At 47.7% G+C, this 1,086,462-nt stretch overlaps 20 protein-coding genes, 2 long non-coding RNA genes, 2 other non-coding genes and 1 pseudogene across 62 annotated transcripts; 11 read left to right on the forward strand and 14 right to left on the reverse strand.

The window, feature by feature from the left end:
* Positions 1–18,756: 18,756 nt before the first annotated feature.
* On the reverse strand, positions 18,757–57,191 carry CMKLR1 (chemerin chemokine-like receptor 1). Of its 3 annotated transcripts, none has more exons than XM_004281365.4 (3): positions 56,924–57,191; positions 21,227–21,302; positions 18,757–20,591 (listed from the first exon to the last, which is right to left on the reverse strand). In XM_004281365.4, the coding sequence occupies exon 3, from the start codon at positions 20,586–20,588 to the stop codon at positions 19,491–19,493; it is 1,098 nt and encodes a 365-aa protein (XP_004281413.1). In that variant the 5' UTR covers positions 20,589–20,591; positions 21,227–21,302; positions 56,924–57,191; the 3' UTR covers positions 18,757–19,490. The 3 variants fall into 3 exon arrangements, with proteins under 3 accessions (XP_004281413.1, XP_033264540.1, XP_049554532.1); XM_033408649.2 differs by having other exon boundaries at positions 56,873–57,191; XM_049698575.1 differs by lacking the exon at positions 56,924–57,191 and adding an exon at positions 48,701–49,180.
* A 130,814-nt stretch (positions 57,192–188,005) lies between these two features.
* FICD (FIC domain protein adenylyltransferase) lies at positions 188,006–192,530 on the forward strand. Its single transcript, XM_033408768.2, has 4 exons — positions 188,006–188,895; positions 189,364–189,456; positions 190,286–190,632; positions 191,415–192,530. Exons 3-4 carry the CDS (start codon positions 190,332–190,334, stop codon positions 192,488–192,490), a joined length of 1,377 nt encoding a protein of 458 aa, XP_033264659.1. The 5' UTR covers positions 188,006–188,895; positions 189,364–189,456; positions 190,286–190,331; the 3' UTR covers positions 192,491–192,530.
* Positions 192,531–195,135: 2,605 nt separating this feature from the next.
* Positions 195,136–228,789, reverse strand: SART3 (spliceosome associated factor 3, U4/U6 recycling protein). 2 transcript variants are annotated; one of them, XM_004281368.4, is made up of 19 exons: positions 228,453–228,789; positions 220,032–220,158; positions 218,466–218,570; positions 216,305–216,489; positions 214,942–214,993; positions 213,312–213,436; positions 208,634–208,789; positions 207,799–207,937; positions 207,207–207,314; positions 206,435–206,512; positions 206,258–206,316; positions 205,199–205,308; positions 202,257–202,369; positions 201,305–201,381; positions 200,551–200,719; positions 198,449–198,909; positions 197,773–197,925; positions 196,752–196,942; positions 195,136–196,086 (listed from the first exon to the last, which is right to left on the reverse strand). In XM_004281368.4, the coding sequence occupies exons 1-19, from the start codon at positions 228,762–228,764 to the stop codon at positions 195,924–195,926; spliced, it is 2,883 nt and encodes a 960-aa protein (XP_004281416.1). In that variant the 5' UTR covers positions 228,765–228,789; the 3' UTR covers positions 195,136–195,923. The 2 variants fall into 2 exon arrangements, with proteins under 2 accessions (XP_004281416.1, XP_033264657.1); XM_033408766.2 differs by having other exon boundaries at positions 214,942–215,047.
* A 1,279-nt stretch (positions 228,790–230,068) lies between these two features.
* ISCU (iron-sulfur cluster assembly enzyme) lies at positions 230,069–236,639 on the forward strand. Its single transcript, XM_004281370.4, has 5 exons — positions 230,069–230,326; positions 231,853–231,966; positions 232,850–232,960; positions 234,511–234,589; positions 236,106–236,639. The coding sequence occupies exons 1-5, from the start codon at positions 230,213–230,215 to the stop codon at positions 236,189–236,191; spliced, it is 504 nt and encodes a 167-aa protein (XP_004281418.1). The 5' UTR covers positions 230,069–230,212; the 3' UTR covers positions 236,192–236,639.
* Positions 236,640–255,100: 18,461 nt separating this feature from the next.
* On the reverse strand, positions 255,101–262,656 carry TMEM119 (transmembrane protein 119). Of its 4 annotated transcripts, none has more exons than XM_033408637.2 (2): positions 262,522–262,656; positions 255,101–256,539 (listed from the first exon to the last, which is right to left on the reverse strand). In XM_033408637.2, exon 2 carries the CDS (start codon positions 256,525–256,527, stop codon positions 255,679–255,681), a length of 849 nt encoding a protein of 282 aa, XP_033264528.1. In that variant the 5' UTR covers positions 256,528–256,539; positions 262,522–262,656; the 3' UTR covers positions 255,101–255,678. The 4 variants fall into 4 exon arrangements, with proteins under 4 accessions (XP_033264528.1, XP_049554531.1, XP_033264526.1 ...); XM_049698574.1 differs by lacking the exon at positions 262,522–262,656 and adding an exon at positions 260,693–260,788; XM_033408635.2 differs by lacking the exon at positions 262,522–262,656 and adding an exon at positions 259,590–260,686.
* A 10,722-nt stretch (positions 262,657–273,378) lies between these two features.
* SELPLG (selectin P ligand) lies at positions 273,379–289,305 on the reverse strand. 2 transcript variants are annotated; one of them, XM_033408632.2, is made up of 3 exons: positions 279,563–279,585; positions 275,472–276,070; positions 273,379–275,396 (listed from the first exon to the last, which is right to left on the reverse strand). In XM_033408632.2, the coding sequence occupies exons 2-3, from the start codon at positions 276,063–276,065 to the stop codon at positions 274,683–274,685; spliced, it is 1,308 nt and encodes a 435-aa protein (XP_033264523.1). In that variant the 5' UTR covers positions 276,066–276,070; positions 279,563–279,585; the 3' UTR covers positions 273,379–274,682. The 2 variants fall into 2 exon arrangements, with proteins under 2 accessions (XP_033264523.1, XP_004281536.1); XM_004281488.4 differs by lacking the exon at positions 279,563–279,585 and adding an exon at positions 286,960–289,305 and having other exon boundaries at positions 273,379–276,070.
* A 10,074-nt stretch (positions 289,306–299,379) lies between these two features.
* On the reverse strand, positions 299,380–384,631 carry CORO1C (coronin 1C). Of its 4 annotated transcripts, none has more exons than XM_033408627.2 (11): positions 384,489–384,631; positions 353,393–353,592; positions 331,545–331,667; positions 311,962–312,091; positions 309,188–309,369; positions 307,889–308,008; positions 306,928–307,032; positions 305,305–305,450; positions 303,258–303,315; positions 302,911–303,156; positions 299,380–301,813 (listed from the first exon to the last, which is right to left on the reverse strand). In XM_033408627.2, the coding sequence occupies exons 1-11, from the start codon at positions 384,589–384,591 to the stop codon at positions 301,694–301,696; spliced, it is 1,533 nt and encodes a 510-aa protein (XP_033264518.1). In that variant the 5' UTR covers positions 384,592–384,631; the 3' UTR covers positions 299,380–301,693. The 4 variants fall into 4 exon arrangements, with proteins under 4 accessions (XP_033264518.1, XP_033264521.1, XP_012392789.1 ...); XM_033408630.2 differs by lacking the exon at positions 384,489–384,631 and adding an exon at positions 384,067–384,214; XM_012537335.3 differs by lacking the exon at positions 384,489–384,631 and adding an exon at positions 378,181–378,546.
* On the forward strand, positions 323,509–326,005 carry LOC125961320 (uncharacterized). Its single transcript, XR_007471892.1, has 2 exons — positions 323,509–323,580; positions 325,945–326,005. It is a non-coding gene; the product is annotated as an uncharacterized LOC125961320 (long non-coding RNA).
* Positions 384,632–386,907: 2,276 nt separating the features above from the next.
* Positions 386,908–386,980, reverse strand: TRNAE-UUC (transfer RNA glutamic acid (anticodon UUC)). Its single transcript has one exon. It is a non-coding gene; the product is annotated as a tRNA-Glu (tRNA).
* Positions 386,981–410,565: 23,585 nt separating this feature from the next.
* On the reverse strand, positions 410,566–472,527 carry SSH1 (slingshot protein phosphatase 1). Of its 5 annotated transcripts, XM_049698605.1 has the most exons (16): positions 472,281–472,341; positions 467,503–467,543; positions 446,120–446,260; positions 443,813–443,916; positions 440,156–440,220; positions 439,589–439,710; positions 434,891–434,959; positions 433,743–433,808; positions 430,770–430,964; positions 429,506–429,599; positions 428,652–428,780; positions 426,194–426,240; positions 424,346–424,492; positions 422,599–422,799; positions 419,972–420,515; positions 410,566–416,692 (listed from the first exon to the last, which is right to left on the reverse strand). In XM_049698605.1, exons 4-16 carry the CDS (start codon positions 443,895–443,897, stop codon positions 415,466–415,468), a joined length of 2,991 nt encoding a protein of 996 aa, XP_049554562.1. In that variant the 5' UTR covers positions 443,898–443,916; positions 446,120–446,260; positions 467,503–467,543; positions 472,281–472,341; the 3' UTR covers positions 410,566–415,465. The 5 variants fall into 5 exon arrangements, with proteins under 5 accessions (XP_049554562.1, XP_004281423.1, XP_033264469.1 ...); XM_004281375.4 differs by lacking the exon at positions 446,120–446,260 and having other exon boundaries at positions 472,281–472,527; XM_033408578.2 differs by lacking the exons at positions 446,120–446,260; positions 472,281–472,341 and adding an exon at positions 467,693–472,263.
* Positions 472,528–472,577: 50 nt separating this feature from the next.
* On the forward strand, positions 472,578–475,717 carry LOC117197280 (uncharacterized). Its single transcript, XR_004477829.2, has 3 exons — positions 472,578–473,016; positions 473,516–473,673; positions 473,784–475,717. It is a non-coding gene; the product is annotated as an uncharacterized LOC117197280 (long non-coding RNA).
* An 11,077-nt stretch (positions 475,718–486,794) lies between these two features.
* Positions 486,795–508,145, forward strand: DAO (D-amino acid oxidase). Of its 3 annotated transcripts, none has more exons than XM_004281376.3 (11): positions 486,802–487,169; positions 491,351–491,553; positions 492,908–493,022; positions 494,258–494,334; positions 494,984–495,049; positions 496,780–496,834; positions 498,066–498,170; positions 499,038–499,120; positions 502,465–502,582; positions 503,312–503,410; positions 504,632–508,145. In XM_004281376.3, exons 2-11 carry the CDS (start codon positions 491,360–491,362, stop codon positions 504,761–504,763), a joined length of 1,044 nt encoding a protein of 347 aa, XP_004281424.1. In that variant the 5' UTR covers positions 486,802–487,169; positions 491,351–491,359; the 3' UTR covers positions 504,764–508,145. The 3 variants fall into 3 exon arrangements, with proteins under 3 accessions (XP_049554565.1, XP_004281424.1, XP_033264495.1); XM_033408604.2 differs by having other exon boundaries at positions 486,803–487,059; XM_049698608.1 differs by lacking the exon at positions 498,066–498,170 and having other exon boundaries at positions 486,795–487,169.
* A 122-nt stretch (positions 508,146–508,267) lies between these two features.
* Positions 508,268–593,894, reverse strand: SVOP (SV2 related protein). Of its 3 annotated transcripts, XR_004477815.2 has the most exons (17): positions 593,635–593,891; positions 572,963–573,123; positions 570,467–570,552; positions 568,918–569,016; positions 564,441–564,512; positions 558,053–558,177; positions 544,914–544,977; positions 541,452–541,577; positions 539,448–539,576; positions 536,610–536,683; positions 524,771–524,847; positions 521,180–521,287; positions 517,253–517,364; positions 516,253–516,334; positions 513,309–513,398; positions 510,276–511,870; positions 508,268–509,806 (listed from the first exon to the last, which is right to left on the reverse strand). XR_004477815.2 is itself a non-coding variant. In XM_004281377.3 (16 exons), the coding sequence occupies exons 1-16, from the start codon at positions 593,667–593,669 to the stop codon at positions 511,664–511,666; spliced, it is 1,647 nt and encodes a 548-aa protein (XP_004281425.1). In that variant the 5' UTR covers positions 593,670–593,891; the 3' UTR covers positions 510,232–511,663. The 3 variants fall into 3 exon arrangements, 2 of the variants coding, with proteins under 2 accessions (XP_004281425.1, XP_033264492.1); XM_004281377.3 differs by lacking the exon at positions 508,268–509,806 and having other exon boundaries at positions 510,232–511,870; XM_033408601.2 differs by lacking the exons at positions 508,268–509,806; positions 510,276–511,870; positions 513,309–513,398 and adding an exon at positions 514,235–514,545 and having other exon boundaries at positions 593,635–593,894.
* Positions 533,483–536,573, reverse strand: LOC125961325 (guanine nucleotide-binding protein subunit alpha-12-like; annotated as a pseudogene).
* Positions 593,895–602,061: 8,167 nt separating the features above from the next.
* On the forward strand, positions 602,062–629,411 carry USP30 (ubiquitin specific peptidase 30). 4 transcript variants are annotated; one of them, XM_033408569.2, is made up of 13 exons: positions 602,062–602,238; positions 604,986–605,095; positions 606,240–606,422; positions 612,343–612,446; positions 616,864–616,962; positions 617,708–617,753; positions 618,873–618,967; positions 623,617–623,676; positions 624,185–624,271; positions 625,052–625,132; positions 625,228–625,447; positions 626,931–627,051; positions 627,749–629,411. In XM_033408569.2, the coding sequence occupies exons 1-13, from the start codon at positions 602,156–602,158 to the stop codon at positions 628,011–628,013; spliced, it is 1,554 nt and encodes a 517-aa protein (XP_033264460.1). In that variant the 5' UTR covers positions 602,062–602,155; the 3' UTR covers positions 628,014–629,411. The 4 variants fall into 4 exon arrangements, with proteins under 4 accessions (XP_033264460.1, XP_049554564.1, XP_033264461.1 ...); XM_033408570.2 differs by having other exon boundaries at positions 602,070–602,238; positions 617,711–617,753; XM_033408571.2 differs by lacking the exon at positions 602,062–602,238 and adding an exon at positions 605,729–606,125 and having other exon boundaries at positions 604,988–605,095.
* On the reverse strand, positions 629,333–634,380 carry ALKBH2 (alkB homolog 2, alpha-ketoglutarate dependent dioxygenase). 3 transcript variants are annotated; one of them, XM_033408573.2, is made up of 4 exons: positions 634,229–634,380; positions 633,217–633,652; positions 632,228–632,426; positions 629,333–630,687 (listed from the first exon to the last, which is right to left on the reverse strand). In XM_033408573.2, the coding sequence occupies exons 2-4, from the start codon at positions 633,491–633,493 to the stop codon at positions 630,381–630,383; spliced, it is 783 nt and encodes a 260-aa protein (XP_033264464.1). In that variant the 5' UTR covers positions 633,494–633,652; positions 634,229–634,380; the 3' UTR covers positions 629,333–630,380. The 3 variants fall into 3 exon arrangements, with proteins under 3 accessions (XP_033264464.1, XP_004281537.2, XP_012392780.1); XM_004281489.4 differs by lacking the exon at positions 634,229–634,380 and adding an exon at positions 634,026–634,222; XM_012537326.3 differs by lacking the exons at positions 632,228–632,426; positions 634,229–634,380 and having other exon boundaries at positions 633,217–634,222.
* Positions 634,381–637,471: 3,091 nt separating this feature from the next.
* Positions 637,472–649,924, forward strand: UNG (uracil DNA glycosylase). Its single transcript, XM_004281380.4, has 7 exons — positions 637,472–637,732; positions 638,393–638,599; positions 639,320–639,415; positions 641,943–642,040; positions 642,688–642,776; positions 644,361–644,539; positions 648,727–649,924. Exons 1-7 carry the CDS (start codon positions 637,604–637,606, stop codon positions 648,865–648,867), a joined length of 939 nt encoding a protein of 312 aa, XP_004281428.1. The 5' UTR covers positions 637,472–637,603; the 3' UTR covers positions 648,868–649,924.
* ACACB (acetyl-CoA carboxylase beta) lies at positions 644,404–783,499 on the forward strand. Of its 4 annotated transcripts, none has more exons than XM_004281381.4 (53): positions 644,404–644,539; positions 683,310–683,965; positions 702,862–702,994; positions 705,000–705,138; positions 707,758–707,867; positions 708,082–708,163; positions 709,316–709,414; positions 710,407–710,516; positions 710,611–710,721; positions 713,676–713,885; positions 714,174–714,344; positions 716,554–716,715; positions 718,556–718,719; positions 720,975–721,125; positions 721,224–721,327; positions 722,368–722,449; positions 724,904–725,049; positions 726,191–726,341; positions 727,863–727,997; positions 730,316–730,462; positions 731,900–732,088; positions 733,619–733,719; positions 735,273–735,361; positions 735,454–735,578; positions 739,581–739,694; positions 739,859–739,972; positions 740,552–740,641; positions 743,680–743,798; positions 746,510–746,647; positions 747,455–747,554; positions 747,643–747,750; positions 750,901–750,957; positions 751,194–751,235; positions 752,960–753,175; positions 754,607–754,762; positions 755,636–755,839; positions 757,213–757,368; positions 765,582–765,704; positions 766,027–766,296; positions 767,214–767,311; positions 768,349–768,469; positions 770,165–770,275; positions 771,142–771,285; positions 772,632–772,752; positions 774,319–774,415; positions 776,252–776,348; positions 777,707–777,842; positions 778,846–779,023; positions 780,624–780,736; positions 781,681–781,835; positions 782,544–782,714; positions 782,825–782,961; positions 783,192–783,499. In XM_004281381.4, exons 2-53 carry the CDS (start codon positions 683,319–683,321, stop codon positions 783,316–783,318), a joined length of 7,371 nt encoding a protein of 2,456 aa, XP_004281429.1. In that variant the 5' UTR covers positions 644,404–644,539; positions 683,310–683,318; the 3' UTR covers positions 783,319–783,499. The 4 variants fall into 4 exon arrangements, with proteins under 4 accessions (XP_004281429.1, XP_033264627.1, XP_049554561.1 ...); XM_033408737.2 differs by lacking the exons at positions 644,404–644,539; positions 683,310–683,965 and adding exons at positions 691,305–691,569; positions 697,265–697,419 and having other exon boundaries at positions 747,428–747,554; XM_033408736.2 differs by lacking the exons at positions 644,404–644,539; positions 683,310–683,965 and adding an exon at positions 691,304–691,569 and having other exon boundaries at positions 747,428–747,554.
* On the reverse strand, positions 693,608–693,680 carry TRNAW-CCA (transfer RNA tryptophan (anticodon CCA)). Its single transcript has one exon. It is a non-coding gene; the product is annotated as a tRNA-Trp (tRNA).
* Positions 783,500–790,256: 6,757 nt separating the features above from the next.
* FOXN4 (forkhead box N4) lies at positions 790,257–813,632 on the reverse strand. The gene is made up of 9 exons (XM_004281382.3): positions 813,313–813,632; positions 799,509–799,654; positions 796,404–796,528; positions 796,200–796,313; positions 795,765–795,892; positions 795,037–795,133; positions 793,927–794,134; positions 791,648–792,040; positions 790,257–790,588 (listed from the first exon to the last, which is right to left on the reverse strand). Exons 1-9 carry the CDS (start codon positions 813,435–813,437, stop codon positions 790,329–790,331), a joined length of 1,596 nt encoding a protein of 531 aa, XP_004281430.2. The 5' UTR covers positions 813,438–813,632; the 3' UTR covers positions 790,257–790,328.
* A 68,080-nt stretch (positions 813,633–881,712) lies between these two features.
* On the forward strand, positions 881,713–929,944 carry MYO1H (myosin IH). Of its 3 annotated transcripts, XM_049698386.1 has the most exons (31): positions 881,713–883,147; positions 886,275–886,390; positions 887,715–887,913; positions 888,880–888,960; positions 891,295–891,474; positions 894,791–894,889; positions 896,008–896,121; positions 896,444–896,515; positions 897,176–897,295; positions 898,382–898,449; positions 898,785–898,890; positions 899,184–899,264; positions 901,225–901,316; positions 903,028–903,122; positions 906,170–906,216; positions 909,612–909,692; positions 910,839–910,944; positions 911,668–911,785; positions 916,854–916,967; positions 919,519–919,595; positions 921,092–921,160; positions 922,590–922,674; positions 923,362–923,521; positions 924,146–924,229; positions 925,007–925,100; positions 925,303–925,358; positions 926,208–926,343; positions 926,712–926,782; positions 926,919–927,016; positions 927,621–927,720; positions 928,776–929,944. In XM_049698386.1, the coding sequence occupies exons 1-31, from the start codon at positions 883,022–883,024 to the stop codon at positions 928,797–928,799; spliced, it is 3,069 nt and encodes a 1,022-aa protein (XP_049554343.1). In that variant the 5' UTR covers positions 881,713–883,021; the 3' UTR covers positions 928,800–929,944. The 3 variants fall into 3 exon arrangements, with proteins under 3 accessions (XP_049554343.1, XP_033264551.1, XP_033264552.1); XM_033408660.2 differs by having other exon boundaries at positions 881,717–883,147; positions 927,621–929,944; XM_033408661.2 differs by lacking the exon at positions 924,146–924,229 and having other exon boundaries at positions 881,717–883,147; positions 927,621–929,944.
* Positions 928,475–963,093, reverse strand: KCTD10 (potassium channel tetramerization domain containing 10). 6 transcript variants are annotated; one of them, XR_007471852.1, is made up of 9 exons: positions 962,335–962,716; positions 955,733–955,946; positions 947,206–947,375; positions 944,491–944,580; positions 944,116–944,168; positions 942,636–942,831; positions 930,979–932,288; positions 929,399–929,486; positions 928,475–928,921 (listed from the first exon to the last, which is right to left on the reverse strand). XR_007471852.1 is itself a non-coding variant. In XM_004281384.4 (7 exons), exons 1-7 carry the CDS (start codon positions 962,979–962,981, stop codon positions 932,064–932,066), a joined length of 948 nt encoding a protein of 315 aa, XP_004281432.1. In that variant the 5' UTR covers positions 962,982–963,093; the 3' UTR covers positions 930,506–932,063. The 6 variants fall into 6 exon arrangements, 4 of the variants coding, with proteins under 4 accessions (XP_004281432.1, XP_033264556.1, XP_049554346.1 ...); XR_007471851.1 differs by having other exon boundaries at positions 928,475–929,486; XM_004281384.4 differs by lacking the exons at positions 928,475–928,921; positions 929,399–929,486; positions 962,335–962,716 and adding an exon at positions 962,979–963,093 and having other exon boundaries at positions 930,506–932,288; positions 944,491–944,577.
* Positions 963,094–963,191: 98 nt separating this feature from the next.
* UBE3B (ubiquitin protein ligase E3B) lies at positions 963,192–1,020,607 on the forward strand. 4 transcript variants are annotated; one of them, XM_033408657.2, is made up of 28 exons: positions 963,192–963,212; positions 967,294–967,400; positions 968,786–968,967; positions 969,125–969,245; positions 970,572–970,631; positions 971,050–971,154; positions 972,637–972,733; positions 973,982–974,067; positions 974,951–975,033; positions 978,162–978,267; positions 978,566–978,686; positions 979,682–979,859; positions 980,291–980,454; positions 981,599–981,766; positions 995,913–996,084; positions 997,653–997,771; positions 998,408–998,522; positions 999,294–999,393; positions 1,003,783–1,003,902; positions 1,008,108–1,008,284; positions 1,008,410–1,008,520; positions 1,010,433–1,010,570; positions 1,010,928–1,010,993; positions 1,012,835–1,012,893; positions 1,015,253–1,015,435; positions 1,015,911–1,016,022; positions 1,017,453–1,017,545; positions 1,018,432–1,020,607. In XM_033408657.2, exons 3-28 carry the CDS (start codon positions 968,807–968,809, stop codon positions 1,018,621–1,018,623), a joined length of 3,207 nt encoding a protein of 1,068 aa, XP_033264548.2. In that variant the 5' UTR covers positions 963,192–963,212; positions 967,294–967,400; positions 968,786–968,806; the 3' UTR covers positions 1,018,624–1,020,607. The 4 variants fall into 4 exon arrangements, with proteins under 4 accessions (XP_033264548.2, XP_033264546.2, XP_033264550.2 ...); XM_033408655.2 differs by lacking the exon at positions 963,192–963,212 and adding an exon at positions 963,353–963,511; XM_033408656.2 differs by lacking the exon at positions 963,192–963,212 and adding an exon at positions 963,354–963,496.
* Positions 1,020,608–1,031,401: 10,794 nt separating this feature from the next.
* On the reverse strand, positions 1,031,402–1,044,495 carry MMAB (metabolism of cobalamin associated B). Its single transcript, XM_049698390.1, has 9 exons — positions 1,044,312–1,044,495; positions 1,042,913–1,042,974; positions 1,041,397–1,041,490; positions 1,038,673–1,038,730; positions 1,036,651–1,036,723; positions 1,036,306–1,036,403; positions 1,035,906–1,035,970; positions 1,034,064–1,034,123; positions 1,031,402–1,032,621 (listed from the first exon to the last, which is right to left on the reverse strand). The coding sequence occupies exons 1-9, from the start codon at positions 1,044,425–1,044,427 to the stop codon at positions 1,032,522–1,032,524; spliced, it is 726 nt and encodes a 241-aa protein (XP_049554347.1). The 5' UTR covers positions 1,044,428–1,044,495; the 3' UTR covers positions 1,031,402–1,032,521.
* Positions 1,044,496–1,044,642: 147 nt separating this feature from the next.
* MVK (mevalonate kinase) lies at positions 1,044,643–1,064,574 on the forward strand. 3 transcript variants are annotated; one of them, XR_004477826.2, is made up of 11 exons: positions 1,044,643–1,044,798; positions 1,045,722–1,045,813; positions 1,046,667–1,046,814; positions 1,049,472–1,049,616; positions 1,051,413–1,051,568; positions 1,054,692–1,054,795; positions 1,055,387–1,055,432; positions 1,059,330–1,059,420; positions 1,059,796–1,059,912; positions 1,061,371–1,062,341; positions 1,063,094–1,063,233. XR_004477826.2 is itself a non-coding variant. In XM_004281389.4 (11 exons), the coding sequence occupies exons 2-11, from the start codon at positions 1,045,736–1,045,738 to the stop codon at positions 1,064,428–1,064,430; spliced, it is 1,191 nt and encodes a 396-aa protein (XP_004281437.1). In that variant the 5' UTR covers positions 1,044,644–1,044,798; positions 1,045,722–1,045,735; the 3' UTR covers positions 1,064,431–1,064,574. The 3 variants fall into 3 exon arrangements, 2 of the variants coding, with proteins under 2 accessions (XP_004281437.1, XP_033264534.1); XM_004281389.4 differs by lacking the exon at positions 1,061,371–1,062,341 and adding an exon at positions 1,064,279–1,064,574 and having other exon boundaries at positions 1,044,644–1,044,798; positions 1,063,094–1,063,247; XM_033408643.2 differs by lacking the exons at positions 1,044,643–1,044,798; positions 1,061,371–1,062,341 and adding an exon at positions 1,064,279–1,064,574 and having other exon boundaries at positions 1,045,788–1,045,926; positions 1,063,094–1,063,247.
* The last annotated feature ends 21,888 nt before the right edge of the window (positions 1,064,575–1,086,462 follow it).

Here is a 1,086,462-nt window from a genome sequence, read left to right on the forward strand (position 1 = left end):
CAGAACCTGTCCCGAAGATGGAAGACAGAAGAGGGTAGAATATAAAGAGACAGGCAGAGAAGGAGACAGGAAGAGAGAGAGATTTAAATCATCCATCTGGCACTTTTTCCTACTGGGAAAACAAAAATATGTTCAGTTTTAGAGAAATGACAAAGGGGGAGGGAGGAAACAAAAGCACCCTACAGGATGATAGCTTTTGCAGCTATAACTATCCCCAAAGAAAACACCTGTCAAGATGCAGTCACTCCCAGGGAGACGGATTGTGTCCCTGGCCTAGGTTGATATTTAAATGACTCAGAGCGGGTTACGGGGGTGAAGGGCAGAAAATTGATCAATGTAACATGAGAACCTCGCTCTGCTTTTCCCCAAATGCAATAAAGCATGCAGGCGAGGAGAGCTGTAAATCTGGATGATAATAATATCCGTCCCCGCAAAACCAACATGTTTATTTATCACGTTTGCACATTTACTATTTCCCCTCAAATTTACAGTCTGCAATCTGCCGGCGTGCAGGGGGAGAAGCATGGAAATGAGAACAAACTGGCAGAACATCAAGAAGGGAAGAAATGATGAAATATTTATCCCCTCTGTCCACTCGCCCCTCACCCCCCACCCCGGCTGTCTTAAATCCACTTTCAAACCAAGGTGGTGATTTATCCGAGCAGTACCGTGCATCTCTATTTCAGGCTCTGCCAGCTAATTGAAATGATGTCATTATAGAACGGAATGTGTTGCAACAAAATGATTTTTGTGTATTCTGGAGTCATTTGCTAAACAATTATGGGGAATGAACCATCCTCCAGAAGTGAGAGAGGGGGTCGATCTTAGGGGGGGACAAGACGTGTGTGTGCCCTAATGTCGGGGTTGAGAGGGAACAGGAAGCAACTTAGAGGCCAGATTCTCTTCCAAGACCTTAGTTAGGCACCCAACCCATAGTCAGAGTTCCCCGGGCTTCCAAAACGTGGAATGCCCATGCCTTATTCTAGACCTTCTGGATCAGATTTCCCAAAAGATGGAGTCCAGGTGTGGATGTGAAGGATCTGGTGGGCTTGCTGGGAGGCAAAGTCGTATTTACAATTGCCTTGTTGATAATTACTGGCTCCGATCTATGCTCTATGGTAGAAGCATTCAAAGGATTGTTGTTACCATCCCTACATCCATGGCTTTTCATGCATCGCGATCTACGTATCCCTAGAACTAGCACAGTGCTTGGCACACAGCAGGTGTGACCGAAATGCTTGTTGATTTTCTGAATGAGTGTATCACGGACTCTTAAAGGATATTCAGAGAAATACCACAAGTCATCAGCCAAAGCAGGCCCTTAGCTGCCCTGAATTTTCTCTCCAGTAATACTGAATTGTTTTTCTATTCTCTCACCCCCAGCCTGAACCCCTAAAGCCGATGGTGTGGTGCAGCCCACTTATACTAGCTCTCAAAAGCCCATTGTGCACATCTCTTCTCAAATTCACATTCAGTGACATCACATCGGTAGCTTGAAATTGGCCATGGTGAGAATATTTACACCATGGAAATTGGCAACTGCTACAAATCAGGTGAGTGGTTTTTTCGTTTTGTTTGGAGAGTTGTTAAGTATCTGCCAGCACACCACTGCCCAAAGCACACAGGCACATATGTGCTATTTCTAGTCTTTTCCAGGCCTTTATTCATGCTGCCCCCTCTACCTGGAAAGCCTCCTTAAGACTCAGCTCAGGATCTTCCTCCTCCAGGCAGCTTCCCCTGATCACAAAGACCAAATTCAACTCCTCCTCTAACAACTCTGGACGTGGCCAGTGTTGTGATCTCTTCAGTAAGCTGGTGCATGTCTCTCTGTCTCAGTGCTCAGGGCATGAGCTCTGTTAGGGCAGGAACCTTGTCTTTGCCTCTGGATTTCCACGTGCTTCCTAGCCCAGATGAGCAAACATTGACCCAGTGAAAGAGTGAATACATCGATTACATTTAACACCATCCACCAGCCTCTCAGCTATCACAGACTTTGTGGTGAGTGGATAGAAGGATCCACCTGACCAGACAATGGCCAGGAAGGCAGGAGAATGAAAAACTATTCAGAGTGATGATAGTAGCTAATATTTATTTAGTACCAATTGTATGCTAGGCGCTGTGCTAGGAGCTTCATAGGTATGAATCATCGCCAGAACTCTGGGAGACAGGGACATTTAGTCTCCCCACTTTACAGTGAGGGAAATCCAGGTTCAGAGAGGTTGACTACTTTGCCCAGTGTCACACAGCTGGGAAATGATAGATCTGGGCTTTGAATTTAGGCAGTCTAGCTTCAGAGTCCATATGTTTAGCCACAATGCTGCCTCGCAGGGGGAGAAATGAGCGCAGAGCCGAGAAGGAAGGGGTGGTTTTCAGGTCAACACAGAGAAGATTGCTGCAATGGCAGATGAGGGAAGAAAACACATCATGCAGAGGATTGGCCTTTCTGGGGTTGAGGAACCACCGGGTGAAGAGGAGATAGAGACAAGGCCGGAAGCTGGTGCTCCAGACAAGTCTGGGTTCTCAGCAGCAAGGTTGGTTTATAGGTTCCCATGGCAACTGCCAAGCAATAATCTCTTACTCCACAGCTCAGTGATTCTCTGGAAAGTCCTTCCTACTCTCTGTCACTACCACTCCTCCCAGCCGACAGAGGCAGGGTGACGGCTTCTTCCCCAGGACAGACTGTGCTGGAGGAGAAGAAATGGCCTGAGACCCTTTCATGATGATGATAGAGGAGAAATTTGAGTGGGGGGACCAAAGAAAGAACAAAGAGGGGCATAAAACCTCACAGGTCTAATCATCAGACTGCGAAGGGGGTGTCAAATCAGCTTATAAATCTCATGAAAACCATGAACTGTCTCCCCAGAAAAATGTGAGCATACACATATACCCATGCATGCAGAGCTTTGCATAGAGTTTCAAGGAGCATTTAGCCTCTTTGGGACCTAAAGTAGGAAATTAAAAATCATGTAATCCAGTGGTTTCCAAAGTAGGGCAGAACCCTATCTTCAATCAAAACCAAATGTGAGGGCTTCCCTGGTGGCGCAGTGGTTGAGAGTCAGCCTGCCAATGCAGGGGACACGGGTTCGTGTGCCAGTCCGGGAAGATCCCACATGCCGCGGAGCGGCTGGGCCCGTGAGCCATGGCCGCTGAGCCTGCGTGTCCAGAGCCTGTGCTCCGCAGCAGGAGAGGCCACAACAGTGAGAGGCCCAGCGTATCGCAAAAAAAAAAAAAAAAACGAATGTGAAATCCTAATCTCTAATACAGTGGTTCTCAATCAAGGGGGATTTAAACCTGGGGATACCTAGCAATATCTGGAGATATTTTTGGTTTGGGTGGAGGCCAAGGATGTAGCTCAAAATCCTACAAAGCATAGAACAGCCACCACAACCAAGAATGATTTGTCCCAAAATAATGCTGGCAAACCCTGGTGTAATATAATAAAAGGGGAGCTGTTCATTCATTCATTCACTCATTCAGTGAAATGGGCAGGGAGCGGGGTATGGAGCTCCTCCAGCATCAGACTAAACTGACTTACCTTTGGACTCAGCTGTGTGACTTGGGACCAGCTGCCAAAGATCTCTTAGCTTTAGTTTCCTCATCTCTAAAATGGAGATTATCATGGAATATAACTACTGGACTTCTTGTACTGGGCACAGTACTCTATACACAGAGGGAATAAAAAGTGCAAACGTATTCTCTTTATTATCATTACTATGATTATTCATGGTGTTGTGGAAGATTCTTGCAAATGAGGAATTAATCCAGTTTGTAATAACCCGGAAAATTATCTGCCATTGGCTAACTTGAGGAATCAAGAACAGCTATAAATTATCTGTTTGTGTCCTCCTGAAATTCATATTTTGAAGCCCCAGTCTCCAGTGTGATGGTACCAGGAGGTGAGGCCTTTGAGAGGTGATTAGGATTAGGTTAGGTCATGAGGGTGGGGCCCTCGTGGTGGGATTAGTGCCCTTATAAAAAGAAGAAGAGGCACTAGATCACTTTCTCTGTGCCATGAGAGGACACAGCAAGATGGCAGCCATCTGCAGACCAGGAATTGGGTTCTCAACAGACACCAAATCTGCTGATACCTTGCTCTTGGACTTCTCAGTCTCCTGCCCCTCTGTAAAACCAGAGCACTGAACTGGGCGATCCCCTAATGATCCAATCATCCCTAGGATAGGACAACTAGGGGCATATGTACAACTTAGAATCACACAAGCCAACCCACTGGGAACAAGGTCTGGAGGGGGAAAGAGGTTTGCTCAAACTGTATTTCACACCTACGTTCCCTTTTGTCAAAACTATGGTTCGGAGAACAGTCACCCACCACGTGCCCTTTCTCTGTGTGTTGATGGGCTAAGTGGACTAAGGCCACTGGGTCTTGATGGGAGGCTGGCAGGAGCCCGACCTGGGGAAAATCACACCCTCTTCCTCCTCTTGGTTGCTGCCCTGGAAAGCCAGCCATCCACTCTTCTCTTGCCTCCCAGGGCTGTGGAAAGTGTTTAATTAATAAACACACCTTCAAAGCAAGCTAATGTTTAAAAGCAATGTTTCAGTGCTAATTATTGTTATCAGAGGCTGCTTTCCACCTCATTGGTGGCATGGATTCGGTCATTGTTAGCTAATCCCCAAGGAGAAACCAGCGCCCCCTCAGGTGTTAGGACTGCATCTTTCCCTAGCAAATGGCCTGATTCCCAAGCCACAGGATGGCCAGTTCTTTGGTCTTGGAGCCTGGATGAGGTGCCTTCACCTTCCCAGGTTCAAGTCCCAGCTCTGCCACTTCCCAGGTGTGTGGCCTTAGAAATGTTGTTTCATGTTCTTGAGCATTCGTTTTCTGGTCTAGAAAGTGAGACGTGTATGTGGAGAGCCTGACCCACTGAAGGGATTTAATTATTATTGTTGTCAATATCAGTATGTCTTCCACCGTGGGCTCAATGTTTTCTTTTGCTTTTTGATCAGATTTATTGAAATATATTTTGCGTATAACAAAATTTGCCCATTTCAGCTATACAATTTGATGAATTTTAACCATCACCATATACAATCATGTCAGCACCATCACCATCATGCTATGGAACATTACCATTTCCCCCCAGAAAATTCTTTGATGCCCTTTGCAGTCGATTCCTTCCCTCCACCCCCCACCCCATAGCCTCTAGCAACCACTAGTCTGCTTTCTATCCTTATAATTTTCCAGAATTTCATGTAAATGGAGTCATACAAGTCTTGCTTCTTTTAGCTAACATAAGGCTTTTGAGATGTATACTCAATGTTGCATATGTAAATAGTTCATTCCTTTTCACTCCTGAGTAGTACTCCGAGTACTCTTTTTTTTTTAACCCATTCACCAATTTATAGCAATTTGACTTCTTTCCAGTTTTTGGTTATTATCAATAAAGCTACTACAAATGTTCACATGTGGGTCTTTGTGTGAACATAATGTTTTCAGTCTCTTGAGTAGATACCTAGGAATGGAATTGCTGCCAGATCACAAGGTAAATAGATGTTTAACTTTAATAAAAGAGACTCTGCCAAACTTTTCCAAAGAGGCTGCACCGTTTTGTATTTCCTCCAGGAGTGTCTGAGAATTTAGTTGTCTGCATATTTAAATTTTGTTCAGGGATTCACATGACAAAACAATCCCCTGCCCCATCAGTTGGGGATGTTTTGGACAATAAGTATTAGAATATCTGACTCACAGATATGTGAGCCCCCATGAGAACAGGGACTTTGATCCCTCCCCCTGCTATTAGTGGCTGCCATTTTGCTGGGCCTATTCAGAAGCAGGCAACTTCCCAGCATGTAATTCTCACACTAACCTTACAGTTCAGAGAACACCACTAACCCCTTTCACAGCAAACTGAGGCTTAGAGGATTAAATGAATTGCTCAAGAGAAGCATGGAATAGTCAGGACAAGGGCCTGAACTTTGGTGGGTCTGAGACCAAAGGCAGAGGCTTGAACCACTTGTCACATGGCGCATAGCAGCAGGTGGGGAAGGATGGTGGGGGAGAGATGCTGCCATCTCATGTAGGAAGTAAGACATGGACACAAATACACCAGAACGCAGTTTCTTAGAAAGAAACCAGAGCCTTGTGCGGAGTGCTTTGGAGGTCCAAGGAAGCAGAAAGTCTGAAATCTCCAAGAGCCCTTTTTTTCTCCAGCTCCTTTGTGGTTTGCAGTCCCCAAGCAAAGCTTTCCCTTAATCCAATTAAAACGCACTTGTTTATGCTTATCAGCTCTTTATTTGGTTTGTTAAAAATGTGCAAATTACCCAGAGGCCTCTTCGTCCTCTGAACCAAAAGGCATCAATAAAACTATTAAGTTAAATCCAATTAAGCGCAACTGCTGGAACTTGAGTGTGGTAGAGCAGAACAGAAGGGAAGGAGAGAGGGGAAAGGATTTTGCTGGGGAGAGGAGAGATTCTTCCTACTCCTTTCAAACATTCCGTGAGTGTGGGCAGGAAAAGGGCAGAAAGATCCACGTCTACCACATGCTGGAGGGTGGATTTATATGTAGTGTATCATTCAATTATGTCAGTAACTCCGACAGGTGGACACGATGGACCCATTTTGCAGATGAAGGAACTGAGACTCAGAGAGGTGAAGCTGGTAGTCCAGAATGTCCCACGACTGGGAAGTGGCAAAGGCAGGATTTGAGTCCTGATCTGTCTAAACCCTCTGCCTAGAATCTTGGAATGTCAGAGCTTAAAGGGTCCTTAGAGGTCGTCTGGCCAAGAGCAAGCCTCTGGAAACACACAAATGTGAGTTTCCACATCCATAAAATGTGTATAGCCATGCTAGCCTCCCCGGGTTTGGGGAGGATTCGATGAAGTGATGTGTGTCTTAAGTACCTGGTACATAGTAGGTACCTGTTATAGGCTAACTTCTGATAACTGCATTCCTGTCAAAACCCATCTCCTTCCCCTTCCCTATTTTTTCAGAAAGAAAGGCTGAGATCCAGAAAGGGAACATGACCACCTCAAAGTTACAGAGACCCCATGACAGAGGTAGGACTCAAACAAAAGTGTCTTGCCTTCTGATTTAGCACCTCATTTCAGAACCTGCACTGCTTCTCCATTTTGCAGATGAAAAAAAAAAAAAGTAAGAAATTGAGGCACAAAGTGTAGAAGACACTTGGTGACCAGGTCATCAAGTTCAATACTGAGCCCAAGAACTTGGCAGCCGCCATGTCCTAAACTCTAGTCTTGGCACCGCTATTCCTTAGCTGTGTTGCTTGGGCACACGTCTTGACCTCTCTGAGCACCTGGTTCCTCCTCATTAAAATTGGGGCTCATCCCCCTTGTCCCAGTAAACTTTTAGGGTGCAGTGAGGTCAGGCAGGTGAAAGCCTTATTGTAAGCCAGAATGGCTGCAAACAGCACTGCACATGGAACATTTGGGGAATGGCTTGAGCATCTGTTCTTGTAGTCTCCAAAGATCCAGGATGGGTCTCTAATTCCCGGCAACCCTCTGACCCAGGGGACGCAGAGAGCTCAGGAAGGGAGAGAGGATGCCCAGGGTTCCAGGCAACATTAATCCTATTACAGATGCATTAGGAGACTAACACTGGCTGAGTCCCAGGTCTCGGAAATCTGGGAAGCAGCTCACCTAAGTGGGCAGAAAATCACATGCGGCTGTGCACAGGAGCCTGATTACAGCAACACCATCCCTGGGCTGCAGTGATGCACTCTTCCTAGTGCAAGGATAAACAGCTTGAAGTCAGACAAAGGTGGGTTCAACTCCCATCGCCATACTATCTCCCCAACCCAGTCACCTTGGTCAAGAGACTTCACCTCTCCAAGCTTCCATTCCTCCTCCGAATGTGAAATGTAGAATAATTGTCAATAATTGTTGAAAGCTGTTAATAATGATCTTAATAGTCATCATTATGACTTTTTCACTCCACTTTTTAAGACTCAAACCCTGTTGGGAGCAGCAGAAAGTCAAGAAGTAATGGTAACAGGTGGCTCTTCCGGAAATGATAATAAAAGGAAGCTTTTATTATTAGTGTTCCAAATGCAACATCTTTGTCCAATTGGCCCCGAGAGGCTGTGCGCGTGAGAGGAGAGTTGGACCTGTTGTATAAGAGGAAGAATGATGGGATATTCTGCTCTGACACACGCAATGGGATTTGCAGCAAAGCTGTGGACTAAAGGCGGGCTGTTGTCTTGAGGAAGGATTTTCCAACTTCCTTTATTCTCTTCTTTTAACACACAAAAGAAGGCCTAGCTCCTGGATTCTGCCAGGGTGCAGAGCAGTCCCCCTTCCTGCTACAACTCCGAGGCTTACCACCAGATGATAGGGGAATACAACATAGGGAGAGGAAAAGAAAAGATGCTTCTTTTTCCAGAGCCAGGAGTCGTAGAAGGAGAAGGGGAGAAGGATTCAGGAGAGAGGACTGCCTAGACATTTGCTTGGCCTTCCTTCTTGCAGCTTTGTCCCAGGTACAGTGAGGACAGGGGGGGGCTCTCTAGATCACAGCCTCATCTCACTGGCTTTCTCAGCACCCTCAGTTCTCATGTGGTATGGATGTGGGGCAGGACCAGGTGACCTTCACACAAGCTGGGCTGCCTCACCTCAGTCCAAACTGGGAGGAGGGCAGAGGAGGGGTGCTGGGGTTCATATTCAGGGGAGCCACGGGGAAGCCAACCAGGCAAGCCCGGGGCAAGATCCTCTTTCCCTGGTCTTATACTCACACACACAGGACCAGGGAGAAGGGAGACATTTCTCCACACGCACTGGATCAGGGAGCCCTCAGGAGCTCTGGACTCCTCCACAATCCCCTGGGACCATCAGACCAAGCCCCGCCCTCCACATGCCCAAAACCACCCCAGGAGAAAAGCAGGAGGACAATTAACCTCAGGAACCTGTATAACTATCACCTGGACTAAAATGTCAAAATGGGGTTAGACTCGTTTGCTAGAGCTGCTGTAACAAATTACCACAGATTGGGCGGTTTAAACATCAGAAACACATTGTCTCACAATTGGAGGCTGGAAGTCCAGGATCAAAGTGTCAGCAGGGTTGGTTCCTGCTGAGAGCCTGGAAGGGAAGATCTTCTCCACGTCTCTCTCCTTGGCTTGTACATGGCTGTTTCCCCCTCTGTCTCTTTATGTCGTCTTTTCTCTGTATATGTCTGTGTTCAAATTTCCCCTTTCATAAGGACACCAGTCATATTGGATTAGGACCCACCCTAATGACCAATTTCAACTTTATTACCTCTGTGAAAACTCTGTCTCCAAAGCAGGTCATATCTTGAGGGGGTTAGGAGTTCAACACATGAACCTGGGAGACACACTTCAACCCACAACATGGGTAAAGCTTAATTGTTTGTTTTTTGTTTTGTTTTCTGCCAATGCAGGGGGGGCGGAGAAGTTGGGACAGATGTCATAAGGAAGACCAGATCAGCTGCAGACAAAGAAATGACATTTTCTTCACACACCAACATTGCAGCAAGCATTCGAGGTGCAACCCCAATACGTAATTTAAGCAGATTTGCACAACCTCCTGAAACAATGGTCCGAATTAGGCACGGCCCCCAGAGATAACAAAGCAAGTGCAGTCTGGTAGCTCCAGTAAAAGGGAAAAAATGGAATAAAACATTACAACAGCGAGAGCTAGCAACTTTGGGGGGCATGTAATATTGTCCAGCTGCTGTGATAAGCTCTTGACATGGATTATTTTATTGAATCCTCATGCAACCCTGCAAGACATTTTCCCCACACTCCGAATCGTATGGATGGGGAAACTGAGGCTCAGAGAGGAAAAGTTATTTGCCCAATCAACCTGGCCTCATTCCAGAGACTATGCGTGTGATCACTGCCTACTGCACCCGCCTCTCTTTCCTGAGCTGGCTGACCTCCTCTTAAGGCCTCCAAAGAGCGTGTCCCTCTCCTCCAAGGGAGAGGGTGGGGTCCAGACCTGAGGTGGGGCTGGTGTGCGGAAAGCTCAGATTAGTCAGACCTGCAGATTTCCCCGGGCTTGAGGGTCAGGCTTCAGAAGCTCAGCTATACCTAGCTTCTCGGGGGAGAATCCGTCAGGGAGTTACAAAAACAACAAGGGCCAACAATGACACTTCTAAAAAGGAAACAATCTACATGTCCCTCAACAGGGGGTTGCCTAAATAAGTTGTGTTTCTTTTACTAGGTTTGCTAGGAAATCAACTGAGCAATTAATGCTCTATAAAGGAATATGTGGTGGACACAGATTGATGTGTCTGAACCAAAATGTGAGAAAAAGATGGAGCTGTTGAAGGGGATAGACAACCACACTGAAGAGCAGAGAACAGTGGAGCCGGCTGTGGGGACATCTGGGTTCTTGCCCTGGCTCACCTCCGATGAACTGTGGAGTCCCATCAGGGATCCAGTGGAGCGGCTCCACTAGACTGACCATAAGGGTCTTGTCAGTTTTGACGTGTTCAGCTTGAGCAAGCCGTTTCCATAGAACTATCTGCATCCTTGAAGATGCTGTGGCCAGGGGACCAGGATGAGGTTTATAAGCAGGTGACACACCTGGGAAATCCAGGAACAAGAAAGGGGTGACATTTAAGATTCCAACAAGCTGAAAACCCATTGTCCCTATGGTGAGCTTGTTAGGGGAGCAGGGAAGCCCCTGTTCCATTCCCAATTTCTTGTTCCTTCAACCTTCTCGGTTCCTGCAATTCCACCTTCAGCATGCCATTCGCTTGGGCTAAGCAATGCCAGCTCCCTGATGCTCTTTCAAAGGAGGGAAGGAATATTGGATCAAATCACTCTTCTATTTTGAGGAGTCAGAGATGGGGGAGCAGTCGCTGACAGATGCATCCTGGCCCCCAGAATCAATCCCAGTTCAGCAACTCCCAGCCAAGATGCGAGTCTTCTCTCTCTAACTCCTGGGAGGTTCAAGGCTTTATAACAGAAAGCCTTTCTCTCCCTTCTGTACTGATTTCTTCATACCTCATTTATTAACCACAAGCAGCAGCATATCTAGTGAAAGAGTATGAGCCACCGAGCAATACAGGCGTGGGATCAAATCTCAACTCTTCTCCATACTAATACGTTGTAAGATTCAGGAAAGTGAGGATAGTGATTGCTGTCATATCCCCAGAGCCCAGCACAGTGTAGGTGCTCAATAAAAATCAATGAAACTTCCCAAGTTTCATCCATATAGAAAAAAAGGTGAAAACAATTTGGAAATGGTGAACTGTAATAGCCATTGTCATAAACTCGATGATGATGATGATGATGACAAAAATAACATCAGCTTGTGCTTATTTCTTCATTCATTCCACAAAAATAGTGTGAGCACTTTTTGTGTACTAAGCACAGCTCTGAGTGCTGGGGATACAGAGGTGGGCAAGATATACACCAATCCCTGCCTTCATGGAGCTCACCGCCCAGTAGGGGAACAGCCTTAAGGCAGTTAAACACAGAGATAAATGAAATGATTCCAGATGGCAATAAGTACCCTAATGGATATCTGTGTGGTTCTAGGAAACTTGAGCTCTTGAGTTTCAGCTTCTTCATCTCCAAAGTTAAGACGCTTTTACGCTTCAGGCTCCTAATGAGGATGAAATGGGATGATGGATGTGGAATTGCCTAAAATCCCATCATGAGTCAAACCTTCCCAGTCAAGCGCTGGACCCTGAGCATCGTAAACTGCCTGCCGTGAACCAGGGGCTCACAGGCTGTTAGCAGCCACAAGCCAAGGCTGAGAGCCCCCTTTCCCACCTCCCTGTGTGTGTCCCTGCTCTGTGGCACCAGCATCTGGGAGCCAACCAGAAACTCATTCTATTATCCAGATGTTTACTCTATAGGTGTGTCAAACATCTGTATGATGGAAACCAGGGAGAAGATAATCCAGATCCACCTCTCCCAAAGCTAGACATCTGGGCTCCAGGGACACTTGGGCATCAGGGAATCATTATCTGGCTGTGCTTCCTGCTGTAGTATCACCCAGTGCCCAACACAGACCTGGGGCCCAGTTGATTGCTCTATCCGTGATTTCTAAGTGGAAGCTTGTGGTCATGGTTGTAGCAGCCAAATCCTTAACAGAGTCCTGGTCCGGAAAAGAACGACAAAACAGTAGGAGGAGGGGAAAGAGGAGGAGGGAGGCATCTGGTTCCTTTAGTTTCAGGCTGCAATTAATCAGACAAAAGGGAGTGGAAAAAACCAAGGGAGGTGGAAGCACTGGACGGAAGCCGCCTCCATTTGTGACCGCTCCTAATGGTACAAGGGAAAGAACCGTGGCTTCTCCACTTCCAAACCAGGTGACCTGGGGCCTCAGTTTCCATGTCTGTGAAATGGGGGATAGTCCTACCCTTTCCAAGTTCCATCAATATGGGAAAAAATGTGAAAGTACTTTGGAAATGATGTAATCATGATTGTCATGAAATTAGATGATGATGATGATAAAAATAACATCAGCTTATGTTATTTTTTTCATCTGTTCAACAAAATCCTGTGAGCACTTTTTCTGTGCTAAGCACCACTCTGGGCGCTGGGGATACACAGGTGGGCAAGATGGGCACGGTCCTTGCCCTGATGGAGCTCACTGCCCAGTAGGGGGACAGTCTTATGGCAGCTAAACAAATAAATCAAATCAATCCGGATGGCAGGAGGTACCATGATGAAAATGAAACAAGAGATCTGATAGACAGTGAATGGGGATGGAGGCTACTTTAAGTGGGGGAAGGGGTCAGGAAGGACCTCTCTCAGGAGGTGACACTGGAGCTGAGATCTGGAGGAGGTGGAGGAACCAGTCATGCAAACAGAGGTCCCAGGATAGCAGACACGAAGGCCAGAAGTGGGAACAGCCTCGGATGTGTTAGCGTTGTTGCCGTTGTTAACCTGCCTCTTTTGTTTTGGGGACGCAGAGAGGAATGCCTGACTGGGGAGCATCACGAGATAAAGATGGAGGAGGTGATGTCAGTCCTCTAGGGCCTCGTAAGCCACAGTAAAAGGTTTGGATTATTGTACTCTGTGACGGATGGATGCTAACTCTGGCTGCTTTGTGGTGATTGGTTGTTGGGGGGCAAGGCTGGAAGTGGGAAGACCAACGATGGGGTGGATGCATGTCTAGATGAAAGAGGGCAGTGAGTGTGAGCCCAACACCTGCTAAATGCTTACATGCCACATCTCCTTTAATCCCCATAGCAACCCCGTGAGCTGCAAGTTCCTATTATACCCATTGTACAGATGAGAAAACTGAGGCTTTGGAGATGTTGAGTAGCTTGCCCAAGGTCATAGAGCCTTAACCTTAGCCCTAACCCTAGCTGATGTAAATGGTGGAGCTGAGGTTCCAACCCACTCAGTCTGACTCCTGAGCCCATGTGATCCTGGACCTTAACCATCAGAAGCCCTTTGAGTCAGGGGACAGAGCTGGGTAGGGTGTGCTCAGTCTTTCCTAAGGTCCTGCTTCTTTGGATAGACCCTGCAGGGATTACCCCCCTCTGAGTTGCTCCCTTGAATCAGAGGGAAGCCCCCAAACCTGGGTCTGTCTATGCTGCCAATGCAAGTGGGAAGTCATTCCTGCAGACGCCATGAATTATTTTATTTTATTTTTAAAAATACTTTTAATTGAGGCATAACTTAATTACTGTGAAGTGCATTAGTCTTATATGTACAGATAAATGGGTTTTTACATATGAAGACAGCCATGGAACCACCATCTACATCAAGATAGAGATCATTTCTCACCCATACCCAGGACAATTTTGAAGGGTAAAGTTTATGCCCCAAACATAGCATGTCTCTGCCCTGTACCAGGTTTTTCCAAAATCTCCTGTTTCCCCTGGAAGGAAGACTCTGCTGGAAACTCCCAGTGACTCCCAGATCTTAGGCAGGGGTCCTGCAGGGCAGACCAGCACCAAAGCCCTTGTCAACAAACTAAGAAGTGAAGAGGGTAGCTTGGTGAATGTCCAGGTCTGTAGAATAATGGTATTTAAAAATGATCCACATGAGCATTTCCACACACATCTCATTTCACAGCAGTCAGTGAGGTAGGAAGGAGGTCCCAATATTATTACAAAATAGCCTCAGTTTCACCATCTGCAAAATGGGGGGATGGGAAGGGATGAACTTGATGAAGCAGAGTTCCTTCCAAACTCAACAACCCTAAGATTCTAAGGCTCAGGAGGAAGTGACAAAGCCACCCAGACACCACTTCCTCCCTCCAAACGAAAAACCTATCTCTCAGATTCCCCCACTCTCACCGCCTCAAAATCTGACAGTGGAGAGAGAGCACATGCTTGCCATCGTTCTCCAGGGAGGAGTCTCTTCAGAGGACAGTTTATGTTTGCAAGTTGCTTTAGGGTCCAAAGAGACTGGGGTTTGAATTCTAGCTCTATCACTTACTAGCTGTGTGACACTGGGCAAGTCACTTCACCTCTCTGAACCTCAGTTTCCTCATCTGTACAGGCAGATGGTAATGGTCCTTACCACAAAGATCGCTGTAAGGATTCAATGAGTTAATGACAGGAAAGTGCTTGCAGGGCGTCTGGAGGATCCCCCAGGGCAGAACTCGGTGACCTCCAAGGTTAAACCCCAAGTTCAAGCACTTGGAGTGTTGTCTGCTTAAATTCCCCTCAGCCACCACCCACAATTGCTGCATTAATATGCTTCCATTCCTCTTAGGTTAATATATGTATTATTTATAGGGCTTTATTAACTGCTCAGAGGGCTCCCCTGAGAAATATAAGTGTGCATTGGGAGGTACATTTGAATAATATTTACAATTAATTTCCGTCAATAAAGCAATGCACCGAGGTCTCTGTGCAGCTGAAACGAGCCCTGGGTTGGTTTCCCGCTAACCGGTCCCCGGAGAAAGCCTGGATAGCTTTTAACTAGCTTTGGAATAGTCCATTTCTCTCAAGCTCCACCTTGGCTCCCAAAGTTCAGGCACCAGGGCATTCACCTGGATGCCGCAGCAGTCTCCCGCTTCCCCTCTCGCCCCTCTCTAGCTTGTCCCCCAGAGCAGCCCTGGGCATCGGGCATCCTTTTAATAGGCAGGTCTGAGCACATTACTCCCTTAAACGTGGCTTCCCCTTCACCCCCATCCCACCATCTGGCCCTGTCTCCTCTCCAACCTATCTGGTCCCTATTCATTCTACTCGCTCTGCTGCAGCCTCCATCCCCTTTCAGTCGCTCAGAGCCATTCTGCTCCCTCCCACATCGATGCCATTGCCCATGCTGTTTCCTCCACCTGAAACACTCTCCAGCACCTACCCACTGAATCAGTGCCTACCCATCCTTCACATCTCAGGTGTCGCTTCCCCCAGGAGATTTCCTTGGCCTTTGGACAGGGTCACATCCCTCTATTATATGTGGGTAGCATTTACTATGGTTGTTTTCCATTTGGGGTATATATTTTTTAATTGGCTGTCACCACTGGCCAATGAATGTGCGCAGGAGGACAGAGATGGTGTACGTACTGATCATCCCGCGCATTCCCAGTGCCTGCAGGGCCTCGCAAAGGGGACGTATTAAATAGATGCTTGTGGACTGGATGAATGGGTGGATTTATAAACAGATGGTTATGGAAATGGATGGGTGCGTGAAAGGATGGCTAGATGAATGTGTAAATGGCAGCATCTGTCCTTCGGTGGCCCGATGCATGGACTTAGGAGTAAGGAGTCCTGGGTTTCAGTCCCTTCTCTGCCATGGCTTGCCATTTTGTCTTGGGTAAGTCACTACCTGTCTCATATCCTTGGTTTCTAGGAAAATTACATGAGTTGGAGGGAATATTTTTCGAGATGTGGATTTCTTGAAGTTCAAAATTTGGGGAATGGGAGGTCGGGAATTTCAGGGCTTCTCCTGCTGTCTCACAACATAGCTGTGTGACTTTGGACAGGACATGTCACCTCTGTGAGCCTCAGGTGGTATTCCACGAGTTGCGTGGGGAAGGCAAGGGTCAGAACTCCCCAGCATGGAGCCCCACGCTTGCTTCAGTTTCTTTATTTAAGAAAAATGTTGTCCTCAGAGAGGGGAAGCAAGCAAGCCCCCTACCTCAAGGTCTGACGAGCAGCTTCCTGGTTCCCCTGGTCTTGGATACCAGCCCCAGTAGCAATTTTCCAAAGCCAGAGCATCACAGCATGTCAGGAAGGAACGGGAGACGGAGGCCAGAGGCAGGAGTTGGGGAATAAATGACCACTCCATCCAAGCCAGCACCACCTAATTTTGCAGATTTCTCGAAGGGCAGCTCTTACGACCTCAGTTCCCTCATCTGTAAAATGGGAAAGACCTGGGTGGTTTGAGTTTGAATGGCCCTGTGGCTCTCATGATTGGATGCTCTCTTCTCCCACCCATCCTGGCCCCTAAGCTCTCCAAGCTTAAGGGCTTAAGGCAAACTCCTCCCTCAGCCAGCGCCTGGGTCGGTCCCCCCTTCTGAGCCCCTCCCTCTTGTCTTGCTCCTACTTCTTCTCTCCCTCCCCCTTCCCCTCCCCCCTCCCTCTCCATCCTCCCAAGGGCTGAAGAAGCTGGGAATTCAGGCAGCAGACCCAGTTCCGTTTACTACTGTGTGACCCTGAACAAGTGAGGTCCACAATCTGACCCTCCCTTTCTGCACCCCCCAAGGAGGGTCTGATGGTTCTCTTCTCACAGGACCGTTTTTGAGGGTTTGATGAGATTTTGTGCCTGACACATGGTAGATGCTTGATAAATGCCAGATCTCTTTTCTTCATTGTCCTTCTCTGTTTCCTTTGTGCTTCCCTCCTCCCTCCCTCTCCCCCACCTTCAAACAGCATCTTCTCTGCTTGTCCCTCTGCCCACAGCCCCGTGCCCCCTCCACCCACCCACCAAACCCAGGAAGCAGCACGGAGGCTCACTGGCGGGTCCTGGCCCTGGAGGGAGGGCTCTCCGGCACAAAGCGTGTTGGCTGCCCGTGGAGTAATTCAGATGCACGTGCTTTGTGAACTGCAGGGCCTTTGTATGTGTGACCTGTGGGGTCATCAGAAGCTGTAGGGACAAGGTTGAAAAGGGTGTTATGGTTGCACTTAAGCATTTGATGGGGAACTACAATCAGAACAGGAAGACTTGGTGGGGCAGCCAGAAAGAGCGAAGCCTGGCTCCGAGGAGGAAAACAGCTGGCTTTCATTTTGTTCCTGTTCATCAGCTTTTCCAATGACAAAATGATTTCCTGGCTTCCCCAGCCTGGCCTGACCTGCACGCAGCCCGGAAGGAACGAGACACTGAGCCCCAGGGAACAGCACGGTCCTCCCCGAGTGGCTGGTGACCGTCTCTGGGGCCTGGAACACGTCCCACTCCATCTTGCGCCCTGGATGCTTCCCCTGTGAAGTTGGGAAAGGGGGTGACAGGGGGCGCTGGGCAATATTTAAAGCTCCCTTAGCTCAAGCTAAGTTCAGATTGCTCAAAACCATCGGAGGCCCCAGCGGGGTCAGTTCAGAGCTGCCTCACCAACACACTGACCCAACAAGGGAAGGAACAGTTTGTCTCTTAATGAGGTGTGATTCCAAACAGCCCATGGCCTCGGGAACTCGCAGCCCGTGCTGTGTTGACGTTACATCTGTTCACTGTATCTTGTTGAAGTGGCTTCGCACCAAAGAAACTTGGAAGAGAGCAGAATATGGACACTTGGAGGCCAAAGGGCCCTCCCGTCAGGCCTCTCTCCCCACTGGCCTCCCCCGGAGAGCTGGGGGGGACACAGGAGGTGGGAGCCAGGGTGGGTGGCTGTGAACGGATGCCCAGGGAGCTGGGAGCCAAGTACATTTTCTTTGCCACGTTGGATCGTTTTTGAAAACTATTTGCAAAGCTGCCTTTAAAGCCCTTAAGATGTTTACATTAATCTGCGGAGGGATGCATATATATTTATGGTCAAAACCCCAAGCCTCTGCCGACTTATTTGAGCCAGACAGACCTAGGTTCAAACCTAGCCAGACTCTAACAGAGACCTGCTGGGTGCCCTCGGGCAAGTTACTTAAACTCTGAGCCCCAGACGCCTCATCCGTAAAAGGGAAGGGATGATTGTACTTAACTCAGGGCTGCTGTGAGGGATAAATGAGATACACATGTAAAGTGCTTAACATAGAAGTGCTAAATAAATGTAGGTTACCAGGATAGTCTAGAATATTCTCAGTAGATACATTCTCCATAAAAGAACAGAGTTTCTGGGACCAGATGGAGCTGGGTTCAGACGGGTAACTGGGCCCCTGGCTAGCTGTGTGACGTTGGGTGTGTAACTTCCCTTCTCTGAGCCTCAGCTGTGTCGTTTGTAAATGGGACGATGACACTGCAGCACAGGGAGGTGTGGGCCCCAGAAAAGACAATGTGACTGCACATACGAGGGGCCCTAGGCCTGTGGGCCCCCCTCGGCCCTGCGTGTCAGGAGCACAGTCCAGTGAGCCAGGCTCCAGATTCTGCTTCAAGCTCGGGGACTGAGCCCTCGGACTCAGCTTCAGCCCGTGAGGTGCTCCGAGGTTGCTTCCTGCAGCTGATTTTGGACTAGCCTCCAGCCAGGCTTTGAGGAAGTTGGGAAGGAGTAGATGTCCCCCACCATCCTCCCATCTGCCTCCTGCCCTGGAGTGTTTTCTTCTGAGCATCTCCAGCAAGAACCAGTGGATCAGGGAAGAGGGAGGAATCCCTGTGATGGGGTAGAGGCTGCTGGTGAAGCTGCCCACCTCGAACCAGCCCAGAGTAACAAATGCAAAGTGAGAACAGGGCTTGGGGCAAGGGGCTGGCATCACCCCCACCCCCAAAATAGCTATGGCCCAAAGCACCATCGCCCTGGGAGGTTCGAGGGTGAGTTGATACATGTCACGCACCCTTTGAAAGGTCTTTTCTTTCTTCATTCCTTCCCCCAAACCCCTGAGTCCTCATCACAGCCCTGCTTCTCTTGCCCTCACAAAGAGCCCCATGGCTCCGCAGGACCTGTTGCCTGTCTTTTCAGCCGATATGAAAGTCAAATGCATGGTCCCGGGAGTTCCTGTGCTCACATGTCACCTTCTCTTCCCAGGGAACCTGGAGAAGGTGTGTGCATTTCCACACACCCTAACCCAGAGGAATGGCTTGAGTGGCAGGATTTCTGGCCAGCTATTGACAGAGGGATATGAGCGAGGCGTGACCTACATCACACTGGGTTTGCTCTGACCTCCTCTGCTCACACCAGGAATGGACCTTGAAAAGCGTTTCTGTCATTCCTGGGAAGCACTCAGGTAGGTAACTGATCCCTCTGTCTTATGCCCATCCCAGTTCATAGCAGTGCTTTTGAGAATGCTCCCTTTTTTGCTTTGCACCAGTCAAGGCTGGTCTCCCAGGATGCACGGGATCTTCCAGCCTCTTCCAAGGCTGAGCGCCGTAGCCTGCTCTGTCCGCCGTGCCCCTGGAAGAAAGGAGTTCTGAGCCCTGGATTCCCAGTTCAAAACACAGTTCAGCCCCATGCAAAATACAGCGGGCATCTGTGGGTGCCCAAGATGTTCTTGCCGTGGTCTCAAGAAGGCGTAGCTTTGAGCCTCCAAGGTTGGGAGTAGCCACGGGGGGCGGGGGTGTTCCAGGCGAGGCTCAGAGCATGCTGGTCTCCCTCTCGTTCATGGATGACATCTTGGTGAAACTTCTGTGGCTGGGATAGGAGGAGTGGCCTGTGTCCTCACTCAGAGCATGGACCAGACGGGAGAAGAGGGCCACCTTGAACTTCTTGAAGTCCTGACCCACAAAGACGTAGAGAATGGGATTCATGCAGCTGTTGGCAATGGCGATGGCAGTGGCCAGGGGCACACCCAGGCTGAAGACGGAGCCAGGTATGGCGCTGTGATGGAGCTCCAGAAGGTACAGCGTGTGGTAGGGGCACCAGCAGAGGAAGAAGGTGATAATGATGGTCACGATGACCTTGAAGGGCTTCTTAGTCTTGGCCAGGCGGTTGCGCCGCAGCTTGCAGACGATGGTGACGTAGCAGGCGGTGATGATGAGCATCGGGGTCAGGAAGCCACAGAGGAAGCGGGTGATGGTCACCGCCACGTGCCGGCCAAAGCCCACAGCGTCCACTTGGGGATGAGTGGGCCACGAGGAAGAGCTGGTGGCAGACAGGCTGAAGTTGTTAAAGCAGGATATTTTCCCGTGCACGTGGGCTGTGTCCCGGAAGACGAGGGATGGGGAACTCAAGAAGAAAGCCAGGACCCAGATGACCATGCAGGCCATGTAAGCCAGCCGGACGCTGCGGTGGTTCTGGGACCAGACGGGGAGGAGCACGGAGATGCAGCGGTCGGAGCTGATGACAGTGAGCAGGAAGACGCTGGTGTACATGTTGTGGATGAGCAGGAAGTTGCTGATCTTGCACATGGCTGTGCCGAACACCCAGTGGTAGTCCATGGCGGCGTAGGTGATGTGGATGGGGAGGAAGACGTTGAACAGGAAATCCGCGACGGCCAGATTGAGGAACCAGACGGTGTTCACCGTCTTCTTCATCTTGCAGGTGGCGATGATGATCACCAAGCCGTTGCCCAGGATCCCGAGGAAACAGATGATGCTGTAGACCACCACCAGGAAGATCCTGACCACCCTGCCTTCCAGGGGAGATAACTCCTCCAAAACCACGATGGGGTCGAAGTCATCAGAGTACACGTACTCATAGGTGAGGGAGGTGATGTTATCCTCATCCTCCATTCTCTGCAAGCGGAGGCAGGGGTCATTAGGGGAACTTTGATGAGAACTGGCTTTAAGAGGTTGACCTTAAAGCCAGTGCGACTGACCGTGTCCTCCCTGGCTGTGAGCAAGGCCAGTCGGGTGGCTTTGCTATTTTATTTACTGGACTAACACCTCTCAGGCACCTCCTGTATATCGGGTACTATTCTAAAGGGTTGAGGTATGTAAACTCTTTTCATCCTCATAATAACTCAATGAAGGTTGTTACAAACCCCATTTTACAGATGAGGAAACTGAGGCACAGAGAGCTTGAGTCATGTGCCCAAAGTCTTACAGCTGGGAAGAGGCAGAGCCAGGAGTCAGGCCCCAGCTTCAGAGTCTATGGTCCCTCTGGACCACCATGTTTTTGCTGCCTCTCTGGGACCCTCCCCTTTCCCTTACAGTCTAGTGGGAGACAACTATTCATCAAAAAACTCCTCAAATCATGGAAAAATCGCAACAATGCTAAGCGCAATAAAGGAGAGGTGCGTAGTGCTGTGAACTTGGTTCCGACCGTATTTCCAAAACCCAGGGACAGCTGCACTGACAGTGCACCCACCTCATCCTCGTCCCACACTGATGCCCTTTGGAGAGATGAGTTCAGATCCCGTGTCCCTTACCGTTCACTGTTACGATGCCCAAAGCTCTCCAATGTGGGTCCTTAGCCAATCAGTTCCCAAACACAGCTGGAAACACCTGCAGGGAAGAATGAGGAACAGCAGTTGGCTCTGGATCTAAGAACCAGAGGTTTGGGTGGACCCAGAGCCAGAGGTTGAATGTATCGCTGTTACTCCCACTTTCCAGAGGAGGAAGCAGAGGCTCAGAGAAGCTAAGTGATGTGCCCGAGGTTACCCAGCTGGGAAGCGGTGGAGCCCCCTGAACCCAGGTCAACAGCTGAACCCTTCATCCCAACCCCCATCTCCACCGACCCCCCCATCCCAGCACATCCAGAGACGAGAGCCCAGTTCAGGGATGGGTGCAGGGGAGAGAGTATGGATGGCTCGATACAAATCCACTGCCAGGGCAGGACCCAGAAAACACCATTTCAGGCAGTGTTGGGGACACAGGAGACAAGAAGAGGAACTGCCCAGAGCACCTACTCTGTGCCAAGAACGATAATTTCCTCATCACATTAAATCCTCCCAGAGGTTCTTCCAGGCAGGTGATACTACTCTTGGTTTGGAGCTGTGGAAACTGAGGCTCAGAGAGAAGCATCCTTCTCACCGGGCATCTTCTGGGCCCTCTGTTACCAAGAATTGGGCCCTGGTGTCACAACGGTCCCATGAGACAGACACAAATACATTCCCTGAGCATCTACTATATGCCAGACAGCTGAATGGGTACTTCATACAATCCCCATAACAACCTTGTTGGGCATTTTCCCAATTTATGGAAGAAGGAACAAAGATTGGAGGGTTCGCAAGCTTGGGAGGTCTTGGAGGAGGCGGTCTCACGCATCGTTCACACCCAGCCTTGGCCACCTGCCAGCTCCGTGGCTTTGGACACACAACTTCTCCTCTCTGAGCCTCGGTTTCCTCGTCAGTAAGATGGGAATACTCACTACTTCACAGAAAGGATGTAAGAATTACAGGCGATCAGGAATGCGGAGCATTTGGCTCAGTGCTGGCACACTCAATAAATATTAGCGATTACATTGCAACCCAAGGGTAAACAGCTGAATTCTGAGCTGGAATCCGAACCCAGGGCGCTGACAATGCAGAGCCCATGCACTTTCCACCACCCATGTTTTCCCCATCTGACAAATGGGCCCTAAACCAGATGTTTCAGCCTGGCGACACTGGCAATCGACACTTCATTATAAGTAAGTCCAACCCTTCTCCATATAAATTCATCATTGCTGCTTGATGGGCTCGAGGTGGTATTTTATTGCATAAAAGTCATCTTTCGCTTTTTATTAAATAAAAGCCACTTGGAAATTTCCATTGAGGACTCTGGGCTCAAAGGAGTGGGCATCATCCCACTCTGCAGCCTGGGAGAAGAATCCAGAAGTGTCCAACCAGGGGTCCCCAAGGACTTCCTGTGGGACGCGGAGAGAAGACGGGGCAGCAGCAGCTGCCCCCTCCCCCGACTCCCACAACTGGGGGAAACGTGACAGGTGTTCACGATAATAATGTATGTGCTGAGCATGTGATTCAGATGGTCTCACTTTGACCCAGGAGGGGCCACAGCGAGGCTGAAGGAGATGAAGACCCTTGCCCAAGACATCTGGGCAGGGGGTGGGAGAGCCTGGATTTGAACCAGGTCTGCAGAATGTGGGATCTTGCCCGCCACTCCACGCTGCGAAATCGTGATCTCATGACAGCCACCGAGTGTGTCCTTGAGGAAGGAATGAGCATGGCCGCGTTCCCTGTTCCGGGCTGTGCAGGATCCAGGGACGAGGCCGTGTCTTCCCAGGTTGCTTTTCCACAGGGGCTCACGGTCAGTCACAAGGGACAAGACAGAGGTGGCGCTGTGTCCTGAGCAAGGCCAGGCTGCCCCCAGGGAGCCCCGCGGAGGGGCATCCCCTAACCTGGGCATCGGAGGCTTCCTGTGGCAGGTGGGCTATGGGCTGAGGTTTGTTTTTTTTTTTTTTTTTTTTTTTTTTTTTTGCAGTACACGGGCCTCTCACTGTTGTGGCCTCTCCCGTTGCGGCGTACAGGCTCCAGACGCGCAGGCTCAGCGGCCATGGCTCACGGGCCCAGCCACTCCACAGCACGTGGGATCTTCCCGGACCGGGGCACGAACCCGTGTTCCCTGCATCGGCAGGCGGACTCTCAACCACTGCGCCACCAGGGAAGCCCGTATGGGGGTAGGTTTAAAGGGCAGTTGTGAGTTAAGACGGGAAGGAGGGAGGAGGGAGGGCATGCCAGGCCGTCTCCCCCGCCCCCGCATCCCCCCCTCATTAGCGGGCGGGGGGGGGGCGGTGTCTGAGCCCCCAGAGGAGGGCGAAGAGTAGCAAGGTCTCAGGACCCAGCAATTGGCACTGAAGCAGCTGCAGAAATGCGACATCACGTCTGGCTCTCCCCCTGGGCTGGAAGCAGCTCGGGGTCAGAGATCACAGGTCTTTTCATCTTTGAGCAGGGTGGAGGCCAGGCTGGGCCTGCACAGGGTGGTGCTGACATCCCCCGGCATGTCTGTCCGACTACTCCTCACCCCTCATCCCCCCAGGAATGTCAGTGTCCCCCATAGGTGTGTGCCCTTCCCCTCCACTCCCCCCTGCCTGAGCCCCTGGGATCTCCCTGCAGGGGGGCACCAGTCACAGGTTTGCCCTCAGCCTCGGCCTCTGCTCTATCCCGACGTACATCCCTCCTGTCCTGTACTGCCCCCAGCCTGGGCAGTAGAGCAGAGCAGTCAAGGACACAGACCCTGGGGCCCAGCCTAGCTACCAGCGTCCAAATCCTCCTCCTTCATGAACTCCCTGTGACCTTGAGCCGCTCAGGTATCTTCTCTGTGCCTCAGTTGTCTTATCTATAAAATGGGTATAATCGTAATAGTTCAAATGGTTGAGAGGATTAAATGTCACATGCAAAGTACTGAGAACAGGGTCTCTTATGGGGTAAGCACTATGTTTTTACTGTCATTATTACTGTTGTTATTATTATCATCATTTTTCACCCTCAGTCTTCTACTCTTAACTCCCTTCTAAAATGGCCTTTGCCATTCTAAAATGGCGGGACGGGCCAGGAAGGCCAGAGGACCTGTGCATCTTGCCCGCTTGTCTCCCCAGCTCTGGGTTCAAGGGCAGGTCAAGGGCGATACAGGCAAGAATTTGCTTCTCTAAGCTCCAGTCTCCTCACCTCTCCAGAGGAGTAAGTACCCTTCCCTCATTGCTGTTGGAAGGGTCATAAGAAATGACAATGACTCCTTTGCCAATTGCAAAGAGCTGTAAAATTCTCATTGTTCAGATTCCTTAAACCCTCTATAACCAGGAAGCTTAGGAAAAAAGGGTATAAGTATACATACATAATCTGTGCATACTAACATTGTATACATGATATGTGTATGGCTAACATTTATTTGAGCACTCCCTATATGCTATTGTGCTCTGCCATAGCCTTACAAGGATACATTAGCTTGCAGTTAAGAAAACTGAGGTTCAGAGAGGTGAAGCAACTTGCCTGAAGCCACACAGCTGGGAAATCTGACTCCAGAGCCTGACTTCCAAGGATCCCAAGTGAAAAGTCTCTTGGGTTCCCCCTGCTTCCCTGAGAGATTAGGAGTCCCAATCCCACCTCTCTGACCTCTCTAAGCCTTAGCTTTGAACCCTGAGAGCCCAGACCTTCATCACATTCTTGATCCTCCCATGGAGCTGCCTTCCCCGGTTTCCCTTTGCCTTGCCTTCAAGGTCCCTACAAGCAGCTACCACAGGGAAATCACATCTGTGATGCTGTATTAGTCCTGGACAGTGCTGCTACCCACTGCCTCTCTCAAGGTGCCCTTTATGAAGTTCCCTGCCCAGTGAGAAATGCCCTGGAGAATTCAAGGTAAGGAAAAACATTATTTCCTCTGAGGAACTAGGCTGCTTCCTCAATCTTAATAAACAAAGTTCTACAAAGGATCACGTTTCCCTTTTTGATGTGGCCATAAGGAAGCTCAGAGTCACATCTGCAGGTCAGAGGCAGCAAGCCCATTCGTCCTGCTGGTCTGCAATTCCTGCGTTGGTTTGGGTTGGCTCTGATGTCTACATCTAGCTATACTTTATGTTGGTTTTAGTTCCTTGTGATAGATAAATCGGGGCACACTCTAGCCCAAACATTGTACCAAGCTTTTTAGTGGCATTCGCTCATACGTCCCCAACAAACCCCAGCAGTAGTACTGCTGTTACTCCCAAGGTAAAGGTAAGGAAGTGAGGCTAAGGCACAGTCAGCTAGCAGCCAGTTCACACCCAGGTTGCTGGGACTCTGTGCCCTGCTCTTAACCATCTTGCTTTCCAGAAAGTGGAGCACATCTTTCCATGTCTGTTCACACCCTTGCTGATGCCCCAGGGTCGCCAGCTCCACCCTCCCGGGAAACCTCCTCTTTGCTCCCCTTTCTTAGCCCCTCAAGGAACCTATGTTCCCCAGTTTTCAGGACAATCTGGCTGAGGTCTGGGGCACAGATGGGAATCGTTTGCCAAAGCTGACACTGTCCATCACAGCCCAGGTGGGCAAGCGAGCCTGTAGCCAGACTGTCCTTCTTTCTGCCCTCGGCTCCCCAGGGAGCCCAGGGGACAGATGAGCTGTCCTGGCGCGGCTCCCAGATTCTTCGTGTGATCCCAAACTCACACCCATTTGGAACCAGGACCTAGAGCTGATCTGCTCTGAGGCTCCTGAGACAGACTCCCCAAGCCCGTCTTGGCAGTCCTTTCTTTGGGACAGTTCCCATAGGTCCCCAGAAGGGGATGCCAGGGAAGAGGTGGTAGGGGAGGCAGGAGACCCGCTATGACACCGGAGCAAGTTTCTTCCCCATCTCTGAGCCTCGGTTGTGCCATCTGCAAAATGGGAATGATAACCCCTGCCCTGCTTACTTCTCAGGGCCGCTGGGAGCACGCATTAAGGCCCTTCAGCTTGTCCCAGGCTTGGTGAGGATGATGGAGAAAGACCCAATGTGAGTCAAGGCCCTGGGAGGTCTGAGAGCTCCACTTTGTGGAGAGACAAAGCTTCCCGAAGCGAAGTAACACATTTGCTACGTGGCATCTGCCAACAATCAAAATCACTCATTTTTTCAGAGTGTTTAAGAGTTTCTATTCCCTTTTAAATTTCCTCTACAAGTTCAAACTCATCTCTGAAAACCAGGCTCTTCTCCAGCCGGTTTTCCCTTGGCATCCCTCCCCCCACCCCCTGCAGTGGGTTAAATGTCTTCCCTCAAAAAAAAAAAAAAAAAAAGATACATTCACCAGAACCTGCAAATGCGACCTTATTTGGAAAAAAGGGTCTTTGCAGATGTAATTAACATAAGGATCTCAAGATGAGATCATCTTGGATTAAGGTGGCCTCAAATCCAATGACAAGTGTCCATATAAGAGGAAATGACAGAAGGAGGTTTGACACAGAAACAGAGAAGGCCATGTGAAGAGGGAGGTGGGGCCTGGAGGGATGCAGCCACGAGCCAAGAACACCCAGAGCCCCAGAAGCTGGAAGACACAAGGAAGGGGCCTCCCCTAGAGCCTTCAGAGGGAGCACAGCCTGCGATGGCTTGTTTTCAGACTTCTGGCCTCCAGAACCACAAGAGAATCTACATGTCTATCGTGTTAAGCCCCCCGGTGTGCAGTCATTTGTTACAGCAGCCCTAGGACACTAATACACCCTCCGTTCTGGCTCCGCGGCACCCTGCTCCCCACTGCGGGGCACGCGGTATTTACATGATCATTACTGGCTTCACACATCTGACTAGATTGCAAGCTACCTGAGGGGGAGGACTGGGTCTTATTCAGGCTCCGTATCTCAGGTCAGAGCAGGATGCGGGCACCAAGTGGGTCCTCGGGATATTGCTGTGTCCTCACATGGTCTTCCCTGTGTGCGTGTGCGTGTCCTAATCACCTCTTCATATAAGGACATCAGGCAGATTGGGTTAGGGCCCACCCTAATGACCTCACTTTTCCCTAATCACCACTTAAAAACCCAGTTCCAAATACAGTCACATTCCCAAAGTACTGGGATTTAGGACGTCAGCATATGAATTTGGGGGAGGGGACACAATTCAGCCCATAACACCTACATAGTTGTCATTATTGTTAGAACTTAACATTGCTATTTGCTGTTCCTCCAGATCGCTCCCTCTGTGCTGGGATTGCCACCTGGAATGTACAGGGAACGCCTTCCTGCAAATCCGAAAACACAGCAACCCCAGCAGAAAAATGGGCTAATGATATAAACAGGTAATTTACAGGAGGGAAACCTCCAAACCGACGTATTAGACAAACTGATCATCAAAGACATGCGAATGAGAACTGTGGAAAGGTTCTAGAAAGCTGGGATGGAGACCCCCTGGGGCTGGCACAGGCTTCATGCCTTGCTGCGGGTACCCGTGAACCCCTGCGTGACCCCCAGCTCATGTGCGGTGTTTGGAGGGGCATGCCTTAGCATTGGTTCTCCAGAAGCAAACCTCACGTAAGCCTTCCTGCAAAGGTGATTATTAAGGAAGTGTTCCAGGAAAACCCAGTAAGGGAGTGGAGAAGTAGGATTAGGAAAGGGAGGAGGTCCGACAAGGGGGCAACGCCAGGCAAAATCCCTGGGGAAGGTGGCTTGGTTCATGCCGGGGTCAGGGAACAATGGAGGTTGAATTCCAGGAGGCTATATATATCCCTCCATCCTGTCCTAGGAGGGGCGCAGTCCCAGGCCCTCCCAGTGCCCGAGGGCAGTCCTCCGACAAAGAGCCACAGGTGCGGGCTGTCAGTAGCAAGAGCCCACGGGGAGGCTGTGTGCCCCAAAACGGTCAAAGATCCAGGCGTCTCGGGCAGCGCAGGGGCGTCTGCTGACGGCTGGAAGCTGGAAGCTGCTTACGTCCGGTGTGGGAGAGGCAAAAAGCTACGCAGCTGTTAGAAGCAACAGATTAGCAAGTGTACACACAGCGAAAGAGCACAGCTATTTAAAACCACCTACCCAAATAGCACGTAAGTACACTGAAAACAAGCCTCCAAAAGCAGTAACACACGTTCTGCAAGAACAGGGCCAAATAACGAGATACAGGCTGAACAGATTAGAATAGCTCCTTGGGAGCGGGGGTGGGAGGGAGAGGGAGAAGGAAAAGGGGAAAAAGGAAATGAATGCAGAGAAGAATGAAAATAAGACAAGGGCGGGGGCTTCAGAGGCCTCTGAGGCAGATGGGGATGGGTGGAGGGGTGTCATTATGTCAGCCTTCCCTCCCCTCCTGAGGTCCAGAAAAACCCAAAGCAAACAAATACACACCCCAAATTCCTGCCCCCGGGGTTCAGGCTTGGGCAGTGACCAGCCCGTGCCTGGGTCACTGAATTCCTCATAAAGCCACATTGGGCAGGGGAAGGACCAAACAAGCAGCCTTGTCCCTGCCCGGGGCCTTAAGAGCCCCGCCCTGCCAGCCTTCTCCATCAGGCTGGGAATGAACGTGGATGAGCCCACAAAGGGAACAGCATCAACCCCGTCAGAGGTGGCTGTGCGGCGGCCAAGGCCCGATTCCTCCTGCGGGAGACCAGAGAGACCAGGCAGAAGACCCTGCACAGATGGTCCTGCCCTGCCCACCTGGCCAGGGCAGACAGACCCTTGCTGGGGAAGGGGTGGGAGAGCTCAAGGCCACATCTGGTTCCTCCCACCACAGAGAGCAGAAACCTCAGACAGATGTTCTTTGCTTAGTTTTTATTAAGCAAACGTGTATAGAGCTCTCACCAAATTCCAGGCACGGTTCTAAGCACTATTACAGAAGAGGAAATTGTGCCAGAGAGGTTAAGTGCCCAGGGTCACACAGATAGCTCAGGTAAGCAAGATAGGCCAAATTCGTCATTCCAGACAGGAGGAAGCTCAGAGCCCGATGAACTGCCAAACCCACTCTCCTTCCTTGTCCACTGCCTCGCCTCCTCGGGACGTTCCAGAATCCTCTAGTCATTGCCCCAGTGGAACCTCCCAAGAGTCCCCACGAGGTCAGGGTGTGCATTTTCCAGGTGGGGCAAGACGAGGCTCCCCTGGGTTTCCCCCAAGCCCCCGTGCCTCTAGGTAATGGCCCTAAGGGGAGCATGTTACATCCCAGGTGCTGCAGGAAAAGCCCTTTGGAGGGGGCGCATTCATTCATCCATTCTTCAAGGATGTGTGGAGCCTGCTGCCCCCTGGCCCTGGAGAGGAGGCCAGGGTGCCATGGGCACAGCTCTTCCCACCTGGACCTCCCCCTAACCCTGCAAGGTCACTGTCATCCGTCCTGATTTACCGAGGGGATGTCTGAGGCCAGGCAGCAGTGAGAGAAGGGTCATCTGCCTGCAGTCACACACCTGGTTAGTGGCAGTGCAGGGATTTGAACACAGGTCCTTAGGAATCCAGGGCCCCACCTCCTCCAGCTGCCACCTGCTAGCCTGTGTCCCCTGGGCTCAGGGGACAGCAGGGCTGAGAGCCATCTGGGTGGCAGATGTGGCCTTCAGCTTCCTCTCCGTGTCTTTGCCACGCCCCTCTGCCAGACTGTGCGAAGGACTTGCTCCCTTTCTGTCCGCGTCTGGTCTCTCCCTGCTTGCTTCTCCGTCGTCAGCCTCTATCTTGGTCTCTCTCCCTTTGTCTCATCTTGTATTCTCTGTCTGTCCCTGTCTCTGTGTCTCGCCCTGCCTCTCACTTCTCTGTGCAGTCTCCCTGTCTTCTCTTTGTCTCCCTGTTCCCTCCCTCTCTCCCCACCCTCCCGCCTGAGAGGCCAAGCCACGCTTCACCTTCCGGCATCACTCACCTATGTGCCTAGCGGGCTACACCGCAGGCTGCCACCCTGTCTCCCAGCCCGCTGCCTTCCGGCTGCTGCGTCTCCAGCCTATGGCTAACCGTCTCCTGGCTGCAGGCCCCAGGCCGAGTGCAGGGGCTTTATCAGGGCCCGTGGGCGTGGGAGCCCATCGGGGAAACTGGAAACTCTTCCCCCCGTGTTTGCCCTGGCTCCTGTCCGCGTCTCCCACCTCCCCCATGGCCCACCCTGACAGTCCGGGCCGGGCGGCCCCGGATGCCTCTCCTCCAGCTTTCAGAGCCTCCAACAGGCTCTCAGGAGCCGGGAGGCCCCTCAGAGGGCATTCTGTTTTGTAGCCGGGGAAACGGAGGTCCAGGAGAGGGACTGACCCTCCCTAAGCCTCAGAGAAGAGGGCCTTAGCCTGTCTTGCCCGTGATGTATCCCAGAGCCTAGAAGCCAGCCTGGTGCTTGACACACCTTATGCCTCACCACTCCGCCCTCAGGCCCTCAGCTTGTGACATAGATTTGCGAATGAAGCCTCACTCAGAGAGGTGAAGTGGCTCACCCCAGCTCACACAGCCTTTAAGCATCAGCCCAGGGTTTGAACCAAGGACCCTCTGACCCCCAAACCTTGGCTCTTTCTACTTGCCCAAGATCACAGCCTCAGCCAGCAGGTGAAACATAATGGGGCCTTCCAGGCACCACTCTCCCGGTCACAAATGTCCCTCCTCGGCAGTGTCCCCACCTCCCCCAGGCCCTGCCAGCCAGCTTTGGTCCTGATGCCTTGGCCTCTGCCACAGTCCTCTGTCTGGTCCCATCCACCAGTCCCTCATCCTTCAGGGCTGAGAGGGGGGGCCTCGAGCCCCACAGCCGGCTCCAAGAGAGATTCAGGGGTTACCAACCCTGGATCCCTAGCCCCGAGAGACTCAGGAATCTCGAAACCACACAGCAGCAGCTGTTCCAGCCACAGCCCTGGCTGCCAGCGCTGGGACAGAATTAGCTCTGTGTTGGGAGAAAATTTCCTCCCTGGTCCCACGCCCACACCCGGGAGCTCTGGCTGAGTCACCGTAGTGGGGATCGAAGGTGCTGGCTGCCTAACAACCTGCCCCATTTTCTTGGGGTTGGGATGGGGCTGCGTTTGGGCTTAGGACTCTGCAGCGGTGGGAAAACGCAAGGAGCTTATGCCCTTCGACGTGGGCAACCTGCTTGCCCAGAGGCCCCAGTAAACCTCCAGTGCCTGATGGGAGCACTGAAGCAGGAAGACTGCCCCCCCCCGCCACCGCCAAATGTCCACTCCGCTGCCTGGATCCCCCCCCATTAGAATGACCCATGCCTTCTCCCCAATGTGCTGTCCTCAAATTCACTGCTCCCTGCTCTGTGCCCTGCAGGCTGAGCTGTAGGAATAATATTATTAACTCCCTGCCCTCTGACCTCCAGTTGACTCCATCCATGAAGGCCCAGCAGGGGCTGCAGGACAGGAAGAAAGCAGGTCGGGTGTTTATTGTCCCAGTGCCCTCCCTGCAGGGTCTCCACGAGTCGGTCACAGCTACACAACCTGGGTCCCAGGAAGCAGTCCCTCCCTGACCTCTCGACCTAAGGGCAGGAAGGGACCTGGGGTCTAAGATACAAGGATACATCATTTAGGCTGTCCACACTTTCTAAGTCCTCCCTTGCCTAAGAACTCATCAAGTCCTCATGTGAGTGGGTCATCTGTTTCCCGCTGAGACCCTGACCCAGAATCCAGACTCTCCGTGTCTCCCCCTCCGACACCCACACATCTGTTTCCTAAACAGCTCGCAAATCTGTCCATCATTTCTGCCCGCCTGGGTGAGTGCTAGAGATCCCTAACCAGCATGTCACTTGCACTATAATTTCATTTTCCACCTAGTAGCTGGAGAGACCATGTCAAAATGCAAACCGCATCACAGCTCTCCCCGCTTAAAAGCCCCTGGCAGCTCCCCTTTGTTCTTAGAACAATGCTAACTCCTTACCGGTGTCCCGGAGGCCCAAGCAGTCTGGCCCCTGCCTACCTTAGGACTGAGCGGAGGCTGGACCCCAGCCCCAGAGAGAATCCTGACTCGGAAGCAGATTCCTGGCCCAGGTAGAGGGCGGACTCTTCCTTGCAAACCCAGCCCCACTATTTTACTGCAGACCCAGCAGCTATTCCAGCCACAAAAGACCCCCAAGATTGTTTGGATGTATGTGTCTCTTTGGACATATGTCCAAGATTGTTTGGACGTATGTTGTTTGGACATATGTCTCTCTTTGTTTGGACGTATGTCTCTCTTTCCAGGCCAAAAGGCTACTCTGGCCCCCACCGTGGGTCCAATGCACAAACACTACGAATTCTCCCGGCCACTCAGCTTACATCCAAAGCGGTCAGGGAAATAGCCTGGGTCTCTCCCCCGTAAACAGTGCCCCAGCCCCTGGAGGTGGCCTGTAAGCAGATTTTCTCCCATGCTTATAACCCACTGGACTGGGAGGCCCGGCATCCCGTTCGCTTAATCCCCTGAAGTCAGCCTTGAGTCTACTCACGTCAATAGTCCCCAAGCTGTGTACACAGAGTATCTGGAAGGCAGCAGGCACAGGGGTTTTACGTGAGCCGCTCAGGATGTGGTCGGAGGAGGCTGCCAGTGGTGGTCGCCGTCTCCCCCGTGCTGGCAATGCCCTCAGTGTTCTGCTCATGGCGTGGGCTTGGAGCCCAGACTCTGAGTGGCTCCTGGGTGCCCTGCGAGTTGTCATAGTTCCAGCCCCTGTCCCCCTAAATCCAGGCCAGCACAGCCCACCTTCAGCCCTGAGGGCCAGGCTGCATCTGATACCGCCCCAGAGCATGGCTTCTCCTCTGGGTACCTTGAGATGCGTGGAAGGGAGCAGCCAAAGGAACTGTCCCCATCTTTAGTGCCCCAACCTGCTGTGGGAGAGAAGGGCGAGGAAGCTGAAGACCGGCCTCATCTGCTTCTGCAGCCCTTCTTTGCAGCCCCTCCCTCTCTCTCTGTTACTCTGAGAACCTTACCAGGCCCCTGAAAGTCACTCCTGGACATTCTGGTAAAGAGCTTTTGACCCTAGAATGCCAGGGTTAAATATTATAATAATCACCAAAATATCAATATTTTATTGAGCACCTACTATATATGCCAGGACATTGAGAAGCACCTTATGTGTATCATCTCACACAAACCCAGGGGGATTATTATGGCCATTTTAGAGTTGAGGAAGCCAAGGCCAGAGAGGTTAAGGGTCTTACCCAAAGTCACGTGGCTAGTGAGAGGCAGAGGTAGGATTTGAACCCAGATTAAGAATACAGTGCTCTTTCTTTTATACCTTACAGGATCTACTTGGCAAATGTCTTTAGATTAATCTCTGACCATTTGGGGCCTTGGTTTCCCCAACTATAAAACAAGGAGGTTGGAGTTGATGGCATCAAAGGCTCTCTTCCAGCTTTAAAATATGCCATAATTGAATGGGCCAAGTGTCTGTCTATTCCTAGCCTTGTGCCCATAAAAAGACAGCATGGCTCAGCTCCACGCTGTGTGACCCCAGACAAGTTGCTTTACCTCTCTGAGCTATAGTAGGGTTGCCTATAAAATGGCAATAATAAAACCTTCCTTTCAGAAAATCCAGGGATCTGGATGAAGCGAGCTCTTGGGACCCCTTGCAGGATTAAGATCTCTGGGATGGAAGTTAAAGGTTAATTTACAAGCGTCCCCACCACCAAGACCCCAAGTCTGGGGTCCTTACTGACTGTGACAGTGTTGTCTCAGACTCGCCCCCCTCCCCCTTTCCAGCTGCACAGTGGCTAAAAGCCCATACTTGAAAGTCAGCCAGACCAGGTTTCAAGGCCCTTCCTCATTCAGTGACTGTGGACATATTACCTCTCTTCTCCAAGCCTCAGTGTGCTCATTGGTAAAATGGGGCTGATATTATTACCTCCCTCCTAGGGTTACCGTGAGCATATCACAAAATGACGAGGTGAACGTGGTATCTGGTGCGCAGCAGGTGCTCAGCAAACGTTTGTATAGAAAAATCAGATGGTGACGTGCCTGTGAGATCCGGTAGCATCCCTGTCTCATGGAGAGAGGGGAGAAAGCCAGGCCAAATATCCAGTTTGCAGATTCTGAACCAAAGCAAAGGGCTGTGTTACCAGGAAACTCACAGAGCTCAAAGATGAGCCTGGATGGTGTCTGGAAGTAGAGGAGGGCTGGGAGCCAGCCAGCGGTTGCTCTCAGCCTCCTCCTTCCAGACCAGATGCCGCCCGGGGCCGGATGAGGAAACGGTGGCTACTGCCATTCCCTCCCCGTCTCGGCCCCTTCTCCTTTCCTGGCATCCCCACATCCTCTGCCAGAGCTTCTGCAAAGCATTTTTCAACTTGACTATAGTCCCTCGGTTAAAACAAGCATTGTCCCACTTCCGGCTGCACAGGGCATTAAAGCATAACAAGGAGGTGCCCAGGCTATGTGGCCTCGGGTCCATTCTCCACATCTCCAACCTTCCGTTTCTAACCTGGCACATACAGATGGCCCAACATACTGTGAAGATGAAGGAAAATGATTATATGAAGCACCTAGCAAAACAGCCAGCCGCTCATAGGGCCTCAGACGATGCCAATTCCCCCTTATGCCCATTTAACAGATAAGAAAACTGAGATTCAAACAAGTTTCATGATCTTTCCCAAAGTTACCCAGAAACTGAGCAATGGGTATAACCAGGAGCTCTAGGCTGGACTTTGGGCTTCTCCTCTCCTGGTTTTCCCTGGAATCATTTTCCATATGACTTAGAACTAGATTTCAATTCCACCTCCAGCACTTAGAGGCTGTGTGACCTTGTATAGGTTGCTTCACCTCTCTGAGCCTCAGGCGCCTCATCCATAGCATCTTTCTCTAGGAGTTGTGAGGATGCAATAAGACAAGGCTGGTAAAGTGCTTGGCCTTGTGCCTGCCATGATCACAGTTACCAATACTATTAATACCAGTAATTAGTAATATTACAGGAAAGGGGGGGGATTTATCTCACAGCGGTAAAACTGGAAAATATGTTTCCACCCTCTTGGTGGGGTCCTTTATTTTAGGATCCAAGGAGAACTTGGCAGGACACAGCCTTTTCTAGAATTCCCAGAATGTCAGGGAACATTAGGTAAATTGGAGACACCAGGAGGCTGCAGCGTCAGGTCACAGACCCCTTTCCAGCCTTCTCCCATGTCCCATCTGCTCGTCGCCTGAGCAGCCCTGAGGCCCCAGCACATCTAGACGAGAGCAGCCCCGCCCAGGCCCCTCACTGTCTGCCCAACAGCCCTGTTCACTCCAGGCCACTTTGTTTCGGAGACTTCCTGCCTCTGGCCTGGAACGTTCTCCTCCATGGCCCTGTCACGGGAGGAAGTGTGCGCAGCGTGGGCCTGGGGTTCCAGGAGTGCGGTTTGGCACCTTTGCCTGGGAGAGGTCAGAAAACAGAAGCCCTCTTGGAAGGTGAGGGAGGGGAAGGGAGGGCGAGGTGCGGTCCCTTCCAGACAGGCTGACTCAAACCCTCCAGGAGGCTGAGAAACTTCCAAGAAGATGGCCTTGACATTGGGCTAATGGAAAGCTCAGAAGGCCAAGGATTCTTCCCTCCAATTCTCTGATCCTCCTCTCTCCCTTCCTCCATCCTTCCAAGAAATATTTATTAAACACCTATTGTGTGCCAAGCCCAGATCCAGATCCAGGGGCTACAGCAGGGAACAAAATGGACACATTGCTTCCCTGGAGGGGCTGGCATTCTCGAGGGTGAGGATTGGGTAACAAACAGATAAACACATTTGTAATAAAGAGGACAAACACCTCTAGAGCCAAACTGCCTGGGTTTGAACCCCCGCCCTGCCATTCACCAGCTGCGTTACTGTGGGCAAGTCACCACACCTCTCTGTGCCTCAGTTTCCTCATCTGAAAAATGGGGGTGATAGCTCTTTCCTCATAGGGTTGTTACGAGGATTAAATGAGTTTACGTTGGTAATGTTTAGAAGCATGCCTGGTTCATTGGAAGCAGTATGTAAGTGCTGGAAAAATGAAACGAAAATAACAGATGATGATATATGCTATGAACTAAAATATAAAGAGGAGTGGGGCATAGAGATGGGGGCGGGGTGCTATTTTAGGCAGAGTGTTCCGAGAAGCCCTCTCTGATACGGAGACCTTTGAGCAGACTTGAATACAGGGAGAGGGAGACATATCACTATCTGATGGAAGAGCACTTCAGGCAGGGGGAAGGGTAAGTGCAAAGGCCCTGAGGCAGGAGCAGGTTTAGCAGGTTCAAGAAACAGCCTGAATCCATTCATTCAAACATCCATTCAATAAGCAGCTAGTGAATACCTTCTAAGTGTCACACTCCTTGTTGGAGACTGTGGGAGTCTGTGCCCCCAAGTAGGGGAGGTGGGTGCAGGACCATGGCATAGTCAGTGCTCTGAGATGTCACCTAAAATCCAGACTTCCAGCAAACCAGCCCTATTGAGCCTGCATCACAGACAGGATGGGGTTCTTGGCAGCCTCCCTATGTTCAACCCCTTGACTCTGGGGCAATGAGTCTGCTGTGATTCACCATGGAGCCTGCCCTGGCTCTCTACTGTTGTCGAAACAGGAGCAAGATAAGAGAAAGATGAACAGTCATTCTCACTTTCAGCTTTAATGGGAGAGTGTGGATTTCTTTGTGGAAGTGGAGAATGTTCCGATGTTAGTCAGTCGTGTCTCCTGCCTGACCTTGTTGCTGGCTGAGTTTGTGGCCCTGGCTCTGTACAAAGCAAAGGGAAGGTAGCCAGGGAAATCAGGGGAGGCTTCTGGGAGGAAGTGACATTTGAGCTGAGGCTTGAGGGGTACGACGCCTTTGCTTAATGGAGCAGTGGAGGGAGAAGGCATCTCCGCAGAGGAAACTGTGTGCAAAGGTACAGAGGCTGGGTAACGTGAGGTTAGATTGTGTGTGGGTGTCTGTGCATGTGTGTCTGTGTGTGTGTGGCGGGAATTTTGGGGGGATGGCAGGAGACGTGGCTGAGAAAAGAAGAGGGGTTCAGATTATGAGACCTCCTGCAAGGTACCAAATTTATCCTGTGGGCAATAGGGAGCCATGGGTGGTTTTTAAGCAGAGGGGTGTCCATTTTTCTAAACAACCCCAGCTCTAGCCCAGGTGGCTCATACGGAGACTGCATTGGAAGAGGGGAGACTGGAGGCAAGAGGCTAGCAAAAGACCTGATGAACTGAGTGAGAATCCCCCACCAACTCCAGGTCCACTCAGAAGTGGCAGTTTTTGGAGGCTTCAGAAATCAAGGGCCCCATCACAGAGCCGGGGAGTCTGGCAATCTCCCCATTTTCTTGAGGGAATTCTTCCTCAGCCGGCATGGTCACGTTTGCCTCAAGAGCCGTTTCCATGGCAACTGCCAATGCTCCAAGAAAAATCTTGGATGAGCAGAGGAGTAGGGACAGGATACACCAAAATGAGTCTTCATGGAAGAAGCCAGGTCACACTGGCCAGTCCCAGGGGCTGAGACCCAACCCCAGCCCGAGAATCCCTGATGCCACAGACGAAATCTAGTCACCATGGCAACACTGATTCCCCATCCTTGGGTGTCACTGGGGATGGGGAGAGACAGGAGGGAGGAAATGCCAAGGGGCAGCCAGACCAGTAGCTTACAAGGTATGCTAATCCTAGGATGGGTGTGAGAGGCAGGTAAGTGAAGAACACGGGTGCAGATGAAAGAGCAGCCTCTGGGGTCTGATTTTTGGGTTCAGAAAGGCATCCCCTACCCCAAAATTGATGCCTGGTAAACCCTGTTGCTAGGCCTTGAAGTCCACCATTAGAGTTCTACTTTTAACTCCCCCACAATTAACTGCAGTAAAAGTAATAATGGCCTGGGGGCCAACACTCCCACCACCACCACCATTCACTGGCTCAGGCTGGTTGGGGGCAAGGCTGGAGCAGCTGTGGGTGTGGAGAGAAGCCAGGGAGAGAATAGTTTATGCTAAATGATGGGGGTGGCGGGACATCTCAAGGATGCAACCTGATCCCCCCCTCCCTGTCTTCCACTCCAGCAAACCTGAGGAGTGCATTGAGGGCTGAGCTTAGAGAACACACTGACAGAACCTCCCATCGTGTCCCTGGTTTGCTGTGTGACTTTAGGCAAGCACTTCCCCTCTCTGATCAGGCCTCCGTTTCCACATCTCTAAAATGGACAGGTTGGACTGAGAGAGGAAGACTTTGGAGTGGAGGAAAGAGAGAGTAGGAAAGCAAAGAAAGTTGGGGTGCAGTGTGGAGGAATCATGGGGGTTGCAGAGCTTTGAAAGACAAAAGGCAGAAATGTTGCTATTATGTAATCATTAGCTATTCCTTGAGATAGGATGTGGGGGAAGGTTAGACATCCAGCTCATCAAGCTCAGGCTCTCACTGAGGCTAGATGGTGGAGGGGCTGAGTGCCCAGCTGGGGAGCCGGGCTGCCTGGGGTTAATCTCAGGAGTGGAGGATCACTTACCTGCCCTCTGCCTCAGTCTTCCTATTTGCAAAGTGGGGAAAATTGTGATACCTCTTCCACTGAACTATTCTGGGATTAAATAACTTGACATACGTAGAGCGCACAGCATAGATCCTGTTGCTTGTTATCTCACTATTGATGAAACAAGGCTAAAAGCATCTACGTGGGGGCATGTGCGCGTGCGTGCCTGCCTGATCCTGACGTTACTAAGTTTCAGGGAAGGGATGTTAAGGGGAAAAGGCAGCCCAGATCAGGAGGCTGGGTGGAGATAAGCTGCAAAAAAGAGGAAGGGAGGGCCCCTGGCTGTGAGCACTGAGCTCTGTTCCCCTTCGCCAGCCCGAGGGAGGTCAGCGACATGCACGCACCCACCCAGGACAGGGCGGCGGGGTTCATGGGAAACCACCGGCTGGGTTCAGGGAGGGGCCACAGGGGGAACCTTGGACCCCAAGTCCTTCCAAGACGACCCACTCACTTGTGCCCCCAGGAGCCCAGTGCCCCTTGAATGCGTGGTGGTCAAGGCCTCTGGGCATTTGCTCTTACAGGTTGCTGTGCTGGGGGTCAGAGGAACATTTTCCTGTCCTGCTCCCCCCAGCCTCGCTACGCACTGGACAAAAAGACAGGCAGAACGGAGAGCAAATGGTAAGAAGACAGAGAATGATCCTGCTGGCATGTGCCAGATGTCTGGCTGGATGCTTTGCCTTCCTTATCTCCCCGTAGCCTGACCAGCTCCCCACCCAAAGACGGGGATGGTTATTATCCCCACTTAACAGGTGTTGAAACTGAGGCTCTGAAAGGAACCTGGTCAGGATCACCAGACAGCCCTGGTGGAGCCAGGACTTGAACTTGGATCTGTGGTCTCCAGAGCCCGTGCTCCAGGGCACCCCAGCTGCAGTCCACACAGCTGTTGAAAATGTTCTCCTGCCCTTATCACAGCGCTTCTAAGCGTCCTGGGTGGGCTGCTGGCCTCTTCCACTGCTAGGCCATGACAAGCCTTCAGGCCGCATTCCTTCCTCTCCCTCCTTCTTCCCCGGGTTCCCAGGTGCAGCCCTGGTAGGGGAGGAATCTAAACCACTGAGAGGCTGGGGGTGGGAGGTGGTGATAACAGTGGCCCTTACTTGTCAGGCGCCAACTGTGTACCCAGTGCCTCTACTCAGAACAAACCTTTAAGGTGGGTATTTTCATTCCCATTTTGCAGATCTGCAAACGGAGGCACAGAAAAGCAAAGCCACTAGCCCAAGATGCCACACCTAGGAAGAGGCAGAGGTAAGATTTGAACCTGGGCTGTTCTGACACGGGGGCCCACACCTTCAATCACCGTGACTGCCCTTGACGTTCTGCGACTTGCTGGCTGGGGGCTCCACTGTGTGCAAGGCCGTCTGTTCTTGCACCCGCTGACTCCCCCATGCACAGGGCAGGCAGGGGAGCCGTGTCTCACATACCCACAACCCCACCTCAGAGAGCCTTCAGTGACCCGACTTACCCACCTCTGGCCAGTGCAGTCGCCACACGCCAGGCTCCAGAGCAGGCAGGGGGCTGCAGAGGCACATCCAGCCGGGAGGACCCCTGGGAGATCCTGCAGGCCTGAGCCGCCCCAGCCGCGCCCCGCCCAGGCTGCCAACACCAGGCACAGGGCCCCCGGGGCATTCAGGCAGGCTCTGGCCCCCTGGAATTGCCTGGCTCCAGCCCAGGCAGCTGACGGAAGGGCTGGCATTGGTGGAGTATGTAGGAGATCCCACCCTGTTCCCAGGCTTGGGGGGAGGAGGGACAGGCTGCCCTCCCCCTTGACCCTATAACCGTGCTGTCACCTTTTCCCAAGGAGAAACTCAGCCTTGCCCGAGAAAGGGTCTCACTGGGAAAACTGCCCCCCACCCTCAGTGGAAAAAACAGACAGTTGAAGCCCAGAGGAAATGTCAGAATCCTTAAAAGCCACTGCTGGAGAGGCTATAGGCTCGAGGGGTCTGCCACCCCCATGCTACAGAAAAAGGAAACTGGCTCAGGGCAGCGGAGGCCTTAAGCCTCACACAGCTGCAGCAAAGCCAGGTGCCGAGGCCAGCCTGACCCCTGAGATCTCAGGCCATGACTCAGTCTCTTCATCTGCAAAGCGGGCCAGTGTAAAGCTTACATGAGATCACAAATGCAGGGTATATAGGTTGACCAGTCATCCCAGTTTGGGGGTATCCTGAGAAATAGGACTTTTGGTGCTAAAACCAGAACGTTCCAGGCAAATCAGGACAGGCAGGTGGCCCTGCCTATATGGAAATCCCAGCCCCAACAAACACACCCCGTGGCTGTGATGTTTAAAGGAAGCTACTTCTGGAGTCGGATAACATCGACTTTGTTATTCTAGCTCTGTCATCATTTAAAAAAAAAAACTTTTATTTTTTCATTCAGTTAAATTTGACAGATCTCTGCCAGGCACTGTGCTAGGCGTGGGGATGCTATAGAGAGCAGAGTGGGCAAAAACCGGTGCCTGGTAGAGCTTAGAAAGACACAAGACATCATCACACAGGCAGCAGGAAGGGGAGCCCTCCTGGTAAGTTGCTTGGTTTCTGAGGCTTGGTTTCACCTCAAAATGGGGGACCATCCACTTAGAACCTCCTCTTGGGCATCCCCTAGGCCCTCGAGTCATCACTCAGAAATAAAATCATCAGAAAAAAAACTCTCCCTGGGTTCTGCCATTTTCCAGAGAAGGTTGCCCTTCTCTCTCTTCCCCCATCCCCACAGAACTTCTAGAAAAACCCATCAAGTCATTAGAAAGCTCTTCCTTTTTTTACTAAACTGAACTCCAGCAACCTGCCACATTCCCCTCAGCCTGGGTCAGCCCCCTGGAGTCACACAGGATAAGCCAGCCACCTCCTTCCCCTGGCAGCGGCCACTTCCTCACTTTAACCTTGGCCAGCACTTCCTCTGCATCATTCTTAACCCCTTACCTGCTGGTCCCTACAGCTGGGACTGCTCTTTCCCCGGGCAGGGGGAGGGGTGTTCACAGGCTGCTTTTGCTTGCAGGTTTGTCAAATTTTTTGTTTGCTTAGGTACCGGCTTGGTCCCAAGGGTGGGGTAAAGCTCCGAAGAGGCTCAGGTATCCGAGGGAACGTAAATTAAAAGTGAGAGTGAAAGGAGGAAAGGAAACGGGTGGAGACAGAAAACGGAGCCAGGGCTGAGGGGAAAAATGCAGACAATAAGTAATGTCCTAAATACTTAGCCTGGGTGGGCCACACAGTGGACTCACAGACTGCTAGTCTGGAAAAGAAAAACCAGTTACAGGAGTCACGTGCCCCTTGGCTCAAAACAAACCTACTTCGGGGAAGGCGAAACCTTCGGGGACCAGGAACAGAAGGACCTTGTCCAGAGTTCCGTGTAGAGAGGACACAGCATGACGTGCAGGCCAGCATCCTCAGAGATGTGCTGACGGTAGATGCAGGCTTGAGGTTCCAGATGTTTCAGGAGAGGCTTCCAAACACTGGCTGCCTGAATACAATACCCTCTCCTGTAAGCTGGCAGCTCTGCCCCAAAAGGCCATTCAGTAGGAGCTGCTTTCCCCAGACGTGCCAGGGAAGGAGTGACTATTTGCTTTGGTCTAGACATCCAGGGTTATGCATTGCTGGCTTAATGGGAAGAAATTTCTAGAATGTCTGGGAAAGGGCCTGAAGTGTGTGGCCCTCAAGGCATTCTCGCTGATGCCGTTTCTCTGAACTGATGTCTTGATACTATAGGCAGCGGAGAGCAGGACATTATTCTCTGTGACAAATGCTAGAACCCAGCCACGCTCTCCACCAGCCGGAGGCGGGCCTGGGGTGTCGTGACGCTCACTGCCCTGGGCTTGCTTGTCTGTTACCCTGTTCTATGGTAAAAGGATGCTGACAAGGACACTCACGACTCCTACAAGCACGGGTTTTCAGTCATTACCCTCTCCAGAGGATCTCTGTGTCCACTGAATATTAGCCCATGAGGACAGATTTCTTTCCTACAGACACTTCATCGAGGGGTCAAGCATTCTCTTGGAATGAGATGGCAAATCCACGGTGAGACATCGGCTGGACCGGCCGTGGCCACAGGGGGCCACTGGGAGCACATGTCAGCCACCAGGATGACATGAATGCTGAAGAAAGAGTGGGTCCTACATAAACCTCAAACACGACCCTCTCAAGCCAGGTTCAAGGAGACCAGAAGGAACTTTCTCCTTGTGACACTGAGGAAGCTGGAGTCAGGTAGAGTAGACTTAAAATCCCAAATATGTTCCTGTGGTGGCCAAAGAGGTAACGGCGATGAAAGCCACGGACATTAGCGTTTATAATATCTCTTCACAGTGACACTTGCTTTAGCCTAATGGGCATCCATTCACAATTCTAAGTTGGCTTTTTTAATTTAAATTTTTGACTAGGCTACACAACTCCATCGAATTGGTGATGTTCAAAACTATCTAAAATTATAAAAAGGTTCGAATGCAAATCCTCATCCTATCCTGCCACCATACACCCAGTCCCCACTGCACCCAAATCCTTTTGTTTCTTATGTCTCCTTCCAGAGTGTCTTTAAACAAATACAAATATATATTCCAAGTTCTTCCCTGTTTTACATGAAAGTTGGTCTATTACACACACTATTTTGCAACTTGTCTTTCTTACCTAACAATATACCTTGGAGATGATTTCATATCAGTGTGTAAAAAGCACCCATCCTTTTTGATGGCTGCATAGTATTCCATTATTGGATTTGCCTTCATTTACTTATCCAGTCTCCTGGGCACGGGCACTTGGCTTGTTTCCAGTCTCTTACTGTTAGAGTTCATCATCATGTATGTGTTACAGTATTACATGAAATCAGTGTGTGTGTGTGTGTGTGTGTGTGTGTGATTCCCCACTTACTCTTAATAGTGTCTGGGGCTCTCAAACCCTTTCTTTTATGATGAGAAAACAAGTCTTAAGCCCTTCCTTTGCACTGGCTGTGCTGTGATTTAATCCATCAAAAAAAAAAAAAAAAAAGCTTCAGAGCCATGTAGACTGGGATCAGAAATGAATTCTGCAGTGTATGAAACTATCTGCAGAGTGTGGGAGACAGATTTAGGCCCGAGGCGCCCTCAACAACCCCAAAGGGTAGATCTGGAGCTTGTAGGTTCCCAGAGAAGAAGGCACTCAGGCTGGAGGAGGCACAGAACAGGGTAGTGACGGACCAGTCAGCAGATTTCTGGGGTCGACCCCGAGCTCAGAGCCTGGAGCCTGAGCCCATGGGAAGCCATTTTCTGGAGCTGGCTTGGCCGCCTTGGGCAGCCCACAGCAGATGCCGGCTTGAAGCTGTTTTCTGCTTTCATCCTGTTTTAAGATAAGGCCGTGATCGCATTCCCGGGGTGTGGAGAAACCTCTCCCCTCCATGCGTGGGCCCTGGCCATCCCCGCCCCTCAGGAAAGGATCCAAAATAATTTTCCACCCATTTCTCATGAAGAACAAACCTTGGCGGGCAACAGAGTGCCCACCCCACGCCCAGGCACTCCTCATCTCTCCCTTAGAGGACTCACATCTTCCCAACTTGGGACGGGCCCCAAGTGGCTGACAGAAGAGCCTTTGTCTCCCTCGTCCCTCTTCCTCACCCTCCTGCCAAGAATCCTGGCAACGTCTCACTGGTGTAGGTTGCCAAGGGCCCCCGCAGTTTGTAGCCACATGTGGGGACCCTTGAAACCACCGTGTTGCTGAGCCGTGGGAACCATCACCGTGAGCCCTCAGGATCCTTCCCATCCCTCACTTTGCTCTAGCCTCCCAAGAGCCCTGACACTACCCTCCCTTCACAACTGAGGAAACTAAAGCTCAGAGGGGGTCAAGCAACTTGCCCAAGGTCACACAGTTAAAAAATGGAGGAACCAGGACTTGAACCCAAAGCCATGCTCAGCGTGATAGCGAAGAGGGCAGGCTCTGGAGCTGGGCCATCCAAGTTCAAATCCCAGTTCTGCCACTGACGACTTGTGAGACTTCTTTGTCGCTTAAATTCTCTGTGCCTCACTTTCCCGATCTGCAAGATTGAACAGTGATAGTACATACCTCACAGAGTTGGTATTAGAATTAAATAAGAGAAGGAATACAGAGCGTCCAGAACAATGCCTGGTCCATGTTAAGTTCTCAGTAAAGAATCTATCACTGTTTCTATTATTAGTGTCGTCAGGTATGATTACGATTCGTACGATTGCCTGGCATTGCCCCAGACCTGAATGTGGTACAGCCATAAGGGAGTGTGAGTGTACAAAACCTCCTCTCAGAGCTTCTTTCACACTGAGGTGTAAATACCTGCTCACAGATTACATATTTCTCATTCATACATTCAGGAAACCTCACGGAGCCCATATTATCTGCCAGGTAGCAGGCAAGCAGCTCGGAATACAAAGATGTAATTCCAAGTCCTAAGAAACCCAAAGCCAGGTTCCTCCTCCCTCCGCTCCTCTTTCCATGGCCAGAATCATAGATACTTACTCCACTCTGGCCTTCCTCTCCCCAGCTCCCACCTTCTAAGGAAATGAACGAGCAACTTGAAATGAGTCCACCCCTCAGGTGAGGGCCACAGCCACACTAGCTCCGCCCACCATCCTGCTCCCCTCTCCCCAAGCCCGGACACCCTCGCTGCTGCAAGCATTCATTCCTTCATCCATTCTATAACAGGAATAGAAGCTGTGCCCTGGAAGCTCTAGCACAGTCACATTCAAAGAAACAGTCCAGCAGCCATAAGCACTTATAATTCAACTTTTACTGCCATCTCTCAAAGAACCACAAAGAATATTGTAGTAGGTGTTGGTGGCCCAGATCCCCTTTACCAGAGGGGGGCACCCATCCCACAGCTGTAGAGAACGCTAGACATCACAGCTCACTGCTGCCCCCTTCTCCTGAGAACTGCCCTCAGCCCAGCAGGAGCTGCTTCTCCCCGACTGCCGTGGGGTACAATTCAGGCTCCAGAGTCCACCCACCCCCCGGGATCAGGCTGAGGCTAGTCTCCACCTGAGACCGTATTCTTGCTGACATCCTCCCTGTGCCCGATCCTTGAATGCAAATTTAAGGGTGTGCCCCCCCAAAACCCACTAATCAGGATAAATAAGACTTTCATGCAGCATTGAAAAATCGAAGCGAATGCACAAAAGGCACGATGAGCAAAATATCAAAATGTTCGATAAAGACGAGATCCAACCCTGCAATGGCGTGACCCTGCCTCCCTTCCCTCACCAAATCCCAGCCCTGCCTGAGACACACCCTCACCACCTCCCATTCACCAAATCCTCACCTCAGGCTCTGCTTCTGGGGAGCCCCTGCCTAAGACAGATATCCAGCTCAGAAGCCACAGCAAGCCTCTTGGGACTGTCTTTTACTCATTCCTCTCCTGTGTATCCACCACCTCGACAGAGGCCCTACGACCCCCTCTCAACTCCTCCCCACTCAACCCCCTTCCCACCAAAATCTCGCCCTCTGTCCCAGCCAGAGCAGGCTCCCTGCGCCCCTTCCCAGCCCCCTCCTGTGTCCTTCTGACCCACGATCAGCATCTCCCCCTTTCATTCTCTCTCCCCCAGTCCTCTCCCTCCCCGCCCATGCCTGGACTCTGAGTCGTGACGGAGGCCTCACATGGCAACCATTGCATCCTGTTGCCCCTGTGGGGAAACCACAGTGTGCCAGGTACGTCCTCCTCTCTTGAAGTCCAGCCCTGGCGCTGGCAGCCAGAGCCTTCATCTCCACGCCCAATTTCTCAGTTCTTTCTGGGCGCCCCACCTCAGCTGCACCCGTGCCCTCCCTCACCTCAAAGGAGCCCAAGAGACCCTCTGAGCTCAAGCGAACTCCTGAACCAGTTACATTTCCCAAATGCTTCTGAGACTGTCCTAGACTTACCACTTTTCTAGGTTTGCCAAGTAAGGGCATGGCAGAATTAAAACTGTCTTTGACCATCTTCACCATTTCAGAAAACAAACAGTATGTTAATACTGACAAAAATCAATGAGACATGGACTCATCCTTCTCAGCTGAAAATACTTCACTTTATGAAGAAAACAATCACTCAATTGTCTGTGTTCTCTCTTTTCGTTTCTCTGCAGGCTGGTAAAAACTTGGCCACAGACAGGTTCCAGTGGGCCGGGGTTCTCAACCCCACTTTTGACATCAGGGGAAACTGAGACCCACAGAGCAGCTCTGTCTTCCCATCCAAACCCACATCCTTGAATCCTCCCTGGAGGGAAACCACGCTGAGGTAGGAGGCCTGAGTTCCAGGCCCAACTCTGCTCCTAATTTTCAAAGAATCTGCACAAATCTCTTCCCCTCTCTGAGCCTCGAACCTGTAGATATTTCAGATGACCCTGAAGATGCCCTCTGGTCCAGCATTGAGGACATGGGGCTCAGACACTGCCTGAGCTCAGGAGCCAGCACGGCTGAAGAAATGGCCTGGACACTCAGGCTTCTTTCTCTGACATCACGTTTGGGCCTCAGTTTCCTCTTCTGGGAATGCAAGTGTTGTGGTTAATGCTATCTGGGTTCAAACTCTGGCTCTGCCTTTACCAGCTGTGTGACCTTGGGCAAGTCACTTAACCTCTCTGTGCCTCTGCTTCCTCACCTACACAGCGGAGAAGCAAGGGAAGAGGACTCAATTGTCTGTGAGTGTCCCCCATCAGACCTGACGATCCATGCATTCTCTACCCCAAGTTTCTCCAAATGAACCACAGAGATAGGAATCAGGTGAGGGGCCTCTCCCTGGAGCTGAGCCAAAGATTTCCAAGGGACACAATTTTGGTCTTTAAATGGACGGGAATATTACAGTGTTGAACACAAAAGTCCCATGCTTTCTTTTTTACAAAGCGTATGCCCTCAAAGGAATTATGTGTGTTTTAAAAATAAGGCACACGACCTCAAAATAACTTTAGTGAGGGTTGGTTTTGCGTGAGGGAAAGAGGGGACTTCAAGTGATGCCCCAGATGCTGTCCCCCAAAATATCAGGGGTTGGCCCTCTGCTGTTGCGGCTCATGTGTTCATCCCCTCACTAAGGGTTAACGAGGGCCCATGATTCAGGGTGCAGGTAAGTGCTTGGTTTTGACCAAAGGTGCTCCATCCACTCCAGCTCTGGAAGATGTCGGTTGGCTCAGAGCACTGGCTGCCGAGAAAAGGAAGGGGAAGGGGAGAGGAGTGGAGGGAGAGCCAGAAGGGGTGGAGGGGTCCCGGGAGCAGGAGGTGCATTGAGAAGGCAGGGGCCAGGCAGCCGGCCTTCTACTCAGCTCCCCACGGTGGCCCTGCTCCGCACCCCATGAGCTTCAGAGCCCCCTAAGGAACTTGAGTGTCTGGGGTGCCCCCAGCATTTCCATATGACATCCTAGGGGAGAAACCAGCCGGACACCACTGCCGCCCCTGCCCCGGGGGAGCCAGATGACGCCCAAAGAGGCCTTTCAGGCACTTCCAGAACTGATGGCTGCCCCAGGGCCAGGGCCGCCTTTGATGTCAGCCCTGCATCCTTACAACCACCAGAGATGGAGCTGACGCAGCCCCAGTTTTCAAGAACACGGCTCTCAGCGAGGCACAGCAACTTGCCAAAGTGCCACAGCGAGAAAGCAGAAAGGGGCAGAGCTTCTCACTAAATCTGCCCCATCGCCGGGGACACGGACACCTAGAGACAAAGTCGTGAACGCCACACGCTTACCGAGCTCTGGGACCCCAGCTAAGTGCGTCCCCCACATGAACGCCCAATTCCAAGTTCCCCAACCCCAGGTTCTTTCCTTTAAACAAGTGGCACGGCAAATACCAAAATAACAAAGATAAAAAATAAAATAGGGCTTCCCTGGTGGCGCAGTGGTTGAGAGTCCGCCTGCCGATGCAGGGGACACGGGTTCGTGCCCCGGTCCGGGAAGATCCCGCATGCCGCGGAGCGGCTGGGCCCGTGAGCCATGGCCGCTGAGCCTGCGCGTCCGGAGCCTGTGCTCCGCAACGGGAGAGGCCACAACAGTGAGAGGCCCGCGTACCGCAAAAAATAAATAAATTGATTAAATAAAATGCGCCCTCCCCTAGATCCATGTCCCCCCCACCAAAGGCCCTGTGAGGCAGTGTCGTTCCCATTTCGCAGATGAGGAAACCAAGGCTGCAGAACTAGGAAGGCGAGGAACTTGAAGCCAAGCAGTCGGATTCCAGAAGCTCTGACCATCGTGCCATCCTGCCTCTCCAAACACACCTTGACGAGCCATGCTTCTCCCCCTGGTCTCCCGGCACTGGCTCCAATGCCCACACAGGGAAGGAAGGATGCCCGAGTGAGGGAACAGTTTTACCAGTTCAGCAGAAAGTGAGAGGGACCCCAGCCTCTTCATCCAGGTCACAGGACGCAGCCTTAACCACCCTCAGTCACCGCGGCCTGTGGGCTCTGGCAGAAGGCCGCAGGCAGGCAGGCAGGCAGGCAGGCAGTGTAGACGTGGGTGTGCCAAGATTGCAACACTCACCCTCACGGCCTCCCAGGCCTGTTCGGTTTCTCTGAGCTCCGCTGATATGCAGCTTTGCCCCATTAAAAAAAAAAAAAAAAAAAAAAAGTCAACGCAATTCTACAAGAAAAGGGAGGAACAGAGAGGTCCCAGTGGAGGTATGAGGAAGTGGTAACACAGACGTCTATGGAACTGACTCAGTCACTGCCTGTCCTCAGGTTCCTGAAGCAGGGGAGGCTGCCGCTTACTGACCTCCAGGAAGATCCTGGGCCAAAGGCTCCCCTCCCCCGTGTCCAAAAGCCTGAGGGTCCACCACTGTGGACACGCTGTGCTGGCTTAAGGCACAAGGCTCACAAACCCCTCTCCTGCGAGCTGTCACCGGCTGCAAACGCCTCAGGGTGAAGGAGTTGATCCCTTTGGTTTTCAGTGGAACGTCTGGAGGAGAAGAGTCTTCTGAGGGATGGGGCATGAGACTCATGTGTTGATCGAGCTATCAAAGATGAATGAGATAACCCTGACTGGTGTAGGGAGAGTCTGTGGCATCAGTGGAAAGGCCTGGAAATCACAGAGGAGGAGGGTAGGTGAGCTCTGGAGAAGGGACCAGGAGAATAGGAACAGCCCTTGTGGTGTCCAGGTAAACGAAGGGCAAGGCTCAGGAGCCTGACTCCTTTCGCTGTGAGCTGTGTGGCCTTAGGGAGCCAATTAACCTCTCTGATCCTCAATCTCTGAGCCTCATCCTTCACAGGAAAAAAATGACTGCCAACAGTCTGGGGGTTGGAGCAGAAGGGGGTGATTAAAGAATTCAATCTCATTTCAGGAAGTATTTACCAAGGACCTGCCACGTACCCCATTTTCAGGGCCCAGAAGTCTTTTCAGGGACCCACTAAGTGCGGGACCCAGTGCTAAGCCCTTTACATGGATTATCTCCTTTAATTCTCACCACACAACTCAGGGAAGAACCTGCCAACACTCTCATTTACAAGTGGGGAGACCGAGGCTGAGAGAGAGGAACCGACCCGAGATCACCCAGCTGGTCATCAAGCGACTCAGGATTCGAACCCAGGTCTGCCTTACTCCAAACTGAATCATTACTTTGAGGGCCCCATCAAAGCACAAAAAGCCAGGGCCACTGGAGGTGGGACGTGTTCCCAAGGCAGAGAGGGAGGCTGTGAATTAGGGAATGGAGGAGGGGTGAGCACACACGTTTTCTCCAGGCCTCAGTTTCCTCGGCTGTAAAATGGGACAGTTTGCCCCATCTCCCACATTTCTGATGGGTCTGTGTGACACCAGCAGAGGAATGACTGGCCCCCGAAGAGGATCTTGGCGGTGGGAAGCAGGGTTGGGCAGCAGTCCAGTGTGGTCTCGGCGAATGAAAGCTACCTGTCCCTTCAGACAGTGGAAACAATACAAAAGGCTCTTGGAAGGAGGAATTTGGGGGCGCTGCTGGCTTCCCAGCCCCCTGGAAAGCGTGAGCTGCCAGAGCTGGGAGAGGGCCGAGATTATGGAGCAGACAGGATGCGTGGAGCCAGGGCCAGCCCAGTGGGACGGGGCAGATGAGCAGCATCGCCCAGCCAGGCTCAGGGAAGCTGCCCTCCCCTCCCCCAGGGTCCTGGTTCTGATTTCCCTCGTGTCTGAGGTTTTTCACAGGAGGGCAGGGAAACACAGAAAAAGAAAGGCCCATTTAAGCCAGTCAGGCCCCACTGGTCCCAGGAAAAGAAAGACCTGTGATCTGGGGTCTCTACCCAGACCCCGCCGTGTTTTCAGGCCAAGCCGGGAAGCGGAGGGGAAGCTTGGGGTGAAGCTCCGACCCTGGCACCGTCCACACCTGGCATTTCTAGCCTCTCACAGCTCAGGACCCCCGCTGCTCCGCCCACCACCTGAGCCAGTCCCTCATGCTCAGGCCACAGTTGGTCTTCAGCCCCAACTCTGTGCCACTCTGCATCTCACGTAAGCCAGCCAACACCCTCCACCCCGTGAGGAAAACCCTTTAATCACCCCCAATTTACAGTGGAGCAAACTGAGGCTCAGAGAAGTTAAGTGTCCTCTCCGAGGTCTCACAGCCAGCGAGGGCAGAGGTGGGTTTCAAAACAGGTCCGTGAGCTGGCAGAGTCCCGCTTCTACCCTGGGTGGCCGTTTCTTTCTTACTCAAGGGATGTCGTTTTTCTTCCTGACCCAGATCCCTGACCATTGAAGAAGGCCCCCTGTGAGTCGCATCTGTCATAAAAGAGACTGAAAATTGCCCGAACTCCCCGAAGACCTGCTCTTGAGATCAGTCAGCTCTACCCCCAGGCGGTGGCAGGGGCCAGCAGGCCCTTCAATGCCCAGCCCGGTTCATCTGGCTCCAGCGGGCAGCGGCCAAGTCCTTCTCCCCGCAGTAAACATATCCCGGGCTGGCCACAGGTGCCACCCTAAGTCAACTCTCTTTAACCCTGAAGGAAACACCTCGTTTCTCCCAAGTTCCGTGCCTACAGCTGTCAGCAGGTCCTGGATGTGCTAGGAGAAGAGACCCAACATTCAGCCTAGAAAGCCACCAATGCAAAGAAATATTCTCTCCTCTGCTCTGGTTTCTGGACCAGACAACCCAGGAGATGAAGCCACTAACCAACATGCCCTTCTGCCAAGTTGGAATTTCAAACTCAATTCACTTGAGATTGTCTGGAATCTTCACTCGTCCAAATGTTCAAGTTTAAGCACCAAGTTTGGAGAGGGCAAGGTCTGGGGACAACAAGATGCTGTTCCGGTGAGATGGGGCGTACTGGACCACGCAGCAAGTTGCATGGGACCTTCAAGGCCCTGCAGAACATCCAGGCTCCCTCCGGCCGTTCCCTGCTTCCATTCGCCACATCAGATGTTCCTCGCTCGTCAAGCTGCTCACGTTGCTCTCCCGGCCAGAAATATCTTTTATTTCTGGCCAAGTTTTCCTCCAGGCGCTCGAGGCCAGTCATCCTTGGAACCAGCCCAGGTGCATGCTCCCTTCTCCAGACACTATTTCCTGACTGCCCCGATCAAAGCTACCCCCTCTTTGCGCCCGTGGTAGTTCGGGCGCTGAATGCACCAGGCAGGCACTGATGGGAGTGTCTTCAACAATCGAAAAGGCCTTGGTCAGAAAGGCCCAGGTGAAACTCATTTGAGACTTCTGACCTCCAGAAAGGTATGATCATAAATGTGTATGGTTTTAAGCCACAAAGTTTGCAGTGGTTGTTATAGCAGCAACAGGCTCATACACTGACTATCTGAGCAATTCGTTCATCCCACACCCCGGAATTCATAGATTCTGGAAACTGTTCAAACAAATTCTGATAACAAGGGATGGGCATATTTTTAATGTCCCCTGGCCCTAATCACCACCCCCAGATCACTGACTGAACACTGAAGAACTCAACAACTCTGAAACAAGAGGAAACTGAGGCTCAGAGACCAGAACCCAGGTCTGCCTGGCTACACCCCACCAGGCCTCCTGTGTCTCTGACCCCTGAGCTCCAGGAGGAAATACTGAGCACGCTAGCCACTGTTTCTTGCACCAGATGCCCCACCCCCCACCCACCCAACCCACCTCCTTGCACAAGAGCTGCTCTCAGTGGGATCCCAGGGCCAAGATCAGAGGACCCAAGTCACATACCCCAAGAAAGCAGAACCGATTCTGACATTCTGCGTGGATAGCAGCTGACCCTTCTGCTGAGTCAGCTGCTGATACTTCCAAGGTTGCCAGAGTGTGTCTATGGTGGGTGGGACACCCTCCCACTGCCCACGGAGCCCAGGACTCCCCCATGGGGCAAGGCATGAAGCCAGGAGACTGACTGAAATGACCTTTCCTGTCTTGGGAACCCGAGGTCACAGGGCACAAGATGCCCACATCACCCCCTGTGTACAAACATGAATATCAGTGCCCACTTCCCCGGGAATTAAAATAGAAGCGCCTTCAGTGAGCTGGCCATGTGCTGTGCTCGTGTATATTTTTACGTATATTAACTCGTTTAACCCCCAACAACCCTGTGAAGTGGTAGACCCTGAGAGTATCCCCCCCTTAGAGATGAGGACTCAGAGGGGGAGGGAGGTTAGAGGGCAGAGACGGGGTCTGAACCCTAGAGCAGGTGGCTGTGGAGTTCATGCCATGTCATGCTGTCAGCCGATGGCAGCCTGACATTAATGTTTCTTTCTTTGACAGCACCGTGTAGAATTAACATGGCCTCTGGCTTCTACCCAGCAGGGCAAGAAATTCTACTCTTCCTCTATCATGCTTGTGCCCAACACTGCAAAAATATAGAGGTTCCAAAAGAGAAGTATTGTAAATTAACTGGTGTCCTAATTTTGCCTGAAAACAGCATGTCCTGGGAGCCAGAAACCAACCCTGCATCCCAGGCCCGAAGCTAGGGCCTCGCCCTCAGCCAGGGGCACATAAGGAGTCCTGACCTGGGAACCAGAGCCCCGGGTCTTAATCCTACCAAGTGACCTTGGGAATGTCGCTCAACCAATCAGGGCCTCACTTCCCTCAGATCTAATACGGGGGCCAATGTAACTACCCTCACAGCCCCTCCACAGTCCCACGAGGGCAGGAATCCTGTCTTTTTCATCACCCTGCCTTGTGGAGTGCCAGACACAGAGCAGGGGGTAATAAATGTTTGTTGAGTGACTGAATAAAAGTCTATGTGACAAGTTTGCCTCCCCTCCCCCAAAGGCCTTAAAAACAGGGACTGGGCTGACCCATCTTAGGTTCTCGCACAGGTACAGCTTTCGCTCCTCGGTGGGTTTATTCACGCAGGAAATCGTCCACAAGCACCTACTATGCGCCTGGCCCAGTTAAGGCCTCGGTGGCATCCAGGACCCACACACAGCCTCAGCTGTGTCCTCACACGCCACCCCCTTCTCTTTTTTCTGGCCAGTGACTATAATACTTAGTCACAGTGGGCTTCCTCGGCCCAAGACAACGACCCGGCTGCCTTCTAAACTGCAAGCTTGGCCCATTCTGGGCACTTGGACAATGATTCCTTCACTTCCACTTCCTTATACCCAGCCCTGGGGAAATACAGCCCAAGGAAAACCCCTACCCTAACCCCACACATGCACTGGCACACACACACGCAGCCTTGCACACATGCACTCCAATGTGCAGCAGGACCCTAGGACAGAAGTTGGATTTTCTGAGTTCAAATCCCAGTTCTTTTGCTTATGAGCTGTGTGACTTTGGGCAAGTCCCTTTACCTCTCTGAGACTCATTTTCTTCCTTTATAAAATGGGAATGCTAATCATGAAGCCTTTCCATGTAGTGTTATAGGGAGATTCAATGAGATAGTGGATACAAAAACCTTTGGTTCATCAATGTGATTTGCTCAACAACATTGTTATTTTTGTTTCCTTTCTCCAGGAGGGAAAGAGAATGGCAGTTGCCTAGGTTTCAAGGAAATCCATGTTTAGGGGGCCTGGAATGTGGGAATTTACTCAGTCTATTTGATGGGGATTATTTTGAGGATAGGAAAGTATTTGTGGGTCCAACATCACCATGTTAACTTTAAGATTAACTAATGAAAATTTAGAATCAGAGACTGGAAGAGACCCAAGAGGTCACCGTATTTGTGGCAGAGACAGCTAGCTGTCCACAAAAATTCGTTCTCCCTTCCACAGTACACAGCCATAGATGGGAAAGAGCCACCCTTGCCAAGAGCTGCATTTCACAGCCTCCTTTGCAACTAGATTGGTCACATGACTAGTTCTCGTGTGTGGCAGAAAACAGTTAAGAAGCAAACATGCCCCCTCCATGCTTTCCTTCCTTGGCGATGATGTCCAAGGGCTAGTCGGAATGTGAGATGGCTCACTGAATCACTGCGTGGAAGAGGACAACCCTCCACTCACAAACACCTGCCTTATAACAAACGTCTGTTTTGTTTGAGCCCTTATACGTGCTTGGGTCTATTTGTTACTGCACCTACTGCCCTAATACAACATTCAACCTCCTTATTTACAAATGAGACGATTAGGGCCAGAGAATGAGAGTACCTTGCCTGAGGTCACACAGCAAATTCAGCAATGGTTAAGAACTTTGGTGTCTTAACAATTTGGAGTAGATTTTGCAGTTTTCAACCTGCCCCCGAGAGCCATGAGGATTCCGAGAGGGCCTTCGGCAGTGAGAGTGAGGTTCAGTGAGCTGCCGTCTGGAGTCCTCCACTTCTGTTTCTACTAGAAAAACATCACTTTTATCTGTCTTCAAATTGTACTTCTCCATATATTTTCATCAGAAGAAAGGGCTCTGTGGCTTAAACTAAATCAAAGCCCGAATGCTGGATGATGTGGTCTGACTTTCTGTGGTACAAGACCAAGTTTTGCTTCTTCTCCACCATTGTCTCCTGGCCTCAGCTGCTGACACAGGGCATGCAGACTCGCAGAAGAGCATAGATATTTGCTTAGAAAGGAAAAAGAGAAGCCTCAGTGTGCAACAAAGAACCCAGAAACTTGGACAAAGGACAAAAAGAAAAGACACTTAGCTCAGTTGTTCTCAGATTTTAGGGTGTGTCGAAATCACTGGGGGTGCTGATTCAAAATGCAGACTCCTATACCCCATCCTCAGAGATTCTGACTCAAAAAACTGATGCTCGTGGTCCCAGGATTGCCCTTTGAGAAATCCTGAGTCTAATTCGACTCAGTGTAATTCGACAGCAAGAACTACAGGGAAGATTGGTCTTGAAAAGGAGGTCAGGAATGACAAAAAGGAAGCTGGGGGCTGGGCCCTTGCATAGAGAGAGAAGGTAGACCCACGGCTCAGCCACTTGCGCGCTGGCCTCTCTGAACCACATAGGTCTGAATGATCAGACTGACATCAAGTAACAGTTACTTGAGTATAATGATGTGCTGTTTGCTCATAACTTTGCCAAACGCTGGTCCAAATGGCTCACCCATTTAAAGTGTGCTAATTTGAAAGCAGAGAGGGGAGTGGAATATTTTCAACAGATACCACTGGCAAAGGGTTCATATCCTTCATATACAAAGAACTCTTAAATGTCAATAAGAAAGGAGACAAACATGCCAGCAAGGAACAAATGGGAATAGACTTGAGCAGGATAGTCATAAAATGAACAATAAGATTATAAAGGTTATTCAGCATGAATGAAGGAGTGCAAAGTCAAGCAGCCAGATGTTATTCTCACCTTTCCCATCAGTGTGGGTGAGGCTGTGAGAACATCACACCCCAATACTGTGCCGGGGGAGTGCAAGCCGGCACAACCTTCCAGGGCGATAGCCTCAAAAGACTTAAAAACACGCGAACATGTGAGCCAGCGAATTCACCTTAGGAAACGTATCCATAGGCCCAAACACGCAGAGATGATGTACTAGGAGCAGCCTTTGCAGAGCTGTTTATAATAATGAAAAAAAAAAAAAAAGAGGAAGAAGCAGCAACCACATGGAGGAATGATTAATAAATCCCAACTCACCCTCTCTGTGCAGCCATTAAAATGTATATTGGAGGAACATAGAAAATACAGATGCAGGTTCATGACCCGTGGTTAAGGACAAGGTAAGGTACGAAATGAGATGTTGGAAAAGCATGGGTGTGTCCACATCTAGATACTCCTGTGTGTCTGGTACATTGTAAGCACTCAACAAACATCACAGGTCAAGTAGTGAGAGGGTGAGTGAGAGTTCTACAGAGGGGCACCCGAAGGTTCACCTCTGGGTTAGGAACCCCTTCTTTCCTCTCCATAGCTGAGCGGTAGGACAGTCCAGCAGCTAAGAAGGTGGGCTATGCAGACTCTCATGTCATTTGGATCTCAGCGCCCAGCCCCGCACCCCCCCAACCTGACTCTCAGTTTCTTCACCTGTAAGATGTGGACAATGAAAGCATCTCCCTTGTAGGGCGGTTGTGAGCATTAACCAAAGGGAAACACTGAGCTCGCTGCTCGTATAACTATGGTGACCTCGCTGGTTTTTTACAATTAGCATGCATTACTTTGGAAATCTGAAAATCATAATAAAGCTATTTCCATTTTGACAAAAATTACATTTTACCAAGAACCAAAGAACTTCTCTCTCTATTACCATTTCCCCTTTTCTGGCGCCTCTGGGTGATGTCAGAGCGGAGCGTGATACCTTGTGGCCGGTCTCCTCTGCCCAGGTGTTCCCAAGCGTTCGGTGACTTCAGACCTCTCGAGGTTGTGCAGGAGACCCGTGTTCCCCGACTTCTTTCTTGAAATCACACTGTCCTTTGGCTGTGGCCGTTTGCCCAGAAAGCAGTGCATCCATTCATTCAAGGGCCCCTCAAATAGCCCAGAGTTCAGCCCCCCTAGAACATTCTCATCCCCCGGAGGCTCCTGCGCTCTTTGCTCACCAGGGCTGCTGTCCTGAATGGGACAGGCCTCTGCCAGAGAAACAGCTGGAGGGAGGAGAGAGGGAGGGGCAGGAAACCGGGCTGACCGGAGGGCGGGGGCGGCCAGCTGCATGGAGTGGGGCTGTCAGGGGAGCCTGCCTGTCGTGGGTGGTGGCTGATGGCGAGGCCTGCTGGGGACGACCCGCCCCTCTGGGAGCTGGGAGCTGTGCTCACCGTCTGAGCACAAACCAGGAGCACATGTGGGCCCCGGGCAGCTGTGGGAAGCACGTCTGCTCCCAGCAAGGGCCTCCGGAGCTCCAGACAGACTACGTACAAGCAAGACTAGCTGCCGGATATCCCACCACCTTGGGTCACCTCCTCACCCCAGGCGTTTGTACATCATTCCACCTGGATGCCCTTCCTGCTTCCTGCCCCTATTCGTGGCCTGATGACCTCCTGCTTCCTTTTTTTTTTTTTGGGGGGGGGGGTTAAATTAAAATAGCAATGTGGTTTTTTTTTTTAAGTATCAAATGAACAAAGATTAAAATATTCTGTAATATTTGATTTTAGTAAATGTTACAGGGAAGCAAAATTCTTATCCATCATTGGAATATACATACATTCATGTACCACTTCTAGAAAACTAACAAACTACATCAAACCTTTAACGATGTTCAGACCGTGTGTTGTTTAAATATAAATTCTGCTTTCATCCTAAACCCAGCTCCCCAGAGATAAATATCATTAACATGTTGGTTTGAGCACATGCACATATATATTTTATATATAAATGTAAAATGGCTCAGTCATGCTCTGTGTACCATATTGTAACCTGCTTTTGCAGTCAATGATTACATATATAAAATATATGTGTATATGTATATATACCTTACCATATTTTAAAAGTTGCTAATTATTTCATTTACTCAATGTACCGTAGTTTATTTAATCAATACAATACTCTGAGGGTGGATGATTAGGTTACTTTCAACTTTTTGACTATAGTGAGCACGCCATTGCACACTCGTCCAATTACTTTATTATACAAATTTCCTATGAACATGTTTATTATTCAAAGAGTCGCCCACTCTCTCTTCATGTCTCAGCTTGGGGCCACCTCCCAGGTAAGACTTCCCTGCCCCTTGGGGGACGGCTCTGGGCTCCCCCCATCACAGCACTGATGCAATGTTGTCCCAGCTTGTTAGGGTGTCTCTTTCCCTTGCACTAGGAACCCCTTGAGGAAGGGTCTGTGTTTTGTCCCCTGCTCTATCCCCAGCGCTAAGCACGGTGCCTGGCGACATCACCATCATCAGTGAATTATCTAAATAGCTGACAGCCAGGCGGTGTGCTAGAAACTTGGTACTTAATCCTTATGAAGGAAGGAAGCAGGCACTGTTTCTGCCCCCATTTTGCGATGAGAAAATTGGGACACAGAAAGGTTAAGTCGCTTGCCCAAGGCCACACAGCTAGTAGGTGGCACAGCTGGGATTCCAACCAGGCCACCTGGCTCCAGAGCCCCGCCTTTAGCTTCCAAACTAAAGAACTAACAGAAGGGCCCACTGTGTGCATTGCCCTGTGCCAGGTGCTTTCCGTGGAGTAAGTAGTGAACCAACAACGCTGCAGGAGGTGACACTTGCCCACCTTACGGATGAGGATTCTGGGGCCACGGACGGAAAGTCGTTTTGCCAAGGGCGCCCAGATCATGCCAACAGAGGCATGACTGAACCCAGGTCTGTCTGATTCCAAAGCTGGGGCTGCTGAAAATAACCTGTGAAAAAAGGAAAAGAGAAGGGGAGGGGGAGGGGAGGGGATGAGAAAAGGTAACAGAGAAAAAGGGAAGGAGGGGGCATAGGAAAGAAGGAAAGGAAAAAAGGAAGGAAGGGAGGGAGAGAGGGAAAAAAGAAAGAAGGAAGGGGGAGGAAGGAAAGGAGGGAGGGAGGGGGAAGAAGGGACATCTGCTCTTCTTGGGCCTCCAGAACTTTGGCAAGTGGGGAAACATGTCCTTCACCATATGACCAGCCCGAGAACCTCATCTTCTCTCCCCACCATCCTCAACCCTTCATTCAGTGAGATTTACACTTGGAAACTATCTGGTTTAATGCTTTCATTTCAGAGATAATAACTGGAAGCACAGAGAGGTTAAGTCACTTGCCCAAAGTCACACAGCTTCCTAGGGTCAGAAGTCAGACCCAGCCTGACTGCAAACTCCTCTCCTCCCCACTCTGCCAGGCTTGCCCACGCAAATCCTTCCTGTACAGATGGGAACATTGGATCCAGAGAACGCAAGGGACTCACCCAAGGTCACCCAACAGTTAGCAGTAGAGCAGCAGCCCCAAGTCTCCTGGTCCAAAGGAGAGGACATTTCCACCATGCAAGGGGGGATCCTATACATCACCATCTAAAGGTTTGTTACTAATACAGACCAGTGGTACTCAAAGCATGGATTCTGGACCAGCAGCAGCAGCCTTGCCTGGCAACTTGTTTGAAATGCAGGCTCTTAACAAGCCACCAAGGGATTCTGACGCTGGCTCAAGTTTAAAAACCACTGATACAGAAAATGTCTGTATTCTTTTTGGGGCCTCTCACTGTTGTGGTCTCTCCCGTTGCGGAGCACAGGCTCCGGACGCGCAGGCTCAGCGGCCATGGCTCACGGGCCCAGCCGCTCCGCGGCATGTGGGATCTTCCCGGACCGGGGCACGAACCCGTGTCCCCTGCATCGGCAGGCGAACTCTCAACCACCGCGCCACCAGGGAAGCCCTGTCTGTATTCTTAATGGAAAAGCCACTAAGAATACATTCTGGATCCCAAGACAGGTCACCTTGTCAATCCACAGAATCGTAGTTAAGAACAGAGACCTTGGGATCAGACAGACCCGATTTGATTGAATCCCTGTCTCCATCCCTGGAAGCTGTGTGGGCAAGTCCTTTCACCTCGCTGAGCCTCAGTTTCCTCATCTGTTCTGGATGAGGGAGCAGGGGACGGGGGTGGGGGTGGTGGGGGTGGTGGGGGTGGTGGGGGTGGGGGGCGGGGTCAGAGAAGGAAGGGGGAGGAAGTAGAGGATGGAGGGGGTAAGGAGAGGGAGGAAGCAGCCTTCCAGGAAGATGGAGCACACTAGGGGTGGGGGAGGGGAGATCCTGAAAGGGGAGCTGGGAGAATCCGGCCTCTGGATGGATTTATGGATATTGCCTTTTCCTCCTTCCTCGGGTGCCGCTACTGCAGGCCCTTCGGAGGCCTCACGCCTCCCGAGCCAACCCAAGGCTATAATAATGAGGCTCAGGTGTTATCAGCTGGGAGCCACACCAGGCTGAGGGAGGACCCTGGGCTCCCAGCCAGCCAGGCCTCGGAGGCCGGAGGCCGGAGACCCAGAGGTGGAAATCGGAGCTCACAGCCCCACCCGGCCCGGCGAGGAACAGGCGGAGTCGCGCTGCTCCGACCAATCAGAAGCCACAGTCTTGGGCCACCATTCTGAACATGGCGGCAAAGTTTGGCGTTTTCTTCCTTGGAGTGAAAAGCCTTTCGGTGAGTTTTTTGACTTTTTGGTGTTTTTTTTTTTAAAAAGGATTCTGAAATCTAAGGCCTGATATAGGAATACTGGGGCCTGAGAGAGACGTGGTGCTCTTCAGGGCCTGCAAAGACGCCTCTGTTTATTCCCATAGAAACTGTGTCGTTCCAAGGTGGCAGATCAGGCTTCTTTTTTTTTTTTTTATTGAAGTCTAGTTGATTTACAATATTGTGTTAATTTATGCTGTACAGCCAAGTGATTCAGTTATACATACATATATATTCTTTTTCATATTCTTTTCCATTACGGTTTATCACAGGATATTGAATATAGTTCCCTGTGCTATACAGTGGGACCTTGTTGTTTATCCATTCTATATATAATAGTTTGTATCTGCTAATCCCAAACTCCCAATACTTCCCTCCCCCAACCCCCTCCCCACTGGCAACCGCAAGTCTGTTCTCTATGTCTGTGAGTCTGTTTCTGTTTCATAGATAAGTTCATTTGTGTCATATTTTAGATTCGACATATAAGTGATATATGGTATTTGTCTTTCTCTTTCGGACTTACATCACTTACTATAATCTCTAGGTCCATCCATGTTGCTGCAGATGGCATTATTTCATTCTTTTCTATGGCTGAGTACTATTCCCTTATATATATACACACCACATCTTCTTTATCCAGTCATCTGTCAAGGGACATTTAGGTTGTTTCTATGCCTTGGCTATTGTGAATGGTGCTGCTATGAACATAGGGGTGCTTGCAGATCAGGCTTCATCTTTTTTTTTTTTTTTTTTTTTTTTTTTTTGCGGTACGCGGGCCTCTCACTGTTGTGGCCCCTCCCGTTGCGGAGCACAGGCTCAGCGGCCATGGCTCACGGGCCCAGCCGCTCCGCGGCATGTGGGATCTTCCCGAACCGGGGCACGAACCCGTGTGCCCTGCATCGGCAGGCGGACTCTCAACCACTGCGCCACCAGGGAAGCCCGATCAGGCTTCATCTTGATGCCCAACTCCAGTTGGTTGGTTCTGGAGTCCTGGAGCTCTCTGTTTAAGGGAATCTGAGGCCACATCCAGGCCTGGCTGGGAAGAGCACAGTGATTGATTAGCAATGCCTGCCCTGGACGGGAGTGGGGTGGGGCCGTATTGGCTTTCTCATCCCACTCTGTCCTCCAACAAAAGTCCATCCCATTGGACTAGAAGGCACAGGGGCTGCTTCCAGCTCTGCCCCATTTGTTCCAGCAATTGGCAGATCCTAGTGTATATCTAATCTGTATCTCAATTCCCACACTCCCTTGTATTTGTTTCTGATTGATCTTTACTGTTCATGGATCCCTAATATCCTAGTTAAAGCTAAATGATTCCTCTATCTTCCTGATCATCAGCAGCTAAAGCAGATTCACCAGAGAGGCTCTCAAACCAAAGGGAGCCTTCAAAGATGCTTTCTGTGACATGCAGGATTCTCTATAAAACCAAACTGTGCCTATGTTGGACTTTCTTTAAGGCATGAACAAGCCACACCGAATGAGAACTCCATTTCAGCCTTGGGCTGTGTGGCCTTGGGCTGTGTGGCCTTGGGCAAGTCATTTATCCTCTCTGGTTCCTTCCGTGCTCGTGAGATTAAATTACGGATGTGATTAAGTTGTGAATCTGGAGATGGGAAGATTTTTCTGGATTATCTGGGTGGGCCCAGTATAATCCAAGGGGCCTCAGAAGAGGAAGGCAGGAGATAAAAGGGAGGAGAAGGCAGTAGGGTGATGAAGGAAGCAGAGATCTGAGATCACGAGCCAAGGAATGCAGGCAGCCTGTGTGCTGGAAGAGACAAGGAATGGATTCTACCCTAGAGCCTCCAGGAGGAGCCAGCCCTGCCAACATCCTGATTCTAACCCCTTAATACTCATTTTGAACTTCTGACCTCCAGAACTGTGGGAGAATAATTACTGTTTTAAACCCCTAAATTTGTGGTAATTTGTAAAGCGGCAATAGGAAATGAATACAAGGGCTGTTCCAGAGAAGACCAGAACACTGCCCTTGGTGGCAGGCAGATCTGGGCTTGAGTCCCTGCTCCACTTGCTAGCTGTGTGGCCTTGTGCGATTCCTAACCTCTCTGAATCTCAGCTTTCTACTCTGCACATGAGAGTAATAAAGAACCAACCTCAGACTGCAGGGAAAATGAAATCAGTTGATACACACCACATGCTTAGAACAGTCTGGCACACAGCACTCAATAAATGTTGGATTTCCCCCCTTCTGTTGGGCCTTAAGAGGCCTACATTCCCAAATACAGGCCCTCTAATCTCCCCTGGGATGCTGCTAGAGCCACCTTCCTGATGCTCCATTTCATTCAGTGTCCCTCCACTGCTCAGCAACATTCCATGGCTCCCCAGTACAATGTCTTTAATCTGGTTGATCAAAATCCCCCATAACTGGGCTCCTGCCAGCCTCATCTCCCAGGAAGGAGAAAACAAAGGGATGGCAAAGCTGAAAAGAGTTTGAGGAGACAAACCTTCAGATGTCCATTGAAACGTCACTTTCTCCAGACCCCCTGAGACACGTCAGCACCCCTGTTGTCCATTCTTGTAGCATCGTGACCTCCACAGCAGTACCAACCTCAGTCGTAATGTGATGATCATTTGTGCTGGGAATATACCACCCATCTCCCCCTCTACAGGTAAACTCCATGGGGGCAGAGACTGGTGCTAGGCATGTAGTCCCTTCTCGATAAGGATTTGTTAAATGAATGAAGAGATGGATGACCAGTCAACAACCTCCCAGGCCAGCTGGGCTGAGGACCCAGAGTTTTTCCTGACAGCCAAGTCCGGGTTCTTAACCACTGAGAGGGCTGCAGAGTTACCGAGACAGGAGAGTTGAACCCTGGGCCAAGTATCACTGGACACTTGTCAAACCCTCAGCCAAAAATTGTATTGCAAACTTGATTTGGGTTCAAGTAACAGCAAGAGTTAATTCTTCTTGGGTGAAGGCGGGTCCCTCGAGCTGTCGGAGATTGTCTGAGGTGAGATGTTGAATTGGAGGGGGGTTGAAAAGGAGGAAGAGATGGGAGGATGCTAGCAGCCCAGGTTTCTGTCCACGCAGCAAGCATCCAGGCCCTGGGCTTTCATCCAAGCTGGGAAGGGTTAACAGCGCTAAGTGGAGCCTGGGTAGGATAAGGAATGAGGAAGCCTCAACTCTGAGACCAGGGGAGGGGACTGTCCTGGTGAGGGGTCGATAAGGCCCACGCTCCCCCATGAGCCATGGAGACCCCACCCGCCCAGCTCCTCCTGCTGGAAGAGACAGTTTGCCTCTGGCAGTGGAGGGGGGGTGGGGGGGGACTACCCCGGATGCCTGGGGGGCTGGGAGAGCCGGCAAGGTTGTTCCGGCCCATTTCTCCAGGATGGGGATGGGAGAAGCTTGGAGCCCCCTTGCCTGCAGTTCCCCAGCTCTCAGGTGGTGCCTGACAGCATGTCGCTTGATTCTGGGAAAGCTTCCATTTTCCAGGGGGTAGAACAGAGGCCCAGAGAGGGTTAGCAGCTGCTCAGAGCCACACAGCAAGTCCTGAGCAGGCAAGCTTCCCAGTTCCCAGAGAACCCTCTCACCTCTGCTACACATGGCGTGCGCACACACACACATACACACACACAGGTTTTCTATTACCTTGCCCCTGCCCATCTCCCCAGCCACATGGCCCACCTCTTCCCCTCCTTCAACTCTGACCCCATCGTGCAGTTTCAAATCCTGGCACCTTTGCCTGAGCTGCCCCTTCTGCCAGTAATGCTCTCTCTCACCGCCCTGTGCCCAGCCACCTGGTAACCTGGTCATCTTTCAAAACCTAGCTCAATTGTCCCTTCCTTCAGTCAGTCTTCCAGGATTGTCCCTTCTCTTCCCACCTACGTGGGAAAGTTGATTACTCCTTCTGCCAGGTGGGTCTGTACTTGGCCAACACATCCATCCTTTCTCAAATCACACTGCTTTTTCATTCTGCCATGTGCACACCTGTCTCAGCCTCTGGACTTCTGTTGCTCCAGTTCTGACACTAGACCTGACCCTTACTGGAAATGTTTGATGGATTGAGGTAGCCTCCATGCCTGCCCATCCCTCCCCAAGGCCAGCTGTTATGTGAGCTACTAGAAACGGATCAGATACATCAAAGCCACGGCATATTAGGGCAGTTCAGGAACACAGCCTTTTATTTATTTATTTTTAATTGAAGTATAGTTGATGTACAGTGTTGTAAGAACACAGCCTTTTGAGGTCAGAAAGATCTGGGTTTGAATCCCATCTCTGCTACTTCCTTGCTCTGTGACCTTGGGTAAGGCACTTGCCCTCTCTGGGCTTCCCGTGTCCTTTCTGTAAAATGGAGAACATAATCTCCACCTCATAGGGCTGGTTGGGAGAATTCTCCGAGATGATACATGTCGTATATATGGCATGGGGCTCAGAGCAAGTGCTTAATACATAGTGTTGCCATAACTCTGTGAGTTATTTCTGGAAGCCCATTTCCCCCCATCCTCCCTCCTTGCTCTGGCCTTGCATCATTCACCAAAGACCCTGTTCTTTTTTCTTTTTTTTTTTTTAAAGGAACATTTATTTATTTTTTCTGCTGCGTTGGGTCTTCGTTGCTGCCCAGGCTTTCTCTAGTTGCGGCGAGCAGGGGCTACTCTTCATTGCAGTGTGTGGGCTTCTCACTGTGGTGGCTTCTCGTTGCGGAGAACGGGCTCTACGTGTGTGGGCTTCAGTAGTTGTGGCACGTGGGCTCAGTAGTTGTGGCTCACGGGCTCTAGAGCGCAGGCTCAGTGGCCATGGCTCACGGGCTTAGTTGCTTCGCGGCATGTGGGATCTTCCCAGACCAGGGCTCGAACCCGTGTCCCCTGCATTGGCAGGTGGATTCTTAACCACTGCGCCACCAGGGAAGTCCCTCTTGCTGTGTTCTTAACAGGGAAGAAGTAAAGCCACACTGGGTCTGCCACTGCCTGGCTGTGTGATCTTGAGGAAGTGACTTCACCTCTCTGAGCCTCAGGTTCCTCCTCTGTTACATAGGGATGGTAACAGTGCCTGCCTGGCAGGGTATCCTGAGATTCAAAGGAGTTAGTGCTTGTAAAGGACCTAGATTAGCACCTGGCACCTACTGAGCACTGGCTGGTAAAGACTCAAGCTCACCATCGTCTTCCGCCACTTCCACGTGTTTCTCCTCCCATTGCCCACCTCCTCCTCCTGCCTCACCCACAATCTACAGCCAATGACTTGGCCTCTTTTCCCTTCACTGTTAGGAAAACCCAAGGCCTCCGAGATGCCTGGACAAGATCCTTCATGTCCTTAGACCTGCCTCCGTCGTCAAGCACTTCCACGGCCACTGATATCTGGCTTTTTCTTTAGAGAACCCTCTTCCTCCAGAAGAATCTGGATCCCCAAAATATAAGGCACATGAAAATGGACGTGCTTGGCTAGAGGGGTCAGGGGACAGGGAGCCACACCCCTCAGTTCCCTGGTTGTCCCCAGGCTCCATCTGAGCACAGCCCCAAACTTCCATTTCATCCATTGACCCTGCCCCCTCCCACCTTGGGTGGGGGGACTTCTTCATTTTTCATCTTGATATAATGTTTCATTTTTCAAATTGAAGTATAGTTGATTTAGAATGTGTTAGTTTCAGGTATATAGCAAAGTGATTCAGTTATACATATATATATATTCTTTTTCAGATTCTTTTCCATTATAGGTTATTACAAGATATTGAATATAGTTCCCTGTGCTATACAGTAGGTCCTTGTTATTTATCTATTTTATATATAGTTGTTTGTTCCTGTTAATCCCAAACTCCTAATTTATCCCTACCTGCCCTTTCCCCTTTGGTAACCGTACATTTGTTTTCTATGTCTATGAATCTATTTCTGTTTTATAAATAAGTTCATTTGTATCATTTTTTTAGATGCCATGTATAAGTGATATGGTATGATATTTATCTTTCTCTGTTGACTTACTTCACTTAGCATGATAATCTCTAGGTCCATCCATGTTGTTGCAAATGGCATTATTTCATTCTTTTTTATGGCTGAGTAATATTCCATTGTGTATACGACATCTTCTTTATGCATTCATCTATCAATGGACATTTAGGTTGCTTCCATGTCTTGGCTACTGTAAATAGTGCTGCAGTGAACATTGGGGCGCATGTGTCTTTTCAGACTAGGGTTTATGTCTTTTCCAGATATGTGCCATCATTCTGATATCCTTTTAAACCTGCAGAAAAGTAGCAACAGTAGTGCAAGGAACTCCCTTATACCTCCACCCAGATTCTCCAATTATTTATATTTTTCCCCATTTGCTTTACCTTTCTCTCCCTCCTTCTCCCTCCCTCTCTCTCTCTCTGTGCACATCTTTTCGTGAACCACTCCCATTTTGCTTATGGGAAAACTGAGACCCAAGGAGTTGCTTCCGGCCCCTACCTCCATGGTCCCACATTAGAGGCCCAGAACCTTGAGATCTACAAACCTGTCAAGGGCCTACAGAGATATTTGAAACCTGAACTCACTAGCACATCGACCCCAGAACACCAAAAGGCAACTGCAAACTCAAAATTAATACATGTCTGATTAAATGTCTACAACATGTTAGTGAGTCACCTGCTATCCAACGGCACTTGTGTTTAGAAATAGAAAAGCACAAATCACAAGGACACGAAAAATTATTCTTCATAAACCCCGTATATGTGAACTACTTTAACACCTTTTCAGATACTTTTAGCAAAAATGCATATGTGTAATGGGATCCGTAGCGACATTTTGAGGTTTGCCCTGGTATGGGGTGCGGTCCCTGTAACGTCAGAGGTCCCGGAACCTTCAGAGGCCTTAAAACAAGCTCTCTTGGTCCACAGTCCCTTGAGTCTCACTCAAATTGGGCATAAGATGAAGATTTTTCCATGTATTTTTACAAAGAGGCTGTGTGTACCTTTTTATGTGGGTCATAAAAAAAATTTTTGTTAATTTAAAAACATGGAGCAACACGAGAAATTCGTCATAGCAACGGGGCTGCCTCTCCTATTTTTAAAAAGTGAGCTGTTCCCTCCTCCTCTTAGTACAGAAAGTATATTTTCCTCCTGGGGCCTCTGAGTCAGAGGCAAGCCCAGAACTCAGTCTGCTGCCTCTGAGGATGGGCTGGGGGTCCTGCTGACCCTCAGGAGCCCCAGCCTCAGGTTCCCTTCAACTGGCGTGTCCTCCAGGCGCCCAGATGCCCCTGACATTCCTGGCCAGCACCCGGGCTTCCCTCCCTGTGTTCATCCACAAACTCCCACCTAGGAATGCGTCTTCAGAACAGCCCACCTTGTAGGAGCACAGCTGGATGACTTGAGCTGGTTCTGTAAATATCAAAATACTTCCTGGCCAGCTGGGAAACCCCAGCTACACAGGACCCTCTCCTAGGACCACCCTCTGATCCAAGAACTAAAGGGGTAACAACAGGCAAGCGGCGGGCCCAGAATCTTGACTCAGGGCTGCCTTCTAATTGGTCAGAGCCCACGTCCTCTCAGATGAGAGAGCAGATAACCCCGTAGCCTAAGGACTTTGAGACAGCACCTGAAGGAGGTTGAGGGCACAGTGTGAGTTTGAATCCTGCCCTACCACTGATGAGCTGTGTGACCTAAGGCAAGTGGCTTAACCTCTCTGTGCCTCAGTTCCCTCTCATGGGTAATGATAGTGACAGTGAGTTGTGGTGGGGATGACTTATGTTAACCCAAATAAGGTACTTAGCATAGCACCTGGCACAGAGCAGACTCTGAATAAATGTTTACTATTATTATCATCAACATCATCATCATCTCCTACCTCCCATCCTTCATATCCTTTTGTGACCATCTCTTAGGAACAAAGCAATAAAATCAGAATCTAGCTCCATCAATTACCAGCCGAGTGACCTTGGGCAACTTGCAACACTAATTTCTCATCTGTAAGATAGGGATAATAATAGCCCATGATATATTATATTATTATAATATAATAAGACATACTCATATGTTGGCTTACGATGAGTGTTCCTAAACACTGGCTGTTATTATTATCAGGGGTCAGAAAACTATTACCCAAAAGCCAACTATGTAAATAAACATATTTTGTTTTTGTTTATTTACAAAAACACTGCCTGTTTGTGTAAATAAGCATTTAATGGAACACAGCTACACCCATTCATTTATGGATCATCTCTGGCTGCTTTCATGCTATAACCACAGGGCTGAGCAGTTGCAGTGAGAGACCGAATGGCTCACAAAGCTGCAGTATTTACTGTCTTGCCCTTTGAGAGAAAGTTTGCCCGATTTGTATCGTTCATACCTTCTTTAACGGCAATAATTACAGTACATATACATTTTGTCTCCCTCAGGGGACGATACATGTTAAGATTTGCTTTCCAGGGATCACATAGCAACCCACGGTTGGGTTCCAGTGGTCCCAAAACCTCATCAAGTTATTCGCAGTAGTAACGTATGGAGAGAGGGTCCCATAGCTTTCATTGGCTACTCAAAGCCTGTGACCCATGAGGACACAATCACAGGATCGTGAGCATTGGAGGAGCTGGCCCGGGTCGAAATCAACACCCTCCTTCATTTTCCCGGGTTTGCCTGTTCCCGGTCCTGCTCCAGGGCACCAAGACATCGAGGCTTCGTTACTAAGGTTTCTCTCTGGGCTGCTTTATTGCCTGTTCTGAAGCAACTGGCTGCCTCCTGGTTCAGAACCCTTCGTGTTCCTTTTGTGTGATGTTGGGGTGAAAGAAAGGGCGGCCCAGGAGCTCATTTGGAATTTGACAGAGAAAGCCTGTGAATTATTCCCCCGAGAAAGATGTCTTCCTGTGTCTGACTGGATTCGCTCCTTTGGAGGCAAACGGGAGAACCTGCCATTCCTCATTGGTTTCACGGGATTTTGGTGACGTGGTGTGGAAAACCGCACACAAAGTAATTTGTGGACCTCCCAGATCTGGAGGATCTTGGTGGCCACGCTCCTTGGCTTTGTTGCATGCCCACAGATGTAACGCATTGGATTTGGTTTCCACTATTTGAGGCGTGTTGGTTCCCAAAACCCTAACTGGGCTCTGATGTCCATCTAAGACACCAGGCTGGACTCAGCAACCCGCAGCCCCTGCCTTGACTGGAGGTCATCATACCTGGTGCACCCTGACACCACCGCCACCTGCATGTCCCCTCTTCAGCTCTGTCACCCTTGTTTATTCCTGACACGCTGTCAGTGAGAGCCAGAGGACAAACAGCCTGCTGGCAAATGTCCCCAGGGTAGCCCAGGTCAAGTAAGGACAGAAGTTCCTCCCACAGATTGCAGGCTGCATGAGGGCTGGGGCCGTGTCTGTCAAACTTTCTGCTAAAGCTGGAGCATCTCGAACGACCCCAGCAGAGAACATAGGAACCGATGTTCAGATGGCAAAGTCTACAAATCCGGCAGTAAGAGGAAGGAAATCCTTGATCCGGAGTCAAGCTTCAGGGTGTTACATAATTATAATAACACAAATATGACACGGCATCTTTTTTTTCTCACTTACTGGAATATAACAATGACTCTGAACTTGGGATCCATGGCCCCCCTAGGAAATCCACTGGTGGTCTCTCAGGTGGACATAAACACATAAAATCGCGTGTGTGGGGGCACAAATTTTTCTGGGGGGGTGTGCTTGTCCAGCATTTTCATCAGATTTTCAAAAGAGTTCCAAATATGTAAATAAACATATTTGGAACCTGAAATGGTTGTCAATATGAGATCGTAAATCTGATGCGTAGCTCCGTCCCTACTGTCTCGTACTGTAGCCAGTGCATGACAGGTGCTCGAGACGTGTTTGCTGAATGAATCATTCACTGAATGACCGTTTCAAACCACAGGTTGCCAAACTGTCTGATAATCAGATTTTTCCAATTTTCCAATCTGGAATTTGGGAATCACTTGAATGGATTCTTTTTCTGTCCCAGGAAGGGAGAGGTACATTAATGATGCAAAGAAGAATGAGCATCGAGTGACATTAAAGGGTGCCCACTGCCGGCCAGCAAAGTGTTCTCAGAGCTGCCATTTCCTGCTCCAAGCACTGAAGCAGTTCCCCAAGGAACTTTGCAAAGAAGATGCTTTCTCATCCCAGACGGTTGTCTGCGTGCAAAAGTAATGAAACTTCATCTCTTAGAAGACAGTCCGGGATCTAATTAGCCATCTCTTCTACCTAGACTTGCCTCTGATCAACCCCAAAATTTTTCCCCCACACCAGCTAGAAAATACACATCTTAAAATTCAGTGAATTCAGTAAAGAAGTCTTCCTTTGTAAATAATAGTACCAGAGGCTGCATTGACTAGGCACTCGTATGCATTATAGGGATGGGTGGTGGGCAGAGGAAGGTACACGGGACCATTACTTTTTTGGAAAGCAATCTTGTAAGAGGCGTCAAAGCATTCACAATCTTAGGCAGAGTAGTTGCCCTTCCAGGACTTTGTCCTAAGAAGAGCATCAGAATTGTGACAAAGATTTCTTCACAGAGACATACAGCTTAACATGATTAAGAACAGCAAAGAAACTGAAAACAACGCAAGTCTTCAGCAGCAGGTGTTAAACAAATTGTAGCATATTAATATGAAACATTAAATCAAGTAAAGTCATGTCTTGAAAATACTCTTGAAACTTCATAAAAATTTAAAAAGTTTTGTTCTTCAAAGGATATCATCGAGAAAGTGAAGACAACCCACAGAATGGAAGAAAATATTTGCAAGTCATACCTGATAAGGGACTTGTATCTAGAATATTAAAAGAGATTTTATAACTCAATATAAAAAGACAAATAACCCAATAACCCAAATTAAAGATGGGCAAGTGATTTAAATAGACACGTCTCCAAAGAAGATATACAAATGGCTAAGAAGCACATGAAAAGATGCTCAATATCGTTAGTCATTAGGGAAACGCAAATCAAAACCACAGTGAGATACCATTTCACACCCACTAGGATGACTGTAATAACAAGTGTTGCAGAGGATGTGGAGAAAAAGGAACCTTCACACACTGCTGATGGGAACATAAAATGATGCAACTACTTTGGGAAAATAGTCTAGCAGTTCCTAAAAAGGAGAAACAGAGTTAACCATAGAACCCAGCAATTCCACTCCTAGCGATACACCCAAGAGAAATGAAAATGTATGTCCACACAAAAACGTAGACACAGATGTTCATAGCAGCACTATTCATAATAGCCGAAAAGTAGAACAAACAAAATATGGTCTCTCCATACAATGGACTATTGTTTAACCGTAAAAAGGAAATGAAGTACTGATAACTGCTACAATGAGGATGAAAGTTGAAGGTATTAGGCTGAGTGAAGGAAGCCAGACACAAAGAGCCGCACAGTGTAGGATTCCATCGATATGAAATATCAAGAAAAGGCAAATCTAGAGACAGAAAGTAGATGAGTGGTTGTCGGGGGTTGGAGGAGAACCGCGAATGACAGCAAGTGCATACAATGTTTCTTTTTGAGGTAATGAACATGTTCTAGAATTGCCTCTGGTGATAGTTGCACCAAAATAGTATGTTTTGTGAACATACTAAAAACCAGTGAAATAAGCACTTTGGGCGAATTGTATGTGAATTATATCTCAACAAAGCTATTTTATTTGTATTATTACACAACGAATATCACTTATTAAGTGTACGACATATAAATGTATATTGATAATATAAATATATATAAGTATAGGTTAAGTATATATATGTAATGTGTAAATATATATTAAGTAAATGATGCTTGGTGAATATTATATAAAAACAGTGTCCTGAAATAGCAGACTGATAACTTCTCAGACCAGCCCATCAAATGGTAAAGAAGAATGAATGCACAGCTCTGAGGGTCTGGGGTAGAGCTTAAGCCACGGGAACATTTTTCTCGGAAGCTTCATATTTTAGTTACAAAATTCCAGCACATTTTGCCTTCCACTTCAAAATATGGCCATGTTAATTTTAATATAAAAAATTATTTTCTCCAAATCCATGATAAAAGCAGATATAAAGCTCTGTGTACAGGGTGGGAGTACACGAGGGGGTGGGGGAAACGGAAATGCATAGGTCTGGAGAGAAAAAAGACTAGAAGGAAATATGCCAACGTATTAGCAGTGGTTATCTCCAGGTTGTGGAATTGCAATCTTTTAAAGCTTCCTGACACCTTTTTTCCTTTTCCATATTCACAATGGATGTTGCATAATATTAAAGAATAGACTTTTTTTTTTATTCCAACAGATGACACCCGGGAGGGAAGACATCAGGCAATGTTTTTCTGGGGATGCTTAGCCTGGCCCTCCCTCTGGTGGGAGCACACTCACACCCCTGGGATCAGAGCTGGGCCAAGTGGAATAACACGTGCCCTCATGGAGGCTCCCAGCATCCCTTGCTTTCTGCAGATGCTGGCGGAGAATGTGGACTTCTTTCCAGAGGAGAGATGAGACCAGAAGCTTTGCAGAGTTCTGGGAATAAAGACAAGCAAGATCATCGTTATGTGACAACAGCTGGAGGAGGTAAATAAGGACTGGACCAGATGTCAGGGACAGAGCTCTGAACTGGGTGGACACCAGGAGACAGATGTGAGTTTGAGCTCTTGCTTTGCTTCCAACAGGCTGGATGACCTTAGTCAAGCAAGTCACCATCTCTCTTCAGGCCTCAGTTTCCCCCTCTTTAAAATGAGGCCACTGGGTCCTACTTCTGATGGTTTGTGATTCTGTGGTCTCACATCTGCCATCTTTCTTTCTACCATCCATGTAACAAACAACTGGAGGCTCTTCTTACTGACAGCCCAGTACAGCCCCTGCCCCAGGAATCTCAAGGGCCATTCTGCCCCCAAAGGCAGTCTCGAAATTGAGTGACACTTTTCAATCCACCTAATTGAAGACTTTCCAAAGAAGGCAGTGTGAGCAAATGGCATCCCCACCCTCTGCACCCCTGAACCTGGTTAAGCGTGAGGATATTTCTTGAGCATCAGCCAGCACTGGTTCTGTGCCAGTGAGTAAGACACACACTGTGCTGTTTGCTCGGAGCGTATAGGATCAACCCTAACTACCAATTACAGACCCTGTCTCCTGCTCCAGAGGGAGATTCATGTCCAATACTTTTTTTATAAGCTTGCACATCAACACTTGGAGGAATAATCCCATTATTCACATTGTACAGGTAGGAAAATTGAGGCCAGAGAAGTGAAGTGCTCTGCCCAAGGTCACAGGTCAGACAAATGGTAAAACCAAGGTTCCAACCCTGGTCAGTTATACTTCCAAGGTACCTGTGATTTATCAGTGGTTTTTCTTTTTTTTCTTTTAATTGAAGTATAGTTGATTTACAGTGTGTTAATTTCTGCTGTACAGCAAGTGATTCAGTTATACATATATATATTCTTTTTCATATTCTTTTCCGTTACGGTTTGTCATAGGATATTGAATGTAGTTCCCTGTGCTATACAGTAGGACTTTGTTGTTTATCCATCCTATATATAATAGTTTGCATCTGCTAATCCCAAACTCTCAATCCATCCCTCCTCCAACGCCTCTCCAAATTTAGCAACCACAAGTCTGTTTCCTATATCTGTCAGTGGTTCTTAACTTTACTGTTTAGGCAGAGCAAAAGACCCTAAGACCCGCCTGATCTCCACCAATGTCGTAAGAAAGACCTGGAGAAAAACAAAATCAGTTACAATAAACTTGACGCTGAAGCATCGGACTTGCTATTGACTTTATAAGAGCAAGCTACGAGCTCATACAAATGAATTTATGTGATAAAAAAGTACCCGATAATATGAAAAAGGCACAAAATACATATGGAATCACAACATGAGGAAATTATTCTTTCCAATTCTCTTTCAACCCTTCTAATGACACCTAGGAAAAAGTCTCCATTTGGTGCTAACAGGTCTTCAACGTCTTCTCCAACACTTGCCAATTTCCCTCTATAACAAAGAAAGAGCAGGCTTCAGGTTCAGAGCCCACAGGCAACAGTATCCAGAGCTAACATTTAATGATACTGTTTTATTGTTTATGGGGGGCGGCGATATTTTATGGTTACCTCCTATTCGAGGAAAGTGATAACTGGTTTTCTATTTGCTGTGGTCATGTAAATTTTCCTTTTGAGCTACATTTACTGATTTTTTAATGAATAAATTTACTCACAGTTTTTAATGAGTAGATTTAAAGAAAAATATTAAATTCATGACACCAGAGAGGTGGTATACAAGCAGGGCAAAAATAAAAAAGGTGGCATTGGAACAATTGAGGCTTAAGAAACACTGCCCCATGAAATTAAAAATAACCCAGCCATGTAATTTTATTGTCCTGAAAGTACATTGCAAGTTACCTAAATAGCACAGATTCACAGTAGCCCATCACGATTAAAGCAGATTTTTGAGGGCTTACGTATGCAGTTTCTGTAGCAACAGAGATATAACTGAATTATATTCAAACCACTAGACCTATGTGCCTGAAAGTCTAATTATTGGAAAATTATAGACCTAAGAAACACAGCTATGCCTCACCGCACACCACAGGTTTGACCGAATACCTCATGGTAATTGGATAAACCCCATCTACATAGAAGCCATGTGGAAAGGAAGAACCCTCCTCCCCCAACTGTGGCGCCCTCAACCACCTGTGTATGTGGAATTACATTTATTCATTCACTCACTCATTCAGTCATTCAACCATTCTTTGCAGTGTTTACCTAGCCCCTGTGATATGCACTGGAAATACAAGGAAGGACTGCAGCGAGCCTCCAGTCCAGAAGGGGGCGCCAGACATGAAGCCCAACTTCACATACCTGAGCGCCTGACTGCCGAGTGGGCTCTGAAAAGAGCATCATTGTTTGAAAACAAGTAACAAAGGAACTTGCCTACCCTGTGGGTAGTCAGGGAAGGCTTCCTGGAGGTGGTGACCATCAAGTTGCAACCTAAAGAAGGAATAGGCGTTAACTACGGGAGGTGGGAGAAGAGAGGGATAAAAGGGCAGGTGTGTCCATGTACGTGGATGAGCTTTCAGGTCCCACGTGCCCCTCCCAAAGTGAGCATCTCACCCTGGTGCCATCACCCAAGCGTGATCCTTGGATTCAAGGATCCAAGTCGCTCGCCGCGACTAGAGAAAGCCCACGCGCAGCAACGAAGACCCAACGCAGCCATAAATAAATAAATCTATTTTTTTAAAAAAACCAGCCTTGGAGGCTCTCCTGCTGCGAGCCCTCGTTTCTAATTAATCACCCGTCCTTGGCAAATCAATTGTGCCTGTTTCACAAGCAGTACTCCAAGGACGAGAGGTGGGGTGGGAGCTGGAGCAGAGGTCATTGGTAGTGAATTCGTGGGGAGGGGACAGTGGGGTCAGCCCTGACCCATTCAGCAGGGCCAGAAAGGAATGGATCAGGGGACAGGAATGCTTGCAGAGGCCAGGCTGGTCATAGGACTCAGTGGGCTGGAGGGGTGGGGGCGTGGGGGGTTAGTAGAGACCGCCCTGGGGACTAGGGCCAAGTGGACACTGTACCACCCAGTAGGGTGGCAGCTGCTCAGTTCCACTGCCAAGCAGAAATGTAGACCCATTTCTGCATTTCTGGAAGATGTGCCAGGGCTTCCTTTTTGTTTTTGAAAATATGTTTTCTTTAAAGGTGAGATCTCCTGGCTTATAGAAGTTGGCTCAAACTGTTTTGAACCATCCTGTCACCCATCAGATATGTCTTGGAGCCACATACGGAGTGCAGACTGCCAATGTGTAACCTCTGAGAGAGTGGACTGTAGGAATTACGTGGGAAATTAAATGGCCTGTGGGTGTGGACGTCCTCATGGGGCTCAGAGCAGGAGAACGTGGGTGGACGACTTCCAAAACACAAGGGAAGTGCCCGGAAGGCCTCCGGAAATCACTGGGAGAGACAATGAGGGGAGAGTGAGGTCCTGCAAGTAGGGACCGAATGCCCTTGTGCTTTGAGAGTTATGGTCCCTGCAGCCCCATTTGCATTGCTCCATGTACGTCTTAGCAACAGTACTTACTGAGCACATACTGTGTGCTGACACCATGCCAAGTGCTTTATGTGTATTTACTCATTTAATCCTCACAACCTCCCTGTGAGGTGGGTATGACTATTAGCCCCACTTTACAGATAAGGAAACAGGTTCCGTTAAGTGACTTACCCAAGTCACACAGCTAGCAAGTGGTAGAGCCGGGATTCAGACCCGGGCAGTCTGGTTCTAGAATCCATTCTCTTAACTATAGGCAGCCCTGCCTATCCTAAGTCCCAAAGAGCCTTGGGCAGAGCGCAGCACACAGTAAGTGCTCAGAAAATGTCTGTTTCATTGAACAGAGCCTCTGGGAATTAGACGTACTAGAATCCAATGCTATTATTTCGACCGATTTTGTGTTCCTATTTCAAGAACTGGTTTGTGGATTCTGCTGGGACGGGGTCCTTGCCCAGGTGATGGTATGAAATCACCCAGGCACGGTCTGTAAAGACAAGGAATACCCGTCCTCCCCTCCAACTGTCCACCCCTGACTCTGCAGCCTCTTGCTTCTAGCCTGTCTCCAGCCTGGCCACCCTACTCCAGCTCTCAGGCTCTGCCTCCCTCCTGGGCTACGACTTCAACTTCCAGATCGATTTCAGACGTAACCCTAGAAGTCCGTCTTAGCACTGGAGCCTTCCGAGTCACTTTTCTGGCCGTGGCATTTATCTAAAAGAGGAGGAGGGGGTCATCGGCACAAGGCTAAGCATTGTGGGGGCTGTTGAAGCCTTTTAAAAGTTCCCTTTGGGACATTTAAAACCCTCAGATGGAAATTTTCACTGTCTGGAAGGCAAAGTGTCCACCCGTGGGAATTCCAGTTCCCCACCTGCTGCTCATCACCGTACGGGAAACGCACAAAATAGGACAGGCTGCACAGCAATGCAGCTGCTGTTGAAGAAATTGGCCACTGAGCCCAAATGCAGGCTTTTCTTTTTAATTGAAGTGTAGTTGATTTACAATGTTGTGTTAATTACTGCTGTACAGCAAAGTGATTCAGTTATACATATGTGTGTGTGTGTGTATATATATATATATTCTTTTCCGTTATGATTTACCATAGGATATGGAATATAGTTTCCTGTGCTATATGGTAGGACCTTGGTGTTTACCCATCCTATATATAAAAGCTTAACATTTGCTAATCCCAACCTCCCACTCCAGCCCTCCCCCAACTCCCACCCCCTTGGTAACCACCAGTCTGTTCTCTATGTCTGTGATTCAGTTTCATAGATAGGTTCATTTGTGTCATATCTTTTATTTATTTATTTATTTATTTATTTATTTATTTTGCAGTACGTGGGCAGGCCTCTCACTATTGTGGCCTCTCCCGTTGCGGAGCACAGGCTCCGGACGCGCAGCCTCAGCGGCCATGGCTCACGGGCCCAGCCGCTCTGCGGCATGTGGGATCCTCCCAGACCGGGGCACGAACCCGTGTCCCCTGCATCGGCAGGCGGACTCTCAACCACTGCAGCACCAGGGAAGCCCCATATCTTTTATTCTATTTCATTTTTTTGACTGCACTGTGCAGCTTGCAGGATCTTAGTTCCCCAGCGAGGGATCGAAGCCAGGCCCCTGGCAGTGAAAGCACCAAGGCCTAATCACTGGACCACCAGGAAATTCCCTGTGTCGTATTTTAGATTCCACATATAAGTGATATCATTTGGTATTTGTCTTTCTCTTTCTGACTTACTTCACTTAGTATGATGATCTCTAGTTGCATCCTTGTTGCTGCAAATGTCATTCTTTTTTATGGCTGAGTGGTATTCCATTGTATATATGTACCACATCTTCTTTATCCATTCACCTATTGATGGACACTTACGTTGTTTCCATGCCTTGGCTATTGTGAACAGTGCTGCTATGTACATAGGGGTGCATGTATCTTTTTGAATTAGAGTTTTGTCTGGATATATGCCAAGGAATGAGATTGCTGGGTCATATGGTAATTCTGGTTTTAGTTTTCTGGGCTGAAGTTTTTCCACAGTGGCTGCACCAACTTACATTCCCACCAACAGTGTAGGAGGGTTCCCTTTTCACCACACCCTCTCCGGCACCAAATGCAGGCTTTTAAATCACATAGTTCTAGTTCCAGATCTGCTGATAAACGTTCATTCACTTATTCACTCAGTCATTCATTCATTCAACAAATATTTATGGCATGTGCTGTATTCTAAGCACTGAGGTGGTTGCTAAGGAAGCTGTGCAAAACCGACGGGTCTTGGTGAAATTTACAGTCAGGAGGTCAGATGCCTTCTCTAAACATCAGCTTCTTCTTCTGTAAGGTCGGGGTGCTGATGAAGATGTAAGTTCCCCTCAGAAGTCCTTTTCCTCCACAGTGCAGCTAATCCCTACCTCTAGGTGAAGGGTATCCTCGTGCCACAAAAGGAGCACTGGAAAAAGAGTCGGGACGCAGCCTTCTGGCTCAGTGCTCCTGCTTAGGTCACTTCCCCACCCTGGCCCTCAGTTACTTCATCAGTAAAATGAGAGGGCTGGACTGTGTGATTTTTAAGAGCTTGTCTTTCTTTAACCATCTGTGATTCTCCGATTCAAATATTCGTGATTCTAGCATGAGACTAGCCTGTGACTCCAGGAATGGACCTTCTCCTGTTCTGGGAGCAAATCTCCTCCTTATGGGATGCCTTTCATCATGACGGCGGCAGAAAGGGACTCATGAAGTGAGCATGAAGGGCCGTGGGGCGCCTCCTAGGAGCTGCTCTCCCAGGATCCCCAGAATCACTAAATTTATCTTCCCCGTCATGCTCTTATTCTCTGAAAATTTAATGGCACAACCATAAGCTGCCTGAAGACCATAGCTGACCCATCACCAATAAATCAGAAACTCCCGGTGATGCTTTTGAATAAATGATAGCCCCTCTGATCAGTGGGCAGGCGAGCTGGGGCTGTTTAACGTACCTTGGGAGAGAGCTCAACCCGCACTCTGCTGGGGTTGTACCTTGGGAGGCTCAACCCGCACTGAGGGAGTGTGGTGAGCAGATCGAGAGGCCGCTGGAGTCATCCCTGGGTATTTGGACGGAACCAGACCCAAGCTCTCTCAGTCACGGCTGGCTCTACCTTGCCTGAAAGAAAAACATCCCGCAGAGAGGGAAAAAATGTCCCAGGGTGTATGGTCGGGCCACTCAAGAGGGCTGTTCTCTTGCTCTCTGTACGTCCCCTGCTGGACCAGCCCCTGCTTCACCTGCACCTGCTCACGTGACCGTACCTGCCCCCCCCCCCCCCCCCCCGCAAGTGATTGTCCTAATCCTTAGCCCAGAGCGGCTCCATCTGCTAGTTTATTAAAGGGAAACACCTGGCCTCGTGATGGTCATTAACCTGAGGGCTGGGAGGGGCGTGTCCAAGCTGCTGGTTTCCCGGGTAACTGATGAGCCCACGTGATGGCGGTTCCCCATATAAGTGGCAGCCTCCCTCCCCCCCACGCCGTGGTGAAAAGAGTGCCGCCCTGTTTTGCTCGCTGTTTGCTGCGCACGGTGGGGTGTCGCTCCAAGACCTTGCTTCAGACGTGTAAGACCCCCGTCCAACAAACCACTGACGTCTCTGTCACTGTCTCTAGGCTCTTTCTTCGGTTTCGAGACTGGGCCAAGCCTCGTGGGCCCACGGGGTGCAGCCCAACATGGGATTGTGGAAAGAGACATCAACTTAGAAACCTCAGTTACAATCCCAGCTCTTCTCAAAATCCCCTGCTTGGCCAGTTTGTTCATCTAGAAACTGGGGGTCCCCGGAAACAAAGACGTGTGCTACTCTTGAACTTGCACGTCTCAGTGGTAACTACTGACGGGCGCTATTTTACACAGAGGAGGAAATAGAGGCTCAGAAAGATGAAGTCTCACAGCAAATCGGGATTCCGGCAAATGCCCGAGCCCCCGACGCCATGCACTGTCTCCCACCATGGGAGGCCTGGGAACTCTTTGGCTGTTTTTTCACTTTTGGGGGCTGAAGCCCCTGGGAAGTCCCAGCTGCACAGCCCACCCTGGGGCCTCTGGGGGCCGGTTGCCGTGGGCTGCTGTGATGCACACCATCTTCCTACACGCCCCCGCCTCTGCGTCCCTCCCACTGTGGCAACTCCGAGAACCAGGCAGATGGGCAGCCGTGGATCCAGATCCTTTGGAGTCGGTTCCTGGTGGGTGGTGCGTCCAAGGACATCCCACGCCCTGCCACGGGCTGTCTGGAAATTGCAGCGGACCCTGGATCATGGGAAGCAGCTCCGCTTGGAAACAGGTGAGGAAATGCAGTTAGCCGTTGTTTATACTCAGCCCTTCACTGATGCGGTCTCTGAATGCTTCTAAGTACATCGGGTTCCCAACGGCTCTGTCCCGGAACTCGGCAGCCCCACGTCCTAGGGAGACCCACGCGGCCGCCTCTGTGCTTTTCGCTACATTCTTCCCACTGGAAACTCCAGGTCTGGAGCCCAGGGTCTCCTTCGCGCCTCCCCCTACAACCACAAGGAAACACTCGTTACCCCCTTAGAGTTGAAAAGGTGATCCAACGCAATGGTTTTTAAGACATCTAAGACTTTCTTCAAATGAAGTCTTACTCAAAATCCCAACACAAAATGGATAAAAGGAGAAAAAAGAGATGACAATGCAGGTCCCCGCCTACATGGCTGCCTCTTGCCTCCCAAGGGAGTCCCCGGGCCCTTCCACAGAACCCCGGACCCCAAGGAACCCAGTTGGCAAAGTTTTGGTCAGGCTCAGGGATAATGCCTGGCTCAGGGTTACCCAGGAAGGTTAGTGCACAGGTGAGGCCCCTTCACCAGGAGGGCTGCTGAAAGCCCAGACGGGAGGCAGACAGCCCTTGCCCTGGGCCAGAGTCTTGTTGTATTTGCCTGAATCTAGTAACTTTTGGTTGACTTGTTGGTTAGTAGTTATTTGGTTGTTTGGTTGGTTGGTTGGTTTGTGGGATTGGATGATTTATTAGTTGCTCATTGAATGGTTGAGTAGTTGGTTGGCTAGTTGGCTCGTTCGCTGATCAGTTGGCTAGTTTGTTGATTACTTGATTGGTTAGTCAGTTGGTTGATGGTTGGTTCCATTATTTGGGTTGAGTGGTTAGTTAGCTAGTTAGATGGCCAGTTCATTGATAAGATGATTGATTAGTTGGTGGGTTGGTTCACTGGTTGAACAAATGAGGGTTTCACGTGGTAGTGCTTTGGAGAAGGCTCTGAGACGTGAAGTGGACATTTGAGGGCAGAGGCACCAAGCAGATGGCCTGCGACATGGAGGGGGGAGTGATATGTACTCGGAGTGAAGGCTGGAAAAGTAGCAAAGAGACATCAACAGATGCCTGTTTGCCTTTTTGGCTTGGGAGGTGAGCAGATGAGCCAACGAATGCACATTCCATAAAAGCTGTAAAGCCCATTACGTGCGTCAGGGGTCCTCTCCCACCCCCACCCCCTCCCCGGGCTCCCAGCGCCTCCTGGTTTCCGCCATCCCTTCCCCTGAACAACCTGCTCTTGAATCCTTTTTTCCCCCTGGCTGTCAGTGACGGATCACAGCTCAGTGTGTTTGAATATATACCTTTGAGAGATGGAGCGTGAAGGGGAGTATTTCAGCCATCCTGACACATAGCAGATGGGACTGGGGTTTAAAGGAAAGATTCTTCTAGAACCCAGTAGTCACATCCTAGGTCAGAGTAAATGCTCACAACAATAATGGTAGCACTCATGTAACCCTCAGAGTAAATTTCTATACGAAGCATTGGTATCGTCTCCATTTCAAAGATGGAATCTGAGCCTCAGAGCGGGCAGTGACCGAGTCCTGACTAGTGGAGAGTGGGGCGCCCAGACTCGACCCCTGTCTCCCAAACCTCATACTCTCTCACAACCCCAAGATCACTCCGTGAAACCACACTGTTCTCCAACCTCGCAGCCCCTTTTTCCTTTCCTTGGGCTCCTGGATACCAGTCCTGGTGCTGTGGGGAGCCCCGAGCATCACCCACCCCTAAGCCAGGGCCACGGCGGGCTGCACATGCCACGTGGCGACTACCACCTGCAAAAGCCCTGCCCAATGAGCTCTGAACTCGGTTCTGAAGCTGCCATCAATTAATAGGAAAATTCCCAGCTGCGGCCACTTCATGCATTTATTTGCAAGATTAATGGTAGATACGAAATTGCTGCTTCACCTTGGAACTGTCGCAAATCTGGAGAACACCTGTGCGACAGCCTCATACATATTCCTCAAGGCCACTCCTGCCTGTTGCCACACCCTTTGTTATCAGAAGGTCGTGCTTTTTTGTCCACGCTTTGCAAGGCTGAGGGGAACATGCCAGGGAATGGGCCCCATTGGTAATTAAGAGAATTTCAGGCTCCCTCCTCCCTTTTCCATTTGCCCTTCCCAGGGATGTGGGAAGAGAAGCTGCTTCAGGGGGCCCACAAATGGCTCCCCCTTCACGTATTCCTTCTTTAGAGACCAGCTTGAAAAGTTTAATAAAATAATAATTAACTCACCCATATTGTGGGCTCGCTGTGAGCCAAGCACTTCATCTTGGCAGCAGCCCTGTGAGCTTTGAACAGTTACGGTGCCCATTTTGCAGATGAGAGAACCAAGGCACAAGATCACAGCAATTTAGTGGCGGAGGCTGGACTTGAACCAGAACCTCCTGACTCCAGAGCCAGAGCTCTTAGCACAGTCCCTGTAATATGGGCTCCACGAATCTGACTCATCCTTCTAAGGGGTGTTACAAGGTGGTCCCTGTTCAAGACTAAATGAGGGGAGTAGGTCCTGGGAGTCTCCAGGGCTGGACCCTTTGTAACATCGCCTGCCTTTGGGGCTTCCCCACTTCTCTTCAAATCTGCAGCCCGGCTGCCTGGTGGTCAAGGGCTCAAGGTCTAGGTCAGACAGGAGGTTCCACCCTTGGACCCTCCACTTTCCAGCACTGTGGCCTTAGACATTCTCTGAGCTTCATATTCTCCTTTGCAAAGAGGGTTGCTTAATAAGGTGTTTTTTTGTTTTGCTAAGTAATAAGTGCTCATGATAAAACAAAAGCTCCAAATGTACAAAAGAGGAAAGTCTTTCTTCCACCCCTGTCTGCACCATCTCCACGTTCTCCCCACACCAGATACAACCACTAATACGAGCTTCTTCTGCATCCTCTGAAGCAGCTCCGTCCAAGAACTTCCCAGTGATGGAGATGCCCCACACCTGTGTTCTCTGAACCAGGGGCTATTGAGCGCTTGAACTGGGGTTAATGGGATGAGGAACTAAGTTCTGAATCTTATTGGATTTTAATTCACTTAAATTAGCTGCATGTGGTGGCTGGTGGCTGCCGTATTGGACAGCACGAGTCTGGAGACCCTGATGATAACTAACATCTACCGAGCAGTGACCGTGTGGCAGGCCCTGTTCTAAGCACTTCCATGTATTAACTCCTAATTCTCATAAGAACCCCGTGAGTAGGTGCTAGGTCCCCGGTGCTCCCTCTGGAGAAGCTGAGGGGCAGCAAGGTTACATTCTAACAAGTTCAGTCTACCAGGGCGTCGGGGAGCTGTGCTGAGCCCAGGCTGTCTGACTCCAGAGCTGCGATTTAGCTACCTAAGCAGGGGTCATAAGCAGCTTAAATGAGAATGTGTGTAATGAGCCTGGCACCGTGCCTGGCACAGAACATGTGCTCGGTAACTTACCCCTGTAATCAGGTCCATCCCCTCCCTGCTCTGTTTAGGCCCTACTCATTCCCACCCCTGGGCCCTTGCTTATGCTGTGCTCCCACATCCTCCCCAGTTGTCAGGCGCCAGGATGGGCTAGAGGGGTCCAGAGGCCCGCGGTGGCCTGGGAAAGGGCAGAAAAAGTAGGAGGCATGGGGGAAGCGGTATAGAGCTCAGAGGACTGTGTAACAGAAGCCGTGGCCTTCTGGAGAGGGATGTAGCCAAGTCACAAGCCAGCAGGAGGATGACAAGACAGGCATCAGTAGGACGCAAGCTGCGTAGTGGGGCAGCGGGAAAGGAGGTTAGTGGGAGGGGCTGGGGCAAGACCTAGGAGCTTTGACTGCCAGATATTAATTTAGATCAGATTGAATGAGGGGTAAGGGGCTGGCGTTGATGTATTCATGCATTTAGCAAGCATTTATTAAGCACCTACTTAATTGATCGTTGATCACTGGGGGCCAAGTTAGTGGTTTTCCCGTCACGTTTCTGTGCTAAAGACAAACTGGACTTGCCGGTGTACGTCCTCAGTGGCCCCTTTTCTGAGCAGGAGAATGTGTAGGGGCAGAAACAAGCTTCTTTCCCTTCATCCTGTTGACAGGTACTTTGTTTGGACATGAATCCACTCAACATGCCGTGAGAAATGTACTAGAGTATCATGATCCTGTATTACAAGATGGCAGAGCAGAGACGGGGGGAGTTGAGATGCTTTGCTCAAGGTCACTTGACCTTGAGTGACCTGAAGCTGCCTGAAGGTGGATGGGCTGGAGGAGCGTGCAGGCTCCAGTCTGGATTTTTTTTCTCCTCGGTCTAACTTCCCTTGCAGGGCACCGAGGTCTGTAGACTCCATCTGCCAGGGTGGGCCTTGCCAGCAGTGGCATCCGACATCCCTGGCGCTGGTTCAAAGGACTGCCTTCCCGCTGCGGACGGAAGGAATCCTTTTGCTTAGCGCCCCGTCTGCCATTTTCCACCTGGGTAGGTTTTAATCTTGCAGACAACAGATACCTACGCAGCCCATCACCCCGGAGGAAGCAGAATTTCAAAGTGCCCCGGAAGAAGGGGCTCCAGATCGTGCCCTGTGTCTGGGCGAAAGGGGCAGCTGTCAGGCTCCGGATCTAAGTGATGCGAAAAAGCATCCCACACAGAGCCTTGGGGAGAAGAAAGCAGCGGAGAGGATGATTCTTGGATCAGGTGTGGGTGTCCACTGGCAGAGGAGAGTGGGTCATCCCTAGGTACCTGAGGACCCCCGCCGCTTGCTTCCTTCCGGGTCTGGGCTAGTTGGCCCTGTAACCGTGCCCAGTCCTTCCCTGGCTCAGCTCTGAATCTCAGGGTCCTGACGCCGCAGGCTGCATTTCCCAGGCTCCTGGGTCATCCAGACTCTGTCTGGACTCCACTAATGAGGAGCTCGGGCAGGAGACTGGAGGCTGGGGGACGAAGGAGGAGCCACGGCCTTTCTCCCCTTCCTTCTCCGATTTGGGCGTGTGTCTGACAGTGTTGGGCTCCTTGGAGGCATCGGTTTCCCCTGAAAAGGGCACCGTTATTCCAGCTTCTGCCGGGGCCCCAGTCACACCACCCCCTCCCTGTGCTCCTGCAGCTCCTGACCAGGGAGGTAACAGCCTCCTCCTCGTGCTCATCTCTGGGGTATCTGCCATCTGCGTTTGGGTTACCCTCAAAGCAGATCCCAAGACAAAGACTTGGGTACGTGCGGTTTACTTGGGAGGCAACCGCAGCAGAACAAGGGAGGGAGTGGGGAGGTGAGATGGGGAAGGAATAAAAGCTAATAAAGAGTATGTGAATTAGCTGGTGACCTTGATGGGCTACTGGGCTCGGTTCCGCTGGGGCCCTTCTAAGAATCACTGGGAAACAATACCTTAGAATCAGCCTGCTGGAGGGATGAGAGCTGTGTCATTTATCTATGAAATTCCATCTCTACTGCTTGAAGATTGCCCCTGGGGTGTTATGTCTGTCACATCTCCAGACTGCACTGCAAGCTCCCAGGTCCAGGAAGAAGATCTCATGCAGAGAAGCAGAGCTACATGGGTGGAGTTGAAAAGATACTGCACAAAAGAAGATATACAGGGAGTTTCCTGGTGGCCTAGCGGTTAGGATTCCAGACTTTCACTGCCGTGGCCCAGGTTCAATACCTGGTCGGGGAACTGAGATCCTGCAAGCCACGCAGCACAGCCAAAAAAAAAAAAAAAAAAAGCAAATGACCACTAAGTGCATGTAAAGTGGTTCCCCAGCACTAGTCACACAAAAATAAAACCACAAGGAGATGATACTATGTCCCCATCAGAATGGCTGAAATTGACAAGACTGGTAATACCAAGTATCGGTGACGATGTGGAACAACCGAAACTCATGGACTCCTGGTGGGAGCTGTAGAATGGCACAACAACTTTGGGAACTCGTCTGGCTGTTTCCTTTAAAACTAAACAAGCACTTTGCTGAGGCACAGCCGTCTCTCTCAGGTATACGCCCAAGAGAAAGAAAAACACACGTCCATACAAAGACTGGTACACAGGTGTTTATACCAGCTTTATTTATAATAGAGCCTGGAGAATTCCAGACAGCCATCAATAAGAGAATGTATAGAGAAATAGTGGTATATTCATATAGTGGGATGCTACTCAATAACAAAAATGAACAAATGACTGAGACACGCAATGGCATGGATGAATCGCAAAAAAATGCTAGTGAAAGGAGTTAGACACCAGCTATATGATTCCATTTGTATGAAACTCTAGAGAAGACAAAACTAATCTGATAAAGACCAGGATAGGCATTGTCTGGGAGCAGAGGTGTATTGGCTGGAAAGGAGAATGAGGGAAACTTCGAGAAGAATAGGAATGTTTCATATCTCGACCTGGGTGGGTAGCTACACCATGTTCACAAAGGTGAAAATTCATAGAGCTCAGCACTTAAGATTTTGTGCCTTTTACGTAAATTACCACTTCCTTTTTAAAATACAAACATAACAAATGAAGGAAGAGCTCCATTCTTAAAAGGCCTCCTTTAAGTGCTCACCTGATCACCGAGGATGACTGTGCAGTTGGCATCTCCAGCTTCATTAGAGGAAGGCAAGGGAGGGTCCAGTCCAGGCTGAGCCTGTGGAGCTACCAGTGCAGGAAAAACGCTCACTCCCGTCAGTGAGTTATGATTACGAATGTTCCTCCTGGGCTCCGAGCGTTTTACTGGCTCATCCATCAGTCTGTCAGGGCAGCCGTCAAGGCGAGAGTAGCAGAAAACTAGCACTTCCCACCCAAACAGCCTGACTAATTCAACACCCGCCTCAGCCTCTGGACTCTGGGAGCATGAAGCTAATTTTTTATTTATTTCTCAGGCTCTGCGGTTTATTTCCGTGCCCCTGGAGGCTCAGACTGGGCACGGGTCTTCCATGGACCAAAACAGGACAGGCCAAAGCCATAGAGGCTGGGGTATCCCACCCTGATGTCTGGGGCACGACAGGGGACCCAAACAAGGGGCATTGCCAAATGGGGGCCTCTGAACAGGGGGGGAAAGGAGCAGACACTGGAGTCTCAAGACATGTGTTTAAGACCTGATCAGCCACTTCTCAGCTGTGTGATCCTGAGCAAGTCATTTACTTCTCTGAGCCTCAGTTTCCCCAACTATGAGATGTGCTTGCTGACAGGACACTTACATAGTACTTACTGTGTGACAGATTTGGTTCTAATCACTTTTTTCTTTTTTTTTAATTGAAGTGTAGTTAATTTACAATATTGTGTTAGTTTCAGGTGTACAGCCGAGTGATTCAGGTGTAGATAGATATTCTTTTTCAGATTCTTTTCCCTTATAGCTTATTACAAAATATGGAGTGTAGTTCTCTATTGCTATACAGTAGGTCCTTGTTGGTTGTCTATTTTATATATAGTAGTGTGTATCTGTTAACCCCATACTCCTAATTTATCCCTCCTCCCCTTCCTCTTTTGGTAGCCATAAGTTTGTTTTCTATGGCTGTGAGTCTGTTTCTGTTTTGGAAATAAGTTCATTTGTATCACTTTTCTTAGATTCCACATATAACTGATATCATATGATATTTGTCTTTGTCTTAGTATTGTAATCTCTAGGTCCATCCATGTTGCTGCAAAGGGCATTATTCATTCCTTTTTATGACTGAGTAATATTCCATTGTATATATACATATACTGCATCTTCCTGATCCATTCGTCTGTTGATGGACACTTAGGTTGCTTCCATGTCTTGGCTGTTGTAAATAGAGCTGCTGTTGAGGTGCATGTATCTTTTGGGATTAGGGTTTTCATCTTTTCCGGATATATACCCAGGAGTGGGATTGCTGGGTCATATGGCAACTCTATTTTTAGTTTTTTATGGAATCTCCGTACTGTTCTCCACAGTGGCTGCACCAATTTACATTCCCATCAACAGTGCAAGAGGGCTCCCTTTTCGCCACACCCTCTCCAGCATTTATTATTTGTAGACTTTTTGATGATGGCCATTCTGGCTGGTGTGAGGTGGTACCTAATTGTGGCTTTGATTTGCATTTCTCCAATAATTAGCAGTGTTGAGCATCTTTTCATGTGCCTATTGGCCATCTGTATATCTTCTTTGGAGACATGTCTATTTAGGTCTTCCCGTTTATTTTTTTTGCTGTACGCGGACCTCTCACTGTTGTGGCCTCTCCCGTTGTGGAGCATAGGCTCCAGACGCACAGGCTCAGCGGCCATGGCTCACGGGCCCAGTCGCTCTGCGGCATGTGGGATCTTCCTGGACCGGGGCGCGAACCTGTGTCCCCTGCATCGACAGGTGGACTCTGAACCACTGCGCCACCAGGGAAGCCCCAGGTCTTCTCATTTTTTGATTGGGTTATATATATATATATATATATATATATATATATATATGTATTGAGCTCCATTCTAATCACAAATGCATTAACTCATTTAATACCCAAATGACCCTACATGGTACTTACAACATCATTCCCACTGTACAGATGAAAGAACTGAGACCCAGGAGCTCACCCCGAGGAATCAAAGCACCTATCTCATAGGGTGAGAATTAAAGGAGATTGAGCTTACAGATCTCCTGACCTTACGCCTGGCACACAGTAGGTGCTCAGTAAAGCATAGCCACTGCTATTGTTATTATTAAAATGTCTTTTAAGGTCATTATCTCATTTGAGTATAACAACCAACACGTGAGGTTGATGGGCTTGTGTAACTATAGATGGGGAAACAGGCAGAGAGTGAGGTAAATGGTTTGCCCAAGGCTATACACATTTGTACTAAGGACACTGCTGTGTCCTCAGATCCACTTAGGCTCCCCTAACGGAGCTCTTGAGAGTGAGTCCCAAGTTCTATAGGCCAAACAGACTCCAAAACACAGACCTTGCTTCCAAAAGAAAGACCTGGATTCAGATCCTGAGTCTGCTGCTCCCTGGTTGTGTGAGTAGAGCAGGGTCCTTCACTTCAGCTTCCTTGGCTGTGAAATAGGATGAAACAGCCAGTTACACGGGAATCAAGAGCAGACTTGGGTATGAGTAACCGGGGTTTGGTCCCCAGCCCTGCCACTTGCCAGCCGCAGAACCTTGGACAAGTGGTTTTCTCTGAGCCAGTTTCCTCATCGATAAAATGGGAAATCATCATCCCAACCTTGTAGGCTCGTGCTGAGGATTCCAAAAGTTAATGTTGGAAAACCCCTTAGCCCAGGTGCATGAAAAAGTGGATGCTGTTAGTATTAGGCATCGAAGTTTCCGTTTGCTACCGTCATTTTTGCAAAGGATCTTGAAGATGAGAAGCTGGCCTGAGAAATAGGAAGATCTGATCTGCATGGTCACCTTTTCCCCAACCTAGGGAAGGTTTGTGACGGCCAGGAAGGGGAGAGCTGCCACCACAAACCCTCTGGGCTCTGCGAAGGAGGAAAGAAGTGGGAGATTGCTTGATTTATACAACAGAACAAGGGTTTGAGGGACGCTCACTGCAGTTCTGGCGATGTGTCACACAGTGAGTAACGTACTGGCTGGGACCAGTGCACTTGTAGGATTTCTGAGTCAGAAGCCATTCTGATAGGGGCCAAACATCCTTGTGGCTGCAGCCCCCAGAGTCCCCAAGGCTGGTCTTTCCCACCTGCATCCATCAGCTATTTCTTGAACATTGGCGTGAGCCTGACCCAGTGGTGGGCAAATCAGGCAAGGATGTTCTCAGCCACCAGGGAGCTCAGGCAAGGCCTCCTTTTGTTCTCAGAAGCTAGTCACATCGGGGAAATTGAGGCAGCTTGGTGACTATAAGGCTTCCCCCTCAGGACAAGGTAGAGAAGGCTAAGACTCCCAATGACCTGTTCCTGGGACAAAGGGGTCCAGGATGACCAAACTCTCCTGTCTCAGGAAACACCAGATAATTCCTTATTACTGGCTTGTCTCCATAGCAGAAATTCTCTTGAGGAGTAAAAGGGAGGAAAGCACTAGAGCAGTGGTTCTCAAACTTGAATAAGCATCAGAATCACCTGGAGGGCCTCTTAAAACACAACTTGCTGGTCCCATCTCAGAGTTTCTGATGCATTAAGTGTGGGAAAGGGTTTGAAAATATGAATTTCTAACAAGTTCCAGCTGACGTTGATGCTGCTGGTCTGGGGAACAGACTTTGAGAACAGCAAATCCAGAGGGAAGGCGAGAAAGATGGAGTTAAAATCACAGCCCTGCCATTTCCTTGCTCTGTGACCTTGGGCAAGCTACTTGGCCTCTCTGAGACCCGTATTTTTCATCTTAAAATGGGGAAAATAATGTCCGCTTCAGAGCACCAAGGGAGCAAATCTTCCAAGTTGTTTTCTCTCTAGTTCCCACCTGACTAAGGGACAGATCGCTTCGCAGAGCTTCTCAGTCAGGGGACCATTCCATTAACAATCCTCAGCTGGCAAAATGTCATTGTCCACATTGTCCTGGGCAGGGAGGGCCCCAGGTAAATGATACCTGCATTTCATAAGCTGCAGGTAAATGATATTCTGTTGCAACACCATCTTCTATTGCAATGACAAATCTGGGCTCTGGGCCTCGGTTTCCTTTTTATACAAAAGAGGACGGTTAGAGTAACTGATCTTTAAGAAGCTTCCAGCTCTGATGTTGTGTAATTCTGTGTACAACCGTCTGAAGTCGGAAACAGGGATCCAAACAGGACCAAGAAAGGTGAGGTTTTGAACAAGTTGTAGGGACTGAGCTAAGCGGGTGGATCCTCTTCAGCACCACAGACAGCGCCAAACCAATGGGTTTATATGGGCGAATTGCTTGCATCTGTGTGAAGGTCCAGGTACACTCAAGAGTAACGTTCACATTGTAGTCTAAATCAGGGTTTCTCAACCTCAGCACTGTTGACATTTTGGGCCAGATAATTGTTGTAGAGGACTGTCCTGTACATTGTAGGCTGTTTAGAAGCATCCCTGGGCTCTACCTGCCTCAACCTACTCCCAAGTCATGACAATCCAGAATATCTCCAGACATTGCCAGATAACTCCACTTGAGAACCACTGACCTAAGTGAATAGCACTCCCTGGAGTTGCGCACGTATGAGGTCACCTTCACAGTCCCTGTCCTGAAACTATCCTTCTAGACTTGAAGAGCCCAGGGGCAGGCCTCTCTTCTTCTCTCTTCTGGTAGGCAGTAGTGAACAGGTTAAAGAAAAGGTAAACAAAAAAAATAAATTAAAAAATTAAAGACTGCTATAAGTGCTATGAAAAAACACAGGGGATATGATCTAAAGATAGTGGGAGAACATGTGCATTGGACAAGGGAGCCCTTGTGCGCTGCCGGTGGGGATGTAAACTGCTGAAGCCACTATGGAAGGTGGAGGGTCCTCAAAAAGTTAAAACTAGAACCACCCACATGGCCCAGCCATTCCGCTTCTCGGTATTTATCCAAAGAAAATAAAAACACTAACTCAACAAGGCATATGCATCTCCATGTTCCTTGTAGCATTACTTACAAGAGCCAAGATATGGAAACAGCCTAAGTGTCCATCAGTGGGTGAATGGGTAAAGAAATGTACATACATGCAGTGGAATATTATATATATAATTATATATATATATTATTCCTTCATCCGTAAAAAAGAAGGAAATCTTGCCATTTGCCACAATGTGGATGGATCTTAAGGGCATTATGCTAAGTGAACTAAGTCTGACAGAGGAAGACAAATACCATCATTGGTACAGAGAACAGATTGGTGAGTGCCACAGTCAGGGGATGGTGGGTAGGAGAAATGAGTGAAGGGGTTAAAACACGGACTTCCAGTTATAAAATAAGTAAGTCCTGGGGATGTAATGTACAGCATGGTGACTATAGTTTACAACATTGTATTGCATATTTGGAAGCTGTTAAGAGAGTAGATCTTTAAAGTTCTCATCACAAGAAAAAGAAGACAACAGGAGAACATGTGTCATCTTAAATAAGGTGGTTGTGTAGGGCTCCTCTGAGGAGGTAACGATTGAACTGACATCTGAAGGATTAAAAAAAACTACTTGTAGAACAAAGTGGGGAAGTGCATTCCAGGCAGAGCAAACAGAAGGTCCAAAAGCTCTGATGTTGGAAAGAGCCTATTATGTTGGAAGAATCACAAAGAGGCCAGTGTGGCTGGAGCAGAGAGAGGGGGGAGAATAGCAGATGAGGCATGAGCCGGAGACAGGGGTCTGGTCGTTCAAGGTCTTGGCAAGCAGGTTGTATCTCAAACAATCCCAGCAGAAAACTGAAGGTGCTAGTGAGAGGCTCCCATCCTGTGTCCTCAAAACTGACGGGCATCAGCCTCAGGCTTTCTGCACTGTGGACAGCTGCAAAAGTTGCAGGCTTATCCCACATATGCAGCTGAAAATGAGTATCTGTCCGGCTGCCCTCAAGACTTTCATTTGCCCTCCTCTTTTCAGAAAACTAACAGATTTTCTGCAACCTATGAAAGATGCCCATATTTCTAACCCAAGGTCAAGATCGAGGAGCTGCAGCACATTTTACAGTATCCAGGGAACAAGTTTTGCTCTCCCTTAAGCACGTGTCACGCCCTAGATCCTTTGGTGTTAACTTAGCTTTGGAGAGCATCTTGTGACGTCGTAAGACGGCAGGGTGTGGGGGAGGAGAGAGAAAAATAGCAATTTCCTGAGGATTTATGACCACGTAGTTTAGTTTTTCTGCCTGAATTGTTGCCTCTTTCCCCAAGCGTCCTTCAAAAGTCAATGACTTCGGTGCTTGACTGTGGTAGAAACTGCCATGGTTCTACTCTCCCAAGGGGAAGCTCAGGGCACCTCCAACTTTCCTGTTTAGTGAGTAGAGCACTGGGAGACAGTGAGGTCTTGTGAGGAGTTCCCAAAGCCCCCATATGAAAAAACAGTGCTAGCCACCTGCCCTCTCCTAGATGCACAACTTTATTCATCACTGCCTGAGAAATATGTATCTATAGGGGAAAGCCAAAAGCTTGATTCCCAGAGAATTTCAAGGAAGAAATGGTCACAGCTTCAGACCTTGACGGGGCAGCGGAAATGAAATTCCAGGAAAAGGAATGATGCTGGTAGCGCCTATGCATTAGAGCTCTGTGGTCAAACAAACCCGGGTTCAAACCCAACCTCCTCCAGCTTGTTACCTGTGAGACCCTAGGCAGTTGGTTTTACAGGTCACCTGCACCGTGGTGGTGAGTGGCCTCCCAGATCAGTGTGTACAGAGGAGGTGGGACTGGCTCTGGGAATTTCCTGCCTTTCCCTAACTGTGTGAGGCCCCTGCACTGGAGTACTCCACTTTTCTGAGCCTCCATTTCCTTGACTGTTAAATGGGGTTGATAACGCCCACCTTAGCATTGTCATCATCATCATCGGGACCCTTCAGGATCATGCAACACAAAGCATCCATTTTCCACATTCATTCGTTTGACTCATGTTTACTGAGCACCTACTATGTGCCAGGCACTGAGGATATATGCATGAGTAAGATGGACTTGATTCTTGACCTTGCAAAGTTAAAGTCGGAAAGAGGGGACAGAGCACTGAACCAGTGATTCAGTGTGTGTGACATGATGAGAGACGCTGGGACATCAGGGAAAGTTTCTGGTGCATTGATTTCAGCCAGGTGAACGGGGGGACAGTGTTCCTGGCAAAGGGAACAGCAGGTGCAAAGAGCCTGGAGGTGGCAACGGGCAGAGCTTAGTCAAAGTGAAGACATTCTGTTTGCCTGAATCTTAAAATGTAAGGCGCTGGGGCAAAGGTGGAGAGAGGGTGAGAATTGAGCTTGGAGAGTGCAGGAGGGGCTGGATCACCAATGGCCTCATAGACCTTTATCAGAAGTTTGGGCTTTATCCAGAGCAGTGGGGAGCCGTGGAAGGGTATAGACAGAGGGATAAATGTGTACCTTAGGAAGATCACCCTGGCTGCAAGGTGCAGCATGGATTGCAGGCGGCAACAGTGCAGACAGCACGACCAGTTAGAGGTGATGAGCTTAGAGTGGCGAAGGGCTGGAAGGATATGGCAAGGTGGCCAGAGGATCCCGCCCTTCAATAGCCAGTCCAGGGAGAATCAATTAAATCCATGGTCATAATCGGTTGTATAAACTAAAGCATAGGTGATGGGGAGACTCGTGTTGGAGATGCTGGCCAATGGACGTTGGTCCGTTTTCTTGTGCCCCCTCCCTACCCAGGGCTCTGCCTGGGGTGACCCATGGGATAGGCTGGCTCAGGTCACCGACCTCCCTTCAGCCACATCATCCCCAGGAAATGATCACATCTTCCTGGTTCCCCCAGGCAGCCAACCCAGATGAGGGAGACCTAGAGGTGGCCGCTGGCGGTGCTCCTGAGTTAATGGGGAGCGCGCAGGATGAGCCACTGCTCTGTTCTCATCTTGATGGATCTAATTAGACAAGCTGTGAGCGGGCTAAATGGACTGGCCTGGCAGACGGAGGCCACAGCCAGACACCTAGGGACCCAGGGTGGTCTCTGCTGAGATAATTGTCTTCCTTAAAAGAGATCAGGGTGGGGGCAGGGGGAGTGTGGCTGAGGACACACATAACCTGGAGAAGTCAGATTTCCGTGGCCAGAATCACGAAGTCATGCCCCAGTTTGCCAAGATCTACTGGGCATTTCCAGGGTTCCCACTATGGGCCAGATGCTGTGATGCACACTGAGGACACGGCTGTGAATGAAACTGACTTGTCCCTGCCCTCCCAGAGATTACAGTCTATCAGAGTGACAGTTATTAGCCAAATGATCACATGGGAAAAGAAATAACAATCACAGCCCAGCAGCAAGGAAGAGATCCTAGGCCCACGAGAAAGAGTAATAACTGAGTGTTTGTCCCGAACATATATTAACTCATTTAATCATTATAACAACCCAATGAGACAGGTTTTATTATTGTCAGTTCCATTTTTTAGTTTACCTTTTAAATTTTTTTAAAAATTGAAGTATAGTTGATTTACAATGTTGTGTTTCTGGTATACAGCAAAGTGATTCAGATATATGTGTACTTATTCAGATTCTTTTCCATTATAGGTTATTATAAGGCATTGAATATAGTTTCCTGTGCTCTACAGTAGGACCTTGTTGTTTACTGTCAGTTCCATTTTGTGGATGAGGAAGCTGAAGCCCAGAGAGAGCAAGTGACTTTCCCGAGGTCACCCAGCAGAGAAGCCTCAGAGCTGGGATTTGAAGCGGGTGCTCCAACCCCAGCACCCAGGTGCCTGGCCAGCAGGCAGAGGCCGTGCAAAGGCCCTGTGGAGGGAAGGAGTGTGAGTGGTGGAGGAACTGCCAGCAGGCAGGGGAGCTGGAGGCAGAGATGGAGGAGGTGGGGTACAGGCTGATGCTGGGAGGAAGGAGGGTGGGAGCTGGGGCCAGACCACACAGGATGCGTGAGTCCCATCAGGGGCACGTGTCTTTATTTTGAGGGCAGTGGGGAGCCACAGAAGGGTTTTAAGCAGGGGAGGGATGTGATGAACTTTGATTCTTACCCCACCCAGTAGAAACAGCAGGTCAAGAGCAAAACACTCGTTTGACAGAAGAGGCTGGAGGCTTGGAGGGGCCCCTGAGCTGGGTGACCTTGGGCAAGTTCCTTGACCCTCTGGGCCTCCACTTCCCTACCTGTAGAACAGGGACATAGGATGATCATCAAAGATCGCTTTCACTCTGACCTGCTAAAATTACTTTCTTTTCTTCTTTCTCCTTTAAATAAATTTATTTATTTATTTTTGGCTGCGTTGGGTCTTCGTTGCTGTGCGTGGGCTTTCTCTAGTTGTGGCGAGCAGGGGCTACTCTTCCTTGTGGTGCACAGGCTTCTCACTGCGGTGGCTTCTCTTGTTGCGGAGCATGGGCTCTAGGTGCGTGGACTTCAGTAGTTGTGGCTCGCAGGCTCTAGAGCACAGGCTCAGTAGTTGTGGCGCACGGGCTTAGTTGCTCCGCGGCATGTGGGATCTTCCTGGACCAGGGCTTGAACCTGTGTCCCCTGCGTTGGCAGGCGGATTCTTAACCACTGCGCCACCAGGGAAGCCCTCTTCTTTGTTCTTATTTTTTCTTTTTTACGTTCTTTTTCTTTCTGTTCTTCCTTCCATCTAATCACATATGAAATTCCCACTAAGCGCTAGGTGCTGTGCCGGTTCCAACCCCGCCATGAAGAAGATCAAGCACCGTCTCCTACTTCTTTCACGTCCCCGCATTTTGCCACAAATTCAGGGGGTGTCCAGCACCTGCCAAGCTCACCCAGGACTCCCACCCAACGCCAGCCCCGTGCCACCCGCTCCAACAGCTGTGGCCACAGCAGGCCTTCCGTCTCCACTCCCGATCATTTTTCCCTCAGATGAGGACAGATGGAGAGACTTGGAGGGAAACACAGCCCCGCCCCGTCCCGGAACTCATGGCTCTGGGATGGGAAGAGGGCCAGAGCTAATTCTGACACCAGCTGCCTCTCCCGGGCTCCAGGCTCTGCAGCTAGCTCCTTGGAGACTTTTCCTGCCCCTCTGCATGCTGCGGGGAGCTCACATTCTATTTCCTCGAGCCCTGCTTGCTCCAGGCCTGGCGCCTCCTTCTGCTGGCACAGCTCCGTCTGTCTCCCAGGCAGGTGCACAGAGCCGCTGCCACTCTCTCTCCAAGCCCCTAGCCCACCCCACAGACCTCCATTCACCCGGGGATGCAGGAGCCAGGCCTCCAGCTCCACAGCAGTCACAGCTCAGAACCAAGGGCTCAGAGGACAGTTGGGGATGGAAATTTATAAACAAGTTTTAAAGTGTTTTTTGTTTCTCTGTTTTTTTTTCGGTACATGGGCTTCTCACTGCTGTGGCCTCTCCCATTGCGGAGCACAGGCTCGGGACGCGCAGGCCCAGCGGCCATGGCTCACGGGCCCAGCCGCTCCGTGGCATGTGGGATCTTCCCAGACCGGGGCACGAACCTGCGTCCCCTGCATCGGCAGGTGGACTCTCAACCACTGCGCCACTAGGGAAGCCCTGTCTGTTTGTTTTTATTCAAACAGAAAGTCACAAAAATTATAATCATCCTCATCAGTTCACTCAGTCCCATGTCATTAATTTATTTTTTCATCTTGATCTTTTGTTAGCACTTTTATGAATTCATCAGTAACATAGTTACCAGAAACCTGTACTTGTCAGAGTCTTTTCCATGAATTCCTTGAAGATGAAATCCTTTTATAGGAACATTTTTGCAAAAGCATCAGAGTACACCCAGAGCTGTCAGTAAATGACAAAAGACTTAAAAATGACCACAGTTAAAGATTTGATGAAAGTTCATAATAATGCAATTGACAAGGAAATTTGATGAAAGTTCATAATAATGCAATTGACAAGGAAATTTATATAAGATTTTTAGAAATTTCATGTAATGTCTGAAACATTTATATTAACATATTTCCATACAGATAACCCAAAGAAAGTTTAGTATTAGGTGTCGTTTGTTTGTTTGTTTGTTTTATACAGCAGGTTCTTATTAGTCATCAATTTTATACACATCAGTGTATACATGTCAATCCCAATCGCCCAGTTCAGCACACCACCATCCCCACCCCACCGTGGTTTTCCCCCCTTGGTGTCCATATGTTTGTTCTCTACATCTGTGTCTCTACTTCTGCCCTGCAAACCGGTTCATCTATACCATTTTTCTAGGTTCCACATACATGCGTTAATATACAATATTTGTTTTTCTCTTTCTGACTTACTCTGTATGACAGTCTCTAGATCGATACACGTCTCAACAAATGACTCAATTTCGTTCCTTTTTATGGCTGAGTAATATTTCATTATATATATGTACCACATCTTCTTTATCCATTCATCTGTCGATGGGCATTTAGGTTGCTTCCATGACCTGGCTATAGTAAATAGTGCTGCAGTGAACATTGGGGTGCATGTGTCTTTTTGAATTATGGTTTTCTCTGGGTATATGCCCAGTAGTGGGATTGCTGGGTCATATGGTAATTCTATTTTTAGTTTTTAAGGACCCTCCATGCTGTTCTCCATAGTGGCTGTACCAATTTACATTCCCACCAACAGTGCAAGAGGGTTCCCTTTATTCCACACCCTCTCCAGCATTTGTTGTTTGTAGATGTTCTGATGAAGCCCATTCTAGCTGGTGTGAGGTGATACCTCATTGTAGTTTGGATTTGCATTTCTCTAATAATTAGTGATGTTGAGCAGCTTTTCATGTGCTTCTTGGTCATCTGTATATCTTCTTTGGAGAAATGTCTATTTAGGTCTTCTGCCTATTTTTGGATTGGGTTGTTTGTTTTTTTAACATTGAGCTGCATGAGCTGTGTATATATTTTGGAGGATAATCCTTTGTCCGTTGATTCGTTTGCAAATATTTTCTCCCATTCTGAGGGTTTTCTTTTCGTCTTGTTTATGGTTTCCTTTGCTGGGCAAAAGCTTTTAAGTTTCATTAGGTCCCATTTGTTTATTTTTGTTTTTCTTTCCATTACTCTAGGAGGTGGATCAAAAAAGATCTTGCTGTGATTTATGTCAGAGTGTTCTTCCTATGTTTTCCTCTAAGAGTTTTATAGTATCCAGTCTTACATTCAGGTCTCTAATCCATTTTGAGTTTATTTTTGTGTATGGTGTTAGGGAGTGTTCTAATTTCATTCTTTTACATGTAGCTGTCTAGTTTTCCCAGCACCACTTATTGAAGGGACTGTCTTTTCTCCATTGTATATCTTTGCCTCCTTTGTCATAGATTAGTTGACCATAGGTGCGTGGGTTTATCTCTGGACTTTCTATCTTGTTCTATTGATCTATGTTTCTGTTTTTGTGCCAGTACCATATTGTCTTGATTACTGTAGCTTTGTAGTATAGTCTGAAGTCAGGGAGTCTGATTCCTCCAGCTCTGTTTTTTTCCCTCAAGACTGCTTTGGGTATTCAGGGTCTTTTGTGTCTCCATACAAATTTTAAGATGATTTATTCTAGTTCCGTAAAAAAAAATGCCATTGGTAATTTGATAGGGATTGGATTGAATCTGTAGATTGCTTTGGGTAGTATAGTCATTTTCACAATATTGATTTTCCAATCCAAGAACATGGTATATCTCTCCATCTGTTGGAATCATCTTTAATTTCTTTCATCAGTGTCTTACAGTTTTCTGTATACAAGTCTTTTGTCTCCCTAGCTAGGTTTATTCCTAGGTATTTTATTCTTTTTGTTGCAATGGTAAGTGGGAGTGTTTCCATAATTTCTGTTTCAGTTTTTTCATCATTAGTGTATAGGAATGCACAAAAAGAGATTTTTGTGCATTAATTTTGTATCTTGCAACTTTACCAACTTCATTGATTAGCTCTAGTAGTTTTCTGGTGGCACCTTTAGGATTCTCTATGTATAGTATCATGTCATCTGCAAACAGTGACAGTTTTACTTCTTCTTTTCCAATTTGGATTCCTTTTATTTCTTTTTCTTCTCTGATTGCCATGGCTAGGACTTCCAAATCTATGTTGAATAATAGTGGTGAGAGTGGACATCCTTGTCTTGTTCCTGATCTTAGAGGAAATGCTTTCAGTTTTTCACCATTGAGAATGATGTTTGCTGTGGGTGTGTTGTATATGGCCTTTATTATGTTGAGGTAGGTTCCCTCTATGCCCACTCTCTGGAGAGTTTTTATCATAAATAGGTGTTGAATTTTGTCAAAAGCTTTTTCTGCACCTATTGAGATGATCATATGGTTTTTCTTCTTCAATTTGTTAATATGGTGTATCACATTGATTGATTTGCGTATATTGTTTTGTTTTGTTTTTTTGCGGTATGCGGGCCTCTCACTGTTGTGGCCTCTCCCGTTGCGGAGCACAGGCTCCAGACGCGCAGCCTCTGTGGCCATGGCTCACGGGTCCAGCCACTCCGTGGCATGTGGGATCTTCCCGGACTGGGGCACGAACCCGTGTCCCCTGTATCGGCAGGTGGACTCTCAACCACTGTGCCACCAGGGAAGCCCGATTTGCGTAGATTGAAGAATCCTTGCATCCCTGGGATAAATCCCACTTGATCATGATGTATGATCCTTTTAATGTGTTGTTGGATTCTGTTTGCTGGTATTTTGTTGAGAATTTTTGCATCTATATTCATCAGTGATATTGGTCTGTAATTTTCTTTTTTTGTAGTATCTTTGTCTGGTTTTGGTATCAGGGTGATGGTGGCCTCATAGAATGAGTTTGGGAGTGTTCCTTCCTCTGCAGTTTTTTGGAAGAGTTTGAGAAGGATGGGTGTTAGCTCTTCTCTAAATGTTTGATAGAATTCACCTGTGAAGCCATCTGGTCCTGGTCTTCTGTTTGTTGGAAGATTTTAAATCACAGTTTCAATTTCATTACTTGTGATTGGTCTGTTCATATTTTCTATTTCTTCCTGGTTCAGTCTTGGAAGGTTATACCTTTCTAAGAATTTGCCCATTTCTTCCAGGTTGTCCATTTTATTGGCATAGAGCTGCTTGTAGTAGTCTCTTAGGATGCTTTGTATTTCTGCAGTGTCTGTTGTAACTTCTCCTTTTTCATTTCTAATTTTATTGATTTGAGTCCTCTCCCTCTTTTTCTTGATGAGTCTGGCTAATGGTTTATCCATTTTGTTTATCTTCTCAAAGAACCAGCTTTTAGTTTTGTTGATCTTTGCTATCGTTTTCTTTGTTTCTATTTCATTTATTTCTGCTCTGATCCTTATTTCTTTCCTTCTGCTAACTTTGGGGTTTTTTTGTTCTTCTTTCTCTAGTTCTTTTAGGTGTATGGTTAGATTGTTTACTTGGGATTTTTCTTGTTTCTTGAGGTAGGCTTGTATAGCTATAAACTTCCCTTTTAGAACTGCTTTTGCTGCATCCCATAGGTTTTGGATCATCGTGTTTTCATTGTCATTTGTCTCTAGGTATTTTTTGATTTCCTCTTTGATTACTTCAGTGATCTCTTGGTTATTTAGTAACATACTGTTTAGCCTCCATGTGTTTGTGTTTTTTACGTTTTTTTTCCTGTAATTCATTTCTAATCTCATAGCGATGGGGTCAGAAAAGATGCTTGATATGATTTCAAGTTTCTTAAATTTACTGAGGCTTGATTTGTGACCCAAGATGTGATCTATCCTGAAGAATGTTCCGTGCGCAGTTGAGAAGAAAGTGTAATCTGCTGTTGTTGGATGGAATGTCCTATAAATATCAATTACATCTATCTGGTCTATTGTGTCATTTAAAGCTTCTGTTTCCTTATTTGTTTTCATTTTGGATGATCTGTCCATTGATGTAAATGAGGTGTTAAAGTCCCCCACTATTATTGTGTTACTGTCGATTTCCTCTTTTATAGCTGTTAGCAGCTGCCTTATATATTGAGGTGCTCCTATGTTGGGTGCATATATATTTATAATTGTTATATCTTCTTCTTGGGTTGATCCCTTGATCATTATGTTGTCCTTCCTTGTCTCTTGTAACAATCTTTATTTTAAAGTCTATTTTATCTGATATGAGTATTGCTACTCCAGCTTTCTTTTGATTTCCATTTGCATGGAATATCTGTTTCCATCACCTCACTTTCAGTCTGTATGTGTCCCTAGGTCTGAAGTGGGTCTCTTGTAGACAGCAAATATATGGGTCTTGTTTTTGTATCCATTCAGCAAGCCTGTGTCTTTTGTTTGGAGCATTTAATCCATTCAGGTTTAAGGTAATTATCGATATGTATGTTCCTATTACCATTTTCTTAATTGTTTTGTGTTTGTTATTGCAGTTCTTTTCCTTCTCTTGTGTTTTCTGCCTAGAGAAGTTCCTTTAGCATTTGTTGTAGAGCTGGTTTGGTGGTGCTGAATTCTCTTAGCTTTTGCTTGTCTGTAAAGCTTTTGATTTCTCCATCGAATCTGAATGAGATCCTTGCCAGGTAGAGTAATCTTGGTTGTAGGTTCTTCCCTTTCATCACTTTAAGTATATCATGCCACTCCCTTCTGGCTTGTAGAGTTTCTGCTGAGAGATCAGCTGTTAACCTTATGGGAGTTCCCTTGTATGTTATTTGTCGTTTTTCCCTTGCTGCTTTCAATAATTTTTCTTTGTCTTTAATTTTTGCCAATTTGATTACTATGTGTCTCAGCGTGTTTCTCCTTGGGTTTATCCTGTGTGGGACTCGCTGCGCTTCCTGGACTTGGGTGGCTATTTCCTCTCCCATGTTAGGGAAGTTTTCGACTATAATCTCTTCAGATATTTACTCTGGTCCTTTCTCTCTCTCTTCTCCTTCTGGGACCCCTGTAATGCGAATGTTGTTGCATTTAATGTTGTCCCAGAGGTCTCTTAGGCTGTCTTCATTTCTTTTCAATCTTTTTTCTTTATTCTGTTCCACTGCAGTGAATTCCACCATTCTGTCTTCCAGGTCACTTATATCCGTTCTTCTGCCTCAGTTATTCTGCTATTGATTCCTTCTAGTGTCGTTTTCATTTCAGTTATTGTATTGTTCATCTCTGTTTGTTTGTTCTTTAATTCTTCTAGGTCTTTGTTAAACATTTCTTGCATCTTCTCGATCTTTGCCTCCATTGTTTTTCCGAGGTCCTGGATCATCTTCACTATCATTATTCTGAATTCTTTTTCTGGAAGGTCGCCTATCTCCACTTCATTTAGTTGTTTTTCTGGGGTTTTATCTTGTTCCTTCATCTGGTACATAGCCCTCTGCCTTTTTATCTTGTCTGTCTTTCTGTGAATGTGTTTTTTGTTCCACAGGCTGCAGGATTGTCGTTCTTCTTGCTTCTGCTGTCTGCCCTCTGGTGGATGAGGCTGTCTAAGAGGCTTGATGGGAGGGGCTGGTGGTGGGTAGAGCTGACTGTTGCTCTGTTGAGCAGAGCTCAGTAAAACTTCAGTCCACTTGACTGTTGATGGGTGGGGCTGGGTTCCCTCCCTGTTGTTTGTTTGGCCTGAGGCAACCCAACACTGGAGCCTACCTGGGCTCTTTGGTGGGGCTGATGACAGACTCTGGGAGGGCTCACGCCAAGGAGTACTACCCAGAACTTCTGCTGCCAGTGTCCTTGTCCCCACGGTGAGCCACAGCCACCCCCCGCCTCTGCAGGAGACCCTCCAACACTAGCAGGTAGGTCTGATTTAGTCTCCTTTGGGGTCACTGCGCCTTCCCCTGGGTCCCAATGCGCACACTACTTTGTGTGTGCCCTGCAAGAGTGGAGTCTCTGTTTTCTCCAGTCCTGTTGAAGTCCTGCAGTCAAATCCCGCTAGCCTTCAAAGTCTGATTCTCTAGGAATTCCTCCTCCCGTTGCCGGACCCCCAGGTTGGGAAGCGTGATGTGGGGCTCAGAACCTTCACTCGAGTGGGTGGACTTCTGTGGTATTAGTATTCTGCAGTCTGTGAGTCACCCACCCAGCAGTTATGGGATTTGATTTTACTGTGATTGCATCCCTCCTACCGTCTCATTGTGGCTTCTCCTTTGTCTTTGGATGTGGGTGAGTTCCAGTGTCTTCCTGTCGATGACTGTCCAGCAGCTAGTTGTGATTCTGGTGTTTTCACAAGAGGGAGTGAGAGCACGTCCTTCTACTCCGCCATCTTGGTTCCTCCTCAGTTTTAAAGTTGTAAAACGTACAGACTCCTCAACCCAGCAACATCTTGGCTAGAAATTTATCTTCCAGAAATATTTGCCCAAGTTCATGGTCTTGTATTTATCTGTAATTCGAAAATCCAAGAGGCTTTGAAAACTGAACACGTTTCCGGAAGTTTGGAGCTGACACTCACTTGGCAGCAAAACTGGCCCTATACCAGCGTGAGGCTGTTCATAGTCTATATTTATCCCACTTGGTGGGAACATTTATGTGTTTCACTGAAGAATTTATTAGCATATGGATTATAGGTGCTGCCCCAAGCTCCCCTAGTAGTATTACATAGTGTGTGATATATGAACCCCAAACCTGTCTGAAATTTAAAAAAACTGAGTCCCAAGATGTAGAGAACAAACTGATAGTTACCAAAGGGGAAAGGGAGGGGGAGGGATAAATTAGGAGTTTGGGAGTAATGTATACACACTACTATATATAAAATAGATAACCAACAGGGACTTACTATATAGCACAGGGAACTATACTCAATATTTTGTAATAACCTACAGGGGAAAAGTATCTGAAAAAGAATCATATATGTATATAAATAACTGAATCATTTTGCTGTACACCTGAAACTAACACAACACTGTAAATCAACTCTACTCCAATAGTTAAAAAGCAAAACAAAACAAAGCAAAAAAACCCGAGTCCCAAAACACAGGCATCCCCGGAAGGTTTGGATAAGGGGTTGTGGAGCTGTGTTAGCATAAAGTGGAGACAGCCCAGAGGTCCACCCAGAGAGGACCAGGTAACAAATTAGGACCCATCCAAACAATGGAATAGCTGTAACAATAGCGAGAATCACAGCAAACCCTTTAAGACAGGTTCTGTCATTACCCCGATTTTACAGATGAAAACACTGAGGCTGGGGTGGGGTGGAATCCATCACTTTCCCAAGGAAGATCACGCTAATACAGAAGGAATAAGGTAGCGCTGACGTGAATAAAGTTAGGGAAAACGGCCATAATGCACCGTTGATTTTTTTTTTTTTTGGCTGCTTCGTTGCTGCGCGCGGGCCTTCTCTAGTTGCGGCGAGCGGGGGCCACTCTTCCCTGAGGTGCGCAGGCTTCTCACTGTGGTGGTTTCTGTTGTAGCAGAGCACGGGCTCTCGGCACGCGGGCTTCAGCAGCCGCGGCTCGCGGGCTCCGGACGCGCAGGCTCAGTAGTTGTGGCACACGGGTCTAGCTGCTCCGCAGCATGTGGGATCCTCCCAGACCCAGGCTCAAACTCGCGTCCCCTGCATCGGCAGGCAGACTCCCAGCCACTATGCCACCAGGGAAGCCCCACCGCTGATTTTTTTTTAAAAGGCAAGTCGTAGGGTAAGAGGCAGAGCATAAATCCATTGCAGGTGTGCATGCATGTAATCCATACATATATAATATTTGACATATGATGCCAGTTTTATGGGTCAATTTGGCTAAGCTACAGTACTTCATTATTTCAGACCAAATCTAGCAGCACCCAATCTAGGTGTTGCTGTGAAGGTATTTGCTTGTTGGTTTTGTTTTTCTCCTTTCCTAATTTATTTATCTCTGCACAAAATAAGAGGCCTCTGGGAATCATTTCTTTTTGCTTTTAGTAGTAGAACTCTTGTTTGTTTCTTTGCTCCAAATTGAATCCTCTGTGGAGCCCTGCATTGGCCTTTTTGAGGAATGACCCTCCCTTATTCTGAGCAGTTTGGGGAGCTGTCAGTCAAGAGACAGCCTGGGTGCCTGGGTGGCAGGTGTCCCAAGCCCTGCCGTTTGCTGTGAAGGAATTTCGTAGATGTCATTAGTGTTCATAACCAGTTGACTTTAAGTAAAGGGGATTATCTTTCATCATCTGGGCAGAACCTGATTCAATCAATTGAAAGTCTTTAAGAGGAGAACCGAGGTTTCCTGGAAGAGGAAGAAATTCTGCTCCTGGCCTGCAACTCCAGCTTCTTCCCGAGAGTTCCAGCCTGCCCTTCCACACAGCCTGCTCTGTGGATTTCAGACCTAGCCAGCCAGCCAGCCAGCCAGCCAGCCAGCCAGCCCCTGCAATCATGTAACCAAATTCCTTGCAGTCAATCCCTTAATATAGACCTCCCACTGGTTCTGCTTCTCTGGTCCAACCTCGACAGATACTCTATGTGACCGAACAGTTTCTTCTGTCTCCTCCACTTTTCCCACATTTGGGGTCTATCCTGCCCTTTGGGAAATACTGAGAGGGTGGATGCCCATCTGAAAGTTATGTATGATTACCTCTGGGCACTCTGGGCTGGGCCCTGTGCCAAGGATTGTCTCAGTCAATCCTGATCACCACGCTGTAAGGTGGCTACTGTGATTAGTCCCACTTTACAGATGAGGAATCTGAGTCTCAGAGAGGTTAAGCAATTTTCCCAAAGACACACAGACAATAGGACTGTATTCTGTCTGACTCTAACATATGTGCTCTTAACCACCAGTTCCCCAGCTTGGAAATATCTCCCTGGACAGAACGGGGCATGCAAAGGGTGGGGGCTTGACTGCCCCCTCCAACCAGGCAACTTGCAGACAAGTGGAGAACAAAGCAGATGTCCAGGGTTCATATTCCAAGGCGGGGGCAGTAACTACTTTCATCAGCTAGCTCTGTCTCCTGCCTGCCCAGTCCCTCAGTCTCCAAAGAGGGCCAGGCTAGTGGCCACGTGTCCAGACTCCTGAAACTGACCCCTTGCCCCAGACAGTCGGCAGCAGAGCAGCTGAATCGGCGATGCTGCGCACAACACGAGCCTCCAGATGAGTTAATGAAGGGCTGGGAATCTTTGTGTGGGAGGAAGAGAGCTAGACAAGGGCCTAGGACCCCTGGTTTCTAGCCTGATTCTACAAGAGAGCTGTGTGACCTTGGGCATGTCACCGAACTCCTTGGAGGCCAAGACTGGGAAAAGTCAAGAACCAAAATCATTCTTATACAAATAAGTCCTAAGATCCTACCACCTCCATCACCCAGATGCAGCAATGGGCTCGCTCTCGTCACAGAGCCAGGAGTTGGCAAAGCTGAAACGCAAACCCCAACCCATGGACTCCAGAGCGCAAGCCTCTTTGTAATTCCCTGGGCCCCAGCAGAGCTTAAAGGCAGCAGGAATTCTGGGAATATGGGAGCTGGCCTGGTTCATCTCCCTCAGAGCGGAGGGTTTGTTCATCTCATGGCAGCTACAGAATGGTCCACGGGTGGAGAATTACTAAACAAGAAAGCCTAGCAGCCTCTGGTTTATGAGATGCGTGGAACCATGCCAGGCAAACCAATCAGCTGGCAGACATTTACATATTAATGAAGCTCATAAATAATGCAGAGGATGACAAACAGTCGATGCTTGCCACCAGGAAGCCAACACCAGCCCTTGAAGCGAGAGGTCTCGAACTTGAGTACCGGCATCGCCTGCAGGACTTGTTACGATGCCCTCAGGTTGTGCATCCAGGATGTCTGGGGTGACAGCCGAGAAGTCGCATCTCTAACCATTCCCAGGTGGTGCTGATGCTGGCCCAGGGACCACATCTTGAGAACCACAGCTCTAACGCACTGACGCTGCTCCCCGCTTCCCTGCCCAGCAGGAAGGGAATCAAGATGCCCAGCTGGCACACCCAAAGAGCTGAATTTCTAGAGGTTAAATGATACATAGGTGACTCCAGTATAAGCCACCCCTTCCTCTGGGTGGCAGGAAGTCTGCCTTGAGGTTCTTCTCCATTTTGCCCTTTCTTTGCCCACAGAGACATGAACTCCGTGAGCCGCCTACTTTGCAGCTCTTAATAATCATAAGGAACCTTTATTGAGTACTTACTGTATGCCAGGCTCTAGCTAAGCAGAGCTGATCCTCACTGTTCCTGGAGTCCATATCTGAGAATTCGCCTGCTTGCTAAAATTTATTTGTAACCCCAAAATCAATATTTGCGGCACTTTCAGAGGCATGCACAGAGTAGCAAAAAAATTGAGTCACCGGCCATGCATGTTCCCGGCTGCCTCCTTGTATCTGCTCTCGTACTATAAACAAGTGTTCTTTTTTGCCGTCGGCTTAATGTGACATTTTTGCATTTTGCGCTCTCTGGTGATTTCGCGTTTAAAAAATGGCCCCAAGCGCAGTGCTGAAGCGCCGTCCAGGGTTCCTAAGTACAAGAAAGCTGCGATGTGCCTTCGGAGGAAAATACGTGTTACATAAGCTTCCTTCAGGCGTGAATTACAGTGTCGTTGGCTGTGAGTTCAATGTTGATGAATCAAGTATATATATTAAATAAGGTGTCTTTATTTTTTTTAATATTTTTTTATTTTTTATTTTTGACTGCCTCGGATCTTAGCTGCGGCACTAGGGATCTATTCGTTGCGGCGCATAGGCTCTTTGTTGCAGAGCACGGGCTTCTCTCTAGTTGTGGCGCGTGGGCTCTGTAGTTGCAGCACATGGGCTCTCTAGTTATGACACGCGGGCTCAGTAGCCCTGCGGCACATGGGATCTTAGCTCCCTGACCAGGGATCGAACCCGAGTCCCCTGCGTTGGAAGGCGGATTCTTAACCACTGGACCACCAGGGAAGTCCCCAATAAGGTGTCTTTAAACAGAAACATACATCAAACAAGGTTGTGTATTCATTGATTGATGAAAATTTCGTGACCAGAGACTTGCAAGAACCCAATCCTGTATTTCCCTCAGGAGCAATGGTCCAGTGTTCACAGGGACTCATAGCAGGTAACTACCACAAATCATGAGAACAGACTGTACTTGACATAAACTAACCCATCTTAATTTTGTGGACAACCTTATCAAGTAGGAAGATTGTATTATTTTCCCCATCTTACAGTGAGGAAACTGAGGCACAGGGCAGTTAAGTGACTTTTCCAAGATCACACAGCCAGTGTATGGTGGAGCCGGGATTTGAAGCCAGGTGGTCTGGCTAAGGGACATGAGCGCCCACCACAATACTGGTCCATCTAACTGCTTTTATCTAGTGTCCGAGTGTGTGCATGAGGGCAGACATTTGAGAAAACTTGAAAGGCACAGTTCTGACCTTCCAGAAAAACTTGAGATCTGCACACCATCTAGCACTGTGCAAGGCACCAAGGGAAATGTAAAGGAGAAGAAAACCCCGGACCAGAGAGCAGATTAGGAGGAGCTGAGGCCCCTTGAGTCCACGGGACACCCAAGTCTCCAAGGAAAGCTCCACCCAGGGTTATGGCATTTGCTACAACCGTGAACACCAAGGGCCACAGACAATTGGGGTCTGGCCCTTTAAGATAGTTTCAGTATCCTCCAGACCAAACGCCCATCTGCTCTTCATGGTCCCAGCAATCCCTAGTACTTACCCATGCTACTGGGTCTATGTGTCCTGGAGCTCGCGAGGGTGAAACTCCTTTTCTCCAGCTGCTCCTGACTTTTTCCTCAGCTGCCGCAGTCCCACCCGGATGCCCATTTCCCACCCGCTGTTCTAAATCCCTGGCAATGTATTTTTCCTGCCAGCATCAGCAGTCAGTTCTGACCCCTACCCAAACAGCCACATCTTTCCCCAAGCCCTAGTTCGTCTGATTTATGGTGGGCAGGACCAGGACTGGAATTAAGCCTCTGGCTCTGCCCGTTAATAGCTGTGTGACCTGGGCTAAGACATTTACCTTCTCTTGGCCTCCATTCCTCGTCCATAAAATGAGATGTTTGGAGCAGATAATTTCTGAAGTCATGTCCAGGCCAGTTTCACGTCCCATCTTTCTCCACAGATTCTAGATGTTACTTAAATACCAATACAGATGACCTGTCAGTAGGCTTCTACTGAGGACAGAAACTTAGAGGAAGGATGGAGAGAAGATCACAAGACCGCTGACATATATTTCATGCCCTCTACACATTTTCTGGCTGACGAATTGGACCACTACATAGGATACTGAAAACAGTAACCCCATTGTACAGTTGACAGTTCAGATGTGAAATGCAAAAGAAGAGGGTGATCACGTAGGATGCTAAAGCCCTCTTAACTTGTAAGGCAGGAGTCCTGTTGGAACGCCTTGAAATGATAAGAGTGAAATTTAATTTTTCATGTTCAGTTAATGCCTAATGTTCTACTTTGTATGGAGAGCAAGTGACTTGCATCCACTAAAACATGAAGTAGGTCTCCAACTTGAGGTTTTCGAGACACAAGGCTCCCAGGATTGATATCACCTCATGCCAGATTTGGGGACTCAAAGATATTAAATCCCAGTGATCCAGGACCAGGCAGAGATTGATGAATGAATGAGCTCCATCTAATTCAGACTTTGTGATGGGTCATCTGTCTCCCAGTGCATGACCAAATGCAGTAACTTACAGCATTCTCCTTGCTTCTTTGATCTTTCGATTCCTGCCACACTTCAAAGTATTGTATCTCAAGCCCCTGCCTCCACCCCCGTTTCTAGGGAGGAGAGAGGCTACAGCAAAGAGGCCACAGCATTGTGATTAAGCTCTGGAGTCAGACTCCTGATGGGTTTGAATCCGATATGTCCTCACTCTGTGTCCTCTGCCATTTTAAGAAACCTCCTTAAGCCTCAGTTTCCTCATCTGTAAAACGAGAATAAGAAAGAGAAGTACCTTCCTCTTAGGGTGATTTAGAGCTTCTCAGCTGCACCGGCATCATTTTGGGACCTTGTTAAGATGAAGAATCGGATTCAGGAAGCCTAGGGCTCTATTTGGCATAGGGCAGAGTTAGAGCCTAACAGACGTAACCGTGCTATATATAATGACTAAACTCTGAACAAAATACAAAAAGGTACCTTAGGTCTCTGGGTGGGGAGTGGGGTCGGGGGGAAACCAGGCAGATTTAGGAGGAAGTCCAGTCTTGGAGGACGGGACGAGCACAGGATAGTTTCTCACTGAGTTTTTGTGGTCTGAGGGCAGGCCACGCTTGTGGCCCAGCACAGGGCAGCTCGAACGCTTAGAAAATCTTGCCAGATTTCTGGCAACCACAGTCAAAATGAGGGATAATCCTAGAAAAGAGAGAACAGAGAAGGGATACCTTAAAATACTGGGTTGGGTATAGGCTCAGTCCAAATCTCTGGCTGACCCCTAGACCACGCGTGCGCAAGCATGCTTACAGCTAATTATTAAAGACCTCAACTAAGATTTCCCCTGCTGCCCATGCAGGTAAGACAGAGTCTGCCATCTAACAAAATGTAATTGCCTGCTAAAACAAAAACAGCCACACTCTTTGGAGCAATATAACAGAACCGATAATCTTCCACAACAAAACATTCACAACATCCAGGATAAAATTCGGAATTACTCAACATGTAGAGAACCAACAAGATGTGACCCATTTTCAAGGAAAAAGACAATAGAAGCCAACCCTGAGATGACCCAGATGTTGCAACTATGAGACAAGGATTTAAAACCACTATAAAACTATGTCTGATTATGTTTTAAAAAAATATGCTCATAACGAATGAAAAGATGGGGAATCTCAACAGAGAAATAGAAAATGCGAAAAAGAACCAAATGGAAATTTTAGAACTGAAATACAGAGGGAAAGATAAGGGAACTTGAAGACAGATCAGTAGAAATGAACCGTTTGTAAGAAGAGAAAAAGATTGAGAAATAAAATGAACAGAGCCTCAGGGGGTCCGTGGAACGAAATCAGAAGGTCTAAAATAAGGGCAGTTGGAGTCCCAGAAGAAGAGAGAGAGAGAAAATGAGGCAGAAAAAAAATGCATTTGAAGAAACACCAAACTTTCCAAATTGGTGATTCAGTAGATGCATAGGAAGGGCTGAGATTCTGTCTTTCTAGTAAGCTCCGAGGTGGTATTGATGAGTAGATCGGGTCCGGACTAGCGCTGTCCAGTAGAATCTTCTGCGATGGCAAGAATGCCCTATATCTTCACTGTCCAATATGGAAGCCACTAGCCGCATGTGGCCACCGAAAACTTGCCGTGTGGCTAGTGTCATTGAAGAACTTAATTTTAATCTTAGTTGATATAAACCTAAATCTGAAAAGCCACGTTGTGGCTAGTGGCTGCCATATTGAAAGGTGCAGGTCTAGAGGATTCAGTGGGATGGTGCTTACAAAGAACTCACATGATGCCCAGCACAGACTAGCTCTCTGTATGAACTCACCATCACCAACCTCATCATCATCGAAGTCCATCTGGGGGAATATAGGCAATATTTTACAATAACTATAAATGGAGTATAACCTTTAAAAATTATGACTCACTATATTGCAGCCCTGTAACATATGATTTTGTACATCAGCTATACTTCAATTAAAAAAAAATCCATCTACTTCTTGCCTTTGTTCAGGATTATCCCTGCTTTTCCCCCAACAGCAGGGGACAAGGCACTCATGGCCCCCAGCTTCTCTCACCACCTAATCGTTATTGACATCATTGTTCAGCCTCTTCCACTGTTTTCATCTGCTGTGGGTTTTACTTCTCTCTCACCTCCAACTCCATTAATTCTCCTGTAAGTCAAATGATGTGAGTCCCCTTTGGAGAAGGCTGGCAGCCCTCACTGTATACTCCTTGTACCTTAAAGGACCCTTCAGCCCTTCTACTGAGATGGTGTGAGGTTTTTGTTCTTTGCTTAAAGAAAGATTGGTGAAAGCATGACAGCCCTCGGGCTTTGGGGAGCACTTCTGTTCCATCTCTGCTGCGCTCTTGTCAGGTCGCATACACACTCAGCCTGTGCACTCATAAGGCTCAAGCCTACATGCGAATACCTGTTAACTCAATAGAGAGGAGAGAAGTCATTGCGATCAAGCCGTTTCTGTACAACAGGATGGAGCAGCAGCCGCTGGGAAGGTCTCATCGGCATGTTTCTGCTCCAGCTGGAAAGAGAATAGAAGGAAGGAGGGGATGCAAAATGGGCTCATTCCCTTTTGCCTAGAGTGGGAATAGGGGATTATCTGGAGGTTACTGCCTGATTCCAAGTAGCTAAGAGCAGAGGCGGACATGCCAGAGCCCTGGAGCAGGCTGCAAAAGACCCTATAGTATACAAGCTGTGTGACCTTAGGCAAGTTCCCTAACCTTTCTGAGTCTCAATTTCTTTATATGGTAAGTGGAGGTAATAATAGTACCAATCATATAGAGCTGTTTTGAGGCTTTAAGTGTGAGGAACTGCCAGATAATTAATGATGATGATGATGATGATAACAACAGCAACTAATATTTATTGTGGGCTTATTCTATTCCAGGCATTGTGCCAAGCGCTTTCTGCTACACTAGTTAATTTAATCCTGACACCCTCATAAGGGAGGTTCTATTACTAATCCTACTTTATAGATGAAGAGCTACATCTCAGAGAGGTTAAGACACTTGCCGAAAGGCACACAGCTAGTGAGAGGAAGATCTGGGATTTGAACCCAGGGATATCTGGCTGTATATGCTTCACCACTATGAAATATCTCCAAAGGCCCATGACAAGGCTGCTGTCCCAGAATCTGCATTTTCCTAGGGGAGGGAGAGCCAGTAGCCTAAAGTACTAGCCCATAACCTGTCGGTGGTTCTCACTCCTGGCTTCATATTACAATCACTTCCGATTAAATCAGAATCTCTGGAGGTAGGGCCCCAGAGCCAAGTATCTTCAGCTCCCCAAAATATTTCCAATTTGCAGTCAAGGAAGAGAATCTGGCTTAGGGCCTGAGCTCTGACTGCTAAGGGGGAAGGTGCAATTGACAGAAACAAAAGACTCAGCAGGAGAGAGGTGTGATGTGCCCAAGAAGGCGGTCCCCACACTTTCCTCAGCTTATCAACATTATCACTGTACAATCCCGAGGTCTCTTTATTATCCATGCATAATGAAGCCTGACGAGGATTAAGATGGGTACTCAATGATGGAGGGAAAGTGAGAAGAGGATTTCCACGGGCATGTAATTACAGCCCCTAAACGTCCAATGGTAAAGATCCTTTTCCTGCATCTCATTGAGATGTTTGGTAAACAAAGGGAGAGGGGAAGAACGAAGTGACAGACACAGCTGTGTTTCCCAGGACTACACCTGGGCAGGAGTCGGAAAAAACCAACACTCCTTGGTGGAGTGGGGTTCAGTGAAGGCGTCAGAGGGTGTTAAGTGGCAAGAGTGAGGTCATTCTGATATGGTCATTCTACAGATGGGGAGACACAACCCCAGCTCCTAAAATAGCTGCCCTGGACCCCATGGCACCCTGTCCATCCCCAGGATAACCTCTGCAGTGGACCTCTGCTGAAGTTTGCCTGGCTGGCGTCCTTTCCTCTTCATCTGCTACCAGCACCTTCATTCTTGTACAGGGACCTGCTCCCGCCCACCCATCAGCATTGAACACTGTACTTTGGGAGCTGTCAGAGTACCCCATCATCTCTTGGTTGAGAAGCAGGCACATGACCCAGTCTGTACCAAGCGTTCTCTCCCAGGAATCTGGCTCTTAAGCACAGTGAAGACAGATTAGAAGTAGGTGGAGCTGATACATTGTTACCACCAAGACCTGAAGCCCTTGGTTTCTGCTGCTGCCTGGAGCTCCACCCAGAATGCCCAAATCCTTTTCATTCATGGAGTCTGTTGTTCAGCTATTCTTTGGTTCTATGAGTTCTTCCTATCTTTCGTTTTTGCCCACGTTAGTTCAATGATACAAGTGTCCGATGTTTCACATGCCGGCACCTGGAAATAAAACTCTGAAGTAGCCAAAAAGACTTTGCTTCCATTGTCACAGGGCTTTGAACTCACAGAATATTATAATGAGAAGGGATTTTATTGACCAGTTCCCTCCCTGCTGAGAAAATCCTCTAGCCCCTGCCAAGACATTGTCCAGCCTTCTAAGTGGAAGAAGTCCTCTGCCTCCCAAAGAATCTGCTTTTGTGGGTTTTGACCAGCTCTGCCATTTATTAGCTGCGTGGGTTTTGGAAAAAACACTTCCCTCCTCCGAGCCTCAATTTGTGCGTGTTACATTGTGGTATGTTCTAAATGAGACGATGTATGTAAAATACTTCACAGGTAGTAAGTGCTCAATTAAAGGCAGTTACCATCACTTGCATGGAAATGAAACAGACCTGGTCCCAGAACCCCCACTTATGCATAAACTGAAACGTCTTTGGGAAACACTTCCAGCTCTTTATGTTACTTAGGAAACAGGCCCAGGATGCCTGAGGAAATAACCATGGGGCAGGGCTTGAGTTCCATTCTCTCTTGCTGGCTGGTCTCTGAGCCACACCTTCAGTGTGGTCTCCAGGGACCAAAGGAAGAACTGAATCTACCAAGACAGTCTACAGGGAAGAAAACTGTTTCTTGTGGCAGAGGAAAGAAAAAAATGAAATTGTTTGGTCCAGTGTTCCCAGATCCCATCTTGAACATGTCCATCACCCATCACCTCACTGGGTAATTGCACACGCATTTACTAAGATAAGCTCAAATTAGATGCTGTGCCCTACATTGGGGAAACAAAATCATTCACTCTGCTGAATTTGGCCCTGGGATTCTGCGTTTATGAATCCAGCCCAGCGTGGGATCCAGGACAAATAAAACTCTATTCCCTGGACAGGTTCGGACGAGGCATCCATTCTTATTACCAACCCAATTAAAGTTCCCCAGAATCCGAAGACTTGTAAAGGGGTGGTGATGCGTGTCAGAGATCTCAAACTCAGGTGCCCGCAGAGGCCAGGCAAGTACTAGCAATGAATGAAGAGGCCAGACGGGTACTGAGTGAATTGAAGGGCACACGCCCAGTCTCAAGGATGTGGCTACTACTCAGCCGATAACTGTCACGTGGGTGGATGAGCCCAGGGTTGCCAGCCCCAACTCCATCACTTAGCAGCTGTGTGACCTCAGTCTAGTCACTTCACCTCTCAGTTTTCTGTGACTCTCAATTTTCACATTAACAAAATGGAGATGATAATAATGCCTGCCTCTTAGGGTGACTGAAAATTAAATGAGTTGTTACATTGAAGTACCTAGAACACTGCCCATCCCATAGTAAGAACTCAGTAATGTTGGCTGTTATTAAGTCAGTAGTTTTGTTTTTAAGTCAATAGTTTTAAACAAGGGTTTCTCATAGCCAGTAATGGGAGCAAGGGTATTGTAGAGAGGTTCATGGTATGGGACAAGACCAGGTTGACTAAAGAATCTTTTATTTTGGCCAGAATGCTGGCAGTGTACAGTCACATTGGGACTCCCCTGCAGATCATCACCTTATCACACTCTTGCTTATACCTTTTAAAAAAATATTTATTTATTTTGGCTGTGCTGGGTCTTCATTGCGGCATGCAGGATCTTCATTGCGGCATGCGGGATCTTTAGTTGCGGCATGCAGGCTTCTTAGTTGCGGCATGTGGGATCTAGTTCCCCGACCAGGGATCGAACCCAGGCCCCTTGCATTGGGAGTGCGGAGTCTTACCCACTGAACGACTGGGGCAGCTCCACTTACATCTTTATGAAAATTTGAGCAACTTATAAATTATTATTTTCTGCAGTAGATTTAGTGAGCAAAATATTTTCAGTTAAGGAGTCTTGGGGATAAAATAGTTGGATTCTTGGTGAGAGGAAATTTGGGACCTGTTGTTCTAAAACCAGAATATAGAACTGGGTTTGACAGCAAATATGCTGAAATCCTTGACTTCATAATTACATTCAAAAGGAAACTCACTGGTCACCGGTGGAGGATGCAGGCGAACCAACTCTTTATTGTGAAAAATAGAAGACAAAGGGAAAGAACCAGCATTTATCCCGGCTCTTCTAAAAGAACTGTACCTCAGGCTAGCCAGGTAGTAGATGACACTTTGTAGATATATTCCAAATAATGAACGAACACCGAATTATAGAATTAGAATATCACCCTCTTTGCAACCCCTAGAGAATTAATAGATTAGGCACTGGGCACCAATAGCTACTAATATCATCAAAAAATACAAAGTACCTGCTATGAAGTCGTCTTACAAAAGAAATGAACATGAATTTAATATAGCCTCTAGATCCAACTACCAATTTACAGGAGAAAACAAAGAACAGAAGAATACTTTAAAGAAACCATTAGGATATAGCAAAATAAAGACTGGGGGAAACTTACAGGAAAAAGAACCCAGTGTCTTCAACAGTAGATTGCACGGACAGAAAACGCTATAGAGGAGGGACCTATAGATCTTAAAAGGGTTGAGAGACGTATCAACCAAACATAATATATGGGCTTTATTTGGATCCTGCGGTAGCAAATAATGGTCTCCATTTCCTAAACCCTAGAACCTGTGAGTATGTTACCTTACACAGCAGTTCCTGACACACTTGGGCATGAGATCCGGGGTGTCCCATAGCTTGTGTTGGCCTGCTAGTGGGCAGGGCTGGGGCCCAGCTGGTCCCAGGGCAGGGTCTGGCCTGCTGTGAGCTGGCTGGGTCCGAAGGCTTCGAGACTGTGGTTGTCTTGCATCTGGTGTCTGCCCCCTGGTGGGTGAATCTGGTCCAGAGGCTAGAGCAGCTTCCCTGAGGGCAGGGCCAGGACCCAGGGGATTCCGGGCTGGAGTTCGGTCGTGGACTCTCTGATGGGCAGGGCCGTGTCCAGAGGCAGCTGGGGGCTCAGGGAGTCTTAAGACAGCCTGACTGCTGATGGGTGGGGCTGTGTCCCCACTGAGTTAGTTGCTTGGCCTGAGGCGTCCCAGCACTGGCACCTACAGGCTGTCAGGTGAGGCCAGGTCTTGGCACTAATGAGCTAGAGGGAGGATTCCAGGGTGTCTGCCAGTGTCAGCATCCCTGCGGTGGAAGGAGCTCCCAAGAATTGCTGCCACCAGTGTCTATGTCCCCAGGGTGAGCCACAGCTGCCCTCCCCCTCCCCCGCCTCTCCAGGAGACTCCCAGACCAGCAGGTAGGTCTGGCCCAGGCTCCCATCAACTTACTGCTTCTGCCCTGGGTTCCGGTGCATGTGAGATTTTGTGTGCGTCCTTTAAGAATGAAGCCTGTATTTCCCCCGGCCCCCTGGGACTCCTGAAATGAAGCCCTGCCCGCCTTCAAAGTCAAATGCTCTCTGGGGGCTCATCTTCCTGGCTCAGGACCCCCAGACCGGGCAGCCCGGCCTGGGGCTCAGATCTCTCACTCCTGTGGGAGAACCTCTACAATGTAATTATTCTCCAGTGTGTGGGTCGCCCACCTGGGGGAATGGGACTTGTCTATATCGTGAGTCTGCCTCTCCTGCCTGTCTCATTGCGGTTCCTTCTTTATATCTTTAGTTATAGAAGATCTTTTGTGGTAGGTTCCAGCCTTTTTCATAGGTGGTGGTTCTGCAGATAGTTGTGATTTTGGTGTGTGCGTGAGAGGAGGTGAGCTCAGGGTCTTTCTACCCTGCCATCGCGGCCAGTCTCCCATAGTCACTTGGTATCACATGGCCAGACACTCAGTGTTTAGCAGAGCCCAGCAGAAAGGTGGGTGTGGCTTTTCAGATGGCGTACAGGTCTGTGCTTTAGATGGTGTATAGTTCAATGGCTTAGATGGTATATTCATTTTGCAGGGCTGCTGTAACAAAGTTCCCCAAACTGGAAGGCTAAAAACAACAGAAATTTATTCTTTCACAGTTCTGGAAGTTAGGAGTCCAAAATCAAGATGTTGGCAAGGTTGGTTCCTTCTGGATGCTCTGAGGGACAGACAATCCCTTGCCCCTCTCCCAGCTGGTGGTTGCCAGCAGTCCTTGGCTTGTGGAAGCATCACTCCAATCTCTGCCTCTGTCTTCACGTTCAGTTCTCTCCCTGTGAATGTGTAAGTGTGCCTCCAAATACCCGTTTCTTTATAAGGACACAGGTCATTGGATTTAAGGTGTACCCTAGTCCAATAACATGACTTTTAACTTGACTACATCTGAAAAATTCCTATTTCCAAATAAGGTCTCATTCACAGGTACCAGGGGTTAGGACTTCAGCATATTTGTATGAGGGACACAATTCAACCCACTACAGATGGCAAGGTTCTTACTCCAAGCCCCAGCATCCTTCTCTACCAAAGATCCCTCTAGTTCAATGTTATCTGCCAAGTCATATGGCTCAGGCAGCAGAGCTGCTCAGACGGCAGCTTGGACCCACTCCAGAGCCCTTGCTTGCCCTGGGCTCTACTAAAAATCTAGCAACTTTTTGTGTCATGCAATATGTTATTTGTGAGTGTAAAATAATCTGTCTTCAAAACCCAAAGAGGCCCGCCAAGCATTGTGCTGCTGCTTTAGTGGTACAAGGTGCAAAGTAACTTGTCCTCAACTTAGGAGGGGATGTACTGGCGTGCCTCAGATCACTGGGCCCCTAAGATCTTCACTGATATGGCAAGCTCCTGAATCTTATTTTGTTGTTTTATTTTTTTTAAACTGGGGTATAGTTGTTTTACAATTTTGTGTTAGTTTCTACTGTATAGCGAAGTGGAGGTCCCTGTGCTATACAGAAGGTTTTCATTAGTTATATATTTTATACATATTAGTGTATACATGTCAATCCCAGTCTCCCAATTCATCCCCCCACCCCCACCTTTTCCCCCTTGGTGTCCACACATCTGTTCTCTACATCTGCGTCTCTATTTCTGCCTTGCAAACTGGTTCATCTGTACGATTTTTCTAGATTCCACATATACGATATTTGTTTTTCTCTTTCTGACTTACTTCACTCTGTATGACAGTCTCTAGGTCCATCCACATCTCTACAAATGACCCGATTTCATTCCTTTTTATGGCTGAGTAATATTCCATTGTGTATATTTACCACATCTTCTTTATCCATTTGCCTGTGGATGGACATTTAGGTTGCTTCCATGACCTGGCTATTGTAAATAGTGCTGCAGTGAACATTGGGGTGCATGTGTCTTTTTGAATTATGGTTTTCTCTGGGTATATGCCCAGTAGTGAGATTGCTGGGTCGTATGGTAGTTCTATTTTTAGTTTTTTAAGGAACCTCCATACTGTTCTCCATAGTGGCTGTATCAATTTACATTCCCACCAACAGTGCAAGAGGGTTTCCTTTTCTCCACAACCCTCCAGTAGATTTTTTGACGATGGCCATTCTGACCGTTGTGCCGTGATACCTCATTGTAGTTTTGATTTGCATTTCTCGAGCATCTTTTCATGTGTTTCTTGGCCATCTGTATGTCTTCTTTGGAGAGGTATCTATTTAGGTCTTCCGCCCATTTTCAGATTGGGTTGTCTGTTTTTTTGATATTGAGCTGCGTGAAGCTCGTGAATCTTAATAGGTTTTCTCTCCTACCTTCTGGAGCAAATTTGTCTTATCAAAGCATCCAGGGTGCTTAGCACTTTTTGTTCATCAGGTTAGATGAACACAAAGTTATCGATGTAGTAGACCGATGTGCTATGCTGCAGAATTTCTAGGGAGTCCAGATCCCTTTGGACTTTACTGAGGCAGAGAATTGGAAATTAACATAACCCTGGGGAAAGACCTTGAATTTATCTGTTATCTGTCCCACGCAAATGAAGACTGCTTCTAATTCTCATTCTTGACAGTTATTGAAAAGAATGCATTCACCAGATCAATAGCCGTACATCTTCACAGAAGAGGCTGGGATACTCGTTCCCTTTTTTTTTTTTTTTTCCCCTGTATGCGGGCCTCTCACTGCTGTGGCCTCTCCCGTTGCGGAGCACAGGCTCCGGACGCGCAGGCTCAGCGGCCATGGCTCATGGGCCCAGCCGCTCCGCGGCATGTGGGATCTTCCCGGACCAGGGCACGAACCCGTGTCCCTTGCATCGGCAGGTGGATTCTCAACCACTGCGCCACCAGGGAAGCCCTGGGATAATCTTTTCTAGTAAAGAATCTGCAACTAGCATGCAGTGTGATCAGGGCTACTACTGATTATATTTGAGTACATCCACTGTTATCTGCCATGATCTGCCTGGTTTTTGCAGGAGCTAGACTGATTAATTAGAAAAGAAACGTGAGGCCAATATCTGTGCATTCTATAAATCCTTGGGGGTGGTGCTCATCTCCATCATCCCCCTAGAATATTGTTTTTTATTTACTCTCTTGACTTGGAGGAAGCAGTTTCAGGGGCTTCCACTTGGCCTTTCTTGCTACAGTAACCTACTTCACAGGTCAAAGAACCAATGTGAATATGAGGGTCATGCCAACAATTAAGCACATCCATAGGTCTGATATCCAAAGGTAGGGGGCATCAGATGACAGGGACGGAAAGTATTATCCTATAGGTAGCTGTCTCATTTGAGATTTCTGCATAATTTTCAAGCAAAGGGAGGCTATTATCTTCTGACAAGGGAGAGTGGGCTGCTTCTGCAGGGGGTTTGAGGTTCTCAGGTGCCCCTTCCCAGATACCCTCGCTCCAGTTCTCAGGGTCTCCCTCCCTCCCTATCAGGGTGCTGACTTAGGCATCGAGGACTTGCCTAGCTTGAGACTTCAGCTTTCTCTGAAGGTCAGTAACTTTCACAATTGAGTCTTGTACCTGGTTTTCAGTTCGGTCTGCCTTTCAGCTGGTCTCTGTTTTTTTTAAATTTTTATTTTATATTGGAGTACAGTTGATTTACAATGTTGTGTTTCAGGTGTACAGCAAAGTGATTCAGTTACACATATACATATGTTTATTCTTTTTCAAATTCTCTTCTCATTTAGCTTATTACAGAATATTGAGTAGAGTTCCCTGTGCTATATAGTAGGTCCTTGTTGGCTATCTATTTTATTTAATTTATTTGTTTATTTTTTCAGCTCGTCTCTTTAAATGTTCCCAAGGAGGCACTCTGACTCTTACACATGGTTTTCAATGATAATGAATAGATCAGAGCCTGCCATCTTCTCTGTTTCATGAATCCAGTGACTCAAGGGAACGGTTGTTCAGTTTTCTAATTCTTACAGTTTTTATTTCCCCTGTGTCGTTCAAATGCCAGAGACACTGCATAAGTTATGTACCCCCTTCCCCCAAAACCCACCCCAGCTGAAAGTCTTAGTGACGGTCCTGCTACACCAAGCCCGGGTCCATCAATACTCCCCCTGTCCCCAGTGAGGGGTTCCCCACTACCGTTAAAGCAGCACGTGCTCCGACTCCAGAGTTCCATGCTTAGAATTGGCTTCCTAGGGCCACTTCTTGTCCCAGCTTCCCTAGGGTGGATTCCTTAGAAGCAGAGACTGAGCTGGGCATTCGTGCAAAGGGTTTGTTGAGGGAGAAAGGGATCGAGGGACGTGGCATAGGGCAGGGTGTGGGGAGATAAGTAAAGATGTGTTCTCCGCTGGAGTCTAGCTTCAGTCTGATCCTGTGGGGAGCCCTGGACCATGAGTGGTAGCCCAGCCGTTGTCCCGCCTTGATCAGTCAGTCACTGATAACCTCTCAGAGGAGGCAGCTCTCATCCAACAAAGGCAATTCGACTGAGCGTGGGGTATCTGTGAACCGTCGGCTGCCAGCACTCACAGCAGTGAGGCTGGATGTGCGAGGGAAGGTGATGAAAAGTTCACTAGGCAGAGAAGTGGGAAACGGGGAGGATAGATATTTTAGGCAGAAGGTTGCTTCCAAATCATCCTATGTGGCTTTATTATTTTAAAAGTAGTTTTCGCACCTGTTCCCTTATCTGAGCCTCACAAAAATAAAACCCATGTAGGAGTCAGAGTTGGCATTACTTCATGCAACAGCATGAATGAATCTCAAAGTAACGACATGGGGTGAAAGAAGGTAAACAAAAGGAATACATACTGTGTCATCCCACATGCAGAGAATTCCGGAAGATGCAAATTGGGCAGTAGCGGCAGAAAGGAAAACAGTGGCTCCTTGGGGGGAATGCAGCCAACACCTTGACTTTGGACTTCCGGCCTCCAAAATTGTGAGAGGATACGCTTCTCTTGTCTTACGTCATCGGTTTGCGGCAATTCATTACGGCAGCCTCAGGAAACCGGTTTGGAGGGGTTCCGTATTGGGCAGGATTGGCCAGGTTCTATTACCCCACAGCGTTCAGTCTTTGGCTGGGAGCATCTGGGAGGAGCACAGCCCAGTGTGAACATAGGGGGTGGTCCAAAGATGCAACAGCAGGAGGCTCTTGGTCAACCAAGCTCCCTCAGGGGAGGGTCTGAGAGGCAAGCCTCTGTGACCGTCACAGGAACCCTGCATGATGTCTAGCACACAGCAGATACTCAGTGACTGTTGTTGGATGTTGACTATAGAGTATAACATTTGTTCTGTCCAGCCTCATGGGGCAGACCCTATGCTAATATTATGAATAATTAATTAGCTGATATTAATAAATAAATAATATTATTGTAAGAACAGCCAACACTAGATAACTATTTACCATGCACTGTTGCATGTACTTAGTGCCATGCATAGATGCATAGACACATGTATGTATCTTTGTACATATATGTGTATACGTATATACACACAGTTAAATCAGCTTTAAATTTCATGTAAACTTCACCACAACCCTGGGAGGGAGGAATTACTAGTCCCCTTTGAGGAAATCGAGGCACTGTGTGGTGCAGTTACTTGCCCAAGTTCACGCACAGCTTGTCAGTGGCAAAGCAGGAATTCAAACCACCGCCCCATGTTGCTCTTGAAAGCAGGGAGAACATAAGTCAATAAGACAAACAACAAAGCTCTGACGCAATGCGAAGACTGAACTCCCATTACTGGAGATACGCAAGAAATAGCCATTTTGTTGAATTGTTCCACAGCTATCGTTGCATGGCTAGGACTGGGCGTCAGGGATGAGCACGAAGCTAGAAATGGCGCACAGGTGCCTGTGTCTGCTGTGTATTGAGTGTTTACTAAGTACCTTTCTAAGGCTTTTATCAGGACTCGCTCATTAAAATTACCTGACAATTCTACAAGAAAGGTAGCATTATTCTTACTCTAGAATGGAGAAAGAAATGCTTATGTTATAAATAAATAAGTTCAAGGTCACACAGCTAGGTCAACCCAGCTCCGCCTCCCAAGCCCTGCCTCCCATCCACGTACGATGGTTCTGTTCCAGGACCCCATGGCCACAAGTCCACAGAGACACCAGATGCACCTTTTTTTTTTTTCCTTTTGCTGCCTTCAGGGTCTGAGATGGAAAGGCAGCCCCCTTCGGGGCCATGGCAGTGACTCCGGGGGAATGCCCCCTCCTCATTCCACGCCTGCTATCTGGCTCAGGCGTGGAGCCTTCGTTGACACCAGCTTCCCACGGTGGCGTGTTCTGACAGTTTGCTGGTAACTGGACGCCACTGGCACATCATGAGCCCCCTGCATTCCCGCCACATGTGGCCGGGCTTGACTTGTTGCTGTCTAACACCTGACACATTTCAGCTCTGGCTGGAAATGGGATCCAACCTGGGAAGTCACTTGACCACTGTGGAGGTCTGAAGGGAACAGCTGAAACCCCCGCTCCCCATCTCCTGCTTTCTGTCCTTCCCTGGGGGTTTGGAAAAGTTCCCGGCACAGTGAAGTAGACTTCAGTCAGCTGAGGGGTGGAGAAGGCAGCACTGAAGGAAGGCAGCGAGTCCTGATCGTGTCTCGGCTGCACTGCTGCTCGCTGTGTGGCCTTGGGTGAGTCATTTGCCTTCTCTGGGCAATGCAGGGTAGACCTGCTGCTCAGACTTCGGAGGCGGACAAGCCCTGGGTGGGAATCCCAGCTCTGACATTGCCAGAGGGATGACCTTGGGCAAGTTCTTTAACCTCTATAAGGCTCAGGTTGTTCGTCTGTGGAATAGAAGTAAATAACGGCACCGATTCGCAGGGCGACTGAGTATCCCGTGAGAATGCTTGTCCCATGTTTGGCATAGTGCCTGGCATATAATTAGTGCTCAGTCAGTAGTAGTAATGCTTACCACATCACCACCACTTGACGGACAAGCGTATTTAGAATGGGCACTCCCCATCTCCACTGAGTTATTCACATGGAAGATGAGGTTTGGAATCAGGATCTTTTCAAGTCCTTATTCAGTGGATGCAATCCGTGGTCACATACCTAGAATGATATGTGATACCACCACTTATTGAAGACTTAATAGATACTAGACAAATAAGGACAACTACAACCCAGCATCTGCCCTTGAGGGATTCCTTGAGCCTCAGTTTTCCCATCTGTGAAATGGGCGCAGAGATCCTGCATTGCCTTGCAGGCTGGTTGTGCAGATCTAATGAGATAACCAGCGTTACACATGCGTCATCTCACTTAATCCTTGTGGCAGCCCTGCGAGGTAGGTACAATTCTCATCCCGATTTTATAGGCAAGGAAACTAAGGCTCAGAGAGGACGAGTAGTTTTCTTAAGCTTACAACAGCTGGTTAGGGGAGAGGGGCAGGGAGTCAAACCCAGGCGTTCTGGCTCCAGAGCCCATGTTCACAGCCACTCCAAGGTGGAATCAGTCATAAACAGAGGCCAATGCTCTCTTTTCCTAAATTTCCCCAGGATCCTTCCAGTCTGGCTGGCCTCTTTTGGTCCAGTGCAGCCAACCAAGGAGACAGGTGGGTCCTCGCTCCCAGAGCTGTCTGAGCACAGCTCACGTTTCCTGACCCCAGAGCTGGATTCTCAGAAGTACAGGCTTGAGCTTATCTCGCCCACTGAATTGGATGCATTTTAACATCTCTTGGGGCTGCGGAAGGCTTGCCTGAAAGAGCTTCTGCCCTTTGCTGCCGTAACAGCGGGACCCCTGTGTCCTTTCGCATTTGGCGGCTCTTGCTTCTTCCTGACAGAATCATTATTCCCACTTATTCTCCCATCTCAATCCTTCACCCCTTCCCTGCTCCATGATTGCAGGGGTGCCGAAGGGAGAGCTGTGTTCAAAGGGCCTGGCGCACAGATATCTACTCCCCAGGCAAAGGTGAATGTCTCAGCCTCGGGTGGGGTGACACATCACTGCGTCTGTCGGGGCCACTGTTAAACCCCCAGAACCAAGCACAGGGCATGGCTCCTAGAAGGCACTAGAGAATAATTGCTGTATGCAAAAAGAAACATCAGGCTAGTGTTAAGTCGTGGCAGTGTTCATTTTAATTGTTCATTATTACCAAGTACTTACAACGGCTGGGTGTTTTACATACAACACCCCATTTAATTATTTTCCCTCTTAACGGACGAGGAAATTGAGGGGCACAGTTGTTCTTCATCCTTCCCTCTTGTGGAGAATTGGGGCAAGGAGAGGAACCGGTCACCGGGAAAATCCTGTACCAACACCGACAGCAGCTCTCATTTCTGGGGCATCTTCTGCACGCCAGGCCCTCTACTCATCACTTTACATGCACTGTCACCAATCTACACTATAACCTGCAGAAAAGATATTATTATCACCATTTTACAAAGGAAGAAGCAGAGTCATGGAGTTAAGTAATTTGTGTCTATGTGGCAGAGGCAGGATTCAAACCTAGGTCAACCCAGGTCCAAAGTCTGTGTGCTTTTTTTTTTTTAATTGGAGTACAGTTGATTTACAATGTTATGTTAGTTTCAGGTGTACAGCACAGTTATTCAGTTATACATATGTGTGTGTGACAGGAATTTTTCAGATTCTTGTCCCTTATAGGTTATTATAATATACTGAGTATAGTTCCCTGTGCTATACAGTAGGTCCTTGCCGGTTATCTATTTTATATATAGTAGTGTGTATATGTTATTCCCATCTCCTAATTTATCCCTCCCCACTCTTTCCCCTTTGGTAACCATAAGTTTGTTTTCTGTGTCTATGAGTCTATTTCTGTTTTGTAAATAAGTTGTATCTTTTTTTTAAGATTCCACATATAAGTGATATCACATGATATTTTTCTTTGGCGTAATTCACTAAGTATGATAATCTCTAGTTGCATCCATGTTGCTGAAAATGGCATTATTTTATTCTTTTTTATGGCTAATACTCCATTGTATGTATGTACCATATCTTATCTATTCATCTGCTGATGGACACTTAAGTTGCTTCTATGTCTTGACTGTTGTAATTAGTGCTGCTGTGAACATTGGGGCGCATGTATCTTGTGTACTTAACCATGATGCCACACTGCCTCACCCTCCCTTCCTGGAAGGAAATTTGCAAAATTCACAAAATTCAAAGGCACACTGCTTGAGTCAGCTTGTGCTGGGCACTCACTTAAATCACTTCGGGGCCAAGGATTCCCTAATCAGAACCCAGCATCTCCAGAGAGAGACCCCAGTGTCTACCCAAAAGCCCATCCTCTCTGCAGTTCCTGACTCACCTGGCCAAGCCTCAGGTGTTGGCTGTCCACCCTCAGGGGCCTCAGAAATGGGCAGAGTGCTATAAGGAGGGAGGAAGCAGACGACCCTTTCTGGAAACCCGAGTCTTACCTGAGGAAGAAAAATCAACAAGGAAGTGGAAAAGGAAGACAGAGACACAATTGGTTCTGACAGCTGGGTCAGAGAAAGGATTGTGGCCAAGGCAGCAGCAGAGAGGTGGGTGTATCAGACAGCAGAAATCACTGGCTGTATACCACTGTCGAGAATCACTGTCCTGTATTGTAATGGATAAAGTCATGCATTTTGTATATTCATCAAAATAGAAAGACAGTCACAATATTTTAAGTGAATAGCATAGGTTGAAAACAGTAGAGATAACTTATTAGCACTGGGGAGTACTTTATTGGTTACCCTCCCAATACCATTCCATCGCTTTCTTCCTTACTCACGGAAGAGTATATGAGTGCAATTTTGCAGTATTGGACACATATTTTCAGCCCCAGGGGATGAGTGAAGATTTGTCTAAACCAGTCGTAGCACGTCTGTTGCCTCATCCATTGACTGGTCTGGAAGTATCCATGTAGCCCAGATCTGATTAATCGCACATAAGGGAAATATGCAGAGAGGCTTTCAGGAAATTATCTTCCTCTCACCCTTCAATAAGAGAGAGGTATAGGCAGGGAAAATCCCTTTCTGCTTTAGCTATCTTCCCTTCCTGTTTGGACACTGTCTTGTGAGGATGTGATTCTTGGAGCTGCAGCAGCCATCTCGTGACTGTGAGGGAAGTCACTGCCGGGGAAGGCAGGACAAAAAGAAAATAAACACCTACACCTTTAATGACAGTGAACCATCCCAGAATTACCTTCCTCCAGCCAGTTGATATATAAAGAAATAAATGTCTATGGTTTAAGCTACTTTAGGGTTGTTGTTTTTTTTTTTCTGCTACTTGCCGTAGGATTTTGTGTGTGTGTGTGCGGTACGCGGGCCTCTCACTGCTGTGGCCTCTCCCGTTGCGCAGCACAGGCTCCAGACGCGCAGGCTCAGCGGCCATGGCTCACGGGCCCAGCCGCTCCACGGCATGTGGGATCTTCCCGGACCGGGGCACGAACCCGTGTCCCCTGCATCGGCAGGCGGACTCTCAACCACTGCGCCACCAGGGAAGCCCTGCCATGGGATTTTTGATTGCAAGTAACAGAAACCCTTTCGATCTAGTTGATTTGGAGAAGAGAGATTTCCAGGGATCTCCGTAAGGCTGCTGCGGAAGCTCCAGGGTAGCACGTGGCTGGATTATGGAAACGTCTCTGAATTCTCTCTACGTTGGCCCCCTCCCGCTCCTTCACTGCAGATCACTCTCCTCGGCATCTAAACCTACATCACGAGGCAGTGTTGCCCCTTCTAGGTTCTCACCTGCTTCACCACAGGGCTCAGCAAGATGGAGGGTGGAACCTCTGGGTCTCTATTCCAAGTCCCAGTCACGGCACTGACTGACTCAATGTGGGTCAGTCACCCAGTCAGGACTTAATCAGCTGTAGCCAAGATTGGGTCAGGCTTCCAGAAGCCTGCTCTGGAGCAACATGCGTGGGCCGGTTCCCAAGATGGGAATGGGGACGCTCGGCAGGCAGAGAAAATGTCCACTGCAAATTCCAGAAGGATTACACACCAAAGTTTAACAGTGTTTACCTATGTGGGGTTGGATTACGATTTTTTTTCTTTAGACTTACCTGCATTTTCTCACTTACCTACAACAAGCATATAAAAGGAACCAGAAAGCCCTGTCTTTGCCATTTACCAGCTGGGTGATTTCACCTTTCTGCACCTTCTTTTCTTCATCTCTAAAAAGAAGCATCACTCTCTGTATTTCAGCAAGAGCAGGAAGGATTCAAGGGGATAAATCAGGTCACCAGCCTGACATCCTGCAAACTGGGAGGTGTTTATATATTTACATACTGAATATGTGTGTTTCTCTTATGTCCCCTGTTCAACTGTTAGCAAGCACCAATCTGGGTTTCCCCAAGTGCTTATACTGGGTTGAACAGCGTCCCCTCAAAAGTTATGTCCACCCAGAACATGTGACCGTGACCTTATTTGGAGATAAGGTCTTTGCAGATGTTACCAAGTTAAGGTGAGGTCACACAAGATTAGAGTGGACCCAAAACCTGATGACTGATGTCCTTATAAGGAGAGGGAGATCGAGAGACACAGAGGCACAGAAAAGATGGCCATGTGAAGACAGAGGCAAAGGCTGGAAGGATGCTGCCACACGCCAAGGAATGCCCAGGACTACCAGAAGCTGGAAGAAGCAAGGAAGGATTCCTCCCTAGAGCCTTCAGAGGGGACACGCCCTGTTACCACCTTGATTTTGGACTTGTAGCCTCCAGAACTCTAAGAAAATAAATGTCTGTGGTTTTAAGCCACCTGGTTTGTAGTAATTTGTTAGGACAGCCCTAGGAAACTGTTAATAGAGTACTTAACTTAGTACCTTGTACATGGTCCATTCTCAGTAAATGTTGAATGAGTGAGAGAATGAATGAATGAATGAGTGAAGGAGTGAAATGAATTGGAAACAGAGGCTGACAGGGCTTAGCTAACCGCTGTGCCAGCCTTTTTGGCAACCACAGCTAATGTTTAATGGTCTCTCCCAATCCTGGTCCAGCCAGCCAGCCATTCATTCATTATTTATCATTCACATTTACTGAGTTCCTGATTTGAGCCGGATCCTAGGCACTGGATAGCAGTCCCCTTTTAACTAGAGCAAGGATTTGGGAACTGGTCTTTTTCAGTCCCCACCTCCCTGTGCACCTGTGCTTTGATCAATGACTCCCCAGAAGCCACCCAACCATGCTCACACAATAAAAGGCGAGAAGAAAATTTAATAAGATTCTAAATTGCCTTCCCTTGAATTCAAATTGCTTCATATATTATGTTCATGATAACTACTGTAGTCCCTATTTTTTCTCCAGCCCCCCCCCTTTCTTTCTAATACAAGTTCTTGTGTTAATGAATTCTAGGTTTTCATTTAATAAATGTTGCGTGGGAAGCTTCATTATTTGCAACTTCATCCATCTCAAGCAGACACGTAAATGCCCCCTTGCTAAGTACCTGCGATCAATGGAGCACGATTCTCACGTACTCCGGCCCTGCGCACTGCCACCAAGAATTCAGCAGTTGAAAAGACCTTATAAATCAATACAGCCAAATTGAAAACCCCAGGAGAACTGCACATCATTTACGGAGGCGCTTGTTAGACTTCTCTTTACTTTTAGAGGGAAAAAAACACCAGGAAAAGGTTGACGAGGGGGGCAAAGAAAATATATTTCTACTTAATCCTAATCATTTGTCAGAGCTGACGGAGCTTCTGCTTAGCATGTGGATCTAATTTAGTCTTGACTACTTATCCTGATGAACTTTTTGTCTTTGCCGCTACTCAAAATAAGGTCTCTCCACTCCAGACCGTGTAGGGATGGTTTCTGAGTCTTCTCCAGGGAGGCACTAAGAGAAAGACAGAATTCCTGTGTTCACCAGTAAGCCTGCCATGTACGGGGTACTCAACAAACGTTGTGGATTTCAGTTGAAATGTGTGACTGCTATCCTAGAATCTTTGAAGAATGGGAATAAATAGAACCCCTTCCTCTCTGTCCCCCTACACACTTCCCTTCCTGACGGTTCTCTGCTATGGCCACAAGAGTGGAACAGAATTCGTCTTGAGTGTCCACAGTGCAGTTTGGGTTGTCTCCTTTTTTCCCCCTCTTTGCTTCCTGACTGCAGAGAGAAAAATCAGCTTTAGTAATTGTAAATTGCCCACCCTGCAGGGAGAGGAATAACCTGTCAGTTGACGGCCGCTCCGGGATGTTTGGATGTTTCAAAGATGCCTCAGACACAGCCTGCACAAACCTAAATTGATCACCTGCATCCCACTCCAGACCTCCCCCATCCATGTGCTTCTCCTCCTATATCCATCAGCCCGTGGTGTTCAAAACCCATGGTGTTGAACGGTTCCCCTGCCCCCTGTACATCCCACCCACAGCCAAGTCCCCATCTCCACTCTCCTTCCTAGATGTCTCTGGATTCCATCCACCTCTGCCCGTTGCCTTTACCACCGCCCTCTGCCAGCTCATGCATCACTACAACTGCTTCCCACTGGATCTCTCCACCGCCCCCCCCCCCCCCCCCCCCGCTCCGTTTTTGGACCCGCCCCCAGCCCAAGGGCTCTTCCTGAACCGAGTAGCTGATTGTGTCCCTTGACTGCTTTAAAGTTCTTCAATGGCTTTCCATTGATTTTAGATTAAAGACAAATTCTTTACACTTTATAAAGTGAAAAGAGGTGTGGCCCCTGCCCATCTTTCCTACCTTGTGTTGTTTCATATCCCACCCCCCCCGCCACAAGCTTCTCAACCCCTGTGCACGTGCACATACACACACAAACACACACACACGACTTGCTCACTGCACTGCAGTCACACTGGCCTTCTGTTTCTCAGACAGCTTCTTCCTCCCTCAGAGCCTTTGCTGGAAAGCCCTTCCTGCCATGCTTCTACTTGCTAAGTCCTGCTTATCCTTGGGTCTCTGTTTCATTGTCCCCTCCTTGGAGGGGACCCTCCCCTGATCCCGCTGAGGATCAGCTTACAAGTTCACCCAGCTAAGGTTCATGAACTTACATTCTCAAAAACTCCTTCTTTTCTTTCTTTTCTTTCTTCTCTTTTCTTCCCTTCCCTTCTCCTTCCCTTCCCCTCTCCTTCCCTTTTCCTTTTCCTTCCTTCCTCCCTTCCTCCTTTCTTTCTCTTTCTCTTTTGCTTTGTAACACTTATCACAAGAATAAGTAAGTAATTTTTGTGTAATTGCTTGTTTAAATAGTTTTTGCCTGTAGATCGTAAGCACCATGAGGCAGGGCTCCCCTTTCTTGTGTTCAGAACCCGAAGCATCTAAGACACACAGTACATATGACTTCAACACGTAGATGAACTTACTGCTGGCAAATTGAAAAAAAGGTAATTATGAAAATAATATTCATTACATGTGTTAAGTAAAAAAGTGAGGGGTGGAGAAATACGGACAGAAAAAGACTGGAATAACATACACCCAAAAGGATAGAAAATTAACTCTGGATAATAGGAGTATGAATCGTTTTAATATACTTTTTGGTTGTTTCCATCTTGTGATTTTCCAGTGATGGACACGTATTACTTCTTTAGTAACACAGAATAATAGTTATTTTATTTCTTTAAAACATTTTTTCTTTATTTACCAGTGTGTGATGATGCTGGCTGGTAAGTGATCTGTGCTTATCTGCAAGGCTAGGATAAATGTTCAACAAGAAAAATACTGACCTTTAGGGATTTTGTTTTATTCAGATGTGAAGGGGTCAAAAGTAAGTTTGTGTGCCGGATGCACACTGAGGCCACATAAACGGAAATGTCGGAGTTTGGAGCAGAGAAAGGTTTATCGCAGGGCCGAGCAAGGAGAACAGGTGGCCTGTGCTCAGAAAACCCCCTGGAGCTCCCTGATGGTTTTTCGGGGAAGAGTTTTTATAGGCATCATTTGAGGTGAGGGCTGAAGGGCGTGTGACTTTCTTCTGATTGGTTGCTGGTGAGATAGCAGGGTGATGTTCCCAGAATCTTGTGCTCAGCCTGGAGTTGCCATCGTCCACCTGGGTGAGGAGGGCCTTAGTTCCTGCAGAAGAACTCAAAGATATTTTGTTATGTATAGTCCTTGAGGAGGAAGCAGGCCCCGCTTGTAGCTGCACTGTTGTTTCTCGGCTGTTCCTGCTGTGTTTCTGCATTCCCTCCCTTCCCTAATCAGTATCTGTTGTTGTTTTCTAAATTGGAGTATAGTTGCTTTACAACGTTTTGCTAGTTTCTGCTGTACAGCAAAGTGAATCAGTTACACGTATACATATATCCACTCTTTTTCCCAGATTTCCTTCCCATTTAGGTCACCACAGAGCACTGAGTAGAGTTCCCTGTGCTATACAGTAGGTTCTCATTAGTCATCTATTTTATATATAGTAGTGTATATATGTCAGTCCCAATCTCCCTATTGGTCCCATCGTCCCTTCCCCCCTTGGTAATCTTAAGTTTGTTTTCTACATCTGTGACTCTATTTCTGCTTTGCAAATAAGTTCATCTCTACCATTTTTCTAGATTCCACATATAAGCGACATTATACGATATTTATTTTTCTGTTTCTGACTTACTGATTAGTAACTGTTTGAATCTGCCCTTTCAAGCTCAGGGAAGGTCTAGGAGGCTCAAGCCTTTTTCTTGCAAAGAAACGGGGGACGCAGAAAGGCTTCTGTACCCTGGACGGCCCTGCTCGGTTTCTATAACTGAGCTGGAAATTGAATCCTGGGTTCAAGTCCTGATTCCACCACTTTCCTTTCCTGAGCCTCAGTTTCCTCCCCTGTACAATGGCGATGATAAACCTACATCACAGGCGGTCTATGTGAAATGAAGTCAGATAGGTCCAGGTGTGTCATTGGGCTCCACAGGGCTCCTCAGGTATGACCTTGAGATGGGAGGCAGTGTTTGTGTTAGTTAAGAGGGAGCAAGGTGACAGGAGGTGGAGTCCTAGCTCAGCCACCTGCCAGCTCTGTGGTCTATGTGAAAGCAGTCGATCTCTCGAAGCCTTGGTTTTCACATTTGTGAAGGGGGATAATGCTAGTACCAACCTCACAGGGTTATGGTGGGGATTAAACGAGGTCGTGATTTTCAGGTGCTCAGCACGATACCTGACACATGTGCATTTTGTATTATTATTATTTATTCCACGTGTCTCCACGCCCATCCCATTCCCACCCCCATTCTAAGCCAGCTATGCTCACACCCCTAATCCTGACCTACAGACTTTTCTTTGGCCTTTGATTGCAAAACCACCATCAATTCAGCAGGTCCCTGGGGTCCCAGGAAGCCCCTCCAGGCCCTCAACATCATTCTTACTTCATTTTCTCTGCCGAACCCCTGGCAGCCAACCCCCCAGGGGAATCTCAAAGGTCAAAGGCCTATAAGTGATCAAAGCCATCTTCCTCCTCTCCTGGAATACAGTACTGAAAGGAACACAGCACATGGTGTTGAAAGCCACCGATTAGGTTGTGCTGATTACACCCTGAGGGAACCCAGTCTCGAGGCCCCAGAGCTTGAAAGGAATTCTTTCAGCCAGGCTTACCCCAGAGAAAAAAAGGGACTGTGGTGTTGAGTCTGAGGAAGTGAGATGCTGGCTGGGGTCAAGAAAAAGAAACTTGTTTGAGAGTTTTTAAAAAACAAAGGAAATCCGAGACTTCCCCGGTGGTCCAGTGGGTAAGACTCCACACTCCCAATGCGCTGGGGGCCCGGATTCGATCCCTGGTCGCGGAACTAGATCCCGCTTGCGCGCCGCAACTAAGAAGTCCGCGTGCCGCAATGAAGATCCCTCATGCCGCAACGAAGACCCGGCGCAGCCAAAATAAATAAAATAATAAATAAATAAACATTTTAAAAATAAAGGAAATTAAAGTTAAAACAAAAAAGGAGGGAATTCCCTGGCCGTCCAGTGGTTAGGACTCGGCACTTTCACTGCCTGTGGGCCTGAGTTCAATCCCTGGTTGGGGAACTAAGGTCCTGCTAGCCGCCTGGCACAGCCAAAATAAAAAGCTTTAAAGAAACACAAAAGGATTTCCTTTTTGCCGATCAGATCAACGGAAACAAAGTGGTGGAGACTGCCCTCCGTGGACAGGGCAGAGGGTACCAGGAGTGGAATTCACCATGGTGAAACCTGTACAGCCTTTCCAGTGCAGCAGCAACTCCATCAAAATTCAAAACCTGCATAACCTTCTACCCTCCCAACCCTACTTCTAGAATGTGTCTTTTCTATAGAAACACATATGCACAAATATGTATGGACAAGAGTGTGCATGAAACAAACGCTCACCAAAAAAGCTGGAAACAATTAAATGTCCATCAATGGGAAAATGGGTCATATTCTATTGGAATATTAAATATCTCCTTAGAAAATGAGCCAGAGCTCCTTGTGCTCACAAGACCTATTGATAAGTGACCAAAAGCAAGCCATAGATCTGTAAGTAAATTATAATAAGTAGTATTAACGAGAAAAGAAATGCAAGACTACAATAGAGCCACATGCCCACACTCAGGTATGTAAGTGCATAGAAAAACCTGCAAGGGTGTGCTCCAGGCTATTAAGAAGTAGATACCAAGCAGGGAATAGGCAGGTGTGTTGCCAGAGCTGCTCCATGTCTTTGCTCAAAACCCATCAGCCTCCGCCTTTAGCAGGAGTGTCCCTGCTCACAGCCTGCCAGCGCCCCCTCCTTTAGCAGGAGTTGGCATAAATCTTTAAGTTAAAGCGTCCAGAGATAAGAAAGAAGTCTCCCAACAAAGAAATCCAGACGGAACCAGCTGGGACCAAGTTGGCCTCCAATCTGACCTCCAACAGACCCTGAGTCGCATTATATGCTGATTTTACTACATTAGCATATTAAATGACACACCTCCCGGCATCCAGGACTGGACATGAAGGACCAAAAAAGGATAAAAAGGAGGTGGCACCCCACTGCCCCGAAAAAGCCCTGCCCCTTCCCCGGTAGACTAATGCCTGCACCTCCCCATCACTAGCCTCTCTCCTCCTCGTTTTGTCCTTGCTGTTTAGAATTACATCCCTCTCCCCTGGTGGGCAAGAAGTTGATCTGTGAACTTAGTTCCTCGTTCTCCATTCTTTGACCACTGAATAAAGCTTGTGCTATGTCAGTCTCAGCTTCCGTTTCCTTATTCACCTACTCAGACCCTAATGGAAAAGGAACCCTCCCCCACCTAGGCAGAGAGCCCAAGCAGGGTCCATATGACTCAATTCAGTAACAGGAGCACAGAGAATTTTTAGGGCAATGAACCTATTTTGTATGACACTACAGTGCTGGATACGTGTCCTTAGACATTTGTCCAAACACCAGGAGTGAACCCGAATGTAAACTGTGGACTTCGGGTGATGATGTGTCAGTGTAGGTCCACCCGTTGTAACGACCGTCCCCCTCTGGTACGGGGTGTTGATGGTGATGCCGGAAACTCAGCCTCTGTGCGCTGGTGCCGAATCAAATCTCGGAGACAGCGTTTTGGGTGAAGTAGAAAAGAGTAGCTTTATTGCTTTGCCAGGCAAAGCGGGGGGTCACAGTCAGCTCCTGCCCTTGAAAACTGTGTCCCAACCCAGGAGGATTTGGTCAGAAGTTTTATAGCAATAGTTCAAGGCTGGGGTTGCCGATAAGAATAGGGTGTGTGCAGGGCCTGCACTCCTTTAATCTGGTCTCGGGTAATCTCTTGATGAGCTTCTCTGGTTCCTTTAATCTGGCCTCAGCTGGTCTTCTCTGGAATGAAGAATGCTACACCTTCCATTTGTTGGGTTTTAGTTCTGTAAGGAGCTCAAAGATGTTGTCATGTGTATCCTTTGAGGCGGAACCAGGACCCTGCCCCAAGGCGGCACTATTGTTTCTTAGCTGCTCCCACCTTGTCTCTGCATCCCCTCCCTTCCCTGCTTAGCAGCTGTTTGAACCTGCCCTTTGGAACTCAGGGAAGGTCATGGAGGCTGCATAGAAAGGCTCCTGGGTCCAGGAGCCCCCCCAGGGTCCAGCTCAGTTTCAGTGGTGGAGGTAGCTGTACCTGTGTGGAGGCAAGGAGTGTACGGGAAGTTTCTGTACTTTCCTCTTAGTTTTGCTGTGAGCCTAAAACTCCTCTGAAAAAGAAAGTCTGTTTAAATCTAAATAAATATGAAAATATTTCTAAAAAGTGGATACATCTGGAGAGAGGGGAGGGAGGACATGTATTTTGCATCCTATACAAAAAGGAATAAAACATCTAAGCAGAAAAAATACAGAAATGAGGGAGGAAAATGGTTTATCAGTTGAAAAACTTTTCCCTTCCAATGCCATCTCCTGTAATAAGAAGGTTTAGGTCCCAGTTTTAAATATTTGAAAGGCTTTCAGACATGTGCCTTGCTTTGTCTTCTCTGCCCACTCCCCAAGCCTGCATCTCCCTGGCCTGTGATCCATTAGAGAGCCTCCCTGTGTGGCTGTGCTAGTCACCACATGGAGCCCCAGACACAGAGAAGGTCTAGGCAGAATTTACAAATGACAGTTACAGTCGGGCACCATTTCCCACTTGTGTCTTGTAAATCTTTATTTAAATTTCGTTTCCCTTTAAATTAAGTGCACATTGTCTCTCCTTCCAGATGTTTTTGCGTTGGCTCTCGTAGCCTTTAAGATGTTCTTGGTCGCAAGTGAAAGAAACTAAGTTAGCAAAAGATGGACTTTATTATACGCTTTCAGTAAATGTTCGTTGTTGCCGCTGCCCCTGCTGTTGTTATGAAAGGCAGGGCTTGAGTGGGTTTCAGGAACAGCTAAATCCAGGAACAGGTACCTGGATAAATGTCTTTATCTCTGTCTGTTGCTCATCTCTGCTTCTGTTTCAGTAGAGTCTCTTTCACTTGTAAGTGAAACCCAAGTCACCAGCTTTAGCCAAAAAAAGTGGTGTGGGGGGGTCAGGGGGGTGCTTATTGTCTCATATAACTGTGGCTTCAGAAACTCCTTCATGTAGGTACAAAAACTGTATAAGTTAGACTCTCACCCTGGAAACAGAGTGTGGAATCAGCTCTACCCAGCCCACATGAACTCAGAGTGGGAAACAGGTGGTTCTTGCCAAGGAAAATCAGGGTGTTATCCCTAAAAGAGGTGGAAGGGATGCTAGGTAAGAAGAAACAACACACGTGGACCACGGCCCATCTCTCTGCTCATTCTCTTCTGTTTCTCACTCTCTCTCATCTCACTCTCTTGCTCTGATAATTGGCTTCTTCAAACACTGATTTTTTTTTTTTTTTTTTTTTTTTTTTTTTTTGCTGTACGCGGGCCTCTCTCTGTTGTGGCCTCTCCCGTTGCGGAGCACAGGCTCCGGATGCACAGGCTCAGCGGCCATGGCTCACGGGCCCAGCCGCTCCGCGGCATGTGGGATCTTCCCGGACCAGGGCACGAACCTGTGTCCCCTGCATCGGCAGGCGGACTCTCAACCACTGCGCCACCAGGGAAGCCCAAACACTGATCTTTATGATGGGAAATATGGCTGCCAACAGATTCCAAATCCACTTGGCCTGACTCTCAATCCCAAGCCCAAAAGTCTCAGTGAAGGGTCTTATATCAGTTATCTACTGCTGCGTAACAAGTTATCCTCTAACTGAGTGGCTTGATACAGCAACATTTATTAGCTCACATAGTTTCTGTGGGTCAGGGATCCAGGGGCAGCTTAGCTGGATGGTGATGGCTCAGGGTTTCTCATATGCCAGAAATCATCTCCAAGCTTGACTGGGGCTGGAGAATCCATTTCCAAAATAGTCCACTCTAATGGCTGGCAAGTTCATGCTGGATGTTGCAGCTCCTCACCACATGGGCCTCTCTATGGGCTGCTTGGGTGTCCTCACAACATGGCTGTCAGCTTCTCCTGAAGTGAGTGATGCAAGACAGAGGACATCAAGCAGAAACTATCCTTTTTATGATCAGTCTCAGAAGTCACATACCACCATTCTGTTCATTAACAGCAGGGCACCAAGTCCAGCCCACATTCATGGGGAGGGAAATTTTTCACCTTTTGAAATAAGGGATGTCAAAGAACTTCTAGATATATATTTAAACAACCACAGCACTGACTAGTCCTTCTTGGGTCAAGCTTTCATCAAGTTTCATCAACTAGGATCAGAGATAGAGTCATGTAATAACATGGTTGCTCCCTCCACAATCTTATGGAAATGGGTGGGAAAGAAGTTTCTAGAAAGGAGAGTTGCACAACCAGAGAAGAAAGGGCTCTTTTCCTCCAGCTCCAGGGAGAAAAATTCCCAGGGAAGGATTCTGATGGGCTCAGCTTGCATCACATGCCCCTCTCAAGAGCCATCAGCCACAGTTGTCAGAGGGGCAAGGTCTGGTGCTAAATAAAGGAATAGAAAAGGGGTCCCAGAGGGTCATGCATGATGGTGTCTATACTGCATGACTCGAGAGCCACTTAATCTGTTTATGTCTTAGTTTCAACATCTGCTAAATAGGGATTAGAAGGCCTTCTGCATAGACAACTATTAGGTGGTATCTGTAAAGCACAATGGTTAGCCACATGAAAGCCCGTTAAGATCCTTACTGCTGCAAATACATAAAACTCATCTCAAACTGGCATCTTATCAAAGTAATATATAACTGGAAAGTCTCAGGGCCCACTCTTCATTTCCAATTCTCTTAGTCCTTCGTTGACATCATCTACAAAAGGCTTTCCTCATAAAAGCAGAATAGTTGCAGCAGTTCCAGCCCTCATGTTTGAAACCCACACAATCCACAAAGGAAGAATGCCTTCCTCCCAACATTACAAGCAAGAGTCCTGACATTCACTTTGATGGGACTGACTGAGGTCACATGCCCAGCCCGGAATCAACCAGTGTCCAGGAAAATGAAATGGGCTAATCAGCTGAAGCCAATCAAAATCCACCCCCGATGGTTGGAGGTGGAGTCAGTCTCTCAGAAACACAAGGGAGGTAGAGCGAAAATCAGGCCCTGTAGGAAAGAGGGTAAGAGACAAGGAATGTTGTAGGCCAAGGTCAGCTGGCCTGCCAAATCCAGCCCACTGCCTGTTTTTGTAAATAAAGTTTTATTGGAACACACCCACAATCATTGATCTACCTATTGTCTGACTGCTTTTGTGTTACAACAGCAGGATTGAGCAGTTGCCACAGGGCCTAAAATATTTGCAATCGCCTGCAAAGCCTAAAATATTTACTATCAGGCCCCTTACAAAAAAAAAAAAATTGCAGACCCCTGCATATAAGCAAACACAATTAACATCGCAATAGTACTCAAAAAAATATTCTTTTTATTTCCCCCCCCCCCCCCGCCCCGTCCCTCCTCTGTTGAGAGACATCACGACAAACCAGCAGAGCAAGCATCTGTAGGCAGGAGAGTCCTCCCAGGGTCCATCAACCCTCACCCCATTGCCCATGGCTAAACACAGAAGCCTGTGAATTCACATCAGACAGAGGACTGGGTTGTGAAGAGCTTTCACGGCCGCTGGAGCGTAAGGGCTCCAACTCCATTTCCCGTCGCAGAACTTCACCATTCAAAGGTCAACGGTGTGCAGCCTCGATGGTGCTGGCAGCCCAGGGGCTGCGAATTCCGACTGTTCCTCTGTGATAAATGAGGAGCAATCTCCAGGAGCTCCAGCCTGGAAGACAGCCCTAGTTAAATTACTTTATCGCCCCGCTGAGAGATGGCTGGCCTGCAGAAGATGTACTCGGGCAGCATGCTAGCATGCTAACTAGAGTCAGCGTTAGCACCCAGGCGCTTCCTTAGAGCAACAGAGTCCTCCCTCCTCCTTCCCCGCAAAGAGTGGAAGAACTCCACACTGGGATGGACCTGTGGAAGCCGCTCTCCCTTGCCGTTTCTACTGCAAAGAAGACGGGTCTGCATAGTCAATGCTCGCCTTACACGCACACGTCCAGTAAGATCAGTGCCTTCAAGCTTGTCAAGTGGCAGAGAACTTGAACTTCATGGCATCCTTGCAGACGCCCGAAATGCTGGTATATCAAGCTTAGAAGAAAGCTTAGAGCTGCAGCTAAGTGCACAGGCATCAGAGAGAGAGGCAGGCCAGGGCTCAAAGCCCAGCTCCTCAATCTACTACCTGTTGTGGGCAAGTGTCTCTGTCTGGGATCCCACAGCAACTTACTCCGAGACCAGGGTTCAAGTGCAAGTAGCTGAGTTGGGAGATGACCTTGTGAGGCGCCAGCAGGGGGTTGGGGAAGAAAAGGAGCCCACGCAGGGTGTGTATCAAGGAAGTCACCAAGGTAGCTCATCCAAGCAGAAAGATGGCAACTCCTATAGGTCATTCTTCGAGGGCTGCCCCCCGGGGGCATTAACTCCCTGGCACTTCTGGCCTGCTGTGCCTGGGGACGCTGGTGGTCCAGTGAGAGCCTTCAGGCAAAGAGCTGCCCATGCTGGGGTTGGAAGACCAGGGTATGTAGAGGGGCACCAGCAACATTTGCTATAGCAAGCAACCTAACCTCTCTGAGACTCGGTTTCCTCACTGATAAAATGCAATAATATCGAATACCCTGGGGTTGCTTTGAGGGGTAAAGACAATACCGTAAATTGAAATATTCAGTACCGTGCCTGGCACTAGTAAACATTCAGCAAATGATAGCTGTGTTTACAAGACCCAGCCTGCAAAACCAAATATACAGTGAATGTCACGCTCATGTTTTTAATCCACTCTGAGCCCCATTCTGTGGAGTGGATAAGAAATTCAGTCTCCATATTTTGGGGTGGTTCTTCCACCTCAAAAGGTCACATTGGAATCTGAGAGGCTTAACACAGGGCTCAGGAAACAAAGGATGGGCCTCTGGTCTTCAGTCCCCTACGTGTCCCTGATGGGCTATCATCCAACTCTTACAGAATCGTTTAAGCTTGGCTATAGGAACTGAGAGCCCCAGCATCGGGGGTCCATCTTCCTTCAGTGTACTGCAGCCATTCCACACCTCCCCATCCTGACCTCCAGTGGGGCTCCAGCCATCTCCCCAGGATCCCGTGTAGCATCACGGTACCTACAGAGCTCCAACCAACCCCTTTCTGGTGTTGAGGAACCTCCCTCCCACTCTCACTGCTTCTGCCTTTTCCCCACACCTCGGAGTCACTCATCTCCTTCTCTCCCTTTTTGAGACCTCAGCCAAGAGCTGCCGGCTGAAGGACAAACAGAATGGACTGAGTTTCCTCCCTGAGATAACGGATCCCTTCTTGGAATGGGCTGCCAGCATCATCTGAGCTGCCCATCCTTGACCTATAAGTGGTGACGGTCTGTGATAGGCAACGGCATCGGAGCCCTGCACTGTCCTACAGCATCCCTGAAAGCTCTCGTCAACCCAGTCCCTCTGCCTGGTGTGGATTCACAGACTTTGTATGGAGGTCATTGGCTACGGAGTAGGTTTTGACTCTCTCTGGGACAGTTCTGCCTGCAGACGACCGCTCTTCCACTTTGTCACAATGTCTAACAAGACAGAAGAGGAGAGAGAGAGAAGGAAACAAACCTCTACTGAGCCCTAATAGTAGTGGAAATTGCACGTCTGCCTACCTAGTGCCCGTTCTCTTTCCCCCTTTCCTAACAGTTTCCGGCACAGAGGAGAATTTACAAATTACTCTCATGATTCTTTTCCTGTAGCAAAACAAAACAAATTAATATCTCAATGAATTATCCTGCCTCATAAAATTTTGTGCTAAGTCCACTATCATCTCATACCAAATTCTAATACAAGCTAGTAGCAAGAGCCAATGATCTAGCAGGAAAACGATGGAAGAAGAAGCCAAAACTATAAATTCTGTTCATTCAGGATTTGGTTGTTTTTTTCTAAGAATTGGAAACAAGTTAATTTCTGTAGAGGGGAGTGTCTGGTATACAGTAAGTGCTCAACACATATTAGGCTCAACGGAGCAGATACATATGCCATTCTAAAGACACGACCCCACTTTGCAAAGTAGAGTTGTATTATTTCTCTGAGAGTGGCCAGATGCCTGGCTTCTCAAAACAAAGAAAATAATTTGTTTTCCCAAGGGAATGGGAGAGTGCTCCAGGAAGATATCACCTTGCCTTATCCCCATCAGAGGTATCAAATGCGTGAAAATTTAACACATAATTTGCATCCATTGGGGACTTTCGCATTTCAAAGTGGTTTCACCTCAGTTGCTACATTGTTGCAAGACTGCAGGTGTCAGAAAACCAACTCAAAGTGATTAACCTTAAAGGGGAATTTACTGTCTGGTATAACTTGGAAGTTCAAGCGTGGCTTGATCCAGGTACTTACAAGACAGCATCAAGACGTGGCTCTTTTCTATTTGTGACCTTAGGGAGGTGTTTACCCCAGCATAACCAAATGACTGACAGAAGCTCCTTGCTTACAATCCCACCAGCTAGGGACCCAAGAAGGAAAAGAATGCCTCTGTGTCAGTAACTCTCTTAGAAGTCCTGGAATTCACTCTGATTGGACCAGTTCTGGGGTCACAGGCTTTACCTGAACCAGTCATTGTGCTGGGGGATGCAATAAGTGCTCCGAATGGCCAGGCCTACCATTGCCTATCCAGGAACCTGGAATGGGGCTAATCCAGACTGCACTGATTCAGAGCAGAGATGGCTCCCCATGATAACTCAGAGTGGTGTTGCCAGAAGAGGGGAAATGTACGCCAGGCAGGCATGCACAACTGATGCCCCTTGAAAAAGGTGACCCCTGAGCTCTACCCCACACAGCTGGGAAATCACACTCTCTTAGGCTGTGACATGCAGCCTCCAAGATGGTCCCCTATGATTCCTGCCTCCCAGTGAATCCCTGGTATTCACATCCTTGTGTGTAGCCCCCTTCCACCTTGAATAGGCCTGACCTTTTATCTTAGTCAGCTCAGGCTGCTATTACAAAAATACCATAGGTTGGGTGATATAAACAGCAAACACTTGTTTCTCACAGTTCCAGAGGCTGGGAACTCCAAGATCAAGGTGTCAGGGCTCACTTCTTGGATCACAGACCGCTGTCTTTTTGCTGTGTTCTCATCTGGCAGAAAGGAGTGAGGGAGCTCTCTGGGGTCTCTTTTATAAGGGCACTGATCCCATTCATGAGGGCTACACCCTCATGTCCTAATCACCTCCCAAAGACCCCACCTCCTAATACCATCACATTGGGGATTAGGGTTTCAATATACGAATTTGGGGGGATGTAATCATTCAGTCCATAACATCTGTGTAACCAGTAGGCTATTGTGGAAGTAATGGAGTGACTTCTGAGGTGAGGTCATAAAAGACATTGCGTCTTCTGCCTTGCTGTCTCTTGGATCAATTGTTCTGGGGGGAAGTCGGCTGCCACATCACAAGGATGCTCAAGCAGCCTTGTGGAGGCTTCCACATGCCGAGAAACTGAGTTCTGCCAAGAGCCAGCAGAGACTTGACAGCCGTGGAGAGCCACCTTGGAGATGCGTCCTCCAGCCCTGGCCAAGCTCTGACCCACACCTTGATGCAACCTCATGTGAGCCCCCAAGCCAGAACCAACCAGCTAAGAAACTCCCTAATTCCTGACCCTCAAAAACTATGTGAGGCAAAAATTCCTTGTTGTTGTTTTAAGCCATTAGGTTTGGGGGGTCATTTGTTATGCAGCAGTAGATAGCTATTGCACAGAGTGAGCCTGGGAATCTACATTTTTTAAAGCCTCCTGGGTGAGTTAGATGCATACTTCAGTCATCTGGCCCTCAATCCCCAGCTCTTGGGGAGCAGATGTCTGGATAAGAAAACACACCCCATCTATCGAGAGCAAACAAGCACACTGGAGCAGCCCAACTCTCAAGTTTGGAGAATGTACCCAGCCTGCCAGGGGACGTTCTGCTAACACACACAGCTGGCTTTGAATCCTCTTTAAAATAGTTAACAGTTCCATCCGCAGCTTCAACATTTGGGCTTTTAGCGCCTCCCCAAGGACGACAGACAGGTATTTTTCTTTTCTGCTCACCAGCTGCTCACACCCAGAGTCAAGAGGTGGTCTTTCTCAAAGGTAAACTCCAGGCTCCTTCCCGGAAAGCAGGAAATGCATATAATGTATTAAGTGAAGGTTTTCCAAGCTTTGATTTTTAGAAATGTGGGAGTTGATTCTACTCCAGGAACACTATTAAATATGCATTTATATTTTTCATTAATTCAACAATATTTACCGAGCACCTACTACATGCCAGACATTCCTATAGGTGCTGAGGAAGTGAGGGCAGCGAAAAGAAGCCAAAACTCTATAAGTATCACACTCTAGTGCCCATGTGCATAGAAGAAAGCCTAAAGAAGATTTTTTTTTTAAGTGATAATGGTTACCCAGAGGATTGGGGTAATAGCAGATCTTTATTTTTTTACATTTTGTGTTGTTTAAAACATTTCCATTTGGGAAAAAAAAAAAGTTTGAAAGAATATAGTTGTGGGCAAATGCCCACATGAAAAGAACAGAAGAATATGCAAAGTCCACTATTTTGGGTAAATATATACGTAGGGTGTGTGTGTGTTGCTAGTGTAATTTTTGACTGGAGAAATTCTAGAGGAATTTTGTATTTAATTTGCTTTTTGCCCTTCTGTGTTTTCCAAGCGTTATGCATTGAGCACACACAACCTTTTATACATGGGGGGAAACATTATTTAACAAGCAGTGCTTGCTACCTAGCCCTAAGTTCTTCCATCGCTTGCTTTATCAGAATCCCTGAAATTTCTCCATTCGAGTCACTCATTTGATTCAACATTGTGTTCACAGAGGCTCCTGTTGGAATACTTTAGGACGAACAGCATTACTGATCTCTCATCACCTGTGAAATGGAAACATGAACAAGGGAGTCCAAAAATGAATTGTTGTTTTGGGGGAGGGTGTCCTCCCCGGCTTGGGCAGACACAGACAGGTAGGGCAGGTGATGGGCGAAGTCTGGACCAGCGTGGAATCCCAGTAGCGAATGAGGGCCCTTGGCTCCGACAGAGGGAAGGAGGTGGCCAGACAAGAGGTGGGAAGAGGGAAGCGCCCCCATGCATCCACACCCCTCCACCCACCCCCACATCTCAACACCTGACAGTTATTCTGGAGGTGACATCAGAGCTCATGAACAGACCAACGAACAACCTATTTGCTGAAGGAGAAGGAAACTTATTTTGTAAGAGGGTTTGTCCGTAGTGAACAGCTCTGCCCAAGTTGCAGCAGCTCCATCTGGTAGTAACATCACTCTCGCCCATCACAGCTGCCAGAGCTGGACGTTACAGCATCACCCAAAGCACTTGCTCGCCCATCGCGCTCTCACTATAGCAGCGGAATTGTCAACCGGGGGGGCGGAGAGTGGTCACGGGAGGACACTCGATGACCACTTATCTCCAGGCTGTCAGCTAGCCTTGACCTGGACCAGCTGGAGCAGGAGGATGTTAACATGTTGGGTGTTGATGAGCTCGGGTGGCCTCGGCCTGCAGCGGCTTGAAGCAGAGTTTCGGCTCCCGGCCAGAGATTGAGGTTTCACCACCGAGGTGGTGAAAGTGCTGAATCCTAACCACTAGACCAGTGGGCAGTGACAAGGCCCTGGCCCTTCGGCTTTGCAGGAAAGAATTCCCACGAAGACAGAAAGTAGTGAAACAAGTGAAGTGTTTATTAGGAGGCGAAAGAGTACGTGTGGGCACACGTGTGGGCTCAGAGAGAGAGTCACGCCCTCGGGTAGTTTAAATCACTTTCACGGGGAATTTCTTCCGGGCTTCCTTTGGCCAGTCATTTTGATTTGCCTGGTTCTGAGTCCGTATTTGGTTTATCTCAGGATCCTCCCATGTGTACATGTGCATCTCTTAGCCAAGATGGATTCCAGTGAAGAGGCCTATGGGTAGTTTGACATCACTCCCCTTTTGACCTCCAAGGAGCTTTTTAGTCAGGAAGGGCTTCTTGACTTCATGAATGAGGAACATGTGGCCTCTTATCTGGGCAGGGCACAGCCTCCCCTCCTATCTTCATCTTGGAGTATCGGTCCACAGAGAACCAACTGCAGCTGCTCACCCTGGGGCCCGTCCATCTCCTGCCTCAGTGAGACTGTTTTATGTTCAATACGAACCTCCAACGGTGAGGTCTCCATTAATTACTGACTGTATCAAGGTTCCTGTTTCATTAAACTTTTACAGACCGTCCAAGAAAGGAGATATTGAGCTAAAAGTTTCACGCATCTTTCAATCTTGCATCCAGTATGTTTTCCAAATACCTACCAGGGACCGGGGTTCAGATTCAAAATTCCTTGGAACTTTAACGAATCTGAGAACATCTTGAACTTTCGAGAACACACATTCAGTTTTGTAATTGTGAAAGTAACACCTGCTCGTTGTCATGTGCTAGAAATTTAAAGAAAAAGTCAATAATCTCCCCCACTCCATTCTCCAAGCGCACCCCTGTGAAGTTGTCAACGTTAACAGATTATTGTAGAGTTCCCTTCTCTGTGCCTGTTTTACTTACAAAAAAGAATCATACTATACACATGATTCTACAACTCGCCTTTTTTCACTTCATTATGTATTAAGGATGTTCCATCAGGGTGATGCAGAGATTGACCTTATCCTTTTTCACAGCTGCATAGTATTCCCTAGTGTGGATGTGATTTTTTTTTTTTTTTTTTTGGATGTGATATTGTTTATTGGACAAGTCTAGATGGTTGGGCAGTTAGGATGTCTCCAGATGAGGAGAAGATTCATTAAACGTCCTTGGACATAATCATGATTTCATGGATGTCTAAAAAGAGGTTCCCCAGGTGGGACTGCTGAGTCCCAAGTGTACACGTCTCACAGTGACAGGGGCCCTCGATGCCCCAGCTCATGGGAAATTTCCTGGGGGCTCTGGTCAGTTGCCCTTAGTCAGGGAACAAGATTACCATTCTCTCCCTCTCCCCACAAGGCTTCCAAGCTCCCTGCCCTCTCTTTAGGGGGCTGGAGAGTTGCCAGAATAATTGTATGGCAAATTATTCCCAAAGGATGTGTCAGAAGGTCAGTCCCCCCTACCAGGACTGCTCACCACTCAGCCCCTGGCCTCTTCTCCCTGGTCATCACGGTGGAAGCCCTCCTCCCTTCCAGTGGCCTCCACACAGGCCCTTCTGCTCAGGAAGGCTCTCAGAACATCCTCTCCTTCTCCCCAGTGTCCCCACACATTCTCTGAGCCTGGGGATGGGCAGGAGGCATCCACATGCTTCCACCTATCACTCCATTTTGGTGCCAGCTGACGGGAGAAAAGGGTCCTCAGAACTACAGTGAGAAAAGAGAGGGAAGAGAAGGGCCGGCCAGCAAAGAGATGCAGACTTCCTGCTACAGTCTCACCACACGCACATCTGTCTCACTGCTTTCCACACTCCAGAAGTTCATGGTACCTGAACTCAAGTTATCCTCGAAGCCTCCCTCTGCTCGACACTATGATCCTGCGTATTTCACAGGGAAGACACGGGGGCCAAGGCGGGGAGGGGTCGTGATTCAGCCAGTATCCCTTAACAAGTCATAGCAGAGACAGGACTACAGCCCAGACCTCTGACATCAGTTCCCTCGAGTCTCCATTACGGTCCGTTCCTCCCGCCCTCTCAGGAATCTGAGGCATGATAATATTAATCATGATAGAAAGGCTAATATTAAAATAGAACTGGGCCTAAATGAAGACAGACAAGTTCAAATCTGTCCCCCTTACCCCAATCCAATCAACCTGTCAGCAAGTTTCATTGGGCTCTTCCTTCATGATACATTGGGAATCCAGCTCTTCCTTTCGACTGAGGCCACCTGGGGCCAAGCCACCGGGAATTCTGCAGCCGCCTCCTCCCTCTGTCCCAGCTTCCACCCTCGCTCCTCCCCAGGCCAGTCAGTGACACACGGCAGCCAGAGTCCTCTGTTTAAAATATAAATTGGATCATGTGTCTGTCCCCGGCTTGGAGCCTCCAGTGAATGACTTCTGGCCGCACTTAAAATAAAACCCTCATTTCTCACCCTGGTCTGCAGGGCAGGATGCGATCTGTGCACCCTGGACCTCTCTCCTGCAGTACTCCCCTCACTCACCCTGTGCTGCTTCCTCTTGCAGGAAACCCCCAGCTCTCCACCCCACCCCAGGGCTTTTGCACTTGTTCTTCTCTTTCCCTGGAATTCCCAGCCCCCTAGGTGTCTGCACAGCCGGTCTTTCTCCCCTTCGGGTCTCAACTCAGATGTCACCTCCTCCAAGAGGCCCTCCGTGATTCATGTCAAATCCCTCCCAGTCACCCCCATCTTATCAGCTGGGTTGCTCTCTCAAAGAACTTCTCACCACGTGCAATTACCTTGTTCACCTGTATGTTTATTTGTTGATGGTCTGTCTTCCCAGAGTACCATATAAACACTACTGGGCCTGTTTTGTCCAAGCACCCAGTAGTTAGTAGGTGCTCAGTAAAGATCTGAGAGGAAAGGAAGGAAAGACTGGGAGTTGGTGGGAGGAAGAGAGAGAAAGGGAGACCCATGTGTGCTCCACGTGGTAACTAACGTCCGTGCCCAGCACCAAACACCCAAGCAAGAGTCAGTTAACCAAACGAGCCAGCAGGCCCTGACGCTGGTCCCACCCCTCCATCGACATCGACCCCAGGGGGTGTTGTTTGTCACTTGACTTGGGCCCCCAGTGAGTCTGGTCCTGGCATATTTGGTACAGTCAAGGCTTCTAATGAGATGGGTGGGGACTCAGCAGCCATTGTCTCTTGGAAAATTCTAGCATCATTGTGAATGCTTCTCTCTGAGTTGGGTTTGTGGCTCTTACCTGACTGTCATAACATGCCATTATAAGTCTGAGAAAAATGGCCAACACTTATAGACTTCTGTCTCCCAGGGTCTGGCCCTGTACTAAAATGCTTTAAGCGTGTCACATACCCATGACTGCGCTGTAAGGGATGTACCATTGTCACCCCCATTTTACAGATGGGGAAACCGAGGCTCCAAGTGCTTCCATAACTAGCCCAAGGTCACAGAGCTGCTCAGCAGGTGAGCTGAGATTCAGACGCAGGCAGGCTGAGTGCAGAGTCGGTGCTTTCACCCACTTCCCAGAATATGTCCTGGCGCTGGGGAGGCCACGGGCTGAGTGATGTCTCCAAGAAGTCTCCCAGCTTGTTTCTGCCTTAATTTTTTTGACCCCAGGGCCTTGGGTCCTGGGGTCCACAGGTGGCCATATCACAGTGAGCTGGGGAGAGGGCCCTTCTGCCCTGTGTCGGAAACCTCTTCCCTTTCCTCTTCAAGGAGCAGGGACCCAGGTCAAACCAAGCGTGGGTGATGCCCCAATATCCCACTTTGTTCCTCAAGCAAGGAGAAAGCAATATTGATTCTGCAGGCTCCAGGGATGGTAAATTCGCCCCTGTCAGGCAAACCACTGCAGCACCTAAATCTGATAAGCCTGGGAGAGGCGGCAGTGAGGATTGTTGCCGGGAGGGCGGGGCAGGGGCTGGGAGAGATTTATGGGACAACAGCGGGAGAGAGATGGGGGCGGTTCAGCTCATTCTTCTGCCAACCCCAGATTTATACACTCCAGACCTAGTTCACTGCCCCCGTGACCTCAGGAAAGAGGGCCTCTCCTCCCAGGCTTGGGAAGATGAATCACACAGAGAGGCGGCGAGTGTCAGTGTGTCGTGGGTGTGAGTGTGCCTGTGTGTGCTTGAATGTATGTGTGAATTGGGTGTCTTTGCCTCAGTGTGTTTGTGTATCTGTGTGTGTGCACGCATTAGAGTTTCTGTCTGTGGCTCCATCTTTCAAATATATAACATCAGTATCCCTTTCAAGTAATGGCCTTTTAGGAGTTTGCCACAAGGTCCACGTTCCCTCCCCTACTGAATGTCATGAAGCCTCATCTTCAATTCCTGAATGTCGAGGCATCTTCTCCCCTGCTAACCACGGAGAAAATCTTGGAGGTAGTCTTGGGTTATATTTAGGGATAAATGAAAATCTGTGATTGCAGTATGCTAAGAAAAGGAACTGGGTGGTCCCAACCCCCTAGCTGGTGAGTACCCTCCTCCTTCCTGCCTGCAAGTCAGTTCTTGTTTAGAGCAAAGATGTTTAAATTCTGCATCTATAGTCATTTTTTATAGCACATACAGCTCTTTGATTCTCTCTTCCCCTGCCTGAATGTCCTGGAAGCTACACAATGAAATGGCAGCATCACAAAAAGCAACCTGAGTCCCTGAGCCACTGCATGGGGGACCACCACCCTGGAGGGTTGACAGACCCTCATCAGAATTTGGGTAGGAAAAATAAAACTTTGTTGCATTGAGCCACAGGCGTTTCTGGGTTTGCTTGTTACTGCAGCATTAGTGAGCTTATCCTGACTAATACAACACCTAAATCATCTTATATATCCATGCTGATAGACACAAAAACACTTTGGGATATGTTGGACTTGACTATTTCTACGGTCCTATTCATCTCTGATACTGGAAGATCCTAACCTCTTAGGCTGTCATGACCCTAATTCTCCCCCAGGTCGCACTCCTGGAGTCTCTGCAAAGATAAAATCCCCTCCTAACATCGCCACCCAACCTCTGGAGTCTGAGGAGATAAGTCTAAAGATGCTCTCAGGTCCTCCAAGAATGGCAAAGCATGACTCTTTTTTGCTATGACTCTGAGGCTTCTGTATTTACTACCTCAGGATTCAACCAACTGCATGTCACTTCGTGCTGAGTAACTGTTCCAAAGTGAACCCAACCCTAACCCCTTCTTTCCAGATGCGCTTCTGTGATCCCAAATTCTCCTGACTATGGAAACCACTTTGAAATTAATCACAGCAGAGCCTTAGAAGTGCCCTTAGGCTTCAGGCAAGCTGAGCTTCTTGAAGGGTTTATCCTGGTTTCTTGTCCAGTTGAACTGGATGCTCATGTCCAACTGGAGTGTCAGTAACCTGGGTTCAAATCCCAGCTCTGGCATTTCCTAGAAGTGTGAACTTTGACAAGTTACTTAGCCTCTCTGGACCTCGTGTTCCTCATCTGTGAGACGTGGATAATAATAGTACCTACCTCGTAGGGTTGTCCTGAGGATATATGAAACAGTCCTCCAAGGTTATGTGCATAGGAGCAGCTGTTCGTGTAAGCAGAATGGGGAAACGCAGCTGGATTAAAAAATTCTTTCCTCCACGGTCTGGCAAAGTGTCAGTCCTTTTGCCTTTGGAGTCATCAGTTTAGATTAGGGTACTGCCTCCAGGAATCAACTTGACCTGAGACAATAGCTTTTCAATTCATCATCGCTCTCTAGCTAAGATTCGCTTCTTAGATGTGTCATTGTCAGTGGCGAGAGGGAATGAGACAGGGGCCTAGTAGGTTTGGATGAGCGGAGAGTCAGTGCCTGGGCACTGCTGGAGAAGTCCAGGGAAGTGATGAGAAGCCCCAAGCCCTAATGAGGCAGCATGAAGGTAGTGTATGAATCACTTCTCCGTGTGACATCCCCATTTCCTCCTGAGTAAAATCCATGGGATGTACATATTGAGGGTCTAAAGTGGCTGCCACAAGTTTTAAACTGTGACGGACGTGTGAAATGTTATCATTGCTCTTGCCTTTTTTTCTCGGCCATGCTGTGCGGTATGCGGGATCTTAGTTCCCCGACCAGGGATCGAACCTGCGCCCCCTGCAGTGGAAGTGCAGAGTATTAACCACTGGACCATGAGGGAAGTCCCTACTTCTCATTATTATGTAGCCTTCTGCCCAAAAAGTCCCTACAAACCACCCCTCCCTCACTGCTCCCCATGCCTTCTCCTCCCTGGCGCCCTACACTGTGTGGCTGAATGAATCAAAAACCTACACTCTCGGGCTTCCCTGGTGGCGCAGTGGTTCAGAGTCCGCCTGCCGATGCAGGGGACACGGGTTCGTGCCCCGGTCCGGGAACATCCCACGTGCCGCGGAACGACTGGGCCCGTGAGCCATGGCTGCTGAGCCTGCGCGTCCGGAGCCTGTTGCTCCGCAACGGGAGAGGCCACAACAGTGAGAGGCCCGCGTACCGCAAAAAAACAAAAACAAAAACCTACACTCTCCAATTTGTAGGCTCCTCCTGGAATCATTATTTGTTCTCCAAGAGGGTAGCTTTTAATTCCTCTGTAGGTGAGAGCCTGGCTTTCATTTCCCCCTCTGCTGTCATGGAAACCAGTGCCCTGGCAGCTTGACGTGGAAACAAGAACACTGTTTTCCTCTTTCACCACGCAAAGGAAAGGCTGGGACAGCTTCAGGCAGGAGGGGGAGCCCTTCCTGTTGATTTGATCTCCCTTCGTCAAGAATCAGCCACCCAGAAGATGCCAAGTGGGGAAATGTCTGCACAGCCCTGGACTAACTTCAGACCACGGAAAGCTCCCTGGGGAGTTAAAGGTTGAGTGAGAGAGGAGGAAAAACCTGGCGAGTGGCTACCCCTATCCTCAGCTGCTACAGAAGGTATAATCTTAAAGGTGCCAACTGTGCTATGTTTAAGAGCACCAGACCACCGAGAGGAAACTTTAATTAGCACTTATTTCGCAGTTCCTCAAAGTGTGTTTCGAGGGCCGCATCAGTAACCTGGAACATCATTTCTTCCAACATCTGAATCTTTCTCTGCAGAGAAGAGCCCTGTACTATGTGTTTTAACATCACCCCCAAACAATTCTGATGTACATTAGGCTTGAAGCCAACTGGTCTAGTGCCACACCCACATTTTCCAGGTGGGAAAATGGGTTAGTCAAGGTGCATTACATTTCCCAAGTTTAAACAGCAAGTTGGAACCAGAACCAAACCCATGTCTCTCAATTCCAAGGTTTCTCTAAACCACCTGGCACTGCTTTGGGTCCTACGTCAAAACCCTACCCTAAGGACCTGTGTTGGTGGCCCTGGAGAGCCAAAGAGCTAGCCATGACCTTGGTCCTCTGTCTCAGAGTTCTCTTCTATGATGCATATTCTCCTTGGGAGAGGCATATCCTCTTGTTACCTTATTTACATGCCTGGATCCTAACGCACACAAATACCTGATACACGTTGATGAATTAACTAATCAGTTCACGGACTGATGAACAGATGAACCAGTGCTGCGCAACAGTGGAGGGTGATGTCTCTTAACGGAGCTATAATAATAACTCACATTTATTGAGCAAATACCATATGCCAGTTACAGGGCGAAGAAACTGACATTCATTGGCTCACGGAATTTGCACAACCTGATGAGATACAAACTGTTATCATCCCCAATTCAAAGATGAAGAAATGCAACTTGGAGAGGTTTAGTAGCTTACCCATGGGGCACACAGTGTGGCAGAGCTGGGATTCAAACCCAAGTGTGCTGAATCCAAAGACTGAGTTCCAAGCCACATTCTCTGGCTGCACCCAGGAAAAGGAGCTTGTCCTTACGAGTGGCCCTTGCGTACCAGGAAGAAGGTTAAACAAGAGAACATTCAGACCTCCGTGATGTGTTTGGTCACCAGCCAGAGCCTCTGCTTGGGGTTTACCAAAGAGGGGTTAAATTCATTCATTCGTTCATTCATTCATTTCTTCATTCTGCAAATGTTTGTTAGTCGCCTAGTATGTGCCAGGCCCTGTTCTAGATACTGGGGTACAGAATTGCACGAGATAGACAAGGTCCCTGCCCTGGTTGAGGGGGCAGTCAGTACACAATGAACTGACAGGTATTTTAGTATCAGGCAGTGATGAGTGCTAAGAAAAATACAGCAGGGCAAAGGGATGGAGAGTGACAGGGCACGTAGGGAAACAGCAAAGAGAGCCACTGACACACAGCAGCTGTGTCTGCAAGAACCCCAAACAACCATCTGAAAAAATAACATGTCAGGCAACCTCCTGTTTGGCATAAAGCCCACCAAACCTTCTGAGCGATCTTCTCCACTAGCCTGATCTTATGTTTTATTTTTTTCTCTTTTAACAGAATTGTCCACGGATAGATAGAAGCAGAACCTGAGAGCTGGAGGCTACAACTGATGCTCCATTCCGTGGCCCAGGCTGGGGCTTTCTTGTGGTGGAGACAGCGCTGCTGTAGACAGCGAGAATTGGCAGGAATGCCCGCCCAGGTCTCAGAAATAAGAACAGACGCCTGGCCGTTGACAGTCGCGTTAGCTGGAGCTCTCTAGATGCAGGTAACAGAAGCCTTCTACATCTAACGTTATGAATAAAAGGGGACTTCAGTATAAAGATACAGAAGTGTTTCAAGGGACCCAGGGCAGGACGTGCCAGGACCCAGGAGGGACTGAAGGAGAGGCAGAAAGCCCTCAGGATGTCCAGCACGCAGGCTGTTTCTCTCTTGGCACTTGGGCCACCCAGTTTATATGACAGAAGATAAGATAGCTGCCTACAGCTCCTGAGTTCCGCTCAAAAGTATCCCTTTGACCCTGGGACTTCCTAGTCCCATTCCCAAAATCCCAGGGAAGAGGATCTAATTGGCCCATGTGGAGCTAGGCACACCCGCGTTGGCCACTCAGCTCTGGCCAGGGAGAGTAGAACTTCACTGAACAAATATAGCCACTTGGATACACATCCCAGGGATCTCATTCATCAGAGGAGCAGCGGGGGAGCAGTTTTCAGGAACAAGGTAATCGGTGTGAGCTGTGCAGAATCTCATACACTTGCCAAGACAGTGATATGTATTGGATGCTAAAACAGATGTGTACTCTAAGGGCTGAGCGATTTGGTCGGGGAAGAGTATGGGATCCGTCCTCCATGGAAGCCAGTGTGATGGGGGTGAGAGAGTTAAGCTCAACCCGTGAACTCTGAAAAGTACCCAGACTCCACTCGTAGTCATTGAAATAGCCTCCATAAAGCTCTGAGGCAAAATTATAGATCATCATGTTAATTCAGTGAAATTGGCTCTGCATTAATATTCATGACTATTAGACCAGCCAGTTTTCCTCTTCATAGAAAGTGAGTAGGGGATCATTTCAGCTGCTACTTACTTTTCCCTCCCTTAGATTTCTGCGGGGGAGGCGAAAGAGAATAAAAGACACGGCACTTGGAACCAGCCGTCCATTTCTGAACGTTGGGTAATTTTGAAGGATTTTTCATTACTTTGGCCTCTTAGCGGCGGCTGGGGAGAAGCATCTTATGAATATAAAAAACACAGGCACCCATGAGCCTCTAGGATGGGCTCCTTTGGCCAGATCAAAGCAGGTTGCCTAAGTGAGAGAAGCCCCCCATCTATTCCACTGCCCCACCAACCTACCAAGGATGATCATAACAACAGCTACAACAATAATAATAATTGCTCTCAGCCCAAGCATGCTGAGGAGGGCATCTGCATGAGGGTGGGGTGACAAGGATGTCCATGGAAATAGGGGTGGCAGCTATAATAGGAGAGTTGTTTCATTGACCCAACAGTTAAATATATTGAGGAGAATGGCAGTGAGATCTCTCACCGTCAAAGAAGGAAGTTACAAATACGGAGAGAAAACTAGAATGAACTGCATGGTAATGGATTAGAATCAGAGGTGTTAATGTGACTTTACAGTTTTTAATACATAGAAGAAATCTAGAAATAAATATAGATGTAAGCACACACACACACACATGCACACGTGTGCGCACGCACACCCACGTGTGCGCATACACACCCACACGTCTCCTAGATTTGTCCATTGAGAGACCCTCAGAACAGCGATCCACCAACAGCAGTAAACACACTAACACAAAGATCTTTATTTCTAGATATCCTCCGCTAAATTGAATCAGGGCTCCTTTGAGACATGGTTGACTCCAGGGGTACCTCGGGGAGAGAACAACAGGACCCTGGAACATTGTTGTGCCAGAAAGCAAAAAAGGGCTCAAAGCAACAGGGAAGCCATGTCAAGGGACGTGGAAGGCAGCTCTCATGTGCCAATGAGAAGGCTATTTCAGCATCAAAATAAATGCCCGTAGGAATGGCTTATAGCCCACCAAAGAAAAGAGCAGAGAGTTAGTTCACACGGGTATAAATAAATGAATAAATAAAAATAGGATGATACTTACATCATCTCAGAGAACCTTCCCACAAAAACACTTACTAAGGACAAAGAGGAAAAGAGTAACTAGAGAAGCCTGGCGGGAGCCGCCGTAGTCACATGACCACAGAGAACATCGCCAGGGGTGGGACACACACAGTCACATGCCACGTGGCAGGACTGGATGAGAAGGACACAGCATCGTTCTGATGCTATTCCTGCCAGAGACCCATGACCTGAGTCTAATTGAAAGGGAATGTCAGAAAAACCCAGACTGAGGGACAGTCTACAAAACGATGGGCCTGTCTCTTCAAAAGTGTCCAGGTCCTGAGAGTCAAAAAAAAAAGACTAAAGAGTGGCCCAGACTGATGGAGACTCAGGAGACAGGACCACTGCACACAGCGGGTGATCTTGATTTGGACCCTTTACTACAAAGGACGTCATTGGAACAAATGGTGGGTCCTCAACGGGGTCCGAGGATTAGGTGGTAGTCACGCATCAGTTAATGTCCTGATCCTCCTCATAGTTTTATTGTGATTATCTGGGAGCCTTCTCGTTTCAGGAAAATAGGCTACTGTATTCAGTTGTGAGGGGGCTTTGGGCTGGCAACTTTCTTTCAAATGGCTTAGAGAAAAAACGTTACTTGCAAGTATTGAACTTGCAAGTTTTCTATAATAGTCACTGCCGATTTGAGCACCCACTGTACTGTGCACTTTTCATAACTCTGTCTCTACCTTACAAATGATCTTAGCAAATTATTTCTAGTTTATTCCCATTTTACAGATGAGGAAACTGAGGCTCCAAAGCTGTTAAGCATCAGGCACTTCTTTTATTCTATAAGACCCTCCTTTTATTCAATAAATATTTTCAGTGCATCTCTGGTGACTGTGCCAGACACCGGGCGTACAGTGAGGAATAAAATAAGCATGCCCTACCTTCATGAAGCTTCCAGTCTAGGAGGGGCTGTAGGTAATAACCAGGAAAGCAAACGAGGAAAGATGGTTCCAGGTGGTGATGAGGGCCGTGAAGGTACAAATAAGAGGTTGCGAAGGAAGATAACGGTGGGGAGTAGGGGGTGAGCCAAGTCACGTGGGTCCTTTGTAGGGCTTAGTAAAATTTGGATTTGATTCTAGATCAATGGGAAATCATGGACATGGTCTAATTCCTATTTTAAAGGAACCCCCCCCCCCACACCGAACTGCAGAGAGAGATTAGACGGGGCAAGAAGAGAAAAGGTCAGAGCCATAGCGCCAGTAAGGGGCAGAGCCAGTGTAGGATCTGTCTGACCTCACTCTCTTGCCGCTTGAAGCAGGCACTCCGGGAACCCTCCCTATCCCTCCACACTTAGCACGTCTGGGCGCCCTGGCCCAGCTTCCCACTGCTGTGCCAGGCCCTGCGTCCCTGCCTTGCACTTTCTCTGGCTGCCCGTGGCAAGTCAACAGTGCCTGGAATTCATGCCGCACGCGACACCCGGAGAGTAGCCCTCGGTGGATGACTCGTCAGCATTAGTGGACACGTACCACCGCTCCCTCGCTCAAGGAATATTGAGCAAAATAAGCCGCTTCGTAGCAGCCTCGGGCAGTCCAGGTTACATAGAGGTTAAAGATGGCAAGGGGGGTGGGGGGCGGGTTCTGGAATTAAATGAGATCTGGGTTCTTACCCCAGTTCTGCCACTCAGTGGGAGCCAGAAGTGAGAGGCGTCTAGGCTCCTTGAGCTGGAGCCAGTAAAGACCCTCTCCTTTTTTTGTTGCTTGAATATCTTCCATTTTAAGTCTCCCTAACAGTTGACACCAGAGTCACCCAACAGAACTTTCTGTGGTGATGGAAATGCTCTGTGTCTGTGCTGTCCAATATGGTGGCCACTAACTACACGTGGCTATGGGGCACTTAAAACGTGGCTAGTGCGGCCGGGGGACTCCATTTTTCATTTGATTTAAGTTTAACTAATTTGAATGCAAATAGCCACATATGGCTAGTCGCTGCCACATTGTATAGCTCAGCTCTACGCGCTGGGACAAACGCTAGGGCACGTCCTACTGGAACGGCCGCCCTCACCCAGCTCCAGGCTCTCCAGAGAATGCAGCCAGTGGGAGCAGCAGCCACACCCCCAAGGCTGAGCTGTCCTTTGCCACAGGACCCACGCCCTCTGGTCCCCAGGATCGTCCACAGGGCTCCCCTCTCCTTTGTCCTGTTGAAACAGTGCTATCCCTTTACAGCAATGCACAGTCATTTAAATGAGAACATACAGTGCTAAACTGCAACTCTCTCATTCTCGTCTCCTGGCACAATTCTCACTCTAATAAGATTTTCCCCAGCTAACCCATTTTCTCGGCCGCTGTTCTAAAAGCCATCTTCTGATTGAGCTGTGTCTTATACAAGGTGGCCGTGGGGGTGATGGGAGCGCATGAGGCACAAAGCCAGAGGGATTTAGGCCTATTTTCTCACCTCTTTGGGGACAGCCAGATAATATAATCAAGCCGAAGTCCATTTCCCTAACACCCACCGCGAGGCCAGCTGAGCGGCACCCTCCGTGTTCCGTTGTAATTGGTGACGCTGCCAGCAGACAGCACCTTGGCTGTGTGAGAGGGAGGCCTAGGCCCCTCACCCCTCTGGAGTGAACTTTCTTTTGCCTTCTATGAAAAGTGAAAACAGAGACCCATTTCTTTTTTCTTTTTTTTTTTTTTTGGCCTCACCGCATGGCATGTGGGACAGATGGAAATGAGGAAGACAGACCACATCTCTGCTCTCGCCAAGCTCCCAGCCTAGCCAGGGAGGCAAATAAGTAAACAGTCAATTTCAGCCCCATGGGATAAATGCTGGGTGTATATACACAGTGCATAACCCTGTTTATTGTAATAGTGTCATCATTTTTGCCAAGGGTCACGTGGAGAACTCATGGACGTTCCCCAAAAGACACACAGGTCAAGGCAAGGAGAAAGTACACAGTGACCTCCACAGGACACCCCTGAGCTGTCTGATCTCTTAATACCTAGAGTAGGGAAAGGTCCCTAAGAACATCCCACCAGCCAAGCAGGGCAGGGCTGATCCAGCTTCGCCTTGATTTGGGCAAATGGAAGGAATGAGACATTGTGTGTGCCCTAGTGTCACAGGGTGGGTCCGTACTCATTTCTAAAGTTTGGGTGAATCACTTTCCCCTCTGGGATCGAACAGGGTGTTGGGGAGCAAGGAAGAGGGGCATCACCCCACACCCATCAGCATCCTTTGGTTGCCGGCAGTGCCTTGGCAGGGAACATAGTAGGTGCTCAGTAAATCCTGGTGAATGAATAAAAATAGAACAGAAGGAAAAGCTGAAACTCCAGGCTCCAGGAGGGCAGCTCAGGGAGGGGGAGGGGAGGTGTCATAAGTGGCAGAAGCTAATGGGATACATTTGGGACATCTGCCTGGAGATTAATGAACTCTGGTTGGTTTCTTTGGACTTTGTGTTCAAGATCTAAATCCCAGGAAGGCAGCCCCTGGCTGGCCCACCTCCGAGCCACTATCCGCCTTTGTCCTTAATTGATGGTGGCAGCAGACGCTCTCGGTGATCGCCACCTACTCCCTGCACGTGTGCAAGGCCCCACTTCTGACTTCCATCATTTGCCTGTGTCTCCTTGCCTCAGGGGCCTCTGGTCCACACTCGCAGCGACAGAAGTGCTGAGAAGTTAGCCCTCTGCCAGGTTCCTCCCACGAGAAGCAGTTAATTTGCCCTCACCGCCCCCCCCACACACTGATGGTGGGCTTGGTCATGTGACTGGTGCCAACGGAATGCTAGTGAACAGGGCACATGCGAAGACCTAAAATGTGCTTCGGCCATCGGCACAAGAAGAGAATGCCCTGGAGAGCCTGCTGGTCCCTAGAGGCCAGAGGTGTGGAGGAGCCCAGCCGAGCCACAGCTGGCTGCGCCGCGGGTTCATCAGCACGTGAATCAGTGAGACGTGCACAGTCAGGCGGTAACCACTGCCCTGCAGCACAGTTGCTTACGCAGCGTTGCTGTGGATGTCACTGAATGATGCTTCAGGACATCTGCAGCAGCACATCTGGGCTACCTGGAAGACGGGGGCCTTCAATCTGGATGTCCAAACTCTGGCCTCAGGAGCTGGAGCCACAAGAGTGGTCTCTGGGCTGCAGTCCTGCCGGCCCCTAACACCCTACAGCCCACTCAGTGTGGTGAGGGCAGGTTTCTGGGGCAGCAGTGACCCCCTGTGCATCTTGGCAACATTGCACCAGGGTCTCCTCCCGCCGCCCACCAGGAAGGAGAGGACAGGAGACTGAGAAGGGCCATACACCTCCCTTGAGGACTCCAGGTCAGGCAGGAATTGGAGTGGAAGACCAGTGCTTCGCGGGGCCCAGCGCTGTCACCTGCTGAGCCCGACGGCGAGGGTGTGGGGACCCTGCTGTCAGGGGGGCTCAAGTCCAGAAGGCAGGGGGCAGCCACCAAGGACTTGCTGGACATGAGCCCAGGTCATGCTGGGCTCTGGGGCACAGTGGTGAGCGAGACGGGCCGGGGACCACCCCTCCCAGAGCTTACAGCCTAGTGGGGGGAAGAGTGACCACAAACAAGTACATGGCCAAGAAGCATTCAGTTCCAGATTTGGACAAGCATAACATCGTTTCCAGGAATACAAGTTCTGCAACCAGACTGCCTGGGTTCAAATCCCAGTTCCACCTCTTATTATCGTGTGACATAACCTCTCTATGCCTCAGTTTTCCGGTTGGTAAAATGGGAATTTAACAACCACTAAAAAATAGCATTTGTCCCATAGGCGTGGGGTAAAAATTAAGGGATGGTACATGTAAAGTGGTTAGCAGAGTGCCTTGGACGCAGTGAGAGCTATTTCAGTCTTGGCTATTCTCATCACCATTATTTTAAATGCTATAATGGGAACAAATTGAAGACGGGATAAAGAATGAGGGAGGGAATGTATTTAGTTAGGGTGGTCATGAAAAGCTTCACCGAAAGTTTCATTTCAGCTGAAATCTGAAGGATGAAGCCGACTCATGGAAAACCTGGAGGAAAGAGGGAACAGTGAGGAAAGAGGGAACGGCAAAGGTCCTGCGGTCAGAGCTTGATGCTTCTGAAGAACCGACAGAGTGGCCGAGAGGGGCTGTGGACAGAGCAAGGTCAGTTCCTCCACCTCAGTGCCTTTGCACATGCTGTTTCTTCATAAACACTTCTCCCCTCCCTGTCCCCATTCTCACCTCTAACCCAACTCCTTCTGCCAGCTGAACTCCTACTTACACTACATCTGCCAACTCAAAAGTCACTTCCTCACAGAAGCTGTCCTTGATTTCCCAAGTGAGGTCGTAATTTGTTATTCCACCTGTATTCGTTTGCATGGGCTGCCAAAACAAATCACCACAAACTTGGTCTCAAACAACGGAAATTTCCTCTCACAGTTCTGGAGGGCAGAAGTCTGAGATCAAGGTGTCAGTAGGGCCCTGATCCCTCTGGAGTCTCTACGAAAGAATCCTTCCTTGCCTCTCCCAGATTCCGGTGGCTCCAAGTGTCCTTTGGCCTGTGCCTGCATTGCTCCACCCTTTGTCCCTATCCTCACATGTCCTTCTCTCCTTCTCTCGCTCTCTTTTTTTTTTTTAGCCATACCACACAGCATATGGGATCTTAGTTCCCCGACCAGGGATCAAACCTGTGCCCCCTGCAGTGGAAGCACAGAGTGTTAACCACTGGAGCACTAGGGAAGTCCCTCCCTTTCTGTCTTATAAAGACACCTGTCTTGGATTTAGGGCCCACCTGGATAATCCAGGAAAATCTCATCTCAGGATCCTTAATTCCATCTGCAAAGACCCTTTTTTCCCACTAAGGTCACCTTCCGAGCTTCCTAGGGTGAGGACATGGACATATACTTGTGGGGTCCCCCGTGCAGCCCAATCTACATTTCCGTATCATCTTGAGTCTCTCCTCAAACCTTAACCACGGTTTGCAATTTTGTGTTCATTTGTGAAATCATTTGGCCATGCCTATCTGCTTAGGAAGCTGCAGACAGCAGGAGGGTAGGTCCCATAATCTGTGCTGTTCACCACCGACCCCCAGCACCCAGCACACAGTAGGTACCTGCCCACTGTGTGTTGAACCAACGGGCCACTGAGCCCCGAGCTCCTTGGAGGATGCCACTTCTCAAGGACGCAGGCCGGAAGCCGCCATTAAGGCTCCAGCCTGCAACATGCTGAAGACTTTACAGCCTCATAAATCCCATGGCTGGCGGCGTCATTAGGATTGAGTCAAAATGCAAGAAATTTAATTTCCTGATGCTCAGCCTACGGGGCCTTGTAAACTCACCCCCCTAAACCAGTAGCCGTAAATGTTTGATAAAATACCACACGGCCTCCTGTTTCCCAGAAATGGTTCCCGGACCCAGGGAAGAAGCCACATTTGGCCTCGGCTAGACGTGAGCTGAGCATCGTAATTAATGTTTGGTAGAGCTCTTCTTAACGGCCTGGGCTCTTTGTGGCTATATCAATACCGATGACGTTTCCCCAGCCAGTGAAGCCAGAAGCAGCTTCAAACATCACAAGGTCAAGGAAGGCGGTGGATTTCATGGCACTTCAGGCTTTCATCCTACATTCATGTCCTTGATCTCACTTGACCCTGGCGTTGGGTCTATGGGAAGAGCAAAGCAAGAATTGCTAACTCCATCTAATGGAATGTGAAACCCAGAAAGGGAACTTTCCCAACTTGTGGAGCTCATCAAAGCCCTAGGACCCAATCCCGGGTCTCAGGACTCTCTTACCATTGGTGATGTTGATGGGAGGAACAGTTACCATGGCAACCGTGCCTAAACAGCAGAAGGAAAGAGGCGGGTCAGGTTTGAGGAGTACCTTCCGGACTAAGAGCATCCTACAGCACACAACCGCCTTCAACATCCCCCTCTTCTGCAAGGTTGTAAGGGAAGAGAGCCCTTTTCAGGGCTGACTGGAATCCTGGCCAGATGTAAGAATGGAGCATCTCACAGGCACCGGGAAACCTGTTGTCCCTGGTTTAGACAAGAACCTCTCATAATCCTCCAGGGACCTTGTTCACAAGCAGATCCCAATTCAGAAAGTCTGGGGCGGAGCCTGAAATTCGGCATTTCTACCTCCGGGCGATGCTGCTGCTGCTGGTCTCTGGACCACACTTGAGTGATAGGTGGTAGGGGGTCTGTGCTAGGATGCTGCAAGCTTGGAAGGGTCGTTGTGGGGTAAGGCTCCATCTCATGAGGTGCTGGGTATGAGCTACTCAGAGACACAGAGATCAGCGGGAACACTGCCCACACACCCCCTGAGGCTGTGGACGACATGGATGTTTCATACTCAGAGACTTCTTGGAAATGGACTTGTCTTCTTGAGCCTCAGTTTCTCATCTGTGAAATGCAAGCTTGGGAGGCAGGGGCTTGAGCCGCCTAGCCCCTGAGTTTTCGTCGAGCTCTGACATCCCAGAACTTCAGGAATAGAAAATGCACTGAAGCCTCTGGAGCTCCATCTGTAAGATCCCTGCCTGGCCCTGGGGTTGGGCGTCTGTTGTTCAGGTCTGCTCAGCACCCGTTCCCTGGTCTTCTCACTTCAGAGCCTCAGTTTCCTATGGGGAACCTCTGCCTCTCTCCCTTGGTAGTGTTTAGATGGAGCTGAGCCTGCCTCCATCTCCAAGGTGAGCCCATGACCCAGGTCTGGCCAATCAGAGTGATTCAGTGGTAGGCATGCGACTCAAGCTAAGCCAACGAAATACAGCCATGAGACGTTTGCTAGAACATCTGAGGACATGGCTTTCCCTTTCTTTCTGGCTTACTAAACTAGTAAGATAAAAGTCTGGTGCTACCGGCAGTCATCTTCACCACTGTGTAGGGAGAGCCTGCCTAAGAGCACACGCCAACCTAGGGGAAAGCAGAGATAAGAGACAAAGAGACTAAGTCACAATGCCTTCCGGTGGACACCTGGATCCAGCCGTGCCTGAAGCGAGACCCTGGAGTTTTCAGTCCCTTAAGCTAACGAATCACCTTGCTTCAGCCAAACTGAACTGAGTTTCTGAGGTTTTCATTCAAAAGAAAACTGATTCACACACTCTGGCTTTGTCCCCAAGATGAAGACAAGGAATTGGAGGGAAATCCCCTCTCACACTCAGACACACAGGCAAGGACATCACTGGCTCCAATAAATTCCAGGACGTCAGAGCTGGAAGAGCCACCTCATTATACAGAGGAAGAAACTGAGGCCAAGAAAGTGGACTTGACTTTCCCAAGGCTACACAAGAAAGTGACCAAACCAGGACTCACACCCAGTTCAGAGTTCCTTCCTTTACCTGCCGGCAGTGAAGGCATCCAGCCACGTAATACATTCCAGGAGCCATGCAACAGCATCCCCCCAGAACACACCAAATCAAAGTGGGGCCTCCCTCTTCCCGTCACACTGCCTGAAATGCCACCAGAGAAACCCATTTCTCTCTGTCTTCTGTCTTCAAGAGGCATCTTTTACAAATGCATAAACCCAGGGAAGGAATTACACGGGGGCTTGTTTGTAGAGGGACACAGCTAAAGAGATTGTGAATCATCATTGGGTGGCTTTACAGTGGGGAATGGGACCACGACTGGCCTTTCCATTTTCACAGAAGGATTTGCCTACAGCAGACTGAAAGCAGAGCTGACACATCTTTGGGAATGCCATGCAGAGGAAAGAAGGAGGTAGGAGGAGCCCATGGTCAGAGGGTGCCAACTTCCCCAGTTTGCCTGAACTCAGATGGGCCAGCTAGAAACATGAGCACCACACTCTGACACAGGCTCTAGACTACACACCCCTTCCGGTAAGAGTCTGAAGGACTCAGCAAGCCCTAGTCACTCTTTCTCGGTGGTGAGAAGGGAAGAGAACATCATATTTTGCCCTTAAGAAATGGGCATTGACATCTCTTTACATTATTAGAAAAAACGCCCAGCGAAGAAATAAGCCACCACTTTTATTTATAGTATATTTCCCAGAACTCAGAGAAATGCCGTGCTATTCTGCATAGACTTCAGACCAAAGCATAATTTATCACAATACATCATATGTTACAGTACATGAAACTCCCCCTACCTTATAAAAAACATACAAGGAATTTCTCGCTCTTTACATAAATTACTTAAGAACATTCCTGTTGAACACATCATTTTGAAAGGATTTCCATTACTTGGAAGAGCTACTTCCGTCAGTGGTGATCTTTGCAGAGGCTCAGGGAACAATTAAAATGGGAAAGAGAGAAGGAACAAAGCACTCTACAGGAAACGACCCATCCCAGATCAGCCCAGAACAGAATGTGTTGTTCTAACCACAAAATAAGTCACCTCCTTATTGAATCCAGTCTTTCAAAGTGGGTGATAGAAGTAGGAGCAATATTGTCAACAACCTAAGGGCAAGGACTGTATCTAATTTTGTTCACCATTGTATCCCTGCCACATCATAGATGCTCAGTAAATGAGTTGAAGGAGGGAGGGAGGGAGTCTATACAGAATGCAAATGTAGCTGTTATCTACTGCTATAGTAATGCTATGTAACAAACATCCCCAAACTTGAATGATTGAAAACAACTATTTTTATTACTGCTCACAAGTCTGCAGGTTGGCTGGCAGGTCTGGCCTCAGCTGAGCTCACCCACGTGTCTGGCAGTCAGCTGGCTGTTGGCTGTTGGCTGATGGCCTCAGCTGGAACAGCTGGGCTCTCACACGTGCCTCTCACATGCACATGCCTTTCATGTTCTGGTCTGGACACGTTTGCCGGCTAGCCCAGGCACATTCTCATGGTGACTGCAGGAGTCCATTAGAGCAAGTGGAAATAGGCAAGCCCTTTTTCCAGCCTCTGCTTGCATTATGCTTGCTAACATGCCATTGGCCAAAGAAAGTCACACAGTCAAGCCCAGAGCCAGAAAAGGAGGGGAGTGAGCATTATAAAACGAACTGCATAAATACAGGTAGAACATTAATTGGGACCACTAATGCAACCAGCCTACCACAATATTGATGCCCGATTCCCACAAACGCCCACCCTCACCCCAAACCCCACCCCACATTCAATGATCTTAAGCTCATAAAAAGAGAACAGGAAACAAGACTTTACTGACCCCCTTCTCCATATGGAAAAAGTAAGACCCCACAGTCAGGCTCTTCAATTTGAGTCATGTTTAGTTAAACCAGTAGTTGTAAATCTTAATATCTACAGGGACAGGCAGGTACTAATTGCTGAGCCAGACCAGGCAGGGAATGGGATGAATCAGAGACCATCACCCTGTTTCCCCAGGGGTGGAACCTCTGCCACCCAGGCCAACAAGCCTCACAAGAATACAAGCCTGGGGCCGCAGCTCATCTGATTACTTCAAGAGAAGCTGGAACTAGGCATTTTTAAGTGAAATCCTATTTTCAAATTAGCCACTATTTTAAAAACTTTTAAGCATAATCCGGGCCCCCCCCCCCCCCCGCCAGAAAATATAGCCATGAGGCAGACCCAATTGTTAGGTCTGGGTGTACCAGCTCTGATTTCAAACATTGTATTTTGGGGATCTTTTTTTTTTTTTTTTTTTTTCCCCAGTACGCGGGCCTCTCACTGCTGTGGCCTCTCCCGCTGCAGAGCACAGGCTCCGGAAGCGCAGGCTCAACGGCCATGGCTCACGGGCCCAGCCGCTCCGCGGCATGTGGGATCTTCCCGGACCAGGGCACGAACCCGCGTCCCCTGCATCGGCAGGCGGACTCTCAGCCGCTGCGCCACCAGGGAAGCCCTATTTTGGGGATCTTAAGCTCAATCTTGAGGTTATTGATTTTGCCTCACCGTGAGTGAAAGGTCAGATATTTTCCGAGGAAATGAAGGCAGGAACGGTGTCTGTCTTGTTTCCCACTCAGTTCCGCAACTCTGAACAGGGCCTGGGATGTAATACTGGTCGGGAGGACGATGGCGGGTGGGGGGAGAAATGAACACAGAGCATCTCCTACACATTATGCAAGCATTTTACATATGTGCTATGGACCGAATTGTGTCTACGCCACCCCCCATCAAAAAAATTCATACTTTGAAGCCCTGTGACTGTATTTGGAGATGGGGCTTTTAAGAAGGTGATTAAGTTAAATGAGGTCACAGGATGGGGCCCTGATCTGATAGGATTGGTGTCCTTATAAGAAAAGGGAGAGACACCAGATCCATCTCTCTCTCCCTCTGTCTCAATCTCTCTCCTTTACCTCCCTCCCTCCCTTCGCCCTCCCTTCCCCTCCCTCCCCCTTCTCCTGCCCTCTCCCCCCACCCTGCTCTCTGCCCCCCTCTTCTGCCCCGTGTACACAGAGGAAAGAGAACATAGCTAGAAGACGCCATCTGAAAACCAAGGAGAGCACTGTCACCAGAAACCAACCCTGTCAGCACCTTGATCTCAGATTTCCAGCCTCCAGAACTGTGAGAAAATGTATTTCTGTTGTTTAAGCACTGCCCCTGCCTGCTGCTCTGCCCCAGTCTCTGTATTTTGTCCTGGCAGCCCCGGAAAACTAATACAATACATAATCCCAGTTGATTTAAAATATAGAACAAAGGCATGAAATAGATAAACCCTCAACACAGAGAAAGGAAAACACCTGACATTTGTGTCTTATTTTACAATTTACAAAGCCCTGGGGCAAGGGGTGGGGGGGACAAGTAGTTGCCTCTGTTTCTCAGATGAGAAGACTGGGGCTCAGAGAGGCTCAGAGACTTGCCCGAGGTCACACAGTGATAAGAGAACACGAGTCAATCCAGAATTTTTTGATGTCCAGTCTCTCCAGTACATCCCGTCTTCTACCTTAAACCTGGTCTGTACCAGCCTATGTTGGTGCTCTGCTTAGATCCAATCGGATCCCTTTTTACCTTTACATTCACTCCCACCGGCCAGTCCCTGGGACTCTTCTTTGGAGCACCGCCCTCGGCTGCTGGAGTTTCTCTCCTGGCACCTGCAGGGGCCAGAACTGCCCAAGTGTTTCTCCCAGGCAGCCCTTAACTGATGACTGCCAGGTGCATGTGTATGGAAGCCCAGCTCTCTTCCTAGGCATTGGGTGACTCTAGGATGGGACTCACACGCCAGGGCTCCCCTGTGGGATCAGGCTAAGGCTTCCCTCCACGGGACTTTGCTGAAGTTGTGCCTTGTTTGGCATCCTCCCTTTCCCGGCCCTGCCTTCCTCACTCCCCTGGGACACGTAAATCCTTGTCTCCAGGTCTTCTGGAAAAACCAACCCAAGACCAAGTCCCCTTGGCTTTATTGCCATTTGGGTGAAAGACCTGGGCTTTTGCCCCAGTTTGTTTTGTTTTTGTATATAGATTCATTTGTATTATTTTTAGATTCCACATATAGGTGATATATAGTGTTTGTCCTTCTCTGTCTGATGTTGCGCTAAGCCGAATATTCTCTAGGTCCATCCATGTTGCTGCAAATGGCATTATTTCATTCTTTTTTATGGCTGAATAATATTCCATTGTATATATATATACCACATCTTCTCAAGCCAATTGTCTGTTGATGAGCACTTGGGTTACTTCCATGTATCTTTTCAAATTAGAGTTTTAATTTTTTTCTGGATATATATCTAGGCGTGGAATTGCTGGATCATATGGTAGTTCTATTTTTAGTTTTTTAAGGAACCTCCATACTGTTCTCCATAGTGGCTGCACCAATTTACATTCCCACCAACAGTGTACGAGGGTTCCCTTTTCTCCACATCCTCTCCAACATATATTATTTCTTTGGAAAAATATATATTTAGGTCTTCTGCCCATTTTTTGATTGCGTTGTTGGGGTTTTTTGATATTGAACTTTTTGTATATTTTGGAAATTAACCCCTTCTTGGTTGCATTGTTTGCAAATATTTTCTCCCATTCTGTAGGTTTTGTTCATTTGGTTGATGGTTTCTTTTGCTGTGCAAAAACCTTTAAGTTTGATTAGGTTACATTTGTTTATTTTTGCTTTTTTTTTCTTTTGCCTTGAGAAACTGATCTAAGAAAATATTGCTATGATTTATGTCAAAGAACATTTTGCCTCTGTTCTTTTCTAGTTTTATGGTGTCATCTTAGATTTAGGTCTTTAAACCATTTTGAGTTTATTTTTGTGTATGGTGTGAGGGAATGTTCTAATTTCATTGTTTTACATGTAGCTGTCCACCTTTCCCAACACCACTTGTTGAAAAGACTGTCTTTTCTCCATTGCGTATTCTTGCCTCCTTTGTTGAAGATAGGTGTGTGGGTTTATTTCTGGGCTCTCTGTTTGGTTCCATTGATCTATGTGTCTATGTGATTAGATAGATCACATATACCACATATCTATGTGATTTTGTGCCAGTACCATGCTGTTTTAATTACTGTAGCTTTGTAGTATAGTTTGAAGCCCAAAAGGGTTATACCTCCAGCCTTGTTCTTTTGTCTCAGGATTACTTTGGCAATTCTGGGTCTTTTGTGGTTCCATATAAAGGGAGGACTTCTTAAGCATGATATAAAATCCAGATATACAAAGAAAAACCCTGACATATTTGACCACATCAAAATTTAAACCTCTGTGTAGCAAAATTAAATAAATAAATAAATGAAACAGTGCAAAATAACCAACAGAAAAAGTATCTGCAACATACATGACAAAAAAAGCATTAAAAAAAAAAAGTCCTTCAATCCATATGAAAAATTGTAGAAACCTAACCGCCCCAAATTGAGGTAAGGGCATACAAGTGCAATTTCAGAAGTATACAAATGGCTTCTAAACTAATAATCAAAGATCCATAAGTTAAAACAGTGAAGTGCTAGCTTCCCCTTGTTCACTTGTCAAAAATTCTAAAGGTTAATAATATTCAACATCAGGGAAGCTAAGGAGTGCAAATTGCTTAGCAGCTTTGAAGGACAACTTGGTGACAGTGATCAAACCGGTAAATGGGCAAACCCTTCAACCCAGGCATTACACCACAGAAAATTTATTCCCCAGAACTATTTTCACAACCAAAGACTCTTAGGTACAAGGATGTCCACTGCAGCACTGTTCATTAGAGTTGTGATGGTTACTTTTTTAATATAAATTTATTTATTTATTTATTTTTGGCTGCGTTGGGTCTTCGTTGCTGCGCGCGGGCTTTCTCTAGTTGTGGAGAGCAGGGGCTACTCTTCGTTGCAGTGAGTGGGCTTCTCATTGTGGTGGCTTCTCTTGTTGCAGAGCACGGACTCTAGGCATGCGGGCTTCAGTAGATGTGGCTCGCAGGCTCTAGAGCACAGGCACACGGGCTTAGTTGCTCTGCGGCATGTGGGATCTTCCCGGACCACGGCTCGAACCCATGTCCCCTGCATTGGCAGGCGGATTCTTAACCACTGTGCCACCAGGGAAGCCCTGATGGTTAATTTCATGTGTCAAATTGGCCACGGGGAGCCCAGATTAAACATCATTTCTGGGTGTGTCTGTGAGGGTGTTTCCAGGTGACATGAGCTTTGGGATCGGTGGACTCAGTAGAGCAGATTGCCCTCCCTGGTGTGGGTGGGCATCATCCAGTCAGTTGAGAGACAAAAGGCAGAGAAAGGGGGACTTGTCCCTTTTTTCCTGCCTTGCTGAGGGAGCTGGGACATCTCATCTCATTTCCTCCTGCCTCGGGCTGGGGTTTATACCATAGGCTCCCCGGGTTCTAAGGCTGGATTACACGACCAGCTTGCCTGGGACTCTAGCTTATAGCTGGCAGATCGTGGGACTTCTCATCCTTCATAACTGGGTGAGCCAATTCTTCATAATAGATTATAGATAGATGAGATAGATGATTGATGGAGAGATAGATATTTGATAGAGAGATAGAAAGATAGATAAAGGATAGATGATAGGAAGAAAGAAAGGAAGGAAGGAAGAAAGACAGGTAGACAGACAGATGATTTACAGATGACATAGATATGAAAGAGAGACAGCTCTCCTACTAGTTCTGGTTGGTTCTATTTCTCTGAAGAACCCTAATGCAATAGTGAAAACTGGAAACAGTTTCACCAAAAGCAGTGTCTTTTGCACATGTGGTTGATTTAGGAACATGATCTCAGGGAGCAGGGGTGAGAAGCGATGCAGTGAACGGGGAAGGAGGAAAAGTCGACACAGGCTGCAGTATCAAGCTGGCCACTCCCACCTGTGATGAGGGGCTCACCCCCCCCCCCCACCTCTACCTGACCGACTCTTTTCCCTGCTCTCTACCTGGCTCACTCTTTCCTTTTCCTCCTTTAAGGACCAGCATAAATGTCCCCTCGTCCTAGCAGCCCACCCCTCCCCCAGTCATCTGACATAAAGCCCATCACTGCACTGTATTCTCTCTCATAGCACCTGGTTTGTAGTAATCACAGGACACCCTCTGAGTTTACTTATTACTGTCTGTTAGTCTCACTAGGACAGATCCACATCCTGTTCACCACCATATACACAGCCCTGGACTGGTACATATTAGACACCGAAGATCTGTCAAATGAATAAATCAGTGAGGTCATAGTTCAGAGGTCATCAGTGGTGGGCTTTCAGCGCCCCCTGGAGGCTGCCTTGGGCGGGTTCCCTAGAGCAGGTCCTAAGATAAGAATTTGTGCAAAAGTGACTTGCTAAGAATTTGTGTAAAGGTGATGTATTAGGGAATGTTCCCATGACAGACCAGTAGGCAAAGTCACATGGAAGGTAGCCTTCACTCAATCCCCCAGGGAGCTCTGGGGACATTGCAGGTCACATCTTAGAGTTGACCAGGTCAGAGGCGAGGGAGCTGAAGTAGTTATCCCCCCTCCCACACATCTCTGTCATTGATTAAGGGCTGCGCACAGGGTAGGAACATAAATTCAAGCAAAACGGATTCTGGCAGTCTGAGGGCAGTGTGCTGGCAAAGGGACACAGGTGCTGGTTGTTGGAGAGATAGCACTGGAAGGCAGTGTGCCTAAAAACAGTAAAGGGATCCAGGGATGCTAGCAGGGCACTGATTATGATTGCTGCAGAGGCATTAGGAAATGGGCAGAGTGTTTTGGGGTTGGCAGTGATCGGGAGGTTGCTGTTAGCATATGATACCCAAGGACCAGGGATGCTAAAGACTGTACAGTACCCCACCCAACCCCACACAATGAAATATCGTCCCACCCCAAATGTCACCCCCATAATGAACATTTATCTGCTTCCAATCTCTCATTTGACAGATGAAGAAATTGAAGCCCAGAGAGGGAAAGTGACTTGCCTAAGGCAGCACAGCCAAAAAAGACACAAAGCTGGGGGCCAGAATGCTGGTCGCTTCACAGTAGCCCTTGATTCTTAATTCCTCCTGAAACCTAAAAGAGAACATTCTAAGCTTCAAGTGCAAAATCCCTTCTGGAATTCTAGAGGGGGCAGCCAATCCCATGTCCTGGCTGAGTGAAGTGAGGAGAAATCAGACTTGAAGACCTCGGAAGCTAGTGCCCAAAGCAGATGTACAAACACAGATAAGGGAGACAGTTTTCACCAGACAAATTCACACCCTGCTCAGTTTAGACATTAAAACGAACTAACTTAATTTCATGCCATATGCAAATCCTTACCAGCTGTTGGCTCTGTAATCACAGGAGATTAAAGTAATAACTAAACAAGAACAAAAACGCAGCAAATACAGGCTCTGGGCAAGTCCTTTGACAGCGGGTTTTATGTTCCTGGAAACTAAGCAAGTACAGAGCATTTATGGCGGACATCTGGAAGTAGCTATGTGGCCAGACGCCTGCCATCTCCTTCACAGAGCTGCCTGCAACAACAATAAATAATGGCTAAGGACTGATATGGCCGTCGTGTACCCTGAGCCCTCATGGACCGTGAACATTTCCATCCAGATGCCACGGCTTCTTTCCCATTGTCAAGCTTCAGCTCAGTCCAGCCATCTGACCAAGTACTCAGAAGGAGCCAAAAGGTGTCTCAGGCTCAGTGAGTTTGAGTCCCACCCCCTCCCTCCCGCCCCGGAACCAAAGGGGCAGGAAGATGGCTGCTGGGTGGGACAGGGCGGGTGGTCTTCCAACCTGAGGACCCCAGTTCTTCTGACTGTCCAAGCTAATAATCATAAAAGCCAACATTACCAAATGCTCACTGTGGGCCAAAAGCCAAGCACGCCTTCTGTGCATTATCTCAATGTTTCCCAAAGTGTGGAGGATAATTTAAAGTCATTGGTTCATTTATTCACTCAACGAACATTTGTTAAGCACCTATTATGTGCCAGGCACTGCGCTGGAGCGCTGTCTGCAAGTGAAATACACAAAAAAATTTGGCCTTGTTTAAGAAGTTTAATTTCTGGTGGGACAGACACTTTTTAAATACAGTTACAATGTGTGTTAGGAAAAAACACTTCGCACCCGTGATGTCACCAACATCATTGCCTTAAGATGAAGCTCTGTGTTTAAAAGTTGATTTCAAGAAAAATGTTAAGTAAATAATAAAACAGTTGATTCACAGGTGGGCTAAAAGCGTGATGGGGTTTCTTTTCCCATACAATCCTGATATAGGTTTTATTGTTAGTCCCACTTTGCAGCTAGAGAAACTGAGGCTCGGGCAGGTGGAGTAATTCGCCTGAGGTCACATAGCTGGGATATGGTGGAGTCCACATTTGAACCCAGGTCAGTCTTCAGAGCCAGTGTTTTAACCTCCAGGCTGAACCAAGGCAATCCATCAGGTGGCCCGTGTCACTCTAACGCTCAGCTCCCTGCTGTCAGCTACCAAAAATCCCTTCGCACGTGGTTTATATCTCATGAAGGAACGGGAAGGGCCAGGGTTGGGGGCATCGGGAGAATCTGCTCCCTTCCATCCAGCTGCAACCCCGGGGGCTAGTTTGGCAGCTGCATCTCCAGACAATGAATTGTTCTTGAAGAGAATGGAGACACCTTTGTTGGAGAAACTATGGAGAACCTTAAGGAAGCAAAGAATAAAAACTCTGAAAGAAGCCAGTCACAAAAGACCACATATTGTGTGATTCCGTTTCTAGGAAATGTCCAGAATAGAGAAATTTATACAGACAGAAAATAGATCACCAGGGGCTGAGGGAGGATGGTGTGGGGAAATGGGAGTGACTGATAACAGGGATGGGTTTCTTTGATGGGGGGCGATGAAAACTTCTAAACTTGATTGTGAGGATGGTTTTACAACCCTAAATATACTAAAAACTAGGGAATTGTCTACCTTTAAATTGGTGAATTGTCTGCTCTGCGAATTACATCTCAGAAAAGCTTTTTTTTTTTCCTTTTTTAAGTTGCTTTGGCTCTAAACTTATGCATCCAATTCCTCCAAACCCTCCACCATCTCCCTGATTAGGGCTGCACTTATTTCACAATAATTTTTAAAGAACATGTCCTCAATACCTGAATGAGACCCTTTGATGTCCCTCCAAAGCCCTCCTAGGAATTCTTATCTATTTGAAGGAGAGGACTGCATTATTAAAATCTTGGCTTGCCTACCAAGGCACCCATATCAATTTCCATGTCTCCACATTACTATGGCAACAGGAAGTTGTCAGGAGAGCTTTAGGGGTGTGTCCAAAGGGACGGTGATCTGCACCCAGGCGGTCTGCAGCCTTCTACCCAGCATCTCCCAGGTGCTGGCTGCCTCGCTGACAGATGCTGCAGGAAGGGCAGCTGGAATCAGGTGAAGCAGGGAAATCTGGGGATGCAGGCAGTGGCACCTCAGGGTCCACACTCCATGCTGGCCTAGTGCACCCTGAGTCACCATCACCAAGCAGGGAGAGGAGAGGGTGTTGGTCACATCTTTTAGAAGCTGTGGTCTAAAGCAGCATCTTGAGTACCGGAGCCGGTCTCCATGTCAACACAACCATATTTTTAGGCAGGGGTAGGCAGCAACTCTGGCCAATGAGAGTAACATGGCCGGAAAGCTTTCATTCAACAACAGCTGGGGGAAAGGCAGTTGGTAACTGGGAGCCCACTGTTCTCACAGGTGGAGAAGGTCACACATGCAGAAGCCCAGGGGACCTGAAGTCCAGGCTGTCGGGCTGTTGGGCAGACCTCTTGGGACTGAGTAGGGGCAGGGGCAGTGGGAGTAGGGTAGGCAGCCTCCAAGATGACCCCCAGTGATCTTCACCTCTTGGTGAACCTTAGGTAGTCCCCTCCCACATTGCACCAAGCTTGGTCTGTGTTGTGACCCAGAGGGCTAGGCAGAAGTGACAGTGTGTGACTTCCAGAGCTAGGTCATAAAAGACATCATGTTCTTCAACCCCAAACTTTGGGAGGACGTGGCCACTGTATTGTGAGGAGGCTCAAGCAGCCCTGTGGAGAAACATACACGGAGAGGAACTAGAGGCCCTGGCCACTGGCCAGCCCCATGAGTGAGCCACCTTGGAAGCAGATTCTCAGCCCAGTTAAGGCTTCAGTTGACTGCAGACCCAGAGTGGACATTGTGACTGCAATCTCAAGAGACACCCTGAGGCAGAACTATCCAGCAGAGCTGCTCCCAGATTCTTGATACACAAACTATGTAAAAAATAATAAAAGTTCATCATTGTCTTAAGCTGCTAAGTTTGGGGATTGTTTGTTACACAGCAATGGATAACATACAGAATGGATCCAGATGCCCCTAGCCAGAAATTGAGAAGAAAAGATGGCTTTTTAAGATAGTTCCCTCCTTGCTCCTCATTCCCTTTCCAAAAGTACTTTTACATAAGAAAGGGATGTACTGGGACTTCCCTGGTCATCCAGTGGTAAAGAATCCACCTTCCAACGCGGGGGACACGGGTTCCATCCCTGGTCAGGGAACTAAGATCCCACACGCCCCTAGGCAACCAAGCCTGCACACCATAACTACTGAGCTCGCACGCCTCAAATAGAGAGAGCCTGCGTGCCGCACACTACAGAGCCCACTCGCCCTGGAACCTGCACGCCACAACTACAGAGCCCACGTGCCCTGGAGCCTGTGTGCCACAACTAGAGAAGAGAAAACCCACAGGCCACAACTACAGAGAAGCCCATGCACCACAATGAAAGATCCCGCATGCCTCAGTTGAAGATCCCACGTGCCACAACTAAGACCTGACGCAGCCAAAAAAAAAAAAAGTGATCTACTGGTGGATAAGGAATCTAGAGTTTTGGATTTGTGTCCCGGCTCAGTCCTTCCCCTCTATCAGCCTCAGTTTGCCCACCCGTAAAACTGAGGAGCTAAAGTGTAACTTGTCAGCTCTGCAATTACAGGGTCTCAAAGTGGTTAAAATCTGAGCTCTGAGTCAGGAGGACTGCTTGTGAACCTTGGCTCTGCCACATGCTTGCTGTGTGACTTCAGGCTAATTCCCTAACTTCTCTGAGCCTCAGTTTCACCTTCTATAAAGTGGGTTTAAGGATATCTACTTCATGGCATCGTTACAAAAATCCAATAAAATAATACATATAAACTACTTAGCACATGGTAAGTGCTTAATGAATGGTAGTTATCACTACCAATAATGAGATAGTGTGACAGCTACAATTATTTCCACTTACAGTTAAGATTCAGAGAGTTTGAGTGGTTGCTTCTGGGTGGGGGTGAGGGCAGCAGGGTACAGGGATTGATAGACTTGAGGGAACTTTGGAGGTTCCAGTACTCTTCTGTATCTCCTAAGGGGTTTGCATTACATAAGCATCTACATTTGTCAAAATCATCAATGGTAGACCTAAGATTTGTACATTTTATTGTACTTTTTTGTAAGTAAACAAATACTGAGCTCTAGATAATAATAAAAATGCTGAAGTATTAGGGGAATTTGGGAGGACTTTATTGGTCTGGAGCAGGCCAAGGTAGGGGGTGTATTTTTAAAAGTTCCCCAGATGGGGACTTCCCTGGTGGTGCAGTGGTTAAGAATCCGCCTGCCAATGCAGGGGACACGGGTTCGAGCCCTGGTCCAGGAAGATCCCACATGCCGCGGAGCAACTAAGCCCGTGCGCCACAACTACTGAGCCTGCGCTCTAGAGCCTGTGAGCCACAACTACTGAAGCCCGTGCGCCTAGAGCCCGTGCTCCGCAGTAAGAGAAGCCACTGCACTGCAACAAAGAGTAGCTAGCCCCCACTCGCCGCAACCAGAGAAAGCCCGCGTGCAGCAACGAAGACCCAACGCAGCCAAAAATAAAAATAAATAATAAATTTATTAAAAGAAAAACGTTGCCCAGGTGATTCTTTGAGAAACTCTGCGCGAAAGAAACTTCCACACATGTGCCCCAAAAATCATACAAGAATTTCACTACAGTGCTGTTTGTAATAGGGAAAGATGAGACGCAATCCAAATGCCCATCAACAGGTAAATGGGAAATTGCTATATATTATTTAGGAATACATACATATGAATAAAAGCAAGAGGCCATGCATGGGTATAATAAGCTTTAATTCAAGCTAGTGGTTACCCCTGGGAGGGGAATGCCATGGGGCTTTGATGGGGGAGGGGATGCCATGGGGCTTTGCAGGGTGCATTGCTAATACGATATGGTATTTCTTAAACTGGGTGGCAGGCACACAGGTGCTTGTATTATCCATGCCTTCTGGGTGTCTGAAATATTTCTTAATTTAAAAATAGATGTGCAGAGAAAAATGTCTTGCATATTTGTGCATGGGGTTTTTTTGTTCTTGTTTTTTTGGGCCAGGCCGCGCAGCTTGTGTGATCTCAGTTCTCCGGCCAGGGACTGAAGCCACACCACAGCAGTGAAAGCCCGGAATCCTAACCACTAGGCGACCAGAGGACTCCCTGTGCATGGTATTTTTTTTCTTGTTGTTGTTTATTTGTGCCTTCTGTTACATCTATAATAATCCCATCTTGCTTTTCAGAAATAAAGTCATTGGTTAGTTAATAAGAAGAACAGGTTTTAATTTTTTGGAAGTAAGATATATGGCTTCCCCAAATGACTCGCTCTGAGAACACTTCTTTGCATGTCTGAGATCCATTCGATGGTGAAAATCAATTCAACACCGAATGACACGAGAAACATCCTAAATCCAGAGCATGAGCCATCAGCCCAGGGACACCTCCACGGGGTCTCCCAACCCCTGTCTCTCGGGGGTGATGCCTCAGAAACTGGGCCTGACCTTATGCTGAGTATGTATAAGAAGAAGAATTGATCAGTAGTCAGGGAGGAGGGCTGCTGGGGCCTCTTTTTTGACAGCGGCATTAGGTTGGAAGAAGGGGAAAAAAAGCCAGGCAAAGGAATAAGAGGAACCTGCAAGTGAGGAGAGAGAACCAGTGTAGGTGTATTTTCTTTTAAATGAAGGTGAGTCATTTGGAATTCGACTCTGCCAGGAGGAAGCACTTGACTGCTGTTTCTTAAAGACGCAGAAGGTGTTTGGTTTTGTTTGGTTTTGTTTTGCATAATGGACACATTTCCCAGGCGGCCACTTTCCAGGTTCTTTGTCAAGTGTCAAGGTAAGCTTTTAGAAAACTCCTCCATGGACCACGGGGAGGCAATTTCCACCCAATACAGAATGCTTAGGATGGAGAAAGCCCACTTTTCAGTATTGCTTCAGGGACCATATTTTGTGCACAGCTGAATGTAGACAAAATAGAGAAAGAAAAATTGAGTGGATCTCCTGACAGGGGGATTGAATGGAGGAAGTGATTACAGGTGAAGTATTGCCCCCTGATGTCCACAGACAGTAGTGCAGCCATTTGCTGAGATGCTCTTTTGTGGTATTTCTTCCTGTGTTCCCTACCACCATCTCCTGCAAGTTTGAAAAGCCTGCAACAGGGATTACAATCTGGCAGCCCACTTTAGCCAGTGGGCAGACAGGCCAACTGTTTAAAAAATAAAGACATTTTGCTTTAAAATCTAGGCCTGACACTTCTTAGGAAAAACTGGAAAATCTGTCAGCTTTTGGGCTGCACCCCAGCATGGTAAATGTAGGCTAGAGCTGAGAAGCTGCTGCCCACTTTGGACAAGTGTTCTCACATTCTCCACGCTCCCCACCTCTCCCTAGTGTCTCACTTCCAGGCAGTATTTCTCATTATCAGCTCTCATATAGCTTCTAGGTTTGCTACCATGGTCTAAGCTCATTCAAGAGTTTACACTTGGCGTTCCAAGGAATGGAGAGAGGATGGTGCCTTTAAAAGCAGGTGATTACATCACCTTATGACTGGGAGGGGACGGAGGTCTACAAGCTCCATGACAGCCCACTCAGCGACGGTAAGTGCCCTGCTCAAGGTTATCCAGCCAGTAAGTGGAGGACCCTGCATTTGAACACACACGTCTGTCTGACCCCAGAGCCTCACTGCTTTCCACCCCATCAGCTGTCCCCCATAATTAGCTGGCAGAGAAGGCCCTCCTCTGGGGAAGGTGTTTACAAGGACATCACTGCTTGTGCCATCCGAAGTGAAATTCGGGGCATTCCAAGATAACAATGTTCATGGCCTTTGTTCAAAAGATAGAGACAAGAAGCCCCAGAAATAACCACCCTCCTGATTGTGTATCTTAAAAACTCCATGGTTTGTCCCGCTTTGGTTATTTCTTGTTCAAGCCAACAAAATTTCTCAGCATCTGCTAAGTGCTGTGCTCCATGCCAAGGGCTGGGAGTTGGGGGAAGTGGAGGCCAGCTAGCACATATAAACAGGGAGCCCAGAGGGCAAGGGCCAGAGCTGTTGGGTCCCTCACCTTGCAGTGTGCCCCCTTCGTGACAGCAACCTCTGGCCTGGGCCTGGACGCTTCCCTTTGAGCTCTGGGTCAGTGGCTTCCCTAAACTGGAATCAGATTGAGACCCAGAAGAGGACAATGGGGTCTCTCCCCAGTGGTTGGAGTAACCTAGCTGCTTTGACAGTTTCTTCTGCAGATAACAAAGCAACGATGACTTGGTGTCTTTTCTGGAAATAATTGCAAGAGCAGATACTTATCAAGTGTTTGGCCAGATGTCCTCACACAAAACCCTATGAGGAGGTGCTGTCAACACACTACCCCCGTCTTACAGAAAAGCAAAGGGGAGATGAGCGAGGTCAAGTCACCTGCTGAATGTAACTCAGCAAGTGGCGGAGCTGGGATTTGAACCCAGGACTATGTGGCTCCATCGGTGACACCCACAACCACTGCCCAGTACTGGCTCCCCAGGGGGACTGTATATCACGGAGGAAGGAGGTCAAATCTTGAAGTGTCAGGCCTCCTGCAAATCCCAAACTTGAGGGCAAAAGCGAGGAAGCCTGTTTGTCCCCATTTTGCAGGTGGAGGAACTGAGGCTTGGAGTCACTTGCCCAAGGTCACACAGAGCAGAGGTGACAAGAGTCTGAATTTGAGCCCAGGTCTTCCTGACTCCAGAATCTGTACTGCTAACATCTGAATGCTTAGCATTTCTGGGCGTGTCCTGAATGTTTAATTTCAATATTTGTGAATTAAGATAAGGTTTTTCAGCTCTCTGCTTCCAGGAAAAAACCTCTGTCTCTCTAGGAAGCAAGAGAAACAGCCAGGCTCTTCTCGAGAGGATGCAAAGTAAAAAGTCAGGAGGAAAAGAGAGAAGGTGAGAGACGGGGAAGAGGGCAGCCCTGGTAGCACAGAGAGGAGGCTGGGAACGCCAGGCTGTGAAGTCAGACTACAGGCTGGACAGGTGTAAGCCATCAGCACCCTCCTTTGACACCAAGGGAAACTGAGGCCCAGGGGAGCAGCCCCAGGTGAAGCTGTGGGTTAAATCCACTCCACATGCCTCCACTAATGGAGATCGTTGGAAGACTTGTGTGTCCTCCAAGCAGCACGGAACCTAAATAATACGTTTGCCCGAGTTGTCTTCTAGGAACTTGGAGTCAGCTGTGTGTAGTTCGAGCTGAGCCGGTTAAGACTGGATGGGACCACCCACCCTTCAACTGGGATGGGCGAGGGCCCCTTTGAACTTGCCCAGGCCTGTAGCTTAGTTACAACTGCGTAGAACTATCACAGCTATTTCCGATCACCCTTCCCCACGCTCCCCACACCTGGAGCCGCCCTGCTGCTTTGCTATTCATCCCATAAACACCCTGAGCCCCTTGCTTTGGAGGAGGCAGATTGGAGATTTGTTCTCTCACCTCCTTTCTTGACTGCCTCGCAAGAAATCTTCGAACCCAAGCTCGTGTGCCCAATGCACGGTGAGGCCAGCCAAGCCAGAACGTCGGAGGTTGGAGCAGAGGAAGGTTTACTGCAGAGCCGAGCAAGGAGAATGGGCGGCTCATGCTGAAAACATCCCAACTCCTGTTGGTTTTCAGGGAAGAGTTTTTAAAGGAAACCTTTGTGGGGAGGCCTGCAGGGTGCACGCCTTTCTTCTGATGGGTGCACAGCGAGGTGGTCCAGGGACCCTGTGCTCAGTGTGAAGCCCCATCCTCCGCCGGGTGGGGGCCTTCGTTCCTGTAGAAGAACCAGAGGTGTGTATCCCTTGAGGAGGAGCTAGGACTCTGATTATCGCACTATCGTTTCTTTACTGAGCCTCCTTTGTTTCTGCATTCCCTTCTTCCTCTAGGGAACGTCTAGGAGGCTGAAACCTTTTTCCTACACATAAGAAATGAGGGACACGGAAAGGCTTCTGGACCCAGGAGGGCTGTCTTTGCTGCACATCTCGGCATCTCAGCGTTTTGGCTTTTGTGTGTCAGGCAAGAACCTGGTTTGGGAGCAGATTTGGGGGACCATCCAGGAGGTAAGTCCAAACACACCTATTACCTGTGACTCGTCAGCCCCTCACTGGTGCTGGGAGCCTGTGGACGCGTCCCAGCAGCTCCCAGTCTGATCGTGTCAGGGACCCTCCCCTGGATCTCCCCAGTGAGGTGCCACTGACCTTTGGTGCTTATTTTTGTTTTGCAACAAAGAGATGGTTTGGGGGCTTGGGAGTTTGGAAGACATCTTTGGGGTGATTAATCTCGTTAAAGAAACACACCTGTGCATGGATTGTCTTTGCAGTGATCACCCAGTCATGGGCTGGAGGCCCACCTGGTAGGATTTTGGAGCCGACATAAAAGACTCACAGCTACCAGGTACTCCATACCTGGGTGAAAGGCCTGGGGCTCTGGGTTTTGGTCTTGTTTGTTCTGGTCTGGTCTTATCTATGTCCGTCTGTCTGATGGCCCTGTTAAAGGTGGGCTATTGGGGACTGAGCTTCTTGGTGCCTGTAGCAAGGACCCTTAGAAAGATTTTGTTGCTGTAACCACCTGGAAGCAAAGCCCCTCCAAAATGAGAAATGTTAACTCAAGTCCCCTGTGCAGCCCTCTGGCTGCATTCTCCCAAATTGGGAGACTTTGAGTAATGGATCCATGGAAAAGAAAAAACTGGTTTGTTTTGTTTGTTTAGTGACACTGCACGGCCACAATATCCTTCAGACTCCGGAGCAAAATGGTCTGAAAAAGAATCCTTAAATTACAATTCTGCAACTAGATTTAGTTTGTAAATGGGAAGAAGAACGGGATGAGCTGCATTATATACAGTCTCTGATGTTGTATCAGAATAAACCTATGCAGAGGAGATACAGGGTTATGGTCCAGCAGGAAGGGGAGACAGAGAAACCTCTTCTGCCTGATTCAAACGCAGGGAGGACCACTTGCTGTGAAGTCAGTCAGACACTGCGACTGCTCCTTCTCTATCCCCAGACGATGGTGTTCCTGCTTTTTCATGGCCAGAGTCTGAGCCAGAGCCTCAGGCTCGAGTTCCGCCCCCTGGTCTCCAAGAGTCAACAGATAGGAATGGTCTCCCCCTCCCGTACCTGCCAGGGAGCTACCCCAGCTCGGGTGGGGCAATCTCCCTTAAGCTGAGTCCCCACTGGGGGTGTGGATGCTGAGCCTGGGTAGCCTGTGAGACGGATATGGGTCCACTCTCCCTTTTCAACTTCAGATGTATTTAATTGGGAGAACCATATGCCAGCTTACAGAGACGGCCCAAAGAGAATGGAAGATCTTCTTTCACCGATCTTTGCAACCCCCAACCCAACCTGGGCCGCTGTTCAAAATTCCCTGTGGTTAGGTCCAGTGGTTAGGGCGCTCCGCGCTCCCACTGCAGAGGGCACAGGTCCCATCCCTGGTCGGGGAACTAGGACCCCACGTGCCGCGCAGCATGGCTCCCCCCCCCACCCCAGACAAAAGGTTCAGGCAAAGTTTATGAAGTACCCTCCTCACTTCAGAAGGACATAGAGTGGTGCTGGATAAAGCCACGGGAGAGGCAGATCAGCTGCACACGGAAATCGCTGGTAACCCAGTATGAGCCACGGCAAGTGTACCAACAGCAGACCCCAGTTGGGAGGTGAATGCTGGGGATGGGCTAGAACTTGAACGTCATGGAGACTGCATTCTTGGAGGGTTGCCAAGAGGGGCGCCAAGCCAAAGAAGCCTCAGTGAAGTACAGGAGGTAAAAAGGAAACCGAATGAGGATCTTCCAGAATTTCTAGACTGGATCTTTAAAGCCTACAGGCAATATACAGGTATAGACCCTGAGGCTCCACCGAATTTAAAGATGGCTAATATAACTCATATTGGTCAGAGCACCCCTGATATACAGAGGAAATGACAAGAGGTGGAAGGGGCTTTAGGGATGCCTATGTCTCATCTTGTTGAAATTGCCTTCAGAAGTTTTCATGGAAGGGACCAGTTCAGGAGAAAAGGGAACAACGGAGAATAAAACTGGCCACTCCACTGGTGACTGCCTTGACACAGGGAAGAGCCGGACCAAATGGATGACCCCCCACGAGGGACTCAGCAAAAGGTAAGAGGCCCCAAGCTCCCACTTGAATGGTGCATCCGATAGTGGGACCCCACCAGCGTGCATATTGTAAACAGGAGGGACCCTGGAAAAGCGTCCCATCCTCAGTAAGACTTAAAGGTAAACAGTTGGTGTGCCAGGTGATGAAGAATGACAGAGGTTGATTGACATATATACACTAATATGTATAAAATGGATAACTAATAAGAACCTGCTGTATAAAAAAATAAAATTAAAAAAAAAAAAATGACAGAGGTTCTTCTAGATCCCATCGAGTCCATCAGTATCTCGCATGTGGAGCCCCGGATGGCTGTGCCTGTGTGGGGAATCAGCCTTTGGATTTTCCGATTGATACGGGGACCACTTACTTTGTCTTAAACACCTGGCCTTCCAAACTTTCTTCTGAGACTGTTAGTGACTGGGGTGATGGGCGAAACCTTGAAAAAGCCCCTTCTCCAGTCACTAGACCGTCAGATGGGGAAACCCGTCTGAAGCACGGCTTTCTACGCATGCCTGAATGCCCCATTCCCCTTCTGGGACAAGACTCACTAAATGCCAGGGTTACCTTTGCATCTGGGCAAATAGACATTCATGTACCCCCTGAGCAGGCTCGCCCACTGCAGACTCTAGTGTTCCAACCCCAAAAGACAGCCTGTGACCATTCCGGAAGAGATACTGCAGAAGGGGAGCCAGGAGGTGAGAGGGGATGGGGGTCCTGGGAAGAGAGCAGAGACTGCTACGCCTAAGACATTCACCCAGTGATCCCTAACCCGTACACCCTGCTCACTACTTTGTCTGGAGGCTTTTGTTCGTTTCCCATATTGGAGTCGAAGGATGGCTTTTTTTTTTTCTTTTTGCATACCCTTGGGTTCTGACTCCCAAGAGTTGTTTGTTTGCAGATGGGAAGGTCTAGATACAAGAGTTAAAAAACAGTACTCCTGGACACTGCTTCCTGGGGGGTGGGGGGATGGTTTAAAAATTCCCCCACTATGTTGGGAGAAATCCTGGCAAAAGATTTGAGGGAGCTTCCACTAAGGAAGGGATCCCTGCTCCAGTATTGTGGATGGTCTTTTGATTTCCAGTAAGACAGACACCTAGGACCAGAATACAGTGTTGACTTTGAACTTCTTGATTGAAAGAGGCTATCATGGGTCCAAAAAAAAGGCAGAGTTCTCAGCCCTCTGTTAAATACTTGGGTTCTGAACTCTCACAAGGATAGAGAGACTTGCTCCCCGATAGAATGGAAACTCTAGACCCCCGGGGATTCCTGGGGGTGGCCGGGTTCTGCCCCATGTGGATCCCCAACTTTGGACTCATAGCAGAACCCCTTTTAGGAAGCTCTTAGGGGAGACGAGGAACCTCTAGACTGGAATCTTGGAAGAATAAACATCTGGAAAACCAGCTCCATCCTCACTGGACCAGACCTTATGAGGAACATGATGGGGAAACAGAAACCATGCTTTTGCTGCAGAAGAAAAACTGCAACCAAGATCATCCAAACCTTGGCTGGTTCCAGACCCCCAACAGTGACTCCTCCAAGGGGGCAGGTGAACCCCTTCATGGATCTTAAGTTTCTTTTCAGAAAGAAGCTGCAAGAAGGAAATCCAGGTGAGTGGGATTGCTGCAGTGGTGGCTTTGGTAATTCTCAGAAGGCAATTTAAATAACTTGTTAGATTACCAGAATGATTGTTCTCTTTTGTTATGCCTTCTCTTGGCTTCTAACCTCCCAGGCTTGGAAGGACAATTCAGTGATTACCTACTTTTGCCAAAGTTTGAGAAGTGCTAATCCCTGTAGCTGCTGGACTTGTGATCCAAAACCTTTTTTCTGTATTGGATCATTCTGTATTGGATCCCTTGACTGTGCCTGTCATTAATTTTTTGACTTTCCCTATCTTCACTGTGTCTTCAGATGTAACATATCAGATTAGGCTAATAGAATTTCCTGTCCCCTGTTTTTTCTTGACTAAGCTGAAATTTGGTCCTCTCCTCATGTCCTTGGATTTTTAAAGAGCTGGTGTCTACCCCTGGCAAGGTTCTACTTTGTCAGGATATTGTAGAAACTGTACTTAATTTTCCCAGGCTATGTCCCTTCCATATTTAATATCTAAGAATGTCAGATGTCTGACATTCTGTGTGCCCCCCTCAGGGTACATCTTCGTCTGTGGTTTCAGTTACCAATCTTGGGCTTATAAGTGCCTTGACAGCTGGTGTGTAGGTAGTAATTGTTTATTAAAATCAAAATGTTAACTTGAATCCAGGGATAAGAGAATATTTTCGAGTGAGTACTAAGCAGTTTGATTCCACAAGCTGCACCTCTTATCAGCAGGAAGTAGCCAGAATGGTTTTTGCCTTTATTCCTCAAGATTAAGGAATGATCAAAAATAGGGGGAACTGCCACCGTGAGTTAAATCCATTTCACCTGTTTCCACTAAGGTTGTGTAAGACTTGCCTGTCCTCCAAGCAGCCCATAGCTAAACAATAAGGTATTTGACCAAGTTGTTGTCTAGGAACTTGGAGTCAGCTGTGTCTCGTTCAGCTGAGCTGGTTGAGACTGGATAGGACCACCCACCATTCACCTGGGAGTGGGCAGGGGTCCATCCACCATTCACCTGGGCATGGGCGGGGGTCCGTCGGTGACCTTTTGAACCTGCAGAGGCCTGTAGCTTACGCCTGTGCAGGATAATTATCACACCTTTTTCCAATCACCTGCCCCCTGCTCCCCATGCCTCTGCCCTGCAGCTGTATTCTTCATCTCCTAAATACCCGGAGCCCCTTGCCTTCAAGGAGAGGCAGATCAGAGATTTGTTCTCCTGTCTCCTTGCTTGGCTGTCTTGCGAATCAGTCCTCTTCGTTGCAAACCTCAGTTTCTCAGCATTTTGGCTTGCTGTGCATCGGACAAGAGGAGCTTACTTTGGTGTCAGGCCTTCTGCAAATCCCAAACTTGAGGGCAAAAGTGAGGTAGGCTGTTTGCCCCCATTTTACAGATGGGGAAACTGTGACTCGCTCAAGGGAACACACAGCCAAGGTGACAAAGTCTGAATTTAAGCCCAGGTTTCCCTGACTACAGAATCTGTACTGCTAATATATATTTTTTTAACTCATGTACTGTAGCATTTCTGGGCGTGTCCTGGATGTTTAATGTCAATATTTGTGAATTAGGGCTTCCCTGGTGGCGCACTGGTTGAGAGTTCACCTGCCGATGCAGGGGACATGGGTTCGTGCCCCGGTCCGGGAAGATCCCACATGCCGCGGAGCGGCTGGGCCCGTGAGCCATGGCCGCTGAGCCTGCGCTTCCAGGGCCTGTGCTTCACAATGGGAGAGGCCACAACAGTGAGAGCCCCAGGTACCGCAAAAAAAAAAAAAAAATGTGAATTAAAATGGAGCTTTTAGTTCTCTGCTTCAAGGAGAAAACTTCTCACTGTCGACTGAAAAACAAAACATACAACCTGAAAGTTGAATTGTTCTTGTTCAGGGACATTACTGACGACTGCAGAGTCCTCTCAACTCTGAAGAACTGTTCCAAAGAGGTAAGGGAGGAGCCAAGATATGAGTTTTTGCGGGGGGGGGGGGGGGCGGGGGAGGGGGTTGGAGGTGCAGTTGAACACTCAGAAGATTACTGCTAATCACAAAAAGCATCTCAAGTGAATGAGTTTAGTGCCTTTCTATAAGAAGATGGAAGAATGTAGGCTCATTGAAATTGTTCCTTTGATATGCATCTTAATTATCTAGGACCAGTATCCTGTTTTTTTCCATCTTGAGTTCCACCTAGGGCACACAAACCCTCTGGGCAGCTGCAACGTAGGATGGCTTGAGGGATGGCCATAATCCATTGTCTACCAGAATGGCAGGCAAAGTTCTTTGCTTGCCGAAATGGCAGGCAACATTCTTTGCCCACACCGGGAAGCAAGAGAACCAGCCAGGCTCTTCTCAAGAGGATGTAAATTTAAAAGTCAGGAGGAAAAGAAGGTGAGAGACGGGAGAAGAGGGCAACCCTGGTAGGACAGAGAGGAGGCTGAGAACGCTGGGTGTTAAGTCAGACTAACAGGGTGGACAGCTGTAAACCATCAGCATTCTCACTTTACACCTAAGGAAACTGAGCCCCAGGGGACTGCGAGAGGGGCCCGCGGAAGGAAGAAACTTAAGGGAAAGACAGTTGGAACTTCGAGTTTTCAGGCCGTACCCAGAGCGCCCCAAAACCGCATAGGCGGGGATTTTCCGCACCTGGGGCTCCCGCTTGTCGCTCACGCCCCGCCTCTCCTATTGCTTATTGGTCCTTTCGGGCACGAGACCAATACAGGAGTCAGCCAATGGGAGTGGCCCACGGCGCGTCTTTCCCGGGAAAGCGGAGGCAGAGCGGGAACCCGGAAATGCGAGGCGCAGACAAATTGAGGAAGCCAATACGCTGCGAAGAGGATGGCGGGCCGGCCAATGGAGAGTCGCCGAGGGCGGGGCCACGGGCTGACGGCAAAGGTCTCCGGAGCCGGCGGCTAGCCGAGACTGCGAGTGCTGAGAAGGCGACAGCAGAGCAGGGCCCGGTAGTGGCGCGAGGTGAGGAGAGGGTGAGCCGGGAAGGGTGCAGCGAGCCCTGGGTGGGGTTCGGAAAGCGGCGGCTTCTCAGAATGACCTTAGTCCAGTGTCCTCGCCTCTTGGAGCCTGTTTCCCCCTTCCTAGCTAGTGAGGGCTGAGAGATTCGTGCCCCCAGAACGCTCGTCCTCCTCGGGAGAACTCCAGCCCCGCCGAGGAGCCCGCGCCGACCACCTGGACGAAGCAGTGACCCACACCCTCTTCCGTACCTCCCCATTAGAGCTCGTACTGCGCCTTTTCAGATGTTCTGTATCAACCGGCCAGGCTCCCCCAGAAACCTTATCAGTCAGTCCTGGGTCTTGGTCCAGTACCAGGAGCAGACGGGATCGGGTGCTTGGGCCCTGGTTATGATAAAAGAGGTGAAGACCTGGGTACTCTGGACCCAGGTGCACTGGGAATTCGTTCCCGAATGCCGCCGTTTATTCCCTGCAGGTTGTCTGGGAATTGACTTGCTCTCTGTGTATCAGTTTCTCTCGTCTGTAAAGTGGAGCCTAGGGGCTGCTTTCCTCCGTGAGGTGGTGAGGGGTAAGTGAGATAAGGCATTGCTAGCACTCAGCTCAATGCCCCGCACACCGTAGTTGCTATTGTTAGTATGATGGTGTTTGCAGACCCGATCCCTCCACTCCCACTGCCAGCCCCAAGCACCTGCTCATTGTCACAGAAGGCAAGTGGTCACCCCCTCTGGCCCACAACCTGAGTTCCTCTTGAGATGCTCAGACTGCCCTAACTCTAGGCGGGATGCCTCCTGGACAGGCCAGGAAAAGGCGGCCAGAGCGGGGAACAGCATTGTGGCTAATACCAAGGTGAGGGCAGGAAGAGCTGACTGCCCAGGTGGCAATAAATCAGGCCTTCAAACAGTTGTACTTACCAAAGAATGAGCCTCAGAACTACCTTAGCTGTTCTGGACATGTGTGTTATGTGTCTAGGGCACCCAGTGTTTGGGGTCAGGGGCCACAGATTTATGCTTAAGTGGGGAGGCTTTTGAGCCATAACCCAAGGCCGTCACTTGCTCACTGGGTGACTCTGGGCAAAGGCCTTCACCTCTCTGAGCCGGTCTCCGCTGGAGAATGGGGCAGCCTCAGTTCCTGTTGAAGATTGCAGGAGGGTACGTGTGAGGTCCTTAGGGTTTAGCACAGGGTCTGGCACGCAGTAGGTGTTTAATAGCAGTTGGGTGGCAGCACTGTTTTTCAGTCACACCGCCCTGGAGGCAGCACCTAATCCTTGCCTCACCCCCACCCCCTGGTCACAGTGAATTAAGAACCGTGGGGTCTCCAAGCCTCCCCTGAAGCCAGAAATGTGTCATCAAGGTATCGGTTCCCCTGCTTCACCTCCTGCAACTCCTGGTTCCTTGCAGATCCTGCCACTGTGGACATGTGCAAGGGGCCCACCCCTGGGTCCAGATGACACTCATGTCGATGGCTTCAGTGATGGCAGTGACTGAACCAAAATGGGTCTCAGTCTGGGGCCGCTTCCTGTGGGTGATACTGCTGAGCATGGCGCTGGGCTCCTTGATGGCCCTGCTGCTGCCGCTGGGGGCCATGGAGGAGCAGTGTCTGGCTGTCCTCAAAGGCTTCTACCTGCTCAGGAGCAAGTTGGACAGGGCCCAGCCTACTGTCACCAAGTGCACCAGACCATCCACGGAGCTCAGTGTCACCTCCAGGGATGCAGCACCGCTGGTGGTCAAGACCAAGGCCTCTGCAGGTAAGACTGGCCATCTCGCCTCGACGCTCGTGAATCCCACAGGTGTTTAGAGGGCCAGCTATGTCGTGTGTGCGGGGTACAGGGTCAGCCCTGAGCTCCTAGCCAGACAAGGTGATAGGTGGCTGAGATACATGTGGTGATACGGAAGCAGAGGGAGCCGTAGGAGCACACAGGAAGGCTCCCTGGAGGAGGGGATGCCTGAGGAGAGACCCAAGGGAAAAAGGTTTGAGGGGAGAGTGTTCCAGGCAGAGACCACAAGGTAGGAGAGCCCTGGGCACTTGAGGAACTAAAAGAAGTCTAGGAGGTGTGGCTGGCACTGGGCGTGGGAGGGCCAGCAGAAAAGGGCCAGAGGTACCGCAGGGTCCAGTTGAAAACCAGGGCCTAAAGGGGCAGGGGTGGAGGCAGGGGGAAGAAGGGACCCGCACCTCCAGAAGAAATCACCAGAAAGGCTGCGAGCTGGAGCAGAGGTAGGGGAAGCCCGCCTGACAGGAGCTGCGGCCGTAGGAGAACACAGCCACTCAACGACGGCAGGTCAGAGGAGGGGGCCAAGGAGCCCGGCTGCTGCCCCCACGGTAGAGAACGGCTCTGGGGCTGAGTGGACAGCGACCAGCACAGGGCCCCACTGGGCTGTAGGAAACAAACCTGTCTGCACATACAGGTATGGGAAGGGCATGTACAACATGGCTGGATAGAGCCCCCTGAGGCCATTGAGAAGACCAGCTGTCAGGGGTGACGCCGCCCCTGAACGTCCTCTGACCCACACCTCTTTGACTCTTTTCTAGCCAGCAAGTTAGAAGCTAAAGCAGCTTTGAACCAAGCCCTGGAAATGAAACGCCAGGGCAAGCGGGAGAAAGCCCACAAGCTCTTCCTGCACGCCCTCAACATGGACCCGGGCTTCGTGGACGCGCTCAATGAGTTCGGCATCTTCTCAGAAGAGGACAGGGACATCATCCAGGCTGACTACCTGTACACCAGAGCACTGACCATCGCGCCCCACCACAAGAAGGCGCTGGTCAACCGCGACCGCACGCTGCCGCTGGTGGAGGAGATTGACCAGCGGTACTTCAGCATCATCGACAGCAAAGTGAAGAAGGTCATGTCCATCCCCAAGGGCAACTCGGCACTGCGCCGGGTCATGGAGGAGACGTACTACCACCACATCTACCACACAGTGGCCATCGAAGGCAACACTCTCACCCTCTCAGAGATCAGGCACATCCTGGAGACCCGCTACGCCGTGCCGGGGAAGAGCCTGGAGGAGCAGAATGAGGTCATCGGCATGCACGCGGCCATGAAGTACGTCAACACGACGCTGCTCTCCCGCATCGGCTCTGTCAGCATCAGCGACGTGCTGGAGATCCACCGGCGGGTGCTGGGGTACGTGGATCCCGTGGAAGCTGGCCGCTTTCGCACGACCCAGGTCCTGGTGGGCCACCACGTCCCGCCCCACCCTCAGGAGGTGGAGAAGCAGATGCAGGAGTTCATACAATGGCTCAACTCGGAGGACGCCATGAACCTGCACCCGGTGGAGTTTGCGGCCCTGGCCCACTATAAACTCGTCTACATCCACCCCTTCATCGACGGCAACGGCAGGACCTCGCGCCTGCTCATGAACCTCATCCTCATGCAGGCGGGCTACCCGCCCATCACCATCCGCAAGGAGCAGAGGTCCGAGTACTACCACGTGCTGGAGGTGGCCAACGAGGGCGACGTGAGGCCGTTCATCCGCTTCATTGCCAAGTGCACGGAGACAACCCTGGACACCCTGCTCTTTGCCACCACAGAGTACCCTGTGGCACTGCCAGAGGCCAGACCCAACCACTCTAGGTTCAAGGAGACGCTGCCTGTGAAGCCCTAACGCTCTAAATCCTCCCTTGGTGGCAAAGGATGTCCCGGGGGGGAATAAATCCAAGAAACTCAGCAATTCTAGAAACCTAGTCATCTCCCAGAGTAAAAGAAGATGGGTAAGAAACCTAAACATTCTTTACCTCCAAATGCTTCTTTAAAGAAGAAAACTAAGTTATTAAGCCTTGTCCCTAAGATAACTTATAATTGAGCCCAGTTATTTATTTTCCTCAGAGCTGGTTAAATGTGTACTGTCTGTGCTGGTGGCCCCGATCCTTGGGGTGGCCCCAGCAGGCTTTGGGGGCATCAGTGCTCCTTGTGTGACCAGAACACAGGTGCTGGAGCAGAATCTGCACTGAGGTGGGGGAGGTGTGAGATGAGGTCCGGAGGAGTAACCCCTTGCAGCCCTTTCTGGAACCGGCCGCGAGGGTCTGTGACTACCTGAGAGAAGTCCGCACGGCTGAGGAGAACCCGGTCGCAGTTGTGAGAAGTGACTGAAAGCTTCCTTTCGTACAGGCGTTGGCTCCCCTACCAAGAGGTTAGTGTTGTAACTAATCCTTACCGGTAGAGCAAATTTGAGATATGAAATGAACGTTTACAGTATATCTAGTTAGATACCTCGCTTATTTCGAGGAAGGTTCTTTGAGCCATAGTTTGCAAACTCCGGTACCAGAGGCTGTTACTTCGCCACGTCGGCCGTTTCTCTAATTAAGAACAGGGGCGTGGCTATCCTGGGTGCTTTGTATTGATGTTTCTCACATCTGCAGCAATTCAGACCAGATGTTTCAGTCTAAAGGTTCTTCTGGGTTTGTCACCTAACAATTAAATCCTGCTGCAAATCTGAAGACAGACGCCTCGTCAGTACCCAACAAGCATTTGTGAGGAGTCAGAGCGCCTGTTCACAGGAGCTGAGAACACTTTTGACCACAGCCAGGATGCGTCCCTTTAATCCACTCACCTGCCCCACAGCCACTGTCCCCTCAGGGAAGCAGAGCAGATTGCCTTGGAGTGGCCTTATGTTCCTAGCAACTTGTTAGAAGATAAACTGTTACATGTAACTAAAGCCAAGCTTCCAAGTTGGCTGCTGCTGCTTAGTCTGAAGGAGCACGGAGTAATTTTCTGAAAGATTAGTAAGTGAAAAGATGTATGAAATGGCCCCAAGTGATAGTTATTCAAACCTTGATAAAAAATATTTTTGTATTTGTATGCTGCCATAAGGTATTTCTTAAACCTTAACTCTTCTAATCGTCTTGCTCTTTATAAGCACACCAAGGAAGCCTGACAGAAGTGCTTGCTTTGTACCAGAGGGAGAAATTTGCACTTTAGCTATGTGAAGGGTATTATTTTAACAAATTACTAATAAAGTATTTTGTTACATAAATGCCTGAGACTTTGCTACCTTATTCAAGAGATGTTCCCACCCATCTATCCTAAGGGGGAAGGAGGGATTCTTTCAGAACTTTAGCGGTATTCTTTATATTGTTCTGGGAGAAAAATAGATCCAAGATGGTAATTATTTCAACAAGACACCGAGACAGAACTGGTTGGTTACGTTGACAGGGATGTATCGCTGATCTTGCACTAAGACACGAGTAGCTGAAATGGTTTTTCATGTATCTATTTACCATCAGTTTTTCCCCCCCAGGACTACATAAACCCACTCCTACGTTTCTGAAAATCTATTTCTAGAACAGTCAACACCCTGCACCTGAATCGGGTCCTGCTCGAGTCTGAAAGGTCCACCTCTGTAACAAGCCCCTGTGGACATCTGAGAGGGTGAGGTCAGATGTCCACCACGTGACCTGGATTACTAAGGAAAGGTCCATGGCCCCTTGGTCCCCAGCTGACCCACATCCTCTCACCCACAGAACGGGCCTCTCTGCAGGGAAGTGGATGGCCGGCCACCCCAGAGAACACAGGTTCTTCTGACTGCTCCACAGCCGCTGCTTGAATTCAAAAACACCTAACGTTCTGTGCAGAAGATAAAGATGAGGTACAGAGAACCTATCAATTAAAAAACTTATTTACAAAACAACATGAAATTGGAGATCTGCCTGGATGGTTGATAACATTAAGGTATTACTGCTAATGTTTCTAGAAATGATAAAAACCAAGGCCTTTAAGTCCTTAGAGATACGTGCTACAGTATTATTAGGTGACTATCCCTCCAGAACACAGGATACAAGAGGGGCAGGAGGTGGAGATGAAGACGGGCTATGAGCTGAGCAATGCTGAAGCTCGATGACAGGCACACGGGGCTTAGTTTACTACTTATCTGTTTCAATTGTTAAGTTAAAAAATATAGGAAAGCCTGAATGATGCATAAAACCTTTAGAAACAGATAAATGAGCTGATTTTCATGACATAGGAAAGAATTCCGATTTTTTTCCCCAGAGTGCCTTTTATAAAGTCAGTTTCCCTACTGAACTGCTCACTTTCAAAGCAATAAATACTGGATAAAAGATGTGGGTAAAAAAGCTTGAAAGCTGTTAAGTGCCAAACTGCTGTAAACTGAAGTTTAAAACCGAAGATATCACAGCAGAAATGGTTTAAATCAAAGTGCCAAGCGGATTTGACCTACAAAAGTTCTATTTACACACCCATTAGGTAAACCAAGGTACACCCATTTCAAAATACATATTTGAATGCACATCTGAGTACCTTTCGACAAGAAGTTTTTAAGAGAACTTCAGTTTAATAAACAAAGCTAAATGGGGAGAATTTAAGTTTGCACTTGACAATGCTATTTAAACAAAACCATAGGGCTGAAACTCAGTATTTAGACAAAGACACAGTTCACTAGTCACTAGGCAAAGAAAAACGTCCATAGCAGATGGCGCACAGAATTCCTATACAAATGTCACAAGTATTTTGCTTTTAGGAAACAAAACAGTGGGTTGACGTGTCATTTACAAATACGTAATATAAAAACGCACCGCCCCCGTGAACAAAAGCCCATCAGATGTTTTATGTGATGCCCCTTGCCCCACCCCTTTACTAAAATAGGCCATTCTGGTGAATTACTAACATCTGCCTTTCTGTCTTTTAAAAATTAAAAGAGTGACGGGCACATGTACTGTGCAGGGTGTAAGAGAAGTGTCTTATAAAAAGGGGACCAGAGGTGGCCAAAAATATTTGGACAAGGGGGGTCTCAAAACGGTGTGTTCGCGTTTCACATCTGTTTCTCACTCTTTAAGACACATCTTAGGAAACTGCACCCTGCGCCCAGCCTGTGGAGTGACCATTTTCATCCTCTCGCCCTCAATATGAGGGAGCACTTAAAGCCTCTTTTTTCCTTGGACACCCTTTTCCCGTCCTACCTAAACCAGAGCAAGCGTGTGGTCACAGGCACTGCACTGGGTCCTGCACAGCCAGGGCACAGCTGGGCACCGGGCGTCTTCCCGGCCAGCATCAAGTAAGGCATTTCCCTTCTCGCACAGTCCCACTCACTTTCTCAGAAGCAACTTGGCAAAGTCGGCATTGGACATCTTGGGTACCTCGGTGGCCGCCGGCGGTGGGGCAGGGCCGTTTTCAGCCTGGGCTGCGGTGGCGCTTGGGCGTTGCAGGGCGCGGGGCAGCAGAGAGAGCTGGGTCCTCCCCTTCCCCCGCCTGGAAAAGCAAACAATGCACGGACCTTCTGAGGCGACAATTGATGAAAATAAGCCAGGACGGTCTTAGATCACCGCAAGGTAAAAGGTGAAAAACAAAAACCAAGAAGGGTAATAAGACGAGCCCTGTTCTCCCTGACTTCGGCTATCAGGTAAAAATCACTTTAACCAACTTCGCCTTTTCCGCAATTTGGCGAGGGCCACGTCTGTGTAATACCGTCACACATAGGGTGGATAAAAATGGCTGTAAACTTGCAGACCTCACCAAATAACCTCGCACCCTGCTGCCTCATCCCTGTCGGGTGGGAACAGAGCTTCTATCTGGATTACAGGTGGAGATATAGATTAGCACGGCAAGCACATGGCTGTCAGGTATGGAACCTACACATGGATTCACCTGCCAAAGGGGACTTTAACGTAATCACTGTCTAAATAAATCAATCACCAGTGCAAACCGGCGAACACGAGAGAGGGTCCCACTTCCAGACTGGCCCTCAGCGTGGACTTGCTGCAGACACCCTGCCCTGGGAACGAGCGTGAGCGCCCCAGGGACGCCAGGCCCTGACCTCCCGTCTGAACTCACTGTGCTAAGGGGAAACTCGGTCACCGTGGTGCAGGCCAGGACGAAGTCTGCACCAACGAGCACACAGAGCACACAACACTTACGCTCCGTAGATCTGCCGCGGCACCATGGCGCCCCCTGGGGCTTTCCTTGCCTCTGGCTTCTCCGGAGCCTTCCTCTGAGGCGGGTTGCTGATAGCCACTTTGATGACGTTCTCTTTGATAGTCATGCCATCCATCTTCAGGACGGCCTGAGACGCCTGGGATTCGTTTTCGTACTCCACGTAGGCCAGGCCCTGAAAGTTTGCAAAAGCCCGGCCAGGTGAGTGCTGCAGGGCACAACCTCCTCCCTGAGGTCCACCGGCCGGTTCAGGGTGGGCCCCCGACCCTTGGGTTCCCTCCCCACCACCGCCATCCTTTGTCTATAGGTCTCACAGCCCTAGTCTCCCTCCCTATTTCTGCAACTAACTTCAGATAACTTTTTAAGTTCAGTGCATCTTGTGCTTGCTCCAGCCAAAAAAAGAAAGAGAGAGAGGGACCAGCATAAATCTAGCAAATGGATGAGGTGTCCTGGACACAGGTGAGCCCCGATATCCCTGTGCCTGGGGACGCCCTTATTCATATTCTTCAACTCTCGATTAACCTGGATAAACGGGACGGGGGTTGAGAGGTCAACCAAACTCTTCTTAAACTACTACTCAAAACGTCGTCAAGGATTTCACAAGAGATTGAGGGGACCGGAGAAGGGGAGGACGTGGTAAGGGGGAAGCCAGTGCAGGGACCTGGGGAGATGGCCAGAGGCCTAGTGAAAAGTGGGGTCCGGGCAGGAGGGAGGAGACTGCAAGGGGGGGCACCTCACCCCAAGGCCCCACAGCCTAGGAGCTGCACTGGAGCCCCTGCTAATTCGTGGTAGTTTTTCTTCAAACACCCTGTTCTTTTAAGTACAATGAGCCACATCAGGTTCATCTGACTCCAAATGGAAAAGGAGCCTAGCGCACCTATCCTTCTGTTAACTTCTCGTCTGCTTCCTAGTAGACAGATCAGAACCCACTCTAGAACCAAGTAACCTCTGAACAAAGGCTCGCCCAGACTCCGGGAGGCGACTGCCGTCTGCCCAGACGCTGACCTTGGGTTTGCCGGCCCGGTTGGTGACCAGCCGGATGTCCTTCACAGTGCCGTGGGCCTTGCAGATCTCTTCTAGTTCCTCTTTCGTGCAAGAGAATGGCAGGCCCGAGACGAACAGCTTGTGTTTCTCCAGGGCAGTGCTGTACCTGAACACCTACAGGGAGGAGTGGGGAGAGGAAATGATGACCCGAGGCCCAACCCAGCTCCCCACGACACAGGGTCAGGCCTCGTCCACAGGTCTGGCCCAGCCAGAGCCGGCTCCGGGTGCTGGGAACTGTCAACTCGCCCTGGGCAAGTCACTCAACTTCTCGAAGCTTCCACTTCCTCCTCTGTAAAATGGCAAGTGAAGCCACTTTTCCCAGAGCCTGGGTGACGACCCAATGAGGTGACATACAAAACACCTGGCACAGTCCCGTCACTCCTAACCCTCCAGCGGCAAGCAGCCATCACACAGTCCCTAACTGGACCGTCCTCTGTCAAGTAATGCCGGTTCGAAGTGACCCAGCCCCGAGTTGAGACCTCAGTGAACCAGAACAGAACTGACCCGGTTAACGCGGAAGTTTCGTTCTTAACAAATGTTCCACGTGTATTCTAAATATGAGTTGCTGCAGGAAAAGAGCGCTTACCCCGTCCTACCGCAACCCTACGTAAAGGCGTGCTTTATTCCACAAACCTACCTTGAAGTCTGGGTTTTTGCTCTTGTCCACACAGGGGGAGACAAACATTGGCCGCCCCTCAACGGTCTGCCGATCCAGCTCCAGGGCCTGCAGGGCCACCGCCTCCTCTTTAAACTCGACGTAGCAGTAGCCCCGGAAGTCGCCACGGTTGCTATAGATGGGGCGGACCTCGACCACATCCCCGCAGGCCTCGAAGAGCGGCCGGAGCGTGGCGGCAGGCTCCTGCAGGCCATAGGGCAGGTTGCTGACGAACACGGTGACGCCGTCCTTGCTGCTGTCGTGCAGCACCCTGGGCACATCCCTCCTTCGGGCGGCCGCCCGCTGCTCCTTCTGCTCAGAGGGAGGCTCTGCGGCCGCAGGGGCGCTGCTCCCAGAGAGGCCCGGGTCGGCTTCTGGGCCCAGCTCAGCTTCCCCAGTGGGAGGAACGCTGTTCTCCACCCTCCTGCGCTTGGAAGGCTGCTCTACAATAGGTCGGGAGAAAAGCAGTGACTATTAGTTAACTAACCCCTTCCTGTCAGTGTAAGCGGAGCAGCTGGCAGGGAAAGGGCTCTTCCCCCTATACGCCCCGCCCCCCACCGCCCTCTGCCAGGTCTCTCTTGACCCGCCTGACTCATCCCACTCCCTTCTGGGCCCCAGTTACATTCGTGTGAGGGGACGAACTCAGGTGCAAGTGATAACCTAAGTCCTCATCGGCCACGCTTAATCATATGAGAGGTCAGTGGGTCTCCAAGTTGGGCTGGCAAATCCCAAGGACCCCCATCCTAGACAGCCCAGGGCAGCAAGGGGAGGATAGAGCCTGGGGACCGCGTGTAAACAAGCACCTCCGGTGACACTGAAGTATGTGCTCCCCGGGGCACGCCTGGAAGCAGTACAAAGTGGTGCTACAGTTCCTACCCACGTTCACGATTGTCTTCTGTCCTTCAACAGAACTTAACATACTCCAACCCACTCTTCCCACTGCCTCCAGGGGGACAATACTGAAACCCAACTGGTGAGGGTCCCCTGCTTCCAGACCTTCCCATCAGTTTCCCACTGCCTTCCCGATGGAGCCTGACTGTGGCACGCTGCACTCCAGGGCACTCTGACTGGGCCTGCTGGCCTGCCTGCTGCCCCAGCCTCACCCACCCCAGCACCCAGCCCTCTGCCATGCATCAGGGCCCAAAGCCAGACACTTGCTGCTCGGAGAAAATGCCAGGCTGTTTTGTGCCCTGTGCTTTGCTGACCCTGGCTGGCTAGCCCCTTCCCTTCTTTGTCACACTCCTCCCCCAGATGCCAAGGTGCAGCATCACTTCCCCACAAAGTCTTTCCTGCAGGGCCTCTAGTGTTTTCCCTGGCCTCCACCATGATTCACACCTACATCTCCCCAAGTCCCTATTACACGTCACTGCGGTCACAGGTCCCGTTTGCCTTCCCCTGCTAAACCAGAAGCCCCAAAGCGCAGTGAGCTACCCACGATCATTTCTGAAGGCCCCAAAAAGACTCGGGGAGAAATTCTTAGTCAACTGAACAATGACTCCATTACTATTTCCCTCTGGTTGACAACTCTGAACTAGAAAAATGTTTAGTGTCCTTTAGTGTCTAGAGACAATTCTTTACCTTGACTGGTTTTGCTGAAACAAATCTGACCCACACCTGCCCACGCCTGAAATGCCAGGGGTGACAAACACTGGCTGGAAAATTCTACCTGTCAAAACCATCAGGTGGGGACAAGTAAGGCTGGTGTCACTGCAGGGCCCGGCTGCGGCGGCGGTGCGGGGCGCCAGGGCCTGAGGATAAGGCAGTGTCCATGCTCGGGGAGTGACGGGACAGGGTGGGGTGTGGGAGCCCACGGAGGGAGAGGAGGCACCACTCAGGAAAAGGGCGGTGGTGTCAGCAACAGGGTAGGGAGCGAGGCCCAGGGAGTGCAGGCAGGGGTGTGTCTGGCACAGGGCCTTGGAGTCAAGCTGGGGAAGACGGCACCCACGTAGAGGGCAGGCAGGGACAGGGAGGGTGGTGGGCACCTTGCAAGCAACTTATTCTCAAATGCAAGAAGGTTCTCCGTGCTGCTCTGCGCCCTGTCTGGAGCTCCGGGATGTCCCAGGTGACGTCCGACCAGGCCTCACCTTCCTCATCGTCGCCCCACTCTTTTTCATCATCCTCATCAGCTTTGCTCTTGTCCGAGCCTCTGGTCTTCTTCTTCTTTTTCAACGCTTTCTTCTCTGCCCGGGCCCTCTTCCGTTGTTCAACCTTTTCTTCCTCTTGCTGGGCGAGGGCTGCTTCCTTCTCTGCAGCCTGGAAAATCGGGATATGACGCATCACTGTACGTGGCGATTACATGAAGTCTACTGACTCGTGATGGAAGAGATGGGAGCACAGGGAGGATGGCCACCGCCCGGGAGAAGGGAGGCGACCAGGAAGAGGACGAGGAGGAGGGCTGCTCCCAACCTCCCCAGCCTCTTTAGGCTTCTTGGGAGCCGCATCTCAAGTCTACGGTATGTCTCACAACATCCCCATGAATGACTCACCAAAAGAAAGGAAAAAAAATCTATGAAACTGAGGCCCTGATTTATTTGGGGGTGTTCATGCTCCAATCGCTAGGCTAAGTATGTCAGGCTCCTTTTTTAGCTTCTTCGTCTATTCCAATAACCTTTAGGGCCAAAATTCCTGTTTTGGATTTGTATCTATCGTTGGGGCTAAAGTTTTAAGCCGATCTAAAAAGACAGGCTTAAATGTTGATTCAAACATTTCATAGTTAATACTCTGAGTAAAAGACATTTCTCAGGACGACCCCAAAGGTTCTGACAAGGAACATTCATACCAAACACAGTCAAAATAGTTTTCAGAGGTTCAAAGACTTGAAATAAAGAGCATCGTTACCTTAATTCTCTGCTCATTAACGCGAGCCAGTCGAGTTTCGGTTTTCTGAACAGCTATATCCCAATCTTCTAAAGTACCTTGAGAGGAAGAGAAGCAAACTTTCACTTCTTCAGATTTTGAAGGATATAATAATATAAAATTTTCTCACTGTCCCGCACCTCCAGAAGAAAGCTCTTCCATCGAACAGTAGCAACTGGAGAACCGGCTCCCCGTTTAAGAAGATTTCATTAGTATAGGTTTCAAGTTTCAGAATTCAAATAGTCCTTCCAGGTGTGTTTAGAACATCCGTTCTCTTTTAGAAAAGAGACTTGAAAACCAGAATAGGTTCTATTATGGGCTCTCTGTGGCAAAGATTATGAAAACATTCTAATGCAAAAGGTACAAGACACCTGTACTAAGACCGAAAGATTTTAAGAGCTCCTCAAATGAGAAATGCTGGGGTGTTTTCTTACTGTTGTTGCTGTTTGGGTGTCTATCTCCAGTTCTGAGGGGTTCATACCCCGAAATCCAGACTAACGCCCATGGAAACTCAACACTGAGGCTCTGAAATTCACAAGAGAGGCACACGTGACCAGGGAGCGCATTTCGCCGTGTGCCTCTCGGCGCTGTGCTGGAGCACAGTCTCTCCTGATTCCCAGGGAACCCTTGGCAACGCCTGCAGGTGGTTCTGGTGGTCAGGACTGGGGGCAGGAGAAGCGCTACTGGTACCTAGTGGGTAGAGGGAGGCCAGGGATGCCGCACACAACAGCCCCCACCAAAGAGAGCCTTGAGAGGCCTGCGCTAGAGCATCGTCACGGGCCCCCTGGCACGTGGAGTCTGAGGAGGGCTACAGGACTCGCCCCTCTCACTGGCGAGCACCGCGTGACGGTCGCATCAGAGAGGCCTACAGACCTGAAACCAAATGGCAAAAGGGACAGACCCCAAGCCAGAGGCAGCGCGCCGAGGTCCCCACCTTCTGTCCTCTCCATGGTGAGCAACACCTCACAGACGTGTTCTGGGTAGTCGCTGGTGCACTGGACGGCCCGGTGCAGAGCCTTCCTGCAGTGCTGAGTGTCACCGTGGGCCCTAAGGCGGAAAACACACAGTTGGGGACACCAGCACACAAAGCGGAAGGCGCAGAGGGAGGGCTGTCTTCACACAGCTAACATGCATCAAAGCCCACCGCTTCTGAGATGCCGTGCTCTTTGTGCTACTGATACTTTTAATGCTTTCTCCTTTTCCCAGAGAGCCCCTCTAGTCAAAAATGAAGGCTTTCTTCTAAGCCACTCTTTCCCTTAGCAAGTCAGTGCTAGTGGAACGCACTGGGGACAGTGGTCCTCAGCCAGGTGTTCTGCCTTTACTGCATTCACATGTGCAACACATGGGGCAATCCAAGAGCTGTGGGTGACTTGATAAAGTCCCTAGAGAAATTCTAGGACACGGTCCCACTCGAGGGGAGAGACACTGACAGAGGGGACTGTCAGATTTCATGCCTAAAGTCAGATCTTCCTACACTGACATGGAAATATATACTGCTCATCAGGATAGTATATCTAAAACAACATTCTGTTCATCCCAGCAGTTATGAGATACTTATGTTCTCATTTCTGTTTTAAAATTTTTTATAAATATACATAAACATTGTAAATACATATTAGGACACTCAGAAAAAATTTAGAGCAGCAGTTCAGACCCCTGAGGGTCTCTAAGACCCTTTCAGGAGGTCTGCAAAGTCAAAACTACTTTCATAATAATACCAAAGCATTTATTGGACTTTTTCCACTGTGTTGACATTTGCACTGAGAGTGCAAAAGCTGCAGTGGCTCTTAGCACAAATCAAGACAGTGCACACCTCGTTAATATTCTGTGTGACAAATGGGATGCACACATCAAAGCACCTCTTTATACCCAAGTACAGTGGCTGTAGCAAAGAAATAATGGGCTACTGTTTGAGTTGCAAGCTGGACTAGTTACTTCTTTTCATGGAACATCATTTTCACTTGAGAGAACAGCTGAGTGACAAAAACTATGGTGATTCAGACCTGGGTATTTGCTAGACATTTTCAAAAATTAACGAAGTGAGGCTATAAGTTCAAGGAAAACCACTTAAGAGTTTTTGTTGACGGTGATAAGACTGGAGCTTTCAAGTGAAAATTAGAGCTTTGGAAAATTTGTATCTGTAGAGCTTTGGAAAATTTCTATCTGTCACCGTGAGTCTGACAGCTTCCTACTTGTAAGGCTTTTCTACAAAGATCAGTGCAGATATAACAAATGGGATAATGAAACACATCAATATTTCGAAGAGCTGCAGGACTTAATGAGTCAGCATTTTCCACACACACAACGCATGTCACAGAATCATGCGTGCGTAAAAGGTCTGCTCAGTGCAAAACAGACCAATGGATATTAATGCAACAGAGTGAAAAATTCATTGATATGGCTTCAGATTCCAGAATGCAAATGACTATGACTTGTTAATAAATTTTGCTGTAGTGTGAAAGAAGAATATCTGCAATTATCTGAAAAATATCCCCTTCTCTTTCCTAACCTCTTATTTGTGTGAGGCCAAATTTCCTTCATCTTCAATGAAAACGTCACAACAGAGGGGACGCAGAAGCAGACGTGAGAATCGAGCTGTCTGCTACTGAGCCAGACTAAAGATACTTACAAAAGTATAAAACCAGCCCACGTTCTCACTGCATTATTTTGGAGTTTGGAAAGCAGTCCTTTCTCATAAAAATGTTAAATGTAATGAATTTATTGTGAATTTTAAATGAATATTTTTTAATTTCTCGGTTTTATTTTCTAACATGGTAAAAACACTAATAAATATACCTCACATAAACAAAAGCTTTTGAGGGGGTCCTCAAATTTTAAGAGTGTAAAGGGGGTCCTGAGACCAAAACATTTGAGAACCGCTGATCTAGAGGAATATTCAAGAAGTTTTAACAGTGATCTTCTCTGGGGAAGGATTTTAAGACTTTCACTTTCTTTCTCACATTTTTTTAAATGTTCAATTTTAACTTGAGCACATAACTATTTTTTTTTTTTTTTTTTTTTTTGCGGTACGCGGGCCTCTCACTGCTGTGGCCTCTCCCGCTGCGGAGCACAGGCTCCGGACGTGCAGGCTCAGCGGCCATGGCTCACGGGCCCAGCCCTCCGTGGCATGTGGGATCTTCCCGGACCGGGGCACGAACCCATGTCCCCTGCATCGGCAGGCGGACTCTCAACCACTGCGCCACCAGGGAAGCCCACATACTATTTTTTAAATCAGGGATAAAAAACCAAAATGTTCAGAACAGAAAAAAGATGTATTTATAGACATGCAATGTCCAAGATATACTGAATTTAAAAGCTGGTCATATTCTTTATACCTTCTCCATGTTATAAACATTATTTAAAATAATTTTAGAGGTTTAGAAAATGTATACTATAACTGCATCATCATTTCTTAAAAATTTAAGCATACGAAAGTCTCAAAGAACATACCCAAACCATTAACTAATGGTGGTTGTATGTGGGCCTGTCACTGCAAAAAAACCTGGGTTTTTTCCTCTCTGCTTTTTAGTATTTCCTACTTTTATAGACAACGCAAATACAAAAAATAAACAGCTCCCCCAGAAGTCAAATAAAACATTCATGTCCAAAAATCAAAACAAACCAAAATAAATTGAAAGTAATGAATTATACTCCAATAAAGATGTTAAAAAAAAAAAAAAAGTAATGCATGGCTCTAAGAGCCCAGGCACAGAATATTATCTTTGGTTCTCTGTAGCCCTGTCCCATAAACCCCCGCCACCGAGGAGAGACAGGAAGATAAAGAGAAGCAGTGTACTGCAAGCAGGCCCAGGCTGCATAGGCAGGGGGCGTGCGGGTCACATCTGACAAGCACCGCCCCCAATCCCAGCCGGTTACCTTTCCAGGTTGTAATACTCAAGCCACATGTTGGCATACTTGGCGTTCCCTTTGGTCATGATGCTGTCCCAGAGCTCCCGGGCTTTCTGCATGTTATTGCACAGTCGAGCCTGCACGCATTAGCAGACTGAGTTAGGAGAGGACTCAGACCTTATGATGGTGACACTTGTTACAAAACACTTCAGACGCACATGGCTAAAAACCTCCCACCCCAAAACTATCAGCGTTACTTAACTCCCTGGACATTCATGGGCCACCCCCCACGATAACAGCCCAGCCCAAGCATGTCAGCCTTTTTGCAGCGACAAGCCTCAGGCTGCCTGCCCATGTTCACCTCGAGAACCACACTTGGGAGCCCACAGGCACTCACGACAGAACTGGCCAGGCGTTTTTTATTTTTAACGAGCTTAACTGTAAGTGTTTTATTTGAAGGGCAAGGCAGAGAAAGAAAGATGGATCGAGGAGCAGATGCCGGCTCTTAACTTCTGAGCCGCAGTTGCTGCATCGTTAACATGGTCTCCACACAACCATCCCACCCACCAACTACCTGATACCTGACTCTCCCCCAGAGGACAAAACGTTAGAATTTTACAATCCTACGAGCTGATTATGGGCAGGGTTCACGTCTTACTCACCTTGGGGTCCTTGGTTCAGCAATAACATTCAACTCATTTTATCCTCTGATTATTTGTGAAACTGTCTGTCTTCCACACTAGCTTAAAGCCTTACTAGCACAGGGACAGGGTTTATCTCATCCCCCAGCACACAGGGATAGGCCTGGCAAGCGGCTCATGCTGGGAACGTGCTCATCAATGGGGCACAGCGCGGGAAGGGAACACACAAGTGAGTGCCTGGCATTCAGACAGCCGCTGCGCAACTTTGAGCTGGGAGCTAGGATTCTCCCTAAGATAGAAACGAATGTGTGTCGAGCAAGGAAATAAACATGAATCCTTACAGGGCCTAGACCGTCACCTGGGATCCTGACTCAGCTTCGGTCACACTATCGGACAAAGGTCCCTCAAAGGGGGATGAAACTGACAATGTGTCAAAAACACTTACCTCAATCCGAGCCCAGTTCTGCATGATCAGGCAGCTTGGATCTCCACTCTCACTGAAACCTTGAAGAACAGAAGTAGACGAAATCAGAAAGTAATTGAGAGGCAAAGCGCCTCTGACTAAAAAGGTACACGGAGCAGAAGAGGCAGCACGAGCGGCCGCGGCGGGAGGCCCACTTACGCTCCTCCACCTCCTGCTTCAGGTACTCCAAGGCGCGGGCGAACGCAGACCGCAGCTCCTCCAGCTCTTTACTGGAGTCTGTGAGAAAGTGCAGAGAGGTTCGGCTCGAGGAAGCCACATGCCACGTCTGGTTTGTTCTTTTCAATCCTACACTGAAGCTCCCTGGCATCACGCTGGGGACACGGAAATAAAACTGCCAGGCCCTGCCCTCATCACACAGTGGGGGGAGGCAGATACAGGAAGACAGCACATCACAGACAGTACGAGGACAAAGGTGACACGGGCGCCATGTGCGGGACCACAGCAGAGGGGGTCTCCCCGAGCCGGCAGAATGGCTAAAAGCCCCCTGCATGAGGAAGCAAGCACCAATTGGGGGTGGGGGCGTGTGGTTCTGGTTGCTCATTTTTTTTTTTTTTTTTCTTTTTTGGAGGAGGAGAGAGGAAGGCAGGGGATGCCATGGACGTTCAATGATTTAAAAGGAACGCAGCAGTCCCATGTAAAGAACTATTTAGGATACACAGAAGGGAGAGAAGGGAGAAATGAGACTAAAGAAGCTGGCAGGAGCCAGTGTAAACCATAAGGACCATTACTCTCTCCCTTTACAATACACGGCATGATTCGTTACAAACTGAAATAGCTAAAATTTCTGAGAAAAAAAAAGTTACCAATATCACTTGCCCCACCATGAGATATCTGGGCAACTGGGACATCCTACCAAAACACATGTTAAGGAAAAACTCAGTTCTGATAGGAAACACATAAACTTCAATACCTTGTTTGAAATCGACCCTTCTCCTCAGGTAATCAAGGTACGCCTGCCAAATCTCCACATAATCGGTGGCCTGGATGAAGCCAGCACTCAGAGCTTTCTCGAAGGTCACTGGAGTCGAAGAAAAAGCCAGGATTTGTTGCCAATTCAAAAAGAAGTTATCAAGATGATTATAAAAACTGCTACTGACTATAAAATTCCATATGGCTTAAATAGTAATAATGGGATGCAACAAAAGTGAAATGAGCTAGAGAGAAATGTTCAAAAGACAGGCTACTACAGTGGTGTACAAACTGTGTTCTAGGAAGGGCACAACCCACAAGGTGCCCTGCATTAAAGTGCTCCAGGCCAAGTGAGTTGGTGAAAAGACCATGACTCCCTGGAAGATCACAATGAATATTAAGACGTTAAAAAGTTCTAATAAGTCAAAAAATACAACTACTTCATATCTCCCATTTAGAGCCCTTCTTGTCACTAATACCCGATATCCCAGAGTAACCGCCTGGGGAACGCTGATTTAATAACTTTTGTCACAGCTCAATGTTTCTGACTCGGGACAAAAAGCTTAGAAGTCTTCCCACAAAAACATCCGCACCCGAAATCACTCGATGATCAACTCCATGTCTTTCCATGGCCAAGAGGTACCGACTCCACAGGGCAACTGTCCACGGGCAGTTTCTAACAGCGCGACTGTGTACAGATAAAACCAAATCCTTTACTTTCAGCTGCCGATCCTATGATAAAGAATGCCAGGGTCAGGAGAGAAAATTTTATTGTTAAGACTTCACCATCCATGAGACATTCCCAGCACAACCGACAAAAGACATTTCCTTAATATGACTGGTTTCTTCAACAAAAAAATCACAAGGGGTTTTGCGGGAAAAGAGGAGAGAGGTGGAGAGGGGAACCTACAGATCAAAGAGCTTTAAGAGACACCAGCCAATCCTAATGTATGGATCTTGTTTAGATCCCGATTCAAATCTGTTATACATGCACAGTGAACTATTTACCATCAAAATGTGATTTCTGGATTTGCTTCAAAATAACATGGAAGGGAGGAAAATAGGTAAGGAACCTAGTAAGACTGTAGATGAAACTAGACTAGTGCCATTAATTAAGTGTTGAAGCTGGGTGATGGTTAACTGCAGTTTCATTTTACTAATGTGTCTACATTTATGTATTTACGTTTTTCCATGATAATAAGTTAAAAGAAAAATTAATATGTTATAAAGTCCACAATAGTAAGGCTATGCAAGAATTTTTTTACAGTTATCAGTTTAAAATAACTTAAAACACCAGGAGACTTCCTTAGTGAGTCAAGCAGAGAGAAGCAGCATGCAGCTAACTACTGGCACTCTTTCTGATTTTCTTTAAATGGAACCTAAATTGGTAAAAAATAAAGTGAGATTAGAACAGGTAGGTTATCTTACTAGGTACTGACTGTAACGAATCCATAAGTCTGGGACAAGGCAGTTCTCGACCAGAGCGCGCTCAAAGATCAGCTGAATGCGGGCGGGGTCTCCAATTTTCATCTCAAAATCGATGTATGCTTGATATTCAGCCAGCCTGGGTGCTTCGGCTTGCAACTGGGGCAAAGGAGAATGGCAGTGAAATTGGAATGAGCTATGTGACACTGTCAGAGAGCACACACAGCTCCGTAGTAAATTTTGGTGAGAACGGCCACACCAAGATAAGAATCACCAATCCCCACTCTCAGAACCTCTGCATATCAGGTCTATAAATTGATGAGCAGAAAGTGAATCCAAAGTGCCTCTTCATGGCAATAGTTACAAAGGCTCCGTAAACCCTTTTTAAACTCCATCCCCAGACCACAGGGAATTTAAATCTCCCATCAATCAGGAACTGAATGAAAGAGAAACATCTTTGCCAACGACCACTGCTAACCATCCTTTCAAAACAGATATCACTTTCTGGGCCTACTGAGTGGGGTGAATGCAACCATACCAGAGTTACTTGGTGCCCTGTGCTATTTCAGGTTCGTCACTCCAAATACCAGCTCCTGCCAGAGTACAGGTATATGCAGGAGATGGAGGAGGCTATGCTCAATGTTTACTGATCCAAAGGCATACAATTAAAATTCTTTTTAAACAAAATCCTCTTATTCAACTTGTTTTCTCCTCAGCCACACTCTGCTGAAGGTCAAAACAAAATTCAACTGCCTGAGGATTTCATGAATGAAGCTTTGTGAAATGCAACTAAATACCAATCATTTACATGTGAAAAAGGGAGAGGGAGCACATGCAGACCAGAGAGAGAGCACGCATGCTCTGAACTTAGAAAGATGATATTGGAGACTCAGTTTCTACTAATAATGACAAAATCAGTTACCCAGACACACTGTGCCACTGAAAATACTAGATTAAATATTTAAAAAAAGCTTCTTGCAAATCAACAACAAACTGGCCAAGAAACAAGAAATACTGCAAACAAAATCTAAGTGAAAGTGGTTAAGCTAAGGGAAGGTTAAGCTTTTGCCAGTTTAAGAGATAATATTAAGAATTTGATCTTGGGACCTCCCTGGTGGCACAGTGGTTAAGAATCCGCCTGCCAATACAGGGGACACGGGTTCGAGCCCTGGTCCGGGAAGATCCCACATGCCGTGGAGCAACTAATCCCATGCACCGCAACTACTGAGCCTGAGCTCTAGAGCTCGCAAGCCACAGCTACTGAAGCCTGCACACCTAGAGCCCGTGCTCCGCAACAAGAGAAGCCACCACAATGAGAAGCCCACGCACTGCAAGGAAGAGTAGCCCCCGCTCGCCACAACTAGAGAAAGGCCGTGCGCAGCAACAAAGACCCAACACAGCCAAAAATAAAATAAATAAATAAATAAATTTAAAGAATTTGATCTTTACAACAATCGTAGGAAGCAGCTATCATTTCTATAACCATCTTACATTCGAGGCAACTGAGTCACAAGGAGGCTAAGTACTAGCCCAGAGATAAAATTCAGACTTGAGGCAGCCCATCTCTCAGAGCCTGTGTTCTCACTCACCAGGCCGTGAAAGATACCAGAAACAGAGCCAAGAAGCCCAACAAACCTCAAGCAGGATAAATACAAAATAATCCACATCCGGACCCACTGCAGTGAAACTGCCAGACAGCAAACCAAACCAGTGAGACCTTAAAAGTGGCCACAGAACAAACAAGGCTTTCCTTCCAAGAAGCAAGAGTCAGACAGCTGACTCAGCAGCACGACAGAAGCCGGAAGACAAAAAGATATATTTAACTGCCGAGAGAAGAGAACTGTCAGCCTAGAATTCTATATCCTGAGAAATTAACTCTCAAGGAGAGCAAAGTAAGGACCTTTTTTTTTTTTTTCCCCCCTGTACGCGGGCCTCTCACTGTTGTGGCCTCTCCCGTTGCGGAGCACAGGCTCCGGACGCGCAGGCTCAGCGGCCATGGCTCACGGGCCCAGCCGCTCCGCAGCATGTGGGATCTTCCCGGACCGGGGCACGAACCCATGTCCCCTGCATCGGCAGGCGGACTCTCAACCACTGCACCACCAGGGAAGCCCCGTAAGGACCCTTTAAAACAAACAAAAACTGAGAAAATCTGTTACAAGCAAATATCCAGTGCAGGAGATGCTAAAGGGCAGACTTTAAGCAAAAGAAAAGTGATTGCAGGTGAAAGATCTACGACGTGAGAAGAAAGAGCAAAGAAAATGGGAAATGCATGCAATAAATGTAAACAAACTGGAACTGCAAAATGCAGCATTAATAACGATGCCTGTGGGTCAACTAAAAGACAAGAAATACAAGAAAACAAAGCGTTAAGTCTGAGGGGTGGTAAATGAAGTTAAAAGTATTCTAAGACCAAGAAAGGGGAATAAATGCCATTTACAAATAATATTGTGTGTGTATTGTCAACACATAAAATCTCCCCAAATCTATAAATTATTAATAAGGATTGAGCAAGTTTGATTGAAAAATTAATATTAAAAAACTGCATTTTATATACCAGGAACAAACAACTAGAAAAGGAAATCTTTAAAAAGATACCATTTATAATAGCATCAAAAAAACACTTAGAAATACATCTAAAAATGTGTTCAAGACACTGGATAAATTTATAAAACTTTATAGACAAGACTTAAATAGCAGAGGTCTATACCATGTTCACAGATTGGAAGATTCAATATTTAAAAGATATAAATTCTTCCCCAAATTGATCTACAGATTCAATGCAATTCCAATCAAAAATTCAAGGGAATTCCCTGGCAGTCCAATGGTTAGAACTCCATGCTCTCACTGCCAAGGGCCCGGGTTCGATCCCTGGTCAGGGAACTAAGATCCTGCATGTGGTGCAGTGAAGAAAAAAAAAAAAAATCAAGTTTTTGTTTGTTTGTTTGTTTGTTTTGGTAGAACTTGACAAGCTGATTCTCTATTTAATGGAAGTACTAAGAGCTAAAGAACGCCAGGACCCTCTTGAAGGAGAACAACATGGATGGGACTCATGCTACCAAAGATCGAAACTGAATTATAAAACTATCGTCATTATGGCAGTGTAATATAAACCAGTGGGGCAGAACAGAGAGCCCAGAAATAGACCCACACAGAAATGGAAAGCTAACCCATGACAGATGTGGGGCAGCACATGAGTGAGGGTGGATGGAATTATCAAAGTCAGCACTGGAACAATTGTTTCTCCATATGGAAAAACGAAACTGGACCCTGCCTCAGACCATACCCAAACATCCATTCCAGAAGAAAACCTAAAGATGAACGACAAAATATAAACTTTCAGAAGAAAAACAGAACAAAGTATATTAGTGACCTCGGAGTATGGAGAGATTTATTAAGCACAAACCCTAAGGGAAAGAATGACAAATCCAATTAGATTAAAATTAAGAATTGGTCTTCAGGGCCTCCCTGGTGGCACAGTGGTTGAGAGTCCACCTGCCAATACAGGGGACACGGGTTCGTGCCCCGGCCCGGGAGGATCCCACGTGCCGCGGAGCGGCTGGGCCCGTGAGCCATGGCCGCTGAGCCTGCACGTCCAGAGCCTGTGCTCCGCAGCGGGAGAGGCCACAACAGTGAGAGGCCTGCGTACCGCAAAAAAAAAAAAAAAAAAAAAAGGAAAAGACAAGCCACAAACTTGGGAGGAAAAAACTGTAATACATACAACCAAAAGTATGGATTAAGACCCAGGACTCCTACAAATCAATTACAAAAAGACAAACCAAAAAAAAATGAGCCAAAGACTTTAACAGGTACTTCAAAAAAAATTTAAGGAAATCTGAATGGCCAATAGGTGTGAAAAGATGCTCAACGTCATTAGTTATGAGGGAAGTGCAAATTAAAATTATAATTTCATATCCATCAGATTGCCTAAAATTTAAGTATGTCAATAACCCAGGTTGGCAGAACAATGAGAACTCTCAGATACTGCAGGCGGGAGTAGCAACTGATAGCCTGGAAAACAGTTCAGCATCACCCTAGGACCCAGCAATTCCATTCTGACGTAAGAGAATGAAACTCTTTTTCATGTGTACCAAGAGATACGTCCAAGAACGGTCAGAGCAGAACTACTCCTCCTAGCAAAACACTGGAAACAACCCAACCACCTAAGAACACAGATAAATAAATTGTTTATACACAGACAACTTTACAGCAGTGTAAACAAATGGACTAAAACTATACTTATCAACATGAGTAAAACCCAAAAAACATGTTGAAAGAAAATATACAGCATGATTCCATTATATAGAAGTTCAAAAACAAGCAAAATTAAACCATATATTAATTAAGGATACGTTCATAGGTTGTAAAACTATAAAGAAAAGCAAGGGAATGATTATCACAACAGTCAGGAAAGTGATTACCTCTCGGGAGAGGGAAGAGGAGGCTATTGGAGAGGGGCACATAGGAGACTTCTAAGGTACTGGCAATGCTCTATTTCTTAACCTGGGTGGTGGGTACATGGATGTTCACTTTATTATTAGGATGTAAACTGAATGTACACATTTATACACTCTATAGTATATTTCACAATAAAACAAATGTTAAAGATACTGTTTTACTTGCAACTATCAATTAGGGAAAAGTTTGTAGAGAGACGTTTACTGTAAAAGAGACGAACACTTACCAGTGTTTCTTCATAGGGTTTATATTTCTCCAACTGCTGTAGTGCTTTGTTATAGTTCTGAATTACTGACTCTGGTATGGGGTCTTCTGACCATTCTTCATACTCTGCAAACGTTGCCTCCATATCTATTGAGAGATGGATTCAGCCCATGGGTCTTGCCATTGGGTTTTATCAACTCAAACACAGACTAAACCCTGAGACTCAGGTGCCACTGGTCCCTCCCACATCTGTGGCCACAGGGCTCTTACTGATGGAATCCTGAGCTCTTCTGCTGAGCCCTGACTTGGTCTTAGACTCTGTCTCAAAGCACCATCCTGGGCAGCCCTACCACCTAGTTAATCAATCAGAGTAAATGAAACTAATAGCAACGCTCTAAGCACACTTACCTACTGCTCCCTATGTTCTAACACTTCACATCCATTACCTCATTCGATCCTCACCACTCTACGAGGGAGGTCCTACCATGATTCCCACTTTACAGTTCAGGAAACATAAGCAGAGGGTTACATCAACTGGCCACAGTTAACAGGAGAACAAGGCTTTGAACCCAGGCAGTCTGACTCAAGTTCATGCTCTGCTCACCAAGCTGTACTGCCTCACACTGGTATGTGAGATTAAACATAGAAGCCAGCTCAGCTCTAGCCTTTTCTGCTTGTCACCCAAAGATTCAACTGGAGAGCCACTTCATAATTTGTCAAATCCAATCCAAATAAACCAGGAAGTAAAAAGAAATAACACCTGGGCTCAAGTAAAGTTGGCCAGAGGGGGCTTCCCTGGTGGCGCAGCGGTTGAGAGTCCACCTGCCGATGCAGGGGACACGGGTTCGTGCCCTGGTCCGGGAAGATCCCACATGCCGCGGAGCGGCTGGGCCCGTGAGCCATGGCCGCTGAGCCTGCGCGTCCGGAGCCTGTGCTCCGCAACGGGAGAGGCCACAACAGTGAGAGGCCCGCGTACCGCAAAAAAAAAAAAAAAGTTGGCCAGAGGTTCTGAGGGTGTGCAACGCATAACCACACCTGGGGAACAAACAAGATGGCAGCACCCAATTCTTCCCATGCTCGGAAGTCCTCCCAGCGCTGCTCATGTTCAAGCTCAAAGGCTTGGCTTGCCAAAATATGTTCACACAAAAGGAGACTCCTTCCCAAGTCCCAAGAAATTCAGATAGGAACACTTCCAATCGACTGCGCTCCTGGGCCACCAGCTCACCTCCACAGGAGGAGGATATTAGCCCACCTACAAGCCCCACACTGTTATGGAGGTTACTTCTGAAGAGAAAATGCTCATAATGGAGCTCTTACTCAATAAAGTTCCCCCAGAAAACACAGGGAGTCAGTTTCCCTATTCCTTTCAGAGACCCTCTCTCTGTCTCCCTGACAATGTCTTAATACAGGAAACTAGGGGTCAGGAAGTCTGCTTCTAGTCCTGCCCCTGACCCTCGTAACCCACTTGAGCATGAACAATTCAAGATATGTTTTTCCCCAGGGCCCTGTCCACAGTGATACTGTCCAATGAGAATATGAACACCAGCCACGCTCGCCTCATGAGATGCTGGGAAAGGCCTAATCACGTGACATGCTCCAAAGCATTCTAAGAACGACGAAGGACTGGCTGTGGATGGGTCACTTTCTCTTACCGTAGAGTGGGATCGCCAACTGTCGCCGGAAGAGACTGTGGACTTTCTCCAGCTGTGAATCAAAGGTTTGTTCCCGGTCAAAAGGGGAAAGGAAGCCAGCTATGGGCTAAAGAAGCAAATTCGTAGTAAATGACAAACTCTGGTTCTTCCTACTTCAAAAAATATTTCAGCACATCTTTAGTTCACACTAAAAAAATTCATAGGACCTCTCATACACGAGGTATTGTGCCAAATGCTGCACGAGGCTCAAAAGTGAATGTTTTCCCTAGCAAGTGTTTATGAGGGGAGAACAAGAAGGAATCCAAGAACGCAAGAGGGAAGAGATATGGGAACATATGTATATGTATAACTGATTCACTTTGTTATAAAGCAAAAACTAGCACACCATTGTAAAGAAATTATACCCCAATAAAGATGTTAAAAAAAAAAAGAAATGTACCCAAGTGACTACACCAAGATACAGCATAAGCATCACAAAAGCGAAGCGTCACAAGTATCAAAGGATGGCGGCTTGCTTCAAGCTGGTTTTCAGGGCTGAGTTTGTCATTATGAAGGGAGGGAATCAAGGAGAGGCTCCTGGAGGAGCTGGCACCAGGGATGCTCCTACAGGCTCTCCGGAGCTGGCGAGAGAGGAAAACTGACTCCCAGATGAAGGGAGGTCAAGAGTACAAGTACAGTGGCCGGAAAGTGCATGAACACCGAGGGGAGCGTGGGAGCAGACTCCACGTGGGGTCACGACTGACACTCGAGACAGCCGCACGTGTCAGCCAGAGGCTCAGTCCCAACGCCTTAGTCCAGGGAAGGGGAGAGCACCACCGCACATTTCTCAACACGGACACAATCAAGACGGGACTGGGCTACTTTAACCACAGTGATCTAACTTAAGGACAGGGCTCCACGGTGTACCAACAACAACTTTGTGGTCACACACAGAGTGAAAAGAGACACTAGGGAGGGGACTGTAAAATTCTATAAATCATAGTCTAGTCTAAAAAACGCAATTATGATGGGATCAAATCTCTCAGTTACTATGGGACATGATGTATATACACATATATATGTACACAAACATATGTATACACACACACATATAAAATCTTTTTTTTGGAATGACTTCGTTATCCTTGTACTCTCACCTGAAACCAGTAACTAAAACAGGAGTATGTTTAAATATCAGGAAAAAATTGTAGGGTCATCTGTTTTTTTAGTCAAAGAAGACATTCTTGCTACTCCACAAAGACTCGTGATTTTATTTACTGCCCACCCACTAAGTGACAGGCAAAGACCGTTTTGTTAACTATGTTTCCCCAAGACCACTTACGAGGACAGCCCTGGGTGGCCAAGGCAAGCACTGGTCACTCACCCGCGCAGCTTCCACGATGGCACTTTCAAACTCCCGATAAGCCTCCCAGATGGCGAGTCCCTTGGTCATGTGTAACCCGACGGACGAGAGGGCCCTTTCAAACACAGAGCGGACTTTCTCAAGGCCACCTTTCTGACCAATCCCGCCGACTGAGTACTGGCCGTACTCTAGCCAAATGTTAGGACCTAAAAATGAGAAGTGTTCTATTAGTTCAGGATACGAAATGCCCAAACATCAAAACTTTTGTTCTGATGAACAAACAGAAGAAATGAGCCCACCAAAAAAGTACTCATTCATGGAGAAAGGGAAGAGCATCACCAACAAGTATCCCAGGTTCCCTGTACCAACACTGCAGCCCGAAAAGAAAGTCTATCTTAATGGCCCTACTAGGTATAACCACTGAGATCTGACTCCATAAACAGTACATGCCAAGTGGTAATATGTAATACGACTGATTATAGAGCTCATTTGTTAAAATTGAAGAAATCCAGTAAAGATTTAAGTGAAAATAGTTACAAATCTGAGTGACTTTTCAGAAAGACTGCAAAGCCTAGAATTTTTCAACTTTTAAATCGATTCATTTTTAAGCCTTCTGATCAAAGTGAAACACAAAATTAAAAGCACCAATCCTGTTACTAGAGATTTTAAATCTCTAAAACACAACAAAAAAGACCTGGTTACCTTGTTTCTTTCACTTTTTAAACTTTCTATATACTCACTCCTGCAGCACTAAGACCAATGAATTAAACTCTTTATGAATGCATCGATTCTTACTGTACATATTGTGCCTATCAAGTCACTTTTCAGAGATCTGAAAATAATTTTTGATGCTCATACACTAACCTTGTAAAATAAAAATACTAGAAAGATAAAGCCAACATGAGAATTACTGTGTGTTTTCCTTAGGCTTGCTTTCTCAATGAAATAAGTCACTTCTAAAAACTTAGCTAAGGTTTGTGAGCTACTCTGTTTTTGCTCACCAGTACAGAGCTGCCATATGGGCTGCAAAACAAAAATGGAAATGAACTAGCTCTTGGAGCTGAAGCCCTTAGTGAGGGTTAGCCTAGTTTACAGAGGGTCTATGCTTCTCACTAGGGGAAATGCCCACAGAGGGAGTAAGGAAAATCAGATAGGAAAAAGGATATTTAATTAAAAATTGGAAACATTTTAAAATAATTTTTAAGAACACTCTGTCCATAGCATCGTGTGATATAGTCCTCGATGTATGTAGAGAAAATATTTAGAGACTTATACCATCAAACGGGATTTTTTTCTTCTTCTTCTTTTTTTTGCGGTACGTGGGCCTCTCACTGCTGTGGCCTCTCCCGTTGTGGAGCAGAGGCTCCCGACACGCAGGCTCAGCGGCCATGGCTCACGGGCCCAGCCGCTCCGCGGCAATGTGGGATCCTCCTGGACCAGGGCACGAACCCGCGTCCCCTGCATCGGCAGGTGGACTCTCAACCACTGCGCCACCAGGGAAGCCCCCATCAAACGGGATTTTAAGGGAGGGAAGGCATCCACACTTCACTTTCACTGGTAAAATGTCAAGACCAGCAGACAAGGGATCTCCGTGGTAATGGAAGATTCTGCATCTCGATGCAATGGTGGGATAAAATATCACATTGTGTGTATACAATGTGTGTATACACACACATTGTACCAAGGTCCATTTCCCGGTGTTGAGTTTGTACTATAGTCATAAGATATTGGGGGAAACCGGATCAAGCAAGTACATAGGACTTCTCTGTACTATCTTTGCAATTTCCTATAAATCTATAAAAATGTCAAAATTAAATGTTTAAGTTTTTTAGTACTGGAAAAAAAAAAAGCCTTCTGTCCAAAGCTTCTAAAAATCCAATCAATGTGTAAAAGGTAACCCTTAGTCATCTGGAAATACCAGGTAAGTTCTCCCTGCCAGATAAATGGTGGGGGTGAGTATATTCACCTCCTTCCTTCAAATATTTCTTCTACTTGTATTTTAAAACCTAAAGCCTCAATTGAAAACCACAAACAATGATAATAATAAATGAACTCCAATCTTTCCAATCGCTGGATGAATGCTCTTTACTGGGTAGCAACACCTCACAGTACAATCCACGGAGGCAGAGTGATGCTAGATGAGCCCACCTGACACCCTCAGAAGAGCCCGCAGGGAACTTACAGATGTAATCCTTCACTGCTTTCTCGAAGAGGTCATACACGTGCTCTCTGTCCAGGCCGTCCAGGGCCATGCTGATCTCGTCATGCAGCCACTCCAGCCAGAGCTCTACAAGACACCAGGGTCCCCTGCGTTACCACCCCCAGCACCAAAGGGCGGGCTGAAAGCAGGGACTGCACCGTGAGGCATCAGCACGAGTACGGTTCATCCACCTTATACAACCTGGCCCAGTTCACAGAAATTCAATTCTTAAAACCTGCACCAAGCACATAGAAGGCTTATGCTTCCAAAGAAGATCAATCACTAAAGTCATAATATCCCTAGAGTGGCTGGGCATTTTATATTTTGCGAAGCACTGATATATTTTCTCATTCAATCTTTGTCAAAAACCTATGAGGTAGCTGACAGAGACATTAATAACAATGGCATCTATCTAAGCATTTACAACATGCCAAGCATGTGTTAATAAATGTTGTGCACAGAATGGCTCTTCCAATCAATGTACTACAAGGCAGAAACTACTGTTATCCCCATTTTACTGCTGGGAAAACTGAGTCTTAATAAATTTGTTTATTCGTTTATTTATTTTTGGCTGCACTGGGTCTTCGTGCTGAGCGCAGGCCCTCTCTGGTGGCGGCGAGCGGGGGCCACGCTTTGCCGCAGCGCGCAGGCCCCTCACTGTGGTGGCCTCTCCCATTGCGGAGCACAGGCTCTAGGCACGCAGGCTTCAGTAGCTGTGGCTCGCGGGCTCTAGAGCGCCGGCTCAGCAGCTGTGGCGCACGGGCTTAGTTGCCCCGTGGCATGTGGGATCCTCCCGGACCAGGGCTTGAACCTGCATTCCCTGCACTGGCAGGCGGACTCCTAACCACTGCGCCACCAGGGAATTCCAAAACTGAGTCTTAGAATGTTTATATAATTTGTTTAAGGTCACACAGCTAGAAAGACATATAGCCAGGCAAACTGATTTCAGCTTCTATGCTCTGCAGTTATGCTTTGTGGGAGGGAGAAGGGGACAGAACTGGATCTAGGACCTGTGTTTTCCAACTTCTCCCTAAAAGATCAATTATGTATATTCACGGAGATTTAACTACAAAGATGCTCAGTGTAATTATGTTTCAAATAAGCAGAAATAACCTAAATGCCCAACTACTATGGAACAAATAAGGTATGAAACATTTAAATTAAAAATTATTTATGAAAGTTTAGTTATAATACATTTACAGTTATCTGTTTCTGAGAATGGATTAAATACACAAATACTAGAACAGGAAACAGAAAGGAAATGGGGGAAAAGTTTAATTACATAGAAATATTTTATGATAAAGTTAGGATAAAGAAATTAGGATTCAAAACATGAGTCAGTATCGCATGACCACAAGTATGTTTAGCAAAAACTAGAAGAGGATAAACTAAAAATCGCTGACTTTGGATGATGGGTTTTCTTCTTTCCACTATACTTATATGTTCCAAATTTTCTATAAGGAGCATGTCCCACTTTCAGCACTGAAAAAAAAGGGCACTCTTCAATTCTCTGTGTTTATAAAAGCAGCCCAACTGTGGAAGCCTTACCTTCGGTCAAAGGAAAGATCTCGCTCATCTTCTGGCGGGCCATCCTCACTTTGGTAAGCTCCCCTTCCAACCGAAGCAGCCGGATCAGGTCCACGTGGCAGTTGTAGTCATAGACGTTGATAGACAGCTAGAAGAAAAAGGAACAGAAGTTGAAATTTAGAATGCCATCATCAAAATAACTCAGCTTTGGGCTTCCCTGGTGGCGCAGTGGTTGAGAGTCCACCTGCCGATGCAGGGGACACGAGTTCGTGCCCCGGTCTGGGAGGATCCCACATGCCGCGGAGCGGCTGGGCCCGTGAGCCATGGCCGCTGAGCCTGCGCGTCCGGAGCCTGTGCTCCGCAACGGGAGGGGCCACAGCAGTGAGAGGTCCGCGTACCGCAAAAAAAAAAAAAAAAAAAAAAAACACTCAGCTTCTTTCACCATTGGTGATGACACATGTCTGCCACAAGCACAAAATATGTGCAATGTGGGAGAGCCACGAAAAGGGCAAGGCAACGTTTACCTTCAGGAAGAGGGAGAAAAATCCACAAGAAAGAGCTTTTTATAATAAACTTAACGCTCTTAATTCCTGTCAGAACACATGTGGGTTCTCTCTGAAATACAGAAAACATTCTAATGAAGCAAATAAACACAAAGTATGACCTGAGGCAAGTTATTAACTTTTCTAAGCCTCCATTCCCTCATCTGTAAAATGGGATACACCACTAGGTTCTAGCTCCTAAGGTTCTTGTGAGGTTTTTTTTTTAATAGAGCTTTATTGGAGTATAATTGTTTCACAATACTGTGTTAGTTTCTGTTGTACACCAAAGTGAATCAGCCATATGCATACACATGTCCCCGTATCCCCTCCCTCTTGAGCCTCCCTCCTACCCTTGTTATCCCACTGAAAGGTAATTTAGTATCATGCTGTAGCACGTGCCAGGTACATTAGTAAGAGTTCTTTTCTTTTATTAAACAAACAAACAAATGAAAACCCCTATCGGGAGAAACAAGAATGGCAACAGACTGATGAAGCTGAGTGATAGGTACAAAAACGTTTATATTTCAAGTTAAAAGTTAATAAATTAAGATAACTGCTTCCAAAGCTATCATACATCTGAGGCCAAGGAAAACTAAAAGAACTTGTCACTAGCAGACTTACTCTTAAAGAATAGCTAAAGGAATTTCTTCAAACAGAAAGCAAATGATAAGAGAAATCCTGGAGCATCAGGAAGGAAGAAAGAGCAGAAATATGGCTAAATACAATAGATGATCCTTCTCTTCATGAGTCTTCTAAATCGTATGATAATGGAAATAAAAATTTTAAGGCTATCTGATACCCAAAACAATGACATTTCAAAGGAGGAATGGTAAAGGGACCTAAATAGGAAGATTTCCACACTTCACTCAGGGGTAAAAACATAGATACCATGTAAGTCAAATATACTGAAATACCCAAAGCAACCACTGAGAAACTATATAAAGCAATACTCTAAAAATCACTATAAATAAATCAAGCTGGAATACTAAATGTTCAAATAACCCATACGAAGGCAAGAAAAGAGAAACAGGAGAACAAGCAACACAGGAAACAAACAGAAAATTTAAAAATGTCAGGCTTTAGACCTAACGTATCAATAATTACCTTCAAAGTATGTCATCTAAACATACTAATTAAAAGACAGAAAATGGCAGAGTAGATAAAAACACAACTCACCTCTATGCTGATTACAAGAAACTCACTTCAAATTCAAGGATGTAGGTAGGTTCAAAGTAAAAGGATGGGGAAAGATACAGCATGCAAACATTAAACAAAAAGAAGCAAAAAGTGACTATACTAATATCACATCAAGTAGACTTTACAGCAAAGAAAATTATCAGAGATAAAGTGGGACATTACATAATGATAAAAGGATCAGCCCACCTGGAAGAGAAAACAATCCTAAAAGTGCACGCACCAAACAACAGAACCTCAAAACAGATGAAGCAAAAACTGACAGAGCTAAAAGAAGAAACAGACACAACAACCACAATTATATTGGGGATTTCAACATCCCCCACTTCAGCAACTAAAAGAATTACCAAACAGATAATCAGCAAGAATATAAAAGAACTCAACACCACCATTAACCAACATGATCTAATTGCTATATATAGAACACTCTACCCAACAATAACAGAATAACACATTTTTCTCAAGTGCCCAAGGAACATTCACTGAGACCACATCCTGGGCCATAAAACAAACCTCAACAAATTTTTAAAAACTTAAATCATACAGAGTATGTTTTCCGATAACAACAATCAATTACTGTAGGAATATCTCTAAATGCTTGAAAATTAAGCAATACACTTCTAAATAATTTATGAGTCAAAGAGGAAATCTCAAAGAAAATTTAAAATACACAGAACTCAATGAAAATGCAAACACAGCAAATTAAAATAAGTGGACTGCAGCTAGCACAGAGTGGACAGGAAAACTTACAGAACTAAATTCAATGTACAAAAAGAATTATACACCAAGACTAAGTGGGAGTTATTCCAGGTATGCAAGCAATACCTTTGAATCTTTGAAAAGATCAAAGATCTTTTCAATCTTTGAAAAGCAATCACTGTAGTCCACTATATATCAAGCTAAGGAACAAAAATCATGGTATCAATTGATACAGAAAATGCATTTGACAAAATCCAACAACCATTCACGATAAAAACACTCAGAAAGTTAGGACTTTATCAAAATTAAAACTTTTTGCTCTGTAAAAGACTCTGTTAAGAGGATGCAAAGACAAGCTACAGACTGGGAAAAAAAATTTACAAACCACATATCTGACAAAGGACTAATAATATCTAAAAGATATAACTCCAAACTCAACAGTAAGAAACAAACAATCCAAATAAAATAAAAAGTAGGCAAAAGACATGAACCAACATGTACTGGGTTGGCCAAAAAGGTCTTTTGGGTTTTTCCGTAAGATGTTACAGAAAAACTCGAATGAACTTTTTGGCTAACCCAATATATCCAGGGGACACAGATGGCAAGTGAGTGCACATGAATAACGGTCAGGGAAATACAAACTAACACCACAATGAGCTATCCTTACACACCTATCAGAACGGCCAAAAGGAAAAACAGTGACACCAACAAATGCCAGAGAAGATGCAAAAAAACTGGATCACTCATACATTGCTGATGAGAATATAAAATGGGTACAGCGACTCAGGAAACTGTTTTCGGCAGTCTCCCATAGAATTCAACACACAAGTACCATATCACCCAGCAACTGCACCCCTGGGTGTTTTCCCAGAGAAATAAAACCTATGTTCACACAAACATCTGTACAGGAATGTGCATAACAGCTGTATTCCTAACAGCTACATCTGGAAAGAACCCAGAAGTCCTTCAATGGGTGAATGGGTAAACAAACCATGGAACATGCACGCCATGGAATACTACTCAGCCATAAAAAGGAACAAATAAACACACAACTCAGATGAATCTTGAAGGAATTATGCTGAGTGAGAAAAGGTCATCCCCAAAGGTTACATACTATATGATTCCATTTACATAACATTATTGAAATGATAAAATTGTAGAAATGGAGATCAGATTAGTGGGTGCTAGAGGTCAGGAACTGTGGCTCTATCAGGGCAGCAGGAGGGATCCTGAGGTGACAGAGCCAATTTGTGTGCTGACTTTGTCAACGTCAATACGTGGGTTGTGAGATTGTACTATAGTTTTACAAAAGGTCACCAGTGGGGGAAACTGGGTAAAGGGTACACAGGATCTCTCTGTATTATTTCCTGCAACTGGAGGGAAACCTACAATTACCTCAAAATGAAAAGTTTAATTTTTTAAAAAGCTTTCAGGGACTTCCCTGGTGGTGCAGTGGTTAAGATCCGCCTGCCAATGCAGGGGACACAGGTTCGAACCCTGGTCCGGGAAGATCCCACATGCCGCGGAGCAACCAAGCCCATGCGCCACAACTACTGAGCCTGAGCTCTAGGGCCCATGAGCCACAACTACTGAAGCCCACGCGCCAGGAGCCCATGCTCTGCAACAAGAGAAGCCACTACAATGAGAAGCTCGCGTGCCGCAAGGAAGAGTAGCCCCCTCTTGCCACAACCAGCGAGAGCCTGCGCGCAGCAACGAAAACCCAACACAGCCAAAAATAAATCTTTAAAAAAAAAAAAAGCTTTCAAACAAGTTGGGGTATGGGGTTACATTAAGTCTATACACCACGACTAGACTACTATCTACTCTTCCAACGTCTGCCACATTTCAGCAATAAATATTTCCCTCTCCAGAGATGACAGATGACCTATAATTCGTTCGACTAACACTGCCATTTGACAATATACTCTTAGTAATCTAGACCCTAGTTATTGCATTAAACTGCACACAGGAGGATCTGTCTCAGCAGGTAGCAAGTCTCAGCAGTAAGGAGTTAGACCACGGAATTGACACGGGACAGACAAACTGACCAACAGAACACTAGAAAGCGCCCAGAAACAGACCCACGCAACCAGAAAGTATATCACAGAGGGACACTGGGTGTATCCACTAAAATGAATTCATGACCCATGACCATAGCCCCAGTTTGAAAAATACTGGCTTAGAGAAACTCTTACAGGGTTTGAGACTAGCACAGTTTAACAGTAACAATGTTCCTTGTAGCTTGTTTGTAATAGGAAAAAAAAAAACTGTAAGCAATTCAAATGCCAGAACAACCAATAAGCTGTGGGCTACTCACACCCTGGTGTCCTGAACACACAGCAGTCAAAATGGATAACCTGCAACTGCAAGAACACGGCTGAATCTTAGAAACACACTGCTGAGTGGAAAGCAGTCCCGGATGATTACACATTGCATGATACACTTTTTTAAAAGCTCAAAAACAAACAAAAGTGGACAATATATGCTTAGGAATGCATACTTAGAGGATAAAACTAAACATGTTTTAAAAGAGAAGGAAGCACTCAAGATTCAAAAAAGCAGTTACCTGGGTTTGAGGAGGGGATGGCGTCAAGGCAGGGCACTGGCACCGGGGAGAAGCCGCGGGGACGGGCAGCAGTACTGATGAAGTCCCCACTCTTAGAGCAAGGGGCAGAGCAAGGGTGCTCATCTCATTACCATCCTTTACAATTTACAGATGTGAACTGCTTTGTACGGATCAAATTACACACAAGTAGGTAACAAAGAAGAATCAATATCAGGTAAGCCCATGACCTATAATTTAAAAAAAATCTTTTAGCAATGTTCTCCTGCTCATGATTTATAAAACTTGACAGGCTGAACCCACCCCATGATTATGTGATAGGCTGTAAAAGGACAGGACGAGGTCAGGACACAAGTGTTCTAACGTCCACGGGTTCTGTTTCCCCGTCTGTACCGGAAGGCACTGGAGTACACCTCTGCATCCCAAGTGGACTGCCATGATGCACTGATGTCTCAAAATTGGCTGTCAAGTGTGTCACCCAAGTAACCACACTGAAAGAACTGAAGATCATGGAAGATGTACTCTCCTCACGAAGGAGCAGGCGCAGTTCTCCCTGTCACCCCATCACTCGCAACTCACCTGGGTCTGAATGTGTTTTCTGAGCGTGAAGGGGGGTGGGCAAGTCCTGCCTAGCCAGCCTGAGTAATGTCTATGCAAGCGGCCCTCCCGTGAACACCAGACGGAGGTCAGAAGAGAAACGTAGAAAACTCACTGAAGTAAAGGAACTGTCTCTAGGATGGTTTTTGATCTAAATTTCTGATTTTTAGGCCCAAATAATGAAGATACTATATATGGAGATGTGCTCTGAGAGCACGTACATTAAATGCACACTGACATGCATTTAAGAGACCTTCCAGAGTGTTCAACCAGCACTGACAAATGAGCATGTGTGCCGGTCTAGTCTGGTCTCAGAACACTGTTAACGACAAAGGATGCTTTAAAGAAAGAGAAGGCTTAGCCAACGTGCAAGTGCTCTGCGAATTAAATTTCCTAACTCCCTAACAGCACAACCTGGCCCTGGACTGGGGGCGGAGAGGTGACAGAGAGGCCTGGTGGAGAGGACACTTAGCTGCAATCACAGGAAAGAGGGGGGGAAGGAGAAGGGAGCAGGTCCCATCACTGCATCTACTGTGTGTCAAACTGTGCCTGGAGCTTTACACACCTCTTGTCACTTAAGCTCCACAACAGCCCTGTGAGGGAGGCACTACTACAACCCTCCCTTTACCAACTGGCACAGCAGGCTCAGAGCGCTGACATGACCTGTAAGACCACGAGGTGCCACTTTTAGTTTCAGGCCAAAAACACAAATGGTGGGAAATCTCCGCTTTTGTTACATGGACAGATACTACTAACTGCGAGCTTTCATAAACACACTCAGGGCGAGAACTGGAATTTGCAAATACGACAAGGCCGAGGGTTTCACAGACCTCTCTGGAAGTTACCGACCATCGACCATCGTGCTCCACCAGGAGAGTCATTACAGCAGGAACTAGAGGCTGTGGGATTAGGAGGAGGTGGGAGGGAGTTTTGGAAAAATTGAAAAGACCCTCCGGAAAAGAGGATAAAGCCAGAGGCTCTTCAATTCACCATCACCTGCCAGATCCCATCCTGTGTGGTCACCTTTGGTGGCCTGAGGCAGGCCTGGCAACTGCACAATACCAGTAGGCCGGTGGCCTCTGCCCTGACCCACCCTCCTCTCTAGTAAGCTGGGTACCCTCACCTCATCAAGGACTTAATCGCTCTGCTTCCAAGCCTCCCCCTCCCCTGAAAAGGTAATCCTCCTTCCCCTACCGAGTAAGCTAATGGCTCATTGAAAGGCCCAAGGCCAGAAGAACAGATTTCCACCAGGACAGGGACACAGTCCGCCTGGCACCTCGTATCACACTGCTGAATGAATAAAAGACTGAATGGACTTTGGCGTGCTTATTTATAAAAAGCAGAAATGGTAACCACCTGCCTACCCCCAGCTGGTTCAGATGCAATGACAAGTGGGACAGATATACCAAAAGATAATATAACTGTTTCACAACTTAACAAAAACATCACCTCGAGAGAGGACGTTATAAGGAATCTCACACCCAGCGAAGTGAGAAACCCAGGCTAACAACCTCACATCACTAAGTAATTTCATAGCCAGTGTGGCATTCAGTCCACAGACAACCCTGAAAAATTCAAAACCCCTTACGAGTGACTAAGCAAATCATTTCATCATTCCTTCTGTGCCTCAGTTTCCTCATCTGTAAAATGAGAATGTGCTCCATCTGTTTGCCCCTCCAAATCCACTCCACCCTCTCTCTTCCCCGTCCTGTGACCCACTGTGTGGACCACACTGATGAGGTCTCTGGCTGTCTTGCTTCCAGCAGACGGCTCCAGCAGACGGCACCAGCAGACTGTTTGGAGAGAGGCAGAGCAGTAGGTCAGGGTACTTCTTCCCCACCCCAATCCCTGATGGGAAACTGGGGCCGCACCCCTGGAACAAACGTCTCACCTCCTCTCAGGTGTTGTCTCCACACAACTACTTGGAAAACCAGTCCCTCCCATCACCTCTTCAGGCCTAAAGGTGGACACCTAAAGGTCCTGCTACTACTAGCCCTGGGGTACCGAACCTTTACTCCTGATTTCCCTGCCCTAGACACAGTAGTCCCTTTACTGACCTTTTCTCAAACTTTCTTAATTTGAATGTGCCACCTACGTCTTGCTGGAATCCTAGATTACACAAAAGATACCACCACCTGTATCTCATAAGGTTACAGATTAGAAATCACGTAGCTACTAGTGCCAGGCCCCGGGCTTTAATTACCATTATAACAAACCTATGTGCGGAAATCGCTTCTCCCAATTTACAAATGAGGAAGCCGAGGCTGAGAGAGATTAAGAAATTCGCCCAAACGCACGCAAGGGTGGAAGAGCCAGAACTGGGGCCTTAGGCTCCAGACGCTGTAATCGCTCCCTTTCCATTTCTATTATCACCGTCACCATTAATATTTTCCCGACCACGCCATAGTTCATCAGCGTCGTCATTCCTACAGGCAAATAACTCTCTTTTAGAAATAAAATTTTATTTCTCGTGCTGGACAGCTGAACGGTGTGGCTAAAAGCGGGAGTTCTGGAGTCGTTTCAAAGTTCAAAGCCTGTCTCGCCAAAAGCCTGTCTCGCCATTTGCAAGAATTGTAATCTTGAGCAAGAGAATTCCCTCCACCAAGAGCCTCAGTTTCCTCCCATAAAACGGGAAATACACTACTTCCTTCAGCGGGTTCTTGCGAGGGTTCAATGGGATAACGGTTGCAAATCACCTGGCAAGCAGTAAGCGTTCGAAGGACGGGAGACGCGCTGATGAATTGCGCTTTGGCGGCCTTGGCGGCTTTATTACCGCCGAGGACAAGGGAGGCGGGCCGGGGCCTGGGAACCTGAGGGAAGGAGCCCGCCGCCCACCCCCGCGCTCACCTGCTCCTCCAGCCGCTCGATCTCCAGCTGGTTCTTCTCCTCTTCGTCGTACTCCCACTCATACTCCCCCGGGGAGCTCTCGGCCGAGGAAGCCATGGCGTACTCCTCATCTCCATCGCTCTCACTCACGCCTTCCTCCTGCGGGTCCCACTCCGGCCCCACGGTCTTGTACGTCGCGGCGGCCACGGCCCGCGATAACACCTTCCTCCTCGTCCTAGCCTCCTTAGCTTCAGCCTCCTCCCCCTCGGCCTTGGGCCCGGCCTTGGGCTCAGCCTCCGCTTCCGAAGCCGATGCTGCTGCCGCCGTCGCCATCTTGCGCTTCCAGTGACTCGCGGGTCCTCACTCTGCCGCCGAAGACCCACTGAAGTAGAAGCTGCCCGCGGCGCGCGCCTGATCAAAACCGCGCTCTCCTGCCACCTAGAGAGAAACTGTGAGCCACGGATGACGCCGAAACCTCGAAATACACGAAACTCATGCTATTTTATATACTTTTAATAGTTCTTGTTGGAGGAAAAAGAACTCCCTAACAGGGCATGTGTTTCGCCACAACTTCGGACAGAAGTTGGGTCCTTAGACAGGAAGTGGAAGCCATAGAGGAAGTCATGGAGTGAGCGTGATGATTGACATTAAGGGTTTGCCGCCATCTTGAGAAGGTCAAAATGATTCTTGGAATTAATGCCTTACCACCTATTCTGACCTGGCGCGTGGTTCAGTCTCCCCAGTAACTGAGCCTCAAATGCAGAGAAAAGTCTAAGTCCTCGGGGAAGGATCGATTGCACCATTCATGAGAAAAACTCACTTCCCAAAGAGATTCCTCCCCTTTATGTAATGCCTGGTGCCTAGCAGTTAAAAACACATGTGCGTTTTCTGGTTTTATAGGATCATATTCTGCAAACCAATATTAATAAACTACATTAGTAAACATTTACTTAGAATCTCTTCATTGCCATGCCTTGTCATATAAATTGTGACAGTTTGCTTTTTTATATAGAGAGAAATAGAGTCAAACATACACACTTTTTAAAATCAGGGCAAAGTATTCGTTTAGCTAAGCTTTCCACTTTGACGCAGGAAAGCCTTGGTGTGTCTATTTATTGCCTTTCTCCCTCATTAGCAAGCTTAATTATGTCAGAAGTTATATGTTTTTCTTTCCGTTGGATTCCCAAAGCACCCCGACAAAAAGTAGATACTCAACACATATTTGCTCAATGGATGAAAGAACTGTCCTTGAATTCGTACAAAAGGGAAGATCGAGGTTTAGAAAGACGCTGTCATTCACCTAGGATCACACAGCCAGTTAGGAGCAGAAACGGGATTCCAACTCAGGATTGTTCAAGTTTGAATCCCAACTGAGTCTAACTCTCCGGGCAACCTAGGACAAGCTACTACACCGCTCTGATCCTCAACTTCCTAAGCTGCAAAACAGGGCTAAGAAAGGTGGACTGGTTGATCCTCTGCGCATTCCAGCGGTGGACTTTGTGAACGCAAACTTGGGTCCCGAACTCCAGCCCGAAGCCCCTCAGATCCAGAACCCATCACGGAGGACAAACTCTCCTGCGACTCCAGACCTTTGGGCTCCGCGCCCCGCCCGCCCCGGAGGGGCGTGGTCAAGGCGGGATCAAAGCGCGTACACGTGCACGGAGCGGAAGGGCTCAGGCGCGAAGTCGCCGGGACGTTAGAGGGAGCGCGCTCCAAGCTAGGAACGACTCGCGCACGCGCCTCGCTCTCGCACTCGGCCTGCGCAGGCGCAAGCCCGCAAGATGGCGGCGGCTGGAGCAGGACGTTTGAGGCGGGCGACTTCGGCACTGCTACTCCGGGCCCCGCGTCTGCCGGTCCGGGAGCTGTCAGCTCCGGCTCGGCTCTATCACAAGAAGGTAGGAGCGGGCGGGACCGGGCGGGACCGGGCGGCGGCGGAAGTGCGAGGACAACCGAGAGTGCGGGCATCCTAGCGGAGGCCCGGCCTAGGAAAGACTCTGCGGGGCCTGGGAACTGCGGGGCCCGAGAGGCCCCACTGCGACCTAGGGTACGGGCCGCCCCGGGCCCCAAAGGAGAGGCCGCCCCTCGCGCGAATCCGCCTGGACTAACTTTTCCTTCCTGCGCAGGGGCACTAACCGCGCCTGAAATAAAAATGACAGCTCCTGCTCATCTAATGGCCACTGCCCGTGGGCCCGGCCTCTGGCCGCGATCTCGTGCATCCAGCCTTTAAACCCCCAACAGCCCAGGAAGCAGGGTCCTGCAATGACTTGCCAGCCCGACACACAGCGGCGCGGGGTCCGGTTTCAGCCAAGGCTACCGCCCTGGCCAGGTGACCTTGGGCAAGTCAGTGCCCTGCGCTGAACCTGTTTCCCCTCTTGTCAAATGGGGTCTTAGCAGCCCCCCGTACTCGAGACCATGCTGCGGAGTCCTCGGCAGGGTGTCTGGCACAGGGAGGCCACTTAGGGTGATGTTACTGTTGCAGGAGCTCAGAGCCTCCGAGTGGAGATGGACATGTAACGAACAGTCATAACGTTTTAATTTTTGTTTTCTGTTTGGAGTGGTGGTGAGCTGTGAGTAGAGATAGGTGCATAGGGAAAGTCCCTAAACATGAGACTCTCTCACTCGGGAACCGGTTGACTAAAGAATGCGGTGAATCAACCCGGGGCAGAAAGTCCAGATTGGACATTATCTTGTAGGTCCTTGGGCTTGGAGTCAAAATCCGTGGTTGGATAGCTGGGGTGGAGGTGGGGGAGGGGACTGGAAAGATCGGGATACTTACTGCTAACTAGTAAACAAACCTCAAGGTTTTTAAAGCCTTCCGTGTGCCAGTTTGAATAGATGTTTATTCTGTTCTGGCTTCCGCGCGTTTCCCCACGGACTTCACTCCTCCCCGCCCCAGGGATGTGTGTTGTTGACACAAGCCTTTCTACCACCAGGGTGCGCTGCTGCACCAGAGAGATTTCAGGGCCCTGAAATACAGTAATGAGATATTTATTTATTTTCGCACACAAAGGGACGTATTCCATAGCCTTGTTCCTCCTGTAACAGTCTCCTTGAGGCTTCTGGGAAACCCTTCCATTTCTGGACCATACTTACTTTTAGGATTTTCGAATAGTAATCATTATCCTTTGAGAACAGATTTTCTTTGGAAATTACAAAAATGCTGTTTGAGCCCAACTCTGGTGACTTGGGTGGTTAAAGGTCAAGTAATTATTTGTGGTTCAAAACCCTACAGAATTAAGACAGGATTTTGCTGATATTTCGCCACTCTCTGGAATCTCTGAATTCATTCCCAGGTGAAATTTGGTATTTAGTGATGGCCTGCCAGGTTCAGCTTGCTGACTTCAAGGACTTTGCCATCAAAGTCGGGGAGACCAACAGCAAAAAAGAGTGACTGTGATTTCTGTTCACCCTCTTGTTTCAGGTTGTTGATCATTATGAAAATCCCCGAAACGTGGGGTCCCTTGATAAGACATCTAAAAATGTTGGAACCGGACTGGTGGGAGCTCCAGCGTGTGGTGATGTCATGAAATTACAGGTACCCCTGGTTCCCATCTTTACTGGTGGTAACGGTGACCCCTTTGCTTGTACAGTGCTCCATAGTTGACAGCAGTGTACAACATTGCATCTGGTCCCCATCTCAATTCCTGTGAGATGGGACAAGTCAGTGTTATAAATGACTCGAGCAGGGGCTGAATGCTAGTCATACTAGTAAACTACGCTGACCCTTTCTCACACAGTGAATTGATCTCACCTTTGTGCTCACTGTACCAGCCTAAATTCCAGTTTAGCTAAGTGAAATCTTTTGTGAATTTTACCAATCAAAGGAAAACCACAACTGTTCAGTTAGCAATCCCCAAAGAGACAGGAAACGCAATAAATCAAACCTCCACCACGTTGGAGATGACATGCAGGTAGTGCCCGGCGCTCTGGGTGAACCATAGCTTTCTCCACATCTCCTTCGTCACCGTGGTGGGCAGCTCGCCAGACAGCTTCATGACTATCTTGGAAAACAGAAACAAGGCAGGAGGGAACTACTACATGCAGTCTGGCACCAAAGGAAAAAGCATTATCCAGAGACCTTTACTGCAGACTCTCCCAGTGTTTAAAGACGCTCATTGACCCAGCAGCTGGGAGGAGAACCTCAGAGCAAAAAATCAGGCTAGGGTTGGGGGCGGCAGGAGGCATATTTTTTGGTTGATCTTTACTAGCTAGGCCTGTATAATTCTGTATAGTTCCTGCTTTTATCTTCTCGTCACTGAGCTCTTTGGAATAGAGGAAACTCAGTAATTAGTGCCCAAACTTTTAAGTGCGGAAAGCAGGACCAAAGCTGTCAGGAAGGGAGCGCCCCGTGGGCCTCCATGAGCACCAGGTTCTATGGGGCACACCAGAACCTCTGCTAACTCCTGCCTCTTTTCTAGATTCAAGTGGATGAAAAGGGGAAGATCGTGGACGCCAGGTTTAAAACATTTGGCTGTGGTTCTGCGATCGCCTCCAGCTCGCTAGCCACCGAATGGGTAAAGGGGAAGACGGTAGGTTCCTGCAAACTAGAATTAAGTCACATTCTCCACAAACCTGGCTCTCAGTTAAGGGAAGGGTCTAGTGAGTGTAAACAAACAAACCAAAAACCTAAGATTTTTTTTTTCTAAATATGCTAAGAATTTTCTTTTTAATTTTGCTTACCGAGGTTTTTATTAAATTCTTCTCCACGTTGGGAATTACGGATAATTTTAAGTGTTTTTTAGTTTGGGGTTTTTTGTTGTTGATCATTTTTATTTGGGGGTTTTGGTGGTTTGTTTTTAACTAAATCGAAAAAAGATCCTCACTTCCCCCTCTAACACAATAGAAGTGAAAAGAAATCTTCGGCTTTCTCCAGGGTCACCGCTGTTATCATTTCTTAGAAGTCTAAGTCTGCTCTGGGGCAGTTCCGTTGTGGTTTGTTTTGTTTGTTTCCTCCCATTGTGCTTCAGGAGGGAGTGCAGGTGGCTTACAAGGATTCATGAAATAACAAACTAGCCTTTCTAAAATCCTGTCGCCATTAAAACCTCTCAGAAAAACCAAACTGCAGGTGCTCACCTTTGCAGCCCCAAGGGCCCAGGTTCTGGGAGCTGAGTCACAGAGGTGTGTGCCAGGCCACATGCCGCCGGCTCCCCGTGGCTCAGGGCCTCCTGGCCGGCAAGGTCCTCAGGGCCGGGGAAGCAGAGACCTAACCTGTTCTGGCCGGAGGTGGCTGTGAAGTGATTTGTCCAGAACTATCCTCAGGGAAAGAGGAAATGAGGAGACAGGGCACCTGTGCTCCCAGGGCCTGGCCCCGTGAATGTGATCAGAAAGTGGGGACAGGGCCTTTCTCTGACCCTGAGAGACTCCCATCTGAGTTTCCAGCAACAGAAGTTGAAGCATAATTCAGTGGAGTTAGTGGACTTGGGAGATTGGGGGGCAGGGGGGGAAATCGCTTTCCTTAAGGCAGCGGGGCTCCGTTCCATGTAGGCCTGCCTCCTTTTATGCCCCTGGGCTCTCGACAAACCCCAGGCATCCTTTTTAGTCTGCCTAGAGGAGAAAGGTTCTCCTTGGGGCAGGGGATGAGCCCCAAGAGCTCTCCTTCCAGGAGCTGTCTGTGCCCTTGGCCCAGGTGCTGCCAGCCTGGGTGCCACCCCTCCTGCCTCCCTGACGCCATCTAGCACTTAGGGTTGACGGGATTTATTCTGAACATTTAGTATAAGGACACCAGAGAAGCTGAGAGTCACAAAACCAGCGTAGAACATCACTGCCTTTTAAAAAAGGCTCAAGTTGCTGGCCTCAAGCAGATCCCTCAGAGACTCCTCCCAGGGTCCACTCCTGGCTCGTGGCAGCATCTCTGAGGGCCTGGCTCACCCCAGCTGAGCAATGCTGGTGCGTATACTTCGTACTTGAGGAGCCCAGCTGCAGCCTGGACGTGGAAGTGGGAGTCCTCTGTCTGGGGTTATTAAATGGAAATCGTCCCCCACCACTACCCTGTCGTGGGGGCCTCTTTGGCCCTTTCTATTTTCTGTCCCACCAGATAGAGCATCACTAAAACTTCCCGTCTGTCCCATCTGCCTCTCAGGTGGAGGAAGCCTTGACCATCAAAAACACGGACATCGCCAAGGAGCTGTGCCTCCCGCCTGTGAAACTGCACTGCTCCAGTAAGTGTCCCCTCCAGGATGGCGATGGGCTTGGACAGTTAGGGCAGTTTTGTAATGGCATCCACTTGATTTGTGACAGGGGAACGGCGAGTCCTTTCGGGTCGTGGAGTCCACCTTCACAGCCTCCGAGGGTTACAGCTCATGGAGTCCGTTCTCACAGTCTCCAGAGGGTTAGAGCCCAGGGTCTCACTGCGGCCTCCAGGGGAGTCCTGCGGGGGTGGTGTGGGCCAAGCATCGTGCCGAGCACGTTGTGGCCTCACTTCTAACCCTCAGGAACGTCCTCCAGTCCCCAGAGGTGTCATTACCTCTCCCCACACAGAGGAGGAAACGAGGGCTCAGGTTAAAGCCCTCCAGTCGCACAGCTCCTCAGTGGCAGGGCCAGAGTCTAAACCCCAGTCTTTGATTCCAGAATCTGTGCTGTTCACCCGGCTGTGGTGAAGTTGGGACCAGTAAAGGAGAAAGTGCCGCTTTCACCATAATCCTGTTTGTTGTGCATTTCCTCACTTCCTTTCCAGATGCCATCGCTGTCGGGGTCTGCATCTGTGTATATGCAATGACTAAGCCCAGTTGTGCAATATCCCCCTCTGCACTCTCCCTGAGAGAAAGTCCAGATGCCTTCAGGCTTGTACTTGGCTTTCCATTTCAGTCTAAAGCTTTTCAAATCTCAGCCTTCTAGGGCAAGGAGGTTATGGGAAACAGTAGCCTAAACTTATTGATGGAGATTTACTGACCAAATTAGTTAAAAATCAGCAGAGGGCCAGGCCTCCTGCCAGGGTAGGACTCACAAGAGAAGAACTGAGTGCCGCGGCAGGGATGGAGGTCTGCTGAGACCCGAGTTCTTTCCACTTGCGCTGGGATTTCAAATAGCCGTGAATAAAGGCCATAGCTTGTAAACATTTTCACATGGTTTCAGAGGAACCCCCCGCCTTTTCATTAGGCCTTCTCGGGTACTGAAACCTTTAGCCAACGCTCTCTGCTGTCATTCCAGCTCTCTCAATGTTTATTTTCCCCAAAGCTTCCCTTTTAATATCGACTCCAAAATAAAAGTTTCCACACTTGGGATCACTAGAGAGTGCCGGCAAATGCCATCCCAGGCACAAACTGGCACGACCTAAGTAATGCCATCCAGCGCCACCAGCACCCACCGCATTTATCCTGACTTCCCTGAGAGCAGCTGAGAACCAACATTTGTTGTGTCTCTCCTGTGCATCAGACACTTATGTATAAAGCCCTCACCCTATCCCAGCAAGAAAACATGATCGTCCAAGAGGCTAAGGAACTACCCTAGAATCTCGGGTATTTGCCGCACAGTCTGTCCCCAGAGCCGCCCCGCAGGAGGGATCCAGCTCAGGAAACAGCCATCGGCCTGCAGGCCTGCTCCTCGCCCAGCACCCTGGTGAGGTGACTCTGTTAAGCCTGTCCCAGCACCACTACCTCAGCTCTTAAAGATTCTCTTCCTAAGACTGTTCCTGCAGATTCTAGAAACTTAGGCTCTCTTTCGTTCTCTTACTTCCAGTGCTGGCCGAAGATGCCATCAAGGCCGCCCTGGCTGATTTCAAACTGAAACAAGAAGCCAAGAAAGGAGAGGCGGAAAAGAAATGAGCTCCCGGCGAAGCTTCTCGCAGGTCACGTGGGCTGCTTACCCGCCCCCCCCACGCCGTGCAGTCACGTAGGTGTTCAGAAGCCCTCGCACTACAATAAAAGCACTATGAGATCCGCACAGCATTTGCTGTTCACGTTGTGACTCTAATGCACGCAAAACACACAGTCTAGTTGTTCTGAGTCCTGTGGTTTCCTGCAGCTCACTTTCATCGCCTTAATCTAGCGTATGTCTATTTTGAATTATGCATATGGCCCCCAAACTGAAATCAGTAGGTTTGGGTAGTCGTGAAGTGCACAAATATCTGATTTTACCGGAATCTATTTTGGGGAAGATTACCAGTAGAATGCCTTGGTTAAGATTATTTGGTAGGACCAAATATTGTACATAAAACAGATTTGCATATATATAATAAATAAAGGAATATAAGGCAGTGTTTGCCTCTGGTAAGCCTTGTCTCTTGGGTCCCTCACTCACCTCACAGGGCTGCCCTCGGCCCCTTGGGGTTTCTTCACAGATGCTGGACGGTGATGACTCGTGCACCTTTCCCAGCAAACTGGGCAGTAAAGAGCACGCATGGAGATTTTAACAAAGCCAGATGTCGATAATGTTTTCTGAAACAAGGCGGAAGATGAAAGGAGATGGCCATCACTTTTCATTCTTTACAATATAACAGGCTGACAACTCAAAGTCAGTCCAGAAGATTCTGTCTGTAATTTCACTAGTTTGTGAAATCCTGAAATCTGAGCAACAATGGCTTGGACGCTACCCTAAAGCTGTGGACCAAATCCACAGAGGCCTGAGGGGTGAGGTTTAGATGCCGACTCCTAGGCCCAGGGCTCTGCTGCAGGTCTGGTCAAGTAGTTCCAATACCCGACTCTTGAGAACCTCCTGGGTGGTTCTGTGTGGAGGTGGGTGAGCGAGGCCCCTGGGAAGAACCTTCTTTTGTCCACACCTGCACAGCTGTGACAAGTAGTTCACTGTGAACTGTCTACGAGTACAGTGACCTCAAGTTTAAAAACATACGTCCCTGGCTCAGGGACAAGTAACAGCTGTTCTAACCACTGTTCCTCCTACCCATCTCGCCCCAGGGTGGACAGGCAGGGGGTGCCATGCTGAGGCGCCCACAGTCACGCACCAGCTAAAAGCCCCACTAAAGGCCCAATTTTCTAGTGAAACATGATCTCAAAATGCCAGCTAAGGCTCAAATCTCCAACTTCAAAAGTAAGATGCTTTTTGTTTTTCCCGATGTTCAGGCATAGGCTGGCTGCCTCTTCTCTTAAATATACCTTCTTTATTTAAAAAAAAAACTCTGGGTTCTGGGGAAGGACACTGAACTTCAAAGGCCCTTCCCCCACCCCACCCCCCAGCCTGCGGGGAAGCCCACAGAGCAGGGCCTTCATCAGAATCTCAAATTAGAGCTGCTGGGTGGAGCCATGTCACATTGTCCCATGTGGCGTGTTCTACTGTTTAATTCACAGTCCCTCTAAGGCTGCGCTTCTCTCTTTATTATATGTGGCCGCCCTGCAATTCCCCACCGCTGTTCTTTGTGACTTTTTTAAATGAGACATTTTTGTCCGGGTTACATCCTCTGAGAGCTGAGGCTAAACTCTACACATCAGAAGCTGCTTGTAAACAGCCACGGCAATATCACCAGAATAGCCCGAACCTCAAAATACGTGGTCGTGCAGCTAAAAGCAATGAATATTCTGTTTGAAGTTCCATTAAGAACACAGCTAGCTTCAACCACGCGAGGGCACCGTGCCCCTTCCTTGGCTGAGCTCAGGTCTAGAGATCTTGGCACCCTGTGGATCTCAGCACCTCCACGTAAACTCTTCCACAGGGGACCCCGCCGTGTAACTCACAGCAGGCTCACACACCCGTGCTCTGTATATTTGTAATCCCGTCCATTCTCGGGATGGCCCCCTGGGGTGGGCATTATTTCAAACAAGGAAACTGGCTCAGGAGGTCAGCAACTCCCAAGCCACGAGGTTGGGCTTGGGCTGGGTGACCCAAAGGCCACGCTTCTGCCTCATTTCCTTCTGGCAGAACTCAACACCGTCCGAGGCTCACCTGTGCCTTGAGCATTGGCGGGAAGGTGAACGCCCACGCCGGGTGAGCCCTGATCCATTCATTTGGCCAACCCACCTCCACGCGCCATGGCCCTGCGCCTCAGTCATCCAGGAGCCCAGTTTAACTCCAACGCCTGATTAAATCTGACGCTGTGTGGGTGGGGCTTGGGCACTGGCATTTTTTCAAAGCTCCCCAGGAGTTTCCAGGGTGCAGCCTTGAGTGAGAACCACTGTGAAGTGCTCTGCACTCTGCAAAGCAGTTTGCTGAAATGATTTCCGTGGGGACTCAAGGTCCTGGGAGAAGGTGTCACTTCCCATCTCCAACCTCCCTCTCTGCCCCTCCCACCCCACACATCTGCCGTAGTCTGGGCCTCCATCGTCTCTCTCCTAGCCTCCGCATTGGCCTCCCTGCCTCCAGCCTCACTGCTGGGATCCATTCCCCACTCTGACCCTGTCCCTCCTCTTTTTGAAACCTGTCCATGGCTGCCCGTTGTCCTTCTGACAAATTCCAAACCTCCTACCACATCGATCACTTAGCTCCAGCCACACTGAACCTTCCCTTCAGGCCCTATGCTGCACCCCCCGCCCGAATGCCCTCGCCAGGCATCTTCCCTTAACCTCCACTCAGCCTAGGAGCCTCATCTCAGATCCCACCTCCCCCGGGAAGTCTTCCCTGATTCCCCCAGGCTGAGCTAGGTGCCCTCTCTGTTCCTACAGTCTCTTGTCCTTCCCTGAGCCCGTAAATATCATGGATGGGTTTTGTACTTTGCTCTTTTCTTATCTTTCTACATCATTACTCAGAGACTTTTTTTTTAATAATTTTTTTTCAATTTTAAACAGATAATATACTATTTTCAAAAATTCAAACAGCCTGAAAGGGAACAGGATGATACGTAAGTTTCCTTGCCACCCCTACTAATTCCCCAATCTCCCTCCTCAGAGGCAATCTCTGGTACTTGTTTCTTAGGTGTCCTTCTGGAAATTTTCTAGGCATATCCAACTATACATGTGTTTAAATAGACCCTGTTTTTTACACAAGTGGTAGCACACTACATATACTTCTATATCTTTCTGTTTTCCTCTTAGCTGTATTTCTCCATATCAGTTCCTGTAGACCTGCCTCATTCTTATTAATAGCTACCCAGCATTCCATGTATGATGGTTCATAATTTAGTCTTCTACTGATGACAGCAATTCAATTACGGGACCCAGCTTCTGGTACAGCTCTTGACTTACTGGGGCTCCATGAATGCTTACTGAGTGGATGGATGATGGATGGATGGAGGGTATGTGAGTGGATGGATGGGTGGGTAGATGGATGGGTGAGTGGGTGGGAGGATGGCTGGATGGAGAAACAGAGGCTCAGAGAGGTGAAACGGCTTGCCTCAGATGACACAGCAAGGAAGTGGTAGGTTAGAGCTCCAGCTGAGGTCCTCTGCCCACCTCCCACCCCCACCATGGCTATGACCACATCTCTAATTTAACCTTTCCTAGATGTTATTCCTGGATTCTGGCCACTTGGGACCACATCAAAATGCACTTTCACAGCTTCCCATTAAGAACTGTCCTGTCAAAACTAGCTGTCTCTATCATGGCATCTTCTTAAAAGGCCAAGCAAATGAGGGGTGACTTTTGATGACTAAGGCCCCTTGAACTTGAGACAAGAGAGTAGACTCTGTGTCCATCCTCGTGATGGGACAGAAGACTTTCGGGTCCCACTGTGTCTTGGCAGAGTTAGGGGGACCCTGCAGATGAGCCCCAGCCCCAACCGGAAGATGGATGTGGAGCACATCTCTCATTGGTGGCTTTGGGGCCTGTCCACTTGTTTCCTCCATCCCTCAAGATGATATCAGCCAACCTCCCCAGAGAAGACTGTTTCTGCCCAGCAGCAGGGCACAGCAGAGTGAGCTCGGCACGCTGGTGTCAGAGCCGGTGGGTTCAAACGCCGCCTACCCCATGTGACCTTGAACAAGAGACTTCAACCACCCCAAATCTCCGTGTATTCATCTGCAAAATGGGATGATAATAGTACCTACCTGGTCTGGTTGACATGACCATTAGATGAGATGAAGCATGTAAAGCATGTGGCATATAAAAAAGAGTGCAGGGCTTCCCTGGTGGCACAGTGGTTGAGAGTCCGCCTGCCGATGCAGGGGACACGGGTTCGTGCCCCGGTCCGGGAGGATCCCACATGCCCCGGAGCGTCTGGGCCTGTGAGCCATGGCTGCTGAGCCTGCGCGTCCGGAGCCTGTGCTCCACAATGGGAGAGGCCACAACAGTGAAAGCCCCGTGTACCGCAAAAAAAAAAAAAAAAAAAAAATTGAAAAATAAATAAATAAATAAATAAGAGTGCAGGGCTTCCCTGGTGGTGCAGTGGTTAAGAATCCGCCTGCCAATGCAGGGGACACGGGTTCGAGCCCTGGTCCGGGAAGATCCCACATGCCGTGGAGCAACTAAGCCCATGTGCCACAACTACCGAGCCTGCGCTCTAGAGCCCGCGAGCCACAACTACTGAGCCCATGTGCCGCAACTACTGAAGCCCAGGCGCCTAGAGCCTGTGCTCCGCAACAAGAGAAGCCACTACAATGAGAAGCCCGCGCACCGCAACAAAGACCCAATGCAGCCACAAACAAAATAAACAAATTTTAAAAAAAGAAGACTTCATAGACGTTACTGTGATTGTCATGATTACGCATGACTCTTCAGCCCCAGCTACATACCAGACACAGTTGCTGGGTGTTTTATATAGATTAGCTCATTTATTCTGCACAAAAATCCTAAAATTCTATGATTATCCCATTTTACAGATGAGGAAACTAAAAGGTAGAGGGATGTGTCCAAGATCACAGAGCCAGGAAGTGGCTGCAGCAGGATTCCAGCCCAAGCTGTCAGCTTGCGACTGGTCTATTCTCTCTACTGCTGTTATCATTATTATTGTTAGCAGTGGTCTTATTATTCCTCATAGCAACTGTTACTATTACTACTATTGTCACTACTACTGCTACTATTATTGTTTTTAAAATACTATAGGGAATTCCCTGGCGATTCGGTGGTTAGGACTCGGTACTTTCACTGCCGGGGCCCAGGTTCAATCCCTGGTCAGGAACTGAGATTCCACAAGTCACGCAGCATGACAAACTAAAATTAAATTAAAATTTAAATGAAATTAACACAATACAATAAAATAAATGTAAAGTAAAATACTATAACTTCCAGGCTTCCAATCTATGATGTCTTTGCCTTGAGACGCACCCTCCCAGCAAGGCCTCCAAAAGTACAGAAAGTCGTCGTCTGGCTGCCCCTGTGCAGGGGACACACAGACGTGACTTCTGTCACACGTGGCTTGATGGGCAAGCTCACTCCACAGTGCTTGGTCAGACACAGGGCACAGCCTCAAGTACCAACAGCACCCTCCCCGCCCAGCTATCTTTGGAAATGTCGTGTTAGACACTCCAGCCTCTGGCCTCATCTCAGAGAAGCCCAGATCCCAGAATAACTCCAGAAGGCCCAGGCCCCCCATCTGAGGACAACCCTTAATGCCCCAGAGCTGCTGGTGCAAAAGAGGTTCCAGGGGCCTCCATCTTGCCCCCCGGGGCCTCAGGCTGATGGATCAGAGGGAGCCCCAGTGGGGAAATCAGGCTGGACCCCCCCAAACACCTCCCATCACACACGGCCCCTTTGAACCGAACCACAGGATATGAAGGTACAACCTTGGATGGGGACCTAGGGACATGGGTTCTAATCCCAGCTCTGCCATGAGCTCTCTATGGGACTGTAGGCAGGTACCTAACCTCTTTGAGCCTTGATTTCCCTTCCTGAAAAATCAGCAGGATACTAGCTCCTAAGTCAGAGGTTTGTTGTAAGGATTAAAAGAATGATCCCATGTAAAGTAAAAAAAGCACAGTGCCAGGCATGTAATAAGCACTCAATAAATGTTAGCTATCATCACCATCATCATCGTCCCTGTCATCACCACCATCACCCCCATCATCAACACCACCCCCATCATCGTCACCATAACCATCCTCAATACTATCACAGTTGTCACTGTCATTATCATCACCACCACCATCGCCATCATAATTAGCAACATCATCATCGCCAACATCAGCGGCGGCAACACTGTCACCATCGCGGTCACTGCCATCATCGTCACCAACATCACTGCTATGGACTACATTGCACCCCCCTCCCCCAAATTCATATATTGAAGCTCAAACCTCACTGTGACTATATTTGAAGATAGGGTCTGTAGGAGGTAATTAAGGTTAAATGAGGTCATAAGCGTGAGACCTTAAAAGCAGAGGTCTCTCCACACGCGCTCACAGGCCACGTGAGGACAAAGCGGCCATCTACGGGCCAGGAAGAGAGCTCGCACCAGAAACTGAGCCCTGTCAGAACCTCGACCTTGGACTTTCCAGCCTCTAGAACTGTGAGATAAGAAATTCCTACTGTTTAAGCCGCGCCATCTGTGGTATCTTGTTATGGCAGCCCGAGCGGGCTGATTCATCCACCATCACCATCATCATCCCCATCGTCATCCTCATCGGTATCAACATTATCACCCACATCATCAACACCATCGTTATCACGGTCATTATCATCAGTATCAACTTTATAAACACCATCATCACCTTCACTGTTACAGGTCAGATTCCCCAGAAAGTTGACTCTTAGATGGAGTTAACGTGCAGGGTGTTTATCCAGGAGTGTTCCTGGGATCAACACTTGTGGAAGCCTGGTTTGGAAAGCAGGAGTGGGCAGAGGGAGAAGGTGGGCAGCAGGGCAGCCCCACCAAAAGTCTCCGCTGACCCCGTGGGGAGCTCTAAATCTGATGGCCCCTCGGCGTTGTCCAGGTCCCTACCACTTACAGTCTCTGAATTTTATCACAATATTGGGTTTGAGACTTCATCTTCTCACTCTTTCTTCCAAAGGAGATTTGCATCTTACAAGAAGACGAGCGAAAAGCCAGGCTTAGTGTAAACCATTAATGGAGGAATCCCAGGCATCTGCTGGGCTTACCATCTGGCAGCAAAGGAGCTTTGGGGGAGTTTCTCACACTGTCTCATTTGCCCTTCAGCCCCGGATTCTCACTCACTTTCCCACCACAGCAGGCCCCTGGGGACCATCTCCCTTCAAGTGGGTGCTCATCCCTCCCAACCCCGAAGGCTCGGGCCAGCGTGGCCCTGCTTCCTGGCAAGTCTTCTGGGGCGGCCGCCGGGATCTGAGTCTCCTCTCGACCTTTCCCACTCTTTTTCCTAAGAAGCTGAACAAAGGACAAGCTGCTCGTGCAGGCCAGTCCTTTTCTGGCTGAGCAGAGGGCCTCAAGGGACAGAGCCTGGGTCCGCGAGGCCTGCGCAGAGCGGCTATGGGCAAGTGTGGGCCTCTCCCATTTGTCCCCCTCCGACGGTCAGCCTGGGAGGGGCCGTTGCAGGGTGAAATGAGACCATACAGGCGAAGTGCCCAGGACAGCTGGGCACACAGTAGGTGCTTATTAAATGCTCATTAATCCACAGGACAGGCCCTTAGCAGGCAACACAGGGCAGAGAAGGAATCACGAGGGGGATCTCGCCCCCTGATTAATGTCAGGCAACAGCTTCCCATCAAGCCTCTCTCTGGCCTCCAAGGCCCTGCCTGTCCCCACTTTTGCCCCCCTCAGCCCACTGGCCTCCCTGCTGTCCCTCAAACTCACCAAACTCATTCCCACCGCAGGGCCTTTGCACTGGCTGGTCCCTCTGCCTGCAGCCCTCTTCCCAGAGCTTCCCAGGGCTGCCGCCTGCATCCAGGTCTCACTTCAAATGCCACCTCCCCAGACAGGCCTCCCCCACCCACCCTAGCATCACACTGTTCACAGCCGTCCCAGAGCGTATCGCTCTGGATTTCTCTTCCTCAGGGAAAGCATGCCTGAGGATTCATGAAATCTCGGATGCCTAGAACGGTAACCGCGTACAATACAGGAGTTGGTGCCAAAGCCTTATTCTGGCCACAGTCCCTGGAAAAAGCTAGGAGGCAAGACGCCCGTTCCTTACTCTCTGGGCAAACCTTTCTCCCTCTCTGTATCTGCGGTTCCTCTGTCTGCAAAACCAGGGGGCTGAACCCAATGACTCCATATTCCCTTCCAGCTCAAACAAAAAGATTCCACATCCTTGGATAACTTCTCATTTTAGCCCATAACCAGCTCACGCCAGAACATGATTCATCTCTGCCGCTTTTGCCTAGCAACCCAGCCCTTCTCCCCACACCCCGGACCAACCCCGCCCCCAACCAAGACAAATTCCTGCCTCACCACACACCCACCCCGCGCCCACCCCTCCTCCGGCACCCCAGAGAGGAATGCGGGGCTTCAAGATCCTCCCCTGTCTGTCTGCCACCAGCATTTTAATGCACCCTCAGAATGTCTCGAGCTATGTCTGGAACCAGATGGGGAGGGGGGCTGGTCCCCCCTGGGATTAGCACAGGAAACGGCAGCAGAAGTCAGGCAGGCGGAAAGCGCTGACCCAGCACGGGGAGATCATTTCTATTCTGATGCCTCACCCTCCTCTACCGTCTGGCTCCTCGGGCCTGGAAAAGTGTCTGTGTTTAGGGAGAGAGAAAGAAGGGACAGGGAAAGTGGACGAGAGAGAGCGAGGTTCCGGTCTTGAGGCAAAATCAGTTCACCCAGATTGTCCCAGGGGTGTCTCCATCCAGTGCCCCACGGTGAGAGAAAAGAACTGTCTCATCTTTGTAGAGACTGGAAAGCATTTGATAAACTTCAATACCCATCTGCAACTCAAAAATCCTGGCAATCTAAGAATAGAAAGGAATTTCCCTAACTTGAAAAGAGGACATTTACCAGAAAACTACAGCAAACATCATGCTCAGGGGAAAACTTTGGAAGCACTCCCATGAAGATAGGGACAAGGCAAGGATGTTCACCACCACCATCACCTCCACCATCACCTCCGCCACCTCCACCATCACCTCCACCATCACCTCCGCCACCTCCACCATCACCTCCACCAGCATCTCTGCCACCTCTACCACCGACATCTCCATCCACGCCCACCAACATCGTGACCACCTTATCACCATCACCTCCACCACTCCATCCCCACCGCCATCACCTCCACCAGCACCTCCGCCACCTCCACCACCGCCATCTCCACCCACGCCCACCAACATCATGACCAGCTTATCACCATCACCTCCACCACCCCATCCCCACCGCCATCACCTCCACCAGCACCTCCGCCACCTCCACCACCGCCATCTCCACCCACGCCCACCAACATCATGACCACCTTATCACCATCACCTCCACCACCCCATCCCCACCGCCATCATCTCCACATCTACCACCAGCATCACACAAAAAACAAGTGAAGGGCATAGACAGGAAGTGAGGAAACTGTCACTCATGGCTGGATCATCTACCTAGAGATCATTCTTGAATGAACACTGACAGAGTCAGGTGATCTGCGCTGGAGACCAGACTCGGCCGTTACCTTTCTGGGTGGCTTTGGGTCTGTTTCCCCATTTGTAGCTGGAGTGGTAGGACTATACCAATTGTTTGCAAACTCGGCTCCACTGAGCCCTAGGGGCCCCTGCAGAGGCGGAAAAGGGGGCAAACAGGTGCCCTCTGGGTATCCCAACCCCCCTTCCAGGATGCAGCTCTGCTTTCATTTAACTTAGGATTCCTGGGAAGAGTTTGTTCAAACACAGGATTCTGCAGCTCAAAAAGCTGAAAATCAGTGGGTACCCCACCAATACACATGGAAACTAAGGAGAGAAACAGGTAATTCATAGGAGAGGAACTCCGTGAGGTTAAAATCTCCTCTCTTACCTGTAATCAGAGAACCATAACGAAAACAACAATGGAATACCACTTCTCATCTCTTTGACTGGAAACTCACAGTGTCGTCAAGGGTATGGGGAAACGGAACCACCCTTAGACCAAGACAGGGATGGAAATTGGTGACGCATCTTGGAAAAGTCATTTGGCAACAACTCTGCAAACGCGATGCTTGTACCCTTTGCCTCGGCAAGCCCCCCAGTAGCACCTGGCGTCTGCAAAGACACCCACGTGCAGGATGGCCTGGGAACCCTTGATGACTCAAGGGCTGTCCAGCTCTGCCGCCTGTGATTCCCGTTCTCAAGCTCGCCCAGGTCCCACTCTGCCCGACACCTGACCCAGAGGCACCCTGAACTGGCTCTGTTCTAGGGATACCTGGAGCCCGGGTAGCAGAAGTCTGGGCTCACACTTCGAACAGGTGACTCCCAGGTGTGAGTCCCCTATGCCAGGGCTGCCCTTTCCCCTAACGTAAGATAGAACCGCAAGGAGGATGAGCTGCCAGGCCAGACCCAGGACCTGAGCCCTCTCCCAACCCACCCGCTGTGTGACAAGTCCCTTCGCCCCTGGGGTACCGCATCCGTCAACAATTTACTGCGCAGGGACGCTCCCTCGTTGGTTCAAGGAAGCTGATCAAAACGACTTCGTAGTGATTTTTCACATGAAATCATTTATGTGAAAAGCAAACTGGGAAATGTTGACGATAGTTTTTATGTCCAGACCCTTTCCCCATAAGCGAATCCCCTCTGAATATCCTCCCACTCAACAGGACTGCCATCTCCTTAAGCCTCCCGCAGCAATGGGCACATAAGGGGTTTCCCTTTTTGTCACTTATTCTAAACAACGCTGGCACCAACATCCCATCTCAGGGCCCACACACAGGTATTTCTGTAGGCAGATTCCAGAAGAGAATCTCTGGGGCAAAGGACCAGGACACAGACAACCTTGGTAGACGTTGCAGTACGACCCTCCAAAAGGCCCCCCTCTCTCTCCCCGCAGTCTACTCAAAACCAGACAGTGCGGAGATCAGATCCGTACAAAGATGAGGTGTTCTTCTCTTGTGAGAGGCCAGGGGAAAAATTCAGAAGTGTCTCTAACTGGCTCCCCAGTGGCTGGCCCGGTCCTTCCAGCCAGAGCTCGTGCTACGGGCCAGGCTGCAGGGAAATCGGCCCTCGGGCCCAACCGGCTCAACTTACCTTAGATGGAAAAGGGCTTCCTGAGACTGAGGGTTTGCTCAGATGCTGGAGAGACCGTCAAAGGAACTGGGAGAACTCGTCCAGGGGTCTCTTAACGTGGGGGGAGGTTGATCTCCCTGGGGATGGATTCGGGAGGGTAAAAAAGCCAGGTTCTTCCAAGATCTTCTCGTCCAAGAATTGAGTGATTCTTTTTACTTCTGGAAAAATGGCGTCCTGCAGCCCCTCCCCCAGCTGCTGACAATAATGGCTCACACGGGAAGAGAGTTCGAGGCCCGCCACTGGGTGGAATCTTTAATCCAGATCAAGCCTCCTTCTTTCCTTTGTGGGAGAGGCAGCTGAGGTCCAGAGAGGGTGAGCAACTTTCCTCAGGCGGCACAGCCAGGGACTGGGCAGAGCCAGACCTCCACCCCGGGGCTCCAGACCCAGGGCCAGTGCCTGCCTGGGTCCCCACCTCCAAGTTCACGCCTCCAGAGAGCTCAGGGCTGTGAGCTTGACCCTGGACCCGGTGGACTCTCGGCGGCGTCCCCATGCAGCGTCTGGGGCGGGAGCAAAGCGTTGGCTGGCGTTCGACTGACTACCTTGGTCATTCTCGGGCCACGTGGCCTCGCAGACCCCTTCAGCACACTCGGTAGTGAGGGGAGACAGGCCGCCCGCTGGGTGGTGGCGCAAGGGGCTGGGGTGCCACCCTCCCCCCACCGGAGTGCCCGCCCCACGCAAGGCGCGCGCCGGCGCAGTTTGTGAACAGGAGGGGCCAGACTCCGCTGCCAGCGGTGGTCAAAGCCCTCCTTCCAGCCTTTCCTCCTCGCAGACCACAGTGGATGCAGCCCCCGGCAGCTGTGGTGACGCCCCTGCCACCCGCTGAGCTGTGGGGTCACATGGAAGTCTGGACACATTGGCTTTGGGCCCCCTACTCCAACCCCATTATTCTGCATTCATGCACTCATTCATTCATGAATAGGCTTGTAGGCCTTGTGGAGCTGTGGTTAGAGCACTTCCTATGGGATACGACAAGCGCAGGACGTTCAAAGCCTGGCTCAGGGTCTTTCTGGCTGCGTGACCTTGGGCGATTCACTTGGCCTGTCTGAGCTTCCGTGCCTCCCTCTGTAGAAGGTGGATAATATCTACACCGCCCTCAGCTTTGTGAAGACACAGTGTGTAGGAAGTGCTCAGTGCCACACTTGCCACACAGTGCATGCTGAAGCAGTGATGGAAACAGGCCCTCGTGGTGGGATTTAAACCCTGAGGAAGGGCACAGGTGGGAGATTTGGGGGCTCAGGGGGTCTCTCACGTGCTCAGCAGCATTTTCTTATCTGATTCTCACAGCAGGGCAGGACCTGTGGTTTCACAGGGAAACACTGAGGCTCCGAGAGAGGGCGGAAGTTGCCCCAGGTCACGCAGTCTGGAGGTGGGACATGAATGCTGGGATTCGAACCGCAGCCTTTCGGAGATGTAGACACCTTCTGCCCTTCCCCCACGGTGCCTGAAGGAGCTTCTGGCCAGTCTAAGCATTTGATTTGTTTTATAGAGGGAAACACAGCAGAGAGGGGAGGAGAGATGTTCCAGGTCATCAGGCAATTAATCCCACTGGGTCCCCCTCCCCTTTCCAACCTAGAAATAGCCCCAGTGCCTGCCCCAGATGGGCCCCAGTCCCTGGGCTCCCCAGCCCGTGTTGCCGGCCACGCCTCCAGCCGTGCCTGCCAGACAACGTTTAAGCCCTGGCTGGGGTCACTGCACCCCAGAGGGATAGGGGGAACAGCTGCAGCATGACCCCTAGCCCCCACTGGTCGCCAAACCCCTGCAGAGGGGCCCACAGGGTGAGGGTGACTTTTCTCCACCCAAAGGGCCACAGCAGCCTGTCTGTCTCTGGCCACGTCCGTCACCCCCTCCGTGGAGTTCACGGGACTTCCCTGGCTGCTGGAAGTGCTCAGAGTTCACCAACCCTTCTAGGACCCTCTGCCCTGCCCCCCAAGAATAGATGTTTAGACTCTAAAGAGCCAAGCATCTAGAATCGCTGATCTCTTGATTCTGAAGCTTCTAAACCTAGACCTGGAAAGAAGAGGTAACTTGCAGAACAGCCAGACCTTTAGACACAGAAGTTTCCCTCTTTTCTCTTCGTGGGACACCGCACTTCACAGTTTACAGCTAACAAAAGCTCACATTCACTGAGCACTCGTGGGGGCCTGTTCGAAGCCCTTTAAGGGAAGGAACTCAACTCCCACCAACCCTCCAAGGTCCCGTTTCACAGATGAGGAAACTCAGGCCCAGAGAGGTTAAGTGACTTGCCCAAGGTCACACAGCTGGGAGGTGGCAGAGTTGAGATTCCATCCCGGGTCATCTGAACCCCTAACCACCAGGCTACCCTGCCCTGCACCTTGTAAAGTGCATTCACATCTATTAACCTCACAGTATTGTGGGGAGACAGGGCAAGGGCTGTGGCCCCAGCTTTACAAGTGAGGAACTCATAGTTCAAAAAGGTGACATGCCCAAGTCACACAGCTAGGAGGACCCTTAATTGGGTCTCCTGGTTCCTTATTTCCGTATCCACTACCTCCCCCTTCCGTTGCTGTTCCCAATCCCCCGTATGCAACTCCAGTCTTTTCCCCTCTCCAGCCCCTCCAGCTGAGTCGGGCTCCCCAAACCCTAAGGGAGAGGCCGCAGGTAGACACCCTAAACCTGGACCCTCCGGCCCGCCAGGGCACCCTCAGTGTCCCTGCAGGTCCCCAGCGGCTGGTGGGACTCCATGCTGAGCATCGCAGAGGCCTCTGGCATCAGGGACCCTGGCAAGAGCAGATTTACGAGCAGGACTATTTTATACTTTGCAGCTGCCGCCATAAACCCTGCACCCGCCTGGGGAGGGGGAGCAGCTGCGGGGGAACCTCCCGGGCCCTGGGGCCAGCACCAAATCCTTCCTGCTATTTCTGAGCAGCCGGAGGAATCCTGAAATTAAAACCTCCTGAAAAAATGTCAAATCCCTATCCCACTCCAGACAGATCCTTCCCCCAAACCAGATGAAGAGCCAGGAGAAAGCAGAGCAGAGCCAGACGCAGCACAAGACTGCCCACTGGAGCCCCAAATTCTCACCCGGCTCTGGACGAGACCCAGCCTCAGATGCCCAAGTATAAAATGAGGGGCTGGTCTGAGGCTCTCTGAACTTCAACGGTTCCCTAAAGTCATGTAGCTCAAACATTCTCACTCTTTAAGATTCTATGCTCCAACTACTGGCTGTGTGACCTTGGATAAATTACTTGACCTCTCTGAGTCTCCATTTTTTCATCTGTAAAATGGGGAGAACTAACCATCATCTCATTAAGAAGGTTGGGAGGAAGAGATAAAATAATATCAGTAGTTCATAGCATTATTTGTAATAGCCAAAAGCTGGAAACCACCCGAACATCCATCAACTGGTGAACAGATAAGTTTTCATACATTCACACAAGGGAATACTACTCAGCAATAAAAAAGAGGGAACTATTGATAGATACAACAACATGAATGAATCTCAAAATATTTACACTGAGTTAAAGAAGCCAGACCAAAAAGAAAAGAAAAAAAAAAAAAGAGTACACACTGCACTGTATGGTTCATTTATACAAAACTCCAGAAAATAAAAATGATTCATAGTGACAGGAAGCAGATCAATAGTTGCCTGGGGACTGGGGTGGGGGATGCAGAGGAACAGTAAGGAGAGATTACAAAGGGTGACGGATATGTCCATTCTCTTAATTGTGGTGATGGCTTTATACACATATGTCAAAATTATCAAACTGTACACTTGAATATGTGCATTTATTGTGTGTCAATTATACCTCGGTAAAGCTGTAAAAAGTAATATGGGTAAAGCGCCAGAAATGAATAACTGTCCATTTTTAAATGGAGGCTCTGCCTGTTATTAATCATTGTGGCTGCATCTGGATGATTCTTTTATGAAGTTTCATCTCCTCCGCGAGAATATAGCCTCAGATCTGTTTTGTTAACAGTTTCTCCCCAATACCTGGCACAGAGTAGGTGCTCATTAAAGAATTATGGTTGGAAAACAAAAGATCTAGGACCCTGCTACTCGCTCCTGGGCCACCTTGGAATCCAGAGTTTTAATTAATCCCAACGAAGGAAGACTGGATGATTCCAAGTGTCTATGAATGAAAACAGAGACAGGCACTGGGCAGTCACTGTCATCACCCCGGGAGGCAGGGTGGGGTTGGAACAAAGAAGGGGGACCCAAGATGAAATGCAATGGATACAAAACGCACGTGCCCACCCTACCATCAGTAGAGGGGCTCTACTTTTGGACCACAAAGTAGAGGCAGGAGCTTCAGTGCTGAAGAGTCCAGGCTGAGGAGCCATAGACCTGGGTCCAAACACCAGCTATGCCCGGCTGTGTGACCTCAGGCAAGTCACTACATCCTCTGAGCCTCAGTTTTCTCATCTGTAAAATGGGGGTAATGATATTGCTCCTCTCTCTGTAGAGTGTGGGGAGGGTTAAATGTGGTTATGGATGTGTGGGCACGATGCCTTCCTTCAGCCTTACACACACGCGCACACACACGGAGCACTTGCTATGTGCCAGGCACTGTGCTGAGTGCTAGGGAGACAGTGGTGGACAGACCCCCAGGCCCCTCTCCTCGTGGACTGTGAATGTTGCCTGTGACAACTGCCTGGCCGCACCCTCAGACACGATGATTTCATTGGTCTGGGTGGGGTCCAGGAGTCAGGATTTTTAAAAGCTCCCAGGTAATCCCACTGTGCAGGTGGAGAGCCCTGCCAGGTGGGGTAGGATCATCCTCTCTTTACACACATGGAAACAGGCCCAGAGAGGTGAGGTGATTCACCCAAGGTCACACAGCCAGGAAAGCGTGGAGCTGGCATTGACCCAAGTGGTCTCACCCCAGAGCCCAAACCACTCTGAGCACCCCAGGAAGTTAAGGATGATGTGCTCAGCACACAACGGCCTGGGAAGTGTGGGTTCTGCCCCTCCTGCCCACACCCCGGACATGACCTCAGCCAGATTATGCCCGGCCTGTCGAGCGATCAGAGCAGCGCAGGACATGGGAAAGAGGGCTCTTCAGCAACCCCCAACCCTACCACACATCACCAGGAGCCCCATTCCCACACGAGCTAGGGTTCATGTCTCGGGGTGGGTTTGCTCACCCTCCCTCTCCCCCTCGACGGCAGCAGCGGGCCTGGCCCCAGGACAGACTCTCAGGCTGGGGGCCGCCGTGAGGTTTTACAAGCCCTGGGAAAGTGGGGCCCTGGTTGTGCCCTGGCAGCCTCCTGGATACCTGGGAACACTGGAACCCCTCACCCACACGCTTAAGCCCCATTCTTCCCCCCCCCACCCCCCACCCCCACTTGGCCCTAGCCACACACGCTCCCACCACGGTCTCCCTCCACGGCTCACTCCCCGCTTGGTGCCAGCCAGATGTGTGCGCATAAACGGCCCCTCCTGGGTAACTCCATCAGAGGCGGGAGCAGAGTGGAGCGGCTCTAAGCCTCAGTGGTAGTGGGGCCCTGCTGTTCCCTCCCCAAGCACTTCCTTCATTGTCACTCGTTCATTCATCGGAAAAGCAGTAGAGCCCAGCGGAGAACTCAGACTCCAGAATTAGACTGCAGGCCTGGAATCTTGGCTGTGTGACCTGGGCAACTGACTTCCCCTCTCTGGACCTCAGTTTCCCCATCTGTGACATGGGGATAATAACAGTGCCCACCTCGTAGGGTTGCCATGAGTTAATGATGTCCCCTGTTTAGAGCAATGCCTGGCACATAACAGATGTCCCTTAACTGTAAGCAATTTTTATCATCCTTGAGCACAGGGGACTGTGGAAGAGAGGCTGGGTGTGGGGCATCCAGGAAGACTCCCAGGAGGAGGGGACATCTAAGCCAGAAGCTAGAAGATGAGAGTTAGCAAGGCAAGGAGGGGGGTGGAAGGGTGTCTTAGGCAGAGGGAATAGTAGCTGTAGAAGCTCAGAGGTGAGGGAGAGGTTGACTCCTGCACTGGGGCTCAGACCACCTCCTTTATCCCCCCCAGCAGTCCCTGGGGACACAGGCTGTGGCGAAGGCCACACACTCCACATTCTCTGGAGGGCCCACTGGGCACCAATGGGGAGCCACTGACCAGGATGCTGCTGATTGGGAGATGTCTCCCCGCCTGCTCCCCAGGGATCGCCAAAGTCCGCTTCTGTCTTACCTGGGTTTTACCTGTCATGAGGAAGCTTCATGCACTTCCCAGCCACACCCCAGAGCTTAGGACCCCGCAGGAGTTCAGGAAGAAGGAGAGAGCCTGTCCCACCCAGAGAGGTTGAGTGACTTGGTCCCAGCCACACAGCATCCGGGTATTTGGTATCTGTATTTCGATTCTCCCTACATTCTTGGGCGGGAGCCTGTCTGGGCTGAGAGAGGGAGGGCCCTTCCCTACTGAGCAGGACAGTGGCCATTGTGTGTTATGAAACCCAAACCCCGGCCCCCTCCGGATGGATGTGGGGTCGGCGGAGGAGAGGGGCTGCAGGAGGATGGCCTCCCTGCCCCCATCACCCCAGGGATCCAGCACGTGCTCGCAGCCCAGCCGCATCTGGATTCCAGCTGGCAGCTCCAGCACGGAGGGGGAGCAGTGGCCGCAGGGATGGCCATCAAAGGCGGGGAGGAGGCTGGTGGGCGAGGAGACACAAGCCAGGGCTGCCTCCAGCCCCACGCACCACTGGCCAAGGGTGCGGCCAGTGTGGCATTGTCCCTAACACCCGGGCCAGTCCTTAGCCGCTCTGCAGGGTCAGGGGAAACCGAAACCTCAGCCCCAAGCCCCTCCACTGCCCCTTGGGGGAAACGGAGAGGTGGTGGCTCTCCTACAGACACAGTAAGTAGCAGAGGCATGCGTGGAACTTGCCCCTGTGGCCACAAGCCCAGGGCTGATGGGGCACAAGCTCCGGCCCCTGTTCCCATGGGCCATCCATCCCGCCCTCCGTTTCCCACACCAATCTGCCCATTCAGCCCCTGGCCCCAGAACGTTGCCCCACCCCCATGGAACAGCCCAGGGGAAATGCTCCCCACCTCCTAGCTGATTCACTCCTCCCCTGCTACTGCCCCAAGAAAACCAGCGACGCTCAGGCCAGAATAAAGGTTTATTGTGCTAGTTTGTTACATCCTAGCACCTGGAGAGTTGTGCAGAGGTTGGGGGGAGGGGGGACGGAGGGATGGGGAAGAGGAACCCCCCCGCCCAGAGCCTCCCCAAATCAGGACGGAGCTCAGGCTCCCTTGTCGAAAACTAAAGAATGCTATGGGCACAGGCTGCCAGATGTGTGTGTGTGTGTGTGTGTGTGTGTGTGTGTGTGTGTGTGTGTGTGTGTGTGTGTGTGTGTCTGTGTGAAGGGCAGGGGGTCAGGGTTCCCCTGCTCCAGCCTGTTGGAAACCCTCCCTGATACCCTCAGATTCCCCCAGAGTGGGGTCCCCTCACACACAGCCCTGCCCCCCACCACTTCTAGGTTGCTCTGGGGCCCTGGCAAGAAAGTTCAATTCATTTGCCCCATGCCCACAGCAGTAGCAGGATGAGAGGCAGCCCCTGAGAGGCCGAGCCTCCACCTCCACAGCCTTCACCCCGGACCAACCAGGAACTGGGGAGGGGGCGCCCTGGAGCACACCTGGAGCTGTAACTTCCAGAGTGTTCTCTTCAGGATTTTACTCTGTAGCTGTAAAACAAAAACAAAAGTACTCCGCGGCCAAAAGCTTTTTGGGAAAGGCTAAGCGAAATCAGATTCCATGGGCACCTTTACTGCGGGACTTGTCAGAGCCTTGGGGGGCTCCAAGGGGGGTACGCAGAGCAGAGAAGCAATGTTTCCTCAATTCATTCACTGGACCTCAAAATCTTTCTTCCAGGGAACCCAGTTTGGGAAATGCTCACTTAGGAACCTGTCGTGATCGGTGCAGGACCCCTCACGGAAGCCTCCTGACTGATCTTCTGCGGCACCTCTCCCTGCTTCAACCCCAGGCACCTCTGCATCTCCCATCTGTTCAACCTCTTCCAAACCTCCTAGTTATTCTGTTTCTCTTTCCTACCTCGATGGAAAGCGGCGACGTTTGCATTGTCACAAGGGACCTGAGACATATGTTTCCCAGCGGACGTGGCTGTGACAGGGACACATCCTCAGCTCCATCTCCCCAGAGGAGCTGTACTTTGGGATGTAGGCCTTGGGGCTGCGGGGACAAATGTTCTCGAAGTGGATGAGATTCCTGAGGGTGGAACAGAGACCAGCATCTCTGCCTGCTGTAGTAGGATCAGACGTGCCGGGATTTGCCGCGGGGAGTGGCCGAGTAGGGGGTGTCAGAGCACGGTAAGGGCCGAGGACCTTTCTGTGCCCAAGGAGGTGACCACCAGGGGTCCGACAATCAGGGCCGGCAGCCCTAGAGGCCTGTTAGATGCTGGGGGGGACACTGCCGCAAGCACAGGGGTTTTCGAGGGAACCAGCTGGGCCCCCAGCTCCGAGGGCTAATGAGGGAGCTGCTTCTGGCTCCCCTTGACCTTCAGCAGCTGCCACAGCCCCATCCGCCTGCACCGAGCAGGGCTCCTCTGGCGGCGCCTCTGGTTTCTCTGCCGGGACCCCGTGTCCCGGGGCTTCCTGGTCCGCCTCCCGGCTGCCCTTCTCTTCTTCCTCCGACTTGCCCTCCATCATCCTGGCTCCGTCTCCCATGCCCGGGGCGGCCCTGGCGGGAGACTTGAGGTTCTGGGTGGCGGCGAGGATGTCAGCCTGGAGCTGCTGGGAGGAATCGCGGGCCTCGTCGGGCCGGCCGTCAGGGGCACGGTCGGGGACCTCGCTGAAGGCCCGGGGGCCCCCGGCCCGGTCACTCTGGTCCACGTACTTCTTCTTAGGGAAAGATGAGGGGTAGTAGGCAGAGGCTTTGTGTTTCTGGCGGGTGATAAGAGCGGCACAGATGGTGAACAGCAGTAGGAACACCAGGGAGCCCACCACGGCGATGAGCATCACGTACTGGCGGAAGAAATCCACGATGCCGTCCAGGAAGTTGGTGGGGGGCTTGGGGCCCGCCAGGGGCGTGAGCTGGGGCCCCACCGAGGTGAGGCTGAGGGCTGGGGTCCGGGGCGGCGGGAGGCTCGGGGAGGAGGCCGACGCGCCCTCGGCCTCCCCGCTGCCCGCCGTGTCCTCCAGGAAGGTGGCCCGCAGGGACACGGAATAGGACGCCGTGGGCAGGACCCGCAGGAGGAGCAGCAGAGACGCCGTGAGGCTGGGGGCCGCCGCGGAAACCATGCTGCCTGGAGCCTGTGGGGAAGCGAGGCAGAAGAGACGTCAGGGCGGGGCCCCAGCCTCAGGGGACCCCGAGGAGACGCAGCAGACACAGAACCTATTCCAGCAAGTCGCTTTCCTTCCCCGGGCCTGAGCCTCCCCACCATACAATGGACCCCATCCCGGGGTTTACACTGGTCCCCCCCCGACTTCACTCTGAGCTTCTGGAGGGCAAGGGCTAAATCTTGTTTATCTCGGCACCGTCAGGGTTTTGCATCATACCTGGTATACAGCAAGTGCTCAATAAATGCACATTGATGGAGTTGGCTGAATGAATAAGAACTTACCCTTTCATTGCTTGCCATGTGCCAGACACTATTTTACATTTCTTACATGGAATTTCTCATTGAATCCTGAGAACTGCCCAATAGGGCAGGTACTACATTCTCCCCATTTTCCAGGTGAGGAAACTGAGGCTCAGAGGGATTAAGTGACTTGCTGAGGAAGAGCTGGGGTTTGGATGCAGGCACGGAGGGAGAGAGGACGGTAGGGCTCAGTGAGTAACTGAGAGAGCTGCCCCCTCCTCTGGGAAGCCATCCTCGCTGCTCCCAGCTCCTCTGCGGTCCCGTCTCTGGAAGATTCATAGGTTTTGAAGCATCCCGATTCTGAGCTCAGCAGAGGCCTGTGTGAGCATGTGCCCCATGGCTAACCCCCACCTCGAGGCTCAAAGCAGGGCCTGGAGGCCCAGAGGGAACCCTCGTGCCTGGAACAAAGCTGGAGCCTAAGTCCTGTGGCCGCCACCAAATGGGATCCAGATGAACCCCGCACCTCCCTCCCCCCGCTGGAAAGCTCCCGACGTGAAGCCCCCAGACCCTCCCGGCCCAGACAGCCCGGCTGACTAATAAATTCCTTATGGCCCAGCTTTACGCAGCAGTCGGCTTCTAACGCAGTACATCTCCCAGCCAGCGTGAGCGAGCCCGGCCGCTCAGACAAACCCAGCAACCCCTTCCTGCGCACCCCAGGCTGCCCCTTGAGAGCCTCTGCCCCACCCGGCAGAGGGCACAGGACTCTGGGTGGGGCTACAGGTGCCAAGACGGAAAAGCCTCACGATGCCCTGACTGAGGTGCCCTCTCCAGGGGACGGAAACGGGGAGACAGAGGCCCAGAGAAGGCAAGGGGCAGGCCCCAGGCCACACAGTGAGTTCCGGGCTGGAGCAGGAAGTCAGGTGCCCAACATCTTGGCGGCAGGTCCCCTCGAGTGCCCAGGCCTCAGGCCCAGCTCCATAAAGTGGGTGACAGTACCGACTCACGCTGACTTGGGGATTCAGAAGATGATGTAGGAATGACATGGGGCCACTGAGTGGCTTGTTCCAAGTGACCCGGGGCCACCTGATGTGACACGAATTTGGACAAACTGGCTCAGATGGCAAAACACAAAAGATAATTCCCAGGACATCAAATGAGGCAACACTCACCCAGGGTTCATTTTAAATGAGTTGGTCACTGTGTATTTTATCACGGGTTACTCATCTGAGCCCCTTTTGTGGGTGCAATTCCAAAGAAGCCATGGGCACTAACATTGTCTCCATTTTTCAGATGGGGAAACAGAGGTTCAGAGACAGACAGTGACCTGCCCAAGGGCACACAGGTGCTAAGTGTCAGAGCTGGGATTTGAACCTTCTTCTTTGTGACTCTGAGAATTCACACACACACACACACACCCTGCACACTCTCTCTCATGTGCCTCAGGCTGGCCCAGGAATGGGCTCACATCACTGGCTGACATCACTTGTCAGCTGGAACCAGGATCTGAGGTGTTCCACAAAGTTTAGGAGCCTTCCTGGGCCCTCCACTCTCTGACACTTGTTAGCAAAGGTTCCTACAAAGAGCTTTGATCTTTGGGGTTTTTCTCTCTTGCCTTCCCCCGCCTTGTGTCAAGCCCGGGAGAGACCTTTCATGGTGGCAGCTGAAACTTCTCACCATAGACGGCAACTCTGACCAGTGGGGCCTGAAGACCAGGGGCCTTTCCTGGGGGGACGGCTGTGAAGTTTCTGTACTGAAGGTCTGCAGGCAGCAGAGTGCTAAGGCCAGTTAGGCCAGGATTCGAATCCTAGCTCCATCTGGGCCTAGCTTGCTGCCCGGGCCCTCTGGGCCTCACTTTCCCCATTTGTAGACTGGGGGCAGCGTAAGGAGGTAAGCACAGGGCCTGGCTCACTGAGCTGTTAGGACCGGATGAGATCACATTCAGAAAGCGCCTGGCGCAGAGCAGCTGCTCCCCGAGGGAAGGCGAAATTCAGAAGCAGTCGAATTTCTACCCCAGCAGAGATGCAGGATCAGCCGATTTTCCCACCCCAGGTTGACAAATGACGATTATTCTCACCTGATGTGTAAATGTGCTCATTGTCTCCCCCCATTCTCCCGGAAAGAGCAACTTTTTTACCTCGTTGAGTGAAATCTCGTTGAGCGGCCAGTGAGGAATCCAGGACCAGACACACACACACACACACACACACACACACACGAATGTGCGGCACACACACACACACACACACACACACACACGAATGTGCGGCAGTGAGTCGGACAGAGAAAAGTCCTCCTTTCCCCTGGATCCTTGGGGGCAGGGGCAGAGGATAAGGAAAGAGGCCACAGAAACTACCTCTGGATCTTAAAGGCTGAGACTCCGACTCTCAGAGTCCCTCACACCCACCACAACCCTCCCCACAGGGCTCCGGGGGAAAGGTGCCGGCAAAGTGCGGGAGCCGGCCGGGCCTCACAGGAGATGGCTGTGTGACCCTGCTTGACTAGCCCCCTGACCTTTCTGGGCCTCAGTCTTCTATCTGTAGAATGGGCACCCTGGCCTGGGCTGCTCTGAAATGATCGTTCTGCCCATCAGCTGTCCCCACCTCCTCCCTGCGTCCTCATTTTTTCCAGGATGTGGAAACTCACAGGCCATTAAGAGGTGGGGTCAGGCCATCCCCTCTTGTTTAACCCAAGAGAAAACCCAGGCCCAACACTCGGAAAGGCCTGCCCAGGGTCGCACAGCCAGTCAGGGCAGAGCCTGACTGGAGAGGCGGCTGCGAATACCTGGGAGGAGGTCATTTCCCAGCTGTGTGTCTTGAGACCAGGCAGATCACCTCTCTGAGCCTCGGTGTCCACATCTGTACAATGGGGATAAGGCCACCTTCCTGGACTATTGTTAGGACGAGAAATAGAGGCGGCTGGCACAGTGTGGATGGCAAGTAGTGGCACCACGTGACTATCCAGGACTCCTAGCTGGGAGCAGGGACTCTCTTCAGAGCCCAGCTCACTCACCATAGAGTTTATCGTTTTCAAATGTGATAGCCCCACTTGAGGTCAGGAATAGGCAGATGAGGCAAATCCATCCCTAAGGCCAAGTCCCCCAGCACCTGAGGCTGATGGGCCAGAGTGGCTGCCCCACCCCCATTCAGAGACTGGTGGCCAGAGGGGGAGGGGTGGCCCACATAAACCTGGCTTCAATTAGTGGCCTTGTGGGGAGGGGTTCTGGCTGCAGCTCTGCACCCCCTGCTCTGGGGCAGCCGAGGACAGGGACCTGGGCCCCTTGGATGGGAGGCCTGGGGAGGGACGGGCGTCCTGAAGGCTCAAAATCGACACACACACACGCGCAGAGCGGCGGCAGCACGGGCGCACAATACACAGACACAGCACAGGCACAAAGACACAGACGCATAACATCTCGACACCCCAGACTGCCCACCAGCACAGATACACAGAGGACACACGTGGACACACAACGGGCTGGTTCTCTGACATGTGCACATATGCACCCCCTGACCGCCCCCCATGTATCCCCACGGACGGGACCACCCCCATCCATACCACCCTCCCGCAGACCCTGGGAGCACCTACCCTGGTGCCCACTCTCCAAGAACAACACATCCCCCACAGCAAGACCCCAGCTGCCCACACACAACTGCACACACGCAACACTCCGGCCAACCCAGCACCGCACTCGGGAGGCATCCAAGGTGCACACACATCCCGCCACCCGCCCCCTCAGCGCAGAGCACACACAAGTAGGCAGCAACCAACACACACTCAAAGCTCACACACACACTTAGAGAAGCCCCCCAAAGCACTCACACTGGCCCCCTAAACTCCAAGACACACCAGGCTCCCTGGAGAGAGGAGGGGCCCCCAGGACTCACCAGCTCCTCTGCACACAGGGTGTCCCGCCAGGTGGAGCAGAGCAAGTCCGTGGCAGTGCCCTGTGGCCGCGGCTCTGGGCTGCCGCCGCCCCGCCCCTTTCCTCCCGCCTCCTCCCGCCTCCCTTCCTCCCCTCCGCAGGGCCAGCTTGATTTCATTAAGTGGGTTTGGGGTGGGGACAGGGGCAGGGGCGGGGCCAAGCTCGGCCACACACACAGTCCCCCCTTGCTCACACCCGTGGGCGTCCCCTCCACGCCCCGGGAACACCAGATGGGGCATTTCCTCCCTGACCGCTGGTCCCCAGGGCAGTCTGAGGATGACAGACACACAGACAGGGCCGTCCTGTGGAGCACCCACGGCCCAGAGAGCTGGGATCCTGCCTCCCCTTCTGAAGGGGATGAGGTCAGGGAGGTTCCGAGGTCCCTGAAAATGAGAAGGAAAATTCCCCGCACTTGGTTCCAGCTGTGACTCAGGTTTTCCGAGGCTCAGGGTGCAGAGTGGGAGCCGGGCTGCATTTAAGGGATGCATGGAGGGTCAGGCCTGAGGCAGGGAGCGAGTCCTGGCACCCACTGTCTGGCCCTGGTCAGGCCCTTTCCTTCGGCAGGCCTCTGTTTCCCCATTTGCAGGGGTGGGTGGGAAGCCCTCTGGGTTCCCTACGGCTGTAACATCGTGAGATCTGTGGCCTCGTGATACCTCAATGGAATGGCCAGAGCAGGAGTCGTGGCCCCATTTCCCAGATGGGGAAAGCGAGGCAGGGTGAATTCAAGAGGCTCACCCAGGGTACCGGGCCCTCTGGCAGACCTGAGGCATCCAGGGGGACAGTAGTCCTTTGCATTCATTCATTCCTGCACCATTCATTCATTCATCCATCAAATGCTTAATGAACACCTGTAGAGCACCAGGCGCAGTGCTGAGCAGATTTCAGAGGCAAATCAGAGCCCAGCCCTCAGGATGCTCGCAGACTTCCAAGGAGAAGCACACGTATGTAAATTATTTTTTTACAAAACAGAAATGGGTCTGTGGCAGGAGAGAGGCCAAGGGCTCGGGGAACCCCAGGACGGAGAGAGATCCCCTGAGAGAAGGAGGCAAGGAAGTCGCCCTAGAGGATGTGGCTGTGAATGAGCAGAGTCCCAGGAAGAGGAGACCCAGGAAGGGCATCCCAGGAGGAAGGACCAGTGTGGATAAAAGGCAGGTGGCTGGGAACGCCACACACGGACAAGGGGCTGTAATTAAACTGGGCTGGAGCATGAAGTGGACGAAAGGGAGGAGCTGATGATTAGGGTGGGAGCAGTCACCCAGGCAGGGCTGAAGTCTCAGAATGGCATTCATCCATGAGGCAGTAGGGAGCCAGTGAAGGTTTGGAGCAGGGGGAGTACGTGAATGAACAGATCATGACCACCCTTTAGGAACCAGGGCCCTAGGTTGTAGCTATTCCCTTCTATGGTCCCAGCAGCCCTGACTCACCTGCTCAAAGAAGGGGCAGCTGTTTGGAAAATAAAACTAGAAAATTTCCCATCTTCTCTGAGATCACCCCAAACCTTGCATCCTAAGGGAATGGGGAACCGTCCACCAATGGACACACACACACACACTCATGTGCACACAGGCCCCCTGGGGCAAGTGGCTGCCCACAGACATGTTGTAACAGCTGAGCCCTCTTGAAGATGGCCAGGGGGTGTCCCAGCCCCATCTTAGACCAGATGGCAGGTGAGCAGGAGTGGCCAGACCTGCCCCAGGGCCCACCGCCTGGGGAGGAGCCCCTGCCCTAATAGTCTGAGGGCTGAGGGGGATTGGATCCCACGAGATCAAGGGGCAGAGAGGTACAACTAACCTGAACAGGGCCTGCTTCCAGCACGGGTGGCCCAGAGGCCCCAGACTAAGTCGCGGTCCCATTCTGTGTTCCTCCTTTGGAGCCAGAGCAGCCCCAGACCGGAGACAGAGAGACCCAGGTTCTAGGTCTGCCTTCACCAGGTCCTGCCCCATGGGGAGCCTCTTTCATCATCTGTAAAACAAAGATAGAGAATTTTTTCTGTTCACAAGGCTGCTGGGAAAATCCGGAGTCAGAGGGTGTAAACGTGCTGGACAATACAAAAGCACTGGCCAGGTGCCAAGTGTATAAGTTTCCTACAGCTGCTATAACAAATATCACAAACTCGGTGACTTAAAGCCACACACCATTATTATCTTAGCGTTCCGGCAGCTGGAAGTCAGCAATGGGTCTCACTGGGCTAAACTCAAGGTGTCGGCCGAGCTTTGTTTATCCCAGAGTCTTCACAGGGAGAATCTGAGTCTTTGCCTTTTCAAGCTTCTAGAAGCTACCTGCATTCCTCAGCTCACAGTCATCTTCCTCCATCTTCAGAGTCAGCTGCAGGGTCTGAGTTCTCACGCTGCCACCTCTCTGGTTCTCTCTTCCAATCCCTCTTCCACTTTTAAGGACCCTTGTGATGATACTGGACCCACCCAGATAATCCGGGATCAGCTCCCTGAGAGCCTTAACTTAATCACACCTGCAAATCCCTTTTGCCAGGTAAGGTGACAAACTCATATTACCGTTTTGAGGGATTGAGATGTGGACATCTTTGCGGTGGGGGAGGGCATTATTCTGTCTCTCACACCACGGTTGCCTATGATTACTTGTTCCCTGCAGAGCTGGCTGGAATCCTCCACCCTCCGAAGCACTGGGTTTTCCTCCCCCCATAGAACCTATCATTGTGCGTCAAACACAGCGGGTTCCGGAAGACCTTAGGGAGAGAGAGGTGAATGAGTAAGCAAAGCCCATTCAACAGATGTGGAAACTGAGGTTCATGGCGGCGTGACCTACCTGGGATCCAACAGCATGTTGGGGATCAGAGCGCTTGCTTCTCCACCAGCCCCTCTGTGTCTTAGCTGGAAGTGAAATTGCCAGGCTAGTGACCCCGTTAAAGTGTTATCAGACCATGTTTCTCACACACACACACACACACACACACACACACACACACACACACATACACACAAAGACACACATGATCTCCTTAAGCCAAACATCTCAACCTTCTACCTGAGGACAGAAGAGCAAAATGTCAGTCACTGATGGGAGAAAGAAGGATCCCTGAGTTCCAACCCCCCCTCATGCATCAGCTGTGGGTGGCTGGGCAAACCTCTGCCCCTCTCTGGGCTGCAGCCAAATGTGGGGTCAGTCTAGGTGCCCACCACAAGCCTGCCAGTGGTAAGGTTCCAATGCTGTAACTTTCTAAATTTTATTCATTCTACAAACATTCCTTGAGCATCGATTTTACACCCAGCCCAGTGTCAGGCCCTGGAAGACAGTGATGAGCAAACACAGGCACCAAGAGAGGAGACCTGCAATAAGCAAGTAAACAAAGAAATGAATATCTGACTGCAAACTGAGCTAAGGGTTGGGATGGGGCATTTCTGGGGCTATGGGAGGCCAGTCTTGGGGGGCTAGTCTAGTCCTGGAGCTCCTGGGGACCTCCATGAGGAGGTGAAAGTAGAGTCACTCATGAAGATGAGGAGGTATTTAGGAAGGCAAGGGTGTGGCAGGATTCCTAGCAGTGAGAATGGCATGTGCAAAGGCCCTGAGGTAGATGGGAATCCAGCACCTTCAGAGCAGTTCCTGAAGATTATTGAATAGATGAACTAGGTGTATGGGGTCCGGGAACTTTGCCTGTTTTGAATACCGCCATAACTCCGGCATCTAGGATAGTGCCTGGAACACAGTAGGTGCTCAGTAAATGCTTGATGTCAATGACCACTCTGCCCTCCACTCTCACATCCCCAGGCTCCAGCCACTCCTCATCCGTCCTGAGGGACTCACGGTCCACATTCTCCAGCTCCAGGACCTGTTGAGGGGTCTGGCCCGGGTGACCCCCATAGTCCGCAGCACCATGGCTCCAAGGCAAGGGCAGGCCTGGGGCCTGGAGGTGGCCGGGCCACTCACTTGCGACCTGCATGTTCAGAGGCAGAGAGCAATGGGTCGTCTGCCCAGCCTTGAAGCGATTCAGAGACCCCACCCTGTGCCCACCGTGCCCCCCGCCCCCCGCCGCCCACTGAACAGCCAGGGCCGAGGAGGAGGGAAAACCTCACCCAGACTTGAGTCTCTGCCAGAGTCCTCCCCGGGTTGAGCCTGGGGAGGGCCGCCTGGCCCACCACAGCCCCCAGCTCAAGCCTCTTGTGGGCTCAGAGCCACTTATAATTATACAGCCCCCGAGGCCACTGGGGCCTGCTCTCCAGGCAAAAATATCCCAAGCCTTTCATGTGGCTGAGAGGCCCAGGCTGCAGCTGCATCACAGCACAGGCCTGGCCTTCGGAGGGACACCCATGGAGCAGAGGCCTCCAGTCGGGGGCTCCAAGGAGGCAGAGTGTGTGTGAAACCTCCCCAGGCCTCAGTTTCCCCATCTGTAAACTAGAGATGTTCTTTTATTCCCTAGCTCTTTCCCAAGTGTCTCCACGTGCCAGGAACTGTGCCGGGCCCAGAGAGAGCTGTGAACGAGACAGATGCTTATGCACCTCCGCTCGGGCTGTTCCCTCTGCCTGAAGTGCTGCCCTCCATGGGCCCCCATGCCTGACCCACCTGCACATCATCACCACCTCCACGAAGCCCTCCCTGAACCCCAGCCTCTGGGGAGGGAGATCAGCAGCTTTTTCTATGCTCTGCACCCCCATTCCCTGCCTAGAGTACACTGGCCTGTAAAGGCCTGTTTCCATGTGCCTCTAGACTGTCAGCTTCTCTGGTCCAGAACGAGGGCTTTATCTGTCACTGTATCCCTAGCACCAGTGCCTGGAACACAGTAGGTGCTCAGTAAATGCCCCTCCACTGGCTGAATGACTCTAGTCCAACCTGACCATGTTAAAGATGGGGAAACTGAGGCCCAGGGAGGGGATTCACTGACATAATCTTGCTCTGTCTCAGGGAGCTCCTATCAGGGGAGACAGTTGAGAAGCAAGTCAGCTGGCAATTCAGAAAGACAACCTAACACTGCAAGATGCTATCAAGGAGATAAAAAGGCTGAGGAGACAGGAAATATCTTGGGAAGGGGCAGGGGCAGGTGTCCGGGCAGCTGTTTTAGCAATTGTGGTCAGCGCTGGCTTCCTAGAAGAGGTATCAGCACTGACATCTGCAGGATAAGAGGAATCAAGCACTCAAGGAGGAGAAGGAACAGCTTCCTGGGCCGAGGAAACAAACAGCAAATGCAAAGGCCCTGTGGTGGAAAGGGGCTTGGCATGAGGTCTCTTCCAGGGAAACCAGACGGGGTGCTGATCGGTTCTCACCAAGGAGTCGCTCGAGCTTGGAAATTGAGAGACCTGCTTTCTTCTCTCCTGGCTCTGCCCCTCATGCACTGTGTGACCTGGGCCTCAGTTTCCCTTCTTGCACCAGGAAGGGTCAGCGGAGGCTCCTCCAACCTCTCTCCGTGATTCGAAGTGAATTTTCCACTTGTTTGCCCACCCCAGAAAACAACCCACCACCACGGGGGGAGAAAAATATCACAGCCGCTTTGGAAAACAGTCTGGTGGGTTTTATCAAGTTAACCATGTGCTTCCCAGATGAGAGAAGAAGAAATCTCTTCTCTCGGTATTTCCCCAAGAGAAATGAAAACACACATTCACACGAAGACAAAAATGTCCATAGTCGTTTTATCCATAATAGCAAAAAAACCTGGCAACTACCCAAACGTCCACCAACAGGAGGATGGATGAAGAGACTGTGGTCCATGCAGTGGACACTTTCCCCCAGTGGAAGGAAAAGACGGGAGGTGGACAGTTTGGATGAATCTCATAGACACACCAAGCAGAAGAAATGGACCCAGTCGAACACAGACTGGGTGATTCCATTGACAGGAAGTTCTAGAACAAAGGCAAAACTAAGCTACGGGGACACAAGTCAGAAAAGCAGTTACCCTTGGGGGGTGTTCACTGCAAAGAGACACAAAGGAAACTTCTGGGGCTGCAGACATACAGTGTCTGGGTGGCGGCTACGTGGGCATGTGCACACAGAAAAACCAAGCTGCACGCTTCAGACGGTGGTGCTTTACGTAGGTGATGACTCAAAGTTTTCTTTAAAAATTAAGAACACTGCATCTCTCTCCTTTTTTGTTGGGGGGGGGCACCAGAGCCAGTAGGATCCTTGGCTTCCTGTGGCCATGGTGGCCTGGCCAGCTGCACGCTGCCTTGTAAACATTTACATTCCCCAGGGCCCTGTGCAAGGAGCAGTTCCGTGCACCCCACATGGGAGCCATCTCGGAGGGCAGGAATGTAAACACGCACCACCGGCTGCAGACCTGGCCTTGCTCTCCTGCTCTGCCAGCTGCCCACGGGGTGCCCTCGGGCGGGCACTCCCCAGGAGCCCTCGCTGCCCATCCCCACCGTCCATCAAGAGCAGGAATTGAGATGATTCTTTTGAACTGCCTTTGCAGCACTGTTGGAAATGGGTTGGGGGGGCTGCCTGTCTTGGAGCAGAGGGGCAAAGTGGGGAGGGCTTGGAGCTGGGCTTCAGGGCCCCTAAGTCACCCAAACACTCAGTACGTCGTCTCATGTGTCTCCTGCTCTGTGTCCCCTCACTTTACACTGAGATCGTCTGTCCCGTCTTCCCTCTCTCCCATCTTTCCTCTTCTCTCCTCCTTCCTTTCTTCTTTCCTGTCCTTCCCTTCTCTTTCTTCCTTCTCTCTCTCTCAGCAAATCCTTATTGAGCATGTACTATGTGCCAATCACTGGGGCTACAGCAGAGAACACAGATGAAAATCCCTGTCCTCACAGAACTTGCATTCTAGTGGGACTGGAAAACGATTGAAAAGATAACTTGGTAATTATATACAGTATGGAAGATGGTGGTAAGGGGTATGGAGGAAAATAAAGCAGGGAAAGGGTAATGTTCAAGCAGAGACCTGAAAGATGTGAGAGAGTGAGTCAGGGAGATGATCAGAGGAAGAGCAGTCCAGGCAGAGGGAAGAGCAAGTGCAAGGGTCCTGAGGTAGGGGGCGCCTGGAATTTTCAAGGCGTGGAAAAGAAGTGTCCAATGAAGCCGGAGCAGAGTGAGTGAGCGGGAGAGTAGGAGGAAGTGAAGTCGGAGGGCACCAGGGCCAGATCAGGCCTCTGTGGGCACTGGCAGGGGCTTTGGCTCTATGAGTGAAGGCCAACCATGGTTCCCCATGTGTGTGAGACCCTCTCCTCCCCCTGCATCCATCCCCTCTCTTCTTTACCCCCGATGCCACACACACACGTGCCCTTTCTCTTGAGGACCCTCACCAAGAGAGGGCTCTGGGTCCCACCTCTGGGGAGGGGAAGGGACTCCACGTAAAGCCCCTGCGAAGCCCATGCAGATCCCCAGCTCTCCCCTGGCCACAGGCTTCTGACTCAGCTGGGACCAGAAACATGGCTCCCGGGGCTCCCTAATGAACCAGCTCTCCTGGCAGCTGCATGAGTCAGCCTTCTGCACCTGAGCCCAGGGACAGCCTGACAGAGAGGGTCTTCCACAACCCCCAGATCCATCCACCAGGAGGGACAGGGCCACATGGGGGTGACAGCAAGGAGGCAAAACACACCCAGGGTGAGCGGAGACCACCTGCCCTTCAGGGACCTCTGGGTTCTGCTGCTTCAGAGCTGGGTGACCTTGGGCTAAGTCATCCCACCACTCTGGGCCTCAGTTCCTTCATCTGTAAAATGGGGGTAATGGTAACACTCACTTCCTTGGGTTATTGTGAGAATGCAATGAGCCTTGGTACCTGGCACTAAATACATACACTAATAATAACAACAGCAACACAGGTGGCACCTTGGACTGACAGTCTTTCTCACAGCATTGGACAGCAGCAAATACAGAGGCCTGGCATACAGCAGGCGCCCCATAAGTTTCCTGGACGGAAAAGAGCAGAGCAATTACTCACCGCAGCCCTCACCCACCAGCAGGCCAGCCGGCGAGGAGGCCCCCATCCTCGGAGGGGTGAGCCCAGAGGCCCAGGCTGGCTCCTGCACCTGCCCTGCTGCCGGGGCCCTGAGTGCGTGTAGCGGATTGATCTCTCCTGGGTAGGGTCCGACCTCCCCGGGGCACACGCAGGCGCTGGCCATGGGGGAAGGGCCCCCGACAGCTGGAAACATCTGGTTTGAATTGTCAGTTGGAAGCACCAACCAGGCAGTTAAGGAATTTGTGAGCTAATTTTAGGCCAAAAGACGGCGAGCTCAGCAGGGCGGGGGTTGCTAGGCAAACCACAGGGGCTGGGGGGACAGGCCTGGGGGGACGCGGAGGCCTCACAGTTCCCCTCAGAGGGTCCACGACTGCCCCATAGCCAGGGACTATCCCTCCAGGGTGGCCCCAGCTGGGCCCCTGCAGTGTGCCAGCCATGTCAGAGCCGTACGAATAGCAAGGACCGTTCTCCCCATTTCTCAGGTGTGGAAGCTAAGTCTCCAGGAGGTTAGAGTTGCCCAACGTCCAGCAACTTGTAAACAGCAGAGCGGGCATCCGAGCCCACTCTGCCTGACTCTGAGCCTCAAACCTAAGCTTCCCTTGATTTCTGCCAGCCACGTGGCCTTGCTTCCATTCTCACACCCTCGCCAACCTTCCTTGCCCATTTGTCCATTCAGTAAATGTTTCCTGAACCCCTGCTGTGTGCCAGGCACTGTGCAGTGAAAAGGAGAGAGTGAACGTGAGGGACAGAGGGCCCCGCCCTTGCACAGCAAAAATCCATATATCAAGAACGTCTGTCCAGATGGTTATCTGTACCTGGAAGGGGAAAATAGGGTTGTCCTCAAGAAAAGTTGGGGGCAGGGATGCAGAGAGGGCCCCTCTGAAGAGGTGACATTCAAGCTGAGACATAAAGGATGAGAAGATGCCAGTCACGCAGACATCTGGGAAGAGGATACCAGGCAGAGGAATAGCAGGTGCAAAGGTCCTGGGGCAGGAGCATGTGAGGAAGAAAGAACAAGAAGTCTCATGGGGGCCGGAGCGGAGTGAGAATGAGAGGTGACAGCTTTCCTGCACTCATCCAGCCAACACGTTTGTCAATAGGTGATATGGGGGTCCAAGCAGGGCAGGAGTCGTGTTCCAGAAGCTTCAGCTGGTGGAATTAGGTACCCCACTGTCCTACAGTTTCATTTGTATCCAGTGATTTGCTGAGGGGCCACTGAAACTGGGGGAGATCCCTTGAAGCCTGTCCCTCTAGGGGGCCTGGAGGCCGGACACAAGGCAGAACAACAGGGTCTCCTGGAAGGACTTCCCCAAGGGAGGGGGCAGCCCAGAAGCCGTGCTGAGACAGGAGAGGACCTTGATTCATCTGCCCGTGCCCCGCCCCCCCCACCCCCCCGCAGGGTTCATGTGCCCGGGAAAGTGACTAGTCTTTGCCCCTCTGGTTCTCCAGTCTCCTGCCCTGGGCCTGTTCCTCTCTCCTTCTTTCCTAGGAAAACAGTTCCAAGGCTGTCCCCCTGCCAGGCTCAGCGACAGCATCCTTATTTTGCCAGCCTCAGGCATGGGGCACTGGCTCTGCCGGCCCCCCAAGTGGCAAGAGCCTGGGTAGCTAGGGCTACAGCCTTCCAGCCACCAAAAGGAACAACTAAGTTCATGGCCACACAGAGGCCCCTCTGGGTTTCCAAAAACTTCTGAGAAGGGGAGCTCCGTGGGGCTCTCACTGCCGAGTGGGAAAAGCAAGGTTTCTCTACCTCAGCACCACTGACATTCGGACAAGACACTTCTTTGCTGTGTGGGGCTGTCCTGTGCACTGCAGGATGTTTAGCAGGGTCCCTGACCACCTGCTAGATGCTAGTAATGGTCCTCCAAGTAGCGACAATCAAAAGTATTTCCAGACATTGCCAGATGTCCCCTGGGGTGGCAACGTCGCCCCCAGGGGAGGACCACGAGCTCAGAGCCTTCCTGTGTGGGCACTAATAGCTAAAGAACAATGGCTTTACTCACTAGCTGGGGAGACCTGGGACCCTCAGACTTCCTAAACACTTACGGTTTTGTTCCGTACATTGAAAAATATTAGGGAAACACAGAAAAGTCGAAAGAAGCAAATAAAATTCGCCTACAATCCCACACTCGATGGCTAACCTCTCAATAACTTGGTGTACTTCCTTCCAGTCTTTTTTCTGCATTTTATGATCCTAACAGCTATGGCTTATGCAGCACTTACCCCATCCCAGGCATCGGGGAAGGCTTGGCTCAGTGGCAGGTGGGGGTGGGATATGGAGGGAGGGTTTGGGGAGCCTTTGCCCAGATCAGCTGCCAGATGAACCACCCGCAGGGCTGGCAGCCCCCCCTCCAAAGGGACAAGGGACTGGAGTAAACTTAGCATGCCACCTCCTGACCCCCATTTCCTGTCTACCCTCCTTCCTTCCCTGCGCCAGAGCTGAAGTCAGCAGAGTCTGGTTTCTTAGCAGTGCGACCTGCTAGAGCCAGCGGTCCAGCTTTCTGGACCTCAGCTTCCATAGCAGTAAAGTGGGATAATAATTGTCCCAACGTCACAGGTTGTCGTGAGGCCTGAATACGATCAGGCAGATAAAGCATTTGGCGTGGGGCTGGGCATGGACTGAGTGCCCAGCAAATTCCAGCTCCTGTCCCAGCCATCTCTCTCTGTCCTGGGTTCCAGCTCTGCTGTGTCATTGCTTTCTGCAAGCTGGGTTCGGCCTTGTCACTCTCCCAAGTCCCAATGCCTTCCCTCAGCTACCAGAAGCCACAAAGGGTGACTGACGGGGGACTTCCAGATGCCAGGACAGGTCTTCAGGGGTGGGAGTTTGGGGCATGGGATTCCCCCAGAACCCCGCTGTGATCTCAAGGATAGCGTAACTTAGTGGTAAGAACGTGGCTTTCTAATCCAGGTCTGGGTTCCAATCTCAGATCCTCATGTAAGACCTGGGACAGGTGACTTCACCTCTCTGAGCCTCAGTTTCCTCTTCTGTAAAATGGGGAGAATCCTAGTTCCTCCTTCCTAGGCTGTTTGAGGGGATCCATGGAGATGAGGCAGATTCTCATGCTCAGTGGACGGATGGGGAGATTCAGGGGGTGATGTTCAAGGGCAAGGGGAGGTCTGGACAAGGGAAAAGACACACTGAGATGCAGGAGCCAGCCTGTACCAGTTTCTGAGAGCCAGCTGTCAAATTTTCAGAATTTTGTGAGTCAGTTGTTTCACAGTTAAATTACATTATATTAAAAACCAAGGTCCTCAATACTCAAAACTCATCACTGCCTCATGATTTTACTACATCCTACTATTACCTACCCTGTTGGCATTATTTACCTTTTTGTATCATCTACCATATAAATGGTTGGTTTCTCAAAATCAGCCATGGGAACATTTACAGCAAGGAAATTAGCAAGCACTGCAAATCGTACCTTGGGCACCAATCCACCCAACGAGCCAGTTGTTAAATGTATACCAGCACCCCACTGGGTTTGGAGCTGGGTCCTGTTTGAACCATCCCTCCTTCATCCTCAGAGACTGGACCAAGGGAGCTCCAGGCTGCCGTTGGCTCCAAGAGCTGGTGGCGGGCGCCCCCTGGTGGCTTCTTCAAGCACCCACCATCCCTGCTGCTGACGAATCCTGCACCTTGAAGAGAAGGCGGCAGAGGGGTGGTCCTCTTCCAGTAGAGATAGAGAACCAACGTCCTGGAGCAGAGGCGCTCCGGGAGCCCTCAGGGGAACGCAGAGACCTGCTCCCTGCCCAGATGGACGGGGAAGCAAGACCCCAGAGGGACTGCCCAAATGTGCCCCCAAGTCCTTCAGCCTCTGGGTCCCCACCGCCGTGATGTGGAGCTCCCCCCGACTTTTCTGATCACTGCCAAAGGCGAAGTGAACTCCTGTTGTTCCCTTAGGAACCGGCCTCCTGCAGGGTCAGTTGTTCCCGCCCACGGCAGATAACCCTCTCCACCAGCGCCCCTGCCGAAGCACCTTGAACACAACTTCCTGTGCATCACACTTGTTCTAGAGGTTCGGGGTGGGGTGGGGGAGGGTAGAAGCAGACAGTTCTCTGCTTATCCCTGATTCTGTCCCCCACGGCCCTGCTGCCTTTCGTGTTCCTCCTGCCTTTCCAAGGGAACAGTCTCTCCTGTTCCCCCAACCCGCCTCTCCAAGCTGCAGCCAATACCCCTCAGATTCAACATTTTCTCTGAACTCTCTCTCTACAGGTTATGCCCTGGAGTGGAGGAGTCCTGCATTCCCAAAGAGGCCCCTGGAGGTATTTTTCTAGAAGAGAAAAAGTCCCCTGAGATGAATGTTTTAGAAGGTAGAAGTGTGTGTGTGTGTGTGTGTGTGTAGAAGGTAGAAGTGTGTGTGTGTGTGTGTGTGTGTGTGTGTGTGTGTGTGTGTGTGTGTGTGTGTGTGTGTGTGTGTGTGTGTGTGTGTGTATTGTCCTTCTCCCTGTACAAAAATGACTAAAAGGCACTGGGAAGCTAAAATCAAGAGTTTGAATCCCAGCTCAACCATGGTCAGGAAGTAAGCCAGGCTCTTTACTTCTCTTAAGCCTTTGGCTTCCTGATCTGACCCTCAGGGTCCACGTGGGTTTCAGTGCTTAAATAGGGCCACCCACTGTCCTGATTGCTGGAGCTGAAAGTCTTATATCCCATGATATAGGACGTTCAGTGCTAAAATCTGGGCAGTCTCAAACACACCGGGACACCTGGTCACTCTACACTTAAGTCGGGGACAAGCTAACGTTTAGAGCCTAACCCAGCCAGCTGCCTGTTTGTAAACAAAGTTTCAATAGAATTCAGCCAAACCCCTTCATTTATGACACAGAGTCAATCGCTGCATTCACGCCATGATGACAGAGTCGAGAAGCCTGCCAAACCCGAGATATTTATGGTCTGGCCCTTTAAGAAAAAGTTTACTGGCCCCCAACTCTACGTGACAGGTGGTCAGTTGTAGGAAGGCCTTGTAGGATGTAGCCAGGCTCCCCCTGTGAGGAGGGGCCGCTGGGTGTTAACGGGAGATGGGCCCCATGTGGAACAGAGGGGTCAGGGTGGGCTTCTGGGGAGGATGGCGTTGATGTTTAGAGGGGTATCTGGCTGAGATTTGGCGGGGGAACCAAATTCCGTAGGCTTGAACTGGGTCACGGGAGGTGCTGAAAAAAGTGGTTCCTGAGGCCAGCACCCTCTGTCCTCCAACAGCCTGAACCCCGCCTCCCAGCTGCCCAAGGGAACAGCAAGATGCCCCCTGAAGTAACCGCAACAGCCCGTGCTGGGGTCTTCCTGAGGGGCCTGGGGCCGGGCGTGAACAGCAAAGGACCAACTCCCCACCTGAAGGAGGCACCTTGGTACCTTGAAGAGTTCGTTCAGCCATCGCTTGTTTACCAAACATTTACTGAGTGTCTGTGCTCTCCCGGGCCCCTGAGCTGGGCCCTGGGAGACTTCGGGGAAGAAGGCAGAGCCCACCCTGAAACAAGGCCACAGGGGGAGGCGAGGGAGGGCGGGACGGGGGTCACTCTGTCACCAGATGGAAGCTCATTGGTCCACAAAGTCCCAGAGAAGCCTGCAGCCTTGGGCTTTCCAAGCCTGTCCAGCCGTCACATGCACAGCCCTCACCCTGGGCTCCTGGGAGAGATACCCCAAACCGGGAGTGACAGGAAATGAACTCAGGAATGGTGTAACCCCCCCAAAAGTGCCCCCTTCCTGTGCAGTGACCATGGCCACCAGAAGAAAGTGGCAGTGGGGGTGTGGGCAGGGAACGCTGAGTCCTTCTGGGCACATGGGGATGAGATTCCAGCAGCCGTGGGAGGCATTAGAGGGGGTCAAGAACACATGGGAGAAAAAAAAAAAAGAACACATGAGAGGCAGGGAGGTGGAGGCGGCCTCTCCAGCCTCCACTGGAGGCTCCGTTTGCCAGGCCTGGTCTGGTGCCTGGACCTTGACTGTTCTCAGTCCCGTGTAGGGCGGCCAGGGTTCCCACCCTAAACATTCCCATCCCCAGGCGGCTCCAAGGAAGCCCGGACCCATGGCATAGAGCCTGGGTATGGGTGGCGGCCCAGCGAGGCCGCCTGGGGGCTGGTCCTGCTCAGGCAGCCCGGCCGGGAGCTAAGGGAGGAAGCTGTGCAGGGTGAGGTCATCCCCCTCGCGGTCCTCCCCAGACCCCGCCTTCAGGCCCTGGCTCTTGGCCTTGGGCAGGCCCCCGTTGGCCATGGCAGCTGGCCCCTCACCCCCCTCGGGCAGCAGGGATGAGATGCAGACCATCTCGGTGGGGGAGTAATTGCGCACGGGGTACAGATGGTTCTTGCGGGACAGGCGGATGGCCAGCACCACGGTGCATATGAGGAAGATGGTGGCCACCAGGGCCAGGATGAGGATGGCCAGCAGACACTGCTTCACCGAGCTGGGGTCAAGCAGGCCCTCTGTGGAGCTTGGGGTCACAGAGCTCCGGGGGAAAAGACTCTGACCATTTTTCCATTTGTAGATCAAGTTATCAGATGAATTGCCAACTGCCACAATGGTGCTCTTGGGAGGGTCAGAGGGCACAGCGAGGGCTGTGGTTAGGCCCCTTGTGGTAGCAGGTCTTGTGGGCAGGGTCTTCACAGTGGCTGGATCTGTGGGCAGGGCCCCTGTGGTAGTGGGCTCCATGGAAAGAACTGCTGTGGTGGCCAGTTCCGTGGACAGAGCCTCTATGACTGTGGGTCCCATGAACAGGGCCTCTGTGGCAGTGGATCCTGTGGACAGGGCCTCTGCGGACAGGGTCTCCGTGGCAGTGGGTTCTGTGGACAGGGTCTCCGCGGCAGTGGGTTCTGTGGACAGGGCCTCTGGGGACAGGGTCTCCGTGGCAGTGGGTTCTGTGGACAGGGTCTCGGTGGCAGTGGGTTCTGTGGACAGGGCCCCTGTGGACAGGGACTCTGTGGCTGTGCGTTCTGTGGCCAGTGCCATTGTGCTTGCTGGCTCCGTGGGCAGGGTCTCTGTGGACAGAGCCTCTGTGGTTGCAGGTTCTGTGGCCAGTGCTGCTCTGCCTGCTGGCCCTGTGGACAGGGCCTCCGCTGCAGCTGATTCTGTGGATGGAACCTCCATGATGGGAGGGATTACAGTGACTGGTTCTTTGGTCAGAGTGACCAGTATGACCGGTTCCATGCTCACATTCCCAGTGGCTGCCCCTCCTGCATCCAGGACAGCAGGGTCCCTTGTGGCCACCTCCAGAGTGGTTGGCTCAGGTGTTAAAGGCCCTGCAGACTCTCTCTGCTCCAATGTTCCCATCACAGGCAGAAGCTTGGGGGCCTCGGTGCTATAGTTAAGCATTTCTGGAGGGTCCGTCTGTATGTCATAGTCATATATGTCGGAGTCGTCCTCATCCACTTCTCTCCGGCCACGGACAAGCAGGGGGCCTGGGGCCTCCTTGGTTCCATCCTCCCAGGTCTCCCACAGCTGGAGGCTGCTTCCAGGGCCCAGCAGGGCCAGGAGCAATAGGAGTTTCAGAAACATGGCACCTGGAGGGGGATACGGACAGAGGGATGTCAGGATAGCTGTACCCCTGGACCTGCCAAGCACCCTCGATGGCCACAGCTGGGAGCTCATCTGGCCTGGGGCACCCTTGTGATCCAGCACATGCCTGGTGCACAGAAGACCCTCAGCAAACAGCAGCTATTATTACTTATCAACATCAGTGACTCCGTCTGGGGGGTAGCCCTTCAACTCCCTCTACGTGGTGCATAGAAATGTGTTTGCCTCCTTATTCTTTTTTATTAAAACTTTTGATTTGTGGGCAAGACAATCTACTGGGGTGCAGGAAGATAATATTAGATCTTCTAGTTATATTAACTTTTATGTCACTTCTTAATTTCTATCTTTGTATACATTTATAATATATTATGAGTGCAGTGGTACTTGTATACAATTAATAAACAGGCCAATGTTCCTATATCGTCCACTGATGGGGTCCATGAGCAAGTTTGGTGGCTGCAGGTTTGCAGGATAAAGCTGTTCATTTGGCCCTTTGAGGCTTCTCAGAGTCCGATCCTGACTCTTCTCTCCACATCATTCTGTTCCACTTTTCCTTATCTTGGCTCCCATCCCACACAGCCCTGTCCTGTCCCTCAGATTCTCGGTTTTCTCATCCTTTATTGGTGTCTTGGATTGGCCCAGTTCCCTTTGGCTGGGTCCTCACTTACATGATGAGGATGACAGCATCTATCTGGAGACTATTGTGAGGATAACATGAGGAGATACCTGCAAAGCCCTTAGCACTTTGCTCCCATCTCCAGCTCCCACAAAGGGCAGCTACTTGAGTTCTTTCAGTAAATCTATCCCATAAGTCCTCAAGGGCCCAGAGCCATCAACTGCTCTATCTGGGGCCAGGAGATAAACTCAAATCTTTTCTGAAGAGGCTGTCCTCAGCGAGTTGACAGTCATCTCATTTGCCTGTGAGTAGGGAGGGCCACTGTCCATCCTGGTATCACCCCTCAGCCTCCCGAACAGGTGGCCAGAAAGGGCAGTGCCTTTCCCTTTGGACATCTCATTGATCTTTCTACTTGGCCTTGTGAACGCTCACGCCCTCTGGATTTCCCTCTCTCCCCTTACGCTCCCCCTGGCACTGGCTGGTATCTGTGGGATTCAAAATCTTGCAGCTGAGACTCCTGTGGTGACCAACAGCTGTGTTCTGGGGCAGGATTCATATATCACTCGATTCCCTGACATAGCACCCTTCAGCAATACGCAGTCCCAGGCACAGTGTCTGGGGCAGAGCCTGGATAATTTCCAGTACCTTTCCTTGTTTGTTTTTTTAATTGGAGTATAGTTGATTTAAATGTTGTGTTAGTTTCAGGTGATACAGCAAGGTGATTCAAGTATACATATATTGATACATATATATCTATTCTTTTTCAAATTCTTTTCCATTTATTCAATAGCTTTCCTTGCACTTCATGTAATTCGGGGCAGAGAGCAATTATTCATCATTCTTTGAGTGACTGTAACTCACTCATGGATCCCTCAGCTTCTAGGCTCAATCCAACCTCTCACATGTTAGTTAGAATTATGATGGTTTCTAAAATGCCAGCCTGATTTTATCTTAAAATAATTTCTTAAACCAAACTTGATGATATTTGCACCAGACACATCTGGCTCTCACAGTTGTCCTCACTTTACTGAAGAGGGATGAGACTCAGAGAGGTAGAGCCACTTGCCCAAAGCCACACAGCTGCCGAGTGCCAGAGATCAGATTCGAAGCCAGCGAGGACTCAGGAAGGCTTTGTGGAGAGAGCCGATCTAGTTGGAGGGGCAGAAGGAGCAAAGGCTTGGAAGACAGCTTAGCTTGATGGGTTTGTGGCTGCTGTTGGGGACCCAGCTGGGGAATGGAGGGCAAAGTAAGAATAAGGAGGACCTTGAAGGCCGTATCACCCAGAAAGGTCAGCCCCCTCTGTACTGGGTGCTATGAAGGGCACAAGATTGAGGGCACAGATTTTGGGGTCTAACAAAATGATGTTCAAGTCCCAGCTCTGTCCATTACAAGAGGAATGACTTTGACCCAGATCTTTGCCTTTCTGAGCCTCAGTTTTATCTGTAAAATGGGAACAACAAACACTACCCATCTCACAGGGCTGTTGGGAGAATGCAATGAGATGAGGGATTCAAAGGTTCTAGGCTCACAGTAGGTGCTTAATAAGTGTGTTATACACACACGCACACGCACACACACTCTTTGCCTCTGAACTTGCCTTTGGGAGGCAGACTGTTTTGCACAGGGGGTCGAGTTCCTTCTTGGGGGAAGAGAATATGGCCTAACCTTGGCCCCACTTTCTGGCAGGTGGGGGACTTTAGGAATAAGCCACCAGCTCTGGGACATATTTCGTAACTTGAAGACTCACACCCACCACCCCCACTTGGGCAGTTCTCGGTTCCTGGAAGGCAGAGCCCTCAGTCACTTCCTGAAAGCAGAGAGGGAGAAACAAAAACAGAAGATGCAACCCAACAGTTCCTGGGTCAGGGAGGTAACTGGGCGAGTCAGGGAGGCTGGGAGGGTACTATGGAAGGGACCAGGTTGTGTTCCCCAATGTGGGCTCTCCCCCTGCACCCATCCCCACAGTCCCCTGCACACAGAGGCAGCCTGGGGTGGAGGAGAGACCACTTAGCCGCTGTGTAACCTGAGCAGATCGCTTCACCAAGTGTGAGCCTCAGTTTCCTCATCTGTAAAATGGGCGATACTGTCTCAAAGATGAGAATGGAATGAGATGCTGTAGGGAAGATCCCCTGATGCTGGCATCCAGCAGGGGCGCTGTGGACAGAGGAGCAAAGGAGAGGGGGGCCTCCAACTCAGGGAGAGTACAGAGATGGCGACCTCCCTACCTCCCTACATTAGGGAAGCAGTTAGGGAAGCTGCAAAGACCTGTGTGAGAGCAGAGACCTCCCCGCCTCTTTGGGATGCAACCGTGAGCACTGGGGAAACCAACATCTCCCTGCCTGGGCCTGTCTAGGGCGACCAACTTATCCCAGACATCCACAGTGTTAGCACTGAAAATCCCTCGTCCCAGTCAGTCTCAGGCAATCCAAGTGCCTAGTACCTGCCATACTGTGGGCTTCAAGGGGAAGGGACCAGGGACACAGCAGCCTCTAGCCAGGCCGTGGCTGGGCAGGCTTCAGCCCATGTGACTGAAACCCACATGGCTTCCAGAGGCTCTGTGGCTCCAAAGAGGCACGCAGTTAACAAGGAGAGGAGCAGAGCGTAAGCACTGTGTATGGCAGGTAGGATAATAACTTTAATCTGTGCTAAAACACACTTATGATGCATTATAAAACCCCCACTGCGGATGGATCATTTCAGTATCTCATCATCTGGGGGCCTCATTCATCTTCACTCCAGCACTGGCTGCTGTGGTTCTCGTTACACAGATTAGGGAAGCAAGGCTCAGGGCAGTGAGGTCACTTCCCTCAGGCCCCACCTTTCACCTCTTCTCTCCTCTGATGGCAGGAAAACAGTCACTTACCACAGGAGTGGGGTGGGCAGGGCTCAGAGATAGGCGCAAGGAGATGCCACATCCTATTTTTCTTGTTGCTTGCTTAACGGAGGAGGTCAGACACTGCCCGTTTCGTCTTCACCCGAAACCAGGGTGCTTCTGCCCCAAGCCCCACCCAGGCTGTGTGGAGGAGCGAGCTGCCAGGGGCCACACCCCAGCTCCGGAGGCCGCACCACATGGCTGCCCTGGACCACTCAGGAAAGGTGCTTGTAGGACTCAAGAAGCTTGGGACCTCCCATTTGGAATCCTGAATCCCAGGAGTCCCAGCGTTCAAGAGCTTGAAATCTCAGGATCCAAAAGACTGAGCGTCTCAGCGTGTGGGTTGAGCAGCCTCGAGAGAGGGGATCCAGCGGGGGCCCAAGTGTCCCCCCAGATCGCAGCACAGGTCTGAGTCCTGCTGCACTGGACATGTAACCCAGCAGGACCCTGTGGGGCCTTCCCAGGACAGACCCCTCCCCCATAGCCTCTGCTTTAGCTCCTCCCTGAAGTACCTAGATAACAGTATCTGATGCACATTTCCTGAGTTGTTTTACAGATGCTAAACACAGCCCCACCCCAATGGAAGAAATTAACTACTTGATGACCCCAGACCTGGCGCATGAGGATTGAGAATGTTAACCCCTGTGATGCCACCCTGTTACCTCACCATCAACCAATCAGAGAATTGTGCACGAGCTGACCACAGTCCCTGGAACTCCCCTCCCTCACCTGGCGTTTAAAACTGCTTTGCTAAAACTCATCGGAGAGTTTGGGCTTTTTGAGCACTAGCTGTCCTAGACTCCTTGTCTGGTGCCCTGCAACAAACGCTGCACTTTCCTTCACCACAACATGGTGTCAGTAGATTGGCTTTACTGCACACAAGCGAGCAGACCCCAGTTTTGGTTTGGTAACAGACAGGACCTGGCCCAGCTCAGGATCAAATCCAGTAACAAACCAGATCCAGTCCCAGCTCTGTCGCTTACAAGCTGTGTGATCTTGGGCAACTGAACACACCTCTCTGAGCCACAGGTTCTTCACTTGGAACACAAGATACCAGTAGCGCCTACACTTTGTGGGGTTGTTATGTGTTAAAGTGAGCTGATCCAGGTTGAGCGTTTAGCACAAAGTAAGTGCTCAAAAAGGCCAGGTGTTGTCATTGTCATTCTGCATGTAGGTCCACATCCCTGAAAAATCTACAACCCTGGGACAGCTTTGACACACTTCTGACCTTGTCAGTCAGAGAGAGCTGGGGCCAGGAGCCCCAGAAACCTGTCTCCACAGTAAGTCCTGGGTGCCATACACAGCCTTGGTCTCCTCTGGTTTGTGTATCAAGTGTAGACAATGTGCTGGACACTGTTCTAAGAGTTATGCATGAACTATTAGCTCACTTGGGCCCCACAGCCTCCTCGTATTAACCCCACATGAAAGATGGGGAAACTGAGGCCCACTTGGTGCTTACAGTCACATGGCCAATAAGAGAAGGAGCAGGAACTTAAACCTGGTTGGTCTTGCTCCAGAGCCCTTAAACCTGGTTGGTCTTGCTCCAGAGCCCACCTCATAGTCACAGCTCTGTACCACCTGTGAACATGACCTGGCCATTCTCCGGAGCCGAAGCAAATGCTGCCTCCTCCAAGAAGCCTTCCCAGATTGCCCAGGCATCATTAGTCCGGTTGTTTAAACCATTTTTAAAAAATGTTTGTTTACTTTCAAAACATTCATTCCCATCAGCTCATAAACACCAAGAGGACAGAAACCACAGACATCTTACGGCTCACGCTACACATCCAGGGCTTAGCAGACAGGCAGGTGCTTGGTGGGCGCTGTGACATTGGCCCACTGGAGCACAGGCACTGTGGCTGCCCTACTGCCCCCACCAGACCACAAGTCTCCACAGGATTCCTGGCCCCCACAGGCCTGGCATCCTGGGGGCTCGTTAAAGGCGTGTTGCAGGAGTGGACACAGGAGTGAGGCTGGGCAACAGGCATACTGTTGCACAGGACGTGCCACCTGCAGGATTTTGGCCTCACATTTGTCATCCTGCACTTCCCAACCTTTTCTAATCAATTACCCCAGCCCTATCAAGGAGCCTTTCCAGACATTGCTTTTCCTAATTACCACCTGCCCCCATGAAATTTTAATACTGCAGATAAATCTGTTGAATGTTCTGTGACCCTTTACAGGGACACAAACCATAGTGATAGCTAAGATTTCTTTTGCCTTCCCTCCCACCCTCTAAAAAACCCACCTCTCAACTGTCGTACCTAAATTTGCTAGCCTGGTACGGAGGAAGTGAGGTCCTTTCACAAATGAATTCACTGAGACTTACACCTGGTTTTAGTTTAACACTGACAATTTTCAGGGGATATCTGTCTGTCTGTAGACAGATGGACCAACACACAGACACACACCAGCCATCTGTAACAGAGAAGCATAAGCCCGACTCCATCTTGTATTTCTGTCTTTAAAGGATGGGGAATATTTCAACTATCCCTAAAGAAAGTCCTCTGGGGTGCATGTTGGATAAGTGGTCTGATTACAGCTATGAACCCATGAGTAAGAGGAAGATGATATTTTATTGTAACAGTGTGTGGCCACAGTACCTGTTAGGATCTAAGGAATGGTGGCCTTTGAATGGCTCTCTAAATTACAATACAATCCTGAAATCAGAGCTATTCTGTGAAGAAGCAGGGAAGAATGATAAAATCCCCTACATGCAAGCATTTGCGCTATTCCATCAGGATGAGAAAAAGTCAGACAGTTGTCGCCTTACGGTGTAAAGGCTTGAAAAGAAACCCGAGGCAAGAGCTGTCACACAGGAAGAAAAGGAAGGGAACAAGAATGAGGATACATTGCTCCAAACCTTAAACGCTCCCCTGGCTGAGCTGGGTCCCAGCCACTCCAGCCACTATGCCAGTACCTCCACCTCTTCCACTGCCTCCCATTCTTCTTGCTCCAGCCCCAGTTCCCAACCCTGGGGCTCAGGGAGTGGTCAGACTGGCTCCCTCTCCTTATAGGGATCAATTACTTTCCTGGGCCCAGGGACCTTATCTGGTATCACCATCTAAGACCCAACAGGGCACCCAATTTGGACTGGGAGCCATCCCAGAGCAGGGCAATTACCCCGTAGGGTGCATGAATGAAAATGGCCACCTGGCTGGGTTTCTGTGCATGCACAGTCCCTTGTCAACCTTGGACTTGTTTAATTGGACAATCCTCCTTATAGGGAGAAGCCTTTCCGAATGACAGAACTCTTTGCTTCCATTTTTGCCACCCATCACCCTTCCTGGACAGACATACACATTCTTCTCAACATGATCCTTACAGGAGATGAAAGGAGGATGGTCACTGATAAGGCCAGGGAAGAAGCGTACCAGCTCCACCTAATGGGCCCAAATGGTACACCCAAAGCCCACCTGGCAGCACCCACAGTTGAACCAAATTGGGATCCTCAGGGAGGCAGCAACGCCCTTTTCAGAGCACTGCCCTAAGTGCACCTTGGCAGGGCTTTGAAAAGGGGTCCCAAAACAAAAAAGTCTGAAAATATTCAAGAAATTCAGCACAAATCAAATGAAGACCACTCTGAATTTTTGGAAAGGATTTATCAGACCTACAGACATTATACTGATGCCAATCCCAAGGGCCCTAAAAATACTAGAAAGGTAAACATGAACTTTATCGGGCAAAGTGCCCCAGATATCAGGAGAAAGTTACAAAAATTAGATGGTGCATTTGGAATGACTCTTTCTCAGTTGGTAGACTTTGCTTTTAAGGTATTCAACAGCAGAGAACACAAACAGAAAAAGAAGGCACAAGGTGAAATGTACTTTTCTAATTGTTGCATTGGATCCCTGGAAGACAGGAGGCTCTGAGAAAGATAAGCCAGCACTAGGTAAAGAACGATGCACTTATTGTAAAGAGAAAGGACACTGAGAGAGAGAATGCCTGCAATTAAAGAACAAGAGGGCTAAAGACGTGGAAGCAACGTACATGTCCAACAACAGATGAATAGATAAAGAAGATGTGGTATATATATATATAATGGAATACTACTCAGCCCTAAAAAGAACCAAATAATACCATTTGCAGCAACATGGATGGAACTATAGATTATCATATGAAGTGAAGTAAGCCGGAGAAAGACAAATATCACATGATATCATTTATTTGTGGAATCTCAAAAACAAGATACAAAATAACTTATTTACAAAACAGAAATAGACCCACAGATATAGAAAACAAATTTGTGGTTACCAAAGGGGAAAGGGGTGGGGGAGGGATAAATTAAGAGTTTGGGATTAACATATTCACACTACTATAAATAAAATAGATAAACAACAAGAACCTATTGTATAGCACAGGGAACTATACTCACTATTTTGTAATAACATATAAGGGAAAAGAATCTGAAAAAGAATAGATATAAATATATGTATAACTGAATCACTGTGTTGTATACCTGAAACTAACACAACATTGTAAATCAACTATACTTCAATTAAAAAAATTTTTTTTTAAAAAGGAGGGCTAAAAAAGGAAAGGAGTGGGGCCTCTCAGATGTAGAGAGGGAAGAATGTTTAGATGATGAATGAAGAGACCCAGGGGCTCCTCTGGATTTATGACACTCAATTCAAATATCCCCACAGGAGCCCCAGGTAAACCTGGGAAGTGGGAAGAAAACTGATTGACTTTCTGGTAGACACAGGGGCAACGTATTCCATGCTAAACACTAAGTTGGCACAGAGAACATCCCATCTACCCCAGTCACTGGGGTATCAGGGGAAGTACAGAGCTGACAATTTATTTCAAACCATTGGAGTGTCAATTAGGAGATCTGATATTAAAACGTAGTTTCTTGTACATGCCTGAATGCCCTATCCCCCACCTGGGCCAAGATTGCCTCTGTAAACTGAAGGCTCAAGTGACTTTTTCACCAGGACAACTTGATATCAGAGTCCCACCAGAACATGCTTTAACACCTACAGAGGGCTCTCCTAGAAAATTCAGAAAAACAGACAGAACTTGATCCCTCTGAGGTCTACAGAAAGGTAAGATGAGAAGTGTGGGCTGACGGTGCCCCAGGAAAGGCAAATTATTCCTCAATTTGGATTGCTTAACACCAAAGTGACAATGGGCTTGCTTTTGTCTACAAGTATAACCCGACAGGTATCATATTGATTGGAAACTACTCATTTATCTTGGGATAAGGCCTTGCCAGTTGCCCTGCGACAGATTAGAGCGGCTCCCAGAAGCAAGCTTAAATTAAGCCCTTTTGAAATATTGGATGGTAGGCCATTATAGGTGTCTGTCCAGGCAGGAGAATCTGTAGCCAATAGGTCTGCAGACTTGGACTTGCAAGCCATCAGAAGATCTTAAGTTGCTGTTAAGATCCTACCAGCCTCCTACCAGATAAGTAACAATGACTTTACTCTCCCATTTCACTTGTACTTGTTGGAAAGGAAATGCTTTAATAAAGCTATCTGTGTGGCCAACAGGGGAAATATGCAAAGACAGCTCAGGGCAGAGCAGCCTAGGTGCCCTCATCCCAAGTGCTGGAGTTTATATATATGTTCAAGTGCTTGTCTAAGTGTTGTGACAGGGCCATAAAAAGGGGGAGCAGTATCCTCATAATGCAAACTGCTTATACCCAGCCTAGGACTCGGGAATACTACCAGTTCCAAGTTGATAAATTCCATTCCACCATCACCCCCTCCTTGCCCCTGTTCAGCAGGAAGTAGCCAGAGTGGTCGTCGCCCCTTATCCTGCAAGATTGTGGAATGGAATTGACAGTAGGGAATTTTAACAGAGAAGAACAAACCTGACTCCATGTTGGATCTATTCCTTTAGCTCTAACCTTTGTGCTCTGTTGCCTCTGCTTAGTCCTACTGGCTCTCCACCTTTGTAAAAGAATGTCATCTATAGGTTGAAATATTCCTGGGCTTGACCTTTAAAGGTATAACACTTTTCCATTCATATAGAGATTAAAAAGTTGCAGAACAGAAAATAACAATTGTCTTGTTGGAGGTTTACAGGAACATCGCAACCAGAACTATGTGGACAGCTGCAAGAACAAAGGGTTCCAGCACCAAGAAGTTTGCAACAACCAGCCACACCCCCTCCCCTTTTAGGATACAAGAAGCCTGAATTCTAACTCAGGTAAGAAGGTTCTTTGGGACACTAGTGGGCCATCTTCTCAGTCTGCTGGCTTTCCAAATAAAGTCACTATTCCTTGCCCAACACCTTGCCTCTTGATTTAGTGGTCTGTCCTGCAGCAAGAAGTACAACAGGTAACAATCGTATTTCCTTCTAGCCAGAGGCCACCCCCACTGTCTTCCTGCTCCAGCTCAGCAAAGGAGACTGAGAGGCAGAGGCCTTGGGTCTTTGTGGGCTTCACGAGCGTCCTGCAGCCAGATGGGGCCACCACAAGTCCAAGCTCGGCCACCTCCCAGCCATGCTGCCATGGGCTGCTGCTTCCCCCCTCTGAGCCTTGGTTTTCTCATTTGTAAAAAGGGGGCAGGGTTCTCAGATGATTCCCTGGCCCCTCTGAAGGCCTAGGTTCCCAGGGAATGCTCAGCCTGGCATCCCAGCCCATTCCATTGAGTTTCAATCTCCCCTGTCTGCCGGCCAAGCCCAGTGAGGGAGGCATCTACCACGTAGGGTGTGGCCTGCCCGGGGGCCGGGGAGCCACCTCCTGAGGAAAAAAGAATTCTAGGATACCAGAGCCTGCCTGCCCTGATCCTTGTCTATGGGCGTGTGTGTGTGTGTGTGTGTGTGTGTGTGTGTGTGTAAGGGGACACTGCTTTAGCTACCAGCCCCCCACCATTCTCTTTTACGCCCCTAAAGCACCCCAGATACAAAAGTAATAAGAGTATTCTAATCATTATTATTTTCTCCTTTGCTAGCAGTAGTATCTTAAAACTAATATTTTAATAATTTGCTGTGGACAAGCACCATTTTCTCAATCCTATAAGAATGTGAAGAACACAGTTTGGAAACACTATTTTTATGGACCCATAGCCTGAGCAAATCCCTTCACCTCTCTGGGCTTTGGCTTCCCAACCATGAAAGAAGGAGTAGGATGATTTTTAGGGAAATGCTCCTGATTTCTCCAGTTTTTTGAATTCAGAGTAGCCCCTAAACCAGCAGCTGCTGGCAAACCTGACAGGAAAGGCAGAGCAGGATCCGGAAGAGACAGCAGAATAAGGCTACCAACTCCAGGCAGACCTCAATCGCGAGTGCCCAGGGCTTTGGGGTGTCCTTTCCAGGGGCTGCAGCTCAGGCTCTGCCCAGGGCTGCCCCCCAGCCCGCCCTTGGCTGTCAGGCAGGTCTGCTGGTCCCTGGAGACCCTGCCACCCAGCCACTCCCTGTGGTTTTTGCAAGCTGGTACTTACCGTGCTCAGCAGAGCATGAGACGGCTGCCTCGTGGGCCCAGGAGAAGCGGCTTCTCTGCTTTAGTAACAAGGACCCAGCCTGTGCTGCCAAGCACGGCTGTGGCACCTCTGCTGTGGTCTCAGACCGCCTCAACCCCCAACGGCCGTGTGTAAAAGAAGGAAGCAAAAGTGTGGTTACTCAAGGCCACGTGACGGCCCACACCTCCTTGTTTGTTGCAGCTTTGGGGACGTTGATCAAGCTTGGGTGTGTAGTAGGAGAAAGGGCCCTGCTGAGCCCGAGGCCACTCTTGGGTTCCTGTAACCATGAAAACACCTAGAACCACATGGAAACTTGCGGGGGAGGGGTAGTTGGTGGGGGAGGGGGGCGGCCCAAGCTGAGAAATGCCACAGCAAGAAATGCCACAGCACTACTCCACGGGGATGGAGTGTGGAGGTGAGAGGGCACCCATCCTGGAAGGGAGGGAGTGACCAGATGCAAAGGAGGATGGTGGGGAAGCCAGCAAGTAAACAGGTAAACAGACCGTTAGGACACAGTGTGGTCACGTCACCCCGGGGTGAGCCAGGGAGGGGCCCCTAACCCACCCTGGGTCGGGGGGGAGTTGTCAGGAGACTCTTCCAAGGAGAAGTGGCCCTTGAGATGACAAGTAGGGGTGGGCTGGGCGGGCAGCCCAGGGGGAAAGCAGCAGCCCAAGGAGAGGGTAGAGCAGGAGCCATGGCCGGGAGGCCTGAGAACGCACAGACTCTCAAGGAAGCCAAGGAGGAAGGGCTGTCTCCCAGGGTCTGGCCAGTGGCTTTGTACAAGGTGGGGCTCAGGACACATGCAGAGAGAGGTTCACATCCTGCCTTGCACACAGGTTGCTTTAAACTGAAAATCAGAGCCCCAGTGGGTTGTTCACATGACAGAACCTTGATCACTTTAGGAAGCTACAGTTGGAAGGGGCCCAAAACTCAGTCTGTACAGACAGGGAAACTGAAGTCCCCAAAGAGGAAGGGAGACACTCAGAGCTTCCCGCTCCTCCCCAGCAGGTGGGGGAGTAGCCAGCCCTCCGGGGCAGGGGCTGAGAAACTCTGAAAGCCTTACCCAGGAAAGGAAGGCCACTCCCCGACCATAAGCATTCCAGGTACGTCTCTTCTAGCCTGGGTTCACAAGCACTTTGGGGGCGGGACAGTCTCTCTGCTAGGATCTGCCCCGGATGTCCACCCCGAATCCCAGCGCATCCTGAACAACAGCCCATCACCAGACCCACAGGTGTGAAGCCGATGGCAAGATCCCTAAGATGCAGCGGTCAAGGAGAGTGAGCGGACCAGGAGTCAGGGACCTGTGTGACCCTGGGGTGACTTCCCCCCATCCAGGTCTCAGTTCTCTATCTATAAAATAGGAAACCTCCAAAGATGGAAGGTCCTCCAAGAAGTGGGGAGGATGCTGATGGCCAAGTCAGAGGGGCACGAGGGTGGCTCTGACAGGAACTTCCAGCGGGCCAATCGCCCACCTGTCAGGGTGGAGAGGGGAACATCCATGACTTTGCAGCAGGCAAGACCCAGACTGTCTGGGCTGACAGTCTACACAGAGCGTGACTGACCATCCCGGCCTGCCCGGGACTGAGTGGGCTCCTGGGATACGGGACTTCCAGTACTAAAACTAGGTCAGCTCCAGGCAAAGTGGGATGAGTTGGTTGTCCTAGAGCAGGGACCAGCCCCTCCCAGGCCACAGGGCCAGGGGACCTGATCATCTGTTCTTTTTTGAATGGGGTATCAGAGGCTGTTAGCTTCACCTGCGGCACTGGGGTGGGGTACTGGCCAGGGGGTCTAGAGCAAGCAGATGCAGAGCCCCGCATCTCCCAGACACCTCCTTTCCTCCCTGACCCCCATGCAGCTACAAGCTGCTTCTCAGAAGATCTGGGCACAGCCTGGGGAAAAGTTAATTCTGCCACTGTCCAGCCCCCAGTCCCTTATGCCCCTGTGAGCTTTGAGAACCAGCCAGGAGCAGTGCCCTGGAAGGGACCACTCTCAAGATCAGGGGCCTCGTAACTGGCCTTTCACAAGCTGCGTGACCTAGGCAAGTCACTTCTCTGGAGCCTCAGTTTCCTCACCTGCAAAGCCTCGTAATACAAACGCTTAACATTTCCTTGGCCTCTGCTATGCGCCAGACGCTGTGCATCTATCCTCTCGTAGGCTCACAGCAGCCTTTGGAGGTGGCGATGCTGAGACTCAGAGCAAGGCTGTGCCTTTCTCAAGGTCACAGAGAGTCAGCGGCAGAGTCCAGGGAGACAGAAAAAAGCCCCCAACCTCCACCCCTGGCCTGGGATCGTGCTGGCTGAGTATTTGAGTGCTGGTGAATCTTCTCTATACCAGCAAGTGCTCTATGTAAGGGGGAAGGCAATAACTTAGCAGCAGGTAAAGCTATGTCAAGGGAAGACTTGTGCCGCTAAATCTGCCTTGTAGAGGAGGAAATATTGCTAAGAGGATACTGGTTCTTGGTGCCTGTGCGAAGACCATAAAAGTACAGCACACCTCGTGGCACATAAACACCTGTAAGATGCAAGCATTCAAAGTGAGCAGGTTTCCACTTCCACAAACGGAACCCAGAAAAGTACTCCAGAATGCCCTCAAAGATTGAAGCAATGGTATTTCACCTAAGAAACACTGGGAAGAAACATTCACGTCCCATGCAATGGAAACCTGTCCCCTAATGGGATAAGACGCAGGTGTTAAAGTCCCCTTTATGCTGAATGCCTGTAAAGCACTCACCCCTCGTTAGGTGTAAAAGCAGGGGTATAAGAATGTATAAACAGCATACTTTCAGGGGTGTGGGTGCTCAGAGGATGGACTGAAAACAAAGCTTACAGTGCCCTGTAAGCATGACAGCGGCCCTTTCTATTTTCCTTTTCTATAATTTTAAATAGAAAAATGTATATAATGATGTATATGTCAGCTTTATTATCAGGAAACAGATTTTAAATTCTACGAGGACTTTACAGACACCCTACATTTCAGGATGGCTAGACAATCTGCTGCTTTTGTCTGTTTCTATCCTTATGGGGTCTTTGGGGGACAGCTCCTCCCACCCCCTAAGCTTGTGTTTTTCGGGGCTGCCAGCCATGGTTTCCCAATGCCCCCCGGCCACAGCGATGGGACCAACGATATCACTTCTCCAAATGCTCCTCAGCCTGACTACAGAAGATCTCCGTGGAAGATTCTCTGGAGGGGTTTAGGAACCTGCTCATATCACAGACTAAACTCTCAAGAGAACAATGCATTCCCTAGAATAGAATCAGGGAGCTTTTTCTGTAAAGGGCCAGAGAGCAAATCTTTTCAGTTTTGTGGCTCTGTCAATAACTATTCAAGTCTGCAGTTGTAACATGGAAACAGCTGTGGTCCATATGTAAATGAATGAGCATGGCTGTGTCCCAACAAAATTTTATTTACAAAACCAGGTGGAATTCATTTACAAAAACAGGTGAATTTGTCCCACAGGCTGCAGTTTGCTGACCCCTGGCCTAGAAAAATGGGAGTCACTGGCTATGAGGAGAACCAGATTGGAAAAGGGACCCACCTGGTCCCCACTGATGGGCAGAAAGAAACACTGGTCCCCTTAAGACTACACTGCTGGCTTTCTCAGTGCAGGGCACATTTATTGACCCCGGACAAGCGCCGGGCACTGGGATAAGCCACAAGCAGGACACACACTGTCCTTGTCCTCTTGGGGCCTTCAGGTTAGTGGTCAGGCCCAAAGCTACCAGGTAGGGCCACTGAATGCAGCCAGGTAGAAAACACAGCCCTAAGAATCAGGAGAATTGGGTCCTTGCTTCACATTTTCTGTGTGTGGCTTTAGGGAATTCACTTGAGCTCTCTGAGGTTGGCTCATCTGGAAAATGGAGATTTGAATGCTTAGTGCAAAACAATGGAAGGACTCAGTTAAGGCCTGAGAGTAAACAGGTAGGGCTGCCAATATACGCAGAGGCCAACTGCCTCACCTCTTTGACTCCCTGAGTCCATTTACCCTAAAACTCAAGAGCAAAGCCTGCCATAGGTTTCAGGATGCCATTCCTCAATGAATAAGAGCAGAAGCCCCTTCTTTGCTCCAAGTGCAGGAACTCTCTCCCTATGCAGGTTTCAATGGCTCCCCATTGTTTTTAGAATAAAGACTCAAATCACCAGCATGGCTGGCAATGCTTAACCACCCCCCTCACCCCTGGCCTCATCTCATTCACATGCCCCCTTGTTCTCTGCTCCAGCTCTCTTCTAGCTCCTTTTATGTTTCCCCCTGACACAGGGTCTTTGCATGCGCAGTTCCTGCTGCCTGGAGCAGTCTTTACTGGTCATCACCTGGGTAACCCCTCCCCACTCTTCAGACCCAGTTCATGTGCCCCCTCCTCAGAAAAAGCCTGTCCTGCCCACCCTGCCCCATTCTGCAATCTCAGAACCCTGTGCCCCTCTCCAATGTACATGGGATTATCTAATAAATGTCTATTTCCCCCGAAGCCCCAGGAGAAAACCATGTCTGTTTTGTTCACTGTGGCATCTCCTGGGCCAAGCACAGAGCCTGGCACATAGGCATAAAAACTGCTAACATTTATCAGGTGCTTCTCTGTGCCACAGAGTGTCCTAGGCTCTTGATATATGCTAATTTGTTTCATCGTCACAATTGCCCCACGAGGTAGGTACTATTAGTATTCCCATTTTATAGATGAGAAAAACCAAGGCCCAGAGAGATTAAGTAATTTGCCTAAGGTCACACAGCTAGTTAGTGGCAGAATCAGGGTTTGAACCCAGGCTGTCTGATTACAGAGCCTGCATTCAATCAGATAAAAGGTTGTTGAATAAATATGCAAGTAATTCCAGCTTTTCCTGGCTGGGCCTGCCTGCGATGACTGGTCCAAGGGGATGCAATGCTCCCCACCACCCTCTAACCTGAAGTGAGCAGCTGGGGTGTGGAGCAGGAATTACAATCAGCAAAGCCAATGGGTGTTAAGTTCCTTTCTCTACCAGAGTCCAGTGGTGGGCTAGCCTGGGAACAAAGGCCCATTTATGGGCCTTTTGGGAAAATGTGGTCCTGGGCATTAACTAAAGCCTGTTACTGCTGGAGCAGCCCCATCTTAAAGGGAACGGCGTGGCTCCTTGGGCCACCAACTGGACGACGAAGGATTTGATATCCAAACAGTCCACAACCTCCTTATACTCGGACCCTCCTAGACGATCATTTGTGCGCTAAATGCGGTCGTGCTTCCGTCAGCTGATGGGCAAAAGTGCCGCAGCCGCCACATGGTGACGGTCACAGCCTCACGGTGGGCACCCAGTCCCAACGGCCTCACCACTGCCTGTACAGCTCTGCTTGTGCAGAGGCCTATCTGGTTGTTGCTCCTTAGTCGTTTCTGGTTGTGGAGTGCGGTGGGAAACCGTCCTTATGAAACTTAATACCATAGAGACAAAGAGAACATTAGGTGGCCAAAGCCAGCAGAACTTAGCTCCATCGTGGTATTCACCAGACATAAGCTGGTCAGTTATTGAGGAAAACGAGAAAAAGCATACAAACAAAAAAACACTTGTGGACTTCTGGAAATATGTGGATAGGCAAGGACAGGCCAGGAGTAGCTGAGATCCAATCATCTTTGTAATTTGCTGGGGACCCGTGGGGCCCCTCCCTCACAAGATGTCCACTTCCTGTAGGACCCTATGCCCATTTCCCTGAAAATGGAAAAAACTGCAGGAAAACGGGGGTGGCGTCCCATAGAATCATGCCTGCCTTCCTAAGTGGCCATCATGCCTCCTAGGAAGCTGGGCCTCAGGGAAGGGCCCAGGTGGGCCAGACTGCAAAACCTGTGGCTTCCTCTCAGACAAACACGAGTCCAGCTGGCAGCGCAGCAGTTTTCAAATTTACCCACAGGACACTTTGTTCAAGTGAAAGCAAAGGTCTCATGAAACAGAGAACAGGGATATTCTAATAAAAGGCCCAGCCCTGGAGAGGCAGAGGGGAACCAAACCCAAATGCCTGCCCTTCCCTTCTTCCTCCCCACACACCCTCTTTGACCCAAGGGAGGGCTCACAGGCTGCCATGGGTTGATTTGAATGTCCGAAGGGGAAACGGCCACTTTGGGCGCCACCACAGCCAGGACGTCATTCTGTCAGGGGAACCAATGACCCAAACTGCCCTCCCTGGCAAGGCCCAATAGTAACCACTTGCATGAGTTGCCTGGCAACAGGACCTCCTGGTGAGGAATGCAGAACTGACAAGCTACCACCAACCAGAATAATTCGGGAAAGGTCAGGAGACGCCGGTCCATATGTCCCTACCAACCTCCCAGAATCCTTCTCGCTGGAATCTATCTTGGCTGAGTGACGCGTGTGCCACCGGGTAGGACCATGAGTCAGAATGACTGGCCAGAGACGACCCGGAAACTAACCCCATCACCATTAAACCCGAGACCGCGAGCCACGTGGCAGAGCAGTTCTGGCTTCCCTCACCCTGCTGCCCTCCACCTGGGCGTCCCTTCCCAATAAAGCCTCTTGCTTTGTCAGCACGTGTGCCTCCTCGGACAGTTCATTTCTGACTGTTAGACAAGAGTCCACTCTTGGGCCCTGGAAGGGGTCCCCCTTCCTGCAACAATTCCCCTCTCAAATGGGAACAGAACTTTGAGGAGTTCACGTTCAGCCCGATTCTGGCTGCCTCTCAGGAGCTGGCGGCTGGGATGGGAGTCTGCAAAGTAAGCCAGTCCTCCAGAGTGGACAGGGACTCTCCAGGGCTCACTGGGTCAGCTTAGGGTGGACAGTGGCCAGCTCCGGGGCTGGTCCCAGGCCTAGAAGGCCAGATGGCAGTCAAATCTAAAGTGCTCCAGACTCCATGGGTTTTCCAAGGAGCACAGCAGCTGAAGAAATCAATGTCTCCAAGGAGCCACCCCAAGCCTGGCCTTGGCCCTAAAGGTACAAAGATGAAGAACTCTGGACCTCGGAACTCAAGGTGCTCTGGTGAGGGAGACAGAGCTGCATGAGGCAGAGTCTTGGTTGCAGACAAACTCAACTCAAACCGGCTTAGGTGGCAGTAGGATTCCTGGGGTAACTCGTGCAGCAGGATCTCGGGCATGGACTTAGGGAGCAGAAGGGACCCAGAGCGCTTTCTCCATCACTGTGTTCCTGTCCTGCCTGCTAGCTCCCTGCACCCCCAAATCCCAGGCCTTCGTAAGGGAGAACTCAGATTTGCCGGCACGGAAGGTGGCGGGCTCGCTGGTCCAGCCTGGGGTGGACTGTGGTCAGGGGAGGGTCATAATCTGGAAGCAAAGCACTGTTGCCCAGATAATCCCATAGGTATCCCCATCTCAGATAATAATGTCTATATTTTCAATTCACTCATTCAACAAGTATTTATTAACACCATATGGCAGAATGGATACCATAGTCAAGTTCCCGTCCTGTTCTCATTCAATTTGGGAGAGACAGAAACTCAATGAGTTGATAGAGCTGGTGGTGATAGGTGTTATGAGCCCTGCAGACACTGGGGGTCGGGGGAAGGATGGGTGGTCCAGAGAGAACAGCACATGTGAAAGCTCAGAGGTAGGAGGCCTTGTGACAAGGGGACATCAGGAGACGAGGTCAGGAGGTCGAGGGCCAGCCTCAACTTACTGTGAGGATCTTACAGCCCTTATTGAGTGGGATGAAAAGCCAATGGAGGGTTTTGGGCCTAAAAACAGGAGTCAGCCAACTTTTTCCTAAAGGGCCAGATTGTAAATATTTCAGGCTTTGTGACCATTGGGTTTCATTCTACTACTCAACTCTGAGGGTGCAGAGTGAAAGCAGCCATAGATGCTGCCCAAACAAATGGGCGTGGCTATGTTCCAATAAAATTTATGGACACTAAAACTTGAATTTGACGTAATTTTTACTTGTCACTGGGTTTTTTCCAGCCATTTCAAAATGTGAAAAAGCTCTTCTTAGCTTGTAGGCTGTACAGAAACTTTCAGTGGGCTGGATTTGGCCTGTGGGCCTTTGCTTACCCAACCCTGCCTTCATACCTTAAGAGGTTACCCTGGCTGCTGTGTGGAGAACAGACTAAAGCAGAGGACAACAGGAAGCTTGGTTTGGAAGATGGTTAAGTTTTACGTGTCAACTTGACTGGGCCAGAGTACCTAGAAATTTGGTCAAGTGCTATTCTGGGTGTGTCTGTGAAGATGTTTCTGGGTGAGATGAACATTTGAATTGGTGGACTGAGGAAAGCAGACTGCCCTACCCAGTGTGAGTGGGTAGGCCTCATCCAATCAGTGGAAGACCAGACTGGAACAGAAAGGCTCAGTAAGCAGGAACTCCTTGCCTGACTGCCTCTGAGCTTGGTTTTTTGCTGCCTTTGGACTCAAACTGAAACACTGGGTCTCCAGTTGGCTGACTGGAGATACGGGAACTTGGCCTCCATAATCATGCAAGCCCATTCTTATAATGAATCTCTCACTATGTATATGGACACATCTTATTAGTTCTGTTTCTCTGGAGAACACAGTACAGAAGAAGCTCAGCTCATTTCAGAGATGATGGGGGCATGAACTAGCAGGGTTACAGCAGCGGTGTGAGAAGTAGCTGGAATATGGATGTATTTTGAAGCTGGAGCCAACATGAGTGGCTGAGAGGAGACAGGAACCAGGTGGGAGGGAGGAAGGGGCAAGTCAAGGGGCTCTCCTAGGGGAAGCTGAAGAGCTGGAGATAAGAGGGGAACTGCTTGTGTCTCTCTCAGAGATCTTGACAGATTCTGTTCTAGAAAACATCACTCTGGAAGCAAAAAAGGGAACAGGCGGGCAGAGGTAGAGGAACCAGTTACAAGGCTGTTCAAACAATAGTCTGGTCACTCTACAAGGGGGGGTTTCTGGCAGGTGCCCAGATGCCCATATGGGAATCTCCACCTTGCCGTCTTTTGTGACATTTAATCCACTGCCCTGGTAGAAACTGGCCAGGGCAGTAAGCACTCGCTTGTACTTTGGGAACTGCGGTTGAGAATGGCAGTACGTTAACCAGGAGGTGCTCTGTCTACCTTCTACAATCCAAATAGCATCTTGGCACAGAAATGAACCTGCAACAACTTCCTATTATGTATGGGGCAACTTCCCAGTTCTCAGACCTTGTCGCTTAGAGCTCCAAAGCTTGGATTTTGTTGCTGAAACCCTGAAGGTTGATTTCTTGACCTTCAGGGAACTGAGCTTCAGTCCAAACAATGTTTCCTGGCTGGGCCACTTGGTCACTGGCTCCACTCCAATTTTCTGCAGGCCCCTTAAAATCTCGTGCTTCCTCAGTGAATGCCAAGATGAATGGAACCATGGTGGGGAGAGGTGGTTTAGAAATGAGTAATGAGAAGATAGCAGGGCTGTGAAGAAGGTGAAGGCTGCCCTGCCCCCTCAGCTGCTGTAGCACCTCAGGGGCCCCGGGACTCTGTGTGTGACCCGTTCACACTGTGATCGGTCTGCATCACCTGGACTAGTTGGCCGTGAAGGTGGGGAAGGTACTAACTTTGTGTTTGAAGCCCTCAAGCAGAGCACCCGACACCAGGCCAGCTCCTTGCTCTTCCCCTTTCAGACACTGATGACTATCCGTTTCTTTCAACCCAAAGCTTTCCCTATACCCACAACTGTCTGCCGGGCCTTTGTCTGAATCGTTTCTCTCCAGGGCTGCTCCAAACCCACCACATCATCCTTTCCAAAAATATTCATTGAGTCTTTCAGATCAGCATGAGGAAGCCTCCATTAAAACAACAACAACAAAAAACTCAGCACCTAGTGATTTTGGTAGCAGAAGAGATCCGTCCACTTGCTTTTCAACTGCTTCCCAACCTCCTGAGCTGAGTGCTTCAGTGGATTAACTTCCGGTCTGACCCGGCTCCCCGGGAAACCGGACCGGCACTGCTCTCCCCTCACAGGAGCTGGGTTCCTCCCCGCAACACTCCCCGCCCCCCATTCATGAACTCAGGCTCTGAAAATCAGCTTTCTCACCCAGTTTCATTTCCATGCAGTAATGTGAAACTACACTGAATCTCAAAGAGCCCACCAGCCTCTCTCAACTCACCTTCCTCAAGGTTGCAACCCATCTACCAAACTTGGCAGCCACCTGACCCCTGAGGATCTTTGGACCTGGAGTAATTTCTCTCCCTCCACTTTTCCATTCCAGGAACTTGCCCCAAGCACACTATGACTAGCTTCTCCTAGCAAACTCCTTCCACTTCTAAGTTTGTGTTAAACCAGTCGCTGGTGGACTAAATTCCTGGGGGTGGGACAAAGAACACTGCTGTCTGCACGTCAAGACCCTCTCGGACTTAAAACTGGACACACTCCACCAGGGAGCTGAAACCATTCCATTCAAACAGAGGCGGCAGCTGGGACTCGGATTAAGCATACTAAAATATATTATCCCATATTGTATTGGTTGGAAACATATTTCCCGGTTTCTGTGGCCTTTGCTTTTTGGACATATTGAATATGTAATTCGATTTTTATGCAGCCAACCTATCTTTTCCCTTGTGATTTATTCTATTGCCAGTCTGAAGTCTAGATAAAAAGGGACTTATTTTTACTTCTAAATTTGAAAACAAAACTACTGACCCCATTAACCACGGACACTGGTGTTGCTGGGAGGCACTAAGGAGTCCCTGCCCCCAGAGCGACTTTAATGTCCCACCACTTCCTTCCCCACCACTGACTTACGATGCCTGCTTTAAGGTACTATTAATTTCTCACTCATACATTACTTTTTTTGTGTGTGTGTGTGGTACGCGGGCCTCTCACTGTTATGGCCTCTCCCGTTGCGGAGCACAGGTTCTGGATGCGCAGGCTCAGCGGCCATGGCTCACGGGCCCAGCCGCTCCGCGGCATGTGGGATCTTCCCGGACTGGGGCACGAACCCGCGTCCCCTGCATTGGCAGGTGGACTCTCAACCACTGCGCCACCAGGGAAGCCCCATACATTACTTTTAATAACTTCTTTCTGGGAATAAAGACATTTATAGGAAATTTAGAAATTCAGAAAAAATCCAATTAATGAAAAATTACCCACAACTGCTACCCTACATAGCAACATTTGTGGTCTTTACCCTACACAGAAATATTCATTATTATCAATATAGGCACATATCCCTCAAAGGGTTTGTCAAAAACAATCTATTCCGGGGTGGTTAATAACTGAGCCACCGTCTGCTGGACTAATTTTCACTCTTCCAGTTCCCAAACATGCCTCCCGCTACTGTCCTTGGGACAAAATTCCCAGAGGTGAAAATCCTAGGCTAACAGGTAAGAACGTCGAAAACCCCTGATCTACCCTGTCAACCTGCCCTCGGCAAGAGTACCAATTTACACACGCTCCCTCCAGCAGTGGAGGAAAAAACATTTTTCATGTGAAAAAGGAAAAAAGGGCACTGTGCAGCTGCCCACCTGCAGAAGGAGAGGTGTGTGTCCTTGACCGCCTCGGGTCTGTGACCCAATGATGGCTTTAGGACGTGGGAATGTGCTATCAGCAGAAAGGGAAGGGCTGCTTCGAGTTAACTGATTCTGAAGAGCCAACCAAAATTCTTCTGGACACAGAACACCAAGTACAGCAAGGGAAGTAGGCTTTAAAAAACGGAAGTTCTCCCTCGACGGGGCCTGGCTGTCTGGGGCTAACGTGGTAACCCTGGGTCTTCTGGCAAAGGAGCAAGGCGGCCAAGGTGAGAAACCAGTCGGTCGTAAACGCCCCACACCACGCATCTGCCCCCTGACTGGGGGCACTGAGGGGCTGCAGACGGAAGCAGCCGACTTCCACTTCCTGCAACCACAGAAGGGCTGACAACGACCCTGGCCGCCGTTCTCCTCACAGACTACAGCAACTTCAGGAAGAGGGTGTTTGAGGACGGGAGGCTTTGTGCCAAGTAGTCATCATAGTGACATTTAGAAAAACCAAATGGAGGGAAATTCTTTGCTACCATCACTGAGATGTCATGGGACAATGTTTCAGTGCAAAAAGGAAGAGGAGAGAGGGCCAAGAAATCCAAGTGACCTTGAAAACCTTCTGCTGGAATAAAAAGCACAGCTAAGCCAGGAGTACTGGGCTTCCTACTGAAGAAAGAGCTGCTTTCCAAGGCCCCCATTCCCAGGGAATCAGCTTGTCGTGGGACCCATGGTGGCCGTGCAGTGGGCTCCTTGGGTGGCCAGACGTGGCTATTCCTCTCACTTGAACTCTACGCAAGTCTCGTCCCTCCTTCACAATTCGGGGCTCATCCAGACTAGGCTATCTGCCCCAGATCCGCCCCTGGCAGAGGCTGGAGGCAGGATAGACCCCACTCCATCTGCGGAACCTGGGGCCCACCCACATGTGCCCCGTACTTACCCCCTGAGAGGGTGGTTCCACCGAGTCAGAGACGCTGGGTCAGGCAGCAAGCCGTGTGCTGCCTCACAGACAGTGGCGTGCGAAATAAACACGGACACCGTTTGGTAACCAATGATTTTTTTTTTTTATCTTTGAAAATGGAAGCAAGTGTTTTGACAGAATACGATGGCCGCTCTATAAGAGCCGATCTAGGAGTAATTCACTGGTTTTCCTCTGGGATAGCACGGATTTTAAAAAAAAAGGCAAAACAGGAAAAATAATCCACAGAGCTTGAGGCGCCCACTGAGACTGGCAGGGAGCCCGTCCATTAAATAAGCCTACACTACACACTAAGATCAGGATAACTCACCCTCACCCTCCTCTTCTCTCTGAACCGCATTCCCTACGGTGTTTCACCGCCATCAACAATTTTGTTCACTTAATTAATTGGGTGTCTGAACCTTAGAACACTTCTGAATCTTAAAAATGAAGGTCCTCAACAGATTATGTTGATAAAGAAACACATAGAGGTTTGAATATAAATCACTATTATTGTTTTCTTAACACCTCATTATCCACTTTAATATTTAAAACACACATGCACGCACACACAAAACCACACCAAACATTCAGATGCCCTGAAACCATGGAGACGGCAATCCCACGACTGGTAAAGAACACGGTACCTTCTTCTCTATTCAGACACGAGGACAGCTTGACCATGCAGCCCAACCCACCGACGCCACGCTCTGCCTCAGCCTGGGTCCCTGCGCACAGACGCTTCCAGCCAGTCCCAAACCGTCCCCACGCCAGCAAGAGCACGTGCAAGCGTCCCCGCCGTGGTCCTAATGCTTGACACGATTCCCGTTCCACCACAGGCCCTCAGCCCTTCCAAAGCAGAGGCTCTTTAAATCTTGTTCCTCAAGCACGCACTCTGAGAAAATGGAAATGGAGAGAAGTCCCAGCTAACCCAGGAGTGGGGCAGGCCATGGGAGATCAGTGTCTGGCCGGGGGCTGGGTAGTCTCTGTGCTCAGATCCAGCCACAGTGCAGCTGCAGGGGGGTGCGGGGGAGTTCGTGAAGAGGGTGCGCAGGGACCAGTTGCACCATCAAAGCTACAGCAGACGTCTGCTTCCTTCTCGACCCTCCTCCCCAGTCTCAATATCAATATTCAACAGCACCCTCTGGCCTCAGCTTAGCAGAATGCAGTTAGCACCGAAAGGCAGGAGAAGGGAGGATGGCCGAGGGAGCCCCGAGAGAGGGGGCTGCATACAGGAGGGAGAAGAAAGGGCAGGAGCTCCAGGGGTGTGGGGGACCTGTCTAGCACAGCGAGGGGGCAGCACGGGACACGCGGGAAAGCAGAGGATCACGTGGGGTGAACGCTTCCCTCCAGGTTCCCTAGTCTGTCTCACCCCATCCCAGGGTACTCGGGAGCCAGGCCAGCTGCTGAAAGGGACAAGAAGGAACACCTCACAGCACGTGTGGCTCCTCGTCCTGGACACCCTTGTCAAGTACTGACCAAAATCTGGAACATGACGTTAAAGTGATGAAGGTAATAGATTCTATGTGTGTAACAAAACCGCAGAAACACATGCTAGTTTAGGTTCGATTATAATCATCTGAAGCACAGGATAACCAAGAAGCAAAGTTCCATTCTGGTACAACCACCCAATTTCTAGAAAAGAGAAAGGAAACGATTCGATATGAGCTTTTTTTGATCAGAAGACTCGATGGAAAGGGAGGGGTGGGAATATGAATCCACGTGATTTTTCAAGTCTTCCTTTTGTACAGTCATTAAGATGACCAGGTTTGTGCTGCAAAGAAGCCAGCACAGAGTGGCTACTGCTCTGATTGTTCTCAGATGAATGTTTATACAAAATAATATCTTCATTTAGTTTATAAACATACACAGTGCTGTCCCTTTCAAATTAAGGAGAAAAAAAAACCCCACACACAAATACTGCAAAGTAGCAAAATACAAAGAAAAAAAAGCTACTTTTGGTTTTGGCAACATTAAAAAAAAAAAAGAAATATAAAAAGCAATGTGGCATTGGTCCCTGTTTGTAAAAAAAAACCAAAAACAAAAAAAAAACAAAGGTACTTGGGCAGGACACTGAATCAGAATTGGTTGGTTTTCTAAAATTCAGAATATCTGGGATTATCAAAGTAGCACTTTTGTCTTTTAGAAGTTCACAAGTCACATAACACTTAAAACATCAAAAAAAGCTTTCTGGTAAAAAGCTCAGCTTTTAAACCACATTTTGTTTCTGCAAATTTGGGAGACGAGTTGAGTCCTTACTGGAATGTGGCCTATCGCTGGTCGACAGAGCTGAAATGTCTCCAAGGGGCAGTGCCTCCCTCTCGCCCTCCCTGGGACCACACCAACTACCAGCCACGAGCGCGTTCCTGCTCCGTCTGCGGGGTGGGGGTGGGCCTTCAGGCTGCTATCTTTGCCATCTGCTGTTCTAACTTGGAAATACGCTCATCTTGATTGCAGATTGTGTCTTTTATAGATTTGATCTCTTTCAAAATCTCATCCAATTTGGCTTCATTTTGCTAAGGAAACAAAAAAAGAGGGGAGGGAAGAGGATGACTAAAAAGCAGCAACGTTCAGCACAGGTGGAATGCATGGGGTATAACTGTGACCTCCCATTTTGGAAGTGGCAGGCTGCAGCAGCCCGGCTGAGCCTTGTAGGAACGCCAGGAATGCTGGCTGGGCCAACTGGCACCCACAGCAAAGCAACAGTGTATCACGGCTCCTGGCCCCACCTGTGCGCCTACCTGGATGGAGACTCCTGGGACACAACTAAACTGCAGGAAGAGACTGATCCCTGCAAGGCTGCCCCACATCCCAACCACCCCGATCAGCCAGCTCCAGCAGGAGCATCTTCTATGTGACCAGGGTGACGGGTGACCCGCCAGAGGCTACTGAGCTCCCATCAGCTCCTAGAAAGGTCCTTGGGAACCACATCCCTTGCCCTGCCTGCTCCTCTAAAGAGCCTGAGCTTCTCCCTCGTGGAGCTGATTCTTCTGCAGGAAACCCTGCAGTCCCCAAAGCTGTGGTGCCTCATGTGGCTTGCTCGGTCACAGTCAAAACACTAGCTCCTGAGGGCACTTTGCCTCTTGTCTCTGCCACCTCCACATCGACAATTCCCGGCCCCTCCTGGCCCCCAGAACTCCATTCTACAGCCTGCCGACACCAGCCCCCTCTCCTCCCTGGCTCGACCCTGCTCTCCCGTGGCCACAGGGGTCTTCACTGTCAGCCTCTGGTCTCCATCACTCCCCTGAAACAATTCTTGCTAAGATGCCCAGGATCATCTCTGCCTCTAAGTCCCACTCACCCCAGATCCTTCTGCCACTCAAACACTTAGCAACTTCTAAAATCTCTCACCACTCCCTCCTTCCTGGGACCTCATCTTCCCGGCATCGGTAACAGACTGACTTCTATCCTGGTAATCATAAAAAAGAGAGCTAAAGGAGTCAAACTCATAAATGTCACGTGATCAAGGTGGTTCCTACAAACAGTGCCTGTTACCATTACTGAACCCCATCCGTCCAGCGGGGACAGTGCCCGCAGACGCCCAGGCTGGCAGGCGTGTTCGGGAGGGCCAGGCTGAGCCGGCCCAGCACGCCCCAGGCCCTGCGGTCCTTACCACGCTGGCCGTGTCTGCGGTCTTCTTGGGGACGCTGATCAGGTCGCACTTCTTGTTTGCCGTGGGCTTGCTGTCCAGAATGTTCTTCTTGACCACCTTGAGGTCCCTGTTTTTGCCGGGAATGTATCCGTGCTTCAGGGAGATGAGGAGTGGATCTGCATTCCTCCCCTCGAACCACTCTTCCGCCTCCAGCGCCGCTTCGGGCCCCGCCGTGTCAGGGTACAGGTCATCCTGGAAAAGGTCAGACTACACGAGACACAGTGGAGAAATCCACAGGTAAGGAAGGGAGCTCTGGGATTTTTAAAACCTTTTAAAAACATGGATTGCCTAGACAACTGGGCACTTACCTTCCTGGGGACAGTCATGATAATAGGCTCACACTTTCTCTCGTGAAGTTTGAAGAATCTTCAAAGAAGAAATAAAGGCAAAGTTGCATTAAGTGAAACAGGAGGCCAAGTAACAGGCTTAATAATTCACTCGTACGTTCTGTGTTTGCCCATCACCTCATCGGACGCATCGTGGGGAGCAGGTAGAACTTCCCATTTCACAGAGGAGAAAACAGAAGCTGAGAGGAGCTATGCTAGGGAACAGCGGATAGGAGACCGAACAGAGGCCTATGCATCATGGTGACAGTCAAGTTCCAATTACCTGGGGGCAAATCAACTGTGGGGAAATGATTAACACCACCGACAACGAGCCGCTTATGAGAAAATTACCAAGCCAGAAGACAATTACCAAGCCAGAAGACAGTGAACACCCATGTCTCAGAGAGTACCTATGACCTGGATGCCACGTCTTCTGCCAACATGAAGTGGCTGAACTTTCGTTAAGTGTAAATAGGATTTTTAAAAAGGAAACGAAGACAATCCTAGGAATTAAATGTTGGCATCCGAGCAAACCACATCATGCATAACACTCAAGAAAAATCTGGAATTATCCAGGGTGTGGGAAGAGTAGGAAGACCAAGCCCAAAACCTGTGCAGTCGGCCCAGTGGTGGGAAGGCTGGCCTGGGCTGGATGGCCAGCTCCACCCCCCACACCTGGGCATGTGCCCACCTGACCCAGCCTCGAGCTCCTCATCCACATGGGGGGTAAACCAGCACCCGCCTCACAGCACGGGTACAAAGAGAAAGGGGATCCGGGCCGTGTGATTAGCACAGCGCCCAACACGTAACCAACGCCCCAGAAATACTGAGTAAACAGGAGGCGTCCTGAATGACTTCCTTATACAGTCATCCCTCGGTATCTGCGGGGGGTGGGTTCCAGGAGGTGCTGCGGACACCAAAATCTGTGGATGCTCAAGTCCCTTACATAACATGGCATAGCATTTTATATTCTAAGTCATTCTAGATTACTTACAATACCCAGTACAACGTAAACGCTATGTGAACAGTTGTAAACACAAAGTAAATGCTACGTAAATGGCTTCCCATGCGCCACAAATTCGTTTTGCTTTTTGGAACTTTCTGGAACTTTTGTTTCCAAATATGCTCAATCCTTGGATTTGGAACTCGCAAATACAAAGGGCTGACTACGTCTTTTAAACTTTTAGATGACAGTAAAATAAATGTGTTCCCAAATCCTGAATGTAATTTTGAAATTCAGATTCAATCTGTTTTGAACCACATTTTGATTAGTTTGATTTAAACCACAATTTAGAATTATCTGTGACAGCTTTCCTTCATTATTCTAGCTATAGAGTTGAAGGTATTATAAAAAAAACAAAAACAAAAAGAACCGTGCAGTGATTAATATTAAAAAAAGGGCTCATAAAGATTTCTTATATTTTTAAAGACGTAAGTGTCAATTATTTGCGTGACCAGGTCAGCATGCTTAGAAAAGTGTCCATATAAACGCAGGGTTATAAAAACTCCACAGAGTAGTCCAGAGAGGCGGAAGTTACAACACACAGCAAGCTTCCTAAGCCAAGCTAACCTAACACCCGCTGTAGAACTTTGTTTCTCTAGTTTCGGATCTGCGGGCTCCACAACCCGGTTTGGAACCTGGCTGGTCCCTCTGCAGGGCAGAAAAACCATCCCTCATTTCCATCCCAGGGACAGGCTCTTCCTGGTTGCCTCCCAGGGGACACTGGCCACAGTCGCAGCCTGAAGACAAGCAACGATGGTTTCACTACTTAAATCAGGGTGTGATACGCCCCAGTGAAGCCTCTTAACCGCTGCATTTCAAGTTTATCATCTGGAGGATGGGGAGGGCACAGCTGGATGAAATGATTTTGAAGAGTTTCTTCTTGCTTTCAAACTCCACGTTTCTAAGAACGGGCAGGAAACAAGATACTAATTCTACGATTCTACTGCACACACACAGGTAGAAAGACTCAGGCGTGGACACGAATGGCGTAAGCAGGCTGAACACTTTCCGATACCGATTCTTTACCTGGCAATCTCACATTTGTTGACATCGAGTCCCCTCTTGGGCATGTAACCCATCCCCCTCTGAGGCTCCTTGCTGCTGAATGTGTTGAGGTAGTGGACATACGGGGATTCGTTCGTGATCTCAAAATAGCGGATACTGCTGTCACCCTACAAGGAATCGGAGACGGGTTTGCGTTTCACGTTAGCCGAAATATCTGATTTAGGTGGGTGTCTCTCTCCTCTATACACCCAGCACTGACTGGGACTCCGCTACACTGGCTGACCTTTCCTCCCCTTAGCAGGCTTGCCTCGAGCACATGATGGTTTCTCTTCCTGGCAGAGCAAGCCCTCGCTTGTGCAAGGCTAGCTCGCCCTTTAAACAGCCTCCTCTGCCTCCTCCTGAAGGTTCTGACTTTCCTGCACTGAGTCTGGCCCCAAGCCAGAGTCGGAGCAGAAAGGTTAACACCTCCGCCCAACAACTGCGCCACAACAAACAAACAGCAGACCAAGAGGGGCTAGCGGGCAATTACTGACTTTTCAGCATACCTCCACGGGCACAGACCTGAGGGCGCTAACACCAGACAATCGGATAATAAGAAGTAAGATTTTTCTAATGAAGAGACATTAGTTTTAGTGAGTAACCTTTAACTTCAGAGGAGAATGCTATCCCATTACAATGCGTCAAGTTCTGTGATAATTTGGCTTAGAATGGTCAGATTTTTTTGAAGACCTGAAGAACGTGCTAGCCTCTCTCAGTGTAAATAACTGTCTGCACAGTTACAGACCCTAAACAATGAAGGCAATCCTGCCTGAGGGGAGAGATGTGTGTGTAAGAAGAAGTGATGAATAGCTAGGCGGTACTCTGCCCTAACAACCCTCTCCTTTCTCATATTTCCATTTGTTTCAAGGATGTAACTATCTAAAGCAATGGAAGACAAGCTAATCATACACTATTTGTTTTCTACATACTCACAGTAACTTTCCACCCAGTGTTAGTAACATCTGGGTAACAATGCAGTCTATGGCAGCTGTTAACATCTCAAGTAAAATGACTTTCAAGGAAACAGACAAGATCTCAGTTTCTAAATAACTGACCTATAAAAATGTCAAGCAGGTCTGCAGCCCACTCCATCAACTGTGAACAGAAGTAAAACACCCCCAGCTTCATCCCCAGCAAGGGACTATCTGACAGGTTTGGGGAAGGGAACATATCAACAGCTCCATTTGTATTAATTCATTTATTTCAACTACAAAAATTCTAAGGGAAATTGAGCCTACAGAAGAATGAGGAATACTGAGGTCTTTACCTTCTAAAATGAAGTAACAGTAATGATAATAAAGCTACCAACACTTTAGTTAGGCAGAAAGCATCAGGCAGCAGGAAGGTGTCCTGAGTTCAGTGTGGGGTCTTCTTGTAACGACTGTCACCTCCTGACACTTGAGTCAGGCCATGTAATTGCAAGGCCTGGGCCTTAACACTGAACTCCAGGAGCGAGAACCCTCTGGAGAGTCTCTGAGGCCCTCAAAAGCTTATACCCATGGAGCACTATTCTCTATACAATTGCTCATCTACTAAATCTCTGAAGGATAAACTTTTCTTCTTACAGGATTAAATTTAAGATCAAACAGCAAAATTACTGTTTACCTTTCCACATAAGTAAATGATACTGGTGTCGGGGTCATAGAAAGGTAGCAACACCCCATTGCTAGTGTCCATTTCATGAAGAGCAATTGGTTCCTCCATATTTTTCTGGGAAAAAAAAATACACACACACGCACACACATTTTTAAAAGGTGAATTTTTATAAGATGATACATTTTTCATCCCTAATTAAGTTAGCCATTTCCCTAAAATAATGAAAGTTTAAACAATGCACATATGATATTCATACATGTAATTACCAACAGGAATACTAGATGAGATCCAACTCACTGAAAATTGTGTTGATTTGGCAACATAATGCACACATCAGTGTGATCCCATGACAGAGATGAGAGCCCATCTCCTTTGTGACTGCTTTCTTTTTTAAAAGTACTTTTTTCTTATTACAAAAATAAACTCATGTTCTTTTAAAAATCAGAAGGTACAAGGAAAAACATAAAAATCATCCCATATTCCGTAATCCCACGGTCCAGTGGGGGGTAAAAACAATTACCATTTTGGCCTATTTCCTTCCAACATAGAAGCACACACAGATTGGGATCATACCATATATGCAGTTCAGTACGTGTTTCCCACTTGTGCTGTCATGAACATTTTCCCAAGCATGACTATTTTGATTTAGACATTTGATCATGTTCTTTAGGAAATATTTTAACTAAGTTTAGAACTTATTTCCCAAGTCTAAAACACTGGATTCTTCACGCATTCTTTCTAAAATCTACAGTCAACAGAGACTCCTTGGGAGTATCAAGAATGCATTTTTAAAATACATTTCGCAGTAAGTCTCCAGTGAGGATGAGAACTTCACATCCAACTTAAGACAAGCAGGAGTTCAGCAAACGACACTGAGAACCCTATCATCTACTGACCAACCCAAAGGCCCGCTCAGAAAAGAGAAAACTCGAGGCTGGGGAAGGGGTGGCAGGGCTGGGAAGGGGCATACCGGGTTCCAGAGGGCCAGCTGCCGCTCGCTCATGCGGCTGAAACCAGTGGTAAAGACGTTGCCGTCAGCCAGAAAGATGGCCCTCATGGGTCGGGCTCCTTCATGTGCTTTCTCCTTCTCCTGGGCGAGAGAGCAAAGAGGCAGCTTACACAGTCAGACTGCAGGAAGGAAAAGTGGGGGAGAGCGGGGGCTCAGACAGTGAACCCCGCCACCCCACATGGCACTCACGTCAAAGGTGTGTGTGTGCGCGTGTGCACATACGTGCACGAGCATGTCAGTACTGGCCACCTCCCCTCCCTGAAGGAGGAGGAAACAAAGCGACACCAAGGGATCTGGCCAAGGCCCCTCGGCTGGTGAGCGAGCAGTCGCGCCAGGTCTGGACTGAAAGGCCTCAGTCCTTCCACCAGCCCCTGCCACCAACCCAAGTCCAGGCTCTGCAAAAACAAAACACACGGAACAGCTCTGCCAAGCCTTTGTTTCTCAAGAGTATGATGATAACCTGAAGGTGGACGGCCGCTACAGCATCTCGCAATTTCACAGGACAGAAAGTGGAGTCTGGCTAACCCGTTCCTTAACCTCATCTCTTCAGCGGGAGCCCACCAGCCCCACCCCTTGGAAGGTTCTAGTGGAGAAAGCACGGGGTGTGGGGCCTTGATAAGCACCAGCCATGCCTGTCACCCGACTCTTGGGAATTATCACCGGCCAAGAGCCACCTTCTCAGAGAAGGGCCGTGACGAGGCAGAGTGGGGTGGAAGTGAGGCACCTCTGGATGCGACACTTGCAGTATCAACCTGACTAAAGGCCCGAGTGTCCATCTTTTGCTGTGATGTGTGATTCTGTGGAGGCCTAGCTCAGGTGGCAGAAATGGGGACGCTGAGCTGTGGAGAGAACCCATGGCATCTTGTCAGGCCCTTTAAAGACCGACTGGGGAGCAGCGGAGGGAATCAACAGATCCATCTGCAGTCCTAAGCCAGCATGCAGTAAACTCTGTGGGTTAGCTGCTCTAGACGTGCACATTCTTAAGCAAACTGATAAAAAAAACTTTGTTTCTTTGTGAGAAATGGTCGCCAAGTGAGAGGGAAGGCTTGGGTAAAAGCTAGAAATGCACAGCTCTGGAGAGAAGGGCAACTGGGAGACAGAAGCCTGGCCGAGACTCTTCTGATTCACAGTTTGGCATCTGCACACAGCAAAGGTCCACGGACTGGCAGTCCCAGCCCCTGTGGTCTGCCTTAAAACGCAGAAAGTTCTCACTCCCTAAAGCGCTACACATACTGGGGCTTTTGTCCTAAGAATACTTACAGCAACAATCTCCTGTTTCCTAGGATCGATTACTCTCACTTTCTTGTCTTTGGAGGCTGTGCAGATCAGACTGCCGTTCCGGTTCCAGCTCACATTGTAAATCATGTCCGAATGTATATCGTCCAGGTTTAAAAGGGCTTCCCCCGTCCCCACGTTCCAGATGATGATGGTGTTATCACAGCCTGAAAGCAAGCAGGGATAAGAAACGCCTGCACAACAACACATTTGTGAAAACTATCGATACAAATACAGGGAGGATAAACACACCTATGTATTGAAATGGAGATGCTAATTATAAGAAGGCTTACTTACTGGCAGTCAAAAACTGACGCGACCAAGAAAAAAAGAAATTTGTGTAAAAGAAACACATTAAAGGAAAAATACAGCTTATGAAGTTTGGGCTCATGTGAAACAAACAAAAACACCAACCAACCAAAGAACAACAGAAAAATAGAACCCTATGGTTTTTTTTAAGAGTTAACTGGGCTGGTGGACCCTGAGTGATCTTAAGTTTCCTTTTCTAGTAAAACAAGCATCAGAACGAATACAGCTTCTTTTTTTTCCAGAGGAACTAAAAATAAAGGGTTTAAATGGTGGTTTAGGAGGCTCAAGACAAAGACTGGATGGCAGGTTATTCCCATCAACCACGCTGTTAAGACATGGTCTTGCACAAAAGCATGGAAATTACAAGTGAAGGGAAATGCCTAGCCATCTGCTCACAGCAGATCTTTATCTTTAAAAGGAGAGAAAAATAGGCCAAGACTGGCCTGATTTGAGAAGCACAAACTGTCGTCAACTGTCGTCAAACAGGCACGTGAATTCAGAACCTGATCCCCAAAGAGGCCACAGGTCCACCGAGCCACAGCCCCTCAGCTCTTCAGCTCCATCCTCCCTTCCCTCCAGGGCTGGCCCCAAGTCCCCGAGGCCCCTTTAAAAAGAGGCACCATTTGCTGCTTCCAGGACATTAGCTCAAGGATGAAGCAAAATAAGGGACGGACATCCTGAAGATGGATTCTTGTCAATAAGCCAATTCTGCAAGCACTTAGAAAAATTAGCCACCAATAACCAGGACACCTACGTTACCTAGGGTCAGAAGTAGGAAATGGGTGAAAAAAACTGTACGACAGACAGTATGAAAAGTTGGAGCTAAACTCTGCGATGGAGATTTGACCCATCCTCTGCCTCGTTCATCATAGGCAAATGAGTAACTTCAGCCACTGTGGATGGATCACGTAGTCTTAAACTATGCAAAACTATGCACAACGCTGCAATCAACCATTCTCCTCTGCGTGTAAAAGAGAGACTGGGCTCAGTCTGCTGACGATACCCTAGATTTGACCTCGATGAGGCGGCCAATAGGGTATTTTCCATGAGGGAATTCCACCTTTGGAATTGTTTTCTCTCCTTATCAGACTGAGGTTCTGAGTAGAACGCTGGAAGGCTTCCCAGTTATAGTCAATTGTGATTTAGAAAAAGAGAGTCTTACTTTTTTTTTTTTAAAGTAGTTCTTGGTTTCAATAGGTACCAGGCATTAGATTTTTAACTTAACTCACTACGTCACAAATACCTTTCATACCCAGTTAAAAACTGACCTGCTCCTCTCCTTTTTACTGGTGAGGAGAAAGATCTTTAAAATTCTACCGCTAACATTAGCACTGCTTTTTTACTAAGCCAATCTTATTAAGGTATAGTTTGCATGAAATACAATGCACCTATTTTAAGTATACATTGGCTAAGTTTTGATACATGTACATATTCATGTAGCCATCATCAGAGTCAAGATCAACATTTCCATCACCCCACAAAGCTCCTTCCTGTCCTTTGCATTGCTTCTATAAAAGCAGATAAAATCTCAGATTTTAGACAAAGAAAAAGATTTCTTTAAGATGAAACTTGGAAACTACACAAGTGGGAAACCAATAGGAACACTAGGACTTGGTCACAAGGGTTCACTGCAGTGCTGTTTAACAGTGAAAAATCGGAAACAACCTCAGTGTCCAAAAATAGGGGACTGACTAAATAAACAGGTATCCAGACAATGGACTATTAATGGAGTCATTAAAAATATCACACAACATGTAATGGCACCTGAAAAGGACCACAGTGTACCAGCAAGTGCAGAAAGCAGGTCACATGTAAAGTGTCTGAACCCATCTTTGTATGTAAAATTGTTTATGGGCACAGAAATATCTCTGGAAAGAAACATCAGAAGGGTAATAATGATGTTTCCTCCGGGTGGTGGGATTGTAAATGATTTTTCTTTTCTCCCTTTTGTTTATATATATTCTCCATAGTACACGTGGACTACAAGTATAAGGAGAAAGATGAAAGTATTTTTTAAAAGGAAGGAGGGTATTTGACTAACAGGATCACCCCAAAGTTGGCAGCAACACCAAAGCTGGAACCCAGAGCTCCTGGCTCCTACTCGGGCTCCTTCTACTACATCAGAAATAACTACAACTGAGGGCCATGGAGGCATGGAGGGCCCCAGCAGGAACCATGACTCTGCTGAAATGTGATTATATAAGTAAGCATGTGTCTGTTCCTAATTCTAGGCAGGAAGTCCACAGCTTCCATTGGCTTTGCCCAAGTGGCCTCGACACACACACATGCACACGGGTGTTGGGGAACTCCCACATTTAGGCACCCTGTCGTGGGTTCCAATGATCTGCTTCACAACTGCCAGCACAGTCAGCATGCGTCTGTTGTTCCTTCCACACAGAGGCCACGAGAAGTGAGGGCAAGGAGAAAGCAGAGGTCAGCTCGGCTCCTACCTGCACTGAGAAGCACGTTGCGGGCCGTCGGGTGCCAGGCCACGATGCCGACTCTCTTTGAGTGGCCTTCTAAAATGACCACGGGCTCAGTCAGGGAAAGGGTGAGTCCGTTTTCTGGGATCTGCCATACCTGTTGGCAAAGGAAGAAAGGTCATCCACATGAAAGCGGTCGGCTTTCGTTATCACATTTACTGTGACCATCCAGTGTGAAGCCTTGCTCTGCATAAACAGAACATACAGTGGTCTTTGGATGAAAGGCAGAATGTGGTGAAACACGTACAGCTGTTTTTCAAATGCAGTAGGAGAGCAAAGAGCAGAATATCCATAAGGTCTAAAAATGTTAGACCTCTCTGCTTTTATTTACTATTAGTAGAGATTTTATTTTAAATTCCCTGTTAATGGGGCTTCCCTGGTGGCGCAGTGGTTGAGAGTCCACCTGCCGATGCAGGGGACACTGGTTCGTGTCCCGGTCCGGGAAGATCCCATATGCCGCGGAGCGGCTGGGTCTGTGAGCCAGGGCCGCTGAGCCTTCGCGTCCGGAGCCTGTGCTCCGCAACGGGAGAGGCCACGAGAGTGAGAGGCCCGCGTACCGCAAAATAAAATTTAAAAATAAAATAAATTCCCTGTTAAGTTCAAAACTCTCCAGTTAGAAGCATACCAAAAAATTGAAAGAAAAATACAAAATGACTGAAGCACCCATGAAGAGACGCATTGGAGTGAAAACCCCTAGCTAAGTCCATGATTCTTGAGGGGAAAGCAAACTCCATCCACCAAACCTTCTTGGGGGGTGGTGCAGTTTTTCAAACATCATATTTTCTATAATTCTACATTGAGAAAACGAAAAGATAGCTAATAGCTTTGTAGCATGTACTAAAGAAATCTTCTTACAAAAGAAAAACATTAATTGGACTTCATCAAAATTTAAAACTTTTGTGCTTCAGAGAACACTGTCAAGAAAGTGACAAGACAACCCACAGAATGAGAGAAAATAATTTGCAAGTCATATATCTATCCGAAAAGGGACTTTTTTTTTTTTTTTTTTTTTGAGGTACGCGGGCCTCTCACTGTCGTGGCCTCTTCCGTTGCGGAGCACAGGCTCCGGACGCGCAGGCTCAGCGGCCATGGCTCACGGGCCCAGCCGCTCCGCGGCATGTGGGATCTTCCCGGACCAGGGCACGAACCCGTGTCCCCTGCATCAGCAGGCGGACTCTCAACCACTGCGCCACCAGGGAAGCCCCCGAAAAGGGACTTTTATCTCGAATATTTAAAGAACTCTTACAACTCAACAATAAAAGGAAAATAACCAAATTTTTTAAATGAGCAAGGAATCTAGATGTTTCTTCAAGGAAGATATATGAAGAGCAAAAAAACACATGAAGAGCTGCTCAACATTATTAGCCATCAGGGAAGTGCACATCAAAACCACAATAAAACATCACTTCATATCCACTAGGAGTTTGGAATCAAAAAGACAGATAGCAACAAGCACTGGCAAGGGTATAGAGAATTCAGAGCCCTCATACACTGCTGGTGGGAATGAAAAATAGTGCAGCCACTTTGGGCAACAGTTTGGAAGTTCCTCAAATGATCAAACACAGAGTTACCTATGACCCAGCAATTCTACTCCTAGGTACCTACCCAAGAGAAATGAAAACATATGTCCACACTAAAACCTGTACACAAATTTTATAGCAGCATTATTCATAACAGCCAAAAGGTGTAAACAACCCAAGTGTCCAGCAGCTAATAAATGGATACACAAAATGTGATACACGAAGGAATATATGACCACAGAAAGAGATTAAGTACTGACACACACTACAACATGGATGAAGCTTGATAATGTTAGGTTAAGTAAAGAAGCCAGTGATGACAGTCCGCATATTGTAGGATTCATGTATATGAGATGTCCAGAAAGGAAAATCTATAGAGACAGAGAATAGATTAGTGGTTGCTTAGTGCTGGGGGTGGTGGAGGGGTGCAATAGGTAAAGAATACGGGGTTTCTGTTTTTGGGGGTGTTCTTTTTGAAGTGGTGAAAACATTCTAAAATTGTCTGTGGTGATGGTGGTACATATCTATGAATATACTAAAGACCACTGAATTGTACACTTTAAATGGGTAAGCTGTATGTGAATTATACCTCAATAAAGCTGTTAAAACCAGATATTAAGTAACATTTAAGTTTGTGAACAGGCTAAAGTTTAAAACAATTATCTTCTTCTGTATGAAGATTAAAATGAGTAAATCTTCTACCAAAAAAGATCTTATGGAACTAGTTCATAACGAATTTAGAACTTGCCAGGGGGAAAAAATCATACTCAACAGTGGAACAAGTGAGAAACAGAATTTTCCCTTGTTGGGGATTTTTAAGGAGGAGACAAACAACTGTCTGTTTTTGACTGCTTGGTGGAAAGGCAGAGTCTGAATTAGGAGTGGTTAAGGTTCAGCTCGGTTCTCTCGTCCTGAAAAAAATCAGAACAAAAATGTTGCCAGTCTGAGGACTGCAGGAAAGTTGTGAATTAAGCGATCGTTCATAAACCTGCCTTCTGAGGGCATAAGTTTAGGACGTCACCCAATTTCCCCTGCACGCTCATCTTTCAGCAGATTTTAAACACGGCAGATATGAACAAGCATGGAAGGCAAAGGGAACCTACCTTGCCTCTCCCAACCCCTCACCCAGACCACTGCCTCTCTCCACCAAACATAACAGACTCCGAGCGTGGGCATCTGTTACCCTCCAGAGCTATCTGTTTGCTTTCACCTATTTTTATTCAAGGGTTTATGAACAGTAAAACTGCTCCACATTGAACTTGGCTATTTGAATGTAAAGCAGGACTGAAACTGTGAATAGAAGGAACAGAAAACAACTACTGGTTTAATCAAAGCACGAAGTCGGCAGAGAAACAATTATGAAACGAGACTTCAGAGACTCAACAGGAAATGCATTTTGCAATATGAATTCCGACTCACGCTTAGGACGGAAAGCGTGGTAATTCCACCTGCCGTCTCCAGGGGGCACTGTGACCACGGGCTGCTGGGTTTTCCCACAAGGATAGTAAAACCTTCACTGCCTGAATGACCGAGATTAAGCAGTGTGTTTTCTAAATCCCTAATGAGGCGTGGAGTGATGGGAGGCTTTGGATATAAGCAGCATTTCCTGTCTTAAACATGAGAGCTCATAATGGGACTTGATCTTTTCCTTTCTCTAGCTTCTTCATGCATCTTTTCCTTGGATGGCGAGGAGATGTTAATGATGGAACAAAACGTTTATTATATAATTTTAAAAATGAGGAAACTCTGTCCCTTTCTTTATCTCACTTTTGGCAGGTTCCATGGTTCCCTCAATGAGGCTTATGTGCTCCATCCAGGCACCTAACCCATCTCACTACCTCGGTTACTCACCTGTGCGGCACTTTTCTTGAGTAGCCACTTAACGCAGGCCCGTTACCAGGCGAGTGGGGAAGGACAACTAAACCCAGGTCCCGCTCTCAAAGGGTTTACGGTCTAACAAAGCAGAGCTGTCTATGAGGCCGAAAGTCAAAAAGACAGCAAAGACAAGCAGTTGGATGGAGAATGGGCTCTGGAGCCAAAGAGACCCTGGTTCAAATCCTGCCCGGGCCTTTTACTGTGATGGTCCTCGGCAAACAGTTCAACATCACTGCACAGGGAAGCATCAGTACCTGTGCTTCCTAGGGCTGCTGTGAGGACTGAGTTAAGAAAGTCCTGGAATAGTGCCTGGCACACAGTCTGTGCCCCCAGTACGGTGCAGGGGTGAAGAATATCCTGATTCTGCTACGTATCAGCTGTATGACCTTGGGGACATTCACCTAACCTATCTGGGCCTTGAGTTTCCTCGCCAATAAAATGGGAGTAATAATGAACCTGCCCTCACTGGGGTTGTCTGGAGACCGATGTGGTAACATGAATGTAAAGCACTTAGATGGGACTTCCGTGGTGGTGCAGTGATTAAGAATCCGCCTGCCAATGCAGGGGACACGGGTTCAAGCCCTGGTCCGGGAAGATACCACATGCCGCGGAGCAGCTAAGCCCATGCACCACAACTACTGAGCCTGTGCTCTGGAGCCCGCGAGCCACAACTACTGAAGCCTGTGTGCCTAGAGTCTGTGCTCTGCAACAAGAGAAGCCACCGTAATGAGAAGCCCTCGAACCACAATGAAGAGTAGCCCCCGCTCGCCGCAACTAGAGAAAGCCTGCGCGCAGCAACGAAGACCCAAAACAGCCAAAAATAAATAAATAAATTTATAAAGAAAAAAAAGAGATGGAAAGGGAGAAGGAAGGAAGGAAATCAACGATCCAGTTTCAAAATAAAAAACACAGATGCAGAGAGCAATTTTCTAAAGAGCTGATGCTCCAAAGAGGCTGGCTGAGGGGCTGACAGGAAAAAGTCACCAGAGTAAGAAAGATAACACCGGCATGAGGATTCCCAGAGGCAGGGGAGAGTGACCAGAAAAGCCTGTACGATGAAATGCAAAGACAGTGGCATTCCGGCCTCTGTGGGGAGAAAGGCGGCCTGTGGGGAAGGGCCGGCACATCTGTAAGTCCTTCCACACGAAGCGGACACAGCCCTGCTTCGGGCCTGCTGGCCCTGCTCACAGGCCTGTCAGTACGCGGCTCTCTGCCCTCTGTAGGGCTCTCTGCTGCAGCCGGCAACGGCCTTCCAGTTTGGACTGGAGAGGTTGCAGAAGTCCCATTCGGTCCCTGTTTAGTTTTCTTGTGCATAACCTGGGATGCAGCCTGGTGTGGTGGAAAGGATGCTGGCCTGGAGCATCAGAAGACACGGTCTCCACCAGAGCTGGGACACTAACTGGATGTGTCAGCATTAAGAAGCGGCCTCACTTCCAGGAGCCTTGATTTCCTTGTTCCATACGGAGGACAGCAGCGGCTCTGCCTCCTCAGGGGTAAATGCAAAGGTCAAATGAGCTGATACATTCTGCACCCCCAAGCACTACCCGAATGTGAACTACTGCAAACGGGGTGACCTTTGACGAAACTGTCACCCCCTGGGCCTGCGTTTCCTGAGTGGTAAAATGGGACACACTCCTGCCTCACTGTGCTGTTAACAATGGTTAAATATAATCACCACATAAACGCTTAAAACAGCACTTGGCAAAAAAAGGATCTACTATATGTTCATGATTATTTTTCTTGCTGGAACTGTGACCCCTATGACCCCAACATGTAATTTCAAGTCTGGACAGCAGGATTCTATGGAATGAAATTAATTTGTCTTCAAATTAATTCAGCCCTGTACCCAACTGCAGGGCTGTTTATATCCAAGATATCATATGTGTGAAAGCTCCAGTTCATGCCCGGGCCAGTTAGCACAAATGAGATCGGCTCTGATTTCCAGGCTGGTCCGTCAGCTTCTCTCTGTTCCGTGGCTGCGGCTAGGACTCTCATACCACTCGGCTCTTCCAAAAACGTATGCGGTGAGTAGAGAGGAAAAGTGGCATCAAACACCCTCTGCTGTGCCCTGAGTGGGCATCTCAGCACGGCAGCCACTACAAGCTATCCCCTCTCCTCCTGATTTTTTCTTTTCTTTTTTTAAAATTAATACTGTGTATTCCTGGAATTTTCTATGTGGACAACACATTACTATGGCAATGTTTTGTCTTGTTTTGTTTTGAAAGAAAGGAAAAAAACCACAATTAGTCTCTAGGGCTTCCAGATGAAAAAGTGAATCAATCGGTGAAAACCCAACATGGTTCTGGAAAAAACAACTTTAAGCATCCATTCAGGAATGACTATATCACTGGCATCCTTTTCCCATGTGAATTTCTAAATATGGAAAAAGGACAGCTCAAGAGAACAGTTCTAACAAGAAAAAAAGCGAGGAAAGTTAAGAGTGGGTTTCTCTCAAGTAGTCATTTAAAAGTACATTTATTTGATGGTTTTATTTCTCAAACACAGCGCAAATTTAATGCAAACACAAAGTGCTTCCAGACACTGCCTCCCTGTTTTAATCACCCATCGTGAACTTGCTACCAGGTTAGGCACTAGAGTTACAGCAATAAAAACGGCTATTCCCCCCAAACGCCACATTTTTAAAATGTAGAGGAAACCAATTCCAAAGGCAGAATTAAGGAAAGAGCTGATCTAAAGAGACAGGGAGAGTCTGAGATTCTGCAGCAGCTGCAGAGCAGCAACCCCCCTGCAGAAGCCACTGATCCAACACCCCAAGGGGCAGGATGCAGAGAGTCAGGACATCCCTAAATGAACCATGACACTGAGAACAACATTGGTTTTGAGAAAATCAAGAAGTGAGAGTTGGGTTCCGATGTGCCAAGGTTATAATACCCACTTGGCCAATGGCCCAGACGCAATCTGTACAGCATGGAAATAACAAGAAGTCCTGCTGAATGACTGAGTAGGACCAGAGTCCTGGGGAATGCGCTCCCATCACCAACCACATCACTTCTACCTTTATTTCAAGGCAAAAACTGCAATAGGAAAATTTACAACAGAAGCAAAAATGGGTAAAATAGGGAGTTTAGGGCTTCCCTGGTGGCGCAGTGGTTGAGAGTCCGCCTGCTGATGCCGGGGACGCAGGTTCATGCCCAGGTCTGGGAGGGTCCCACGTGCCACGGAGTGGCTGGGCCCGTGAGCCATGGCCGCTGAGTCTGCGCGTCCGGAGCCTGTGCTCCGCAACGGGAGAGGCCACAGTGCTGAGAGGCCCGTGTACCACAAAAAAAAAAAAAAAAAAAAAAAAGGGAGTTTATTTTTGTTGATTTCCACGGGAGTTTAAGACTGATTTGAGAAAAGGGAAAAGTGTCCATTTAAACTTCATCATTTGGGACCAATCAGAACATCTAGGTAAAGGCAAATAAGATGCTCCTCCTGCAAGATCTTTCCCTCTCCCAGACTCTGGAAGAACCAGTCAGGCAGCGCCACTGTCTGAATTCGCCAGTTTTTGCATCTGTGTTTGCAGATAAGGGACAGTGTTGAATCAACATCATTCACTAAACTTGCCTTGCCTGCTCTTTTATTTATTTATTTATTTTTGGCCGTACCACTCAGCTTGTGGGATCTTAGTTCCCTCACCAGGGATTGAACCCAGGCCCTCAGCAGTGAAAGTACAGAGTTCTAACCACTGGTCCACCAGGGGATTCCCCTTGGCTGCGCTTTGTATTATATAAACACTGTTATTTTCTTAGAGCTAAAATTTTCCCAAGTAAAATACTTAACAGCTACAATTGTTAAAACTTTCTGTGAGGAGAGTTAGAAAAAAGAACTCACAGTACCAAAAATCTGGAAAACTTAGGAGCAGCGTATAGTTTCTGGGAAGAGGGGTTTATATCATTGCTATCTGCTCATACAAAACATCACTTCAAAAGTAGTACACCATGGGGCTTCCCTGGTGGCACAGTGGTTGAGAGTCTGCCTGCCAATGCAGGGGACACGGGTTCGTGCCCCGGTCCGGGAAGATCCCACATGCCGTGGAGCGGCTGGGCCCATGAGCCATGGCCGCTGAGCCTGCGCGTCCGGAGCCTGTGCTCCGCAACGGGAGAGGCCACAACAGTGAGAGGCCCGGGTACCGGAAAAAAAAAAAAAAAAAAAAAGTAGTACACCAGGATTCACCTGGCGGTCCAGTGGTTAAGACTTCATGCTTCCACTGCAGGGGGCACAGGTTCTGATCCCTGGTTGGGGAACTAAGATCCCACACTACATGCCAAGCAATGCGGCCAAAAAACAGAAAAAAAAAAAAAAAAAAAAAAAAGAAAAGGTAGTACACCAAAGGCAAACCATGCCAATATAATTTACTTTTTGGCTGCTTAAAGAAGCCATCTCTAAAAGATGGAGGAATGTACCATAAGGCTGGCATTCCCTCTCTAAAACTGCAATCAATGTAACATGACTGCCACAGAATCAATTCTCACACAGTGAATAAATCACTGCTTAAATGCAGAGGACATAATGGAATTATACTATAAATACAAAAAGTATTTTTTTTAAATTAAGTTAATCATTTTACAGATCATTTGGTAAATTGGTTCTACTCTGTTTTTTTCTACTGAATTATTTGCTAAAGATATTCTTACTACCATGAATCCACTATAAGTATATATCAAAACTCACTGTGAAAAAACAGTAACTCATTATACTTCCTGGATCCTCTCAATTGGCTTGTTTTATTTAATTTAGTTTTTTAAGCATGTAAGGCAACTGAGGCTGAGAGCATTTAAGTGACCTGGGCTTATCTCAGCATCCTTTCTCTACTGGAGCTGGACCTTCATATCCATCTACAGTTGCAGGTCCTGGGCTATTACTACCAGGAGGCTACGCTTGGGAAACTACAGAGAACTTTTCTGCTTTTTTTTTTTAAATTAATAATGTTGCTGTTTGAAATCATTTGATTTGTTGTACACTGGTCCTTCATCTTCAGGAGAACAAAAGGGAAAATGAGGTATTAAGAAACAGGTGGGGAGAGGGCATACAGCAAAAGCAAGAACTATAATTCTGCAGCCTGTGGAGGGAAAAACCACATTCACGAAAGACAGACAAAATGAAAAGCCAGAGGACTTCGTACCAGATGAAGGAACAAGATAAAACCCCAGAAAAACAACTAAATGAAGTGGAGATAGGCAACCTTCCAGAAAAAGAATTCAGAATAATGACAGCGAAGATGATCCAGGACCTCGGAAAAAGGATGCAGGCAAAGATCAAGAAGATGCAAGAAATGTTTAACAAAGATCTAGAAGAATTAAAGAAGAAACAAACAGAGATGAACAATCCAATAACTGAAATGAAAACTACACTAGAAGGAATCAACAGCAGAATAACTGAAACAGAAGAACAGACAAGTGACCTGGAAGACAGAATGGTGGAATTCACTGCCATGGAACAGAATAAAGAAAAAAGAATGAAAAGAAATGAAGACAGCCTAAGAGACCTCTGGGACAACATTAAACGCAACAACATTCGCATTATAGGGGTCTCAGAAGGAGGAGAGAGAAAGGACCAGAGAAAATATTTGAAGAGATTATAGTCGAAAACTTCCCTAACATGGGAAAGCAAATAACCACCCAAGTCCAGGAAGCACAGAGACCCAGGCAGGATAAACCCAAGGAGAAACACGCCGAGACACACAGTAATCAAACTGACAAAAATTAAAGACAAAAATTATTGAAAGCAACAAGGGAAAAACGACAAATAACACACAAGGGAACTCTCATAAGGTTAACAGGTGATTTCTCAGCAGAAACTCTACAAGCCAGAAGGGAGCGGCATGATATATTTAAAGTGATGAAAGGGAAGAACCTACAACCAAGATTACTCTACCTGGCAAGGATCTCATTCAGATTTGACAGAGAAATCAAAAGCTTTACAGACAAGCAAAAGCTAAGAGAATTCAGCACCACCAAACCAGCTCTACAACAAATGCTAAAGGAACTTCTCTAAGTGGGAAACACAAGAGAAGAAAAGGACCTACAAAAACAAACCCATAACAATTAAGAGAATGGTAATAGGAACATACATATCGATAATTACCTTAAACGGGAATGAATTAAATGCTCCAACCAAAAGACACAGGTTCGCTGAATGGATACAAATACAAGACCCATATATATGCTGTCTACAACAGACCTACTTCAGACCTAGGGACACATACAGACTGAAAGTGAGGGGATGGAAAAAGATATTCCATGCAAATGGAAATCAAAAGAAAGCTGGAGTAGCAATACTCAGATAAAATAGACTTTAAAATAAAGAATGTTACAAGAGACAAGAAAGGACACTACATAATGCTCAAGGGATCAATCCAAGAAGACGATATAACAATTATAAATATATACGCACCCAACATAGGAGCACCTCAAGCCATAAGGCAACTGCTAACAGATATAAAAGAGGAAATCGACAGTAACACAATAATAGTGGGAGACTTTAACACTTCACTTACAACAATGGACAGATCATCCAGACAGAAAATTAATAAGGAAACACAAGCTTTAAATGACACAACAGACCAGATAGATTTAATTGATATTTATAGGACATTCCATCCAAAAACAGCAGATTACACTTTCTTCTCAAGTGCACACGAACATTCTCCAGGATAGATTAGATCACATCTTGGGTCACAAATCAAGCCTCAGTAAATTTAAGAAAATTGAAATCATATCAAGCATCTTTTCCAACCACAACACTATGAGATTAGAAATCAATTACAGGGAAAAAAACGTAAAAAACACAAACATGTGGAGGCTAAACAATACGTTACTAAATAACCAAGAGATCACTGAAGAAATCAAAGAGGAAATCAAAAAATATCTAGAGACAAATGACAAGGAAAACACAATGATCCAAAACCTATGGGATGCAGCAAAAGCAGTTCTAAGAGGGAAGTTTACAGCAATACAATCCTACCTCAAGAAACAAGAAAAATCTCAAACAATCTAACCTTACACCTAAAGGAGCTACAGAAAGAAGAACAAACAAAACCCAAAGTTATCAGAAGGAAAGAAATCATAAGGATCAGAGCAGAAATAAATGAAATACAAACAAAGAAAACAATAGCAAAGATCAATAAAACTAAAAGCTGGTTCTTTGAGAAGATAAACAAAATTGATAAAACTTTAGCCAGACTCATCAAGAAAAAGAGGGAGAGGACTCCTATCAAAAAAATTAGAAATGAAAAAGGAGAAGTTACAACAGACACCGTGGAAATACAAAGCATCGTAAGAGACTACTACAAGCAACTCTATGCCAATAAAATGGACAACCTGGAAGAAATGGACAAATTCTTAGAAAGGTATAACCTTCCAAGACTGAACCAGGAAGAAATAGAAAATATGAACAGATCAATCTCAAGGAATGAAATTGAACTGTGATTAAAAATCTTCCAACAGGGCTTCCCTGGTGGCGCAGTGGTTGAGAGTCCGCCTGCCGATGCAGGGGACACAGGTTCGTGCCCCGGTCAGGGAAGATTCCACATGCCGCGGAGCGGCTGGGCCTGTGAGCCATAGCCGCTGAGGCTGCGCGTCCGGAGCCTGTGCTCAGCAACGGGAGAGGCCACAACAGTGAGAGGCCCACATACCGCGCAAAAAAAAAAAAAAAAAATCTTCCAACAAACAGAAGTCCAGGACCAGATGGCTTCACAGGTGAATTCTATCAAATATTTAGAGAAGAGCTAACACCCATCCTTCTCAAGCTCTTCCAAAAAATTGCAGAGGAAGGTACACTCACAAACTCATTCTATGAGGCCACCATCACCTTGATACCAAAACCAGACAAAGATAGTACAAAAAACGAAAATTACAGACCAATATCACTGATGAATATAGATGCAAAACTCCTCAACAAAATACTATCAAACAGAATCCAACAACACATTAAAAGGATCATACACCATGATCAAGTGGGATTTATCCCAGGGATGCAAGGATTCTTCAATATATGCAAATCAACCAAAGTGATACACCATCTTAACAAACTGAAGAAGAAAAACCATATGATCATCTCAAGAGATGCAGAAAAAGCTTTTGACAAAATTCAACACCGATTTATGATAAAAACTCTCCAGAGAAAAGGGAACCCTCTTGCACTGTTGGTGGGAATGTAAATTGATACAGCCACTATGGAGAACAGTATGGAGGTTCCTTAAAAAACTAAACATAGAATTACCATATGACCCAGCAATCCCACTACTGGGCATATACCCTGGGAAAACCGTAATTCAAAAAGTCATATACCACAATGTTCACTGCAGCTCTATTTACAATAGCCAGGACATGGAAGCAACCTAAGTGTCCATCAGCAGATGAATGGATAAAGAAGATGTGGCACGTATATACAATGGAATATTACTCAGCCATAAAAAGAAATGAAATTGAGTTACTTGTAGTGAAGTAGATGGACCTAGAGTCTGTCATACAGAGTGAAGTAAGTCAGAAAGAGAAAAACAAATACCATATGCTAACACATATATATGGAATCTTAAAAAAAAAAAAAAAAAGGTCCTGAAGAACCTAGGGGCAGGACAGGAATAAAGACGCAGACATAGAGAATGGACTTGAGGACACGGGGAGTGGGAAGGGTAAGCTGGGATGAAGTGAAAGAGTGGCATGGACATATATACACTACCAGATGTTAAACAGATAGCTAGTGGGAAGCAGCCGCATAGCACTGGGAGATCAGCTCAGTGCTCTGTTACCACCTAGAGGGGTGGGATAGGGAGAGTGGGAGGAAGACGCAAAAGAGGGAGGAGATATGGTGATATATGTATACGTATAGCTGATTCACTTTGTTATAAAGCAGAAACTAACACACCATTGTAAAGCAATTATACTCTAATAACAATGTTAAAAAAAATAAAAAATAATAATAATTTAAAAAACTCTCCAGAAAGTGGGCAGAGAGGGAACCTACCTCAACATAATAAAGGCCGTTTATGACAAACCCACAGCAAACATCATTCTCAATGGTGAAAAACCGAAAGCATTTCCTCTAAGATCACGAACAAGACAAGAAAGTCCACTCTCGCCACTATTATTCAACATAGTTTTGGAAGTCCTAGCCATGGCAATCAGAGAAGAAAAAGAAATAAAAGGAATCCAAATTGGAAAAGAAGAATTAAAACTGTCACTGTTTGCAAATGACATGATACTACACATAGAGAATCCTAAAGGTGCCACCAGAAAACTACTAGAGCTAATCAATGAATCTGGTAAAGTTGCAGGATACAGAATTAATGCACAGAAATCTCCTGCATTCCTATACACTAACAACGAAAGATCAGGAAGAGAAATGAAGGAAACAATCCATTCACCATTGCAACAAAAAGAATAAAAACCTAGGAATAAACCTACGTAAGGAGGTAAAAGACCTATACTCAGAAAACTATAAGACACTGATGAAAGAAATCAAAGATGACACAAACAGATGGACAGATATACCATGTTCTTGGATTGCAATAATCAATATTGTGAAAATGACTATACTACCCAAAGCAATCTACAGATTCAATGCAATCCCTATCAAATTACCAGTGGTATTTTTTACAGAACTAGAACAAAAAATCTTAAAATTTGTATGGAGACACAAAAGACCCTGAATAGCCAAAGCAGTCTTGAGGGGTAAAAAACAGAGCTGGAGGAATCAGTCTCCCTGACTTCAGACTATACTACAAAGCTACAGTCATCAAGACAATATGGTACCGGCACAAAAACAGAAACATAGATCAATGGAACAGGATAGAAAGCCCAGAGATAAGCCCATGCACCTATGGTCAACTAATCTATGACAAAGGAGGCAAGGATATACGATGGAGAAAAGACAGTCTCTTCAATAAGTGGTGCTGGGAAAACTGGACAGTTACATGTAAAAGAATGAAATTAGAACACTCCCTAACACCATACACAAAAATAAACTCAAAATGGATTAGAGACCTAAATGTAAGACTGGACACTATAAAACTGTTAGAGGCAAACATAGGAAGAACACTCTTTAACATAAATCACAGAAAGATCTTTTTTGATCCACTTCCTATAGTAATGGAAATAAAAATAAACAAATGGGACCTAATGAAACTTAAAAGTTTTTGCAAAGCAAAGGAAACTACAAACAAGACAAAAAGACAACCCTCGGAATGGGAGAAAATATTTGCAAATGAATCAACGGACAAAGGATTAATCTCCAAAATATATAAACAGCTCATGCAGCTCAACACTAAAAAAAGAAACAACCCAATCAGAAAATGGGCAGAAGACCTAAATAGACATTTCTCCAAAGAAGACATACAGATAGCCAAGAGGCACATGAAAAGCTGGTCAACATCACAAATTATTAGAGAAATGCAAATCAAAACTACAATGAGGTATCACCTCACACCAGTTAGAATGGGCATCATCAGAAAATCTACAAACAACAAATGCTGGAGAGGGTGTGGAGAAAAGGGAACCCTCTTGCACTATTGGTGGGAATGTAAATAGATACAGCCACTATGGAGAACAGTATGGAGGTTCCTTAAAAAACTAAAAATAGAACTACCATATGACCCAGCAATCCCACTACTGGGCATATACCCAGAGAAAACCATAATTCAAAAAGACACATGCACCCCAATGTTCATTGCAGCACTATTTACAATAGCCAGGACATGGAAGCAACCTAAATGCCCATCGACAGATGAATGGATAAAGAAGATGTGGTACGTATATACGACAGAATATTACTCACCCATAAAAAGGAAGAAAATTGGGTCATTTGTAGAGACGTGGATGGACCTAGAGACTGTCATACAGAGTGAAGTAAGTCAGAAAGAGAAAAACAAATAGCATATATTAACGCATATATGTGGAACCTAGAAAAATGGTACAGATGAACTGGTTTACGGGGCAGAAATAGAGACACAGATGTAGAGAACAAATGTATGGACACCAAGTGGGGAAAGTGGCAGGGATGGGGGTGGTGGTGATATGAATTGGGAGATTGGGATTGACATATATACACTTATATGCATGAAATAGATAACTAATAAGAACCTGCTGTATAAAAAATAAATAAAATAAAATTCAAAAATAAAAAAAAAGAAGCAGGTGGGGTAGAAGATCAAATACTTCTTTAAAATTTTATTTCAACTGCTGAGTTGTTAAAGCATTTTGTAATTACCCCAATAATAATAACAAATGATTTGGGAAACATTAAGTGATTAAAATATCAGCACCATAGTTAAGGGAGTGAAAAAAAACTAGGAGGAAGATTTATCCCAAAGCATTATTTAATTTACAAAATGTTCACTCGGGCAATACCAATAAAGGGGCAACGTCAGAGGATTCTGGGACAATGGTGGTGTCAGTGGCAGCACAGTTTTGGGATCTTCCGAAGTCCCTCAAGAAAAACACAGAGCAGGCAGATAACAAAACAAAAACACAGGGACAATATATACACAAAACTAGGTGATAACCCAAATGCAAGTGTGTGGAGGAAAACCACCAACAGCCACACAACCCGTGTGTTGTCGGCCTCTGTGCGAAAAAAATCATGGGGCAGCAATGGGGTGCCCCACAGATCTGAGAAGAGCAGGCCAATATGAGGCCACAACGGAAACGGGAAGGAGCTTTGCCTTCTCCAACAGCAGGTGAGAACAAGGACCTGAAACGAAAAAGGTATGAAGGGGCTGGAGAAATCTAAACCCCAATACCCTAGACACCAACCAGAGAGGACTCCCTTCTGAGACAGGCCCACACTGAGTGGAAATTCCAAGAAATGGAATCAAATCTGAGCAGGACAGAAATAAGATGGACAAAGGAATCAGAAAGACCAAAAAAAAGCAGGTCAGGAAATCTGACAGCAAGCCACCATGTTTCTGAACACTACCTGAAAAGGACAGAAGAGGGAGCTCTGTGAAGTTAGAACAGCTTTATGAAGGAAGCCAGCTTCTGAAAGCTCGGGAAAACTAAATTCACATAAAAATAAGAGAGGGAGAAGAAAGAAAAAAAATCAAGGCTCCAAAATTACTAGGAGAAAAAAAGAGAATACATCCCTGCAGACAGTACAAGAATGCGAGTAAGACCAGCTCCAAAGAAAGATAAAAACTATCACACACATTTCGAAAGATATTATTAAGAAAACAATACAAGACAGGAAACATAAATCAGAACTTGAAAAACTCAAAAGTAAGGTGGCGGAAATCAAGAAAAAAAATAGAAATAAAAGGAAAAGTACTTTAGAAACGAAGACTAACAAAGAAGCTAAGAGCAAATAAACATAAATAATGTCCCCAAAGAAATAAAAGGTAAAAAGCAGAAAAATTTTAGCCTAAAAGAAATGAGTAAGAAAAAAGGTTTGGAGAGAAACTGACAAATATCGAAGATAGGTAAATAAGATAAAGCATTTGGATAACAGGAGTCCCTGAAGGGAAAAACCAAAGCAAAGGAACAGAACAAATACTGAAGACTCTAAGTCAATAAAACTTCCCTGCTGGGGGGGGGGGGTGGGCACCTGAAACCATATATTGAAAGAGCACATCACACACAGAAATACCAACTCAGAATAACCAACAATAGTCTAGTAAAATTACTACATTTTAAGAAAAAAAAAAATTATGAACATCTAGGCAAAAAGAACATATAGTCTATAAGGAAAAGAAAATCAGATTTTTTCTGATCATCTGATTTTTTACAGCAACACTTTATGCCAAAAGAAAATGAAATATTTAGATACTCAAGGAAATACTGCAAGCCAAGAATTTTATATCCAGAAAAATTCACCTTTAAGTATAAAGGTCACAACAAGCTATTGTCAATATAGAAGAACTTAGAGAATACAGTTCCCACGAGCCTTTCCTATTTGATTCCATCCCTTGGAACTGCTCCTCAGGGTGGGGCCTGTCCTGGAAGGGAGCCCTCTCTGGTTGGTTTCCAGAGTACTGGGGTCTAGAATCTACTAGAGAAGGAGCTTCAGATGATCCAAGTGCCTTTTTTTTTTAAACTGCTTTCAGTAATCATAATGGTGGTGATACTCTTAGTATTTTTAGTGTGAGACTATTGTATGTATACTGTGAAAAAGCAAATGAGATAGATTAGGATATTCTAATTCATCCTGAACTCCTGAGAACCAGGATTCTTGGTGTGAAAGAAAGGAGCAGAGATGTATTATTAAAGAAGTTAGGTAAAAACTATACAGTCCTGAATTTGAACTGGAAAGATTAAGACGAAGTCACAAGGTATTATATCTTTAAATATATATGTATATTCTAGCCAAATACTTTACTGCAAAGTCTTAAAAACAATGATCGCTACGGTAACAATGAGCATCCCTAAGCACTCAGAGAGTGATCTAGAAACTCCATTTTCCATTAAAACAAACCAGAGCTTCTGAGAGAAGTGGCGGATTTGAGGTGTGGGGTCAGGGATGGGCCTGAGACACCTGGACATACAGAAGAGCAAGGAAGCAACAGAAACAAGTAGGGTCACTTCAGAAGGACTCAGGAACTGTGAAGAGGTTCCCATTAACACAGACTGAATCCCCTGAGCTTTGAGAAAAGAATTGTAACAGATTGAAACCCATTCAGTTCAAAATGAAATGAAAGGGGGAAAAAAACCTCCAAATGAAAAACTAATTGGTCACCTTCTGAGGAAGATAAAGAACCAATTCATTATTTTGAAAACTGGGTAAATAAAAGGAAAGAATCAAGCATTTATCCTGCTTTCCTATATGAACTATACTCCTGGGTAACTAAATAGTAGATAAGAGAGAGCATCACCTTAAAAATTTTACCAGCTGAAAACTGAAAACAAAATCACAGCATTTAATATCACCATTTTGAGACCCCCTAATGAGTTGCTGGATCTAGGTGCTGGGCATCAATCACAAATCAAAAAACAGCAAAAAACCAGGCATCTTGACACCTCGTGCCTCCTGAGGGGAGACCAGAGCACGAGCTCTAGGCTTGTCAAAGGGATGGAATCTGAATCTAATCATGCTCTAGCATCCAGCTGCCAACTTGCAGGGAATCTGAAAGACAGAGTAGCAGGTTGAACTGGACCACGAGGGTGCAATCAGCAAACTCTGGACTTCTGGAAGCAACAGGTCAAAGATCAGGCTTCTTCAACAAGAAAAGGATGGAGGAGGAACCTGTAGATTAGGAAAGACTTAAAAGGCATATCAAGTTTTTAGAACTTGGAAGACTAAGCTCTAGCGTCCAGAGACGCACACTTGAGTGATTAAAACCACAAAGAAAGGGCAAGGAAGTGAGTTTTACTGGTTACTTGGAGAGGGAGGGGTGGATGGGGACTGGGATGGGGCACAGGGAAGAGACTGAGAAGCCTGGGAAAGTTCCATTTCTTGACCTGGGTGGCAGTCACAGGGTGTTCACTCAGTAATAAACCTCCTAACTCAGTTCACTTTTTTTTTTAATGAATTTATTTATTTTTAATTTATTTATTTTTGGCTGCATTGGGTCTTTGTTGCTGTGGGTGGGCTTTCTCTAGTTGTGGCGAGCGGGGGCTACTCTTTGTTGTGGTGCGCGGGCTTCTCATTGCAGTGGCTTCTCTTGTTGCGGAGCATGGGCTCTAGGCGCGTGGGCTCAGTAGTTGTGGTTCGCGGGCTCTAGAGCGCAGGCTTAGTAGTTGTGGTGCACGGGCTTAGTTGCTCCGCAGCATGTGGGATCTTCCTGGACCAGGGATCGAACCCGTGTCCCCTGCATTGGCAGGCAGATTCCCAACCACTGTGCCACCAGGGAAGTCCCTCAATTCACTTTTTCACTTAATTGAACTCACTTAACTGCTCGTTTAGTCTGTTTTATAATACAAAGGTTTTTTTTTAAAGGGCAATGTGACCAATAATGCTGGAGATGGGGAGGGATGGATCAAACCCGCTTCTCCAAGAAAGGTTAAGACTCTCAGTTTAAGATTTGGGCATCAGGTCTAAATACTGTTCCTTCCCCTTAGCAAAATGTGTCTGCAGCCATTCAAATGATCAATTTAGCAAGGCATGTTAAATGGAACAACTCCTTTTAATAGCAGCATATTTCTTTAATACACTTTGGCTGCCAAAATCATGAGATCACAGGAGGAGTTATCCTTAGCCAAAAGTCCATGAGGAAAAATGGGTAAACGTTTAAATGGCACAGTTCAGGAATTAATTTCCTTTTATGTAAAATAACTGTAATTAACAAAGTCTTCCAAACAATGTTTCTAAGTCTGGTTCAGTGCACAGAAAACCAAGAGGGGGATAACCAGAGTGCAGGTCTTGCAGCTCTCCACCTGCCAGGTGTGAGGCTGCCTGAGGGACGACCTGCATCCACTCCAGGCATGACTTCAGGGCTCCCTGTCTGCGTTCTTGCCCAGTCTTTGCAGCAGATGTTGCGCTAGGATTAAAAATGGATCCAAACTCATAATTACATTTGAAGGCTAAGAAGAACATAATCAAGAACAAGAAGCTTCACATTCACAAGTACTCCAAAGCGTGGTTTCATTCACAAGTACTCCAAAGCCTGGTTTCATACATAACCTACCTTTGGAATCTAAACCGGGGAACATACAGAACTTACTTTAACAACCTTTCAAATTGGTTATTTGCATATCTGCATAAAAAGGACTTCGTTAACCAGGGTCCACTAGACATTAGCTTGGAAATAAGCACCTACAAAAACTCTTTATTATCTTTCAATATCTGTTTCACATTCCATCTATCTATATAACCTTTGGCATCGTATTTCACTGTAATATGCACTGTAATATATCATGGTAGCAATTTTATCTCTCCTTTTTTAGAGGGGAGGAAGGTCATGTGGTGTAACGGCATTCACAGAATTATTTGAAAGTCATTTTACTTTCCCTAAAATCTTCCCATCAAGCAGATGTGTCAACTGTTAACAAGTATGCGCACACACAGAAGCAAAAGAAGGAAAAAGACAAGAGAGTACAACTCCCTGATATAAACTTGTAAAACGGCTTATCTGCAGTTAAACTTCAGTGTCACTAAATTCTTGTATAGTCCAATGGACAATCAAAGCTCTATGATTTTCTGCATTTCAAGCCTACACACACACACACTCTTTGAAGGCAGTAGGTGAGTCTCGCTGGCCTGTGTGCCCGCCACACCGAGGGAACTTACCATAACCGTGCAGTCCTCTGAGCCGCTGGCAATGACCTGATCGTTATGTGGGCACCAGTCTATGTCCAGCACTGGTCCTGTGTGACCACACACTGTGGGGTAGGATTTGTCAATTCGACCAGTCTGAAAGGAGAGAGAAACAGACCTATTATGTAACATCAATGCCACAGAGTTCTTATGTTTTGTCAGACCCACTTCTCCTTTATTACTTCTACCCCAAACTCTCAAGAATCTACAAATTATGACGTTCATATCAGCCAACGTCAACTGTTAAGAAATGTCAACTTGCATTTCTAAAAAACAGTTACTACCAAGGATACTCCATCAAATCAAGGATCTACATTTCCAGAACCACAGAGATTTTATTTAATCAATGGCATTAATAGACACAGCAAAAGAGAATACAAGAGTCTTTTCATCACAATACAATTCTAACAATAGCCTACTGTAAATTATAGGTGTGTTTTTACTGTTTAAAAAAAAAACCAAACCTGGTATTATTCAAAATGTAAAATATAACCTTTAATATGATAAGCTAATGCCCTTGAATATACAAATTAACAGTTCTGCAAGTGGATGGCACTTCCAGTGAGCAAGCAAAGTGAAGGTAATGAAAAGAAAAGCTTTAACCACTGCTCAGTGGCTGAAGGACATAGTACGTTTCAACGTCTCGGTCTCTTCCGTCAACAGAAACGCCAGCTGGGCCTTCTAATTAACCAGCTTAGCTCTCAGCCATTACCCAGATCCACATCTCATTAAGAACACAACTTCTAATGTTGGTCATAGCAACCATCACAACGTGCTCATGTTACACACTTGAACCTAACCAGCCAATCTGGCTTATCGGACCAATTTTGTCTGGTGTTAACCAAGACAAATGCTATTACAACAACAGCTGTACAAAGGCTGCTTCTTTTTAAAAAGGTTAATGCCAGTCCTTGCTGACGTTCTTCTACATATGCTAAACGCAGGTGAACAGAAAGGAATCACCACAATGCAAAAGTGAACCTATTTTTTGGTTGATGCTACTCTCCTGTTATGGCCACCTGTCACAACACGGGGGCAGGCTTCTTGGAAAATTTTCAAGATCAGTAAATTTGGATTTCTCCACTTTGACTTGACTGTGGAAATCTCCAGAGAAGCAGTGTGCTAAAGCACAAAGACCACAGGCTCCAGAGTCAGACAGATATGGATTGAAGTCCAGGCTCTCTTGGTTAAACAGTGTGTGATCTCAGACAGGTAATCTCTCTAAGCTTCAGCTTGTCATCTGTAAAATGAGTAACAGTAATACTTACCTCCCAGGATTACCGTGAGGAGTAAATGAGAAATGAGGTAAATCATAACCTAGCATTACAACCGTCTGTATAAGGTGTGTAAAAAATTAGAGTACCCAGAGCACAGTAACTAAATTAATTAGAGTACCCAGAGCACAGTAACTACTCAATAAAAAGCTGGCGCTTACTATTAGTTCTTCCTGTATAATGTTAACTTACTCAATCATTAAAGAATTACAAGCGTGTGTTATCCGTGAACTCTGGGCCAGACACTGAGCTGAGCTGACACAGAGGTGAGCAGGGCGCCCTCCACGTCCTGGCCGAGCGTGGAGTCCATCTAAAGCTCCAGTTACAGCGCAGCACAAGACGTGCAGCACCAGGACAGGCCCAAGGCGGCAGGAACACAGAAGAAGGACATTCACGCAGCTGTGCGGGGGCTCCAGCCTTTGGGAAGGTTTTCTGCGCAGAGAGGTGAGTTCTGAGTTGAGGTGCGAAGGTGCACCAGCCTACGGACCTGAGGCATGGGTTTTTTCACACGCTCCCCCTTTCTCTTGCAAAACTAATTCAACCCAGAGTTTCGGTCTCCTGAATGGCATCACCAAAAACAGGAATTCATAAACGAAAACGCCAAGGAAGAAACACAATATTACAGAGAACCTGGGTCTTGTATGAGAAGCCACGTGGGCCACTGACAGGCCGAGAAGCAGTGAGGGTCAGGGACCAGGCTGCCAGGGCTGGGGTGTGGCGCTGCCATTTTCTCCCGAGGCTCTGGCCAAATGACCTCAGTTTCTCACCTGTAAAATGAGAACGCTAGAATTCTTTCTTCAAGAGCTGATGTGAGAATTAACTGAGACAATCAAGGTAAAGCACTTGGTACCGCCCCAGCACCTCTAGTGCTCAAAAAACGTTACCCAAAATTTAACAACTGCCGGAATCCATTCTACCAACACCCCTGACCGTATCCTTCCTTAAAGAAGGAGCTGCTACTAAGCACCCAAGCCAGGTAGTTTCACCTAATTCCCCCTGTGAGTGCTCCTCCCCTGGAGTTCCTACCCCACGTCATGGTCTACTACTCAAGGTGCTGGCGGTGACCTCACAGGTGTTTTATTTTCTAATATTATTACTGTTTTATTATGTATTATTATTATTTAAGCTATAGATATAGTTACTCTCTTGAATGTGTGATATTTAGTAATTTAAAACATTCTGAGACACAAAGGCCAGGTTGAGGTCTGACACACATTGCAACAGACATTCCAGAAGGAGAGAATGCAAGAGAAACAAAAAACTGAAGAGATGAGGGCTGAGGATTTTCCAAGTTTAACTGAGGGCATAAGTCTTCAGATTGAAGAAGCACAGGTCCCAAGTAGAATATCCTAGTGCAATTCAGAACACCTAAAACAAAGATAAAATCTCAAACCAAAGCAGCCATAGAGAAAAGACAGATTACCTACAGAGAGAATAACTAGACTAGCTGTGAGCAGACTTCTCAAAAGCAAGTACAGAAACAAAGACATCAGAAACTATCTCAGAAATGGGAAGAAAAACAACCATCTGTGCATTCTATGCCCAGATAAACTATCATTCAAAAGTGATGACCAAACAAACAAACAACAACCCCAACATTTTTAAACAAAAAGATACTGAAAATTTACCATTTAAAGACTCTTATTCAAAGAATTAAGTTCTTGGACTTATCTCAAAGAATTTCAAAATTAATTTCAAAGAACTAAGTTCAAGGACTTATTTCAGGAAAAGAAAGTGAACCAGAAGAAAGAACTGGGATACGAAAACAAGAAGTGAGCAAACAAATTGGTAAATGTGGTCAATGTAAATAGGCATTGACTGTATAGAACAGTAGTAATTATGACTAACTGGAGTACAGGTAAGACAAGGCAGAACTAAAACACTAAACAACAATAACATGTAAGATAGAAAGATATGATCAGAATTCAAAGGTTTCAGGGCCCTTCCCTAGAAAAAGGCAGAAAATTTGACTAGTTTTAGACTTTAAGTCATGTAAGTATGTTAAAATTAAGGGTAAACACTAAAAGAGAATATATAACTTCCAAAAAGTGTATGGAGTGGTAGGAAGGTTAGTGGAATTTTAAAAACTCATTCAATATAAGAGAGAGAGGAAATAAAAAGAAAAAAGGGCAAGAAAAAGCATGAAAGCTAGAAAGCACAAAATAAGATGGTGGAAATAAAACCAACCATAAATCACAAACTGCGGTAAATATGAATGACTTAAACTCACCTGCTAAAAGACGAGGTGCTTCAGATCAGATTAAAACCAGCTATAAGACACATTTACAAAATAATAATACAAAAAGGCAACTAAAGGAGGGGAAGGGATATAAAAATATGTACCAGGTGGTTATACCAGAACAAATAGATTTTAAGGTGAAATGCATTATTTAAGATTACATTTTAACATTTAAAGAAACAAATCAGAGAAAAGCTATAGTCACTATGGACTTTAACTCATCTAACTACATAAGCTTCAAAATAATTAAAGCAGAAATTGACAGAAGTACAAGGAGAAAATGACAAAACCATAATCTTAAGAGATTGTAATAAAGACTTAAGAGATCAAACAGACAAAAATCAGTATGAATATAAACGGCTTTAACAAAAGTAACAAGCTTGATCTAACGGATATATACAACTTGTAGCCAACATTTTATTTTATTTTTTATTTTTATTTATTTATTTTTTTTGCAGTACGCGAGCCTCTCACTGCTGTGGCCTCTCCCGTTGTGGAGCACAGGCTTCGGACGCGCAGGCTCAGCGGCCATGGCTCACAGGCCCAGCCGCTCCACAGCACATGGGACTTTCCCGGACCGGGGCATGAACCTGCATCCCCTGCATCGGCAGGCGGACTCTCAACCACTGCGCCACCAGGGAAGCCCATAGCCAACATTTTAAAACACACATTGTTTTTTGTTTCCAAGCACACCAATAAACATTTTTTTTTAAATCACCAAATAGAATACCACAAAGCAAATCTCAAAAACTACCAAGGAATCGATATTGTACAGAACATGTTCTGAGTACAACGCAATACAATTAAAAATTAACAGAAAAGTACAAGCCAAAAATCTCCAAAGCATCTGAAAAGTTTGTTTTTTTTTTAAAAGTGTTTGCCAACCTATCCAAGTCCTCGACATCACTCCTACCCTTCCTACCGTACCAGGAACATAAACGGTATCAGCCTTCTTCTTCTTCTTTTCTTTTTTTAAAAAATGAATTTATTTATTTTTGGCTGCGTTGGGTCTTCGTTGCTGAGCGCGGGCTTTCTCTAGCTGTGGTGAGCAGGGGCTTCTTCGTTGCAGTGGCTTTTCTTGTTGCAGAGCACAGGCTCTAGGTGCACAGGCTTCAGTAGTTGTGGCATGCGGGCTCAGTAGTTGTGGCTCGCGGGCTCTACAGCACAGGCTCAGTAGTTGTGGCTCACCGGCTTAGTTGCTCCACGGCATGTGGGATCTTCCCGGACCAGGGCTCGAACCCGTGTCCCCTGCATTGGCAGGCGGATTCTTAACCACTGCACCACCAGGGAAGTCCCCCCAAAATTTCTAATTTACTAAATAATTCACATAGAAAGTCATAATAGCCAACAGAAAAAGGTTAAAATTGGTCAGTAAATACATGCCATATCAAAACTTGTGGGATATAGCTAAAACAAAACTTAAAATTCCAGATGAAATAAGTAAGCTCCTAGAAAATGTGTGATGTATCAAAACTCCTTCAATAAACAGAAAACCTAAAGAGACCCAGAATCATAAAAGGACCAGTACTGTGGGCTTCCCACAGTGCAGTGGTTAAGAATCCGCCTGCCAACGCAGGGGACACGGGTTCAAGCCCTGGTCCAGCAAGATCCCACATGCCGCGGAGCAACTAAGCCCATGTGCCACAACTACTAAGCCTGCGCTCTAGAGCCCGCAAGCCACAACTACTGAATCCCACACACTGCAACTACTGAAGCCCGCGCACCTAGAGCCCATGCTCTGCAACAAGAGAAGCTACTGCAATGAGAAGGCTGCGCACCGCAACAAAGAGTAGCCCCCGCTCGCCACAACTAGAGAAAGCCCGCATGCAGCAATGAAGACCCAACGCAGCCAAAAATAATAATAATAAAAAAGAACCAGTACTGTAACTCCATACATCACTGCCCACCCAAAATCAATCAGTAAATACCAAAAATAATAGGCCCAGATGGTTTTACAGATGAGTTTTCCCAAACATTCAAGGAAGACATCATCTCAAACCAAGTGTTCCCAGAGAATAAAAAATAAAAGCGCACTGCTGAACTCACTACATAAGGAATGTACCACCTTGATATGAAGGACAGTGTAAGGAAGAGAAACTTAGGCTTATGTGACTTATAAATATTGATGCAAACTCCCCTCAAAAAAGGAGGGGGAAAAAAAGTAATGCAAATTCAGCAGTGTGGGTTGTTCTCAAAAAACACAAGTAAAGTGAAAAGACAAGTTGCAGATTGGGAGAAGATTTTGTATCTACGTGTGTGTGTGTATATACATACATATATACATGTATGTATACATAAAATATATACCTGACAAAATCAATAAACAACTTAATAGAATAAGGGGCAAATGATATGAACAGGGATCCACAGGGAAGGAAGCCTGAAAAGCCAACAGATGTATGGAAAGTACTCCATCTCACTGGTAATCAGGGAACTGCAAATTAAAACAATAAGGTAATATTTGACACCATATTAAAATTGGCAAGAATTTAGAAGTCTAAATACAAGTGCTGGCAAACATGTTTGGAAAGAGGAACTCATAAAAACTACGCACAGGAGAGTATCCTGCTACGATTCCTTTTGAGAGCAATTTGGAAACAACTGGAGCTGAAGTTGCCCGCCCCTCAGCAATACCACTTCTTGATGGTCTGTGCGAGAGAAACGCTCCCATATTTTGCACAAGGGTATATTCATGGAAGCACTGTTAGAAACAGTGAAAAAAGCAGAAGCAATGTAACTGTCCTTTGGTATGAGAATAAATATCACTTATATAAAAGTTTAAAACATACCAAATAATAGTCTATGTTATAGGTACATTCACATGTAATAAAGTACAAACATATGATACATACCAACTTTGAGGAGACAATTACCTCTGGGGAAGGAGAAAAAATGGAAAGCAGAATGGTAGTTTAGCTACATCTGTTATGCTTTACTGTTTTCAAAAAAGGGAGATATGAAACAAACATGGCAAAATATTAACATCTGTTTAACCTTGTAGGTGAGTACATGAGTGTCCTATTATTTTGTTTCCTATTTTTAAAAAATAACTAAAATATAATAAAGTTGAGAAACACACCAATATATTGTTATTAATTTACATTAAAAAAAAAAATCTATGGGACTTCCCTGGTGGCCCAGTGGGAAAGAATCCGCCTTGCAATGCAGGGGACGTGGGTTCGATCCCTGGTCAGGGAACTAAGATCCCACATGCTGTGGGGCAACTAAGCCCGCATGCCACAACTACTGAGCTCACGCACCTCAACTAGAGCCCGTGAGCCGGAAACTACAGAGCCCACGTGCTCTGGAACCCACGTGCCGCAACTACAGAGCCCACGCACCCTGGAGCCTGTGCGCCACAACTAGAGAAGAGAAAACCCACAAGCCACAACTAGAGAGAAGCCCACGCACCACAGTGAAGATCCTGCATGCCTCAACAAAGATCCCACGTGCTGCAACTAAGACCCAACGCAGCCATAAATTAATTAGTTAATTAATTATTTTAAAAATCTAAAAAAAAAACCCTTTAATCCCAAGGAAAAGAGTTTTTCTACCTGAAATGTTTTATTGTATCCCAGGGTCTTTGCATTCGGAGGCTCACCCCAGCACACCCCATCTGGCATCCTTGATGGCAGAGTATAGTCAGTGAACTCTAAACATCCAAGGACACCAAATAATTTTTTTCAATCTGGGCTAGGAAGAGCTTTTGCTCAGATATACAGCAATTTTGAGGGGAATCGGGTAGTACATTAATACTAGTTGCTCTTAATTATACTCAGAAGCTTACTAAATGACTTTTCTTTTTAAGGTTAAAATTATACAACCCTGGCCAAAAGTAAATAGCTACTCACCAGTATTCTTCAATCAAGTAAGATATCTGAGAATAGTAAGAAGCGTTTCTGCCATTCTCAACTCAGCCCCGACAAGTCTATAGCATAAAAGTAATAAAGAGCCCAACAGTTTCACGGGAACTTGAATGTAATTCAAAAGACAACTGCCACTTATTTCCCCCCTTTCTATCAAAAACAAATAATTAGTAATAAAAATCGCTAGCACTTTCAGAGTGCTTACGTTACATGCTAAGAACTGTAGGACAATCTTTTATGTGCATTATCACAACTACCTTCATGAAACAGCAACCCTATTATTCCCACTTTCTAAGTAAAGAAATAGGAACAGAGAAAACCAAGAAGCAGACATCTAAAATATCACTGACAATCCTACTAGGTTTCTACAGAGAAAGAAAATTTCCACTATGCCATGGGGTTGTGAAAAAGGCACAAGAGTAATGTTGAAATTAGTGGCAGATGGTCATCAGAAACACAAGTTAATAAAAAATGATACCCTGCAACCAGCTGCTTCCTCTGGTTATAACATCATCATAAATCCTTACAACAAATAAAACAGGGAAAGTAGCATCATCCTGCAGCACAACAGAAAGGGAATCGACTAAATGTCTGACAGTGATAGAGGAACAAAAAGAAGTATGAGAAAAAAATGCCGTTTTAAATGTGCAATGATGGGTTTACACACAGGGTGTGCTCCACACACAGTCAAGTTATCAGCTGCTGTGATTCCAAGGGCTTGCACCTCCAAATAGCTTCTTACCCATAACAAAATCAAACCTAAAGCACAACAACATATTTCACCCATAAGTATGTATCTTTAAAAGGGCGGAGCTGGGCAATTATAAACTGCTGAGAGCTCAAGTCCATGGAAACTGAAGGAAACCATACAGTAACGGCCTTATATGGTAAAGATGAGGGCACATCACTTCTGAAAGTCATTTTGCCCTGGGATCTAATGAGAATGCATTTCTCATTCATAATCATGACACATCCTCATTTATCATCCCGTGAATAAACCAAGGAATCCATGTCTAATTCTAGATTGTGAAGGACCATTCAGAAAGACATCATTGCAAGTCATGGTGACAACACGGCTTACCTGCACGTCTAAGCAGCAAGTTTAAATGAATGCTGAGGCTGGGAGAAAGACTGACAAGAACTTAATAACACCTTTTAAAGTATCTTTTTTGGCTGAACAGTGATTTAATAACTACTCATCAATTTCCCAAGGGTTACATATAGAATAATTTCATTTACTAACAAATCAGTCCACTGTTTCATTAAGGATGCATCACCTCAGTTACATCATCTAGAATATTACTACTTTGCTAGCATGGAATTGAAAGTTTAGCTGAGACTAGCCAGTTGGAGATTCAGATTTCTTGCTTTAAATAATTATTCAAATGTATTGATTACTTACTAGTTATCCTGATCACATGCCATAGAGCTTTTATTGTACCTCTCTAGCTAAAACTCCAAGTGATGAGAATTACCAGCAAGTCAACTCAAGTGGCGAAAATGACCAACACCAAGGTTCCCAAAGGCTCTGGCCCAGACCCCAGTTCATACACTTGTGGGACGCTGGTGAAATAGGTCAGGGCACTGGCTTAAGGACTATTATTATCTAAAAGATCCGGTGGCCTGCAGGAGGCCCAGCAATATGAGCCCCAGGGAAAATGCAGCCTCCAAAGTGTGCGTACAGCTGGCACGAGGGAGAGGTGTGACAGCACAATTTCCATGTGGCGGCCCAAGCTGAGGTTGATGGCTTTGACATGTTCTGGCTAGCAACCCTTACAGTGGCAGAAAACCACCTAGACACCGGCACTATCATTCACTTTGGGTATGGGGAAGGCCCTCAAAAATTTCAAAGCAGCCAAAAGCCTCAGCAGAGCTCCTGGAGACTGATGCTTCAACTAAGCTCACAGAGTTAGGCAATACTCTCCTCCTACAGGCTCGCTTTCTTTCTGGGGGGGGAGGGGTGAAAAATCAAAATTGAAGCATCAGTAAATACATATCTTTGTAAAACTGCTCTAAGAAGGAATGTTTATAATTTTAAATAAGTTGGCAAAAACATTTCCTCCTTAGGCATACAAAATTCAATGTAACTCTTATGAAACGATATTTCTAGTTGTAAAGGTATTTCCCATTAGTTTGAATAGGAAACCACAACTGCATCCATTTATATCAAATAGTGTACCTTATTTTTTTTTTTGGTAATTTTATTTTACTTATTTATTTATTTTTGGCTGTGTTGGGTCCTCACTCCTGCACGCAGGCTTTCTCTAGTTGCAGCGACCAGGGGCTACTCTTCGTTGCAGTGCGCAGCCTTCTCATTGCAGTGGCTTCTCTGGTTGCCGAGCACAGGCTCTAGGCACACAGCTCCAGTAGTTGCGGTGTGTGGGCTCAGTAGTTGTAGCCTGTGGGTTCTAGAGCACAGGCTCAGTAGTTGTGGCACATGGGCTTAGTTGCTCTGCAGCATGTGAGATATTCCCAGACCAGGGCTCGAACCCGTTTCCCCTGCGTTGGCAGGCGAATTCTTAACCACTGCACCACCAGGGAGGTCCTATCTTACTTATTTGTCATATCTCCTTTCAAAAAGGCATCCATATTTAGGAACTGCACTCATCCCACACGCCGAAGACACTACTGTTCAATCAAAGGAATTCTAATATATACAAACAGACACGTACAGAAATCTTCTCATAGATGTTTCTATAAAGGAGTTCCACCCTAGGATGTATTTTCAAGGAAGCTAATGGCGTATTTTACAGGTGCAGACATTTTCACCCTCCCAAAGTCTCAAAATACAACATTGGGATGCTTCCCATATGACCTTTGCATTAATCATTCAGAATGATTGTTTCTTAGTGTAAGACAGACCCCTCACATGGTAATTGTTTTCGATCCACACATTAGCTCACTCAATATTAGACTGAAGATACTACCAAACTGGTGCCAACGAGGCTCAATCTAATAATTACTGGTTCCTTCCAAAAGTAACATTGGTTAAAGCCACATAACACTTTACCCAGCAGGCTTACTCTTTCTCACAACTAACATACATTTCCACAAAGTTAAAAAAAAAAAAACTCCTATGGTGCCAAAAAGTGACACCCATTACTTTTATCACTCAAATCAAATATTCCCCTTTCAGATGCTCAGGGTATTCGACATACAATGTCCTTCTAGTTTACACTCTGGATTCAGTTCTAGAAACGCAAGCTGGTCTGGGGCGGTGGGTTGTGATCGCTTCCTAGGCCATCTCCCTCAGCTAGTCCAGAGCAGGAAGCTCCCTCCCAGGACCTCCCTCCAAACTTCTCATCTGCATTCTTCTTATAATCCAGCCACTTTATAATCCATTACTATAATCTGAGCTTATTATTTATCCAAACTGGTTACACCACCCTCAGATGTAAGGCCCAAACAGGCCCCACTCCACCCCCCACCCTGACTCAAGGAACAAAGATTTTCAAACTGTTCATTCCCTACTTTATATTCATACAGGTTTTCATTTTAGGAAAAAATGCTCGTCAAAATCACTTGATGTGTCCAAAGTTCAGTAACTTTATCATATTGTCCATACATTAAAAGATCTTTTCAAAGGCAGAGATAATACCTCATTACTGGCCTTGGAGTAATACCCTGAGAATTCTTGAACCCTCCACAAGGAGAATGGTTAAGTCAAACATGTGCTCGGAAGCAAAGGAAAAGTTTGCAGCCTGGGCATAAGGCCTCCATTCATATTGTGCAGAGTTCAAAGGAGTCAAAAAAGGATATCTATTGAAGTGGGTTTTCGTTTTTTTTCAACTTCCTTTTTCTTGGAACAGTATTATTTATGTGGATACATGTTCCACTGCAATCTCTTCAGGCCCTGCTCCCTCACAGGGAGGAGCTACAGTGACAGTGGTCGTGGCACAGGGGAGAGACTGGCCAGAAGAGCAAGACAGGGACCCCTGCAGCTTACCAGGAAGACCGATGCACACAGTACAGGGCCTGCTGACAGGCTGGTCACCAAGAGTGACAGCTCGTGGCCCAGGAATAAAACATTCTGGGGAGGTTTTACTTTAAGGGAACCAGAAACGCCAACCCTGAGGGTGAGAGGAGGTGCTCTGGAATAGCACATAGAGATTGGGTTACCGGGTCCTGGAAAGTAAGCCAGCCGCCACAGCTGCCAGGGAGAGGCAGCATGGTGCTGAGAGCCCTCCCCTGCCTGTGAGTGAAAAGGAACAGTCTTTACGGGCACAAGTGAAAATGCCAAGCAAACCATTTTGGCATCACAGGTCCTCTTTAAAAACTGCGTTGAATAGTGAACAGACCATTTTAAAAGTCCATTAAGAACTTGAGGGCAGTTACTATAAAACTATGGATATTTTATTATCACAAAGCAAAAAGGTGGAAGAGTTGGCATTTCCTTACTCAACCACACCTAAATACACAACAGCAAATGGAGAAGCTCTATTTCTTAACTTCCTGACTTAGCAGAAAATTTATAAAGCAAAATCCTCATCAATGCAGACAAGTAATTCCACACGATCCCTCTGGTCTGAGAACAAAGAAAAACTAGGAGCCCAAGATGAGGTAGAACCTAGTCAAAATACAATTCAGCTCGAAAGGAAAAACTGGAAAGCAAAAGAACTATCGAACTAAGTGCAAATATAGGAAATTAAAACAAAGCATTTAATATCCAAGCAGAAAGGAGAGTAACTTGTTGCCTAACCCTTGGTACTGAGTGTCATCTCCAATGACACTGGAGATTCCTCCCATGGGACCCTTGGTGAATGAGGAAAAGCCCCAGAGCTACCCCTTCCAATCCCAGCTCTGCACTGGTTTACCCACAAGCCTCAGAACAAAAACCCACCCTTCTTGAAGTGGGGATGAAAAACAGAAAAATATCACAGCTCTCTTTTTTCTTTTTCTTTAGGCAAATGCCTTGGGCTGCATGGCCGAGGCAGCTCACATCTTGCAGTGGTTGTAAACAGCAGGAGGACTGGAGCAGAGACCCAATTCAGTAGCCTGTATCATTTACTCCCGACTTAAAGCTCAGCCAGAAAGGAAACCCAAGTCCCCGTTCCTCTGAGAAAGCCAACACGTGCTGTGCTCATCACTTGCCCTCCAGGCTCAGCCTTCCCTGGACTCAGCTCAGGTCCCACCCCCAACTAGCATGGAATTCAACTTGGTGAGAGCAGAACGTTTACTACATATGGTTATAAAGAGGCTTCTGGACAAACGGGGACAGCAGAAATCTGTCCATTGCACCTGGAGTCTATTTTAGTAGAGTAATCAGTATTCAGAAACCTGCTCTTCGCTGCTTCCCTGACTTGGGTCATCATCACGTTTATACAAGGCGGCTTCTGGCAGCAGCACTTGCCCATGTGCTCAGCCCAGACTCACGCTCCAGAAAACCAGGAAAGAGTTAAATGTTCTTTGCACTTGACTCAGTGGCTTCCCCTCACCACACACTCCCAGATCCCACCATTCTCCGAGCCAGGCAGCCAATCAAAGCAAAGGAAGGAAATGATCCTGGCCGGCTGACAGCCCCAGCGCTCTGATGGCCATATATGGTAAAAACCACTGTCAGAGCCCTGTCAGGCCTGCAGGCCGGCTGCTGTGGACATATCAGTGAACTGCAGCAGCGTGAGAGGCCGGCCAAGGAAACGCACAAAGGACAGGCTGCTTGCTCATCTCCAGGGGAGGGGGTAGGAGGAAGGCAGGGGAGGGGAGGGGGGAGCCGTCATCTGCCAGGGCACACTCTGAGTCACAGCCACTCACTGTAATCAAAAATAGCCCCAGGGTACATGGTAAGATTCCTTCTGCCAGGACTTTGTGCTCCATTGTTAACTGGGGGTGAGTAGGGTGTCCCCCTCCCATCCCCCCCCCACCCAACAAGACTGTGGAAAACAGTCACTGGGAGCAGATGAAAAGGTCCTTCTGTGGCACTTCATGTGGTAATGAGGCCGTGCAATGCTCGTGGGGCTGGCAGCTCGGAAGTAATTTGGAAGTCATTGTTCTGCACCTGGTGCCCCCCACCCCGCATCCTCCACTGCTGGCCCTGCCCTGCCTCCCAGCCTTTCACAGCCCACACAATTGACAGTTAAGGTGCTCAGGGTAGCAGACAGACAGCATCTATTTCAGGAGGCGGTGAATGGGCATCCCAGGACACATCAGGACACTGGCACTGAATAAAAGCCCCTGCCCATCACACCAAAGCTACCCTGTGCCAGATGTCCACATCTGTACAAAGGGCTACTAGCATCGCCACCCTTGTCCAAAATGGGGCACCGCTATTTGTGGGAATGGAAATTGCCTGTCAGCAGCGTACAGTAAGGGGGAGGCGCAGCCAATGCAAATCCAGCAGGTGCTGGCAGTAACTGGGGGTCACAGAGAAAAGCACCATCGGGAGACTGCCATTTCTTTTGAACTAGTCCATGAAAGAAGGCACTTATCAGCACGGCGCCTGGCACTTAAAGGAAGCCCTCAATGATGTGAGCTGCTGCGACTCCATCACTGCCACTGTCTACTCGCAAGGCACGGTAGAGACCAAGCACTTTCCAAACCTTGAGACAATTCTCCGAGCTGCCAGAATCAGAGCCCTGACAGGCTAGTGTTTTTGTTATTAAGTCTTCTAATCCCAGAGAAAGAATGCAAAGGATTAAGTGTCAATTAGACCACGGTTTCTATTAAAAAATCTTTCACACGCAGTGGGAAAAAAATGTTAATCAAAAATATACATGTACAGGGCTTCCCTGGTGGTGCAGTGGTTGAGAGTCCGCCTGCCGGTGCAGGGGACACGGGTTCGTGCCCCGATCCGAGAAGATCCCACATGCCGCGGAGCGGCTGGGCCCGTGAGCCATGGCCGCTGAGCCTGCGTGTCCGGAGCCTGTGCTCCGCAACGGGAGAGGCCACAACAGTGAGAGGTCCGCGTACCTCAAAAAAACAAAACAAAACAAAACTATATATATATATACACACACATATACATGTACAAACCAAATAAAGATTCAGAGACCTAGGTTCTAATCCACGGAAGACCCCACAGCTCCAGGCAGTCACTCAGCCTGAGTTTCAATTTCTGCAACTGTAGAACAGAGGTATGACAGCAACCCCACCGTGTGCAAAAACTAAGACATCATATATGAAGGGGACCCTCCAAGCACATTCTGATGTCACTCTGGAGCCTTATTTTTATGAATATAACATGAAGTCACTGCCTTTTCCTGAAGCTGAAACAGTGGAAAGATGCCACGTAGATCCAGTTTTAACAAAAATCCTAAAATGCAGAGCAGTGCTTATCCTGGTTCTTCTCCGTATAACAGTGAAGGAAAACACTAGTTTTGTACTATTTACACTGGAAGTGAAGGAAAAAAAGAGCCAAGAAGTGTGTAATTTTTCTACCAAAAAGCTGTCCTACAGCTCCTCCCAATCCCCCTCCAATCAAGCATTCCATTTCTCCAATACAAGAAAAGGCCATCCCAACGCAGAAAGAAGGAATGTGGCCCCCCCCCGTTCTTCGCCCTCCTGGGAACAGAGCCCCTCTTCTAACACATCAGTTTAGTGAGTTGCTTGGGCTCCTCTTCTGTTTCATCCCTGGCTCCTACACTCAGGAGAAACCCAACTTCCAACAGAACCTTCTCTGTGACATCTTCCTTGAGCCTCATTTAGAACTCATCTCCCATCGCTGTGTCAGAGCCCTTTAGACACAGACAAACCTCCCCATTGGAGAGATCGAGGTCAACTGTTAGCAAAGCTTTTTTAAGAGCAAGATTCGAAACAGGTCCTGGCACAGAGCAGGTGCTCAAATGTCTGAGAAATAAGTATGTGAATGAATTAATGTAATTTTTTTAAAGTACTGTTTTAGATTTCACTTAAGCTTAAACAACAATTCGCTCTTCATAGAGCTTTGGTAATATTTCTGATATTACTACTACAGAATCCCTCAATTATTCATTTAAGATTTGTTATAGAATGCTGTATATCTATATGTATGTATCTATCTATACAGATTTTTTTTTAAAAGGAGAGGTGGAAAGAGTGTTTAAAATTATCCAAAGGCCTTTTAGGCCGCTTTGAATTACTCATTTATTTGTGCATTGTGTGACCTAACATTATTGAGTCAAGTGCCATACCCTGAGAATACAGCTGACCCTTTAAACACAGGTTTAAACTATGCAGGTCCACTTATATGCAAATTTTTTCCAAAAAATATGTACTACAAGATCCATGGTTGGTTGAATCCACAGATGCAGAACCATGGATACAGAGGGCCAACTGTAAACTTATATATAGATTTTCAACTGCCAAGGGGTCTGCACCCCTAACCCCCGTGGCAGGTTTTTCAAGGGTCAACTGTACATGTTTTAGTTATCACTGCTGCTTAATGAGTTACCCTAAGATTCAGCTACTTAAAACAATAAGCATTTCTCATCTCACACAGTTTCTGTGGGTCAGGAGTTCAAAAGCAGCTTATCTGGGTGGTTCTGGCTGAGGGTTCTCCTGAGTCAAGGTGTCAGCTAGGTTTGCAGGATCCACCTTCAAGATGACACACTCACGTGGTTGGTAAGTCAGTGCTGGCTATTGGCGGGCGGTCCTATGGACCTCTCCACAGAGCTGCTTGAGTGTCCTTACAGCATGAAAGCTCCAAAAGAAATAAAGAAGCCAATATGCTTTTATGACCGAGTCTCAGAAGTCACACTCCATCAATTCCTCCATATCCTAGTGGCTACACAGGTCAGCCCTATTTAATGTGGGAGGGAACCACACAACGGCAAGATACAAGGAGGCAAGAACCATTGGAGCCCATCTTGGAGGCTGCTACCACAAGAGAGTAAGGTGAGATGCTGGAGAACCCTACCATACACCCATCCATTTTGTATCCTCCATCCAAGCGAAGGTCAAGAGATCAAGAGCATATAATTCCAACCACCCTCCCGTTATCTGTTATGTGGCTAAGAAAATAATTACATTACAATGTGATAATGCAGCCTGTGGTACTAGTGGCATGAGACAAGAAGCTAAGGAATCCCAGAGGATGATTTCCACTGTCTCAGCAAATTGGAGATAAAATTTGAGTTGGATACTAAACATTAAGAAGGAGCACTTAGAACACTGACTGAAATGAATCAAGATTTCTTCCTCAATAAATTTCTTCTTCAATAAATATGACAGAAAAATACACTAAAGCAGCCCTTGTCAACCTGGGTTCTGTGAAGGAATTAAGTCCTAATGCCCTAAGGCAGCTACTTTATGTAATGGATTAATTTCTCTCCTATCCATCTATAAGGCTTAGCTATGTCCCTTTCTTGAGAAAACTAAGAAAATATTCACTGAAATGATTTTCTGTAGGGGCTGAATTCTTTCACAAAACTCTAGTTGAGAAAGACTACAAAATGAGTTGAAAAGATAGTTCACAGACATAAATAAAGCAAGATCCCAAATATTCCCACACACAGTTCTTAAAATATATGGGAGAAACATAACTGTGTATAAGAAGGCACCTCACAGCTACACCAGAGGAGCAAGAAGAGAGAGGAGACAGTGACCCAAAAGGCTGACAAAGACTTGGCCACACCCATCCCATCATGGCCCAGAGCAGAGCTGCTCTCCTAGGCAATTACTGGGAAGATGAAATTAGCCATCACTCCAATCCTCCAAAGTAAGAACAGTCAAGGGAGGAAGGGAGAAAGCGATTAGGGAAGACAGGAGCCCTCCAATTTGCATCCTCCCTCCAAGCGGATGTCAAGACATCAAGAGCATAGAATTCTAACCAACTCCCTCAACCCTTGCTCCAGGTTCACTGGGATCTGAAGTTTTAGTGTGTATGTGCACGCCTGTGCCCACACACATCTAACATTGCTGTTTGTAGGAGCCACCGTGGCTCACAACAGGGATGGGAATGCCTTGGTCTCACATCACGAGCGTGGCTCCTGCACAAGGAGAGGCTCGTTCGTGCCCTTCGTGCCCACGTGGTAGCGCACAGGGGGCTGGAACCTGTGTGCTCCTGACAAGGCAGCTTGTGTAGTTGTGGGGAGAACGCAACGGCCAAAACCACAAAGCCAACTTCTGTTCAACAAGACTGATATTATTCATCCTATGAAAGACCAAAGAATAAGAAAATGTACTAAGCCACACCTTGAGAAGTCATGACTGAACAGCATGCCACAGCTTGAGGGAAGCATGACAAAAGAAACCCTGAATCATGTGTGCTAATCTAAATCGCCCCACCTCAGGGCTGAGCACTTTCCGTATTCCCCCAGCAGTGATCTCTTAAAATCCTACTTTCTCTAATAAAACCTTTCGAACAAAAACCTCATAAACCATACACTTAAATAAACATATATGCATTCCTAAGCTTACCTCTTGCTGTGTATGTGTCAATGTATTTGTCTCTACCACTCTTTCCATTTTTAATTTGAAGTCCTGGAAGACAGAGACCATGATTCTCCTGGAAGCTAATCATAAGCCTCATGAGGTTGCAATAAGTCCTACTTACTGCTGACGCTAACTAACTTTGAAGAAGAATTCATGGAAGGCCATGTTTTAAAATGGGAGCCTTTCAGAAAGAGTCACAATACATCTTAAGATCAGTACACACATATTCAATATTAACAAGGACAGAAAGCCCCCAAAGCATCACTAAAACCAACCTGGCTGACTATAACCAGGAAAAAAAAAAGCAGTGGGGGGACACAGACAGACACACACACACACACACACACACACACACACACACACACACACTGCCAGAAGTCTCTTGAGATAGTGATTAAAAACCATACCCACCTCCTTAAGTTCATGTTTAGAGAAATCCTAGACTGCCATCAACACGTACAGGAGCCCAGTACACACCCAGAGCATCATTTCCCACAATCTTCATTTCAAGCATCACTTCTTATTATATGTGGGAATTTGGTTTTTCTTTGCCTTTAAACAAAAGCAGCACCTCATGGTAAAACTATTTCAAAGTTGCCAAGACACTGAAGTTGTAGGATCTCTTTTCCAGGGCAGAGTCTTGTACTAGGATCAGTGGGTTCACCATGTACTCAGGTCCCCAATGTTTTCATCCTTCAAGGTTGCACTTCTAAAGGTGAGACAAACACCGCAGTACCAGCAATCTCCTGGGGGCCGGGGGGTGGTCAGGAAACTGACCACAATGAAAAGCAGATGCAGTGCTCCTGGAGAGCAAAGATGGCACCCAGCAGACACTCAGTCTATAGACAATCAAACTATACGTGCATAGTCAAAGAACAGTGAAGACCTCGTACTATATGAACAACGAAATATCTGTAAAAATGTAAAACTTACGATCCGTATTCAAATCTTCATTATTATACTAAAATTATAAGGAAATAGATATCCAGAGGGCAATCAGCCCTTTAATGCAGGCAGAAATGCAGGTTTTCTGACAACGTGGAACATAGTTCTATTTTCTAAAAGCCTAGGTAGTAAGTAGTCAAGGGACAGGGTCTTAGGAAGAAAAGAAAGGTGGGTGTCACCTGACACTTCGGGGCTCCGGGCTAGGCCCTGCCATCACAGCGGATCCTTCTAAGACCTCCCGAGACACAGAACTGTCTACAGGAGCCACAGACCACTTTTCTTTGCTGGGCTCAGCCTTGCCCTTGGAGGAAAAGCAGCCACGAGTAAAAAGGCATCTACTTCCCAAAGTTACGTGTTGACACTAAGGAGGGAAAGAAAAGGAACAACAGTGTTTCCTTTGCTGAATTTTGGGTAGCAAACCACTTTTTTTTTTTTTTTAACATCTTTATTGGAGTATAATTGCTTTACAATGGTGTGTTAGTTTCTGCTGTATAACAAAGTGAATCAGCTACACATATACATATATCCGCATATCCCCTCCCTCTTGCTTCTCCCTCCCACCCTCCCTATCCCATTCCTCTAGGTGGACACAAAGCACTGAGCTGATCTCCCTGTGCTATGCGGCTGCTTCCCACTAGCTATCTATTTTACATCTGGTAGTATATATAAGTCCATGCCACTCTCTCACTTTGTCCCAGCTTACCCTTCCCCCTCCCTGTGTCCTCAAGTCCATTCTCTACGTCTGTATCTTTATCCTGCCCCTAAGTTCTTCAGAACCATTTAGAAAATCACTTTTATATAGAGCACCTCACGTTACAGGTAGAGATATGGGAGAGCATAAGGACAGAGTGACATATCCATGTCTCACCACAAGTCGGTGACCAAGACAGGATTGAACCCCTGGCTCCAGACCCATGTTCCTTCCTCGATGCCACACTGACCCTAAGGGCTCAATACACACACTTTAATATACAAAAATCCCAGAGTACGTGTGAACCTGTCGATTATAAAAGTCGATAACCCCAAGTACTGACCTTATTTCCAATGGGTGTCACTGGGCTTAGTTTATGCCAATGTCACCTCTTCCAACACAAATTAATATTTAAGGAGTAGAGCCACACAGAATGTATTATAAGCCTGGGAAAAAGACAGACCCTCGAGGCTCCTCCAAAAACCAATGTTTCGTTCAAACATGATAATTTCTGAAGCAACTTATTCTGTCCCAATTCCTAAACAGCTGGTTGAAGAACAAAATAATAAAAACCTATTTATTAGGTATTGGTCACTTAATGCAACTGAAAACCAAAGCATAAGATCCAGTTAGCTTAGGACCTGCACACAGGGCCCCCTTAAACAGTATAAATGTAACTCTAAGTTTCCCACGGTTTGTGAAAGCAAAGGTGGACTCACAGAGCCTTTTGTGAATGTGGGACTTGAAGAGAACTGTCTGAACTTGGAGGAAGATTAGCCGTTCAAAAGTTTATTTGGGGCTTCTTAATTGGCTTATTCTCCTTCTTTGAAGCAAAAAGTCGTAAATTTATCCCTCTTGAACTCAAAAGAGATCATGGTACTTCAGTGCCTGACCTTGGTTGACAAGCTGAGGTGTCTTCTCAGCTGGCTGCCATAAGACCCACAACTGAAAAGTCAAGTTTCCAAATGCTCCTTGCTCTCGGTGAACAAATCGACTAGAAAGTCGTGGAGATCAAACGCGACTGGCATTAAACTCCAACCCCCACTCCCAAATCAGGTAAGTACAGCTACAATAGTGTAATGTATTGTTCATCACTGAAACAACAATCTCCTCCACAAAAGCAAAAGTATCTTGAGTAGAAAATTTAATTTCAATTTAATGAAAAGATTCTCCTTTAAAACATGATTAACAACTTCGCCAATAAGAAAGTACGTTTGGAAACATATGTCAGATTTGTTCCCCAAAGGCATCCATCTCCTCTGTAGTGAGATGGTTCTATTGTGTAATATCACATCAATGCAGCCACTGAGATACAAATCAGATGTTAAAATAAAACTAGTCATGAGCATCTGAGAGAATGAAAAGTACGAGAGAATTGGAAGTTTTCCCAGCAAGAGTTTTCCTAAGGAAAAAACACCAAAATACAATACTTTGACAGAAATTCATGTTACTGTAACCACTTTCAGAATCACATGGTCCATTATGATGAGACATGCCACTACTAGGCATGGCTCAGACTCAGGGAGACCCACTGTTCCCAGCAGAGTGGAAACAGCTGTAACATGACCCAACATCTGCATCCTTATCATTAGGGCTCAGGACTCACCAAACTTATTTTCCTCCTAAAAGCTAATCAGAAAATGACTCTTTCCAAGCTCTCTCTTCATGGTGTTTCCCACCCCCCATTATTTGCAATTCTGGGATTTCCTGTTAAAGCTAGTACAGACTTTCATCTACAATTTTCAAGAACAGGCAGAAAATTACAAATCTCCAATCTTCTCCCCTATACTGGAGAGGGCTCTCTGGAAGGATAAAGTCAGAAGAAGGGAGAACTAGGAAGCCCAGCGGGTTCAAACTCACACAGAACCACTTTCAATACAGAGCCTTTATTTCCACCGCTTGTTAACGCTGTTTAGATCCTATGCTGAAACTACTACTGTCCAGACTTGAAATCTGCATTGTTTGTGGACATTTTCTTGAGCCCTCATCCCATTTACCATTCAAAACCAAAAACAAAGCAAAACCAAAAAGTCTCAGTCCTCATGACCTCACACACAAAAAAGATTCCCTTATAATCTTATCAATTTCTGCCCATTTAAAAACATAACTGTTTCTAAAATTGCACTTTTGGGAAAAACTTTTATGAAAAGTGGACGATTATGAACCAAATCATAAAATTCCTGTGCCTGTCCATGCTCACAGCATCATTATAAGAATCTTTTTCATCCGCAGAGAGCACACCCGGAACAGAATTTGCCATTCTGTTTAATGATTCTCTGTCAGAGAAAAACTGATGTGGTTAGTAAAGCGTGTGGAACTTAAGCTCAATTACATCCAAGTCTAATGTTCCTAGAAATCACACAATGCTTAGTGACTATCAATCTCCAAAATCAATCTATTACAGACTAAACAGAGATTACCGGAGGGTGTCTCACAGGATGGAAAGTCAGATGACTTACCTTGTGCAAAGGGAGTACAAGGAACGCTCCTCCCCCACTCGCTTCTATGATTATGGCAACGAATCTGGGATTGACAGCACAAAAGGAACTATCCCAGGTCACTCGAGAAACCCGGATATCATCGTAACACTGGTCATTTTTCACCGCCTGTCCAAATACATGGCGAAACTTGCTCTGTCGTACCACTCGCCTCATCGTGTCTGTGGGAGAACAAAAAGTATATTAAAATCATGCCCCTGAGTGAAAGCTTTACTTTTACAAATGAAAAGCTGAAAAATAACAGAATGGTATGGCATTTTGTCTGCTCTTCTAATATGTAGCCAAATGGCAAATCCAAATTTCCTTTAGCAGCACGTAGCCAGAGAAAACTGCAAAATGTGTCAGGGCAAGAATGACAAAGAAATGAAAAATTCCTAACTCAAGATCCAGAAACAGCTCAACAGTTTTAATTTCAAGAGAAAGATCAAGGTAACGAATGAAGGGAAGTAGCAGGATACAAAATTAATGCACAGAAATCTCTGGCATTCCTATACACTAATGATGAAAAATCTGAAAGTGAAATCAAGAAAACACTCCCATTTACCATTGCAAGAAAAAGAATGAAATATCTAGGAATAAACCTACCTAAGGAGACAAAAGACCTGTATGCAGAAAATTATAAGACACTGATGAAAGAAATTAAAGATGGTACAAATAGATGGAGAGATATACCATGTTCTTGGATTGGAAGAACCAACATTGTGAAAATGATTGTACTACCCAAAGCAATCTACAGATTCAATGCAGTCCCTATCAAACTACCACTGGCATTTTTCACAGAACTAGAACAAAAAAATTTCACAATTTGTATGGAAACACAAAAGACCCCGAATAGCCAAAGCAATCTTGAGAACGAAAAATGGAGCTGGAGGAATCAGGCTCCCTGACTTCAGACTATACTACAAAGCTACAGTAATCAAGACGGTATGGTACTGGCACAAAAACAGAAAGATAGATCAATGGAACAGGATAGAAAGCCCAGAGATAAACCCACGCACATATGGTCACCTTATCTTTGATAAAGGAGGTAGGAATGTACAGTGGAGAAAGGACAGCCTCTTCAATAAGTGGTGCTGGGAAAATTGGACAGGTACATGTAAAAGTATGAGATTAGATCACTCCCTAACACCATACACAAAAATAAGCTCAAAATGGATTAAAGACCTAAATGTAAGGCCAGAAACTATCAAACTCTTAGAGGAAAACATAGGCAGAACACTCTATGACATAAATCACAGCAAGATCCTTTTTGACCCACCTCCTAGAGAAATGGAAATAAAAACAAAAATAAACAAATGGGACCTAATGAAACTTCAAAGCTTTTGCACAGCAAAGGAAACCATAAACACCACCAAAAGACAACCCTCAGAATGGGAGAAAATATTTGCAAATGAATCAACTGACAAAGGATTAATCTCCAAAATTTATAAGCAGCTCATGCAGCTCAATAACAAAAAAACAAACAACCCAATCCAAAAATGGGCAGAAGACCTAAATAGACATTTCTCCAAAGAAGATATACAGACTGCCAACAAACACATGAAAGAATGCTCAACATCATTAATCATTAGAGAAATGCAAATCAAAACTACAATGAGATATCATCTCACACCAGTCAGAATGGCCATCATCAAAAAATCTACAAACAATAAATGCTGGAGAGGGTGTGGAGAAAAGGGAACACTCCTGCACTGCTGGTGGGAATGTGAATTGGTACAGCTACTATGGAGAACAGTATGGAGGTTCCTTAAAAAACTACAAATAGAACTACCACATGACCCAGCAATCCCACTACTGGGCATATACCCTGAGAAAAACATAATTCAAAAAGAGTCACGTACCAAAATGTTCACTGAAGCTCTATTTACGATAGCCCGGAGATGGAGACAACCTAAGTGCCCATCATCGGATGAATGGATAAAGAAGATGTGGCACATATATACAAGGGAATATTACTCAGCCATAAAAAGAAACGAAATTGAGCTATTTGTAATGAGGTGGATAGACCTAGAGTCTGTCATACAGAGTGAAGTAAGTCAGAAGGAGAAAGACAAATACCGTATGCTAACACATATATATGGAATTTAAGGAAAAAAATGTCATGAAGAACCTAGGGGTAAGACAGGAATAAGGACACAGACCTACTGGAGAATGGACTTGAGGATATGGGGAGGGGGAGGGGTGAGCTGTGACAAAGCGAGGGAGAGGCATGGACATATATACACTGCCAAGCGTGGGGTAGATAGCTAGTGGGAAGCAGCCGCATAGCACAGGGATATCAGCTCGGTGCTTTGTGACCGCGTGGAGGGGTGGGATGGGGAGGGTGGGAGGGAGGGAGATGCAAGAGGGAAGAGATATGGGAACATATGTATATGTATAACTGATTCACTTTGTTATAAAGCAGAAACTAACACACCATTGTAAAGCAATTATACTCCAATAAAGATGTTAAAAAAAAAAAAAGAATGAAGGGAAATTAGCCTTTCACAGTTGGGTGGGAATGGAAAGACAATCCACTCTAACCCGCCCTCCGCTTTTACAGATAAGGAAACTCCAAAGTGAAGTTATCTGACAGATCTGAAACTGAGGAATCCTTCCTCCCCCAAATTATGATATTGTGGCTTTTTCCTCAGTCTGCCAAGGCAATTTTTCCATTTTTCAGCTTTTTCTCCAGACATCAGCACTCTGGTCTGAGAGCGGAGACTGCTCACGAGCGTTTCCACAAGACCAACTACATGCAGTGGAGAATTCAGCACAAGCAAACCACCCTTGCCTTCAAGAGGCTTCCAACACAGGCAGGACAATCAGAGCAACTCGGAACCAAACTCCTGGTGCTGACTGCTACCAGAAGTCTGACTGCTACCATGGGACAAAAGCCAGGTCTTGGAAAAGAGTAGCAAAAATTTTAATGGAAAGTAGAGACGAGGATGACAAGTGGTCTGACGCTAGCACACTGGACCTCTTAAGAGAGCAAGAAGCGAAAAGCAAGGGGATGGGCTAAGAGGCTGTGATGGTGAACCGGGCCTGAGAAAGGCCTGTACTGATCCCGGCAGCGGCAGTGAGACAGAGGAACAGAAAAACTCAGGGAGCGTAACGGAAACCAGGATGTCAGAGCTGATCACTCACCACAGCCACTTCCCAAGTAAACCAGAGGGCCTAGGGGACAGGAAGTGACACCAAGCTGGTATTCCCAGGCTTCCTCATGGGTCATTTCGGACCCCAACTTCCACTGGGCTGTCCAACTGACATGTGCACTGACAGCGCTCAGGCTTTAGGATCAGCAGCCCCACCTGCCTGAGGTCTCCTGGGCTGCACCACAGCGTCCTTTTCCCGTCTGCTAATGCCAGGGCATTCTGTTCACGCAGGCTAGGGAGGAAGGAGCCACGAGAAAACACGAGTGGAGATGGAACACAGTCAAACCTTCACAGCTCAGCTGAAAACAAGTGCGCCTGATCCCCAAGGACAGGAGGGCTAACTAACACCTGTCCACTCATGCCAAACGGGACACATGTGGGGCTGCTGCTAATTCCTCCCCTTGAATTCCCTTCCTCGTGGCTCTGGGCCCACTGCTAAGCACAAAAGGAGAGAAGTTAGTTTTGCCAGTCTCCTTCTACCCTTTCAAGGCATGTGCAGAAGCGGCCTCTCTCCAAGCCTAGGGCGTGTGGCTGGGCTGAGGTGACAAAGCCTTGGCAGGCTGGTGAGCAGGCGTGTTCCTCAGCCCAGCTGCTGCCAGACCTTCCCAGCTGACCACCAGGACCAGAGGCTGAGAGCACCTGGTGGAGGAGACGGCAAATGACTTGCTTCCGCTTGGCCGGGGTCCTCCATGTGTGAAACAGTATGAATACTTCTCAAACTGGAGGAGATAAGACAGCTTCCATGAGGTGGTGAAAACCAAAAGAAAAGCACATCCACACAAAAGCCAATGAACAGCCAGCTGGTCTCAGGATCCATTTCCCTACCCGACCATCTGCACAAGTGAGCAGAAGCCGGAATCCCTGCCATTACCTTCCAGCAAGTGTTTCAAAAGTAAAGTTAACAAAGAAGAAGGGGGAATTACACCATATACCAAAGAGTTGATATCCTTCATATATAAAGTTTTTATAGATTCCAAACATGAAAATCCCAGTAGGAAATTACACAAAGTACATGAAGAGGTAATTTACAAAAGAAACACAAATGGCATTTTACCTCCACTCCTTCCTGAAATCCTAACAAAATGACAGGAAAGGAATAAAAGCTGGTATAAACACCAAAGGAAAAGCGAAAGGACACTGGAAAGGAGCCTACAAGAGAGCAAATGTGACCACAAAACCGTGGAAGAGGAAAGCTGTCAGGCAAGTGTAACTGACAGAAGTGAGTGTTCTCCACTCAGCTGCGGTCTCAGGAGGAGCGGCTCACAGAAGGACACCAGGCCCACTGTGAAACCGCCGAGCACTCAGAAGGGAAACAGACGTGGGAGAGGGGCTGCAGGGAAAACTGACCAAAAACCTAATTAGGAGCAGCTAGACACCCAGCTCTGCTCCTGAGTGCTGCACCATCAGGGGCCACCCCTCACCCGTCCCAGAAGCCACAGGGCAGGCCCTGGACAGAACACCACCAGCACAGGTGAGCACGGGTACCAGCAGGTACCACACAGACAACCTGGTCCTGTACAGGGGAGCCTCCAGCCCTGTGTTCTGGAAGCTCCCAGAAGGCTGGCTGCCTGGCTGAGATAGCACCCGCCCTGCCCCACAGGAAGTCAGCCCTCACCACCCTCTGTGAGGTCCACCACCCACCCAGCCCCCCTACCCACACAGGCACTGGGGTCAGTTTTTTGGGGCCCACTAATCAATGTGAACGGACATTTGAGGAAGCCCTTCAACCTGAAAAATGGAGACAATCTTTCCTCTTCACTCAAATAGGCCAAGATACCATCTAATCTCACCAACAATATGAATATTAACATAAATATGGAAAGTGCTTTGAATGTCTTCACTGAAAGACATCACACAAATCTGCCGGCTGGTTGACACACCTTTAAAAGTCATTTCTGTATTACACAGAGTGACGTATGTTACACAAATTTTCATCTAACTACACGAAGTCAGAATGATAGACAGGTTCTTTTGCTACAACCATGGAGGACAGTTAGCTATAGAGCAGAGAGAGTGAGAAAAGCCGGGGCTCCCGGAGTGCTGTGCTGTCTGGGCCAGGCCATTCACATCCAAGGTCGAATCTGATCTGGGCTCAGCTGCCCACATGTGGCACAGCTGCTTTTGCTGCGCACAATAGAGAAAGGCAATTAAGAGGGCAGGCTCCAGAGTCAGGCAACCTTGTGAGTGAGAAGCACAGCTGCACCATTTACTTCCTGGCCGTGGTTCAGTAGGGCAAAGTCATAATCTCCTTAAGTGTCAGATTCTCTATCTGGAAAGGGGTACATTACATATAAAGTTAAAGTGATATTAAATGAGCACTTGCTAATGGGACTATAGCAGGAGATGATTTCGTTGAAGTACCCTGTCTGGTTAAAAACACATAACTAAATACACAATAAATGTCAGCTATTGTTATCATCCTAGTACTTAACATAAGGTAATCCAGATTCAAATCCCAGCTCTGCCACTAACCTTTACGAGCCTCCGTTTCCTCATCTATAAAATGAAGGGGATGATACCCATCATAAGAATTAAAAACAACATCTGACAACCCAGGTCCAGATGGCTTCACTGCTGAAGTCTATCAAATATTTAAAGAATTAATACCGGTTCTTCACCAATTTTTACAGAGAATAGACAGGAACAAATTTCCAAACAAATTTTATGAGGCCAGTATTACTCTGATACCAAAATCAGACAAAGACATCACAAGAAAACTAGACTAATATCTTTTATAAATATAGACACAAAAATCCCCAACAAAATACTAGCAGACCAAATCTAGCAACATATGAAAAGGATTATACACCATGACCAAGTGGGACTTACCCCACAATGCAAGGTTGGTGTGACATCTGAAAATCAATTAATGTAACATGTATCAATCAGATAAAAACCAAAAATCACATGATCATCTCACAGAAATCTGACAAAATCAGAACAAGGACAGACATATAGGCCAACGGAATAGAACTGAAAGCGCAGAAATAAATTCATACATCTTTGGTCAAGCGATTTCGACAAGGGTACCAAAACCATTCAATGAGGGGAAAAATAAGTCTTTTCAACAAATGGTGCTGGGACCATTGAATAGCCACATACAGAAGAAGCTGGACCCTGACCTCACATCATATAAAATAATTAACTCAAAATTGATCAAAGATATAACTATAAGGGCTTAAAACTTTAAAACTCTCGGGAGAAAACATAGGAATAAATCTTCATGACCTTGGATCTGGCAAAGGATTCTTAGATATGACAGCAAAAGCACAAGCAACAAAATAAAAAGTGTACAAAATGGACCTCATCAAAATTAAAAACCTCTGTGCTTCAAAGTCACCATCAAGAAAGTGAAAAGACAACCCACAGAATGGGAGAAAATTTTTGTAAATCATATATCTGATAAGGCACTTGTATCTAGAATATATAAAAAATTCCTACAACTCGATAATAAAAAGACAAATAATCCAATTTAAAAATGAGCAAAGTACTTGAATAGATATCTTTCCAAAAAAGATACACAAACATCCAATAAGCACATGAAAAGGTGCTGGACATCTTTAGCCATTGGGGAAAGGTAAATCAAAACCACAATGAAGGGCTTCCCTGGTGGCGCAGCAGTTGAGAGGCCGCCTGCCGACGCAGGGGACACGGGTTCGTGCCCCGGTCCGGGAAGATCCCACATGCCGCGGAGGGGCTGGGCCCGTGAGCCATGGCCGCTGAGCCTGCGTGTCCGGAGCCTGTGCTCCGCAACGGGAGAGGCCACGGCAGTGAGAGACCCGCGTACAGCAAAAAAAAAAAAAAAAAAAAACCACAATGAAATACCACTTCACACCCACTAGGATGGCTAATATCAGGCCAGAGAATAACAAGTACGGATGAGGATGCAGAGAAATCAGAACCCTCATACACTGGTAGCGGGAATGTAAAATGGTGCAGCTGCTTTGGAAAGCAGTCTGGTAGTTCTGAAACGATTAAACAGAGTTATGATGTGACCCTGAAATTCCACAACTAAGAATATACCCAAAAGAAATGAAAACAGGTATTCACACAAATACTTGTACAGGAATTTTCATAGCAGCGTATTCACAACAGCCAAAGGGTGAAAACAACCCATATGTTGGATATCCACTGGATGAACGGAAAAACAAAATGTGATATATCCACACAATGGGATGTTATTTGGCAATTAAAAAAAAAAAAAAGTTGGGGACTTCCCTGGAGGTCCAGTGGCTAAGACTCTGAGCTCCCAGTGCAGGGGGCCCGGGTTCGATCCCTGGTCAGGGAACTAGATCCCACATGCATGCTGCAACTAAGAGTTCGCACGCCACAACTAAAGATTCTGCATGCCGCAACTAAAGAAACTGCATGACGCAACTAAGACCCAGCGCAGCCTAAATAAATAAGTAAATATTTAAAAAATAAAATAAAATAAAGTACTTACTAATACATGCTACAACTTGGATAAACCTTGAAAATATTACGCCAAGAAGCCAATTACAAAAGTCTACATATTATGATTTCTATTCACACGAAAGCCCAGAATAGGCAAACCTAGAGACACAGAAAGTAAATTAGCAGTTGCTTGGAGGGGAGGAAGCGGTACTGCGGAATAGCAGGTTACAGCTAAAGAGCACAGGGTTTCTTTCCGAAGTGATGGAAATATTCTGTAATTTGTGGTGACAGTTGCACATATTTGTGAACAAATTAAAAAGCACTGATGTACACTTCAAGTAGGGTGAGTTGTATGATATGTGAATTATACCTCAATAAAGCTGTTCTTTAAAAATCTGCAAAGTACCTAGCATAGAATCTGAAGCATAGTAATAGGCACTGTCCCATAAATGTCAACAATTGTTATTTAAGAGACTGCTAATAGGTTTCCCTACCCAAAGGGAGAAAACCCAAATCAATTTCCTACTGATTATGAGCCAAAAGTATGATTTTCACGTTAATGAACTAGTATCAGTTATCAAGGAACCTTTACAAAATTTTATGTTCTCCCACCTCAGTATGCTGTTTACTACAAAAAAAAAAACCCTCTTCTCAAGAAAGAGGCCTGCATTATCAAATGGTATTAGTGTTTCACCAATTTTTTAAACGCTTGACTATAAATTTCCAAACGTCATATCATCAAACTTAGGCGTTCTTTTATTAAATATCTTGTTCCAAATTATACAACTAGAGTGTCCCCAAAACTAAAGCATTTTATAAAGAAATCTAATTTTCAGTTATATTAAAAGGAGTAAGTGAAAGAATCCTGAACTAATACATAGACACAAAGTCCAAGGATAGAGTACATTCAATTTTGTGCGGGTGGGGGGTGGCACACCCCAAGGCATGCATAACTTCCCCCACCAGGGATAGAACTCACGCCCCGTGCAGTGGAAACCCGGAGTCTTAACCACTGGACCACCAGGGAAGTTCTCAATTTTAAATGTCTTGTCAGAGTTCAACCTTGGAGAGGTTGCCTGCTCATTAGGTCTTTCAAGTACAAATTCTTCAAACTGCATAGGGCCTTTTCTTAGCAATTATCACAGTAATAAAGGATCCTCGTAGTAATAAGGAGGGAGACAATGTAGCAATAAGTCATTCATTAAGCAAATGAAAGAAATGTTTACAAATTTCAAAATAAACTGATTTTAGAAAAAATGCAACGTGGTTTTTAATTTCCACAAAATGTTGGGAATTACAAACCCTACCCAAGGCCTTATAATAGGCCTGCCCAAATTTCCAATAAGACTGGGACTATTCTAGAATGGTTTTCTTTATAATAAAAACTGAGGTGTCTTTGAAAGACAATGTGAGAGCAGGTTGAGAGCACAGGCCCAACTCTGAAATGCTCTCTCTAAGATGTGGTTGAAACCTCAGTTTTAGAAACAAAGACACATGTCTCCTCTGCCCAAGTTTCTAGATGATACTGAAGGCCAAGCAAGAGTTAAGTCTTGATTGTCCAGCAGCCATCGTAGTAAACCTCTTTTTAGTTTATCTATCTTTTTTATAGTCACCATGCTGTACATTACATCTTATAACTGGAATTTTGTACCTTTAGACCCCTTCACCCATTTCATCCACCCCCCTAATCCACCACCTCTGGCAACCACCAAAATGTGCTGTCTCCATGAGTTTGGGTTTTGTTTTGTTTTTGTTTTCATTTTTAAGATTCAACATGTTAAGTGATATAGAGCAGCAGTCCCCAACCTTTTTTGGCATCAGGAACCGGTTTCATGGAAGACAATTTTTCCATGGACCGAGGTGAGATGGCGTGGCGGGGATGGCTCAGGCAGTAATGCGAGCCATGGGGAGCAGCAGATGAAGCTTCACTCGCTCGCCCACCACTCACCTCCTGCTGTGTGGCCTGATTCCTAACAGGCTGTGGACCCCTGATATATTGAAATGTTATTTGTCTTTCTCTATCTGACTTACTTCACTTAGGATAATGCCCTCAATATCCACCCATGTTGTCACAAATGGCGGGATTTCCTTCTTTTTAATGGCTGAATAATATTCCATCATACCACATTTTCCCATCCATTTATCTGTTAATGGACACTTAGGTTGTTTCCACTATCTTGGCTATTGTAAATAATACTGCAGTGAACACAGGGGTGCAGATATCTTTTCAAGACAGTGATTTAGTTTCCTTTGGATAAATACCCAGAAGTGGAATTGCTGGATCATATGGTAGCTCTATTTTTAATTTTTTGAGGAACCTCCATACCATTTTCCATAGTGGCTGCACCAATTTTACATTCCCACATAAATTTCTAATGAGTAGATAATATATTCTTGTTTTCTGCTCCAAATAAAGAAAATCTAAAAGCTGACTACCAAGATCCACAATACTTAGCAGCTCATCTAAGGAAACAAAAATGATTAAAATTTTCTTTACATGTTGGGTAAACATCTTAACCAAGAACAAGCTGTAAAAATAAGGTCCATGGTTTAAGGACTTATTTTATAAGCATCACAGTAAAGTTTGATAAAAATCATTCTCAGAAGAAAATTTCCATCTTACAGTCAGTTGATCATCCTCAACCTCCAGGGGAGTGTGAAGGCATGCTTCTTATGGTACTGCCTAGTCAAGTTACAGAGAAAATTTATTGCACAGGCCATACAAGAAATGTGTTGGGTGTTGGGAGGGAAAAATGTAGACAAGACAGGGTGTTTACAATACTGTAATGGCACCAAATAAAATATACTCAAAACACCTGAATAAATGTTACTACCTTTTCTCTATTCTGTCTACTTCCATCAATCTCGTAAAAAATGACGACAATTTTGACATTTTCCTGTTTAAAGATTCCAGCAGATGCACTTCTATGGTTTGTATGAAAGGAAACACATCCTGCTAGGAACACATACAGGAAAACCCCTACTAGCAGCAAAATCCTGCTCGGCACATTAGCTGAGACCATTCCAGAGCGTCAATTACTCAAGGACTCAGAAGGCTGAGCACGTCCCCTAGCCAGCAGCAACCACAGGAGACTCCAGAATGTCCCAATAGGGAAAGAACACATTCCCTCTAAGTTGATGCTTTTCTGGCCCTTTTTAATGTGGGAGAGATCGGACATGTTATTTAATAGAAAGTGGCAAGCAGGACAGCAGAGGAGGAAACAAATGTCCCGAAATCAGCTATTTAAATGGCAATGCCAACAGTTAAAAATTCTTTGTAAGAAGTTAGAAAGGTAATATGTAAGCCTACGTAGAAGACACATTCACAAGAAAGCAGACACCGAAAGGAAATACGGGAGGTGCTCTGATTAAATACAAAAATTCAACGTTCATCATTTCTGGATATGAGACGGCTGTGCTTTTTTTTGAATGTCCTTAAACAAAATTCATCAGTGACACTTGAAGAGTTCACCTAACAAATCATTTGTACTGCATCCAATTCCTTAGTTAACAGATTCATATATGAGATACTCAAGAAAAATACGCCTAATTTACCTACTTTAATAGAAGTTGTTTTACGAAGGAAGAAAAAAGACCGCATGCAACAATTTGCTTTATATAAAGCACAGCAGAAAGTCAGATAGATACACAACATTCCTCACACACAGCAGCTAAGGCTGAAAGGTTTGCACTCCACTTAAGACAACTGACTGCAAGTATGGAACAGCCCTTATGTTGGTTCAGTTTATCATGACACCAAGAATGGCGAAAGTAAAGGGTGAAAATTCACGCTCATTATAGCCTTCCAAACGCTTTCATCCCATTATCCACCCAGGTACTAGGTTAAAATGCCAAGAAGGAGGCGTACCGACTCTAAGTGCACTTTGTTTCGACTCAAGAACCCATTATCATTTTGGTTTTTAAACGTTTCTTGGAATGAAAAGACAAAGAAATGCAAGTCGGATTTACCAAGAAACATCCAGGCTGGGTCCTCACAGAAGCCTGGAGTAAAAAGGGTCACCAGTTCCGGACTTTCATTTTCAGCCCAGAGACACTGTGTGACTTGCCCAAAGATAAAGGACTTTGGAGAGAGATACGATGACCTCGAACCACAAAGTATGGAGCAATTCAACTTTTCACCCCCTGAACTTTCATACTTTTTCAGTGATAAACTCCACACTCACATACAGTTTGGCTTTCCCACGTCAGCCAGTGATGCCTCTCAGAACCGCTCCATGGGGTGCTGCCTCCACAGCTCACAGTTCCACCTGGCCTGTTGGTGCCGTTTTTAAATAGGAAACTGCGCTTGGCTCACACTTTATACAATACACAAACTGGCTGTTCGCATTCAAATATGCTGAGACCAACGAGAGAGAGCATTAGCTGTGCCAAAGGAAACCAATCTTTGCTTCTGACTGAAAACCCTCAGGCTTAGGCCAGAGGGCTCTGTGCTCAACTGTCCAAGAGCCTGAACTGACATGCCTAAAAGGCTGGAATCAACACATCAAGAACAAGTTCTAAAAGGTGAGGTGCAACGGACAGGCTTTTACTCTTTTTAAAGCTTTCTAAGAAAAGGACTCGACTTTCACACTTTACAATTTTATACTCATTTTAGGAACTGGTTACAAAAAGAAGTGGGGGCTGCCTGCCATCAACACAGGCACTCCCCGCTCCCCGATGACAGAGTGAGACGTGCAGCTCTGAGAGTGACTGCTGAAAACGCAGTCTGACAAGAAACCAAACGAGCTATGTACGTACATCAAATCACCGCGAGGCCCACTTTAAATATCTTACAATTCGGTGTGTCAACTACACTCAGTAAGGCTGAAATTTAAAAAAAAAAGAAATGAGCGTGACATGGACAGCAAAATAACAACAGATAAAGATCCTAAATATAGAAACCCCAAATCCTCAAATCTACTCTCTCACACTTGTATTAAAGAGAGACCCTTTACAACTAAAAGATGCCCAAAAAGGGCCTGGAACTCCCTTAAAATAAAGAAGAATGACACGACATGAATTTTACAGTTACTAACACATGAGATTACAAGGTTGTAGGGGTCATCTCTAGCTCTTCAGTGACAGAGTTTTTTTTTTACTACATTATCAAAGGAAGAGCAGATTTTTCAGAACATAATGTGTCAGGATGACATGTTTACAATCCCTCTCCCAGTTTTCTGCTTATCACCAGCATCTTTATAAACACACCCACTATACCCCTCCCTGGAGCTTTGAGAAAGGACTGCTGAAGAAACCCCATCAGAGACAGCAGCAGGCGTTGCCTGCCCAGACAACGCGGTGGAACTGAGTAGAATCCTCTGAGCTGCTAGCATCTCACTGAAGTGCCCCACAGGAGATCAGGCTCGGAAGCTCGACTCTGCCTCTCTCTTCAAAGAGCCAAATTAATCCCAAGAGCTCTCATCCCAACTGAAGAACTTTTACCGCCATGACTGGCCCAGCACTCTCACTTAAAAATTAATGACAAATGTGTTTCAAAATACTCTTTCTATACTGATGACCTACTTTTCTTATCAACAACTGGGGGAAAGCACACTGTGTACGACTGTTCAAACTTGCTAAGTCTGTTTCCACTACTTAGTCAGATGGAGTTTCTCTTGGAATAAAATTTTCATAATTCTTTGGCAATATACCTATACCAGGAAATGAAATTACTGGACTCCAAGATCTTTTTGTGGGGTTTTTTTTAAGGCATTTTTATGAAGACCCTCATAAGGCTAGCCATAGCAAAAGTAGCAATGTCAAAAAAAACAGAGTAATCTCATTCAACTGAAGAATTTCTGTCTTCCCTTTTTTTTTTTTTTTTCCCCCGGTACGTGGGTCTCTCACTGTTGTGGCCTCTCCCGTTGCAGAGCACAGGCTCAGCGGCCATGACTCACGGGGCCAGCAGCTCCGCGGCATGTGGGATCCTCCCGGACTGGGGCACGAACCCGTGTCCCCTGCATCAGCAGGCGGACTCTCAACCACTGCGCCACCAGGGAAGCCCTGTCTTCCCTTTTTAATACCCTATACCCTGGGCAAGCAGTGATTAAATAAACATACTCTTGACCATATTTCAAGGGGAGGTAAGAGTAGGAATAACTCTGGCCTGGATGCAAGACTAGCTTATCCTGACACAGTCACCTAACCACTAAATCATTTTAGTCCTATGGTTGGTTGTTTCTTCATCTATAAAATAGGAGAACTAAAATAAATTATTTCTAGGGTCCTATTATTAATATAATTATTATAATCTAAAGCCTACAAATCTATAGAGAACGCTACTTTCACTGGGAACCAGTTCACATCCCCTAACAAAACACACACAATTCAAGGAGAACGGAGTTAGCAGCACCCACGGGGTTATACACAAAACACATACAATCGACTGTGAATGCTGAAGAGGTCTTTAATCCCAGTCACTCATCACGCATTTATTCAACAACTATTTACTGAACTCTGACCGTGCGCCTGGCGTGATGCTAGACGCTGCAGATGCAATGGTGAGCAAGGAGATGGGCCCGGCTCTCACGAAGTTGACAGTCTCCAGGAGGAGACACCACAATCAATTATTCACACCAACGTCACTGTGCTGCTGCGACAAACACTGGGACACAGAAGTTCACGGGGGCAGGGAGTCAATACAGGACAAAGAACCACTTCTTAGGAGCAGCTCCCAAGAGCCTTCTCTTTACAAGTAGGGTGTCTGAAAAGAGCAAAAACATAGCGAAAATATTTAAATTACTTATTGTGCCTTTTCAGATTAATAACTGGATCTGTGGCTTCAAAATTAAGGTAGTTTGCCCACAGAGGTGCCCAGAGCTCAAAGGTAAACATATTTAACAGGGGCTTCCCTGGTGGCACAGTGGTTAAGAATCCACCTGCCAATGCAGGGGACATGGGTTTGAGCCCTGGTCCGGGAAGATCCCACATGCTGCAGAGCAACTAAGCCTGTGCGCCACAACTACTGAGCCTGCGCTCTAGAGCCCGTGAGCCACAACTACTGAGCCCACTTGCCACAGCTACTGAAGCCTGCGCGCCTAGAGCTCCTGCTCTGCAACAAGAGAAGCCACCGCAATGAGAAGCCCGCACACCGCAACCAAGAGTAGCCCCCGCTCGCCGCAACTAGAAAAAGCCCGCACGCAGCAATGAAGACCCAACGCAGCCAAAAAATAACCATAAAACAAAAAACATATTGAACAGGCTATTTGAAAATGAAACTAACACTGTTTAAAATAAAAATGAATTTTCAGCCATCCTATAGAAAAAGCAGCAGTATACAGGCATACACAGCTCAACGATATTGCAGGTTTGGTTCCAGACCGACCACCGCAATAAAGCAAATCTCAAAATAAAGCGAGTCACAAGAAGTTTTTGGTTTCCCAGTGCATATAAAAGTTATGTTTACACTATACTGTAGCTATACACTATTAAGCATACAATAGCATTATGTCTACAAGAAATGTACACACCTTAATTTAAAAATACTTTATTGTTGAAAGCCAACTATCTAATCTGAGCCTTCAGAGAGTTATAATCTTTTTTCTGGTTGGGGGTCCTGCCTCTCTGTTGATAGCTGCTGACTGATCAGGGTGGTGGTTACTGAAGGTTGGGTAGCTGTGGCAATTTCCTTTTTTTTTTCTTTTCTTTTCTTAGTTTTTTGCCACGCTGCGCGGCTTGCTGGACCTTAGTTCCCTGGCCAGGGATTGAACCCGCGCCCTCGGCAGTGAAAGCACAGGGTCCTAACCACTGGACCACCAGGAAATTCCCGGCAATTTCTTAAAATAAGACAACAATGACGTATGCCACATCAATTGATTCTTCCTTTCACGAAAGATTTCTCTGTAGCATGAAAAGCTGTTTGATAGCATTTTACCCACACTAGAACTTTTTTTCAAAATTGGGGTCGATCCTCTGCTGCTGCTTTATCAACTAAGTTTATGTCATATTCTAAAGCCTTTGTTATCATTTCAACAATCTTCACAGCATTTTCACCAGTAGAGTCCACCTCAAAAACCACTTTCCTTGCTCATCCATGAGAAGCAACTCCGCATCTGTTCAAGTTTTATCATGAGATGGCAGCAATCCAGTCCCATCTTCAGGCCCCACTTCTAATTCTACTTCTCTTGCTATTTCCATCCCATCTGCAGTTACTTCCTCCACTGAAGTCACCCATGACGACTGGAATTAACTTCTTCCAAACTCCTATTAATGTTGGTATTTTGACCTCTTCCCATGAATCATGAATGATCTTAATGACATCTAGAAAGGTGAATCCTTTCCAGAAGGTTTTCAATTGACTTTGCTAAGATCCATCAGAGGAATCACCATCTGTGTCAGCTACAACCTTACAAAATGTATTTCTTAAATAGTAAGACTTGAAAGTCGAAACTCCTTCTTGATCCATGGACTGCAGAGTGGATACTGTGTTAGCAGGCATGAAAACAACATTCATCTCGTGGTACCTCTCCACCGGAGCTCTGGAGTGACCAGGTGAGTTGTTAACAAGCAGCAATATTTTGAAAGGAATCTTTTTCTGAGCAGTCGGTCTCAATAGTAGGCTTAAAATATTCAGGAAACCATGTTGTAAACAGATGTACTGTCATTCAGGCTTTGTTGTTCCATTTATAGAGCACAGGCAGAGTAGATTTAGCATAATTCTCAAGGGCCCTAGGATTTTCAGAATGGTAAATGAGCACTGGCTTTAACTTAAGTCACCAGCTGCATGAGCCCCTAACAAGAGAGTCAGCCTGTCCTTTGAAGCTTTGAAACCAGGCATTGACTTTTCCTCTCTAGCTATGAAAGCCCTAGGTGGCATCTTCTTCCAGTAGAAGACTGTTTCATCTATGTGGAAAATCTGTTATTTAGTGAGCACCTTCATTAATGATCTGAGCTAGATCTTCTGGATAACTTGCTCCAGGTTCTACATCAGCACTTGCTGCCTCACCTTGCACTTTGATGTTATGGAGACAGCTTCTTTCCTTAAACCTCATGAACTAACCTCTGCTAGCTCCAAACTTTTCTTCTGGAGCTTCTTCACTTCTCTCAGCCTTCACAGAATTGAAAAGAGTTAGGGCCTTGATCTGGATTAGGCTTTGGCTTAAGGGAATGTTGTGGCTGGTTTGATTTTCTCTCCAGACCGCTAAAACTTTCTCCATATCAGCAATAAGGCTGCTTTGCTTCTTATCATTCCAGGTTCACTGGAGACCTTCAAGAACTTTTCCTCTGCATTCACAACTTGGCTAACTGGCCCAAGAAGCTTAACTGTAAGCCTATCTTGGCTTTCGACGTGCCTCACTCACTAAGCTTAATAATTTCTAGCTTTTGATTTAAAGTGAGAGACATAATACTCTTCCTTTCACTTTAACACTTAGAAGCCAGTGTAGGGTTATTAACTGGCCTAATTTCAACATTGTTGTGTCTCAGGGAATATGGAGGCCTGAGGAGAGGGAGAGAGACAGGGGAATGGCCAGAGAGCGGAGCAGTTAGAAAACACATTTATTGAGTTCACCATCTTATTATGGGTGTGATTTGTGATGCCCCCAAACCATTACAATGGTAACATCAACGATCACTGATCACAGAGCACCATACCAAGTATAACAATGAAAAAGTCTGAAATATTGCGAGAATTACCAAAATGTGACACAGAGACATGAGGTGAGCATATGCCGTTGGAAAAAATGACAGATAGACTTGCTGGATGCAGGGTTGCTAACAAACTTTCCATTTGTAAAAAACACAGTATCTGTGAAGTGCAATAAAATGAGGTGTGCCTGTACCTCTTGAAATCTTACTGCACCTTCAGACGAATTGTTTTGTCTGATCCTTTTTGGTAAAATTACAAACTATTTCCTTATCAGCACACCTCTCTTCTAAAGAGGGGAAAAACAAAAAACTCAGAATATCAGTGTCTACAACAGAGTACAAGAAACTGGGGAAAATGTAGTTACTACCAAATAAATACTTTACCACCACCCAACACCTTCCGAAGGTCTCAGTTCTTTAGGGGGAAAACGCCACACATCTCCTTTTACCAATAAAATGAAAATACCTCCGGGGAAGTGGAGACAAACAAAACTCACTTTAAGGAGGAAACACTTGGGCTAAGTATTTGGGGAGTGAATTCTCTATTACTAGAAGCTTTTACCAGCCTTAGCTGGTAAAACTGTAACCTTAATCATCCCAATTTCCCTCCAAACTGGATAAAGATTTGAAAAGAAAATCATAGTCCTTAATCCTTTATGTTAAATTAATTGGACTGCATAATAGTAACTACTAAAAGAGAAATTCCATACGCCTCAAATGAAAGCAGGAAGAATCCTTTTCTAAGCATTTTGAGTAGAAGGTTAGCAGAAAGATCAGGGGCTTCCCACCCCTAACAGTACTCTTCTAAAAAACTACATTTACAACAAACAAACTACATGTATGGTTTGTAGTAACCTCTAAAAACGGCCAGAAATAACACACACAAAAACGCAGCTACAGAATGATTCTTTTTTTGTGATCACATGTTACTAATAAGATATAACCAGGGCTTCCCTGGTGGCGCAGTGGTTGAGAGCCCGCCTGCCGATGCTGGGGACACGGGTTCGTGCCCCGGTCCGGGAAGATCCCACATGCCGTGGAGCGGCTGGGCCCGTGAGCCATGGCCGCTGAGCCTGCGCGTCCGGAGCCTGTGCTCCGCAACGGGAGAGGCCACAGCAGTGAGAGGCCCGCGTACCGTAAAAAAGAAAAAAAAAAAAAAGATATAAACCAAAGCCTACAGATTTTCAAATTTTAATATTGCACAAATGAACTCCTAAATGATTCAACAGCTGAAAGGGTGCCCAATTCACCCTTTCTTAACGTACTTGGTTCTTGTCAATTTCTCAAGTTAAATGAACCCAAGCACATTAAATCCTTGGAGATCCAGGAGCCACTGAAATGAGCTGAGACCTGCCCTGTGATTCCCCTGGGGCTGGGCCTAGGGGCCCCTCAGCGTCCAATGCAGACACTTTACAGGCAGTCGATTAAAAGATAAGAAACTCGAGGAAAGGAGAAAGACAAGAAAGGGAAACTCAGTTTTTTCGAGGGCTACCTTAACTTAAGTCCTCATCTTGATACAAATTAGGGTTCTTCCCATATCTGTTTTGACAAAACTCTCCAGCCGAAGGCACACTTCCACTAGGACGTTCCTTCATGGATCCTTTCTGAAGTCGAAGTTGCTAACCAAACCACAAATCAAAGCCCTAAGAACTCCATGCCACCAGTACTTTCAATTTATTCAAGAAGTTAGTTAGGTAAATTTGCAATAAAGTACCAATATGTGATGCCACCCTATTTTTCATCAGAATTCACACTTTAAATAACCAGAACTCCAAAATTTGCTTTACAGATAAAACGTTTCAGTAAATAAATGTGTGTATATGCTAACACACTTATTTAAATGAAAATCATGACTAGCTTATCATAAGATAATTTACTAGGCAAATGTTTACAATCAGTAGTCCTTCTACACCACAGAAAATTTCCTCTTTTCCTTTCATCTTCTAGGAAAATGGGAAGACTAACAATCACTACCACAAGTGTACCATGTAAAACTGAAATTCAATTATTCGACTAACATTTACTGAGCACCTACCATGTGTCACACAGCCCACTTGGAAACGGAGGCACAAAAACATTGTGACATTCTCTGCCTTCACAGAACGTGGCTAGTGTTCACTTTCACGAAGTGGAAAATAATAATTCCACACTTATGTTTACTTAAAATTTCTACTCATTTAACCCAAAATGGAATTAGGAATAGCACAGAAATCAATAACGTTAGGGACACCCACAAATTACACTTCCAGCTACCTTTATAGCTCTATATCTAAACTATGCTTACCTTTTACACAAACACACCTGTATAAATGTGTATTCTGTTCTCATGACCCTGGACAATCTGGGCCATCTCCCTTATCCATTTGACACTACTCTTCCCCAATTACACCTCCTCTGAGTCAGCCCAGCGCTATTTCACAAACCCTCGGGCAGGGCCTCGACCCAGTGTCCCAGAGACACTGACTCCCCACCACCCTGTCCTCTCAACCCCCGCAGAGCTCAGGCTCCACACAGAGAATTCAGCGTCAAGAATTACATACTTGGGGGCTAGAAGAAGCTTGTAATGTATTTTTAAAACTATTATATCTTTTAAAAGTAAATCAAATTATTAAGCCTGCCATTAACACTCTGTGAACAAGACTTTTTCTAACTGCACCAGAAATATCAAGTCCCTGATCCTTATCACACTTAGCATCATAAAATGCTTGAATAAGACGTTCTTAAAAACCAGACAATCCAAACCCTTCAAAGAGGCAATAACAAAAAGGAAAGATCAATTATTTCCCTCTGAGGAAAGAAGGGGCTTTGTGGTAAGAGTTTATAAAGGGACAGAGATATAGTCGGGGACCAGCACACAGCTCTGGTAGCACAAGTTGCCCCAACTCACAACCATTACCCTGCCCTGATCTACTTCTCAAAGGTCCTGGAAACCAGTCACTGCTAAAACATAAGACCCTTTCAAGCTGTGTTTCCCAAATGAAAAGAGAGAAAAAAAAAAAGGATCCTGTGTATTTTGAAAAAAGCTGAGCAGATTCACTGTTTTCGAGGTTACAGGAGGAACCTTTCTAAAGCAGGCAAGGCTTCTTCCTGATTCCAGCAACCAGGGCTAGCCTTCTATATGGGCTCTGTCTGACCCCACTCGCCTTCCTTCAATTTTCCCCTTGAAACATTGTTATACTGACTACATGCCAACATTTCAGAGAGATGATGTTTATCAATAAGGAGCTTCCTTTGTAAAAATATTAACACTGTAGCTCTAAAAGGGTTGAGATATGAGTGAAATAAGACAAAGCCCGTAGTCCTTCTAGCACTGAATAACAGTGCTAGCCTAGTAGGAACTGTAGCCATCCAGGAGCACATTAGCAGAAATGAATTTGAACCATCTGCCTGGCGACTACTATTTAAAGGAGATCAGCTTAACCAGGGGAGTGGAAGCTTCAAGTTAAGAGAGAAGGAAGATGAACTTGGAGGGCTGCTGTGGCATGGATGCCACACAGCCTACACAGACAGGCATCTGGGGTGGAGCAGGGTTCCTTACTTCTTTGTCACATGACTCCCAGCTTCCAAGATCCAGAATTCAGCTATCATCATTAACAGTTTAAAAAGCTGTGCTGTGAATTAAACAGATTTCTTCAGTCTAGGCTGGGAACCTACCCACCACTGTAACACTGAATCTGTACCCAAAAATGCCTTCTCAGTTCCAAATAACTGAGTTAGACTTTGGAACACAACCCAGTCCTGGGTTGGGGACTGAATGTACACGTTGCCTCCAAAACAGAAGCTGCCTCTGGGCTCTCAACCTTTCATGGTTGGAGAACCACATGATTCACAACTATCCTTCGCAGGTAAGATGTATCATTTGTTCCACTTGACGATGTATAATAATTCAGCCCAGTGCATGTACGATAGCTCTATACTGCATAAGAAGACCAGGGACGTTTCAGGGTATGTATGTATGTATGTATGTATGTATGTATGAATGAATGAATGAATAAATAAATAAATACTTCCAATTTCCTTTTTCCTATGTAACACTGTAAAGCAACAGCGGTTCCCATAAGAGAGAGAGCCTAAGGGATGGTTACTCTATTTCTAAAACAGACAACATGCATCTTATTAAATATCACCCCAAAGAGCTGTGGCCAGCACTTGTTGGCTCTGGCCTTTCTCTTGCTTGCCAAGAAAAACTCGGATGACATTGTTAAGCTAAAGACACTACTAACCGCAAAATTAATTCACCATCTAGCTTGTAAAGTGACTAGTCAGTCTCCTAATAAATCCTTCTGCTTAACGGAGATGACAGCTCAAGTTTATGTGTGTTTCTCAGTCACCGCTCAGGCAGCATTTGAGTTCTTACATTAATAAACCAGCCTCAATTCTTTAAGTTCCTAAGAATGAAAGGAATTAGAGTCTTTAACTAGAAAAGAATGCTTGACCATTATGAAAAGGAATTTAAGTATCTTTCATGTGAAGTAAGCAAATAATGGTGAGTAAACATTCGTCCTACAGAGGGGGAGCTTGTGAATTTTGTCAAGAACCCTGACAATGTCAAGAGTGGAAATACACCCCCAAAGGCTTCACACTCCCAACACTTCCCTTCCCATGTGTGTTTATGGCCGTTCACGAAACTGAAAAACTACAGCTTTGTTCATCCAGAATGAAGGCCTCAGCAACTGTCAGGACGTGGGGACACACATATGAGTCCACAATGGGGCAAAAAAGGCTCTTACACCGAACTGCCATGTGCCCAGATTACCAGGCTGCCTTGGTTCCCCAGAGATAGAATGACCACGCTGTGAAGTAATGATCAACTTCTGCCAATGCCACGGGGTTTTCATTATGCCTGTCTGTAGTTCCAGTACTGGCTGGATGTTGTTCCTGTCAAAATCAGCCTTTTCATATATGGATGGCTTAATGGGGATGACCTTTGTGATATTAATTGGTCTTTGAAACACCCTAGATAAATCCTTACCAAGACTGCATACTGCATACTAATGGTCAGATTGCATGATTGAGGACACAAAAAGGGATCAATAAAATACTGTCAAGGAACTTTACATGTAAACTAGGAAATGAAGTCTACCAAAGGCTTTTCCAAGAGATTCCACGTATTTTCAAGTTTCCCCAAACTGCATCTAAAAAGAAACCCTGAAAATCTGGACCAAGCTTCATAGTTTAATACATGTACGATCTGAAGATGTGAGGTGGGGGGGGGAACCCATTGGTACTAATTACCAATTGTGATGATGAACTGAAGCGATAAACAGTGAGTAGGCTCAGTTTGTAAATCTGGCAAAAGACTGTGGCAGAAGCTTAAGAGGGAATTGTTGCATTGGGTCAAGGACTAAAACTCAGGGTAAGAACACTGGGTTCACACTGTTTAAAAAAAAAAATTACACACCATAGTATAAATCCACACCACCTACTACAAAAATGAATTCACACTACCCATGGAAGGAGGTGGGGGCAGAAGGGAGAAACAGTCAAGTTCCTGATCTTGGGCAAGTCTTTCAAGCACCTGTGACCACAGTCCCCTCGTCCATCAGATGAGGAACAAGGCAGCAAGGTACCTTCCGCTCTGGCTGTGATTCAGAGTCACCAGGGAGCTGGAGCCCAGGCAGCTGGACTTACCAAGGTCTAGAGCTGATCCTCACGGGCATCAAGTTGAGGACCTCTGGGCGTGAGAAATAATCTCCCAACCCCCCAATATGATATATTTTTCAAAAGGTGGTGAGATACTGGGGCTAAAAATATGATCCATTATTCATAATTTTTTTTAATGTAGATAACTGCATGACCGAAGGGGGAAAAATATGTATTGTGAAATACCCACCTTCAGTCATACAAAATACAAGCCTTCCTACTCCCATTTATAGTAGTTTCTCTCACTCCGATCTTTGCATTAATTTGATTTTTCTTGACCATGGCAAACAGGAGGAACAATTTTTGTCATTAATGTAAGATTCAAGTGACAGGCCTAATTTAACATCCCATGAGACTATGGAGGCTCTTTTCCCACACAGAATGTTACATTGTATCACAATGCTGCCATTCACATCATACTCAACCCCATGAGCATCTCACACCCTGCAGTGCAATCTCCTTCCAAACCCTAAAAAGATCAATCTTTTGCCAGGAACTAAACCTTTTCCCTTAAAATAGACAGACAGACTGAATAGAAGCATAAGGCCTGAATAAGAGAAGTCTGTCTGAATAGACATTTCCAATTCAGATAGATGGCCAAAAACTGCCTCATTTTTAACACTACCTTCCTATCCTAAAATTAGACACTTTTTTCCTCTCCAATGATTCAAGTTTGATTTGAAGTCTAAAATGCTGAGGCAGGAGGGGGAATCCACACAACAATAGCTTAATATCAGAAATAAAATATATTAAACTTACCCTACTTGATTCTCCCGAGTTCCATTCATTAACAGACATTTAAGGACTTCCCTGGTGGCGCAGTGGTTAAGAATCTGCCTGCCAATGCAGAGGACATGGGTTCGAGCCCTGGTCTGGGAAGATCCCACACACAACTAGGCCCGTGCGCCACAACTACTGAGTCTGCGCTCTAGAACCCGCGAGCCACAACTACTGAGCCTGCATGCCACAACTACTGAAGCCCGCGGGCCTAGAGCCCGTGCTCCACAATAAGAGAAGCCACCGCAATGAGAAGCCTACACACTGCAAGAAAGAGTAACCCCCACTCACTGCAACTAGAGAAAAGCCCACGCGCAGCAAGGAAGACCCAACACAGCCAAAAATAAATTAATTAAGAAAAAAAACCAAAACAGGCATTTAAGAGTGAAGACAAAGGGAACACAAATTTATTGGGTGTCTACTCAAAACCCAGCAAGGTACCGTTAGCATCTCCATATTACAGAAGAGGCTCAGGGAGGTAGGTTAATTGACAAAATCATAGCAGAGAGTGAAACCCACCTCAGTCTGGCTCTGAAGATCTGCACACTTCATTGCCTCAATTTCTCTAGACAGAACTCTTAGAGCAAGAAACTATGTAAGTACAGATAGCTCATTGAGCCTAAGGAGACAAAGAACAAATTTGAAATTTATTTTTCTTTTTACTGCCTTGCCACAATCCAATCACTTCAGTGAACACACAGAAAACATACCCCAAATGGCCAACTGGTTTCTCCTAATTCTCAAGAAGATACTAAGTGCAGTATTTTTAATTAAAGTATTAACCAGATGCTCTGAGAGAAGCAAGAGCACGAACAAAAGAATGAAAAGGAAGGAAGTATGCACCTCTAACACCCAATTTACACCCACCATCAGGCGTGCACTGGGGTAGTTCCAGCACTGACTGCCTCAACACCACCAGGCTAAGCCTGCTGCATTTGGTCTTGGTAAATCATCCCAAACCAAATGTGCTCCCTGGCCATCTGCCCTGCTGACAAGGCTGTGCGCCAGTCATCACTGTTTATTAGGGGGAAAGAACCTGGACAAGAATATTCTGCCCTCAGGAAAATGTTTCAAACACTCGGTTTACATCTGAGCAATTTTTTGGTAAGAGCTGGAATTGGGTGCCCGAAAGGCAGAGAGGAATTACCCCTGTACTTCACGTTATTTTAACATAGGCAACAAAGGTGTAAATAATAACCAGAGAAACCCACTGACCTCAGGATCTTTCCAGTTAACTTCAATAAAAATAATCTTTCATTCAGCAAATATCCAGTAGGCACTAGAGACCACTCTCGGTCTGCTTTCCATGTGAATTTCTCTCCCACATTCTGCCTTCTATGGGAAGGCGCCTTTCAGATGGTAGGTTCAAGTTCAAATCCAGTTCCTCGTAGCAGACAGGAGTGATGAATGTCTGATGCATGAGAGCAGGGACAATGTCTGCCTGTGAGGACTAAGGAAGGTTTCATGGAGAATCCCAAAGGACAAGAGGGATTCACCAGGTGCAAGGGGAGCCGAGTAGTAAGCGCATCACAAGATCTTAAGGCTGGACAGTTCAGGGAGTGGCAATGGAGATGAAAACACAGGAAGGGGAGCAGTGAGAGATGAGACAGGCTGAAATCAGAGCTGTTCTCATCCACCACCACATTAAGTCTGAACTTTAACCACAGACAATGGGGTGGGAGACCACGAGAGGATTTAAACAGGTAATGATATGTTCCCTGATGAACCCTTTTTGATGTAGAACTAACTCAAATCTTTCCCTAATCCTTTCACATTTGGATTTTAATTTATATAACCAAACTACCAGTGAGGATGTAATTTAAGGTCTAAATAATTTCTAACTCATTATCAGTTTGGACTCCATTATGTATAAATTAAACTTCACCAAAATTAAAAACTTTTCTACTTCAAAGGACACCATCAAGAAAGTGAAAGGAGGGACTTCCCTGGTGGTGCAGTGGTTAAGTGTCCGCCTGCCAATTCAGGGGACACGAGTTTGATCCCTGGTCCAGGAAGATCCCACATGCCACGAAGCAACTAAGCCCATGCGCCACAACTACTGAGCCTGCACTCTAGAGCCCTCGAGCCACAACTACTGAAAGCCCAGGTACCTTGAGCCCGTGCTCTGCAACAAGAGAAGCCATTGCAATGAGAAGCACGTGCACCGCAAGGAAGAGTAGCCCCCGCTCGCTGCAACTAGAGAAAGCCCACGCGCAGCAACAAAGACCCAGTGCAGCCAAAAATAAATTAAATTAAATTAAAAAAGAAAAGAAAGTGAAAAGACAACTCAGGACTTCCCTGGTGGTGCAGTGGTTAAGAATCTGCCTGTCAATGCAGGGGACACAGGTTTGAGCCCTGATCCAGGAAGATCCCACATGCTACGGAGCACTAAGCCCGTGCGCCACAATTACTGAGCCTGCGCTCTAGACCCTGCGAGCCACAACTACTGAGCCCATGTGCCACAACTACTGAAGCCCACGCGCCTAGAGCCCGTGCTCTGCAACAAAGACAAGCCACCGCAATGAGAGGCCCGCACACCGTAACGAGGAGTGGCCCCCGCTCTCCACAACTAGAGAAAGCCCGTGCACAGCAGCAAAGACCCAGCACAGCCAAAAACAAACAAACAAATAAATTTATTTAAAAAAAAAAGATAACTCACAAACTGTAGAAAATGTTTGCAAGTCATATATCTGATAAGGCACTTGTATCTAGAATATATAAATAACTCATAACTTAACAAAAAGATAACCCAATTTTAAAAAGAGCAAAAGCATCTAAACAGAGGTTTCTCCAAAGAAAATATACAATTGTCCACTAATGACTTGAGAAGATGCTGGACATCATTAGCCATTAGGGAAATGCAAAGCAAAACCACAATGAGATACCACTTCACACCCACTAGGATGGCTAGCATCAAAGAGTCAGGGAATAACAAGTGTTGGCAAGGATGTAGAGAAACGGAAACCTTCATACACTGCTAGTGGGATTGTAAAATGGTGCAACTGATTTGGAAAAGTCTGGCAGCGCCTCTAACAGTTAAACACAGAGTAACCAATATGACCCAGTAAGTCCCAAGAGAAAGCAAAACATATATCCACGCATAAACTTGGACACAAATGTTCACAGCAGCATTATTCATAATCGCCAAAATGGAGAAACACCCAAACATCCACCAACTGATGAATGGAAAAACAAAATGTGGTATATATCCATACAATGGAATATTTTTCAACCATTAGAAAAAGAATGAAGTACTTATACATGCTACAACATAGATAAACCTTGAATACACTATGCTTAATAAAAGACACAAAAGACCACATGTTGCATGATTCCATTTATATGAAATGTCCAAAACAAGGGAAATCCATAGAGACAGAAAATAGATAAGTGGTTGCCTAGGGCAGGTGAGGGAGAAGAATTGGGGGGAGGGGGGCGGGGGACCGTTAATGGGTATGGGGTTTCTTTTGGAGGCAATGAAAATGTTCTAAAATTGTGGTGTGGGACATCCCGTGGGGCACAGTGGTTAAGAATCTGCCTGCCAATACATGGGACACAGATTCGAGGCCTGGTCTGGGAAGATCCCACATGCCACGGAGCAACTAAGCCGTGTGCCGCAAGTATTGAACCTGCACTCTAGAGCCCGCGAGCCGCAACTACTGAAGCCCGCACCTAGAGCCCGTGCTCCGCAGCAAGAGAAGCCACCACAATGAGAAGCCCGTGCACTACAAAGAAGAGTAGCCCCCTCTCTCCGCAGCTAGAGAAAGCGTGCACACAGCAATGAAGACCCAACGTAGTCAAAAATAAATAAATTTATTTTTAAAAATTAAAAAATAAAAAAAAATAAAATTGTGGTGATGACTGCACAACTCTGTGAATATACTAAAAACCACTGAATTGTACACTTTAAATGGGTGAACTGTATGGTACGTAAATTATATCTCAATAAAGTGGTTATAAAACAAAGAAGATTCCATTATGTGCCACTGAAATACAAAATAAGCTCTCAAAAGCAGTGTAGAATCTTGTTCACTCATTTTAAAGCATCTGAACTAGGGCAATGAAAACCCAGAGAGATTCTATTACTTAACATTCTAGGTACTAGGTCATACTGAAATATTCATGAGTATTTCCATGTTTTAATAAAGAAAAGGCATCTTAAGTTTAAAAAGACATACAAGTGTCAGAAAAGAGCTCTGACAGGAATAAGGTGACACTGGGAAGTCACCAAAAGGAAACAACAGGATTTGTACCCTGAATCTGAAAGTGGCACTCAAATTTATTATTGTTCCACCTCTGAAAAAAGAAGTCAAAGGTAAAACAACCTGGTTAATATAATGTTTCTAAAGCACCGTTTGTGACAAATCAAAGTATTAAGAAATAATTCGCCATCATACAGAATTTCCACACCCCCAGTGACATAACAAAGAACTGATCACTTATCCTTTTGAACGTTCTGTTTCATAGGCATCTGAGTGACTCTCCTCATGGTTGGAGTGAATCTCAAAAGTGACAGCTGCGTTAAGCATAAAACTTACATCAAAAAAATCCAAGTATTTAAAAAGTGTTGTATGTCATGGGTGAAGGAAGTCAAGAAGTACAAACTTCCAGTTATAAAATGAATTAAGTCATGGGATGTAATGGACAACACGGTGACTATAGTCAATAATAATGCAGTGTGTATTTGAAAGTTGCCAAGAGAATAAATCTTAAAAGTTCTCGTCACAAAATAAATAAAAGTAACTCTGTATGGTGACACACCGTAACTAGGCTTATTGTGGTGACCATTTCAGTGTATACAAATATCAGATCATTATGTTGTACACCTGAAACTAACATAATGTTACATGTCAATTATACCTCAATTTTTAAAAAAAATAATGAAGTAGCACACACACCGAAAGTCCTGTCAACCCTGAATCTAATCCCAAATTATATATAAAGTAATAGACATAACTTCTGATTAGCACAATCTACAGGTAAAGTAACAAATGATCATGAAAAATTCAATACTTTGTGCAGTGATCTCTCATTGGTATGCGTCTATTAGAATCCATCAAGCTTTCATGTACCTTCCGCAAATAATGAAAAACAAATACGGACAGGGCACATTCCAGATTTGTCAAAAAGGTGTGTACCCAACCTTTATACCCAGTACACACGACATTTACCACAAAACATGGCAGCTCAAGGCCTAATATACAATTCCCACTTTTATTTCACTTTCCCCCCCTATTTATTTATGCAACCTCTCAGACCCAAGAGTTACTATTAGGCTTCATATCCAAACATTGTGACTCTGAAATGTACCTCCAAGCCAAAAAAAAAAAATTAGTTTCCTTAGTTTTCTGAAATATACAGAATCAAGTCCAAAATAGATTTTTCCCATTTCTTCAGTTTTATAGGGAATGAAGAGAGTGCAGTCATATAAACATATCTATTTGCCTTCACAACTGAACAGACGGTGCAAAGCAACTGCTTATACTTAATCATGTTTCTGTCTATTCTAGCAGGCCCTGGTGTCAGGAGAGCTCTGCCAGATAAGGACAATGAAATGCATTATTACACAGAGTGACTACGAGCCCTACAAGTACTGTTTGAGGATGTAATCCCGGGCAGGAAGGCTGCAGTGAGACGGCCTCATATTATATTTTGTGATAACTATTTGCAAAAGTAAACACATTCGCCACCGAGTACCAGTTTAAAAACACGCACTATATTCAATTCTGTTTTAATGTATTATAGGAAAGAAAGGCCTCTTGCTCTCCTGGGGGAGATGAGCGACTTGCAATTTGCTTCTCACACTGAATCCCACGTTTGCAACATGTAGAGCAAGGACTTCAGACACCACAAAACAAGGACAGCCTACATTAAGGCCAAATATAGGATGTGATTCTAAACCGCGATGCAGTAAAGCGTACGTTTCCTTTTCCAGCAATCAAAAACCCTTTGAACACTCCCAAAAAAGGACGGCAGGGCCAGCGCCTCCCTGCAAGAGGAAGCCCCTTTCTTCTCGGCTCTCCCCGCAGCCTGCCACTTCCCAACACATTCAAGTCATTTGAGAGACACAGAGCTGTGTGCGCGCGCCTGTGTGTACAGGCGGGAGAGGGCTCGGTCCCTGCATTTCCAACCTCTACGTCTGAGTTCATCCTCAGTCATTTAGGCGCAGCGGAGCCCCACCTGCACCTCGCTCCTTCTTACTGCGTCCCTCGCCAGCTGCTCCGCTCTTAGGCGAGCGTATCTCTGAATCACCCAGTTCACGCGGACGCTCCAGGCCCCCGACCCTGCAGCCTTCCTGCCCCATTCTTCCTCTCCCAACCCGCCCCCCCGCCCCTCCCCCGCCACTCCCAGCCCTCCGCTCCCAACGCCCGGCTCATCCTCCTCCCGAGTCGCCCCCACCCACATCACCCCAGCTTCAGCCCTGCCCCACCCTTCCCGACCCCCAACCCAGCTCTTCAGGGCCCAGAGCCGGCCTCGCACCCCAAAGCTGGCAACCCCCAGGCCGGACCACCGCCCTCGCCCCTCCCACGCAGGGACCAGCTCCCCCCGGCGCCACGTGAGCCCGGCCCCTAGCCACCCCCCACCCACTCGCTCCCCAGGGCGGCTCAAGTCCCGCCTCCCAGGCCTGGCGCCCCCCGGGCTCTGCGCCCTAGCCTCTAGCAGCCCCTCCCCACCCAAGACCCCACCCAAGCTGGCGGAGCCCTGACCCCTAAAATTCTTCCCGTGGCAGCCTCGTCCCCCCTCAGCTCCTCGCCCGGCCAGGGTTCCGGATCCCTAAAAGTCTCCCCAGGGCAGCCTCCTCCCCACAGGAACCTGGGCTCACTCTCCCCAGGCCGACCGGTTCGGTCCCCAACTCCCTCCCCCACCGGATCCCAAGTCTCCCGCGGCAGCCCCTACCCCTATCCCATGTACACCGGCCAGGGCGGACCCCCGGCCCAAGGATCCGCGCCGCGCGCGCCCACCCAGCCCTGTCCGCTCCACCGGGCCCTGTCCCACGCCCCGCCCGCTCCTGTCAGCCGGCGCCGGCACACGCTTAAAGGACAGGTCCGTCCGCCCGTCCGGCTCGCTCCCAATCCGCCCCGCCGGGCGCGCGCAGCTCACCAGGGCTGAGGTGCCTGAGGCGCCGCTGCCGAAGTCCCCGCTGCAAAGCCCGGAGAAACCTCCAACCGCTACCGCCTCCCGCCTGGCACTGAGCGCCGCGCGGGGGAGGGGCGCGGACAGCCGCCCCCGCCCCCGCCGCTGCACGCAGGCCCCGCCCCCGCGCCGCACCGCGCCCAACCAGGGCCGCCAGGTTGCGGAGCACCACGCCCACTTCCGGGAGGGGAAGCCCGCTTCCCACCCGGCGTTCCACGCCTCACTCTTTCTAGCGCCCCCTCTGGTCGCGCCGAGGGATGCAGGAGTGCCGCGGGGGAAGGCGGTGCCCAAGTGCAAGCACCGCCCGCTAGTCCTCTGAGTGGCCGGAGGGCCAGGCCCACTGACCCCAAAGAACCAGGAGCGGTTACCTTAGAGCCCCGCCCACTGACCTGTTCGGCTCGGCAGGGCCACATCCCCCGGCTCCTCAAAACTTCCCCCAGAGTCCCTTAAAACCGTAACATCAGCTCCTCTGAACCCCGCCCATTGCCCCATCCAAACCCCTTGCCAGCCTCCTGGCTCCCTAAGCCCAGCTCCCCTCTCATTCCTTCAGAACTGGCCCTTCTGCGTCACAAACCCCGCCCCAATTTCTAGAAGCCCCGCCCACGGGCTGGTAACCCTATTCGCAGCATCGCAAGTCCCGCCCACTGCCCATCTAACAGCGTTAATTCTCCAAGCCCCGCCCAGAATTCTCGAATCCCCGCCTCTGGCTCCCGAAGTTCCGCTTCTGCTGCCCTCACACCCTCCCACCACCACTTCTGGGGATTCGCGACGCTATGATCCTCCTTCCACTAGACCTTGTCACTTGCTAGCACAAGGTGGCGGCCCCTAGACTGGACCACACCCACATATCCCCCCCCCACTACACAGAAGGGCCTATCTTGACCCAATTTCGCAGGTGAGGAAATGAAGGATACAGGGTCCCTCCCTTCTTTTTCCTGGCCAAAGACCCTCTCTTAATAACTGGGCGGCCCAGGCCTGAAAGTCAGAGCACCGGGATTCCAGTCCATCTCTGTTGCTGTCAGACTGTGTGTCCTGAGGCAGTTCCCTTCATCTCTGTGGGCCTGAATCTCCTGACCTGTAGCGTGAAGTTGTCCTCTTTATAGCCAGAGTTCCTTTCTCACATACCGAGCTCTGAAATGCCAAGGTTTGGGGAAACTGGGACTGATGAACTGAATGAACAAAGCAGACCTGCTGATGGGGTAGGCTATTTACTTCCCAAACCAAGGCCTTTTTGCAGTTCACAGCGGGGGAATTTTTCATGTTAAGCATCAGCCACAGAAATATGTGTTATGTAAATCAGGGCCCACCTGAACCAAAACAGCTATCACAGCAAATTACTTCTCTCTAAGCCTCAGTTTCTTCATCAGTAAAATAGGGATAATAGCAGATGCACCTTGGGAAGGATTCCATGAGCTCCTGGTTAGTAATACACTTAGCAGGGTGCCTGACTCGGCATAAGCCGTCAGTTAGTCATTACACTAAAGATGCCTCTCTGGCAGCATGACAGAAGAGAAAAACATGGACTGTAGATTCTGACAGACTCGGCTTTAAATCTAGGCTCCACGTCTTACCAGTTGTGTGACCTCAGGCAAATCACTTCCCCTCTCCGTGCCCTGCTCGCCTCGTCTATACAGTGGGATTCGTCTAAATGCTTACCTCAGAGAGTGGTTTTGAAGATTCAGGAGTTTAGATTCAATGAATTAAATCATGGTGAAGTATCCAGCATAGTGCCTGGCATACAGTAGGTATTTAAAACATGTGGATTCCCATCTCCCAGTTCTATAAATGATAAAATTAGAAGTAAAACTTCCCAGGACATCAATTCCCCCAGGATGACACCACCATACTGCAACCATAGAATACGCTGAGAAAGATCCCAAGGCCTTTGCCTTCCAGTTTTATCCTTAAGGTGGGGGAGGTGATTCTTGCACAGAAAGCATCTAAAGCCGGAAGCAATGCCACCTCACCACACCTGACCCAAATGTGGTCAGTGGAGAGCTGCTACTCCCAGAAGCAGCTGGAAAATTGCATAACTCTTTGCAAACCCCTCCTCCCCCATCATCCCATTGTTCTTGAATTCCTTTCCTTCGTGGGCCGGAAAGGAAACCTTGGTTCTGTCCAAACTGGCCCTAAATGGAGAGATTCAGGTCCAGGTAAGATGCTGGATTTGAGAGTCTTTTCCTGCTCTCAAAACCTGATTTCTGAAGTAGCCTTAAAAGATTGATGCTAGATGAAGATGAATTTAATGATCAGGAAAAAGAAAAATGATTCCATACCCCACATGATACACAGGCCAGGTCTTATATGAAGAAGAAAGAACTGTGGGACCTGCATTTGGAAGCTTCTAAGCAAATCATTTTTCTAGTTTCTCTTAGTAGCAAATGGAGACCTTAGCCTTAGGTTGCCAGGGCAACATGGAAGCTGAGTGGATTAGCCCTGTGGAAGCATTTACAAATAATAATACTATTAATTAAATGAGTGACTGGAAGTAATCTCAGATTACTAATCCGATGTGTATAAAATGGATAACTAATAAGAACCTGCTGTATAAAAAATAAAATAAAATTCAAAAATTCAAAAAAATATATTGTGTTAATTTCTACTGTACAGCAAAGTGATTCAGTTATACATATATACACATACTTTTTCATATTCTTTTCCATTAGAGTTTATCACAGGATATTGAATATAGTTCCCTGTGCTATACAGTAGGACCCTGTTGTTTATCCATTCTGTATATAATAGTATGGGATGCCTTTTTTTTTTTTTTCTTGGCCATGCCACAAGGTGAGGCATGTGGGATCTTAGTTCCCTGACCAGGGATCGAACCTGGGCCCCCTGCGGTGAAAGTGCAGAGTCCTAACCACTGGACCACCAGGGAATTCCCTGGGATGCCTTTTTTTAAGTAAATGTTAGATTTTGAGATAATTGTAGGTTCACATGCAAGTATAAGAAATAATACAAAGAGATCACATGTACCCTTTACGAGTTTCCTCCAGTGGTTAACATCTTGCAAAACTATAGTATAGGGAGACGCAAGAGGGAGGAGATATGGGGATATGTGTATATGTATAGCTGATTTACTTTGTTATACAGCAGAAACTAACACACCATTGTAAAGCAATTATACTTCAATAAAGAGGTTAACAAAACACTATAGTATATAATATCACACTCTGGATATTGATATCTTGATACAATATACAGAACATTTCCATCAACAGGAGGACCTCTCACACCCACACCCATAGCCACACCCACTTCCTTCCTGCCCCCATCCCCTCCTTAGCTTCTGGCAACTGCTCATCTGTTCTCAGTTTCTATAATTTTGTCATTTCAAGAATGACAAATGAAGTCATATAGTGTGCAACCTTTGGGGACTGGTTTTTCTCAGTGTATATCTCTGGAGATGCATCAAGGTTGTTACATGTTTGTTCCTTATTATTTTTTGTTGCTGTTATCTTTTCATTTTTCTTTTGTTCTTTATTTTTTTTAATAAATTTATTTATTTATTTTTGGCTGCGTTGGGTCTTCGTTGCTGCTTTCTCTAGTTGCAGCGAGCAGGGGCTACTCTTTGTTGCCGTGCGTGGGCTTCTCATTGTGGTGGCTTCTTTTGTTGCAGAGCAGGGGCTCTAGGCGCACGGGCTTCAATAGTTGTGGCTCACAGGCTCTAGAGCGCAGGCTCAGTAATTGTGGCACATGGGCTTAATTGCGGCATGTGGGATCTTCCTGTACCAGGGATCCCCCCTGCATTGGCAGGCAGATTCTTAACCACTGAGCCACCGGGGAAGTCCCTTTTGTTTCTTATTATTGCTGAGAAGTATTCCACAGATAGAGCAGAGTTTGTTTAACCCTTCTCCCATTGAAGGACATCTGGGTCGTTTCCAGTTTGGGGCAGTTTATTATGAACAAAGCTGCTATGAACATTATACACATTCATGTACAGGTTTTTGTGTGAACGTAAGTCTTCATTTCTTTGTGAAAAATGTCCAGTAGTACTATTGCTGGGTCGTATGGTACAGGCAGACCTCAGAGATATTGCGGGTTTGGTTCCAGACCACCACAATGAAGAAAATATCACAATAAAGCCAGTCACACAAACTTTTTGGTTTCCCAGAACATATAAAAGTTATGTTTACACTGTACTATAGTCTATTAAGTGTGCAATAGCATTATGTCTAAAAAACAATGTACATACCTTAATTTAAAAACACTTTATTGCTAAAATATGCTAACCATCATCTGAGCCTTCAGCGAGTTATAATCTTTTTGCAATAGTCACATCAAAGATCACTGACCACAGATCACCGTAACAAATATAGTAATAATAATGAAGAAGTTTGAAATATTGCAAGAATTACCAAAATGTGACACAGAGACATGAAGTGAACAAATGCTATTGGCAAAATGGCACTGTAGACTTGCTCGATGCAGGGTTGCCATGCACCTTCAATTTGTAAAAAATGCAATAAAGTGAAGCACAATAAAATGAGGTATGGGTGTAATTGTATGTTTAGTATTCTAAGAAGCTGCAAAACTCTTCTCCAGAGTGACCATATCATATTACAGTCCCACCCACCTGCAATCTACGAGGCATCCAGTTTCTCCACATCTTCACCAGCCTTTGGTGTTGTCACTATTTTTTATTTTAGCCTTTCTGATAGGTATATAGTGATACCTCGTTGTGGTTTTAATTTGCATTTCCCTAATGGCTAATGCTGTTGAAAATCTTTTCATGTACTTATTGCCATCTGTATATCTCTTCATGTCTTCTGCCATTTTTACTTTTTATTTATTTTTTTAAAATAAATTTATTTATTTATTTTATTTATTTTTGGCTGCATTGCGTCTTTGTTGCTGCATGTGGGCTTTTCTCTAGTTGCGGCGAGCCGGGGCTACTCTTCGTTGCGGTGCGCAGGCTTATTGCTGTGGCTTCTCTTGTTGAGAAGCACAGGCTCTAGGTGCGCAGGCTTCAGTAGTTGCGGCATGTGGGCTCAGTAGTTGTGGCTCGTGGGCTCTAGAGCACTGGCTCAGTAGTTGTGGCACACAGACTTAGTTGCTCCGCAGCATGTGGGATCTTCCTGGGCCAGGGCTCGAACCCATGTCTCCTGCATTGGCACGTGGATTCTTAACCACTGTGACACCAGGAAAGCCCTCTTCTGCCATTTTTAAATGGGACTGTTTGGTTTTTTACTGTTGAGTTTTGAGCATTATATATATGTATATATTCTACATGCTAGTCCTTTGCTGGATATGTGGTTTGCAAATATTTTCTCCCAGTCTGTAGTTTGCTTTATGTTTTTTCATCCTCTTAATGGAGTCTTTCACAGAAAAAAAGGTTTTCAATTTTGATGAAGACCAATTTATCAATTTTTCCTTTTAGGAATCATGCTTCGGTGTTAGATCTAAGAATGCTTTGCATGTATCCCAAAGATTTTCTCCAAGGCTTTTTTTTTTTTATTGGCCGCACCACACGGCATGTGGGATCTTACTTCCCTGACCAGGAACTGAGCCAGTGCTCCCTGCAGTGGAAGCGCAGAGTCTTAAGCACTGGACCACCAGGGATGTCCCTCTCTTATGCTTTCACTAAAAGTTTTATAATTTTACATTTCACATCTAAGTCTGTGATCCATGTTGGATTAATTTTTGTCCTACTGGTGTTGTGGGAGCATCCATGAGAAAATGTATCTATGAAGAAAATGCAACTTGCATGCTTGGCTTAGGGCCTGGCATGTGCTGGAGGCTAAGTCCAGGCACAATAGCCCTGCTGAATTGAGTTGCTGGTAGAAGCCCTGATGTAATGACTGGCCCTGCCACTTCCTGGCTCGGACATCTTGGACAAGTTATGTTACCTCCCTGGGCTTCAGTTTCCTCATCTCTTTAATGGGGAGAAATAATACTAACCTGTGATTGTGTTTGTGAGAGTACCTGCCACAGATCTTTAATACAAATAAACACTATGATGGAGCTTGTATTTATTAAGCACTTAGTCCTCACCAGGCCCAGGGTTACTAACTTGCTAGGCACTAACTCTTTGAATCCTCATACTAAGCTAATGAGAAATAATATGGCTTTTTAAATTTTTTATTTATTTTATTTACTTTTGTCTGTGTTGGGTCTTCGTTGCTATGTGCAGGTTTTCTCTAGTTGCAGTGAGCACGGGCTACTGTTCATTGCAGTGCGTGGGCTTGCGGTAGCTTCTCTTGTTGCGGGGCACGGGCTCTAGGTGCACAGGCTTCGGTAGTTGTGGTTTGCAGGCTCTAGAGCGCGGGCTCAGTAGTTGTGGTGCATGGGCTTAGTTGCTCCGTGGCATGTGGGATATTCCCGGACCAAACCTCGAACCCATGTCCCCTGCATTGGCAGGCAGATTCTTAACCACTGCGCCACCAGGGAAGCCCTATTATGGCTTTTTCAAATCAGCATTTTACAGAGGTGGAAACAGAGGTTTGTTACACAGCAGGAACTAACTGATACAAACTTGACCTCAGAACAGGTATTCTACTCAGGCTCAGTAATTCCACTGTCAGAAATTTATCCTAAGGCAATAATCATGGTGACATGCAAAGATACAATCAATTCTCATTATTCTATGTAGTTATATTCTATAAAGTCAACAGAAACACTGAGCAAGTGAATATTGAATCATTGCTCCTAGGGGAAATAAAAGGTTAGGTTCCTACAGGCTTCTGGCCACATTTTTGCCAACCAATCAATATATAACCTGGTTTTATGTGTGCTTTGGTTTAAAGACACCTTATTTAATATGTACTGTACATTGCTGAATTTTATACATATATGTATTTGATTTGTTAACACTGAACTCACAGCCAATAGCACCATAACTCACGTCTGAATGAAGCTAATCTAACACATATACTTCCTCCATAAGGCACATCACAGCCTTCTTGTCCTTAGGAACCCTAGACAGCACTTTATCACTATGCTTAGGGGCCATTTTAAGTAGCAAAATCATGCCAAAACACACAAAGGCTAAAAATGTGGCACTAAATATACCAGGAAAGGATACTTGTTTACAGTACAAGCTGAAACAAGACAGAGCTTTGCCTCATTCAACCTCAGCTGGCAATGTGTGCACTGGGTGACAAATTTTCCTCCACTCTGTGCATGCACATGCCCACAAATGACTACAAAAGGACCACGAGTATGGCTTTTGGGGTCACAAATTTTAACGAGGAGTTGTTGAATTTGCAAATAATGAGGATCAACTGTATACGTGGAAGAATGTTTATCACACGACTGTCTGCTAGGGAAACAGCCCTTGACACAAACAACCAGAGGAGATGCATTCCAGGGCAGGGACTGGACAGGATGCTATAAATGAAGGATACAATCAAAAAGACAGATGGGGCTAGGCACAGGAGAGAACGCACAGCAGCCAAAAACGTCAGTACCTCTCCCCGGAGGCAAAAATGACTTCCCAGAACCCAAGCACTGCCCTCTCCTTTCATGGGATCTATGGTCTCTGCCTCCATGTCTCCACGTAACTCCTGTACAGCACGAATCAGGGAGTGTGGCCTCATCCTTTTCCCCCTATGAATCCTGACTATTTCCAGGCCTCCAGGAGTCACAGGAAGTTTTTAAGCAGGAAAAATAAAAGAATTTCATGGAAGAATATTTGTTGCTTAATGGTATGTAAAAATGTTCCAGATGCTGTTAGATGAAAAAGGCAGGCCGGAAAACAGTATGTCCCATTTTTATAAAACACACACACACACACACACACATTTTGTAATAGTATTTTGGAGGACTTCCCTGGTGGCGCAGTGGTTAAGAATCTGCCTGCCAATGCAGGGGACACGGGTTCGAGCCCTGGTCCAGGAAGATCCCACATGCCATGGAGCAACTAAGCCCACGCGCCACAACTACTGAGCCTGCGCTTTAGAGCCCACGTGTCACAACTACTGAGCCCACGTGCCACAACTACTGAAGCCCGCATGCCTAGAGCCTGTGCTCCGCAACAATGAAGCCACCACAATGAGAAGCCCATGCACCACAACGAAGAGTAGCGCCCGCTCGCCACAACTAGAGAAAGCCCGCGCGCAGCAACGAAGACCCAACGCAGCCAAAAATAAATAAATAAATTTAATTTAAAAAAATAGTATTTTTGCGTCTGTTCATCAATGATATTGGCCTGTAATTTTCTTTACACAGATTGTAACAGAAATTATCTCTGAGTGACAGGATTCCAGTTATGGGTGAGTCTCCTTTTTCCATTTCCTGTCCTGTGTTTCCTACTTCTTTTGCAAACTGCATTCAACGGCATAAAATTGGGGAAAAATTCTCTTTTTTGAAGGGGGAGGAGGAATTCTATCAATTCAAGGTGTTCTATCAAGACCCCAAGCCCAATGTCACCTTTTGACAACCTCAGCAGACCCTAGCTGGAAGAATTTCCAGACAATGCTCCTGTGAAGATTTTTCAAAATTTAAACATGAATCTTGGCACAAAAAGTGCTCACTCATCCGCGTAAATCTCATTATTGAGGTAGTAAACCTTGCAACTGTCTGCAGCGGCATGAGCTGCAGCTTCCAAAGCTCAACCTGGCTGCCCCTCCCAAATCAGATGCCTCAGACTCACACAAAAAGGGAATTAGTGTTCATTAGTAACAACAACAAAGGCTTAGACCAGAGGTTCTCAACCTGGGGCAGTTTTGCTCCCCACCTCCCCCTCCAAATGTCCCTCCACAGGGACATTTGGCAATGTCTGGAGACATTTTTGGTTGTCACAACTAGGAGGGTGCTACTGGCGTCTAGTGTGTATAGGCCAGGAATAGTGCTTGATATCCTGCAATGCACAGGACAGCCTCCATCCCAGCCCACAAGAAAGAAATCTTAGGTCCCAGGAGTTGGTAGTGGTGAGACTGAGAAACCCAGGGCTCAGATATATGGAGCCTTATTAAGTCTAGCTGGGCTAGGGGCTTTATAGGAAAGATCTCGCGTAATCCTCACAGCAATCCTAGGAGATAGGGCCTATTACATGCCAATCTTACAGAAGAGGAAACTGAGGCTCCAGGAAAGGAGGGAACTTGAGATTATGACTCCATCCTGCAGAATCAAGATCCTAAGATCCCGCAAGCTGCACAGCGTGGTCAAAAGTAAAAAAAAGAATCAAGTTGAGTTTCTGACTTGATGGAAACAAAAGAAACCAATTGCAGGAAGGCCCCATGCTCCCACTCTCCAGCATCAGGGCTGCACTTGGAATTTCAAGGACACCGTGCTCTCCTACAGAATCAGGAATCCCTGAACACACAGAGAGAAATCACACCAGACTGGGGTCCTCAGGGCCACGGGACCCCCTCTGTCAAGTGGTTTGGATTTTGTTCCCTTTCCATTTACAGGTTTTGATCGTAGCCCCCATCAGCTGCTGCCTTTCCCAGCAGAAAAATTGGGTGTAAGATCATCTCTCTCCCCAAGGAAGTGCACCTCCTTTTCTGAGAGGCGAGAATAAATGGCTGAGATGGGAGAACGAACGCTGTGAAACAAAACACAGACACTCTTGCCACCAAAATTGCAAGTAGCAGGAAGGAACCGTGCGACATGGGAGTCTAGGCAGCTCTCCCTCCGCGTCTGCATGATGCTGAAATTCTTAAGGGAATGGGTGGCAATAGCTTTTATTCAAGCAAATGCTTTCTGGTTTCTACTCTGTGCCAGGCTCAACTGTGTTCAGTCTAGGACTTCAGATGACGAGCACTTCTTTGAAAGGAGGCCAGACCTCCAAGGTGGCACAGGAGAAATGGGGTTTGTAACCCACATAGAGGCTTCTATGAGTCCCTATTCATGTCTGTACTGAACTACATTTTCTTCTGTGTTGGGAAAAGCAGCAGAAGGGAAAGCTATGAACGTGAGCTTTGGAATCAGCCCTGGGCTCAGAGTCCAGCTCTTTCACTCTAATTAGCTGTGTGGCTCTAGGTAAGTTATCAACCTCTCTGAACCCCAGTTCCCTCGTCTGGAAAGTGAGCATTGTTCACTCAACATGCTTTGAGCCCAGATGTACCAATAAATGATTTCTATGATCTTAATTACTGTTCAAAATCCCATCATTTTTCATTTGTTCTTTCCAATATCTCTGCCAGGGCCACTGTGGTAGATTGTAAAAATGCAAATTATTCTCCTCCATCTAGCCATGCCCTGTGGAGCTAGCTGCTCTCCACTCTGGCTCTGGCTTTAACCATGTGACTGGCCTTGGCCAATGGGACATGAGCAAACACAACACATGGAAATGCTTGAAAACTGTGTGGAGCTTGCCTTGTCTTGTTGTCCTTGGATCCCAGCCACCCAGGAAGAAGCAGCTAGCCTGCTTGATGGTGAGAGTCCCAAGGCCCAGACATCCCAGCCAGAAGCTGCCAACCACCAGACGTATGAGTGAGGACATCCTGGACCATCTCGCCATGAGCCAACCTTCCAGCTGACCACAGATGTAAGCACAAACCTACAGCCATCCAGCCCCCAGAATGGTCACCTAAATAATATATATTGTTTTAAGCCACTAACATTTTGGGATGGTTTGTTATACAGCAGTAGGTAACTGATACATAGCCCTCATCCTCCCACTTTCCAGACAAAGAAACTGAGGCTCAGAGAGGCTTGCCTGAGGTCATGGAGCCAACACACAGTCTCTTTCCCCTACACCATGCAGTGAGGCACCTTCTGACATCTCTGGCCCCCTGATGCAGGACCAACTTTTTTTTTCTTTGGCCACACCGTGTGGCTTATGGGATTTTAGTTCCCTGACCAGGGATGGAACCCAGGCCCTCAGCAGCGAAAGCTTGAAATCCTAACCTCTGGACTGCCAGGGAATTCCTATAGGGCCAATTATTGATAAGACAGCTGGCAGGGTGACAGCTGTGTTCACTGGGTCAGCTCAGTGGTCTGCTGGGAGAGCTGGGCCATGCCCTTGGCCTCATTAGCATGGAAGACCTGTAATCAACTGCTCAGAAGCTCTGGAGAGATATGTCTAGCCTGGTGCATGGGGTGGACACCCACACAACAAGCTAGAGGATGTAAACTCTTCGAGACCCTACCATTCACCGGGGGACCCTCAAATGTTCACCAGTCCCCTCTGTGTCCTAGCCACCTCTTCTGTGTATCTGATGGCGGCATTAGGGGGATGTATGACCTTTCTAAAATATGTATGAATGAAAAAATACTTTGCTTGTACAAGATGGAATAAAATAGCAAAAAAAAGTACCCAGCAACTCCCTTTACAGGGCATAACCTATGTTACAGACTCTGGGTACAGCTCTCTTTATGCGTTGCCTAATTTTATCCTTCCCTAAACCCCATCATGTGGATCTAAAGCTACAGAGTTGAAAGAGAACTGGCTGAGGACTCAGATCGCCCGGGTTTAAATCCTGGCCGGGCCTTTTACCAGCGAGAGATCTAACTTCCCTGTGCCACACCTTCCCCATCTGTAAAATGGGGGTGTGATAATAGCAGCTGCTTCATGGGGCTGGTATGAAGACTAAGCGCATTAATGAATATAAAGTACTGAAAACAAGGTCCAGCATGTAGCTGGCACTCAGTGCATGCCAGCTGTCATCATTAACACTACTTTACGGATGAAGTAATGATGTGGCTCAAAGAGGTGACTGCACTGATTAATTTCACTTAGCTAAGTCGATGGTGAGCCGAATCGTGGACCCTAGCCTGACGGACTCTGATGACAACTCCATCATGCCTGGAAGTTCCAGGACCATCTGCCCACCACCCAGGGTCCTGCCTCTGCAGCCAGAGTTCCTGCCCCAAAGTCAAATGAGGACTCGCTCTTTAAGTTCCTAGCTACACAAATGGATTGCAGGATGGTTCCTCAGAAATCCACACCCAGCCTTCAAAACCCAAGGGAAAGACCTCGTTACAACATTTATTACACTGCGTTGGAATAATTTGCTTTTCTGATCATCTTCCCTCACAGAGATAGTACCATATACTACGGGTCTCCCGTGTGCTGTGTCCATATGCAGACATTGCCTTATTTAATCTGCACCACCACCCAGCAAGGTACATTGATTATGCCTAGTCTACAGGTCAAGAACTGAGGCTCTGAGTGGTACAGGCATTTGATCCACAGCACACAGTTGGGATTCGAATAGGAGTCTGTCTTATTTTGTGATGTGGGCTCATTCGAGGCACTGCAGGACCTTTTACTACCAACAGTAAGAAACTCAGTACTTGTTAGAAACAGACTCACAGACGTAGAGTACAGACTTGTGGTTGCCAAAGAGGGGGGTGGGGGAAGGATGGATTGGGAGTTTGGGATTAGCAGATGCAAACTATTATAAACAACAAGGTCCTACTGTATAGCACAGGGAACTATATTCAATATCCTGTGATAAACCATACTGGAAAAGAATATGAAAAAGAATGTATATATATGCATAACTGAATCACTTTGCTGTACAGAAGAAATTAACACAACATTGTAAATCAACTATACTTCAATAAAATTAAATATATATATATGTGTGTGTGTGTGTATGTATATGAGTGTCGTATTTTGTGATGCAGGCTCATTCGAGGCATTGTGGGACCTTTTACTACCAACAGTAATAAACTCAGTACTTGTTAATTCATGCCAGGATCCAGGTCCAGTACTGTTTCATAGGCATATCTCATTTAATCCTCAAACCACTGCAAATAAATACTATTATCTTTTCCTTTTAGAAGAGGAAACTGAGGCTCAGAAAGGTGCAGAAACCTGTCCTGCGTCACAAAGCTTGTCGACAGGCTAGCTGGGATTTGAACCCAGTACAAACTATAACAACTGTGGACTTTTTACTCCATCTGCTGCCTCTGTGAATAACTTCAAGCACAAAAACTATAACTTACACTCCTTCGAATTGTCTCAACAGTGTCTGAAATGCTAAATAAATATTTACTGAGCATACCAACGACTGAATGAATGGAGCACTTGGTATCTCTCCAAGCGCTCAGGCAGGTTCCTCGGGTCTGCGCATCACGTGGGGAATCTTTTGAGCACATGTGCCAGAGAAATGGAAGCCGCCTTGCTCATGATAACCCATATCCTGGTTGCATGGCCTCTGATGAAATATTCCTTTGCGAGCCAGATGTTTTTGCTTCCACTCCTTAAAAAGCTTTTGAGAATTCAGAGAAAGCAAGGAGCAATTCACTGACAACAGACTGGGCTTTCTCTGCTGCCCGGCTCAGGTTATTAGATGGTTTAGCTGGCCACAGAAGCAAGCTGTGGACATCTCTCCCTGGAAGGGCTCACGGCCACAAATCAAAAACCAATCTTCACATGGGAACAGTTTGGAAAGGGCTGTTGGTCACGTACGGGGCTTTCCAAATGTACTCCACATGCCCAGAGCTGATAGGATCTCCTATCAAGAGGTCACTTTAGACCACCAGGTCAATTACATGTCAAAGTAAGTGCTGACAATCTGGCAATATAAAAAGGAAAGATGGGGACTTCCCTGGTGGTCCAGTGGTTAAGACTCCCCGCTCCCTATGCAGGGGGCCCGGGTTCGATCCCTGGTCAGGGAACTAAGATCCTACATACCGCAACTAAGCACGCGCGCCACAACTACTGAACCCGTGTACTCTACAGCCCGCAGGCGGCAACTAGAGAAGCCCGTGCACCGCAATGAAGACCCAGTGCAGCCTAAATAAATACATTAAATTAAAAAAAATAAAGTACGTGGTAGCTATACCCCAATAAAAATTTTAAAAAATAATAAAAAGGAAAGAAAAAAATGGCATTCTGCATCATGAGTCTAAAGAATGCTCTAGTCTTTGGTTTAGTATATTAGTTATCTACGGCTGTGAAACAAATCAACCATAACATATTGGCTTAAAACAGCAAAATCATTTATCATGTCTTGTGGGCTGGGGATTTGGAAGCAGCCTTCCTGCGTGGCTCTGGCTCAGGGCTTCTCATGAGGTTGCAGTCAGATGAAAGCCAGGGCTGCAGTCAGCAAAAGGCTTGCCTGAGACCCCACTCCCATTTCCAAGTTGGTCCACCTGCATGGTTGACAAGCAGGTGGGGCTGTTGGTGGGAGGCCTCAGTTCCTCCTCAGGTCTGATTGAGTGTCCTCAGACATGGCGGTTGGCTTCCCCAGATTGAGAGATTCAGGAGACCAAGACAGAAGCTGCAATGCCTTTTATAACTTAGCCTTGAAAGTCACACAATGTTATTTCTGTCCACTCAGGCCAGCAAAATTCAGTATGGAAGGTGACATTAAGGGTGTGAATATTAGGAGGTGTGGATCGCTGGGCGCCCCCCCCCTTGGAGGTAGGCTGCCATTTCTGAGAACCAGGTCTAAGGAAAGACGGCAGGTGCTACAAATGTTTTAGGCACGAAGATATTCATCACAGCATTGTTTACAATAGTAAGAATTTGTAAACAACCTATGTGTCCTTCTACCTGAGATTGGCTGAGTCGACTTCAGCACAGCCACACAATGGAATAATGATTACATATGTGCAGATGCCCAGAGGAAAACCGGGAAGACATCATCCCACTTTGAGCAATGGTTATTTCTGTGGGCGGGCATGGGATTGAGTCATAGGGGAAGAAAACTGAGGTTCAGGGTGTCCCAATGTGGGACTGAGTGAAGTAGGAAGGAAGCTAGCTCTTCATTTATAAATCCATCCTGCTGGGTTCTTTCTCCTCAACACCCCCAGAAAATTGAAGCTGAGCACCTTGGTTTCCGAGTACCTGTGTGGCTGAAACAACCTCTTAACCAGGCTATCATTCCAAACAGAGGTTTAGCAGCCAGCTATAGGGTTTAATCCCAAGTAGCAGACTGCCCAGCTAGATGTCAGGGGTCAGCTCTCATTCACTTCTCTAATCCTCTCTGTCACCTACACCAATTAAGACACTGAGGGTCCTCTCCAGCATCCAGGGCAGGAAGGGCCATAGGAGACTCCTTCTCCTGTTAATTACGAACAGACGTTCATCCCCTGCTCCCTCCCCCTCCACCGGTTCAGTGGAAAATGATCAGCCATTTTCTTGATCCCCCGACACATTAATTATCCAGGGATAGCAAAGAAAATGAGACCCTTTCTGGAAATCTATGGCCCCATGTGTCCCTATTTCCCTACCGCTCCTGGATCTCAAAAAGCTTTTAGTGGATGCAAATACAGGTTTCTTCCAGCCAGATTGCTGCAGTCTCCCTGCAGATCAAACTGAGTCCTATCCCAGAGCCTGGGACAATTTTATCCCTAAAGAAGAGGCTGATAGGGTGAGAGAATTGGATGCCAACTCTTCCTCTGCCTCAGTCAGCAAACCAGAGGCGACAGAGAAAACGAAGAAGCCTTCCTGCTATAATCTGGACACAGATGAAGCAGTTTGGCAAATGAGCACAGGTTTTGGCAGCAGACAGACCCCGTTTTGATTTCCATCTCTGCCAAAGACGTGCTGTGTGGCCTGGGGCAGGTCACTCTGTCTCTCTGTGCCTCCCCTGGAGCACTTTAAAAAGGGTAGAGTAATAAGGCCTACCTCTCATGGGTGCTGTGAGGTGCAACGAGATCACATTTAAATGCCTTGCAAAGTGTATGGCACACGATGAGAGGATTATACTGTTGGATTATACAGTCACAGGACACCATATTCGGGAATGCGGTGACGACAGGATATATGTGTTGTAAGTTTGGAAATACCAGCACTAAATGAGTGGCATTCCGTGCTCCTTCTCTCTGGCTAAATTATTCCCACTTGGAAATCGTGGTGCTTGTTTATCACTTTGTGGTTTGTTTAGCCCCAAAGGAGGAAGAGTGGGGGACGCACCCTGGAGTCAGAGCCGGGGGGGCTGGACTCAAGACCAGGCCCTGCCGGCCTAGGTGGACCCGTTGTGGAATTAGGAGAAGGTGCCCAAAGTGACGGGGGCAGATTGCTGAACCCCCCTGACCTCAGTTTCTTCACCTCCGAAATGGGGTTAAATAAGACACAGCCACCTTGCTGGGACGTTCAGATCAGCTGTTGGATCTGGTGTAGACGGTCAAGCAGGTTTCAAACCCCAATTATTGGACCTCACTGAATTAACTGCACCTGCTCTTCCCCCAGTCTTTAGCACCCCATCCCCATTTCCCCTTAACCTGTGACCAGGCTAGGGTTTTCCCATCTCCAGGAAAAATTTCCCTTCCCCCCACCCAGCGTCACCTTCAGTAACAGCCTTAACTCTTTCACCAACAAGCTTCTCAAGAATTGTAGCGACTTCGGGCAGGTCACTTTGTCTCTCTCTGCCTCCCCTGCAGCACTTTAAAAAGGGTAGAGTAATAAGGCCTACCTCTCACTTCCGGTCGGCCAGGCCAGCTGTCGCTGTCCTCTTCTCTCTCTCCCTCCCATTCTCCCGAATCTTCTCTTCCCAAGGTCACCAGCAACCTGGCTGCATCCAGGGCCTGCTGGTCCTGGTCGACAGGTGCCTGGTGATCCCGGCCCTTTTGGCACTGCTCACCCCTGGCTTTGCTGCTGCTCCTCTGGCAACCTCTCCGATGTCAGCATCTCCAGGGCCCTCCTCCGGCCCCTTCTTCTTGTATCTGCATCCTCTCTCAGGTGTGCCCATCTATTCCCAAATCTCCACCTAATCTCCACCCCACACCTCACTGCCAGCCTCCGGGTCCCAATATCCAATGGCCTCCCGGACACCTCCATGTGGCCACTGCACCAGCACCCCAGACACGAGCTCGTCCTCGTCCCCCACACCCACCTGCCTCCCTCCTAGGTTCCCATCTTAGGCAACAGCCCCACCATCCACTCAGCTGCCCAAGCCAGAACAGAGGAGCCATCCTTGGCTTTCGAACCAGTCACCACAGTCTATCAATTCAGCCTCCTGCCGGGCTCCTGAGATCATCCTCTCATCTCCATCCCCGTCACCTCACTCTCATCCAGCCCATGCATCCATTCAGTGGGCTTTTATTGAGCACCTGCGGTGTTTCTGGCACCATGTCAGGCGCTGGCCACCGGCATCTCTCACTGGATTCCCGGCACCCCATCTTCACTGGTCTCCTCCTCCGAAAACATTTTCTACCCAGAACCCCGAGTGATCTCTCCAGCACAGTGCTGTCCATAGAACTTTCTGCGATGGTGAAAATGTTCTACATCTGTACTGTCCAATATGGCAGCCACATGTAGGCACTGAACACTTGAAATGTGGCTAGTGCAACCGAGGAACTGAATTTTTAATTTAATGAGCCATGTGTGTATTTGTTAGCTTGGGCTGCCATAAAAAAATTCATACTGGGTGGCTTAAACAAAAGAAATATATTGTTTCACAGTTCCAAAAGCTGGGGAGTCCAAATTTAAGGTGCCAGCCAATTCAGTTCCTGGTGAGACCTCTCTTCCTGGCCTGTAAACAGTGTCCTTACATGACACAGAGAGAGAGAGAGAGATCTGTGTGTCTTCCTGTTCTTATAAGGGCACCAGCCCTATAGACTTAGGGCCCCACCCTTACAACCTCATTTAACCTTTATCTCCCCTCCCAGGCCCCATCTCCAAATACAGTCACGTAGTGACTTAGAGCTTCAACATGACTTTGGGGGAGGGTGGCACAAATATTCAGTCCATAACGATGTGGCTAGTGGCTACCATAGTAGACAGTGTGGCTCAGGAGGGAAAACCAACCATGTCCTTCCACAGTATGCAACCTCCTTGGCTCCCCAGCTCCCTTGGGATGGAGTCCAGACCCCTGACAGTGGCCCACAAGTCCCTGCAGGGTCTGCACCTGGCCCATAGCTCTAGGCTCTACCTGTTATACTGACCGCTTACAGTCTGTAGAAGCCAGAGTGCTGGCCTCCACCTCTGGGCCTCTGCACCAGCACCTCCCTCTGCCCAGAACACTTGTCACCTCCAGCTGCCCACACACCCCCACTTCTTCACCTCACTCTGATTCCCAAAATCGGGGGTCCCTGTTTAGACTTGTGTGAGGGGCCCTCCTCCATCGTGTGTGGAAGGTTTGGGTCACAGGCAGGCTGGGCCAGTGATGCAATGTCCACATCAGCTGTCCCTCCTCCCCAGGATGTTCCCCGGGGATAATGCAGAAAGGTGGTCTCAGCGACCTGAAAGTGGTGACCAGAAACAGGAGCAAGGACCCCCTGGCCATTGCTCTGAGAATCCAGCCCTTGCAGGGTTCGAGCAGATGATCTGAGGAGGCAGTGTTTCAGTGGAAAGAGCAAGGGGCTTTGAACTCAGGCCTGCGGCACGGGGAGGGGTGTGCTGGGCCCTATTTCTGCAACTCTCTTCTACCCACTCACGACCCTCTTTTCTTTGGGGGGGAGGGGGAGCGGCGCGTGCGGCAAGCGGGATTTTAGTTCCCCGACCAGGGATCGAACCCATGCCCGCGGCACTGGAAGCACGGAGTCTTAACCACTGGACCGCCAGGGAAGTCCCAGGACCCTCATTTTCACATCAATAAAATGGGGTAACAACACCTCCCGGGGAGGGTTACTGTGAGAATTCAATAAGGGAAAGGAGGTTTGTATGGACCAGGCAGTGTTATTATAATCCCGCAACCTTTCACAAAATGAAGTCTTGTCTTTGAGTTTTATGGGTGGAAGGTCAAAGTCCAAGCCATGGTGGCAGAGATAAGGAAACCGAGGGTCAGAGAGGGCCAGGAGTTTGCCTAAGTCACTAGCAAATGGGCAGCAGTACTGAAAATGCAGATGTGAGGATGCCCCCGAGGGATAACTGTCCAGTCTGCAGGTCCGATGGAGCGGAGGGACACCCCCAAAGGTGCTCACCTTTTCGAGTAGGGGGGGTTCTGCCTTCCTCCTTTCGGACCTTGGAACTAGTGGGTCCTTCCGTGGGGAATCGGAGGCAGAGATGGCTCCCGAGGTCCCCTGCGGGGCGCACTGGAGATGGTGCACCTGGAGGCCGGCAGGCACGCTAGAGGCCGGGGGCTCCGGGAGGCCCACGCAGCGCGCACTCTCCTGAAGACCTCACGCAACAGCCGGTGCGGGTCCCGGTGGGCGTCTGCGTGGGGTCGGACGGCAAGGCTCCAGCCACACGCTGTGGGCGGGGCCGCGGGAGGCAACGCCCCGCTTCCACCTCCCCGAGCACCGCCTTGCCCCGCCCCGCCCCGCCTCCGGGAGCTGCAGAAGGCTCCTTGATGGTCATCTGCCACCCCTGGGAGGCTTCTGAAACCGGGGGTAGGTGGATAAGGGTAACAGGGCTCCCCCTCCCCATACTTTGTGAGCATCTAATAACAGCCCAACCCTAGATGCTACTGACCTTGTGTCTTTCCCCTACCTCTCCTCCCAGGGTGGGGGAGGCGACTGAACTCCCCAAACCACGGAACTCAGTGTCCTTGGATTGTCCACTGCCTCTTCCTGCATTCAACAAACAGATCTGAGGCTGAAGTCAAGACCCTTCTTTCCACCACTGTGTGCTTTGAGCAAGTGACTGCCCCTCTCTGAGCCTCAGTTTACTCATCTGTAAAATGGGGATGACAGTAATACCACTTTCATCGTGGTATTTCAGGATTTGATGAGAAAACAAGTAGGCCCTCAGCAAGGGAGTCTGTTATTGTTGTGCTCTCCTCCACTCCCCCCAGCCCCTCAACCCAGGAGCCCCCTGCCTGGTCTACCCAGACGCCCAGCCCTGCTGGTTATTTGGGGTTGCATAGGGAGAATGGCTAAGGCCAGAGCTGTAATCAGCAAGATATAGGCTCTGCTACATTGGACAAGACACTGGCCCTCTGTGGGCCTCAGTTTCCCCATCTTTGCAAGACAGGAGCTGTAAAAACTGAGAGACAGCAGTGCCTGGTGCATTTATGGAGTGCCGACGGTATACTCCACACTTCACCTGCTTCCTAACAACCCTAGGGGGTTGCCACTGTCAGCAACAGCCCCATTGTACAGGAAGGGAGGCTCAGAGAGGGGCGGTGACATGTTCACAGTCACACAGCTAGGAGTAGGGTTGCTGGGCTTGAAGCCTCACTCTCCTGTCTGAGGACCTTGGGCCCCTGGGAAAGCAGGGCTAACTCTGGAGGGACTTCCTCTCCCCCTCCCTCCTCCCTCCTTCCCAGCCTCCACTGGTAGGTGTGCCCTGGAGGAGCAGCTGCCACCCCACCTCCACCAGGCTCAGCACAGAGGCAAGGGCAGGGCTGGTGCTCTGTCTCCACCTCATCGGAAATGGGATGGAAAAACACAGGAGAGTCGGCCTGGAGGGGAGGGCGCTCAGGAGCTGGCGCTGGCTCTCTGGGGCTGCAGCACAAAGAACTGAAACAAGATTCAGTTCCTTCGGGCATCTGAGCACCTACTGTGTGCCTGGCACTGAGTGGGGCCCGAGGGGCGGGTGGGAGAGTAGGAGCCATCTCTGCCCCCAAAGAGCTCATTCTCCATCACACAAGCTGTCCGTTACTTCACTTACTATAGGGGACTCACTATGTCCCTTCATTCACCACCACTGAGCTACGGGTGCTGTTATCATCCCCACGGGATGTATCTGGAAAATGAAGCCCAGAGAAGGAGAGTGATTTGTTTGAGGTCACATTGATAATCCATTTCGAAGCTGAGAGTTGAATCCTTTTTTTCTCTACAGTGCTGTTTACTGAGCCTCAATTGTTTCTCTACGGTGTTTACTGAGCATCTACTATGTGCAGTCATTGTAGGTCATCTCCAACCCTCCCCACAGAGGGAAACCTCAGAGTGGTTAGGTAATTGGTTCAAGATCACACAGCCAGGAAGTGGCAGAGGAATGATTCAAACTCAGGCTTGATTCTCCCAAACTTCTCCTGGCCTGAGAGGGGGGAAAAGAGATCAGCTCCACCATTCATTTGTTTATTCATTCAACAAATATTTATTGAGCATCTACTCTGTCAGGTACAGGCACAGGGTGGATCACAATAAACCTGCCCCAGCCACTGCCCTCAGGGGGTCCATGGTCTTGAGCATGCCCATGGGGTACTCGGACAGAAGAGCCACCTCTTCCAGAATTGGGGCGGGACGAGGTGCTGCCAGGGATGGCTTCCTGGAGTTGGCTCTGGAATTCTGTCTACCTTCTGGCTGGGCAACCTGGCCCCAAAGTCATTTACCTTCTGAGTGTCTTCATCCGAAAAATGGTGACAAAGTCCACCTTGTCCAGTGTGGCTCAAGAAATGTCACCTGTCATTACTCACATTATGGTCCCAACTGAGCCCTCACGGCAGGGCAGAGAAAGTGGGCAGGGAGGGAAGGGGTGTGACACCATTGAGGTCTAGGCCCTGGTTGGGGACAGGCAGAGGGCGCCGAGACCCTGGGAGCCTAAGAACACAGGGCAAACCAGTGAAAAGAAACCCCAAAGGCCTCCGGCAGGGAGTGGCTGCAGGGAGTCTAGGGCCAGGTCTGTGACCTCGGGGGGACCACTGGGACCTCCAGTGGGAATGAGGTCAGGGCTGGGGCCCTGTGATTAGGTGGGAGGAAGGGACCCCCCAAGATGTTCAGGAAGCAGCAGAGGGTGGGGGTTTGGGAGGGTGGAAGATTCTGGGCTTAGAGCTCTAGTGTTGGTATAACCTGGGTTCAGATCCCATCGGGCACTCATTATGGGACCTTAGGCAGGGGAAGGCACCTCTCAGCCTCAGCTTCCTCCTCTAGAAAACGTGTTTCTAATCCCTGCATGGCCAGACGGAGTCAGATCATGTTAACAATTGTTTTACTTCACAGACGTGTGTACAGCGCATACTGTGAGTCAGATGCTGCACGCACTGCACTTTCTGCCTGTGTACCTTTAGTGAGAGGTACGCGCTCCCGCCACCACGAGGGCAGCTATCGTCACTCCTCTACATCACGTGACTGTGTTACAATGACTGCGCTTGACTTCCGAATCAGGAAAAATGACAATAACAACCAGGAAAGCAAATTCCATTTGGGGAGCAGGCCAGAGCCCGGGGCAGCTCTGGGAGCCTGGCTGTGGGCTGGACCAGGATAAGAATTCGGGACGGCCCGGTCCTGCCAGGGCTGTTCTCCAGGACCTCCAGGAAGAAAACCAAGAATTGGGAACTCTCCTCTATGGGAAATCTGTCTGTCCTGGAAGAGGCCAACGTGCGTGTGTGCGGGTGTGTGTGCCTGCGTGTGGGTGCAAGTCTGTCCATACGTGTGAGTGGCGGCGGGGCGGGGCGATGTCCGGGCCCTCACCCATCCGCAGCCCCGCTGCCAGCCGCCAGCCTCAGCCATCTGTTGTGGCAGATGTTTGGCTGTCCATGGCAACGCCAGAACAGGATGTACCTCTGGATTGCAACAGGGACAAGCCCACACTCACAGGCCGCCCACACCGTTCCCTTCCCCAAAGGCCTGCTGCAAAGAACCATTTGGGTCCAGGTCGGGGACAAATGGTGTTTGTATCAGGAGACAGGCAGAGCTGGCATCCTCCGAGGGGTCAGTGGCAGGGGAGGAGGAGGACGCATGTGCACAGCCCAGCTGAGTCCCTCCTCCAGTGGGCTCGTGTCGGTTTCCCTCTGCCCTTCAGAGGATGCTAAGGAAGCAGCGTGGGAAGAGCAGCTGCCGTCAGCAGGGCTGGTCTGTGGGCATCGGATCACTGTCTTTCCCACGATTATAGCAAACTACTCACGGAGGGAGTGCTTTGTGCCGGGACTCGTGCTCAGTACTTCATCTAGCAAATAATATCTACATTCAAGCGCCTTCACTGTGTGCTGATGACACAGCGCTAATCTTTGTAGCAGCACTATGAGGTCATTCCTGTTTTTCAAATGAGGAAAAGGGGGCACAGAGAGGTTAAGCTAGTGATCTGGGTCACAGAGTGGGTGAGTTAGGGAGCATGACCCTGGGCTGTCTTTCTCCAAAGCCCTTGATCAGCGTGGTGACGCTGCCAGGACCGGCGACATAATTTGCAGGGCCCAGTGGGAAATGAGAAGGCCTGGCCCTCATTAAAGAATTAAAGACAGTGACAGCAGAGCATCGACCAATCACAGGGCCCCTGTGAGTTCAGAGTCCTGTGCAGCTGCCCAGGAAGCCAGGCCCCAAGTGCTCAGGGGGTGGGCACAGTGGCCTGGAGAAGCTCACATGCCAGGACAGTGAGCCCCTACCTGGCACCCCTGAGCCTCAGTGATCTGAGTGCAATTTCTGTCCCAGGGGGCCCATGTTACCCCATCAGAGGGGAGAAGAGACCCTCCCCGCAAAATGCTGTGCTGAATTCCCTAGAACCATGAGCCTGGGAGCTTGGAGGGCAAATTGTAGCTCAATGCCAAAGCATCCTTTTATTAAATCTTTACATTTTCCTTTTTAAGTATGAAAGTAACATAATAATCCTGTTGCGGAGATTTTGGAATAGATAAAAGCAAAAAACGTCCACCTCGAATCCTCCCCATCTAACCCCATTGCTGTTGGCAGGTGGTGTATTTCCTTCCCAGGTTTTACAGATGGGCTTTCCATCAGGACTGCCAGGGGGTGAAACAGACGGGCTCCTCTTTGTCTCGGGCAACTGGCACATGGCAGGAGCACATGAATGGGATGACGGAATGGATGGATGTTACAAAGGGGCCTGGTCTGGATGACCTTTCAGATTCTTCTGGTCTCTAAAAACTCAGGATTCATTGATTCCTGCATAGTAAATGCCTGGTGTTGACCTAGGGCTCAGTCCAGTGTGCCAAGCCCAGTGTGCTGGGGCCCCAGAGGTGTCTGATTCATGTCCCTGTCCTGGGAGAACGTGGTTTAGGAGGTCATGGGTGTCCCCAAGCTTTCCCAGCCTTGGTGAATGAAACTTGGGCCCCATTTTCACAGCATATTTCGTTCATTTACTCTCACCTGATATTTACTGAGTGCTTACTACGCACTAAGTACATTAAGGGCTGTCTTCTTTGGAGAGAAGATGGTGGGGTAGAAAGTGTATGAGTTTGGAGTCAGGCACCCCAAGCTTCTGTCCCTTCCTGGCTGTGTGGCCCTTATCCAGGTGACCTAAGCTCTCTGAGCTTCCACCTCTTTGTAAAACAGTCACATCTACTGTGAGGATCAACTCAGCAACACACATGAAACACCTGCGAGCAGTAGATGCTCAGTGCAGTTTACTTCCTTTTCCCCTCCCTCCCCTCCATCCCTCCTGCCAGTACCAACAGTAAGAGCTGCCACTGACTTACTCAGCGAGTGGTGTGCCAGGCAGAAGAGGTCTGCATACATTATCAGCTAATTCTCAAATTATTGCCCCCTTGAGGTAGGTCGCATTGTCCTTCACCCATTGCGACATCCTATTTCAAAACCAGAGGGAGCTCGGCACCTCCAACCGCTTGTGGGAGAATCTGTCTCTTAGGGTCAGATTCCCGTGCATCCTTTTCTGTGCTGCGGTTTCTGCTACGCAAATGCTGACGCTCGGCTTGCTGAAACCATTTACAAAAAAAGGAATTTGGGGCTAAAACGGGACCCTTTGCAAGTATACTTCAGGGTGCATAAGCAGCTTCCCTTTAAAGGCAAAATACGATGAATCCGATTTGGGGGAGGGAAACACACCTTGTGCCGCCCGGACAGCCTTCGGAGCACGAAGTGGGTCAGATTTCCCAAGGGCTGGAGGCTTCATCTCTGACTCGGATGTTTCCTTGCTGGTACCTACAGGGAGATCAGAGGCAGCTTCAGCTCGCAGCTTCCTACTTCTGGGGTGGGGGGCAGCTCCCAGAGGGTTTCAGGTGGGGAAGGAGCAGTACCTCCTGGCTTCACTACTTTTTAGATGTAACCTTGGACAAATGACTTACACTCTGCAGGCCTGATTCTTCAACTGTAAACTGAGGGTAACGTCAACAGGGCCTTTGGAGGATTCAGCGGGATTCTTTAAAGTGCTGGGTACGTGGAAGGCTCAGAAGTGTGGTTCTGCTCCCTCGTTGAGGGCGCAGGGGTGGGTGAGTGGTGTTTTCTGGGCAGAGCACACTTCGTGCACTGCGGCTGGACATCTTTGGAAAGGGCTTTCCTACCATGAAGTGAATCCTTTTGAAACGCCACGTTGTCCTCCATGGTCTGCTTTCTGGAACCTCTTCCAAGCATCTTGCCAAGAGGGGCCTCCCCCCCCCCCCCCCCCGCCCAGCATGCAGCTCCTCCCCTGCACAACCACGCCCCCTGCCGGCGAGACCTGGGATCACATTCAACCTCAGGATTGCTACTAGGAGGACGAAATCAGGATCAAAGCAGTCAGTTACAGGAAGGTTCTCCGAGGACTTGAGTGAAAGAGTATCTGATGATCTGGGAACACCCACATTCTGCAAGGGCGACGTGGGTGGGTGTTGTCTCCAGAACGCATGTGTGGAATGTGATTGTAACTAGCAAAGGGAAAGCCTACTCAATTGCATCACGTTCTTATTTCAATGGTTTCTAAACATGGCATCAGAATTCCCAGAGAATCCATGGGACTCGAACAGAGTGCTGGGCCCCATCCTCAGCCTCTGTTTCACGTTTGCAGCCCGAAGAGAATTTGTTAGGTGTCTCCAGCCTTTCCTAGGATGAGCGTCCTGAACCATGACCCTCAGTGGTTCAGTTCCAAAAACCTCTTACAGAGAGGGCTGCATTACAGCTTGGTGGTACCAACGAGTACAGTCACGCCACTCACCTTTTGCTTTGATTTCCTACTGAATAAGCAATTCCTAACCATACTTTGGCTTCACGTGCAGATTTTCCTAGAAGGGCTCAATGTGGTCATCGGCAAATGAGAGTAATCTGGTCCGCCTGACGGTTTTAATTCTTTTTGTAAAGTGAAAAACTTGCCTTCTGGTCCTGTGAGTCCGGGTGAGGGGCAGAGTAAGTCTAGGTGAACTAAACAAAGTCTTCTCTGGATCCACAGGCGCTGGAATTTCATGGTCACGTCAAGGCACTAGTGGCAGATGGTCAGTGCTCACCCACGTGACTCGCGCGTTGGAATGTAATGTGTGGCACCCAAAGGCGGTGAAGAGGGAATGTGAGTCCCATGCTCTTTGCCCTGCGGCACGGCTAGATGCACAGAACTCCAGGAAGGCAGGGTTTTCTGTTGGAAGCAGCCTGACTTGGCTTAGACGCCAAGGGAGGAGAGCCACCAAAAGCTCTGACCTGCCGCGGACTGTGACCTGAGCACGAGATGAGCCTCTGCTGTGTCCAGCGACTGGGATTCCCTGGGGTTCCTGCCTTGGCCGCTAGCCACAGTGAGCTCCCACTGTCCCCTCTCCCGTGTGAGCAGCTAAGGTGGTTCTGTTGAGCACACCTCTAGCTTTAGCGCTTGTGCAGGGAGAGATGCCACCCCAAGTCCAAGTCCCACCCTGGGTGGTGGGGTGGAGGGACGGGACAGGTTTTTTTGGTATACGAGTGACCACCCACAACTGGGCCTGCTCTTCCTTACTGGCGAGATCAGGAGGAAAAAGGATGATTCCTGCAGGAGCTGACCTTCTTCCCCTGGTTCTTTCTTTGGTCTCAACTGTCCAGGTGTTTAGCATGGGGCCCAGCATATGGCAGATGCCCAGTCAAGACCGGCCATCATGATGACGAAGCTGCAACCGAGTCTCCTGGCAAGGGCGGAAGAGGCTGTTGCTTTTTGGCACAAGTTTGCAGGTCATCAGGCATTTATAAAGAAAAAGTTTATTTTCATCACAGGAAGCACACAGACTATATACAGTACACACCAACAGAAGTAAAAAAAAAAAAAAAGTGCATTCTGCATCTTCTACTGCAAATTCACAGTACAAAAGATACTGCCTTTTAAATATATAATATAAAAAAAAACAAGAAGAAAAACAATATAATAAAAAAAAATCATTGATATCATAACACAACACACTGGAACCCACTGGCGGCTTCTGACAACCAAAGGGCAGCCCATCTTGTGGAGCTCCTGATGGCGGTCTGTACCTGCATTTTGTTGCAAAGAGCTCAGGATACCAGTAAAGAGGGAAACAGGGGGGGCCTAGGTGGTAATAAAAACTCTACTGAACAGGAGTACAGTTGCGTGATGGGGGGAACAGGGGAGGGGCTGGGCTGCGGTCCAGGGGGAGCCTGGACCGCGCCACCCCCCCCGGCTGGCCAGCAAACCAATCCCGTTCTTTCCTCGCTTATTACGGACCGGGCCGTGGCTGAAACCGTGCCCGCCTTGCCAACAGAAACCGCCAGCGCCGTTTCTAGCAACGCTCCTGGCCTGGCTGCGGGCAGGTGCGAGAAGCCGCACGACAGACCAGCACAAGCACGGGGCAGGCAAGCTCCAGCCCTAAAAACGCCAACCACCACTGACGAGGCAAAGTATCCAATCACAGAAGGCGAGAGCTTAACGGTTGCCCATAAATACACAGTATTTGTAAACTATTATTAAGGCACTCGATTGTAAAACAATAATTACAGTGTCAGGAAGGAGGCAGGGAGGGAGCGGCCATCTCCGTGAGCAGCGCGGCCGACAGAAAGGACAGCAGAGGACCGGGGGTCTGGTTCTAAGACTCCTGCTAAGAGACCGACACAGGCCGGGGCTGCAGCACCCACTGCAAGACAAAGACGAGGTGGTCACATCCACACCCACCGAGGGCAGCACCGCACTGCGTCGCTCCAGACCGTTCAAGGGGACCCGCTTCATAGCTCGGGTGACACAGTGTGCGTGTATGTGAGGGAGGAGGGATGCACGTGATGCTCTGATTCAAGTGATAGACAGACAGATTCAAATATATATATTTGTGCAGAGTGAACTCATACACATACGTGTTCAACTGCAGAGCAGACAATAAAAAGACCAAGGAGCTGAGCACGGGGGTCCATAAGTACCTTCATTTGGCATGCCGCGTCGGGGAGACGCTGGGGGTGGGACAGCAGCCGGTGACCCTGCACCACACTGTCCCGATGTCACAAATCTCCTGCCCGCCTGGCTCCCCTGCCGGAGGTGAAGGGGCGGCCGTCACTGTGCCGGCCGCGTGGGTGCGGGGAAGCCCTGCCGGGTGGCGAGCCAGAGCAGGGTTCTGGGAAATGTGTTCTGGCACCAAGCGTTTCCAGCCAACAGACAGCAAGTCGCTCTTCGGACACTTTGGGTGAGGTTACTCACATGCTCTCGACTACATGACAGCATTTCCTCTCACTAGGGAGCAGGGGCCCCAGGGGAGCAGGGGATCCATCAGCCTCCTGGGATGGCACCTGTGCACAGTGCCGACGTACAGGGTTGTCCTGACGATGTTAATTCTATGGCCTCTTTGGCTCCATCCCAGGCATCCTCTGGGCTTATCCAGGAGGGAAAAGGCTTTAGAAAGAGCTGGAATGCTTTTTAGCTGGAGAGGGTGGGATGGAGCGGAAGGGAGCTGGACAGAGTAACCTGCTCGCCTGATGGACCGGGTACCTCCACCCAGCAGAGAGCTGTCTGGCAGCCGAGAGGCTGGCACTGGTGCCTGCACTGAGACCAAGGAGGCAGGTGAGACTGGGGGCAAGAACCTTGTTGTCAAGAAGTTCATGGAATGATGCACATTGCTCCAAGGCCCTGAAGTAGCTACAAGGCAAAGACATGGAAATCGGCAAGGTCAGGTCCCGATCAAGGGCAGCACGGTTTCCCCTCTCTCTGTGACCACCTCTCCTCTTCGACACAACAAAACTTGATGAGAAGACCTCCCTGTATCGTTGCAAGAGGAAGACCTAGAGGAGTTCGCTCTAATTTTGGCATGCCACGTGAATGAGAGTGCAAGGGAGGGAAAGGTGAGGTGGAAGAGGAAATGCAGCTGAATTCACAGGGTACTGAGCTTATTTAGAAAGCTTTTGTTCTCGCCTAGTTCGACAAAGGCATTCCACGAAGATGGCGGTCACCAAAATCAGTGACTTTCACAGCATAAACCACTGCCGCCTCCATTCGGAATCTCCCCCATCTGCTAAGCTTACAGGTGAAGCACTGGTCAAGAAGTGGCACAGCTTATGGCTTTTCAGAGACCGGTATGAATCTGTCTTTGCCAAGGTGTCTCCAAGCCTGGGAGAATGCTCTTGTCTTGTTAGTGTAACATTTAAAATAGCAATCTGCCATATGTTTGTGTGCCACTGATCTGGGTCTCAGAGAAGAACCTTCACCCTCTTCTCCAGGCTACAGTGTCATCCATCAATTTTGCTCTGATGATGGGTACCTGGGCCCTGGTCTGTTTAGATACCGATAGACTAGCTCCCGACAGCGAATGGATAACTTTGCCAAAAGCCAGAGACCCACTAGTACTCGTAATCCTCCTCCCACCCTTTAACTGGATAAGAAAAATTATGGCTTTCAAAATTAAGGTCTTCAAAACTGTATCATACCCAGGCATGGTTAAAAAACCAACATAAGCCTGGCATCATCAAATTTAAAGAATTATTTTGACACAAAAGTTGATCCACCACATGAAATTTAATTTGGCAAAACACTGAACCTGATATATATTTTTTGAGACTGTGCTCTTGTTGGCTGAGAGAGAGGAGGAAACCCAACTGGGTTTTCCGCAATAAGTGGATAATCACCTTTTAAGCTGATTTCAGTTGACAGTGGTGGGAAAACAAATTCCGATAGGGTAAAATAACGTATACTTTAATAAAAAAAATAAGGCCAGGGAGAAAAAGTTTCCGGAGAGAGGGTTTTTGCAAAAACTCTACCCACTAGCTGAAATACGGACTAGCCTTCTTCCTGCAGACCCTGCCTGGGCTACTCTTGGGGGCCCGGTTCTGACCAACGTAAGAGGGCGACTCATTTGCCCACGTTTGGAATTTGGCTGGCCCTTGAAGGATTTCTAGTTTCACTGGCCAGGGCTCGGCGAAAGTTTTCTATAAAGAGCCTGATCGCAAGGTAGCTAGCTTAGGCTTTGCAGGCTACATGGTCTCTGTCGCCTATTTGTTAATTTTTTGATAATCCCTTAAAACTATAAAAAACAATCTTAGCTCTTGGGGCCATACACCATGGTTTGCTGACCCCTGAATTAAACTTAACAGACCTCTTCTCTCTCTCCAAAATATTTTAACATCCTGTCTTGCTGGCCAACATCAGAGGAGTCCCTCCACTCAAGATCCTTAGAGGGACTACTCCCAGAGACACTCAGGACCACGCGCTGTCCTGCCCGCTGGGAAGAGCCGCAGAGAAACAGGAAGCAGCGTTCTCACCGCAGGAAGGGGCGACTGTAAACACCTGCCAGGGCTTCCCCCAGTCCCACTTCTCAGAGAAGCTGCTGCTAAGTTGTTCCTTGAGAGTGACTGAGCGTTCCTCACTGCTGAAATCTCCTTTTCCTCCCCAAACGTGAGTACATGTGACCTAATGAACCTGAGTGCTGGGGCTCCTGACGGGGTGACCCACATCTCAGAATCCCCGGCCCCGCCAGACACTTGAGTCCCTACGAACCACAACACGACCGCATTGGGTTCCGCAGCAGATAAGACTCAATGATACTTTGTGGGTCCTTCTCCCCAGATGGGGGACAACTGAAGACTGACCTTTAGCAACAAACTGAGGATCCCACACACATTTCCCCCCACCTCACCCCAGGGCCGGCCAGACACACGTCACTCAGCTGTGACAGCACGCCAGGACAGGCAAGTCAGCTGCTCAGAGGACCTCCACTCACCCTGGAGTTGGTCTGACAGCAGCATTCGCGCCTTCGTGTCACTTTAACTAGCAGTGTTTGGCGCAGGCACCTTAAAAGTCTTAATACTTTTTGGGGTCCTGACAACCGCACAACAGAAAGTTCTCTTTCGGAAAAATCTTTTCTGACACAGCATTTTTCCCTGGAATGAGCCTTGGTCATTATTGGAGTTTAAAAATAAAAAGCAGAGCAGGATCAGAGGTAGGACTTCTATTGCCATCCAGGAGTTTTCCCAGAAGGGCCTGAATGAGCTAGGACACGTGCCGTGGTGGCGATGCCAATGCCACAGCTATTCCTTTGCAGGTTGTGCCGGAGGATGTTTTGTTTTTTGGCTGTGTTGGGTCTTCATTGCTGTGCACGGGATTTCTCTAGTTGTGGCGAGCAGGGGCTGCTCTTCACTGCGGTGAGCGGGCTTCTTATTGTCGTGGCTTCTCTTGTTGCGGAGCGTGAGCTCTATGAGCGCAGGCTCGGTAGTTGTGGCGCATGGGCTTAGTTGCTCTGCGGCATGTGGGGTCTTCCCGGGCCAGGGCTCGAACCCGTGTCCCCTGCATTGGCAGGCGGATTCTTAACCACTGCATCACCAGGGAAGCCCCGTGCCAGAGGATTTTTGATGTGTGTGCATCGCTGTATAAATGCTCTTCTTAACACACGAGAAGCACCCGGAACACCTCATTTGGAGTCAGAGTCTACTGGTCAACAGCTGCTGGTTCCCCCAGGCTACAAAACCAATGCTCCCCTTTCTTCTTGTGCTGTATGTTAGGTATTGTTGTTTCTTCTTCTCCCCTTTGCCGCAAGAGGGGAGGAAAAGTAAGGATAACGCCAATTATTTAAAGGAAATCAAGACAGAAGGGGTGGACCAAAATCCACAGTGAAACTAAAGGAGGGATCACAGAAGTCCAAACGCAGCCAAAGGCGGGTCAGCTTTTGCTCATCCACGAAGGGCTTTTCAAGTTTTCCGGGGCAGATTTCCCTGATGGTTTAGAGGTTGCAGTTGGGTTCCTGGGGGCCACTGGGGGCTCATGCAAGAAGGAAGACTCGCTCAACCTGGCATCCTGGGAGTCAGCCACGGTGGACACGTCGGCCTCACTGGACAGGTCCTCCGTCGAGAGGTTGAGGCTCCCGAGCTTGGCGAGGGAGTGAGAGCGCTTGAGCGGGGACGAGACCGTGAGGCCCGCCAGCCGGAGCCGGGTCTCGATCTCCTGCGTGCGCTGCTTCACCAACCCGGGCTTCCCACGGACGCTGTGGATGCTGTCGCTGCTTGAGCTCCGGGTCAGGTTGGAGCTCATGGAGGATGAGGTCGGGGTGTAGCAGATGGTCTTCAGGAAGTCTTTTGAGAAGTGACTGGTGTGGTCTGGGCGGCAGAGGAAGAGCGGGGGGCTCTTCAGTGGGGCTCCTTCTGACGGAGGGGGGCCAGCCTCGGGCTTCTCGTCGCCCTGGGCCTGGCCAGGCAGAGCCGGGTCCTGGCTCTCCTCGGGGATGCTGGCCTCCAGCCTGCTGGCGGGGCCATCCTTGCAGGGGGCCGCCAGGTCGGCCGGCGTGCCCTTCAGCCTCTCTAGTTCTTTGGTGTGCTTGCGGACCAAGCCCGCCTTCTGCAGCTGGATGATGGATTCCTGGTGCTGCATCAGGTAGCTGTTGGCTGTCGGTTTCTCGGCTTCTTTACTGAACAGGAGCCGCAGGTCCTTGGCTGGCTTCGGATCTTTCTTGGGTGGCGAGTCGTCCTTCGCTACTTCCATGTTGGGAGCGTTCTTAACACAGTGAGAATTCTTCAAAAGGAGGGACTTTGGTAGGACTTTGTGAGTCTCTCTGGAAGGTTCCAAAAGGCTGGCTGGTAGCTCTGGGGCAGCCCCAGCCCCAGGGCTACTGATGTCTGGCCTCCTCGAGCCTGCTGGTGGTAGGCATGGGGGAGTTTCGGTTGGGCCAGAGGACAGTTTCTCTGAAGCTCGGGACCTGCTGGCCACATGGGCCATGGGGGAAGACGTGAGGTGGGGCAGGAAGGTGGGCTGGGTGCAGATGGCGGGAGCACCGGGGTTCTTGCATCGCTCCCCGAAGGCCTCGGGAATCCCGCTGGCTGCAGGGTACATGCAGTCGGCGCAGGATTTGTAGGAAGGCTTCACTTTGTTAAGGATCCCAAAGATCGCATCATGCTGAAAGGGACAAGAACATCGTGAGGGCGTGACGCAAGCCTAAGCCCGAAAAGTACAAGAAGGGCAGGAGGCAGGGCTGGGGCAGGCACTGGGCTGGCAGTGCTCTCACTTCAGCTGGGGCTGGGATACGGCCCTCTCGGAACCCATATGACCGTGACTAATGCAGGTTAGGGATGAGTTAGAGACACTGAATCGAATTCCCGGAAGCTACGAGCCCACAATCCTGGGCAAACCTTCGGCCACATGGCCAGGAGCAGGGCCTCCCAGGGCCTCCCTTCTCAACTCCGCCTCCGCCACTTGCACCAAATGACCCTTTCCAGCCTCTGGTGTTGCCTGGAAACCAGAGTGACTTCGCCTCACCCTTTCCCCTCACAGCCTTGTGAGAATTAGTGAAATAACATTTCTGGCACAGTAACTGTGTCTCCCTTTCAGAAAGGGTCTGGAGTCTGCAGCCTGAAGACAGCACCCTTCCTGTCTGGCACAACAGAGCATGGCTCCAAGGAACGACCATCTAACTGTGCTCTTCACAGAGAGGTGGCCAAAGGCAGAAACGGTGCGGGAAAGACTCTAATACAGACCCAAACACGGGTGCCCGCGACCCCGAGGAGGGAGCCAGGCAGAGGTGGGTTCCATACACCAGTGGAAAGCACGTTTGCACCACTTCCCAAGAAACGCCCTGCCTCTGGTCACTGGGGGTCTCCGCGAGCTCAACGTGGGCCTCTCCATCCCGCCCTCCTCCTGATGGGCAGGCCAAGCCCTCACTCCCTCATGCACCCATCGAAAGGCACCAGGGCTGCTCTTCGGGCCAAGACCCAGCCGAGAACCGCAGAAGTGGAGGCAAGAGGGTGACTCTCTTCCCTCGCGAGCTGTTTCACTGTGAGACTCCTGAGGTGGTTGAAAACCAAGCCTTCTTGGCAAAAGGTTTCTCCCTGCCCCTCTGTCGTGTCAGGGACTCGTACCATCCTGTGTGGCAGCCCGAGGTCCCCGCAAGCTAAGGAGTCAGGGTCCGGTCCAGTCCTGGAGGTGTCAATGGGAAACCCAGCCCCGATTCCTGGAGGCTTGCAAGGGGGCGTGTGGAGAGCGCCTGGTGGGGCAGGTAGGGGGCCAGGTCTCCTGCAGGACCCTATCCTGGTCAGGATTCCTGGGGCTGGTTTCCAGGTCGACCAGTGGGGCTTGGTCACCCCTGTGGTGAGGACCGAACACAGACATTTTCCTGAAGCTTTGACCAAAGTTGTCTATATGTTTGTTTCTTCTAAAACCTTTAGAATCTAACGTTCTAAACCGTGGTAAAATCTACCACGGTGGGAGATTTGAGAGCACCTTTCAGAGCTCATGGGGAGACAAGGGAGGAGGGAATTCATTCATCCAGCTCCTACTTAGGGAGCATGCCTGTCCTGTGCCAGGCCTTGCACTGGGCGCAGGGGCTACGAGCAAGACAGTCCCTGCCCTCCGAGGGCCCTGTCTCTGGATGCCTCCTAAGCTGTGCATTTCACTTCCTGTCCCATCCTCTGAGTCACCCCCATCTCAGAGGCCTGGCTTCCATCTCACCCCATCAGTCTGCCTGCAGACCAATGCCAGAGGGGCCTTGTCACCAACCACCTAACGCCCTCCCGTGCTTCCCAGCACCCTGGGAGGAAACGCGCAGGGCCCTGCCATCATGCCCCACGGCCCCGCGTGCCCGGCCACCTGTCCAACTGCGCCTCAGCCACTGCCCCTCAGCCAGGCCAAGCTTTCCACCCTCAGGGGCCTGGGGCCCAGAAGATTCTCCTCCTGGCTCTCTGCGCGGCCAGCTCCGTCTCATCCCCTCCCCTCCCACCTTACCTGTGTCACCACACCGAGCACCACCTGTATGTTTTGTTACATCCTTACATGTTTACCTCCCATCTCCCTGTAAGACCACGTGTGTTGAACTACCTTACAGCTGTACCCCCTCACCAATCTGGCCCCGGAGTTAATAAACACAACTTGAACAAGTGAATGGATGCCTGTCTCTAGGTCCTATTCCCTAGATAATGTCACCCATCCACACTCTGGCCAGAAAAGGAAGGCTGGGTCCTTCGTTTATCTTCTTATCCAGGCTTCTCTCGTGGTCCCCATTCTACGACTCACAACTACGTCATCTCGGACCAACCGAGGTACCACTGTCCCAGACAGAGAGGTTTTATATCATCTATCTTGATGGGCATTTGCTCTTTAAAGGGAAGGTGAGCGGTGAGGGAAATTCGAGAGTAATTACTATTCAGTTTGGAATCTGGGTCCTGATTTGGAGTACGGGAGATTTAACTTCCCAGTTTTGTTTGCATTATAACGTGATGATGGCGAACTCTCTGTACAAGGGGATGCCTCTATCTGCCTCCCCAGTGCTCTTACTAGAGAATCACAGCTGGCCCAGGGGTGGGTGGTCAGGCCATGGGAAATGAAGCTTCCTGCCCCCGGGCCAGGGCGAGCCAGCAGCAGAGCAGAGGGCAGAACCCAAGACCAGGCAACAGAGGATGTCCCTCCACGAAACCAGCCTCCACGCGTGGGCCACTTGGAGGAGGAAAAAGGCTGGAGGAATTCTTGATTTTCTGAGCAAGTGGCAGGTTGAGGCAAAAGCCCTGTTGCAAATAACCCACCAAGTATGAGAGCTACAAGGGACTGCTGGAGTTAATTAAGCATTAGAGTCTGAGTTGCAAGGCTAGATACTTGATGATGTCGGCTTTTTCAAGGTGGCAGCGGTGTTATGGTTATAGGTTATAAACGGAAGCGTTTGGGATAGAAACGACAGATCTGGGATTTGATTTGTTTCAGGAGAATCCAGGGTATGGGAACGCCAATGGGGGTGAGATGAAAGGAAGAAAAGCCATGCACTGGTCAAGGCTGAAGCTGAGTGATAAGTTATATGTTTTGTGGGGTTTTTTTGGCCATGGCTTGTGGCATGCGGGATCTTAATTCCCTGACCAGGGATCGAACCTGGGCCCCCTGCAGTGGAAGCGTGGAGTCCTAACCACCGGACCGCCAGGAAATTCCCATAAGTTATATGTTTTATGTTTTACATAAGAAAAAAGGAAAGACTTTGAAACTCTGCCTCGGACGTGAATGAGGCACCGGGGTGAAGAGGGCATGGGGGAAGATCACCATTCCCCAGGGGTCCCGGGTCCTCCGTCGTCTACCATCCCCGTCAGCCTGCAGAATCGCACGGAAAGCCACCCACTGAGCTGGCAGAGGCAGCTGTTGCGGGGCTGCCCCCGGGGCAGAAATGGCGTGCGTGCCGCCACCCCCTCGCGGCCCCAGGCCTACCTCGAAGTCGTCCGGGCAGCTCCTCTTGCTGTTGTTGTTATTTAGGTTTTCCCAATTCAGCAGGTTATCGAGCTCAGTAACAGGCTGCCCCCACTTCCCTGCTCCCGGGGCCTCCTCCCTTTCCATCTCCTCCACCTGCGGCGACGCGCCACCCCGGGCGTGGGGGCTCCCAAACTCTGGTTTCTTCTTCACTTCCTTCTCACAGAGTCCAGGACCTCCTGGGGCGTGTCCGGCCGGCTTGGATGCCTCTGCCGGCTGAGCGGCTTCTTCCAGCAGAGCATCCCTCTCCAGGTCCTCCAGGTGGACCCAGCCGCCCGTCTCGTCTCTGGGGCAGTGCAACAGGGGGTCTGAGAGTCGCCGGAGACAGCAGGGGAGAGCGGGTCCCCCCGGGGTCCCGCTGCCCGGGAACCCAGGCTGGGCGGCGGCGTCCAGGCAGGGCGGCTGGGCTTCCGGGCTGCCGTCCAGGGTCTCCGGCAGGAAGTCCCCAGGCCCCGCTGGGTCATCCACAGGCTGCTGGCGCCACAGCTTGTTGTGCCGTTGTTTGCTGGGGAAGGAAGGCAGAGGAAGGTCAGCAGATGCCAGTGCCCAAGGGTCCTGGGGGGAAGGGGGTGGGGAGCCAGCAAGGGGCAGTCCAAGGCCCGGGTGGACACCAGGGCCTCACCTGGGTAAAGCCTCTCTCGGTTCATTGACCCCCAAGAAATTCGAGAATGACGGAAATAGCCTTAGGACCCTAAGTCATCACGGCTCCCGTACATATGGCATCCCGCACGTATGACCCATGTGGGATCACGTAAACAACTTTGTCATGTGATAAGGATATCGCAGACATGGGAAGGGGGTCTGGACCTGGAATCCTATCATGGTCCTAGTGTCCCAGCTCTCCTGGCGAACCTGGTCATGCCACGGATGTTCCGTCTCTGTTTCCCCATCTGTCAAATAAGAAACCCCATCCTCTCCTACTTACGTCGTAGGGAAATAACGCGGATCAAAGTAGAGAGTCGATAAAGACTTATACACACTAACGTGACCATGTAAACATGTAATGCACCTGAATAAAGCTGGGGAGATGCCAGAAAATTGGAAATATTTGTGTAGGTCAGAGAGATTACAGGTCAGTTTTTAAAATAAGTCTTCTAATGCTGTGTTATTACTTTTATGACACATTTCTTAAACGTGAGGGTTAAAAAAAAAAAAGAAGAAAGAGGCTCAGAGTGAAATCAGGTAAGTGAGTCGCCTCCGTTAACCTCAGAGGGTCACCAACATCCAGGGTGGTGACGGTTAAGAGGAGAAAGAAGTAAACATAGAAGGACGTGCAAACTAAGGCTTTGCTGTTGCTCTTCAATGCGAGGGAGCAACACGGTCATTCACGGCCGTCTGCTCTGTGTGCACGTTCCGCGCAAGGCCAAGTGGGCCCGCAGACGGGGCTATAATTCAAGGTCAGTGCCGTGCTGCTGTGAACCTGGCCTGGCAACCCCTGGTGGGCCTGCAAACCCCTGATGGCAGCAAATGACTGAAGGGCTACCGGAGGCGAGAGCAGAATGTGCCCCTTCCTCCTCCCCCGCTGTCCCCCTCGGCCCTGCCTGAGCACCTGTCCAGCTGCTCTCTGGTTGACAGTGAAGGAGTCCAGAGATGTCCGGAGCTGTTCTCCAGACCCGCCAGTTGCTTCCCCAAACGTGGCCAAGAAGCTGGTGGACTTAGCCTGTGGCCTCCTCACAACACCAGGCAGAAACAACCCAGGGAGGCCTTGGACAGATTGAACAGAAAAGGAACAGGGGGAAAGTGAGTCCCTAAGTCCAGCAGCGATCCACCTGGGGTCAGTGGGGGACCCCTCCATGGGGGCAGGATCACCTTGCACGGGAGCCCCAGAGGCTGACAGACCCGGGCGTGCCCCCCGATCCCTGGGCCGCCCACTGGCTGTGTGACATGGCACACCTTAACCTCCAGCGTCAGTTCCTTACTCCCCACAAATGGGGGATCCCCTGTCCTCTGCAGACCTTTTTCACGGTGGGGTGGGTGGGCGGAGGTGGTGGGTAGAGAATTACAAAGCAGCTATGTCATCACTGACCGTGAGCCGGGTCTAGCGAAGCAGCTGCACGGTGCTCGTGGAAATTTTACAACAATCCTATCGGGGGATTAGTTCTTAACTCGGAAGAGGAGACTGAGGCGGGGGTGGGGGGGAAGACTGATGAGCTTCCCCTGAGCTACCAGCTCGTCAGCGGTGGGCCCAGGGCTGCCTCTGCAGTCCCTGGAGCTGCCCTGCGGTGAAGCCTGGCACGGGCTTGGCACAGAGCAGGTGCTCAGGAAATGGGGCAGCCCCGGGCCGAGACTCACACGGAGTCCTGCCTTGGATTAGAAGCCGTGCCCTGCTCCCTCCAACTGCAAAACAGCTTTACGTGCCAACACAATAAGCACAGATCCCTCCTGGAAACCACTAATCAAACCCCAAACAATCGTTGTTTTTCTCAAACCAGCTCCCCCCGACCCCAAGAGGCAGGATTTTGGCTGTGGAAGCCACCGCTGGGCCAAACGGGAGCGCGGCTGGGGCGTGGCCGGCAGCCCCGGCCGGCTGGGCGGCAGGGCTTCTGGGGCTCGGCTCTGCCAATCCTTCTCTGCAGACAGGCACCCACCTGGCGTCCAAGATGCCTTCATACTCAGACAGCTGCCTCATAAAGCCCGCGTTGGGGCGTGTGATGCTGCGTTTCTGCTTCACGTAGTTGTAGGCTTTCTCCAGGGGCCAGCCAAATTCCTTCATCGCGTAGGCTATGACCGTGGAAGCAGAGCGACTGACGCCCATTTTGCAATGTACCAGGCACTTGGAGTGGTTCCTCCTGCAGCCGCGGGGGTGGGGGGCGAAGGCAAAAGTTGATACAACGGCATTCTCTCAGGTCTGGCACAAGGGATCTTTTTTTTTTAAACCCTGAAGTTATCTCATTGCCCAAACCCTCTGAGGTCCTGATGTTTAGGCAGCAGACGTCCACACACCCTCAGTAGGAAATAACTTCACTTCAAAATCAATTAGCATACAATGGGAAATCAAGATCAATCTGGCCTGGCCTGGCCAAGTTTTGCAGGGAGAAAGCTCCCCATTCGGGCGCCTTCCCAGGTGGCTGGGATCGGCCGGGAGACCAGAGCCCATCAGGCATGAAGCAACTGGGCAGCGAAAGGGGTATTTGCACAAGCTACTCACTCAGCTGCTAGAGCAGATGGAGACAGGGAACAGGTTACTGTAGAGAAACAGGGTCAGCGAACTGAAAGCCACCGGGCCCCTGGCAGAGAGAGTGCCTCGGCAGACAGGAGAGTCAAGGAGCCAGCGTGAGCCCGCAGCACTTGACTTGGCCACCAGAGAAAGAAGCCAAAGGAAACAGATGGGCCGATAGGCTTTTAGTAGGGAGACGGTACCAGCCCAGGCGAGGCTGATGTAACAGACATGGCAAGGCCAGGAACACTGTTGCTCTAGCTGTCGCCTGCTCACAAAGGTGAGGGGCACCAGGCTAGGGAGGGCTGCACCCGTGAAAGTTTATTTGTACAGGAGGTAGGCCGGCCAGCCTGCCTGTTTACATTAGAAGCAGCACACCTGCTCGGCGGGAGCAGGCTCATTTCCTATACCCCAAGCTTAAAGTTCATCCTCAAACCTCAGGGGTTTTTTTGGACTGCCAAAGTCTATCCCCCAGGAACCCAGGGGAACTAAGATTTGGTCCTACATCATGGAGCTTTGACCTGGGTGCAAAGCAGAAGAGGAAGTGTCTCTTGAGAGCATCTCAAAGAGTTGTCTCTTTCTGGTCCTGACTTCAGTGAGACAGAGCTGTTCCACAGGAGAATAAGGTGAGGACAAAAGACACGTGACAGCAGTGACAGGCTCGGGGCAGTGGGGACCTCTGATGGTCCATCCCATTCTACGTGAACAGGAGTCACACTAACTCAGGTGGAGGTGGGCCACAGCTCAGGGCATCTGCCCGAGTAGATTTCTGAGTAGATTTCTCCAGGGAAGCAGCCCCAAAGGTGCTCTGAGTCATGTACGATCCGCTCGCCCTCCTCTCTCCTCTGGCTCTGTGACTCCCCATGCACAGAGCTCCCAAGAGTGTCCGCTTGGTACGGGGGCCTTGCCTGCAGCCAGGGCTAATGACGAAACGGGGGTCAAATGTCACGGCAGGTGAAAGAGAACGAGCTCATCTGGGGACCCCTGGAGAAGATCAATGACTTGGCCCTTTCGATGCTTGGGGTCCAGCACTCTAAAACCAGAGGCCCATCAGACGTCACAGGCCCCTCAAGCCAGGAGGCAGCTGTGTCTGGGGTCACCATTAATGTCTGCCCACCCTGCGGCTGCCGGTCAGCTTCTTCCCCAGCCTGGTTTCTCTGACTTCTCCGCCCACTTACTTTGCTTTGTTTATAAAATGGTACGCCTCGTTCCAGTGGGCGAGGAGGTCTGTGGTCTCTTCATCATAGACTCGGATGTTATGATACGCAAATAAGCCAGGGAAAAAATTATCTATTTCTCTAGTGACGTTTAAAATGTAGTCAACACTGCAATGAGAAAAAAAAAAAAAGAACAAATTGGAGAATCAGAACGTGGATCGACAAAAACCAAAGTAACGACAAACTGAGCAGAGAAAAGATTAAATACACATTTATAAAGGGTCTGTGTTTTTATGGCAGGACTTCATAGTGGTGGTCTTTGGGGGTTTTTTTGGTATCTTCTAAATACCCTCTACATGATGAGAATCCATTATATTTACGATAAAAAACAAATTTCTGCCTAAAAAACTTATAAAAAGAAAGCTCCACCCAAAGCATTGCTGAGTAACGTTGATTCTGGAAAGTAATCACACGTATCACCTAAATACACTTCTTAACTCCTTTGAAGTTTCAAAATTCGTAACTATTACGAGTATACAGAGGCTTTTAAAAAAGTAAAATAAAACCAGGGCTTCCCTGGTGGCGCAGTGGTTGAGAATCCGCCTGCCGATGCAGGGGACGCGGGTTCGTGCCCCGGTCCGGGAAGATCCCACATGCCGTGGAGCGGCTGGGCCCGTGAGCCATGGCCGCTGAGCCTGCGCGTCCGGAGCCTGTGCTCGGCAATGGGAGAGGCCACGACAGCGTGAGGCCCGGGACAGGCCACAACAGTGAGAGGCCCGCATACAGCAAAAGAAAAATAAATAAATAAATAAAACCAACGTCTCCACTTTTGAGTAGTTAAAAAGCTGAATATATCCATCCATTTTTTATGTCCTTGGGAACTGCCTTAACTCCTTTTTGAAACAAGGCAGGCTGTAAATAAATAAATAGTTGGGAGGGTCTGCTAACCCAGCTAACTCAGGTTCTATAGTTCTCTAACCTTAATACTTACATTCCTGGAAGACCAATATAACTTCAGGAGTTTGAAAACACCTCAAATAGATTTCATAAGAGCAATACTTATAAATGCTTTGGAAAAAAAAGAAAAACCTTTAAAATCATTTATTTATTCCCAGCAAGATAAAGCATGGACAGCATCACCCTATACTTTAAGATCACTTTCTCTTGAAAGAACACATCTTAACCAGTAGTTCTAAAGATATATTTTAAGATTTTGTTTAGTCTTGACTTTTAAATGCAGTAATTCAAAAATGCCATCATGTCAGACCCACAGGATGGTGATTTTGTGGCTGTGTTGCTTTTTTAAAAAATGTCCAGACATCTGTTCTTGAAGGTCTAGGTTTAAGCATTTTTTATCCCTGCTGCCGAGTCTTTCTCAGATTGAGACAGGCATGTGTTTCTGGCCAACGCTGAGCATTTAGCTGCAAGATTCCCACCAGGCTCAAAAGTACAACCACAGAGAGAACCAGGAGTGGTCCGGGGAGCAGGGTTGCTGACTGGCCCACCGGTAAGTGTGTCCACACTGGTGCTCTCAGCATCTCTGCAGGGCAGGGGGCGGGGGGGGGGGAGCTCGTGGCCACATCAGCACCCAGGCTGTCCTATACTATTTGAGGGTGATTTAGAATCATTCTCCCTGACACACACATTTCTAAACCCCAGTAAAATCTAAAACCCATGAATTATTCAGGAGGTGGCATTCTGAAGCACATCTGTTTAGCTATGCAAATCAGGCTGGCAGCTGCCTTGGAGACTGGGGTGGGCAATTCCAGGCAGGCAGGCAGCGCCAGGGCTCAGCTTCGAATGGACGGCTGAGCTGAGTGTTCCTAAGCTGCCTGGAAGGATGAGGGAAGACAAGGGGAGCAGACTCACCCTGAGCCCTGCAGTTCCTCCAGATTGGATGCATTCCATTCAGAGCCCTGGGGGACAGATCACACAAACCCCCGTGAGTGTCACACGTCAGCCTCAGAGCTGCTTACGGGATGCACGGTGTGCGCTAGCCCTGACGGTGATGGCTATCTCATGGGCCCCTGGACTCAGAGGCCAATAAGAGAGCTGATACAAAGAGGCCGGTATCAGAGCAGGTTCCCCAGGAGTTCGTGGCACTGTCAGGGAAAGGGGCTGGTCGAGGAAACCCTGCCCCCTCTCATCACTCCCTTTCCTAAGACTCCAGCAGGGTCCTGTCACCAGAGGCAGTGACCTCCGACCTCCCACGCGGGAGAGGGCGCTTTCACATACCACTGATTAGAGCAGGAATTGGTTTACCTTTTCTGGGAAGTATTTGGCAATATTAAAAAAGTTCCCACCCTCTGACCTAGAAATTCCACTTACAAAAAGCTACCCCGAGGAAACACCCAGAATTCACAGAGGTATATGTACAAGGATATTTACGGTTATTTATAACAAAACAGCAGAAACCACCCAAAGGTCCACAAGAAGAGATCATATGATGGAGCCGTTAAAATAAATCATACTTTTGGAGGATATTTAATGACACAGGGAAGTACCACATAACGAAAAAAAATTTTTAAAGCACGATACAAAACTATATAATCAAACAGTACAGTTCTTTCCTTTTCTTTCTCTTTCTTTTTTAAGAAGCTATAAATGCATTAAAAAAAAAAAACCCATTAGATAGAAAAACAAACATACCAAAGTGTTACCAGTGACTGCCTCTGGATTTGTGAAATTGAGAATGCTTTTAAATTTTCTTCCTTCAACTTATATTTCCTAACTTTCTGTAACATGTTTTAACTTCATACTTTAAAAAAAACCCAAAACCCCCCATTTCTGAGCACACAGAAGGGAAAAACCAAGAAAAAAACATCACTTTGCTCTTAGGAGATGCAATCGACACAGAGTCACAAACAGCAAAAGCACCCTCTTGGTCTCCCTATAAGCTTCCTTTCCCGAGAGGGTGGACGGCTCCAGATGCAGGGGCCCCGATGGAGCTGGCAGCATGTGGGCACTAGCTGGATTTTCATATTGGAGGGAGAGGCTCAAACATAAAAATTCCTTTAGTATCTCTCATGGAAAAAGTGACATAAAGCACCAAACCACACTGAAAAAATAACAAAAGCTCTGCTAAGCCTGTGAGCATTCTCTTGCTGTGATCACCACCTAGTGGAGAGACGGGCCGAGGCGCCTTCAGTTCTGTGTCCACCAGGGAAAACAATCAACTTCCCAGAGAGGATTTAGAGCCGGGGCTGCTTTCAAGATTCAGGCTTCAAATCCACACATCTATACACATTTAAGTATATATACAGTGAACATTTATAGATCTATGTATATAGATCAATATATATATAAATGCGTTAAATATATATTTAATACGTTAAATATGTACCACGACATACACATTTGGGGAACTACTGATTACTTCCTACAGGCAGAAAACACAGTCGTTCATGCCTTTGGCAGCAAATACACGTCCTCGACTTTCCAAGGATGTGATTCCTGCTCGAACGATGGGTACCATTTTTGAGTGCCTATGGAGACCGCACTCAGTGCTTTAAATATGTACTAACTTAATCCTCATATTCATCCCCTGAGGTACAGGATGAAGGAAAGGAGAGGCCAAGAGACTTGCCCCCGGGCACCTGGCTGGTCAGGCTGGGGAGTGGGAACCTGCTGGGTGGGTCCGATTTCCATCGCACCGTGCTGCCTCACTAACTAGTAGCGTGCCTTCCTCTATAACCCCCTGACTTTGAAAACTTGCCAGCTGCCTTCTATGGAGACTTACGGCTTTAAGAAAATCTGACTGAGGGACGGAGTGAAGAGAGGGATGTGCAGGCCCCGCCAGCCGTGTCAGCAGGGCCTGCTGCCTCCACGGGCCCTGGGAGCAGGGCAGGGGGCAGCTTGGGGACAAGCGGGGGTGTGGGGGAGGGATGCTGCGTTTCAGGCGTTTGGTCTGTCTCCTCTGCTGTTTCTCATGTCTCGGGACGAGGAGGCATAATTCTGGGGTTAGGCGTGGGTGTTCCCTTTAGTAACTGGGGTTTTTTTAGTTCGCAGACCATCTGGAGGGGGTTTCTGTTAGTGACCGATGAAGGTGGAGGGTGGTGTGCATCTGAAAATGGTTGCCAGCCAGAGAGCTTTCAAACAACTCCCCGCAGCTCAGCTGGGAGCTGCGGTGCAAACATCTGGCTCTCGAGAAAACCCGTAGGCTGCAGGCCAGAGAAAAGGGGTCAAGAGGGGAGTTCCCGTAAAAGTCAGGACGGAGGCTCCAGGAACTCAAGTTTCTCCCCCTCTATGACTTGCTGCAAACTCCAAACAAATCAAGGTCTGATTTACGTTTCCCAAACCAGACCCTGCCGTGCGCTGTGCCTCTTACGAGATAAAGGTGGTCGAAGATGAGGGAGGGCTTGTCCATCTGTCCCAAGATAAGGAGCATCTCGTTGTCTATGAATTCCTTGAATTCTTTCAAGTTACAGTTCATCTGTTTCTCTAATTCATTACGGATCTGCGGAGTGGAAAATATTAGGAAAGGGGGTTTGTTTAAAAAAAACAAAAACAAAAAACAGTTTCTCCAAAGAAGTAATAAAGTCACAACATGAACTATGACTGTTTTCAAAAGTGTTTTTTGGGCTTTTTTCAGAGTAAGCACATGTGCACTTAAACACGCTGCACACACGCGTGGGTGGTGGGAATGCAGGCTACTCGGCCTCAATGTGAACCTGACTATGGGACGTTTATTATTTGAAAGAAGGAATTTGATTCCCTTGGGATCTTTTCTACTGAGTTGAAAAAACTTACGCTTTTCCAGTTATCAAATCTATCATCGTGAAAACGTAAAATCCATTTCACCTTGCTTTGGAAGGTATCACGATAGGGTTTATTATGTATTAATTCACAAAAAGATTGTACATGACTTTTATAAATGGCAATTTCAACCTCTTAGATCTACTTAGTTTAAGCTGTGACTACAATTCATTGCATTCCTTGGACAAAGGGCAACAGAAAAAAGAAAAAAGTAATCGAGAAAAACATTAAAAGGCAGTTTCATCTTGCTTTGGAAGGTATCACAATAGGATTTTTTTACATGCACTAATTAATAAAGAGATTGTATATGGCTTTTTAAAAAGGCAACTTCAACCTCTTAGATCTACCCGACCTAGGCTGCGCTAGGGCAACAGGACACAGGGATGCCCATGACCTCCGGCCCACCCAGCAGGGAAGCGCTCTTACTTCCTTGGACGTCACGTTCTCCAGGTCCTGACTCATCATGATGCTCCGGAGTTTGGCTTTGATGAGACGCTCCGTCCTCTCCCCTTCAGTTGGCCTGGAGAGAAATCACATTCAGGAAAGCGCAGAGCCATGGGAAGCCACATGAAGCCACGGGAAGCCTGCGGTCGGCGTTCACAGAAACCCCAGCTGCTCCCGGGCTACACGGAACACGGCTTGGGCACGTTCTCAGCAAGAAGGGGAGAGGGACAGGGAAGTCGCCCAGGGGCCACCAAAGAGGACGGCAGACCAAGGGGGCAAACAGTGGTTGGGAAGCGGACTCGTCCTGCGGGTCTGGAGAGCCTCAGCCTCTCAGGGCCGGATGCTGGAACTGCCATGCGACATCCCCATGGCCCAGACCCCCTAGACTCTGCTGAGGACATCACTGTGTCTTCAGGTAGCCCATGGCCCCAGCTGCATCCGGCTCCTGTTACCTCCTTACACGCTTACACGGAACCAAAATCTATGTGTTTCCCTGCAACTTCTACGCATCAGCCTGGTTCTAACCCTGGGGCCACACGGACCGCGACAATCCTTCTTGTACGTCACGCCCCTTCATATGTTCAAAGGCATGTATCCTATCCAATGCTCTCGTAGTTTCCTTGAGGCCTCATACTACGTGGCTCCCGGTCCTCCCCACATTCAGGGGGTCCCCCTCGGTCCACAGCCTTCCTACATGTGGTGTCCCCAAGGAACATGATGCTCTGGGGAGGAGGGTCCCAACCAGGAGAGAAGGAGAGAGCGGCTCCCTCCTTCTGGAACTAGAGTTAATGGAGCGTGGCCTCGGGCCACGTGGGGCAGCGCTGCTGCCTCAGAGCCGGCCGCCCTCGGCCTGCCTTCGTGCAGTTGTGTTTTGGGACCCAAGGAACCGGATATCACATTCATCACACTCTTATAAGCAGAGTAAGAGGCTTTGGAAATCAAGACTTTGGACCTGAGGAGGAGGGACCAGGGCACCGGTACAGGGAAGCTGATGAACGTTACGGAGCTGCTCCCCAGAAATGCATTCACACCCGAATTTGTCTATCATTTTAAAAGGCGGTGGGGGGGGGCGGTGGTCAGACCCTTCCCCAGCCAAAGACACCCACGGGCTGCAGGTCAGGAACCCCTGCGTGGGATGCTGGTTCTGGGAGACAATGGGGCTGTGACACCATGCAGACTCGGGGTCAGGGGGCAGGCTCGGGGTTGGGGACCGGGACGGGGACGGAGGCTCCGCACTCGCACTCACTTGTCCGCGAACAGGGCAGGGGAGTCGGGCCTCGTGGACTCCAGGTCCTGCATGGCGTTCCACTCGTTGATGCAGCTCTGCTCGGAGCCAATGCAGCTCTCGTAGTAGGAGGCCCAGAGCAGCGCCACGCCCCCGGGGAAGTAGTTGTGCCTGCGTGCCACCTCGCAGGCCTTGTGGAGGACCTGCAGGGCAGACCTGGGGTGAGGAGGGGAAGAGGGTCAGGCCCGGGAGGCACGAGGGGAGCTGGGCTGGAGTCGCTCTTACATCTGAGGTTACGAGGGGGACACGTGGCCGCCAGGTACCACCGCGGGTCTCTGGGACACAGGCACCGACCCCAAGAGCAGAGACGGCGCCTGTCACCATCCCCAACGAGGAAACGACAAAACTTTCTAACTCTCCCAATCGGGCAGGCTCCCAGGTCACTTTATATCCGCCAATGAACTCCCAGGAACTGAGATTCACTTCTGAGGCTGTGGTTACCTTGAATGTGGGAACCACAATGCAGCCAAGCAGCTAGAAGGAAAGCATCCTCAACATGCAGCAGAGATATGTGACTGCATTCCCAGTCACTTAATTTCTAGCTCCCTCCCATCAATGTTATAACAGCTTAGATGCTTAGATTGCGTAAGGAAATGAGACACTCACAAGAACTAACTGCAGAAGAAGTTCTGGGAGGCAGAGTCGGGCAGGAGAAACAGTACTGAAAACGTATACATTGGTAACAGCTAATTTACTTATCCTTTGTTTACTTCTTTTTACAAAAATATGGGCTGAGTATTTCTCAGTGAATGGGGTGAATCTGGTATCAGTGAAGGGTGGACGAGCGAGGCCTTGGATGGAGAAGTTATCAGAGAACCAATGGCTCAACCATGGCGTAAAAACCACTGCAACCCACTTCACTTTCCCCAGTGGTCCACATCTGTCCTAGCTCTAGACTGGGGGAGGGAAGAAACTTGAGCTGAATATTTACGAAATTTTATGCTCGTTCTGAAGTTTTGGAAAAACCCATGGGCCTGTTTTTTGACTCGCTCGTAGAGAAAGAGATAACAAATTATCCAGGGCCATAAAGGAACATCTGGGACGTCTAGAGAACGATGAGTTCGTGATTTCCCCCCAAATGATCCTGAACTGACTGCAGGAACAGAAGACGTAAAAACGAAGCAACGATGTTAGCGCGTGGCCCATGGGAGGATCCTGCATCACTCTCACTGTTCTGGAGAAAAGAGTAATTATTTTGAAACACAGGGCAGAATTCTTCTCATCAGAGGCCACCGGCTTTCTCCTGAGTCTTTTCCAGATTATCTGAGGGAGACTGCTGTGTGGAGTCCGCTGTATGAGTGGTCTGTGCGGCCCTCCAAGGATGAGGAGGCTCTAGAGTGTGTATCGGGTTCAGAGAAGGTCTGGAAGTTGAACGCAGTCTTCACCCACAGCTACCTCACCCCCCATGCAGGTGTCCAGGGAGGCCCTACCCTGCCCTGGCCCCTGCACCCTGCAGTAGGTATCCCACAGCCCGGCACCCACCCCTCAGTATAACATAGGACTCTGCTCTGGGTTTATGGCCACCTCCCTCACCAGACTTTAAACTCCAGGAGGACAGGAATTATGTCCGTTTTATGCCTCCGCAGATGCTCAGTGCCTAGCAGAGCATTGCTGTTGCCCTCATGGAGCAAACTGATCACCCTCGGTGTGCCAGGGACAAGGGACCAGTGAATTTATGCTAAAATGACATTTTGTCAGCAGGGACGGCAGAAACATAAAAACAAGGTACCTCCAACAACAAAAAGACCAAACAACCCAATTAAGAGCTGGCCAAAGGACTTGCATAGACATTTCTTCAAAGAAGATATACAAAATGGCCAATCAGCACACGAAAAGATGCTCAAGGCTAATTAATTAGGGAAATGAAAACCAAAACCATGAGATACCACTTCATACCCATAAGGATGGCTATTATGAAAAAAAAAGCAAAGAGTAACAAGTGTTGACTAGAATGTGGAGAAACTGGAACCCCTGTGCATTGCTGGCGGGAATGTAAAATGGTGCAGCTGCTACAGAAAACAGTCTGGTGGTCCCTCGAAAGGTTAGACACAAAATTACCACATGATCTAGAAATTCCAAAAGATCTGAAAGCAGGGACTCAATCAGATACTCTGTCCACCAATGTTCACAGCAGCTCTATTCATAGTCGCCAAAAGGTAGAAATAACCCAAATGTCCATCAGGAGATGAATGGATAAAAGCAGTACATCCTTACAATAAATGTATTGTTCAGCCTTAAGAAGGAATGAAGTATTAAACACGGATGAACCCTGAAAGCATTATGCTAAGTGATAGAAGCCAGATACCGAAGGGCCAATACTGTATGATTCCACTTATATGAGGGACCTAGAATAGGCAAAGTCATAGGGAGAGAGTAGAAGAGAGGTTACCAGGGGCTGGGGGAGGGGGCAATAGGGAATTACTGTTTAATAAGTACAGAGTTTCTGTCTGGAATGATGAAAAAGTTCTGGAAATGGATAGTGGTGATGGTGTACAATACTGTGAATGTACTTAATATCACTGAATTGTGTCCTTAAAATGGTAAATTTTGTTATTTATATAACATAATTTATAATAATTTTATATATTTATATATTTATATAACATAATATATAATTTATAAATTTATATTTATATATTATTATTATATTTATATATTATATATAAATATATATATTATTATTATATTATATATATTATTGTTATTTATATATAAATAATAATTTATAAATTTATAATATATAAATATAATATAATATATAAATAATTTATTTATATATATAATATATAATATAATAATATACATATTTTTTGCCACACACACACAAAATAAACATACCTAAATGTGCTTCTAAGTAGGTGGGGTTTTTTTTATTTGTGCTGTCAGCTAGGGAAGTATTTCTAAGGAGTTAAAAGTCCCTAAAACCACACTTACCACATGGCCTGGACAGACACGGGCTTGAAGATGTGCATCCTTCCTGCCGTGCTGACGCTGAATCCACTGAGAATGAAAAACAAAGGACAGTGTGGTGAGAAGTCAGACCCTCCGACCACATCCCTGCCAGACGGCGGGGGGGACAGCCCATCGTGGACACCCTGAGGACAAGTGCGTCTCACGCTGTGTGATGAGGGACCACAGGCCACAGAGACAAGGGCAAATGCCAAAAGCCAAAAGCCAAAAAAAAAAAAGATAGGTTCTTAAATCCGGAAGACTGGCTTTTAACCCAGCAATACAAAGTCAGCCCAAAACTAAAAGCCCAGCAAAGGGTGTGAGGCAGCAGCGGCACTGGACACCATCTTGCTTCACCTGCCTGCACTGTCCCACCCCGCCCCCTACCTCCTGTCCCCCACACTCCATCTGTGTCTTTTATACTTGCATAAGAAATACATTAGTGGAAGACAGAAGTTTAAAAAGGAAAAATGTAAACCGTAAGCCCATGTCGTCAATAAATCTAATTTTTATCTTTCCCTCTCAGTTCTATCTACAAGGCAACATAACTTCTACTGTTGGAATTCAAGTAGAGATAATTTCCTCTCCTGCTTCTTCCTACTCGTGACAGTACCTGAGTATTTCCCCCCAGAATCCGGACGGCCCCCTGGCCCTGGTCTACCTGCCCAGGCCCACCTGGAGGATTCCTCCTCTGCAGCCCCCCAAATGGCATCTCAAACACTGTTGCACCTGCTGGTTGTGTGTCTTCCCTGCAGCCCTCAAAGACTTGGCGCTCCTGCTGCATCATATTCATCTGCGAACTTGCAGGGACCAGCCCATGGAGGGCACACAGCGAGTGTTCATTTAACAAATCAAGGCAAATGGATGAATGTCTGTTCACTGCTGTTCTTGAACTTCATACAGCAGCAGATATCCCGTAAATGTTTCTGTTGGTACTTCGTGACCCAACTCCCTTATATCATGTCCCAAATGTACCCTGCCTTGTGCGGCTCATGGGAGGGCAATGTTATTTCTCCTGATGTGGTAAAAATGTCACATGTGGGACTCTGCTGTTAATGATTATCCAACGATGCCCAAACTGACGCATGTTTCAAAGTCTACAGTGAAAGAAGCCTTCTGAGAGATCTCCTTACCCGTCTCCGTCAAGGTGGATTTTTGTGTCGCTCCACAGTCGGAGAACCATCCCAATGGTACAGCTTTTACTACGTGGGAGGGAAGAGAAGACGCCTAGAGTTAGGGTCCACACGCCTGCACGTGGTCTTCCCTCGCTGTGCCTCCACCCAGCCTGTCCAGCTCACGGGGGACCCACCACCTGCCCTGCGTCCAGCTGCCTAGGTGTGTATCTGGGAGAAGCTCTAAGGCTGTCTGCAAGGACTGCTCACCACTGAATTCCAGAAGATGTGGGTCTGGGATGGCCAGTGACCCCAGCTTAGAGACAGTCACAGGGAACTCTGACCCCAGCATTCTGGTGTGGCTGCAGCTCCGTAAATGCCAGGTCTCAGCTGCAGCTCTCGGGGGCCAGGAGTAACCAGCTGACCACACGCCCACATTGCAGCAGGGCTGAAGCCGCTGATGGCGGGCACACGCCTGGCACAAGGCCACACACAGTCCGGGGGACACAGGCAGGTCGTGGCAGCCACCCCCAGCCTCCTGTCCTGGAGTGACAGGGGAGGGGAGAGTGCCAACACCATGACTGGAGTTCACTTCTGGACCTCTGTTTCTGTATCTTTTGTGCAGCTGCTGTTTTAAAAACTAGTTTAATCTGCTTTTGTTTTGCCCATCCTAACAGTGAAATGATACCTGACCACTTTAGAGCCTGGCGCCGCTGAGAAACACAGAGGAAAAGAAAGGGCTTTATCAGAGGGTCTCCTCGGATCACTATGAAAACTCTTCAGGCATTTGAAAAAGAGTCTGCTTGTGAGAAACAGCCGTCACTGCCAAGGGCAGCTCAGACAATCTCCAGGGATCCTGTGCTGACATCTCTGCTACCGCCTAACGGCCCCCCAGGGAGTACAGTTACACACATGCGACTGTGCACACAGGCAGCTCTGGGGTTCAAGGAACCCACTCTCCCTCCAGAGCTTCGGCAGCCACGGGGGATCTTTTCCACCCTCTGCTTCTGTATCTGTGGGGAAGGTAGTTTCAAGCCCTTTGGGTCAAAGTGGGCTAAGCCTTTTGTGTTGGGCAAATTCTCTGGTGCCACCCTGCAGTCCTACCCATTCTTTTTTTTTTTAACATCTTTATTGGAGTATAATTGCTTTACAATGTTATGTTAGTTTCTGCTGTATAACAAAGTGAATCAGCTGTATGTATACATATATCCCCATATCCCCTCCCTCTTGCGTCTCCCTCCCACCCTCCCTATCCCACCCCTCTAGGTGGTCACAAAGCACCGAGCTGATCTCCCTGTGCGATGCGGCTCCTTCTCACTAGCTAACTATTTTACATTTGTCCTACCCATTCTTGATGGGTTAATGATATTTCCTTTGTAGAGCTGCAAAATAAAATTGACGTTGAGACTCAGAGCTCCCAGGGTTACTCAGCTGTGTCGCACTGGGGAGAGGCAAGAAGGGGGCCGCTGGGAGCCCAAGACAGACGTGTAGAAAGCCCAGGCTGGAGGGTGCCCTGGGAGGGTGTGGGCAGACCTGGACACTCGCCCTTTTTCAGCACCGACGACCCACACCAGGGACTGGAAATGAGGAGAGAAAACGGCACAGAGAGCTACAAGGAGCACAGACTGGGGAGCCACAGGCCCAGGTCCGTGGCAGGCGGAGACGAAACGGTCCTTAGGAAACCAGGGCAGCATCTAAACTGCCCTCCTCCGTTAAGTGCAGAGATGGGGAAGAGCCTGGTGAGAGCTACACACGGTGGGCAGAAGGCCACGGAAGACTTCCGCTCAGGTCTCAACCTGGAGTCAAGAGTGCAGACCAGAGACCAGGACACGATTGTAACAACTGTGCCAGTTCCATCACGTCCCCTTATCTGTTATTGCTGTGAGTCTCCACTAGTCCTGTAATGAGTGACAGTGAGATTTTTACAGTGAAGGAGGGCCTGTGGGTTTATATATATGGGAAGTGGGGACGGGACACGTGGTCAGGGAAACTGGGTCTTTTTAGAGGAAGCACAGCCCTGAAGGATAAAACGGGTGGGTGAGGGTACCTCTAGGGGAAGGAAGCGGTCCCCAGTCCCCAGGGCCAGTGCAGCAGGGACAGAGAAGCGGGCGGGGCCTGCGCGGGGGCTGGAGGTGTAGGAAGGAGACAGGCCTGTCCTTTACGGGCTGCAGAACACTAACAAGTGGAGGACGGTGTTTGTGCTCACAGCACCCACGGTGTCCCCGAATCTGAAACAAAATAACCCCAGATGGCCCCTGCAGGGCAGCTGCTCTGATCCCTAGAGGAATCACGCGTAGATGTGACTCCAGGGGAGAACCCGTGAGCCCGCTGTGGCTGGCGTCATCCCATGCTCTCTCCTGACACTGCATTTGGACCCCCTCTCCTCGCGGGGAGTCCTTTTGGGGGCACCTCATCTCTCTCTTTTTTTGAATAAGGAAACAAAATCTCATGGCAGGAATTTAGAAAAACAAATGTATCATGCTCTCAGCAGGCCAAAGGCTTCTGTAAGGACGAGGGCTTTGTTTTCAAGCTGGAGATGGATAAAAGCGCCCAGTTCCCGGCCCCTATGCCTGGGCGTGGGGGACGCTGCATCCGGCCCGACAACAGGAAGGTCCATGTGGTTCCCGCTCACCCTCTGAAGCCCCTTGACCCATCTCCCCAGCACAGGAGCCCAGCACTGGCCTTGGAGTTGGCACCTGTGCTTGGGCTGTGGCGCAGGCTGGGACAGCGGAGGGGACGCTGGCCTGAGCGCAGAGTGTGCAGCAGAGGCGAGAGGACCCAGGGAGCGGGGACACGCTGAGAACTGAGGCTGGTGCCCAGCGGGCAGAGGAGGGGCAGGGCGCTTCAGAGAGTGGGTGAGAATGAGCACGTGGGCCTGTGTGTAAAGAACGGTCTCAGGGTGCTCGTGTGTCTAACCTTCGTCCATCTAGACTGTGAGCTCCAAGGGAGCAGAGGCCGGTCTCTCCCACCGATGTAGCCCCCACGCCTGGCAGGGCACCTGGCAGGACACCCGGCACACTGAAAGCGTGTGCGAACAAGGGCACGCCCCGTGACGGTATGAACAGATTGGTGAACGAGGGGGCACAGGGGACAACGAACGGGAAGGGAATGAGTGGGTCTACACCACAGGTCTACAATAAAAACCCAGTTGTGAGTCCCAGCTCTGTTACTAGGACGGCCTTGGTGTAACCACTCCAGCCTCTTGGGCTTCTGACTCCTTGTTTGTAAAACGTGAGTCATAGGACCGCCTACCCCACGGGGCGAGATGCTTATGAAGCATCGGGTTAACTGCTCTGTGCTCTCTGAGCAAAGCCACAGAGATGACCTGGAGGGGGCGGGGGGCAGCCTCCTATGAGGCCCTGGTGGCTCGGGCTGAGACGATGGGCACATTCTCCAGGGAGGCAGCTTTCAGCTCAGGGCCAGAAAGCATTGCTGGGATGGATGACACATGGTGGGGGAAGTCCTGCCCCCAAAGGCCCTCAGAAAGGCCGGCCAGCCACTCCAAGAACAAACATAACCGTAACACCGTTGAATGTCTCTTTGCCTCATGACCAACGGACGGAGCCCCGGCCCCTTCTGAGGGCACCTGCCTGGGAGCATCCCAACCTGGAGCCCGGAGCCCTCTGGTCTCCAAGGGGCTCCTCGGAGCTCACCCCTTAAAGCACGTCCTGACACAGATCCTTCCAGATCCAGATTTCCCCCCCAGCTGAGGCTACGGGCGCCAGCTTGGACTCATGTCCCTAAGTGAGCTGCAGAAACTCACTCAGAATGCTCCTATGTACTGGGAACGAGGTCATAAAGGAAACACCTTCCCTTTTAGTTCATTAACTTGTGACAAGCAATGGCGTCCTGGCCACGAGTGTGGAACGAACCCCACACTTCCCCATCACTGGGCCCGTCACCCCAGGTGCTGGTGATGGTTCCCTCCCTCCCTGAGCTTACGGGCTCTTTGAGGCCGAGAACCGTGGTTACTGTTGCTTCTCTGTTTTCCTGGGCTGAGCCTACTGCCTCATACACAGGAGAAGGCAAATGAATGGTTTGCTTAATGAACGAGAAAATTAATGAATGGTGAATAAAGGGCATCTACTTTAATCCAGTTTTAACAAATTCAGGTTCTGCAATGAGCTCACTCGCATTAACTTATCCTAGAGGTAAGGAGAGTCGTGCACCTTCATTTCGCACACAAAACAGCGTCTATGATATAACTAACTTGGCCTCCAGTTATTGGGAAATTCCAAACCTCTCCTCAAGCCTCTGACCCAGGACCCATCAACAAGTACTTGGGAATCCACGGGATATGAATACTGCATAAGGTGCTCGATACAACGCCGATCGATCACATACTTCTATATGGGATGGTCGGCCTGGAAGGCGCCTTCCTGCTTTACCTGGCTGGCTCTTACTTGTCCTGGGGTGTTCGCCACAGCCGTCGCCTCCTTCAGGAAGCCCTCCTGGTTAAGGTGCCCTCCTCTAGGGCACCCCTGATAGGACCCAGGGTTAAATCTCTAAGCACAGTGCAGACCCTGAGCTCTCTGAGAGCAGAGACTAGCACAGCACTCAGCACACAAGAGCTAAAATCAGGGGCTCCACCGTTCCCAGTGCCTGATCACCCCATCACCTACCATCACCAGCCCCCGTGGATGCGGGACCCTGAAAACCTTCTTCCAGAAGCAACTCTTGCCCCCATCAGAGAAAGGAGCCGCCGTCCATCAGACTCACCTTTCCTTACTGGAAAAGTCGACTCCCAGCAGGATACTCTCCTCCGTGTCCTGGCGCCCGCTGCTGTCCACCACCACCATGTAGCGGGCCCGCTCAGCCCAGGCGCTCTCCAAGCGCACGGCCTAGACAGGCAGAGATGCTCTTACTGGCCTGCCATGCCAGATGGTCACCCCTTTCCTTCACCAATCCAAGACCAAAGACTTTTGTTTCTACCTTTCCCCTGTGAGTTTAGGAATTTAGATGAAAACTCCTATGTCTCATTTATATCCCCAGCATGAGGGACGGTACCTGGCTCAGAGGAGACCCCCAAAGTTTGTTAAAGGGGTTAACAAGTAAATTCCAGTGAATGATGATTCCAGCTTAGCACAGACTGACCCAGAGACCTGACACCCCCTTTGTCTGCACCTCTGGGTACCGAGGAGCAGAGCGGGCTTTGGCTTTTGAGAACGGTTTGGGAGAACTTGCTCTGATGTAAGAGCCCCACCCCCCCAAGCCCCTGCTCGTCAATAAGTCCCTACCAAATTTCACAATTAAAAATTAAAACTTGCCACTCGCGTCTCTTCTTACCAGCTTGATTCTATCTTCACAACGCAGAAGGTTGATCATTACTTGAAGATGTTGAGGCAGGTCCCCTGTTGGATCAATGAAGAAAGTTTAAAAAAGGTCACCCACCCACTTCCTAGGCAGGATAGGTTAGAATAGGCTGATTCCGAGGGTCTGAAAGAAGACCTGGACTTCCCTTAGTCCACTCCTGAATGTTTTGCATGAGGATGGGTGAGACAGTTTATTGCCACGTTTTTAAAAGTTGCTTTTATTTTCTGAAATAATTGCAATACGGGTTGCATATTGAAAATCTGAAAATGCAGACAAGTCTAGAGGAGAAATGTTATTAAATTCAGGCAAACATGACTTTGCGGCGGGGTGGGGGGCAGCAGAAACTATAGACACAGCTGAAGACAGGGATTTGCTAAGGGTTGGTCTGAAGGAAAAAGGACTGGGGGTCATTTCCTGCTTTCAACTCCTACATTTTCCATAAGAGAGAGACATGACTTCTACAACCAGGAGGGGAAATGTTTAAGTGACTCCATAGCGAGCAGGTACGTGTTGGGTACCCAGAGACATAATTTGATTAAACAGCAATGTCATTTTTTTCTTGCTAAAAATTATGTACTCGTTTGTTTGTACCTCCTTGGTTATTTAAAAGAGGCAGTAATGGGGCTTCCCTGGTGGTGCAGTGGTTGAGAGTCCGCCTGCTGATGCAGGGGACACGGGTTCGTGCCCCGGTCTGGGAAGTTCCCACATGCCTCGGAGCGGCTGGGTCCGTGAGCCATGGCTGCTGAGCCTGCACCTCCGGAGCCTGTGCTCCGCAATGGGAGAGGCCACAGCAGTGAGAGGCCCGCGTAGCACAAAAAAAAAAAAAAAAAAAGAGGCAGTAATCCAGAGTCAGCTTTTGAACATCTCTGAGCGGCCCCAGGGTCCCAGGGGTGCCTCTGGGCTATAGGGACGGGAGGAAAGGTTCTCTGAGGCAGTGAGTCTCCACAGCTACGCAGGATCCACCTCACCGAACAAGGGCTGTGTGTCCCAGGCACACGGGCCCCCGTACTGAGCTTCGTAACTAGCAAGTAGCGAGGGTGGTTCTAGTGCCACTTTTTTCCTAGCTTATGTGTATTTCAAAAAAAAAAGTGTCTGCATGGGGTTCTTTCTGAAGAAATGGTTCATCTGTAAAGATGCTGATCTAGAAGAAAGTGCAGGGAGTAACTCATAGAAAATCCATATTCATTTCAATTTGTGCAACACCCTGAAGAAAGAGAATTATCTTTAAAAAAAAAAAATTACCCTATAGATCACAATTAGAACCCCAGAGGGATCAATCCATTGGATGGGTTCCTTTTGCAAAAGCGTCCTTTGAATTTTAGGGGAGATTGACAAATGATGTCCAAATGGTACTTCCTGCCTCAGAGAGGAATCAGGTCGTTGGAAACGTGCCCCCTCGTCTGTTCTCTTACAGGATCCCACAGTGGAAGACACCCTACACTGGCACCACGTCCTACGAGGGACGACTTGGAGGTAACGGTCCCTGTTCCCATCTTGTCCCCAACAGCACCCTCACCTGTCGTGTCACCAGCGTGATTGGGATGGCACACAACCACCATGGCTGGTTCTGGGCCCACCTGGGCCCCACCCCCACCCCCACGATCCACTCCGAATCGCAGCAGCGCACAGACGAAAGCAGAAACCAACCCCTTAACTGATGAGTGGCTCAGTGAAAGGGACGTTTTCCACACAGTGGGACTGTCTGCTGAGATGTGCAATTGCTGACAGAGAAAAATCCCAACCCCGGCCTGGTAGCCACACACAGTCTCTGTACGTTCAAGTGTTCAGTAAGCACTTGCAAAAAAAAAAAAAGGCAGAGAATGTGAGCCTAAAGCATAGGTCAGCCCTGGAAAGAGTGAGGCTCAGCCTGACTGGACTGGCTGACACGAGCTGAATTACTTGACATGGACAGAGTGAACCCTCCACTGTACTCGGCTCGGCATGGGGGTTCGCTTAGGGGACTGTGGGTCGTCCAGGGGACTTGACGTGAAGTCTAGTCTGTGCCTGCCCCAGGGTCGTCTACTGAGCATCTGTGGACAGTGGGCGCCCCCCGTCTCTTGGAGTTCACCAGCCCTCCTAGACCCTAGGGCAGAAGAGCCAACACACTAGGCTTCCTTCCTACTCTCGTGTACATGCCAGAGATGTGCCAACCAGCAGGACTTAGGGTTTTTACACGACGGTTTTGCAGTCACACACAGGCTCACACACAGTACGAAAATATTCTTTGAATCAGAGGAAGGAGACATTTCATACTTAGGGAACAAAGCTGAGCACTGGCTTTGTTTACGGGTTATGGTTAAGACACAAACAACAGTTACACTCTTAACAGGGCAGAACCGTTAGCAAATTCAAGAACGAAGGTTCTGTTTATAGTGGTATTGTACCAGCAGTCACCGTAGCAATAATTACAGCAATGTACGCTGAGCACCTAAGAGAAGGTAAGTCTGTTTATGTGCATAAATTTTAAATTCCACGACGTCTGAGTTACCAATATTTGATGCCCGTTGTAAAGATTAGGAAACTGAGGCTTAGAAGTTGACTATGAAGGTTCTGTACGGCTGTAGAACTGGGATCAGAAGCCAGGTCTGTCTGGCTCCAAAGCAAATATTCTTTCCATGAAACACACTGCCTCCTTGGGCAGGAAGATCGTTTCCTTAGCTTAAAACAGACCTAAATCTTGATTATAAACATCAGTATGTGAAAATATTGACTGAGCCTTCGTGTTTGCTATAAAATGCAAGATAGGAAGTTCTAACCTAAGCACTCAGCTCCCAAATGAGGCTGGATGACTTGAGGTGAGACAAACAAGATGATCCAAGTGACAAAAAAAACTGGCCCCAACTGCTAGCTGCTTTGACCTGCCATTGTTCTGAAAGGCAGAGGCCTTTCCAGCTCCTACTCCGACACGTGCTGCCCGTTCAAGAAGTTCCTGCAGAGGCTCCCCACCAGCTACAAAGATCCACTTGTACGCAAGTGTTTCCTGAACTCCTCTCTCCAAACTGCCTTCAGGTTCAGAGTCAAGTCACCTAAGAAAACCAGTCTTGTTACTTTGCAGGCATCTCTTATTTGCTTCCTTTTGGACCTCAATTAATACTCAGTTTGATCCCCACTTTATCACTTCTGTCTACTTCCAAAAAAACAAACCCACCGTTAAAGAATAAAGACTTCCCACCCCAGTACATGCCCAAGGCTCGTAAAGAAATTCCCCAAATGAGAGTTTTCCAAAAGCTCAGAGAAATGACGGACTAGGCACGTAGGACCCCAGGGTGGTTATTTTCAAGGGGACCACATCTGGCTATAAGGCGTTCTGGTGCATTTGTCAAAAAGTCGTCCTGTAACTTAAAATCTGCAGTTAACTGATACACTGGGTAGGAAATCTTTATATCCAAACAGAAAGCTGCTGACCTTCTTACGTAGACACCGTGGCCAAAGGGTCGCCGGCTCCCGGTGCCATCTGGAAAACGTGCGTCCCTGCTCAAGAGCCTCTTCCTGCAGCTGTCATTACAAACCTGTGCTCCACTATTTCCCTGGCCTTGAAAACCAGCAAAGTGCTCACCACCAGTAATGGAGGGTTCCTCTGTGGCCCAGAAAATAAGTCCCAGGGTAAGAGCGTCAATTTAGAGCCATCACCTGCATGCTTGTGGGGATGCTGAAGACTCCGCTGGCCTTGAGGGCTGCTTCCCTGTTGTAAGAAGAGGGCTGCTCCTTTCACCATGAAAAAACTCTCACTTAAGCTGCGGGGGGGGGAAAAAACCAGAGCGCAGTTAGGCTGGAATTCACAGAGGAGAATGGGCAGAGACATGCTGCAGAGGAAAGGCTGGAGAGTGGCATGTAAAGTGCAAATGGGATAAAATAGCTTCTATAGTAATTTCACACCATACTCTCCCCAAACCTTTGCTACAAGCCTGCTGCTGGAGAGTTTACGTGATAAAATAATGCTTCGGCTAAAACACCCAAGGTTCTCCGTGGGCTCCTCCAGAGCTAGGAGCCCCATCCTGCAGGATGCCGTAAAGGGACCGCTCTGTAATACAACATCTTCTAAAAATAGAGACCAGCTCTCTGATGAGCAGAGGGTGGCTCCCTTCTTGAATTTTTCGTACTCTTGCTGTTGATCTTTGCTTCTAACTCTCTGAACTTTTAACAACCTCACTGCTTCTTGGTGTCTTCCCTTTACAGAATACAAGGAAGATGAAATCAACTTTCACTATCTGTTTGCATCTTAAGAAAAGTGGGTGGCTATTGACCAGTTTAACTTAGTCAAGCTTGCTGTGTGGAAAACCTGTAGAAAATCTCAAGTTGACCCAATGAATTTCTCAGCAGAATGAATCTTTGGTCTTTGTTATTTTAATAAAAGCAATCACATTTATATTCAACATATAATTTTAAAAATTACAATAAAAAATTTCACTTTCACGATTTGGCTACCAAAACAAAATCTTTATCTTATGCAGAAATTAAGACTGTATAAACCAATGGACTGTATTAGCTATTAATTACCACCAATTATTTAAAAATAACATCATCTCTGAAAACTACACATAAGACACACCAAAATTAAGTGTTTTTTTCCTGTGGGGGGAGGGTTGTACCACCTATAATTATCTTCTATTTCTTAGCATCTTCCAAACTTACTATATTGAGCAAATATTAACTTTTATAAATGATTTTTTAATTTTCAAAGTAATATAAACATGTACTATACTTTACAATGCAAAAACATTTCATGTTTATTAATTTTGTGAAAGAAGATCACAAATTATAGGGAACTATACAAATCATTCATTCTCTCTTCAGCAACCAATAAACAATTTGATTTGAAAAAAAAATCTCTAAGTAACAGAAGTGCTATTTTTTTTTTAATAGAAAGCAAAGCAATTCCTGACAGAAACACAAGGACATTTTCTGTAATATAAAACAGCAAAATCACCACTGCCCCAGACAGCTAATGTAAGTAGTTAAACACTCTCATCCTGGACTAAAAAACTCAGCTAAGTCTAAAATACAACCCTAGGAGCTAAGAAAACTCACCACATGGGCTAGCATTTAAGTCAGCAGCTCCTGGAACTGAAAAATGGTTGTCTTCCGTACTATGAAGTCCATAATAAAATCTGTTCATTTTTCTGGTTAAATTCTCACGCTAAAAATCATGACGGCTCAAATACCAAATATGAAGGTTTCAGTTCTGCCCCTCTCATCCAGGCCTTTGAGTTACGGACAACTTGGCTTTCTCTCCTTCCTAAAGGCAACGCTTTACATATGGACAGCACTTCTGCATCTACCATCATGCATGTACTGCCAAGTCATCCTTTCCACTCTGTGAGTCCCGTATCTGTGCTGCAAGTTTCAAGTGTTGAGGAGCCCAGGACTATAAATAATGGAAGAAACGAGAAGCACCCTTTCTGTGAGGCTCACTTACCCACGGGAGACAAAAAGCTCTTTAGCATCCATTGGCCAACAGAAAATCCAGGTTGTCTAGTTTTAGCAAATTGCAGACTTACCCAACACTTTTCCACCCCCGAAACGTATCACCCACTCCTTCCTTAAAACCCTACAACTGAGTTTGCTTTCAGAACTATGCTGTTTTAGATAGACACGGATCACTTACTACCTATTCTCATCACTGTCTGAAAGACTCCAAAACACACGAAACTTCAAACAACAATCAGTTCATCGAAGCAGCTGGGGGAAAAAAATCTTTGCAAGGCATCATCAACCTGTTTTTGTTCATGAGTTTAAAAAAAAAAAAAGGAAAAAAAAAAAATCCATACTGACCAGAAACCTGAGCCCTCTGGAAACAGCCAGCCATTGACGGTGACCTTTGCCTTGGAAATCATGGGCAAAAATTCCCCTTGGTTTCCCTTACATTTCCTTGGGGGAAAAAAAAAAAAAAAGGAACAATGCAAAAGCATAGGCTGGTTTTATCCCGTGATCACTTACAAGGCCAGTTGTTCCTCAGTGTTCCTGAGGCCAATACGGAATCACAGCCTCCCAGCTACACGTGAAGTCAGGGGGCTGTGTGGACGGGGGCCCTGAACACTGTGCCTCTGTCCTCCTCCCGAAATTAGTCACAGGCGTTTACTGTAAAGAGGAGATTTGAAGCTGCAGGGAAGCTCAGAGAACAACACATCATCCCAAGCCCGCGAGATGGTCCTGCATCTGCAGAGACAGTAAGCAGATACAGCACGAGGAAAACCTCACTGGATGACTCTCGGAGGCGAGAGGCCACAGAGCACGGCAGTCATGGGACTTAGGAAAACGAGACACAGATATTCTTTATGACCCTGTTTCCCGTCTTCTGCTCTGAGCTCACTCTGGGCCCAGAGCCTCCTGCGCCCTGTGGGCGGCTGACGTGAACACTCTCTCCCAGCCAGGGGCCAGGGCTCTGATAGGAGAGGCGCAGAACCCGATTCAATCCATCAGTCTCAAGACACCCCGCCGGGGAAGGCAGTCCCTTACGAAATCCATTTCGGGGTTGGGGGTGGGGGGCACTCGTACTTTACTAGGTTCTGGGGACAAGGAAACCAACTCACAAACCACCCATCCCAACTATGGAGAAATCAGCCTTCTGCCCAAAGATGCTGGTGCCCTGAAGAGAGCGACTAAAGCTCCAGGAGGTCAGACCCAGGCAAACAAAATGGAAAAGTCCTGACGGCGGATTAAGAACAAGTTCAGCCCCTGGCCTCCCTCCTCCATCCTCACCGCTTTTATCTCCACAATACAGATATGTCTCAGACCCCGGTTTTAGGAGATGACACGGGCTCATAATTTCTGCAGGGCACTGCAGACAGACAGGATCCTCCAGAAAACCCCAGCCCTCAGAGCAGCAACAGTCAGTGTCATCCAGAAACCAAGACACGGCAGGGGCGGGTGGGGGGGGGGGCCAGAAATCAGCGGTGGCGATACTTACTAACTTGGGCTGGAAACCTCTGAAGAGCAGAAGTAGGGAGCTGGCTGGCTGGAGGTGCAGACGTCAGTACAACAGAAAAGGTCCGGGACTGCCGTGGTCACATCATGAATTGAACTGCCCCCAGCCCCTGCCTTTCCCGCCCTCCAGAGAAGGATAAACGTCTGAAGAAGAGGCTGGACGGAGCCGTCCAGGAAAGCAGAGTCCCGGTCCCGATGGCGTTCCCACCCAGACGGCAAATGGCTCTGGTGGAACTCTCGTCCTTCCCTGATATTTGGGTTTAAAAAGGCCCTTGTCCCTGCACATCCTGATGAAAGAGGGCCATTCACAGGGAGCAAAACAGCTGAAGTTCCTCTAATCACTTTACTCCTACGGCTTTGCAGTGGGCCTTGGGAATGAGCAGCAGGGTGTGTATTAGAAACTGCGAGGAAAAACAGCTTGTGGCCCAGTAACCCGCCCCGAGCCATGAGGACCCCATCCTTGTTCAAACCGTCACATATCACCAACCATTCACCCAACAGTGACCGTGGGCAGCGGCCACCGTTAGTTATTGGGTGTTTTCACAAGCACCGTTTCATTCTGGAAATCCTTCGGTCGTGCTAATCACTCCTGGAGGAGGCAAATCTGGGGTGTGGGGGACGGCATTCCAGGTAGAGGTCAGCAGGTGCTCTGAGAACCTCAAACAAGGGGCGCAGGGCAGGCTGCAGCGGGAAAGCAGGTGCGGGCCCCGGAGGGTGCGGGCCGGGACTCCGAAACCCACCCAGCGGGAGCAGCTGGAAATAAAGTCAGCGTGCAACCAACCACAGTGCAGGGCAGGATGAGATGAGTCCCCTGCCAGAGGAACCCTGTAGGGCTGGGGAAAGGAAATGTCTAAGTGATGGGTTCTGGAACATTCTGTGAAGGAAGGGCACTGAGTAGACTTCTGGGAGGGCCTCGTCTGGAAGGTTCTCCCAGCTCCCAGATGATCGATTAATCCTCACACAAGAGGATTAAGTGAAACATACACTACGATTATGCTTATTTTGCAGTTGAGGAAACTTCAGCTGCAGGAGCGTAATCTTTACAAGATGGGATGAGACCCACTTCTCTCGGGCCCACGCCCACCTTCTTAACCCCTGGAACGCCCTCGCCTCTGCCCGTCCAGAGTGAGAATCAGAGCGGAGACCCTGCAGCCACCTCTGCCCTGCCTGCCCTGAGGGCCAAGCTCAGCATCACCAAGGAGTAAGGACAGGACCCATCCCCAGTCCTCCTTCCCAGCACGTGACTGCATCAGAGGCGCGGGAAAGATGCAGGGAAACATCCTCAGAGAGAGAAGACTGGGCATCAGCCCCCGGGGGGCAAGCAGCAGGGCTGCCACCATCACAGTAATGGGCCAGGACACATCAATCGGTCCTTCTGGACTGAATGGGGATCCTGGGGGGCTGGAGGGGGGGGGAGCAGCACAGCCATGCTGGTCAAGAAGCTGCTTCTCAGCAAGAGCACCGCCACTGCCCGAGCGCCCACCACGTGGTAGAGGCCACACGAGGCTCTCAGCTGTGCCACCCTGTCTAATTCCCAAGCTCTGCGGGGAAGGCCTTCTTTCCTCTCTGACAAATGAAGGAAGCCAGCCCAGCTCCTGAAAGCATCCCGGGGAGAGCCTGGGCAACCTCATCTTCAACCAAGGCCCCTGGGGACTCTGGTACACATGGAAGTTCTAAGAAAATACAAGGCACTGGTCTGGGAATCCATATTTCCGGGTTCTAATGCTTGGTCTATTCTGGGTACGTTCTGATATTCACTTACAGGGCTCTCTGTTCATTCATTCGAATAGCCGAGTATTTGCAGACTAAGGAGAACCACGCTAAGCCAGGCCTTAAGGGATGGGGCTGTGTGTGGGCAGTGTGGATGTGTGCCAGGCCACTTAGAAACATAATTCCTGAAGAAGGGAAACATCAGGTGCAGAAACATCACACTACAGAACAGGACACTAACGCTCCTCATTTCCAACTCTGGCCATACATCGGAAGAACCTAGGAAACTTTTCCTTCTTTTTTTTTTTTCTTTGCGGTACGCGGGCCTCTCACTGTTGTGGCCTCTCCCGTTGCGGAGCACAGGCTCCGGACGCGCAGGCTCAGCGCCCATGGCTCACGGGCCCAGCCGCTCCGTGGCATGTGGGATCTTCCCGGACCGGGGCACGAACCCGTGTCCCCCGCATCGGCAGGCGGACTCCCAACCGCTGCGCCACCAGGGAAGCCCGAAACTTTTAAAACATATTCACATCCAGGTCTAACGTCAGACAATTCTAGTTCAGAAGGTCTGTGACGAGTCCTCAGCATCTGCTTTTTTAAAAGTCCCAGAAATTGTCCCAACTCACATCCAGGGCTAAGAACCCCTGAACTTAACAGTAACAGAAGACACAGAGGAAACTGGCTCCCCTTGTGGCCTTCATAAGAGTACCTTACACACAGTAGGTACATGATAAATGTTTCTGCTGGTGGAAGATAACACCAATAAAAACGTGTTGTCCTCTCGGAAGGAGATTAACACAATCAGGTGCAATGTAGGGAGGTCACACTAGGTCAAAAAAACAAAATAATACCCTCCTTGGAAGCAGCAAAACAGGTTAGCAGATAATTGCACGTGCCCTTCTTCTACCAATACTGTCAGACTCACAGGTGTTCTTGCCCTTGAAAGGCAGCCCTGCATTACAGTCATCTGAGGTGACAATCATAACGAGGGATCAGACCTCTGATAAGCTCTGCTGTTGACAAAGCACTCTGGCTAACGTCAGCCTATTTGATCTTCATGAAGCTCTCCCATGCAGGCTGAGCGGGCATTGTTATACTCATTTTATAGATGACGAAACAGGAAGTTATTAACCGGTTATGATTTTAGGATTTCTGATGCTACCTCTTGCAAAAAAAAAAAAACCCCAGAGAAAATGAGCATAAAAGTATAGGCTCGGGCTTCCCTGGTGGTGCAGTGGTTGAGAGTCCGGTTGAGAGTTCGTGCCCCGGTCCGGGAAGATCCCACATGCCGCGGAGCGGCTGGGCCCGTAAGCCATGGCCGCTGAGCCTGCGCGTCCGGAGCCTGTGCTCCGCAACGGGAGAGGCCACAAGAGTGAGAGGCCCGCGTACCACAAAAAAAAAAAAGAAAGTATAGGCTCAAAAAAGGATAGAAATTAAGACAACATTGTAAATCAACTATACTTCAAAAAAAAAGATTCAAATTGACTGGCCTGGTTGAAACGAACTGAACTATTGATACTTTTGCGTGGATAGAATTAACTCTCGATCGCACTCAGCTCTGCCCAGTGATTACTGAGTAGACTGGTTTGTCCAGTGGACTTGACGATAATTCAAGAAAAAAATGGAATGCATATAAAGTTGTCACTACAGAAAAGGTGGTGCCCGTGAACACTCCCAAGAGGAGCTTCCATTAATTCCATCTAGGTTAAATACTGACTGTGCCCCTACCGTGCCTGGTCAGTGCTAAACCCTGGGAATTCAAAGTGAAACAGAAACGGTTTCTGCCCCGGAGCAACAGCACAGTCTAGTGGGTCAGACAGACGCAGGACAGTACCTGCAATGTAGCGCAGCAGGTCCCACGACGCAGGGATGTATAAGGTGCCATATATGCACACGCACGCGTGCACACACACATACACACACACACTCAGGAGGGAGCGATGCCCAGCCCAGCCGGGGGGTCCAGGGAGATCTCCCTGAAACACCACCATGCTGGGCCTCAAAGGACCTGTAAACAGGGACAAAGAGAGCAAGGAGCAGGAGAGTAGGAAGATTCTGCTACACGTGCCCTCCAGGGAACAGGGGAGGAGGATCTGGTCTCTGTGGTAAGAGGTTCCACTGAGAATTCATAAATGTCTATTCAGGTTTATAAGTCAGTTCCTTATAAGTCTGGTTAGCATGAGTTGCTTTCTCAGAACTTGATCACCCCTGGGTGAACTAATATTCCAGTTTCAGAACGTGCAAAGCTAAGAATCAAACCCTGGGCGAGTTATTGAGCCAGAAGTTCTCAGCACCCGAAGGCCTAGTAGCCACTCATCGAGGGTTATTTTAAGTAAGTCAACGATACCTCCAATCCGAATGGGGCTTCATAATTTACAGAGAGCTTGCCCCTACATTTCTTCACTTAATTCTTACAATGCCACTTTTCTGATGAAAGAACCAAAACAGAGAAGATAGACGACGTGTCTGCCGTCGTACGGCCCATAAGGGGCCGGACGAGATTGACAGGCTTCAAGTTCAGGGCTCTTCCTGTAGAATCCCGAGGTCAGACGGCAGGACGGTGTGACCTGCAGCCACAGGAGCAGCAGGGAGAGCTGGATGGATGCAAGTCTACCTTAAAACCACTCCTGGCGATGGTTTAAATGGATCCAGAACCCCCTTCCTACCAAAATGAAGTTTGTAAAGATGCAAAGGAGACGGAAGACCTGTACATGGACTAAGGTAAGCGGCCTGCAGGTGGAAATGGAAAACTCTCTTCACTGCTCTCCCATGGGTGCCTCCCTCATTTTCAACTCAAGTTCAAAAGTCACAAAGACCCCGGGCTGTGCCGAGGCCTTATTTTTATTTTGTCCTTTACGGGGCATTCAGCAAGGCCTTGTCCCATGTGCCATTCTTCGGGGCCTAAGCAAACAACTCACCTGACACACTGATCAGCTAGAGCCCCCCAAAAGCTCCCCTCCACACAGGATGCTGACAGCAGGGAAACTCCAGCTCTGCAGGGCCTTCTACTCAGGGAATGGGGTCACTGGCAAGAAATGCTGGCAGGGCTTGTTACAAATGTCTTTGCTGCTGGGGCATGTATTGTTTGGCTAGAAGGCGTAGGCTTCTCTCAGAGAGAAGGAATGTCCAGAAGTATTTTGGACAGTAAGAGACATTCTCTGCAGCCAGCTACACAGTACTCCTTCCTACCATGGGTAGGAGCAAGCAGCCGAATATACCAACAAGCTCGCAGAATCGGGACTTGCCCCCCCCAACCCCCCGGAAAAGCGAGACAGCAAATAACACACCTTGGATTGGCTTCACAAACCGTGGGATAGCTCCTCGATGGCCCCCAAGAGCCCTCAGGCCCCGTGTGTGGAAGCCGGAGCCAGTGTATCTTCCCGTGAACGTCTGGTACACCGGCATCTAAGCCCCCTTCGTGAGCTCAGAGGGAGAAAGGCCACACTGTGCAGGAAACGCAATGGCAGCAGAGGCAACCTAGCCAGCCAGAAACAACAGGCACACGAAGGAAATGTTTTTGAAATAATTCAAAAATTCCAAGAACGAATTGTGTCAAATGTCCCCGGTTCTCGGTCCTTTCTTTGGGATGCAGCCCATCCCATATTCATGGGTCGCCAAGCCCTAACCTTTCCCGGGCGCCCCTTCCTTCCCAGTCCCCCAGCCCCGTAAGCCATGCGACGTCCACGCACTGTGTGCCCGGCTCTGTGCTTGGTCCTCAGGGTCCCTGCAGGGCAGTGCTTTCCCAGAGAAAAGACATCTTCTCCACCTGTGCCGTCCAATACGGCAGCCACCAGCCATAGAGGCCTATGTTCTGAACACTCGAAATGCGATGAGTGTGACTGATGAGCTGAATTTGTCATTTTATTTGATTTTAATTAAATCTGAATTAGCCACGTGCGGCTACCAGCTATGATATGGGACAGCACAGCTGTACCGGGAGCTTGCAGCCTAACGAGAGTCAGGGCAGAGAACAGAGGACCCCGTGCCTTAGTTCCCAGCCACTGCTCTTGTTACATTATGTCCCAGCTCCAGAACGTCCAATGATGCAGCATTATCTATAGAACCCAGAGTCCTTGTGCTTGCTTTGTACAGCAGCCAGTCAGCCATGCCATGTCGCTAACTAAATTTCAGTCATCCGGCACTCTCGGACCTCAGGGAGCTTATAATGCAATCAGCGAAAGTGATTTATAATAAAGAGCTTCCTTGTATCAGCTCTTACACTAGTCCTCCCACACTCCATGCGATCTCTGCTCCATCCCCGTCTATGTCATTGTCATCATCAACTCTTCTACTCTGGGTCTCTAGCACAGTCTCCTCTCTCCTGATTGCCTCCCCACGTCCTGTCCACCTTCCAACGTTCACGCCTTCTCCAGGAAGTCCTCCCTCACCACCCTAGCTGCAAGCCATGCTCTTCCCTTTCGACATGTTACAGCACCTTCTCTCACCGTGCTGGTGAAGAAACTAAGGCTCAGAGGGTAAGTCACTCATCCAAGGTCATATACTTAGAAAGGGATAGGAACCCAAGGCCCCAAACTATGTTCCTGGACCTATTTACCTACTAACTGGTGGCGATGTTATCTTCACACCAGTATATTTTAACTTCACGATGGGACTCCAGGGCCAGGACACATGTAATTTTTTAAGTCTCCCTCCCTGCCTGACATATAATAGAGTCGATACTCAGAAGTAAATACTCATAAACTGGCCGCGCTGTACCCTTCTCCAGCCTCAAAGCATTTTGTGACTAACTCACCTTGGTCACCTCTGAGTAGCTGCAACAGTGGGTGCTCAGCACACACAGGATGAACAGGACGGATAAGACTCACAGATAACAGAGAACAAACCAGTGGTTATCAGTGGGGAGACGGGTGGAGGGAGGGGCAATATAAGGGCAGGGGATCAAGAGGTACAAACTACTACGCTATGCAATAAGCTACAAAGATATACAGTACAACACAGGGAATATAGCCAATAGTTTTTAAAACTATAAATGGAGTACAAGCTTTAAAAATTGTGACTCACTATATTGTAACCTGTAACTTATATTATACATCAACTATACTTCAACAAAAAAATAAAGGGCTTCCCTGGTGGTGCAGTGGCTGACAGTCCGCCTGCCGATGCAGGGGACACGGGTTCGTGCCCCGGTCCGGGAAGCTCCCACATGCCACGGAGCGGCTGGGCCCGTGAGCCATGGGCGCTGAGCCTGCGCGTCCGGAGCCTGTGCTCCGCAACGGGAGAGGCCACAACAGTGAGAGGCCCGCGTACCAGAAAAAATAAAAAATAAAAAAATAAATTAAAAAGATGCCCTATTACTCAACTAAAACATGTAACCTGGGAAAATAGTTCTCAAGCTTCAATCAATTATCAGACACCTCTAACTAAGCATTACAACCTCTGGAAAAAACAAAAGACTCACTGCATAAATGCAGTTACAGTCAGGTCCTCTTGGCAACGCAGTGTTTCAAACAACACAACTAAGTTCTCCTCATCACTGGAGTCCTGAGAGCCAAGGCTACAACTTCTCCGTCTCTGGATGCCCCTCAGATGTGCACTCAGTAAATATAAAACCGATAAGAAACATCTTTGCTGTGTGTCATGCTGGGCGTGTCATACATATTAACCTAATATTAACCTAATCCTCAGCATCCACCTACGGGGAAACTGAAGCTCAGAGACATCAAGTCGCTTGTCCAAATTCACGTGGCCAAAAAGCGGAAAAGGCAGGAGAAGACACCAGGAGTCTCACCTGTAAGCATCAAACCTCTGCCGAATTGACACCCGTGGGGAAACACAGAGTGAAGAAAGTAAGTCTGTTTCTCTTCCCCAACAATTCAGACCGAAAACCATCTGGTGGGCAGAGCAAGGCAGGCCTCTGGGTTAGGGAGAGGGTGTGGTGAGCAGCAGAGAGGTGGCTGCAGATAGGGGGGTTGATCAAACAAGTAAACACTTTAGGGACAATGGGAGCCAGGTTCCTATCAGAAAAGGGATTACAGGGGCTTCCCTGGTGGTGCAGTGGTTAAGAATCCGCCTGCCCTGGTCTGGGAAGACCCCACATGCCGCGGAGCAACAACGCCCGTGCACCACAACTATTGAGCCTGTGCTCTAGAGCCCGCAAGCCACAACTACTGAAGCCCGCGCGCCTAGAGCCCGTGCTCCACAACAAGAGAAGCCACCGCAATGAGAAGCCCATGCACCACAACAAAGAGTAGCCCCTGCTCGCCGCGACTAGAGAAAGCCCATGTGCAGCAACAAAGACCCAATGCAGCCAAAAATAAAAATAAATAAAACAAATAAATTTATTTTTAAAAAAAGAAAGAAAAGGGATTACAAATATGGAGAGAGAAAAAACTAGAATGAACCCAGAGATGTTGGATCAGAATTGAAGGTATTAGCTTGAATTCATGGTTTTCAATATATTTAAATAGAGAAAAAAATACAGATGCAAACATGTGTGTGCGCGTGTGTGCTTGCATGTGCACGTACCTCCACATATCCCCTAATTCTGCCCACTGAAGGGGCCTGTGGAAAGCAATGCCCCCAACAGTAATAATAAGTACACTTACCTCAGCTTCTTTATTTTTGTTTTCCAGATTAATTTGGTATAATTTTATTTCTTCAAAAGAAAAGTCCTTAATTAATATTGTTTGTTTTTAGAGAGTAGAAAGAGCTTCAAGGCATCTTTATATAGAGTACATGAAAAAAAAATGTAATATTTTCTGCTTTTTTAACTTAGTGGACATTTAGTTCTCAGATATGCCCATGGATCAACTAAAACCCAAATAAATGGAACGTGACAACCTGTATCTACCACTTTCCATGTTCTGTATTCCACTGTCAGATTTCTAGGTCCAGCCCCAGCTCCTAATCTCATCCATCAATTATCCCTTCCAATTATTATTCACAGGGGTTAAAATGCTTCATAAATTCTTTATTAAAAATTTTTTTTGTTGAAGTATAATTGACCTAACACCACTGTTAGTTCCAGGTGCACAAGATAGTGATTCACAAAATAATCACCACCTGCCTCGGTTTTGAAATTCCATTCTCTACTAAAAGGAACTAGGTAGGGCTCCTTGGAGAAATGAGGGATTCCAGAGATGGGGGATGGAAAGTACAAGATGAGGTTTGCCATCTGGTGTCAGAAAATAAGGCAGTGCTTAAAGGAAGATGTGGATACGTCAAGGGACAGGGAAGCCAGCTTGAAGGAGACCCCACAGGCTAAATCAGGGACAATTTGAACCTTGAAGTCAAGAACACAATTAACAGACTATGAACGGATGCATGAAACAGACAAACAGGAGTCCACACAGATATAAATAAATGGAAAAGTTGAGGGGGCATCGGGTACTGACCTAATTTCAAAGTATTCCCCCCTGCAAGAAACACTTCTTGATAAAGGGGGAAAAGAATACCTGTGCAGTAAAGAAGCCGGGCAAAGCCACTTGAGGACCACGGTGAACATCACCGGTGATGAGACACACGGTGTTGCACGACCCGAATCTAATTCTGAGGGAACATCAGTCAAACCCAAACTGAGGGACATTCTACAAACTGCCGGGCCTCTCCCTTCAAAGTGTCCAGGTCACGAGAGTCAAAGGAAGACTAAGGAATGCCCCAGACTGAAGGAGAGTCAGGAGACAGGACAACTGCATGCAGCAGGCGATCCCGACCTGGATCCTTTACAACAGAGGACACTGCTGGGACAAACGGTGGACCCTGAATGGGGTCTGAGGATTAGAAAAATGTTATTTGTACTATATTTGCAACTTTTATGTACGTTTTGTTTCTGAATTTTTAAAATTACTTAAAAAAATTTTTTTTAATTCCACTTAACTGGATTTTGGCAGAAACACTCCTTTTAATTCTTCTCTATTGGCCAGTGATTAAAAACTTAAGACCCTCTCACTGGTCATCATCACTGGCAGACGTCCTGACTTCCTGCTTCCCTCTTGGATGCTCTGACCCGCAGCACCTGAGATCTCTCCCTGCCTCAGGACCATTTCCCCTCTGTGTTTCCATAACAGCAGCAGCCTCGCTTCTTGCCTAAGGCAGTGGAGGATGATGGGAAGCTCCCCTCTCTGGGCTCCTCTTGGTCTGTGGCTGTCCAGATTTCGAGAGCCTCGCACACACATGGCCCTGGCCCATGTAAGACCTAATTTTAGCATTTTCCTGCTCTGAGACCACACTTTCGGAAAAGTGGGGGGCCAACCTGCCCGGGTGAGCCTCCCATTGTGACAGGCACGCGAAGTCAGGACGCTGCAGACCTGCAGGATGTGACTCAGCATCCTGTTTTCAACGGTTGGGGTAGCCAGCAGATTTGGCACCAAGCGCTGCAGCTGACCTCACCTCTCAAGACAACAAATACCCAGGTTAATTGGTGGGATGGGCCCGTGGCATCAGCTCTCCCTGTGGGCCTCAGGGCCAAACCTAAGACAACCTGCCTGTCTGCCCATCTCACTGGGTCTCCTCACGAATACCCATCCGCAGGTATCTACCAGGAACAGTTCTTCAGAGAAACTGACCTGGTGGTATTTTAAGGACACCATGAGTCAAGCAACTGATCTTGTTTCTCTCTTTGCTTTGACTCCCAGGAAGCTCAAAGTCAGATGTGTAGCCAAACTCCAGTAACTATACCAACATTACGCCTTGAATCCCACATACAAACCTTCTCCTCACTTTGCTTTATTTTCCCCTATGTTCACCATGTTCCACTTTTCCAATTCTAAATCATACTGTTCCCTTTGAATGTTATAAGCTGTTTCAAATTGCTTTTGGGCAGAGCTATGGTAGACACAGCAAACATGTTACCTCTGGAGGGTAAGGACTCTTTTTTTATTTAACATGGAATCCCCAGCATTCAGCACAGAACCCAATACACATATAGGCACCAAACATGCTGGGTTGGCCAAAAAGTTCGTTCAGATTTTTCCATAACAGCTTATGGAAAACCCGAACGAACTTTTTGGCCAACCCAATACACTGGCTGGATTGATAAGGCAAATATAACTCTAAATAAAAACTGCTGGGCTTCCCTGGTGGCGCAGTGGTTGAGAGTCCGCCTGCCGATGCAGGGGACACGGGTTCGTGCCCCGGTCTGGGAGGATCCCACATGCCGCAGAGCAGCTGGGCCCGTGAGCCATGGCCGCTGAGCCTGCGCGTCCGGGGCCTGTGCTCCGCAACGGGAGAGGCCACAGCAGTGAGAGGCCCGCATACCGCAAAAAAAAACAAAACAAAACTGCCTCCGTTACAAGGTTGCTTCATAAGCGACACATCTCCCTCCCACTCCGTGTGGCGGGGCCTGCACAGGGCGCCCGGGCTTGGGGAGCGGGCTCCTGAGAAAGCCCCCTTGCCGTATGGCTCAGCGGCCTCCACCCCAGAAGCGAACAGCCCCTCCCAACTTCCAGCTGCTTCAGACAAGACACGGAACAGCGGCCTTGGACATCTGGGCAGAAGGGACAAGCAATTTCCAGAGGCGGCAGCGGGCCCGGCTCTCTCCGAAGCACGCCAACAGTCCCCTCCCTTGTGGGTCCCGATCTGGGGACTCATGCCTTGAGAACTCTCGGCAAGCGTGTGGGAATCACTTCTGCCAGCGCGGGGAGGCCCCCCGCAGGGAGGGCACCAGACGTTTCCTAAGGCGGGGCCTCTGAGGCCTTCTTTGAAACAAAGTCTTTTTAAAAATAGCTTCAAAAGTAGCCATTCAAGGAAAAAAAAATTTTTTTTAACCTGTACAAATAAATAAATAAAGGCAGACAAGACACGATGGTTCGCCTGGTACCAGGCTCAGTGTAACTTGGAGGGAAACAGGTCAGGCGTTGGCTGTTTTTTCCCCTGGGTTCCACTCAGTTGACCTTTTGGTCTTTGGTCTGGGGGGGAACACGGTCAGGAAGGCGGCAGAAGGGACTCTCGCTTCCCACCATCTATGAAAATACCGGTGCCCTGTGGCTGGCAAGGACCAGACACTACACACTGTACAAGACACCCTCCCAGCCTCATACAAGCCCCCTGAACCGAGGAGGACCCTTCCTGTTTCGGGGAGGGCAGGGGGCTGGCCTGAGGTCACAGTCACACAGGCGGTCAGGGGGTGGGTACAGACACAACCCAGCAGCCCCACCCCATCGAGGCACAGCCAACAGCACGATTCCGTAATTTACACGGCAGTCTGGGCATTGCTGATCCTCTCCCCACACGGCCGGGCAGGATGGCCGGGGGGTGCTCTCATCAGCACATTGCCTCTGCCGCGGGAGTGGGGACCATCGCCAGGGCTTTCCACACCCCAGAGTGGGAGCCTTGTGGGCCAGACGCGTGGTCTTGCCCCCAGCCCCCAGCCCCATCACTCAGCACGCCCTGCAAGTGGCTACTCCTGACTTCGATTAATCCTCTCTGATGAATCCTGTTTTCTTCCTGCAGCCTTCCTCAAAACAGAAGGACTCCCGTGGATATCCTCCTAGTCTTAGGAATTTCCCACTACACTGCCCAGATCCAGGGTACCTGACCACAGCACGACATACGCCAAGGATGAACTCTAAAGGCGGGAGTCCCTTCTGTTCAGATGGCCGCCGCCATGCGTGTGGCCCTGCTCCGGGGTGAAGCGCGCCTGGCTTGATGCTCACTGAGAGGGAAGTGGGTCCGAACAGAGGGTCCACTTCCTCTCAGCAGTCACACCAGTTCTCTCCATCTCAGCGTGACTTGGCGAGATGCCCCACACAGGGCTAACCTTGCTCTCAGCCTGAGAAGAAAGGAGAAACTCTGGACGGCCTGTTAGAAAGCTACCGAGAATGGTCAGAAGTGTTAACAAGGTAACACAGAACTAGACTGGTGGGTGTGAGTGAGGACTCTCCTTCTTGCATTTGGAAGCCATAATCTCATCTCACCTCTTCACTTTACAAAGGAGGCAGTGGGGGCCCAGAGACCTTTAGTGACTGGCCTAAGGTTGCACAGCAGATGACACATTGTAGGACAGAACCTAGGTTTTCTGACTCCCACTCACAGCTTTGCTCCATTTACCACGAGGGTGATCGGGTACCACGATCACCCAGGAAGAAAGAGCTCGCATGAACGAGCATTCTTGGTGTGCACACAGGCACCCCTGGAGTGCAAACACGCTCCCCTGGTTTGTACACAGGCTCCCCTGGTGTGTACACATACTCCCCTGGTGTGCAAACACACTCCCGTGGTGTGCTAAGTGCACAGGAAGGATGAGACCAGGGCTTCCAGGCATTCTTTTTTTTTATTTTATTTTTGCGGTACGCGGGTCTCTCAGTGTCGTGGCCTCTCCCGTTGCAGAGCACAGGCTCCGGACACGCAGGGTCAGCGGCCATGGCTCACGGGCCCAGCCGCTCCGCGGCATGTGGGATCTTCCCGGACCGGGGCACGAACCCGTGTCCCCTGCATCGGCCGGCAGACTCTCAACCACTGCGTCACCAGGGAAGCCCCCAGGCTTCTTTTGAAGTCTAAGCACTGGTATTTCAAAAGTTTAATGAAACCTACTAGACTCTGAGCAAAATCCATTTTAAGTTAACCTTAATAACTTTAATTACGTTCCAACAGAATCAAATTAACTCTTCACCTCTGTTCTCACGTGTCCCCATTCCAGGATGAGTTTTCTAACGACAACAAAATCTATTTAACACATGCTGAAGGCGAATTCTGATTTTAACATCAAACGTTCCAACCAACTGCCCGGAAGAATACCGGAGTTAAACCGAAAGGGAGGGCAGAATGGTACAACGGCCCCAGGACGTTCCACGTGTGTGCACCCCAGTGTTTCAGGTTGGGAGTCGACGGGAGGTAGCTGCCTCTAACGCCACGCGGGTGGGGACAGGAAGGGATGAGCTGAACACAAACCTGCAGGTGCCCTGTGGGGCCAGGAGCAGCAAGGAAGGGACACAGGCTTCTGAGTCACAGCGACCTGCATCTCAACCCTGGCTCCGGCCCCTGGGAACTACAGTTTCCTACAATGAGGCAGGCACCTTGTGGGGGTGACAGAAACGAGACAAGCTGCCTCCAGTTCCCAGCCCAGGGCCTGCACCTACAGGCCCCCGCTGAACGGGAGCCACGAGGAGCACCCCTCACCCTCCCCTGCTACCCGTCCAGGCGACTGCATGGGAAGGGGCATCGACTACAAGTCTCACTCTAGGTCAAGGTCAGGGAGCTCACAGGACAGGGCACACGGCTCACGGTGGGGCCCCTGGGGTTCAGCCAGAAGGGAGGAGGGCAAAGCCACGGGAGGCGGGCTTGCGGAGATGGCTCTCGAATTTTGGGGCTCAGAGCACAGGCTTTGGAGTCAGAGACTCGGAGCATGAGGGTCCTGGCTCCATCACTTCCTACTAACTGAAGTTAGGCCAGCTACCTCCCTGAGGCTTTGTCTTCTCATCCAGAGAATGGGAACAGAAGTGGTGCTTTCCTTACACAGACTAAATAAAACAACGCCCAGGAGGCAACTCACAGAGCACAGCACGTTTGAAGGGCTCACGTCCACAGCCTCCGTCCCTGGTTGACTTTTCCTCCTCAGCACCTGCTAACACACTTAAGGTACCTGTTCATCTTACCTACTGTCTTGTCTCCCCCAACAGAATGTCAGCCACAAGGGCAGGGATTTCTGTGCTCTGTTCACTGCTATATTCTCAGTCCTAGGACAGTGCTTGGCACACAGTAAGTGCTCAGTAAGGATTTGGTGAATGAATGGCTTGTAAGTAGATTAGGACAGGGGTGCTGAGACTGTGCTAACAGCACCTGTATTGCCAAACTGCAGGGGGAAATCGCAGGAAAAATTTCTCTGTCCTTTGCTTCCTGTGTGTTGTCCAAGACCACTCTGAGTTCCTCACCATGAGACAGAACTTGGAAAATTCAATTTACAAGACCTCGATGGCCCATCCAGTGCACACCAGGCACCGGGAGAGGTGACGGGAGAGGCGGGGAAGGCTCTGTCCTTAGGGTGGGCTCGTGGTCAAGTGGGCAGGCGCCCTGGGCAGTGGCTCAAGGCCTCGTGCTCAGAAGGGCTCCGAGCTTGGTTAATGCTCTGCTGCTGCCACCTTGAAATTCTTCATCGCTTTTTAAAAAGTGGATCTACCATTTTCATTTTGCACTGGGCTCCACAAATTATACAGCTGATCCTCCCAGCAGAGAACATTTATGTACTTCGGTAAATACTGAACAACAAGTCCCAAGTCTCAGGGAAATACTAAGGAGAGATAAACGCCTGTGGGGAAAAAAAGGAAGAGTCAGAAGCGACCAGAGGAAGCGACCTGAAGGAGGCAGAGGCGGGGCATTTGTCGGAACGTCTATGATGCCACAGGTTATTTTGCCCATTGGAAAATGAGGCCTGCCCAGGTCCTATGACAGCCAGGTGAGGTGACAGATGACAGAGGTGGAAGCCAAACCCAGGCCTGTCCCTCCCCAAGGCCAAAGCTCATGGAAAAAATGTCTAAGGGTCACTGGAGGTGTTATTGCAGAGGTCAATATGCAACACGGGGCAAACACGAGATGCCAAGCCTCCAGGTGTGAAGGCACGTACGGGTGCTGAGTGGAGAAAATGACGGTCTCTGGCATGTGGTCGACTCCTGCCGGCTCCCTGGGGCTCCTGGCCTCTTCCCACCAGCCAGTGATGCCTTTATATAAGTGATGCCTTCACACCCTGCCACATCTGTAACACTGTACAGAAACCTACTCGGTTACATGTCTTGTTTTCTCTACATTAGACTGGGGCATCTCAAGAAATCCCGCAGACTGAGACTGGTAGGCAGATTCTGAGGTTGCCCAGGACCCCAGGCCTTGGGGCAGGCACCCTGGATGAGCCCCCTATGCTGAGTGTGCTGGGACCAGGGAACAGGATGGGAGAGCTGCTCCCTTCATTAGGTTATACCCTATGGTAAAGGTGATGGGATGGTCCCTCTCCTGATGGCATTCCCTGATGGCATCAGATTCTCCTGTCGGCCTTGAAGCAAGCCACCACCCGTGGAATCTACAGCTGCAAGAGAACGCATTCTGCCAAGAACCAGCGTGAGCCTGGAAGAGGACCCAAGCCACAGATGAGATCCCGGCCCTGGCTAACACCTTGACTGCAGCCACGTGGACACAGCTCAACCACGTCCGGGTTCCTGGCCCACAGGAGCTGTGAGGAAATAAGCGTGTATCATTCTGGACCACTGAGTTTGGAGTAGCTTGTTACACAGCAGTAGACAGCTGACACAGCGGCCTGCTGCACAGAGCCTGGATGCTGCAAATGCTCGACACCTCTTGCCGGGACTTAAATGGACAGACTCCCAACAGTCACAGTCAAGTCTTGACGGCTAAGGAACCATCAAGAAAGGCAGAGAGAAACCGCAAAGGGTGGACAGGCCTCGAAGAAGAGGTTGTGAATAAAGACTGGGAAGTGATCTGAAGAGCAAGGACACACCAACCACCACCCCTTCCTGACGCAGTTGGGGTGGGAGAAAAGCTTATATGGAGAGCGGGGTCCTCTAGGGATTTCCAGGTCAAGACCGGAAGGAGGAGAGGGTAGAGGGAAAGGCAGAGTTGTAAGGGAGTTCACAGTTTACCACTGAAACCAGATAAAACAGAGAAGACAAAGTCCTGCTGCTTTGGCCCAAACGTTTGCTTGGGCAAGTAAGAAAAGAAATTAAAAGAACGCTAATGATCATTTTCACGTGCTTCACTTCAAATACTGGATGATAAAACCCCCCAAAAAAACAAAACCGCAGGGCTTCCCCTGTGGCGCAGTGGTTGAGAGTCCACCTGCCGATGCAGGGGACGCGGGTTCATGCCCCGGTCCGGGAAGATCCCACATGCCGCGGAGCGGCTGGGCCCATGAGCCATGGCCACTGAGCCTGCGCGTCCGGAGCCTGTGCTCCGCAACGGGAGAGGCCACAACAGTGAGGGGCCCGCGTACCACAAAAAAACCCAAAAAAAACAGCAAAACACTCACTCCTGATCCACACTCTGGAAAGAACACAACCATATTCCCTCCCCAGGGCCCCGCCTGGCACACAACCACTTACGTCTCATGCCAGACGGAGGCGACTCCCAGGATGGTGAGGGAGCCAGGAGCTGCTGCCAGCAGGCCATAAGCTCACCAGTTCCCACAGTCTGAACAGCGCAGCTTCCCAAAGGGGATCGCTGGAGGCCGGCGGCCATCTGCACACGCAGAGAGCAGGACAGAGGGAGCGAGAGCTGGGTCTACGGCTCTGCGTCACTCAGCTTCCCTCTGGACGGGCGGTAAGCAGGTCTCAAGATGTCCGCCAGAAGGCCTTCGGAGAAACCATCCGGATGACAATAAAGATTCTGCAGAAGGTGCGTTCCTGTTTACATCCTACAGGGATGTCACTGGGTAAAGGACGCAGGCTGGTCCAAGTCACAGGACAGCCACGGGGGTGGCCCTCTCAGCCCCACACAGTGGACGCGGCACCTGCTGGGGGTCAGAGCCTCTACTTCTGGGCTGTGAACCTAACACTGATAGCAACACCATCCTCTGAAGACCAAACGTAGCCACTGTCCTCCACGCCCGTTGTGGACCTGGCTCTGTGCAAGGAGCCCCACACAAAGTATTCGCCAACCCTGAAAGGTCATAGCTTTATCCATTTTACAGATGGAAGAACGGAGACCCACAGAGGCATAGTGACTCCCAGATGCATGCTGGCACCTCTACTAGTGCAGAAGCCAGGCTCCGAGGCTAGATCTGCCTGACTCCAAAGCCCACGTCTTTCCTCGACACATCTTTCTCACACATGAATGCAATTCGCTGTAGAATCAAAACAAAGTTAATATGTTTAAACTGCTGAAGTGCTTTGTGCAGGCAGAGAACTAAGACCCTGTCACTAAGATGTCACCAACAGTTAGGGACGAGACAGAAACACAGGTACCTGCCAGGGAAGGCAGGTATGGTACCCAGCACAGAGAGAAAGCAAGAGCCACCTGCCAAGGAGAGGGAAGCCACAGAGGTTTGGGATGGGAGCACGCTGAGCTGGCCATGAGGACTGTGGCCAACTGGAAAGGGAACTGGCTTAGAGAAAGAGCCTGGTCAGGGAGCAGGGGTAGGACTGAAAAGTGGCACATTCGACGAAAGGCCAGTGACGAGGGTGAAGGAGGAAAAAAGCGTGGCGACCAGGAGGAAGCAGCACGGGCGCTTCCAGACTGGCGTCCCTCTGACAGTGGGGACGATAAACTGACGCAGAGCGATGGGTGGATGGGTGGCCCCTCAGTGGATCAGGGGAGGTACAAGGACCTGACTGATGGTGCCACCAGGGGGGGACAGGGGAGGAAGAGGGCAGGTGACAGAAGATCCAACCCACGGATTCAGCAATTTACTGGCTACACGTGGCTCTAAGATCACTTCTTGGAGGACCCGAAAGATGAAACTGTCAATTAAGGGTAGACAAAGGGGCAAAGAGAGAGGCATATCCTGCGGCCTCCCCAGTTTCTCTCCCTCCCCAGCGCCCTTCAGAAACCAAACCAGGCCAGATTACCTTCAGGATGAATGTGAAGCAAAGAGAAATCTCCTCTCCCCAACTCTCCTCCCCAAGACGAGCAACCAATGAGGGACCATTCCACACATTTTTTTTTCTCTAGGAGAAGCTTAGAGAGCACAGGCCTGAAAATGCAAATCCACACGCAGGTGCCAATGAGTTTCAGTCAAAGCTTACACCAGGACAGCAGGACTTCTCTTGTTTGGTTCGGAGGGTTAGAAACCAGGACGGTGTCCACTGCCTAAAACGGGGCGTGGACATCAAGGTGAAGGAAGAGGGGAGGAAAGGGGAGCCTGTGAGGATGGGCTCAGAGACCAGGTTCCCCCCTGCAGCCCAGGTCTCCCAGAGCTCACGATGGCACTGGGGACCCACTGAGAGCAGCACAGAGGGACTCACGGTGGTCACCAGGGCGATCTGACTTCCTAGGAGGCACCATCACAAGTCAGCAGGGCTCTTGGGTTCTCGCCCTGCTGCGGCCTCTACCCACCTGGGCGAGCTCAGCAAGTTCCCACGCCTGTACGTGCAACACACCTGCTCAACTGAACCACGAAACTGGTCCCCGGAAAGGTGGTGTCCTATGACAAACTCAGGTGCTGCGGGCAACGGAGGGCCCGCTTCGAAGGCAACCTTGGGCCTCGGATTCCTCACCTGCGACCTGGGGGGAATACCCCACCTCCTGGGGTCGTTGTGAGGGTTAAATTTGGCAATGCAGAGAGCTGCCATCACTTCCCTTTGTACGGTCCTCTCCAGCTCCAAGCTGTGCAGAGAAAGGGGCCTTTTATTGGCCAGCAGCACATACACATTTTCCTACCACTGCTATTTGTAACTTCTTTATTAATGGAAACAATTCAAAACACTATGCTGTCAGTTCAGGAAGGGCAATTAAAAAACGAAAGACCATCTAAGTGAGAGGCTTAAATGCCATCTCTGGGGCAAGAGGCCTGGAAGAAAAGGATCGGCTTGAGGGGGAGAAGAGTCCAAGTCCATGTAAGGGCTGGTGAGGAGCTGGGGGCGCGGGGATGGGGCCCCACGAGGCGGGCAGCAGGCCCTCCGCCCCGCTCTCCCTCCCCCACAGTCTCCAGAGCAGACTCCACTCCTCCCCCCCCCCCCCCCCACTTGGGAATCCAGCTGATTCCAGCCTTCGAAACTCTCAGCAACCCACACCCCCAGTCTGAAGAGCAAACTTGTCACTGCCGCTGTTCCTCCCTCCAGCATAACGTGAAAACGAGGACCCACAATCGTAATAAGACAACTATTTCTCTACACATATGAGCTTTAGAAAAAATGGTGCCTTCCTTCCCTCAAACACACAGAAAACTTCAAAGACAGGCGAGGCAGAGCTCTATCACTTCCGCGGGTGAGTTGAACCAGGATAGCCTGCTCTCGGTAATGAACGGCTGACCCCAGTTTCTGAACACATATTTCCTTTTCCAATTAATTGTCCTCCTCCTCCCAAGATGAAACAGACATTAAAAAAAAAAAATCCTTTAAATTCTGTTTAATTCTTTTTTTTAAATCTAGATGTTTACTTTTTTACACTCTAAGAGCCAGAGTTTAAGACTAGTTCTTTGGTGCAGAAGAATACATTATATAATGAGGTGCTAAATCTTCTGTAAACCAACAAAACACCCAATTTCTGGCAAAGAAAAACAAACGTGCTTTTGGCGTCTACTTGTGAATACAGCAACCGAGGACTACAAGCTTGAGAAACTTCTCAAACGAGTATACGTAAAGATTTCTCACTGGCACACATGCGCGCGCGCGCGCGCACACACACACACACAAAACACCCTGAATTAATAAACTGAGGGGTTGAATGTCTGTTTCAAATCAGCAATGTACTTACCTCAAAAGGAATACCTTCCCAAAAGCAGGATGGAAAAGTGAGAACATACTAAAATGATTATTTTCTTTAAAGCAGAAGTAAAATCTGGAAGGAAGTTTATAAAGATACTCATCATCACGGTAAAGCCAGGGGGGTGGAATACTGGCAATCATTTTTTTTCTTCTCTAAATGTTACATAATGTTATTAAAGCTGTTTACAGTTAAATGTCTAGATCACTTGTAAAGCTCTCCTTCTGTCTATGTGTTCTGGATCGTTTTTAAAGCACTACTAAAAAGCTGGTGTAGTCTTTCTCGAGGGTCCTCCCTTTTGGAAAGGCACAAGAGTATTTCTTACCTGCTTGGAAGAAAGACTTCAGGACGAAAACACTAAGTCTGCTTACCTGTGGTTTAACTTGCGATCTTCATCGCTGCCAGCCTCCAACTGCAGAGAAAGAAAGAGAATGTCACAGCCCAGATGCCGCTATCGACAAGCCTCAGACACAAGGCTCACATTTCCTGCTCTGGTGTCTGCAAAAGATACAGATGTCCAGGAAACCTGGTTCCTTCCAGAGAGCCGCACCCTCTCCTTACCAATCCTGCTCTGCTGCTCCCCTGAGTAATTTCCGCGGAGGAATTTTCAGGTTTCCTGATGTTTCCCCACATGCCTTCCAAGGCATCGCAGACGGATGCCTGCTAACAGAGCGCTCCTGGCCGGCGCTGCTACTCCACACGCTTGTTCAGCCCTGAGCTCTCCATTTTCCAGGGCTGCTTTGGAGCATATCCTGTTTTTCTGTTTTAAGGGGAGGGGGCAATGTCTTAAGAGGCTGTTTCCTCCCTTCAAGCTAGGCAACAGCTGAGTGATCAACACCATTTTAAGCCACAACACACAAGTTAAAAAATAAATAAATAAAACCACCACCACCACCACCACCACCACCATTCCAGGCAAGTCTTTCTTAATGGAACGTGGCCAGGATCAGGCTGTCTGTGGGTCATGAAGCTCTTGGTGGTTCTCAAAAAGGCTTAAAGTTTAATATAAAACTTTCTAGGCTATTGGTTTATTTATAGACATGAAAGAAAGGGACATTTAATATTTCCTAAATGTTACAAGGCCAAGGGCGTTAGAGGCTCCAAGAGTAACCACGATTTAAGCCCTGACTGCAATTTTTCCTTTTTTTTCTTTCAAGGAGAAAACTTAAATGAGAAGAAAACACACATCCCAACGACTCTGCACCACTGGGACTTGGCATGTTTTGTATGTTACACAGAGGAGCCCATTGAATGGGGAAGAGAGAAACCTGGAAAGCAGTGATGGCTGGAAGAGATGCAAGGCTGACTGAGGACAGAAACCAGACAGAAGCCAGCAGTGGTGGGAAAAGGGTTACGGAGATCATGTAGAGAGAGGTCTGGGCAGCAAGGCACACACGCCACAGGTGGCAATTTCACCAAGGAATGAGTCCAGCAGAGGGTCCTGGTCCTACGCTGTCATTAGATCATGTATGTAACGCACTGGGCAGAGGCAGAGACCATCAGTTATTTCTCACACTCCCTACCCGACAACGAAGGAGAAGTGGAAACATCGGGGACAGCTCTGCTGACCACAGGGCCACCAACTTCGGTGCCGAAGTGAAACATACACAAAACAACTCACACAACCGCAGGAACAAACTTGGAAGAGACTGCTGGGTCTAACCCAGTGGTTCTCAACTGGGGGCAACGGATCTCAGCAGGGGACGCCAGGCAAGGCTGGAGCCTTTTTTGGGAGGATGCTACTGGCATCTAGTGGGTAGAGGTCAGAGTGCTGCTACACTTCCTCCAACACACAGGACTGGCCCCTGCAACAGACGGCTCACCCAACATCGGCAATGCTGGGGCTGAGCAACCCTGATCCAACCCCGCCACCTCAAAGGGACTGGAGATCTGCCCATGAAAATTAGTCACCTTGAACATCTGTCAAAAACCACAACGTAAAAAAAAAAAAAAAAAAATCACAACATTACAACCCATTCCTGAGAGCTACTGCTTTACCTATTCTTGGGCTCTCTGCCTGTTCTCACAAAAGAATGAGACAAGATTAATGAGATAATTAAAGATGGGGGGGGGAGGGGCTTCCCTGGTGGCGCTAGTGGTTGAGAGTCCGCCTGCCGATGCAGGGGACACGGGTTCGTGCCCCGGTCTGGGAAGATCCCACATGCCGCGGAGCAGCTGGGCCCGTGAGCCATGACCGCTGAGCCTGCGCGTCCGGAGCCTGTGCTCCGCAACGGGAGAGGCCACAACAGTGAGAGGCCCGCGTACTGCAAAAAAAAAAAGACTGGGGGGGAAGGAACAAAACTTAAAAAGAGGGAAGCACTGCTTTGCAGGTCGGGCTGTGACTTCCCTTAGTTCCCACGCCGTGCAGCAGGACCACGGGCTGGGGAAGGAAAGAAATGCCCTGAGTGTCTCTGACTCAACGAAGGATGCACATTTTGAGGAGTAAGGAAATGATGGGGGGCGGGGGGGATACAGGCTTCAAAATCATTTAATTCTCGCTCACTCTCTGAGATTCTCAGGATGAAAGGCAACACAAGGTCAGTTATTCCAGAGAAGAAAGCCAAAGAACACACATTAGAGGGAAGCCAGCCCTTTCAGATGAGCTGAGGCCCAGAGAAGGGAAGTAACCTGAGGAAGGTCAGACCAGAGGCACAGCCGGCCTGGTCCACGTCTCCTGATCCTGTGCACACACGCCTGCCCTCTCTGTTCCTTCTTGCATCTTTGTGCCTCGCCCCACATGGAAGAAAGCCTCACCTTCCAGGGAACATCCCAGCCTCTGCTGGCTCCCTGGGCAACTAATGCCACTGATTTACTCAAGCTGAATAAAAGCTGGTTGAGTTTTATTCTTATTTTGGAGGTCACTGGCATTTGGTGAAAATAAGGCTTTCTATTATAATTTAAAATGTGCCTAGTGGAAACAACCCCAATGTCCAACAAAATGTACATCCGTACCATAGAATATTACTCGGCCGTAAAAAGGAATGAGGTCCTGACACGTGCTGCAACACGGATGAGCCCTGAAAACATGATGGTGAGTGAAATAAGCCTGACACAAAAGGCCACATAGTGTATGATTCCACTTATATGAAATGCCCAGAATAAGCAAATACACAGAGACAGAAAGTACATGAGTGGTTGCCTAGAGTTGGTTACAGCAGGGCAGGGGTGGTGGGAGGGAGGCTGTGGCTGATGGCTCAGGGGTGTGAGGTTTCTTTTGGGGGTGATGAAAATGTTCTGGAATTCGTGGTGATGCTTGTACAACCTTGTGCATACACTAAAACCCACTGAACTGTACACTTTACAATGGTGGATTTATGGTATGGGAATTCTATCTCAGCTAAAAAATGAGATAATAAAATGAAAATTTTTAAATGTGTCTAAAGCAGAAATAGATCAGGTGCAAAGTAACGCAGGGAACGTGGGGTTTAGAATCAGAGACCTAGGATGAGAGGCTCTTCGTCTAACCTCTTCCTGGAGCTGAACTCTTCACTCGTTTTTGAGAAGGGACCATGAGATTAAGTGCAGAGAAGTACTTTGTAAACTGCAAGACAGCAGTTGTAGAAATGATGTAGGGGAACAGATGTCTCTGTGGGGAGGCCAGAAGCTACTGCAGACTCCTCAGCTGCAGGCTACTGGCCACCGTGCAGAGCAGGGACTGTTAGAATCTTCTGTCTGTAGACAAGATAACTCATTAATGGCTTCTCCTTGAGAGAAGGGGGCTGTGAGGTTCAACCCTGCAGCCACTCTGAGAGTGCCAGTCCCAGCAAAACAGGCTGAAGAGCTTCCCCACCAGGAGCTGGTGGGACAGGCAGGGCTGTTAAACCGCAAAGAGGTCCTCTTCTCTCACAAACACACACAAACCTTTCCATGTTATCAGTCAACTTCCCCCCAGGGAGAAGGGGCCTGAATTGCCCAGATGCTGGCGGGGCCACTTCCTGGGCCTGCAGGGCCCCTCCTCCAGCCTCCTCTCCCTTCCCTAAACAGCTCCCTGCCGCCTCCTCCAGCCTGCTGTGTCTGCAGGTCAGCACTCAGTCCGGCCACAGATGTGAGTTTAGACCCAACTGGTTCTACTGCTCGGAGGCCCGAGGCCCAGACTAGCACGGTCCAACCCAACTGTGCACTCAGAGGACCAATTCCTCAGTAACCCCAGAGCAAGAAGGCACCAGTCCAGGACAGCCTGGGTCACACGCAGACGCACAGAAACCCGCACAGCGCAAAGATGCACTTTCAGCCCCAGAAAGCACTGGTGCAATCCCAGCAGCCCCAGAGTCGGCCGCAGCCACATGCACAGCCAGATGCACAAAAACATGCAGCCCCGAAAGATATCACAGCAAGAAAAACCCAGACTCAGCTGCACACAAAGACATGACACACAGTCACCCAGCACCCTGAGCTCACTCAGCCACTGTCACACGGTGACGCCGGCCCCCGAGAGGCACGGCCACTCACACCCAGAGCCAGAACTCCAGGGGCGTGCAGTCGGGGGAAACAATCTCACCACCCACAGGGGCACCCGGCAGCCTCTCCCCCAGCATCACACAGGCACGGCTCCCAGGGGACAGGCCAGATTCACGCACAGGGAGAGGCACACACAGGCTGGCATACACATGCATACATTCAGCCGGGCACACAGGGAAAGGGCCGAGACAAGCCACAGGGTCCTGAATCTTAGAACCAGCATCTCAGGCAGTTACCCAATCAGGAGTCCCGGTCCCACGTCCAGTATCCCGCACAGTCACCCCCGGACGAGAGACACTGTCACACACTCACGGTCACCCCCCAGACGGGGCTCAAATTCACAAGTCACCCGCAGATGGGGGTCCCACACACACAAAGTCACCCCCAGATGGGGGTCACACACACCGGCTCACGCACACTTACCCCCAAACAGGGGTCACACAGTCACCCCCAGACGAGGGTCACACCCGCACACACAGTCTCACTGCAGAGTCACCCCCAAACAGGGGTCACACTCGCTCACAGCCTCCCGCACAGTCACCCCAGTCCGGCTGCCAAGGCTGGGTCGTCCAGCTGCGGCCCCGCAGGCCAAGAACCCCTTGAAGCTGCCCTGGCGCAGCCCCGGGCGCCCCGCACTCGCGGCCCAGGCCTGGCGCGGCGGCTCAGGCCGGGGCGCGGGCCCGGGGCTCACCTCGCTGTTGCTGGCGGAGGAGGAGGCGGCGCTGGGCGTGGGCGAGCGCTGCAGGGTCACCAGGGCCATGGCTGCGGCGCGGCGCGCGAGCGCCGCCGAAGCCTCGGACTAGAGCCGCAGCCGCCACCGCCGCCGCCCGGGCCGGGCCCAGGGCGCTCCAAGAGCCGCTCACGGGCGGCCGGGCCGAGCCGGGCCGAGCCGGGCCGAGCCGGGCCGGGGCCGCCCCTCCCTGCCGGCGTCTGTCGCCGCCCCCGCCCCCCGCCCCCCGCCTCCCGCCTCCCGCCTCCCGCGCCGGCGCGCGCCGGGCCTGAGCGCGGGCAGGGGCAGCGGCCGGGGCGGGGCGCGCGTGCGCGGCGCGGGATCCCCCGAGCGGCGGCGGGAGGCCCCGGCTGGCCAGTCACGTCTCCCGCGCGCCCGGCCCTCGAGTCTGAGAAGCGGGGGCGCGCCCGGTGGCGAGCAAATCCATCCCCCAGAGGCCAGCCCCCTTCGCAGGCTGGAAAACTGAGGCCCGACGTCCGCACGGCCTGGAATGCTCGGGGCGGGGAGGTGCAGCTACCAGGAAATAAAGAGCTCCTGGTCCCTGCGCCTTGAACCCCGAGGAGCGGTCTGCAGAAATTAATTAGTTCATTCATTCATTCATTTATGAAATATTTATTGAGCACCTACTAAGTGCCAGGCACGGAGTATTCAACCGTGAGCAACATAGATTAGGCCTGCCCTCAGGGATTTGACAGAAGTGAGTCAAATTACTAGGCACTTAAAAAAAATTATTTTGCCAGTCTTTTTATGTGAATTCTTTCTATGTGTCCAGAAACCCAGCCAACTCCTTGGGAAGTCAGGAAGGGCTTCTCTGAAAAGGGGGCATTTGCACAGAGGCCTGACGGATGAGCAGGATTAACGGGTGAAGGGAGGGGAGACTGGGGGGTGGGGGGAGCTAAAGGCCCGGAAACTGGAAGGAGATTGTCCATCAGAGGCCCGATCCTAGGGAAGGGAGGAGGGAGAGAGTCACGGTGCACTCTAGAAAGCTCTGGCTGCCGCTTGGAGAAAGCACTGTGGGGCGGAGGGGTGAAGGGAGACCAGGGATGGGCTGCTGCTGTTGTCCTGGGAGGAGGTGACCAGTATGGGGATGGAGAGAGGGACACGGAGTAAGATACTAAAAAGGTGGTACTGGCTTGACTTAGTAATAGCTTCAATTTCATTCAAATCCCCTCCCTCCCCTCTGTCGCCCCACGCAGGTTCACAAGCATCCGCAAATTTACTGGTCCAGTCCTGCTCCCATCCGTCTCACTGCCAAACCAGCAACCCAACAGCCTCCTGGATCCCTCCAGCTGCTTCCGCCAGGTCCAGGGGCTGGGACCTCCTGCACATTCCCTCAGCATCATTCATCTCAAAGGTGGTTCTCTATGGGGTTACTATAGCCCCCACTGAGTGTTGTGGGGTTTTTGTTTTTGTTGTTGGTGTTTTGTTTTTTAACTTGTGGGAATATTTTTTAATGTCTTGCAGCTGGGGAGAGCTATTGGAGGTTCTGGCGTTCAGAGGGCAGGAGCCAGGAATGCTAAAAACGCTAAAAGTCGTGCAATGCACTGGACAGTGATGCTGCCCCCGCCCAAGGAGAATTGCTTCATTCCCACAAGACACCTGTGTGGTGAAAACACCGTTCATAGTTATCTGAAGCCAGAACCTAATTCCATTTTACATATCAACACAAAGTATTTTTCACTGAATTTTCAGAAATGCAACTATGTTTAAATAGAGGAAAGAATATACTTTGTTTTGTTTGAGAGCTTTGTCCGGAGTTGTTCACCATTTGGGAAAAAGAGTTTATAGAGGGAAACACCACTCCTAATATTGGAGCAGTTGACCCAACAAGCAGACATCTGTAGCTGTGCTCTTGTAGACAGACCGCCATATTTATTTAGCACTTATTTTAAAATGTCGAGTGTAAGACAAAATTATGGGCAATATTCAGTTGACTAGTGACTATCTTACTTCTCAGCTCTGAACACATTCATTAAAAACAGACACACTTCAACACAATATTGTAAATTGACGCTACTTCAATAAGAAAAAAAAAGAAAAAACCAGACACACTACTGAGACTTCCCTGTGTCCTCCAGGGGAGTTGTGCCCAAGATGTTACATAATGAAATGGACGTTGTTTCATCATGATGAATTTTCCTTTTATGTTAGGGCATTATAGATTTTGTTTTTTCACATTACATGTGGAGGTGGGCTTTATCATCTATGAATTTGTTGCCAATGAGAAAAGGAATCATCACACACTAGTTGTAAAAGGGGTGTGGGATTTTAGGGTGGAGAACCTTAGGCTGGTGGTTCTCAAATTGGAAGGTTTGAGAATTCCCTGGAGTCAATACAGATTTGGAGGCCCCACCCTCCGGAGTTGGCGATTCACTCAGCTTTTAATAATGCCCTAGTGATGCTGAAGGTCCTGGTATGGGGACCTCGGTTTGAGAACCGCTCCCTGTACAAATGCCAAGGCCTCCTTACTGGTCTTCCCTCCATACCCTTCCTCTCCTACCCATCGAGAAATCCATACCAAGATCTGATCATCAAAACCGCAATGAGGTACCACCTCGCACCGGTCAGAATGGCCATTATTAAAAAGTCTACAAGGACTTCCCTGGTGGTCCAGTGAGTAAGACTCCACGTTCCAAACGCAGGGAGCTGGGGTTCGATCCCTGGTCAGGGAACTAGATCCCGCATTGCATGCCGCAACTAAAAAGATCCCACATGCCGCAAAGAAGATCCCATGTGCCGCAACTAAGACCTGGCACAGCCAAAATAAATGAATGAATAAAATAAATATTAAAAAATCTACAAATAACAAATGCTGGAGAGGGTGTGGAGAAAAGGGAACCCTCCTACACTGCTGGTGGGAATGTAAGTTGGTGCAGCCACTGTGCAAAACAGTATGGAGGTTCCTCAGAAAACTAAAAATAGAATTACCATATGATCTAGCAATTCCACTTCTGGGCATATATCCAGACAAAACTCTAATTCAAAAAGATACATGCACCCTTATGTTCATAGCAGCACAATTCATAATAGCCAAGACATGGAAACAACCTAAATGTCCATCGACAGATGAGTGGATAAAGAAGATGTGGTAGACCTAGAGTCTGTCATACAGAGTGAAGTAAGTCAGAAAGAGAAAGACAAATATCGTATGCTAACACATATATATGGAATTTAAGAAAAAAAAAGTCATGAAGAACCTAGGGGTAAGACAGGAATAAAGACACAGACCTACTAAAGAACGGACTTGAGGATGTGGGGAGGGGGAAGGGTGAGCTGTGACAAAGCGAGAGAGAGGCATGGACATATATACACTACCAAATGTAAGGTAGATAGCTAGTGGGAAGCAGCCGCATAGCACAGGGAGATCAGCTCCGTGCTTTGTGACCGCCTGGAGGGGTGGGATAGGGAGGGTGGGAGGGAGGGAGAGGCAAGAGGGAAGAGATATGAGAACATATGTATATGTATAACTGATTCACTTTGTTATAAAGCAGAAACTAACACACCATTGTAAAGCAATTATACCCCAATAAAGATGTTTTAAAAAAATGTAATTATGTAATACATGTAAATAAAAATAATATAGAATAAATTTAAAAAAAAAGATGTGGTACATATATACACTGGAATACTACTCAGCCATGAAAAAGAATGAAATAATGCCGTTTGCAGCAACATGGATGCAACTAGAGATTATCATACTAAGTGAAGTAAGTCAGAAAGAGGAAGACAAATACCATATGATATCACTTATGTGTGGAATCTAAAATATGACACAAATGAACCTATCTGCAAACCAGAAACAGAATCACGGACATAGAGAACAGACTGGTGGTTGCCAAGGGGGAGGGAGTTGGGGGAGGGCTGGAGTGGGAGGTTGGGGTTAGCAGATGTAAGCTTTTATATATGGAATGGATAAACAACAAGGTCCTACTGTATAGCACAGGGAACTTTATTCAATATCCTATGATAGGGACTTCCCTGGCGGTCCAGTGGTTAAAACTCTGTGCTTCCATTGCAGGGGGCATGGGTTCAATCTCTGGTTGGGGAACTAAGATCCTGCATGCCGCATGGCGTGGCCAAAAATCCCAATATCCTATGATAAACCATAATGGAAAAGAATATTTTTTTAAAAAAAGAATATATATATATATATATATGTATAACTGAATCGCTTTGCTGTACAGCAGAAATTAATACAACATTGTAAATCAACTATACTTCAATTTAAAAAAAAAAAGATCTGATCCTGCCACCAAGAAGGCACTAAACCCTAATCCTTCTACCCTGGCCCAGCTTAGCTTTCTACCCACCCCCACTGGTCCAGAGACCATCCCACCCCTTCTCACTTCCTCTTACAGCTGAGGGGCCCTCTTCCTTCCCACACTATCTCTTGCCAGACACCACCTCCAAAAATCTCTCCCTGCCCCCCAGACTGGACTCAGCGTCCTTCCGAGGATTTCATAGCTCTCCCCCCACCTACCCCCAGACACACAGCATGTGTCACTCAAAATTGTCACAACTATCTCTCTGACTTGTCACATGGTTTCTAAGAAAAACCTCAGGAGCTGGGCTGGGACCAAGATGAGGGCACAAAATATAAGGGGGCAACGAAAACAACAAGAAGAAGAAACCTCAGGAACCAAGAGAAAGACTATTTTTTAAACAATCAAAATTTATGCAAAAAAAAATCTTCGATGAAGGAAATGTCAACATTTTAAATGGGGTTGGGTGAATTTCCTGGTGGTACAGTGGCTGGGACTCCGTGCTTCCACTGCAGGGGGCACGGGTTCAATCCCTGATTGGGAAACTAAGATCCTGCGAGCCAGCAGCAGCGTGGCCAAAAAAAGAAAAGGGATCAGTACTGTATTACTGATCTTCCTAGCGCCACAGGCTCCAGCAGGGCACAGCAAGACATTTTTACTGATCCTGTCTTTATTTGACCCTGTCTTCATTTAAAATTTTGGTCATTCTAAACCCTTTTGTGAAAACCCTTCTGTGAAAAGGCCTGTGGGCCTGACTTGTGGCCTGTAAGGGGGTGGGGCAGGGAAAAGAGAAGTGAGAGACCCCTGGTCTAGGCTTCAGGAGTGGAGGAGGGGAACCCACTGAAAGAGGCAGCTCCAAAGTTTTCTTGCATCCAGTAGAGCCCTTTCCATTCGGTATCATAATTATTTTTTCATCATGATTTATTTAATTATCTTTGACCTTGTAGTCTCAGCTCAGTTTTGCAAGGACTAAAAACAGCAAGTTATGGAGTTATTTGCTGTCTGCTAGGCTGTAGGCAAAGTGATTTGCCAGTGCGTTGGGGACAGGGGTTTATTAACATGTGAATGTCCCCCAGTCTACCTCCAGGGCTACCTCCTCCAGGAAGCCTTCCCTGACCTGAGGCTGGAAGGTAGGTACCCCTTATCTATGCTCCTGCTGCCCCTCTGCTTGTTCCTGGCTTGAGTCTTTTTATTTATTTCTCGTCACATTGTTGTGGTTCTCATTTCATGGCTGAGGAAGTGGATGCACAGAGTGGTTTAGTCACACACCCAAGGTCACATAGCTAGGGAGTGGTGAAGCTGGTATTGGGACAGATGTTCTTCTACTTTAGAACTCAAAGACAGAGCTTCTTCCAGGATAGCCTAGGAGGGGAGAAGGGAAGAGAACTCTCCTGATAGTTCCCTTTTTAGAGCAACTAATTTGCAGTTCAGAGGTAGCAAAGTTCTGGTAGACTGAATAATGGTTCCCCAAAGATGTCCATATTCCAATGCCTGGCATGTGTGACTTTGCAGATGTGATTAAATTAAGGGTGTTGAGGTGGGGAGATTATCCTGGGTTATCCACATGGGTCTGATGTAAACCCAAGGGTCTTTATAAGAAGGAGGCAGAAGGAGCAGAGTGAGAAGTAGGAGACATGATGACACAAGAAAGAGGTTGGAGTGATGGGAGGAAGGCCGTGAACCAAGGGATGCAGGAGGTCTCTAGAAGCAGAAAAAGGCAAAGGAGTGAATTCCTACCTCATCATCTCCAGAAAGAATGCAGACCTGCCATCACCTTGATTTTAGACTTCTGACCTCTAGAACTATAAGAAAATTAATTCCTGTGGTTTTATGCCGCTGAGTTTCTGGTAATTGGTTGCAGCAGCCATAGAAAATGAATATAAAACCAACCTACACGTATACTGTGTTAAAAAAGAAACAACAGGCTCAAAATGGAGTCACTTGTGCTAAACCCCACATCAGCAAACCGAGACTTAATACCTAACCTAATTACAGTTACAACCACCCCGAGGAATGTAGTCTTAACTGGTCAGTCTGGAATTTTCTGGTCAGCACTAATGAGGTAATCTGCCATGTAGCCCCCTTCTGTCCTCCATAAGTAGGTTACCTAAGCCTGAAACAATCCATTCTTTTCCCCCTTCTGCTATAAAAGCCTTCCATTTTGTACAGCTCCTTGGAGCTCCTTTCTACTTGCTAGATGGGATGCTACCAGTTCTTGAATCATTCAACAAAGCCAATTAGATCTTTAAAATTTACTCAGTTAAATTTTTATTATTTAACAACTATAAAAAAATTATTATGATGTCATAATCCAATATGTTCCAGGCAATTCTTGGACATTGTATCATTTTCACATTCACTCAGTACATTCAAAGAGAATTTATGGAGTGTCTATGCTCTGTTGAGCACCAGTCTAGGATTTGGGGTCCATCAGGGAACACCACAGAGTCACTGTCCTTGGGCGGTGTCCAATCAAATGGGAGATATAGCCAAACAACTAATAAGTAAATAGATTTACTACAACATATGCTAATATATGCATATAAACATGAATATTTAAGTATAACATATTCATATACTATATGAATATTTAAATAAATATATGAATATAATTGGGTGGTGTCCAATCAGGTGGGAGATGTAGCCAAACAAAAAAGTAAATATATTTACTATAACATATGCTAATATATTCATATAATATATGAATATTTAAATATGTCATTTAAAAATGAATCCCTGTCAGTAAAGTTCTTAGAACATGACACGCACAGATCAGTGTCAAATAAATGAAATATGATGTCAAGTAGTAAAAATCAGTCTGGGGGAGAGGGTGGTGGACGGGGGTCTTTAGGCAAGTGGTCAGGGAAGCCTCTGGACAAGGTGACATTTGAGCAGAGGAATCACCATGACAACCCCACCAGGGAGGTGTGGTGGTCCTGGGATCTGCCTGGTTCAAACTGGCCTCCTGACTTTGGAGCTGTCAGGTGCTTCCTTTTTCTGAGGCTCACTTTCTTGCTCTGTAAAATGGGGATAAGAATGGGACCACTTACCTCATGGGTTGGTTTTGAGGCTTGAATACAATAATGTACATGAAAAGCACATTGTGCTGTCCTGCTCATCGACGTTACCTAATGTCATGGGTTGAACTGTGTCCGCCCCAAAGACGCTGACGTCCTCACCCCCAGCACCTGTGACTATGACCTTATTTCAAAATAGAGTCTGTGCAGATGATCAAGTTAGGGTGAAATCATTAGGGTGGGTCCTGATCCAAGATGACTGTGTCCTTATGTAAAGGAGAAATTTAACACAGAGACAGAGACACGGGGAAATCTGTGGCCACAAGCCAAGGACACCCAAGATGGTCAGTAGATCACAAGAAGCCAGGAGAGAAGCACTGAACAGATTCCCACAGCCCAGAGCGAACCAGCCCTGCCAATAGCTTGGTTTCTGACGTCTGACCTCCAGAACTGTGAGGCAACAAGTTTCTGTTGTTCAAGCCACTGGGTTTGTGGTGCTCTGTTACAGCAGCCCTACGAAATGAATACACCTAATATTATCATTTCCTTGGTTCTAGAAACTGAGGCCCAGAGCACAGCTAGGATTTGAACCCCAGCTGACCAGCCCCCCGGGGCCCATGTGTAGGTAGTTGGCCTTTCTAGCCTGAGAGGTGAAACTTTGGATATGCCCCCATGTGCAGGGAATGGTGTTTGGGACTCAAAGCTTTGGCCACTTGGCCCACAGTGTCCAGGGCGGGTCTGGGCAGTTGCTGGGGTCCAGGGCTCCTGATAAGGTATCTCTCTGGGTGGGTTGATAGGTACCAACAGCCAGGCAGCTGCAAGTTCCTTGCTCCTGTGTGGAGTTGGTGAAAGCCTCCTTTCCTCTACTCACCCCTTGATTTAACTTGGGTTCTCCCTGGGAGCTGGGGAGTCTCTGCCTCCCTCCAGGCCTCCCCTCCCCTCTCCAGTGGGTGTACTCACAGGACTTGGGCTAGCCTGACTCTGCCTCTAACTTGCTGTGTGACCACAGGCAACACACTGACCCTTGCTGGGCCTTGGAATCTCAGCCTGTAATTTGGAGTGATTAAATGTCCCATGAGAGGTCACTGGTTAAATAAATTTGGGTATGTGCATATGATGGCCCTCCTAGTTGGCCCTCAATGATCCCCATCTCCTGGCATTCATGCCATTTTGGAGACCTTTTCACAATGAATAGACCTGTGTAAGCACTAGGATGTTGCAGATGTGGCAGCTTCTGGCTTCTGAGGCTAGGTCACACAAGACACCGTGGCTTCTCTCTTGCTCTCTCTTGGATCACTCACTCTGGATGATCAAGCCAGCCACTATGTCCTGAGGATGCTCAAGCAGCCCTATGGAGAGAGGTCCTCATGGTGAGGAACTGAGGCCTCCTGCCAACAGCCAGCACCAATCTACCAGCTACGTGAGTGAACCACCTTGCAAGTAAATCTTACAGCCCCGATCAAGCTTTCAGATGACATTGCAGACACAGCCGACATCCTGATTGCAACCTTACAAGAGACCCTGAGCCAGAAGCACCCGGCTAAGCTGCCCCCAGATTCCAGACCCACAGAAGACACGTGAGATAATAAATGACTACTGTTTTAAGCTGGTAGATTTTGAGATAATGTGTTATGCAGCCATAGATAACTAATATAGCAGCCATATAAAAATATGTTACAATATAATGCACTACTGGAGAAACAGTTTCATGAAATATTAAGTTTGGGGAAATAAAGTAGGTTACCAGTCACTATATGACAGTAGCATCCCAGTTTTGGAAGAAAACTATGAAGAGTTATAAAACTCTACCAAAGAATGAAAAGAAGACATATATGGAGAGATGGAGAGGATTTTTCTTTCTTTCTTTCTTTCTTTTTTTTTTTGGCAGGGGAAGACTTTATAGTAGAATTATCAATCACTCTAAGTTAAATGCAATGCAATTCCCATGAAAATCCCAAACTGATGCTTTTGGGTGTAAGGGATCTTGATAAGAGATAACTGAACGAAATGACAATTGTTAAAGACGAGACAACAAGCCCCAAATGGAGTCATTTACGCTAAGCCCCACATCACCCAACTGCGTCTTAATTACAGTTTTGTTTTTCCCAGAAATGGAATCTTAAATCAGCCAGCCAGGAATCACCTGATCAGCACTAGTTAGGTTATCTGCCTGGTAGATCCCTGCCATCCCCTAAAGGAAAGTAACCTTGCAATATCCAATCTGCTTTTCTGCCCAGTATAACTACCTTGTTCCTGCTCCCTTCTATTTATACAAGTCTTTCATTTTGTATAGCTCCTGGGAACCCCTTTCTATCTGTTAGATTGGATACTGCCCAATTCATAAATCGTTGACTAAAGCCAACTAGAGCTTTAACATTTTACTCGGTTGAATTTTGTTTTATAACACATTTATTGAACATATACTGTGCATCGTGTCATCTTCAATCACTATTTCATCTTAATTCCACAATAGGACAAAGTCCCTCGTTATTTAATTTTTCCAATAGCAAGAAACTGTTATTAGCTTCCCTCCCCCCCCACCCCCTACCACAAATTCTACATATAAAGCTTCAAGAAGAGACTTGTCTGAGATTCTGGGGACCATGAGGAATGGAGCTCAGGTTGACCTCATGTGTGTTTGACACTAACATGTGCTCTTGGACCTCCTGCCATGTGCCTTCCTGATTGTTCTCTGGTTTCCTTTAGTACCAGCCCAAGACCACACAGGTAGAGAGGGCAAGGTTGGGGTACCAGCTGAGTCTGCCTGCCTGACTCCAGAGTCCCTGGTCTTAATCACTAGTCACCAAAAAGGAAGAATAGAAAGAAGGGATCTGTCCTACCAGATATTAAAACATGTGACAAAGCTGCAGAAATTAAAACAGCATGAGCACTGGTTTAGAAAGCCACAGACAGATCAATGGAGAGTCCAGGAATAGACCCAAACACACAGGAAAGTTTAGTGAATAATAAAAGCAGGGAAGTATCAGTAGAGAAAATATGAGTGAGTCAACTAACAGTTTTGGTGCCATTATCTAGTAAGTCAAGCTGGATCCTTAACCCCCTTCTTTCTCCAAAATTAATTCCATATGAATCAAATATTTCAGTGTTAAAAAAACCCTCAAAAGTTCTACAACGTCTGCATGAGTAATTTATAAAATGGGACAGAGAGGGGAGGGGATGCAAGGTTTCTAACTATAACATTAATGGCAGAAACCATAAAAGGGAAAAACAGAAAGATGAATAGATTTGACTCCAAAAAGGTTTTTATTTAATTGAAGTATAGTTGATTTACAAGGTTGTGTAAATTTCTGCTGTACAGCAAAGCGATTCAGTTATACATATATATACATTCTTTTTTTTAATATTCTTTTCCATTATGGTTTATCACAGAATATTGAATATTGTTTCCTGTGCTAAACAGTAGGACCTTGTTATTTATCCATTCTCTATATAATACTTTGCATCTGCTAACCCCAAATTCCCAATCCTTCCCTCCCCCACCCCTCTCCCCCTTGGCAACCACAAACCTGTTCTCTATGTCTGTGAGTCTGTTTCTGTTTCGTAGATATGTTCATTTGTGTCGTATTTTAGATTCCACATATAAGTGATAGCATATGGTATTTGTCTCTCTCTTTCTGACTTACTTCGATTAGTAAGATAGTCTCTAAGCCCATCCATGTTGCTGCCCCAAAAGTTCTAAAACCTTTGAATGTCAGACAAATTGGGGGAAATCTTTGCAACAAAAGGATAATACCCATAAATATAAAGGGAGTTCTTACAAATTAATAAGAGAAATAGCCAACATACTTCAAGAGGAAAATGGGCCCAAAAGTGGCCTTTATAAAGAAATAAATCTAAAGGTCCATCAATGTATGAAAAGACTTGCAGTCTTATTAGCAGGGCTGGAACTAGGCTGAGGCAAGTGGGGATGCATGTAAAATTTAAGGAGGCTCTCACTCTCAGGATGGTGCAAGTACAGGGTGGGCACCTGAGGGTGCGTGCCTCCTTAAACTTGTCAGTTAATAGAGTCCTCTTGGAGGGCTGTCTGGCAAAATGGATCAATATTTTAAACGTGCAAACTCTTTGGCAAAATGATTCCATTTTTAGGACTCGACCCCAGGGAAATAGACAGGTGTGCCAAGAAACGCATCTAGGATATTTGTAATATCAAAAAATGACAAGGACAGTCCCCATAGGGACCGACTTTAAAAATTGTTACATCCAAGAATTTTTTAAAAAATTGTTACATCCGCATACAATGGTAACCTGTGTGAAATGGATACCGTTGTTCTACAGTTGTATGGAAAGGTGTTCAGGACACGCCATATCGGTAACAGAACAGAAGGGAAGTCAAAACAGCATGTATAACATGAGCCCATTTTTGTCACCCAGGTGTGTTTATGTTAACGTTTGGAGACATTCACCCAAAATGTTAATGGCCCCTGTTTCTTGGTGCGGGGGTTGGTAGCAGGTGATTAGTACTTTCTTCTCTCTACCTTCTGTATTTTATACATTTACAAAGGTTATGATGATGTTAATACTTAGAAAAGTTCTAATAAAGCTAATTTCATCTGAGAATGTACGTGTGGGTGTGTGGGGTTAACTGGTTATTCTCTAACATCACCTAGCCCTCCACAGAGTTCTGCCTCCTGCAGAGAATTCTCCCAGCCAAGGATCCTTTTGTCCTGGCCTGAGTGTATTTCAGAGCTGCTAGAAGGCCATGTCATTATCAGCCAGCCAGTGGGTCAGAAGAATCTTCAACTCCAACAGCTCCAGCCAAATAAACAGAAATTGCTTCCAAAGGTCCTTTGGGGGCCTTCTGGAACCTCCTATCAGTATGATCAGTGAACTTTGGACTTCAGAGTAGTTTCTCACTGTCCCTGTGATCAACAGACTGAGTAAGCCCTACACCTCCGTGGGACTACGTGCACAGCCCCGCCGCTCTTTGGGCCTCACTTTACCCAGCTGTAAAATGGGCAGATTCAACCAGCTCAGTGTTTCTCAACATTTTCTTGTTTGTTTGGCCACGCTGCGTGGCATGTGGGATCTTCCCGGACCAGGGATCAAACCTGTGCTCCCTGCAGTGGAAGCACAGAGTCTTAACCACTGGACCACCAGGGAAGTCCTCCTTTTTTCAAAACAAAACGAAACTCATGCTCCCTTCTGATAAAGATAAAAATCTCACATGCCTCCTAGGGGATATCTTCTATTCATTCCAAGAGCCAAGAATATTCTGTGAAACTTTACTTTCTATAGATTGGATCATGGAAACAATGGGTGTCACTCCACTTCATTTTCCAATATTAAATACTGTACTGAATTTGCTTTTTGCATACAGCACAGGACTCTCTGAAGCCAAGGCCGACTTCCGGCTCTGAGGTGTGGGAGTCCTGGGTGCCTGGAACCCTTCTCAACTCTCAGTAAAGCTCTCCAGGATGGTGGCGGAGTGTTCCACCTCCGGACACAGACTGCCTGGGTGAGGGTTGCCAGATATAACACAGGGTGTCCTGTATTTTTATTTGCTAGATCTGGGAACCCTAACCTGGCTTCAATTTTGGGCTTGTGAGCCATATTATTATGGGCAAGTTCTCTCTCTTTCTCTCTCCTTCCCTCCCCCTCCCCCCTTCCTCCCCCCTTCCTTCCTTCCTTCCTTCCTTCCTTCCTTCCCTTCTTCTTTCTTTCCTTCTCCTTTCTCCCTCTCCCCACCACCACCCTTTCTTTCTAATTTTGTCAATCCATTCATCTTAATCTTAAATATGCAGCTTCATGACTTTTCACATAGGCATACACTCCTGTTACCACCACCCAGATTAAGGGACATATTTCTAACATCCCAGAAAATGTCCTTGTGCCCCAGAGGTAATCATTCTTCCCATATCCTTTATCACCATCAATTAGTTTCACCTTTCCTTGGATTTCACATCTATAGAAGCACACAGTATGCGCTCTTCCCTGCCTGGCTTCTTCCACTCAGTGTAGTGATTGTGAGATTCACCCAGTTATTGTGTGTAGCAGTATTTAATTTTTGCTTTGCTGTATAATATTCCATGGCGTGAACTGGAAACTGAAAACACAGTTTGTTTATGCATTCTGATAGACATTTTGGTTATTTCCACTTTGGGACTATGAATGTTCTTGTACAAGCCTTTTGGTTGGCGGATGTCTTTACTTCTCTTGGGTATGTACAGAAAAGTAGGGTTGCTGGGTTATAGGATGGACATATTTTTAGCTATAGTGGATACTGGGAGCAAGTTTTAATATTTCAACTATGAAGAGAGAGTTAATAATAACGGCACCTACTATTAGGGCTGCTGCCTGATTGAATGAGATAATCCAGGTAAGGTACTTAGAACTGGCACACTGAAATTCACAAAAGACAAATCATTGCTAGAATGGGAATGGGAATAAAGTTATCTGGCTAACTTTTGTTAACTTTTAAATGTTCCCATAATGAATTAGAGGCACAAGGAGTTTCCCTAAGGTTGTGGGATATAAAAGTGACACATGACTATTGTAAAAAAAAAATTCAAATGAAATGGAAGCATATAAGTAAAAGGTGGAGTTCACCCCATCTTTGTTATTATTAGAGAAAAGAGTATGCACTAGTATTTTGCATGAATTTTCTTATGTCATCTGCACATTTTTATTTGATAATGCCGAAGGTAAGGGGTTACAGGCTGGACCTTCAAAGCTGCCCCGAAGGATGCTTCACGCGGGGCTGGGTGGTCCCTCTCTCTGGCCTCAGTCTCCCCACCCATACGGTGAGAAGCCTGATGCTCTCTGAGCTCTAATAATCACTGCTCCAGGTCTAGCTCTGGCAGAGGAGGGACCTGGAGTCCAGCCATCCGTGTCTCTGGGATACAGGAGCAAAGAGCGACACATCTTTACAGCCCAAACAGGCATCGCCTTGACTCTCTCCTTGGCCTCATCCACCCAGGATCCCAGAATGGCATTAGGCTGGCTGGCTGGCCCTAGGAGCCCCTGTCCTATACCTCTGGCCTTACCTCAGGGGCTGCCAGGCTGACCACCCCCACTGTGCAGACTCCCCTCCCCCAGGGTGGCAGCAGGAAGAGGGAAGAAAGGATCGTCTCCAGCTGGCCCGGGAGACAAACCTCCTTGTGCCCATCAGCCCTCCAAGAACGCCCATCCATCCTCCCTCCCCCCCCCCCCGCCAAAGTCCTGTCCACGGGGACTTAGGATCAGCCAGAAAAGTCAGGCAACTTTTCAGGGACTGGAGCGAGGGGAGGTGAGGTCTCCCAGCCTGGCCCAGGTCCAGCCCCTGAGAGCAGCGTGGTGCCCAGCCCCACCCCTTGCTGTGCCCTGTCCGTAACTTCAGACTTTGACCCTGAGCTCCAGTCCCAGCTGAGGACAGGACGCCCCAGCCTCAGGAGCCTCCCTTTAGGAGATAGGACCCTGCACCCGTAGCAGCTGCCTCTTTTCTCCAGAAATTTGGCACGCCAGGTGAGTGGGGGCAGGGGTGGTGGCGCAGCAGATCTGAGTGTCCTCCCAGTGTCGACAGAGAAGGTCCACGTTAGAGCCTGACGCAAGTGACAACCTTGCAGGGACCACAGGTAAGTGCCTTCACTTCTCCAAGCCTCAGTTTCCTCGTCTGGAAGATAAGGGTCATAACTCACCTCTTCCAGGGTTAATCTGAGTATGAAAAGAGGTGAGGGCTATAGGGGCTTAGCACAGAACGGGCACATAGCAAGTACTCAATAAATGGTCATTGTTACTGTTTGGGGGGCTGGGAGCTGGTAGCCTGGTTTTCCAGCGTTTACAGAATCTGTCCCATTTTAAAGATAGACTCTGAAGCTTCACAGGGGTTAGCCACACGGAGCTGATTACATTCATTCAAATACCTCACCCGTGACTTGTTCATTTTTTTTAAAAAAGCAAGTCTTTCCTATTCTTTGCACATGTAGCCATCAAAGGCATGAGCTGCTTCAAGGTTCGCTCTAGGGACAAGGGAAGTTATAAGCAAACAAATACAAGACTGAAAAGTAAGCGGAAGGTGTGAGCTGCCAATTTCTTGCCGGCCGCCAATTTCTTGCCGGCCGCCTAAAGAGCTCTATGGCGCAGCACGGAAAAGCTCAGATAGAACTGGGTCCAGATCCGAACGCTGTCCCACACTGGCTGTGTGACTTCGGGGGAGCGACTTCCTCTCCCTGAACCTCAGTCCTGCGTCCCTAGAACTTCTTATAGCAGTTGAGAGGATAAAGTAAGAGGATGTCTGTGCTGCATCTATATGTGTCGGGCAAGTGGCAGGCGGCCAAAATTCCCTTCCTACTCCACAAATACATAGACGTTACAATTACACACACACAGGCACACGTAATAACCCCAGCTGTTTGCATCTTCCTGAATGCACACTCCAAGCACGCTTGTTTGAAGTAATGGCATAAAGCAGAAGACTGCAACACTAATAAAAACGTCAGCAACAGCAAGAAAATGGTTGAACGATAACAGAGCTGTGTGCAGACGAGTCCAGGAGTTCATTACCCACATGCATGAATGATTTTACCCGAGGCTGGGTCTGTCAGATGCTACAGTCTGACTGCCAATTCTGATAAGAACCTTATGCATTTATATTCCACTTAAATGCATGCACACACACATGGTTGCTACAATCAGTATCAAATCTGATTCATTTATTTAACTAAGATAATTGACTTAGGACACACATTTTCCCTTTTCAGTTCTATGCCTACCACCAACACAATAAAATTCCTGCACTCATTGTATTTTGTGTTTTTTTTCAACGCAGGACTCGGAAGCCTTGACTGTTTTTCTTCACCTGCTTGACTTGATGGTTTTTCAAATTGTGGGATTAGCACGGGGTGTAAGCACACAGCCTTGAGAGTCAGCCAGCCTGGGCTCTGCTTCTCACCAGCTGGTGCCTAAGCCTCAGTTGCCTCATCTGTAAAATGGGCATAAGGACAACCCTGAGGGTTGTTAGAAGATTAAAGTAGATAATGCATGTCAATTTCTTTTTATTTATTTATTCTTGGCTGCGTTGGGTCTTCATTGCTGCGTGCGGGCTTTCTCTAGTTGCGGCGAGCGGGGGTTACTCTTTGTTGTGGTGCACGGGCTTCCCATTGTGGTGGCTTCTCTTGTTGCGGAGCACGGGCTGGCTCTAGGCGCGAGGGCTTCAGTATTTGTGGCACACGGGCTCAGTACTTGTGGCTCACGGGCTTAGTTGCTCCGCGGCATGTGGGATCTTCCCGAACCAGGGCTCAAACCCATGTCCCCTGCATTGGCAGACAGATTCCTAACCACTGTGCCGCCAGGGAAGTCCCACATGTCAAGTTCTTAGCACAATGAGTAACACATCATTGTGTTACTCACATCATACTAGAAGTCGAAAAGCTAGCAGCTGCTATTGTAATCTCCCCATTGCCAGGTCTTTTCTTTCACAGAGACTTTTAAACCCCAAGACTCTATAGATTTTTTGATCACAAACATGTGACTTTGACTGAGTGGCTCCCCTTCTGTGAACCTCAGTTTCCCCTTCTGCACGATGCCATCTTGCTTATCTTTAGAATTTTAGACATTGGAGAAACTGAGCCCTATGCTGTTACCTGTCCCTCTTTGTCTTGGCCAGTTGGTTCTAGAAGTTGCTCTGGGTCCCCCCGTCATGATCTTCTCTTGGGCATGTGCCACCATTTCTAACCAGAGGCTTTGCCACAGCCTTGTTATTGGAGATGTGCCATGTGATGGCTTCGGTCTGAAGTCTCTTTCTCCCTGCTCAGAAACCTCTTGCTCAGTCAAGTGAAGTGACTTACCCAGGGTCACACAGCTGGTGTGTGCCAGAGCCAGGCTGTCTAACCCCCAGCCTGGGCTGTTACTGTCACCTCTCCAAGCCACACCGCCTCCTGGGTTCATTATGGGGAATTTGGAAAATACAGGAAAACCCTCTATTCCTGCCTTCTTACTGTCAATGTCAAAAGTGGTCAAGGGTTTCCCTGGTGGCACCGTGGTTGAGAGTCCGCCTGCCGATGCAGGAGACACGGGTTCGTGCCCCGGTCCGGGAAGATCCCACATGCCGCGGAGTGGCTGGGCCCGTGAGCCATGGCCGCTGAGCCTGCGCTTCTGGAGCCTGTGCTCCGCAACAGGAGAGGCCACAACAGTGAGAGGCCCGCGTACCACAAAAAAAAGAAAAAAAGTGGTCAAATTTCCAGAGGATATGCAGAGACAGAAAGCCCAGAGAAGGGAAGTAACTTGGCCAAGGTCACACAGCAAGCCAGCAGTGAAGCCAGGTCTGACTCTCCCTCCTTCCTCTCCCCTCCTCCACAGCCAGTGTTTTTCCCATTGTTATTTTCAAGGTGCTAGGGGACAGAAGGAGGCCACCACAGACTGAGGCCAGGCCCTGTACCAGGAACTTTGACCAGGCTAGTCATTTAACCTTCAGGCTGACCCCATGAGATGGGGTTAACCCTATTTCACAGCTGAGGAGATTGCATCTCCTGAGGCAAAGGATGGGGGAGGAGGCGAGGGGTCTCTGAGAGGGTCCCCCTGCAACTAAGCCCAGGCTCGAGTCTGGAAGCAGAATCACCCAGAGGAACGAGGCTTTTCCGTTTTGGTTTTATCTCCAACTTGGCTGCTGAAACCCCAACAGAGTCCAGTTCTTGTGGGCTGGAGCCATTTTCCCCTTTACAAAACTAGGACATATTGAGAATGTCCTGCCGTTCAGGGCCATGGGCCGCAGTTGCCAGGAGGCGAGGTCTGTGGGAGGAGAGCTGTGAGCAGAGAGGAGGGAAAGTTGAATTTGGCCCTTCCGGGCACAAAAAGGTCCCCTTGTTCTGCCTTAGCAGGAGCCTGCACAATATTTCCCTGCTGTGCAGTCCCAAGCAGCTTCAAGGTCAAAAGCTGGTAGGTCTTCTAAACTTCTGAGGACCCAGCCAGCCAAGCACCCCAAGGCAGGCCTGGAGGGGATGTGCCGAAGATCTGAGCTCTGAGGCCAGACATTGCATCTGACTGGCTCACAGCTGCATCCACTGACGGCCAGCTTAGCACACACTAGGTGTGCGGTGTGTATCAAGTTTACCTGAATTAAAATTAAATCCTGGCAGCACCATTTACTGGCTGTGTGACTTCAGGTTAGTTACTCCACCTCTCTGAGCCTTCGTTTCCTCATCTGTAGAATGGGGCCAATAACACCAGCCCCTACTTTCTAAGAATGTGAGAGACTTAGACGAAATGATGCTTGGGAAGCGCTTAGTGCAGGGGCTGACACACAGTAGGTGCTCCGCAATGTCAGGAAGTCACTTCTTCTGCACTAGACACTGTGTTAAGCTTTTTACGTTTGCCATCTTGTGGAAAACTCCCATCTACTCTCCGGGGCATGAGTTATTTTTCTCATTTTCCAGAAGAAGAATCTGAGGCTTGAGAAGCATCTTGGCCAAAGTCATGGCCAGCAGGGAGCAGAGCTGAGATCTGAGATTTGAAGCCCATTGTCCTAACCATTAGACTAACCAGACTACAGCTGGCCAGGCACGCTGCTGGGCCCTTTTTTTTTCCCCAGCCTGGGGACAGGGTATTCGAGGAGAGTCCCCAGAGAAAGCTGCATCACTTACTGGCTGTGTGACCTTAGGCAAGTTGCTTTGCCTCTCTGTGCCTCAATTTTCCCATGTGTAAGGGCCACTGAGGGAATCAAGTATAAAAAGGGCTGGGCGGTGTCTGGCATCTTCTAAGCCGTCAGTGGATGGTAGCGATGGTGGTGGTGGCATGCCTCAACCCTGACTTCCCCCCGCAGGCTGGCACGATGCGCGTGGTAGTGATCGGAGCGGGCGTCATCGGGCTGTCCACCGCCCTCTGCATCCATGAGCGCTACCACTCGGTCCTGCAGTCGCTGGACGTGAAGGTCTACGCAGAACGCTTCACCCCGCTCACCAACACTGATGTGGCTGCTGGCCTCTGGCAGCCCTACCTCTCCGAGCCCAGCAACCCACAGGAGGCGTGAGTGAGGGTCCCAGAGGGTGGCCTGGGGCCAGAGGGGCTGAGTCTGCAGAGAGGATATTCCCTCTCAGGGTTTCCGTCACCAATTACAACCTTTTGTGGAGGCTCTGGCCTGACATGCTATAAAGACAATACGCATAAATATTGTCCCTGCTGTGGGCCAGACAGATGCTATACTTGATCGTGGCCGAAAGGCTGAGAAGCCATGTGTGCCAGACAGATGGAGACTTTGTCTCCATCCCTCACCTAAACTGGGTGGCTGGGATGCTCAATGCATCTGTCCATCAGGAATGCCTCTAAGTGGGTGGATGGATGTTCAAGTTTAGCAAAGTGGCAGAGGTCATTGTCAGTTTAGAAACCACCAGCTGCTTCAACAAAGGAACCCTCAAATGAGTAACGGCTCAAACAGAAGTTTCATTCTCATGCCCATAAATTCCAAAACCAGTATTCCTGACCAGTAGGTGGCAATTCAGGGGCCCGGGCTCCTTCCATCTCATGGCTCTGCCATCCTCCTTGTGGCTTCTGATGTTGCCACAGGCCAGTGCCTGTAGAAGGAGCACAGCATGAGGACCACCTGGGAGGAGACGTTAGGGTCAGTTGGCAAGAACGCAGCCACATGGTCACACCTATCTGCAAGGGAGTCTAGGAAATGTTGTTGAGCTGTATGCCCAGGGAGGGGAGAGAAAGTATTCAGAAGAGTAAGTGATGCCTGCCACTGGCATTTACAGTGGGGGGTGCCCAGAGTGAGCCTGAACCACGGGGTTCACAGTCCCCAAAGCAGTCAAAGCTTTCATTTAAACTCGCAGCTACGTGATCCCAAGCCAGAGGTAGGCTCCAAATAGTTACGATGGAGCATCCTTTTTTTTTTTTATTTGAAGTATAGTTGATTTACAATGTTAATTCCTGCTGTACAGCGAAGTGATTCAGTTATACATATATATACATTCTTTTTTTATATTCTTTTCCATTATGGTTTATCATAGGATATTGAATATACTTCTCTGTGCTATACAGTAGGACCTTGCTGTTTATCCATTCTGTATACAATAGCTTACATCTGCTATCCCCCAACCTTCCACTCCATCCCTCCCCCAACCAACCTCCTCCCCCTTGGCAACCACAAGACTGTTCTCTATGTTGATGGAACATCCTTTGTTACCCCTCTCCTCTATCCTATTAATGGGAAAATATTAGAAAGTTTGGGGAGGGGGAAGACCCGTAGCATTTGGGGCACTGCAGAGTGAACGTGGTGGATTTCTAGATCTGGACACATCCCACTAACCTGATCACAGCCCCATGCAAGCCAACCCTTGGAGCTTTCATTAGGTGACTGAGATCTGGGGGATCCTTCTAGGCGCTGGAACCAGCAGACCTTCAACTATCTCCTGAGCCACATCGGTTCTCCCAACGCTGCAGACATGGGCCTGGCCCCAGTCTCAGGCTACAACCTCTTCCGTGAAGCCGTTCCGGTGAGTGAGGAGTCCCTGATCATAAACCATAGGGCAGAGCCTTGATCAGAGACCAGGGGGTGGGCGGTGGTGGTACTTTGAGCCTCTTAGGCAAAGTCTCCTGTGTTCAAAACAGGTTTACTTTAATTTCTATTTTTGCTTTCAAAATCATTTTCATTTTCAACTTTGTTATTAAATTGGCAGAGACCAAAGAATCTTCTGATGAACCAGGGAAACTAGCCCTTCTTGAGTGGTATGGGTGAAATACAGACACATCCTGGAGTGGGAGGCACTTGACGCTGAAGCCAAAAGGTTTCCTGCTCCCCTGGAGGTTCCAGGACTTTCCATCAAGATGGACTAAAACACTCACCCTGGCACAGACTTCTAAAGTACTTACTATGTGCCAGGCCCTGTCCTAACCACTTTATAACTAATGACTCATTAAATTTTCATCATAACCAGGAATTTAAGTGCTATCATGGTCCTCATTTTGCAGATGAGAAACTAGAGGCTCCAAGAATTGGGGTAACTTACTTGAGCTCACAAAGCTTTAAGTGGCAAAGCTCGAATTTGAACCCAGCTCGAATGAAAGGCAAAGCCATGGGGGATGTTCTCAGGTTGTTTGGAGAGGGTGGTCCGGCTGGGTGCCCAGAATCCCACGCCAGTTCTCCCAGGTTTATTCAATGTCTAGCACTGTGCTAAGGGCGTTACTTTCATTATCTGTTACCTTCCAAGAGTGATTATTAACTCCATTATACAGATAAGAAAACTGAGTCTCAGAGAATTCAAAGTGGTCAGTGGTGAGGCCAAAATCTCCCCCCAGGTTGTCTGGCCCTCCACTCCGCTACCTCCCACTCTCATCCTTTGGTGACCTTCACTGTCGCCCCTTTTTTTCTCCCCTATTTATGACCCTTACCCTATCACTCATCTTTAGCCTTATTCTTACCCTTCATATCGCATCATGGTTAAGAACATGGACTCTGAAGCCAAACTGTGTGGGTTTGAATCTCAGCTCCACCATTTATTAGCTGTGTGACCTTAGACAAGTTACTTAACCTCTCTGAGCCTCAATGGGCCCATGTGCAAAATGGAACTAAAAATAGTATCTACCTCAATGGGTTGTTGTAAAGACTGGATTGGTATGAGTAAAATGCTTGGAACAGCGCCTTACACACAGAAAACATTATACAAGTTTTTGTTATTATCATTCTTATTGATGTTCATCCGTCCCTGTGCCGCCTTCTCTTCTTCTAAAGGACCCTTACTGGAAGGATGTAGTTCTGGGATTTCGGAAGCTGACTCCGAGAGAGCTGGACATGTTTCCCGATTACAGGTAAGGTTACTGCCATGGGTGAAGGAGCTGAGGCCCCACAGTTCAGATAGACTTGTCCAAAAGATGGAGGCATCAAATTTCCTGTTCCATCCCTGGTCTAGAGCCCCATACTCTGGTCTCCCAGTGCTCTGTCCAGCTCTTTCAGAGAGCCCACCCACCCAAACTGCACCTTAGACTAGGGAGGTAGGGGATACGGAATCATAGATCTCAAGCCCCGAACACTATCCATAACACTATCCTATTTTGTAGATGAGGAAACTGAGCTTCAGAGAGGCCAAGTCACTTCCCCTGGTCACACAGCTAAGTGACCAGAATGGGATTCCAACCCAGTCCAAACCCCTCTATTCTTTTCACTATAGCCTGATGCCTCTCTGGTCCTCTCTTCACCTCACCCCATGTCTAAACCCTCTCTACAGATGCACAGTAATCTCCACTTGCACACCCCAATGTCAGGAATGGCTTCGTCTGATAGAAAATATTCCCTTGCTTCGAGCTGAAAACCACTTCCTCCTTGAATGTCACCCAGTGGTCCTTGCTCCACCCTTTGGGGGCCCAAAGAATGTGACAGCTCCCACCTCCATATGATAGCCTTCAAATAGAGCTGTGATTCTGATCCTTTATTCCCACCTTTCGCCTCCTGTGACTCTAGCTATGGCTGGTTCAACACAAGCCTGATTCTGGAGGGAAGGAAGTATCTGCAGTGGCTGACCGAAAGGTGAGATTTTCAGCTTCACTTTGAGGAAAGCACCTCCCAGGGACCAGGGCTGTAGCGGATGACTGTTCGTGGGATTTGTCTTTATATTGACCAACCCCAAATGTCGATGAAAACCTTTAGGTTTGGTGGGAGCTATCCTTGTTCCTGACCGCCTCTGTGCACTAAGACAGTGGCTTCCACACCTTGTTGGAACCACCTGGGAAGCTTTTTACATGTGATACAGTATTTATCAGCCTTACTAAAATCTGTGATGGCTGTGTAATAGCTTTAAATAGATTCTCTTAAGTTTTCCAGATATATTTACATCATCTACAAAACATAAGTTGGTGTTTTTTTTAATTTTTAAAATTTTAATTAATTATTTATTGGCTGCATTGGGTCTTCGTTGCTGCGCGCGGGCTTTCTCTAGCTGCGGTGAGCAGGGACTACTCTTCATTGCATTGCACAGGCTTCTCACTGTGGCGGCTTCTCTTGTTGCAGAGCACGGGCTCTAGGCACGTAGGCTTCAGTACCTGTGGCACGCAGGCTCAGTAGTTGTGGCACACGGGCTTAGTTGTTCTGCAGCATGTGGGATCTTCCCGGACCAGGGCTCGAACCCGTGTCCCCTGCATTGGCAGGAGGATACTTAACCACTGCGCCACCAGGGGAGTCCAGTTTTTATTTTTAAACTTCATTTTTTTTCTTGTCTAATTGCTGTACCTCTAGAATAACACTAACTAATACAGATGATAGAGGATGTCCCTGTCTTGTTCCTTATGTTGATAGGAATCTTGTAGTGTTCTAAATTAGCAAACATTAGCTTGAAAGATACAATTTGTACTCATATTCACATATATTCATATTAAGGAAGATTCCATATATTTCCTATATATTATTATTCTATTAAGATTTAAAAAAAACTGGAATGGATGGTGGCTTTTATCAAATGACTTGGGGAGGTTTTTAAAAATATAGATTTCAGGACCTCCCTTTATATCTACTGAATCAGATTCTCTGGAGTGGGGCTCAGAAATTTGTATTGTAAGAAGTTCCCTGAGTGACTGTAACTATCAGCCAGGTTTGGAAACCACTGTATTAAAACATGGTTATATCTCTTAACCTTGGGACACTTATGACTCTTATCCAGCCCCTTCCAGGAAAGAATGCTCCCAGTTTTTCTATCTTGAGGAAACCATGTGGATAAAATAATCCTGATATTATGCTTTGGTTTACTTCCTATTCTTTTAATGTTTCTACTATATTTCTAATAGTGACATACATTTTTTCTCTGTGAAATTTAGGGAGGGGGTGGGTGTCCCCAGCCCACCTCCTTCCTCATGCTCTGCTTCAGATAAAGAAGCAACTGGGCTTTGTCCCAACCCTGCCCCTCCTCCACCCTGCATCTCATTCCCTTTGATAATACAAAGCAGGGTGGTGGTAGTAAGAGGCCTGGGTTTGAGTCCTAATCCCATCATAGACTCACTGTATGAATTTCAGCAAGGCCCTTCTCCCATCTCCATCTGCCCAATGTGGGGCTTGGACCATCTCAGGTTTCCCAAGGGACATTTCGTGGACCACTAGTCCATCAAGGTGCTCGTGAACTGGACTACACAGCCATACTCTCAAGGAGCATCCTGTGGGACTAACACCCACAAAAGGTTCTTTGGGAAATGTCCCCCACGCCATCCTCTTGCAGGGATGGGACAGAGAACTGAATACTGGATTTTTTTTTATGTGTTTGATCATCCCAGGTTAACTGAGAGAGGAGTGAAATTCCTCCTAAGGAAGGTGGAGTCTTTTGAGGAGGTGAGCTGCCGGGCTGGAAGGGGCTGGATGTGGGAGAGAGGAGAAGAGGGGAGGCCTTTGCTTCCTGTTGCAGGGTTGGGGGGCCCCTTCCCAGGCTCCTAGCATCCCTTTGAGGTCTGTCCCAGATTCTAGGTCTATTTTTAATCCCAGAAGGACTCAGGCATTCTGCCTTGATGTTGGTGTCAGAAGCAAAGGGGCAGTGGGATCATGGTGGCCATTGGGGGCTATGTCTATATCTGAGCCTCAGTGAGTTTTAGGGCCAGAGAGCTGGCTGCCTCTTCTCAGTATCAGCTGTACCACACCCCCAAGTTCCAGATGCTTGGTGGCTTCTTACCAACATCTGAGATGATGTTCCTACAAAGTCAAGGCCCTCCACTGACTTACCTCCAGAGTGACGCCACTATCAATAATAATGACAGTAGCGGCTACCATCAGCAGGTACTGGCTAGGTACCAGGAGCTTTGCTGTACGACCTCACTCAATCTCAGTACCCAGAATAGCGCTTGGCACATGGAAGACTCTTGTACTTGCAGCCACTAACGTGTACGAGCATCTGCTCTAGGTCAAGCCCTGAGGGGCACTTGGAATACATACTTGACTTCGACACAGTTCTCAATCCCAAGGGGCTCACAGCCCAGTGTGGCAAACACTGGTTCATGAAAAATAGCAGTGCAACCCAGGACTGACCCGTGAGGGGAGTCACTGGGGCTGGGCTGGGAGTTTGGGTGCCCATGTGCCCCATCCTTGAGCTGTGGGGCTTCCCATACAATGCACGGAGCTGGGGCTTCCAATGTGCCTTCCTCAGATGTCTTGGCAGAGCAGAAGCCAAGAGAATGAAATAAAAAGGAGTCAGAAGGAGGGAGAAGACTATCTCTGTGTCCTTTCTGACTTCTTCTAGAAGGTTCCAAGAAGGTTTCCCCCTTCCGTAGTATTCTTTTCCAAACACTTTTATAGGCAGAGTCATACTGGAGCCTCAGCACACTATGAACAGATGTTACCGGCCCCATGTTATAGCTAAGGAATCTGATCTGAAACTTGAGGTGATGGGACATTTCTGAGGTCACACAGTAGGTACATGGTAGAGCTGAATTTGGAGGCAGGTCCATGGGTTCCTCACTGAGTCCCCTCCTGGCTGTTCCACAGGGAGCAGAGAGTTGCAGGCTGGGAGGATGCAAGGGATACTAAGGTCCTCATCCCCTTCCATCCCACCTGCCCTGTTGGTTGCTACCAGGTGGCAAGAGGAGACGCTGATGTGATTATCAACTGCACTGGGGTGTGGGCTGGGGCTTTGCAACCAGATCCCCTGCTGCAGCCAGGCCGGGGGCAGACCATTAAGGTGAGTCTGAAGGTGAGGGATGAGCTTCCAAAGATAGAGGCTGAATCGGGGGACATCTGTCAGAGGAACCCCCCAGTGTTCAGGGAATTTGCATGTTAAAGAAACAAGAAGAACCAACACGACCCTCCCAAACATACTCTTTCTTGGGCGGGGTTCTTCTTAATAGTAAAGCGTGTGTGTGTGTGTGTGTCTCTATATGTGGAAGCTGCCTATGCCCGCCATAATAAAAAGAGCAAACATTTATGGAATGCCTACTAAGTGCCAGGCACAGACCCAAGTACTTCATTGTGTTAATTAATTTGATCCTCGCTGCAACCCTTTGAGATGGGTTCTATCACATCACCATCACCATCTTACAGATGGGGAAACTGAGGCACGGAGGAATTAAGTAACGTGCACAAGTTCACATCACAGTAAGTGATGGAACTGGGATTAGAACAGGTAACCTGGTTTAAGAGCCCAGGTGTGTAAGCATCATTCCACACCACCTCTCACTGTGTGTGTGTGCATGTGTCTGAGGCATGCCTATTCGTGGGCATGTGTGCGTGTGTGTGCCCCTGTGAGTACTGGAGTGCATTCGTAGGTATGTGTGTTCCCGAGGTGGGCTAATGTATACGTGCATTTACACGTGTTGGGCTTTTCTGTGGATGAGAATGTGTGATGCTCCAGGGACTGGGGTGCTCTCAATCAGGGCAGCTCTTCCCACAAAAGCAAGCAGTCTGGCGCAGACTTGGGACAGAGGGGTCATTGAGGGCTAAGGAATGACTTTGCCACTGTTGTCAGAACATCTGGTCATAGAGGGGAGCAGGCGATGGGAGCCCACTGATTTAACTCTTCTGATGAGACTTCTCTGTCTTCAATCAACAGGTGGATGCCCCATGGATGAAGCACTTCATTATCACCCACGACCCAGAGAGAGGCATCTATAAGTCCCCGTACATCATCCCAGGGTAAAAATCTGATATTGTAGGGCAGAAGAGGGAGCACTTTCCTGCTCTTTTTATGCCCCCACTGCCTGCTCCAGGGCTCTTTCTTAAGTCTTTTCAGGTTTTTTCCTCCAATTCTTTTAAGTGAGGTTGAGCCATTAAACCTCTGGGAAGGCAGGACTCAGCCTTAACTGCCACATCGCACGGCTTATGGGATCCCCGACCAGGGATCGAACCCAGCTCCTCGGTAGTGAAAGTGCAGAGTCCTAACCACTGGACCACCAGGGAATTCCCCTGGGCTCCTGGCTTCTATCTTGAACATAATCTGGGATGACAGTAGTGGTGATGCTGGAGACAAAGGTAGTGGATGTGATGGCAGTGACACCAGCAGTATTGTGAATGGCAGTAATGGTGGTGGTGATGGGGTTGATGATGATCATAATGTGGATAGAGGAATGGTGGTAGTGGAGATAGTATTGTTACAGCAGAGGAGATCAGTGTTGATGGTGGTGGTGAGTGGGAGTTCGGGGTGGCAGTTGGTGCTGATGAAGATGACACTTATCAATGATGACTTTTAATAATATGGCAGAGAGGACAGTCTCAAAGGCCATGTTAATGTGACTGTGCTGACTGCCTCAATGGCGATGTTAGTGGTGTGGCGGAGATGATGGTATCAATGGCAATGCTAATGGTGGTGGTGGAAATGGTGAATGGGATTGATCATGATATATTAATGGTAGCAAAGAAGGCAGTAGTGAAGATGATGTTGTTGATGGAGATGACAATGTTTTTCCCAGATTTATTGAGATATAATTGACATATAACATTGTGTACATTTAAAATGTACAACATGATGATTTGATATATGTATATATTGTGAAATGATTATCACAATAAGGTTAGTTAATGCATCCATCAACTCACATAACTATAGTTTTTTTGTGGGTGTGGTGAGAACATTAAAGATCTACTCTCTTAGCAACTTTCAAGTATATAATACAGTATTGTTAACTATCATTACTATGCTGTACATTTGAAGGGATAACAATAATGACAGTGATGTTAATGGTGATGGTGGAGATGGTGGTGTTTGATGGTAATGACAATGGCAATTGCAGTGATTTTTCTTTGAATTTTATTTTTTTTATACAGCAGGTTCTTCTTAGTTATCTATTTAATACATATTAGTATATATATGTCAATCCCAATCTCCCAGTTCATCCCCCCACCACCACCCCTGCTTTCCCCCCTTGGTGTCCATACGTTTGTTCTCTATATCTGTGTCTCTATTTCTGCCTTGCAAACCGGTTCATCTGTAGCATTTTTCTAGATTTCACATGTATGCGTTAATATATGATATTTGTTTTTCTCTTTCTGACTTACTTCGCTCTGTATGACAGTCTCTAGGTCCATCCACGTCTCTACAAATGACCCAACTTTATTCCTTTTTATGGCTGAGTAATATTCCATTGTATATATGTGACACATCTTCTTTATCCATTCGTCTGTCGATGGGCATTTTGGTTGCTTCCATGACCTGGCTATTGTAAACAGTGCTGCAATGAACATTGGGGTGCATGTGTCTTTTTGAATTATGGTTTTCTCTGGGTATGTGCCCAGTAGTGGGATTGCTGGGTCATATGGTAATTCTATGTTTAGTTTTTTAAGGAACCTCCATACTGTTCTCCATAGTGGCTGTATCAATTTACATTCCCACCAACAGTCAAGAGGGTTCCCTTTTCTCCACACCCTCTCCAGCATTTGTTGTTTGTAACTTTTCTGATGATGCCCATTCTAACCAGTGTGAGCTGATACCTCATTGTAGTTTGGATTTGCATTTCTCTAATAATTAGTGATGTTGAGCAGCTTTTCATGTGCCTCTTGGCTATCTGTATGTCTTCTTTGGAGAAATGTCTATTTAGGTCTTCTGCCCATTTTCTGATTGGGTTGTTTGTTTTTTTAATATTGAGCTGCATGAGCTGTTTATATATTTTGGAGATTAATCCTTTGTCCGTTGATTTGTCTGCAAATATTTTCTCCCGTTCTGAGGGTTGTCTTTTCGTCTTGTTTATAGTTTCCTTTGCGGTTTATAGTTTGCTTTTGCTTAAAAGCAAAAGCTTTTAAGTTTCATGAGGTCTCATTTGTTTATTTTTGTTTTTATTTCCATTATTCTAGGAGGTGGGTCAAAAAAGATCTTGCTGTGATTTATGTCAAAGAGTGCTCTTCCTATGTTTTCCTCTAAGAGTTTTACAGTGTCCAGTCTTACATTTAGGTGTTTAATCCATTTTGAGTTTATTTTTGTGTATGGTGTTAGGGAATGTTCTAATTTCATTCTTTTACATGTAGCTGTCCAGTTTTCCCAGCACCACTTACTGAAGAGACTGTCTTTTCTCCATTGTATATCCTTGCCTCCTTTGTCAGAGATTAGTTGACCATAGGTGCATGGCTTTATGTCTGCTTTCTATCCTGCTCCATTGATCTATACTTCTGTTTTTGTGCCGGTACCATACTGTCTTGATGACTGTAGCTTTGTAGTATAGTCTGAAGTCAGGGAGTCTGATTCCTCCAGCTCCGTTATTTTCCCTCAAGATTGCTTTGGCAATTTGGGGTCTTTTGTGTCTCCATACAAATTTTAAGATTTTTTGTTCTAGTTCTGTAAAAAATGCCATTGTTAATTTGATAGGGATTGCATTGAATCTGTAGATTGCTTTGGGTAGTATAGTCATTTTCACAATATTGATTCTTGCAATCCAAGAACATGGTATATCTCTCCATCTGTTTGTGTCATCTTTGATTTCTTTCATCAGTGTCTTATAGTTTTCTGAATACAGGTCTTTTACCTCCTTACATAGGTTTATTCCTAGGTATTTTATTCTTTTTGACGGTATTATGAGCAGAGATTATAATGTTTTTTAAGTTTATTTAATATTTTAATTTTTTGGAGTATAGTTGATTTACAATATTGTGTTAGTTTCAGGTATACAGCAAAGTGATTCATTTATACATATACATGTTCATTCTTTTTTAGATCCTTTTCTTATATAGGTTATTGCAGACTATTGAGTAGTCTGCAATAACCTATTGCTACACAACAGGTTACACATCCCTGTACTACACAGTAGGTCCTTGTTAGTTATCTATCTTATATATAGTAGTGTGTGTGTGTTCATCCCAAGCTCCTGACTTATCACTCCCCGCTATGTTTCCCCTTTGGTAACCATAAGTTTGTTTTTGACACCTGTGGGATGATAATGTTGAAGTTGATTTAGGCAAACATGGTGGTAAGGGTGAGCATGGCAATGACCCTCCCCCCGTTATCTCAAAGGCTTTGTTTTCCTTCATCCTTGACCCTGCCCACTTTTACCAAGGATCCAGGCAGTGACTCTTGGAGGCATCTTCCAGCTGGGGAACTGGAGTGAGACAAACAATATCCAGGACCACAACACCATTTGGGAAGGCTGCTGCAGACTGGAGCCCACACTGAAGGTAAGGCGGGGAGAGATATCAGTGCTGCTGCAGACTGGAGCCCAAACTGAAGGTAAGGTGGGGAGAGATATCAGTGCCCTAGACCAGGATCCTAGCAGCTTGATGACCAAAAGGACACTTGAAGATGGGAAGATATCATGACTGGGATAACTGGGCAAAATAATTCCAACACGGGACTCTGGATTATACCAGAATTGGACAATGTACAGGGAAGTCCTGCTGTGGGTTGATGAAACCTATCTGGTCATGGCTAAGAGTTGCTCTCTCTTGAGGTGACATCCCTTAAACACCTTAGTCTGTCTTCACAAGGAGCAGATGTATTTGTTGCAGAAATCTCAGTCTTCACAACTGCCTGCTAGTGGTGATAACAATAGTGATGGTCATGAAGACAGGATGGAAGTCGTGGTTGGTGTTGATGGTGATGAAAACGCTGAGAGTGGTGATAATGATGGTGATGAGGCGATATTATGGTGGTGGCTGGTGGGGACGGTGACTGATAAAGATGGGATAGTTGATAGAACTGTTGGTGAGATGGTAGTAGTACAGTAATGATGTTGGTGGCCGATAAAGGTGGTGATGATCTTAGTGGTAATTAACAGAAGTGACTATGATAGTGCTGGTGGTGGTGACAGTAATGAAGTTCCAAAAGTTAACTCTCTAGCACCTAAAAATGGCATCAGAAAAAAATAATAAAATCCAGAGATGAATTACCAACAATTTTCTTTCCAGGATGCAAAAATTGTTAGTGAATGCACTGGCTTCCGGCCAGTACGCCCCCAGGTTCGACTAGAAAGAGAACAGCTTCATGTTGGATCTTCAAACACAGAGGTATGCTCTCCCGGCGAGGAAAGCAATGCCATCCCCCAACTCCTAAGAAGTCTCTGGCATTTTCGGGGGAACAGTCATGCTGACCTGAGGTGGGGGCAGTGGTGGCTAATATCCCCTCCTCTATAAATGGGGAAACTGAGGCTCAGTGATGGTAAAGGGCCTGCTCAAGTTTACATAGAGGGCAGTGCCTCGATTTGCTAGAGCCTGTGGTCAAGTAGAAGGAAAAGGGGACTTTATTGAGCATCTGCTTTGTGTCCATGACACGAATGACCTAACTGAATCTCCCCTACAGCTCTTTGGGATAGGGACTGTTCACCCCTTGCTTCAGATGAGCAAACTGGGGTTCCCAGAAGTGGAAGTCAACTTGCCTACATCAGACCAGTGGTGAGGGGCAAGGCTGGGATGTGGTTTGAATCTGAGTCCAGAGCCATTTCCCAGATGTCCACGTTGTGGCTGCTCCATCATCTCTCTGGGTTCCCCTCTCGTGTCCTGTCTCATGGGGTAGGAACTGGCCTTATTGAAAAGGTAGGGGTTGTCCTGGGCTGAAGGAATCTAGGTCACCCTTCCTCCTTTATTCTGATCCTTTGGAGGTGGGCTGTATAGAAGAGTTTTGTGTATGTGTCATGAGAGGGTTGTGTGTCTGTCTGGAGAGAGGTCATGTGTGTGTGTGTGTGTGCGTGTATGTGTGTGTGTGTGTGTGCATGTGCGTGTACGTGTGTATGTGTGTGTGTGTGTGTGTATGGCAGTGGGGTTGGGGGGAGAGTCACAGATAGAGTTGAACTCCCTGCTGATGGTTTTAGCTTTGAAAAACCCCCCTAGCGTCTTGCCTCTCTCCAGGGTCCATCCATACAGTGCCCCTTCTTTTCTTTGGTGGGTAGAGAGTCTACCTATTAACATCCTGTCTGGAGCAGGATGGGAACAAGGAAAGTGATTTAGGGAACTTCAAATAATTTGACGTGGTGGGGGAATCGCAAACCTCAAGTTCCAGGTGATTCTACTTTTTCCGTGTTGAGTGCTTAACGCAGGTCTGCCTCCTAAACAGAAGAGGAGTCTAGGGTGTTGACCTCCAACTCCCCAAACACTCCCCTTGACTACCCTTCCAGGGGTTCCCACATCCCACCAGGGATGGTACCAAGAGGAGCTCTGGTACCACCAGGCTTACCTAGGATACTTCAGGAAGCTCCTGAATCTTCTAGGGACCTTCTCTCTTGCCTCTCCCAGGTCATCCACAACTATGGCCACGGAGGCTATGGGCTCACCATCCACTGGGGCTGTGCCCTGGAGGTGGCCAAGATCTTTGGGAAAATCCTGGAAGAAAGGAATTTGCTCAGGATGCCACCATCCCACCTCTGAAGATGCCAGTGACCTCCGCCTCCCCCACAAAAACTCCCTGCTCCCCTCAGCCAACTAATCATCGCACCCATCGTTAACCCCCCACTCCACCTGACTCCTTTTTGCAAGAAGCACAAGGTGAGAGGAAACCACGGGGTCAATTCCTGAAGGAGAGTCCTGTTATCCCATGAGTCCTCAGAGGAAGGAAAGCTCAGAATATCCAAGTGGCGAAGGAGCTCTGAGTGAGGGAGAGTGTGAGGGAGCCCCGAGTGAGGGAGACCTGGGTGACGGAGGCTGTTGCAACCTTGGTTCCCTAAGGCCACAGAATGCACTTGACGTAACTGGTATCAGATTTCACTGCAGGAATTTATACATAGAACTGGGGTATAGAGAAGACAGAAGAGGAGAGCCATTGAACGAGCAACATGGGATGCCTGTTCCACATCCAGCACTCCTAATGGCTTCAGCGGCCCCACGGGCACTATGTAACCCTTGAGGAGGACCCCTTGGGGGTCGTCCCCAAAGGAACCCCTTTATAGATAACTAAATTCACCAAGCAGATGGAACGTGTCCCTTACCTTCCGGCTAGCACACTGTGGGGTAGCAAACAGGCTTCCAGATGTTTCTGAGAGCTTTGAAGGAGCCCAGACGGCACCTTAGCATCTTCATCCCTAATTACCTGCCTCAGCCTCTGAGGTGAATTTTTATCTCTCCGGGGCTTTGGTAAAAACCAGAGCCTAGTATTCCTCATGCATCTGGGACCAGTGACACCCTATGTGCTGTGAGGGGGTCTTGATGGGCCCGTGCCATCTATATCCATGTCATCTCACCTGATGGGCTCTTCATGGAGCATATGCCATGAAGATTTTGGCTGGCCCTAAGCTAAGCAGGGTATGAGAGCCAAGATCTTAGAATTCCTGCCCTAATAATAATAACAACAATTATTATTTTTATTATAGTTATAATTTTTTGCATTCTAACGGGCTACTGGTGCTCAACTCTTACAAACATTATGCATTTATTCCTTACAACCTACCCCCCCCAGGAAGTATCTATTATTCCCATTTCGTAGGTGAGAAGACCAAGGCACAGAGAGGCAATATAAGGCCAGCAGCTGGGAAGGGGTAGAATGGAGATTCAGGGCCAGAAATTATGTGGTTCCAGTGCCTCACTTTCAACCACCATGAAACACTGAATCCCAGGTTGGGAGGAAATACATAGTTTCGAAGGAATTGGTTGGCCTCCTCCCCAACTACTGCAAACACACTGTAAAGGAACCAGGTCTCTCCTCCTCACAGCCACATTTGGGCCAAGATCAGGGGACTCTTACCAGATTGGAGTCAGGGACACTTCCTGGTGCTTGGAGTGGAACACCATTTTTGACTAAAGTGATTGCCTATCCTAAAATTCCCCAGGGAAAGTGACCCTTAGCGCTCGAGGTTCATTGTCAGCAGGAACACTACAGGGCCCAGAACACAGTGAACTCACAAAAATACATGGCCAGGGCTTCCCTGGTGGTGCAGTGGTTGAGAGTCCGCCTGCCGATGCAGGGGACGTGGTTTCGTGGCCCGGTCCAGGAAGATCCCACATGCTGCGGAGCAGCTAGGCCCGTGAGCCATGGCCACTGAGCCTGCGCATCCGGAGCCTGTGCTCCGCAACAGGAGAGGCCACAACAGTGAGAGGCCCGTCTATCGCAAAAAAAAAAAAAAAAAAAATTGGCCAGGAAAGTCTCTATTCAGACCCAAAGTGACCTTCCTTTTTTTAAATAGTAAAGACCTCTTTGCAATGTGGTTTCCTCTTGATTCCATCCCAAAATTCAGAATAGAAGGAACATGGGGAAAGTCTGCAATCCACATGGCACTGTAGGACATTTGCCTTGATGTCTTCATTCTTCTTCACTTAACATTCCTGCTCCTTCCCCGGTGGTGATCTACAACCATATTCACAATGAATGCTCGGCCGCTTGCTGAGTTTATAAAAGTTTATCTTTTCTCATTGAATTGTTTTGGAACTTTGGTGAAAAATCAATTGACCATAAATGTATGGGTTTATTTTTAGACTCTGCTTTCTATTCTACTCATCTGTATATCTACCCTTATGCCAGGACCACACTGTCTCTTTTTATTTTTAATACATCTTTATTAGAGTATAATTAGTTTACAATGTTGTGTTAGTTTCTGCTGTACAAGGACCACACTGTCTTGGTTGCTTGTAGCTTTGTAGTTAAGTTTTAAAAATCAGGAAGTGTGAGTCCTCCAACTTTACTCTTCTTTTTCAAGATATTTTTGGGCTACTCTGGGTCCTTTTAGTTCCGTATGCATTTTACGATCAGCTTGCCGATTTCTGCCCCAAAAAGCCAGCTGGGAATTCGACAGGGATTGTGTTGAATTTATAAGGTTAATTTTGGGAGTACTGATTGACACCTTAACAATTTTAAGTCTTCTGATCCCTGGTCATGGAATGTCTCTCCATGTATTCAGATCTCTGATTTCTTTCAGTAATGTTTTGTAGTTTGCAAAAGTCTTGCACTCCTTTTGTTAAATTCATTCCTAAGCGTTTTATCCTTTTTGATGCTATTGCGGGTGGAACTATGTTCTTACTGATGAATCTGGGAAGCGCTCTGTTCTCTGGCATGGTGGGGGTAGGGGTACTTGAAGTGGTTCATCATCAAAATACTCTTGATTAATTTAGAAGGATTACACGTGATGTATCCAGATGTTCCAATGTCAAGGAATCAGAATACAGTAAAGTACCGACGGTGACTAAATCCGGCTGTAACCACCGAAGCTTTGAAGAGCTGGAAGGTGCTTCAGAATGTTCTAGAGCTTTGGGATTGGCATCCTGTGTGCCTCCCACAATACTCTGCATCCCTCCATTAGCGCCCGTATCAATCTGTGTCCCACCCATCTACGTTCCCCCCACTACGCTGTGAGTGCATGAAGACAAGGACCATGTCTCAATTCTTTTTCGCAACCTCTGTGTTAAATACCATGCCGATATGTGGTGGATACTCCATGTATACTGACCACATGCCATGCCATGACCCAAAATACAGTTATAATGAACAGACTCCAAAGTCTACCTATGTGCTGCTGTGGGTTCTAGGCATACCATTAATTGTCTGTGCCACCAGTAGTTGTCACGGCCAAAGCTGCCATGTTCGTGCCTCTTGCTCCCACCTCTCCCTGACCCAACTGATTGGACCAGGATTGGAACCAACACTGAACTGGGCCAATCAGCTTTCTCTCCTGAGACTTTAGAAGCGGGACACTGAACAGCTGAGTCAGACGTGTTTGCAGAACCGAGCCCTGGTGAGCCCGAGCTATATGCATAGTCAGTCAGGCATATGCAGCAGCCATGAGGGGTCAGTAGCAAGCCAGCCTGCAGAGAGGGACAGAAACCAGGGCCACGGACCCAGAGAGAGGGCTGCCTCAGGCCCTGGTGGCTCTCCAGGTCCCCGTTCCATTTATTTCAGTGATCTTTCTAACCTTTCAGAAGCTGCAAACTGGTCGCCCGTCGACCCAATCTGGCCTACAGATGAACTTTATTGGAGCCACACATTCAAAAATTCAAACAATCCAACATAATAAAATTAAAAAAAATTGATCTAACATACTAAAATTTGGAGATTTCACATAAGAATCCAGATTCTTGTCTTGAAAATCAGGCGATTCTATGGTACAACAAAATCAACTGGAGCTGAGTCGTAGCCGCCCTCTATGTCCCATACTCTGCCACAACCTTCCCCTCTTCCTGTTGTTCCTTACCCTTCCGGTTCCTGCATTTATAGTCCCCAGGAAATTAACTACTGTTCCCGGCCTTATATTAAAGCTGTACCGCTTGATTTGAATTAATCTGAGTACAATTTCTATTCCTCGCAACTAAAACAGCCTTGATGAGAACTCTGTCAAGGTTTCTCTCCACTATCTCCCATCCCACCACTATTGTCTTCCTTCTACCAGAATCTCAATTTTGTGTTCAAGAGGCTGTGGGTATCTCTTGATCCTGTGGGAGATTGTAGGCCGTTCCTTCCCCAGCCCTAGGGGAGGGCTCATGCTGGGATGGGCATGCGACCCAGGTTTGACCAGTGCAAAGCAATGGTAAATCTGCTGCGGGATTTCCCTTTCCAACCAAAAACAACAGACCCTTTAAAAAGAAAACCTTCTGTGACTGCTCCTTCCCCATTCTAACATCTTTGAAAAAAACTTGATGCCTGGCACTTTGACAGCTATTTTGTGACCATGAGGTTTCACACATAGGGTCAACGGGCAACATGCAGAGGACGGTAGAGAGGAAAGGCAAAAAGAAGCTGGGTCCTTGATGACATTGTTGAGCTGCTGAACCTTCCCTGGAACTCTCTGACTCTGGGCTTGTTGTCAAGTGAACAATTAATATTCTAATGGGTTAAACTACTATCAGTAGGTTTTACTGTTGCTTGCAGCTCAAGGTTATCCCAGTCCTTTGATGCTTACTATAGTAACCAAGGAATGATCTTATCCTTCAAGCCTCTCTGTTGCTTAACATTATTTAAAAATAATGCACATCCATATTCATTTCAAAGCCCATCTCTAAGATCCTCTTTTATCTCACTGCCAGCACATCCCATTTATGTATTCCTGAGCATACTTGAAGGGAAAGAAAGAAACCGTATAACCCTAGCTACACTGAACATCTTTTGCCATTTTCTAAAATCTTTCCTAACACTGAGAGAAACAGGTGACATTTCCAGTACTGAAAAGGGGAGCTTCTGGACAGTTCAAAATCAGATACAAAGGTCTTCAGCTAAAGGTCTCACGCATTTCAGAGGTTTGGGCAACTTCTGTGGCAGCTCTTGTATCATTCAATAATATCGATTTTATACAAGGGCAGGCAGTTTAGAAGGCCAAGAGTTTTCACCTTTCATTTTCTCAACAAGAGAGAACCCACAACTACAAGCCTCTTTACTCCAGCCCCTGGAAAACATCTCTGCGCACCAAGCCCTCCTTCCCCACAGCAGCCCCCAGATCCTCCAGGTTACTTGAGGGTGAAGCAAGTGGACTTGCTCATCCGGCAGTGTCTGGCCAGCTGGAAGGCAAAAAAGACAAGCATAGGCTCTTAGTTGCCCAGGAGAGCTCGGCAGACCAGAAATAATTAAAGCTTTAGCCACTCATGGTCCAGGGAGATGTGGGTGTCGGAGAAAGGAAGCTCTGCCACGCTGCCCCCTCTGAGGGCTGCAGTACATATACTCAGGGATGTGGGATGATTTGCAGTCGATCTAGGACCTGGGCCTGAAGAAGTCACCCACTGCGACCTCCACACCATTAGAAGCAAGTGTTGCTTCCAACAGACTCAAAGTTGGCCGCCAACTGTGCACCTTTTCCCCCTTGCTGCAAAGACTGTCATATTAAAGCAAATGAAAGCACTGAGCTTACCCTACATGGATAAAGTGGGCAACACCGTTAAGCTGAACCATCACTAGGACGTTGTGACAAACGAACAAACTTCAACCCTTGCAACGTCCATCACCAACATGTTTTAATAAAGGTGAACGTACACATTTGGCTTCCTCGGAATGTTCACTTCAAGCAGGTATCTCCAAGCAGACGGTCAGTCTCCTCTGGCCTTTGATGGGATCTGGCATCTTCGTCTCTCCTTCCCTAAGTTCCCGCCTTCCTGGCGGGGAAAAGGCTCGTGGAAACCAAATCCTGGAGGTGGATGTTGTCTGCTGAGACACAGCATCAGCCCTTCCTCTGGAGGCCAACCCCCAAATCCAGTTGACCTCCCTTCTCTTTCTTTGAAAATGTACATGTTTCACACATCTGGGCCCGCCCGTTCCTCCCTACCCATGGTATCCATGCCATGGGGTCCATTGCTGGAACCCCAGGAGCTGCCTCTATGGAAAGACCAAGCCACCCCTTGACAGCAGGGATGGCAGAGAATCCAGGGAGGAAGGATTCCTGGTCCCCTGGCCCGCACGGGAGCAGGTGGCTGGGGGGAGCATCTTTCTGTTTCTCGGTCCGTTTGGCCACCCACCGCGCTCAAACTCCAAAGCACTGAAACCTGACTTAACTGTTTTCTTGCCCCAAGACTCACCAATCAGCCTGACCAACGAGGGGGCCAGAAAAGAAGCCCCCTGGCGCGACTTTTGCTGCTTCCGAAGGGGAGGCCCCTGCTTTGGTCGTGGGCTTGGTTCTCACCTCCCTTTTGCCTCCATCCCCAATTCCTGGGGGTAAAAGCTTTCTGAGGCTGTCATCTAGTGCAAGCCCAGCTGTCCTCGTGGCCACATTTGGATCCCCTGGAGCCAGGGACAGCAACTCCAAGAGGGGGCCAGGTGGAGGCACGCGGCTCAAGTTCAAATGCATGTCCATCGGCCAGAGTCTCCGCTACTCAGCCCTGGGAAGGCAAAGCGAGGGGCCCCTTCCCTGGGAGCATTTCTCAGACCCGAGAAAAAGCTGCTCAGGCCACACCCAGGTCACCTGCAATTTCAAAGAAGAAAGCCTGGGGCCGGGGATGCAGGAGAAACCTAAGAACAGGTCCAGCGGGTGAGTGGCAGGTCTCACAGGGGTCCCGGCCTGGAGTGTATCTACAAAGATCTTTCGGTTGTTGTTCACCGAGGCTGTGACCGGCTGACTCTGGATGGTGTCCAGCTGGCTACCGGCGTCACCAGGCACTGCTGAGGTGGCAGTTTTCCCATGCAGATCCACAGGTTATTAACAACCCCCCACACACATATACGGAGAACCCCCCAGAGCAAATGCCTCCCCAGCCCCGGATGGATCTTGATAAATATGAGAAAACAGTCAAGACACAAAACCTCGTTGGTCCAGGTGGCACCCTTGGGTGAGTTCTTGACGTGGGCAGTGACGATCGGTGCCCCAGCCGGGCTCCAGCAGCTCCCCGCTCTCTACAGCCTCAAAAACCAGCTCAGCCCCCCATCGGTCACTACTCCTGAGAGCCCGAGTTCGACCTAGCGACACCTGTGCCGTGCGTCCCTCGGCCGACCATCTCCTGGCCCCACTCCCGATGGCTGGACTCCTGCAGTCCACGGCCTTTGGTCTCAATGGGCAAAAAGCAGGAGGCCAGGGCAGCCAGGAGGCAGCAGCCGCTGTAAACCGCCAGCGTCAGGTACACGGACGATTCCAGCATCACCTGGGGGGAGGGAGATGCACGCCGGTGAGAGCATCCCTTCTGACGCACAGGCACCACCAACCACACAGATAATATTGAGAACGCCAGGCCCTCTGGTAAGACCTCTTTATCACTGGACTCCCATGGAGTCCTCACGACAGTTTTATCAGGTATGTCCTCCACCCCCATTTTACAGAGGGAAAAACTGAGGCTCAAAGAGGATTAAGCAGCATACCCAAGTTCACACAAAGACGAAGGATGGGGCTGAGATTTGAACCCAGACCCCATCAGGCTCAAGAGTCTATTTAAATCTCTCCCAAAGCAGCATGTCTGCTGACTTCCTAGCTTTACGTCCCAGGGCACGTCACGCAGCAGAGCTAAACCTCATTTCCTCATCTGCCGAACGGGCAGAAGAGCAGTAGCCATCTCCCAATGAGAAGATGCCTCACTTGACACCATGCAGGCACATGGCAAGCTGTCAACCAGTGCTAGTTAATAGTGACGTACAATGGCCAAACACAACGGTACCGGGACGGAATGACTTGGCTAAAACACGTGTTGGAATTCTATTTACACAAAATACCCAGAAGAGGTAAAATTCATCCAGACAGAACGCAGACCAGTGGTTCCCAGGGGCTGGAGGAGGGGGAGCTGGGGAGTGACCGCTGAATGGATACGGAGGTTTATTTTGGGGAGAGGAAAATGTTTTGGAACTAGATAAGAGATGGTAGTTGCCCATCATTGTGAATGTGCTACATGCCACTGAATTGTTCACTTTATTTTTAAAATTGTATTTATTTATTTGGCCGCGCTGCGCAGCTTGCGGGATCTTAGTTCCCCGAGCAGCGTTTGAACCTGGGCCCCAGCATTGGAAGCGCGGAGTCCTAACCCCTGGACAGCCAAGGAATTCCCCAAATCATTCACCACCAGGGAACTCCCTGAATTAAAATGGCTAATTTTATGGGAGGTGACTTTTACCTCAATTTTTAAAAAGTGATAAAAACAGGAAAAAATGAACTGGATATTAAAAAAGCAAAACGATTCCCAAACAAGCTCCCCCCAAAAGGAAAGAAATGCTTCAAGACACAAAGAGCTGCAAAACTCTGCAACGACACCAAATCAACCAACTCAGAAACCAGGGCCTGGGACATTTGTTTCCCACTAAGGCATGGCGGCCTGTTTATTCTCATCCAAATTGTTTTCAGCCAAATCATCGGAAAGACCTGAGTTTGATTCCCAGCTCCTCTACTTCACAGCTGTGCGACCTTGGACAAGTCCCTTGACCCTTCTGAGCCTCAGTTTTCTCATCTGCAAGCAATACTTCTTCGTAGGATGGGCTGCTAGGATGAGATCAGGTAATGCACACCAAGGGCAGGGCAGAGGCTCAGGGTACGGTAACAGCCTGCCACGCAATGGCTTTTGTCACGCCCACCCCCTCTGTATTTGGGGTGACACCTACCTGAGCAATGAACGGGGTGATGAGCGCACCCACCCTTGCCATGCCGCTGCAGGTGCCCAGGCCCAGAGCTCGGGTCGCCGTGGGGTAGACCTGAAACAAAGCCGCCAAAGTGGCCGCACTGAGAAAATGCAGGCCCCTCCCTCCTCTCTGGCTCGGGAATGATGGGAATCCCAACCGCCACCCCACACCCTGCCCCCGGGGGCAGGTGGGCCTGATTTAGGGTCAATCCCTCAGGGGTTGGTGATACCAAGAAGGGGTGGGAGGGCAGGGTGGGGAGTCTCACCCCGAAGGGGACAAGAAACTCAACCGATGAGGAGGGCAAGACGCCAAGCTGGGGGTGGGAACCTAGCAAGGGGGTCCTCCCTGCCCTGGGTGGTTATATCCAAATGAATAAATGAATAAATACTAAATTCCTATTTTTTCTTTCTTTCTATCATGGAGAATTTCAAGCACAGACTAAAGTAGAATGGTGTAATCAGTCGTCTAGGACCAAGCCTAGAGGACCTGTGTTAGTTTCAATCATACTCTCTCACCTCCTTCCCCTCCTGAATTACACTAAACCAAATCCTAGCGGTGGTATAATGTCATCCTCTAGATATTTCTGTATATGCTGCTTTGAAGAATTTTTCCTCTTAGAAAAAGACTGCAGACATTTCCCATGTCCATATTTGGTCTTCGCCAGTAGCATAATTTTTATTGGCTGCACAGGATTCTCTCATTAGGATCAATCCTCATTTATTGAACCAATTCTTCATTGTTAGGAATAGCCAGCTGGATTACTTTAAGCCAGGAGTCAGCAAACTTTGTCTTAAAGGGCCACAGAGTAAATAATTTGGGCTCTGTGGACCATCTGGTCTCCGGCAACTACTCAGCTCTGCCCCTGTAACACAAAAGCAGTTGTAGACAACGACAGCACCACGTGAAGGGCTGGGGCGTGTTCCAGTAAAGCTTTATTAATGAACACTGACATTTAAATTTCATATAATTTTCATATGTCAAGAAATATCCGTTTGATTTTGCTTTCAACCGTTTAAAAACATAAAAACCATTCTTAGCTTTTGGGCTATCCAAACACAGGCAGCAGGTTGGATATGGCCCGCGGGTTGTAGTTTGCTGAGCCCTGGTATTTGCCCTTGTAGACCTTGGGCCTCCCAGTCCCTGCAGGGCAGGCAGCCTTCTCCTGGTACTCTTCTGGGAGGCTCCGGCAATCAATCCACAAGCCTTTGTTGAGGGTACACTAGGCCAGATGAGAGTCACAGAGTAGGAGACCTAGGCCCTGCCCATAGGGAGCCTTAGTCGGAGTCTCCCTGGGGGACAAGCAAGGTGGCATGACTAAAAATACCAAAGAGGCACACAGACACTGATGGCAAAATGAAGTTGGGGGGGTGGATCCTGGAGGGCTTCCCGGAGGAGGCAGCATTGGAGCTGGGCCTGGAAGGTGGGGTGAAGGGAGCAGGGCTCAGGATGATGACTCAAAGTGAGGGCTCTGGAGTGCTGTGCAGACCTGAGGGACAATCTAGATGGCTTCTTCCCCTGGCACAGCACCTGGTACATACTATCCTCTCCCTCCCTTTGACCCCATCTAAAATAAGATGAGATAAAATAAATACAAAACAAGTAACCCATAATCCCCGAGTGTGGGAAAATGGACACTCTGAGACGCTGTTGCATGGAGCGTAAGTTCAGGCAACATTTTAGAGGTTGATTTTTTTTTCAATCTTTCTCAATGTTTGTAATGTTTATTATAGGCTTTAATTCAGAAATTCCACATCTTATTTATTCTAAAGAAACCACACATGTGCACAAGGATAGGTAAAGCTATTTACCTCCACACTATAATAGTGAAAAGTTGGAAAATGATTCAAATATCCATTGGTAGGAGAATTGTTACAAAATTATGATTTGCCCATACTATACTATATAATATAGTATAGTATGTAATATATATGATATAGTATAATAAAGTATATTATATAATATAAAGTATATATATTCTATAACAAAGTACAGTATATAATATTGATATATAGCATATATATTATATAGTATAGTAAAGGAATGTACCTAATAATATAGTATATAGATTACCATATAGTACAGTACAGAACAGTATAGTACAGCAGCTATTAAAACGAACAAAGCAGGTCCACATGTCCTGTGTTCCTTGTCTTCCATGTTCCCCTCCAGAACCTCTCTCTACCCCTCCCCACCTCATTCTCTGCCCTGGGGGCTGGCCACTGTGGACCACCAAGGGCTCCTAGGCTCTCTGCCTTACGGTTGGGTTCTGCCAATGGGAAGCCACAGTGGGAGATGGGCGGGAGGTGGGAGAGAGAGGCCAGGGTATTTATTCTCCTGCTCCTTCCGGTCTAGGTTGCCTAAGGGCACATGTGTCCCTCAACTAAAGGTCACAGCTTTTCTCTGCACAGCTCCCTCCTGGGACCCTGTAACACCCCATCTCCTCACCCCACAGGCCTTGGGTGGTAGCTGTGTCCCCAGCCACCTCCACCTCATTGTGAGCTCTGGGCGCTGCTCCATCACTTTTTGGTTTCCCTAAGCCCTATCCTACACCACTGTAATCCGTCCTTTATTAAACTCATCTCAGTTGCTCAGTTACCCAATTTGATACATGCACTAACATAAATTGGAAAAAATCTGGAAGAATATACACTGAACCATTCAAGAAGGTGGTCCCTAGGAAGGCAGAATGTGAGGCCCTTTAGTTTGGGGGTTTTATACAGTTCTGTAACATTTGGAACTCGTACACTGACCCTAAGTTTTTATAAGCAGAAAACAATGACTGAACGAAAGCCTGAAATAATGAAGGCCTTCACAGCCGCCACTCAGACTCAAGGACAAATTTCACTCAGAGGAGCCCAGGCTGGGTGTTTCTGGAGAAAACCCCCGCCCCCTTCCCACCCTGGCTGCTCCCAGGCATCCCTCCTACCTCAGGTGTGTAAACATAGGCTGCTTGGAAGCCTCCAGAAATAAACGCTCTTGCAATGAAGAGTAACAGAGTGAGCATATTTCTAGGAAGAGAAAAAAAAAGCAGATGAGCAAGTATTTTTTCTGACAGTTTCTTTCAGCAAAGTTTTATCTGCCCAGGTAGAATTGACACCCTAGAAACTGGCAAAGCCCACCTCACCCAACACACCATCAGGCAGGCACGCAGACACACGCGTCCCAGTGGTCTCTCGGAAGACCTGCTTTTATAAGTTCATCATTCTCCAAAGTTCCAGGCTGAGATGGTGGTGCCCAGGGTGGGGCACGGCTGGGGTGAAGTGACGTAAATAATGAAAAGTCTAGATAGGACCTAGTGGGGGCAGGAATTGAGCCAGGAACCAGCTGAACCAGGGAAAGGAAACTTCTCTTCAGTATTACGAGGATAATCGTGATCTCCAGCCCTCTGTTCCATTGTTCCCATAATGTCTTTGAATATCAACATTTCCAGATCTAAGCGACATCTCCAGACCTTTCACAGATCTCTCATCTGTGGTTCCGTCTGGGGCCTCTTGGAGATCAACACAGGCCAGTTCCATATTTTGAGGCTCTTGATAGATGGAAAAAATGGAGAAATGCCAGAAGGGGATTATAAAACAAGACCTTGAAATATTGCCATGGAACAAATGAACACTTTTAACCCATATATGAATTAAACAGCTATATGCATGATCTTACTGGGAGACGATGTCAAAAGTCTACAGGTAACGGTGTCGGAGCAAAATTTGGACCAAAGTGCCCTCCTACCCCCACTCCCATCAGAGGCCCCAACTTTGAGCCCAATCTGTTGTCCAGTTATGAAGCAGCCAAGAGCCTCAGGCTTCGTAAGGGGCTGGGGGGATCCTTCAGGTACCCCAGGGGGTGTAATCCACAGTCTGCAGGCACAAAGGCCTGACCACGAGCTGAGAAGTAAGCCTGCTGGCCAGAGAGCTGAGTGCACGACCCACCTTCCAACACAAATAAACAGCAGGAGGCTGCAGAGGGAGAAGATGACGAAGCACAGGGCCATGGTCTTCTTGCGGCCCAGGCGGTCGATGATCCAGAGGGTCACAAGGACACCTGCAAGGGAGCAGGGGAGCCATGGGAGGCAGCATCTGACACGAGCCCCAATAACCCCACCTCCTGGTGCCGCACGCTGTGTAATCCCCCCCTCTTGCGAGTGGGCTGGACCTCATGACTCGCTTCTAATGACTAGAATATGGCAGAAGTGATGGAATGTCACTTCTTTTTCTGAGTCAAAAAATTTTATATCGGGAATTCCCTGGCAGTCCAGTTAGAATTCTGTGCTTTCACTGCTGAGGGTCCGGGTTCGATGATCCCTGGTTGGCGAACAAAGATCCCATAAGCCACATGGCATGGCCAAAAAAAAAAAAGTTTTTATATCAATATTTATGACAAAAAGACTTACAACAGTGTAAAAGCAATCACTTAAAATTATACTTTCCATAAATGTCATGAATGTAACTAGATGCTGACAAACTGCTTAAAATGCCTTGAGGGACTTCCCTGGTGGTGCAGTGGTTAAGAATCCGCCCACCAATGCAGGCGACACGGGTTCGAGCCCTGCTCCGGGAAGATCCCACATGCCGCGGAGCAACTAAGCCGGCACGCCACAACTACTGAGCCCGTGCTCTAGAGCCTGCTGGCCACAACTACTGAGCCCGTGCGTTGCAACTACTGAAGGCCGCGCACCTAGAGCCCATGCTCCACAACAAGAGAAGCCACCACAACGAGAAGCACGCACACCGTAACAAAGAGTAGCCCCCGCTCGCCACAACTAGAGAAAGCCCGTGTGCAGCAACAAAGACCCAACAAAGCCAAAAATTAAATAAATAAATTTATTAAAAAAAGAAAAAATGTATTGAGTTATATGTCTACTGCAAGGTATATCCGTGAATCTTAGTCAGTGATTAGGATTACAGCTTTTTAAAATCAATTTATGCCAGTCTTAAAGACATATATCCATATGTCACTAGGGAGGTCACTTCTGAGATAAGCTTATGCAAGACTGACGTCTGTCTTGCTGGCATTTGCCCTCTCCCTGGCTCTTCTCATGAACTTGCCTTGATGGAGAAGGCCACCTGGCAAGAAACTGAAGGTGGTCTCTGGCCAACAGGCAGCGGGGAACAACCGGGGGAGTGAGCATGAAGCAGACCCTGCCTCAGCTGAGCTTTCAGATGAGACCACAGACCCTGGGCCAACACCTCCATTGCAGCCTTGTGAAATACACTGAAGCAGAGGACCCAGGGAAGCCCAGGTTCCTGACTCACAGAAACTGTAATAAATATGTGTTGTGTTAAGCCACTAAATTTTGGAATAATTTGTTACACAGCAATGGATAACTAATACAGGCACCAAGGGGAGCCTGAATAGCGGCATTCACTGAAACCAGGCAGCAGACACCTGGGCTGGGCGTCAGAAACACGTAGGTTCTAAGGCCTCATCTTGCCTCTAGCTTGTCATGTGGTCTTAGGTTAGTCCCTTGCCTTCTCTGAACCTCAATCTTCCTTTTTTTTTTTTTGGCCATGCCCGGCAGCATGTGGGATCTTAGTTCCCCAACCAGGAATCAAACCCATGCCCCCTACAGTGGAAGCATGGAGTCGTAACCACTGGACCACCAGGGAATTCCCTGAACATCAATTTCTTCATTGGAGAAGTAGGATTAAATAAAAATAACATTCTCTACCTCAGTAGAGGTGGTATAGCATATTGCTTGATAATAATAATAATATAATAATAAAATCTGGGCCAAGCATTTTTACATCTATTATCTTGTTCAATCATCAAAACAAACCTCTAAACTATAATGGAAGAGAATAAAGAAAAGAATATAGACATACACACATATATATATGAATAACCAAATCACTTTGCTGTATACTTGAAACTAACACAATATTGTAAATCAATTAGACTTCAGTTAAAAAAAAAAAACCTCTACAAAGCATGCTAATAGCCCATTTCCCACTTTTATTCAATCAATACATTAAGTACCTACTGTGTGTCAGGAGCTGCTCTAGGAGCTTGGGATGTGTCAGTGAACAAAACAACAAAACAATACATGTAATAATAGGGAGGAAGAATCTGAGTTTCAGAAAGGTAAAATCATAGAAATGGTGAACGCCTGAAGTCCCGAAAATGGCAGCTGGCAATGCTGGGTTTAACTCCAGAGGCTTTAATGTTACCTGCTAAGCTATGTGGGAAAGATAGACAATGTAGTATAGGAGTGGACTCTGGGCTCTGGGGGTGGGAACACAGGTCTTAGCTCTGCCAGCTGTAGGACACAGTGTCTTAGTTGGGTTTTCCCAGAAGCAGACCCCAGGACAAGGGTCCGAGTGCAAGGTGTTTACCTGGGAGGTCATCCAAGGAAGCACCAGTAGGAGAGTGGAGAAGTGAAACGGGGAAGGGACGCAACTAATAAGGGTGCATATCAAGCAAGTTACCACCATGGGAAATTGCTACTGGATTCCACTGGAGGGCTCTGGGAGTCAGTGTGGAACGCGCACCTTAGAATTCTACCTGATAGGTGAGGAAATTGGGGTATTTATACACTGGTTGAAGGCTGTTCCCAGGTGTTAACTCCCTGGCACCTGCAGCCACCTTTCTTGCTTCTAGTCACTGAGGCTTTCAATTCCTCCTGAGATAGCCCTCAGCACAGAGATGCAGAAATCGGCAGCTACAATTGGCAGGAACCATTTTTGCTACACCTCTCCAATCCTCAGTTTCTTCAGATGTAAAATGGGAATGATACTACTTCACAAGATGAAATGAGATCATATCTGTAAAATATTTAGCACAGTGCCTGATATATATACAGTAAGCAATCAGTAAATACCAGATATTATTATTGTTGTAATAATACTATTTTTTAAAGGAAAAAGATAGATCACCTTCGCTTTATGTACAGGTTTGGATTTTTAATACCCCACCAATCCTTTCCAGTGTGACTGGTGTTGGGGAACAACTCTCCACGGGTCTCTTGTATTTCTGCACAGCTTGTGAGCAGAGGCCCTAGCTGCCCTTTGGTTCCAGGCTAGCATTTCAAGGTTGCTTGTAGAGCCAACAGCCTTGGAAGACAGAGATACTGCCTCCTTCTAGAGCAAGGGGAAGGTCTGTTTACTGCCCAATGTAGTAAAGATGATGTCTCTCTCCAAGGCAAAGGCTGAGCAGGTTTCCGGCAGCCCATTATAAAAGATTTGGGTTCCCGAAGTGTGAGATGCCCGAGCTGTGTTGCAAATCCATTGCACGTGTAAGATTCACCTGGACCCGTCCTCATCATCCCCAGGGGACTTGAGGGCAAGAGGAGCCAGCGCTAACATACTACTCAGGCTGCCTGCTGTGCCGTGAGTAATGGTCTTTTGTCTCTGACCCAGGGGTCTTGTGTCTTCTGCCGGGCTGTGTGTGTGTGTGTGTGTGTGTGTGTGTGTGTGTGTGTGTGTGTGTGTGTGTGTGTGAAGCTGGGCAGCTTAGCTTGTTAGCCTTCAAATAGAGTAAAATGTTAGCCTCTTCACAGTTCTTGCCAACTTGTAGCTAAGGGTTGAAAACAAATCCCCAGCTTCCCTTAGAAGTGGGATTTGCGGGCTTCCCTGGTGGCGCAGTGGTTGAGAGTCCGCCTGCCACTGCAGGGGACACGGGTTCGCGCCCCGGTCCCGGAAGATCCCACATGCCGCGGAGCGGCTGGGCCCGTGAGCCATGACAGCTGAGACTGCGCGTCCGGAGCCTGTGCTCCGCAACGGGAGAGGCCGCGACAGTGAGAGGCCCGCGTACCGCAAAAAAAAAAAAAAAAAAGAAATGGGATTTGCTTCCAGGCGGCACCAGGTAAAGCCGCATTCCCAGGAGGCCCTGCCCCAGCCCACGTGGCACAGGTCCCTCACCTGGGAACTCAGACAGGGTGGTCCACAGCAGGTCCATGTAATCCTCCTCACTCAGGTACTCACAGGCCAGGCTGCATTTTGCCTCTACCGCCTTCTTCCGGCTGGAGACTGGAAGGTGGAGAGAGAGAGAGAAAAAGAGCAAGAGGCATGCGCAGTCTTGGGGTGCAGCCTCCTGCTCTCCACACCTTCCCTGGGTATGGTTTGGTTGGGATGCCAGGGAAGGAGCATGGGCTCAGGACTCAGACAGACTCAGGTGTGAATCCCAACCAGCAGTGTTAGAGCTTCATCTCTTTACGCCCCAGGTTCCTCATAATCCTGGGGCTAATAAACCCTGGGGCAAGGTGGTTGAGACACTGAAACCAGGTTGTGCATATGAATGTGCTTAGCCCAGAACTGGCGCATACGAGGTGCTTTTGTGGCAGACAGACTCTAGGGTGGCCCCAACGACCCCCACCTATATTATCTGGCCCCCATTACTTCCTCGATCGCACCTTCTCTCTCCCTCGCTCTGCTCATACTACTCCAGCCACACTGGTCTCCTTGCTGTCCCTTCAATACACAAGGCATGTTCCTGCCTCAGGACCTTTGCACTGGCTGCTCTCGTCCTACATTGCACTTTATATATCCCCATGACTAATTTCCTCACCCCTTTCGAGTCTTTCTTTAAATCTCACCTTCTCACTGAAGCCATCCTGACCACCCCACTTAAAGCTCTGACTTGCCCACGGCCACTTACTCTGCTCCACACTCCTGACATCCCTTACCTTGCTTTATCTTTTTTCCCCCAAATCATTTGTTAGGAAACAGAGTCAAAGACTTTGAAATGGGCAAAATGTCCTGTCTTGTGACCCCTTATAGGTTATCTCAGCTTTCATGATATTTAAGCTCTTTCACAACTTCGCATTATAGAATACCAGTGCAGATGATTCTTGTCCATAAAAATGCAAGCGGTGTCTGGTGGTGATGCGATTGACTATTGCCTTATGCACACTGCCAATTTTTGCCTCTAAGTGTAAGTCCATTTCAGCTTTTCTGATTGCCTACATACATGTGTGTTTTGAATTCTCCTTTGAACCAACTGTAACCTCTTACTGGTGTTAGCAGACAATTCCCCATGGGTCTCTCATGTTCTCTGCCTGTTTTATAAGCAGAGGCACTGACTGCCTTTGTTCTGGACTATCTTTTCAAGGATTTTAGTTTAGCAAACAGCCTTGAAAGATAGAGAGGATCTCCCTTTGGTGCAAAGGGCAGGTTTCCTTATGGCCTTTGAAGATAGAGCATCTTTCTGCAGAACAAAGAGCTGGCAGGCTTATTATCTGGTATAAAAGATCTGGGTGCCCTAAGTTCAGAGTTCCTCTCATAACACAATCCACTGCTCCTTCCCTATCACTTTCCCACCCAGGTGTAACAGTGAGTTGTTTTTTTTTTTTTTTTTTTGTGGTACACGGGCCTCTCACTGTTGTGGCCTCTCCCGTTGCGGGACACAGGCTCCGGACACACAGGCTCAGCGGCCATGGCTCACGGGCCCAGCCGCTCTGCGGCACGTGGGATCTTCCCGGACCGGGGCACGAACCCGTGTCCCCTGCATTGCCAGGCGCACTCTCAACCACTGCGCCACCAGGGAAGCCCAAGAGTGAGCTTTTAACACGGGGTGGCAAACGACCGCCTGCAGGCCAAATCTGGTCCCCTGCCTGTTTCTGCCTGGCCAGCAGGCTAAGAATGGTTTTTACATTTTTTAATGATTTTTAAAATCAAAGGAAGAATAACATTTCATGACATAAAAATGACATGAAATTCAAATTTGTGGTCATAAAAAAGATTTCCTCGGTGGGAAGTCCGTGGAGGTCCAGTGGTTAGGACTTCGCGCTCTCACTGCCGAGGGCCCGGGGTTGATCCCTGGCTGGGGAACTAAGATCCCACAAGCCGTGCTGCGTGGCCAAAATATAAAAAAAGGTTTCCTTGGAACACAAGCAAGCCTTGCTTGTTTACATATTATCCATAGCTGCTTTTCTGCTACAATGGCAGAGCCGTTTGGCCCACAGAGCCTAAAATATTTACTATCTGGCTGTTTATAGAAAAACTCTGCCAACCCTTCCTCTATAACATCCCAATGAATCCTCTGCTTTGCTTAAGCAGGTCCACTGTTACGGTGAAACCAAGCAGGAGGCTGTGGGGCAAATCCTGGGTACGAATCCTTTCCATGCTCCCCGTTTCTTGCTTGTAGGAAATAGGCTTCCTTCAAGCCTCCTAGACCTTCCCTGAGTTCCAAACGGCAGGTTCAAACAGCTGCTAATCAGGGAAGGGGGGGGGATGCAGAGAAAGGGGAGGAGCTGTCAAGAAACAATAGTGCAGACTTGGGGCAGAGTCCCGGTTCCTCCTCAAGGAATATACATAACAATATCTTTGAGTTCTTCTGCAGGAACTAAGGCCCTCACCCAGGTTGAGGATGGTAACTTCAGGCTGAGCACAAGATTCCTGGAACATCACCCTGTTCCCTCACCACCAACGAATCAGAAGAAAGTCACATACCCTGCGGCCGTCCCCCCCACCAAATTCTGCCTCTAAAAACTTCTCCCCCCGCCAAACCATCGGGGAGTTCAGGGTTTTTGAGCACAAGTCACCCATCCTCCTTGCTCAGCCCTGCCATAAACCTTTCTCTGCTCCAAACTACGATGGTTTCAGTTTGTTTGGCCTCACTGTGTGTCAGGCACACAGTATTCGGCCACAGAGGCAAAGGATTTAGGCTCCATCAATACCAAACCCAGAATTTATAACTGAACTGCTTCTCAGGGCGGTTAAGGCTCTCCCACACCTCCCAGCGAGATGTGATTCCGCTGTATTATTAAATCCTTATACCAATAAACAAAACTATTAACTCAGATTATAGAGGCTTCATAGGAAAAAGATAATTGGACAAATCCCGCAAACAGGCAAGAACTTGATCCCTTTATCCCCCATCCCGGGTTCAATGCTAGGAATCTAATATTCCCTTAAAGACAGATTGGTTTGAAGTCCAGACAGCTGTGTAGAGACTTTGCTCTTGATTCATTCCTTTTGTCCAGTGCTTTCCACCTCCAGCTCTACAACAGAATCACCTAGGGAGCTTTTCAAACCCACTCATGCCTGGCCCCTCCCCCCAAAGCCGCTGATTAAATTGGCCTGGGCATTGTTTAAATGGCACTGCCTTTGTGGAAAAGCTCCCCCAGGTGATTCTGTCGTGTGGCCAGGATCGAGCTCCAACCTGATTCTCAGACTTGATGCACACGCAGAGAATGGCTACACAGGGTCACAGCCATAAAACTCAGGGCGGTACTTCATGGACCACTTTAGGGGACATAAGATGTGATTCTGCTCTAATGTCAGGTCTACCGTGACAAGAAGATCCAGGTTTCTACAGAGCGTCTTGGAAACCACAACCCAGCTCTTTCATGCTCAGATTTTGCAGAAACTTTCTCCCTGGAGTTTGTGCAAGGCCAGGCCCTGTGAGGGCAGAACCTGGGCTGGGGTGTGTGTGTGTATGACCTCGTGTGTTGGAAGTGGGGAGGGGCGGGAGGGGACAGTGTTAACTGCGAAAGAGCTGTTGATACTCACTGCTGCAGACATCTCCTGCCTGGAAGAGCTCAGTGGTGAGCAGAACTAATCCATAGTAAGAGAATGCATTGGAAAACCTGCCAGGAAGGAAGCAAGAAAGGTAAGGAAATGATGGGAGAAATGCAGGTCCCCATTCCCTAACCCCTCTGGAAGGACTTGCAGCTCTAGCAGCAGAGACTAGGCTTTGGGCTCAGGCCACACTGGGCCTTTGCGGGGCTTTCCTGGGCTGCTTGAGCAGGAAGATGGTGGGTACGAAGCATAATGATGCGATAAAGGGAAGTGATCCTGTGTCCTTTGAAAGATCAAGAACTGAATTCTATCACAGATAAAGCTACCTCCAAGGCTGTTCAGTCAACTGGCAAAAGGAGGGGGAAAAATGGGGGAACCAAAATTTGGTAGAAAACAGTCATTTTGACAGATGCCAACAGATGTCAGGGCTTCTGGGTTGAGTTGAATAGGGAGATATATTTAATAATACAGGTAGCCCCTACTTTTTCAAAAGTTTGCTTTACTGCACTTCGCTTTTACGAAAGACCTACATTAGTACCTGGTTTTGCTCGCCAGAAGAAATCCGAAGAGGATTTTCACTTTTACGAAAAAAGGGAAAAGCGAAAATAGCATCCAACGCTTATTTTATAGAGGCAGCACCTGCCCCAAGCAGCGAGAGTAGCGCCACCAAGCCCCTTTCCCGGGAACTACACTCAGCACCTCAGCATCAAGCTGCCATTAGCTTTTTTTTTCCAATTTATTTTATTGAAGTATAACTGATTTACAATGTTGTGTTAATTTCCGCTGTACAGAAAAGTGATACAGTTATACCTTATATATACATTCTTTTTCAGATTCAAGCTGCCATTAGCTTTGAACTGTGTCTATGAGCATCTGTGTTTTACCTCCATTTATTTTATTTCTTTTATTAGCAAGACATGTCCTCAGGTAATTACTTCTCTTTATGCCACTTCAGTTTAGGAAAGCTTTCATTGGAACGCTCTACTTTTGAATAGCAGGGGGAAAACTGTATGCAGAACTGGGCTCCAGCTTTGCCCCCCGCCCCGCATTCCTGAGAGCTACATCAACTCACCAAGCATTTATTAAACACCTGCTGTGTGCCCAGTCAAATGCGGAGTCTGCAGACTTCTTGAGCATTTCAGATGAGAATGACGCAGTTAACTAATTCCCGACTGTCCTTGGAACCAGAATACTCAAGTCTGTAGGGCCGGAATATTCTCATCCTGTGGTACAGTTATGTGGGAGCTCAGTCATAATCAGAAGCCGATGATTACTTTCCTTGAGTTACCACATGTGCTCGCAAATGTGATTTCTATAGTATTCTAAAATTAGTCTCTCATTAATTGCTTAGTATTTAAGTAGTGTCAGCCCAACAGAATCACATGCACTCAAAGATAGATACTCTCAATTCTGTTTCCCCACCTTTTAAAATATCCCGCCAGCTCCATGCTTGTACTGGGCACACAGCAGGTGTTTAATAAAGGCATGGTGAGTTGATTCAGCGCTCAGGAATGCGGGGGGCAGAGCTGGAGCCCCGGTGCTTTGTATTATCAAAGCTTTCCCCTCCTCTTCCCTGCAGTTGACCTCTTTGAGGTCACTCCCCTGCTAATTAGCACCTCTGCTCAAAGGTGACTAGGAAAAGTGAGAACTGTTGAAAACAGGACACATAGCCTCAACCGGGGTAATTTTGTGCAGTTAATGCTGTAGAAATTACAGCATTAATGGTAGAAAGAATTGAAAGAAGGGCTGAAATTTGACTAGCTGCGGACTATAAGTTAATTACTCACTACAAATGCCCTCCAGCCAATGCCAAGGTTATTATTTAAGAAAAAGTGGATCAAGAACTGAAAGTTCTCAGAATGTCCATGTTGACCAAATCAGTGGTTCCCCAAATATTGGCCCTGTGCTGCTGGTGGTACCCAAGGCAATATGAATGGAGAGGGATGGATACAGCAAAAGTATTCAATCTTTTTGTGAAAAGAAGAGATTCCTTTAAGTTTCCTTTCAATTCTTTAATTGTATCTCAGTCTTATTTACGGGCTAACGAGTCCCTAACACCTCCCCTCTCTGTCTTTTTTTTTTTTTTTTTTGTAATTTAAGGCAAATCTTAACAGATTTATAAAAGTCGTATATACAAAATACATTTAAACTAACCCCCGTAGCTATACAATACACTTTTTACACTGCATCATGTATCTCTTAACCTGGAACACAGCATCCGTAAACCGAGGCCTGTTCCCCACTGTCGGTGCCATTATGGGGGCGGGGGTGGAGCTGCAGCGACACCCCAGGGGCGGTGCCAGTGACCCAGCACTCGCTGTTGCCCTTGAATTTCCTTTCTGAGTGTAGAGACCCCGGAAGAGCTCAGAGCTCCGTTTCTGCAGCCGCCGCCTCCTCCGATCGCCCCTGCAGCCCTGCCCCCTCTGCGGGGTCCCCCACGTGCTACAGGGGTCACAGCACAGCACAGCGGAGGACGTGGCAGAGAGGAGGGGGCCGAGCACACCGCACTGAACTTCCTGGCTGCAGTGGTGTCAACAGAGAATAACGTGCCTGCCAATTTTAGCAGGTTCGATTGGAGTGAAGGAAAAGACATTTGGAATGTTTTGCCATTTGCATAACAGGTCAAAAGGTAATGCTTTAAGATCCTAGAGATGGGCAGACTCAATAGAGATCTATTTTAAATTTCTCGATAAACAGGCTTGTTAGAGAATCTAACAGTTAAGATGATGGGGAGAAAGTTTCACAGGCTGCCCGTGAGCCCTCCTGGGACGGGCCTCGTCCCCGGCTTCCACAGACTCCGCAGCGAGAGCTCTGGCCACCTGTTTGCAGGTGAACCTGGAAAAGGTGCCCGGGCTCATCCAGAAAGCTTGGGTGAGGAGGGAAGCCACGGAGAACTGGCTTTGTTAGCCCGACTGTCAGATCAAGGCTGGTTCCACGTTTGTGACCTGAGTTCCAGAGTCTCCTAGGTGACAGTGCTCTCTGCCCACCGTGGGCACTGACCGTTTTTGAGGGCAGCTTGACAGGCGGTGGTGGGGAGACCTCCAGCGTTACCCCGAGGCTTCGGGAGGCTTCCCCGGGGGCCCGGCCACTGAACGGAGGGGGTGGGGCCCAGGGACACGTGGCGGCTCCGTGAGATGCCTTAAAGCACCCAGGCTGCCACGGCGGCACACCGGGCCTGTCACCACTCCGGGTGGGCGCTGCGCATCACAAAATGGGGCCTCCCGGAACCCCATTCTCAGTTCCTTCCCGACTGGAGAAATTCTGAAGTCGGCTGAAAAGCTGAGCCCCTGGACCAGCTCCAGGAAGCACCAGAACCCAGAGCTGAGGGCCTGTTTCCCACGACTCACAAGGGTCATGCTCTCAGCTGCCTCTACGTTGGACTTCCCTCGGCCGGACTCCGGGTCAGCCTCACCGGGTGGGATGCGCGATCCACGCCTCCCCAGTCACCAGAGCGGTCTGGCTCTGCGACCTGCCGGGAAATTCGGTCCCGTGGGAAACCTCCACCTTGGCTGTGAATAGCTGGGGTTACGTTCATTTGGGGGAATTAATCAGCTTCGGAAAGCACAAAATAAAGTGAATTCAGTGTTAATAAAAAGGCGCCTGAGTGACAAGCCTGGAACAGACTGACCAGGACGACTGTGACCCCGTGCGGCTCAGCCCTGTCTACACTCTGCGGGCTGTGCAATCAGAGTGCCGGCCACTCGCCCGCCCAGGAGGAAACTCGGGCTGGTCCAGGAACACCCAGTAGCTGCTCTAGTGTTTCACTGTGGTTTGTGTTACACACACACACACACAAAAGAAAACCACCAGAATAAAAACACTACCTTCATAACCAGATCAGAAGCGGAGAACCCAATTTCCAGGGGGAGCCAGGTGTGCGCTTCTCTGTGAAGCGAGCCACAGGGCCGCGTTTACGGCAACAGATGCAAAGTCTTCGGGTCCCTGTAATAAGAACCTCACAGTGACGTGCCAAGGTCATTGCTGGATTTGAGGAGGACGAGGGAGTCACCACAGGTCAGGATGGGATACAACAGCAGTTCCCTCCTGTTCTCATCTACTCCACACCCTAATTGCTCGCTTCCGGGGAGGGCCCTGCTGCCTACAAGTACTGTGTTTTGGGGCAGGAATCTCATGGTCTATTTCTGAGTTCCACCCCATTTCCTACCCCTTGCTATACTCAGACGCCAATTCCCAGGAACATCCATCCTGCCAGGATGTCTGAGAACTCACTCGGGCCCGGCAACATCGCGCTCCTTCCTGCTGTGACCTGGGGTGGGAGCCTCGCGTAGGAAGTTCCCACGTTGAGCAGCGCTCCACTCTCCTAGGGGCTCACGACCCCCGTCAGGGTCAGCAGAACCCCTGCAGGTGTGCGGTCCACACCGAGGAGCTGCTCTGGGTATGAAGCATCCCATGTTATCCAGCAAGAGGCAGGCACTGGGGGTGCTTCGGGCAGGTAGCAACCTGTTGTGCTTTAAAGTAGTTTTCACCTGAAGAGATGCCAACATGGCGTGGAAACCAAAACCACCTATTTCGATATGCCATCTTGAGCACGAGTGGACACCCAGCCTCAAAGTTCTAGCGGGTTCTGGAGGGCAAGACCTGGCAGGAGAGCAAGGGCCCACACGAGCAGCCGGGCCTTGCGTGACCTGAAGTCCTCCTCCAGCAGAAGGTAGGAACCAGACACCGACAGCAGGACCGAGGAGGCGGAGTGGCCCTTCCACGCCCCACGGGCTCCACTCCACCCACAGCAAGTCTCGCCACTTCCCTGAACTCAGCGCGTACCACGTGCCACCTGCCGTTAAGGGCCGTTAACACAGCAAGTGCCGGCCTCTGAGCCGCCTTAACCAAGCAGCTCCTTCCTCTGGGGACTCGCCACCACCCTCTTCAAGGCCTAGGAGGTGCTTCACAAATGCAGTCAGTAAAAGCAGCCCCTGCTCGGGGGGGCCGAGCTCTCAGCCCTCCCAGCTGCAGGCCCAGCACCAACCTCGGCACCAGGGCCTGCGCCCGGAACGCCGAGTCCATGAAATGCAGAATCCCACACACGAGGCCCACCTCTGCCTAGGGCCGCCAGACAGACTTTAAAAGGGCTTGTCTTCTCCTTCAAACACAGCTCCCTAAATCTCCAGGCATCACTGAAGAATGAGGTGGCTGAGCGCATCTGATGAACCTTACGGAGAAGGTGGCATCAAAAGGCCCAGAAGGACAACCCGACACACAGTCGAAAGCTTAGTGGGAACTTGCTGCTCTTCACTTAAACCACAACAGAAAACCCAGCATCACTTTCTTCCTGAGGCAGGTCGCAGGTCACAGTGAGGGGAGGATTCGGGGGCCATTACGTTGTGGACCACAACTCCAGCAGCCTGGTGGGAGTCCTCCATGGTCCTCTGCTTCACGGCTCCTAAGCCCGGCGGCACAGCAACCACCCAGGAAACCAAGAGTGCATCCGTGTGATGCCTGTACTGCACGGCCTCGGAGTGGCTCAGCCCAGGGCTTTGCAAAGCCCCTCAGGTGATCAGACTGCAGCGCCAGAGCTGCGCATCATGATCTAGTCCAACTTTTACAAATGGGGAAACTGGAACCCAAAGAGCTTGGCCCTCAGCCACATGGATAATGACGAGTGCACGTTTCTCTGGGGTGAAGGTGCGCTTCTGCCTTCCCCACTGTGGGCAGTTTAGGGGCCCACACGTGGACGCACACAACGCCTACCCGGGCAGTGGCCACTGGACAATACAGATGTGCCTTTTCTACATGAGAATCCTGAGCTCCATGAGCTCTGTCGACTGGGAATCGTTCACACTTTGCGTCAGTGGTTTCTTCGTTTTGTGATGGGGAAAGTCACCCCACGGGGTTGCAGAGAAAGAGTTCCCACGCCTCCCTTCCCTTGGGCTTCCTCCAGCCTCCGGTCTCTGGACATGTCCACGTCCATCACCAGGTCCTCTCCTCGGGCTCCCAGGTCTCAGGGCAGCAGGATCCCTCCCTCACACACACACACATGTCTTTACACGTATTTGCCGCTGTTTCTTGTCCTGAAGTCGTGTTCCAGAGGCATCCACACAGCAGTGTTGGTGACAGCGCTCCTGTGTCCCATGTGGAAGTAAAAACTGTGATCGACAAGTAATGAACCTTCAAGGAACATTAGGGTTTGAGTTATCCAACTGCTCTGAATTTTGGGGACTGAAAAATTAATGTTGGCTTCAAATGCTGAGTTGATATTTTCTATTAAGCAAAGGAAAACTACGGATTTATCTTAATAAACATCCAGAAACTGAAGGTGGTCAGATCATCAAACCAGCCCCTCCTGCCAATGCGAAAACGCTGTGCAATGTGTAAGCGGTGAGCAATTCACCCCGACTGCTCTCATCCTAATGGTGCCTTTACTCACAATACCAAGTTAGCGTCTGTTCCCAGGATGCCCAAGTTAGTCCGTCATAACTAGTAATCTTGTTTCAAGATTATTTCCTGATCTTGGAGTTAAAATAAACGGAGTAAAAATATTGCAAGAATAAGGAGTCTAGAGATCTCTATAAATTACAAAGCTGCAATGCAATATCTCTGAAACAATTTCTCTACAAACTGAAGGGTTAAAAAAATATTTCAGTAAAAAACGTACACGTGTCCTTATGTGAGGAAAATATCTGAGTTTGAGGAAGTTTATTGTTACCCTTTTGTAATAATTTAGATGAGGCACAACTATCTCCTGCTTCTCTAACATCTCAATTAAAAAAAAGACAAGAATCGAGGGTAACAGTGAAATTAAAATAAAATAGAAAAGCCTAAGGTTTTGGAGAGAAAAGTGACTATAATCTATGTGCAGAAAGGCTGTAAATGGTTTCAGGTGACCTTGCAAAGAGGCATCTTCTCGGATGCCAACCAGTCACGGAATTGAGGGCTGGGAGCCGTGAAGAGAGGGGAGCCCGGCCACAGGGGGCAGAGCGGGTCCGTTCTTGGCGGGGCAGGGCCCACCCCCCTCGGGCTGTCCCCCCTGCTTCCCAGTCTGCTCGGCTTCCCTGTCTATATCAACTCGCTTCCGCCTCTGAAAGCAAACCAGCAACCGCGTCAGAAGGTTTAAAGGACAAACGGCGCTTGCCGACCGTGCCGATCCCAGCTCTCCAGCAAGCCTCAGGCACCTCCACCGGCTACGCCGACCGCGAGGGCCGCCGCCGCCTCCTCCGCCAGGGCCACGGGGAGTGTTTCCAGGCTGGTGAGGAAGCGCGTGGGTCCCAACACACGTGTGAGACCTGGAGCCCGGCGGGCGAGGAGCGCTCGCGCCCCAGGACAGGGTCCTCTGAGCAGTGACAGCGAGGTCTCGGGCCGCCCTGACGCAGCCCATTGAGAATGTTCTTTTTCCTTTAAACCTCGGTCATCGGCCCCGATCCCGGGGCACATCCTTTCAGTTCATGAAGAGCCAGAGGAAGCAGTACAAAACCAGCAGCTTTTCTCCAGCCAAAAAAAAGAGCCGAACCCCCAGCAAACACCCCCCGGAAGCTCTGAGCGCCCAGAGAGACGGGATTTCATGTTGTCTCCTCATTAAAACCCTGTGATAACAAGGCTGACTCAGAAGCAGTTTTTTTCCTCCCTTTCCTTCTGGGTCAGCATCCGCCACAAGATCCCTGTTTATCTGCTGGGTGAAGGCGAGCGAGTCACTCACCAGGGACACAGGACTGGGAACAGTGTGGCCTGGGGATGGGGCCCAGGGACGGTTACTAAACCACAGGAACATTCTGGTGCCACTGACAGAGGAAGCTTTTTTCTCTTTTAAATGCTAGGCAGAGTCCTCAACACGCCAGGCACTCTTGAGTAGAGTAATACACAGCAGGGACCAGTTTGGAATGCAATGTATTTTAAACACAGTGAAAGACACCTGGACAGAGTAACCGGTCAAGTTAACTGAGTGCAAGATTGACCAGCTCGCGTCAACATTCACAGCCTCTGCAGTTTCACTCAGAGGAGATCACGTCCGACAGTTTTCCTGCGACGTGTGTATGTTAGTAGAAGCGAGAGACCTTGATGAGAACCTAGATTCTCGGCCGGCCACCGGAAGGCAGCGCGGAGCCGGGCGGTGTTAACGAAGGCTCTGCTGGCAATGCCGCCAGCTCTTGAAAGCCCCTGAGCGGAAAGGAGCTCTCTGCTTCCTCCAAAAAAGGAAAGGCTCCCTGCAGCGGACTGCAGGTGTCTCTCGGAGACAACTCATCTGCAAGGCCAGTTGGTTTAAGTCTTTGCCGAGGGGCGGGCGAGGGGCGGGGAGGGTGGGCACAGAGGCAGCAGGCACTGCCCTGTGCAGAGGGGAGGCGGCCATTCACGGCAGCGTCCGTGTGCACACCTTCCACCCCGTGTCCTGTCGTGTCGTGGGGTGATCTGACAGGGCGGGAAGAAAGCGCAGGTTGTGGGCACATTAAGTCAAGTCCACACCGCCAGCTCTCACTCCCACCCTCTCATCTAACAGCCGGGACCAACTGGCACAAGAGACTTAAAAGGCAACGCGCTCCCCTGGGGAGGTGGCGGGGACAGCCCGAGATTCACCTCCTTTCACCTCCTACAAACCTCCACCAGGTAATGCTCCTCACGAAGCACTCACGAGTTAGAGACAAAAGCCATCTGCAAAGACATCGGGTTTTGTGTTTCTGTCATTAAAGACAGAGCATGCGTGCACACACACACGCAGTCCTCAATTACATTGTGTCAGAGAAGGAATAGTTTCTGTAAAAAGAAAGAAAGCTGTGTTATTAGGCATTACACATTAATACCAAAGTGATCGCTGGGGTTTTCAGTAGTTTCACTAGTCCCCAGGATTCAGTAGCTAACATCAAAGTGTCACATCCTTTGGCCTAGAGCGCAGCGGCGTGGCGGGCCTCACAGCATCCCTGAGCCAGGTGTTGAGGGCACAGATTCGGGAAACCCGCTCCGGGACACCGGGGAGACCTGGCCTGTGGCCAGCCAGGCTGTTCAAGGGCCACAAGAGTGAGGGGCATCCTCTTTCATTGCAACATAATATTCTTTCAGGTTCTCTTGCAGGACGGTGTCCTTCACAGCGTGAAACACAAAGCAGATGTTCTCCGTGTCTATGGCAGTGGTGAGGTGGATGGCTGCGATTCCGTCTCTTCTAGTTGAAATACTGGACCAGGTAGCACTGGACATCCTCCAGCCTGTGGGGGTCGCCCTTGAAGTCTGAGAAGTGCTTCTTCTTCTTTCTTTTTTTTAATATAAATTTATTTATTTTATTTATTTATTTTTGGCTGCATTGCGTCTTCGGTTGCTGTGCGCGGGCTTTCGCTAGTTGCGGCGAGCGGGGGCTACTCTTTGTTGCGGTGCACGGGCTTCATCATCCAGGTGGCGTCTCTTGTTGCAGAGCACAGGCTTTAGGCGCGGGGGCTTCAGTAGTTGTGGCATGCGGGCTCAACAGTTGTGGATCCCGGGCTCTAGAGCGCAGGCTCACGTTGCGGCACTCAGGCTTAGTTGCTCTGCCGCATGTGGGATCTTCCCGGACCAGGGCTCAAACCCGTGTCCCCTGCATTGGCAGACGGATTCTTAACCACTGCACCACCAGGGAAGCCCTGGGAAGTGCTTCTTGATGCCGATGGTCTTCACTTTCTCCACCAGGAGGTCCATCTTGTTGAGAGGCAGGACGATGGAGACGTCGAAGAAGAGCTTGTTGTTAACGATGGTCTCAAAGATGTTCATGGGCTCCACCAGGCGGTTGGTGCGCCTGTCCTCCGTGAGGACCTGGTCATACTCACTGGATGAGACCATGAACAGGATCAAGGTGATCCCATCAAAGCACTGGAACCACTTCTGGCGCTGAGACCTCTGGCCACCCACATCCACCATCTTGAAAGGGACTTTTTCTATGACAAAGTCATGCTCCACTTTGCCCTTGGTGGCCTTCCTCGCCAGCAGGATGTCCTGCTTGCTAGGGAAAGTAATTCAGCTGGCCAATCCGATCCAAGTTATCCAGGAAGTACTTCACTGATTCACCCAGCTGAAACTCCCTCCTCCGGCTGAAAGCTTCCCTGATGCCAGAATCCCTGCAGAGCGCGGTCAGAGCAGGTACATAACAGCTGAAAGGTGGCAGACTCCACGGGCAGCCCTGCTTTGTTTTCAAAGGCCATAAGGTACATCCCCTGCTTCTCATTTTCAGAATACTGCCAAGGAACACCAAGCCTGTCTCGTGCGTCAACCAGAAGCCTTGAGCCCTTGAGGATGTTGTTGAAGATGGCGTCGCGGAACTCCAGAAGCGCACTCTGGTCGAACTCGCGGCCGTGGACGATGCGCATCTGCTTGAGGAAGGTGGACTTGCCGCTCTCGCGGGGCCCAGCAGCAGGATCCTGACGAGGCGCCGCACAGCGCGCAGCTCGCGGTCCAGCCCCGCGTAGATGTCCCGGCTGCGCCTGCGCTGCCGCGCCTCGCGCTCCGCATCGCCAGCGGCGTCGGCCTCGGGCGGCAGCAGGAAACGGCTGAGGGTCCGCACCGCACCGGACATGGCTGCTGAGGCCATAGACCCCGCGGCGGGCGAGGCGGCAGCCGGCCGCTCCCTCAGGCCGCGTCCGCTGCCACTGTCCCGAGGTCCCTCTGTCTGGCTCTTAAATACAGTGGTTCTGTCCCCTGGCAAACCATCAGTCTAGCTACTTTTTTTTTTTTGGCTGCGTTGGGTCTTTGTTGCTGCGCGCGGGCTTTCTCTAGTTCCGGTGAGCGGGAGCTACTCTTCCTTGCGTTGCGCGGGCTTCTCATTGCGGTGGCTTCTCTTGTTGCGGAGCACGGGCTCTAGGCGCGTGGGCTTCAGTAGTTGTGGCACGCGGGCTCAGTAGTTGTGGCTCACGGGCTTAGTTGCTCTGCAGCATGTGGGATCTTCCTGGACCAGGGATTGAACCCGTGTCCCCTGCACTGGCAGGCGATTCTTAACCACTGCACCCCCAGGGAAGTCGCAAGCTAGCTTTTTACTGTATGGTCACTTCTCGGTATCCGTGGGGGATGGGTTCCAGCACCCCCTGTGGATACCAAAATCCATGGACGCTCAAGTCCCTCATATAAAATGGCATAGTATTTGCATATAACCTACACAATCCTCCCACATCATCTCTAAATCATCTCTAGATTACTTATAATACCTATACAGTGTAAGTGCTATGTGAATAGTTGCTGGTGCACAGCAAATTCAAGTTTTGCTTTTTAGAACTTCCTGGAATTTTTTTTTTTTTTTTTCCATCTGTGGTTTGGTTGAATCCATGAACACAGAACCCGAGGCTAGGGAGGGCCACTTTTTTATCTTTAAAAGTGAGTTCTGGGGGAGGGATGGACTGCGAGTTTGGGGTTAGTAGATGCAAATTATGACATATAGAATCAATGGACAACCAGGTCCTACTGTGTAATACAGGGAACTATATTCAATGTCCTGGGATAAACCATAATGGAAAAGAATATGAAAAAGAATGTATATATATGTATAACTGAGTCACTTTGCTGTACAGCAGAAATTAACACAACATTGTAAATCAACTATACTTCAATAAGAATTAATTAATTAATTAAAGCGACTTCTGTCTATGGCCTGCAATTAAAATTTTTCCTTAAAGCAGGTATACAGAGTTTCCCTTTAAAAGACATTTATCTGAGAAAAAGTGAGCCAAATTTTTTAAAAGGCTAAGAAAATAATAGTATAGAAAATAATAAAAAAAAAGGCTAAGAAAATAATAATAACAGGATAACACAGAAGTGAGGAAAGTGATGCTCAGTTTTGCAAATGCTGCTCAAGATGGAAGAGTTCTCTGTCCTCCAAGTTAAAACCCAAAACAGGGCGCTGAGGAGGGGGACCCGAGAATCAACAAACAGCTCTTACCATATAAACCACAGCAGCAAGGTTGTCCATCTAAAATGGGGTGTGAAGAGGTCCCTCATTTTGCCTCGGTCTTCCTGTTTCAAGACAAAGAATACCGTTTGCTCTCCTCCCCTGTGGATGTGCGGGCACAGGTTGGTAGCCTGAGACCGGTGGACACCCGAGGCTGGGAGGGAGGTTTCTGGTGGGCAGGACACTCAGGTCCCGAGAACCCGGGACTCAGATCCACGGCCCTCAGCGCCCCCCAGCCCAGGGAGGCCTTCAGCCAGGACTCATTGATGTCCAGAGGTGGAGACATTCCACACCCCAACCCAGCCTGGAATCCTGGAGCTGGGAAGCAGGCCCCTCAGGCTTGGCCTCTGAGGCCTCTTGGGCGATCCCATGGACCAGGGAGCAAACCACCAGTCCAAGATGCCTCCCGCCATTTCACACCCTCCCCACCCAAAGCCAGCTCTAGGTCAAGGTAACAGAAATTAATGTGCTGAAAATCAATTCACCAAAAGCCAACTTGTCAAAAGACCAATTAGCTAAACGACTCGCTTGCCAATTTTATATAATTTACTAATTTATCAAATCTCTGCTTTACAATGTTCTATTTCAAAACATATATTCTGGGGGGGAGGGATAAATCGGGAGATTGGGATTGACATATACACACTACTATATATAAAACAGATAACTAATAAGGACCTACTATATAGCACAGGGAACTCTACTCAATACTCCGTAATGGCCTATATGGGAAAAGAATCTAAAAAAGAGTGTATATATGTATATGTATAACTGAGTCAGTTTGCTGTACACCTGAAACTAACACAACGTTGTAAATCCATTATACTCCAATAAAAAATTTTTTTGAAAGCATCAACAAGAAAAATAATTTAAAAAATATATTCATAGAATCTATATTCTACGGATTATCTTCTTAGATTTATTTAATGAACATATTATTCTTAGCAGTTTGAGAAGTGCTCACTTATTTAAACATGCTAAAAGCTTTTTTAAAAAAGATTATGGGTTATAGGTGGTTTAATCTACCCATGAATATTGTCTTTGTGAATAAAAATATTTTGTAATATATTCTTGAATAAAAAGACAATACTCATTAATATGCTTATTGAATATATTTGAGCATGTTTGTATTTATTGACTATATTTTAGAATAGATTCATTCATTAATATACTTAAGAATGAATTCATTAATATAGTTATTGAGGAATATATGTATTAATATAAACACAGGAAAAATACATTCCTATGTGTTAATATATGTATTAGTATATACATAGGAAAAATCTCTCCCTATTTACTAAATATATTCAAAAAGAATAATCCTTAAAACACATTTTTGGTAAACATACATTGGCAAGAAAAATTGGCTTTTGGAGAATTGGTCTGCCTTCTGGAAAATCCTTCTCTTCTCTTTTTGGTGATGGGGGATTCACCACTTTCTTGGAGCCTTCCTGGACCTGAGAGAACTCTCTCTCTGGGCCTGGCTGCTCCTGGCTGCATCGGCTATGCACCTGCCCCAGTGACCTCCATAAAAACAAAAACAAAAACAAAAACAGGCCCCGCTGCCGGGCACCCTGGAACACAGAGAGGCCCCTGCGGCAGCAGCTCCTTTCCAAAGAGAAGCCCACAACTGGAGCATCCAGTCTTGCCACTGTCACTTTGCAACACACATTTGAAATCACTGTATGCTTTCTCCACCCAGAGCATCTTCCCACAGGAGGGGCGGGGGAGAATGCAGTCCCTCCCCAAAGGCAACTAAATGAGCCTCCTGCACCCCAGACTCTCTGGGATGCCCCCTACCCCAACCCTGTGCTTCCCAAAGCAAATTTGGGGTATGTCTCCTGGTTTCTATGTTGTCAGACCCTGCCTAGCACTTCCTCTCAATCTGGTGAAATTCCATTCAGTTATTTTTGCCTAATATAGAAACAGTCAGAAAAATGATATTATTTAAAAAAAATAGGGCTTCCCCAGTGGCGCAGTGGTTAAGAATCCTCCTGCCAATGCAGGAGACATGGGTTCAAGCCCTGGTCTGGGAAGATCCCACATGCCGCGGAGCAACTAAGCCTGTGCGCCACAGCTACTGAGCCCGTGTGCCACAACTACGGAAGCCTGCAGGCCTAGAGCCTGTGCTCCGCAGCAAGAGAAGCCACCGCAATGAGAAGCCTGCGCATCACAACGAAGAGTAGCCTCCGCTCACCACAACTAGAGAAAGCCCGCTGCAGCAACAAAGACCCAATGCAGCCAAAAATAAATAAATAAATGTATAAATAATAATAATAATTTCCTTGTAGGGTCTGTTGTTTGCTTAAGGGCATTTGTGATGTTTCTCTAAGCCACATGCTTGATTCTTGAGGGCAGGGACTGCAGCCCTTAATCTGGCTCCCTTCTCCCCACTTGCACCTGCAGTAAGTGCTCATCAGTTTGTAGTGTGGTGGATTCCCTGATGGTGTTGCCTGTGGAGTGATGCACCATCCATTAAGGATGTCTACACAGGGGCAGTTTGGTGTCTTGGATCTAAGTCTTTCGTGGCACTTTCTAATGTGATTTTACTGTCAAGCCTTTGCCAATCAATCACATTTGCTAATCAGACTTCATGGGTGCTGAAAGATGAAACTGAAGCAGTAGTTACGGGACCCATTATGGGACATTCTATTACATTTATCTAATCACTTCTCCAGGTGGTACTTTTAGGACTTGGCAGTGAAAGTACACAGACTGAAGTTGCCAAATTCCCTTTGCAGATCCTGCCCACTGCACCCCTCACCCACTCACACATACATGCTCCCAGCACGTGCAGCAACATGCACAGTCAGTCCGCCAGGCACTGACCTGTCTGGAGATGATGAGTTTCCCCAGAGGCATGGGGGCTCCGTTTTCTGTGGCTATCCTCTTTAAGGTGGCGATGGCCTTTTCCTGGTTTCCGGACAGCACATCATACCTTGCGCTCTCTGGCAGCCACTATGAGGACAGGAGACCGAGACGTGGCCAGTTAGGGCAGAACAGAATGCTCGGTCACAGCCGTACACTCTCATGTGTGTGTGGAGTCCTTAGGGCCGGAGGCTCTGGGGCCAGAAGCCTGGCTTCAAATCCTGGCACTGCCATTGATTATACTGGCTCTGTGACCTTGAGCAATAACTTGACCTCTCTGTGCCTCCATTTCCTCATCCATAAAATGGGGATAATAATAGATCCTCCCTCTTAGGGTTGTTGAGAGGATTAAATGGGATAATCCAAACAAAGTGCTTAGCACAGTGCCCGGAATGGGTTAATATATCTGTTCCTGTTGCCGTTGCTATTACTGTAATTTGGTGCTGCTGAGTTGCAGGTGACAGCTGAACTAAATTAAGACTGCCACCAAAAAAGAAAAACAGTCCACCACTCTCACCATCATCATCATTATCCCTATCTCTCAAGAAACTACACCTCACCTGTGTTTAGCATCGTCTTGCAAACTCAGTCTAAGAGACAGAAAGAAATCACAAAGACCTTTAGGCCTACTAGAGTCCCAACCCCAAGTGACTAGATAGAGATCTCTCCATAAAACAAAGCAACAGCAATCTGTGAAATGAGAGAGTGTGAGACTTGGAGTCAGAAGATTTGGTTCAAATGAGTTATGTTGTTTATTTGCTGTGTGTCTTCTGACAAGTCAATCAACCTTTCTGGGCCTCAGTTTCCTCATCAGTAAAATGAGAATATAGCAGAGATTGCTAGCATCCAGTAAAATTCATGCTTCCCTTTCCATAGCATAGAGTTGTCCTTGGATATGGCTGCCCAGCCAGAAACTACATTTCCCAGCACCTCTTGCATCTAGGCATGGCCATGTGACATGCTTTCACCAATGGCACGAGAGCAGAATATTCCCGGCCAAGTTATTTAAGTATACATCTCTACCTGCCCTTCTTCAGTCTGCATGTAGAAGATTCCAAAGCCCTAGACAGTGGCAGAACTACAAGCTGGAAGGAACCCTGGGCCCAGAATCACACCTGTCAAATGGAAGCACCCATTCTGGACTGTTTTATGAATGAGACATAAACTCCTATTGTGTTAAGTTACTGAATGTGTAGGCTTTATTTGTTACAGCAGCTGGTATCATCCTAACTAATATAGGGGTTCATCATAGTCCTACCTCCTGTGGTTATTGGGAGGAATAAATACGAGAATGCATATAAAGAGCCTGGCATAGGGCCTGCTACACTGTTATGCTAATAATAATAATAATTATTATTATAATTAATTATTATTATATAATACCTATTGTCATTACCAGTAATTATTACGTTATTTATCATAGATGAGATCTACCTCCCTACAGGCTTATTTTGGGGCCCACTGGCTGTAAAGCATTTCATGGATGTGGTCTTCACATGAAATGATAAACGTGTGGTCTGATCTCGCTGTGTGTGGGGGGTAGTTTATGCAGAGATGAGATGGCGGGATCATGTGAGCCCTTGGCCCCAGCCATGCCTGAAGCCAGATATTTAATATTCTCTCATATGTCTCTTTCACTCAAGCCAGTTTGAACTGGGTTTTGTCACTTGCAACTTAAGAATACACTCACCTTAAGTGTAGCTCTTGTAGTGCAGGGAGAGGGAGCAAGGTATCCCCCATCCCCTTGATATCTCCCTCAAGAATATCCCAGCAGTGTCTGCCTGGAGGAAACCCAACACCCCATACTGGGCCCACCCCAGGCCCTGTACCTTTGTCTCATTTCCTGATTCAAAGAAATAATCTTAAAAGTGGCTTTGGTACCCTCCTCCACACCCTCCCCACCAAAATATAATGAACGGCAGGAGACCAAGTAACAAAGGCTGAGATGTCTTAAAGGATACCTACAAAACACAGAACAGCAAAGAGGAGGAGTGGGACAGCCGAGAGGATGAGCAGCCAACGCCAGCCCAGGCTGGGCATCACAAACACAGCCAGGACAACCTCGAACACTGTCCCGATGGCCCAGAACACCTGGCATGGGAGAATGGGGGTCAGTAATGGGGCAGCATTGGTCAACACAGTGAGCAATTTCAGGATCATCGTAGACAACGTTATCCATGCTGGTAAGGGGGTCCTTGGGGGTCAGGAAAGTCAGAATGGCCATCACTTCTCCTGTGGTTCATGTGGTTGGGCCAGGGCCTCCATGTTGTCTGTCTCCTGAGGGTACCATCCGCCCTGTATGATATTTGCATGGTGCCCACTGGAGTGTGAAATGTGGCAGCTCTGGTTAAGGAGATCAATATGATCAATATCGTGTGAGGCCAGTAGAGTAGTGGACACATTGGTTTTTGTCTACTCACGTCCATCTCCCTTGCCCAACAGTGCCCCGGTATCCTTTATCAGAATTGTCTCTCCCCTGTGGGGCTGAATATCTTCTGTCTGTTTCTCTGAATCACATTCCATCCTTTTCCACCTTGCCCTTTGTATGGACTGCATCCACAGTCCCCCTGTCCTCTGGCTTCACATTGGGTGCAGCCACACAGAAGATGGGGAGGAAAGAGGGATTCGGGTACTTATTCCTCTGGCTCCTTCTCTGCAGGGTGGTCATGCGCTGGCTGCATCCCTTAGTTGAAGGTCACAGCTCCTTTCCAAGAGCCTTTCTCTCTCTCTCTCCGTCTCTCTCTGGGCTGCTAATTACTCTCTCCCTTTGCCCCTTCAGGGACCTTATAAATAGTCCCTTTATGAAACCCTCTTCAGCCAAAGCAATCTTGAGGGAAAAAAATGGAGCTGGGGGAATCAGACTCCCTGACTTCAGACTATACTACAAAGCTACAGTCATCAAGACAATATGGTACTGGCACAAAAACAGAAATATAGATCAACGGAACAGTATAGAAAAACCTGAGATAAAGCCACGCACCTATGGTTAACTAATCTCTGACAAAGGAGGCAAGGATATACAATGGAGAAAAGACAGTCTCTTCAGTAAGTGGTGCTGGGAAAACTGGACAGCTACATGTAAAAGAATGAAATTAGAACACTCCCTAACACCATACACACAAATAAACTCAAAATGGATTAAACACCTAAATATAAGATTGGACACTATAAAACTCTTAGAGGAAAACATAGGAAGAAGACTCTTTGACATAAATCACAGAAATATCTTTTTTGACCCACCTCCTAGAATAATGGAAATAAAAACAAAAATAAACAAATGGGACCTCATGAAACTTAAAAGCTTTTGCTTTTAAGCAAAAGCAAACTATAAACCGCAAAGGAAACTATAAACAAGACGAAAAGACAACCCTCAGAACGGGAGAAAATATTTGCAAACAAATCAACGGACAAAGGATTAATCTCCAAAATATATAAACAGCTCATGCAGCTCAATATTAAAAAAACAGACAACCCAATCAGAAAATGGGCAGAAGACCTAAATAGACATTTCTCCAAAGAAGACATACAGATAGCCAAGAGGCACATGAAAAGCTGCTCAACATCACTAATTATTAGAGAAATGCAAATCCAAACTACAATGAGGTATCAGCTCACACTGGTTAGAATGGGCATCATCAGAAAAGTTACAAACAACAAATGCTGGAGAGGGTGTGGAGAAAAGGGAACCCTCTTGCACTGTTGGTGGGAATGTAAATTGATACAGCCACTATGGAGAACAGTATGGAGGTTCCTTAAAAAACTAAACATAGAATTACCATATGACCCAGCAATCCCACTACTGGGCATATACCCAGAGAAAACCATAATTCAAAAAGACACATGCACCCCAATGTTCATTGCAGCACTATTTACAATAGCCAGGTCATGGAAGCAACCAAAATGCCCATCGACAGACGAATGGATAAAGAAGATGTGTCACATATATACAATGGAATATTACTCAGCCATAAAAAGGAATAAAGTTGGGTCATTTGTAGAGACGTGGATGGACCTAGAGACTGTCATACAGAGCGAAGTAAGTCAGAAAGAGAAAAACAAATATCATATATTAACGCATACATGTGAAATCTAGAAAAATGCTACAGATGAACCGGTTTGCAAGGCAGAAATAGAGACACAGATACAGAGAACAAACGTACGGACACCAAGGGGGGAAATCGGAGGTGGTGGTGGGGGGATGAATTGGGAGATTGGGATTGACATATATACACTAATATGTATAAAATAGATAACTAATAAGAACCTGCTGTATAAAAAATTAAATTAAATTAAAAAAAAAAAAAAAAGAAAAACCCTCTTCAAATTCTCCTAATGTGAGTATGTTGTTTCCTGCTGCAACTTTGAGTCTACAACCATTGTCCATTCCAAAACATTGTCCTTCATCTTCTCCATCTGGGAGCCCCCAAGAGCCTTCCTAAATCCCCTTTCGCTTAAAGTAACCACAGTCCATTTCAATTGCTGACAACCAGAGGGACAGTCAAAATGGCTAACAATTTATAAACTGACCAATCAGAGTGTACACCATACAGTATTGGCCAATCAGAATGAACCCTGGTCACACACCTCCCCCAACCCTCACCAGACTTTAGTTGCTGCATCACGGGGAGCTCTAGGGAGTCCTTAGAAAGGACAGAGTGTCAGGCAATGAGGGCCAGTCAGGGTTCAGGATCATCTGGCAGATGCATTTCAATATTAAACTGGTTCATCCACACCAGTGTGGACCAGCTGACTACCACCCTGATTGGTCAGGGGTAGACACAGTCAGGATGGTTAAGTTGGGCTGTGGATCAGTGTATTCGATATTGTCATGTAATCATGGTGATTAGGGACAGTCGTGACTGTGGACCTAAGTGTCCACCAGGGACAAATAATACTGCCACTGCATGGAGGAGGGCTGTTGGGCAGCTATGTATTTGCCCTGAGATCTTCCAGATCATGGTTGGAAAATGGGTCACAGGACCCTGGCAGAGGGAGGGCTTGAGAGGGACTGGATGGTCCAAGAGAGTTTTAAGGCAGCCTACTGGCCACAGACGTGGCCATGAATAGCGATCTCACACAAGACACGAGTCAATCTGGTGAGGGGGGCAGGAGTTTGGTCCACTCAAGCTACAATGTTCAGCACCAACTTTCAGATAAAAGTCATTTCTAGTTCAGGAAGGACATACTACCTGCCTGCTACCATTTTTTTTCAGAGGTGGTAGATTGAATTTCTTGTCAATGGAAGAATTTATCCATATTGCAAAACAACCATGTTGAAATCAACATAAATGATCCATTTAAATCCTTGCATAATGGATCTGTTATATTTTTCTTAAACTCCCTTTCCTTGTCCTATGGCTCAAGAAACCCGGGAATCTCCTGCTCAGAGACTGAGTAATATCCAGAATCCCAGACCATCCTCCTTACCTCAATCAGCAAAATACACTTAGCTCTGGCTTTCATGGGAAGGAACTCAGCATACAGCGTCACCCTGGGAATGCAAAAGACAGAAAGGGCGTTAAGGTCGGGACTGAGTGGGAAGATTGCTATGGTCTTCTGAATTTCTCGGCCAACTTTCCTCCAAGGGTGGTCTGTGGACCACTTACATCAGGATTTCTGGGGATGATGGCTAAGTATGCAGGGTCCATACCAAACCTTCAGAAACAGACTCTCGGGGTGGGGTCCTGGCATCAGCATTTTTAACCAACTTCCCCCCACCACCCCATATGGTTCTCAAATTTAATACCTACTATCATTGAGCATTCCCCAAAACCCAGTAAATGTAGGTGAAAAAAGAGTGGTGGGATGATGGGCAACTTCAATCTAGAACCGTTCCTTAGATTTCCCCTATCACTCAAGTCCTGAATAGTCTTGGAGTAGGGGCCTTTCATACGGCAGGATGCCCCTCATCCCGGGTCCATCTGATGTCTCCCTGTGACTAGACTCAGCCCATGTCTTCTTGGCAAGAACCTCACAGAAATGATGCTGAACTCTTCCCAGTGCCTCACACTGGGGACATGATGTCAAGCAGTCCCATCATTGGTGATATTAACTTTCATCACCAGGTCAAGTTTTCTGATAGATATTTCCATCCTAAAGTTATCAATTTTCCATTTGTGATTAAGAAGTACTTTATGGGGGAACATTCAGAGATTATGTCAATATCCTGCTCCCCACAGAACCTCTACTCACCAGCTTTAGCATTCCATCTTTTGACTATTTCTGCCTGAATCGACCACCACTATGATGACAAACTGTATTTATTATTTCCATAACTCCTTCTACATTTATTGGTTGACATTCTACTGTAAGGAAGAGCTTTCTTTTCTCCTGTCTCATTTATCTATCCATCCATATATCTATCTACCTACCCACCTATCCATTCATTTCATCAGTATGGACTTGCGGATTCCTGTTTTATTCAATGGGTTGTAATCCATTACTGTCTTTATTATTTTGATGCTCAGACTGTCCCAGATCTGGTCAGTGGAAGCCCTTTCAAGATGATTCCTATGTCTTTTTGACACGTCTCCATCATTCCTTGCGCTCTTTCTTACTTTCTTGTACAAAAAGATGTCCAGGCTCATCTAGTACTTTCTTTGCCCCAACCATGGGGTCAGACATTTTTCTAAGAAGTCCTGCTTCCTTTTGGCAGAAGATGGTGTTTAGAAACCAAGATCTGAGTGTTCAGTGTGCTCATTGCTATGGGGGTTCCCATTGCTTCTAGGCCCTCCCAGTGGACACAGCTAAGAGATCTTTCATCCATCCATCTATCTATCTATCTATCTATCTATCTATCTATCATCTATTCATCCATCCTTTCTCTGGGCGTCTCTATTTCTCGCTCTCTCTTCCCACATGCACACCATACATCTATATCTATTTCAATACCTGTGTATATGTATTTTTAAAAACAATGAGTTCATACTGATACTTTCAGTACCAGTCCAACACTTTAGGATTCTTTCTAACCTTTAAATTTCCAATTTCTTCTTCTTCTTCCATGCAATTTTCTTTTCCAACATTGAGAATTCCGTGTCTCATTATCCTCAAAATATTTCCCATCTACTCCATCAATTCACTTGTCTACTCAATGTAACCAATGTCGCAACCATATTGGCTGCCTCCTCCATCTACCTCCACATCCTCCTCCCCTCCCTTTCACTTGCTCAGCTAATGGGCATGCTGGGAAGAAAAGGAAACTTCTAAACTACTCCCCATGCTCCCTTCCATTGTGCTAGGAAGATAAGCCCTTCTCTTTCCCCTCATCTCCCACCTAAGCCAGACAACCGAGCTACTAGATGACCTCGTCTTACTTACTCTCCTGGCTCCTCATAAGGGAGGAGGGGTAGAGGGAGGCTTATTTCCATTAACCCTTTTGAGGCAGATGGTGTATCTCGAGCTCCTGGGATCCCTTTACTAGATCATGGGGCCCATCTATCTGATGCTGCTTCTAACAGCTCATACCTGCAACTCTCTCTTAGGATTGCTTTTGAGTAATTGGAGTGGCCTCACCGCAGAGATATCTGGGAGTTATGCCCTTTCTCTCCAGGGCAGGCTGAAGACTAGTGTTGGGTACAAAAGGCTCATTCCCTGCCTCAAGATGGGACAGACCCTATGAGACAATGAATACTCCAGCTCCCTATGGGATCAAGCTGAGTCTAGATGTCACCTGAAACCACATCCGCCCTTAATTTCTTCCCTTCACCTTTCTTGCCTCTTTCACTCTTTTACAGGATCCTCCCGAGAGCATTCCCTGAATAAATTACCTGTACAAAAATCTCTGCCTCAGTCTGTCTGCTTCTATGAAACCCAACCCATGACACCTCTCCCTGCAAAGCATCTACCTTTTTAAATGTTGGCCTCAGCAATACCATTAAGATCTAGAAATAGTTCTATCACTGGTAAAAGTCTTTCTTAGGGTTATGATAAAAGATGCCTCTGTCCAGAGAAGGAAGAATTCTCAGGAGCCTCAGAGGGATAGCTAGTGCTTTAGTAGTTCAGCTATACTCTATGTAGAGAAAAGCATGGAGAAAAAGTCAATGTCATTTAGTCTTACTTCGCAGTGCGTTTTAGTAAATCCTCTCTCTCTGTTTTGGTGTTCTGTCTCTCTCTTTCTCTCTCTCTTTTCTTCATCTCTCTCTTTCTCTCTGTTTGAACCCCTATCTGAGATCATATTCAAGAATTTTGAACCCTATTTTTATTGACTTTATAAATAGTATTTCCATGCCATTTTAAATCCTCTTACACACATAGATTCTATCATATTCATGAACCATATTTTCCTTAATAATAGCTACCTTTTATTGAGGATCTACTATGTGCCCAAACATTCTTCTAGATATTTTACATGAATTATCTCACTCAATAAATGCTGCAAGTCAATGGGGTAGGTAATTATAATTCCCATTGTGTGTGTCTATCTTTAATCCCTATTTTCATCTTTATATCTGTGTCAGATAAGTTGTTATTTGACCAGGATCACGTAGCTAGTAAGTTGGTCAGTAGAAGAGCCAAAATTTTAACCTAGGTCTGTCTATATTATGCAGCCCATCACTCACTTCCCTATTTAGGTGGTTTCACAATTATAAACAATACTTCAAAAAGCATCCTTCGTCTTAAATCTTTGTTTGCATGTGGTTTCCTTAGGGTATATTCCTGTAAAAGAATTTGAGTCAAAGGGTACACATTTTAAGGCTTTTGATATATATCATCAAAGTGCTTCCTAAAAAGTTGTTCCAATGTATAGTCCTGCAAGTGCCTCTCCAACAAAAACCATGAGGAATTTCATTCACTCAGCTCTGAGAATGGAGACCAATTGCAGTGGTTGTAAAAGATTACAGTGATTACCATGAATGACTCGGAAATTTTATTCTGTTCTCCAAATGGTGTGCTTATATTATTTTAAAAACATCAATACTGATAATAAAATAGGAAGCATGTTTACATTTTCCCCACGAAATTAAAATCAAATTACTAACCATGAAAAAAATGTGCAGTAGCATATTCTAAGGGCAAAGCTAATCCTGTCCTTAGATGTCAAGGATTTGTTTTTATAATGAACTTACAACATGCAGCCTTTTTTTCTTTTTTAGGCACAGAATTAGTACATGAATGCATTCTCATTGTAAATAATTTAGCAATATGCAAGAAGAGAGAGTGTATGATGAATTTTCCTCTTCCTCCTTACCCCTGCTTCCATTCCCCTTCCCCAAAGCCATGACTAATAGCAGTTTGCTTTGCAACCTTCCAGCCCCTTTTCTATGTAAATGAATATATAAATTTAAAACTGAATAGACATTTTTCCAAAGAAGACATAACAGATGGCAACAGGTGCAGGAAAAGATGTTCAGCATCACAAATCATCAGGGAAATGCAAATTAAAACCACAGTGAGCTATCACCTCACACCTGTCAGAATGGCCATCATCAAAAAGACAAGGAATAAGCGTTGGCAAGGATGAAGGAAAAGAGAACCCTCGTGCACTGTTGGTAGGAATGTAAATTGGTGCAGCCACTACGGAAAACAGTATGGAGGTGCCTCAAAAAATTAAAAATAGAACTACCATATGCCAGCAATTCCACTCCTGGGTATTCATCTGAAGAAAATGAAAACACTAATTCGAAAAGACATGTACACCCCTATGTTCATTGCAGCATTATTTACAGTAGCCAAGATGTGGAAGCAACCTAAGCGTCCATCAACAGATAAATGGATAAAGAAGATGTGGCATTTATATCAATATATATACATACACAATAGAATATCAACCACAAAAAAGAATGAAATCTTGCCATTTGCGACAACATGGATGAACCTAGAGGGTGTTATGCTAAGAGAAATAAGTCAGACAGAGAAAGACAAATGCTGTATGATTCCACTCACATGTGGAATCTAAACACCAAAACAAATGAACAAACATAACAAGACAGAAACAGAGTCACAGATACAGTACAGAGAATAGACAGGTGGTTCCTGGGGCCGTAGGGAGGGGAGGTGAGCAGAGAATTAGGTGAAGGACGTGAAGAGGCACAAACTCGAGCTGCAAAATAAATGGGTCACAGGTATGAAATGTACAGTATGGGGAATATATGCTGGAATTAATTATATAATAATAACAGTAATAATAAATTTAAACATCAGAGTATCTTTTTTTCCCTTCCCTTCCCCTCTCTCCCTCCCTCCCCCTCCCTCCCTCCCCCTCTCCTTCCCTCCTCTCTCCCTCCCTCCCCCCTCCCTCCCTCCCTCCCTCCCTTCTTCCCTCTCTCCCTCTCCCCCTCCCTCCCCCTCCCTCCCTCCCCTCCCCCCTCCCTCCTTCTCTCCCTCCCCTCTCCCTCCCTCCCCCTCCCCCTCTTTCCCTCCTCCCTCCCTCCCCTCCCTCCTCCCCCTCCCCTCTCTCCCTCCCTCCCTCCCTCCTTCCCTTTCTCCCTCCCTCCCTCCCTCCCCTCCCCCCTCCCTCCTTCTCTCCCTCCCCTCCCTCACTCCCTCTCTCCCTCCCCTCCCCCTCCCTCCCTCCCCCTCCCCTCCCCCTCTCTCCCTCCTCCCTCCCTCCGTCCCTCCCTCTCTCCCTCCCTCCCTCCCTCCCTTCCTTCCTTCCCTTCTGCTCACACATGCAGCATACTGCCAGTGCTCCACCCATACAAATGCCCCGATTCTCACCACCTCTGGCTATGCCAGTCCACCTTCCAACTGCCAGCACTCGTACCTCTTCCCTGAGCACTTTCTCTGGTCATTAAAGCTTGCTTTGCCAACCCATGTGGCAGACCAGAAGTGCCAAGGAAGTCAAACTTCCCAGGAGCAGCTCTTAACAAATGACAGTTGCCTCGTCCCTCGAACGGGACAATTTGGAGGATGTGTTGCAGTGTCTCCCAGAGGAAACGCCTTGCTTTTGAATTTCTGTGTCAGGATCTGCTCCTGATAAGACAGTCTGGAAATCTTTCCATAGTAATCTATGTAGAGCTACCAGATTATTTTTTAATAGCCGTGACCTATTAATTAATACTTAGATCGTTTTCAACTTCTTGTTTTTGCAACCTATGCCACAAGGAACATCTTTTCCTGTCATTGTTGCACCCCACGTTTGGCCATTATTTATAGTAGTTCATGATGAGAAAGAGTCGCTTCACCCAAAGTGAGCTTCACCCAAAGTATGGGGATTATTACAATCACATTGAAGAGCTGAAGAATAAGCGATGAAATTAGCAATGCCAAGAAGCAGCTGATACGGGCACAAACAACTCCCCACTGCGAATAATCGCATTTACAGCACTTGGCAGTTAGAGATTTGCCATTTGGATCACATGCCTGGGAAGGAAATGACCTGTGATCTCTGTCTGGCATTTCTGCTTGGTCTTTGGGGGAAACAGCAGCGCCAAGGACAGATTTGTGAACCAGCTTATTCTAGACACCAATCTGAAGCAACTTCTGAGACAGTTCTCAAGGCAGAACAGGTGGGCAGCTACCTGGGGTATTCGTCTTTAAGAGCGGCTAAAACACTCACTCGTAGGATGCCAGGTAGGGCAGGCTTCCATCTCAAAGGTAAGTGGCATTTCTGCTGAAATACACAGCACCCTCTACTGGAAATAATAAACCATCTGCCCTGGTGCCAACCTGTGTCTTGTATATTTTTTGTGAGGCAGGATGTGCAATTAGAGGTGATTATTATTTTTCGGTGCCTATTTGCATTTTCTAAAACAAAAATGTACTGTTTGTAATGATAAAGTTACATTTAACTCTTTTGCTTGGATTAAAGTCTCTTCCTTCTTGCGGGAATGTAAATTGGTACAACCACTATGGAGAACAGCATGGAGATTCCTTAACAAACTAAAAATAGAGGTACCCTATGATCCTTCAATCACACTCCTGGGCATATACCCAGAGAAAACCATAATCCAAAAAGATACATGCACCCCAGTGTTCATTGCAGCACTATTTACAATAGCCAAGACATGGAAGCAACCTAAATGTCCACCGACAGAGGAATGGATAAAGAAGATGTGATATATTTATACAATAGAATATTATTCAGTCATAAAAAAGAATGAAACAATGCCATCTACAGCAGCATGGATGGACCTAGAGATTACCATACTAAGTGAAATGAGTCAGACAGAGAAAGACAAATATCATATGATATCGCTTATATGTGGCATTTTAAAAAAGGTGCAGGGCTTCCCTGGTGGCGCAGTGGTTGAGAGTCCACCTGCCGACGCAGGGGGCACGGGTTCGTGCCCTAATCCTGGAGAATCCCACATGCCATGGAGCAGCTGGGCCCGTGAGCCATGGCCGCTGAGCCTGCGCGTCCGGAGCCTGTGCTCCGCAACGGGAGAGGCCACAACAGTGAGAGGTCCACATACCGCAAAAAAAAAACAACAAAGAAAAAGGTGCAAATGAACTTATATACGAAACAAAAACAGACTCAGAGACATAGAAAAAAACCTTATGGTTACCAAAGGGGAAGGCAGGTGAGAGGCTTGTGGAGCAGAGGTGAGTCAGCTGTGGCGATAGTAGCCTAGCCAGTCCCCATCCAACTCACCAGCAGACAAAAGACACAAGAGTAAAAGCCCTGCAGAGACCAGAACAAGCAAATGGCCAAACTGCAGTTTTGTGAATTAAATAAATTGTTACCATTTTAAGCCATAAGTGTTGCGGTGGTTTGTTACAAAGCAAAAGGTAACTCTACATTCCACTTAAAAACCATCTGACCTTAAGCAAATCCCTCAGGATCTCTGAGCCTTAGTTTTCTCAGCTGTAAAATGGGGATAGTAGGGTTGTCCAATGGACAAGAAGAGGTAGTGTGAAGAGAGAGCTTAACATGGGCCCTGCACCTGGCAAGCACTCCACTGACATTATTATTATCACCATCACTACTAATGTTACTGTTATCACCAAGGACCAATGTGAACACCTACTCTGAGGGAAGAGAGAAAAGAAAGAAGAAATAAAGGGAGAGGAGGAGTTAGAAAGGCAAAAATTAGGGCAGAGGGATGGGTTCCTTATTAACAATATAATTTCTATATGAATTGGTGGCTGTTAGCTAAACTTACTGTGTTAATCTTTTGCAAGATATATGTCATTACACTGTACACCTTAAACTTATACAGTGCTGAATGTCAATTCCATCTCAATAAAACTGAAAGAAAAACAATTTTTCAATTAAAATTTTTTAATAATATAATTTGTATTTATACTAAAAATTTGAGTACATTATAAGGACTTGTGATTGTTGAGCTTTTAACAATTATATAGCAAAATCTTATTCACTTGGTTTTGTGAGGTGGCGACTGGGTAAAGTCCTTCTGAATGAATGGAAACTCTTAGTTACATTTAATTACACAAAAAATATCTTCGACTAAATGTTTCCAAATAATGAACTTAGGGGAGCCATTTTTATAACTAGATAAGAGCTTTGCATAATTAAGACATGATTATTTTTATGTAAATAGCTGGCGTGAAAGTGCTGGGGAACCAGTGAGTCTCTTGGGTGGCTAAATATTTCTTCTGTAATTTTTTTTTGGGGGGGCCTCGCCACCCGGCATGCGGGATCTTAGTTCCCCAACCAGGGATCAAACCCGTGCCCCCTGCAATGGAGGTGCTGGGTCTTAACCACTGGACCACCAGGGAAGTCCCTCTTCTGTAATTTTGTTCGTGGTTTTTATTTGCCCTCCTTTTACTAACCGTGTGATCTTACACATGTTACTGCTTTAAAGCCTCAGTTTTCTTACCTGTAAAATGGAGGTAATCATATCTACGTCTTAAGGTTTTGTGGGTTTAAAATGGTCATGTGCCTGGAATGCACTAATAGCTCAATAAACAGACAGAAGGGCTATAGCAGCATTAAGTAAATGAACAGCTAAATGGGGAGGCAAGACATTTGGGGTGTGGGGGAAGGGAGCAGGTAGGCAAGCTCAGACCCTCACGACATCAGGTAAGGGGGTAAAGGCCCTTCCAGCTGCTCTGTGTCCTTAATTTTATTTCCCTGGTGTCCTGTACTCTCTGCCTGAAGATCTCTTCCCTTCACAGTTTTAGGGGATTTTTTTTTTCTCTCCTCTAGTTATTCTGCCATTGGAATCCCATCTGCTTACAGTCTTCCAGAGGTTCCTCAAAATTTCTGTTCTGCTGATAGCACCTTTTTCTTGCTTTCCAGCACTCTTCAAGATTTATTTCTTATACCTTTTATGTCACTTCCAGAAAATGCGGAAGAAGAGGACGTAGAAAAGAGCGTTTCTCATGGCACCATCTTGAAAAAGAATCACTGTGGACATTCTGAATCCCTGGTTCCTTTCCCTTTCGTCATATGGAAAGAAAATCCAGGGGGCTGTTTGGAGGTTGTTCTGTTGCCATCTCCCCGAGCATCCCTGGGAGAGGAATTTAATGTGTACCTCTGTGATCTCATTCCTTCCAGCATGAGGGGAAAATGGTCCCCTAGTCAATGAATGGCTCATGAATGAATGGGACAGTGGCTATAACTAGAGGAATTCGTGGAGTCAGGCCAGAAGTGGAGCACATTGGCCACAAGCCCCTGCCAGCCCAGATTAATGGACTTGGCTTAACGGCCTCTGCTTTAAGCTCCAGTGGTTTTTAAGCTCATCCCAGATCCAAGAGTCCATGTCAAATGCCTACTGAGCACAGCCCTGGAAGATCAATAATGAAAAAGGGAGGGAAGGACGGAGTTGAACTGAGAGCCTCTAAGTGGCAGACAGTCTGGATTTGTCCCTGTGTTAAGTCCATGTTCTCACATCTCCTTTCCTCTACATTTGTTGTTTCCATAATTATACACCGAGTCCGTCGTCCATCTCACTGATGCCTGGGCCTCTTACCAAAGCCTTCAGCAGACGAGCTGCGTGCTGACAGTTTTTGAGTGTCTGCTAGCCACTGTCCTGGGCACTTCACATGTGTTGCCATTTAACATTCTAAGTGACCCATGGGGTAGGTATGCTATTATCCCCATTTTAGAGATGAGAAAACTGAGGTGTAGAAAGGCTTAATGACTTGCCTAAGGATGCACAGCTATTACGTGACAGGGCCAGGGGAGCCTGGTTTTGGAGCCCATGATCCAAGCACCCTGCTTCAGTATTAGCGTTCTCCTTTGAGATCACCTCTCCCAGCCTCCCCAAACCGTGACACTCCAGAGGCTCAAGAAGTCAATCACTGAGCTGTTGACCCTCGGAGGGCAGGGGCTGCAGGGGCGCATCACCCCAATCTTCACCCACCAGAGCCAATCTTGCCACTTCTGCTGCCAAAAGCCCAGTCTGCCAGCAACAGAGACCAACACGGAGCCCTCAGGATGGAACCATCCCACGTCACTTGGTGGCGAGTTTTTTACATTGGACATCTTCCATTTGGGAAGAAGCAGTGATTCATCTTGACCGGAAATGGCACATATTCTGGGTATTGGTTTGCCTTTCCTGCCCACAGGGTCTCAGGCAGCATTACTATCTGAGGGCTTTCCAAGTATTTGACCCATTGACACAGGATCCCCTAGTGCATGGGACCAAGGGAGCCGATGCATAACAAAGGAGATGCAGCAGTGGGTATATGACCATGGAATCCACTGGTCCTTTCACATAACATGCCGCCCTGGAGCTGCTGGCCTGAGTGACGGAGCAGCCTTTTGTAGGTGCCGTGGAGGTGTCAGCTTGGAGATGATACCCTGTGAGGACGGGGCACTATCTTCTAGGACACAATATACCCTTAAATCAATGATTATTACATGGTGCTGTGTAGAAAGAAGACATGGTTCTGGAAATCTAAGAGTCGAAGTAGAAGTGGCCTTCATTGCCATCATTCCCAGTGACCCACTTGGGGGGATCTGTGCTTCCTCCATTCTGCATCTTCTAGGCTCTGTGGGTCTGGAGGTCCTGGTTCCTAGAGAGAATATGCTTCCACCAGTGTACGCAGCAAGAATCCAATAACTTTAAGCAACAGCTATCACCTAGTGACTTTGGGTTCCTTGTGTCAAGAAATGAGTAGCCATGAAAGAGAGTCATCATTCTGTCCCAGGAATTGATCCTAAGCATCAGGAGGTGGTAGGATTACTGTTATCTACTTGGGTACCTAGGTGATACACAGGACATCGCTTGGTAATCCCCCTGCCCAGTCTTGGTGTTAAATGGACGGGCAGCAGCAATGACCTGAGAAGGGCGTGGTAACAAGGGGCCTCATCTAGATCAGCAGAGGTACTAGCCAAAGGTGAGGAGAATCTAGAATAGGTGGCAGAGGGCAGAGAATAATACACATCGGTTGTAGTCATGAGGCCAGCAGCCACAGCAGGGACTGTAAGTTGTCTCACTAGCCATCCTTTTATAAGTCTTTTCAGGGAAAAGACCAACCAGAATCCTGGAGGAGCTGTTCCCAGACGGGGTGAACTTACTATACGATGCGAGCACATCCAAAGGGTCCAGGGAATGGACTGTAGTGGATGCTGTGATGCAGCGCCTGGATTCCCCCTTCAGGGCTGAGGCATACGGTCCCTCTGGAATGACCAGGAGTACTGCCTGCTAAGAGCTCAGAATTGAGGCCCTTGCAGGAATTGCCTTGGCCAAAAATAGCTGACTTCCCCAAGGTCATGTTCCCTCCTTGCGGACAGCCCACATCCAAGGTGGCTGATGTGTGGGTACAAAGGCCCAGCCCCCATGCCTCAATTTGGAACAACCCTAAAAAGCCATCCCAGCTTCCGAACCCCTACAGGATTGGCTGAGGCCCCCATCGGCTGTTACAATCGCATTGCCACTCAGCTTCTCCCTCTGCCTGTGCCCGTTTTTCTCACTCCCTTACAGGTGTTGATCCTGGCCCCCTCTTGCACACAAATTTCTATCTCAGTCTGTTTCCCAGGACACCAGCCTGTAACAGGAACCGTGCCTGTTTGGCTCACTGCTGTACCCCCAGGATGTAGCACTGGCCCAGGTCATAGCAGAAGCTCAAGAAATATTGGTTAAATGAATGAATAAACTAGAAAGAAACCACCTGGTCTTTGTGCAAAATTTTCCTCAATTATTGCAGTAGGGTTCCTTATCTCCAACCTGTCCCACCCACCACTGCCAGATTAATACTTTTAAAGTACCTCTCCTGCTCAAGAACTTTCAGTGGCTCCCCGCTGTCTATAGACAATCCCTTTGGCCTGGGATTCAAGACCTTTAAGAAGCTTGCCCCGGTCTATCTGTCCCATCTCAGTTTTCAATTCTCATGTATCTCAGCCTAACAAGCTACCTGAACTGGACCATTAGCCTTCCTCAGACTCAGCTACGGCTTCCTCTTTTCATGAAATTCCCTTCCTATGAGATATCCTACATCTTCCCCAGTCTCCTCTGGGTCTTTCCAAATCCTTTTAATCCTTCATAGCAAGGCAGTAAAATGCAATGGTTAGAGCCCAGGCTCTGCAGTTAGAGGGAGTGGGTTCAGATTCCAGCTCTGCCTCTTGTAGCTGTGTCACCTGGGGCAAGTTACTTTACCTCTCTGTGCCTCAGTTTCTGTATCTGTAAAATGGGGTTAATAATGGAATCTACCTCATAGGGAAATTTGGGGGATTAAATGAGACAATCTGGGCAAACTGTTTAGAACAGCACCTGCTCCTTAATAAACACTAAATATTGGCTATTAATCATCATCCTTGAGAGTGGGGTCAACACACTTTTTTTTTTTTTTTTTTGGCCACACTGCCGCTTTCAGGATCTTAGTTCCCCAACTAGGGATGGAACCCAGGCCCTCGGCAGTGAAAGCGCAGAGTCCTAACCACTGGACCGCCAGAGAATTCCTAAACACACTTTTTCTATGAAGGGCTGAATAGTAAATATGTCAGGTTTGCAGGCCATACAGTCTCTACTGAGACAACTCAACTCTGTTGCTGTAGCATGAAAACAGGCGTAGATAATACATAAATGTATGGTGCGGCTGTGTTCCAATAAAACTTTATTTAGAGACCCAGTAATCAGGTCAGATTCGGTCCACCTGCCACCACCTGCCAACCTCTGCTTCAGGATTCCCCAGTCTCCCAGGAGACAGTGACCTCTTCCTACAAGTCTGACTACTCTCAGCATCTTAACAACAGCAACAACAAAATAACACATAACTTACAGATAATTAGCCCCATCCCCTGCCTCCTGGTTAGGTTAGAAGAGGGTAAGAGGCAGCACGCAGTGTAGTTAAGGGCACAGATGTTACAGGCGGACAGACTCAGGTTCTTAGTTCCACCTGCAGCCTGTGTGACTTGGGCAAATGATTTCACCCTCTGAGACTCAGTTTTCTCAGCTGTAAAGTGGAGACTGCACTAATTCAACACCCCCCCCCAACATCTTCTGGGGCTGCTGTGCTGTGTAAAAGAGAAACGTCCAATCAATGCTAGCTCTATTATCTTTATTATCATTTCACATCTACGACCTTCCAGCTACCGTGTTGCTTTTGCTGTTGGTAATCATTATAATACTGACAATGACACCATTCTCTGGCTCCATCCAGAGCCCCTGGATACCAGAAGCCCTAGTGTATGTACCATCTTTGCATCCCTCTGAGGCCTTGAACATAGTTGGCTGGCTGCCTGGCTGGGTGGCCAGAGCTGGGTCTTTACTTACGACTGGGGGACCCCTCCGATCCCGAAGCCCACCAGGCCCCGGAGCACCAGGATCCAGCTGTACACGGGCGCGAAAGCACTGAGGATGCCATAGTACAGGGTCCAGAGCACACTGATCTTCAGCCCCTGCGGAGAAGGAAGACACAGGGCTTCTCAGCATCTCCAGGTCACATGTCCCCTGCACATGTTCAAAGTCACCAATAGGGTCATGGTAAAGGGTGAGCCACACAGCCAAGGGGATGCCCGGGGTTCTCTGCATGGGTGGCACCCACCCTGAGGGGTGTGGGGGAAAACTGTGGGTCATTCTTGGTTGTCCCAATGATTGGCATTTAACAGATACATCCCAGAGATGTTAGATGTCTCACAGCGCGTGAGACCTAATAAAGACTTATCCTGTGTCCTGCACCAGCTCGAATCAAACTTCCCGCCCTACCATCGTGCAGCTGAAAACTGTTTATGGTTATCAGCGCCTAGACCTTCACTCTAGTTTACATAGAAACAGGATTTTGGAAGGTGGGTCACGTAATTTTTCAGGAATGCAACTTCTAGGTAAATCAAAGGAGGATACACTTTGTTTTATCCAGAATTTTACAAAATGGTTCATCATTTCCGAAAACCGTGTTGCCAATGGCAACGCTGTGTGTGATAGTTGAGTGACTGAGGGAACACTTCGGCATCTGTCTGCACACATAGGGCTTCTATGTGTATCTATGAATAGATTGATCTGAATCTTATTTCAAAACGTCAGATATAAAGAATTGGGGCAAATAGTAACTACTTCCTTTTAGGATTTAGGCAGAGTTGTGTGTGAATATTTGCATATTGAAAGTAAATTTATTAATTACCTCCTTTAAAAATTTTCTCCCTTGTATCATAGTTAGAGCATTATAACTGACTTTTTTATTATTTTTATTTTTTTATTTAATTTTTTTTGGCCATGCCGCGAGGCTTGCAGGATCTTAGTTCTCTGGCCAAGGATTGAACCCCTGCCTCTGGCAGTGCAAGCATGAAGTCCCAACCACTGGACCACCAGGGAAGTCCCTGACTTCTTTTTTAAAACTGTGTAAGCAGCTAGGTTATTTTATCTTTGAAATAATTTCTGGATTATTAGGGGCACTATTAAAAATTTTATAATTTTTTTAAATAAAGGGGACACTGTAGGGAATTCCCTGGCAGTCCAGTGGTTAGGACCCAGTGCTTTCACTGCCATGCCCCACGTTCGATCCCTGGTCAGGGAACTAAGATCCCGCAAGTCGCGTGGTGCAGCCAAAAACAAAAAGACATTGTATTTGATGGGGTTGAAAACCACCTAGGAACACAATACTGCAGGACAAACCTGGTACATATTCCTGGAGTGTCAATTACCCTTAGAGACTGAGAAAAAATTAAGAGTGAATGTAATTTAAGATAGAGTTTTTATAACACAACCAACACCAAATGTATTATGGAGTAGAATGCAAATTTAACATGAATTTTAGACCCGCCACATGAGGTCTGAGCAGACCTCCCTTGGCAGCACTCTTCCTAAATCTGTAGGATTGAGCTCACCCTTCTGCCAGCTCCCCATACCCCCATGCTTCAGGGAGAAAGTGTAAGACATACTAATTTTAGCTTTAAAATGAAAATGAATTAAAAGGGACTAGAGAGGGAATTTGGAGGTCTACCAGATGATTTCAGGTCTTTTGGAAAACAATTTTAGGTGGAAGAGAGAATGTTTTAAATAACTTTGCATCACCTTGCAAGCAGGCGATCTCCTTTTCATTTGAACCTTCACTTGTCTGATTACGCCCAAGAGGAAGTATCCATGTGGTGCTGGTCTGCCTTTCTTTTCTAAATTTATTTATTTATTTTTGGCTACATTGGGTATTCGTTGCTGCCCGCCGGCTTTCTCCAGTTGCGGCGAGCGGGGGCTACTCTTCGCTGTGGTGCGCGGGCTTCTCACTGCGGTGGCTTCTCTTGTGCGGAGCAAGGGCTCTATTCGCGCAGGCTTCAGTAGTTGTGGCTCATGGGCTTAGCTGTTCTACGGCATGTGGGATCTTCCCGGACCAGAGCTTGAACCCATGTTCCCTGCGTTGGCAGGTGGATTCTTAACCCAGCTGGTCTGTCTTTAACACCTTTTTAAACATCTGCTAATCTCTCACTTTAACAGAGAGGGCAGTGGGGCAACCATACCAGCTAGAATTTTTTTGCAATTAATTAATTTATTTATTTATTTTGGGCTGTGTTGGGTCTTCGTTGCCGCGCGCGGGTTTTCTCTAGTTGACGCGAGCAGGAGCTACTCTTCGTTGTGGTGTGCGGGCTTCTTATTGCGGTGGCTTCTCCTATTGCGGAGCACGGGCTCTAGGCGCGTGGGTTTCAATAGTTGTGGTACAAGGGCTCGGTAGTTGTGGCTCGCGGGCTCTAGAGCGCAGGCTCAGTAGTTGTGGCTCAGGGGCTTAGTTGCTCCGCACCATGTGGGATCGTCCCGGACCAGAGCTTGAACCCGTGTCCCCTGCATTGGCAGGCAGATTCTTAACCACTGCGCCACCAGGGAAGTCCCCCAGCTAGAATTTTATAACATTGTTTTCTTTGTATTTATTTTTGCAGATACTTCCTATTTAGTGCAGTTGCTATTGATTTCCCATTTAAGACTCTATCAAGTTTCCTTTTCAAAAAACATGCATTTGAGGATTTAAAAAAATGTTGATATAAAGAGAGATATTAAGTATATAAGAGAACAGGTGGAGCAGGAATTATTCAAGCCCAGGAAAACCTGGATCTATTGTAATGATGAATAACAATAATAATTAATAAATAATAAAGCAACCTTTCTGTTTCCCTAAACCCAGGGCTATGATATTGGTACCTGCCACACATATACTTGGTTCCTTTCTTTTGGCTTAAACTAACTTAATAGGGATTTTCTTTCTTGGAACCCAACAAGTCTTGAATCAGTAACAAGACATCATTAGCAGCAGAGAAAATAAAAGAACAGAAGGAAAACAGCAGGAGAAGAGGAGAGGGGAGAGAGGAGGGCACCCAGACTGGCACATGACAGCCAAGCCTCTCTCACAGGGCTGCCCGGCAACTGTGCTATCCCAGTGAGGTCACCAGGTGCCCCGATACCAGGCAGCAAAGACAAGCAGGCTGATCTGTCCTGCCAGGTCATAGCAGGGTACAGCTGGCTCTGCATTTGCCCGCCCATGCCAGGGCTTTCCAGCTGCCCAGAAAATGAGGACTCAGCAACCGTTTGGAAGTACTGTTATAGCTATTGCAAAGGCACCGGCAGTGCCAACAAGCCCCATCTAAGCACTGCTTGGGGACTCTGCAGAAATGTCCTTTAGGCTTCTCATTACCTACAGTTTTCATTCTACCTAACATCTGTTCTGCCTTTTAGATTGTTACCCCTCCCTCCCTCCCTTCCTTTCTTCCTTCCATATTTATTAAGCATCCTCTGTATACCAGGCTCTAGAGATAGATGGATAGATATTATACATTCATTAATTTGCTGATTCAGTTATTCATTCAACAATCAGCATGTATTGAGTGACTGCAGTATACCAGACACTTAGAGATACTGATATATATTATTCAATACACAGGTATCGAACACCTGCTGTGTGCCCAGCACTAGAGGTACTGAAATGTATCATTCATTCATTCACTCATTTGTTCACTATACATGTATTGAGCACCTGTTGTGTGCCTGGCAGTTGAGGTCCTAATATACATTATTCATTCATTCATCCATTCACTCTGCACACATTGACAGCCTACTGCTTGCTAAGCACTTGGCTTTGTCCTGGGCTAGGGCAGGCCACATGACAGCCAGAAGCCTCTGACTTCATGGAACTTTCATTTGCATTTCTTAAATCGCAGCCCCATCATTACACTGGATCCTCACAGTGGCCTGTGGAAAGACGTTATTTTCATGACCACTTTATGAATCAGCACGTTGAGGGCCAACGGAGCTGAGTGATTTGTTCAGGATCAGCAGAGTCAAAACTGGAGCCAGGATGTCTAATGCCCGAAGCTGTACTTTGAATGAGCCACTCCCCTTCTCCAGGACCCTTGATGGCTCCCCATTACCTCTGGCAGAGAACATACACACATGATGCAGGTGTAAATGCAGCGAGGACAGGTGGGCCTGGGTGAATGAAAGAGAACTTGCCCTGCCTTGCCAGCCTCAGCTCCAGATGAAAGCTAACATCACAGAGTGTGGATCCCAAGCTGCCGGATAACGCAGCTTTCCAAAAACCCACACCTCTTTTTACTTTTATGCAAAAATATGTGAATTTTGAAACGGAGGCAACTGATTCAAAATTCCATAAAGCATTGCATGGGATAAATCATACACATCTGGGGGCCACATTTGGCTCATGGCCCACCTGTTTGCCACCTGGAGCCTGGAAAGGCTTTCATCTTGCTGCCACTTGGATGCCAGGCCTGCAACCCCAGAGGAGCATGCTGATCTCATCGCCATGAGCATTGCTCAGTCTCCTGCAGGACTGTCTGGCTCAAGTCTCCTGGTACTCGCCAATCTTTCTCAAGCACAAGGAAAATAGTCACAGGCAAGGAAACCCGAGGATCTTCAAAATATTGAAAAGAGAGGCCCAGTGCCTGCCAGCCACCTCCTTAGAGATAATGTGGTCCTGTAGCCTTTGAACTAGAGGATGACCTAATCACATTCTAAATCTTTTTTTTTCGAGTCCCAACCAAAAGTAGTTACCATTAATCACGGGCTAACCATGCATCTGTAAATACTGTTCTAAGTGTATTATATACATTTTCTTTTTTTTTTTTTCGGTACGCGGGCCTCTCACCATTGTGGCCTCTCCCGCTGCGGAGCACAGGCTCCGGAAGCACAGGCTCAGCGGCCATGGCCCACGGGCCCACGGGCCCAGCCGCTCCGTGGCATGTGGGATCTTCCCGGACCAGGGCATGAACCCGCGTCCCCTGCATCGGCAGGCGGACTCTCAACCACTGCGCCACCAGGGAAGCCCTACATTTTCTTATTTAATCCTCCCAGCAATCCTTTGAGCTCTTACTGTTGTTAACCCTATTTTGCCAATGGGAAAACTGAGGCTCAGAGAGGTAAAGCAGCTGTCTCAAGGTTACCTCGCTCGACAGGGGGCGCTACGTTATGAACCCGGATGCGTTTATCTCCATCTGCGCAAGGCCACACACCCACAGTCGCCCTTCCTTTCTGCGGCTGCCACAAGTCCCCAGGCTGTAGAAACTTCTGTAGGAATCAAAGCGTTCTTGGGGCTTCCCTGGTGGCGCAGTGGTTGAGAGTCTGCCTGCTGATGCAGGGTACACGGGTTCGTGCCCCGGTCCGGGAAGATCCCACATGCCGCGGAGCAGCTGGGCCCGTGGGCCACGGCCGCTGAGCCTGTGCTTCCGGAGCCTGTGCTCCGCAGCGGGAGAGGACACAACGGTGAGAGGCCCGCGTACCGCAAAAAAAAAAAAAAAGCGTTCCACCGAGTCCTAACCCCATATGTGATCCTCCTGCAAAGTCACGCAGCAGACGCCCTCACAGAAACCTCCCAGCTGAGCCAAGGAAGATCAGGGAGCTAAGAGGAGGTTCTCCGAGCTTGCCAAGACTCGCCAGCTGTCTGGCTCGCCTGCTGGTCCTGGAGGAGTTCTGGGGAAGCTTTATAATTAGAGCCGGATCCATCCTCCACGAGGTTGGGCCAGAATTCCATGCTGGGGAGAAGGAGGCTCTTAATCTGGCCGCGCTTTCTCGCTCTCTCTCCGGTCACGCCAGCTTTATGTTGGGTGTGGTATTTAGCAAGCTGCTCAGGAGATCTGGAGGAACCCTCTGCAGGCAGCCCCCTCCAGGCTTCATCTATTTGGGGTGGATGAATGTTCAACTAATCAACTGAATTCCAGGGAATCGTTCAGTGATGTCTCCCAGCAGCCAAGGTCAAGGTGATGGATGTGAACTCTGGAGCCAGATGCACTTGCATTTTAACACTGGCCTTGCCATGTATTGGCACCGTGAGCTTGGCAAATAGGAAGGATAATGGAAATTGAAGAAACATTTCCTCTGTGTCAAAAGCTTTCTGTCACAAGGGTCATTTACTCCCCGTAACAGCCCTATGGGGAAAACTATTATTATACCATTGACAGATGAGGAAACTGTGGCACAGACAGATTGAGCGCCAAGGGGATGGGGGTGGGCACCACCAGCATCTTCTACGTTCTGAAATGCACATCCTTGGGTCCCACTAGGGATATGTGATTTCAAGAGTCCACAGCCTCAGAGCAACATCTTCTCTTTGCCCTTCAGTGTATCCCTGAATTAATTAGACCCCCACCAAGTGCTCAGTCAGCATAAGTTTTGCTACTTTGTCAATGCCATCATAAAGATAACCCAGAGGACACGAGCTTAGGAGAAGTTGCCTTACTGTTTTCCTGCCATACTGGTCTGAGATGTTTCCCCAGAGGGTAGAACTGGACATCATGCCGACAAAAACCACCTGTGTGGGCAAAGACAGTTTCTGTTAGATAATGACACGGAGCATCGTGGAGAAAAGGAATACCAAATTGAAAGTGTGACATCACACTCCTGTAATAAGAATGAAGCAAGCTTTACTGAGAACGTGTTGAGATGCAAATACTAGTCTACATGCTTCATGTTACTGTTTAAGCCTCACAACAATCCTATGGGGCGGGTGCTATTATTATCCCCATTTCACAGATGAGGAAACAGAGACTCAGAGAGGGGAGGTCACATGGCCTGGGTCACACAAGTGTAAGTGATGCAGCCTGGGCTGGAATCAGGCTGCATGGCTGCAGAGCTAGTATTTTACCAATTTCTCACCAAACCCAAGAAATGTCTTATGGCTAAAAAGATGTTAAAGGTTGCAAGGTAGAGTTTGGAGGATATGAAAACAGGAGACAGGAGGTTAGGATGGGAGTTGTAAGCCATTAGCAAGAGACAGCAACCATGGAGTGCTCACTGTGTGCTGGGCAAAGTCCTTGTTCCGTTGTTAACCCTTGATCAGAGCAGATGAGTTATAAATGCTCATACCCATTTTATAGATGGGTAGCTTGAGGTTTAGAAGTTTTAAGAAACCTGCTCTTATCCCAGGGAGGAGAGGGTAGAGACAGGTCTTAAACCCAAACAGGACGACTAGAGCTCTCTTCACTGTTCTATCCTTTCCGGAGCACTCACCAAGTGTCAGACACCACACTGAATGCTTTTTACATTTGTCTTACCTAATTCTCACAGCAGCCCTAAGGAGTGGGTACTGTTATTATCCCCAGTTTACATATAAGGCCACCGAGGCCCAGAGACGGGAATGGCACTGCTTAGTGTGGTCTGAACCCAAAAGCATTCCTCCAGGCATGGCCTAGAGCAGAGGGCTCCAAACCGGCTACACAGAGGTGTTCCAAGGGAGAAGCAGATTTGGATACTTTTAAAGGAATTCATTTCCAAGTTCTCAACTTCTATAGAGATTCTTTCCTGAGAACAGGTTAGGGGTCTCACCAGTTCCCTCCTCCCTTTCTCAACCACCCCTCCCCCACTTCTCCCTACCGCATCCTCCCAATGCAGCTCACAGCACATTGCTTTGAGGTTAAACCCTCCAGGATGCCTCTGAAAGGACACCAATGACACAGTTACAAATCCTTTCGCAAGTCATCTTGATTCCAATTCCATTTTATTATTATTATTTTTTATTTTATTTATTTATTTATTTTTTGCGGTACGCTGGCCTCTCACTGTTGTGGCCTCTCCCGTTGCGGAGCACAGGATCCGGACGCGCAGGCTCAGCGGCCATGGCTCACGGGCCCAGCCGCTCCGCAGCATGTGGGATCCTCCCGGACCGGGGCACGAACTCGCGTCCCCTGCATCGGCAGGCGGACTCTCAACCACTGCGCCACCAGGGAAGCCCCATTTTATTATTTTTAACCAAATTGCAGGAGAGCCTAATCAAGCTGTCAGCAAATTAGATCACTAAAAATAATTTTTCATAAACGACTGCTGTGTGCTCTTCAGCACGAAACTTGGAAGTTGTTGAAAAACATCAAGTGGCATTAGTTTACTGAGTTATTACAAAACTCCTTCAGTTTCCTCCCCCCAAAGTCTTTATATGTGAACAAAGCCTTTCATATTCGTATCCATTCAATAAATATGAAAAGTAGGAGTAGCCTAGTGGCTGAACCCTGTCTCATTTTAGCAATAAGTAACGATTCAAGAATGCATGACATAATTGGGAAACACTCCGTAGCCCTCATGAAGAGGTGTGTTCCTGATAAGGTGACTTATGTTTAGCAATTATTTATCAAAATTAATTCTATCTTGTTTTGATCTGTTGCTTATTACTAAAAATTATCATGATAACTTACTGCAGGAGAAAAATGTTAATACTCAGAACCTTATGATCTCAGAAAATTAAAAACAATAACTTAAAATGTCACAAAAACTATGATAGGGTGACAAATGAAGTACTTTCAAGCATAATAAAACATTACATTAAGATAAAATTATCTGGAGAAATGGAATGAAAATACCGGTTCAAGAAGAAAACAAAACAATGCAAAATTTCCAAATTCTTCTGAAGAGCTTATTCATGTTATTTTTACACAGGTGATGGTGGGTAGCAGATAAATATTTCAATTCCACTGGACACATTAAAAAGAGTGATATGGGACTCCCCTGGTGGCGCGGTGGTTAAGAATCTGCCTGCCAGTGCAGGGGACATGGGTTTGAGCCCTGGTCTGGGAAGATCCCACATGACGCCAAACAGCTAAGCTCGTGCGCTACCGAGCCTGCGCTCTAGAGCCCGTGAGCCACAACTACTGAAACCCGCGCGCCTAGAGCCATGCTCCGCAACAAGAGAAGCCACCGCAATGAGAAGCCCACACACCACAACAATGAGCAGCCCCCGCTCGCCGCAACTAGAAGAAGCCCACGCGCAGCAACAGAGACCTGACGCAGCCAAAAATAAGTAAATAGATAAATAAATAAATAAATTTTTAAAAAATAAAAAGAGTGATATGAAAATTTAATTTGAACTTTTAATATTTCAATACTCCAGAAATTATATAAGCTGCAACTATAATTTTAAAGTTTTAACGTCAATTTAAAAACTTGTGAGACTCCTGGGGGCTGCATAGTTTTTACACAATTCTTTTCTAGATTAGCGAGAGCAAAAGTGTTTGATGATTACTGTCTTGGGGTAAAGTGTGGGCTTAGTCATGTGCTAAATGATATCCTTACATCCCGAAAGAGTCAAGCATCCCTGTAAACACCCGTTTTCCCCCATTCTCACTCTCCCAGGGGAGACCTAGGCACCGCAGAGTACTGGTTATATATCACAGTAATTACGGTAATCTCACACAGTATTGCCTGTGACAGCAACGATGGTCAGTCTCATCCTTCTTATGTACTTTATGCAGCTGAAGCAGCTCCTGCAGTGCCCTAACTTTTCTGCAGAAAACTTGGCCATGGAACTTCACTGCTTTACTAGCCCATGAGTCCAAACCTGATACCATAGGAAAGTGATCCAGGGCAGTAAGCTGGGGGCAGGGGCTCTGAGTCTGCCTGGCCTTGATTTCAATCCTGCCTCTGCCTCTGATAGGCTGTGTGAGTTTGGGCAAGTCATCGCACCTGTCTGAGACTTAGTGTCCTTATCTGTAGAAATGGGAGGAGTAATAACAGCACCTCTTTCATAGGTTGAGAGGGTTAAAGAAGTAAAGCATAGAAAACCCCTAGCACAGATGATGGCATGTAAGTGCTCGTTGATAAATGGTGGCTGTTAGGAACCACTGACAAGGGATCAAAAAGGCCTCGCATCACAAAAACACAGACCTGTGATTATTCCTTAGGAGGTATTAGTGAGAATGAGGAATATAAGAAAGAAGTATCATCTACCCGACCTCTACCATGGGCTAGGCACTCTAGGGGTTTTGTTGACCATCCGAAGTCAAGCAGGCGTTATCACCCCTATTTTGCAGATGATGCAATAGAGCCGAAAGTGTCTCATTCAAGGTCACACATCTCAAGGTAACTAAACCACAAAAATCCAGATGTATGCGCTTATGAAGTTCCTTATTGCCTTGTCGCCAAAGGCCAAAGGCACTCAGGCCATTCTAGAACAGTTGTCCGTAGAAAAACAGCATTCTGGGAGGCATTCCTAGTCAGCAATGACTCTGCCACTAGCTAGGCTGTGTGACCTTTTGTGAGTGACTTAACCTCTCTGCACTCATCTTCCTCAGCTCATAATAGTACCTACCTCATAGCATTGTGAGGATTAAAAAGCACAATGTATATTGCACATATATTGTATACAGTGTATATAAAGCCATTTGCACTGTAAATGCTCGATAAACATTAGCTTTTGTGGGTATCATTATTTTTATCCTCTTATCCAGCCTGGCCATTCCCCTCCCTTTTAGAAGATTGCCGTTGAACTATCTCTGACAAAAATTAAGCGTCTGACTCATGCTCCTCCAAGCCTTAGTTCCAGGGAGCAGCAGCTCCTACAATTTATTGAACATGTACTATGTTGTTTCCAATCCTCAAGTCACCCTCATGTGGGAGGAACTGGCATCTCCTTTTTGGAAGAGTGAGGCTTATAAGGTTTAAGTGATACGATCAGGCGCGTTCCAGCTTCCTGGCAATTGAGCAGGATATCTGGGGCCCTCAGGTAGCTGGAACCCCCAGGAGAGGTTAGAGTTGGCTGCAAAGCTGCCAGGATACGTGAGATGGACAAGGCAGGAGGAATCTGAGGTAATGGTGTTTCCATTCAGGGTTTAAGTCTTTTCTGTTGAGTCCTTGGCAGCAGAAGGAGGAGGGGGACATCCTACAGAAACCACCCCTCCCCCCCGGGGGGACCAGAAATGTGCACAACAGGAAAGAGCTGCTGGGCTGCCTACCGAGGTCAGCAACGCCACCTGCCAGCTGGGCAGCCGCCACTCGCAGTGCAGCTGCGGCGCAAGGATGCTGAGGATCATCATCTCCATGGCGTCGGCCATCTGCAGGGAGCAAGCAAACATCATGAGGCCAGGATGCTGCCCGGGCCGGGGACGGCTGGCCCCTCACCAAGTCCACGACCCCAAGCGAGTGCGTACAAAAATCCCTCTTCTACCTTCTGCTGAGTGCCCTATCACACATCAAAACACACTGAAAGTTGGGACTTCCCTGGAGGTCCAGTGGTTAAGACTCCACCCTCCCAACGCAGGGGGCACGGGTTTGACCAGGGCGGGGAAGTAAGATCCTGCATGCCGATCCCGCATGCCGCTGCAGAGCGGTCAAAAATACAATAGATAAATTAAATTTTAAAAACACACTGAAACAAAGCACCGCCTGTAAGGGTGGGATAGGGAGGGTGGGAGGGAGGGAGATGCAAGAGGGAAGAGATATGGGAACATAGGTATATGTATAACTGATTCACTTTGTTATAAAGCAGAAACTAACACACCATTGTAAAGCAATTATACCCCAATAAAGATGTTAAAAAAAAACAAAAAACAAAAAACACTGAAAGCTCCAGTAGTTAAAACAGTGTGGTGCCATGCAGGAATTGACAACTAGACATTCAACATTCTTTGTGTGTGTGTGTTCTCCCGTGTTTGGAAAAACTTAGGGGCACTCCCCGAATGAAGTGGTAAGATATCATATTTCGAAAATCAGAAGAACATTTTTATAGAGGTAGAGAGACAATGACCTTTTTCTCTTATAGCTCAATTAAAAACTAGTTTCTCTTTGGTCATCGTTCATGTAGAATTGTCAGTATAGTTAATGAGTGACCTTTTAACATTATTAAAACATACTGGGAAGCCCTGGTAATTAAATATAGTGGTACCTTTACTGGATTAAACAGACAGAGCAACGGCACAGAAATGAGAGTCAAGAAGCAAACCCATGTAGCCGTGGGAATGTGGTGGATGATAAAGGCGGCTCTGCAAATTAGTGGGAAAAATGATGTGGGGAAATTGATGACTGTTTGGAAAACTATGTAGTTAAATCTCAGTCTTGCACCAGTCACAAAAATCAATTTCAATTGTATTAACGGTCCAGATGCATTATTTGCTTTAGGTAGATTAAGGGAGTTTGACGAGGGCTCATGAGTCCCTTAAAACAAAGGCACATTTTGATCTGTGCATGTTTTTCTAGGGTGAGCCTCACAGATGACATCAGAATCTTATAGAAGCCCTGAGCCTCAAAGGGTTGAGAACCACTTGATTAACCAGAAGCTTCAACTTCTCCTTGAGGGCAACTGTCAACCACACCTAACCTCCGCAGCCCCCAACCCCCAGACCTTCATTATCACCCAGGGTCACTCAACCCAAACTCTGCTGATTCAAGCAAAGGCTCTATGTGGAAGGAGCTGTGTCCTTCCATGTAGACCATGGAAAGCCAGTTGAGCAGCACACGTGTTCCTTGGAAACTGAAGGTGAGGTCACTGTCCCCAGAGATACTTGCCCAAGCCAAGCCGGTGAGAACAGAGAGCTTCCATTGAAATTTTCCAAAACCAATGGCTTCCACCGCATCTTCCACCATGAAAGTATCTGGGAAGGAGAAGGGGGAGGTGGAGGAAGGAGTCAGTGCATCTCGCAGTTGTCCTAGTGTGTGGGGCCTAGGTGGGGGCGGGGGTGTCCCTGGCCAAGCTCTTTAAAGGCAGTGCCTGCTGCTTCTAGAACTTATCCTAGAAAAGCCTTCCAGCAAGCATGAAGGTATATCTTGCTGCAAAGTCCAATGCAACACTGTTTCTACAAAAGGAAAAACTGGACCACCCAGAATGTCTATCAACAGGGAATTGGTTAAATTATTTTATATATTATATTTAAATGTTTATATATCTACATTATGAAATACAACCCATCTGTTTAAAAATGGGCAGATATAGAAAGATGTATATATTGCTAATTTTAAGAAAACAAAGCAAGATGGACCACGGGAAGCAAGTGTCCACAGACTGTCGAGAGGGTTATCTGTCAGCATTCACTTTTTTGTACATTTCGATCATGTCTGAATGCTTCCTAAATAAACACATATTATTTGTATACTCAGAAAAAAATGAGGATATAATTTAGAAGCTCATAAGTGTTTTCAGAAAGACGAAAAGACTAAATGCAATGTGGTGTGCTGGATTGGTTCCTGTAACAGCACTGCTGGGAAAACTGGTGAAATCTGAATGAAGTCTGGAGTTTCCTGGATAGTATTGCACCGGTGTTAATTTCTTAGTTTTGACAAGTGTGCCATGGTTAAGTAAGATGTTAACTTTAGGGGAAGCTGCATGAAGGGTATATGAAAAACTAACAAACACACACAAAAGATTTTGAGAAAGACAAAAAGAGTATACGAGAACTCTCTGTGCTATCTTTGCAAATTTTCTGTAAATTTAAAATAATCCAGGGACTTCCCTGACAGTCCAGTGGTTAAGACTCTGCGCTCCCAATGCAGGGGGCACAGGTTCAATCCCTGGTCGGGGAACCAAGGTTCGCATGCTGCACAGCAAGGCCAAAAAAAAAAAAAAAAGTCCAAAATAAAAAGTTAACTAAAAAATAAAAATACTAAAGGAGCATGCTGGGTGGCCTTCCTGTAGGGCCTCTGAGGATCTCATCAGCCTCTGCTGGGAGTTGTCATCTTATTAGAATTTCAATCATGGGCCCCTTATAGCAATCATAATTTTCTCTAGAAGTATGAGCTGGTGTTTATCACCCCAGCAGGGTCTGGTTTCCTTCAGTAAATATACTGAGGAGAAAGCAGAGTGAGTTCTATCACATCATCAATAATAAGAACAGTAATAGTAATAATATAATGGTGTCTTTATGGAGTGCTCCCTGTGGGCCAGGCACTGCCCTAAGAGCTTGATGTACACTATCTCATTTACTCCCTGTCACAACTACTAGTTAAGGCTCAGTCTTAGCCCCATTTTACAGAGGAGGACACGAACTTGCCCACTGTTATCGTAGCTGGCACACTGAGATCTGGGAACTGAGCCCAGATCAGCCTGAGCCTGAAGCCACTGCTTCTAACCTCTGCCTCCCCTTCCTCCCCAGTCATTGCCTCCTTAGATCTGCCAACAACAGGCCTTGGGCTCAAGCCATTAATCCTCTCTCGTTGGGAATTGCTTTCAGGAATGCATAGAATGTTTTCATCCATCAGCACCGTCAGGTGGTGAGGGGAGACCAGGTCCCCTAGCACGGCTTCAAGTCTCTTGTTTGACCATCTGTATTCAGAGGGAGCACAGGGTCATGGGTAGGAATGTGGTCTCTGAGGCCAGATTTCCTGGGTGTAAATCCAGCTTGGCTAAGTTCTAGCTTTGTGACCCTGGGCAAGACACTGAGCCTTCTGTACTTCCGTGTCCTCTCCTGGAAAATGGGAAAGATAATCGTAATACTTCCAATGGGAACTGTTGTGAAGATTAAAGGGGTAAGATGTGTAAAGTGCTTAGAACAGTGCCTGGCACAGAGTAAATCCTCAGCCTGTGTCTGCTGCTCTAATCACTACTGTCATCTTCACAATCACCATTGCCACCATCATCATTACATTATCATCATCACCATCATCATCTCTAGCATCATCATCATCATCACCATCACCATCATCATCACCATCTCATCATCATCATCATTATCATCTCTATCACCATCATCATCACCATCACCATCTCCATCTCATCCTCATCATCACTATCATCTCTATCACCATCATCATCATCATCATTGTGGCTGCCATCCTCAGCGAAGTGTTAGTCAATGTTGTTGACTGTCAGGGATTATGATATAACCTTGCCTGCTGAAGAAAGCCATGTAGGTCCAGCCCCACACTTCCAGTGTCACCCCTGGCCTCCAGGCCCTCCTACCTGCCCCTTCACAAGATCCCTCTGAGCATACCACCTGGAGAGGCAACCCTGGTACCTCAGAGCCCCTGACTGTGGCCTGGGCCGATGCCCCAAATTCAGGGTCCCCTCACCGTCAGTGGGATTGGCAAACTCCTTAGGCACAGCTGCCCCATCATCCAGCTCGACGGCCTCTAGGCCTGCACGGACCCCTTCAATCTGGACCTCATGCTCTCCCGAAGCCGTGTCGTCCTCTGACCTTGCACTCTCGCCTGTGCGACGGAATTTCACCACCCTAGAGGACAGAGCAAATCTGGTCATGATGGCTAGAACTCCTCCTCAACGGCCTTGCAGTATAGCTGTTGTGTCCAAGACAGGTGACAAGCTTTCTCTCATGGTCTAGAGAGTTGAATGGGTGGAGGAGAGGTGGGGGTGGGCATTTCTGTTGAGTTGGACTGTGGGGAGGGTGACAACTTTAAGGGCTGCCTAGTACAGTTGGATGGGTTGGGCACTGCACAACTCCAGGGGGAGCCCTGTTCACATGGTAAGTTATGTGAATGAGGATATCCTTGCGTTAGACCTAAAAACTGGTTGGAAGTACATGTGTTTCAGAATTTACGTTCCTCTATCTGTATCTAATGGACGTAACAATTTGGTCACCTAAGGGTAACATTATGCCCACCAAAAGTTGCCCATACAGTATTTTTTTTTCTAATTTAAAGTGGATGCCAATGTTTTAAAATTAGGAGAATTCACATAAAAATCCAGATTCCCGACATCTCTTTCAAAGTAGAATATCTGGCCACCTGGGGCACACATTCTAATAAGGGACCAACGTGGCTAGACCAGGGCAGTGTATCCCCTGTAGATGGGACACACGATGCACAGGTGACCACAGTCTTGTCCTCTCCAAATAACCTCCAGCCCTGACAGTCTCTTGCCACTTATCTTTATACTTGCTCTGTGTTCCACTCACTTGGCACTTTGCCCCTTTGTCTGGCTCTGTAGGCATTTGAGTTTGAGACCCCATGGACTCCACTCTCAACACAATACATTCCTTCACACTGTGCTGCTTCTTGTGACTCTGGGAAACGCCTTGACTTTTCTGAGCAGCAACTTCTTAATCTGGGACTCAGAGGCAAAAATACATGTCTCCTCCAACTTCCTCACCCCCAAACACAAAACTCCTGCTCTCTGCCAGCCCTGTGGTGAGTTTCAGGGTGACGGCAGTAACAGGAGAGATGAGTCCCTACCCTCCCAGGAGAGAGTCATATGGAATGAGTAATGCCCATTTCTCCCAGAGCTTTGAAAAACGGAGTCTGCGATGACATGGGCATGAAGGGCAGAGGGCTGATGAGGGACTGGAGGGCAAATCTGGGCAACGTTTTTAAAAGGTAAAAATGGAGACATTTCTAAGTAAAAAGTATTGCTATCAACATCATCATCAATTAATTATTGCATTATTCCATACATTTCACCAAGAATAACTGGTACTCTGGCATAGAAAGGGTAAATCTTCAGATTCCAGAAGGCTGGGGAACATTCCCTGCTTGTGAATTTGGAGAAAAGACAGATGAAATCACGGCAGTTTTGTAAATACCTGAAACTCCATTTGATGGCAAGGCTGGGCTGGGCAAGCTCCAGCTGTTAATCTCATCTTGTGTTGGAAATACGCGGCAGAGCGTAGAGCACAGGGTTTGCAGGCGGATCGGCTGGGATTGAAGCTTGGAGCAAACACTCCATCCCATCCACTACCACCACTGCACTCTCCACCACGCCCACCACCGTCTAGCAGCACCTGTGCCTCGTTCTAGGTGTTGCTTTCCATGCACTCGCTCTGCACGACAGCTCTATTAGGTTGGTATTATTATCACCATTTTACAGATAAGGAAACTGAGGCCCCAGAAGTCACAGGACTTACCCCTGGTCACAGAGCTAAAAAGGCATGGAGCCAGGGTTCACCCCCAGGTCTGTCTGATCAAAACCTTGCGTTTCTGGCCAAAGACAGGATACCATTCAAACCCTTCCATTACTCCCCATTTACTCCATTCCCCCCATCCAAAATCTTTTATTTTGAAATATTTAAAGAATATAAGATTGAATAGATAACGATGAGAGAAATGTCTTTGATTCTGCTGTCCAGCTTAAAGACTAGACACTACTAGTAGGTTGAACCACATGAAATTGCCAACATTTGACCATAATTCAGTTGAAGCCACCATGTCTCTTTTCCAGTCTCTCTCTCTCACATTTTCATCGTTAATACTCTTCCTTGATCAGTGCTCTTTACAGGCATCGTTATTGGACTTCACCCTCACAATAACCCTGAGACGTGGTGACCATTACCATCCCCACAGCATAAGATATACCTATAGTCACTCTGAGCCTCAGTTTACCTTGCTATAAATTAGGTGTAACAGTTTTGTCATAGGTCGAATTCCTTAGAAGCAGAGCCTAAAATGGGATTCTCTTTTTTTCACCTGTGGTAAAATACACATAACATTAAATTCAACATTGTAACCCTGTTTAAGTGTAGAGTTCTGTGGCATTAAATACATTTACATATCGTGCAACCATCACCACTGTCCATTTCCAGAACTTTTTTTTATCTTCCCAAACTGACACTCCGTACCCACTAAACACTAACTTCCAATCCCCTTTCCCCACCAGCCCCTGGCAAGAACGATTCTACTTTTTGCCTCTATGAATTTGACTGCTCTAGGGACCCCACATAAATGGAATCACACAGTAGTTGTCTTTTCATGATTGGCTTATTTCACTTAACATCTTCAAGGTTCATTCATGTTGTTACATGTGTCAGAATTTCCATCCTTTTTAAAGGCTGGATAATGTTCCATTGTATGAAATGTGATCCACAGGGAGCTCTGGAGTGTGAATTGTACCATGGAGATTGTCCCACCCAGAGGTCTGGGGGCTTGGCTCGAATCAGTCAATCACTGGTCATGCCACCCCAGGGATGGAAGGCATAACTTCCCAGGTATCCCCAGGTGAAGTGGCTCCCCTTAGTCAAGGGACACCCTCCAGAGGTGACTGCAGCTGTGAGCTGTGAGCACCCATGATTGGCAGCAGCTGGGGGATGATCAATCTGGTAAAGGGAATCTGGACAGGCACCAAGGGTATCTGCTACAAATAATAGCCCTCCAACCATACAGCTATTTATTGAGCACTTACTAAATGCTAAGAGCTATGCCTTTTACATTATCTCCTGTGAGTTACCCTGATGATCAACCTACGAATGAGTTAATGTTATTATCCCCATTGTACAGATGAGAAAACAAATGCTCAGAGAGGTTAAGACACTTGCCTGAGGTCACACAGCTTGAAAGAACTGAGGCTTCAGCCTGGATGTCTTTGGTATTAGAGCCCTGGGTCCTAATCACTAAGCATCAGCGCCTCTCGCGAGCATTCACCTGTGTCTGGGGAATGAATGTGAAGCCCGAACCCAGCTGCCCTGTGTGGGTGGGCTTGCCAGAGAGTGGATAACGACGTGACCTGGCGCAGGAACAGAAAGGCACAGCTCGATTCCAGCCTGGCTGACAGCTCTTCAGGTTGTCACATTTGTGCAGGGGCTCTTGAGCTGGATAGAACTTCGAAATCCCTGCGGGGCTGGTCACAACACAGAAGTCGGGGCCCCACTCCAAGAGGGTGTGACTCAGAAAGTCGCGGTTGGAGACTGAGATTTTGCATTTCCAGCACGTTCCCAGGTGGTGCTGCTCTGGCTGATCCAGCGACCGAATTGGCGCCTTAGAGGCAGGCAAACAATTCTGCCCACCCCACCTTCCCCACCCCGAGTGCTGAGGGGCGGAGGCTCCTACTCTGTTGGCTGAGCTGGGTGCCTGCAGCTTACGCTCCTCACCCGAGAGGCCCAGAACCCCCGTGGCACGGGACTCAGACAAACGTCCCTGCAGTCCAGAGCTGGGGCTTCCTTTGCAGCTGGAAGGCAGGTGTCACCTGGGAGCAAAGGCCAGGAGACAGACTGCCTTAGGCTTAGCTATCCGGCATGAAGTTGGAATCTGGGGCTTCATTTAAGCAACACTTTTACAGCAAGAGCAGCATTTTATTCACAGTATGTATTGTGTTGGCCAAAACGTTCGTTCGGGTTCTTTGCAGAACATGGGGAATCCGAACGAAGTTTCTGGCCACCCCATAATTTATTTGGGGGTAGCTCTGGAGGGATGCTGATGGGGATTATGGGGATGCTCTGAAGCCAGTGCCTACAAACTGAGTCTCAAAGCCCCCAAACCATACTGATGTGTAACATTTGCCAATATCTGTGGGGTAAATACTCCCACTGTGACCAATTTTAAGCTCTCAGTGGTTAAATAACAGGCTCTGAGATGTTCTGAATACTGCACAATCTGCTCACTAGAGCTTCTGTGAGCAGCCTCCAGCATAACTACTGTAAAAAGTCCTCAAATCGCTGTCACAAGCTACAACACAGAGGAACCTTGAAACACGATGCTGAGTGAAAGAAGCCGGACACAGAGAGTCACACATGTATGATTCCATTTATGTGAAGCGACTTCACAGAGACAGAAAACTGATCCGTGGTTGCCAGGGGCTGGGGAAAGAGGGATGGGGAGTGACTGCCTAATGGGTACAGAATTTCCTTTTGCGGTGATGAAAATGTTCCGGAATTAGATAGAGGTGAAGGTTGTACGACACTGTGAATGTACGTCCATGTTCCCAGCAGCACTATTCACGACAGCCCAAAGGTGAAAACAACCCAGGTGTCCATCAGTGGATGAGTGGACAAGCGAAATACAGTCTATACATGAAATGGAATATTATTCAGTTTCAAAAAAAGGAAGGGAAAGGGGAATTCCCTGGTGGTCCAGTGGTTAGGTCTCCGTGCTTTCACGGTCAAGGGCCCAGGTTCAATCCCTGGTGAGGGAACTGAGATCCCACAAGCTGCACAGCCAAAAAACAAACAAAAAACAGGAACAAAAAAAGGAAGGAAATTCTGACACATGCTATAATATGGATGAACCTTGAAGACATGCTAATAAGTGAAATACGCCAGTCCCCAAAAGACAAATACTGCATGATTCCACTTATATAAGATACTTAGAGGAGTCAAATTCAGAGACAGAAAGTAGAATGGTGGTTTCAGGGGTTGGAAGAGGAAGGAATGGGGACTTAGTGTTTAATAGGTACAGTTTCAGTTTGGGAAGGTGAAAACTTTCCGGAGATGGATGGTAGTGATGTTTGCACAACAATGTGAAGCACTTAATGCCACAGAACTGTCCTCTTAAAAATGGTTAAAATGGTAAATTTTATCTTATGTGTATTTTGCCATTCCCCCTCCCCCCGAAAGCCCCAAACCCTCAACCCTTAGCACTGCATGGATATTGTTACTTCTTAGTGAAATAAGTCTGACAGAGAAAGACAAATACTGTATGTTATCACTTATATGTGGAATCTAAAAGATGAAACAAACTAGTGAATGTAACAAAAAAGAAACAGACCTGTGGATATAGAGAACAAACAAGTGGTTACCAGTGGGGAGAGGGAAGGGGGTAGGGACAGGACAGGGGTATGGGATTGAGATATAAACTACTATGTATAAAATAGATAAGCAACAAGGATATATTATACAGCACAGGGAATACAGCCAATATTTTATAATAATATAAATGGAGTCTAACCTTTAAAAGTTGTGAATCACTATGTTGTACACCTGAAACCAACATAATATTGTAAATCAACGATACCTCAATAAAAAATTTTATGTATATATCCACATGTATTTTGTAATTTTTATATGTAAATAATTACATACGTATATAAATATTTATTTGTATATAGTTATAAATTTATATATAATATTTATACATTATACATTTATAGATCAATATATAAATTAATGTTTCTAAATATATTTGTAAATATAAATAAATATGTATTTAAATATAATACACATGGATGTATATATTACTACATAGATATTCCTGCACATTGTGAGAAAAGCTGCAAATAAAACGAACCTGATGCAGTGAGAGGCTAACGGGGGCAGGGGGTGACATTTCAACTCTGCAAGCCACCAAGGGGTGGTGCGAAGTGGGTTCCAGGGAGGGAACAACAAAGGAGTAGGACACCCTGTCCCCAGGAAGCAACCTCCCAAATCAAAAACATAAACAGTCCCCCAAGGTATTTGTAGAAGATAGAAATGTAGAGAATTATTAAGCGCAGTAAGGAAATGAACATTTATGGGCATTATCAATGCCTTTTCAGGGGTGAGGGGAAGGCGCATGGCTCGCCCCTGACTCTGCAGGTAACGTCACAGAAGGAGATGGCTATGTGGCCTGACACTCTCCCTCTCATCACATCCTCTCCTCCAGGACCGTCCAAGGCTCTGTGCTTCCTTCTGTGACTAATAGCGACCACTGCAACCTTTTGGGAAGGTAATCTGCATTATCTTTCAAATTTTTCAGTGCTTTGAGCTCCCACCCAGAATGTGTTCTGCAGGCAGTTCATTGTGGGGACGGGCACAGTAGGCAACGATTTACCCTACAAATAACAGCAGATATGGATTGCTGGCTTGCGCGTGTCAAGTCTAGTGTTTGCACTGTGCATCGATTATCTTATTATTCCCACTTTCATTGTCCCCTTTTCACAGATGAGGACACTCAAGCACAGAGGGGCTGGGAGCTCGCCCAAGGTCACACAGTAAGAGTCTAGGCTTTGGCAAAGCCATTGGATTTCAGTGTCCCTGCTCCCAGCCACTCTGCTGTAGTCTCATCTGGTGCTAGCACACTCCTTGCAGCTTTGCTGCGGTGATACCAAACCGGAAACAATCTTCAGGAAAGGAGTAATTAGATAGACGATGGCACATCCACTAAAGAAAATGTTAAAAAAAAAAAAATTTATATTGATCTGTACCACATTAGCCGAAGGTGGAAACAACTTAAGTGGTCATCAGTGGATGAATGGAGAAACAAAGTGTGGTCTATCCATACAATGGAATATTATTCAGTCTTAAAAAGGATGGAAATTCTGACCCGTGCTACAACATGGGTGTACTTTGAAGACATAGTGCTAAGTGAAATAAGCCCAACACGAAAGGACAATTATTGTACGAGTCCACCTATCTGAGAGGGCCTAGAATAGTCAAATTCACAGAGAGAGAAAGTACAACAGTGGTCACCAGGTGATGGGGGGTGGTGCGGAGGGGAATGGGGAGTTAGCGGTTAATGGGTACAGAGTTTCAGTTGCAAAAGATAAGAAAATTCTGGAGATGGATGGCGGGAAAGGTAACACAACATTGTGAACGTAATTCATACCGCTAACTGTACAAGTTAAATTGTTGAAATGGTAAATTTTATTATGTATATTTTAACACAATAAACACACACACACTAAACACACACACACGTTGGTTGCAAGAACCAACAGGAAAAGATTGCTGGGGCTCATTTTTTTTTTTTTGGGGGGCTGCACCATGCAGCTTGCGGGATCTTAGTTCCTCAGCCGGGTATCAAACCTGGGCTTCCGGCAGTGAGAGTGCTGAGTCCTGATCACTGGACCACCAGGGAATTCCCGCTGGGGCTCCTTATGAAATGTGCTAGACTGTGGTCCCGTGATCTAGGTCCTCGGTACTAAGACTTAAGTGTGGTCTCGAACCAGAGGCCCCAGCCTCCCCTAGGGACGTGGTAGAAATGCTCAGTCTCAGGCCCTGACCCAGATCTACTGAATCAGCATCTGCATTTTAACCAGGTCCCTAGTGAATCTGTGTGCATGTTCAAGTGGGCTCAAGAACATTTTTGCTTCTACAGTCGAACATTCTGGAAGGATACTTAAGAAGCCTAAGACTGGTTGCTTCTGGGAAGGAGGATTGGATGGGAATGGGGAGTTTTAAGGAAAAGAAATTTTTTTTTTTAACTTTTCATTTTGGATCCCGCTGCAATATGTAAATTTTTTAACCTGCACATCTATTAGTTAAATAATCAATATAAATCGCAATAGCGACTATTCACAGCGCTCTTGTTGGTCTTCTAACATCAGCTAAGCATGTTACAGACTCGTTCGGCTGTGAAATGGGATGAGGACAGGCTTGCAGGACGGCCGTGAAGATTAACTGAGATTGATGAACGGGAAACTGAGGGGCATGGTGTCAATATTGGCTTTCCTCCAACCCAGCTTGGTTCAAGTCACCTTTCTGCCTTGAGCGTGGAGTACACTGACCTTTGTGAAATTCGACTTTGAGAAAATGGCTTAGCTCCCTGGAGTTTTAAACCAGGATGTGTTCACGTTCCTTCTCTGGCAATTCACTAGAAGCCAGGGCCCTTTATTTATTACAACTTGTTTTAAGACGAATGTAAAGAGAGACCTCTGACATGAAATTATAGTCCAAAAGCCAGACTACATTTTGAATCGGCTGGGTTCCTGAAAGCAGTTATCAGCTACAGGAGCCAAGATTTCCCAAGGGGAAAAAAAAAGTAATAAGACAGAAAAAGAAAATAGCAGTGGCATATGTTAAATATAGGAGGGCTTCAAAACAAGCTGGCTAATTTCTTGACATTTGTTGTGTATATATAGCATATCATTTACCAAAATAGCAGGGAACATTTGTTTTACATAATTTTGCTATTGAAAGAAGATAAGAGCTTGAGGAAATGGCTGTCAACCCAAAGACCTCGCTTGTACCATGATGTAATTCACCTCCGTACCTTCAGTTAGGGTCTGAGACTTGATTAGGGTAAAGGCTTGAGTTCTTTGCATCTCAGCTTCTGAATACTTATCCCCTGAGTTCGTGAATCTATCAGACTGAAAAGGAAGCTTGTACCTAAGTGTGACTATTACAGGGTAGCATTTAATGTCTGAAGAGAGGGGGATTGTCATAGAAAGAAGAGCCCCACTCTGCAGACAGACTGATTTGGGTGTGAATCTCCTGCCTACCCCATTCAGTAGCTATGAGGTTACTTTACTTCTCTGGGTCTCAGTTTCCTGCTGGGAGAAGGGAAATGGTAATTCCTATCTCACGGGGTTGCCATGGAGACTAAAGGAGTTAACAGAATATCTCAATGAGCCTGGCCCCATCATTCTTCAGTATTTTAATAAGTTTATTAAGTGCTGACTATGGGCTGAAGGCTGGGATACAATAGGAGATAAAATACACCTGCCCTCCGGAAGTAGATGCCCTAGCTGGGAAGACGGTTCATGTACTAGTAACAAGAAATCATTATACATCTGCAAATCAATGAATCTTGAGAGGGAAACAGACAGGGAATAGAGAATGATTGGAGGGAAGAGTAGTCAGGATAGAGAATGATTGGAGGGAAGAGTAGTCAGGATAGAGAATGATTGGAGGGAAGAGTAGTCAGGATAGAGAATGATCGGAGGGAAGAGTAGTCAGGTTAGACTTCCCTGAGGTCTGAGAACCAGGAGAGTCCCACACAGACAGGGGAGGAGGAGAGAGAACAGCCAGTGCAAAGACCCAGAGGTAGGACTGAGGAGTAGAGGTCAGAGAAACAGGCTGAATTATAGAGCGCTCTGGAGACCACAGGGAGGATTTTTCATTGCTATCCTAAGACCAATGGGATGCCACTGAAAGGTTTCAAGTAGGGGTGACACAGTGGAAGATGATCAGAGTTGATTTAGGGAAGATCATTCAGGCACATTTTTCTACAAGAAGAGGAATAGATTGGGGAGACTGTTTTAAAATATAGGTTTTAAAAAATGTTTTTGTGTGTCACGCTTTTATTTATTTATTGGCCCCGCAGTATGTGGGATCTTAGTTCCCTGACCAGTGATCGAATCCGTGCCCCCTGCATTGGAAGGGCACAGTCTTAACCACTGCACTGCCAGGGAAGTCCCTAAAATACAGGTTTTATTATTATTTAGGTGTGGCAAGGCAAACAGATCAGGAGACAACTGCCTTTGAAAAGATTAGACTCTGTTATACTCACAGATTCCAAGAAGAGGGGGTACACCACACCTGGGAAGCCAAATGGGAAAGCACCAGGGTCAATAACGAGGCAAGAGTGAGGGGAAAATGTGGGCAAGAGTCTTTATTGTGGTTTCCATAGGAAGGAAAAGGTGACGCAGGGTCACCAGGCTGAGGACTGGCTCGTCTGAGTAATTTCTCCAGGCTCTAAGCGTAGGGACTGTCTCCAGTTGTCTGGGATTTGGCTGTGGCGTGATTAGGGCAGGTGGATTAATGGGTCTGGATTGCTTGGTTTGCACATGAAAAGTACACTGGCAGGTGAGTTATTTACTAATTAACCCTGGGAGGGGAGTGCCCTCCAGGACCTTTGAGGCCCTAAGATGTCAAAACATCAGAACATAGAAAATAAAAAGCCTGATTAACACACAAAGATGGGGAGAGAAAGCAGGGAGACTGTGTGGTCAGCTGAGTGAGAAGTGATGGTGGCTCGGACCAGGGGGTACAGCAGGGTGGGTGGGCAGTGGGGTGCTGAAGCTTTTATTATTCACCTCCCCACCCTGACCCCCCCACTCTTCCAATCAGTAGAGGAAAACAGCCACACAGGGAGGCCCATCTGCAAAGCTAAACAGCAAACGGCCGAGTTAGAACAAGTGTCCTCAGGTTTGGGGAACTCAGTCAACAAAACTGATGACCAGGGCTTCCCTGGTGGCGCAGTGGTTGAGAGTCCGCCTGCCGATGCAGGGGACGCGGGTTCGTGCCCCGGTCCGGGAAGATCCCACATGCCGCGGAGCGGCTGGGCCCGTGAGCCATGGCCGCTGAGCCTGCGCGTCCAGAGCCTGTGCTCCGCAACGGGAGAGGCCACAACAGTGAGAGGCCCACGTACCGCAAAAAAACAAAACAAAACAAAACAAAACAAAACAAAACTGATGACCAGAGCCCCTTAGCCCCATCCCAGGTACTCAGCTACATCACACTGGGACTTCTTTGGAATCTGAAACCTACTGACAAATGGGGTTAGATGCTGTGGGCCTGGAGCAGAGAAACTGCCAGGGTCACTGACAAATGGACTTGCTTTGTCTCCTTCAGGATAAGACCTGGGGACTCGCTGATCTGCCTGATTTGGTTAGAGTCTTCTCAGGGGCTGAACCTCTGTCTTCCAATATTTGAACTTCTGGCATGTGGAAGAAGGTGCTTGTGCACGTTGGACCCTGAGGATAGAGCTTGAACTGCTGGATATAAAGAGGGAAACAGATTTCAACAAAATATAAGGAGGCTTCTCAGGTAGAGAAGTCCAGAGATGAAAAAGGCTGCTTTAGATGGTAGTGGGCTCCCCTTCATGAAAGGTCTAGGAGAGGCAGGTGTCCACGTGTATGGACTCAGGAGTAATGATGTTTAATACGTAGCACTCAGCATGCCAAGGGCAAGCCTACATGCTATATATAATTATATACAGTAAATATATAGATAGCATATATATCTTTTTTTTTTTTGAGTTTTTGTGGCATTATATTTAGTCATCTTGGCTGGTTTAGTCACATTGTTGTTGTTTATTTTTTGGCTGCCGCTGCATGGCATATGGGACCTCAGTTCCCCGACCAGGGATGGAACCCACACTACCTCCATTGGAAGCATGGAGTCATAACCACTGGACCGCCAGGGAAGTCCCTAGCATATGTATATCTTATATAATCTCTTCAGCAACCCTAGGAGGGAGGGTTATTAATATCCCCAGTTTATAGACAAGTAAACTGAGGCTCTGGTCCAAGTCCCCTAGAGTGTATATAGTATCCTAGGTTCCTGGCCTGAGTAGCTCCAGAACCCATGATCTTAACCAGTAGCAGATGCTCCTCTGAGGCCAAGAGTACCCCCTAGGGAACCAATTACAATGCCGATTCCTGGCCATTCTCCAGACTTAAAGCTTTTGCATCTCTGCAGAGCAGGGCCCATGAATCTGAATTTTAATAAGATGTTGATGGTGGCCACAGATGTTTAGAAGCCACCACTTGGATCCCCTCTTGCGTGGAATTGAGAATATGAGGTATAAGGGGTTGGAGTGATGACTTTTAAGGTCCTTTCCGTTCCTGAATGTCTATAAGTCTATAATTAATGGAAAATATAGTTCTCTGTGGATTTTATTTTTTTGTATTTTCCTGCCACCCCCCATTGACCTGAATAGCTTTGAGCTTGTTCCCTGGATAACGGACCAATAGCTTATATTCTAGACAAAAGGCAATGAACACAAATAAATAATAGTTAAAATTTGTTAAGCCCTCACCACGTGCTGGGAGCTCCACTAAGTATTTTATGAGCCTCATGCCCTGTGAGGTGGACGCTATTACTATCCCCACTTTACAGATGATGAAACTGAGGCCGGGAGAAGAAAAGTAACTTGCCCAAGGTTACCTTCCAAGTCAGCAGGAAAGTCAGAATTCAAATCTGACTTTCTACTTGAGCAGAGAGGCCACACACTTAATCATTCTGTGATGTGGCCTCAGTGGGGGGATGGGTAACTTCTAACTGGGGGAACTGAAAGCCTGGGGGACAACTTTCCAGGCAGTTTGTCTTTGCAACTTATTTATCCACTCCTTCATTCAACAAGCAGTGGTTCTCAACGGGGCAGCCATTCAGTCTCCCAGGAGACACCGGCAATGTCTGGAGACAGTTTTGATTGTCACAACTTGGAGGGGCAGTTGGTGGTTGTGACATCCTGTGGGTAGAGGCCAGGGATGCTGCTAAACAGCCTATAATGTCTAGGACAGCCCCTCATGACAAAGTGTCATCTGGTCTAAAATGAACAGCGTTGAGGTTAAAAACCCCATGTTTAAGAAAGAGATGCTCTTAATAATGACACCAGAATAATCACCATAAGCCAGATGGTACCAGGCACGTCCATCTAGAGAGCTTAGGATCATAATCTTTTAAAGCCAAAAATGGAGACTTCCCTGGTGGTCCAGTGGGTAAGACTCCACGCTCCCAATGCAGGGGGCCTGGGTTTGATCCCTGGTCGGGGAACTAGATCCTGCATGCATGCCACAACTAAGAAGTCCGCATGCCTCAACGAAGATCCCGTGTGCTGCATCTAAGACCAGGCGCAGCCAAAATAAAATCAAATAAATAAATATTTTCTTAAAAAGCCAAAAATGCCCTTGAAGGTGGCCCAGGCACCCTCTTATGTCTCAGGGAAGTTAAATGAATTGCCCAAGATCACATAATGATTCACATTCAGATCTGTTATTCTTTTAGACAGCCCAGAGAAGAGCTTGGCTGGGCTGTAAAGCCACTGTCAGGGTCAGTAGGCCCTTGAACAACCCTCTCTAAGGCCTAAGACCACCTAAGCAATGGCCTCTTGGCAAGGAGATTTTCTTTCTTTGGCCTCCAGACTGTTCCACTTAAGTCACTGAAACACATATTCCCTAGAGGTGAAGCTGGCTGGCATGTGTTTGAAATGATGGGGTGTGAGCAGCTTTGAGCCTGAGAGTTGTTTTTTTTTTTTTTAATTGAAGTATAGTTGATTTACAATGTTGTGTTAGTTTCTGGTGTACAGCAAAGTGATTCACTTATACATATATACACATATTCTTTTTCATATTTTTTCCATTACGGTTCATTACAGGACATTGAATATAGTTCCCTGTGCTATACAGTAGGACCTTGTTTATCTATTTCATATACAGTAGTGTGTATCTGCTAATGCCAAACTCCTAATTTATTTCTCCCCCACTCCCTTTCCCCTTTGGTAACCGTAAGTTTGTTTTCTATGTCTCTGAGTCTGTTTTTGTTTTGCAAATAAGTTCATTTCTATCATATTTTAGATTCCACATCTAAGTGATATCATATGGTATTTGTCTTTCTCCTTCTGACTTACTTTGCTTAGTATGATAATCTCTAGGTCCATCCACGTTGCTGCAAATGGCATTATTTCATTCCTTTTTAATGCCCAAGTAATATTCAAATTTGTATATATACACCACATCTTCTTTATCCATTCATCTATCGATGGACACTTAAGTTATTTCCATGTCTTGGCTATTGTAAATAGTGCTGCTATGAACATTGGGGTGCATGTATCTTTTCGAATTATGGTTTTCTCTGTGTATACGCCCAGGAGTGGGATTGCAGGATCATATGGTAACTCTATTTTTAGTTTTTTAAGGAACCTCCATACTGTTCTCCAGAGTGGCTGCACCAATGTATAGTCCTACCAACAATGTAGGAGGGTTCCCTTTTCTCCACACCCTCTCCAGCATTTGTTATTTGTAGACTTTTTGATGATGGCCATTCTGACCGTGTGAATACCTCACTGTAGTTTTTTTGTTTTGTTTTGTTTTGCTTTAAGAAACTTAGTATTATCTTTATTTTCATTTATTTATTTATTTTGCTGCTTAGCATGTGGGATCTTAGTTCCCCGACCAGGGATCGAACCCATGCCCCCTGTATTGGAAGCTCGGAGTCTTAACCACTGGACTGCCAGGGAAGTCCCCTCATCGTAGTTTTGATTTGCATTTCTCTACTAATTAGCAATGCTGAGCATCTTTTCATGTGCCTATTGGCCATCTGTATGTCTTCTTTGGAGGAATGTCTGTTTAGGTCTTCTGCCCATTTTTGGATTCGGTTGTTTGGTTTTTTGTTACTGAGCTGTAGGGAGCTTGAGTTTTTAAAAGCCTGTGGTGGGTTAACCTTGAGGATTCCTAGGCTATTACAATAACTCCCTACTTTTTGCCTGAGGTGGGTGACAATGAAACTCCCATCTCTCCTCCTTGGCCAGGAATCCTTTCCTTTTGCCCCGATGAGCCTCAGGGGGATGGGAGCCAACATGAAGCCCCACGTGTGCCTTAGCCGCCTACTCTGGTCCTGTCTCTGTGCAGCAGTCTCCTCATTTAGAGGAAACAAAACCTGCTTCCAGTTCCTTCCCTAGAACCAAGAATGAATCCTTATGGGCACAAAGAACTTGCCTGGGACAGTTTCAAGAACGTAGTCATGTAATCAGTAAGTCAAACTGCATTCTCTCAACCTCCCTGATTTAATGGAAGGGGATGGGGAAGCAGAACGGCAAATAGGATGAAACAAGGTTATGTGTGATCTTTCCATGGGGACTCAGTGCTTTAGCTGCTAAAACTTAATAATGGTGGCCCCCACTGTTAAGGAGAATGATTAAGCTGATGGACAGATTTTTCTGATTTTTTCATTCATACAGTTTTTGTTGTTGTTGTTGTTGTTGTTTTTGCGGTACGCGGGCCTCTCACTGTTGTGGCCTCTCCCGTTGCGGAGCACAGGCTCCGGACGCACAGGCTCAGCGGCCATGGCTCACGGGCCCAGCCGCTCCGCGGCATGTGGGATCCTCCCGGACCGGGGCACGAACCCGCGTCGCCTGCATCGGCAGGCGGACTCTCAACCACTGCGCCACCAGGGAAGCCCTCATACAGTTTTTATTTAATCCTTTGGCCTGGTCTATACTGAACTCCAGTATCAGATGGAATCTAGGCAATGCCCCACCTTCTTGGGATACATTAGACCCCCGCCGTGTGTGAAGCTTTCACACTAGTAAGTAAAGACAGACACTAAACAATAAGTAAGCAAATTACATGGTACGTTAGTAGGTGATAAGTGCTATAAAAAAAGAAAAAGCTGAACACGGTCTGGAAGATGGGGGAAACGGGCTGCAGTTTTTTTCAATTATGGTAAAATACACATAAGATAAAATTTATCATTTTAACCATGTTTTTAAAGAGTACAGTTCAGTGGTATTAACTCTATTCACAATGTTGCACAACAATTACCACTGTCCATCCACAGAACTCTTTTCCTCTTGTAAAACTGAAACTCTGTACCCACTACGCAGATCCCCCTACTCCACTTCGCCAGCCTCTGGCAACTGCCAGTCGACTTTATGTCCCCATGAATTTGATTACTTTGGGAACCTCATATAATTGGAATCATACAGTATATGTCTTTTTGTGACTGGCTTATTTCACTTAGCATAATGTCCTCAAGGTTTATCCATGTTGTAGCACATGTCAGCATTTCCCTCCTTTTTCAGACTAAACAATATTCCACTGTATGGATAGACCACATTTGTTTATCCACTCATCCATGAAGGGACACTTGGGCTGCTTCCACCTTTTGGCTATTGCAAATAATGCTGCTATGACATTGGCTGTACAGATATCTCCTCAGTACTCTGCTTTCAATTCTTTTGTGGGTATATACCCAGAAGTGGAATTGCTGGGTCATATGGTAATTCTATTTTTAATTTTTTGAGGAACCACCCTACTGTTTTCCATGGAGGCTGCACCATTTGTGACTCTCGCCAACAGTCAGTGTGTAAGAATTCCAATTTCCCCACATCCTCACCAACACCTGTTATTTTTATTTATTTTTGGTAGTTGCCATCCTAACGGCTGTGAGAGAGGGCTGCAAATTTTAAGGAGGTGGTCAGAGTAGGCTTTGGTGAGATGGTGGCATTTGAGACTTGACAAAGGTGAAGCAGATACTCTGCAGAAGAGCTTTCTAGGTAGAGAGAACAGTGGGTCCTGGGGCAGAAGCCTACATGGTGTGTTTGAGGCAAAACAAGGAGACAGAATGGCTGCATGAGGGGGTGGGAGAGGAGAAGAGCCCTGGAGGGTTTTGAACAGAGGAGGGATGTGACCTGACTTTTAAAGAATCCCTCTGGTGCTGTGTTGAGAATGGGCTGTAGGGAGACAAGGGCAGGAACAGGAGGACCAGAAAGATGACCACTGGATCAACCCAGGTGAGAGGTGATGGAGGCTTGAACCAAGGACTAGCAGTAGAGGTGGAGAGAAGTGGTAGGAGTTTAGATGTAGCTCAAAGCAGGACCAGTAGAATCTCCCGATGGATTGAAGTGAAATATGAGAGGGAAAGAGGGGTCAAAATTGACTCCAAATGGGATGGACAGAGTTACATCAACTGGTATGGGTGAGGCTGAAAGAGGAGCAGAGTGCAGGAGAGATCAGGAGTTCAAGTTTGGACATGTGCTTCCACGAGCTAGCATTAGGACGTTCCTTAGTATTCTGAAAAGGAGACCATGGCTTCTAGGTACTCTGCTACCTGAATAAGCTGGAGGATAAGGGAAACAAGTCCAGAGTCAGGAAGACAAAAAACACCAGCACCACTGGTTGAGCCCTTACGTAGAGCCAGCCACTGTACTGGGAGCTTCCCAGTGGTGACGTCCCTCATTCTCACAACAGCCCTGCCATGCGGATACCGCCATTACCCCAACTTTACCGATGAGCACCCAACCTTGGGGAGATGAAGTCGTTAGTCCAAGGCCACCCAGATGCTAAGTGGCAGAGCCAGGGTTTGAACCCAGATCTGCCTGACTCAAGAGTCCATACTTTTACCCCTGCTGCTGCTGAAGCCCAGGAGATGTCAGGAGATTCATGGAGGTGATGGACTTAAGCTCAGTCTTGAAAGACGGGGTTGGTAAGAAAGGAGGGAGAGTGGATTGAGCAAACACAGGATGAAGTTCCAATTTCTTGTCCTCACTCCAGGGCCCTGTGTGGCCGGGTCCCTGCCATCCTCTGCATCCTTCCCTCACACCACTTGCTCGTGAAGCTCCACTGGCCTGATTGCGAGCTTTTCCCACACACAATTCCCTCTATTTGAAATGCTCCATCCTAGCTCTTTTTCTGGCTGACTCCTACACATGTCTGGGGGTTCAGCTCCAAGGTCACTTCCTCCAGGAAGCCTTCTCTGATTCTCCCCTCCGCTATCTAGAACTACTCTTGTTGCATCATGCACTTGTCCTTTGTAGCCCTTAAAACAATTCTCATAATTATTGTGCAATTGTGTGTTCTACATCCGCTTCTCCCATCGAACCAGTGCCGTCCAACAGAACCTTCTGCAGTTCCGGAAATGTTTTGGACCCATGCTGTCACAATGCAACTACAGCAGCCACTGGCCACATGTAGCTACTGAGCACTTGAAATGTGGCTAAGGCAACTAAGGAACGGATTTTTCAAACACCACCTACTTTACTTATAAGTCAAATTTTATATTGTGTATTACATATGAAAATTATTTCACATACTAATTACATAATCTAAATTTAAATAGCCACATGTGGCTAGTGGCTACTGTATTGGACATTGAAGCTCTAGACTGTGAGCTCCTTGAGGGCAAAGACGATGTATCTTATTTGGTTGTAGAATCCCTTGACCTAGGATGGTACCCAGGAAAATCACTGAATGAATGAATGAGTCAATCAATCAATCAATCAATGTAGTCTGCATAACTTGCTTTCAAGAAATCATCCTAGAAAGGAGAGACCCAGGAAAATCTGACTTGCATAAGATCTCACAGTAAGGCAGAACTAGATATAAAATCTCAGCTTTCTGAATCTCCTGTACATGGTGCTGTGCCTGAGTGGACAGCAGGTGAAAGGCAGAGGTTGTTTGTGGTCTCAAATGACCCATCCTAGAGCTGTGTGAAGGTGCCTCTAACAACAGGAAAGGACTATTTCTTAGACACCCTCATCCCTCTTCCCCCTCCCCTGACCCTGTTAACTACTTAGCAGCTTGTAATCTATTAACACTTGGCCTCCTGCGGGACTGAGCCTGTTCCAAGGTCCACTCTTGCCCGCCCTCTACAAGGCACTCTGATTTTTTAAAAATCCATATTGCTCTCAGGCAGTCTGTTGCCAGCAATCTGTGAATAATATATATAGGGTGTGGTTTAAAACACACCTATGTCGTGATGTGTAACCCACTCAGATTCACATGGTTGCTCCTTTTCTTCTATTCTTTTTTATAAATGGAGGTTAACATATTTCAGGGCTAATTTTGACATCATTCAAATGTACTTTGGGGTTTGCAGATTACATTTTTGGGGGAGTCCAGCATAAGAAGTCTACAGATTTTGTTTTTATAAATTCTCTTTCAGATGTCATAATAATAATAGTTAATATGTGTGACTTCTTTGTATCTGCCAGGCATTAGCACACATTATCTCATTTGATCTTCCCCATAACCCTCTGAATCAAGTACTATTATGATTCCCATTTTATGGCTAAGGAAACTGAGTCTCAGAAAGATTAAGTCACTTGCTCGAAGTCACACAGCCAGGAGGTGGCACAGTCAGGATTTGAAGCCAAGTCTGTCTTCTCAAGAGTCAGTGCTCTTAACCAGCACACAATTTGGCCTCTCTAATAGATATTATATGTATTTATGTGTATAAAAATCAGAAAAATAATCAAGAAACTTAACACTGGGGTTTGGGAAGAGAAAGACTTACTTTTATTTTTGTGCTTCTTTTTGAACTTTATTTTCCCTATCTATATATTATATTAGTACATTATATTATATATTAGTATAAAAACTAAATTAATTTAAAGCTGAAGTAAAAAATTCTTATTAATTTTACTTTTTTAAATTAAGGAAGGAATTGTCATTCGTGTCATGTCTATATATTAGATTAAATATACATGAATCTTTGAGTAATTTGCAAAGTTCACATGCTCTGACAGCATTTGAAAATTTATCCCAGTAAAACTGCAGTTCCAATATGTATTCTTATTCTGAGTACCAAATTTCATATTTTAGTTTCTGAATTATTTTTTATTTAGAGATAATATAATATTATTATCATATATAATATGATAATATTAAACATGATATTTATTTTCAATGAACGTGGTATGTTTTCCTTGAGATATCTGCACTCAGATATGTACATTTTTATGTATTCATACATCAGCTTTGGATATTATAACTGAGTGTCCTTTAGCATTTGTGAAATAATGCTGTGTTACATAAGATATGCTATTTGAGGATCAATTAATAAAAGCTTAAAAGTAAAAATTTAATTAATTAAAAATATTAATGAAAATTAATTTTATACTGATTGAGAAGCAGACACTACAATACCCTTCAGTACTTATAGCTTCAGAGAGCTGTATCAGTCATGCTAAAAGTCACTTGGGAGAATTCCTCAGTGGCTTAGACAGAAAAAAAACATTTAAGTCAAGAAAATACACACATACTAACAACAATGTATCCTTTCCAACAATTCCAAATGGTGTCTAGTTTTACCATCCAAATGGCTAGTACTTCTAAAAATTAAAACAAAACCCCCATTAATGTTCTTTTTAATGCCCCATCTCATACTCTTGGAATTTGCTTAACAAATCACCATCAGCTTGTGGTAGGAGACATTTGGAAGCCCCTTTACAAGCTCCCTATACTTGCCACGCTTGATTGTATTCCCCCAAGATTTTCAGAGCAAATTTGGCATCCCTGAAAAATTCCAATCCTCTAAGCAGGGTATTCCTGAGTTCCCAAGGAGAGCCAACAGTGAGTCTCACTCTAGCTAGCTGTTACAAAAGCCGTTCATTCAGAAGGCAAGAGGTTTCAGCAACGATGCACAGCCCTCTCATTCACACACTTCATAAACAACAAGACTTTGCAGAAGCCTCCTCTCTAGGAAGGAATCCCTGCTTTTCAGAAACCAGTTTGCAACATCAGTATCATTCCCTTCTAAAAGACCTTGCAGGAAAATTAGGAATTTCACAGCATAGGAGAAGGACTGGAAAGGACCGATGTCATTGCATGGACTCATCAATTCAGTCCGCATTTCAAAACAGCAGCTAACGCTTTCTTAAAACACAGACCTCAAAATGCCTTTAGGATTGAGAGCCATTATAAGGGAAAACATAACATGGGTAGGTCCCCATAAGATTCCGACGGATCTGAAAAATCGAACTGAGTCAGAGATACAGATGCTGAGCTGATGGGGTAGGAAAATGGCTTGTCTCCTCCAGGCCTAATTCTCTCCTCTGAAACAGTTCCCTTTAAATTCAGGAAGCCACGCTGAGACGCCCCTCTGCAGGTTTTCCTTTAAAAAAGGAAAACCTGTCTGCGTCTCACTCGCCCCCAGGATACTCACGGCAGCTGCCTTAGCTGGAATAAGTCCTCCTCCATGTCCGCGCTGCGCCAGGACGAGCCCTTTTCATGGCCCTTACATGGTGGTGGTGGATGACGAGGGCTCGGGGGCTTCAGCACTAGGGCTCTGGACCGCGCGGCTTCCTCCCTCGGTGGCAGCTGTTCCGGGGAGGGAGCCGCCAGGGGCCAGCCCAAGAGACAAAGCCGCCGCCGCCAGGAGACCGCGGCGAGAGTGGGCGGAGAGGAGGAGGTGAAGGGCAGGGCTAGCTGCGCGGGGAGAGGGGGCGGGGAGAGCCCTTCTGGTTAGCGGAATTTACAGGCTGTCTGTGGCTGGTGGTGTTTTACTGAGATGCCTGTGGGGCACACCAGCCTGTGAAATGGCTGTCTAGGTACCAATGAGCACTCTTTGCTTGACGAAGCCTCTCTAAATGTTTATTTGTAGGGATTCATTAAGGTTGTTACTGGTATAATATTCTTGCAACCCAGGCTGCTATAACAAATGCAGAGAATGAAAAAATTGTATACGTACTCATGCATTGAAGCATTGTTTATTGAGCACCTACTGTGTGCCAGGCACTGTAAGACTCACCGGGCATATGACAGAGAACAAGTTAGAAGTGACATTGACATCACAGAGCTGAGGTCTTTTATTTTATTTTACATATTTATTTATTTTGGCTGCGCCGGGTCTTAGTTGCAGCATACAGGCTTCTTAGTTGTGGCATGCAGACTCAGTTGCGGCATGCATGCGGGATCTACTTCCCTGACCAGGGATGGAATCCAGGCCCCCAGCATCGGAAGCACAGAGTCTTACCCACTGGACCACCAGGGAAGTCCCACAGAGCTGAGGTCTTGTGAAATGAATCACACACAAAAAAATGTACGTTGAGGGCTTCCCTGGTGGCGCAGTGGTTGAGAGTCCGCCTGCTGATGCAGGAGTCACAGGAGTCACAGGTTCGTGCCCTGGTCCGGGAAGATCCCACATGCCGCGGAGCGGCTGGGCCCGTGAGCCATGGCCGCTGAGCCTGCGCGTCCGGAGCCTGTGCTCCGCAACGGGAGAGGCCACAACAGTGAGAGGCCCGCATACCGCAAAAAAAAAAAAAAAAAATGTACGTTGAGTAGGAGAAAGCTACTCATTCATTCATTCAACAAGCATTAGTGAGTGATTTCTACAGTTCTGGGGAATCAAAGATTAATGAAACCAAATCCCTGCCTTCAAAATCCTCTTCATCTTGTTTAATGGCTCTCCAATCCCCCTTCCACTAGAATGTCTCCCCCCCCTTTAGCATTTAAGCTCCATAAAGGTTTGTTGATGTACCCCAAGGGCCTGGAACAATAAAATTTATTTATGGACACTGAAATTGGAATTTTATATTCCTAGCTACACTCAACCCCAGGGCTTTGCATTTTGAGCACTCAATAAATGATTGGTAAACTGAAAACAAACATCTTTCATTCAAGTGAGGAGATTCAGTATCTATTTTAAGCCCTAGAGAGTAGGGATAATAATTTATATCAGGGTTGGCAAGTTGGAGGTCTATTGGTAATGGATCCAACTCACCCTGGTTTGTTCAGGACTTGAGTTATAGCACTGAAAGTTCCATGTCCTGGAAAGTGCTGGGCTCCAAGCAAACCTTGACAGTTGGTTACTCAACTCCATACAAACCGAAAGCCAGATCCAACATAGAGATGCTTAAAAGGTTTTGAATACTTTTAAGTGCAAGATTTCAAACTATACAACTCTTAGATAAAACTCTAAGACTCATAGGAATAAGTCTTTATGACTTGGAATTAGGCAGTGGTTTCATAGACATGACATCAAAAGGCATAAGGGACACAAGAAAAAACAAAAAACAGTTATATTGGACCATATCCAAGTTAAATGCCTTTATGCCGCAAATGATACCATGGAGAAAGTGAAAAAACAACCCACCAAATGAGAGAAATATTTGAAAATCATATAACTAATAAGAGATTTACATTCAAAATATGTAAAGAACCCTTACAACTCAGTAAAAGACAAATAACCCAATTTAAACGTGGGCAAAGGATATGAATAGACATTTCTTCAAAGAAGATGTATAAATAGCCCATATGCCCTTGCAAGGAAAAAGTGTAACAACACCGCAATCAAGATACAGAATGTTTCCATCACCCCAAAAGTTCATCTCTGGCTCCAGACAGCCACTAAGCTGCTCTTATTACTATAGATTAATTTGCATTTTCTAGAATTTATATAAACAGAAGCATAAAGTACATACTCTTTTGTGTCTCAACTTCTTTCACTCAGCATGGCTTTGAGATTCATAAGCGTTACTGTGTTGTTTTAGTAGTGCATTCTTATCACTGAGCAATAGTCTATTGTATGGATATGCCACATTTTATTTACCTATTCATCAATGAATGACCATTTTGGATTTTCTAAATTTGGAGTTATGATGAATGAAGTAGCTGTGAACATTCATGTACAAGTCTTTGTGTAGATTTTCATTTTCATTTCTCTTGGATAAATAAATATGGAAGAGTGAAATGGCTGGGTCATTGAGGTAAGATTATGTTTATCTTTATAGGAAACTGCCAGCTTTCCAAAGTGTATGTATCATTTTACATTCCCATCAGTGATGTATGAGAATTCCAGTTGCTCCAAATCCTCACTAACACACAGCATTGATAGTTTAACTGTCACCATTCTAATAGGTGTATAGTGGTATGGCATTGTGGTGTTCATTTTTGTTTCTCTCATGACAAATTATGTTGACCATATTTTCATGTGCCTATTGGCCATTTATATCTCTTTTTTGTGCAGTGTCTTGTCTGTCCAAATATCTTGACAGTTTGAGGGGAATTGTGTGTCTTCTTACTGAATTGTAAGAGTTCTTTACATGTTATGGATACAGGTCTTTGTTAGATATATGTATTATAAATTTTTCTGAAATTTGTGGCATACTTTTTCATTTTCTTAACAGTATCTTTCAAAGAGGAAAAATTTAAATTTTGATAAGATTGAGGTTATCAGATTGTTTTTCTTTTATGATTTGTGCTTTTTGTGACATAAGAAATCTTTGTTTACCCCAAGGTTGCAAAGATTTTTCTCCTATGAAAAAACTCCTCAGAGAGTTTTATCGTTTTCGCTTTTACACTTAGGTCTATGATCCAGTTCCAGTAAATTTGTGTGTTTTGTAACATTCGTTCACAATAGTATTCCCTCTATATTTTTAGGTGTCCTTCCCTTTCTCTAGATCTCTATGGGTTATTTGGCCACGGAGGAATAGTGTATCTTGCAAAAAAGTTTGAGCAGGAAGACAGGAGACAGGGGTTGCATTCAAGCATTGTGACCTTAGACCGGCCTCTCCACCTGTATGTGGCTGTGTTCTCATCTGTAAAAGTGGCACTAATCATACATTACCCTGCCTGCTGTCCAAGAGTGTGGTGAGAATGGAAGGAGATGCTACAGATGCCAGCGCTTAGAACTGGTCCAGTTCCAGAGAACATGTGGGGTGCTGTAACTCTCATCATTTCCAAATGATCTCTGTTCCTCTGTCTCAGTGTTCTACCAAGTATAGAGTGTTTACTTTTGAGTGTAATGGAGATGACTTTAGGTGATACATGGGATAAACATTTAGCCTACTTAAATGATCAAATACAGATACTTATTTTTATGTATATTAGAAAAATATGGTTTTTTCCAAATGTGAAAACAACCTAAAAACAAAAGAAATTTTAAAATATTTATGTGATATAGATAAAAAAACTAAACTAAACTAATTAAACAAATTGGGAGATTAGGATGGACATATATACACTACCATGTGTAAAATAGGTAGCTAGTTGGAACCTGCTATACAGCACAGGAAGCTCAGCTCGGTGCTCTGTGACGACCTGGATGGGTGGGATGGGGGCAATGTGAGGGAGGTTCAAGAGGGAGGGGATATATGTATACCTACAGCTGATTTACTTCATTGTACAGCAGAAACTAACACAACATTGTAAAGCAATTATACGCCAATAAAAAAATAAAATGAAAAGAAAATAAAGCGACTTCTACAGATAAAAAGAAAATTAAATTAAAAGTAAAGGTGACATCTGGATATGGCCAAAAAACTTTAGGATGCTATCCAAATAGCTGAAGCTTGTCAAAATGCAGATGTATGGGCATCACACTGATACATTCTGATCCATTTGGCTGGGATGGAGCCAGGAGCCTACACTTTTAACCAGGAAGTCAGGGGATTTTTGAGCTAAGCCGTGTAAGGCCCACGTTTTGAGGAACATTGCTCCTAGTGTCTTAGTTATCTATAGCTGCATAACAAATTACCCCAAAACTTAGCATCTTTGAAAAATATTAACAATTATTATCTTGCACAGTTTCTGTAGGTCGGGAATCCAAAAGCAGGTTATCTGGGTGGTTGTAGCTCAGGGTCTCTCATGAGGTTGCAGACAGATATCAGCAGGGCTGCAGTCTCATATGAAGACTCGAATGAGACAGGAAGGTCCACTTTCAAGATGGTGGACTCACATGGTTGGTAAGTTGGTGATGACTGTTGGCAGGAGGCCTCAGTTCTTTGACAAGTAGACTTCTCCATAAGAAGATCCTCTCCAGAGCATCTTCACAGCTAACATGGTCAGTGGCTTCTCCCAAAGTAAGTGGTCCAAGAGAAAGCAAAGTTGATGTGAGAATGTCTTTTATGACCTGGCCTTGAAATTTACATACTGTCTTTATCACAATAATCTTTTGGTTACACATGTCAGCCTTATTTGTTGTGGGATCACATCAAATATAAGGGGGTCTCTGGGGCATATCTTGGAGGCTGGCTACTACACTCAGCTTCCCTTCTGTATTGTTCCCCATGTTTGAAACTCTCAGAAAAGACAGTAGAGAAAAAACACAAGAGTCTCTGCCAGGAAATGGGGTGACTAGTTTAACTGATGGCAGAAGTTAATCCTGTTATCAATTAACTCTTCTGGGCCTCAGTTTCCTCACGAGTCAGATGAGCTGGCCTCTCATGGCCTCTTCGGTTAAGGTCCTTCCTGATTAGAAAAATAAATAATTGTGACTTTTAAGATGTTATGATCAGATGTTCTGGGAAGCAATGGGCTAAAGTTTTACAGGGCTTCTGTCTGAACAGGAGGAAGTGACGTTTAAGCTAATCTCATTCTTACTGGAAAGTAAAAAAGGAATCCAGGCACTGTTTGACAACATAAACAGTAACATCAAATAGGAGGAGACATGCAAAAAACCATATCCAAGTTCTTGGAAACTTGCATGGGCTTGCTGATTTAAGAACACGAATGTATGTGAAATATGAACTGATCAACCATATAAATTAGGTAATCATTCCCACAATTACTTATTGCAAATCAATTATTTTTATAAAGGATTTATATTGAAGAGCTCCCAAGAAGGCTTAAAGGCGGGTTTATTGTGAGGATCTGAGAGGTAAAGCAAGTTTAAAAGCTGATTTTAGGATCTCTCTGGAGATTGGAGATCAATCCGAAAAGGAGGGTTTGAGTTACAAAGGCTGCAACAATTCAGAACTACTGCATAAAGAAAGATAGACTTATATAGTCATCTCTTAAAAATGTTTCTAATTATGAAAGAAATAAATGATCATGGTAGAAACTCAGATAACATAGAAAAGCATTCAGAAGAAACTAATCTACCACAAAGAGATAACCAGAGTTACCATTTGGGGGGTATAGCTTTCCAGCCATTTTTTGATGCAGGGACACATACATAGACGTCTTCTTACAAATTTGGAATCATATTTATCCTATTAGGTGGCCTGTTTTTTCACTTTTCATGAGCTTCTAATGAGCATTTTTTACCAGAAGGAGTAACAATTTTGATGCTATATTTCCCCTGTGTTTTGATGATGCTTTTCAAGTTTAAAATTTTAAATTATTTTTTGAATAATAATGCATGCACATAGCACAAAATTCTCAAAGGACAAAAGGTGGCCTCAGTCACACAGTTCCCTTACCAGAGGCCAGCAGTGTCCCCAGTTTCTTAATTATCTCTATATTTATAAACACTGAATCTTATTCTCACACAAATAATAGCATTCTCTTCCATTGCCCTGCCCCTTACTGTTTTCCCTTAACAACACATCTTAGAATCTCCCTTATTAGTACACAGGAGCTGGTGCATTATTTTCATAGCACATAGTACTCCACTACACGGGATTACTATAATTTTTCTAGGTATTTAGATGCTTCTAGTCTTTTATTATTAGCAGCAATGCTGCAATACATATCTTCATTCTTATGTGTGTGTGATAAATATGTAGGTCACAGAGTATGCAGATTTGTCATTTTTGTAAATAGTCCAAATTGCCCAGGGTGAAGATGGCACCCATTTACTCTCCCCCAGGGATGCCCAAGAGTGTCTGTTTCCCCATATACTTACCATCACTGTGTATTGTATTTTTCATGCTTTGTCAATCTGATGAGTGGAAAAAAATGTTTTCTGATTGGAGTTTTAATTTGCATTTCTTTCATTACCAAGTAAGGTGGAGCATCTTTTCAAAGGTGTAAGAACCAGTTATGCTTCCTTCCTAACTACCCCAGCTGGAATCAAGACCATGTGCCCAAGTGGGTACTTGAAACCAACACAATGTGGAGTACTGATCACAGTGTGGGGTAGTAATGGTCCCATCTTGATGGACTAAGTCTGAGGCAGAAGTGTCCAGCCTAAGACACAGACCTTAGATCCACACAGATCTGCCTGACATCCTGTCTGGTCACAAACCAGTTGTGTGACCTTGGCCAAGTCATTTTACTTCTCTGGGCTTTCCTCTTCTGTGAAGTGGAGATTTTTTTTTAATACATTATACTTTATGCACATGTAACACAACTTTCTAGCAAGTCATCTTTTTAAAAAGTTAATTATTTGTTTTTATTTTTGGCTGTGTTGGGTCTTCGTTGCTGTGCGTGGGCTTTCTCTAGTTGTGGCGAGCGGGGGCTACTCTTTGTTGCAGCGCACAGGCCTCTCATTGCGATGGTTTCTCTTGTTGTGGCACACAGGGTCTAGGCACACGGGCTTCAGTAGTTGTGGCACACGGGCTTAGTTGTTCCGCAGCATGTGGGATCTTCCCGGACCAGGGCTCGAACCCGTGTTCCCTGCATTGGCAGGCAGATTCTCAACCACTGCACCACCAGGGAAGCCCCTGAAGTGGAGATTTTAATAGAACCTACTTGGTGGGGTTGTTGAGAGGATGAAATAGGACAGTGCACGTAGGTACTTAGCACAGGGATCTAGCCGCTAGCAAGTGTTTGGCAAGCGGTTTCAATTATTATGTTTACAGCAAGGAAAGTGTGAAACCCAGTGTACGAGTCAGGATTCTCCATATTCCTCAATTTTAATTTTTAATAGTATAAGTATTGTTAGGTATAATCCACTTAAACAAAACTCTCTATAATTTATAAGCGTATAAAGGGGTCCTGAGACCAAAAACTCTGAGAACCACTGAGCTAGAACTTTGATTTCCTTACTAAAGCAGTGGCAACTACTTGCTCTGGAGTTGGGGGAAGTGATTAAACGGGAGGGCAAATCCTCTCTGGCTCCAGTGCTGTCCAGCGCAGTAGCTGCTGGCCACTTGTGACTATAGAGCACACGAAAAACGGCTGGTTCAAATTGAGAGGTACTTAGTACAAAAGAAGAATGTAAATTATCTCATTAATAATTTTTCCATATAAATGACAATATTTTGGACACATTGGGTCAAGTAAAAGATATTGATAAAATTAATTTTATCTGTTGTTTTTCACTTTAATGTGGCTACTAGAAAATTTAAAATGTTTACTTCCATATATTTCTATTGGACACTGCTATTCTGGAGACACACAGACTTACCTGCCAATCTTGTTTCCACCACTTACACGCTGTGTCAAAAGACTTTTTCTCTAAATTTCTTGTATTTCCTGGGATGTAAAAACTGTGAAGACTGAATATGAATAATGCATGTGACGTACTTAGCAATGCATTTAAGTAAACAATAACTTTGGTGGCTGTTATTATTAAAGGTCTCGGTTCCTCTATAGGTGTCGTCAGAGATGTGCCCCATGCTCATTAAAGGCCCTTCCTCTGCGATCCATTTCCACTCCGACGACAATTATAACTAAAGGTGGCCAAGTTGTGATCCCGTTTTCAGGCGGGGGTCGCCCTCTTTACACCGAAAAATAAAAATGACCCAGAGTCCCTTCTGCAAATGGGATATGTGTAACTATGAACAGGGCCCGAGCAAAACTTGAAAACCAAGCGACCCCGGGCCGCACAGTCTCCCTTAGTAACCGACGAAGACGCCCGTGACTAAGGGGGAAAAGGAAAAACAAGGCGGTGGTCCGTCGACTCCAGTCCTCCGGCGAGAACCACTTCCGTTTCTTCCGGGAGCCCGTCCTTCTGTGTACCCTCCCCGGAGGAGCTGGGACTTTGGCCGCGGGTTCCGCCGTCTCGGGAGCCCCCGGAGCCCTGGGTCCGGCCGCGGAGATCGCGGTGGGGGTGACGGCAGGCCTCCCGCGCAGCCGCGATGCTGAGCTGCCGGGCTGAGGCGGCGATGACCGCGGCCGACAGGGCCATCCAGCGCTTCCTACGGACCGGGGCGGCCGTCAGGTGAGCTTTGGGGGGCGGGACGGCCGGGGAGTCCGGGACCAGAGGGACCAGGGTACCGAGGCTGGCCTGTGGCGGCCCTTTCACGCCCTAGTAAGGGTCCCCAGGAGCCGGAGTGCGCATTCCAGAGGTTTCTGCGTCCCGAAGTGTTGGAGGCCCAGGCCTTGGGGCGGGAAGGGCGACGGGCCTCCAGGGCCTCCAGGCAACGGCGATTCTGTCGGCACTCCCCAATTGTGCTGGCGCTCCCAGTTTTATCAGTGCCGCCTCCACCCTCCTCCTCCGCCTGCCAGTGCCTCCTGTAATCCTGTCATTGTCCCCAGAATTTGCAGGGATCCTCAGCCTTGTCAATGGCCCCCTCGGAGCTCTCAGCGCCTCGCAGGCCTTACCGGACCCCTTCATCCTTTCAAGACACCCCCAATCCTTCTGGGCTCCCTAGTCATGTCAGTACCTGGCCTGCTAGGGTTCCCCAACCTGTCAAGCTCCCCAGTCCTGCCATGGTTCTCACAACCCTGTAAAGTGCCCCGGGCTTGCTAGCGCCCCCAACCCGCACTTTGTCAGTACCCGTCTTCCTGTCACACCCCCCCACACACTTTTGCCAGGGATCCCTTAGTCTGTATGGGTCCCTAATCTAATTAGTGGCTCCTTATCTTGCAAGGGCACCTAAACCAATCAGGACCCCTTAACCTGTTAAGGCTCCCAGTCCTGTTAAGATCCCACATTCCTGCTAGGACCCCCAATAGTACGGGTTCTCAACCCTGTCAGTGTCCCTATGTCCCTTCTCTTATCCACCCTCCCTCGGGCTCCAGGCTTCAGAGCTGAGCAGTGTGGCTCCGTCCCTCCCCCCAAGCCCCCTTCCTGACCCTAAATGACTGAGACCCATTGCTCAGGTCAGCTTCCTCCCTCTGGAACTGGAGCAGTCTAAAGAGCTTATCATCCCAGGGTTGGAAGTCCTCAGTGGCGATCCTGTCCAGTGCCCCCATTCTGTAGTTGGGACACGGGCCTTGCAGTGGCCATGCCTGTGGTCCTACAGCTGAGCTGACAGCAGAGCTGCGGGGAGAAGCCAGATCTTTTCACTCCCAGGCTCCACTACTCTCCTCGTGTTGTGGAGTTTCCAGAGTTGGCCCTGGGTTTTTTATCCATGCCCTACTTAGGACCTAGGCAGGCCCTCTCTCCCATCCTTTTGACATTCTGTCCTTCAATTTCCCCATGAGCTTCCTGGTTTGAAGCACAGACTTCGCAGCCCAACAGACATGAGTTCAGATCCACGTGGCCTCACGTGAATATACCTATTGTGTAAAAATCAGCACAATGTTGCATTAAGAAACTTCAAGAATAACTTTCATGAATGAAGCTGAGATTATAATACTTGATAATTGCAGCAGCTAATATTTGTTAAGCTCTTACTATGCACCCCATGCATTAGCACTTATTCAGTCTTTACAATAATTCTGTAAGGTAGGTCTCACAATTGTCCCCATTGTACAGACGAGGAAGCTGAGGCTTAGAAGGTGCAGTGACACCATAGGGAATAGCAGAACCAGAACTGAACCAGATTATGGAATTCCACTTTCTTAACCAAGTTCTGTGCACATTCTACCGACACTGTCTTGGGAGAACAAAGATTTATTTGAAATTCAGTCATCAGTTGTGTATCACATCAGCCATGACACTGGAAAAATGTTGGTTGTTGTAGACAGAGTTACTAGTATTACCAGTGGCTCTTCCCTGAGTTAATGTTGACTGAGTTGAGGTCAAAACAATATTCACATGATCCATACATGGGGATAAGAATATTTTAAACATACACACACATATATGTAGCTAACACATATATATAGGTATATATTGCACAGATATATGTAGGTACATATATTGGTTGCCTTATTTAGTGGAAATACATAACTGTGTATGAAGACAGTGTTTTAAGTTACTGGTGAAATTTCTTTATTTGTAGTAAAAGAATAACTTCAGTATTCGAGTCAAGCCTCAAATGAAGAAAACTGTAATATAATAAATATTTAGAAGATCTTTTATACTATTGTATGCCTCTCCCTTACCCCGTTTAATAACCTACAAGATAAATCCATTTCTGTATTTCTCCAGGTCCCAATCATTCAATAAGTATTATCAAGAACCTACTATGTGATCTAAATACTTGGAAACACTTGGGATATGTTAGTGTGTAAAACAAAGATCCCTGCCCGTGGGGACTTTGCATTTCAGTTGCGGGAGACCGAAAATAAACGTGGTGAATAAGTGAAAGTTAGGTTGGAAGGTGGTGAGCTCTGTGGTAAAAAGAAAACGTAGAACTGGGTAAAAGGGCCACGAGTGCAGGTTCTAGTAGTTTGTTAGAAGTGAAGGGATGGGGAGGGAGTGAGCCAAGCAGTGGCACCTGGGGAAACAGCATCTGAGGCAGAGGGAGCGCAGTGCAGAGGCCCTGGGGTGGGAGCTTGGCTGTGGCCCGGGTGGCGGGGCGGTATGGCAGCAGAATGAGAGGCAGAGCAGGAGGAAAGCCCTGGCCGGTGGGGCTCTGGGGAGGTTGTGCTCTGACTTCGGTTTCAAATCCTAACGTCTAAATGTGCTGATTTTCAAGACATAATCCTATACTGTATATTACTTTAATCTGAAAGCAAGGTATTTGTCAGGCCAGTGGTTATTCTGATGAAATGTTACTTCTGTGTACCTGTACCTGTATATACACATATTGCATTTGTGATGAGGAAAGACAGTAAACTTATTTTCTTTTTTAGATATAAACTCATGAAGAACTGGGGTGTTATAGGTGGAATTGCCGCTGCACTAGCAGCAGGAATATATGTTATTTGGGGTCCCATTACAGAAAGAAAGAAGCGTAGAAAAGGTAAGAATGAAGCCTTTGGATCATGGTCTATAGACTGGACCCAAACTCTTATTGTTTAAAAACAGTACAGAAAGGGGAAGACATTTTTGGTTCTCTTGTATCTTCAATTTTGTCAGTAGTACTTTCTTTTAAACAGAAGTTAATTTTAATGACTCATTATGTTATACCCCACAGTAAAAAGATTTATATTTCACCCGCACTAAGGTCATGAGTTTGAGACATGCTTCGTAATGAAAAATTTCAAGTGGCTTAATTGTCTAAGTGTTCTCATTGCTATGGCCATTGTGTTTTTCAGTTGTACAGTTGCCTAATTGTGTGACGCCTTTGTGCTTTCACTGAATAGCTGCTAGTCACTAGTAAATGTTTCAAGTTTGTTTCTTCACTAAAACAAAAATCTATTTCCTTATTTTTAAAAATGCCCCCCTTTGTCAATGTTGCTCTACTTATATTGATTAAAATTCAGCCAAAATAAATAAATATATAAAAGGGACAGGTGTAGCAAAATGTTGATCACTGTTAATTCTGGGGATGGTTGTAACTGGGGTTCATTAGATATCTACTCTTCTTTTGTGCATGTTTGAGAACTCTCATAATAAAAAGTTGTTTTTGTTTGTTTTTGTTTTTTAATTTCAGCAGAAGAGGGAAGTATGTCAGATTTTGTTGATCTCTTTGCAGAAGGACTGATCAGAATGGCAGTAGTGGTGTCTTTCCCACTGATTATAAGAACAAAATCATTGTCCTGGGGAACAGGAACAGAACAATTGTTTTCTTCTGTTGTGAGAAACATTGCTTTCTTAACAAAGAAGAGAGAGAGTGAGGGAGAGAAAGAGAGAGAGAGGTTACTAAGTGTCTCTGAACATTCAATGGAAGCCAGGCTGTGCCAGACACTCTGGTGCATTTCAGTAGTCACACGCGGCCCGGACTTGTCCTTCTGCGGCTTATGGTCCCCTGAAGGAGCAGTGGTAGGACTGGGCCTCGGCTAGGACAGGATGCCTGGCCCCCTGCTCTCTGTGGATGAGGACTTTCTGAGGTAGGGGTTTTCAATCCAAGGCCACGGTGCAGGAATTCTGGGTCCCAAATGGGAGAAGATAAAGGAGATGGTCCAATGCGATGCGCTGTTCTCTTGTTGCCCCCACTTTTTTAGGGCTTGTGCCTGGCCTTGTCAACCTGGGGAACACCTGCTTCATGAACTCCCTGCTGCAAGGCCTGTCTGCCTGCCCCACCTTCATCAAGTGGCTGGAAGAGTTCACCACCCAGTACACCAAGGGTCAGGAGGAGTCCCCCCAACACCAGCGCTTGTCCTTGACACTGTTGCATCTCTTGAAAGGTACCTACCTGGAAATGTAAAGGGCGTGCTGTGCATTTTCAAAGCAGCAGCCCAGATGGCAGGCAAAAGGTTAATAGCCTTTATGTAGAAAAATATCATACCTATCATGATAAAAGCACTAAGGGCCCAATAGGTAGAGACAGGTGTTTTTTTTTTTAATCAAAGCTGTAATCTTTTATTTTAAAACTTGTCAGTTTAGTAACAGCTTTTTAGGGAAGGAGAAAAATCCACTTCCATTTAAGCATTTTGACTGTAAGAAGTACTCTGGTTTCACAAACATCAAAGTTTAAAAACAAAAAGTGTCTTAGCCTAGGAAATAAGGTAATTCACAAAAGAAATAATACAGATTGTATTAAGATAGATACAGAATGCATCTAACAAACAAAATAAGCAATTTGGCCATCATCAAAGAAATATAAATAACATAATAGTGAGGTACCATTTTTTGGCCTGTCAGCAAAGATTGGAAAATCCACAATCCTGACCAGCTAGCTGTTGGGTGACACGTTCATAAATGCTGGTGGTGGTGTAACTTGAGGCAGCCTTTCTGGAAAACAGTGGAACCACACAGTAATAGCTTGCAAAATGTTCAGTACCGTTTGACCAAGTAATTGGTGGACTATGATTTACACTAGCCTGCAGTGGAGTTCTCAGGGCAAACAGGTGTGGGACTGGCCCAATACTGGCCCCGAGCTTGGAGAGTCACAGTGTACACGGGCTTGGTAAAGGTTTTAGGAAGCCACCAATCTAACTTCATTTTGAAACCACTTTTTTTGACTGTAGAGCTGGCTTTCCTCCTGTAGCATCTGGACAACCCCACACGCAGATACCAAAATCTGCAGATGCTCAAGTCCCTTATATGAAATGGTGTAGTGTTTGTGTATAACCTATGTACATCCTCCCATAAGCTTTAAATCATCTCTATGCTACTTATAATACCCGATCCAATGTAAATGCTATGTCAATAGTTGCCGGTGCCTGGCAAATTCAAATTTTGCTTTGGGGAACTTTCTGGAATTTGTTTTCCTGAGTATTTTCTTTTTTTGGGGCTGCACTGTGCAGCGGGATCTTAGTTCCCCGACTAGGGATTGAACCTGGGCCCCTGGCAGTGGAAGCGCGGAGTCTTAACCACTGGACCGCCAGGGAATTCCCTTCCTTAGTATTTTCAATCCTTGCTTGAATCTGAGGATGCTGAACCAGTGGGTATGGATGGCCGACTATATGTGCAAAGATCTCCAACGCCTAGTGGTAATGGGGGGAAAAAGGAAAGAATATGGTTATCCAGCAGTAGAATGATTAAGCAATCAATGGAATGTTGCATAGCCATTAAGAATCATCTTTATGAAATGTTTCTGTTTTCTTTTTAATTTGGGAGAGGGCATAGGCTATCCTATTAAGTTTGAAAGAGTGGGGTACGAAATATGGTATAATTTTACTTCAGCCAAAGCAAAAATTTCCACAGATAAAGGCTGGACAGAAAAAGCCAAAATGTTAGCCATGGCTTTTTTGGCATGGTGCAGGTGACAGTTTAAAAACATGAAAAAAAAAAACCTTTCAATAATAAGCGTGTATTACATAGTCAGAAAAACAATTGGATTTTAAAAACACTCAGCTGAATATTGCTTCACTGAGGTATGATCTCAGCTTGACACAGAAACCAGTATGAAAAGTAAGTTCTGCTCTTCTGTATAAGAGGCAACTTGAAAAAAAAAAGAGGCAACTTGAAAATAATTTCTTTTACTGCCCTGTTAAAAAAAAAAATGCCATCCCAAAGACTGTGTTAAGAACTGACACATCCACATAGGTGTCATGATGTAGGGTTAGGTGTTGTCCTCCCATTATATCCTTCCTTCTCTGCTTCTGCTTCTCAGTGTCTTTTATTTTGGTTTTTAGAAATAGTTTTCCATTATTATAAGTAATTCATGAGTAAATTCTTCTTGTTGAAAAATTAAAGCATTACAAATAAGGCTAAAATTCTCTTTATCACTACCCGCTCCTTTCCTTCCTTCCCAAAAGTAAAAGATAAGTGTAACCTTCCAAACCGCTTTCTGTGCATTTAACTATGTTTCTAAATACCCATAGAAATGATATATTGTTTTGTTTGTTTTTTCATGACCAAATAACATGATATGTATTAGAAAAATGGCCATTTCATTACTTGTAGCTCTGCCTCATTCACCGTTTTTTTTTTCTTTTTGTGAGTTTACTGGTCTCATGTATTTTGTCTTCTGTGAACTGCCAACTCATATCCTTTGCCCATTTTTAAAAATTGAGGTGAAGGGGCTTCCCTGGTGGCGCAGTGGTTAAGAATCTGCCTGCCAATGCAGGGGACATGGGTTTGAGCCCTGGTCCGGGAAGATCCCACATGCCACAGAGCAACTAAGCCTGTGCACCACAACTACTGAAGCCTGCATGCCTAGAGCCCGTGCTCCACAACAAGAGAAGCCACTGCGATGAGAAACCCGCGCACCGCAACGAACAGTAGCCCCCGCTCTCCACAACTAGAGAAAGCCCGTGTGCAGAAACGAAGGCCACATGCAGCCAAAAATAAAATAAATACATAAATAAATAAATAATAAATATTTGAGGTAAAATATTCATAATGTAAAATTTACCACCATAACCATTTTCAAGTAAACAGTTCTGTAGTATTAAGTATATTCACATTGTTGTGCAACCATGACCACTATTCATCTCCAGAAAGTTTGCACCTTCCCATATTGCAACTCTGTATCCATTAAACAATAACTTTCCATTTTCCACTACCCCCAGACCCTGGTAACTACTATTCTATTTTCTGTCTCTATGAGTTTGACTATGTACCATATTTAAGTGGAATCATACAGTATTTGTCCTTTTTTTTTCTTCAATATTTTTTTTTTTTTTTTTTTTGCGGTACGCGGGCCTCTCACTGTTGTGGCCTCTCCCGTTGCGGAGCACAGGCTCCAGACGCGCAGGCTCAGCGGCCATGGCTCACGGGCCCAGCCGCTCCGCGGCATGTGGGATCTTCCCAGACCAGGGCATGAACCCGTGTCCCCTGCATCGGCAGGCGGACTCTCAACCACTGCGCCACTAGGGAAGCCCAGTATTTGTCCTTTTATGTCTGGTTTGTTTCACTTAGCATAATGTCCTTGAGGTTCAACCACATTGTAGCATGTGTCAGAATTTCACTCCTTTTTAAGGCTGGATATGAGTAATATTCCGCTGTGTGTGTATATGTATGTATATACACACTACATTTTGTTTAGCCATTTATAGGTCAGTGGATGCTTGGGTTGTTTCCACCTTTTGGCCATTGTGAATAATGCTGCTGTGGAGACTGGTGTACAGATATCTGTTCAAGCCTGTGCTTTTAACTTTGGGGGGTATAGACCCAGAAGTGGAATTGCTGGATCAAATGGTAATTCTGTTTACTATTTTGAGGAATCACCATACTGCATTCCACAGCAGCCTTGGCATGTTACATTCCCACCAGCAGTGCACAGATGTTCCAGCTCTCCACATCCTCACCAGCACTTGTTATTGTCTTTTTTTTTTTTTTTTTTTGCGGTACGCGGGCCTCTCACTGTTGTGGCCTCTCCCGTTGTGGAGCACAGGCTCCGAACGCGCAGGCTCAGCGGCCATGGCTCACGGGCCCAGCCGCTCCACGGCATGTGGGATCTTCCCGGACCGGGGCATGAACCCATGTCCCCTGCATCGGCAGGCGGACTCTGAACCACTGCGCCACCAGGGAAGCCCCTTGTCTTTTTGATGAGTGTGAAAGTGATATCTCATGGTGGTCTTGATTTGCATTTCCCTAATCATAGGTTATGTTGAGCATCTTTTCATGTGTTTATTGGCCATTTCTAGGGGTTTTTGTGTTTTTTTTATGAAACGTCTATTCAGATCTTTTGTCCATTTTTTAATTTGGTTTTCTGTATTTTTGTTGTTGTTGAGTTTTAGGAGTTCCTTATATATTTTGGGACTCAAGCCCTTATCAAACATGTGATTTACAGACGTCACACACCTTTACAGCTGCAGGGCATCCATAATCGCAAGACATCCCGGTTTAATTAGCCATTTGCTCCTGGTGCCTCGTCTACATGAACAGGCTGCAGTGAGCATCCTTGTACGTGCCCATCGTGCACATAGGCACCTCTTTCCCTGAGACAGATCCTGAGAAAGTCATACTGCTGGATTGTAGGATATGAAAATTAGTAGACATTGCCACACAGCATTTTAGGCAAAATTGGGCTGAAGGGGACATTCAGATTTTCCTTGGGAGGGTAAAAGCTAACAGAAGGGCTGCCTCGGCATGCAGGAGGAAGAAGGAAGGAACAGGACCTCTCCTGACGGGTCTCCTTCGTACTGGAGGGTAAAGGTCTGACCTCAGGGTTTATTCGCACTGATAACTGGCTACTGGCTGCCAACGCTGCTGCTTCTCCACCGCAGGTCACCACCCACGGCACCAGCCATGTTCTGAGAGGGGTGGCGTTGGCAATGTTCAGACCCTCCAGAGTCAGAGTCTGAAGTATTCAGAGCTATCTCTCAAGTTCACTGACTGCAAATCAAGGAGGAGAAACAGGCTGGCTTAGTTTATCTGGAGAATCACTGAGCTCCCAGAAACTGCATTGAGAGGGCAGGCTCCTGTATTTTTATCTCCTCTGCACTAGCAGTACTGGCCCAGTGTGATATACTGGTCCATAATAATATGCTGTGGGACGGGGGGTGGTCAAGATCAGGAATTAACAAACTATGGCCCTTGGGCCAAATTTGGCCTACCACCTGTTTTTTTTTAAATAACTTTATTTATTTATTTTTGGCTGCATTGGGTCTTTGTTGCTGCGCATGGGCTTTCTATAGTTGCGGCGAGCGGGGGCTACTCTTAGTTGCGGTGCGCGGGCTTTTCATTGCAGTGGCTTCTCTTGTTGTGGAGCGCAGGCTCTAGGTGTGCGGACTTCGGTAGTTGTGGCTCACGGGCTTAGTTGTTCCGTGGCATGTGGGATCTTCCCGGACCAGGGCTCGAACCCATGTCCCCTGCATTGGCAGGCGGATTCTTAACCACTGCACCACCAGGGAAGTCCCACCGCCTGTTTCTGTGAATAAAGTTTTATTGAAACACAGCTATGGTCATTTGTTTACATATTATCTATGTAATATGTAATATGACATATTATTTATGTAATATGTAATATTACTTATCTGTCGTCTATGGCTGCTTTTTGTGCTACATGGGCAGAGATGAGTAGTTGCTACAGACACCTGCAAAGCCTAAAATGTTTACTAGCTGACCCCTTACAGAAAAAGTTTGCCAACCCCCATCTAGATGCAATTGTAATATAAATTCATAAGCCCATCAGACTTTTATTTTTGTCTGTTAGGCTTGATTCTACCTTGATTAAAAAGTAAACAACTCAGGAGACCGTTTCAGGCTGCCTCATAGAGCTTGATGCTTTGCGGGATAATCAGAAACTCAAATGCAAACAAGTCCCAGAGAAGGCCTTATGGCCGCAGGAGAGAGTCCTGTAGAGAGGGGTTAGGGCAGTGAGTGTAGGGTTGGACCAGATGGTTGTTTAAAGGCTGGTTGTTTAAAGGCCCTCCTGTCCCTCAGAGTTGTGAGTTAAAATCATTTTATTCACTACAAATCTTGCAACAGTAAATTTATATTGATGATAGTAATTCAGATATCTGAAAGTCAATTACTTCATTTAAATGGTGCAGCCTCATGAAAAATTACATTCATTTGACAAACACGAAGTGTCTACTAGTGTACTAAGCATTGGGTAAGGCTACAAGGAAGAATAATGAAAGAGATATAATTCCAAGGTGAATTTTACAGTCCTTACATTATTAATTAGCTTTGACACGTTGTGCTGTGCAGCTTTTCTGGTTGGTTGTCATGCTGGTTCACTTAATAACTGTGCTCCTTTTTTGTTCCCAGCTTTATCCTGCCAAGAAGTCACTGATGAAGAGGTCTTGGATGCAAGCTGCTTGTTGGACGTCTTAAGAATGTACAGATGGCAGATCTCTTCGTTTGAAGAGCAGGTGAACACAACATTCAAAGCAGGTTTCCTTGGAGAACGTTTCCCACTAATGAGGTGGGGCCTGAGCTCCAGAAACAGCTGCATTGCTGCAGCGGGAAGAATAAACGCCAGCATTGACCTTGCAGTTGTCTGACCTGCGTGACATTTCTGTGACATTTTAGACAGCCTTAGTGTCCCGAGACCAGATTGTGAACTTTATTCCTGCTCTCGCAATCAGGGGAGAGGGAAGGTTCACAGGATAGGGCGTGAGCACACAGCTGCCAAAGAGGGCAAATCTTTTTAGTTCCTGAGTGACTTTGCATTTCAGTGGATGGTGGGGACATCTGGAGCCTATTAGAGAGAAGCAGGTGGCTTTACCTTAGAGGCTCAGAGGTTTGGGTGAGACTCTTTTTTAGACTATACCTTCATTAAAAAAAAAATCAGTCTTCGGAGGCTGGGTTAAAGTGGCCGCAAACCTTGAGCAGCTGTCATATGCAGTCCCAGGGCCTTCCTCCAGCCACTCCCGCCCCCCTTTTCCACGACTACAGCTTCCTTGTCTTCTTTGGTACTGGCCACCCTCCTCCTCTTCCCCAGAGGACGAGGCTGAGGCTGAGAGAGTGAAGCTCTAGGGACCAAAACTTTCGCTTCTGTTTGTGTACACTTCGGCGGTCCATCCCCGCCGCCACATTTCCAGGCTGGCCCTGGCCAGCGTTGGGTTGGCTGCTTCTGCCTCCCCCAGGGAGCCCCTGGACCAGAGCCCCTGGGCTCTCAAAACTGTGGGGCTGAAGCAGGAGGCATGTAAAAACGGAGAAGTGAGGCGGGAAGGCTTCCCCTCTCCCCTCTCCTTTAGAGATGATCTCTGTTTCCACTTTCATCTGAAGCCATGTATGTGTTACTTCTTAAACACGACGTTGAGAGTATCCTATACTTTCTTAACAGTGCTTCTCGATTGATCCATTATATGTTGAAATATTTTTCCATTTAGAGAATACTTTTTAAATCCTCCTCTGGTAACTGGAATTATTTAGCTACATTTTACATTTCTCTAAACTGAGACAGTGACTGAGATTTAGTCCTTAACATCAGATACCTGTCGGCTGAAAAAAAAATGCACAACCTCAAAGTTGAGAATTAGGTTTTATTTGACAGACGTCCTGAGGACTTAAGCCCGGGAGGCAGCCTCTCACATAGCTCTGAGGGACTGCTCCCAAGAGGTAAGGGAGGAGCAGGATATATTAAGTGTTTGCAAAATCAACAAAAACAAAAACAGATAGAGCATCAGAAGATTACTGTCAATTAAAGAAAAAACAGACATGTCAAGTTAATGAATTTAGCATTTTTCTGTGTAAGGGAAGATGCAAGTGTCTGAGTTCATTGAAATCATTCCTTGGAGATGCCCCTTAGCTGTCTAGGGCCGGTATCCTGCTTTTCTCCATCTTGAATCCTCTCAGAGGACACAGTAGGGGGCGGCTGCAAGAGCTGATGGCTTGGTGGCCAGCAACGTCCTTTGTTTACTGATATGACAGGTGACATTCTTTGCCCACATTCCTTTTCTAAGTCCTGCTCTTCTGTCAAGGACCCACTTAAGTCCCAGTTGCTCCTGGGGAGTATTTCCAGTGTCTGACACTGAGCCACAGAGTGCCGTAGTATGTGTGGGAAGGAGAAAGCATGTCTGTCTCTGGTTCTGTTCCTCTTTGAAGGTACCCAGAGCATCTAGCATGGGGCCTTGTCCACACCTTCACTATTAATGATCTGGTCATCCAACCACTTTTCAGTGTTTTAAGCTAGAGCTGTGGGGTGCTTTGGGCCAGGTACGTGAATCATCTGATTGAATCCTCACCACAGCCCTGTAAGGAGTTACTGTTACTATCCCCATTTTACAGATGAGAACACTGAGGTTCAGAGCAGTCAAGTGACTTGCCCAAAGTCACACAGCTATTTGAGTGACAGAGCCAGGATTCAAGCCAGTCTGGCGCTAAAGTGGCTGCTCTTCAGCTCTTCTGCGATACTGTTCCTTTTCTCAAGGCCAAGTAATCACATGGCTGATGGTGACAGAATAGGTTTTGGATCCGACTCCATCCTGTCTCGGGATTTTTCTCTGTGGTGAACCGTTGCTCATGCTTCATGGGCTGGCCCAGATGCCTGGTCTGTCAAGGCTCCCCGAGCCTTGCAGGAAGAGGTGATCCTCCCTCAGCTCCATGTCCAGGGCTCACTGGTCATAACAGGGCCATAGCATTGCACTGCTAGATAGTAGCAAGGCTGCCATGTCTGCCCCTGGGTTGTGAGTCCCTGAGGGCAAGAGCCTTGCCTTACTTACCTTGGACTCTCCATCACTCTCTCGCCAACTGCTGGTCACAGCCTCAGAGGGGATTCATTTATATGTGCAACAAATGCTTACTGAATGCCGGCCTCGGGAAGGGCCTGCTGAGGGCGCTGGGTGGTAGTGTCAAGCGTGACTTGCAGGGACCCTGTGCTCAAGGAGCTCGCGGTGTAGTGAGGGTGGGGCTGCAGACCGTCCACAGGTAACTTGAACATGTGCTAAGAAGGTGACGTGAGAAAGTGTGGGGAGGACGGGCGGTGAGAGGAAAGCGGCAGGGGGACTCCTTAGAGGGGGCGGCTTCTCTAGAGGCCTGAGGTTTCAGCTGAGACCTGGAGTCTAACGAGGAGCGAGGCCCGGGGTGCTGTGGGCGCAGCGTGCCAGCCGGAGGAGCAGAGCCGGGGCAAAAGCCTCGAGCAGCTGCAAGGACACAGAGTTGAGAAGGGCAGGAAGGGCAGGGCAAGCAGCGGAGGAGAGGGGGCTGTGGGGACTGCAGGGCCTGGGAGGCCAAGGGCTGGAGCTGGGCTTCTGCCCTGCGTGCAGGGGGAGCCCCTCGGAGCTTCGGCAGGGGACCGCTTTGGCCCGACCTGACATGTGAACAGGACCATGCCGGCCTCTATGTACAGGAGGGGTGCAGGGGGGGCAGGACGGGAGCAGAGAGGAAAGCTGGCGGTGTGCAGACACCCAGGCCGGGGAGGGTCCAGCTCAGGCTGGGGCTGAGGCAGGGCAGTGGAGAGACCTCAGAGATTCAGCGGGTGGTTTGGAGGGAGAGCCTGCGGGGCCGCTGCTGAATGGCTGGGGGTGAGGTTAGGTCAGGGAGGGCTGGTGACGGAGGGTTCCCTGAGGAGACCTGAAGGATGAGAGAGGCGGCCGCGTGAAGGCGTGAAGATCCGGGCGCGGGAAAGACACAGGTCTGAGGTGGGAGCCGGCTTGGCACATTCAGGGAGCAAGAGAAGGCCAGGGGCTGGGGCGCGGCGGGGCGGGGAGAAGGTTCTAGGGCCGGGGCGTGTCAGGGCTGGCCAGCCAGCTAAGAAGGGAGCCGTTCACTGCAGCAGTGAGGCCATCGGGAGGTTGAAAGCAGAAGAGAAAAGTCATTTGCCTTTAGAAACAGATCGCTCTGGTGACTGTGGACGGAGCCGAGTGGAAGCCCAACGAGTATCAGCCGCATCAGAGTTCAGGGGGGACGGGCTGCCCATCCCAGGAGAGTCTGGGTGGCTTTGGCTTTTGGGGAGAGGGGCGTTTGAGTTGATCCTTAAAAAATAGTCCCCTGCCACGTGAGGCGGCAATTCTGCTCTGGGTGTACGCCCGAAAGAGTTGAAAGCAGGGACTCAGATATTTTGTGTAGCCCGGTTCACAGCAGCATCATTCGTGACAGCTGAAAGGCGGAAGCAGCTCACCTGCCCATCGATGGCTGATGGATAAACAAGATGTGATGGGTGTGCATAGTGGAGTATTACTCAGCCTTTAAAAGGAGGGAAATTCTGTGCCACGTCATAGATGAATCGGCATATTGTGCTAAGTGAGACAAGTCAGTCACAAAAGGACAGACGCTGTACGATTCCACTTCTCTGAGGATAAGCGGAATTCACAGACCACAGAGCAGGACAGTGGGTGCCCAGGGGTGCGGGGGATTGGGGAGTTAGTGTTTAGTGGGCGTGCAGTTTCCATTTGGGAAGATGAAAAAAGTTCTGAAGAGGGACGGGGGTGATGGTAGCACAACAGTGTGAATGTGCTTAATGCCAATGAGCTGTACACTTAAAAAGCTTAAACTGGATGAGTGTTTTACCACGATGAAAACAAAACAGTAGTCAGGTAGAGCAGAGGTCAGAGCCGTCTCAGTAAAGCTAAACCAGGCTCAGAGATGGCTCAGATCAGCGTCAAGCCTGCCCACCCAGCATTCGTTCCTTCTCTCTCTCCTTGGGCCTCTCCCTTGAGGGCCTTTACTCGTGAAGATGTCTAGGATGTAACCATTTCCATGTAACGCACTGGGCCTTGAGAAGGTGGAAAGCAAATTCTGCCCACCTTAGCCATAGGGGGTCTTCCTGGTGGTCCACACAGGGGTGGTTCTGACGTTGCCGCGGCCTCTTCGGGCCACTCTGAAGAATGCTTTGCCCTTTGACAGGACGCTCATGAGTTATTCCATGTCATTACCTCGTCTTTGGAGGATGAGCGGGACCACCAGCCCCGGGTCACACATCTGTTTGACGTGCATTCCCTAGAGGTAAACCATTAACACTCTCGATACCATGAATGCGGTCTGTGCATATCGAACAGGTACAGGGAATACAAATGTAATGTTCGTGTAACTTTAAACTCAAAAGTACGACTCGATGAAAACCCAGTAGTGGGAGTGAGGCTGGGGGAGGGTCTTAAACGTCACGCTTGGCAGCCGGTGACTTTGGTTAGAGATGTCGAGCTCTTAAAAAACGATTCCCTGCTTCAGTCTGTGTTGGGCTTGAGACGAAAGAATGTATTTCCCCCCCTATTTAATACAGGAGAACAAGGAGCCACAGGAATGCTAAATGAATCTTATTTCTCTGGCACATCATAAATGTTAGGGAGTCGATAAAAGTTAATTAGTAAAAGGGGGGGAGTATTCCGGAGAGGCAGTATGTTCAATTGCATTTGGTGAAGGAACAGGTACAGTAACCAACCAGAGAGCATAATTAAGGCCCCTTTTAGGAAGCTTGGTTTAAAGTTGACTTTGAGGGACTTCCCTGGTGGTCCAGTGGTTAAGCCTCCATGCTCCTAAGGCAGAGGGCTCGGGTTTGATCCCTGGTCGGGGAGCTAAGATCCCACGTGCCGAGCGGCATGGCCTAAAAGTAAAGAAATATATAAATAAATAAAGTTGATTTTGAACTGTGCAGTCAGCACAGAAACTTGTGAGATTTAGGAGTGGGGCGAGGGTGGGTGATCAGAGAGATTGCAGCAGGGTTTGCAGCCTCTCTCTTTTTCGTCCCCTACAGCAGCAGTCAGAAATGACTCCCAGACAGATCACCTGCCACACCAGAGGTAGTCATTTTCCATTGAACTGTAACACGTGAGATATGTACTTTTTAGAAATGACAATAATTTGCTTTATGTTTTCTAAAAATAATGTTTTTTCTGGTGACACCCATTCTGACTTGGAGTGTGTGTACTTGAAAGGAACCTGTGTTTTGGGAACAGTTATAAACTGTCCCCCTGGTGAACATTTTGAATTGTTCCATCACACCCGAGCCCTGCTCAGTTTCCTCTGAACGGACTTACTTCTCCCTCAAACTAGGGTTTTTCTTGACCTTCTTGAATTGGTCCTCTGGTGAACTCAATAAGCTGAAACCGCCGTGTCCTCAGCATCTACACTTTAGCCAACTATTCCTGCAAATGATCCCTTCCTCCTTGGAAGGAAATTATTGTTTTCTTAACACTTAAAAAAAAATGACGTATCAATTCCTTTGCACACTGGTAGTAATGAGAACAATTCTCTTTTGGGTCCATACCGTGTGCCAGGCACCGTAATATCTCACTGAAGCCTCCCAACAGCTCTATGAAGTTGGCGGTATGGAGGATAGTGGGGTCATAATTATCCCCATTTCCGGCAAACTGAGGCTTACAGGGATGAAGTCTCTGGCTCTGGCCACGTGGTTAATAAGCAAAGCCAGGACCCAGCCCAGGCCGGCCTGACATGGCGCCCGTGGTTCCAACTAGCACACCACGCTGCTGTGTTTATTCTGCTAGCCCCCATCCTATCCCCCCCAAAGCTCGTGTTTTTCAGAACTTGCTTATTCTGATGATTTCAGAGGTTTATCTCACTTTATGGAATGTTCACCAGTGGTATCATTCTTGTGACATCTCAAACATTTGAAGCAAATGTTTGTAAAAAGACATTATCAAACACAAATTTCTTTTTTAAATGTGGCTGTGCCTATTATATAGAAACCACATTTAAGGACCTGTGTAAATTCTCCTGTGAAGGGAACTGGTTATGTTTTTGATGGATTTCAATAAGGGAAGCTCTTTCAGTGTCCTTTTCAGGAACTTTTTTTTTTTTCTAAAGAAGGTGTGTCTACCACATACTAAGAAGGGGGGTGAATTTTGAGGTTGGTGCCAGAGGGCTAGAGGTGGCCTATCCAAAGGTGTTCTGTATTCCAGGGTCACCTCATCCCACATCCAGCCACTGGAAGTCCCAGCATCCTTTTCATGGAAGACTTACTAGTAACATGGTCTGCAAACACTGTGAGCACCAGGTAAATACTATACCAATACTTGATATTTTCTGGCAAGGTTTTATTTAAGTTAAGATTCATGGGGCTTCCCTGGTGGCGCAGTGGTTGAGAGTCCGCCTGCCGATGCAGGGGACACGGGTTCATGCCCCGGTCCGGGAAGATCCCACATGCTGTGGAGCGGCTGGGCCCATGAGCCATGGCCGCTGAGCCCGCGCATCCGGAGCCTGTGCTCTGCAAGGGAGAGGCCACAACAGTGAGAGGCCCGCGTACCGCAAAAAAAAAAAAGATTCATGAAGGGTCCAGAGCATGAGGACTGACATTGGTGTCTGGCTTCTGTGATTTTTCTGGGGTCTGTAGGCTTGGTGGACCCACTGCCCCTCCTTGGTCAGTGCTGACATATCAGTTGATTCTCAGATGGCATCTTCTGTACCAAGAGCAGCAGACCCATTGTGATTGGCAGCGTTTTGAGTCCTAAGGTTGGGTCTATACCCATGGTGAACACAACAGATTCTAGGGCTGTTTTTTGGGGTGTGTGTGTGTGTGTGTGTGTGTGTGTGTGTGTTTTGCTTTTGAGATTTTAAATTTTTATTATGCAGAATTTTGAGCATGATGCAAAAATAGAGAATTGTACAACTGTCACCTCAGTCAGTTTTAGAATATTTTTCATCACCCACCCCTTGCTCCCGCACACACAAAAAAACCACCCCTGTACCCGTTAGCAGTCATTTCTCATTTCTCCCCACACTGTCAGCCCTAGGAAACCACTAATCTACTTTCTGTCTCTATATAGTTTGTCTATCCTGGACGTTTCATATAAATGGAATCATATGGTGCTTTGAGACAAGCTTCTTTCACTCAGCATCATGTTTCCAGCGTTCTTCCACATGTTGTATCATGTATCAGTACTTCATTCCTGTTTATTACCAAATAATATTCCATTGTATGGATAGATCACATTTTGTTTATCCGTTCATCAGCGGATGGACATTGGGTTGTTTCCACTTTTGCCTTGTTTCAAATCTTAAGAAACAAATATTTGGTGTTTCGTAATTAAGTATGATGTTATCTTGGAGTTTTTGTATTCTCCTTTTATCACACTGAGAAAGTTCTTTTCTATTCCTAGTTTGCTGAGAGTTTTTATCATGACTAATAATTGGATTTTGTCTTGCTTTTTCTACATATAGTGAGATGATCTTTTTTTTTCTTTTATTCTGTTAATATGGTGAATTACAGTGATTGATTTTTCTAATGTTAAACTACCTTTGTGTTGCTGGGATAAATTTCATTTTATTGTGATGTCATTCTTTTTATATATTACTAGATTTGGTTTGCTAACATTTTCTGAAGGCTATTCGTGTTTTATGTTTATGATTTTCTTGTAATGTCTTTCTCGGGTTTTATTATAAGGGTTATGCTAGCCTCATAAAATAAGCTGGAAGTATTCCTGCCTCTATTTCCTCAAGGTCTTTGGGTAATATTGGTATTGCTTTTTCCTTAAGTGTTTGCTAGAATTTGTTTCTTTTTATTTCTTTAGTTCTATTTTTGCTGAATTTCTTTTGAGACTTTGCTGTTAGGCACATACACATGAATTAATTATGATGAGTTGACTCTTACTGTCGTGATAAAATGTCCCTCCTTATCTCTAGTAAGACTCCTTGTCTGGAAGTCTATTTTGTCTGTTTAGTTTCCATCTAACTAGTGTTTCTATGGTATGTCTCTTTCTGTGCTCTTATTTTTGACCTATCTTTTGTCTTTGTATTTAAAGTGTGGCTTTTGTAGAGAGCGTATAATCGGGTCTCGCCTTTTTATCCGGCTTCCTATCTGCCTTTTATTCGGTGTGTTTAGTCCATTTACATTTAACGTAGGTATTTATAGGGTGGATTTAGGTCTGCTGTTTCACCGTTGGTTTTCTACTTGTCTCATATAGTTTTTGTTTCTCTGTTCCTCCATTCCTCCCTTCTTTTGGGTTAATTGAATACTTTTTAGTATTCCATTGTAATTGCTCTGTTAGCTTTTTAGCTACATTTTTTTTACATTTGTGTGTGTGTGATTACATCATGCAGTGTTAACTTATCACAGTTTATTTAGAGTTAATATCATATTCCTTTGTGTAAAATGTAGGAACATTATGAAAGTATAGTTCTGTTACCCCATCTTTTGTGCTTTGTCGTATATATTATTTACATGTACATACATTATAAACCCCACAACACTGTCATAAAAATTTTTACTCTAAACAGTTATATGTGTTTAAAAGAAATTAAAAGAAAAAAATTTCACGTTTACCATTTTCAGTATTCCTCAGTGCCTTCTGTAGATCCAGGTCCATTTGATGTTTTTTTCCCTTCAGTCTAAAAATATTCCTTTAACATTTCTTGCAGGTCTGTTGACAAATTCACGTAGATTTCATTTATATAAAAATGGTTTTGTTTTGCCCTTCTTCTTTTTGAAGACTGGTTCGGCTGTGTATAGAATTTTGGGTTGACAGTGTTGCTGTTGTTTAGGTTTGGTTACATTTATGTACATTATTTTCACCAACTTTGAACATTTTTTTGGCCACTGTTTTTTTCAAAAAAATCTATGCCCCACTCTCGACTTGTTAGTCCATTTCATATTGTCCCACAGGTCACTGAGGCCTGGCTGGTTCTTTTTTCTTCAGTCTTTCTCCTCCGTGTCCTTCAATTTAGATAATTTCTATTGACCTATCTTCAAATTTCCTGACTGTCTTTCCCATCTTCAATCTCTGTTTGCTTGCCCAGTGAATTTTTCATTTTAGTTATTGTTCCTTTTAATTATCTATCTCTTTCGGTTCTCTATAATTTCCATTTCTCTGCTGAGATCCTCTCTTTGTCCTCCGCTAGATCTGAATAACTCTCTCTTCCTATATGTCCTTGGGCATATTTATAATATACTCCTTTAGGGTCCTTGTGCCAATTGCACCATCCAGGTCCTCACCTCCTCTTCCCTACACACCACGGGTCACACTTTCTTCTTTCTTTGTACTGTATGTCTAGTACTTTTTTAATATTGACACTGTAGTAGAGACTCTGGATTCTGGTATGTCTCTCTGAGAAATAATGAACTCTGTCCTAGCAGGCAGTTGCCTTGGCTGAGCTTAAACTCCAACCCCCCTCTCCAACACTGGGCGGCAGACTCTCCGCTCAGTTTTCTCAGCCTCCAGCCGCAGCTTCTTGCTGAGTCCCTGGAGTCTCTTCCGTGTCTGTGCGCTTTAGGGATCAGCCATGGAATCAGGCAGGGCTTATACACAGATTGTAGCGCCTATCCTCTCCTGGCTCCTCTCTTTCTGGGATTTCCTCCAGCCTCTGTACCAGCCCTGAACTCTGTCTCCTGATACCTTAATTCTGTAAGACTGCTGCTTTTTCCCACCCAACACTGAACTGCATGGATTAGGGGGGACCCTCAGGCAAAGAAGCCACACATAGCAAATCTCACCCACCGAGGTCCCGTTTCTCCACGAATTGACTTCTCCATTTCCGCCTGCTTTTGGTAGCCCTCCAGTTGTTCAATTTGTTTTGTTTTGATCCAGATTTTACAATTGTTACGTCAAGGAGAGTTAGTCTAGCCAAACTACTGTGCCATAATTGAAAGCAGGAACTCTTTTTTTTTAAAATAAATTTATTTATTTATGTATTTATTTTTGGCTATGTTGGGTCTTCGTTGCTGCGCGTGGGCTTCCTCTAGTTGTGGTGAGCGGGGGCTACTCTTCGTTGCGGTGCGCGCGCTTCTCATTGCGGTGGCTTCTCTTGTTGTGGAGCACGGGCTGTAGGGCGCAGGCTTAGTAGATGTGGCACATGGGCTTAGTTACTCCACGGCCTGTGTGATCTTCCCGGACCAGGGCTCGAACCTGTGTCCCCTGCATTGGCAGGCAGATTCTTAACCGCTGCACCACCTGGGAAGTCCGAAAGCAGGACCTCTTAACCCTGTTTTATCATTTGTTGTTTTGGGGCTTTTTTTGCAGTTAATAATATAACATGCACATCTTTCCATATAATCATGTGTAGTTCTACTACACTATTTTTTTTTTTTTTTTTTTTTTGCGGTACACGTGCCTCTCACTGCTGTGGCCTCTCCCGTTGCAGAGCACAGGCTCCGGACGCGCAGGCTCAGCGGCCATGGCTCACGGGCCCAGCCGCTCCGTGGCATGTGGGATCTTCCCGGACCGGGGCATGAACCCGTGTCCCCTGCATCGGCAGGTGGACTCTCAACCACTGCGCCCCCGGGAAGCCCCTCTAATGCACTATTTTTAATATAGTATTCCATTCTATAATATATGGATATGATATAATTTATTTAATCACCCCCTGGAATTTTCACCCATTCACATTTTGCCGTCATAAATGATGCTGTGATAACCACATCCTTGTAGTTATATTATCCATGGTTATTTCCTTAGGATAAAAATCCCAAAATTGCTGGGACAGGTATGCTATCGTATAGTTTTTCCAAGATATCCTTTAGTATTATTGTAGTTCTTATGTTTACAAGGTTGTTCTTAATAGAATTTGCTTCTAGGTAAGTACATTATGTTTGACTGTGTTACTGTTGGGCATGTAAATATTAAACTGTTTTATAGGCATATATCTTCCCATCTATAAAGCTTTGAATTGAACCTAAGTCCTTTCTGGTTTTTGCTGCAATATGTGTTTCAGAGTCCCGTTCGATTTGATACCTTCGATAGCCTTTCACTAAGTATTCCAGCTGCCACATGGGTATGTACTGATCTGTGGTTTACTTGGGGTCTGTTTTGGAGACATTTGAATCTGAAAGGGCTTTGAGACATTTCGTGTAGCTCAGCTACTACACGTGACTCAGACATATGGTTGGTTGAACCCATCTTAGTTTTAATCTGTGGTACCATGGCCTGTCTTGGGGGAAGAAGGTGGGCATTTTCTCTCTTGCTGCAGAAATTTTGGCTTTTTTGAACACACACACACACACACACACACACACACACACATTAATCTCAAATTCAAAGCTATCTACAAGAACATGGAAGCCCATAATTTTCTGCAGTGTTATGTCCTCATACCCTTGAATCCATCCATAAGAGCAAATCCAAGATGCTCTGGGCTCCCCATTTGTTCAGGAAACACCCAGTTGTGTCTGTGAAGCCTCACTGCCTGCCTAAGCGGAATAAAGCTCTGGGCTTCACACTGTTAACAGTTTCAGTCTAGCTCTCCTTGAATTGTAATCATGAATGTCCTTCTTGCGCTGTAGGGTCATCCACTGACCCTGGACCACTGCCTTCACCACTTCATCTCGTCGGAATCCGTGCGGGATGTCGTATGTGACAACTGTACGAAGGTATGGCTTTAACCCCAAGTGCCATTTCCTGAGCCGGCCCACGTGTCCTGATACAGCGCTTCCCACACCGTCGGCCCTGAGCTCTGCCGACTACCCCCAGAGGCTCTCTGCAGCCACAGCCACGTCCATCTAAGTTGCTGAGGAAATTGGCAGCCCACGGACCAAATCTTTTTCCCAGATGAGTTTGGTTTCATTCACAAAATGTTTAAAGAAAAAAATTTGAATGCCATGCTTAGAGGTGGGACAGGCCCGCTCCAATTCACTGCAGTTCCCTCCGCACCCGCCTGTTTCACATCTGCCTCAGCTGAGCGACCTGCCCGACTCCCCCGAGCAATTAAACATCACCCTCTGAATTAAGAGGAACTGTGGGGGCCAGAAATTTTGAAGACACAGAACGAAACAGATGACATGCTAGTGTCAGTTTCAGTGCAGCCTCTTTACTTCTTTTGCCTCCACGGTCACCATTAGTTAATGACTAAAAGAGTGAAGACAACTCACAGATAACTGGGCAGCTGAGTTCCTTCAGCAGGTGGACGTCAAGTGCCCAGTGAATGCACTTGTAACGCCAGCCTGACCCGCAGCTCTCCCTAGGGGTCCTGTTTCAAGAATTTCTGCAGAGGGACTTCCCTAGCGGTCCAGTGGTTAGGACTCCGTGCTTTCATTGCCGAGGGCGTGGGTTCGATCCCTGGTCGGGGAACTAAGATCCTGCAAGCTGCGCAACGCTGCCAAAAAAAAAAAAAAAAAAAGAATTGCTGCAGAGAGATGTTTCCTTTATTTCAGATTGAAGCGAAAGGGACGCTGAATGGGGAGAAGGTGGAACACCAGAGGACCACGTTTGTCAAACAGTTGAAACTAGGGAAGGTGAGCCCATGCCGCATGCCTGGCCGGCTCTGTCTCCGAGGGCCCCCCGGGTCCCGCTCCCGACCCGCGGCTCTTTCCGTCTCTCCCACCCGCAGCTCCCCCAGTGTCTGTGCATCCACCTCCAGCGGCTGAGCTGGTCCAGCCACGGCACACCCCTGAAGCGGCACGAGCACGTGCAGTTCAACGAGTTCCTGATGATGGACATCTACAAGTATCACCTCCTCGGACACAAACCCGTTCACCGCAGCCCCGAGCTGCACGAGAAGGCAGGGCCTGCGCTGGAGCTGCAGGACGGGCCGGCAGCCCCCAAGCCAGGTGCCTACCCGAGGGGCCAACGCAGCTGGAATTGGCGGGTTCCTTGTGCCACAAGGGGCAGGCTCACCCGACGGCTGCTTAAATTCTTGAGAATAGCAGGATTGGGGGTGGGAGAGGAAAGGTTTTGTAAAAGAGGTTTAACTGGCACAGTCACGAGATGTCTAGTTTTTAAAAACTCTTTGACAAATGAAAAACTGTAGGCAGGAAAGCAAAATGTTGCTTTCTGGTCTTCTGACTAAACAATAATTGGCTCAACTCATTCCAGTGAATTTCTTCTCTTTTCTTCTCCCCAGTACAGTCACCTCGTTTAGACAGGAACTGTGGGGAGGAATGTCCTGGCTGAAGATCCCTGAACATCTTATTTGGGTTGATACTTCTTTGCTGAATTGCTTTTTGTCTGATCCCATTACCATCCTCCCTTGAAGCTAATTATTGATCGGGTCCCAGTGAAGCCAGGTAGCTATTATCACTCTGTCTCACTGAAGAGAAAACCGAGGCTCCCAGAGGCTGATTGGTCCAGGGGCAAACAGCAGATGGGGGATCTGGTACTGGAATGAAGTGTCGGGACAGTTTTTTTTGTTTTTTTTTAAAATTTATTTGTTTTTGGCTGTGTTGGGTCTTCGTTTCTGTGCGAGGGCTTTCTCTAGTTGTGGCGAGCGGGGGCCACTCTTCATTGCGGTGTGCGGGCCTCTCACTGTTGCGGCCTCTGTTGTTGTGGAGCACAGGCTCCAGACGCGCAGGCTCGGTAGTTGTGGCTCACGGGCCTAGTTGCTCTGCGGCATGTGGGATCTTCCCAGACCAGGGCTCGAACCCGTGTCCGCTGCATTGGCAGGCAGATTCTTAACCACTGAGCAACCAGGGAAGCCCCGTTGGGACAGTTTTGTAAAGGTGTTGTATGTAATATGTTCAGTTCTTTGTAAATGAGGAAAACTCACTGACTTTCAAGGCTCCAAGCCTGAACTCGCCACCCGTGTGCCAGGACTGTCTTCCCTGCACCCCAGACTTTCCCCACCTAACACCCCTTACTACCATTATTCTTTCCTACATCCATTTGTGTGGCCTGGCAGGACATCATTCACAGGGAGACCGAGCTTTGTCCTTTCTCAGAAGGTCAATAGTTTAACATTGGGAGCAGCTGGGGTGGGAAGAGGGCCCAGTTTTAAATCCAGGACCTCCTTGCCCTGGCTTCCTCTTCTCCCTGGCAGGGGTGCAGGTCTTTAGCAAACAGGGCTGGGAATCTCAAAGACTCACAGAGTTGTCAAAGTGAGCAGGAGGCTAGGAGCTGGGTACATTTTTCCTATTTGGGGATTAAAACAGGCAGAGGCAAAAAGGAAGTTTTATGAATCAGCATAGGACAAAATCAAGTATCTGTTTTTCCTCTGTAGCCTTACTGGGGAGTTAAATTTCAAGCTAATCCAAACCATGTCTTGTTTACCCAAAGCTGCTGCTCACTTTCATTGCCTTCGGCCTTTTTCTCTTGCAGTTCGGAGTCACCCGGGGGGCCCCAAAACACAGATTTGCATGAACGGCGCCTGCTCCCCATCTTTCTTGCCCACGCTGCCAACCCCGATGCCCTTCCCCCTCCCAGCTGTTCCTGACTACAGGTGAGCCACTTTTTAGACGCATATGCCTCATTCACTGATGGCTTTAAAAATAAGAGTTACAAAGTCCATAAAATGTAAATGTTATGTGTATGTGTGTATACATGTACATATGTATGAAAGTATGTACATAGAATATAAAGAAAGAAATTTTAAAAATTTTGGGGACACCACCTAAAGATAGATCACCAATTAAATCTTTGTCTTCCACTCTGTAAAGCTGTGTGTGTGTGTGTGTGTGTGTGTGTGTGCGTGTGTGTGTGCACGCATATACTACACAACATACATACACTCACAGAATGGACAGTTTACCAGGCCAGTAAATACAGGTCTCTATTTCAGTGCTTGCATAGTATTCAGTTGTATAGCTGTACCATTGTGTCAGTCCCCTATTGTTGAACATCTAGTATTTTTTACTCTTTGCTTTTTTTTTTTTTGCGGTACGCGGGCCTCTCACTGTTGTGGCCTCTCCCGTTGCGGAGCACAGGCTCCGGATGCGCAGGCTCAGCGCCCATGGCTCACGGGCCCAGCCGCTCCGCGGCATGTGGGATCTTCCCGGACCGGGGCACGAACCCGTGTCCCCTGCATCGGCAGGCGGACGCTCATCCACTGCGCCACCAGGGAAGCCCTCCTCTTTGCTTTGCCTCTAAACCTTCCTTGTTGTATTTGTAAACCACTGGCATTTGTTCCTACCGTTCAGCTCCTCCACGTACCTCTTCCAGCTGGTGGCAGTTGTTGTCCACCACGGAGACATGCACTCGGGACACTTCGTGACCTACCGACGGTCCCCGCCTTCGGCCAAGAACCCTCTCTCCACCAGCAACCAGTGGCTGTGGATTTCTGACGACACCGTCCGCAAGGCCAGCCTGCAGGAGGTGCTGTCCTCCAGCGCCTACCTGCTGTTTTACGAGCGTGTTCTTTCCAAGATGCAGCACCAGAGTCAGGAGTGCAAGTCTGAAGAATGACTCTGCCCTGGCCCCGAAGCTAGAGCTGATGGCTCCGTCCAAGCTGTGTGCGTGTGCGTGTGCGTGTGTGCTATGGTGTGTACGTGCAAGCAGCCCCACTAGAGTCCTGCAGCCTTCTGGCGTGTTCTAAGAGCAGGCGCCACACAGGAGCTGGTGGCCCCGATTCAAACGAGGTCAGGCTCCCCGCACAGCTCTGCCCGTGCGTACCGGGCAGCGGTGCCGGGCTAGGAAAACAGTCATTGCGTCTAGAGCGTGTCTTGTCACTCACCTGATCCAGGTAATTAAAAGAAACCAGACTCCAGAAGCCACCTTTTTTAGATTGCTACATTAGGTGTTCTCAGAGGGGAGTTAACTTTGTCTGATCCTCCAGCGTTTCAGCATAGATCTTTTATTTTTAATAAGCAGTCCCATAAAAATGGTTGAATTAGTGAAATTACTAAAGGCAACAACTTCGAAGAAAAAGTGCCTTTCACTCTCAATTGCTTTCGTAGCATGTCCCTTCTGGAAAACACACCTCATCTGGGAATCATATCAACAATTTTTGAAAAGCTCTGTACCTTCCAAAGTTACCGAATAGAGAGCAACAGAACAGTTAACAGACGCCTGATGCACACCCGCCTTCCCTTTTTATATGTCTTTTTCTAACCTTTCGATTCTTTATATGTAGTAAAAGCTCACGTGCCAAATCCACCCCTCGGGGAAATTCTTTCTCTACTTTGTCAGTTACCAGTGACCAGCTTTCTCTTTGCTGTTATCTTTTGTATCCCGGACTCCGAAGTGTGATGATTGCATATTATATAACTGTGTGAACAGCCAGAACTCGGTGGCCTGTGTGCCACACCTAGGACTCCTCCGCTCTGTAGAAAACCCTTTCTCACACGAGGACCCCACGGTGGACAGCTATTCTCATCTATTTATTTATTGCCCATGAAGAGCTCCTGAGGTTTACAGGTGGAGCCGGGGGCTGTGTCAGAAAGACAATCCTGGCCTCCATTTGAGAGCTGGATTCTGAAAGAAGGGCACTGACCTTGGGGCTGCTGCCTCTCTGGACCTCAGTTTCCTCATCTGTAAAGTGATGAGTTAGATTCCATGACCATCCGAGTCCAGCCCTTCCCACAAAAAAGAAGTTTAAAAGAACTTTTTGAACATAAAATTATGGCTGATATCTAGTACTGTCATTCTGTTCTAGGTCCATATTCTAAATGTATTCGTTTCCAGTAGCCTCATACAAAAGACCTCTCTTGGGCATCCTCCCCTCTCTTCAGGTAAGTCTAATGAAGGCAGCCCAGGGCCGAAGGAATTTTGATGACACAGGGGTATCTATGTTTTAGATAGGCTCTTTTATTTAAAACAAAAAACAAATGCAGACTGACTCTTCAGAGATAAGATTTGGAATCAGACGCGTCCAAGAGGTCACCTGAGGTCAGGCTGAGGACTGTGCTTGCCCTGGTGGGGACCAGCTGGCAGACACTTGCAGACAAGGCCTTGGTGTCAGCTGAAAGCGCTAGAGGCCCAGGTGATCCCCATTCCCCCAGGCCCAGCGTGCATCCTGAGGACTCGGAACTCTCGCTCTTGACAGAACGGGCTGTGAAGTTCTCCAGGCCACACACCTCAGGGAGAAAGGAGCCGCACAAAGCTTCTGGTCTGTTCACGGCAGACGTCCCTTCCCGACTTCTTACAGACCCCGGCTTTGACGGTGAAAGGCACGTCCCCGTGGTACCCGCGGTCTGGGGGAAACAAATGCTCTATCACGTGACCTTAACCTGCCTGGCAAAGTTGTAGCTTGGAGCAACTGCTGCTCTGCCGCTGCTTACGCTTTGCAATCTGCCATTAAAGAGAGATGAACGGGGCTCATCCTTTTAGCGTTCAGTTGTAAGCAGATCTTTGGTCGGAGGGACTGAGCCACAGTTGTAAATGTGAATGATCTCCGTGCAAAGTCTCTTCCCCTGACTTAAAGGTGACTTTCTCTTTTTGTAAATCATTAGGCGTTAAGTAGCAGCCAAACAAACACTCTTACTTCTAGCTTTGTTATTTACAAAGTCGCTTCTTTTTGCAAAAACTGAAGTTAAACTCGTAGTTTATGCCATAATAACTGCTGATTTATGTTTTTGCTAAAGGTACCTTTTGTATCTGCTGTGTATTATAGCAATAAAAGAATCATTTTGTTAGGAAAAAAATCAACTGGTCTTCTTTCATAATTCACCGACTCGATACAAACATCCTCTTTCTGAGTTCAGCATTGTATGTGAGAAGCCCTGCGCTTGGGTTCAACCTTTTCCATGTTCCCTGTTGGTAAAGGAAATGCCAGCTCCCTCTTGGAGTAGAGAAGGAAGGAACTAACAGAAGTACTAGCTGTTAAAAACGTTTTTACTTTGTAATAGGCAGGATTTTCCGAAATGTCAGGTTGACCCGGGGAGCCAGAACATTCTTTCGGACGGGGAGACTGTGGTACCAGTGAGTGTTGGTTGGGTGGTTCATCATAAGTAAGCTTCCGTGGGCCAGCTGGAGCCTGACCACCCCCAGCCTCCGGGAGGGGTGCTTCCCCCGGGAATCCTTATGCCGGAAGAAGAAGTCTCTGCAAGCCCCAAAGGAGACAGAGGCGATGGGGCTCCCGGGAGCCAGCTCTCTCTCGTCATCTCTGTGCTCACCAATGTGGTCACGGCCATCTTTGTACCTGCGGTGAGAAAACAAGCAGAGTTCACAGAACAGCCCTCTGTGGAAACACGCCCACACCTCGTTTGCCTGCAGGGAAACAGTGCCACGAGCACAGGTTTCTGCAGGGGCTGGAGGGCTGCATCTGGTCCACAGATGAGGCAAGCCTTTCACTTTGTTATCAGCCCTCTTTGATCACACGCTTTAAAAGCAATAAGGAATTCCCTGGCGGTCCAATGGTTAGGACTCTGCGCTTCCACTGCAGGGGGCCCAGGTTTGATCCCTGGTCAGGAAACTAAGATCCCACAAGCCATCAAACAAACAAAGCACACCAACAGAGGCCAAACACGAGTCTTAGAGTTCTCCTGCAGGGTTCGTATGTGTAAACCTTCATCGCGTAAGACGGTTTCTCCCTACACTTAAACCCGTATTCCTCGCACAGTCTGGCCCCCGCCGGTCTCTGAGCTCATCACTGCTTTCCAGCACCACCAGCGGGATTTCCACTCAAGACACTCCAAGCTCCCTCTGCTCTCCCTCCAGGTGCCTGTGTGGCTCCCACTCTCTCTTGGTTTAGCTATCAGCTCGGACGTCACCCCTCCGTGAACCCTCCTCTAACCATCTTCCCTTAAACCCAGAGTTCTCAACCAGGGTGACTCTGCCCCCCAGGGGGGCACTAGGCGATGTCTGGAGACATTCTGGTTGCTCTGACCAAAGGGACCCCCGAAAAAAATGCACAGTCTAAAAGGAGGCAGCCTCTCAGCCAGCTCTGGGGGACTGCTCCGAAGAGGTAAGGGGGGAGCCGACAAAACACGGTCATTAGAACATCAAAAGGTTACTGATAATGAAAAGAAAACCAGACATCTCGAGCTAATGAATTTAGTGCCCTTCTGTGTATGGGACAGTCTGGGCTCACTGAAGTCATTCCTTTGAGATGCACCTCAGCTCTCTGGGGCCAGTATCCTGTCCTCTCCCATCCTGAGTCCCCTCAGGGGGCACCCTGGCAGTGGCTGCGGGGCTGAGGGCTTGGCAAGGGGTATGTCTCCATCCTGAGTTCCCTCAGGGCTACAGTGGCTTGATGGCCCCGCATCCTCTGTTGGATGATATGGCAGGCAACGTTCTTCATTCACAGGGTGGTCCTGGCATCTGGTGGGTGGAGGCTAGGGAGGCTGCCCAACATCCTGCAGTGCACAGGTCAGCCCCAGAAGGAGGATTATCTGGCCCAAAGCATCAGGAGTGTTGCTGTTGAGAAACCCAGACTCCTTCCTCCCAGCCGTTCTCAGATCAGCCTGTTCAATTTTCTACGAGACACTTATCAACGTCTGAAGTTATCTTGTTCACCTGTTCATCAGTTTGCGGCCTCTCACTCCCGCCATGGTGAGAGCTCCATGAAGACTAATTGCTTATGTTCCACTACTACTCCCCTAACTACACGGAAGGGTTATTTGTTGTACAAATGAGTAAAGTATGGTGGAATCCTAAACTCTTCTTTTTGGAAGAGACAGGTTTATAAAATTCAGTCCACTGTCCTAAAAAGTAAAAGGTACAAACAGTTAGGGGGTCACCTGTTGACAAGCACGAAGTTGAAGTTCTGTCCAGTCACTACAGAAACGCGATCCCGGATGCGCTCTAGGACAGGGACCCAGGGCTTTGGAGACAGAGTAAGGCCCGAAAAGGTGTAGGTCAGCCCAGTGTCACCGTATGTCGCCTGCTTCCTTGGGACATTGTGCCACTTCCCAAACACCTGGATCCTGGCCAGCACACCTGTGCAGGGGAAACATGGCAGCGCCTCAGACAATCCACACTCACTCCCTGAGTATTCAGAAAAGGAAGTAAAACAGGAATAACATCTAATACCCCGACCAGGGACCCCCTCCTCAAAAATCATTGTGGCTCGTCCAAAACGTTCATGTAAGGACAGTGATTCTTGTCCGACACTTGGAGAAACACAGCCCTAGTCCAAGTTTTTTATAAAAACACCCTAGCTTAATTGCTCACTAGAACCGTAATACAGAGGCTGAAATTGGAGCAAAATGAAGTCAGGTTACACGCTAGCACGGTGATTTTGCCAACTGTGGGGACAAAGGGCATCGATGGAAGATGGTGCTAATTCAGCTCAGGATGGAGGCTGGGTCTCCCGTGGGCATTTCTACATCTCCCCGTCCCTGTGCTCTGCCACATTGCAGCGGTTCTCAGTGTGTGGTCCCCGGATCAGTAGCACCCGGAAACTCCGGACACTAGACTGCAGGGGCAGGGCAAGCCATGGTGTTCTCACAAGCAACAAAGTCCTCCAGGTGATGCTGAGAACCTCGTGCATAGGAATTACCTGGTAATTTACCATCTCTCCGCTCTCAGCGGACAGGAGATCCCTGTTGTTAAGTCTGTATCGCAAGCACCCAGCAAGTTGCTTGGCCCAGAGGTGCCCGGAATATGTGTTCAGTCAATTAACAAACTCATCTGTAATTAATGGCTCCTGGGTTCAGATTTCCCTAAACACGGACCACTAGTTTTATCCAACAAGCCTTCCACACACACCCCACCGTCCCCTGCTTACCTGTAAAATATTCCACTTCTTTCTCCAACTCTTGGAAAATCTCATCTGCTTCGGCTTTGCCAAACAGGACTGTGTAATCGCAGTCCAGGCCCTCGGCTGCAATGTGCCTCCAGCTGAGGCCTGCCGAGTGGACTCCATTCCCCGGGGCTGCTCTCCTGGGCTTTTTCCTGCTGGTCCCCTCCTCTTCTGCCAACCCTGCTGGGCCTCCTCCGGTCTGCTCTTGCCCCCTCTTTCCCATAAGGCCCCTGACAGCCCCCTTCACCAGGAATCTGTCCATCTTGTCTCCACAAAGCAAACACCTGGTAGCCAGTGGCCAGGCCAAGAGAGAGAGATTGCCCAGGCTCTGTCCCAAATGCCAAAATCCACTCTGCAAAGTGGTCTCACAGTGGCATTCCTCCAGTTTTTAAGTTTCCATTTTAAAGTTTAACACCATGTCCTATAAAGGAAGTAAGAGGAGGTTAAAGCTGGAAGGATCCCTCCCACACCTGGGTAGGTATTAGAATCAGCCGCCTAGCTTGCAACACCCACGTGTGCCTGCCCTTCACCCGCAAATATCCGAATTTTTAAAGAAACACCCACCCCCCGGAATTCGCACGCCAATGGCAAACTTGGAAACTGCAACCCAAACCCTCGCTTTACATATGGGGAAACTGACACACTGAGAGGGGGAGAGGTTTGCTCAAAGTCACCCAGAAAAGCATGTCTCTCTCTCCCTTCCACCCTGCAAAGCACAGGCTGGGGGGTGGGGGGTAGATAACTGGCCGGCCTCCCACGCAAGTATTAAAACAGGTACGTATTGCGATCCTTACACGGACAAGATTCTGAATCTAAATGTAACAACGGTTAAACGTGGTCATACACCAGGCACGCCGAATTCTGATAGAAAATAAGAATTGTAACACGTGCGGGGGGGGGGTGGTGCCTAGGGGTCTCTTTAAAATCTCAGCTCCCGCGAAGCTCCGCTTCTCCCAGACACTGTAGAAAGGTCCTGCGGGAAAGAGGAAACACTTACCCCCTCTACAGAACTGCTTCCGGGTAGATTTCAGCCGCGAACTGGAGAAAATCCAGGCAAATCTGCAAAACAAAGCGGTGGGCGGCCTCCGGGCGCCACCTGTTGGCCCTCCGGGCGCGTTGCAAGCACCGCCGTATTTCTGGGTAACGTTATTTGTTCCGCAGCCGTGCAGGGTCCCCGGTGGTTTGGCAGCTGTTGTTCGGTATCATCTCTCCCTGGGGATTAATTTCGTTTCCTGACAGGGAGTTGGGCCAACCAGCATATTGTCGCAGATAGGAGCACGAATTCTGCAATCAGACCCCGTAACTTCCAGTTCTGTCTCCTCAACTGTAGCTGTGCGGCTCCTACAGGTCACTTAACCCTTCTGGGCTTGAACTGCCTTCTCTAAACAGTGGGGACTACAAAACCTATGCCATGAGAACACCATGAGGAGTAAATGAGAGGATGTGTGAGAAGGGCTTCTGTGCTTCAAACAAATGTCAGCTTTTATTATCACCAATTTTTATTTACTCTCTCTCTTGGCCAATGGAATGAAAAGAGGTTGGGGGCTTTGTTTTGAATCTTCTTAGCGTCCAGCTCTGCAGATTTTGACAAAGGTAAACAGTTGTGTGACCACACCACAATCAAGATCTAGAATTCTATCATCCCATAAAATTCCCCCAAGTCTCCTAGTTATCAACTCGCCCCCTTACCCAGCCCCTGGCAACCACTGATGTGTTTTCTGTCCCTAGAGTTTTACCTTTTCCAGAATTTCTTGTAAAGGAAATGATACAATATATAGGCTTTGTGTCTGGCTTCTTTCACTTAGCCTAACGCTTTTAAGATGTATCCATGTTGTTCGTATCAGTTTATTCCTTTTCATTGCTGAGTAAGCTGCCCTTGTACTCATGCCCTACAATTTGTCCACCCACTTGCCACTTGAGGGGCATTTGGGTTGTTTCCAGTTTGGGGAAAATACAAATAAGGTCACTATATCTATTCATGTACAAGCTCTCGTGTGAATATAGAGTCCAATTTCCCTTGGGTAAATACGTAGGAGTGGGATCGCAGGGGCACATGGTAAGGGTATGTGTCACTTTATACAAAGCTGCCAAACTTTTTCACAGTGGCTTTTATTTTCTTATTTTAAAAATAATTTTAAATTATGAACATCTCTTCTTCTTACACATCAAGCTCCTTGTCCTAGGCGCTGGAACACAACAGTAACAAGAATCAAGTCCCTGCCCTCACCCAGGTTACATGCTGGAGATGGAGACAGAAATAAACAAGGAGAGAATAAATAAGATTATTTTATTTTATTTTGGCCACACCACAAGGCATGCGGGATCTTAGTTCCCTGACCAGGGATCAAACCCATGTGTCCTGCAGTGGAAGCACAGAGCCTTAATCACTGGACCTCCAGGGAAGTCCCAATAAGATCATCTTAGATAGTACAGAAGCTGTAAATAGAGTGACCTGCTAGAAAGTGGGGCAGGAGGAGAAGGCCCTTCAGAGGCAAGGTCTCGAGCTGACACCTGAGGTTTTCCAGGCAGGGGGACAGTGCGTGCAAGGTGTAAGACCACACAAGGGACAGCTGGGTATGCCTGGTGACTGTGCTGAGAACCAGACTCATCACGTCACAGCAGCTGGGCTTCCGTGAGAGGGTGAAGCAGCCTTGCCAACTGGTAAGAAGCAGGGATTTTTTTAAAAACCATTTTTAAAAGTTGAAGTATAGTTAATTTACAATGTTGTGTTAGTTTCAGGTGTACCGCAAAGTGATTCAGTTATACATATATACATATATTCTTTTTTCAGATTATTTTCCATTATAGGTTCCATTGAATATAGTTCCCTGTGCTATACAGTAGATCCTTGTTGTTTATCTATTTCATATATAGTACTGTGTACATGTTAACCCCAAACTCCTAATTTATCTCTGCCCCATCCCCTCTGGTAACCATAAATTTGTTTTGTATGTCTGTGAGTCTATTTCTGTTTTGTAAATACGTTTATTTCTATCATGTTTTTAGATTCCACATATAAGTGATATGATATTTGTCTTTCTCTGACTTCACTTAGTATGATAATCTCTAGGTCCATCCATGTTGCTGCAGATGGCATTATTTTGTTCTTTGTTACGGCTAATATTCCATTGTGTGTATATACCACAGCTTCTTTATCCATTTATCTGTCAATGGACGTTTAGGTTGCTTCCATGTCTTGGCTATTGTAAATAGTGCTGCTATGAACATTGGGGTGCATATACCTTTTTGAATTAGAGTTTTTTCCCTATATATGCCCAGGAGTGGGATTGTTGGATCATATGATAACTTTATTTTTAGTTTCTTTAGGGAACCTCCATACTGGTCTCCATAGTGGCTGCACCAATTTACATTCCCACCAACAGTGTAGGAGGGGTCCTTTTTCTCTACACCATCTCCAGCATTTACTACTTGTAGACACTTTAATGATGACCATTCTGACTGGTGTGAGGTGATACCTCATTGTAGTTTTAATTTGCATTTCTCTAATAATTAGAGATGTTGAGCATCTTTTCCTGTGCCTGTTGACCATCTCTATGTATGTAGAAGCAAGGATTTTATTCCAAACATATTTGGAAACTATAGGATTTTAACCTGGGGATTATTATGGTGTAATTTACATTTCAAAAAGATGATTAGGTAGGAAAAGAGAAGACCCGCTGGGATTGTAGTTAGTAGACCAGAGATTGAGAACAGCATTTGAATTTGGGCTTTATTATGGAGATGGACCCAAGAGGACCTGTCCACAGTTTGGATGTGGGGAGGGAGGGAGAGGGGAAGAATCCCAGGTGTATGGGGATGTCTTTCAGAGGATGACTAGTTTGGAGTTTAACCTTAATGACCTCTGTTAAAGTCTCCCCCAAACCTTACAGGTTAGGCTTCTAGGCCTTAGTTTGTCGTCAGTAAAACAGGTTGTGAAAATTGGACAACTAAAAGCAAAACAATTACTTTTTTTTTTTTAACAATTACTATTTTAAAGCTAATTTCACTCCCACAAAAAACCCTACGGGGCGGGTACTTTTAAGTTCTTTCACCGGCTGAGAGGTGGAGGGACTTGCCCAAGGCAGAGGTATGATGGGTGAGAAGAATGAATGAAAGAGTAAACATCTGAGTGAACCGACCTAAGGAACCCCGCCCGCTCTAAAGACCTTTCTGAGCCCCACTTCGCCTCAGGGACCTTGCCCAGCGGCCCCTCCCACACATGCGCACTAGGACCTCCGCTGCCCCCTCGCCCACCCCCCACCCCCGGTCGGAGCATGCGCGGGTTGCTTGGCGCCAATTGCTGACCGCCGCGGCTAGCGCCAAGCTCGCGGGTCCCCGGGCAGCGCGCGTTCGCTCCCTCCTCGGCTTCAGGATGATTGGCCAGAAGACCCTCTACTCTTTCTTCTCCCCGAGCCCCGCCAGGAAGCGACGTGCCTGCAGCTCCGAGCCGGCCGAGCAGTGGAACGGCGTGGCGGCGGTAGCTGAGAGCGGGGATGCGGCGGTAAGGCGCGGCGGGGACCGCTCGTGGGGCTGGGGGTCAGGGGGAAGGGAGGGTGAGGAGGGCGAAGAGGGCGAGGAGGGCGGCGGACCCCGCGCGACCGAGGGGTTGCAGGAACATGGGGCTGACTGGGTAAACTGGGGCTTCCACGTGTTCAAAACAGCCGCCGTGGCGCCTCACCGGCGGCCATGCTGAGGGGTCAGCCAATGGAGGCGAACCTTGGGGCCCACGGCGCCAATCAGAGGCGAGGGGCCCGGCCCACCCTCCAATCAGAGGAGGGAGGGGGTGGGTCCTGGAGGGGAGGGTTTTTGCCGCGAAAAGACCACGTGGGGACGCTAGTGGCGGGACCCGCGGGGCGGGGCCCTGGGTGCTGGGCCCTTTCTCCGCGAACCCCTAGCGAGGCTCTGCGGGCCTTGCTCACAGACCTTTTTCCTGCCCTGTTTTGGTACCAAACTCGAAATTTGGGGCAGCGGCCTGTTAGTGCCGGTCTGGGATCAGCCCTGGGTTTCCAGAGTCCGGTTTTGTACGTACCTGCCGAGCGGGGCTGAAACCCCAAGAATGGGTGTTCTCTACCCTGGGCTGTTGGGTTGGGGACGGAAGCTGCGGGCTCCCGGGAGAGGTCCACTGCAGCTCGTGACCCGTTTCTGCGGGGACCACTTGCAGGCCAGCCCCGCCAAGAAGATCCGGGCCGGGCAGGAGGAGCCCGGCACGCCGCCCTCGTCGCCACTGAGCCCCGAGCAGTTGGTCCGCATCCAGAAGAACAAAGCCGCCGCACTGCTCAGACTCGCAGCGCGCAATGTGCCTGTAGGTTTTGGTGAGAGTTGGAAGAAGCACCTCAGCGGGGAGTTCGGGAAACCATATTTTATTAAGGTAAAGTTGGAGACTGCGGGCACTTGTAAATATAGCAGGCCAAGCCCACGTTTATAGGATATTGCTTCGTGAGCTCCTACTTTCCCTCCTTCAACATACAGCCATGATGTTTTGAATCTGCCCAGTTTAAGATTTTTAAAAGACTATGAGGTGATATCATAGCTTTTTTTTTTTTTTTTTTTGCGGTACGCGGGCCTCTCACTGTTGTGGCCTCTCCCATCGCGGAGCACAGGCTCCGGATGCGCAGGCTCAGCGGCCATGGCTCACGGGCCCAGCCGCTCCGCGGCATGTGGGATCTTCCAGGATCGGGGCACGAACCCGTGTCCCCTGCATCGGCAGGCGGACTCTCAACCACTGCGCCCCCAGGGAAGCCCTCATAGCTTCTTTTAACCCATTTGTTTAGTCTGCTCCCAAGGAAAGAGTGGCCTGGTAAAACCACAAACCGGACTGAATGAAACCTGCCCTTTAAACAAAAGAGGGAGGGGTTGGCACCCGCAGGAAATCAAGGCTGTCAGGCCAATCAACTTTGACGCAGCCCAAAGAAAGGAATTAAAATGTCGGGAGGGGAACTGTTCTGATTTTTACGCAGAATTTGGATATAAAACTTGGCAAAGAGCTAGCTAAAAGCTCTTCCAGTAGCTTTCATTGGAAGCTTTTTTATTGAATTCTTATGCTTTCCAGTGAGAATCTGATTGTAAATCTAGTTTATCTTTCCATCAGCTTATGGGATTTGTTGCAGAAGAAAGAAAACATTACACTGTTTACCCACCCCCGCAGCAAGTCTTCACATGGACCCAAATGTGTGACATAAGAGATGTAAGTACAAGTTGTGGATGAATTTTACTAAAAGGGGAGTAGGACTCAAATGGTAGTTTTTAATTAGGGACACTGGAGTTAAGCCACTGTCCATAATTCAGTAATAAATAAAATACTGAAATTGTGAGGTTAGGCGGGCCGTATTTTAGCCTGTATGTACCCTGTTTAACTTTTACTGTGTGCTGTTCATATGGCAAAAAAAGAAAAGTATGTACGTAAACCATGGGTCTGTATGCTCTCACTTGTATTTTATTTTATCCTTAAACCGACCCCATGCCCATGAGAGGTAAAGTGTGGTGGTGAGGAAACTGAGGCACGAAGCAGTTAAGTCTTTTTCAAGTGGTTGTCGGGGGTCCCACCTTGACTTGCGGCTCAGTGTTCTTTCTGTCTGACCACACCATCCTTTACCGTTGATGCTTTCAAACTCTTGACTTGTGGCCTGAACACATCTGCTGTTAACAGATTCCTTTGCTTTGGTTCAGCGTATATACAATGGCTGCTTGCTGTCAGAAGCTTGTTTGTGGCTTCCCACGGTGCAAACTATGAAAGCTGAGGGTGAATACGGCCACTTCCTGCTTCCCAGCCTCACCTCCACCTTCCATTCTCCTCCTTTGGAGCTGGACAGGGCGGTGACCCTCTCCTCACTTCTGTCTTTTGAAAACCAACTAGAGGCATCTCTGGCACCTCCCGGAAGGAGGCCTGTCCCCCACTTATTTGTGATGTGGGTTTCCTTTGTGATGTGGGGTTTTAGTATCTGCTTGCATTGGAGGTGTTCCATTTTTTTGTTCTCCTTTTGCCTTACTGATTTTGTAAGCTGAGGGTAGGAATCCCGTGATTTAATAAGCACCTGTTAAATCAAAGAGAAGTGAAATTGTTGAAGAAGCCATCGTGATAAGGCTGACACTCGTAATACTTAGCAGACTTCACAATTTTCATTTCAGAGCAAGCACTTCGAACGTACCTCCTTGTTTATAAAGTTAAAAAAAAACAAGTCCTATTAAATTCAGTACTAGTTTGCCCCTTGTTTGAAGTATGTCCTGTTTTGAGTACCAATGAGCAATATTGTAAAGAAAGACTAAGAAAAGTGCATGAGACTTCTGAGGATCAGATGGCCCGGTGGGGCTTCTTTGCCAGTGAGCATGTGGAGGGTAGGGGATGTTACCTGGCTCCTCTGAGGTCCTTATCCAGGACCAGAACTGGAAAGCTTCCCCGCTCGGACACGTTGCTTCATGTTGGGGAATATGCCAGGGGCAGTGTGAGTACCAACCAGAGGAATGGAGAGGCCCATGAAAGCTGCCTGATTGTGGGAACGTCTGAAGCTGGATTTTGAAGGATAAAGTGTATGTTGGCTACGGAAGGAGAGTCTTAAGAAGGAACACGGCAAAAGTGTGGGAATGAAGAGAGGTGGGTGGGCGGGCACCCGATCAAAAGGCCTAGTAGTATTTTCACACCACTGACGGTGACAGTGACCTCATTCTCCTCTGGTTCCATCCCTTAAGAGGACACAGGCAGACCTTGTATTATTGCGCTTCGCAGATCCAGCGATTTTTACAAATCGAAGGTTTGTGGCAACCTTTCATTGTCAGATGATGGTTAGCATTTTTTAAGCAATAAAGTACTTTCTAATTAAGATACGTACTTTTTTTTGACATGCAATTGCACACTTAATAGACTACCATATCGTGTATGCGCTAGGAGACCAAAAAATTTATGTCACTTGTTTTATCGCGATGTTTGCTTAATGAGACAGTCTGGAGCTGAACCCACGGTGTCTCCGCGGCGTACCCGTCCAGGGGAGCAGGCTCTTTCATATGCTGCTGCTGGGCAACTGGAGTTTCTTCAGCTCGTGGAAAAGCAATTTGGCATATGTCGATGAAAATTTTAAATACACTTAATACTGTGATCAGCAACTCCACTCTTCTGAATCTATTCCATAGAAATGAAAGCAGCAGTATGTAAAGATACATGTAGGATGTTTACTGCGTTATTTTTTTAAGGGAAAAAACTGGGAAACCAGCTGACCGCCCATCAACAACTGAGCTCTGTTGACTTAAAGGAGGCCTGCAGTGTATGATGTGAGAAACACAAAAATGTAGGGTGATGAGTACAATGACCCTCATTATATATCAATAGGTGATTATAAATGGTTGGATCAGGACGGGGTAGGGATGACCGGGAGATCTTGATATATTTCTGGATGGACGTACTTGTGACAAGGGCGTATTTCCTTTTGTAATTCGAAAAACGAAGGGGATGAAAGCAAAGTTGACCCCAGCTTGTTTCAAACACGTGGGTCAGAGAAGGGAGGGGGCGCTGCAGCAGGTGACTGAGGGAAGGATAACTGGGCAATGCAGTGATGGTGCCAAGTCACCTGCTCCCTTCTGGGGGCTCTTAGTTGGGCCGGGAGGGGGGCCTGCCCTTGTCCTCATAGCATAAGGATTCCTTTGTATAAGTTATCAGCCAGCCAAGGTGTCCGTTCAGACTGCCTGTACTATGGTGTTTGATCCTCGCCATCTGGTGTTCACAGGTGAAGGTTGTCGTCCTGGGACAGGATCCATATCACGGACCCAATCAAGCTCATGGGCTCTGCTTTAGTGTTCAAAGGCCCGTGCCACCCCCGCCCAGGTACGCAGGCTCTACAGGTGGCTCAGCTCCAACTGTGATCACGTTCAAATTACAGGTGCACCTGTTTGTGGGACCGTCACTAGCCTTTGGAGCAGGATTTCTCAGTTTCTGCACTACTGACATGTGGGGCTGGGTCTTTGTGGTCGGGGGGCTGCCGTGTGCGTGGTAAGATGTTTAGCAGCACCCTTGGCCTCGAGATGCCAGCAGCACGCCCCACCCCCACCCCATTTGTGACAATGAAAAATGTCTTCAGACGTTTTCAGCAGTCCCTGTGGGGCCACATCACGCCTGGTTAAGAACCCCTGCCTTGGAGGATTTTACATATCATTTACAAATATAATGAACATTAAAGGTATAAACTAAATCCATCACTTGGGAGTGGGGTGGTAACTCCTGGGCTAACTTGCTTAGGTTTTCCAAAGTTCTCTTCCTTAAACCCAAGCACTGACCGAAGTAAAGGCGTTTGGCAGGTGTGCCTGTCTAAAGGAAGGGCAGCGTTTCCCATGAATCAGTGCAGTGCGTCCTGTTGTCCGCCCCGAGGGCTGGCTTTGCAGACTAACTCGCGTGTGTGCTGGAGGGTCCTGGACTTTCCGAATTGTGCTTAAGATTCTGTTTTTCTGTTTGTTTTTCTTCTGGCTTGCTTTCAGTTTGGAAAACATTTATAAAGAACTGTCTACAGACATAGATGGTTTTGTTCATCCTGGTCATGGAGATTTATCCGGATGGGCCAGGCAAGGTAAACCAGCCACTGCTAGATGTGTTTTGGATGGATTTCAACTGTCTTTTCTGTCTAGCTTGCTTATATTTTTAAAAGATACCCGTGAGGAACCAGAGAGCTCTAATAAAATGGCTAAGTTTATGTAAGTCAAAGAATGTATCTCACCACCTCCTGAGGGAGAGGAGATGGGCTGGAGGTTGAATCCAATGCCAGTGGCCAGTGATTTAATCAATCATGCTTATGTAATGAAGCCTCCATAAAACCCCCAAAGGATGACATTTGGAGAGCTTCTGGGTTGGTGCACGCATGGAGATCGGAGAGAGAGGCAAGCTGAGAGAGGGCATGGAAGCCACGTGCTCTTCCCCTCTGTCTTGCCCTTTGCACCTCTTCATCCGACTTGACTGCATCCTTTAATATCCTTTGTAATAAACCAGTAATCTAATCTAGTGGAAAAAAATGTATTTCGCTTTTATCCTGCAGCCATTGGTTTTTCATGTTTTAATCATAGCATGAAAGGGAAAAGTTGGTTCCTCATCATTCATATTTTACGTTGAACCACTCAACTTCGACCATTCAGAAGGTGGCCTCAAGTTTTCTCATTTTGACACACGGGTTATGTTGTGTGTGTTTAATACCTATCTGTGGGACGTCTTTCTCCTTTTTTAACAAACTATAATCAGGATAAGGAAAGAATATCTGCTCTTTCCTTGCAGTGAGATTTTTGTTTCAGTGAAACGTCTTGGCCTCCTTGTGTTACTTTCCAGGGCTATTTCATATCAGTTAGGGTATTTTTTGTTGTTGTTGGTGGTGGTACACGGGCTTCTCACTGTTGTGGCCCCTCCCGTTGCGGAGCACAGGCTCCGGACGCGCAGGCTCAGCGGCCATGGCTCACGGGCCCAGCCGCTCCACGGCATGTGGGATCCTCCCGGACCGGGCCACGAACCCGTATCCCCTGCATCGGCAGGCGGACTCTCAACCACTGCGCCACCAGGGAAGCCCAGGGTATATTTTTTTAAACAATTCTTTCTGATGATGGATATAATGCACGGTCACTGTTGTAAACTCAGAAGTTCGGTCTTGAAAGTGCAGAGGTGAAAATGAATCTCGCACAGAGGCACCAGCTGGTCACGTCCTAATGCTTTCTCCACCACCGGATTTCAGGTGGCTGCACCAGCTTACATCTCGGGGTGGTTTCGTCATGCGTTGAGCCCATTATTGGGTGTTTAGGCCAACTCGTTTCAGCCTCCCCCTTTTTTTTCTTTTAATTTTATTGAAGTATAGTTGATTTACAATGTTAATTTCTGCTGTACAGCAAAGTGATTCCATTATACATATACATATTCTTTTCCGTATTCTTTATAATTATGGTTTATCAAAGGGTATTGAAGAGTTTTCTGTGCTATACATCCTATATATAATAGTTTGCATCTGTTAACCCCAAACTTCCAGTCCATCCCTCCCTCATCCCCCCCCATGACAAGCACAAGTCCGTTCTCTCTTATCTGTGAGTCAGTTTGTTTCGTAGATATGTTCATTTGTGTCGAATTTTAGATTGCACGTTTCAGCCCCCCTTGAACCTCCTTCTTCGCTGTGTGCTCGCAGGTGTTCTCCTGCTCAACGCCGTCCTCACCGTCCGGGCGCATCAGGCCAATTCTCATAAAGAGAGAGGTTGGGAGCAGTTCACCGATGCTGTTGTGTCCTGGCTCAATCAGAACTCGAACGGCCTTGTCTTCCTGCTCTGGGGCTCTTATGCTCAGAAGAAAGGCAGTGCCATTGATAGGGTATGTTTTGGGTTTTTTTTTTTTAAACAGGTTAGAGAATTCTAGCAGTCCCTTTATGTGGTCCTAGAAAGATCATGTCCTAAAATGAAGCTTATTTTCCCTTAAAACTGTGATAATTAGGATTAGGTTTCCCATCGAAAACTGAACAGAATTCAGGGACTTCCCTGGCGGTCCAGGGGTTAAGAGTCCGTGCTCCCAACGCAGGGGCACAGGTTCTATTCCTGGTCAGGGAACTAAGATCCTGCATGCCACACAGCGCAGCCAAAAAAAAAAAAAGGAAAGAAAGAAAATTGAACAGAACTCAGACGAAATGATTAGTTGTGTATGAGGAGAGCAGCTGGCCAGCTTCTGCTTAGATGCAGTTGGTAACACTGGCATAAACTTGCTGCATACACAGAAAGATAACACAGGTCCCCAGGTTCCATTCATGTAACAAACGATGCAGTAGATGATGAGCGAGGTAAGTCTCTTGCTTTCAACAAGTTTGAGGGTATATGGGAAACATGAAGAGTTCCACCTAATCGCAAATGTAACCTCCCCCCATGAAAACACCATCAGCGATAATTATTAAACCTGGGCCCTGGTTGCTGGTCCCCGACACCAACCCAGCTCTTCAGTCTCTGGCCACCCCACCGCATCCTCCCCCGACCCACCTGCGTATACTTGGTTGCTGAGATTAAAAACCGGAAGTCATCCTTGAATGCCCTCCCTCATCCCCTTAAACCCCATCCTAAAACCATCCTAATCCTGCCTCCCCTCTGTGCTGAGCACTGGCATTCCTCTTTGGGATGCCTGTGACCGGACTGGAGGTGATGCTGGTATGAAGGAGACTGGCAAGGGGAGGAGGGGGCATGGGGCTGGGAGGGAGGGAGACGGGAAGGAGGAGTGTTTAGCTTGGGCTACTGGGAGGCACTGAATTGGGCAGTGAGGGTGGGGGGAGAAATCATAGCATAAACACGTCATAAGTGAGGTAAAGGGATGAACCGAGGCGACATGGCAGTAGCTTATGGTGTATCAGATACGTGCAAACAGGTGTCAGGAGCAAGTCCAGCACTTTTCACACAGCATCTCTGCTGACCTCGATGCAGGCTGTTGGGGGTGGGAGGGATACGCTGACCCCGCTTTGTACTGGGGCTCAGGGAGGCGAGGTCACTTGCCCACTTGGGGTGAATGGAGCTTCGGACTCTGATCCGAGCAGCCAGCTCACCTGGGCGGGCCCGTGGGGAGGCCTGCCCAGCCCACGGGCGAGGGTGGCAGGGTTCCAAGCCAGCCATCAGCTTTAGAGACTTGACTCACGTGTCAGTTATCTCCTCCATTTTCTCTTAAGTGGAGTTCTACCTTTATTTCATAATTTAGGCCTTTTTTCCTTTTTTAAGGTAGTAGATTCAATTCACATGGTTAGAAACTAAAGGATTTCAAGGCCTCCCCTCCCAGTCCCCATCCGTTCCAACTCTTCTTGGCCTCGGGTAGGCACTGGGCTTTACTGTCTGACATCTCCGGCCAGTGTCTTTTTTTTTTTTTTTTTTTTGCGGTACGCGGGCCTCTCACTGCTGTGGCCTCTCCCGTTGCGGAGCACAGGCTCCGGATGCGCAGGCTCGGTGGCCATGGCTCACGGGCCCAGCCACTCCATGGCATGTGGGATCTTCCCGGACGGGGGCATGAACCCGTGTCCCCTGCATCGGCAGGCGGACTCTCAACCACTGCGCCACCAGGGAAGCCCCGTCCAGTGTCTATACACATGGATGCAAGCAGCAAGGGGGCGTGTAGGTCAGATGGAAGAGCTGCTTTCTCTATAAAGGTTCTCTGTGAATGAACAGGATGTTTTCAGGTGTTTTTCTTTTCGGGAAGAGAATAGTAGGAATAAAACCTGGCATGAACGAACTAACTGCTAAGATCTGATTACCTCGGTAATGAAGTGTGTGTGGGAGTGATTTCCAGTCTGTGTCTTAGGGAGGTTTGTGGTCAGAAGCGCCCTTACTCAGTGTATCTGTAATCTTAATAATGGTTCAGTTTGAAAGTAAACAGTTGTTAAAGTAGCTTGACCATTAAAAACCAGACTTCCCTGGCGGTCCAGCGGTTGGGACTCCGCGCTTCCATTGCAGAGGGCCTGGGTTCGATCCCTGGTTGGGGAACTAGGATCCTGCATGCTGCATGGCACAACCAAAAAAAAAAAAAAACTGGTAGATTGACCATTAAAACCCAAGTTGCACATCTGTAGCCCGGGGTGTCTCCTGAGCACTAGACCTGTATATTCAGCTGCTGCCTGACTAGGGACCTGGAAGCACATCAAATGCAACATTTTCCCATTCTTTCCTCGTCCATCCCTCACTAAACTCGTCCATCCCCCTGGATGCCCAAGGATAAAAAGGGCCGCTGTCTACCCAGTTGCCCAACCAGAAATCGCATATCATTCTTGACCCCTCCCTTTCTTTCCCCCTCTCCTTCCCCCTCTCCACCCTTTGTATCTATCCCCACCTCCTGCAACCAGTCATACACAGACTTTCTTCTCTCAGCCCCCCCACCACCTGCCCAACTTAGCCTCAGGTCAGCCCCATCTCATCTTGCCCAGAGCAGAGCGTTCAGACGCCTTCTCCTTGGAAGGCCTCGACCTGGGCTTATGAGCTGGGGTCTGGGCACGGCCCCGGCCTGCCTGTCACCCTCTGTGAACTCCAGGCCCCCTGAACCACCTGGACTTCTCCCCACCCCCTACTCCCCTGACTGCCTTTGAACGTCCTGCTTCCTCTGTCCAGCATGTAGAGGTCTTTTCCTTCCCTGGAGGCTGGCTGACTGGTCCTTTATAATGCACACAGCTCTCGTGTTCAGCGGCCTGCCCCATATGCTGTACCCTGTGCTGAGCACCCGGCCTGCATCCCTTCCCGGGATGCTCTGCGCGCACGACCCATCTTTTGTTCTTCACGGGATCTTCCTGAGCTGGCACTGCTGTTAACTTCCAGTCCACAGGTGAAAAGTGACCTGTGGCCTAGGGAGGGTCAGTGACTTCCCTGGGGCTGCGCCACTGCTGAGTGGCAGGGCCAGGACCTGAAGGAACCCAGGTTCCATGCCCTGGCCCACACTGGGCTGCCCGGCTTCACTGATGGCCCCTCCTCAACCCAGCCTTGAAGGCAGGGGTATCTTGAAAGACGATTATTTGTTGGGTGATTTTTTTTTTTAATTTTTATTTATTTTTGGCTGCGTTGGGTCTTCATTGCTGCGTGCGGGTTTTCTCTAGTTGTGGCTTGTGGGCTCTAGAGCACAGGCTCAGTAGTTGTGGCGCTCAGGCTTAGCTGCTCCATGGCATGTGGGATCTTCCTGGACCAGGGCTCGAACCTATGTCCCCTGCATTGGCAGGCAGGTTCTTAACCACTGCACCACCAGGGAAGCCCTGTTGGGTGATTTTTATTTAAATACAGGAAAGAATAAAGAAGAGAGCAAAAATGGTCCAGAATCTTCCTACTAAGTTAACTACAGTTGACATTTTAAAAAATTTTAAGTATTCTATTTTGGTGGTGAGATAATGCAAACAGCATAGAAAGGTACAATCTTTCACCTAAAGGAACTACTATAAATAGTGTCTTGGGTCTTATCCCCCCTACCAAAGAATTTTTTTTAATTTAATGCATTTATCACTTTTTCTTGCTTTTTTTTCCCCACTTGACATATTTTAGAGGTCTCCCTGTGTCAGCATATGTAGCTTGATCTTGTTCTTCTAGTAGCTGTGTGGTGTTGCGTTAACAGAACTTTAGAAAAATATTTGTAATCTGTTGCATAACACTGGATTTATAGTAGGTTTTACCTGATAGGAGCCGTGCACCTCCTCATGCCTGCATCTTTATGGAGATGTGTGCATCGTGGCATCCTTTACCAAATAACAGTCTCAGCAGTGGGACTGCTGGGTCATAGGACAAGGGCACCTACGAGTCCTATCGAGAGTGCCCAGTGGAGGGCAGAGACGGGTGCTCTGCATCCTTAGGGCCTAGCCCAGGTAGTGGCTCTACCAACCAGTGGAGGATGAACGCACGGACCTGTGTGGATGCTGCAAGTAAACCAACACCGTGAGGAAAGTGGGCGAATTTAGAGCGGTCACAGGGGAGCGGCAGAGCTGACAGAAAGCGCCACAGCCAGAGTGGTTTTTTTTTAAGTCCTGAGAGTGTCCCCACAATCTCACTCCCCGTCTCCTCCTCTTTCAGAAGCGGCACCACGTGCTGCAGACCGCGCATCCCTCGCCGTTTTCGGTGTACAGGGGGTTCTTCGGATGCAGGCATTTCTCTAAAACCAATGAGCTGCTGCAGAAGTCCGGCAAAGAGCCCATCAACTGGAAGGATCTGTGACCTTGACCCTTGGGGGTCAGGGGTCTTTGAGTGGTTTTCTAGAAGCTGTGATTGAAGTATCTGTCATTTACGAAGTCAAAGTCAAAAAACAATTTCCCTCCTAATTCTTCAGCACCCTGCACAAGGGCACACATTTTCCGAGGAGCAGCAGTGAACCAGGCAGCCTGGGAGCAGCTTTACCTGGCCAGAAGCACAAAAATCTCCCTGGGACCTCTGGCCTGGAATATGCTGCCTGTGGGTCAAGGTTCTTGGAAGGGAGATGAGGTCAAATACTCTGGACTCTGTTCCCCTTTGTTATTACTTTCAAGCAGGGAGGAGATAAGCACCTTTTTGGTACAGCCAGCTTCTACTTGTTTTTTACCTGGCAGGTTAGACTTTAGGTTTTATGGTGTTGGGTGTTTTTATTTGGAAAGGCCCCCTTTCTTTACCCAGTCTGGCGTTCCAGTCTTGGTCAGGTACACTGGCCCGTGATCTTTCACGGAGCCCTCAGGAAGCCTGACGTTTTTGCAAGTTCCCAGAAATTAGGGATCGAGTTCCTGACCGTCGTACTGGCAAAAATTGCTAAGGAACCATCCTTGGTGTGAACTTTCACTTCTGGAGGCTGGGGAAAGTGAACTGGGTCTAGTCTATGCAATTAGTTATGTAATTCTTTGGGTGTTTCTGGGAATAAGGTATGGAGGTTGAACAGAAAGGAGGAGAAAAGTTTTTGTTTTTTTTTAAGAGGAAAGATGCTTTTTTTCCTAGCTGCATCTCGTCTGGGATTTGTGCCAGCATACACTGCCAGTGTTTTTTCGTGTGTGGGGGGTAGGGGTGTGGTTAGACTGAAATCACTTTGGGATTGTTTTTCGGCAACACTGGTGAATTTTGCTTTTTTAAAAAAGATACTTCACGCAGATGTGTACATATATATATATTTTTTTTAAATCCTTTTTTTAAGAGGCAGTCTTTATTAGGTGTGCACCTCCATCCCAGATGTCGTTAGAGCGCTGTTTTGCTGTTAGCTGGGTTAAAGGGTTAACCCCGCGAGAGTTTGGTAATAAAAGATTGTTGAAGTTTCGCTCGGTGCCTGGTCTTTCTGGTCCCTGGGCGGACGCCCTTCAGGCTGCTCTTGGCTTGGGGCGGCCCGCGGTCGCCATGACAACCAATGTGGGCCGGAAGGGCCGCCTCCGTGCCGCCTTTCCTCATTCCCCCCTCCCCCCGCCCCTCCGCGCCAGGCCTCGGTAAGCCCTGGGCCGGGTTCCCGGGAGGGGCGCGCGCAGGAGTCGGCGAGGGCGCTGTGGAGGGGGTATGGGGGCTGAACGGGGTCGGGGTCTGCTGGGACCCTAAAGGAGCCACTTTGGACTGAAAAAGCATTTCTCTACGGATCTTGGCATGCTCACCATGGCTGCGTGTCCTGCCAAGCCCTGCGACAGTGCGAGGGCAGCTTCCCCCCACCCTCCCTCAGCTAGTTTTCCAGACTCTTCTCTGGGCTTGAGGTGTGAGGCCAAGGCACTGGGAAGACCCCCTGATGGTGGCCCACTGACCTGGCAGCACTTGGCTCCAGTAGCTGGGGTGGAACATCCAGAGAAAAGGTCGGTGTCCCCTGCTGTCTGATGAAGGAAGCAAAAAGAATAAAGAAGTCTTGGGAACGCGGGTGCTCGTGTTTAAGTGGGCGAGAAGGGCCGCATCCAGTGAGAACGTCCAGTCTAACACGTTTCTTAGGAGGGCAGGGATTTGGAAACTTGCTTGAGAAGATTACTTCCCCTCTGGGCCTCAGTTTTCTCATGTCTGAAAAGAAGGGTTTATGATCCCACATTGTGCAAAATCAGCACGAAGATGCATTTGCAGTTTTCCCTCTGGTAACTCTGGGGTCCTCCACTAAGCGTTCCAACGGATTCCCTTTATCCAAAGAAGTAGTGAGAGAAGAATGTTTATCAGTGAGGTTTTAACACCGATCTCCTAATGCAGTGCTGTGAGTAGGGAGGAAGCAGAAAGCTCTGAGGTACCACAGATAATTGAAAAGCAAACTAATTTTTTTTTTTTTTTTTTTGAGTTACGCGGGCCCCTCACTGCTGTGGCCCCTCCCGTTGCGGAGCACAGGCTCCGGACGCGCAGGCTCAGCGGCCATGGCTCACGGGCCCAGCCGCACCGCAGCATGTGGGATCTTCCTGGACCGGGGCACAAACCCGTGTCCCCTGCATCGGCAGGCAGACTCTCAACCACTGCGCCACCAGGGAAGCCCCTGCAAACTAATTTTTTAAGAAATTATATTGAACCTTGGAAGTGTAGTGACACTTTAAACAGAACACAGCAGCATCTTAAATGGTCTATGACCACCCCCGCCCCCGAAAAAGAAATACAAATTCGATCACTGATTGTTTAAGAAACAAGGTTAATTTTTATGAACTTTTAGCTGTAACTGTTTTTCACGTGTTTTCAGATTTGCTATGATTATAGCACTGGGTCACTGGGTATGCAGAGATGTGTAAAAGGTGTTAAAAAGTTAAGCTGAGTAAATGAAGATCTAATTGGCGTCATTAAAAGATTCATGAGTCACGCACCATCTCATCTAGCAGAGACATACTCTGAGGGGTGGAAGGCATTTGTAGAAAGGAGGGTGGAACAAGGAAATCATGAAAAAAGTGAAAGTTCATTGGAGGAAAGTCAGTTCAAGTGACAGTGGCTTCTCACTGGGGTTTGTGATTGACACTTTGGGGTAACTGACCAGAGTCAGTTACCAGAGGGCATAAGAGCTTCCTCTCCAGGCCTTCCCAACTCCAGTTTTAGTTGAGGTTTCCTTTTATTAATTTTCAGTTACCGCCTTTTGATCAAGATCTTCCTCGAAAAGCATCGCTGATCCAGAGACAGGCTTTCCAAATTCAGCCTTCACTCCTCGGTGCCAGGAAAGACCTTTTCTGGGTGTCACGTCCCACACTGGAGGGAAAGTGCACCGACCAGAAACTGCCTGAGGCCACATTTGAGTAACAAGAGACAGTAGTAGGGAGAACTCGCAGGCATTTCTTATCCCAAGTCTGTATTTTGTCAAGGTTGTAAGCGTTGGAAATCATCTCAAAGCGCTGAGCTAGCATCGCCTCATTAAGCACATCATTCTCACTAAGGTCCAACAAACAGGAGGTAGAAAACTTAACAAGTATGCAGAGCAGAATTTAAAACAACATAACAAAACCATCTTTACACAGAACCATAAAGATGGTTCTAAACCAAAACCTTCACATACAAAGATGTAGCCAGGAGGTGTGCATAAGGCTCCTGCGTAAATGACAGTATCTGTGGACCCGTTCATTGTTACAGAGGCATTAGCATCATTCAACCAAGGCTCATATACTGTATAATTACCTATTGAAAGGCTGTCTAAATACATGGGTATGTCAGTAAGCTTACAAATGGCCTGATTACATTGGCTGCCCCAGAGTTTCTTATATACTCGAGAGACCTCATTTTCCCATCCCAGGGTCGGGTTAGATTGAAGCAAAGAACAAGGTTAGGTGGGCTTAGTACCCTCACTTTATAAAATGGGCCCTTGGAACAATTTAAACACAGTGGCATTTGGGATTCCATTGAAATTACTTCTAGGGTGGAGCCAGGCCAAGTGGCAGTTGAATGAAGTCCAGCTGCAGGTGTTCAAGGGTCTCAGGGCTCCAGGAGCAAGAATACTTTTTCCGGGATTATGGACCTGGCAGATCAGAATCGTTGGTAGTCTGTTTTTTGCAGTTTTGTAGACGTCTCCCCACCAATGGTGATTCATAATTTGAGTCATCTTAAATGTTCAATGGTGGATGAAGGAATGTAAACACAAACGAAAAACAAAAAAAGGGATTTGCCAGGGTTCCAGGAAGAACCAGGCAGCCGTCTTGGGTTTTTCCAAGAGCGCTGACCATTCATTTAGTTTACAGCCATTGTTTACCCACCTTAATTTCTCTGATTCAGGAGCAGACCGTTGCCATTTTACAAGGACATCAGGATGGCAGAAGTCTGGCAGTGAGGGATGATTTTTTGCAGAAGCAGAACGGATTGCATCCACGTGTTAACAATCTTTATAGATTCTGTTGCTGTTGCCTTTGAATGAGAGTCATCCAGGACATTTCCCTGATACTCAGGTTCAGTCCTTTTAGTGTGAGTCTTAATTTTGATGACAGCAATTTCAGAAAGTAAGAGAATAGCAGTAAGAAGATCGTTTACTTGTTGCCCATTTTCTGTTGGGGTCCCAGAGGATGTCATACAACATTTTAAGATAATAACTAGGATTACAAGTGATAATCATTGTACCAGGTCCTATCAGATTTCTAGGAATTTCACACAATTTCTGGAACACTTACATACCTGTACAAACACAACATAGAAAAAGCTTAGTGGGGACTTCCCTGGTGGTCCAGCAGTTAAGACTCTGCACTCCCAATGCATGGGGCCCAGGTTTGATCTCTGGTCAGGGAACTAGATCCTGCATGCCGCATCTAAGAGCCTGCATGCCGCAACTAAAAATCCCACACGCCACGACGAAGATCCCACACACGGCAATGAAGATCCCTAATGCCGCCATTAAGACCTGGCACAGCCAAATAAATATTTTTTTTAAAAAAGGTTTAGTACTATTTCTTGTTTGACAGTGCTTCTTGTGTAATTTAACATATCAAATAAGCCTAATTAGTTTAACAAATATTTTGGTAAGTTCCAGGGGCCCTGTGGGAAAATCCCAAAGTTCCTTCCAGGTCAAAAAGACTTCATTTAGAATTTGATTTGGGGAAGCTTGTTAAAAATATGGGAAAAAAAAAAGGTTTAAAAACACTGCATAGATAGGATCACAGGTTACTGTAAAACATTACTTAGTTATCTATTTAACCAAAGTGACAAAAATAAAATTAACAAGAAAATATAGAAGGTTATACAGGTGTTAGCAAAACTTTAGCTCTTTTAATATTAAGAAGACTCAGTTTTCCTGAGTAACCAAGGACGTGATGACAAAGAGCACAGGAGATCACTGTGATAAAACACAAAATCTTTGCTTTCTAGGCAAATTACTTTTAAAGGAAAAGATTTTACAATCTTTTATCAGGAGCAGATCAACAATCCCAGAAAACTTGTTCTTTCAGCAGATGAAAGAAAATTAAGCTTTAATTTTACATAATATTGAAGCCTATTTCCAGAACCCTTCTGGTAGCAATCCAAATTTTAAACCACTTGACTACAGAAGGTAAATTTGTCCTTCATAAGCAGAAGTTCTAGTTTAGAGAAAATTACTCTCACTTCCCTTAACAGAAATGCATCTTTATTCTTCATGCCTTTTCTTACCCAAAACACATCCTTTCCTTGCATACAGGGTTGTTTCCCTTATTATTTCTAGTAGTTTCAATAACATATGTTAGAATTTTTAGCCCTGAGAAAGGTTTAATTTCTAGTGAAAACTAAGAAGCAAGTAATTATGAACTGTCTTCAATATTAGCATTCTGTGGCTTGGCAAATTTATAAATACTTTTAATAGTTTATAGAAACATGCTTTTTGGTGTGGCTTAAAACATGTTTACTAATAGATCCACTTCGTTTCTCTGCAGTGGGAATTCAAAAGCAGATAAACCTATGATCAGTAATTAATATTCAATATTTTATCTTACATGGGAATGATCCATATATTCAATAAGTTTCTATCATTTAATTTAACTTAGCAAAATTCTAAAGTTTCAGGTTGCCGGAAAGATTTGTGAAACTTATCTGAAAAGTTCACCTAAAAAAACTTTTATCTTACATTTATTTAATTTACTTGCCCTTAGCAGTTATGTTTAGATTACTTATGAAAATTTCATCATACCGAGTTATTTTTCTTGACAAATTTGTAAGCCTAGGTAGAATAAAAGTATTATATTTAATGCTAAAAACTCTAAAGACATGCCTGTTTTATTTAAGCCAACAAACTTAAACTAGCTTTTATTTACTGAAAATTATCCCAGATCACATGAGGCATTTGGGTTAGTTTCTATTTTTCTGAGAATTTAGAATGCCCAATCTTTAAAAGTGCTTGACCTTCAAACCAACTAAATAGAGCTCTTTTACAAAATAATTTTAGCAGTACCATCTGGAAGTAGAAAAATATCTCACATTTAATATCTATATCTATCTACCTATTTATCTCTATATATCTATCTAGATACCTTTATATACATGTACACAAATATATAAACAGATGCAAACAGATTATAAGTTTTCCTTTTGTGCAGGACAGTTCTATAATGTCCTGATCTATTACAATAGGGGAGGTTTGGGGATTGGCAAAAAGGATGGACAGACCCCTCCACTTATTGTTGGACTGTTTCTTTCTCTCTGGGTACACAGTTCATTTTAACTTAGGGGAGGAGCCTAAAAAAATTACATCAGACTCTGAATATCAGCTTCCACTTTTCTGATCATAAAGTTATTGAATCCTTTCAAACATCTTGTCAAGATTTAGCCAGGACAAACAATAAATACTACTGGCAGTGCGAACATGAGTTGTATTTGTAGTTTCCCCTTGGCTGTTAAAGGGAATAACACAGCAGTTTACCAGAAAATCCCTCAGCGTCCCGTCAACTTTGGTAGGGGCCCATATGGGGGCATTTAAGTTGATGTTGAAGAATTTGCATAAAGTTTTAAGGACAACCACTTTCCCACTGTCCCAGGTGATTACAATTGAGAATCAAGTTCTCTGCCAGTGTTTTTTCTTTTTAATATTTATATATTTATTTATTTGGGGTACTCAGGATCTTTGTTGCGGCATGCGGGATCTAGTTCCCTGACCAGGGAAGTGAACCTGGGCCCCCTGCATTGGGAGCTCGGAGTCTTAACCATTGGACCACCAGGGAAGTCCCTGGGCCAATGTTTTGATAATGAACTGCTAAGAGGGTGAAAAGGGGGAGGCCTAGGTGTTGTTTTAGATACTTTTGCATCTTTAATTGTTTTAATTATCCTTTTGCAATGAATCTTCCAGTGAAACTATTTTGGAATCCTGAAGCATTTTGGTAGCTTCCACGTACCATTTGAAACAGGTGTCCCATCTGTTTGTTCAACTTGGGATCCCTTTCTCTCTAGCATATTTCTTTTTTTTTTTTTTTTTATCTAGCGTATTTCTTAAATGAACAATCTTGTCTGACTGGAACATTCCCCAGGATGGCCATTGTAATTCTAAGTAGTCTTTATTAAGACTTTGCCATATTTGTAGATATCTACAGCTTCTGGGACCACAGTTCTTAGACAGAATAAGCAGGTGTGTTGGAAGGTGGTGAGCTCACCTCTTTGGATATAAAGGATCTGTTTCTTTTAGCTAAGTCTTTGGGTTTCTTGGAGCCTCACTGATAATCTGGGGAGTGGGGAAAGGGTTTAACCTCCAGGCCCCAAAGAATGAGGACTGTGGGTTGATTCCAAACAAATGAGCTGCAGCTGCTACCAGGAGTTCCCAAGGTGGAATCTGGGGGAGGATTCCAAATAAATGGGGAATTGTAGAGTAAACTGTTAACAGTTCCCAAAGTGGAATCCAGAAGGGAGTTTAAGGGCTGGGATTTTTCCATCTGGGAAATTGTGGTCTTAAAGGCTAGGGACTTAGCTTCAGGTAGAACCATCTGCCAGCTCAAGACGACCTGCCCTGTAAAGGAAAGCCAATGGGGTTGCGAGCTTGAACGCAAAGAGGGTGGAGCCCAAACAGAGGGGAACTTACCAATGGCCCTCGCAAACGGCAAGAAAGACAGTGAACGCAAACCATTGCTCATTGTCCCCGATTGTCATCAGGAGTTTCCTTTGGATCCCCTCACTGCCACCAATCTGTTAAAAAACAAATTTAAACTGAGTAAATTTGAAGATCTAATTGGCTTTATTAAATGATTCACAAATCGGGCAGCATCTCATCTAGCAAGCAGAGAGATACTTAAGTTGTACAAAACGGCAGGTTTTTATAGAAAGGAGGGTGGGACAAGGAAATCAACACGAGAAAAATGAAAGTTCATTGGAGGAAAGTGAAAGTTCAGGTGATAACAGCTTCTCATTGGCTGAGCTGTGGCCATTTCCATTGGCTGGGCTTGTTACCGGGCAGGAAGAAAATCTTCCTCCTGCTGGAGTAGTAAAGTAGTTGTATTTGGGAGTGCTAGGTATGTCTCTTCTGGTTGGGATCTGTAATTGATGTCTTCCTGTTTGGGGTAATTGATGAGGAATGGGAGGGTGTGAGAGCTCCCTCTACAGGCCTTCCAATTTCAGTTGCGGTTTCCTCTTACTAATTTTCACAAAGGCAGTCTTGGCTTTGTAGAGCAGGGATCAGCATACTTTTTCTATAAAGGGTCAGATAGTAAATATTTTAGGCTTTGCAGTCATCCCGTCTCTGGGAAATACTCAACTCTTCATTTACACGTACAAAATGTAAATGAATGGTGTGTCTGTGTTCCAATAAAACTTTATGGACACTGCAGTTGGCATTTAATATGATTTGTGAGTGTCACAATCTTTCGATTTTTTAAATAAAGCATTTAACAAATGTAAAAACCACTCTTAGCCCGGGAGCCATAGGAAAACAGGCAACACGGGCCATAGATTTTGGCTCCCTGCTCTAGTACTTCCACTCAGATGGCAGCAGTGATGGGGCCCATCTGTTGCGTCCTCCCACTGCCTGGCCAGTTCCGCGTGGCTTGCTGTGGGAGCCTGTGAGAGCCCAGCCAACAGATGATTCCCTTCTCAGGCAAGGAGAGTAGTATCTATCTGCTGAGGGCTTTTGGAAACACGAGACATTCAGTTATGCAAAACATTCTGGGAACCCCAAGTTATAAATTAATCGTGTGAAAGCTACTATCTTGTTTGTGACTTAAGTCCAGTGGGGCAAGGACAGGGAGTGGGAATTTTTTTTTTTAAACTGTAGCATGTTGTGGGTATGCTTTCATTATTAGACAATACATTCTCTCCCTCTTAAAATTCCTCTTCGGCTTCAGTTTGCTCCTGGTATAAAAAGCCTTAAGAGTTTTGGATTGGAGAAGCAAACTTTTTGGTGTCTGTGTGTGTGACAGTGGCTTTTCATCCTTGTCAAAGCTTCAGGGCGTACAAGAAAGAACTGGTGGGGGCTCTGGGCTACTTGACGGAGGGTCCTGGTAAATGACCTTGTTTGATCTCAGTGGGAACCAGTTTTTAAATTTCTGAAGTATGTTTGGAAATGCAGATATTCGTGAGAGGGGCATCCCCAGAGATCAATACATTGCTCCTCAATTGTGTACTTCCTGCGTCCTTGTGTCCCTCTCAGTTAGTGGTATTTGGGGTGATGAAGGGGGGATCTGGCTTCTAGAAAATGCTATGCCGTAAACAGAGTGTCCAGGGAAAACTGAGCCACAGAAAGAGATCTTTGTGTGTGTGGAACAGGAGGGGGAAGTGTTTCTAGTCTTTTGAGAATAAGGAATTTCATAAAAAAAAATATTAAGTGCCTGTTATGAGCAAACCACCACGCTAGAAGTTCAGTGCACACCATTTCGTTTAATTTTCTCAACCACATGGTGAAGTAATTAGATGAAGAAACAGGCTTGGCTATTTGTCCAAAGCCACAGGTGACAGAGCAAGCATTCAAACTCAAGTCAACCTGATTTCAAAGCCCAATAGCCTTACCACTCCTGACACTCTGCCCAGATCACAATTATTTGGAGTCATTGAGGAGGGATTTTCAATGGAGTGTTAACGAAATTTCCCTGAGTCACAGATGGCTCTCCCCGGAGACATAGGAGACCATGTCTATATTTTGAGAGATGCTTCTTCCGAAGGATTGTATGAGCTGCTCTAGAGTGAAGTAGGCTTGATAAATAATCTCAGCACCGTCATCGGCTGAGTCCTCGAGCTGCATTATTTCATCCCCAGCTCCTATGAAACACATGTGCTGCTCTCCCAGGCTCCCGCTGTGATACCCAGGCTCCGAGAGGACATGGCAGCAGGTGAGAAATATGCTTCCCGCTTACAAGTCCAACGAAGAAAATTCCAAGAAGTCCACTATTTGATAACTCTTCCTTCTTGGAAAACAAGCCCAGAAATGAAGTTGGTCTGGCATGGTGAAGGCTGCACCTGCACAGTCACTGTTGAAATCATTTTTGCATCAGTTCAGGGCCCTTACAGATGTTTCCACTTGCCAAGCCACTGAACTGCGGTCCCCTTAGCTCTTCTTGGAGCACAATGTAATGCCACCCCCACTTTTAAAAAAATTTTTATTGGAGTATGGTTGCTTTACAATGTTGTGTTAGCCTCCACTGCACAACAAAATTCATCAGCCATACACGTACAGATATCCCCTCCCTTTTGGACTTCCCTCCCATTTAGGTTACCACAGTGCGTTAGGTAGAGTTCCCTGTGATATACAGTATGTTCCCATCGGTTGCTGCAATGCCCTTTTGTGTGGCCTCTGCTTTCCCTGCTCTGGCTTGGACCTGGACGTGACCTTTATCCTACATGCCTCGGGCTCTCCTCGAGCTGTAGAACACTCTGTCACTGTGGCATAGGCTGGATTTCTGTCTTCCCCGCCAGCCCGAGCGACAGCCAGCTGACCCTGGCTGGAAACGGAGCTGTTTTGTTTCTTTTTCCCCCACAAGTCCCGAAAAATAGGAAACATTTCATCAAGTGGCATCTTCCTGGAGAGGGTTTTACAAAATCTCTTCCAGGGAGAGGAGCCAGAAGAGTTTTTGATAACGATCATTTATTAACCCATTCGAGCCTTCACTGTGGGCTTGTTCCAGAAGCCATTTCTCAAACTCCCAACAACCTGCATGGGGTTAATTTTCAGCATGTCACAGGAGGGCCAGAATGACTTTGGACTTTAGCTGCTTAGATATCTAGGGATTTTGAAATAAAGCGAGTGATGGGATTAAAAGGAGGGAGGCAGAACTGCTCCCACTTCACCTGGGTTATGCCTCCTCTTCAGAGTCTTGAAAGTTAAGCGCTCTGGGGATATTTTTAAATGGCAGGGGCCAGTTAATCTAAAAGTGACATTTACAGTCACGGCAGTGAGCAACTAGCTGGCTGAGATGCAGGTCCTCGGCTAACAGGGAACCCGGAAAACCTCAGCCTGAACGCACAATTGAGAGGACACGGGGAAAGAAAAGGTGGAGAGATAGTGGTAAGTGAGTTCCCCCCCTCCCTGGGGTCACTGACCATTCAGCCAGCATCCATGTGAATAGGAATTTAACACATAGTGAGGGCAGCCCCTGGACAGAGACTTGCATGCGGGCACAGAGGCACGGCTGTTTGCGGGAAGCTGATGTAAAGGGCTTGAAATGTAATGTAGATGAAGGACCTTTTCTTTGCTTCTGTAAATGGTTATGTTGCTGGGGATCCCTGTGCAAACTTTCATCAGCTCCACACACCGAAATAGTTTAGGCTTTAGTTTTACCTACAAGGCAATTCTGGGAGATTTTGGCCCCCAAAGCTTCTGTCTTCAAGAAGAGAATTCTGGGGCTTCCCTGGTGGCGCAGTGGTTGAGAGTCCGCCTGCCGATGCAGGGGACGCGGGTTCGTGCCCCGGTCCGGGAGGATCCCACATGCCGCGGAGCGGCTGGGCCCGTGAGCCATGGCCGCTGAGCCTGCGCGTCCGGAGCTTGTGCTCCGCAACGGGAGAGGCCACAGCAGTGAGAGGCCCGCGTACCGCAAAAAAAAAAAAAAAAGAGAATTCTGTTTCTTATAGATGTCCAATCTCTCAGACTGTTGTTCATTTTTTTTTAAAAAAGCAGACTCTGAGAGTAAAGCATTTCTGGTGGTCCTCTGTTGCTAGAAAGACACAATTTTCTTTCATTTTTAAAAAGCGTAGTACAGAGTAAAAGCCTTGAAGCAGCACAAAGTAAGATGAGGCGTCTTCGTGAACCGTCCTCTGTCTGTCCCTCCTCCTCCCGGGAGGCACTATCCCCTCACCTTTTACAAGGCACAGTTTGGTATAAAGCTTCCCAGGACTTGTTTCCTTCAGACGTTTTGTTCTGGGCATTCACTGTGTGCGTAATCATATCTCTCACGTCAATCATTACTGTTATTTTAACATAAACAGGCAGGACTGAGGGGGAGTTCCCGGGAAGCAGGTCTTTCAATTTAAAAGCTGATAGGTATAGACATTGTTTTCTAAATAATTTTTCCTTCTAACAGTGTCTTGGGGGATCTTTGCAAGATGTGATTTCTTTACTGACTTCTCCAGATTTTAAATGGAAAGACCCAGCCAATCCTAAGTCAGGTGGTCAGAGGTGCAAACATCCCCAGATCGTGACGTTATTTGAAGAGCTCTCGGAAGGCGTTTTATATTCATGCAAAAGAGTTTTATTTGCTCCTGCTCTGGTGTCACGTGAACTCCCTCAGACTCTAATCACCTTCAGATCTGAGACAGAATTTAGACTATGAGGTTGTATGAGATACTTGATCTTTTTTTAAAAAACAAATTTATTCATTTATTTTTGGCTGCGTTGGGTCTTCGTTGCTGCGCACGGGCCTCTAGTTGCAGCGAGCGGGGGCTACTCTTCGTTGCGGTGCGCGGGCTTCTCATTGTGGTGGCTTATCTTGTTGTGGAGCACAGGCTCTAGGCACACAGGCTTCAGTAGTTGTGGTACACGGGCTCAGTAGTTGTGGCTCGTGGGCTCTAGAGCGCAGGCTCAGTAGTTGTGGCACACAAGCGTAGTTGCTCTGCGGCATGTGGGATCTTCCCGAACCAGGGCTCGAACCTGTGGCTCCTGCATTGGCAGGTGGATTCTTAACCACTGCACCACCAAGGAATTCTGAGATACTTGATCTTTATTGGGAAATAAACATTTTAATCTTTTGAAATGGGGTTTCCTCAACGTCTTATCCCCATAGAAACGTTGGGATACCTTATTCTAAAGCTTCCTCCACATTTTGACTCAGGGATCTTACTTCGGAGGAGAGTGTTATCTGTTCCTTGGGGAAGCCTGGAAGCATGGTCAGAAATCTTGCATTTTATCTGAAAACATCATGTACAGTTCACATTCTGTTTTAATAGATCTCTTTGTTATTATAACAGTAAGCTTATTACCATAGAGTAAGATGGTTCTCCAGGAAGATAGTCTATGTTCCATTATTCTAGGGATCCAGGGCTGCTGGGTCCAGCAAGGAAACCGAGGTATGGATTACTGAGTGGCTGGCATGTGCCAGGTGTTTACCCACAAGGACACTCCTGGTAAGGAGATATTATTTACTCCTTTTCACAGCAGGAAACCAAGGTTTGGAGAATTTTGGTGACAGGCTCAGGTCAGTCAGATGACAAATGTCAGAGCCTCCACCAGGTCACTCCCACATCAGAAGTCCCACTCTCTGCCCCCCTGGGGCACCCAGCACACATTTAGCCACCCCGACCTGTGCTGGGGCCCCAGGAAAACAAGCACACTCTTCCGGGGTTTTGTGCCAGTCCTGTTGGACTCACTAAAGCGCCACCTCTTCAAATCGAATTAAATCATGAGTGGCAGTGATATTAGAGGGAAACCTTGAATGCACCCTCCTTTCTATTTAGAAGTAAATCGGTCGCAGGCTCCAGTACTAACTAGAATAATCGGTTGCTGGAAACGCCTCTCCTAGCAGGCTTCCTCCACTCTGTTATAAGGAAAGCTGTGCTCTCTCATTTCCACACTCCCCATAAAGTGGGGCTTTCGGAGCCCTCCTGCTGTGGAATAACCGGTGCAACGTGGAAAAACTCCTCTGGTTCCAAGCAGTTCAGGAAACATTGGGCTGCCTGTGGGGAATCCAGACCCTTTCCAGCAGGACTTGTCAGAGCCTTTCCTGGGCTCACCTGCAGTGGGACCCTCCAGGATGTGACTTTGGGATTTGGCAAGGATGAGGACTGTCTTTTGTACCGCACAGCCACCTCTTGAGAAGCATGGAACAATTTAATGCCTTCCTCCCTTCCTTTCAAGAATCCTGGGAGGCAGGATCGTGGAAGGATAAGATTCCAGGCTTGAACTCCTGAGCAGGGTTCAAAGGCTGTGTGTGTGTGTGTGTGTGTGTGTGTGTTTGAGTATATGGAGCTCAGGCTCCCAGGGCTCTGGATGGATTGGAACAGGGAGATCTGCTAACAGATGATTGCACTAACTCAGCTTTGGGTGGAGCTGGGTATAGGAGAAGGGATGGAGAAAACACATGTGCACGTGCACACACACACAGACACGCACACACAGCAGCTGGACAGCCCAACTCAGGTCCCCGACCTGCCACTTGATGATGTGACCTTGGGCAACAGACTCCCCCTCTGCACCTCGTCTCCATTCGCAAGGCAGGAGTACATCCTTCATAGAGTTTCTGCAGACCTTTAAAGGGATGATAAATGTAAACTACGCAGCATAATGCCCAGTAGGTAGTAAGTGTGCAACAAATTTAGCCTTTATTATTATTCAACAATTTCATTGCTTTCTCGAAGAACTGCTTACGTTCCTCCCGCTGTGTCTACACCGGATCTACCGAAGAGCCCTATTTCCAGAGTCATTTTTTCAGATGCCTGCTTGCTAGGAAAGGGATGGGTGGGGAAAGATTAAACCTGGGTAGACTTGGGTTTCAAGCCCCGGCTACCCTCCCAGAATTGACTTTCAAGGTGGGGAGACAGGTATGCCCGTAACAGTGACCTCACACAACTGCACGCTCTGATGAGTGCCAGGAGGGCGAGGGCAGGGAGTCATGAGGGCGCAGAGCAGATGCTGGGCATTCTAGGTGTTCTATCTCCTGCAGTCCCTTATATCACAGGGAGGGGGAGCAGGGTGCCTGTCCAGGTGGTTGCCCCAAGCCTCAACTTGGCATTCACACCCTTGGGGCAGGAGGACTGCGCCAGGAGGAAGGAGGGCTGGGCGATCAGACACACCTGAGCCAGGTGCGGGCATCCATGCGTCCAAGAGGTACTTACCGATCCTTCCGTGTGTGAGGCACTGCACTGGGGAGCGGAGAGCAAGACAAAGCTGGTCCTTGTCCTCAGGAAGCTTACATGCCACTGGGGCAGATGGATGAGAGTATGAGTGAAAATATGGTATCATTTCAGCAGGTGATAATTGACAAGGGAAGGGATGTGTCATAGAGAATAAGACAGACCCATAGCGGGTCAGGGCAAGTCTAGCGGGGGAACACTGGAGCCAAAGACAAAAATAAAGGAGCAAGAGATAACCATGCCAGGAGGCAGAAGGAGGCAGGGAAGGGAAGAGCATTCCAGAACATGGGCCAACGCCTCTGGGACTGAAGGGGACCACTGTGACAAGATCACCAGGGCCAGGTGGACCATGGGAAGCAGTTGCGGTGTGCAGGCTTCTCGTTGTGGTGACTTCTCTTGTTGTGGAGCATGGGCTTCAGTAGTTGTGGCATGTGTGCTCAGTAGTTGTGGCATGCAGGCTCAGTAGTTGTGGCACACAGGCTTAGTTGCTCTGCGGCATGTGGGATTTTCCCGGACCAGGGCTCGAACCCGTGGCTCCTGCATTGGCAGGCGGATTCTTAACCACTGTGCCACTGGGGAAGTCCCCTTGGGCGAGTTTAACTTCTCTAACCCTGAGTTTCTTCCTCAATAAAATATGGCTTCTGGTGACACTGATCTCACAGGGCAGAGTGAGGTCATGATTAGAAAATGCCCAGTACGAGGCATATATCCAGAAAAGATGAAAACTCTAATTCGAAAAGATCCATGCACCCCAATGTTTGAAGCAGCACTATTTACAATAGCTAAGACATGGAAGCAACCTAAATGTTCACTGACAAAGGATGGATAAAGAAGATGTGGTACATTTAGGTTGGTTCCATGTCCTGGCTATTGTAAATAGTTAGCTAGTGGGAAGCAGCCGCATAGCACAGGGATATCAGCTCGGTGCTTTGTGACCACCTAGAGGGGTGAGATAGGGAGGGTGGGAGGGAGGGAGACACAAGAGGGAGGAGATATGGGGACATGTGTATGCCTATGGCTGATTCACTTTGGTGTACAACAAAAACTAACACAGTATTGTGAAGCAGTTATACTCCAATAAAGATCTATTAAAAAATAAGATGTGGTACCTGTAAAAAGAGTGAAATAATGCCATCTGCAGCAACACGGATGGACCTAGAGATTTTAAAACTAAGTGAAGTAAGTCAAACGAAGACAAATATCATATGATATCACTTATATGTGGAATCTAAAAGAATGATACAAATGAACTTATTTACAAAACAAATAGGCTCACAGACATAGAAAACATGGTTACCAAAGGGGAAAGGTGGGGGAGGGATAAATTAAGAGTTTGGGATATGTAGTATATAGAGAATAAATAAAGAACAAGGGCCTACTGTATAGCACAGGGAAGTATATTCAATATCTTGTAATAACCTTAATAAAAGAGAATCTGAAAAAGAATATATATATAACTGATTATATAATTGACATCCTTATATAATTATATAATGTATAATTGACATCCCTTCCCTTATGTCTGTATATATATAAACTGATTATATATAATCAGTTTATATATATATATAACCAATTCACTTTGCTGTACACCGGAAACTAACACAACATTGTAAATCAACTACACTTCAATTAAAAAAAATGAAAAGAAAAAAAAATGAAAGAAAATGCTCAGTACAGAACCTGACACATAGTATTAGTAAGTATTAACTACTGGTATTGACGTTCTAACCAGCAGGCTGGGTGCCTTACATCTTGCTTTATGTGTTTTTAAACTTTTTAGTATAGAAAATTAACCTTTTTGAAAAACACATTCAGAGGTAGAGTGAATAGCACAACAAGCTGCTACATGTTCACCACCCACCTTCAATAACTATCGACTTTCTGCTCCTCTAGTTTCTCCTAGTCACACATACACCTTTTCCCCTGTATTTTTCCTCCCAACATTTTATTATGAACATTTTCAGACATACAACAACGTTGAAAGAATTTTACAGCAAGCACCCATAAACCCACCACTTAGATTCTGACATTAACAATTTACTCAGGACTTCCCTGGTGGCTCAGTGGCTAAGAATCTGCCTGCCAGTGCAGGGGACACGGGTTCAAGCCCTGGTCCGGGAAGATCTCACATGACGCGGAGCAACTAAGCCCCTGCACCACAACTACTGAGCCTGTGCTCTAGAGCCTGCGAGCCACAACTACTGAAGCCCATGTGCCTAGAGCCCGTGCTCCACAACAAGAGAAGTCACCGCAATGAGAAGCCCGAGGACTGCAACGAAGAGTAGCCCCCACTCGCCGCAACTAGAGGAAGCCCGCGCACAGCAACAGAGATCCAACACAGCCAAAAATAAAATAAATTAATTAAAAAAAATTTTTTTAAAAACCCAATTTACTCTATTTGCTTGGTCACATGTCTGTTTCTCTACCTACACTTTTTTTTTTTTTTTTTTTCTTTTTGCGGTACGCGGGCCGCTAGCTGTTGTGGCCTCTCCCGTTGCGGAGCACAGGCTCTGGACGCGCAGGCTCAGCGGCCATGGCTCACGGGCCCAGCCGCTCCGCGGCATGTGGGATCTTCCCGGACCGGGGCACGAACCCGTGTCCCCTGCATCGGCAGGTGGACTCTCAACCACTGCGCCACCAGGGAAGCCCTCTACCTACACTTTTTACACATTTCTTTTTTTTTTCTTTTTGGCCACACCACGCGGCATGCGGGATCTTAGTTCCCCGATCAGGGAATTACACATTTCTTATAAATTGAAAACATCAGTACCTTTCCCCCTGAATACTTCAGTGTACATATCAGTAGCTCGAGTTCTGTTTTTCTGGAGTATTTTCAAGCAAATCTCAGAGCCATTTAAATACTTTAGTACATATCTCTAAAAGAGATGAGGACTTTTAAAATTTATTTATTTGTTTGTGGCTGCGTTGGGTCTTCGTTGCTGTGCGCAGGCTTTCTCTAGTTTCGGCGAGCGGGGGCTACTCTTAGTTGCGGTGCACGGTCTTCTCATTGCGGTGGCTTCTCTTGTCATGGAGCAACGGGCTCTAGGCGTGCGGGCTTCAGTAGTTGTGGCACGTGGGCTCCGTAGTCGTGGCTCGTGGGCTCTAGAGCGCAGGCTCAGTAGTTGTGGTGCACAGGCTTAGTTGCTCCATGGCATGTGGGATCTTCCCGGACCAGGGCTCGAACCAGTGTCCCCTGCATTGGCAGGCGGATTCTTAACCACCGTGCCACCAGGGTAGCCCTATAAGGACTTTTTAAAAAAGCCATTGCCATGATTATCTACCTCCAGCACCATTATTTATTTATTTATTTATTTAGGCTGCGCTGGGTCTTAGCTGCGGCACACAGGATCTTTTCAGTTGTGGCATGCGGCATCTTTTAGTTGCAGCATGCGGGCTTCTTAGTTGGGGCATACGGACTCTTAGTTGCAGCATGCAAGTGGGATCTAGTTCCCCGACCAGGGATCAAACCCAGGCCCCCTGCATTGGGAGCGCAGAGTCTTACCCACTGGACCAGGGAAGTCCCATACCTCCAGCACAATTAACGCTATTTCCTTAATCTAGTATCCAGCTCGTGCTCAGTGTCTTCCAGTTGTCTCAAAGGTGTCTTCGAGGTTGTTTTGTTCAAATCGGGACCCACAAAACGTCCTATTGTCTCTTTTAATCTATAATAATCACCACCATTATTTATTTATTTTTTTCACCACCATTATTAAATGCCAGTTACTTATTGAAGAAATGGAGTCATTTGTCCTGTAGAATTCTCCCCATCCTGGGTTTGGCTGATTAAGCATCCTCCAAGTGTCTTTTAGCACGTTCCTCTGTCCCTCTTTTTTTTTTGGCCGCACTATGCGGCTTGTGGGATTTCAGTTCCCCGACCAGGGATTGAGCCCAGGCCATGGTAGTGAAAGCCCAGAATCCAACCACTAGGCCACCAGGGAGCTCATCCTCTGTCCCTCTTAATAAGTATTAAGTCTAGAGGTTTGAATCAACTCAGGTCCAAATCCAGTGCATTGTGTCTAGTCACATGACTAGAACAGAATGTCTAGTCATCTCACTTTTTTAAAAAATTTTAATTTAATTTATTTTTTTTATAGAGCATGTTCTTATTAGTTATCTATTTTATACATATTAGTGTATATATGTCAGTCTCAATCTCGCAATTCATCCCCCCCGCCCCAGCTTTCCCCCCTTGGTGTCCATATATTTGTTCTCTACATCTGCGTCTCTATTTCTGCCTTGTAAACCAGTTTATCTGTACCATTTTTCTAGATTCCACATATATGTGTTAATATATGATATTTGTTTTTCTCTTTCTGACTGACTTCACTCTGTATGATAGTCTCTAGGTCCATCCATGTCTCTGCAAATGACCCAATTTCGTTCCTTTTTATGACTGAGTAATATTCCACTGTATATATGTACCACATCTTCTTTATCTGTTCGTCTGTCGATGAGCACTGAGGTTGCTTCCGTGACCTGGCTATTGTAAATAGTGCTGCAGTGAACATTGGGGTGCATGTGTCTTTTTGAATTATGGTTTTCTCTGGGTATATGCCCAGTAGTGGGATTGCTGGGTCATATGGTAATTCTATTTTTAGTTTTTTAAGGAACCTCCATACTGTTCTCCATAGTAGCTGTATCAGTTTACATTCCCACCAACAGTGCAAGAGGGTTCCCTTTTCTGCACACCCTTTCCATAGTCATCCCACTTTTAGTGATGTTGACTCATCAGAGAGTTTGGGGATGGCAGCCTGATCTCCATTGTGAAAATCCCCATCAACCTTTCACCAGATGGTTTTACAAGCCACTGATGGTCGGAGCCTAAAACATTTTATTTCATTGCTGATTGTGGATGGTGGTTTTCTACCTCTACCAATCCTTCTGCGTTTATTAGCTATAACTTACAACTTTCACCCACCGTTTGGTAACCTTGAAATATACAGGGTCTTTTCCTATAGGAAAGGCAGGATAAATGCTTGATTACACCCCGTATTTTGTAAGTCAATTTCCAAAGTACTAAGTGGTGCCATGGCAACCTTCCAGTGTGTCAATGAGGTCGTTTTCCTGTTTGTTTTCAGTAACATTATGACCTCATGATTTCGAAAATATATTTGATGTATTTCAATCCACTGCACTTGTCATCTTTTTTTGGCCCCAAATATCTTTTCTTTGGCAGGGAAGCCCCTTCACGTGGTGCCTTCTGTGTTTCCATTTCTGCCCCAGCCCTGGAGTCAGCCATTTCTCCGAGGGGTCCTGGTTCCTTTTAGTAGGAATCATAATCCGGACACTAGGGAAGCCTGTGAACACTTTACACGCTCCCTGTGGTTTCTCTGTGCACAGTGGACTGGAGGGACATGACAGGGGCAGCCAGATGGGTTAGGAGGCTGGTGCAATTGTCCATGTGAGAGATAACAGTGGCTTGAACTTGATCTTAGGGAAAGCCCTTAGCACAAGGCTTGATACATCATGGAAAGTGCAACCAATGTTAAATGAATAAATGAAACGTTCTTTCATGATTTACATTGTTTACGTATTAGTGAATTGAAACCTCACCAAAACTATGAGGAAGGTATTCTTACCGTCCCCACTGAATCCTCAAGAAAACCAAGGCTCAGAGAGGCGAGGAAAGTTGCTCAGGGTCACACAGGAAGTGTAGAATCTAGCACCTCCAGATCCTGTGCTCCAGCCAATACACTGTGCTGCCCATGGGGGTCTTAGTTTCAAACTCAAAAATGAGCTAGATTGGGCTTCCTTGGTGGCGCAGTGGTTGAGAGTCTGCCTGCCGATGCAGGGGACACGGGTTCGTGCCCTGGTCCGGGAAGGTCCCACATGCCGCGGAGCGGCTGGGCCAGTGAGCCATGGCTGCTGAGCCTGCGCGTCCGGAGCCTGTGCTCCGCAACGGGAGAGGCCACAACAGTGAGAGGCCCGCATACTGCAAAAAAAAAAAAAAAAAAAAGAGCTAGATTGGGCTTCCCTGGTGGCGCAGTGGTTGAGAGTCCGCCTGCCGATGCAGGGGACACGGGTTCGTGCCCTGGTCCGGGAAGATCCCACATGCCGCGGAGCGGCTGGGCCCGTGAGCCATGGCCGCTGAGCCTGCGCGTCTGGAGCCTGTTGCTCCGCAACGGGAGAGGCCACAACAGTGAGAGGCCCGCGTACCGCAAAAAAAAAAAAAAAAAAAAAGACCTAGATTAATTGTTGGCACAAAACCTGATCCATCAGTGAGGCCGACCTGCTTACACTTCATGAGACTGTAAACTGAGATTCTGGTGTGGGGGTGCGTCCCAAGGGCTGGGCCATCCCTCAGACCCTCTCCCTGCCCCTTGACCTTTCTGTGTCGCTGTACCTTAGCAGGAAGTGGCCCTCGAGACTGCTACTGCTACTGCTCTCCACACAACCTACGAGCTCTCCCAAGCGTTCCCATTATTCAGTCTTTGCAGGAGCCCCGTGAGGCTGGCATGTTTCAAAGCTGGGGAGTTGAGGTCCCAAGAGTCACATACAAACCATTAAAGATTTTCCTCGTGATGGCACCAGGGCTTGAACCCCCAGATTCTCTGATTCTGTATCTACAGCCGTTGTTGCTTTTCGGTCTGGACAGAGGAGAGGTTGCTTCTTTTTAGGGAGCAAATCATCCTTGGGGCTCAGTCGATTCTGCTCTGACATTTGCAACCAGATTTCCAAAGCTGGCAGGAAGCTGTGGGGCAGCCTTGGAGGGGAGCCGCTATCCCCAGGGTGGAGTATGGCTCCAGTGGGGAGGAGGACGCCTCCTCCTGAGTTACACCACTGCCTTTCAGTCTGGATGCTGCAATGGCCCTGCCCTGGGCTAGCCTGGGTGGAGGCCCTCAGCCGGCAGAGCCAGGGCAACAGGTGGAAGAGGTGCCCATCACATAACAGCTCGACATCAGGGGAAAGTGTTGCATAGGATCCCTGGTCCCCAAGGCAGGGACCGTCAGCACTGCTGCTCTAGCAATCACGGCAGCTCCTCCCGGTTGCCTGCTTCATGTATGCCAGCCTAAGCAATCTACCTGTGTGAGTGCATTTCATCGCCCCGATGGGCTGCTTGGGCTGGGGAAACTAAGGCTCGGGTTAACTGCTCTGCTTGTAGGTGGCACAGCCAAGATCCCACCCCAGGCGGCCGGACTGTAGCATGTGCTCTCGCCTCCCACGCTGTAGCTGTCCCTCCATAGCTCCAAGAAGGAGCTTTGACTCCCTTAAGCATCTCATGGCCCTGCCTCAGTCTCCATCCCTGTCTGCTGCCCCACACCCACCTCACTGTTTTCTCAGGGCCAGGCCGACTGTGGGGTTCTTGGAGAGGTTCTGTCTCCTCCCGATTCCGGGCTTCTGTATCTCCTGCTCCGTCTGTCTCCAACACTATTCCTCCTCCTTCCTGCCCTGGCACCTTCGCCTGGTGAAATCACACTCCCTCCGTCTCAGCAGAGATACTCCTGAGAAAGCTTTCCCTTGCAGACCCAGACCGGGGCCTCTGTTACTGGCTCTTCAAGCGCTTCTCCTTTGTGGTGATTCTCCTGGTCGTGCCCTTACAGTCCTCCGTGATCTTACTTGCTTCCCCGTGAGACTGTAAACCCTGCGTGGGCAGGACCATTCCTGCACTGTTTGGCCCGTATCTATGGCAGTCAGCACCATGCCTGGCAGGTGCCCAGGAATTACCCGCCGGTGAACGAGTGATGGTTGAAGAACGCAGATTCCCGGCACAGAAAGAATAGAGGGGAAGGAGGGTAGAATTCCATCTGCGAAGGTGGCAGGGGACCAGGACCTCAGGCGTGTGGGACACTTGACTTCGGCAGTTTCTACAGGGATGACTCAAGTGAGACAGGCTCGGAACATATGAGCCCTATAGGCCTTTGAGACAGCAGAGTAAATTTTCCATTGGAGGCGGGGGACCCGCTCCTCTTACATTTCTTCGAGGCAGGGGCCAATCTGGAACCGTTCGGGCTGGGTTTGCCTGGGCCCCCGCACAGGTCAACCCTATCAAAAGCTTGGCTTGGCTCCCCAGGTGTTAATCAAGCACCTGCAATGCGACAGGCACCGAGGAAGTGCCCCTTTCTAGGTCAGCAGTCCTGGAGGACCCTGGGACTTGTGGTATCTGAACCTTTTCTGAACTGGGGGAGAACTGAAATTCACAGACTTTTCTCAAATGTGTTTTCCTACTGGAAGCTGTTCTCAAATCGGTGGCCCCTGAGGCTGCATACCTGCTCGATTCTAGGATCAAGTGGTTGTAGATATTTTAGGCTTACTCTAAAGGCTTTTGTTTTAGGCTTACTTTAGGCTTTTCAGTATTCGCTGAAAATTTTCCAGAGACCTAGATGTTCTGACAGGTGATAAGTCTCAGAACTGCTGACCCTCCCTGGGTCTCTTTCAGGCTTCTGATTCCCCCCATCCAAGACGGTAGCCGGTTAATCAATTGAATCAATAGTCTGCTCACCTCCACCTCTTATCAATCTAGGCTTTGGAGCCAGGCAGAGCAGGGCTGGATTCTATCTACCTCCAAAGCTGTGTGACTTTGGGAAATTCACTTCCCCTCTCTGGGCATTGGATTCTCAACTTCTGGTTGGATTCTCATGCCTGGTCTGTGAAACAGGATAAGAATAGTACTTCCCTTGTAGGGATGCTGTGAGGAGTAAATGAGATCCTGAATGCAAGGTGCTCATTATAATGGGAGGTGTAGTTGTTGTTATTTATTAGTTAATGTTGGTAGTTAAAGAATAACAGAGAACAGAATCTGTTCTTAGAGGTGAGGGTTGCAGTTCTCTTCCTGTCTCTGAGCATTGATTGGTTCCTCTGGGGTAAGGAAACATGACCTTGTACCAATGCCTTCAGCCATAATTGCAGGGGAAAGTGACGTTTTTAGATTACACGGGGTGTGTGACTTCTCAAGTCTCTCAGTTTTTAGGGAGCTACACCTCCCTCTCCTGTCACCCGAAATGTTGTCATATTTCTTCTTCAGATGCCAAAATACTAAAGAAAACAAATGACTATCCTTCACAATAGAACCAATTTGCTAATCGCTGCTCCTGGTTTAGTAACTTTGGCCGAATCCCTATCTTTATTTTATTTATTTATTTATGTCTGTGTTGGGTCTTTGTTGCTGCGCGTGGGATTTCTCTAGTTACGGCGAGCGTGGGCCACTCTTCGTTGCGGTGCGCGGGCTTCTCACTGCGGTGGCTTCTCTTGTTGTGGAGCACGGACTCTAGGCATGCGGGCTTCAGTAGTTGCAGCACGTGGGCTCAGTAGTTGTGGCTCGCGGGCTCTAGTAGCAGGCTCAGCAGGTGTGCCTCACGGGCTTAGTTGCTCTGTAGCATGTGGGATTTTCCCGGTCCACGGCTCGAACCTGTGTCCCCTGAATTGGCAGGTGGATTCTTAACCACTGCGTGGTGGCTAAATCTTGATTTGAAAAGCTTTTTTTTTTTTTTCCTTTGGGTTGAACTCTCCTGTTTCCCCCAAAGCCTTTCCCAGGAGAAAAACCCCAAGGCTAGAGAAGTAGTTTTGTTACTTATTTCTTGTTTGCATTTTCGTTTCTTCGGGGAGTGGACTCAGAGATTTAAAAACAAACCCGTGGCTCTAAGAAACCAAGCAGTATCCCCTGACACTCACTTCTCAGGTCCGCTGATTTAGGACCTTTCTCAGGGTTTATAGAAGGAAATTCTGCACAGAGAGCGGAGGGCGTGAAGATTAGGAGTGTGGGCTACAAAGGGAGGCCACCTGGGTCCTAAAAGAGTGAAACTGGGGAGTGATGGAGCCTATAACAGGGGAGGAAGAAGCGGGAGCTCTTGCAGGGGCTGCAGGGAGTTGATGAGATCATGTGTGTGAAGCTCTTAGCACCAGAAAATGCTGGTGGCAGGAAAACACTCCCTCTGATTTATTAGAGGGATAACCTCTTTCCCTACCACCCTCCTCTCCTTAACTTATCCTTTCTTCCCCCTTTTTTTTCCTAAACTCATTTATTAGTTTTATTTTTTCGTATAGATTCTATTCCTTTCTTCCTTTTTAAAATTTTTTAAAAATTTATTTATTTACTTATTTGGCTGCATCGAGTCTTCGTTGCTGCATGCGGGTTTTCTCTAGTGGCGCACGGGGGCTACTCTTCGATGCGGTGCATGGGCTTCTCATTGCGGTGGCTTCTCTTGTTGCAGAGCATGGGCTCTAGGCACGCAGGCTTCAGTAGTTGTGGTTCGCAGGTTCTAGAGCGCAGGCTCAGTAGTTGCGGCGCACGGGCTTAGTTGCTCCATGGCATGTGGGATCTTCCCGGACCAGGGCTCGAACCATGTCCCTTGCATTGGCAGGCGGATTCTTAACCACTGCACCACCAGGGAAGTCCCCTTTCTTCCATTTTTTTAACCCCTGTATTGGCATTTAAGAATATCCTCTCTCTGAATAACATAAAAAGTCACACACACACACACACACACACACACACACACACACACACACACACACACACACTTCTCAGGACCATCTCCACTGATCAGGGAACAGACAGAATTTAATTTACAGAATTTAATTCAGCCTGACGCAGGCTGCTGAAGCCCCAGAGATGCCTCCCCTTTGGGAAAGCACCTGCCCTGCGGGGCTGAAAAGCTGAAGTGAGTCCAAGGACTGTTTCTGATGTGAGTATCTGCCTGTCCCATCCAGGCACCTGACCAGTGTCGGACGGGTGCCCCCACCCACGTGAATCCATTTCTGTCCCTTGGTGGAAGAGGACCCTTACTCACCATCAACAGCTGCATTCTTTCCATCCTGGCTCACCAGGAAGGGGAAGGTGGTGTTTAGCGACCAAACAGATCTTGGTTGATCCTGCCAGTAATCCTGTGAGGTGGGTGAGGCTGGGGATTCTCCCTCCTCTTCTAACATCTTACGGAAAAACCTGAACGAACTTTTTGGCCAACCCAGTAGATGGGGAAACTGAGGTTCAGAGAGGGGACATGATTTAGCCGAGACAACACTCTGTGGGTAGCAGAGTGTCACCACGCGGTGACTTATCCTGCCTGAGGCTCTCAGCTCAGATCGCTAATGACGATCGCTAAGATGACCTGCGCCTGGCCCTGTGCTCAGCGCCCTGCATGGGTGACCACTTTGGACTGTCGAGAACTCCATCTTGGAGCTGCGTCCTTATGCTGCTTTGCATAGCATAGAACTCCATCCCGGCTCTGCAGCAGAGCTGATGTGAGAACCCAGATCAGGGCACCCAACAAGGTACCCAAAGACAGTGGCTCTTTTTTTTTTTTGCGGTACGCGGGCCTCTCATTGCTGTGGCCTCTCCCGTTGCGGAGCACAGGCTCCGGACGCACAGGCTCAGCAGCCATGGCTCACGGGCCCAGCCGCTCCGCGGCATGTGGGATCTTCCCGGACCAGGGCACGAACCCGTGTCCCCTGCATCGGCAGGCGGACTCTCAACCACTGCACCACCAGGGAAGCCCGACAGTGGCTGTTTACTGTGAATATCACCCCACACAGGCCTGGAGCAGGGGACCTTGGTGCTAGTCACGGCTGTGTCGTTAACTTCACATGTGACCCCTGGCCTCTGCTCACCTACAAAACAAGGACACTGGACACGCCAAGTGTCCCCCTCTTAGGCTGCAGGTTGGAGGCTAAGTGGCTTTTTGGGAAACGCAGGGTGACCTGTGATGCCCCCTGCCCTGTGGACTGGAGTGCAGGTTGAAGTATCCACCTGGCAGCTTTGACCACACTGGCGGCCCGGCATAACTTCCTCTATCACTTTAATGATCTCTGAATTTGCAAAACGTCGTTGCACCGTCGCCTGCCAGCCAGAGGGTCCTCGAACTTCGTCCTGATGCTTTTGCTTCTCTTTCCATCAGTATCACCTTGGCCAAACCCAGGTTCTGCTGGGACTCATGCTCCCCTTCTAGCAGGTGTCTTACAGATGAACACATGGGAACAGGAGGCTGGCGTGAGTATGGGAGTGTTTAAAACTCATAGAGTGTTTAAAACTCTATGCATAGCACAGGGATATCAGCACAGTGCCTTGTGACCACCTAGAGGGGTGGGATAGGGAGGGTGGGAGGGAGACGCAAGAGGGAGGGGATATGGGGACATATGTATGCATATGGCTGATTCGCTGTTACACAGCAGAGACTAACACACCATTGTAAAGCAGTTACACTCCAATAAAGGTGTTTAAAAACAAACAAACTCTAGAGGCTCAGCGTTGGGCTAAGGGGTGGCTGATCACACGAGCAGCTAAGTAGGCTCTAAGTCCAGGAGTGTGGCAAGCCAGAGGGAGGTGGCCCTGTGGGCCAGAGAGTATACACAGCCTCTTAAGTACTTGAGCTTGAAGCTGGGGGAGGGGGAAGGGCGAGGACCTTGGCAAATGGCTTATATTTGTGGATGACAGATAAGGGCACCTGACTTGGGGGAAAACTCACTCGTGTCCAGCGTGAGCTGGTCCAAACTCCTCCCCATGGACTGATGCATGACACCAGCCTCCTGCTGAAAGGTGACACTCCACGGCCCCAGTTCCGTCAGGCACCCTGTGGGAGCCTGTCAGACCCACATGAGAATGGAGCCGGTGGCCGTGGCCACAGTGGCGGTAAGTGGCAGCGAGCAATCGGGAGTTCATCTTGGCGGGAGGAAACATCCGAGTGGGGAACAGGATGGCTGGTTTAATGCTGACATTCTGCCCTCCTCTGTCCCTCAAAGGCCAGGCCAGGTATGGGTGGCTGTGTTGGAGGCGGGCGGCTGGAGAACAAACTCCCGACCCCCATCCCTCTCCAGCCCTTGCTTGGCGGCCAGCCAGCACCTGCTGGAAGCGAGCAGTTTCCTGCGTTCGTTACGGTCAGGGCCACGATTGCTCTGCACCAGGCAGCTGTTGCTTGAGTTCGGTTTGCAACAAACAAAAATAGCTTCGGCCTTCGCTGGGTTTTCAGGTCAGCTGGGTTGTTTCAGCAAAGGGCAGCAGCTCGGCATGGCATGTCCACAGGGTTCACTGGAAGGACTTCTCTGGCCTTGACTGTCCGTGGATTTGAACCACATGCACGGTGCTCCTTCTAGACCACTGTGCACATCTGGCTCCACCCTCCAGGTACACAGCCAGGTATCTGATTTTAGGGTCGTACCCAGGTGCTTGTGGGAACACCCTCCGCTTTATGGAATTTATTTTTATCCAGTTTCAATGGTGGAGCAGTGGGAAAGGTATGAGCACTGGGCCTGGATGTGAGCAAAGTCAAGGAACCGAACTTCTCTGAGCCACAGTTTACCGAACTGTAAAATGGGACTGTAATAAAGACCATAGCAATCGTAAGATCCACCAAGTTGTTCTGAGGATTGGAAGCTTGAAGGCACTGTACATGCTTGGTGGCTTTTTGATGCTTCTGATAGCATTGACACAATGCTATATAGGTGATTCGAAGAGCAACTGTGAGACAGGTAAAGGGGGCAAGACTCAGCATCCCCATTTTACAGACGAGGAAACTGAGGCTCAGAGGGTTTCTTTGGGAGCTTTCTCAGAGAGTTCCCCATTTGTCACTATGTACTTACTTGGGGAAAGTTCTCATGTGGTGGCCTGTGGGTCCACCGTCATCACACTGCCAAGAAAAGGGAAAGACCCTGAGGTTTTTTGCGCGGGTAACCTCTGCAATGTAGGTTTGGGATGTTTGACCCACTGGCTCCTATCAGAATAACAGCAGATCACAAAGGATTTGTCGAGTGAGGGAGGGGGCTGAACTGGGGAGAATTGCCGGTCCCTCCATTCATTAGAACTTCCAATTTAGAGCTTGGTAACTTCACCCACCAACCCTCAATTGCTTACCATGCATGTGTCTCGCCATCTTGCCAACCTGGCCATCCACTCAACCCCTCTCCAAGCACCACCTATCTATCCTTCCACCCACAGTCCCCATCCGCCATCCATTCATCCAGCCAGCAAGTTCCCAAAGTGCTTGTGTTATGCAAAACCGCATAGTTCGATTGGTTTTCCAATGGAAATCAATGTAAAGTATTCATTCTCAGGGTTCCCAAACTCTGAACCATTGTAGCATATTTTTTCTCTTTTATTTCCTCAGCAATAACTCAAGTATTTTTCTATTTGGGGTAGGGGGAAGCTCAGCATTTCAATGTAATGCACTTAGTATTTCTTATTTCTCAGAATTTCCAGTGTGTACATTTAAAGTGTACCTAAAATTGGCCACATGTGTATGAGGTCTTCTGCTTGGCACTCTACTTCAGAACTGCCATGGAGACACCCAGCTCATTGCCCTGGTGTTCCTGAATGCAGCTTCAGAAATGAGATCCTGAAACCAAAATTCCTGCCTGCCTCAAGCCATCTGCTGGTGCTCAGTGGGTGTGCATGGATTTATCATTCATTCGGTACATACTTTTTGAGCACTACTAGCCTGGGCACAAGGATCCAGAAATGGGTGACAATGGTCTGTGTTTCCAAAGGTCTCTGAGTTGGCCAGGGAAGACCAGTGAACAGGCTGTTTCCATGGTGGAGGTCTGTACTGGCTGACTTGCAGGGGGTGGGCAGTGGAGCTGTGAAAGCACTTGGCCCATGTGGCCAGCAGAGGGTGTGAGGGGGGAAGTGGCCAGTCGGCACAGTCTTGAATAACTTCACGCACTACCATAACCTCCTGCTTGGGGAGGATGTAGGGTTTTAAGCTGTCGAGCCTCCAGTAAAGCCAGGATAACCTTTGCACCATTTTTGGCAATGCCATCTGCCAATTACCAGAGAACACGTGTGAGTCAGTAATTTCAGGACTCTGACCTTTCTTGCTGGTGCTTTTTAAACTTGTCTTGAGAACTTACTGTATACAAGAGATGAGTAAGAAATACACCTTTTCCCCAGAAGCTCCCGTCTCACAGTCTAGAAGCAGGGGGGAAGGAGTGCAGAGGTACAGGAGTTAAGACCAGGGGTTCTCACGTGAGGGCAGTTTTACCCCCCAGGGACATTTGTCAATGTCTGGAGATAGTTTTGGTTGTCACAGCTGAGAGGGAGGAGGTGCTACTGGCGTCAAGTGGGTAGAGACCAGGGACGCTGCTCGATACCCAACAATGCACAGGACAGTCCCCACCACAAAGAGTTACCCAGCCCCAAATGTCAGTAGTGCACTGACTGAGAAACCCAGAAGTAGGAACAAGGCTTGAGCGTCAGGAAGGTGGGGTGCCGTCGTGAACACGTGCGTTTATGTATTTGTTTGCCCTTGTTTTCAATTCTTTTGGGATATGCCTAGGAGTAAAATCCCCGGGTTGTATAGTGATTCTATGTTCAACTTTTTGAGGAACCCCCAAACCACTTTCCATAGCAGTTGAATTATTTTACATTCCCCCTAGTAACTTACAACTTCTCCACATTCTCACCAACACTTGATATTGTTTTTCCTCCTTTCTTTCTCCCTTCTTCCCTCCCTCCCCTCTCCCTCCCTCTTTCTTTTCCTTCCTTCCTTCCTTCCTTCCTTCCTCCCTCCCTTCCTTCTTTCATCCTAGTGGGTGTGAAGTGGTACATTGTAGTTTTGATTTGCATTTCCATAATCACTAAGGATTCATGTTTTCATGAGCTCTTTGTATATCTCCTTGGGAGAAATTTCGATTCAAGTTCTTTGCTCGTTTTAAAATCAGGTTGTCTGTCTTTTGGTTGCTGAATTGTAAGAGTGTTCTGGATACTAGGCCCTTACCAGATATATGGTTTGTAAAAATCTTCTCCCATTCTGTACATTGTTTTTTCACTTTCTTGATAATGCCCTTTGGTGCACAGAAGTTTTTAATTTTGATGAGTCTGATTTATCTATTTTTAAGTTTGTTGCTCATGCTTTTGGTGTCATATCTAAGAATCCATTGCCAACTCCAAGGTCATGAAGATTTACCCCTATGTTTTCTTCTAAGCGTTTTATGGTTTTAGCTCTTGTATTTAGGTCGTTGATCCTTTTTTTTTTTTTCCGTACGCGGGCCTCTCACTGTTGCGGCCTCTTCCGTGGCGGAGCACAGGCTCAGCGGCCATGGCTCACGGGCCCAGCCGCTCCGCGGCATGTGGGATCTTCCCGGACCGGGGCACGAACCCGTGTCCCCTGCATCGGCAGGCGGACTCTCAACCACTGCGCACCAGGGAAGCCCCTATATGTCTGTCTTTATTCTAATACCACACTGACTATAGTTTTGTAGTAAATTTTGAAATTGGCAAGTGTGAGTCCTTTAATTTGTTTTGCTTTTTTAACATTGCTTTGGCTATTTGGGGTCCCTTGCAGTTCCATATGAATCTGTAGATTGCTTTGGGTAGCGTGGCCATCCTAGCAATAGTAAGTCTTCCAATCCATGAGGATGGGATGTCTTGCCATTTATTTAGGTCTTCTTTTTTTTTTTGCGGTACGCGGGCCTCTCAGCGCTGTGGCCTCTCTCGTTGCGGAGCACAGGCTCCGGACGCGCAGGCTCAGCGGCCATGGCTCACAGGCGCAGCCGCTCCGCGGCATGTGGGATCTTCCCGGACCGGGGCACGAACCCGTGTCCCCTGCATCGGCAGGTGGACTCTCAACCACTGAGCCACCAGGGAAGCCCCTATTTAGGTCTTCTTTAATTTCTTTCAGCAATGTTTCATAGTTTTCAGTCTATAAGTCTTTCACGTTCTTGATTAAATTTATTCCTAGATATTTTATTCTTCCGGATGTGATTATAAATGGAGTTATTTTCTTAATTTCCTTTTCAGATTGTTCATTGTTGGTGTATAGAAACAACTGATTTTTGCATATTGATCTTGTAGCCACCAACTACTTAATTTATTACCTCTATTAGTGGTTTTTGGTGGTCCTTTAGGATTTTCTATATAAAGAATCATGTCACCTGTGAATAGAAATGATTCTATGTCTTTTCAATTTGGATGCGTTTTATTTCTTTTTCTTGTTTAATTGCTCTGGCTAGGACTTTCAGTATGATGTTGAATAGCAGTGGTGAAAGTGGGCGTCCTTGTCTTGTTCCAGATCTTAGGGGAAAGCTTCCCATCTTTAAACATTGAGTATATATTTTCTGTGGTTTTTCTTCATTAATGTGCCTTATTCTTTTGAAGTTCTTTCCTATTCCTACTTTTCTGAATGTTGTTATTAATGGATGTTGGATTTTTTTTTTTTTTTGGCTGTGAGGTGCAGCTTGTGGGATCTTAGTTCCCCAACCAGGGATTGAACCCGGGCCCTTGGCTGTGAAACCGCAGATTCCTAGCCACTGGTCCATCAGGGAATTCCCAAGGGTGTTGGATTTTTGTCAAATGCTTTTTCTGTGTTCTTTGAGAGGATCATGTGTTTTTTCCCTTTGTTCTATTAATATGGTTTGTTCATTGATATTGAACAAACCCTTGACTGACTTTTTTTTAAAAGGAAACTTGATGATCTTAAAAGAAAAAATCTCCTGACCCTGTGTATTACCTAGAAAATACCCCTGACAACATTTCAGCAAATTCTGTTGCCCAAACTGTGCAAGAAGTACTTGGACCATGTAGTTCTGGGAAATCTTGAGAACTTTTCCACTTCCCTTAAGAGTGTTGTATTGAAATTTAAAAAGAAAATGCAGGACTTCCCTGGTGGTTAAGTGGTTAAGACTCTGTGTTCCCAATACAGGGGGCCTGGGTTCGATCCCTGGTCAGGGAACTAGATCCCACGTGCATGCCTCAACTAAGAGTTCACATGCTGGAACTACGAGTTTGCATGCCACAACTAAGGAGCCCACCTGCCGTAACTAAGACCGGTGCAACTAAATAAATAGATAAATAAATAAATAAAAAGAAAATGCCTTTTAGATACTAAAGTGATAAGCTTGAGTTTTGTGGTCCTCCTTTTTTTTAAAAATTTATTTAGTTTTGGCTGCGTTGGGTCTTTGTTGCTGCGCGCGGGCTTTCTCTAGTTGTGGTGAGTGGGGGCTACTCTTCGTTGCGGTGTGCAGCCTTCTCATTGCGGTGGCTTCTCTTGTTGCGGAGCACAGGCTCTAGAGCGCGTGGGCTTCAGTAGTTGTGGCGCGCAGGCTCAGTAGTTGTGGCGCACGAGCTTAGTTGCGGCATGTGGGATCTTCCCAGACCAGAGCTCGAACCCATGTCCCCTGCATTGGCAGGCAGATTCTTAACCACTGTGCCACCAGGGAAGCCCTGGTCCCGCTTTTTTAATGCTTCTACTGGATAATTATGGCAAAATTGGGTCAGAAATCTCAATACGTTCAGGTTGCATTTTCATTTGTTTGCTTTTTAAACTATTTCCTGCAAATAATAATTATCTGTTCATTAATAGGGTAGAGTTAGTGTGGTGGTCAGAGGCATGGGTTAGAAATCGGAATATCTGAATTCATGTATTCAACAAAATGAATTTTTGTCCATTGTTAAGCTCTCACTCTCTACCAGGTGCTGTTCTAGACCCTGGAACAGAACAGACCCTCCTTGGTCTTGCTGAACTTTCTTTCTAGCTATGAGCGTACCTGCATCAGGTGTACTAGCACTACAAAGAAAATGCGACAAGGTGCCCATTCCTCTTTCCAAGACCGTGATGATGATTGTGATAATAATACAGTGACACTGATGATCCTGGTAGTGATGAAGATGATGATCATAGAAGCCAACAATCCTTTTCACCTACAACTTGGAATATAACGAAGTCTTTTTTTAAGATGAGCTTTGTTGAGATATAACTCATATACTGTTTGACTCATGTAAAGCGAAAAATTCAATGGTTTTTAGTCTATTCAAAGAGTTGTACAACCGTCACACAATCAGTTTTGGAACATTTTCATCACTCCAAACAGAAAGCTTGTACCCTTTAGCTTTCACCCCCGTCCCATTAGCCCCAGGCAACCACCGATCTTTCCATCTCTATGAATTTGCCTAATCTGGGCATGTTATCTAAGTACATGGACTCGCCCAAGACGTGGTCTTTTGGGACTGGCTTCTTTCACTTAGCATGGTGTTTTCAAATTCAGCCATGTGGTAGCATGTACCAGTGGTTCATTCCTTTTTGTGGCTGAACAATATTCCACTGTATGGATAGACCCCATCTTGTCTATCCATTCGTCAGTTATTGGGCATTTAGATTGTTTCCGCTCTGGGGATACTATGATTAATGATGCTCTAACAGAGTCTTTTAATGTACCTGATCTCATTTAGTTCTCTCTCACATGCATGTTTATGATTTATGGTGAGTGTGTGTTAGTTTATTTAGAGGTGGGAGACTGAGATCCAGAGAGGTTAAGAAACATGTCCCAGGGACTTCCCTGGCAGTCCAGTGGTTAAGACTTTGCCTTCCAATGAAGGGGGTGCAGGTTTGATCCCTGGTTGGGGAGCTGAGGTCCCACATGCCTCGTGGCCATAAAACCAAAACATGAAACAGAAGCAATATAGTAACAAATTCAATAAAGACTTTGAAAATGGTCCACATCCAAAAAAAAAAAAATCTTAAAAAAAAGAAACATGCTGCAGACCACAGAGCATGTAAGCCGGGAGGAGCACCCCTTCTCTGCTCCCTGTCTAGTGCTTTTCCTCTCCAGCTCTCTCAGCCGAATACACAGAACCTTAACTGGCTCTCACCACCACCTCCTTTAAGAGCTGGATAACACGATTACATAAATCCTAAAACGTCTCTCTTATTCCCTTACAGATTTTGTGAATGATCCTGCTTCTTTTTCTATCTTATCTGATTTTGTCCTGCCTGATCTTTTCCTGGTTAAAAAGCTGGGGGAAAATGACGGACTCCAAGGAAGTCACCAAGAGTAAATTGAAGGTGAGCTTCATCGCAAGTCAGGAGCCTCTTCCAGCCTCAGACAGCTCCAGGGAGCCACTGCAGGAAAATTGCAGCAGCAGCTCTCTGCCAGAGACCCCTGACCAGGCTGAGCCAGCCTCCCACAAAGGTCCCAAAGACACCTGCCAGCAAAGAAACTCCCAGCCACCCCTGCTGCAGAATCCCCAAGGAAACCCCCTTTCCTCCGATGACCCCTTCCCAACACGCCAAGCTAACAGGACAGAGAACGAAGGCCTGGAGACCCCAAATACCAGTGGCCCGTCCGTGCTAGCCAGACCCCAGGGCCAGCGAGCCAGAACTCTCTCCAAAGAAGACAGGAAGCGGGCGCACATCAAGAAGCAACTGATGACCAACTTCATCCTGGGCTCTTTTGACGACAACTCTTCCGATGAGGACTCTGGCACTGGCTTGTTCAGAGAATCTTCCCGGAAGGGCAGCCGCGCCAGCCTGGGGACCCTGTCCCTGGAGGCTGCTCAGACCGCAGGCGAGACTGAGACCCCTGTCCCCACTATAAGGTAACGTACCCTCTGTCCTCGTAACCAGGAGGCGCAGAGTTAGGGTGGGGTCCACACCCTTCCCTGCTCAGCCCAGCTCCCCGCTCATGCCAATGCTTTGAGGGTAGCTATGTGCCGAGCAGAAGACATGAGCCTCCCTGCTTCCTTCCCTCCCTCCTATCAAAGTCATTTATTGAGCATCTACTGCGTGTACAGGGCCCCAGGCCAGGAAACTGGCTTTCTAGAAGATCGCGGTCTGGTTGGGGAGGATGACCTTGTATGCAACAACTAGTTATAATTTAAGCAGAATGAGCTCAGGTTGGCAAGAGCCAAAGCAATGATGGGAACCCAAAGGGAGGGACAGTTTCCCCTGACTCCTGATGAGACGTTCATTTACTTGTTCGTTCATTTGTTCATTCATCCAATAGGTAATTAACAACTGTAAAACATGCCTTCCCCCAGTGATGCCTTAAAAGCAGAAATTCAAGGGAATTCCCTGGCTGTCCAGTGGTTAAGACTCTGCACTCTCACTGCCGAGGGCCTGGGTTCAATCCCTGGTCAAGGAACTAAGATCCCACAAGCCATGCGGCACGGCCAAAAAAAGGGGCAGAAATTCAAATACTATTACACATCCATCAGACTGATTGTTGGAAACAAATACCTACGGGTCCATCACAGGTGGGACTGTCCCGGGAGTGTAGTCAGTGGCTTCATTTCTGTTGTTCTTGTTATCAGACTTTGCCACCCCCCACTCCCAAATTACAAATGGAATACGGTAATTCCAGGTAGAAAACATGGACAATATGGGAGAGCAGAGAGTACAAAAGAGCCACCCACCATGACTTTGCCAGCCGGAAAGAACCCCTGCTGTGTTCTAGTGTTTGTTCCTGCTTCCAGTCTGTTCTTCTGCCCTGGGAGTGGAATCTTGTTGGCCCTTTTAAGCAGCTCTTACACGCTCTCTGCTAAAACGAGGAAAACCTGGACTAGGACTGTGTGCTGTGTGACCTTGGGCCTCTGATGGAGGGGACTCGCACGTGTTCGCTGTTTCTAATGACCTGGCACGAGAATCCCATGTGGAAGTATCTCCAGGGAGTCAAGGCCCACCTTTACAGTATTGCCCACGTGCCCCTAGTTTCTTGATCGATCACCCTGCTGTGTCGTGAAAACTTAATCACTCCTTGAGATCATGTCTTTAGTTTCTCTATTTGTTTACTTGGCTGTTACCTGTCTCCTGCATTGGACCACAAGCTCCATGAAAACAGGGCCATATTTTTGGGGTCTCTGCTTTTCTCCACTGCCTAGCCTAGTGTGGGTTCATGGTAGACTTTGAAGTGTGTTCTCCAGTAATCTCCAACATTCTCTTCCTTCCAGACCCTTCTTTCCCTCATTATGACGGTTTCAGCAGGGATTAGGGAAAAACAGTTTATTAAACCAATTCACCCAAATGAAAAAGCATCAGCGATTATGTTAGATGTGGATGTCCAGTGAGGGGTTGCTAAGTGACATCTAAGGAGGAGGAATGGTGAGATACATTTCCCACACTGGCTCCAGCAGGAAACAAGATGCAGAGTCCTAGCAGGGAGATAGGAAATGTACAAATAAACAGGTAAACTGATAAGATAGTTTCCAAGTATGTTCAATGCCAGGAAGGAAACAGGCTACAGAAGAAATACCTGTGGGGATGTTTTAGAAAGATGTAGTCAGGTCAGGGAAGAGCTCTTGGAAGAGGCAACTTTCAAGCCAGAACAGAGCAGTCCAACAGAACTCTCTGCCACATTGGGATGTTCCAGAATGGAATGTTCTAGAACTCTGCTGTTCAATATGGCAGCCACTCATCATATGTGACTATTGAGCACTTGAAATGTGGCTAGTGTGGCTAAAGAGCTGAATTTTATTTATTTATGTATTTGTTTGTTTGTCTTTGGCTGCACTGCATAGCTTGTGGGATCTTAGTTCCCTGACCAGGGATCGAACCCACGTCCTCAGCAATGAAAGTGCAGAGTCCTAACCACTGGACTGCCAGGGAATTCCCAGAACTGAATTTTAAATTTAAGTTTTAATTAATTTAAATTTAAATAGCCTCGTGGCTGGTGGCTGTTGTCTTGTATGGCACAGACCCAGCCCTAATTGATAAAAAGGAAACAACTGTGTGAATTCTTCCTACTGGTGCTAATTAAGAACTTATCAAGCAAATAGGCTTGCCAAAATAATAAATGTTACATTATTATTTTCTCCTGAGTCTTGGATTCCAAGAAAGTTCTGAAGATTAAAATCAACTCATATTTCTAAGGTGCTTAGCAAGAGAATAAAGCACTTAATAAATGGTAGATTAAAATGGTAGGGCAGGGGGTAAGACTCCCAAGTTTCTTCTCCCTGTCTTCCACTACTATTTTGAGGGGTCTTTGCTGGTTTGTTCTTAAAAAAACAGCTTTTCTGGACTGGCAAATTTATAAAGGTAAACGATACTTAACTGAGGGCCTATCTTTGCATATGGCTGTGGTCCAAAACAGGAAGTGAATTTTCTGCCCTGGTATCTTCATTGCATAAAACTTAGCATTGTAGGTGAATCATTTTTCCTGCCTTGTCCCAGCAAAGGACTGGGGGAGGGGTAGAAGGATCTTGGATTTTATAAACCAGAGGCACCGAAACATAGAGATGAAGGTGCATTGTGGGGTGATGGGGCACAGGGAGGGCCAATGTGCTGTGTGACCTTGGGTAGGCCTCTTCCCCCCTCTGAGCCTCCAATGCCTCATCTGCAGCATGAGGAGGCTGGACCAGACTCCTGAAAGCTCACAGGGCACACGGTTCTTTTGCCCCCAATACATGTGCTTTTCAAAGTTGAGAATTTTGAATTTTAGTACCAGGGGCAACTCAGGTGGTTCTGCTGGTGCTTCCCAAAATCCTGGTATTTCCATTAGAACATTTCCAGCCCTAGCTGAGTCCCCGATTCCGGGGCCTCTGATGGAGGGGACTCGCACGTGTTCGCTGTTTCTAATGACCTGGCACGAGAATCCCATGTGGAAGTATCTCCAGGGAGTCAAGGCCCACCTTTACAGTATTGCCCACGTGCCCCTAGTTTCTTGATCGATCACCCTGATGTGTCGTGAAAACTTAATCACTCCTTGAGATCATGTCTTTAGTTTCTCTATTTGTTTACTTGGCTGTTACCTGTCTCCTGCATTGGACCACAAGCTCCATGAAAACAGGGCCATATTTTTGGGGTCTCTGCTTTTCTCCACTGCCTAGCCTAGTGTGGGTTCATGGTAGACTTTGAAGAAATACTCACCAAATGCGTGAATGAAACAAGCAACCCAAACCTGCCAAAGACAGAATTCTGAATTTCTGGGGCAAGCAAGACACTTTGTGAATGAGTCTGGGGATGAATGAATGAATGAATGAATGAATAAATGGATGGATGGGTGGATGGACGGATGGGTTGGTGGATGGATGGATGGATGAACAGATGACTAGGCGTTTTGTTGTCCCTCTTTAGAAGCAGTAGAATTTCTGTTTTCATAAAATCCTTTTTGTATAAATCTTGTGATTTGTAGACTAGTTCTGAGGTTAAACTCCAATTTCAAATGTTTCTTCTCCCTTTAATACAGTTATGCAACCTCACACTTCGCTTCCATTTTCCGACTGGACAAGGGCTGGCTACGATTATAGATTGATTACAGATTCAGTGACTGTGCTATCTGCTCAGGGCTTCCCTCCTGTCTCTTTCCTTTTGGGTTCCTCTCAAACCAGGAGTTGGAACTTGGTCTTTCTTTGGACTTGGAAACAGTCCCCCATGCAACCTTTCAAAACAGAGCTGATGAGAACATTACATGATGTATAATAGCAAAATAGTTGCTCACATATTGTGAAATGAAGGTTACAGGGCAATCCCACATGTTTAACAAGCAGCAAAGTGGTTAGTACACGATGGACCTGGGCCAAGACACCAGGTTCAAAGCCGCCTCTTACTATCGTGTAACCCTAATAATCCTACCCTATGGGGTGCATATGTGGATCGAGTGGGATGGGACGCATTCAGGATCACGCAATTGCAGTCCTGAAATTGAAAGTTCTGAAACCTAAGTTTATAAGTTGGCAGTGAACTCACTAGCAAAACCTGCCTCGATGCAAAGTTATTTATAGTCTTGTCCCATTTTGTGTGAATATTTATGCCTTCTGCTGGTGAAATATTAACACCATAATGTGCCACATAAGGCTTTACCTTCCTAGAAAAATTTCCAAATTCTAAAATACATTGGGCCCTGGGAATTTCTGGTAAGGGATTGTGGGCACATGTATGTCATGTGCTGAGAATATTCCCTGGTGCATAATAAGCACAAAAATACTCATCCTTAATAAATGTGTGTGTGTGTGTGTGTGTGTGTGTGTGTGTGTGTGTGGCTGGAGAGACTGTAAGGAATGTCTCCAAATAGTTAGTAACCATTGTCTAACTATAGTAATAATTGTCTAATTATGTGGTACACTTATGAGTCATCTAAATTTTCTTCTGCATTTTCTAACTTTCTGCTGTAAATATCATTGTTATAAGAAGTTTTAACAATGTTTAATAATAAAACAGTATAAAAATTACGGGGAGGAAAAAGCAAATCAGTCATCTCACTTCCTAGATAAGAAGCTGAAACCCAGAGAGGTGCAGGGGTCTGTCTGAGGCCTCCCAACAAGATATCACAGGCCCTTCAGCCATTCAGACCCAGACCCTCAGCACAGGCAGATCAGAAAGTGGTCTTCAAACTCCCAGTGTTGATGCTGCCGCTTAACCTGGGCCCCACAAGAAGTACCTCCACCCTCCTCCTAACTTGTTCTTTCTATAAATGGCAAGCATGAGGAGATGAGGCAGTGTATCAGGCAGCCTTCAGCTGTGCATTCGTGGCATTGTCACCTACCCTCTCCACGGCTGGACTGGATGCTCTAAGTCCTTTGTGGCTCTCATAGTCTTTGCTTTTGTGTGGAGGGTTAGACAGGTCTGGGTTCAGATCTCAGACCAGTCCCATGCCCTCTCCGCTGCAATTTCCTCCTCTCTTGAAGGGGGATAACATCAGTGTCTACCTCAGAAGGGTGCAGAGATCAGGAGAGCGGAAGTGCTGGGAGTGGACAGCCCAGAGGCTGCCTCGGTTGCCATCATTTGCTTTTTTTTTTAAATTGAAGTATACTTGATTTACAATGTTGTGTTCATTTCTGCTCTACAGCAGAGTGACCCATACATATATTTATACATTCTTTTTCATTGTTGTTTATCTCAGGACGTTGAATATAGTTTCCTGCGCTATACAGTAGGACCTAGTTGTTTATCCATTCAATGTATAATAGTTTGCATCTACTAATCCCAAACTCCCAGTCCATCCTTCAATTGCCATCATTTGAATGGGCATCTCCCAAAGTTCTTATATGTGGCCACGGCTATTTCCAAGCCCCACCAGGCATACACCTTTAAGGTATAGCAACCTGTGTCCACAGAGGAAGATGGACTGAAGAGGCAGGTCAAGCTCTCTGATCGAAGGATACAATGCAAAGCAGAGAAGTTGAAATATCCAGTGTCAATGAGTATTGGGGTTTGTCAATAGAGAGTAAATATCTAGAAAAACGTGAGTAAACTGGAGAGCCTAACTGACTTGGGGTAGGGTAGGGTGTTTTGAAATACCTTCATTTCCTGATTTTAATTGTTTTTCCTGTTTTGAGGTGGTTACATGGAAGTGTGGGCCATTTGGGTCATGAGTACTTTGGGGTTTTTATTTGAAACTTAAAAAAAAAAAAAAATCAGCCTACGGCAGGTTTTTTTTTTTTTGGAGGGACTAAAGATAAAGCCATGAAGAGCTTCCCTGGTGGCGCCGTGGTTGAGAGTCCACCTGCCGATGCAGGGGACACGGGTTCGTGCCCCGGTCCGGGAAGATCCCACATGCCGCGGAGCAGCTGGGCCCGTGAGCCATGGCCGCTGAGCCTGCGCGTCCAGAGCCTGTGCCCCGCAACGGGAGAGGCCACAACAGTGAGAGGCCTGCATACCGCAAAAAAAAAAAAAAAAGATAAAGCCATGAAGAAGCTTCTGGAAACTCTGAAGAACTAAGAATTTTGTTCATCTGTTTTATTTATGAAAAAAATTTTTTGTTGTTGTTGAAGTATAGTTGATTTACAATATTATGTTAGTTTCAGGTGTACAGCAAAGTGATTCAGTTATACATATACATATACTCTTTTCCATATTTTTTCCGTTATAGATTATTACAAGATATTGAATATATATATTTTAAAATTATTGTTGAAATGTTGTTGAATGTATAGTTAGAGGACTAACCAGCTAACCAGTGCCCTCAGGCAAGGCTGCTTACACGACTCCAGGGAAAAGTTACTGTTCACTTTGTGGCCGCCTGGATGGCGCCCCCTGGACGTGTGGCCCTAGCTGTGCCTTTAGAAGAGAATTCCTTTGCATTTATTTTATTTCTAATTTTTCGGGTTTGCTATCCACATAAGCTACATTTACTACTATTGCAATGCTTGCTAGGCAGTGTGTCGGGTCCTTTTTATTTATTATAACTACTTGGAGAAGCATTCATTCATTCACTCATTCTAACTGGAATCAGATTGCCTGGGTTCAAGTCGCCAGCTGTGGCACCTTGGGCGATAGACATCTCTGCGTCTTCTTTCCTTATCTGTATTACGGAAATAAAACAGTAGGATTGCTGCGACGATTAAATGAGACAGAGGCAAATACCTTATCAGAAGAGGTAAATACCTTATCAGAAGGAAACTTACTTAGGGTCACAGGGCATCTGCGTCTTTCCTGTCTTTGAGGCCCTTATTTTAGCTGGGGACCCAGGTGGTTCCAAGTGTGTTGTAGCAGCTCACTGAGGGGAGGGGAGGCATGGAGCAGACACGTCCCTGGAAGTATAGGTGAAAGAATAAGCAAAAACCGGAAATTGGAAGCCAAAAGTTGACTGCGGGGGCTTTTACCAGGCACCGTGGTGACATCTGACTCACATTTTAAATAACCCATATTTTCCACTACTTCCTTATTGTGTGTGTATTCCAGCACGTGAATTGCTTGCAAGTTTTTCCCAGCTGCCAGTCTGTAGGGGGGGTGCCATCCTGGAATTGTTCTACTCCAGTCCGGGGAGCTGGGGAGCCAAGAGCTTTCTTAAAGTCTCGGGCCACACTCTCCCGGCGCCCAAGGTCAGCGGTGGCTGCGCTACTGGCGGGTCCGGGGCGGGGTGGGGGGAGGCGGGACCCGGTGTGGGAGATGGTCCGTGTCCTGTCCCGGGACAGGAGGCGGGGCCCGGTCAGGGGGCGGGACCTCTAGGGAGGCGGGGTCCGCTTGGTCGGGGCGGGGCCTGGGCGGGCGCGTCTGCCCCGGACACACGAGGTCAGGACGCCTTTCGGGATGGAGGAAGATCCGCGCGGAGTTGGGCTTCTGCAGGGTGGTGCGCCGCCCGGCCCGAGGCGCTCTACGACCGCGCTTCCGCCTCCCTGTCGCTACCTGGCTGGGCCCCGGGACAGGGGTCTGCCTCACAGGGGTAGGGGGTGCATGCTGTGTATCCGAGCAGGAGCCTGGTGGGCGGCGGGAGGGTCAACATGAGTCCCGCCAAGGGCAAGGTCTGTTTCCCCGATCGCAAAGTAAAGTAAGTAAGACTTCAACTTTAATGACCGTTGTTATCTTTTTTTAAAAAAAATTTACTGGGGGATAATTGACTTACAATGTTGTGTTAGTTTCAGGTGTACAGCAAGTTATCTTTTTATAAACTCCTGCAGGGTCCCTCCCACCCCCCACTCCCCGCCCCCAGCCGAAGAAAGGCCGGCTTCAGTTTGGCAGCTGGGGAGACGGAGCCTGCCTCACAAACTCTAGCTGGTCTTGACGGTGCAGGTGGTTGCCAGATTTGGCAGTGATGTTGATTGGAGAAGGGCTCTCGGGAGCGCACAGGTGCCTCAAGGTTGGCTGGCTGGCTGGGCCCGCGCTTTCCCCCTCCTCCTCCCCTTAGCCTCGATAAAGGTGATGGTTGCCTGATGGCAGGTCGTTTTGAAGCCTGGTGATCGTGAAGCCCGGGGCGAATCCACGTACCCTCGGGCAGGCATCCCACTTACGGTTATTTTCTGAGCAGTTTAAGTGTAGGCATTTCTGTGCCTGAGCCCTTCTTAGCACCACCTGCTTCATTTCATTTCTTTTTTTGTCTTCATTTTATTGCATTTTTTAAGGTTACCAAAGTGATGCTAACTGTGTTTGTTGTTGAAAATTCAGAAAATTATAGATAAGCAAAAAGGAAGAACAAACTCACCCATACACCTCCCCTCCATTTGATCTTTATTAACAGCTGCTCTATAGTCTTTCAGCCTTTTTTTATTTTTGGTGCAGGTGTGCTTTAATTTATGAACTCGAATCATACAGAACACTATATTGTAACTTGCTCTTTCACTGGGCATTAAGTAGTCTACCAGTGGACTCAGCTCACTGTGTCCCACAGCCTGTTTTTGTGTGGCCTTGCGAGCAAAGAATAGTTTGTAACTTACTTATTTATATGTTTTTTGGCTGTGCTGGGTCTTTGTTGCTTCGCGCAGGTTTTTCTCTCTAGTTGCTGCGAGTGGAGCTACTCTTCATTGTGGTGCACAGGCTTCACATTGCGGCGGCTTATCTTTGTTGCGAGCACGGGCTCTAGGCGCGCAGGCTCAGTAGTTGTGGCTCGCGGACTCTAGAACGCAGGCTCGGTAGTTGGGCGCAGGGGCTTAGCTGCTCCACGGCATGGGGGATCTTCCCGGACTAGGGATTGAACCCGTGTCCGCTGCATTGGCGGGTGGATTCTTAACCACTGCGCCACCAGGGAAGTCCCAGTTTTTAACTTTTAAATGGTTGAAAAAAAATCAGGGAATTCCCTGGCGGTCCAGCAGTTAGGATGCTTTCACTGTGGCGGCCTGGGTTCAATTCCTGGTCAGGGAACTAAGATCCTGCAAGCAGCGCGGCATGGCGAAAAAAAAAAAAAAGAAAAAAGACAGTTGAAAAAATTCAAAAGAAGGCTACTATTTAGTGAGATGTGAAAATTACATGAAGTTCAGATGTCAATGTCTACAAATAAGGTTTTACTGAAACATAGCCACGTTATGTATCATCTATGGCTGCTTTTGTGCTTCAAGGGCAGTATTTAGTAGTGGAATAGAGACTGAATAGACTCCAAAACCTGAAGTATTTACTGTCTGGTCCTTTACAGAAAGCATTTGCCAACGCTTGTTCCGCATGGTGCATTCTAGGGGTCCATAGTGTTCCTTTAAATGGATACACTTTAAAATTTATAAACAGTCTCCTACAGAGAGTGGATATTTGGGCTCTTTCTGCCTTTTTGTTATTATAACTAACACAGTGAAGAACAGCCTTGTAGCTAAGCCTCTCCCTATCCTTTGTTCTTCTCCCAGGATGTATCCATCTGGTCCATAAACATTACCTGACTATCTCCTGAGTGTAAGGCCTGCATCTGGAACCAGGAAGGGACACAAAACTGTTTGGGAAACATGACCTCTGCCTTTTAGGAACTCTTTTTTCTTTTTCTTTTTTTTAAAATTTATTTATTTCGGCTGCGCTGGGTCTTTGTTGCAGCTTGTGGGCTCTTTTTTGTGGCTTTTGGGCTCGTTTTTGCAGCGCGCGGGCCTCTCTAGTTGTGGCATGTGGGATCTTAGTTCCCCGACCAGGGATCGAACCTGGGCCCCCTGCATTGGGAGCATGGAGTCTTAACCACTGGACCACCAGGGAAGTCCCTAGGAACTCTTGATCTAATGGGGGAAGCAGGTGTTTTCTTAGTAATTCAAATTCAAGGCCCATGGGAGCAACAGTAATTAACTGCTACCCTTCATGGGGTGCTTTCAGGATGCCAGGCTGAACACTTTGTACGTGTGATCTCATGCCAAATTTACAACAGCACCATGGGACACTCAGTGGGTGCTGTCATCTCCATTTTACAGATGAGGAAAGTGAGGATGTCAGTGCTGGTGATAGCGTAACGGGGATTCCGCTCAGGCTCTTGCCCAAAGGGCTCTTCATGGGCAGCCAGGTTTTAATGCATAATGTGCTTGAATAGACTCTTTCCAAATATAAGCCCTTCCTAATGTTGGACTAGTCAGAAGACTAAAGGACTCGACTGGTAACTAGTTACTGTGGCTGGTGAGCGTGCCAGGGAAGTGAAGCCTCTTAGAGCCAGAGGGGCCTCAGTGGTTGTTTAGTTTCTCGGATGCAGGGTTCAGAGAGGGCAAGAGATCCAGATGTGTGGCCAGCCCACCAGGAGGGAGGCTGACCCTCCAGTTTTTTTGGTTTTTCCGCAGAGGAGACTAACAGAGCCTTCAGGGGCACCCTCCTTGGAGTGCTCAGAGCATGTCTGAGCAAAGGGCCCACAGAAGGATAGGGGTCCCAGATTTGAATCACAGTCATTCTTGTGCGCTAAGTTTTTTGTGGAGCATGGTAGTCACATTCCTTCCACATGTGGAGCCTTGATCTAACCCATCTGGCCAAAACCCTCAAGTCTTACAGGAACGAAAGCAGGCCACGTGGTCTACAAAGGATACCCTTTTTCTCATCTATAAAACTATTAACACAAAAAGTTTAACCTATAACTCTTGAATCACATTTAATTGTACACTTTAATCCAAAAGAATAGCTTTCACAAACCACTTTATTTTTTATTTTTTAAATTTATTTTTATTTATTTATTTTTGGCTGCATTGGGTCTTTGTTGTCGCATGTGGGCTTTCTCTAGTTGCGGTGCGTGGGCTTCTCATTGCGGTGGCTTCTCTTCTGTTGCAGAGAACAGTCTAGACGCATGGGCTTCAGTAGTTGTGGTGCATGGGCTCAGTAGTTGTGGCTCGCGGGCTTAGTTGCTCTGTGGCATGTGGGGTCTTCCCGGGCCGGGCTTGAACCCATGTCCCCTGCATGGGTAGGCGGATTCTTAACTGCTGCGCTACCAGGGAAGCCCCGACACAAACCACTGTAATCCAAAAGAATGAACTTGCATGAAATTGGAATTGTCCCGGCAAGTTCAGACCATGTGATCACTGTATATATAATAATATGAAGATGCTTTATTGGGTCACTGCATGGCTCCTCTCTTAGCTTAAAGTCGCTAAAAAGATGGAGATAGACAGCTGCACTCTGCCGCTGAGCTCTGTAGCCTTGAAAAGTGCCGTCAACCCTTTGAACCCCGGTTTCCTCCTCTGTCAATGGGGCTGATTCTAATTGGCCTTTCCAGGGGTTCTTATGCCTAGCACTCAGGGCCGTGGGTGCGGTCCTAAGTCAGCACAAACATTTGCACAACTGATAACAGTGATGACAGAATTCTGTTGCAAAAGAGGCCTATGCAGTTAAGACGCATTTGGGATCCTGTCCTGGAGGCCTGGACCATCTACTAAGGAACCAGAAATAATAGGAAGGCAAGGTCCCAAGTGCTGGCCAGCATTCCTTGGTGTGCAAACAGGGCCAGAGTTCAGAGAACAGAGAAGTGAATGTGGGTTGGAGTGGTTGGAGGACATCTCAAGAAGAGACTTGAGTCTCTGTTGGGATGAAATAAAGTTGAGGACCGGAAGGCAGAAGAGTCTGGTCTTCAGTGAGCCCCACAATATCCCGTTATGATGTCACTGCCGAGGGAATCCTTCTCAGGACCGAGGCCCGCTGCCCATGTTGAAATGTTGGTTGTTGATCTGTGGGTAGTCTCACTCCTATGTCATGCACATTAGAATTTCCTGAGGGGCTTTTGAAAAACCAAAGTCTGCAAAGTTTTTTGTTTTTTTTTTGCGGTACGTGGGCCTCTCACTGTTGTAGCCTCTCCCGTTGCGGAGCACAGGCTCCGGACGCGCAGGCTCAGCGCCCATGGCTCACGGGCCCAGCCGCTCAGCGGCATGTGGGATCTTCCCGGACCAGGGCACGAACCCGCGTCCCCTGCATCGGCAGGCGGACTCTCAACCACTGCGCAACCAGGGGAGCCCTGCAAACTTTTCATAAAGGGCCAAATAATCAATCTTTTTGGCATTGTGACAGTATGGTCTCTGTCACAGCTACTCAGCCCTGCCTTTTACTGCCCCAGCTCCCACAGGCAACATGTAATTGAATGGGCCTGAGTGTATTCCAGTCATGATTTACAGACACTGAAAGTTGAATTTCATATAATTTGCACGTGTCACAAGGTACGATTCTTTTTCAACCATTCAAAAATGTAAAAACCTTTATTAGTTTGTGGGAGGTACAGAAGCAGGTGACAGACTGGATTATTTGGCCCTTGGGCCCTAGTTTGCTGACCCCTGGCCCAGCCAAAGTGGCCATCTCTGGAGGCACCGAGGGGGCAGTTGGCCTGAGAAATTTCCAAGCGTCCACTTATCTGGGGGTCCAAAGACGAGTTCAAAGCTATCGACCTTTCCTGGGCTATGCAATGTCCTTTCTTGCTTACTTGCTGGGTGATAATAGTTAGGCCTTTACCTCCATCAGGGCATCAGCTCAGAGCAGTGACCATCCCTGTTTTATGAAAGAAATGGTAGGGTATGGGATTTAAGAGCTGGTTAATGCCGGAGCCTTAGCCTGGTGGCCTCACACTGGGGCTTTTATACTGGCTCCCATGCAGAGAGGCACCTCAGCTAAAGCTCTTTCCTGCAGGCCGGGCCCGGTGGTGAACCCTGGACACATGCTCTACGCGGCAGATCCTATTCATATTATAAATATTCACATCCTATCAGGAAGGCAAGGCACAGAATATTGAAGCAACTTTCCCAAGATTACACAGGTCATAAGTAGTAGATTTTGGATTCAAAGCCTGGGAGGACGGTTCTAGTCTACTGGGCTTTCTCACTTGTGGCACTGTTCACATTTGGGGCCCTGTAATTCTTTGTTGAGGGCTGTCCTGGGCTCTGCAGGGTGTTGAGTGGCATCCAGGCTTTTTATCCACTAGATGCCAGGAGTACACTCCACTCTGCGATGACCAAACATGGCTGCAGACAGTGCTGTGCGTCCCCAAGGGAGCAAAGTTGCACCCAGTTGAGAACCCCGGATTACCATATTGTCTCTCAAATGTTAAGTGCTTGTTTTTGAAAGTCCAGACCATAGAGTTACTTCCATTTATCTCAGATAGCTTTGTGCCTTGAAATTAGATCCCGGGGGTCAGATAGAATTGGATTGGAAGCCCAGCTCTGCCACTTGCCAGCTGTGTGACTTGAGGTCAGTGGGCCTCTCTGAGCCTCCGTTTCTTCATCGTGAGCAGGAGATGATGGTCTCCCCTGCATAAGGCTGTAGGGATTCAGGGAGGAGCCCCCCTGTGCCCAATATATGGTGACATTTGAGGATGTTTATTCCTTCCTTCCCAGTGCAGTCCTGCCTGGTCTCATGCCTGGGCAGCTCATGGTGTTGGGTGTTTGGCTGACAGCTCTGTTGTGTAGTTGACCGCACCTGAAGCCACTTCCAAAGTCACCGTGGAATATTTCAGCCTCCACACTTGCCTTGGAACGAATACCAGCCAAAGGTCAGTCCCCCAGAGCCAATGTTGATTGGCCTCCAACTTCATCAAAAACAGATAAAAATAGCCACTAGCCTCAGGCTGGCCCCACCGAAGCAAAGCCACACCAGCATTGTGTGTTCACCCGTGTGCTTTGCTGGGATGGGTTTGGGACCCTTCTGGTGGAGGGGCTGTGTCACCAGTTTTGAAGTCAAAATGGCGCCGTGAATGGTTTTCCCCAGGCCACAGAATGGTGTTTGTCTAATGGTTGAGTTTTTCTTTGTTGCTCTTTAGGTCAAATTGCTGAGTTTTAATGTTGTGTGTATAAAAGTGGGGTGTCTCAGACTTTCTGAAGCCCCAGGATCAAGCCAGCCAGTTGGGGAAGACCATGGACAGAGTGGGGAGGGTGGATGGTTGGGGAGGAGGCCATGGGCAGAGGAGTGGCCTGATGCCGTTCTTGGTTAGATTGGGAGATCAGTAGCCCCTGATCCTCCTGGAATCACTGCATTGAAATAATATAGAGTTTACCGTGTGCCAGATGCCATCTTCTACTTTCTGTGTATTGATATGAGCTTATTTAATCCTCGTAATCCAATGAGGTACATGCTATTATCCTCATTTTACAGTGGAGGATACTGAGTGCCTTACCGAATGGATACCAAAATGACCATGGCTTTCAGCGTCCCTATTACAAAGTTAATAGCTTTTTCTTCTGACTGAAAATAATATATCATGGCAGAAGATTTAACAAAGATAGGCAAAGAGGAGAAAACAGAAACCACCCATAATTCAACCACTTTAGAAAGCTGCTCTTAACATTTTGGTATCTATTTCCCTAGATCAGGGGTCTGCAAACGATGGCCCTCAGGCCGAATGCCTGTTTTCTAAAGAAATAAAGAAAATAAAGTTCTTGGGCTTCCCTGGTGGCGCAATGGTTGAGAGTCCGCCTGCCGTTGCAGGGGACACGGGTTCGTGCCCCGGTCCGGGAAGATCCCACATGCCGCTGAGCCTGTGCTCCGCAGCGGGAGAGACCACAACAGTGAGAGGCCCGCGTACCGCAAAAAAAAAAAAAGAAAGTTCTTAAAAACAAACTGAACTGCTTGTTGGTTAATGGAATGTAATTATGATGAAAGCACTGTTCATATTTGTAAGATCATATTGACCTTCAGAGTCCTTTGCTAAGTCCTGTTTCGTTTCAGCAGTTCAGTGCTAGGAGGTTTTAGAAGAAAAGCTGCTTGCAGTTTGTGGGAGGCAGGAAGGCCAGTTCAGGGGCCGTAAGTCATTTGTTCATTTGTTTGTTCTTTTGGACAACATGCATAAGCCTTGTTGAACGGAGACAGTCTTAATTGAAAATACAAATCCTGTGGTGGCATAGCATCATTATCGGTTTCTGTCATTCATTTCTGGTTTTGTTTCCTGGCCAACAAGTCCGTTTTTTCATTTCTGATAGGCAGGGCTTGGGTTGGGGCAGGGGTGAGGGGGACAGACTGCAGGTTTGTAGAAGGCTTTTCCCACGGGGAACTGTCCTGCATGGATAGACTTTATACAACAGAAAATGCCCACACCCAACATTTCCTGGTGTGATGGAAAGAGCCCCAGTCCCGCTGACTTGCTGGGTGATTCCCTTTGCCTGACGGGACCTCAGTTTGCCCATCTATAAACTGGGCTTTCTCTCCCCACAGTGGCTTATTGGCTTCCAGCTTTGCTTTTCCCGGTGACGTGCTGGCAGTGTTCCTTAGGGTCTATCAGTTCTTTTTTTTTTTTTTTCAAATATTTATTTATTTGGCTGCACCGGGTCTTAGTTGCGGCACGTGGGATCTTCGTTGCTGCGTGTGGGATCTTTTGTTGCAGGATGCGAACTCCTAGTTGCAGCATGTGGGATCTAGTTCCCTGACTAGGGATTGAACCCAGGCCCCCTGCATTGGGAGCACGGAGTCTTAGCCACTGGACCACCAGGGAAGTCCCGGGTCTATCAGTTCTTCACCAAAACTTTTGGCCCCCCAAACCCACTCAGCCCCAGCCTCCCAAAATGCCTGGTGACACAGTTGCTGGATGCACCCCTGGGTGGCGAACCTCTAACTTAATGCCTGGCAGGTGGCTTGGCAGGTGGCTATCTCCCTGCTTGAATAGCCCATTTCCGGGTTGAGAGAGTGGGCTGAATGCCTGATTCTGCACCTGTGAAAACCCCACCAAATGACAGCAGAGATTTTCTTTCTTTTTCTTTTTTTTTTTTTCCGTACGCGGGCCTCTCACTGTTGCGGCCTCTTCCGTGGTGGAGCACAGGCTCAGCGGCCATGGCTCACGGGCCCAGCCGCTCCGCGGCATGTGGGATCTTCTCGGACCGGGGCACGAACCCGTGTCCCCTGCATCGGCAGACGGACTCCCAACCACTGCGCCACCAGGGAAGCCCAACAGAGATTTTCTTAAAGAGCTGGAAACCCATCAGGTCCTGGAAGAACAGGAGGGGAAGTTAGCAGCAACATTTTGGAAGCCAGAAAAGCAGAAGAACAAGCAGCCACTGGCTGAGCAGAACCAAGACGGCTGAGCCGTAAGGCAGCAGTGAGGGAAGCTGAGAACCTGTACCCCAGAAGGCGCAGGGATTGGCAACATTGGGTGCCTCCGCGTCTGGGAGCATCTACATGAGAAGGATTGGGTGAAAGAATCCCAGACCCCTCATCTGCTCCAGGTGGCTGGGAGCTTCCCACTTCCACCCCAGTAGCAGGCAGGCGGTTTGATCTCTGGAGAGGGAAAGGCAGAGGGTCTTTGGGCTGGAGACCGATGGGCACTATGGAGCCAGTGTCCCAAACCGGAGGATGGGTGCTGTGTGCGTGCTGAATCCTGAAAGCTGCCCTGCCCCCCAGACCTGTCCCAACACTTCTCCCACTTCCCCCTGGTCCCTAGGCTCCTGGCCAACCTTCATCCTCCAGGCAGAAGACCCCAAAACTTTTCCTTACTGGGGGAATTGGACGAGCCAGGGAGGATGACTCTAAAAATACTTGGGGTTCCCCAACACACAGTCCTCCCAGATCACCCTGCATTGAGGTCAGGGTCTAGTGACCCCAGCACATGCTCAGTACTCCTCATCAGCCCTCTAGTTCCTGCTCTTGGTCATGAGGAAGCAACCACAGCTTATGAAACATTTGGGTGCAGTTTCTAAGATGGAAGGCAGGCCCCAAACATACCAACAAAGGGGACACAGGAAACGTGGGAGACACAGAAATCACATCAGGAGAAGAGAACTTGGAGAAGCTATCATAAATACCCTCATCGGGGGCAGGGAGGATATTATACACATAGGAACAGGATGTATAGAAAAGGGGATATTGACAGACCAAAACCAAGCTCTTAGATGTTAAAGACTCCACTGAACAGTTAGGAGATAAGGCTGAGGGAATCGCCCAGAAGGTAGAAGAAAAGAGAGAGAAAATAGGAGAGGGGAAAAATACATAAACTAGTGGGCAGTCCAGGAATTTCAACATCCAGGTAATAGGAGAGAATGGAGAAAAAAGAGGCAGGGAAGTCACCAAGGACATTTTTTTTTTTTTTTTTCCGGTATGCGGGCCTCTCACTGTTGTGGCCTCTCCCATTGCGGAGCACAGGCTCCGGATGCGCAGCCTCAGCGGCCATGGCTCATGGGCTTAGCCGCTCTGCGGCATGTGGGATCTTCCCGGACCGGGGCACGAACCCGTGTCGTCTGCATTGGCAGGCAGAGTCTCAACCACTGCGCCACCAGGGAAGCCCACCAAGGACATATTTGAAGATAAATTCCCAGACCTCAGTTTCTAGATTGAAGGAGGCTGACAGCTTCCCAGCCTTACTGATGGAAGTAGGCACACACCTCAGCACATCACTAAAATCATCCCCTAAAATTGTAGAATACTGGGGCAAAGAGAAGATCCTATAAGCTTCTGGTTATGAAAAAACAGGTCACCTACAAAAGGATCAAGGATCATCATGGCTCTGGTTCTAGCATTCTTGGAAGCCACAACAACAGTGACATAAGGCTTCCAAAATTCTAAAGGAGAAGGTTTTCCCTCTTAGAATTCCATGCACAGCCAAATGATCGGGTCCAATGTGATGGCAGAGGAAGACAGTTTTAGAACATGCAAGGCCACAAAACGTTTACTCCCCTGAACACCTTTTCTTAGAAAGCTACTGAAGGATGTCTTCCATTGAAACAAGAGAGTAAACCAAAGAGGAGCAAGACACGGAGGACAGAAAAAAGGGATCCGAGAGAGCCAAAAGGAGTCTCCGAGGTGATAGTGGCAAGGGAACCCTATGCAGCCAGGCTAAGACAGGCATGTTGGGGGCATTATTGTCATGTGTCCTGCTATTGTACCATCTTTTTAACTGGATGAAACTACTGACAGATATACCCCAGGAAAACATGGGAGTCCATCAAGAAAGAGGGAGCCATGTGGTCCCTCATTCAGGATCAAACCCCAAGGAAATGCAAAGGGAATCCTAAGGATGCCAGTGAAGGGAAGTCCCAGTTGATGGTTGCCTAGGGGTTTAGAGAACAGCGTCTGGATGAAAGGAGAGTCGAGGCCTTCAGGAATGATGTGGTCCATGGAAAACAATGGAACTGATCAATTATCTTACGTGTACTAAGAGGCTGAGGAGTGAGATGAATTAGCAACAGATGCAAGGAAAACCAAGCCAAGGAAAAAAAATCACTACGGGAAAAAAAAAAAAGGAACATCTGGTATACCACAGCCCCTCACCTGTGAATAATGATCCCAGACTCATAAAACACCAAATACTGAATTTACCAAATTGCAGTATACCTGTATTGAGAGGTTGGGGAAAGGGGAGCAGATGGGATGCCTGCTTAAGAGCACTAATTCCACATCTGTCAAGATAAGAAGTTCATAGATGGATGGTGTCTTAAATGGATGACTCACGAGATAATGTACACATATTGTTCAGAACCGTGGAGATGTGTAAATGCCAGAAAGAGTCAAACGTGATTTCCTCTGGGGTGGGGTTCTAGAGGTGGATGGGGCAAGGACCCTCTATTTGTTATACATTTTTTTGTTTTCAGTTTTTTCAAAAAAATTGATATACACGTACAGAAAAGCACATGAAAGATACAAACTGTTGAACAAGTGTAAAGTATTAGAATGTGGGAACTTCCCTGATCATAAACTTGCACCCCTGTTCTAAGCTTTTTTGTATTATTTGAGCTCCTAAGTTATGGGCATATAAAGTAAGAATGACTCTAAGATGAAAAATCTGATTGTGCAGCTTGGAGCAGGTCAGGGGGTCGTTGCTACTTCATTTGTGATCTGACCTCTCGAGTCTCCTCGTTAAGTGTTTCAGGCTCCCCGGAGAGGGACTGCAACGCAGCAGGGGTCTGGTGGGCTTTGGCTTCTCTGTGGATGTGCATTTCATAGCTGCCGGGTGCCCGACCCCCTCCCCGAGCATCCCAGACCTGCTTGCTCACGGGTCAGTCCTGTTCCCTGGCAGGCCCAGCATGTCCGGACTCCACCTGGCGAGAAGAGGCCGAGAACAGAAGAAGCCGGACCTGCACAGAGACTTTACTGTGGCTTCCCCTGCCGAGTTCGTCGTGCGCTTTGGGGGGGATCGGGTCATCGAGAAGGTACAGATGGGATCCGGGCACTCGGTGTGGGGTGAGGTGGGCCAACCAGCCTCAGGCTGCAGAGAAAAAGTCCTGCCCCTTTGTGAGCACGTGCAAAGGGCTGGGCGCTGGGGTTCATCAGCTTTTCACCCTCACGACAGCTTAAGTGACAGGTGCGTGACCCCATGTCACAGACGAGGAGACTGGGACCTCTGAGAAGGGTGGGGAGGCAAAGACCCTTCGTGCAGGGGGCTGCTTTCTGGGTTTCTAGGAGGGTAGCCTAAAACCCAGCCCTGCCCTCTCGAGGGGTATAGCTCCTTACAGGAGAGCAGACCCAGATACTAGAATGACAGGGATGGAAGGAAACAGCTAAAATTGGTGGTTTGTGAAGGCTTTTCAGACTGTTTCCTGTTCTAGCTGGTAAAGGCCCTGACCTCGTGCTGTTTGATCATTCCCGTTGTATTCACGGAGAAGCTAGAGCTCAGGGATCTGACATTGGTTGTCCAAAGTCACGTAGGTAGTAAGTGCCGAAGTCAGGACTTGAACCCAGCTCAGTCTGACTGAAAGGCCTTTTGCTTTTCCATTTTATTTGAGGGTGGTAATAATAATGATAACAACAACAACAATGGCGCCAGCTACCATTGATTGAGGGTCTCCTCTGGGCCAGGCATCCTGTTAACTGCTTACATTGTTGTGTCTCACTGAACCATCCCCACAGCATTGTCAGCGGGTATTACTTTACAGATGAGGAAACTGAGGCCCAGACAGGGGAAGTGGCTTGCCTGGGTCTCACAGCTAATCAGTGGCGGAGCTGGAATTTGAAACCAGAGCCCATGCCCTCACCCCAGCATCCTAAGTACAGCATTGAGCCACAGAGACTCATATAGGTTCCCCAACCTGGCTGCCACCAGTCTCCCTGGCTGAAAATGCACACACCCACACGCCCCCCACCCGCCCCGCCCCAAAGCCTTGATCTGATAATTAGGTTGAGGAAGCTGTAGCCCAGCCGTTCTATCATCACTCATGGGAGGCATTTTTGAAAGGCGAAAAGGAACGCAAAAACTACGGTGGCCACTCGCGGGATGTGATGTCTGGGCTCGCATTCCCTTCTGTAAAATAGAGGCGATCACATCCCAAATCTCCAATGGGACTTGTCCTTCAGGGCCATCATGAAGATTAGTCAGAGATGGAAGGCCCTTAAAATTATGGACTTGGTACAGAAGTTGGAGCTTTGAACCTATACACCTAATTTTTTTTTTTTTTAACAAGAAAACTAGAGCTTGGTTTTATAGAGACCAAACCAGGAGGTTTACCAGTCTGAGCTCCTCATATGAAGATGAAGCACAGAGTGGGAAGGGATCTGCCTAAGGCCACACAGCAAGTTCACAACACAGTGAGAACTGAAACTAGGACCCCTCTGTTGCTGGGGACAGCCAGCCTCACTGCCTTTCTTCCTTCCCAAATCTGGGACCTTTAACCTTCTGGACACAGAAGCAGTCACCGGGGACAGTTCAGAGCATAGGTCATACTGTGGAGGGCCCACGAGTGCCAGCTCTGCCACTTACTAGCTGTTTGATCTTGGGCAAGTGCCTTAACTCCTCTGGGTTTTAATGTCTTTAACCCCAAATAGTGATACAAATACAACCTCTTTCAAAGGGCTGTTGTGAGGTTGAAATGAAATGGGGCCAGTAAAATACACTGTACTGTAGCTTGGTACATGCTAAACGCTCAAAAAACGTTACGTGAACATGATGGTGCCAAACAGAGGAATCAAAACTCATTAATCCATCCGTCCATCCACCTGGTCATCCATCCTCCCATCATGCATTCAACCACCCATCCATTGGGTCATCCGTTCATGCATCCAGCAGAATTTAAGTACCTGCTCTGTGCTGGGCTGAGTGCCATAGAACTACGAAGAGGGGCCGTGGGAGGCTCACAGAGGTGAGATGAACCCTGGGGCAGCACTCGGCCTCCAGCACAGGTAGATGTTCAACTCTGGCCCCTCCCTCGTTTTCCCGTCCAGGTGCTCATCGCCAACAATGGTATCGCCGCCGTGAAATGCATGCGCTCCATCCGCAGGTGGGCCTATGAGATGTTCCGAAATGAGCGGGCCATCCGGTTTGTAGTCTTGGTAACCCCCGAGGACCTCAAAGCCAACGCAGGTATTGATACTTGGGCCCTGACTTTCTTCCCCTCTGCCACGTCCCCGCGTCCTTACCTGCGCTCACCTCCTTCACCCCCCCGGGCCAAGTCCATCCTGGACCCCAAACAGCATCGCAGGGGACCTCTCCTGAGCTTGTATTTGTTTCCCCTTTCTTTATTTAATTACAATTTCTGCTGACAACGAGAGTGACCCATATGTCTTATAAAAATGCAAATGGTTAACATGCAAAGCGGAAATCTCGCCTTTGAGAAACGTTACAGTAGGTTGGTGTTTCTTCCTCCACAGACGTGGCCTCCTTTTTGCTCACTACAGTGAGGACAGGTTTCCTTGTTAGCCCCATTTTACAGATGAGATAATCGAGGCATGAGCGTGTAACTCACTTGCCCGGGGTCATGCAACCAGTATGTGATGCAGGTGGGATTGAAACACTGGGCTGAGTCCACAGCCTTAGGCTGTCGGGTCTCCCATCGTGCTCAGGCTAAAATTCCAGAACCTCGCTCAGGCCAATTAAGGCCCACATGACTTGGCCACTGCTGGCCTCCTGGACCCCCATCTCCCGCCTCTAGACATCCATCCCTGGGCCCCAGTCACACTGGCCTCGTCAGTTTTGGCCTCGCTCTTTCCTGTTGCAGAGGCTTGGAATGTTCTGGACCTTCTGCTGGCAGTGCTTCCCCGAAGCTCTTTGTACAGCAGGTCTCCACCCCTCCACGCACGACTTGGGTCTCATAGTCCTCCTGGGCAGCGCTGTCAGAGAGCCCCGGTGCTGTTCACACCCTGTAGTTATCATGTCTGTCTCTTGTTTATCTTCTCCAACATGATAGTAAAATTCAGCGAGGAGAGGGTCATGGTCTGACTTCTCGCTTTATAATCTCTGGGACCTCTCCAGTCGCCAGCACAACGTGTTGGGTAAACATCAGAGGCCGGCGGGCCCGGAAGGAAGCATGGCTTTCGAGTTTCTTTCCAAGTCTGCACATAAAGTTCGACATCATTTCTTTTCAGATCTTCAAGAATTTCATAGTACAGATGTACCAACTCCCGACTTTTGATTGAGTCTAGCTTTTCACAGTTCAAAACACTGCCCCGTGAACACCCTCTTACATCAGTCTTTGGCTCGTCGATGAGTGTTTTCTTAGAACATATTTCTAGAAGTGGGATTCTGGTTTTAAAGAACATGAATATTTTTAAATCAAAACATTGTATTGTATTCAGCTTTGAAAAGGAAGGAAATCCTGTCTCATGTTACAGCAGGGATGAACCTTGAGGATATTATGCTCAGTGAAATAAGCCAGTCAAATGCTCTATGATTCCACTTATATGGGGCACCGAGAGTAGTCAGATTCATAGAGACAGAAAGTAGAATGGTGGATGCCAGGGGCTTCGGGGAGGGGGATGGGGAATTGTCATTTTATGGGTATTGAGTTTGAGATGCGTGAGATGAAAAAGTTCTGGAGATTTGTCTCACGACAATGTGAATACTCGACAGTACTGAGCTGTACACTTCAAAAGTGATTAAGATGGTAAATTTTGTTATGTGTTTTTTTGGGTTTTTTGCGGTACGCGGGTCTCTCACTGTTGTGGCCTCTCCCGTTGCGGAGCACAGGCTCCGGACGCGCAGGCTCAGCGGCCATGACTCACGGGCCCAGCCGCTCCGCGGCATGTGGGATCTTCCCGGAGGACACGAACCTGTGTCCCCTGCATCGGCAGGCGGACTCTCAACCACTGCGCCACCAGGGAAACCCTGTTTTTTGTTTTTTTTTACCATGATTAAAAACAAACATTGTATTGTTTAATGGCTAAACAATATTAAGATAAACCTTAAATAAGAATTTTTAGGGAGTTCCCTGGTGGCCTAGTGGTTAGAATTCCAGGCTTTCACTGCCATGGCCTGGGTTCAGTCCCTGGTCGGAGAACTGAGATCCTGCAAGCCACGTGGCAAGGCCAAAAATTTAAAAAAAAAAAAAAGGGCTTCCCTGGTGGCGCAGTGGTTGAGAGTCCACCTGCCGATGCAGGGGATACGGGTTTGTGCCCCGGTCCGGGAAGATCCCACATGCTGCAGAGCGGCTGGGCCCGTGAGCCATGGCCGCTGAGCCTGCGCGTCCGGAGCCTGTGCTCCGCAACGGGAGAGGCCACAACAGTGAGAGGCCCACGTACTGCAAAAAAAAAAAAAAAGAAGAAATATTTTTAAACCCACCTCTAATCCGACTATCTTGATAGCTTGTTTCCTTCTTTTTTGTTGTCTTCCAGGCCTTGTCCAGACACCCATGTGTTTTCTTTTTTTTTTTTTTAAGTCTTTATTGTTTATGTTTTGGTTTTTTTTGGCCACGAGGCTTGTGGGATCTTAGCTCCCGAACCAGGGATCGAACCCACACCCCCTGCGTTGGAAGCACAGAGTCTTAACCACTGGACCGCCAGGGAAGTCCCCAGATACACATATATTTTCACATGATTAAAGTCATACTCAGTTTTCTTTGAGCTATCATATACATTTGTCCATTGTTGCCCTAGAATCTTCATGGTTATCCTTTCAGTAGCGGTGCGTGGTTGCATCCTGCAGACGTCCTGTCCTCGACTTCAATCTCTCAGCCCTTCTTTTCTTTTCTCTCCTGTTTAATCCCAGAGTATATCAAGATGGCAGATCAGTACGTCCCCGTCCCAGGAGGGCCCAACAACAACAATTATGCCAACGTGGAGCTGATTGTGGACATTGCCAAGAGGATCCCCGTGCAGGTAAGTCAGATGGGACACCCCAGTCTACCCACGGCGGGGGTGATGCCCTGAGCTCTGGAGCAACCTGATTCCACAGTTTGGAAGGGATGAAGGAGCTGGGTCCTAGGAGACCCTGAAATCCCGGGCTGATGTGACCCAGCAAAGAGCTTCTGGGGTGTGATGGTAGGCGGGTTCTTGAAGAAAGACCTTTGTTCATGCCTCTTTGTGTTTGCAGGCGGTGTGGGCTGGCTGGGGCCATGCTTCTGAAAACCCCAAACTTCCGGAGCTCCTGCACAAGCACGAGATTGCTTTCTTAGGTAGAGTGCGCCTCCATCAGATGCGTGGGAATTGGGGTGTTGATGGGATGCTCGGTGGGTCAGATTCTCTTTAATACAGCCCTGTAAGGAGGGGACCAGTTTGATATCCCCACATCACACTTCCATGGTCAGGAGCAAATGAATCCAGGGGTGGGAGGTCACGTGGATAGGTCGGCCAGCCCAGGGAAATAGGAGCTATTACCATGGTTACCACAGCAGAATAATGCCGGGCAAGCAGAACCCTCTGCTGGTGTTCCTGTTGGCACTGAGATACCAGTCATGTTCAGATTTCTAACTAGGTTTGGAAACCTTTCTGATAAGGCCACACCTTTTCTTGGGCTGTTCTCAGACCTTTGGAATGCCCTCACCCCTTGGGACCAGAGCCTATCATCTCTACTACTTATTAGGTAAAATGATACTTATTGTCTATGGCATCTATTTGTTTCAGGATTTGGATTTGAACTTTGTAAACTTTGCTCAGTTACACTATCTGTTACGTGTGATGGGAATCATTTACCATCCCCAATAAATCCCTATCGCTGCTCCTTATCTCTGGGCCCACAGCCCAGACTCGCATATAAAGCAGCTTGGTGCTAAGTCAATACCTGATATTCACCTAAGGGTCTGCCTGGTGACCTGTGCTCGCTGATGTATTCTTTGTCCATGACCTCTGATTGGCTGTCCCATGGGACTCTCATTATCTCTCATGTTTAATTCTGGAGATTGATGGTCCAGCCCCAGAGCCGGCCAACTACAGCCCAGGCCAAATCTGGCCTACTGCCTGCTTTTGTAAATAAAGTTTTATTGAAACATGGCCCTGCCCATTCATTTATGTATTGCTTATGGCTCGTTATAGAAAAAATTTGCGTGGTCTAGTGTTTTGAGGTGCTGGCTTGCCCCCTTGGTCTAGCTTTTTGCTAGTGAACTTTGTATAGGCCACAGAGCTTAGGTTGTAAATCATGTTTACAATCCACATGTATTGAAAGTTGACTGGTAAAGTAGCAGACTAATAGATTTTTTCTTCCCCAACTTGATGTTAAATCCTTGGAAGCTGGGACTTGGGGACTTTTCTTTGTGCACCTGGTTGGCACCTGGCTTCCAGGGCCTTGTGGCTGACTTGAGTCTGCCTTCCCCTTTGCCCCAATCCCTCAGGCCCTCCCAGCGAGGCCATGTGGGCAGTGGGAGACAAGATCGCCTCCACCATCGTGGCCCAGACGCTGCAGATCCCAACGCTGCCCTGGAGCGGAAGCGGTAAGGGACCCTGAACCTCACGTCGGGGGAACTCCTGGGCCCAGTCTTGCTAATGTGAGCAGAGGGGGTGACAGGAGTATAGTTTTTTAATTCTTTCATTAAAAAATTTTTAAATGATCATGAAAGTGGTCCTATGTCATTATAGACAACTTAGAAACTAGGAGAAGTACAGAAAAAGAAATAGAAATCCTTTATAATCGACTGACCCGGTTTTGATCATTTGTTATATTGTTCCAGCCTTTTTTCTATGCACATCCTTTAAAAAACCAGAGCTCTTACATTTAATAGTTTGTGACTTGTTTTTTCTCACTAATCTTTCTATGTCAGTAAATACACTTTACAACATTTAAAATGCCTGCATAGGACTATATTATACAGATGTACCATAATTGACTTAACAATCCTCTATAGCTATACATTTAGGTTGTTTCCAACGAATTTTTTTCTAATTTTGAAAATATTACAAGCTTTGATAGTCCTGTACCTAACTCTCTATGTTCATTTTAATCACGTCCTTAGGATAAATTCCTAAAAGTGGAATTTCTAGGATAAATTAAAAAAATAAACAGGAAAAACGTCTCAAGAGTTTCTTATTCAGTTTGATTTTTTTCCTCCAAAGATTGAATTTTAAATTTAGGATGAAAAGTTTGTTTCTGTTTTTGTTTTTTAATCTTCACAGGGTTTTGGAAAGTAATGATTCACATACGAATGACTCCATAGGGTAGAGCTGGAGTTGGGATTTTTTTGGATTCAGGTTAATATGGCTGTTCTTGGTAGACTCAGTCTGAATTTTCTTAAGCTTGGTTTCCCATTCAGGGTTGAGTCAGTCCTTAAGGAAATTAAAATCCACTGCAGGAAGCTGAAGGGCTGTGTCTGAATTCTGCTGGTCCAGAGGCCAGGTCTAGAGTGGCTTTGGTGGGAAGAGGCCCTGTGTTTCTGTGTCGTGTCTATGCTCTTTTGGGGAAGATTCAGTTTTCTTTGTGACCCTCCAGGTCTGACGGTGGAGTGGACAGAAGATAGTCTGCAGCAGGGGCAAAGGATCAGCGTCCCAGAGTACATTTACAACGATGGTTGCGTGAAAGATGTCGACGAGGGCTTGGAGGTAAACGCTCCTGGGGGGTCAGGTGCCAGAACCTTCTCGTCATCCTGGTAGCAGCGGAAACCTCTAAAGTGGTCTGTTTGTCCTTTGCCCCCAGGCAGCAGAAAAAATTGGTTTTCCCTTGATGATCAAAGCTTCTGAAGGCGGTGGAGGGAAAGGCATCCGGAAGGTGGAGACTGCTGAGGACTTCCCAATACTTTTCAGACAAGTGAGCTGTTCGCGCTGCGTATTTTTCCATGTGTCTTTGGGAATTGTGTTTATTCAGTTGGTGGCCACCAGATTCTTTCCACTAACATTATTGTGTCACAATCAAGAGGACACTTGGGGGAGCTGCCATATTGCTGTGTTGTGTTGCAAAACAAATGTATACATTTTGACTCGCAGAAGTCCGAGGTTTTTGTTGATCTGTACACTGTTTCCTTAAGATGGTTTGATTCTATGAATCAGTGTGTCTCTAAAGGATTTCAGAGGTATCTGTTTGTGAGAATATCTGTTTGTGTCAATATTTGTCTATCGAGAGATGGGATAGTTTGTACATGTTAGCAGTTTCAGTATTTCTAACATTTCTAGACAATTGATTTTTATTGTCTGAACGAATCGTATATTTACTTATTTGTAGCTGGTTTTCCACTTTTAAAACATTATACGCAGGGGGTGGGGGAAGGGATAAATTAGGAGCCTGCGATTAACATATGCACACTACTACGTATAAAATAGATAACCAACAAGGGCCTACTGTATAGCATGGGAACTATACTTAATATTATGTAATAGCCTATAAGGGAAAAGAATCTGAAAAAGAAAAAACTGTATATATAAAACTGAGTTGGGCTTCTCTGGTGGCACAGTGGTTAAGAATCCACCTGCCAATGCAGGGGACACAGGTTCAAGCCCTGGTCCGGGAAGATCCCAAATGCCGCGGAGCAACTAAGCCTGTGCGCCACAACTACTGAAGCCCGTGCACCTAGAGCCCGTTCTCCAGAACAATAGAGGTCACCGCAATGAGAAGCCCGCGCACCACAACGAGTAGCCCCCGCTCGCCACAGCTAGAGAGAGTCTGTGCGCATCAACGAAGACCCAATGCAGCCAAAAATAAAATTAAAAACATAAAAAACACTGAATTGCTGTGCTGTACACTTGAAACATACATGATATAGTAAATCAACTATACTTCAATTAAAAATTTTTTTAAAAGGTCACCTAACTATAGATTAAAGAAAAACCCATTATGCCCATTGTTGGCAATGTTTATAAAAATTTATACGGGTAATCTTCCCGTTCTGAACCCAACTATTTTAATATTTCTAGGCTTTCTTGTAGACCTTGCTCACGTGTATATTTAATTTATTTTATTTTTTAAATTTTTAGTTTTTTATTGAAGTATAGTGATGTACAATGTTTCAGGTGTACAGCGAAGTGATTCAGTTATACATACGTATCTCTTCTTTTTCACATTGTTTCCTATTATAGGTTATTACAAAATATTCACATGTATATTTTAAAGAGTTGTCTTTGGCCTACACAATATTTTGTTCTACGTTTAAAAAATTTCAAATTGTGGATCATAAACAGTTTTACCCTGTCCAGTCCTTAGAGTTATTCTGACGATTGCACAGCATTCCCTGTGTGGCCATTGTCTCATTTATCAAACCTTTCCTTTTTTGTGAAATGTGAAGCTTGCTTTCATCATTATGCACAGTTCCACTCTAGTATAATATGGTATTTAATACTATAAATAATATTTAGCTTTTTTTTCTTCTTCTGAATTATTTTCTTGGGTAAAGACCGTAAGAAAGGGAGAAGAAGGATTTAGTTAAATAGCATGTACTTTACATGCACTGACAAATACATACCAGTAAATTGCGTTCTCTAAAGGTTTACCGTTTATACAGCTGTGGGCCATGTGTGAGTATTATACAAAGTAGTGGTTTCACTACCACATGTCCCTATTGGGGTGTACTGGTTTGGGAGTATTTTGGGGGGAAGAATTTATGTTTTTGGGAAAGTTGCAACAGCAGTACAGAGTCCCCATCTACCCTTCACCTCCTTTCCCCTATTGTTAACATCTTTTGTAACAGTACCATGATTGTCACAACTAAGAGATTAATTTCATTAATCCATGTCTATTAAGTGAACTCCAGACTTGATTTGAATCACCCCACTTCTCCCCACTAATATCCCCTTTCTGTTTCAGGATCCAGTCCTGGATCCTACCTTGCATTTAGGGGTTGTACAGATTTTAAAGCTTTTTTCTTTCTTTTTAAAAAACAGGCTTTACTCTTTAGGGTAGTTTTTAATTCACAGCAAAATTAAATGGAAAGGACAGAGTTCCCATATACCCCCCTGTTCCCCAACTGCATGCAGAGCCTCCCCCAAGCTTCCTTTTTTTAATTACATGAGTGCAATATGAAAATATTCTCGGTGTCAACATTCAGGCAATTCAGTAATACGTTACGGATAAAAAAGGAAAGGTCCCTTTCGCAACATCACCTCTCAACCCCTTGCCCCTTCTCAGATGTAACCCCTGTTAGCCACTGGGTTTCTTTCCAGTACTTTTACTGTAGTATAGACTTTTACATAGACCTTCATATAATTCTGTTTTATTATTTTTCACATAGGTGGGATCATCCCGTGTGTTATTGCAACTTGCTCTTACAAAGAATTTGTCTTAGAAATAATTCCATGTGAACACTTATTTTTACCTCATTTTTAAGGGTCTCTGGACAGCATGCCTATGAGACAATGCCTGCCAGATGTTAAAAGTATGGAGTAAGTCGGTCTGTAGGTTCCACCGAGGAGAGCTAGCTGAGAGAGTGAATTAAGTGGGAGGAAGAGAAGCCTACAGAGTAGTGTGTTTTGGTTCTATTTTTGTTTCAAGAAACATTTTCTCTGTACGCATAGAAGAAAACCAATTTGTACCCAACTCTTAACAGCATATTATCCTTAGGAGATGTTGTTGCAGGAGAATTTCAGTTTCTGCGTTATGTATTTTCACATATTTGACTTAAAAACCACGAGAATGTAATGTCTTTGATGGGGGTAAAACTGAAAGATCGGCAAAACCGCGGGCATCCCTGCCATCGTTTTGCGCCCCCTTTGGAGAACTTCCTGCTCCAGTCCTGCTTCCCCAGGGAGGAGCCAGCCACCCTGCCGTCCCCCCAGGTGCAGAGCGAGATCCCCGGCTCCCCAGTCTTTCTCATGAAGCTGGCCCAGCACGCCCATCACCTGGAGGTCCAGCTCCTCGCTGACCAGTATGGGAACGCCGTGTCCTTGTTTGGGCGCGACTGTTCCATCCAGCGGAGGCATCAGAAGATCATAGAGGAGGCGCCGGCCACCATTGCCACGCCAGCCGTGTTCGAGATCATGGAGCAGGTGGGCTCTGGGGAGTTCGGGGGGACGCATCTCAGCTCAGAACCATCAAGAGCTCTCAAGAGTCCAAGTTGCCAAAGTGGGGTGGGTGTCCAAGAGGAGACCAATTGGCGTGGGGGGGCCCATCGTGGAGATGATTTCAGCCTCACACGGGGTTACTGGAGTACGATCTCAGAGGTCCCAAGGCAGTTTACACACAGCAGGTCCTCAGCCTGCCTTTAGTGAGGGAGCTAGTACGTTTTCCCCGAGAAAACCGCTGGAAGCCCCTCGCCCACCTCCGTCTCTCTGCAGTGTGCCGTGCGCCTGGCCAAGACCGTGGGCTACGTGAGTGCGGGGACCGTTGAATACCTCTACAGCCAGGATGGCAGCTTCCACTTCTTGGAGCTGAATCCCCGCCTGCAGGTGGAACATCCCTGCACGGAAATGATCGCCGATGTCAACCTGCCGGCCGCCCAGCTACAGGCAAGGAAATGGGCTCCGAACCCTGGGGCTTCTTCTGCCCAGAGTGGGGATCCCCGGTCCTGCTCAGATTAGACCTCCCTGCTCGTCTCTTGGCTGGTGTCCTGGGGAGGGACTGTTTTAATGTGTGGGTAGCACGGAGAGCCATGCAGTGGTTTGTCACCTTCGTCTGGCCATACAGCCCTTGGAGAAACTGGCAAAAGCCATGGCCCGTCACCCTGGAAAAATCTATTTTATACAATTTGGGAGCATTTGTAGACCTCCCCAGTACCCATTCACAGACCTTTTTTTCATCACAGCCTCCTCATGGAGCCCTTTTAGACATTTCCGCCCCTAATTTCTCCCCTATGAAGTGTTAATATCACAGATACACTGTATATCGGTCTGGATACTGTAGATATAGCTGTGCGTTATACAGTTATTGCACTTTGCTTTATTGCATTTTTTGTTTGTTTTTTACAAATTGAAGATTTGTGGCAACCTGTGTCAAGCAAGTTATAATGGTGCCATTTTTCCAGCAGCATTTGTTTGTTTTGTGTCCGTGTCACATTTTGCTAATTCTTGCAATATTTCAAACCCTCCACTAGCAAAAAGATTAAGACTCTCTGAAGGCTCAGGTGATGATTAGCATTTTTTAGCAATAAAGTATTTTTTATTTAAGGTACGCACATTGTTCTTTCAGACATATTGCTATCGCACACTTAATAGACTACAGTATAGTGTAAATGGAACTTTTATATGTGCTGGGAATCCAAAAAATGTTTGGATTGCTTTGTTGCAATATTCGCTTTATTGTGCTTTGCTTTGTTGCAATATTCGCTTTATTGTGGTGGTCGGAATTGAACCCCCAATATCTCCAAGGTCTGCCTGTACATAGAAAGAGTAAGATTATTTTCACCCCCAAGAACAAATGTTTGCCCTCTTGGGCTCACCCCTGCTAAGAACATGTCACCCAGAGTTAGGAACTCTTGCATTAATAGAAACTCCTTAATTTTTTAATTAATATCTCCTTCCTTCCTCCCTTTCTTTCTTTCTTGAAAATTTCTTTTAAATTTTTAAAAATTTAAATTTTGATTAAATTTAATTAACTGATAGTTTTACTTTGATTTAATTAGAATTTAACTTTAATTTCTTAAAAATCCTCCCAGAGTTTTTATTCCGTTTTTTATTTTATTTTTTTCAGTTTGAAAAATTCCAGAAAAGTTGCAAAAATAATACAATTAACACCCATACCCTGCACCTCGGTCCACCACTTGTTAGCATCTGACCACATTTGCTTCCTCTCTCTCTATTTGTGTTTTTGTATAATTTTTGTTTTTTCTTCGCTCAACCTTTTGAGAGATGTTTTGGCTTGAACTTCATGCCGCTTTGCCTCTAACTCTTTCAGATGAGAACCTCCTGGGAATAATACCGTGATAGGATCGCCCCACTCCAGAAATAGAGCTTTGACGCCCTCCACTTACCTATCTAATGTTACTGTCTACATGAAAGTTTTCCCTGTTGTCCCAATAATTTGTTGCTGTCCTTTGTTTTTCAAGTCCAGGATCCAATCCAGGACCCATACATCCCTTTCCATTTTCATGTCTCCTAATCTCTTTAATCTGGAACCGTTCCCCAGTCTTATTTTTTTGTCCTGGATGTTGACATTTGTGAAGTGTTCAGGCAGAATGTCCTTCCATTTGGATTTGCCTGGTCATTTCTTCCTGCTGGAAGTCACTTAAACACTTTGGCAGGATATTACACAGGTGCCATTGGGTCCCTTTTAGTGTGTCACATCCAAAGACCCAGCAGATTCAGTTTGATCTTTTGGTTCACCTGGTGTCCGTCACTGTCTGTTTTTCACTCGGTCCTCCAGCCCAGCTTTCCCTGTGTCCTTCACAAAACCTTCTTTGACTCTGCAGCTGGACACCACCATTCCCCCACTCCTTCCACAGCGCTCAGGATCTGTAACTTTTATTTGATGCTTGCGATGTTGTTCTGTGACTGTCGCTTCTTTTCCCAGCGACACAGTTCACTCCTTGGGGACAGGGTCAAGCCATCTGTCTTTCTCTCTCCGTGCCTCTCCTGCCACCATGTCGCCCGGTCTGGTGGGCACAGGAGGAGCTCAGTATATCCGAAATCATTCACCCCCTACCACCACCTGCATCGCCTCTAGCACTGGCCTCCACGTTTGGGGACTGACCCTCCTTTGGGATGGATTTCTTGATTTCAGATCGCCATGGGCGTGCCTCTGCACCGGCTGAAGGATATCCGGCTTCTCTATGGAGAGTCCCCATGGGGGGTGACGCCCATTTCTTTTGAGACCCCTTCCAACCCTCCCATCGCCCGAGGCCACGTCATTGCGGCCAGAATCACCAGCGAAAACCCAGATGAGGCAAGTCTGAGGGCCCTGAGTTTCCACCATCTCCGACCTCTCAGCGTGTGGCAGACCCCGAACCTTAGCCTGTTGAGACACCCAGGTTCACAGTTTATAGGCGAGGACGCAGGGATGCGGGAAGGGACATGCCACAGTTTATCCACATGTGATGTGTCCCAGGTACCAGGCAGATGCCTTCATATGTCAGTTACATGACAGCCCTGCCGCTGGGCATTGTGACCCCACATTACAGCTCGAGAGGTTGGGGTGACCACCTTCACACTCGGGACTTGGTGAGGCCATGGCCAAGGCCCACTGGTGGACTTTATAGACCACGTCCACCTTTGGGACAAACAGCCAGGTTTAGAGCACAGGCCCTTGGATTTCTGGCCCCATGAACTTTTTGCTGCAACATACAATCTGGTTCATTCTAAGGAGTCCCTATGTGACTTGTTCCTACTTGTGCCTTAAGATACCAACCAGCTGGCATCTATCAAGTTTACATGCTTACTGACAGTTGATGGTCACATAATCTCCATAACCTACCACAATTTAGTTGTTTAATAACTACATTTAAGAAATTTGGGATAAGAGAGGTTTGGGTTTTTTTATTTTTACCCCCCCACACCTTTTTTTTTCTGGTAAATAAATTTATTTTTTTATTTTCGGCTGCATTGGATCTTCGTTGCTGTGCCTGGGCTTCCTCTAGTTGTGGAGAGCAGGGGCTACTCTTCGTTGCGGTGCGCAGGCTTCTCATTGTGGTGGCTTCTCTTGTGGCAGAGCACGGGCTCTAGGCTCGCGGGCTTCAGTAGTTGTGGCACGTGGGCTCTAGAGCACAGGCTCAGTAGTTGTGGCGCACGGGCTTAGTTGCTCTGCGGCATGTGGGATCTTCCCGGACCAGGGCTCGAACCCGTGTCCCCTGCATTGGCAGGCGGATTCTTAACCACTGTGCCACCAGGGAAGTCCTCCCACCCCACCCCCACCTTTTTAATGAAAGAATTTTAAACTATGGTGACTGTATTAATTTGGGATCTTTGGCTACAGGCGAACAGTCAGTTCTGATGGTGGACAAACAAAAGGGGAAATTTTCAGAGGGTTGATGCCTTGTTCACAGGTGCCTGGGAGGATGGAGGATCACGTGTAGAAATAGCCCAGGCACCTGGAACTTTCCATCTCTTGCATCCAGGCATGTCTGCCAAAACGAATGCCTCCATCACAAGCTTCAAGGGTTCTAATCCCAGCAAGAGGATCCAACCCACCCCTCCCTTTACCACAGTTATACTCAGAAGGGGATGGGTCATCCCCGCAAAGGGAATTATGTGTGTGTTAGCATCAGCAAGGGCTAACACTGGATTTCCTTACCTGCTGAAATTTTCATAATCTGGAATTGGAAATCCAACTCCTCTTTTTTTTTTTTGGCTGTGCTGCACAGCATGTGGGATCTTAGCTCCCTGACCAGGGATTGAACCCGTGGCCCCTGCAGTGGAAGCGTGGAGTCTTAACCACTGGACCACCAGGGAAATCCCGCCAACTCCTCTTTTATTTACACTTTTTATTATCAACAATGGCCAACATTTAAAATCAGTATGTACCTTCGCTCAGCTCCATCAGTGATCACCGGTCCCACTTGGTGGTGGTTTTTTGACTTTTTTTTTTTTTAAGTAAAAATGACACACATTGATGTGCTCACCTGGAAACACCTGCACCCCTAGTGAGAAGTATCAGTGTTTTATTCGTCACGCTAAGCTCTTGGGTGTGGGGGGGCGGGGCTCTTGGGTTTTCCTAGGATTTAATTCTGATGAAACTATATCTGGAGTAACTATTTCTTCCATTTTGCTTTTTCTGTTCTGGGCTCCAGGGGTTTAAGCCGAGCTCTGGAACGGTCCAGGAGTTGAATTTCCGCAGCAGCAAGAACGTGTGGGGTTATTTCAGCGTGGCTGCCACTGGAGGCTTACATGAATTTGCCGATTCCCAGTTTGGGCACTGCTTCTCCTGGGGAGAGAACCGGGAAGAGGCCATTTCGTCAGTATCCCTGCCTCCCTTCCTTCCCTCCCTCCCTCCTTCCCTTTGAGAAACTAAAAATTAACCTGCTGCTTCAGATGTAGCAGCACTTTAGGAGATGGGGAGCAGATCCTATTTTATTTTATTTTATTTATTTATTTATTTTTTTTGCGGTACATGGGCCTCTCACTGTTGTGGCCTCTCCCGTGGCGGAGCACAGGCTCCGGGTGCACAGGCTCAGCGGCCATGGCTCACGGGCCCATGTGGGATCTTCCCGGACCGGGGCACGAACCCGTGTCCCCTGCATCGGCAGGCGGACTCTCAACCACTGCGCCACAAGGGAAGCCCCATGTATCTTTTTAAATTGGAGTTTTGTCCAGATATATGCCCAGGAGTGGGATTGCTAGATCTTATAGTAATTTTATTTTTAGTTTTCTGAGGAACCTCCATACTGTTTTCCACAGTGGCTGCACCAACTTACATTCCCACCAACAGTGTAGGAGGGTTTCCCTTTTCTCCACACCCTCTCTAGCATTTCTTATTTGTAGACTGTTTAATGATGGCCATTCTGACCCATGTGAGGTGGTACCTCACTGTAGTTTTGATTAGTGGTACCTCACTGTAGTTTTGATTTGCATTTCCCTAAAAATTAGCGATCCAAACCCCCTCATCTTAACATTTCTCCTGCCTTGACCTGGGAACAAAAAGGTAAACACCAGTTCAGTTTGTAAAATTAAACATTCTTGTGGAGGTGTCTTTTAGAGTGAAAGACATTTCATTTTCAAAGCGTTTAAATCTGTCTGGGCTGGGGCACTTAGCCATGAATTAAATGGCGTTTGCTGCTTTGAGGGAGAGAGTTTCTTTGCCAGCTTTGAATAATTCATCTTAATCAGTGAAAAATTGAGACGCTTGGAGCAAATAAGGATTAATAAAAGGTGGGATGGTGGTCAGCCAGCCCAGCTGTCTCTGAGTGAAGGGACCTGTGTCTTGTCCCACACTGTGAGTGGCCAGTAATCACTTCAGCAGAATAGGAAGGAAAAATTCCAGCTCTTATTGCTGTCAGTGTCCAAGAGGGGGATCAACTGTCCCTGTTTTCCCAGGACTGAGCGTTTCCCGGGATGTGGGATTTCTCAGTGCTAAAACTGGGGAAGTCCTGAGCCAACCGGGACAAGTTGGTCACCTTTGAATCCAGTGACTCAGCCTGTAGATGCAGGTTTGGGTCCCACACCCAACTTGCAGTAGCCTATTTGACACCCTCATTTAAGCTCACTGCGTCTTCATTTTCTCACCCTCCCGCTGGGGTCTCCTGGCCCCTTTGTCACACCTGCTGGCAGCATGCAGGAGTGTCGTAACTGGTGTGGAAGCTCTCCTCTCCCAGGAAGGGTTCCTATGCCCCCTCTTCCTCTGGTGCCTTTTCCCCATAACTTTCTCCCTATTATTTCATGGAGAGTGGAGGTTTCTGCCCCTTGGACTGGACACCCTGTTTGGGGGGAGGCAGCCCCTCTGGGAAACTGGAGGCGGTTACAGCCAAGCACGTGTGGGCTGGTGACCGCCATGCCCAGAGGGGGGCACTGGTGTTAGCCGCCTACTCGTGCAACCCAGGCACACCGGACAGCCATGTGGACAGGTAAAGAGCGGCTCGTTCTTGGGACACTGGGGGATTTTGGTAGGTCCAGCGGGAGAGGGAGTCAGGGCAACTGGCATGGTTAATAACAATTATAATCACTGTAATAAATCATTTCATAGCAGTTAAGGTTTATTGATCAGTGACTATGTGCTTTATACAGACTGTCTCATTTTTTTTTTTTTTTTTTTTTTGCGGTATGCGGGCCTCTCACTGTTGTGGCCTCTCCCGCCGCGGAGCACAGGCTCCGGACGCGCAGGCTCAGCGGCCATGGCTCACGGGCCCAGCCGCTCCGCGGCATGTGGGATCCTCCCAAACTGGGGCACGAACCCGCATCCCCTGCTTTGGCAGGCGGACTGTCAACCACTGTGCCACCAGGGAAGCCCAGACTGTCTCATTTTAATCCCCAAGCATCTGTGTGAAGGCAGGGTTATTCCCCCATCTTCCAGATGAGGAAACTGAGGCCCAGGCATTTGAGCCACTGGCCCAAGATTTGCTGTACCAGTCAATGCTGGAGCTGACATTGCCCCAAGCCGTCTGACTCAGGGCCCTCCCTAAACTTCTGTGTGGTTCTGACTCACTGGAAACCAGTCTAGAACTCTGATGACGTGTACGTTAAGTGGGAAAACAATCCGTGTGCCTTCCCCTCAAGGAACATGGTGGTGGCTTTGAAGGAACTCTCCATCCGGGGCGACTTCAGGACTACCGTGGAATATCTCACCAACCTCCTGGAGACCGAGAGCTTCCAGAACAACGACATTGACACCAGCTGGTTGGATAATCTCATCGCCGAGAAAGTGCAGGTGGGGAGCTGCACGTGTCTCCCCTGGGGGTCCTGGAGCTCTCCTGGCTCCCCGTGGCTTTGGTCACTGTGGATACTGATGTGCGGAGTCTCTCCCAGGCCGAGAAGCCGGATATCATGCTCGGGGTGGTGTGCGGAGCCTTGAACGTGGCCGACTCGATGTTCAGGACCTGCATGACGGATTTCTTACACTCGCTGGAGAGGTGGGGCCCATGGGTACTTCCTTTCCCCTCTTGGGATACGTGCTGGTGGCAAGTAAGGCAGAAACACGCTTTGTTTGGGTGTAAACCCATCAGCAAGCAATCAGTGACCCTCTCCTACGTGCTTGCCTCTGTAGAAGTCCTTGGATAAACCTGGGCTGCCCTAGAAGACGCTGGGGTAGGGGGCGGGAGGGGAGGGATACTCGAGGCCAAGGCAGCCACCATCCTACAGACAGCGGTGCGCTTATTCGCGCTGACCTGTGCAAGGTACGTCGTTAACACTCAGGAGTCCAGAGAGGAGGAGGTGGATTTGAGAAGCAAAGCAGGTTATACGTCACCTCTACAAATGGTCCTTTCCCAGACCCTCACCTGAATCAGATGACCAGTGAAATGGACCCTGTGGAAGTGGCCAGGAGCTCCCTCTTGGGATAGACCAGGGTTTCCCAACCTCGGCACCACTGACCTTTCGGGCTGGGTCATCTTTTGCGGTGAGGGCTGTCCTGTGGGACAGGGTAGGAAGTTAGCAGCATCCCTGGTCCCATCCACAGCATCCCCTCTCCCCCTGGAAGTCAGAACAGTCAAGTATGTCTCCAGATATTGCCAGATGTCCTCGGGGTAGAGGCAGACCCCACCTTGAAAACCACTGTGGTAGGCAAAGGAAGCTACTGAAAGGGAACTAGGGCGAAAGTTCTTAGTGCTTGGATAATATGCTTTTGGATGGTAATAGAATCCCAATCCGTGCATTCGTTTCTTTCATAAGCGGGTGGCAGAATTCCCACATAAGGAATTTTTTCAAGAAGCAATATGGTTATTGCTTCTTAGAGGAGCCTTTTTGAAATGTCACATCCTGTAGCAAGAGCAGTTTCCTTAAGTTCTAAGGGATGTCAGGTTCCTTGGGACTCTCCATTCCTTGCCTTTTATCAATCAGGTGTGTTGATAGTTAGAAGAGGCAAAGAGTGGGTGGATTTTCACATCCAGGGGATGGATGGCTGCGGAGTTCTTGGTCACTCCCAAACTGACCACAGGTCTGTCTTCTCTCTCAGGGGCCAGGTCCTCCCCGCAGACTCTCTGCTGAACATTGTGGATGTAGAATTGATCTACGGAGGCGTTAAATACATCCTCAAGGTAAAGGTCCCTGTTAGATGTCTCCCACACTCTGGTGGCTCAAGGAAGTTTTATTTCTGCAGTGGGCCATCCCTGCAGTGGATTTTCTCATGCTTGGTCCCAGGACTCCCCGTGCAGTCCCGTGACCTTGAAATCTAAGGTCTTTGGATTCCAGAACCCGTAGGCTTGAGCCACGCACACAAGGCACGTTAGAGCATGTGTTGGTTTCCCGTGGCTGCCGTAATGAAGTCCCATAAACTGGTGTCACTTCAAACAACAGAAATTTATAGTCTCTCAGTTCTGGAGGCCGGAAGTCCAAAATCAAGGTGTTGGCTGGGCCATGGTCTCTTTGAAGGCTCCCAGGGAGCATGCATTCCTAGCTTCTGGTAGTTGTGGGCAGTCCTTGGTGTTCCTTAGCTTGTAGGTTGTCACTCCAGTCTCTACCAGTCTCTGGCTTTGTACGGCCACCTTCTCTGAGTGTGTCTGTGTCTGTCTGTCTGTCTTCACATCCTCATCCTTCTGTGCCTGTCTCTCTGGGTCTCTTCTCTTACAAGAACACCAGTCAGACTGGATTTAGGGTTCAGCCTAATCCGGCACAACCCCTCCTTAACTAACTACATCTGCAAAGACCCTGTTTCCATTAAGGTCACAAGCCGAGGTTCCAGGGAGGACTTGAATTTGGGGGGACATAATTCAACCCCGTACACAGTGTGAGCCGGACCACTGCTCAGGAGCAGAGCGTCTGGCTGCACTGCCCAGGGCTGTGAGACTGGCTTTGTCCAGCGTCTCTGCACCGAGAATCAATGTGTGGATTTCTGACTGCTTCCGGGTCTATCACCGGCATCCCTGGATCTTGTCAGGGTCGCTCTTCTCTGTTGGAAATATCTAGTTACCCGTCCTGAGCCGTCCCAGGCCAATTCAGCAGAGTATCAAAGAATGTTTGAGATGTGCGAGCACAGGGTGAGCCCCCCGGGTCCAAGTCGGGGTGACCTTTGGAGCGATGTGTCCCTGGGAAGCCAGGGCCTCCCCAGCACTTCCCAGCCTCCCATTCCATGGAAAAGGCAACAGAATTTTTATTTTCTCTTACTTGATTTTGAACATTGCTGAGCATACATTGAACTTTCAACTTTGGAGAGTCTCAGGCTTCGTTCAGCCACACGAGTGTGTTATCCACGTAACGTGTGTAAAATCGCTTCCCTTTTGCCTCTGATGCTTCCTGGCTACCTTTGGGGGCCTGGGTCCCCTCAACTTGATTTTAAATATGACACATGCTCGTTGCAGAACATTTCAAAACAGCAAACAAGCATGAAGCGTCAGAAAAACAGTCCACCATGGGGAGCTCCCTGGTGGTCTAGTGGTTAGGATTCTGCGCGTTCACTGCTGTGGCCCGGGTTCAGACGTTTTAGCAGACTTCTTTTCAGTTATTTTTTTCCTTATGCATTGCATTTATAAAGTTAAGATCATAGTGCAAATGTTTTTACTGCTTTGATATTGTCATGGCCTATAGTTTCCCCCTGTTATTAGCAAGTTTTCCTAACATCAGTTTAGAGTCTGCAGCACGGTCCAATAGTACTTTCCGCAGGTATGGAAATGTTCTAAATCTGCTCTGTCCAGTATGGGCCACCTGGGGCTATGGAGTACTTGAAATGTGGCGAGTGTAACTGAGGAGCTGAATTCTATCTTTCATTTAATTTTAATTAACTTACATTTGAACATCTGGCTAGGGGCTACCATATTTGACAGTGCAGTCTAGAACATTCCATGGCAGCACCCACTGTTGGAGAGCTCGTTTGATTCTAGGTTTTCCCATAAATAACGTGGCAATAAATATTCCTCTATTTCTTGCCATCTTTTGTCACTATATATATATTTTAGAGGTTGAGGGCTCTTTAGGGTGTTAGTTTTCTGAGAGAGAGCACATACTTTGAACTGAGGGCCAGGTGGGGCTGGTATTTCAGATTGAAATGCAGAGCTGAGGCCAGGGCCTGGCCATATATGTCTCCTTCCAGTGTCCCAGATCCATTGTGTGCCCCTGGGCAGGGCCAGGTCTAGCGGGCAGAGCCCAAGTCCATGTCCAGGCCACTGATGGAGGCCCCAGGTCTGCCTCACCCAGAGCAAGACCCCCATCTCCCTGGCTCCCAGGGCAACCCTGCTTGGAGACAGGATCAGAAGAAAGCCCCCAGCCCTCAAGGGCACACAATGGACAGTGATGCCCGGCCTGGGGCTACACCTGCGGCCGGCAGCCACTAGCCCAACCACAGCGCAGGTGTGGCTCGCTGACCCCGGGCTCCCTCCCCGTCGCTGCTCCCTTGGGGTGAGCGAGGGCTGGGCCTCGAGAGGTGAGGTGTCCACCCCAGCACTTCCGCTGTGGACACTAGCCTTTGCTTGTGGTCAGGGGGGCCAGGCGGTGCTCTGGGGGCACAGGGTCAAGCAGGCATCCTCATTTCAGGTGGGGACATTGAACTGTCCCCACAGGTGGCCCGGCAGTCTCCAACCATGTTCGTCCTCATCATGAACGGCTGTCACATCGAGATTGACGCCCACCGGCTGAACGACGGGGGGCTGCTGCTGTCCTACAGTGGCAGCAGCTACACCACGTACCTGAAGGAGGAGGTCGACAGGTGTGTGGTCGTGGAGGGCACACAGAGCCAGCTCTCCCCTGCAGGTCTGAGGGTCTTAGCTAAGGCACCTTCTCTGGAACGTTCTGGGGCTCCTGGAGAGGTTAATCTCTCGGCTGGAATTCCATGCAGCTGGCAGGCATTTATGGGAGGCTCCCAGGAGGCCCTTTTCTAGTGACTTGGGAGGATTCAGAGCCGAATGGGACGTGACTCCCAGCTCCACGGCCTGCAAGGTGTGTGCTGAGTGCCAGAGGCTCCGGGTCTGAGCTGCAGTGTCCACACCCATCAGATCAAGGCTTGGAGAAGATGAGGTCGTCCGATTAGGGAAGGGGCTATTTATTGAGCATCTGCTTACACCAGATGCCGCGCTAGGTGTTAGGATACAGCCGTGGTCATGACTCATGGAGTCTGTGGGGGAAGAGACACATCGAACGAACAGATGGCGGCAGGAAAGCTTGCTCTGTGTCTGGATGGGTGGAGGGCGGGAAGTTCCGGAAGCACTTTGCACGGGGGCATCGCGTGTCCTCCTGGTCCAGCGTGTCTGACCACCCTGAGCTCACACGATGAAACAGACCCGCCCACCCCCACGGAAAGGCAGCAAAGACCCCCCCCCCCCACCAAGAGAATAAGATGGGGAGGAGTGGGGTTCCAGAGGCCCCGTGCCTGAAAAAACTCCAGTTAGATTCCCTTCCGAATCCTCGATGGAAGAAGGTGGACTAGATTCATCCCAGATCGGTGTTTTTTTTACCTCTTTTTAACCCGCGTTCTATCTGCCAAGAATGTTCAAGATGATGATAAGGCATGCTCTTCCCAATTCTAAGGTGAAGGCTTTCAGTGGGTCAGTATTTACTGAATAATAGTGATTGATCGCTTTCTTTATGCCAGGGCCTGTTGGAATTATGTCAGGAAAAGGAGCTAGTTTTCAGCCAGTAAAGGGTCCCACCCAGCTCACTCCCAAAGTCTCTGCGGTAACTGTCAAATGCTACCATTTGGGAAAAATGGAGTAAGTCCCTCAACCAACACACAGGGTGATGCTCCCGGCTGCCTTTAGGAAGGGAAGAGGCTGTCGAAACCCTGACTCGGGCACCTGGGTCGACGGTCCTCCCCAGTCTCCCCACCACCTCCCCACTCCTTCTCTCTCCAGTTACCGAATCACCATCGGCAACAAGACGTGTGTGTTTGAGAAGGAGAATGATCCCACGGTCCTGAGAGCCCCTTCGACGGGGAAGCTGATACAGTACATGGTGGAGGACGGGGACCACATCGAGGCTGGGGGCAGCTATGCTGAGATAGAGGTGACCGCAGAGCTAGCCCCCTGGGAGGGAGGGAGGGCTGCAGCCAGGTCTCCCTTACACCCCCTCCCCCAGGGAGGGCCATCTGCCAATGCTGCTTCATCTAAGCCAACAGACCTCCCCTCTCACCTGGGCTGTCATCTGCAGATTCCTAAGAGAGCCATGTGTGCGGGGTTCAGCCCCAATTCCCTGCAATATCCAAAGGGAAAAAAAAATCTCAAAAATGTATACCTCCCCAGGAGTGAGTAAGAACCGATGAACGATCATGATGCGGACAATTAAACAGTGGTAAGCCGGGCTTCCCTGGTGGCGCAGTGGTTGAGAGTCCGCCTGCCGATGCAGGGGACATGGGTTCGTGCCCCGGTCCAGGAAGATCCCACATGCCGCGGAGCGGCTGGGCCCGTGAGCCATGGCCGCTGAGCCTGCGCGTCCGGAGCCTGTTGCTTCGCAATGGGAGAGGCCACAATAGTGAGAGGCCCGTGTACCGCGGAAAAAAAAAAACAAAAAACCAAAAAGTGGTAAGCCAACAGAAGCAAAGCACTTCCCACGTGGCAAGCACTATTCTAAGCATTTTATCTGTCTTTAATTACCTTCTTTAATCTTCCCAGCAATCATATAAGTTGGACACAAATGGGACCCCCGTTTTGTACATGAAGACACGGGGCCCAGGCAGGCTAGGAACTCACTCAAGGTCACATCAAGCCAGGATTCAAACCCGGCCTCCATTCTCTGCTGCCCAGGAAAATGGTGATTTTTGTAATGAAAATATAGCAACGGTAGTAGCTGACGCTTGTCGGCCTCCTACTATGTGCCGTCCTGCTTCATCCTTATCAGCGCCCTGTGAGGCAAGACTGTCATTTCCTCCCATTTTACTGTTGGGAAAACTGAGGCTCAGAGAGGGGAAGGCACGTGTGGAGATCACAGAGTGATGGGTGGGAGCAGGGTTCCATCCCAGGCCTGGCTGACTTGGGTGCCCAAGCTGTGAACTTCTGAGCAAAGGGTGGGACAGTCCTGTCGGTCTGCAGCCCACACGTGATAACAAAACTCATCACATCCACACGGCCCGACTCTCAGACCAGTTCAAGGGGCTGATGACTGTACTGCAGTCATGTTCTTCATTCCCCAGAGGGTTTTCTCACTGCCTTTAAAAACCGGAGCTGGTCACAAAATGCACCGCATTTTAGGAATGTGTGTGTCAGTCACCCTACATCATATGATTCATCTGTATTTCTAAGAGAGAGGCCTTCCTTTGGAAATAAAGATCAGTTTCCATGTCTGTAAAATGGGCACAATGAACACCTGCCTCTCTGGCTGGCTTTGCAGATGGAAAAAATGTATGCCCAGCACTGTGCCTGGTACACAACAGATTGTGTAAATGCTGGTTCCCTCTCTCCCCTCCGCTTGAACTCTGCCCACGGAGTCATTCAATGTAAATGACACGGCCCCTGCTCCAGAGTTACTAGTTTGGGGTGACACCGGCCAGTCCTAGTGGGCTCCATCTAATTTCTTCTTTCTGCAAAACAGGTGATGAAGATGATCACGACCCTGAATGTGCAGGAAAGTGGCCGGGTGAAGTACGTCAAGCGCCCAGGGGCTGTGTTGGAAGCAGGCTGTGTGGTGGCCAGGCTGGACCTCGATGACCCTTCTAAAGTGCACCCGGTATGTGGCACCCGGCACAGCTACCCCGTGAGCCAGATAGGCTTGTGGCCCCGGATCTCCTGCCACCACCTGCTCCCAGCAGCCAGCACGATGGGCGTAGGAGTGTGTCTGCCTGTGCTCACATCCTTCTCAGCAGCTTCCCATCCCACTTAGAATAAAAGCCATGTGTTTCCGATGATCTCCAAGACCCCCCTTGAGCTGTGCCCTGCTTTCTTCCCTGGCTTCATCTCCTCCCCCACTACCCCTCCCTTAATCTAATGCTGCAGACCCGTCCCCCTGGGGCCAGCTCCCTCTGCCTGGAAGAACCTTCTCCCAGATGCTTACAGGGGAAGGGTTCTTCCTGTGAACTTTGACGCAAACATCATCCCCCCAGTGCGTTATATAGAGCTGTCAGGTCTCCGTGACATGACATGACTTACCCTCCTAGAGTGAGCCAGGCCTGCGGGGAGGTGGCTTGCCATCTATGCATGTAATTTTGTTTTCTCTACAATAATTAGTGTACATGCCCAGGAAAAAAGAAAAGCTAGAAAAGCATTTTTTTAAAAAATCAAATCGACTCTTTTCTTCAGACTATTCTATTAGTTTCATTTGTTTTCTTCTCCTTCTTTTCATTATTCTTTTTAGAGGGTTCCCAAAGCTAGAAATAGACTGAGCTTTGTTAGATCACCAGGAAGGTCTGTGCTTGCTTTGTGATTCCTTTTAGCAAACGTTTCCCGGGCTAGGTTCTTGAGACAGCGCCCAGCCACAGGTCAGGAGGCTCTCAGATGCCCGCGAGAAAGACAGGCAGATAAGCCTTTGTAATTCAGCTCAGTAAGTGCAGTCAGAGGGACTGCGCTTGGCCGCTGGCTGTGAGGGCCCAGGTGGAGAAGCCAGCAGCAGATTGTGGAGAGGGGAAACCCTCCGGTTAATCTTCAAGGGTGAGAGGAGCCTGCAGGGTTGGGAGTGGAGTCGAGGGACAGGAAGCTGAGGGTTCTGGGCCAGCAGAATAGCATGCCCCAGCTCCTGGGTCCCAGTGCCTCCCACAGTTGGTGTTGAGTGGATATTTGTAGAGTAAATTAACAGACGAATGGATACATTAAGTCAGTGTTGCCCCTTTGGGGAGCTTTTTATTTGGGGATCCTTTAAGGCTAAATGTTTATGATTTACAAAAAGCACGTACGCGGGCTTCCCTGGTGGCGCAGTGGTTGGGAGTCCGCCTGCCGATGCAGGGGACACGGGTTTGTGCCCCAGTCCGGGAGGATCCCACATGCCACGGAGCGGCTGGGCCTGTGAGCCATGGCTGCTGAGCCTGCGCGTCCGGAGCCTGTGCTCCGCAACGGGAGAGGCCACAACAGTGAGAGGCCCGCGTACCGCAAAAAAAAAAAAAGCACGTACACTTGCATGACAGTTTCCTAAATTTTCACCTTGCTAGGCATTCATCTTTGGGGTTCGAGTGAGACTGAAATAAATGGAAAAAAACAGGAAGATGATCTTGGTTTGAAAGCAAAGCAAAACAAAAACATCTGTCGACAAAAATAATAAACAGTCTTTAATAGGAATAGAAAGAGTTTTATTTGAACCAAACTGAGGACCATAGCCCGAAAGACAACCTTTCAGATAACTCTGAGGAACTGCTCCCAAGGAGCCTTTTTTTCAGCACAGTTTTATGTCTTGTCAGAACAAAGAACATGAAACAAGTCAGGGATACATTCCTTCAAGGTTTCAGGACACACACACACACACACACACACACACACAGAACAGATCAGCACGTACACAGCGAGTCCATATGGCCTTGGCACCTGGGAAGGGAATCTTATCATCAAAGGAGAACCAGCATGGGCGTCCGAGGAAGGGAGGCATTTCATCTTTATTTTTAACCTGGACATTCTTTACTTCTGGTCAGTGCGCCCTTTTCTTTAATAATTAAAGCTCATGTACAGTGTATGTTTGATTGGCTACAAACTGGCTGCTCTAGTTAGCATGAAATTCAAGTTAACTCATGTAGAAGCCAGAATCACTTCCCCAGATCTCAACATGTGAACATTTTGTTTTCAGTCACATCTAATGCCCTCCAGAATTATTTGGGGTACATAATTGACTCTGACATTTGTAAAGGGGAAGATGTGGAAACCTCACACAGGGGTGTGAATGTAGCAATTTTAACTTTCCAATACAATGTTTTCTTCTGTTCCCCCCTCCCCCGCAGGCTTCATGATAACCGCATTATGTGTATTGTGTATATTGTGTGTTGGTAGCTCTGCCTCGGCCCTTGGCTTGCATGTCTCATTCAGAGGCCACAGTGGCCTTGACCTCTGACTCCTGTGGTGTCCCATCAGGCTGAGCCATTCACGGGAGAGCTCCCCTCCCAACCAACGCTGCCCATCCTCGGAGAGAAACTGCACCAGGTTTTTCGCAGCGTCCTGGAAAATCTGAGGAACATCATGAAGGGCTACTGTCTGCCGGAGCCTATTTTTAGCATCAAGGTGGGTCACGTGGGCAGGGTAGGTGTGTATCACACACACGTGCATAGGTCCGTATGAGAGCCAGAAGATCCCAGAGATCTTTATTGAGGTAAGAAATGAGAAAATGATTCATCCTCTGTTGTTTCTATCAAGGACCCGTTCTCAGGAAGTTCCTCAGTTTCATTGTAAACATCAGTGTATGTTTCTCTCTGATTATAAACTGTTGTAAAGGTGACGTTGCTTTTTGGGGTTGGGTTCAGCTCAACACTGAGAATGTTCACATAGTAAGTTAAGAAAGGAGTCAATGTGGGTCACCCTCTTAAAGAGACAGCGAGGAAGGGCTTTGTCCAGAAACACAACTCTGTTCATCATCCCAGGGTCCCGTTGTCTGTAGAGAAACAAGTCCTCAAATTTTCAGACCTCCGTGAAAGACCCATGCTGCTAAACTCAACGTCAGTAACTATAAAACTGCTACATCCCATTCCATCCCAGAAAAGCCAATCATGGTGCTGGTGGTCGTAGTAATAACTCAGCCCTTGTCCTGTACATGCTATGTGCCATCTACTACTCTAAGTACTTGAACCTTATTAAGTCATTTCACCGTCCCAACAACCTAGGAGGTAAGAACTCTTCTTATTTCCATTTTACAGGTGAGGAAACTGAGGCACAGAGAAGCTACAAAATTTGCCTGGTTTCACCCATGAAGAGGCAAAGAGGGGACTTGAACCCTGGCCCCCTAGCTTCAGAGTCCATGCACTTAGCCCCTAGGTTATGCTGCTTAACTGCTAGAATTACAACATTTTTTTAAGTCTTTGCACTTGCCTGTGTGTGCATGGTTTCATTTTTAAACCTTACAATCACGTTATGGGGTTGGCGCCATTATCCTCCCCATTCAAAGACCATCAACAGTTCTGCTTCCGGGTGAGCCGGAAGCAGTGCAATGCAGCTGTTAAGAGTCTCTGAGACTGCCTGAGTTTGCGTCCTGGCTTTGCTTCCTACTAGCTGGGTGACTTTGGGTAACTTAATTAACCTCTCTGTGTTTCAGTTTCCTCAACTGGAAAATGCAAATAATGATTATTCCTACTTTGTGGGGTTGTCTCTGAGGATCAAATGAGAATATGCAAATCCAGGACCTAGGGCAGTGTCTGGCACAAAGCCAGTGTCCCACAAATGTTCGCTTTTCCCAGGGCCTGGTGTTCTATCCCCACACCAGGCTGGCTGTTTGGATGCATGGAGAGGGGAGTGGGGCCTTCCTGGGTCGGGAAACTGGGTGTTCATTCCCCCTGTGGTCAGGGGGCCATTCTACTCTGGACTGTTCCACAGGCCACTGGGTCTAGATCTTTGGCCACTCACGTGCACGGGGCCTGGATGGGCTGAGTGTGTCAGCCGCCCCGTGGTGGGCGGCCGTGCCCATGCCCCCAGCACAGCCTTGGGCCGACTCTGTGCTCCCCGCTGCAGCTGAAGGACTGGGTGCAGAAGCTCCTGATGACCCTGCGGCACCCAACGCTGCCACTGCTGGATCTGCAGGAGATCATGACCAGCGTGTCGGGCCGCATCCCCGCCCCCGTGGAGAAGGCTGTCCGCAGGGTGATGGCCCAGTACGCCAGCAACATCACCTCGGTGCTGTGCCAGTTCCCCAGCCAGCAGGTGGGTGCCCCCCACCCCCACTCCAGCCCCGCTGGGAACTTGTCTCCCCATCAGTGCGGACGTCCGGTCTCTGATCAAATCGGGCTTCACGAGACCCACTGACAGCCAAGATGCTGGGGACTGAGAGTTTTCTTTCACGTCTTCTCTGCAGGATCGCAGCATTTCCCCCAAAACAACAGTTGTTTAGAGGAACATAAACAGTTATTAGGCCTCACTCTGTATAACTCGGCTGCGGAACAGGAGTAAGCAGTTGGTGCAAACAGAGTGAGCATTTTCCAAAAATACGCTGGCTGACACAGTAGAGGACATTGTGAGTTCTTCTTGCCAGTGTGTAGAACTGATTCGCCCCCTCTGCTTTGTGTAAGGTGACAATCTTGGGGCTATATGTATATATAATATTATTTAAGAATGGAAACCATTCCCGGGTAGTATCAGAAATCTCTAATAATTCTACAATGGCCTCGTTTTGTTCTTTTTTGGGGTCGCTTTTATCAGGCGTTTTAAAGGAAATCTGCATTTTGAAGAGCCATCTCTTTTTTATCTTCATGCCCTCTGCCTGGTTATAAGGGCTGCCTCCCACCATCACCCCACCCACATGTCAGCAATTTGGGGCGCCCGAGGTCAGTGTAAGTCAGTTTATTCCCAGAGGTCAACCTCTAGGTTGGAGTATCGTTCGGCCATGAAAAGGAATGAAATACTGATTCATGCTACCCCAGGGATGAACCTTGAAAACATGATGCGCAGTGAAAGAAGCCAATCATTAAAGACCACGTGTTGCCTGATTCCATTTATATGAAACATTCAGAACTGGCAAATCCACGGAGAAGAGGAAGTAGATCAGTGGTTGCCAGGGGCTGGGGGCGGGGGGGTTGGCGAGTAGCTGCTAATGGTTATAGGATTTCTTTTGGGGGAGAAGAAAACGCTCTGAAATTGGATGGCGGTGATGGTTGCACAGCTCTGTGAATATACTAAAAGCACGGAATTAATTGTACACTTTAAAAGAAGGGGGGCGGAAGATGATGGTATATGAATTCTATCTCAACTAAAAATAATGAAAACAAAGCTCTCAGGGACCCCAGTTGAGAAAAATACATGTTGGAACCTTCTGGGAATTTGTTATTGATGCAGGTTTTTCATTACATGTTTTTTTTGTCGCCACAGACAACATGCCGATCGCATTAAATCTAACTGTAAAAATAGGACCCCCATAGCCAACACCCTCATGCTCCCTGGGGTTGGAAATTCCCTTCTCCTCTTTCCCCAGAGCATTTGAATTTGTGGAGAGGGATGATACAGTGGTGCGTGTCTTTATGTGATTGTTGTCATTCTGAGCTCTTGAGTCCTCAAGCCACGTGTTGAGTGGGGTGTGCAGAGCTGTTTCTGGGTGGCCAGAGGGCTTTGGGGCTGGAATTTTAAATTTTTGAATGGGATCCCCATGGGAGCCTGTGGTGGGTCCTTCTGGTGACTTCTGCGTGGCAACCAGATTGTGTGGTTTGAGTGGCCTGTGACCTGTCCTGTTTTCCCATGCAGATAGCCACCATCCTGGACTGCCATGCGGCCACCCTGCAGCGGAAGGCCGATCGGGAGGTCTTCTTCATGAACACCCAGAGCATTGTGCAGCTGGTCCAGAAGTGAGTCCTGGGCCCTCCTTGGAGTGTGGTTATCACACTCAGTTATCCATGTATTGCCCCAGGGTGGTGCTATCTTAAGGGCAGGCTCAAACTGAGAGACAGTGCCTGGGGTCCAATACCCCACTTACAGCCCCAGCACAGCCCTTCCTAACAGCAGAACAAAGCAACACCCTTTACCTCCGTGAATCTCAGTTTGCCAGTCTGTAAAATGGGGATAAAAACACTTCACACACCATAAGTCATTTTGAGCTATGAGCAGATTGATTTTTGTAAAGTGCTGACACATAGTGAGTCCTTGTGGTAGCTTTGATTATGAGACAGTGGGATGAGATGGCTTTATAGGCTGTAAAGGATGATCCTTGCGGTTTTGGGGGATCCTTGCAAAGGAGGAGTTGGCGAAGAATTTGTATTTTATCTTAAGTAGTTCTTGAGCAGGGAGAACTATTCTGATGATAAAAAGAACTTCCCTTTTGCATGAAAACTCTACCCAGCAAGAAAGCTTTGCCTATAAGGACAGCATCCAAACATTCTCAGACTTCAGCGAATTCATTCAGCGCATGTTAGCCATGTGGCAGAAACTATCAGAGGTACAGAGGATATAGGACTATAGGAAAATGCCGTCCTTTTCAGGGCGCTCCCTGGCTCATGGGGACTCATACTAACAAGATAGGATCGCAGCTGAGGAAGGAGATTGGAGTTTGGATTCCCCACCAAGTGAGAGTCAAAGCTGGATGTGCAGGATCACTTTGCCTCCCTTAGACTGCTAACACTAACCCATCCTTCAGCAATGGAAATGCCTGGGAGAAATGAACAAATGACAAACGAATCAAATTCCATAGCAGGATTTTGTGTGTTAAATATAAATCTCAAAGCTCTGTCTTACGTTGTGTTCATGTGTGTTTTTAAAATCACATCTGAATAAGAGAGTATTTTAGGTTCTTCCTCTCTTTTGTTGCCCTTTGGTGATGCTGGGGTGAAGCTGCTTTCAGCTTCCCTAAAACTCAGCATCACATTCTCTTACACACTCAATTCCCTGTGTTCTGAAATAGTTTAGAAGAGGAAATGGTTTAAGGAACATCCAGGTTACCATTTGGTTTTAAAAGGGAAGTGAAATTTACACAGGGATCTTTTGGTAAATGTCCTTCAAGTTTTGTTTTGTTTTGTTTTCCAATCTGTCTTTATACATTGAGTGGTTAATTGAAAATTTTTGCTTTTCAACCATGCATGCAAGGCTGACCCCTTTCAGCATCCCAACTCTGTAAGTGTTTTTCCTTCTCTCTGGGGACGGGCAGGCATCATCCAAAGGCTCAGGCTTGGCCTCTCGTTGGATGTGTGACCTTGGGCAAGTCATTGCTCTCTCTGGCCTGTGGAGTTATTAGCACAAATGAACTAACTCACACATCCCTCCCAGGCCTAAAGATTAGAGGGAGCAGCCTCCAGTTTCTTTATTAGTGTTTTCTCCTTATTCAAATCGTAAAAGTCCTGGCTGTGGATAACTCCGGCACCCCAGGAAGTAGAGTTGATCACTAAGCCAGCCTTCCCTTCCTCCCCAGATACCGCAGTGGGACCCGGGGCTACATGAAGGCGGTGGTGTTGGATCTCCTGCGAAGATATTTACTGGTTGAGCACCATTTCCAACAAGGCAAGAGTCGCCACCGCAAGCATTGGTGACAAGCCCACGGGGGCAGGAGGGGCCCCGAGCCTTACCCCACGTGGCCTTTTGTCTCCCTGCAGCCCACTACGACAAGTGTGTGATAAACCTCAGGGAGCAGCTGAAACCAGACATGTCCCAGGTGTTGGACTGCATCTTCTCCCATGCGCAGGTGGCCAAGAAGAACCAGCTGGTGATCATGTTGATCGTAAGCAAGAAAAGTCACCCTTTACCCAGAGTGGGGGTAGCTCAGGGCTCCACCGACTTTTTCTGGAAAGGACCAGAGAGTAAATATATTAGATTTAGCCCAGGATATGGTCTCTGCCCTGACCTCTCAATGCTGCTGTGGCACAGTGAAAGCAAATGGGCATGGCTGTGTCCCAATAAAACTTTGCTTATAAAACTAGGCAGTAGGTAGGATTTGTTGACCCCTGGGCAAGATCATGACTAACCCACAAAGCACCTACTGTGTGCCAGGCACTCCTGACATGCTTTACTCACTTGTTTAATTCCCTAAGCAGCCCTAGGAGGTCGGTACCGTTCTCATCCTCCTTTGACAGAGCACAGAGAGGTGAAACCACTTTCCCAAGGGTACCCAGCTTATAAGTGCAGAGCTGGGATTTGAACCCACAGCATGGCTCCAGAGTCATGAGCTATGATTAGTCATGGGGTATTGGATTCCGAGTCTTCTGGTAGGGCTTTCATTTTGCCTTCTTGGTGAAGCGTGGAATGTCTTTGTTCTTATTTCTCCTCCTACCGGGTAATGATTAGCAATCCTTTATAGCTAAAGATTTTTTTCCTTGACGTGACTTAGAAAATATAGTATCAGCAGATAGTAGCAGAGACTTGGGCTTGGCTTATAGCAGGAAGGGGTCGGCAGAGTAAAGGGGCCAGAGAGTAAATATTTCAGGCTTTGGCCATGCAGCCTATGTTGAAACTACTCAGTCCTGCCATTGTAGCGTGAAAATGGCCATAGACAATATGTGAATGAATGAGTGTGGCTCTGTGCCAATAAAACTTTATTTACAAAACTGGGCAGTGGGCCAGATTTGGGCCTGGGCTTATAGGGCAGTTAACACCCTAACAAAATGGAGTCATAAATATTGATATTTTTGTAAAGAATCATTTAAAAATCTCCTAATGCAGCATGAGATTCTCTTAATCCAGGCTGTACTTGAGAACCACCTGGGGTGGGGGTGGGGGAGCTTTTAAAAAATACAGATGCCCAGGCCCCACCCTTGGTCCATTAACTCAGGGTTTCTGTGGATGGGGCCCAGGCATTAGTACTTTCTGAAAGCTTCTCCAATGGGAAGTTTAAACGGGGACTGTATATTAGATAATAATATTGGTCTAGTGTTCAATTTTTGGAGTGTTTTAACAGTTCTACAGTTAGCTGGGGAGAGATCTTTTTTCTCAAGGGGGTACATTCTGAAGTAGTGGGAAGGATCATGGTGTCTGCAACTGAAAGAGAGAAAGAGAAAAGAGTGAGAGAGTGTGTTTGTGTGTACAGGCATGCACGTATGCTTACTAGAAAAGCAAATGTGAAAGTTTAGCAATTGCTGAATCTGGATAATTTTCGATGTACTGATCTCCTGTAGTTTTGAAGTTCTTCAAAATTAAATTTGGGGGACTTCCCTGGTGGCGCAGGGGTTAAGAATCTGCCTGCCAGTGCAGGGGACACGGGTTCATTCCCTGGTCCAGGAAGATCCCACATGCCACGGAGCAACTAAGCACATGCGCCACAACTACTGAAGCCTGCGAGCCACAACTACTGAGCCCGCATGCCACAACTACTGAAGCCCGCGTGGCTAGAGCCCGTGCTCCACGATAAGAGAAGCCACTGCAGTGAGAAGCCTGTGTACCGCAACGAAGAGTAGCCCCCGCTTGCTGCAACTAGAGAAAGCCCGCACACAGCAACAAAGACCCAATGCAGCCAAAAATAAATAAAATTTAAAAAAAAATTAAATTTGGGAGGAAGGATCCCCAAGTGATTGCAATATGCAGCCAGGATTGGGAACTTAAGACCAAGGACATATCTAGTCTTGGGGGGAATTTCATTGCTAAAATAATATAACCCTTTTCTCAAAGTACCTCCTTCGGATGGAGTCTTCTTAAGTGTGAGTATCTGTAAAACAAAGGATGCCTATAATTTATTACAGTCCACTCACCATTTGTTCATAGGCCAGGGCTTGGGTCTGTGGGTTATTCTGCTGTTTGCTACTCTTTGTGTACATAATAACTCTCTTTTGGGCGTGAAGTTCTTAAAAATAATGTTCATCAGAGGATGGCCTGGGGAAGAGGACGGCCTGGTGGAATGGCCCCCAGATCAGAGACCTAGGGCACTGCCAGGGGCTTCTTGGTGAAGGAGGCTAAAAATGTTGTAGCAGGTGTGGTTTGGGGGTTACATGTGAGATTCATTATTCTTCTGGCTCTCTTGTTTCCATTTGCTAGAAAATGGTGAGTTCTTTGCATTTGACAGTATTTGATGCTTTGGAGATTTTGAGCAAAGACTTGTTAATTGAGTGATTACTTACTTGGAAATGAAATGTTTTTGAGTCTTTACAGGGAACCTCATTTCTGAACATCAATTCAGTGGTTATAGGACTTTGCTAATGACAAAACAGAGAAAACAAAACATGATGCTGTGAACTAAAATACACGCCATGGGACCACTTCACAAAAGTTAACAAGAAAGAGAGAGAGTATTTTAGACTTTTGTGTGTAGAGTGTGGTGGCCAGATTTTAAAATTTTTCATACAAAACTTGTCTTGAGTCTTTCCTCTCTTATTTATTTTTTATTCCTATCTTTGGCCATGCCACACGGCTTGCAAGATCTTTCCCAACCAGGGATTGAACCCAGGCCACAGCAGTGAAAGCCCAGAATCCTAACCACTAGGCCACAGGGAACTCCTGAGTCTTTCCTCTCTTAGAAAACCACTAGCCTGGTTGTTGGACAGCGCCTACGTTCTGTGCTATCCTTGGAGTCACAGGCTGGTGGAATGATGGAGACTAATGCCACCGCCACTTGATAAAGCAAATCAGAATTTGGGAGGGAGAGAAAGTTTAGAATAATTTCCCACGAGATTTCTTCAGCACTGACATGCTATGTGTTTGTGTACAAGTGTGAAATATTAATATGTTAAAAAAAATTTTTTCTGACTGTAAAAACAGTGTGGTCTCATTCTAATTAGGAAAATGCAGAAGCAGATGCGGAAAAGAATGACCCCTGGCACCACCACCTGGTGACCACTTGGAGAACGGCCTGGTGCAAGGAAGGGGGGGTGTGATGCCCAGGCATTCAGATTCCCAGCATTCATTGTTCTGTCTTTGTGGGTATTGAGGGAGTATAAGCTCTGAGCCATTACCAAGCCCTTCTTGCATTTAGGGCATAAGAGGAGTTGCAAAGACCAGTCGCATGCGGCCCTGGTCTCCAGCAGAAAGGTCCCTTGTTCAGAAGCAGAGAGGAGGGATGCACGTAGGAACCCTCATCCCTGCCTCTTCTGCAAGTTCCACCTCTAGATCTTCTTTCTTGCAGGAAGCCTCCCTTGACCTATCCAGGCCCTAGATGCTCCCCTCACACTGGGGCTCCTGGAGGGTAGCTTACACACCCTCACCAAAGCCTCCCATGTGGCCCTTACTCTGTTCATACCTGCCTCTATTTCCCCTCATCCCTCTTCTCTGAAACTGAGCTCCATAAGTCAGGCAACAACGTTTAGAGGAAAGAGGGAGAGGCCATAGCGACAGGAGAGCCCTGGGTTCAAATCTGGCTCTGCCTCGCATGTGCTTGGTAGCCTTGGGGCAAGGCGCGTTGCCTCTCCGAGCCTCAGTTTCCTCATCTGTAAAATGGGAATCATATAGTAACTTGTCAGTGGGTTGGGGGCATTTGAGGAAATGAGTGGAAAGTGTCTAGCTGCTTGCCCGGCCATAGTAAGTACCTGATAAGTGCTGGCCATTAACAGTGATGCAGGCAGAGACTTTGTTGTCTTTTTCTTCATGCCAGGAATTTAGGGCATGTTTTGGGGTGGATGAATGGGAGAGTGAATGAATAGGGGGGTACTTGGTGGAGAGTGGCCAAGGGTATGTGTATCACACTGTGCAGGTTTGCGGGGGCAGCCACACCCCCAGCCCCCTGGCCAAGGGTGAATGCTGGCCTGTTTCCTTCTGGTAGAACAGAGAGCCATTTGGATTTTGTTTCTCTCATCCCCCAAAGGATGAGCTCTGTGGCCCAGACCCTTCCCTGTCAGATGAGCTGACCTCCATCCTCAGCGAGCTCACTCAGCTGAGCAAAAGCAAGCACTGCAAAGTGGCCCTCAGAGCCAGGCAGGTAGGGTCGCCAGCCGTGGTCCCCACCGTGCATGACATCACAGGGTGCTGCCCTTCCCCACACGCGGCCCCCACCGTGCATGTCCCCTCTGCTGCAGGACCCGCCCCTTGGCTCCTCCCCATGAGGATGGCTCACCCCAGCCCCTCTGTCCCCTCCCCCTGCAGGTCCTGATTGCCTCCCACCTCCCCTCCTATGAGCTGAGGCACAACCAGGTGGAGTCCATTTTCCTGTCTGCCATCGACATGTATGGCCACCAGTTCTGCCCGGAAAACCTCAAGGTGAGGCCACCTCCATCCATGCACTTGGCAGAGAGCATACGCCGTGGCCCACGTGGGGCCTGGGGGTGGGGAAGCGGGCTCCCCTTCCCTCGATGGGCTGGCACTCGGGTGCAGGGCACAGCTGCCAACTCCAGTGGTTTAGCCCAGTGTAGCCAGGGCTGCCCAGGGGAGGCTCTGGGAGAGGTTGAGTCCTGCAGGATGGACAGAGCCTCAGGCAGCAAGCCTCTCCCAGGAGGTGTGATGTTAAAAGTTCATGTGTCATGGAGCTTACTGGAAGCTGGGAGCACTCCCATGGTTGGGTCATGGCTTCATCTTCCCAGGGCTCCCCCACCTCCTAAATCTGCCTCATTCACAGGCTTCCAGGCACCCCCTCCACATCTGGAGCTGGGAGCCCTGGGAGCAGTCACCCCAGAACTGCCTCCATGTTCAGATCTCGTGGGCCTGGGAAATGGGCAACGTTTCGTGATAACAATACGACCAGCCTCCTTCCCTGCCCCCATCCCTCCTGCTTATCTGACTGCTGGTTAGAACTCGTTAACATTCCCTTTTCCTTCTTTTTCCCCCTTCCATTTCCTGTAGAAATTAATACTCTCAGAAACGACCATATTTGACGTCCTGCCCACTTTCTTCTATCATGCTAACAAAGTCGTCTGCATGGCATCCTTGGAGGTAAGTAGGAGAGAGGCCCCCGTAACAGCACCAGTACTGACCATGCCGGTCCTAACATCCACTGCCCGCCTGCCACATGCCTGACCCTGGACCACGTGCCTGGCAAACGTGATCTTATCATTCTCTGTACAAGGTAGGTCCTGTTACTTACACCTGTCTCACGGAGAAGAGAACAGAGGCTCAGAGAGGTGAAGCAGCTTGCTGAAGGTCACACAGCTAGGAAGTAGCAAAACCAGGATTCACATTAGGTCTGTCTTAGTCCAGAGTCCTTGCTGGTAAGCCCTGCTATCTTGTGTGCCATTCTAGCCTCCTCCAGACCAGGCACAGTTAAATATGAACCCCCAAGGGCCAAGTCTGAGGCACTTCACCCAAACTTTCCAACTCACCTGCCTTAGATACCTTTGAAAGACTTTTCCACTTGGAACTATGAGAGCCGGAAGGAGCCTAGGTGACAGTTTAAGGTGACCTCCCTGTGTGTCAGGCAGAGATGAACACGAGCAGTGGCAAAACCTGGATTAGAGCCAGGTTGTCCTGAATTCAGGGGCTGAGAGGTGTTTGGTTAATTTCAGGACATCACGATGTTCCATCTGCTCTTTCAGAATCCTTTCAAGGAGTTATGAGATGATGTGTGTTTTCAACTTGACTGTCTTCCCCTGGTGATTTCTCCTCATTTCTTCAACTTGACTGTCTTCCCCTGGTGATTTCTCCTCATTTCTTTACCCTCTGAACTTGGAGTCTCAGTCCCCTGTGGTGCCCACTCTTCTGCCATCTTTTAGACCCCATGGGTCACCCATCCTGATGCCAGAAGGTTGACTGGGTCTCCATGGAGACTATTTTGGGCTTGTAAGCATGTTACAGCCAGTGTCTCTGGGCCTGCAATTTTTACCCCTCCCCTGGTTTCGATTCCAAGAACCCCTCCAGGCCCCAGTCTTTGTTCGCAGCAGTGAGACCTAATACAGCTCTTAAGTAGCTACCAAGTGTTTTCCCCCGTCTTCAGTTTTCACCAGTAATTATTGAGACCTACTCTATTCCAGCTGCTGGGGATACATTAGAGAAAAACCATAGTCTCTGCCTTAGTGGAGCTTCTCTGGCTGGGGAGAGACACACACTCAGTATTTCTTTAATTATACACGTGATAGGGCCACAGAGGGAAAATGCAGGCCATGATGAGAATTGCACAGCAGTACTTAACCTTACCAGGAGGTTCGACTCAGACTTTGATGAGAAAGTGACATGAAAGTGTCTGAAGAGCAAGTAGGAATTTGTGGGAGGGAGAAGCAGAGAGATTCCAGTCAGTGGCGTGTGCAAAGGTCCAAGCTGTGTGACCTCTGGCAAGTTGCTTTCCTTCTCTGGACTCTTAGATTCGTGTACTTTAGATAGGGATAGTAATGCTGACCTCACAGCATGAGTAAGCATCAGATGTGAGTATTGATCACCATTGTCACCCATCATCCAAACACCTGTCCTATTTAGGGGGTCCTAAGTCTAGGGGTCCTAAGTCAGATAGAAAGCAGCAGCCCACCTTCCCCACTTAATAAAGTGCTGAATCCCATTTATTTCTGTTAGTGATTTTTCTAGGATGCTTTCTTAATACGTTCCATCACTTGGTTGGGCAGTTTTATTGAATAGGATCCAACCTTTTCTTCACGACTCAAGGTGAGCATTGTAAACATAAGGTTTTCACTTGGCCTCTTGAGTTGTGTAGAGTTTTGTCCCCGCTTAAAATGTGTCTGGTCCTCCCAGACCATGCCCAGGGTCACTGATTCTCTAGGAAGACTCCAGGACTCAGCATATAGATGTGCTCACAGTTGTGATTTATTACAGCAAAAGGATACAAAGCACAGTCAGCAGAGAGAAAGGGCTCATGGGGTGAAGGCCAGAGGACACCATGCACAAGCTTCCAGTGGTCCTCCAGGCACTTTTAATTCCTTGACAAACAAATTATGGCAACACATGTAAAAGTTGTCTACCACAGAAGCTCATTAGAGACTTAACACCCACAGTTTTATTGGGGGCTGGTCACATAGGCACTCTCTGCCTGACACATACCAAAATTCTAAACCCCAGGAAGAAAACACATGTTCAACATAAATCATGCTGTTTGCATAGATTAGGCAACGTCAACCATTCTTATCTGGGAATGGTGGGAATCCTCCCTAAATCTGGGTTCTTAGTTGCTAGCAAAAGGCCAGACTTGCAAGCAGGCCTTTCAAAGGATAGCAATTAGGCCTGCTGTGTTAACTTTTGCTGCACAGTCCCTGGCTTCCCTATTCAATTAAAAAAATTCCCAATGCTTAGACTCTAGAACCATGTGGTCCAATATGGCAGCCACTGGCCACGCATGGCTTTTGAGCACTTGCAGTGTGGCCAGTCTGATTGAGCTGTGCTTGAAGTGTAAGATACACACTGGATTCCAAAGACTCAGTATGGAGAAAGACTTTAAAATATCTTAATTTTTTTAAATTGATTACATGTTGAAATGATAATGTTTTAGGTATTGGGGATGACATGAAATATATTATTAAAATTATATTTAACCTCTTGCCTTTTTTTAAGTATCAACTGGAAAAATCTGAAATTGATTTAAAATTGCCTACGTGGCCTGTGTTGTATTTCTGTTGGACAGTGTTACTCTAGAGCAGGGGTGAGCAAACTGTAGTCCGTGGGCCACATCTGGCCCACTGCCTGGTTTTGTAAATAAAGTTTTATTGGAACACAGCCACGCCCGCTCATTTACGTATTGTCAGTGGCACGAATGTATGCCCCCTGTAGTGAAAGCGTGGAGTCTTAACCACTGGACCGCCAGGGAAATCCCTACAACAGCAGAATTGAGTAGTTGTGATAAAGATATATTCCACAAAAGCCTGAAATATTTACTATCTGGTCCTTTGCAGAGAAAGTAGCATCCTGAAGAGTGAGCAAATTTGCTGTTAGCTACCACTTTAGGGATCATATTTCAAGATCGTTTCTGGGACCCTTCAGCCTGAGTTTTCTCAGGTGTTGAGGGCACTCCGTCAGCTGTGCTTCTGTTTCATTAGGTTTATGTGCGGAGGGGCTACATCGCCTACGAGTTAACCAGCCTGCAGCACCGGCAGCTCCGGGACGGCACCTGCGTGGTGGAATTCCAGTTCATGCTGCCCTCCTCCCACCCAAACCGGTACAGAGTGGTACCCACCTGGGGGGCCAGCTTGTGCTGCTTTTCTCCCTGACCACTGTAGCCCTGTTTCTGGAGGGACCCAGCAGGGATGTCTGGGAACTGCTGGGAAGACGTCAGGTGCACCACTTCCCCATCCTGGCATCTCCCCCCATCTTTGTTCTCTCGTCTGTAAAATGGAGATAGCCCAGTGCTTATCTCCGGTAGCCACTGACCACCTGTGGGATATTGAAATTAAAATGCATTACAATTAAATTAAAAATTCAGTTCCTCGGTTGTACCAGCTGCATTCAAAGTGTGCACTAGCCACAAGCTTACATGTGGCTGGTGGCTGCCATGTTGGACGTTGTGGTTCTAGAACATTCTGTCACTGCAGAAAGTTCTATTGGACAGAGTTGTCCAAGACCATGATGAAAAGTAAGTGAAATAAGGCAAAGACAGCATTCAGGGCTGTGCCTGGCATGCAGAAAGTTGATGAATATTAAGGGTCCCTTTGAAGATCATGACTGATACTGTTATTACTGTCCGATGGCATGACGTGGGTCGGGCTCTATGCTGAGTGCTTCCACACTCTATTTCATTCAGACTTATTCCCCACCCCCAAAAAAGAATTGTGACATTTTCCCAATTGAGAGAAAAGGGGACTGACTCTTTGGGGGCCTGGAATCATTTTGGGGGTCTGTGGGAGGGGTGGCGTAAGAACTTTTGAACTTGTCCGCCCCTGAGGAGGAATTCTTTCCCTTTGGATTTCATTGTCATAGCAGTTCAACCCCGTTAGGAAAGGGGGGCCGCCCTCTGAAGGCCGGGGGTCACTCACACCTTGTTTCTTGCAAGAACCTACACGGGTGTCCAGGTTATTGGTTGTGACCCTCAGTATAGACACAGGGTGTTATTATCAGCCAGGGAGACGTTGAGGACCCTAGAGGGCTTCCCCGACTGTCTCAGGCCCTTGCCATTGCTGTCGGCTGGGAGGGCCAGGAGCTTACTTGGGACCTGTGGCCTCAGCTGCCTCCACAGCCCTGCTCTTGCAGGCCTCTGGGAAGGCCATGAGGGGTGAGGTCTCACCGCCCAGCAGGGCCTGGCTGGACCCTCCACACCTGTGTCTGTAGAGCCAGGCACGTTGTGAACTGGGTCGTGAGACCAGAGGAGAGGTCAGGCGAGAGGCCAGCAGGACTTAGGTCCAGGCCCAGGGGCCGCTGAGCATGGCCAGAGCGGGGAACTCAAGAACACGGCCATGCCTGAGGGGCTGTTGTCCTAGTTCCAGAAAAGTAGCGGGTGAGGCCAAACCTTTCCATGTTTTTGCCAAGGGAAGCAGGAAAGCTAGACTTTAAAAAGAAAATCAAATCCTCCACTTTTCAGTGTGGACAGGTAGTCAGTGTATAAGGAATATATTAAAAGTGATGCGTGCACCAGCGTCTGTCTGGAGCCACAGGTCCATCTGTGGGCCGGATTCAGCCCATGCCGCCACACCAGTGTGTTACCCCTGCGTTCAGCTGTCTGGGAGCAGGGGACCTGGCGGATGCTTTCAGGGGTATCCAACAGGAAGGCACACACAGGCCCTGCCCCACCTGGATTGGGGGTCCCCAAGAGCATCCGTGGTTTCTAGAATTCACTAGGAAAATGTCCAGGATTCAGTATATTCATGCTGTGACTGTGATTTATTATAATGAAAGACACAAAGCCCAATTAGCAAAGGGAAAAGGGGCATGGGGTCAAGTTCAGAGGAAGCCAGCGCAAGGTCCCAAGAGTCCTCTCCCAATGGAATCACCCAGGACATGCTTCATTCTCCCAGCAGGGGGTTGTGATGGTGTGTGTGCAGTGTCGTCCAGCAGCGGGTTACAGGCTCAGCGCCCAGGGTTTTCACAGGGAGCTGGTCACGTGGGCACCCTCTGCTGAGCATGTACCAAAATCCTAGAGTCCAGAAGGAAAGCTCAGCGTAAACCACGCTGTACAAACAACGTGGGCACAGTGAGCCTCCCTCATCATTTAGGGAATGGGGGCAACCCCAACTTCCTGGACGCCAGCCAAGGGCCAGCCTTGCAAGTACGTCCCTTTTTCAGGAGAGCAACTCAGGCCTGCTCTGTGGACTCTTTTCTGCCCCCATCTCATGAGCAGCCCCTCCTTTGCTTGATTCCAGGGCCCTATCCTAACTCCCCGGGGGACCCATTTGGATTTGCCCCTGGTGTGCAGCCAGTTCTGGGGGCAATGGCCACCTGAACTCCAGTGGGCTGCTGGCCTGGGGGTCAGTTTTGGTTTCTGGCCCTGTCCGTAGGGCGGGTTTGATGGAGGGGAGGGGTTAGGGGAGCAGAGGCCTGGAATGTCTTTCAGAACCAAGGCTGGCCCTTCCCCAGCCTCCGGGGGCTGGGGCTCTCCAGGAGGAATTGGCGCTGAGTGCATTCTTACTCTGGGCTGAGTTCACTACTATGGATTTATCAGGCGACCATGTTGGAACTGGACTTGCATGCATGCACGTACCGTTCATTCATTTATTCATTCACGTGTGGAGCTCTTGCTCTATACCAGGTCCTGAGGAATCAGATGAGACTCCCCAGCCCCTGTCGCTCTACCCCATCCCTTCCACCCCGATTCCAAGCCCCCCTCTTTCAGAAGGCTCTAATGTGGCGCTGGCTCACCGAAGCTTCCAGGGCAGGAACAGCTCTTGGGGCTAGATCCACCGGTGGCTGCCTCACCCCCTCCTTCCCACTCCTCTGCAGGATGGCCGTACCCATCAGCATCACCAACCCTGAACTGCTGAGGCACAGCACGGAGCTCTTCATGGACAGTGGCTTCTCCCCCAAGTCCCAGCGGATGGGGGCCATGGTTGCCTTCCAGAGATTCGAGGATTTCACCAGGTACCCAGTGTGGCTCAGTCTCCCCAGAACACCCCATGCACAGGGGTTGAGTGAGCTTCCCCTGACCGCCACCCATTCATTGCACACACAGGTGGGGGTTGGCCCAGACACATGGCACAGCGAGTTAATAATAACAGAATAATAATATCATCAAAAGTGTGGGCTTTTGTGTCAGCACCTCCTGCTCTTGAATTCTGGCTCTGCACTGCTTCCTGACTATAAGACTCTGAACAAATGATTTCTCTCTGTACCTTCGTTTTCTCATCTGTATAATGGGCATAAGAGAAGGACTTACTTCGTAGGGTCACAAGGAAAATTAAATGAGATAATACATATAAAATATTGTATTTAAACTATAGTTAATATGTAAATAATGTGCTCAAAAATGTCAGCGTCGTTGCCCTTTTTTCAACTTGGTCCTGTATGTTATGCATCATGCTTGGATTATCTATGTTTGCAGCAGCCTTGGGAGGTGTAGTGGCTACTTTTGTTATGCTCAGTTGACTCAGAGGAGTGAGATGAGGTTGCAAGGGTCTACCAGCCAGTAAAAGGGGGACCCCAGCCATGCCCCCAAAGTGTTGGGAATCATTTCTTTTATTCAGCATTTCAAATCACATAGGTTCACCCTTCCCTTTTGGGAAAGACCCCATCGATGGTGCCTTGGACCTAGTCAGGAACCACAGGAATTCTGCACAGACTTGGATGTGCTTGCAGAGTGGTAGTTGGGAAAGAGTGAGGGTCGGGCCTGACCTATCGCCTTGTGGGTCAGCGGCCCCTCAGCCCTCCCTCTCTGCCCCGTGCCCCCAGGAACTTTGATGAGGTCATTTCCTGCTTTGCCAACGTGCCTAAGGACGTTCCTCTCTTCAGCAAGGCCCGTACTTCCCTGTACTCCGAGGATGACAGGAAGGTGAGTGTCTGAGCAGGGAGCAAGCCGAGGAGGGGGCGGGCTGGGGCCCTGGGCCCTTCTACTGCCTACCCTTGGTTTTCTCTCCCAGAGCCTCCGAGAAGAGCCGATCCACATCCTGAACGTGGCCATCCAGTACGCAGACTACCTGGAGGACGAGCAGCTGGTGCCTGTTTTCCGGACATTCGTTCAGTCCAAGGTATGCTGGGCAGCCTCTGGTTCTGGGTCCCTGGAGAAGGAGGAAGGGCTCTCTTGGTGAGGTGTCCATGTGCCCAAGTCACTTATATAAACAACCATGTACGCATATAACTGTGGGTTGGTTTTATAAACATGTGGTGTCCATTGCCGGCATGGACTCTTACCCAGCAGTAGGGACAGCTGTTACATATGCTTAATGGCCCCAGCTGCAGACAGATGTGGAGCAGCTTGGCAAGTGTAGGTAGTAGAACTATGGGGCAGGTGCTGTGTGACCTCCAGCAGGTTACTTTATCTCTCTGATCCTTAAGTTTTCCCATCTGTAAAGTGGGATACTTAAGCTCATAAATTAATCACATCTGCCAGGCACACTGTATAGCTGTTAGTTCTTTACCCTCCTGACTTGGTCTCAACTTTAAGAACACTTGGAAATTTTCGGCTGTCGCTTTTTAGTGTGTTCATCTTTACATGTGTTGTATCCCCCATGTTATTCTGGTGGGAGGGACACCTCTTACCTCCTCTGACTTGGTGTCCCTCAGAGGACCTGGCCTGGTGCTTCCTAGGCAGGAGGTGTTGGGTGAATAATGCACGGATGATGCCATGAAAGCTTAGGGACATTATTGTCAGTGATGTACTTAGCCTTATGTGATTGATTAATCAACAGTGTAATGACGTACATTGTAGAAAATGTTGAAGGGGCAGACGGATCTGGAAAGCTTGCCCCACCATCCAGGGCAGTGACTGTGGTATATTTCCCTCTAGCCTGTTTCTTAACATAGCTGATGTCCTTACTGGACTTTGAGCTTGGCATCCCATGGCTTAGATAAGGCAACGTTTGAGCTGTTGGCAGTTTGCCTGCCCCCTAACCAAATCAGAGGATGCTCAGGATACTTGGTGGTTCTTCCCCCGAGGGGGCAGTGGAGGGGTGTCAGAATCACCTGTGAACAGCCGTGCTATGGGGGGCAACGTGGCTGTGTGTGGGAAGGAGACAGTTCTCTACATATCGACCCAGGAGGATATGCATGAACTAGAAAAGATTAAACGTATGTGTCTCTGTACAAATAAGTGTTCATATACAGCATACCAAAGAGAGGAAAGTTAGCAGAATATACACCTACCAGGAGAGTGGGAGACATTTTAATGTTACATATTTCTATATTATTTAAAAACTTTTGCACTAAGAAGATACATACGTTCACATTCGCAGACACATACACACACCTGTACATTCACGCACACCTGTACATTCACGCCCACCTTTAATTGAGAACAGTAATCAGGCTCCCAGTAGAATCCTCTTCATTTTCCAATTTATCCTGTTTTCTTTGCAACCTGCATTCTGTTAAGTGCCTTACCTCTTTCTGAAATGGGCTAAGACTCTTCATTTCTCCTAGTAATTTTCCTTATCACATGGAGAAATTTAAAAATATCCTTGTTTTCTGGTCTTCTGGGTGTTTTTCCTTTCCCCAGAGAACTATACAGAATAGTATTTATTTCGTTTAGGGAGCAACTAAAAACAGTTTAGTACTTTCCTTGGGTAATTTTTGACTGAAGTTGAATATACACAGCAGTGCACAAATCATTAATGTACAGCCTGGTGAATTTGCACAGGGAATTCCCAAGTGTGACCAACATTCAGATCAAGAAATGACTGCTCTGGCCCCTTCTTGAGCCTCTTCCCATCACTACGTCTCCCCCGCCAGAGATAACCAGCCAGTAGCCTGACTTCTAATAGTAGAGATTAGTTTTGTCTATTTTAGAGTTTTGTATAAACTAAAGCATATGGTTTGTACTTTTTTGTGTCAGGCTTTTTTATTCAGCTTGTCGTCTTTTTTTTTTAAATACAGCAGTGCCCCATCCCACCAATTTCATTAAAGAGTTCATGAAATGTTAAGATATATATATATATATATATATATGTGTGTGTGTATGTAATATGTATGTATATATTAATAGCTTTACTGAATATAATTCACTTAGCACACCATTCCCCCATTTAAAGTGTACAATTCAGTTCTTATCAGTACAGTAGTCCCCTTTTCTGCAGTTTTGTTTTCTGCAGTCTCAGTTTCTCACAGTCCACCGCAGTCTTAAATGGAAAATTCCAGAAATTTTTAAGTTGAAGCAATTTGTAAGTGTTAAGTTGTGTGCCATCCTGCTCCGTCCTGCCCGGATGTGAATCATCCCTCTGTCCAAGCGTAGCCGCCCGTTAGTCACTTAGTAGTCAGCTCGGTTATCCCATCAACGGTCATGGTATTGCAGTACTCATGTTAAGTCACCCTTATCTTACTTAATTATGCCCCCAAAGCACAAGTGATGCTGGCAACTCGGACATGCCGAAGAGAAGCTGTCAAGTGCTTCCTTTAAATGAAAAGGTGAAAATTCTTGACTTAATAAGGAAGGAAAAAAAATGTATGCCGAGTTGCTAAGATCTATGGTAAAACCAAGTCTTCTATCCATGAAATTGTGAAGGAGGAGAAAAGAAATGCGTGCTAGTTTTGCTGTCACACCCTAAATTGCAAACATTACGGCCACAGTGAGTGGTAAGTGCCTAGTTAAGACGGAAAAGGCATTAAATTTGTACAGGAAAATATCTTGAGAACCCACATTCACATAACTTTTATTACAGTATATGGCTATAATTGTTCTATTTTGTTATAATTATTGTTAATCTCTTACTGTGCCTAATCTATAAATTAAACTTTATCATAAGTATGTATATATAGGAAAAAACATCGTATGTATAGGGTTTGGTACTGTCCGTGGTTCCAGGCATCCACTGGGGATTTTGGAACGTATAGCTCATGGATAATAAGGGACTACTATGTATTCATAGAGTTGTGTAGCCATCATTATGTTTTAGGACATTTTCACCACTCCCACCAAGATACCCATTAGCAGTCACCCCACGTTCCCTCCACCCAAAACCCTTTCCCCTGCCCTAGGCAACCACTAATCTACTTTCTGTCTCTATGGATTGGCATGTTCTGGGTGTTTCCTATCAATGGGATAAATGGAATTTCATACACTATGAGGTCTTTGGGGACGGGCCTCTTTCACTCGGCATGCTTTCAAGGTTGATCCGGGTGGTGACAGATATCATTCCTTTTTGTGGCCAAATATGATCCCACTGTGTTTTTGGTTTTTAATGCAGAAAAACATCCTTGTGGAGTATGGACTCCGGAGAATTACGTTCCTGATTGCCCAAGAGGTCAGTCCGATTCTCAGCGCATCTGAGTTTTTCGCATTCTTCAAGACTGGGTGCCATCTGTTTGATGTTTACTCTGTAGATTGGGGTGGAAAAAATCAGTCCCTAGAGAAGAGATGGCTTTCCAAACGATTCATTCTAGAATTGGACTGGGTTAGGGTTAAAAATCACAGAACAGGTCTATAAATATTTAAATGAGTCTTGCTTGATTTGTCTTTCATATGGATTTCTTTTTGCAGAAAGAATTTCCCAAGTTTTTCACATTCAGAGCAAGAGACGAGGTATGGTGAAGAGCAATGAACTGGTTCTGGCTTCCCTGGGAGATTTGATATTCAGCAAGAATATGGTTCTTAGTCCTTGTGGTGTCCCCATATTCTAGAACATGCAACTTTTGTGTAGATTCCAGCCTTCCTCTGGGCTGGTATTTCCAGTGAGAGCCCCGTGTTGCTCTGTGGAGCTCAGACCCCACGTTTCCCTCCCTTTCAGCCTTCACTACAGGTTTCTGTCTCACCTGGATACTTTTTGTACTTGCTGGTGTAACTCTGTAAGACGGTTCTCCCAACCTCTTTTTCTTTTCTTTTTTTTTTTTTAATATCTTGATTGGAGTATAATTGTTTACAATGTTATGTTAGTTTCTACTGTACAACAAAATGAATCAGCCATACGTATACATATATCCCCATATGCCCTCCCTCTTGAGCCTGCCTCCCACCCTCCCTATCCCACTGCTCTAGGTGGTCACAGAGCACCAAGCTGATCTCCCTGTGCTATGCGGCTGCTTCCCACTAACTATGTATTTTACATTTGGTAGTGTATATATGTCAATGCCACTCTCTCACTTCATCCCAGCTTACCCTTCCCCCTCCCCGTGTCCTCACGTCCGTTCTCTACGTCTGCGTCTTTATTCCTGCCCTGCCACTATGTTCATCAGTACCGTTTTTTTAGATTCCATATATATGCGTTAGCATATGGTATTTGTTTTTCTCTTTCTGACTTACTTCAGTCTGTATGACAGACTCTAGGTCCATCCACCTCACTATAGATAACTCAATTTTGTTCCTTTTTATGGCTGAGTAATATTCTATTGTATATATGTGCCACACCTTCTTTATCCATTCATCTGTCAATGGACATTTGGCCAACCTCTTTTTCTTATGTTCTTCCAGAACAGTGGTTGGCAAACTATGGCTTGCAGGCCAGCCCCCTGTTTTTATAACCACAGTTTGATTGGGACGGAGGCCACACCCATTAATCACTTACTGTCTCCTGTAGCTTTCTTGCTGCAGCAGCTGAATCGAGTACAGTTGGCCCTCCGTGTTCACGGATTCCACATTCGTGGATTCACCCAACCATAGACGGAATCTCCGCAGTTGGTTGTGTCCGCGGATGCAGAACCCGCGGATTCGGAAGGTGGACTGTGGTTGTGACTGACCGTATACTCCATCAGTCCTCTGGCCTTTTAAGAAAAAGTTTGCTCATCCTTATTCTAGAACAGGTGGGCTTGTTCCCAGCACAAATCCAGTCTCCACTGAACAGTGTTTTAATTTATCCAAAGCCTTACTTTCCTAGTTAAGACGCATCCTTTCTTCAGCTTCTTCATTTTCTCTTCAGTCTCCAGCACAGTCAGTCGCCTCCTTCTGAGGACCGATTTCCACAAGGAAGCTAAGGCTTAGTGACTTCTTGAGAAATACTCTGTGTGGTGGCAGATAGAGAACAGCCCGGTGGTGCCAGCAGGTGCTGGGGACTAGCTGGCTCCCCTGGGGCCAAGAGGCTTATGCCAGCACAGGGTTCCATGCTCGTGGCTCTCCTCTGCACCATCGCAAAATCCCAAATCTCTTGAGCTCCCAATTAGAGGACATCATGAATGCTTCATTCCTGAGTTCTAAACCCGCAAACACCAGGGATCTGCAGGACAGGGCGTGGATCAAGCAGGCACGCAGCCCCAGTGTCCAACGCCACCTGTGTCTGTGTGTCCATCTGTTTTCTCTCTCTGGTCGGCCCACAGTTTGCAGAAGATCGCATTTACCGTCACTTGGAGCCGGCCCTGGCCTTCCAGCTGGAGCTCAGCCGGTTGCGTAACTTTGACATAACTGCCATGCCCTGCGCCAACCACAAGATGCATTTGTACCTGGGCGCTGCCAGAGTGAAAGAGGGCGCAGAGGTCACGGACCACAGGTTCTTCATCCGCGTCATCATCAGGCATTCGGACCTGATCACCAAGGTAGGATGTCACAGGGTGTTTCTTTCTCCCCCTGAACTTGTCACTCACGTGCTGCCCTTGCCTTCACTGAGTTCCTGCTCTGGGTCAGGCCCTAGGCTGCACTCTGGGGATCTCAGGGTGCACAGGGCACACACAGCCCTGCCCTTGTGACTGACACTCCAGTCTGGGGACGGAGTGGGAGGTGGAAAATGAAGTGGTCTGTTTTCATGGGAAGTCATGTGGATTCTTCCTTCTGTCACAGAGATCTCTCTGCATGAGGAGAGAATTGGGAGGATAGAAAAGAAATATCCTGATTTGTTAAGGGGATTTTTTTGTACTTGCTCATTGCGTGAGTGATCAGGTCCCATTGTTTCTTGCATTTAGAAAAGTAATTCATGATTATATTGTGAAGATTGCAAAAAATACTGAAAATATTTTTAAAAATTAAGGAAAAGGACCAGAATCCTGCCATTCAGGGGTCAGCCCTGTTGGTGACCCTTTCTAGGCCTAATTCCATATATGTATTGGGATTGGGTTGTAGGTGTAATGTTACAGATAGGAGCTCAGGCTGGACAAATCATTTAAAGGCTTTTTTTTTTTTTTCACTGTAGACCTCTTTCCATGTTAATGAAGATGATTTCCTTCATGCAATTCCCTTGCATGGATGTATATCTTGTGTGTGTAATGTTTTTTAACACATCCCCTAGTGGTGGATGTTAAGCTAATCAGTATTTTGCTGCCTCTGTCACCTAGATATTTTAATAGCTTTTATGATTATCCAGGTACGGTAAGGCCGACAGATCAGGAGACAGTTATGATCGAAAAGATGGTTTATTTGTTATCACAGATTCCAAGAGGAGGGGGCGTGCTGAGCCGTGGGGGCCACATGGGGAAGCACCAGGGCTGCTCAGGAGGCAGAGGGAGGGGGGATACATGGACAGGAGCCTTTATTGTGGATTCCGCAGGAAGGAATGGGTGAGGCAGGGTGAGCAGGCTTGGGGCTGGCTAGCTTGAGTAATTTCAGCAGGCTGTGAGCATAGGGACTGTCTCTAGTTGTCTGATACCTGGCCCTGGGGTGATTAGGGCCAGTGGATAGTGGCCTGGAGGGTGAGAGCCTGACAAGGAGGTCGTTGGGGTGTGGGGTCTGGATTGGTTGGTTTGCCTGAAACGCATGCTCATGGGTGAGTTGTTTATAAACTCTAGGAATTGGCTAACCTGGGAGGGGCAGTCCCTCCAGGGTCAGCAAGGCCCAGCTGTCAAAGCATCAGAATACAGAAAATAACAGAGGTGCTGAATACACGAGACAGCCTTGGACATCCCGTTACCTCTGGAGGCAGGGCTCTGCTGTCTGACCTGGCACGCCTTTTGGAGGAGGGGGATGTTCTCCTTTCCCTTTGACTCTCTGGGCCCTGCGCCCCTGGCCTAGCGGCTGCCCCTCTCCCCCTTTGACAGGAAGCCTCCTTCGAGTACCTGCAGAACGAAGGCGAGCGGCTGCTTCTGGAGGCCATGGACGAGCTGGAGGTGGCGTTCAACAACACCAGCGTGCGCACCGACTGCAACCACATCTTCCTCAACTTCGTGCCCACCGTCATCATGGACCCCTCTAAGGTCTCACCTCTGGGGGTGGGGCTCTCACCAGGCTCCAGGTTCACCTTCACTGGGACCTTCCTGCTTCAGGGTATCGTCTCCTGGTGCTCGAGACCTGAGCTCCAGGATGCGTATGTGCATGTCTGAGCCTCACTTGCTGCAGGTGGAGAACAAACCTTCCATCGATTAATTGTAGAGCCGTTTTTCAGCCACCACCCTTAGGACTGTCCCTAAGGATGTTCCCCCTCCGTGGGCACGCTTCACGTTTCGGAAGACACAGATGCCCAAAATGTCCTTTACAAAACAAAATTTTGTCCTCTCCCTAGTTCCAGGCTCTGTTGGGGGCTGCATGTGGGTGGGGGAAGGGGGGTGAGAACCTGAGGTCCGTGGCTCAGCCATTCTCCATTGGCTGGTTCTTCACGAGCAGGCAGAGTCTGTGGTGGTGATTCTGGATGAAAGAAGTTCTAGTCCATCAGCTTGGCATGTGTGGGGTGCAGAGGCCCATGCTGATTCCCCAGCTCCACCAGTTCACATAGTTCCTTGAAGAAGAAAATGCATAGGCTTGGGATGCATGATGGAGAGAAAGGCAGGGTAACATAGGGGCACTAGCTCTTACCAGCCTCAGTTTCCACATCTGTCAGTGGGGGACAAAAATACCAGCCTCTCTGAGTAATTATGGGGACAGAGTGAGATAATGAGCTTAAATGCTTAGCATGATACCTTTGATTATTATCAGCTTAGAGTTAATGGATACATGCTACGTATTGCTCTGCTATATACATGCAGTGCATTTTGCATTCAGTATATCTCATCTTTCTGTTATAATCAGAGCTAGAACTATTACGAGTGTGCGCGGAATGGGTCCTGAAATTGAATTGCTGTGGTATGCTGCAGATTGAGGAGTCAGTGCGGTCCATGGTGATGCGCTACGGCAGCCGGTTGTGGAAACTCCGCGTGCTCCAGGCTGAGGTCAAGATCAACATCCGCCAGACCACCACCGACCGCGCCGTTCCCATCCGCCTGTTCATCACCAACGAGTCAGGCTACTACCTGGACATCAGCCTCTACAAAGAAGTGACCGACCCCAGATCTGGAAACGTAAGGCCGGGCTGGCTCACAGAGGTCGAGTCAAAGTGGAGGCAGGCTGCCCAGAGAGCAAGACGTAGATTAAAATGGCACTTGGAAGCTTTGCTGTGTCAGACTGGGGCTGCTCCTCTGAGTTTTATGATAAACGTGTTAGCTTCTGAATCCCAGTTGTTCAGTCCTTTGGGAAGGAGATTGAATCCAAAGTTTAACCCAGTCTAGAACCATGTTTGGGATAAGATGTGGAGTATTACGGCTGATTATAATACAGTTCCCAAGTTAGTTCAGTTAGGGAAATGGAAATGGTATTTTCCCCAAACGTGTTTTGGAATAGACTTTTGTAAAATGAATCAAGTTTCCTATTGTCTACTATATATACATGTAGTAGATTACATGTATATGTATATAATCGTTTTATTTTGAAACATTTAAAGACTCTCAAAAAGTTGCAAAAATAGCACAGAGGAGAAAATTTAGGACAGAGAATACTCATGTACCCTTCACCCAGCTTTCCCCAATGATAGCATCTTTTTTAACCAGAGACATTGTCAAGACAGGAAGTTGACACTGGTCCACTTCCTGTCTTGACAAGTCTATTAACTCAAATGCAGACCGTATTTGGGTTTCACCAATTTTTACATGCACCCTGGTTTGTTTGGGGGGTGTGTGTGTGTGTGTGTGTGTGTGTGTTACTAGTATGATAATTACAGTTTTGGAGCTGTGTCTCCACATCTGTTTCCCACAGTGGCAGAGAAGAGATTACTCTCCCGGGCACTCACTTTGTTATGTGATACGTGCTATGCTTCCCCTCATTATATTTTTTATTGAAATATAGTTGATTTACAATGTTGTGTTAATTTCTGCTATACAGCAGAGTGATTCAGTTATACATATATATACACACATTATTTTTTTAATATTCTATTTCATTATGGTTTATCACAGAATACTGAATATAGTTCCCTGTGCTGTACACTAGGACCTTGTTGTTTATCCATTCTATATATAACAGCTTGCACCTACTAACCCCAAACTCCCAGTCCGTCCCTCTCCCACACACCCTCCCCCTTCACAACCACCAGTCTATTCTCTATGTCTGTGGGTCTGTTTCTGTTTCATAAGAGTTCCTTTGTGTCATATGTTAGATTCCACATATAAGTGGTATCATGTGATATTTGTCTTCCTCTGTATGGCTTATTTCACTTAGCATGATAATCTCTAGGTCCATCCATGTTGCTGCAAATGGCATTATTTCATTCTTTGTTCCGGCTGAGTAGTATTCCCTCATTGCATTTTCACTGAGGACTGGGAAGAAATAAATTGGGCAGGAGTGTGGTTCTCTGAGACTTGCCCTCCTCACTCTCTGTTTTTCTTTCTTTCTGGTCCAGATCATGTTTCACTCCTTCGGCAACAAACAAGGGCCCCAGCACGGGATGCTGATCAATACTCCGTACGTCACCAAGGATCTGCTCCAGGCTAAGCGATTCCAGGCCCAGTCCCTGGGTACCACCTATGTGTATGACTTCCCGGAAATGTTCAGGCAGGCAAGTCCTGAGGCTGAGACTCAGCACTGCCCAGGGTCCCCTTAGGGACTTCACTGGCATCCACACCCCCCATCCTTAGTTACTCTTTTTTTTTTTTTGGCCGCACTGTGCGGCTTGTGGGATCTTAGTTCCCTGACCAGAGATTGAACCTGGGCCCACGGCAGTGAAAGCACCAAGTCTCAACCACCGGGGCACCAGGGAATTCCCCTTAGTTACTCTTCTGAAGACCCCACTCTAAAGAACACAGTATTCGTGAAGGAAAAGAAGCTAATATTGAGAATGACTTCATAATATATTTTTCTAAAAAAAAACCTAACTTCATCCCAGTGATAAAAAGGAATATAATATAGAAACTTTGGAAGGTAAAGGAGAATGGAAAGAAGGAAAAAGTGACTCCTTGTTCCACGTACTAAAGACAAATTGTTTACCACTTCCTTCTGGTCTTTTTAATGCTTATATTAAGTGCTGGCTACATGCCAGGAACCGTTCTAAGGGTAGATAGACCATGAGGAAGAGGATGGGGTCACTGCCTTTGAGGACTTTTTGGTCTACTTAAAAAAATAATGTTTTATGTTTTTATGATTATTAAATATACACTGGATACAGAAAAATAGGAATAAGCAAATAAAATTTCACTCATAGGTAATCACTTGTCTACCATTGAGGACTGCAATACCATTTTAGTGTATTTCCTTCAAGTATGCTTTCTATGCCTTTATTTTTTTTTTTTTTTTACGTAGAAGGGCCTTTCAAGGAGACTGAGCACACTGGCATTGGTGATATGGGTGCCTGTGTACATCTTCTCCGTTGCCTTGTGAATGACGTTCATGAAACTGAGGTTGTGGACTTCTACTGTCCGCAGGAAAGCATCAGTGTACTTTAGGCATAGGAGATCCAGGATAGTAGGAAAAGCTGCCGTTTAGGGTCCGTAAGGCCTGGGCCTGAGTTCCAAATCTGTCCTTTGCTTCCTGTGTGTCCCTGGGCAAGTTCCTTCACCTCTCTGGGCCTCACTTTCCTCCTCTGTCAAATGAGGCTAATAATATTACCTACTTCCCCAGGTTGTGGTAAGAAATATATATAAAGTATTCAGTAGAATGGAAACTTTTATAATTAAGAATGTCATTGTCTGTATCCTTTTGCCTCAGAAGTCACAGGCCATAAGAATAAGAAACAGACAAATCAGGAATAAATCCATCCACTTTCTTTTAGATAAAGAAACAGAGTATGGTGGACAACCCATAAATTTGAAAACAGATGAAAATTTCTTTTTTTTTTTTTTTTTTTTAAACATCTTTATTGGAGCATAACTGCTTTACAATGGTGTGTCAGCTTCCGCTGCACAACAAAGTGAATCAGCCATATGTATACATACACCCCCATATATCCTCTCCCTCTTGCGTCTCCCTCCCCCAGAGTAACTGTTAATTCAGAGCCAGGCTGTGGAGTCTTCCTTGAGGGTTGTTATAGCTTGTAATTGGTCTGTTCATATTTTCTATTTCTTCCTGATTCAGTCTTGGCAGGTTGTGCCTTTCTAAGAATTTGTCCATTTCTTCCAGGTTGTCCATTTTATTGGCATAGAGTTGCTTGTAGTAATCTCTCATGATCTTTTGTATTTCTGCAGTGTCAGTTGTTACTTCTCCTTTTTCATTTCTAATTCTATTGATTTGAGTCTTCTCCCTTTTTTTCTTGATGAGTCTGGCTAATGGTTTATCAATTTTGTTTATCCTTTCAAAGAACCAGCTTTTAGTTTTATTGATCTTTGCTATCATTTCCTTCATTTCTTTTTCATTTATTTCTGATCTGATTTTTATGATTTCTTTCCTCCTGCTAACTTTGGGGTTTTTTTGTTCTTCTTTCTCTAATTGCTTTAGGTGCAAGGTTAGGTTGTTTATTCGAGATGTTTCCTGTTTCTTAAGGTAAGATTGTATTGCTATAAACTTCCCTCTTAGAACTGCTTTTGCTGCATCCCATAGATTTTGAGTCGTCGTGTCTCCATTGTCATTTGTTTCTAGGTATTTTTTGATTTCCTCTTTGATTTCTTCAGTGATCACTTCGTTATTAAGTAGTGTATTGTTTAGCCTCCATGTGTTTGTATTTTTTACAGATCTTCTCCTGTAATTGATATCAAGTCTCATAGCGTTGTGGTCGGAAAAGATACTTGATACAATTTCAATTTCCTTAAATTTACCAAGGCTTGATTTGTGACCCAAGATATGATCTATCCTGGAGAATGTTCCATGAGCACTTGAGAAAAATGTGTATTCTGTTGTTTTTGGATGGAATGTCCTATAAATATCAATTAACTCCATCTCGTTTAATGTATCATTTAAAGCTTGTGTTTCCTTATTTATTTTCATTTTGGATGATCTGTCCATTGGTGAAAGTGGGGTGTTAAAGTCCCCTACTATGAATGTGTTACTGTCGATTTCCCCTTTTATGGTTGTCAGTATTTGCCTTATGTATTGAGGTGCACCTATGTTGGGTGCATAAATATTTACAATTGTTATATCTTCCTCTTGGATCGATCCCTTGATCATTATGTAGTGTCCTTCTTTGTCTCTTCTAATAGTCTTTATTTTAAAGTCTATTTTGTCTGATATGAGAATTGCTACTCCAGCTTTCTTTTGGTTTCCATTTGCATGAAATACCTTTTTCCATCCCCTTACTTTCAGTCTGTATGTGTCTCTAGGTCTGAAATGGGTCTCTTGTAGACAGCAAATATATGGGTCTTGTTTTTGTATCCATTCAGCCAATCTGTGTCTTTTGGTGGGAGCATTTAGTCCATTTACATTTAAGGTAATTATCGATATGTGTGTTCCTATTCCCATTTTCTTAATTGTTTTGGGTTCGTTATTGTAGGTCTTTTCCTTCTTTTGTGTTTCTTGCCTAGAGAAGTTCCTTTAGCAGTTGTTGTAGAGCTGGTTTGGTGGTGCTGAACTCTCTCAGCTTTTGCTTGTCTGTAAAGGTTTTAATTTCTCCATCAAATCTGAATGAGATCCTTGCTGGGTAGAGTAATCTTGGTTGCAGGTTTTTCTCCTTCAACACTTTCAATATGTCCTGCCACTCCCTTCTGGCTTGCAGAGTTTCTGCTGAAAGATCAGCTGTTAACCTTATGGGGATTCCCTTGTGTGTTATTTGTTGTTTTTCCCTTGCTGCTTTTAATATGTTTTCTTTGTATTTAATTTTTGACAGTTTGATTAATATGTGTCTTGGCGTATTTCTCCTTGGATTTATTCTGTATGGGACTCTCTGTGCTTCCTGGACTTGATTAACTATTTCCTTTCCCATATTAGGGAAGTTTTCAACTATAATCTCTTCAAATATTTTCTCAGTCCCTTTCTTTTTCTCTTCTTCTTCTGGAACCCCTATAATTCGAATGTTGGTGCGTTTAATGTTGTCCCAGAGGTCTCTGAGACTGTCCTCAATTCTTTTCATTCTTTTTTCTTTATTTTGCTCTGCAGTAGTTATTTCCACTATTTTATCTTCCAGGTCACTTATCCGTTCTTCTGCCTCAGTTATTCTGCTATTGATCCCATCTAGAGTACTTTTAATTTCATTTATTGTGTTGTTCATCATTGCTTGTTTCATCTTTAGTTCTTCTAGGTCCTTGTTAACTGATTCTTGCATTTTGTCCATTCTATTGTCCATTCTATCTCCAAGATTTTGGATCAACCTTACTATCATTATTCTGAATTCTTTCTCAGGTAGACTGCCTATTTCCTCTTCATTTGTTAGGTCTGGTGGGTTTTTATCTTGCTCCTTCATCTGCTGTGTGTTTTTCTGTCTTTTCATTTTGCTTATCTTACTGTGTTTGGGGTCTCCTTTTCTGCAGGCTGAAGGTTCGTAGTTCCTGTTGTTTTTTGTGTCTGTCCCCAGTGGCTAAGGTTGGTTCAGTGGGTTGTGTAGGCTTCCTGGTGGAGGGTACTAGTGCCTGTGTTCTGGTGGATGAGGCTGGATCTTGTCTTTCTGGTGGGCAGGTCCACGTCTGGTTGTGTGTTTTGGGGTGTCTGTAGACTTATTATGATTTGGGGCAGCCTCTCTGCTAATGGGTGGGGTTGTGTTCCTGTCTTGCTAGTTGTTTGGCATAGGATGTCCAGCACTGTAGCTTGCTGGTCGTTGAGTGAAGCTGGGTGCTGGCGTTGAGATGGAGATCTCTCGGAGATTTTTGCTGTTTGATATTATGTGCAGCTGGGAGGCCTCTTGTGGACCAGTGTGCTAAAGTTGGCTCTCCCACCTCAGAGGCACAGCACTGACTCCTGGCTGCAGCACCAAGAGCCTTTCATCCACAGGGCTCCTTAATTTGGGATGATTCGTTGTCTATTCAGGTATTCCACAGATGCAGGGTATATCAAATTGATTGTGGAGCTTTAATCCGCTGCTTCTGAGGCTGCTGGGAGAGATTTCCCTTTCTCTTCTTTGTTCTCACAGTTCCCAGGGGCTCAGCTTTGGATTTGGCCCCGCCTGTGCATGTAGGTCGCCAGAGGGCGTCTGTTCTTTGCTCAGACAGGACGGGGTTAAAGGAGCCGCTGATTCGGAGGCTCTGGCTCACTCAGGCCGCGGGGTAGGGAGGGTCACGGAGTGTGGGGCGGGCCTGCAGCGGCAGAGGCCGGCGTGACGTTGCAGCCTGAGGCGCGCCGTGCGTTCTCCCGGGGGAGTTGTCCCTGGATCCCGGGACCCTGGCAGTGGCGGGCTGCACAGGCTCCCCGGAAGGGCGTGTGGCTAGTGACCTGTGTTCGCACACAGGCCTCCTGGTGGCGGCAGCAGCGGCCTTAGCGTCTCATGTCTGTCTCTGGGCTCCGCACTTTTAGCCACGGCTCGCGCCCGTCCCTGGAGCTCTCTCAAGCAGCGTTCTTAATCCCCTCTCCTCGTGCACCAGGAAACAAAGAGGGACGCAAAAGTCTCTTGCCTCTTCGGCAGGTCCAGACTTTTCCCGGACTCTCTCCCGGCTAGCCGCGGTGCACTAACGCCCTGCAGGCTGTGTTCACGCCGCCAACCTCAGTCCTCTCCCGGCGCTCCGACAAAAGCCGGAGCCTCAGCTCCCAGTCCCGCCCGCCCCGGCGGGCGAGCAGACAAGCCTCTCGGCTGGTGAGTGCCGGTCGGCCCGATCCTCTGCGCTGGAATCTCTCCGCTTTGCCCTCCGCACCCCTGTTGCTGTGCTCTCTTCCGCGGATCCCAAGCTCCCCCACTCCGCCTCCCGAAGTCTCCACCCGCGAAGGGGCTTCCTAGTGTGTGGACAGTTTTCCTCCTTCACAGCTCTCTCCCGCTGGTGCAGGACCCGTCCCTATCCTTTTGTCCCAGATGAAAATTTCTGAGAAAAATATATCTTATCAAAACTGACTCAAGAAGAAATAGAAAATGTAAATAGATTATAAGCATTAATGAAATTGAATTAATAGTTCAAAAACATCCATCTACTAAAATTGGGCCCAGCCAGGGACTTCCCTGGTGGCACAGTGGTTAAGAATCCGCCTGCCAATGCAGGGGACACGGGTTTGAGTCCCGGTCCGGGAAGATCGCACATGCCGCGGAGCAACTAAGCCCATGCGCCACAACTACTGAGCCTGCGCTCTAGAGCCCTCAAGCCACAACTACTGAAGCCCGCGTGCCTAGAGCCCATGCTCCGCAACGAGAGAAGCCACAGCAATGAGAAGCCCATGCACAGCAACAAAGAGTAGCCCCTGCTCGCTGCAACTAGAGAAAGCCCACGCGCAACGAAGACCCAAAGCAGCCATAAATAAATAAATAAATAAATTTGAAAGAAAGGCATTAATGAAATTGAATTCGTAGGTCGGAAACACCCATCTACTAAAATTGGTCCTAGACAGTTTTACAATTGTTATCAAACCTTCAAGGGACAGATAATTCCCTTTGTATACAAACTGTTTAGAGAATAGAAAAAACAAAGGGAATGCTTCTTAACTCATTTTATCAGGTTATTATTACTTTAATATTAATCCAAGGTAAGAACATTAGGAGAAAGGAAGTTTATTGTCTCATTTATGAACACAGACATGAATCATAATTAAAATATTAGCAAATGAAACCCAGTAATGATTTTTCTAAAAAAATTTACACTAAGTAGTATTTATCTTGTGACAGCTTGTATGGTATTAGGAAGTCTATAGTTTAACATGTTAATAGATTAAGAAAGAACTTAAATTTCTCAATAGGTGCAAAAAATGTATTTGAAAAGATAGTATCTATTTATAATAAAAGCTTTTGATAAACTAGGACTAGAAGGGGATTTTTTTTAAAATTTATTTCTGGCTGCATCAGGTCTTCGTTGCTGCACGCGGGCTTTCTCTAGTTGCAGCAAGCAGGGGCTACTCTTCTTTGTGGTGTGCAGGCTTCTCCTTGCGGTGGCTTCTCTTGTTGCGGAGCATGGGTTGTAGGCACATGGGCTTCAGTAGTTGTGGCACGCAGGCTCAGTAGTTGTGGCTCGCGGGCTGTAGAGCACACCCTCAGTAGTTATGACGCATAGGCTTAGTTGCTCCACAGCATGTGGGATCTTCCCGGACCAGGGCTCAAACCCATGTCCCCAGCATTGGCAGGGGGATTCTTAACCACTGTGCCACCAGGGAAGCCTCGAATTTGTTTATTTTGATAAAAGACATCCACCTAAAATTAATAGCAGCTAATGGTGAAATGTTAGAAGTATTCGCTTCAAAGATAGGTACAGATAGAAATATCCATTAACACCCCTTCTATTCAACTTTTTTTACTAGAGTTCTTGGCCAATGCAAAAATATGAGAAAAAGAAATAAAAGGTATAAAGACTAGAAAGAAGGAAGCAAAGTTACGTTTTTCATAGATGATATAAACGCCTATACAAGAAATCCAAGAGAATTTATGGAACCAATTAGATAATACAGCAAGATCGCTAGATACAAGAGCAATATACAAAACTTAATTGTACTCTCATAGACCAGCAATAATTGTAAAATCTAATTGGAAAAAATGCCATTTACAATATTAAGATCAGTTCCAAGTTTAGGGATAAATCAAACAAAAAACATACAAGACCTTTATGGAGGAAATTTTGAAACTTTACGGAAATACTTTAAGCCTAAATAGAGAGATATATCATGCTTATGTATGATGGGAAGATTCAATATTGTAAAGATAATAGTTCCCCCCAAATTAATACATTCAGTATAATTCTGGAGTTTTGGTGCAACTTAAAAACTCATAGGGAAAGCAAAAGTTCATGAATAGCAAAAACACTTCTGAAAAAGAACAAAATCAGGAGAACTTGTCTTAGCCATCCTGTAAGTCATTATTTACTTTCAAGCAGTAGTACGTACTACAGTGTGTAATATTATTGTAACAGAGCTAAACAAATAGACCAATGGAACAGAATAGAGTCTAGAGTCAGACCCACTCACAGACAGAACCTTGATTGAATGCAGAGGTAGGGTTCTGAATCAAGGGAATAAATTTCACTAAAAGGTACAAAGAAATTTCTTATCTAATTGGGAAAAAACTTTTTCGATTTCTACCTCATCTGGTGTACAACAATAAATTTCAAGAGGATTAAAACTGCTCGGAGTGAGTTGAAAGCATAAGCATAGGAAAACCCCATAAATGTGACTATGTTAAAATTTAAAAGTTACTACTTTTTGTTGTGGTGCGTGGGCTTCTCACTGCGGTGGCTTCTCTTGTTGCGGAGCCTGGGTTCTAGGCACGCGGGCTTCAGTAGCTGTGGTGCGAGGGCTCTAGTGCACAGGCTCAGTAGTTATGGCACACGGGCTTAGGTGCTCCGCGGCATGTGGGATCTTCCCGGACCAGGGCTTGAACCCGTGTCCCCTGCTTTGGCAGGCGGATTCCCAACCACTGTGCCACCAGGGAAGCCCAATGCTATGTTTTAAATGCCTGCACATATGATGAAATAAAAATGTAAAAGCATACAGAGGACTGATGGACAGTAATTCAGGATAATAGTTACCTGAGGGGAGCAGCGGGGAGGAGGGATGGGAATGGGATGGGGAGGGGTACACCAGGGACTTCAACGGCATTTTTCTTATTTCTTTAAAAAAATCTTAAGCTACTGTGGAAAAATTCTGATTTGACAGAGCCATGAGATAGATGCTTGGGTATTTATTTTTCTGCATGTATGCTTTAAATAGTTCGTGACTGAAAGAGAGAGAAAGGAGTAGAAAATGTACTTCCTTACTGATGACTTCAGGTTTTTCTCTTTCCTGTCCTCTCTGTAGGCTCTTTTTAAAATGTGGGGTTCCCCGGACAAGTACCCCAAAGACATCCTGACATACACCGAACTAGTGCTGGACCCGCAGGGCCAGCTGGTGGAGATGAACCGACTTCCTGGAGGAAATGAGGTAAAGAACTGAGTCGCTTTGCTGTACAGGAGAAATGAACACAACATTGTAAATCAACTATACTTCAATAAAATTAAAAAAAAAAAAAAACCTCACAGAGCCCAGCCCCTGGCCGGAATCACCCTTTAAAACAATTTCCTCCTGGGGGACTTCCTTGGCCGTCCAGTGGTTAAGACCCTGTACTTCCACTGCAGGGAACATGGGTTCAATCCCTGGTCGGGGTACTTAGGTCCTGCATGCTGTGCAGTGTGGCCAAAAATAAATAAATAAGTTCCTCCTGAAGAAACAAGCCCGTTTTCTTGTGCATTCGTGTCTTCGCCAGGTGGGCATGGTGGCCTTCAAAATGAGGTTTAAGACCCTTGAGTACCCAGAAGGGCGCGACGTTATCCTCATCAGCAATGACATCACCTTCCGGATAGGATCCTTTGGCCTTGGAGAAGACCTTCTGTACCTGCGGGCATCCGAGATGGCCCGGGCAGAGGGCATCCCCAAAATCTACCTCGCTGCCAACAGTGGGGCCCGTATCGGCCTTGCGGAGGAGATCAAACACATGTTCCAGGTGGCTTGGGTGGACCGGGAAGACCCCCACAAGGTATGTCATAAAGCTGGGGTGGCAGTGTGACTGCGCTAAGCTCATGTTGTATTTTCTGTGCGGGTGACAGCACCTCCAAGGGGGCGGACAAAATCTTCTTGCTCTTTGTGTAGACAGCATAGATATCCATAAAGTACATAAATAGGCAGTAAAATTTCATGGGAGGGGGTGACGATTAGGAAAAAAGGTCTAAATGGGATCCTTAGGGGGACAATAATGAAAAAAAGTTATTTTTTATGTAAACACAGAGTTAATACATACTGAGCATCTCTTGGAACGCAGTGCACACCGAGGATGCAAATGTGAATGACAGCATAATCCCTGGCCTCAGGAAGTTCTTAAAAATCATCCAGGAGACCTAGAGACACCAGCTACCATAAAAGGCAAAGTGAATAGAGAAAAGCACACATCTTGTGATGTGAAAATGCAGGGGACAGAGTCATTCTGTGCAACCGGAGCATGAGTTCTCAAGGGGGTGGTATTGCCCCCGCCATGGGGGCAAAAATGATTCTTTTCATGTAAAAAGCATACACACACACATATATGTATACATACATACACACATAAACAATATATCTACAATAAAATTTTATTGGCGGGGGGGGGGGTTGGCATTAAGAAAAAAAAGCTCCGTAGGGGAAAGAGAATGAAAAGATGATTAAAAAACATTAAATCAGAGAGCCCAGGAAGAAAGTGAGGTGGTATTATAAGGACCAGTGGAAAGCACAGAGCAGACCTTCAGTTTATTACTGTTATTAACATGGTATTAACATCAGACAGGTGACTGTGTTATTAACATGGTGTTATTAACACCCCCGCCCCCACCCACCCAAACCAGTGTTGACGTTAAAACAAAACAGTGGCTGTTGAGTGCAGGAAGCTGGACTCATAGCCTTACTGAAGTATATATTTTTAAGGGAATTAAATACCTGTACCTGACTCCCCAAGACTACACCACAGTCAGCTCCCTGAACTCCATCCATTGTAAACACATCGAGGAAGAAGGAGAATCCAGGTAAATAACTGACCAGGCAGCGCCTTCATTTTGCCTGTGGTTAATTTCAGCTACTCCCAGGGGAATCTGCCTCTTCGCCTCTGGGCTTGTGACAGTATATCAAGCAGGTGGTAGTGTTTGTACAATGGGACCCCCGAGCTCCACTGGGGGCACTGATAGCTCAGACACCTAGGGCATCCTTTAGGGTGAGCCCATCCTTGTCATCCCCAAATGAGGCACGCCCTTCGCAAAAATACCACATCATGCAAGGAGAATTAGGTTGGATTCCCATAGTGTCCCCAGAGCTGCAGGTTCACATTTTGTGACCAAATTAGCCAGACTGACTCAGCGGTGACTTGGTGAGCTGGGAAGATGCCGGGAGGGCCTGCTTCGTGAGAACGTCAAGGGCAATACCGGCTTGTGGGTTGTGGGTTTTTAAAATCAGTTTCTGATTTAAATCAGAATTTCCCAGACTGAGTTTCCTGGAATGTTAGTTGGTGATTTGGGAGGATGGGAGGGAGTGAAAATTTTCCATAGTCGAGTAAGTTTGGGAAACACTGGGTTAAATGAGATCCAACAAGCATCTTTATCGCAGGGCTTCTCAGAACATTTAATGCACTGAAATGCCGTGTGAATCCCTAATGGGTTACGCTGTACAGTGTACTTATATGGCCATGGAATCTTGACTGATTGATTGATTATGAACCACGTAGCTTCTCCTTGTATACCCGCATGTCTCTGTAGACCAAAGGCTATTCTAGATTGCTTCTGGAGGAATGCAGGGTGGGGTGACATTTCATTAGGACAGCCTCTGAATAGGCAAACTTTATCTTTGGGTGGAGGGGTGATGATTATCGATGCTGTACTTGCCCTTCTAGAAACTTCAGGGCCAGTCATCAGGGGCCTAGACCCCCGCCTTCATCTCACCTCTGGCTGCTTTATCACCTTCCAATCCCTCACCTTGCTTAGCCTTCCTTCCTCGGGTCCTTGGGAAACGCATCAGCCTTGGATTTTTCTGGGCTAGAGCTCAGTGTTTAACTCGCATTTGGTTCTTGAAGGTATGTCATCACGGATATCATTGGGAAGGAGGATGGCCTGGGCGTAGAGAACCTGAGGGGCTCAGGCATGATTGCTGGGGAGACCTCCCTGGATTATGATGAGATTGTCACCATCAGCTTGGTGAGTCCCCTCCTATTTTCTTTTCCATCTCAACTTTTTATTATAGAAACTTTCAAATAGTCAAGAAAGCAAAGAGAATTGCTAATGAGCCCTATGTAGTCATCACCAGCTCCACCAATTATCAACGTGTAACCATGCCTGTGTCCCCAGTCCCTCTGCCCCCCTGTTCTGGAATATTCTAAAGCAAACTCCACTTATATCTTTCCATCTGTAAGTACCCCAATGTGGATCTTGACTAGATTAATTTTTTAAAAACATAACCACGGTACTGTTACACCCAACAGTATCAGTGGCAATTCTTTAATATCATCAGAACACAGTTTGGGTTCAGTTTGAAGTGTTATCTCAAAAATATCTTGTTAAGAGTTGGTTGGTTTGAATCAGGGGCCAGTCACCTCTTATTTAAAAGGTACTGAGTATTTAGAAGAACTTTTGTCCGATTTTAACTGGTACTAAATGACTCTCTTCCCGCTCCCCAGTTTGGCCTTTTCAAAAATATTTTCTGTTTCTGGTAGAGTCGTAGTAATAGTACTTTTCAATGGTAAACTGTCCCTCAAGATACGATTTTTACCTTCAGTGTTGTATCTTCAGTTTCCAAGGTGGAAGATGTTGGCCATGAGTGTCTTCCTTAGGCTTGTTTTCTAGATGTCATTTAAATATGTTTCATATATATTTCAAAATAAAAAGATTTATGCATATATTTACATATTCCAAAATATTTTTATTTTGAAGGATATAAAAAGATATGTATATCTTTATATATTCCAAAAATATGTAAACATATATGTATCTTTTATTTATATATATACAGACAGGCACACCTCAGAGATGTTGCAGGTTTGGTTCCAGACCTCTACCATAAAGCAAATGTTGCAATAAAGTGGATATAGCAATAAACGTCACACAGATTTTTTGGTTTCTCAGTCCATGTAAAAGTTATGTTTACACTATATTGTAGTCTATTAAGTGTGCAATAGCATTAATGTCTTTTTTAAATGTACACACCTTAATTAAAAAATCCTTTATTGCTAGAAAATGCTAACCGTCATCTGACACACGGGGTTGCCAGAAACCTTAAGTTTGTTATAAAAAAAAAAAAAAAGCAATATCCGTGAAGTGCAATAAAACAAGATCCGCCTGTATGTCTTTTTATTTTTATTTATTTTTTTGTGTGTGTATATCTTTTTATTTTGAAATAGTTTAGGACACACCAGATACGAGATAGCATAGGCAGGTCCTATGTACCCATCACCCAGCTTCCCCCATGACAGTATAACCATCGGACGTGATCGACATTGACGTTGACACAATACTGTTAACTCGGTACAGACCTCGCTCGGATTTTTCCAGTTTCACACACCCTCCTAGGCCTCCTTTGGTTGTGTGAATGGCTGCAATGTCTCAGGAGCGACCAAGCTCAGAAGAGCCACAGACATGCCTCTTGAAGCAAGAACCAGAACATTCCACTTCCGCTGTCTTTACAACACTCTTCTTTGCTAACCCCATTCTTTCTGGTTAGGAGGCCGAGGTCAGGCACCCTGAAGGAAGGCTTGTGTCACGCTGTTTGGCCTCCAATCAGGTTGCCAGTGGCCAAGCTTAGCTTCCGTTGGTGCCCAGCGGGTCCCTGGGCTGTCCCCACTGTGGGAGGTGGGGCACGTGGCCCTGGGGAATGCAGGAGGGATCCTGTCTCCACAGGTGACCTGCCGAGCCCTTGGGATCGGTGCCTACCTGGTGAGGCTGGGCCAGCGAGTGATCCAGGTGGAGAATTCCCACATCATCCTGACAGGGGCAATGGCTCTCAACAAGGTGACCTTGAAGGGGCCACTGGGGAGTGGACATGTAGGGGCGGGGTGGGGGAGGGGTCATTTTAACTTTCCCAGTGTCCCTGATGGGGGATTTTTCTCAACATGAAACCAGTTTCGTGCCTATTGATGTAAGAGCTGTTTTTCCCTTTTGCAGTTATATGGGCCTCTTATGAGCCAAAAAAAATACTTACATATATTAGGCTCTTCTGGTGGAACTAACTCTGTATTACTGTAATTTAAATTTTTAAATATTTTTGAAATGTTAAAAATTATTAAAATGGCATTACACATTGCAGAAAATTGGAAAAAGACTCCCCAAAAAGTAATTTTGCTCCTACTATAATTTTGGTGTATTTTCCTCTCGTCTTATATCTTAACATGGTTAGACTCCTAGTGAGTGCAGTTTCATTCGACATTTTTCCCTGTATTAAAATGCTTTCCACATTGCTGTAAAGCCTCCATAACATAATATCTGCTAAAACCCCACTGAAGGTCTCAAAGTCCGGCCCCTGAACTGGCAGCATCACCTGGGATCACATAAAAATGCAAATTCTCAGGCCACACTGCAGACCTGCTGCATCAGAAATGTTAGGTAGGGTTTTGCTTTGGAGTTGACTAGAGTAATCAGCTGGATCACTGGTTCTCAAATTGTGCTACATGTTGGAATTTTCTGGAAGTTAAAAAAGAAAATACCAAAGATTCTGATGTAATAGGTCTGGGTACAGCCGGGGCATCGGGACTTTTGAAAGCTCCCAGATGATTCTAACATGCAACCAGGGTTGAGGACCACTGAGGGAGATGACTTCAGAACAGGTGGAAGGGCCCCGGGCCGGGCAGAACCTTGCTAACCCTGCCATGTCAAAGCAGGTCCTGGGCAGAGAGGTTTACACATCCAACAACCAGCTGGGCGGCGTGCAGATCATGCATTACAATGGTGTCTCCCATGTCACCGTGCCGGATGACTTCGAGGGTGTTTGTACCATCCTGGAGTGGCTGTCCTATATGCCAAAGGTGCAGTATCCCCCCCTGCAGCTAAGAGCCTGGAAGACTCTGTTGTCAAGTTCATTTGCCAGGTGGTGTGGGAAACAGGGAGCACTAAAGATGTGTCTGGGTTTAATTTTTCTTTACTCCTCCCTCCTTCCCTCTCTGATACCAAGCCCTGTACTTGCTGTTCTTTGCTTTTTTTAAAATGCCACTGTAAGGATGCTCTCTGTCAATCCTTTAGAAAGAGGTGGCAATTTCAGTGTGGGTGGACATGTGTTAAATGTGGAATGATGTATTTAATGAATTTAAAAACAAAATAGAGTTCTTACAACTCCTACACCAAGACCAAGATTTAAGAGTCATCACTAATATTTGCTGAGCACTTACTAAAGCCATTATGTGAAGCCCTTTATCTTCATGATGTTGTTAAATCCTCACATCAGCCCTATCGGAGAGCTGCTATTATTATTACCACTTTACAGATAAGGAAATTGAGATTTAAAGAAATGCAGTACCTTGTCCAAGGTAATATAGCCAGTAAGTGGGTGGAAACAAGCCTCTAAAATGCACATGCCATCCTGTATGACAGTTACTAGCAAACTAATTACCCTGAGATAATACAGCTAGAATTTTACACACAAGGTGCTTTGAATTTTAATGTCAAACATCAACAACTTTAATATTTATTTTTAAATCTTTGTTTGTTAATCCCACAACTCAGAAAGTTAATTGCTAAATATCCTCTTTATACCCAGGGAAATAGTTTATACTGTTTACAAAAAAATAATTTACAAAAAAATAAGTTTTTGTAATAATAATTACAAAATAATTTTGAAATAATTTACCAAAAAAATCACCTCTGTACTATTTCCGTGTCATTGTAAATTCTCTAAGGGAATAGTCGATGGTTGGTGCCTGAACAAACAGAATAAAAGGCTGTTCTCGAACAACAACAAAAACTAGGTGGCATTTCCTCTCATCAAAAGAGGTAACATTGGACAACAGAGAATCCTCAAGCTTTGCAGTCAGGCTCGATTTGATTCTTGGCTTCCTCCTCCATAGTAATGAGGCCTCAGGACCATCTCTTAATTTTCCTGAGCCTCGGTTTCCTCATCTGTGAAATGGGAGTAACAATAGCACCCACCCCAGGGTGTTATCATGATGGTTAAGTGACATGATGTGTAGAGCCCGGCGCTTACTAGCCCCCCCTCACCAAATGCTACTCATAAATGTGATGATGAGCTATTTGGGGTTGAGCTTCTGTCACGTAACCAGGCATCACCACCAGAGGAGGAGAGGAGGGCAAAGAGCAGGCTGCAGACGTTACTGACAAGCACAGAGGACTGAGTTGGAGACCTGGCTTTCTTTTCTAGGATAATCGCAGCCCTGTCCCAATCATCACACCCACTGACCCCATTGACAGAGAGATTGAATTCCAACCATCTCGCTCACCCTATGACCCCCGGTGGTTGCTTGCAGGAAGGCCTCACCCAAGTAAGTCCTAAAGGGCTTTGCCTGAGACCTGGGTCTTGGGGCTTCTTTTCTGCACCTGGGATAAAGGAACGTGTCGATAGAAGCACCGTTACTTGGTCAGATATCCCAGAGGGATACACCTGAGATCAAATACAAAGGGGGTGGAGGAATGGAGATTTTTCTCTAAGCTTTTCCTGAGCTATTGACCAAGAAGGGGTGGAAACAGCCTCCGGTTTCTGGAGCTGATGGATGGAGGTGAAGGGTAGCAGAGGTCATGGCCTCCCTCCCCAAATTTCCCCAAATGTGGTTACATAGGAAACTCTGGTGCTGTGACATCAGGGTTTCAAAGAGAAGAATGCTTCTCTCTCTCCCTCTCTCTCTCTTTCTTTCTTTTTCTATTTGGCTAAACCTAATAAGGTAATTCTCCATGAGTTTACTCAGGACGAGCAACTTAGCCTCTTCTGTCCCCACGTTTGCAGATTCACGTGGATAGATGTGCACACACATGTTCAAACACCGCCGTGTGCACCCACATGCTTTCACACACACAATTCTTTCTCTCTCGCTTTCTCTTTCTCTCTCTCTTTCTCTCTCTCTCTGAAAGGGACAGGTAGGCCTCCTGGAAGGATTTGATTACATTCGGAGCAACCAGAACAGGAAAGCTGAGCCGCCCCTGTTACCACAATCCCGAGTCTAGAATTTCACACGCTGTCCCCTTTAGAACTTGGCCTCCCCACCCAGCTTTGTGGGGCAGGGGACGTGCTGCCAGGAGCGTGCCAGGTCTTGCCAGCAGAAGAAGCCCCAGGCCCTGCTTCTCCCTCTGCCATTTCTCTTGGGCTCTCCCGCCTGCGAGCACTGGCTTTATCTTGATTTAAAAAACGCCTGATACATTACTGACAGTTTTCTCCGGCTAGTCGGGCCAGCCCCCAGGCAGACACTGAGGCTGGGCTGCTTTGTTCCCAGAAGCCCAACCTCCCGCTCCTGCAACTTGAGATCTCTCGTGCTACCTGGCACCTCGTGTCCAAACTGAAGTCATTTACACTGTGGTGTGGATTCCTGGCCCCACGTCCTCTCCAGGGATGGCTGCAATTGACATCATCATATTCATTCTCTCTCTCTCGCTCTCTCTCTCTCTCTCTCTCTCAAATTGAACACTTTCTTCCCAGTTAAATGGTTTTGAAGCTGCAGCCACCATGTCAGGGATGAGTTTTTTGGGGCAGGTGGTCCCTTCTTGAAATCCTACCTTCCGAAAGCATCCATCAGCTCCCTATGCCTCTTGGGAAGAAAAGGCAGAGACGGTGATTAGGGTCTCCTTGTCTTTGGCCTTGACAGGAGTTGATGTATATAGTTGGATGTTCTATATGGACTGAATTCCTGACTTGCTGTATTTTTTGCAGCCCTGGTTTGTGTGTTGGGGGGCGGGGGAAGGGTCGGTATCTGTGTAGTTTTCCAGGAAAAAAGGTATTTGGGCTGTCAAGGTCAGGCTGTCCTTAGAGAGACGGGAGAGCAGTCAGCTCCTCCAGGCGGATGCTGGGGGGCCCTTATCAACCCAGCCCCTGGCCTGGACTTCTGCCCTTCTGCCCACAGCCCTGAAGGGATCCTGGCAGAGTGGATTCTTCGACCAGGGCAGTTTCAAGGAAATCATGGTGCCCTGGGCCCAGACCGTGGTCACGGGACGAGCAAGGTAACCCTGAGGATGGGGCAGGCAGCACACACCTGGCCTCCCCAGGTATTGGGACTCCCAGGTACAAAGCCAGGGATTCTTTCCTCCTAGGTGGCCCCTAGGGACACTTTTTTCCTGGGCCCAGGATTTTCTGAAAGAAAAGCCAGTGGGGGGCAGGGGGGATGGTTTTCTGGGTGATGAACTTCTTCATAAAGTCTGGATTTGTCTGTGGCTTTAGGCATCTCAGCCAACCTCTTGCTGGGGCCAGCACCCTTGTCCCTCGTGTCTGCCCCTGGGGCAGGGCTCCCTAGCCAGGGGGGCCATGGACCCCTTTGGGAATCAGAAGGTGGTACTCCCCCCGGAAACTGCGCAGACAGTCAGAACCGTGAATTCCCATTTCAGGAGGGCCACAGGCAGGAACCCCTGTTGTAGACCATAGCTGGCAGAAGGCTTAAATGCTCGAATGCTTTGAAAGCGGAGCCTCTCATTCCTCAGTGGTGTAGCCCGTATCTTTTTGGATCACTCCAGCTGCCCAAAAGTTCCTCTTTATATGGAGCCCAAAGCAGCATCCTCATAATTTACCACTCAGATTCCTGACACGATGTAGTTGCTTCCAGTCCAGGTTTGGAGTTGGACCTGATCTCTGTCATTCACCCTCTCTGGGCCTTTACATCCTCATCTGTAAAATGGGGGTAATAATTCGACACCTCCCCCACCCCAAAGGATTGTTGTGATGATTAGAAGAGATAACATACGTTAGGCACTTAAAATATAAAAAAGGAGTTCCCTGGCGGTCGAGTGGTTAAGACTCCACGCTTCCACCGCAGGGGGCGCAGGTTTGCTCCCTGGTCAGGGAACTAAGATCCCGCATGCCACACAACACGGCCAAAAAATTAAAAAATAAATAATAAATAAAAAGCTTTTAAAAAATCATAACCACTCCACATGTGGTAGCAGCTCCCATCACTGTCATTATTGTTGTTATTATTTACCTCCCTGCAATTACTATGAAAATACTAAGCCTAGTATTAGAACTTAGCTGCTTCTCCATAAGTGTTTTATTTTTTTTAATATGTTTTTTAAACATGAGATGAAATCTACTCCTCCCTCCATAAGGAAGCTCTTTATCTGAAGACTGCTCTCCCCAAACCTGCCTCATACAACTGTTGGGAGTGTAAATGAGAGTAATTAAGCACTGCATGTGGCTGGGGGCAGCCAGTGGTAAGCGGTGATAGATGCCGATGCCACGGACTCCCCATGACTGAAGCTCCTTCAGGCTCAGCATCCCTCAGCCCTTTTCCAGATGTGACGTGGTGTCTGGACCCACGCTGTCCACCGTGGTAGCTGCTGGCCACTCGTGACAGTTCAAATTCAGATGAATTACAGTGAAAGAGCATGACATATTCAGTTCCTCCACTGTCCCTGCCGCATTCCAAATGCTCAGTGGTCACGTGCAGCTCGCGGCTGCCACACCGGTCAGGCAGGTGGAGAACGTGGCCATCATCAAGGAAAGTTCTAGCGGACAGTGCTGCCCCCGTCCCTGCACTGGCCTGACCCTCCCCCCAAACATGACCGCTGTTGCCCCAACAAGGTCACCCAGAGGACCTTGCCAGCCTGCTAGTTTGTGAGGCTTTTCACTGCTTTGGGGCTGCTGCTTTGCCTTCCGGTAGAATAACCTGCCAGACTGAAAACAGCACTGTCTTCTGTATGCCCTCATCCCGGCCACCCAGGACCCAGCCCCTATGCCCGTAGACTATCACGTGTAGAATACCAGCTCGGGCTGGCTGGACCCACCGGTCCCCGAATCTGCCTGGGATGCTGCCCAGCGCCCCAGTTCCCTTGTGCTCCACCTTGCAGGCTGGGGGGGATCCCCGTCGGAGTGATCGCTGCAGAGACACGGACAGTGGAGTTGGCTGTGCCCGCGGACCCTGCCAACCTGGATTCCGAGGCCAAGGTTAGGGGCCAGGGAGCTGGGGCTGCTATTTTCGTGTTGTTTTGGTTTTTTTTTTAATTGAAGTGTAATGTACTTACATTATCATATTCATTTCAGGTGTACAGCACAGTGATTCAGCATTTTTGTAGATTATGCTCCATTAAAAGTTATTACAAGATAATGGCTATAGTTCCCTGTGCTATACAATAGATCCTTGTTGCTTATCTATTTTATACATTGCAGTTTGTATCTCTTAATCCCATACCCCTAACATGCCCCTCCCACCTTCCCTTTCACCTTCGCTAACCACTAGTTTGTTTTCTGTCTGTGAGCCTGTTTCTGTTTTGCGTATATGTTCATCTGTATTATTTTTTAGATTCTACATATAAGTGATATCATCCTGTGTTTGTCTTTCTCTCTCCGACTTATTTCACTAAGTATAATATTCTCTAGGTCCATCCACATTGCTGCAAATGTCAGAATTTCATTCTTTTTAATGGTTGAATAGTATTCCACTGTATGTATATACCACATCTTCTTTATCCATTCATCTGTTGGTGGGCACTTGGGTTCCTTCCATGTCTTGGCAATTGTAAATAGTGCTGCTATGAACATTGGGGTGCGTGTATCTTTTCAAATTAGTGTCTTTGTTTTCTTTGGATATATACCCAGGAGTAGAAGTGCCGGATTGTATGCTAGTTCTATTTTTAGCTTTTTGAGAAACGTTCTTACTGTTTTCCAGAGTAGCTGCACCAATTAACATTCCCACCAGCATCGTACGACGGTTCCCTTTCGTCCACATCCTCACCAACATTTGTTATTGTAGACTTTTTGATGATAGCCATTCTGACAGGTGTGAGGTGACATCTCGCGGTAGTTTTGCTGGGGCTGCTATGTTGGCTGGCTCAGCTGACAAGAGTGGGTCCTAGGTGGTCACACGTCTGTCTTTCCCGCTCAGAGACTCAGGGGAGCCCTTGGCCCTGGGGGGGCTTCAGCACACTCTATGGGGTCCATAATGCTCTGCACTGTCTTCCTCAGAGGATGACGGGTCCCTAGGACTCCCTCCCACCTCCAGCCCCCATCGCTGTTGCTATTTCTAGGGTGGGCCACACCGCATACTGGGAGGAGTTCAGAAGTCAGAGGGCAGGTCCTCGGACCCCACTCAGTGGCCTCTTCTAGCTTGGTGCCTGTCAGTGGGCAACGGGAACCTCCCCGGGCTGCAGCGTGAGGGTCACGTGTCTGAGGGTTACAGACGAGCTGTTGGCTTGGTGCCAACTCAGATCAGACTGCCTGTCCTCTGGGGTGAAGTGTGTGGCCGTCCCGTGTTCCGGGGCTGCCCTTGCACAGAGGAATCGGACCCAGGCCACTCTGTGTTGCAGATAATCCAGCAGGCCGGCCAGGTGTGGTTCCCAGACTCGGCCTACAAGACAGCGCAGGCCATCCAGGATTTCAACCGGGAGAAGTTGCCCCTCATGATCTTTGCCAACTGGAGGGGGTTCTCCGGTGGCATGAAAGGTAAAGTGGCCTTCCTCGTGGGTGCCCTGAAGCCTCGGGGTCAGCACTCAGGACAGCCCCCTCGGGGTCCCACCATCACTTTAGCTCAGCTCCCCCAACCCTGAGCCATTCAGGTAACGCTGCCCGTTTTACAGTTGAGGAACTGAGGGTGCCTGGTGTGACTTGCTAGAGGTCACGGTCACACCAGGAGTGGCAGGGGAGGCAGGGGCGGCCCCGGGAAGCTGCCCAGTGACCTGGGCTGTCACCTCCCCGCTTGGTAAGATGGGGAGAAGGCGCCTGCCCTCCTCAGGGGGCTGCCGTGAGCATCAGTGACCTGACAGTCAGGCAAGTGCTTCTGAAGCCACCAAGCGCATTTCAAGATACAGTGACCATCAGTGGGATGTTGAGGAAAGAGCCGGACGGGGGCCGGCAGACCTGGTCTGAATCCTTGCTGGGTGGGTGACTGCTCCGAGCCGCAGTTTCCTTCCTCTATGAGGGGAGTAAGAATAGGACCAACTCAAGGGCCAAGGTGAGGACTCGCTGAGCCCATCGCTGGCACGTGGTGTTTACTCTCAGTGTGATTATGGTGGATTTTGTTATGGTGCTGTTGTTACCATGTAGGGTGCCTGGTACTGGATGGACGCCTCTTGGTAGAGAATAAGGACCATCTGCCTGTGGACAGGAGGGAAGGGCCTGTGTTATTTTTGGGGAGGGTTCTGTTCTGGGAATAGTGGGACAGGCCAGGTGCATCTCGGAGTCAGAGCTGGAAGGAATCTTAGAAATCGTTCTGTCCCTCCTTTTCCAGTGCGGACACTGAGGCCCAGGAAGGGAGGGGGACCTGTCCAAGGTCCCGTGAGCACTTAGGGAGCAATCTGTGCCTGGGCCGGTTCCTGCCTCTCGGCCCAGTGAGAGTCTTTCCGTAGCGCTGTACAGCCTCCCAGCTGACCACGCTCTCCCAGAACCCCCAGGACAGCGAAGACCGGGGCCTGCAGTCACCTCACCGGGCGGCTGCCTTGCCTTTCAGACATGTACGACCAGGTGCTGAAGTTTGGAGCCTACATTGTGGATGGCCTCCGGAAGTACAAACAGCCTGTCCTGATCTACATCCCGCCCTGCGCGGAGCTGCGGGGAGGCTCCTGGGCGGTCATGGACACCTCCATCAACCCACTGTGCATAGAAATATACGCGGACAGAGAGAGCAGGTGGATGCGCCACCCCCAACCCACCTTAGCCTTTTCTTGTTCTCACTCCCAGTCCTTAGGCCCCATCACCTTTGAGCCACTGGTTTGAGGATCACAGGGGTGTTCTGAGTTTCTGAAGAGACAGAGAGCCTCCAGTTTTACCAATCTGAAACTAGCATCCAGTGTGCGACTGGATGGTCTCAGTAGAATTAGTGGCTGGAGCCCAGAAGTGGTGGAGGAATTGTCTCTTCTTTCATCACTTATACTCACCTGCTTCCCAAGGAAGTTTGCAATCAAATTAAGAAAGACCCAAAGCATCTGAGCTTCCTGGCAGCCAGGATGAAAAGGGAAATATGACCAGTCATCTAGTTCTTACTAGACTCTGAGTCTCTCCCAAAGCTCTTCTGTAGAGACTGGGTTTTTTTCAGTTTTTTATAACCCAGGGCCCAGTACAGTGCCTGACTCCTAGTGGGTGCTTGGGAAATACTGGCCAAACAAATGACTGAATGAATACTTGCATGAGAGGATACCAGTTCTTCAGGGGAGAGAAACCTTCTTGGCACTTTTTTTTTTTTTTGAATCAGGAATTCATCCCAGGAACTCTTACAGAAAGAATAATTACAATAATACTTGCAACTCAGTGTTTGAGTGCCTTCAAAATGAAGACAATGCCAAATGCTGTGTAGACTCTAAAGGCTTCAAGAGTAGTTCTGCCCAAAATATAGATAGGCACCTTCTTCCTGTGTCTATTCCCTTATTCATTCCTTAATCCAATGAATATTTATTAGGTACCTCCTACGTCTCAGGCGGTGGGTTAGGCATTGTGATATGGTGCAAATGAGCCAAACCTGCCATGCCTTCAGTGGCCCTAGACCTTCATGGAAGGCTGCTGAGATCACCCTCCCGGAAGACTCAGGACGAGAACAGCCTTGAATGGGGCCATCATTAACTTTTCACTCTGGCCACCAGGAAGCTCAGAGCTACATATAGTATTGCTCAGGGTTTCCAAGCTATCAAAAGAAAAGGGGGCAGGGGGAGCCTGAGGGGTGAGTGAGAGAGTTGGGAATGAGAGGGTCACTCATACCTTGGATCCCTCCGTGTGCCTTTGTGTGCTTTAAAGAGATCAGAAACAGTACCCTGGCCCTAGGAGAGCAGAGATTAGGAAGGCCACAAAGGACTGTGGCTGAAGAGCTCGAGGCTTATGTTGTTCTGGAGAAAGTCATAGGCTCTTGGAGCTGAAAGGGCCTTCCAGAGTTCAGAATAGTCCATTCCATTTTTTACTTTTTGGCCTCACCATGAGGCATGTGAGATCTTAGTTCCCCGACCAGGAATCAAACCCGCACCCCCTGCAGTGGAAGCACGGAGTGTGAACCGCTGGACGGCCAGGGAAGTCCCAGAACACTTTATTTTAAAAGCTGGTTTAGTTCTTCATTCTATGGATGTAGAAGCAGATGACCAGAGAGGGGAAGTGACTTGCCCAGGGTCACACAGTGAGTCAATGAAAGAGCAGAGGACTGACACCAGATTTCCTGGCTGTCTTGCCTCCCCCTGCCGTGTCCTCTGGCTGTCGCTTGCTGGGGGACACCTCACACACCACCCGCCCCGCTGCTGTTTTTTTCAGAGCGAGTGTTCTGGAGCCAGAGGGAACAGTGGAGATTAAGTACCGGAAGAAAGATCTGGTAAAGACCATGAGAAGAATCGACCCAATTTACCAGAAGCTTGTGGAACAGCTAGGTGAGTGGGTCTGAAATGAATCACTTCTCAGAGGTCAACAGAGGCTCAGCCCTCTCATTGCTGGAGGTTTCTGGTATGTTAAAAATAGTGAAGACATACCAAAACACAGCAGCAAAAATTATGAGATATTTTAAATGTTCACATACAGTGTATCAACTCCTTTAACATTAAAAAATATACACTATGCCTTAGTGAATGTATTTCTCGGCACACACAAGATATAATAATTGAAGTATTTCGAGCCAATAAGAAACATTAGAATTTTGGTAGCAAAATTACCCTTTAGAATTTTTCCATCAGACATATTTTTGTTTGAGTGACAGCTTTGTTTCACTTGTAACTTTAGGTGTAATTCTCTTTAAAAGTCCATGTTAGGTGTCAGTGTCTTTATAACTGATAACTGATCTGTGTCATCATAAATTCACAGGATTTATGATGATGGTGATGACGGGTATATAATTTCTTTGATTTGGTATCAGGGTAATGCTGATACCACAGGGCGAGTTGAGAAGTGTTTCCTCCTATTTTCTGAGTTTGAATTGGCACTATGTCTTTAAATCTTTGATAGCAGGTTTCTAACTACAAATTCAACTCCTTTATTATATATAGGAATGTTCAGTTTAATCTGTTTCCTCTTAGGTGAGCTTTCATAGTTTGTATATTTCAAGGAATTGGTCTGTTTCATCTAAATTATCGAATTGGCATAGACTTGTTTATAATATTCCCCCTTAGATTTTACCATATATATTACAAATGGTAACTGATAGTGTCCTGTAAGCACAGCGGGCCTGATAAAAGGGGATAAATTTGAAGTTGCGTGTTGAATGCTGTCTTGCAACTCTGGGTGCATTTTTGAGGCTGCACGAGCGACTTGACTTCTGGGCATTATCAGAGTTAAAGCTGAGGCCTGTCTTGCCCACCCTGGTTCTTGCCCTTGCCTGCAGGAATGTCTGAGCTCTCCGACAAGCACCGCAAGGAGCTGGAGGGCCAGCTGAAGGCCCGGGAGGACCTGCTGCTGCCCATCTACCACCAGGTGGCGGTGCAGTTCGCCGACCTCCACGACAAGCCCAGCAGGATGTTGGAGAAGGGTACCATCTCTGTAAGAGCCTGCAGCTCTAGGGTCGGCGCGAATGGCCCATCCTAAGGTCACCTGGTTTCCAACACACAGAGGATATTTGGGCTCAGGGCTTTGGGATGAGTCAAATGCCACACGTTAGAATCACCTGGGGAGCTTTAAAACAAAAAAATCCTAGTGCCTAGGTGGCTTTCCAGACCAATTAAATCAGAATATGGGTGGTGGGAGTGGGGAGAAGCCAGACATCAGTATTTTTTTTTTTTCAGATCCCCAAGAGATTCCAATAAGTAGCCAAGTTTGGGAACCACCAGTCTAACCTCTGTGTGTGTTTAGAACTGCAGGTCCAGATTTGGGAACCATTGTTCCCACCCTGCATTCACCCACCACTGACCATCACAACCCCGCCCTATTGCCCTGTCCCCACGAGGACATCCCCAGTCCTGCTCCCCCTGCGTCCCGTGCTCCTTCCTACCTCGCCTAAGCCCTCCGTACCTCTGGTGAGCCCGTGTTCTGTGTCTGGAGGTGGACGTGGGCGCCAGGTTTGTTCTCCAGGAGAGGCAGCCTAGAGACCTGGCAGTGTCCTGCCTCTGCCGCCTCTCCAAGCCTCAGTTTCCCAGCCTGTAAAATGGGAATGGTCCCAGAGCCTTCCCCAGCACAGGGCCGGGCCCCGGCAACCTCCCGAGTCCCCCGCCCCACCGTTTCTGGGGGCTCAGGCCCGGGGCTTGTCCACAGGACATCCTGGATTGGAAGACCGCCCGCACCTTCCTGTACTGGCGTCTGCGTCGCCTGCTGCTGGAGGACCAGGTCAAGCAGGAGGTCCTGCAGGCCTGCAGCGACCTCAACCACGTGCACGTCCAGTCCATGCTGCGCCGCTGGTTCATGGAGATGGAGGGGGCCGTCAAGGTCCTGGGGCAGAGATGGGTGGGCTGGCAGGCGGGGGCCAAGGGGGGCCCGAGGGGGAGCCCCGCCCGGCAGGGTGTCCCTCCCTGACGCAGCCTCTGTTCGCTCCCCAGGCCTACCTGTGGGACAACAACCAGACGGCAGTGCAGTGGCTGGAGCAGCACTGGCAGGCGGGGGAGGGGCTGCGCTCCACCATCCGCGAGAACATAGAGTACTTGAAGCGAGACTCTGTCCTCAAGACCATCCGAGGGTGAGTGCCCGCCCCGCCTGCCCACCCACCTCTTGGACTTGTCAGCGAGCGCAAAAGCCAGGACTCGTGTGACAGTGACCACAGCAGGAAGAGTGTTGGGAGCTCTGGGTGGTTGGCTGCCCCCCGCCCCAGGAATGGGAAGGGGCCCTGCACAGGGATCTGGGGCTGCCGTAGGGCCCATTGAACTCAGGAGCAGGAATGACCTCACCCTCCTTTCCCCTCCCATGCAGCCTGGTTCAAGAAAACCCCGAGGTGGCCGTGGACTCCGTGGTGTACATATGTCAGCACGTCAGCCCGGCCGAGCGGGCCCAGATCATTCACCTCCTGTCCACCATGGACAGCCCGGCCTCCACCTGACCCCGGTCCTGCCGGCCACTTGCAGGTCCACGGGCAAGAGAAACCGCACTGATCTGCTGACTGCAGGCCCTCGCCTGCACCTTGGGAATTTGCTTTTTAAAACTGCTGCAAGGCTGCTGACCCCCAAGTCGCTCCTGTTTCAATAAAAGTCTCAGAAGTGGCCCCTTCCAAGCAGAAATCACCTCCTCTCCATTGTTGGCAAGTCTGTGTTTTGTCTCTTAAGACATTTTGCTGCGTCACTGAATTGAATTGAACCCAAACACCCCAGTTTCCAGCCACTTTCCGGTACCTGCTTTGTGGGATCCAGGTGTTCTTTTTAGGCTCATTTTATATCAGAGCATAGAATCTTATTATTATTATTTTTACTCTGAGACCAGCTCATGATGTAATCATCTTATAGCAGCATAACAAAGCAAGAAAAATAGAGACAAGACAAGAGAAAACCTATTTTTGTAATGGTGCTTATTCGGATCCTGTTGCGTCACCCAGGAAAGGGTATGAATGATTTTTTATTAAGAGCGTAAAATGGTATTTTGCTCCCCATGTGGCCCCTAGTAGTGAATCACTAGCAACGTCCCATTACCAGGCTTAGTTCTCTCATTAGCAGAGAATTGCATAGCCGTAGGTTCAAGGGCATTGGGAGACTTCTTTTATGTGATTCACAGCCCTCTGCCTGCCCCTTCCCTCCGAGGAGGAGAGGACGAACCCTCCCATGTCCTGGAGGGTGCATGAAGAGGCAGGCATCCTCCAGCCCAGGTTGGGAGGACAAAGAAGAGAAGGAAAGCCTTCTCCAAACTCGCAGCCCATCTTGCTCACAGGTGTCACCGCTGTGCTTGCTATCACCTGCCTTGGAGGGCCCTTCGGGTCACCTTCACTGTTTCGCCTCTTGCCTCAATGTCCGTTGGTGGGATCTGGCCCTGATGGACAGAGCTGTTGGTTCCCGAGGACTGGAGCACGAGGACCACACTGATTCACTCAGGGAGGGCTTCGCGCTGCATCCGCCAGTACCTGAAGGCCGCACAGCATCAGGACCTGCGACCCTTCTGGCCCCGTCCATCTGTCCCTGGGTGCCAGTGATGGGAGGGAGTTGGCCACCCTCCACTGCTGTGATGGGCAGTTTGAGGACACCAAACATTACACCTGTCCAACTTGGAGGCCAGCGAGGTTGCCCGGGGAAGCCCCTACAAGCTGGGATGCTGGAGGATGTTTGAGGCCGTCGGCCAATGACAGCTCTGGCCGATGAAGGTGGTGTGGGTGCAGTGAGGGGTGGGAGAAAGATAAATTAGCCGTTGTCGCATCCTGAGACTGGAGGGGGCAGGGAAGAGTCCATGCTGCTTTGGGAACTGAATGCTTTCTGTTGGGGGGAGGCCCTGCTGGTTTGGGAGGGATGATAAGTTGATGACTAGCTGCTACCCAGGAACAGTGGGCGGAGGAACCTGCCGGGAAATGTGTGGAATGAATAATTTTTTGAAGGAAGTACTTTGACCTTGGCTTATTTGGACCAGGGAAAGCAGGCCGCCTCACTGGGGAATCACTGCCCATTCTCCGACAACCACTGAGATCTTGTGCAAGCCCCCATCTCAGGAGGACAAAGCTCTGATTTGACTTCCCCTCCCGAAGGCCACCGGGGGAGCGGGGGACCACTTCATGCTTGCAGCTCAATTTCAAACATGGACGCAAGCTGCTGTCTGCCGGCAGCTGAACAGACTTTCCCTGATGGGGTCGACTTTTCTTCCCTCGAGAGACTTAGCACAGGCGCCTCCAGGGAAAGGAGAAAGGATCAGACCCCTGAGTGTGCACAGAGGCCTGGGTGGGCAGCCCGGGTCTAAACTGAATGCTCAGGGTGACGGCCACTGGCTACCTCCAGTGCCCTGGCCTCGTCCCGTGCAATCCCATGAGCTTTTGAGGTGGATGCTACAATTCTGTCTACTTTCTGTCTCTCTGTACTTAGCTATTCTAGGTGCCTCATATAAGTAGAATCATACAGTATTTGTCTTTTTGTGACTGGCTTATTTCATTTCATATAATGTACTCAAGGTTCATTTATGCTGTAGCAGGTGTCGGGATTGCCTTCCTTTTCGAGGTTGAATAATTCCATCGTATATATAGATCACATTTTGTTTATCCGTCATCCGTTGATGGACACTTGGGCTGCTGTGAGTAGTGCTGCTATGAACATGAATGGCAAATGTCTGTTCGAGTCTCTACTTTCACTTCTTTTCTTTTGGGTATATTCCCAGAGGGGAATTGCTGGGTCACGTGGCAAATCTGCATTTAAGTGTTTGAGGAACAGTCGCCGGTTTCCGTGGGGCTACACCATTTTACATTCCCACCGTCACTGCACGAGGGTTCTGATGTGTTCGCATCCTCATTAACCCATGTTGTTTTCTGTTTGTTGTTTTTTTATGGTAGCCATCCTATTGGGTGGAGCCTAGAAGCCATTTTAACTCAAAAGACATTGAACCTTTTTCCTTGCATCCCTCAGACATCTTGGGCGGGATGTACAGACCCCATCAGCGAGCCTGTAAATTCCCAATTCCTCTGCCTCTGCTTCCGCTGCCCACTCAGTTGCTCCTCCCCCGGTTGCCCTGCCTCCCTTCCTTCCGCCAATGAAGTTTCCCGTGTTTCAGCTGCCTATTTAGTCTTTGCCCTGCTACCCCTGCACTCGGGGGACTGTGACTCTGGAGATGGAAGGTTCAGCATCTGTACCCAGAGGAACGGCATCGGTACAACCAGCATCCTCCAGAGGCACCACCTCATCTCCTACTTCTGACCTTTTATCCTTCCTCTAACCTCCACCAGCTGCCTTTCAGGAGCAAACACTACACCAGGCAGTACGGTGCCGTGGAAGGGGCCAGGAGATCTACAGACCCAGGGTTAAATCCCAGCAGCGTAACCTCAGAGTTTTGGCTCCTTTTTATTTTATTTATTTATTTATTTATGTATTTTGCGGTACGCGGGCCTCTCACTGTTGTGGCCTCTCCCGCCGCGGAGCACAGGCTCCGGACACGCAGGCTCAGCGGCCATGGCTCACGGGCCCAGCACCTCCGCGGCATGTGGGATCTTCCCGGACCGGGGCACGAACCCGTGTCCCCTGCATCGGCAGGCGGACTCTGAACCACTGCGTTGGCTCCTTTTTAAACCAGCAAGTAGACAGTGTCCACTGAGCCCTCTGAGACAGACGACTGACCGTGGGGAAGCAGAGTGTCATCGGAATCCCATCTCTACCCCTTGCTAATCACAGGTAAGCTACTCGGCCTCTCTGAGCCTCCGTTTCCTCTTCTGTAAAATGGGGGTGTGTTTGTTTTCTACGGCTGCTGTAACAATTAGCACAAACTCGGTGGCTTAAAAACAACACAAGTTTATTCTCTTACAGTTCTGGAGGTCAGGAGTCCGAAATAGGTCTCGCTGGGCTAAAATCAGGGTGCTGGCAAGGCTGCAGTCCTTCTAGAAGCTCTAAGGGAGAATCTGTTTTCTTGGCTTTTGAAGCTTCTAGAGGCCTCGTTCCATCTTCAGAGCTTGACATTGACTTCCCTCTTCTACTTTGAGCCTGTGATTACATTGGGCCCACCTGGATAATCCAGGCTGCTCTCCCAGCTTAAGGGCAGCTGATGAGCAACATTGATTCCATCTGCTACCCTAATTCCCCTTGCCACGTAGCATACAGTCACAGGTGCTGGCAATTAGTATGTGGCTGCCTTTGGGGGCCATTATTCTGCCCACCACAGGGGGTGGCGGCTTTACACCATGGGGAGTAGGAGGGAAAAATAAGATACACTGTGTCATAGTGCACATTGTAGCATGGAGTAAGCCCCCTCTGCTCGTAAGCCAGTGTTATTTGTCTTTTTGTTGTTAGACTGTGGGTGATTTCTCGTGGAGGGGGAAGAAAAGCTGCACAATCATGATCTGAGACTCAGTTTTCTCATCTGGGAAATGGAACCATCCCACTGGCTGGGTGTCTGGTTGTGCTGTTTCAGGGAGATGCTGCGGGAGCAGCGTTTAACTCCACGATGCACACGGCGGGCCCTCAAAGGGTGGCAATGAGTATGTTTCTCCCATTAGTTGGCCAACTGCAGAGAAACCCTCAATTAAGCCTCATTCCTCCGTCTCTCCTCTATGCTTTCTTCTGGCGTCAGTGTGGTCCCTGCACAGCTGGGGTTCTGGCTGTGACTGGGGCTCTTGCCCAGAGCCCGTGACCCTGTGGCCTTGGCATTTTTGCCCTGACTCTGTACATACCTGGCCCCATTTGCCTGTGGTAAGGAATGGATGCGACTCAAGAAAGGGCTCCCCAGCCCTCTCCACGTGGTGATCCAGCCACTCAGCCGCCATCCTCCCAGCTTAGCACCCCAGGAGGAGGGCACCCCTGTGTCTCAGAGCTTCTACAAAGCCCCCAGGTGATGCTTATTGGCTGTGACCAGTATGGCCTGAGTCACTTGCCCCCCAGTCAGTCACCGGGGATGCCCGGGGGTTGTGATGCTCTTATTGGTCAGGCCTGAGTCAACAGGGCCACCCTGGAGCCAAGCTGAGGAAGAGGGGTGCTGGGGAGAGAAAGGCATCCCAGGGCTGCTGCAGGCACCCCCTCCCTGCGGCCTGCCTGTTCTCCACTGAGGTGGGGCCCCATTCAGCACTTCCCGATACCACCCACAGCCCCATCATCCCCTACCTTCCCTACTTGCTAATCGTTGCATGTGTGAATCTGGTCTCCCCAGTGAGGCTGCAAGCCCCTTCCTGGGTGGGCTTAAGAGTTCAACCAACTCCTAATTAACATGCCCTTTTGCTGTTACCTTGGGTGGCAAGTCACCTCCATTAGTCCTCTGAGCCTCAGTTTCTCCGTCTGCAAAATAGGTGTAATAACTAGTAGGACACGCCTCTTAGGGTTGTAGCGAGGATGGAATGAGCTAATTGACAGCAGTGACTGACGCAGGGCCTGGTGCTGAAAAGGGTGCCCCCTCCTCCCACCTTGCTGCCTTCTACCCCAGGCGGGCACCAAGAGCCAGCTCTGGGGAGCGCTGCTGAGCTCGGGCTCTGGACCTGGCACACACGGACTCAGTCCTGCCTCCTCACTGGACCCCGAGTCCTACCCAACCTCTCTGAGCCTCGCCTTCTGAACAGTAAGCGGGGTTCACATCACTGCCTGAGCGAATGCCCATCCAGAGCCTGGCACCATGGGATGGTGACCGGCGGCCAGGCTAATTTTACCGATAACGACAAAGTCCTCCCAGTGTCTGGCACAATGGGAACCTGGCATCAGAAGACCTGGGCTCAGTGTTGCCTCTCTGGGCCTCGGTTTTCCCATCTGTAAGGGGGGTGTCTCCGCCGTGAGGGGCGAGGGGCGCTGTTGTCCTTTACGCCTCCCTCCCCCGTCAACCCCACCCACCCACCCAAGCCACAGAGCTGCGTTCAGCCTTTATTGACAGAAGACGGTTCTCCACCACAATGGTACACAGTCCTGGCATCACCCGAACACGCGTCTTCCTTAATGACTCAGACATCTTATCGGCGGGGGGCAGGTCACGTCACACAAAGCAGCTGAGCAGTGCCAGTCAGACGGGCAGCACTGAGCTGTGTGTAACGATGGTGATGCTTGGTGGAAAGTTCCAGAATTAGGAAGACGTTAGAGATGGTCCTTTGAGACAGGCCTGAACACCAAGCCTCCCAGGTGGCTGTGGATGAATCAGAAAATTCTGGCTCTAGGGTTCAGGAACTCCCAGATGTAGGAACCCAACATCCAGTTGGTCAGGACAGTGGTATAAGCTGCTGCCGTAGGCCGATCCCTGGTTACCTCCTCTGGTCCCAGCCCACTCACCTGGGTCCCCTCTAACCCGACTGTCTGCAGAACCTGCCACTTGGAAAGTCAGTAACTGGCACCAAGAGGGGGGAAAGAAACATAAAAAAGGTCACGGGGCAGTGAGACAGGCCAAAAAGTACCCATGAATACTCTGCATTGCGGCTTCGACAGCCCCACTCGCTACGTGGGTCAAGTTTTACCTGGTTCACAGCTTACTTTCTTTCCATCAGGGGTGTCTTCAATTCCAGTACAGAAAGCCCCCTGCCATTCCTCCCATTCCCATCCTGACTTGAAGCCCCCAGCGCTCAAAACTAGGGTGTCTCTCTTTTTAGGTACACGTGGCAAGAGATTCGAATCATGACTGAACGGTTAGAAAAATATCTGGTCTCTAATTTTAAAAAATAGGATGTTTCCCAGTATCAAAAGTGCTTGCTTGTTCTAAAAAGCAGCCCAAGGCCGCAAAGAGCTGAAGAGCCAGTTGGAGACGTGGTGCGCGGGTAATTTAGGAGTTAGGATCGCTGGGCTGCCGGGAGGGACCATAGAGTCTTGTGCCAGGGGCCACGGGCTGAGTTTGAAGAAGTGGCCTGGACGTGCTCCAATAAATATAAATAAATGTTCGCAGGGTCACAGTGGCCGGCATGGCCCAGGGATTCGCTCTGTGAAACCCTAACGGACTAAGGGAGAAGGGGGCCCGGAGGCCAGCGGGGCAGGTGCCTGGTTCAGAGTTCAAGTTGCTCCAGTCCAAGGGAAGTTGTACGGTCTGCCAGCCCCGCTCCCAGCCTCAGGGCCTGTCCGCCGGAGGCTAAGGCAGGTGTTTCGTCCTAGGAGAATAATAAATTAAAGGCCTTCCCCCTGGGGTGTTTGCATGGCACACCAATGCGTCCCAAAGCGGGCTGCAGGTTGTTTGGGAGCCAGACTGGGGAAGCAGTCTAGAGAGACCTTGTTCTCAGCTCGGCTAGGCCTCGCATCTCAAGCCTCAGAGAAGCGTCAAGAGTGGGGGAGGCGGGGATGCTTGTCCGCTCTCCTCTGTCCTCCTGACTTGGGGAGGCCCCAGAAACTTCCCGTGGAGGTCAGGGAGGAGAGCAGCTACTGCCCTGTCGGCCAGCAGTCCCAGCGACCGTTCAGAGGCCTGTGGGAGGGTGAGGGGCCTTTCTTGCAGGAACACCCGGCTCGGTGAGCATCCTTCCTGGGCCCAGGTTCTGGGGCAGGCGAGGCTGTGGGCTCAAAGCAGGGCTATAGGCTTGTTCCCCGGGGCTCCCAGGTACTGAGAGGAGGAGGTGACGGCTGGCGTGGCCGCACTGTCCGGGGTCGAGTAGGTGCTGTAGAGACCGGTCACCTGCAGGTCTGGGAAGGACTGGTCACTGCCGCCGGAGACGGGGGTCAGGCCCGAGGCCCCCAGCTCACAGCCCAGTGGGGAGTCTCCGAAGGCACCCAGTGTGTCCAGGCTGAAGCCCTCATCCTTGATCTCCTCCCAGAGGTTCCCTTTCAAAGACAAGAGCGTTCATGTCAAACGGACCCGAGTTCGAAGGCTGTCTTAGGGCTGAGGTAGAGACCACGTGTGGTGTTTAAAGTCACGTGTCACAGGACAGCATGGAGGAGCCAGCGTTCCCGGCCCTTCCCTCTCCACTGGGCGTCCTTGGGAACGTCACTACCATCTCAGAGCCTTGGGCTCCTCGGGAGGGAATGAGATGATCAGAGAACCCACCGCCTAGGATTGAGAGGCTGAAACTAGGCGATGAGTGGGAAACGCTCGGCCCTCGTTAAGTGGTACCATCATGGTCAAAGCCAGGGGACAAAACCATGATTTTCCCAGCACGTTTTAACTGCACGATAATCCAGGCGGAGAAGCAGGGCAGTTCAAACATACCCATTTCACAGCTATAACTGACTAACTTGCTAACTAACTAACCTGATACCTCGTCCAGTTCCCTCACTAGACACGCAACTCCTTGAGGGCAGAGGATTTCTCGGCCGTTGGCTGGCACACAGTAGGCCCACCAGTGTTAGCGAATGAATGACTTATGAACCTTCACTGAAGCCTGAACTCCCCTTGCTCATTCATTCATTCGTTCCCCGTGGATTGAGGATGACCATGTGGGTCAGAGTGTGACCTGGCACGAGGTTGGCACATGCAGGTTGAAGCAGTTCCTGGTTGAAAGTTTGGGGTCAGAGAGGCCCGGGTTGAAATCCCAGCTCTGCCACTTACTAGCCGGGCGACCTCAGGCCAGTGACTTCACTCCTCTTGGCCTCAGTTTCCTCATCGGCAGAATGGGAATACGAAATGGCAGTGGCCTCCCAGGACTGTTGCAGGATGGTGCCTCTGAAGTGCTGGGCACAAGGCCTGGTATACTGCAAGTGCTAACTAAATGCTTGCTGGAATTTGCTAGGATCAGGTGGTTGGGAAGTGTTTTCTGAAGGGACGCGCTGTGGGGTAAATGCAGACCGCCCTCCTTTCCCTTGCCCTCCCTGACCTTTCGGGCTGCCCCTCCCCCCTCTGCCCCTCCCCCCTCTGTTCCCCTCCCCCGCTTCCTCCAGCCTCACCCTGCAGAGCGAAGTCCATGATGCTGGGGTCCAGGGCGTCCACCTCGGTGTTCATGTCGGTGCTGATGTTGATGAAGTCCACAGGCGCCCTTCCCACGGTGGGCTGGGGGAGGGGGCTGGGGCTCAGGTGCTGCAGGGCATGCAGGGGTGGGGTCTGGGCTGGGGCAGGAGAGTCTGGGGTGAGATGTGCCTGGGGCTGGACCTGGTGGTGCAGGGGAACCGACTGCAGGGACAGGGTCATCAGTGGCTGGGGTGGGAGCTGGGAGACGGCCAGGCAGCTGTGGGCCATGGCCACCGTGGTGGCATGGGTCAGCACGGGGGCCTCGGGCTCCCCTGGCTTGCCAGGGCGTCGGCAGCTTTCTGGCCTGTCCGAGATCAGCTTGTCCAGCTCCTCTGCAGGCAAGTGGGAGAGGTCACTCATCAGAAGCCACCCTACAGTTCCTGGGCCCGAGCCCAGGCCTGGATTCAAATCCCAGTGATTTTAGCAAGCCTCCTGGACTCTCTAGGCCTCAGCCGCTTCATCTATGAGATGGCATCACGCACTGTGCACAGGGTTGTGAAAGTGCAATGAAATCACAGATTGCATAGGGACTTTGAGGAGAGGAGTCTCAGATAACATGGGCTCCTTCCATGGGGACAGTGTTTTACAGGACAATTCCGTAACTCTAGGACTTCACTTAAACCTCATCACAGCCCTACGAGAGGGAGGTAAGGCAGAGATTACAAATCCCACGAGATTGGGACAAAATTTATTAACATACAAGGGGTCCTAGCCACTCCCTGCTGCTAAAGAGACATGAAGCGTTGCTGTGGATCGAAACTCGGATCCTCCTTAATGCTCTTGGATAGAACAAGACGCAAATTACTCTTGAATTCTTTTTGGTTGTTGGCTTGTATCTCATTGACTACAACACAGTTTTGAGACTGGATCACTAGGGTCCCAGGATCTATTTGGGTTGCACGCATTTTAGAAATGAGGACACTTGGAATTTAGAAGGTGAAATGGCCTGCCCTAGCCGTCACCCCAAATATGTGTCAGGATGGGCCCTGGATCTCGAACCAGACCCCGGAGCTCTCAGCTGAGGGCCTAGTGGATCCTGCTATGGTCTTTCTCCCCATCTTACTGAATTGTTCATCTCTGAGCTAGACTCCCATCCCCCTTGATACTCAAACCTCAAACACGATGACATTCACAGGGCCAGGCCAAATATTCCTAAGGCTGGGTGGCATTAGCCTCCCATGTCACTCTTTCCATTCATATGTCACTTGTATGTCCCCAGCTTCCATCTCTTAAGTAAAAAAAAAAGCGGGTACAATATTTTTTTTCTAATCTAAAAGTAATTCACGAACAGGGTAGAAGATTTGGAAAATAGAGAAACGTGAAGAATATAAAAATTTTCAGTGGTCTCTCCATTCACAGTAAAGATTTTGGTATATTTCTTCCAGTCTGTGTGTGTGTGTGTGTGTGTGTGTGTGTGTGTGTGTGTATGTATATATATGTATACACACACACACACACACATAAACACAAATGGGTGTGGATATATTTTAGAATTTTAGAATGTGACCATGCTGTGTATATTGATTCATAACCTGCCTCTTTTCACTTATTGTATTGGGAGCATTTCTTTATATTCCCAAAATATTCTTATCTCTAATACTTGCACGGTATAACATTATATCTATTTAAATAATCCCCTATTGCAGGATGTCTAGATTGCTTTCAATTTTTTACTATCAGAAATCACTTCATGATGGATAACTTTGTTCCTAAACCTTTTGATCAAATCTTTGATGAGTAGAATAAGTGGACCAAATTGGAGGACCAAGTTTGCAAGCTTTCGCTACATTACTTTGCCCTGGAAAAGTTTCACAGCTTACGTTCCCAGCAATTGTACATGATGATGCTGATTTCTCCACATCCTAGCCCACACTGGGTATTATTGTTTTGTTACTTTGGGAATCTGTACTGATGTGGTAAGAAAGGTAAGGAAGCCGTGCTTTCCCATGGGTGTTTCGTTCGACATGTCTGTGGGAGAAACTGGGGTTGTTAGCGAGATTCTACAGCTGTTCACGTTTCTGACCAGACCCTTCAATGGACCAGCCACCACGTAGGGATGGAGAGGAGACGTGTATTCAGGGGAGGGGAGGGGGGACGGTCACCAGGCACCCATGTCCCCGCCACGGTGACTGGGCTCGTTGTGGGATGGGCAGGATGCCGGGTGTGTGTGTGTGTGTGTGTGTGTGTATGTGTGTGAGGCGGGGCACCCGGGCCTCACCGGGGTTGGCCATGCTCCGGTGGATGGCGGCCAGGTCCTTCCTCTTCCACTTGTGCATCTCCTCCTCCATCTTGTCGATGCGGGCCAGGTTCAAGGCCCACAGGCAGCCCTTCCGCGAGGAGCCACTCATCTTATTCTCCACCTTCTCAAAGCACTTGTTCAGGGACAGGTTGTGTCGCACTGAGTTCTTCCAGCCGTCGGGAGCCGTCTGTGGGGAGAAGTGGGCCTGTGGGAGACCCCTGCAGGGACGCCCCTCTGAACCCTCTCTCTCCTTGGGGATCTCAGACTCAGGGCTAGAGGGGCAGGGGGACGATGTCAGTGTCCAATGCTCAACCTCGAGTCAGGAAGACAAGAGAGAGCAGGGGGGCAAAGTGGCAAACGGGAGGGTCCATGCCCTGATTGTACATGGGTCAGCTGCACTTTAGCTCTGGGCAGTGGTTAAGACATGAGGACAAGGCCCAGGGCTGCCAGATCTCCCGCTCTTTCTCTCCCACTCAGGAAGCAAGCAAGGTGATGCTAATATGTGGATAACTGGTTGAGTGCATTAAATGCTGATCATTTTTATAAATGCTCATACTTTATTGTTAGGTAACCAGATATTGCAATGCACCTCATACCCTATTCATTTTATTCTCTCTCTGTCTCTCTCTTACTAATGGTCAACCAGGTGCCAGGAGCTGCCAGTGCCTTTACATGCAGATCCTTACTAACCTTGCCAGCTGGGTATCATTCTCCCCATCTTACAGAGGGTGAAACTGAGGCACGGAGGGTGAAACTGAGGCTCAGAGAGGCAAAGGTTCTCACCAAGTCTGTTTAGCATCATTATGTTTTACTGAATCTGTGCTGAATAACTAGGTTGGCCCTCTACCCTTTGCCCCTTGGGATGCCTGGTGAACTCCTCTTCATCCATCAGAGCCCAGCTCAAATGCCCCCTTCTGTTTCTGGATTTCTTGGCCCATGTCTGTGTGAGTGCACACTGCAGGTATCTATGGACATAACTAGGGGACTAAAAGGGTGGTCCCGTTTGGCCCGGGGCCAATCCTGGGTTCTGGCAGTGCCAGGGAGAGGCCAGAGCTACTCCAACATCCCTACCCTGGCTGGGCCCCTCACCTTGAAGTAGGGGAAGTGCTCCTTCATGAAGCTGTAGATCTCGCTCACAGGCAGGCTGCCTGTCTTGCTGTTCTTCAGGGCCATGGCGATCAGACAGCTGGAGGCAAAATGTGGGGCAGGCCAGGCATGAAGTCATCTCAGGCTGACAGCCTAAGCCTCCTCTGCCAGGAAGCTGGCCCTGCTTAATCCTACTGGTACCAGCCCCTACACATAGTGTTAGCTCTTGATACCTTTTCCTGGCCCTATGTCTTTCCCACCCGCTGACCTTGACCCTGAGCTCAGCCATTGGTACCGATTTGAGAAACCTTGTTTTTTCTTCCTCCTTTCTATCCATTTCCCATAACTAATGGGCCTTTAGACTTTCACTAGGCTGCTTACCCCCCTCCCCAAAATCTTGTGAGGTACATAATACTATTATTTGATGACTTTTTACATCAGAGGGAACTGAAGCTCAGAGAGGCCAAGCCACTTCCCCAAGACCACACAGCTTGTGAGTGACAGAGTGGAGTGCTGGGCTCTGTGTCTGGGGTGGGTTCTCAACCCTGGGGGTTGACTGACCACATGACGGTCCTTCCTACGAACGGGTCCCACCTGGGGGTCCCCCACTCCCCGAAACCTCCCCCTTGGAAGCCTGGGCCACCACACCCAGCTGTCTGAGGTGCCCTCAAGGCAGCCCTCACCCCTCTCCTCCCTGAGGTCCCCACAGCCCCAGCCCCCCTGGACCTCACCTGTATGAATAGATGGGCTTGGGGTAGTGTTTGGGGTGCAGTTCCTGAGATGAATGCACAGCCATGCGGGGCTGGGGGTAGGGAGGCCGTGCCCCAAACGGGGAACCATACAGGCCCACAGGAGCGCACTTCCCACGGGTGGGGACGGGGAAGAGTGGCAGAGAGAGAGACGGTGAGAGAGAGCATCAGTCACTCACGATGACCCCGCCCCACCCCATCTCAGAGAGCCAGATGCAGGGTTTACAACCCCAGCAGACCATCCTGTCTCCGCCCACCGCAGGGTTTTCGGGGGAGCCGAATGAACAACCCCATGACATGGTGAAGCATGTTATTCTCATGTTCCATGTAGGTAAACTGAGGCTCAGAACAGTCCCTCGCCAGTCCAAGTGAGGAGTGTCTGCCCCTGAGTCCAGGGCCCCTCCAAGCCCCCGGTACCTGCTGGACGCCCGGGGGTAGCGGGAACTGTGGTTGGGAGGTGGGAGAGTACAGCTGTGGCGGGTCCTGCAGGCTGGATGCGGGCTGGCCCCCCACAGGGAACTGGTTCATTTGCTGGGGCCGGGAGAGGAGACAGAGGGTCAAGGGGGACTCCAGCCCTGTCGGACACCCCCCTCCCTCCCTGACCCCTGTGGTGGCACTTACGCTGGCTCCTTGGTTGGTCAGGTGACCCAGACCCAGCATGCCTTGGGGGGCCATGCCAGCTGGGCCATGGAGCAGGGCACCTGCGGCGGCTCCCACGTGCAGGTCAGCTGCCCTGGCCAAGGCACCTGGATGAAGGAAGCACAGAGATGCCCAGGCTGGGGGAATGGTGGCTGCGGGCAGGGACAGCCCAGTCCCTGGGCACCTGCAGAGAATGGAGCCATCCCCCACCCTTGGGGCCCGGCATATAGTAGGTACTTGACAAATTACTTCTCTGGGTATAGTGGGGGAGAGTGGGTTCCTACCAGCTGCCGGCCCCTATCTGCTCTTCTGCCAAGCGTTAGCTCAGGGATAGCAGATGTGCCCCCTTCTCCTGTGCTGGGCCTGTGACAGACCTCGCATCTATCAGATTCTCACTGCACCAGCCTGACTTCAGGTAGCCGCCTCCAATGCAGCAAAGCTGACGTACAAGGTGGTCCCGCCTTGGGGCCTTCAGCTCTCCTCTGAGTTCTGGCTGCCACCTGGGCTCATCCTTTGTGCTTTGGTCTGTCTGCCTTGTCCTTCCGTCTGACCAGATCCTTAGCCCCCTGAGAGCCAGGACCTTGTTTGATGTGACTCAGCGCTCCAAACACGTGGCACAGCGGCAGGCGCGCGGGGGGTGGGCAGTGGAGCGAGGGGCTTTCTTATCTCACAGTTTGCATCTGCGGAACCTCTACTGTGTGCGAGGCACTCTCTGCGTCGAGTCCCCACAACACCCTCTGAGGGCAGTTTTATTATCTTTTCATTGCAGATGAGGAAGGAGGTTCAGAGGGGAAGGCACCCACCCAAGGTCACACAGCTGTCCCTTGGGGTTCTAGATCAGGGATTGACAAACTATTGGCCACTAGGCCACATTGGCCCACAGCGTTTTTTTTTTAATTAATTTACTTATTTCTGGCTGCGTTGGGTCTTCGTTGCTGCGCACGGGCTTTCTCTAGCTGTGGCGAGCGGGGGCTACTCTTCGTTGTGGTGCGCGGGCTTCTCATTGTGGTGGCTTCTCTTGTTGCGGAGCATGGGCTCTAGGCTCACGGGCTTCAGTAGTTGTGGCACGCAGGCTCAGTAGTTGTGGCTCATGGGCTCTAGAGCACAGGCTCAGTAGTTGTGGCGCATGGGCTTAGTTGCTCCGCGGCATGGGGGATCTTCCTGGACCAGGGCTCGAACCAGTGTCCCTTGCATTGGCAGGCGGCTTCTTAACCACTGCGCCACCAGGGAAGCCCCACGGCATGTTTTCTTATATAAAGTTTTATTGGCACACTACACCCATTCACTTACATATTGTGTATGGCTGGTTTTGCACATCAGTGACAAAGTTGGAAAGTTTCAACAGAGACCATCTGGGTTACAGGGTCTAAAATATTTACTGGCCCTTTATAGAAAGTTTGCTGACCCCTGCTACTTGGCCAAGAACAACTTGTCCAATGAAAGACATACTCCTGGGGACTTCCCTGGCAGTCCAGTGGTTAGGACTGTGCCTCCACTGCAGGGGGAGTGGGTTCGATCCCTGGTCGGGGAACTAAGATTCCCACATGCCACACGCAGCACAGAGAAAGGAAGGAAGGAAGGAAAGGAAGAAAGAAAGAAAGACTGACTCCTAGGCATTAATTTTTCAACTACGGGTACTTTTAATGTACTGTGGTGATTTTTTTTTTTCTGGCTTAAAATTACCACGGCATATTTATTTTTAAATAGCAAAAGCCTCTCTCTGGTCCATTTTTTGAGTTTCTTTTGATCACTGACAGGCATTCAATTCAGATGTAACCACTTGGTCTGCTGGAGAGAAAATTACACTTATCTAAAACTCTGATTCCATTAATTTTAGCACAGAAATACAGAAGTCTGTGAGAACAATATATTCCTGCCTGTAGCATCTGTGTTTTATTTTAAGAATATAGCTTTATAAAATATAGGAACTTGAGAACCACTCATAAGAGGACAGAAGCAAACCCAGTGTTTGTGTACAGTTAATCCTCCGTCTTGGGGAAGGAAGGCTGCCTAGTGCATGCACTGCAGTGATTGTTTTTGTTAACTGTTTTTCTTTGACACTTTCTGTGTCTCTAAACATTTAATCCACTTGCTTTGACTGCAACTAGCTGCCATTTACTGAGCACCTACTGTGTGCCAGGTCCTGAGCTCAGCACTTTCTTGGAAGAAGTCGAAGTACTTAAAAAAATTTTTTTTAATAATCATTTTTTTAAATTGCAGCGTAGGGACGTCCCTGGTGGCACAGTGGATAAGACTCTGCGCTCCCAATGCAGGGGGCCCATGTTCGATCCCTGGTCAGGGAACTAGATCCCACATGCATGCCGCAACTAAGAGCTCACGGGCCACAACTAAGGAGCCCGCCTGCCACCACTAAGACCCAGTGCAACCAAAAAAAAAAAAAATTGCAGCGTAGTTAATTTACAACGTTGTGTTACTTTCAGGTGTACAGCAAAGCGACTCATATATATATGTCGTTTTTCATATTGTTTTCCCTTATAGGTTATACAAAATATTGAGTATAACTCCCTGTGCTATACAGTAGGTCCTTGTTGTTTATTTTATATATAATCAGTGATAGTGTGTATATGTTAATCCCAAACTCCTAATTTATCTCTCCTCCCCCTCAAAGTACTTCTTTACTTTTTAGAGGTAAATGAAATAAACTTTTGTAAAGCGTCAGACAGCAAATACTTTAGGTTCTGCCAGCCATGTCATCTGCCTTCTTTGTTTTTTAATAACCCTTGAAAAATGTAGAAGCATTCTTAACGCAAAGGCCACAGGCCACAGGCTGCATTTGGTTCCGGAGACCATCGTTTGCTGACTGCTCTAGGTGTTCAAGATGGACAGGGGTAAGGGAAGGTCTGTCTTTATTTGTTGCTGAACACTTAGCTCACACAGCGCCTGGCACACAGTGATGACTATGAACAAACCACAACCCCCTGGGGAAGGTAGAGTTAGTCCCATTTTACAGAGGAAGAAACAGAGGCCCAGAGAGAGAGAGGGTGACCTGGCCACGGCCACACAGTGGTGGATGGCAGCGCTGGGCATCGCCCCTCCCCCGCCACCCCACCCCGCCCCCGCGCCTACCTGGGTGCGCGTGTGGCGCACTGGGGCCACCCAGGTCCACACGGCCACTCGTCACCTGCTGCAGCCTCGGCACGTCCACGGCCGTGAGCCACGACAGTGATTGCAGGTCCCCGGGAAGGTCATCATTGCTGGTGGCGGCCAGGAGCCTGCGGGGAGGGGCAGGAGCTCGGGCAGGGGCGGGGAGCTCAGGCCAGCTCTTGGGGCGCTCGCCTACCTCTGGAATCACCCCCTTTAGCCTCTCACCTCCCCCAAGCCACCCTAATCCTCCAATCTGCCCACTCCCAGAGATCCCCCTTTGGCAGCCAGATCGCACACCCTCAAATCTTCCCTTCCTTTATTCACTTAACACGTCTTACTCAGTCCCTACCCCCAAGTAATAAGCACTAATGTCTGTCGAGCACTTACTATGTGCCAGGTACTGAATCACGTCCTTCACAGGTATTAACCCACGGAACACCCCAGTCACCTGATGAGGCAGGTGCTATTATTATTCTCATTTCACAGATGGGGAAACTGAGGCTCAGGGCACTGAGTCACTTGCCCAAGGCCACACGGAACAGGAAGGGGTGGGGCTGGGAGCCCAGCCTGAACTCTTCACCGTGACCCCAGGCAGCCCCTGGAGGTTCCAGTTAGGACCCACACCCACCAACCCTCAACTGATTCACAAGCAAAAGCATAGCTTTCTATGGAAAGAAAAAGTCTGCCCATCGAGGACAGCAGGCAGGTACCCCAATTTGGGGTAACCACGGCTCCCCGGTGCCCTTGAAGTCATGCTCGCCCCACAGCTCCAGGGCCCTGGGCCTCACAGCAGCATCCTGCCCGTGTTATAATGTGGCTGCAAACCGGCCAGGAGCCCACGCCACACCCAGCACACCTGCGGCCCCGCAGGCCAGGCGCCTTCTGGTCTGTTGCCCAGAGGCCCATCGTCCAAATTCTAAACTCCAGGTTTCAAAACTAGGTGTCCTGGGGCCTCAGAGAGAGAGAGAGGGACGCAGCCTGTGGTTTTCTCATGCACGTGACCGTGGACCCAGCTGGGGCATCAGCCTCCACCCGCTCCTGCCATCTGCGTGGCTGCCTCAGGCCTGTGTTCTCTCTCCTTCCCTCACTCTGTCTCTCTTCCCCCCTCCTTCCCATCTCTCCTGCTCTCTCTTTCCTTGTGTTTTAGGGCCACAATTAGCGTTGCCATGGCACCCGCTGCTCGGTTGTAGCCGGGCCTGGGCCCTCAGCCCACCAAGCTGGCATCAGGTGACCACCCGGCTGCCCCGGTGATTGGCTGCCTCGTAGGAAAACAGGGCCTGGAAACGATTTGAAAACTCGGCTGGTCCGTGTCCGTAGCAGCAGTTGGCCCGGCTGCTGTCCCCTGGCGGCCCATTGTGTGACAAACGACTGTTGCCCCCATGGCACGTGGCTCCCATTGTACTGGGGTCTCCCTGCAATTGTTTTTACAGCCCCCCCGGCTGCCGCCCATTTGACCCACTCATAACTCATCTGGACAAGTGACAGCCACAGGCCAGGCCTGGGCGATGCCATCTGTCCCGTCAGGCCCGTGGAGACCATGGGGTGAGGCTGAGGGGCAGGGCTTGACGTGCCGCCCGCTGTAGCTGTCGGGGGAGCCTGGCCAGCCCCCACCCAGGCTCCTCCTCACCCCACGGCGAGCCGACCTCCCAGCATCTGGTGGTACGAGCTCCACTCCCGCTCAGTAACCTGCTGTGGCTCCCCAGTGCCCTTGCTGCTCTACCTGGCGCTGGGGCCTCAGGGAGGAGTGGAAATGAGGCCCTGGTGGCAGGTTTCTCAAGAGGGGGGCCCATCAGAGCCCCCTGAATGGTGGGGGACTCGTAAACACACCAGGTTCCTGGGCATCACCACAGAGCAGGATCTCTGGCGGCAGGGTGAATCTGTTAGATTATGTGTTGGTTAAGAGCTTGGACTCTAGGCTCTACTCCTGATCTTCACTTACCTGTGTGCCCTTGGGCCACTGACTTAACCTCTCTGAGCCTCAGTTTTTGTTTTTGTTTTTTTTTAAATAATGTATATTTATTACTACAAAAGTAATATGCCACAATAACTAATGATTGTGAAAGCTGTGAACTACACAAAAACAATTATTAAGAATTTATAAATAACTATAAGTTTAATGCACAAGGAAATAGGTGGAGTATTAATACAAAGACTGAGAGACAGTGTTAATTGGGTAACCTTAGAAAGACCTTATATCCTTTTTTTTTCTTTTCTCTCGTATCACTTTTTTTTTCACACACACGCACTGTATTTTATTTTTACAAGAGATAAATAAACTGACACCAAGCATTGTAAATGGATGACCACAGAGCCTCAGTTTTTGATCTGTAAAGTGGGGCTAAAATAATCGTTCCTATCACATAGGGTATGCTGAGGATTAAACATATAGTTGCATGAAAAGACTTGGAACCATGTCTGACTTTGCTGTCATTAATATCAATATTAATGTTAATGATAATATTAGCCAAGTCCTCAGGGGACTGGAAATATATCAAAGCTTTGGGCTCTGGGGTCACACAGACCTTCCCCTGCTGCAGCTACCACTAGCGGCTTCCACTTACTGAGCACTTCTTGTATGCCTGATGCTGGGCTGCATGATGTGCCCATTTTACAGATGGAGAAACTGAGGCCCCGAGCTCACAAATGCTCTGAGCTTATTTCCCCCAGAGTGAGAATCACATAATGTAACTGCTTAGCACACAGCTGCACGTGTGGTAGGGGCTGAGTTAATGGTGCTCTTCTGATCGTTCTTTTCTTTTTTCCCTGCTGTTTGTAAGCCCTGTTGGGCCTCCCCTTCCCTCATAGCAGCAGCCCCAGCACCCCATGGCCCCACCTCCATGCTAGGAAAGCCCTTTTGGCTCTTCCTCCCCCACCCAAACTGTGCCTATCCCTGGAGGCTCACTTCAAACTCTGTCTTCTGGCCTCTTAATGCCAGTCTCCTCAGACATCACCTGACCCCACCCCTCATTTTACCCATGGGGAAACTGAGGCCGAGAGAAAGGAGGCAGTTTGCTTCCAATGTCATACTCCAGGAAACGACCCTCTGCATCCTGACTGCTCCCTGGGCCAGTGAGTCCTGCCTTGCCATCCCTCTGCCCACATCCTGTCCCTTGGCTCACTGAGGGCTGGCCCTGAGCCCCCCCATCACCCTGTAGCCCAGGACACAGTGGCACTACTTAAATGCCTGCTTGGCCAGTTGAAACAGGCTGACCCCAGGCCACCAACCCAGAGAACTGCTTGACAGTGACTGTCACATCCAGCACTTTTAGCTGTCCTCTGCCCCCTTGAGTCCTTGAGACAGCCTCAGGACAGGGATAGGGAACAGACAGCCCCACTTTACAGATGGGGAAACTGAGGCCAGACTGGTGAAAGCAAAATTGTGACCAGGACTCGAATTCGGGTCTATCTGCTGACATCTTGGGCTGTACCTGCAGCACCACAGGCAGAGAACCTGATATCCTCTCAGGCAGATGCCCCACCCTGAGTCTTGGGCTCTCAACTGGGGCTGTGTGAATGACCATCACCCAGGGGCTGGTTCAAATGCAGAGTCCAAGGTCCATCCCAGACCCTGGAATCCCACCCTGGGGCTGTGGGGCCTGGGAAGCTGTGTTTTAGTGCCTCCCTAAGCTTTGGGGGGAGGGCAGCCCTGAGCGGGTGTGGCAGGGGCTTCGGCACAGCTCAGGCTCTGGTTGGATGGATCTGGGTTCAAGTCCTTATGGACCCCCCCCCCACCGTCTGTGAGACCTCAAACAAGTTACTTCCGGCCCCTGAGCCTCCATTTTCTCATCTGGAAAATGGGAGAGGAACAGACCACATCTCCCTGGGTTGTTGCAGGGATCAGATGAGCCAGTGTGTGTTCAACTTTTGGCACAGGCCTGGCCCCCGTTCTCCCTTCTTGGGGGTTTGCTGCTCATTCTGGGGGTGGGCAGCCAGGTCCTGTTCCCCTGCTGCCTCAGGCATCCCAGGGTGGTCTGGGCCCCCCTCCAGTTCAGGCCAGAATGCCTGCTTCCACGTGTCTGGCCCAGCTGGCCCTGCTGGTCTCCTGAGATGGCTGTGGATGCCCCAGAGCTCTGTGATGGAGTCTGCGGGCCCCGAAGCCTGGCTTATGTCCTGCTGCCCCCTAGGCTCACCTGGCATCCAGGCACCTCTTCACTGTGTGTCACAGGAACCAGGAGGTGATGCTCTAGGGCCTAAATGGGAGTGTCCCGTACCCACTGCCGGGCCCGGGGCCTTGACCATCTCTGTCTCCTCTCCCACCCTCCTCTGCCCTTGCAAAGAGGCACAAAGCCCCCTGTCCACGGTGGCATGTAAAGGTCCCCCAAACCTCTCCCTTAGCAATGCCTAGAATGCCCTCGTTCATGGTGCCCCCGTGTGCCCCATTCCTGCGCTCTCCTAGCGCTTCATTTTAAGCGGCATAAACCATGGGATCCTTGGCAGTTGTGACAAGAGAAAGCCTCCTTGGTTCAGGAGCCACCATGGCTTCTGAGCCATAGCCCTTGGAAAGGCACTTAATCCCTAGCCTCAGTTTTCCCACCTATAAAATGGGCACAAGTGATAATACGCGCTGTAACATCTTATGCCCTGCCTGGGACTGGCTTGCTGGTGTGGAGGCCAAGTGGCTTGTGAACCATCCTGTCATCTGCGAGGGTTTGGGATTATTCCCTGGAGTGTGTGTGTGTGTGTGTGAGAGAGAGAGAGAGACAGAGACAGACACAGAGACAGAGACAGAGACACCCTGTGTCAGTCTCCTGAGTGGGTTTCTCATCTGCTGGAACATGATGGGATATTTGCAATGCAAAGGAAGAGGCAAACCTAGCCCCATCGCCCTGGGATCTCCCAAGACCTGTCCTACTCACTCTCTGCATCTCTGGGTGAGGAGGAGAGCCAGCCCCAGGTCACCATGTCGCTGATGCCTCCCCACCCAGGGTCACTCCAGAGGAAGCTACAAGGAGAACGAAACTATGAAACTTCAGAGACACAGCTCCTTCCATCTGCTCCCTCCGCTCTCCCCACCGCGCCCCCGCTCCTATCTCACCCCCGTCCCTCTGTTCTGACTCTCTCCCACTCTTTCCTTGCTGGTATCTCTGTGTTTGTCTCTGTGTATGTCTCTCTGTCTCTCTCTCTCTGTCATTGTGTCAGTGGTGCCCTGTGATGAAGTCCTGGCCCCAACTGTCCTGCCTGGTGACATCAGACCTGCTTCCAAACCTTCCTGAGCCTTGGTTTCCTCGTCTGCAGAGTGGGGTAATAATGACAGAGGCAAAGCGCTCACAAGAGGCTCTTAGCAAATGTCCATCCTCTTCTCCTGTCCCATCTCTCTCTGATGCGGCATCCAGGGCCCCCAGATCTCTTGCAGACCCGTCTCCGTCCCACACACTCATTCACCCATCATTCCTGTGTCCCCCGTGTCAGCACTATTTAAAGACACTGAGCCAGGCTTTCCGGGGATGGAAGCAGTTAACCCATGCTCCCGCGCCCAGGAAATTCCCACACGCCCAGTGCTGGGGAGCCATGGCCCCCGCCACACCCTTCTGCCAGCTCAGGTGACCCCATGCTCTGACACGGGTGTAGTGTGTGACGGGCCCTGGGCCCCAGGGTACCAAATGTCCCCACCTCCTCCAGCACCCTCCATTGTGCCTGCGCATCTCCTCTTCTTTCACAAAGGATGCCTTCCCTTCTCCTTCTCTGGACCTGTCCTCGTCCCCTCACTTGAGCCCCCATTTCTCTGAGCCCCAGGGAGCCCCTTAGTGGGCCACAAGCTTCCACCTTCTGAACCTGGCTGATGTCCCCAGGGAGGACAGGGGCTGCACTCCCAGATCTTGGGGGGCCCCAGGTCTGGCAAAGAGGAGGCCGGGACAGGGGCCAAGTTCGCTGCTGGGTGCTGATGCTAAAGCAGGACCCTTGCACCCTGGCAGGGGCCACACACCCAGAGCGCATCACAGGGCCGGGCATACAGTGGGTGCTTAATAATTACTCAAAGATTGGACAAGAGAGCAAACAGATCCGGCTGTCTAGATGTCCCACCCCCACTGCCCCCGGGGCCCAGGCGGGGGTGAAAGACTCAGTGTAATTTTATTTAATTTTATAGTTAAATAAAATTGAATCTTATTACAGCCTGTGGACACAGGTTGGGGTGAGTGAGCCCCTGGGGTGCACCTTGTCCCTAATGGAAGTGACTGATCTCACGTCATCCTCAGGAGAGCCTGATCAGGGAGGTATGTTACCATTACTACCTTCCCATTTGCCAGGTAGGGACCCTGAGGCCCAGGAGAAACAGGCCTGTCTAGGGTCCCCCAGCCAGAGCCTGGGTTGATTACAGCCCCACCGTCCTCTCTCCCTGCCCTACAAGGAACAGTTGAAGAAATGTGCTCCGTGAGTTCTAGACAATCCAGGCACTGTGCTGCCTGACGGGAGCCACAGGTGGTTATTAAATTTAAACTCACTAAAATTAAATAAAATGATAGATGCAGTTTCTTCGTCACGCCAGTCACATTTCGAGTGCTTGGTGCCCATACGTGGCCAATGGCTTCCATAGTGGACCGTGCAAATGTGGAACATTCCCATCATCGCAAAGCATCCTACTAGGCGGCAGCCTTCTGGAACATTCTTCAATCTTGGTGGAACAATCTGTGGCGTTTCTACCTTGCCTTAAGACAACTGGACATTTGATTTGGATTTGGACATTTAAGGAGCTGATTTCATGGAAGTTTGAGTTTTATTAGATGTGGGTGTAAAAGGGTCCTCCACCCCACCCACCCACCAGTGAGGAAGTTATGGGGAAGGACTCTGTAAAAACTGGAGCTGCATAGAAGGCAACTCATGAAGTAGTGAGCTCTCCATCCTGGGAGCATGCAAGTAGGAGCCAAGGGATGGCCTGTCAGGCCCCTGTTGGATGAAAGATGAGCCTTAAGCAACCTCCAAGGTTCCTTTTGATACAAAGACCCTGTAACTCAGGGGAGCAGTCTGCAGCTAAATCCCTGGTTGCATTTCCAAAGTTCTAACATCTTGGGCAAAAGCCCCTTTCCCTCTCCAGGCCTCAGTTTCCCCATCTATAAAGCATTACTGGCAGAGTAGAAGTTCCCGCAGGGTCCCACTGGTCCTAGGGCTCTAGGAAGGCAGAGTAGCACCCCAAAGTTAGGAGCGGGTGTGAACCCCAAGACAGGTGGGCCCGGGCCTGACCTCTTCCTGGCTGTATGACCATCACCTGCCCTGGGCCTCAGTTTCCCTGCATATAAAATGGGAATAATAATAATAATAGCACCTACCCTAAGGGGGCTGTTGAGAACACATTAAGAGTCCATTTAAACATCATATCAGATGAAGCATCTGATTTCAGTTTAACCTGAAAAAGCAGGTTCAACTATTACCTCAAGGGTTCCAAAGGGGACCCCTGGCCATGCATCCTTCTCAAACCAAGTGGAGGATTTGTCACCAGCAGGGGCTCCTCATTAGTGAATAGAAAGCTTTGGGGGCAAAAAGAAAAGAAAAAGACCTAGGTAGCACTCCAGAGTCCCCTTCTGAATAAAAGGGTTCACTCGCAGCTCCCCACCCATACAGGAGGCGCTTCATTTCAAAGCTCGGCCGCATCCATCTTCTGCTTATTAAAATGCGCGCGTGCGCGCGCACACACACACACACACACACACAGACACACACCCTAGAGGGCATCATCATCCCCTTTCACAGATAGGAAAGGTGAGGCCAAGCCAGGTGAACTTGCCTCAGCAGCCTCTTGGCCAGGTACTGGCCTCAGCACCTCCAGCCTGACCCTCCCCAGGCCTCAGTTTCCCCATCTGGAACACATGGAACACATGGTTGAACCCCTTCCATCTCCATGAGGCGGCCACTGGGACACACCACCTGCAGGGCCACGTGGGGTGGAAGACTGTAGAGGTGGGCAGCCCACCTCTGCCGGGAAGTGAGATGCTGAAGGGTACAGTCCCATTCTGAGGGGGTTACAGCATGGAGTGTCTGAGAGGTGGCAGACCCTGGTTAGGAGCCAGGTGGTACCCCGGGAAAATCGACATCAGAGTAATAACCCTTTCTTGTCAGTGCAATAATGGGGCTGCCATTTCTCAAGTGCTTCCTCTATGCTTATCACTTTACCTGTGTTTCCTGTAACGAGTTTTGCTCTAAAGGTTCTGGGCTTATCAGAAGGCCCAGGCCTGCCCTCCGTAATGCTACATTCTGAGCCCATCTCAGCTAGAAAGCCTGGGCCCTGGCTCCCGTGTTTCTCTTTTTGCAGCATTTCAGTGTAGTTGGTTACGAGTGTAGGCTCTGGGGTCCACCAGGCCTGGCTTTGAATCCCACTCAGTCACTTAGTAGTTGTGAGATTTGTCTGCAGTCATCTGCTTCTCTGAGCCTCAGTTTGCTCATCTGTAAAATGGGAGTGCTAACGCCCGCACACATCTCATTGGTGGCTGTAAGGACTGAATGAGATAGTTCAGGTAGGGCGCCCAGCCCATCAATGTGTATTGCGTGCTAGTGGTTCAGATTAGTGTCAACATCCTCCGAAGAGTATGGATTCAGCGTAAAGTGGGCTCCATGGGGAGGTCAACGTGCAGAGTACCCGACACTCAGGAAGCACCAGCTTCATTCCACAAATTTTTCCTGAACTCCTACCTGCCAGGCCCTGTTCTGGCAGACAGACACAGTTCCCTCTCTCCAAGGAGAGCACTTTCTAATTGACCTAGGGATTCAAAGAAGGGGGAGTCCGCCCTGTGGCATGCCCACCTTCCTGCCAGCCCTCTTAGGTCTGCATCTCCCTCGTCTCCTGACGGCCTGTGGGATGGCTATTTGTCATGCCCATTTCGTAGATGGGATGGCTGAGGCCCAGAGAGAGGAAGGGATACCCCTCAGCCACACAGCATGTCAGCAAAGGAGGTGGGACTTAAACCACCCACCCTGGAGCCTCTTCACTCGATGTTCTGCCAGTATGGCTGAAACAAATCAAGACGTAAGCAGGAAGGGCAAACCATTATCACGTTATTTTTAGAAGGATCAGGCTGCAGGGTGCCTCCATGGTGATGGGGCCACTGGTCAGGGGACTCTGTGGTAGCCTTGGGCAAAGTGAGATACAACTGGAGTCCATGGCTGCCATTCTGCACTGGCCAGGGGACCAAGCTGATAACATTAATTAACAATATCCTTAATTGATCAGCCATGTTAGCTAATCCCATGGAGGGATGGAAGATGAGCCAGGAGAGTAGGGCACTGGATGGGGTGAGCCCAGGGCAGGCCTGGATTCCAGTCCTGGCTCCACTCCTAATGGGGGTCCTTGTGCAAGTGACTCAATGCCTTCGAACCTCAGTTTTCTCAGGTGTAGAATAGAGGTGATAAAAGGGCCTGGGCTGCTTCCTGGTTCAGGGTAGGTAAATCACTGCAGGACGTGGTACAGTATGTGGCTCGAGTGCTAGGCAAGTGTTTGTGGAATGGATGGATTTCATACCCAGAATTCAGAGCAACCTTTCAAAAGGGACGTTAGAACTAGAACTTGTCACTGTCCTTAAAATCCATCGGGGTAGTAAGAGTTGAGCTCCTTGCCATGATCTGGTCCTTGGCCGTTTCCTTCCTTCTCCCCTTTCCTCTAGCAAACCTGTCCATCTTTCAGTTCCCCAAACATTCTATGTTCTCTTTGCACATGCTGTTCCCTCTGTCCGGAATGCTGTTCCATGCACTCATTCACAGCTGGCTCTTTCTCATGTTTCTGGCCATAGCCTAAAATTTCCCTCCTCTGAGAGGTCCTCCCTGGTCACCCCCAGCCCTGGTGGTCTTTCCTGTGTTGTGTCTGCAGAACATTTAGCATTTTGCCATGAGGTATATTCATTTATACATGTTTCTAGTCTTTCCACTCTAGGAGGGCAAGGATGGAGAGGCTCTCTATTTTGTTCAGCACCCACCAAAGGGCCAGGCACCCTGTGGGCATTTATTCCATACGTGCTGGAGTAGGAAAGGGAAGAGGGATCCCCCCCCCAGTCCAGCCCAGTTCAGCTCCAACACATCTTGTGTTCCCCAATCTCTATCCATTTACTGCCCAGCTTAGACACCACCTCCCCCAGGAAGCCCTCCCAGACCAGTCCAACATCTCCCAGTGTTTCCATCCACGGGAATGACTAGTGCCATTAGTATCTACCCATGGCATAGATTCCTGAGATCACTCATTAATTTTAACTCTCTTGTCTACTCCTGCCTTCTCAGGGCAGAGCCCACATTTAACCCTTTATTTCCTATCTTGGGAATTCTCAGAGTTGAGACAGCAATTGTGCAGTGGAAGGAACACCTGTTTGGGGTTCGAGTCCTATCTCAACCCCTTTGTAGCTGTGTGACCTTGGGCAAGTCACTTCACATCTCTGTGCCTCAGTGTTCCCATCTGTAAAATGGAATAAGAATTCCCACCACAAAGGGAAATTGTGAGGATAAGATCAGATAACCTGTAAGAAAGGGCACCAGGCAGGTACTCAAACCACATTTCTTTCTTTTCTCCTCTGACCTTTCACGGCTACTAGGAGGGGTTTGCCAAGAAAATATTGTCTCTGCGGGAGTGGGGTGTCAGATCAGCATCCCTGCAGTACAGAGAGGCACGTCCGCTATTATAACCAGGAGGTTTTACCTGCCTTCTGGAGATATGGTTAGTAAGAAATTGTTACATCGTTAGCAACTGTTCTTGTTTACAATCCAACCTTTACACAAAAGGGATTAAACATTTCATGGAGCTGTTTATTTAGCGAACGTATCATTTGTAATATCTTTCCTGACCGTTTACAGGAAAAAGAAAATCTAATGCCATTTTAGCAAGCTTAGAAATTCCCAACCGGGCCAAGAGTGAGCGTAATGTGACATGATTGGATTAGGAATTTGGAAAAGAGACTCTTTCCTTTTTAGAACTTGGCTCAGGACTTGGTGTGCGTGGGCATGCTGTGTGCATGTTTCTAGGGGTGGAAACACAAGACTCCAAAGGAGGACTGCACCCCATGAAGGCTACCCCTCTTTCCTTGTCCGAGGGTGGGCTAAGGAGCATTCTGGCCACCCTGAACACCCTGAAGGGTGCAGGGTTGTAAAGATGCTCAGATGGTCACTGCTCCTGCCATATGGAGCCCCTCGCCCAAGGAGATTACAACCTATGGGTGGAGCCACTCTGGAATGGGGGTAAACCGTCCCCCACACTCAATGCAGTGGGAGGCTTAAGAGGAAAGGCAGGTGGTGTCCGCCTGCCCTGGTCCACAGGACAGGACTTTGTCATCACTTGAGTGTGAAACTTCCCTGAGTTTCCGTGGATGTGCTATTTCTCATGTGATATTTATCCATCCATCTCTCCATCCGATGCATATTTATATCTACTGTGTGTCTGGCACTGTGGTTCACTGATGAGAAAACCACTGTCCAGAGAGGGAAAGGGTTTTGCCCAAAGTCACCTCCTTTATTAGAGGAGGGACTGAGGGTTTGGGGAATAAACACCCGGCACAAGGCTCTGTAATGATAACCACGGAGCCGCACGGCCCTGGGAGAAGCTGAGTTCCAAGGAGCTAGCAGCCTGCCTCCTTTTGCAGCTCTGGGCCTCAGTTTTCCAATCTGTAAAAGGAGGTTGTTAGATCTGACCTCTAAAATAAGGAGTTAGCACACAGTAAGTGCTTAATAACTCTCATTATTTCCTAGTGCCCCTAAGAGTGGATTCCCTCCTAGTTTTGAGCCAAGGGGAAAGCAGCTAACCACGTTGAGCACGAGCTGTTGTTAGCCATTGCTCAGGAGATCCGCAGCCCCAGGCAGCCGGGATGCTGCTGCCCATTTGCTGTCTAGGCCGGGCCACTGACTCTCGACAGCTGCCTGGGGACAGGGCAGCTGCCTCCAGCTGCTACGCCCCCCACCCTCCCTGCACACAGCCATTGAGGCTTAACGGCCAAACTCAGCCCCTGGGGATGGAGGGGCAGGCGGCTGCATGGAGGGCTGCAAGGGGGCTGGAACCAGGCTGCACTAGCAGCCTGAGTGGTCCTCAGAGTCATTCTCTGGAGATGTGGGAGGGGGAATGAGAAGCCCATAAACTTCTCCTGGGCTATTATTCAGGGAGAAAAATGGGAGTGGTTGGAAGGGGTGGGGGAGTCTCTGTATAATCATAAAATCTCCCCTCCATGAGGCCTGGCTGAACACCATTTCTAGATGAAAGCACAGGATCCTCCCAGTGACCCACAAATTGGGCTCTTTCATTGCTCCATTTCCCAGATGAAGAAACTGAGGCACAGAGAGGGGCAGTGACTTGTCCAGGGTCACACAGCTGTGAGGTGGTGGAGAAAGTTGCTCTGTTCCAACCCCATGCGCTCTTCACCAGTGGGGCATGGGGGTGGTGGTCATGGTACCCTCTGGGTGGGACAGCCTAGGGTTCGAGTCCCCACTGTCCCCATAACTACCTGCATCATCTTGTAAGGTCACTTAATCTGGCTGAGCCTTGGTTTCGTCATCTGCCAAATGGGCACAAGAGTGCTACTCTCATAGGGTGGTTGTGGCACAGGGCAGGCAGCTACTAAAGGGTTAAGAAACCACCAGCTATTATTATTGTTGTTGTTGTTATTTTGTTATTCTGCCTTCTGTTTATGCTGTTTAACATAAGAAAACAGCCCTGAATCCCTGTGGAAAGGAACAGCTGGACCCCCAGGATTTTTCCAAGATCATATAGTTGGCAAGAGATAGAGTTAAAATTGTTATTTAATCTTTCTAACAAGTCTATGCAGAGGGTACTATTTCTGTCCCCATTTCATGGATGAGGAAACTGAGGCTCAGAGGTCCACACAACCAGAGAAGCTGGGATTCTAACTGACTCCAGAGCCAAGCTCCTAACCCTTAGGCTGTCCCCAGCCCACTTGCCATAATTTAAACCCTTTCAGCGCAGAAAGGAAGCCCATAGGTCTTTGGTTGTGCGACCTTGGGAAAACCATTTCACTTTTCTGAGCCTCAGTTTCCTCACCTGTACAATGGGGGCTCATCTGAGCAGCCTCCCAAGCTGGGCATACAGTAGGTGCCCACACACTGCTGTGTGCCTGGCCCACATCTGGGGGCCCAGCCCCGCCCACAGCAGTCTCTCCGCAAATATTTGTTTGAATGTGTGGCCTCATTCGGGCCTCAGAAGGCAGCCTTCAGGCTCACAGCCCTTGGGAAGCAGCCGCCCGCTAATTGGGGGCTTCGGTCTTCGCCAAAGGCACCGCTGGTGAGTTGCAATGGCTCCGGGAGGTCAGACAGCCGCTGGGGAAACAGGGCTGAGCTGACGTGACAGCCTGCTCTTCCCAGGCCAGCCCTGCTGTCCCCACTCCACAATCTGGGCTGTGCCCCCTCTACCCATGGACACCGTACTTGCCTTGTGGGTGGGGCACTGGGAACCAGGGCAGCCCTTCAGTGGCTCAAGGGAGAGAGGCTGCGATACTTCCTTTTTCTCCTCCTCCCTCCCTTTGCTGGTGACCTTGGACAAGCCCTTTTTCCTTTCTTGGGGGGCATTTCCTGGAGCCCTGTTAAGACCACTGGAGGAGAAGCAATAACTGCTATTGTCCTCTTAACATCTACCCAGTTGCCCAGCCTCTCACCCAGGAGGGGACAAAAAACTGCAGGCTTTCAGTGGTCCCATTGCCCCACGCCACAAGTCACACACCCTCAGAGAGACCACCTTCGAAACCAAAATCTTCTAGCTCTCCTGCAAAATCACAGAATTTAATGTAACCATAGTTCTTGGTCAGTTTCAGAAACCGTAACCAGCACATAAACACTTTAAACAATTCAAAAAGATATCATTTGTTAGTGTTGAAGCCCTCACCTGTATTCCTGTGGAGAGGGGTGGTGATTTTGCCCTGAGTTTCGAATAATTCCTGACATCATGGATGAGATGTCACTTTCTATCATCTCCTTGGGGAAAAGACAAGCAGAAAACAAAGCTCCCATCAGCAACGATGTGGACAGGGCAGAAAACTCATAGTTTTCCCACAGTTCAGAGGATGGAGCTCAAACAACTAACAGAACACTTTAAAAAAAAAAATTGTAAAGCAATTGTATTCCAATAAAGATAAATGAAAAAAAAGTACTAGAGGATTCCTGGGTGTCACAGGTCACTTTCCCAGGGCAATTCTACAGGGCTTTAGAAGCAAATGAAGAGAATGGAATGAAATTCCAGGTTCTTTCAAATTAATGGGGGAAGGGCAGAGGAAGCCTCTAGAATCCAAATGTCAAGTCTTGGATAATGTGGACTTGCAAAATAGGAATCAGAAAAACCTGATTCCCTTCCAAGCCTAGTGTTTTCAACCACGGCTCGGCTTGACCACTTTGGAAAAAATAAACAAAAAAGGACAGTTTGATGTGTCATGTATGTTTCTCTGGGGGAGCCAAATTCCCACTTGCAAAGGGAATAATCTCCGCAGGGCTCCCGCCCTGGAAATGCCTTCAAAAATGCCACATGCCCTTGCTGGAAACCCAACCCAACTCCCCACTCCACCTCCTCAGCCCCCGCTGCACACAAACTTAACCTTGAAAAGAAATCTTCCCTAAGTTTCTCAAACTCAGAGGCTGAAACGAACACAGAAACCCACTAGACTCTCAGATCCGCCCCCAAAGTCATCAAGGACCCCTGGAAAGGAGAAAAGGGGGGCAAAGAGAGGCAGCCCCCCGCTACCCCTGACCAGGGTCTCCCCCCAGGAAACGCAATGCAGGGCACTGCCCGGGAGGAGGGAGCAAAGCCAACCCTGCAAGGCGGTACCTGGAGCCGATCCTCGCTGGGCCGCCGCCGCAGGCGCTCCTGGGGCGGGATGGGGTTTCTGAGGGGGACTCCCTCGCGCTCGCCCCTCGCGTTCTGCAATTTGGCCGCCGTCGCAGCTCGAACCGTTTTTAAATTTCCCTCTCTGGAGCTGTCCAGCTCAGAGCATGCGCAGTAGCTGTGCGGGGGGCTTTTCCCCAAGGGTCAGTTACAGGGCAGGGTCAAGGGGATTGCAACGGGCGTTTCCCACCAGCAGCGAGCCTTGCACGCCCCGTGGCTCCGGGTGGGGTATGGTGCAGGGGTAGGGACACCCCTCTTCAAACTTTGCCAGCAGTGGCCCCAGCTGCACGCCTGCGAGCATGCGTTGAGGAGCAGTGGGAGGGTGATTTAGGCCAAAAGAATTAAGTTGCAAAAGGATGCTGGGTGCATTAAAATTTGCAATCCGTCACTGCCCAGGGGAAAAGGAGGTGGGTGGTGTGGAGATCTGTTGCAGCCCCCTCTCTTCCCCAAAGGGGGGACGGGCCAGGAGGCCGAGTCGGGGCACCAGGTGGACGCGGATTCGGGCCACCTGTCTCTTTAAGAAAGTTGCGCCCGCGCGGATAGGCGCGGCGCGTGGCCGGAGGGAGCCCTCGGAGCCGGGAGCGCTCGCGCCGGGTGCCTCCACCTGCTGGGACCGCTGGGGGTTGGGAGGGGGGAGTGGGCCGGGCGCGGCGGCCGGGCGCGGGGCGTTTCGGGTCTGCGCGCCGCGCCCCCCTGTCCCGCGTGGAGGGTGAGTCGGCCCGGAGCGAGCGCGGCTGGGCCAGCGGCTGTGGTAGAGGCTGCGATGCTCGGGGTCCCGCGCGGCCAGCGGAGCGCAGCCGAGCCGTTGGGAGCCGCGGCCCGCCGGTGCGCCCGCGCTCCCGCCTTCCCCGCCGCCCGGCCCGCGCCGCCGGCTGCCCCGCCCCGCGCCCGCCGCGGGAAAGGTGGCGCGGACCGCGGGCGGCGGCGGGGTCGAGCGCGGACAAAGGTCTCCCCAGACGCCTTAGAAGTGGGGCTTGAGTTAGTTTGATCCCCCGAAAAAGCTTGCATTTTCGACTCCCTCCCTCTTGAGCCTCTATTGGAATAGTTTGAAATAACAACAGCAGTAATAGTCACAGTCATCCTTTATTTGCTTATTTCTGCCGCCTCGTTTATCCTTCACACCATCCCCTTAGGGGAGAGGATGGTCCCCTTTTGGCACAGAGGGAAACTGAAGCTCTGGGCGGTAATGAGTGGACAAGGGCGCACGGGCAGAGTGGGGATTCGAACTAGGCCACGGCGACTCCACAGCCTCTGCCCCTGCGTGTGGATATTCGACTCAAATCTGCGCCTCTGGCCGAGTCAGGCCGGGCATCCAGTTCTTCTTGGGTTTCTCCAGGCTGTCCTCACGTTGTTTATTTATCCCGTAGCGGGCAGGGGAACCGCGTCTCCGCACCTGTGGTTGGGAAGCCTTTCCGACCTACTGTTTACTTTCAAGAAGGAGCCGGGACTGCCTAGGCTGAGTGTACAGTACCTGGATTTCATTTTTCACTCAGGTGGGCTGTGACCTTGGCGTTGCTCCATGTCCCGAATGGTTTTCTTGTAGCACCTGGGCACCCTTGCTCCTTTCTTCTCTGCCAGAAGTAAATAGATCAGCTTGCAGTCTCTAGGGGGGAAAATGTAATTTACAGATGTTAGTTAAGGTCATGGTCATGGTCATGAAACGTCTCAGTTTTCATCTCTCTGCGACCTGCATATATTGAAAATGTATTTTGACCGGTTCTAGTTTACATTGTAGTAATGTAGTTTACTACGTCACTAATGTAGCAATGTAGTTTACATTGCTTTGAATGTCCCCGAATGACCTCCAATTAATTCAGAGGTTAAGTTGTAAGCATTCAAAGCATTTGGGTTTATTTCTGTTAATCCTTAATGGAGTTGTCAGTAAATAGTGTGGGAGGGGTGGGGGGTTGACGTGACAACCTCCTTTTGAAGTAGCAGTCCTTTTCATCCAGGTATAATTTTATATCTTTAGAGTGGTTTGGAAAGAAAGTCTCCCTTCTGAAGCCTGGTGGAGTCAGTAAAGCTTTTAAAATAAAAGGCAGACTCATGCACTATGGAGAAAAAAGAGCAAAGACCTTTCACTAAAATAAAACATTTTTTAAAAATAGAGGTTCAGTTTGTCCTGGGCAGTCCTCAAAACCCCCTTTTTTTCCTTAGGAACTTGGCCTCTCTGCAGGGATTTTTGGTTAGCAAGTGTATCATTTCCCTAAAGAGTTGAGCTTTTGAGTTCTTTGCTTCAGGGTTGGTTGGTGACAATATTGCCACTCAAACGCCTACTGTTAGAGTTATTCAGAAAACCCAGGTAACTTAGCAGAAATCCTTTTTTTGTTAGGTTAATGTATTTTCCCTTTTATAAATGTATGGTATTTCTCAAGCCTGCTGAATTATAAGAGTCACCTGGGGTGAAATTAGAACCATAAAAGGGAAGAGCTGAGGAATTCTTGTTTTGTAACGAGTCTCCGGCGATTCTCTGATTGAATAAATATGGGCGCCTGTACCAGGTGATCTTACTGAATTACATAAAGATGGCCAATACTACCCTTGTTTCTTTTTTAAATGAAAGAATGTGAAATTCACCTGTTTCCATGGCTATATAGCACCTTATCATTTGCTTCTGGCTACGGAGAGCCTCAGGTCTATTCTGATTTTGCAAATGGATCTGCTTCCCTGCTAGCAAGATTTCCAAAAGCCTCAACAGTTCCTCAGTCCTCTGGTTATAAAGGAAGTGCAGAAAGGAGCAAAAACAATAGGTATATGGCTTTTCTGCTTGCTCTCTGGTTTGATGTAGCAGAGAATGTTCCAACTTGGGCTGGTTATTTCTGAAGTTTTGGGAGTTAAGCAGTAGATTATTTGCCTGGTCTGTTCAGAGCTAGGGTGCCCAAGGCTATGTAAGAAATGTTTGTTTGGGATGTTGTTGATGAGCTTAAAACCAACTCAGTCATAACTGGGAAGACCAGTTCATAGGCAGTGTGTAGGAACTGTGCTGCTATTGAAGGATTAAAAACTACTCACTCACTTAGCAAGTTTAAAGCAGGCTTTGTTTGACCAGAAAGCAGCTTGATATTATTATGACTCTTTCTTCTTTTTCCTAAGTTCTTGACCTTTCTTTGCTTTTTCTAATTTTCCGGTAGTGAGGGGGCAAAGGGCGCATGGTCAGGAACATATGATTTGTAGCAATAAATAATCACTTCTCTTTCTCCCACCCTGATTCACGGGCTGGTGTAGTGAACCACACAGGGCGTATCTTTGAAGCAGAAACGTCAAGGTGCTTTTTCACGAATGATTGTACTAGAACAACCCGTCTAGGCCACAGCGCCCTGGACTGTGTCTGGCACGCAGTAGACTTACAGGCTTAAAAAAAATTTTTTTTTTTTGCTTGGTCAATTGCAAAATCTAGTCAGGTGGCATTTTCTCATAAGAAAGTTCTCAACAGAAAGCTTACCCAGTATTCACTCCCCAAGGTTGATGCTGCCTCTAAAAGTAACTTCTGCTTCTGATTTCCTAAGATGTCGGTTCCATGGCGCTGTGAAGCCCCTGTTTGATGTCTAAACACAGCTTCTGCAGATGGGAGGACAGAATGGGTTTTTTCTGTGGGAGATCATGAAAGTACGCGGGCCGTTGATCTCTTTTGCTCTTGTTAGCATGACTGATACGTGTATTATGGTTCTTTGGGAGTGCGCCTGTAGAGGATAATGCCACTTATAATTGTTGGCATACGTCTTATTTAATAGAAGGATGCTAAACCCTTGGAGGTTTCCAGGAAGGGAGTACTCTAAGGTTTTTATATCTTGATGGTACCCTATTGCTTCCGCTAGTTCAATCACTGCCCTGTCCTACTCTTCAGAAAGGTGGTTGGTAGCTAATAAATTCAGCCTTTTATGGAGCGGGACCCTTGAATGTGCTCCAAGCAGGTTGTTGGAGCTTTGTCCTCCCCTTTATAATAACTTAATTTAGTTGTTGTTTTGGCAGTGTCTAGGCATTCCTTTTATTAATTTTTTTTCTTTTGAGAATTTGAGTGTTGAAAGAATAAAACCCAGAGGGTTTTTTTTCTGCGACTTCCCCAAAGCCAAATTGAGATCACTGGGTTGTAGGTTCCAGGGCTTATTTTAACCCGGATAAGGAAAAACTTGCTAACACTAAGAGCAGTCCCAGGCTGGCCTGTCTCCTCTGATGGTAGAAAGTGCCCTTGACCCAGCTGCTGATGCAAAGGTTAAGAAGAGGTGAAGGGGGATTCACAAACCAGAGACAAGTCGGATTAGAGCTCTGAGGCTCACCCAGTGCCGAAATTCCATGGAGTTCTACACCTCATCCTAGAATGTCAGTGCCAAGTCCATGTACACAAGTAGCAATTTTTCTGTTGAACATGGACAAGCAAGTTTCTGTTGTTTTAACAAATTTAATTACAGCTAATCGTGATAATTCAGAGTAAAAAAATAAAATGCCTTAAAAAAACCCTTAAAATCCGGTATCAATTTCAATGTATGTATCTGGGCAATGACCACATTGAAACTATTGGCCTGTTTTTCTATTTGGCTTCAGTTTAAAAACACAAAGACTTAAAAAAAAAAAAAAACCCAAAGACTTTAGAGATTAAAACAGGCTCCTAGAATAAAAATATTTTAAAAAGCTGGGTGATCTTGGCTACCTACATTGTTATAATGCTCCTTGATGTAACGCTCATTTATCCGGCCCTGAAAAACTATGAGATACTTCTTGAATAAAAAAAGACATATCTAATTGTTTGGCATAATCTTGACCTGAAGCATATTTTATTTTTGGAAAGTAAATAATCACAGACATCTTAACATGGCAATTCCATATGAATTAGAAGATTTAGAATCACCCACTCCCTGCAGACTCTAAATGTGATGACAGCACCCTAGGAGGGGGACTTTGTAATGGCTCAGCTGTGAGGCCAACCCGGGTTCAAGTCTCAGTGCTGCCCCTCCCTTCTGAGTAGTTTTGGGGTGAGTTATTCCCGTAATTTTGTTGCCCCATTTTGAAAAAACAGCACCCCTCTGTCAGGGCTGTGTGAGGCGTGGAAATAGCGCCTGATGTATAGGAGATGCTCAGCCAGTGACGGGCTTGTGTTTCCAGGTGAGTTTGTATTCCTAAATGTTCTTAATTGTTCTGTAGCTAGATTCTGCTGGAGCAAATAAGGAATCAACTGAGTCACTCTGGGAAGCTCTCAACCTTTCAAATCAATAGTCTGGATTTACTACAGTTCTCTCGTGCTCTGAAAGGTTGGACAGCCTTTTTCTGGCATCCAGGGAGACATTAGATTAGGCTCCCTCAAGATAATGCTGTTTTAGGTACGAAAAAAATATCCAAGATCGTTATCTCCTGCCCCAATCCGTACTTTTACCCGATCTAAGCCCTTTCTTTCATTTATCCACCAGGAATTCCCATTCAGCAATCAGCATGTGGGGAAGGCTCTTGCCTCTGAATTCTATAATTGATTTAATCTGGCCACTTTGCGTACTTTGTTGTGTGTGTATATGTATATTCTCATTGTATATTGCTGCAGCCTCTAGATCTATATTATGGGTGCGATAAATATACCATTCCACATCTAATCAGAGTCTACATTATTAGACAGAACTGTGACGATCGCTATTCTGTATTCTGTTTTCTTTGTATGTCTTTTTCTATTGGTTTCTAGCAGGCATCCTTAACCAGGGGTCTGCAGGCCACACGCAGCCACAGACAGGCTTTGTTTGGGTCATGGGCTTTCTTTTTAAAAACTTGAATTAGAAGCCAGCATTTTAAAATCCTTCAAGCTGTGATTTCCAGCTTTTCTTGAAAAATCTGAAAAGTTGGCCGTGCTAGGCCCACAATCCCAGGAGGGAGCCCTCGGCTCGGATGGCTCAGACTGAATGCCGCTGCCGAACCCCCCACCCCCCCACCCCCGTTAGAGGGAGGGTCACGTGCTTTCCAGTTTGCCACAGGCTCCACTACTCCTTATCGCCCAACCCCAAGGCCAGGGTCTTTGCCGTTGGTCTCTGACCATGTTTTTCTTGGATCTTTGTTTTCTTAATGAAGACAAAAGTAAAATGGTTTTTGTGCCCGTGATGCTGTCAGAACCTCAGAAAGATGGTCAGTAGCTAATAAAAAAAAAATAAGGTATCCTTTCTGGAAAACTGATTCTGCATGATGATGTGCTAAGTGCTTTGTACATCTTTCTTGGTCCTCACAATGGTGTGTGTGTCGGGGGGGTGCGATTGCACCCATATGAGACAGGAGGAAATAACTCTGATTTGGCTCACTTTAGCTATTCTACCTGACCGTGTCAGGGGTTGGGGAAGAAGTGGTAGCGGGACCCCACCCTCCTACACTTCTGCCCTGAGTGGTTTCTAATGGGCAGGCCCTTTTAGGCATCTTTTTGAATGATGCATGGCTTGGGACAAGGCACATCCCACTGAGAGGGTTGTAGCTACACCCCAGGGAATTGCTGGTCACCACACAGGTCCCATAGGTGTCATACATTTAGTTTATGGGGTAGATTATAATAAAAATGAAGTTGAGCGGACTTTGTAACTGCTGAAGTGGTTCCAGCATCTCAGCCATCTGATCCATAAAAGGGAAAATTTGAACCCACCCTAAAAAGTTCAGGAAAATAAAATTGCTGTATGCGTTTCAATCTAGTGGGAAGGCTTCATTCTTAGTAAAGTATGCAAAACTGTCTCAATGTTTGGTATCCTGGCTGTGGTTAGATTTTATTCCAAATAATATACTATTTTGGACAGTATATTTTGAAATTCGCAGCGTTAAAACTTTTGACTGGAGTAACACCTTTTGTGTAGCAAACCAAGACGTGAAAAAGAATATTCTCTGCACACTTCAAGCCAGCTCTTTTTAATATCACAGACTGGTTTTGGAGGCTCCTCATTTGTCTACAAAAAGCTTTTAACAGTTATTTGCTCAATAGAGAATCCAAACTTGGATTTTTTACTGTAAGTTTCTTTTTTCTGCAAACACCAGACAACCCTGAGTGGTTTTTAAAGACTGCTCAGAGAATTCTCTTACTTTTATCACTACTGCACGTTCAGATCCTGTTCACCAGGAATAAAAAAGCAGTGTGTTCCCTTACTTAAAACCCCTTCCCAAGGTTCTGGGCTGGGTTGTTTTGTTGTTTTTTCATACCTCTATTTGTGTCTGAAGAGAAGGGAATGTAAAACAGTAGCACACAAACTTTTTGCTTTTTATTGCAAGGTAACAATCCTGGCTGTTTGTTTTAGAAATGGTAATGTTGTATCATTGTAACAAATTATACTTAAAAATCATTTAGTGTGAAATTTCAGATTAATCCCATAGGGACAGGATATTAACAATCACCCAGCCCTTTGGAACATACAGATGGTGAATCTGGGATTTACAATAGGAACAATCGCTGATTACATGCATGGGTGTAACGGACAAAAAGACCTCCACAACTTCAGCCTGGAGAAATGCGGTGGAGGTCCTAGCGCCTGACTTGTTTGAGATGCTCAGTCCCTAAGGATGCCTGCGTTTCATCACCTAGCCTGTGCCATATTCTGCAGTGCCTTCTGTGTGTTCTGAAACCTACCAAGTGCCTATGCAGAAGCATCCTCTCAGTGTGCTTAGCTTTAACTCTTGTAAATTCCACGAGAATTCCTGTAAAGAGCAACTTCATAGTGGGACATGCAGTGGGAATTTGGCAGATGTGCCCAGCCCAGAGAGCTGATTATCAAAACCAATACCTGCTATTCACTAATTGCGGGGAAGAAAGTCATCCTGTGCTGCATGGACTGGGGACTAGGGAGGGGTCTCTGCTTCAGAAATTAATCTGCACCAGAAATGAAAAGGACTCCTAAAGATTGATACAATGCCCCTGATTTTGAAACTGTCAGTCCGCAGAGCCACAGACTGAAAACCCCTTGACATACTTAATGTTGAGAGTGAAAACGGCACCCTCGTACACACAGTCTTGAATCCAGACCATGTTACAGTAAGCGAGCAGCCAGTGTGTTCTTGGGACTCTGAACTAGGTAAGTAAGCCTGTTTTCTTTTTAAACTATTTGTACTCTTAAAATAACTGTTCACAACATTTTAAAATCAGAGCGTAGCCATTTCAGTGGTAATTAAGATTCATAGGCAATGTCTATATACAACCACATAAGTTCTCCCTCCAAATCTCTGGTTTGATTTCAGATGTAAAGGTGAGAAATAACTTTCCAATCAGGAGAATAAGTTGTCTCAGAAGAAAACCCAAAAGCCTGAATGCCTAAAAGAGTTTAAGGCAGTTCTCTTGGTTGTTTAGGATTTGTTTCTGAAAAACAAAGCAAAACCTTATATCCAGATGAACTGTTTATCCTAAGTACTGTTTCCAAACACCGTTTTGTTACAGAGCTCAAAACAAAAGTACGAGTGAACACTGTGTATGTCTGACTCCAGGAATTATCTTGCTTTTAGGCATGTGCACCCCACACGGGTTTTATTGCTTTTCCTGAACCCAGGGATTTGTGACAGAGATGGGCCAGCTGAGTGATAATGACCATGTCCTCTATTGGACCAATTAATTACCCTCCTAGAAGGGTTTGGCAGCCCCATCTTGAGGGGACGCCTGTAAGCTTCTCAGGATTATTCTAGAGCCAGCGTGGCAACTGGCTCTTAGCTCAGCTCTGTTTCTCAGGCGCTGGGGTGGATAGGACCTTGTTCAGAATGATCAATGTGGCCCTTATTGTCATAAGTATCAATGATATCAGTAACATTGAGGCAAGACTCATTCCTTGGAAAAAGCCTATCAGGTTTGAAACATGTTAAAGTATCAAGTGCAGGATACATAGTTGTTGATATACTGTTTAGAAAAGCGAGGGATGGCCAGAACAAACAAAAAAGTTGGAGGATAACCTACAGTGTAAAATAAATATCCATGAGCATGTACCGACATGAATGATTGAAAAAAATCGATAAATGGGGGAGAAACGAGAAATATTCTTAAGGGAAGGTCCCAAATAATGTATTTACATACTCTCTCCTCCAGGAGGCGGATATTAATTCTCTCCCCTTTCCTCCCCCTTCCCCACTGGGCTGGTCTTAACTGGACTCACCTCCGAATAACAGTGTATAGAGAGGGAAAAATAGTGACGTTACAGGGGAGCAGCCTGGCCCATACAACCTTAACCAAGTGATGAAAGTTAATATCAATGATGTCATGTGGATCCCACGAGTCCCTGAGGGGATGGGGTAGGATGCGACGAGATGCGCTTCACCTCTGGGGTATTCTTTCTAAATCTCTAACTTTTGCTCTACTGATGAGAACAGATAAACCCAAATTGAGGCACATTCTACAAAATACCTGACCCGTGCCCTTTAAACCTGTCATGGTCATGAAAAGCAAAGAGCAAGAAACTGTCCCAGCCCAGAAGGGACCGGGTAGGGGTGACGACTAAAGGCAGTGTGGTGTCCTGGGTTGGATCCTGGAGGAAGAAGAGGGCATTAGTGGAAAAAAACCTGGTAACATCTGAATTAAGTCTGGAGTGCAGTTAATAGAAATGTCCCACATTTGGTTTCTTAGTTGTGACAACGTACCATGGTGATATGAAATAGTAATGGAGGAAACTAAGTGAGGAGCAGATGAGAGCTCTCTGTATCATCTTTGCAACTTTTCTGTAAGTTTAAAATCATTCCCAGTTTCTTTTAAATCAATTAAATGACACATCCATGTTCACAGCGTTATGGAAAAGAGTCAAGAGGTGGAAGCAACCCACGTGTCCACCAGTGGGTGAATGGATAAACAGAACTTAATAGTATTCAGCCTTAAAAAGGAAGGAAATTCTGACGCATGCTACAACATGGATGAACCTTGAAGACATTATACTAAGTGAAATAAACCATCACAAAAAGACAAACAGTGCATCTTTCCACTTATATGAGGTGCCTAGAAACAGTCAAATTCACAGAGACAGAAGGTAGAACGGTAGTTGCCATTTTCTGTGTTTGCTCCACAAATTTTATCTGTTTTACCATAATTTAATAGTTTTTGAAAAATCGAGAAAATAACAGTTGTACAAGTTATGAAAAGCCTTGCTTACCATAAACAAGGCTAGAGAGGGGTTCTCAGCCTTGGTGTTAACATTTGGGCTTGTTGACTCTCTGTTTGGGGGTGTGGAGCTGTCCTGTACTTTGTAGGATGTTTGGCAGCGACCCTGGTATCTACCCACTGGATGCCAGTGACACCCCACCCCCCACGATGAAACCAAGAATATCTCCAGTGATAAATGACTCCTGGGTTTCAGGGGCAAAGTTGCCCCTGGCTGAGAACCATTGGACTATTGTAAGACTGGGGAGGAAAGGAACAGATGGAAAAAAACAAAACCTTCACTGTCTCATATGGTAGTCAATAGCCACATGGGGCTATTTAAAATGAATTAAAATTTAAATTTGTTGCTTGTTCAGTAGCCACATCTCAAGTGCTGGATGGCTACCATATTGGGCAATGCAGACCCAGATCATCACGATCGTTATGGGAGGTTCTACTGACGGCACTGTTCTAGATGTTGAGTTTATTCACTGTATTGGTTTTCATCTGTTTGGTGTGTGTAACTTTTAAGTCCTTTACAGGCTCTCCGTGCGTACGATGTTGATGGTGAACGATAGAGCAGACTCACCCTTAGCCACGCTGATAACTGTTAACCAAGCTGCCCCTCGTTACCTGCTCAGAACTGTCCCAGTCAGGAGAAGACCAAGGGGGACAGAAGGCAAAATAACTTGAGCTGAGCTTACCCACCTGTCAATGATCATAGGACACAGCATGGTCTAAGAGCTCCTCATTGCCTCTCTTAAGTTAGGACAGAGCCCCCCATCAGCTGAAAACAATCCTTGTTAGCAGTCCCTCCCAATTCTGGCCATCTTGGTATCTTTCCCAGCCAGCTGGGTCTAAGGAGCAAAGAAGCAGATGGAAGCCAAGGTCTGTTGGTCCCAAGGGCAGAGGGTAGAAGGAATGTGCATGTAGTTGGATGTTGTGGATTACGTCTTGCAAGCACATAGAAAGCACTCCTGGATTATCTACTGTATGTCTACTCTCCTCTCTTAGACAAATAAAAACTAGCTGTTACTATTCAAACACACCTTTAGGTCTCAGAATCGGGAAATGCAGGCTTCCTCCTTCTTTTTTCCAAGACCTTCAGACAGGGTCTTCTGGTGAAAGGATAGCTCCCTAGGATCTGACACTTGGCAAGATCCTGGGTACAAGAGCAGTCCAGTTAGTTGCCTGTTTTTCTTTCCAAATAATCTGCCTTCCGGTTGTCCAGGACAGTGTGAAGCCATTCTTTTATGCTCTTATCTCATTCCTTGTTGGTGTTTTAAAATTCAGTTGTTAAATCACCAATACCTTGTTTATCCACCTGATTTCCTCTGGTCTGGAAAATAACAAGAAAGAATTGGGCTCCTTGTGGGAGAGGGGCCTGGAAAGGTGTAGGATGGGGTAAGGTGTCTGTAGAACACTACGCCAGTAAAATACACTTAACAACACTGTGTTACACAGTTTAAAATTTAAGAGGGTAAAACGCATGTTAAATGTTCTTACCTCAATCAATCAATCAATAAACACATGTTATATGCCACTAAAAAGAATGAGATGTATCCAAAACTTTTTTTAGCTTTTTTGAGGTGTAATTACCAATTGTAAGATTTAAAGGGTACAATGTGATGGTTTGATAAACATAGATGTTGTGAAAGGATTCCCCCCCATCAAGGTAATTAACAAATCACCTCACATACTTACCTTTTTTTGTATGTGAAAACATTTAAGATCTGCTTTCAGCAAATTTTAATTATATAAGACAGTGTTATCAGCTATAGTCACCATGTTTTTCATTAGATCTTCAGACTGTTCATTTTGTAGCTGAAAATGTGTACCCTTTACCAGCCTCACGCTATTAACCCCAGTCCCCAACCCCCGGCAACCACTTTTCACTCTGTTTCTTTGAGTTTGTCTTTTTATTTTTTTTTTTAAGATTTCACATGTAAGTGATACTATGCAGTATTTGTCTTTCTCTGTCTGGCATACTTCACTTCACATAGTGTCCTCTAGCTTTATCCGTGATGTCGAAAATGGCAGGATTTCCTTCTGAGGCTGAATAATATTCCATTGTGTATATATACCACGCTGAGTTTATCCATTCATCTGTCAACAGACATTTGGGTTGTTTCCATACCTTGGCTCTTGTGAATAATGCTTCAATAAACAAGGGGGTGCAGATATCTCAACAAGAGAGTGATTTCGTTTCCTTCAGATATATCACCAGAAGTGGGATTGCTGGGTCATACAGTTCTATTTTTAATTTCTTGAGGAATCTCCATACTGTTTTCCCTAGTGTCTGTATCAGTTTACATTCCCACAAACAGTGCACAAGGGTTCCCTTTTCCACACATTCTTGCCAGCATTTGTTATCTTTTGTCTTTTTGATGAGAGCTATTCTAACAAGTGTGAGATGATACCTCATCATGGTTTTGATTTGCATTTCCCTGATGATTAATGATGTTGAGCATCTTTTCATGTACCTGTTGGCCATCTGTATGTCTTCCTTGGAAAAATGTCTATTCAGGTCTTTTGCCCACTTGTTAATTGGGGTTTTTGTTTTTTGCTGTGAGTTGTATGAGTTCCTTGTATATGTTAGATATTAAACCCTTATCAGATAGGAGGTTTGCAAATATTTTCTCCCATTCTGTAAGTTGCCTTTTCATTTTCTTGCTAGGTTTCTTTGCTGTGCAGAAGCTTTTTAGTTTGTTTCACTCCCACTTATTTTTGCTTTTGCTGCTTTGCTTTTGGTATCAAATCTAAAACATCATTGCCAAGACCAGTGTCAAGGAGTTTATCCCCTATGTCTTCTTTGAGGAGTTTTACAGTTTTAGGTCTTATGTTTAAGTTAATCCATACTGAGTTGATTTTTTTTTTTTTTTTGTATGGTGTAATATAGGAGTCTAGTTTCATTCTTTTGCACATGGCTGTCTAATTTTCCCAGCACCATTTATTGAAGAGACTGTCATTTCCCCACTGTATATTCCTGGTGCCTTTATTATAAATTAATTGACCATACATGTATGGGTTTATTTGCGGGCTCTCTATTTGTTCCATTGATCTATGTGTCTGTTTTAATGCCGATACCACACGTTTTGACCACTATGACTTTGTAATATAGTTTGAAATCAGGAAGCATGATGCCTCCAGCTTTGCTTGTCTTTCTCAATATTATTTTGGCTATGAGGGTCTTTTGTGGTTCTGTACAAATTTCAAGGTTTTTTTTCCTATCTCTGTAAAAAAAATTTTAAAAAGTTGGAATTTTGATAGGAATTTTGCATTGCATCTGTAGTTTGCTTTGAGTAGTACAGACATTTTAACAATATTAATTCTTCCAATCCATGAACATGAAATATCTTTCTATTTATTTGTGTGTGTAATTTATTTCAATGTGTTGTAGTTTTCATTGTACAGATCTTTCACCTACTTGGTTACATTTATTCCTAAGCATTTTATTATTTTTGATGCTATTGTGAATAGGATCATTTCCCTAATTTCTCTATCTGATAGTTCATTGTTGCAAAACTCTTTAATGGAGAATAGTTTTAAAACTTTGAAAGATCCAGAAACAAGATGAGAATAAATGGAGAGAGAGACAATTTTTCATGCATGAGATAATTTATTTATGGTGGTAAAATAAGTAAAATTTACCATCTTTTTTTTTTTTTTTTTTTTGCGGTACGTGGGCCTCTGCCATCGCGGAGCACAGGCTCTGGACGCGCAGGCTCAGCGGCCATGTCTCACGGGCCCAGCCGCTCCGCGGCATGTGGGACCCTCCAAGACCGGGGCACGAACCTGTGTCCCCTGCATCGGCAGGCGGACTCTCAACTGCTGCACCACCAGGGAAGCCCAAAATTTACCATCTTAACCATTTTTAAGTGTACAGTTCTGTAGCATTAAGTACATTTACATTGTTGTATAACTATCACCACCATTCATCTCCAGAATTCTTTTCATCTTCCCCAGCTGAAACTGTGTACCCATCAGACACTAACTGCCTTCAGTCTCTGGCCACAAGCATTCTTCTCTCTCTCTCTCTATGAATCTGACTCTACTCTATGCCTCATTTGTGCTTTTGTATCTGGCTTATTTCACTTAGTGTAATGTCTTTCAGTTTTAGCCATGTTGCAGCATGTGTCAGCGTTTTCTTCCTTTTTAAGACTGAGTAATCATCTTCTGTCTGTGTGTGTGTGTAGACACACCACATTCTTGTTTATGCATTCATTCATCAATAAACATTTAGATAGCTTCCACCTTTCGGCTGTTTTGAAAAATGCTGCTAGGATCGTGGGTGTGCAAATATCTGATTGAGTCCTTGCTTTGAATTCTTTGGGATATATACCCAGAATTGGAACTGCTGGATTGTATGATAATTCTATTTTTAATATTTTGTGGAACTTCCATACTGTTTGCCATAGCAGTTGTACCATTTTACAGTCCTACCAGCAGTGCACGAAGGTTCCAGTTTCTCCACATCTTCACCAACACTGGTTATTTTGTGTGTTTTTTTAAAAAATTATAACCATCCTAATGGGTGTGAAGTGATATCTCATTGTATTTTGATTTGCATTTCCCTAATGATTTGGAGGTGATAATTTAGCATTGTAAATATGTCAGTTCTCCTTAATTAAAACCATTTGATAAAATTCCAATCAATTATTAATCCACACTCTTAAGGCATAATGAAAGCACACATGAACAGTGAAGAAGAATAGAGACCCAGAAATGCACTCATGCATGTGAGAAAAGTTTCTCTGACTGGCTCATAAAGGTGAAACTGGCTAGCTAATAAACATTTGTGGTTAATCATTCTCTCTAACTTCACAAATAATCAGTAATACAAAGTAAACTGCGATGGAATACCACTTTATACCCGTGAGACTGGCAAAGACTGGAAAGCCTGAAAGTGCCAAGGAAAGGCTATGATACAGAGAACCAGGAGCCGTAATGCACTATTGAAGGAAGGACAGACTGACTTCTACGATCGTTCTAGAAAAGGGTTTTGCAGAATGCAATGAAATTATGTTCTTATGTGCCTTATGACCCAGTAGTCTCACTCCTGGGCATACACTCCCGAGAGGACTTGAGTGTATGTTCAAAAGAGAACACATCTGAGATGTTCATCACGCTGGATTTTGAGGGAGTGGTGAGCTGGAAATGACCTAAGTATCTATCATTAGGGAAATGGATGGGTTGAACAGGGCGGATCTATACCTGGAATACTGTACAGCAATGAAAAGCAGAGAACCGGATGTGTTTTTAAAATGTTTCGTGATGCGTTGAAAGACCTATACATAAATTGGATCTTCCTTCTTTAAAAGATTTCTTGAAAGCCTCTCCCAGGCACTCCCACTTGTAGCTCTTTGGCTAAATATGGGCCATGTTGCCTCCCCTAGCTGCAAGGGAGCCTGGAAAACCCAGCATTTTACATTTCCATCCTGTCAGATAGGAGGCAAGGGAGGAAGGAGCTGTGATTGGTCTTTGGTACACAGTGTCTGCCATGCATTCTGAAATACTCAAACAGAATCCTGAGTATTTTATTTTAACCGGGGGATCTTATCAAAAGGCAGATTCTGATTCGGTAAGTCTGGGATGGGGCCTGAGATGGTACAGTTCTAAGCCCTCCCAGATGATGCTGAGGCTGCTAGTTCCTGGACCTTATGTAACAAGGTTCTAGAAGGTCTTCTGCTTTTGAGAGTTCCGCAGGCCTGGTGTCATCAAGGTGTCAACAGGGGATGGAAAGAAATGGCTAGTCTTGGGATTTGGTCCATGGAGGTCAGTCAAGAGAGTATACGCCTCATTGTTTTGGTTACTACTGGGGAATAAAAAACCACCCCAAATTTTGTGGCATAAACAACCATGCTTTTATTATGCTCACTAATCCTGTGGGTGATGAATTCCAGTAGGGAACAGTGGGATGGGCTTGTCTTTGCTCCGTGATATCCGGGTCCTCATCTGGGAAGACTGGAAGGCTGGGATGGGAGTGATTTGATAGCTGGGCTCAAGCTATCTGAAAGCTTGTTCACTCTCGCATCTGGCACCTGGCTGGGGAGACTGGAGGATGAGAGCTGCCAACCAGAAGGGCTGCAGGTGGCCTCTCCACATAGCTGGGCTTCCACACAACGTGGCAGCCTCAAGGCAGCCGGGCTGCTCTGATGACGGTTGTGTCTTTGAAGCCACACAGTGTCCTTTCTGCCACATTCTGTTGGTTACAAGTGAGTGACAAGCCCACCTAGATTCAAGGGAGGAATTAAACTCTACCTTTTGATGGAGGAATGGAAAGATCTAGAAGAGCAGGTGGAATGGGAGATACGCTTGTGACCATCTTTGGAAAAATCCCATCTGCCAAACTTATTTTTAAAACTTTTTTCCTCTTTATGATTAAGATATTTTGCAAAATACACCTTTTCAATATGTCTCTTATATAGGTGTTAACGTTGTCATTTTGTTAGAGTTTAAAATCTTGCTCAGGGAACCAGGGGTGAAGACGATGGATTCACGCTGAATCTTTCCAAATGCACCATCCTGAGAGTGGCTTAGTTCTCTCTTCTTTAAGGCTTACGCAAGACCTTTGCATCCTTGATGACTATTTTTCATTACAGGATAAACCCTCTGTCTAGAAAACATTTCTGTGCTGAGGTCCTGTCAGCTCGCAGCCACCTTTGCCAGAAGAGGGTAATCAGATACCTTGGGCACAACCTGCTTGCCTGTCTGTACCTGTGCAGGTGATCTCTTTCACCTGGTGAGTGGTCCCATTATTGTCCCAGTTGCCCAGGGCCCCAGCAGTTTGTATGTTTCTGAATTACTTCCTGCTGCACCCCTGTCCCTCTACTTCAATCCCATCACACCATCTTGGTCTCTCTTCTCCCAGTCCCAGACTAATAAGTGTAGTTGACAGAAATGGTAATTTCATTTCTTAGTTGTGATAAACGTGCCAGGTTATATAAGATGTTAACATTAAGGGAGACGAGGCGAACGTTATATAAGAATCCCCTGTACTGTCTCTGCAACTTTACTACAAGTCTACAATTATTCCAAATAAGAAGGGCAAATGTGTGTGCACATATACACGCATGCATAAACACACATACGTGAAGTCAGCCACACTTCCGTTCCAGTATTTTTTTAAACAATCATTTGAAGGTTACGGTCATTATTTTGAAGTTTTTAATATCAATAGTCACCCTGTTTGGCTAACAATGTAGATCTGAATGTGGTGGGGTGTAAGTGGCCGATGAATGAATGATTTGTGGTGTTATTCCTACTTCCTTATTTAATAACTGGATTCGTAAGGGCTTCTTAAGCCTGAGTGACCCATGTTTTGTTGCCAGACCTATCCCAATGACCCCGACCAAGACCCCTGTCCCAATTCGTCTATCAGAGAAAAATGAATCTATTTCAGGAACTATCACTCCTTATTATCTCTAATTGGGTCTGGCGGCTGGAGACAAGCCTCATTATTTTTAATTGGGACCCATCGTTCTAGAACAAAACGCCACCCAGTTGCATGCAGATCATGCCTGGATATTTGCTTGCCAGTTCAAAGTGAAATTGCATCGTGGGATTTCCAGGAAATCACACTATTTTTATCCCTTTGTTTCACCTGGCTTTATAGTTGTAGCCTTGGGTTGTTAAAGCAAAAATAATCATTGGATTGGGACTGTCTCTGTTTACGTCAGAGGGTTGGTTTTTTGTTTTTGTTGTTGTTGTTTTCGAATGTGGGTAGCAGTAGAAGTTTTTCTTTCAAAATTAATGAATATTATAATACTGGACATAATTTGACAGACTGCTCACTTAAGTATCATTTAAATGCTGCTTTTGGGCATGGCATTATGCCATGGATAAATTTTCCTGGTTGCGAGGGACTCTTTTTTGTTAATTGTTCTAATTTACTCTAAAATAAACCTTCACGTATCATACACTTTAGTGTTTCATCATTATTATCCTGTTACTAAACCGTCCGTCAGCGTCTGAAGTAGGAAATCCATTTTAGAAAGTTTGCAGGAGTCTGTCTCCTGTTGATTTTCAGAGCTTTCGGTTGTCCCACCTTTCATAGTTTAACAATCCAAGATGGCAAATAATTCCTTCTTGAGCTCACCTGAGTTCAGAAGGCCTTTTGAGGAATGGTTTCCACAGGAGGTAGAAGTTCTGAGATCCAGCCTGGGTCATCTCTCTTGAGAGAGCTCATGCCCACACAGGGTGAGGGTCTCTGAAGTCCCCAGACGCCTGGCCAAACATTCAGACACAACGTCTGGGCCCTCCTCAGAGCCAAGAGCTTCTTGGGAAGAAGGGAGACCACCCTGGAAGGAAAATTGTTAGGAGCAGCTTTTATGTGCTTCGCCTCCTCAGGAGAACTTTTTAGACCTTTCAGAAAAGAGAAAAGGGTCGGGACAGGTCTTCCATGTGATGGGAAATGATGGGTACGGCAGGGGTCAATTCCTTCAGTCCCCCCGCAATGATTTGTCCCTCCTGCTCTCGGTTGTAGAGTGTAACTCCTTTTTCAAAGCTGCTTTTGTTTAATAGTGTAGTTCTGTAGCAGACGCACAACCTAACCTGATAAGGATTTTCTGCCACCCTCTTGTGTTTGAGATTCCTTCTGAAATCTCTTTTTGTCTCCAGTAGACACGTCAGAATTGGCGCTGTGTCTTTTGATGGCAGATTCACCATATAAAGTAGAGGGATTTGTCACAGATCTTCCTGTTTTCGTTCTGTGGACACTCAATGAATATTTACTGATAAAGAAGAAAATGAAGAAACAACAGATTGGCAGTCAATAACTTCTACAAGCATAGGCACTGTTTTCCCCCAATGCACGTAGAACACGTTTATGGCTCCGAAAATTAGCACCACGTGCCTCTTGACTGGGGAAATTTGCCCCCTTGCAGAAAGGAAAAAATAGAACCCTGTGGTCTCTAATTTATGGGAAAACACTTGCTCAAATTGTGATAAAACTGTTCATTGAGAACATTGTCTAGACCTTACATCTGCTGATGTCGGTCCCAACACCTCTCAATTCACTTTTTAGAAGATTGGGTGTGAGGTGTTTGGCCATATTTCTCCCTGAGAAGGGGACCCGTTCACCATTTCCCCAAAAAGCTCGGTGGGAGGGATGCCAGGCTCGCCGCCCCCATATGAGAGCCCCAGGGTCTAATTCCCTGACAAGGCTCACTCCCCAGGCTAGTGTGTGTTTTACATCTTTTCAACTTCATTTTCATAGCACATTTGAAAGCTCAGTTACAATAATCGCGTGGCTCTTAAAAGATCATTTCAAGCTATTACTAACCCAAGTTGCTATGACATTTTGGTTTTATCACACTTCATAAAGCAAACATTTTGAAGGTACAATAGAGAAAATGTGGAATAGAGAAGAACCAGGTACTATAGCTGACATTCTGGCTTTGTGACTCTGGGTAAGTTATGTATCTCCTCTGTGCCTCGTTTCCTCAACTTGAGAACAGGAACAATAACAGGATCTATCTTGTAGGTTATTGTAGGGAGTAAATGATTAAAAATGTATAAAACACTTAGAACAATACTGGCCACAGAATAAGTACTGTGTCAGGATTTGCTACTATTACCAAAGAGCTGCAAGATTTTCATGGACCTTAGTCCTTTTTAAGCCAGCTCCCAAGTTTAGGTGGTACCTAAATGCCTTTGCTACTCTACATTTATCCTGCCGTCTCTAATGACCCACTTGCCCATTTGCTTATCCATCACCTTCTCCTTCTTATTTATTCATTTCCTAGTTTTCTCTCCCTCTCTGTAGGCAGCAGTCTCCTCTGATGTTCTTTCACTTATAACCTTTGCCTATTCAGTCTAGTCACTGCCGACTTATTCTTTTTCTTGAGATGAACTGAGACAGCAACCAGAAGCACACAGATATACACGATTGTGGCTGACATGAGTCGCAATCCTACTGTGTGTGAAGGCCACCCTCATACCAACCCTGGGAAGTAGATATCACTATCTACATTTTCACAGATGAGAAAATAAGGCTCAGGAAAATTAAGCAGTTAGGAAAGCTAAGATTAGATCTGCTGAAAATGCCGGCTGAAGCTACTACATTTTTTTACTGCCTAAAGCTGCCTCCTACGTTTTAGCAGGATATTTTCTTGGCCACGTATCTAGAAGCCTCTGTTTCATTTTATAGACATTTCCCCCCTCTTCTTATATTTAGCATTCTTATGCTGTGGTTAATTTTTCTTCCCTGTTTGTTGTTGTTGTTTTTAATAACATCTTTATTATCGTTTGAAAACCATAAAATTTACCTGTTTAAGGCATACGGTTCAGTGAGTTTTAGTATATTCACAAAGTTGTGCAATCATCACCATGATTCCAGAACATTTTTTCACGTCACAAAGAAACTCCATACCCATTAGCAGTTGCTGCTCTTTTCCTTCTCCCCTTAGTCCCTAGCAAACACTAATCTACTTTCTTTCTATGGATTTGCCTACTCTGGACACTTCATATAGATAGAATCATAGAATATATGGCCTTTTGTGTCTGACGTATTTCATTTAGCAATGTGTCAAAAATGCATCCATCTTACAGTATGTATCAGAACTTCATTCTTTTTATTTTTTTTGGCCATGCAGCACGGATTGTGGAATCTTAGTTCCTGGACCAGGGATTGAAAAGTGCCAAGGCAGTGAAAGTGCCAAGTCGTAGAGTCCTAACCACTGGACTGCCAGGGAACTCCCTCATTCTTCTTTAAAGCTGAATAATATGACATTGTATGGATATACCACATTTGTCTATTCATTTATCAGTCAGTGGACATTTTGTTATTTTTTTTTTTTCATGCTATATAACTTAGTCCACAATTTCTTTTGAAGAAAGAAAAGAAATGGTCTTTTTGAGGTTGACTGGATTAGGAGACTTTGTGGCAAATGGAATTATTTCTTATAGAATTATGTATACATTTCATCCCCTTTTCAACAGTATTGTACAGAATTGCTCTTTTCAGTAGTGTAAAGGGAATCAAAGAGAAATAAACCTAACAGATACATAATCTCACCAGTATTCTGCAATAGTTTTTTCTGTTCACGTCTGATTTTTTTTTTTTTTTTTAAATCAATGAACTTTGAATCTCAGCAGGTCTGGAACTAGGATGAGGCAAGGGTGTAAAATTTAAATGGTTGCCAAAAAAACCTCAATAGTCAAGATAAACAATATTTTTAAAAAATCAAAATTAATGTAAAAAAATCCATGATGAGTAAAATATCAAAAATGTAAATAAAGACAGGATCAGTATCTCTGACGTATCATACTTCTCACACAGTATGACTAGGTTCTTTTTGGTAATATCCTACTTAATCATACCTTAATCATACCTTAGGTTTAGAGAATTTTGAGTCTATAAAGTGCTATCTTGAGACTACTTCTGTGCCTGGTACCGCACTGGTTACTGTGAAGGGCAGGATGCAAGTAAGAACGTTTGGATAAGAAGTAAGTTTCAGATATAATTTTGGATGTTGGGATTGGGTGGGAAGGAGGAGGAGCTTTTTGGGTTTTTTGTTTTGTTTTGCCAACAAAGAAAAGTACAAAGAAAGTTAAATAGTTAAAATAATTTGGATGTAATGTTGTGATTTATAAGAAATATATATTTGGTCTCTGTCTACAGTTGCTGGCTCACAGCTTCCCAAACTCTTGGAAGTTTCTAAGTGTTACAAGTGATAAAAAGCATCTTTTGTTATGTTAATGAGGTGGCTTTTGGGTTGCACTGGAGGATGGGAGCTGGTTGCCAGGAGACCAGGGCTCACCCCCCACCCCAAAACCTCTTCCCTCTCTGGGGAGGGAAGAGGGGCTGGAAATTGAATCAGTCTCCAATGGCCAATGATTTAATCAATTGTTGATTTGGGGAAAAAAGGCACAACGGAAAAGCTGTGGGTTGAGTTTATTCAGTATCTTACTGAGGACTATAGCCTGGGAGAGAGCCTCTCAGCTCTGAGGAACTGTTCCAAAGAGGTAAGGGGGGAGGACAGTGTATGTGTGATTTTGGTGAAAGGTACTGAAACCAAGCCCACATCTCAGTAGAAGTTTTCTGCTGGTCACAAGGAATTGATATCTTGGTTAATGGTTTTAGTGCTTTTCTAAGTATGGGAAGATATAAGAATCCAGGATCATAAAATTTTCTCCTGAAAATATCTAACTATCTGAAGGTCTATTTTGCCAGTTTTCCCAGTGCGCAGAGTGCCTCATTCCTGATCTCTGCCCTGAATTCCTTTCAGGGTGTGTTGAAGGCCATTGACTACAGGGGCTCATGACTTAATTCTTGTAGAACTGGGAGGCGAGCAACCTTCCTTAGCTGGCACAACCATGCCAGTGTAATGAAGCCTCCATAGAAACCCCAAAAGGACAGGAGTCAGAGATCTTCCAGGTTGGTGAGCACGTGGAGATTCTGGGACAGTGGTGAGCACAGGACATGGGAATTCCATGCCCCTTCCCACATACCTTGCCCCGTGCATCACTTCCGTCTGGCTGTCCCTGAGTTACATTCTTTTATAATAAACAAGTGATCTAGTAAGTAATAGGTTTCTCAGAGTTCTGTGAGCCACTCTAGCAAGTTAACTGAACCTCAGGAGGGGGTTATGGGAACCTCTGGTTTATAGCCAGTTGGCCAGAAGTGCAGGTAACAACCTGGACTTGGGGTTGGCATCACAAGTGGGGTGGGGGTGGGAGGGATGAACCCTTAACCTTTGGAATTTGGGTATAGTGTCAGCATCAACGAATTGTAGGATACACAGGGGGTGTCCTGAGAATTGCTTGTCGTACAATATGTGTGGGGAACCTCACCCCCCAAAATTGGAATTCAGTAACCAGAACACTAAAAGGGTCTTGAGGAATTTCTTTAGGAATATGACTGATATAATCAGCTTTGTAATTATCAGAAACATACTGAAACCGGGACTTCCCTGGTGGTCCATTTGTTAAGACTCCAAGCTTCCACTGCAGGGAGCATGAGTTCACTCCCTGGTTGGGAAGATCCCACATGCTGCCTGTGAGCCGTGCAGCCAAAAAAAAAAAAAAGAAAGAAAAGAAAAGAAATATATTGAAACCAAACCTGGAGTCAAAAGGAAGATTGGTTTTATATATTTTTTCTTAATGTTTAAGTTTACATACAAGAATGAGAATAGTGCCAAGAAGACCCATATACCCTTTACCCAGATTCCCCTATTGTGAGCAGTTTATCCCATTTGCTTTATCTCATGCTCCTTTTGCCCTTGAAATCATCTTCTTTCTAGCATCTTTTCTCCTCCAGTGCAGGATTTCATCAAGGGTCAGGTTTTGTGTTTAGTTGTCACAACTCTTTAACCTGGAACTTTTTTACAGCCTTCCCTGGTCTTTTTTGTTGTTGTTGTTGTTTTGTTTATACTGCAGGTTCTTAATAGTCATCAATTTTATATACATCAGTGTATACATGTCAATCCCAATCGCCCAATTCAGCACACCACCATCCCCACCCCACCACGGTTTTCCCCCCTCGGTGTCCATACATTTGTTCTCTACATCTGTGTCTCAACTTCTGCCCTGCAAACCAGGTAATCTGTACCATTTTTCTAGGTTTCACATGCATGCGTTAATATACGATATTTGTTTTTCTCTTTCTGACTTACTTCACTCTGTATGATAGTCTCTAGATCCATCCATGTCTCAACAAATGACGCAATTTCGCTCTTTTTCATGGCTGAGTAATATTCCGTTGTACACATGTACCACAACTTCTTTATCCATTCGTCTGTCGATGAGCATTTAGGTTGTTTCCATGACCTGGCTATTGTAAATAGTGCTGCAATGAACATTAGGGTGCATGTGTCTTTTTGAATTATGGTTTTCTCTGGGTATATGCCCAGTAGTGGGATTGCTGGATCATATGGTAATTCTATTTGTAGTTTTTTAAGGAACCTCCATACTGTTCTCCATAGTGGCTGTATCAATTTACATTCCCACCAACAGTGCAAGAGGGTTCCCTTTACTCCACACCCTCTCCAGCATTTGTTGTTTGTAGATTTTCTGATGAAGCCCATTCTAACTGGTGTGAGGAGATACCTCATTGTAGTTTTGATTTGCATTTCTCTAATAATTAGTGATGTTGAGCAGCTTTTCATGTGCTTCTTGGCCATCTGTATGTCCTCTTTGGAGAAATGTCTATTTAGGTCTTCTGCCCATTTTTGGATTGGGTTGTTTGTTTTTTTAATATTGAGCTGCATAAGTTGTTTATATATTTTGGAGATTAATCCTTTGTCTGTTGATTCGTTTGCAAATATTTTCTCCCATTCTGAGGGTTATCTTTTCGTCTTGTTTATGGTTTCCTTTGCTGTGCAAAAACTTTGAAGTTTCATGAGGTTCCATTTGTTTATTTTTGTTTTTATCTCCATTACTCTAGGAGGTGGATCAAAAAAGATCTTGCTATGATTTATGTCAAAGAGAGTTCTTCCTATGATTTCCTCTAAGAGTTTTATAGTGTCCGGTCTTCCATTTAGGTCTCGAATCCATTTTGAGTTTATTTTTGTGTATGATGTTAGGGAGTGTTCTAATTTCATTCTTTTACATGTAGCTGTCCAGTTTTCCTGGCACCACTTATTGAAGAGACTGTCTTTTCTCCATTGTATATCTTTGCTTCGTTTGTCATAGATCAGTTGACCATAGGTGCTTGGGTTTATCTCTGGACTTCCTATCTTGTTCCATTGATCTATGTTTCTGTTTTTGTGCCAGTACCATATTGTCTTGATTACTGTAGCTTTGTAGTATAGTCTGAGGTCAAGGAGTCTGATTCCTCCAGCTCCATTTTTTTCCCTCAAGACTGCTTTGGCTATTCGGGGTCTTTAGTGTCTCAATACAAATTTTAAGATGATTTGTTCTAGCTCCGTAAAAAATGCCATTGGTAATTTGATAGGGATTGTGTTGAATCTGTAGATTGCTTTGGGTAGTATAGTCATTTTTACAATATTGATTCTTCCAATCCAAGAACGTGGTATATCTCTCCATCTGTTGGTATCATCTTTAATTTCTTTCATCAGTGTCTTATAATTTTCTGCATACAGGTCTTTTGTCTCCCTAGGTAGGTTTATTCCTAGGTATTTTATTCTTTTTGTTGCAATGGTAAATGGGAGTGTTTCCTTAATTTCTCTTTCAGATTTTTCATCATTAGTGTATAGGAATGCAAGAGATTTCTGTGCAATAATTTTGTATCCCAAAACTTTATCAAATTCATTGATTAGCTCTAGTAGTTTTCTGGTGGCATTTTTAGGATTCTCTATGTATAGTATCATGTCATTTGCAAACAGTGACAGTTTTACTTCTTCTTTTCCAATTTGTATTCCTTTTGTTTCTTTTTCTTCTCTCATTGCCGTGGCTAGGACTTCCAAAACTATGTTGAATAATAGCAGTGAGAGTGGACATCCTTGTCTTGTTCCTGATCTTAGAGGAAATGCTTTCAGTTTTTCACCATTGAGAATGATGTTTGCTGTGGGTTTTTCGTATATGGCCTTTATTATGTTGAGGTAGGTTCCCTCTATGCCCACTTTCTGGAGAGTTTTTATCATAAATGGGTGTTGAATTTTGTCAAAAGCTTTTTCTGCATCTATTGAGATGGTCATATAGTTTTTCTTCTTCAATTTGTTAATATGGTGTATCACATTGATTTGCGTATATTGAAGAATCCTTGCATCCCTGGGATAAATCCCACTTGATCATGGTGTATGATCCTTTTAATGTACTGTTGGATTCTGTTTGCTAGTATTTTGTTGAGGATTTTTGCATCTATATTCATCAGTGATATTGGTCTGTAATTTTCTCTTTTTGTAGTATCTTTGTCTGGTTTTGTCAGCAGGGTGATGGTGACCTCATAGAATGAGTTTGGGAGTGTTCCTTCCTGTGCAGTTTTTTGGAAGAGTTTGAGAAGGATGGGTGTTAGCTCTTCTCTAAATGTTTGATAGAATTCACCTGTGAAGCCATCTGGTCCTGGACTTTTGTTTGTTGGAAGATTTTTAATCACAGTTTCAATTTCATTCCTTGTGATTGGTCTGTTCATATTTTCTGTTTCTTCCTGGTTCAGTCTTGGAAGGTTATACCTTTCTAAGAATTTGTCCGTTTCTTCCAGGTTGTCCATTTTATTGGCACAGAGTTGCTTGTAGTAGTCTCTTAGGATGCTTTGTATTTCTGCGGTGTCTGTTGTAACTTCTCCTTTTTCATTTCTAATTTTATTGATTTGAGTCCTCTCCCTCTTTTTCTTGATGAGTCTGGCTAATGGTTTATCCATTTTGTTTGTCTTCTCAAAGAACCAGCTTTTAGTTTTATTGATCTTTGCTATTGTTTTCTTTGTTTCTATTTCATTTATTTCTGCTCTGATCTTTATGATTTCTTTCCTTCTGCCAACTTTGGGTTTTGTTTGTTCTTCTTTCTCTAGTTCCTTTAGGTGTAAGGTTAGATTGTTTCCTTGAGATTTTTCTTGTTTCTTGAGGTAGGCTTGTACAGCTCTAAACTTCCCTCTTAGAACTGCTTTTGCTGCATCCCACAGGTTTTGGATCGTTGTGTTTTCATTGTCATTTGTCTCTAGGTATTTTTTGATTTCCTCTCTGATTTCTTCAGTGACCTCTTGGTTATTTAATAACGTATTGTTTAGCCTCCATATGTTTGTGTTTTTTACGTTTTTTTCCCTGTAATTCATTTCTAATCTCACAGCATTGTGGTCAGAAAATATGCTTGATATGATTTCAGTTTTCTTAAATTTACTGAGGCTTGATTTGTGACCCAAGATGTGATTTTTCCTGGAGAATGTTTGTGTGCACTTGAGAAGAAAATGTAATCTGCTGTTTTTGGATGGAATGTCCTATAAATATCAATTAAATCTATCTGGTCAATTGTGTCATTTAAAGCTTGTGTTTGCTTTTTTATTTTCATTTTGGATGATCTGTCCATTGGTGTAGTAAGTGAGGTGTTAAGGTCCCCCACTATTATTGTGTTACTGTCGATTTCCTCTTTTATAGCTGTTAGCAGTTGCCTTATGTATTGAGGTGCTCCTATGTTGGGTGCATATATATTTATAATTGTTATATCTTCTTGGATTGATCTCTTGATCATTATGTAGTGTCCTTCCTTGTCTCTTGTAACTTGTTTATTTTAAAGTCTATTTTATCTGATATGAGTATTGCTACTCCAGCTTTCTTTTGATTTGCATGGAATATCTGTTTCCATCCCCACACTTTCAGTCTGTATGTGTCCCTAGATCTGAAGTGGGTCTCTTGTAGACAGCATATATATGGGTCTTGTTTTTGTATCCATTCAGCAAGCCTGTGACTTTTGGTTGGAGCATTTAATCCATTCACGTTTAAGGTAATTATCAATATGTATGTTCCTATGACCATTTTCTTAATTGTTTTGGGTTTGTTTTTGTAGATCCTTTTCTTCTCTTGTGTTTCCCACTTAGAGAAGTTCCTTTAGCGTTTGTTGTAGAGCTGGTTTGGTGGTGCTGAATTCTCTTAGCTTTTGCTTGTCTGTAAAGCTTTTGATTTCTCCATCGAATCTGAGTGAGATCCTTGCTGGGTAGAGTAATCTTGGTTGTAGGTTCTTTCCTTTCATCACTTTAAGTATATCATGCCACTCCCTTCTGGCTTGTAGAGTTTCTGCTGAGAAATCACCTGTTAACCTTATGGGAGTTCCCTTGTCTGTTATTTGTTGTTTTTCCCTTGGTGCTTTCAATAATTTTTCTTTGTCTTTAATTTTTGCCAATTTGCTTACTATGTGTCTCAGCGTGTTTCTCCTTGGGTTTATCCTGTGTGGGACTCGCTGCGCTTCCTGGACTTGGGTGGCTATTTCCTTTCCCATGTTAGGGAAGTTTTCTACTATAATCTCTTCAAATATTTTCTCTGGTCCTTTCTCTCTCTCTTCTCCTTCTGGGACCCCTATAATGTGAATGTTGTTGCATTTAATGTTGTCCCACAAGTCTCTTAAGCTGTCTTCATTTCTTTTCATTCTTTTTGCTTTATTCTGTTACGCAGCAGTGAATTCTACCATTCTGTCTTCCAGGTCACTTGTCTGTTCTTCTGCCTCAGTTATTCTGCTATTGATTCCTTCTAGTGTAGTTTTCATTTCAGTTATTGGATTGTTCATCTCTGTTTGTTTGTTCTTTAGTGTTTGTTCTTTAATTCTTCTAGGTCTTTGTTAAACATTTCTTGCATCTTCTTGATCTTTGCCTGCATTCTTTGTCCGAGGTCCTGGATCACATTCACTATCATTATTCTGAATTCTTTTTCTGGAAGGTTGCCTATCTCCACTTCATTCAGTTGTTTTTCTGGGGTTTTATCTTGTTCCTTCATCTGGTACATAGTCCTCTGCCTTTTCATCTTGTCTATCTTTCTGTGAATGTGGTTTTTGTTCCACAGGCTGCAGGATTGTAGTTCTTCTTGCTTCTGCTCTCTGCTCTCTGGTGGATGAGCCTATCTAAGAGGCTTGATGGGAGGGACTGGTGGTGGGTCGAGCTGACTGTTGCTCTGGTGGGCAGAGCTCACCAGATTAAAACTTTAATCCACTTGACTGTTGTTGGGTGGGGCTGGGTTCCCTCCCTGTTGGTTGTTTGGCCTGAGGCAACCCAACACTGGAGCCTACCTGGGCTCTTTGGTGGGGCTAATGACAGACTCTGGGAGGGCTCATGCCAAGGAGTACTTCCCAGAACTTCTGCTGTCAGTGTCCTTGTCTCCATGGTGAGCCACAGCCAGCCCCGCCCCTGCCTCTGCAAGAGACCCTCCAACACTAGCAGGTAGGTCTGGTTCAGTCTCCCCTGGGTTCACTGCTCCTTCCCCTGGGTCGCGATGCGCACACTACTTTGTGTGTGCCCTCCAAGAGTGGAGTCTCTGTTTCCCCCAGTCCTGTCGAAGTCCTGCAATCAAATCCCACTAGCCCTCAAAGTCTGATTCTCTAGGAATTCCTCCTCCCGTTGCCGGACCCCCAGGTTGGGAAGCCTGACGTGGGGCTCAGAACCTTCACTCCAGTGGGTGGACTTCTGTGGTATAAGTGTTCTCCAGTCTGTGAGTCACCCACCCAGCAGTTATGGGATTTGATTTTGCTGTGATTGCGCCCCTCCTACCATCTCATTGTGGCTTCTCCTTTGTCTTTGGATGTGGGGTATCTTTTTTGGTGAGTTCCAGTGTCTTCCTGTCGATGATTGTCCAGCAGCTAGTTGTGATTCTGGTGTTCTCACAAGAGGGAGTGAGAGCACATCCTTCTACTCTGCCATCTTTGTTCCTCTCCCTGGTCTTTATAACATTGACATTTGGGAAAAATACAGTCCCTCTCACCCCATTTGCTTAATGGAACTTGTTTATCTTGTGTTTGTCTGATGTTTCCTGGCAATTCGATTCCAGTTATGCATTCTTGTCCATAATGCTGCAGAGGTGATGTTGCTTCCTTCTCAAGGAATCAGATCTGGAGTCTCACCATGTCCGTTTGCCCCTCGTTGGTGATGCTGACTTTCGCCACCCAGTGGAGGCCTTGGTCTGATTTTTCCACTGTAGAATTACTATTTTCCTCCTTTCTGTTAATGTGCAGTCTGCTGGAAGATATTCTGTACCTTAACAAAATGTCCCCCTGGGTTCAGTATCCATTCAGGATTCTAGCCTGATTCAGTGTTTACTAAGATGGTTGTAAAATGCTGGTTTAAACTCTTAAATGTAGCCCAAAGGCAACAGAATAGAAAAGAAAAAAATATGAGAGGTTTTTGTTCTGATTGTACCAGAACCTGATAAATGAGAACTGGGTACATTTTCCCAGCATCTGGCACAGTGGTTAAGAATACTGGCTTGCGTGTCTACCTGGTATCACTAGTTACTAGCTGTGTGATCTTGACCTTGGGCAAGTTACTTGGTTTCTCAAATCTATTATCTTGCTCCTCTGCAAAATGAGGTTATTCGTATTTGACTCAGAAGATTTTTTTTTTAACATCTTTATTGGAGTACAATTGCTTTACAATGGTGTGTTAGTTTCCGCTTTATATCAAAGTGAATCAGTTATACATATACATATATCCCCATATCTCTGCCTTCTTGCATCTCCCTCCCACCCTCCCTATCCCACCCCTCTAGGAGGTCACAAAGCACCGAGCTGATCTCCCTGTGCTATGCGGCTGCTTCCCACTAGCTATCTATTTTATAGTTGGTAGTGCATATATGTCCATGCCACTCTCTCACTTTGACTCAGAAGATTTTTATAAGGCGTGATGGTTAATTTTATGTGTCAACTTGACAGGGCTAAGGGATGCCCAGGTAGCTGGTAAATGTCATTTCTGGGTATGTCTGTAAGGATGTTTCCAAAAGAGATTAGTATTTGAATTGGTAGACTGAGTAAAGATCACCCTCATTAATGTGGGTGGGCGTCATTCGGTCGTTTGAGGATCTGAATAGAATAAAAAGGTGGAGGGTGGGGATACATGTATACATATAGCTGATTCACTTTGTTGTACAGTAGAAACTAACACACCATTGTAAAGCAATTTTACTCCAATAAAGATGTTAAAAAAAAAAAAAGCAAAGGTGGAGGAAGGGTGAGTTTGAATTTCTGTTGTTGAAGCCACAAGGTCTCTGGTATTTTGTTATGACAGCCCAGGCTAAGATAATTACTGAGTTTTTTGACACCCTCTTAAATTTTGCACCCGTGAGACACTTACCTCACCTTAGTCCTGGCCCTGCTGCACTGTGAGCATCCTGAGGTCATATCTCATCTGTCTTGTTCACGGCTGAATTCCTAGTATGTGGTACCCAGTAGGCCCTCCACAAATATTTGTTGAAGGGTACATGGATGATTGCATTTGGGCATCGCACCTGGGCTCTCTGGCCTTGCTGACCTCATGGTGACTATTTACACCATTCCCACAAGAAAGGACATGCAGCGCCTGCCTTGCCCTGGAGTAGGATTCATTGTCAGGCATCAGTCTCTTGTTAGTTGCAGTCACATCCAATTCACATACCACACAACTCACCACTTTAAATCGCACAATTCAACAGTGTTTTAAAATATATTCAGAATTACACAACCATATACATTCAGAGTCATACAGCCACGCACATACACATGGAACTATTATAGCTCTACAGTGTTTTACTATCTCAGCAGGACAAACTCCCCCTAAATTGCAATCCTTTTTCTTAGCTATTATCATCTGTTTATTCTTTTTCAAAACACGATATTTTGTCAGTTTTCAAATACAGATTCATCTGTAGATTGGAATTGCATTCAATCCATATAAATATTAATGGAGGGTAACTGACATCTTTAAGTGTTGTCTTTGTAGCAGGAATATTCAAGCCATCTTTATCTCTTAGTAAACTTAAAACTTTTTCTTTAGGAGGCTTCTGTACATGTCTTTTTAATGTTGGTGCTAGAGATCTTATGCCCCTGTAGATGAGGTTTTCTTCCCAATGTATTTTCTGTTAGAAAATCAATAGGCAGGGAATTCCCTGGCCGGTTCAGTGGTTGGGACTCTGTGCTTTCACTGCTGAGGGCTCAGGTTCTATCCCTGGTCGAGGAACTAAGATCCCACAAGCCATGTGGCATGGCCAAAAGAAAGGAAGAAAAGAAAATCAATAGGCAAGTGTTGTGTCTTGTATTTATCCTGTATCCAGCCACTTTACCGAGTGCCCTTTTTAACTCTAGGGGTTTTTACATTATTTCTCTTAAGTTTTCTATGTATGTCATCATTTCATCTGCATTCCTCTTAATTTTTGAAATCTCTACATGAAACAGCACTCTAGCTAATGTTTCCCTGACTCCTCTTATGCAAAACCATTTGGTTCTTCCTTGATGCTGTCTGTTAGGTCTCTTACTTCTCCTTCTCTTTTTCCTTCCTAAGCCCCAAAGGACCCTCATCCAGTGACCTAGACCATTCCCAGTCTAGCCCTTTCCTTTCCCCTCACTTCCCAGTCCATCTCGCCAAATTCCCTCCCTTCCAACTCCTCTTACTACATCCTTCAGAACTACATCTGTATTCATTAACACTGTCAGTTTCAAGTGGCAAAAATCCAGCCCAGACTGGGTTGAGTATTGGATCACACGTCTGAAAAACTTGACTGGATCGAAGGGTTTTATGCCGATATCAAGACTTGCTCTCCAGCTCTATTTTCTTCCAAGATGAGTTAATCCTCAGACAGATTTTCTCCTTGAGATCACTTCTAAGTACTACAGGCTAACATCCTACAGTTTATCAACGTCAGTGGAATAAGAGGGCTTTTCTCTCCCAAGGATTCTTTTAAATTCCAGAACGAACCGTTGTCAGACTGGCTTGGGTAAAGCATACAGCATCTGTGCTAATAATAACCCGCTCCCTTTGCTTAGAGCTCCTGCCATAGTACTTACGTTTATAGGAGGCTTTCAAAATCTTGTATATTTTTCTGTAAAAGAATGGTTTGTTCATATATAAAATTTTAGGGGGGAAGAAGTGCTTCCCATTAATAAGTTAACATTTCCACCTGGAGCCATTGCTGTCCCTTTAAAGACTAGAGGCCTTAGGGCGGCAAAGGGCTTGAGGAGCAAAATCGCAACCTAGAAACCATTAAGGAAATGACTTCCAATCAAATTTAACTCTATGCCAATTGAAAACAAAGTTTGAAAACTCCTAAAAAATGTCAAAAGGCAAGAAAGAAACTGAGATAATTATTTGCAACATGTGACAAAAGGGCCAATTTCCTTCAGTTATAAAGAGCTCTTACAAATCAGTGAGATGAAGAGCCATGGTCCAGAAAAGGGGAGGGAGGAGAGAGACAAGGATTAAAGATGAAGAAATTCAAGTGGCCTTTAAGCATAAGAAAAAAAAAGTCTCAGCCTTCTTTACAACTAAAAGAAAGTTACAGCGATCAAGACTTTTGATAATATGTAGCTGGCAGGCCATATTGTGATGGAACTAATAAGCATCTTTGGGCCCGGCTGGGCATGTAAATTTGCGCATCTTTGACGGAGGACAGCGTGGCACTGTTGAGCAAATCATACAATGCACATAAACCTTGACTTAGCAATTCCACTTAGGAATTTAGTATCCCACAGTTCTTCGTATCTGTGTGCCTCAAAGTCAAGTGTACGGCATTATTTATGGTAGCAAAAAACTTGAAACAACCTAAACACTAATCTCTGGGGTCTGGTTCAATGTTTTATGGTGAATTCACACAACAGGAACCTACACAGCCATGAAAAAGACCATTAGCCAATACAGTTGTGTACCTAGAGCGTCTGCCACCTGCCGAGGTCATTTTGAACACCTCTCTCTTCTGTACAGTAAAACTGTTTTCAGTAAGAATCATGAAATTAGACAACGATAGTCAGAAAAAATGTGGAGAGAGTGAAATTGGTCTTATTTCACTTTTTATTGGTTTGGCCAAAAAGTTCGTTCGGTTTTAAGTAAAAGTAAAAGACGTTTTTCGTTTTCACCAAGAATTGTATTGAACAACATATTCACTAAACGAATGAACTTTTTGGCCAATCCAATATATGTAAAATCATGCCAGTAAAAAAAAAACCTTCAAAATCAAAATATTTCAGTACAAAATAGGAAAAGAAGTAATGGATCAGTACTTTTTAATTACATTAATGTGTTTTGTGACAAAAGGGGGAAAAAGTTATGCCTACATATTTTCTGTCACAGTGATGAACAGTAACATTACATTTTGAGTTTTTAAACCTTAACTTCTGCAAATTTTGCCAACGTCTTCACGGCTACCAGTCTTTTTGGCATATTCAATAGATGTGAAGAAACAGGCCATGCAAACAGTTAGAAAAAGTCTTAAACTTAAGGATAAACTTGGTAGATACTCATAAAAATTCGTTTTCACAATACATTCCAGAAAAATGCAATATCGTCCATGTCTATTTCTTCAGCTCAATTCTTGCAACTTTCCAATGTCTCCAGAGATGAAAGTTTCCAGCACAACAATTTTATCAGAGAATTCACTGTATTCAGTGAAAATTTCTGAAGTTTTTCTTCTGCAAAAATCAGTGAAAACGGCTGAATGACAGCAACTGTGGAAATAAATGAAGACCAACCGAATGACAACAAAGGCTGTTTATTCAGAGCTTGGGACAACAAGGGAGTCAGCCACCATCATTTGTGTTTGGGCAGGGAATCAAAAGCCGGGAGAGGAGTGAGAAAGCCTGCATAGTGGGGAAAAAGGGAAGGCATCAGGGATGCCTCAGCTGGATGTTGTTGGCACAGGGAACTAGACGTGGGCTAACTAGAATCACAGGGCATCGTCTGTGATTATCTAAGGGTACGTATTTGGCTTTCTCTAATTGGTCCTAAGTTGGAAGTGGGGACAAAAGCTAGGGAAGCTGGCGGTTTTTCGTCAAGTCCTGGCCATTTTGAGCCAACAGTTACGGAGTTATTGTTTGGTTTTCCTGAATTATTACTGGAGATGGGTGGCAGGTTGGCTTCCTGGGCTGTGTGTTATAGGTACGGTGTTGGTTTCCTGAGCAGGTCGCTACAGGTTATGGGTCAGAGTTCTGATTTTATACGTGGTCTGGCCGTTGTCCATTTATATATTCTGTCTCTTGTGTACGCTGCTTTAGAACAAGCTTCCAATCATGGGTGGAAATAAAATGTCAGGGTTTAATTGCCTTGATTAATTTTTTTTTCTAGTAAAACCATTCTCTTTTGTCTTTTCTCCTGTCACTCTTCTTTGAAATGTGGAATTTGTCTGATGTTTTCTCGTGATTCTTTCAGGGTTATGGGTTATTGGGAAGAAAACCACAGAGGTAGAGTGTCATTTTCATCACATCACATTGAGGGTATGTCCTATAAACATAATTTATGACTGGGACTTCCCTGGTGGTCTAGTGGTTAAGAATCCACCTTCCAATGCAGGGGATGCAGGTTCGATACCTGGTCGGGGAACTAAGATCACACACGCAGTGGGGCAAGTAAGCCCACACACCGCAACTACTGAGCCAGCACACCACAACTAGAGAGAAACCCACATGCCACAACAAAGAGCCCGTGCACCACAGCGTGCCGCAACTAAGACCCAACGAAGCCCAAAATAGAATAAATATTAAAAAATAAACCGAAAAAAAACCCATAATTTATGACTGTTGATGTTGACCTTGACTTGACCTCTTTTTAAATTAAAAAAATATATATTATGACACCAAAAGAACCGTTACACCTGATGAGTTCAGCAAGTTTTCAAGATACAAGATCAATATACAAAAAAATCAGTTGTATTTCTGTATATTAGCAATGAAGAATCCAAAAATGAAACCAAGAAAATAATTCCATTTACAAAAAGTATCAAAAAGAATAAAATAATTAGGAATTTTGTTAAATTAAATAGTAATTATTATTAAATAATAATTATTAAATAATTAGGAATTTTGTTAAAATTTTGTTAAATTTAACAAAAGAAGTGTAAGACTTGTACACTGAAAACTATAAAATACCATTGAAAGAAACTGAAGAAGACCCAAATAAGTGGAAAGACATGTTCATGGAAAGAACGATTTAATATTGTTAAGATGGCAATACCCCTAAACTGATCTACAGATTCAGTGCAATCCCTATCAAAATCCCATCTGGCTTTTTGCAGAAATTGACAGGCTGATCCTAACTCAGAATAGCCAAAATAATCTTGAAAAAGAAGAATGAAGTTGTATTACTTAAATTTCCCGATTTCAAAACTTACTACAAAGCAACTGTAATTAAGACAGTGTAGGGACTTCCCTGCTGGCGCAGTGGTTAAGATTCGCCTGTCAGTGCAGGGGACACGGGTTCGAGCCCTGGTCCAGGAAGATCCCACTGCCTCAGAGTAACTAAGGCTGTGTGCCACAACTACTGAGCCTGTGCTGTGGAGCCCGTGAGCCACAACTACTGAAGCCTGCGCGCCTAGAGCCCGTGCTCCACAAGAGAAGCCACCACAATGAGAAGCCCGCACACCACAACAAAGAGTAGGCCCCGCTCGCCACAACTAGAGAAAGCCAGCGCTCAGCAACAAAGACCCAACACAGCCAATAAATAAATAAATAAATATTAAAAAACAAACACAAAAAGACTGTGTAGAACTGGTATAAGGATAGACGTGTAGATTAGAGGAATAGAATTGAAAGTCCAGAAATAAACCCATACATTTATGCTCAACTGATTTTCTACAAGGTTGCCAAGACAATTCAATGGGAGAAAGAAGAACTTTTCAACAAATGGTGCTGGGACAACTGGATATCACATGCAAAATAATGAAGTTAGACCCTCATATTGTATTTAAAAATTAACTCAAAATAGGCCAACTATAAAATTCTTAGAAGAAACATAGGTGTAAATCTTTGTGACCTTGGGTTAGGCACTGGTTTCTTAGATAGGGCACCTAACAAACAGATGAATTTGGCTTCACTGAAATTAAAAACTTCTGTGCTTCAAAGGACACTATCAAGAAAATAAGACAGGGACTTCCCTGGTGGTCCAGTGGCTAAGACTCTGCACTCCCAGTGCAGGGGGCCCAGGTTCGATCCCTGGTCAGGGAACTAGAGCCCGTGCACTGCAACTGAAGATCCTGCATGCCACAACTGAAGATCCTGCGTACTGCAACGAATATCCTGCATGCTGCAATTAAGACTCAGCACAGCCAAATAAATATTAAAAATAAAATGAGAAGACAACCTACAGAAAAGGAAGAAAATATTTGCAAATTATTTATCTATTAAGAGTCTAGTATCCAGAATATGCAAAGAGCTTTTACAACACAACAATAAAAGGATGGATAGTCCAATTTAAAAATGAGCAAAGGATTTGAATAGACATTTCTCCACACAACATATACAAATGGCCAAAAAACACATGAAAAGATGCTCAACGTCATTAGGCATTAGGGAAATGCAAACCCAAACCACAGTGGAATACTGCTTCACACACACTAGGATGGCTATAATCAAAAAGAAGAACAATAACAAGTGTTAGCCAGGGTACGGAGAAATTGGAAGTCTCGTACATTTCTGATGGGAATATAAAATGGTGCAGACACTTTGGAAGATTTGGCAGTTCCTCAAAAAGTTAAACATAGAGTTATACATAACTTACCAGCAATTGCACTCCTAAATATATGCTCAGGAGAAATGAAAACATATGTACACAAAAACTTTTACATGAATGTTCATAAAGCCATTGTTCAGAATAGCCAGAAAGTGGAAACAACCCAAATGTCCATCAGTAGTGACTTAAGATTTTTTTTTAATTAATTTATTTTATTTTATTTATTTTTGGCTGTGTTGGGCCTTTGTTGCTGTGCGAGGGCTTTCTCTAGTTGTGGCGAGCAGGGGCTACTCTTCGTTGCGCTGCGCGGGCTTCTCATTGCAGTGTCTTCTCTTGTTGCAGAACATGGGCTCGAGGCATGCAGGCTCAGTAGTTGTGGCGTGCGGGCTCTAGAGCGCAGGCTCAGTAGTTGTCGTGCACGGGCTTAGTTGCTCCACGGCCTGTGGGATCTTCCTGGGCCAGGGTTACGAACCCGTGTTCCCTGTATTGGCGGGCGGATTCTTAACCACTGCACCACCCGGGAAGCCGCGAGTTAAGATTTTAAGCATGATCTAGTGATAGCCTGCTGGGCACTGAAATGCCAAGAACTCCAAGCTGAATCATTGAGTAAAAATATCAAATTGCAGAACTTTATATACCATGTGATACACTCGCATAAATGTGCACATGTGATCATACCCCTACACACAAATCAACACCGTACTTGTTATGGGTACATGTACAGGCACGTACATGCATAGAAAAAAGTCTGGAAGGAAACACAGCAAGAAAATAATGGTGGACCCTTGTGGGGAGGGGCCTGCAGAGGAGGTGGGCTTAAGGATGCCAATCTTAGCTATAATATTAGTACTAGCACTTAATGATGCCACTGGTGCCAGGCACCTTTCCAAGTGCTTTACAGGTATTACAATCCTCGTAACAGCCTGGGGAGGTGGTATCATAATCCTCCCAAGTTGTTTTTTTTTTTTTTTTTGCGGTATGCGGGCCTCTCACTGTTGTGGCCTCTCCCGTTGTGGAGCACAGGCTCCGGACGCGCAGGCTCAGCGGCCATGGATCACGGGCCTAGCCGCTCAGCGGCATGTGGGATCTTCCCGGACCGGGGCACGAACCCGTGTCCCCTGCATCGGCAGGCGGACTCTCAGCCACTGCACCACCAGGGAAGCCCTCTCCCAAGTTTTATACAGCAGGAAACTGAGGCCCAAGAGGGGAGCCACTTGCCCATGGTCCTTCTACATCCTATAGGGATCATGGTGGGGGTAACAACCCAGATACCTGCTCCACAGAAGTCTTTTAAATAGAATACAACTTGACAAACATAAAATTAGTTCCAGGACTTCCCTGGTGGCTCAGTGGTTAAGAATCCTCCTGCCCATGTAGGAGACATGGATTCGAGCCCTGGTCTGGGAATATCCCACATGCCGCGGAGCAACTAAGCCCGTGCGCCCCAACTACTGAAGTCTGCGCGCCTAGAGCCCGTGCTCCACAACAAGAGAAGCCACTGCAATGAGAAGCCCGCGCACCGCAAGGAAGAGTAGCCCCCGCTCGCTGCAACTAGAGAAAGCCCATGCGCAACGAAGACCCAACGCAGCCAAAAATAAAAATAAATAAAGTTATTAAAAAAGAAATTAGTTCCAAGCGTGGAAGGGACCAGCTCTGAGTTTCACAACAAAGCCACCTGCAGTTCCACTGCCTCCAAAAACCTGAACGTTGTAATTCTTTTTAATTTCACAAAATTTTCTTTTTAAAAAAATTTTATTGAAGCATAGTTGATTTATAATGTATTAATTTCTGCTGTACAGCAAAGTGATTCCGTTATACACCTATATATCCTTTTTCATATTCTTTTCCATGGTGGTTTATCACAGGATGTTGAATCTAGTTCCCTGTGCTGTACAGGAGGTCCTTGTTGTTTCTCCATCCCTATATGTAATAGTTCTGCATCTGCTAACCCCACCCTCCCAATCCTTCCCTCCCCCACACACCCTCCCCCTTGGCAAACACCAGTCTGTCCTCTCTGTCTCTGAGTCTGTTTCTGTTTTATAGATATCTGAACACTGTAATTTTTTTTTTTTTGCGGTACACGGGCCTCTCACTGTTGCGGCCTCTCCTGCTGTGGAGCACAGGCTCCAGACGCGCAGGCTCAGCGGCCATGGCTCACGGGCCCAGCCTCTCCGCGGCATGTGGGATCTTCCCGGACCGGGGCACGAACCCGTGTGCCCTGCATCGGCAGGCGGACTCTCAGCCACTGCGCCACCAGGGAAGCCCTGAACATTGTAATTTTTAAATGAGGTACACATGCATGATATTTGCTTCTGAAAATGAATAAAATGAAAATAAGAGAAATCTCTGGGGAGAGCCAGAGTCTCATATTCTGGATCTTGAAGTTGCCCTGTCAACTTGCTTCCTTGAAGTCGGAGGATGTAAAGTTTTCCAAACAGAATCAAGAGAGGATTCCAGGAGGATTTCTGCTAAGCTGGATCTAGGCTGGGAGGTCGGGAGAATGTTTACTTTTTCAGCATAGCTCACTGAAGGACCTCATGGCGACCTGTCAGGAACGTAAGTGACTAATCAAAGATCAGCAGTAGCTGTAACATAATCTCAAGGGAGGTCCAGTTTCCAGTTCTTATCACTCTCCAGCAGCCCCGTGTGCACACAGCGGGGTGGCCGTAGGACGCAGTCACTGCCTCCCATGATAAATTATGAATGCTGCTCCGCCCAGCAAGGTACAGTCACCTCATACTTTGCTGCTGAGCGCCAGGCGTCGCGGGAGCATAAGCCAGTGGGAAGCAAGCTTTGAGTGGCTTAAGCGGAATCATTGCTAACAACCCAGTCTCTTCTGTGCAGGATGGCATCCAAGGTAATGGGACTCAAAGGTGGCCTCGCTGTGACGTTCTCTCTTCTACCTGGAGCCACCTAGACACAGTAATACCTGGGCTTCCGTTAGGCATGGGGAGAGAACAGGACTCATGGATAAGGTTCTGAAATTGGTGAAAATTTTATTTAAGGCAGTCTTTGGATGCCTCCCTTTTGTTGGTTGGAGGAGGTGGGATCACTGAGCACTGAAATGTGGTGTGTTACAGATTCATTTCAGATTGGTCTAGAGCAGAGCCTTCAATCAAACGTTCTGTGGTGATGGAAGTGGTCTGTTTTCTTGATGGCCCCTGTAGTAGCCCCGGGCCATGTGTGACCTCTGAGTGCTTGTGACGTGGCTGCTGTGACTGGAGAACTAAATTTAAAATTTTCTTTATCCTAATAGCCACATGTGGCCAGTGGCTACTGTGTTGAGCAGCCCAGCTAGAACCTTAAATAATAGATGGTGACCTAATAGTGAAGAAAATCGTAGGTAATTTTTGCCCTTAGATGTGAGACTACCTGTAAATTTTCTTTTTTATCCCAGATATGTTGTGTTTATTCTTAGACGTGGTGACTCCAAATTATCCCAGGTAAAAATGACCTTAAAAGGCGAAAACAGATATTTTCATTAGCCTGTAGACAATGAGAAAATTCTCCTGAGGTGACGGAAGATAGAATTTGAGTGTCAGACCTATTGTCTTTTTCCAGGAATTAATTAAAAGGCATAAGATCTAGAAGGACAGTTTTTTCTGGTTCCCCCCCTTTTTTGGGGCATAACCGTCTCATACATTATCTATTCAAAAAAAATTGTTGAAGGATTATTTCTCCTTCTCTAGACAGTCAAAAAGGTTACAGAAGCATTTATATATATAGTTAGAATAATTTAGTAGCTGGCCACAGAACCCTCCTGCACAATGAAGAAACTCTAGATACAGCTTGTCATCGAGCCGTGCAGTCAATGATTCATTTCTATATAGCACCTAATACTGTCTCCTTGGCAACCGGTAACTCCAAAAGGCACTGTCCTTGAGCGAAAATGTATTTGAATGCCCAGAGGTCCTGGTTTTACTTGCCATTCCTGCATTATATCTTTTTTTTTTTTTTGTCTACGTTGGGTCTTCTTTGCTGCGCGCAGGCTTTCTCTAGTTGTGGCGAGCGGGGGCTACTCTTCGTTGTGGTGCACGGGCTTCTCATTGCGGTGGCTTGTTGTGGAGCACGGACTCTAGGTGCATGGGCTTCGGTAGTTGTGGCTCGCAGGCTCAGTAGTTGTGGTGCAGGGGCTTAGTTGCTCCACGGCATGTGGGATCTTCCCAGACCAGGGCTCGAACCCATGTCCCCTGCATTGGCAGGTGGATTCTTAACCACTGAGCCAGCAGGGAAGCCCCCTGCATCATATCTTAAAATAGGAACTCTGGAAGCCTGATTCACTGGGAGAAATAATTTGGTTGATTGGTGGAGAGGAGTATTCACTGTCGACGGGGTCTTCAGAGGAAATGGCACAGGTAGACCTGTCCTCAAGCAAGGTCATGTGTGGTATTTTCTATTGTCATGGCCATATGAAATTCATGTAGAAATTCATGCAGATGTATCTATGTGTAGTTATACTTTTTTTTTTTTTTGTGGTACACGGGCCTCTCACTGCTGCGGCCTCTCCCGTTGCGGAGCACAGGCTCCAGACACGCAGGCTCAGCGGCCATGGCTCACGGGCCTAGCAGCTCCGCGGCACGTGGGATCTTCCCGGACCGGGGCACGAACCCGTGTCCCCTGCATCGGCAGGCGGGCTCTCAACCACTGCGCCACCAGCGAAGCCCTATACTTTTTTTTTAAATGAAGGAAGTTATCCTTTCTTAATTGGTGAATTAATTCCCAGACTCACTTGGTAAACCATTATTGGAATGGAATACTACTCCATAATAAAAAAGAACAAACTATTGATCCATCCAAGTTGTTGGGTGGATCTCAAAGTCATTATGCTGAGCGAAAAAACATGTCAAAGGTTTGTATACTGTACGTCTTCATGTAATTTTTGAAATGATATTGATTATAGAGATGGAAAACAGATTCCTGGTTGCCAGGAGTTAGAGAGAGGATGGTTGGTATGACTGTACAGGGTAACATATCTTTAGGGATAACGGAGCAATTCTGTATCTTGATTGTCATGGTGGTTACATGAATCCTTACATGTGATGAAATTACATAGAAGCACACACACGAGTACATGTAAAAACTAGTGAAATCCGAATAAAACCTGAAAATTGTCCCAATGTCAATTTCCTAGTAGTAAAGTTATATTTGGGGGACTTGGGTAAAGGTTACATGGGATATCTCTGTATTATTTTTGCAACTTCTTATGGGTCTATAATTATTTCAAAATAAAAAGTTGAAACTTATTTCAAAATATTAGAGATGAAGCCATTTAGAAATGACCTCAGAGGGAGCTGGGTTTGATGAGAGAAGCAAAATGAAGAACTTAAAGCCCCATGAATAATGATGCTGATAGCTTAGTACTTCGTTCCTGCCACTTGATCGGGCATCATCCATGTTTGGGTATTTCCATATGCTCCTCACTTTATGCAAATCATGTGGTCAGTTGCCTCTTTCCTTCAAGTTAACTGGATCGTAGGGACTTGATCAGAAATCAGAAAACTCTCCTATCAGGTAATAAGGAAGAGACTCATGGTTTACATCCATGTTCAATATCTATAGAGGATGGCTTTCATCCTGTTTCAAATAAGTACTTTGCTATGGTTCAAATATATTTTGTGCCTTTATGACACATCAAAGAGTCAAAATGCAGGCTTCCCTGGTGGTGCAGTGGTTGGGAGTCCGCCTGCCGATGCAGGGGACGCAGGTTCGTGTCCGGGTCCGGGAGGATCCCACATGCCGCGGAGTGGCTGGGCCCGTGAGCCATGGCCGCTGAGCCTGCGCATCCGGAGCCTGTGCTCCACAATGGGAGACGCCACAGCAGTGAGAGGCCTGCGTACTGCAAAACAAAACAAAACAAAGAGTCAAAATGCAATAAGCAATTTTTAAACTTTTTATTTTTAAAATAGAGACTCATAAAAAGTTTCAGAAATTGTACAGAGAAGATCCCATGTACCCTTAACCCAGTGTGTCTCTATGGCTACCTCTCACAGAGGTATAGTCAATATTTAAACCAGGACAGATGACATTGGTACGAAGTGCATGTGTAGTTCCATGCCATTTTTTATCACATCTGTAGATCCATGGAACGATCACCACAATGTATTTATTTTTATGCTGGTGTCTTAAGTGCTCATTAATTAAGCTCATTAAGCCTCTAAGAAACTTTTTCTCCTGTTCTGTTAAGAGGTGGTTTCACTAGAATGTAGGTGAAGTGGTGTCCAAGTAATATGATGGGTTCAGAGAATAATTGGGCTGGATGAGTTGCGTCTTGGGTTTCATTTCCAATAACTTCATTTTTAATTTTGCCACTAATTTTGGTATGGCTTATTTTTATAGCAAAGCTGCATCTAAACCAGGCTGCATGTTTTTGTTATTACTACTATGAAAACTCTTATGAACGCTTTCCTCCAGTCCACTTCCACTATCTTACCTTATTTTTTGACTAACAAAATAAATATTTTATACTAAAATCTTGAAGAAAAGCAAAATCACACCGAATTTTACAGCAGGAACTTATGACACTTTTAAGTAACTTTGTAGTTAACCACTTTTTACTAGAATCAGAGAAAAGCCATTTAAAAGGTTAGTCATTGAGTCCAGGGTTGTTGTCTTGTTCACTGTTCCTATCATTGTATTTTATCTCTAAAGAGATTATAAATTCCCTATAAGGACCAGGTACCTACCACAATGCCTTGCACACAGTAGATGCTCAGAAAATATTTGCTGACTGGTTGATCGGGTGCTGTGTTCATTTGAAAAGTAAGACGAAAGCCCCCATAATTATGATGATTTGCAGGCCTCTCACTGTTGTGGCCTCTCCCGTTGCGGAGCACAGGCTCCGGACGCAGAGGCTCAGCGGCCATGGCTCACGGGCCCAGCCGCCCCGCGGCATGTGGGATCTTCCCGGACCGGGGCACGAACCCGCGTTCCCTGCATCGGCAGGCGGACTCTCAACCACCACCAGGGAAGCCACAATTATGATGATTTTGATTGTGCTTATTGTCGTGGTCCGAACGCGGGTTGGAAAAGAATTTCCAGACACAAGGCAGAATGTAAAGAAGATAGAATTTATTAGAGGGAAGGGTCACTGCCGGAACAGTGGGCCGACTTCCTAGTAGTCTGGGAGGGTTGAGCCCGAACATGTGCTACTGATCAGCTTTTATAGCCAGAAAACAAGGAATGGTCCGAGGTGAAAATTTCATTTACTGATTGGTCAAGGCACATATACCTTCCTTCTATAGGGTGGAAGTGGGACAGGGCATATGCCTTTCCTTATTTGGGACAGGTCCCGTTGCCCAGGTGGGCGTTGCCCAGGTGGACTCAGGAATTTCTTAACCATTGGTAGGGAGGGCGATTAAGAGTCCGGTAGGGGGTGTGTCGCTGAAACTTTTTCAGGCAGGGTCGTCCTTTGTCCTTGAAGCACCATTGTCCTTGGGGCACCACATCATGTCCCTATTTAATTGGATCACTCAAATTTCCAATGTGATCGTTGGCTTCTTAAGTGGACAGTACAGATTCTAGGGTCAGCATTTCCAGTAGTAGTTATAGCAGGCTCTGTAAAAGTTTCTCTGCTTGAATCTAACGTAAATGATTCCATGGTAGTTGGAGAAGCTGGTTCCAATTATGCTTTTTTACCCCCATCACTTTCATTTAAAGAAAATGAAACTCTATTTTCTCTCCCCTTTGATTTTCTAGATGTTCAGGATTTTGTCAGATGAGCTTTCCTCTCTTTCTTTGCTTCAGAATTTGTTTTACTAGTGGAACAAGAGGATGCCCTCAGTATGGTTCAAAAGATGAAGGGTTTTTTCCTCTTTTCAAGGCTAGATCCTTTGTTGTCACAGAAGCCTGGCTCTGCTCATGATTCCACTTTTAATGAAGTCTTTAAAAGATGACATGTAATGATGAAAATAATTCTAGTTCTTAATACTTTAATATCAGGGGTACTTGGCCATAAGACTTAAACAATACCATTGTGGCCCAGAGAACTTATTGGGAAATGAACTGTTGCCTGAATTTTGATTGCTAACCTTGTAATTCTGCAGGTTTCAATTCCAGATGATCTTATACCATGTGATATTTTATAGTGTCATTCTTAATTTATGAGAATTAATCATGTTATTTTAGAAAAATGACATAAAATCACATATAAAACAGTATCCCAGTATTTTTACACACACACATACACATGGGTGGGAAAGACTAAAAGGAATATTCCAAAAGGAAAACAGTGGTAATTACTTTTTTTAAAATTAATTAATTAATTAATTTATTTTTGTCTGTGTTGGGTCTTCGTTTCTGTGCGAGGGCTTTCTCCAGTTGTGGCAAGTGGGGGCCACTCTTCTTCGCGGTGCACGGGCCTCTCACTGTTGTGGCCTCTCTTGTTGGGGAGCACAGGCTCCAGACGCACAGGCTCAGTAGTTGTGGCTCACGGGCCTAGTTGCTCCGCGGCATGTGGGATCTTCCCAGACCAGGACTCGAACCTGTGTCCCCTGCATTGGCAGACAGATTCCCAACCACTGCGCCACCAGGGAAGCCCCAGTGGTAATTTCTGATTGGTAGGATTATGGATACTTTTTATTCTCCTCATCACATTTTCCCAAAATGTCTAAAATGAACGTGTAATTCTTTTATAATCAGACAGGAAAAGAAAAGATAGCATCTTAAAAGAGCTATATTTATGGGGGAGCTTTTAGCAGTTGCCTATTTAATAAGTATACTTTTCATCCTCATCTCCCTACTGTATCTCATCAGAAACCATTCAGTGTTTTTTGTTTTTGTTTTTTTTCTTTTGGCTCAGCCGCGTGGCTTGCGGCATCTTAGTTCTCAGATCAGGGATTGAACCGGGACCCTGCAGTGAAAGCACAGAGTCCTAACCACTGGACCAGGGAAGTCCCAGAAACCATTCAGTGTTAATAGCAAAATCCAGAAAAGTCAATTTTAAAAAATGGTACACGTTGATCTTTATCTGTTGCATATTTGTCCCCAAGGGATACGTGTGTGGTCTCCCTCTCTCCCCCTCCCCTTCAGTGAGCCCTTTTCTCAACACTAATTCTTTCTCCATTTTCTCATTCATTCTGCCTCAGGGGAATTACAGTTTCCTTTTACTTTCAATCTTCCTTAACTTTAAAATTTTCCCTAGATCACTGGGTCTTAACATGGGTTTTATTCAAACCATAAGGTGCATACCAGTCACAGAGGGCTGTTGTTAAAATGCAGATTCTGACTCACGAGTTCCGGGGCAGAGCCTGAGACTGTAATTCTAACAGGCACCCAGGTGATGCTGATACCTTGCACCACAGTTTGAGGAGCAGAGTTATAATTGTGATCCTGGGCTACCCTCATTGGAATGGCCTGGGGTACCCGTTAAACACGCAGATTCCTGGGCCCACCCTCTGCACTGTCCCAGGCTTCACCCGGAGATTCTCCTGCATGTTGAAGTTTGAGAACCACTTCCTTAGGTTTAAGTGATTGCTAACTGTGCGGGACGCCACAGCCATTTTTCCCTGAGTGTTAGGAAAGCACCCCTTTGGGGATGGGGAATAGTTTAAAAAGCTGTGTTGAAAGTTGTCTATTCTGTGATGTCTATTAATTTCCTCCTTGTCCCACAGGGATGTGGACTGGGGTGGGGGGTTCCCTGGGAAAATTCCAGGCCACACATTAGCATTTGTTGTTCCAGATAGGTTTTAGTATAATCCATGGTCAATGTCCAGTTTCTGTTGAGTGTTTGCAAGGGTCCCAGACCACGAACCATCTTTCTTTCCAGTGAAAGATAGCTGAGGATACCAGGAAGATTCTCCTTCAGGCAAGAAAACGCTTCTTTTATAAATTCATCTATAAACTCAGAGAAATGGGACTTCAGGAACTTCCATGCACTTGAGCAAAGGCTAAAAGTAATTAGGATAGATATCCTCCATTCAGAACTATTAGGTTGTACCACCACATTCATTGCAGCATCATTTATAATAGCTAAGACATGGAAGCAACCTAAGTATCCATCGATAGATGAGTGGATAAAGAAAATGTTGTGTAAACATACAATAGACTATTAGCCATAAAAAAGGAAGGAGATCCTGCCACTTGTGACAACATGGATGGAACTTGAGGGCGTTATGCTAAGTGAAATAAGCCAGACAGAGAAAGGCACACACTGCATGACGTCACTTACACGTGGAATCTTTTTTTTATTGAACTATTGTTGATTTACAATATTGTGTTACTTTCAGGTGTACAGCAAAGTGATTCATTTATATATATATATATATAATTCCATATTATATATATATTCTTTTTCAGATTCTTTTCCATTATAGGTTATTACAAAATATTGAAATATAGTTTGCTATGCTATAGAGTAAATCCTTATTGTTTATCTATTTTACATATAGTGGTCTATACCTGTTAATCCCATGCTCCTAATTTATCCCTCCCCTCCCCCTTCCATGTTGAATCTCAAAAACAAAATAAAACAAAAACCCAAGCTGATAGATACAGAGAACACATTGGTGGTTGCCAGAGTTGGGGGTTGGGCAAAATGGATGAAGGTGGTCAAAAGATAACAAACTTCCAGTTATAAAATAAATAAGTCATGGGGCTGTAACGTGCAGTATGGTGACCGCAGTTAATAATATTGTAGTTATATTTGAAAGTTGCTAAAAGAGATCTTGAAAGTCTCATCAAAGGAAACAAATAGTGTAACTATGTAAGCTAATGGCTGTTAACTAGACTTTGTGGTGATCCTTTCCTAACGTATACAAAAATCAAATCATGTTGTACACCTGAAACTAATGCAATGTTATATGTCAGTTACACCTCAATTTTAAAAAAAGAATGTGTATGGAGGAAAAAAATGCTGTAAACATCCAAAGAGCTTTTTTCTAATATTTACGGATCTAATTTATTTACTTATTGTTGGGAAGTAGTGAGAGAAGTCTAGCCCTTGCTTTTGACATTGTTTAGTCCTTTATGCTGAAAAGTATGTGCAGTTAATGGCCATTTCTTTCTCCACCTGCAACTCCCATGGGGCAATTAAGACTCCATGAACTGTTCTAATTCTTACTAGGAGACCATCTAATCCCTAAAGTAATTTAGAAGCATTATTCTCTTTACTGATATTCATAATTATATGCTTTCAGTAGTGATTAAGAGGCCGCAGTTGGATCATCAAAAGCTAACGGTTTTCTTGTCGTTACATGAAAAGATAGCCCCTCGTTTCAGCCGTTGAGCCATCGGTGTTGAGCAAATTGGATACGTAAAAACTTGCAATATTATAATGCTCTTATCACTCAAGTATGAGCCTCGTCATTTCCACAGCTGTGACCCTTTCAATCAAAACACCAGGCCATGCTTTCTTTCTGGAGGTCTGTTTGGTTTAAGTTTGAGCTGCCACTGAGTACTATCATTCAGACTTGGGGACGGTGCCTTCAGAAGGGTTTTCTTGAGAGCTAGAAGTGTTGTCTGTTTAGGGAGCAAACACTAAGTTCTACTCGAGAAACTGCTACCTGCTGTTTGCACAGTTAATTTTTGGTTTGTGTTTGGTGAGCAAAGAAGCAGCTGTGGGTCTGGAAAAGTAACATCTCACCTCGAGTTCTCAACGACCTTATTTTTCAACGTCTAACAATGCTAACTGTAAAAATCTTAACTAAGAAGAATCCTAGCCACAGTTTGAGGGATGTAGCATAAACCATCAAACATTTGTTTGGAAAGGGTTATATTTGAAATTCCACTTTGCTTCTGTTGGTGCGGGCAGCTTTTAAATACCATGGATTCAGAAGTCTGGTTCCTAAGGAATAGAGACATTTTTTATAAAGGACCAAATAGGAAATATGTTAGGTTTTGTGGACCATCAGCCTCTGTTGCAACTACTCAAATCTCTCATAGCAGGAAAGCAGCCACAGACAGACATACACAATATCGTGGCTGTGAATTTCATATGATTTTCTCATGTCTTTTAAAAAAATTATTATTATTTGTTTTTGGCAAAAACAGGCGGTTGCCTGGATTTGGCCCGCGGACCATGGTTTGCTGTTCTCTGACACGGAGCATCAAAACTGTTTTGTTTTTAGAATTTCATTGACCACTGACCGAGCTTCTGTAACTAGCTTCATTTTGAATTTTGCTTTCTCCTTAAGTACCCACTGATTTTCTCCAGCATCTTTTCGCTGTTTGACTCTGTGACCAGAGGCAGTTTCCTATGACACATCAAGATGATAATAAGAAGCAAGTGTAACATGCCAACCTCAGGATTGCTATAAAAATAACCATAAAGTGACATGAGTCATTTGTGAGAATCTATGACAGCCAAGCCCATTGGTACTCACTGGTTTCTTATCAGCATCACTAGGTGGTATATAATCTTCATACAGTTGCAAAGTAGAAACAGCACCAGAGGTGTTTTAGATTTGTACATATTCCCGTATGATTAGCTACATCTTAATCTGGCCAGACTTTCAAGATGGGATTTTTCCCACCACCTTAGGGAAGGATCCTCTGGTGTTAAAACTATTTTATTCCTTTGAGTACCTTTAAAAAATTGGCTCTAAGATAAATGTTTCCCAACTTTTCCTACGAATCGGCTTCTAGGTCTTTGGGTCTGTGTTTTCAGTTAAATTTTTTAATGGAGGCATGAAAGGAATACAGATACAGCCCATCGGGAGTTGGCATGTAGGCTTTCGCTGATGGAGCAAATGTTTCAAACTGTTGTTATTCAAGATGGTTTTCGGTGTCTGCGCCCGGGAGATGGTCCTTCACTACGGGAGGGTGGGAGGTGACTGGGAGCTGCCTCACTAACTAACAGAACTGCGGGCCGGATTTCTGGCCTGAACCCAGACGTGTCAGCGCCTCGTAGCTCCTAGGGAACCTGACAGGCAATTGTATTATGAAAGCTGACATGCTGAATGGGCCGCTTTTAACGATATTCTTTACCTGTCTCTTTGTGTTAAAGTGGGAACGAGCAAAGTAGCAGAGGAGAGAGTCAAGGAGGGCGGGAGGGAGCTGGCAGGTGGACTAAAATACCGGGCGGGTTTCATGTGCGGAGCCCAATGTAGACTGCGTAACAAGAAAGGGTTGCACAGAACAAATCTCTTTTGTTTCCTGTCATCTTTAAATGAGTGTCAAAGTAGGCAGGGGGGCTTTGACCGTTAACCGCACAATTTAGCCGGCCTGTTGTGTCCTGTGGGCCCCACCTCCTTGGAGTTTCTCAGATTAGAAAAGAAGACCCCAGCCCCTTATAAATGGGCCATCTCTTGTTCTTTGTGTCCAGACTGCCCAGTGTGAAATCCACAGTGACGTTAAATGTTTTCTAATGAATAATTACTGAAAGGAAATGGAGGACTATATGTGTAATGGATTGTAGCGCATTAAAATGTTTTATTTTGCGCACAAAAATGTTGTCCTTCACAAGCACCGTGATTGTTGCAAAAAGGCCTTTGTGCCGGACCTGTTTCAATGGATTATCTGCAAGCGTTTCCATCCCAAATGGGAATCAAAGGCCGCTTTTGGCAAACTAATGTTTTTCAAGATGGCAGCCATGAAACACATTTAGTATTTAAAGTTGCGGGGTTTAAAGGAATGTTTGAACTCGGGAGATTTTCTCACTTACTTTCCCCCCTTTTGATTTGGGAAAGGGTAGCAGCTCCCCCCGCCCCCCACCCCCGACCTCTGTCCTGTTCTGGCAACCGGACGGACGGTCCTCCTTTAGCGACTCTTGGAGCCTATTTCCTAGAGACAAGCAAAGATGTCCCAGGCGTGGGTGGTTGGCTCTTTCTCTTGGCTAAATTTCATTGTATTTTTTTCCTGGATGCATGTGGATGAATATGTGACTGCAGAGTATTGCAAATGTCACCTTGTGGTGAACTTATTAAGAATTTCCCAGTGGGTTTTACGGGGCAAACTATTGGGATTTGAGTGGCTATTCAGCGTCTAAGCATTGAGATCCTTGGGTTTGTGTGCCCGCTCTAATCGGTTTATGACAAAACTAATGGGAGTTTCTGTGCTGCTTGAATTGGTGCGGGGATATCTACTTCAGAGTTTCAATACTGTTTTGTTGCCAATGAGACGACTGCCATAGCAAGGGTCTTCTCTGTCTTTCCCTGGAATTTTACTAATACTAATGTGAGGGTGCTGAGGACAAGAATAGCTGTGTCTGATGCTTGGCGAAATTTTTCTGGAAGGTAATGTTCCAAACTCTTTGGTCATCTGCCTTCATGGGGTCGAGGGTAAATGTGTTCATTCCCTGGAAAAAGTCTCTTTGGTCCTCATGGATGTAGCCAAAGACATCCACAGTCTTGCTTTTCTCCATGGGATTAATCATATTGAAGTATTGTACTAAGAAAAAAAGACCAGATACGCATTTCTCATCTGCAAATTAAAGATGCCGACAGAAGTGGGTCTTGCTTGCAAGATGCTGCCTGAAATCCTCGTTGGTTTTTAAGCTTTAGATAAGAGACACAGCCACAGGATTCTGTGTTAGATACAAAAATCAATAGTTTTAACAGGTACAACAGAGTATTGATCTCCTTTCCGATAACGTGAACATAACTTCCACTCCCCGAGTCCTTCTCTGTTGGTTTATCCTGGTTACCTGCTGTCTTCACAAGTCTAACGAATTTTCCAGGTGAAACAAGCCTTCTCAGTGACTTAGCTTTCCCAGCTAAGATTTTATAGAGAATAAATGAAAAATAAAAGTGTGCACTTCCTCACAGGCACTGTTCTCCTACATTCCTTATCTTGAGAGGAAACATGACGATTAAGATGTGATATTTTTTGGTTTTGTTTTTTAATTTATTTATTTTTGGCCACATTGGGTCTTCATTGCTGCACACAGGCATTGTCTAGTTGTGGTGAGCGGGGGCTACTCTTCGTTGTGGTGTGTGGGCTTCTCATTGCGGTGGCTTCTCTTGTTGCGGAGCACAGGCTCTAGATGTGTGAGCTTCAGTAGTTGTGGCACACATGCTCAGTAGTTGTGGCACACAGGCTTGGTTGCTCCGCGACATGTTGGATCTTCCTGGACCAGAGCTCGAACCCGTGTCCCCTGCATTGGCAGGCAGATTCTTAACCACTGTGCCACCAGGGAAGCCCCAAGATGTGATGTTTTTTAAAAGGCTTTTTATTGTGGGGCATAACCCACACACTGAAAAGAGTATAAATGTGCAGTTTGATTAATTATTATAAAGCTCACACCCGTATAACCACCATCCTGGTTACCCCAGAAACCCCTCATGTACACCTTTCATTCAACTCCTTTCATAGCCACTAAAGATAATCACTATTTGGATTTTCATGACTTTTTAAAAAATCAATTGCTGAGCATTTGCAAACAAAAATTACAGTTTTTAAAAAAATCAGACTAGTTTCACAGAGTGGAAGCATCTAGATGATTTTAACTGGTACAGAGATGGCATAGTTATGTGTTCATGTGTATTGAGGAAAAGAACTAGCAAACCGAATGCATCACTGTTCAGATACTATTACTTAGAACAAAATGAAAGTAGGCCTTGTTGCTGACCTTGCATCAATACAAAGAAAAGCAACGGAGTCAATAATAGAAAAAGGTCAGACTTGGACCCAGCAAAAGTCACAACTGAAACGTGCATGACTGGACTCATTAATGATTGTCTTTTGGGTAGAGCAGATTGCTTCCAGTTTAAGTTTGGAAAGAGAAAGCAGACATCCAATAGCCTTTATTGTTCAGCCACCAAAGGCTTTGTAATTCTGTCAGCAAAAATGAGAGCTTTTGCTCACAAGCTACAAGTCACCAAATAACTGTTGAGGAACATCAGGGTGTGTCCTTGTTATTTCGTTGATGGAGGGCAGGGCGCCACTGATGGAGAGATTTATTGAAAAGGCATATCCCTGTATTGAACCTCATGGTTTAAAATTTGAGCTCTAGCTTGAGCCCAAAGATCATCCTTGTTCTACTGAATTTATAAAAAAAATTCTATCCATTATGTTATTGTTACCAAACGCAAGTCATGCGCCTGACGCACAGTGAGGCCAAACAAACTAAAACCTTGGAGTTTGGAGCAGAGAAAGGTTTATTGCAGGGCCGAGCAAGGAGACGGGGGCTTGTGCCTCAAACCCCCAAGTCCTTGAAGGGTTTCAGCAAAGCACTTTTAAAGGCAAGGTGAGGGAGGGCCATGGTTACTTGTTGCAAACTTCTTGGTGTGTTTTTGCAGCTGTCCACATAGGTCCGGTCACCATGTTCCTGTAAACCTCCAACAAGACAAATTTTATTCTCTGTTCTGCAACTTTTTATCTCTGTGTGAATGGACTCTTAAAGGTCAGAGCCCTGAGAATAGGCTACCCTGTATATTTCAGGCTATAGGCAAAATTCTTCTACAAACCATGCAGAGCCAGCGTGACTAAGCACAGGAAAAGGAACAGATCTAATATGGAGTCGGATTTGTTCTTCCCTATTACATTATGTCTTATTTCACTGGTTACAAGCAATAGAACTAACTCTAATTAGGCCAAAAAGGAATTCCTTTTTTCTTTTCTTTTGACCTTAGATGCAGGTGACAAAGATGGAGTGTCCCCAAGTTCCTATCACACATTGTGGTCTTTGTGAAGCCTCTCTCCCGATTTGTTTTCCTCCTCCTTCTCCCCTCCATTCACCTTCCCAATTAGAGACTCCCTCCCCCTCAGGGCATTTGGAACACATCCTTAAATATGGCTATATCCACGTGCAACATGTAGCTTTGATTTGCGTGTTGCTTAAAGGGTAAATTTGTTTCTTTGTCCGTCATAATGCATGTAATATCTTTCCACAATACTGTGACTTCCCTGGCGGTCCAGTGGTTAAGACTGCTCGCTTCCACTGCAGGGGGAATGGGTTCTATCCCTGGTTGGGGAAGCTCCACATGCCTGCAGTGCGGCCGGGGGAGGAAAAAAAAAAGATTCCCTGGGGTGCATCTCCCATGCTATTCAGTCCCTAATGGTAGACACTGAGGTGACCTCCAAACTGAGCTGTCAGTAATGACCATTTCCCTTCTTTATATTGCTGCAATCAAGGTCTAAGTCCCTGGAGAGAGAAATCTGGAAGTCTGAGCTGTGTCTTCCACCCTCTTCTTGGCTAAAGGAGGTGGGAGCATCTTACTGGACTGGACCACGTGACACCTTCCAGTGGGAGAGAGGACACACCTGTGGTAGGGGTGTAGTCAGAGGAGGAGGTACAGGGGCTGTGAGAGCAAAAGCAGACATTTAGTACCACAATAGGAAAAAGAAATAACAATACTCTTGGACTCAGTGTCTGACCAGGCAGTGGGAAAAGCAGACAGACACAAGAAGTGGGAACAGTGTGGACAACCGAGTACCTATACCTGTCACCTCATGTAACTCTGTCTGGCCCACATCCCAGTCCAGTCTGGGACTATTAGCATATATTTGCATATATATTTTGCAGTCACAGTACACATATACATTTGTACTCTGCTGCTCTCCTTTAAAAGGGAGAAAAAATTGGCTGCATAATCTCATAAACATTACTTTAATCTCTATACATACTCGCTCCAGTTGGTGTAATATACTTGACTCTTTACTGTTGTAAATTTGTTGTAGATTTTAGAGGACACCACAGAAACATAGAAACATCAGTTATTCGAAATATTTCCTTAGCAGAAGTTCTCAGGCACAGCATTACTGGACCAAAGGTATAATAATTATTCTAATGTTTTTTTTTTTTTTTTTACATATGACATTACCTTTCTAGAGAGAATCAAAACTTACTATGCTACTTGCAGTGTATTTGGTTTTAATCTCACCTCAACCTTGCAAGTATTGTGTATTATTCTATCGCTTACTTGATATTTTCTGATAAAAGCATGATGCTGTTGTTATTTTCATTTGTATGAATTTAAATATTACTGATGTTGAGCTCCAATAGGTAATCTTTGGCCCAGATGTCAGGTACTGCACAGGCAACGGTAGTAATGGCAGTAACGTAGCTCAATCCAGGGCATGTTCCTTATTCCAATTTTGTTGCAAAACTGAAAATGCTTCCCAGGCAAGTGGCAGTATGTAGGCAAAACCAAAGGAGATCAAGCTTCTATTTAAAGAATGGCTTTGGGATTTTTCTTCCCATCCTTTTCTTCCATCTCATACTTTGCCCCTCTGGCACCTGGAGCCTCATGGGGGAGGGGGGTAAGCTTGGAGTTGGGTGCAAGAGCTCTGGAGTCAAGCCTCCCTCACTTACCATCCGTGGGCCTTAGATAGTTCTTTCCTCTTTTGAAAAATCAAGATAGGTGCTATTATCTTTGTAATGGGACTTTGTAGGGAATAAATGAGATGATGAGGTGGTTGACATAAGGCTAAGGACCCAGCACCCAGGGTGCATTTGTGGCCCATCCTCCATCACAGAAGGAGGGTGAGATGCCTCTCTGAGACCCACTACCACCCAGACCATGGAGATGTGCCTTCCCCGGAACTCCGTGTGCTTTTTCTTTTCAGTTCACTTCTTTTTGCCCAAACTTCTCAAACCTGTGTCCCATCAACTTTAGGCACTACAATCGAACCCAAAGCAAAGGGGTCCAGTGGTGAGCTTTTAGCCAAAGCTACAATCTATCCAAGATAGGGGGGTTTGGAGAAGTTTGGGGGTCCCCATCTGTACCCCTCAAGTCTAACCACATAGGGATCCTTGAAACAGCCCTAGAACTGGCTTTGAGGCCATTGTATCTGGTGGTTTTATTTTGTGGTTTAAGTAGGATGAGCAAATCTATTCAAGGTTCCAGAACAATGTCCTTGCCACAGAACCAGAAGCTCTAAATGCAGGACACATCTGTGGTTCTCACTCAGATGCAGATAAACCTGTTATATGAAAGGGATGAAGTACTATGTTGGAACATTGAAACAGACATAGAAAAACACTTGCATTTGCTACATAAGAGGCCAAATTGAGTAGAGAAAGAAGAATGAGTTGGGAGTGACAGGTGTGTGTTGAATTCCAGCTCAGCCCCTTACCGGCTGTAGGAACTTAGTCAATTCTCACTATTATTACTACATCCATTGTTATTTTATTATTTACTACTTCTGGGGGAGGGACTACTTTTTATTTGGTGCTACCTCATACCCTTACAACAAATCTATTAAAGAAATATTGTGGGCTTCCCTGGTGGCACAGTGGTTGAGAGTCCGCCTGCCAATGCAGGGGACAGGGGTTCGAGCCCTGGTCTGGGAGGGTCCCACATGCTGCAGGGCAACTAGGCCCATGAGCCACAACTGCTAAGCCTGCGCTCTAGAGCCCGCGAACCACAACTACTGGGGCCCGCACGCCTGGAGCCTGTGCTCCGCAGGGACAGGCCACTGCAATGAGAAGCCCGCACACCGTGAACTCGCTGCAACTGGGGAAAGCCCGTGTGCAGCAAGAAGACCCAATGAAGCGAAAAATAAATAAATAAAATAAATAAATTTATTTAAAAATATATATATATATTGTGACCTCACGTTATATGGTAGCAACCTATTTGGGAGATGCTGTACCTTTATAGAGTTCCATTGCATTGCATGTGCCATAATTTAATTTACCTGTTTCCTTATTGATGAATATTTGGATTTTATCTTTGTGAGATCATATATAATAGGATAAATATAAATTACTGCATCAAAGAATGTGTACTTAATTTTTAAAATATAATAGCAAATTACATTTCATTGCCATACTCACAAAGAGTATGTTCTCAAACTTTACCTATCAAACTGATAAAAATGAGAAATGGTATTTCAATAGTATTTCGATATATTTTAAATAGCATTTCTCTTTGGAGAGAAGTATTTTTTCCTTGTGTTTAAAAGACAAATTTTCATGTTCTTTTCTGTGAATTATTGTTTATCTCCTTTGTCCACTTTTGGGGTGTATGCATGTGGAAGGGTGTTCGACTTTTTCTTATTGATTTATGGAAGCTCTTATATTAAGGAAATGAGTCATTTGTCTGAGCTGTGAGTTGCAAATATTCTTTTCCAAAATTGTTTTTATCTTTTGACTCTGCTTTTGATGTTTTTTCCTAGGCTGAAATTTTTCTATGTAGTTGATCAGTCTTTTCTTCTGTGGCTTCTGAATTTTGTATCATAGTTAGAAAGGCATTCCTCCCTTCTCCTGTATTTTCTTCTAATATTTTATTTTATAATTTTCTTTTTTAATGTTTCAATCTGTGATCCTCTGGAATTTGTTTTGGTTTCTATTGTTTTTGATAAATGTAATTATCAAGAATGAAATGAAACTTTATCAAATGCCTTTTCAGAATCTATGAGATGCATAGTTTTTCCACTCTTGATCAATTGATACGGTAGATCTATTATTAATAGATTTTCTAATATTGAATTCCTGAAATAAATCCCACTTGGTCACGTTTTGCTATTCCTTTATTGTTAAACTGAATTCTGTTTACTAATCACTTATTGAGGAAGTTAGTATTGATATACCTAAATGAAGTTAGCTTAGTTTGTTTGTTTGTTTGTTTGTTTTTTGCGCGGTATGCGGGCCTCTCACTGTTGTGGCCTCTCCCGTTGCAGAGCACAGGCTCCGGACATGCAGGCTCAGCGGCCATGGCTCACAGGCCCAGCCACTCCACAGCATGTGGGATCTTCCCGGACCGGGGCACGAACCCGTGTCCCCTGCATCGGCAGGCGGACTCTCAACCACTGCGCCACCAGGGAAGCCCTAGCTTAGTTTTTAAAAATATTTTTATTGCAAAATACCATACATGGAAAAGAATATGTATGTGTGTGACTTAAAGAATAATAACTATATGCTTCCACCCAGTGTAAGATACTAAGTACAGTCCTCGGTTTTCCTGGTAGTTGGATCACCCGTGAATGTATCCTTAAGCAACATATTGCTTAATTTTGCTTGTTTGGGACCTTGACTAAAGCAGAATGAAACTACAGATATATGTGTATATTCTTATGTGACTTGCTTTCTTTGAACGATGCTGCTTTTTTTTTAATAAATCGAACCATGTTGATGGGCCTAATTGTGATTCATTCACTTTCACAGCTGTGCACAACATAATAGTTGAATTAAACCTCTCTGTTGAATCTCCTTATCCAGGATCTGGCATGTATTTCCATTTCTTGAAGTCTTGTTTTGTGTGCTTCTGGAGTGTGTTAAAAAGAGCATGGACTCTGGAATCAGACTGTTGAGGTTTGAATCTCTGTCAACTATACTATCTGTGTGGCAAGTTATTTAACCTCTCTGAGCCTCAGTTTTCACACCTGAAAAATGGCAGTAAAGTACCTATTACCTCATAGGGTTGTTGAAAGGTTTCAAAGGTTTCAAATGAATTCATATATGAAAAGTACTTGAGGTAGTGCATGTGCTCTGTATAACTGTTTGGTATGGCTATAGCGTTATGTGATAGTGATAGCCATGTAGTTTATTATTGTTAGAACTTGAGGTTGTTCCCTGCTTGTTACAAATAATGCTGCTGAGTGCTTCTTGTGTTTGTCCCTCACTGCACATAAACAAGAGGAATGAAGTTGCTTGGTCATAGGGTGTGTGTCCTCAACTTTTACTAGGCTATGCTAAATTGTTTTCCAAAGTAGTTGTACCAATTTACACTCCTATCCACAGAGTTTGAGAATTTCTGTTGCTGGACATTTTTGCTATCCTGTCCCGTCAGGTTTTTTAAAGTTTTACCAATTTGTTAAGTATGCAATTGTATTCCATTGGGGTAAAAATTTGCCTGTTTTGTATTTTTATTGGCCATTTCATTCTTCAACAAAATGCCTGTTTGTCATTGAGCCGGTTGGTTTTTCTTATTCATCCGTAAATTCTCTTTATGTGCTAGAAATAGTTTTTCTTTCACCCTGTACCTTTTCTTTTCACTTTTTAACTATCTTTTGATAAACAAAAGCTCTTGATTTTGATACAGTCAAGATTGCATGTCATTCCCTTTATGGTTGATATATTTTTGTATGAATTATGAAGAAATCCTACCCCATGGTCATGAAGATAACTTCTACATTCTCTTCTAAAGATTTATAGTTTTGCCTTTCACATATAGATCTTGATTTTTGTCACATCTCTGAGATATAATTCACATACCATTCAGGCAATTCACCCTCTAAAATGTACAACTCAAGTTTGTTATTATCAGTATATTCAGTTGTACAACCGTCACCAAAATCAATTTTAGAACGTTTTCACCACCTTAAAAAGAAAATTTTTATACTATGGCAGTCACTCCTCATTTCCTCCCAAACCCGCTAACACTGGCAACCACTAATTAAGTTTCCATCTCTCTCTATTTGCCTGTTCTGGACGTTTCATATAAATGGAATCATGTGATCTCTTGTGACTAGATTCACTCAGCATAGCGTTTTCAAAGTTTATCCATGTCATGTATCAGTACTTCATTCCTTTTTATTGCCAACTAACATTCCATTGTATGGACGCACTACATTTTGTTTTTGCATTCATCAGTTGATGGACATTTGGGTTGTTTGCACTTTGGGGCCATTATGAATAATGCTGCTGTGAGCATGTCTGTATGAGTTTTTGTGTGGACACATGTTTCCATTTCTCTTGGGTATATACCTGAGAGGAGAACTGCTGGGTCATATGGGAAGTCTATATTTAACATTTTGAGGAACTGCTAGGCTGTTTTCCAAAGTGGCTGCACCATTTTATATTCCATCAACGGCGTGTGAGGGTTCCAGTTTTTCCACTTCCTTGACAACACTTGCAGTTGTCTGACATTTTGACTGTAGCCATACCAGTGGCTATGAAGTGATGGCTTATTGTGATTTTGATTTGCATTTTCCTATTTCAACTCTTTTAATATACAGACTATCTTGCAGTGTCCTTCCACAAATGATGAAGAAAGTAGATAGTTTGTTCTATAGAATTTCCCAGGCTGAATTTAGGTGATTGTGGCGGTAGCGTTTTTTTTTTTTTTTTTTTTTTTTTTGGAGGTTTTTTTTTTAACATCTTTATTGGGGTATAATTGCTTTACAATGGTGTGTTAGTTTCTGCTTTATAACAAAGTGAATCAGTCATACATAAACATATGTTCCCATATGTCTTCCCTGTTGCGTCTGCCTCCCTCCCACCCTCCCCAGGTAGCGTTTTTTTAAAAGTGTTTCTCATTCTTTGTTTTCCTTTGAATTGGAAATTAGATTCCAGACCTGTGCAGCCTAAACACTAGTCACTAGCCAACTTTGGCTATTTAAATCTAAATTAATTAAAATTAAATTAATATTTCAGTTCCTCGGTCTCATCATATTTCAAATGCTCAGAGGGCACGTGTGGCTCGTGGCTGCTGCATTGGACAGTGAAGCTGCAGAATATTTTCATCCTCTCAGAAAGTTCTATTCTTTTGAAGTGTTGGCCTGATCAGGTTCAGTGAGGCTTAATCAAGATTAAGCTGTGCATGATTTGAATCCATTGAAATCTGAGATTTGCTTTGTGACCCAGGTGGTGGTCAATTTTTGTCAGTGCTCTATGTGCTAAATGTATACTGTGCGATTGTTGGGTGTAGTGTTATACTTGTGTTAGCTAATTGTGCTGTTTAGATTTTCTCTGTCCTACCGATGTTTTGGCCATTGTTTTCTGTCAGTTGCTGACAGAGGTTAGTTAAGGTCTTCCACTGTTAGACTGTCTGAATAAACTATAGTGCAGTTGACCCCTGAACAACATGGGGGTTAGGGGTGCCGACCCTCTGTGTAGTCGAAAATCCACTTATAACTTATAGTTGATCCTCCGCAGATTCAGCCAACCACAGGTCCTGTAGTACTGCTGAAAAGCAGTTTACTCTTGAAAAAAATCTGCATTTAAGTGGACCCACAAAGTTCAAACCCGTGTTTGTTCAAGGGTCAACTGTATAGTATGAACATACAGTGGAGTACTTTGCATCTAAAAAGGAATGAGGAATGTCATTGTAAACAACTCTGAAGGGATCTCCGGGATAGATTTCCCAATGAAAAGACAGGTGGAAACATAGCATGTAGAGTTTCCAAGCATATGCCTAAGAAAGGGGGGAAACAAATCTACGTGTGTATTTGCTTCCATTTAAGAAAAGAAACAATTTTAGCATTTTAAAGCTTTTGAAATGGTTGTTCACAGTGGGAAGAAGGGAATAGGGTGGAAGGGACAGGCATGGGAGCTAGCTCTTTGAATATGCCTTATTTTGTTTTTGGCACCATTAAATACATTTTACATAATGATAAAACAAAATTTTAAAATTAGTCTCCCCAAATAAGGAATAAAACAACAGGAATGGGCTTCCCTGGTGGTGCAGTGGTTGAGAGTCCGCCTGCCGATGCAGGGGACACGGGTTCGTGCCCTGGTCTGGGAAGATCCCACATGCCGCAGAGCGGCTGGGCCCCTGAGCTGTGGCCGCTGAGCCTGCGCGTCCGGAGCCTGTGCTCTGCAACGGGAGAGGCCATAACAGTGAGAGGCCCACGTACCGCAAAAAAAAAAAAAACAGGAATGAACCTAAATATGTATCTGGTTGCTGGTATAGATGGCCACATGGAAATCAACTATTTCAAGGGAGCTTAAAAACACAGTAATGTGCCTATACAAACCCAGTGAAGTACATTCTGAATAATTTAAAAAATTTCAAACTGTCTTCATGTTGATGATGGTGTTCATATGCTATTTTGAGACGGTTGTGTGTATTGTGGAATAAAGCCAATGAGTAATTGACCGTGTCACTGAACTGGAATTTTAGATAGGAGAAAGAGGAAGAGATATAAGTAAGACAAGTTTAAGCACAAGCCCCTTAGTTGTGTATATGAATTGGTAGAATCAGAATAAACTCATGATGTATATTATTTTAAGAATACTTCCTTGCTCTCTAGTGAAAAGCCTTAGAAACAATGATCAACCCAGTGGCAATGAGCGCCCCTAGTGTCTGATTATGGTATCTACCACCTCCCCACTGAAAGAAACCAGAGCTCCTTGGGTAGATTCAAGGTCTGGGCTGAGAATATATAAAATAAACCTAAAAACAGCTTGGCAATTTGATATGCATGGGAAGCTATCAAAGACTATTAAGGCCATGTCAAAAGGACTCAAGAGCCCACTTAAAAGGTTCCCACTGGCCAAAAATCGGATAATTTTAGCATCAGTAAGGATAAATAATTGTCACGGAATGAAATATATCAAATACATTTAAACCTACTAGCTCATAATATTAAAAACTCATTGTCCCCTTTGAAGGATGCTACAGAACTAACTTAGTCTGAAAATGGGAAATCGAGCATTTATCCTGCCTTTTTTTTTTTTCTTTTTTCAAACTGTACCTCAGGGTAACCAAGTAATTGATAAGGTTTCTCTCTTTTTTTTTTTTTTTTTTAAGGTATGGATATATTTTTTTAAAGTTTTTATTAATTAACTTATTTATTTTTGGCTGTGTTGGGTCTTCGTTTCTGTGCGAGGGCTTTCTCTAGTTGTGGCAAGCCGGGGCCACTCTTCATCGCGGTGCGCGGGCCTCTCACTGTCGCGGCCTCTCTTGTTGCGGAGCACAGGCTCCAGACGCGCAGGCTCAGTAGTTGTGGCTCACGGGCCTAGTTGCTCTGCGGCATGTGGGATCCTCCCAGAGCAGGGCTCGAACCTGTGTCCCCTGCACTGGCAGGCAGATTCTCAACCGCTGCGCCACCAGGGAAGCCCCGATAAGGTTTCTCTTTATAGAAAGATCCCAGCTAATAAATGAAGAAGTGGTAGAAGTGGAACATTACCATTTTTTTTTTGCAGTCTTCTAAGAAAATGTGGGTTTAGGCAATGTGTATAAGAGCACTGACATCTCAAAATGACAGCGAGACCTCACGTGCCTTCCACTGGAAGTACACTTCACTGCCTATAAAGTCTTTTTGCCAGGGTAAAACTCAAGCCTATATTTGATAAGTCCTCTAGGTCAAACTACCAGTTTTTAGGAAATGCAGGGCAAAGAAAAACATGTTAAACGACCCCATCAGTATGCAATCAACAAAAGTCCAGAAGGTGGGAAATTCTACAGGACAAATTGTCCAATTTCTTCAACAAATACACTGCAAGAAAAAAGGAGAGGGAGCCCTAGAACAAGAGAGACTTGAAAGACCCATTGACTAAAATTCAATGTGTAGACCTTGTTTGGATCCTAATTTGAGCAAACCAACTATACCAATATCCTATAAGATAGAGAAATTTGAACACTGGTTGTGTATGATAATTAACATTAAGGAATTATTGTGAAGGTCTTTATATATGATAATAGTGTTGTGTACATATAATTTAAGAGCTTTTTACCTTTTAGAGATACCTACTGAAATATTTATAGATAGTGATATGGTATCTGTGACTTACCTTGAAGGAATCCCTCCAGTGTCGGGAGGAGTGGTGAGGCATAGCTGAAGTAAGAGGGGCCGTCGGTTGGTATTTGTTGAGGCTGAGTAATGGGTACATTGGGTTTGGTATGCGTTTGATACTTTTGTGTGTGAACATTTTTTCATAATAAAACTTTAACTGTATATATTTACAGGAAAAAAGCTCTTTAAGGAAACATTTGAGGTAAAAAATAGTACTGGTGGTATACTGATATGACTATAAATGTAAAGGAAGTCATCAAATAATGAAGATTGGCGAACATGATACAGGGGACATGCAGGGGTTTGCAAACTCTCCTTTGCCCTCAGGGCTCCTCAGACTCTCTTCCAAGGAGACTTTCCCTTCCACCTTAATCAGAAAGGCTCTGCTTTTTAATTTTGTATATTGAGGTTTCTTATGACTTACCTTGAACAAAGCTGTTCTGAAGTATAAAATAAAATTCAAAAGCTACAACTCTAGGGCTTATTTTCTCCCTTAAAAAAATGCCTCCTTCTCATTTTCCAAGCTTAAGGATAGTAGCCAAACCTGTTGGCTGAGTTTAACATGCAAGAGCTGTGGTTCATATTCAGACTGCTATTCTACCAATGGAAAAGCCTTTTGGCATCTGTATTAGTCAGGTTAAGCAGCCTTAGGCTACAGTAACAAACAGCCCCCCAACTCTCAGAAGTTTACCATAACAGAAGTTTATTTCTTGTGTTCACAAATTCTACTAGGGTCTGGATGATTCTTTAGAACTTCTCTATGTGATGACTCGGGAATCTAGGCTACTTTGGTTTTGTGGCTCATGCATTCAATGAGAGAAGTTCTCAATCATTGCAGCACTGAAGGAGTCCTAATAACCCACTAAAGGGTCTGGCACAAATGTCACTTCTCTTCACAACCTGTTGTCTAGAAGTAGTTATGTGACACGACCTAACTGCAAGGGGAAATGTGGGGCAGCCCATGGAACATCTGGCAGGCATTTCTGTTGCTACCAAAGCTTCTCACCATCTTTATTCACATTGTGCCCACCTCCCCCACTGCCCTCCATCCCCGGACACACTGGGTCGAGCAGTAGATTGTGTAGAAGGTGATATGATCAGATCACCATTGACAACATGATGCTTCCAAAACAGTGGTCCCGTTGGGAGCATCTCATTGAATCCCTTGCCTTCAGATGAGTGAAACACCTAAACCATCCAAGACAAAGGGTGGATTGCTCTATTTTGCAGTGTCTGCTGCAGAGCTTGCAAACTAGTGTCCCATGAGGTTAAATACATGCTATAGGACTTTACATAAAATTCTACGTTTTAAACTTTTCTTAAGGAATTGAAAGGTTTGGCAACACAAGCCGTATATCCGTCAACCAGCCCAAACCGAGCAGTGGCTGCACACAGATGGCCATTCACTCCCTAGTCTTAAGTGAGTCCCGGCCACCTGCAGCTTGACTGAATCCCAGTACCTGCTCTTTAGGTAGCAGAGTTTGTGATCACTGCTGTGTGTGTTTGCGCGGTGGTATCTACTACAGTTTTATCACCCCAAAGATGGAGTTCTTTCATAGGTATAGTAAAGACCTCTCACTCTTTAATTTCCCTCTTATCTGGTCATTTATGGTGTTAATGTTCTCTTCTTGATAAAGTCTCTTAATCGTCTTCTTTTTGGTCAAAGCTGAAATCCTTCCATTTCTTTATTACTGTTCCCCTTTCTGCTCCAATATTTATCCTTCTGACCGTTCTTGTCAATATCATTAGGCTCCTCTAGCTTGTTCACACCCTTCTAAAGGTATTTTGAAACAAACTAGATGAAAGAAATCCAGATATTAGAACTGAAATACTGCGACGAACAAAACTCCAGGCTGACATGGACAGACTGTGCTTTGGCCCTTGCAAGTTAAAATTATTGTCACATTCCTTAATCTAAGAGGTTTCCTCAAATCTCTTTGGGCTGGAAGGTCGCATAAGGCGCTGGGGCTGACTGCAAGACTCACTCCTGTAAGCATGCTGCGGCTCCCATCTCTAGGACTGGAATAAGAAAGAAACTTTGTTACAATCTCTGCACCCTCCACCCACAGAGGTCCAGCTGCAGTAATATTTGTGGGTACAGCTCCAGAGATTACTTCAGACTCCAGCCCACTCCTAATTTAATATGGGGCTGGTTGACTACTTACCAGCGGATTTCTTTTTTGCTTTATTATGGTCTTGTTTCTAATAATCGAATTATTAATATTAATGAGGACAGAAGCCAGTACTCCCAGAGCTGATATTGTATCTGGCACTGTCCCAAGAGCTTTCCATGGTTCTGTTCAAACCAATAACCCTATGGAGTAGGTACAATTATATTCCATTTTACAGACGTGAAACAGACTGGGGCTTGGAGAGATTAAGAGACTTTCCCAAGGATTTGAAACTGGAAAGACTCATGTTCCAAAGTCCTTGTGCTTCATCACTATGCTATACTGCCTCCCTTATAAAAAATATTTAAAACGGGAATATTTGTAATCACTAATATAGTTTGATCTAAATGCATCGTCTTCATTCTTAAGAGCAGATGATTGCGCCTTCTAGCTCCATTTAGCTAGTGAAGGGAGACACCTGGTGGTGATCTTGTTTTTTAAAACTTTTCATTATGGAAAATTGCAAGCAAGTACAAAGTAAACGGAAGAGTATAATCCCTCCTGTACCCATCACCTGGCTTCAACAATTATGAACATTCTGCCATCCTGTTATCATTTTTACCTCTACCTATTCCCCATCCTCTCCCCACTTGATTATTTTTTATGGTTCTTTTTAAAACAAAATGTACATGTATCATAACGTACAACATTGTAACCATTTATCTTGACAAATAGATACACCCATGTAACTCAGAGTCCTCTCAAGTTAGAGTATATTTCCATCACTCCAAAAATGTCCTTGGCCAGGCAGTCCCCCCATAACCAGGCAGCAATTGTTGTGATTTTCACTGTCGATTAGTTTTGCTTGTCCTAGAATTTCATATAAATGGAATCATACAGCATGCAGTCTTTTGTGTCTGAGTACTTTCACTCAGCATAATGTCTGTGTCATTGTGCATACCTGTCATTTCTATTTTATTGCTGTACCCATTCTATTGTATAGATGTTCCACAACCATTCTCCAGTTGATAGGAATTTGGATTGTTTCCAGTTTCGGACCATCATGAATAAACTCGATGCAAACCTTCATGTTCCAGTCTTTTTGTGGACATACGTCTACATTGCTCTTGTGTAAATACTTAGGAATGGAATTGCTGGATGAAAGGGTAGAGGTTTGGTTAACTTCATTAGAAACTGCCAGACTTTGCCCCAGTGATTCCATCGCTTTACCTTCCTGCCAGCAATGTATGAGAGTTCTGTCTGCTCCACAATCTTGGGAATGTTCGATATCGTCAGTCTTTTTCATTTGAACTCTTCTGGTGGCATCTCATTGCGGTTCTGATGTGCGTTTCTCTGATTACTAATGATGTTGAGCACTTTCCTATGTGCTTATTGACCATCTGTCTATCTTCCTTTGTGAAGCATACATTCAAGTCTTTTGCCCAATTTCTGTGTTTTTTGCTTTTTTTTAAACTGAGCTGTTGGAGTCTTTTATTCTAGATACAAATCCTTTGCAGGTATCTAGTTCATGAACATCTTTTTGACAGTCTATGGCTTGCTGATTCATTTCTTAACAGTATCTTCTGATGAGAAGGTTTATATTTGATGAAGTTCTAATTTCTTTTTTTTGTCTCTTACAGTTATTTCTTCCTCTGTCCTAAGAAAATTTTGCCTTTCTCTGGATGCAAAGATATTCCCCTCTATTTTCTCCTAGTAGCTTTACAGATCTTGCATTTATATCTAGATCTAAAATCCATCTCAAATTAATATATATTAACTCTATATACTTATGTATACATATATAAATGTATATACTGTACAATATATTTTATTGTATAATATACATATGTATGTAGTCTGATGTAGGGGTTGAAATGCAGTTTTTCCTTATAGATATCTGGTTGTTTGTACACCATTGGTTGAAAAGATTTTCCTCTTCCGCACCAAGTTGTTTTGGTACCTTTGACAAAAATCAGTTGGCACACAGTCTTGATTATCTAAAGAAGTGTGAGTCCTCTAGCTTTGTTTTTCTTTTTCAAGATGGTTGCGGCTATTCTAGGACCTTTGCACAGCCATATGTACCAGGTGTCCATTTATTGTCTCTCAGATCCAAATTCACCCTTCTGTACCTGCTCTGGGATAATGAAGTGGACTCCTTAAGCATTTCTCCTTGAAGAGGGCATGATGTCAGTCTTTGTCACTAGAAGGTGCTGGAAGGGCATTGCAATAGCAGAAGGTTTCTCCTCACGGCTCCTTTTGTGATGTTTTGCTTTTCCTTGCCTTTCAGCTGCTGTCAGCTGCACAGTGGGATGTGGTGTGCAGACATACACGGACTGGGTACCCAGAGCATGGAGTCCCTAGTGACTTTGCAGCCCTGGCCTGGTCACCACCTTGCCACAGTCCTCCCAGTACAGACATCACACACTCCAGCCCTCCTACCCACAGCAGCTCCCCACTCCCTCTGCACACCCCCAGCCTCAGCTTACCTGAGCCCTGGAGAGCTGTTTCCCACGGCCCTCCCAACCCAAACAGGGCAGCACCAGGTCTCCCGCCCAGTGGTGATCTGGCTCCCTTTGCTCGTCTGTTCCTGGGAGGGTTGTTCTGCTGCCTGGTCTGGCCTTAGTAACCTAGCAAGATTCTCCACCATCCAGTGGGCTGCCACCAACCTCCTCTGGGGAGGTCTGAAGCCCAGCCTTTGGGAGGAGACCCTCCAAGTTTGTCCTTTGTTGATGTTGAAATACTCCTCTGCAACAAGATAGTCTCCTTCTGACCAACGTTCTCATCACTCATCTGGGAATTACATAGGAAGTTTAGGCAACTAACATTCAGTGAGTTCATCATGGTCAGGAAAGCAGGCTATAGGGCCAGGCTATCTGGGTGCATATCCTGGCTCTGCCTTTTGGCAGGTCTTGGACATGTTTTATAACCTCTCTGTCCTCAGTTTTCTGGCCTGTAGAATGGGCATGATAAGAGCATAGGGTCAGAATGAGGATCAAGAGAGATAATACATGTCAAGCATTTAGTGTAGTGACTAACATAGTAAATGCTCAGTTCCTGGCAGCAGCCGCTGTTACTACAGTTATTGCTTTTACTATCATTACTTGTATCCCTAACTGGATCATAAATGCTTAATGAAGAGAGCATAATTTAATCTCTGCTCTCAGCTATCCCCAGGGTTTGGGATCTTGCTATTTCCATTTTAGACGTGCAATAAAAATGACAGAATAAGTGAGTTGCTGAGGAATGTTCTGTTTCCTGTAGAAAGAAGAAGTGCGGCGGAAGCACATTCGTCTGCACATGGAAAGCGCGCTGACTGCCCGGGACAAGGTCGGGGTGCAGGATTTTGTGCTGTTGGATGCCTACACCAGTGAATCTGCTTTTCTGGACAACCTGCGCAAGCGTTTCAGCGAGAACCTCATCTATGTAATGTAACCCATTTCTCAGCTGTTTTTCCTAGAGTGGTGGCTCCCTTCTGGTCTTGTCTCGATGATCGTGAACAGTATCACTCTAATTAGGTTAGGCATTAAAGGGGGGTGTCGAGGGACCACTGTCAGGTACACTTTGATTCTTTGAATTAAGACTTTTATGTCTGCTGGTGGCAGAGACCCAACTTAAATCGGCCTAAGCTGCAAGAGGGAATCTATCAACCTATGTAGCTTCAGGGTCCAGAAATAGATCTAGGGTCTAGGGTGATGTCTTGAGGACTCTTTCCCATCCCTCTGCTTTCTTTTGCGTCAGTTTCCTTCTGGAGCAGCCTCTCTGCATGGTGGTGAGGTGACTGCCAGTGGAACCAGGCTGATACGTTATCCTCTTAAAGCTGCTACTGAGAAGGGAGCAAGTCTTCTGGGAGACGGAGAATGGTCGGCTCTGATTGGCCCATGTTGGGTCATGTGTCTGTCTCTGAACCAATCCGCATAGGTAGAGGAATATTCTGACTGGCCAGGCTATTCCCAGGCCCACCTCTAGAGGTGAGGGATGAGGCCAGTGGTCCCCTGACCTCATGATATGGACTGAGAGCTGGAGAAGTTCTCTCAGAGGAATCTGTTGGAAGAAGGGGGACTTGATGGCAGGCAGGCAAAAATAAGAGATGTCCACCATATCCCAGGAATCTTCAAGGGTCAAGACTGCAGTGTTTTACCAGAACTCTGTTCAAGTTGGTCTCCTTGCTTCTAATGGTCAATTTTTATTAAGATCTCCATTTATCACTCCACCTTGGTTTGATTGGTGGCTGTTCAGGTAAATTCCTTTAAGGGTGCACTCAACAGTGTTTCTGTGTGTGTATGTGTGTGTGTTATTGTTTAATTTTATTAGCTTTTGCTAAGAGTAAATGAGATGATCAGAAGCAGTTTAAAAATATTAAAAAATTAAAAAAATTTTTTTCTTATAGTTATTTTGTTTGTAATAGTGCCGTGACAGTCTACATGTGGAAACCAAGGTTACCAAAAGAAACAAGCAAAGTGTTTCTCAGAGTGTACATTTTTAATTGTGGAAATAGATTTCATCTATAAGTTTATGTATAAGCAGAAGAGAAATAGTATGGTTTGGGGAAGTATAAGTGGGATGATAGGATCATCATGGATAAACGAAATGTTTCCAGTCTGAACAGGTAAATTTCAGAAACTGTGTTCTATCTTGGAAGGTTTCTACTGATGGAAGCGATGCAGAGTTTTAGTCAAAATACTCATCTGTGATCCGGTTCTCTGTTTGACTTTGTCCTAGAGATTGGAAACAATAGTTGGAGTGATTTTAGCATAATTTAATGTAGGCTTGAGTACCTCCAGTCTTTGAGACTCTGAAATGAAAAGCAACAACAAACTCAGAATCTGAAAATACCAGATATATTTTTTATACCATTTTAATTTATTTATTTTTGCGGTACACGGGCCTCTCACTGTTGTGGCCTCTCCCGTTGTGGAGCACAGGCTCCGCACACGCAGGCTCAGCGGCCATGGCTCATGGGCCCAGCCGCTGCGCGGCATGTGGGATCTTCCCGAACCGGGGCACGAACCTGTGTCCCCTGCATCAGCAGGCGGACTCTCAACCACTGCGCCACCAGGGAAGCCCTATACCATTTTTAAAGGTTACTTTCCGTTTACAGTTCTTACAAAATATTGGCTCTATTCCCCGTGTTGTACAATACATCCTTGAACCTATCTTACACCCAATAGTTTGTACATCCCACCCCCAAACCTATATCTTGCTCCTCCCAACCTCTCCCCTCTGGTAACCACTAGTTTATTCTCTATATCTGAGTACCAGATGTATTTTTTTTTTAATACTGGGATTTTAAAAAATAAATTTATTTATTTTACTTATTTATTTTTGGCTGCATTGGGTCTTCGTTGCTGTGTGCAGGCTTTCTCTAGTTGCAGCGAGCAGGGGCTACTCTTCATTGCGGTGCGGGGCTTCACCGCAACTACTGAAGCCCACGCACCTAGAGCCCGTGATCCAGATGTATTTTTTTGTTTGTTTGTTTATATTTTGCGGTACGCGGGCCTCTCGCTGTTGTGGCCTCTCCCGCGCAGGCTCAGCAGCCATGGATCACGGGCCTAGCTGCTCCGCGGCATGTGGGATCTTCCCAGACCCGAGCACGAACCCGTGTCCCAAACCTGTGTCCCCTGCATCGGCAGGCGGATGCTCAACCACTGTGCCACCAGGGAAGCCCTCCAGATGTATTTTTAAAGGAGCCTAAATATTTATTTTTATATATAAGAGCTTAGAACTTTTATTCATAATCATATTCCAAGAAGCTTTCTTTAGTGGCTATACTACAAATATAAGTACTTCAAACACTTGAATATTAGTTGAATCCAACAATGAGATCTAGAGAAATAAATGCAAGTAGTGGGAGTGTTTGCCCAGTTTTAGATGGCAGGTATATATGCTTGCCCTGCTTTCACTCAGTCACCAGAAGGACCTTTGTGAAACATGAATCAATCAGATCATGGTGTCCACCCTCAAAGTCATCTCTTTTACGTGATAGTTCAGGCCAGTGTTTCATTTCAGTAGCGGGGAGTGGGCTCTCTGACATCCATTGCATGTGGAATGAACCCCCCAGTTCCTGACACCCTGCATGGTCTCAACTCACACCCTCCGCAACATCCTCTCTACCATTTTCTAGTCTCCCCTCCCTCACTGGCCTCCAATGCAGAGCCACACATGTCCCCTCAGCCTGAGATGCCCTTCCTGCCTGCATTTTTCATGACAGGCTCATCATCCTTCACGTCTCCGCTCAGATGTCATCTCCTTAGAGAAGCGTCCCAAAGCCCACTAGCTGGGTGGCCTTCCTTAGTCATTCACTCACTCGTTACTCTATGTATGCCTTTCTTAGCACACTCATTGAAGCCGTCTTGGGCCCTCAGCTGTTTGTCTGCCCGCCTATGCCATGTAGGCTCCATGACAGCAGAGACCCCCCTCCCCACCTGTCTTATTTATCGTGTTATAGTCCCAGCACTGAAGGAACACAAGGGGATTATAGCACGTGATGGTCTTTTACTGTAGCCATTTGCACCCCGAGATTCCTCACTAGTGCTTTGGTCTATTCCTCTAGACATATATTGGGACCCTCCTTGTGTCTGTGAACCCATACCAGGAGCTTGGAATCTACACTGTGAGCCAGATGGAACTTTATCAAGGGGTCAATTTCTTTGAACTGCCACCGCATGTGTAAGTAGCACCCATGAGGTCAGCAATAGGAGTATTTTTCTCGCTTTCTACCTCTTTTTCCCCTTCTCCCTTCACCCCACACATCCACCTACCACCCATCCATCCATTCATCTACCCACGCACATACCCACCCATCCACCTATTCACCCCCGCATCCATTCATCTACCCACCCATCCATCCACCCATCCATCCATCTACCTACCCATCCATCTCCCCATCCATCCATCTACCCATCCGTTATCCATCCACCCAACCATGTACATCCTTGATGCACGCTCATTAGGTTGTGTATCTCACTTAAACTGCTGCCTTTCAACAGAGTGGAAAACAACAGCAGATCAAATCTAAGCTTAAATATGATGAGAAGTAGAATCTTTGTATGACTCCTGAGAAATCTAAATGTGGCCAGAGAGGTGTCTTCTCTTGGAAATGGATTGCTATAGTGCCTTCTCCTGGTACCTGAATGTCATGGCAGCTGAGAAGAATGCCCATTGGTAGGAACTTAGCAGGGCTGCAGACCCATAAGAAAAGCAATTTCCTGCCTGGTCTCTATGTGACTTGGGCTTTGCTGAATTTCCCAGTTCTCCTCCTTGGTCGACTTCTGGGCTAATTATCTAGGTTCTCCCTTCATTTTTCTTGGTGATTCGCCTATTCCACTCCCAAGGCATTTATGAACCTTTCTGCCTCAGCACCACCAGTGATTTCTGAAATACCCAGCTTTCAAACTCAGCCACATACTAAGGTTATACCCTTGGGAGACCTTCCTGCTTTGGTTTCTGATATTGTAGATAAAGCCCTTATACTAGTTTTACCTCTTGTCCTAAAGTTATCACAGAGCTTTTCAAATCTTTTTGGCTTCCTGTCTCTATACTCTTAGTACTTTAGGTTTTGAAGGGAAGGAAACACGAGATGTTATATCTATTGAGTTACTCAATATTTAGACAAAATGTTAGTTCCACCTACAGTTAATAGAGCATCTCTTGGGGATGTAACTTAGTATGTAGTTTATTCTTATAAGAAATGTTGATAGATTTTAAAAAAAATCGGTAAATTTTGAAAAATCTTTTTATTCCTGCCCCAATTCTTCACTGTAACTCTTCTATTGTTAGAGTTTTGATATCTAGTAAACTCTGTGAGGGATCAGTCACTGGGTCATGGTGAAGGTTTGCTCTCTGTCTGAACTGAGTGCCTTGTACCACAATCTGGACGTGGCTTCTGGGAGGCAGGGTACTTTGTCCTTCTGCTCTGGTGGGCATCAGAGTCAAGGGAAGGAGTGTTATAGTCACTTCCATTCCTTGCGTTTCTGTCTCACTACTTCCCCAGCTACGCCATAGCTGACAACGCTTACCGCATGATGTGCTCTGAGCTAAATAACCACTTCATCCTCATTTCTGGAGAGAGCGGGGCAGGGAAAACGGAGGCCTCCAAGAAGATTCTCCAGTATTTTGCAGTGACCTGCCCAATGACTGAGTCACTACAAATAGCCCGTGACAGACTGCTACTCTCCAATCCAGTGCTGGAGGTGAGCGATCTTTGAGGACCTAGAGAGGGCAGTTCCAGGGAGGTCACTAAGTAAGAAGAATGTTCTGTTCGGGGAGGTCGGTCAAAATGGGCAGGTCTGGAAGTTAAGAAGAGGGCAGTGGATCACATGGGTAGTATTGTGGTTGAAGGGCGTGACCTTGAAGTCCAGCAGGCCTGGAGACTAACGCTGGGGCAGTCATGCACCAGCAAGCTTCTGCAGTCACTCCCCATCTGGAGAATGGGTCTACTCGTAGTACCTACCTCTTAAAGAGGTTTTGAGGATTAAACAAGATGAATGCATAAAAACCACACAGCAGAATTAGTAAGCACTAAAATAATACTCTTATTATTCATTAATATTTTTATTGTTTAATTAAAATCTTTTTGATGATTATTATTTCTACTATTGCAATTCACTGACTTGCTGGATGATTTTGAACACGTTATTTTCTCCTGTGTTTTGGTTGCTCTTTGCGTAAAAGGTGTTTATGGTTGAAGGGATTTTCCCAGTAGACCTTTGGGCTGAACAGTTTACATCTTTGATATAGGAAGGTGTCTGGTGATGGGGGCCAATAACTGTGCCCTTCTAGAACAGCAAGGGCCTAGGGTCCTATCTACCTCTCCTTAGGCCAGTTCTAATCTATTCCTAGATTGGATTCTAGGGAGAAGATATTTTTCCCTTCTTTTCTGTGGGTCCAGCCCCAATATTTGGCATCAAATCCTCTGTAAATAGTGATTCCTTCTTAGAAGATAAAGTATGGCTTTCATTCCTGGTGCCCCCTCCCCTCCTCCAGTGAGCATGTCAGTTAGGGTCAGGGATTCGACGAGCATGGCGAATGACTTAAACGGCACTGAATGACACTTAATGTCATTGAGTGACACGTTAAGTGACACTGAATGACACTGAATGACTTAAATGGCAGTGAATGACAATTTGGTTCAGTCTCCCCTCCCTTTGTATTCCAAGGCTTTTGGAAATGCCAAAACACTCCGGAATGACAACTCCAGCAGATTTGGAAAATACATGGACATACAGTTTGACTTTAAGGTACACTGACGTTCCTACTACTGCTTCATGGGGACCCCTGAACTTGCCAGCAGTGGAAACCCATCTCAAGGCACCTTAAGGGAGGAAGGGCATTTATTGGCTCAAAAAGTTGAAAAATCCAGGATTAGTGCTAGTTCTAGGAAATGCAAATAAAGACCACGATGACATATTTTACTATGTGGGCAAAAATTAAGAAGTCTGATAATACCAAGTGTTGGTAAAGATGTGGATCATTAGGAACTCTCACACATTGCTGGCGGGGAGTACATTGGTACAGCCCATTTGGAAAACGGTGTATCATCTTGTGATGTTGAAATCACATAATCTAAGATGGAGCCATTCCCCGCCTGGAGATACTCCTACAGATGTGCAAACATGCCCACAACAGCACTGCTCACGATGCTAAAGGGACTGGAAAAGAACCAACACATCTCGAGAGAGCTGAATGCCCATCAACAGGAGAACGGCCAAATTGCGGGATGCTCACACAATGAGATGTTTTATGGCAGTGAGAGCATGTGAACGCCAGCTACGCACAATGTAGACGGGTCGTGAGAACGTACTGGGTGTCAGTGTGATGCCATTTCTTATAAAACTTGAAAACATTCCAAAGTAAACAATATATTGCTTATGTGTACATAATTATATGACATGGGTTGGCAAACTTATTTGGAGAGGGCCAGATAGTAAATATTTTAGGCTTTATGGACCATACAGCCTCTGTCTCAACTACTCAACTCTGCTCTTGTAGCGTGAAAGTAGCCAGAGACAACACATAATGAATGGATGTGGTTGTGTTGTACACAGAGTTTAAATGAGGCTAATGCAAGTAGGAGGGGTAGACAAAGTTCTCAAGGACATGTAATTCCAAGTGACAAAATGACACTTAGGCTAGAGAACAGTAACTGGCTGAGTGTTCAGTGTAGTGATGAGGACAGACTGACTCAGGGTTTCCCAGAGGCTGGAACATGGGTTTCTGGTGGTGTGTGCATAGACTTTGAAAAAAATTTAATAACAATATATATTTTTTCACTTTTTATTGAAATTCAACACATAGTAAAAAGGACACAAATCATGTATACAGCTTGATAAATTTTTACATATGAATCTACCTGTGTAACCACCACTCAGATCAAGATATAAAAATTTCTAGCACCTAGAAGGTTCTCCTACCTGTCTCTGACAATACCCCCCTTCCCAAAGGTGATCGCTGTTCTGACCTCTATAATCACAGATTAATTTTGCTGCTTCTTGAACTTCAGAAAAATGGAATTATACAATTGTTCTCTTTTGTGTTTGGCCTCTTTCAATCAACATGTCTGTGAGATTCAACCATGTTGCTGCATGGAATTGTTCATTTTTTGATTGCTCGACTTTTATCACCATTTATCTGTTCTCCTGTGTTGGACATTTGGGCTGTATCCAATTTGGGGCTATTGCAAATAGTGCTGTGAACATTCTGTACCTCTTTTAGTAGATATAAGCACACTCCTTTATGTTGGGTATATATCCAGAGGTGGCATTGCTGGGTTCTTACCCCAATGTTATAATTGAGAGTTTCGGGGTTTTTCCACACTTTTGCCAACATTTGGTATTGTCAGTCCTTTTAGTTTTAGGCATTCTGGTGGGGTATAGTGGTTTCTCACTGTAGTTTAAATTTGTATCTCCCTGATTTTTAATGAAATTTTGCCCGTTGGTCATTTAAAAACCCTCTTGTATGTTAAAGTCTTTTGCTCATTTTTAATTGGGCTGTCTTTTTTTTTTCCCTTATTGATTTGCAAGTGTTCTATATATGTCCTGGAACACAAACCCTTTATTGGATAGCTTATTTAAAGCAATAATTAAGACAGTGTGATGTTGGCACAAGAATATATAAAGAGGCTGATGGACCAGAAGAGAGTTGAGAAAGACCCCTCCCCCCGCCCCACTCACGTATATGGTCACCAGACTTATGACCAAAGCATCACTGTGATTCAGTATACGTAGAATTGTCTTTCCAATAAATGGTGCTGGTCAACTGGAAATCCATATGGAGGATAAAGAGATCTTTGGCCTCAACTTCACCCCATATACAAAAATTGAATAATGATAGGTCATAGTCCTAAACGTGAATGGTAAAACAGTTGCTTCTAGACGAAAACACAGAAAATATCTTCATGACCGTGGGCGTAGGCAAAACTCTTTTTGAAACGGAACCCAGAAAACACTAATCCTAGAAGATCGTTAGATCAGACTTGATTCAAATTCAGAATTTCAGTTCATCAGAAGACACCAGGAAGAGAGTGGTTTGATTATTGGGGTTTTTTCCCCCGAATTTTTTGTTCTCTTTTGAAGGGCATTCCTGTAGGCGGGCATATCATCAGTTACTTGATAGAGAAGTCTCGAGTCGTCTATCAAAATCAGGGTGAGCGGAATTTCCACATCTTCTACCAGCTGCTAGAGGGTGGAGAAGAGGAGCTCCTTGCTTACCTGGGACTTGAGCGAGATCCCCAGCTGTATAAATACCTCTCACAGGTTGGAAAGACCAGCACCTGGTTCTGGTGGCCCTTTGGAGGGCGGGATCAGGGGTGTTTGGGGGACTTCTGTGGGGTGTTCAATAACTTTCTCATTACCGTTGTGGAGGTACTCTGCTGATTGGTTTCTTGACCCCTCCTTTTACACCTGGCAGGTATATCATCTTGGTAAAGTAACCAATATCTCGGTGAGTGGTTCTCAGTCCTGGCTGAAGTTAGAATCACCCAAGGAGCTTTTGAAACACACAAATGCCTGGGCTCTACTTTCCAGAGATTCATATTTAATTGGTCTAGAGCAAGACCTGGACATCAGGGTGGTGTTATTTTTTTTTCTTATAATTTTTTTTATTATAAACATTTTCAGTTTTCAGAAAAGTTGGATCAATATCATTACATGCCTCACTCACATTAAAAAATTATTACCACTTTGCTATATCTGTTCTGTCATCTAACTGCTGCTGAACCGTTTTAAAGCCATTTGCGATTTTATAGCACTTCCATCACAAATAATTCAGCATGTAGCTTCTAAAAAGAAGAGTATTTTCTTACACCATGCTGCCATATTGAACCTTAAACATTAACAATAATTTCCTTATATCATCTAACTAATCCATAGTCAAATTTTCCATTGTCCTCAAAATACTATCTATAGCAGTTTCTTCCAACTAAGATAAAATCATGCATCGGTTATTATGTTTATTTCAATCTAGACTCTTACTTCTTTTCATAAAATTAACAGTGTGAAGATGCTAGAGCAGTAGATTGAGATTAAATATTTTTGGTAAGGACACTGCATAGATGCTCTGCGTAGGCGTCCTGCATCATCTCAGCAGACACATGTTGTGCATTGCTTCACTGTTAGTGATGCGCATTTGATCACTAGGTGAAGGTGGTGACAGATCTTTCCACTGTAGAAATATTTTCCATCAGGGTTGTTTTAAACATTCCTTGGTGATTAAATGTCATTCAGTGAATCCCCTGGATATACTAATGCACAGCTGCGGTGAGAACTTCTGGTCTAGTGTGATAGAAACACACTGTCTATCTGAGTCCACAACCTATGGTACTTCATTCTGCTTTCAGAACTAGTTTGGAAAAGACTTTTTTTGCACCTTCCTGCCTTCCATCCCGAGAACTGTTTTCTGCGAAATGAATGAACATCCTCCCTTACAGAAATAGTTCAGACCATTTCTATGAGCAATCCTAGGATGTAGTGTTGTACAAAGTGGCTTCCAGAATTTAACTTCCCAGCACTAATTTTTTTGCAACCAGCACTAGGGTGTGGGATGCTCAGGATGTCTAGCACCTCTCAGTGTTTGATGTCACTAGCACCTTTTTGCCCCAAGGTTTTTGGATTTTTCTCTTCTCTCTGGGCCTGGCTTGAAAGGAGGTCACTTGGTAGAGTACAAAGCAGGGACATCATTTAAGAAAGAGAGCCATGTCTTGTAAAGTGAATATTGTAAAATGAAGACCAGCGTATCATAGTAAATCATGGAGGAAAAGACGACTTGATGGAAATTTATTTTGAAAAATGCAGCTAAATCAGGAAGATAAAAGAATCTCATAATCTCATTTTATACTTAACAAACTTTGTACTAATTCTTTTTTTTTTTTTTTTTTTTTTTTTTTTTGCGGTACGCGGGCCTCTCACTGTTGTGGCCTCTCCCGTTGCAGAGCACAGGCTCCAGACGCGCAGGCCCAGCAGCCATGGCTCACGGGCCCAGCCGCTCCGCGGCATGTGGGATCTTCCCGGACCGGGGCACGAACCCGCGTCCCCTGCATTGGCAGGCGGACTCTCAACCACTGTGCCACCAGGGAAGCCCTGTACTAATTCTTAGAGCAAAGAATAAATCAAATTTGATTATTTTTCTTTTTGAGGACCTCATTTTTCCAACAGAGCTGTACGGGAGCATCACCTTTGGCTTTTCATAGCATGATCAGAGGATCAATTTGTTACACTCTTTGAGGACTTCATCCATTAAGGATGGATTTCATCCATTTAAGAGGACTTCATTTATGTAGGGCTTCTCCTAACCATTCGATTATCAAATCACTCTCTTTGGGAATGTATCATGCCTCTATCCTTGCAGATTTTTTCTGGCCCGATTAATTTGGCAAGACCCTCATGCCACAGTGGCTTTCGAAATGGCTCAAGCAATTCACCAGTATTATTTTGATCGATTTCATATTCTCCTGTAACTTTGGCAAACTTTGTGACTGCTTTGTAGTATATTTGCACTGCTTCCAAACCCCTAAGTGTCCTCTGAGGACTGACTTAGACTAGCCCTGCCCCTGGAGAGGCAAGAGCAGATGTTGCTAGTTGTGTGGGCAGGGATATTTGGGAGGTTGCAGATTTAACACTGGCCAGTTCACTGGTGAATGTTTTCATGGTATGACACCTTTGTTTTCCCCACGCAACAAGGAACTCTTTTAAGGTAACCAATCTTCAGATAATCAGGAAACTAGGAATACTCTGCACTACAAAAGCAAAACAACAACAACAAACCCTTATCTAGAAGGTTTTCTCTTTAAATTGTGATACTGGTAGTCTGTTACTGGTTTAAAACACAGCCTCTAGAGTTAATGGGAAAAGTCTTATTACACTTCCTGTAGAATCTGTGTTTCTCTAGATGCCGAACTTTTATTTCCTTGAGTGAAGGAAATCCTGCAGTGAAGTTTCTGATGTTGGTTGCTAAGTGTGTCAAGATTATTTTCAGAATTTAAACACTGTCATTTTCCTGTATGTTTCAGCAGATATCTGTTGAGACAAGTGTTTCCAATGTATTCAGCAAAAATGGCAAGAAAACCTATTTTTAAAAACACACTAAAGATATACCACTAATATGTAACTTTGAAAGTTTTCCCAGACAGATTTTTTTTTTTTTTTTTTTTTTTTTTGCGGTACGGGGGCCTCTCACTGCTGTGGCCTCTCCTGTTGCGGAGCACAGGCTCCGGACGCACAGGCTCAGCAGCCATGGCTTACGGGCCCAGCCGCTCCGCGGCATGTGGGATCTTCCCGGACCGGGGCACGAACCCGCGTCCCCTGCATCGGCAGGCGGACTCTCAACCACTGCGCCACCAGGGAAGCCCTCCCAGACAGATTTTTAAACAAAATTACAAATAAATTTGAAAAATGCAGCAGTTGGCAAATCGTCAGGTGCTAAACAGTTAGAATAAAATCCTTTTTTTTCACAGCTCAGAACATTATAGAACTAGCTTCTTTGTGCTTGTAGAGAAAATCATTTTGATTAGGAGTGTTTATAAACCTAACTGTCCTTATAAAAATGCTGTTAAGCGACCCAATTCTGTGTCAACAGGGCCACTGTGCCAAAGAGTCGTCTATTAATGACAAGAACGACTGGAAAACTGTTTCCAATGCCTTTTCTGTCATCGATTTTACTGAAGATGATCTTGAGGTATGAGCCCCCCGAGGGCAGAGATGCCAGTAGTCAGGTCTGGGATTGAGGAAACCATCCTGGTTTCTTGGTGATTACACAGTAGGGTTGCCAGATTCAGCAGATAAAAACATAGGACACTTAGGTACATTTGCATTTCAGATAAACACTGACTAATTTTTTAGTAGAAGTATGTCCCAACATTGCATGGGACAAACTTCATACTAAAAATTAGTCATTGCTCATAAATACACTACCATGTGTAAAATAGATAGCTCGTGGGAACCTGCTGTATAGCACAGGGACCTCAGCTCGGTGCTCTGTAACGACCTAGATGGGTGGGGGATGGTGGGGGGAGGGAGGTTCAAGAGGGAGGGGGGATATATGTATACATATAGCTGATTCATTTCATTGTACAGCAGAAACTAACACAACATTGTAAAGCAATTTTACTCCAATTAAAAAAAGAAAAAAAAATTAGTCATTGCTTACTTGAAATTCAAATGTTAACTGGGCATTCTGCATTTCGTCCAGCAGCCCTGAATTTTCCCAGTGCTGAGTGCCAGCAGGTGGTCATGTTTCCTCTTCCCCTTAAACCCAATCTCAAATATTTAATCCCCTAGAGTGCTAGGAATATCATTTATTTATGCTTCTATATTGGAACAAACTGGACCAAATTGTAGGATTTATAAACAGTTTGTTTTTACATCTTTTTGTCCTTGTTTTCTGGGTGGGGGTGGGTGGGTTGTTAAACTATTGATCTTTCAAGGACCAGGGTATAATTTAAAAATATATATATATGTATGTATATATACACATATGTGTATATATATATATATATACACACACATATATATACACACATATATCTGGGATCATGACATTTGAACATTAGATTGGTGGGGAGGCACAGGGTCTTGTGCTGGAGATGAGTGAGGCATCATCCTGCCCTCCGCAGAGGCTCTTTCCCGGCTTCCCTTAATATCTGGGGAAGGAGGAGACTCCATTCGTTCTGTGAGCTCCAGGCTGGAATTCAGGGGCGGGGAGTTCTCCCTCGGGTATCTCCCCTGATGACATTTATCAATTAGGCAGCCACCGTCTTCTCTCCCTGTCCTCCTCACCACTTCCCATATTCCTAGAATCTCTATGGAATTATTGCCAGTGTCCTACACCTGGGGAACATCTGTTTTGAAGCGAACCAGCAGGGCTGTGCCTGCATACCAGACACCCACGAGATCAAATGGATTGCCAAGGTGACGGTCCAATTTGGGAGAGCCCCGGTGTGGGGGGAGCAGACACTCTCAGAGATGGAGAGGCCGGGGAGGGGAGTGAGGCAGCCGGATGCCCACGTCCCAAACGGCTCACATCGTGTTCTCCCAGCTGACACTGGTTAGGAGGTTGAAAGAGCGTGGGGGTAGATGAGGGAGCGGGTAAAAGCCAGTTGGTTGAAAGACCAAATATGATCTGTTTTGCATTAAAGCACAGTTAGTAGGGCAGGTACACCTGGACCTGGAAGCTCTTTATTAGTGAGTAAAGTTGGGTTACTGAATGGCATTTTGATTTCCATTTATTCAGCTCCTAGGGGTCAACCCATGGGTCCTTCTGGAAGCTCTCACCCATAGAAAGATTGAAGCCAAAATGGAGGAGGTAAAAATGGCTCTAGGTGGAAATGTACCTGCCTTTCTCACCACTGCTGCCAGCAGGATGGTGGCCCTTGGGGAGGCCAGACTCCTGAATCCTGCCCACCAGGTCCTGTGTGGTCCAGCTTCTGGCAGCATCTCCTGCCTTAACTTCCCCATCCCCCAACATCCCACCATCACAAGCTCTCTGTGCCTCACACTCGCCCTGCCTTCCCTCCACAGAGTCTTTGCATATGCTGTTCCCTCTGCTGGAACACTTTTCCCTATGCTTCTTGTAGTTAACCCAGCCTTATCCTTCAGTTCCCAGGGATCATTTCTTCAGAGTCCTTTCCCTGCTCATCCCACCCCTACCCTGAAGCACCATATGTATCTCCTTATAGCACTTGTCACTCTCAGCTTGAGAGCAACATGACGCTTCTTTGTGTGACTTGTTGAATGTCCCCCTGCCAAACGTGAGCCCACAAAGGCTGGAACTGTTTGTCTTAGTCATGTCTATGTATCAGCACAGGGCCTGGCGCTCAAGAAATAGCATAAACAGCACAGGCGGGAGGCGCATCTTTCCCCAGCAAGTATCCTTCCCTAGTCATCTTTAAAGCCTAGGTTGAACACTCAGGAGGCCTTTTAATTATTTTAACCTCTGTAAAGATGTACCTGTCGTTCTTCTCAGGTGATATGCCCACTGACGCTAGAACTCTCTGCCTACGCTAGAGATGCAATGGCAAAGGCCGTTTACGGACGAACATTTACTTGGCTGGTCAACAAAATCAATTCTTCCTTAGTGAACAAGGTTGGTCCACACACATTGGGTAATGTGCTCACTAACATGGTAATGTTTTATAACCAACCTCTTTAAAGAATTTGTGAGAATTGACTGTACGCTCCTGGTGGGCAGGGATGGTGTCTTTTCACGTCTACATTTCCAGTGTCTAGCACACAGTAGGCTCACAAAAATGCATGCTGAATGATCTTGGCTGGGTGTCCCCAAGTGTGGGACACACAGCATTTCAAGTATGCCAGGTGGCTTTAAGTATACACAGAAGCTTTTCCTTTTAACAGTGTATTTTAATGTGTATAAGAAAAAACAGGCTGACTCCTTTGAATTTACCCCATGGGCATGTTTCCTTTTTAAGTGGAGTTATTTAAATAAAAAAGGCAGTTTACTCAAAGCTGGAAATTAAGGAAATGATGATATGAGGGCAACGGGGTACATAGATGTGGTGAGACTCACGGAGGAAGCATGCAAAGGACAGATTTGGATACATTGACTCAGTACATCATATACAATGTTAAATTGTGTCCCTTAATAAAAAAAAAAAAAAAGGCATGCTCTCTTTAAATAGCCATCCTTGCGGGGCAACACTTGGTCCTCTGTTGAAAATGATATCCAAAGTATCTGCCTTCTCTCCTGGATAAACATCTCCTTCCTGCTGTTTATAGCTTCCTTCTTTCCTTCCCTCCCTCTCTCCCTTCCTTCCTTGTTTTCTTTCTTTCTTTTTTTTTTCTCTTCCTCTTCTTTTCTCTCCCTCTTCTCTATCTCTTTCTTCTTCTTCTTTTTTTTTTTTTTTTTTTTTTTGGATTGAATGTGGGATTGGGAGGCTGAAGAGGGCTGAAGCAAGGAAGTGAATCAGAGAAGATGAAGGTTTCACTGCTCCGGTGATGGATAGGGAAGCTGGGATGGGATCTGGGGAGGCTGCAGGCAGGAAGAGGCAGGCTGGGAAAATTATTTCTACCCTAAGATTCTTCTGTGAGCCATTGCTGGAGAGAGAAGGCATGAGATTTATAGCCAAGTCCCAGATTCGGGGACAGCTACCAGGTTTTGAGGGTCACAGAGTAAACAACCTTAACGATTCATGGTGTGTGTTACCTTGACTAGGATTACACTGGGAAAACGGTGATTGGATTGCTGGATATCTATGGGTTTGAAGTCTTTGACAAGAATGGGTGAGTTCGTTGTTACCCACTGGTTCTTTGCTTTTCTTTAAGGTCTGAGTCTGGTTTATGGCATCTCTGATGTTATTGGAATTCATTTTCCTATTTCTAGAAATTCTCCAGATTTGCATAGCCCCTACCTAATAGACTTTTCTAGAACCGGAATAACTATAAAAAATGCAAACGTCTTTTAGCTTGACTCTTCTGATCTATTTAGTAAATTATTTGTTTAATAAGGGCTTTGGTTTTTCTGTATGGAAAAGCATCCTTAAAAATAAGTAAAAGCAATTTTTTAAAACTTGGTCTACTCACGTAGCTTTAGTTACTTAAATCTTTTGCACCTCTAGTTTTGAACAGTTCTGTATAAATTACTGCAATGAGAAACTCCAGCAACTATTAATTGAGAGAACCCTAAAAGCGGAACAGGCAGAATATGAAATGGAAGGTATAGAGGTAAATGTTTCGATGTTTTCTCCTCATTTGATTTCTTAACCTAGCAAAAGACATTTACTTGAGAAATATTATTTAATTGGAGATTTTTCCGGATTAGTACTAAGGATTATTTTTCACTCCTTCTCTGCTTATTTCGTGGGAAGTTATTTTGATATTCAGCAAGTATTCTTTTTGAAATGTTAGAGATAAAAATCAGATTTGGGAAAAACAGTTGGAAAATCAGTTTAAAAGAATTATATTTGATGTTCATCTTAATCCTTCTTGGAGAATTTTTTTCCTCTTTGTCATTTTAGTGGGAGCCAATTCAGTATTTCAACAACAAGATCATCTGTGACTTGGTAGAAGAGAGACACAAGGGAATCATTTCCATTCTGGTGAGAAAATTAACATTGACTTGGGGCCCATTCAATGGTATTTACAATACCCGGAAGATCTTTTCCCCAGGCTTACAAAGGGTTAAGAGTGAAATCCACTGGATTATTGAAGAATGTGAGTTGAACTTTTTTGCTGAATGTTTGCTCCAGGCTTTAGGCCGAGCTTCCCCCTCTTGTTCAGATTCACAGACCTAAATTATAGCCCATCAGGAGATCACAAGGAAAGACCTTTTATCATGAAAGCACGCGTGTCTCTCTTCGATAGACATGGCAGGATGAGCCAGGGAACTGGGGACCTGGTTTAGGCACTTGGCGGAGGGGCTGCTTTCATGCTTAGCACTGAGCAGGGAGCCAGAAGACTTAAAGGAAGGCTTTGTAGAGAATATCCATGGATCCTGAGTTGAGGCTCTGTGAGGTGGGCCTGTGACCTTGTTTTGAACTATTGTGACTTCTGAGAACGTCAGGGTCCTCAAATCCACGATTGTTCCACTTCAAACATCAACGTCTCTAACAAATTCTGAAGGCCAGTGAGAAATGACTTCCCTGCCTTGCCTTCCATTCAGGATCATCTGTACTACGGTTTGCCTCCCTGTTAATGAGAATTACCGGTCCCCTTCCTCCTCCTGCCTCCCCGACAGCTAACTGGTGTGTGAACCCACGATTCTGAAGCACAGCAGGGACATTGATGGGTGGTGACTGTAGTCGCCAGGAACATGGGCACCATCTCGATTCAAATCCCAGCCCTACTGCTTATTAGCTGTGTAAGCTTAGGTAGGTGTCTTAACCTCTCTGAGCTCCAATTTCATCGTCTTTCAGTGGGTCCAGTGATAACAGCACTTACCTCAGAGAGGAGCTGTAAGGACAAATTAAGTGAAATAATATATGCAGAGGGCTTAGAACTATACCTGGTGCGTGGCAGGCATTCAGAATCTATCCGTTCAACAAATACCTATTGAATGCTTACTTTGTGCCAGGATTCTGCCTTGTGCTTTGGGACATGGCAGTGGACAAAACAGGTCAAAACAGCTGCACTCAGAGGCTTTAAATTCTCGCATGGAGAGACTAACAACAAACAGGTGAATGGGCAAAATGCACAGATTGTGCAATGGAGAGACAAGCAGGAAAGATTAGATGTGCTGGGGAGGGAGGTTCAATTTTAGCTAAGATGGTCTAGGAAGGATTCTCTGAGAAGGTGACATTTGAGCAAAGACCTGAAGGTGGGGACAAGCTGCGTGGACGTCCAGGAAGCACAGACTGACGTAAGCTAGTACACGTACGTTCAACATGCCTGCAGATTGCTAGACTAGTATTTTAAAATACCTTAGTAATAAGTACTTGTTTCTATTTGGTTTGCCAGAGATGGAATCAGAAAGCATAGAAATGGTGCTTTGTAAGAATTGTTTCTCCAACATGAACCCAGCTTTTTTGTTGTTTTAATAAAAGCTACAGGGTTGATTCATTTTTTTTAAGATGGTCAATTAAATGTTATCACTGTTGAGGACCCAAAACGGGAAATAGACATAGCTTGTGAAATAGGAAAGGTTAGACTCAACTAGTTTTACGGCTCACTTTCGCTGAGGGCTTTGCTCCTAGTCAAAGAGGGTATGTTCTTGGCCAGCTGGTTACGAGTGGTTAAGAGACAATGAAGTTGAGTGTTTCAGCTGGTTATGAAAGCTGCAAAGTGTCCCTGGGAAGACTTTGGACACAGGTGTCAGACAGGTGGGAGAGTTGACTTTTCATGGAAATTTCCAGTCTCTCTGGTTCCAAGCTTCCCTGATCAGATTTGAGAAGCGGAGCACGTGTGATGGATTACCCTTCCTCCCCCAGAAATGTTCACCCAAACTTGTGTGAGATGATATATTTCAATCCACTACATTTTGCCCCAGCTGGTGGAAGAATTTAAACTTGGAATTGATGGAGGGTGGCGCCATGAACAGAGACTTCTGTTTCTGTTTTGTAGGATGAAGAATGTATTCGTCCTGGTCCTGCTACAGACTTGAGTTTCCTGGAGAGATTGGAAGAGAAAGTGGGCAAGCACGCACACTTCCAAACGTAGGTGTCTCCTTGCGAGGCTGCTGCATGGGGGAAGGTCACGTAGAGTTGACCTTCGAACAACATGAGTTTTAACGGCGTGGGGCCACTTATACACGGGTTTTTTTTCAATAGTAAATACTTACAGTATTATGTGATCCCATCCCCTGTTGGTTGAATCCATGGATACGGAAGGCCAGCTATGAGTTATACACAAATTTTTGACTGCGTGGAGGTCGGTGCCCCTAAACCCCATGTTGTTCAAGGGTCAACTGTATCTCCGTTATCTTGGATATATGGACAGTGCTCTCCAAGAGTACAGATACTTCTTCATTCCTAGAAATATGATGATACGCCAACTGCACAACTTTTGTTGGTAGGGGTCAAGCTCATGTGAATTCCAAGTAGAATTTTTTTTTTAAGATTTTGTGTCTTTATTCATCGTCATTTCATTTTGGACATGTCCACATGCATGAAATGTCTCTTCTTGATTCAGGTATAAAATTCATGCAGTGGTGTATGTAGATCTGAATTGTACAACCAGATGAATTATGGTATTTGTGTGTACCCACATCACCATCCCACAGATGAAGACACAGAGCATTTACAGCACCCCAGAAAATCAACTAGAAATTTAACATAGTCTTTGAGACAAGGAGGAGAGAATTTAAGGGCATGTGCTCTGGAGTCGTAGGGAGCTGGTTATGAATCCCAGTTCAGCCACTTATTAGACACGTGACTTTGGGCAAGCAATACTCCTGAGTTTGAGTTTCCCCTTCTACAAGATGGGATAATTAATATTACCTACCATATAGCATTGTAAATGACTACATAAATCATCTAGTGTAATTTCTGGCCATAGCAAAGATTCAGCAAATTGTAGTGGCTTCATCAAACCCCTTATAGACTATTGAAAGGATAAATAAGTGGAACTGGATAAGTATATGAATCAAGAATGGGAAAATAAGTTGTAAGATCTTCACAAATGGGATAATATATGGCCATGAGAATGAACAATCTATAATACATGCAATAATGTAGGTAAATCACAAAAGCATGCGATCAAAAGAAATCAGACACAAAAGAGTACGTACTATATGGTTCCATTTCTATGAAATATCAAACCAGGTAAAAACAACCTCTTCTGTTAACTGTCAGGTTGTACCTGGAGAGGGCTCAAGGTTGGGAGTTCTCAGCGACTAGTAATGTTCTGTCTCTTGATCTGATGCGAGTCACACAGAAGAATTCAGTTTGCAAAAATTCACTGAGCTGTGCACTTGGGATACGTGTGTACATAATATATATGTATATACATTTCAAAAAATTTATAAAAAATTATGAATCACCAGGATCTGAAAAACAATGTTTCATCAGTATTTTAGTCTCTCAGCATCATAAAAATGTAAAGTAGTAAAACTGAGTTTTAGGCATCACCTAGAAAAATGGAACTTATTTCATTGTACAAATAAATGTGTTTCTGTGACTCATGTATTTTTTTTCCATTCCTCGGTGCTTATGAGAAGGAAGGATCTAATTTTAGAGAGACCTTGGTCTGTAACCAGAAGAAATCGGAGGCAAGGTTTCCTGGGAGCTGCCCTTTGCGGTTAGCTTTCAGTGCTGGACTACAGCTGATTGTCACAATCCTAAATAACTCTTTTGCTTTATATGTTGGTGCATTTTGTGGCAGTGAAGTGGAAAGTTTCAGTTCGTGTCTATTTCTGTCTTGCTGCAGCCGGAAGCTGGCAGGTCCAAAGTGCAGAAAGAGGATTGGCTGGATGGAGTTCCGGCTCTTCCACTATGCAGGAGAGGTCACATACTGCACCAAGGGTGAGTGTCTGTGGGGCACAGGTTACAGGTCACAGCCATGCAGGTGCCCCCGAGTCCACTGAAAAAATGCTGCACATCTGTCTCAAATGTTCCCTAGCCCCGCGTGCAAATACGCCATTTTAAAAGTATTTTAAAAGTTTTTGCTTTTATATATAACCACTTTATTGTGATAATTCACATAGCATCTATTTCACCCGTTTAAAGTGTACAGTTCAACAGTTTTTAGTATATTCACTCTGCAATTGTGCAATTATCGCCACATTCTGTTTTAGAACATTTCCCCATCACCCCAAGAAGAGCCCCTTTACTCATTAGCAGTCACTCCCCATTTTCCCCCAGCCCCTCTCCCCCAGCCCTAGGCAACAAACCAGTCTACTTTCTGCCTCTGTAGATTTGCCTATTCTGGACATTTCATAGAAATGGAGTCACACAACATGTGGACCTCTGTGTGTGGCTTCTTTCACTTATATAATGTATCATGTTTTCAGGGTTCATCCACGCTGTCATTCCTGTTTAATTGCCAAATAATATTCCGTTGCATGGTTACACCACATTTTGTTTATCGCTTCATCAGTTGATGGGCATTTGGGTTGTTTCCTCTTTTTCGCTATTATAAATAATGCTGCTGTGAACATTTTTTTCAAAGGATTTTTCAAACGCTTTCTTTTGTCACTTCTGCTTTAGGTTCTAGATAATTTTTACTTCTAAATAAGTTTATTTTGCTAAAAAATCTTTAAAAAGTAAAATACTGTGTATTAGGTTTTTTCCCTTAAGTACAGAGTGGTATAAAAAAGAAAAAACTTTTAAAACAGGGCAAATCTCTCTATGTATATAACTTATTGATTTTTGTTTAAGAATAAAGTAATACACATGCAAGGCTAGAAATTTCTGACAGTACAGAAAAGCACAAAAGGAAAACTAAAAACCCCTTTTATTCTTAGTCTCTCCCTGAGGTAAATACAAGAACCAACTGGAAAATACAAATGTCTTATGCATATACTTACACACGTGGGGACGTGCACGTGTGCACACACACACACATCTAAATAACACAGATTGTTATTTTGTGTTATCTCTTTTGCATTTTTCATTTAATGGATATTGGCAATCATTTGGACTCCCAACTAATATTCATTGAGCTCCCACTATGGGCCAGGCACTGTCCCAAATGCTTTACCTCTGTTGCTCGTTTAGACCTTACAGAACCACCCTGTCAGGTGGGTAGCCTTATTAGCCCCCTTTTAATCTATGAGGCACTGAACTCAGAGAAGTTAAATAACTTGACCAAGGTCACACACTCAGGCCTCTTGCCTCCAGACCTGCATTTGCTCTCCATAGCAACAAACAGATTCCTCTGCATTTCTTCTGAAAAGCTACAGGTACTCCCTGTGGGGCTGTGTCCTGTCATCTGTTTGATGGCCTCTGGTTGTTTCCAGCTTTGTCTCTCGTAAACGCTGGTGTGTTTGACATTTTTGTCTATTCCCACTTAGCCAATTTGCGCACATTATATACCTAGGATAAATTCCCAGAAGTGGCATTGCTAAGTTAAAGAGTCTATCAGAAGTTCCTTTTGACCACTTCTGGGCATATATCCTATTTGTACACCTGTGTACATAGGAGCATTATTCACAATAGCCTAAAGGTGGAAGAAACTCAAGTGTCCATCGATGGATGAACGGATAAACAAAATGTATTCTGTCCTTTCAATGGAACATTATTCAGGCTTAAAAAGGTAAGAGGGCTTCCCTGGTGGCGCAGTGGTTGGGAGTCCGCCTGCCGATGCGGGGGACGCGGGTTCGTGCCCCGGTCCGGGAGGATCCCACATGCCGCGGAGCGGCTGGGCCCGTGAGCCATGGCCGCTGGGCCTGCGCGTCCGGAGCCTGTGCTCCGCAACGGGAGAGGCCACAGCAGTGAGAGGTCCGTATACCGCAAAAAAAAACACACAAAAAACAAAAGGTAAGAAATTCTGACACCTGCTACAACATGGATGAACCTTGAAAACATTATGCTAAGTGAAAGAAGCCAAACACGAAAGGACAAATCCATTCCACTTACGTGGGGTATGTAGTCAAGTTCATAAAGACAGAAAGTAGAGTAGGGGTTATCAGGGGCTTCAGGGAGGAGGAATGGGGAATTAGTGTTGAACCAGTACAAATTTTCAGTTGGGGCAAAAGAAAAGTGTTCTGGAGATGGATGGATGGTTGAACAACAATATGAATTCACTTATGCCACTGAACTGTACACTTAAAGATAGTTTAAATGGTAAATTTTATGTATGTTTTACCGCAATAAAAATGTAGTTTTGATAAGTCCAAATTGTCATCTAAAAAGGTTGTATCTTAGACATTGCTGATGCATCTTTTTTTTTTTCCTGATGCATGTCATCTTTAGCTGGTTTTGACTTTATAATGCCATCTAGTTACTAATTTAATTACTAACTGGCTAGGTTTTAAGTGAGCATTGATAAGCCAAGTTTTAAAATCGGAAATAATGTGTCTTCCTTTGATGCCATTGGGTACCACTAGTCCAAGGGCTTGTGCTTGATTTTTGTCAGTGGTGGGGGTGGTTTTCTCATCCATCTACATAGTCTCACCTGGCTGCCCTTGGAAATCAGCTCCCTTCCATTGTTTCAGTGTCATTCATTGTATGTGTAGTTCTTTACTAGGGCACGTGTACAATACTCAGTGTAAAGACTCTACATTCATGTGATAGCTCATCGGGGTTTAGCGTGTGGCATGTGAGCTATAGGTCAGTTCTGAGGACTTGGTTCTTGACCAAGGATGGAGTTATCCCCCAGGGACATCTAGCAGTGTCTAGAGATCTGGCATCTAGTGGGTAGAGGCCAGGGCTGCTGCTAAACGTCCACAATACACAGGACAGCCCCCAAAACAAAGAATGATCCAGCCCCAAATGTCAGTATTGCCAAGGCTGAGAAACTCTCATCCTAAAAGATTATTTTTAGAATTTCCCTTTACAATCAGTTGGGACGGAATTGTATTTTTAGTCAAAAACATTGATTCAGGGATTTCTTATTCAATGTTTTACAGGATTCTTGGAAAAAAACAATGATCTCCTCTACAGACATCTGAAAGAAGTAAGTCTGAAACTTAAGTATATGTGTTTCTGATGGTCATGAGGCATCACCTGTGATACTGACTTCGGGGTGGACTTGGCTTTCTGGATTTTTCTCTTCCATGCACCATATTGGAACTCCAGCATGTCATGGCCGGAACAGACATTTGAGATCATCTGTATGAACACTTGACTCAACAAACCCATTCATATGTGTGTGGTGTCCTTCCTGTGTGCCAGGCATGGTGCTAGCTCTGGGGGCTCAGTGGTGAACAGGACAGTCCTCGTTCTCAAGGAGGCTTATCATCGGGGGTTGGGGGCAGGGTGGGGAGGGAGGGAGGAGTGGCTGAGAATAAGTACATACACAATTAAGTTATCCATCAGTGAGAAGTGCTATGAAGAAAATACGGAACTATGATTGAGAGGGACATTTTAAATTTAGTTTAAGTGGTCAGAGAAAACACCCTCGTTGAGGTGACTTTGAGCTGAAACCTGAACGAGAAGGATCTTGGCCTTGGAAAGATCAGGGGCTACTCCAGGTAGAGGGACCAGCATGTGCAAAGGCCCTGAGGCCCAGGTGAGCTCAGCATGTGTTCAGTGAGGGGGGCATTGAGAGCTCAGCAGGATGAGCTCTCCAGGGAGGAGTAGAGATCTTGTCTTGGAGCAGTGGGAATACACTGGGGTGAGACAATCCAAGGATGAAGAAACTGAGACCCAGAGAGATCATGACTTGTTCAAGATCATATCTCAAGGTGGGGCTGGAACCAGGTTATGCCCCTGGGGCTACCAATGAAATTCCATCTCTTTTCATATGCCTCACTGATCAGAGAAACCTTCAGGTTTTTTTAAGCCTTTATTTTGTATTAAAATAGTTAACTGTTTTTTTTAAAAATTGGATCGTATTTAATGAGCTTGGTTTATGAAAAGCTTAAATAAACCTAGAGAGATATTTTCAGAGAGAACATGCAAACGGTTCATCTCAGGCATGTTTTCTGCCCTTCCCTATTTTTCTCTACCACTTTAGGACCACTTGTCCCAACCTCTGGGATTCAGGATGGATAAACGATTCCTAACTTTGGATGTTTGCTCCAGGCGGTGCTCTCTGGGTCTGAGTCTCAGCCTGACCCTGTCCCAGCTGGTGGGGGGTGTCTCATGGCAGATTTCCCCATCGGTGAAGTGGGTCTGTTGATGCCTTCCTCTTGGAGTGGAAGGTCCTGTTGGACAAATGGGAGACAGTATTCCCCTTGTGGCTTTCCCCTCTGTGGGCATTGCCCATCCCCTTCACAAACCCATCCATGGAGGGTGCTTCCCACAGGAAGAATCTCTAAATCTCCCACTTTTCCCACCAGGGCTGAAGTTCCTTGTACTTTCTGAGATGGGTGCTTTCTAATTTTTAAAATTTCCTATCTGCAAATTACTCTCTCATGCCACTGTGAGTTTAAAATCGGGGTGAGTTTAAAAAAATTCTTTTCTAAGTTTTAACTGTGGCAAGATACACATGCATAATATGAAACTTACTATGTCAATCATTTTTAAGTGCACAGTTCAGTTGTGTTAAGTACATTCCCATTGTTGTGCAATCCACCTCCAGAACCCTTTTCATCTTGCAAATCTGGAACTCTGTACCCATTAACCACTAACTCCCTTATTCCCCCTCCCCTCTAGCCCTTGGCAACCACTATTCTACCTTGTATATGAATTTGGCTACTCTAGGTACTTATATAAGTAAAATTACACAGTATATGTCTTTTGTATCTGGCTTGTTTCACTTAGCATCATGTTGTCAAGCTTCATCCGTGTTGTTGCATGTGTCAGAATTTCCTTCTTTTTTAAGGCTGAATCATCCTCCATCGTATGGCTATAAGGAAAAAAAATTTGTGTGTGTGTCCAATTAAAATTTTTGAAAAGATATGCACAGAAGGAAAAATCAGACATACCAAAGCTGATGTCCTTGGACCCATGTCAACAAGTCCCTCTCCTGAGAGCCAGCTGTTCTAACCAGTTTATTGTGTATCCTCCCAGGGATGGTACAGACCACGACGTGTGTGCGTGCGTGTGTGCGTGTGTGTGTGTGTGTGTGTGTGTGTCTCCCCCTTTTTCTTTTCTCTTCATACACACTATGCATGTGGTCCTGCATCTTGCTGTTTTTTCACTTAACACCATATCTTGGAGATCATTCTTAAAGAGCTGGTTTGTTCTGTAGCAGACTAGCTGGACTGGAAATAATTATTGCTTTATCATGTCCAAGGAAAAATAATCAGATGGCCTCACCAAGTAGACAGAGCACTGGATATAGTACAGATCTTCCTCAACTTACATGGGTTACATCCTGATAAACCCATCATATATTGAAAATATCATAAGTTGAAAATGCACTGACTACACCTAACTACTGAACATCGTAGCTTAGCCTAGCCCATCTTAAAGGTGCTCAGAATGGTTACATTAGCCTACAGTTGGGCCACATCACCTAATACAAAGCCTGTTCTATAATAAATTACTGAATGTCTCATGTTATTGATTGAATACTGTACTGAAAGTGAAAAACAGAATGGTTTTGAGTATATTGGTGGTTCACCCACGTGATCGCATGGCTGACTGGGAGCCGTGGCTTGCTGGGCTGCCCAGCATCATGAGAGTGTTGTAAGCCCAGGAAAAGTTAAAAAAACAAAATTCAAAGTATGGTTTCTATTGAATGTTCATCACTTTCACCCCACTGTAAAGTCAAACCATCGTAAGTCGGGGACGGTCGGTATTTGAACATTTTCTTCTACATATGATTGTGTTTTTTTTTTTAATTAATTAATTTTTTTTGGTTGCGTTGTGTCTTCGTTGTGGTGCACGGGCTTCTCATTGCGGTGGCTTCCCTTGTTGCGGAGCACGGGCTCTAAGCGCGCAGGCTTCAGTAGTCGTGGCATGCGGGCTCAGTAGTTGTGGCGCACGGGCTTAGTTGCTCCGCGGCATGTGGGATCTTCCTGGACCAGGGCTGGAACCCGTGTCCCCTGCATTGGCAGGTGGCTTCTTAATCACTGTACCACCAGGGAAGTCCCTATGATTGTGTTTTTGTGTGTGTGTGTGTGGTACGCAGGCCTCTCACTGTTGTGGCCTCTCCCGTTGCGAAGCACAGGCTCCGGACACGCAGGCTCAGCGGCCATGGCTCATGGGCCCAGCCGCTCCGCGGCATGTGGGATCCTCCTGGACTGGGGCACAAACCCGTGTCCCCTGCATCGGCAGGCAGGCTCTCAACCACTGAGCCACCAGGGAAGCCCCTATGATTGTGTTTTTTCCCCTCTTCTTCTTCAAGTGCTCCCAAGGCAGATGGCTCTGGTCCACTGTGCACACTTATGTGAACTTTCCTGAAGACCCTTAATGATTTCTGAAGCAGCAAATGTGGTACTCATTTCTCTTTACCTACAGGTGCTGTGCAGGTCCAAAAACAGAATCCTGAAGGAATGCTTCCGGGTGGCCGAGTTAGAAAACCGGAGAAGGCCACCAACAGTGAGTGGCAGGGGGAAATGCCTGTGCAAAATTGGAAAGGTAGCAAAAATCACCCAGAGGGTGCAAGTGCTTTAGTTACCTATGCTTTTTAAGCTGTCCTCTCCTTTGTTTGGAAGTATCACTCTCTAAATGTTCTACTAAATATATATTTTCCAGGGTTAGAACCAGTGTGTTCATTTGCAGACATTCATTGAGCACCTACTGTGTGTCAGACACTGTGCTGGGCACAGGGGTATCTACCAATAACGGAACAGACAGTGTTCCTGCCCTCGTGGGGTTTACAGTCTAGTGGGAGATGGTATAGGAAGATACAGTAAGTCCCCTACACACAAACCTTCAAGTTGCGAACTTGCAAAGATGCAGACGTGCGTGCCAGCAACGTCAGGCGTGAGTGAAATGGCAGCTCGCCCTCCATCTCCCATTGCTGACGGTCCTTCAGCTCTACCGTCTCCCACCTCCTCTCCCTCCTCCAGTCAGTAACTCTTCTTGCCTGTTCACTCCATGCCAGCCCCTGTATGCCAGCTGTGGTACTATACTACTGTACTTTTCAAGGTGCTATACTGTAAGATTAAAAAGGTTTTCTTATTTTTTGTTTGTTTTTAATTCACTATTTGTGTGAAAAGTATTATAAACCTATTACAGTATGGTACTATGTAGCCGATTGTGTTAGTTCAGTACCTAGGCTAACTTTGTTGGACTTATGAACAAATTGGACTTAATGTGCTCTCAGAACAGAATTTGTTCATATGTAGGGGACTTACTGTATCATCAAATAAAGAAAGAAATTACAGTAGTGCGAGTGTCATAGAGGAAGCTTGGTAACAAGGAAACAGGAAGGTGGTGGAGGGTGACTGGCTCAGCGGCAATGCTGGCTCCTACGAGGTGCTCACTTTGTATTCGCCAAGTGAGGGAAGCATCCTGGAAAGATGCTTGTCCAGCCTCCACTTGACCAGACTGAGCTTGGGCTTCTCAGGCCAGGGCATTCAAAGCCTTCTCTTAATGGACAAAACAGTTTGTGACAGGTAACAAGCAAAACAGTCTGTCGAGTGTTTGGGTCTAAAGGGCCAGTCTTGTGATTTAACCAGTCTTCTCTGTATACATGGGGAGCAACCGTGTCTGTTTAGCTCATTCTCTCTCTCCCTGCAGGTGGGGACTCAGTTTAAAAACAGTCTGAGCAGCCTTCTGGAAATTCTCATCTCTAAGGAACCTTCGTACATCCGTTGCATCAAGCCCAACGAGAGTAAAGAACCCAGTGAGTTGTGAGTTGTTCAGAACACTGAGCTCAGGGAGATGAGGCTGGGCGGAAAACCGAGACGACAGTGGGGCAAGTCCTAAAAACCACCACGGGCTTGCTGCTTGTTCTCTGTATTAAATAATAGAAGGCAAATGAATAAGGAGGAGGGTTCCTTTCACGGTCCTGTGTGAGCTTTGCTCAGAGCGTGGCCAGTTGCAGGACTAACACAGCTGAGCCAAGCAGACCTCAGACGTGAGGGGAAGCAACACTGCTTCTCTCCAGCCAGTGAAGAATCTTCCAAAATGGTCTATGACTTGGGTATTTTCTAAGCTTGTGCCGTGGTCTCATAACAAAGCTGTACAGTCAAAGGCTTATAGAATCCATGCAGGAAGAGCGAATGAGGGAAGCAGACCAGCTGTAATGCAATAGGGGACGGAGGGGACGGTGGCCAGCTGGAGAGGGCACACCCTGTCTAAAGGGGCAGTCCTCCTTCCTTAGGGCCATTTGTTGCCATGTGGGGCTCTAGGCCCAGAATGGCCAGATCTCATGGATTTTCAAGAGAAACCAGAAATTCAGAGTTTCCTGTAAAATTCCCCCATTAAGAGAAACACAATTAGGACCTAACAAAACATGCCTCGTGGCCAGACCCAGCCCACATATCGTCAGCTTGCAGCCTCTGGTCTGCCTTGATTGGAACAGAGCCACAGGGTCCTTCACCGTCACTCTTCTGTGTTTCCAAAGGCAAGTTCGATGTCTTCCTCATAAGGCATCAGATCAAGTACCTGGGGCTGATGGAGCACCTGCGGGTGAGACGGGCTGGCTTTGCGTACCGACGGAAATACGAGCATTTCTTGCAAAGGTAAAGTTTGTCTTGTTGATCTGAAGCCAGTGAAGTGTGTGGCGATGAATAAAAGGCCATCCCCGAGGGAACTCCATCTGCTTCTTAACTGCTGTAGCGGTGACAGTGATGAACACTGACATTTCGGAGAATAGGAAGCTGACTTAGTTTGCCACCTTCTCTTCATTTCGCTAAGCCCCTAAGTTCTTGGAATCTAGGAAGTACGAGACGCAATGCACAGACTTGCCCCCAGGGGGCAGACGTGGGACATGCACCCTTGGGGTCTGTACTTGGCTGGGGAAGACCCTTCCCATGGCGACCATGGGTGCTGGTTTTAGCGCGGTCAGTCTGGGAGCAATCCCCTTGGCCGTGTGGGCTGTCCAGAGACACAGGTGTAGTGGTGATAACATGGGCGTTGGAGCCACAGATTCTTGGGTGGGAATCCCCATTCTTTCTCTTCCAACTGAGACCTAATTCCTCATGTGTAACACGGGGATTAAATTGCTCTCGAGGAGTTTGTAAGGATTTAATCATACATCCACCACCGCTATTACTATGGCCCAAATTGCTTGTGCATGCAGTTGGGCTGCATGTCGTTCGTGCTACCAAGAAAACAACACATTCACACTCGCAAGAGAAGCATAATAAAATGGTTCTTTTTGTGGGTCAGCATGGTTGAATATCAGTAATTTCACATTTTAACTTAATATTAGACTTCTTATTTTTAAAATTTTTTTAAGTTGAAGTATAGTTGATTGACAATGCTGTGCCAGTCTCTGCTGTATAGAAAAGTGACTCGGCTATACACATATATACATTCTTTTTTTAATATTCTTTTTCACTATGGTTTATCCCAGGAGATTGGATCTAGTTCCCTGGGCTCTACGGTAGAACCTTGTTGTTTATCCATTCTAAATGTCATAGTTTGCATCTGTTAACCCTAAACTCCCAGTCCATCCCTTTCCCTCCTCTTCTCGCCCTTGGCAACCACAAGTCTGATCTCTATGTCTGTGAGTCTATTTCTGTTTGGTTTTTTTTCGCGGTACGCGGGCCCCTCACTGTTGGGGCCTCTCCCGCCGCGGAGCACAGGCTCTGGATGCGCAGGCTCAGTGGCCATGGCTCACGGGCCCAGCCGCTCCGCGGCATGTGGAATCCTCCTGGACCGGGGCACGAACCCGCATCCCCCGCATCGGCAGGCGGACTCCCAACCTCTGCGCCACTAGGGAAGCCCTATTTCTGTTTTGTAGATAGGTTCATTTGTGAATATTAGGCTTCTTTTGAAGTACAACTTCATAATTATAAAAAGCACCTGCGTGAGGTTACATTTTCAATCCAATTCCTCGCATTTTGCAATTTACATCAAGATCCTGCGCTCTGAAACTTCTTTTGGTGCTCTTATTTTCAGCCCCTCATTTAATCTCAGATGTTTCTCTACCCACGGATCTTGCTTACTTTTCTCCCTTGAGCCTCGTGTCTTGATAATTAATATCTGTTTATATGCATTTATTAAGTAACCATCTCTTTCCTCACTGTTGTTTTTTAATGATTTACCTGCCGATCTAAACCTCTGATGAGTGTCATCAGCACGAACCTTTTGAGTTGATACAATTTCAGCTATATACACTGAGGATTGTATTGACCTGTGTGGTTCTATCTTGAGAAACAGTGTAAGTGTCTCTGGGCTTTAGAAACAGTGAAAAGAGTTACAGACAACTCCACCCCAAATACTACCTTGGAAGGCTCAGTGGGGCCCGGGACCCCAGCCTTGGAAATCTCTGCCCGGCTTTGCTCTATGCTATAGGTATATTTGGGTAAGCAGCTCCATCCCAACCCTCACAGATGAAACACCATCACAGGTGTCCCCCTGGAGGCCCGTCTGGAAGGCAGGTAGGAAGGAAACATGGGACCCTCGAGCAGCCTAGTGTCAGACGCTGGTTGTCACCCCACTCTCCTTTTTGTCCTTTCTCCTTTGTTCTTTCATCTGTCACCATTTGGGGACCACATTGCCAGTGGATAGCCGTGGTTTTCTTTTCCTAAATGGCTTCATTGAGATATAATTCATCGACTGTACAATTCACCCACTTAAAGCATCAGTGGTTTCTGGTATTCACAGATCTATGCAAGCACAGTCCATTTGAGAACACTTTCATGCCCTCCGAAAGAAACCTCATACCCTTTAGCTATAAATGCCCTAACTCCTTACCACCCTGCCCCAGCCCTAAGCCACCACCAGTCTCTACTTTCTGTCTTTATAGATTTCCCTATTCTGAACACTTCATACGAGTGTGGTCGTATCATATATGGACTTTAGTGTCTGGCTTCTTTCCCTTAGCATGATGCTTTTTTTGTGTGTGTGCGGTACGCGGGCCTCTCACTGTCATGGCCTCTCCCGTTGCGGAGCACAGGCTGTGGACGCGCAGGCTCAGCGGCCATGGCTCACGGGCTCAGCCGCTCCGCGGCACGTGGGATCTTCCCGGACCGGGGCACAAACCCGCGTCCCCTGCATCGGCAGGCGGACTCTCAACCACTGCACCACCAGGGAAGCCCAGCATGATGCTTTTAATGTTCATCTATGTTATAGCACATGTCAGCACTTCATTCCTTTTTGTGGATGAATGATACTCAATTGTGTGGACAGACAACATTTTATTTATCCATTCCTCTGTTGATGGGCATTTGGGTTGTTTCCATTATTTGGCTATTCTGAATAATGCTGCTGGGAACACTCAAGTACAAGTTTTAGTGTGATCATATGCTTTCATTTCTTTGGGCACATACCTAGGAGTAGATTACTGGGTCAGATGATAACTCAGTGTTTGTTTGAGGATCTGCCAGTCTTTTTGTGTGTGTGTGTGTGTGTGTGGTGGGTTAGGGTTAGGTGGGGGGAACCTCCTTGACATACCAGTTTTGTTCATCAGCGACTTGTCATTCACCCTTATCTCATCCGTTTTTCTGAATCTGAAGTCTAGTGAAGACGGAGGCAGCAGCCACTGGCCACCCCGGCCCCAAAACACACAGGCATCTGCCGTTCCAGTCTTCCTGCGTTTTTTCCTACTTTGCTGCTGTCGGGCTTGTTTATTCTTTCTAGAAATACTAGTGAGCCCCTGCTTTGTACCAGCACTTTCCAAGGTGCTGGGTAAAGCAGTGAACAAGACAGACCCCACCCCTGCCCATATGGAGTGCCCTTTCTACTGGCGATAACAAGGAGATATAGGAGGTCAGGTGGGGCGTACATTCATGGAAGGAAAATGAATCTGGGTTGGGGAAAACGTGGTCCAGGAGGGCCTCTCCAGGTAAGGAAGTGAGCCATGAGGATATTTGGAGGCAGCTGTCTGGGCAGGAGAGCCTGGAGGTGGGAACTGGGCAGCTTGAGGACCAGCTAGGAGGCTGGCATTGTTGCAGGACAGTGGCCCAGGGGAAGGCAGGAGAGGCCCGTGGGAGTGGGCTGGAGATGTGTCCGAATGTGCGCACCCTCCCTGGCACTGCTTCCCTTGATCAGGGAGCGACTGCATCTCAGAGTTAAAAAGGACAGAAGTTATGAGTCCCTCTACCCTGCAGGCATTTCAAGCATCTCCCCATCTCCTCTGTGTCTGTCTAGCCCATGTTTAGACAGCTTGGATGGTGTGTGCTAGTGATGGGCCTGACCAGACAGGAGGGAGCAGGGCCTGGCGTTGCTCTGCGTTCCCTGGGGTTGGCACGTGTCTGTACCTTTGTGTGTGGCAGTAACAGAGGGAAGTAATCAGGGAAGAACATGTGACACTCAATGCCTGTCTTAGTTCAGGCTGCTATGACAAAGTACCATAAACTGGGTGCCTTATAAACGACAGACGTTTATTTCTCACAGTTCTGGAGGCTGGAAATCCAAGATCAGGGAGCCAAGCACGGTCAGGTTCTGGTGAGAGCCCTCTTCTGGACTGCACCCTGCTCTCTTCTCATCACATCCTTACATGGTGGAAAGAGGGCAAGGGAGCTCTCTGGGGTATCTTTTATAAGGGAACAAATCCCAAGGATGAGGGATCCACCCTCCTGACCTAATCACCTCCCAAAGGCCCCATCTCCTAATACCATCATATTGGGGGTTAGGATTCTTCAACATATGAACTTGGGGGTGGGAGGGCACAAACATTCAGTTCATTGCAATGTCCTTAATGGATTTTCTCACAAAGTATAATTCCAGGAAAATAAACATGTTCTTAACGGTTTGACATTTGATTTTAAAGTAACACAAACCATATAATGATATTAAGGGAAGGAAGCATAACAGGAATACCGTAGCTAACATGTTTTGAAGTCTCAGACGGTGCCAAATACTTTCCATGGGGTATCTCATTTCAACCTTGTGACGACCCCACAAGGAAGGTCCTGTCATTCATTGTTTGTGCTGCAAAGTGAGGAGGTGAAGCGACTTGTCCAGCTCCTGAGCTGGGCTCCAGCCCAAGCAGTGCGGTTCTAGTCCAGTGGCTCCAGTTGTATCACTTCTAGCCTCAGTCCACAGGCACTTCTGAATCCTGCATTCACTTTTTTCATCATATTACAGACATCATGGTTATCTTTATCGTGACCACATATTAGAAGGGAGTTGCATTTTATACTGAAATCAGGTTCTTAAGTCAACCTTGGGTCCAAAATTACCCTTGAAAAATCCCTCGTCCCTTATCACGCATGATACCTTTTCTTCCCGTGCTGGACCATACTTGTTTATACATTCCTTTGTCTGCTGATGGACATTTGGGTTGTTTCCACCTTTCGTCAATTATAAATAATGATGCTCCGAATATTCACCTATAAGCTTCTGTGCGGACATGTTTTCATGTCTCTTGCGTATACACCTAGGAGCAGAATTGAGTTTCTTGGGTAGAGTGTCTGATGAGGTCATTGTTCTATGAAGACAGGCCAAACCTCCCACCCTGTTGAAACAGTTCCTCTTCTTTATTGCTGAGTATATATCGTTGAATTCTAGGAAGTGGGTGTGATGAGTCTACTCTATTACTCTGAGTGGCTGGCGTGCCCAGCGGAGTGAAGCTGACCTCTAGGGGAGCTAGTTAGTGTAAGGTCTGCGGCTTCCTAAACATGCCTCTCCCCTCCCTAGGTACAAGTCCTTGTGCCCAGACACCTGGCCGCACTGGCACGGGCCTCCAGCAGAGGGCGTAGAGCGGCTGATCAAGTACATTGGCTACAAACCCGAGGAGTACAAGTTAGGGAGGTGAGTGTCCCGGAAATCGCGGTCAAAATGTTTTCCTAATCGATCTGTATCCATCTTGAGCCTGGAGATCCATTCTTCAGGAGTTTACGTAGATTTCTAAGCAGATACTTGGATTCACTCAATTTAAATGCATCTCTGTAAAGAAAAAACTCTCCTGTGTGTCTCTACTCTCAACGCTTCCCTCACACTTAAAACACTCCATCACACTTCTAACACCAGCTGGGTGTCCTACAATTAAACTCACTTCTGACAGTCGACCTGGAGATGGTGTCAGATCCCGCGGGTTAAGGGCTCAGTCTCCCAAGACTGTCCATCCTCCCTTCAGAGACCAATCACAAGTCCTGTTTGTCACCTGTGTTTCTGACCAATCAGCTATAAATTGGAGGTCCCCATGACCCCCTCCTTGGGCTTGATTAATTTTTCTAGAGTAGCTCAAAGAATCAGGAAAATACTTTACTTCCTGGATTACCAGTTTATTACAAAAGGATATAACTTGGGAACAGCCAAAGAGACGAGATAGACAGGGCAAGGTGTGTGGGAGGGGGTGCGGACGTCCCATGCTCTCTCCAGGTGCACCCAGAAGATCTCCAAATCATGCCTTTTGGGGGTTTTATAGAGGCATAGGCATGATTGATAAATTCATTGGCCAGTGGTCATTCATTCAACCTCACGCCCAGGAGTGGGGCTGAAAGTTCCAACCTTCTAATCTCAAGGTTGGTTTCCCTAGCAACCAGTTCCCATCCTTAGGTTATCTAGGGGCTTTCCAAACATCAGCTGTTAGCATAAACTCAGGTGTGGTGTGGTTGAAAGGGGTTTGTTATAAATAATAAAAGACACCCGGAGAAAGGGGGTGGGGAGGGATAAATTGGGAATTTGGGATTAGCAGATACAAACTACTATAAACAACATGGTCCTACCGTATAGCACAGGGAACTATATTCCATATCCTATAATAAACCATAATGGAAAAGAATTTTTAAAAAGACACCCATTTCCCCTTTATCACTTTGAAGCTATTTCAGGAACAAAACCCAAAAGATAGATCATAGCGAAAGATGCCCCATTGCTCTAATCACTTAGGAAATTACAAGGGTTTTGGGAGCTGTGACACTGGAACGGGACAGAGACCAAATACGTATTTCTTATTATAAAGCACCGTATCACAAGCGCTAAGTGGTTAGAAAGGCTACATAGTTGCCTGTTGGAGGGGATTAAGTATAAAGGAGCCCCGGGTTCTAAACCTGCACTGGAGACTGGGATGAGCTTCTTTGTGCACAAAATGAGGAGGGTGTCAGCGCGAATTCCCTAATCTCTCTGTGCCTACATTCTTTCATTGTTCAAAGTGTATGCATGACTTCTCGGAGGGGATATTCGGACTTCTGCGATGAGAAAGCTCCTCTAGCATCTCCCAGAAAGTGGTGTTCTAGAACTCTAGGTATCATTACTGTAGAGCTGTCGTCCGTGAGCAGGCCTTTTCGTACACATTGAAAGCATCAAGGCAGGACTCAGTGGGGTGAACCAGGATAATTTTCATCTGTTCTCTTAGACGTTTTGGTCAGCGTTCATTTGATTGCAAAGAACAGGGCCCACGCATGAAGAGGATCTACTCCCAGGCCGCAGAGATTCCAGCGTCAGGGATCGCTGCCTTTGAATCTGTCAGTGGGCTTTCCCTGCCAACTTGTACATGGCCCTCTATGACCACCCTGGCCCCGTTCCATCCTTTATTCTATTCTGGGCCCTGCTCCAAGGAGCAGTTACTTTTCCAAGCCAGATTTCTCAGGAATAGGGCTTAGCACATCCAGTGGGAGGTGGGTCATGGAGGTCAGAGGTGTTATCTGCCCCCGGTATAAAACCTCTGATGGGTTCACGTGGCACGATGCTCTGCTGTCCCCAGTGGCTGGCCTGGGAAGTTTCCCTCAAAGCGTGGGTGGCCGGGGGGCTTGAGGGCAGGCAGTAGGAGCTCGATATTTATAATTTACCTTTGCTGGCTGATGGGATCTTCTCCTAAACTTAGACCCATATTCTCTGTCATCACTTTTTAAAGCCCAGGGAAGTCACTTTGGGTTAGGAAGGTGAATTAACTTCCTAGCGCTGCATAATGAATTACCTACAGACTGGTTGGCTTTAAACAACAGAAATTTATTTTCTCACATTTCTGGAGGCCAGAAGGCCAAAATCCAGGTGTTGGCGGGGCCGTGCTCCCTCTGACGTCTCTCTGGGAGGATCCTTCTTTGCTGCTTCCGGCTTCCAGTGGCTCCTGACATTCCTTGGCTTGTGGCATCACTCCAATCTCGGCCTCTGTCTTCACACGGCCTTCTCCCCTGCGTCTGTGCGTCTTTCCCTCTCTCTTATAAGAACACTCTCATTGGATTTAGTGTGATTTTATCTCAATCTTTACCTTGATGACATCTGCAAAGACCGCATTTCCAAATAAGAATCACATTCTGAGGATCTAAGTGGATATGACTTTGGGGGTGGGGGGAGGACACTATTGAATCCACTACAGACGGTGACGACCAGTTAATAATGAAAACATTTTTTTCATTTCTAGATCCAAAATATTCATTCGCTTCCCCAGAACTCTGTTTGCTACTGAAGATGCCTTTGAATTTAGTAAACATCAATTAGGTATGGGTTTTTTTTTTCCTGCCCTGATTTTAACAGAATGTGATATGAACAAGCTTAGCTTGGGAAACATCTTAAACATGAGTGTTTGATATAATGTTAGAAGCACTGGCTTTGGAAACCCAGAACAAGGTAACAGGATTATAAGATACAGGTGAACTTATGCCTTAACCCAGAACAAGGCAACAGGATTATGAGATACAGGTGAACTTATGCCTTAACCCAGAACAAGGCAACAGGATTATAAGATACAGGTGAACTTATGCCTTAACCCAGAACAAGGCAACAGGATTATAAGACACAGGTGAATTTATCCCTTATGTTTGGAGGGCTGTCACGGATGCACCTGGAAACTTAAACACTGCAGTTCTGCCTCATTTTTAGTTTGGATCCAACTTTGTCGTGCCACACCAGGACCTAAACCCATGGAGTCCATCCCCCTTAAATGAAGGGTTTTTTTAAAACTTCATTTGTATGTGTCTGATGTCGGAAGGTGTAGCTGCAAAGCCCACAGCCAGGGTGTTTGTTGTGAATGGTAAATAAGAAAACTTAGACGGGAGGAAAATGCAAAAAATCACAAATCAAAACGACCAGGGGGTAGGGGCTTCCCCTCTGAGATCTCACCTGGCCTGCTGAGACCAGCTCTGCTTGAGTAATTTCAGTGCTTGCTGTATTCATGATCTCATTGTATTCTCGGAACAAACCTGTGGACGAGTGGTATTATCATGTCCACTTTACATGTGGGGAAGTTGAGGCCCAACAGCAGCAGAGCGGGGGTTTGAGTGTGTGTCTGTCTGGCTTCAGGGCCTGGGCTCGTAACCACTGTTGTTGGTGGTCTGTTTTTGACCCCTCCGGCAGCGGGCACTGATCACCCAGGATCAGGTTCATGGGCAGGTGCTGAATGCGGGGGCCTGGGTTAACATTTCTACCCAGCTCCCAGGGGATGTGATGCTGCTGGTGTGCGGGACCCTCGAGGAGCCTGGTCTGTGGGGGGACCCCAGTCACTGGGTGCAGGGGGCACACAGTGAATGGAGAAGGTACACGGCATGTGTGTGGTTCCACAGCCCTGGGTTCACACTCCTGCTTCATAGCCGCGTGGTTGCCTCGCACCTGGCAAGGGTCTTCACCGGCTGGGTCTGTGATCTGCTTTGTCAAATGTGCTGATGCCTGCCTGCCTGCCTGCCTGCCTTGCAGGGTTGGGTGGGAGGATGAAATACAATGCCTAGAACCAGGGGCCAGCAAGCCCTCCAGATGGTGGTTCTGTTCCTTAGCTGGGGGAAGGCAAGAGGAAGAAAGGGAGCCCCAGTTACTGGCCAGCTCTGGCACTCAGGCTGAACGTAACCCGCCCACTCTCGTTTCTATCCCGTCATATCCCGTGGCTTCCTGTCACCTCTACCCTGTGTGCCCCTAGGGCCACAGCCGACACCTCCTCCAAAGGTCACACCTACCAAGCTGCACAACTGAAAGCCATTTCACCAAAAGTTTTGTTTTCTTTTAAGTTGCGAGAATCCAAGCCATGTACAAAGGCTGCCTGGAAAGGAGAGCATACGTGAGAAAAAGACAAGCAGGTAAGAACTGAACAGGACCTCTCAGGTTTGCCATGGACAAGTTTCCCTCTCATCCACATGGCACCTAGACGCACAGGTTCCTTTGAGCATCCTTTTCGCCTGCCTGGCCTTGAAACCTTGGTGTCGGGCATTCTTGGGGTCTGGTTCTGGGGCCTCATTTTTACTCAACAATGTAGCCTATACTTGTTACACAGACATGTTTTATTTGATCCACAACATGTGCATTTTTTTTTTTTAATTTATTTTTGGCTGAGTTGGGTCTTCATTGCAGTGCGCGGGCTTCTCATTGCGGTGGCTTCTCTTGTTGCAGAGCACAGGCTCTAGGCATGCGGGCTTCAGTAGTTGTGGCTCGTGGGCTCTAGAGCGCAGGCTCAGTAGTTATGGCGCACGGGCTTAGTTGCTCTGTGGCACGTGGGATCTTCCTGGACCAGGGCTCGAACCCATGTCCCTTCCACTGGCAGGTGGATTCTTAACCACTGTGCCACCAGGGAAGTCCATGCATGTTAAAGAATAATTTTTTATTAATAAAAAATAATTTTATTATTTTTATTAACTAACACCATGAGTGCACTTGGAGCCCCTGCACTTTGTCCCTCCTCAATCACTTCTCCGCATCCCCCCACAACACACACACTATTCTTCTGAACTTTCCCTTATTTCCCTGTTTTTTTTTAATAATTTTATCATCTATGGATGCATCACTAAATAATATACTTGTAGGCTGGAATGTTTTGAACTCCATAAAATTATGCTGTTTGTATTTTTCTTCTGCGACATTTCTGTTGCAATAACTTTACTTACAGACACAGGTGGCCAGCCCGAGGGCCGCAGTTTGCTGACCCCTGTGTGCTATATGAGCGTACCACAATTTAGCTGTTCCGTTGATGGACATTTGGGTTGTTTCCAGTTGTTTGTTTTTGTAACAATGTGGCCATGAGGAATAAAAGAAAAGCATTTTGAATATCTGAATTAACTGGAAAAACAATCTGAAAAGCATTTAAAAATTGGGACACAAGCCAGAAATCTAATTTTTGTGTATCCCAATTTATGTATCCCCATTTTTTAACGTAGACAACTAAAACTAAGCATGGGGTGAGACAAAGCAAATGCAGTGGCAAGACTAATCTGTGCCATCAAGTGCCACTCTGGTCCCTCAAAAAGACCTCAGAAAACTGGCCCCTTGTGTAATTTTGGAGCTTCCCTTGATGCTTCCCAGCACCCTCTCCTCCTCTGTCACTCTGGTTCAGTTGTCCGTCTGGGCACATCCGGGTAGAGACTGATGACTCTCATCCCACTTTCCATCTCGAGGGCTAGCGGAGTGCGGTGCTGGGCATCCAGGTGTTTGCGGAGTGGATGAATAATTCTGGAAAAGGCTTTTGTATTTAAGTGATTGTGCTCACCTTCTAATGCCAGCAGTGAACTCTTTCAGCCATTAAACTTGAAGCCCACTGGCGTGGAGCCCTGGCTCGGAAGGAGGCCAAAAGGAGAAAGTGGGCTGTGCAGATTATAAGAAAGTAAGTTCTCAGTTGGGTCCAGTAGGGAGGAAAGGTCTCTAAGTGCTATTGTGCTGCAGAGGGTGGTCATGGACTTGGAGGTTTTGGCTCTGGGCAGAAAAGTCATCTTCCCTGCAGGATGTCAACCCTTAGGAATTCTGTTCCCTCTCCTTCTTCTGAGCTTCCTAATTTGACAGTGATCGCAACTCAGAACGTTTGTTGTTTCTCTTAGCCTAGTTCAAAAGTCACAAAGTCGAATGCCTTCTGAGGCCAGGCAGGGACAGCGAGTCTCATGAACTGGGCTAAGGCAATAAGGTAGGGTAGGGACTGTCGCAAACTGGAAAGCTCAGTCCACCTAAGAGGGGCAGTCACTACCCCACTTCAGCAGACTGCGGCCAGCCCAGTGTTGGGAGATCTTTTTTTTTCAAGGAAAGCTGGAAATCTGGCTTTCATGTAATACTTCCCAGTTTGTTGTTGTTGTTGTTGTTGGCAATGAATTCAAGTCACTCAAAAGAAAACAAAAAATGGTGTGGGTGAAATAGAACATATCTTTGGGCCAGATTTGGCCTGTGGCCCTACTTGGCGAACAAAGTAATCTCCACCATTTTGGCCACCGTTAAATCAAACCAGTGGGGGAGAGAACGCAAGTTTCAGTGAAGAAATGGGAAGTGAAGAAATAGAAAACTAACAAAACTCTCTCCCGCTTAGGTTCATAAAGGGATTCATCCATCGCAACAAGCCCCTCTGTCCTGACAATGAGGAGTTCATCGTGTTCGTGCGGAAGAATTACATCTTGAATCTTCGGTATCACGTCCCAGAGAACGTCTTGGACGACAGCTGGCTGAGGCCTCCTGGCCTCTTGGAAAACGTAAGGACTCACATTGCAAATGGCGTGGGCACGGATGGAGCTTAACTTGTGTATCTTTTGGTACCGCCTCCCTTGCCTTGAAAGGGCTGCGTCAGCAGACAAACCACTTCCCTGCAAGAGTGACGCCCAAGGGATTTAACTCTTCACAATTCGTATATCGTCTCTAGAATTATAAAGCCCGTGGAGGTCTGTTTACACAGAGCACTCTTGAATGGTTTCTGTCCTTGATGTAACATTTACAGATGGGTTTAGGGACTGTTGCCTAGAACAGTGTTTCTCAGTAGATGCTCTGGGGACCCTCTGTGTCTGGGGCGCAGAGTGGGGGTGACTAAGATTCCTGGGCCCCAACCCGGGCCCATTGAATCAGCGTCTCTAGGAACCTCCTGGCCAGCAACTCAGGTGACTCAAAACTCATTCAAGATCAGGAACCACTAGTTTAGCAGCGGTGAACAGTGAGCCCAAGACTGGAAGATGAGCTGCTTTCTTTGACTAGAAAATATTAAGGCTGTCCTTTACCTCAAACTGAATTCAGCTGTGCTTTCAAAGCTTCTGTTTTGGCGGCTGAAGCCTAAAGCGGGGGCGGGTGAAGGAGGCAGGTGGAAAAGAAGAGTGTTCTCCACGCAGGCATCGAATCTGCTCAGGAAAATGTGCATGAGGAACCTGGTCCGGAAGTACTGCCGAGGGATCACAGCCGAGAGGAAAGCCCTGGTAGGGACGTGGCGTTGCGGGCAGGTGGCAAGATGCTGGAGGGGTGGGTGCTGGCCCCTTGTCAGCAATCCTCACCCACCATCTCACCTGTAAGCCAAGGGTCACACAAGGCTCATGCCTCATACATGCTTTGAGGATGAAACGCATGTAGACCACTTAGCACAGAGCCCTCGTTAACTGGCAGCTGTTCAAAGTAGCATCACTCTCTTGTTACCATGGGAACATCATCTAGACGGCCTCTGAACCGCAAAGCATGCAGGGCCCCTTCTCTGCTGCTGGCGTAGTTCTCTTTATGTTCATTTGCTGGTCAGCAGACTTTTTCTGTAAAGAGCTAGAGGGTAATATTCTAGGCTTTGCCGGCCACACCATCTCTGTTGAAATTATTCTGTCCTGGTACACACGAGCTGCCAGAGACAACCTGTAAATGGATGGCATGGCTGCGCTCCAAAGAAACGACTGGATTTGGCCCACGGGCTGCAGTTTGGGATCTCTGACCTAGAAGAAACTCTCAACTCTGAAAATTCCACTTCCAGGAAGTCAGTGCAAGCAGAGACAAGCCTAAGTGTCAACTTCAGACTCTAATCAGTAGAATTTTTGAGGCATTTTGGCCAAAGCCAAATGTGATTGACTTCTGTGTGTTCTGACTCCTATGCAGAAGTATGACAAGGCTCCTTGAGGAGCCTTACTTATTCAGGAAAGCAAGCACTAGTGTGGACCTCTTTAGGTCCCCAAAAGCCTCATGGCTACCATTTTGTACTTTTAATTATGTATTACCAGATGCAGCAAAAGGTGGTTACAAGTGAAATATTCAGGGGAAAGAAAGAAGGCTATGCAGAAAGCTTAAATCAACCCTTTGCCAACAGCCGAATAGGTAAGTCCCTTTTTTCATCTATGTGCTCACTTCCCCTATTTAAAAAAAAAAAAGTCAAAGGAAGATGCTTGATCCGCATTTCCTGACAGCTATCTCCCAGGCTGAGCTCTTGGTCACAGAGGGACAGAAAACGAGCAGATGCCAGCGGCCTGTGCACAGGGGTGGTACTTAGTGATTTGCTGTACTCTGGTTGCTTCCTTAGATGAAGGAGACATTAATCCCAAAGTGCTTCAGCTCATCAGCAGTGAGAAAATCCAAGTAAGGAAATGTGTGTCCTTGCCTGAGACAGGATTCCCCTGTGGGGTCTGAGAACAGGGTCTGTCTTCTACGTGAAGGGGGTCTGGAAGCACTATTAAAACGCAGGGGTGCGTGTGCGTGGGCCGGGCTCTCAGCTGTGATGCTCTGGGTGTTAAGATGGTAGGGATCACAGTTACGTGACTATTAGGTACCTGTGGCTGTTCTTATGGCCCTCACCCGTCACCCAGGAACGGTGTTTGGCTTTCTATGAAGTTAAGCGAAATGCAGGCATACACTTAATCGTTAAACATCCCCTATTAGAAGCAGTGTGCCTGGGCGCCGACGTGGGTTTCGTAACTTAGCTGTGTGATCCTGGGCAGGTGACTTACGCCTTCGGTGCCTCCATCCTTCTGTGAATGGGGAGGACGGAGGGGTTGATGGTGTGAAGGGCACAGGCTGCGGCCTGGCATGCGGCAGCTGGTGACTGGCTCCGGTGGCTGCTTGGTCACTTTGGTCCCTGGGGACTAGAAACCTGTGACTAGGTTGGATCACCCTCTGGCTGTCAGGGCTCTTAACGCCTGCAGAGTGTCTTCATCTCTGCTGACCTTTCAGAGCAGCCCTGTGAGGCAAGTGGCTGTGGCCTTGAATACCTCAGAAGGTCAACGTCATAGGCAGAGCCAGGAATCACAGCCTTTCAGGCAGAGAGCCAGGGTTCAGGGAAAACTCATTTATGCAAGATCTGTTTGAGCCCCTCTCCGTTCGGGGGCTCGAAGCAACGTTTCCAGAGGCCGAGTAACAAGGCACTCGGTACGCTGCCGCCCTCCCCCGCGAAGCAAGCGTCCCCTCGTAGTGACGGTCACCTCCTTGCAGTACGGTATCCCGGTCATTAAATACGACAGGAAAGGCTTCAAGACACGGCAGAGGCAACTCATTCTCACTCAGAAAGCAGCTTACGTGGTGGAACTTGCCAAAATCAAGCAGAAAATAGAGTACCCTGCGCTCAAAGGTAAGCAGCAGGCAATCTTCAGAAAATTCACTGGGTTGACTCAGCTCCCGGGCACACCAGCAATGCAGCAGCCTTTCACGGAAAGACCTAAGTGAAGATGCCCACAAAACCCAGGGCGGCCCGGGCTGTGCCTCTTATTCTGGCACAAACGCCAACGGCATCTCACTCCGGCATCCGGGTCGGACACTAGTCACCTTTGACAGGGACCAGCTTTTTATTCCGAGCACAGGTGCTGATTGCAGGGCCACCCCACTTGGCCCAGCTAGGAGGGAAAAAGCCTGGGGTTGGGGACACCCCAGGCATGCCTTTTTTCTGTATTAATGTCAAGTTGTCCAGTTCTTGGCCTCTAACTTTGGATCTGTCCTAAGGTGTCTCTACCAGCAGCTTCAGCGACGGAATGTTAGTCATTCACGTTTCGCCAGAAGGCAACAGGCAAAAGGTAACCTACGGCCACAGGGCTGCTAACAGAGGGAAACACTGCCAAAATCTTTAGCTGCCCCCAGTGAAACCTCAGTGATGTTCTTCTGTGAAGCCGCTACCACTGAACTGGCCGTGTTCTCTCCTCTCTGCCGCAGGGGGATGCCGTCTTACAGTGCAAACACATATTTGAGGCAGTTACCAAACTCGTCATGCTGGCTAAGAAGGAGAACATTGTAAATGTTGTTCAAGGAAGGTAGGTGTTTTCGTCTGTACTCAGGAAGTCATTCAATGTTAAGTGTCTATTAACAGATCAAGGAAGACGCAAATGTTAATCGTTTCACCCAGGCCTGCCCCTCCCCGCAAAGTAAGAACTGCCTACCCACAAGGGGTGGGGGTACCCTTGCCCCCTCCGATCACCAGCTTTCTTCCCTCCTCACCCCCTAGGACTTGGGCTCCACAGAAATGAAGTCAGTGATCACTTATTCACCAAAGGGAATGAACAGTGGTCTCACCATCTAGTTTTCAAAGGAGGTGCTTATGGTCCTAAGGGAATTTGTCACCCAGTGAAAGGGGGACCCACCCTGGGGGAGAGCAGGTGCCAGCCACACCTCTGCTGTTGATGCCTGTGGAAGAACTGTGCTAAACCGATTTGAAAATAACTACAGGAAGGCGTGGCCATTTTCCCAGTTGCAGAAACGGTTTTCTTTTCGATTACTCAAATATACAATAAAACTCTGTAATGAAACAGGAATTTGATCTCAAAACTAGTAAGCGTCACAGGTGAATTTCTTTTGCAGGCCCAGAGCTGAAGGAAAAAATAGAGTATGCCAGTAATTTATCACTTTGTGTATTTTAAGTTTACAGTTTTATATTAGTCCTGGAAAAGAAGGCACAATAGTTTTTGACACCGGACCAGAAGAACAAATCTATAAAGATAAAAACGGACAGTTAACAGTGGTGAGTGGCCGTGTCTGGGGAGGGGGAGGTGTAAGCAGTTTTAAGTAAGACTATAGGTTAAGATTCTGCCAATTTCAGTCCTCCTGTAGATTGACCAGAATCATAGTCTAGTTTATTTCTCCCTCTGTCCCTGATTCTGCGTTGAAAAATAGGAAGGAATGGGTACTAGAGGTGCAGATTCAAACACGGACTGAAAAGGAGAACAGTTTACTCACATTTGTCAGTGAACCAGAAGCTGACGTTAAACTTTTCACACTATAAACGTCAAAGCCCCTCTTCACTGGATGCCAAAGGCCTCACTCCCTATCACGTGGTTCTCAAGTGAGTCTCCACGGGGGAAACTCCCGACCAGCTTCGAAAAATACCAGTGTGTGTGTCTCCCCCGACCCGCTCCCCGACACCATGACGTAACTGGCTGGGGGTGAGGCCTGGGCTCTGGAAAACAAGGATCCCAGGACTGAGGAGGAGAGGTTTGGGAACCAGGCGCATCTTAGGAAGTCAAGCCTGAGTGCTCGGGGCTTTGCCCTCGCTAGCAAGTCTGATCCAATTCTGCTGGCAAATGACACACTGAAAGCTGACGGGGCTGAATCTTTAAAACATGGTTTGTAGCAAATTATGAATACTTGGTATATATATACAAACTAAAAAATGGTCTAACAACATGGACTGTCTCATACACATTTAACGATGAAACTGTTTTGTGGACAAACACACATAATTGCCCCCGAAAACAGGTAACTCCTTTGGGGACAAGTTAAAATACTGAAGCGTGATTTTTAATGTAAAGTATAAGGTGACTTTTCAGTTTACATGCTGTCTTAAAACTTACCCCCATTCCTCCCAGGCTGGCTCAGGCTGAAGCTGAGGCCTCAGTGAGCCTATTTCTGGATGTGGCTTGTCTCACGGGAGGTGGGGCAGGAGATGGTGTTGGTGACGGGGCTTGGCTGCTCGCAGCTTGTCCACGTCCCCCTCAACCATGCAGGCGGCTGCACCGCTCACTGCCTCCTCCTGAGTGAGAGGAGACACCTCTAAACCTCAGCGTGTACCTTCCCCAGGTGTCAGTCCGCAGGAAGTCCTGATGGAGGATGACGTGTGATCTCTCCCATCGCCGTTTCTGCTGCAACTGAGGAAAGCTCGAATTTGGTCCAGTTAGCGACACCTTCAAGCAAAGTTTCCAGCAGCTCTAGGAAAAGGATCGTCCCTGAAGAAGCAGAGTGGCATCTTATGCCAAAGGCCAAGCCCTCAGGTGTTCCGTCGCACTACATGTTCTCTTTAGGGAGCCAACCTCAAGTCACCCAAGGGGGTGATTTTAAACATCCCCAATAGGACCTACACTTGACGGGCACTTGAACATGTCAGTATGGGGGGATGACAGATTCTCTTTGTCATGCTGCCCCTGGGGCACAATGACGTATTATACGTGGTCTGAGAGCATAAAGCTGCAAAATCTGAATTTTGCTTTAAATAAATGGAACTCAGAAACATACCCAGTTCCTGCATGGCTTTAGGCTCCACATGGTGAGGTGTAGCTCTCCCCACCCCAAACCTGCAGTCGGAGGCAACAGCAGCCGACCGCTGTTTCACAAGCCCAGCAGCATTTCCACCCAAGACTTCCTTCCAGTGTTTGAGTTCAAACACTACGGAAAAATGACTCATCTTTTCCACCCTGAGCAGCAACCTTTAGGTGGTGAAGTAGAAGGTGGGATCTCTGCTCTCTTTCCTGTGAACTGCACTTCAGTTCAGTGGCTGGACTGTGCTGGGCATTTCTGAAAAGACCCAGAAAAACAGATTTAAGTAGAAGCGTTATATAACTTTTATTTTACATATGTCCACAGATGCTTGTACAACACACAGTGACTACTTCTGAAGCTCATAGCGTTTTTTTCCATGGCACAAAGAGACAGAAAGGTTAGTGACACACACGTGTTACAGTGACCCTGGGTGGAGCCCTAGAAAACACATTCCAGAGGGAGGGCCAGGGTACCTGCACAGCGACCGCCCTGCTAAGTAAGCCACTACAGGAGGACGATGGAGAGGCAAGGTCCCCAGTCACCACAATCAGATGACTTATTTGAAAAAAAGCCTCATCACGAGGGACCCAAAGCTGTTCTGCTTTTTCCATTGTAAGTTATTACAGTGTAATAAAACTTAGCTCTTCACCAAATCTTAGGCCAGTGTTTGTTTTTACTTGGATGGTTCTTAAATACAAATATTGACTTTTGTTGCCCTTAGTGCTCACATAAGAAATCACTTCTTTGTAGAATATGTTTGATAACAGAGCCTGGACTAGCCAACACTTTGTCATTGTCAGCTCACAGCTGTATGCAACTAACAGTATCACTCACCATGGAATGTTTCATGAACTTGTTCATATCCCAGGGAAGCAAAGACTCCAAACTACAAGTGCAAAGTTGAAGGAAACGTGAAAGTAGAGAGACGGCCAGAAACATTTGGTCATAAGGTGTAGAAGCCCCAACTAATCAGACTGTTCCACAAAGTTAGTTACTCTTCACGTAAACATTTGAAAAACAGAACTTACATGATGGCTTTTCCATTCCTATAGAAAACATCAGAACTGACATTCACTTTAACTTTCTAAAAAAGTTCAACCCAAACAGCAGGGTTGGTGTTTAAAACTTAAACAGTATAAAATATTTACAAAACATTATTTAAGCCCCCTCCCCTCCCATCCTTAGCACTTAATAAAATCCAAATGGCCTAATATGAAAGTTTCCCACACAACAGTTTAAAAAGCATCTACCCGATACATGATTTTTAGGTTGGGTCATGATTGTTTTAAAGTTTTATTGTAGGCTTTGCTGCTGGATACAAAATAAAGGCATACAACTGTCACAAGTAGGGCAGGGTGTACAAAGTCTAAGCTGTAAAAACCATTTCAAAATATAAACTCGTTTTGTTCGAATGCACTGTATCAAAGGCTGCCCGTGTTAATACCTTTGGTATAAAATGGTAATTTTCCCTCGAATAGCAGACAAAATCCATCCATACCTTACACACATCCGAATCTCCTTGGAACTACTCTACCAGCCTAGTCTCAACCACCCACATTTGTCACCACTCCCTCTGTGCGTCACGGGCGGGCGCGGAGACGGGGAGGTAGGTAACCGAGAACGTCCGTCCCACACGAGCGCCGTGCAGACAGCAGGGCTCCAGCGCGGGCCACCCAGGCGCCATGGGCACACATCCTCATCCACAATCGCACACGTCCCTTAAACAAACATGAACATGCACACTGACCGGACCCAAAAGGATCTGCACGTCCTCTCCGTCTGCTCACCGACGGCCACTCCACACCGCGTAAGGATCAGAGACAGGAAGGGATCTCCAGGCGATGGCTGCGTTGACAGCAGGTGAACCGTCCTGAGGCTGCTGGTGTGAGCAGTGGTCCTGTCTGGACGCCAGAAAAGAGTCTGGGGCCATGTTTAATTTCTTCTAAGCAAAGGGCAGGGCATCCGCTGGGGGCAGTAAGCCCCGCTTAACGGGGCATAAGGCCAAAGAGGAAGGAATGGAGCCCACCGCGCAGTGGTTTGTACGCTATGCCCATAAGCAGGCCAGGCAGCCTTCCCGGAATGGAGTGGGTCAACAAGGAGGGCAGAGGAAGGGGCAGCTCTGCTCTCGGCCAGACCCTGCAGGGTCCCAACAAGCACCAGACCACAGATCAGCAGAAGGGGCAACAGGCCTGCCCCTTCAACGGAGCTGGGCATCCAGAGCCACACTAGGAACAGCGGCTGAGAGGCAGGAACCCCCAGGTGGTATCTCCACTGCTAAGAGCTGTGGTCCTTCACCAACAAGCTCTAGGATCGATGCCCGAGGCGGGACGGGCTGTTCGCAAAGCCGTGGAGCCTGTGCCGGGCACGGGAATGGGGCCAGGGTGCTGGGGTGGAGTTAGGAAACACTGAGCTCGCAGACACCGACTACAGGACCCGTTTCGGAGTTGACAAACTGAACCGTGGAGGAAAGGCGACCCAAGAAGCTCAAAGAGGCAGTCAACACCCACAGAAATAAATACCGCAGACAAGTTCTCACACACACACCACACCCACTCATCCTCTTCCTCCAGAACCAGGAAAGCCTGGCTCCAGTGCTTCTCGGATTCTCAGGAAAGCAGAGACCTTGGACCCAGCTTGTTCACTGGCAGGGGTGTGTTCACCTGGGTAAAGACAATCCATTCACCTGGTCGAGAAATACCAAAATCGTCATCTGGCTTTTTATGCAGTCTCTCCGGACGCGGGGGCAGCGGGAGGCCCGGGAGCTCTCGGGGAATCTGAGTGCACAGCGGGGAGGAGCAGGGCGGGCGGGGTGCAGGCGGGGCCCCTGCCCGCTCACTGGTGGAGGTGGGCCCGGTCGTCCGGGCGCTTGATGTGGATCCGCCGCACGCGCTCGATCCGCTCCCGCTCCCGCTCCTCGTCCTCGTCCAGGTGGTGGGAGCGTCCGGCCGCCCCACCCGTGGCCTCCAGGAGTGCGTTGTCGGGTCCCCGGCCATCCTGGGCCTCATACAGCAAAATATTCAGGGTCTCCTCATAGATCCGGGCTTCAGGGAACTCCACCTGTAGCGCCACAAAACACAAGGCAGGTACATTAGCCTCTCAAACCCCCCACCCCACCAGCTCCGCCACCACCCAGGACTTCTGAGCAGGGCCATCTGTCTACACCAGGCCCCTACGACTCCGTAAGACCGTCGTTATTATGTTTAAAGCAGTTTTTATTGTCAATACGCAACACTTACACATGGCGCTACATTCACAAGAGACAAATGGGATACAGTGAAACAGATCTCCCTGCCCTCTCTGCCCCCTTTGGAAGTTTGCCTTCCTTTGGACATTTACATCATTCCCAATGTGTTACTTCTAACAATCAGGGCTGCACCCTTGTACACGAGGCATTCCACACCTTAAAGCAGCATCCTTTCTGAACAGGCACCAGCTGGGGACCCTCATAAAATGGACACAATCCCTCCCACTCAGTAAAGCGCTGCGTGCACTTACTGCCCTTCGGGGTCAGGTGCCGTGAACTAGAGGTGGGTCCCAGGCAATCAGTAAGAACTGGTAAAGCACTTCAAATGTTCTGCCAGGGAAGATACCGATTATGCAAAAACCCAAGTGGAACATCTGTGCAGTTACGGGAGACAACGAACCATGAGTGTCAGCTCGAAAGCACAGGTCCCGGAAGTGTGGGATAGAAGGAGAGGAAACTGTCCCTGAAGGGGCAGTCATCCCAACACCAACTCCCTGGAAAATGGAAGGAGCCCTGAGGGACAAGAGGCAGAGCGAAGGGAGCCAGGAGAGGGGCTCTGGCCTCCAGCCCGGCTCCACCACTAACCAGCTGCACGAACATGAGCACAGGCTCACTCTGGAACCCGTCCAGGAATCTATACACAGTGGGGATCCGACCACGAGGTCTCTCAGTGCCTTTGCTCGCTGTTAAGCTCTAAAAACGTAAAGTCACTATTTTAAAGTTTAATCAATAAGATGATTAGCTTTTGAATATCCAAGGGCAGAGGCAATCCATGTACATAAAAAACCAAACTATGACAAAATGGAGAGTCTAGTTACAGGTGGAATTCACATCCCTAAAGAAAAGAGGCACGTCTTGTTAACATAGGAGGAAAAGTGAATAATTCTGGTTCCCCCACTATCTTTGAAAGGAAAAAAAAGAAAGTGTTTTTCCCTTCCTGGCTACCTTACAACAATACATACCTTTTAGGATACATTCTAAATACTAATGAACCAGATGTTCTAAGAAGTTAAAAAAAAAAAAAAAAAGGGCTTCCCTGGTGGCACAGTGCTTGAGAATCCACCTGCCAATGCAGGGGACACGGGTTCAATCCCTGGTCCGGGAAGATCCCACATGCCATGGAGCAACTAAGCCCACGAGCCATAACTACTGAGCCCGCATGCCACAACTACTGAAGCCCGCGTGCCTAGAGCCCATGCTCCACAACAAGAGAAGCCACCACAATGAGAAGCCCGCGCACCGCAACGAAGAGTAGCCCCTGCTTGCTGCAACTAAAGAAAGCCTGAACGCAGCAACAAAGACTCAATGCAGCCAAAAATAAACAGACAAAAAAAACATGTACCCTTTTAAAAAAAGAAAAAAGAAGTTAAAAAAAGATTTTTAACTCTGGTTTCTACTTTGTGGTCTGATCTTCTCTCATTTGCATTTTGCCTTTGAGGCTGCTCTAGCATCACAGAGCTGTGGGCTCCTGGGACTGCAGTAAGGATAATAACCTGAGCAGGTGGCCTACAGATCTGTATGAAGGTGACTAGAGGCATGACCTGCTGCATGTGTCCCTGGTCATGATTTCCCCAGATAGGTTGAAAAGGAAATGACACAGTGTATGGGATGATTAAAAAAAAAAAAAAAGCACAATCAAGATGGTAGAATAGTAGGACATGAACCTTACCTTCCCCCACAAATACAGCAAAAATATATCTACAGGTGGAATGATTCTCACAGAATATCTACTGAACACTGGCAGAAGACCTCAGACTGCTGAAAGGGCAAGAAAATCTCCACGAAACCAGGTAGGAAGAAAGAAAAAAGGAAAAGAAAAGAAAGTGAGAAAGGAATCGGGACAGGACCTGTGTCACTGGGAAGGAGCTGTGAAAAAGAGGAAAGGTTCCTGCACCGTGGGAAGCCCCCTCACCGGCGGGAGATGGGCCGGGACAGGAGAGCTTGAGCCTCAGGAGAAAACAGCAGCTGGTTTGCGTCAGCCAAAGCAGACGGAAGACTGCACAGTCAGTCAGTCAGTGCTGCCGCCCTGCACTCCCCAGCCTGACACACGAGTCTGCCAGTGCTGGCGGGGGCTGGGTGCTGGAACTCGGGCTTCAGAGATCAAAACTGGGGAGAGGACTGGGGTTGGCATGTTGTGCAGACGGACCGGGGGGCTGGAATCCAGTGTGACCACAGCTGGGGGTATACGCAGGGGAAGCCTGGGTCACCTTAGAGGCCAGTCGCCATTGTTTGGGGGGTGCATGAGGGGAGGGGTGGGATCTGCATTGTAGCCTTTTTCTCTGTGCGTGCGCTTGCAGAGGGCAGGACACTACCTGCATGGGCTCCAGGAGCTGACGCAGCGCCCCTCCCCCCGACACCAGGAGTGGTTTCAGGCTACCATCACCTCCCTCCTGGACCCAAGGAGTGGTTGCAGGGCCCCCACCACTGCCTGCCCAAACTCCAGGAGTGGCTGTGAGATGCCATCATGCCCATCGTGTGCTCTGGGGGTGCCTGAGCTGCCCGCTGCCACCAAGAACCCAGGACTGGGCATCAGCCACTGCATCTGCACACCCCCGTCAAGGGGATAACGACCAGCACATGCTGAAGAAAAAGGCCACGGGCATCCATACTAAAAACTGCCCTCACACCAAATATATTAAACTCACAAAAGCTACACAGGGATGACCCCACATATAAACAGCCCTCCAAGACCACAGCAGACAACTGTTTCTCCTAAACTCAAAAGAGAAATATGTAAAATGAAGAAGCAGAAGAACTACTCCCAGATAAAGGACCCCTGAAGGAACAAAGAGTGAAACAGACCCCTTCAGTCTAATAGGCACTGATTTCAAAAAGAAAATAACGAAAATACCAAAGGAATTAAGAAAGGCTATTGAAAGAAATGCAGAGTACTGTAAAAAGGAAGTAGAGCTATAAAGAGGAACCAAAAAAAATTAGAAAACTCATTTGCAGAGATGAAAGCTGAGCTAAAGGCAATGAACAGCAGAATGAATAATGCAAATGAATAAGTGATCTGGAAGATAAAATAATGGAAATCACCCAATCAGGAGAGCAGACAGAAAGCCAAATGAAAAAAACCGAAAGCAATCTAAGAGACCTGTGGGATAATATAAAGTGTGCCAACCTATGCAGAATAGGGACTCCAGAAGGGAAAGAAAGAGTAGAGGGGATCAAAAATGTATGTGAAGAAATTACGGCTGAAAACTTCCCAAACCTAAAGAAAGAAACATACCCAGGTACCGGAAGCTCAAGGGTCCCAAACAAGATAAACCCAAAAAGACCTACACCAAGACGTATTATAATAAAAATGGCAAAAGTTAAAGAGAGGATTCTAAAGGCAGCAAGAGGAAAACAGAGTTAATTACAAGGGAACCCCCCCCCAATAAGACTATCAGCTGATTTCTCTACGGAAACATTGCAGGCCAGAAGGGAGTGGCAAGATAAATCCAAAGTCCTAAAGGGAAAAAATCTGCAACCTAAGATACTCTACCCAGTAAGACTATCACTTAGTATAGAAGGAGAGAGAAAGAATTTCTCAGACAAGAAAAAATAGAAGAACATAGCAATACTAAACCTATCCTAAAGGAAATATTGAAAGGTCTTCTCTAAATAGAAAAGAAGTAAAAATCTATAGGAAAGAGAAAATCACAACTGGAAAATAAATCACTTAAAAAAGCCAGTAGAGGGCTTCCCCGGTGGCACAGTGGTTGAGAATCCGCCTGCCAATGCAGGGGACACAGGTTTGAGCCCTGGCCCGGGAAGATCCCACATGCCACGGAGAACTAAGCCCATGCGCCACAAATACTGAGCCTGTGCTCTAGAGCTTGTGAGCCATAACTACTGAGCCCACGTGCCACAACTACTGATGCCCCCACGCCTAGAGCCCATGCTCCACAACGAGAAGCCACCGCAATGAGAAACCCGCACACCACAACAATGAGTAACCCCCAATCGCCACAACTAGAGAAAGCCTGTGAGCAGCAACAAAGACTCAACACAGCCAAAAAAAAAAACAAAAGCCACTATGTAGATTTAAAAAAAAAAAAAAAAATCAAAATCAAAATATTTTCGGGCTTCCCTGGTGGTGCAGTGGTTGAGAGTCCACCTGCCAATGCAGGGGACATGGGTTCGTGGCCCGGTCTGGGAGGATCCCACATGCCGCAGAGTGGCTGGGCCCATGAGCCATGGCCGCTGAGCCTGCACGTCTGGAGCCTGTGCTCCGCAACGGGAGAGGCCACAGCAGTGAGGCCCCCGTACCGAAAAAAAAGAAAAAGTATTTTCTGTGAAAGTGATGATAACCACAATGAACAGCAAAAGGATGAACATGAAGATGTAAAAGAGGACATCAAAATAATAAAATGTTGGGGAGGAGAGTAAGACAATGTAGATTTTTTTCCCCCTAGAATGCGTTTGAGCCTATATGACCACCAGTCTAAGGCAAATATATATAGGAAGGGCTTAACATACTTGAAAAACAGGGTGACCACAAATCAAAAACATACAATAGATTCACAAAAAATGAAAAGAACATAAGTATAATGCAAAAGAATATCATCAAGCCACAAAAGGAAAAAGAAAAAGGGACAAAGAATATAAAACAACAGGAAAACAAGGTTTAAAATGGCAATAAATACATATCTATCAATAATTACCCTAAATGTCAATGGACTAAACGCTCCAGTCAAAAGACACAGAGTGGCAGATTGGATTAAAAAAACAAGAGCCAGGGCTTCCCTGGTGGCGCAGCGGTTGAGAGTCTGCCTGCCAATGCAGGGGACACGGGTCTGTGCCCCGGTCCGGGAAGATCCCACATGCTGTGGAGCGGCTAGGCCCGTGAGCCATGGCCACTGAGCCTGCGCGTCCGGAGCCTGTGCTCCGCAACGGGAGAGGCCACAACAGTGAGAGGCCCACGTACAGAAAAAAAAAAAAAAAAAAAAGAACCTACAATACGCTGCCTACAAGAGATCCACTTCAGGGCAAAGGACACACACAGACTGAAAGTGAAGAGATGGAAAAAGATATTTCATGCAAACGGAAGTGACAAGAAAGTGTGGGTCGCAATACTAATATCAGACAAAACAGGGCTTCCCTGGTGGCACAGTGGTTGAGAGTCCGCCTGCTGATACAGGGGACACGGGTTCATGCCCCGGTCTGGGAAGATCCCACATGCCGCAGAGAGGCTGGGCCCGTGAGCCATGGCCGCTGAACCTGCGCGTCCGGAGCCTGTGCTCCGCAACGGGAGAGGCCACAACAGTGAGAGGCCCGTGTACCACAAAACAAACAAACAAACAAACAACAACAACAAAAAAAACAGACTTTAAACCAAAGCCATAAAGAAAGATAAAGAAGGACACTATATAATGATAAAAGGATCAATACAAGAAAAGGATTTCATACTCATCAACATATATACCCCTAATATAAGAGCACCCAAATACATAAAACAAATACTAACAGACATATAAAGGGAGAAAATTGACAGGAATACAATATTGGGTTGGCCAAAAAGTTCGTTCGGGTTTTTCTGTGACATCTTCCAGGAAAACCTGAATGAACTTTTTGGCCAACCCAACAGTAGGAGACTTTACCATCCCACTCACATCAGTGGACAGATCTTCCAGACAGAGACTCAATAAGGCAACAGAAATACTAAATGATACAATAGAACAGTTAGACTTAATTGATATTTTCATGACATTACATCCCAAAAAACCAGAATACACATTCTTTTCAAGTGCACATGGAACATTCTCTAGGATTGACCCACATACTAGGGCACAAAACAAGCCTCAACAAATTTAGGAGTACAGAAATTATCTCAAGCATCTTTTCTGACACAACAGCATGAAACTAGAAATTAGCCACAGAAAAAGAAATGAGAAAAAAAAATTACATGGAGACTAAACAACATGCTACTAAAAAACCAATGGGTCAATGATGAAATCAAAGAGGAAATTAAAAAATACCTTGAGACAAGTGACAATGAAAACACAACCATACAAAATCTATGGGATGCAGCAAAAGCAGTTCTTATAGGGGACTTCATAGAGATACAGGCCTTCCTCAAAAAAACGAGAAAAATCTCAAATAAACAACCTAATCTACCACTTAAAAGAATTAGAAAAAGAAGAAAAAACAAAACCTAGTCACCAGAAGGAAGGAAATAATAAAGATCAGAGGGGAAATAAATAGAGATTTAAAAAACAACATAAAAAAATTAATAAAACCAAGAGCTGGTTCTTTGAAAGGATAAACAAGATTGATAAACCTCTGGCCAAGCTCACGAAGAAGAAAAGAGAGAGAACTCAAATAAACAAATTAGAAATGAAAAAGGAGACATAACAACTGATACCACAGGAATACAAAAAACCATAAGGGAATACTAAGAACGATTATATGCCAACAAATTCAACAACCTAGAAGAAATGGACAAGTTTCTAGAAACATACAGCCCACCAAAATTGAATCAAGAAGAAATAGATAATTTGAACAGACCAATCAATAGAACTGAAATAGAATCTATAATTTAAAAACTCCCTACAAACAACAGTCCAGAACCAGACAGTTTCACAGGCAAATTCTACCAAACATACAAACAAGAACTTATACCTATCCTTCTCAAACTTTTCCAAAAAATTGAAGAGGAGGGAACATTGCCAAGGACATTCTATGAAGCCACCAACACTCTGATACCAAAACCAGACAAAGACACCACCAAAGAAGAAAATTACAGCCCAATATCTTTGATGGTACAGGTGCAAAAATTCTCAACAAAATATTAGCAAACCAAATCCAACAACACATAAAAAAGATCTTACATCACAACCGAGTGGGATTCATCCCAAATTCATAAGGATGGTTCAACATATGCAAATCAACGTGATACACCACATAAACAAAAGAAAAGACAAAAACCACATGATCATCTCAATAGATGCAGAAAAGACATTTAACAAAAATGCAACATCCATTCATGATAAAAACTCTTACCAAAGTGGGTATAGAGGGGACATATCTCTAAATAGTAAAAACTATTTATGACAAACCCACAGCCAATATAATACTCAATGGTGAAAAGCTGAAAGCCTTCCCGCTAAAATCTAGAACAAGACAAGGATGCCCGCTGTAACCACTTCTATTCAACATAGTATTGGAAGTCCTAGCCACGGTAATCAGATAAGAAAAAAAAATAAAAGGTATCCAAATTGGAAGGGAAGAGGTAGAACTGTCATTATATTTAGATGATATAATACTATATACAGAAAAACCCTAAGGACTCCACACAAAAACTACTAGAACTGGTAAATGAATTCAGCAAGGTAGCAAGACACAAGATTAACATACAGAAATTGGTTGCATTTCTTCACACCAACAATGAAATATCAGAAAGGGAATGTAAAAAAAAATCAATACCTTTTAAAATCACAACCCCCCAAATAAAATACTTAGGAATAAACCTCACCAAGGAGGTGAAAGACTTATATGCTGAGAACTATAAAACATTAATAAAGGAAACTGAAGATGATTCAAAGAAATGAAAAGATATCCAGATATCCCATGCTCCTGGGTTGGAAGAATTAATATTGTTAAAATGGCCATATTACCTAAAGCAATCTACAGATTTAACATGATCCCTATCAAATCACCCATGACATTTTTCACACAACTAGAGCAAATAGTCCTAAAATTCACACGGAACCATAAAAGACCCAGAATTGCCAAAGCAATCCTGAAAAAAAAGAACAAAGCAGGGGGCATAACCATCGCAGACTTCAGATAATACTACGAAGCTACAGTGATCAAAACAGTGTGGTATTGGCATAGAAACAGACACATGGATCGATGGAACAGTATAGAGAGCCCAGAAATAAACCCACACACCTACAGTCAATTGATCTTGAACAAAGGAGGCAAGAATATACAATGGGAAAAAGTCCCTTCAGCAAGCAGTGTTGGGAAAATTGGACAGCCACATGTAAATCAATGAAGTTAGAACACACCCTCTCACCACACAAAAAAATAAACTCAGAGTGGCTTAAAGACTTATACATAAGATATGACACCATAAACCTCCTAGAAAAGATCATAGGCGAAACATTCTCTGACATAAACCATACCAATGTAGGTCAGTCTCCCAAGGCAACAGAAATAAAAACAAAAATAAACAAATGGGACGTAATCAAACTTACAAGCTTTTGCACAGTAAAGGAAACCATAAACAAAACGAAAAGACAACATACAGGATGGGAGAAAATATTTGCAAATAATGCGACCAACAAGAGCTTAATTTCCAAAATATACAAACAGCTCATACAACTCAACAACAAAAAAACAAACATACCAATCGCAAAATGGGCAGAAAACCTAAAGAGACATTTCTCCAAAGAATACCGAAGGCCAATAGGCATATGAAAAGATACTCAACATCACTAAATATTAGAGAAATGCAAATCAAAACTACAATGAACTACATGCTCACACCAGTCAGAATGGCCATCATTAAAAAGTCTACATAACATCGTTAATCAACTATACTCCAATATAAAATAAAAATTAAACACAAAAAAATTAAAATACCTTCAAAAAAAAGAAAAAGGTCTACAAATAACAAATGCTGGAGAGGGTGTGGAGAAAAGGGAACCCTCCTACACTGTTGGTAGGAATGTAAGTTGGTGCAGCCACTGTGGAAAACAGCATAGAGGTTTTCCTCAGAAAACTAAAAACAGAATTACCATATGATCCTGCAATCCCCAGGCATATACCCAGACAAAACTATAATCAAAAAAAGATACATGCACCCCTATGTTCATAGCAGCACTATTCACAATAGCCATGACATGGAAACAACCTAAATGTCCATCAACAGATGAATGGATAAAGAAGATGTGGTACATATATACAATGGACTACTATTCAGCCATAAAAAAGAAAGAAATAATGCCATTTGCAGCAACATGTATGCAACTAGAGATTATCATACTAAGTGAAGTAGGTCAGAAAGAGAAGGACAAATACCATATGATATCACTTATATGTGGAATCTAAATTATGACACAAATGAACCTATCTATGAAACAGAATCATAGACACAGAGAATAGAATGGGAGAGGGATGGATTGGGAGTTTGGGATTAGCAGATGCAAACTGGTATATATAGGATGGATAAACAACAAGGTCCTACTGTATAGCACAGGGAACTATATTTAATATCCTGTGATAAACCATAATGGAAAAGAATGTGAAAAAGAATGTGTATATGTATAACTGAGTCACTCTGCCGTACAGCAATTAACACATTATAAATCAACTATACTTCAATAAAAAGAAAAAAATAGAAGGGAGGAAAACAAAAGACAAAAACAACCCAGTCACATAGCCTAAGGAGGAGGGTAGGTAAGCAGAAACCTAAAGGGAGTGAATATCAATTAACAGTGGACCAGATCTCTAACCACACTCTGCAGCATGATCTAGCTTTGCAAAACAGCACAGAGACAGAAGCCAAGGGAGAGGTCAGGTCCACTGGTTTGCAGAGGATGACATAAAAATGGGTCCAGAGTCCAGATCAGTCAGGGAGTCACATGCTGGGAAGAAGCCACCCAGATTCACAAGGAGTGCTGAGAGGGCCCCGTGAGGGTGGAGGGCTGCCCAAGTCGGTGGGTAAGAGGAGGACAGATGACAAGGAAGTAGGGGCTCACGACTAGAAGGCCAAGGTCAAGACCTTGAAGGTAGCACTGCTCCTGATGAGTGAGATGGATGGGGCCAGTGTGGTGGGAAACAGCGTCGAGAGGAAGACGGCAAGGAGCTGGCATAGGTGGGGTCAGATCGTTGATGACAGAGGAGAAAATGCAGGCAGCGGGGTATACACGGGTACAAGGACCCGTCTGAATCAACCTTTACAGAAAAGGAACCCATGAGCAGTATGACGGTCTATACTTACTGGGTGTCAGAAAGGAAACGCCATTCTGTTCTTCCAAGCCTACATTTGGATCTTTCCAGGGCCCAAAAGAGAATGAATATTTGAACAACGAGCAGTCAAGAGTCAGGGAAAGCATTTTTAGAGCCTTTCCCTCTTGAAGTGTATTTTGCTCAAGGAGAAAGGGAAGTTTTTCAAATACAGATTTCAGGCTAGCCACTCAGAACCGTCCTCTGGAGGCCCTTACCTTGGTCTGTTTCTTCTCGGTGGCGTAGACGATAGAGGTACAGCAGACTTCAGCGATCTTGCGGCCCTGGCCGTAGAAGGACCAGCAGCAGATTTCGTCCCCAATGACATCCTTTATGAACAGGACCCTTCCATTAAAGCGCAGCGATAGCTTATCAAACAGTTCGATGTTCTTCAACATATTGTCGTCAGAATTGCTGCAAAAGAGCATAAAGTGATTGATTACAAGCTGGTGTTAACAGCCACCACTAGTGGGGGGAGTGTTTCCACACACCGGGCCCATTATCTCCAACATCCCTTTTCAACCTCACAGTAAGCCCGTGAAGAAGGCACTACAGTCCCCAAAGCTCAAAGGAAAGCAAGGGTCAGAGAAATTAGGGAACTGGCTGAGGCCAAAAACTAATAAATGGCAGAGCTGAGCCTCAAAAAGACAGCTCTGGCCTCTAAGTCTGCGCTCCTCACCAGCGAGCTCGGGCGGACGCCCTGCTGTGCAACAGCCCGGAATGAAATGCTGAAACCACGGGGTCTGCAGGCAGAGGCACCAGGTCGGGGACAGGGCGGAGAGCCCCACAGAGCCCCACGAGAGGCTGAGTGGCCTGCCCGAGGGAGACTTTTTATCCTGGGCCCATTTATGGGTCTTAAATAACTTCATCTAATACCCCTACAACCCATAAGTTCCTGATTTAGAGCCACATGTTCCCAAGAGCCAAAAGGCATTCTAGAAACCTGTATATATTGCTAGTGGGAACATAAAATGGCATAGTCACTTTGGAAAACAGTTCGGCAGGTCCTCAAGTGATTAAACGTAGAGTTACCATATGACCCAGCAATTGCACTCCTAGGTATCCACCCAAGAGAAATGAAAACATGTATGTGTACATGCATGTCCACAGCAGCATTATTCCTCACGGCCAGAAGGTGGCAACAACCCTAATTGTCCATCAACTGATGAATGGACAAGCAAAATGTAGTCTGTCTGAACAATGGAGTATTTTTCAGCCATAAAATGAATGAAGTACTGATGCGTGCTACAGCGTGGATGAACTTTGAAAACGTTATGCTAACTGAAAGAAGCCAGACACAAAAAGCAACATATTATAAGATCGTACATATATGAAATGTCCGGTGTAGGCAAATCCATAGAAACAGAAAGCAAAGTAGTGGTTGCCTAGGGCTGGGGGAGATGAGAGGGTGGGGGCCATGGGGAGTGACTGCTAACAGGTATAGGTTTCCTTCTGAGGTGATGAAAATGGTCTACAGTTAGGTAAGTGGTGATGGTAGCACAACTCTGAATATACTAAAAAACACTGAATTGTGTATTTTTAAACGGTGAATTTTATGGTATGTGTGAATTTGATTTCGTATCTATCGATCCATCTGGGCATTCTAGAGGTGCAAAAAGGCCACCCTCATCTGAAGGGAACGAGGGGAGTGGGCCTGGCTGGTTTGAGTGCAGATGTCTTTTCTGGCCAACACCTTACCTGGTATACGAGTATTTGTTGTTACTTCTGTTGTAGAGCAACTTCACGGCTGGCTGTGGGTTGTTTTAAAAAAAGGAAGAAGAGAGTCACTTGGAGTGCAGGTGCAAAGGACCACCGGCTTCCCACAGCACTGGAGCCCTGCCATCCGCCTGAAGAGGCAGATAAGCATAGCCTGCTGGCTGGGGTGGGGCTGGAGAGGGAGACTGCGTGAGCCAGCACCAGGAGAAACAAAAGATGAGCTATACTCTCCCATTCCTGACCCCTTCTCAGGCCTTGCCCAGGCAATTTCGCACATTTTTATTCCAAAACTTACTCAGAATAACCTCCACCACTTTTGGTAGCAAAAGAAATGCCACAAGGTTGCCTCCACCATACCTTATTTGAAGTCGCTATAAGTTTCTGTTCTTCCTTGGATGAGGTGATGACAGGAACTTTGCAGAAAGGCTCATAAGTATCTTTGTTCTGCTGGAACAAAACATGCTTTCAGCCTGGGAGGCCTGCCCAGCATTGAACTGTTTAAGCTGGCCTGCCGGGCAAAGACGGACTCTGGCGAGGGGAGATGGGGCAGCCGTGGCTGGGAAGAGAGGAGGATTCTCAGCACCAGTGAAGTAGGATGGGGGACGACCAGGAGTGGAGTTCTCCAATGAACCCGCTCTTCGGCCAGGACTGTTGTATGCCAGGGTGCTTGGCATATAAATACTAACAACAATGACACATTTCACAGCCCAGGAAGCCACTCAAAAATAAACCCTAAATATGGCAGATGAAATATGATTGCATCAAAGCTCCTAAAACCCCACTGCAATGACTGCAGAGGAATTATAAGCCCATAAGGAGAGAAAGAATGGGAAAAGTGAGGTCAGCAGACAAAAGATGTCAAATATTCAAGTCTGGAAAGCAGGTCTCAAGTGAGTGATAACCAAGGAGCAGAACGCTGAAACCTAAGTTGGCAGATGGGAAAGAATCCACAGCTTTGAAGGCTGGTGGACTCAGGGCAAGAGCAGAGGGTTGCTTGCTAGTCGACAGAAGCACTGGTGAGACCTCCAGATGGATCCCCTACCCCAGCCGGGCAGGAGAAAAGTCCACTTTCCTGGAGCAGTTTGTACAGGAGAAGACAGGGCTGAGCTGCTATTCCGAAAACGGGAGATTAAGTGAACCATCTACACACTAAATGGTGAGCCCTACCCCCACCCCAGCCCCTTCTCCTACTCAGATCTCAGAAGGCAGCCAGTTGGGCTTATACCCACCAGGCAAGAGAGTGGAGGATTCCTCTACAGGGAACCACCTGTCCAAAAAAAAAAAAAAAAAGGCTTACAGATTCTGACATTGAGAGTTCCCACTGAAAAAGCCAGCCTTATCATCTGCCACTGAAGCCCACTGGACAACAATACATACAGTGTTTCAGAGCCTTTACTCTTGAATTTCAACAGACCAAGGACCATCAGATTATACCCGGAAAGCCTCTCAAATATGAGACTGAAACCAAAACAAAGAGAAAAAGTAAGAGAAGGACTCACACAATGAAGGCAGCAGAAAGAAAACTTCAAATAGTATCATCAGACAGATGAGAGCAGATACCGCATCCCATGAAACAAGATCAGCGTGCTATATAAAGAGGAGCACTCGGAGAACTAGAAAAGGCTCTCGGGAGTCAGAAATACGATAGCAGAAATGAAAAATTCAATAGAAGCGTTGAAAAGATAAAACTGAAAAAACGCTCTGAGAAAATAGAAGGATAAGGGCGAGAGAAATTAGGAGGTCAGTCCTGGAGGTTTAATCTCAAACAGAAACCACAAAAAGGAACCCAGAGGGCATGTCTCTAAGACAAAGATGAAACAGAGATTCCCTGATGTGTCTGAACATACCAGAAGGAGACTGAAGTTTCTGAGAATTTAGGGCTGAATTAGGGATGTGTGCTTAGAAAACCAAGCAAACAAAAGACAATGAAGCAATCACTAATTCTGACAAACTGAAAAGTTACACGAGAAAGGAAATAATCACTGTATACTCTGTGGCTCAACTGTTAACAATATTTACACAACTCAACGTAAACTCTGAGTACGGATTTAATCAAAACTGTGATAAACTATACTGGGAGAAGGAATATGTGCAGGCAAGTTTGGTAGTGGCTGGGGTGGTACATGAGCTAAATTTTAATCTTCTACAGAAACGCCAGTAGATAATGTGGTAAACTGGAAAATCAATAAATAATATAAGAAATAGGTGAGTAAAGAACTGCTGCAAGAATTAAAAGAGGCTGCTGCAGGGGTGGGAGTGGGTGGAAGGCGTATGCTAGTGTTTTTGACATCAACCTAGCTTACAATACTAACTTGCCTTGGTAAACGCTTTACATGCATTACTTTAATAAACATACAAATGAAATAAAAAATAACAAAGTAAAAGCTACAACATTCAGTTAGATTTACAGGGAGTTCACAGACTCGCAGTAGTGGCAGGGGTGGTGCAAATAACAGCTCCTCAGGCAAATACCAGTTCCTCAGGCAGACTGGCATCGTGGGTACTGTCCCAGTGGAGAGCCACCCAAGAGCCTCACGTTTACAGATCCAATTCCTAGGACAACGCAAAGGGGTTCTTCTGATTCTCTGCCATGTCTTAACTTGCCTTGAAATAAATGGCTGCTGGCTACATCTAGAAGCGTTCTGGTTTTGTAGGGATTTTACTGTCCCTAGACTTGACCCCAGCAGTCCTTCCCCAGCTCCAGCTGAGGAGTGAGGGGTGTCTGTCTGTAGAGATTATGCTGGGCTCTCAACAATGACTTGTGGGATGAGAATAAGTCTCCCAATGAGTCCAGAAAAGGATCAGGTTTTACACCCCATGGCTCGGTACTGAAGGGTTACAATGCACACAGGGAGAGGACCCAACACCATGGGGGCTGAAATAAGCCAGATAGCAGTCAGGTGGCCTCAGCATCACAGGGAAGCCTCTCGGGGGTCGCACAGGCCAGAGGGGAGCAGCTCCGGGGTCAACTCATTAACTCTCACAACAGCTCAATGAGGGAGGGGGACAATGAGAAAGGCAGATGAGTCTGGGGCTCTCCCCGCCCACACGGGGAGAAAGGGTGATACCTACTTGCAGGGCTGCCTGGCACTCTTCCACCAGGCCCTGGACCAGGTAGTACTTGGCTTCTGCCAGCAGCTCCTCGATCTCCCGGCGGCTCTCAGGCAAGGGGACCGCCCCGTCACGAAGGTAGTTGAGTATGGTACCAAAGTGCTTCCCACACCGGTCAATGAGGATCCAGCCTGTGGTGGGAGGAGGCGGGAGGAGAGCTGGGGTGTCTCTTGGCTCCCACCACCTCCGGGGAGAGCAGGACCACAGAGGGGGTTGCGGCCCCACCTGCCCAGCTACCAGCAAAGGGCTGACCAGGCCCCGCTGGCTGCAGACAAGCACACCCCAGACTCACTGGTTTGGGCTCCTTTATTTTATTTATTTATTTTTAACTTTTTGGCCACAGCAAAGGAAGGATTGAACCGGTGCCCCCTGCAAAGGAAGCACGGAGTCTTAACCACTGGACTGCCAGGGAAGTCCACGGCCCCTGGGGCCTAAAAGCATGTGCCTCAAGTACCTCAAAAATCCCTATGTTAAGAATATCGCAAGAGGGCCTACCCCACACCTGGATAAAATGGGTCCAAATGAGCACATCCCATTGACAGGGGAAAGGCTTCTGGTGTGACAATATCTATTCCCTTTTACAACAAAGCTTTTTTTTTCGGACTCCCAAATAACAGAGCCATTTCTAAGGAAGCAGACGGCTCACGCTGCAGGGAGTCAGTGACATCTGACTCCCAAGGGTGACCCCCAGGCACTCACCAGCACCACTACAGAAAATTCCATCCGTAACCCCCCAAACAAGTGTTTAGTGGCTAATGACAGCGATCAGAGATAAAATGGTGACCAGCCAGACCCTGCCCTCAAGCAGTTCAGTCTAACTTGGGGAGATGGAGCTGGCATTCATGAGATATGGAAACACATTCCAGCTGCTGACCGGAACCAGGCACAGGGCGAAATTGTGCCTTGTGGGTGGGGACAAGGCGAGTCCTGCCGCTTCTCAGTGTCTTCTCCAGTCTCCAGTCCTGGCCCTGGTCTGCAGGGCCGCTATGCGGCTTCGCTTCTCGAAATTCCTCCACTGAAATGCAAATGCTACTGGGAAGAGGAAAGAGGACTGGAGCCTGGGAAGGGGAGGAGGAGGTACCAGAAGGGGAAGCAGGGTTGAGGTGAAGACCAAGTACATCTCAAGAGAAAACGTGAAGCCAGACAGACGGAGAAGTCCCGGCCTTCCCGATAAGCAGGGTCACCCCGGGAAGGGGGCCCCAAGTCTCCTGCTGCGCACTGCAGGTGAGGAAATGCCAGCGCCCAGGGAAGCTAGGAGGTTCACACAGGAATCACTCATTCTCTGCCCCTGCTTTCCCTCAGCTTGGGAAAAGAGCCAGGTTTCCACTCCTAAGACCACTATGTCTTCCCAAATCCTCCTCAGACCCCAGGCCCTGGATCGGCAGCAGAGGCCAATGGAGGCCAAGGGCAGCCAAGACCTTTTCACGTCCGGTCACAAGTCGGCCCGCCTCCCCCGAGTCCAGCCCCGCCAAGTGTGCTCAGGTGTTCTAGCGCACTAGTTAGTGTTCTTTGCCGCCATCACCAGGAGAGTTGACAAGGAGGCCATTTCCACGTTCCGCTTTGCAACTACTCCTCAGTCCACGGTTCCTGGGCCTTTGGTTAAAGGTCCCGTCTCGTCCCTCCAGAGCCTTCTGCGCGGCACTTCCACGCTGCTATGGCTTCCTGAGTACAGCAAGAAGTTAATCCCCAATCTCGGCAAACACAAAGCAAATGTGTGGCCTGGAGTCAGACCCTGGATCCGAGGAAGGACAACGAGGCCTTCACAGGTGTGGTAAATCCTGTCACCTTGACAGTGCCCGCTGGACATTATGTTCCCGCTCCTTTCTCCAGCTGAGACAACAAAGTGCGGACTCAGTATCTGTTCTGCAGCTCAGATGCCTACAGGGGCCTTGAGCACACAGGATAACCAGGTGCAGGTGTGCAGGGCGGACCACAGCCCAGGCCCTGCCTCTCCCCGCCCCCGCCCCCCAAGGGGGTTCTTCCCACTCCAGCCAAAACTGGCCAGGCAGGAATGAGGCCCAGGGCTGAGAGAGCCCCTGATGTTCCAGGAGAAGCCAAAAATGCAGATTTCCCTGTGAAATCTCCAGACTTCTAAACAACAGTAAACTGATTTTTTTTTTAAAACCTGTCATTAACCCACGACAGGGCAGCCACAACAGGGCCTGCTGGCCAGCAGCTTGTGACCCCTGTTGTGCCCGTGGATCAAGTGCTCTCCCTCCAGCAAGCCGACAAGGTATGGAAAGACCATATTATCTCCCCAACAGTTCCTGGTGATGGAGGCTCATTCCCCTGCATTTTCCTCAGATGAAAACAGAGGCTCAGGGAGGTCCAGGGACACTCCCAAAAGCTGGGGAGGCAGACCTAAACCACAAGGAACAAGCAAGGAACTCGTAGGAAAACTCTTTTCATCATACGAAATTGAGAAGACACGTAGAACCTCAGTCTTTGGGAGAAAGGGCAACAAATTCCACCCAGCTGCTCTGGGAAGAAAATGTCCTCGTCTGCCTTTGATGCGTGGACAACGCAGCCACTCAGAAAGAACGAGGGCCCCTGAAATCAATTACCCAAGTGACAGTCCAGAGTTTCCATAAACGAACAGGCGGACCGTGACACTGGGCTCTGGCTCAAGAATGCTGTCAGGAAATGCTTGTGGTGAAGGAATCATACTTTGGACAAATAAGGGCAAAAAAAAAGAGCAGAGCCAGACGCACTCTCCATGAGGTTTCAATTAACATTTTGACTTCAAAATATTTTAGTTGCTTTCAAAGCAGGAATCGATCCCTTTGAAACAGTCAGCTCCAGTCCCCAGCATATAGACAAGCTAAGGGAAGCCAAGCCAGGTCAGGGCGACCTGGGCTCCCTGGCCCCTTTGGCAGGGCTGGAAAGAAGAGTGAGGGGTGTAGACCCGGAGGCTCTGGGACGGGTTGAGTGAGACAGCACAGGCCTGTACTGGAAACCCAGCTCTGCACCTACTTGCTGGATGACGTTGGTGTCTCACTTAACTTCTCTGTCCTATGGTTTCCTGTTCTAAAAATGGTTCCTCCGTGGGCTGGCATAAAGGTAAGATGAGAGAATGTACAGGAAGCACAGAGCACAATGCCGGGTCTGCCAGCAGCCATCAAATAGGTCTCTGATGGTGAGCCCTTTACATATGGCATCATCACTGGAGAACAGACGGCAGTGGCAGCGGCATCCAGAGGCAGAATGTTCCAGCCCCCAGGAAGGGGGTCTGCGTGGTTTTTGGGGTGCCTGGGAGGAGGCTTGGCTCAGAGACGGGGGGCTGGACCGCCGGGCTTGCCCCCTCCCAGCCCCACCAGCAGACCAGGTACATCCTCTCTCCTTCCCTCCCCCACCTCCTCCAGGAAGCTTTCACTGACCTCTCCTTCTCCATACTAAGGTATTTAGATTTTTATGGTCCCCAAACTTGCCTGTTCGTAAGTTGCCTAAGGTACTTGGGTCCTTGTTACAAATTCAGACTCTTGGAAGTAGCCTCATTCCTAAATCAGAATCTCTAGGGCAGGGTTTCTCTGCCTCGGCACTAGTGACACTTTAGACCGGGTGATTCTTTGTTATGGAGAGACTCTCCATAGGGTGTGTAGCAGCATCCCTGGCCTCCACCCAATAGCATTCCCACACCCAAAACGTGACACCCAGAAATGTCTCTGGATGTTGCCAAGTGTCCCTGAGGGTCAAAAATCATCTCTGGTTGAGCACCACTGACTGAAAGAGATCAAAGATCTAAATGTAAAAAATAATGTAAAAACTTCGAGGTATCAAAGTCAACAAATCAGACTGGGAGAAGATATTTACAACATAAGACCACAAAGAAATATGATCCAGAATATATACTTCTACAAAGAAAGAAAAAAGGAAAATGGGAAAACGTGTAAAGATACTGTCCGGCAGCTAAATGATGAAACACAATGGCCAATAAACATAAGTCACTCAATGTACTGGAAATGCTAAATAAAACAACAAAGTACTGTATCATAACCATCAGATTGGCAGTAAGCAAACAATGACAGGTGCCCAGTGTTGGCAAAAATTCAGACCCCTGTGGGGAGGATAACTGACACAACCGCTAATACCTAATCAAGTCGAGGATATGATCCCCAATTCCCCTCTTGGGAATCAACTCCAGGACAGAGCTCCCAATGGTGGGTAGGACCTTAATGCTGTGGGCCCTGGGCCGGGGGTGTGGGGGGGTGGGGTGGGGCTGGCTGGGGCCTGGGGACTCCAGAGCTTTTTCATTCACCAAAGTAAAAATATTATTTTCTGGGTGTGCCATGATGTGGCAAAGGTTGGGAAGCAGAGCCCACACATGCACTGGGAGAGTGTTGGAGAATGATAATATTCCTAACAGTGAACGCTGGAAACAGCCTAAATAACCATCACAGAACATGGATCCTTAAACTGCATGGAACACTCTACTTCAGGGAAATGTGTGAACTAGAGCTGTTTTCTCATGGATCAATCTCACAGGCATAACGCTCACTAAAGCAAAAGCTAAAAGGCTACGTACAAGCTATGACATGTAACACCGTTTATATGATGTTTAAAAATGCACCAACTATATGGTGGTTACGGACATAAACAGCTGTAGTAACAGTAATTCACGCAAAGCCCCACACCAGTGGTTCTCAGCCCTGGCGGCGCATTAGAATCCCACGGCGAGCTCTTAAAGTCCTAATGCCCACCACACCCTGTCCAGTTACATCTGGCTGAGAAGCGGGGGCGGGGGTGGGGTGGGTGGACGACAGGCATCAAGGTTTAGCTCTGAGGGTGACTCTGTGCAGCAAAGACTGAAATCCACCCCAGTGATCCCACAGTTAAGCTACTTAGAGGTCATGGCTAGAAGGGAGAGAGGCAGAGAGGGTAAAGAGAAGCCCCATGGGTCCAGGTAATGTTTTAGTCCTTGTCTGAGTCGGGGCACAGGGGAGTTTGTTACATTATGCAGTTTAAACGCTTTCAACTTATTTCAGAATTTTGCATAAGGCAGGAGGCCTGCGGGTACTGCAGTTTTCCTGCTTATTCCACTGCCCCACTGGTTTTCTAGGGAACGCCTACTGATAATTAGATTAATGACTCTCTTCTCTGATCTAGTTTATAGACTTCCTTACTCCAAAAACATTAGCCAGAGACCAGACACCATTTAAGGCGGGAAAGTACTACAAGCAACAGGGATGAGGCAGGCAACTACAGGTGAGGGCCGGACAGAAGTCGTGTTACGAAAGGGCCACATAAATCCACCCGCCAATGACGACAATGACAAGGGCTCCGGGAGAAATTCTAGCACTGCAGGAACTGAACCTTTCTGGGGAGGAGTCTGGGAAAGGCCTAATCACTGCCACCGTGTCCTCCCCCTGTAGGGGGAACGTGAGACCGCAACACCCTCATCCCACAAGGCCAAGGCAGGCCACTTCTCCACAGCGTGCTGAGACCCTTCCCCACAGCCCCGGCCCCTCTACACCCCAGCCCAGGCAGGACTAAAGCAATAACAGACAGCCCCCATTTACTGAGTCTCCCAAAGTGCCGGGCCCTCTGTCAAGGGCTTTCTAACGTCCTCATGTAATCCCCATGACAACCCCGAAAAGCATTATCATTTGCAACTTTTAAATGAGGAAAGAGGCTCAGAGAAAAAGTCACTCGACTAGTGTCACATCACCAGTGAACAGCAAATGAGCCTGTGTGAGCACAATGCCCAATGCGTGGAAACTGCTCCACAGCGGTTAGCTGGGACAGCTACCATGGGACAGAGCAGGACTCAAATCCAGGTCCACCTCCAACACCCACGCTCCTCTCTGTTGAGGAATTACGTGCACACGGTATACAACTCAGGCAGGCAGAAGGGCGTGTAGTGCAAGAGAGTCTGCCACCCACCCAGGACCCCAGGTCCCCTCCCCAGAAGCAACCAGCTTCTCAGGTATCCTGTACAGATTTCTAGCAACACAATGCATATACTGTTCGGTATCTTCAGAGCCCTTGTTCTTTAACCAGCATGCCGTCCTGCTGGCTTCACTCGCCTGGGTGAGCCACACTTGGCATTTGGGCCTGTTTGTGGCAAATTTCACTGCCACCGACAAGCTTCCTGCCTGAAGGCCAGGGTGAAGCTGTGAGATGCAGAAAGTCTACCGCGCTTTGTAGATCCAAGGGTGTGCTTAGGCCATGGGTCAGGCTGGGCAGTGTACTCCCCAGGGGCCAACAGGATTGCTCTGCCAGCACAGCGCTGGCTGGAAGACCAGACACTCGGCCTGACATCCCAGGCCCAAAAGGGCTTCATCTCTAAGCTGGTGGTTGCACCATAAGGCTGCCACACTCAGACGACCAGGCCTAGGGCTGGGCCCACATCAAACCACGCACAACAGACAGTTAGAGCCAGCACGTCCTGGGTTCAGTAGCTTCATCATTTCCAGCCCCGTAGCTTTTGAAAAAGCATTTCACCTCTCTGAGATGTGGATTTCTCACTTAGCAACTGGTAACAGCAGCCACCCCTTAAAGGGTTAAGGTGAGGCTTAAATGAAACAAAACCCATAAAAGGCCATACTGTGAGCTTTTCATGATGACTTGAAGGGGGCTGGAGTTCTGTGAAGTGGAAACAGCTGAGGTTTGGAGTGTCAAAGGCAGCACTGCTTCCCTGGAGATGCTGGGTTTTCCACGAAGCACCGAGGAAGGACATCCTCTGGCAGCTGTTTAGAGGCCTGCACAGGCCCACTGGTTCCACTCTCGTGCGTCTCCCAGTTGGGGGATGGGAAAGCTTGCGGACTCTGTCTCCTTTGTGACACAGCGTCAAGCCACCAAGGTGAGGGCTCTCAAGGAGACACGGCTTCCACGTTGCCTTGGAAGCGAGCCAGCCGCTTTTCCTGAGCCCCGCCAGAGACTGGGCAGGGCGGAAGAAAGGCCACAACAATCCTGGGGTCTCAGATAAGGTCCACTTCCTTCAGCAGCTGGGGTGCTATTGTCTTGATTTCCACAAATACTCCCGGGCCATGCTGGGTGCGGCCCAGCAGAGGGGATCCTCCTACTCATAAAAACCCTGGCGTTTTCTGGGTGGGGCACTGAGGCAGCTCTGGGGCTCTGACCTCATTCACCTGCTGCTGGGCCAGAAACCCAAGTTTGTGGGGAGCCCAGGGAAGTGGGACTGAAGGTCCCCCAGCAGCCTGGCTTCTCCAGGACACAGAGGGAGACGCCCCCACTAGCCGACAGTCCAGGGTGTGGCCCTCTTAGGATAGGAGAACACGCTGTGCACACCAGGCCCAGAGCCCCCAATCCCACCCCTGTGTCAAAACTCGCCACTCTTCCAGGAACTACCATCTCGAGAAAGGCAGGGGCGTCAGCACAGAGGCCAGCCTCGGAAACAGGTAAGGTAGGGTCAAGCCAAGCCGTGGTCTGGCCTGGTCTCAAGCAAGCTCAGGCCAAGGAATGAAGGATGGGGCCATCTTTAAGCCTCATGTGACCTGCCCCATAAACCCAGCCAAAGAAGGATGCTCCCTCTTGCAGGGGTCTGAGCGTTCCAGGTGGGTGGAAGTAGTTATGGGAAGTAGGACCATTTTAAACAATTCTTTGCCCTTCATTAACATGACTTTCCACAAAAAGAAAAAAAACCCACACACTGGGGACTTCCCTGGTGGTCCAGTGGGTAAGACTCCACGCTCCCAATGCAGGGGGCCCGGGTTCGATCCCTGGTCAGGGAACTAGATCCTGCATGCATGCTGCAACTAAGAAGCTCGCATGCCGCAACTAAGAAGTCCGCATGCCACAACTAAGTTCCCATGCCACAACTAAGTTCCCATGCCGCAACTAAAAACAAGCAAAAACAAAAAACCCACGCATTGAATATACATATATTGAATGCTTACTATGGGCCAGCAGTCCCCCCAGGGTGGGTGTCATTGTGCCCATTTGCCAGATGGAGAAATGAGACGACGACAGGCTAAACAACTTGATTAGGGTCACCAGACAAGAAAATGGGGAGGTGAGACTCCAAAATCCAGGTTTGTGAGTCTTTTATCAGGACCCCATCCTAGGAGGACAACGGTCCAGAGAAAACGCTCCCACCTCTGTCACACTCGAGTTTCACTCTGACATCACAGAATCATGACCGAGAGAATGGGAAGAGAGCCAACCAGGGCAGCCAGTCCAGCGTCCACTGTACAGAGCTGATGCCTGGGGCAGGGAAGTGACTTTCTCACAGTCACACTGCAAATCAACAGCTAAGTCGAGATTATGACCCCCCCCATCCCGCTGACTCCTACTCATCTTCAGCTCTCAGCTTAGGTGTCACCTCCTCAGGGAAGCCCTCCTTGACCACCTCCCCCTCCCCCCCGATTAGATCCAGTCTCCCTGTTACTCACTCTCAAGGCTCCCTGCACGCCCAGTAACACTGAGCACAACAGGAAACCTGGGCCTGTGGACACTGCCTGTTTCACGTTGGTTTTCTGAACTGGAAGGAAGCCCTCGACCACAAGCATGTCCCAGAGGCTGGGCTTACCTTCACTATCCGTGAGCACCTCCATGCGCCCGCTGAACATGGCCTTCAGCATGGTGTCCTGCTTGGTCAGCGTCTGCATGGTGGTGTAGTACAGGGCTCCACCCACGTTCAGCTTCACGTACTTGGAACTGGGGCTCGTGCCCTTGAACGAAGTGGTGCGGGTCGCAGCTGCTGGCACCGCTGAGCTCACCACACTTTCTCCTGACATCTCTTCCTGCCAGGGGACAAACACAGGGGCACTAGGGTCACAGCACCAGGCCTGATTTACTTTTCTCAGCCAGTGTGCTGCAGCTGGCCTCCAGATGTGTTCTGCTTAGTCCAAGTGTATACTGCATTGAAAACAAAGTTTACTCCCAGCGTTGACAACTCGGGAGAATTCACAGGAAAATCTGAGTTTCTGGCTTCTCTTAAAATCAGAGGCCAACTAGGCCAGCAGGGGAACCAGTGGTGGGAGCTGGGGTGTCGGCTAACCCATTGGGAGGAGCATGCACTCCCCAACCTGCCCCAAACTCCAAGCAGACAGCCTCATACACTGGCTTCACTGCTGACCCTGCAAGTACCAGTTTGCCACTAAGTCTTGCATTACAAGGACTTCCTTTGTGCCCACTACCCGTATAAATGAACACCCTGGCTGTATCCTAAAGTGGCTGAAAGCACTGCCAAGGTCCCGTTTCCTTACTGCTATGCACAACGGAACAGCTAAAAGTGCCACTTTTCCGTTGAATTACCCATGAAACAAGCTTTCAGGAAATTGAGTGGGGTCTCAACTACCGTTCCCTTACAGGGAATAAGTGTTTCTAAGTACTCAACAAAAGACATAAAAACTCTTGGAAGCAAGTTATTGCAAATTGGAGACTTCCTGTACTAGTACTTCCCCAAACAGCAAGATCCGCTGAGTCTCCCTAAAGAGCACTGCCAGCGACCATGTACATCCCCATAAGACAAATGGATGCAGTGTCTGATCTAAGCAGACGCAGGAAAGGAGACTGGTACCTGGCATGTGTGTATTCAAAGAAAACTTTTCTTTTTTCCCAAATTTTATTTTTTTAATTGAAGTCTGGCTGATTTACAACGTTGTGCCCATCTCTGCTGTACAGCAAAGTGGCTCAGTTATACACATTTTTAATATTCTTTTCCATTAAGTTTATCATAGGATACTGAATATAGCTGCCCGTGCTATACAGTAGGACCTTGTTTATCCATCCTATATATAATAGTTTACATCTGCTAATCCCAGACTCCCAGCAGAAAACTTTTCTTGAATAGGGAACATTCTATAGCTGAAGATTCCAAGAGTGGCTGAGTCTTTACTGGATCTGGAGCACAGCACTGCTGGCCACGAGCTGGCCCAGCACTCACGCCGCGGCCTCGGGGCTCCCACAGAATGTGAATGACTTCACAGCACATCACCAGCAGACAAGGCAACTCGGCCGCTGATGCATCAAGACACAGCAAGGCCCCTCTGTAATTATGTCTGAACACAGACAAAAACAAGGGCATTGTCCCCCAAAAAATGACCAATAAGGGTCATCATGGCTGCTTCTTTACCGATTAGAGCCCCATTCCATCCTTCCCGCCTTCAAGTGAGGAATTACTAAGACCCAATAGCAGAATTAGCCCTGTTTCCCGGCAGCATTCAACACAGAGCAAAGCCCCACTTCCTGAGTCCTTCCCACAATCACCCACCAGAAGCCCGAGTCCTCTTTCTGAGACTCTCCACAGTTCTCCCTCAATGCACCAAGAAAACAAACCCAACTATGACTACAGACATACTCTTGGTGGTTTCAGCTGGAGGGCACTGACAACACAGAACCTTTAAAACTATACCCTGGACTGAAAAAGGACTGTGTTTGTTTGTTTTTATTCTTTATGCTTTTCTTTTACAGACCTCCCACAATAAACACATGTTACATTTATAGCTGGTAAAACACAACTGTTAATTTTTTAGAATTTATTTATTCATTTTTAATTTATTCATTTACTTATTTTTTGGCTGCTTTGGGTCTTCGTTGCTGCACACAGGCTTTCTCTAGTTGAGGTGAGTGGGGGCTACTCTTCCTTGCGGTGTGCAGGCTTCTCAATGCGGTGGCTTCTCTTGTTGAGAACACAGGCTCTAGGCACACAGGCTTCATTAGTTGTGGCACGCGGGCCTCAGTAGTTGTGGTTTGCAAGCTCTAGAGCGCAGGCTCAGTAGTTGTGGCACACGGGCTTAGTTGCTCCATGACATGTGAGATATTCCCGGACCAGGGCTCGAACCCAAGTCCCCTGCATTGGCAAGCGGATTCTTAAGCACTGCGCCAACATGAAAGTCCCCACAAGTGTTATTTTTTAAATGGGCTAAGGGACTAATGAGTGGCAACCTGCCATCCACCAGTGATAGTAGAGGCAATGGCCAACTTGCTTGACCTCCATCCCCTCAAAAGAATGGCCAGGAAATCACCCACTGGGGAACCCACTGCTGTCAGGGCGCCGCAGAATGACACGGACGAAGAATGACCTCCTGGAGAGAAAGGTGTTTTCTCAAGAAACTGTTCCTGCTTCGTTCACCAAGTGAAAACATCACAAGAAGGTTAAGTTTTCAAAAGCTCAGGCTTAGCTCACCTGGGGTCTCTGTGGCCTGATGCCAAACACAAAAGACAGAGGCCAAGAGGAAGCAGTGATGCCTCCCTCCTAGCTTTCGTGTGAAATCAGTCCTCAGAGACCTGCCACTAACAGTTATGACCAACCATTTCCCCCAGAAAGACACGTTGTCCATTTGATGGCAGAAATGGCTTACGGGAGTAAAGAGTTTCAGAAAACTCTGAAGACCTGGAGCAGGGGGGAAAGAAAAGCTTATAATTATGGATTGGGAGTTTTTTTGGGGGGAGGGGGTTAGTTAAGGAAATTTGCCCCCAAATGGAAATACTTTTTTAAGCACCCATTTCAGATCTAAATTTATACAAAAATAAATATGTTTTTGGGAAATGGTACGGCATTTTGTAAGGCACTTACCGTGAAACAGACAAAAAAAGTCATAAAGAATAATTTTATGTGCTGTACTTTTTCGGCTTTCCAATACCTTTTTTTTTTTTTTTTTTTGCAGTACACGGGCCTCTCACTGCTGTGGTCTCTCCCGTTGCGGAGCACAGGCTCCGGACACACAGGCTCAGCGGCCATGGCTCACAGGCCCAGCCGCTCCGCGGCATGTGGGATCTTCCCGGACCGGGGCACAAACCCATGTCCCCTGCATCGGCAGGCGGACTTTCAACCACTGCGCCACCAGGGAAGCCCCTCCTTACCTTTTTAAAGATAATCTGCATACACTAAAGTGTATTTTAAGTGTGGAGTTTGATGAGTTTGGGTCAACTTATGCATCTATGTAGCCCCTACTCAAATCAAGATAGAGAACATTTCCATCACTCCAGAAAGCCCCTCCCTGACCCTTTCCCACTCCTCCCTTCCAGGAGATACCACCGTTTTAATTTCTATCACCACATACTACCATTTAAATCCAAACAATGCTGGAAGACAGTTATCACTATCTTCATTTTGTGGACTTGGATACCTCAGCCCACAGACAATCAGTCACTTCTCCAAGTGCACTGGTGACGGAGGTGTCCTGATGAGGAAGCGAGTGAAGGATGTGGGCAAGTCCTGCCTCAAGCCCATGGTTTTATCAATGGTCATGCTTGGTATATACAGAGCTATGACACAGAAATTGAGAAAGGGGGCCCCACCCCCCATTCTTCAGAAAGTACAAAAAAGCTCTGAAAGAAAGACAGGAGGTCATGTGTGGCTGAGAGCTTGGGTTTGGAAGCCAGACCTGAGTTTAGGCCCCAAGCTCTGCCACTTACCAGCTGTCTGAGTCTAGTCCCGTCTAGCGAGTGGGGACAGTGGCCACACCTTCCAGGGCTGCGAGGCCCCAGAGAGCACTCAGCCCAGCCCCTGCCTCAGAGCAACACAAAGCACTCAAACTACGATGATCTGGGAATGCGCTCCAAGTCTCAAATTATCTTCTAAGTCCATTTCCAGGTCTACTGACATTCGACCGAAACACTGAGAGAAAGGCAGAAACCATCCTGATCTAGCTTGAGACTTCCAGGTAGACAGAGAAAGCCCTGAACCTTTCCAGAGCCCACCCTTCTAAAGGTCAGTCACTTCAATACTAGGAGAGGTCCTTGGAAAAAAGATTCTGGCTGTGTTCATCCCTAAGCCTGAGTCGCAGGGAGCGGAGGACACAAAGCAGTAGACAATGAGCCTCTCACAGCAAACCTCTCTTCGGAGGCCTCCTCAGCCATCCCTGCTGGGATCCTGCCTTTGTTTCATCGTTAATGAGATTGGGGAGGTGAGGCAGGAGAGAGCACAACTGGTTACAAGAAACAGAGGTAATTAACACTTGCAGTATTGGTTACTGATTCTACTCAATCAGAAGTTTATTCCAGTTAGATCAGTAAGTCCAGGCTTCTCTTTCCCACCTCCCCTGAGCATACTGCTGCTGATTCTAAACAGTGGCTCTCCACTTTAAAAAAATCCTGATGCCTGGGCCTTACTCAGGGAAATTCTGATGCAATTGGTCTGGGGGTGTGGCTAGGCAATAGCACTTTAGAATTCCAACTCCCTAGGTGATTCCAATGTGCAGCCAAGATTTCAACCCGCTGTTCTAAAAGTTCTGTGTCGCCCCACTCCAATCAGCCTCCATTTAACTTCCTGGTCTTGGAGAAGCTCCCCAACCTCTGGCTCTATAAGCCCTACGAATTTCTGACCACACAGAAAAACAAACCAAATCGGAAACAAAAGCAGGCCCCTGCTTCAGGCCGCACACAGACAAGAAGCAACTGTACGCATGCTTAAAAAATAAAAATCAGCCTAAGGGGTAAAACCTCTGACTCGAAAGGAGACCCAGGCAAGTACAACAGGAAAAAAGGCACCAAATCCCTCACCCTTCGAAGCTTCCTCTACCTCTCTCTGTAGAACTGTCTCGTGTGTGTGTGTGTGTGTGTGTGTGTGTGTGTGTTGGAGATGTGTGTAGAAAGTCTGAATAAGAGTTCAGCAAACCTAAACCTGCAGTTCTGTGTGATGTTCAGACAAATGGCTTCACCAAGTCTCAGCTTCCTAACTTGTAAAATGAAGTTAAAGCCATAATCTTCAGAATAACCCTCAAGGAATAAATGTTTAAGTATTTAGTGTAGTTTCCCTTTTGCTCAAGTTGTCCTTGAGGCCAGAGCTTCCCAGTCTTGGCTGTACTGGACTCACCTGGGTGCACTTAAAAAGTGGTGATTCCTTGGCTTCACCCAGAACAATTAATCAAACCGGGGAAGGGCGCGGCAACTCAGAAACTAGTGTTTAAAAAGCTCTTCAGGTGATTTTAATGTGCAGCCACAAAGCTCAGGTGTTTCTTTAGCTAAGAGTCATTGTCTTGAGGCTAATTATAAAACTCCCCCTACCCTCCAAATCAGGGCACTTCTACAACTCAGGTCTGCTGTTCCATTTCAACAAAACTAAATTCAACCAGTGGACTTCCCTGGTGGCGCAGTAGTTAAGAATCCGCCTGCTAATGCAGGGGAAACGGGTTTGAGCCCTGGTCCGAGAAGATCCCACATGCCGCGGAGCAACTAAGCCCGTGCGCCACAACTACTGAGCCTGTGTGCCACAACTACTGAAGCCCGGGCGCCTAGAGACCACGCACCACAACGAAGAGTAGCCCCTGCTCGCCGCAACTAGATAAAGCCCGCGCGCAGCAATGGAGACCCAATGCAGCCAAAAATAAATAATAAATTTATGAAAGAAATTAAAAAAATTCAACCAACCACATAACAGTAGCATTATTTTGCATCCAAAACTTACAGGACAGCCACTGATATTTCCAAGAGTTTTGTCGAATTACTTTCTCTTCCTGTGTTGTGCACACAAACCATTGGCCTATTTCTTTCAGCAGGCTAGTTAGGAAAACGTTATCATCACTCCCATTTTTAAGGGGAGAAAAGTACCAGAACTATTAGGATCCTCTGACTCCCACTTTCATGCACCTCTCATGACAGAGCCCAAATCAAGAAATCATCACTCTCATCCCCTGCAGGGCTTGCTAAAACAGATTGCTGGTCCCCACCCCGAGACTGACTCAGTAGTCTGGTAGGTCTAGAAAACTTAGCCATTTCTAACAAGTTCCCAGGTGATGCTGCTGGTCTGGGGACCACCGTTTGAAAACCACTGCTTTAATGACTTCTCTCCCTCAAGTAGAACTTACTTTGCACAAAATGGAGCTGTTCAAAGTCAGATACGGGTTGAATCATTTTTTTCTTCAACACTGGCCTTGGGACCGGTGTTCCCTAAAGACTGCACTTGCCAGGTTAAAGACTTGGGGCAAGCAAGTAAAAAGAGGGTCTGGGCTGAACTTTGGTCATTCCCACCCAAGGAAAAAGGGCTATTCAAGAACAGACCCTTGAAGGATTCCAAGCACAGAGAAACTTCCCACAGCTAGAAGATAAGAGTGTGAGGCATCCCCAGCTCCTTAGCTGTGGCCACCCCGGGTCTCGACGCAAGTGACTAGATAGGTACCCAGGCGCCAATTAAGGCGCTGGATTCCGTGGCGAAGGTACCCTGACCTCAGGACCCTGGCATCATACCTCCGCGGAGTTCCCAGCACCGAGCGCACGCCCACCGGCGGGCTCCCTCGGTTTCTTTCCTCCGCTCCACTGGCCCGTGTGTTCAGACGCACTTGTAAGCCTCGTCCCCACTTCACCGAAACCCAGCGACTCTAGCATAACTTCCAAAAACCCCGAACACTCCGCTCCAAGGAATCCCACTTCGCCCTCTCATAAATTACCCATTCTCCTTCACAGCCCTGCCCAAATCCTCATTTTCCACTCCAGATGTCTATCTTCAGTGACATCTCTTTGTTCTCTTTACAATCACCAATTCTCATTTCCGACCAGCGCTGAAGTCTCAGACCCCCCACTCATCCATGCACATATCTACTCCACGAGCCCAAATGCCCTTTCCCGGATCCCCCAACAGCTAGGGACAGCACTCCCCTACACACACACACACACACACACGCACACACGCACGCACGCACACACACTTCTCCGTCCAGAGCCCTTCCCCCACCCCCGGCCTCGCCCCCCATCCATTCCCCCAACCGCCTCTCTCCTATCGCGACAGCCCCTCATCAAACCCCCTCCTCTCGGTCCTTGCCCCCTTTATTCTACCTCTGTCCCGCTCTCTCGCCCGCCCAGAGCCCCCAGTCCGCGGGCAACGCCCTCCTTACCATGAAAAGCCGGAGGACGCCGGAGTCTCCAAACCCGGACTAAGAAAGACAGGAAACACCCAGCTCGCGTGAGCCTAGGGCGGAGGCGGGGCCGGGGCGAGGACTTCCGCACTCGGCCACGCCACTTCCGCCCCGCAGAGGACACCTTCCTAAAGGGTCCGTTGTACTCCTAGATATTGGCCGCTTTCCTTCAAAGTTCCCTGGTTGGAATGGGTTGCATCTCTTCTCGGCTGGGTCAGGCATTTATCCCGCTCCTAATGCTCCGCTTTTTCGGCTTCCATAGAGGGGGACAAGGTGCAGGGAGGTTTTCCTTTCCGGACGAAGAAGCTCTTCGGAACTGTCGTTTCCGGAACTGGATAGTTGTTTCCCGGCGGAGCTCTCAGAGTGAACATCCCGGGGCAAGATGGCGGTTGGGCCTCGGCTGCTGCCCCGGGTCAGGCAGAGCTCGGGGGTCTTGGGCTGAGGCGGTGGTAAACTGCGGCCCCGACCCCGAGCGCGGGGGCCTCGAGCGGATAAAGGTCTACGGCCTGCGGGTAGCGAGTGGCAACAGGGTTGTGGGTTCTCTGGGTAGTGGGGCCGGGGACTTGGAGGGAGGTGCCCCTGGGGCTGGGTCCCTGCTTCTCCTGGTCGGAGGGGCAGGTGCTGGGGGCTGGCTTTCGGGTTCCGGTAGGGGGTGGGGAGGGGTTCTCCGTGACCTTTTTATCTCTGGGGTCAATGAGATAAAAAGGGGCAGTAGGCCTTTATAAGCGGACCAGCGCTGGACGAAAAAGATTTGTTATTGTGGTTGTTGATGCCGGGGAAAGACGCCGGGCCGCAGAAGTCACCCAAACCGGAGTTCGAACCCTACTCACTGTAACCTTGGGTGAATTCTTTCTCCTCTCTGAGCCCAGTTTCCAACTCTGTGAAATGAAGTAATTAGCTCGTGTCACAAAGGGTATTGTGTAATTAAAGTTTTAGAACCATGTCTGACATTCAGCGCTCAATGGAAGCAGCTGGTGTTAATGATACCAATAAAGGAAAGCTTGGTAGTAATTTGACTTTTAGCCCCATGGGCAGCCTTGCATTCTCGATTTTTCTTTGCCTTCCGTGAATAGTGGCGTCCCTGGGTCTTCTCTGTTGCACTTAAAATAAATAATTGCTTTGGGGTTAGAAGTGGGTTCAAATTCAGGAGCCTAGTGACCTCTGACAAGTCATGTCCCTTTCTACATTTCATTTTCTCTGTGTGAAGGTGGGATTTGAAAGCATGCACCTACATAGGCTGTAGCCTTCAAAACCTGTTGCTTATTCTTAAGAAAGTTAGACTGTTGAGACCTGATAGAGCTGAAAAGACAGGTGGTTAAATATCTGTACAGTGTTTGATCCATGGTCCACCCCTAACAAATGGTCATTCAACCAGGTCATTCAACCTAGCTGCCCAGCTATTCCCACCATAAGCGGAAAATTGCCTTGGGCTCAGACAGCAGTTATATATGGTGCTTCACCTTTGGACTACACTCTCTAGACTGTCAGGCTCTTTCATAGTGCTCCATGAAGTTGGCCTGATCCAGAAAAGATTGATTTTGAACAGTCTCATGGAACTATAGAAGTAGAGAAGAGTCCTGACTCAGTATTAAAATCTTGACTCTGCCGCTTTTGGGATTATGGGAGATATTAAATGGGATTATGGGAGATAGTAAATGATCTTATAGGGTTGCTCTTCTTGTTAGATGAGATCACATAGAAAGGACTTGACAAGCAGTGGGTACTCAAATCAACATGTTTCCCTTTGCTTTTCAGACCATCTTGGTTATCAACAATCTCTTGTTTCCTAATCTTTCCACCTATAACATTTTTGTTTCCCTAACTGGATTGTAAACTTCTTAGGGACAGAACGGTAAAGCTCACTTACCTGCTATCTGCTTTCAGATACTCCTTATTAACATTTTCCCGTTTAATCTAATCACAGTATCCTGATGACTAAATCGAGATACAAGAAGGATAAATTTTCATTTAATCCTTCTAGCAACTCTAGGAGGCAGGTACTATTATTATCCTCAATTTACAGATAAGGAAACTGAGGCCTAGAGAGGATAAGTAACTTGGCCAAATAAGGTAGAACCAGAACTTGAAAGAACCAAGGGCTATTTTGACCCAAGGCTTTCTCTGCTACTCACAGCCTTTTCTATGCACAGCCTTTTCTTTGATTCTCCAGGGCATTTAGCAGAGTAAGTACTTAATAAATACTTCTGATGTGTTTTTATTTGATTGATGAACTGTAATAGATGTTATGCAGGTAGAGGAGGTGAATAAGAAAGAATTTGAAGAACTGCAAAGTATAGACCATTATGTGATGTAAACAGAAACCAACATAGAGCGTTGCCAAGGGGATGATGATCTCAAGGAAGGGATCTTATCCTGCAGGGCCCGCTGGGAGAAGTGAAGTTTTGACATAGTCTTAGAGGTACTTAGTCACAGTTGGCATGCAACCTCCTGTTCTTCTATTGGGAAAAAGTGCTCTCTTCTCCTTCTGCTCCCTCCCCTTCCTCCCCCTGCCCCCCAAGAGGGACTGTCTCCACATTAAGGAAAGAGTATACCATTGTGCTCATGGCTTGGGCCAGCTTGTTTGTAGCTCTCAGGACCTTGAAGCTGTTACCCAATATAAACAGGGCCCAGGGCTCATAGCCCAAGTGACAGGACTGGTGAGTCTTAGTACACCCAGGGATAGAAAAAACTCTTAACGGGTGACTGTTATTTCCTACCCAGAGAACCATAGTGCCTGTACAGATGAGGGCCTCTGCTGAAGAGTTTTAAAAAAGAAAATCTTTGTGTCTATAAAAATAATACGTCAATTAGACTTACTGACTGTGCGCCCCGTCAGCCACCTCTATAGGTGCTTGAGGTCATCATCTCATCCAGTGCTCATGATCGGCCTCTAAGCTGATTAACAGACGAGACAGAACGACTCCGAGATACCTCCCCCCGCGGTACACGGCAGAGCTAGGGGCTGGCTCCAGCTCTGACTCACAGTGCCATGTCACGCTACCACATGCCTTCTGTGGAGAGTTCGAGAAACAGACTAGTTAGGGAAGCAAAATTTCCCACAGTTCCCCTACCTCAAAACAACCACTCTTTTTTTTTAATATTGAAGTATAGTTGATGTACAATATTATATATAAGTTACAGGTGTACAATATATATGTTACAGGTGTATAATATGGTGAGTCACAATTTTTAAAGGTTTTGCTCCATTTGTAGTTATAAAATACTGGCTATATTCCCCATCTTGTACAAAAGATCCTTGTACTTTATTTTATACCTTACAGTTTGTACCTCTTAATCCCTTACCCCGATACTGCCCCTTCCTCCTTCCCTCGCCCTACTGGTAACCAGTTGTTCTCTGTATCTGTGAGTCTGCTTCTCTTTTGTTATATTCATTAGTTAAAACAACCATTCCTAACGTGTTTTTCCCCCCAGTTTTGTATCTACCTGCGCACGTGATTTTTTCTCTTTCGTTGTGTAATTGGGATCATGTTGTAATAGGGAAGAACCCTTTGTATTCTATTACAAGTTAATCACTAAAGGGATGTTGCCTGTAAGCTTAAATTATACATAATGGCCCACCTCTGGGAACCCTGCCTCCCAGGTAGTGAGCATTAAGCTAAAATACCTTTGTTTAGCTCACAGGAAACATCCTGACCAGGCCCACCTCTGAATGACTGCAGGGAGGAAGAAATTAACACGTCCCCTCTGGAGGCTGACCGGAACCAGGAAATGTTTGACTTTCCTCCCTCCCCTTTTAGTATAAAAGAAGCCTGAATTCTAATTCAGGCAAGATGGTTCTTTGGGACATGAGTCCACCATCTTCTCGGTTTGCTGGCTTTCCAAATAAAATCGCTGTTCCTTGCCCCATCAACTCGTCTCTCAATTTATTGGCCTGTCGTGTGGCAAGCAGTATGACCTTGGACTCTGTAACAGTGTTGGTTCGCAGCCAGCCTCCTTTTCATTTCTTAGACATAAATATTTTTCCAACTTGCTGAAAACGTCAAACATAATTTGCAATGGCTTTTAAACATGTCATCCCCTCTGTTATTCTTAGTTGCCATCACAAAACATTTACAGCTTTAATTCAGCAACTTCTTTGGGCTTATTCTCAACCTATTCCCTTTCAACTGTGAGGACTGGGGAGATACGTCTACCATTTAGATCCAACATTAACTAGAGAGGACACAGATGTTTTTGCACTGTCTTTATTACTTTTTCTCAGTGAGGAAGGTATATGATGCCTACCTAGAAAACTAATCCTAAATCTGGATTTTTTTTCTTCTGCTTCTGCCAGAAAACACAAGCTCCTCTGAAGTGAGAAGATGTCCTCAGCTGTGAGCCCTGTGCAAAGTCACTAATGACTGATTACCTGACATTTCTGTGTCACCGGCAGGTCCTCAGGTGAGTGCTCCAGACTTCCACTTCTGGGGCAGAGTGAATGGTTTGGAAGACTGGTACCTTTTTATTGCCTGTCTTCTCACGCTCCCTCCCATCATCAGGTAAAAGTTTCAAGATGGTCTTACAGGTACTTAGTCACAGTTTGTGTGCAACCTCCTGTTTTACTATTGGGAAGAGGCTCTCTCTTCTACTTCCTCCCCCACCCCCGACACCCCATGAAGGACCGTCTCCATGTTCGTTTGTCTTGAGAATTACTGATGAGAGACCCACGTGTAGGAAAAGCCTTACTGTTTAACAGATGTGAATCAATGTCGAACAGGGGCCACAGAGGTCCCCCGATGTGTTGACATGGGAGGAGCCTCGTGAACTTCTTATCCTTGATGTTTTCACGTGGACACTGCTTTGAGTGAGGTAACCTGGTAAAGAGATGGTTTACAAGAAGTCTAGATTTCTGAGTATTTCATTTCAGTGCCCATGTCAGCTGGTCTGATTATATATTTTGGATAGAATGACAAAGTTTTCAAGCATCTAAAGACATCATCTCGGTGTGGGAGGCTCTGTGGACCAGTGCTATGTGCTCTAGGCTGGTAGCCAAAGCCATCCCTTTGGGAAAAGACAGTTACTGATGATTTAGATTAAAATGTAATGGCTAATTTAGAGTCCAAAAATACCAGTCTGTGGATGGGGGCCTTTCTACTCTAACATCTTCCTCAGCCCTTGGCAGGATGGGAACGGTGAGGACAACAGAATAAGTTATGCTTAAAACCAAACATGTTCGATTTAATGGCTTGTCTGGCATTCTGGAATCTTGTACCTTTGGCTGTTTTAGTGTTTAAATGGCCCTTTAAAAAAAAAATGAAAGGCTTCTTTTGTGTTGGGCACAAAGTGGGTATCAGTAAATATTTGTTGAGTGAATGGATAAATAAAATAATGGTGACAGTAAATAATTATGTTTAATGTTTTTCCCTCAAGTCTTCACTTGGCAAAATAAAAGTTGACTGCTCAGTGAAATATCCAGGGACCTTTGACTTAGAGGATGCCTGGTTTGAGTTAGAGCTTTGTGGTTGGAATTGATTCATGCTTTGTTTATTCATTAAACCATTGCAGAGCCCAGACCCTATGCCAGGCAATCTGTTGTTTCTCTTAAAAAAATGTGATAACTTAATACAGGAAAAAGCATCGCTGGTCTGAGGAGTTGCATGAAAGGAGCCGACAGGAAGCTGGGACTTGTGCGGGGACAGCTATCAGCCATTTGGGAGGGAGCTGGGGGGTCCCGAGTAGCTTTCTGCTGCTGCCCAAGTCCCTTCCTGCCCTTTGCTCCTGAGCCCCTTTCCGTGAGTGTTTTTAGTATAATGACCTACATCAGCCACTTGCCATTTTCTTTGCAGGGTTTGTGCAAGTTTGCAAACATGTTCACTGTTTCTCAGACCTCGAGAGCTTGGTTCATTGATAGAGCCCGTCAGGCTCGAGAGGAAAGGCTGGTGCAGAAGGAGCGGGAGAGGGCAGCTGTGGAGATTCAGGCCCACGTACGGAGTTTTCTCTGTCGGCGTCGACTGCAAAGAGAAATCAGGTGGGTGTCAGGAGCTCCTCAGCACGTTTTCTTTTGTTTCCAATTCATAGCAAAAAAAAAAAAAAAAGATTGCTTTTCTCTTAACAGTTCTTGAACAGCCTTCCAGCTGCTTTGAACTCCTAATTTAAAACGTCTTTTTTTACCCTTCCCTCCCTAGGAGAGAGATTGATGAGTTTTTTAAAGCAGATGACTCTGGGTCCAGTAAAAGAAGTGCACTTTGTATTTTTAAGACTGCCAGGAAACTGCTGTTCTTGTTCAGAATTAAAGAGGATGATGAGGTAAAATAATAATAGCAAACCCACATCGTGCTTATGTGTCAGATCTTTTTGTAAGTATTTGATAGATATTAACTCATTTAGTCCTGACAGCAGCTCTGTGAGACAGGTTCTGTTACCCCCACATCCTGCCCCTTTTGTTTTCTTGGAACCTGTTTCGTAGGGATTATGCCCAGTGCTGGGAATCATCACGATTGTTTTCACATTGACTCTTACAGGCACTTGTCCTCAGGTGCGTAGGTTAGCAGATTTATGAGACACAGCATGGTACAAGTCATAATACATGGTAACTGACAGGCGGTGGCGAGGACATTGGAGGAAGAGGTGGGCTGTGGTGTGCCATCAGAGGGGTGGCCGCTCCTCTGCTCCAGCCACTGGGGGACTGATACTCTGATTTTTTTAAAGACACTCCAGAGCTGTTTGACACTCAGTTTACTAATTTGTAAAAATTGGCCGCTAATTTGAAATTTCTCTTAAAATCCTGCAAACCAAACAAAACAGGCTAGTTTTACCTTTGGAATTAGAAAAATCAGCCTAGAAAGTAAAATTCCAGGGGAGCAGCTAGTCATCTGTAACAGTACTAATGGAGACCCTTGAGGAGGGCCTCTGTGTTCCTGGGGGTTAGGCATCCATTACTGCTAAGCTTCACATTGTGCCAAACCCTCTTCTGGGTACGGGGCCCCAGAAGGAAACAACGTGGGCAAGGTCTCTACCCTTGAGGAGCCTGTAGCCCAGCAGGAGAGAGAGAGGAGGACGCTGGCAGTAAACGCAGTCACGCAGATGAGGACAGGCAGGCGCAGGGAGGTGACGCCTGTTTACAGAGGAGGAAACTGCAGCTCAGTCTGGTAGAGCAGCAGCCAGGGCCACACCTCTTTTAAGGGTGGATCCAGGGTTGGTACAGCCAGGGTGTACCACTTTTCTTGCTTTTGCATTTCAAGATGAAAGTGATGATATGACAGTTTGTGAGGCAAAAGTCAGCATCCGTGGTGCTTACAAAATGGCAAATGGCTGAGCACAATTTAGGAGACAGCTGCTAGTCTGCAGGAATCCAGGCCCAGTTTGCCAGGTTGATCTTGTTTTTCAAAAGGAGCCCCAGTCTAAAACACTTGTAGGGCTCATCCTGCCTGCGGGTCACCAGTTTGAGAGCCTTTCCTTAGGCTTTCTGATCCTCGGTCTCCACATCTACAAGTCGGAATTAAATAGGATCCCGATGTGAGTCATCTGGCGTCAGGCCGGCACATCCATGCCAGGGGTCCGCGGAACATTTGCTGCTTTCTCATTTCTCCATTCATTGTGAGAATTTATAACCCCCATTCTGCCTCTCTGCAGAGATTTGAGAAGTTGTGTCGCTGCATCCTGAGCAGCATGGATGTTGAGAATGAACCCAAGGTAAGTGGGGCAGAAGCCAGAAAGTCTCCCGCGACCACTCAAGCTGGGCTGTTTGCCTCTGAAAATTCCTGTTGAATGTTCTGACTGTTGTGTATGACTCTGCATGTTCGCACCCATGTGTAAGTAAGTAATGGATCGAAAACATTAACAAAGTGCAGGTGAATTCCTTAGTCTTTGCATTATCCAAGAAGCTGTGCGCTGCTCTTGCCTCATACTCAGGATGGTAAATCCACTTACCAGGCTAGTTTTACCTTTGGGTTTAGTGTTAAAATAAGTCCTCCTTGCTGCTTATTTTTGTGTTCATCCCCCTGCCTTATCTGGCTCTGGACCTAGCTAATTGGTCCCATTCCAGTAGCTGGAATGTGTGGCATTTGATCCCTGTAACTGCCCATTACATTTCTCTTTCTCCTGTTTGTAGGTATGGTACGTGTCCCTGGCTCTTTCCAAGGATCTCACCCTCCTATGGATTAAACAGATCAAAGACGTCATGTGGTATTGCTGTGAGTTTCTTGAGCAGCTCAAGGTAAAAAATAAAAACAAGACTGTAAATCTATCCCTCCCACTTGAGGCCTGTAGAATGTATTTTCAGAGTCCTCGTGGTTCCCTCATAGGTTATGCCTTTGTGATGTATCAGTTGGAGTCTAGTAAAGAATTACTGGAGCCCCTGTTCCCAGAGAGAGTGAGTTAGATGCTGTTATCAACTTGAGAGCTTCTTTCATGCACGGTGTTTTGGACATTGACCTGCACTTACCACAGTCTTGATGGCAGGGAATCTTGTCTTCCTTTCAGTGCTTTTGATATAGTGGATACTTTGTAGCTGGCATTATTATACTAGTCAGGCCCCTTGTTACAGTGCAGAAACCCAACATGAGTGCAGCTGGTAATACATACTAGAGCCAGGGGGCTTCTGGATTTTCCCTCTCTTTCCTTCTTTCATGTGTGCTCCCTTTTGGAATCACCTTGTCCTCTCCCACTCTAATCATGGCAGCTGGCAGTTCTAGCCTCACATCCTGACTCTGTCTTGACCAAAGACAAAAGGGAGGCTTCCCCCATCGATTCAGAAATCTGGGAGGACTCATAAAAGTCCAGTGGGATCCTGGTCTCAACCCTGAACTGGTCACAGTGGCAAGATGGGTGGGGTACTGCCACCAGCCCTGCCTGGTCCAGTGCCCACCCTTGTGTTATGGGAAGGTGGGCAGGGGTGTGAGTGTGTACAAACAGCAGCCATTTCCACTTTGCACGTAGGGAGGGAGAAGTTTCAGGGGCAGAGGCTTGGCAAGGACTCTGGTAGTAACTGAGCAATGGAGCAGATGTCCCTAGAGCACCCAGTGATCCATTCCCAGACATCTCTCTCAAGGCACTTGTGAATGGCTCTCTTGGCCTTGACCCAGCATCAAGCATGAATTATAGTCATCGTTATAGTAACAGCCAATAGTATCAATACATAGTGTTCTCTGTGTGCGAGGCACTGTTCTCAGTGCTTTATATTCATGAATCCATTTATTTCTCACAACAACTAAACGAAGGAAGCAGTGTTACTGTCCCTAGTCAACAGAGGAGGAAGCTGAAGTACAGAGAGGTTAAGAAACTTGCCCAAGATCACACAGCTAGTAAGTGGTAAAGCCAAAAGTCTGAGCCCAGAGTCCTTGTTATGTTCAATTGCATTTATACTCTGTTGCTCCAGTGTACATGCATACATATGTTAAATACTGAATGCATACATGTAGCAGGCCAGCCCTGGTCATTTTGTTTTCTAAGAATTCTCAATTCTCCATTCCCAAGAGTATTTCAATTCTATGGTCAAGCACTAGTGTGCTGAAATCCCTGTTGTTTAACTCTTATAGTTGTTGTTTAACTCTTATAGTGGTCATTCCTCAAGAGAAAAAGCATAAAGACTTAGAATCCTGACTCATTGGTTTGCATTCAGAAAAGCTGTAAAGCGGTTGCTCTACTCTCTTGGACTGGAGGGCGTGTGTCTTAATCTTACTCTCTTTATTGTTTTTAGCCTGAAATTTTACAAGACTCCAAACTCATCACACTGTACCTCACGATGCTTGTCACCTTTACAGACACTTCAACATGGAAAATTCTCCGGGGAAAAGGTCTGTGAGACTTGCTTCAAAATCTTTCCTAAGTAGCATTTCCATGGAGAGTTCGGGGACCTTTTCAAGAAGTATTTTTGCTGCCACAAGCCTCAGGGAAGGCCCTAGAACCACACACATGGAGACGTTGCACTATGGTATCTAGGATAAGTTCAGTATCGTGTGCTCAGCTCTCTCCCTTCTTGGAATTCACGTTTGAAGGCACAATCCCTCTGAGCTCATTTGTTACAACTCCCACAGCACCTCAGCCTTCAGATTGATAATATTCACTTAAGCCTCATCATTTCATTTGGAGAATATTCGGCAGCAAATAATTCTATTTTGCCCATAAAATTGCATGGTAAAGCTGCCTTCTTCCTTGAACACTGAACTCGGCCTTACATGTTTCATACATTCACTTTATTTATCCGTTTACCCAGTAGCCTGCTGTGTGCCAGACACTCTGCAGGCACTGGAGATAGGGGAGAGGTCACTGCCCTCCAGGGGCTTTAGGTGCTGAACTCTGTGTGCCCGCCCTTCCTCCCAGCACCTGAGTCTGGTGGGGTGGGGAGGAGACAGACACTGAAGAGAGGTTGTATATATATGAATATCTGAGTAGTATACGTGGGTGTGTAGGTCACGACAACAGTGTGACAAGGGGCGCTTGGAAGGAAGAGCCCAGGAGAAACGAGAGTGCAGTGGGGAGGGAGGCCTTGCCTTGTGTGGGGCTCGGCCTTTCCCGAAGCAGTGACATTTGAGCTGAGAGCTGCAGGGGGAGGTGGAGTTTGCAGAGCACAGTGGTGGGGCAGGACTCTGAAGCAGAGGAAACTGTGTGCCGAGGCTCCAGGCCAGGAAGGAGGGTTCATTTAAGTCATGATCCTGGACTCTGGGGGGGAATTTAGAACTCGGTGCGTTCTGGCCCTGCCAGGGGGCTTGTACCCCAGTGGGGAGAGGAGGTAGCCACCGGGGGTAGAAAGTGCCAGGCCCTCGGAGGGAAGTAGAAAATGTGCTGCAGGAGCTTGGAGGCCGGGGATGATACTTCTGGGAAACCAGAGGTCCCGTCACCTAAGAGGTTACGCTTCCACCGGGCCTTGCAGGAGAGAGAATTCTGGAGATGTGGCGTCTCCCTGTCCTCTGGTGCCAGACCCCAGGGGAGCAGGAAGGCAAGCCAGAGGAGCTCTCGTTTCCTTATGGCCTGGGGCCTGGGGTATGTAAACAGTTCACGTTATGGCCAGAGATTTTTTTTCTCAGACTTTTTTCTTCGTTTAGGTGAGAGTCTTCGACCAGCCATGAACCACATTTGTGCAAATATAATGGGCCATCTCAACCAGCATGGATTTTACTCTGTGCTGCAGGTCTGTGACCCCATCCCTAATGCGGGACTCACTCTCCATACCTGAACTTGGGTTTTTACCTCTGGTTTCGGCCTATCTGCTGCCCTCCTCACAGAAGCGCTTTCTGCAGGAAGCGCTCTCTCCTCCCTCCCCGACCCCGGCTTTGACACCCTCTCGATTTGTGTGAAGGGAGGACAGTGACTGGGACCCCTTCACTGTGCTACATTTTTGACTATGAGGATAATCCAGTCATTTGAGACTTAAACTCAGGAAGGAGGTCTCAGGATGTATTCCCTCAGGTTCCTTCTTGGTTGGTGTCTGGAATCGTCTTTCTAGCTCTGTGTCCTCAAACAGCCTTCCGTCCACACTGCATGTTATCGTGCCAGTTCGTACATCCAGGGAATTGTCAGAAATGTAACTAATCACTGTTGAAAAGTATTGATACTTTGGAATTCTTGAGTTTGAGAAGTGACATTGATCTAGGCCGTCCTCCGGCCTGGCACTGAGATGGGCTGTTTCCTGGTTGGGTTTCACTTTCTCCTCACGACAACCCTGCGAGGTGCTGCGGCAACCAAAGGTGGATTCTCAACAGTTCATCTCAGTGGAAGAGTCTACTTGATGCCATAACTCTGAATTGCTTCTAAAATAATTGAGATTTTAAATCTGGTGTTCTTCTTATCGGCTGCTAATTTTTTTAACTATTATTTTTTAAAACTCAAGTGTAATATTTAAACTAGAGAGAGAGTGGTACAGTGAACCTCCATACATACCCATTGCTTTTCTTTCATTTTTTTAGAAACATTCCAATACAGTTTTTTATCTGAAGCACTTACTGTACATTTTTTACGTGCACATGAATATAAAGTTGGCGTCGCCCCCTGACCAATTACAGTGTTCTTTGCAGGTATTGTTAACCCGTGGCCTGGCGAGACCCCGGCCTTGTCTGTCCAAAGGCACTTTAACAGCAGCCTTTTCCCTAGCAATGCGGTGAGTAAGAAACTGCGCCTGAGGAGCCAGCTTGCTTCTGAAGGCCTGCTCCTCCTGCTTTTCTTCTCTTGTTACTGGAATTAGATACGGGCTTGCCCACTTTGTTAGAATTTACAGGAAGTGTTGTTCTTGATGAAAATGACACATCTGTGACTGCCCTGTTCTTAATCTTCCGGCTGTACCCTTGAATGTTTTTGCATCATGATTTGAGGGAAGCTATTCAAAATGAATTGCTTTTATTCTGCCAGGGGCCAAGATATGACCATTTTTCCTTTTGAGCTTTTAGTTGATAAAGGAAACCTAAGAGCTGAAAGAGGCCCAGCAAAGGGCAGGGTGAAAGGATTCAGGGAATAGTGTTGCGAACACGGGTTTAAGACACTGGAGTTCGGAGGACCAGAGAGGATGTGATATTTATCTTCACTTAGTCAGTTTGGAGATGTAAAGTCGTAAGAAGCTAAATATTTCCTGATAGAAATCATACCAGCAAGTCTGAGAGCTGCCAAGTGTAAAGAGCTGTGCTTGTTAATGGGTCCAGAACATACTTAAACTGCTGAAAGGAGCAGTAACTTGGAGAGTTGTTAATAAGATAGCTTGATAATCTGAGATCATCTTAATCCCCAAGATAATAATAATTTGGGAAAGAAGGAGTGTTGTGGTCAAACCAGCTTGGTAAAGCTGCCCGTCTGCCCCTTCCTGGTAATTCACCAGGCACCTTCCTGCTGAAAGCTCTGACAGATCCTGTGGTAGCAAACTCTTTGGGCTTGTTTAACCTGATTTGACCCAAACATATCTGAACATGGAGTACTCTTGCCCAAGTTTTAGATGATGGAACATGTCTGTTACTATCCTGTGGAATCATTTTCCATGGAACACCAATTTGAAAAATGATGGTCTAGATTATAGGTTGGCAAACTTTTTCTGCAAAAGGCCAGCTAGTAAATATTTTCAGTTCTGTGGGCTACGCAGCTTCTGTCACAACTACTGTGCCACTATAGCCGCCAAGCAGCCATAGACAGTACCTACACAAATGAGAACAGCTGTGTGTTCCAATAAAACTTTATTTACAAAAACAGGCAGTGGGCAGTTTTTGACCTGTGGGCCACAGTTTGCCGACCTGATCTAGACTGTGTTTTCTACTAACCATTAGCCACGTGGGGCTGTTTAAATGGAAGTTTATTAAAATTAAATAAAATTAAGAATTCAATTCCTTGGTTTCATTAGCCATATTTCAGGTGCTCGGGGGCCACGTGACTAGTTGAAAACCATATTGACAGCACAAATGTGAAACATTTTCATCATCACCAAAAGTTCTATTGGACAAGGCTGGTGTACACCGTCCAATAGAAATATGATGAGAATCACATTAAATAAGTCAAAAGAAAGGGGAAATTGAGTTTAACGATATATTTTATATAAACTGCTATATCCAAATTTATCATTTTTGCATGGAATCAATACTTTTAAATTATTTTAATTAAAATTAGATAATTTATTAATTTTTCTTTCCGTGCTGAGTCCTCAAAAAGTGGTGGCTATTTTACACTTAAAACATAGGAATTTGACCTAGCCACATCTTATGTGCCCAGTAGCCCCTGACATGTGGCCAGTGGCTACTGCATTGGACAGCACACCTCTAGAGGCTAGACCTTCATAGCAGGAACAGAATCCAACTGGTTATGCTATGATTAAAGAAGTAGAACAAATTATCTAGGTAACAGTCATACGTTCGTTACATACTTTGAGAGGAGTTTCATAGAGATGTATTTAATGAGTCGTAGCACATGTTTTCCTAGATCAGGTTTACTGCAGCTCCCTCTCCTGAGTCACCTGAGCAGCTCATTCCAGCAGCATCACCCACCCTCTCCTCTGTCACAGACAGCGGAGGATTGACACACAGACGCCTGAGCCCAGGAGTGCAGCAGCATCCTCTAGCTCCCCTGTCTTCCATCTCCCAAGAACACAAGTCGTCTTTCCGTCCCAGCATCCTTCCCTTGTCCCACTGTGGCTGCAGTTCACACTGTGATCCACCAAGAGGGTCATCTAGTCATTCCACCACGTTTCTTCTCCTTTGAGAATATAATAGCGTCCATCATTTTAAGTTTTTTCTTTCCATATGTCAGAATCCATTGACTCACTTGTTAAGGCCAGGCTGTTCTAAAGCCTTTTTCTTGCATAGTGCACTTTTTTTCCTCCTCTGAATATTTGTAAGTAATTGAACAGGACCAGGACCTTGTAAAACAAGATATTCAGTGGTTTTGTCATACAATATGTAGATACTACTACTAAAAGTCTATGAAGTCATAACTGATATGTTTAGATGTGATCACCAAGTCCTATAATACAAATAGCTAACATTCACGGGCCGCACGTTGTTTTAAGACTTCTACACACATTAACTGACTCCTCACCACATTCTCGTATCTCCATTTTATAAATGAGGCAGCTAAGGCCCAGAGAGGTTAGGTCAGTTGCCCTTGGTCACACAGCCGGGAGGGGCAGGGCCTGGAATTAAACCTGGGCCATCTGACTCCAGAGCCCACACTTTTTATTCCTTACTCTTTATACTTGCTTCATATATTCAACACATTTTTATATTCTAAGATCAATATATATTTCTTAAATTAATGGCCCATGGGAACCTTCCCAAACTCACCTTGTTCCATTTATTATCTGGATATATATTCAGAATAAATTGCTTAATTGAAGTATGAGTTATTGGTGACTTATCACCCAGTAAACATACCCATGTAAGCACCACCCCACCTGTGAAATAGAACAACAGTAGTAGCACCCCAGAAGCCCCTCTTTTCCTCCTTTCCAGTCACTTTCCCCATCCTCCTCTCCCGTGTACATAGTTTCTCATTCTGCTTTTTTTTTAAGTTGATTATAGCATGAGGATTCTCTCATGTCAGTAAAACTTCAGTAAATTGATTTTTCATAGCTGCGTCATAGACTAAAGTATCACTTATTCAACCTTCCCCCAGTGAATGGGCCCATTTTCAGCCTTCAGTCTTCCTAGAAGTCCTGTGAAGCATAATTCCAAGGGATTTGGGGGTGTTGGTAGGGTTGTTCTTTTGTTCCAGGTTCACATTAAACGTGTCTGAGTAAGGTGATATGTCTGTGTCTAGCCCTGTGATTGCTGCACAATTTTCAGACAATCTGATCCGGCCGTTCCTCATCCACATTGTGTCTGTGCCCGCTCTCATGACTCATCTCAGCACAGTGACCCCTGAGGTGAGTGGGCTCTGAATTCCCCCAATTCCATCTTTGCCTTTGTCCTTAAAATAGAAAGTAAAATGTTTTCTCTGTTAATTTCTACCTCGTCTCCTGATGATTCTCCTAAATCAGTAGCTACCGTAGACACACTTGTGTTAGAAGCCCAGAGAAAAAGGGTCTCATCTTTGTTCATTTTCTTCTTGGTGATGGATAACATGTTTGGCAGCTAGGGGGTGATCTGCAGGGATAGAGTTCACACTCTGGTGGGAAGCTCCTTTTATCAGCTTCCGCTTTAACAGTCTACGATTGTTTGCAGCGCCTCACTATTTTAGAATCTCATGACATGCTCCGTAAATTCATCACATTTTTAAGAGACGAAGATCGATGCCGTGATGTATGTGAAAGTTTAGAAGGATGCCATACACTTTGTCTCATGGGTAAGTATCTATGGCTGGAATTTTATTGTGTTCTGGGCGTTGGGAAAAGCCCAGGTGTTTAGCTTTCCACCATTCTGGAGGCCACAAGCTGTTTTTAGTAAAAGTTGGAAGTGCTTACAATAAAAGACAGGTAATGAGGTAAACAGTTTAAGTAGACACATGAAACTGAAAATCACATGGAAAAATGCATCGGCCTGGCAAACTAGCTGAGTGACTGTAAATGAATGTTAACTTTCAGCCCTTAGCTTCCTGGCAGCCAAGGGAAAAATGAAAACGAGTTACCTGGATAATTCTCATCTCAAGAGAGAAGAGAGCACAGTTTGGTGGGGCTTAGATCAGAGTAGGGTCTACAATGTCTGTTTTACAGTGTTTTCATTTAGATGAGAAAAGGGTTTGGGGATAGAGAAGCATTTGAAACAGCAGAGGTACACAACTCTCGTTGCCTAAGTAGAGGAAATTTATGTTACATAGAAAAAGGTTATTGGGGCTACATTTTAAGGGAGTCGATGGTAAGAGTCCTCACAGAAAACATTAAATAAATTCAGTGAACACTGAATAACAGTGATTTTCCAGGACTTTTCAGCTATTCTTCAGGAGGTCATTTCTTGTGTTGACCCTTGGTTTTAGAATCTTGGTGTAAGAAAATGTTATACTAACTTAAAAATCTGTGTACCTGACATTTTACACGTTACCTCATATAGTCCTCACATCAAGAGTGGGGGTCATCACTCCAGTCTTACAGATGAGCAAACAGACTCAAGAAGTAGGTTGAGGGTCACCTAGCTCGCCTCTGGCAGAGCCAGGATTTGAGGCCAGGTCTGCCTGTTTCTAAGCCCTGCACAGCACTGCAGCCCCAGCACTGATGGGTTCCTCTCTACGTGGAATTTCTTCCTGCACGTAGACATGGATGCATGAGCCCCAGGCAGAGAGCAGGGCTGGGAGGTGAGGAAGCGTGTCTGTCCGGGCCTACCGCACTCAGCCTTCTCTCTTTGTAGGCAACCTCCTGCACTTGGGCTCCCTCAGCCCCAGGGTGTTAGAGGAGGAGACAGATGGATTTGTGAGTTTGCTCACCCAAATGCTCTGCTACTGTCAGAAGTACGTGTCCCAGAAGAAATCCAACCTGACCCACTGGCACCCTGTCCTTGGCTGGTTCTCCCAATCCGTGGACTATGGGTGAGTTCTGGAGGCAGATCGCCGTCTTCCTTGTCTCTGCCTGCCTCTCTTCCACCACTTCCCCCTTTCCATCGAGATTTGTGGGCCAGGCCTGCAAGCCAGCTACGTAGGCATCAGGAAGCTTTTGTCGACTGGGTGGTAAACAGAATGGAATTAGGATGAAGAACAGATAGAGGGTGTCTGGGATGTGACTGTGACACGTGGGGCCTGGGGGGAGCAACAATGCTGCTGGCAGCACAGGAAGTCTGTGTGGAGCGAGAGAGCCAAGAAAGAGCTTGGTGCCTTCTGCATCCAGGCCTCAGCGGCAATTTGTGGATCCCACTTCTCTTATAGCATCTTACTTGCCATGCTGAGTGGCAGTCCCCAGCTACCCTTCCGCGTGGCCATCCAGCAGGTGGAACTGACGTGCCCGCTCTCCTGCTCTCTCCTAGCCTTAACGAGTCCATGCCCTTGGTCACCAGACAGCTGCAGTTCCTGTGGGGGGTGCCTCTGATCCGGATCTTCTTCAGTGACATCCTGAGCAAGAAGCTGCTGGAGAACCAGGAGCCGGTCCACGTGCCGCCAGCGTCCCCACAGAATGTGCTTCCTGTGAAGAGTGAGTGGCTCTCCTTCCCCGAAGTGCAGTGCCTGCCTGGCCCTGTGTACCTGCTCCCCTCTGTCATGTGACCTCTGACTTCTCCCCTGAAGATTTTGAGACGGCTTAAATCAAGTTCACATTTAGCAAAATAGTGACTGGAAGTCCTTAGGGATAGTAAACAAGGACTAGGGAAATGTAACTATGTGAACAAAATCAAGGTTGTTTGTAGAGAACGTCCACAGATGATCCATGAGGGCTGCCATGCTTATCTCTGAACTGCCATTTGGCTCTGAATTTCCAGTGGCCAAAAATGAAAAGGGATTTGTGGACCCTTTATTACTTCTCATTAGTAGGAAGAAGGAGGAAGATCTATTTCTTAGGGGAAGTAGAGCTTTTCTGAGTTCCTAATCATAAAATAAATCTCCCCTGTGGAGCTGCTTATACAGGTGGTAGGTGGTCACTGACCAGGCTGCCACCTCAGCGGCATCCCCGTTGCAGGGTCACTAATGGGTTCCTTGGAAAGGTTTCTTACTGCGCACTCTGATAAAAGTAAGGCAATGCTGTTAACACACAATTCAGTGCAGTTACTTGCCTATGGCAGATTGCCAGGTGCGGTGTGGCTTTTCTTCTGCCACCCAGTGTGTCACAAAGCTCCATCTTGTAGCTGTCAGTGAGCATGGGCTCAGTGTAACTTCAGCAGGATATAGATGTGAAGGTGTAAAACGAGAGTACAACCCCAAACTGATAATGAGTACTGGAGGCTGATGCTCCTACTTCCCTCTGAAAGCACAGAACATTGGGAATTAGCCAGGCCCCCCACCTTTGCCCCTCTTCCCATAATTCAGTCCTTGGAAGTTTCACCTTTGTGGGTTCTGAAGTTAAGTGGTTACAGTAAAAGAATCCACAGTAAGAATCAAATATGTTTGGCTTGTTCTGACAGATCTTGTGCTGTTCTAAAGAGGTCTTTGTGTTCTGTCTACAGACCTTTTGTTACTGCTTTTCTGATTTACCCAAAAGAGATGATTTGAATCAAAGCTGCAGCCTCACTGTCTGGCTCTGGCTGGAAATTAGGAGCTTTACTGAAGCGCTCTTCCCTTTATGGGGTGGAGTTTGGCAGATGGCTGAACTTCTGCTCACACGTTCCTCCTTCTCTCCACGCCAGCTCTCCTGAAGCGTGCATTTCAGAAGTCGGCGTCAGTTCGGAATATTCTCAGGCCTGTTGGGGGTAAACGTGTTGATTCTGCGGAGGTACAGAAGGTTTGCAACATCTGCGTCCTCTACCAGACCTCACTGACGACTCTAACCCAGATCCGGCTGCAGATACTCACAGGTCTGGAGTCCTGAGGTGGTCTCCGCCATCTCTCACATTTGCCAGACAAGTTTTCTTAGAAGTTGATTCTCTCCTGGCTTCCTTGACTCAGAAAACAGATTCTGAAGAAGGGTATTTTTGAGCTATTCTTAGAACTTGATTCTCTTCAGTTAAATAGCTTAAGGTCATTGCAGTCCTAGCACTTCTAGCTTGTTCCTGTGACCTGGCTTTTATTTTCATTATGAAGTGCAACTTGCTTTTTTAAAAGTTAACATTTTTTTTATGAATAGAAAACTAGAAAAGACAAGGAAGCAGAAAAAAGAAAACTTAAACCACTCTTAATCCTACAGTCCATAGATAACCACCTGATCCTGAGTGTGTTACATAAATATATATTTAGATTGAAATGCATAGTTTTATTTTTTCCTTTCCATTAATCACATTATAAGCATTTTATCATGTCAGAATTCTTTAAAAACCTCATTTTTATTGGTTGTGTAAGATCTCATTGCATGGATATGCCCGACATTTTCCTTTTTAGCTGAGCAAGGAAGAAAGTCCCCACTGTGAGCAGCACAGGAGTTGTTAGTATGATGGGTGTTATGAGGACAAAACGTCTATAAACCTTGAAGCTGTTGACTGCATAAAGGGTTAAGAACTTCTCTGTTACATTTTACGTTTTTTAAATCAAAGTGCTGCTACTTCTGTCTTTCACACTTACTTACTCATCTTCAGATATTTATAGAGCACCTATGTGTGCCAGGCACTGAGGATGCAGAGGGGAATAAGACAGCCAAGGTCTGTGTTCCCAAGAGGATTACATTGCAGTAGTGAGGAGACCAATGATAAGTCAGAGGAAAGTATATTTAATATAATGAAGGACACTGTGACAATGAAAATAATGAGACATTGTTGACTTGGACTAGGGCAGGGTTTCTCAGCCTTAGCACTGTTGACATTTGGGGCCAGATAATTTGTTGTTGTGGAGAGCATCCTATCCATTGTCGGATGTTTAGCAGCCCCTGACCCCTACCCATAAATTCCAGTAGCACCTCTCTCCCACTTTTGACAACCGTACATGTCTCCAAACATTGTCAAATGCCCCCTGGGGTGGGGCGGTGTGCAAAATCATCCTTGGTTCAGAACCACTGGGCTGATGGAGATGGAAGCCGGAGGATTTACAGTCCACTCCAGGAGTGGAGTTTACAGGTCTTACTAGTAGATTGGATTTGGGGGAGTGAGGACTATAAGTTTCAAAGATGTTGCCAGATTTCTGGCCCAAGCAACTGTGTGGATGGTGGGGCCATTTGCTGAGCTAAGGGATGTGGGGGAGCAGGAGGTGGAGGGGGGATTGTGGGCCATCGAGAGTTCTGTCTGGCTGTGATGAGTGTAAGGTACCTGCTGGACCTGCAGCAGAGATGCCAAGCCAGCATACTGTGTACTGTGTGGAGGCTTGAGCAAAGGGGTGGGGTGAAAGGCCTGGGCCTGAGGGCCATTTCCCTAAGGAGAGTGCAGAAGGAGAAGGGGCCCAGATGAGCTGGCACCCCAGCACAGTGGGAAGGTCTGGGAAGCATACTGAGTGAGATGATTTTGAGGTAATAGCCTGTGTCCACCTTTATAAGATAACCACATTAAGCGTCTCCCATTGTCCCAATGAGAGAATTGAAAAAGAAGTTTTTTGGCCAATTTGAAAGTATATGATTTTAGGGAATTCCCTGGCGGTACAGTGGTTAGGACTCAGCTCTTTCATTGCCAGGGCCCGGGTTCAATCCCTGGTCGGGGAACTATGATCCCACAAGCTGCGCTGCGTGGCCAAAAAAAAAAAGACGGAAAAAAAATACATGATTTTAAAAAGGAAGATGAGCTAGTCTAAAGTATATGTATAATATTCATTCTATTAGCTTGGCTATACACAAAACTATACACAAACTAGATTATAGAAAATAACATACTTGTTTTAAAAATACTGCTGTTTTTCTGCTCTCACAATTTACAAAATGTCTTTGTTCGTGCTCCTCACATACGTGTGTTGGTCCTGGAGCCACGTGCTGCTCCTCTGACCTGGCTCTCCAGAGCATGGCATCTTCATTTCTGTCTAAATTGCTCAGGATGCAGCCCTCATTGAATTGGTATATCATGCTGTAAATGAGTATATTTGTCCTGTAGAAGTATACCTGTGATCTCTGCATTGTAACTTCTTACTCCATTTTTTTTAATTGAGGTATAGTTGACATGTAACATTATCTTAGTTTCAGGTGTACAACATGATTTGATATTTGTACACATTGCACAGTAAGGCTAGTTAACATCCATCACCATACATTGTTAAATTTTTTCTTTTTTTTCTTGTGTTAAAGACTTTTAAGATCTACCCTCTTAGCAACTTTCAGAAATGCAGTATATGTTATTAACTATAGTCACCATGCTGTACTTTACATCCCCATGATTTATCTATTTTATAACTTGAAGTTTGTCCTCTTTGATCCCCTCCACCCATTTTGCTTACCTTTCCCCTACCGCCAACCCCCTGCCCCAGCAACCATAGGTACACCAATCTGTTCTCTGTATCTATGAGCTTGGGATTTTTTCTTTGTTTTTTAGTTTCTGCATATAAGTGAAATTGTATGGTATTTGTCTTTCTCTGACTTATTTCAGTTAGTATAATGACCTCAAGGTCCATCTGTGTTGTCACAAATGACAAGATACCATTCTCTTTTATGGCTGAATAGTATTCCTGTGTGTGTGTGTGCGCGCACGCGTGCGCACACATACACACCACATCTCTTTATCCATTTGTCCATTGGTGGACACTTGGGTTGTTTCCTTTATCTTGGATATTGTAAATAATGCTGCTGTGAACAAGGGGGTACATACATCTTTTCAAATTAGTGTTTCTGTTTTCCTCAGATGAATACCCAGAAATGCAATTGTGGAATCATATGGTAGTTCTATTTTCAGTTTTTTTGAGGAATCTCCATACTGTTTTCCATAGTGGCTGCACCAGTTTACATTTCCAGCAACAGTGCACAAGGGTTCCCTTTTCTCCACATCCTCACCAACACTAGTTATTTCTTGTCTTTTTGGTAATAGCCATTCTAACAGGTGTGAGGTGATATATCATTGTGGGGTTTTTTTTGGTTTTTTTTTTAATTTTTATTTTTTTTTGCGGTACGCAGGCCACTCACTGTCGTGGCCTCTCCCATTGCAGAGCACAGGCTCCAGACGTGCAGGCTCAGCGGCCATGGCTCACGGGCCCAGCCGTTCCACGGCATGTGGGACCTTCCCGGACCAGGGCATGAACCCGTGTCCCCTGCATCAGCAGGCGGACTCTCAACCACTGCGCCACCAGGGAAGCCCTATCATTGTGGTTTTGATTTGCATTTCCCAGATGGTTAGTGATGTTGAGCACCTTTACATGTGCCTGTTGGTCATTTGTATGTCATCTCTGGAAAAATGTATTCAGATCCTCTAACCATTTTTTAAACAGATTACTTGTTTTTTTGTTGAGTTGCATGAGTTCTTTATATATTTTGGATATTAACCCCTTATCAGGTATATGATTTGCAAATATTTTCTTCCATTCCATAGGTTGCCTTTTCATTTTGTTGATGGTTTCTTTTGCTCTGCAGAAGCTTTTTAGTTTGTTGTAGTCCCACTTGCTGATTTTTATTTTTGTTGACTTTGCTTTTGGAGTCAGGTCCAAAAAAATCATTTCCAAGACCCTTGTCAAAGAGCTTACTGCCTGTGATTTCTTTTAGGAGTTTCATGGTTTCAGATCTTACATTCAATTCTTTACTCCATTTTGAGTTTATTTTTATATATGGTGTAAGGTAGTAGTCTAGTTTCATTCTTTTGCCTGTGGCTGTTCCAGTTTCCCAATACCATTTATCGAAGAGACTGTTCTTTCCCCATTGTAAATTCTTGCCTCTTTTGTTGTAAATTAATTGACCATATATGTGTGGGTTCATTTCTGGGCTCTCTATTCAGTTCCATTCATCTGTGTGTTTTTATGCCAGTACCATACTGTTTTGATTAGTGTATCTTTGTAATATAGTTTGAAATCAGGGTGCGCGATGCCTCCAGCTTTGTTCTTCTGTCTCCAGATTGCTTTCCATTCAGGGTCTTTTTTGATTCCATACAAATTTTGATTCTATTTCTCTGAAAAATGCCATTGGAATTTTGATAGGGATTGCATTGAATCTATAGATTGCTTAGAGTAGTATGGACATTTTAATAATATTAATTCTTCCAGTCCATGAGCATGAAATAACTTTCCATTTATTTGTGTCTTCTTTGATTTATTTTATCACTGTCTTTAATTTTATTTTATTTATTTATTTATTTTTTTATTTTTCACTGCATTGGGTCTTCGTTGCTGCGCGCGGGCTTTCTCTAACTGAGGCAAGTGGAGGCTACTCTTTATTGTGGTGTGCGGGTTTCTCATTGTGGTGGCTTCTCTAAGCACACGGGCTTCAGTAGTTGTGGCACGTGGGCTCAGTAGTTGTGGCTTGCGGGCCCTAGAGTGCAGGCCCAGGAGTCGTGGCACATGGGCTTAGTTGCTCCGCGGCATGTGGGATCTTCCTGGAGCAGGGCTCAAGCCCGTGTCCCCTGCGTTGGCAGGCGGATTCTTAACCACTCCGCCACCACGGAAGTCCCTTATCAGTGTCGTATAGTTTTCAGTGTACAGGTCTTTCAAAACTCCTTGGTTAAATTTATTCTAGATATTTTATTCTTTTTGTTGCAGTTGTAAATGGGATTGCTTTTGTAATTTCTATTTCTGATAGTTCATTTCTGATAGCAGCGAATTTTTGTATATTGATTTTGTATCCTGCAATTCTACTGAATTAATTTATTCTAACAGTTTTTTTAATGAAACCTTTACGGTTTTCTATATATAATATCACATCGTCTCAAATAGTGAATCTTACTTCTTCCTTTCCAACTGGGATACCTTTTATTTACTTATTTTTTCTTGCCTAGTTCTGGCTAGGACATCCAGTACCATGTTGAATAAAAGTGGTGAGAGTGGGCCTCCTTGTTTTGTTCCTGACCTTAAAGGAAAAGCTTTCAGCTTTTCACAATGATGTTAGCTGTGGGCTTTTCATATATGGCCTTTATTATGTTGAAGTACATCCCCTCTGTACCCACTTTGTTGAGAGTTTTTGTATCGTAAATGGATGTTGAATTTTTTCAGATGTTTTTCCTGCATATATTGAGATGATCGTGTGATTTTTATCTTTCATTTTGTTAATATTATGTATCACATTGATTGATTTGCAGATACAGAACCATCCTTGCATTCCTGGAATAAATCCCATTTGATCATGGTGTATTATCTTTTTAATATCTTGTCAAATTCGGTTTGCTAATATTTTGTTGAGGATTTTTGCATCTATGTTCATCAGAGCCTGTAATTTTCTTTTTTGTGTTGTGTCTGTCTGGTTTTGATATCAGGGTAATTCTGGCTTTGGAAAATGGGTTTGGAGGCATTCCCTCCTCTTCAATTTTTTGGAAGAGTTTGAGAAGGATGGGTATTAATTCTTCTTTGAATGTTTGGTAGAATTTATCATTGGGGTCATCTGGTCCTGGACTTCTATTTGTTGAGAGGTTTTTGATTCAGTTTTCTTACTAGTAATAGGTCTATTTAGAATTTGTTTCTTCATGATTCAGTCTTAGAAGATTGTATGTTTCTAGGAATTTATCCATTTCTTCTAGGTTCTCCAGTTTGTTGGCATATAATTGTTCATAATAGTCTCTTAGGATATTTTGTATTTTTTTTTTTTTTTTTTTTTTGCGGTACATGGGCCTCTCACTGTTGTGGCCTCTCCCGCTGTGGAGCACAGGCTCCAGATGCGCAGGCCCAGCAGGCCATGGCTCACGGGCCCAGCCGCTCCGCGGCATGTGGGATCTTCCCGGACCGGGGCACGAACCTGCATCCCCTGCATCAGCAGGCGGACTCTCAACCACTGTGCCACCAGGGAAGCCCGATATTTTGTATTTTTTCAATCAGTTGTCTCTTCTTTCATTTCTGATTTTATTTGAGCCTCTTTTTTTTTTTTTTTTTTTTTTGGTGAGTCTAGCTAAAGATTTGTCAACTTTATTTCAAAGAACCAGCTCTTAATTTTTTTTTTTAAAGAAGATGTTTGGGGTAGGAGTTTAGTAATTTATTTATTTATTTTTGCTGTGTTAGGTCTTCGTTTCTGTGCGAGAGCTTTCTCTAGTTGTGGCAAGCGGGGGCCACTCTTCATCGCGGTGCGCGGGCCTCTCACTATCGCGGCCTCTCTTGTTGCGGAGCACAGGCTCCAGACGCACCAGCTCTTAATTTCATTGATCTTTTTGGTTGCCTTTTCAGTCTCTATTTCATTTATTTCTCCTCTGATCTTTGTTATTTACTTCTTTCTACTAACTTTGGGCTTCATTTATTCTTTTTCTAGTTCCTTAAGGTGAAAAATTAGATTGTTTGAGATTTTTGTCGTTTCTTGAGGTAGGCATGAATCACTATGAACTTCCCTCTTAGAACCACTTTGCTGCATGCCATAAATGTTGAAATGTTTTATTTCCATTTTCACTTGTCTCAAGGTATTTTTTTAATTTCTCTTTTGATTTCTTACTTGACCTATTGGCTATTTAGTCACCTGTTTTTTTTTTAAACATCTTTATTGGGGTATAATTGCTTTACATTGTTGTGTTAGTTGCTGCTGTATAACAAAGTGAATCAGCTATATGTATACATATATCCCCATATCCCCGCCCTCTTGCGTCTCCCTCCTACCCTCTCTATCCCATCCCTCTATGTGGACACAAAGCACTGAGCTGATCTCCCTGTGCTATGCAGCTGCTTCCCACTACCTATCTGCTTTACATTTGGTAGTGTATATATGTCAGTGCCACTGTCTCACTTTGTCTCAACTTACCCTTCCCCCTCCCCGTGTCCTCAGGTCCATTCTCTACATCTGCATCTTTATTCCTGTCCTGCCCCTGGGTTCTTCAGAACCATTTTTTCCCTTTAGATTCCATGTATATATATTAGCATACGGTATTTGTTTTTTTCTTTCTGACTTACTTCACTCCATATGACAGACTCTAGGTCCATCCCCCCCACTACAGATAACTCAATTTCGTTTCTTTTTACGGCTAAGTAATATTGCGTTGTATATATGTGCCACATATATAAAGAAGAATGGATATCTTCTTTATCCATTCATCTGTCGATGGACATTTAGGTTGCTTCCATGTCCTGGCTATTGTAAATAGTGCTGCAGTGAACGTTGTGGTACATGACACTTTTGAATTGTGGTTTTCTCAGGGTACATGCCCAGTAGTGGGATTGCTGGGTCATATGGTAGTCCTATTTTTAGTTTTTTAAGGAATTTCCATACTGTTCTCCATAATGGGTGTATCAATTTACATTCCCACCAACAGTGCAAGAGCGTTCCCTTTTCTCCACGCCCTCTCCAGCATTTATTGTTTGTAGATTTTTTGACGATGGCCATTCTGACTGGTGTGAGGTGATACCTCATTGTAGTTTTGATTTGCGTTTCTCTAATGATTAGTGATGTTAAGCATCCTTTCATGTGTTTGTTGGCAATCTGTATATCTTCTTTGGAGAAATGTCTATTTAGGTCTTCTGCCCATTTTTGGATTGGATTGTTTGTTTTTCTGTTATTGAGCTGCGTGAGCTGCTTGTATATTTTGGAGATTTATCCTTTGTCAGTTGCTTCATTTGCAAATATTTTCTCGCATTCTGAGGGTTGTCTTTTCATCTTGTTTATGGTTTCCTTTGATGTTCAAAAGCTTTTAAGTTTCATTAGGTCCCATTTGTTTATTTTTGTTTTTATTTCCATTTCTTTGGGAGGTGGGTCAAAAAGGATCTTGCTATGATTTATGTCATGGAGTGTTCTGCCTATGTTTTCCTCTAAGAGTTTTATAGTGTCTGGCCTTACATTTAGGTCTTTAATCCATTTTCAGTTTGTTTTTGTGTATGGTGTTAGGGAGTGTTCTAATTTCATTCTTTTACATGTAGCTGTCCAGTTTTCCCAGCACAACTTATTGAAGAGGCTGTCTTTTCTCCATTGTATATTCTTGCCTCCTTTATCACAGATAAGGTGACCATAGGTGCATGGGTTTATCTCTGGGCTTTCTATCCTGTTCCATTGATATATAGTTCTGTTTTTGTACCAGTACCATACTGTCTTGATTACTGTAGCTTTGTAGTATAGTCTGAAGTCTGGGAGCCTGATTCCTCCAGCTCTGCTTTTCTTTCTCAAGATTGCTTTGGCTATTCAGGGTCATTTGTGTTTCCATACAAATTGTGAAATTTTTCTTCTAGTTCTGTGAAAAATGCCATTGGTAGTTTGATAGGGATTGCATTGAATCTGTAGATTGCTTTGGGTAGTATAGTCATTTCACAACGTTGATTCTTCCAATCCAGGAACATGGCATATCTCTCCATCTGTTTGTATCATTTTTAATTTCTTTCATCAGTGTCTTACAGTCTTCTGCATACAGGTCTTTTGTCTCCTTAGGTAGTTTTATTCTTAGGTATTTTATTCTTTTTGTTGCAATGGTAAATGGGACTGTTTCCTTAATTTCTCTTTCAGATTTTTCATCATTAGTGAATAGGAATGCAAGTGATTTCTGTGCATTGATTTTGTATCCTACAGCTTTACCAAATTCATTGATTAGCTCTAATAGTTTTCTGGTAGCATCTTTAGGATTCTCTATGTATAGTATCATGTCATCTGCAAACAGTGACAGTTTTACTTCTTTTCTGATTTGGATTCCTCTTATTTCTTTTTCTTCTCTGATTGCTGTGGTTAAAACTTCCAAAATTTTGTTAAATAATAGTGGTAAGAGTGGGCAACCTTATTTTGTTCCTGATCTTAGTGGAAATGGTTTCAGTTTTTCACCATTGAGGACAATGTTGGCTGTGGATTTGTCATATATGGCCTTTATTATGTTGAGGTAAGTTCCCTCTATGCCTGCTTTCTGGAGAGTTTTTATCATAAATGGGTGTTGAATTTTGTCAAAAGCTTTTTCTGCATCTGTTGAGATGATCATATCTTTTTTTTTTTTTTTTTTTTGTGGTACGTGGGCCTCTCACTGTTGTGGCCTCTCCCGTTGTGGAGCACAGGCTCCGGACACGCAGGCTCAGCGGCCATGGCTCACGGGCCCAGCCGCTCTGCAGCATGTGGGATCTTCCCAGACCGGGGCACGAACCTGTGTCCCCTGCATCAGCATGCGGACTCTCAACCACTGCACCACCAGGGAAGCCCGAGATGATCTTATCTTTGTTTATCCTTCAGTTTGTTAATATGGTGTATCACATTGATTGATCTGAGTATACTGAAGAATCCTTGCGTTCCTGGGATAAACCCCACTCGATCATGGTGTATGATCCTTTTAATGTGCTGCTGGATTCTGTTTGCTAGTATTTTGTTGAGGATTTTTGCATCTTTCATCAGTGATTGGCCTGTAGTTTTCTTTTTTTGTGACATCTTTGTCTGATTTTGGTATCAGGGTGATAGTGGCCTCATAGAATGAGTTTGGGAGTGTTCCTCCCTCTGCTATATTTTGGAAGAGTTTGAGAAGGATAGGTGTTAGCTGTTCTCTAAATATTTGATAGAATTCGCCTGTGAATCCATCTGGTCCTGGGCTTTTGTTTGTTGGAATTTTATTTTATTTTTTTTTGCGGTACATGGGCCTCCCACTGTTGTGGCCTCTCCCGTTGCAGAGCACAGGCTCCGGACGTGCAGGCTCAGCGGCCATGGCTCACGGGCCCAGCCGCTCCACGGCATGTGGGATCTTCCCGGACCGGGGCATGAACCCATGTCCCCTGCATCGGCAGACGGACTGTCAACCACTGTGCCACCAGGGAAGCCCCTTGTTGGAATTTTTTTTTTTTTTAACATCTTTATGGAATATTTTTAATCACAGTTTAAATTTCAGTGCTTGTGATTGGTCTGTTTATGTTTTCTATTTCTTCCTGGTTCAGTCTCGGAAGGTTGTGCTTTTCTAAGAATTTGTCCATTTCTTCCAGGTTGTCCATTTTATGGGCATACAGTTGCTTGTAGTAATCTCTCATGATCCTTTGTATTTCTGCAATGTCAGTTGTTATTTCTCTTTTTTCATTTCTAATACTGTTGATTTGAGTCCTCTCCCTTTTTTTCTTGATGAGTCTGGCTAATGGTTATTCAATTTTGTTTATCTTCTCAAAGAACCAGCTTTTAGTTTTATGATCTTTGCTATCATTTCTTTCATTTCTTTTTCACTTATATCTGATCTGATCTTTATGATTTCTTTCCTTGTGCTAACTTTGGGGGGTTTTTGTTCTTCTTCTCTATTGCTTTAGGTGTAAGTTTAGGTTGTTAATTTGAGATTTTTCTTGTTTCTTGAGGTATGATTGTATTGCTGTTAATTTCCCTCTTAGAACTGCTTTTACTCCATCCCATAGGTTTTGAGCCATCGTATTTTCATTGTCATTTGTTTCTGGTATTTTTTTAATTTCCTTTTTGATTTCTTCGGTGATCTCTTGGTTACATAGTAGCGTATTGTTTAGCCTCTATGTGTTTGTATTTTTTACAGTTTTATTCCTGTAATTAGTATCTAGTCTCATAGCGTTGTGGTTGGAAAAGATACTTGATACGATTTCAGTTTTCTTAAATTTACCAAGGCTTGATTTGTGACCCGGGATACAGTCTATCCCGGAGAATGTTCCATGAGCACTTGAGAAGAAAGTGTATTCTGTTCTTTTTGGATGGAATGTCCTATAAATATCAATTAAGTCCATCTTGTTTAATGTATCATTTAAAGCTTGTGTTTCCTTATTTATTTTCATTGTGGATGATCTGTCCATTGGTGAAAGTGGGGTGTTAAAGTCCCCTACTATTATTGTGTTATTGTCAGTTTCCCCTTTTATGGCTGTTAGCAGTTGCCTTATGTATTGAGGTGCTCCTATGTTGGGTGCATATATATTTATAATTGTTACATCTTCTTGGATTGATCCCTTGATCATTACGTAGTGTCCTTCTTTGTCTCTTGTAATAGTCTTTATTTTAAAGTCTGTTTTGTCTGATGTGAGAATTGCTACTCCAGCTTTTTTTTGATTTCCATTTGCATGGAATATCTTTTTCCATCCCCTCACTTTCAGTCTGTATGTGTCCCTAGGTCTGAAGTGGGTCTCTTGTAGACAGCATATATACGGGTCTTGTTTTTCTATCCATTCAGCTAGTCTGTGTCTTTTGGTTGGAGCATTTAATCCATTTACATTTAAGGTAATTATCAATATGTATGTTCCTGTTACCATTTTCTTAATTGTTTGGGGTTTGTTATTGTAGGTGTTTTCCTTTTCTGTGTTTCCTGCCTAGAGAAGTTCCTTTAGCATTTGTTGTAAAGCTGGTTTGGTGGTGCTGAATTCTCTTAGCTTTTTTGCTTGTGTGTGAAGGTTTTAATTTCTCCGTCGAATCTGAATGAGATCCTTGCTGGGTAGAGTAATCTTGGTTATAGATTTTCCCTTTCATCACTTTAAATATGTCCTGCCACTCCCTTCTGGCTTGCAGAATTTCTGCTGAAAGATCAGCTGTTAACCTTATGGAGATCCCCTGTATGTTATTTGTTGCTTTTCCCTTGCTGCTTTTTTCTTTTTCTTTGTATTTAATTTTTGATAGTTTGATTAATATGTGTCTTGGCATGTTTCTCCTTGGATTTATCCTGTATGGGGCTCTCTGTGCTTCTTGGACTTGGGTGGCTATTTCCTTTCCCATGTTAGGGAAGTTTTCAACTCTAATCTCTACAAATATTTTCTCAGTCCCTTTCTTTTTCTCTTCTTCTTCTTGGACCCCTATAATTCGGATGTTGGTGCATTTAATGTTGTCCCTGAGGTCTCTGAGACTGTCCTCAATTCTTTTCATTCTTTTTTCTTTATTCTGCTCTGTGATAGTTATTTCCACTATTTTATCTTCCAGGTCACTTACCTGTTGTGCCTCAGTCATTCTGCTATTGATTCCTTCTAGAGACTTTTTAATTTCATTTATTGTGTTGTTCATCATTGTTTGTTTGCTGTTTAGTTCTTCTGGGTCCTTGTTAAACGTTTCTTGTATTTCCTCCATTCTATTTCCAAGATTTTGGGTCATGTTTACTATCAGTACTCTGAATTCTTTTCCAGGTAGACTGCCTATTTCCTCTTCATATGTTTGGTCTGGTGGGTTTTTACCTTGCTCCTTCATCTGCTGCATATTTCTCTGTCTTCTCATTTTGCTTAACTTACTGTGTTTGGGGTCTCCTTTTCACAGGCTGCAGGTTTGTAGTTCCTGTTGTTTTTGGTGTCTGCCCCCAGTGGGTGAGGTTGGTTCAGTGGGTTGTGTAGGTTTCCTGGTAGAAGGGCCTGGTGCCTGTGTTCTGGTGGATGAGGCTGGATCTTGTCTTTCTGGTGGGCAGAACCGTGTCCGGTGGTGTGTTTTGGGGTGTTTGTGAACTTAGTATGATTTTAGGCAGCCTCTCTGCTAATGGGTGGGGTTTTGTTCCCATCTTGCTAGTTGTTTGGTATGGGGTGTCCAGCCCTGGAGTTTGCTGGCCATTGAGTGGAGCTGGGTCTTACCATTGCGACGGAGTTCTCTGGGAGAGCTCTCGCCAATTGATATCACATGGGGCCAGGAGGTCTCTGGTGGTCCAATGTCCTGAACTTGGCTCTCCCACCTCAGAGGCTCAGGCCTGACCTCCGGCCAGAGCACCAAGACCCTGTCAGCCACATGGCCATGTACGTGGGGAGTTTCTTGCTTTTTGGGAAGTCTGAGGTCTTCTGCCAGCATTCAGTAGGTGTTCTGTAGGAGTTGTTCCACATGTAGATGTATTTTTGATGTATTTGTGGGGAGGAAGGTGATCTCCACATCTTATGCCTCTGCCATCTTGAAGGTCCTCTCAGTCACCCTGTTTTTTGTTTTTGTTTTTTTTAACTTATTTTTAAATTGTGAGGTTTCTGCATTTTGTAACCACATCCCCTTACCCTTGAAAACGTGAGGTCAAACCTTTAGGAATAATAATGAGATGGTTGTTAAATTTCTTTGCCTCCATTACAGTCCCTTCAGTTCACCCTCTAAACATCCATAAGTAGCATTGATTGAGTCTGCCCCCAGGCTAATATATCTTCCCCAAACAGTTTGTTCAAAATCTTTGTTCAAAATTAAGCCATTCAAAGTGCTCTGTAAAGTGAGAGGCATTATAAGGACTCAAATATAAGGTGACTCCTCCTTTTCTGAGGAATAATTTGAGGAACACATCTTACTGTACATTCAGTGACAAGTGGAACTTTAGAGCCACACTTTCTAGATCAATAGCCGTATTAAAAGCCTTCATAGAGAACAGTGATGCAGCTTGTGTGCCTGAGGCCTAGCCATGGAGAAGCCCTCTGCTTCTCCCGGGGTCAATTTTTTGTGTAACTCTTCAGAGTATCTCATATTGTCATTCGCTGCTTTCGCATTTTTAACAGAGATAGAATAATAGCAGTAGATGAGAGGAAAGCTTTGCTAAATGTGGATAAGCCTGCAAGATAGTTTAAAGCAGGGGTTGGCAAACTATGGCCCATGGGCCAAGTCCAGCTCACCGCTTGCTTTTGTAATTAAAGTTTTGTTGGGAACACAGCCATGTGCATTTATTTACCTATTGTCTATGGCTGCTTTCATGCTGTGATAGTAGCACATTGAGTAGTTGTGACAGAGACTGGTCCAGACTGAAAACCTAAAAATACTGACTCTCTGGCCCTTTCCAGAAGAAAATTGCTGATCCCTGATTTAAAACATAATCACTGAGTCAGCAGATCTGGGTTCTGTTCTTGGCTCTGACACTTACTGGTTGTGTGATTTGGGGCCAGTTACTCAATCTCTCTGAGCATCAGTGTCCTCCCTTAAAATGGTGATAACATCGGGTTTCCCAAGGTGAAAAGGAAGTATTTAGAATGGTATCTGACACATAGCAAGCACCCGTTAAATATTAGCCTGCTATTATCATTGTTGTTCTCATGGTGATGTTATTCTTCGTGATTGCACCTTCTTTCTCTCAACATGCATTAAATGGTCACTAATAGGTTTAAGTGTTTTGTTTTCCCGAAGGAGAGGAGACATAAGGGACCAGGTGGAGCCCCACCTGAAGCTTGGGTTTCTCTATCCTTTTCCAGGTCTCACTTACCTTGATGACCTGCTGCCCAAACTTTGGGCGTTTATCTGTGAACTGGGGCCCCACGGAGGGTTAAAGCTCTTCTTGGAATGCCTCAACAATGACACTGAAGAGTCTAAGCAGCTCTTGGCCATGCTGATGCTGTTCTGTGACTGTTCCCGGCACCTCATCACGTAGGTTGACTGCTGTGGGGCTGAATTCCTTTCCTAGAATGTGGAGAGACCAAATTACAGTGTCAGCAAGGAAGCATTTGTTAATGTGATTACTGCAAGCATTTGGACCTGTCATTAGAAGAATTAGACAAGACATTTACAAAGTGGGTGGCACTTAGTAGGGATTCAGCAGTTGTTAGTTCCCATCCTTTCAGGAGAGCTGGGTCATTACCACTTATGTGGGCTTTGGGGTCTTCTAGAGCTCGGTTCAAATCACACCTCGGCTGTTTACTCACTGTGCTAGGTAGTTAATTGGAAAATTCCAGAGCCAGTGTGCAGAACCTGGCTCAGCCACTCACTGAGACACCCTGGTCCAGAGGGGAAGGGGCTCCACCTCTCTGGGCCTCAGTTTCCTCATCTATAGATAGGAGTTCATAGCACCTACCTCTTAGCCGTGTGGGAAGGTACAGAAGAGATCAGTGATAGGCATAGTCCCAGGCACCAGCAGCAGTCAGTATGTGTTGGCTGTTATTCTTACAACTGTTGTCAAGCTGACCCTGGGCAAGTTGCTTAACCTCTCTGAGCCTCAGTTTCCTCAACACTGGAATGGAGACAATATTACCAATCTGATAGGGAGTAAATGAGAAAAGGAATGTCAAGTACCTAGTACAGTGCCTGGCACAGTGAGAAATTAACAAATGTTAGTCCCATTCAGTTCCTTTTCTTTAAGCTTATGTGTCTACTTGAGTATTTGGTATTCTTTTAATTCCACTGTTTCCCAAAAGGTTGGTGAAGAATTGTAAGATAGAATGGACCTCAGGAAGTTATATTCGGTCTGGGAGAGATTGGCAGGAGGGGATTAGGGGTATGTAGGTGGCGGATTGGGTATGAGTCATGGAGGGAGGGCCCAGTGAGTAGGTAGAGGGGAGAGCAGGGGTCTTTGGCTGCTGGTGACACCCCCTTAATTGCCTGGTCAAGGGTGACCCAAGAGTGAGTCAGGCTCTAAAGTGAATAGAGCAGTTATAGGAGATTTTCAGATAGAGCTGCATCTTATGGTTCATTTATTCATATATTCTTTCAGACATTTATTCATTCACCCTCAAATACTTATCAAGCACTTACTCAGTGCCCCTAGTGTCTGTTACAGATGCAGAATAAGATTCCACAACTTCCCTCAGTAGACACAGACTCTAAGTCAAGATTCCTTAATAATTCAGACATGAATTCATAAGCAGTGTCACAGTCAGATTCTAAGAAAAGGGTAGAGCAGAACGTGTCGTTTCTTTCCTTTCTCAATTGTATTTTTTAACTTCTTACTATAGACGATTTCAAATAAATAGAAAGTGGAAAGAATAGTATAATGAACCTTCACGTACCTGTCACCAATTTCATTAGTTAGTTATTGACTCATGGCCACTCTTGCTTCATCTATACCTCCACCCACCCTTCCATCATATCCTTTTACCTGTAAATTTTATCTAACAGATAGAGCTTATTTCTTAAAATTATTTTGTCTAGTATGAGGAATAGATCTTTTTTTTCCCCTTCTTTTTAGTGGGAAATTATGAATAATTTTCTGTCTGACTTAGGATCCTTGATGACATTGAAGTTTATGAAGAACAGATTTCATTCAAACTAGAAGAACTGGTCACGATCTCCTCTTTTCTGAATTCCTTTGTGTTTAAGATGATCTGGGATGGAATCGTAGGTAAGGTAAAGATGTCAGCCGTTGTTTAATTGCTGCTACACATGGGAAGTCTAGAGTCTATAACATCAGCTGCTTCTTAGCCTTGTTGTCCATCAAAGTTAATTCAAAATGCACATTTATTCACATAGTTAGAAGTTTTATTTCTCCACTCTTTATGACCCCTTAAGATAGTAGTGTGGTTATGGAAGTCTTACTCTCCCAGGCATCCTTGAGGATTTACATGTGTGTGTGAAGGATTATTCATGATTAATTTTGCCCTGAAACTCCTTTTGATTCTTTGAGTTGATTTTCATGAAGATAAAACACGTGCCTGGTCCCACTTCAAGTTAGAGTCTACCTCCTGAAGTGTTTCCAGTCGATCAGCACCAAACCCCTTAGATTAAAAGGTCCTTTGTATGACATACAAGTGGGAGGCAGCGCGAGTGATTGTGTCTGAGACATTCCCGGGTCCCACAGGCCCTTAGAATGTACCCAGGGAGCCTTTTAATCCTGTTGATTCCATGTAACGTTCAGCATGAGGGAGACGAAGAACTGCTGGGCCTCGGGGCTGACGAGAGGAGACTCGGGCTATCCTCCTGTCCCCTCCAGTTCTGAGCAGCTCCGAGACTGTGGCTCTCCTGGTTGTTTTCCCCACAGAGAATGCCAAGGGTGAGACCTTGGAGCTGTTCCAGTCCGTCCACGGGTGGCTGATGGTGCTCTACGAGCGGGACTGCCGGCGGCGCTTCGCCCCCGAGGACCACTGGCTGCGCAAGTGAGCTCGGGGTGGGAAGGGGGTTTACGGAGGCTGGAGTCGCTCTGTCTTGCCGCTGGGACCATTGTGGCCTGATGCTCAGCACTTATGTTTTAGGGCAGAGAGGACTTGGTCCGTCTTCTTCATCTTGTCCTTTCATCTGCATATGTCCCTATAAAGCACCTGTCAGGACAGGTCACCTCGCAGTTGCTTCTGTTAGGACACAGTACGCTGAAGATGATTAGAGCTCAGTGTTGGCAGCCAGAGCTCGCATTGAGCAGATGTTTCACACGCAAACTGGAAAGAAAAGTTCTTTCAGCTGAACTAAGCAACAGGTTATGATCATTAAATGGCAGTTTTTATGAGCAGAATTAGCGGGATAAAAACCACAGCTAGGTTTGTTGGGGGGTTGGGTACGGAAATCCTCTTGCAACAACTAAACATAAGATCATGTCTGCCTTTTTTTAATCAATGACAGATCAACTCTTATGTAACTATTGAAGTTGTGGCACTAGAATAGAGATTAGCAGACTTTTTCTGTAAAGGGCCAGACAGTAGATATTTCAGGCTTTGCAAACCAGACAGTGTCTGTTGCACCTCCTCAACTCTGCCATTGTAGTGCGAAAGCAGCTAGAGACAGTACCTAATGAATGGGTATGACTGTTCCATTAAAATTTTATTTACAAAAATGGGCGGCAGGCTGGATTTGACCCATAGGCTGTAGCTGGCCAGCCCTGCACTAGAGGATGATTTTCTTGTTCTTTATCCCAAATCCATGTCTTTGTTTTTAAGGGATCTCAAACCTAGCGTGCTCTTCCAGGAACTTGACAAGGACAGAAAACGGGCTCAGCTGATCCTGCAGTACATCCCGCACGTCATTCCTCACAAAAACGTGAGTTGCACTCAGAACTGGGGTCCTCCCACCAAGTTCCTGACTGTCCATTTTTGTTATCGCGATTATTAGAAATGAATAAAAACGATCATTCAGTAAACGCAGATGCTGACTGGCTCCTATGCTGTTGCAGCTGTTATGCCAGGTGCTGGGGGTGCAGAGATTGAAGACAGTGTGAACTGTCCATTTGGCTAGTGTGGGGTGGATGCTATGGGGATGGATGCCGTGGGCACCCAGGGCAGGGGCTCAGGAGAAGACTCCACAGGTAGTCGGACTGTGCTTGCGGGCCCAAGGTGAGAGAGAATGTGGTGCCAAGGGAGAGCCGGGTGGAGTCAAGAAATGAAGCTGAGGAGGTTCGTAGAAGCTGGAGCAGGAAGGGCCTCGTAACCCAAGGGTGGGAGCGTGGATTTTGTCCAGAGCCATCGGAGTTTTTAGCTGTGGAGGCACCTGGTCAGAACTCTGCTTTAGAAAATTCCTTCTGGCCGTCGCCTGAAGGACTGGCGAGAGGCAGGTGTCATGGCCAAGTGGCCTGAACTCGGGTGGGCCCACGGGAGTAGAAAGACAATGACATCAAGAGATTCTGAAGGAGGTAGCACCTCCAGGCCTTGAAGAACGATGGCACTCCGGGGAAGGAGAGGAGGAATTCAGAGCATGCTCAGCTTTCTGACTTGGGGGCCTGGCTGCTCGAGAGGGCCATTCCCAGAGGTGGGGGCACAGGCAGGAGCGGGACTGGGAAGAGCCGGGAGCAGGCGACGTGTCTGCGGCTCCTCGAGGGTCTGGAGTGCAGGAGAGAGGACGGGGCTGGAGGTGGACTCGACATGCGGACGGCTTGCGACCTCCTCAGTGCATTCATGCATGAGGCTGAGGTGGTCAGGGAGCCAGCGGGAGTGAGCAGACCGGGGACGGAGGCCAGAGCCCTGCACGGGGAGAGGAGTGATCAGAGGAAGGAAGAAAACCGGGGTGTGTGGCATACCGAGCCACGGGGCGTGAGAGCCTTGGGAAGGGCCAGGTGCTGCGGCAGGGGCGCCCGGGAGATGAGGGGCGTCCCTGGTGTGTCGTGAGCACTCCAGAAATGTCTGCTCCTTCGGGGGGAGGCTCCTTAGAACCCACAGGTGCCCTTTCCTTTCTCTCCTGACTTACTTAGTCCTCCTCACTGTTCTCTGGTATTGTCTTGACCTTGATGTCATACTTGTGGCTGCCCTTCTTTACTTCCCCTCAAGCAGCGGTTCACAAACATGTGGCCGTTTAAATTCTTACTGCGCCTGACAGCAGAGCCTCTCAGAAGGCTTAGACAGAACTAAGCCTCTCATGGAGATGACTTAGTCGCGCGCCCTCTATGCGTGAGCGCCTTCAGCGGCATCCCTACCCCTGCCTCAGATAGAGGATGCGCAGCTTTGCAAAGCAGGCCATTGCATGGCTTCTGTCTTCCCAGTGGTGGAACATCCTTCCTTGTCTTACACAATCTACTTCCCTGTAACTTCTACCCTTTGGTCCTTGAACAGCCACTAAAAGTGGATGGTGTCATCTTCTGCGGTTTGCTTTCTGGGTGGTCTGTTTTCCAAGGGTGGTGCCCTTCCCTTCTCCAGCCAGTCCTCATTTGAAGTGGGTTCCAGCCCTTCACCTCGTGGGTCTAGTCCAGGTTGGTGGAATCTGACTTAAAGTGCGGCTCCTCGCCCCGTTCCTGGGTGTCTGACTTCAGCCCTGGCCCACAGCGTCCCCACAGCATCTGCTCTGGAATCTCCACTCTGTGTGTCTGCAGTTAACAAACGGTGCGCTGCAGCACCCCGGTTGCTACAGGATATTTTAATTTTTTGAGGGAAACACAGTGAAATCTGTTGGGCACCGTGTGAAGTACTTGCTTGAGTTCACAGCGTCAGCGTTAAATTCTGCTCCATTCTTCTTGATGATGTCCTATTTGCTAAGCTGGGTTTTAAAAATATGAAATTAAAATATTTTAAATTTCAATTTATGCGTGTTTTTTAAATACAGCTACTAAGTTCTTAGGACATAAACACTTATTAAGTTGTTAGGACTTAACTGTCTACTAAATGGAACTGTTAGGTATTTCTTTTGACCTAAGATTGCAGTAAGAAATATTACTGAGCCGTTAGGGGTGCTGAGAACAGGAAAGTCTGGGAAGCTCTGGGTTTAGCTGACCTGACTTAAGAGTCCAGGCTGTATGGTAATCCTCACCAAGGGCGGGGGGGGGGGGCGATTAAGATCTACGTCATGAAGATTATGAGCCATTCGTCCTTGGCTCATAAATCTATTGCCTCCCTTGGGAAAATAGGGCCCTTCTTCATCTTCTGGCCCCTGTCCTGCTCCTGTGATGGCACCAGCAGGCCTGGGATAGTCTGAGGCTTGGCGTGTTTTCTGTGTCTCGGGCTTCCCCTCTCTCTTCACAGCGTGTGTGCTGTTCTCTTCCGGTGACGTTCTTACTGGGGCATACAGGGGGTGAAAGCCTCTCTCCAGGCCTGCGTTGTCTCTCTCATCTGTTACTGTTATGCCATCTGCCCTAGACACCGAACCTCTCCCTCATTCTTGATCCCACCTGAGTGGGTGGCTTATAGTGCCTTTATTGCTTTCCTTAATATTTTTAAAAGTTTCAGCTCTGCCTGGTTCACACACGCAGCACTTCATCCTCTGCACTCTCTTATGTTGCTTTTACATGTTTACGTGCAGTTCATCTCCTGACTGGTACTGAAGGCCTCCCTCCCTCCCTCCCTCCCTCCCTCTCTCTCTCTCTCTCTCTCTCTCTCTCTCTCTCTCTCTCTCTCTCTCTCTCTTGCTTTGGCCTAGAAGGCCTAGGGCCACGTGTGGTGGGTAGGGGTGGGTAGTGTGGTGGTCTGTGCATGGGCCCTGGTCCCCCGTGCACCAGCTGTGTGACCTTGCATGACAGTTTCCTCATCTGCAAAGTGGGATGATGATCCTTACCTAGATGTCCACTGTGCTCACTGAGGTCTCCTAGCCCCTTGAGAGCTGGTGAAAGTTACCCCAAACCTTCTTCCCTGCCCCACAGAAATCCAGAGCCCCATCCAGTCTTTCTGCAATTCATGGGAGGCCGGCAATCTTGTGGTCACCTCTGTAGTTCTGCCTCTGTGTCCGCTGTCTCTGCTCCATATAGTATTAACCTTGACAGGAGGCTTATCTTCTGCCTCAAGTTCCACAAGACAGCACCCCTTGTACAGGTGATCGTGCTAAAGACTTGGGGGTCACGGGAAGCAGTCATGCCACATGGCCCCCCGTGAGTTAAATACCTGTGCTTGTCTCCAGCTCCCCAGCACAGAAGGCAGAGGCGAGAGTCCCCGGCATGTGCATCTCCAGCCACCCTCGCTGTCCTCAGCCCGCGCTCTCCCTTCCGCGTTGCCAAGGAGCCCCGAGAGCTTGTGCTGTTTTTCAGGGCACTTCAGTCCTAGTTTCTAGACTTGTAAACCAGCCACATGGCACCCCTTCACTGACTAGTGCCTCCACTGAGCACATCCCCCATCTCAGGAGGTTGTCGGCAGTGGCTTTTTCTGTCACCTTATTTACTTCAGGGAGCTAATAGAATGATCAAATGAAAATGCAGTAGCCTCCCCTCGTGTATAGTTAGCTCTTATTACTACTGTTATTACTAGTGGCTGTTACTACTTATTACTACTGTTATTACTAGTGGCTGTTATTTTTTGTATTTAACAATGCTCTTGACTTTGGGGAGATTTCCGTTTTTCAGAAAAACAGCTGAGGTTGGAGTTATTTGTTCATTCCGCTGACATGATTTGAGTGCTATTACAGGATGGGGCCAAAGGTCAATGCTCTCCTAAAGGAGCCTGTCAGAATCTTGAGAATGCAAGAGGGTTCTATTTAAATGATACTTGAGAAATATTACTGGTGGGACTGCGATGTGCTTGAGGAGACAGAGGAGGCAGGTAGAAAGGTCAGGGACCTTTATACTGTAGGGTCATTTACACGTTTCTGACAGCAAAATATATATATCTTTGAAATGTTTCTGTGTTTTAAATTCATGCTATTGATTTCCTCTAAAGCAAGCACGGCTATATAAAGCACCCTCTGTAATGCGTGCTGCCGCAAGGTTTTTACGGTGGATTATTGACTGAACAAGGAGAATGATTTTTCTCCCAGACTGTTCTTAGCTGGGCTCTGGCTGCAGCCAGACCACTCTTTCTGGAACCTTTCCCCTTGGCATGTATTCAGCTATATTTCTAATTCCCAAGAGCATTTGGGGGGAAGTTTACTGTCCTCACAAAACACTTCTAACCTGTAGCACACATCAAAGCATCCCATTCTGGGAGCCTCTCACGTGCTTACATTTCATTAATTTTGTACAGTGTGTTTTAGGGGATCCTCAGTTGTTGACCCCTTTATCGGTCTCACCTTTGCTCATTTCAGAGAGTTCTCCTGTTCCGAAACATGGTGACCAAGGAGAAGGAGAGACTGGGGCTTGTGGAAACCAGCTCTGCCTCCCCTCATGTCACTCACATTACCATCCGCCGGTCCCGGATGTTGGAGGTAAGAAGCCTGTTGCAAAGTGCGCTCTGTAAACCGTAGGGTTTCTAGTGGGTGACCTGTTGCCTCTGAACTGTTCTTATCACTCCTTGATCTAATGACACTGAAGCCAGGGCTGTGGGTGCAGGAAGGGCCTGTTTGTCCTGCCAGCTGCTCTGAGCACTGCTTGATTAAACATGCCCTCAGTTCTGGAGACCCCAGCACAGCATTTCCCTCCCTTTACCCCACGAGGTGAGAGTGGCCAACACTCTGTGCCTCTGAAATGAGGACAGACACGCTTATACCTGTGCAGACTCTGTCTGTCCTGGCAGGCGCTTTGCCCAGCCGCCCAGCTGTGAGTGTGGAGGCTGGAGTGCGGGTGTTAAGTTACTGAGCCATCCTGGGAAATACATCGATCACAGAGCTACACGTTCTTTTTGGACATAAACTTAGGAGCTGCACGTGAAGTGGCCCACCTATGCCAAACCCAGCATCCAGGGTTCCTCCCATGCAGCGACTTTGTGTGACTTTGAAATAGGTGCCTGTCCTCAGGACACTGTCCTCTGTATGTCAGGAAGTTGTCATGATATGTTGATTTTGCTGGAACAAGACCCTGAACATTGTCATAATAAATGCACGCACCTGCAGTGTCTGCATCGTGCCTGCCACACGCTCCTCCGGCATTGTGCAGCGTATGTGCGCGTATGGTGATTGAGTCCCGTGTCCCCATTCCCAGGAGCGGCTTGGCTTCGTTGATATGCCCATGCTTGCTCTCTTGCCTTTCATCACACTCCAGCCACAGTTCCTCATCGGAATGTTCTGCAGCGTAGAACAGTCAGGGGATCCCGGACAGCCCGGGGCCGCATCGCCAGCCACCAGCAAACGGCATTGGCAGCAGCCCTTCCTCCCCACACGTTTTCATTTCTGCCTCGGGGCATTTGTGCTGTATTTGTCGCTCCTGGAGAACTTGTTTAAGTTCTCTGACCACTGGTGATTGACACTGAAAGCTGCCGGGGAAAGGCAGCAGGTGGTGAACAGATGATTTTGACATTCTCAGAACTAAGGATAAGAACTATAAGTGCCCCCAGGGGCCCTGCCAGTCATGGAGATGAGTAGCGCTCGCTGAGAGTGTCTTGGCACGGGGCGTTTTGTTTGCATGCTAAATGAATAGAAATATTCTCCACTTCCACTGCTTGCTCCCGTTTTTCTTGAAGCACAGCCCTTGGACTGACCTCACAAGTGAGTTGATAAATGACAACTGACAACCAGCCTCAGTGTTGGGGCTGGTGGAGAGCACATGCCTCTAAAAGAGGCCACCTGAGTATTGCCTTGTGGAGATTTGGGCTCTATAATGCTCCGGCTTGTTAAGAAAGGACCAAAATTTAGGGTTTTGTGTGAAATCCACAGATCCTTTGTGTTGTGAACTAGTCAGGTTTTGTAAAGTACCTGGAAGGTCAGATAACACCTGTCTGCCTATCAAATTCAACCTGCTGGCCACCAGTTTGCAACCTCTGCTTTGACTCAAAGGAAAAAAGGCCCAGCTGTGTTGTAGGAACTCACTTCTCCAGCACTTTCTTTGTTGGACCCAGATGCACCTTTCCTGTCTCTTAAACTCCTCCATCCCACCGTCCGTCATACCCACTCCCATGTGGCCAGCACAACGGGGAGTCTGGGTGGTGGAAACTGTGGTGTCTCCTGAGAGTGACAGAATCCCCGACACCCTCCTCAAGTGTCACTGGGAGATTTACCAGACACCCGCTTACCCTGGGCCAGCTTGTTTAAACACATCCCTCAGGGACGTCAAAGGAGGGATTTCTGTCTTAGATTTTAGGCAAAGTCCATTTTCCTCTTTACGTTCCATTGGGATAGATCCTGTCATGAAATTGATCACTGGTGTTCGTACTGAATTAGGAAGGAGAGAGGGTCATTGATTCAGTTACCCCAGTTCTCACGATTCAGTGGTTTGGGTATCAGAACTTGAGAGCCCAGTCGCCTTTGCTTGATTAGGACACAAGGGGGCATCAAAAAGCCGATGTTTGACCCATGATATCCTGGGCATTTATTCTGTCCCCTTGTTTATGGTTTGTACTGAAGGTGAGGCTTGTGTATTAGGCTTCCAGGTGATGGTCCAAAGTCCTGCAGGAAGGCCTCTCCTCACAGGGGTGAACGGGGGCCAGAACACCAGCACTGCAGAACTAGAAGGAGCTGTGGACACACCCTTGCTCATCCCTTTCCCCTCACCCCGTCAAAGGCAGGACTGAGGCCAGAGGAATTCAAGGTCACTCAGGTGTCAGTGACAGAGCTGGGCCTGGAAGCCAGTTCTCCCGTTCCCCTTCAGTGTTCTGTGCATCCGCTCTTTGAGATGCAGAAAAGAAGAGGAACGCCCAGTCCCCCTTTCACCTTCCCCTGGGGCACAGATATAGAATTCTCCAGAGAGGGCAGTGGGGTGCAATAGGAAGTATGTCAGAGGAGGTGGGCAGCAAATTCCTCTCTACAGTGTTTCAAAGGGAGGCTAAAGTGGGGCTGACCCAGCAAAACTGAGATTTGAGTCCAGCAAACATTCCTGGAGCACCTGCCATGAGTTTGACCACTTGCTAAGAGCTTTCACATGGACCATCTCGTTTAATCTGCATGACTCTGACACACCTCCTAACACATGCTAAGGTTAGGGAGCCATCATTTTAAAGCAGAATGGAGGAAGTCCTGCAGGCAGGGGCATGTTAGAATTCTCTCCCCGTCCCCACTCAGTGCCAAGATAATTACCTTACATTTAGGCAGAATGATTGAAATGCTGCAGCAGCTGCCTGGTGACTCCCTGTTTTTCTCTCCTTTTTGTCTAACTTAATGATTTTCATATTTCATGTGCATAAAAAAGTACTTTTCAGGATTGTGCATTCAAAACCGTGTTCTTATTCCTTCAGGTGACTTAGGGGACTTCAGAGGTAGTTTTTTTCCCTGCTCACTAACTTTGGAACCTAACTCCTAAATAAGATGGGTAGCCACCATGGCACAGGCCTTTGCATCAGTAGGTGAGCACAAGGAAAACACGATCGGCAGGAAGGCAGCAAGCGTTCCCCAAAACGGGTCTTGCCATACTGGCCTCATTTGCTTTGTGACAAGGAGCCAGACTGGCAGGTGAGTGGGTGCTGTGGAGATGGCCTGTCTGATGTCAGCAGAGCATCTGAGAGCACTGCACTTGTGCCTGAGGGGAGGAACGTGGGGTGGCCACAATAGGACATGGCAGCTGATTTGTAACCTGTTCTGTGACAGTATCTAAAGACATCGGTTTGACCCTGGTTATGGGGCCTCTCAGGCTGGGCCAAAGTACTCCCCCCTGGGCCCTATCGTGTTCTAAGCACGGTTTTTTATAATCACTGCTCTGAAATGAAAGCCTAAGCAGCTTGCCCGTCAGCACCCACCTGCCAGGAATACATTTGAGGACAGGCTCTGGAGCCAGGAAGGCCTCGACAGATCAGAATCAAGAGATGGACCGTGCACGATGATTTAGCAGGAGAGCTCCAGAGTCATGTCCTAGCTTTCTGGACAGCGAGACATACCCAGTGGCTGCGTGTCTCAAGGGAGCTGACCGCAAGCCGGAGGTGCTGAGGCCTCTCTTCCCACCGCTTCTGCCCTCCTCCAGGCCCAGCGGCACTCCTGGCACCCATCTCCCTGCTCCCTGCCATCCCTCTGCTTTGCTTCCAACAGAAAAATCTTCCTAAGACAGAAAGCCAGCCATGTGACTCTCTGCCTAAACTCTTCTGTGGCTCCCCAGCGCCCTCAGGATATAACCTGAATTTTCCAGCATGACTCACAGCCTTTCATGATCTGGGGAAAGGTACCAGGAGTTGAGTGGTGGGGGGCTCCTCTGATTTTTCATCTTACAGCTTTCATCTTGTCTCAGCGTCTTCCGTCCTGTCTGATGACCGAGAGCTTGTCGTGACTCATCTTGTCTGATCTCTCCATCTCCTTGCTCTGCATCCTCCTGAGGGCAGCCTCCCCTTGCCAAAGAGTGGTAAAGTCACATCCCCAGAATGAGTTTTTCTTTTAACAGGCTGTCGTCTAGAAGCAGGTGAAAACTGCTGGCTCTCGTCATGCACCCGTGCGTCCTGATACATTTAGTAATTACACTGGGAATGCTTCCCACAGAGGAGAGGGAGCTTTGAGGAGGGAGCCCTGAATTATGCAGAGGGCCTTGGCTTCCTAATGGGCGATAATTCTGCCCTTGGCAGGACGGCTACGAGCAACTTCGGCAGCTCTCCCAGCACGCCATGAAGGGCGTCATCCGCGTGAAGTTTGTCAATGACCTCGGGGTGGACGAGGCAGGGATTGATCAAGACGGTGTTTTCAAGGAGTTCTTAGAAGAGATCATCAAGAGGGTGTTTGACCCAGCGCTCAACCTGTTCAAGGTATTTAAAGGGCACGAGAGCGTGGTTGACGGCAGCCAGATTCGAGGTGACAGATGAGAAGTGAAGGCCTTGCTTGTTGCAAGGCATTTAACTTCCCTGTCCCTACCCGTCCTTTTGCCTTGCAGACGACCAGTGGGGACGAGAGACTCTACCCTTCGCCCACGTCCTACATTCATGAGAATTACCTGCAGCTGTTTGAGTTTGTGGGCAAGATGCTGGGGAAAGCTGTGTATGAGGTAGGCACGTTAAGAACCAGTGAACAGGAATGGAAAATAAAATGTTCTAAGTACTGTGGGCTTCGTATACATGTAAGTGATCAGGTACATAGTGGCAACTGCCTGTCACAAGGATAAAGGTGAGGAGAGAGGGACGGGAACCAGCACCAACCGTGTTCTTGTCAGTGAAGCGGGGATAGTAGAGCTACGTTATTGGGTTGCTGCAGGTGGTAAATGAGGTAATACAGGTAAACATCTCCCACGGTGGCTGGCAGCTGGTCACGGGGGAAGTCGGAGCTGCCATCCTCACTGTTATTAGGAGGAAGGGTGTCTGAGCTTCTGCTCCCGGTGTCATGGGGCCGGGGTGGTGTGGCCTTCTGCAGGCTCTGGGCGAGCCCTCCCAGCTCCTGGTCCCTCTCCCCTGAGAGCACACCAACTGGCAGGACTGCTTCCAGGTGGCGCTTTACCCCCTGCCCTGAGGATCCTGCTCCCCAGGAAGGAAGTAACGCTCCAGCTTCAGCTGATCAGCAGCCTGTCCCTGTGGCCTCACAGTGGACTCCAGAGCCACAGGAGACCAGTCCCTCCCCAGCCTGCCTCACCCCCAGCGGCCGCCACCTGAGCAGTGCTCGTGTCACACCCATCACAAAGCCCAGGGAGGCCAGGATGCCTTCCAGAGGCAAAGAAGCTATAGCGGGCCAGGCTGAGAGAGGAGGTCATGTGGGGTGAACATACTCTCTAGTCCATCATTCTCTCTGTGTAAACAGCCCCGGTCCACGGCCTCAGCCCTTGCTGTGATGATGTCAGGTGCCCCATGTGAGTCCAAGCACCCTCCAGGCCTCCTCCTGCCCTGGACTGGTTGGGTGGCCTGGGCTCATTCTCTGTGCTTCTGTTTCCACATCTGCAAAATGGAGACAATTTCTCAGTTGATTCCTCTTTTTTACAAACAAAACAAAACGAAAAAAACAAAAAAAAAACCATGAGGCCCTGCCTGGGCATATGCCGTGTTTTTCCTTTGAGCGTGTAGCTGTGATGAGACCCAGGAGAGGCTGGGCCAGCTGAAAAACACCACTTCCTCGCTTTGTAAATGTCCTCCCCCACTTCCTGGGCCTAGTATCCGTCTCCTCCCTCTCTGGCAATAAGGACCTCCTGGGTCCTGATGAGGAGTGGCCTGTGTTAACTCACTTCACACTCGTCCTCAGGACAGGCCCGTTGTGGGGTTTGATTGGCTCTCCCTTCTCAGTCTCTCCAGCCCGCACACTTCTCTCCACCCAGTACAGTCTGTCTGAAGTTCCTGGCGTTGTGCAAGGGCTTCCGGGCTGTGTCCCTGCCTCCAGGCCACTCCCCACAGGAAGTACCCGTGCGGAGAGCCCTCCCAGGGCTCCCTGCTGCCCTCTGGATAGAAACCAGACTCCAGGAGGCTTATGAGCTCTTCCTGATCTGCCCTGTTTGCCTCCCTGGCCTTCTCGCTCACCCCCTCCTTCACACCCCGTGCTGGGGCCAGACAGACCTGTGTTCCAGCCCTGGAGGGCACCTGTGCGCCTTGTACTAAAGGCCTCCTGCCCAGCTATCCCTTCCTCCTGGAAACTTCCCCCACCTTGTTCGTTTAACCCTTAAAACTGAGGCTCTTCTGGTCCCCGTTTACAGATGATAAAGCCAATGCCCCGTGGTCTAGCAGCAGCGGAGCTGAGGTGCGATCCCTGAGCTGTGCCGCTGCAAAGCCTGGGCCCTTAACCACTATGTGGTAATGTCCCCAGGAGGCGCTCGACTGTGTTTAGGTGGTAGGGATGTATCGCTCTCCAGATTGAAAATTTAGGAAGTCTAGAGATGTCATTGGCGCCCTCGGAGCCCCATCTGCAGCCCGAGCCGCCCTGGATGAGATCACCGAGACGGGCTGCTGGGCAGCAGGTGGCAGCTCCTGTCTCCTCTCTGGCAGGGAATTGTGGTGGACGTGCCCTTTGCATCCTTCTTCCTGAGCCAGCTGCTCGGGCACCACCACAGTGTCTTCTACAGCTCTGTGGATGAACTGCCTTCTCTGGATTCCGAGTTCTATAAAAACCTCACTTCCATTAAGGTCAGTGTGGAAGGCGGCATGGCTTAGCTGAGTGCCGGTGTGAACTCAGCCAAGTGACGCCCCGTGGGGTTCAGCTCTACCCCGTCGTCGTGGGGTGGAGTGGGATTTCCTGCTGTGGTGAAGTGGCACACTCCTTAGCCACTGCAGGGCCTCGTGTCCCTGCCTGAGCACTTCCTCCCGGGACTGATGCTCACAGCCTCCTTCCTCCAGGTGACGAGTGGCCTTTTCCTTTGTTTCAAGTTGTACGGCAGCCACAGTGGTAGCTGCCCAAGCCGATGTCATAGGCGGGGAGTGTTAAAACCTTCAAGGATGTAGCACTCCTTGGCCCCTACATTGTCCCTTTCTCTGTTGCTTTAGCGGTACGATGGGGACATTGCTGACTTGGGCCTGACACTGTCATATGATGAGGATGTCATGGGTCAGGTAGGTGGGCCTCTGGCTGAACCTTGTTCCCCCTCCCCACTTTGGCTTCCTAAGACCTGCCCTAGTCTGGGTGTTTTCCCCAGGAGACCCACAGACTGGGGCTGTGTCTGTCTGTCCACCCTTCTCCTCTGCCTCCCCAGCCCCTTTGCCACCCTGCCAGGAGGGAGGGCGCTCCCCTCCCCTTCCCAGCTGACCTGGCCTTGGCCTGCTCGCCACCCAGAGAGCTCCCACCGAGACCCTGCTCTACTTCCAGGGCACTTTGGGGTCATTTCTGATGGAAGCTGTGACTCCTACTTTGTACACTGCCTTTCGTTACCATGGTGAGGATTAGCTGTTCCAGAGGATCATGACTGAGACATGGGGAAGGAACCACCTGACAGGGTGTGCCTCTAACAGAACCCTGTCCTTGCTCCTCCTCGGCATGGAGAGCAGAGCCGGGAAAAAAGACCCTTGAAGTTGTGGCAGCAGAGGGGCTTCCCCCGGACTTTCTCTGTCCTGATTTTCCTTGCAGGGCTCCCAGTCCCTCCATTTGCATCCCCGGACCCCTGCATGAGCCCCAGTGTGCATGTGGTGTTAGGGCCGCTCTGGAGCTCGTAGTACAGGACCGACTTCCCAGGGCCTCAGCGAGGTCACTCAGTCTCCCTGAGCCACACTTTCCTTATCTCAACAAATACCATTTGCCGAATTAGTCCTTGCTGGGACCAGTGTCACCAGACGCCCTCTAGACCGCACGCCCTGTCCTCCTCCTGAAGAACCACTGAGCACGCTGGCACGTCAGGGCCCTAAGAAACCCATGAGAAAGAAACCTGCTGTGGTTGTGTTAACCTCAACCTTCCCCAGCTCATTTGGTCACAGAACTCCTCTTTCAGGGAGGGCACACCACCTCACAGAGAGATTCTCCAGATGGTGGTGCACAGATCAGGAGTTCCCTGCAACCTATTGTGGGAAACACCTGGCTGGGCATTCCTAAGGGCCATCCAGCTTTAACATCCTGCGGCGTCAGCCCCGAGATGTTGATAGCAGTGGGACTAGAGGGCACCGTTACTCCTTTCCAGGTCTCTAGAGTTACAGTATATTATGTTAGTAGAATTTCTATTAAAATTAGCTTTGAAATGATGCATTCTTTGATTTTTAGGCGACCCACAAGACTTCTTGAAGTTGAGGAAAGCAGTTGATTCTATAGCGTTTTTGAATCTTTAATCAGAGACTTTAATCTTTAATTTTGAGACTTCTTCCCGACATTCTTAATTTTCTGTCCTGACTATAAAAATAATGCAAACTTCTAACCAAAAATTCAGCTACAATAAAAGCATAAAGGTGAAAGTGAAAACCACCTATAGTGCTGGTGCCTGGAGAGGGCTACTGTTAACATGTGGCCTGAGCCTTTTTAGGTTTTTTCTCCCTGGGCACATATATAATTTTTTGCATACCTTGACTGCTGTTATATAATCTGCTCTTTCCCCCCCACCTTTTCAAGAAATATACTTTTTCATCATATTTTTTAATAGTGCCACTGTATTCCAAGGTATGGTTGTACCAGCATTTATTTATCTGTCCTCCTGTGCTCTTCGTTGCTAACACGTTCCCCTCCACAACACCCCGGGGCCTTAATACACACGTTTGTACGAGGATCAGATGGGAAGGAACCTGTCATATTGACCATGCAGGGCCGGCTTGTTGATATTTAAGCCCTGGCTTTTTGTGAAAATGATTGTTCCCAAACATGTCTCATCTTCCTCTGTCGTTATTATGGATGTCGGCATCAGGCCCTTCCATCTTCAGGAAGCTTTATTTTCTCATTAGAATTCTCTTGAGTAATTGTTCCCCTTCCTCTCCCCCAGCTTGTTTGCCATGAACTGATTCCTGGAGGGAAGACCATTCCTGTTACAAATGAAAACAAGTGAGTATGGCAATTAGATTTTTAAGGTCACCACTTGAAAAGACTTCATTCTGGCTCTCTGGGCTTACTTTGAGAATTTATTAAGATAAATTGAAGTAGAAAGAGGCCATAAACATCATAATGGAATTTACTGGTTACAGTTCATAGGCCGAAATCGTATTAAATTCGATTTGCAAAATAAGAATTGACAATTTATATTTGCAGTAGCACTTCTAAGGTCAGAGGCACCCAGGCTGTGGTGTTCCTAGAAATTTAATGACGGTTCTAGATGCAGACAGATGGGTTCTGAGCCGGTCGGGCACGAAGTCCTGAACCCAGAGGGCACGGAGGTGGAAAGACTCCTTGGAGGGGAAGATCATTTTAGAATGAGGGTGTGTGGCAGTTGTATAAAACACTGTTCTTGAGAAGACACAGTGATGAATTCAGATGCAGCAGACAGGTCCTTGGACGTGGGGAGACCCTGAGGCCCAGCAGCTCTTGTCACAGATAACAGGCTTTTAGGAATCTGTCATCAGTGGTCCCTCAAAGCAAAGCCCCTGCATGCATGTCTCCACCCAGCCCTGTACTCACCTAATTAAACGGTAGGACCCGGCTCAAGGAGTAGATATTGGCCCTTTTGTCAGTCTGTCAATCTCCTGCCACTAGGCTCAGCTGAGCATCTGAACTGTTAATGTGAGCATCACTCTCTTCAGTGACAAGCGAGAGCTTAGTCCTACCCGGTGAGTCATTTGGATCAGATGCATCTCACAGCCCAGTGTCCCCAAGCATCGTGTCCCTCTCGGGTCGGATCAGTCAGTCCACGCACTCGGGGAGCTTTTATTTAGACTGTCAGAATAGTCGGGAGAGCAGACCCAATTCTCATCATGATTGAAATACACCCATTTTGACTCTTGGCCACGGGGCCTTAGAGTGACAGAAAGTACAGGGGCCACAGGGTGGGTGGAAGCTGCCTGGGGGTGTCAGAGAGTAGGGTGGGCCCTGAGCCTGCCCACCGTGTGCCTGTAATCATCCCTTCAGAGGGTTTCACATGAGAATGCATGTAAAGTACCTTCCAGGATGTCTGGCTCAAAGGAGGCCCTTAATAAATGAGAGCAGTGATCTCACCATCATCAGATATGTTACCCTCGGATGGGCCCTGTTTTGCCAGGCATGGCACGGGGACGATGGTAGGAGCCGTATGTACAGCAGCCAGTGGAGGTGGGTTGATACAGCCTGGGTTGGAGTGAGGTTCCTGTCCTGCCTGGAAACCTACGTGGAAAGTCATTTCACTAACTCTTACGTGTTCTTAGCATAAAACCCCAGTGTAAAGGCAAGGACGTTCAGTCCTGCAGCCTCTTAAAAGACATCACCAGGACCCGCTCCTGCAGAGATACTTGAGCTTGCACTTCCTGGGTGTTCGATGGGAAAGTCTCCGAGGCTCCCTCCCCCTTTTGGTAAAATGGAACAGTATTAGTCACCTGCTTCAACGAGTACGTGAAAGAAATAGCAGTGATAGAAAAAAATCATATTGAAGTATATCAGTGTGCAAGCTTGCCACTGGAAGCTTTTTTTAAATAGGCATATTTTCCAGGTCAGTAACTCAGATCTGAGCATCCTGGGGTAAAACAGATTTATTTGGACTGTACTAATTTGGAATTTTGAGAGTTGCACCTGGGCTGGGCTCACATTCTTTCATCTGAATAAATGGTTTGCTAAGAAATCAGCAATGCTGGTAAGCCTGTGAAAAGGGATTTCACCTGGGCAGAAGCATTGCACTGTGCTGTGCAGCTGCAGATGAACTACTTGTGTTGGTGAAAGCAGTCCTGGAAGACCGGCTGCTGGGAACCGTTGTTAGTGCTCCAACTTCCTCATTAAGCCTAATCGTCAGCCAGCTGCGTGTGGTTAAAACTTTCCGCAGCCTTACCTTCTCATGGCCTAGACTCCTTGTCCAGTCTAGCAAGGTTTTGGTTGAAGTTTCAACATGAAACAGTTTTTCTCTGGAGGACTGAACAGTATCTTAATTGGTTTATGTCCAAAAGGATGAAGTTAAATAAAAGTCCCTTTGTCCAAAGAAGGGCCCTCTCCTTAGCTGGAGATGCCTCACTTTGATTCTTGACAGTGAGGTTACCCCAACGTCTGACCCACTGGCTTTCGCGAGGAGTGCATGAGGTGACGCCCTTGACACTAACGCTTTCACAGTGGCACACCGTGGGCCGTTCAGGAGGGCTGTCATCCTCATCGCCGTTGTTCTGGTGAAGTGCTCTGGTGCTATTTGTGTTTTTGTAAAATGGTTCAGAACTGACTGGACTCATCTTTCAGCCTATCAGCAACTGCCCACCCTGTCTTGTTAATTTCCGTTGTTTTCCCTTGTTGGCAACAGAATTAGCTACATCCATCTGATGGCCCACTTTCGAATGCACACTCAAATCAAGAACCAGACAGCTGCCCTCATTAGTGGATTCCGTTCCATCATCAAACCTGAGTGGACCCGGATGTTCTCGACCCCTGAGCTACAGCGACTCATCTCCGGGGACAATGCTGAGATCGATCTGGAAGATTTAAAGTAAGGAGTGAGTGCAGGGGCAAGGTTGAAATTCTTAGGCCTCCAAGAAAGCAAGCTGCTCCTTTTTTGGGTTCCTTTTGGAGAGTTTTCAGGGTCCTGTCTCCAGATGGACTCCTCTTCCCTGATCTCTGGGTGAGTTGCTTTGGAAGAAAAGCTCAAGCCCTTGTCTGCCTGGAGACTGAGAAGCAGAAGCAGAGCTTGAGGCCCGTGGGGCTCTCCAAAGTCCTAGGAAACAGTGGTGCAGGGTCTCCTGTCAGCTTCTGCTGGGAAACAACAGGGCCTACAATGCAACGCTCCACCCACTGAGCTTCCGGAACCTGGGGTTACTAAGGCACGAACTTCTGGCTTAACAGAAGTTTGTCGTCACCCAGGCTGGCCAGAGTTTGCTGTGCCGCTTGTCTAAATTCCATGCCTGCCTTTGTCTGTAAGCGCCCATCAGAATGTGTGGTTGAGCCCTTGTCTGCATTGTTTTCAGGAAGCACACAGTGTACTACGGTGGTTTCCATGGAAGTCACAGGGTCATTATCTGGCTCTGGGATATCCTGGCCTCTGACTTCACGTCCGACGAGAGAGCCATGTTTCTGAAGGTATTTCATATGTTATCTATACGTGCAGGGGGCCAATTCCAGAAGTTGATTCTCAAGAGAACCAGTTTTTCCAACAGGGCCTCTTGTAGGCATAACAATCTCTGCCAACCTGTTGAGCTGCTTACCCCCCTCTCCTAGAAAGAGGAAAGCCGGTCTCTCCTAACCACGTGGTCGGTGCCCCTCACAGCAGGCATATTTATGTCTCTGGGTGGCCTGTCACCACACCTGCAGTTCCTTGCCCTGTGCCTGCCCTTTTCTGTGGCTGCAGACAGCCCCAGAGCCAGGGGGAAGCCACAGAACTGTTGTACAGGAGAGAATGTGACTGTACTTTCTTTAAATATAGTGATAGCAGAGCCCCAAGGTTCTCCCTGCCCTCCAATCCTCCTCCTGTCCCAGGAGACTGACCACCCCTCCCTCCCTGGACCAGCTCTGGCTGGCAGCGGGCAGCAGGCCTGATCAGCCTGAACTGGGAGGGGCATAGACTCACCTGCGTCTGTTTCCTCACCCTTCAAACGGGTCGAGTCACACAGCACCTGTGGTATGATTAGCTGAGCTCGGGTTCACAGAGGACACAGCACGGTGTGGAAATGCTTCTAAGTAGGATCCGCTGCTGCGTTCTTTATGGTGGAAAATACAGGATATTAGGATAGTAATATATCTTGTCAATACTTCTTGTAAAAACCGTTTCTGAAGCATGACACATAAACTTTTTGGATCGTCTCAGGAATCTCACTACCATTCATGACATTGTTTAAATGGTAATATTTATTTTAAGACCTAAACACTCAGCCTGACACAGAGTTTTGAAGCACAGCTTGGTGTTGTAAGTAGCAGGTCCCTAGATCCCCTGGAGAAGGGAGAGCGTTGGGCTAATGTTGAACTAAAGAAAGCGAACGGTTTCTTAGGATTTCCCTGTGCAGGTGAAGCACTTGGATTTCCAGGTGGGTAGATGCCTCTGTCCAGGCAGGACTAGTCATTTTGGGAAATGACACAGGAGCTACCATCTGGAAAATGCAAGGAATTCCAAGAGTGTAGCAAGGAAGCGAGGCTGGCTGCCCACAGGCCCCATTTGGGGCATCCAGTACCTTGGTCTGCCCTCAGCCCCGCTGGCTCCTGAGGCCTGGTTTTTGTTAGCGTGCTGAGAGGAGATTAGGAACCAAGCTCACAGGGGCTGCCCGGCAACCCAGCAGGCCCGCGTGCACATCCTCTGCGTGGCGAAGAAGCCGAGCGGCAAGGCAGGTGCAGAGCGAGCACTCACGCTTGGTGGTGTGCTGTGTGCCCCTGGCCTCGGCCCTCAGCTCAGGCCTCCCCCTGACACGCTTAGCGGGCCCCCCGGCTCCTCCCTCTCCGGTGCTCTTGTCGAGTGGTCTCTCCCTGAGGGCGGCGTCAGCCAGGCCCACTCTGACTCCCGGCCCTGCTTTGTGTTGCAGTTTGTGACCAGCTGCTCCAGGCCCCCGCTCCTGGGATTTGCCTACCTCAAGCCTCCCTTCTCCATCCGCTGTGTGGAAGTGTCGGATGATCAGGTACCGCTGCTGGGGAAGAGCCGGCCCCTCTTGGTGAGGTCTGCTGCACCAACCGGGTGGGGCGCTTGCCCAGTCGTATCCACAGGGCGGGCAGCCAGCCTCCTTGGCCGGGTGAGGAGGTGTCGCGGTTCTCGGGCCAGGAGCACAGGTGGGCCACTTTGGGGCCTCAGCTCTCCTGGAGGTCCCTTCCTCGTTACTCCCTCAGGGAAGAATACCTGCGGGGCATTTTTCGTAGCTGCTGGTACAGGTCTGAGCAGCAGTGTGGGAGAGGGGTTGGAACGTGGGCTCAGGAATTGGACAAGCACAGGCTTCAACTCCTCCACCTGCCGGCTGTGCACACCTGGGTACGCGGCCTCATTCCCTCCTCTGCAGAGGGAGAGTGGACGCCCTAGGGGTTATCATGTTCTGTGTGCCACAAGCCTGACCCACAGTGGGTGCTCAGATGGTAGCCGTTGTTATAAGTTTCTCATCCCCACAAAAACCCAGTGGCCTCTGAGTGTAGCTGCCTTCCACAATGCCACCGCCCTCACGCTGATCCCTCCTCTTAGGTGACACTAGACGACCCTCAGCCACCTTACTTAAGGAAGGCTGCCCCAAGTTACGGTCTGTCGCAGGCCGCAGCGCTGGCAAGGTCAGGAAGGAGTTTGTTACCATAACGTTTTTACAGTGTTCCGGCTCTTTGCACATTGGTTTACCGATGGTTAGCAATTAAACCAGAGGTCCTGTTTCCAACTGCTGCTTCATGCAGGCTTCCGCCGTGCAGGACCCCAGGAGCCAGGCTTGCTTCTGTGCACCCACCTCTCCAGGCTGGTTGTCCTCCGCAGGGGGCCGGTCCAGCCCTCTCCCCAGGCGCCCCCCAACCTGAGGCTGTGGGATGTGCTTGCAGGACACTGGCGACACCCTGGGCAGCGTCCTGCGTGGCTTCTTTACCATCCGCAAGCGGGAGCCAGGTGGCCGCCTGCCCACCTCCTCCACCTGCTTCAACCTGCTCAAGCTGCCCAACTACAGCAAGAAGAGCGTCCTGCGGGAGAAGCTGCGCTACGCCATCAGCATGAACACGGGCTTCGAGCTCTCCTAGCTCCCAGCCACCCTCAGCCCCAAGAGGCGGCGTTCCCCTGGGAGCACGACTGACGCGCCAGGGCACGGTGGCCCCCAGACCCTCTCTATAGCCATAAGACGTCCCCTGTGGCCTCAAGAACTTTGGATGCACGTGACAAAGCTACCCAGCACTCTCCAGGTGACACTAACAGGAAGGGGGTGTTGAAAATAAACCTCCAGATTCTGCCAGCATTGGTCCTTCTTTCCTACTTTACAGTGGCCTGAAGCCGAGGCCTGTGATGGCAGTGGGGCTTCTCTTTTTGTTAATTTGGTCTTTTCGTGAGTTTCTGTTCCTTAACTTTCTGAGCGAGCCATGCATGAACAAGTCCCAGGAACACCAAGGCTCCGGAGTGGTTTTCAGGGCGTGGGCCTGAATGCATGAAGCCGACCTAACGTGAGATGCGTCCCTTCCGTTTCTGAAAACTCTTTACTCAGGTAAGGCCTCGCCAAGCCTCTATGCACCCTGCAGAGTCTCAGCCTCCGTCCCGTCCGCAGCAGCCTCTCTCCAGATAGCCAGGCCCACCTGCCCCCGGGCAGCAGAGGTGCCTGCCGGTGAGACCACGGAGCACTGGAAGCTCAGGGTGCTGCTCCCACCTCAGAGCCACGAGTTCCACTCGGCGGCGGTCCTCTGCCCATTCTCACCTCAGATGCTCCGGGTCCTCAGCAGCCGGGCTGCCACGGAGCCCCTTCTAGCTTGCTCCCGTCTTGGGCACTCACGTTGGCATCCCGGGTTTGGGAGAAAAAACCCGTCGTTCCTTAAGAGCAGCTCCGTTTCCAGAAGGCGCTAGCTGTTACTCGAAGCCTGCTGATTCCTGGGGAGGGCGGCTGCCTTTCCCCTGCTTGTTGGCCACACTTGTCGTCTAGTGAGGAACAAACACCAGCTGAAGGTACCTGTCCCATCTGGGCAGTGGCTTTACTCTCTAGATTGTAAAAGTCCCAAGAAACTTGGGTCTTGTTTCCCGTCCTTCCTCAGCACTGGGAACCCGGGAGCCCTTTGCACTGACGGAGGCTCATGAGGCTGAGGAGACTTACGGGCCCTCCGGGTTTTTTGGTTTGGGGTTTTTCACTTTGTTTTCTCTTCCAACCCATTGCACTCTTCTGCCGTCATTCTTCACCTTTATCACGAGAACTGTACTCTAGATCCAGGGAATTGAGGCAGAAGCCATGTTATTGTTCTGTGTGGACAGCCACCCACCTCGCCCACGTCACCACACTCCCGGTGCATCCCCACCAGCCAGATTGAAGCCAGGCTAGAGGCCAGGAGCCGGCAGAGGACTCACAGCTCTCTTCCACATAGCAAAACACCTTCCAGAAAGAACCTTCATGTTGGTGGCAAAGCGGGCAGGACCTGTCTCCATGGCCTCCGGCAGAGGGTTTCAGCCAGGTGCCGGCATCCTGCCCAGGCTCACGTTTGGCCATGTTAGAGCCCCAGGCTTCTACAAAACAGAGCACGTGTTTTACCTTGATGGGGAGACGGCAAGGAATTTAAAGACAGATAGGAATTTATTACTCTTATTATTATTAAGATTTGTCAGTAATCTCCAATTCTATGGACTTGCCACTATCTTTAAACACTTGATTCCTTGGGAAATTCCTTTTAAATGTGCGTGTTGTGCTCTGGGCAGGTGGGTACATTTATGCTGGTGCCTAAAAGATTGTCACCCTGCACTAAGAGGTTTGATTCTTATTTCCTAGGGGTCTGCCAGTGTGGGATGCAGAGAGAGTGGGTTCCTAAGCACCAGCATCGACTTTGTTCTTCTGACGGGGGGTAGTTTGTCATTTCATTTAACTTCAACAGCTGGAAGTATTGCACTATCTGAAACCCTGAGTCTGTGCTTTTCTAGGTGGTGTTCACAGACACCTCGATGGCTCTTGATGGCTCTAAAAAGTTGTGGGGTGGAGCTTGTTTTCATAGATAACTTCGGATTAAAACAACAAAAGCTTTATTAAATTTGTACTCAGCACACAGTGGCTTTGTTCTGCTTTTTATGTCGGGAAGGAGCACTTTGCAACCGAGTGCCTGGAGAGCTCAGGATGGGGCATCTGGGGCTTAAAGGGCGTGCAGGCTTCCACAGCGGGAAGAAGACACAGAGGATGATGCAGCAGACAGCCGAGGCTCACTGCCTCACCAGGGTCAACAGTGCTGGACGTGTGTCACCTTTCAGGTAAAGCTAAAGCCCCCTTAGGCACCCTGCATGCTCCCCATCCTTCTCACGTATTTCCCAGAGGCAGCCACCACCCTGGATTACATGCCTTCCACGGTAAAGTAAAATGGTGACAGGTGTTTATTGAAAAAAATCCAGATAATTCAGAAGTGCTCAAAGTAAGATTTTCCAGCTAATCTGGGTGTATTCGGCTTTCCTCCATTACTGAAGGTCGCATTTGCAGGACACGCCGGCCCTGTCTCTTCCTGTTACACAAGACCAGGTTTACACCCAGCAGAAAGCCCATCTCAACCCTGCCAGTCTTTCCAGCTCCTCCCGTGAGTTCTTGCTGCCTCCCCTGGCCTGGGGGCACCTGAGGATCTGAGCATCAGGAGAGAGGTCTTCAAAGCCTGCCAGTTGGGCCACCTGGGCTCCCAAGAGGAATTTGCATATGCCAGGCTCCCTCCCACAGAGCATTTATATCCTGCAAAGGAAAAACATTCTGCAGAGTCCCCCAAATCCATCAGTGGCCTCCAGTGTGGGACACACCCACCTAAAAAACTAAAGCCTCATCCTGTGATATTTTGGCTTTTAATTACAAGTTAGTACTGCAAACAGAAAGTTTGTCTTTATAACTAGGAAAAACAAGTGGGGTGTTTTCCATTACTATTAAAATGAGGACAATTCAATACACTGATAGAACTTGCAGGTGCCTAAGAATATTTAGGTGGAACGCAGTTGGAGGAACACAGGTCACCACTGTTTCTGACTCCAGCAAAGCCATCAGCCTATGTTTGTGCTGCTGATGTAGCCGATACACGCTGCTAACTGTGAGAGGTACAGACAGGCGGGTTGTCTCTAAGCCTGGCTAACGTGTAGACCCAGGGCCCCCCTTAGGCTGAAGTCTTATTTCCTGGAAATGTCTTAAATTGATAAGAGCTGGTGGAGAACTGTGGAAAGTGTTCATTCGGTGTCTTTTCCAAGAAACAGAGGCACGTGTGCAAACCCGGTCCCTCACTTTCTGCTCTAATTCTCATGGGGCGGCCTGGCTGTGTGCGTTTCCGGGAGTCCTGGTGCCACCGCGGGGGCGGCCAGAGCTCAGTGGTGTGATGTGCACCCAGCACGAGTCAGCACTCAGATGTCAGCCCTCTTCCTGCCCTTCCTCACCTTTCACGTTGCGAAACCCGGGCTGCCCCCTCACCTGGTCGTCGGGCTCTGGCCAGGCTTCCAGAGTAGCTTCTGGTGCTACCGACAGTCACAGCAGGATGAAGAGAGATGACACGGAGGAGGGTCCTCTGTGATCTCTGTGGAGCTTCTGCGGAGTGGGGAGAAGCACACGCCCTCCTCTGCACTGCCTGCGGCGCAGGGCTGAGCAGGAAAGGACACAAGCAAGAGCACGTCAGCCAGAGGATCCTGGCCCAGGTGTTCCCAGGCTTGTGCCCCCCATCCCCCAACCAACACATGTGCACACAGCCACACACCCACACAGTGTGACACTTGAGTAACGCTGAGAAGGGGCTGCTCTGAGGCCCAGACGGGATCCACGGTTTTCTCCAGCCTTTGGGGCATGGAGTCAGAATGAAGCAACCTCTCATTATAATCATCGTGATGGTTAACATTTGTTACAAGCGTGTGCTTAACAGGTGGCAGCTGACTCCCGAGTCTGGTGGAGTGCAGCTCTAACTGAGGACGCTAGAGAGAGCAAGGGCTTCGGAGCATCTGGAACTGGGGTTCGCGTTCCAGCTCTGCCTCCCGCCAGCTGGGAGGCTGTGGGCGAGGCCCCTCGCTTCCCTGGGCTTCCATTAAGTAGGCGAGCGGCACTCACCGTGCCACGGAGGAGTCGGAGTCAGCGGCCGCAGGACCCCAAGGAGCTGGGCTCCACCACGCTCAGCCCAGCCCCAAGGGTGCAGGTCCTCCTCTGCCCGAGCCCTGGCGGAGCTCTGCGCTTCCCCGCGCACTCAGGCCAGGCATCTCCCCAACCCAGGACTCACAGCTGCATTCCCTTTGTGGTTTTCTCAGCTCTTGGAAATTTGGGGGGACTGGGGTGGGTCTGTCAGTTTACAGACCCTACACCTAGAAGCCAGACTGCAGGGATCCCCCCAGCGACAGCAGAAGACACCCCACTGAAGCTGGGCCGCAGAGGAAGCCAAAGCAGAGCGTCGAAAACACTCATGTGCACACGAGTCCCCAGGGAGATGCTGCTTCAGCTGGTCTGGCTGGGGCACTGCGCCGCAGACCACGCAGAGGAGCAAGGGCTGGAGTGTCGTCCGCTAAGCCCCAGCGATCAGGCTAAGACCCTGGACTTGGCATCAAAAGCTGAGTGACCCTGGGTAAGTTTCCAGCCCCTGAACCTTCTTTCCTCATCAGTAAAATCACCCCAGCGATGGTGGTATCTGTCCTGAGAACCTCACGAACAGCTGGGGTGGAAACATGGACTGTGGGGTCACAGACACGGGTGCCAGGCCCACCTCCGCCAACCTCTCTCTTCTTATCCAAGAACTGGGCATAGTGAGTCGTGCCTTAAAGAGCATCGTCATGGTAACAAGTAGTGTGCGGGGGGTCAAAGAAGAGGGGTCACATCTGTTTAGGCAGGAGGGGGCCGTAAAGGAGGTGTTCTTTCATTTTCGCTTAGAAAGAGGGTTTCCACTTCAGAGATGGGAAGGGAGGTATTTGGGGCAGAGGAAGCAGCCAGACGGAAGGTGTGAAGGTGGTGGACGGTGGGAATTAGAACACATCTATCACCAAGGACGGGAGTGGGAGCGTCCTACCATAAGTGTAGTGATGGTAGCTGCCATCCCTCGGCCTTCGCCCAAGCCCAGCACTGCGCTCAGCCCTCTGCACAAGTGGTCACGTTCAATCCACCCGGGGACCCTGGGCCCTGGGAGCATAACTGGTCTGTTCTGCAGATGAGGACACAGGTTCAGAGAGGTGGGTTCGCTTGCATGAGACCACACAGCTCAGAAGTGCCAGAAGCGAGATTTGGCCCTGCGTCTGTGAGACCACGGAGGTCCCCCTTCCACCACTGCTAGCACTGCCGCCAAGGGGAACGGTCTGTGCAGGACACCCCATGCCGTGAGGGGCGCTGGAGGTGGCAAAGCCTAGGGGGTGCAAACAGACCCAGGGGGGTTGCAGGGGAGGGGCTTCCAGGGGAGGCCGGGGAGCCTGAAGTTAGAGGCAGAAAGAGACAGGTCGGGGAGACACAGTGACACTTTGTCCTCTTGACAGTTTGGGCTGCTCTGGACACCTATCCCAGACGTCAGGCTCCATGGTCCTTTCGCTTTCCCTCTGGGCCTGGCCCCACTGACTCCCCACCCTGCTTGTGGCCCACCCAGGGATGCTGTCCAGGGAAGGGACCATCACCCAAGTGGGGCAGTGCAGGGCCGCATGGAGTCTGCTGTGCAGCGTGGATGGTTTGGTCACCGTTAACAATGGTGCCAGATGGGCCTGGCAGCTGGCAGGTGTCCCAGCCAGGAGCTGGCCCAGGAAGCCATACTGCCAGGGAGTTCAGGCTCATGTCCATTCATCTAACAGATAGATAGCCAGGACCTACTATGCTCTGGGCTGGGCTCAGTGCTGGAGGTACAGAGAGAAGAATGTGGGCACCACCCTGCCCTGCAGAGCTCGATATGGGGTGGGGGAAGAGGCGTAACTAACCCAAGGAGGACGTGTGTGAGCACATACGGCCATCACTTGTCTCCAGCATGGTGCTGCTAGGATGCTTACTTCACAGCTGGGAAAACTGAGGTTCAGAGATGATAAGCCCCTTGTCCGATGTCTCAGCATCAGTAAACGGCAGAGCCAAGGTTTGAACCCAGGTCTGCCACACTGCAGAGCCCTTACCTGGTTTGAGCAGGCAGAAGAGGGCGTGGGAGAGCCTTCTAGCCAAGGGGCCAAGCTTGAGGGAAGCCCCAGGGGCTGTTCTGTCCCTTGTCCAGAGCCCGCTGTGTCTGCTGCTGTCCCCTGTCCCACCTACCCTCTTGGGGGCTGAAGGAAACAGACAAAATTGCACCCACTTTGCAAATAAGGCCCTGCAGCATTTTTAAGGACTTGCTGAGGACCCCAGAGCTCAGTCTCCCTGAGTCCTGGTAAAACCAGGAGAAGTGACAGTTTGCACAGCTGCACAGGTCCCCAGCTAAAGAGCTAAAAGGCAGGGTTGGGTTTGGGAGTGTACCTGATAAGGGGTGCCCTGCCCTGTCGTATTGTCACTCCCCCGGCCCCTCGCACAGGTTGGGGGCTGTGCCTGTCTGACCCTCCAGTGTTCCATTGCAGCTTTAGCCTCACACATTCCTCCCTCCTAACAGAGGTTTATTAAGACACCCCGTCATAGAACTACCCCTGCTTCCTTGAACCTTCCCCAAAGGACCTGACACAAGCCCAAATCCTCTAGGTCCTTTCTAACACCCTGTTCCTGAAACACCCCGTGGCTCTCTGTGTTGTGTGCTCTCTCGTTGCAACAGGACAGTCGATCCGACTTTGCTCAATTACAGGCGTGGGTGTGTTCTTAGAGGTCTTTAGCTGGAGATCACTGTAAATTGGAGACCCAAAAATGTTCCCCTGAACAAAGCGTTTGCCTTAACTAAATGTAGCACTGCAGGGAGGGGAGCAGGACCTGGTCCCTAGCACAGCAGGAAACAGCCTTAGAGGGAACTGAGAGGAAAACAGCCCAAGGAAGCGGCTTCCAGAACTATAGCCCTTGCCCCTAGGAGACCCGCTTGCTGGTGAGAGGAGGGATGGATGATGGAGGCAGAGGCTGGAGGTGGGCTGGGGGCGGGAGGTGTCACGCCGCTTTTCACTGGCTTTAATCTTAACTTTGCATGTTTTAATGTGAAATGTAATTACAGATTCTAAATTCTGCTGGTGAGCTCATCAGGGCTGACTGATCAATTAGTCAGATTTACAAGTGTTTGGGTCTCAAAGATCTCTGACCCTGGTGTGTCGTCTCAAAGCCCTGAGAAATCCCTGTCCTGCTGGTTTGCTCTCTTGGGGAGCTGTAGGGTTAGGAGAACCCTTAGGCAGCCTGAAGACCCATACCTACCTCTGAGGTCCCCACCCTTTTGAAATCTGCGAGGGATTTGGCCCAGGAATTCAGAAACGTCAAATACACATTATTTATTGCATTACCTTCGTAGGAAGCCATGGCAGATATCACTAATGGATTACCAAACTCCTTCCTGCTGCATCGGATCCAGCTTCAGGCCTCTTACCACAGCCCTTTAGGCAGCCACTACCAATCAGTTGGAATTGGCATTTCTTGCCCATCCCTGGGATAAGCCCTGTCTCAGCAGAACAGAGTTGGACAAGGAAGCTAGATTCTGATCTAGGAAGCCCGGGTTGAGTGCTGGTTTTTCCACTTGCTGACTACGGCACATAGGATTCATTACTCTACCCGATGGGGCGCCAGTTTGTCCAGGTAAAGTTAGGGTGATAATCCAGAACAAAAATCCACATAAAATAATTAAATGTGAAAGTCCACTGTCTACTCTCAAATTCTGTACAAGTTAAAGATGCAGCAGCCAACGAGGGACAAAGAAGAATGCCAGCATCCTCAACATCCGGTGAAAAGCTGGTGTGATTACCCACCGGGGGCACTTTAGTGGGGCTGCGATCATTTTTCTTCCCTTAGCTGTTGTCCTAGAATGGAAGCCAAGCGTCCACATTCAGGCTGCACAGGGGCTGCACTCCAAACAGCCAGCTGTCTCCAATAGAGCGAACTCAGGGCACACTCACCAGGCTTCTAGTTTTTGGAGGGGCTCCGTGGCTTTGGCTGTTGGTGGGCGCCCTCCCCTTGGGCTGTTCTCTTGGCTCCAAACATCCCAAGGGAGGTAGATGATTTTTTATAGGCAGGGAAAGCAGTTGTCAAGTTTCTTTACACTTTTTCAATCATGTTTATTATACAAGTACGCCTCTGTCAAATCTAACCCAAATACATTGTAAAAAAAAAAAATTAGGAAATCCAAACAAAAATGTAAGTAGAAACCACCCAGTAATCCCACTATTTAGAGATAAGCATTATTAACATATAGAATGAATCCTTGCATCTTTTTTCTATGGTATATTTACACTCATGTTTCTTTTACAGGATTTGGATCATTCTATACCTACCATTTTATAATTTGGGTGTTTTTTTCCCCACTTAATAGATTGTGAACACTTTTGCCTAGTAATAAATATATAGGCACCATCATTTTCAGTAGCTTTATGATATTTCCTACAGTCCCTTGTTGTCAAATATTTCTTCTTTAATAATAAGCTCCCTATTGTTGGACACTTGTTTCCAGTTTTTCTCTGTAATGAGCAGCATGCACTGAAAAGAAAAAAAACAACCCTATGACTCCACTGATGAATCTATTTCCTTCCGAGAAATTCTCAGACACGGAATTGCTGGGTCAGAAGGACGCACATTTCCAGGACTTGGATAGGCATTGCCAGATTGCCCTCCTGAGAGGTCGTACCTAACTCCACCCACCACAGTGGAGTCAACGTTTCTCTCTCCCCGCTGACACCTGCAGGTGGAGATCCACAGGCTTAGAACTGGCTCCAGCTGCCAGTCCTGCAGCCGGACCCCTGAGGGCTGCAGGAATCAAGTTCCTCCCCTTCCATGCCCCACCCCAAAGCGCCTGAGAGAGCCCATCTGCCAGGTAAGGCCAGGGTCCCGATGCCACCCGGTGCGGCCCCCCGCAGACCCTGACCTCCTCCCCTTCCACGTAGGCGCCTGATGTCTCTCCTTGAGGCCTGCAGCCCACACCTTGTGACGGGACAGCGAGCTTCTGAGCTATCGGCAGCCTGATTTCCCTCTACAGCTCCTACGGAGTTAACAGATGTACACACGTCTGAGGCAGTCATGCGGCAAGAGACTTTGGGGCCAATCCTTCCCGTTTTGACAGTGTGTAATCGAGGTGAAGCCATAAATTTTATAAACAAGAATAAACGACCCTCAGCAACATATGTCTGCTCGACCCTTTCCAAGGTGATCGTAAATAAAGGCACCTGCTCACTGGGGAGGGACGTGGGCACTGCAGATGGCCGAAGACGAGGGCCAAGGGTTTGTGCCTTGGGAGCAGCTGGTACGGGGAGGACCCCCAGGTCCTGGGTCAGCTGGACGCCTTTCTGCCATTTATTCAATCCCTTCCCCAGGCTGCCTTTGCCCTGGTGCACGCTGAGCGGGCCTGCTGCTCACCCTTCCTCAGAGAGGTAGCTTGTAGGGGGCTCCTCCCGGGTTTAGGTCCCCTCGTCTCCTCCTCTGCCCCAGTTATTTGTCAATCATGTCCTCTGTCCCAAGAGGGCACCTTGTGGGAATCCGAAGACCAGGTTCTGCTGCTGCCCGCAGGGAGTCCTCGGGCACTGATCCCTTTTGGCTCTCGCTGTTCTGTGACCGGGTCACCCTCCCTTTCACTTCGGCCTGTTGCTCCTGGAGCCACATCCCCCTGGGCTGGCCTGGCCCAGGACCCTCTGGAGGCCCCCATCTCCCACCGGCTCGGGAAGTCTTAACAAACCAGAAGTGCTACTCCCGGTCCTGTGCGCTCCACCTGGGCCTGAGCTATTTGAAAGTGCTTTGAAAAAGGATAAAACCCGATTCAAAAGTAGCTACATTTTGTTTTTGTTGAGCTGCTGCCGTGTGCCAGGCCGATGGACATATTTCCTGAACCCTTGGAAGTTGGTATCATTGTCCCCAAAAATAAAAGCTGAAGATTGAGGTTCCGAGTGGTTACAGATTCCCTCAAGGTGATTCAGCTAGGAAGTGACAGAGCTGGATCTTGATTTCAAATAATAGTAATAATCAAAATAATAATAGCTAACATGAGACGGGGGAGCATGCTAAGCCTTTTAAACATTGCCTCGTTAAACTCTCCCAGTGGTCCTGTGGGGTGGATATGATTTTCATTCCCATTTTACAGTTGAAGAAGCAAGTCCAAGGAAGACGGAACGACTTGCCCAGAGTCGTGATGCTAGGAAGTAACAGAGCTGGTCTTGGACCCAAGTCTGCCTGAAGCTGACGCCCATTCCGAGCGTTTGACTGTTCTCGCACCACAAGCCTGGGGCTCCGCAGAGCCAGCAATGAGGCCGCTGGAGCAGGCAGCCCTGTGCACGGATTCACTCCTGAAGTGGGCGCTGCACTTGAGAACTGAGAGCAGAGGTTCTTCCCCGGGGCTTCCACGGGTTGTACGCAGACTGCTGTATCTACTCAAAGAACTTCTCTTGTCCTTTGCAGATGTTTCACTACGGTGGGAGAGGATGCACAGAGCCTTCATCAGGAGTTTGTGAATCTGTGGAGTGGGACAGCACCGGGACACCCCCAAAGTTCCTGGGTGTCCCCCAACCTTCCAAATCCCGGTGTCCCCAACCAGCTCATCTCCTGCCTCTGCTTGCGCCCAAGCACTGTCTTCCACGATGGACTCCAGAGAAGAAAAGTGACAGGTCAAGGCAAATGAACACTGCACCCTGGCTGGGCTGCAAAGGGGGCCTCAGTCCTCTCCCTAAGCAAGGTGGGACCAGCCTGGGTCCAGTATCGCCAGTGGGCCTGTTCTGAAGGGAGGGGTGAGCCACAAATCCTCCCAAGGCACTGATTTATGTAGCATTCATGTGGAATTTATTACACAAAGGATTTTATTCAATTAAACTTGAAATGTGTCTGGATTCTTAAAGGTTCAGTAATGATAACTGGGACAGAGGGATCATAAAACTGTATGGGTTGTCGGAGGAAGGTGTGAGGGTGGAGTGGGGGGAGATGAGGGTGACATTGCAGCTGATGGGGGATTTGGTACCGGGGACGTTTGTCATTGGGATGCGTTACAAGTTCGGGTTATGAAAATTACTCGGTGAAAAATGCACATTAACAATAGCCATGAAGTATCAGTTAAGGGAAAGTAGGTTGAGAAATGAGACAGCAGAATCTATTAGTGCCTGACATTGTTCTCAGCGGCCCAGGGCGTGATTAAAATGACTGTCAAGTGGCAGTCGGGGGAGGAGCACTGGGCCGGGAGTCACAGGGCTGCGTCCCTGGCCCACATCTTGGCACTGACTCCCTGACACAAGCTGGTTTGCAAGTCTGTTTCCCCCCTCCTGCCATAGACAGTGCCTCCCTCAGGGTTGCTGTGAGGTTTCAATGCGATGATGTTTGTGGAGCCCCTGGCCTGGGGCCTGGCATGTCAAGCCCTTCGACAATGCTGGCTGGTGGGCTTCTCGCCGCTGGAATATCCAACCACCTCTGACTGTGGCCCTAAATACGATCCTGAGAGCCAGACCTGGACCAGGGAGAGGCAGGTGGAGCACTTTCTTGGGTGCAAAATGTATGGGAACACCCCCAAATCCAGGAAGCAAGAGAAATAACTTCCATGCAATTTTTTACAGAATTTTTTCCACTGCAGTATTTTTTTTTAGGATTTTTTTTTGATGTGGACCATTTTTAAAATCTTTATTGAATTTGTTACAATATTGCTTCTGTTTTATGTTTTTGGTTTTTTTTTGGCCGCAAGGTATTTGGGACCTTAGCTCCCTGACCAGGGATCGAACCCACACCCCCTGCACTGGAAGGTGAAGTCTTAACCACTGGACCACCAGGAAAGTCCCTCACCACGATATTTTTAAAAATCAAATTTATGCAAAACCAAAATCTATGATTGACAAGGTATCACCATTATAAATAAAAACAGCCTGCCATTTCTTTCCCGACCTGCGTTGCTGTGTGACGCGGACGACCATTTACAAGGGTTGACAGCAGTTGCAGACGGGCTTTATATACAGTCATGTGTTTCGATCATGGAGTTTTCATTAACTTTTCCCACTGGGTTCGAGACCAGGGAGGATGTTTTGCTAAGTGTACGGAGGTGAACACATTTTTCCTTTTGCTTCCAGCTCCCACATGTCTATGTAAGGTACAGCAGAAGAGCGAAAGTTTCAAACTGACCCGTCCCCTGGGCGAGCCCTTCCCCAGCAGGCCGCCTCAGTTCTTCCCAGGTCAGTGGCACAGGACATGCCTGCACCTGCATGTTTCTCAGGGGTGTTTGTTTCTCGGGGATGTTTGCTGGTGGAAGGGATGATGCAGGGGGTGTGGGACCTGGGAACCCAGAATTACCATCTGGCTTGCGACAGCCCCTCCCAGCAAGGGCTGCTGGGGAGGGGATATGGCTACAGGAAAAGGCCTTGTTTCAGAGATCATCCCATGAGGACACTGTATCTACTTAAAGAACTCCTCTTGTCCTTTGCAGATGTTTCACTACAGTGGGGCATGTGGGACTTTTTATTATGTACGTCCTGCTCCTTCCAGGAAGATGCTAAGGTGTGGGCAGGACCTAGTCACTTGATGGATTTGCTGTGGGCTCTTGGAACATAACCCTCCCCGGTCCAGCCTGAGTGCCTGCCCGACAGTGAACCACCTTTAGCCTATTCTGTAACGTTCTCAGTTCTGTTCACACAGGCCGAGTGCCCACCATGCACCAGACCTGGCGCCAACTGCTGGCCGGGGCCACTTCCTGGAGGGTTTTCACTTTCACTCACGGTCACCTGCACCTCAGCCACTTTGCCCAAGTCCAGGAACGAAAGGACCCAGAAGGGACGAGATAATGATGTTCCTCCAGCAAAATGAGCAGGTAAGGTGGTTAAGAACGAAAGCAAAGCTAGCACAAAACTCATCGTTTTAATGTTTCCTAACTGCTGGCAAGGATGGCTGGAGGGACCAGACTTCCGAGCTTCAGGCTAATAAATGATGGCTGGATGGAGTTCACTGGGTGTTTCCGCCCTGACAGTTACTGAGAGCCTGCCCTTCCCAAGTTGCTTCCTGCAATTAGTGGCGTGGAGTCTTCAGGTTCTCAGGGCTGCCTCCTCGCCCTTCATAAATATCCCCCTTCCCAAGGACACAGCTGGCACTGGCAGGGTCACTTCCTAGCGGGAGGGAGCAGCAGTGACAACTGAAATAAAATAAGCTGTGGCCTGGATCTCAGAGGCATAAACCAGCCAAGTGCAACATCAGAGAAGTAGGTCTGGTCTGCGTCAGCCTCGCTGGAAACATAAGAGCTTATAGCCTGAAGCTGAACGCAGTTCACCTCTGACCCTGGACGCCACCTGCCCGGGCAGGACATGCCCTCATTAAAGTGGTGGTGTTCCTCTCCCCGGGATGTCCGTCCCTTGATGGAGGAAGGCTCCCCTTTAGAGAAGATTCTCCGGGCTGCACCCTCGCCACACATGCACTTCAGTCCAAGTGTTTCCGAGGCCTCGCCTGTCAGTCTGCAGCCGTCCTTCCCCCTTGATGAGTGGCTCAGAGGTGACTAAACTCCAAATCCTGTCTGCCTTACTCTTTATAAATGTGACATTTTAAAGCCCCTTTGGCACAGGTAAATCACAATTACATTTCCAAGGGCCTCTGGTACCATTCCAAATGAGCTGCCAGTGGAGGGCATCTGTCTCTCTCTCTCTCTCTCTCTCTCTCTCTCTCTCACACACACACACCCACACCCACACCCACACACACACCCCACACACACCCTCAAGCCTTTCCCACTTTTATTCTTTTTTGGAAGGCTGAGGAGAGCCCAGGGGAGGGGGCTAGAATTCTCCACCGGCCTCAGCTCCTGAAGGAAGTGGGGGGCCCTGAGAGGAAGCGGGGTCTGGACAAAAGACCAGCTTCTGGCCCCTCTGGGTGAGATCTTCAGGAATCAGGACACGAGGGCAAAGTCTTCCTTTCCCGTTGTCACTGTGGAGGAGTCTGCAAAGCTCCCTTTTTCCATTATTTCCAAGCGCCTCAGGCATGGACCGACAAGTCATTTTTCTTGTATATTTTTTCTGGATTCCCCTCCTTCATGGCTGTGTATCTGGCTAACGTGAAGAGATAGTCACTGAGTCTGGAGGGGCAGAAGAAGGCAAATGGAATGATCTGAAATGAGAGATCAATGCTAACAGGATCCTCCCTATATTAGCCTTCTAGGAGGAAATATCAGTCACGTGCCCCAGGAGCATCGGGTGGGACAGCGGGTGCTCAGCCAACCTGGGCTTGATGGATGGCGCTCCAGGCCAGCTTCCTGAGAGCCCAGCGCCCGACTCTGGCGCCAGGGCTGGGGTGGCTCCTGCAGGATGAGGCCACTACCCTGTCTGACCTCACAGGGCTGGTGACTTTGGGCCACTCCCTGGTTTCTGCACCTTCCAGTGAACAGGACTGGTGCCTCCCAAACTGGGGTGTGCACACAAGTCAACTGGGGATCCTGGTGACATGCAGATCAGATTCTGATTCGGGAGGACTGGCTGGGCCAGGCCCAGGATTTGGCAGGTCTAAACTGTGCCCAGGTGATTCTGGTGCTGCTGGTCTACTCTTTGAGTAGAGGGAGCCTAGAGCAGGCTTCTCAAGCTCGGCACTAGTGACATTCGGGATCATTCCTTGTGGCTGGGTGATTCTTCGTGGCAGGAAGAGGGAGCTGTTGTGTGCATCGTAGGACACTGGGCAGCACCCCAGCCCCCACCCACTTGTCTCCAGACATTGCCAGACATCCCAGTTGAGAAGCACTGGCCTGGAATGTTCTAGTGGGCTAGACCCTAGTGCCCCCCTCCCTTCTTTCTTTGACCCGGCGGCGATGGGGCCTCTGGGCAGGGCTGGGTGGGGAGGGAAACAGGAGAGGCAGCAGCGAGCCTGCCCCTCAGCGGCTGGCAGTTAGCTTGCGAAGCTGCCCTGTGCTCTCCCTTGTTTCCGGGCCGCACTGACCCCACCCTCCTCTTCTCTCCCTGCCCCAACCCTACCCCGCGGCCAGCTCCATGCCAGGTCCTGCTGGAACCTTCCCTGACCCGTGCCCCCTCCTGGAACCATGCCCCCCTCCTCCTGATGCCTGGCTGTCTCTCTGGGAGTGTGGTGGGGGACTGGGCAGTGGAAGACTCTGCTCTGGGTGATCGCCCCCGCCGCAGGGCTGTCATATGCTGGTTCCTCATCTGCACAGTGATGCCTTCCTTGCTAAGAGAACGAACTGGCTCAGCCCACACAACCTACATGGCTGGAAGGCTCCCCAGGATCACTACTGTGACATGAACAGAACGGTCCTCACTCCCCTCAGGCCCACTCCCCTCCCAGGAGGAAAGGAGCTGGTCAGGACCATCAAAGCCCAGGCCATGTCCTGGGGGAGGAGTGACCACATCAAGGGGCCAGACCCTGGCTGTGAGGTCACTTTTTGGACCCCAGGCAGCTCCTGGGGTCCCTCAGCTCTCAGCCCTGGCCTGGCCCACGCTGGAGCCACAGGAGCCAGGGCTGGAGCCACGAAGTGCCTACCTTTTCAGAAAGACCCTCCAGATCCCATCTGAGTACCTGTTTAAGAACTTGGCCACGTTTGCATCCGTCTCACCAGACTGGACAAGAGGCACCACGCTAGGAGGGGAGGAAACACAGCATCACACTACGTTACGGGCTCAACACGCTTGGGGGCAGGAGCTGCGTCCTGACTCAGCATTTCACTCCCGCTGCAGCCTCGCCAGTCTGTGTGCAGACACGCTAGATGGTGCTGTCTGCTGAGCGCCAGTGAGCTGGCAGCCCCTCCACGCACGTCGCCTCTGCTACATAACTCCTGCTGGGAGGTGCTCGCCCCAAACCGAGGCCCCAGGTTTGTGTCTCCTGCCCCAGGGGCTTTGTCACCTGGGCACGGGTTTGGTGTCCTCAGGACCCCCCCCCCCCACTCGGCCATTCCCTGATGTTGGGCCTTTGGGTTGTTTCCAATTTTTTGCTACTATGAGCACTGCTGATGTGGACAGCTTTGTACAAATGACTTTTTTCCTTTTGAAGCTGAAGCTCTTTGGTGACTCAGCATCACTTTAGGAACCACTTGGCCCCAAGGGCCTTTCATTAAAAGTGAAATCTTTATGACATGGGGCTATGGACGGAGCTCAGGTATGGAGCAGACACACCGGGGCTCAAATCCAGACTCTGCCATGGACCACCCAGGTGACCCTGGCCACGGTGTCACCTCTGAGCCCCAGCGTCCTGACTCCAGTAGAGTGGGGGCTGCCACCACCTCTCCCCCAAGGTTACCACAAGGAATCAATGAAATAATGGATACAAAGTGCCCAGCACGGTCCTGCCGGTTATATAAAGCAGGGCTTTATTCCCATTTCTCTGTAAAGCCGGCTGGCAGCCTGGTCTATGAGTGGTGTAAATGGAGATGTTGCAATTACTCTTTTTTTTTTTAATTTAGTTTTTATTTTTTTGCGGTACGCGGGCCTCTCACTGTTGTGGCCTCTCCCGTTGCGGAGCACAGGCTCCGGACGCGCAGGCTCAGCGGCCATGGCTCACGGGCCCAGCCGCTCTGCAGCATGTGGGATCTTCCCGGACCGGGGCACGAACCTGTGTCCCCTGCATCGGCAGGCGGACTCTCAACCACTGCGCCACCAGGGAAGCCCCGCAATTACTCTTTTAAAGTTTCCTTGAAAAGGCAGTCAGGAGCTTCTGGTGGGGGGCGGGGGGGGTGTGTCCCTCCTCTCCTGACTGAGTTGGGGGATTGGGGTAGCAGGTGGCTGGTCTGGGCCCTTCTCCACCCAGCAGCCAGCATGTCATCTCATGGCCTAAAACCCATCAATGGCTCGCAGGATAAAGGCTCTCAGGATAAATGCAGAGCTCTCGGGGCACATGAGGCCCTGCCCAGCCTGGCCTCAGCTCAGCCTCTAGCCTCGTCATGCCTCACGCCCCTCACTCTGGACCAGACACTCGGCGTCCTTTGTGTGTGTTCCATGCAGACTGCCGCCTCTGCCCTTGCTGTCCCCTCACCCTGGGCACTCTGTCCACTGTGCCCCCAGTACCCCCCATGCCCAGTCCCAGGCTGGGTCACTCTGGTGCCAAGTACCCTCCCTCATAGCTCTTATCATGGTGTGGAGCTTTTCAATCCTTTCTGCTCAGCTGAGACCACCCCCACCATTTAAATTAACCCCAGGAACAGGGAGTCCTCACTGAATACGCACCTGGATTTCATACCACGTGAGTGTTATTATAATTACAAATAATCGCCTAAACCCGCTGGGCCTCCCCCTCCCCTTTCCTGGAGCTGCCTGCTTCTGCACAAGCTCTGATCCCCACGTGCTGTTCCGCCCCCACCCCACCACCCCCGTCAGGATCACTGTCTCTCTGCCCAGGCCCCGCTCCCTCGGCCCCGCACCCCTGTACCGTCTCTCAGCTCGGCGGCACACGGCCCGACAGAAATGCAGTGCGGAGCTGCTCTTGCCTCCGGACTGAAAGGAGAAAGCGGGTGTTGGCTGGAAGGGTGGGGGGAGGGTGCCCACTGCAGGCAGGGAGCCTGGATGGACTGAGGGACACACAGGCCCCGCCCACAACAGGCAGTGTTCTGTCTCCAGGGGCCCTGCCGGGGCACACCCACTGGGTACCCCTCTCCAAAGCAGGCAGGACTGGGGAGGGAGCCGTGACGGTCTGGAGGGGACTTGGGGGCTGGGGGAAAGCTTCTGTCGCTGTTAAAAACTAAAAGGGGGGAGGCTGAATTCCTGCCTGTGTGTTTTGGTCAACACACTGGCCCGCAGCCACCCCCAGGTTGAGGCAGCCCAGTACCTACAGGCAGGATGAAAGCCGTGAGCAGGGGCAGCTGGCTGGAGTATCTGTCGATCCACTGCTCCAGCTCCAGGATGGGCCCTGCCTCGAACGTGGCATGTTCTGTGGAGCCAAGGAGAAGTGGCGGTGAGGCCACTGCCCCAGGATCACAAGGAGCCCACCCCGTCCCTCCCACCTGGGTGCCCACCAACCATTCCCCTGGCTCAGAGGGACCCTCCGTCTCAGGCTGCACAGGCCAGGTTGACAGGGGTCCCAGGCGACACCCAGGACAGAGTCATTCCCCCCACCCACGGGCCCAGGCCCCCCAGGGCCCTCTGAGCACACACAGTGGGTTCAGGGAGAGAATTACTTAAGTGAGCCTCCCTGGCTGAGGAGCGCGGTGTTGCCAGTGCAGAGCCGACGTCCTGCAGGGAGCATTGGATCTGGGGAGGAATGGAAGGCATGGGTGAAGACCCTGTTACGCCGGCCAAGCGGGGCTCTCGTGCGTCCACGTGCAGGGCTGGGCCTGCCGGGAGCTGTCAGACCTCTAAGGAGCCGGCATTTACAAAGGCTAATCAGCAAATTCTGTCTGAACCTGCAGCACAGCACGTCTGCCCTGTTGGGAGGGGCCCTGGGTGACGCAGACGGGGAGTGTCAAGCGCCCAGCGATAGTCAGGAGGAGTCTTCTCACCCCGACCCTCCTCTCCCATGTGCCGGGCCCTTCGAGGTCTTTTTCTTTTCTCTAAACTGACGGCCTTGGTTTTCTAACCTATAACACTTGGGCGGAGAGACCCAAATTGACAGTGCTTTTTAAACTATACAGGACAGGGCTGTGCCCTCTGATGAGACAGCCACCGTGGCAGTGTGCCGGGAGCAGGACACAGTCGGTGAGAGTAGACGGTGCCCACCCGGGAGTGGACTGGAACCTGTTGAGCCACCGAGCAGCAGACGCTGGGTAAGTTCCTTAACCTCGTGGTGTCTCTGTGGCTTCCGATGGAAAGGGGCATCACAGTACTACTCCGCCGCCGGCCACCTGCGGCGTTTACCCTGGGGGCTGGAGAGAGGTGGCCCCAGTCTGGGAATCCGATCCCAGCCCCGCTGATTCCTGGCTGTGCGGCCTTGGGCTGAGCCTCAGTTTTGTCCTCTGTAAAACGTGAGGGCTGGCCTCCACCTCATGGGCTTCTGCAGGGAGAGCCGGGAACAGGCTGCCTGGCCTGCCATAGGCCCGGAGCAGCTCCCGGGGGCCAGGCGGGGAACCCAGCTGAACAAGCCACAGTCTGCACCCTTGGGGCGCCCAGGCCACACTCCTGGTGATGCTTGCCTTTAGAGGCAGAAGCACAGGAGCTGCGGAAGCCTGGGAGAAGCACCGGCTGGAGGCAGGGGTGGCCAGGGAAGGCCCCGGAGGAGGTGATGTTGAAACTGTTACCCAAAGGACGTGGTCTAAAGCAAGGGAGGGGCTCATCACGCCACTGACCCCCTCTTCCCTCTGCAAACCCCGCTCAGAGGTGAGCACGGCAGACAGAAACGACCACTGTAGACGCCAGCAATTCCTCATTCTGAGGCTGAAGACCAGTCTCCCTCATACAGGAGGTGCCTCATTCATAGAATGTTCCAGCAGTTTAGGCCTCCCATCTTTCTGCAGCCCCTCACTACCCTGTGTCTGCTCCCAGGGGCCCCAGTGGGCTCCAGCCTGGCCTGGAGGACTGAAGCAGGCCGAGGGCTGACCCTCCAGGGAGCAGCTGACTCAGGTCAGCACGCAGACTAAAACCCCAGGTACATTCTCCATGTTCTGGGGGTGGTGGCCCTGCCTCTATTTCTGAAGTCCTCTCTGTGGGCCAGAGCCCCCGCTGCCTCTTAAGAACAGAACAGTAATTCTAAGAACCCTACCATCCCCCCCACCGAGGGCTAACCACAGCTGGGCCTTTCAAGTCTCTCAACCTCAGGGCCACTAACACTTTGGCCCAGGTCATCCTCTGTCACAGGGACCATCCTGTGCGTTGTAGGACGTTTAGCCTCATCCCTGCCTCTACGCACTAGATCCCAGTAGCACCTCCACCTCCAGTGTGACAACTTAAAACATTTAAGTTGCCCAGACAACTTAAAATATCTCCAGACATTGCCCTGTGTCCCCTGAGGGGCAGAACTGCCCTGGGCTGAGACCACTGCCCTTCACATTTCCCTCTCTGAGGCCAAACCTCACCACTCACCTGTGAGGGAGGGTCATCTCTGTGTGTCCCCATCTTACAGATGAAGAAACTGAGGCTCACAGAGGGTAAGTGGACTAGTCCCAGGTGACACAGAAAGGAACTGATGGTCAGTTGGCAAATCCAGTTATGGCCACCAGGCCTCGGGGTTGGAAAATCCCAGCTCAGGGTGAGACAATGTTACTCACTTTCTGAAGCTCTTCCACAAACGGGTGGCCCTTTTCTGCAATTAATTCCATAGCAAACCTGTGAGGAAGAAGGAAGAAGAATTTGCCTCGAATATAACATCCCCAGGCCCTGTCTTGCTGGAAGGCAATACATTCTCAGGGGATTGGCCATTTTGCTAATTGAGCTGTCACAGGAAGGCCGTTATTTTCTTGCTGACATTGAGGAACATCGTAACCTTCCATGTGGTTGCGGGTATTTGGTTTTCGCCACTCATCCAGCCAACAACTCCTCTTTCAGCGCCTACTCTGGCCAGGTCCAGGTGATTCAGTATGAACAGAGGTGACACAGGCCCCATTAGGCAGGACAGGGAGATGTGAATCAGATGTCACACGACTAACAGTGAAGTTGCAAACTGAGGTCAGTGCTCTGAAGGAAAGGGTGAGAGTCCTGGGATATTTGGCCTTGATTAGGGTTCAGGGAGGGCTTCCTGGAGGAAGCAATGCTGGAAGTGGGACTCTGAAGGCTGAGTAGGAGTTCGCTGGTAAGGCTGGGTGGGGCAGGAAAATCAAAGTGCCCCCGATGCAGGTCAGGACTGTGGCCCTGGCCTCCCTCAGAACACTGCACCCTCTTCTGTACCAGTCAGGTTCCTTGCCAGACAGTGGTGTGTTTGAAGGGTTCCTGGAGAAAAGCTTCACGAAGGGACTACTGACAGAGTGGGAAGGCTTATGGGAACTGCAGATGGATGGCAGAGATGAGCAAAAGCAAGAGCCTGAAGGGGCAAGGGAGGGTCAAAGGCACTACCAACCCTGGAGAGAGCTGCATTCTGGGCAGAGGCCACCGCCAGGAGCTGGGCAGCTGGGAGAAAGCAGTGGAGAGCCCCACAACTGCCAGAGCCGCACAGGGCTGGGGGCAGGGTCACACATACCCCTACCCCTCTCACCCTCGTCCGATCTCCTGCTGGTGCTGCCCATTGGTTGGACCAACTCTAAAGCCAGAGGACAAGGGAATCGTGGTGAGACCATCTCCAGGCCAGCCTCCCAGGCACAGGAGAATGGCTTTGAAAGGGCAAAAGAAGAACTACTGTGCATCTTCTAGCCCATCGTACAATCAGAACTAAATAAGCACACACGTAAGCTGTCCCGTGTTGGTCTTCCCCTCTGGATGGTGAGGCGGGGGCGTATGCCTCAAGCCTGGCACATTGGAGATGCTTGGGAATATCTGCTCACCGAGGATGTTCCCACGACAGAGGCCAGCGGGAGGCCCCTCCCCATGCTCGCTCCATCCCCGCTCCCACCACTTGTGGCTGCCCCTCCAGCATCTGTCTGCTCCGCCCCGCCCGCTGCACCGCACCCCGCAGACCGCAGGCTCCATGAAGGCAGGGCTGAGGCTCCCCACTCAGCAGAGCCTGGCACACGCAGATGCTCCGCCAACATCTGAGGACGGAAGAATCCACAACTGAGCTGTGGCCAGTCCCCTGCACCACATCACCTGCGGGATGATGGCCTGCTGATTTGCTAATTCTAAACAGCCGATGCTAGAACCCGCCTTCCTGCCCCTCTGCCCACTTCATCTTGTGTGCACTTCCCCCTCGCCACACCCTTCCCACACACACCAAGGGGTCTGCCCTCTCTCCTCTGCTGGCAGACTAGCTACATTATCCTTCCTGAGAACCTCACTTAGGCCCATCACTGAGAAATGGCCACCATGAACAGGTAAGTTTTAATAATTATGATGGTAATAATAGCTAGCATTATGATTGGTGCTAGGTACTGTCCTAAGGGGGAAACATGGAGTTCTCTCATTACATCCTCACAAGAACCCAATGAGATTGGATACTATTACTAGGATCACTTGACAGAATAGGAAACTGAGGCTCAGAGAGGCCAGGTGATTTGCCTGAAGTCACACAGCCAGTCAGCAGTGGGAGAGAATTTGAACCCAGGTCTGTCTGATTACCATGATCTTCACCCACAAGGCCGAGTCAGAACTTGTGAACTAGTACTTCTAATACCTGCAGCTCATGCTGCCAACGGCTTGCTGAGCATGGTGGCCTGAACTTTGTTCTCAAATATTTGCGGCCCCTCCCACCCCTGCTGCTGTCACATGTGTCCACGTCCCTGGCTCTGGCCAATGAAATGTGAGCAGAGGTGGCGTGTCACTTCGTGGAAGCTTTAAGAGCCAGCGTGGGCATCACTGTGGTCTTTCTTCCCTCTGCCACAATTACTGGTGTGGTTCTAGACAGAGGCTGTCCCACCAGCCCGGGTCCCAGAGTGAAGGCCAGGCAGAGAAGAAACATACCCAACCCACGATGGGCTTGAAGTGAGAGGATGAAATACGCCTTTGGTGGTTTAAGCCACGAAATGTGGGGGCTGTTTGTTACACCAGCATGGCCCGGCCAACCCTGACTACTTCCCTGAGTCCACCTTCTAAACTCTGGCTGTGTATATGCTTAAAAAATAAGCCTCCCGAAAGGGATCACGTCTGATGCCCTGTGTACTGTGCTCGACTCACCTGTCACTTTGCACGTGCACCTCAATGGCACACACATACGAGCAGAGTGAGGGAGCAGGGATGGAGGGGCGAGGCAGCATCACGTGGTGAGGGATGGAAGCCACAGGCCAAGGAAGGTTTATCGAGGGCTGGCAGCCTCTGGGACTGGCGGGCACTCTGGAGAGCTGCACATCAGTCATGCCCTCTAACAACCAACTCAAGCCCGACCTCAAGGCCAATCCCGTCCCCCTTACCCAATGGCTGAACTTAATTCATCTGTAGTTCCCACGGCTTCAAACACCTGGTCATCTTTCGGTCTCCTTTCTCCGGTGAAGGTGCTGGAAAACCCTGTGAAAATGTTTTGCTGCCCAAATTAAAGAGTTTTTTTTCCTGATATGCTCTTTTAAAGCATTTTTCCACTTGAAGGATAACATACACAGAAAAGTGCTCGAATCTAAGTGTACAAGTTGATGAATTGTTACTAACTGAAACAGACCTCTGTGATCAGCATCTAGATCAAGGAATGAAATAGGAGCCTCACCCTAGAGGCCCCCGTGTCCCCGCTTTCAGTCACTGCCCCCCTCCCCAGGGGTAACCACTGTCCTCACTTCTTCCCTGATATACTTTATTTATTTATTTATTTATTTTTGGCTGCGCTGCTTGGCTTGTGGGATTTTAGTTCCCCGACCAGGGACTGAACCCAGGTCCTTGGCAGTGAGAGCGTGGAGTCCTAACCACTGGACTGCCAGGGAATTCCGTCCCTGGAGTCTTTGGCTGGAGGGCATCAACACTATCATCCCTTTGCATCTTTTCTTTTCTTATTGTGATAACATAAACATAATGTAAAATTGGCCATTTTAACCATTTTTAAGTGTACAATGGCATTAAGTACATCTATGAATGTTTTTATCTTCTTACTACATAAATATACCCCCAAAGCAATAAATACTGGTAATCTGCGTGGTTTTTTTTTTTGGTGGGGGGGGCCATGCCACGCAGCATGCGGGATCTTAGTTCCCCAACCAGGGATCAGACCCGCGCCCCCTGCAGTGGAAGCGCCAAGTTCTAACCACTGGACCGCCAGGGAAGTCCATGCGTGGTTTAAAACTTTAGAAAATGGTATCATACTGATATGTTCTTCTGCATCTTTTTTTTTCTGTACATCATGTTCTGGCATTTTTTTTAATTATCAAAGCAATATATGCTCATTACAAAATAAATAATAGAATAAAAGTATGTACAGGAAACAATGAAAGCCCGTCTATTTATTCCCCTCTCCCACAATTCAATCTCTCTCCCAGGTAACAGTCCAAGGTATAACCTTTCACAATGTTCTATGCACACCTGAACACACATATAAATATACACACACACTTTTATTCAATGGATTCCAACTATTTGGATTGTTCTGCAACTTGCTTTTATCACTTAATATATCTTGGGCATCTTTCATTTCACATCACATTTGGGTGACGCCTATTGAGATCTGTTACATACTTTTAACGTCTGCAAACAATTTGGAAGAACTTTAAAAAATATATTTTAAAGCTATTATTTATTTAATTCTCATTCCAGAATTTTCCATCAATTTCTAGTGCCGCGTGACATACAGGATCTTAGTTCCCTGACCAAGGATCGAACCCATGCCCCCTGCAGTAGAAGCGTGGAGTCTTAACCACTGGACTGCCAGGGAAGTCCTAGAATCTGGAAGAACTTTAAGATGGAATCTGCCATGTCTTTCTTTGCATTTTTCACCTGTCCCCACCCTACCTTTGTCTCCTGTTTTGGTGTAGATCTTGGGGAGCTTGGGTGTCTTCGAGGAAGGCTGTGGCCTAAGGAGAAATAAACATCAAGAGATGATGAGTGAGGACGGCATATATACTGGGGCACGTCCTTCAGTGGGTCACAGTTTGCTACCCATATCCTCAGAGGCAGCACTTACCCCCTTCTGCTTGGATCTCTTGAAATCTTTCCCCTCCGTTCCTCTTAGTTTTAAGCCCTTTGTGGGCAAGTTCTATGTCTTGCCACACCCGCATCTGCAGAATAGCTGATGTAGTGCATTGCTCAATGCAGACGCTCTATAAATATTGGCTGAAAGAATTTATCGATCACTTTCCATAGTCTCTGCACTGTGCTAAGTGAATTACAGGCATTATCTCCTTGAATTATCCCTGGAATCTTCCCAAGCACTACCTATGATGTTCATTTTTTTTTTTTTTTGCGGTATGCGGGCCTCTCACTGTTGTGGCCTCTCCCATTGCAGAGCACGGGCTCCGGACGTGCAGGCCCAGCGGCCATGGCTCACGGGCCCAGCCTCTCCATGGCATGGGATCTTCCCGGACCGGGGCACGAACCTGCGTTCCCTGCATCGGCAGGCGGACCTTCAACCACTGCGCCACCAGGGAAGCCCGTTCATTTTGTTTTTGAGGAATCTGTAGCTGACGGGATGAGACTCTGCCTCCTAGGTCACCACGGGAAGAAACGGTAGGGCTGGGATTCTTGCCCAAGACTATCGACACCCCAAAACTGTTACCTCTGCTCTACCAAGCCAGGGACTCTTGGAGGGAAAAATCCCTGGGCCATTACCATACTGTAAAGCTTCATGTATACTCCGAAATGGAGAATTGCCAAAACAGGGTTCGAAAATTGGCATTTTCAAATAGCAACACCTTTAATAAAGACGTCAACATTAAAATGTGACATTAAAAGGTTATTCAAAGGTTAAATTACTGGATCTGTGAAATAGATTAATCCATTATTAAGTCAGGGTCTGAGGTCCGGAAACGGGGTGCAAGTTTCAAGGTATATGATGACAGCCATCTTTAGACCGTATTGGTGTATCTCTGTGCCTTAAAGTATAAACTGCTTTGGAGAGAAGTTAATATCCGAATCGAGGCCCCTCCTGATTGTGAGGCCAGGCAAGATGACCCTCTTGGCTCACATGGGATATGCCCTGTCCTGATGGATGCTGGGCTTCGTTTGGACTTGTCTTGCGCCAAGAAACCTTGGTCTCTGGCTTCCACGGAGCCCACGTTGCCACGGTGACGTCACGACTAAAGAGGACGTCACCTGGCGATTGCTGCGGTGACCTCCCAGCGGTTTGACGTAACCACGGCGACAACATAACTCAGGGCAGGTGCCTGAGTTACCCTCCCAGCCAGGTACTCACCTGTCCCCGTCTTCCACGCCCTGGGGGCCGCGGCTCTGGAAACGGGGACACAATAGCTTGCGGGCGCCGAGGCACCCGCGCAAGCCAAGGCGACCTCCCAGGCCCCACACAGCCATGGTCCAAGGATCTGGTAGGGGACTGACCCTGCCAGGCTCCCGTCCAGACCCCGGGGTGACTCCACCTACCTCCGGCCGCACCACCCATCAGCCGCCATCTTCCATTGGTCCGTGGCTCTCTCCCCAGGGCGGGACACTCCCAGAGACTTGTTTCTCATTGGTTTACGGAAGGAGTTGGGCGGGGAAACCCGTGAAGACTTAGTTAGCAACAGCTATTGGCCAACTCTCAAGCCAATTGGTAAAGGGGCTCTCGGTTCGCGCGCTCTGATTGGCTGAGCGAAGGAAGAGGCCTCTTCCCCCCGCCGCCCGCGAGCTTGGGGATGGAGTCCCGGAGCGGCTCGAGCTCGGAAGCAGAACACCTGTGGCGACAGGTGAGAGGTCGGGGTCCCGGGACGGGGTGGCGCGAAGTCCGAGGCCGAGACCCAGGACGACCCTGGACCGGGCTCCCGGCTTCTCTGGCTTAGTTTCCCCAACTCTGAGAATCCGTCCTGACGAGCCGGCAACCTGGAATCTGACAGACCGGATTTGGAGTTTCGGACAAGCGATAGCCCCCCCACTCCGAGCCTGAGTTTCCCCCGCTAAGAAACAGGAATCACTGTAGTATATACTTAGCGCATAGTGCGGTTCTGGTCTCACGCTATTGAGGTAAACCCTTAAATGGATGGTAGTTTTGCATTATTTATAAAAATCTAAAACGCGCACACGTACGCCCAACAAGTCGCTTTCTAGGACTCTGTCTTGTAGAGAGCCTGACTTAAGTGTGCAAAAAAAAAAAAAAGTATAACAGCTGTTTTCTGCACCCTGTTTGTAATTGTGAAACGTTAGAAACAGCCTAAATGTCCAGGAAAAGGTTCCTTCCGGTTCATGATTTCATTTAAATTTCTATCTTTAATAGTAGTAATAATAAAAGCTGGAACCAAGAACAGAGCCATTAATAAGTAACTATGAGTATTTGAGTGATTATGGTGTGCCAGACCATAAATGTTTCCCTTGCATTATTTAATTTAATCTTCTCAAAACCCATTGAGGTAAGTACAGTTATTGTCCCCGTGTAACTTTTGAGGCTCATAGCTATTTGAGTGAGTTAGCTAAGATGATATCACTGGGGAGTGGAAGAGCTGGATTTGAACCCAGATCTATTTTATGTGTCTAGCTGACTGCTACCCTGCACTGCTTTTTTGGGCACATAGCAAATGCTGATGGTAGCCGCCTTTTTTATTATAATGGTGAGCTTGAACTAGGCATTTTCTAAGTTCTGGGGACCTTCCATCCTCTTTCTGGCTTTCCTTTTCAGGACTCCCAGGAGCCATGTTGTCAGAAGTCCTGCTAGTGTCTGCTCCAGGGAAAGTCATCCTTCATGGAGAGCATGCCGTGGTCCATGGCAAGGTACAAGGCCCCCTGAGCCTCTGAGGATTAGGAACTGCTTCTCCCTGATGCTAACCTTAAAAGAAGCTGAAAGGAAGCCTTGAGGCATAGCTTGGGAGTACATCAGAGAGGAGGTCAGTTTCTCCCCAGCTGGGCAAAGAAAAGACAGGTCTTAGGCCCTCTGAAGGGCTTCTCTGGCCCACCCAGTAAGAGAGCAAAAAGATGACATGGAAAGCCCCGTGGGTGGAATGAGGCCACTTAGGAAGTGAGCTTCGGTGGAGAAGAGTTTTAAGGACTAAACTCTGGGGAAAACGAGTAGGATTCTGCAAAGGAGCCTGAGACATGCATTGTCTCATTTACCTCTTACAACTACCCTCTGATGTTAAACTTTTATTATCCTATTTTGCAGACGTGGAAGCTGGGACTTAGGAGGGGATTGGTAACTTGATCAAGGTCCCGTACACCTCGGTAGAGCTAGGAGTGAACCTAAGTCTGCTTGAACCCAAAGCCATGCTTTTTCCACTCCTTCAAGCTGTCGTTTTTCATATTTTTAACTTATATTTATCTTTGAAAGCATGGTGATTATGGGGAAGCCATTCCTTGGTGTTGAGAACGTGTGAAGTTTTACGTGGGGAGGGCAAATATAAGTAGGTATTAACTCCTGATTGATTGGTAGTGGCTGTGCCTAGGTGCGTGGGAGAGGGTGCGAAGGTTGATTAGCAGTGTCTGCCAAGGGCATAGGTGAGAGTAGCCTGTGTGCTAGTATTTGCCCTCTCTTCTCAGCTCATTGACAAGGGCCCCTTTTTCCTAAGACAGGAGCCATGCTTGTTGCCAACCACCCTCAGGCTAACTGCTTGTGCCCTTCATTCTATAGGTAGCACTGGCTGTGGCCTTGAACTTGAGAACATTCCTCCGGCTTCAGCCCCACAGCAATGGGAAAGTGGGCCTCAACTTACCCAACATTGGCATCCAGCGGGTCTGGGATGTGGCCAAGCTTCAGATGCTGGACACCAGCTTTCTGAGTAAGTGCAGGGAGCAGGAACCAGGTGCGGGAAGAGCCTGGGCCCCGAAAAGAAGGGGAAGGAGGACAGCTGGGCTGTCAGCCCAGGCTGTCCCCAAGGGACCAAAAGCCAGCCACTCCGGGAGTGTTTTCTCTCCTGTCCCCACAAAAATAGCTTCACTTATTTATTAATATTTTTTAAATTTAAAAGCATAAAGTGATGCACTGGGTCTATGTGAGCCGTTGGGACAGGTCATCAGGGCCTACTGTTGAGTGAAAAAACACAAGATGCAAAACAGCACGTATGGATTAAGTATCAGTGGGTATGTAAATGCAGAGAAGAGGCCTGGGAAGATATATATCCACTGACAATGGTGATTAGTTATGTCTTGGAGGGTCCTTCTGTCGGGGAGTGGACAAAGGGAACCTCCCTTCTACAATGTTGTTTTAACAAAGAGAATGTTTTGGTGTTTTGTGTGATTGAAGATCGTTAAAAATAGAAGTAACTTATGTTACTGGAAAATATGGTCAATGCTGAGATGTTGCCAGGAAAAAAAAGTCCCCAATTATCACTGCCTCCCAGTCCACCCCCCCAGGACAACGCTAAGCATTTTGGTGTTCATCCTTCTGGGTAATTTCCTGTAGACTAGTAGTTTGATTGATTGAGATAGGGAGAGAGCTTGTTTTTTACCCAAAATTGGATCAAGCCACATAAACTTTTTTTTTCTTTTCTCTTTTTTTTTCCTTCTTTTTCTTTTTGTTTCTTTCTTTTTCTGTTTTCTTTTTCTTCTTTTTTTTTTTCCATATAAACTTCTTAGAAGCGTGTGGGATTTTTGCCTTCTTCAATATATTGGGGCTCTCTTCCCATGCCAATAAATAAAGGCCTCCGTGCTCATTTTTGCTAGTGTTGGGACTGTTTTGTCCACTCCTGAGCAGACACAGTTCGTTCATCAGCGGAGTCTGCAGCAAAGCTGCGGTGTGTTCTACGCTCTCAGTGCCTCCTGTCTGGGCTGACACCTCATCCTTTGGAACAGTGTCTCCCAGCCAGGATGGGGCAAGTGAGACTCCTCCAGGGGCCTTTCTTTTTTTAAAAAAAATTAATTAACTAATTATATTTGGCTGCGTTGGTTCTTCGTTGCTGTGCGCGGGCTTTCTCTAGTTGCGGTGAGCGGGGGCTGCTCCTGATTGCGGCATGTGGGCTTCTTGTTGCGGTGGCTTCTCTTGTTGCGGAGCACGGGCTCTAGGCACTCCGACTTCAGTAGTTGTGGCTCGCGGGCTCTAGAGCGCAGGCTCAGTAGTTGTGGTACACGGGCTTAGTTGCTCCGCGGCATGTGGGATCCTCCCAGACCAGGGCTCGAACCCGTGTCCCCTGCGTTGGCAGGTGGATTCTTAACCACTGTGCCACCAGGGAAGCCCTAGGAGCCTTTTCCAGATGGTTCCCTGTCCCCCATGAGAATCAGTCCACAGCTAGTCACTCAGCCACTCCCAAACCCTGCAGGGAGATGAAGGAAGAGTTGAAAACCCACAATTTCAAGCAAGCCTCAGTTCTGCCTTGAGATCCCCGGGGCAGGTTTTTGTTGTTGTTGTTTTAACAGTACAGATGGCTTCCTGGCCCTGCCCCTCTCCTGTTGAGAATCGGTGGTGGTGGTAGGTGACCCGGCGTGTGTATTTGGGTGATTGCAGGGACAGCCTCAATTCAGAGTCACTACTTTGGAGCAACCTGGCCCTTGCTCTCCGTGCTACCCCAGGCCACTCAGCCTGGCTGGAAACGTTCCATGAGAACTGGCTGCTACTTTTGTATGTCAGTAGCACGGATTCAGCAGCCAGGTATAGTGGCACACGTCTCAGACCACCTGTCTGAGACTCCCTATGTGAGCCTGGGAGGGTCACTTACCTGTCTGAGCCCCTGTGAGCAGAGTCATGATGCCTGGGAGGGTTGCTATGATGATCCCACAGGGTGGGAGGTGGGTGGAGGCTGTGATATGGAGTGTAGTCGTTCGCAAGGGCTCGTTAGGCTACTTCTCCAAGGAGACAAAGGGGATCTGAACTTTTTGGTGTCAAGTTTTCTACTAGGTTGCCAGGGTCTGCCACATTTTTCTTCCAGTGTTTTTTGTTCCCTCCTAATAGTCCTAAACATAGTGAACATTTGGGCATTTATGTGTCCTGGTTTTATGTGTGTGTCCTGTTCTCACTAATTATGTTTTGGGAGAGGGAAATAATACTGCCTTTGGTTTTGGTTTTGTACCGTGGAGTTCAGTCCTAGGCCTTTGATTGTGTGTGCGTGTGTGTGTGTGTGCTTGTGTGTATTTGAAAACTACTAGCAATTAAGCCCTTACTATATGCCAGGAGCAGTGCTAAGGATACTCTGTACCTTATTTAAACAACCCTGGGAGGATGTACTGCTGTTATCTCTGTTTACCAAGGAGGGAAACTGAGGTGCAAATAGATTAAGTCACCTACTCAAGGTCACAGTAACTGGCACAATCAGGGCCCAAACCCAAGTCTGCCTGCCTCCCAAGCCTGCAGTCCCCTGACACCCTCAGCTGTGGTGCTGGACCCTGAGTCCATGTCCATCCAGATGCTGACTCCCGTGATTGCTCGGCCTTTTGTATTCTGGTGTCTATAAAAGCCCCGAGGCCCTCTCACCCACCCGCTTGCACTTGTTTGCCCATGTGACAGAGCAAGGTGACGTCACAGCACTCACCCCGGAGCAAATGGAGAAGCTGAAGGAGGTGGCGGGCTTCCCCGAGGACTGTGCCGACCACGAGCACCTGGCTGTGCTGTCCTTCCTTTACTTGTACCTGTCCATCTGCCAGAGTCAGAGGTGTGTGCGCGGTCGGGGCAGGGAGTCCGGGTGCAGCCTGCCCCGGAAACTGAGCCAGGGTGGCGGTAGTTTTGGCTGCTGGACGATGCACAGGCTCCTTCCCAGGCTCTGAATAACAGCAGCTGTCCTCGCCGCGTGCCAGGAGCCGTGCTAGACCCTATATGTATGGTCTGCTTTCAGTATTCATGGCAACCCCACGAGAAGGACACTCTCCTCATTTTGCACAGGGAGAAACTGGGACCCAGAGAGATAGAGACATTCAGGGCCACACAGCTACTTAGTAAGTGGTGAGAGCTGGGAAATCAACTTAGTTCCCTTCAGTGTCGGCGCCTGCCTTTTTAACCCCACACTGCCTCCGCTGGCCTCTTCGATTCAACCAAAGCCAGATTCCATTCTCAGATCCACGGTGTATCTTCTTCAAGCCATGCCCAGAGAGGCACCCTTGTTCCACATCCCACAGGCTCCAGGGGAACTCCGTGATTAGCAGAGTGAAGCCTGTGTTATGATAAGATCTGGGTTGTCTCCTCTCTCGGGAAAGCCGGCTCCTAGAGGGGGACATTCCTGCTGAGGTGGTATCACATGGTGACAGAGGGCATGGGCTGAGGGTCAGACGGCGTTGGTTCACACCCCAGCGCGACCATTTACTAGCTTTTGTGAGGTTCTTACCCTTCCTGAGCCTCAGTTTCCTCATCTGTAAGATGGGGGTGGTAATAGCACCTACCTCGTAGGGTTCCTGTGAAGTTAAATGAGTTCATTTACTTAAAGTGTTTGATTCAGAGCCTGGCACGTAGCTTGATAAATGTTAGCTATTATCATTATCACCTTCCTCAGAAAAACTATCAGAGGATTAGAAACATTATACATGAAATGGGCCTAGCACTGTAACTGGCACACAGTGCGGTGGTCCAGAACCTGAAGGGAAAGCCTCAGGGCGCAGCCCTTCACTTGTGCAGCAGACGCTGGCTAAGCGGCCACTGGGCCCGGGCGCTGCGCTGCAGACGCATTCAATCGCGTCTTGACACTTGCAGTCCAATGCTGGGGTTTTCACCTTGAGAGGGGCGTGTCCCTTTCTGGGGTGAGGGCGGGGGACACATTCCAGAATCTGATGTGGGTGGGGTGGGCATGTGCAGTTTGAAGAGGCAGATTCAGTCTTATAATGTTATATTTGGAAAACGGGAAGAGTGCTTAATGGAAATGATAGAACCTGACATCTGACGTTTCTCGCTGGGGGGAAGTAGAGGTAAGGTGCAGCGATTGGGAACTCTGCTGATCCAGAGCAGGCCTGTGTTACACGCGGCTGGGAAACGCTGTCCGGCAGGAGAGGCATCCCATGAACACAGTATCAGCGCCCAGGGGGATCATTTGAGGACGGTCTTGCAGGATGGGTAGGAATTCCCCTGAGGGAGAAAGGGGTGCAGAGCTGTCCTGGGCAGAGGGACCAGCCTATGCTGAGGGCAGGGCATTGAAAGAGCCTTGCTTGTGTGGGGAGCAGGAAGGAGTTTACAGGAATGGTCGGTGGATCGCAAGGCACTTTTAGGAAGAGCTCCGGTTGGACAACAACATAGTAACTTAAACGACCCTCTCCCTATTTTCAAGTTGTCTGATTCACCATGAGTTCCTGCCATCCAACAGGGGTGCCTTTGGGGTTGGGAGATCTCCCCGAGGTCAGAAAACTGGGCCAGACAATTAAGAGTCAGGCCCTGCCCGTGTCCAGTTCTGGGTCTGGGCCGCCGGTTCAGCGCTGGCCCCTCACGGCCCTTCAGGAGAGTCACGCTCTGCTGCCTGCTGTGTTTCAGAGCCCTGCCCAGCCTGGACGTTATCGTGTGGTCAGAGCTGCCCACCGGGGCCGGCCTCGGCTCCAGTGCCGCCTACTCCGTGTGTTTGGCGGCTGCCCTCCTGACTGCGTGCAAGGAGATCCCAAACCCACTGAAGGATGGCGAGGCCACCAGCAGGTAATCAGGCCCTTGCCTCGCTCCTTGTCCTTCCTGGGCTCCGCACCCTGCACCAAGAGGAGAGAGGTGTCCCTTGGCCACGTTTCAGCTGAGGACGCTGGGGGACAGGGCTGCCACACAGCTAGTGATGGCAGAGCTAGATCTGGACCCAGCGGTCTGAATCCAGAGCCTGAGCTCTTTGCCCCCAACCCGCCACCCCTCCTTGCCTCCTTTGGGTTCAGGTGCCCGTGATTTGGTAGAAAGAGCCTGAGCCCAGATGTAGAGGGCAATGGATCAGAGGAGCCATCGGGCCGCCCCTGCCATCGACTCGCTGAGGGACCTTGGCCAGCCTGCTGCCCCCCCACCCCACCCTGGGAACCTCACTCAGTGAGGCTGTAAATGTCGATACGGATACCCGGCGGGTGTTGCCAGCTGGTACCAAATGGTTATGAAAAGCAGTGTAACGTGCTGAGAAATAAACATAGGAGTGTCTGTCAGGTCAGGGCGTCTCCCCTCCCGCGGGTCCTCGACCCACAAGGTCGCAGCGTCTCCTCCGCGGCTTATTGTAAGTCACTGAGGCTTGTCCAGACAGGGCTGCCGGTGGACTGTTTCTGTTACTTGGGGAAACTTGAGAAACCGGCCCTAGCGCAGATAATGCAGTTTGCCCTGGGAGTTGGGGATGAGGCCCCAGCGTCCAGCCTGGCAGCTTCTTGGTGACACCTGCCCTGGGCCCTCATGGCTCCAGGGAGCCCTCCCGCTGGGGGGCCTTATGTACCAGCCATGTGGGCCCAGCTGTGCTGTCGGGGGCTCTGCTGGCTAAGCCCGGAGGTCGCTTTGGTCCCCGTGGCCACAGCAGGTGTGTGGGACTGTTGATGTGATTCCCGGTCCAAATTCCCCAGGGCTGCTCTGAAGGGCGTGTGCTGGAGAGAGGCTGGGGCGGGGCTGGGGGGGGGAGGGGCCCGCGGAGGTGGCTGTGGGAAGCATTCGGCAGGTAATGAGCCCGTAATGATTGCACCTGCGGGGGATGTGAGGCAGCTATTCTCCGGAATGGTTTTCAGGAATCTCAGGTTTGCCGGTTAACTGGCTTCTCTCTGGGGCTCCATTTCCTCATCGGAAAGTGAGGGGCAGCACCTATGATCCCTTGGGTGGGGGGAGCTGCCAGTCTTGACATGTGCTGATCCCGAGATAAGATGGTGACTCAGGAAGGAGGCTTCAAGACAGCCGCTCATTACTGTGTGCTGATCACTGCTTCTAGCCCAGAGCAGTGAAGGCCGTGTTGCCCTGGGTGTCCCGAATAGACACCTGCCCACAGGCCGGCCAACTGGCTCTGCCTTTCAAAGGATATGGGTGGTTTTGTGTGCGTGCGTGCATGTACACGCCTGTGGGTGAGCCAGTGTCCAATGTGCATGTGGGTGTGGTCTTTCTCGTGCTGCTTCCTTCCACCCAGTTCTCCCACCTCCCCTGAAGACCCATCATTCCTTCTCAGAAGCTGTGAAGAGAGCAGACCCACCCGCCCTGCCCCCCAGCATTTCCCAGTTGGAAGGAAGGCTCGAGTTTGCAGAGTGGGCCAGGCCCTGGGCTATGTTCAGCTACCCCTTCCTCACCTTGCTGGCTTGCTCGCTCACTTTTCGGTCCTGGAAAGGGCCAGTTCTTGTCCAGTTCCAGGAGTAACACGGGCTGCACAGCCTCGGGCTGGACTGCTCTCCCGCTGTGTCTTGCCTCACTGACCCACCTTGTCCCTCAGCCCCTCCATTCAGAACAGGGTGTGCCCCGTCCAGCCGGCATCGCACTTCCCAGAGGCTGTAGTTAAGTTCTGGTGGCTTCCTGACATCTGCTCTGTATTAGACTCCAAGCTGCAAGCAGTTAAGGACCACGTCTGTGTGGTCTTAGTCACAGGTACATAGTAGATGCTCAATAAATATTGGACAAGTGAGTGAGTCTTGTCAGCACCAAAAAGGTCGGTAGTTAACGAGCTCAGGCAGTGAGTGGTACTGTGATCTGAATCTCGGTGTCCTCTGCTGTAAGAAAGGGGATGGTAATTGTACCTTCCCTTTTGAGTTATTGTGATTGTGAGGATTACAGATGGTCCATTAGAGAAAGCCTTTAGCGCAGTGCTTGGCCCTGGGTAATCAGTAGCTTTGAGCAGTGTTAACTCACTATGAGTCATAGCCTCACAACCACCGTGTGAGTCTCAGGTCCCTAAAATCCTCATCTGACAGATGAGGAAAGAGACTCAGAGGGGGTGATTGACTTGCCCAAGGCTCCACAGCAAAGGAGTGGGTGGACCAGGCTTGGAGTGACTCCAGGTGCTGTGATCCCAGGTGGCCTCTTTTTCCAGAGCACATACTCTCCCCTGGGCATTTTACAAAGCACCTGTGTGTTTTTCCATCCCACAAAATCCTCTGTGAGGTAGACATCTTTATCCCTATTTCCCAGATGAGAACACTGAGGGTCGGAGGTGACGCAGTTGCTCAGGGACGCCCAGTGAGTCAGTGGCGGGATGGGGTTCACCCCAGCTCCCTGCTTGATACCCACCTCAGCTGCACAAGCCCCAGTGGCTTCTGCCATTTCACGGGGCAGGGACTCGACAGAAAGGAAACAAGAGCTGAGAGAGAAGGTGGGGCAGTGGGGCTGAGCACTCGCCCTCGTTCGATACTCACATGTTTTGGGTCTGTTCACTTAAACCGTCATTGAGTCCGCATCCCTTCTGGGGAGGCACTGTGGCCACGGGCTGGGGAGGGATCCAGAGATGACCCCTCTCTGAGGGGTCCACACCCCTGCGCTGAGCCTGTGAGGAGGGAGGAGTTACCATCCTACAGAGAAGAGTGAGGCTCAGAGAGGGCACGCAAGGGGCCCAGGGTCACTCAGCTCGTAAGAGGCAAAAAGCAGGATCCCGTGAACTCAAAGCCTTGGCTCTTTTCGCTGTACCAGGCGAAAAGGCATGCTTTAGGGCGTGCTCTTTAGCCGGAGAGGTTCAGAATTGTTTATTTTTCTCTTCTTTCTGAGTTCGGGGGCCCAAGCCCCTTTGCCTTTTGGTCTCCAGCAAGCCCAGCCTGTGACCCCTGCCCTCTGCTTCCCTCGGTGACCCCCAGCCCCCTCTTCACCACCATGGACAGTAAAGACAAATCTCTGTGTCTCCTTCAGGTGGACTGGGGAGAGCTTGGAACTGATTAACAAGTGGGCCTTCCAGGGGGAGAGGGTGATTCATGGGAACCCCTCCGGAGTGGACAACGCCGTCAGCACCTGGGGTAGGTGCTGCCTCGGGCCTGTGTTCTTTATTTTTAGTCCTTTAGAAATTCTTATGACAAGCGTAGCTGCCCAGGCTCTGTGGGTTTGGGGTGAGCAGCATCAGTGGATTCTGAGGAAGATGGCATTTTCCTGGTGGGAGGGGAACGGGGGACCTCTCAGGGCCTCACATGTCCTGGATCCAAATCTTGGGAGGTGGGCCGGGGCCTGGGAAGCTACGGTTTCAGTGGGACCCCCAGCCCCAGGGGTCCAGATGGTGAAGCTGTGGAACCATTGCTGTGGGGTCTGCAGACCACACCAGCTGGGCTCCCCTCCGGTGAGAACGCCTGCTGTAGTCCCACCTCCACCCCATCGCCGTGCAGCCCATCGGAGGGAAGCTGGATGCCTGGATGTAAGGGAGGGACCCCAAGTCCTGGGTGCAGAGCGCCTTCGCGCCCTCCTGGGCCTTTGCTGCCTGAAGCTGAGGTGCCTAGTTATGGGGTTGAGTCTAGTTACGGTGACACTCTACCCCTACCCCAAACCCAGCCCCTTTCCCAAGAGGCACAGGTACGGAGCTTTTCCTACGACTCTGACCCACTCTTTCTTCTCTTTAGGAGGAGTGCTCCGATACCAGCAAGGGAAGATTTCATCCTTAAATAGGTAATTCTGGGGGAGCCGCAGCTTCCGCGTCTGGCAGGGAAGGGGGGAGCCCCATTTCTTTGGGAAGGAGTGAGGGGCATGTGCCCCTGGGCATCCCCTCCCCTGTGTGGTCCCACAGGGCGTGGGCCGCGAGGAAGCCTGCTCTTTCCTCTCCACTTTAGCTCTTTTTTTTTTTGGCTGCGCTGCGTGGCTTGTGGGATCTTAGTTCCCTGACCAGGGAGGATTGAACCGTGGCCCACAGCAGCGAGAGTGCAGAGTCCTAACCACCGGACTGCCAGAGAATTCCCCACTTTACCTCTTAAATTGCCGAGAGATCAGAGGGGGAGGTCATGCGAGGCTGCGCCATTCCACTTCCAGGAAGTGGCTGTTTCCCCAGACCTTCATTCAGTTACCTGTTCATCCGTCCATTTGTTCAGTAAACAAGAAGTGATACCTTCCTGTGTTCCAGATGACACTGCATTAGGGCCTAGGGATATAAAGATGAATCTCGGACATAGTTCTGGGCGGTTAGGGACAGACATACACACACAAGCCACCAGAAGACAACGTGGGAGTTGCTATAGTGACGGCATGGGAGTCCGAGTGGGAGGGACATTTAGCAACTTTCAGCTTGTTTTATATTTCCTTCCGCCTTCCCGCCGGAAGCCTTGAAATTACAGTCATGCGTATTAAATTCCAACACCCTCTGTTCTGTTTGCACTCAGTGTGGAAACGTCAGTGGCAGGAGTGAAGCTCATGGACAGCAGGAGCAGATGCCTCCTGGCTCTTCCCTGAGCCCTCCATCAAGTTGTGGGGGGGCAGTGGTTGTCCCAGGATGCTCTGCCGCCTCAGGGCACCTTTCCACACTCTGAGGGTCCCAGGGCTCCCTGTCACCTTCTGCAGCCAGGGTGGTCTTCTTGGCAGCTGGACAGCAGGTCCTGGCCCTCTGCCTCTGCCAGCTGGGCCACTCCATTCGAGGCTCAGTGACCTGGCAGGCCATGGTGCGGACTCCTTCTGCCTGCACCTCTGGCATCTTCCCACCCCTGCTCTGTCAGCTTCTGGGAGCCAAGCCTGCCTTTCTGAGGCCCCACATCAGCGTTTCTTTAGCCTCAGCACTGAGGACATTTGGGGCTGGAGAATTCCTTGCAGTGGGGGCAGTCCTGTGCAGCGTGGGATGTTTAGTAGCATCCCTGGGCTCTGCCCACCGGATACCCGTAGCACCTCCCTGTCTCCCAGTGTGACAACCAAAGATAGCTCCAGACATTGCCACCTGTCCCCTGGAGGGCAAGAGCCCCTGGGTGACAGCCACTGCTCCACACAAAGGAGGGAGCGGAACCATTTAGGAGCTCGGAACAGCTTCCTCCGGCTACTTGTGGAAGCGATGGCAGGGGGGCCTTGTGCCCAGGTGGCGGCTGGCCCTGCCAGGTGGACCGAATCCACGTGCAGTGAGAGCAGGAGCGAAGGCGGGATGCAGAGGTCTGTGGGCCCGTGCCTGCCCTCAGCCCACGGGCTTTTGGAGGAGGCAGTCATGGCTGTGATCCTCGGCACACAGGTGTCCGCGGCGTTCTGAAGCCGCTGGGGATGACAGTCATAGGCAGGCTGCAGACCTGGGGAGTCCTTCTCAGGGCAGGGGCAGGTCATTCACTCTGTTCCCTGTGAGCCTGTTGTATCCTAAGCCCTGAACTGGGCCCTGGGGACAGAAGATCAATGCAGATGTAGCCAGGCACATGCATGGCCTATGGGGGGAATTAAGAGCTGAGCGCTGGAGGGTTTCCCAGGCATGCGGAGGCGTGGGGAGAGGCCCCAAGGTGTGCACAGTGACTGGTGGTGGTGGCGGGGTGGTGGCAGATTCTCTGGGGTCCACAGGCTCAAGTTTGAGCCCAGCTCTGCCATTTGCCTGCTGGGGGCCCTTAGGTGAGTCACTTCTCCTGAGGCCTCTGTCTTCTCATTTACGTAATAGGGATCCTGGGCATGAAATCAGAAACGGTATTTATCAAGTGCTTATTCACTCCTTCCTGACCAAATTCATTCATCCAGTCTACAAATATCTCTGAAAAACTACTGGGTGCTGGGGCCTCAGCAGGGAACCCAAAGTCCCGCCTTCATGGAACTCCCACTTTGTGGGAGGACAGCCCACAGACAGATGTCTCTGTAAGGGCACGGCAGGCCATCCCCACGGCCTTAGGACACATAAAGCAGAGTGAGGGCTGGAAAGTGAAGGGGGGAGTTGGACAGGCTGATCAAGGGAAGCCTCTAACCAGACGGCATTTGAGCAGAGCTGCCGAGGCCGGGGCAGGTCCCTGGAGGAGGAGACGCACGTGCAAAGGCCCTGAGGCAGGAGTGTTCCTGGCGTGCTTAGCAGCAGCCAGGAGGCCAGCGTGGCTGAGTGGAGTGAGCTCCAAGGGAGGGCAGAGATGAGATGAGGCTGAGGACATAGCCAGGCCCAGATCACTTACAGGGCATAGCCCCAGGTGGTGGTCACTGGATGTCATAGTACCCTGAGTTTTGTGGGGCCCGCAGGGCTAGCATCAGGCCCGTTTGCAGAGGACTTTTTCTGAGAAAGATGAAGATGTGATACCCAAAGTTCTCCCATCCCGATGGATGGTGACAGAGCGGCTGACCTTTGCTGCTGGTTACAGGGCGCTGCGGCGAGCAGATGGCAGATTCTCTGAGAAGCCAGGAGGCCAGACTCCACATTAATCCCGCCAATGGCTTAAAGAGGAGCCCTTGCACCCCAGACCACCCCTGGTGCTTCTCAATAAAAAAATAAAATAAAAGCATTGTTTGCGGAGAGGATCAAGATGCGACCTCCCAGAATGCTGCCCTTTTGAGGAATGGCTTGTCTTTAAAGGGAAGAGAAAAGCCAAATAGAATGTTCATCATTTGTAAAGTTAAAAAAAAGCCAGTCTCCAAGGCTGAGAATCGATATTAATTTCATGGGCTTATGGGCGGTGAGATCAAGCAGGTTTCTGACAGCCTTTTCCAGCCCTGTTGGATTTTACAATCTTGATCTGTGAAAAGAAAAGCGAATAAACGTATCAGGGGCCTGTCCGTCTCCAGCTATCTCTGGCTAGAGCTCATCCAAATTCTCCACGCTCTGTCCCTGGCCTTGGAGCAGTGCTCTGAAAGGCAGGTTGGATTGACAAGAAAGAGTGGCTTAAGTCCCCAAAGACAGCCAACCACAAGGACAATTGGGGTTGTGGCTTTAGGAGGGATTAGAAAGCCCAGAGGGCAGATGAGGACGACGGGGTCGTGCTGGAGAGCCGGCTGACCGTGGCCACCCCAGGCCCTCCGTTCTCCCATCTGGGGGTGACTGACTTCCTCTAACCACACCTAGTATCATACCAGGGCCACCGGTCTGGGCACCGTCGAGGCGGGGCAAGAACTGGCTCAGAGCGCTGGGACCCTGACTCTCCCATAAGGCTGCCCTCCCCTCGCGTTCCTGTGCCCACTGGAGCATCCTTCTTCCCCATGCCCCCTCCATGACCCATCCCTGGTCCTGTGGCTTTTTCTTTTTGAATCTCCAGCACCCTCCTCTCCAGTTCCCTGGGGTGGCCCACAGGATAGAACCTCAGCCCCTTCTTGTACCCTTTGAACTTCTAACTCCGTGCATGCTAGGCCCTCCATGTGCATGTTCGCTCGAGGTTGAATGAATGAATGAGTGAGTCACAAGCCAAAGGAAAATGTCCATCCGCTGAAAGGCCAAAGCAGGGAGGCAGCTGTAGGCGGTGGTGGGCACCGCAGGGTGGGCGTCAGGAACGCATGCTCCCTGGACCTGTCTCCAGCCTGCCATTGACGTCGCCTCCCCGGGCCTCTGCTTCCTGCACTGGGTCAGGGTGGGGCAGAGTACAGGCAGGCCCCCAGCCCTGACCCAGCTGCCCTGTCCTGGGCTCACTGTGGACCCTCTTCACCCCACAGGCCGCCAGCTTTGAAGATCCTGCTGACCAACACCAAAGTCCCTCGCAGCACCAAGGCCCTGGTGGCCGGCGTCAGGAGCAGGCTGCTGAAGGTGCCGCTGGCTCCACTCCTGGGCGGGTTCCCGGCAGGGCCACGGCACTCACGTTTGGGTGTCCAAGCCCTCCCTCTGCCTCGTGGGTTAGCGGAGGGGGGTGGGGTGGAGGGGACCTGGGAAGGTGCCGTCTGTCCAAACCCCTGCCGGGAGGCAGAACAGGGATTGTTAGACATGCTGGCTTTGCAGTGAGAACCCCCGCTTGGGTCAAGCGTGGCTGGACAAGGCGGGGACCAGGCCAGAAGGAGAGGGGGTCTCCTTAGATGGTGGGTGTGGGCCCTGGGGACACCTCCTCCCCTTGCCCTGGTGCTGGAGCAGCTGTCCAGTGTCTGCCAGCCCCCAGGCCTCATGGGCCCTCTGTCCCTTTCCCTGCAGTTCCCAGAGATCGTGGCCCCCCTCCTGACCTCCATAGACGCCATTTCCCTGGAGTGCGAGCGGTTGCTGGGGGAGATGGCGGCGGCCCCGGCCCCAGAGCACTACCTCGTGCTGGAGGTAAGAGCCCGCCTGCAGGATCGGGGTCCCTCACCCATGGCGCTGTCCCAGGCAGGGGCTCCCCATCTGTGCTCAGAATCCCTGGGAGCTAAAACAGAGTCCGGGCCTGGGCACCCGTGTGTGCACCCGTGAGCAAGCGTGCCTTCTTTTGAAGCCTCTTCCCAGGTGACTCGGAATAGTCAAGTGAACACACAGACAGCACTGAGGGCGGTGCCTGGCATGTGCTAAGTACGACGGGCCAGGTTTGGGATCATGCATGTAAGGACACAGTCCTCCATAGGTCCAGGAGCAATTTCTCCCCTGGCCGCTTCTTTCCCATCATGTTTGCTAAGTGCATCTATTCATGCAGTAACTGCTTCTCACCTGCATGCTGTGGCTCAGATATGGTCTAAAATTCTCTCACTGTCAATACTCCAGCCACCACCCTGTGCCTAATTCTAGTGTAGAGGTTGAGACTTCACGCTTTGGATTTCCTCAGGCCCAAGTCTGAATCGTGGCCTCACTGGAGTGTCTTAAGAGTGCAGTGAGGCCCTGTGGGTAACACACGAGCACAATGCCCGACGAGCCACCAGCTCAGCCAGAGGGCCCAGGCTCATTCCGAGACCCGGTCCATCTGGCCCAGTGAATGGACTGCATTAAAAAGCCATCTGGCTTCCCTGCAAGAATCAGAAGATCCGGCAGCCCCAGCTGACATAGCTGTGTGGCAGTGGTCAGCTGGAGGTGCCCAGGGGACCCCCTTGAGAGTGGCCCTGGGGTCTCCATTTCTCCGTAGTCCCCACCACTCCCTAAGTATTACCCACAGCCACTATACTCTTTGCCTGGTGCCTCCCTGTCCCACTGTAGGCATTTAAGTCTGCAGCCCCTGTAATGAGTGGGAACTGCTACTCTCCCAGGTCTCTTTACAAATGATTCCTCACTTAGTCCTACAACAGCCTACCTGTGAAGTGGATAAGTTGCCACCCTTTTACAGATATAAAAACCAAGACCTAAAGAGAATGACTTTCTCTGAGGTTTTCCAACTAGTGAGTGGCCCTGAGCTAGGGAGTCACTGACTTACTTGTTTATTCCTTTAGTCAACAATTTTTTTTTTGGCCTCGTTGCACAGCTTGCAGGATCTTAGTTCCCTGACCAGGGATTGAACCTGGGCCACGACAGTGAAAGCCTCGAGTCCTAACTGCTGGACCGCCAGGGAATTCCCAACAAATTCTTAATGAGTATCTACTACAGGCCCGGTGTAGGGACTCCATCTAATTCATTTCTGGGCTTTTGCCCTCGTTCCCCCAGCCTTTGCCTGCTCATTCTCAATTCCTTTCACGTAGAAAGGAAGGGAACACAGTCCTCCCGAGTAGGAAATTAATAATGATGGAGTGCTGCCTAAAATACACCCTGTTGAGCCCCTGGAGAATGCCTCAGAACAGCACGTCGATTATACATCGTGTATATTTTTGGCTTCGGCAGCCGCTGAAATGTGCAGTTCGCCTCCCGGACAGCTCTGCGCTCAAGCCAGCGAGCTGTTCTCCTGTGTCACAGCCTGTCATCTGATCCTTGACAGATTTTGGATCAGAATGTGACAGGTGTCTGGAACCTGCCTTGGCAACGTGACACCTGGTGCTCAGGCGCAGAGAGAGGGCCCCAGAAGTTTTCCCTCCCATCCAGCCCTCGGGGCCGGTGAAAGGCACCCGAGGCTGCCACTGGGCCATCACGCCTGTCTGCTCGTTTGTCAAAAGTACTGGGGTGTGTGAGGCGGGCTGCGGGGGGGAGGCAGACCTGACCCTGCCCGACGGCTCCAGGCAGGAGAACCAGGTGGGCCTCGGCAGACAGCCCTGTGATTGGCAACCCTTATGGCACACAGGCGCTCCCAGGACCCCGGGGCAGAGCTGCATGCTGTCAAGCCGCACACGGCAAGAAGTGGGTGGCGGGAGGGATGCCAAGGGTGCTCTCAGAGGCGGGGTAGATGCACGCTTCGCATCAGGCAGACCCGGCTTCCCGTGCCAGCTCAGTACCTTACTAGCTCAGTGACCTTAGGCAAATCACTTTCTCCTCTGAGCCTCAGTTTTCCCCTTTGAAAAATGGGGATGATAGTAATGCAACCATAAAAGTACTAACAGCAGCTGACGTTTGCCAAACACTTACCCCATTCCACACATCATGTGAAAGATACCTCGTTCCATCCTCACAGCAATGAGGCAGATACTCTTACAATCCCTCCTTTACAAGGGGGGAAACTGAGGCTCAGAGTGAAAGACCTCTTCCCAAGACACACGACCAAGAAGTGGCAGAGCTGGGACCCAAACCCAGGCCCCTCTGCCTCCAGATCCCACATTTGTAACTTCCCTGCAGACCGAAGCTCATCCTCAGAGCCTCAGCATCTAGCAGGGTGCCAGCAGCATGTTGAAGGGATTTGCCAGACGCGATGGAGTAAATGAAATGTAAATAGGGGACGCCTGGGCAGTGAGGGTTGTTAGCTGTGTTATTTCATCAGCCTGCATCTTGTTTGATCTGCAGGAGGGCAGGAATTTTATTATGCATAATCAAAGAAACCTGAACAAACATTTAGCAATTTCCCCCACTTGTGACCTTGTTAGAACTACAAACCTGTTCTTATTCTGAAAATCGGTAGCTGAGGGAGCTGTAGGATGGCATATTACTTGAGACTTCTTTTCCTGCAAATGACAGAAATCCATCTCGACTTCAGCAGAAAAGGAATTTGTTGGCTTATAACTGACACGACCAGAGGGGACAGCTTCAGGCATAGCTGGATCCAGGGGCCAAAGATCTAGTGTGAAATCTCCATCTTCTCTGTAATCTCTGACCATGTGCAGGGAAGATAACTCTGGCGGCCTACCTCTGAAGTCAACCAGTTTTGGCAGCTTCCAAGGAAAGAGGCAGAGTAAACCCTGGGAGGGATCTCATTGGCCCAGCTGGGGTCACAAGCCTGATCAGTCCCCATGGCCGGAGCCTTCTGTGGCCAGGCCTGGGACATGTGCTCACCACCAGCTCCATCCCAGCCCCGTGGGACGTCCTGCAGGAAGGAGAGGTTCTTTTATCAGTGGAGAGGGACAGTGTGCTGGGTAGTCAGAGCCATTTGCGTTCCCAAACCAGCAGCTGTCACGTGGACAGGGCGGGCACAGGACCTCGACCTCAGGCAGGCCAAGCAGGAACAGAGACCTCTCTCCCTCAGGAGCTCATCGACATGAACCAGCACCATCTGAATGCCCTTGGTGTGGGCCATGCCTCGCTGGACCGGCTGTGCCAGGTGACCATGGCCCACGGACTGCACAGCAAGCTCACTGGCGCGGGCGGCGGGGGCTGTGGCATCACACTTCTCAGGCCAGGTACCCAGGGGATGGGCAGGGTTCCACCTGGGCAGTTCCCTTGGGAGAAAGAAGAGGCCTCTGAACAGTCTCAGCTCTGCTATATGGCCTTGGTCAAGTGAATTAACCTCTCTGGGCCTCTGTTGCCACATTGGTAAAATAAGGATGCTAACAGTCTAGTTTATGTAAGATTGTTGCCTAGATTCAAGGAGGAAAAATGCATTTAGAGAGGCTGGTGCCGGGCTTGTTCCCACCACCTCCTTACCTGCCAAGCCTCCCACGAGCTTGAGAAGTAACCAGGACATTGTCACCACCAACCCTACCAGCCTTGCATCCCCTGCTGTCACCTCTTGATGGGGCCACGATGCGGACTGACCTTGCTACAAAAGAAAGGGGTCTCTTTCCTCTTAGTCTCTGGGGAAAGAGCAGGGCCGAGGATGAGGAACGGGCCTATAGCAGTCCCTGTGCTGGGGTGGGAGTCACTGCTCCTTTTGGTTTCCTTTCTCTCCATCTCCCCTTCTTGGCCTCCTCCTCCTTCCTTTTCTTGTCCTGCTTTTCCCCTTTGCTCTGCTATGAGCCCTCAGTGGCCCACAGAGGCCCCCTCCGCCTCAGTGGGACTCCCAGGCCTCAGGGAGTCACCGTGTCCTAACTTCAGGAGACCTTGACTATGGGGACCTAGTTCAGGCGGCGATGACGATGGCGAGAGAACATTCTTGAGTGTGTGTGGTGTACCAGGCGCTGTGCCAGGCTCTCCACCTGCAGTAGCCCATGCCAGCCTCACTGTGACCCTTGAGGGGTAGGTCTCATTATTATCCCCTTTCCCAGATGAGGAGACTGAGTCTCAGAGAGGGGAAGTCATTTGTCTGAGGCCCCACGACTGAGCCAAGGCCAGGTCCGTGTGACTCGGGATCCACAACCCTCCCGGGGAGGGTGCCAGGCTCGGCATACCAACAGGAAGACCGGCCCCTGGGCCTGTGCCGTGAGCGGAGACAAACATTCTCCAAGGGAGTGGACGGTTGTCAGGGGTGACCTGCTGCCCTTCCTCCCCACAGATCTGGAGCGGCTGGAGGTGGAGGCCATGAAGCAGGCGCTGACCAGCTGTGGGTTTGACTGCTGGGAAACCAGCATCGGTGCCCCTGGTGTCTCCGTCCACACGGCCGCCTCCCTGGACGCCCCTGTCCGGCAAGCCCTGGATGGCCTCTGAGATGAAACCACCCCGCCACGAAGCCCCTTCCCGATTTTCCTGGGCACTGGAGTTGTCCTCTGTGCCGGCCAGTGGGCACCCAGCTCCTGACGCTGACCGGGAGGCCCCCAGCCCCTCTGTGACACCCCTCCCACTGGCCATGCCCCCCAGTCCCCAGAGTGAGTCAGGCGGCCCAGCAGCCATGTGTTCTACAACGTTCTCTGGAGCCGGCGGGCAGTGGGGCCATGTGGAGTCCTCTGAGACTCAAGGGCCTCTTTCCTGTCCTCCCTGAAGCGCCCACAGACCCACAAATTCCCTGGCAGAGCTGCTTGGATCCGAGATGCAGGGGTTTGGTTCCCAGAGCAGCGGGCCTTCTCCCTCCTTCCACCTCTGCTCACCTCCCCCAGGAAGCCTTCCCAGGCTGTTCTCTCCAGCTAGACTGTGGGTTCCCTCAGGCGGTGTCCGGGTGGTGGTCTTTGCCTTCTACCCTGCAGCCCGAGGGTTGGCCAAAGGCAGGGTTGATGTGCAGTTTCTTCCAGTCTGAACCCAAGGGGTTTGCAGAAAAGATGGCAAAGGGGGAATAAAAAGATCTTGAGTAAACAGTGCTTCACTCGTGTCGGGAAAGAAGAGGGAGGGCCTGGTAGTCTCCAGCTGCCCACACCTTCCTCTCCTGTCCTGTCCCTTCTCCAGCCACTTTCTCAGTGGAAAGAAAGGCTTTGGGTCACTTGGTTGTGTGTCTCGGGGGATGGGGCGGGGTTTGCCCAGATGGCCCTGGCCAGACAGGGACGGATGCCCGGACATCAAGCTCTCAGCCCCTCAGCAGAGCTCCAGCCCACTTTTCCAAAAAGGGGAATTTTAAGCTTCCTTCCTTCTCAAATCGTGAGTACCCACTAATCCGCAGACTTTTTTAAGAAATGGAAACAAACCTGCTGTAGGTCATGGAATATTCCTTTCTTTCTAAAATTGACTGGATTGACTGGGGGTGGGAAAGAGACGAGCACTGGTAGCCAGTGCCTGGCACCTGCTGGCCCTGTTTGAATTTTATATTGCAAGTCAAGGCTCTGTGAAATGGCAGAATCCATACAAAAGCTCTGGTAGCTAGCACGTTGCCACCAGAAGCTCTGGAAGCCCTGGGTCTGCAAGAGGCCGGCCGAGAAGTTTGGGGGGGCTGGGGCAGGGAGTGCGGAATTTGGTTAAAATGGCTCTGTGCTTCTGCCCTTGACCACTAGGGGGCAGCTGGCTTCTTTCCCAGCATCTTCACGGGGAGGGCGAGTAGGAGCCAGCCTTAGAGCAGAGTCTCTCTGCCCCCCACACCAGGGTTCTCTCTCCAGGTTCCGCCTGGGGTCACTGCCAGGAATCTGAGGGCGATAGGAAGAACATCTGCCCCAGCTTAACATGTGAAAATGACCCTAGCATCACTGATGGGGGGTTGCCTGCCTCTGCCCTTCAAAACAAATAATGCATAAAATGATAATACTGAGGGCTTACCATGTGTGGGGCACCGTTCTAAGCACTGTCCCTCAGTCATCGCTTTTCATCTACCCCAATCTTGGAGAATAATTGCCAATCTCAGTCCCATTTTACAGATCGGGAAACTGAAGCTCAGAGAAGTTGAGTAACTCATCCAAGGCCACACAGCGAATCAGCATCCAAGGCAGGATTCCAACTCAAATGGTCTGACTCCAGCCCCTGCCCTCAGCCCCTATGTGCTTTCTGCCTGGACACAGGTTTGTTGTGATTCTTGCTGTTTTCCACGCTCGGGCTCCTGATTTCCTCCGGACTCTGATGTACGTGGTCAGAGTGGGGCTTGGGCCTGGGTGTTTTTTGAAAGTTCCCCATATGGTTCAAATGAGCACTCAGGGTTGCAAGATGCTTTCTCAGGGATGAGGCTAGTTGGCAGCATTTCTACACTGCAGGAGGCGGGCCTGAGAGGAGGGTGTCCAGAGGCTGAGGCCCCAGAACCTACCTGCTCCTTGAGACGCTCCCTCTTCCTCGCTCCCTGGGGACCAGGTGTCACTCCTGGAGCAGAAGCCAACCCGTTACTCTTGCCCCGCTGAAGCAGCCACCTGGCATGCCTTGACCTGCAGGCTCTCACCTCAGCCACTGTCACCGGCCACCATATGGGCCTAGTGGGCCCCACTCCTGGCCACCTGTCTTTGATATAACATTTGTACACGATTTGCATTTGTAGCCTCGCCCTTCTCGTTGCCTAGCATGGTGGTTCTCACTCCCAGCTGCGCCTGGAAACCACCCCTGAATGCCTCACCCCACCCCCAGCTGTTCTGATTTAACAGATCACGGCGGGACTCAATCATGGGTAGTTTGTCCAAGCTCCTAGGTGACTCGAATGTGCGGCCAGGCTGAGGACACTGAACTAGATGACACCTAAGGTCATTTCTGCAGCCTTCACGGCACTGAGAGCTCGCCTGGGCCCCCAGTCGGCTCTGCCAGCCACTAGCCACGTGACCTCGGGCAAGCCAGTCCACTCTCGGGGCCATGGGCTCCTCATCGGGAAGATAGAAGTAATAGTAATGCCCACCTTATAGAGTTTCATGAAGATTGAATGAGAAAATGCACGTAACACCCTTGGCACGGTGCCTGGCACAGTGTAAGCGCTCAGTAAACGCTCATTTTAACGGTCCTGAGCTGAGAGATGGTGTCTCTCAGAGCCCAGAAATGGTGCACAGAGCTGGTTGGACGCACACAGCCCCGTCTGTTCAAAGCCCATAGGTGGAGAGCCCCGGGGTCGCAGTTCGAGAAACACAGCGAATGCCAACTGGCTTTCCAGCCTCCTGGCTTCCTCCCCAAAGAGGCGGTGACGTAGTCCCAAGCCCTCCCCAACTGCCGGAGGACAGCAGTTTCTCAAGTCAGCATCTGGAGCGGCTCCCAGCCTCTCCAGCCAGTTTAACACTCACCCCCCGCCCCCCACCAGCCAGAAGTCGCAGGACATTTGCCCGCTCTGGCAGAGGTCTCGCTTTGGGAGACAGGCAGCAGACGTTGTGATCCACAGCAGACAGAGGAGCCGCTACAGTCACACCCATGTTCTTTCTGTCGGTGGGGATCTTTTTCTCCCTGAGACCGGCTCCCATGGACGGCTGGCAGCCTGTTGAGTCAGGCGCTGGCTGCAGGTCAGCAGGTTAGTAGGGCCCGCCCTGCCATACCAGTGTGCTTGGGCCCATCCCTTTGCCTCTCGAGGTCCCCATTTTCATTCTTATTCTCCTGCGAAAGCTTTTTGTTAAAAAAAATAAAACTAGCAGGCGCCCCCTTCGCCTGCCCTTCCTGCCTTACAGCTCATTTGGACCAGCTCCTTGGCTGTGTTTTAGCACTTACTGTGTGCCAGTCTCAGTCATCAGCTTACGTGAGGAAGGCGAGGCCTAGAGAGGTTAAGCAGCGTGCCTACAGTATGCTTTCATCTCCAGTGCCCAGGCCATAGTCACATTTCCTCCCAGTTGTTCCCCAAATGTCCAAAATCCTGTCCAGGACCACACATCTGGCTGTTATATCCAGATGTGCCTCAGTTTCGTCACATGAAAAATGCCAGGCAGTGTGCTAAACCCCGCAGGCATTGTCACATTTAATTCCCACAGTGACTCTGCGGTGTCTGTAGGACAGGACCACGGTGCCTTATCTGAAACCCTGGGACCAGATGTGATTTGGAATTCAGAATTTTGCAGCTTTAGGGATAGACACCCTATGTTCCAGCATTTGTGGCATCTGGGGCAGCGCCACTCCAGACTGCAGCGACAGGTGTGAAGGGTAAAGGTCATACATAGTGTGTCAGCCCGTGTTGCATCTGCCGACAAGTGAGTTTTGGTGCCAAGCTTCTGGGTTTCAAAGTGTCTTGGACCGTCGGCCTGAATGGCCTTCCCATTTTGCAGAGGAGCAGACAGATGCTCCCTGAGAGAGTTCAGTGACTCACCCAAGGCCACAGATCTAAGCGGGTGGAGCCCAGGCTTGAACCCCATCTGTCAGACTGGACACAACATCCCTCACTGCAGGGTCTGACCAGGGCCCATCTTTGGCCACCAGGGTGAGAGGGCTGGGGTGTCAGTACAGACTGAGGGTGAGGGGCGCTGGGCTCCAGCTGGTAAGTCAAACTGGAGTCCTCTACCGTATTTGTTTCTTTCCCACGGTAAAGCTTGTAATGTGACAAATGCGACCGCAGGGAATGGCCCAGTCCACCTGCTGGGCCCTCTTGAGGGGTCTGCTTCTTCCTGAAGACTGGGGGCAGAAGTGAGGGGCCATAGCCTGAGGGGGAGGGAAGGGGCCTCCCTCTCCTCCTGGGCTGCCCCTCCTCCCTCCAAGGCAGCGGGAAGGGGTGGGGAGGCCGAACGCATCCATTCTCACCACACTCATGGGCTAACAGGGGGAGGCCACCTAACTGCACACGTAGGGGAAGAGACGGGGGAGTTGGGCCTCTTTCGCAGGCTGCTCTGCCAAAACCCCCCACCCCCGCACAGAAGATGAGCTGGGTGTGTTCTCACTGTTTTAAATCTGATAAGGAAAACATCCATTTCAATGTATTTACATAATGCATTGGCTGAGGCTGAGGTGTCCCCCATGAATGCTGATGGGGGCACACCGAGGCTTTCCTGGGATGCACCTGGCCTCCCCCCAGGCATCCTCCCTGCCCGGAGAGAAAGGGGTTGCCCTCCTCCCCACGACTGCCAAGGGCTGTAGGCAGATCCCCTGAGCTCATGGACAGTATTCATTCAGCAGACATTAAATTGGCACCTATGCATGCCAGGGACTGGGCTGGGCCCTGGGGAAGCTAGGTGACTGATGGAGCTGCTCCTACCCTTGTAGGCCTGACGGCCTGTGGCTCTGGATGCTCTCATGATCATTCTCTCCACCTGTACCCACAGCAAGCCTGTGAGGAAAGTGTGGCGAGCCCCATTTTACAGATGAAGAAACTGAGGCCCAGAGGGAGTCCCTGCTCCAAGCCACAAAGTCAACAGGTGCAGGAGCTAAGCCCTGAGATGGGTCTCTAGACGCCAGTACAGTGCTCTTCCTAAGATGCTCTGGCTGTGAAGAGGAAACCAAAAGGCAGCTTGCTGTGTGACCTTAGGCAAGTCTCTTGCCCTCTCTGGACCTTGGTTGCCCCATCCATAGAAACCACGGGGCCCATTCACCGTGCCAGGAGCTTGCCCTTGTGCCCTCGTTTCATCTTCCCAGTGATTCCTATTTTGTGGTCTCTGAGGTCAGACAGGTCTGGCCTTGTTCTGTAGCCTGATCACCTCCAGCTGTGGGGCTTGGGGTGGCCACATCACCTCCCTGAGCATCAGGTTCCTCGTCTGTAAAGTGGGAATACTAGGTAACAATGCACATCAAACACTTAGCCTGGAGCCTGGTATGTGGAGTGAGTGTCCAATAAGCAGGAGCTCTTGTTATTATCAGAGATGGGGAAACTGAGGCTCAGAGAGGTGACGGGACAGCTTGGAGGTGGCCGAGCGGGGATTGGAATGTAGCAGTGTCTGACGGCAAAGCCCGGGGCTTCCTCCGTTTTCCTTGCCGGTCGAGGCTGGGTTTTGCCATTGCGACGTCCTGCCCTAGGAGGGAGAAGATTGGATGCTAGTACCTCCCCTGACACCCTTAGGGAGCTTCGACCAGAGCCTGCTTCCAGCAGGGGTGATGTGATAGCGCACAGATGCAGGAGTCTTCGTGGCTTTGATGGGGAGTGGGGAGGGGAGGTATGGTGGGACCAGAGTCACGACCCCCCCATCTCCCCACCAGCCTCATGTGGTTGAGGAGAGCACTACCCACGAATTGGGAGATTTCTAAAATGCTGTGTGACTTACACTTGAGGCCTTCCCTCTCTGGGCCTTGGTTGATTGTTCCTGAGGATATTATTTTCAGCTCCATGAAAAGTACCCTGGGGTGTTCCAGCTGCCCCTTAGCCCTGCTCTGAGGAACCCTACCCACCCAGAAGTCTCACATGCACAAGCCCCCAGGGGCCAGCCAGGCGACACAGAAAAGCCAGGCCTGGGGGAGGGTGCAGCACCTCCACCCCCAGCTCCGGACAGGTGTTTCCTTGCGGGGTGGTAGGTCCTCTATCGCCCAACATTTCTATTTAGTTTTTAAGGAGAATTCAGACATCTGGGTTTTGGGGGTAAAATAACCTGGTTTTTAAATGCTGTCAACCAGTTTTTAAAAACCCCGAATGGTCAAATTAAGCTCTTCTGCAGATGGAAAACCGACAGGGGTTGAGACCTCTTTCAGAACCCATCTCCCTGGGGCTCTGGAGAGTGAGCCGGGGAGCAGGGGCACCACCTGTGGGAGGGCACCCCGCCCCCAGCGGAATCTGATTACCCCCGGCGCCCCAGCCAATGGCAGGCGGCGGGAGGCAGGGGCGGGCCGGGGCGCCAGAGGTTGGGTTGAGAGCGCTTCCCCGTCAGGCACAGATGGTATTTTTTTTTTATCAGTGTCAGCATTGGCTTCTTTCTGCTCTGATGAATAGATTCTAAAGAGGCAGTGACATTATTCGAGATAACAGAGGGAACAGAGAAAGGGTCAGCGACGGAGAGAAAATGGCAGAGCCAGCAGATAAAGGGGAGGCCGGAGGGGGCGGAGTGCCGCGGCTGGGGCGCCCCCCGGCCCCCATTACTGCGATGCCCAGCCCCCCAAGCCTGGCTTCCTGCAGCGGGGGCTGCGGTGCCTGCCCGGCCCAGGGCAGGGGAGGCCCAGGCAGCTGCGCGCGCGCGCCTGCTCCCTCCCGGCGTCCCGGCCGCCCATTCCGCCTTTTCAATTTGATTCAATTAGGCCTCCCCGCTCGGAAGCTTGTCTCCTCTGATATCCAGTTTAACTGACAGGGGATTAGAGCTGTTTGTATTACACACACACTCTCTCGGTCTGCTAAACCACAGGCAGGGCCCGGGGACCGGGTTATTTATGGAACGTGCATCACTGTTTCTCTCGACCTGCTTCCTTCTGGGGGGAGCTAGGGGGCCTGTTGTCTGCTACAGCCCCACGCCTCCCTCACCCCCACTCCAGGCCTGGGCAGTAGAGCAAAAGAGCTCAGGGAGAACTGAATCTCAATTCCAGCTCTGCCACTTGCTGGCTGTATGGCTGCGGGCAAGCCTCAGTTTCTTCATCTGGAAAATGGAGACAGCCAACTCCATCGCCTCCATTAAGGCAGGTGTAGGGACGACCTGCAGGAACAGGTGTAGGGCATTTAACACGGTGCCTGTGCATTCACTTGGCATATCACTCAACAAATATGATTGAGGGACAGCCCTGTGCCAGGCGCTGGTCTGCGTCACTGAGGAAGTAAGGCCCCCTGTGCCTGCCTTCAGGAAGCTTACATTCCAGTGCAAGAGTTGGAAAATAAACATGGACTCCCTCCCGGTGCTACATGGGGAGGACCAGGCAGGTGAGAGTGAGGATGGCGGTGATGGTGATGGAAACGAGTACCACAGCACACCCCCACCCCACCCCACCTGTCTCTTTGTTTTATTTCCAGAGTGCCGTCATTTGCTCTTACATCACCTGTCTCCCCAGTCAATTGCCAGGTCTCTGAGGGCAGGCGCCAAGGCTGTCTTCTCACTGCTGCCCCCTCCCCAGGTTAGCACAGTGCCTGGCGCATGATAAGAGTGAAGAGTGAATGAGTGAATGAATGGATGGATGGATGGATGGATGGATGAGAAGGTAGGGAGACAGAAAGTGGCCACTCTTGCCTGCGACGTGGCTACCCTGCTCAGCTCAGGAAACCTGGCCATCCCCAAGCCCACCTCTCCAGACCACCTCTCTAAAGGGGTTTTGCTGGGTTTAGGAATGGGTGGGGGTCAGGGTCTTGGTCAGAGGGCAGGGGGCTCTTCCCTTCTTATCCTATTTTCACTCAGAGGGAAAGAAGGGCCTCCACAGACCCTCCCTCTCCCAGCAACCAGGGGCTGGGGAACGAATAGTATTTCTAAAGTCTGGGGGTGGGGAGGAGGAGGAAGTGTCCTCATTGTTGGGGGAGGGGTGATGCTGCCAGCAGCCATCTGCACCCTTTCCTCACTCCACTTACCAGACCTGGAGGGGGCCCTGGCCCTAGGGGAGTGCAGGTCTGGACGCTCATAACATTCGGTGCAAGAGAATAACAGCCACCAGTAAATGCACACATTCCCCGTGTCAGTCTTGACACGCAGGACCGAATTATTTCCCACAACGGTTCTCAGTGGTGGGAGTTGTCTCCATTCTCCAGAAGAGGAAACTGAGGCTCAGAGTGGTGGGAGGGCAAACCCAACATCACCCAGCCAGGAAGGAGTGGCACTGGGATGGAACCCAGGACTCTGAGGTTCAATACCTCCTCGTTCATCTAATGTCTGCTGTGTGCCAGGCACCTTCATGTCTCCAGACATCCTGAGAAGTGGGTATTCTGTCCCTCATTTTGCAGAAGGGAAAACCGAAGCTCAGCAGAGAGGTGAAAGGGCTGGCCCTCAGTCTCACAGCCTGTTAGAGGCAGGCAGAGCCAAGTGGAAACACAGGTCTGCCTGATTCCAAATCCACTCTGCAGTCTCTACCCTGCAGTTTGCTCCTCAGCTCAAGTGTCCAGGTTGTTTCAGATTTGTATTAGGCCCTGGGTAGTGAAGGGTCAGATCAATCAACCAGCAGTTGTTGGGTCCCTCAAAAGCCCCTGAAGTATGACACTGTCCCTACAGGTAAGGAAGATGTCATCCAGTTGGGAGGGTGGCATATTAATATGTAAAGAGTTATAAGAGCTAAATGACAAACAGAAACTTTGGGCACTCTCACAAGGGCATGTGTATGATCCACAATTCTGAGGAATTGGTCAGGGAATGTGGCCTTGAAAGATTTTTTAGAGACAGAAGTCCACATGATACGCATTACAATTACAATGAATTGATCATCATTATAATGACAAAACCCGTTAATAATCACTATAATTAGGCCCCATTGCTGTTCCCATTTCACAGATGAGGATGCTGAAGCTCAGAAAGAGAAAGCGACATCCCCAAGGCCAGCCAGCTGGTAAGTGAGACTCAAGCCCAGGTCCTCTGACCCCAAAGCCAGTTTCTCTCCCCCTACCCTGGGCAATCTGAGTGTCACAGCAGGAAAGTAACTGGCCCAGGTGTAGGTGGCTGAGCTAACATTTGTTCCCAGAGCCAGCTTCTTGGCCAAGGCCTGAGTTTGGCTGGGGCCAAGGGATCAAGTAGACATACTACCTGACCTCGAACAATGTGCTGGGTGCTAGGGTCTCAGGGGTGAATGAGACCCGTCCCTGCCCTCCAGGGCTCACAGGCAGAGCCAGCTAAGCAAAATGACAATGAGAGTAAAGAGCGGCAGGTTCCGAGTTCCCATGGAGCCCAGGGAGGCGTGGTACATGTCCCAGCTAGAGTGTGGGAAGGGAATCGGGGAGGGCTACCTGGAGGAGGAGGTGCCTTTGCAGAATTTTGGCTGAGCTGGGAGGTGAGCGAGGGCATTCTAGGCAGCAAAGGCACTGAGGGGAGCAGTGCTGGAGTAGGTGCAGAGAAGGCACACATGGTTCGGTGTTCAGGTGGCACCTGTTGTATGAAGCAGGGTCTGGGCCAACACGAAGCAGGGGCCCTGGGGAGCCATGGTGGGTGTTAGACACGGGAGGGCAGGTCACAGTTGTGCTTTGGTGAGTCCTCTGGCTGTGGTGTTACAGAGGCAGGGGGATAAGGGGAGGTGAGAGATGGCAGTGGCTGGAAGGGAGTGGCGGCAACGGGAACAGACGGACTGGAGGTGACAGATGGAAGGATTACCCAGGTGCCTAGAGGGGCCTTTCAGTTTTGGAGTCCCACTACACTCCCCCATTCAGGGAGCAAGTCTCCCCTTTTCAGATAGTCTCCTGCCTGGGGTGGGGCCTCTTCGCTACTTCTTTAGTTGGCATGCAAGCCCCTCGTATTAGCGTCCAAGGGCTGCTGGAACACAGTACCACACACTGAGAGGCTGAAAACAACAGAACTTTCTTGTCTCACAGTTCTGGGGGCCAGATGTCTGAAGTCAAGATGTCAGCAGGGCCCCGCTCCCTCTGAGACCCTAGGTGGAATCCTTCCCCGCCTCTTCCCTAACTTCTGGTGGTGGCCGGCAATCCTTGGCATTCCTGGGCTCGCAGCTGCCTCCCTCCCATCTCTGCTTCTGTCGTCACGTGGCCATCTCCTCTCTGTGTCTCTGTCTTCACACGACATTTCCTCTTCTTATAAGGGCACTAGTCACATTGGATTCGGGCCCACCCTCGTGACCCCATCTTAACTTGATGACACCTGCGAAGATCCCATTTGCAAATAAGGTCATGTTCACAGGTAGCACGGGTTAGGCCCTCACCATCTCTTTTGCGGGGGATGCAACTGAAATCATAACACTCTTCAGAGCAGGGGTTTTCCTGGTTCGTTTCTGCATCTGCGGTCCCTGGCACAGAGCCTGGTGTATGTCAGAGCTCAGAGGGAGTCGTGGGATGAACAAATGAGCGGACTGAGTCCGGGCGTCCAGCCTCTCCTCCGTGGCTGACCCTAGCTCCTCTTGCGACTGCAGCCGCCCCAGCCCGAATGGCATCCAGGCCAGGCAGGTCTCGGGGGCGGCCTCTCCCGCGGGTTGTTCTCCAAAAGAAGTGCTGTCGATGTCAGCAGATGCCTATCACTTTCCTTCCCCAGCAGAGTCTCAGCTGTCAGAGGAAGTGAAATAGTCATTGCCTATCCTTGCGTTTGAGATTTTATTGACAGTTTCATTGTCACCCAAAAAACCCTCCTTTTCTCCAGTGGCATTTTCATCAGGAGAGCCTGGGGGCAAGAGGGGAGGCAGGGCTGGTTCCTGAAAACTGGTTTTGGCAGGCAGTGAGCACGGTTCCTCCCGCCTGGGGTCAGTCGGGGTAGAAGCCGCCTGCCACCAGCCTTGTCTCCAGCCCTGCTCAGCACCCCCCTCCAGGGGACAAGAGGGAATGAGAGGTAGGAGAGGAAGGCACCCCGAGGGGCCCTGGAAATAGCCACGGTGGCCAGATGGGGCAGCCCAGACCCCACAGGGGGTCCTCACACCTTTCTCCAGCCCTCCACGGTGGGCATTCGGTGGCATCAGGGGGCTGGGTGAGAGCACGGACTGTGCGATCAGGCCCACCGGGGTGCAGTTCTCAGCTCGGTGATGCACCTCAGGGCAAGTCCTTAACCCTGCGGAGCCTCAACGGCCCCATCTGTCCAATGGGGTAGTAACTCGTAGCTTCAGTGGCCGAGGTTCCATCTGAGCCAAGCACCCATTATCCTATTCAGTTCTCCCCAGAACCCAGAGAGCTGGTGCCGTCAGGATCCTCACTTTAACGATGTGGAACCGAGGCTCAGAAGGTGGGGCAGCCTGGCCAAGACCTCCGTGGCTAGAAGGTGACAGAGGCTGTGTCTGAACCCAGGTCGTGATACGCCAAGTCTGGCTGTGAACCACCTCATGGTGTCAGTGGGAGGGTGCAGGCATGAAAGTATCACGGCGCCTGCGTGTGGGAAAAGCCATCTGCTATTATTATTGTTATTGTTTTTGTGGGGTGGAACCGGGCCCCTCGACAGCCACTCTGCCCCGAGAACTCTCTGGATGTCACTGGGAGGTGTTGGCCACACAGCCAGGTGAGCTCAGGGGCTGAAGTCCCTATCAGCGGGTCCTATCCTGCTCCATGCTGCAGCCCCTTCTGCACTCCCCTTCCCTGGCCCCCAGCAGGGCTCCAGGCAGAGCTGTCAGTTACCAAGTGGGCAAGGGCAAGGTCAGCTGACCACAGCATCAGCCTGAGACCTTGCAAAGCTGCTTCACCATGTCCAAGCCACCCAATGGGAAATGAGGGCTGGACAGCTGCCCCTGCTCGGGGCCGCCGAGCGAGGGAGGTGGATACTGTAGTTAAAACAGATCGTGGAGTCCACGAGTTTGAGTTCTGGTGTGGCCACCTGCTGGCCAGCGGAAGTTGCCAAATATCACTGAGTCTAAGTTTCATCTTCTGGATGATGAGATAATAAAAGGTCCCCCTCGTAAGGTCCAGGGGCTAAATAACACTGCACAGAAAACACTTAGCACAGGGTATGGCACAAAAAGAAGACAGAATTTTAGCACCTAAAAGCTTCTTAAAGGATCTCGGGCTGCCAACCCCTCCACGGTGCACAGGAGGAAACAGAGGCCCAGAGAGGGGAAGAGTTTCCTCTTAGCCAGTCCCCAGAGCGGGGCTCGCACCTTGGCCTCTGGACCCCCAGTCCAGTGCTCCGCCACCTCTCTGCCCAGCTTGTCAGCCGAGTCCCTCCGGCCCTTGCCCATCCTTTTCCCCGTGTCTCCGGCCCCCGTGGCTTCGAGAGCCCGAGCCGCAGGCCCCGCAGCGAGGCCTGCCATTCTCCCTCTCTCCGGCACACCGAAGGTTTTGAAAGTTAAAGTATTACCGTCGGCTTTGTTGTTGCCTAACTACGACAGACAAATTGAAAACCAGTTGTCAAAATGTCAGTGCACAACAAATCAACATGCAGAACGAGTGGCGGCCCTCTGCGGTGTATAATTAAACAAAAAATCCCTTTTAGAAATTTCAGCGAGCGTTGGTTCCACTTTATATTTGTCTGTGTGATTAATAAAGGCAGCTAATTTTCAGACTTTAAAAACAGCTAGAAAATAGCTCCTAATTACATATTAGGTTCCTAGCGGCCCCCGCTGAGCTGCACCGGCATTGGTGGGCCAAAGAATTTGGCAGAAGCTTAATTGCATTCTGAGCATCATCTAATTTTAGTTAAATGTAATGTAATCAGCAGCAGATGTCTGAAATAAAATATGAATTATGAATATGATGAAATTTCATTCTTGAATAAAAAAGTAATTTGCTATTTAGTTCATTAAAGTCTTAGAGTTTTATTAGGAGCAGGTATATACAGCCTGGCGAGGTGATATATTAAATGATATCTGGGGGAACGAGAGAAACCCCGAAGGGATGGGAAACTTTATCCAGAGTGTCCAGTTATGATTAATTACTGTGGGGCCTGGGGAAGCCCCTGGGGACCCCGATGAATCTCTCAGGCTCCTTGAGGTAGAGCCTGAATTTTAGGGCAAGGGGCTTGGAGTGGGAAGCCATGGGTGCCTCTGAGGCCTGTGCCACCCCTGGCATCCCACCCCTATCTCCCTCCCACCCACAGCTGGCGTCCCCTGGCTCCTGAGATGAGTATGTGGAGGGCTTGCTCCTGGTGACACTGCTGCATGGCGGGCCCCGCGCTGGGCTTGGTGACACCATGTGGGACGGCCGTGGGCATCCCAGGCAGGGATTCAGTCTCTGCCTCTCACTGTCTGTGTGACCTCAGTTCAGGGCCTCAGTTTCCTCTTCCATAAAATGGGCATTAAAAAAGCGCCTATCAGACACTCAGAACAGTAGCCGGCATGTGGCAAAGCCCCTGCTTCATGTTTACTATTGTTGGAGTTGTTATTACTATCCGTAGAGGTCACAGTAAATCGGTATTAAAATGCCGTCTTCGGTCTCGTCTCTCGGAGCAGCCCGTGATGCAGGTTGTAAAGTCTACTTGTGTTTCAGCTGAAGCTCAGAGGAGTCAGACAACTTGCCTGTTGCACAGCTAGTAGTTGCCAAAGTCAGGATTTGAACCTGGGAACATCCCTGCTTCCAGTGTTTCCCACGGCATCCCAGGAGAGCTGTCCTGGTGGGAGGCCTGGGCTGAGGATTCTGGAACGGGACTGGGCAGGGTGCAGGAGGGAGCAGGGTTCATCTGCCCCAGATTCAAGGCGTAGAGAAGAGGGTAAAGGCGGGAGGCTGGGCAGAGGGTCTAGGCTGGTATCCTGGGCTCTGCCAGGAGCTGCTCTGGGCAGGTGGGGGGACAGAGGCCACCTCTCCACCCTCACTTCACACCAACCAATAATTTCCTGCAATTATCTGGAAAAGATTCATTAGCAAAGTGCACCGTATTGAGTGGAGGCTGCCCTGGCAATCGATAAACTTGGGACAGGCTCCCGGGTGCTTGGAGAAAAGGACCAGAACTTGAAAGCGGGGGAGGAAGGCCAGCTCTGGCAGGTCTGAGCCTTGTTTTCCAGCCCTGGGGAGGGCTGGTCAGCTTCCTGGGTGGGGCTCAGCTCTGCGTGACCTCCTGGTGGCTTTGAGCAAGCCCCTTTGCCTCTCCGAGCCTCAGTTTCCCCACCTGTAAGGTGGGAGTCCGGGCTGCCCCCAGTCAGGAATCTTCCTTCTTCTCTTATAAGTTCTGGGAGGTGTAGGGGAAAAGGGGGTACAGGGGGCCAGTAGGGAAGCAGCTGTGGAGGGAGCCCCTCTTCTCATGGCCTCAGCTTCCCTTTGCTGACTTGGGAGCCTGCTGGGGACTGAGGAAGCAGAAAGGGTTCACCGAGACTGCCTTTTAAGGACAAAATTGAACATCTGGTCCTTCTGAGGAATCATCGGTGTACAGCCCCAGGAGCCCACCACTGTCCCAGGTTCTGGTCAGCCTAAGAGCTGAGCACACGCAGCCTGGCGGGGAATGTGACAGAGCTAGAGGTCATGGCTCAGGTCCCGACTCCCCCACCTCCCCACTGGGCGCCCCAGCCAGTCTCCAGGCCTCCTGGGGCCCCAGTGCTCCCCTCTGGAAATCACACACCCCATTGAGCAGTTGGGAGTTTCCAATGGGCCAGGGGATGCCGGTGGCCCAGCCTGGTGCTGGCACAGAGCAGCTGTGGGGAGGATGGAAGCTGCTGTCCATGCAGATCCCCACCCCGACCCCACCCGCATCCGGCAGCGTCCAGCCGTACCCAGCGTCCCCCTCGGACGGTACAAGTGAAGAGAGTTCCGTGGAGGGATTCTGTACACAGAGGTGCAAGCCAGCCGGGGACACTGAGGCCCCCGCACTGCCAGGAATGCCACACCGAGGCAGGCATACCCCAAACTCACCCTCTCCCTCGACCCCCAGCCTCCGATCAGGTGATCCTTCCTGGAAGCCAGAGGGTGGGAAGCCTGTGGAGGTCAGCTTCCCAGGGCACACAGCCGGGCCAGGAGAGTTGGGAACAGACACGTGGTAAAAGGGAAGAACCCACCACCACCCCTCTTCCCAGGACTTTGGATAAGTATTGGGGGGAGGGCAGGCTTTGGGTGGGAGTGGGGACGAGGGGGTCCTAAGCAGGCGTGGTGTTCACCCCATGTTGCTGATGCTGAGTCCCATGTGACCTCTGCCCGTGGCTCCTCCCCTCCCCCCCGGGGCCTCATCCCACCCATCAGAGTCTCATTTGGCATCAGTGCTCCCAAAACAGTGCTCCCTGGGGAGTCAGAGAGGATTCCAGACAGGCTGGGTTCTCCAGTTCCCAACTCGCTTGTGCCCTAGGCTTAGGGGCTCCACCTCCCTGAGATTAATTGAGGCCACATCAGCCAAGCACCTCGCACAGTGCCTGACACACAGTAGGTGGTCCACAAAGCATCCCCTTCCCCCCCTCGCCACCCCCTTCCCAATCAGCCCCTGGGGCATCAGCCATTCATCAGATAGTGATTGGGCTCCTGCCACGTGGCAGGCCTGCGTGGGCCCCCGACCCAAGCTGCAGGGAAGCTGGAGTCATTTGTCCTGCGGTGAAAACTGACAGGGCTTCTCCTACGAGCTGGACTCTGGGGACATGGCAGTGAGAGGACAGTGCTGGACTCTGCTCCTGTGAGGTCCACGGGGTCTTATGGAGGCAGACTTGGAGTGGGAGTTTCCAAAGTTTGAGGTGCTGTAGCAGGGGGTGACCCAGAGGACTGTGGGGTGAGGCCCCTGATGTCAGTCGGCAACACGCTTCCAGGAAAGAGCCCCTTCCTCTGTCCTGTCCTTAGATGCAGGGGGTGCTCGTGTGCAGAGCCCTCCTAGGTGGGTCCAAACAGCCCTAAGTCCTGTGCCTGGAGGGGACCAGGAAGGCTGGACGGCTCCGGTGTCCCACCTCCACTCACCTCCCGGGTCCCCCCTCACCACCTCACCTCCCGCCAGGCCCTGAGGCCACCTGCCTGCCTGCCACCCCCTGGCCACTCCCCAGCCCAGGTCAGCCGCCTGTCCCTGCTCTATTCATCAAGGGCATGACAGCTAAAATTCATTTGAAGATGAAGAAAGTGCCCGCTAATCCGTTCTGGAAGACATTGATAGACTAGCAGCTCAGGGAGAATTGCACAGCAGTAATGAAATTAGGCTAAAACTGCTGGCGGATTGCAGATAATTGCCCTTGTCTGTCACTAGGAATAACATCTCCCAAATCCAACACAAGGATTGTTCAACTTGCAGGAATTTCTTTTCTTTTTTTCTTTTCTTTTTTTTTTTGAGAGCGAAAGCCAGTCAGGGCTTGGAATCTTTGTCTGGGCAACAGCCTCAGGAGGGTTGGGGAGCAGACATCGCTGTGGTGACTGCCTTCCCTGCCCCTAGAGGCCCCCAGGAGCCCCAGCTGCGGCCAGAGAGACGAGGGGGCTGAGCCACGGTCCCGGGACCGTTCCTCCACGGCCCTCTGTGGGTCCCACCCTCAGCCTTGGTTTCTCCTTGATGCCCACCAGCATGGCCCAGCTGGCAAGGCTCTGGGTAGAAATCAGGGAGGAGGGAAATCTTAGGGAACTGCACCTACAGCAATGATGGCTCTGGGTTCTGGGGGGACAGAATCTGGTTGGAAGAGGGCCATAGGACCTTGTATGGAAGTTACCTTTGCATTATGTTGAGATAAAATCAATCCTTCATATAAGAGGATGGACTGTGGGAGATGGGGACAGATAAGGTCTCCTGAAGCCACTCTCTGGTGCTACCATGGGGGTCTAGATTCCTGGAAAGGAAAGTTCTGAGAAGGGACAGTTTATGGACTCACAGTTTTCCCCTGGCTGTTGGCGTGACCAGCACACAGCTGGCACTCAATTCACACTGATGTCATAGAGCGTTCAGTGTCAGCCACAATCCCTGTGAATGTCAGCATAATGTCTTTTCACGTGTTAGCATTATAGACTGTTTGATGTCGATATCACTGGATGATGTCACAGAACATTTGAATGTCAACGCCATGCTACGTTCAAATGTCGGTGGTCCGGAAAGCTTGAATCTCCCTCTCACAGGAGGTCAGAGTGTCAGTCAACGTCAAGGACCATTAGTACATGAGTATCATTGACTCAGAGAATTTGGGAGCTGTAAGGGGTCTTAGAGATTGATTTAAACTCTTCATTTGACAGATGCAGAAACCGTGGCCCAGAGAGGTTAAGTGATTCGCCAAAGGTCACACAGCGAGAAGGACCGCCCCCCCCCCCAGATGTAAGTTTCATCAAGGTCACAGTTTTCTCTGGGTCAGCCGTCAGAAAACGTGTAATTCCTCCCTCTCCTCCAAGCCCCACCTGTCCCAGTCCCCACAGGGTGCTGGTCCCTGGTGCTCAATTCTTGGGGATATGCCCATGTTCTGGGATTCATAGCAGGATCTCCCAGGATCCTTTGGTCTGCTACCCACGGTTAGCCAGTGTCACTAATCAGCCCCAGCCATTGGCCGAGTCACACTTTCCATCTCCTCATTCCTTTGGATCAATGTGGTTCTGTTGAGGACTTATTATGTCTGATGAGGGTGCTGAGAGTGAGGTGAGGCTGGAAGAGAGATGCTGAGTGGACAGGAGGTTCAGAGGAGGGAGACATGATCCTCTCTGAGGGCTTGTGTTCAGGAAGAACTTGACTTTGAACAGGATCTCGAAAGAGCCAACAGGTTTCCATTAGTAGCTTCACTTAGGGTTGGGATCGAGGGAGGAGCTGCATGTGGGGATGGAGGACACTTGCCCCCAGAATGCAGAGGCGGCCTGATGATAGGGGCAGGGACGGTGGTATCCGATGATGGACAGCAACTCGTTAAGGACCGTTTTGCACATCAGACTTCATCCTCGTCTTCCAACACCTCTAGCGGCACCAGGGATCATCACCCTGGATCAGTGGTTCTCAAAGTGTGCTCCGCAGACCTCCTGGGACACCTTTCAGGGAGCCTGTGAGATCAAGACCATTTTCATAATAATCCTAAGTCCCTACTTGCCCTTTTTCACTGTGTTGATGGTGTAAAAGTAATGGGTGGATAAAACCTGCTGGCCTCATAGCATGAATCACGGCATTGGCACCAACATGGAATAGAGATGTTTGCAGTTTTTACCCTGAACACTCCCTTGGTTAAAAATTTGACAGCTAGTTTCACTGAAGAATGTTCTTGATGAAAAATAAAAATTTTAATTTTTAAAAATCTCAACTTTTGAGTACACATCTTTTAAATACTCCATGTGACAAAATAGGAAGCACACCCAGAAAGGCCCAGAAAAGTGCCATGTGACTGTTTGAGTTGCGAGCTGCACTAGCCACTTTTTTCATGGAGCATCATTTTCACTCTAAATAATGGCACACAGACAAACTATAGCCTTGCCGGCTCGGCGATTTGGTAGGTATTTTCTCGAAAATGCACAAAGTTGCCTGTCAGCTGACAGTATTTGTTGCCAATGATAAAATTTGACTTTCAAGCAAAAATTTGAATTTTGGAGAACTTGTACCTGCCGCTCTGGGTTTGACAGCTTCCTACGGAAAGGCTTACCAAAGAGCTGGGTGGTAATAGTGAATGTGACTTTTTTTTTTTGGATATTGTATCATGAAATATGTCAACATTTGGAAGAGCTACATAACTCAGTAAACCAGTACGTTCCCAATGACTAATGCAGAGTGTTACAAAATGAGTAAAAGAGCCATTCAAAGGGCAAAATAGACCAATGGGTTTTAATTTAACAGAATCTGAGAGTTAATGGATGTGGTTTCAGGTGCCATAGGGCAGCTAACCTTTAGCGAACTGCCGCAGAAGAACTTTTGGTTTAATATCAAAGTAGAATATCCATTATCATCTGAGAAGGCTATTAGAATATTCTTCCCTTTTCTAGCACACATCTGTGCCAGGTCAGATATTCTTCCTATGCTTCAACCGAAACAAAACATAGCAACAGATTGAAATGCAGAGGCAAATGTGGGAATCCAGCTGTCTCGGTAGGCCATATGTTAAAGAGATTTGCAAAACTGTGAAACAATGAATGAACCGCTCCATTTTACAGATGCAGAAACTGAGGCTCAGAAGGCGACAGAGGTAAGCCTTGGACCAAATCCCTTTCCCCGTCTGGGCCTCCATCTCATCTGGTTGCCGACCTCCAAGAATCCCCTGGCCAAGCGTCTTCTCATGGCTCCTGCCCAGGCATCCAGGAGGCGGAGCGGCGGAAAGCCAGGCCTCGCCTCCCTGGCCCCTGCCAGCCCGCTTCTTACCCTGCTGCCCAGGGTGGGCGGGGTCCAGGCCAGGGCAGCTGGCAGCTGGCCCCACGTCCCTCCGGCTGGTGAGGAGGTGACCAGGGCCATTTGCGGTAATGGATTGCGGGCGGGTGGTGGCTGGGTGAAGGAGTACATTGGCCGCGGCCCTTAATGCCTCACAAGCCAGCTCTGGCATGGGTAATTTACTGCTGCCGACAATAACATATTTCACTTCCCGTCGCCCCGATGAAGATTAGTTGTGTTTGAAAGTGGCTGAGTACACAGTCAATTCCGCTTAAACGTTTACAGTCAACTGAGCACAGATAATGCCCCCTCCAACATGTGTCTGTGCCTCCTGTGGCTAGAGGAGGGGCCCGGAGTGGGGGCAGGGGGTCGCAGCCCAGGGAAGGGGCTGCAGCTGCACGGAGGGAGGGATTTGGGAGCTGGGGGCTGGGCAGAGGTCTACGGCTTCCTTCGGCCCCACTTTTCAGATTGTCTTTTAAAATCATCCGTGCAACAAATGCTTCCCCGGGACTGGCCAAGGACATCTGTGTAGATGGGTATGGGGAGGATTCAAAGCCATGATTACATTTCATCCAGTCAACATCCCTGGGAGGCAGGTCTTATCTCCAGTTTCCAAAAGAACGGAAACTAAGGCTCAGAGAGGCTCATTAGCTTTCTGGATGTCACACAGCTGGTACCAGATGGGGCCATGATTTGAACCCAAGCCTGATGGAGTTTCTGAGTCTTGAGCTGTTCCTAGTGACCTGGATTCTACCAGCTTAAGCCCTGGGCTGGGCAGGGTTGTCTGCCCAGGGCTCCCGGGTAAACTGTAGACTTGCATCCTCTATGCACCCATGTTTGGGTCGACTACCAGGCTCCAAGGCTCAGACTTAGAATCCCTGGGTCATATGGAGGGTCCCGTGGGTGCCATGAGTCTGATGGGATTGGAGGCTGGACAGAGTCCCAGGCACAGAACTTCACTTGTTGGGGAGGGAAGTTTCCCCTAATAAGCAGGCTTCTTGCCGTCTTTGGGAGCAGAGTGGTTTGAGGATTGGGTGCAGCTCCCGCCAGGCCTGCCGGTGACACTCTCAAGGCTCTGGATCGGGTACAAATGGAGGCCCCAGCACCAGCCCCTGAGCCTTCTCTTCCCATCATGGGCCATGTCCAGAACTGGAGGGGCCTCACTCCCACACAGGGGGACACCAGCTTGCTAGGGTCACACCACCCCCTTCAAACATCCACCCCTTGACCTTGGGCTTGGGGGTGTTCACATCTGTGACAGGTTTGTCGTGGGAGGATGGACCTCGGAAGAGGACTTCCAGGCCTTGTAAGTGGGCTCAGGGCTCTTAGAGAAGGGGATTCCAGGATGCTGTCTTCCTGAGTATGGTCAGCAGGGGCACAGGCTCCTGGTGGGCACGTCTCCTGGGCCCGTAGATACTTCACCCTGTGGGAAGGGGTGTGGTCAGCCCTGTAAGACACAGGTGGCGCCCATCCAAGGTGGTGCAGCCGCCCAGCCAGACTTGCTCACAAGGCGGGGGGAGAGAGGGTGAGTGGGTGGCCTGGGCTTCTCCCCTCCTCACCGCTCCCCGCCTTGAGCCAGCCCCGAAATTCCTCTGAGGGGCATCCACACCCGGGGACGCTGCAGGCACTGCACCCAAGGCCTGCAGGGAAGAACCAGAGGCTTGCCTGTCTGGCCTGAGGCTGGGCCTTCCACAGCCAGAACCATGCTGTAAGCAGCAGCCTTTATTAAGCACCTGCAGTATGCCAGCTGTCCTCCAGGCCCCTCCAGCATTATTCCACTCAAGCTGCATGGAATCCTGGCTGGTGGCTGTTCCCTCTCCCTTTCTCAGAGGAGAGTGAGACTCAGAGCGGGGACGAGGACACACAGAAGGAGGGATGGAGCCAGGATTCAACCCTGGGTCCGTGCTCCTATGGGGGGGGCCTGGCCTCTGTGCTCGGGACATGTGGTGTGAGAGAGAATGTGCTTGTGCGCGTGGGTGGCCACTCATGTCCCTGTGTGACAGATGGGGAGTAGCCCATGCTGAGTGCGATACCGTGTCTGGTAAGTCATGCCCGTGGATGCCATGGGCACTGCGTCTCCCAGGGTGACACTGTCCCAGTTACACTATGTTTTTCCATGTCTTTAGGACATGGCCATGTGACCCTAAGTTGTTTGTGTGATGTCGGTGTCGGTGTCTATCCGTGCCTGATGACACCATCTGGGTGACCTGTGTCTGTGTGACCCCCATCTATCCGTGTCTCATGACATTGTTGGGTGACCTTATTGTGTACAGGTGGTGCTGTCCCCACTGAGGAGCTGTAACTGGGTAATTTGCAGGGTCGAGAGGCCGTGCTGGACACTGGGTGCTGGCAGAGCTTGGTGGCTGCTGGACCCATCTCTGCAGTCCCGGTCACCCTGTCCACCTACCTGGCCATGCAGGCACCCTGAGGCCTGGGCCCCCGAGTGGAGGAAGTGGCCACAGAGGCTGCGGTCCTCGGCCACACCGACCAGAGTGACTGCCACTGGGCAGGGCTGACCCCATGTCATCTTGTCATCCCTCCCCCCAGGGGGCACCTCTCACCATCAACTCTCTGTCCTCAGCAGCAGCAGTGGCAGAGCCCTCCGTCCGGGGCTGCACCCCATCCCAGCCATGTCCAAGTCTGGCCCCTCTGCGGGGCCCCCAGGACCCTCCCCCACATCCACTTATCAAGCTCCAACGAGCCAAGCCTATTCCAGGCTCTGGGGATTCAATCCATTCCCTGCCCTCACCAAGCACAATGAACAGATGTGCTCAGGCCAGGAGCGCCCCCATTAGACCACCCTTGGATGCTGAGCCCCTGCCTAGCTCCTGCCCCCATGGTGCCCCCAGCACAGCTGAAGCCT

Source organism: Orcinus orca, chromosome 15, assembly GCF_937001465.1.
Source record: "Orcinus orca chromosome 15, mOrcOrc1.1, whole genome shotgun sequence".
In the NCBI taxonomy this organism is placed as follows: Eukaryota; Metazoa; Chordata; class Mammalia; order Artiodactyla; family Delphinidae; genus Orcinus; species Orcinus orca.

What these genes read in the sequence shown, in the direction of transcription:
- MMAB (XM_049698390.1), bottom strand. Translation starts at nt 1,044,427, where the DNA reads ATGGCTGTGTGGGGCCTGGGAGGTCGCCTTGGCTTGCGCGGGTGCCTC. An exon ending in GGCGTGGAAGACGGGGACAG is followed by an intron (nt 1,042,975 to 1,044,311) that starts GTGAGTACCTGG and finishes ATTTCTCCTTAG; the next exon opens with GCCACAGCCTTCCTCGAAGA. An exon ending in GTGGCCAAGTTCTTAAACAG is followed by an intron (nt 1,032,622 to 1,034,063) that starts GTACTCAGATGG and finishes CTGCCCCTCCAG; the next exon opens with ACTCAGTGACTATCTCTTCA.
- ISCU (XM_004281370.4), top strand. Translation starts at nt 230,213, where the DNA reads ATGGCGGCGGCTGGAGCAGGACGTTTGAGGCGGGCGACTTCGGCACTG. An exon ending in GTGATGTCATGAAATTACAG is followed by an intron (nt 231,967 to 232,849) that starts GTACCCCTGGTT and finishes CCTCTTTTCTAG; the next exon opens with ATTCAAGTGGATGAAAAGGG. An exon ending in AATGGGTAAAGGGGAAGACG is followed by an intron (nt 232,961 to 234,510) that starts GTAGGTTCCTGC and finishes TCTGCCTCTCAG; the next exon opens with GTGGAGGAAGCCTTGACCAT.
- ALKBH2 (XM_033408573.2), bottom strand. Translation starts at nt 633,493, where the DNA reads ATGGACAGATTCCTGGTGAAGGGGGCTGTCAGGGGCCTTATGGGAAAG. An exon ending in AGAAGTGGAATATTTTACAG is followed by an intron (nt 632,427 to 633,216) that starts GTAAGCAGGGGA and finishes TCCCCTGCACAG; the next exon opens with GTGTGCTGGCCAGGATCCAG. An exon ending in AACTTCGTGCTTGTCAACAG is followed by an intron (nt 630,688 to 632,227) that starts GTGACCCCCTAA and finishes TTCTCACCGCAG; the next exon opens with GTACAAAGATGGCCGTGACC.
- USP30 (XM_033408569.2), top strand. Translation starts at nt 602,156, where the DNA reads ATGCTGAGCTGCCGGGCTGAGGCGGCGATGACCGCGGCCGACAGGGCC. An exon ending in CGGACCGGGGCGGCCGTCAG is followed by an intron (nt 602,239 to 604,985) that starts GTGAGCTTTGGG and finishes TTTCTTTTTTAG; the next exon opens with ATATAAACTCATGAAGAACT. An exon ending in GCCGGCAGCCCCCAAGCCAG is followed by an intron (nt 625,448 to 626,930) that starts GTGCCTACCCGA and finishes TTTCTCTTGCAG; the next exon opens with TTCGGAGTCACCCGGGGGGC.
- ACACB (XM_004281381.4), top strand. Translation starts at nt 683,319, where the DNA reads ATGATCCTGCTTCTTTTTCTATCTTATCTGATTTTGTCCTGCCTGATC. An exon ending in ATTCGGACCTGATCACCAAG is followed by an intron (nt 753,176 to 754,606) that starts GTAGGATGTCAC and finishes CCCCTTTGACAG; the next exon opens with GAAGCCTCCTTCGAGTACCT. An exon ending in CCGACCCCAGATCTGGAAAC is followed by an intron (nt 755,840 to 757,212) that starts GTAAGGCCGGGC and finishes TTTCTGGTCCAG; the next exon opens with ATCATGTTTCACTCCTTCGG.
- UBE3B (XM_033408657.2), top strand. Translation starts at nt 968,807, where the DNA reads ATGTTCACTGTTTCTCAGACCTCGAGAGCTTGGTTCATTGATAGAGCC. An exon ending in CGACTGCAAAGAGAAATCAG is followed by an intron (nt 968,968 to 969,124) that starts GTGGGTGTCAGG and finishes TTCCCTCCCTAG; the next exon opens with GAGAGAGATTGATGAGTTTT. An exon ending in GCCGGTCCCGGATGTTGGAG is followed by an intron (nt 1,003,903 to 1,008,107) that starts GTAAGAAGCCTG and finishes TGCCCTTGGCAG; the next exon opens with GACGGCTACGAGCAACTTCG.
- SSH1 (XM_033408578.2), bottom strand. Translation starts at nt 467,764, where the DNA reads ATGTGGGGAAACATCAGGAAACCTGAAAATTCCTCCGCGGAAATTACT. An exon ending in CCTGCCCTGTTCGCGGACAA is followed by an intron (nt 429,600 to 430,769) that starts GTGAGTGCGAGT and finishes ATTTCTCTCCAG; the next exon opens with GCCAACTGAAGGGGAGAGGA. An exon ending in TCTTCGACCACCTTTATCTC is followed by an intron (nt 426,241 to 428,651) that starts GTAAGAGGCACA and finishes TCTGTCCCCCAG; the next exon opens with GGCTCTGAATGGAATGCATC.
- DAO (XM_004281376.3), top strand. Translation starts at nt 491,360, where the DNA reads ATGCGCGTGGTAGTGATCGGAGCGGGCGTCATCGGGCTGTCCACCGCC. An exon ending in TCCCCGTACATCATCCCAGG is followed by an intron (nt 499,121 to 502,464) that starts GTAAAAATCTGA and finishes ACTTTTACCAAG; the next exon opens with GATCCAGGCAGTGACTCTTG. An exon ending in GACTGGAGCCCACACTGAAG is followed by an intron (nt 502,583 to 503,311) that starts GTAAGGCGGGGA and finishes TTTTCTTTCCAG; the next exon opens with GATGCAAAAATTGTTAGTGA.
- TMEM119 (XM_033408635.2), bottom strand. Translation starts at nt 259,820, where the DNA reads ATGGTGAGTGAGCTGGGCTCTGAAGAGAGTCCCTGCTCCCAGCTAGGA. An exon ending in GGGAAATGACCTCCTCCCAG is followed by an intron (nt 256,540 to 259,589) that starts GTATTCGCAGCC and finishes GCTTCCCCACAG; the next exon opens with GCTCCAGGCAGCATGGTTTC.
- FOXN4 (XM_004281382.3), bottom strand. Translation starts at nt 813,437, where the DNA reads ATGGGAGCTTTGTTTTCTGCTTGTCTTTTCCCCAAGGAGATGATAGAA. An exon ending in TGCGCCACACGCGCACCCAG is followed by an intron (nt 796,529 to 799,508) that starts GTAGGCGCGGGG and finishes TCCTTCATCCAG; the next exon opens with GTGCCTTGGCCAGGGCAGCT. An exon ending in AAGCCCATCTATTCATACAG is followed by an intron (nt 795,134 to 795,764) that starts GTGAGGTCCAGG and finishes TTTTGCCTCCAG; the next exon opens with CTGTCTGATCGCCATGGCCC.
- MYO1H (XM_033408660.2), top strand. Translation starts at nt 883,022, where the DNA reads ATGGAAAGCGCGCTGACTGCCCGGGACAAGGTCGGGGTGCAGGATTTT. An exon ending in TTACTGAAGATGATCTTGAG is followed by an intron (nt 894,890 to 896,007) that starts GTATGAGCCCCC and finishes CCATATTCCTAG; the next exon opens with AATCTCTATGGAATTATTGC. An exon ending in AAGCACGCACACTTCCAAAC is followed by an intron (nt 901,317 to 903,027) that starts GTAGGTGTCTCC and finishes GTCTTGCTGCAG; the next exon opens with CCGGAAGCTGGCAGGTCCAA.
- SVOP (XM_004281377.3), bottom strand. Translation starts at nt 593,669, where the DNA reads ATGGAGGAGGACTTATTCCAGCTAAGGCAGCTGCC. An exon ending in TTGCTGCTGTGGTTTATATG is followed by an intron (nt 524,848 to 536,609) that starts GTAAGAGCTGTT and finishes CCTTCCTGGCAG; the next exon opens with GTTTTCCAATGCATTCTCTT. An exon ending in CCTATGTTTACACACCTGAG is followed by an intron (nt 513,399 to 516,252) that starts GTAGGAGGGATG and finishes GCTTTGTTTCAG; the next exon opens with GTCTACCCCACGGCGACCCG.
- SELPLG (XM_004281488.4), bottom strand. Translation starts at nt 276,065, where the DNA reads ATGTTTCTGAAACTCCTATTGCTCCTGGCCCTGCTGGGCCCTGGAAGC.
- FICD (XM_033408768.2), top strand. Translation starts at nt 190,332, where the DNA reads ATGACACTCATGTCGATGGCTTCAGTGATGGCAGTGACTGAACCAAAA. An exon ending in CAAGACCAAGGCCTCTGCAG is followed by an intron (nt 190,633 to 191,414) that starts GTAAGACTGGCC and finishes ACTCTTTTCTAG; the next exon opens with CCAGCAAGTTAGAAGCTAAA.
- CORO1C (XM_033408627.2), bottom strand. Translation starts at nt 384,591, where the DNA reads ATGGGGCAATGGGCGGGGTTCAGAGGAGCTGATGTTACGGTTTTAAGG. An exon ending in AGCTGGCCCTCTGGAACCCG is followed by an intron (nt 307,033 to 307,888) that starts GTATGCCCCTTC and finishes TTTTTTTCCCAG; the next exon opens with AAAAATATGGAGGAACCAAT. An exon ending in TCATGACTGTCCCCAGGAAG is followed by an intron (nt 303,157 to 303,257) that starts GTAAGTGCCCAG and finishes TGTCTCGTGTAG; the next exon opens with TCTGACCTTTTCCAGGATGA.
- UNG (XM_004281380.4), top strand. Translation starts at nt 637,604, where the DNA reads ATGATTGGCCAGAAGACCCTCTACTCTTTCTTCTCCCCGAGCCCCGCC. An exon ending in GGAAACCATATTTTATTAAG is followed by an intron (nt 638,600 to 639,319) that starts GTAAAGTTGGAG and finishes TCTTTCCATCAG; the next exon opens with CTTATGGGATTTGTTGCAGA. An exon ending in AAGGCAGTGCCATTGATAGG is followed by an intron (nt 644,540 to 648,726) that starts GTATGTTTTGGG and finishes CTCCTCTTTCAG; the next exon opens with AAGCGGCACCACGTGCTGCA.
- CMKLR1 (XM_004281365.4), bottom strand. Translation starts at nt 20,588, where the DNA reads ATGGAGGATGAGGATAACATCACCTCCCTCACCTATGAGTACGTGTAC.
- MVK (XM_004281389.4), top strand. Translation starts at nt 1,045,736, where the DNA reads ATGTTGTCAGAAGTCCTGCTAGTGTCTGCTCCAGGGAAAGTCATCCTT. An exon ending in TCCATCTGCCAGAGTCAGAG is followed by an intron (nt 1,049,617 to 1,051,412) that starts GTGTGTGCGCGG and finishes GCTGTGTTTCAG; the next exon opens with AGCCCTGCCCAGCCTGGACG. An exon ending in GATGGCGAGGCCACCAGCAG is followed by an intron (nt 1,051,569 to 1,054,691) that starts GTAATCAGGCCC and finishes TGTCTCCTTCAG; the next exon opens with GTGGACTGGGGAGAGCTTGG.
- KCTD10 (XM_049698389.1), bottom strand. Translation starts at nt 962,472, where the DNA reads ATGCTAGAGTCGCTGGGTTTCGGTGAAGTGGGGACGAGGCTTACAAGT. An exon ending in GTGCTGGGAACTCCGCGGAG is followed by an intron (nt 955,947 to 962,334) that starts GTATGATGCCAG and finishes GTCCCCTGGCAG; the next exon opens with GAAGAGATGTCAGGAGAAAG. An exon ending in GGTGCTCACGGATAGTGAAG is followed by an intron (nt 947,376 to 955,732) that starts GTAAGCCCAGCC and finishes CTCCCACCACAG; the next exon opens with GCTGGATCCTCATTGACCGG.
- SART3 (XM_033408766.2), bottom strand. Translation starts at nt 228,764, where the DNA reads ATGGCGACGGCGGCAGCAGCATCGGCTTCGGAAGCGGAGGCTGAGCCC. An exon ending in GAAGCAGGAGGTGGAGGAGC is followed by an intron (nt 206,317 to 206,434) that starts GTAAGTGGGCCT and finishes CTGTTCTTCAAG; the next exon opens with GTTTCAGTGAGAGTGGAGAT. An exon ending in CCGCGGCAGATCTACGGAGC is followed by an intron (nt 196,087 to 196,751) that starts GTAAGTGTTGTG and finishes TTGCTTTTCCAG; the next exon opens with GCGGGGGAAGGGGAGGACCC.